This window comes from Pogoniulus pusillus, chromosome 5 (assembly GCF_015220805.1).
Source record: "Pogoniulus pusillus isolate bPogPus1 chromosome 5, bPogPus1.pri, whole genome shotgun sequence".
NCBI lineage: Eukaryota > Metazoa > Chordata > Aves > Piciformes > Lybiidae > Pogoniulus > Pogoniulus pusillus.
The window spans coordinates 37,508,852-38,662,284 of NC_087268.1; the positions used below are offsets into that span (position 1 = coordinate 37,508,852).

The 1,153,433-nt window shown below is 41.8% G+C and overlaps 3 protein-coding genes and 2 long non-coding RNA genes across 18 annotated transcripts; 2 read left to right on the top strand and 3 right to left on the bottom strand.

The window, feature by feature from the left end:
- The first annotated feature begins 8,663 nt into the window (after positions 1-8,663).
- Positions 8,664-504,751, top strand: FGF14 (fibroblast growth factor 14). 10 transcript variants are annotated; one of them, XM_064143815.1, is made up of 6 exons: positions 8,865-9,064; positions 298,053-298,092; positions 378,608-378,718; positions 386,920-387,023; positions 495,521-495,719; positions 497,953-504,751. In XM_064143815.1, exons 3-6 carry the CDS (start codon positions 378,667-378,669, stop codon positions 498,087-498,089), a joined length of 492 nt encoding a protein of 163 aa, XP_063999885.1. In that variant the 5' UTR covers positions 8,865-9,064; positions 298,053-298,092; positions 378,608-378,666; the 3' UTR covers positions 498,090-504,751. The 10 variants fall into 10 exon arrangements, with proteins under 10 accessions (XP_063999876.1, XP_063999879.1, XP_063999885.1 ...); XM_064143806.1 differs by lacking the exon at positions 298,053-298,092 and having other exon boundaries at positions 8,664-9,064; XM_064143812.1 differs by lacking the exons at positions 8,865-9,064; positions 298,053-298,092 and adding an exon at positions 103,231-103,620.
- On the bottom strand, positions 438,296-442,119 carry LOC135175715 (uncharacterized). Of its 2 annotated transcripts, none has more exons than XR_010302452.1 (3): positions 441,958-442,119; positions 441,768-441,856; positions 438,296-438,364 (listed from the first exon to the last, which is right to left on the bottom strand). It is a non-coding gene; the product is annotated as an uncharacterized LOC135175715 (long non-coding RNA). The 2 variants fall into 2 exon arrangements; XR_010302453.1 differs by lacking the exon at positions 438,296-438,364 and adding an exon at positions 440,989-441,617.
- A 1,342-nt stretch (positions 504,752-506,093) lies between the features above and the next one.
- On the bottom strand, positions 506,094-710,985 carry ITGBL1 (integrin subunit beta like 1). Of its 4 annotated transcripts, none has more exons than XM_064143804.1 (10): positions 710,935-710,985; positions 614,468-614,614; positions 610,238-610,360; positions 599,884-600,024; positions 596,539-596,679; positions 587,559-587,705; positions 530,422-530,538; positions 512,508-512,654; positions 507,765-507,878; positions 506,094-506,282 (listed from the first exon to the last, which is right to left on the bottom strand). In XM_064143804.1, exons 2-10 carry the CDS (start codon positions 614,505-614,507, stop codon positions 506,191-506,193), a joined length of 1,062 nt encoding a protein of 353 aa, XP_063999874.1. In that variant the 5' UTR covers positions 614,508-614,614; positions 710,935-710,985; the 3' UTR covers positions 506,094-506,190. The 4 variants fall into 4 exon arrangements, with proteins under 4 accessions (XP_063999874.1, XP_063999873.1, XP_063999872.1 ...); XM_064143803.1 differs by lacking the exon at positions 710,935-710,985 and adding an exon at positions 658,924-659,927 and having other exon boundaries at positions 507,836-507,878; XM_064143802.1 differs by lacking the exon at positions 710,935-710,985 and adding an exon at positions 658,924-659,922.
- Positions 710,650-964,782, top strand: NALCN (sodium leak channel, non-selective). The gene is made up of 44 exons (XM_064143801.1): positions 710,650-710,815; positions 718,378-718,521; positions 721,245-721,427; positions 741,625-741,708; positions 743,749-743,888; positions 745,169-745,297; positions 770,473-770,627; positions 810,497-810,639; positions 810,760-810,864; positions 811,855-811,941; positions 837,898-838,029; positions 845,418-845,585; positions 853,159-853,350; positions 862,507-862,644; positions 867,146-867,220; positions 895,051-895,187; positions 896,864-897,005; positions 911,734-911,807; positions 916,190-916,291; positions 916,730-916,799; positions 918,385-918,476; positions 919,053-919,175; positions 922,128-922,184; positions 922,554-922,674; positions 922,770-922,901; positions 924,618-924,785; positions 926,295-926,399; positions 927,120-927,226; positions 933,084-933,204; positions 933,289-933,387; positions 940,389-940,482; positions 941,021-941,127; positions 941,516-941,590; positions 945,658-945,777; positions 946,807-946,875; positions 949,646-949,794; positions 950,440-950,533; positions 951,808-951,940; positions 952,832-952,947; positions 954,789-954,946; positions 955,961-956,111; positions 959,623-959,772; positions 960,447-960,564; positions 962,486-964,782. Exons 2-44 carry the CDS (start codon positions 718,414-718,416, stop codon positions 962,677-962,679), a joined length of 5,217 nt encoding a protein of 1,738 aa, XP_063999871.1. The 5' UTR covers positions 710,650-710,815; positions 718,378-718,413; the 3' UTR covers positions 962,680-964,782.
- A 140,334-nt stretch (positions 964,783-1,105,116) lies between these two features.
- On the bottom strand, positions 1,105,117-1,108,076 carry LOC135175716 (uncharacterized). The gene is made up of 2 exons (XR_010302454.1): positions 1,108,040-1,108,076; positions 1,105,117-1,105,915 (listed from the first exon to the last, which is right to left on the bottom strand). It is a non-coding gene; the product is annotated as an uncharacterized LOC135175716 (long non-coding RNA).
- Positions 1,108,077-1,153,433: the final 45,357 nt, after the last annotated feature.

Below are 1,153,433 nucleotides of genomic sequence, written 5' to 3' on the forward strand. Positions count from 1 at the left end.
TGTAGAGTCCATTCAATGTGCTGAGGAAATTGCACTGACTGTTTTGGGAACAGAGATAGTACCTTACACATAGAAATATACAGATTATGTGTAAATACATGCTGACATCTTACATTTAGGTGTTTTAAACCAGGAGCTGAAATACATTGGCTATCAGGTATCAAAATCTGAATTCCATCATGAATAGTCACCTTAAATATCTATTGTAGAATAACACCTCAGGTCTAAAAAAAAGATGTCCTATTGCAGCAGTCTTCAGCAATATTGATATGTTAATAAGCTCTTAGAACCAGAGCATATAGAAAAGATACAATTTTCAGAACTAGAAAGTAACCCTTTGGAGAAAAAGAATAGATCATTCACCTGCTGTAGTCTTTTGCAAGAAAAGCTTTTTCTTTATTTAGACAAAAAGAGAAAGCAAAAGTGGGTCACCTGGGAGGAAGTATTTTCAAATCTCAGTTGTGTCTCAATGGCAGAGCAAAGCTGCCTATCAAGGTACTCAAGCTAGATCTGCATTAGTTCTGTCTTGAATAAGCTTTGGCTACTTTTATCATCAGGGTAATATTTAAGGGGAATAAGTATCTTTGTTCTTGATCACTTCTGCTGTAAAAACTGCTAGTGACAATGAAATCTGGCATATAGAGAGCTTTCACAAAAAAAAAAAAAAAACAGAAACTCTTGGCAGTGTCTCTGCTTACTAAGCTCTTTAATTCTTTCAACTGTTTTGATGGGGTTTCTTTTGTCTTATTTACCTGGGTATTTTATAGCATCTGACATACATGAAATATACAACCGAGATACTCAGTCACCTTAGCGTTGTGATCTTGGGTCAAGTCCTAAAAGTATTGATTTCTGGTGAGAAATACCAAAATATCTGTTATGGTAAGGCTGCAGCCCCTGATGTTAGACATGAAACAAATGAAGAAGTGTAGTGTCAATAGTTCCTTCCAGCAAGCAATTTAGTGGATGGTTCATTTACTTGTTCTGGTACTCACAATAACACACAGAGAGAAATTTCACATCATTCATTATAGGCTCATTATTGGCTCTGGTCAGCCTGATCTAGGGTAAGATGTCCCTACCCATGGCAGGGGGGTTGGGACTAGATAGTCCTTGTGGTCCCTTCCAACCCTGACTGATTCTATGATTATGTTGATGCAAGGAAGGACAGTGTCAGAAATTGTACCAGGAAAGGGATAAAAAGAACTCATTTCTTTTTCCTTACAATGACACATTTTTATGGAACATTTCTATGCCTCCCTCTTCTGAGTGAAGGAACTTCACCAGCTTTCCAGTACAGTTCTGCATTTGTAGATGCACCCTGCTGCTGAAGGTATCAGTTTTTGTCACAACCTGGGAAATGAAAGGGAAGGCTCCTTATCTTCTTTCTCAGTTACGTTTAATACCATGCTTTCATTTGCCCATTAATATTTTGCCCATCTGCCTATACTGAACATAGTTCATCTGGAGAAACAGTTCTGTGGCTGCCTCATCCCTTTAAAGCTCATATTGAGAAATACAGCCACATTTACCAGGCTACTTGAAACATGCTTCTCATTTGTACTTAGCTTGAGACAATCTGTATGTCCTTGCAGAGTTCCAGGAATAAAACAAAGTAAGAACCAGAAATCTGCCCCACCTCTCTCCTGAGTTTGACATGTTTATGATCATGGTAGGGAAGATAAAGTCTGAATCTGCTGCAGGGCTCAAAAATCTTCAGTTAGGTAGAGAGATCTAATGCCTGGCTCGTGTATCTTTTGCAGTATTGGACTGCTGTTATATATAATAGCAATGATAGGATCTAGTGATTAGATACATCACTCTCTTCAGGTTGAGGAGTCTTTCACTTCCAGATGCACAGCTTTGTCTGCTGGCTAGTTTTACGGTGGCCTGGATTCAGCAATCTGCATAATCAATGGAAATGTAAAGATGCTCAGGTAGGGCATATTAGCTTTCCCCTCTTGTCTCCTGTGGCCAAACATCAACCACTTCAGGAAGACCACTTCCTATGTCAGGCAATTAGACCAGTTGACTTTTATCTCTATTTCTTACCTATTTGAAATGTAGCATTTGTCTTACACCAGCTTGATGATGCTGGCTGAGTTCAATACACTACAGATCAATCCAAGTCTGAAAAATAATTTATTCTAAGGGAAAACTTAGGTAGTTGATTTAAATTTTGAATGATTTGGATTCTTTTTCTTCAGGGGACTCTGATTTCCTTCTTTGAGTGATGATTATTGTTTCAGAGAATACATGTTTGACATGAAATACTGCACATAAAACCACTTCAAGAAAAAAAAAGTCATCTATGTCTGCTCTGCTTTGATGACAAATGAATTTCTGCTGGGTTTTTTTTTTTTTTTAAGTGATTTGTCCTCATGCTCACAGCACTGCATTGTTTACACATTTGACTTCATTCTGTTAAAATAGCTTGGAAGCCCACCGCACTCCCTCTTTTATGCCCACCGCTTAAACTGGTGTGGCTCTTGCCTTAGGGTGCTCTGCTAAACGGTGTTGAGGCAAATACAATCTGAAAACGTGTGTTCAAGCTTGTCACCACTGTACATCCCTTTATCTCTTCAGGATGAGTGTCTGCTTTCTGTATCAATTATACTCTTATTTAGATCAACATATATTTTATGCTTCCTTGTTGGATCATAGCATGAAATTTAAGGTACAACGCCTTACTTAACACCTTCATCAGTCTCTGTCAGTTTTCTGTTCTTCTGTTCTAAGTATCTTTCAGAGATATTGGCAATTCTGTAGCTTAGTTCAGCAAAAAAATCCCACTACAGTCTCTTCTGTATTGCTTGATTTTTCACATCTTTCAAATACAATAAATATAAATAGATACTCAAAAGCTCTGCTGAAGCAGAATTGTTCTACTCCACCTAAGCATTTTGCTGCCCTTCACTGACACAGTTTTTAATTTAGTCACAGAGTTGTAACACAAATGTTTTGCCCTTTATGAGCTATGAAAGTTTCTCTAGTCAGTCTTCATAGCAATTACACATATCTGAAATTAGACCAAGCAATTACAGATACCAGACCACTGTATCACCTAAACGACTTAGACTAACCTATTTTAAGTCTTTCCCTTTCTATTTTCCTTTCTTTCTCTTTCTCTTTTAAGTCTTTTTAAGTTCTAAAATCTGAAATGTTTTCTTAGAAGCACAGTTAATTGTTAATTGCTTCTTCAGTGTTATTGCCCTTAAGTTTATGAGATATTTCTTGCAGTTTGTTTGGGGTTTTTTGTCTCAACTGTAACTGCTTCTTCAATTGTTTTATGCCTCTCAAGTTATCATCCTCTGCCCTGTAGTACATGCTTTCATACTTGACAAAACTTCTGTTTGTGAAGGGAAAGAAAAGAGGCACAATGCACATTTGAAAGCAGTGTCAGAACCAGGTTTGCTTGAAACTTTCTGCTCTAGTATCCATACCTGTATTTTGTTTGTATGACAACAGTGATGTTAGATTTTCTCTAGACTGTGGTCTTTGCAATGACTGACTTGTGTTTCCACAGAACAAACCTCTGCAGAATGAGCCTCTCAATTTAAATGAGGATGTTGCCCAGTAGCCTGCCATAACCAAAGTGCTTTAACGTGGCTCATCAATCATGGAGTGACCAGGGCTTAGCTCCTCCAAAGTTTTGGTTAGTTGAGCCAGACTCTGTGCTGAAGCCAGCTGAGGTTGGTACAAAGGCAGCTCCCAACAGCATACACAGAAGATGGCTGCAGACAGAAAAGCTAAATCTGTAAGCTCCTCACTTATCTTTATCTCCTGCAAAGTGCCTTAAATGTAGTCACTACCACCTGGGTGCCACAGGTTAAGAAGAGTTGAGTACAGCCTGCTCAAACTGTACAATCTATTTGGACAGGTTTGTCTTAAGCTTGATGAAGGGAATTATAATAGGATTCATGGCAAGTTCTACATACAAATGTACAGGGATTCCTCCCACATCATTTGCTGTTTGCTGACTCTGCCAGACCACTCCCTGTTAAAAACAGGAGTGATACACATTCTGGTGGACAGATACACACTTATGGCCACTAGACCTCACATTTGTCAGAGGAAATGTTCATATGGCTGAGGAAGGCAGGAACATTTCTGTGTTTCCATGACTGTCTCTTACTTACCTTACAGACTGACAAATTAGTTAAATCTTGTCTAATATGGGGCAATATCTGAGCTGTCTCAATGTGGCTGTTTCTTCCAAGTCTTTTATTTTTGCCTGCAAAGATAGATTTGGTCCACGCACAGTGTGTTTTACCAGACCCAGCATGCTGAGACCTTGATCCTTGACTAAAGCTCTTCACCATTACTACATTAACAACAACATATTGCTCAGTAAAGCAATCTCCTTGTAAAACATTTCACTGTACTTCCATTTCAAAACTAGATAGCAGACCACGATTTCTGATCTGTAACACCTGATCTGCATCACACATCTCACTCATTACACAGGGCATGAAGGCAACTCAAGGTCCTTTTTCTTTTTAGTTTGGAATACAACTTGTGGGCAAGATGCCTATACTTGTGTATATGTAAATTTGTGAGCTGAATATCTAAACTCCAGTGTAATCAATAGACTTTTAGGAGCTCTGTACAGCTGCCAACACAGAGATGGCCTTCACTGTCCTTTTAAAACGCTCTACGATATACTGTGTGGCCTCCATCTGTAAGTCCCTATGGACTTGGATCTCCCACAGATCCATAATCATACTTACCATGCCTCATACTGCAAGATATTCTAGGAAGTCTTAGATTACTCTAGATTTAGATGACTTCAGCAGTCAAATCAAGTTCCAGATCTTCATCAATCATAACAGAGTACAACCACCTAGTTCACAGGTAGACATCTAGACGTCTTGTTCTATAGGTTTGGTCTCTCCAAACAGTGGGTATTGTCTTTTGACTATATGGGCATTATGCAAGCTCTGTGTTTTACAGGATAAAGGAGTTCACAGTTGATGTGTAAACAGTTAAACTTGTCTAATTTACTCTTGCTATCAATATACATTACAACTGAGTTGGGGGAATTACTCAGTCCACAATATTGGTGACCAATATACAAGTTTCTAATAGGGTAGGTGTGATTTCTTGGGAAATTTGTCTCTGTTCTCAAAGGACTTACAGAACAAAGCTTTCATTAACATTTCTTGTCTAAAAATGAGTCCTCTGGTGCTACCATCTTGTAAGAATGGGTTACCTGGAATTTGGCTTCCTCCATCACCACCACTCAGGTCTCCCACATGGAATCCCTAGGAAATGACTTCTTTTCTCTGATCCAGAAGACAAAGACTCTTGGTGGCATGCCACCAAGGGCCCTTTATTTTTTTACTTTCTTCCTCTATCCCAACACTGCAATAGTCTCTATCAATCATAGGTCTTCTTGGTACAGTCAAAGTCACCAAAATACTCCACTGTTGCTTTGTCCCTTTGCTCCAATAGGGAAGCTGAAATCCTTGGAAGAAACAAATATCACCTATAGGTTTTTCACTTCTTTTGGTTTACAAGAATTATGTAAATACTATTTTCTTCCACAAGTCTGCCCACCTCTTGTGCATATAACCTTCTCCCAGTAAAGTCATCTTATTCCACGGTCCTGAGACAGAAAAGAACTTGTGAGGGAATGTTTCCTTCTCTTTGCCTAGGTAATTGTTTTGTTTTGATCACTTGGATGTTGTACTCAGTAAAGTATGAAATTTATTTTTGTTCATGAATCTTCCTAATGTGATAAAATAATTACACTCAGTTCAGTGTAAATTAGTGATAGACCATTTATAAATGAATTAAAGTTCTGAAAAGAATAATTTATGCTTAGGCTAAATAGGTCTAAGTATACACTTTAGACTTTTTAAGGTTGATATACATATTTCACCTGAGAAGAAAATACTTCCTCTGTCTTTTTTCCACATTAGGTCAACTCTTCCTTCAAAAGAGTAATCTTTCCATGACTTTGCAGAAAGAAAAATTCTTACACTTAGTTTTTTCTCTGCAGGGCTGCCATGTTTTGGAGACCTTTTTGAGGACATTAAGTTCCCAGACAAGCAAGGTAAATACTTTTTACTCAGTTGAGATACGGAGTTCCTGCTTCTGTTCTAATATCAGGAAACCTTAAATTGTACATCAGTGTCACAAGCAGCCTCCTTCAGTTCTGTAGCCACAATACCTGATACCTGAACAATGGTAAGATGCTAAAGAGAAGTTTTACTTTCATTTAGAAAGCAGGGAGCTACATGCTAGCCTAAGGGAGGTTCATAACCAATTACCTGGGTGGAAAGCTTGTCAATGACTTTTTGGTTTATACACATAACAGATTGTTTCCAGCTACATAAAGTTGACTCTTGTGGTCAAGGGAAGATAGACACAGACCTCAGATATTTTGGGAAGACTTTAGATCAATTTAATGTTTGTAGGTAGCTATGACATGCGAGCTACAATGAATAGCACTATGGCTGCTCCCATCCAGCTGGCTGCAAGGTACCAAGCCAGCTTGCCTTCCCAACAGCCCATGTAATGCCTCCATGCCAGGAATGACAGTTCGTCAGCTCAGCAGGCAGCACAGTCAAGGAAATGGGACAAGGTATCAAGCCACTTTTCAGCACTGATTTATTCTATGACCACTTTCTCATTCTCTAACTTTTCTTAAATTTCAGTTTAAAAGTTTTGCTTATTTTTAGTTTTACAAACTTGGGTGCTAAGTGGTAGGCACCTACCTCTCCACATAAACTTCATTCAGACTCCATGGACAGCTTATTACAACATGGCCCTTCATTTGTGTGCATCATTCTTCATCTCTGTAAAACAGTGTAATGCTGTTTATGTATCATGTAGAGAAGAATCTGGCAACCAAGCAGTTCATCTATATGTATAAATGCAGAATCTCACCACAGTTAAAACTACCGGAAAATTTTTGGTTCCCAGAGCTTTTGCGGGTGGGCTGACCAAATGTTTACTGCAAGAACTTCCCAAACGTTGGTAACCAGAGAGAGATCCTGGAAGAGCAACAAATGCACACACACACACAAACCTCTACAATTTTTGTATTTTATTCTTACACTTTGTAGAGCAATGGCAGCTTCCATGACTTTAGGAAAAAACGGCAATTATCTGACCATGTCTGAATGAATGCAAATTTTAATGGAAACAAAACCGGACACAGTACTTCTGTTTAGTACTTTGTTAATGGAAAAAGTTAATGGTCAAAGAGAGAGGAGAGGTTCCGAGTGGAGAGGAAAGGTTTGGGGAGGAGAGGTTTGGAGACATTCAGAGAAGTTCTGTTCGATGAGAAGAATTTTGGAGAGGACAGGTTCAGAGGAGAGGTTCGGAGAGTTCACTGTCCCATTTCTACAACCTCTGTTACCTCTTCTTCTCAGCAGCTCCTTTCTTCCACTATCTCATCACCTTTTTCTCATTTATTCATAGTCTTTGTCCCATCACTTCCAACAACTTCCAGTATACACACAGCCCAGTGAAACATTTAAAAGGGAGTAGGAGAACATGGGCATTGGGTTCCAGCTCTTCCAATGCCACTGCTGCCATGAGTGGATGTATCCACTGTGGGTTTGTCTGGTATAACAATCCCACGGAGCCCTAGGAGGACTGGTGAAAGGGTAATGGTCTTTGTGTGAAACTATGGAGGGCAATGAGTGGCACTGCTCAGACGCTGGTCCATCTGCCTGTGGATGCGTGCCTCAAGATGTGCAGCAGGTGCTTTGCGGGTCTATTTTAGCATTGCCTCGGTTGGCATCGGCAGTGCTTGGGAATCCCAGTCATGGCTCTGGACTGCACCTTGTGCGGCATCCCCCTCACACAGAGCAGTCAGCACTAGCCTACGCTGGGCCGTCCCGGCGCTAGCAGGCACAACATTAAGGAACATCATTTTCAGGCTGATGTATGCGGCTTGAGGCTGCATTGGCCGTTCGCATTCTTTAAGACCACGGCACGACCCAGAGGGACAAAAATCATCCTCGGAGGAAGGCCGGGTTTCAGAGGCCAGGGCACTTCACGGTGGGGAAGGGCTCTGTGCTCAGCGACGCTTTGCCCCGCTAGGCGGCTTTGGGGCAAACCCACCTGTCCTCCTCGCCCACCTGTCCTCCTCGCGGGCGGTGCCGTGCCGAGCTGTGCCGTGCCGCACGTGGGTCCGTGACGGCGACCGGGGCCGGCGGGGCTCGGCAGCTCCTCCTCCCCCGGCGCCCGCCGGCGACTGGGCGCCGAGGCTGCGGCGGGCGGCGCGGGGCGGGGGTGCTGCCTCCTGCGCGGCGGCGTGGGGCGCAGCGGCAGCCGGGGCCGGCAGGCGAGCGGCGGCCCGCGCGGGCGAGGGCGGGCGGCGTCGCGAGGCGGCGGCGGCGGGGGCTGCGGCGGGGCATCGGCAGAGGCTGCGGGCGGGGTCCGCGCCCGCGGCCGGCAGCGGTGTCTGCGCCTCAGCCGGGCTTGGCCGGGTGCTGGTGGTGCGCTCTCCCGCCGCGGGGCTGCACAATGGCAGTCGTTCAGTAGGATGGATCCTGCCGTGGCTTTTGTTCTGCAGATCCACCCATCCTCCTAGCAGTCAAGTACCAGGCTATGGTTTTCTCTCTGGGGATCTTTCTTCCGCGTTTTGCTGGTGTCTCTGATGAGGTTTTGGCCTCGGCTGGGATTTCACTACCTTACTTTTCGTTTGGCTTCATGCTGAAAAAAAAAAAAGGATTTATTTTATTTTCTCTACACGCTTTTGGTTATAATCCAGTGTTGATCTAGGGGAAATAACCGTTCAGCCTGGCTGAAAAAAAAGCATCCGTTGAAAAGTCTCAAAGAAATATACCACGTGAGGAAAAAAAACTGGGAGAAGATCGGAATATAACCATTTTTTCTATGATAAAACTGGTGCCCCTCTTCAGGAGAACTGATCTCAATTTATTATTATGCAACCACAAGGATCTCTTCTTTCTCAGGGTGTATAAGCTGCTGGATTGCTTTTCGCCCAAATCAATGTGGTTTCTTTGGAACATTTTCAGCAAAGGATCGCATATGCTGCAGTGTCTTTGTGGCAAGAGTCTTAAGAAAAACAAGAACCAAACTGGTAAGCAATCCATTGCACTGCCTTGTTTTTCTTTTATGCTACCCTGTCTGTTGCTCGCCGAGGTAGATCTGCAATCCTGCTGAGGGGAGAAGTGGGAAATGTAACGAGGCCAGCACGGACATGCATGTGCGTACGTGTATGAATAAGCAAGGAGAGGTATAGATTAGCCTCAGTCACTGTCACCACGGAAAAGAGGAAAAAAAAAAAAAATCAAAGGCGACCCTAACCCAGCCTGCATCACCTAGTTTTCTATGTTATTTCCAGGCAGGAAACTTTTAAATCCCGGCCTTTTTTAAGGGAAAGCCGATAGAGACCCCCCCTCCCAGCTGTCATCCTCAATGCCAGCCTCCCCCCACCCCTGCATACCTCCAGTCAGTTTTGGGAAGAGGAGCCCGGGTCCCCTGTGCTAGTGTGAGATGGCCCTGTCTGCCGTGAGTGTAACGGAGCTCAGGTCCTGCACAGCACTTTCTGATTAGCTTGCAATATGCCATCCTCTCCACACACACACCCCCACCCGCCTCGCTAGGCTTTCTGAAGTCAAGACCGACACCCCCCGCCCCCGGCTGGGGGCTCCCCCTTATCACTCATCTCTTGGGACTCTGGGCCGAGAAGGTGGAGGGGAACGAGGAAAGGGGGTGGACGCTTTCTTGAGGCTTGTGCCCAGACGGCAACTCAACCAGCGATGCCAGGCGGCAGCAGCAGTACCGCCTGGGTGGCTGCGTCTCCCCTCCGCCTCTCTCTGTCGGGATGACCCCTCTGTGCACCGCCGGTGTCTCTGCGTGTGTCTCCATGTCTGCGTGACAGCCGGGATAATGCGCTTCGGTTCAGCCCGGCTCCGAGGGGGAAACTTGCAGTACATTACATAAGAAATGCAAATGCAGGTGCTCTGGGCTGCCCGGTCCCGGGGGGTCACAGTGCTGCTGTTGCATCCCTCTTGCTCGGGGCGTCCGTGTGGCTAAACACCGCGGTTTGGAGAGCAAGGTGGGCGAGAAGGGATGCTCGGCAGACTGGGGAGCCGGGAGCTCTCCAAGAGAAACACTAGCCCTCTCTGCCCTGCTCGCACTGGGCTCTGGTCCCCTCTGCCTGTGTGTTCGTTCTCCCCGACCGCCAAGTTGCCTGCAAGCTCTTGCGTTCCTGGGGAGTCGAGAGCCGCTGGAACCAGGGCTGTGAGGGATGGGATACTGTGTGCGCTGCTCTGTGTGTATGCATGTATGTGTGCCGGCTGCCCTGCAGTGGCAGCTCTCGAGCAGGAGACTCCTGACGCTGGTACTGCAGTGTAGTAGATCATAGGCTCTCGTTGCATCTCTGACACCCCAACATTACCAAGCAACATCTCTGTTAGCAGCTCTCACCCCTCCCCGCCTCGGCAGCTGGGATGCCGGCTCCTGCTTTGCCCAGTTTAGGACCGATGCAGAGAGTCGAGGTGGGCACCTCGGACGGTTTTTTCTCTCCACTCTTCGCTCCGGTTTGCCATCTCGTCTCGCCCCATTCCTGCCTACCGCTACCGCTGCAGCACAGCGCACCCACTTCTCGGCATACCAAAGAGGCCGAAATGCCCCGTTGGAGGCTGCGCTCAGCCTTCCGCAAAGTGCCCTTTGCTCGCCGCAGCGAGCCACGATTCCCGGCCGGGGGCAACTTCCAAATCGTATGCCCACCCCGGAACGGGGTGAGGAGGGCAGAGGCAGGCACTTTCAGCCTCTGGGGACGGCCCCTCACACCTTGTCCGAGCCGCGCTGGCAGGGGCTGTGACCGCAGGGGGGATTGCAGAGCCGCCGTGTGGCTCTGCCCGCTGCCGTCCCCGCTGCTCTGCTTGCCCTGCCCGCTGCCGCCGCCGATTCTCCCCGGGGAGTGGCGAGTGGCTCTAGCCCTGTGAGAGGCGATGCTCCAGAGAGAAAGGGCTTTCGGGGTGGTGGGTGGCTTCTAGACTTTTCAGATTGTATGTCAGGGGAGGAGGACAAACGTATACCGCCCACCACACCACACACACACTGCGACCACTACCAAAGGCCCGTGTTCTCCCCTTGCGGCGGAGAGGCTAGTAAGAAACGCGTACCTCGGCGTGCCAGGGCCCGCAGCACAGCAGACCTTTACACCTTTCCCCCTTTCCTAGGGACTTTGCCGCACTTCGTCCCTTTGCATGGGACGAATAGATTTGGGTAGTAGGAGTGGCACTGCGTGCCGCCACCACTGCCAACCTGCTTGGGGAGGTCTCAGCTCATCTGGAGAGTGCCTGAGGGGAGGTATTCAGTCTGAACGAGAGGCACAGTAGGGTGCCAGAAACCTGGGGGCGCGGGGAGGCTGGAGGTGTCACTGCCCCCTTTGTGCCGCCTTTGTCATAGGTGCCAGGGGCTCACGGGGCGGTCGGAGAGCTAAGTGTGAGGTCGGTGCTCGAGGTTGCAGTCCCTGCGGGCCGATCCGTGGTCTGGCTCTCCGTCCCGAGCGTTTTGCGTCGCTCGGCTCCGGTCAGACGTGATCCCGGCGGAAGAGCCGAGACGCCGAGACCCAAGCCAAGCCGCAGACCCTGGTCTGATATCTCACTCCTAGCAGAGCTAAACTGCGGCTGACTCTCTGGGGAGGCTAATCATCCTCTTGGCCAGATCAGATTAGATTAGATTAGCTCGGTCACAGGCGCCGTTGCTGTGCGGGCAGATCACCTCCATCAGTGCTGGGTTCACCCGGGGGACACCATGTGCTACCGTGCCCTGCTTTCCCTGGTGCCCCGGCTCCCCGGACAGTGAGGCTTTCCCTCTTCAAGAAGTTCCATCCCATCTGCGGCATGAGGCTGCGCCACAACTCCCCGGCTCTTCCCCGACGCCCTTTGCTCACCAAACTTCTCAGGGCTGATTGGGCTTTTTAGCCTCAGAAACCACCACATAAGCGAGCAGCTGCCTCTGATCCAACCGTGCGGAAAATCGAGCAGGTTAGGCAGCTAACGCTGGCTGCTGTTTCAGTTTATTTAGTTATTTTCGGACTGCTGCACTTTTTGGGGTCTCTTTCAGCAGCTGGTCTCTTTTCAACAGCTGGTGTTTTCTCAGAAACAGGACTGAATACCCCTTTTTCACATGTCCTCTGCTTTGCATTTCCACTCCACCGCTGGCTGCTGTCCTCCTCCCCGTGTGAGCCCCTCTTGCTGTCCTCCCCAGCCTTCCCCGGTCACCTAAACTGGTCACACTGGGTTTACTGCACCCAGCAGGACTCTGGAGAGAGGGGAAAGTGAGACAGGGAATGACAGTGAGGTATGTGCAAGTCTCTGGCAAGGTTGCACCAAGAGGCTTTGTTGCTGTTCTTTTTAATTTGTTTGTTTGGTTTTGGTTTTTGTTTATTTTGGAATAATGTGATCAAATTTGTTTCAAATTTGACAACCCAGAAAGAGAAGCTGCCTCCTTTTTTGTTGCTGTTATTTACCTCCTTAGATTTCTGCACAAGGAGAAACACTTTGGGAATCAATAGACACAGCTTTGCATGCACTGACTGAGTTTTCTTGAGTTTAATAGTACAAAAAAGTAATGAATCTCTAAATATCTCCACTGCCTTGTCCAGCATGAAAATACTTGCAATGTGTTAGGTTTCCTGGGCTTCACTTGTGTTTTTGTTTATTTCATATATATCTCTGCTGTTCGGTCTTGTCGAAGACACAGAGAGGACTTCAGAGTGTGAGACATAAGAGCCTTTTTTCTCACAGTTAAAAATTGCTTGAGATCATAAGGCCTGAGGCAGGAGTTGCAATGATAAAATGCCAGCCTGGTGGCTTCCTCTCTCCCTGAGGCTCTAAACTGGGTGTGATCAGTTAGGGCATAGCTGAAGTCTTGAGGGAGGATTTGGGGCTTAAATGGAAATGGGAAAGGAGAGATACCTCTTTGAGGTTTTCTTTTTAAGCAAATGCCACAAGTGAATAGGTTTTTTGCTTGTTTGTGGTGGGTGTTTTGTATCATAAGGGTGCCCATGAGAGATGAGTTAAGTCGGCTGGAGTACTAGATGCCTTCATCGTAGAAACTGCTATCACATTTCACTCCTGGTAGCAGCCCAGGAGACAGATGATGTATCAGGTTTCCTCTCCATTTACCTCCAAGAAGAGGCATCTCTCCAACTCAGGCAGGGATGTTGACAGGAGAGTAGATGGAAATTGGCATTACTATAAATATGTTGCTGATCGAGGAATTTGGTTTCTATTATTGTCAATCCCATATCAATATCAAACACAAAGCCTGTTTAAAAAGAAGAACATCTGAGATGCAGACTGTGGACGAACTCTTATCTCTGCAGAGCGCCTGTTTAAAACACCTCTGTAAAATAGTCAGACTGTTCTTTCATGGTAGCTCATCATTTTGACAAGGTTTCTAAGAACAGCCATGCAAGACTGGATCTGTTTAAAGCAGAATCTTGGGTCTTGCCCATCATATATATGTATAGTGTGTGTCTTTATCTGAATTCTAAGCAAATTTGTCCCCTTGTTGTCTTCATTAGTCACAGAAAACCTATGTCCCACAAAGAGACAATGGGTATTTTGCCTCAGGAAGAGGCAAGGATTGGGTCCCAGAAGTTTCTTTCATGTAGAAACTCTGATTGCCTAAACATTGTACTTCCGGTGCTATTAATTGATCTGCAGTAAGTTTCTGGCACTCAAATGTAAAATTGCCTATTCGTATGTACTTCACCTACTGAAGTTTTATCCTCTGTGGAATAAATATTGTGAATTCATACAAATGTAATTATTTTTGATTGAATTAAATTGTGTAGTGTACTAGATAAGAGATGAAATTTATGCCTGCTCACACGTCTTTCTACTGTGATATAACACTTGCACCTAATCTAATATCTGCTAATGATAGGCCATTTTTAACTGAACGTGTAAAAATGGTGACCTGGACATAATTGAAATATGTAAGATGTGTAATTGGTTTAAATATTTATGTGCATGTGGTTTTCATTTTAGGGTGATGTTTATTCTGCTTACATGCTTTGATTATGTTAAGTATATTAGTTTTGAGCTAAAATCCTTATTGACTTCAAATTTAGATAAGGCCTGATTCAGACATTCAGAAGTCATCCTTTGCAAAGATTTTCTGTCCAGTAAGTTCCTATAAATATGTCATCTGGAGAGGAGATTGTTGTTTGAAACTTAAAAGAAATAGGAAGTAGGGCAGTGTGCTGACTATGGGGATGGTGTTTCATAGTTGCAGAGGTCACTCCTGAGGTTTTTGTATAATCACTCAACATGTAGGATAAAACGTGGTGAGTCTAGAATGTGGTTGGATTGATTAAGTGGTTATGTGCAGACTAAACTCTGATGAATAGTTACAGATGTTTGCCAAATGTGCCTGCAAGCACCGACTTGCTGAAGCAGGTTTCATTCAAGTGAATACGACCTTGTTACTTCAGGAGCAAGGATTTGTTTCTATGCCTAATTCTGATTGCCATGGCTGATTTTGCAGACACTGTTACTTCTCCATGTGTTTCTTTCTTGCTTGTTAAAATCACAGGCAATGTCTGAGCACCACTGCACAGGTATGCTATGAGTCCTTTTGTTTGCTTTTCGTGTTTCAGTGAGTCATATTTGTTCAAATGTATTTGTATATTTGTACCATGTGAGAAACAAAACACTGAATGATCTTAAAATTTCACAATCTCAGTTATGAAAAAAAAAATTGCTGTGGTGTAGCACAAGGCTTGATTTACAACCAGCATGTCTGAGAGTAACTTGTTACTGTGCAAAGTATATACATTAGAAACGCAGGCTTACCTGGAAACAAACTTTGCAGAACTAAGGTCTTGTTTAGCTCCGAAAGAGCTGCTTCTTGCACGGAGTGTATTTCTACCATCAGAACTGTCAGAAGGAAATCTTGGAGACCATGTGATAAAGCTCTCAGAGGGGTATATTAATCTTCAGACTGTTAATTTTTTAGTTTGTACTCGAAGTGGATCCTTTGATGTACTGGGCTACTCCTAAGTACTGAAAATTGTAATTGCAGAGAAAGCTGAAGGTGTTTAGCACCATGATGGACTGAACTCACAGAGACCAAATTGAGATGTATTCTTTTTAATATACTCTGCAGTGAAGATAAACAGTGTGTGAACCACTAACCAAGTTGTTATTCGAATCAGGAGTATTCTGACTTTGAAGAGTATCTTTTTAAGAGCAAAACCTCAAAAATCAGTAAGTGAAAAACTTTTAGTGGATAAATGAAATACCATTTTTTTGTGTCTGTAGCATACTCTGTTAGAAGCACTGACATTAAATAATAGCATCAAAAATAAATAGCTGCTGCTGAGACAGCATTAAGAAGTCATAATAATAATATCAGTAGTTAAAATCCAATGCACAAGTCAGAATAATAACACCTTCTGTAGTAAAAGTCAATGCATTACTTTAAGAAACACATTGTATTGAACATAAGCAACATCTAATAGTTTGAGAGTTAATATTGGATGGTTGTGTGGGTCAAATGACAATAGATGACACTTGTTTGCTGGCAGAAATTTGTGTTGCAATTTTTATGTTCATTGTGTTTTCACTGAGACATCTGCTTATTTTACTTTTAACTAGAAGGAGTGTGAGGATTTGCACTGAACAAGTTTTACATTTGCACACGGAAGGTAGTATCATGAAAATTGGCTTAAAAATTGTGTGGCACTAAAATCTATCTGGTCCCATCACACAGTAGAATTGAACCAAGGTTAAATGCTTTAATTCTATTGGAATTGTTTTGGCTTTTGCTCTCAGGCAGAGATACAAATAAGCTGTAATCCTGTATGAAAAAATTGCTTTAAGGAGATTCCAGAGAGGTCTGGATTTCACTAAGCTGATAGACTTTGCTGTTCCCTGAAAATTCATCATGTCATCTGTGTTTTTTTCATGCAGCTATGTAATTTGGAAAGATAAAAACGTAGTGAGGGTACAGCACATGTAGAACTCACACCTTAGCTGATGTCCTGTCTCCAGATCTGGGCATTAGGTTGTGTAAGAAAAATATAAGATGTGGCAAATCTAGATTTGATCCTTCTCCTAATCTATCTTCTCATTTTTATTTCATCACTGGACTGTCTAAAATCAGGACCTTTGTTAAAGACACTGTATATAGTAGCTTCTGAAGGAACTATACACCTCAACTTGTCTAAGGGCATTTCTACTTCGGGCATCAAAAATCTTTGCATGGCAGAAAGCTCCATGTAACAACATGCTGTGTGGAAGGAGTGTGGAGGCATTTGTGCTTTCAGAGGGTGCTCTTTATTTGGTCTCCTGCTGAAAAAGAGAGGCCAATACTTCATTTACTTCTAGCCCATATCTGTCACCCAATGACTGCCTCCCATCAAAGAAGGGGAACTGGTAAAAGGGCAGGACACTCATGGGTTAAAATGAAAACAGATTTAGTGAAACGGTAAAACTAACACAAGTGCCAGTGTAAAATACACGCTAACCCCAGCAAATATATGGCAGTCACAATAAAGGAAGACAGTCTGAAGCAGAAGGAAGAGAAACAGGATCAAGAAAAGCCCGATCAGTAAACCCCTAACCTCAGCAAACTTGAGTGTGGTATTTATGGTACGGGATACACCTGTGAACTGACTTGGGTCAGCTGTCCTAGGTGACATGAAGCTACGACTGGTCTGCAGACCATGGCTGACCTATTATTCTGTTGCAGTAAGAGCAGGACACTCTGTTATTCCTGCTCTGTGTTTGTGATTACTGATCATGAGCAGCTTTTCACAAGTGAGTAGCTTATGACACTGTCATCATGGTGCTTTCTTCTTCCTTGAACTGCAGGAAAATCTTGAGATTTTCCATTGTCTCATTTCCTACACAGTATAATTTTTCTTTGCTGAGGATAGAGAGTATCTCAGGCTTTGGAGGATGAAGATTAGCTGACACATCCCTTTGCATGCTCTGTTTTTGTCCAGCTAAAAGGAATTAATTCCTATGGATTTTCTAGGCCTTTGGGATAAAAGGCCATGTTTTCACAAAGTCCTTTCTCTTGAGGGAAGAAGCAGGATATTTCTTCCTTGAGCAAGCTTTTAAAGAATTAAGCTCTAGTGTAACTGAGAACTAGAATTTTGTACCAGCATTGAATAGTTTGAACAGGAGAGTCTGCATATAAAAGCAAAGACTTCTGTTTACACATGAATCTCTTGGTTCTCACCAACGCTGACAAAGGAAACATACACGAATTACATTGCCCTTTAATGAAGTCTGAGCTGAAAATGTTAATTTAAAGAAAGCAACTTTACCAGACTTGTTACTTTTTTTCAGTGAATGTATTTCTAAGGATGTCCTGCCATGTTTAAATAAAACATCCCAATTAGGTCCCAGTCCATGCTTCTCATTAGAGACAAGCATTGTGGAGCATTCCTATTGCCCAGTATTTTCTATAGATATCATTCATTGCAAATAAAAGTACATTTATTGACATTTAATGAAATGAACAGAAACTACCAGTGCAAAGCATAGTGGAAAATACAGAAGAAGTTGTGGAAAAAATGGCAGAGTAAGAAATAACTTTAAAACTCAGTTATATAGTTAGTATGGTAGTATCTTATAAAAGAGAGTATTTTATCAGGAAAACCTAATCTTAAGGGTTAAATTAGTAGTGGTGCTTATTAATTCATATTGCTCAGTATAAGAAAAGGCACTTTACAGTTCTGATTCAACTACGAGTTGAACCCAGACTGCTAATAGCTCCTGAGAAACTAAACCTAAATGTGATTTAAGCAGATTATCTCACTAGGAGATCAGCCTAAGAGCTCAGATACGAATTAACTTCAGGATGTCTAAAACTCAGGTGCAATCCTGTGGCTTGGACTTTTTCAGCTTTCACTAAAATCCATGTTTTCAAATAGCGTTAACAGGTGGATTAAAGTTTATATAAATCCTGTGCCTCTGAGACATTTCCTCTTAGCCTCTTGCCAGTACAATTTATTTATTTTTTTATATGTTTGTCCCCATGTTAAGGAAGGTTATACAGATTTTCAGTACCAACATTCGCTGTTCTCCTGGCTTTACTCAGATCTGTTTTATCTCCATGAATAATATGACCTTGACTCATCCCAAACACAGCTGAGCTTCTCACATCTCCTTCAGTTCTTTCACCTGCTGCTTGCACAGCCGTCTCATATTTTTACTTTAGGGTAGAGACTCTGAGGAAAATCAGGTCTTAATTACGTTTATCTATTTAAGATATTTTGAAATCCTCTTCACTACTTCAAATAATTAACTGGTGGAAGTCAGCAGAATGACTGTATGGGTTATTACTGATGCAATAGGGTTGTTACTGATGCAGTAGATGTTTGTGATGAGTGAAAACCAGACTGATGGACTACCCTTCATTTTATTGGTCATGTGCTCTACGAATGGTTGGCTTCTCACTATCTGCTGATTTACAGTAGGAGAAGTACACAAATATAGAGGCAATAATGTAACTGTGATTGACTAGGGAAAGACAGTAAAATCAGAAAGAGGCTTCAGAAGACCCGAGAACAAATACTATCCCTTTCATTTGTTTGGAGGATTGTTTGAGGATATTATTTGCTTGAGGAGGAAATGCTTTATGTTGGATTTTGCTGTTAAAGCAAAATTCCTCAGCTTTCAAGGAAGTGTTCTAGGTATTGCTGAGCAATTGTTGCTTGACCCGGTAGGGAACTGGTTCCAGATCCTGGCTTTGCCTGCTCACATGGTTCTGCATGTCTTTTTGAAGCTAGTGGTTGTGGTACTCTGCAGAAGAGTTCTCTGAGAATTGCAAAGCCTGTGTGGATGCAAGACGTGCCCCATACGTCCATTACTTCTGTAGGATCGGGAGAGAGCCCCTTGTGATGTCACCTTTGATTCAGCCTAAGAGGTTTATAATCAAACACTTCTGTGGGACATGCTCTTGTATTCTTGTTAACCAGGGACATCTGTGGAAAAAACAGTGACCCCCTGTGTTACTAAACCCTGTGTTCTGAAGTGTTGAGCTCTGCCTGCTTGTACACAGGTCTGCAACATGTCAAAGGTAATTCTTCTACCTTTGAAACTTGTAGTATGGACTCTTACACCGTGGCACAGGGCAGCTAAAGGCAGAAAGTCATTGTTCTACAGCAAATGTATCACTATGTAGTGTTTGTATTGAATAGCCATGTATTTGGAAGGGAGCCTTATTTTGGTTTAGAACTGGACTTTCAACTCTGGGCTGGAGTTGTGTAAGAGGAAAAAAATAATTGTAGTTTCCTAGACAGTACTTGTTTGGGTAATGTGAATGAGTTGCTCATGGCAGGAGGAGTGTGTAACAAGGTAGTGGGAAGGGGGGATCACTGCAATTTTGTGTTCCAGCCTATTTCTTCTTTTCAGTTCATCTTTTGCAGTTTGTAAGGAGTGATATATCTGGGGTATTATGACATGAAGTGGAGATGAGTCCTGTGGTAGGTGGGCCACAGAAGATATTACCTCCTCATTGAAGGTTTTTTGGTGAAATCTTATCTTAGAATACATTGGCTTTCTTAGCACTTCACTAGCACACATGTTAATTCTGACATTGTAATACTCGATTGAGGAAAACATAATGTAAGAAGTTCCTTGAGGTACCTAAGCACTCTTGATTAAAAAATAATAATAATTTAAAAACAACCCCATAAACATCCTTTAAACACAGTGATCACAATGGAAGTGAATATCATGATGGTTTAATTAGTGTGAGCTACTTAGTTTCATGGTTGCTTTAATACTGGATAAGAATGATTTTAATAGAATTATAGAATCAGTCAGAGTTGGAAGGGACCACTAGGATCATTAGTTCCAACCCCCTGCCATGGGCAAGGACACCACACTAGCTTAGGCTGTCTAGAGCCTCATCCAGTCTGGCCTTAAACACCTCCAGAGATGGAGCCTCAACCACCTCCCCGGGTAACCCGTTCCAAGGTCTCACTGCCCTCATGGTCAGGAACTTCTTCCTAACATCCAGTCTGAATCTACCCATTTCTAGCTTTGTTCCACTCCTCCTCAGTCCTGTCACTACCTGACATCCTAAAAACTCCCTCCCCAGCTTTCTTGTAGGCTCCCTTAAGATACTGAAAGATCATAATATGGTCACCTCAGTGACCCCAACTCCTTCAGTCTCTCCTTGTAGGAGAGGTGCTGCAGCCCTCTGATCATCCTCGTGGTCCTTCTGTGGACACATTCCAGCACATCCATATCCCTCTTGTAATAGGGGCTCCAGAACTGGATGCAGTACTCCAGGTGGGGTCTCACCAGTGCAGAGTAGAGGGGGAGAATCACTTCCCTGGCCCTGCTGACCACATTTCTCTTGATGCAGCGCAGGATCTGGTTGGCTCTCTGGGCTGCAAGAGCACACCAGTGGCTCACATTAAGCTTCTTGTCCACCAACACCCCCAAGTCCCTCTCTTCAGGGCTGCTCTCAAGCCAGCCCCTGCCCAGCCTGTATTGGTGCTTGGGATTGCCTCAACTCAGATGCAGAACCTTGCACTTGATCTTGTTGAACTTAATAAGTTTGGCTTTGGCCTACCTCTCCAGCCTGTTAAGGTCCCTTTGGATGGCAGGCACATCAGAATGAAAGTGGAGGCAGCAGTTTAGGCAGAGGTAAGCTGTAAGGTATGAAGGCTGGGTAAAATTCTTTTAATAAAATACCAGGAGAAACAGCAACGTGAGGGTTCATTATGTTTGCTGAGGCCTGTCAGCTTTAGTGGCTGGCTGGAGTGACTGTGGTCTAAGGTGGCTGCTAAAAAGCTGCTTAAATATCCGCTAAGAGATTGAAGATGGAAGATGAGGAAAAGGGAAATACTAAGTCCTTATAGTCACATATACAGGTTAAGAATTTGAGGATGGAACTTGATGAATCATAGAATCATAGAATCAACCAGGCTGGAAGAGACCTCCAGGATCATCCAGTCCAACCTAGCACCCAGCCCTATCCAGTCAACTAGACCATGGCACTAAGTGCCTCAGCCAGGCTTTTCTTGAACACCTCCAGGGACAGCAACTCCACCACCTCCCTGGGCAGCCCATTCCAATGCCAATCACTCTCTCTGGCAAGAACTTCCTCCTCACATCCAGCCTAGACCTCCCCCAGCACAACTTGAGACTGTGTCCCCTTGTTCTATTGCTGGTTGTCTGGGAGAAGAGACCAACCCCCACCTGGCTACAACCTCCCTTCAGGTCGTTGTAGACATCAATGAGGTCCCCCCCTCATTGGAATTCAAAAAAAAGTAAGTTAGAATGTGATGTTAGTATGATAGGTGAGATTTTTTTCAAGTGCTATGTGGATAAGTCATGACCAGTGTGGGATGCTTTCCTCCCCACTCATTCTCAGAGGGAGTGGGAAAACCAGAAGGATGAAAAGAAAATATAAAGTAAATAATAAAGAGATGAAAGGAGGCTGTAGTCATTTGGGGATAGGGAGTCACACAGCAACAGAATTAGAAATTGTTGAAGCTACTTTTCAATTGGAGAACAAATAGATCTGAAATTTAAGGGCATTTTCATTGAAAACATCTATTTCTAGACATGTTTTGTTTGTTTTCCCAAGGGCATCTAAGAGAGTAACATTTGAGAGTCTAGCTTCTCCCAATGTATTCCATTTATAGCTCTATCTTGCTAAAGGTGAGATATCCTCGTAAATCCTGTTTTGCTTTTAGAAATGAAGGTGCTCTCACACCCTCATGAGTCTACCAGCTGTCAGTGAACATCTCTGAAGAAGTGGGCTCCAGGGTGACCTTAGGCTGAATGTCTGATACCTCCTGCCTGACTGCCTGCTGTCAGGCAAATGGTCTGCAGGCTGTATATATGAGCATGCCTGGCAGGCCTTGCTGTTTTGGACCTGCGTGGGCATGTCGAATCCTACCTGTGCTCCAGCTGCCTGGGCCAACATCTGTAGGCTCACCAGGAGAGATGGCATATAGCTCTAGTCACAAGGGTGGCCCTCAAGCTAAACTGAAAACTCAGTGTAGTTGCCACAGTAACTGCTGTTGAGAGGAAATGTATTATTTTTCTCCCTCTCCCCCACAACTGAATCACAACGTAACTTTTAAAATGCTATGTATGTGCTTCTATTGACCACAGAATCACAGAATATTAGGGGTTGGAAGGGGCCTTGAAAGATAATCTAGTCCAACCCCCTCCCTGCCAGAGCTGGATCTTCTATACCAGATCACACAGGAGCGCATCCAGCTGAGTTTTGAACGTCTCCAGAGAGGGGGACTCCACAACCCTCCTGGGCAGACTATTCCAGTGTTCTGTCACCCTCACAGTGAAATAATTTTTTCTTATGTTTCCATGGAACTTCCTATATTTCAGCTTCTACCAATTGCCCCTTGTCCTGTCATTGGGCTTCACTGAGAAGAGCCTGGTTCCATCCTCCTGGCACTCACACTTTAGATGTTTATAAACATTAATGAGGTCACCCCTCTGTCTCCTCCTCTCCAAACTAAAGAGCCCCAGCTCACTCAGCATCTCCTCACAAGGAAGACGTTCCATTGCCTTCATTACTTTTGTGGCTCTGTGCTGGACTCTTTCAAGCAGTTTCCTGTCATTCTTGAACTGAGTGGTCCAGAACTGGACACAATATTCCACATGAAACCTCATCAGGGCAGAGTAGAGAGGGAAGAGAATCTCTCTCAACCAACTAACCACAGCCCTTCTAATGCACCCCAGAATGGCATTGGCCTTCTTGGCCACAAGAGCACATTGCTGGCTCATGGTTAACCTTCAGTCCATTAGAATCCCCAGGTCCCTTTCCTTTTTCCCTTCACTGCTCTCCAACAGGTCACTCCCCAACTTATATTGATATCTGGGGCTGCTCTTTCCTAGCTATAACACTATCCTTGTCCTTGCATTTCTCTCTGACCACCTCTCCAAATCTTAACCTTCATATACCTTTGCATCAGAAACCATACACTGGGCAGTATAAATTATAAAGGTATCCCACACTGGAAGAATTTGAATAGTTTTTGTCTTTACTAGGCTTCAAAGGCATTTCAGCACAACTATGAGCTTTAGGGACTGTGGAAGAGGGTACTATCAATTTGCCTTTTTCTTCCATTAGCTTATTAAGTCCACAGTCAAGTAGGCCAAAATTGTCAGGTGCCATTCAGAGTTAGTAGATCACCACAAATCTTCATGAAGAAGCTTATACTGGAGATCATAAAGTAACTTGAAATGGAGAGCCAGCCTCTCCTCATTAACAGGTGGCAAGTGAGAACTGTAAGAAATGTCCACCTTCAATTTGGTAGTGATATGCTGCTCCTGCCTTAAACTTCTCTTAGTTGTTCAGGAAATTAAAACTGAATTTATATTGATCTATTAAGAAGGGCCAGGGATTGTTTCAAGTCAGAATGGTTCTGACTGGCTCATGTCCACGTTACTTGCAGTTACCACCCTCCCTAGCAGACTTGTCTTGGAGAGAGCCAGCTGAAGTGGTCCAAAACTACCTGGGATGTAAGGAACAAGTGTGGATGACCAGGGTCTAACGTTTTTATTCAGCTGTATGAACACAGCAAAAGATCAGAACACCATTTTCACCTCCATTAAGGAAATTTAGGGCAAGCTCTGCTTGTAGAGGGATTTATTTGTGCCCCTAGTGCCAGTGTAGGATTGCGAGTGGACTAGTAAGAGCATATCACAAAGCAACCAGGCAAAAGGAGTGTTATAGTTTCAGTGGAGGTGATAAATCCCAGCTTCATCCTTTAAGGAAGGACCATCCATAAAGGGGTTTCCCATGGGTTCTTGGTTAACCCTGTGAAAAGCTAGTGGAGGAGAGACCAGAGTACCCTATTTTGGAGTGAAGTCTGGCAGCTCAGCAACAGAGATCTAAGTCTGCAGGGAATGAATCATAAAGAATTTCTGAGAAGAGCAAATCAGACAGGAAGGGAAGCTGAGTCTTGCTGGAGAAAGCAACAGATTTCCACTTTCTCCTCTCTGATAAGAAGATGCAGCTCCAGAGTCAGGAAGAGCTGAAGGACAGGAGGTTTCCTCTGTCTCTAAAAAAAACCCCTTCTTTCTTCCACTTCACTTACTTGTACTTGCTTTTCTCCTCACTGTCCGTCCTAGGGATCACCTCTTCATTAGTTTGAGCATGTGCAATGAAACCAGTCAACGCTATTGGTCATCTGAATAACCTATTTTTTACTGCACATCTATTTTCTGTTATATGGACACTGACCTGAGTTGCTGCAGCATGTGCATTTTGTTCTGCCTTTAACTAATAGGTGTCTGTTTCTCCCCACATGACCAACAGTTGCTCTCTTCCTTTGTGTAATTGTGAGGCTCACAAATAAAGAGATGTTCTTAGTTATTATCGATGCTTTAAATATTTTGGCAGGCTATATTTGGTCACAGTCTGTGAATTAAAAGGATCTGGCTTATGGTCTAACAGTATGCTCCAGTATATTTGTATATATTTTACCTATACTAACAAAAATTAGAAATCATAAAGAAAGTTGGGGTTTGTTTTGGTTGGTTTTGTTTGCTTGTTTAAACAGTTTAATGGAAAATAATTCTGTAGCACTTGGAGTCTTGTGACTCTTTTCTCTGAGGATACAAAGAATTTATTTATTCTCACATTTAATGTTAAGTATGAAAAGGTTGAATTTAATTAGTGGATTCTCTTCTTTTAATGAATTCCCATAAGGTAGCTCTTCCTTCACAAGTTAAAAATCTGCAGAAACCCAAGTATCAGTATTTAATCTGAGACTAAGAAGGGAGGGGTCCCAGAGGAGAGCCAGGCCCAGAGAGCGCTGGTGAATGGTGCCACATCCAGTTGGCAGCTGTCACTACAAGTGCTCCCCAAGGATCAGTTCTGAGCCCAGTCCTTTTCAATATCTTTATGGATGATCTGGACCAGGGGATTGAGTCCAGCATCACTAAGTTTCCAGATGACACCAAGCTAGGAGCAGGTGTTGATCTGTTGGAAGGTAGCAGAGCCCTGCAGAGGGACCTAGACAGGCTGGAAGGGTGGGCAGAGGCCAGTGGGATGAGATTTAACAAGGCCAAGTGCAGGGTTCTGCACTTTGGCCACAACAACTCCAAGCAGCACTACAGGCTGGGGACAGAGTGGCTGGAGAGCAGCCAGGCAGAAAGGGACCTGGGGGTACTGATAGATAGTAGCTGAAGATGAGCCAGCAGTGTGCCCAGGTGGCCAAGAGAGCCAATGGCATCCTGGCCTGCATCAGGAACAGTGTGGCCAGTAGGACAAGGGAGGTTATTCTTCCCCTGTACTCAGCACTGGTCAGACCACACCTTGAGTCCTGTGTCCAGTTCTGGGCCCCTCAATTCAAGAGAGATGTTGAGGTGCTGGACCATGTCCAGAGAAGGGCGACAAAGCTGGTGAGGGGCCTGGAGCACAAACCCTATGAGGAGAGGCTGAGGGAGCTGGGCCTGTTTAGCCTGGAGAAGAGGAGGCTCAGGAGTGACTTCATTGCTGCCTACAACTACCCGAAGGGAGGTTGTAGCCAGGTGGGGGGTGGTCTCTTCTGCCAGGCAGCCAGCAATAGAACAAGGGGACACAGCCTCAAGTTGTGCCAGGGGAAGTCTAGACTGGATATTAGGAGAAAGTTGTTGGCAGAGAGAGTGATTGGCATTGGAATGGGCTGCCCAGGGAGATGGTGGAGTTGCTGTCCCTGGAGGTGTTCAGGAAAAGCCTGGATGAGGCACTTAGTGCCATGGTCTATATGAATGGCTAGGGCTGGGTGCTAGGTTGGACTGGATGACGTTGGAGGTCTCTTCCAACTTGATTGATTCTATGATATTCACATCACTTTTCAAACAGTAGTGCTAAAGATATTATTTTAAGATTAGATAGAATGTTGAGTTTATACAGTTTCTGAAGGGCACTGGTGGAATGTCCAGTATGTAACATACTGCCCAGTGGGCTTTGCTGTGCTTAACTAATCACAAAAAGAAAGCCCATTGCTGAGACAAAATATAACAGTTCTTGCTTTAAATTCAGTGCTGTACAACTTAGGAGGGCAGTTATGCCATAAAGATCATTGATATTAAACTTAGTGACTTTTGGTACGCTTTGTGAATGCCTAAGCCTTTTGAACTGAGAACATACTGAGACAGTTATGCAGCTGAGCTAGTGAAGCAGTGTTTTCTGGAGAGTTTATAGGAACCAATTATATGCAATTTGTTTAAATCAGTGGTGAACAGCTCTACATTAACAACTGTTTTAGTGCTAATAAGTAGGAGTGTCCAAAGTGTGGTGCTTTGTTCCATTCATACTTGCCCTTCGAGAGGAGTTAGATCTTTGAACTCAATGCTTTCATGCCATAATGGATGGAACTCTTTTTAGTTCACAGAGGACTTGGGGAAAATGACTTTAGCTAGTGCAATGGCTTCTACTCAGTCTGTCTACTTATTCATCTCCTTCCTCCTTCATGTCTAATTCTCCGTCCTCTTTTCCTATAAATTTATTAGAGAACACATGAATATCCTGTTTTACCACATCTACCTGGAAAGTTTTTCCACCTGGGGTGATGGGATTTGGAGCAAGGCTTTCTCACCACTCTCCCCACTTCTGTGGGTATAATACAAATCTCTTGTCAGTTCACATCCTTTGCAGTGGTGCAGAGCCTCGGCAGCACTGTGCGTTTCCATGAATTTAACATCCTGATCAGTATTAAAAAAACTGAGAGTTTGGGCATCTCTCCTGTGGTCTGTTAGAGATATCCTACTCTTTCTCCTACAGTTCCCTTCAGTGATGAAAGGAAGCACCTGCTCTGAGTGACGTAGTGACAATTACTGTCATTCTTGGTCCATGGCTTGTGGCTCTGCTACCTGATAAGGTTCAGTGTGGCAAAGCTATTTCATAACAGAAGAAACATTTGCTTAAGGAATGAAGAGATTTTGAACTTTATGTTACTGTGGGGCAAACACTGCCCTTCTAAGAAGAAGCCCTGCTCAAAGCAAATTAGGGTGCATCTGAATAACAGATGGGAAGGGAAAAGGCTTCTGAAATTTCTCTAGAGAGAGCGTAAGCATTGCTCATTCTAGCATCCAGCCTGTATGCAAAGGGATTTGTGTGAGTAGAGCAGAGGGAGGAAAGAACAAAGCCAGCAAATCCACTGGTACCCAGATGTCCTGCAAATGAGCTTCAGGTTTTATGGCTGAGATACCAAAATTTTGGAGTCTCATAAGTTCTTCTATAGAATGTGAAAAAAAAGAAAGATAATTTTATTACAGACAGCCTTTCTCCTCTTCCGTATATACTAGCAGTATTCACTGTGTATTCCTCTCCCTTCCTACTTTTTCACACTCATGGAATCCAGGAGTCTGTTAATACTAACAAAATGACCTTTATTTTGATTCTTCTTCATCATGTAGCAGTCGTGTCAGCTGTGTCCACTTGACTTTGTTCCATTTTTGGCAATAATGTAATAAGGTTTTAGGAAGACAGTGTCTTAAACAGAAGCCAAATACTCATATTTATGATGAAGGTACAAGGACCTGAAAGAACACTTACAGATCAGTTTTGATCTCACTTGATAACTCATATCTTGGCATGTACACAGAAGCATGAAGATTATTTTCAATGGATGATAGTTCTATTAGATGTGGGGGTTTTGCAGGCAGTTTTTAGTTCAGAAGGTCTGGTTATAATTCGAGAGATAAGTAGATTAATACACATTATACAAGTTCCCTTTCTGCTGTTAACAAAGCAAAATGTTCTTAAAGGCAGAATGTAATACTAATGGTGGGCTTGGGCTCATGGTTCAGTTGTTACATTTTAGAATATCAGTTATTTAACAAAAGAAACCTGATTTGTTCTGATCATTCCAACCCAGCTGAAAGGTCTCTTCAGTAAGGGGAAACACTGTCCTTGGTTTAGATGATTGATGGAGATAAAATTTCCCTATTCTTCATAAATAGAATCTATTCAGCTAACAACAATGTAAAATTGAACGTGCAAATGACCTGTTTGATTTTAGGGGTAACATTAGCATTCAGTTTCTTAACTGATGTTTTCCATCCCTACAGTATTACTTATGCCTCTCAGTATTTGGGTAGGTTTAACAGAGCTCAATCATTCAAAAATTGCATCAGTTCAGATATAGCTGACCCAAGGCCCTGCCTGTATCTCAGTCTTTACCCAAGTGAAGATGCTAACCTATGATGATTTTATGAGGATTAGAAAGCACAAAGCAAGTACAGATTTGCTGTCTTTAAGATTAACTGTTCCTCTGAATGATTCAGTTATTTTTTTTATCCCTCAGAAACAAACAAACAATTATTTCTGAGTATTTCTAAGTATATTTTCTCTCATATGTGTGTGTGTGTATAATCTATATATTTAAATATATATGTGTAATTTATTTTCTCTCTCTCCACTCTTGGAAACTGGAACAAAACTGTGGCATATTGTCAAGTGTTGCAAATAGCCTTTCCTCCTCCTCTACGAGTTCTGATTCTTCCTTGCTGTTATTCTTCCTTAAGAGGGCTAGATGAAGACTGATGTTACTGTATGCAGTGACTCACAATACATTGTGTTCATACCAAGCTGCATGATCTGTGCCACCTCATCGAGGCTCAGGCTGCAGCTCTGAAGAATTGTATATGCAAACATGACAATTCCTACAGCTCACAAGCTCATGCCTGAACTGATATTTGTCATTCACATACTGTAATGTAAATACCACAGAAAACTATTGCCTACATGTGAGTATGAGGAGGTACAAGGACCACTGAGATTGCTGAGCCAAAATTGTCACTTGTGTAAATAGATCAAGGTATATAGACTTGTTAAGGATTAATTTCTTTACAAACTGAGATTAAATGCTGTGTATTTTTTTCTGAAATATCCAGTTAGGCAGTGGTCCTGTGGCCTAATGTGGTAAATAAATAGTCACATACAGCCATTTACAGGATCTTATTAATAGGGGCAGCAAACACATTCATGGGAAAGAAAAAACAAACCAATTGAGAAATAAAGTTAAAGATTTTAGGATATTTTAATTGCCTAAACTAAGAAAAAATGTTCACATTTAATAAACAGCATGAAAATAGAAGGAAAATCAATTCTATTTAATTTGTTTTGCTTATTACTATTTGAGTCTAAGTCATATAAATAGGAAAATTCTTCAGTAGGAAATAAGGAAAGCATTTGTATCTTAACAATGTCTTTTAAAAAATAGCAATTACTCTTTAGCTAAACTTGATCCTAAGTAAATGTCTTTGTTGGTCTTCATCTTTCTTTGAAACTATTCCAAATGTTAAAGGAAAGTAGTGCTTCATTTGTCATATCCGTGGCTCACCTTCTCTTATTAACTAAATAGGTCACAGTGACTATAGAAGTAGAGGCACTGAAGTCGTGGTCAAATAAGTCTTTACTTTTACAACCAAGACTGGGGACTGGTTTTGCTTGAAATACCTTTTCAGGGACAAAAATTATTAAGAGTAATGTCACAATATCATTAAACTAGGGTTTTGGATGGTCTTGTTTCTTCAACCCAAGATCCTACAGTACTTAGTGCTTTCTGTCCAAATTCAGCATCTCATTTGGCAGTGGCAAAGGACGGGATTTTATTATTGAGTGCCTTTACTTTAGCTGCATATTATTGACATGGTCATGGAAAAAAGCACCAAAAATATGTGCTGACTGTGCCAGATGTGTCTCAAGAAAATCCCCATGCAATAATGTACACACGTTTATATGATGCAATTCGTATAGTAAGGGCAGAGTTTATACTTGGTTCTGCACTTGGCATACCACAACAAGGCAGTACTTTGCTCTTTCTCTCCCTTCTTTTCCTGCAGAGTGCCTGGCACAAAGATATTCTCTTCTGGGCATAGAGGTCTGTCCAGGAGGTTGATTCTTCCCAAGGTGGGAAAAGCCATGTGTCTGCTCTTTCCACAGGAGGCAGAAGGCTGGAGACAGACCAGCAGGTTTCAGAATGTAGAGCAAAACTTAATGTCTTCTAGTTAGAAGAAACCCTTCTCTGATGTCACACAGACTGGTGTGATTCTGATGATTAAAAAAGTGCCTGATTCCTGTATTCCCAATGATGTGTGGGACAACCACAAAGCCAGCACTCTGCTTTAGTTAGGAGTTAAAACTGACACCTCTCTCTCACTGTTGCTTAATATTTTTTTCAAAGTATTGTTAGGTGCTTCCTCTACCTTATTCATTTGTCCCTCTGCTGTAACAGGTAGTTCTTCTTAAACTGCAACTAAAGTCTTCTGGTTTTCTCATTTTCCCCTGATCAATTGACACATTCCAGAAATCAAAATAACAAGTAACAGGATGTTATTTGAAATCTTTGACAAATAGTGTATTCTAATGGGTACTACGTGTAGATGTAAGCAAGCAGGGGAATGGTGAGGGCTTTTAACATCTTTCATCTCAAAAATGTGAGCTGTGACTCACATAAAGCTGCTCACATACAATATTTATGCAAATGGAAGTAGTATTACCTGTTCTACTGTGCTTAAGCATCTCTTCAAAGCTTGATGTGATTGACACCCAGATGACTCAAACACAGCACGTGCAAGGCAGGCAGAAAAAAGTGGGATGCGTTTTGACTGTTTATTTTGGCCATCAACAAGGTGAGGAAACAACCACTTCGTGCTTGTTGCAGAATTGAGATCGCTGCTTTTATGGTGTTTTCTTTTAAGACTAGTCCCTTGAGTATGGCTATGGCATGAAGCTAATGCATGGGCACATAATGTAAACAAACATCTTCACTGCAGACATGCATTCATTGAATGGCTTCCTAGTTTCCTGGTTCAAGTTAGAAATGCTGTTTAAGATTGACTCCAGAGAGTCAATGGGAAAACAAAGAAAAGAAGCCATGCCCCAGTTCCTCTGACTGCAGCCTTCCCTCTGTGAACATGTCAAAGAAAATTGCCCAGGAGTCATATGCATTTTTTGCTATATGATGTGGCAACAATGTTGACAGTTCTCCTATGTTAAAGCTGCTGGATCTGCAGCAACATACCAACAGCCTCAGGAGAGAAATTAGCCAAACCCATCACTATAGAACATCCTCTCAGCTGATGAGAACTGAAAGGATTCCTTTCACATCAGTGATGCTGTGGAGATTTGCTTCTGTCACAACAGCACTTACCTCCTAGAAGGACTGCCACTTAATACAATATCTGAAACTAGTGAATTACCTTTTCTCCCCTGTATGAATAGAAGTTATGAAAAGTGCTCCAGAAGGTTTTGTGACTGTAGTGATTTGAAGGAGAAAAGAGTAAAACTTTTTGACTGCTATCATTGATAACACCAAGTGTGCAAGTATGCAAATTGAAATTAGTGTTATGGAAACCATCAGATATGGGTTGGTTTTTTTTCCTTCTGTGGTGGTTTGGCTGTTACCGGCCCCCCCCCCACACTTTAAGAAGGTACCCAAACTAGACTCAGCCGGCTCTGGGAATATAAATGAAGCTATTTATTTACAGCTAGCACAATATACAAGCAGATATTTACAGTATATACAGTTATAGACAGAAATATATAAGGTAAAAAGTAATACAGAAACACAACTCCCCTCCCAGAAACCTGAGTCCCCAGGAGGGGCTCTCAACCACCCCTGCACCTTCCCCCTGCCCCTCTCAACCTTACCCCAGTCCTAAGGAAGAATAGAGGTTCAACCAAGAGGTTAAGAAGCAAGGTTAGTGGAGGGTGAGGTTAGGGAGCTGCAGTTCAGTCCGAAGTCAGAAGCAAAGTGAAGACAAAATGGCAAAGGTGTTATCTAGTGTTTTCTTTCTTGTTCCCATACCTCTCAGCGAGACTGTGAGAGAGTAGACATCACCATTGTTTTAGTTTTTCACAGCCTATCATCTAATTCTTTTTCACCAAAACATTCTACCCTGCTTCAAACTAGCACACCTTCTTTTAAATCAGGTCAATTTAAATTATTTTTTTCTGGTTTTTTTTTTTTTTTTTTTTTGTGCTGAAGGCTCTGAGAGAACAGGGCATAACCAGGAGCTCTGTGTTCCTTTGCTTTTGGTATGGTAGACAGAAATGCTAGTTTGCAACATGTGAGTTTGTTTCACAGAATCACAGAACCTTAGAGGTTGGAAAGGACCTCCAGAAATCATCGAGTCCAACCCCCTTGCCAAGGCAGGATCACCTAGGGTAGTTTGCACAGTATGCATCCAAGCAGGTTTTGAAAGTCTCCAGAGAAGGAGATTCCACAACCTCTCTGGGCAGCCTGTTCCAGTGCTCCATCACCCTCACTGTAAAGAAATTTCTCCTCATGTTGAAGTGAAACCTTCCATGTTCCAGTTTGTAGCCATTGCTCCTTGTCCTATTGCTGCTGACCACCAAAAAGAGATTGGCCCCACCCAGTCGACACCCACCCACAGATATTTGTATTCATTGATCAGATCTCCTATCAGGTTTCCCTTCTCCAGACTAAAAAGCCCCGAGTTTCTCAGGCTCTCTTTTTAGGGGAGATGCTCAAGATCTCCCAGTCATCTTTGTGACTCTCCACTGGACACTTTCTAGCAGGTCTCTGTCTCTCCAGAAGTGTGGAGGCCAAAATTTGACAAAGAATTCCAGGAGTGGTCACGCTAAGGCAGAGCAGAGGGGGGGAACAACCTCCCTCGACCTTCTGGACATACTTTTCCTGGTGCGCCCATGTGCATCACATCTGCTATAGATAAGATAGCCAGTAAAAATAAATTGCTTCCACATAGTTTGGTGATAAATTATTCTACAGATGTTAATTAGGACTTCTAGAATTTCATTGGGTGAAGGGAGCCTTACTAATATTTGTTTAGGGGTAGAGAAAGGAGGAATAGAAAACCATAATGTAAAACTTTTGTAGAATACTCTTGTGATGGTTTGGCTCTTACCCGCCCCCCTACTCGTATGAAAATCACCCAGACTAGGCTCAGCCAAGCTGGCAGTTAGAATGAAGCTTTATATTCGCAGCTTAGCAAAATATACAAGCAGGTACTTGCAATATATACAGCTAGATACAGAAATAGACAAGTTAAGAAAAGGTAATACAGAAACACAGCACCCCTCCCAGAAACCTGAGTCCCCAGGTAGAGCTGCCAACCACCCTTCCACCTCCTTTCCACCCCTCTGTCTTATCCCCAGAATTTGCCTTATGTGAAAGCTGAGTTTAGAAGATAGGCCAGGTGGGTTAGAAAAACAGACAGATTAGTCACGCAGACAACAAGTTAGAAGGAGAAGTGCATGCAGCCAGAGCCAGAGAGCAACTCTGTTATCTATGTTTATGTTCTTGTTTTTATACATCTCAGCAAGCCCATGAGTGAAGTAGACATCACCATTGTTTCCTTTTCACAGCCTATCATCTAATTCTTCTCACCAAAACATTTCAGCTAACTTCAAACTAGCACAACTCTGAGAACACAACCTTAGTGGTCTTCATTCATAACCTGGGATCCAGATTTCTGACAAAAATAGCTCTAATGGATGCCAGGCAGTTAAACCTGATTCATGCAATCACAGTGTTTGTTTTTTGATTGTTTTCATTGCTTCTTGACAATATTTGTAAGTACATTATTAAGTAAACAAAACAAACCCAAACAAACAAAAAAACCCTAACACCACCACCAAGTAAATACAATTCATTAAAAGAACATTCCAAGTCATGCATCCAAATGTTAGCTCTAATTTGCTTTAGAAAGCTGTAATGCTTTAACTGCCTCAGCAGGATTAAATACCTTAGTTTGTAGACATTGTACTAGGAAGAAGCAGGAAGTCCAGGTATAAAGCAACCTCCTGTTGGTAGAGCAGGTAACTTTCTCCTTAATCTTTCTGTATTTTATATATTAATTATGATAGATTTGGGCCTTAATTACAGGTTGCCCAATGGTTTTTATTCTGTCTTCAGTGCTTGATCACTGAGCGCTGCAGGAGCACCAGAGGGAGTACCTCCCAGACAGCTTGAGAAAGGTGTTAATAGGAGAAAAAATCCTCCCTGCTCACCAATCAACACCCCGGGCAGAAGCATGCACATCAAACCCAGAAACTTTAGCTGCTAAATTCTAGTAAATGTATTACAAAAAACATAGTCTGTGGTGCTTTCACAGATGTCTGCTCTATCTCGTAGTTGTTCTAGACCTTTTCAGAGGAATGACTGAGAGATTTGTTTTAAATATGGGCAAGACAGTTGAGGCTGACACTAATAAGTCTCAGGAGGACTTATTAGCTCAGATGTGATTGGAAATCAGGCTGTCTGTATACTTGTGGTACCCTGTGCCCAAGTGAATAATGTTTCTTATTATGTGGTGTGCTGAAGAGTGCAATGCAGAGATTTCCAAGTGGCTCCAACTAAAGTTCTCTAGACCCATCTGAAATTGGTGCTCATGTGGAGGTAATAACCCAGATGAATATAAACTGTTACTGGTGTAAGCCTAACTGAAGAGAGGAGGTGTCCCCTCCATGTGGAGAAAGTACTTAACATAGAAGTACCAGTTGCTTACCAGGAGTTCAGTGTCAAGACCTTTCAGAGCTGAGGACAACCACCTGGCTAACTGCAAAGAATCTGTGGACTTTGACAAGAGAAATGGTTGCAGTTGCTGTTTGAGCTTACAGTTATCACTGTGAACTGACAAAAATATGTAGGATTTGTAGTTTATTTGTTCTCAGATTTTCCCTGTTTGAAATAGTTTTTTTGCTTTCTCACTTTTATGCCAACATAACCAGGCACTGAATATTTTCTTTGTAGCCCAACTTTATGCTCTGTTCTTTATGAACTGGAGCATAAAGTTTTACCACAAACAAGATGAACTATAGGAGCATGTTATTTAAAGCTGTAAGAGGATAATGAAAAATGACAGGTGGTGTTTCACCACAGAAGTGAAGAGGTTTTATTACAACACTGGGAATGTTTTTTTTACTTCAGGCTTTCTAACTCCATAATAAGAAGTCTTCATGGAGGCTTCTTTTTGTCAAATGTATGCAAGCAGCAATGTATCAAAGTACTGAAGCAAAATCACTGTAGCTGCTGCAGCGTTCTCTTTTGTGTACTTTCTGAACAGAAGCCTGAGTTTTGCATTGCTACTTGTGCTAGTTTGAAGCTAGCTAGAATGTTTTGGTGAGAAGAACTAGATTATAGGGTGTGAAAGACAAACATTGATGATGTCCATTTCACTCATAGGCTTGCTGAGAGGTATAAGAACAAGAATCCAAACATAGATAAGGAGTCACACTTCTTCTTGGAGCACTGCCTGAGCTGCGCTTCTCTGTAGCCTCTCTGCTGTCTCTCTGATTAATCCACTTTGCTTCCTAACACCCTGGCCAAACCTCTATTCCTCCTTGGTACTGGGGTAAGGTGGAGAGGGGTGGGAGAAAGTGGAAGGGCAGTTGGGAGCCCCTTCTGGGGACTCAGGTTTCTGGGAGGGGAGTTGTGCTTCTGTATTACCTTTTACCTTGTATATTTCTGTCTATAACTGTATATACCATAAATATCTGCTTGTATATTGTGCTAGCTGTAAATAAATAGCTTCATTCAAATTCACAGAGCTGGCTGAGTCTAGTCTGGGTGATTTCCAAAGTGTGGGGGGACAGGAAACACCCAAATCACCACACTACTCTTTTCAGAAAGTGTTATCCCAATATGCCCAGGGTATTGTATGGAAATCTTGAAATGAGTTCTAAAAACTTTTAAAATACAGTTTTGAGAAAATAGCTCCAGTGCTCAGATATTCACACTGAGCAAAATATACAGCATTCAAAATGCTGCTGGAAATGTTGTAGAGAAAATTTAACCAATTTGTTACAGCTGTTCTCATAGTATTGATTTGCAGTTTACAAAATACATATCTGTGGAATAAAGAATGTATACCTTTGGAAACACAAGAGAAAGGAGAGGAGATGTTTTAGGTTTAGCTCATGCACATAGACATCCATATTTTGTTTTGTATTTACTCTAGAATTTTGGGTCTTGTTTGTGTGGCATATAATATTGGGGATCACATTAGTTCATGTATTGTTTGATATTTGCATGTAACCTTAACCGTTCTGGGTATGTGTAGGAGAGTCTGCTCACTGAGCTGTGACTGTCAGGAAGGCACTGATGAAGGTGGGATGAAAGCAGGTGGTTGTCTTGCTGTAAGCTTCTTCTTGTTGTGAGGACACAGTGGTTGGGAAGTGGGCTTATTCCCGTGTGACTGGTAAGAAGGTTTTGAGGCACGTCTGAAATGAGGATAGGCTTGATGGGGAATGTCATGTCCAGTAGTTTGACAGATAAAGAGGCAGGAAATAGAATCATAGAATCAACCAGGTTGGAAGAGACCTCCAACATCATCCAGTCCAACCTAGCACCCAGCCCTAGCCATTCATATAGACCATGGCACTGAGTGCCTCATCCAAGCTTTTCTTGAGCACCTCCAGGGACAGCGACTCCACCACCTCCCTGGGCAGCCCATTCCTATGCCAATCACTCTCTGGGAAGAACTTCCTCCTAACATCCAGCCTATACTTTTCCCGCCACAACCTGAGACTGTGTCCCCTTGTTCTGTTGCTGGTTGCCTGGCAGAAGAGACCAACCCCACCTGGCTACAACCTCCCTTCAGGTAGTTGTAGACAGCAATGAGGTCCCCCCTGAGCCTCCTCCAGGCTGCACACCCCCAGCTCCCTCAGCCTCTCCTCATAGGGTTTGTGTTCCAGGCCCCTCACCAGCTTTGTTGCCCTTCTCTGGACATGTTCCAGCACCTCAACATCTCTCCTGAATTGAGGGGCCCAGAACTGGACACAGGACTCAAGGTGTGGCCTGACCAGTGCTGAGTACAGAGGCAGAATAACCCCCCTTGTCCTACTGTCCACACTGTTCTGATGCAGATCAGGATGCCATTGGCTCTCTTGGCCACCTGGGCACACTGCTGGCTCATCTTCAGCCTACTATCTATCAGTACCTCCAGCCACTCTGTCCCCAGCCTGTGGCGCTGCTTGGGGTTGTTGTGGCCAAAGTGCAAATAAGTTGGATTCTTTGTCTAGGTGTTTTTTTCTTCCTTACCTTGGCTTCTCAAATACACTGAGATGATGAGTTGTGATGGTCTGATGTGACATGAAGTGCAGTGCCAAAGATATCATGTCTTCACAAGCAGCTCTTCCACAAGAGACCAAGCTGCCAGCTGCCAGCTGAAATGGTTGTTCCACAGCCCTAACCACCTGAAAAACAGCATGTGTCATCCAGATTTTCACCGTTAAAGGTGAAACAGCATTTCAGAACCAAATTCTTCTGCAGGGTCAGAAAAAGTGACCCCAGCTCTCCTCCATGAATCTTTCAGCAGCACTCTAGTTTCCAGTCTCAGAACATGTCCTCCTAGCCAGCCTTTCAAACTGACAAAGATCTTGTCTCTTGCTGTCACATTAAAACTTTTTCATTCAACTCTGGATGGCAGATATGGTTTTGGCCTTGTAACACCAACTGTCTAGGTGTGCCAAGGCAGGTGTCCCATTAGTGCCTAGATCTGTAGCGTTCTGGTTCCTTTCTTGTATGGTGACCTCAGTAGTTTGAACTCTCAAGCTAAGGATATGTAGATAAAACTACCACTGAGGATGATTTCCATAAGCTTTGCCCTTTCTGAGCCTTATTTTCTTGATATTTTGTGGGGAAATGGGTGGAAGAAGAGGAATAACTAGGAAAATGTCCTATTTCATACTCTGGCTGCTTACATAAAGATGAATATGGCAAATTCCTTTTTCATTCCTATTACTGTTTTTCTCTTTTTGTTCATAACTCCCAAGCAATGCAAAATAAAATGTTACAGTTTTGAAGGAAAATTGGATTATACTCACTTGGAGGGAAGGAAGGAAGAAGAAAACAGGCTTTATATTTTGACAGAATTCAATCCAGGCTCAAAAAAAAAAAAAAAAAGATAAAATGAATAATTTTGCAATATTTTGTAAGACTGTGTATTCTAAAGACACAACTAATCAGATATGCATGGAAATTTAACATGGGGTGCCAACTCTCATGAGTTTTTTTTTTTTTATTATTTTTTGCTACAATTATGCAGTGTTAAAATTGGTCTCTTGTGAGAAGTTACTGACAGATCAGCAGTTCTGCTTCAGTGGTGGCTGCAGAGGGTGGGATGACTGCCAGAGTGGGAGGTAGAAGATGGCTTTGGATTGGGATGCGGGATGTTTCCAGCATCTGTTGCACAGCCTGCACTGGTTTCTGCTCTCCTGGGATCAGCAACCTGTGGGGCAAACCAGGGAGCCTCCTGCATCTTGTTATCCAGCCTTTCCCTTTACTTAAGGAGAGTGAGAGAGATGCAAAGGAGAATATGCAGCAGGTGCCTAGGATCTGTGTATTTCCCCATCTTACACTGTTTGTATGTAATAAGATGCCAGGGGAAGAAAGGGGTAAGAATATGAAAGTCTCTATGGAAGTTTTTCCCCGGACACTCAAAAAAAGGAAGAAAAAGAAGTGATCTCCTCCAAAGAATGGCTAAAGCCAAGGTAAGATGGCTCTCTTCAGTATTGTGCCTGTCTTAGTTTTTTCTTGTGAGCTATAATCTCATGAGGCTGACAATACTATATGTGTGTGAATATTTGTATATACACACACACAACCTTAACTCATTTGAGGAAATGTACAAATTAAAAGAGAATAAGAGGCAATAAAACACTTTACAGTATGTCTCCATTACTGTGATATGTAAATGCTGAAGAGGTAGCTATGTCTTCATTAATTTGGTGCCCTGTGTATTTGGATTTTTGACAAAATACCTAATTGCTCCTTTGAGGTATTAGTTTAATGACATTAAAACCGATATGGACATGTTTACTGCAATCATTTAACTATAATAGTAAGTATTATCATAGAATGGTTTGGATCAGAAGGAACTGTGATGGTTTGGGTGTTCCCTGGCCTCCCCCCCCCCCCCCTTTAGAAATCACCCAGATTAGACTCAGCTGGCTCTGGAAATTTGAATTAAGCTTATTATTTACAGATTAGCTCAATACACAAGCAGATATTTACAGTCTATGCAGTTATATACAGAAACATACAAGCTAAAAGGTAATACAGAAACACAACTCCCCTCCCAGAAACCTGAGTCCCCAGGAGGGACTCTCAACCACCCCTTCACCTTCCCCCTACCCCTCTTAACCTTACCCCAGTCCCAAGGAAGAATGGAGGTTTGGCCAGGGAGGTTAGGAAGCAAAGTGGATTAGAAAAGAAATGGAGGGTGAGGTTAGAAATGCAGCTCAGCCAGTTCCCCAGCAGCAGTGAGGAGAGACTCCCTTATCTGTGTTTTGTTTTTACTCTTACAATCTCATCAAGCCTATGAGCGAAGTAGACATCACCATTGTTTTCCTTTCACAGCCTGTAATCTATTTCTTCTCACCAAAACATTCTAGCTAGCTTCAAACTAGCACAGGAACCTTAAAGATCATCTAGTTCCACCTCTCTGCAGTGAGCAGGGACATCTGCAGATCAGGTTGCTCAAGCCCATTCCAACCTAATATTGAACTTCTCTGGCAACCTGTTCCAGTGTCTCACCACTATCACAGTAAAGAATTTCTTACTACTATCTAATATTAATGTGCCCTCTTTGAACAATCCTCTCAGCCTGTCTTCATAGAAGAGATACTCAAGCCTTTTAGAAGAGATACTCCAGCTCTTTGACCATCTTCTATCTTTCTGGATTCACTCCAATGATTATTACCTTTAATGAGTTCTGGTCAACAGGAGTCAAAGACAAGCCAGGAAAATAATCTTATGCAGGTGCTTTTGTTTGTGCCAAACTGTGGCTGGGAAACAGAACTTCAGTGACTTATTGCAGGCTCCTACTTGCATCAGGGGTCAGATTGGAAATTTCACACCATGGTAAACAATCAGTAGGAGCCAGCTGAAATGAAGAAAAGTTGTCATTTTTAGCTGTCTACAAATATGTGGGAGTGAGAGCCAGCTGGTAACGAACTTGGAGAAATGTTAAGCTGACTATTGCTATGCATTGTGTGAGTCCTTCTGTATTTGAGCAGAACATAAATACTGAATCTGACCAGGCTGCTTACTGCATTCTCATTTTGCACGGTTCTGAACTGCATGAGTTATGGGATGAGGGCTGGTGACTGAAATAATGTATGAGCTGGAGGTGTGCCACATGGACCTGAAGCAGATTGACATTTGTTGCATTGTGACACTGTCGTCATCAACCCTGACACTGCCCCCCCCAAGTCTGTGGGATGGAAGCTGGATGTAGTACAGCATCTGCGGCACCATGTTCTAGCTTCAGGCTCAGACCCCTCTTTACACCTAACTTGGAGCTGCTACACCTCCTAAGTCTCTACCTAATAGGGAACATCCCATTATGTTAGCATTTTGGGTGCTGCAGAAGAGCGTTATCACATGTTGTAACTGAAATGGTGAGATTTGCTGCTGGAGCTATAGTTCCTGAAGTGTGAACATTTTCAAGTACTAATTTTAACTTAAAGACCAAAGACTCGAAGATTATTTTTAATTTCAAGACTTGATTCTCTGTGCTAGGAAACTGAAGCTGGAATGCAGTCAAAGGACATTATAAATGCAGCATGCCTATTCTAAATCCTCACTTTCTATTTTGGTCACATAATGAGTATTCAACCCGAGTGATTCCTATTGTATGAAGGTGTTGACTTTTTTTTGCAAGTTATAGTTCAAATTAAAGAGAGAGAGATGGAAAATTGTAACTTCACAGTAGGTGTGTGCTTCTATTCTGGATCAAAAATCAAAATGCTTCAGGAGAACATGTAGTCTGAAGTACTGCAGAGTCTGCACATATTTTAAAATGCCTTTGAGGGTAGACACCATATCATAGAATCGACCAGGTTAGAAGAGACCTCCAAGATCATCCATTCCAACCTAACACACAGCCCTAGCCAGTCAACCAGACCATGGCACTAAGTGCCTCAGCCAGGCTTTTCTTGAACACCTCCAGGGATGGTGACTCCACCACCTCCCTGGGCAGCCCATTCCAATGCCAATCACTCTCTCTGGGAAGAACTTCCTCCTAACATCCAGCCTGGACCTCCCCCGCCACAACTTGAGACTGTGTCCCCTTGTTCTGTTGCTGCTTGCTTGGGAGAAGAGAGCAACCCCCACCTGGCTACAACCTCCCTTCAGGTAGTTGTAGACAGCACTGAGGTCCCCCTTGAGCCTCCTCTTCTCCAGGCTAAACACCCCCAGCTCCCTCAGCCTCTCCTCATAGGCTTTGTGTTCCAGGCCCTTCACCAGCTTTGTCACCCTTCTCTGGGCGCTTTCCATTTGCAGCTGAGACATGATGAAAGTATAAACATCCTAGGGAAGAGCAGGATTGACCAGTTAAGAAGTAAATTAAGCACAATTTCAGTTTAATGAGGGAAACAAGTAAACTTTATTGTCATAATTTCTATAGACTAATAAATATCTGCTATACTTTTGAAGTCTTTCTCTTTGTGCATATATATGCAAGTGCACACACACACATTTATATATATTTATGTATGCATCATCTTATCAAATCCAGTCTGGAAGGCAGCTGAAAGTATTTTATGAAATTATATATGCCATCACATGTTCGTATATAGAGTTCTATATATGCCAGAAGCCAGGCATTCTGGTTATATACAACGTGATTATGCACTGCTGTCTTTGAACACAATGCCTGTACACGGTTTGACATGTCAAGAGGTGCAATTAAAAGGTGAGTTTTCAGATTAGCTATTCCTATCTGGTAAGAATTGAAGAAGGAGGGAGAACCTTATTGAATGTACATTTGTAAGTGTGTACACCTGCAGATTTGATAGACATGAATGTAGTTATAATTAAAATGGTCTTTCTATACCATTTTCTGTTCATGCAATTAGGAGAAGAAAGGCAACCTTTGTATGAGGCTTTCTTCAAGAATGGTTTCCTTAGGGAGAAACCTATTTTTACTCCCAGACTTAATTACTCTTGCATGTAGCCTACATGGCAAACCTCTCCTTTTCCCTTGCCTTTATTTTTGCAGTAATTGCTGGAGAAGATAACTTCTTTCAACAGGCAGGTGAAAAGTCATAGGACACAGTAGCATCTCTTCATAGATGAAACAATACTGCAAAACAAATGAATAAGATTAAAAATAGTCATCTTGAAGGATGAAGCTCTAATGCTGAGTTTCAAAGGACTGCATTGTATAAAGTGCAGGGATCTTGTTAGGCAGTGTATGAAGGTTTTGAGTTTGATGTAGTGTGATGTGGAATAACTTGTCTAAATCAGAAGGGAATGACAATGTGATGCTGACATTAGCAAACAGACCTTTCAGACCATTGGAGTCATTAACCACAGATAAAATTATTTCTCTGTTAATGCCTCCATCTTAAGTCCCTCCTGTAACTGTGTGATTAAAAACTAGTAGCATACTAACATTTTAACTACATTATGAAAATGCCATTTTATATTTCTTTTTGTGTTATTCACTGGAAAATACTGCTAAGAAGTTAAATTCACAAAAAATCTTTCTTTCTTTTGTATTAGCTAAAGACTTTGTGAGTTATGTTATAAATAAGGACCTGATTGTCATTGTCTCTTACTGATTTAATTCTCTAAGAGACAGCAGAAAACAATCAATTCCTTAGAGTCGTGTCAGGAGAATCACTCCTGCACACATGAAATCATCCATAGAAGCTACTTTAAAAAGTTCTCTCTAGAGGACAGGCTCCAAATGCATGATTAATATCGATTATTTAAGTATATGAACATGTAACTTAGGTGAGTTCAAGATTTCCCTTTCTCCTGAAGTCACAGCTAATGAAGTATTTCTGTCAGAAGGCAGTTCTGATGCTGCAAGCAGAGCTGCATTTACTACATCTCAGGGGGAGGTGGGATTCATAGACTACAATTCATCTGGCACACATGGTGTGTGCCTCCAGTGCACACTGGTGCAGCAAGAAGCAGGAAGGACAAGGCCTGTCCCTTTTGTTTTGAGGGCATTGTGTGTATATGGGCAATGAAGCTGAGGCCATATGGCAACTGTAGGCACTCACTGTATGCCTAAATTCACAGGCTGCCCCAGGAGGTTATGTAGGCTCCATCATTGGGGGTGTTTTGGAGCAAACTGGACAATGCTCTGAGAAACCTGGTCTGGTCTTGGAGCTTAACCTGCTGTGAATGGAAGGGTGGACTAGAAACCTCCTCAGCTCCCCTCCAACCCTGCATACCCTGTGATCCTAATAGAGGATCAGCAGCCAATTGCTGTTCAGCCACACAGGGTTGTCTCATAGTTGATAACACAGTCTTATCTACCAGCACCAGCTGCTGGAGGACCCTGTATGTGCATCAAGGGGTGATCTCCTGGCACACAATTTAAACCATAGGACCACTGGGAACATAGAGCACACTAGCAGTGCAGTGCATATCTCAGCCTTATTAGAGCTTCTCCCTCGCAGTAAGTGGCTGGTATTGGCACAACACTGTTGAGAGATGAACTGGATCTTAGCATGACTTGGAAAGGTCTCAGGGTTTTTCAAATGCTGTCAGACTGACATAGATCCAATAGGTCATTTTTGCCAACAGACATTGCTGGATTTTTTTTTTTTTTTTTTCTGTTTAAAAAAATTCTCATTCTTAATGATTGGAAGCAGTAGGACACAACTTGTTCCATATCTGAGCTAGAAAACTCTCACATTTTTGCAGTCACTGTTTAGTTACAAGATCACAGGGTATTAGAGGTTGGAAGGGACCCAAAGAGATCATCGAGTCCAACCTCCCTGCCAGAGCAGGACCACACAATCTAGCACAGATGACAGAGGAACACATCCAGACAGGCCTTGAAAGTCTCCAGAGAAGGAGACTCCACAACCTCTCTGGGGAGCCTGTGCCAGTGCTCTGTGACCCTTACAGTAAAGAAGTTCCCCCTTGTGTTGAGGCGGAACCTCCTGTGCTGCAACTTACACCCATTGCTGCTTGTCCTATCACAGGGAGCAAGTGAGCAGAGCCTGTTCCCCCCTGCTCCTGGCCAGCCCTCAGATGTTTATTAAATCCCCTCTCAGTCTTCTTTTCTCCAGACTAAAAAGCCCCAGGTCCCTCAGCCTCTCCTCATAAACCCTCCAGTCCCTTAGTAATCCTCGTAGCCCTCTGCTGGACCCTCTCCAGCAGGTGCCTGTTCCTCTTCAACTGGGGGCCCAAAACTGAGTGCAGTATTCAAGACGAGGTCTCACCGGGGCAGGGACCTCATCTTGAATACACAGATTAGCCAAAGCTAAATGGTTGCACTTGGAATTTCTGAGGTAATTTTTGATGTTGGGATCTTTATTTTGGTTTGGTTTGGTTTTTTTAATTATTCCCCCCTCCCCCTCAAGTATTACCATTGGTATAAGTAGCATCAGTGTTGATATTTTTAGGGGAATTTTCTTTTGTCTTTGGGTTTTTGGGCAGGTTTAGTGGTTTCATTTTTTATTTATTTTTCTTTGATTGGTTGGCTTTTGTTTATTTTTGTTTGTTTCTTTCTTTTTAAGCAGTACCAGGCATAGGAACGAGTTCCCCTTCAGTTAACTTAAATTGTGTTTTGTTTGAAATAAGCAGCAAAGAGTGGTTTCCCCATTTGGCTTTGTTTCAGTTCCAGGTTTTATAATTTTATACTTACAATATAAATCACTCAGCAGGCAGACATATCAACAGGTGCTGAAAGCTTTGGCCACCAGGTGCAAAAATCAATCAATCAGTCAATCAATCAATCACTGATATAAAGCACTTACAAATTCAGTATTATTTTTTGCTTTACATATCAGTGTCAGGTGAAATTTAGACATTAAGTCTGTTTTTCTTTATGTATTCCAGTGAAATTTCTCTTTTCCATTTTATGAAGATGTGGTGGTTTGGGTGTTCCCCGTCCCCCCACTTTGGAAATCACTCAGACTAGACTCAGATGGCTCTGGAAATATGAATGAAGCTTATATTTACAGCTTAGCACAATATACAAGCAGATATTTACATTATATACAGTTATAGACAGAAATATACAAGGTAAAAGATAATACAGAAACACAACTCCCCTCCCAGAAACCTGAGTCCCCAGGAGGGGCTCTCAACCACCCTTCCACCTTCTCCCACTCCTCTATCTTACTCCAGACGTTGCCTTGTGCCCCAGGGAAGAACAGAGGGTCGGCCAGGGGGATTAGGAAGCAAGTGGATTAATCAGAGGGATGGAAGGTGAGGTTAGAGAGAAACGCTGCTCAAAGCCTGGGCTGTGTCTGAACTGCCTTAACTATGTTTATACTCTTGTTCTTATACATCTCAGCAAGCCTATGGGTGAAGTAGACATCACCATTGTTTCTCTTTCACAGCCTGTGATCTAATCTTTCTCACCAAAACATTCTATCTAGCTTCTAACTAGCACAGAAGAGTTCCTAAGTTCAGTTAAATGATAGAATCATAGAATTGACTGGGTTGGAAGAGACCTCCAAGATCATCCAGTCTAACCTAGTACCCAGCCCTGTCCAATCAACTAGATCATGGCACTAAGTGCCTCAGCCAGACTTTTCTTGAACACCTCCAGGGATGGTGACTCCACCATCTCTCAGGGCAGCCCATTCCAATGGGAAATCACTCTCTGGCAAGAACTTCCTCCTAACATCCAGCCTATACCTACCCCAGCAGAACTTGAGACTGTGTCCCTTTGTTCTGTTGCTGGTTGCCTGGGAAAAGAGACTGACCCCCACCTGGCTACAATGCCCCTTCAGGTAGTTGTAGACAGTAATAAGATCACCCCTGAGCCTCCTCTTCTCCAGGCTAAACAGGCCCAGTTCCCTCAACCTCTCCTCATAGGATTTGTGTTCCAGGCCCCTCACCAGCTTTGTTGCCCTTCTCTGGACACGTTCCAGCACCTCAACATCTTTCTTGAATTGAGGGGCCCAGAACTGGACACAGTACTCAAGGTGTGGCCTTACCAGTGCTGAGTACAGGGGAAGAATAACTTCCCTTGTCCTACTGGCCACACTGCTCCTGATGCAGGCCAGGATGCCATTGGCTCTCTTGGCCACCTGGGCACACTGCTGCCTCATCTTCAGCTTGCTATCTATCAGTACCCCCAGGTCCCTTTCCTCCTGGCTGCTCTCCAGCCACTCTGTCCCCAACCTATAGCGCTGCTTGGGGTTATTGTGGCCAAAGTGCAGAACCCTGCACTTGGCCTTGTTAAATCTCATCCCATTGGCCTCTGCCCATCCATCCAGCCTGTCCAGGTCCCTCTGCAGGGCTCTGCTACCTTCCAACAGATCAACACCTGCTCCTAGCTTGGTGTCATCTGCAAACTTACTGATGCTGGACTCAATGCCCTCGTCCAGATCATCAATAAAGATATTGAACAGGACTGGGCCCAGCACTGATCCTTGGGGAACACCACTTGTGACTGGCTGCCAACTGGATGTGGCACCATTCACCACCACTCTCTGAGCTCTGCCATCCAGCCAGTTCTTGATCCAGCACAGAGTTAATCTGTCCAAATCATGAGCTGCCAGCTTGGCTAGGAGCTTCTTGTGGCAGACAGTGTCAAAGGCTTTGCTGAAGTCCAAGTAGACTACATCCACAGCCTTCCCCACATTCACCAGGTGGGTAACCTGATCATAAAAGGAGATCAGGTTGGTGAGGCAGGATCTGCCCTTCCTAAACCCATGCTGGCTGGGCCTGATCCCTTGGCTATCCTGTAGGTGCTATCCTGTTTCCCTTACAGGTTTACCATTTAGCAGTTTAAAGTTCTGGTATGATGTACTGTGGAATTTAATCAGGAGAAGAAAGGACTGGGAATGCAAAAAGCAGGAGAGCTCTACAGATCCAATTATGTGTAGTTCTAGTGTGACGTGTACTTCAACTGTTACGCAACATACAACATACAACATTATAGGTTGGACTGGATGATCTTGGAGGTCTCTTCCAACCTGGTTGGGTCTATGGTTCTGTGATTCTATACAGAGTAAATATTTACAGCGTCCTTTTGAGATGCTTATTTTCTGGCTGCTTGAGGCTTGTAGGTATTTCCCAACATAAGTTCGCTGTAACGGTGTCACAGCAGAATATTTCTTTAAGATGTCAGCTAAGAGAACTCACATTTTATTTTATAAAGTGGAACTCTGCATACATTGCACCATAATTTTGTCATAGAATGGTCTGGGTTGAAAGGGACCTCCAAAGGTCATCTAGTTTAACCCCCCTGCAGTGAGCAGAGACATCCTCAACTAGATTATGTTGCCCAATCCAGGTTCTCCCCAACACTCAACAGTTACCTTAAACCACCAAATTAGAAATTGCCTGTTGGAGCTCAGCTGAAAAGAAGAGGGAAGTGGTTAGTTAGATGAACTTTGCATTTGTTTAGCACCTAGAGCAGTGCAGGAGTAAAATCAGGATCATTACTTTAACTCATTCTTATAGAATCATAGAATCATAGAATCAACCAGGTTGGAAAAGACCTCCAAGATCATCCAGTCCAAAATTTTGTAAATACCTTTATCTGAATAGTGAGAGTTACTGTATCTTTCTCCCTGGTCAAACACCAGAACACTTCACATTGCGGTATGGTATTCTGGTGCTTAGAATTTGTGAAGTTTTGCCACCTATTCGATTATATATTTGAATCAAAACAACACAGCAATAAATGCAAACAACCTGTCCCTCGCCAAAAATGTTGTAACTCTGAGCTGTTACCTGCATGCACAGGCAAAAGGGAGATAAGATATTTGGTGCACACAGTATCTCCAGTGTCTTAAGAGTATGGTAAATCCAGGTATTGAGAAATTCCTTCAAAAAGCAGACAAAAGGAGTGAATTTGCTATCAATCCACTACTGTTAATATCAATTGTTGGATGCTTTGTACTGAATTTTCAACTTTAAATGTCAGAAACTATTTCAAAACTTATAGGAGGGATGCTAAGTGGCACTGCAGAGACCATCTTGGTTCCTCTTCCTTCTGTAGATTTCCTGGAAGGTTTGGAAAAATAAATCATATCTCTTAGGTCCTTAACTACAACATGGAGAAGACACTTTTCTACCTCACAGTAGTACTGAAAAGGTAAATGTGCTGGATGGTGTGCTCAGAGGGCTTGCAGTCTTTGTCTGTATTTCTAGCAGGACCTTTACCAAACCTGTTGCTTTTGATTTGGGCATGAGAGTGTCATTTAAATACACACAAAGGTTAATGATTTATTAATGTATATGATTATGTATACAGGGTTTTGAGGACTTTAGTTCCTCGCTTTCATAGTGAGCCTGCCACAGCTGTGGCACGCTCTGAAATAATGATGTTGAGGTGCTGGAACATGTCCAGAGAAGGGCAACAAAGCTGGTGAGGGGCCTGGAACACAAATCCTATGAGGAGAGGCTGAGGGAGCTGGGCCATTTTAGCCTGGAGAAGAGGAGGCTCAGGGGGGGATCTAATTACTGTCTACAACTACCTGAAGGGGGGTTGTAGCCAGGTGGGGGGTGGCCTCTTCTCCCAGGTAACCAGCAATAGAACAAGGGGACACAGTCTCAAGTTGTGCCAGGGGAAGTCTAGGCTGGATATCAGGAGGAAGTTCTTCCCAGAGAGAGTGATTGGCATTGGAATGGGCTGCCCAGGGAGGTGGTGGAGGCACCGTCCCTGGAGGTGTTCAAGAAAAGCCTGGCTGAGGCACTTAGTGCCATGGTCTAGTTGATTGGATAGGGCTGGGTGCTAGGTTGGAGTGGATGATCTTAGAGGTCTCTTCCAACCTGGCTGATTCTATGAACTCTGTTGAAGTTAAGGCAGCAGGCGTGCAATAGGGTGCACGGCTGCATGGGAAACTGAGTTCCGTAAAGGCGGGCAATACAGCATCTAGTCCTGGTAACTCACCGCAGCGGCTTGCAAGTGTGCACAGCTGGCTGGGAGCCTGTGGGCGACTCTGTCTCCATAGAGAAAAGTAGATGCACTGTGGGTGAGCACTGCGGGTGAGGCTTCGGGCAGGCACGCATAAGCAAAAAGCAGTGCAGGTGAGTCTAAGCTCTTTGTTTACCTGTGTACCTCTATTTATCAAGTGTGGGCCGAGATTAATGGCCCCTTGGCCACCAAAATGACCAGTCAGCTTGGCAGTCAGCCAAAAGCATACCATAATAGGCAAAAGCCACAAGCCTGGACCTCCGAAATATGGGGATAGCATGGGCCTAGCACCTGGTAAACATGAGCTGGGCCTGTGGGCTTATACAACCACCTTACACAGCCAGGGGCCCTGGGCAGGCCAGGCTTTGTGGCACCGGGCCTGTTGTGCCCCTCTTGTCCGCTCAATGTGTTTAGCTCTGGTTTGGGCAGAAAAGCATGTCCAGGCAAGGCATATATAAGCCTATTTTGGGCCTATGGGCCCTCCACAACAACGTGACAGAAGTCAGCACTGTTAGAGGAAAGCTGCTGCAGTACAAAGGATCAGTGTGTTGTACAGATGTCCGTATACCAATACTGTGTTATGAGTTATGGATCTCATTTTGGAGTGAAATGTGCCTGTGCGGGTCATTTAGCAACCTTAATCTCGTTTTGTAAGAGAGTAATTTATAAACGTCGTCATCTCTGAATAAACAAAATTGCTTTGTATGCACTGAGCTTATACAGGGTCGATTTGCAGCCAAAGCATTGCACGTATTGTAATTTATTTGTGTTAATTCTTTCTCATTTAAGGCACTTAATAAAAGGCAGCATTGCCAACAGTCTTTACTACGATGAGATGGAAAGTCTGAGAAGTCATGTTCACATGTTTGTGTTTTTCATGTTGTCTTCTGGTTGTTTCAGACTGGATGATCTTGGAGGTCTCTTCCAACCTGGTTGATTCTATGATTCTATGGTTCTATGACTCTGGATATCTCTGTCTCTTTTCAAAGCTCAGGCAACCTTACAACTTATTGACAGATACAGCAGCTTTTGGGTGCATTGCAGGTACTTTGCCTGCATTGCCTTAAGGTCATGCAGTGCTGTAAATGTCAGAATTAATTTCATTATATACATATATATATATATACTGCTTAGGTTTTAAATATTCATTGCAGTAACGTGTTCATTATACCAGCAGTAACCACATGCTGATAATTCTGTGTGATTCCTTTGTAGCATTTTATAGTACATGGAAAACCAGTAGAGGATAAATAATAGCCAGTGTTTATAATACTTAGCACATTATTCTTTCAATTTTGTTTGTTTGTTTGTTTGTTTTTTCCTGTTACTTTAGGGTTTATCCTCTTTAAATGTTTTTCCTTCATTGAAGTCTAGCAAACCTGTATATTTGGTAACACTTTGCAAGTAATGATTTTTTTTGTGTTTCCTATTGATGTATATCTTTATAAACAATCATAATATTTTGAGTTCTTCAGTTTAGTTCATTCCTTTAAATTACTTTGTTTGCATCTGAAATGCTGCTAAATATTGTATTCTTTCACAGATAAACAATGTCAAAGCAGCTCTTTAAGTTAACAATTGCACGCCACTGAATCATTGTCTTACACAGCAGGCTGCTAAGCAAGGCATGTATATTATCCTGCCTCTTATTTCATTTCAATCACAATTCCCTTGCTGGAAAAAAAGATGCAGTTCTGATTTTCATCTTTGCTATGGCTGTAGTTGCCACTGCTGATTTTTACTATTATCGGTTTTATTGCACTGTCTGTTTAAAGCTGAGCTTTAGCACTAGCAATTTTTTACACCTGTATGCTATAAATAGTAGTCTTCAGTCATTCATTATTATTCATGAAAAACTGCATCCCCTTTAACTTTACCCACTTGCAAGCTGCTGTGTCTACCATTCATTCCTATTTTTGTGCAAAAAGGCTGAAGACTAGATGCATTTCCTTCTTCCCCAGTGACTGAGGAGAAAGATCAACCGTGCAGCTCCTGAGTCAGTGCTGCTTGATCAGCTATTAGTCAAGGGCACAAACATTGGTTTCTTCAAGGCCACATTGATGCAGCTTAGAGATGAAGCTAGTCACAGGGCTCAAAGCTAGCAGAGTTCAGGCTGCCTTGTATACACCTCTGTCTATGGGACCTTGGTTGTAATCCTCCACATGTGAGTAATGCCAAAGAGTGTTTGAAAATGCACCGTCAGAGTTACACCTGGTTTGTGGGACAGCCTCTAGGTCACCTTCTCATTTCACATACAGTTTTCTGCACTTGGACATTTTTATGTTTCAGACAGGAGATGATTATATCCAGTAATCCAAAAAAGATGTTTATGTGCACGTGGGTGTATATAGAATCTTTAATCTGTCATTAGTTTCTAAAATAGAAAATATTTTTCCATAGAAACCTCGGTAGTAACAAGACTAAGGATTGTGGTTTCTTCACAGAGAGTTACAGAAATCTGTGTTAAAGATTAAAAAGAGCATTTTGGAATCTGTAGCTGCAGTGTCAGTGATTATTTTAGTTCAAAACAATTCTATTTTAAAGCACTTGTTTGGTGGCTTTGAGGAAATGCTGCTTTTGTAGCATGTAACAGCTTCATTCCTCCATCTGTAATTTATGAAAACGAGAAAACTCATAATAATGAGAAAACTCATAACAATTTTCCTAATTGAGGCTCTGAATAGAAATGTGGTGACAAATGTGACATGTACCTCACATTGAAAAGAGAGCCAAAGAAATCACAAAAACATCCCGAGCTAAATAATTGTCTTTGGCTTAGCTATGTCCATTGGTGAAGGCCAACAAAGCCAAGTGGACTTTCTTCTAGCTTTCTGCTTTCTGCCTGTCTCAACATTCATATGAATCACTTTAGGCATTTCCCTCTTTGCTTATATGTAGTCAGTTTAAGTAACTTGCAGTTATGCTTTGATCTGTAGAGCTGAAGCACTCCACTGAAAAGATCAAAAGCAGATCTTTCTTTGTTCATGGGTTGATTTCTGTATTACTCAGGAGCACTGCAAACCCAAAAAAGTGCATGCCCCTGACAATTACTCTCTTTTCCACTTCCAAAATAGTAACAAAATGGTATCATTCTTTAGATTTCCTGAGGGACAGTAGGGTTTTTTTTTCCATTTTCTGTGAAGGCTGAGAATGTGTTTTTCCTTCAGCACTGATTGTGATGTCAAGGAAAAGGTCTAATACTTTTATGCATCCCTCTGTTGAAAATGGAAATTGCGGTCCTATTACTGTAGTGGGATATAGGTTTTCTGGAGAGGCACATGAAGATGATTACATGACAATCGTCTTTTACAAAGGAGGTCTTGATATTACTGAACTTGACTCACCATTTAACAGGGCAGGCAGGTGGTGATGCATTAATGACATAACATTGATTTTTTTGTTCTGACTGAATTAGTTCCTGTAAAGATTAGAAGTGTCATAAAGAGAGAGGTGATTTGTAAAGAATACTCAGAGCTAGCTACATCTGTGTAAATAATGAGTCTTTGCATATAAGGGCTTTACAGTTAATCTTTCATTTGACAAGATGAAGTCCAACCTTAAGTCCTTGAAAGTGGAAGATGTTACTATACCAGCGGCTATAGCTAGATATTCAGAAACAGTCACAAATATAAGTGAGCAGCCTAGTTACTGAAGGTCTTAGTGATCTTAGGGCAGACATTAACTATGGAGAGTGCTGTTGTGAAAGAATTTGTATGCTTCTGTCTGCTTGTTTTGTGACCATTCTTCAAGTAAGTGGAGTAGCGATGCAAAGTGTATCGACCAGAAGACAGACAGTCACAGTATCACAGTATCACCAAGGTTGCAAGAGACCTCATAGATCATCAAGTCCAACCCTTTACCACAGAGCTCAAGGCTAGACCATGGCACCAAGTCATAGGTTTCTATGACAGTCCTTGTTTTCATACTGGTTGGATCATGCTATGCTTTATTCACATGTACATGTTGGAGGCAGAGTGTTTCATACTCTCAAGAGAGCTAATGTGCTGCTTTTCCTAACAGAATTTCTAGTAAGAATGGGAACATCAGAGTCATGAACAATTCTGCAGTACATTGTCCTCTTTCTAGTGCTTCATGCTGAAAGAGAGGAAAATAATCTTTTATTAGGTGTCTTGTATTTATTCTATTGCTCTTAATAAGTGGATGCATTTTGGTTCAGTGAGGAAGCTGAAGGGTCTTTTGCCTCTCCTAAGCAATGGATGACAGCCTATGAGCTGTAATACAGTATATATGGCAGATCTTTTACTCTGGTAAACTTCTAGCACACTTCTTCTACACTGCACTTCGTGACACAATAGTGCAGAAGCTAGCTGCACCAACTTCATGCTTACTCTTCTGCTGTGCCATTAAAGGTTACTTGATTTCTGTTGTATACTTCCAAAGAAACATGAAAGTCTTGACAGCAGAATGAAGAACTGAAGGAATGTTGTGGCTGAATTTCATATGGACTAAGGGCATATGTGAAAGCAAGTGGTTGTCTTGCTGTAAGCTTCTGGTTGTTGTGAAGACACAATGATTGGGAAGATGGCTCTGGTGGGCTTATTGCTGCATGACTGGTGAGAAAGTTTTGAGGCACGTTTGAGATGGGGATAGGCTTGATGGGGAATGTCATGTCCAGTAGCTTGGCGGTGTGTTCTTCTTTCTAACAAGTTTGCTGACCATACCAAACTGCGAGTCTTGGCTGAGACACCTGAAGGCTGTGTGGCCATTCAGTGAGACATGGACAGACTGCAAAGCTGGGCACAAAGGAACCTAATGAGGTTCAACAAGGATAAGTGCAGAGTCCTGCATCTGGGAAGGAATCATATACTGCACTAGTATAGACTGGGAGGTGATCTGCTGGAAAGCAGCCCTGTGGAGAAGGACCTGGGATTCCTGGTGGATAGTAACTTATCCATGGGACAGCAATGTGCCCTTGAGATCAAGAAGGCCAATGGGATACTGGGGTGCATTAAGAAGAGTGTGTTCAGCTGAATGAGGGAGGTTCTTCTCTGCCTCTACTTCACCTGGAATATTGTGTTCAGTTTTGGGCTCCCCAGTTTGAGAACACCTGCCCTGTGAGGAGAGACTGAGGAACCTGGGGCTTTTTGGTCTGTTGAAGAGAATATGTAGAGAGAATCTAATCAATGTTTATGAACATGTAAGGGCTAGGTGCCAAGAGGGATGGGACAAACTCTTCTCAGTTGTGCCCCTGTAGCAAAGGCTGACAGGTATAAACTACAGCACAGGAAGCTCCAACTCAACATGAGGAAGAACTTCTTTGCTGTGAGTCACTGAGCACTGGAGCAGGCTGCCCAGAGAGATTGTGGAGTCTCCTTCTCTGGAGACTTTCAAGACACATATGGATGCATTCCTTTGCAACCTGAGCTAGATTCTGCAATCCTGTTCTGGCAGGACCGTTGGACTTGATGATCTATGGAGGTCCCTTCCAACTTGACATCATGTGATCCTGTGATCTTGTGATGGAGAGTTCATGAAAATGCAGTGCAACATTTTGTGAATGGCATAGGTGGTATGGTACCTTTTTGGTTTGAAACACAAGTCCTCATTTTTTGGTGAAGGTTCATCCTGAATATTTTGCTTATTGCAGTCCAGTGTATTCCTGGAATAAAAGTAAAGCGCAGTCTAATGTGGAAAATGCTCAAGCAGCCACTATCAAGAACAGTGTTGGTAATAGTAATATTAAATGTAGTGATTCTACAGAACAGGAGGAATATCAAGGACTAAACTTGGAAAGCAATGAATTAAACTTAGCAATAAATTTAACTTAGGAGCCAGACAAAAACACACCCACATTGCTTATGCCTTGAAATGTGTCCTTATTCTACACCATGCAGATGTTGTGTATTTATCTCCTGAAATAAAAGATGTAGGTATTTGTTAGGCTCTAGGTGATTATGAGTTTACTAATACCTGATTCTCTGCCTCTCACCGGGCCCAGTTCTGCTTCCCTGAACCTCTACTCCCTGAACCTCTGTTTGCAGTTGTATGTTGGAGGCACAGATGGCTTTAACAAATGTCAAATACTGACTTTTCTCTCAGGCACACACAGATATGTGATTTTACTGCTTCTTCTAGAAAAGGCTGGAAGACCTGGGGCTGTTTAGTCTGAGATAGAGAAGACTGAGAGGCAATCTTATGAATGTTTATAGATACCTGAAGGGTCTGTGTAAAGAAGAAAGTACTTGTCTCTTTTCAGTGATGTCCAGTGATAGGACAAGTGGCAATAGATACGAACTAGAACACAGGAAGTTCTGCTTCATACATGAGGAAAAACATTAAGGGTGATGGAGCACTGGAACAGGCTGCTCAGAGAGCTTGTGGAGTCTCCTTCTCTAGAGACTTTCAAGACCTCTCTGGATGTGTTCCTGTGTGACCTGCTCTAGGTGATCCTGTTTTGGCAGGGGAGTTGGACTCAGATATCTTCAGATGACACTTCCAACCCCTACCATTTGATAATTGTGCTAGTTTGAGCCTAGCTAGAATGTTTTGGTGAGAAGAAATAGATTACAGGCTGTGAAAGGAAAACAATGGTGATGTCTACTTCACTCATAGGCTTGTGAGATGTATAAGAATAAAAGCAAAACAGAAAAGGGAGTCTTCTCTTCTGCTGCTGGCGAGCTCCGAGCTGGATCTCACTCTCTAACCTCACCCTCCATTTTTGGGACTAATCCACTTTGCTTCCTAACTCCCCTGGCCGAACCTCTGTTCTTCCTTGGGACTGGGGTAAGGTTGAAAGGGGTAGGGGGAAGGTAAAGGGGTGGTTGAGAGCCTCTCCTGGGCACTCAGGTTTCTGGGAGGGGAGTTGTGTTTCTGTCTTACCTTTTTACCTTGTATATTTCTGTATATAACTATATACTGTAAATATCTGCTTGTATATTGTGCTAGCTGTAAATAATAAGCTTAATTCAAATTTCCAGAGCCAGCTGAGTCTAGTCTGAGTGATTTCTAAAGTGTGTGGGGGGGTGGGGAACACCCAAACCATCACGATAATTCTGTGATGATTTCATGATTATCTGCCCATTTGCTCAGGAACTATACACATGCATTCAAAAGCGTTCCTGCTTGCTAGGTCATGTTGAGCACTCGTGTAACAGGGGAATAAAATGGCAGTGGTTTCTATGTTTCTGAGAAGATAAATGCACAGTCAGTACTAGGATTTTGATCTGCTGTTACTCTTAAGAACGCCTCAGCATTTGCACTGCAGAGATTCTTCATGTTTTGATGCAAAATAATTTTCATCAGTCTGAAATTTGACATGCTAGCTCAGCACTTATTCAGACATCTAAGTAAACGGATTGGTCTTGTCAAGGTATTCATCACATTCAAGTCGACACGCCACAGAGGTTGAAAGCATTGCAGCAGGACTCCAGCGCTGGTGTTCAGCAGTTTGGGATATGTGGCACTTATGTTTGATTTAGCAAGCTGACTCCAGATGATAATATTTTAAAACCTCGAGCCTCAGAGCATAATAATATGTAGTGCTGAGTTTCTGTCTCAAGAAGACACTGTCTTAAAATAATCTACTCTACCAGCCAGTACATCTATTTCTATGGATGGTTTGTTACCATCCTAGCCTGGTGGTGCTTTTTAATGAAACATTCTAAAACCGGTTGTTCCTGTATTTGGAATACATTTTTTTTTCCACTTCTTTCTAAGCTATGTCAAAGCTTCTGCATTACAGCCTGCACTGTCAAAACATCATCAGTGTCTTGACACAGTTTTAAAGCGTGAAGTCTCGGCAGCTCAATGCAGGTTGGCAAAGCAAGTAATGCTGTCTGGGGACAAAGAAGGCTGAGAGATTAAGATAATAATGTAACTCAGAGTTGGTTTCAAGGACAAAATAAGGAACTTACTGACTTTCCAGGTGCTGACTGATGTATGCTGGTTCACTTGGATCTAGCAGTCTTTGAATTCTTGTCGGCATCTCCTTGTGCCGGCGTTGCATCTGGGATAAAATGACTCTTGGTTTACCAATATGGTTAGATGGTCATTCTCCCCTTTATTTCCATGTTACAAAGACTTACATGCTTTCTTGAAAGAGGTGTGCACAACTGACTTAGTTTAGGATTGGTACATGTAGATTACTCCAGTTGGTCCAGGGTTACCAGCATGGCACGGATAGGGTGATATTACCATAACATTCTGAGGGTCACCCCTGGGCTGGCTAACCCAGCTCCCTTGGGCTGGCTGACTCTGCCCTCATGCAGCTGGCACTCCACCCCCTGCAGCTGCATGTGGAATGCTGTTATTTACCACCTAGTATCTTAGGCCCAAGATGGACTCAAGGACACTTCCCAGCATGGGTTGCTCATGTTTATCATTTCATGTCCTGTTAGCAAAAATCTCTCCACACTCCTGGAAGTTTTAGAAGCTACAGAAAGTGGCAAAAAGCTGTCCTGTGGAAGTAAAGAGGCGATGGTCTTTGCTCACACCTCCACTGGCTCTGGTACAGCACAACAGATGCTTTAGGCCTTCAACAATACTTCAGAGGCTCAAACTCTCTCATGCCAGTGACTGAAATAAAAAAACATAGAGTAAGACATAGAGGTAAGAAAGACACAGAGTAAGTTCTTAACATGCTAATGAGGCTGTAGCACTGACTTTGGAAGGTGTCCAGAGAAGGGCAACAAGGCTGGTGAAAGGCCTGGAGCATAGCCCTGTGAGGAGAGGCTGAGGGAGCTGGGGTTGTTTAGCCTGGAGATGAGGAGGCTCAGGGGTGACCTCATTGCTGTCTACAACTACCTGAAGGGAGGTTGTAGCTAGGTGGTGGTTGGTCTCTTTTGCCAGGCAATCAGCAACAGAACAAGGAGACACAGTCTCAAGTTGTGCCAGGGGAGGTATAGGCTGGATGTTAGAAGGAAGTTGTTGCCAGAGAGAGTGATTGGCATTGGAATGGGCTGCCCAGGGAGGTGGTGGAGGCACCATCCCTGGAGGTGTTCAAGAAAAGCCTGAATGAGGCACTTGGTGCCATGGTCTAGTTGACTGGCCAGGGCTGGTTGCTAGGTTGGACTGGATGATCTTGGAGGTCTATTCCAACTTGGTTGATTCTATGACTTTTGGAGAATGTTTTATATCATACTGTGAAAATACTGCCTTTTACATTTCACCTAGAACAAACCAAAGAGAGGGATAGAGGGAAGAGAAGTGAAACAAAACCGTTATGGGTAAGAAGTGGCAGGAGGAATAAAATCTCTCTCTACGCAAGTCTCGCAAGTTACCAAACAAGATCATGATTATGGGAAGTGCAGGCTACAAAAATCAGGCTTAAGCTTAGACTGAACCTGCCTGGAAACAGGGTAGTGCCACAATTGCAGCAACTTATCGTATTTGTAATAAAGCAGCTCAATTGTAGAGATTAGGTAATAAAAGATGAGCTTTGCCCTGGAACAATGTTCTTCTGGTGATGAGTCATTCATGCTCAGTTCCCAGTTGCAGGCACAAAGGGAAACCCTCTTCATCCCACAAGCAACATCTTTGGAGAGGCTAAGGGAGAATTCAGCACAAAAGGCTGATCTCATGTTAAAGTTTATTAATGCCTTTCAGGCTGAAATAAATGTAGTTGTGAGACTCTTGGTTTCAATAAGCTAATAGATTTGTACATCTCATGGTTTTGTTTCTGGCAATGTTTCTATTACATGACTTTGATTAATTTGTCCGTTCCCACGATCCATGTTTTATGTAATGGTCTTCTACAGTACGTCCTGTGGATTACTTCCTTCAGTTCTGGAGTATTCATTTGAGTGAATACTTTTACATTCCTTCTCATCTAGGAACCACCACTTCTGCCTTTAGGTCTATATGTCCATTGGTTGGTGATAGGCACATTTGGTAGTGGCACAGTGTTTAGTTGTCCAGGACAAATGTCAAGTTTTGACAGCAATCTGTTGGGCCAGACTGCTTGGGAACCACTAGTTAGACTAAAAAAATGCTTTTTCTTAACCTTCTTCAGCTCTTTCTCACCAAATGCTAACTATGAAGGTTTCTAGTGCTGGAGCAGGTCAAAGTATATGTAGGAAGGTGTGGGAACAGTGTTTTTGTAATATTGAGTCAGACTGAGTAGTGAAAGCTGTGAGAGTATCCAGAGGTAAAAGCAAGGTAGCCCACAGCAAACAGTATGCCTGTTTAACGTGACTGCTGTCTGTTGGCCTTGGTTTGCTGTTGCTGAGGAAAGTGGCACCAGTGTCTACGTCAGTGTGTGTAAGAGGACACAATATAGTTACCTAGTCAGAAATGGCCTGTAGCTTCAAAGCCTTGGGCTATTTCTCCTTCAAGAAGGCAAAACTTGTAAAGTCATCCACTACAAGCATTTTGAAGATGTAAACTAGTGAAGCATGCTGTTGTAATATTTCTCTTGCTTAGGTTTATTCAAATTAAACCACAAAAAAGTAAAAAGGAAAAAGGAAACTACCCTGTAAGGAATTGTAGGCACTAGGGCTTCACTGGCCTTGTAAGGTGCCATGAAGAGCACTGGTTTGACTTCCTTCTAATGACTGCCAGCATATTGATCCTTATGTGAAAAACTCATCTCCTTAAACTCTGGGACAGAGTGTTTATATGTGACAGCTACTACTTTTGCTTCTCTTTGGGTTATAGTGCAGCACGGAAGGAAACAGCAGGGGCTGATGCTTTTCAGGCTGCTTCCTGCTGAAACGGTTCCTAGCATCTTGCCGCCGCACATACAGAGAGAGCTGTGTTACGTATGCGGTGCTGGAACTGAGAGTAAAGGCTCTGGCAGCTGCAGTGTGGGCACTCCTGAAAGTGTTTGCAAATGAGGCCATATTCTCAATGCACTTCCCACTGGGGAAATAAAGAAGAGGCTGAGAGGCTAGAGACCTGCTGGGAAAAGATGCGCCATTGGGTTTCTACCATGTGCCTAGATAGTCAGAAAAGTCCTTCAGGGTTCAAGGCAGTTCCCAGAGGGAAAAAAAAGTTGCTGTAATTGCTACTAATGTAGCCTTTTGTTTTCACATGGGTGAGCAAAATAAAGTTTCAGTCAAGTAGAACAATTATCATAGAATCATAGAATCAACCATGTTGGAAGAGACCTCTAAGATCATCCAGTCCAACCTAGCACCCAGTCCTGTCCAGTCAGCTAGACCATGGCACTAAGTGCCTCAGCCAGGTTTTTCTTGAACACCTCCAGGGACAGTGACTCCACCACCTCCCTAGGCAGCCCATTCCAATGGCAAATCACTCTCTCTGGGAAGAACTTCCTCTTAACATTGAGCCTAGACCTCCCCCAGCACAACTTGAGACTGTGTCCTCTTATTCTGTTACTGGTTGCCTGGGAGAAGAGACCAATCCCCACCTGGCTACAACCTCCCTTCGGGTAATTGTAGACAGCAATGAGGTCCCCCCTGAGCCTCCTCTTCTCCAGGCTAAACAACCCCAGCTCCCTCAGCCTCTCCTCATGGGGTTTGTGTTCCAGGCCCCTCACCAGCTTCATTGCCCTTCTCTGGACACGTTCCAGCACCTCAACACCTTTCTTGAATTGAGGAGCCCGGAACTGGACACAGTACTCAAGGTGTGGCCTGACCAGTGTTGAGTACAAATTATTCCCTTCCTTTTCATGAGGACAAAAAAAAAAGAGAAATCCTTCAATGCTTTCCTCACTTTATCAGTTTAGCAGTTGGAATTGCTTAATCACACAGCTATACTTTACTGAGTCTGCAAATGGCACATGAATGTGGCAAAACCAAGCTATACAGTGCATTTATAGAATAGAACAGAGTTAGAATAATAGAGTAGAATACACTGTTTCAGTTGAAAGACACCTACAGTGGTCATCTAGTACAACTGCTTGACTATTTGAGGGCTAAACATGTTAATATGAACATAGTCCAAATGCGTCTTAAACACTGACAGCCTTGGGACTCCAGTCCCCTTTCCATAAAGCCTATTTCAGTATTTAACCACCCATTAGGCAAAGAAATGCTTCCTAATGTCTTGTTTAAATCTCCTCTGTCACAGTTTTGAACCATTCCCTGCCATGTGTCCTGTCACGGGGTACCAAAGAGGAGATCTCAGCACCTCCCTGTTCACTCCCTCCTCAAGAAGCTGTAGAGAGCAATGAGGGAGTTCCTCAGCCTCCTTATCTCCAGACTAGACAAACCCAGCATTCTCAGCTGCTCTTCATAGGACATTTCTTTGAGCCCTATCACCAGCTTTGCTCCTGTCCTCTGAACACATTCAAGTACCTTCACATCATCCTTGTATTGTGGGACCCAGAACAGCACATGAAGCTTAAGCTGGGACTACTCCAGCACACAGAATAATCACCACTTTTGGCTGTCTGGTTATGCTGTGTTTGATGTCCAGGATGCAATTTACTGTCTTGACTGCCAGGGTACACAGCTGGCTCACATTGACACTGCTGTTAAGCAGAACCCCCAGACCCTATTCTGCAGAGGTGCTCTCCAGCCTCTCCTCTCCTAATTGATATTTGTGGACAGTGTTACACCATCCTAGGTACAGAATATGGCATTTTAATTTGTTAAATTTCATCCCATTAATCACAGCCCAATCTGTTTAGATCCCTTTGCAAGGCCTCCTGTCCCTCAAGACAGTCAGCATCACCTCTCAGTTTAGTATCATCAGCAAACATGCTAATGGTGCATTCAACTCATGTATCCAAATAATTGATAAAGACACTGAACAGAAATGGCCCTGGAACTGAACCCTAAGGAACACCGCTGGTGAGTGGTTGCCAGTCAGATCTAGCCTCATTTACAACAACCCTTTGAGATCAGCCCTTTGGCCAGTTTCTCATGTGATATATGGTAAATTTCCCCTTCTCTGTACAGAAGCTTCTTCTCCTTCAGAGCTTGTAGAGCACAGGAGGATGTGCCAGCAGTTGCCTGGAAGTAGATCTCTCTGTGTGCAGCAGGAGAGTCCCAGTCCTGCCTAGCTGCACAGTTCACAGGGGTGTTTTGCAGGTGAGGTTTGCCATCTCTCTGTAAGTCCCTGCCTTGTGCTCTCCCTCTAATACCACAGGGACTGTGGAGTTACAGATTACCTGAATGATTTGTTCACCTCTTTGACACATATGTGCAAGGCAAGAGAAATGTCTTTATATCTGTCAGCTTTAATAACGTCATGCTTGGTGAACAAGGCAACAAAATAATCAGTGTAGTTTTTAGGGCCACAGGTAGCCACAGGGCCAGCTGACTCCTAAGCAAGTGGAGTTGGGCTGGGGGGAGGGTAAGATCCAGAGCTCCCCTTTCCCTCTGCTACATCAGGCAGGGTTGACAAAACTCTGGTTTTTGGCCTGCAGGGAGTAGCACATTAGCTGAAGAAAGAAGGACTTTCTGTGGGCATGTGTTTTCCTCATGTGCAAACTGCCAGTGGTTCGTAGTGTTGCCTCTTACCATATGGATTGCACATTAGCTGATGATGACAAGACTGTGGGTTTGTCAGGAGTCTTAATGGAAATGTCATTGACCTGAAGAGCTCATAGTGAACTTGGGTGGCCCTTAAAGCGTCACCCCTCAGAATCAATAAAAATACAGAGGTAAAATCACTTTATCATAACTGATTTAGTCATGCCAAACATCAAAGTTTTTCTTAGATGTAATCATGCAAATACTCTTATCAGGTCAGTGATGTCTGGTGGGTGCCAGGACAGGCACATTCAAACAAATCATTGTGTCTGCTCTACACTTGGTGCTGCTCTAGTGATAATGTCTGCATAATGTGGCATGACTCTGTCACTTCCAGACTGTTTTCTGATGGTCACTGAATAAAAAAGTTGGGAAATCCTGTGTTTGTGATTTGGAGGAAAGATCTGTCTAATGATTCAAAAAGGCAAAGGGACAAACAAAAGAACTCTACAGCTGGTGGAAGAAAGGGAGTGTTGTAGACAACCACCTTTTTGTTACAGTAATATCTCTTACCCTTTTCCAAAACCAGTTCCCTAGTTCTGTACACCTTACTGATCTTTCTGGGGAGGATGATGATGACGAGGCTGGTGATAGGCCTTGAGCACAGCCCTACGAGGAGAGGCTGAGGGAGCTGGGATTGTTCAGCCTGGAGAAGAGGAGGCTCAGAGGTGACCTTATTGCTGTCTACAGCTACCTGAGGGGTGGTTGTAGCCAGGAGGAGGTTGCTCTCTTCTCTCAGGTGGCCAGCACCAGAACAAGAGGACACAGCCTCAGGCTGCGCCAGGGGAGATTTAGGCTGGAGGTGAGGAGAAAGTTCTTCACTGAGAGAGTCATTGGACACTGGAATGGGCTGCCCGGGGAGGTGGTGGAGTCGCCGTCCCTGGAGCTGTTCAAGGCAGGATTGGACGTGGCACTTGGTGCCATGGTCTAGCCTTGAGCTCTGTGGTAAAGGGTTGGACTTGATGATCTGTGAGGTCTCTTCCAACCCTGATGATACTGTGATACTGTGATACTGTGACAACATGTAGAAAGAAGATAAATCTCAAAGAGAACCCTATGCTTGGTTTTCATTTATCTTCTTCCCTTTTGAGAACGGTTACATCTTTCAAATTCACTCTTCATCCCTTCTCTGTGCTCTCCTGTTCTCTCCTTGTTCTAATCTGTTTCTTTTGTTGTATAGACATGGCTTTACTTTTTTTTTTTTCACACAGTAGCTGTTAATCTAGTGGTGTTGCTGGAAGGTGAGAAGCTGAAGCATTGAGCAGTGCATCACTGCTAGGCTTGACCTCATTTATTTTTAATACTTTTATTACAGTGTGATTAAAAAACATTTAGACTACTCTGAACATGCACTTTCAGGACCCATTTGCATATGTGAAGGCAGCTGAGGAGATCTCTGATCTTGGCTACCTGCTCCCACTTTCCCAGGTCAGCTGTCCAGCTTGGTGGTTGTATTGGAACAAGTGGTCTGGGTTAGAAATAGCTTTTCAGAAAAACTCCACAACTGATACATCTGAGAGCTGTGGCAGATGCAGAGAGACCAGAAACCAAAGTAGGAGTCTCATAAACTGGCTATGCCTCTGAGGAAACATCTGCAGAGCTACATCCTAACTTAGAGAAATACATACAAGCACACAATCTCTTCTCCCAGGCAAACAGCAGCAGAACAAGGGGACACAGTCTCAAGTTGTGCCAGGGGGAGGTATAGGCTTGATACTCGGAGGAAGTTCTTCACACAGAGAGTGATTTGCCTTTGGAATGGGCTGCCCAAGCAGATGGTGGAGTCACCGTCCCTGGAGGTGCTCAAAAAAAGCCTGGATGAGGCACTTAGTGCCATGGATTGGACAGGGCTGGGTGCTAGGTTGGACTGGATGATCTTGGAGGTCTCTTCCAACCTGGTTGAGTCTATGATTCCTTCATGCAATCAGGTAAAGACTGTTCAACTCTCTATCTCTGCTTATACTGCTTCACAAACAAGTTATCTGGAGACACTTCACTTTGGTAGATAGGACCAGCAGTTTTTCTCTTCACATCCAAGCTGCAGTTAGCTGAGCATCATGTTCTGACAGAGACAATGGCAGTGGGAAGGAAAGGCTATGATGGGCAACCATCTTGGGTCCAAACAGTGCTCACCAGGGCTCAGAATGCATGCTGGGGGGGGGGGGGGGGGGGGGGGGGGTATAATTAATAACTTTTGGTACATTGTTTCCTTTAAAATAGGACTTTGTGTTCTAAAACTACTACTGCCAAAATGGGTCAAAATAATATTTATCCTCTCACTGCATACTGTTACAATGGCATACAAACAGGTTTTTAAGAATAGTTTTCTACCTGCAGGAGATAAAGAGCAAAGATGACCTTTCCTGTTGTTGCTGTTTGTTTTTCCCCTGCTGATTGTTGAATATTTTTAGCCTTAGCAGGACTGTCTTGTTTCTAAAGTAGTTTCTTCATGAATAGAATTAAATCTTTGCCTTTTCGTCGCTGCCTTCTAAAGGAGAATTAATAGAACAACTTGCAAATTAAGAGCAAATTAAGTTGTATTTGCAACCGAGCTAATAGTGGCAGGAACCCAGTATCTGTATTCTGCTATAAAATGGAAGGATAAGACACTTCAAAGCAAAGATACTCAGCTTGCAGGCAATGTTTTCTTTCAATATGCTTCTCTGTATTTTCAGATCACATGCAGGCTCATCTCAGGCTTTTGTGCAGGTTGATGAGAAGGGTTTGCTAGGCAGAAGTAACACATCCCCTTTGAAATTTGAGTCACTTGAAGCATGTATTGATAAGGACAATGGTAAAACCTATTCTCCTTTGTGGTTCCCCCCCCCCCCCCCCCTTTTTTTTTTCTTCTAATCCATTTTCTTTTTATCTATTTCACTGATAGAAAATCATATCTCATTTAAAAACCTCACAGTTGCCTAAATTCGTGCCTTAGAAACTGCCCACTGATTGTGTTAATATAAAAAAAAGTATGTCTTGGCTGTTGATAAAGTGGATTCTTAAAGTGCTTCTCACTGTAATATCTAGATGCTGCACCTTGATTAGAAAAACAACCAAGACTCCTTGGCTCCTGTAAAATGACAATGATGGTTTTGAGAACTGTGAGATTGCAGCATGATTTCATGACGTTGACAGAGAATCACAAATGCTAGTCACTTGAGAAACAGTTTAGAAAGCATTTGATCTCAAAAGGCACTCGTGTTTGTAGGAACAAATTTTACTGATCAGTGGAACATAGATGTCCTAACTATGAAATGCTGAAAAATGTGATATTTTAATGTTATAATAGTGAACAAAGATGGTATGGAAAAAAAAACCAGTCTGACAGCAATATTACTTCTGAAATTAGCTTCTTTCCCTACTCTGTACATACACAGTCAAAGATTTGAAACCAGAAATCTTGTCCATGCATTTCAGAATACCATGACTTTGCTGTTATGTTAAAGAGGAGACCCTCCAGTTACTCTATAAGAACCTATAGAGTTTACCCTATAGAAAGGGTATACCCTATAGAAAGACCAAAATTCTTCCAGAGATGGAGCTAGTGAATTGGTGGAGCATGATCACACCTGGGATACATTGGATAACCCTTACTCTGCTGAAGTCATCACTAGAAAAATCCTGGTGGATGTCAGCGGCTGTTCTGGTTCAAAACTCACTGAAGCAATTGGCAGCAGAACTGAATCCTAACGCTGGTGACAACACATGTTGTCATTAGTTTGGATTAATTATAAGCCATGCTTTGTTGCAAAAAATTGTTTTGCTTGCCGTGGGGACGTGGTCAAGGCCCCACAGATCAATGTGATCAAGGCGATGCCACATGGACCCCAGATCATTCAATGTGAGTTATGCCAGAGACATTTATTGATCATTTCAGCTCTCAATATATGTCCTCAGGACACAAAGCACACGCCTACACATTAGCATAATTAGTCAAGGACAACCCACTCCATCAGCATAAACCATGCCTTGCTTTCCTCATTAATGAGGTGTCTGTTTTCTATCCTTTCTGAGATAAGGTAGCCAGCAGCTTGTGGGAACCAAGGTCAGCCTCTGCCTGTTATTATCTTTCTTCACTTTGCATTCCCACAATGCTTGACTTTCCAGAAAGATTAAAATCTGGTAAGTTTGAAGGAATAATGACAGACTGCCTTGCATTCACCAGGAAACAAAGCATTACATACAAGATTTAGTATCATGTTTTTCTAATTCATATTGCAAATGGCAGTAATGCCTCTGTAACACTTACTTAAGGTTAAATGCTTGTAAATATCTGCATGGTGTGTGACAAAAGGATGGGGCTGGGTGCTTTTGAGTGGTGATTGGTGACAGGACAAGAGGCAACAGGTACATGCTTAGAACACAGGAAGCTTCATCTGAACATGAGGAAAAATATCTTTATTTTGAGAATGACAGAGCACTGAAACAGGCTGCCCAGAGAGGTTGTGGAGTCTCCTTTACCAGAGATGTTAAAAACTTGCCTACTTGTCAGACTGGATGCGAGGAGGAAGTTGTTCAGCATGAGAGTGGTGAGAGCCTGGAATGGGTTGCCCAGGGAGGTGGTTGAGGCCCCATCCCTGGAGGTGTTTAAGGCCAGGCTGAATGAGGCTCTGGCCAGCCTGCTGTAGGGTAGAGTGTCCCTGCCCGTGGTAGGGGGTTGGAACTAGATGATCCTTGTGGTCTCTTTCAACCCTGACTGATTCTGTGTGTTCCTGTGCAATCTCATTTATGCAAACCTACTTTAGCAGGAGGGTTGAACTAGATGATGTCCAGAAATCCACTCCTACCACACTGCGAAGTATTCTTCAGATTTTAAGAGAATACTCTTTCTGCATTCTGTATGCAGCAATTTCAGGCCAGGTAAATAGTTTTAAGATCAAGTTGTGATGTCAGACAGTCGTAAAGCAGGACTTTTATAATGGAGGTTTCTTTAGTACTCACTCCAGACATTAAGCTCCACAACTGTTTGTTATATGCAACATTAAAGCCACATTTGAGATTACACTGTAGTATGTGACAGGAGTGACTGTGTATGGTGCACACACATGCACATGTATTTAAATGCATATGCAATTATTTTACAAGCAAAGAAGAGTTCTGTTATTTATGACTCTATCCTTACACCACTGGGAGTTAGTCTTGTCAGAGATGAGTATGTCTACTAGGAATGGTTAAAGTCCAGACCAGATTTTCAAAGCTAGTGTTTTATTAGGTTTATCACACTGTGCTTTGTAGGTTTCAAAAGGAAGCTGTGACATGTTAAAATGCAGTGGCTGTATATGTGTGTCTCTGGAAACTGGATAGCTTGGGGGATGGAAGCTGTCAATATGAAAAGATTTTCCAGAAAAAAACCAAACCAAACCAAATCAAACCAAAACATTTTTGTTGATCCTCAATTAGTGCTTTGTCTGCTAGTACAAATTTTTGTGGGGTTGTTTGCAGTAAAATAGTATTTTGGATAATTTGTTTGGTACAGGAGTGGTAGAGAAGGACTTTTCACCCCAAAATGGCATCTGACCATATAACAAACTTCAAAGTCAAGAAATATATGGACTGAATGCATTAGGATGGTTTTTGTTTGTTTGTTTGTTTTATATAAACTTGTTGTATAATTTCAGCACTTTGGGAAATGAAGTTCCATTTTTTTCCTCCCCAATCTGTTTATGTGTGTCTAGGTTGCCCCCACCCTAGGTTTTCTCGTGTTCTGTTAGGAGAATGAAGGTTTATACTAAGATCCACTAGAGAAAAATCTTATTTTATCTGACTGTAGAATCTGTGGTTTCCCATTCTCAGCCTAGGCTTCTGTTGGTTTAAATTGGAATAGCTAGAAAGAGGTCTCAATTATTCAACTGCCCAGGCAGGTTGTGGAGTCTCTGTCTCTGGAGACTTTCAAAACCATCCTGGATGTGTTCTTGTGTGGACTACCCTAGCTAATCCTGGGTTTGGTAGGGGAGTTCCACTCTATGATCTGTGGAGTTCCCTTCCAACCTCTATCATTCTGTGATTTTCATTCATTGGGAACTGATATGTATTATTCAGGATCATCTTGTTTCCCCATTCATTTTGTTTAATTTTTCAGCAATAAAATAAATAAAAAAATAGAGTTAGGCACATTTTCTAATATTTGTAATAAGATAAAGAAATTGCTATAATATTACTTAGGATTAGCAGCTTCAATTCTAAAAGGACACAATTCATAAAGTTTACTGGAAGCAATTAAAAGTTTGATTCTGCAAGCAATAAAAAAAATTTACCCTTAAGCTAGTTTGTAATAAAGCTTAAATTTAATAATTAAAAAGAATTTGCCACATTGGTGATACTGTGAAAAGAGGAGAGAGAGTTTTTAATCTTTAAAGAATCAAATATAAGAGCCTTATGCTAGGAAATGCTGTTCCCTCACAATTACTATAGAAATCTCATAACAGAATTTCAGATCCTTAAAAGATAAATAAATGAAACAGGATGTTGAAGTCTGGTATGATTACTCCAGGTATTTTCTCAAGGACTATGTTAATATATTAATTTATGTTGATTTATAGGAATTTATATTAATTTTATAGATTTATATTAAATTAATTTGTATTAAAATGTATTAATTTTCATATCCCTCTTTTGATCCAGGCAGGGCGTGTGGTGGGTTGAAATTATCATAGAATCAAAGAATCAACCAGGTTGGAAGAGATCTCCAAGATCATCCTGTCCAAATTGGCACCCAACCCTATCCAGTCAGCTAGACCATGGCACTAAGTGCCTCATTCAGGCTTTTCTTGAACACCTCCAGGGACAGTGACTCCACCACCTCCCTGGCAGCCATTTCAATGGCAAATCTCTCTGGAAAGAACTTTCTCTTAACATCCAGCCTATACCTTCCCTGGCAGAACTTGAGACTGTGTCCCCCCAAAAAACAGACTAGCTTGGAACGTTTGGAAGCCAAATGAAGCTGTATTTACAAGCAAGCTGAAATCTAAAAGTATAAAATACAATGCATATGTACCAAAAAAAAATTTTATATTTACATGTATTTACAATTCAGAAGCAACACAAAGACTCCTCCTTGAGTTGTTTCCCACTCCTCTGGACAAAACTCAGGACGGGCTACCAGCAGTCTCCCTCTCCCCTCCCTTCCTTTCTCGGTGCCAGCAGAAGGTCAGGAAAGAGATAAGGGAGTAATGCAAAGCAGAGACACAGAGAGAAGCAGCGAAAAGGACAAGAACAGTTTGTGCAGCAAACTACACACCAATGCAATGATATTGATTTACCATTACTTTTCTTTTGCATCTAATCTGTTGCTTTATTCACCTTTTACTCAAATATGTCCATAAAGTTCACAAACTCTAGGAGAGACTGAGGGAGCTGGGGTTGTTTAGCCTAAAGAAGAGGAGGCTCAGGGGGGACTTCATTGCTGTCTACAACTACCTGAAGGGAGGCTGTAGCCAGGTGGGGGGTGGCCTCTTCTCCCCAGGCAACCAGCAATAGAACAAGGGGACACAGTCTCAAGTTGTGCCAGGGAAAGTCTAGACTGGATATTAGGAGGAAGTTCTTCCCAGAGAGAGTGATTGGCATTGGAATGGGCTGCCCAGGGAGGTGGTGGAGTCACCATCTCTGGAGGTGTTCAAGCAAAGCCTGGATGAGGCACTTGGTGCCATGGTCTAGTTGAGTGGCTAGGGCTGGGTGCTAGGTTGGACTGGATGATCTTGGAGGTCTCTCCCAACCTGGTTGATTCTATGATTCTATGATTCTATTTCTTGTTTATAATTTAGAACTAGGTTAGAGTGTTAGTTCCAAACCACTACAGGTGGATCAAATTTCCTTAATTAGGAGCAGATTGTTGGATGTCAGCATTATCATTACCTGAAGATACTGAGGACTGTTAAAAGCAAAGTTTGACAAATCATGGCTGCCACCTCTTGGTTAGACTGTTTTTCCAGAGGTTTCTGTACGTAATAAACCAAAAAGAAGTTGCTTTTATCCAAGCCTCAGAATGACAATGTATTTATTAATTAGTTTGGAGCTCAGTAGTGGTGCAGGGAACTCTGCTCATAATGTTAAAAATAGTAACTGACATTAAGTTAATTTTTTAACTGAAGACAAATAGTTGAGTAACTGATATTTTCCAGTACACACCTGTAAACAAAATAAACACCCTGCAAAGATATTAGAGGTGTGCTGAAATGAAAATATGAACAGAAAATTTAAAATAAATTTTCTAAGTTCTGCTTTTGAACAGGGAGATGAGGAACAAACAGTTGTCAATTGGTGAAAACCAAAGGCCACTAGAGATCACAGAATCATAGAATCAACCAGGTTGGAAGAGACCTCCAAGATCATCCAGTCCAACCTAAATGATGAGGAAGGCCAAGCAGTGTGGCAGTCTTCTGGAAGCCAGGACAGGAGTTTGAAGCATTTGTGTGTTTGAACATGGTACATTTGCAAGCCCAGCTCTTCACCTTATGTCATCTTACCAGCGGCTATGTTTTGAAAGCCTGGTAATGATTTGGCCCTAGGCCTGTAAAAAAAAATGGAGAAAATGTGCTCTTAATCTGTGTGATGGTTTAGGTGTTACCCCTCACCCATCCCCCCCGCCTTTAGAAATCACCCAGACTAGACTCAGAAGGCTCTGGAAATCCAATGAAGCTTATTATTTACAGCTTAGCTGAATATACAAGCAGATATTTACAGTATATACAGCTATATACAGAAATATACAAGGTAAAAGGTAATACAGAAACACAACTCCCCTCCCAGAAACCTGAGTCCCCAGGAGGGGCTCCCAACTGCCCTTCCACCTTCTCCCACCCCTCTTTACCTTGTCCTTAATGTGGCCTTGTGCCCAAGGAAGAATTGGAGGGTCAACCAGGGGGGTTGGGAAGCAGGTGGATTAATCAGGTTAGGTTAGAGAGAAATGCAGCTCAAAGCCCAGCAGTGACCAAGTGTCTTATCTATGTTTGGATTCTTGCTCTTATACATCTCAGCAAGCCTATGAGTGAAGTAGGCACCACCATTGTTTCTCTTTCACAGCCTGTAATCTAGTTCTTCTGACCAAACACCTAGCTAGCTTCAAACTCGTGGTTGCGTGCAGCTGTGTGATGCTGGTGCAGAAGAATTTTCATAGCCATCTGACTTCCATCTCCTCAAAAACTTTACTAATCCCTGGTAGCCATCTGAAGGGCTGAGAATTAGTTATGAGGGTTATCCAGACTATCTTCTCAGGAGGTGTTTGATAGACAGAGGGGGAATGATTTCCTCTGTGATTGGGAAGTATTCCTGATTCAAGGTGTGAAATTATAAGGGAACAACACAGGGATGTAAACTTTTCCACAACAGGACTTAAACCAAGCTTACAGCACAGCACTGAGGATTGGCTTTGTGGCCATTCTGCTTATTCTGCTTCTGCTGCAATTTTTCATAAGTAGTTCACTACACCAAGGCTTTTCTTCATCTCTCTCTTTTTTTCTACCTGGAGGCAGGAGAAGGGGAGAGCAAGTTGGGTGTATCTGTTCTCAGTTGATGTCTGGTAATTAAATCATTCTGCAGGAAGTCCTAAGAATAATCAAAGTGCATGCCTTAGAAGTGGAAATGTAACTCATATCAGCACATTTAAGGGACATTTTGTATAGAATAGAATATTTCATCTGGAAGTGACCTACAATAATCATCTAGTCCAACTGCCTGCCCTTTCAAAGCTGAACAAAAGTTAAAACATGTTAAGGGCATTGTCCAAATGCCTCATAATCACTGACTGACATTGACATTCGGACTTCAAACGGACATAAATCCTGGGGCATTGACCACCTCTCTAGGAAGCCTGTTCCTTTTGGTAAAGAAATGCTTTTAGCATCCAGTTTGATTTTGCTAACTGAACTGCAGAGCTGTACTTTCATGGCAGATGGACTGCTGCACCAGCAGCACAGGTTGTTCTGAGGTGGATCCATGCTTCAGAGCTGTGCTGTCTTACTTTGCGTGCCTGAAAACACAGTGGAGCTCAGGCCTTGATTTGAGAGGCTCTGGGCTCCATGAGCTGACTCATCCGAGGACATACGCTGCTTGAATGCCAAGTGAAGCGATGTAAATGAGTTGTCTTTCAAGAAGATGTAGAATGCCTTAAAAACTTATTTTGTAGAAGCTGGCCTGAAAGTAATTGATATGAGACTTCTTTGTATATCACTGAATACACAGAGAAAACAATAAATAAATGCAGCATGCATTTCCTTAGGAAAAAATGTGCATCAGGAGGTGGGCATAAGAAAACAGAATCCAAATCTTAGTAATTTGTTTGGGGAAATTTCAAAGGTTTTGGAGCCAAGAATGTTATTCAGAGTCAGGACATCCTACAATGATCTGCAAGGGGTAAGCAGATGGATGTTCAGTGTGTTTCCTTTCCTACTCCCTTGAGCTTGGACCAATTTTATGACAATTAGCATGTACCCAGAAGAACAAGCCTTAACTTGCTAGAGAGAAAGAAAAACGTTAGAGTATTCTGGGTAGACATATAGAGAGGAGAAGGAGGGTTTGCCTCTTATCTTGGTATGTATGCCATAGAATTAAATCTTTGAACTCAGGTCTGGAAATCCTAATATCATTTTATAGTTGATGGATATAAATGGATAATTCTGGAAAATATTTCATCTGACCATTTTTGGACATGTTATTTGAGCTGAGCTGGATAGATCTTTGGAAATGCTAGTCTCTTTCTATTGAATACAGAATGCTCAGATTGATTTGCTCAGACCTGGACCTGTAACATTGTACTCCTAGGTTAGACTGACTGAATTTTACCTGCATTGTAGCAGACAGGAGATGTTGGTTCAAACTTGACCAAGTAGTCAAGTTACCATGACAGATTCTATGATTCTATGATTCACTTCTGTCTCTAATCTCTTCCACTAACCTTGACTGACCAGATTGTACATGAGCTCTACTAGGGCCAAATCCTGCCTGAATAACTTAGTGGTTTTCTATGAAAAAATTATGATGTTAGTAAGAGATGACCTGTGGGTGTGATCTAGCTGGACTTCTGCAATGCCTTTGACATGGTGCCTCACAATACCCTGTTGCAAAGTTGGAGAGATATGGATTTGATGGGTGGATAAAAAAAAAACAGCTGGGTGGCTGCATTCATCCATCCAAAAAGCCTGGGTGAGGTACTTAGTGCCATGGTCTAGTTGATTGGACAGGGCTGGGTGTTAGGTTGGACTGGATGATCTTGGAGGGCTCTTCCAATTTGGTTAATTCTCTGACTCTATGGCTCTGTGATTCAGTGACTGTGCTACTTGAAATGAGGATGAGCCAATATTTACCTGCCTCATTCTCAGTGTTGGACTACTTCCTCAGGAAGAAAAAGGGCACCTTTCAAAGATAAAGAGAAGGGTCGCTAACGAGGAAACACACTGTTTCTGTGCAATCCATCAAGAAACACACAGAGCAAAATATTCTGTCATGATCAAGTAGGACATTTCACAGTATCACAGTATCATCAAGGTTGGAAGGTTGGAAGAGACCGCATAGATCATCAAGTCCAGCCCTTTACCACAGAGCTCAAGGCTAGAGCATGGCACCAAGTGCCACGTCCAGTCCTGCCTTGAACAGCTCCAGGGATGGCGACTCCACCACCTCCCCGGGCAGCCCATTCCAGTATCCAATGACTCTCTCAGTGAAGAACTTTCTCTCTCTCCTAATGAGACCTCATTATCTAAAGTGACTATTTCTCAAGAGATCTTCTTTAAAGAATCGAGGCAGAGCAGTACTAACTTATTTAACTGTATTGGTTCACAGGCAGCACCATGGAAGTCTTCCACACAGGGCTAAAGAGTAAGGGATTTAGTGTGCCACACTCTCCCACTTACCTCTTTCCTAAAAACTATTCTGTGAACACATTTTGTGGAACTATGGGTTGTTTCCTCTGAACAGTAATTAAATTTCTTCTTGGAGCCCCTGGGAAGGAGCTTTTCATGAGATACTAAGATGTCTAAAGCAAAGAGGCCTCCAAGGGATATTATGCAGCATTCAGTGTAACATCTGCACAAAACCTTGAATCCTAACATCATTCTGCATTTTGCAGCAGGCTCACTTGCCATACATATAATGTAACTCACATTCCTTCATTTACCTGAAATATTAGTTTTACTTTCTTCTCAGATTTAAACATGTTGAATTAAATGTTTATAGAATGTGAGGTTTTACTGTCCTGTCACATGAGTTTATGGAGGTTTTCTGACTGCATACTGCAAATACTGGGGCACAGTACCAGTTTTCCTCTTTGGGCCTCCTCCTCCTCATTCATCTGTATTTGCATCACTGTCTGGGAGACATGGAGAAAGGAATCATGCAAAATCACAGAATCACAGAAGGCTAGGTATTGAAAGTGACCTCTAAATATCATTTAGCCCAATCCACCTGCCAGAGCAGGACCAACTATACCAAATCACACAGGAAGGCATGCAGGCAGCTCTTGAATGTCTCCAGAGGAGATTCCACAACACTCCATGGCAATCTGTTCCAGTGTTCTGTCATTTTAATACTGAAAAAATTCTTCCTCATGTTTCCATGGAACTTACTATGCCTCAACTTCCACCCATTGCTGCCCCTTGTTCTGTTGTTGGACATGATATGAAGAGCCTGGCTCACTATAATATTTATAAACATTAATGAAGTTATCCCTCAGTCTCCTCTCCAAACTAAAGAGACTCAGCTCCCTCAGTCTCTCCTCATGAGGAAGATGTTCCACTCCCTTAATCATCTTTGTGACTCTGTGCTGGGCTCACTCAAACAGTTCTGTGTCCTTCTTGAACTGGGGAGCCTGGAACTGGACACAGTACACTAGATGTGGCCTCACCAGGAAAGAGGAGAGGGGGAGGAGAACTTCTCTTGACCTACTAACCACAGCCCTTCTAATACACTCCAGAATGGCATTGGCCTTCTTGGCCACAAGAGCACACTGCTAGGTCATGGCCAACCTCCCATCCTAGGACTTCCAGGTCCTTTTCCCCCTCACAGCTCTCCAACAGGTCAATCCCCAACCTATACTGATCCCTGAGATTGTTCTTTCCCAGGTGCAAGACTCTACACTTGCCCTCATCGAACTTCACTAAATTTCTCCCTGTCCATCTCTCCAGCCTGTCTAAGTCATGGAATCATAGAATCAACCAGGTTGGAAGAGACCTCCAAGATCAGTCAGTCCAACCTAGCACCCAGCCCTAGCCAGTCAATTAGACCATGGCACTAAGTGCCTCAGCCAGGCTTTTTTTGAACACTTCCAGGGATGGCGACTCCACCACCCCAGCTCCCTCAGCCTCTCCTCATAGGGTTTGTGTTCCAGGCCTTTCACCAGCTTTGTCACCCTTCTCTGGACATGTTCCAGCACCTCAACATCTCTCTTGAATTGAGTGGCCCAAAACTGGACACAGTAAGTCTCGCTGAATGGCAGCACAACCCTCTGGTGTATCAGCCACTCCACCCAGTTTGGTGTCATCAGTAAACTTGCTGGCAGTGCACTCTATCCCCTCATCCAGGTCATCGATGAATATACTGAACAGAACTGGTCCTAGTATTGGCTCTTGAGAGACTCCACTAGCTACAGACCTTTAACTAGACTCTGTCCCATTGACCACAGCTCTCTGAAGAGGTAGGCCTTGAAAAGTGCAATACTTTCAAGCAGCCATTTATCTGCTACAAAGTTTGTTTTAATGAGCTCTTACTTTGACCATATTCTTGGACTCTCCATCTCTTGCTGGCATCTTTTATCTTCCTTCTCAAGGCCCTTCATAACCTCTTGTAAATGATATTATCTGTCATTCACTGTTAAGGTCTACTTGGCACAGGATGTTCAAGTATGTCTTCCATTTGTTAATTATGAAACAAACATTTTGGGCTATGTCCCTTGAGCTAGGAGAGGATTCTGTGTAATCTTCTCCATTTTTTTTCTAAGACTTTATGTTTACAATGGAAGTGTTATTAGTAAAATGTGCTCGCTCTTTGTGAACTGTAAATTACTCCTTCTACAACGTAAGACCAAACTCCATGGGTTTGTTCAACATTTCATTCATCATTTTCTATACATTTTGTGACTATTCAGTCTAGTTAATCATTCTCTTATCATTAATGAATATAAAAGTCATTATAAGATTTGTCTTCCCCTATTCTCTATGTCTCTCTCTCTCTCTCTTTTCTCTTTTTTCAAGGTTTTTGTCTACCTCACAGGTATCTCTCACATTAAAGACTTAATACTCTCGTTCTTCATATCTTCTGGTCTTCCTGTGGCTCTGTAGTCTCGGGAAGTGGGTTGTAGTCTCTGTGGGTCCCCTTTGCTTTCAGAGAAGTAAACACAGTTAGGCTGCACTGATTTGCATGAACAGTTAAGATTGTACCAATTCATGTATCAGCCTTAACATCACTCTGATACAATTTTCTATTCAGTACCTTATACTTCACAGGCTTGTATGCTTTATTGATCTGCAGTGTGAGCCGAAATCTTCACTGAACTCCTTTGCCAGTGTGGCCATTTGAGCTGATCCTCTAGCTCAGACATAGGGGAGAGATGAACATTCCAGGGATAGGCCACATAAATGGCAACTATAGATAAATCAATATAATTTCATTGGAGCATCAAGAACTTAATGTCTAGAAACACAGCTTGTTCTCCCCTTCTCCCGCTGGCTTCTGCTGCTGCAGCTTCGCCTATCTTCCCCGGCTGCTGTTTTGGCTACTGCTGCTTCTGCTGCTTCGCCGCCGCTTGACCCCCTCCCCCATCTCCCTTAAGGTTATTGTATTGGTTTTTTTCCCTTCCCTCCTTCTCTAGTTATTATCTCTCTTTACATTGTTATACTTATACTATAAGAAAATACAATTTCATCTGTCCCTGACTTTCAAGAAAGGAAGGGTTCTATGTTGTGCTGAGTCGATTTTCTTCCCGGGGGAGAGATCAGCCCAAACCCGGGACAGCCAGTTATCAGTGGGCTTTTCCAACAAAGTAGGCCAACCGCATCCTGGGCTGCATCAGAAGATGTGTTGCCAGCAGATCCAGAGAGGTGATTCTGCCACTTTGCTCTGCTCTAGTGAGACCTCATCTGGGGTACTTCATCCAGATCTGGAGCCCTCAATATAGAAAGGACATGGACCTGATGGAACAGGTTCAGAGGAGAGACACGAAAATGATCAGGGTGTTGCAGCTCCTCTGCTTTGAGGACAGGCTGAGGGAGCTGGGTTTGTTCAGCCTGGAGAAGAGGAGGCTGTGAAGGGGACCTAATAGCAGCCTTCTAGTATCTGAAGGGTGGAAAGAGATTGCTTACAAAGGCCTGTGGTGATAGGAAGAGGAGGAGCAATGGTTTCAAACTAGAGAAGAGCAGATTTAGATTGGATGTTAGGAACGGGTTCTTTAGGATGAGGACAGGTTGCCCAGGGAGGTGCTTGTGGCCTATCCCTGGAAATATTCAAGATAAGGCTCAACAGTGCTCTGGGCAACCTGGTCTAGTTGAGGATACCCCTGCTGACTGCAGAGGGGGTTGGACTAGATGACCACTGGAGGTCCCTTGCAATCCAAAACATTCTATGATTCTATGAATTTTACTTGTTATCAAGGCTTCCTTTTGACTTGCCTAAAATTAGATTCTTGCTCCCTAAAGCATAGAAATATTTACCCCTTTCCTTTTCCTTTTCTTTCTTCCTTCTATGCTGTTTGAAGATGTAAATACTGATATTTTACAATCTATTTAAAAATCTTGAGTATTCATGGTGTGATAAAATCATTTAGTGCAGTCACTCTCTGTTTCTGTGTCTTTTTTATTCTCTTCACTTTTTGGAAAGAAAACAGCCTAGTCCTTACAGAAGATTCGTGTTATAGTGTGTTTTATGCTATGATTACTCCATGGAGGAGGTTGAAATTCATTGTATTGTGGCACCCTTAATTAGTGGCTTGACTGTAGTTACTTCTTAAACCGATTGCAGTGTGCATTAGAGAAGAAACCTGAGAATAGGGTCAAGTTCTGCATACAGTGAAGGAAACTGCTCTCAGAAGATATAATTTTAGGGATTAAGTGCATGTGTGATTTTTTTTGCACATGGAGCTGACATATCTCATAATCACTTGTCATCTAGAGCTGTTTCTTTTATATCCCTTAAGTTTCTGTGACTCATTTCTTTTGCTTGGTCAACTGGCTTTTGAAATACTCAAGATCTGTGTTCATTCACACTCTCTTGAAGATATCTCATCACTGACTTCATGGATTTATTTCAGATATAATGCAAAAACTCTGTCTTTGCTGAGTGGTTTAGGTTCAAGTGTTACATTTATCTCTTCATTTATAGTAATTTCCTGTGATGTCTTATTTCATTACCAGGCAGATGAAATGACCTAGTTTTCTTTCACAGATTCTCCTGTTCCTTCTAACATTTATGTTTTCTTATTATGGATACTACAACTATTTGAATAAACCCCCTGCTGTCTCACAGTGTGTTTCTTTTCAGATTTTATATCAGATGTTCTGCTGTCACAGTTTCATTACACATTATGATTTCTTCCCTGTCCTTATCCAGATTCAGTATTGTGTGTAGCGTGAGGAGAGAGAGAATGAATTTTGATGTCTCAGTGTCACACAACAAAAAAAGAAAACATTAGTGGTTTTGAAAAAGATAGAACACAATGTCTGAGCTGGACCATATTTCCTCTGGAACAAAGTAAGTTGTCATAAAATCTTAGTTTCATAAAATCACTTATTGGAGAAGACCCTTAAGATTGTCAGGTCCAACCATTAATGTAACATTGCCACGCCCACCGCTAAACCATGTCCCTAAGTTCCACATCATATTTGTGCATCTCTTAGTAGTGTAGCAGGACATTAACCATTTCCCCTTCGACTACAGGGGCTTCAATTTCTTCCTTGTCCCTGTTGTGCAGCTCAGGAGACTGCGTGCCTTGAGAATAATTGGTCTTACTATTGAAGACAGAGGTAGAGAAGGGGTTGTGTACCTCACCCTTCTTTTCATCCTTTGGTCATTGTTATGATGGGTAAAGATGAATTCACATGGTACTTGAAAGCAGTGGCTAGTTGGGAACCAGGAACTAGGAATAATAGAATCATAGAATTGTAGAATCAAGCAGGTTGGAAGAGACTTCCAAGATCATCCAGTCCAACCTAGCACCCAGCCCTAGCCAGGCAACCAGACCATGGCACTGAATGCCTCATCCAGGCTTTTCTAAACATTTCCCCATACATAAACCCAGAAAAATTCAATAACAAGTTGTCAGGAAAATCTACACCTGACAGAGCTAGCAGCAATAGGAGATTTTTTCTTTCTTCTTAATAGATAGAGAACAAAAGAAATACTGGCAAGGATGTCAGTCCAATATAGAATGGAAAACATAAAATTAGTGTAATTTAGGAGAAACAAAAGTAGTCAAGAATACTTCTTTTCTGTATTTGGAAAGAAACAGGATGATTATATGACGTCATTCATATCCTGGTTCATGAACACTTAGGGTGTTTACATAGTACTTTCACAGGATCACAGAATTAACTAGGTTGGGCAAGACATCTAGGATCATCGAGTCCAACCTATCACCTAACCCTTCTAATTAACTAAGCCATGGCACTAAGTGCCTCATCCAGCCTCCTCTTAAACACCTCCAGGGACGGTGACTCTACCACCTCCCAGGCAGCCTATTCCCACTCTTCCGTGAAGAATTTCTTCCTAATGTCCAGCCTAAACCTGCCCTGGTACAGATTCAGACTATGTCCTCTTGTTTTGTCATTGGGTGCCTGAGAGAAGAGACCGACCTCTGCCTGGCTACATCCTCCTTTCAGGTAGTTGTGTAAAGAACAATGAGGTCTCCCCTGAGCCTCCTCTTCTCCAATGGAACAACCCTAGCTCTTTCAGCCACACCTTGTAAGGCTATGCTCCAGCCCCCTCGCCAGCCTTACTGCCCTTTTCTGACCACATTCAACCACCATAACATCTTTTTTAAGACAACATATTTTTTTTTAGACAACATCTGCTGGGGACAATCAGTTTTAAATCAACAGAACTTGCAAGTAGCTCATGAGGCAGACATCTACCACCCTAGCATTGGTTTTCAATAAATGAAAGAACTGTTACAAGGCAACATGGCTCCAGTGTTAGTGAAAGGTAGTTCGTCTGACATGAACAATCATAAATCGACAGCAGACTTGGGCAAAACAATGAAAAAGTTGATATTGGATGTAGTTACAAATGTCTTAAAGGATAGGAAGTTAATTAATGCAGGTCAACATATTTTATGGGAAATGTCTCATCAAAGACTATTTATTTAGTTTTGGAGGGATTATAAATAAGATTTAAAGACTAAAAGAAAACTATGTAGGTAAAATCAGGTTTTGCAAAGCTGTTGATTTAGCTCTACACACCATAGAGAGATTTAGGATGTGCTGCCTTGCTTGCCTTTTAACACAAACTCACAAAGTTAAACTTAAAAGTCACTACTGCTTAAGAACAAACAAAAAGAATAGTGCCATGAATGGAGGACAGCATCAAGAAAGATGTTGAGGTGCTGGAACATGTCCAGAGAAGGGCAACAAAGCTGGTGAGGGGCCTGGAGCACAAATCCTATGAGGAGAGGTTGAGGGAGCTGGGCCTGTTTAGCCTGGAGAAGAGGAGGCTCAGGGGTGATCTTATTAATGTCTACAACTACCTGAAGGGGCATTGTAGCCAGGTGGGGGGTGGCCTCTTCTCCCAGGCAACCAGCAATAGAACAAGGGGACACAGTCTCAAGTTGTGCCAGGGTAGGTATAGGCTGGATATTAGGAAGAAGTTCTTCCCAGAGAGAGTGATTGGCATTGGAATGGGCTGCCCAGGGAGGTAGTGGAGTCACTGTCCCCGGGAGTCTTCAAGAAAAGCCTGGATGAGGCACTTAGTGCCATGGTCTAGTTGATTGATTAGGGCTGGGTGCTAGGTTGGACTGGATGATCTTGGAGGTCTCTTCCAACCTGGTTGATTCTATGATTCTATGATTCTAGGAAGACTGATCACAGGGCATGGCTTAAATTGTTAGCAAAAATCTCTCTGCTAGAGCAAATATACACTGGGACAAGGGAGAGAGTCTGCATTTACAGAAAGGAAGACTGTGTGAGAAAGTAGTGACTTTCAGCAAGTCTTGGGAGTTACAGTGGGTGAGCACCTTGATGTGGGCAGCAGAGTGAAACTTTGGCAGGAAGTGTATTTGGTCTTTGAGCATGTTAGTGTAAGTATTGTGAGCGAACCAGCGTTGTTGCGATTGCTAATACATAGTACAGTGTGTGTGGCTCTGACAGTGCTGATTTCTCAAGAGGTTTGACCAAAAGGTAGAATATGAAGGGAAAGAACACAAAAATAGGATTTAAACAGTAGAGAAAATACCTTTTAGAAAACAAATTGGTGGCCACCAGGTTTTGCCTTGATTCCAGTCTGCAAGAGCTAGAAGAAAATGTCATAGATCAAGCTGTTCTTCACTTCAGTTAATTAAATAATATCCAGTAGCTGAAACTGGGCAAAGTCAAATTAGAAACTAGGCATTATTTTTTTAGTGATGAAAATGACTGATAGAGGAAACAAATCGTGGAGAACTATATTGCCTGTATCTTAGAATAGAACAGAATAGAATAGAATCAACCAGGTTGGAAGAGACCTCCAAGACCATCCAGTCCAACCTAGCACCCAGCCCTATCCAGTCAACTAGACCATGGCACCAAGTGCCTCATGCATTTTTTTCTTGAAGACCTCCAGGGATGGTGACTCCACCACCTCCCTGGGCAGCCCATTCCAATGGCAAATCACTCCCTATGGGAAGAACTTCCTCCTAACATCCAGCCTAAATCTCCCCCAGCACAACTTGAGACGGTGTCCCCTTGTTCTCTTGCTGGTTGCCTGGCAGAAGAGACCAACCCCCACCTGGCTACAACCTCCCTTCAGGTAGTTGTAGACAGCAATGAGGTCCCCCCTGAGCCTCCTCTTCTCCAGGCTAAACACCCCCAGCTCCCTCAGCCTCTCCTCACAGGGTTTGTGTTCCAGGCCCCTCACCAGCTTTGTCACCCTTCTCTGGATATGTTCCAGCACCTCAACATCTCTCTTGAATTGAGGAGCCCAGAACTGGACACAGGACTCAAGGTGTGGCCCGACCAGTGAGTACTTATGTCTTCAAATTTAGACAGCATACCTTTCTGGAAAACATGCTTAAGATAAGCCCAAATTATTTGTTCTAGGAGTGATTCGAAATGGTGATTCTCCTTGAGTCACTTCTTAAGGCTCAGGCAAAGGATTGTTTTATCTCTGTTCACACTAGACACTGTGTCTGCATGCTGCCTTTATAGCTAACGCTGTGAATAACCTCTCCTTAGGTAATTTTTATTTTGCTAAGCCAGTACTCTGCCATAAAAATTAATGCTTTGCCATAGTTTAAAAGTTATTTAAAGCAAGGAGCTGATGTTGGTACCACAGGCATTTTTCTCTTGAGTATTCTCTCTGCATGTAACCTGCCTCTCTTGCTGTCATGCACCTTTTCCTTTTGGAAAGGACTGACCTCAGTGCTCACTGTACAGTCTCCTTTTGCAACTCAGGATTCCCAGGATGTATTTCAAATAAAATGCATAAAACAAACTAAATTTGCCTTATTGTATCCAAGTTTTGGCCATAAATTAGAGTTTTTGATTTAGGAACTAGAATGGGGGTTTAAAAGAATATTGTAAGTGATTTCATGGTTCCTGTAACATGTTAAAGAATATAAACAGGTTAACCTGTCTGTTTCCTTCAACACAGAAGTGAGGGAATACAGCACACAAAAAACCTCTGGATTGAGATGAATAGAGTGAGATAAAGTAAGAGATTAATATAAAAGAAGATGATAACATAATCATCATACATTATATCCTCATCTTAGCCTACTTGCAGAAAAAGTGCAGTGAAATGCAGGAAAGCAAAAACCCAGCATATAACAGAAAACCAAGTCCAGTGTGCTACCCTACTCCCACTTGTATTGCCTCTACCCCTGTGCAAAAAGAGCCAGCATCCACAGCCTGGGACCCAAATGCAGCAACCAGAACAGGAAGCTGCTCATGTTACAATCTGAATTTCAAACCCTGATAACTCCTTGCTCCAACCAGCACATTCATTCTGAAGCTGGCATGAGGCAGGACAGTATGAATAACAGATTAAAACTCAACCTATGACAGTTCCTTATAGCTTTTATATTTTCTTTACTCACCCAACTTGATGAACAATTATGTTTTTGGCTAATGTGTCTTCCCACACTCCTAAGTGAAAAAACAATGCAGAGGTCAAAGTAGTTTTTTAGCCTAAGAGAAGCATTCTTTACTAAGTGAAACCCATGTTGCTATTCATCTTGTTTGATATACTCTACCTGCTATGGTATTTTTAAAGCAGTATTTTCCTATAAGCTCTTTGTCAGTCAGTCACATTTTTTCTGATGTCACCTTTTAGAACATATCATAGAATCATAGAATCAGCCAGGTTGGAAGAGACCTCCAAGATCATCCAGTCCAACCTAGCACCCAGCCCTATCCAGTCACCTAGACCATGGCACTAAGTGCCTCATCCAGGCTTTTCTTGAACACCTCCAGGAACGGTGCCTCCACCACCTCCCTGGGCAGCCCATTCCAATGCCAATCACTCTCTCTGGCAACAACTTCCTCCTAGCACCCAGCCTGGACTTCCCCCAGCACAACTTGAGACTGTGTCCCCTTGTTCTATTGGTTGTTGCCTGGGAGAAGAGACCAACACCCACCTAGCTACAACCTCCCTTCAGGTAGTTGTAGACAGCAATGAGGTCCCCCCTGAGCCTCCTCATCTCCAGGCTAAACAACCCCAGCTCCCTCAGCCTCTCTTCACAGGGCTTTATGTTCCAGGCCGCTCACCAGCTTTGTCGCCCTTCTCTAGCCACGTTCCAGCACCTCAACATCTCTCTTGAATTGAGGGGCTCAGAACTGGACACAGGACTCAAGGTGTGGCCTGACCAGTGCTGAGTACAGGGGAAGAATAACCTCCCTTGTCCTACTGGCCACACTGTTCCTGATGCAGGCCAGGATGCCACTGGTTCTCTTGGCCACCTGGGCACACTGCTGGCTCATCTTCCTTACATAATAGGGGATCTTTGAGATTTCATGTCTTAGAAAGTTGATAAAGGATATGTTAGATAAGTGTTTTCCTGTAGCTACTTCTAGAGAAAACAAGCACATACAGGCTGCTTTCATGTTTATCGACTGAATAAATGAACTTATTCATCACTTTAGACTATAATACTAATGGCCAGGAAGCTGAGGGGGGTTGTTGTTTTATTATGTTATCAGATGTAATAAAAACCAGAACATGATATGTTCAGAGATGCACATGTGTTTAATGTTCTTGAATTCCTCATTTGAGGACATACATGTACTTTTTCAGTGGATTTGGTTATATAACTACTTTTCCTACTTTTACCCAGTGGCTGGAAGGAAACAAATGCCTTAGTAGGCAACTTCTCTTTTCTTCTTCCTTAAATGCTTTCATTTTGCCAGGGAGGAAGCATCTGTATGGTACTGTAATTTCTTCCCACTAATGTTCGCTCTGACAAGAAACACAGAGGAGAAAATCAGTCCTTGTTATAGACAGATTTAGGGGGTGGCATTTGTTTGACTAAAAGCCTCCTCACTCTGCTTTTTTAAAAGCTCCATAGCAATAGCATTTACCACAGATGTAGCCTGTGTCTAACTGACCCTGCCACTTGCATGAAAAGTGATTAATGACAATATTTTGTTATTCACGCAGGCTCATGTTGCACCATTTGTGTAAATATTGTCTGTCTGTCACCAGTGAATGTTTAGACAGGCCTGGTTACATTGAAATATAGTAATTTTATTTAGAATCATAGAATCAAGCATGTTGAAAGAGACCTCCAGGATCATCCAGTCCAACCTATCATCCAGCCCTCTCTGATCAACTAGACCATGGCACTAAGTGCCTCATCCAGGCTTTCCTTGAACACCTCCAGGGACAGTGACTCCACCACCTGCCTAGGCAGCCCATTCCAATGCCAATCACTCTCTCTGGCAAGAACTTCCTAACATCCAGCCTAGACCTCCCCCAGCACAACTTGAGACTGTGTCCCCTTGTTCTGTTGCTGCTTGCTTGGGAGACGAGACCAACCCCCACCTGGCTACAACCTCCCTTCAGGTAGTTGTAGGCAGCAATGAGCTCACCCCTGAGCCTCCTCTTCTCCAGGCTAAACAACCCCAGCTCCCTCAGCCTCTCCTCAGAGGGTTTGTGTTCCAGGCCTTTCACCAGCTTCGTCACCCTTCTCTGGATATGTTCCAGTATCCCAACATCTCTCTTGAATTGCCTTCATTCCTTGACATTTGAATCTTGACATTCTATTCTGCATTTTTCTTTGACTATGAACTTCACCATTCAAGATTAGCCTTGCTTAGTCTTACACTCTAAAAACATAGACAAGTTTCTTCTGCTTTCTGAATTATGAATGAGTAATAGACTTCCTTCTTTTAAATGATCTTTCATTTTGGGCTTTAAAAGATTCTTATATTTTCTGGCTCCATATTCAGATTATGTCCTAGTTTAACAAAGGCTTTTGTGATTTTGAGCTGCATTAAGTTGTTCTAGCATGAAACATAGCCAGATAGTTATATACTTCCAATGGGAAATACAAAAGAAGCTCATATAGCCAAGAACAAGATGTTATCCTGAAATTTAAGGTTGTAACTGTAAAATTGAAAACAAGGAATGTTTATGCAATAGGATGTCATTATGGGTCGTAGTAAATTTGTGTGTCTCCTATTTTTCCTTGAGCAAAGGGTAGCTTAAAGGAGAAAAACCCTTGAATTTGAGTGGTTTATTCTCACAGTAGCCTTGGATGGTCTGTAGATGTTGTGTCTTTGACTTCAGGCCTTCTCTTCTATAAGCACTGTATGCACATTATTGATATGTGCCTCCTTCTATGAGAAAAGCTTGAGGCTAGGTTGATCAAAAACCTTTCAGTACATCCAAAATGAAGCACTTAAGATTTGCATTACAGAGCCATGAGTTAATTTAGGTTGGGAGGCACCTCTGGAGCACATCTGGTTCAAGATGTTCTCACTGTGAGCCCAACCAAATGAGGTTGCTCAGGATCAGCTGTTGAGTATTTCTGGCAACACTAGTAACTTCTTGGGGCAACACAGCTCTACCTTTCAGCTCCTTCTATGTATTAGCAAACAAATATAGAAATTTAATAGAAGAGCTCTTATTTTACTCACTCTGACATTACAAACCCTCTTTTTTCTAAGGTACAGCTGCAAACTCGATGGAAGGTAAGGAATAAAGGAGTTTGCCATCTTTTTGCACTATCAGAGCACTGTGTTCCTATTGCTCATGGATAAATCATATGCTTGAGTAGCAGAAGTCCAGCAATGCCTCTCTTTACCGCATTCCTTTTAATTGAGTCTCCTATACACAAGCAGACACAGACATTTTGTCCATCATTTTGTAAGACACAATTGTCTGTGGTCATCTGGAAGGATTTTCAGCCTTCTTATTTTTAGCTTGGATAATGTCTGATCAAAGGAGACAGCGTTAAGACTGATGCAGGAGAAATGCTCCTTAAGTTAATTCTGTGATTACTCAGGAGAGCATCTCTTAAGAAAAATGTTAGAGTAAAAACAAAAATGAGGTGTGCTTGGCAAATTACCGAGTTTCATAATAATCAGTGCAACAGAAGCGCAGCCATGCATGTTTTTTATCATACCCTGGAATAAGCTAAGGTGGAATTATACAAATACAAGAAGCAATTATGCAGATATAAGAAGGAATTGTACAGATGCAAATCACCCTCTTGAAAAAAAGGAAGGAAGGAAGGAAGGAAGGAAGGAAGGAAGGAAGGAAGGAAGGAAGGAAGGAAGGAAGGAAGGAAGGAAGGAAGGAAGGGAGGGAGGGAGGGAGGGAAAGAAGGAGGGAAAGGAAGGGAAGGGAAGGGAAGGGAAGGGAAGGGAAGGGAAGGGAAGGGAAGGGAAGGGAAGGGAAGGGAAGGGAAGGGAAGGGAAGGGAAGGGAAGGGAAGGGAAGGGAAGGGAAGGGAAGGGAAGGGAAGGGAAGGGAAGGGAAGGGAAGGGAAGGGAAGGGAAGGGAAGGGAAGGGAAGGGAAGGGAAGGGAAGGGAAGGGAAGGGAAGGGAAGGGAAGGGAAGGGAAGGGAAGGGAAGGGAAGGGAAGGGAAGGGAAGGGGAGGGAGGGAGGGAGGGAGGGGGAGAGGGAGGGAGGGAGGGAGGGAGGGAGGGAGGGAGGGAGGGAGGGAGGGAGGGAGGGAGGGAGGGAGGGAGGCAGGAAGGAAGGGAGGAAGGAAGGAAGGAAGGAAGGAAGGAAGGAAGGAAGGAAGGAAGGAAGGAAGGAAGGAAGGAAGGAAGGAAGGAAGGAAGGAAGGAAGGAAGGAAGATCTTGTCTTCAGAAAGGGCAATATAGGGCACAGGAAGGTTTTGTTTGCTTGTTTGTTTGGAGTTTTGGGGGGGGTTGTTTGTTTTGTGTTTCTTTTTTTTCCAGTGTGCTGTGCCAAGAAGATGGCAACATGATTTTTGTTTATTAAAAACAACAGAAAGGTCAAACAATACTTTTTTTTTCCTTCTCTCAGCTTTATGTTCTGGCTGCTACCTTCCCTAGAAAATACCTAGGGCCTACATTGCAGGGATGAAGGCCATGTTGTAGATTCACATAAGAAAGGCCTCTTCTTCAATATGTTACTTGGGAATCTATAGGCAGAATTACCACATTTTGCAATTTGATGACTGGTAAAATGTTCCATGGATCACATATATGAGTAAAATGCAGACTATGGTTTGCATAGAGTGAGTGAAACAAGGTTGGAACTTGTTCTTCAATTATCTGTCCCATACAAAGATCTATAAATGTTGCAACTTTTCATCCATGGTAGGACTTTGCTTTCCTGAGTCTGAAGTGGGGAGATAGAATTAGAGAATCAGTCAGGGTTGGAAGGGACCACAAGGATCAGCTAGTTCCAACCCCCCTGCCATGGGCGGGGACACCCTACCCTAGATCAGGCTGGCCAGAGCCTCATCCAGCCTGGCTTTAAACACCTCCAGGGATGGGTCCTCAACCACCTCCCTGAACAGCCTATTCCAGGCTCTCACCACTCTCATGGTGAACAACTTCCTCCTCACATCCAGTCTGAACCTACCCACTTCCAGGTTTGCTCCATTCCCCCTAGTCCTGATACATGGGGCTTTGCTGCATGTGAGGTCAATCAGTAAAACATTTTTTTTGACCCTGGGATTAATCTGAGGAATTCTGTGCTCTGTGTTGATTAATATTATTCTACTGATGGATATTTTTTTTCTCCAATGTTAAAAATGGGACTGAATATTAAGGATAAGAACATTTTTGAAACAGACTAGAATAGTAGGAAAAAGGAAGTCTTGAAAGGAGACAATAATTTGAAAGATTGTGGCCATTCAGTGTAGGTAGGAGATAAAAATGAATGCAAAGGGATTTCAAAGGTAAATTAAAAGCTCTTATTACTCAGAGATGCAGGAGCAAGAAAAGTAAAAACAGATGGATTGAAAACAGATCAAGTATTTGTACTGCAAGAAATATCTGTAAATTTACAGTGTCAGTGGATGTATGTAAAGAACAGAGTTAGAGTTAAGACATTTATATAGAGTATAAAGCATTGAGACATACATCAGGAATTAAGATGAAGCAGTAGTAACTGTTTTGGTGCTTCAGCCATAGTCATTTAATTGTTATCAGCGCCACGACCTCAGCCTGCATACTGAGGATCCACTTCTGGATCTGTACACTTTGAGGCATAACTTAATGCTCACTGGGAAATTAGGAAGCTAATTATTTTTTTTCCCCAAAAATTTAGTCATTTAATAATTGTTTATTTCAGAATTTCTTTTGTATTCCTCTGAAGAGATTTGAGGATACTGCTATAGGAGCACTAGTGGACTAGTCAGGCCACTAACCAGGCTTAGCTTAATGTTCCTGGACTATGCTGGAGCACAAGCTCTGTGTGTTTAAAATGGAGTTCAAGCCTATCTAGTAGTGCAGTGTGATAATTACAGTGTCACCACAATGCTCCTGAAATAGGGTTTAAAATTCTGCAGACTCTCACAGCAGCTTTCACAGGACCGGATGCTTCAGCTTAGTCTGTGTTGACTCAGCTCAGATGAAAACTACTAGAAGTTTTTGCAGTTGAGGGAGAAGTTGCTGCCTCCAGGAAAGAAGAAAAAGTAAAAAGTAGTCCATTTTTAACCGTCTTTTACCTGATTTAGGAAGCTACAGTTTCATTTAAATACAGTTTTAGTTGATAAAAAAAAAACTTTGATCAGACTTACACTTCACTGTGAAAACCTAAAGCTTGAACAGGACTTAAAATAGCTAAAATGGACAGAAACAAAGTTTTACCTGTTTGTAAAATATTGAGATGTTCTTTACAGTTATGCAAAGACGTATCAAAGGTGTTTTGACCAGGTTACAAATACAGAATCATAAAGAACACGTGAAAGACCTCTTCTAGTTTCCAGCTCTTATCAGAAAGCTCTGTACATAGAATCATAGAATCAACCAGGTTGGAAGAGACCTCCAAGATCATCTAGTCCAACCTATCACCCAGCCCTATCCAATCAACTAGACCACATGTCTCCCTCATTTGTGGAGTTCCTTTCAGCTGGAGTGCAGATTGCCAGAGTCAAGCAGAAATATTTTAGAACCTAGATGTGACTTTAGTGATTCAGGCTCTACATCATTTCATGGTTGATGACATATCTGAGTAGGAAGCATAAGATCTTTATTACTGTAAATTCACTTGTGTTGTAATAAAGTTATTGATACTTTCAAAATTTCCTACAGTGCTTTTTTGGGAGGAGGTATTTATTTGAAAGAAAGGATCATGACTTCCATCTCAAGTGTCATTAAAATGTAAATCATTGATTCCTTAGAAAGAACAAACATGAGTTATTCACTGATGATTCACTCTGAACTATATCTGACCAATCTTCTGGAAAGAGTTCTTCGTTTTTCCCTCCTTGCTACTGATTTGAGTTGGTAAAAATGGAACTATTTTTTTTAATGCAATAAGTCATTGCAGCTTCCTGACAGTTCAGATAGCTTTTGTAGCAGTCTGTCATCCAAATGACTTGACACACTTAGCACGGAGAGAGGTAGGAACATTTTGTAAGTTATAACTACAGGATAATTTATTCATATGGAGAGGGCATTGTATTTGCTAACTGATAAATTTCATTCTGTTTTGACAATGAAAGCAAGAAACAGTGTGTGTGGATTGCAGCTGTTTGCTTAATAGTGTTACCGATGACTAAGTAGGGAATGGATCTTTCTGTGAGTTATATAATCGGTTTAAAATCTCTCCATGTTCTGTCTATGGCAGTTTATTAAAAAATAAAAGAATCATAGAATCAACCAGGTTGGAAGAGACCTCCAAGATCATCCAGTCCAACCTAGCACCCAGCCCTAGCCAGTCAATCAGACCATGGCACTAAGTGCCTCATCCAGGCTTTGCTTGAACACCTCCAGGGACGGTGCCTCCACCACCTCCCTGGGCAGCCCATTCCAATGGCAATCACTCTCTCTGGGAAGAACTTCCTCCTAACATCCAGCCTATACTTCCCCCAGCACAGCTTGAGACTGTGTCCCCTTGTCCTCTTCTCCCAGGTGGTTGCCTGGGAGAAGAGGCCACCCCCCACCTGGCTACAACCTCCCTTCAGGTAGTTGTAGACAGCAGTGAGGTCATCCCTGAGAAGAACCTGTGGAGGAGAGACTTTTAAATTCCTTTTTAAAAAACAGAGTTATTGTAGTTGACTGTAACAGCCAGTTAAAGATCAAGTATGAATTATTTGAAAAGTAGCTCTAGGACTATTCTTACAAGTAAGCACTGAATTTCCTCTGTATTTAAATGAAACAAAGCATAATGTTTATTTAGGCTCAGAGATTCTCATTTAGGAAACTATGAAAGAAAGGCTTGACATTGAGATCACACCAATTGAGAACTTGCTTGGAATTATAATAATTACTAACAGCTGAGGGAAGTAGCAAATAAGACCTTATTTCTCCATACACCAGGAGTCAGTGTTTCCTAAAATGGAGCAGAATTAGATGTAGTGATAGCCTAAGTAAACACATAATCTGCAGGGCATTTGGTTTGCTCTTTAGCCTGAGGCTTATTATTGGCTCAGCAAAATGTAAAGTGTATACTTACCCTCCGTCTCACGGAAGGTCTGCTATATACATAACATTTACATCTACTTAGATCCTCTTTAAATGGAGCAGTGTTTAGAAGTCGTGGCTGAAAAAGCCTAGAGACAGGAAAAGGAGCAAGTCCATAAAGAGGTCTTCCCTAGAAAAAAAAATTCAAACCCAAACAAACTAACCAAACAAAAAATGAGGTGTTTCAAAAGATGTGGGCTTAGATGATTTTTTTTTTTGAGCAAACACAATCTCAGAGTAGATGAAAAACCTTTTATAGTCTAAGGCCAGAGGTTTCTTGTCATCTTCATGGAGACTGAAGATGTATTTTTGCCAGTGGAGCGCTTGGGTAAAATGACTCTTTGTTCACCAATATGGTTAGATGGTCATAATCCACTTTCTTTCTGTGATACAGTGACTTATATGCATTCTTACAAGAGGTGTGCTCAACTTAAGATTGGTTACAGGTGATGATTGCAAGGTTACATGTAATGCGTACATAGGTTAATATATCATAACATTCTAAGGGTCAGCCTTCCAGACCACCTACTCCAGCCCCCTTGGCTATCTAACTCTGCCCACTGCAGCTGTGTGTGGGGTGCTCACTTGTTTACAGTTTGATTTCCTGGTCTAGCAGTGTCCCAAGGACGTTTCTCAGCACGAGTTGTCCATGTTTATCAATTTATGTCCTCTACTGGTGAGAAATTCATCCACGTATTTATATCATTACTTTTCTCGTCTGGACACCAGAGAACGTAAATCCAGTGACAACTGGAGATTTCTGCTTTCATTCCCTTGCATGGGAACAGATTCTATCTTAAAATGACTAAAAGTCAGAGAAGAGAAATAATGAAGAAACTAAATATATGGTTGAATATAATTGGAACAATTTAGTTGGAAGGATTCACCACAATTCAAGTAGTCTTTGGCCTTCCTCTGACCTTGACCTTCATCCTGTCACCATGGATGTAACATCACTACTAATTGCACTTCCCTTTGTTGCTTTAAACAAATCACACAAGATTTTGAGATATTTGCTACCTTATGTGTATTATGGAAAATTCATTCCAAACATCTGGTAAAGCCCATTAACTCCTTCCATGAAAAGAAATTGTTGACACTGTATTGTCAAACACTTTTCTCAAGATTATTTTCTATCAGGCAGTCTGTTTTTCTTACATTCATATTCCAGTTGAATTTGCACCTCTCATCACAGGATGCTCTAGCCTGTTGTATTTTCCATAATACAGCCATGACTTGGCATTTTTACAAAACAGAATTTCCTTGGTGTCAGAAATGTGTGTGGATGAAGCCAGAAGTTACATACAGTGACATCAGCCTTGGAGAGCAATCAGTGAAGATTGATTGAACTGTACAGCTTTGTGTGTGTGAGATGGTGATGTGTATGTGGCAGGGGCAAAGGTGAGAAACAAGTGATTTATAATTCTAAGCTTTTGGTGGCAGGACAGGATACATTAAAAAGAGTAGAAAAAACACCCACAATGTGAATGTGGTTCTGTGGTTCTCAAAATATTTTTGTACTCGTTTGTGTTTCTCATATGTGGTACTGGAAGTATCCACTTATCTCTGACAAAACCAGACATGTTTGGAAGCAGTTCCAAGCAGTTGGGAAATACATCTACCTTTGTATTCAGATAGCATCTCTCCAACTGTTCTTCCATGTGATTTTCATTATTTCAGATTATATTGTTAAAGATTCAAATTGTGGTGATGAAACAATACTGTTAGCACTACTGACAGCAATCAACAGAGTAATTCTGGGGCAGTGGATGGTTTCAAACACTTCTGGAGATTTAACTTAAGAAAACCTTACTGGAAACCACATTGTAAGCTGAAATCTTGGCATTATGATAAAGTTCAGTAAGCACATTGTTGCAGCAGATGATTGCAGTAGTCCTAACTTAGTGCACTGGCAATCTTACTTTCTTCTTGGTTCTGCATAAGTATAGTAGGTAAAAGTCTTTGCTGAATATTACCTAGTATAAAGTCAGGTGGTTTTAATTTTCATAGACTCACAGAATCAACCAGGTAGGAAGAGATCTCCAAAGTCATCCAGTCCAACCTATCCCCCAGCCCTATCCAATCAACTAGACCATGGCATTAAGTGCCTCATCCAGGCTTTTCTTGAAGACCTCCAGGGACGGTGACTCCACTACCTCCCTGGGCAGCCCATTCCAATGCCAATCACTCTCTCTGTCAAGAACTTCCTCCTCACATCTAGCCTAGACCTCCCCTGGCACAACTTGGGATTATGTTCCCTTGTTCTCTTGCTGGTTACTTGGGAGAAGAGATCAACCTTAATTTTGTAATTAAGGAAACAGTGCACTGAACTGCATGTGCTTTATACCAAAATACTCAATGAAAGAAGTAACTAAACAGACCTGCTTCTGTGGTCTATATATAACATTAAGATTATGCTTTTGAACCAAGCAGCTTTTCAGAAATGCTAGAATTTGTCACATGATCTTATCTAAAATTGTTAAAAGCTTGGAGTTTTTTATCAAGTAGGTTGTCAAATGGCTCCCACATCATTTATTATCTTCTGAGATAACTGGGGCATACATAGCTAATAGTTCATGTATTGCATTCTTGGGCTGGATTACAGAGATTAAAAAACAATTACCGGTCTCAATCATTCATTTGACTGCCTTACATATCACACAGTTATGTGAGGCAGCATCTTTGCCATCTGTGCAATAATAAATGCATTGCTCAATAAAAAGATTATGAAATGGCATGTTTAGCTCCTGACAGGAACATCAAGGCAGAGCATTACCTACTGTGATGAGATCGTTGTGCTCTACCTTGTGCTGTGTTGATGGGAAAGCCAGAGCAAGGTTGTAAATCATTTATCTTGTTCTCTGTAAATGCGATGTAGTAAGATGCCTGCAGGTGGGTCTGGTATAGGTGGCCTCTTCTGCCAGGCAACCAGCAATAGAACAAGGGGACACAGTCTCAAGTTGTGCCAGGGTAGGTATAGGCTGGATGTTAGGAAGAAGTTCTTCACAGAGAGAGTGATTTCCCATTGGAATGGGCTGCCCAGGGAGGTGGTGGAGGCACTGTCCCTGGGGGTCTTCAAGCAAAGCCTGGATGAGGCACTTAGTGCCATAGTCTAGTTGATTGGATAGGGCAGGGTGATAAGTTGGACTGGATGATCTTGGAGGTCTCTTCCAACGTGGTTGATTCTATGATTCTATGATTTTGGGAACCAGTACTACAGGAAGGAAGGTAAAGAGGAGAAAATAAGACTTGCATGAATCTCTGGTGTTCCCACCACGCTTAAACAGGACTGGAGGAACATGGTCCCATTGCACACAACAGTATTACTGTAGCTGGAAGGCCAGGAAGATTCATCATGCTTGTCTCCTGGAAACACAAGATCATTTCTTATATTGCAATAGGGAATTATTGTATTATTACTGTGCTATTGAAATAATACTGACTTCTACTTGGAAAAAAAAAAAAAGAAAGTGTTTCTTCTCTTGACAGATTATTCTGTGGCTGAATAAATGGTGCTTATTCTGCAGCTGGATAAATGGTGCTTTTTCTGGAAGTGTGCACAAATGTGCTTCTTCCTGATTTAATTCATTTTCCCCCCCATTGTTCCATAGCATTGTGTGGCACTGCATATTAAAATATGTATTTTCCCAAAAATGCCTTTGGTAGTCTTCAGATACTTGTAGGACACAGCCTTACCTGAAGCAGCAGGTATTTTACAACACACACATCTATTCGGTTTGGGTGGTAATCCACTTTGTGTTCCCTCTTGTTCTCTTTATCTGATTTAACATTGCTCTTGGTGATAGGGTGCTAATTGATTCAAAGGCAGTCACACTCGAGAGTTAAGGAAAGACAGATACCAGTTGCTAAATGAGGTGTTTTAAAAGGGTAGGAAAGGATTCAATCATCAAAACACCTGAAAGACATCATAGAATAATTTGCGTTAGAAGGGACTTTTAAAGATCAACTTCTCCAATTCCTCCACAAGAGCCAGGACATCTTTAACTAGCTCAGACAGAATTCAGCCTCACCTTGAATATTTCCAGGGATGAAGCATTTACCGCCTCTCTAAGCAACTTGTCCCAGTGTTTCACCACCCACATCGTACAAAATGCCTTCCTCATTTCTAGTCTAAATCTACCTTCTTTTACTTTAAAACTCTGTCCTGTTTCAGCAGGCCCTGCTAAAAAGACTGTCCCCATCTTCCTTATAGGCTCCTTTTAAGTACTGAAAGACTGCAATCATCTTCAGCTTTACTAACCTGAAGTTCAGTTTCAATAAACACCTTCATTGCATAAAAGAGTGCAGCAGCCAGTTTCCCTACAGCTTGAGTATTGGCTATTCAAAATAATTCTTTCCAGTTTTAGTTTGGAGTAGTCAGTAATATTCATCTTCCACTATTCAGCATACTTTAAGTGTTCAGGACTTGTGTAATCAATTTTAAAAAATGAAACATAGTTTTTCAGCACTTAATACTCTTTGAGTGTAAATACCGTGGATAAAAGTGGTATTAGTCAGTTTACTCAGGTTATCACAGGAGCACAGGATATTAGGGGTTGGAAGGGACCCGAGGAGATCATCAAGTCCAACCCCCCCGCCAGAGCAGGGCCACACAATCTAGCACAGATGACAGAGAAACACATCCAGACAGGCCTTGAAAGTCTCCAGTGAAGGAGGCTCCACAACCTCTCTGGGGAGCCTGTTCCAGTGCTCTGTGACCCTTACAGTGAAGAAGTTCCCCCTTGTGTTGAGGCGGAACCCCTTGTGCTGCAACTTACACCCATTGCTGCTTGTCCTATCACAGGGAGCAAGTGAGAAGAGCCTGTTCCCCTGCTCCTGGCCAGCCTTCAGATACTTACAAACATTTATCAAATCCCCTCTAAGTCTTCTTTGCTCTGGACTAAAAAGTCCCAGGTCCCTCAGCCTCTCCTCATAAGCCATGCCCTTCTGTCCCCTAATCATCCTTGTAGCCCTCCGCTGGACCCTCTCCAGCAGATCCCTGTCCCTCTTCAACTGGGGAGCCCAAAACTGAGCACTGTATTCAAGATGAGGTCTCACCAGGGTAGAGTAGAGGGGGAGGAGAATCTCCCTTGATCTGCTGGACACACTCCTCCTAATACACCCCAGGATCCCATTGGCCTTCTTGGCTACAAGGGCACATTGCTGTGCCATGGTTAACTTGTTACCCACCAGGAGTTAGCTCTAGAGGCTACCTCCAGCTGTCTGTAGAAGGCCTCATCAACATCTTCTTCTTGGTCTGGTGGTCTACAGTAGACCCCTACAACAATTTCATCTCCTTTACCACATCCCCTAATTCTTATCCACAAGCTTTAAACCTGTTCTGCCTCCCCCCTTGGACAGAACTCCGCACATTTCAGGTGTTCTCATGCATAGAGAGCAACTCCCTCACCTTGTCTTGCTGGTCTATCTTTCCTGAACGATATGTAGTCATCCATGACAACATTCCAGTCGTGGGAGCTGTCCCACCATGTTTCAGTGATGGCAAGAAGATCATAGTCATTCAGCCTAACACAGATCTCCAGCTCCTCCTGCTTATTCCCCATGCTCCATGCATTGGTGTATAAGGATTTCAGGGAGGGAGTTAATCCATTAGCTCCCACTCTTGCTGTCTCACCATTCCCAGCCCCTCCCATGGCCCCCAACCCAGCAGTAAGCTCCGCATGTACTGATTCATCATTGCTTGATCCTCGTGGTCCATCTCTGCAAGACTTAAAGAGTTCTTGTGTGTCCCCAGTGTGCTGCAGGGTAACAGGCTGAAGGCTCCTGTTAGCCTCCCTCCCTGGTATGCCATATCTTGCCTCTTCTCCAGCATGCAACTCATTGTTACCTACGTCCTTCGAGCCACTAGTAGAACTGCCAGTGGAGCTGACACATGGCCCCACAACTGTCTCAGTCTTGCTTGTAGTAAGCCTGGCTTCCACCCTCCCCCCCTTCCAACCTAGTTTAAAGCATGATTAATGATCTCAGCCAACCCCCTGTTATATTTTTCCATTTCCTCCAAAATCCAGGAGTGGCTGAGCTGAAACCTGAATGTGCCTTCATTTGTGTCAGTAAGGGTACAAGATTGCTTACATAATTTTTTCAACACCCTTACTAGAACTTCAAACATTATGGAATGTATTTTACATAGAGTTAGTGTGTAGATAATATGAATAATCTCTCTCCAATGAGTGGCATCAACACTGAAGTTATAGCTTATTCCAAACTGTTTATTCTTCTTTATTAAAAAAAATGACTTTATCTTCTGGAATAAACAGTTTCTTGATTCTTCCTATCAGTTCACAAGTTTCTCTGCACTGCAAGTGTCTTTTGCAAATTCACAGTTTCCATTTGTTTTCCTTTCTTGTATTTAGTGCAGACAAATGTAGTTAAAATGACAAAGTGCATATTCTGAAGCTGAATCTTTGAGGGGTTATTGTGCCACGTACATTCACCAGCTTTGCAGCAGATATTATCACCAGAACCAGACTGCAAAAGGTACTACACAGATCTCCTTGAGAAAACACTCCATAATCCTTCCTTTCCCCATCCTGGATGGAAAGGATGAGATTCTCTGTAGTTATAAGCAGCTTAAGTTATGTTGTAAATTTAAACCGTACAAATTTTTATGAAGATGCATTTTAGCACTTCAGAGTACTGAAAATATACAGATGCCATAAATACAAGAACATACATTAGTCCTTTGCAGAATGAGTATGCTTTATCTGGGATAACAGTAAATGTGTATGTGCCATTTAGCTGATCTGGGCATAGGCAGAATGTCTGACATACACACACAAAAGTGCATCAGATTTACTGTATTCAAATGGCTAAATGGACACAGCCTACTGAGAGCATGGGCAGGCATCTTGGGAAGGGAAAACTTTATGGATGTGCACTTTGGAGCTGATCTGTTTATGAGATGGATGTTTGCCTATGGTTTTCTGACCATGTGACAACATGGGCAGGGCTCCTGCTGCTGTACCAGGCAGCCTGCAGGTATCACATCAGTATAATTTCTAAATGGAAAGAGATGTGTGCAAAGGAGATGTACTCTGTGATATTTGTTTTGTACCTCACAGCAAAGTGCTTGGCACATTGAGCTGGAGAGAAAATTGTCTGTTTTGCATAGGATCTGGAAAGGCAGCGACACCACTGAGATAATTATTCCTGTGGTGGGTCAGGAAATGTACAGTTTGATGCAAATGAACAGGAGAATTTAAACTTGGCTACAGGTCTGTTTTGATGATACAACAACTTCAGAATCATCTTATTCACACTGAAAATCTAACATTTTCAAGAACTCAAGTTGCTTTATCTCATTTCCCTCGGTGATTCCAGAAATTTTAAACTTGGACCATAATTGGAATGCTTTGGTTGTAGATGTGCAGAACTATGATTTTACTGCCACATGCACAGGCCAAGGCTAAAGCTGACATGGTGAATGTGTTAAATGCTGTCCTCAGGAGTGTTTTCAGGTATTTATGCCTGAGAGGTTCTTGTGTGGCTACCTATTATGTATGACTTACATTGATGGTTCCTGCTGTAGCTGTCACTTTCTTCAGACAAGAACTTTGTTTTCTTTCAGATTTTTTTCCCTATATATCAAATAATATTTATTCTGATCTAGCTCTAAGAATAAAGATTTTCAGCTGTACTTTTATTACTTGTCCAAACCCTGCTGATACCTATATTCAACAGCAAAGAGGTGTGCTGGGGACAGTTCCCAAGTTTTTCATGTCCTTGGTCCCAAATTCAACTATGTGCTTTAGTAAACACACATACAAATGTTTTGCTTTCATGTGACAAAATGTTAATTTACTTTGTGTGATATCAAAACCTGAATGCTTATGGTGATACCAGAATGCTTTCAAAAAATGACTTCAAACAAGCTGGGGAGTATTGTAAAAGAAAAATGTATCTGGTGTTGCACAGGATTTTAGACAGCTGACCCCCAAACTAGAATCTTAGAATCAGTCAGGGTTGGAAGGGACCACAAGGATCATCTAGTTCCAATCCTCCTGCCATGGGCAGAGACACCCTACCCTAGATCAGGCTGGCCAGAGCTCCATCCAGCCTGGTCTTAAACACCTCAAGAGGTGGATCCTCAACCGCCTCCCTGGGCAACCCATTCCAGGCTCTCACCACTCTCATGGTAAAGAACTTCCTCTTCACGTCCAGGCTGAATCTCCCCACCCTCAGGTTCTCTCCATTCCCCCTGGTCCTGTCACTACTTGATAGCCTAAAAAGTCCCTCCCCAGCTTTTTTGTAGGCCCCCTTCAGATACTGGAAGGCCACAATAAGGCCACCTCGGAGCCTCCTCTTCTCCAGACTGAACAGCCCCAACTCCTTCAGTCTGTCCTTATAGGAGAGCTGCTGCAACCCTCTAATCATCCTCATAGCCCTTCTCTGGACACACTCCAGCATCTCCACATCCCTCTTGTAATAGGGGCTCCAGACCTGGATGCAGTACTCCAGGTGGGGTCTCTGGAAAAGCTAGTTTGTTCCTCCTGACAGAAACGTGCACTTGTTGGTTTCCTGAAGTAGCCTATCCATAGATGGACATTGTGCAAGATAGGTAGAAAAATGCAAGTTCCTGAAATTATATATTAAAAAAAAAAGGTAAGTTTTGTTCTGGGGTTTGTTTTTTTTGTTTTGTTTTGGTTTGTTTGTTTTTTGTTTTTTTTTGGGGGGGGAGGCAGTTGTACAGCTATTGCATAAGTATTATAATACATCTTTAAGGTAAGTTTTGTTCTGTTTTGGGGGGTGGGCAGTTGTACAGCTATTGTAAACTATTATAATACATCTTTGATGGCTTTTATTTACTCTTGTGTATTGTAACACCTTGAATGCCAGTGCAGGAAAGCTGAAATCTTGATGAAACAAGGAAGAAATTATTTTCTGTATGGGTTTGCTCTACAGCTTCAAAAGAACATAAGGAGTATGAGTGGAATCCATTTTGTGTCATTTTTGATTTCTGGAAGAGTACTAGGTGTAAGCTTTTTCTGCTAACAGTCAACAGGCTCTGTTAACAGTCGATAAAGAGGAAAAGACAACTAAAGAAGGTGTTACTTCTCATACTAATATAGCTGCTTCATTTTATCAGATGAACCCTGAAAGCCTTAGTTGTAAATATCTAAGCTAAGTTAGGTGGAGTCCACACTGAGCCAGGAAACTGTACTCCTAGGTCAGTAGCACCCCTATGAGGAGTTCAGGTAGCATGTTACCTTCAGTGGGGAAAGTTCAAAGGTGATCAGTTATATGGTCAAGCCTCTTTAGCATTGTGTGCTTTGTTATTGAGGCAGTAAGCCAGGCAGGGATTTACAAGATGCATGTGCACTATGGCTTTTTGAAGAGGGAAATTCTGTGGAAAGTTGCATTTGGTCTTTGTTACTTAAGAAATAGAAAAGGAAATAGCAATTCCAATTCAGAATACTGTAGAAAAACTGCATAATAATTGAGAAACATTCCCTATTGACTCCATGCTGGCCAAAGTTAAACATAAACCTAAGAAAAGTAGGTGTTTGGTGAAGACAGTTTTGAAACTTCACAAAGACTTGGGTTTACTGGCTCAGTCTGATTTTCCTGAAGTTATAATGCTTCATGTATGGATAAAAATAACTCTTTTGTAGTGTCCTTTTAAATTTTCTTCCCTAAGATAGTTTAGACATTTGATTATCTCCTATTTTCCTAGAAATTGATGTAAAGAAAATGGTACAAAAATTGTATTCTACAGAGCATACTCTTGAGTCACCATCACTGGGGGTGTTCAAGAAAAGCCTGGATGAGGTACTTGGTGCCATGGTCTAGTTGACTGGATAGGGCTGGGTGCTAGGTTGGACTGGATGATCTTGGAGGTCTCTTCCAACCTGGTTGATTCTATGATTCTATGATTCATAGAAGAGTAAAAGATCTTATAAACAGAATTTAGAAGCAACTAGAGAAAACTCTGCCTTTCCCATTTGCACAACCCTCAGAAAGTTTGGGGTTCATAAGACAGCTCTTCATTGGTGCAGGTTTGACTTGCTTTGCAGAGCTCAAGTAACATATGTCTACACAATGAAATTATGGCACAATACAAGGACATTCTGGTACAATAAAAGGAAATAAGAGCTTATCTAAATGACTCCTTCATTACTACTGCAGTATAACTCAGAATTTAATGTGAAGAACTTTGTTTATCATCAGTGTTCCTGTGTGTAGGAAATCTAGGGCAGGGAGCACCTCATTTGCTTCTGTACTGCCACTAGCTCTTTGCCTCTGTGCCATGCAGGAGCACTGGGGAGGGCAGTGCAAAAGACTCTGCTTACCAGGGGTAGATTGAGATTAGATCAAACCAGTCCAGTGCAAAATTTAATATAACGCCAAAGCAGGAGCTTTGGTGACAGCGAGAGCAGCAAAAGGCAATAGCAGTACCTTCTTTGTACAACTCTCCTAGCAAGATTCTCTTTATCTGGTTGTATATTCAGCCATGTTTGCTGCTCATTTTCTGCCCATTTGGACCATCACAGCACAGAGTCTACTGCAGGAGCCATGTCCATGGCAGACCTTGAAGTGATCTGCCTCCCAGAGCTCAGCAAACTGTATCTTGGAGCACTTTTTGAATCAGACAGGACAGCAAACACAGAATCACAGAATTAACTGAGTTGGAAAAGACCACTGAGTCCAACCTATCACCTAACCCTTCTAATTAACTGAACCATGGCGCTAAATGCTTCATCCAGCCTCCTGTTAAGCACCTCCAGGGATGGTGACTCCACCACCTCCCTGAGCAGCCTGTTCCAATGGGCAATCACTCATTCCATGTAGAACTTCTTCCTAACATCCAGCCTAAACCTGCCCTGGCACAGTTTGAGACTATGTCCTCTTGTTCTCTTACTGGGTGCGTGGGAGAAGAGACCAACCCCCACCTAGCTGCAACCTCCTTTCAGGTAGTTGTAGAGAAACAATTTGGAAGTATTTCTGCAGTTTAAGAGCTTCAATATGTAATTGCAATAGAAAAGAATGACCTGGCTGGTAAAATAAGATCACTTAATCATTACATTATTAATGTATTTTCTTAATGATTCTTTTCTTAATGTGTTCTGTACTTGGAGATGTATTGGAAATTAATACTTGTTATGAATTATTAATATTAATTTATGCATTAATATTAATTTAGGTATTAATATTAATTTATGTATTGATAATACTTTAAAAAATAATATTTCAAAAATTGGGGAAATTCCCTGAGGTTCTTTAGATTTTCAGTTGTCAGGAAGTAATTGCACAGAATTAAACACTTTAAACAATCAGAACTTGGAAAATAGTCACATAAACCCAGGAAAAATTCTAGCTATGCTTATGGAGTCTTGGCATTCACTCCAGCATAGGTACCAATGACACTTTGGCCCCTGAGTGAGTCATAGAATCATAGAATCAACCAGGTTGGAAGAGACCTCCAAGATCATCCAGTCCAACCTAGCACCCAGCCCTATCCAGTCAACTAGACCATGGCACTAAGTGCCTCATCCAGGCTTTGCTTGAACACCTCCAGGGATGGCAACTCCATCACCTCTCTGGGCAGCCTATTCCAATGCCAATCACTCTCTCTGGCAAGAACTTCCTCCTAATATCCAGCCTAAATCTCCCCCAGCACAACTTGATTCTGTGTCCCCCTGATCTGTTGCTGATTGCCTGAGAGAAGAGACCAACCCCCACCTGACTGCAGCCTCCCTTCAGTCTCTTGTATGAGAGACCCTTTCAACCTCTCGGTAAGATACAAACTATTCCAGGCAGAGGAGCAGAGGAAGGAGCTGCTGCTGAGCTGCTAATCTAGCAGGTGTGAGCTGCCGGCAGGTGCGAGCTGCATACACGTGGCTGCCTTTAACGAGCTGCAGATGAGGAGAGGCAGGAAGGCTGAAGGCAGGAAGGTAATGGTTGGCTAAATCGTCCCCCTTTAAATGCTTCATTTTGCCACTCAAGCTGGCCAATAGGCGCTAGCACCATAGTTTTGGCTTGGTGCCTCCTTTCACCAGGCAGGCAGGCTGAGGGCAGCACAAGGCGCCGGTGCTAAGCCCCCTAGGCCCTCAAGGCTTGAGTGGGCCCCAGCTTGTACTGCGTGCTGGTGACTCCACTGCCGGAGCCCACAGCAGCAGGAGGAGAGTAAGAGTCAAACCAGCCCAGCAGGATTTGGCGCCCAGCGGGACAGGCGGCTGCAGGGGAACAGTGCTGTTGTGAGTATCTGACCCCAGCTTTTACAGAAGGAACCTATGCTTTGCTGTCAGTTGCTGTTAAAATAAGTTTTATAAGAAAACCTTGAGAAGCTTTTATTCAAACAGTAGGCAAAGCAGTGAGAGATCTGCTGGTCTGTGTACTGAGTTTCTGGAAAGGGTGGATTTTGCACGTGTGGATAGAGGTGATCGTAGTTGGCACCTGTACATCAAATGAGCAAAGGTGCTTCAAAAGAAACCAGGAGGGGTCAAATATTCTTTCAATCACTTTTGACGTGGCACTTGGTGCCATGGTCTAGCGTTGAGCTCTGTGGTAAAGGGTTGGACTTGATGATCTGTGAGGTCTCTTCCAACCTTGGTGATACTGTGATACTGTTATACTGGAAGGTGTCCAGAGAAGGGCGACGAAGCTGGTGAAAGGCCTGGAACACAAAGCCTATGAGGAGAGGCTGAGGGTGTGCAGCCTGGAGAAGAGGAGGCTCAGGGGGGACCTCATTGCAGTTTACAACTACTTGAAGGGAGGCTGTAGCCAGGTTGGGGTTGGTCTCTTCTGCCAGGCAACCAGCAACAGAACCAGGGGACACAGTCTCAAGTTGTGCTGGGGGAAGTATAGGCTGGATGTTAGGAGGAAGTTCTTGCCAGAGAGAGTGATTGGCATTGGAATGGGCTGCCCAGGGAGGTGGTGGAGTCACTGTGCCTGGAGGTGTTGAAGAAAAGCCTGGCTGAGGCACTTAGTGCCATGGTCTAGTTGATTGGCTAGGGCTGGGTGCTAGGTTGGACTGGCTGATCTTGGAGGTCTCTTCCAACCTGCTTGATTCTATGAACTTATTTTTGCCTTACAGTCAGAATAATCACATAGAATCAGCTTTCTTCTCATTGCATTGACTGCTCTGCAGTTTTAAGTTGTCTCAATGCTGTATGACACTGGACATCTGATGTGACTCCTTAGCACTGTGGGCTTCCACCCTGCAGGCAGGATTTAGAGAGAACTGCAAACACAGTTGTATTTTTCTCTTGAAGAAAACATTGCATACTCAATATTTTTTTGCCTTTTAATAAATAACCTGTTTTGAGGAAACTGTTGTTATTTGCTGAAATTGTTGTTGTGCCAGGGAAGGTGTTTATCTAAGTGGTCTGCCTGGATTGTCTGCAGAAATGCTAATGCTGTTTTATGAAATATTTTGACCTTTGAGGTAGGATTGGGATGGGCAGCCATGATGGTGCAAGTTGTGTTGGGTTTCTTTGTCTTTCACAGACCCTGCATCTATTCCATGCCATTGCAGAAGTCTCTGTGAGTTACTGTAATGCCACTTCTCAAAGACTGACACTTTATGAATCTGTTTTTGTATTCAGGTTCATTAATTGTACTGCATAGATTTGTCAGTGTTTCAGATGCTTGCTATTATAATGACATGGCTTTGAACTTGGTTTCTTTCCTTTCTCACATTTCCAGAAATTCAAACAAATTCTGCTCTGCACTTCAAATACATTTTACCATGAGCTAACAGGCTAAGGAGGAGTGACCTATACCATTAGGATATACATATATAGGCTAGATAAGTTCAAGTAAATAAGATGATAGCCAGTAATAAAATATTTTCTCATCTTCGGCATTCAAATTTACTTTCTAGTTATCTGATTTCCTCTGTTCTTAAATCAAGGCTATGCAAGTTCTTCACAGAGAGTGTTATCAAACACTGGAGTGGTCTGCCCAAGACAGTAGTGGAATCACCACTCCTGGAGGTATTTAAACAGTGTGTGGGTCTGGCTCTTAGGGACATGGTTTAGTGTTGACCTTTCAGTACTGGGTCAAAGATTGGACTGTATGATCTTTGAGGTCTCTTCCAGACACATGTTTTTCCCTGGTTCTGTGAAACTGCTGATGAAGAAGGTAGCCTTGAGGTGATTTAATTACTTTCAGAGCTAAATTCTCAGAATACAATAAAATGGCATTTCTAACATTTATCTCTGCCTCCTCTCATTCTGTTCTTCATATGCTGACTTTCTTCTCTTTTTCTATATTTTCTCTCTCTCTTTTCCCATTATAGAGGGAAATAGCTCTATTATTCAAGTTCATGTTTTTCCTATTGTAGAGGAACACATTTGAAAACCTACACACCAGCACAAGCAGCAGTTGTGAGCATTATTTTTTCAAATGAGTTAGGTATTTGAGCATCCAGCAGATGTGGAGCTGATAATCACATGTCAGCATTTAGAGGCAGAAGATGAATTACACTTAAACACCATCGACTATTCACTAATTTGTCCCTGTCAAACCCACCAATGCTCTAAAACTATCACCTGCTTCAGCTGACCTTTCATAAATACGCACAGTTACAACCAACTTCCTTTCTTCTGGCAATTTATGGTAGTCTGTCCCCACTGGTACAAAATATGCAACCAACTGCTGTATTTTCAACTGATGTTCAAATTACCTGAGTGAGAATGTAAAGGTTAATGTCCCACATTCCTGAAAGTTTTTCACTGTGATAAGGTTTTTGTTTATAGTTCTGAGAGGTCTTAGTTGTAGGCATAGCAAATCTTATCTAATTAGATGCCTGCAGTATGTTTAAAAACTGTGGCCTTTTATAAAAGTCTCATTTATATATAAAATGTATAAGGCATATATCAAAAAAGATAGTGTCCCTCTGTGTTATGCATTTTAACTTCTTATGACTGAAAGACATTCTTTAACAATGTGATGGTTAGGGTGTCCCCTGCCCCCCCCCCTCCTTGGAAATCATCCAGACTAGACTCAGCCAGCTCAGGAAATTGAATGAAAGTTATTATTTACAGCTTAGCACAATATACAAGCAGATATTTACAGTATGTACAGATATATACAGAAATAGACAAGGTAAAAAAAAGGTAATACAGAAACACAACTCCCCTCCCAGAAACCTGAGTCCCCAGGGAGGACACTCAACCACCCCTTCACCTTCCCCCTACTCCTCTAAACCTTACCCCAGTCCCAAGGAAGAATGGAGGTTCAGCCAGGGGATTAGGAAGCAAAGTGGATTAATTAAAGAAATGGAGGGAGAGGTTAGAAGAGAGATGCAGCTCAAAGCTTGCCAGCAGCAGAAGTACCTTATCTATGTTTTGATTCTTGTTTTTATACATCTCAGCAAGCCTATGAGTGAAGTAGACATCACCATTGTTTTCCTTTCACAGCCTGTAATCTAGTTCTTGTCACCCAAAACATTCTAGCCTGCTTCAAACTGGCACAAACAAGTCCTAAACAAACTTTGTATTTTAAGAAATGCTTAGATAAAATATTAAATAAAAATATTTTCCAGAAAAATATTGAAAAGAGAAATCAGTAACAGTAACTGTCTGAAAGCAAGTATGCTTAGTGTATTAGAATGATAAAAATACAGCTTAAAAAAGCTAAGGCAAAACAACAGTAGTTGAAGGAATTAAAAGAATTGTGTCCTAGTTATTTCATATTTATTGATTCTGGTTTGTGTTGTATTTAAATGCCTATTCAGTAAACCAGAATATTTAAAAGAACTAAATAAACACAGGAAGTTAATCTAGATTAAGATAAAAGTGGTAAATGATTATATGGGAAAGTGACACAACTGTGATTTAGTTGTGAAATTTTCAATTTACAGGCTCTTTGAGATGTCTCGTAAGATGCTTCCTAACTAGGAGATGATGCAATAATGCTTATCTTGATTTTTTTTTTTTTACTTCTTTAGAGGGATGTCATTTATCAAAAGAACAAGGAGGAACTGATTTTTGTTCTAAAATACTGGGCTTATTCCTTCCAGTGGCATGAGACTGTTTTATTTGAGAGTTTTATATATTCCCACTTTGCATTTCTGCTAACTGTAAGGCATCTTGGAGCAGTAAACTTGCCCATGTAGCAGAATATAGTAAGAAAGATGATGGCATGCACAGAGCTGCTACTGTTACAGCAGTGACTGTTTAATCATATAAGAGATGCTCAGTGTGCAGTGAGAGGCACTCATTTTTTGTAATGTGATCTGATACAGTCAGAATAAGCAGTGAACTCCCATGCACCTTTCATCCTGGTCTGTGAAGCTGAAAGCTCATCTGCAGCTTCTGACACTCTCAGGTGACCAGATGAAATGTATTGCCTATCCTTGAAAACCAAACTATCCTCATGAGGTGTGAAGGTGTAGCTGCAACTGCCTTTGGGCTGGGAACAGGACTAAATGCCTTCTCGGGTTCCCTTCTGGGGGAGCCCTCAAGCACTGAGCTGATTTGCACGTGGACTTTTGTCCCATTCATATCCATTAGACATCCATAGCAGCTCCCAAAGAGCTAAGCCATTTTTAAAATAAGTCCACTTTTGTGATCTTTTCAAAAAGTGCTGTTTCTGTTTTGCCATCCAAATAAGCTATGCATGGACTGCTGTGCCTTGCCTCTTGTCTGCTATGCATCCGTTACAGTTTGTGTACCTGTAAGAGGATCACTGAGGAGTCTTAGTGGAAGGCATCAATGCACTTATATGTTCATCTCAGTTGACTTGATTTTTTTTTTTCATAAAATCCTCTACTTTGCCATCAGAATAAGATTATACCTATTACTGTTGGAACAAGTTAAACATTTACTGGATCAGAATTAGATCCTTCTGCAAGGACGAGGCTCACAGACAGCACTTGGTGAATCCATCCGCTTTGACTACAATGAGAACAGATAAGATGCCTTAAGAAACAGGCCTTCTCTAATCTAATCTCTGCATCATTTGATAATAGTCTGATTTAGAGGAAAGGTGATTTTTTTTTTTGTTTGGTGCAACATCTTTACAGAGACCAGATCAGCAGTCTTTTCATCTTGAAGGCTATGTATTTTAATTAGTTTAATAGCCTGAAGGCTGCAAAGGTAAGCCTCTTGATGTCAAAGATAGGGAGACAAAGAATATGTCATAAAGAATGTCCATGGAAGATACATAGCCCACGGGAGAGTAGTCACCAAATTCTGCTGATCCCACTGGGGATACTGCACCCTTCTAAGGGTTTTACAGCCACTCTTACTCAGGCTTATCAAGACTATTGTAGCATATCAAAGCCCTCAAGCAGCTGTCTCAGCAGGACCCTTAAATAACTTCTATCCAGGTCTACCCAGCATGGTTCCTAAGTCCATCAAATAAACAAACTGATGAACAAGATAGAGAAAAACATTTACAAGAAAATAGCACTTGCTGCCCAGACAGATCCATTTGCCTTTGAGTTTCTCAATCCCCCTAGATAATTCAGCAGCAAAAGTAAGAGTTTGGATTCATTTGTTGTGATGCAGAGTTGATCTTGATCTTCTTGCCTAGGTGCCCCATTGTTATGGGGCACCTTCTATGGTGGCAAGGGTCTGCATCCTTTAAATATTGGCTCGAAGATTTTCTAGACACTAAGACTACACCTGCTTCTAAGAAAAAGAGAATTGATGACTCTGTGATAGTTTCTAACAATTTTCTTTATTGTTAGCTTCTCCAGAGCAGACTGCCTGTCTGTAGACAATGCAGTACTTAGTCCTGGTTCTCCTCTGGACCCTGCATGGAGAATGTGTTGCTGCCCTTCAGTGCAGCATTTCTGGGTGTGATACCCAGGCTTTTCAGTCCTTGAGGAAGGAACAGGAGCTTAACCTTACAAAACATGGGACACAGAGCACACCATGTAGTGGTTGTTTTGTTTGCCTTTTGGCACACTCTGTACTTTATGCAGTGTCCACAGCAAAATGACTAGGATATTTTTAGAGGAGGTAGTAAATGCAGGCTTTGACTGTGTGAGGAAATACTGAACAAGCGAAGAGGAAACTTCTGTGATTTATCAGTGTAGGTCTTCCTTAAGAATCTGGTAAATTGCACTGCAATGTTCAAAGACTCCCTTTGAGCTGTGTGGCTGAGGTGACAACATGGGCTCTTGAAAAATTTAATTTTCCTGCAAGCAAGATATCTGAGAGGTGTTAAAATTAATGTGACTGCATCCCTGATATCTTAGAATCCTGGAATGGCTTAGGTTGGAAAGGATCTCGGAGATCATGGGCAGGGAAGCCTCTCAACTAGACTTGGCTGTGCAAAGCCTCAGAATGGTGACACACAGGTATAGCTGTCTGCTGCTTCTTGTGGGAGTGGTCTTTGCCTTATGGTTCTTAGATGGGTCCAGGTAAGGCACTAAGCTCCTTTCTTGCTGCCTTAAACATTATCATACCTTCCTACAGGCCGTGACTTGTACCATCTGCTTCTGTAGCTGGATTGACTGTTCAAGGTAGATTTCCCCTTCTAGGACTTTCACATAGCCTTTTAAACAGCCTATCTCCTCAAATATACCTCCTGTATACGTTGCACCTCCATTTGAGGAGACCAAAGACACGCACAGTATATTGTTTGTACTATCTGTCCTGAGTCCCTGCCTCTATTTTTAGTTGGTGATACAAGTCAGCCAGTTTTCTTCTGATTAACATGATGAATTAGGGAGTCCACATAACCTGAAAGATTTTTGTTGTTGTCTTTCACTTCTCTCTATATATTTGGGTCCTACACATGCTTCGTCTTGGTAAGGATAAGTAGAAAACATGTTACTGTTACAGCCAAGAGCTTTCCAGTTGTGTACAGTGATTTCTGATAGGTGAAATTGATGCAGTGAGGTTTGAGCCTTGCTACACCACAGCTTTTGATTGCCACTGACCTTTAAGAGAGACTTGCAAAACAGTCATTACAATTTTTCTGCTGCAACAGATTTTCTTTTTTTCTTTTTTGTATTTGTTGAAAATCTGCTGTTAAAACTGCATCTTGAAGATGCTTGTGCAGCTTAATCAAAGAATGGAATTACAGAATATATTTTCAAATTGTAACAATACACCATCTTCCAGTACAGCAGGAGGCTTTCTTAATCAGCCTGGAGCTACTGAGGCATGAATTTGATTTAGATTTCTGGCTTTGCTTGCTTGTTTCCTTTTAACATTCTGCAAGCTCATAAACTACCTTTTTTTTTTTCCCTCCACGAGGAGAATTGCTTATCCTCTGATAACCTCCCAACTCTCAGACAGTTTGTGGCTAAACTGCCTTGCTCTCTAGTCTGCTCTGAGAAGACAAGATTTCCTTGGCTCCTTTCTTTCCAAAGACAAATTTTCTCAGTAATTTTGTCAACATTTGCCATCCTTTCTTGATCTCCTGAAAAATAGTAAGTGGATTTCACTAGCAAGCTAACATATGTAAAATTTCTCCAGCCAGCACTGCTGCAGTTGAACAGCCCCTCCTTGATCTTCTCTCCAGCTACTCAATAGTCACTTGTGAGACCTTATAGCTGCCCCTACTCTATAATATGACTGCTTTCTCTTCTAGGTTATACATGTGGCCCTCACTTGGCTGGCTTTGCTCAGATTTAAGGGTAAAAATATTTTCCAGGATCCTCATTCTTTGCTCTCAAAGTTAACAAGTCCAGCCCTTCATTGTCTCTACAAAAGCGTCTCTCTAATCATTCAATTACACCACTGCTTTACATACATACTTCAGTTCTTTCAGCCAAATCCTGTTAGCTTATGAGGGAAATGTGGCTTCTAACATACTATTTTCTCTTTATTTTTCTCCTAATGGGAATTACAGAACAGATCACCTTATCTGGCCTTTTTTAACTTTGACATAATTTATTACAAAGACGTTGGCGAACTCAGCATGCCAAGGTGGAGGCAGGAAGAATGCAGATGTCAATACTCAATTTATCTATCATATAGAATCATAGCATGTCAGGGGCTGGAAGTGACCTCAGAAGACCATCTAGTTCAAAACTCCTGTCAGAGCAAGATCACCTATACCAGATCACACAGGAGTGTGTCCAGGCAAGTTTTGAATATCTCCATAGTGGGACACTCCACAACACCCCATGGTAGCCCATTCCAGAGTTCTGTCACCCTGACAATGAAGAAATTCCTCCTTGTATTTAAATGAAGCTTCCTATGCCTCAGCTTCCACTCATTGCCCCTTGTTCTGTCATCAGGCATCACTGAGAAGAGTCTGGATCTATCCTTCTGGCACTCACCTTTTTCATATTTATAAACACTGATGAGGTCACCTCTCAGTCTCTTCTTCTCCAAGCAGCACAGCCCCAGCTTCCTCAGTCTCCCTTCATAAGAGAGATGATCCATTCTCTTAATCATCTTTGTGGCTCTGTGCTGGACACTCAAGCAGTTCTGTGTCCCTCTTGAACTATAGGGCCCAGAACTGAACACAGCACTCCAGATGTGGCCTCACCAGGGCACAGTAGAGGGGCAGGAGAACCCCTAGTCACACCCTTTCTAATACACCCCAGAATGGCATTGCCTCTCCTGGCCACAAGAGCACATTGATGGCTCATGGTCTAGGACCGTCAAATCCTTTTCCTCTTCTCTGCCTTCCAACAGGTCAGTCCCCCTATACTGATACCTGAGGTTGCTGTTTCCCAGGTGCAAGACTCTACACTTGCCCTTGTTGAATTTCATTAAGTTTCTTCCTGACCAGCCCTCCAACCTGTCCAAGTCTCACTGAATGGCAGCAGAGCCTTCTGGTGTACATCATGTACTGGAGCCTGAGCCTTTCCAATGTGTTAGTTTTCACTTTCACCATGCATATTGTGGTGCTTGCCAGCTGACTGCCCAAATGAGAACTGTGCTTTCAGTTAACAGCAGAACTAGGGATGTACCCTTGCAAAAAATAGATGAGAACAAAAAGGTGAAATACTGGAGCTGACTGTCATATCTTGATGATCTGTACAGCTGTGTAGGGTTTTTTCCCCCTAATATTACCCTGATTGTAATCAAGTGTCTGCCTTAAATGCATATGATAACTGGGAGAAAGTATTGCATAAATGGAAGGATTTACTCTTGCCATTGAGAAAATAGTGAATTTGACTTGGTCTTTGTGGGCAAAATTCATTGAAGTTTATTTATTCACCATTTAGTCTTTGCTTTTTGCTCAGAATTATATGTATACATAAAAATAGTGAAAGGACCTATAAATTTTTAAGAGATTGATTCAATGAAAAGACAAATTGGTTCACTGCTGCATGTTTCAAGCCCTAAATGATGCAGTATGCACCGAGACATATATAAAATATATTCTCTGAGATGCCAGGAATATCAGACTTTGTCCACATTATTTACAGTAAGTACTTCACAGCTCAAACTTCTAGAGCTTAGAAAGGAGATGAGGATGACAGATATGCTGGATAACAAAGTTTATTTCATTTCAGAAGAATACAGGAGTGATAATTATTCATATGCCTTATTTCCTTGAGTGTGGTTCACACCAGTCTCCTAACAAAGAGCTAGACAAAAAAAAAAAAAGAATAGTAAGTATTACAAGGCCATTTTTGGAGGCATTGCTTTCCAAGCCAACAACCACAAATTACAAAAGAAGGTAAATGTCAAGTTGCATCCCATCACAGCACAGCCCTAGTTAGTTTAGATACCAGAAAAGGACATTTTCCTGCCTTATGTTGTGCAGTTGCAGTAAACAAACCCATATTTTCTCTGAGATGCTTTTGATTTGAGCATCCAGTTCAAGTCTGCTTCTTGTCTTCTCCTTAGATTAAAAAGGAAATAGTTGGTGGTGTCTTAATGCTTCAACATAAGGGTGTAGTTTCAGCCACATGATGAGTGGTGTGAACTGGGATCTTGTGAGCAAGCTGTTGTCCAGAATCTGTGCCACGCAGGCTGTTCTGCAGTTTTCTGAGACACAGAGGTGCCCAACACAAATTCTAGTTCACTGCTCTGTATGCTTAAATCCCCTCCTTTCTCTCCCCTAGAGAGAAAGGAGAGTCTTACCTTTGAAAAATTCAAGCTCTGTTTCAGTTTGGTTCACCGAAGGATCTGGATTGCTGGACTTATGTTGGTTTTCTGGTATTGACTTTTTATTTTCAATCTTCCTGGCTCTGCTGTCTTGGTCTTACCATCTTCTTGGATGATGTTTTCAGCTAAACAGAAGACTTTCAATATTTAAGCATCTCTGTTAGTTAGTGATGCCACCAATGTTCAAGATTTCATGTGGAAATGGAAGTAAAAAGTAATAATAGGTATGTCAGACAAGTCTCATGATTGAAATATAGTTTGTCATTTAAGAAAGATGGACACGGAGAGCTCACAAAATCAGGCTAGGATCCACACCTTCATATCACAGTGCTCATATGGCCACACGGTAATTATATTTTATGAACTCCACACATCAAACTGTGAACATCTTAAAATTCTGCAGATTCTATTACCACCTGCAGGTTTTCAAGCAGAGTAACCTAATAAATTATCAACATAAGGATTCAGGCAGTAATAGAGAGAGAATAACTGTGGAAATTCATGTCTTTCATTACAACAGTGAGAAAAATGCAGTAACCTGGTCTTACAATAACCTATGGCAGAGATGGGAATTTCCTGAGGTTCAGCCATTGTGCAGTGGCTGGTTACTGGGGACTATGACCAGTCCAATGACAGGTCTGCACTTGCTGAAATGAACAGAATTTCCGTCTCTAGATACAGCTGAAATTCATATAGTGGCTCCCTGCTGTTTCAGGTGGTTTGATGTGTAGCAGTTGGCCCCTGTCTTTTTAAATGCTGTATGAGGATGTGATGTGGCCTCCAAAATTACCTAGGCTGTCACTGAAAGTATTGCTCTTTGCTTCCAGTGACCTTTTTCACTGTAAGTAATCATGAATTTTAGCTCTTTGCTGGATATTTTTTTACCAGTCTGAGCCCTTGACTTGCCTGCACTGAAGTAACCCTTGGGATGTACAAGAAAAGCAACTATATGCTTTGGTAGAACTGACTCTGCTTTCAGTTGAAATCAATCCTACTAATTCAAATAATATCTTTTCTTTCCAACGACAGAAAATAGGTTGTTGAAGCTCAAATACCAGCAGGTTATAGTTATCAGTACTGAGGTAAAATCCAGTAGTAGGTACAGTGGTGAAGTGATGCTTAAATAGCTTGTTTTAAGCTTCTTTCATTCTATGTGCATGTCTGCACAAATGCATGCACAAATATGGAAACTCTCTTAGCAAACACACTAAAAAGCTAACCAGAAGAGATTGAAATCTGAATGCACTGTCAGTAATTCCTCAATTTTATGCCGAAACATCACTTATTTGGAGGTTGAGTTGTCTGTAAGTGTATGTTTTGGGTTTTTTGAGAACATATATATATGTTATATATATGCAGAGAGAGATTCTTGTATGACTATAAAAATATGAAGTAGCAAACCCAAATTAACTTAGACAGTATGTTAATTATTCTTACTTGCCTTCAAATAATTAAACAAAAAACCACTGATGAAGTAGTTATAAATACGTAGAAGCAACCAGGTTGGAAGAGACCTCCAAGATGATCCAGTCCAACCTATTCCTCAGCCCTATCCAGTCAACTAGACCATGCCATCAATTGCCTCACCCAGTCTTGTCTTGAACACCTCCAGGGACAGCAACTCCACCTCCCTCGTCAGCCCATTCCAATGGCAAATCACTCTCTCTGGCAAGAACTTTCTCCTAACATCCAGTCTATACCTCCCCTGGAACACCTTGAGACTTGTCCCCTTGTTCTATTGCTGGTTGCCTGGCAGAAGAGACCAACCCCCACCTGTCTGCCTACAGCCTCCCTTCAGGTAGTTGTAGGCAACAGTGAGGTCCCCCCTGAGCCTCCTCTTCTCCAGGCTAAACACCCCCAGCTCCCTCAGCCTCTCCTCATAGGGTTTGTGTTCCAGGCCCCTCACCAGCTTTGTTGCCCTTCTCTGGACACATTCCAGTATCTCAACATCTCTTTTGAATTGCCTTCATTCATTGACATTTCAATCTTGACCAGAACTGTACACAGTACTCAAGATGTGGCCTGACTGGTGTAGAGTACAGAGGAAGAATAACCTCCATTGTCCTACTGGCCACACTGTTCCTGATACAAGCCACTTTGCTTGCTGCAAGCTTCTTATCTCTATATCTTTGCTATACGTGTCATAGATAGAATTTATACTTTTTTGTTGTTGTTCTAAATTACTTTGTAGTCTGCTGAAATATCAGTACATAGCAATAAGCTTTTTTCTTTTGGGTGATGTAACCCCTGCATTATCAGTTGGAGTATCTGTTTTAGAATTACAGGATGCTGATATGTTATGGAGTTAGTAGAATTAATCTTAAATAGCATGGAAGAACAATGATATTTTTTTCCCTATGTGCTGTTAATAAAAATATCTTGATTTCAGGTTATTTTTAAATGATATTTTAATTGTTTGCCTAATTACTTTTATAAATATATGCTAAAAAGGCAATAGTTGGCCCAAATAAGGTATTCAATTTGCTGATGTAACAAGGGGCCAAACCTAGCCTTTCTCAGGTACTTTCAAAGGCTCCTATTCCATTTATTGTGTAACAGACTTTGGTATTTAGTTCAACTGAGGTGCTTAAGCATTGCTTTAAAAGACATACACAAGTTGGAGAGTCTGGGTTCTTGCCAGCTGTTTGCTCTTTGCAGCATGCATCCAGCCTTGGTTGCTTTTTTGTTGATGGTCAAGCAGGTTAAAGGAGGTTCTCCTCCCCCTCTCCTCTGTGCTGAGGAGACTGCATCTAGAGTACTGTGTCCACTTCTAGGCTTCCAAGGTCAAGAGGAGCAGGGATATACTAGAGCATGTTCAACAGAGGGCTGATTGAATGATTAAGGGATTGGAACACCTGTCTTATGAGGAAAGACTGAGAGACCTGGGGCTGTTGAATCTGGAAAAGAGAAGACTTGTTTGCAAATACCTGAAGGGTAGGTGTCAAGAAGAATGTGCTAATCTTTTTTCCTGTGATAAGGACAAAGGGCAACAGATACAAAATGAAACAGGAGGTTCCACCTCATTGGAGCAGGCTGCCAAGAAAGGTTGTGGAGTCTCCTTCTCTAGAGAATTTCAAGACCCATCTGTATGTGGTTCTGTCTGAACTGCCCTAGATGATTTTACCTTGGCAGGGGAATAGGTTTTGATGATTTTCAGAGGTCTCTTCCAGCTCCTGCCATACTGTGATTTTGTGATTATATGGAAGGTATGATTAGAGATACAGATATCCCCACACTTGTGCTCACCTAAATCTGACAAGAGGGTGCAGAAATGTGGGTATAACTGTAGGCTTTGCAACTACAATCTTATTACTGTACTTTATCATTATTAGCACCCAAACACACTAGTATACTCAGCTATACTTTTGTCTGCAGTGCACAGATCTGCCCAGGGAAAGTGCAGTATATAAATACTGAAACTCTTCATGATAACACTATTGGCTGAATGGATTGTCACAATTTGTGCTGTTGGTTCTCACTAATAGTAATGTGAGCATGTAGTTCTCTCTGTTCAGCTTGCTCTATCCTGTATGGGAATTTGCATGCTATTCTCAGCAAAGCCAATCCATTGACTTTCTCAGTCTCTTCAGAAGAAACAAGAGAATTTCAACATATACATGAAAGAAGACAAGAGGGAGGGCCTAAAACACTACTGAGATTTCTTAAAATTCATCTTTTCCCCTTTGCCCCTCTCCATCCTTTTACATTTTCTCTGTAAACTCTGTGGTTAGGGAATTCAACTGCTGTAAAGTGATGATTATCACCCCATATCTCCTCTTCACAGCTGCTTGTGTCAGGAACAGAGAAGTTTTTTATGCCCATCATTCCACCTGACCTTTAGGCAGAAGAGATGTACATTGAAATAACTTATAGGGAAAGGAAAATGGTTTTATGCATTAAAACCTAGTAAATTGCACAAATATTGTGCAAATCTTGCTGATTTTGTAGTTGTTATAGCCTGAGCAATGCTGTTTCCCTGACTATGGGGTAACTTGCTTTAAAGGTCAATGTTAAAATGGTCATCTATTGTGACATCTTGACACAGAAGGACACAATTATTCTCCTGGAGGAAGATGCCCCTCAGTATTACTCTGTTCTTCATCAATCTGTATAGTACACAATTGCAGTCTCAATGTGAGATCTGATTTGGATGCAGTTTCATATCTTACAAAACTGGGTAAAGTCAGATGGCTGTTTTGTAGAGGTTATGATCTTTTTACAATCACCATCATTTGGTCCGTTGTGATGCTCTGAGACCTTAAGAGATTTAATTTCACAATGAGGATCTTTGAACTGAATGGGATGAGATAAGGACCTGGGCTCTTGAGGTTGACTTCAATGTTGTGGTATTAAAAATATTGGTGGTTAACAGAGCATCAATATTCAATATTTTCCATATCAAAATAGAATACTATTGCTAGTGGAAAACTATCTTGCTGTTTGTCTTGTCAGAGTACAAGGATCTGCTTCCTACTGAGGACTTAGATATTTCATGGTTTATGTAACTCCTGTTTTTTATATTTGCATCAGTTTTCAGCAGATGCTAAAAATCAGAACTGTGGCTAGTCCTTACAACTGTCTGCAGCTTCAGAGTGGATCCACTCTCCATCCCCTTTGAAAAGAACTTGCTGAGCTGGAACACAGAGAGTGTGACAGCAAAAAGCTATAAAAAGAATATGACTACATATATGAGTAGAAAGTGTTATAGTGACTATGCACTGCATTTTCTGTTTCATATTTGGGGCAATTTGTTATTCAAAAACAGCTTTGACATGTATATTTCTGATTTCCTTCCTTTCCTTGAAAATATAAATAATAGATGCAAAAAGTCAGTGTTGTAACAAGCTGATTACTTCTGCACTCTCAAGACCTTCATATTTTAGTTCAAAATAATGTGATGTTTTAAGCATTTGCAGTGAAGCAGCATTCAGGTGTCTGAATTGTATAGAAGGCATATAGAATCATAGGATCAACCAGGTTGGAAGAGATCTCCAAGATCATCCAGACCAACCTAGCACCCAGCCCTAGCCAGTCAACTAGACCATGGCACTAAGTGCCTCATCCAGGCTTTGCTTGAACACCTCCAGGGATGGTGACTCCACCACCTTCCTGGGCAGCCTATTCCAATGGCAAATCACTCTCTGTGTCAGGAACTTCCTCCTAACATCCAGCCTAAACCTCCCCACCACAACTTGAGACTGTGTCCCCTTGTTCTGTTGCTGGTTGCCTGGGAGACGAGACCACCCTCCACCTGGCTACAGCCTCCCTTCAGGTAGTTGTAGACAGCAATGAGGTCACCCCTAAGCCTCCTCCAGGCTAAACCACGCCGGCTCCCTCAGCCTCTCCTCATAGGATTTGTGCTCCAGGCCCCTCACCAGCTTTGTTGCTCTTCTCTGGACATGTTCCAGCACCTCAACATCTCTCTTGAATTGAGGAGCCCAGAACTGGACACAGTACTCAAGGTGTGGTCTGACCAGTGCTGAGTACAGGGGCAGAATAACCTCCCTTGTCCTACTGGCCACACTGTTCCTGATGCAGGCCAGGATGCCATTGGCACTCTTGGCCACCTGGGCACACTGCTGCCTCATCTTCAGCTACTATCTACCAGTACCCCTTGGTCCCTATCTTCCTGGCTGCTCTCCAGCCACTCTGTCCCCAGCCTGTAGTGCTGCTTGGGGTTGTTGTGGCTGAAGTGTAGAACCCTGCACTTGGCCTTGTTAAATCTCATCCCATTGGCCTCTGCCCACCCTTCCAGCCTGTCTAGGTCCCTCTGCAGGGCTCTCCTACCTTCCAACAGATCAACACCTGCTCCTAGCTTGGTGTCATAAATATATATATATAATATATATAAATTTTATCTAATATGATGCTTTGTAATATAGATATAGTATTGTTTTTTATTTCTTTACATATCTAATTCGAAGTAGACAATTACAGTGGAATCTGGGGGTTGCGTTGTTCTTTGTCATTTCAAGCAACTAAAGTACTGATGGTAAAAGAAAATGTAACTCTTGTGTTTGGTTTCCCTTGACACCTTAGAAGATTATATGTTTAACCTTGATGGAACATTTCACGATGTCAGTTCACATTCAAAAGTAGTTTGTATTTTTTGACTTCTTGGCAGAGCATTTGAGGTAGGACACATTGGGGCTAAACAATCAAGTGTATGCGATTAGTGCTAATTGTTCTCTAAGAAGATTGATAGCACTCAAAGATCTGATCATACATTTTATGTCTAGGATGATGTTTAAATGACTGGCCTCCAAGAGAAGATCAGTCAAATTCCTGGTAACCTATCTGGTTTGCCTTGCTTTGAAAAATGATTGAGCATGAATTGTTTTCTCTCTGAGTGCATAGCTTCTGGGAAGGTTGGCAGTGGGGTACTGCAATGTTATTCTACTATTATTCTCTTATTCCCTCAATTGTGCTACACACCACTGTATCATAACAGGTAGCAACCTCCTGTTATTGCCTTAACCTCTCTAAGCTGACTGTCTGCTGCATGTCTCTCCCATGCTATTGCAAATGAGAAAGTCAGACCTGTTCTGGCATGTGCTAAAGTGAGGAGTGTATAACAGTATTATATCTGGCAAGTCATATGGATGTCTTGTTTGAACACATCAATCACTGACGTTGTGGATGAGACTTTTTTATGATAGTACCACGCACATTTGAGGAATCTGACTGAAACAAGTAGGGCTGGACCTAACAAGATATCAAGATCTAAATGTCTCTCCAACAGCATACAGAGGCCAGTCCACAAAGCCATGCATGGAAGCTGCTGTTTGTCTCCTCCCTAATCCTGGAAAAGCAGCATGAGTCCTGCTGTCTTTGACTGTGTAAATTTTCCTGAGCATGTAGAATTTGACTTCTGTGGCTATACAGGCTCTTTCATTCTTGATGTGGTCAAATAGCTTGAACTTAAGTCTCTTCTGGAGCCAAAGACAAAGTTTGTCTCCTTAAATCTCTGGAGCACTGCTAATATAGCCTCAACACACTGAGCACAATGTGGTTTTGCCTCAAGCTGGAGAAGCCCAAGACAACACTGAAGCAATTTGGCATAGGACAAACAACAGGAGAGTGCATGGTTAAGGACCATGCCAAGAGGTCTGGGAATAAAAAGGTGGTCGGAGTAGGAAGGTGCAGGAGACAGGAGGAAAAGAGTTTGCAGGGAGCCCTGCCAGGTGAAGTACTCTGACAGAAAGTAGCAAATTGGCTCAGTTTCCTAATGAGCAAAATCTTCCACCTCTCAAGAAAGTGCCCACTACCACTTGGTAGGCATGACTCAGTAAGGAGAAGGGAAGCTTCTCTGCTTTCTCACTTCATACCTTCATGTAAAGCAAGCTTACATGAGAGAAAACTACTGCAGTCCCTGTCTCAGCTGGGAAATAGAATCGTAGAATCATAAAATACATTGGCTTTGAAGTGACCCTTGAAAGTCATCTTGACCAATCCCCTTGCAGTGAGCAGGAACATCTTTTGATCAGGTTGCTCAGGTCCCAGTGAAGTTTGACCTTGAAGGCATGAGGCCTCCACTACATTGTTAGGCAACCTGTTCCAGTATATCACTATCTTCATCGTGAAGTACTTCTTCCTAATATCCAACCAAAATCTACTCTGTTCTAGTTTAAAACTGTCCCTTGTCCTATTGCTATATGTCCTTCTACAAGAAAGGAATAAAAGAGGATCTGGGGACCCACAGACCTGTCAGTCTGACCTTGATACCAAGGAAGACTATGGAGAAGATCATTCTGAGTGTCATTACACACCATACACAGGAAAACCAGACCATCAGGCTCAGTCAGCATGGTTTTATGAAAGGCAGATCTTGCTTCAAAAATCCGATCTCCTTCTGTGACAAGTTGATCTGCATAATGGGTGAAGGAAAGGTTGTTGATGTCATCTACCTGCACATTCATAAAATCTTCAACAGAGTTCTCATTGGTTTGTCATGAAAAAAATCTCTCATCTCATGGCTTGGAAAGGCGTACACTCTGATGGGTAAAACACTCTCTAGATGACTGGTCACAAAGAGTGGTGGTGAATAGAGTTAAATTCAGCTGTCAGCTGGTCATAACTGCTATTCCCCAGGCTGAGTGTTTGGACCCCTTTTTTAACACCTTTATCAGTGATCTCAATGAGGAGATGAGAGTACATTCTCAGTAAGTTTGTGAATGACACCATGTTGGGTGCAAGTGTTGATCTCCTGGAGGGTAGAAAGGCTTTGTGGAGGAACTTAGACTGGATCAATGGGCCAGAGTCACTTACATGAGATTTAGCAAGGGTCATGCATTTGAGCTACAAAAGCTGCATGCAGCACTACAGGCTAGAGGAAGAGAAAGCTGTCTGGTGGAAAGGGATCTGAGGGTACTGACAACAAGCAAGTGAATATGAGTCAGCAGTATGCCCAAGTGGCCTTGAGTATTGTATTCAGTTTTGGGCCCTTCAATACAAGAAAGAGATCAAAGTGCTGGAGTGTGTCCATAGATGAACAGTGAAGGGCCTAGAGAGAAAGACTTATGAGGAGCAACTGAGGGAACTGGAGCTGTTTAGCCTTCAGAAGAGGAGGCTGAGAAAAGACCTTATCACTCTCTACAACTACCTGTAGGAAGGCTGTCACGAGGTGGGAGTTGGTCTCTTATCCCAAGCAGCTAGTGATAGAACAAGAATGGCCTCAGGCTGCACGAGGGGAGGTTTAGGCTGTATATCATGATATTTTCTTTCACTGAAAGCATGGTCAGGCATTGGAACAGGCTGCCCAGGGAGGTGATGGCACTGCTCCCCCTGGATGTGTTTAAAAGCCATTTAAATGTAGTGCTTGGGGATATGGCTTAATGGTGGACTTGGTAGAATAGGGTTAATGGTTGATTTGATGATCTTGAAATTCTTTTCCAACTTACATGATTCTATGATTCCAAGCAGTCCTTCCTCAGTCTTCCAGTATGATCCCTTCAGGTATTGAAATGCCCCTGAAGGTCCCCATCAAACCTTCTCTTCTCCAGGCTGAGCAACCTTAGCTCTCCCAGCCTCCTCCATGTCTAATGTTCATCTGATATTATTGAACAGAGTCTTTGGAGCAGGAACTGGCATTTTCACACTGTCAGATATGCATTGCAGCTACAAAATACAGTGTTCCTAGTTTTTAGCTGCCGTTGCTTGCTATGAGGCAGAATAACTGTCCGAGGTGAAAAGATGGGTTGAATTGTGAGTGCCACGAGGCAGCAGATAATTAGATGCATGCATGTGAGTGAGTGACTTCCCCAAGCTGAACTGCTGAACTCTTGAGCCTGCTACTTATTAGTTAAAACCAGTATGATTTGATTGTAAGCTTTGATAACACCTGAACTAAACAGAAATATCATGTCCTCAGTTGTCCAATTAAGAGAGACATGAGCCAGAAACAGCAATTAGGAGGCTTATCATGCATTGTGCTTCTACATGTAGACAATTTGGAGCAGGAAAAGCGGTGGCTTGGGGTGCTGGAAGGAAAAGTTGATGTCAGTAAGGGTTTCTAAAAAGAAGAAACGATCTCTGATAAAAGAAGGGAGCCTGGAAAGATGTAAATGAAGATATTGGTTGGAACGAAGATCCTGAAAGTGATGCTGGATGTCAAAGATGACACTGAAGACCAGAGTGGAGATGAATGCCAAGGAATCTGTAAGCACCTTGGCCTGTAACAACTAAGATGGGTCACAGTGTGCAGTAACAGCAGGAACTGACTTTTTGCCTGGGTGTCCTGAGCCAGCAACTACTCACCTACTGCAAAGGCACAGCAAGATCTAGTAACTATAGCAGTGGGAACAGCGAAAGGGTAGGTGTCTCATAATCAAGCACAGTAAAACTCTTGTCTCCCTGGGATTAAATAAATCCCAGTACCCATATCCACTGTGAGATATTGTTCACTATCTTGCCTGTGGCAGTCTGAAACCCTGGGGCTATCAGGGTTCCAGTGACTCAAGCTGCCTTACAATTGCAATTCTGCCTTCCCTTAGGAAGCAGGAATATCTGAAGCTTGAAGGATTTTTGACCACATCCATTTTTCCCTTTGTCATGCCTTAGCAAAGCCTACAGCTATTTGAGGCCAGGAACTCATATCAAGTTAGCATTTTCTACTAAAACTGGGTCTTTGGAAGGGCTTATAATTATCTAACTGAACGATGCGACCTGAACTTTTGTAAGACAGATGGTTTTAAATATAAAAATACCCTGCCTGTAGATACATAATATATTTTTGACTTATTTCTCCTCTTCTCTCCTAAGTGAGTGACAAGTACTTGCTGCTTGCATATTCCTCAGTACGACTACAGCATGGTGATCTCATTTTCTTCACCTGTTTTTTCTCTTTAATGTCTTAGCATTCTGGAGTTTGTCGTCCATCCCATTATTTTTGATTGTTGTACAATATCACAGTATCGCCAAGGTTGGAAGAGACCTCACAGATCATCAAGTCCAACCCTTTACCACAGAGCTCAAGGCTAGACCATGGCACCAAGTGCCACATCCAACCCTGCCTTGAACAGCTCCAGGGACGGCGACTCCACCACCTCCCCGGGCAGCCCATTCCAGTGTCCAATGACTCTCAGTGAAGAACTTTCTCCTCACCTCGAGCCTAAATCTCCCCTGGCATAGCTGTGTCCTCTTGTTCTGGTGCTGGCCACCTGAGAGAAGAGAGCAACCTCCTCCTGGCCACAACCACCCCTCAGGTAGTTGTAGACAGCAATAAGGTCTCCCCTGAGCCTCCTCTTCTCCAGGCTAACCAATCCCAGCTCCCTCAGCCTCTCCTCGTAGGGCTGTGCTCCAGGCCTATCACCAGCCTCATCGCCCTTCTCTGGACACGCTCAAGCATCTCAATGTCCCTCCTAAACTGGGGGGCCCAGAACTGAACACAGTACTCAAGGTGTGGTCTAACCAGTGTAGAGTACAGGGGCAGAATGATCTCCCTGCTCCTGCTGGCCACACCATTCCTGATGCAGGCCAGGGTGCCACTGGCTCTCTTGGCCACCTGGGCACACTGCTGGCTCATGTTCAGGCAGGTATCAATCAGCACCCCCAGATCCCTCTCTGTCTGGCTGCTCTGCAGCCACTCCGACTCCAGCCTGTATCTCTGCATGGGGTTGTTGAGATCTTCAGTCTGCTTCCCTCTCCTTAACTGTTCAAAGTTCATTGTCATGAAAGAGTCTGTGGAATAGTTCCAATGTCTATATACAGTCTAGGATTTGTAAGCAGAAAAATTCAGTGCACCATCAAAAGAGGAAAGACATTTATTCTATTGAATTATGGAAAATCACTATCAACAAAATTGGCATAGATGTACTATATAATAACCTCATTAGTGTTATGCTGGATTTTTCTGATTGAGATGCATCTGAGAGAAGTCATAGAACCAGTAAAACCACTGGATTGGTGGTGGGGTATTGGTAATAGCAGCGTGCATCACATCAAAACTGAAATAGGCCATATGGGACACAGCTAGCAACACCACTGGAAGTACTTCTGGCACAAAAAGTGTGCATGTGGTAGAATTAGGTCATGCTCCTTGTCCAGTTTCTAGCACAAAATTATCTGACCCTGGCACTTGCCCCAGTACACCTGAGGAGGAGCGATCTGGCCTGACTTCTGTCGTCAGTTTTAAACCTTAAAATGGAGAGTTATGCTAGTCTGGAAGCATCAGTGCTTCAAGCAGCTCTGTCACGGCCTCTGTTACCTACTCTGAGGCTGGCTGTGGTTCTCAACAGCCTCTCGGTTGTTAGAAAGGAAAACAGGAAACTGAAAGGGTTTTGTTTGAAGGAAAACGATCTTACAGGGTTATCTTAAGCAGAACATTATGAGACAGAGTACCCCTATAGAGACTCAAGGTGCACAGGATAGGTTCCCCAGCTTTGACAAGCACAGGCTTTGAGGATTTTTTTTGCTTTCTTCCGGTGGCTTGGACCACAGCTGACCAGCAGAAATCATCTTGTTATCGCTGTCCAATGTTCTCCTTACCATTTCAAGTCTTAAACACTGTTTACATGTCAGATGCTTTTGTTCTCTCTATGTAACAAGTGACCGCTTAGTCTCTTTGAGGGTTGAATTGTTTTGTTCTGCCTTTACTAATAAACTAAATGAACCAGGAGACAGCCTCTGGCCCTGAAAGCAGAAAGAAAACAGTGTAACATTTTAATACTCTGAAGGAAAGTCCCTGCACTTTTTTTTTTAGAGGTATTAATTAGCCAGCTAGTGCATAAAAACCTCCTGATGAGCTGCATATGTCCAACATTAGGGACATGATGGATGTCAGTGCCATCTAAACATAAGGGCAAATGGGCAGACTCAACTATAAAAACCAGAAGAAGCAATGTAGGGTCTATATATGGCATGTGACTAGATTTGTTTGATGTCCTGCATTCTCTGCCAGTGTATTAAATCAGAATTTAAAAATTGGATGTTGGGATTATTATGGTTGATAAAATTTACAGTGGAGGGGTAGGCAAATATTGTATGCTTCTCCTGTGAAACATTTTCCCTATTACTAATGCTTTCATCTAGATTTAAGCAGTTTTCAATGTTTTAACTTCGCAAAAGTTGACATATTTATTACAAATATTTCAGCAGCTTTTTTCCTTTTGTTTCTGCAGTCAAACATGACATTTATTCTATTTGTTGCCCAGTTGATCCTCTGTCTTGCTGTAAAACTGCATGATCCTTTATAATAGAAAGTCCATGTGGGTTTAATAGAAGTGATGCAGGTGAAGAAATGCTGCATTTCTGCACACAAAAAAGAAGCTTCCATGTAATGGAAAAGCACAATTATGTTGAGCTGTAGTTTTACATACTACTGTAACTTAGGATACATAACAATGGATGGATAGCACAGCAACATAAGCATCCTTTTAAGATGATTAAATGAATGCATTTTCTGACTGATGAACAGCTTAATGCTAGAAATAACTTAGGAGGCTCTTTTATGTCAGCCTGCTTGTAGAGAGAGTGTGGCAGTGTTTTAAGTAGTGCAGTATGTTCTGCAAGTTTGGTGCAGTGCAGCAAACTTGTATAATATTAGCATCATCTTGATGTTACATTTGGATCTTCACTCAGAGAAACGGAAAGCCTCCAGTATTTTGCCTTTCTTTCCTGTGCCTCTTCCCCTTGTCTTCTTTTGGAAAAAAATAAAATTGTAGCTCAGCATTGCTACATTGTAGACCACCATTTGCTCAGATTTGATTGTTTGCTTAGATGATTATAGACTCTTGAGGAAACTTTCTGCTCAACCTGAGAAGTCATAGGTCTAGGGCTGTTTTTTAGCCCGCATATAGGCAGGGAATATATGCTGAGGTGCTTCTATGCCTGTCTCTGTTCAATGCTGACTTGAAAATCAGGTTTGGGGTCAGATCCATTCACTTTCAAGTATAATCAATATCCTCAGAGTCGGTAGCTGTGACAGTGTTAATACTTTATACTTTCTCTGAACCCTTTGGAAACAGCCATACAACACATTTTCCCTTGGCGATCAGCTTTGCTATTCTCTCACTTGCATTTGTTTCTAGGACTCCACGATCAGCTTCTTGAATTCTAGAAGGTGAAGCGCTCTTGAAAGAGCAGTAGTCATTATCTGCTATCTTTAAAACTCTTCCTGCAGTGAAGATATATTTTTCCCAGGCCTTTTTCTGTAGATCTGCTTAGTCTCATAGTAATCTTTTTCTGCTTACTCATAAAGGAGCAATCTAATTTAGAAGGCTGCTTCTCCTGAAAGGTAATTTTTTTTTACCTGCCAGTTTTAGCCTTTTTTTTTTTTTTTTTGGAATGAAGTCATCAAGACTGAGGACTAAAAATGATGAATAATTTAATTTATTTATCCAGGCAAAATAATACACTTTTTTCTTGGCATTGTATCAAGCTTATTTCAAAATGAATGCACCTAAAACATGGTCAGCAGGCACCTTTCTCATTTTCCTTAGTTCCTTGTCATGATCGTTAATTAAACTGTATATTTAAAGGTAAATATGCTGCCACAAAGTAAAAGTGGTTTATGGCTGTAACTCTCACGGGTGTTGTTGCTACAGTGCTTACATACACTGTCATTATTCCATAGCCTTTAGGAAAGGGAACAGTGATGCAGTAATTAATAATTTCATAAAATATCATTTACCAATTGTGAGGTTCAGATGCCTTTTGATAATAAAAATTGCAAAATATGTCTCGTTTAACATTTTCTAATGCCAAAAGCATAGAAGGAAAAAGAGAAATGGCTCAGACAAGTTCTTTCTGGTGTTTTGATAAGTTATGTAATATTTTATATGTGCTCTAACACATTTTCAAGTACCCTGCCAGCCTCCACTCTTCTTTTTCTTCCATTTACTTTTTAAAAATTCCAAATCCTAATTAAAAAAAAAAATGGAATCTAGGAGAATCTAATAGTTTCTGCTAAAGGAATCACAGAATAGTCTGGGCTGGAAGGGACCCCTAAAGGTCATCTAGTCCAGCTCCCCCTGCAGGAAGCAGAGACATCCTCAGCTGAACCAGGTTGACCAGAGCCTTCTCAAACCTCTCCTTGAATATCTCCAGAGATAGGGCCAAAGCCATCTCCCCAGGCAACCTCTTCCAGTGTTCCACTGCCTGCATGGGAAAGAACTTGTTCCTAACAGCCAATCTAAATCTGCTCTTCTCTAGTTTGAAGCCATTGTCCCTCATTCCATCACCATAGGCCTTTGTAAGCAATCTCTATCCTTCTTGTAGACCCCCTTCAGGTATTGGAAAGCTGCTATTTGGTTTCCATGGAGCCTTCTCTTCTCAAGGTTGAACAATCCCAGCTCTCTCAGCCTGTCCTTGTAACAGAGGTACTCCAACCCTCTGATACTTTTTGTGGCTCTCCTTTGGTCTTGCTCCATCAGGTCCATGTCCATCCTATACTGAGAAGGACAGACCTGGAAGTTTGTTCTTAAATGAGGTTTATAAATTGATTTTCCAACAGAAAATGAGTCTGAATGTTGGATTATGGACCTCAATCTGATGATGCAAAGACAGAAATGAGGTTTAAATCTGACTTTTTCCTTCTTATGAACCTGTTCTATTCTTACACACATATATATGCATATTTGCTCTGCTTCCTAGTGTTCACCACTCTCCTCCTTCCTTATTATTTGTTTTTCTCCCTCAAATGCCTGAAAATTGCAATTAGAGACCAGTTATATTCATGGTGCATTCATTGCAAAGGGAAGCTCTGACTGCCCTGCTCAGGAAGCATAGATTAGTATTTCTTGGAGGACATGGCATGCAGTGGTAAGGAAGGAAACAAAAAAAAAACCCATTTAAATTCCATTCAAACCTCTACTCCCTGTTTTGTGACAGTTTCTTCTTCTCAAAGTTTTAATTTGATCATTTTTGTTTTCATTTTTCCTTCTTGCTTTTTATTTTTTTCCTACAGAGAGGCCTTATTCTATTACTATTTTTAACATTGAATATAAAGGATGATGGATTTAAGGACTGCTACTGCCCAGATGGTCTCTCAATTCTGTTAACAAAGACACTTCTTTCTCAACTGTGTTTATGCATGTTCCCCATAGGATGAAAGCTGCACTCATTTTTAGCTAAGATGATGCAAAATCCCTGAAGTGGGTTTTTATACCTCTCTGGTAGAAAAACAGGTCAAAGGATAGGTTAGAGTGGAGCCTGGAAGACATGAAAGGCTTTTAAAACAGCCAGAGTCTCAACTTCACCCAGACTTCATCTCAGAGGAGGTTACCACAAAAATACAGAGTAGGCCTGTGCTGAAAGAAAAAAGTCTTTAGGGTAGAAATGGGACCTGTTTTGTATTCAGAAAATTGTGAAGTATTAGCAGCCTAGGATACAAAGGCCTGGGAAGAGCAGATGACTGCTCTCATTACTCATTCCTCAGACTCTACTTTTGAGAGTGTTTAGCATGTTTGCTTAAATGGAAGAATGCAAACTCCTAAAGTGAGAGCTGAGTGCAAGTTTCATCACACTGCCATTTCAGAAATACTATGTTAGAGATAACATTAGAAAGCCTTAAAATTGCCATCAGATTTCTTTCTAATGAGTTGCAGTTTCCAGAGTTTAAATTCTCCTGTTTCTCTATCTCTGAACTTCTCAAATATCTTACTCCTTTTTCCCTCCTCAGGGTCTCTTAAGAAATCTGATTTGCCTGAGGAACAGAAGCTTTTCTGCGTTATGTAGAGGAACTAACTTTAGGAAGGCTTCTGCATTCCTAAATGTCTTTTGTTCACTTTTACCTTTGGGGCTCTTAAGGTTTAAGTGTCCTTGCATCTACTGCCCCCTTTTTTTGTGGTGCACAGAAAAGACTAAACAGTACATGACAGATAGGTTATGGCAGACAGAGTAGAATTATTGTTAAGAATAAAACTTTCAATATGATCTAGGACATCAAGATTCATGACAGCAAAACTATGTGACTGCAGGACCTTACTATCATTATCCTCTTTATCACAGTATCACCAAGGTTGGAAGAGACCTCATAGATCATCAAGTCCAACCCTTTACCACAGAGCTCAAGGCTAGACCATGGCACCAAGTGCCACGTCCAATCCTGCCTTGAACAGCTCCAGGGATGGCGACTCCACCACCTTCCCAGGCAGCCCATTCCAGTGTCCAATGACTCTCTCAGTGAAGAACTTTCTCCTCACCTCCAGCCTGAATTTCCCCTGATGTAGCTTGAGGCTGTGTCCTCTTGTTCTGGTGCTGGCCACCTGAGAGAAGAGAGCAACCTCCCCCTGGCCACAGCCACCCCTCAGGTAGTTGTAGACAGCAATATCGAACTGGACGTAGCATTTTGCTGCAAATAAAGCTTTAGTTTATCTCTGGTTTTGTACAGTGCTAAGCAAAAAGTGTCTAGAGGGTTTGTGACTTTGGGATACCATACCTGCAATATTTTATTATATCCATTCTTCAGTTTCTTTCTGAGAGGAAAAAAAAAAAGAACCTCTCCAGTTACAAGGGACACAGATTTTCTGATTCATTTCTCCTGTGAGCAATTGGAAGGCTCAATTTATCAAACCTTTGTAGAACATCCTGAAGCAATGTAAATGTTGATTAAACCTGCTCTTCAGGGTAGAATGCAACCTGAGAATAATGTTTCTGAAAAAAATGAGCTACTAAGCTTTAAGGACGTGAGGCTGTCCATCAATGTTTTCAGGAGTTTGAATTAGATATCTCTGTATCTCTGATACGGAGATCATAGCTGTGACTTTACACATGGAACTTCCACTTGTTATGCCAGTAGAGTGATGGAAAGCAAGGGACTGAACTCCTGAGGATGGTCACTAGTCGCTGTGCAAACAGGAGACCTGTGCTACCTTAGAAGTGGTATTGATTTATTGAAAAGGTGCAGAGAGTACTTCACTCTGAAATGTGACAGACCTGTAAATCAAAAGGGCAAGACAGCTCTTTCTAGCAAATCTGAATGTTTCTTCATTCACTGGAACTCTTAAGAATTTTCATCCAGTCTCAGCAGGCCCTTTGCAGGAGTACGGGGAAATAATTTGTACTCTGGTACTAAATTTTTCTGAGTCAATAAGAAGATGTTGCAAAGAAGGTGCCAAAGCACTAAGAAAAATGGGTACCCCAAAGGGTAGTGACCAAATGTTAGTTTTAGAAGAGAATGGAGATGGAAGACTCCTGCTAAACAATTCCTTCATTTCCGAAACAGGGAATGTTGGATGTGAGAGAAGAAAGAAATAATAGCTAACATTATTGAAGTCCACATCTTGATATTATAAGTACATTTTTAGTCAACCTGTTTTTATTCATATTCAGTGCTACCATGGTGGCAACATCACACTGGTGAGTCGAAGTACAAAAAGAGAGGCTTTATATTTTCAGAAGTGAGTAGGAGAGCAGTTTTCATGTATCTGCAGTGGCAGAAGGAATTGTCACAGGTCTTACTAGACTGTATCAAGAAGGAATCTCTTAGGTGTTTAGAAATGTCTGTCAGATACGACAGGGCAGCATGCAAATTGAGCAGATCACAAAGGCAACCCTAGAATGACTCCAGAAGAGAATTCTTGAAACTTTTGCAGTGCTAATAATGTGAAATGAGAATATGCAAGTGATAAAGAGGATTCTGGAGAAAATATATTGGTTTATTACTTATTATGCATCATTATTTGCATCAATCACTTAAACTGTAGTTGAAAATTAAGTACTGCTGTTTGCCACATAGTAAGATAGAAACTTTATGCATAGCCAATACCAAAATGTTTTCCAAATGAATTATTTATTATCATATCACCTCAGAGAAAAGAATCTGTTTTTTTGTTGTTGAGTTTTTAAATAGCATTAGGAATATACTAAAAGATAACAATGCAAACTGTATGAACTGATTTCAATTTTGACAGGATATCTTCATCTGAATCTAATAATATTACTACTTGTTGATACTACTTGTGGATACCGTCTTGGCTAGACACAAATGTCTTGTGCTGTAGTGTTCAGCAGAGCCAAAACATCAACTGTGATTTGAAAACCCTGTAATTTTTTTATTTCTTTGTTGTTATAATCTCCAAAAGATTCAGAATTGTTTATATGCAATGAAATTCTTTCATCTCTAACCCAGTCTCTCTCTTCAGCTTGCAGTCAAAAACTATGCAAAAATTTTGTCCAAGTCTTTTCCATTGCTTTTTGCTTTGTATTCAAATAGAATCACTGAATGGTTTAGGTTGGAGGGAACCTCAGAGATCATCCAGCTCCACCCCACCACCGTAGTTAGGGACACCTCCCACTAGAACAGGTCACTCAAGCACTCATCCAACCTGGCCTTGAACACCTCAAGGGAGGGAGCATCCGCAACCTTCCTGGGCAACCTGTTGCAGTGTTTCACCACCCTCACTGTAAAGAACTTCTTCCTAACATCTAGTTTGAGTCTCCCCTCTGCTAGTTGAAAGCCCTTACCCCTTGTCCTGTGATTACAAGACCTTGTAAATAGTCCCTCCCCAGTTCCCCTCTCCTAGGGAAAACAAAGATGCTGACAATGACATAATACTAATTTCTGTTTCTGCCACAGTATGTTTAATTTTGTTTATGAAGTAGTGTGAAAGCTAGACAAAATCATTTTATACATGAGAATACTTATGATATGATAAAGTTATCTGAAAGGTGAATGTTAGCAAGTCAGTCCTGAAATGAATAACCCAATATATAATACTTGTCAAAACATAATCATTACAAAGCAGAAAGACAGAGAGAGGCTTTAATTCTGCAATATTTATGTATCTGCTTCAGCACTTTAATTTCAAAAAGAATATTTACCTCCAATTGGTTAGTTTGCCTTGATTTGAAGAGCCATTTGCTGTTCCCTCAATTTCTTACTCATTCTGGAGTTATGATGTTCAGTTCTTCTTCAAACAGCAATGGGAAGAGCATGTTAGACATATGGCAAAACCCGCCTCATGTGAATTCTGTTAAGCTTGAGCTCCCGTTTAAAGTTCACTTTTTCATATCCAGAGTTCTGTGAGTGAAGAAAGATATATTCAAATATATTAAAACTGCTAAGCATTGCTTTAAATAGTAAACTGAATAGTTGGGGATAAAAATTGGAGGCAGTAGAAGTGTACATCTCAGGAATAGTCTGTGCTATATGATATTTATTGAAAAATCTAACGTTTCATTCATTGTCTTTTTTCCACTGAAGAGATATGTGTGACCTCTTTGACCCTAGTATCAAAATAAGCATTAGTGGTAAATAATTATGCTGGGTAAAATCCAATAATCAATAAGTAAATTTCCCTCAGGGTTGACTAGCTGCAATAAACATCTGCTGACAACGATAGAAAGTGCTGTTTAAAAGAAAAAAAAAACCAAGTATTTTCTCAGTACAAATACTGAGGTCTGTGTTCAGTTTTGGGGCTCTTACTACAAGAGAGTCATTGAAGTCCTGGAGTAGGTTCAGAGGAGGGCATTGAAGCTGAAGAGCTGGTCCTGTGAGGTCTGCCTGAGGGAACTGAAGTTGTTTAGTCTGGAGAAAAGGAAGCTGAGGGGAGACATTATTGCTCTCCACTACCTGAAAGGAGGTTGTAGTGAGATGGTTGTTGATCTCTTTTTCCCTAGTAACAGGAGGAGAGGAAATGGTCTTGGGTTGCACCAGCATAGGTTTAGATAAGATATCAGAAGAAATTTCTTGACTGAGAGAGTTACTAAACACTGGAGATAGGCTCTTCAGGGATGTGGTTATGCCACCACCCCTGGAGGTGTTTAAAAGATGCATAGGTGTGGTGTTAAGTGGCATGTTTTAACACCAGACTTGGTAGGGTTAGGTAATGGTTGGACTTGGTCTCAAAGGTGTTTCCAGCCAAGATGATTCGATGATTCATTGAAATAAAACCAGATGCTGAACTAATGGCTCTCATTTATATTTCATGGAACTCAATGGATATAAAGAATGTTGTTCATGGCAAGCAGAAATAAACAAACTCTTTAAAAATTCCAAATCCTTATTTGCTTCATAGCAGTTTAAAACCAGACACTGTAAATATTGTTTGCACAGCAATAAGCCTTCTTTGCAATAGCATATATTTGAGATGATGTCATCTATTTTTGTAAGCACTTGACTCTTGCTATTTTATTAACAGATAATGTTTTTTAATGCAGTTTTCTTCTAAAGAGGTTTGGTGTTAATTTGCTTCATGTAGCACTACTATTTCATGAGTCAATCACCTTTGTATCTGTTTAAGAAAATAGTAACAGCTTTATAAAGGGGTTCATTTAAAACTGCAATATATAAAATTGAACTAACAAGACAAAACATTGTTGAAATACAACTATTGATTGTGACATATTTAGTGTTAGCAGACACCCCCTGTTGGGGTGTAATACATGTTGTATTATGATATATCTAGATATAATGTCTGCATAGATTATGACAAAAGTTTTCCAAAGACAGTATTATTTAAGATGGTAATCCTTCTAAAGACTGTCAACTCCTGAAAAGCCTCATATTTGAGTTCAACCTAGATTGTTCTTGCTTTACTCAAGTTGAGTAAACCCTTAATGTAATCTCTGAGATCACTTGCAGGATAAAGTGATGTTTATTTTCCCTGGAATGTGAGAATTCTGAACAGATTTTAACACTGATTTAAAAAGAGTTGAATCAGGCTACAGAGACACATGAACATAATGTCACTTGGAAGGTGCAGCAACAACAATAAAACAAATAAAACAAACCCAACCAAACAAAACAACAAACTTCAGCAAGTTCCTTCAAAAGAAGCAAGCTTTAAAGCGTGCCTGCAGCATACTTCAACAATTCAGAGAGATTTCTGGGGCAACATATGGAGTCAGTTCCAAAATGTGCCTCAAACTGTAATTTGAAGGAAAAAAAGGCTCCAAATTGCTGACAAAGATTTGATAAAGCAGTGAGTGTTTGTGCTGCTCTGCACTTCTGACTTTAAGAATTGTCAGTGCTTATGGCAGTGGAGGAGTAAAGAGCTTTCTGTGTTCTTGCATTTCAGTTATTTTTTTCAATTAAGGATGAAAAAAAAATCACAATCATTTGCAAATAAATTGTTCATACAATGGATCACAAAAAATCACAATCATTTGCAAATAAATTGTTCATACAATGGATCACAAAAAATCACAATCATTTGCAAATAAATTGTTCATACAATGGATCATCTTACTGAAATGCATTCTCGCCCTCATCTTTTGTCTGTAATCTTTGTCAGCTTTGCAATGCTTAAGTCTCCCTACAATATGTTTCAGTTATTGGCCTAATTAACACACAGCTTTACATGATTGAGTGATCAGTGCAAATTGGATATCAGCAGGCATCATTCACCTAATGTGCAGCCGATCCTGAAAATTGGATCCCAAAGTTTTGCAGTGAATTCAGAATGTGGAGTTAGCACCACATACAGTGTCTGGCTGAAGCCTTGGATTAAAAATAATTCTCTCTTGCAGTTCCAAAATGTAGAGAGGACTTGAGCACACCCAGAACTCTTCATAATGTCTCACTCCTATCAAAGCAGGGAGCAGCAGAAGGGAAGTGAAAAGTGACCTCAGACAGTGTTGATATGTCATTACAGAAGCTGGAATTGTATTTTGAAGTGAACTGCTTCTTTCTTTGGGAAAGATCAATCCTAATATGATACTCAATTTGCTGGAAAGGTGAAAGGGGAGTCAACAATCAGTTCATCTATTCCTAACAAATGAAAATGTATGTATATTTCTGATGTAAAACATAATCTGAGTCTCTGTAATTATTTAATGGAAAGTCACCTTAAAACTATTTTTAAATGTTAATGACTAGCATTAATCTGGGGCAGAGCTAAGCATATTTTCAAAGCCAAGTGCATCCCTTGGCTCTGTTTTAACTCCTCTTTATGACATGTTCAGAAACATAAGGTCTGGTGCTGTTGGATTAACGTCAGGAGTATGTCAATACAATTTAGGGATGACAGGTAGGAAAACACTCTTTAAAAACATCCATGCAGCAGTGACTGTTCAGGCTTTCTTTGTGACATCTGCTTTGATGATCTATTCTGAGAACAAATAGGCTGTGTGGCACATAGCAGTGTGGTTCATTTTGTTAGAAAATGCAGTTTAAACAGTTGTTTGATCTACCTCAGCTCTCTTTGCTTGAAAGAGTTGTGCAGAAGTTTCTCCCCCTGACTTCCCACTTTATTCTGCTGTAACCCAATTGTTACCCTCACATAGACCAAGCCTGTCCTTAGCCAGACAATGCAATGCTATCTGCCCTGGACCAGCATTTTTTTTCTTGTACCTGAAAGCATTAATGACACTGGCAGGGTTATTTTTTCTCTCTGATACTAGGTGACAGGTGGAATCAAGTCCTGTTTCCTGGGAGCTTTTGTTGGCATTTGAAGACAAAACATTTTGTAACACTTCAAAGTAAACAAGTGAGCTCTTCAAAGCACAGATGTAAAGTAGTTAGACATTGTCTTTAACTTCTGTTCTCCATTTGTAGCTTCACAAAGTGGATCAAAGTGCAGTGTATTGAAAGAGGTGTCTGGCAGTTCCCATTTAATTTTTTTACTTATTCAGTCATGTATTTTGCAGACTGGATATTTATTTCATTTTTGCATAGCAGATAAAATTACTGCTCTGCAGATAACAGAACATAAAGGTTATCCTTTGAACTGTGTTTCAATTTGGTGCCTTTGTCATGCTTTGAAGATAATGGTGTGCTGCTGTTTGTACACTGTGGTGTGTGGTTCTATCCCTCGGAAAGCATACTGAGAAAACAAATAATAGTAGCAGGGTGGTGCAGTATGGTTGTTCCACAATGTTTGTCCCTGCTTTAAACAGTCTCTGCTACTTAAAGGGGAGCCTGACGGTGCAGAGGTTTCTCAGCCTGTAAATGTGAAGGCATTGATCTGACAACACTGAAATGGATGTATCTGCATGTGAAAAAAAAGAGGATGTTTTGAGCTTGAGGTTATTAAATCATTCCACATGGTTTGTTGCTCTGGTACCTCTCTGCAACATCCTTTCTGTGCAGCGTCCCCCCCCCCCCCCCCCCCCCCCCTTCTTGCATCCAGCATTGGGTGAGGAATGTCAGTTCAAAATGGATCTGGGCTCATAGAAAGATGTTTTATTTATCAAGTGTTTTTTTCCACACAGTGCATGAGTGTAAATGAGGCTGTTGGGAGAAATGTGTTAGATTTTGTCAGTACACACATAGCATTTTTTTCCTTTGCACAAGTGCTATGGGTTTACTAATGGTCACAGAGCATATGGTTCAGCTTCCCCACCTTGAACTGTGAGAAAAATGTGTCACATTGTCAATGAAGATGCAGAGAGTAAGCAGCATGTGTTCAGAATTGCAGAGAGTAAGCAGCATGTGTTCAGAATCTACTTTGAAAAGATTCTTCTCTTTTGAATTCTTTGTGAGCAGTGATAGGTTTGTCACCTGATGGAGCTGGCTAGGTTCCACCAACCTGTTTGGCCACACTGAAAGCTCTCATGGGTCCTGTGTTGGAAGCAGCACATGCCAAATCTTTTGGGCCAGTAGAGGTGTGTACATGTGCCTTTGCATATGCTTGGCTGTGATATGGCTTTTCAGCTTCTCCCTGATACTGGCAAAGCAGCTGCAAAAGGGTGAGCTGCCAGGTCTGTGGCAATAAAGGGAAGATAATGAAGGATGATGTGAGGAACTCGGGGGGTGGAAGTTGATAAGGGCTTAAGTGTTATCTCTTCTTCTTGGAAGCTAGCACCTATAGTTTGTTAGAAAGGAGGAATGTTTTGATGCTGAGAGGTAATTGTACAGCCTAGATAAGTATTTTTGGGTGAATGTAAAGAAGGCACTGAAAGGGAGGTAGAGGTGGTCCCATTACAACTTATCTTCTGATGGCAAACTATTTGTGGAGTTAAAGTCATTTCTGACCTGTGAAACAATAAAAAGTCACTTAATTGTTGGCCACAACAACCCCATGCAGAGATACAGGCTGGGGTCGGAGTGGCTGGAGAGCAGCCAGACAGAGAGGGATCTGGAGGTGCTTATTGATACCTGCCTGAACATGAGCCAGCAGTGTGCCCAGGTGGCCAAGAGAGCCAGTGGCATCCTGGCCTGCATCAGGAATGGTGTGGCCAGCAGGAGCAGGGAGGTCATTCTGCCCCTGTACTCTGCACTGGTTAGACCACACCTTGAGTGCTGTGCTCAGTTCTGGGCCCCCCAGTTTAGGAGGGACATTGAGATGCTTGAGTGTGTCCAGAGAAGGGCGATGAGGCTGGTGAGAGGCCTTGAGCACAGCCCTATGAGGAGAGGCTGAGGGAGCTGGGGTTGTTTAGCCTGGAGAAGAGGAGGCTCAGGGGTGACCTTATTGCTGTCTATGACTACCTGAGGGGTGGTTGTGGCCAGGAGGAGGTTGCTCTCTTCTCTCAGGTGGCCAGCTCCAGAACAAGAGGACACAGCCTCAGGCTGTGCCAGGGGAGATTTAGGCTGGAGGTGAGGAGAAAGTTCTTCACTGAGAGAGTCATTGGACACTGGAATGGGCTGCCCGGGGAGGTGGTGGAGTCGCTGTCCCTGGAGCTGTTCAAGGCAGGATTGGACGTGGCACTTGGTGCCATGGTCTAGCCTTGAGCTCTGTGGTAAAGGGTTGGACTTGATGGTCTATGAGGTCTCTTCCAACCTTGGTGATACTGTGATACTGTGTGATTTGAAAGATACTTTTCTTTACTTTAAAGTGGAGTGTATGTATTTTAAGACTTTGGGGAGAATTGGTGGATTAGTAGAAATGGTAGTGTTTGAAAACTAATTCTTGTAGTTAATGGTTAAAATTCAACTGTTTAATGCTGTCCATAAATAGACATAATTTATCCAGTATCTCATTGGAACTGCATTGGCTCCCATACAGCTTTCACTAGAAGAGATGCCCCCTGGTGTGGGAAGGATATAGTCCAGAGAAGGGCTATGAATATGATCAGATAGCTGGAGCACCTCCCTTATGAGAACAGGTTGAGAGAGTTGGGATTGTTTAGGACAAGGAAAAGATGGCTTCAAGGAGACCTCATAGGGCCTTACAGTACTTAAAGGGGGCCTGCAGGAAAATGACTCTTCATCAGGATTTGTATGGATAGAACAAGGAGTAGATGTTTCAAAAGGAAAAAGTAGATTTAAATTAGATATGAGGAAGACATTTCTTCCTCTGAGGGCAGTGAAGCACTGATACGAGTTGTCAAGAGAAGTGGTAGATGACCCTGGAAATGTTCAAGGCTAGGCTGGAAGGGGCTTTTTGCAGACAGTTGCAACTACATGATCTACAGTCTCTTTCAACCCAAACCATTTTGTGATCTACTGTGATGGTTTGGGAGTTACCCACCCCCCACACTTAAGAAAATCACTCAGACAGCTGAAAGCTAAAGAATGAAGCTATATTTACAGCTTAGCACAATACACAAACATATATAAATATGTATCAGTTATATATAAGTTAAAAGTAGTACAGAAACACAACACCTCTCTCAGAAACAGAGTCCCCAGGAGGGCTCCGGACTCAATCCCCCTTCCCCCTTCCTCTTTCCCTCCTTTCAGAAATAACCAGATCAACCCATGTGTATCTCACATGATAAATCCAGAGATCTGAGGTGAGATATCAAAAAGATGAAAAGAAAGTTAGAGAGAAAAGGGTTAGATTGGATTAGAGTGAAGGCAGAGGCAGCCATAGAGACCAGACCACCAGAAAGAAGAAACAGAACAGAAGTGAGAGCTGAGCAGTGTGTGAGAAGTGAGTGTCTTATTTATATTATGACTAGTTGTGTTTTTCAGCAGAAGAATGGGTGATATAGGATACATGTTGTTTCTTTTTCTTTCTTCTCACAGCTAAGGATTTGATTTCTCTCAGTAAAAAAATATTTCAGGTGGTCTCAAACCAGCTGTGGTGGTTTAGGTGTTCCCTGCCCCCCCCACAATTTAGAAAGTACCCAAACTAGACTCAGCCAGACTCTGGGAATATAAATGAAGCTATTTATTTACAGCTAGCACAATATACAAGCAGATATTTACAGTATATACAGTTATAGACAGAAATAGACAAGGTAAAAGGTAATACAGAAACACAACTCCCCTCCCAGAAACCTGAGTCCCCAGGAGGGGCTCTCACCCACCCCTGCACCTTCTCCCTGCCCCTCTCAACCTTACCCCAGTCCTAAGGAAGAATGGAGGTTCAGCCAAGAGGTTATGAAGCAAGGTTAGTGGCAGGAGAGGTTAGGGAGATGTAGCTCAGTATGAAGCCAGAAGCAAAGTGAAGACAAAATTGCAAGAGTGTTATCTAATGTTTACATTCTTCTTCAGCAAGACTCTGAGGGGAGTAGACATCACCATTGTTTTCCTTTTTCAGCCAATTATCTAGTTTTTGTCACCAAAACATTCTACCCTGCTTCAAACTAGCACACCAGCACATCTACATTATAATCTTTTTTTTTTTTTCTTAAGTGCAAAGTTACATGTCAGAGAGACTGAGATAACTCTGTTGGTGTATCAACCCAGCACTAAAATAACATTGCTTGTAAACTGTCTACCTATACAGAAATTTAAATAAAAGCAAACACTCTTTACTGATTGTGATGGTTTGGGTGTTTCCTCCCCCCCCCACTTGGAAATCACCCAGACTAGACTCAGCTGGCTCTGGAAATTTGAATGAATTATATTTACAGCTCAGCACAATATACAAGCAGATATTTACAACATATACATTTATATACAGAAATATGCAAGGTAAAAGAGAATACAGAAACGCAGCTCCTCTCCCAGAAACCTGAGTCCCCAGGATGGGCTCTCAGCTGCCCTTTCACCTTCTCTCCCTCTCCACTCTCAATCTTACCCCAGTCCCCAGGAAGAATGGAGGTTCAGCCAGGAGGTTAGGAAGCAAAGTGGATTAATCAGAAAAAAAATGGCAGAGAGAGGCTAGAGAGAAATGCAGCTCAGCCAGTTCCCCAGCAGAAGTGCCTTATCTATGTTTTGATTATTCTTGTATCTCTCAGCAAGCCTATGAGTGAAGTAGACATCATTCTGTTTTCCTTTCACTGCCTGTGATCTAGTCCTTCTCACCCAAACATTCCAGCTAGCTTCAAACTAGCACACTGCTCTAACTGCAGCTGTTGTTGGCTATGCGATAGATTCTGTTTAGGAATGTGTAAGCTGTACAAAAGCAAGCAATGTCCTACTTTTTATTATGAACAAGACTTGTGAAAGTTAGAGATGTTAAAGCTGAAGATGTTTAGAACATATGTGGGTCATTTGATATAGTTTCCATTTCTTGGTACAGAAGTACTTATAATAAGCTACAAAATAGTTTGAACTTCTGATGCCTTTGACTATTACCGTGTGATCCTTGACTATTGATAGAAGTGTTTGAAAGGAGACATAGCACTGAGTCTCGAGGACATTGTTAGTACTGATGAGATTGCTCATAGTCAGTAAGTGGTTCATCATGCTGTTAAAAGTCAGTTGGGAAAGACAGTGACTGAGGGGAGGAAAAACAGACTCAGAGGAACAGCATCACTGTCTTGCGTTACTCTATTGTTAGTTGTATTCTCATAGTAGCTTTTCTGCAAACAATTCTTCATGATAAGCAATATTTGTGTCATTATATCTTTGTGCCATTTAGTAGGACCCAGGCCTGAAGTGCATCAGCAGAGAATCAGGGAGATATTTCAAAGCTGAGAAGAACTTGTCTTTCTACCATTTTTAGTGAAAGGACAGTAAATATAAAGCAAATACGGGGAAAAAAATCAAATAGTGAAATACTTTGGGTTTCATACTTAATTTACTGCAGGTATTTAAAGAAGATTCATTGTGTTCTGACAGTGATTGCTCTGTCAACAGATTAAATCCTGGCTTGCATCAGGAACAGTGTGGCCAGTAGGACAAGGAAGGCTATTCTTCCCCTGTACTCAGAACTGGTCAGACCACACCTTGAGTACTGTGTCCAGTTCTGGGCCCCTCAATTCAAGAAAGATGTTGAGGTGCTGGAACATGTCCAGAGAAGGGCAACAAAGCTGGTGAGGGGCCTGGAGCACAAATCCTATGAGGAGAGGTTGAGGGAGCTGGGCCTGTTTAGCCTGGAGAAGAGGAGGCTCAGGGGGGGACCTCATTACTGTCTACAACTACCTGAAGGGACATTGTAGCCAGGTGGGGATTGGCCTCTTCTGCCAGGCAACCAGCAATAGAACAAGGGGACACAGTCTCAAGTTGTGCTAGGGTAGGTATAGGCTGGATATTAGGAAGAAGTTCTTCACAGAGGGAGTGATTGCCCATTGGAATGGGCTGCCAAGGGAGATGGTGGAGGCACCATCCCTGGAGGTGTTCAAGAGAAGACTGGATGAGGCACTTAGTGCCATGGTCTATTTGATTGGTTAGGGCTGGGTGCTAGGTTGGACTGGATGATCTTGGAGGTCTCTTCCAACCTGGTTGATTCTATGAAAGAAGCTTCTGCAGTGCTGTGAGTGCCCCACTATTTGGAGAAGTGTCTGGCTCTTGTCACACTGGTTCCTAGACCTAAAGGTAGTAAAAGCTGCTGTTTAATTCTGACATCGTGTCATGTCCAATAGACTAGCTGTGAATATCTGAAACAGCTGTTCTGGAACAATGAGAATAACACAGGGGCTCAGTTTTTCTTGGGCTGTTGGGTTTTTGCCCCCTGTAAATAGTTGTACAGGGTGGTTCTTTCAGGACATGTCTACTTTACTGTCATTAGTTACTCTGTGAGTGGAGGATCTATAGGGTCAGATTCATAAACTATAGGGTCGTGTTCATCCACATCCATTTTCCTAAAGGGAAATCGTCCAAGCAAAGGCAGTGCTAAAAGCATATTCTTTGTGAATTCAAAATAACTTAGAAATAATCAGTGATCATCTGACTCTTCTGTTTGGTGCTGCCACACAGGTGCACCCCCAAACAGCTGCTTATGAGTAGAAGCTCTCCATTATCTTCAAAGGCAGCTGGGCACGTGCCTGCCTCAGAGGATCTGGGCCTTATTGTGGAGGAAGAGCAAAGGGTAAAACTTCAAAAGCAGAGGCTTTCAGTGTGGTCATACATCTTTTGATGGTGCACTGGAGTCTATTAACTCATTTAACTAAAATATTTGATCTGTTTTTTCTTATCACAGTAGACCAAAGTGTGTTTCCTTCTGCAGATCTGTGCAGCAGAGCATATTTGGGCAAAATGTCATTGGTTTATACCCAATAATTCTCAAGTTTAAAGAGAAACAGTTGGACGCGGTAGGTTCAGACCTATTCAACAATGCAGGAAGCTGAACTGCTTCCAGAGAGCTTGCTTTGTCTGCTGGCAGGCTCCCTGAGACAGGATATTATGGGAAGACACTTTATCTTTATCCCTTCTCCACTGCTCATCTCCAGCCCTTTATGTAAGAGGTCCTGCACTCTTTTGTTTTTGCAACAGAGATGTCTCTACAGAGCTCCTGGGAGGTGGGATGGCGGGTCTGCATTCAGCACTTTCTCCCTCAGAGTGTGCAGGAGGTATGAGTATTAAACATGAAATTACTCATATGATTGTTCCAGAGCAGATGTCTGTGGGACTTTCATAGATGGTCTGTAGCTCCTCACCTGGCAGAGAACAAAGCTCTCCTGAAGAATAACACCACAGAACACAGCTACGGCCACATGGATGTTCCCTGAAGAGGCAGTGGGCAGCAGCTTGCCCATCCCTCCATCCCTTTACTGGAAGTAGTCTTCCTTGTCACAGAACACAAAATCAAATACTTGCCTTCTCCAGGGCAAGTACAGACACTGAGTTTTGTATGTATCTCCTACTGAATCTGGCAGGAGGCCTCATCTTCTTTCTTGATTTACTCTTTGCAAAAAATTACTGAGGGTAGTCAGCTAAGTCAAGGCTGGGAATATTTTCTTTGCCTCAGCATAAGGTTGGCAGCTGTGGTGGTAGTTGAGGGGAAATTTTGTTATGAAACCTACCTGATCTGTCTCAGTTGTACATATTTGCTGATGCCTTAGAAAGGCATTTGGCTCTTAGGTAGCAAGCTGAGCAATATATTTCTTCTGTGAGCTCTGCTCTGCCACCAGAGCACAAGAAGTGCTGAAATGGAGATGCTGAAGCAGTCAGCCCTTTCCTGAGACGAACGCAAGTAGAAGCAAGCCTATTTAAATTTCTTACCACCCATAATTTGAGTAAGGACTCCTTTCAGTTTGACCTGGAATAACACTTCCACTTTGTATCCTCAGGACTCTTTTCCTCGTTCCTGAATCCGTTTGGAAGTCACTCTGTGTAAGGAACACATCTGCACCATAGCATGCAAGAGCAGAGAACTCGTAAATTCCTAATTTCCCTGAACCCATAAGGCAATATCATCTAATCTAGCACTACAGCTTTTCTCGCTGCCATAGCATCAACTAACTTTAGCCTTTATCCTTAGTTTAAATCTGTGAAGTTTTACGTCTCAGTGAAGGCTTGGATGTTCTGATATTCTTCCTAAAAGCTAAGGTTTCTGCTACATGAGGCAATAGTGAATATTTTAGATCCTGGGAGGGTTTTGTGGCTTCACAGGTAGATTAGTCAAAAAAAAAACCCTGATGAATTTGCTGATCATTTTGTTTAAGAATTTATTCTGCTTTCTCTGGAAAAATCACTACAGCTGTGCTACTGTGGATCAGTTCGTGCAATTTTATGAGACATAGCCCAGAAAAATGCTCTAAAATTGCTATGTTAGAAGGAAGTTCTTCACAGAGAGAGTGATTTGCCATTGGAATGGGCTGCCCAGGGAGGTGGTGGAGGCACTCCCCCTGGAGGTCCTCAAGCAAAGCCTGTCTGGGGCACTTAGTGCCATGGTCTAGTTGACTGGCTAGGGCTGGGTGCTAGGTTGGACTGGATGATCTTGGAGGTCTCTTCCAACCTGGCTGATTCTATGATGATTCTACTATTTCCATACTAGAAAGATTTTTTTTTTTAGTAGATTTGGGCCACTTCTGATAGTCGAGATTTACAGAGCTAGTATTTGCAGCAGAGCTTGATGTTCACATTTTTGAGGTAAATTTGTATCTATTGCCTGAATCTGGAAGTCACTTAGGAATTTATTTTTAAGTAGCCCTTTTTTTGTTTGTTTTGTTTTATTTTTGTTTTGTTTTTTTTTTTCCCCATAAAAAACTTTGGGAAGGATGGGAAGCTCTTTGGTAAGCACCTTGGAATAGGAACAGAAGATTTTTGCAGAAAAGAATGAGAGTTACTGAACAGTACACACAATTGGTGGAAACAGCTGACCTAACCTCATCACTGCCTGTATTCCTCTTTTCTTGCTAAAGGCTCCTGTCTTTGCAGGTAACAAGACTATAGAAAACCGAAAATAATTTGGTTATTGTGGGCTTTTATTCTTATGGCTGGATAAATATCACAGCAAGCTTTTAGAGGTTCCCATTAGCATAATTCTTATGTTCTACTGCAGGTGTTTACTAGAAGGGCTGCCAGTTACCTTTCTGTTTGATGCTGCAGTCTGCAATTGCAGCAAGTTGCTGGATGCCTGGCAGTGCCGCACAGCTGTTTCTGCCTGTTTATACTGTGGAACAGATACCGATCACCACACTTCCTTCCAAATACTGCCATGCTCAGTCCTTTTCTCTTCAACCTTGAAAAGCCAGGACCACACAGAGCTGTATATTCTACTGCATAACACAGAGAGAAATGTAAGAAATTCAGTAGTGCTGTGTTTCACTGGAAAACTTCGCAAGAAGTCTTAATTCCTCATAAACTTTCCTCTGACCTCATCAGCAAAGTGATATCAAGATGGACAGGTAGCTGGGAGAAATTTGAAAGGAACTCTGTTAAAATTTGGTGAATAAACTTAATGAAGACACTTATTTGACTTCACATTTTGTGCAGTTGGGGTGCTAGTGATTGTCGTACAGCTGACAGGGAGAGAATTCAGGTGTAAAGTAGACTTCCATGTGTTTGACAGAAGCCATGCAGTGTTTTTACAGCTCTGCAACGTTTATAAGCTGATTCAAGTACTTCATGCAGGCACACAGTCAAAGTTTTCTTAGTGCAGTTATGCATAGTAGCAACACAGTTATATGAAAATGAGAGTGCTTAGGTAATCACTGGGTGCGTTTTCCCTCTGTTCTGAGGAGCAGCGAAGTGGAAAAATGCTGGACATGGGGAGAGGAAGTTAATATGTGCCCTTGAAGAACACCCTTCTTCCACTGGGTTTGCATACAGCTTATCATGCTTCTTATGCATCTCACTCATCACAGAATCATAGAATGACTTAGGTTGGAAGAGATCTTAGAGATCTACTTAAAACTTCACAGAGTGGCTAGGAACACCTCTCAACTAGACTCAGCTGTGAAACTTGACCTTGAATACCCCCAAGGAGGAGGCATTCGCAACCTTCCTGAGCAGCCTATTCCACAGTCCTACCACTCTTGTACCCTGTCCAATTCAGCAGGAAAATTATCTCTGCTTTACACTGGGGGACAAGTCTGAAATTTGAATAATCAGTTTTGGTTATTCTCATTAGAGGATATTCATAAGCATGCAATAGTTTTCTCTGATTGTCTCATCCACTTCAGATTAACACTTAGCTTTGTTCTAACTAGTAAGAAGATTCACACCATACAGAGTGACAGTTACACCTGGTTTAAAACATGTTAATTGTCAGATAAACAGTATTTTCTATAGTGACCTTACTCTCATTCTGTGGTCCTGAATTATAGAATCATAGAATCAACCAGATTGGATAAGACCTCCAAGATCATCCAGTCCAACCTAGCACCCAGCCCTAGCCAGTCAACCAGACCATGGCACCAAGTGCCTCATCCAGGCTTTTCTTGAACACCTCCAGGGATGGTGACTCCACCACCTCCCTGGGCAGCCCATTCCAATGCCAATCACTCTCTCTGTGAAGAACTTCCTCCTAACATCCAGCCTAGACTTTCCCTGGCACAGTTTGAGACTGTGTCCCCTTGTTCTGTTGCTGGTTGCCTGGGAGAAGAGGCCACCCCCACCTGTCTACAATGTCCCTTCAGGTAGTTGTAGACAGCAATGAGGTCCCCCCTGAGCCTCCTCTAGGCTAAACACCCCCAGCTCCCTCAGCCTCTCCTCATAGGGTTTGTGTTCCAGGCCTTTCACCAGCTTTGTTGCTCTTCTCTGGACATGTTCCAGCCACCTCAACATGGTGTTAAGTAGTCTGTCTTTGACAACTCCTTCCAGGCCTTTTGTCTATGCTTTGCAAAACAGCCTAAGCAAATGTTTGTTGTGGATTATGTGGTTGCTCAGCACCATGAGGCATACACAGCAGTATGTTCGATGACGTTGCTTCAAGACCAATTTTTAGTCTGTATGACTTGTACAGGCTTCTCTTTATGTTTTTATGTGCCAAAATACACTGCAACTGCTGAATAAGGAGCCTTCACCTGACAGTCAAAAAGTTGCCCAATCCTTCTTATTCTTCCCTGTGATGGTTTGGGTGTTCCCTGCCTCCCAACACTTTAGAAATCACCCAGACTAGTCTCTGTCAGCTCTGGGAATATAAATGAAGCTATTTATTTACAGCTAGCACAATATACAAGCAGATATTTACAGTATATGCAGTTATATACAGGAATATACAAGGTAAAAGGTAGTATAGAAACACAACTCCCCTCCCAGAAACCTGAGTCCCCAGGAGGGGCTCTCAACCACCCCTGCACCTTCTCCCTGCCCCTCTCAACCTTACCCCAGTCTCAAGGAAGAATGGAGGTTCGGCCAAGAGGTTAAGAAGCGAAGGTGAGTGGAGAGTGTGTTAGAGAGATGTTGCTCAGCCAGCAGCCCAGCCAGAAAGAAAAGACAAAAATGGCAAGAGTGTTATCTAAGGTTTTTCCTTTCTTCTTCAGCAAGACTCTGAGGGGAGTAGACATCACCATTGTTTTCCTTTCACAGCCTATGATCTAGTTCTTCTCACCAAAACATTCTACCTTACTTCAAACTAGCACATTCCCATAGAAGTGGTGAAATCAAAACTTGTCTTGTTGGTTTCTGATATGTAACTGCACCCTGGCCTCCCTGTTTGTCTTTCTAGTGAGGTTCTCCTTCAGTGAAATTGGACTAGAAATACATTTTGGTTTATTCACTAGCACTTCTTTTTTTTTTTTTTTTTTTTTTTTGAGTAATTGCTGAGTGTTGAATGTTGGCAGACAAGTTGGATCTTCTCCTTTCAAAGAAGGTGCTTACACTTCCAAAAGTACTTATAAAATGTTGCACCTACAGTACTTAATGTGTTTTGGCATCTTGTGTTTTACCTGCTCAATACTTAGCTCCTATACTTGCCTTCTATTTAACATAAAATGCAACATAGTTCTAAGTTTTTGTGTTTCATGATTAACTCCTGGCTAGTTTATAGCATTCTTTTGAGACTTTATGTACCTTGGCAGATGGTGCTAAAAATTCTGTGAATAGTTTCATTTAATTTCTTCCCACTTTCTTAGCATCACCCTTTGCTTTTCATTATTTTGCTAGCTGATGCAAACTTATTTGCACATGCTGATGGCACTGGACTGCAGTTACCAAATGAACTGATTTTAAATGGAAAATTCTTCAAGTATTTGTCAACTTCTTGATTACAAGTTGTTATATACACAACACCCCCACCCCCATTCTAGTGCAGTGTGATAAGTATTCCTGAAATGTGTAGTTCCAATTACACTTAAAAGGAGAAACACAAGGATAAGATTTGTTGGGTTTCAATTAATCAGAAATGTCATTTTGTGTGAGATTGTGATGGTTTGGGCTCTTACCCGCCCCCCCACACTTTTGGATTTGCCCCAACTAACTCAGACAGCCTCTGGGAATATAGATGAAGCAATATATTTACAGCTAGCACAATTTACAAGCAGCTATTTACAATATATACAGTTATATACAATTATATACAGAAATATACAAAGGATAAACAATACAAAAGCACAACTCCCCTCCCAGAAACCTGAGTCCCCAGGAGGGGCTTTCAAACCACCCCAACACCTCCCCCGGCCCTCTCAACCTTACTCCAGTTCTCAGGAAGAAAAGAGATGCAGCCAAGAGGTTAGGGAGCAAGGTTAGTGGGAGCAGGGTTAATGAGATGTGACCAAGTCTAAGGCAAAAGCAAGAGAGAGAAACAAAATGGAGAAAAAAGTCTTTCTTCTTCCCAGAGTTCTCAGCGAGACTGTGAGAGAAGTTGACATCAATTGTTTTCATTTCACTGCCCGTTATCTAGTTCTGTTACCAAAACATTCCAGCTTGCTTCTAACTAGCACAGAGATCCATGCAGAGTTGGGTTCTTTGTCAACACAAATTCTGGTCTTCCTAGTTTTATTTAGAGTTACATTATAATTTCATTCTCAGAATTGGCAAAACTTAGGTGTGAAGTGCCATTTCAGGCTTTCAGGATACTCTCTGTTTTATGGAGTGATAGCTTTAGTTAGGACACCTCATGGTGCTCAAAAATGATACTGTGTGTCCTAGATGATATAAATGAATGAAGAATTTAGTACTGACATAGTGGGAGCCCTTGAAAATCCACCACCTTTTGAAGTCATGAACATATCAAAGTGTATGCATTGCATGAGATCATCTCCAGGAGTTTGAGCAATGCAAAACCACAGCAGTTTTCCTGGATACTAAAGCAAACAATCCCAAGCAGTGAAAATTTTCATGGTTAAGTGTTTTCAAAATAGTATTCTTGCTGTCCTATCTGTTATCAATGGCAATCTCTACACTTTGCAATCTTGTATTTTCTGCATCACTCCCTGCAGCATTTTGAATGTCCTCTTGTTAACAAACTGCATCTGTCAATATAGAGTATTTTCACAAGGTCTTGTTGAAGGCAGTGGTATCTGAATTTCTTAACCTAATACTTAAAGGGCATTAAGTTTCAACTGTCTGTGTCACAAACTGGATTTATGAACCATGTTTAATTCACCATGTTTTAATAACACCTATCTGTATGAAGAAAATTCTACTTATTTGGCTTTCTTTATTTTCCCTAACATTTTAGAAGCTCCTAAACCCAACTTAATTTTGGAAATGTGCCTCTCTGTGTGTGTATATATATATAAAATAATGTTTTAATCTAAGAATTTTGGTTAGGCTGAAGTTTAAAGTTAGAGATAAACACACATTCCAACAAAAAAAGTTGTCACTTCTCTCATGGCTGCAAAATCTCCTGATTTTTATCTGTTTTTAGAACTTCCTGTGATTTTTTCAATAGCTACCCTTTACATTCTTGCAACTCAAAACTTTTTGATTTCCATTTCCACTGTCCCACTTCTTTTCAGATCTATAAAATTAACTCTTTAACTCAACAGCCAAGCAGTAATTTGTTTTACTTGAGCACAAGCAACACTTGCCATAAACCAAAATAATTTGTCCAACAATTTTGGTAAAGTTGCAGAGGTTTATGATTTCTTTCTTGTAATAAAAAGGGAAAAGCTATATTTAGCTAGAACTACATTTACTGAACTGCAGCCTGAAGGTGAAACTGGTTTTCATTTTGAGGTTTCATTTTACCTTGCTGTAGTACTGGCTTGTAACATTTGCCTTACATGAAAAAGACCAAATTCATGTTGGAAGTAGAAATAAATATCTTCTGAAAACTTCAAATTGAAAATAAAGTCATCTTTGCATCCTCCCTTTGTCTGATATTCTAACTTCACCCTGCTGCTGAAAATAGTACCTTTCTGACATTATCAAAATTGATCTCCATGCACACCAGTGTGGTGTAAGATGTATTAAAACAAAGCTGTAAGTGATTCTGCAGTTTACAGTGTGTGGTTCAATTCTACCATCACTAGTGGAAGGTTCTCCCCTACTGTGGAAGCATAAGAACATTATTCTTTGTGTGCATAGAGTATAAACATGGGCAAATTAGTTAAATGCTTATTTGCCTTGACATTTAAAGACATTTCAGTAATATTCTAATATTATATATTGTGAACAACAGCATCTGATGTTAACTCTTCACTTTATTTTACAAGCCATGTTGCCTATCTCTTTTGAGCCTTCATTTGTCCTTACAGTTGGTATCATGGGTAAACTAAACCAATTTTTGTCTTCTTTCTGTATCATAGTTCATTAGAGATAATATACTCAGGGACTTTATGTTGGTATTTTGACTTGCACCTAGTATTCTTTTTCCATTGGATTTTGTCTGGTTTAAAAGCAGAATCATAGAATCAGTCAGGATTGGAAGGAACCACAAGGATTATGTAGTTCCAACCCTGCTGCCATGTGCTGAGACAGCTTACCCTAGATCAGGCTGGCTGAAGGCTCATCCAGCCTGGCCTTAAACACCTCCAGGGATGGGACCTCAACCACCTTCCTGAGCAACCCTTTCCAGGGTCTCTCCCACTACCTCAACCATTCTGAACATACATTTTTAGCAGAGTCACAGTATCATCAGGGATGGAAGAGACCTCACAGATCATCAAGTCCAACCCTTTACCACAGAGCTCAAGGCTAGACCATGGCACCAAGTGCCACGTCCAGTCCTGCCTTGAACAGCCCCAGGGACGGTGACTCCACCACCTCCCCAGGCAGCCCATTCCAGTGTCCAATGACTCTCTCAGGGAAGAACTTTCTCCTCACCTCAAGCCTAAATTTCCCCTGGCGCAGCCTGAGGCTGTGTCCTCTTGTTCTGGTGCTGGCCACCTGAGAGAAGAGAGCAACCTCCTCCTGGCCACAACCACCCCTCAAGTAGTTGTAGACAGCAATAAGGTCACCCCTGAGCCTCCTCTTCTCCAGGCTAACCAATCCCAGCTCCCTCAGCCTCTCCTCGTAGGGCTGTGCTCAAGGCCTCTCCCCAGCCTCATCGCCCTTCTCTGGACATGCTCAAGCATCTCCAGTGTCCCTCCTAAACTGTCATTACCTTCTCATTTATAGAGTTTCAGATATCTTTTTCATGAACAAGGTTTAGATAAAAAAAATCTCTAAATAGAAAGAAAAATGAAAATAACAAATGACAAAGCTTAAATACATAATAAGATCCTTTATGTTATCTCAGAAACAAATATAGTGGAAGTGTTCTTTTGCAAAGTCCCATGTTTTGGCATTTAAAACATTCTAATAAAATCTTTATGGGACATTGCTTTCATTTTTATACACACACACACATTTTACTGGTGATGGTGTACCTGTTCTGTCCTTTTTACTTGGTCTATTGAAAGACCATATGTAGTTACAGTGAATAAAGTGTTTGAAAATGTTGTCCTCCTTTTCCCTTTGTGAGCCAGTAGTGTGTTCTTCCAGTCCAGCCTGTGGCTTTTCAAAGGCAGCTGCATTGTATGATAGGCTTCCTCCATAGTAGCATGCATTCTTTCATCTTCATTTTCTGTATACTTTATTTTACAGTTTCTTCACTGCTTTCTATTTATTCAGGCTCTTTTTTGTCCTTTTTAAAGATGGACTGGAAAAGAGATTCAGTATCATGGTCATTACTGAAACATCACTAATGTAATCTCTTTTCATTTATAATATTTTTCTTCCCTTGGTTTTGGGTTTGGTATTTATAAAAGCTATTATTCTTAATCTCTCTTGAATAAGTAAAAACATACAGTACCAATCATGTGAGGTTTTTTTATCTTTCACTTTTCATTTCCTGATTTTCATCCAGGTTTACTGATCCATTGGCATGAGATTGTCATCACCAAGTTTCTCATGAATACCAGGATCTTGTGTCTAAATGTTCTGCTCAGCTACGCATCCATAACCAAATGTGTTACCATCACAGAAGTGAATAAATGTTTAATTAATATATGAGATTGAAGGATCAGGTTATTGCCAAATAGAACTGACTGGTGAGGACCTTTAGCTAACATGGACTTCAATTTTAGTATTTTTGTTCACCTTGTGATGGTTTGGGTGTTCCCTGCCCCCCCCACTTTGGAAATTACCCAGTCTAGACTCAGCTGGCTCTGGAAATTGAATGAAGGTTATAATTTACAGCTTAGCACAATGTACAAGCAGATACTTACAGTATATACAGTTACATACAGAAATATACAAGGTAAAAGGTAATACAGAAACACAACTCCCCTCCCAGAAACCTGAGTCCCCAGGAAGGGCTCCCAACCACCCCTGCACCTTCCCCCTACCCCTCTCAACCTTATCCCAGTCCCAAGAAAGAATGGAAGTTCAGCCAGGGGGTTAGGAAGCAAAGTGGATTAGGAAAGAAAAAAATGGCAGAGGCCATAGAGAAATGCAGCTCATCCAGTTCCCCAGCAGAAGTGTGTTATCTATGTTTTGATTTTTGTCTTTATACATCTCAACAAACCTATGAGCCAAGTAGACATTAGCCTTGTTTTCCTTCCACAGTCTGTAATCTAGTTCTCACCAAAACATTCTAGCTAGCTTCAAACTAGCACATGCCTAAATTAATTTAGTGTCCTAAACTGCTTTCACAGAAGTACAAGCGGAGTTAGATGCCTCAGAAGGTGACCAAAGATAGAGCCATTATGAGGAACTTGATTATTTCCTTAAATAACTACTTCACCAGCTAAAATTTGAGTGCAAATTAGCTGCTGGAGTCTGGCAGCTTGAGCTGCTGATAGGACTCAACACAGGCAGAAAATCTTGCTTAAGAGAAGCTTTATTTGCATGTAGATTACTCAAGATTTCTTCTCATGTCCAGGTCAGTCCTTCATGTACTGGCTGTTATTTGGTTTAGGAATTATACATACCTGTGTTAAAAAACCTAAGCAGACTGCCCTATCTAGGAAGTCAGATGGAAAGGAATTAAATGATGTCTTACACAGCATTCTGCCAGAGAAATTGGCTGCTTATGACTTATAGGGTTGGATGTTTTGCTAGATAAAAGCCCATCTAGATGGCCTAGTCTAAAGAGTGGTGGTGAATAGAGTTAAATCCAGCTGGTGGCCAGTCACAGCTGGTGTTCCCCAGGGCTCAATATTGGAACCAATTTTCCTTAATATATTTATCAATGATTCAGATGAGGGATGGCTCAGGTGGCCGTGAAGATCGACAGCATCCTGGCCTGTTTCAGGAACAGTGTGACACACAGGAGTCAATGATTGTCCTTCTGTACTCAGCACTGGGGTGAGGCCACACACTGAGTATACTGTCTTTGATTCTGGGCTCCTCACTGCGAGAAAGACATTGAATTGCTGAAGTGTGTCCATGGAAAGGCAAAAAAGCTGGTGAAGAGTCTGGAGAATGGGTATTATAAGGAGCTGCTGAGGGGATGGGTTGTGTAGTCTGGAGAAAAAGAGGCTGAGGGGAGATCATAATGCTCTTTAAAACTAGATAAAAGAAGGTTGTAGAGAGTTGGCTGTTGGTCTCTTCTCCCTAGCAACGAGTGATAAGACAGGAGGAAACTGCCTCAGGTTGCACCAGGGAAAGTTTAGATTAGATATTTGAAGAAACCTTTTGATTTAAAGGGTTGTCAAGCACTGGAATAAGCTCTCCAGGGAGGTGGTTGAATCTGCATCCCTGGAGGTGTTTAAAAGATACATAGATGTGATACTACAGGACATGATTTAACACCAGGTTTGGTAGAGTTAGATAGTAGTTGGACTTGATAATGTTGAAAGTCTTTTCCAACTGAGGTGATTCAATGAAATCTAGTCACAGAGCAAATGGAGCTGTCATTTGAATTTCAGAGTCCTTTCTTTATAGCTTGGCTAAGCTCAATGCATATATATAGGATGGTACAAGGGATAACAATTTAGTGCAGAAAGCAGTGGAAAAAATATTAAACAAGTCTTTCAGTTAAGCTTAAAATTGTTTTTTGGCTTGAATCCAGACAAGAAAGGCACACAGAGATGCCTACCATTTTATATTCAATCCATTATTTTTGGAATAAGAACAGCTGAGAGAACACAAGTCTAACTGAAGATGCATGTACATGGCCTTTTATACGTGCTCACAATAGAAAGTGCTATTTTTTAATCCCCTGCAACAGCCTATCTCCCTCCATTTTTCAAGTGTGTGTTGACATGCTGCTTTGCAGAAATCTTTCTCAAATAAGAAATGAGAATTATTGTTGTAAATAGTTACAGTCAGAAAACACCACCCTCCCCCCCCCCCCGCCCCCCCCCCCCCAATTCCAAGCTATTATTTCGTGATCAGCAATGTAGAGATTAATTTCAACACAGATTAATCTTAATGAATTTTTTGTTGAGTTATCTGTTTGGGTAAATGACAGGTACAATGGCTGCAGATTTAGCATTTGCTGGAAGACAACTCCTCTCGATACACATAAAAAGGCTGCATTGCCATAAGCCTCCAGGGTTCTAGCTCTTGGCTAGGAAGTGATGTTAAGGTTCTAGTTCTTGGAGAAGTCTCAAGTTGTGCCAGGGTAGGTATAGGCTGGATGTTAGGAGGAAGTTCTTCACAGAGAGAGTGATTGGCATTGGAATGGGCTGCCCAGGGAGGTGGTGGAGTCACCGTCCCTGGAGGTGTTCAAGAAAAGCCTGGATGAGGCACTTAATGCCATGGTCTAGTTGACTGGAGAGGGATGGGTGATAAGTTGGACTGGATGATCTTGGAGGTCTTATCCAATCTGGTTGATTCTATGATTCTAAGTATGAATTTCAGAAGCCTGCAAGAAAAAAAAGTCAGAAAATGATTTTGAAATGCTCTTTAAACACTCAAAACCTAGAAAACAAAGGCATCCATGCTAAATGTTGCCTTACAGTATGTGAAGACCTGGTTCAAGAATCTGGAACATATGACATCAGTAATGATGTAAAAGCTGTGGTTAAATATCTTTTTTCTCCTTTTATGATCTTCCCCTAACATGGTGATAGATAGCCTATTCAGAAATACAGCCTTCTTTATCACAGGAGTGGAAACATTGCTAATAGTGAATAGGCATCTGAGACTGTAATGCTGTAGAAAGAATGAGAAAACCTCAAGAGGATAAAATAAATGAAGGAGAAAGAGAAATAATTAGTGCTGGTGGAGATATCCCTGCTCCTGGGACTTTCTGCAAGGAAGATTCATACTGGCGTTGAAGAGGCATGTGTTAGCCAGAAATCTTAAACGCCCACCCCAATTCCCAGTGTCATTCATAACCAATGTGGAGAATTAAAAATAATGATTAACTGTTGGATGTTTTTACTGAGCTCTATTTTGCTATGATTGTATGCACTTGATGTTGCACAGCCCCAGTACAGCTTCAGAGAGGCAAGTGAATGAGGAGACAAAACGCAGAAAGGTTGGGACTTGCACATGTGTGCATACAGGCTTGAGAAGTTGATGTGGAGAGATTTGAGAGAGATGCAAATTCACAGCCCTATGCTTATCTGTTGTACATCTTTATTACTGACATTTAAGAGCAAAGAATATTAACCAAAAGTAGTGTCTCAAAAGGCTGAAGAAAGATATTTTGACTTCCCTGGGAAGGTGCTCTTAAGCACCAAGACAGTGCTTAAAAAGACAATCAAAACAGAATCAGAACATAACTGTTCTGTTTCCTCTGGACAGATATCTTTAACAGATAGCTAGCTACTTCGAGGCAGGATAACAGCATTGGCACATGGCCATGGGAAGGCACTTAGGAGTATCACTTTGCTAAAGACTTGCCTGTTGGTATGTAGATACTGAGACGGCTCTTTGTTTCTTTTCCCAGGAATGCATTTGGCCAAGCTAAACCTGAACTACTTTTTCTGGTGGCTGCGTGAAGCATACATAAATTTTATTGTCACAAATGTCAATCTCCTTAACAAATCTTACCTAAGCAATCTCTTGCAAAGCACTATCCTTCCAGTTTGTACTTCTTTTCCCCTCGATTTCCCACTTAATTCAGTTCTGCCAGGTTTCTGAGTTTCCAGGACAATCTTGTGTTTAATTATCTCCTCAAAACCTTTGGATGACTTGCATCTTTTCTTCCCTTGTGACTTAGTGAACTGATCTACAGACTGTTCTTAGTCTGCCACATTGCAAAGGAAGGTTCTGACCACAGCATAGATTTATTTGATTATTTTGGCATTAGCTATGCTAGGTGCTTCTCCTGATGGATAAACTTAATTTAGAAAAGGTGTCTGTTGGAATACTTTTATTTTTTTTCCATATGAATTAAGAGACCCTGAATTATAAAGGCTAAAAAATGTGTAACACTCAGGTTTTGAGGAGTGCCATAGAATCAAGTTGCACATTATTTGTGCTACAAATAGTTACCTTATCAAAGATAAAGCCAGTACTTTGTATCTGTCCACTGACTGTAGAAAGTTAAAAGCCTTGCTTTCTGCTTTGCTACCTAACCAAGGAGATTAGGCTGAAAGACAGGACCTTAGAAAGTGACATAAAAATCCATCAGGACATAATAATGCAGTCTTGTTTCTATGGATATCTGTGCTGGTTTTGCTGGGCTGGAATCACAGGCCAGCCATGGGCTGCAGGCCATTAGCATTTCTAAGTTATTCAGGACAGCTGACTTGAGTTGGCTCACAGGTGTGTCCATACCATGAGCATCATACCCAGTAGAAAGAAGGAAGTTTGCTGAGAAGAGGTGAGTTCTAAGTCTTCTCTCATTTCTTTCTACTCTTGAAGATTGCCTTCCTGGATATTGTGACTGCTGCACTTTTGCTGTGTAGGTATAACATTATGTATGTTGTATTGACATTGGTGTTAACCTGGTTCTTGCATTAAACCTCTTTTTATTTTGGTAATAATCTCTTTTCCCTGTTTCCCCTTCTCTGCTTGGGAGGGTCTTTGAGCGATAGAATAACTGCTGTGGTTTAGCCTCAGGTATGGACTTCAGATGTGAAGGATGTAGATCTGTGAACTTCTTTCAGTAGTTTGTTAATTTTCAATATAATTGATTTTTGAGCCTGTGTGACTGAGCAACTTATGAAGAAGAGTGGTGTCTTGCACTTGCCTCTGTCTTAGTACAGAACTTCAGCGAGTGACAGTAATGTGAGAATTGCAAATACTCTGTCAGGGAAAATACAGACAGACAGCACTACCTAATTCAATAATATTGGCCTGTTTAATGCATACATCTCATTTTCAAAGGAACAAAACAAACAGAACATTAGAGCTGATAAGGGACCTCCAGAGATCATTGAATCCACCCCCCCAGCCAAGGCAGGATCACCTAGGGTCGATTGAACAGGAATGCATCCAGACAGGTCTTGCAAATCTCCAGAGAAGGAGACTCCACAACCTCTCTGGGCAGCCTGTTCCAGTGCTCTGTCACCCTCACTGTAAAGAAGTTTCTCCTCACATTGAGGTGAAAACTTCTGTGTTCAAGTTTGTACTTGCTGCTCCTAGTCTTATTGCTGTGGACCACTGAAAATAGATTGGCCCCAGCCACTTGACACCCACCCCTCAGATATTTATATACATTAATAAGATCTCCTCTCAGTCTTCTCTTCTCCAGACTAAACAGCTGCAGGTCTCTCAGTCTCTCTTCCTAGGGGAGATGCTCAGGTCCCCCAGTCATCCTCACGACTCTCTGCTGGACTTTCTCCAGCAGCTCCCTATCACTCTTACCATGTTAAAAGCCTACAAAACTTTTCACTTCTGATATTTATGAGTATATTTTCTGCTGGGCTGGTAGAACAATGCTTAACAGAAAAACTGGTAAGAAAAGGAATGCAGAGGAGGAATTTTAAAAGAGATTTTACAAAGATCAGTTTGAGAGTTTTGGCTGGAGATGACCAAATATATGTAATTTTATGTATTTATATATACACACTATGATCTCCCTCTCTCAGTATGGAGGAGAAAGACTTGTTCTTATATATTTCTGTTTTGTGGAATTAAGGCACAAGTGGGACCAAATATCAAAAGCAAGACTATTTACTAAGGGATAAAGTGAATGGAACAGAGAAGGAGAGAGAGAGAAACAGAGAAAGAGGAGAGGACAACAGCAGGAAAGAGATTATATTACTGTGGCAGTTTGAGTGTCACCTTCCCTCCCACTCTTATGAAATCACCCAGACTAGACTCAGATGGCTGGAAATTAAGAAATGAAGTGTTATATTTACAGCTTAGCACAATATACAAGCAGATATTTACAATATATGCAGCTATATACAGAAATATACAAGGTGAAGGTAGTACAGAAACACAACAGCCCTCCCAGAAACCAGAGTCCCCAGGAGGGGCTCCTAAACATCCTTCCACCTTCTTCACACCCCTCTACCTTATCCCAGATTTTGCTTTACATGCAAGGTGAGGTTGGAGGATCAGCCAGGGGATTTAGAAAACAGAGGGATTAGTTACACAGAAAGCAGGCTAAGGGAGAAAAGTACAGGCACCAGCTGCAACAGAAAGCCACTGTGTTACCTATATTTTGTGTTCTTGTTTTTGTGTGTCTCGTAGTGAAGTAGGCTATACAGGACTATACAGAGACAGTTAAAGTCATTTCTCTATGTAGTTACCCTCAAGCATTGTTGCTATGTTGAAATTATCCTTCCATTCATATAACATAATACTTTCTTTTCCCTCTTCAAGAGCAGAAAAGAATGTTGAATCTAAATGATGATAATCTCTACTACCTTATACTTCCATATCTTTGAACTGCATTAAAAAAAAAGTGTTAGATATGAAATATTCATCAGTTTCAGGTTTTTGAAATATACTTAGTCATGAAATAGGTTGTGAGCCTGCAAGCATACATCTAAACAAATGGAAATTGATGGGTCCATTTCATCCAGCAACCCTGAATTTGTTTGTGTTTTTTTAAATCTAAGACTGCACAATGCTTTTGTTTTTCTCCCAGATGGATGGGGACTTTGGGATTGGAAAAAGAAGGCTTATGAAACAAAAAAAAAATTGCATGTTATAGAGAAAAAAGTTATTCCATGTCTGCTTCTGCTCTTTCACATGATAGCTACCATTTAGGATCTGCAAAACTGTCATAGAATGGTGGTATTTTAGTGTGGGGGTTTTGGTGGGTTTTTTGTGTTTGTTTGAGGTGGGGTTTGTGTGTTCAGTTGGGTTTTTTCAGAGCTTTTAAAACTTACAGTTTTAGTTTTACCTTTACTGCTTATTCTTTCAACTGAGCATAGTGAAGCATAAAAGTGGGATTTTCAGATCATAAGGAAAAAGAAGAGGAGACTCAGGGGGGACCTCACTGCTGTCTACAACTACCTGAAGGGACACTGTAGCCAGGTGGGTGTTGCTCTCTTCTCCCAGACAACCAGCAATAGAACAAGGGGACACAGTCTTAAGTTGTGCTGGGGGAGGTCTAGGCTGGATGTTAGGAGGAAGTTCTTGCCAGAGAGAGTGATTGGCATTGGAATGGGCTGCCCAGGGAGGTGGTGGAGTTGCCGTCCCTGGAGATGTTGAAGAAAAGCCTGGCTGAGGCACTTGGTGCCATGGTCTAGTTGACTGGCTAGGGCTGGGTGCTAAGTTGGACTGGATGATCTTGGAGGTCTCTTCCAACCTGGTTGATTCTGTGATTCTTCTTCAGGATGGATTTGTTCCTTTAAAAATTATAGGAGTGTATTAGCTTCTTAATGAATTAAGAATTCACATGATACTGTCTTTGTCTCCCTTTTTGTGGAGTCGTCTGCCTCTGCTGCATTTTTGTGTTGGTGCATTATGGTAACATAACCTCTAACCTGTCTGAAACAGTTAACATCTTAATTTTTCCTATATAGACTCTAGTTCCACTTGGAAGCAAAAAAGATTGAGTTTCGTTATTCATGCAACTTGCTTCTCTATACTTGCATGTTTTATTTTGATTTTGATTCAACTATTCCATCAGTGTTACTACACTGCTGCAGTATTTACATTATTACAGTGCAGAATGCTTGAATACCATAAAATGATTCTTGAGGGAAAACCATATTTTTTTTTCTGTTGCAGAAAGGCTAGAAGGCTTAGGTTTTTTACATTTTTTTAATTGCTTCTCCAGATTGTTTCCTTCAAATGCAGTGAGCTAATGTGCACACATGCTCTTCAGTGTGCACAGTATGAATAAATGCTAATAAGAAGCTGAAGCTGTGATGTGGGTCTGCTCTTTCAAGCAGAGGAACGGTTAATGTAGGCACTGGTAAGACAGCAGATGGGATGATGAAATGCAGCTGCAAGGGATAAATGCACTCAGGAGAAGGCTGCAGAGGAAGTGCCTAAGGAAGTAGGGAGGGCACTTAGAAGAGTGCTGCTAGAAGGGCATGCTGTGAAGCTCAAGGTGATGTGAGTCTCTGAAAGAAGGAAGTAGGAAAACATCTGTGTGAAGGGAGGAAAATGAAGACAAACTTTTAGGAATGGGTATGAGGATGTTTTTTCCTAGCAAGGCTGCATATGGCAAATCCAAGTCCTGGCACCTGTTTGTAGAGCATGGGTGAGGGTTCATGTCTCAAACTTCAGAAATCTTCTATGTGATAGAAGTTAATAGCAGTTGAGCTTGTTGGTGTTGGTCTCTTTTGTCAATTAGAAGAAACAGATGCTTTTAGGGTATGATTCATCTGACCTATTTTGGACACCTGCCTTAGAAGGAGATGAATCATGTCCTAGAACTGTTTCTTTCTCTCTATTGACTACAAAAAGAGCCTAGGGTAACTAGCTCAGATTTAAATACATCTTGGCTTGGCCAGATACAGGGTATTCTCTGGGACCATTTAGAAGTGCTGAAGTTAATGACTGAATGTCGCCGTCGTGACAGCTCTAAGGCATGAGTACTACAGGAATTTCTCTGAGTTTAACTCTCACATCACTGCAGTGCATCTAGTCTATCTGAACGGTGAGTGTCCGTGTGCCTTAGCACACATAAGCTTGGAGGGAACATGTCAATTTTCACTCTTTATTGACTTGCTTAATGTGACATCACTGTGGAGCAATCTCCCAGTTATGAAACCAGGAGATAAATTTTGCTGAGGCCTTCAGCTAGTATAAATGATGGCAACCTTCAAAAATCTCCCTAGGAAATTAAGAATTGTTCTTTTAGAGTAAGGTTTTATTTTGTAGTAAATAAAATACTGTTCTAAGCCTCCAACAATAACTGAATGTTGAATAGATGTTCTTCAAATGTCAAACTAATGTACTCAGTAAGAACTAAGCATTGTTGAAAAAAACACTTTAACTTCTCATTCTGGCATTACCCAAAGGCTGGATATTAGCAAATGGTCTGGTTGATTGGATAGGGCTGGATGGTAGATTGGACTGAATGATCTTGCAGGTATCTTCCAAACTGATAGATTCTATGAAATGACTTCTGCAACCACAATAACATTTGTTTAATATAACAATTTGTGTGCAGTATCAGAATCTATTTAAAAGCCAGGGATTTTGAGGTTCAGTGTAATTATAGCTGTGTATATAGTCTTTAGAAATATACGTGTGAGTCTGTTGTGCTGAGAAGTGAAATCTCTTCTAATTCCTGAGGACAAGCTTAAAATCACTGTAATTCCTCTGTAAACTCAGCATGAGTCAAGTTTGGCATACCTCCTTGAAGCTTGGATGAGTCAATACACCAGAGTTGGCTAAAGGAAGTTAACAAATTTAAACCTGAATACAGATCTATGCTTATCCTTTACCTCTTCTGTAAGCAGATATTAGTGACTTTTCAAAGATAGCACTCTGTGAGTTTAACAATTAAAGGCATTATGAATTTTTTAATTTAGAAAAAAAGTGTGCATTTTCTTCATATTAATTTCCCAATTATTTCATACTGAAAGTACAGAAAAGATAATTTTTCAATACCACTGTTTTTCATTAAATTTCCTCTTCAACACGCCAAAGCACAAAGTAGCAAATACTTTTACCATCAGGATATCTTTTGGCTTTCAGTCTGTTTTGCATATATTCAGATACTGTGCTTTTCTTTTGCAGGCAATTAAAATGACTCAGAGAATTAAGATCTTTATTTAATGACTAGTACATGGGTATGCTTGAAGAATTTGTCCTAAGAAGAGAATTTAAATTAAGCACTGTTTTATTCAACTAACCTGGAATTGGAAAGAAAATTACCTTAATGGCATATTTAGATTCTTACCTATACCTGATTTTATGTATTTGTTGCTGAGTGATAGACTAAATGATCCTTATTGATCCTTCCAGTTCTATGTTTTCATGATACTATCAGATAAGGGGGAAAGAGCACTGAATTGACATAAATGAGTCTGCTCACTTGCTGGGTTTATATGGGCACTGAAGCCCTCTTAGAGATTGAGAAGGATTCCCCAGTCTTCCGCAAAGGGGAAACCTGGTTAGAAGGATTGTGGTTTGAGGGCTGGCAGGTGGACTCTAGAACCCCAGTGGGGTCCCCAGGTCATGTTATTCCCTCTCTTTCCTGCCTGTCCTTCATCTAAGGGGACAGGAAGGTGCGTTGGGCTTTCTTCCCTTTCACTTGCTGCTGGAACCCTTGTCGTGGTCAGGCCTGCAACCGCATGTTGTGGGGAAATCCACTGCCGTCAGATTGGGGTTTGTATATCTCTGTATACATCCCTTCACTCAACATCTCTCTACATGCTTTTCCCCTTAATACCTTTTATTATCTTTTAAAATTACTTTCTTAACTTCTAATTCCACTCAAGCTCTTTTGTTTACTTCTCCTGTCTATCTTTTCCCTGAAGGGGTAGAGGGAGAGAAGGGTAACCCAAATTCTGTCCTTTGAGATTTTTGCCCTGAAACCTTAAGTGGTGACAAGGAAGAAATTTCAGAATGATCCAAATCTCTGTTCATTGCTTACTGTATCTGCCATATATGCTAAGGTGTCTTTACATTCCAAAGCTCAATGAAACAGGCTTGGACAAGTGGTGTTTAGCTGATATGATCAAATTATTAGAAATAAAATATAAAACTTCCCAAATTACAAATCATGTCTCACTGTAGAAGTCAGATAAAAGGGATAAGGTTATCTGATGAAAAAGTGAGAGGGAGAACTCTTCCATCCAGCCAAACACAACCAGTTAAACAAGGCTGCCTAGAGTTTAAATTGAAACTGCCTGAGATTAGGTCGCTTTCTTTTCCTCTTGTATGAATAAAAGGCAAAGCCAGAAGTGCTTCTGGTAAAGCCAATACTGCCTTTTAAAGGCTTATACTATTTTATCTACTCTGAGCTGTTAATCACGTTTGATACTTTGCTTAAAAGTCTGAGGCAGAGGTTTAAAAGAAAAATAGCAAAGATATGTGAGATGAGCTTCTGTGAAGTAATGACTATCAGCTTACTCTTTGTATCGACGTTTTTCTGACAGTGCAGCTGTGCATGTTGTATCTCTGCATCTTTACTGTTATTAAATACAACTCATCAATAAGACAATGCTGCTTTTGAACTCTGACTTAATTAAAAGAAATCAACAAATATTAGGGGTTGGAACAGACCTCTAAAGGTCATCCAGTCCAATCCTTCTGCTAGAGCAGGACCACCTAGAGCGGGTTACACAGGAACACATCCAGGTGGGTTTTGAGTTTCTCCAGTGCAGACACCACAACCTCTCTGAGCAGCCTGTTCCAGTGCTCTGTCACCCTCCCAGTGAAAAAAAATTCCTTATATTAACATAGAGCATCCTGTGCTCCAGTTTGCACCTACTGACCCTTGTCCTGTCATTGGACATCACTGAGAAGTGGCTGCCTCTATCTTCCTGACACTTCGTGTGCTTATAAACATTAATGTGGTCATCTCTCAGTCTCCTCTTCTGCAAACTAAAGAGACCCAGCTCCCTCAGCCTTTCCTCATATGGGAGATGTTCCATTCCCTTAATCAGCTTTGTGGCTCTGCACTGGACTCTTTCAAACAGTTCTCTGTCCTTGAACTGAAGGGCTCAGACTGAACACTATTCCAGATGTGCCTTCACCAGACCAGAGTAGAAGGGAACCTCTCTGGGCTTACTAGCTACATCCCTTCTAACACACCCCAGCATTCCATTTGCCATCTTGGCCAGAAGGGCACATTGCTGGCTCCTGTTCATCCTGTTGTCCATCAGGACTCCCAGGTCCTCTTCCTCAGAGCTTCTCTCCAACAGATCAGCTGCAACCTATACTGGTATATGAGGCTGTTCTTTCCCAGATGCAAGACTCTACACTTGTCCTTGTATTTCATCAAATTTCTTCCTGCCCAACTCTCCAGCCTAAGTCTCGACGAAAGGCAACACAGCCTTCTGGTGTGTCAGCTACTCCTACCAGTTTTGTGTTATCAGCAACTTGCTGATAGTGCACTCTGTTCCCTCATCCAGGTTGTTGATGAATATATTGCATAGCACTTGTCCCAGTGCTGATCACTGAGGGACTCCACTAGATATATGACTCCAGCTAGAGTCTGTCTCGCTGACCACAAATCTCTGACTTACTTCCTTTAAACAGTTCACATCCACCTTGCTACCTGATAGTCCAGACCACACTTGCTGAGTTTAGCTGCAAGGATGTTCTGGGAGGCACTCTCAAATGGTTTCCTGAGGTCAAGAGGCAAACTAATTACTTTCATCACGTTAGGATGTGATTTGAATATGCAAAATAAATATGGGAAATTACTATTTCCCATTCCTTTGATTGAACAAGTAGTTGTAATTCAGCATTATCCTCATTTCTGTAAACCATTTCTGCATTAAGTTCAATGTATGGATGCTAAATAAACCTCTTATCTGGGATCTTGGATGATTGTTCATATTTATGTGCATATATATATGTATTTCACATGGAACTTTTAGTCATCTTTAAGACAAATTTAGTTTTCAATATCAAATCTGTATTTTCCTTTCAGTATTGTATCTGAAAAAGGTATCTTTGGTACCTAGTGCTATCCACACTAAGGAAACAAAAGGTAGTAGCTAAAATGTCTGATGATTTGGAGCTAAATCTAAATAATTTGTATTCTGGGAAGTTTATTGGCCTGTATGCCAAAACCTTGCATAAACTCTCTGTAGTGTGTCAGAAACTTTCCCCCATCACCACTAATTGAAATTTACCAGACCAGCTCAGGTGGCTTGGAAGTAAGATAAAGCTATAATTACAGCAAAGCTGCATTTACAAGCATATATACACAATATATTTACAAGTACTTACAGCTGTATACAAATGAGAAATAATACAGAAATCCAAACTCCCTTCTGGACAAAGAAAACTGCCTGGAAGGGGCTCAAAGTTACCCTCTCTTTCTCCCTCTACTTTCCCAGACAAACAAAAACAACGAGCAAATCTTACATTGCTATTTGTTAGTGGAGAGAGTGGAATGAAGGAGAAGCGAATGGGAGCAGTGTTGCAGTACAGAGTTGGACAAATTGTTTGCATTTTGACTTTTTATCCTTCTCAGCAAATCAATGAATGATACAGAGTCATCATTATTTTCTTCTTAGAACCAATGATCTAATTTCTCTCATTAAAGTCATAGAACCAATCAGATTGGACGAGACCTCCATCCAGTCCAACTTTTTCCCAGCCCTATTCAGTCAACTAGACCATGGCACTAAGTGCCTCATCCAGGCTTCTCTTGAACACCTCCAGGGACGGTGACTCCACCACCTCCCTGGGCAGCCCATTCCAATGCCAATCACTCTCTCTGGCAACAACTTCCTCCTAACATCCAGCCTAAACCTCCCTTGGCACAACTTGAGACTGTGTCCCCTTGTTCTGTTTCTGGTTGTCTGGCAGAAGAGACCACCCCCCACCTGGCTACAGCCTCCCTTCAGGTAGTTGTAGACAGCAATGAGGTCCCCCCTGAGCCTCCTCTTCTCCAGGCTAAACAACCCCAGCTCCCTCAGCCTCTCCTCATAGGCTTTGTGTCCCAGGCCTCTAACCAGCTTTGTCACCCTTCTCTGGACACGTTCCAGCACCTCAACATCTCTCTCAAATTTAGGAGCCCAAAACTAGATGCAGTACTCAAGGTATGGCCTGATCAGTGCTGAGTACAGGGGAAGAATAACCTCCCTTGTCCTACTGGCCACACTGTTCCTGATACAGACCAGGATGCCCTTGGCTCTCTTGGCCACCTGGGCACACTGCTGGCTCATCTTCAGCTGCTATCTATGTGTCTGTCGCTTGTCCTTGTGATCTAGGATCAGGGGAGGAAAATCTGTGAAAATAAGTATTAGTGATTATGCAGATTTCGGTCACTGCTCTGACATGGCACTGCTAGGAGGCCAATTCTGGTTTTATGTTTTGACGTAAATGACCAAAATGTGATTTCACTTGAAAACAAACAAAAAAGGCTCAGCAAAAAGAAGTCTAAGTTGTAAGTGGTTTGTTTTTTTGTTTTTTTCCTTGTGTTGTTTGGAACAACTCCATTCTTTTTTTGTGGTTTTGCTTGTGGTTTGGAGTTTTGTGCTTTTGTTTGTTTCAATTGGTTGGCAGATGTTCATTGTTTGTTGCTGAGAGCAATCACTAACATTGCTGTACTGTAACACTCATAATGACAGCTTTCTAGGTGTAAATGGCATAATGCTATAGTGCTGAGAAACATGGTTTGGGCGGCTTATGTGGAATAGCCTAAGTTTTTATAATAGATTAATTTATTGCTAGACTAATTATTAGATTGTTAATTTTCTATTAATTAATGTATTATATGTTATCTCAGGAATGACCTCATTGCTGTCTACAGCTACCTGAAGGGAGGTTGTAGCCAGGTGGGGGTTGGTCTTTTCTGCCAGGCAACCAGCAATAGAGCAAGGGGACACAGTCTCAAGTTGTGCCAGGGGAGGTTTAGGCTGGATGTTAGGAGGAAGTTCTTGCCAGAGAGAGTGATTGGCATTGGAATGGGCTGCCCAGGGAGGTGGTGGAGTCACCATCCCTGGAGGAGTTCAAGAAAAGCCTGGCTGAGGCACTTGGTGCCATGGTCTAGTTAACCAGCTAGGGCTGGGTGCTAGGTTGGAGTGGATGATCTTGGAGGTCTCTTCCAACCTGGTTGATTCTATGATTCTAAATATTAATACATAATTAGATTAATGTTACGTCTTTGCAAAATTAGCCATCATTGAACTTTCCCTTGCATTTTCCTTTTTGAATGGAAATAGTTTTGTCTGTCCCGTGCCATGTTATTAAAGAACATGAGCGAAATTAAAATTGCACCTAGGCTGAGAGTGTTCATGGCACTCAGTGGACTTTTTGCCGTTTGACTCCGAGTTCTTTCTTGCTAACAAGATTAAAGGCATATTAAGATGTGTAGCTTTTTGGGAGGAAATTATAAGTTTAAAGAATAAAATTACTTTCAGCTGCACATCTTTTGAGCCATAAGTTTATCGCGCAATGTGGTGTCTCTTTTAACATTGTTATTATAATCTGGCCAAGCAATGAGCTGTGGCAACAGGGAAGTAAGACGAGTGCCTACTGCATGATTCTGAAAGATAGAGCTTAAATAGCAGGAAGGGAGGTCTGAGCCTCAGTGATCAGCACTGTCCTGTGGGAGCAGTTGTGTGTCCTTGGTGATAGACTGCTGACAAGCAGTAGCTGTAGACATCTGGAAATGGAAGCATGGAACATCGCCCATGGGAGAAATGAGCTTTCCTTCTTCCCACCCCATCTAGAAGCCACAATATTTTCTTACAGTTCTGGAATAGCTTCCTTTTACTGAGAGCTTTGTTGCACATTTATGGTCTTGTGCAATTTGATAACCCCACTAAGTAACAGAATAACTTTTCACAATATAGGCATATTATTTCAGAAAATTGTCAGGGTCTCAGGAGACTTCATTGGTATTTATAAAATGACTTTAAATGCTCCTTTGAGAGGTATTTTACATTGTTAGCTGTTAGGGAACACACCCTCCTACCTCCTTCTCTCCCATACCCAAAACAAACATCTCTACAGTGGCAGTGAGGAATTTCCATAGCATTGAGAATTTTTTCTGCCAAGGACTGCATCATCCCTGTTGTGGGATTCTGTGTCATTATTCAAGTCTTGCACCAGTCTGTACATCTGTATTCAAGTCTGTACATCAGCACAGGACCCTGAATTGGGATTTAGCTAAAACTGCTATATAGCTTCTTTTTCCTACTGCTCAGCCTCCATCCAGATTAAACTTGTCTTACTGTTGTTCCTGGTGTGCTGTACCACAGGGAGAAAAGACATAAAGTGTGCGGTTTAAATTGCTACCCTCACCCATGAGACAGACCCCCAACTCATCCAGCTGAACATCTGGCTGGTTTGCGGTGGTTGATGTTTTAACAGTTGCCAGCCTTTGCCTTGCCAGTCACTCCTTGTTTCATACAAGCAGAAACTAGATTCATTGTCTTCCATTTGTTCTAGTTATATTAGTCAGGATTCGTCAGTGAACTTTCTAGAGTGCATCTCGTGTTGTCTTCATTGCATGCAAACAATATGTGTGGGCATGGAGTACAGGGAACTGGTAACTGTAGCTTCATTTTAGGTTATGCATCTTTCAGAGATAAAGATTTGGGATTGCACTTTTCAGCTTCATGGAGCTAAATAAGCACTTTCTAAGAGCATCATTTTAGGTTAAAATCAATGGGAACAACACAGAAGCCAATAGCAAGAGTATAAATGACCCAAATCCAAATTAGAAACCCTTCTCTGAATTTTCAGAAGTCTTGGATGTACCTATATTGTGTCTTGGGTGAATAATATTGTGAAAAATGGATGATGCTTTTCAGTGTATTCTTTCGTGTATTCACCAGTTTGTACTTCTACAAAGTATGCCTCCTTTTTATGCTTTTCTTTTGTTCAATTATATCACTTTATAGACCCTGCTAGCCAGGATAGTTCTTCTTTAAAGAACTCTTAATTAGTGATGTCAGGAAAGAGTTTTTATTCTGTTAAGGAACAAAAGGAAATAGAAGTTATGTTTCCATCTTTAATAACTGTAGGGCAGTGTTTTTTATAGATTTTAGCATTCATTGAACAACAACCATCTACAAATTAAGAGTAAAGGAAACAGATTTTGCCTAGCTGCAAGAAGTCTGAAAATCCTCTCTTTTTTGGTCCACACGAGGCTTTACACTGGTTCAAATAGGGCAAACCAAAGGACAGATTAAATGTTGGAGAGACGTAACTCAAATATCTATCCAGCATCATCACCTAAATACATTAGACAATGCAGGTTGCCTCAGAATGACTGCAATGGTTCTAGGAAATAGAACTAGTACCATTACTAACAGATAGTGAAAATCAGTGCCAAAATGAAAAATCTTTAGCACTTAGAAAGTGATAATGTTGTAACATTAAAAAAAAGTCATTTAGACTCAGCAATAACTTTTCTCAGAGGGGAAGATCTTTGTCTTCCAATAAATTTTAAAGACTCACCCATTCGTTTTAGTAAAAGATTCATAATCATTCATTACTGTGAGGACTGATCCATAAATTCCAGAGTAATTTTAGTTGGTAGTCAGTAGGAAATCTCCTTTTTTTCTTGAGTATATATATATATATGTGTTGAATTATACAGCTGATCCCACAATTTTTTTTTTAATCTCGATGATGATGTTTTTCTTTTTTTCTAATTTCAGCTTGTTTTGATGATTTAATTTTGTTATTAATTGCATTTCAGTGTATTCTTTTTTAACAAATGTGTTTTATTGCATGATAATCCTCAAGCTACGTCAGGGGAAATATAGGCTCAAGGTGAGGAGAAAGTTCTTCACTGAGAGAGTCATTGGATACTGTAATGGGCTGCCTGGGGAGGTGGTGGAGTCGCCATCCCTGGAGCTGTTCAAGGCAAGATTGGACGTGGCACTTGGTGCCATGCTCTAGCCTTGAGCTCTGTGGTAAAGGGTTGGACTTTATGATCTGTGAGGTCTCTTCCAACCTTGGTGATACTGTGATACTGTTATCATACCTGTGGTTGCAGGATTGAAGTTCAGATCCAAGTATTTGGACATTTATTTTTAGGAGAGGATAGCATTCTTGGAGAAAGATCAAGTAGGTGACATGAGAAGTTGTCCTGGGTCCTCCCCCAGTAGAATAAACTCACCACAACACAGATTTTTTTTTTTTGAAAATCAGGGAAAGATGAAATTGTATTTCTTGTAGTGTAAGTATAACAGTATAAAGAGACATAAACTATTAGAAGAAAAAAAAAATCATAACCTTAAGGGAGATGGGGAAGGAGTCAAGTGGCGGCAAAGCAGCGAAAGCAGCAGCAGCCAAAACAGCAGCCGGGGAAGATAGCAGGCATGCACAGCTCAAGCAGCAAAAGCCAGAAAGGGGGAAAGAACAAGCTGTGCTTCTAGACATAAAGCTCTTGATGCTCCAATGAAATGATATTAATTTATCCATTGCTGCCATTATATGGCCTATCCCTGGAATGCTCACATCTCCCCTCTGTCTGAGCTAGAAAATCAGCTCAAATGGCCACAGAAATACATATAATGTGTCATCTAGTGCAGTATCACGTCTCCACTTGTTTGCTGTGGCACTTGCTGGAGACAGGACAGTTGTGCTATGAACCTTCTTTTCACTAATTGTCACAAATTTCAGTAGTCAAAATTCTGGAGGCTTTCCTTTCATACTTCTGGCCTGACAAAACATTCTCTAAGGCTTTGAAGAAAATGTGTCCTTGAAACCTAAAATGAAATAGATATTTCCTTAGGCAACATAAGCTGTTTCTTAACATTCTGAACTTCTGGTCACCTAGGAATAAAGCTATCTTAGAGACTAGTATTATATTAACCCTAATGTGTTGTTACAATATCTGATGTAAATGTAATCTATTTTCAATGTCACTGCTCTATTGTCAGGGCTGTAAGTTCATCTGGATATGATTTCTCAAATGAAAACAGCATGTTTCTTCTGTCTTGTTATGAAAAGACAGGGTGACTTCCCCCCCCCCCCCCCCCCCCCCATATGTAATTAATTTGTTCCATACAAATGTAAATCTTGAAGGAATTTTCCAGGCTCAGGTGGAGCAAGCATATGTGAACAAGCAAGTCAATGCACAACATCAGTGGGCTTTTTGTTTCTTTTGTCCCTAGCTTGCATCAAATGTGGCCCATTAAAGCCCAAGGCAGACAGATAAAAACAGCCGCTGGGGTCAACAGGTAGTTATTAGTAGTACGCAAAGATAAACTTGTCTATTTTTAAAGAGAGTGTTTTTATAGCAGACACCAAGAGGGCCAGCTTGCTTTCAGAATAGGCTTATACTGGACAGCAGATAAGTACTTGTGAAAGAGCTAAATTTCACAGAGCTGTTTCATCTTTCTTCCAGCAGTGCTTTCACAAGGGTGAGGAGGGGACAGGTGCTTTAGGTGGATTTGAAAAGAGGACTGATTATTCACTTCTGTTTATGTTCTGAAAACTCGGACCTCTGGGTGCTTTGGAAGGAGAGATGAGCTAATTTATCCCTCTTTCTTGAAGCAGTTGTTGGTCTTTTCCTACTTCTAACCTACTTTTTGGGTCATAATTTGGAAATAAGCCCAGTAAAGATAAAGCTTATTCCCAGAAGGAAGCATCCACCTGCCTTTCTCATGGAAAAGCCATCTTGCTCCTTATTATTTTTGAAAACAAAATCAATGTTTTTGGCCTATCCCTGAAGCTATCTGCAACTGCTTGTGCAAACCAAGTTAATCCTAAAGTCAACCTTAATATAGTCTTACATGTCTGAAACGACATACCACTTCATAGCCCAGCATTAAATCAACTTCATAATCTCCAGACAAGGAATTGCTGATAGGCATTGTTTATCCACGTTTTCATAGGGCTTTCCACTAGTTTGTGTCATCAGCACTTGGTCTGACAAATACAGAAAAGAAGTCATTTATGGAGGAACTTCAGCTACAGAATAAAATGATAGAATCACATAATGGTCTGAGTTGGAAGGGACCTCTGAAGGTCATCTAGTTCAACATCCTCTGCAGTCAGCAGGGACATCCTCAGCTGGATGAGGTTGCCCAGGGACCTGTTGAGCCTCACTGCATATCTCCAGGAATGGGGTCCCAGCCACTATTCTGGGCAATCTGTTCCAGTGTTCCGTTACCCTCATGATAAAGAAGATGTTCCTTGATAATACTAATTCCATACAATGACTGTAATGTTAAAATGGTTCATTTTTCATTGCAGTGACCAGCATAAAGCAGGTTTCAGAGTGGAAAGATGAAAACATATATTAACTGAGATTTAACAATCACAGTGTACCTGAATGCCCGTTACAGTGTCTCGTATGGAATATGCAAAGAAATTCTAGTTTTAAGTGCTTTGTCATATTTTTCTTTTGATATAAAAGCATTCTGCTTCAGGCTAATATGTAATAATTTGGTTATTGACTGATGGAAACTAATTTTTTTTCTAAGATAGGTTTCACTGTTGAAATAATCTAAGAAAATTATTTTTGTGTGTCACCCCACTGGTCCCATTCGCTGTGATGCGTGCTGAACAGTTAGTGGTTAGCATCTTCACTTCTCTTAGGGAGGGACTGGGAAAGTGGCTGGGGATTACTCAGGTTCCTACAACTGGGTGAAAACACTGTCTGATCTGTCACCAGGTATGCTCAATGTTATATGACTCTCAGAAACTCTTCTAGGTAGTTCAAACTCTTCTGTATTGTCTTTATTTGCAGTTTTATCATCATTACTTCATCATCATTGTATCATCATTACTTTTATCATCATTTGTGCTAGTTTGAAGCAGGCTAGAATGTTTTGGTGAGGAGAACTAGATCGTAGGCTGTGAAAGGAAAACAATGGTGATGTCTACTTCCCTCAGAGTCCTGCTGAACAAGAAGAAAGTAAACATTAGATAACACTCTGGCCATTTTGACTCACTCTCTGGCTGGGCTTTGACTGATCTGCATCTCCCTAACCTCACCTGCCACTCATCTTTGCTTCTTAACCTCTTGGCTGAACCTCTATTCTTCCTTAGGACTGGGGTAAGGTTGAGAGGGGCAGGGGGAAGGTGCAGGGGTGGCTGAGAGCCCCTCCTGGGGACTCAGGTTTCTGGGAGGGGAGTTGTGTTTCTGTATTACCTTTTACCTTGTATACTTCTGTCTATAACTGTATATACTGCAAATATCTGCTTGTATATTGTGCTAGCTGTAAATAAATAGCTTCATTTATATTCCTAGAGCTGGCTGAGTCTAGTTGGGTATTTCTAAAGTGTGGGGGGGGGGCAGGGAACACCCAAACCATCACATCATTACTTCATCATAATTGCATTATCATTTATTACATCATTACGTATGTAGTCATATATTCACTATTTGTGTTTTGCTTCTGTGGTAACAAGATGCAAAAAGGTTGTTTTCGTCCTGACACGGGATGTGGAGTCTCACAGCCTGTACTTCAAGACCTTTCTCCTTCAAGTTTATTACGTGAAGTGCAGAGTCTAATCTGAAGCCCAAGTTTTATGGTTCCTGTGCATATGATTTTATATATGATCAATTTCAAGATTTGTATATGATGAGCAAAGAGACAACTCCCAATTGATAATGTAAATCATATCCTTTCTAAATGTACTTTAAAAGTGCCTTTTAGCTTCTGAATGTCAGGCATAATCATAGTCATTGTAGAAAGTTTAAAGCAGAAGTGTAGCAAATAGCATTATGTAGAGGCAGAGAAGTAAATCTGCATGGGGGGGGAGGAAAAAAGGAGTTACATTTACAAAACTAGAAGAAAAAGATTTCTGTGAGCTGAATATTTGTCAGTTTGTCCTTTTCAAATGGCATGCTTACCTGGATCTTCTCTTGTAAGTAGAGATTAATTGGCTGAAAGATGGTAGACAGTTTTCATACAAATGTATGCTTACTGACTATTCCAATGGATTTGAGTGTATTGCAATGCTAAAAGCAGTATTGCACAAGACTGTACTTCTGATGAGGTAACTATGAGAGAAAGAACATTTTGTTCATTAGTAAATGTATAAATAAGTGATAAGAGTAACACATTAATAATTGTTAAAGTGTTGAACTAGAAAGGAAGGTGATGAGAATACTGGAGTTAATCTTGAATGGATCATACTGGGAGAAAAATTGGAAGGTAACTTAAGTTTGGTACTTAAAGGCAAAGTTTGGTGGGAAATCACAGCATCAGCTGGCATTTCACCCACTAATATGAGCCCAGGTGGAAAGGCTGTCTGCTGTATTGTTTAGAAATGTGTTGCAGTGTAGACTGGAAAATAAAATAACCCCTAGCTATTGTCAATAATATATTGAAGTAGTTCCTGGATGCATACCATCGTGTTTGTAAAATGTGATGCATGAGCTTAATTGCAGCCTGAGTATAAGAGTTTTGCAGAGTATAAAGCCAGTAACCATTACCACACTCTTCAAAGGAGCAAACTGTATAACAATACACATGAATACAGATGTTGGGCTCTTCATATTCCTTGGAAAGCTTCTTGGGATTTAGAACATGTTTATATGCCCATAGCTCTAAAGCCCAATGCAGGCAATGCTTTGTGCTGGTCACATAATGTATTAGGATTAGCCAAGTTATAAATTGGTGGCAGGGAGAAAAGTGGCTTGTGTTTGTGCTGAAGTTATATCTGGAGATGTCTGTTATATGATCACTCGCTGCAAATAACCTGAAGCTGAATACTAGTGGTGAAATAAATTAGTGTTAGCTGGAGTTGTAGGGGTCTCTCTTTTCCACAAGCATATTTTTATCTGATGAGATTTGGTTTTGAGGTGAAGGAAAGGATAGGCAGACCACCACAGATTAGTTTGAGCTGTTATCAAATCATACCTTGAGTCAATTCATCTGCCCTTGCAGGTTTTCTATCCAGGCTTGGCATTTCTCCCTTCTTATCCTCTTGCAGAAGTACCTGTACAGATAGATACACCTATTCTTTTGGCTATGGGCAAGTTGCACAGCGCCTATGAGATGGAGACATAGATAGGAAGTATATTAAAATGGAATAAGGTAAAATTCTGTGTGTAGCTTAAACAGCTAAGTTAGTAAAATACAGACTGCTGGTATCCCTTGCTTGTGCTCACTTAGTGAAACCACCACACTGATCCAGCTGAAAATGCTGAGCAGAAAGGGGATGGACATAGGTTGATGCTGGCTGTACTGCATCAGGACCTCTTGGTGACTGATCCTTGTTAGATGTGCTGCAAGGTGGCTGTGTTTAGTGTATCTTTACAATGTGGATGTATGAATTGCCTGGAAGTATCTATGATGGTGTAAATTCACATCAGTCTCACCAGCTCTTTTTTGTAGACAAGCCTTCAACCTTATTGCAGCACCTTTTTTGAAAGTGGGGGAGAACAATGTGTGTTTCAGCAGTATGTTATAAGTTCACATCTGGAAAGACTTTTGAAACTTGGATGAAAAGTCGAATTTAAATCCACAAAAATCTTACAGATTGTGAAACTGAGAGTTTGAGGGAGGTGAGAATTAATGTCTGAATTGGCTGTTATTCTAATTGGAGTTATTGCAACCTACCTGTATTTAATGGGTAGGAAGTTGTATTTAATGGGTAGGGGTTGCTGTCTACTACTACCTGAAAGGGAGGCTGTAGCCAGGTGAGGGTTGGTCTCTTCTGCCAGGCAACCAGTAACAGAACAAGGGGACACAGTCTCAGCCTCAGGCTGCGCCAGGGGAGATTTAGGCTCGGGGTGAGGAGAAAGTTCTTCACTGAGAGAGTCATTGGACACTGGAATGGGCTGCCTGGGGAGGTGGTGGAGTCGCCGTCCCTGGAGCTGTTCAAGGCAGGATTGGAGGTGGCACTTGGTGCCATGCTCTAGCCTTGAGCTCTGTGGTAAAGGGTTGGACTTGGTGATCTGTGAGGTCTCTTCCAACCCTGATGATACTGTGAAGTTGTGCTGGGAGATATTTAGGCTGGGTGATAGGAGGAAGTTCTTGCCTGAGAGAGTGATTGACATTGGAATGGGCTGCCCAGGGAGGTGGTGGAGTCACCATCCCTGGGCGTGTTCAAGAAAAGCCTGGATGAGGCACTTAGTGCCATGGTCTAGTTGACTGGCTAGGGCTGGGTGCTAGGTTGGACTGGATGATCTTGGAGGTCTCTTCCAACCTGGTTGATTCTTTGATTCTATGATAATTTCAACCCAACACATAGTGTTAATATTTGTTATTTGTAAAGGGTAATGCTGTAGTTCCCTTGTGTAGCTGACTTTATTTATTACACATGATCTTTAAATTGCCTAGTAGGCTAGGTGAATGCAAGCTGTAGTGATAATTGCTTGCTTGGTGGTCTCACCTTAGTGCTCTTTCTTTCAGATTTTCTATGTGTCTTCCAAAGTGTTTAATATTTTAAAAAAGTGGAAGCTGCAACAATGTAAGGTGACCTAACAGTAATAATCTGAAAATGCTGTCCTTTTCTTGTGAGCCCATGAATGTTTGCTGGTATAAATATCACTTTCCAATTTCTTTAGTAGAAAAAAGAATGCCCTGTGAAAGGCATTTTTTTTGTTTTGTTGCCAATTAATATTTTCATATCATGCCAAGCTGATTTTGTTTTTTTTGTGGTTTATATAATTTATTAATTAATCATGTTGGAGGTTTTTTGGTTTTTTTTTTTTCTTTTGGTGAAACATGGGGAGGTCTAGGCTGGATGTTAGGAGGAAGTTCTTGACAGAAAGAGTGATTTGCCATTGGAATGGGCTGCCCAGGGAGGTGGTGGAGTTGCCATCCCTGGAGGTGTTCAAGCAAAGCCTGGATGAGGCACTTAGTGCCATGGTCTAGTTGACTGGCTAGGGCTGGGTGCTAGGTTGGACTGGATGATCTTGGAGGTCTCTTCCAACCTGGTTGATTCTATGATTCTATAGAATATTGTTGTTATATTATAGATTCTCTAGAGGGGAAAGGATATAATTTATATATAAGCATTTTTAAGAGCCTATGGGGATATAAATACTTTACAGAATTGGGTTTTAGGATGATGGTGTACTTACCAAATCTGTCTTGAATATCCCAGGAAGCATAGCCTAGTAAAGCATACATGTCTTACTAGAAACAGGCTCTTTAAATGTAGGTCATTTTATTTCTGCAACTGACATGAAGTAGACAAAGAGATGTATATTCCTTTTGCACTCATTCCTCAACAGCATGTAATTTGGATAAGAAAACTGTCATATTTTACTACTATTCATTTCAGCAATCCTGAAGGTTTGTTTTAAATATTTTGGGAGGCAAAAAGCAATCTTGTCTTTGTTTCACTATAACACAGCAGCTCAGATGCAATGACTAGGAAGCTGTTATTTCTCTTGTGTAAGAGCAACAAACTTCAATCAGACTTTCACCTTTTTTTGTTTGTTTGCTTGCTTTTTTATTCTGTTTTGGGGTTGTTTTGTTTTTTTTTAACTTCTTGTATGTGATGGTTTGGGTGTTACCCGCCCCCCAACCCCCCACTTTAGAAGTCACCCAGACTAGTCTTAGCCGGCTCTGGGAATATGAATGAAGCTATTTATTTACAGCTAGCACAATATACAAGCAGATATTTACAGTATATACAGTTATAGACAGAAATAGACAAGGTAAAAGGTAATACAGAAACACAACTCCCCTCCCAGAAACCTGAGTCCCCAGGAGGGGCTCTCAACCACCCCTGCACTTTCCCCCTGCCCCTCTCAACCTTACCCCAGTCCTAAAGAAGAATAGAGGTTCAGCCAAGAGGTTAAGAAGCAAAGGTGAGTGGCAGGTGAGGTTAGGGAGTGAGATGTTGCTCAGCCCGCAGTCCAAGGCAGAGTGACAAAATGGTGAGAGTGTTATCTGATGTTTTCGTTTCTTCTTCAGCAAGACTCTGAGGGGAGTAGACATCACCATTGTTTTCCTTTCACAGCCTATGATCTAGTTCTCCTCACCAAAACATTCTAGCCTGCTTCAAACTAGCACATTGTAGATGTCAGTTTTTGGGAAGAAAAACCCCCACAGTAGTTACACATTTTTAATTCTGATGGAAGAATAATCGCTTCAGCTTCAGACAGAAAAATACCTGTGGTAGTAGTGGCTCACAACTTCTAAGGGACAGTTTCAGGTAGCAGGGCATCTGAGTCATTGTGTTTTGAATTACTGGACATTTGATATGATTTACTTATTTACCTGTGGTACCAGGGAGAATCTTTGATTGCAGCACCCTGTGTGAAGTTAAATTCACTGAGTTGTCAAATTTGTCAGGATGACATTTTTGTGCCCTAATCTCTCATTAATCAAAAATCTCTGCTTCTAGCTAGCGTTGGTGAAATTGCAATGTAAATAAATCAGTGGCACAAATGTGTGTTTTAAATCGGTTTACTTTTCTACATAAATTAAACCAACAACCAATCTGAGCTCCAGCTCCTTCTTTATTGCTGAGTTCATATTGTACAAGCAGTCAGCACTTCTGACTTTGAGGTTTGGCCTAATTTTATTCTTTAAGTTTTCAGATTCTGAGAAACATTTGGGTATTTGCAGGCTGCTCAAGCTATCTGAAAACTCTGTTTGAAAATAGTTTTGTATTACATATGATATTGGTTTATTTTGGAAATCCTTTGATTTGTCTTAAAACTGCACTGGTTAGACCACACCTTGAGTATTGTGTTCAGCTCTGGGCCCCCCAGTTTAAAAGGGACATGGAGATGCTCGAGCGTGTCCAGAGAAGGGCGATGAGGCTGGGGAGAGGCCTTGAGCACAGCCCTACGAGGAGAGGCTGAGGGAGCTGGGATTGGTTAGCCTGGAGAAGAGGAGGCTCAGGGGTGACCTTATTGCTGTCTACAACTACCTGAGGGGTGGTTGTGGCCAGGAGGAGGTTGCTCTCTTCTCTCAGGTGGCCAGCACCAGAACGAGAGGACACAGCCTCAGGCTGCGCCAGGGGAGATTTAGGCTGGAGGTGAGGAGAAAGTTCTTCACTGAGAGAGTCATTGGACACTGGAATGGGCTGCCCGGGGAGGTGGTGGAGTCGCCGTCCCTGGGGCACTTCAAGGCAAGATTGGACGTGGCACTTGGTGCCATGGTGTAGCCTTGAGCTCTGTGGTAAAGGGTTGGACTTGATGATCTTGAGGTCTCTTCCAGCCCTGATGATACTGTGAGGTTTGGATATTTTTTCAAGTAGGAGGAGAGAGAGGACTCCACTTGTTTCATACTGAAGGTGGGTGGAGGCTAAGGTGGTGTTTGGATATTTAAGGCATGCTTGCTGAAATGCTTGGGATCCTTTTATTTGTGTGCAGGACAGGAAAAAATAAGCATGCCTGTACTAGGAAAATCACATAAGTGGATGGAAATTTGTGAGGTACATGTAAGATGAATATTTGAAATGTGGGAGGTAAAAGAGAGGGTCCTAAACAAGAGGTGATGGGAAGGTCACTGTGAGACTAAAACTAAGTAAAGCATGGCCAGGAGCAGAAGAGTTTCTCAGATCTGCTGCACTGTGAAAAATACATGCCCAAAACAAGAACAGGGTAAAGGCTTTTTCAGGATTCTGTGTTTATATGGGCTTTGATACACAGATGGGTTTGTTTTCCTGAGGTGTTTCCAAATTCCTAGTGCAACCAAAGCACATGGTTAGATGGACTGTGAAGTAGGCTACTTTGGGTGCTAGCATTTCTTGTACCTACATTGCATCCTTTCTTCAGTGCTCAGAATTGCTGAGAGGCAGGACCACATGTTCTTCCATAAACACAAGTCCACTTTCCCTTGTGCCCCAAGCCAGAGTGCTATGGTGCTTGCAATCTGTGCTGGAACATCTGTTTTGCATTTTGTGTGAAACAGCTGTACCCGCAATAATTATATGGAAAGCTTTATCCTTGGAGAGCAGGAACCAGGGTCAGACCTGCTCTGTGATACTTCTGTACTTACCAAGTGCAAACAGAGGTTGTTACATATTCAGTTTGAGTGTTTTGTTAAAGTGTGCTCTCTCCACAAGTTACTTAGAGATTTTGCCTGGTTTAACCAGGTTTTGGTTTAGGTGTTTCCTTCTTGCCAATAGTCAATAAAGCATTAATTGGTTCAATATTCAACCTATCTAAACTTACAGTTGTTTTTATAGTACTTTATACACCAACTACACAACACAAAGTAGAAGTAATAATAATTGAAGTCTTAACAGTCACAAATTCCTTAATGTAGTGATGCCCAGAGAAGCACTGATATTATGTGGCCCTTAGATTTCTTTTCTTACCTGTCTAAAGAGAAGCAAGAATTTCTGCCAGGCATTACTTTGGATATTAGGGCCTGGACCAGAGCCACTCTGCTTGAGTAGGTCTCCCAAAGCACTTGACCCAATGCTCTCATAAAGTCTGCATAGCTCAGGAAAGCTGACTCAATGCATGCCCTTATGTGAATGTGACTGTATAGTGTCTGAGTAGGTTTATACTGTCTGCTGTGCCAGTACTGTACTGGAATAGACTGTATAGATATTGTCTGCAAAGATGGATCACTGTAGATATTGCAGGGAATAACTTCTTGCACTGTTCAATCCAATGAGATTTAAAGCAAATTTTCCTAAAATTAGTAAAGCTTAACATGATAGAAACTCAGCTACAGACACATACATGCATCATCTCTGTGAAGACTTGTCATTGTCTAGGAAAAAAATTAAATATATATATTTGAAAAAGAATAAACTCAGATATGACTGAGTCATCTGACCTGACATTCAGGCAGGTGCTCACAAAGCACAGGGTTGATTAGAGGATTACTCAGCTGTGAAAACCTCCATGCTCCGTATTTGCCCCATTTCTTTGTGAATTCTCAGCCAAAAATTGATTTATTTTTGAAGTAACATGGGCCCTGCCCTGCCTTGCTTGTTTGGGACTGATTTCTTCTCTGACCACATTCTTCTGCAAAGATTATTCCTCAAATCATTTTTTGGGCCACATTTATTTTCTGAGGTGCTGAATGATGCGGTGGCATCTTTAAATCTTGAAAGTGCTCCTAGCATTCATGTACATTTACAATACTGGATATTTTGCAGCATTGAACTCTGATTATGCTTTTGCTGTCTTCTTTGATGCCTGCATCTGAATCTGCCTGCTTGAGGAATTCCCTGTTTCTTAACATTATTCTTGTCAGCTTGTGTACTGTTGTTTGGTGAAAGTTTGAAACGTGCATGTGAAGGATTAGTCTGTTACTTTGCATAGGGTTCCTTTCCCAGTCTATGCCAGTTGCCTACACTGCTCTTTTTGCATGAGCTCCCTTTGAAAAACAACTGAGAAACAAATAATCTCTTACTTCTTGTGGTGGTTTGGCTGTTATCCACCCCCCCACACTTTAGAAGGTACCCCAGCTAACTCATCCGGACTCTGGGAATATAAATGAAGCTATTTATTTACAGCTGGCACAATATACAAGCAGATATTTACAGTATATACAGTTATAGACAGAAATAGACAAGGTAAAAGGTAATACAGAAACACAACTCCCCTCCCAGAAACCTGAGTCCCCAGGAGGGGCTCTCAACCACCCCTGCACCTTCCCCCTACCCCTCTCAACCTTACCCCAGTCCTAAAGAAGAATAGAGGTTCAGCCAAGAGGTTAAGAAGCAAAGGTGAGTGGCAGGTGAGGTTAGGGAGTAAGATGTTGCTCAGCCCACAGTCCAAGGCAGAGTGACAAAATGGCCAGAGTGTTATCTAATGTTTTCGTTTCTTCTTCAGCAAGACTCTGAGGGGAGTAGACATCACCATTGTTTTCCTTTCACAGCCTATGATCTAGTTCTCCTCACCAAAACATTCTAGCCTGCTTCAAACTAGCACACTCCTCTTTTGCCATGCTGTTACTTGCTAGTTGAAGTGAATGGCATATGCAAAATTACAAGCAACTTTTCTTGTGACAAAACAGCTGGATTGACTTTATGCCTTTTTCTTTTTTCTTTTTTTTTTTTTTTGTGTTGGTTTTTGGTGTTTGGGTTGGTTTTTGGTTTTTTTTTGTATCATGTAAAAGAGGAAATGGTAAAGCTGAAATGTAGTTACTTGAAACGTAGCAGTTCCCCAGTCCTTTGCTTAGTGTTTAGAGCTACATGCAGAAAACATAAATATATTAAAGAATTAATAAGCTGACACATTGGGTCTCACAAGTCAACAGTAATCATTAGATGAAATGCCAAAGACCTAGGGCTTTGAACAAAAATCCTCAGTTGCCAATCCTTTCCCAAACTGAGCCTTGGTTTACATGAAAGATTGTATTATATCACTTGCAGATAAGAAAAAGACTTGTTATTTAAGGCATTTACACCCTTAGTTACCAGTTGGCCTAGTGGGCCCTAAAACTGTTCATTCTTCTTTCTGCAAAGTACTGGGACTTGGGATACTGGAACATGTCCAGAGAAGGGCGACGAAGCTGGTCAGAGGCCTGGAACACAAACCCTATGAGAAGAGGCTGAGGGAGCTGGGGGTGTTTAGCCTGGAGAAGAGGAGGCTCAGGGCTGACCTCATTGCTGTCTACAACTACCTGAAGGGAGGCTGTAGCCAGGTGGAGATTGGTCTCTTCTCTCAGGCAATCAGCAACAGAACAAGGGGACACAGTCTCAAGTTGTGCTGGGGTAGGTCTAGGCTGGATGTTAGGAGGAAGTTGTTGCCAGAGAGAGTGATTGGCATTGGAATGGGCTGCCCAGGGAGGTGGTGGAGTCACCGTCCCTGGAGGTGTTCAAGAAAAGCCTGGATGAGGCACTTAGTGCCATGGTCTAGTTGATTGGACAGGGCTGGGTGCTAGGTGATCTTGGAGATCTCTTCCAACCTGGTTGATTCTATGATTATCCTGCTCTTTTGGACTTAGAGAGAAGATCTGGCAGTTAGGTTGAACTTCACTTAGGCTGAAGTCTATTGTTCTGAAACAATCAGCAATATAAGATAAACTTCAATAATGCACATACCAAGGGAAGAACTTTTCATATGAACATCTGGAAAGATCTACAAAAATTAAAGACTGAAAAAGAGTTTGCTATGAGGAAATACTGATGCTCCTATGAATTCAAGTACAGATATTCATAAAAATTTCATTTTAGTAAGAAAAAGATCTAACAACACTTGAAAATATATGTAGAATGAAAACCAGATGGAAAAATTGCAAGGCTGAGGTATACTCAAAAGATGCTGAACTGTAATGTTGAAATAAAACAAACAAATAAACTAACCTTCCTCCCCCCAAATCAAACAAAATCCAAACACACCAAAACACAAACAAAAGGGCAGAAACAATTAACAGAGACATGTAGAAGATTTTACCTGAATTGCTTAGAAAGCCTCCTGGGGAAATAATATTACCGTTTTAAGGTGCACTGTTAGGAGAGCAACAAGTTGGAGTAAGAGCAATGCAAGAGGCTTGAAACAAGTGCTAGATATGAATGCATCACAGAAATGCTAAACAGGCTGCTCAAGTGTGGCAGTGTCTAGGATCTGCTATGAAAAACAAGAAAACGTTTTGTTCAACTGGATGTGATGATTAGTCTGTGGCAGCCTTAACTGTAGGGACCATGAGAGCATGCAGTTCAAAATCAGAGGCACTGTCTGCAATGAAAAAATCAGACCACAGTCTTTGGGCTTCTGGAGAAACAAATTGGCTTCTGCAGAGAACTGGTAGGTGATACCCCAAGAGAGGCAACTCTGTAGGGCAAAGGAGCTCAACAGAGGTCAAGATCTTTAAGAACAGCATCTATAGGTCCTTAAAGACAGCATCCTCCAAGTAAAAAAATGCTCCATCCTGATACTTGGGAATACTAGTGACTGTTCTGGGAGAGACCAGCTTGGGTGAAAAGAGAACTCATGAATGAGCTTTAGCACACAGATGCTATACAGAGCACATTGAAGTTAGGACAGGTTCAAAAGAAGAGATATAGAAACAATATCCAGCCCTGTGATGGGAAAGTCAAAGCTCATCTGTAGTTGAAATTAGTAAGGGATAACAAGGGAAAGAATAGTAAAATACTAAACAAGGAAAATGTTCATGTATTGATGAATAGGGTGAGTGATTTAGTAACAGAAGGGACAGATAAGGCTGATAGATTCAGTGTTGTCTTTGCCTCAGTCTTCACCAGAATGATCTCTCAGTTCTCTGTGCTTAGTGAAAGGTTGGGTTAGGAGAATGACCACCACTGGATGAGGACTGGGCCAGGAACTACTTTTGAGAGCTCAGACCATCCAAGGACATGGGATAAAACTGGTTGCATTCAAGGCTGCCTAGAAAACTGACCAATTTACTTGCAAGGCTGTTCAATCGTCTTTGAAAGTCAGTGAGGCGAGGGTAGATCTTCAACAAGTGGAGAATGGCCAGTTTTGGACCTTTCTTCATAAGAGGCAAAATCAACTATATGGGGAAAATCAACTGTATGGGGAACTACAGAGGTTCAGCTTCACCGTGATCCCTGGGGGCAGTGTAGAAGTCCTCTTTGAGCATCTTTTTGGGCTGGAGGTCTTGGCAGACAGTGAGCAGGACAGAATCAGTGGTGAATGTTAGCAAACATAGGCAGTAGTACCCCTGGCTGCATCACAGTATCACAAAGGTTGGAAGAGACCTCACAGATCATCAAGTCCAACCCTTTACCACAGAGCTCAAGTCTAGACCATGGCACCAAGTGCCACGTCCAATCCTGCCTTGAACAGCCCCAGGGACGGCGACTCCACCACCTCCCCGGGCAGCCCATTCCAGTGTCCAATGACTCTCTCAGTGAAGAACTTTCTCCTCACCTCAAGCCCTGGTGCAGCTTGAGGCTGTGTCCTCTTGTTCTGGTGCTGGCTACCTGAGAGAAGAGAGCAACCTCCTCCTGGCCACAACCACCCCTCAGGTACTCTGGGAGTGCAGCCAGGAGTTTGGGACAGTAGTTGCCCTTCTTTGCTCCACACAGCACCTGAAGTCTTGCTTACAGCTCTTACCCACTTGGGTATGTTACAAAATGAATATGAAGTATGAATATTAACTTTCTGTAGGAACATCAAATATTCTTTATTAATATGTTACATTTGGGAAAACCCCATAAGAATCATTTGGATTTTCCATTGACAGTAAGTACTTGCAGAGTGTTTGTAAACACAGAATGAAACAGTTTAAACAATCAGAACTTGGAAAATAGGAGTGTGAAACAGGAAAATTTCTACCTATGCTTATGGAGCCTTAGCATTAACTCTAGCATATGAACTTACAACCTGTTGATCCCTTAGTAAGTTTCCTGTACAAAGACTCTTCCAAAAACTGCAGTTATGACCCCGAGGGGAAAAATAGGGCAGAGGGAAGAAGAGAGGAACTGAGTTGTTGCAAGCTGCAAACACATTGCTGCTGTGAACAGTGTTTTCTGCAGGCAGGACCCAGGTAAATGATCTGCTAATGGGGCTCAGAACTGCTGGAAAGGTGCAGTGGAAAAGTCAGGTTTTCAAATCGTTCCCCCATGAAATATGCTTTTTGACAATCAAACTGGTGAATGGGCACACGCATGGCTTGTTTGGGCCAATGAATTGAAGGGTTTGTGCCTCCAGTGACTACACTGGCACAAGACACCTGACCCGGGGTGCTGGCTGCCAGCCCTCAGGGCAGCTTTGCTGAAGCCAATCCCCATTGCTTAGTCTGCCCTTCAACTCCTGGACCCTGACAAGGGAGGAGGAGAGCAGTGACCAAATCCAGTCTGGCAGGATTTCTGCCCTGCCAGGGCAGGGTACAAGAAAGATGATAAATTTAAGCTCACCGGGGGCCACTAAATTGGTGTTGATGAGAAAGGCTTGTTCATGGTGAAAAAGAGGTGGCTTCAGAGGACCAAACAGCAGTCCCATGGTGCCTGCAGGGAGAGACCTGAGAAGTCTGAGCTAAGCTCCGAGGTGTACAACAGCTAGACCTGAGGCAGTCATCACAGACTGTAAAATGCAGAGTTTTTTCACCTCAAGAGATCTTGGGCAGTGTGACACAGGTTGTTCACTGAGGTTGTGTAGTCTTTGTCCTTGCAGAATTTCGAGATGCAATGGGAAAGCTCTGAGCAGCCTGGTCTTCTTTCAGAGTTCATCCTCCTGTAAGCAGGAGGGTGGACTGTATATGTTCTGAGATCACTTTCATCTTGAATGATTCTGTGATTAAATAGAAATTTAAATCACATTTGGGTTTCACAGGACATCAAGTAATAAATCAGGGTTGGTTTTTTTTCCTGTTTTCAGACATGATTTTCAAGTTGGGAAGTGTTCTTTCTGGAGTCTGAATGTTAGTATTAATAAATACTAAGTATCTAGAGGCAGAATAGATGGAGAGAGATTTGTGTTCTGAATTGGTGGTGTCTTCTCTTGGTTTCAGTCAAAAGAAAGTACAAGAATTAGAGCCCATACCCTTCAATATCTGGGAGATAAATTGATTCCAGTATGATTATTTACTGCATATAGTCCATCAAGTATAGTCTTTAATGCTTCTTTGACTGATTGTTCTGACAGAAATTTCCTATGTAGTCATACAAAAATAAAAGAGGAGGGAAGGAACTTCAATTAGCAGCCTTCCAAACAACACAATCATAAATCCACCACTGGGTTGCTTTTTTTCCCCTTAAGCCTGACATTATTTTCCTGTGATCGAGTTTGTATCTTCTTAAGAGTGAAGGGGAAAAAATGCAACTGTGCTTTGCAAATACCACAATAAAATAAAGTACCAACTCTTGGTTTGATTCTGAACCTTGAATTCAAGCACATTGTTGGTTACTCACACAAATACTCCTCAAGCAAGACAGCATCTTACTCTCAAGAGTCAGGTTTTTATCGCTAGCTATGATGTGTTGAAACATGTAAGATATTTTGAGCTGATGTGAATATTAGAATCATAATTATACCTACCCTTGCTGCGTGGTTCCTTTCTGTTTGCTGCTTCCAATCTACATTTATTTAAATGTTTTGAAAGCACAAACTGTTCTTTATGTAGGGAAGCTACATGCCACCAGAATATAGGGCACTTTGATGGAGAATATAATGTGTTAAGCTGGATATTTCTCATCTCCCTATTCTCCATTACAATAGATAAAATCTAAAAAGACCAAAGGCTTAATCTGGTGTATTTGTTACTGCCTTAGATCTGCCTACAGCTCTCTTGAATCATGTGGAAAGATTTGATAAGCAAACCTTACCAGATGGTTAATATTTGCAGGGAACGTTTTGCTACAAACATTTCCAAGTACAGAAATGTTAAATCATAGCAGCATTCTACAGGCATAGGACTGCACTGTACTTCGAAGTACCTACTCATGTATCTCAGCTTCTGGAGGAGGAGCAGAGAGCTGAATTGGCTTTTCAAGTACCCTTGTCACAGCTAGCACTGATGTGCACTTTTGTAGTGTTAACAATAAAAAAGTGAACAGAAATTATGTAGGTGTACACTGTCTGCAGGTTTCTTGCTATGTTATGGGCTCTGGGCAGGGAGGAAGAAGGCATAAAAAGTTATTAACTGGCACCATGCTACACATACAATGAGGGAGGAGGGAAGATCACTCAAGGTGGTGGCAGTTGAGAGAGTAGTCTGCTGTACCTCCTCTGTCCTCCCTCATCCCTACCCTTTCTTATAGCTGGCAAGAATCATAGAATCAACCAGGTTGGAAGAGACCTCCAAGATCATCCAGTCCAACCTAGCACCCAGCCCTATTCAGTCATCTAGACCATGGCACTAAGTGCCTCATCCAGGCTTTTCTTGAACACCTCCAGGGGCAGTGTCTCCACCATCTCCTTGGGCATCCCATTCCAATGGCAAATCACTCTTTCTGAGAAGAACTTCCTGCTAGGGCAGCTAGTCCAGCCAAGAAGGAGAATTCTGAGTCAAAACCAACCAAACAAAACACATAGTTGGTGCTTTGCTTGTTGTGTGTCACCAAAAAAACTTTTTTTTGGTAACAAGGCTGCCTCCAGCAAGGGATATGAGTTCTTGTGGGTCTCTTGTGTTGTAGAGATGAAGAAGCAGAAAATAGATTCAGGTCAGTATTGTGTGCTTGTAATTTATTCTTTCCGAAATTGTCTTTTGGGGTAAATAAACAGAAAAATCTGGGGTTATATACATATATTATTAGTTTTATACATCTTGTGTCATCAGTTCTCTTTGATCTTGGTCATTTGTAAAGAAACAAGCCTGATTTGAAAATGCAAAGATCAAGTCCTTAGTTGTATCTCTAGAGTATGATCTGTCAAGTCTAGAACTGCTTTACATCTTCATGGTCTAGCACCACATTCACAGGGATTTTTTTATAAGAAGGAGGGATTGTAAGGATTTGTACAGCTATCCAGGTCCATGGTTCTTAGAGGAACACTACCTAACCTGTAATAAAGGATTGTGATCTGAGGTGATGTTGACATCTCTCCCCCACACTTTTTGGTTTTTGTTTGTTTTGTTCTGGGTTTTTTTCCCCCCCAAGTACCTTCTGTCTTGGCTACTTTAAAGTTTTAAGTACTGACCGACTTGTGTATAACATCATACAAATGCTTATACAGCTGAATTGTTTGACTCACCTTGAGTTGTTGGAAATAAAGCAACACACCGAGGCAAAGCAATAACTTGTGCTACTTTAATGCATCCCATGATTGCTTCCTAAAACACTTAATCATGATTTTTTTTGCTTCTTAGACTTTATGTAAGCAACAGATCATAGGTCGATTGGAAAAAAAACAAACCTCAGCAAACTCAGTAAAGGAGTTTTACTGTTGTAACTGATGGGAAATGTCCTCCCTTGGTGTTCATCAGGATGAACTGCTTGAGAACTTCATATATAATGTAATATAATGCTGTGATTCTATGATTGCTAATAGAGCATCCAGTGTGCCGAAGTGGCTTCCATAGATTGTATTGGCACTGTGGAGTGCCAGTCTGATAATCATTGAGTCACAGAATCAACCAGGTTGGAAGAAACCTCCAAGGTCATCCAGTCCAACCTAGTACCCAGCCCTAGCCAGTCAACTAGACCATGGCACTAAGTGCCTCATCCAGTCTTCTCTTGAACACCCCCAGGGATGGTGCCTCCACCACCTCCGTGGGCAGCCCATTCCAATGGGAAATCACTCTCTCTGGCAAGAACTTCCTCCTAACATCCAGCCTAAACTTTCCCTGGCACAACTTGAGACTGTGTCCCCTTGTTCTGTAGCTGGTTGCCTGGCAGAAGAGACTAACCCCCACCTTGCTACAACGTCCCTTCAGGTAGTTGTAGACAGTAATAAGATCACCCCTGAGCCTCCTCTTCTCCAGGCTAAACACCCCCAGCTCCCTCAGCTTCTCTTCATAGGGTTTGTGTTCCAGGCCCCTCACCAGCTTTGTCGCCCTTCTCTGGACACGTTCCAGCACCTCAACATCTCTCTTGAATTGAGTGGCCCAGAACTGGACACAGTACTCAAAGTTTAATTTTCCTCATCCTATGAAAATGATTAGGTTAGCCACTTATAGGACAGATGTGTTGTCCATTGCTTTTGGACAACAACATGTTTGGATCAGTAGACAGATTTTGTCAGAACATACTCCATCGCAAAGGAGTTTTACTTATTGATCCTGAATCACACATGAAATCACCGTATCACAGTATCATCAGGGTTGGAAGAGACCTCACAGATCATCAAGTCCAACCCTTTACCACAGGGCTCAAGGCTAGACCATGGCACCAAGTGCCACATCCAACCTTGCCTTGAAGTGCCCCAGGGACGGCGACTCCACCACCTCCCCGGGCAGCCCATTCCAGTGTCCAATGCATGAGTGTTCATTGCTCATTCGACATTAGTGTCATTAAGTTACAGCATGACGTGTCTAAAGTTGCTGCAATATTAAACTGTTTGTAAGATCAAATTTTGAACATATTCAATGAAATGCTAAATCCATTTTTCTGCTCTAGTTGCAGAAACTGTGAATGTCTTTGTTCATGTGAAAATCCATGTTTAAAAAAAAATGAAAGCCCAGAATTAGTAGTCAGCATATGCAATGCTTTAAATTCTAGCAGTTATTCCTGTATTCTTTCCTTAGGGAATAAAAAGGATAAAAATATCAGCCTAAGAACATTATTCTTCACTCTGACTTTTGAAGGCAAGGCTAAATATACTGCAAGATTACCTACAGTGCTGCCAATTAGTGCCTAGTAAAGCACTGCATAGTGAAAATTATTTGCAGTACGAGGGGGCCAAATACTTGTACAGATCATATTGATTAATAATGTACCTCGGCAGCTTCCTGTGGTGTTTAATCTTAACTGCTTCAAAATGTTTTCCATAACTGTATAAATACACTGTTCATTTTACTCAGTAAAGTGTGTTTCATTATTTTCTTCTCTAGCTTTGTTATGATTGATTGTGTAGCACACCTCACTCTGGAAGAAATGGAAAGCCAGTAATGCATGCCAATTGCACGCAATGTTTAAACTGCACCAGTATTAACAAGCCTGTAGAACAGAGTTCTTAAAGTAAGTCCCTTCTGGATAAGCCCAGAATGGATGTTGTGATGGTTTGGGGGTTCCCCACCCCCCCACACACTTTAGAAATCACCCAGACTAGACTCAGCCGGCTCTGGAAATATGAATGAAGCTATTTATTTACAGCTGGCACAATATCCAAGCAGATATTAACAGTACACACAGTTACATACAGAAATATACAAGGTAAAACGGTAATACAGAAACACAACTCCCCTCCCAGAAACCTGAGTCCCCAAGAGGGGCTCCCAACCACCCCTTTACTTTCCCCCTACCCCTCTCAACCTTACCCCAGTTCCAAGGAAGAATAGAGGTTTGGCCAGAGGGTTAGGAAGCAAAGTGGATTAGTCCAAAATGGAGAGTGTGGTTAGAGAGATGCAGCCCAGTCAGCAGCCCCAGTGAAAGTGATACTGAGTGTCTTATCTGTGTTTTGACTTGTGTTTTTATACATCTCAGCAAGCCTATGAGTGAAGTAGACATCACCATTGTTTTCCTTTCACAGCCTGTAATCTAGTTCTTGTCACCAAAACATTCTAGCCCGCTTCAAACTAGCACAGATGTCTGGACTGGTAAGTCTCTTCTGGATAAGCCCAGAAGGAACCCCTTCAAGGGTTGAGGTTGAATTGGAATGATGAGAGGACACAGCCTCAGGCTGCGCCAGGGGAAATTTAGGCTGGAGGTGAGGAGAAAGTTCTTCACTGAGAGAGTCATTGGACACTGGAATAGGCTGCCCGGGGAGGTGGTGGAGTCGCCGTCCTTGGAGCTGTTCAAGGCAGGATTGGAGGTGGCACTTGGTGCCATGGTCTAGCCTTGAGCTCTGTGGTAAAGGGTTGGACTTGATGATCTGTGAGGTCTCTTCCAACCTTGGTGATACTGTGATACTGTGATTTCCATACCTCTGTACAGAAGGTGCTTCAAAGGGAGTCTCCAGGGAAGCCACAGGGAGAACAGCCAGAGTCCCATGGGCACCTGCTATGATGTTTAAAGAATACATTGGCATCACAAGCGTTTAGTGTTTCAGATGGAATCTTTCTACATAAGGCAGTCAGGCATTCACAACAGGTTATTTAAATGAAAAGAGAGAATTGCAAAGCACACACTGATTTTTTTAATCTTCTTGTTGAAACAGTAAGGATGGCTTGTGTCATGTAAATGATGTAGATTGTTTTGGGGTTTTGCATGTGTGCGTGTTGGTTTGGGTTTTTTTTGTTGTCTTGGTTTTGTTTGTTTGTTTGTTTCCAGAAATTGAACTAGGTATTTTTGTTGTTGTTTGTATTGTTTTGCTTTGTTTTTGCATTATAAGATACTATTCTGAGTGGTTTGTCAAGTTTATACACAGGAGTGAAAGTATTGCTGCTGAGTGTTTGCCTCAGAAGCTCCTTGGTTTGCTCAAAGAAAGTGTGTTGAAGAGATACAGAAGTCATGCGATTCTGATGAATTTCAATTTATATGAAGAGGAGGCTCAGAGGTGACCTCATTGCTGTCTACAACTACCTGAAGGGAGGCTGTAGCCAGGTGGGGGTTGGTCTCTTCTCACAGGCAATCAGCAACAGAACAAGGGGACACAGTCTCAAGTTGTGCTGGGAAAAGTATAGGCTGGATGTTAGGAGGAAGTTCTTCACAGAGAGAGTGATTTGCATTGGAATGGGCTGCCCAGGGAGGTGGTGGAGTTGCCATCCCTGGAGGTGTTCTAGGAAAGCCTGGCTGAGGCATTTAGTGCCATGGTCTAGTTAATTGGACAGGGCTGGGTGTTAGGTTGGACTGGATGATCTTGGAGGCCTCTTCCAACCTGGCTGATTCTATGATTCCATCAGGTCTTTGATGATCCGTAACTGAGTGTGATTCATCTTAGGTCTGAAATGGGCACACACCAGTTTGGATTGTTGTGGGGAATTTTTTTGTTGGTTTTTGGGTTTTTTTTTGGGTGTGAGGTTTATTTTTTGTTGTTCCCCCCCCCCCCCCCCCCCCCCCATTATTTTGTTAGTAGTAAGCAACCATTCATGTGATTCATGTGTAGAAATAAAACTGCAATTAATGGCTGATACATTTTGCCTGTACAGAAACAAATGAATTAAGATTTGGTAGATAAGATTCCTTTTTAAATCCTCTGACTTTCGAGCACTTGTTATTTGCAATTTTAGCACATTCTGATGTAATGGTTTGCTGGTTTGCAGTGTTAATTTTATGTAAGTGATTTGGGCTGATCATTCGTTTATCCCTGTAAGTTAGACATAAATGCGTAGTGCAGACTGAAGGTGCATACTCCCTCTAGAGACAGCTTTGATTTATTTCCTTCTTGTACTTTAAGAAAAACAACATGAAACCTTGGTGAAAAACAAACTTCTGTGTGTAAGAATGTCGTGGAGGGGATTTCTCTGTTCCTCCTCTGTTAGGGGGAGGTGAGAAATTAATTTGAGGTGGTTTCGATTTTTTTATAAAATTATTTATTAAAATTAATATTTACAAACTTGTACCACCCACAACCACTATGAAATCAGGTTCTTATGCAAAGTTTATGAAAATATCTTTGGGATATATTTACAGGGATTGATTATTAAATGGAAATATCAAATTATTAACAGTTATTGACAGAGAGAAATATTTTCTTAGGCTTAATGCCTCTTAACAGCTCTAGTGTTTGCCCAGTAGGGGCTGAAACTGTGTGTGCTCTTCAGATAGAGATAACTTATATTACAAAGGTTTAAAGTTTATTAGGTGTGATGCTCTTGAGTATTAATCATTAATCACCCTCCTGGGAATCTGTCTCAGCGTGTGCCCAGTATTGGGATCTTGGTGAGCTGGAGTCTGTCCCAGCTTTCAAGTGATGATAAAATTCCCAGTCTCTGGGTTAAATTGAGTTTCTCTAACCTTCTCTCCTGGGGTGATCTTTGCCTTGGAGCTGTGGCTTCTGGACGCTGTGCATGTCCAGGGATGATCAGCTGGCAGGAATTTCCCGATGCAGGGGAAGGATCTGTCCGTGCAGCTTCTGACACGGTCTGGCAGCTACCAGGCTGTGTTTGCAGGTTTGCAGACCATCTGCAAAGGGGTCTGCTGGGCTTTGGGTCTTTCCAGAGTTACAGAATAACTGGCAAGTAGTATTTATGCCAGGCAAGCAGAGTCTATGCCATGCTGCATGGAGATGAGCTCTGTAGATAAATCAAGATAGCTCTAGGCTTAGGCAGGGAGTTCTTGGCTCCCATATATGTATGGTGCAGGCATGAATGTGCTCTGCTTCTCAAAGGGTTTGCAGACAGCTTGACTGCGCCTTGAGATCAATGCATGAGGTCTGAGCCTCTGTAATGCTTGCAAGTGAGTGAGGCCTGATCCTGTGTCTAGGCCATGCAAGCAGGTCAGGGCAGCAGGATGCTGCTGTGGATCAGAGCTGAGTCTGCATGCTCTAAGCTTCTGAACTGATAAACAGTCTGGACCATCTGAACACATGGTGCTGCTGTGCACCCCTCTTTATGGACTGTGGGACGAGATTCATGGCTCATTGGACATCTAAAAGGACCAATCAGGTTGGCAGTAAGCTAAACCTTGCCCCAATAGGCAGTAGAGATATGCCTGGACCTCCCAATAGGGGATTACCTGCCCGGACCTCAGGGGCGCACGGGCTGGACGTGTGTGTGTGTGTGTGTTACACAGTTTGTTTGCTGCCTCGTGGGTCCTGGCAGAAGAGCATGTCCGGGCATGCAGAAGCATGGTGAAGCCTCAGTTTTGGGGCTGCTGCCCCTCCACCACAAAGAACAATTCCATATCAGGTGATTTCCATGTCCTACATCCACATAAGGATTGGCCACAAACATTTTCTTTAGCTCAGCTGCTGGGTTTTTCTTCGCTTTTCCTCTGCGTCTTTTGGAAACGAAAGGTTTGTTTTCATTTCTGCTCTTTTCTGCTGAATGCTGAAGTTGATTGAGAAGCCTAACTCTTCAGTACTGCATGAGTATGGAGCTTCAAAGCAGTGTCACATGCTTGGAAAAACATGATGGTTAAAATAGCTGGCTGACTGGCTGCAAAGTGCCTGTCAGCACAGGTACCTTAATTAGATTCCTCTTCAGTTATTCACTGTATATATTAAAGGGTTTGATTCCTCTGATTCCTTTGAAATGCATGAGTTTTGCAATGGACCTAAAGACAACTGAACAAAACATATTTATCTAGCAAGATTAGAAGTGGAATATTGATCCAGGAACAAGTCATAACCAAAGATATCTCAAAGAAGAAGCTGCAGTGAGATTCCAACCCCACTCCAACAAACCGAAGCATGTGTGGGTATTTACGAAGTTGAACCACATTTTTAGCAGAGAAATAGTAGAAGAATATCTGCTCCAAATTTATTGTGGCAGTGGGAAGGTCGTAAATGTTACCTCACTATCTGCCAGAATGGGTAATTCTCAAACGCATCTAAAGTTTGTTTGTTTGTTGCTAATATTAGTGTAAGAAATTTTTTCTTTCCCCCCCCTGTTCCCTACTCCCCCTTTTCTCTTCCCCCCCTTTCTCTTCCCCCTCTTCTTTCCCCCCTTTCTGTCCCCCCCTTTCTGTCCCCCCCTTTCTGTCCCCCCCTTTCTGTCCCCCCCTTTCTGTCCCCCCCTTTCTGTCCCCCCTTTCTGTCCCCCCTTTCTGTCCCCCCTTTCTGTCCCCCCCTTTCTGTCCCCCCCTTTCTGTCCCCCCCTTTCTGTCCCCCCCTTTCTGTCCCCCCCTTTCTGTCCCCCCTTTCTGTCCCCCCCTTTCTGTCCCCCCTTTCTCTTCCCCCCCTTTCTCTTCCCCCCCTTCTCTTCCCCCCCTTTCTCTTCCCCCCCTTTCTCTTCCCCCCCTTTCTCTTCCCCCCCTTTCTCTTCCCCCCCTTTCTCTTCCCCCCCTTTCTCTTCCCCCCCTTTCTCTTCCCCCCCTTTCTCTTCCCCCCCTTTCTCTTCCCCCCCTTTCTCTTCCCCCCCTTTCTCTTCCCCCCCTTTCTCTTCCCCCCCTTTCTCTTCCCCCCCTTTCTCTTCCCCCCCTTTCTCTTTCCCCCCTTTCTTCCCCCCCCTTTCTTCCCCCCCCTTTCTTCCCCCCCTTTCTTCCCCCCCCTTTCTTCCCCCCCTTTCTTCCCCCCCCTTTCTTCCCCCCCCTTTCTTCCCCCCCCTTTCTTCCCCCCCCTTTCTTCCCCCCCCTTTCTTCCCCCCCCTTTCTTCCCCCCCCTTTCTTCCCCCCCCTTTCTTCCCCCCCCTTTCTTCCCCCCCCTTTCTTCTCCCCCCTTTCTTCCCCCCCCTTTCTTCCCCCCCTTTCTTCCCCCCCCCTTTCTTCCCCCCCCTTTCTTCCCCCCCCTTTCTTCCCCCCCCTTTCTTCCCCCCCTTTCTTCCCCCCCTTTCTTCCCCCCCTTTCTTCCCCCCCTTTCTTCCCCCCCCTTTCTTCCCCCCCCTTCCTTCCCCCCCTTTCGTCCCCCCCCCTTTCTTCCCCCCCCTTTCTTCCCCCCCTTTCTTCTCCCCCCTTTCTTCCCCCCCCTTTCTTCCCCCCCCTTTCTTCCCCCCCCTTTCTTCCCCCCCCTTTCTTCCCCCCCCTTTCTTCCCCCCCCTTTCTTCCCCCTCCTTTCTTCCTCCCCCTTTCTTTCCCCCCCTCTTTCTTTCCCCCCTCCTTTCTGTTCCCCCCCTTTTATTTCCCCCTTTTTTTTCCTCATTTTTCCCCCTTTTCCCCCCCTTTTTTTTTAATAGTGGAAAAAGCAGAATTACATCTTATTTCTATAAATAAATGCAAGGAGTTAAAGATGCCTAATTCATCTCTCTCACTGTGGGTGATGAATTGAGAGAGCATTTGCAATTTTGGGTAACCAGGAGTGCATCTGTATCAGCAGTTTAGTGAATGCCAGGTCCCTAGCACCAGCTGCCTTGTACTACAGATCTGTTCCTGTTGCAGCAGGCCATGTGCTGGTGTAGATGTCAAGGGGTACTGGGAGCTGCTTTGTCCATGTTAGCAAATCTTTATCTGGGCAGGATGGAGGAGAGAGAGAACAGGCAAAGACAAACAATGGGAACATAAAGCAGAAACTGAGTTCTGATTTTGCAGCATTTTTTCGTTTTTGTTTTGCTTTTAAAATTTCCTTCTTTTTTTTCCTATAAAATGTGTGGATTTGTTTTGTTCTGTATGAGGAAAACTTCTGTTTGACTGCCTTTTACCATATTTAGAACTAATGATTGTTCTCTTAGGTGTTAAGGAAGGGATAGAGGAGAAAGAGTTAGTTGTGATGGACTGCTCCTTTAAAGTGGTTTTTTTTTCTGAAGACAAAATGTACTAGAAAAAAGCAGCAAAAATAGAAAAAGCCATTCTTGTCTCAGGTGCTGGGAAGACGTAGGCAGAACACATGGTCTCATCAGCTGCTCTGTGATGTAGCAAACCTGTAGCAGGATTGGGATGTTGAGAATATTATTGAGTTACCTCATTTGTCACAAGTTCAGAGAAATGTTGCCTTGTGAAAAAGATGGCCTTGCATGTCAAAACAAGACTCTTGGAGAGAAACAGGAAACAACAGGAAACAGACATCTCCCAGGACTTGCTCAATATTTAGCCAGAGATGATGGGCATGGTAGTAAAATCTGCATCCACCTTTCTGCTGAGTCTTGTTGGGACAACTTTCAAGAAGTAGGAAGTTTTACAGTGCCCTGATGGGTCTGTAAGAATGATGAGGGAAGTGACAGTGAAGGTTATTCATCTTTCGAGTTCTCTTTTTACCACTGTTTTTCTTCCCATCCAAAGTCTTTTCCCACCTCTCCTCTTACTCCCAAAACAGAGATAGTCTAAACTAAGATATAAATTAGTCTAAAATGAGATAGAAATTATTTCTCATTATTTTGTATACTTTATTGTTGTTCCTCTATTCACCTGTCACAACTTTTCTTCTTTCTGTCAAAGGCATTAAATCTTTATTTTATTTCAGATGAGATTTTTCCATCCCACTCCTTAATCCAGTAACATTGGGATGTTGGGATGAGTCATGAATCTTCAGTTTTTAAAAGGGCAATCTGAATAATACATATTCTTATAAACAATAATGTAGTGATGCTTATATTACTTGCATGTATTGTAAAGTTCTAGTGATCAGTCTTCTGAAACCATGATTTTTAACTTGAATAAATGTGACTATCTCAGCTAGGATAGCATTACCATCTGGTTACAAACATCTAACACATGAATCCAGGCTGGCCTTCTGGTCAAGAGTGATGTATCCTGAATCTAGGGGATTTCTGCATAATCTTTGATTCCATAAAAAGTCTAAGAAAATTATCTTCCCAAATGATGTGTCCATAAGGAGACAAATCACTGAATCTGCTTGGCACAAACATCTCTTTCCAAGCTCTCGTATACAGCTCTCATGCTTACCTTTTTCTTCAAAGTCCATGCATCAGTATTACTTTGATTTCAATATGAAGCCTTCAATGCATTCATGAACATTCATTTTTTTCCCTCACTTGCTCTTTCACTACCCTCTTCTGCTCCTCTGTTGCATTGTTCTTTCTGGTATTTATTTGACATGGTATTATGGGGGGGGGGGGGGGGGGGGGGGGGGGGGGGGGAGGGAAGGCACTGTAAAGAAAGTTCTGGACAACAAATCTTCTTTATTAAAAACTCTGTATGTAAAGTAAAAATAGCAAAAACTGTCAAAAGAAGCTGATAGTATGAATGTATTTATTTTATCATCAGAGGAAAAGCTTGAATCAGCTCCAGGACTTCAGGTCTGCAGCAGTCAGTATTTTCTAAATGAGTAGTACTTGTGTTTCTCTTCTAAAATATAGGACAGTGGCAACCCCAGGTTGTCATCTGCTTTTATAAGAGCCTGGGGGGGGGGTGGGGTGGGGGGGGGGTGGGGAATTAATAGATCAGCTACTTTATGAACCATTTGTCAGTCAGTAATCTGAGTCACTTACAGGAATGAGGTTAAAGTATACCTCAGAGTCACAGAATATTAGAGGTTGGAAGGGACGTCCAGAGATTATCAAGTCTGTCCTCCCTTGACAAGGCAGGGGAAGGGGAATAGCAGGGGTGTTTCACAGATAAGGAAGGACAACATGGGAGTGAAAGACACTTTGCAGCATGTATTGTGGTATCTGTTCAGGTTTTGACTTCCCATAGCCAGAGATTGGTTTCCTCCAGCATCCCTGATGCAGCGCTGTCCTGCTGCCCTGAAGTACCCAGCCAGTGCCTGAGCTGTGCAAATGCCACAGGTGGTCGCCCACATCTACTGCAGTGAGAGAACTGCTCACATGACTGAAATCAGGAGCTGATCTGTGGGCTGCTGATTCTGTTTGAAGACTCTGGCTGGGAGAAGAGGAGATGCTATGGAGATGTGATTCACTCCTGATAATGAGTGGGCAAAACACAGGCAGGCAAAAAAAGCTGTGATTCAATGAACCTCCCAGACAAAGGGAGGACAAGAGCTCAACCAGCAAGGGTGCTTTGGGACTGAGTTAGTTTTAAAGCTATACCAATGTGTCCACTGGAAAAAAACTTTTCCAGAGTCAGGCACAGTTCTTTCCACCAAAAAGTGCAAATGCTCTACTAGAAATATATTCCTTGGTATATTTGTACCCTTCTGTGCTTTCCCTTATTTGCTAAATAACAATGATGCAAATATAATAACAAAAAATTCAAATTGAAATTTATTTTTAAAGTGTACTGAACTATATTTGAAACTCTGATCTGCATGGTATTTTATCTGATGCAGTCCATTCAGCATCCAGAAGCATGAAGAACTGCTGGGATATGAAAAGAGCAAAGAGAGGAAGCATGGTTGAATCATAGAATCATAGATTCAACCACGCTGGAAAAGACCTCCAAGATCATCCAGTCCACCCTAGCACCCAGCCCTAGCCAGTCAACTAGACCATGGCACCAAGTGCCCCATCCAGTCTTTTCTTGAAGACCTCCAGGGATGGTGACTCCACCACCTCCTTGGGCAGCCCATTCCATGTTGTTCACATGTTCTTTATGGTATACCCCAAATCTCACTAATTCCTCAAACAGCCTTTTGTGAAAGTTACAGTATAAATCAGAAAACCTGGGCATTGATGTGTCAACTTGGCTTTGCTTTACTAATCAGCTGGGACAACTCAGCATTGCTTTAATGATAGATTTACTTTTTCCCTCCCCTATATTTCACATTATAAACCAAGTCATCATGAGCAATGTCTATGCTAACACAGACCACAAGCAAGAGCTGGTGAATCTACCAGCTCTGTAGATCCTGAGTGGAGTGAATTAGGAGGAGGAACAGAACCCAGAGCTGAAGATCTTTTCAGCATGTTAAAAATACCCCAAAACTAAACCAACTGACTGGGAAGGAAAAGGCATGGGAAATTTTCTACTAATGAGAACAAGAATTTAGTGACTTGCACTTGTTTACTTTTCATTCCTCCCACCTTGCTACCTTTTCTGTTGCTACCATTCCTCCCACCTCGCTGCTTGCTTTTAAAGCACTGGCTCTTTCTCAATCTCATGAGCTGACACAACAACCTGTGCAGAGTTTTATGGCTGTTTCAGGGTTTTGGCACGGATTGAGGAGCTGTGCTCATTCATTTCAGTGCAGCATCAAACTATCTGGGAGCGTGCTCCTTAGGGCGGAGATTACTCGCTCTTCTTTTGTGCTTTGCTGGGTCTATTCTAGACATTATCCCTAGACAGACAAGGGCTCTCTTCTGCTGCAGGGAGGCCCAAGCTGACAGCACGCTGACCCTGCCCTAGCAGCGCTGGCCGTGCTCGGGGAGTGCTGATAAGAGTCGAGTCCAGATTCATTTACAAGGCTTCAGAGTGTGATGTGGGTCAAAAGAGATTTGCCTGGCATTTTCACTGGCTGTGCTTCTATCCCTCACCTAATGACACTGTATGTATTCTGGTTCAATAAAGTGAATTCCTTTGGGGCTGAACAGGTTTTCTTTTCAAGATGAAAAGTACCTTTCAGGACAGAGTTTTAGGAGGTAGTCATAATAGAACTCATACAGGAAAATCAGCATTAACATTAGCACGTCCGTGCATAATGCTGCTTTGTATTTGGCTTTATATTTGCCCAACTTTAGTAGGCATTGTATACAAATTATTGATTCATTCCAGACAACAGTGTCTTGAGCTTTCTCCTAAGATTTCTGAAAACAGCAATGATAGAAAGTACACATCACAAAGTGAAATTGAGAGGTCAGATGAAACTTTAGGCCATATTCCACTATTCTGGGGCACGGCTGTTAACTTAAGGAAGAAATAGAACACACACACTTCAGTGTGTAAATAAATACCCTATTAATTAAAAGCAAATAGATGAAGCAGTTGGTGTATTTTCATATTTAGTTATATGATGTGCAAATATGTTTGGAACTTGGAAGATTTTGTCTGCTTTCTAATATTTATGGCAACAGATTGCTCTCAGCACAATTTATCGGTGAAGCTACTGTTTTCATGAATTGCTTTCAAAGTTTGTTCCATTTTTGTAGGCTTCTACTTTTGAAACATATATATATATATAAATGACATACTGCATTATATCTTAACTGAGAATTCTGAAGAATTAATGCAAAGCACTATAGAAATCTCAGAAAGGTTTGCCACTTACATAGTGGTCAGGAGCAGTTTAGAGGTGGTCTAAGTAAATTGATCAGTGCTGGGCCCCATCCTCTTTAACATCTTCATAGATGATCTGGATGAGGGCATGGAGTCAGTCATCAGCAAGTTTGCAGATGACACCAAGCTAGGGGCAGATGTGACTGAGCTGGAGGGCAGAAGGGCTCTGCAGCGGGACCTTGACCGCCTGGACAGATGGGCAGAGTCCAATGGGATGGGGTTCAATAGCTCCAAGTGCAGGGTGCTGCACTTTGGCCACAACAACCCCATGCAGAGATACAGGCTGGGGTCGGAGTGGCTGGAGAGCAGCCAAACAGAGAGGGATCTGGGGGTGCTGATTGATACCCACCTGAACATGAGCCAGCAGTGTGCCCAGGTGGCCAAGAGAGCCAATGGCATCCTGGCCTGCATCAGGAATGGTGTGGTCAGCAGGAGCAGGGAGGTCATTCTGCCCCTGTACTCTGCACTGGTTAGACCACACCTTGAGTACTGTGTTCAGTTCTGGGCCCCCCAGTTTAGGAAGGACATTGAGATGCTTGAGCGTGTCCAGAGAAGGGCGACGAGGCTGGTGAGAGGCCTTGAGCACAGCCCTATGAGGAGAGGCTGAGGGAGCTGGGATTGGTTAGCCTGGAGAAGAGGAGGCTCAGGGGGGACCTTATTGCTGTCTACGACTACCTGAGGGGTGGTTGTGGCCAGGGGGAGGTTGCTCTCTTCTCTCAGGTGGCCAGCACCAGAACAAGAGGACACAGCCTCAGGCTGTGCCAGGGGAGATTAAGGCTGGAGGTGAGGAGAAAGTTCTTCACTGAGAGAGTCATTGGGCACTGGAATGGGCTGCCCGGGGAGGTGGTGGAGTCACCCTCCCTGGAGCTGTTCAAGGCAGGATTGGATGTGGCACTTGGTGCCATGGTCTGGCCTTGAGCTCTGTGGTAAAGGGTTGGACTTTATGATCTGTGAGGTCTCTTCCAACCTTGGTGATACTGTGATACTGTGAGAAAATCCTGAGTTAGAAGCCCATGGTTTATATTCATGAAATTAGGGCTTGTATTTATGAAATGGTCGTACTGAAATGGTCCATTTTAATTTGGAAATATATTTGGGCTGTAATGATAAGGACAACATCAAATTCCACTAGGTCTGCGCTGCTGAATACTACTTTGTATGTGCAGAGAGACTTTCAATGAGGTTTTTGAAGATATTAGTCCATGTCTTGAGTGCTTTGGAAGAAAACTTCTTAAACAGTTGCTGCAAAACACAATAATATTGCATCTAGAGCATTTGGTTTAACACCTCTACTGTAAATGCAAAACTTGCTGACCCATTTGCAGATTTCCTATGATCTTAGCAGTCTGTGCTTCATGGCCCTTTTTGTCTGCATTCAGTAATGCTTTTTATTTTAACCAGAACAGTTATGGTGGCAGACTCCACACTTGGGCTGGGATGTCAAGCTGTTTTGTCAAAACATCCTGTTCTCACATTCAAAGTAGAGCCTCAGATCAAGCATTGCTAAAAACACATTAGGAAGCTGATCTGGATATTCTCTATTCAGGGCATGAAAGTGTTGGAAAGAAGTTTCTTCAGACCAAACTGAAACAAAGTCTGCGACATAGATTCAAAAGGCAAAAACAATAGGTGCAGCCTGGCATGAAGGCTGCTTGGTGGCTGGTTTCTTGGCAAAGTCCTATGTGCTTGGGCAAGGGTCTTGCTACCTCAGGAACAGCCTGGGAAATGCACTGTTTGTGTGGGAAGAGCCTCATGGAAGTTTGTCGAGATCTCTGATTAGACAACTGGGCAGCCATCAGTCCTGGCACACATGATGTCCTCAACATGCTGTGCCAATAAGGGCTCGAGTGTCTTCACAATATAATAAGCAGCTCTAGGTTGAGATGAGCATCAGCAAAGTTGACCATGAGTGCAGATACAGTACTCACACAGCAGTGTTCAGCAGCCTTTGTTTCTAGTGAGAGATGTGCAAACTGTGAAGAGCAGCACACAGGGCTACAGTAGAACTTTTAAGCTAAAAGCAGTGTTTGAAGGAAAGCTGAAGGATTGAATATCCACATTTCCATTGACTTCTTCATTGCCACCTGCATTCCAGTCCCTGAATAAATATATGCACAAAGCTACTGATATTGAGAGTTTTCTATCTGAGCACTGCATGGCTCACAACTTTTCTTTGTTGTAGACTCTGAAAAAAATTATAAAAATAGGAGACAGTTATAGAACCATAGAATCAACCAGGTTGGAAGAGACCTCCAAGGTCATCCAGTCCAACCTAGCACCCAGCCCTAGCCAGTCAACTAGACCATGGCACTAAGTGCCTCATGCAGGCTTTGCTTGAACACCTCCAGGGACGGTGCTTCCACCACCTCCCTGGGCAGCCCATTCCAATGCCAATCACTCTCTCTGGGAAGAACTTCCTCCTAACATCCAGCCTAGACTTTCCCTGGCACAACTTGAGACTGTGTCCCCTTGTTCTGTTGCTGGTTGCCTGGGAGAAGAGACCAACCCCCACCTGGTAGTTGTAGATAGCAATGAGGTCAGCCCTGAGCCTCCTCTTCTCCAGGTTGCACACCCCCAGCTCCCTCAGCCTCTCCTCATAGGGTTTGTGTTCCAGGCTCCTCACCAGCTTCATTGCCCTTCTCTGGACACATTCCAGCACCTCAACATCTCTCTTGAATTGAGGGCCCCAGAACTGTGTATTAGAGGGGAGACAAGGATTTTGCCTCGATTTTTCTTTTCTTAAAATTAATTTTTAACATTATTTTTTGCTTTTCTGAGAGGTGTATCTTGTTCCTGTACATTCTTTTGCTCTTCTCACACAGATATCCTAAACCTGGATTCCACTTCATCAGCTTTATGAGGGCTGGTGTTATTTGTAAAACCAGAATCCAAACTCAGCTTTCGTGGCCCTTGTAGTCTCTTTTGGGCTTCTCGATGTTACCTGTAACCGTGGGGTGCTAAGCACATCAGCCACACTGGTTGTCTCAGAGAACCCAGTATCTTACTGGTTCTGCTTTTGATTTCTGTGTTTTGATAGCTTTGTTTAGAATAGTCTGCTGTGGTTTTTATAGATGTAAATCTACTTAATGCTTTTGTATTTTCTCTGTGGAACCTGATTCCTGGTTTAGAGACAGTAGCAATCTCACAGGGCAATCCAGTCTTGAAGCAAAAGCCAGCTTTTATTGCTGACATCTCTTCAATGTTACAGAAGGCAAGTAGAGTACACTGCTTGAGAAAGTGCAAATGAAGGCATTTTGTCATTTAGGAAGCACAGAAACCAATGAGTCACTTCTTTCAAATAGAGGCTTTCCCCAAAGGAAACTTCTAGGACAGCTAACTGGTGTTTGCTGTTTTGTACACCTCATTTAAAGTAATCCTCACCTTGATTTTGAAAAGGTCAAGGGGAAGAGGAGCAAATGAAGCAAAGTTTTGGTTTTGATTCTTTTGTTTTCCTTGTATCATAGAATGGTCTTTGTTGGCAGGGACCTCTGAAGGTCATCATGTCCAAACCCCTCTGCAGTTAGCAGGGGCATCCTCAACTAGATCAGGTTGCCCAGAGCCCTGTTGAGCCTCACCTTGAATAGCTCCAGGGAGGGGTCACAACTACCACCTTGGCAAACTGTTCTAGTGTTCCACTACCCTCATAGTAAAGACTCTGCTGCTTACATCCAATCTAAATCTGATCTTATCTAGTTTGAAGCTATTGCCCCTCAGCCTATCACTACAGGCTTTTGTAAGCAGTCTCTTTTTGAAACACCCCTTCAGGTACTGGAAGGCCACTGTTTGGTCTCCCCAGAGCCTCCTCTTTTCCAGACTGAACACTCCCAGCTTTCTCAGCCTGTCCTCATAGCAGAGATGCTGCAACCCCCTGATCATTTTTGTGGCCCTTCTCTGGACTTGCTTCATCAGGTCCATGTCCTTCCTATATTGAGGGCTCCAGACCTGGATGAAATACTCCAGGTGAGGTCTCACCAGAGCAAAGAAGAAGAATCAACTTTCTGGATCTGCTTGTAACACATTTTTTGATGCAGCCCAGAATATGACTTACCTTCTGGGCTACAAGCACACACTGTCTGCTCATGTCCAGCTTCCTGTCCATCAGCACCCCCAAGTCTTTTTCTGCAGGGTTGCTTTCTATCACCTCATCCCCCAGTCTGTATTGATAGTGAGGATTGTTCTGCCCCACGTGCAGAACCCTGCACTTGCTCTTGTTGAACCTCATGAGGTTCACCTGGGCCAATGTCTCCAGCTTGTCCAGGTCCTTTTGGATGACATCTCATCCCTCTGGCATATGAACAGCACCACTCAGCTAGGTCTCATCTTCAAACTTGCTGATGGTGCATTTGATCCTACCATCTATGTCATTGATAAAAGTATTTAACAGCACAGGTCCCAGTATGGACCCCAGAGGGGCACCACTTGTCACTGCTTTCCATCTTTTTTTTTTGATTGCCCATAGTGATGCTATTCAAAATGCAGAGGCAGTCTTTATCTCTTTGGAAGAGAGTACTGCAAACCCCCTGTCTTCAAATGTATCAATAATGTCAGTGGAGAGATCCAGCAAAAGACATTTCTGAGAATGAGGATGAACTTTTGATCTTGTTGAGGGAAGGAATTATAAACTCTTGTTGATAAAGAAATGGAGATAAATGTACATTTGGGAACCTCCAAGCGTTTTAAGGAACTTTAAAAAAAAAGGGATAACTTTGAGCATTATATTTTGGTAGTCAACCCCAGATGATTAGTCAAGAAAAGGGGAGCCATTTTGTAGTATTGTTTTGGAAGAAGATTTTGACTACATCACATGGAAAACAGTCAAGTTGGAGAAGATGGTAGTTACAGGAACATTTAAAGTAAAATTAATTGGATGAGGGATACAAGAACAGGATGGAACTGAGGGAAATGTTTCTAAGAGTTGCTGAGTCGCATACATATGCAAGTAAATAAACCAGCTTGGATTAAAAGAAAGTAATCTATTGTCATAGGTGTTGAAAATTAAAGTGAGTCTAGATGGGTCAGAAAGGCATTGGTATTTGTTATTTCAGCTTTAGGCATTTGATCTTTGTACTTCCCAGAAAAGTCTTGTCCTTTACTGCGTTAATTGCATTTTTAAATTACCTTTAGTAAGAAGAAATCATGTCTAAAATATCAAGGAAGTCTGTTGCTTGCTTTGTTTCTGTGGATAGCATTACCTCTTCTTACTACCCAGCTGGTTTGTTGCATTTTTTTCCTGTCCTACAGTACATATGCACAGGTTTAATTTTCTTTCTCTTATTTCCACTACAAATTAATCTTAGTTTTCCAGTCACTTGATTCCTGATGGAGAATTGTCTTAAACTTATGACTATTTGTATCATTTATCCTTTTCTAAAGCAAAATCAGAAATAAAGAAGCAAAACAATTAGAAATTCTCTTTCAAGATGGAAAAAAGAAACAGTATTAAAAAGTCATATCATATCTATTTGAGACTTACGTAGCTATTAAAAGGTTAAATTCTACATGCATTAGAATCACATAATCACAGAATTAACCAGATTGAAAAAGAACTTCGAGATCCTCAAGTCCAGCCTATCACCTAATACCTTCTAATTAACTAAACCATGGCACTAACTGCCTCATACAGTCTCCTTTTAAACACCTCCAGGGATGGTGACTCCAGCACCTCACCTTCCCGGGCAGCCCATTCCAGTAGTCAGTCACTCTTTCCATGAAGATCTTCTTCCTAACATCCAGCCTAAACCTGCCCTGGCACGGTTTTAGACTGTGTCCCCTTGTTCTGTCACTGGGTGCCTGGGAGAACAGACCAACCCCCACCTGGCTACATCCTCCTTTCAGGTAGTTGTAGAGAGCACTAAGATCTCTCCTTAGCCTCCTCTTCTCCAGGCTGAACAACCCCAGCTCCCTCAGCCACTCCTCATAAGGCTTGTGCAGCCTTATTGTCCTTCTCTGGACATGTTCAAGCACCTCAATATTTTTCTTAAATTGAGGGCCCCAGAACTGGACACAGTACTCAGAATGTGGCCAAACCAGTGCTGAGTACAGGGGCAGAATAACTTCCCTGGTCCTGCAAGCCACACCATTCCTGATACAGGCCAGGATGCCATTGGCTTTCTTGGCCACTTGGGCCGAGGGGTTAGAATGTGCCTGCTGCACAGTACACGTGCACTCTCACAACTGAGTGGGTAATATGTCTATGAATTTCATTTTTAGTATTACAAGCCTCTGAATGTACCTCTAAAATTAATTCTTTTCCTCAATGGTGATCTTGGAGGAACTTGTGTTGTGCCTCCTTCCTTCCTTCCTCTCTTCCTCTCCTTCCTTCCTTCCTTCCTTCCTTCCTTCCTTCCTTCCTTCCTTCCTTCCTTCCTTCCTTCCTTCCTTCCTTCCCTCCTTCCCTCCTTCCCTCCTTCCCTCCTTCCCTCCTTCCCTCCTTCCCTCCTTCCCTCCTTCCCTCCTTCCCTCCTTCCCTCCTTCCCTCCTTCCCTCCTTCCCTCCTTCCCTCCTTCCCTCCTTCCCTCCTTCCCTCCTTCCCTCCTTCCCTCCTTCCCTCCTTCCCTCCTTCCCTCCTTCCCTCCTTCCCTCCTTCCCTCCTTCCCTCCTTCCCTCCTTCCTTCTTTCTCCCTCCCTCCCCTTTTCTCTTCCCTTCCCTTTTTTTCTCTTTTATGTTCCTTTTCTTTTTTTTACCTTTTATTTTCTTTTCATAGAATTATTTTGATTGGAAGACACATTAAAGATTCAACTATTCTTCTCCAGTTCAGTGGTCAGGAGGAAGAGGTAAATATCTTCAAAGAGACTTAACTGTGCCAATAACAAGATGACCATTGTGCCTTTTGGAGAGAAAGCAGTTTGCTCAAGTTTTTCTTATGTGTTTCTCTTTTATAGAGCTGATGGTTATTTCAAAGTATTTTTAAATATATTTTTCCTTCCTTGATAGGGTCAAAGGATTCTTATTTTTCAAAATTAAATAACTTGCTTAAGGCATGACTTTCATTTGAAAAAAAAATCTAAACATTTTAAGAGACATTTGCTAAGATTTTCATTTGTCCTTTGCCTGAAGTCCAGAAGGAGGAATGAAATAACAGTGATGGAAGGCTGATAGCAAATGAACAGGAAGCAAGTGTCTTTCTAGGGGGTGTAAACCAACAAAACAGATTAACTCAGCAGTTTCAGCTGAATGTGATTTGGCTTGCTTTTACTTTTTCCCTTTTTCTTCTCAGTAAAGTGACTTGCAGTCTTACTCAGCAGAATTAATTCTTCCAGCTGTGAGCTTACCCTTAATGTTGATACGGACAACCCAAAACCTAGTAGAAGCAATTAACTGAAAGACAATCTCTTCATTATCGTGGATCTTGCTGAAAATACCTGCACTGTAGCTTTGCTTATAGTGGGTATTGCACCAGTGCAGAGCAGCTCTCTGACTTGAATACTTTTTAAATTTCTAGGGTTCTGAAAAATCTTCCTAGTTCATGTTGTCTAAGACTGAATTATAGCCAGACCTGTGTAAGAACAGCTGCTATGTCTATGGCCTCAGTAGCATTCCAAAAGTGAAAATGATTTTCAGGTTCAAAGACATGTGCCAAGTTTCTGGCTCTAATATTGTAAAGATGGAGATATGCTTCCTCCAGTCATCCATCTACTCCAGCTCTTGAACAGTTCTTCATAAGCTGTTGCAAACCATTTCTGAAGGATGATCCTGTAGCCTGTATAATTCACTGTGAAAGCCTTCTTGCTTTAAGCTGTGTATCTTCATGGTTTTGGATAAGTCTTCTCTCTGCAAAAATCTCCTGAATATGGCCTTTGTGTGGAATTTTTCTTCTTTGCCTGTTTTTTAGTAGATCAGCACCGTCACTGACTGCATTATTCACCTGCATTATTTAACACACACGCAAATCATCTGTAGAAATCATGTGTTAGTGCAAAATGCTACTTCTTGACTTCTTAATAATTTACAGTTTTCACAGCTCTTCTGAAAATTAAAATTCAGAAGCAACAAATGATGCTTTGTGACTGATTAATATCTTGATTTTCTCAGAATGTGCTGCATGAATTGCTCATCACTTTTGTAGGGTAATGTATCATGCTTTTTATAAATATCTCATTATCTTCTCTATGCAAACACATGTATCAGAAATACAACAGTCGAATGCATGCAGGATTTATACTTCCCTAGGGCAAAGTAAAACTTCATATTCATTATAGCATCTCTAGACCCAGTTGGTTGGCATATCAAGCATCATCTGTCATTGTGATGGTTTAGGATTTGCCTGCCCCCCCCAGTCTTATGCAATCACACAGACTAGACTGAGCCAGCTGGCAGTTAAGGAATGAAGCTTTATATTCACAGCTTAGTACAATATACAAATAGGTGTTTACAATATATTACAAATATATACAGCTATATACAGAAATGCACATGTTAAAAGTGATACAGAAACACAACAGCCCTCCCAGAAACCTGAGTCCCCAGGAGGTGCTCCCAACCACCCTTCCACCTTCTTTCCAGCCCTCTACCTTATCCCAGACTTTGCCTTACATGCAAGGTGAGTTTGGAAGATCGGCAAGGGGGGTTAGAAAGCAGAAGGATTAGTTACACAGATCCAAGCAGAAGGAAAACACTCACTTTGAGAGACAGAGACACAGACACTGTCTTATCTACGTTTGTGTCCTTGTTTTTATACATCTCAGCAAGCCTATGAATGAAGTAGACATCACCATTGTTTTCACAGCCTGTAATCTAATTTTTCTCACTCAAATATTCCAATTAGCCTCAAACCAACACAGGCATACTGAGAGACGGTTCTAGGTTCAGGGCAACAGCAAGTGTATCCTAATCAGACTGTTAGTTTAGTATTCAGCTTGGACATGGACAAATCAGTGTTTTCTCATTTATTTTGAAAATGTCTTCCTTTGCTCCCTTTCACTATGTGAGATAGAAGTTGAAGTAATACATGCACCCCTATACTTGGCCCTGGTGAGGCCACTATGTTCAGTTCCGGATGCCACGGTGTAGGAAAGACATTGAGGTCTTGGAGAGTGTCTAAAGAACCACAACAAGGCTGGTGAGGGCACTGGAAGGTATGTCAAGCAAGTTGTGGCTGAGGGAAGTGGGGTTGTTCAGTCTGCAGATGAAAAGATTAAGGGGCAATCTTACTCTCTCTAAAGCTACCTGAAAGGAGGTTGAAACTAGGAAGGGGTTGGTCTCTTCTCTCATGTAACTAATGATAGGATGAGATGAAATGCGCTTAAATTGCACCTGGGGAGGTTTAGATTGGATATTAGGAGAAATTTCTGTCTCAAAAGGGTAGTGAGGATTGGAACAGGCTGCCTGGGGAAGCTGTGGCTGAGGGAAGTGGGGTTGATTAGTCTGCGGATGAAAAGACTAAGGGGGATCTTACTCTCTCTAAAGCTACCTGAAAGGAGGTTGGAACTAGGAAGGGATTGGTCTCTTCTCTCATGTAACTAATGATAGGATGAGATGAAATAGGCTTAAATTGTGCCTGGGCAGGTTTAGATTGGATATTAGGAGAAATATAGCTGGTGAAAGGCCTGGAACACAAACCCTATGAGGAGAGGCTGAGGGAGCTGGGGTTGTTTAGCCTGGAGAAGAGGAGGCTCAGGGGGGAACCTCATTGCTGTCTACAACTACCTGAAGGGACATTGTAGCCAGGTTGGGGGTGGCCTCTTCTCCCAGGCAACCAGCAATAGAACAAGGGGACACAGTCTCAAGTTGTGCTGGGTTAGGTTTAGGCTGGATGTTAGGAGGAAGTTCTTCCCAGAGAGAGTGATTGGCATTGGAATGGGCTGCCCAGGGAGGTGGTGGAGTCACTGTCCCTGGAGGTGCTCAAGAAAAGCCTGGATGAGGCACTTAGAGCCATGGTCTAGTTGACTGGCTAGGGCTGGGTGCTAGGTTGGAGTGGATGATCTTGGAGGTCTCTTCCAACCTGGTTGATTCTATGATTCTATGAAATTGCTGTCTCAAAAGAGTAAAGAGGATTGTAACAGGCTGCCCAGGGAAGTGGCGGACTTGCCATCACTGGAGGTGTTCAAGAAGTGTGTAGATGCATTGCTTCAGGATATAGTTTAGTGGTCATGATACTTGGCTTACGGTTGGACTCTATGATCCTAAATGTAATTCCAAACTTTATGGTTCTATGAGGAAAAATAATACCTTATTATAGGGCTTTACACAAGCAAGAACCATGCAAATTACTGCAACTTTTTTTGGTTATTTTCACCTTTTTTGATGCTACTAATTTTCATCCCATACTTTCAGCAAATGTATTTAAAAAGAAAATCAAAGATGTAGCAACCATGTGTGTTAATCATGGATCAGATATCGACCTGCAGCCTGTGGAGGACTCCACATGGGGGCAGGTGGATGTACCCTGGAAGAAATTGCAGTGCAAGCAGCCCCTGATAGATCAGATTTTCTGGCAGGCCATTTCAGGAAGAAGAAAAGGGACAAATATTCCCCTGGAAAATGCATCATCTCTGACTTTCCTTTCGTCCATACAAGCAGGCATCTGGGCACAAAAGGTGAGCAACATAATTATCTTGAAAGCACTGTTCCGAAAAGACTGCATAAACATTGAGAATTAGGATCTTTCAAGATATTGAGAACAAGAACAAAGTAGAACACAAAATAAAATTATCCCCTTGCTAGGTCATTTCTAGTAAATGTTCCTCAAAGATCAAGGCATTTAGGTAAATCTGCACTAATGAAAGAAGCGAACAGTTTAGAGTCAGGCACTATGATACATGGAAGTACAGACATTAAAATTGCCCCAGGGACTGTGAGAAGCCTGCTTTCTGGAAAGCCTTCTGTTTTTTAAAATAGATTTGTGTGTGTGTGTGTGGTTTTGAACTGGAAAAAAATATGTCTTGGAAAAAGAATTAATCTAAACCAAAAATTATCCTTTTTGTTTTAAACCTGTTATATCCAATATGTCATTGAATTAATTATTTAGAATTGTTTTCTAAAGGAGTGTGCTGTGCGGGAAGTTGGGCAACTGAAATCCTTACACTGTGGCCTAAACTATTCTTTCCAGTTTTGACAAATAGATGAGTCATCCTGTTGATTAAGATAAAACAGTAACTGTGTTATTTAAAATATGAGTCCTTGCATCAAATTAACAAATTTCCCTTATCTAGCATCACAGAATAATTTAAGTTGAAAATCACCATTAAGATCAATTCAAGAGAGATGCTGAGATACTGGAACGTGTCCAGAGAAGGGCAACAAAGTTGGTGAGGGGCCTGGAATGCAGCCCTATGAGGAGAGGCTGAATGAGCTGGGATTGTTTAACCTGGAGAAGAGGAGGCTCAGGGGGGGACCTCATTGCTGTCTACAACTACCTGAAGGGAGGCTGTAGCCAGGTGGGGATTGGTCTCTTCTGCCAGGCAACCAGCAATAGAACAAGGGGACACAGTCTCAAGTTGTGCCAGAGGAGGTCTAGCCTGGATATTAGGAGGAAGTTTTTGCCAGAGAAAGTGATTTGTCATTGGAATGGGCTGCCCAGGGAGGAGGTGGAGTTGCTGTGCCTGGAGGTGTTCAAGAGAAGAGTGGATGGTGCAATTAATGCCATGGTCTAGTTGACTGGCTAGGGCTGGGTGCTAGGTTGGACTGGCTGATCTTGGAGATCTCTTCCAACCTGTTTGATTCTATGATTCTCTGATCAACAAAAGACCTTTAAGATCATTAACCTAGCACTTTCATGTCCACCATGAATGTTCCCAAGCACAACGTTTACAAGTCTTGTAAGTGCTTCCAGGGATGGTGACGTCCCTGCCTCCCTGAGCAGCCTGTCCAGTGCTTGACAACCCTTTGGGTGAATTTTTTTTTGCTAGTGCCCAATCTAAACCTCCTCTGGTGCAGTCTGAAGTTCTTTCCTCTTGTTTTCTCACTTATTACCTGGAAAATGAGTCTGATACTCATCTTGCTGCAACCTCCTTTCAGGTAGTTAATTTGTAGAGAGTGGTAAGTTCTGCCCTGAACTTCCTTTTCTCCATACTAAACCAGCCCTGTTCCCTGTGCTGCTCCTTATGGGACTTGCATGCTAGATGCTTCTCCATCTTCACTGCTCCTCTTTGGACACCAATCTAGTTGTGATCTGAACAGTTTTGAAAAACTCAACTTCCATTTACCATTTTCAACTTTTTTTGGATTGCTTTTAGGGAGAGGTTACTCACCACTGTTGGTAACTACTGATTTCATCCCTAATTTCTCCTAGAACTGCTTACTGAATAGTAGAGGGGTTTTACACTTCATTACCACTCACTTTTAAGTAACCGTAAAGTGCAATCCTTTATTAAGTGCCCCCAGAATAAGGATTTCAACATGGAACTCTGTTTATCTTCTTTTACATAAATAATTTTATTCTTTGCAATCTTATTGTTTTTCACATTTCTTTTCTACATTTTGATCATCAGTTGTCTTTACAGACAGCCAAGCTTCTTGCTACTGATATATTTGAAGAAAGACTTGGTGTTTAATTTTAACTCCTTTTACCATTTTCTCTTCAAATCTCTTTTGGACCCTCCTAGTCATGTTTTCACAATCATGGTTCACAGTCATTTCCTTGTCCTTAGTCTTGGCAGCTTCTATCATCTGAACGATGTCTTCTTGTTTGTAATGACCTCCCTTCCCTGCTGTTCAGTCCTCACAACTGCTCCACTGTTCTCTAAAGATACTGTTAAAAAAACCCCCAAGTCTGTGGTCTTCATTCAACAATGCTGCTTCTTCAGTAATCTCCATACTGCCTGGAAGGTTTTAATTCTCTTAGCTGCTCCTTTTAAACAAGTTTCTTCATCTTCGTGTGGCTCTAACTCTTGACATGGAGCAAAACTGCTGCGCAGCTTGTTTGCCTTTTGTCGCTCCTGTAGGGATACAAGGTTTATCTGGACTCACATGTGCAGTTTTGAGACAAGCCTTGTGGGATAGTCAGGACAAGGTTAAAGGAGATGTCCCACTTTCTAGATTGCCTTCACAATTGCTTCAAGATGTACTTATACCCTTGTGAAAATGTGATCACTGTGGATCTTTATGAGGATAATGGAAGACTCCTTACTATTCTCATGTTTCCTGCCCTTTCTGCCTCCAGTCTCTCATGGCATAACAGTCAGTGCTACTACCTTATCTGTGAGGTTGGTAATGTCTTATATTCTTCCTATTTAGGCCTTAAATTTTGGTCCCTAAGGACACTAAGGCACTTAGGTAGGTAGTTTGTCAGTTTTGATTCTTATCAATTCAGGCTTCTTTCATCCAGTTTCTTTTGAGAGAATGAGAGAAGACATGAGAAAATGATGCAGAAAGGGAGCAGCAAGAGAGTTCAGGAAAGTGATTTTTTTTTTCTCCAGAGATTCACCCAGATTTTCTCCATAATCTCTATGGTCAAAGGACTGAGATGGGCTTTTGTAAAGAAGAATTAATCCTGTCTTTCTAGCCAGTTTATTCTGCTAGATTGACTGCTTCTAAATTACTTTTCTAGTTATGAAACACATATTCAAGGTGTTGTTGATGAAGAGTTTAAGTGTTTAAAGTGTATCTTCAGTGATTGGTATACCTTTCTTTCTGCTGCTTCTATCAGTCCAATTAAATCTTTTAAATGCTGAGGATAGAGATCCTTAGCTGGTAGGGCTCACAAAGGGAGAGCAACAAAATTAGAATACATTGGTTTTTATTCTTGGTCCAAGGGCCTATTTTTACATTAAATAGTTAATGGATAATGAAAATCATTGGAATAAAGATGTGTTAATAAAGTAACTTTGCTCTTCAGTCTTGGGCTGGTTCTGTTTAAGCACGGAAGCAGAGTTCCATGTGCCTGAAGGATTTTGAGGGTTGAAAATTTTACTTTTCTGAGGGAGAAAGGAGTAATTTTTAATTTTTCTTTTTAATGATTTTTTTTTAACATAGGTGGACACACAGGGGAAAAATAGAAAAGGATAGGCATTGTGTTTTTATGCCTGATGCATATAAAACAACCTAACCACTCTTAAGTAGCTCACAAGAGATACATTATTAATTTAAGGTGTACATATCATTTATGTTGGTTCAGCACTAGAAATAAGTGGGTTTGTGTAACATATAAAGCTTAATAACTAAATTGTTATTCTGAGGAGAGGCTGAGGGAGCTGGGGTTGTTTAATCTGGAGAAGAGGAGGCTCAGGGGGGACCTCGTTGCTGTCTGCAACTACCTGAAGGGACATTGTAGCCAGGTGGGGGTTGGCCTCTTCTGCCAGGCAACCAGCAACAGAACAAGGGGACACAGTCTCAAGTTGTGCCGGGGGAAGTATAGGCTGGATGTTAGGAGGAAGTTCTTCCCAGAGAGAGTGATTGGCATTGTAATGGGCTGCCCAGGGAGGTGGTGGAGGCACCATCCTTGGAGGTGTTCAGGAAAAGCCTGGATGAGGCACTTAGTGCCATGATCTAGTTGACTGGCTAGGGCTGGGTTCTAGGTTGGACTGGATGCTCTTGGAGGTCTCTTCCAACCTGGTTGATTCTATGATTCTATGAGACATAAAGCTTGAAGTGTCATTCTAGTTGTAAAAGTATAGGCATTAAACCATCTGTGGTCTAAAGATGAGGAAAACTATGACAGCCCATGACAGCTGGTTTCAGCAGTCACTGTGACTTACTAACTACGAAGTCAACTCCTCTATGCATTGAAAGATAAAAATATGAATTCTTTTTGGTTGCCCCAAATAATGAACATGTTTACAAGTTTTGGTCAATTTCAAATTGAGTAGCTATTTGATGGAATTTCAGTATTACTGCCTGAATTCTTTTACGCTAGGCTGGAAGCAGCTCCTTGTGTACTTCCTAAGCACAGTGTGTGCTGTTTTGTTCTGGATCTTATTTTATTACCATATTCAGAGGAAGTATTTAATTAGTGACAATTTTCAGATTTGAAGTCAGTTTCCAGTGTGTATGACCCTGTGGACTGCAGATTGTAAACAACATCATAGTGATTTTAATGGTTACCCTTTTTTAATTTAAAAAAATTAGAAACTTTTACAGTACTTTACAGTGGAAGGTTAATATTTTTGCTGTGTATGTTGCTGTTCAGCAATGTAGTGAAGATGCTTAAACTGACAACTTCCACTACAACCAGAACTATTTAACAAGGCCGAGTGCAGGGTTCTGCACTTTGGCCACAACAACCCCAAGCAGTGCTATAGGCTGGGGACTGAGTGGCTGGAGAGCAGTCAGGAGGAAAGGGACCTGGGGGTACTGATAGATAGTAAGCTGAAGATGAGCCAGCAGTGTGCCCAGGTGGCCAAGAGAGCCAATGGCATCCTGGCCTGCATCAGGAACAGTGTGGCCAGTAGGACAAGGGAGGTTATTCTTCCCCTGTACTCAGCACTGGTCAGGCCACACCTTGAGTCCTGTGTCCAGTTCTGGGCCCCTCAATTCAAGAAGGATGTTGAGGTGCTGGAACATGTCCAGAGAAGGGCAACGAAGCTGGTGAGGGGCCTGGAGCACAAAACCTATGAGGAGAGGTTGAGGGAGCTGGGCCTGTTTAGCCTGGAGAAGAGGAGGCTCAGGGGTGATCTTATTACTGTCTACAACTACCTGAAGGGGCATTGTAGCCAGGTGGGGGGTGGCCTCTTCTCCCAGGTAACCAGCAATAGAACAAGGGGACACAGTCTCAAGTTGTGCCAGGGTAGGTACAGGCTGGATATTAGGAAGAAGTTCTTCCCAGAGACAGTGATTTCCCATTGGAATGGGCTGCCCAGGGAGGTGGTGGAGGCACCGTCCCTGGGGGTCTTCAAGAAAAGCCTGGATGAGGCACTTAGTGCCATGGTCTAGTTGACTGGCTAGGGCTGGGTGCTAGGTTGGACTGGATGATCTTGGAGGTCTCTTCCAACCTGGTTGATTCTATGATTCTATGATTCTATTCCTTATCTGCAGTCTCATATATCTAAGCATTTGCATTCTTTTGTTCCGTTTCATATCATGTAGATCTTCATGCTGTAGTGTCTGAGTAGCTCTCTGAAGTGCAGCAAGTAATGTGAGTAGCATCCATCATATCTATTCTTTCATCTCTTCCCTATGGGAAAAATTCAGACTAGTGGAGATGCTTTGAATTTATAAATTAAGTCAAAGCTGAAAATAACTTTTGGACATAGATGCCCTTTGCTTATTCAGGAAATATATTCCAAACACTTAGCCCTGGAGAAAATGGTTTTTCTAGTGAAGACAAGCTTCACCCTCACTGTAGAAAATTTCAGTGTGTCAGAGAAACGGTGCTGCTGGCAACATAGCTAATGTTGACCTTTCAGTTAACCTTGGTTGAAAGAATGACATAGTTGAAGATAATAACTGAAACCTTGGGGAAAAATAAATGCTGTACAGAGAGCCAGTGCAGGAAGCAGAGGAAAGACTTAATACCCAAATAGTAGACAACGTTGCTGGAAGGAGATGCTACTGCATTTTTAACTTCTTAGTGTTCTCCAAGTGCTGAAGGCTACAAAACTAAATACACTGTGTTACCTTGCTGAACTCTGAATATGAGACAGTATGATCACTGCCCTTTGGCATGAAATGGAAGACTTCATGTCAGTGAAGGAAACCAATCTGACTGACAGACTGATGTCACTGGTTGTGGGTGCCTCTAGCAAAAAAAAAGTGTTTCAGACTGACTTTTAGGTCTAACCTGATAAAATACCAGCTCTAGTGCCATGCTCTGGCTAAACAGAAATACTAACCAGCTAAAAAATAAGACCTAGCATATTCCAGCTAAAGGGATTGGCTTTTCTGGTATAGGCAGGTCACAGCAGCCCAGCCATTACTGCTGACATAAGGGTTAGACTGGCACCTTCCCACATCCTCCAGCTGATCTAAATAAATACCCTCCAAATATCCATGAAGTCCACATGCCAACTTTTGTTCCTAAGTTATATATTTATTATTTTTAACTCTGCAGGAGTTTCTTTTTTCTAATCATGTCTGAAATTTGGCCCTTAATAGCGACTGTGTCTTCAGTCTTTGTAATGTAGGGCAAGAGAAGAAATTAAATGATGACATTGTACTGCTTACTGTGGCATCCCCTGGGAGTTTGTGTGGTCCCTACTGGTTGCCTTGAATCATTAATCAAAGGATAACTGCACTGCACAGCACACAATATATTCTCAGCAGGCACATGCATTGATGATGCTGCACTGAGGAAAAAAAGACTTAATTGCATTGACTGAACAGTTTTTTTCACAGTTTAGAGTGTTTATCAAAATTGTGCTTGTAGCATCTAAAAATACTGTAATTAATGCAGCTTTTGGCCTTTTCATACACTGTTTTCTTTTTAGTTTCTTCTGTTAAAGAAGACAGCTGTTTGCTAGGAAAACAAATTCATCTTTTTTTTTTCCTTCTCCCTCTCTCGCCTCCTGTTTTGTATTTGAGTGCATCAGTAGGAGGCTCACAGTTTGTTGTAAATGTTCATTCACAGTTTCTGCAGATTCTTACATTCATATTCACAAAGGCAGAATATTTCAAGATGCCCTTCGTATCAAGTTACTGTTACTTCACATCAGACATGCCAAATACAAAATACATATTTCAGGGACTTTGCTTCCCAAGGCAAAACAATGATCCTTAGAGAAACAAAACACATTGTCCTCAAGAAGAGTGTGACAACTTGGGTTGGCCATTTCTTTATTCTTCATTATTTTCCTTGCTGATCTAAATGTGCATTGTGGGTATTAACATGCAGAAAGTATTTCAGAATAAAGAAAGCAGAAATTTGATCAGAAAAAGCATCTGCAAGACAAGATGAGGGAGATACTGATTAGTTGGCTTTGTGATGTCATAGAATCATAGAATCAAACAGATGGGAAGAGACCTCCAAGGTGATCCAGTCCAACCTAGCACCCAGCCCCAGCCAGTCAACTAGACCATGGCACTAAGTGCCTCATCCAGGCTTTTCTTGAACACCTCCAGGGACAGTGACTCCATCACCTCCCTGGGCAGCCCATTCCAATGGCAAATCACTCTGTGAAGATCTTGGGCCTCGTGTCCTGGGCAGGCTGGAATGCCTTTCCTCTATTAAGCATTCAGGCTGCTAGAGCAGGAAAGGACACAAGTGTGCCATGTGGTAACGGGGACACCACTACAGGCTGTTGCTCCTGCGCTGGGCAGCCTGTGTACGTTGGGGACCTTCAAGGGACCTTCAAGTCTATCAGAAACCAAACCTGCTTAGTTGTGAGGACATTGAGCATAAAGAATGATCTTATGCACACTGTGCAGAGAGTGACAGGAACAAACAGAATTTGTAATAGAAAGAAATCTAATGTAGGTTAAAAAGGATACTGGACGGGGGAAAGCATATCTGTCTGAGCATCAAGAAAAAGGAGACTTAACATCTGTTTTCTTCACACCTTTACAGAAAAATGGTATTATCATGACTCACTTTTCTCATCCATCTGCTACCATTAACTACTCTAAAGTGCTTTCTTCCTTCAGATTTCCACATTGGGGTTTAAAATGTTGCAATTCCTGCACATTGCCTTGTAAATCTTGTATTGCAGTGAAGAGGACTGTGTATGTACTGGAGCTTAGCAAGGCTGCAATTTCATGGAAATTACTATTATTACCTTATAGACTGCAAGGGTAAAGCTCAAGTGGTGCAGTATGTGAAATCCTGAGGTTAAACAATGGATTTTCCCATAGTGTTATGCTGGACTTTATACTTCTGCTGCTGATGTAGGACTTGGAGCTGTATTAAGACAGGATCCTTTGAAAGCCTTTGTTATTGTCTGGCATAAAAGCCTGCACAGTGTGTACACATGCAGTGTGAAGGCTCAAGATCGCAGAGAAGGTGGAAGTATCTTGATTTTACCAAATGCTTTCTCCTTTGTTGCCCTTCTCTGGACATGTTCTGGTATCTCAACATCACTCTTGAATTGAGGAGCCCAGAACTGGACACAGGACTCAAGGTGTGGCCTGACCACTGTTGAGTACAGGGGAAGAATAACCTCCCTTGTCCTACTGGCCACACTGCTCCTGATGCAGGCCAGGATGCTATTGGCTCTCTTGACCACCTGGGCACACTGCTGGCTCATCTTCAGCTACTCCCTACCAGTATCCCCAGGTTCTTTTCTGCCTGGCTGCTCTCCAGCCACTCTGTTCCCACCCTGTAGCACTGCTTATGGTTGTTGTGGCCAAAGTGCAGAACCCTGCTCTTGGCCTTGTTCTCTCAGGTGGCCAGCACCAGAACAAGAGGACACAGCCTCAGGCTGCGCCAGGGGAAATTTCGGCTCGAGGTGAGGAGAAAGTTCTTCACTGAGAGAGTCATTGGACACTGGAATGGGCTGCCCGGGGAGGTGGTGGAGTCACCGTCCCTGGGGCAGTTCAAGGCAAGGTTGGATGTGGCACTTGGTGCCATGGTCTAGCCTTGAGCCCTGTGGTAAAGGGTTGGACTTGATGATCTGTGAGGTCTCTTCCAACCTTGGTGATACTGTGATACTGTGAAATCTCATCCCATTGGCCTCTGCCCACCCATCCAGCCTGTCTAGGTCCTTCTGCAGGGCTCTCCTACCTTCCAACAGATCAACACCTGCTCCTAGCTTGGTGTCATCTGCAAACTTACTGATGCTGGACTCAATCCCCTCATCCAGATCATCAATAAAGATATTGAACAGGACTGGGCCCAGCACTGATCCTTGGGGAACACCACTAGTGACAGCTGCCAACTGGATGTGGCACCATTCACCACCACTCTTTGGGTCCAGCCTTCCAGCTAGTTCTTGTCCCATATCAGAGCAAATCTGTCCAAGCCATGAGCTGCCAGCTTTGCCAGGAGCTTCTTGTGGCAGACAGTGTCAAAGGCTTTGCTGAAGCCCAGGCACACTACATCCACAGCCTGCCCCACATTCACCAGGTGGGTAACCTGATCATAAAAGGAGATCAGGTTGGTGAGACAGGACCTACCCTTCCTAAAACCTTCCTAAACTCTAAACATGAAAATTTCTCAATGGTAATCTTCAAGAAAGTGCATTGGACATATTATTTAGGCAAATGGATGCTATAACATTCCACAATAATTCATAAAAATAAGGGGAAAAAAGATCATAGAATCAACCAGGTTGGAAGAGACCTCCAAGATCATCCACTCCAACCTATCACCCAGCCCTATCCAGTCAACTAGACCATGGCACTGAGTGCCTCATCCAGTCTTTTCTTGAGCACCTCCAGGGACGGTGCCTCCACCACCTCCCTGGGCAGCCCATTCCAATGGGAAATCACTCTCTCTGTGAAGAACTTCTTCCTAACACCCAGCCTATACCTACCCAGTACAAACTCTCATCTTGGACGTGCTGCCTTACAGATTACAATAATCTTAATGCATGCAGATTTTGAGTCTTAAAAACACAGAGGAAGCAAGGTGTCCCTAGAATTGATCATGCAGCTTGTGTTGATACCTTTCTTTCTTAACCAAGACAGCACTAACTTATAGTGCTTATGCCACTGATACTGACATTACATCAGTATTTTCATTTAAAAGAGGTGAAAAAACATGGATCAAATGTTCTGTACCTGATCACAGATTATCTGATGAAATTGACAGTGGCCTTTGCATTGCAAGATTGTTTTTCTTTGCATAATGTGGAGAACAATGAACACATCTTATGAATTATCCTTTGATTCTGTTTTGGAAAATTATGGAGAGAAAACTATTTCATAACTAAGAACTGTTTTCTGATTTCACAAAACATGGCACTGTGAGGTGTTGAATGAATAGGAAACCCCTCTCATTTTTTCTCAAGCTGTTGTTTTGATTTATAGAATCAGTCAGGATTGGAAGGGACAACAAAGATCATCTAGTTCCAACGCCTGTGCCATGGGCAGGGACACCTGATCTAGGGATCAGGCTGGCCACAGCCTCATCCAGCCTGGCCTTAAACACCTTCAGCCATGGGGCCTCAACCACCTCCCTGGGCAACCCATTCCAGGCTCTCTCCACTCTCATGCTCAACAACTTCCTCCTCATGTGCAGCCTGAACCTACCCATCTCCAGCTTCACTCCATTCCCCCTAGTCCTGTCACTCCCTGATAGCCTGAAAAAGTCCCTCCTCAGCTTTTTTGTAGGCCCCCTTCAGACACTGGAAGGCCACAAGAAGGTCACCTCAGAGCTTCCTCTTCTCCAGACTGAAGAGCCCCAACTCTTTCAGTCTGTCCTCACAGCAGAGGTGCTCCAGCCCTCTGATCATAACTGTATGTTGTTCCTGCTGTTTTTCCAGCCTTTCAAAGAGGATGTCATTATGAATGAGAATACCAACATTTGAAAGCCCTCTGACCTGCTGATGCTAGGAAGTGCCAAAACGGGCTTGCCTCTGCCCCAGCCATGCTCAGCTTCACGTATTTCTTAGCAGAGACCTGCTTGTCCCTGAACTTAGCAGAGAAAGAAAAAGTTTGGGTCATAGCTCCACAGGAATTGATTCTGGGAGAGCAGAAACCAGGGTAGCTTGCAAGTGTTTCCTGTCACATAGCCATTCAGATAACTGCAGTGCCAATTTCTTTACAAAAGGCCAAACTGTTATGTTTCAGTAGCTGAGTGCTGCACAATACATCTGCTGTTATCAACATTTAGTGATAAAAAGTGATCTGAGGCTGATGTCTGTTATGCTGGGGGGAAAAAAACAAAGAAGATCTGGAAAAAAGGATTTTTTCACAATGTGTGTACTTTGGAAAAAGGAGTTTTAAACAATTTGCTGTGTAAAAGCTTAGTCTGTCCCTGCTCTTTGACACATAAAAAGTAATTTTGGTTGATATTTCAGCGGTCAGTAGATTTCAAATGTTGTTAAGGTTTTTATTTCTCATTTAAGTCATACACTAAACTCCGTTGGCAGTCACAGGAGTTATGTACAGTGCTGAATGCTGTTATCTCTTGTTCCTTACTGGACTATCAGAGCTTTGTATGTGTTTAAATGATATATGAACATCCATACTTGTAAAATATAAAAGTTTTGAACAAACCCAGTGGAAATTAGCTACAACATCTATGGGTTTTTTTTCCTTCACTGATGGATTGATTTGTTGCACATTCAGGTGATGTCTGGCAGACTGCAGGATTATCGTAGAACTCATGTGAAGTCATATTGTTCCCCACCAAGTATAGAAACAAACTCAGATTAGCACTCCTTTCTAGGGAAAAGGGAAATACCCAGGTCCAACAACAAATAAAACAATGCCATCAAACCCCAAACCCAACCAAAACTAAACCCACCAAAACAAACAAAAGGCATACACACACAAACAAAACAAAAAAAAACCCTAAATCAAAAAGACCTCACAAGATACTTCTGGGCACATTGCTAAAACCTGTTTTGTTCTTGTATTTCTGTGTCCATGCATTTTGACAGCTTAACAGCACTAGTTGCTCTTTGGGGAGTGTTTACTGTCCTGAAATCTGCACTCCATATCCTTCCATCAGTCCTTGATGCACTAGCAAATCATATCAGCTGCATTATTTAAATGGTACTCCATAATCCACTTGGCTAATAATAGTGGCTCACAATCCTTCCTCAGCCTCACTTGGACATTCATAAGGTTCTGCTGTTCTGGATGTTTATATAAGTGTATTAATCCTTTCACACTCTGTTATCTTGAGTATCTACGTGTACAAACAGCCCCAAGCTACGCCAGGGGAAATTTAGGCTTGAGGTGAGGAGAAAGTTCTTCACTGAGAGAGTCATTGGACACTGGAATGGGCTGCCCGGGGAGGTGGTGGAGTCGCCGTCCCTGGAGCTGTTCAAGGCAGGATTGGACGTGGCACTTGGTGCCATGGTCTAGCCTTGAGCTCTGTGGTAAAGGGTTGGACTTGATGGTCTATGAGGTCTCTGCCAACCTTGGTGACATTGTGATACTGAGTATTTCAGCTGTTTTGATGGCTTCACTGCCATTCTCTATGGTGTAACCAGGGCTCTCATTGTTTTACATCACAACTTCTTTCCTTGGTCTCCTCCCACCATCACCACCCTCCTAGCAGCAGCTTTTTTCACCCATTCAGCAGCAAGGGTACATTCCCTGGCCTTTCAATCCCCAGAGTGATCCCCACAGCAGTTGTTTTCCTTCTCTTATCCCCTGCTCTTATCTCTACTGTGCTCTCTGAGCTGCCCAACATTCCTCCAGTCCATGCCACTCTCCTCATTAACTCCTCCTATTCCACAAACAATCCACTCTTCCTAAGGCACTCAAAAATGGATATAGGTTTAAGTTTAGAGACTTTTAAAAGCCTCAGATGTCTGGGGGTCAGGATCCCACTGTCCTGCCCATTCTTCTACAATAGGAGCTCTAGTAGTCACTCTTCAAAGACCGTGACCATACTTCCTTGAGGATTTGAAACCTCCTTTGCCACCCTGCTTCGGCATACATGGGTTATGACCTTTTAACCAACCTGGCATTTGAATGTTCTTGTTCACTCTATGTGGCAGTGATACAATTTCTATTTCTGCTCCACTCAGGCTCTCACATTCTCATGAGTTCAGTTGTTGAGTTCCCTGCATTCTCCACCAGCCTTTTACAAGAAGAATTATACCTTTTGCTGCTTGCAGAATCCATCTGCTGCGGAGTGGACGAAAGTCAACGGGATTGATTTTCCATTTCCTTACTAAACAAAATTACAACAGGCAGATAAGTGATGCCATTTCTGGTGTATTAGGCATATCCTTTTTGCCCTATTTGGTTGCTTTTTAAAATCACTTAGATGTGTACCAATATTCACAAAGTCTCAAGGAAGAAACGTCTAAAGGGAATTCAGTCCTCGCCTGGAGCCTGTCAGGGTATGTGCACTCTTCTGTCTGGAGCTCATGATGATGTTAGGGTACTGTTTTATCTTCATGTTGTTCCTTATATTGTGCAGTGTCACAGGAAAGGACTTGCTCTGTAGACTGAGCAAGTGTGGGGCTTTGCACAATTGACTTTGCAGACCGTCCTGCTTGCACACCTGCGTAATGTATCAGTGAAATATTGTTCTGTGAGGTGGCTTCGGTTTTGCAAGATTTTTGCAACCTACTCGTGTTGCAAAGCATTTAGTTCCACTGATCTGCTAAGACCTTGAGCGTCTCTGGCAGTTGCCGTCTGCAGGGAAGGTAATCACTGTCAGCAGCAGCGACTGGGATTTTCTGTGCTGGATATTGCCCCCTTGTAGCAGAAATGAAGTGGAACTGAAGTGGCTTTTTCAGCTCTATCGTGAGAATGACAATTTACTCTTTAGATGCTTTAGGTGATGAACAAGTCTGTCAAGTCACTAAAATGATTAGGGAGTCACACTGATTCTTTCCTTTGCTGAAACAAGCTGGGCATGTGAAGCACAAGTGAAAAGGCTCCAAAGTACAAAGAAAAAGTTGGGTTTACTTTAAGTTTGGCAGTGGTTTTATTCTTTAGTGAATCCAGAGAAGGGTTTATTATTAGTCCTATAACCAGCCCTGCTTGTGAGTGTTTGTCTGTGTTCAGTTTCACCAAGATTAAACAAACTTATGTAATTATCAAACTGTCCCATATGTGGAACCACTGTTAGCTTTTTATTCTTTGCTTATGCATTTTCTAACAATTATCTTTGGCTTACTGTTAGCAAATGTCCTCCACAAAGTGCTGGTTTTCAGGTGTTCCTAAAAGACCTATCACTGTTAAGGCAATGTTTTCTGATCTCTTGTAAGAACTGCCAGTTTTGACAAGAAATATGAGGTGATTTGTTATATGTGTTTTCTATTTTACAAGCTTTTGTCAGCTAAACTGGTTTTGCCTCTCTCATTTTTTCCTATTGATGACATAAGTGCAATTCTGGAAGTCTTAGATTATTCCATGCTCTCTTGCAGCTGAAATATCATCAAATAATAGAATGGTTTAGATTGGATGGGATCTCAACGATTATCCAGTTCCAAGACTTCTCAGTAGAACAGGTTGCTCAAGGCCACATCCAACCTGGCCTTGAACACAGGGTCCTACATCTGGGTCAAGGCAATCCCAAGCACAAATACAGGCTGGGCAGTGACTGACTGGAGAGCAGACCTAAGGAGAGGGACTCAAGGGTTCTGGTGGACGAGAAGCTCAACATGAGCTAGCAGTGTGCACTTGCAGCCCAGAGAGCAACCAGATCCTGGGCTGCGTCAGGAGAATTGTGGCCAGCATGTAGAGGGAGGTGATTCTCCCCCTCTACTCCACTCTGATGAGACCCCACCTGCAGTACTGCATCCAGTTCTAGAGCCCCCATTACAAGAAGGATGTGGAGATGCTGGAGTGTGTCCAGAGAATGGCCGCTGGGATGCTCAGAGGGCTGCAGCACCTCTGCTGTGAGGACAGACTGACAGAGTTGGGACTGTTCAGTCTGGAGAAGTGGAGGCTCCCAGGTGACCTTCTTTGTAGGTCTCCTTCAGATACTGGAAGGCCACAAAAATCTGGGGAGGGACATTTTAGGCTATCAGGGAGTGACAGGACTAGGGGAATGGAGCAAAACTGGAGATGGGTAGGTTCAGACTGGACATGAGAAGGAAGTTGTTGAGCATGAGAGTGGTGAGAGGCTGGAATGGGTTGCCCAGGGAGGTGGTTGAGGCCCCATGGCTGGAGGTGTTTAAGGCCAGGCTGGATGAGGCTGTGGCCAGCCTGATTTAGGGTAAGGTGTCCCTGCCCATGGACGAGGTGTTTGAACCAGATGATCCTTGTGGTCCCTTCCAACTCTGACCGATTCTAAGATTCTATGACTTCCATGGAGGGAGCATCCACAACCTCCCTGGACAACCTGTTTCAGTGTCTCACCACCCTCACTGTAAAGAACCTTTTCCTAACATCTAGTTTGAATCTCCCCTCTGCCAGTTTAAACCCATTACCCCTTGTCCTGTCATTACAAGACCTTGTAAATAGTCTCTTCCCAGCCTTCTTGTGGGCCCCCTTCAGATAGTAGGATTCCCAGGAGTCTCACTGGCATTTGTGGAAGAACCTGCAATAGATGTTCCATCTTGCCAGGTCTCTCTGATTTTTGGAAGCTGGAGTTAATTCCACTTAATTTAGGATTTCCAAAGGAATAGATGATTCAGTCATTTTCACCAGCTATAAAATCTTTATAATGTATTACACTAAAAAGGATTTTGTTAATGAAAATGGGCATGAAACAATATGAAATAGCAAAATTAATGTGACTTACTCCTTAACTGTTTCATGCTGCCTGGTGTGTGAAGCTGTCCATGTAAAATTTTTAGGATCAGGAACTGTGTAGTGCTGCTGTTGGAGAAGGTCTGTTGCTGGAATGGTCAGCAGCCAGTCACTGACTTCCCTTGAATTTTTGGAAGGTTCACCTGGAATCTCCCTCTTTCTTTTAAGAGAAAAGAGAAAGAGGTTAAAATACTGACATAGCTTTTTCCTTCTGAATTCCTTGTTCTCCTTTCTGTTCCTGCCCAAGACAATTTTTCTTTCTACTGAGCCTCCCTTATAAGGTTTGAAGATATAAGGAACCTTGTGGCTGGGCACAGAGATATCACAAGAAATAGGAGAGACTGCATTACTGGGCTGCCTAGGGACGTAGTGGAGTCGCTGTCCCTGGAGGTGTTCAAAAAAAGCCTGGCTGAGGCACTTAGTGCCATGGTCTAGATGACTGGACAGGGCTGGGTGCTAGGTTGGACTGGAAGGTCTTGGAGACCTCTTCCAACTTGGTTGCTTTCATGATTCTATCATCATTCCTCCCTTAAGGTGGGTTTTGGGTGGACTGCATAGTTAACATTCTTAGATTCCTTCTGTAGACAGCTTTGAAAATTTTTAGGCTTTATCATATGCATACCTGAATGATCTAATGTAGGTCATGGAACCATAAAAAAGTCTTTTAACAGCAAATCCTTATAGAAAAGAAGTGGTGAGTATTTCCTGGTTGTGGTAGCCAATGACTTGTCAGTTTTCTTACTTCAAATACAAAACATTTTAAATGTCTTTTGGCTTGACTTATTGGAATAGGCCTTTTTCAAAGATCAGGGAATGCATATTTAGTTATGATAATATTGGTTTATTCTTGAACTAAAATACATCCTCTCACCCAGGTGTGTAGAGAAGCAGTGCTCTATCAAAGAATGGTATTCCCCTCCTCTTAACCCTGAGAGTTCACATTTTCAAGTAAGGACTTGCAAGATAATGTGCTTTTGTGTAAGGGGACAGGGTACATTTACAACAGATGAGAATAGTGAGATAGGTTCTTTGGTTTTGCTTTTCTTTGACCTAGACATTGAATTGCTTGTAACATTTCTTGAACTGGGTTGGAAGATAAAAATGTGTACTTTAAAAGGACTAAATAAAAAGCTCCAATTATCTGAAAGATGGGCAGATACAAAATGTTAATTCTTCACAGTGTGTGCTTTTATTTGGAAATGTTTGTGCTGTCTGCACAAAGATTACAACATTCACCTTTGTAGCACACACATGTGTACTCTTATGGGTGTATGTTTGCTCAGTGAGGTGATTGAGGCCCCATCTATGGAGGTGTTTAAGGCGAGGCTGGATGAGACTCTGGCCAGCCTGCTCTAGGGTAAGGTGTTCTTGCCCATGGCAGGGGCATTGGAACTAGCTGATCCTTGTGGTCCCTTCTATCCCTGATTGAGTCTATGATTCTATTCTATGACAATATCACAGTATCACAGTATTATTAGGATTGGAAAAGACCTCACAGATCATCAAGTCCAACCCTTTACCACAGAGCTCAAGGCTAGACCATGGCACCAAGTGCCACGTCCAATCCTGCCTTGAACAGCCCCAGGGACGGCGACTCCACCACCTCCCCGGGCAGCCCATTCCAGTATCCAATGACTCTCTCAGTGAAGAACTTTCTCCTCACCTCCAGCCTAAATCTCCCCTGGCGCAGCCTGAGGCTGTGTCCTCTCGTTCTGGTGCTGGCCACCTGAGAGAAGAGAGCAACCTCCTCCTGGCCACAACCACCCCTCAGGTAGTTGTAGACAGCAATAAGGTCCCCCCTGAGCCTCCTCTTCTCCAGGCTAAACAATCCCAGCTCCCTCAGCCTCTCCTTGTAGGGCTGTGCTCAAGGCCTCTCACCAGCCTCGTCGCCATATAGATATATGTCTATATCAAGCCAAATCCATCCTTGTGGAAAACAAATATCCCTGTACTTATAAACATATTAGAATGACAGTAAATGGAAGGTTTACAGGTTTTCATTTAAGGTTAGTTGATGTTTTTACTTCAAGCATCCTTTATCATACTATACCAAATTCAGTGCTTTACTGAGGAAGATGAAATATTAATCTTTGTTCCTTCACAGCAGCTGCAAGACATGTAGAAGTATGCATTCTAGAAGCTTGTGCTTTAACACAATATTACTTTTGAGGCTGTTTAACAGCTGCTGGTGACTGATGCAGAACAATTTCTTTTAAAGAGTCCTCTGCAATCCAAACTTTGGTCCTATACCTTGACAACATTCAGTTTAATCCATTTTGATGACAGCAACTGTAGAAAGTGCTTTTCTTGAAAAGAAATGACAATGTGATTCTGAACCAAATAAATTATTTTGTTAGCTTTGCAGTAATATACAATATAGAATCATAAAATCAAGCAGGTGGGAAGAGACCTCCAAGATCATCCAGTCCAACCTAGCACCCAGCCCTGTCCAATCAACTAGATCACAGCACTAAGTGCCTCATGCAGGCTTTTCTTGAACACCTCCAGGGACAGTGACTCCACCACCTCCCTGGGCAGCCCATTCCAATGCCAATCACTCTCTCTGCCAACAACTTCCTCCTAACATCCAGCCTAGACCTCCCCTGGCACAACTCGAGACTGTGTCCCCTTGTTCTGTTGCTGGCTGCCTGGGACAAGAGACCAACTCCCACTGGAATGGGTTGGAGCTTTTATTGTTTTTAATGTGATCCAGCTCTCCCTCAGGGAGGCTGCAGCAGTGTTCATGTTGGGGTCTGAGCAGTCAGATTCTCAATGTATGTGCATGCAATTGCTTTGCAAGGCTAGCTTTTATCTCCCCAGATTTCTACTACATATCATAATTTCCATGATCCAAGTAACATTTTCCCAGTTTGGCTTTGAGAAATATTTTACTCCTTTCTTAATGTGTGACAGTCACAATGAAAAATATCATCTTGCAGTTATTTTTAGTGATATGTCATGTTTTCTCCTGGCTTTAGATAAAAATTGATAGAAAATCTCTTTCATTGCTGTGTTACTCTGCCTAAAGCCATGCTAACTCTGTGCACCAAAACTGCATTGAACTGATTCCTGGGAATATTGCTGGAATTAGAATCATGTGAAACTAAGTGCAGAGATACTTCAGACCTATTCCCCTTTACGCTACTTTCCTGCATCACTGTTCGTATCTGTACTGCTTCCACAGATGTTCTTAGTAACTACTCCCATTATGAATTGTTGTCTTTGGAGGTTTTCTGGAAGCCTTCATGAGCCTTTGAACACCCATCTGGTAAAATGTCCTATGGTTTGTTATTTAGATGGCATTTAACTGTGCCACTCTAAGCTTCAGTAAAATAATGGAAAGGAAACATTTTCCACTGTGAAACACACCGAAACCAAGTTGTATAGCATGCTGTATTCAGTTACTGAAGACAAGCAATTGATATTAAACAGCAGGAAAGCTCCACTGGAAAATAGAAGAGTTAATTTTTACATTTGCTTTGTGTGATTCTTGCTTTTTCCACGCTTTTCTTTTTTTGCTTTTAAGAACCACAGTCAATCTCAGTCTTTACCATCAGTTTTGGAATTTTTACCTTAACCTTCACCCCCTTTCTTATTTAGATAATTTGTCTTTAGGGGCATTCTCTCATGTTTTCTTTTCAGCAAGTTACGAGGATAGAAATCCTGAGAATGGAGTTATATTGACAGGTTCCCCAACATAACACAGAAAGGATTAAGGCAAAGCTGTTAATTTTCTCTGATTCCACTGATGCAATTTGGAACCGCTGTGATGCTGGCAAAGGAGGCTATTTAACCACATTGTTCTATTGCTATTTATAAATGAGTTCTTGTTTAAATTTAGAACACAAACCCTTCCCGGATGGAAAACTGCCATCTTGTGTATCTGCATGCAGAACAGTGCAAGAGATCTGATCTGATCACTGTCAATATCACTGCTGCAACACAGATAGCAATAATGAGAATAGGACTAAGCTGCCCGTAGGGCTCAATTCTTTAACCTTGTTGCATCTGAATCTATGCCCTCCAACAATATGTGGAGTTGTACAGAGACTACATGTTTAAATGGATGCATTTATGCATCTGATGTTTGGATTGTGGATTGTGATGTACATCAGAACTGTGGGAGCTCCAAACAGCCACGAGTGTCTCATAGATGCACCCTGGCAGCACATTGGGTTGAACAGAGGATGTCTATCCTCCTCTTCTGCTGACCCTCTCTTTCTCCCCATGGCAAGCAGGCTGGGTGTTTGGACAAAGGGAGGTGGAAATGTGGGAAGCACTGTGTGCTCCCTGAGCTGGTACTGCAGTTTGGGTGTAATTAATAGGAACTGGCTTTTGCTACCTTGTGTTGACATGGCTGCCAGCCTTGGAAATGTAGGCTAAAAAGTCAGAACTGCGTTGATGCAAATGTACAGAGAGGAAATACTGCTATTAAATAGGGCTATTTGTAAACCAAATTAGATAGTTTGGATATTAATATAATTAATCCCTCTCAATCTGTCAGAAATCTCTCTAATGTGTGTAAGGCTCACAGTCTTGAACCCAGCTCTGCCTTTACTACTCCAAATTCTTAGTATTTGTGACAAGTAGTGATCTTCACCATGCAGTCCAGGCAAACCTATTGCATTGACATTGATTTTTTCCAGGGTGTGGTAAGCCACATCCAGATAATGTCTGCCAGTAGTTTTTTTTTATATATAGCAATTGTAGATGGAATCTTTTATGTGTCCAAATAGTTGCTGTTTTTATCTAAGCTGTGATAAGAAGAAGCACATGTATAAGGGTTTATGAAAGATCTTTGTCTTAAACTGTAATTCCAGTGTGCTAGTAATACTCTGCACTGTCAAGTTCAAAGCACCTTACATTTCCAAATACTGCTTAATAAAAATCGTATGAATCATAGAATCAACCAGGTTGAAAGAGACCTCCAAGATCATCCAGTCCAACCTAGCACCCAGCCCTAGCCAGTCAACTAAACCATGGCACTAAGTGCCTCATCCAGTCTCTTCTTGAACACCTCCAGGGACGGTGCCTCCACCATCTCCCTGGGCAGCCCATTCCAATGCCAATCACTCTCTCTGGCAAGAACTTCCTCCTTACATCCAGCCTATACTTTCCCCTGGCACAACTTGAGACTGTGTCCCCTTGTTCTATTGCATAAAATGGTGATTGCCCTCAATTAAGAGATGAGTGATCATAAAAACTATTAAGTAATCCAGGCATTTTGGGGCACAATTGTCCCTTGTGTAAGACACTGATTCTCACAGGTCTTAAGTTAAATGTCACATATTAAGTCATTGGTATTCAGCAGTGGTTATGTGAAAAGAGTGTAGTCACATAAATCACAATAGTTTGACCACTTTGGCATAACAAATTACTGCCTGACAACTAAGCAGCAGGCAAAAGATACAGAGAAGGTTTTTTATTACAGTTAGTTGTAAGTTTTATTAAAATAATTCTTGAGACATCCAATAAAATAACAACAGTTACAGACTTTTCTTCATGTGACATCTATTTGAACTACAAAGCAACCACAAGTTGCTTATGCATAAATCTACAATAGTAGTCTGGCCTTTTTCTTTAAATAAATGACTGTGGTGTGTGAGATTTCCAGCTGGCAGAGCCTGCTGGTTATTTTTTTTATAATTTGAGGGGTTTTACCTTTTGATTATGGCAGTTGTAGGGATATTGCATTTGTCATATATCGTAAGAATGGTAAGAACAACATTTCTGCGCTCAGAAATTCCAGGACACGTTTCAGACTTAGCTAGAAGCTTATATTTTATTATTTTTTCAGCTGTGAAACAGAATAGAATTACCAATATTGCTAGAAATTATAGAGTTGCCCTGCTATAATTCCTATTGTAGGGGATGCCTGCAGTGGCAGGCAGTGTATATATTGTACGCTCTAGCTGGTACATTGGAAACATACATGGGCCAGAATGGAGAAACATAAATTCCAAGTCAGGAATTCAATACCTGTGTGAACAAACAGAAGAGCTGGTGAATTCTTGTACTACAGAACTCAATCATGATTGTTTTTTTATGAGTAGAGTCAAGCCAGGACTTGACCTCTAACTTAAACCTCAGATCGTGTATAGAGGATAGATGCAACTTCATCTTTACTGCAAATATTCCAAGTTATCTACTTCACTGAGTGGTCATTTATAGAACTGTTCATTTGTTAACCAGCAAGGCAGAATGAATTGTGAAGACTCACCAGTTGAAGAGGGACAGGGATCTGCTGGAGAGGGTCCAGTGGAGGGCTAGGAGGATGATTATGGGACAGGAGGGCATGGCTTATGAGGAGAGGCTGAGGGAGCTGGGACTTTTTAGTCTGGAGAAGAGAAGACTTAGAGGGGATTTGATAAATGTTTATAAGTATCTGAAGGCTGCCAGGAGCAGGGGAACAGGCTCTGCTCACTTGCTCCCTGGGATAGGACAAGGAGCAATGGGTGTAAGTTGCAGCAAAAGAGGTTCCGCCTCAACACAAGGGGGAACTTCTTTACTGTAAGGGTCCCAGAGCACTGCCACAGGCTCCCCAGAGAGGTTCTGGGGTCTCTTTCTATAGACTTTCAAGGCCTGTCTGGATGTGTTCCTCTGTGATTTGTGTTAGATAGTATTGTCCTGCTCTGGCAGGGGATTGGACTCGATGATCTCCTTGGGTCCCTTCCAACTCCTAACATCTTATGACTTTGAAAATGTAAAAACGTCTTTTTAACTTTGGAACATCAAATTCCTTTCTTTCAGCTCTCCCTTGCAGTTTTATACCACAAATTTGTAGCTTTGCAAGCACTGCAGCTTCAGGCTTTTGAAATACACCTCTGGCACTGATTGCTGCAGATTGCAGATGCTGCTGTCAATTTGTTTTTCTTTTTTTTTTTTTCTTTCATTTTCTTTTTCTTTCCCTTTTTCCTTTTTCTTTCTTTTTCTTTTTCTTTTTCTTTTTATTTTTTTTCTTTTTCTTGTTCTTTTTTTTAAAAAAAATCTTTTTCTTGTTATTTTTCTTTTTCTTTCCTTTTCCGTTTCCTTTTTTTTCTTTGTTTCTTTTTTCATTTTTCTTTTTCTTTTTTTTTCTTTTCCTTTTCCTTTTTTTTCCTTTTTACTTGTTTCTTTTCCATTTTATTTTTTCTTTTCCTTTTTATTTTTTCCTTTTCCTTTTCCTTTTTCTTTTTTTTTTCTTCTCATTTTCTTTTTCTTATTTTCTTTTTTTTTTTTTTATTGTGAGGGTGCTCACTGTGGTTTAAATGACATGACAAAAAAGTCTAATCTGGCTTAGATGCAGGATCTGTCCAAGTCTCTTTGGTTTGATAATGTGTGCCCTTTTTTTTTTGTACTTGGTTCTTTATGAAGTCTTTCTTTTCAAGCATGGATGTGAAGATAAGATGTCCAGCACAGCTTGATCAGATCTCAATAATTTGAAGCAGCTATGTAATTATAAAAATGGATGAACCATCTCAAAAATCCACTGACAGGCTGGCATTGCCCAGCCACTTTAGGGCTTTCCCATACCATGTCCGTGGCCCAGCCAGGAGCCATTCATCTCTCCTCTAGTGATGCCATAGCTAGTCCTACAAACTCCTTATAAAAGTAAGAGCTTTAATTTTATTGTTTCAGTCAAGTTCTGGTCAGGTTCTGTAGCTTGAGTAAAAGTACACTGCAACGAAGCTGGTGAGAGGCCTGGAACACAGCCCTATGAGGAAGGGCTGAGGGAGCTGGGGTCATTTAGCCAGGAGAAGAGGAGGCTCAGGGGTGATCTCATTGCTGTCTACAGCTACCTGAAGGGAGATTGTAGCCAAGTCCTACAAACTCCTTATAAAAGTCAGAGCTCTAATTTTATTGTTTCAGTCAAGTTCTGGTCAGGTTCTATAACTTGAGTAAACGTACACTGCACACCAGCTTTAATCCACTACTGAAATACCTATGATGGCATTGACTTAACTGCAGCACAGGAATTTCCACCTCAACATGAGGAAGAACTTTATTGTAAGGGTCATGGAGCACTGGAAGAGGCTCTGGAGTCTTCTTCTCTTGAGCGTTTCAGTTCCTGTGTGACCTGCACTAGATTATGGTTCTGCTCTGCAGGAGAGTTGGATTTCATGTTCTCTGGAGGTCCCTTCCAACCCCTAACATCCTGTGATCCTGCGACTTTGCTCAAGTTTCTAAGAATTCAGCTCTGATCTTCTGCACCTTCACTGCTGTCTTTTGGAAGTGGAAGCATTTCCACAGTAGATCAATACATATGAGTGTAGATTTGCAGAAGCACTTCTGTGGTGCTGCCTGTACACCCCTCAGAGACTGACCACTTCCCTCATGTCAGGAGAGAAGCAGCAGGTCCAGGAAAGAGGCCACGGACTAAAAATAGAACACACGTGCTGAGAGAATGACATGGCATTTGAAAAGCAGCATGCTTAGCCTGATGAGTCCTGTTGGATGAGACCTAGATTTCCTGATTGTTTGAATATGCAGTGGGCACAGCCTTAGCACCTCCAGGTGGACATTTATATTGTACATTATCAAAGGGCTGTGTGTGCAATGGGCTTTAGTCTTCAGAGTAAATGACAAAGTCACTTGTAGAAAGAGAAAGCAGATCACTCATTCTGTCTTCAGCATGCCTCCATGTCTCTGCAGGATAAAACACTTCTGGATATTGGCTTCCATCAGTTTTTTGTTTTCACTCTTGTGATATTCAATTCTCAGAACATACTACTTTTGTGGCTTGAAGATTGCTGTCAGTATTCAATCCTGGCATGTAATGTGGAGTACTGCTCTAGAATTGGGGAAAAAAAGGGGAAAAAAACCCCCAAACCCAGAACATATCTGTTAAAAGATAAAACCAGTGAAAGGGCAGGGCAAGATTTTACAGAAGGCAGAAAAATGTCCATTTGTGGCCTGTGATTATACAGACACTACATCTAGAAACATAGGGTAAAGAAAATAGGTCCTGCTGTAATCAATGGGAGAAAAAAATTGTTTACAGGCCATAATCAAAGCCCATAAAAGAAGGAGGAATTGTGGGCAGCTAGATTTGTTTGGAGTGAGGTAGATTATAGACCCACAGTAGAATGGGGAATGCAGGGGTACAGCGAAACTCAGGGGAGGGAAGCATGTGCAAAACTGAATTTCAGTAAACAGTAATGAGCTTTGTTTTGCAGAGGTGAAATGGTAGCAGAGGTGAATCAAAAGTTTCAGAATCTTGCCTTGTAGCCCTGGGATCAGGACAGGCACATCTGGAAGACAATTCACCCTATTTATTCTATACATGCTTTGAAAGGCATGAGCTTCCTTTGAGAAGTGTTTATTGCTTTTTCTGGGTTTAGAATAGAAGCCCTAAATACTGATATTGGTGAGGAATGGGATGCATCCATGTCTGGGCACCTCTCCCAGTCAGTAGAGATGCAGTCGATATGCCTGGTGGAGCAGACAGTGCTGCCCAGGTGACCAGCACCACTGATTGCTTATGGTGAGATGACTCCTTCTGTACCCCTTGAAGATAATGGCTGGATCTCAAGTGATTACAAAAGGACTACGGGCATCCAAAGTTAGGTGTCTGAATCAAGGACTACATCCCAGCACTGCTGCTTAATTTCTAAATCACTGAAGTCAAGTGAATGGAATTGAGACCTAGAAGAACAATAAACCTCAGGCTTTTTCTTTAATCCTAGATCAAGATTTTTTTGTTCCTTGATGATTTGAGTTCCCTTATTTCTCTATCTTTAATATAACATTTGCTTTTAGTGTTTCTCTGCACTTGCTTTCAATTAAAAATGTGCCTATGACTACGAAAAGAAGAACAGTAACAGAGCAAGGTCTGTTTTTTCAGATGTTGAGGTGAAAACATGAATTATCTTAAAATATTCAGACATCATTTTACATATTCATTTTTTCCACAGACTTGCAACTTGTCAATCTTTACTCAAAATGCAACTTGCTTTGAATGGTTTGCCTATATACTCTGTTAAAGAAAAGGGCCTTTTTCCTTCTGAGCATACATTCTGAAAACTGAATGAATTACATAGGCAATTGGCTACCTTTTTTCCTCTACCTAAACATTTAGTGATGACTTGAATTTAGAGTTTATTCTGAGAATCAAGCCCTTCTCAGAAGATGTGTGTGTGTTCTCTACCTTCAATTACATGAATAGTTCCACCGAGAAGTGGAAGTATATTACTGCATAAAAATTAAAGAGACATGAATCTTTACCAGGTGAGACTCTTACAAGAAAAAAAAAATCACTAAATGCTTATAGTGGTTCAAAAGTAGATAGAGTTAGCATGCTGAATTTGTAAGATCGTAGAATCACAGAATCAACCAGATTGGAAGAGACCTCCACGATCATCCAGGCCAACCTAGCACCCAGCCCTGTCCGATCAACTAGACCATGGCACTAAGTGCCTCAGCCAGGGTTTGCTCCAACATCTCCAGGGACAGTGATTCCACCACCTCCCTGGGCAGCCCATTCCAATGCCAATCACTCTCTCTGGCAAGAACTTCCTCCTAACATCCAGCCTAGACTTCCCCTGGCACAACTTGAGACTGTGTCCCCTTGTTCTGTTGCTGGTTGCCTGGGAGAAGAGACCAACCCCCACCTGGCTACAGCCTCCCTTCAGGTAGTTGTAGACAGCAATGAGGTCCCCCCTGAGCCTTCTCTTCTCCAGGCTAAACACCCCCAGCTCCCTCAGCCTCTCCTCATAGGGTTTGTGTTCCAGGCTCCTCATCATCTTCGTTGCCCTTCTCTGGACACGTTCCAGTACCTGATACTTTGATACTCTTACATTAAAAAAATCAATTTGTTTGACTTAATGAACCATCCTGTTCTGTCACTGGACTAATATAAATATTCTGGGACTTTTTTTCTTCCTTTCTCATAGCTACCCACATTTCAGTAATTCAGCCTTTAAGAATTAACAGCCCTACCTTTAAGCCAGTTACAATTTATTATGCATTCAGTAACTTTGCTTAAGTTTTCACACAAATTAAATGCATTTAGTGCATTTGTGTGCATACAAAATTCTACAGAGAATCTCCTTGCTTACCTATCTATCAGTGCTTCTGTTTCCAATTTAATTCTGCATCTCTTTGCAGCGTTGTAGGAAACTTTGAGATGACCAACCTTTTGACAAGATTGCTGTCAGGTTAAATTTACATTTGAAAAGTTTGCTAGGGTTTTGTTGGAACTCTTATTTATTTGTTTGTTTGTTTATTTATTTCTCTATTTGTTTTATTTTCCTGCTCAGTAGCTCTACTGGACATCAAAGATCTATTTGTAAAAGCTGTTGACACACCTATCCATGTGCAACATTTGAAATTCCTGGTGCATCTCCCAGTTTTATTTCTGAAAACATACTATAACAAAACCAGAAAGCATTCTTTTTTTGTCAGGGGAATATACTATTTTTGGAGCTGTTCTAAATTTTTTATGCAATTCATTCCATGCATTTCAAATTATCTATTTCTAGCTTAACACTTTGTGGCTTTTGAGGACTTTTTTTGAGCTCTGAAAACACTTACAGGCAGGTGGCAACAAGGAAGGAGATCCTCTATGACTTTGAAAAGCCTTGTCTACAGATGTCTGTCAGCATTTCATGCCAGGCAGAGAGCTGGTAGGGTCTATAGCTGATAGGGATTCTGTAGATGCAGATAACAGAACAGAACAAAGAAAACTCTGGAAGAGCTTTACTACCTCTGCATTCCTGTCCAGAAATGGTACTGCAAGGATAACTGCTGTGTGCTTTTGCAGGCACTGCTGCCCCCATACAGTTGTTGGTAGAGACATTTATTATACTTCTATGCTATCTCTAAGTAAGCAGCACACCTTCTCATTTCATCTTGTTTTTAAATATACAATGCTTTTAACATCAGTTTGCCAGACAAATGGTGGACTTCAGTTCTTTTCTTTCACTCAGTTTACAAAAGGCTTTTGTTGTCTTGATCTGGAAAGGTGAAAAAAATAAAATTTCAAGCTCTTCAGAGGTGGAATAGTCAAAGACCTGATTCTTCTTTCTTTTGAATTGTTATCTCTAGGGGGGAAAAAAAAGATGTTTTAATTTTTTTTTTCTTGGGAACTCCTTTCAACAGAAATCAGCTGAGAAATATAAAGCCACACAAGCAGTAAAAATGTTAGTTTTTTATTTTCATCCCTGGTTCAATGCTTTGCTGTAATGTTATGTTTAGTAAGAGGTTCATGCTTTATGGTGTAGAGAAGCATACTCAAATGTCTCAGACATTGAAAGCTCACCTGTGCTTTCATGATCCTAATACATAAAAATAAGTCAAGTATACACCAAAGATTCCATTTATGATAGGAACCTTAGAGACATGTTTTAGCTTTATTTTGAATTTAGAAATTCTATCACTGGTCAATGAGGCATAGTGTTGGATAAGCAAAAGAATAGATTATTTTCCTTTTGGAAGCAGCTTGTGCTTAAAAAGTTGTAACCGTGTTTTCCTCATGGGTGCTTTAGAATTTGTTAGGTGGCCTTTTACTCAGTGCAAGGGCTTCACTCAGCTTTTAATGAAGAGATACCATACTCAGGTCTAACTACCTGCCACTCAGCTTCCCAGCATCTCATTTCAGTATTTGTCTTCGCAATAAAATTAGTCATCAGTCCCTTGAGTTATATATTGGAACATGAGATAAAATGGTAGTCATCTCTCAGTAGTTTTCTTCAATTTCATAGTCTCTTTTGTGACATCTGCAGTCCTGGAGGAATACCCAAGCCCACCAGGCTGGCAGCCTACCACAGGTGTAACTACTAATAAGGACAGCTGTGTTCCCCTTTCCAGTTAGTCATCCTTGGAGAAGTATCTTTTTTTTAGTGAAAAGGAGGTATAAGCAGGTAGAGGGAGCCTCTATATATATCCTTGAATAGATGTTTGTCAAAACACACTGAATGAAGTGAGTGGTGAGATCATACCTTCTGCCATAGCAGTGACTTTTTTGCTCTGGGAATGAAACTAGATGGCTTTAGCTTTGGGAATGAAACTAGACAGAATCGAGTCTCCTTGTCTTCTGTATTATTAAGAAAAGCTTAATTTAATCAGTTGTATCTTGGCTGTAGCAATTATGTTAACTGTGCTGGTGAAATACAGCTTCCACAAGATGTTGTGTTTATATGTACCTGTAATTCAAAGGCTACTTTCCTCCTCTCCTTGCTTTTTTTCCTGGGTGTAATGTTTTTCATTTTAGTCCCACTGAATATATAAACAACTTCTAGAAAGATATGGTAGCTTCTCTGATAATTAATTGCATAGATTCTGAGAGTACACCATGATGCATTATATTAAGCTCCTTTATGAAATGGAGATGCTGTAACATTAAATACAGATGATTCCCCCTTCTCTGCTGTTTTGTGGGATAGTTTGTTCCCAAGTCCAATGGACAAAAAGTCTTGATCCTTCTCCTTCTGCATACTGATCCTTTCTCAACACAGCGCTCATCAAAACTCCCTCTGTTCTAAACACAACATTATTTATGAAATAACTGAAGGGATCTTCTGCAGTAGGGCAAATTACGTCACCTGTTCCCAGATCCTGTTGGCTGATGACCACATATCACAGCTTCAGGTCCTTTAGCAGACTGTCCTAAGTCAGTGTTACTGGTAAGATGCTGGACAGGTGTCACTGTTGAAGTAGTGTTTGGCTACAGCATTATGTCCTCTGGAAGATTTATTATTGGAAGCAATAAGGCATGTGGGATCACTGCTGTACTCATACTGAACCTAAAAATTGTCATCACACAAAACATGGGTAGCAAACTATAGGGGTTTTAAGTCTGCTGGTTTTGACAAACACTTGGTAAGTAATTCTAGGAGAAGAAAACATATAAATAAATCTAGGTAAATACATTTAGAATCATAGAATTACAGAATCAACCAGATTGGAAGAGACCTCTGAGATAACCCGATCCAACCTATCACCCAGCCCTATCCAGTCAACCAAACCATGGCAGTAAGTGCCTCATGCAGGCTTTTCTTGAACAACTTCAGGGACAGTGACTCCACCACCTCCCTGGGCAGCCCATTCCAATGCCAATCACTCTCTTGGGCAAGAACTTCCTCCTAGCATCCAGCCTAGACCTCCCCTGGCACAACCTGAGAATGTGTCCCCTTGTTCTGTTGTTGGTTGCCTGGGAGAAGAGACCAACCTGCACCTGGCTACAGCCTTGTGGCAGATGGGTGTCTCAGTGCCTACTCCAATTTGGCTGAGGGGAGAAATTAATTAATGGGAGAGAATATTTATTTTAAAAAAGTATTTATTAACTTCCAATTTTTCAACTCTCGCCACCCCCAACCACTGAACTTTAATATTACAGGGTTCTTTACACTGTTATGGAGACATTCTAGGATATAAATCTACAGAAAACTTCTTAATAACTAGCAAACATTCAAGCTATTAACAGAGAGAGAGAGTTTCCCCGTGGCTCAATGCCACCTGAGGTCTTGTACTGTTTGCCCAGCAAAGCTGAGCTGAAAACTGCTCTCTGCTTTATGGCAGAGGTGACAGAAATGACAGAGGCATCTACTCACAATTCTTACCAATTATTAATCACCCTCTGGGGCTGTGTCAGCCTATTGCAAGTGTCCAATTCTTCAGGGTCTCTGTCTGTGAATCTTTTAGGCTGGAATCCTCTGGCGTCAGGGGAAATGGCAGGCTCTGATCCTTGCTGCTGCTGGATTCTGCTGGCTGCTCTCCATCTCCAGGTGCAGAGGCAGGATTCTGTGCAGTCTGAGCATGGGTCCAATGCTTGCTCCTCAGGCCGATGGAACGCAGACAAGTGGCTCTGCTCCCCCAACCCACGGCAGTGTGCACAGCAGGCACTCATACAAAGGCAGGCAAGCAAGCATGTGGCAGAGCTGCAAGTAATGTGGAGAAGCCCTCCACGTGAGCCTGTGCACCCCTATTTACCAACTGTGGGCCAAGAGTTAATGGTCTCATTGGCCACTCGAATGCCCAATCAGGTTGGCAGTCAGCCCAACCCTGCCACACTGGGTAAAACCCACAGGCCTGGACTCCAGGTATGGGAATCAGGTGGGCCCAGCAGCAGGCAGGCATGAGCTGGGCGTGTGGGGACTTACACAATCAGGTGTCTGTGCTAGTTTGAAGCAAGCTGGAATGTTTTGGTGAAAAGAACTAGATAACGGGCAGTGAAAAGATAAACAATGGTTGTGTCTCCTCTCACAGTCTCGCTGAGAGTTCTGGGAAGAAGAAGTAAACATTCTCCATTTTGTCTCTCATTCTGCCTTTGCCTTCAGACCTAGTCACATCTCCTTAACCCCACTGCCACTATCCTTCCTTCTTAACCTCTTGGCTGCATCTCTATTCTTCCTGGGAACTGGGGTAAGGTTGAGAGGGGCCAGGGAAGGTGTTGGGGTGGTTTGAGAGCCCCTCCTGGGGACTCAGGTTTCTGGGAGGGGAGTTGTGCTTCTGTATTGTTTATCCTTTGTATATTTCTGTATATAACTGCATATATATTGTAAATAGCTGCTTGTATATTGTGCTAGCTGTAAATAAATAGCTTCATTTATATTCCTGGAGTCCCTTCTGAGTTAACTGGGGCAAATTCAAAAGTGTGGGGGGCAGGTAAGAGCCCAAACCATCACATGTCCCTTTGTTCTTATTTACCCCTGGTGCAGGCAGAGCAGGCATAAATAAGCCTGGTTTGGGCCTACAGGCCCTCCATGACAAGCCTCCCCTCAGGTAATTGCAGACAGCAATAAGGTCACCCCTGAGCCTCCTCTTCTCCAGGCTAAACACCCCAGCTCCCTCAGCCTCTCCTCACAGCGTTTATGTTCCAGGCCCCTCACCAGCTTTGTTGCCCTTCTCTGGACACGTTCCAGCACCTCAACATCTCTCTTGAATTGAGGGGCCCAGTCGATCTGAACAACAAAAGCATAGACCAAAGTCGCATCTTTATAGATTATCTGTGAGTATTGTTTTGTGTTTTCACTAATAGGCCTACATAAGCAGTAAGGAAAATGATATTTAATGACGTTAGTGGAGCTGCAGAATTTGAAAAAACATCATTATTTTGCTGGACAGAAACATCACTAAATTTGGGACTTTTTTGTCCCCCCGATGCTATTTGAGATTGTTGGGACAGAGAAGGAAAGCAAGTTCTTGTTTGAATAAGTCTTCCAGTAGGGCTTGCTGCTGCTAATTCAGTCCTTACACAGTGTGGTGAATCTAGACTGCTTTTGTTAACTTGGTTCTGGCTGAAATTTGGTCTTTGAAGAGAATCATTAAAAATAATGTTTTGATTTGGAGTGAAAGCTAGCTGATCCTGGCAGTTGAGGGTCTTGAGAGTTTCATCCTCCTTCAGTATTCTATCAGCAGTTCTCTTGAATGGTCCTTTTTCACAAGGGCTTAAAATAAATAATATATATTTTAACTCTCTGGTTTTATTTAATCCAGTGTTCTTTTTTCTTATAGACTTATAGAGCCATGCATTATTGTCTTTCTTCATGAGAAAAGAGCATATTTATATTACTGTCACAGGAAATTTACTATCAAAATAATCTAGCATGTTTGCAGAATTGGCAGGGAGAGTTTTGGAAGGGTGAGAGTTTGGCATTTAAACTGTTATTTGATGACATGTAGAGCTTTACACCAGAATTGCACTTTTCAAGATTTTTGTTGTGTGTATGTGTGTGCAGTTTCAAACAACCTGACATGTTAAATCTGTAGCATGTCTGATGGCAGTTACTGTAAAAATTCAGACTGCAGGCACTGCCCTCATCTCAGGCAGCTTTTCACTGGAGTCCAGCAAATTCACAGGACTGACACCAGCAACCTGTTTCCAAAGACTCATGATTTCTTGCAGCTGAACAAATCTCTGCATGAGAAGTAAAATCTGTGCTATAAATCCATCCACGTAATCTGCTAACTCTTATAGTAAGAGCAAAGAAAGCTACTGCTTTGCCCTGTGTATTCAGGGCTGGTTGAGTCTTCCCACCCTTTTTCACAGCATGTAGGTTTTGGTCTCTGCTCCTCAGTCTCTTTGTTCCTGTCATCCCCAAGGGTACATATAAAGACCACAGCTCCAGTAAAGAAGGGAATTAATTCAAGAGAACACTGGATGTGGCCCTTAGTGTCATGGTCTAATTCACTGGCTAGGGCTTGGTGCTAGGTTGGACTGGATGGTCTTGGAGGTCTCACTGGCTAGGGCTTGGTGCTAGGTTGGACTGGATGATCTTGGAGGTCTCTTCCAACCTGGTTGATTCTATGAATCTAATTTTTTTTTTATATATTAATAATAACATTGTCAAGAATTCTAACTGGGAAAAAACTCACTCAGTGTCATGGTCTAGTTCACTGGGTAGGGCTTGGTGATAAGTTGGACTGGATGATCTTGGAGGTCTCTTCCAACCTGGTTGATTCTATGAATCTAATTTTTTTTTTATATATTAATAATAACATTGTCAAGAATTCTAACTGGAAAAAAAATCAAAATATATAAAATGAAACTCTTTTAGGTGAAAACCCAGGTAAAATTGATACTAGTGCTTTCTACATTAATATCCTATGAATTCTTTAGTCTGCTAATGCTACTGAAAATACTTCAAGAAAATCAAATATACAAAGTTTAATACTGATTGAATCTAACTTTTTTTAATGAATTACTACTTCAAAGCCATGAGAACTGTGTCTAGTATGAACACAACTACAGGGAGTGTGTGTAAAAGACTGAACTCTAAGCATTAACATTATTCATATGACAGAATTTATTGTTCTGGTAGTAAATAATGAAGATGTCTGAAGAATTGTTGTAATTGTGTTATCTTCAGACACAGAAAAGCCTTATACTTACAATAACCATTTGAGGTGTAATCTTCTTCTTCTAAGACTTCACTGTCATTGTGCCTGAAACATTCCTTTCTCTCTTGAGAGGTTTGTAGGCTTACAGCTTTCACATTGTCAGGGGATGGTATGTCTCCTCAAAACAGCTTTCTGTTTCAAAGTGATATTGTTAATGCTTTGAACACCTGACATTGTATCTCCTGTGAAATAGAATTAAAAGATGGTGAGAGCTTGCTCTAGGATTAGAGAAGGAGCAACTCTGCTATGAGGACAGGCTGAGAGAGTTGGGGCTCTGCAGCCTGGAGAAGGGAAAGCTTTGAGAAGACCTTGGAGAGGCCTTCCAGTATCTGAAGGGGACCTACAGGAGGGCTGGGGAGGGCCTATTTACAAGGTCTTGTAATGACAAGACAAGGGGTAATGGGTTTAAACTGGCAGAGGGGAGATTCAAACTAGATATTAGGAAAGAGTTCTTTACAGTGAGAGTGGTGAGACACTGGAACAGGTTGCCCAGGGAGGTTGTTGATGCTCCCTCCCTGGAGGTGTTCAAGACCAGGTTGGATGAAGCCTTGAGTGACCTGTTCTAGTGAGAGGTGTCCCTGCCTATGGCAGAGGGATTGGAACTGGATAATCTTTGAGGTCACTTCCAACCTAAACCATTCTATGATTCTAAGGCATTTCCCTTTTGCTTGTTCTGCTATTCAGCTGGAGCCAGAAGTGAAAGAAACTTGTTAGCTTTTGAGTAGAGTGAGAAGCAGATGAAGCAAACTGTATGAAATAAATGAATATTTCAGAACTTAGCTTTCCTAAGGTATGATGAGGAAGGTCAATGAGGAATTAAAAAAAAATAATTTATATCAGAGTGTCATAAAATGCAATGAAAGGCCAAGTGTTTTGAAAGAAGTAGTTTTGTGAAATCTCTTGTTGGAGTAATGGAAACTTTTTTTCTAGGAGGGAAAAACTAAACAATTTGCACACTTCCATTTCTGGGACCATTCTTGTAATGTAAATGGTGGGTGCAAAATTTGTGACAAGCTTTAGCTTGCACTAGGCTTTGTCTATTCATGCAGCATATCTTCAAATAATACCAGGATATTTTGTCATCTTAATTTTGTCTTTAACATTAATAATTCCTCCTCAGTTATTTACTGTTCTCAGTGTTCTGACCTAGCTCCTACACAAACAACCCTTTGTTTAGCAATTGAGAATGCCATTTTTCTAAGTGTATACTTAGGAAGGGAATAATGTTTTATAATTTTACAGGGTAAATCAGTGCTTACAAAAGAACTGAACTGTTGTTAAAGGCCAGCTTGGACAAAGCCTTGAGCAATTTGGTTTAGTGATGTGGGGCCCTGCTCATGGCAAAGGCATTGGAACTCGACAATCTTTAAAGTCTCTTCCAACTCAAATCATTCTATGAATCTATGAGTAATGCTGGAATTGTTTTTTCTTATATTGTTGGTTTTTTTTTTTAATTCATACTGAAATTCAAAACCAGACAGAACTGCTTGAGATTCTTCTTCAGTTACAAGATTTCTATGTACATATGAAAATATGTATCGCTGCGCTTCAGGAACAGAGGCTCTATTAGCAACAACATTTGTAACAGAGAAATGAGAAAGAAGAAAAAGAGCAGGTGAGATTGCATTTTCCAGACTGTCCTAGTTTTGCTGGCCAACTGTGGGCTGCAGGTCACTAGTAGCTCTGAGTCAGTGAGAACAGCTGACTTGAGTTGGCTCAAGTACATGCCATACCATGAGCTTCACACTCAGTATAGAGAAGGAATTCTGCTGAGGAGCGGGTAGCCTCCTGATAGAGTTTCTTACCTGGGCTGCTGCTACTCATTCTGCTCCTCTTTGTTCTGCTGATGGCTGCCTTCCTGGATGTTGTGAGTGTGGCCCTTTTGCTGGACTGGGTGTAACTTCACATACTTTGTATTGATATTGGTACCAGTTTGGCTGTTCCGATCTGCTTTTATTTCAGCCTGTGTGGCTTATCTTCTTTTCCTGATTCTCCTTTCTCTGCCAGAGATAGAGTAACTGCTGTAGTTTAGCCTCAGGTACCAGCTAAATGTAGACAATGACATTTTTTGTGAGTATACCACCGGCTTAGGAAAAAAGATGTCAATAGTGGTCACTGACTAATAAGCTTGTTAGGCAGCTGCATCAGCATCTTGCTCTAGCAATGCTGCCTTCACAGCAGCAATGCCTCAGGACACAGCCTGCATGGTGCAGCCTAGTCCCTGTTTGTGACCCAGTTCCTCCCAGTACAGGAGGCTATGGAGACTGTGAAGTGCATTGAAGGTAACACCAACCCTCCAGGAAAAGTACACAAATTCAGTTCACCTAGGGATCAGTTGCTGCCACCTTTCATAAAAGAGGAAATAACATGCCTTTTCTCAGCCTCCAGCTTCTTATTTGGAAAGAGGAGTTGTGAATACTGCTTGGCACACCAAAATCAGGGCTGTGGATTCCAAGCAGGTCAGGAGTTGAAGCTTCAAGCAAGACGAGCTCACGTCTCTCCTTAATTATATGTCCTGCTGCTTAGCTTTGATGACTTGCCACTTGGCACACGAGTCTCTTGCCTTATCAATAACTCTCCTTGTGTGTGGTATGCTTTCTCTTTGTCTAGTTCTGAATTTGCTCTTCTGTTCATTGACCAAGATTTAAAAATGTAGGTATCACAGAGGTGTTGCCAGTTAGACATGCCTAATTTAAGAAAGCTAATACATTTGCTGGTTTATTTGGTAAGCACTTTTATGGATTCAGGCCTGGATATTTTAACTTTTGTACTTCTGATCTTTGCTGTTCGAATACTCTGTAGATTTAGCAGCAATGAATTATCTTGAGATGTTTATGGGAGAAGAAATTGAGTCTGCATCGAAGGCCAGAACTTTAATCAAGGATTGTGTCCTGTCACATAGGTTTTTCTGATTTGCTCAGCTTGTTTGATGGGTATCAGAACATTGCTTTGCAATCGAATATGATTCTCACTTCTTATGTTTCTGAAACTAGGGTTGAGTATCTATATAGCCAAGCTGGTTCCTAGTAGTCTGACTATTAGGATAAACCAAAAGTCAATACATGACCATGCTTCTGTAGAAGATCATCCAGGTTTATTTTCAAGCTTTCAATGACCAGCCAGTACCATTCCAAATTTGTTTTTTTCCCTGTTGAGTTGTCATTCTTGTTTACATCTGATCAAGACTGAGGGTCTAATCCCTACCTGGCTTCCCAAGGGACCTGTACTTTCATTCCCCTTTGCACTTGTGCAGCATGCAGATGCATCATATTAATTAATTCTCCACAAATCAATGAATGCATGAGATCTAGAGTTTCACTGGATCAACAAACAGGACTCATTTGCCCTGCAACCATCAGCTCATGAGATCTGGTGGGAGGTAGAATCAAAATGTGCTTCTGGCAACAGTATGTGATCAGACTTTGGTAGATGTAGTGTATTACTCTTTCTGCTACAAAAGGCAGGGACTTAGTGTTTGTGTTAAGGTAATGGTGAGAAATATTGATTTTTTTGGGTAACATTGAGTAAAATTAGGTAATACTGTTAGAGTAGCATAGACTAGTCTCTCACCAGTCCAAACATAGTATAAACACACAAGAATAGGATGATCTGAAGTATAAGTTCTAATGTATTCTAAAAAGGTTTGGGAAAAGCAGGAAGCTTCGGCAGCAGTAATTATCAGTGTCTTTCATAGAATCATAGAATCAACCAGGTTGGAAGAGACCTCCAAGATCATCCAGTCCAACCTAGCACCCAGTCCTGGCCAGTCAATTAGACCATGGCACTAAGTGCCTCAGACAGGCTTTTTTTGAGCCCGTCCAGAGACAGCAACTGCACCACCTCCCTGGGCAGCCCATTCCAATGGCAAATCACTCTATTATTAGATTATTAAATTAATTACACATTGTGCTTATGATATCTCATGTCATAATAAACTCTTACCTCTGTATCTCAATCCTGAGTTTTGTGTGTTACTCTCCCCCTCACTTCTGTGTTGGGGGAGCAGGCAGGTTAACCCTTGTATTAAAGCATTACAGTGCAACTAGACATAACGAAGGTGCTAGATAATTTCACCTGAGCCATAAAAAGTGGTACTAGATGGTCTTTTCAGGTCCCTTCTAAATGAAGCCGTTCTGTGATTCCATGTTGTTTTTCACCAAGAAAAAGACTAAAAGTTTGTGATGTATATTTATGTCTCAAAGTTATAGAACAAAGCATTTAGACTTCTGTTTCCTTTTATCCTGTGTTATATGATTTAATTGTGTTTTTTAAGTTCCCTTGTATACAGCCAAAGGAGATTCTTTTCACATAAACAATAGAGTACATTTTCAAAGCAACCTTCAGTAACGTGAAGGAGATGAGCTAAGTTTCTAATAGAAACAGCATTTATTTGGTCCCTAGTGAGGATTTCTCACAATGAGGTTCTGGATGTATTTGCAACTGCTCGGTGCAAGAGTGCCACAAGTTTCACTGTAGCAAAGGCTAGCAAAAACATTAATTTAAGATACTCTGAAAGTCTGTTGCAGAATCTGTAAAAGCACCTGTTATGAGTCTATACACGGTTCTACCTCATTTTCCTGGATAACAGGAATTACATGGAATATTTAAATAAATACATGTGGGGTTTTTTTAGTTTAGTAGCCTTCTGGTAAGATAGTGGATACAAATCGAACATGCAAGTTCCATTGGAAGTAAAGATTTTAAGATTAAATTAGATTTTAAATACACTAATAAGCCAGTGGTGTGCACTGAGGAACTTGCTTGAGGGAATAACAGGAGTAATCCTGTCATTCTTTGATGATGGAAGCTACTACCCATGTTAGCTCATTTATGTAAATCCTTCCTAAGGCTGCTAATAAAATGGCACTGCCAGTAAGTTTCTCCTGAAATAGATCCCATGTGCTTAACTGAGTAGGAAGTGAGGAGAGGCTGAGGGAGCTGGGGTTGTTTAGCCTGGAGAAGAGGAGGCTCAGGGGGGACCTCATTGCTGTCTACAACTACCTGAAGGGACACTGTAGCCAGGTGGGGGGTGGCTTCTTCTCCCAGGCAACCAGCAATAGAACAATGGGACACAGTCTCAAGTTGTGCTGGGGAAGTCTAGGCTGGATGTTAGGAGGAAGTTCTTGCCAGAGAGAGTGATTGGCATTGGAATGGGCTGCCCAGGGAGGTGGTGGAGGCACTGTTCCTGGAAGTCTTCATGAGGCACTTAGTGCCATGATCTAGTTGACTGGCTAGGGCTGGGTGCTAGGTTGGACTGGATGATCTTGGAGGTCTCTTCCAACCTGGTTGATTCTATGATTCTAAGTGCTCATCCTGCTGAAACAACAGGCCAGATTCAGGAGAAGCTTTGTTCCTATGGATGGTGCCCTTTCCGTTAAGACTTCAGATTTGCAATTGCCTGTATGTATTTTTTCATAATGACATTTAAAAAATGTGGTGGGCTACTGTAGGTGAGGTTTCTTGGGTTTATCTCCTATTTTGCTCATTTATCTTGGTGTGAAAATAAAGGTCTAACCCAAGCATGAATTAGTGTTGAATAACTCAGCAGTATGGCTCAGCAGAGAATGCATGGTCCCTGAGCTTACCAAATGTCAAGAACAAACACTGAAGTTGAATAGTACTGGACAGTCTTGATAATTCTGGCTAAGAGGTCTGAGTTAAGGACAAAAATGGGTAGGAATCAGGGGTGACAGCTGCTGCAATCAACAGATCTCAGAAAGCACTATGTACTTCATCTCCTGATATTTAGAATTTTAAATGAGTGCTTGCTATGAAGTAGATAATTCTGACAATGTATTGGGGTTTATACATGTGATGGTTTGGGTGTTCCCCCCCCACCCCCCACTTTAGAAATTACCCAGACTAGTCTCAGCTGTCTCTGGGAGTATAAATAAAGCTATTTATTTACAGCTAGCACAATGTACAAGCAGATATTTACAGTATATACAGTTATAGACAGAAATAGACAAAATAAAAAGTAATACAGAAACACAACTCCCCTCCCAGAAACCTGAGTCCCCAGGAGGGGCTCTCACCCACCCCTGCACCTTCCCCCTGCCCCTCTCAACCTTACCCCAGTCCCAAGGAAGAATAGAGGTTTGGCCAAGAGGTTAAGAAGCAAAGTGGGTTAGTCCAAATGGAAGGTGAGGTTAGGGAGTAAGATGTTGCTCAGTCAGAGCCCAAGGCAGAGTGAGTGAAAAATGGCCAGAGTGTTATCTAATGTTTTCATTTCTTCTTCAGCAAAACTCTGAGGGAAGTAGACATCACCACTGTTTTCCTTTCACAGCCTATGATCTAGTTCTTCTCACCAAAACATTCTAGCCTGCTTCAAACTAGCACAATGCAATACATTGTTTTTATCTTCAAGATAGAGGTTAGGATTTTCAACCCCTATTCTTAAATAATAAAGGTTTAAAAAAGACTCTTTTCTTAAAGTGAGCATTTTCTTTCAAATGCCTGGATGCATTACTACACTAAAAATTAACTAATTTAGCTCTAGAAAATGAGGTTTTCTTGTACTCCTTGGCATTTTCATCAGAAAGTGTACTTAGAAATAGTTCCATTCTGAATAATTCATAGCTAAGCCTGTACTTAATGGACCATAGTTACTGGGGAAACAACAGTTACTTGGTCAAGTATCCAACAGACATGCTATATATGTCTGAATATTTAGCAGTGTGCCCAGGTGGCCAAGAGAGCCAAGGGCATCCTGGCCTGCATCAGGAACAGTGTGGCCAGTAGGACAAGGGAGGTTATTCTTCCCCTGTACTCAGACCACACCTTGAGTACTGTGTCCAGTACTGGTCAGACCACACCTTGAGTACTGTGTCCACTTCTGGGCCCCTCAATTCAAGAAAGATGTTGAGGTGCTGGAACGTGTCCAGAGAAGGGCAACAAAGTTGGTGAGGGGCCTGGAGCACAAATCCTATGAGGAGAGGTTGAGGGAGCTGGGCCTGTTTAGCCTGGAGAAGAGGAGGCTCAGGGGTGATCTTATTGCTGTCTACAACTACCTGAAGGGGCATTGTAGCCAGGTGGGGGGTGGCCTCTTCTCCCAGGCAACCAGCAATAGAACAAGGGGACACAGTCTCAAGTTGTGCCAGGGGAGGTATAGGCTGGATATTAGGAAGAAATTCTTCACAGAGAGAGTGATTGGCATTGGAATGAGCTGCCCAGGGAGGTGGTGGAGGCACCGTCCCTGGGGGTCTTCAAGAAAAGACTGGGTGAGGCACTTAGTGCCATGGTCTGGTTGACTGGCTAGGGCTGGGTGCTAGGTTGGACTGGATGATCTTGGAGGTCTCTCCCAACCTGGTTGATTCTATGATTCTATGTTTCTATGACATCAGCTGAAGCTGCATGTAAGTCTCAGAGGCAGAATCTGTAGCGTTTTTGGTGTAGTATGGAGCACAAACTAAAAGAAAATCCTAAAGAATCCCATTACAGATTTCACATAGCCAGACTTTGTTCCCAGAAAAATAATCTCAAACAACTGCTTTGTACTAGGAATTACTTTATCATTTTCTTAATCTTATTTCCTAAAAAGCTTGGCATTGTTTAGCAAGCAGGTACAATGGAGATATATATATATATATATATATATATATATTTGCAAATACGTATAATGGTGGAGGTTTGAAAAGTGCTGTCAGTGATGAGGAAGTCTACATGGCCTTGGTTTGAGCTTCTTTATGCTTTCTTCATGCATCTTTCCCACGAGCTCTTTGACAAACACAGTGTACAATTTTCCCACGTCATGTTCAAGTGTGGTTTCCTTCTTTTACTTGTTCTCAGCTCTTATTCATTCCATAAACTGGCGATATAAAATTGATTGTCTCCTAATTTACACCAGATATGTTGCCTTCAATATATTCTGAGATTTCAACAGGGTATTTAGTTTCTCCTTTTTTTTCCAATTAAGCAATTTGAAAACATGAGGTTTGCTTAATTTTATTATTATGCAATAAAAATGGAGTACATTAAAATGTAAGATTCAGTTCCAGGATGGCATTTTCTGCAGTGTGCAAGAAAATAATCCAGATGGTACGTTTGCAGATGTATACACTGATACTTACAGAAGCTACAACTTGATCTTTAGACTTACTGAGTATTTTAAGTGCATTCTCCTTTACAAAATGTGTTTCTGCATAGTACAGTGGAAATGTTCAACAGGAAAAAAAGCTTCATTGGCTGGCTGCTCAGGTGTCTGTCAAGTGGGGTATCTTGCCTGAACAAATGTATATTTAAACATCTTATGCAATTAATGTGAGTTTATTTTTAAATTTCATAATTTCAGAACCATGTTTTATGTCACTTGCAAAGCACATAATAGTTAGTGTTGTTGCAGACCATAAGCCAAAACTGAAGTGCGGAGTCATTTCCAATGCAAAATCATCTAATTCATATGCATAGCCATGTCTGAACTTTCTAAGATGGCTGGGTAAACCACCACAGCTATGTGTAATTCACACTAACACTTTGACACAGAGGTTAGCTCATGCTTCTGTGAATATTAGTCAGTGTCCTATCATAAATGCACTTTTGATGTTGGCCTTTGGTGTTGGTACAAACAAAAATACCCCAAACAAATGAAGAAACACATCAACCATGCCAATTTTCATAGCAACTGATGGCCATTTATAACCAACAGGCTTTTTCCTTCTGACCTTCCCTCTTCCAGAGAGTATTTTTAAAACAGTGGGAAGGATGTGTATTACATGGATTACCATTTACTTGTAAGAAAATGTAATTGAATCCAATAGAGATGCTCTAAGCTAAATGGAGTGATCAAGGGAAAAGATCTAGATGAATAATTGCACATAGAATCATAGAATCAACCAGGTTGGAAGAGACCTCCAAGATCATCCAGTCCAACCTAGCACCCAGCCCTAGCCAGTCAACTAGACCATGGCACCAAGTGCCTCAGCCAGGCTTTTCTTGAGCACCTCCAGGAAGAGTGCCTCCACCACCTCCCTGGGCAGCCCATTCCAATGCCAATCACTCTCTCTGGCAAGAACTTCCTCCTAACATCCAGCCTAGACTTCCCCTGGCACAACTTGAGACTGTGTCCCCTTGTTCTATTGCTGGTTGTCTGGGAGACATGTTTTACTCTATCACATATTTTATTGCAGAGTGAAGAATATTCCTTCTTGTTAACAGGAGAGGAGATAAAACTTTATTCAGGTTGAAAAAGTAAAAGGTTTGCTGTTCAAATGCAGGAATTCAGGCATCTTAACCATGTGGACACTGAAACTCCTCTTTCTGATGTGTGAAGACTGGATGCTCTTCTGTTGGCATACATTCTTTCTAAGAATGTGTTTATATATTCAGAACGTGTCTATAACATAAATAATTTTAATATTAGAAGTGTGAGCTTCTGAAGACTGAAGAATACATGTTGCATTTGAATCTATCAAAACAATGTAGCCTAATTATGAGTAAATGATTACTTCTTAGCATGTGGATCTACGTGATGTGCAATATATGTAGTAAAATAGCTATTGTATCTATCTATTACAAAATCTAGTTTGTAGGGTAGATGTAGTGCCACTGTAACTAAAAGCTAAAAGTCTTTTATCACTGCAGTCACTTTTCCTTCTTTGGTACTGAGAAGGGAATAATGGTTAACATCATTTCCTGATTTATAATGGATTTGCATTTAACTCATTTTCCTGAAACCTTATATTCAAGAGACAATGACTAGAGAGTAGCACTGTAATATCAAAGAAATTAATAGTGTGGTTAAAAGTTCAATCTCTTCTACAACCTCTGGACACATTTTTTTATGATCTGAGTCAGACTCAGCTGAGAATGAGTAATGTTTTTCTAAATGATTTCTTGTGTTACTGATGGAACAAATTACACTTGGATTGAATGATTGTTGTGAAGTGGCATGGTCATAGCTAAGTACCAAAACAAAGGAAACACTAGAGTGAAGTGGAAGGGTAAAGCTAGGACTGTCTCTTGTATTCCAGTACTGCATAGTTCTTTGAAGAATAACTTTTCAGTGTTAATATATCAAATAATGACTCCAGCTAACCTGTATGTTTTAGTAACCTCAAATCTTACAAGACATTGCAAATATATATCATATTTGGGGTGTGGGGGGATGATTTTATATATCTTAAACCAGTCTGTACTGGAAGTCATTCAGAACAACTGAAAAATACATGCAAAATTCTCCATATCCTAAATATTTGGTCATATTTTCCTGAATGTTTAATGTCAGCTTTACTCCTGAAAGAAAAGTCCAGTATGTGGTTCACTTCACCACCCACCCGTTGCCTCTGTGCCAGGGAGACCATCGGTGTGACTCAAACTGCCTGTTTCTCCAGATTAAAACCAACCTGGTGGGACTGTTTCTTTCAGTGTCAGGGCCAGGTTAAACTCTTGTTAAGTGCTCTCTACTACAATTATATTTATTTGACATATATATATATAGGCTGGATGTTAGGAGGAAGTTGTTCCCAGAGAGAGTGATTGGCATTGGAATGGGCTGCCCAGGGAGGTGGTGGAGTTGCCATCCTTGGAGGTGTTCAAGCAAAGCTTGGATGAGGCATTCAGTGCCATGGTCTAGTTGACTGGCTAGGGCTGGGTGGTAGGTTGGACTGGATGATCTTGGAGGTCTCTTCCAACCTGGTTCATTCTACGATTCTATCATTCTATTCTATACCTTGTTTACTACAGGATGTAAACAGGAGCAAAATAAGTCTGGGCAAGCCAGAGTCCTTAGACTCAGTGCTTCCAGGTTTTTTGTCCTTTTTCACACAGTTGCTTCTTCCCAAAATGAGAGAGGGAGAGCAGAGCCAGGACATGTATAAGCCTATTTTGGCCTATTCACATCTACCACGACACCTGGTTTGTAGAAGCTAGTTTGCAAAGATCTTGACTGGAATTGGTCTTGACTGATCTACTGCATGATCAATGTGAAAATGAAGTCTTTCCCTAGCCACTGTAAAAATGTCAGGAACGTGTTGGCAGACAGAGCAAACAGCTTGTGCACTCTTCTTACTCTCAGCAGGTCGCCAGCATTGGAGACTATTGGGGAGAAGATTTCCCTAGGTAGTAATAAATATAATAAAGCTCTTGGTGGCTTCCCTCTCTGACAGAAATGTTACTTTTTGCTCTTTTTTTGGTGGCAGGCTGATAAAGAGAGAAAGAGAAGGGTCCTAAGTAATCCATTTCCTGAGAAAGTCAAGCTGATAAACACCCATATCATGCATGCTTACTTTGCCCTCACACCTGACCACAAGAATGAACCCTGTGATGCCTTTTCCTTTCCTGGGTGTCATCTCTCAGAGATCAAGAGAAGGTCTGTGCTGTGGTAGCTGGTTTTATCATTAGTATAGGCTCTACATCAATTTCTTTTATGAATTTACCTGATATCCATTTTGTATTTCTTGTGGCCTGTAGCTGCATATGTAACTTTTGCAGTAGTTTACAACGTCAGTTCACTTATTTTTCTTCTTCCTTTGAGAAACCTTAGACAAATAGTTACGCTCTAGGTTTTGTGGTTTTGTTTTGGCTTTGGTTTTTTGAGGGGTTTTTGGTTTGTTTTAATTTCTTTTTATTCTGAGAGTGCACCAGTTCTGTCTTTGATTATGGATTCATTTTTGTGTATATGATTGTTTAACCTTCTCCCACACAGCAGCAGTAAAGAGGACTGCATTTAGCTTACTAAAGCTCTTATAAGCATTCAAAGTAATAGAAGATCATTCTCAAAATTGCCTGTGCTCCCTTTTGTTATGGGGAAGCTAAAATGTTGTATTCTCAATCTCACTTTCATCTGTACATTTTTATGTGTTCATGCTTGGAAACAAGAAAAAGAGGAAAAGAATTATTTGGGAGGAGAAGTAAAGAAAGAGGAATATGAGAATATATATCAACAACTCTATGATAAAACCAGCATTTCACTTACATTCAGAAACCTGTCTTGCCTCAGATACAAACCCTAAAATCTTTGGTCTCATTGAATCATACAATAAAAGAAACCTCTTTGACAGGTTTTTGGCAGGTCTGCGGCAGTCAAAAGCAGTATCCCACTCTTCCTTCCCACTCTGTGCTCTTGCACCACCAACCACTACTGAAAGGCACAGCAGGGGGTTGTGAATTTTTTTGCAACATTTCTAATCTGACATTAATAGGCTTATTGAAGTAGTTTTAATATAACTTTTAGATAGAAACATGTAATTTTTTTTTTTATGCTCTGGACAATGTCGCTACTTTGTGCCCTTTAATGCAAGGGCAGGTCCCTCGTGAGCTTGAATCATAGCTCATGTCAGTGTGACTTGTCCTGCAGAATCCTCCCACTGGCCAGCTGTTGTGCGCAGTAAATATTCTTACATGATGCTATTCAGCTTGAACTTGATCAGTGATGGAGCAGAACTTTGTAATTCCTCTTTTACCCCTTCAGTTTCTGGAAAACAGAATAAATGCCTCAGATCAAGGTGACCCACTTGCCTATTCATAAGTGTTGTTACAGCAGCACTCCAATATTGCACATACAGCCAGAGCTTGCATTCCCTGTAGTACTACAAAATGTCATGTGTGGAGCTCTGGGTATCCTTAGTCACATTAAAATTAATGCTAGTATGATGAGGTAAGCTTGTTTCTTCCTCATAGAGAGTTAGTGTCATTGTGTCCCCCTAAACTTGGTAGTGCCAGACCTCACTTAGATTAGAAATAATCCATATTCTGAACTGTCAATAAGATCACAGATCCAGGCTCTTCTCTGACACTATTTAGGATATTTTGAGGTTTTTTTTTTTAGTTTCCTGAAATGTCCCTGAGAGTAAAGGGGAAAGATGCACTCCTGTGCAAACTACCCTGGGTTGTCCTACCTTGGCAGGGGGGTTGGACTTGATGATCTCTGGAGGTTCTTTCCCGTGATTCTGTGATCTCTGGAGGTTCTTTCCTGTGATTCTGTGATTCTCCACCAATATTTCTCTTCCTCCATCAAGGAGCTGTGGTCAGTGTGTTGTGAAATCAATTTGTCCTAAGCATGTTGTGAATATAGTCCGTAAACTACAATGTGTTTTCAGTTTGTAAACAAGCCTTTTCATAGGAGAAAGAGGAAAATGTGTCTCATACTTCCATGAGACAAAGAGGAAAATAAGCTCAGGATTTTGTTTGCCTAATGCAAAAACAATTAAAAAATGGAAAAGATCAGAATGCCTTCCCTAAATGAGCTGGTGATCAGATCTTTGTGTGTTTCCTGACCTGTGGTTGCTTCTGTAATTTCACATAATTAACTTCAGCATAAATAACTTCTCCTGGATAAAGTCTTATTTCTTGTACAGCCCCTTTTTCTTAACAGTTTAATCAAACTAATTGTGACAAGCAGTGTATTCATATAAATATTTAAATGTGGAACATGAGGACTGAATTATTTATTCTGCAAATGTAAGCTTAATGTAGCTATCTTTGGAAACCATCTCTTTCTCGTGGTTGTGCAATTTGATTGTGCACACAGTCTGCTGAATTCCTTCTTTAACGTTGCAAATGTCTCAAATAGATGACATTATTTGCATAAGCAGTAAACAGGATGCCAGAAGAAACAAAACACGTGAGATTATCTCGGTTTAGCACATGGAAAAACTAGTTATATTTCTAAATTCAAGGGTGAAGGGGCCCCAGTTTCCTGAAAATGAGTGAACAAAACCACAGACGATGTTATTCATTGTCCAATCTTGTCTCATGCACAAGGAGGCCTGCAGTCTGAGCTGGAAAGAAAAAATATATTGATATCAGATGCCTAGCTGCACAGAGAGATGATGAATCAAACTCAGAACCAGATTCTTCTCAGGGATTTGTGACTTGCAGTGTTTCAGTACTGTCCCTCATAGGGAAGGATGCAGAATTGTATGTAGTGATGTGTCCCGCTGCGTAGATGAGTTGTTGCTCTCAGGAAAAAAAACGTGTTGCTGAACATGAAAAAGATACTCTGGTGAAAAATGCAGTGTGTCCCAGTAAGTGGGTGGCTGGTAGAATCTTTTGCTTGACTGCAAACGTTAAAGGGTGGCAACAATGCATAAGAGCTTCTTCCTTATACTTTCCATGTCAAGGCTCAAATCAGCTAGCTGTGGTTGCTACTGTCCCAGAAGCAGAGGTCACGCTCCAGTTGCTGCTGGTCTCCTGGGCATCAGCCACCTAGCTGAGAATTGTTTCCACAGCCATGCTTCAGATGCGAAGAAAGGTGGAGGAGGGCAAAGAGAGGATTTTACGGGAGGAGTAGAGTTGGTGGCATCATTATGAATCTGTATTTGATGTGTTTTGTGTTTGTTAGGCACAGCAATAAGGTCTGTATAACTACACGGTACTTTGTGCCTCCTTGCCTTTACACTTCTGATTTAGCAGGATGGCAGCAGCAAGCTTTAAGGATATTAGTCAGTGAGCTGAAACTGGTTAACAACAGTAAATTCCAAACTCAGTGAGAGAAGTGGAGAAAGTAATTTTCCTCCTCCCTTTCTTCCTTTAAAAAAGTGTGAAAGAATTTTCTGAGGGTAGGATTCAGTTGCTCACCTCCCACTGACAGCCCCCACTGCTGATAGCACCTAGAGCACATTTGAAAAAAAGCTTTTTTTTCTGACTTCTTAGACATGCAACAGAGCTGCAGCAAAATAATTCTCTTCTGCTTTTGAAAACTCCTTATTGTGGAATTTTTCTCACTTAAATCATTCAGTATGTCAGCACTGCTTCAGACAAGTTTCCTGGTTGATGTTAACATTGGGAGATTTCAGTGGCAGGTGAATTATAATCCCAAGAAATAGTGTTACAAAATCCAGAGAGTAGGCACTAGGTACTTTCTGGCTTGGTTTAATGTTTGTGTGTTTGTCTGCTTTTATCTTCAGTAAAACTTGCACAAATTCTCACCTATCCTGTTCAGAGACCTAGAGAAGAAAGTTTGAGCACACTTTATAGTGGGGTTGGGGTTGCAGTTTTATTCACAAGGAGCCAAGTTTGCTACGTTCTTAATCTATGACCCCCCTGAAAATTTTCCTTACTTTGCTGTCAAATCAAGAATTAAATGCAAGAATTATTTTAACTGGCTATTGCTTTTCAGTCTTTCACTTGCCTCTGGCAAAACCCATCCAATTTTATCTAAATCCAGCATGTCTCCAAATGTTGCTTCTGACAGGGTTTTCTAGCGCTTAATTTCTTTTTTTTAATGAGACAGATCTGTCTTGGAATAAGCAGCATTCAAAATCTTGCTGTATTTATTTGAAATGTGAGACATCTAGGTGAATGTGTCTATGTGTTGGGTCTGCACTGCTGTGGAGCCTTTCCTGCTCACATGCTTTTGCTGGAGAGGTGATTGTTGTTCCTCTTTCATGAAATACAAAACTCTCTAAAGTCAAAGAAGGAAAGCAACGCTCAAAACATTGTTATGAATGTTTGTTTTCCAACCAGTTCTGCCTGTCTCCATCAGATGATCTCATTCTTTGAGAAGAAGTGTATTTCTAGAAGTGCTTCTAGGCTTGGTGACATCAGTTTTACTAAATTTAGCCGAACTGCAAAAGTCTAAATTAACAAACCACTTTGCTGTTCTCTGATGCTGGAGCTAAATCATCAAACATTGCTTTCAGTGAAGCCTTGCTGCTTTTTCTTTCCCCTAAGGTTCCTTTCAGTGACAGGGTCTCAGCAGGGGAAGGAGAGATATCTCGTGAACAGATCACAGTCTGAGTAAAATTTTACCATCACAGTTTTGGACAGCCTTTATTTCTCTCTGCTATGTAAATTGATCAGTACAGTCAATAAAGTGTGATTGAATCTACTGCAAAGATGCCAATTTTAACTGTGGTTTTATCACATGAAAAAAATCCAACTTAGCCTTTGGTGACTGGCCTCTGCCAAAGGAAATACCTTTTCCATTGCATGTGTAGCCAGAGGGTGCTTTACAATACCCACAGCAGCATTTCAGGGATGCTGAGAACATGTGCACATACCCAGTGCCCCTTGCAGAAGGCTATAGCAAGAAGGCAGTTGGTACAACCTGGTCAACTCTTTTTTACAAACACATTAGGTTTTTCTCTTTTCATCAGAGCCAAAGAAAAAATCCTGACTTGGAGGGAGCAGAATACCTGTAGGATACCTTCATTATTTATTCCTGCTGTCTGGCAGGTAGAAAATGGTTTCTATGGTTTTTGGTTGTTTGGGTTTCTTTGTTTTTCCCCCTTGAGCAATTAAAATTCTCTGTTACTTAATTCTTATCTATCTGAATTACTGTCTGGTTTTGGGACTGGAGAAATTAGGGGTTTGTCTAGTATCATAGGACAATGAAACCACTCACAACCTCCTCCATCCAAAGCTGTGCACTGAAGTGGAAAGTATTCTGCTGAATCCCATGCTATTTCAAATCACAGCAGAGTTTTGCTGCAGTATTTGTCTGTGGTACTTATGGGACTCACTGAGGAAATGAGTTGAAATATTCACTGTGATTTACTGCAGAGACCAAAATAAATTTGTTGAAGTTTCTGTTACTGCTTTTTTACAGAAGGAAATTAGCTGTCCATGAAAATGATAATAGAAATATGTGAAGTGCTGCAGTTTGACCATAATTTTTAAGTAGTAGAACTTAGTAGAAGACCTCAGCTACTTTGAGAAGTTGAATTGCTGACTGTAGTTACCTTCTGCTAAGAAATAAAAAATAAGAATAATGAAAAAAAAAAATCACATGTTCTGCTTATGCCAGAAATGTTTAGATACCTGATAGAGGAATACTTCCAAAGTAAACCAGTACTCCACTTCCTTCAAAGGACAATAGGCTTAGAGCACTAGATGTGGAGATAAATAGAATCATTTTGATGACTTCCAGAGGAAGACTTTGCCTCCCAGTCAACCCATTTCTCTGGGCTGCAGTTTGTCTCGAGCCATTAGGAGCTTTTGGCTACCCAGAGCAGCCATCTGTGGGTTTTCTCACTTCTTTTGCTTCACTTCTTGAAGTGGGGGAACTGCTAACTTCAGCTGGGTCTGAATATGCATGGATGACTGGCACTCATTTTTCAATGGGAAGGAGAAGGTCAGGAAAATATGACACAAGCTTTTGAGGGTGTTGTGTTTGCAGGCTGTGTGCTGCTACCCCCATGTCTGCTTTTAGTTCAACTCAGTGACAGCACCTTGAGGGTAGGAAGCTTGTGATGGTTTGGGGGTTACCCCGCCCCTCCCACACTTTGTATTTGCCCCAGCTAACTCAGACGGACCCTGGGAATATAGATGAAGCAATTTATTTACAGCTAGCAGAATTTACAAGCAGCTATTTACAATATATACAGTTATATACAATTATATACAGAAATATACAAAGGACGAACAATACAAAAGCACAACTCCCCTCCCAGAAACCTGAGTCCCCAGGAGGGGCTCTCAAACCACCCCAACACCTCCCCCCGGCCCTCTCAACCTTACCCCAGTTCTCAGGAAGAAAAGAGGTGCAGCCAAGAGGTTAGAGAGCAAGGTTAGTAGGAGCAGGGTTAATGAGATGTGACCAGGTCTAAGGCAAAAGCAAGAGTGAGAAACAAAATGGAGAAAAAGTCTTTCTTCTTCCCAGAGTTCTCAGCGTGACTGTGAGAGAAGTAGACACAGTTGTTTTTAATTCCACTGCCCGTTATCTAGTTCTGTTACCAAAACACTCCAGCTTGCTTCAAACTAGCACAGAAGCTTCTTACTTTTATAAAAATAAGATTATTTTTCTTTTGTCTTTTTCTTTTGTCTCTTAAATGCATTCTTGCATTTTAATATTATTGCTTCATGTCATATATTTATTCAGGCTCTTGGCAAAACAAAATAGATATTCTTGCCAGCTTATATTCCAATAATAAAACCCGTTCAGATGGAAAGTTTTGATACAGATTTTACTTTAAAACAAATAGGATTTTTCAAGCTTCTTGTAGAATAAGAAAGCAATTCCATAATAAAACAACACATCAAAAAGAAATCTGTGACTTGCCATATTATGAGAAATTAAACCAACTGTAATGATGATAAGGAGAGTAGGGTGGATGCAGATTGTATGCTATTAGATGTCATGACACTGTATGACTGGTGAAGCTAAAGGACATTATAAGACATGGAAATGTTGCAGACAGGGCTTTTGGAAGTGAATGAAGGAAACAGGAAAACAAACTAAGCCTGTGTATGAGGGTTGTTGGTAATCAACAGTTGTCTTACCCAATGTTTAATGTTTTATTATTCCTTCACATCAAGAATATATCAACTTTACTGGAAATAGTGTTGGGACATTTAGCTGTCTTGCATCACAGATTGCAAAATTGTGAGAATGTGATCTTAATATACTATGTTGCCATTGGAATGGGCTGCCCAGGGTGGTGGTGGAGTCACCATCCCTGGAGGTGTTCAAGAAAGGACTGGCTGAGGCACTTAGTGCCATGGTCTAGTTGACTGGATAGGGCTGGGTGCTAGGTTGGACTGGATGATCTTGGAGGTGTCTTCCAACCTGGTTGATTCTATGATTCCATGTTATGTGCTATCTCAAATGATAAAATGAAAAGAGTTAGGAATTAGTGTCTGGTTCAGATTACTCCTCTTAGAAGTGTTAAACCAATATGCAACTGGCAAATCTTCCAGAATAGTTAGGGTTTAGATTTTTAAAAAGCCCTAACTGCACTGAAGTGCTGAAAAAACTGTTTTATTTTCCTACTAGTAGATGGAAAATGCCAAACTTCTGAAATATAAAGTGCTTATTTACATGTGGTGGTTTTGGTATACATTCCATTAATTGAATGGAATATATTCTACATAGAAGTGATAGCTGAGGTGACTGACATTACCTAGACTCTTAGGGAATGTTAAATCATGAGAATAAATGAATTTAGGAAGAAAAGAGTGAGTGAGTGAGTGACTGAAGCTGTTAGACGCTATTAGACACTCTGGTAAAGATTATGTGCATAGAAAGTAGTTCAGTTAACATCCAAGATCTGACATATCAGAATTTCTGCACTTGTTTCAGTTTGAATTATGAAGCATGGTGGAAGAAAGACAGAAATAATGAATTGGTTTTCTTTAAGCAAAGCTGAGAGGGTGTCAGACCTATTTAACTAGAAATCAGAGAGGAAGCTAAAAGTCAGTTGAAACAAAAACTCTGTTTACATTTTTGATAACTCATACTAAAGATCTTTGGAAGAACTGACCAAAAAGCTCTGAGTCAGTGGCAAAGTTCAACAAATTTGATAATGATGCCTTTAAGAGAGATGGAAAATGCAGTGGATCAGTATGTTTTGTTTGCTTTAAATGTAAGTTCAGACTGACAGAGAACAGTGCAACCTGGTTAGCTGATCATCAGCCCTTGAATACACCACAGGAGATGCAGTGAACAAAATATCAGAGGATGAGCATTTGCTCAAGTCAGTCTGTATAGTTTTATGAAGAACAGGACCTGTCACAAAAACATCACTGATACTATGTCATGCAGAAATGACAATGCTGCCTGCTGCCTGTATGTCAGGCACTTGATTCAGTGTCATCTGTATCTGATGTTTGAATTTCAAACAGTTCCATGCCGCATCAATCTGGTGCTTTCGTGGAGACTTCTATTTTAATTTTCATTCTTGAAAATACTATGGGTGTTTTCTACATTCCTTAAACTCATTATTATAACTTAAGCTACATTTCCTCTAACAGTTTAATAGTCAGGCCCCCGGGGCAGAGAAACTGAGATTTCAAAAATTTTGAGTCTTTCTGGATTTAATTAGTTTTTGAAAGCCTGAAGCTGCTGGATTATATTTAATATCAATGTGTAATTAAAAATAAAGGGTGAAAAAAAGTGAATGTTTTTACTTAAAGACATAAAACAGATTGATATTATGCTAGATAATTTTTGATATTATAGAACTGATAACACCCACTAGAAATTTCATGGAAATAATTTCTTCATTTCAGTTTAAAACTATTTTCATTCTGGTCAATATTTCTATTAGATACAAATACAGTAAATGAAGAATTATTCAAGGCCTTCTTCTTTTAGCCAAAATGCCCATTGTATTGGATTACTTTTCACTACAAACTGCATGACCTGACATTTGAATGTGCTTTGTCAAAGTCTTAACATGGTGTATTAACACAAATGGTTTGCCTGTGAATGAAGGCAAAGCACCGCAGAGAACATTTCAGTTGTTTAGAAAGAAGAAAACACAGGTGCCATTAAGTGACATTTGAGTGCTTGAATCTTGGTGTTCCCCCACTCACTGAACCATTGCAACAATGAACTATTCACAAAAGCTTTACTAGTGTCATGGCATAAGATTGAAAGCGAGGTAACAAAATGGAAACACAGTTTGCATTACTTACTAGGAGGTTGAGATACATTCATTTTGTAGGATGCTGTTCTGGAAATGTTTCTGAGAATTAGTAAACTGTAGATCAGTGTAGATTTTTTTTTCCTACTGAACACTTTCATGCTTTTTTCCCCATGCATTAAGCATATTAGAATATTTTTATTAGGCAAGCATGCTATATGTATTTTAAATACTGTATAACATACCATTAGTATAGATTCTTGCTGGCAGTATCTATAAAGGTCTGGCTGATCTGTGTTGATCTGTAAGACAGGGATTTTACTTTGTCATGCCACTCAGTCTTCAAGGTGTTACTGTGAGAAACCAAAAAAAATAGATTTCAAGATATTGTCATGCCTCAGTAATATATCTGTTATTTAAATGTTCAGTGTTGCAAGTAGCCTTTACATTGAAAGGGTTTAAGAGTTCTTTTAGAAACTCTCTGTGGACCACAGAAGGGAATGGGAAAGCAAGGAGACAACTCAATGTGAGTTAGCTGTCCAAGTGATCCATGGTTTATAGAGAGCATCAGGCTTCAAGTTACAAAGCACATACTTTGCAGTTAGGGTGAGAAAAGTGAGCACACACAGTGTGCAATGTGGTACTGTTCACTAGCATTTGGCACATCTAAATATTTGAATATGCATGACCCTCCCTACTTTTGGTTACTGCAAAAGCATTTAATGCACCTAGATATTGGAATTTGCATATTCCTCCTATTTCTCTCCTACTCTGCACAGTCCCACAGAAGCTGTTTATCAGAAGGCTCAAGGACAAATTCCTCTGAGCTTCTTCACACACAGCGCTGTGGTTTACTGCTGTTCCAATGCTCAGACCTCACATCCAAGGCTTGATTGTACAAGCTTCCAGAGGTTCATGCCCCCTCTCTTTTAGCCAGTTCCCAACAGTGGACCTCTATAGATGCACAAAAGATCATGGACTTGAAGAGAGAAACAAGGAAAATATTGTGAAAGGTAGCAACACTTACCAAAACTCAGTGAGAACACTGAAGCAACATTTGTGTTAAAAGAACCTGTTTGTGTTTATCTTTTTGCTCATTTAAAGATAAAAAAACATCTTCAGCTGCTCTATCTAATGCACTGCAGAGATTTCTTGAAGCTAAAATGTCATGTCTGACAGTTAAACTTCAGAGAGGGAAGGTTGATTAAAATCATTTGGGTGAATCACTGAATACAATATTTGATTATGCCCATGGCAATGCAAGCACAATTATTTTCCTCCCAGTACATTATTTTATTTATTTATAGTGTGTTTCAATCTTATCTGAAATAATTTGGAGGGGAAAAAAAGGCAGATGAGTTGGTAAATGTCATCTCGGATGCCTCAAAGCATGGACCTTACAAGCTAGAGCTTCTAGGGTGAGTTTGTGCAATGAAAGAAAGAGGAAACTCTCCTAAAGTGACCAGCCTGCTCCATCTGCTCTGAGGCTGGCTTTTCCCATCTGGATGCCTACCTCTGTCACCTTTTTGTGAAACCGTTGAGTCAGGGAGAGTGAGAAAGAAGTGACTCATGAACCTCACCTTAAGCCAAAGCTCCCTTGAGAGGTTAGGTCATTCTGATGGCTGGTCACAACCGCTGAGGCTGAGACAGGCATCTTTTGGCTTCTGCTCCCCAGAGGTTTGCATTCCTAGAATTGCAAAGATTTCTCATGAGATGATGCTAGAAGCTATACATTTAGAAGACCCAGATGTTATATGAAGATGCATATATTTGTCTGATTTGAAAGTATGATATAATAACTGATTCTGAAATTCCAGTTCCATTTTGAAATACTGAACATTAAATCCAGAAATTCTTTGAATTATGTATATTCTTTGTGTGATGGCTAAACCTGCTAGTTTGTAAAGTTGGGTTTGGTTTTTTTTTTAGCTGCAATTACCACATAAAAGATTAATATTTTTTATATATATACATACATATATATATATATATATATATAAAGAATTTCTAAACCTGGACTATAATTCTGGGAAGAGTTGGCATGGAATTGTCTCCTGGAATTCAGTACTGCTCATTAAGTAAGTAAAAACTAGATGTCTGTGACTGGCATCTAGACACAACCTATTTGTGTTAACTCTTTAGTGGCAAAGGCTAGCACAGTGCAGTTCCCTCACTATAATAAGTGTTTTTAAACTCAAGTTTCCTTCAGAAAACAACTGACAAGGATGCTCTGCCTTGACAGGTTTACTCTTTATTCATATTCAGACCTCACCTGTTTACTTGAAAGAAAATCATATATATTTTGCTTGTGATTTCTACACTTGAAAGGGAGTGAAATGAATTGTAGTTTACCATCAGGGTCACCAGGAAAACTTTCTAAGTAATGCTTGTTATTGCTGAGTGAAAACAATGGGACAGGGTACTTAGAGCTTGTGCTCCAACCAGTCCATCTTTCACTACTAGCACAAGCTCTTCCATCTCTTTTGTTGGTATTTGATTTACTACATCTTTGCCATAAATATATATAGCATCATCTTTCTTCCACTCCTGGCATTTTTGACAGAGAAATTTCACCTGCTCCAAAACTGGGAATTCATACTTTGCACCTGCATTTATGAGATGTAATGCCTGCAAGCTGGAAAGCCAATATTAGCTTTGTTACTGTGGTAACAGACTCATTTTCAGCAGCCTGTAATGAACGCTGCTAGAAGCAGGGCTTCTATTCTTGTATTTTGTGGATGTAAATGTGTTTGAAACACCTTTCTCCCATACCCATTCTCCTGCTAATTATTTCTATGTACAAAGGTACTGATACTTGAGGATCCTTCATGAAGTTCAGATTTCAGTGGGACTGTTCTTTTGGGTGAAGCTAAAGTAAATTCAGATGCTTTTGCAGAACTCTGGCCTATCACCCCAATTAATAGTGTACCAAAAGCCTACTCTCAGCCAGCTGCTTCACTGACACTCTGGTCTGCTTGTCTGTTGTACAAAAGCTTGCAGTTTAAAAGACTCTATGGCCTCTTGTTTTTGATGTGCCTCTTGAAAACAGAAGGAGCCTGCTCACTGATATCTTTGAAACTGGGTATATATCTCAGTTTGGTAAATGTTGTTTGAGACAGGATTATTGTTCTCTAGATTTCTTGTAAAGCAGTAAGTGCTGGGCTCCTCAATTCAAGAGAGATGTTGAGGTGCTGGAACGTGTCCAGAGAAGGGCAACAAGGCTGGTGAGGGGCCTGGAACACAGACCCTATGAGGAGAGGCTGAGGGAGCTGGGGGTGTTTAGCCTGGAGAAGAGGAGGCTCAGGGGGGACCTCATTACTGTCTACAACTACCTGAAGGGAGGCTGTAGCCAGGTGGGGGTTGGTCTCTTCTCCGAGACAACCAGCAACAGAACAAGGGGACATAGTCTCAAGTTGTGCCGGGGGAGGTCTAGGCTGGATGTGAGGAGGAAATTCTTCCCAGAGAGAGTGATTGGCATTGGAATTGGAATGGGCTGCCCAGGGAGGAGGTGGAGTTGCAATCCCTGGAGGTGTTCAAGAAAAGCCTGCATGAGGCACTTAGTGCCATGGTCTAGATGATTGGCTAGGGCTGGGTGCTAAGTTGGACTGGATGATCTTGGAGGTTTCTTCCAACCTGGTTGATTCTATGATTCTTCTTTATCCTGAGCCTTTCCCTGACTGCTTTTTTTGTGCTAAGGGGAGACAGTGTTGCTGCTTCCTTCTCTCTTCTATATGACATCACTGGATATATTTTTTAAAGTTTATTCATGCCAATACCTAGAGACAAAATTCTCAAGGCATAATTACTTTGCAATAAGAACCAAGTATGTTAGTAATCAGAAATTAAGAGTACAGAGCTTAAAGAACTGGTGGTGGAAAAAAAAGGAAAAAAAAATGCTGACCACTAAGTCTTTCTTCTAGAGAAACCTATTTTGTCTACAGAACATCTAGATAAAGCAAATAAAATCAGTATAATTGTCAGTGTCAGAGTTACTTTCCAATATAGAAACATTTCTTAAGGGGATTTGTACAAGCACTGCAGAAAGTTAATGACCAGCGAATGAAGAAGGGATGAAATAGAGGTGCCTGCATTAAACTAGTTCATTTAGTTCATTGCTTAGTAATGCTTTGATTGTGTCTTAGAGGAGTTTTGCAGTGAACTTGGAATGACAGAAGCCTGACCATCTGAGAAGGGAAGATGGGGCTAATTTAACAGTCTGTCACAACTGAATCTTTAAATAAGCAGCATCACTGGTTCCTTGCCTGGTGTGAAAAGTTCTCAAAATGGTCTCCTAATTGTTTAAATATTTGTCCCTAACATTAGGATGTTGTGCTCTACAACTGCATGTGAAAAGAGCCTGTGAGAACATATATAAAAGATAAGTGCAAATTTAAGCATGATGGTCTCCAGGGCCATCCTCAGCACATCTTCTTTCACAGTGCTGTAGTTCTCCCAGAGTTTGCAGGCACAGTAGTTGGAATGGACTGAAGCAGCCATGGCCCTGTCACAGCATTTAAACTATGAATATTGTCACATTAGAATACTAACTAAATTCAGGGGGGTTGCTCATGTTATAGGTTGGGAACTATAGAGTTAAAAACCCCTCTAGGCACTAAAGTAGTCTAGGGGTTGGACACAGGAAGCTGTAAAATTGTTATTCAATTCCATAATTCTGCTATCTCTTTATAAGCTGACAGCAAGGTCAGCTCATCCTCTGTCGTGGAGGGGTTTTCTCTATTCCTCCCCTGTTAGGGGGAGGTGAGAAATTAATTTGAGGTGGTTTTGATTTTTTATAAAATTATTTATTAAAATTAATATTTACAAATTTATACCACCCCCAACCACTATGAAATCAAGGTTCGTTTGCAAGTTTATGAAAATAGCTTTGGGATATATATATTTACAGGGATTGATTATTAAGCAGAAATATCAAATTATTAACAATTATTGACAGAGAGAAATATTTCTTAGGCTTAATGCCTCATAACCACTCTAGTGTCTGCCCATCAAGGGCTGAAACTGTGTGTGCTCTTCAGATAGAGATAACTTATATTACAGAGGAATTGAAGCTTACTTCGGTGTGCTGCTCTTGGGTATTAATTATTAATCACCCTCCCGGGAATGTGTCTCAGCACATGCCCAGTACTTGGGGTCTTGGTATAGCTGGAGTCTGTCCCGGCTTGCAAGGGGGAGGTAACAGTATTTCTCTAACCTTCTCTCCTGGGGTGATCTCTGCCTCGGAGCTGCTGCTTCTGGATGCTGTGTGCGTCCAGGGATGATCAGCTGGCAGGAATTTCCCGATGCAGAAGGATCTGTCCGTGCAGCTTCTGACACGGTCTGGCAGCTACCAGGCTGCGTTTGCAGGTTTGCAGACCACCTGGAAAGGGGTCTGCTGGGCTCTGGGTCTTTCCAGAGTTGCAGGATAGCTGGCAAGTAGTATTTATGCTGGGCAAGCAGGGTCTATGCCGTGCTGCATGGAGACAAGCTCTGTAGATAAATCAAGATAGCTCTAGGCTTAGGCAGGGGGTTCTTGGCTCCCATATATGTATGGTGCAGGCATGAATGTGCTCTGCTTCTCAAAGGGCTTGCAAACAGCTTGACTGCACCTTGAGATCAATGCATGAGGTCTGAGCCTCTGTAATGCTTGCAAGTGAGTGAGGCCTGATCCTGTGTCTAGGCCAATGCAAGCAGGTCAGTGCAGCAGGATGCTGCTGTGGATCAGAGCTGAGTCTAAATGCTCTAAGCTTCTGAGCTGGTAAACAGTCTGGACTGTCTGAGCAGACTAACCACGTGGTGCTGCTGTGCGTCCCTCTCTATGAACTCTGGGCTGAGATTCGTGGCTCGTTGGACATCTAAAATGACCAATCAGGTTGGCCGTAAGCCAAACCTTGCCCCAATAGGCAGTAGAGATATGCCTGGACCTCCCAATAGGGATTACCTGCCCGGACCTCAGGGGCACACGGGCTGGGCATGTGTGTGTTACACAGTTTGTTTGCTGCCTCGTGGGTCCTGGCAGAAGAACATGTCTGGGCATAGGTAAGCCTCAGTTTTGGGGCTGCTGCCCCTCCACCACATCCTCCTTTCCTCTCCCTCCTGTCTGCTGTCTCTGGTGGGAGCTACTTGTCTAGGTGAACATGTAAGGAGTGGGCCTGCTTGTGGCCTCCAGAGGTCTTGTCTGAGCCCATGGGTGGGAGAGGTGCTGGTGGAGGAAGAAAAGGAGCATTGGGGATTGTAGATTCGTTTTCAGTTGGGGGAGGAAATTTAAGGGGGCTACTATGTATCTGGTATATGCTCTGTAATATTTTCTGTATCTTTCATCTCAAATATAATTCTGTGTTTCTTTCCAATTTGTTTGAGAGCATCTCATTCTGTCTGCTCCTTAAGAGAACCAGGACAGCTCAGTGCAGGGATGCTTTTCCCTCATTCTTTTGCTTTTCTCCTGGAAATGCCCCAATACAACTTTTAACCTTTTCTCTCTTCTTTCTATATCCCTCAAGGGTTAATAATCACAGGCAGGTGATCTAGAGAAAATTGACTACCTAGTTTTCTGTTCTGCAATCCTTTCCCTTTTTTTGAAATGCTGCAAGATATTTGCTAGAAACAAGCATCAAGCATCCTATTCTTGAACAGTATCTTATTATTTGTCCTCTGAAATTCCCATTTCAGATTTTCTTTTTGAAAGGTGAAGATATTTGCTGAATGGTCTTAGCTAATTCTAGAGCAGCAAGTTACCAAAAATTCCTCAGCTCTTTTATGCTGGGTTGTAGCATGTGTGGATTATGGACACTAAACTGCTGTTATGTTCAGCTTTCTTCTAGACAGTGACTTTTGCTGGGAAGAGACAGAAAAGTTCAGTGATTTCACATGGCTGGAACTGCAGCCTACAGCATTCAATCAAAGGAGAATGTAGCTCCTGTCTCCCTGTAATGGCTGATTCACTTGTACTCACGCTGTGCAAAATACAGCTTTTAAAATACATAGAATAGTCCATGATAATCCATTTCTTTAAGACAGAGGAATGAGAGGTACTGGCCCTAGAGGGCCAGCAAAGTTCTGTAATAAACTGTTGGTGAAAGGAGAGGGTTAACAGGTGTTTTGTCTGCATGTGGAGTGCAGCAGAGCTAACTGCCTACCTTCTCTTGGAGGGTTCAGTGAAAAGATAAATGTCTTCTGCAAGCTACTGCTAATTTCTTGATTGGGATGTTCAGGATTAAATAGGCTTACAAAAGCAGCCTTCATTAGAGCAAGATTCTGCTCACAGCTTCTTCACTGGCTCAGGAAGACAAAGTTCTACCTGACTGGTGGGGCTAGGATCTCAAGGTTCTGTATTTCTGCCATTTCCTTCTCATTTTTGTCTTGCTGATAGTGCTGTTGTCTTGCACAGCTGACATGGACCATGTAAAGCTGTAGCTGAATCGTGGGAAGTTGTTTCCCATGCAGAGCCTCAAAAACACAAAGAGGATGGAGCAAGGCAAGTTCCAAGGATGTATTACTGCTTCTTTACAGAGGTTTTCAATGAAAATTACAAATTTTAGTGGGAGGTAGTGCACTCTTTAAAATGATTCTGTTGCATCCATGATCTTGTTGAACTGTGCTGTATTTCATATTAAAAGCCAATTAGAAAAACCATTTTACATGTAGTTTCCCAGACAAGCTGTCTGAAGGCACACTGTTTCTGTCATCAGAGCTGAATAGATGGTGACATTCATGTTGTAAATTGTGCTGGTTTTCTACTCAAAACAGAGATTTGGTTCAGGATGTGAGGGGAATAGGGAGTAGTTTTAATATTGTGAGGGAGCTGGGACTGTTTAGCCTAACAAAGAGGAGGCTCAGAGGTGACCTCATTGCTGTCTACAACTACCTGAAGGGAGGCTGTAGCCAGGTAGGGGTTGGCCTCTTCTTCCAGGCAACCAGCAACAGAACAAGGAGACACAGTCTCAAGTTGTGCCAGGGGAGGTCTAGGCTGGATGTTAGGAGGAAGTTGTTGCCAGAGAGAGTGATTGGCATTGGAATGGGCTGCCCAGGGAGGTGGTGGAGTCACCGTCCCTGAAGGTGTTCAAGAAAAGCCTGAATGAGGCACTTAGTGCTGTGATCTAGTTGATTGGTTAGGGCTGGGTGCTAGGTTGGACTGGATGCTCTTGGAGGTCTCTTCCAATTTGGTTGATTCTATGATTCTACAAAATACTTAAAGTTTGTAACAATCTGTAAAACATGCTTCAGGCTGTATAAATATCTTGGAAATGATAATAACAATTTTGGTGCTAACTGTGTTTGAAAATCATGAATTTGAATATACTGTTCTTGTTTTGGAGGTTAACTTGTGATTAATGTGATCTTGATAAAGACCTGGGGTGGGGGAAAGAAAATGAAGATGCTTCTCTCTACCTGTGTCCATTAAGAGAATATTTATGTATTCTTCTTAGTAGGGTATTTCTATTTCCCTCCTGTTGCCCATAGGAAAGTGCTTCAGAGAACAATTAATGGCATTTGATTTCATGTATTGCTTTGCACTTGTTTCATAATAAATTAACTGATTTTTCCAGTACTTGTGACAGCTATTATGACTCCAGAGCTGTAGTACAAACAAAGCATAACAGCTTATTCTATTTGAGAAGAAAATGAAGGAAATTTGTTTCCTTGTTAATAAATTAAAACCAGATTGTTTGCACTTTCTCATTGCAAATCCCTGAATCACTGCTGCGAAGGAAATAGTTTGGTAATGCTGTGCTTTCTATTGAGTAAGGGAAAAACTGATAGTTTTGCACAGGTTCTGTCCTTTGGGCCATTGATAAAAAAAGGTCATGGTCTGGGTTTCTGATGTGGAGTTTGTTTCTGGTTTTGTGGGGCTTTTTTTGGGTTTGGTTGAGGTTTGTTTGGTTGGTTACTGTTGGTGGTTTGTTGTTTTTTTCCTTGCTTACTTTTAACTGGTATAGATAGTATCTGCTCTTGTCCTAGTTTGAGACATGGACTGCCCAGGGCCAAATAATAGAAGTTCTTCCCAGAGAGAGTGATTTGCCATTGGAATGGGCTGCCATGGTGGAGTCACCCTCCCTGGAAGTGTTCAAGAAAAGCCTGGATGAGGCACTTAGTGCCATGGTCTAGTTGACTGGCTAGGGCTGGGTGCTAGGTTGGACTGGATGATCTTGGAGGTCTCTTCCAACCTGCTTGATTCTATGATTCTATGTCTTTCTGCTTTAGTATTTCTTGTTGACATGATTTATTCTGAGAGTTAAACACTCTTAGTTTAAGAAAGTGGTCTTGGGTTGTTGCATTCACCACCAGTCACCACCCTCTCCAAAGAGAGGGAGGACCACCAAATGCTTCCAGACTGCCTATCTAGACACATTCATATCTGGGGCATTGTGACATTAGAGACAACTCTAGGATTTCGCTGCAAGACTGCAAGATGCTGAGGCATGTTTACAACTTCTACACAAACACCTATGAGTAGGAGGAGTAACCATAGAGGCATTAATGATGTGTTGCAGACCCAGTGCCTTGTAAAAGCTATGACCAGTAAGAAATTTGCATGAATATCTAACTCTTGTCTTAGCTGCCAAGCTTTCTCTGAAGCTTCCTTTAGTGAATGTTGAAGTATTTCACTGCCCAGCAGAATAAATTGTTCTGGCAGCACTTTTCTCACTGTCTCACAGCAGCCTGTGGTCATAACTAACACCAGCCTGTGGCAAGTTTACAGGAACAGCTGTAATATTTTAAACTTGAATAGTGCTTGATGTCCAATTCTCAAGAGAACAATGACAACAACAACAAAAAGAGGCCAGATTTCAATATTGCCAATTTATTTTATTGCTGTCTTTTGCTTATGAATTTCATCATGATGACCCAGAACTGTTATACTGTTCATGTAAAAAGCTGAGAAGACATACTTGTAAGCAAGGAGGATAAATGTTTAAGTATCATCAGTGAGGCCCCCACTGCAAACTGACTGTTGAAAACAGAGAAATAGTATTCCTTTATGGTTAAGCCCTTTTCACCTCCCACACCCCCCAGTTGTAGATTTTCTAGTGATAAAATAGTACGATGATCTGGATGAGGGCATGGAGTCAGTCATCAGCAAGTTTGCAGATGACACCAAGCTGGGGGCAGATGTGGCTGGGTTGGAGGGCAGAAGGGCTCTGCAGCGGGACCTTGACCACCTGGACAGATGGGCAGAGTCCAATGGGATGGGGTTCAATAGCTCCAAGTGCAGAGTGCTGCACTTTGGCCACAACAACCCCATGCAGAGCTACAGGCTGGGGTCGGAGTGGCTGGAGAGCAGCCAGACAGAGAGGGATCTGGGGGTGCTGATTGATACCCGCCTGAACATGAGCCAGCAGTGTGCCCAGGTGGCCAAGAGAGCCAGTGGCATCCTGGCCTGCATCAGGAATGGTGTGGTCAGCAGGAGCAGGGAGGTCATTCTGCCCCTGTACTCTGCACTGGTTAGACCACACCTTGAGTACTGTGTTCAGTTCTGGGCCCCCCAGTTTAGGAGGGACATTGAGATGCTTGAGCGTGTCCAGAGAAGGGCGACAAGGCTGGTGAGAGGCCTTGAGCACAGCCCTATGGGGAGAGGCTGAGGGAGCTGGGATTGTTTAGCCTGGAGAGGAGGAGGTTCAGAGGGGACCTTATTGCTGTCTACAACTACCTGAGGGGTGGTTGTGGCCAGGAGGAGGTTGCTCTCTTCTCTCAGGTGGCCAGCACCAGAGCAAGAGGACACAGCCTCAAGTGACGCCAGGGGAAATTTAGGCTTGAGGTGAGGAGAAAGTTCTTCACTGAGAGAGTCATTGGACACTGGAATGGGCTGCCCGGGGAGGTGGTGGAGTCGCCGTCCCTGGGGCTGTTCAAGGCAAGATTGGACGTGGCACTTGGTGCCATAGTGTAGCCTTGAGCTCTGTGGTAAAGGATTGGACTTGATGATCTATGAAGTCTCTTCCAACCTTGGTGATACTGTGATACTGTATTTATCAGGCAGTAACAACCCCTTACTTGGTAGCAAGATATACTTGAAGAAAAAGGCAATTTAATGTTAACACATTTCCTAATGAACTATATGCCACAGGGAAATTAAGTCTAGAAATATGAATGATTGGTAAGCGACTGTTGTATTTTCTCTACCAAATGAGGAAAATGAAATATGTATATGAAAGACCCTAAACTGAGACTAGTTTAAAAATATGACTGTTTTCTTAGAAGGCATTTACTTCCTCCCTCTGTTGTTTATTTTATTTTGGGATGTGTTCCACAGTTTGCATCCTCACCTTCTGGAACTTGTACATCTCTTTGAACAAAATTGTCATAGAGTATATTTGATGCTTTGAGGATTAATACCAAGCTATATTAATCATCTAAATTTCTACTGTCATCCAGTAAGTGGGTTAAAGGAATATCAAATCAAATGAAATCTCCCTGTTCAAAAATACAGCATTCCAAGCACCTCATTGCACTGTGTTTTGATCACTTTTTGTCACATTAATATGGTTTTGTTGGGCATTTTTGGTTTGGTTTGGGGTTTTTTTTGTTAATTGTCCTTTTTTTTTCTGAAAGAAGAGAAGCTGACTGTGAGGGGAAAGCTGTAAAGCTCTCTTTGTGCAGATCTTCCTCCAAAGCTCACTTCACCCTGCTTCCAGGGTTTGTGGCAGACTTTGGTTCAGGTGTGCTGTCCAACAGTATGTACACGCCGTGATGCGAATCTCATGTTTTACGTACTGTTACTTGTATACTTTATGTACATGTAGTTATTTCTATCAAGCTGACTTTGTCTGCATTGCTAAAAGTAACACTGAATTTTGCTATTTTAAAGCAAATATCTCTTGTGAAGAGGTTTGCAATGGATCTTAGAAATTTGTTGGCATGTAATCAAGAGGATATTCATCACTGGCACACTGTGGGAGCATGACTGTTCTCCACGCGTGCTCTGCGTGCTTCCTGGTCTAGGTTCATGCAGAGAGTAGCAAGGAGAGGCAGGCTGAGGTACTTTCTGCCTCTCTGCTCCAAGTAGAGCCCTTACTTAGGCTTCTGCTTTACAACATGATGATCACTTCTGCTCAGGCTAGGGTTGTGCCCTTTTTTTCCCCTAGATGATATGTTGGGCATTTTCTTCTTTGAGACTGGTTATGGTTATTTAAAGGCAAGTATGCAGGCAGTTACAGGTAACACTACTAAAATTACTCTTTCAAAGCAAAAGTTCACCTAGTTCTGTTTGCTATTAGTCATTAATAGGTACTTTGGGAGCACTAAGAACAAGATGGACTTTTTCCAGAAACATCCACTAGAAAGTTGCTAGTCATTTTCCAGGTACAGGCAGTTTGGAGAATTCCAGAGTCAGAGGCAGCATGGTTTTTGTATAACCATAGATTGGTGTGAGTTGAAAGAGGACCATAAATTCAGTTAGTCCCCGCTTCCTTGCCATGGGCACACATTCTACTAGATCAAGTTGCTCAAAGCCCAAATAAACCTGGCCTTGAACATTTCAGACAGTGGACATTGACAACTTCTCTGGCCAACCTGTTTCAGAGTCTCACCTCCTTCAAAGGAAATTATTGCTTCCTAATGTCTAAATCTACCATCATTCAGTTTAAAATTGTTACTCCTCATCTTATCACATTCTCTGATAAACATTCCCTGATCATCTTTCCTCTAGGACCCTGTAAGTACTGAAAGGTACCACTATAGGTTTACTTTGGAGCCTTCTATCACCCAGGCTGAGCAACCCCAGCTTCCTCAGCATCTCCTGAGGTTGACATTTCTTAAATATGGCTCAGAATTATTTCTGAGGAACTGGTCAGATCAGTTTGCAGTCTGTTTACATCTTGATTATTTTAAAGTATGCACTGACAAAGGGCTTAATGGCTACATTTTGTTTATTTGATGGCTGCCCTCTCTCAGCTTCATTTGGTGCTATAGTTCTTTCTACACTTGCTCTCTTTACCTTCTTTATGGAACTTCTGAGTTTACAGAAAACTCTTACACTCCCCACCCATAGTAGATTCATTGCTGAGGCTGAAGATTCCTAGTTTATGTAACTCTTCAAAGTAAAACTGAGAGTGCTGAAATTTTTCCAGTATTTTCCAATATTCTCCACCAGAATTTATTCCAAGGTTTGTCTCAAAACCTTTGCACTTTGAGAATGGAAGCAATCAATAGTTGAGTTCAGATTTTCTTTTCCTTTCCTCTCTCAACAGTTTGATGGATCCAGGTAATACTTTTCTTCATTGTCTAAAAAAAAAATACATTCATGAACAGCACTTCACCCTGCCAAAAAAAAAAAGGAGGTAAACAAGATATCCTTTCTAAGCTCATTTTAAATATGACTTTCCCTGGAAATGGCCCAAATTTTTGCCTGTACCATTAGGAAATAACAGGAGATTATTTTTTATTTGATGATTGGACATTTGTGTATGAATGTGCATGGGTAATAATAATTCTTTTGTATTAGTTGCTGTGGAAAACTGTATTGTGTGGTGAGCCATACTTGGACTTTTGTGGAGTAAGGCATGTGGAAATCGGTCTCTTCTCCCAGGCAACCAGCAATAGAACAAGGGGACAGTCTCAAGTTGTGCCAAGGGAGGTCTAGGCTGGATGTTAGGAGGAAGTTGTTGGCAGAGAGAGTGATTGGCATTGGAATGGGCTGCCCAGGGAGGTGGTGGAGTTGTCATCCCTGGAGGTGTTCAAGCAAAGCCTGGATTAGGCTCGTTGTGCCATGGATGATCTTGGAGGTCTCTTGCAACCTGGTCGTTTCTATGATTTTATGATTCATTACATGAAATATGCATAAAGTGGGAAAAAGTTCCTAATTTGCATTAATATTTCCGAGCAGAAGTCAAAATAGTTTAAATAAAAAGTAATACTGAATAATTCTAAGCTGTCATAACAGTCTTAGGTTTTAAAAGTTAGTTTATGATAAACAAGCATTTAAGACTTCATCAGTTTTTGCTGTTGTTGTTCCACATCAGCTCCCTTTAATGATCTTAATATCTAATCTGATTTATGTAAGCTTTATAGAAAGGACAGAATAATACAAAAGCAGAATCTGTCTTGTAGATTCTGTCTTATTGGATGCCACGGAATACCTGGAAGAGAAAACTCATTACAGCTTGTATTATATACTCTCTGAATTTAAACTCTCAGCTAAAATTAAATTTCTCTATGGAATACACTGGATTTTTTCACCATTCTCCTGCATTACCCAGTACGTATGACCAGGACCTTCAGCAGAAACCACCCCTTGGATAGGTTTCCCTTTGCCTGAAGGAGAAAATACCCAAAAAGTTTTCCCACAGCCACATTCACACTTATTCCTCCTCCTACACACAATTTGTCTTTATTTTTTTTTTCATTAAAACCTTGAAATTCTTAGTTAAAATAAGAGGTCACAACTGTTGAAAGAAGGGAATGTTAATTCTTGCCTCATTCTTTTTCATTCATGTCTGAGTGATTAGTGGTTATCTAAGTGAGGAATACAAATTGTCCTAATACTTGCAACAAAGAAGCTAGATTAATGAGAAACGAACTTGCACGGGAATGAAGCAACAGATCCCTGGCAATTTCAAATGTGATTCAGCATCAGAACTGCAGAAGGCCTGTGACTTAATTTCCTCTAGCAGATAAACTAAATCCAATTCCTGAAAGATTTTAGTCCTCACCTTACCCCTCACTTAAAGTGTTTTCTGGTCTTCTTCATCATCAGAAAAACAAAGCATTAGTTTTCATTTTACTCTTGTTTTCTCTTCACATTTCAGGGTCTTTTTTGTATTTTCTTGATTGTCCTTTTTCTATTTTTAATCACATGAAAGAAAGAGACAAAAAGTGTTGCCTCCATTATTTACCACCATTATTTGGGATCTGAACTTGTGTTCACCTAGACTGTATAAAACTGAAGACTTCCTGACAGCCCTAAAGCCTCAAAGTTTTTAAAGCCAGGCTGGATGGAACTCTGAGCAACCTGACCTAGTGTGGGGTGTCCCTGCTCATAGAATCACAGAATCAATCAGATTGGAAGAGACCTCCAAGATCATCCAGTCCAACCTAACACCCAGCCCTGTTCAATCAACTAGACCATGGCACTAAGTGCCTCATTCAGGCTTTTCTTGAACAGCTCCAGGGACAGCAACTCCACCACTTCCTTGGGCAGCCCATTCCAATGGCAAATCACTCTCTCTGGGAAGTACTTCCTCCTAACATCCAGCCCATTGGAACTGGATATCTTTGAGGTCCCTTCCAGCACTGACAATTTTGGGGTTTTGTGAAACCTGTCAAGCTTTTCCTTTATGAGTCCTAAAATTGACGCAAAATACATAACAAAGAGACACTGCAACTCTAAGCCTTGTGCCTTCTGTTTTTGTGTCCTCCATAGTGATCTTCACAACATCCTTGTTTCAGATAGTTCTGCTGGGTCTAATTTATTTTTACCACGTTATCAGGAAGAAAAAAAATTGTGATAATTCGTGATGCTTAGTTTCAGGTTTTCAAATATGGTATGTTTCAGTAGCCTAGTTCCAACTGGAATTATATCCCATTTTTGCATTAGTATTGTAATTACTTATTCCCACACAAGCTGAAGTTAAAAAGAAAAAGTAAATTAAAGAATTATTTATTATGGAAATAAACAACTGTGATGCACCAAATGTACATTGAAAAAAATACGAAGTTAAGCAGATACAGTTACTTACATCCAAGATAATCCAAGGATGTATTAGCTCGATTAACAGAGTTCATATTTATTAATTAATCTGCATGTAGGAGAAAAACAGAAGGTTATAAAAACAAATCCCATTTTGCCTTTCTCTGTGCAAAACCTTCCTGTTTGATGAAGCTTTTGTTTTATGTGGATTGTCCAGGCAATATTTATGCTTTATATTTCTGAATGATTCAGCAGCAAGCATTATCTATTACTTAATAAGCTGAAAGTAGATGACTTTAAAATTCACTGATTTTTATGAGTTTATGCTGAGGTCCTCGTTTTTAACTCCAAATTAAATTTCATCAACTGTAAGTAAACAAAAAGGAATTTTTTTATTTCTTTCTTAACAGTCCTGGTATGTATTGATCAAGATTGTTTCAGCTTTTATGGTGATATCGATGACATGTCTTGTGTTCCAGGTTATTGAATCTTTCCCAGAGCTGTCTTGTGTATCATAACGTTCTGTAAATGTAACTGGAAAGGTGTAACCTTTACTGCCATAAGGTATTTTGAAGTGTTGCTATTTCACTAGTGCATATAGGGGAAAAAAAAAAAAAAAGCTTGCTGAACAACTTCTTTCATTTTATTTATGCTTTTTATTGAAGACTATCCAGAAGAATTTGGATTTTTTTCATTTTGGTGATAAAACCAAAGAGAATTTTTGGAGCAAACTCAGATGAGTGAGTGTGCTGGTTTGAAGTTAGCTGGAATGTTTTGGTGAGAAGAATTAGATGATAGGCTGTGAAAAGGAAACAGTGGTGATGTCTGCTTCACTCATAGGCTTGCTGAGTTGTATAAGAACAAGAACACAAACATAGATAACAGAGTAGGTCTCTGGCTCTGTCTGCATGCACTTCTCTCCCTGACTTTCTGTCCGTGTAGCTGATCCTTCTGCTTCTTAACACCCCTGGCTGATTCTCCAAACTCGCCTTCAACGTAAGGCAGAGTCTGGGATAACTTAGAGGGGTGGAAAGGAGGTAGAGGGGCGGAAGGGAGGTGGAAAGGTTGTTGGGAGCCCCTCTGGTTTCTGGGAGGGCTGTTGCATTTCTGTATTACTTTTTTTTTAACTTGTCTATTTCTGTATCTAGCTGCATATATTGTAAATCTCTGCTTGTATATTGTGCTAAGCTGTTAATAGAAAGCTTTGTTCCCGTTTCCAGTTCAGCTGAGTCTAGTTTGGGTGGTTTTCTTAAGCAGGGTTGGGGGGAGGCAGGTAACACCCAAACCATCACAGTGAGCCAAAGTGTGGAAAAAAAATAAAAGATAGTGAAGTAGCATAGAGAATGCAGAACATGGGTACTTTGTTTTGTTGGGTAGCCTCCTCCAGTGCACATCTCACCTGAATCATAGGAGTGGAGGTGATGCTTTAAATAAACCTGTAAACCTGTTCAACTGAATATGATCCTCAGTTAATCAGTCCTGTTATTTCAGGAATTTTTTGGTGGGTTAAAATGTGAAAACATCTGATCTGATATTGCAAAAGGACTAACAGACTCCTAGAATGCTAGGTTAGAAGGGACCTCAATGTTCATCTGTCTCAGTCTTTCTTAAAAAAATGCATGGTCCAGACCAAACTGGGCCAGCATCCTGTCAAGCTGAATCTTAAGACTGTCTGGTGCTAGGGAATCCACCACTCTCCTGGGGAGATTATTCCAATGGACAATTGGTCATTCTGAAAAATTTTCATCTTCTTTCCAGTTGGAATCTCCCCAGAAGTAACTGCAGTCATTACCTCTTGTCCTTTTTTTTCCTGCATTATTCCTTGTAAAAAGGGAGTCTCCATCTCCTTTTTAGCCAAATACCAGAACATGACAATAAGGTCATAAGCCTAGGCTGAACAATAATTGTTCTCCTGAGCCAACAGCTAATAAAAAAGTTTACCATTTCCAAAGGTAAATCCAGGAAGTAGTTGAAATATTTTTTTCCTTGGTGAAGTTTAAGTTCTGAGCACTTCCATATTATGCAGATGCCATTTGACATACAAACAGAACACATTAGGAATACAAGTCCATCGGTTTTTCTTTAACAGAGCAAATGCATCTGGATGAATACTGGGCTTAGATACTGTTTTTTGCTTTATCCACTACATCTCATAGAATTTCTCTTATTTGCATACCCAGAGCAGCCAGTAAAATATGTCTTTTATTTTTTAAACTGTACAAATAGCTAAATACTCATTTGTAAGTATTACCTATTTTAGTTTTGAAGAGACAAACTTTTGGAAGCATTGGAACAATCTGGTTAGGAAGACTAAATGCCATGATGGTATTTATAGACATTTGTGTTTATAAAAGATATAAAAATCTTTATATATATACTTACAGAACATCTACAAACATTTTTTTTCCCAGATAGAACTGCACAGGACTGTTTTACATTCAGTGTTGTATTTTCATTAATCTAGATGCATTCCATAGTGTCCTGGAGTCCTGTACCCCTCAATTCCTCTCCTGCCCGGACTTCGGGGGGAAAGGGGAAAAGCCGCCTGGTTTCCCCCCCCCTCGCCTGCCCTGCAGCCGAGAAGGGGGCGGGGACTGCCCCGTGAGTTCCCGCGCTGGAGCCAGGCTGGGATTGGCCGTGCGCTTTTGTGCCTAAGGTGTGGTAACTCTGCCCTTTGTCTAGCGAAGGGTATAAATATTGGGGGTCTTCCCGCCTTTGGGGTTCCCGTTTTGGATTTTGCGTGTGCCTGGACGAGTTCGCTCACTCTCCTGTGCCTGGACTGCAGAGAGACCAAAGGACTTGCCTTGGTGTTAGGCACACCTTTGTCTGCCTAACGACCCTTAACGACCCTTAACGACTCCTGCAGCCGCTGGAGGAGGAAGACCGACTGCACGAGCCAGCCTGAGTGAGTTATTTGGCTTAGCTTAATTTAGTAAGAAACCGCTATTAATTAATAGCTAAAGCCTTTTCCAAAAACTGACTTCCAAATATATATAGTCAGATTATTAATGGTATCCTCGTAGAATTCTCATGCAACTTAACCTGTTTATCAAACGAAATTAATCTTTGTATATATAGTTGTGGGGGCGGGTTTTGTAAAAATAAAAAATATCTATTTTTGATAAATTTTCTTCTCGGCCACGAATTATTACTGCCCTCCGCAACACATAGATCAATGGATAAAGTTCTGTGGCTTCTCATAGTAGCTACATGACTATATGGCCCATAAGAGGTAGTCTGCTCTGATTTTCTCCTTCCTTCCAATTATTTCACTAATGATTACACATACATAAGTAAAGACAAGCCTGAATTACTGTAAGTAAGACTGAAAGAGTTGGGGCTGTTCAGTCTGGAGAAGAGGAGGCTCCGAGGTGACCTTGTTGTGGCTGAAGAACTTTTCAGGCAATCAGGGAGTGACTGGACTAGAGGATATGGAGGAAAGCTGGAGATGGGGAGATTCAGACTGGACGTGAGGAGGAAGCTGTTGAGCATGAGAGTGGTGAGAGCCTGGACTGGGTTGCCCAGGGAGGTGGTTGAGGTCCCATCCCTGGAGGTGTTTAAGGCCAGGCTGGATGAGGCTGTGGCCAGCTTGATTTAGGGTAAGGTGTCCCTGCCCATGGTGGGGCGGTTGGAACTAGATGATCCTTCAGGTCCCTTCCAACCCTGACTGATTCTATGATTCGATGATTCTAACATTCTAAGTTTCCTTCATTCATTTATATGAACTGTTTAACTCTGTAGGACTTCCATTATGTGAAATAAAACAGGATGCATTTTAACAAGCTTTTTGTAGGTTTTCTACGAATGCCAATCATTTCTATCTGCTACCTTGTTCTAAGGTTGTTCCAAACTGCTCATTTTTATTAAATGAGAATAATCCTTTTAAGTATGTAAATCATCATCTTCAATTTTTGTTCCAGTGTTAAACTGGAGGAATCAAAACTATCCCATGTAATTTCATACTGTATATGTGGTAAGGCAAAAGTCTGAGGCTCTAAATTCTGTAGACTTGTGGATAGATCTTTTTGCACATCTCATCTGGCTGTGCCATGACTTTTTTCAGTACCATAATGGGGAAGCCTTCTGTTACTTGTGTGTGTTCATTTCCATGATTCCTTACCAAAGACTCTGGGAAAGCAAGCTTAAGTAGTTGGGTTGCAGCAGCGAAAGAAGCAGCTGGAAAGTGCACAGAACAAGCTCTGCACTTTTACAGCCTGTTGTCTTTCTATTCACTTGAATTTATTGTTGGCATTTTCCTGTCCTGATAAGAGTGATTTATTCCAAACTCTGTTATCAGCAGTGCTTTTATTTTGGTAATTCTAAGTTTATCTGATATCAGTAACCATATCTCTGCTTCTCAGAAGCAAAATCATCAGGTAATGATAAAATGCAAGCATCACACTGGCAGCACTGAAGATATAATATTACAGCTCTCTTCTGAACACTGTTATAAAACCCAACATAAATGATACATAAATGGCATGGTTACTGTTCAAGACAAAAGTGATTTACCACTATGTGTCATGGCATTTTCACTGATTTAAAGAAGTGTGTTTCATTTGGCATTGTGTGATTTTTGCTGAAATGCTGCAGTGCATTTGGGATGTTTCAAACTATATAGCTAAGAGGAACAATAATATCAAGTCACAAAACCAAGAGTGGGGAAACAGAGATACAGATCAAATTGCACATGAGAATTGTTGATGTTATCTAGGGCTTTTATATGTATCACTTCCTCCACAGATCCTGAAGCTAGCAAGTCTTTCTGGACAGGTGGCTGCACTAAATAATGGTGACAAATTTCAGCAAACCTACTACACTTAGCAAAGCTGTTCTCTTGAAAATATGATTTACAGAGTAAAATTAACCTACTGCCTTTTCATGTTCTTGCTGCATGTGAGTAACTGGAACAAAGAGCTCTGTTGTAATTACCTTCCTGCACTTTCTTCTCTCTCAATTGTCTTAAAAAAATTCACCACAACTTTCATGGTTTTGCTTCCTATATTATTTGCAAAAAAAATAATTTTACATTGACTTTAGCAGTGGTTTGGTTCATTTGGACATAGCTGTCAGGAGCTGGAGAGTATGATTACTGAGGGACTTAGGCAGAGTCTTATCCTCTTATTACAGGCAATGTAGGTATCCATTTTTAAAATTGCTTCATGTCAGAAACTGCTGTTTTTTCTTCTTCTCCACTATTCTTCTGAGGAGGATGTTCTACAACATCACTCCTCTGATATCTGAAAGATAGAGGGTCTTTTTTTTTCACCATTCGTTTTCATCTCCATAACTTCCATTTGTTTTCTTCAACCAATTCTGGTTTAGTTTCACCCTAAAGCAAAGTTTAAAATGTTGCATACTTTCAAAATATCAAACTTTGTAGAAAATGGAATTCTTGTTTTCTGGAAGACTAACTAAACTCTTTGTTGATTTTCATTTAAAGAAAACAGCTCTAATTACTTTTTATTTAGATTCTAATACAAGCATTCGGGCTTCATATAATTTATCATAGGGTACAATTCCTGCTGCAGCACACACAGCCCAAAATAAAGGTTTTAGTACTCCAGTACAGAGATCTTTTCAGATATGTGTATTCTGGACTGATCTGTGAAAACAGTTTAGAGTCATAGAATCAACCAGGTTGGAAGAGACCTCCAAGATTATCTAGTCCAACCTAGCACCCAGCCCTATCCAGTCAACCAGACCATGGCACTAAGTGCCTCATCCAGGCTTTTCTTGAACACCTCCAGGGATGGTGACTCCACCACCTCCCCAGGCAGCTAGGAGTTTACAGGGATGAAAAATGTACCCTGATTAACAGTGTTCAAACATTTTATTTTCAGAAGTATGCTCAGGAATGATGGAGTAAGTGACAGCTGCGCAGAATATGTTGGATATGTTGTACCACTTGAACTTTTACATCCTCATTTCAGAGACAATAACTGGAAACTATTTCTTTTTTTAGTGTTTTTTTCTTCAACAGACTTTGGATGGTTTGGATGTTTTGGAATTTGACCAGTAGGAGAACTTTGTACTATATAAATTAAATGTTCTTATGCATTGCAAAGCTTCAGCTTCAGCTTTCGTTTTGGTTGTTATTTTTCATGCAAATGGGGATAGCATAATTGTAGACAAATGTGCTAGTTTGAGCCTAGCTAGAATGTTTTGGTGAGAAGAACTAGATTACAGGCTGTGAAAGGAAAACAAGGCTGATGTCTACCTCACTCATAGGCTTGCTGAAATGTATAAGAACAAGAATCAAAATATAGATAAGGCACTACTTCTGCTGGAGAGCTTGGAGCTGCATTTCTCTCTCTAGCCTCTCTGCCATCTCTCTGATTAATCCACTTTGCTTCCTAATCCCCTGGCCGAACCTCCATTCTTCCTTGGGACTGGGGTAAGGTTGAGGGAGCGGGAGGGAGAAGGTGGAAGGGTGGTTGGGAGCCCCTCCTGGGGACTCAGGTTTCTGGGAGGGGAGTTGTATTTCTGTATTACCTTTTAACTTGTATATTTCTGTATATACTGTAAATATCTGCTTGTATATTGTGCTAAGCTGCAAATAATAAGCTTCATTCAATTTCCAGAGCCTTCTGAGTCTAGTCTGGGTGATTTCTAAAGTGTGGGGGGGTGGGGAACACCCAAACCATCAACAGCCTTGTTTTTGTCATATGGTTTGACTAGAATGGATAACTGAATATTTTTGAGCTCTTCATTCTGAGAATACTCAGCTTTTATCACCTAGATAATTTTCACTCCCTAATAAACTGATTCACACTATAGTGAAATTATATTTTTATGAAGTTTTATTAGAGACTTTGGGGGTTTGCCTTTTATAGTTATTAGAGAAGAAATACTCATTAAGTAATCCACTCTCTTGTGTTTTGTTTAGTTAAGATGGTTTTGGAATGGAGTTGAGAGGTGCTTAGGTGAAAACATAAGCAAGTATCACTTCCAATCTTCATTTCAGTAGATTCTCTTAAAGAGAGTATTTTGCTAGGATGAATTTGAGCTCAAGTGATGGAGAGAGCAATTATGAAAGCTGAAGATGCATGTAAAAATCAAAATGTTTTGTGAATACTCCTTGGCATTGCTCTGTAAACGATACTTAGCACAGTGAGAACCATGACCAGGAGTAAAATTCTTTAAATCCAGAAATGCCACATAAGAGGCTTTGCAAGGCTGAAAAAGTTGTGTTCCCATGCTTCAAGTGACTTAACATGTGCTAGTTGCACAGTGGGCTGAGTCAGTGCCATGTGGGGACACTGTGTCCAGAAGGTTTAGCATTCTTGGACTTGCAGTCTCCTTGAAGTGTGGCAGAATCATCCCTCTATGCCAGTAACAGATGATTTCCTCTTGTCTGAATTCAGGAACAGCTGATTTGTCACTATTCCTGCTGCCAGCTAAAAAGGACATTCTCTCTGGGAAGAGGAAGATCTTACTGCCTTCTTTTCCTTTTTTCTGTTATTTTTTTTCTTCCCCCCCCCCCTTTTTTTTTTTCCCCAAGGGAGTACCTTTATCCTTAATAGTTACCAAATAATTTCTCAGCAGTATGCAAAAGCATCAATGTATCAATAAAATCCAGAAACCTTAATTTTATAGAACTGAATGAAAAATCAGTGAGTACAATTTGAAAGCTTTCTGTTTTCCAGGGTCACTGACAGTAGTTTAAACCAGAATAATTTCATTATATTTTGCAGTGCTTCGTTAGAAGTGCTTAAAGTAAATGGATGTGCTCAAGTTGTGGCCGGTTGTGCAACCTACCAATGATGTTGAAATACTATTTGGAAAAAAACAATCCAGTTAATTTATTCTCTTAAATTAATTGAGTATAAGAATTAAATCACTGCAAACTAGACACAGTATTTTTCATCGCTGTGTGGCCTGTTGCCTTTTGATTTTCTTAATTACGTGTTGCTGGTGATGATACATACTGAATATCCACCCATGTGATGGTTTGTAATGTGAACCTAGAACATCGTGTATCCTAGTATAGCTCTGCATATGTGCAAGTACAGAAGGGGATCCTTTAAATCAGCAAGGGTGGTAGTGATGAGGTTTAGCACATAAGATGTTAGATAAAATTCTGAGCTGTTCTTCAGTGATGATACTACTCTTCTCCTAAGCTGAAGTGTTAAATGTTGTGCGTCTTCATGTTTCAAATAGAAGTTCCTCTTTCATATGGATGTGAATGTAATTTGTTGGCTACAGTCAGATCACCCAATGAGGAAAAGTGTTCATTTATATTTATTTGCACATTATTTATCTCTTGTGGTTTTAATCACTTACAAATGGGAAGACATTTGACTTCAGAGTTGTTTAGCTAAACTATTCCAGCTGATGTGAATGAGATGTCAATGTTATTAAATTAGGCATTTTCCTTTTTGGGTGGTATAAGTTTTTTCCTGGTTACTTTACAGCTTTTGAGATGCAAATAATAAATCAGAACAAGTGATGTACTTTTTTAAACCATGCAAAACTCTCAAAGGTTCCTTTAAATTGAACTCCAGCAACTCATGTTATCTTGAAATGCCAAGCTCCTGAGACTTTGCAAGGAGCTCTTTAGTTTGCAGGACCTGATTCCTTGAGCTAAGAAATGCAGCGCCCAGTGCTGACTCCTTCATATTGCATGGCAGTGTCTTTGTTCGTGGATTAATTTTCCTCTCTGGTGATTGCATAATGCTGGATTAAATCCAACTTCAAGTCCTTGCTATGGTCAGAATATTTGGAAATGTTCTTGGGAAAATGTCAGAAACCTGAATATTTGAGCAGGGTGATGGGTTTTTCCCTGGCTGGTTGAGTATTGGGCGCCTGCAGAACTTTGATGGAGGCTGTGGATTGCATGTCCTGGGACTCCCCTGGCAGTCAGCTGTTACAGAGGTCAGGAATGGAGATTAGTGATGTTTTTAAAAATTATCTGTTCTCTGCTCCTCTGAGGAAACTCCACAAAGCCAATGGGTTAGACACAATGCTGACTTCAAAAGCTTCATGGCAAACGGTGACAGGTTCCATTTCTTGTACCATTTTATGTCATCTGACTGGCTCTTGTTGTTCCCTAGTATATAAAAGATGTTTAAATGTGAGAAGAGAGAAAGTACATACCACAGACATGTGGGCATGCTGGACTCTGCCATTCTCAGGTGTTTACAGGTGTCATCTGTTGCCCAGGGATGAGCAGGTTTAGAGGGAGCAGTGCGGTCAGGGAGGACTGCATACATCTTTGGGTACACCTGTGAGAGCATAGATAATCTACCTTAGGGCAGCTTTACAGCTAAAAAACTATTGTATGTGTGATTGCTATGTTGCCTGATATGAAATCAAATCTTGTTGCATTTACCTTAGTTGTAGAGAAATTTTGAGACTTTTTAAAGTGGAAATTCCTTTAAAAAATCAGAGAAAAAATCACAGTGACAAAGTTTTACTGTTTTGAAGGGCAGCTGGTTATGAAATAAAAAATCTTCTATCACTCTATGGTAATAAATTATTTAACCTCAGCTATTTTTTTTTTTTTGTTGTTGTACATATTAGGAACTATCATGTTTTATTCTGTTGGTAAATATATCTTCTTTTTTTAGGAGGTCTGAGCACATGTAAGTGAGCAGATTTATGACCTGTATCTTAATTTACTTATACTGTCTTCTTATTTCACAAATGATAAGAGGGTGTGTAGACCTGGACATCATGCTGGAAAATATATTTAAGGTCCAAATTAACCCCACTGCCATTAAGGTATTTTTCATTTAGTGTCAGTGAAATTAGATTGAGTTTCCTAAACTAGATTTTTCTAAAACACTAGCAAGATGCTCCAATCTTATTTAGCTATCAAAAAAAGGCATAGGCTTTTATGAAGATACTAAGTATGTCAGCTGCTAAGTATCCTGCAAAATCATTTTTAGGTACCTGAATGGAAGCTCAGTGATCAGAAAAATAATCTACAAAGCATTTTTAAAATGAGTCTTTCTGAGGCTGGTATGTAGAGGAGATACCTGAGTAATCATAGAATCAACCAGGTTGGAAGAGACCTCCAAGAGCATCCACTCCAACCTAGCACCCAGCCCTAGCCAGTCAACTAGACCTTGGCACCAAGTGCCTCATCCAGGCTTTGCTTAAACACCTCCAGGAACGGTGCCTCCACCACCTCCCTGGGCAGCCCATTCCAATGCCAATCACTCTCTCTGGGAAGAACTTCCTCCTAACATCCAGCCTAGACCTAACCCGGCACAACTTGAGGCTGTGTCCCCTTGTTCTGTTGCTGGTTGCCTGGGAGAAGAGGCCACCCCCCACCTGGCTACAGTGTCCCTTCAGGTAGTTGTAGACAGCAATGAGGTCCCCCCGAGCCTCCTCTTCTCCAAGCTAAACAACCCCAGCTCCCTCAGCCTCTCCTCATATATTTTATTCGCTCCTTGGGAAGCAGGAGAAAATGAACATGCAGCAGTTTAGTCTGTCGTCACTAGTCTTATGTGACAAGTTACAACTTAGAAAAGGTGAGTCAAACTGACTGAGAGTAAAGAGCTTGAAAAGGTGCAGCAGACAGGTAGGTGCTTCATTGTCTGTGGGTTGTTTAGATTCTCTTTATTTCCTTTTGAGCCTATTCTTGAGATTTTTTAGTAGAAGAACCAAGGCTTTTAAAAAAATGCCTAGATTGGGAAACAAACAAGACGTCATTCAGTACAACGTGCTGGACTCAGAGTAACTGCTGATGCAAGTTAGATACCACTCAACAGCTGTCTGGCATTCAGACTGGACAAAATGCCAGCCCTGGATTCAAGCTGTTACAGCCCAGCATAATGTGTTCTTATTGCTTTAGCACATAATATTCTTCAAAGAAAAAGTTAATAAGCAACGCACTGGGGGGATATAATCAACACTCCTACCACTGGTGTTTGTCAGCTTAGCTCCTATTCTATCGCTTGGGTTGCTACAAGTTTTAAAAGCAGCCCAGTTGTCACACATTAGAGTGAATTATCATAGCATACAAAAAGTTCTCAGTATTCAAACACAGTTCTGCAACCTTTAAACGGTGTGTGTAAATGCTTAGATGTTTTGTAGAATTTTTTCTAGGTTCTTAAAACTATTTTAGGCAGTCAGAATGGCATGCTGTTGGGAGCTGCAGAAAAGAACATTATTTCCAGAAAGATGGTGAAGTGTCATTTGTTTACCTGCACTCTACTTACTATGTGGATGTTTCTTTCACGTGTTACTTCTTTTCAAGACTAATACTCTCTCTACAAAGTCTGTTTTCAGCTCTTTTAAATGTCTGCTTCCCTTCTCTGTTAATTACCTTTTGTTTTAATTCCTTTTGATGTCAGCCACCCTCTTTCTTTTGCACACACACACACTTTCTCTTTTTCTGTTTTCTCCAGTTCTTTTCCACCTCTCCATAATGTTCCTTGCCTTTAAGTGTGCTGCCTCACTTGTTTTTGTATGGGGATTCTGCTTGTGTACTTGGGAATCACACTGTCTAAAATCCTTTATGTATCTCTTCTCATCATTTGTTCTTGCTCTTCTCTTTTGTAAAAGCTCTCTAGAGACTTTTCTCTCTTTTGTGATGACTATTATATGCTATTCACTGAAGTTTGGGTATGTTTTAGTATTATTGTATAAGATTCACACTCAGAATGCTGCTTTAAATTACAAATTGCACCATTTGTTGTGTATTCTCAAACAAACAAACAGAAGTTGATATGGCCATAAAATATCCATCTTCATCTTGCAGCAGAGTTAAAGAAGCAAGTAATCTTTTCAAAGAATGATGGACAAACAGCCACAACCAAATGTCTTTGCACAGAAATTGTAGTTAGTTCAGTTTCTTATTCAGCAGTAGCACCACAGAGAACCAGTTGCAATTCAGAACACCACTGTGTGTGGCAAAAACTGAGAGCAAAGTTGATTCACATGCTTTAGTTTTCATACTACTGAGGAATGACATCCTGCCTTGAGGAAGCATCTCTCTTAAATGTGTCACTGTGGCTACTGTAACAAAGGTCAGTTGTAATATGGAACCAGTTAGGTAAGCCTAGTCGAGTAATTTTTTCCCCCTGGATGTTCCTAACAGTCCAGTTATATTCATATTCCATCAAACCTGCACTTAAGAATGGGTTTTGTATACTAAGGAATTCATATTATCTTCTTTCCTTCCCTGGGGCACATAGAACATAATTTTCTTCAAGTGCCAGTGGCTTAAAATAATAAACACTGCATTGTCAAATTGTTACTGTTTATGATTCAAACTTGGGATAGCAAAAAGGTGAAGATTTAGAAATAAAATAATCTCACTTGATTATATGACTACATCCTTAGAGCTGATATTTGCTAACCCATTGCCTTTCTACAGTACAGTGAGGGATTAACTCCAGTGATTGGAGAATACTTATTAATTATATTGCAAATTTCTGAGCTGTTACTTGTGTATCTAATAGCTTTGGTTGTGCTGTGAATGCTGTTCCTTAGGCTGCTGGCCATGCTTCTTTCAATTCGGCACAGGATTTGCTTGGCTTTCTGGGCTGCGAGCACATGTTGCCAGCTCACAGTGAGCTTCTCATCAACCAGCAAACTCAAAAGATAGTTGATGGGGGAAAAAAAAACATACAGTATTCAAACTCATGTTGACATTACTGTCCCATGGGTCTCACATTGCCCCTGTCACTTGGAAAAGTGGGAAAATGCACTATGCTAACCCTGAGCACTGCACTTTGTCATAGAGATATCCAATATAACTGACACATCCTGGCACAGCACAGTCAGTTAGTTGTAGCTGTCTCATTTCCTCAGTCTACTTCTCAATACCCCAGGGTTCATTTGTTTTGTCATGTTTGGATTATTTTCTTTCTCTTCTTTTTCCCCCATATCCTTCCAACTCCTTTCTCAAACAGACTTCCAAGGAAACCAGGAGTTCCAGTATCTGAATTTTAGTTTAGGTGTGTGTCTTCTGCATGAGCTCATGCTAAAATGCAGACTGTAGATATAGCTGGGCATATCCTCTCTTCAGAATTGTGGGACAAATTTCTATTTGTGCCTTTTCCCTCGTTAAACCATTCAGTGATCCCTCAGTAGCTTTTTAAAAAGTCTTTGTGTATTTTTTGGCTTTTTTAATTTGCTCTCCAAGCATTCTGGGAGCTGATGTATCTTTACAATAGATAAAGCTGTCTTTCATCTCCACTGCCCAACAGGTGGTCTTTTTGTTGCTATTCTTATTATTTAGTCATTCTATTTTTTTAATAGTCATTCACTTCAGACTCTTTATTCTGTGTACATTCACCACTTGTTAAACAGCATGTCCCAGCTAGAGAAAGCTATTCCTTTTCCAGAAATAGCTTCTTTTCTTTTTGTTTCTGCACTGCCTGCTTCTGATTCAGTATTATGGCCATCCTGCATGCAGACCAGTAAGATGAGTCGTTCAAATAATGACATTTGCATGGATACAAAACTTTACCAAAACCCAGTTGTTTTGCATATCAGTAGGAGAACTCCCAGGTGGAATAGTTGTCTTCTGAGAGAGAAGAAGAAAGAAAAGTCTTTCTAGTGATGTTGAGATGAGCATTTAGGATATGATATTTACAAGCAAATAAATGACCAATCCAGATTTTGATCAAGCACAGCGTTTCAAATGGTATTTCCAACATGTTATAACTTCTGTATAAGGAAATCACTACTCTTCATATAGCCTCTGAGTCTTCAGTAGAGATGGTTGGGATCAAACATTTCTTTCTACAATAGAAAGAGTGATAAGCATTTCTGTATATCCTTTCAGTAAAAACATGTTTAACTAGAATCCAGGCTTTGCCAAAGAACATGTTTTGCACTGTGAGAATTGTTTATATAATTTTTGGCAAACTTTTCATTCTCAACTATACTTCATGCATCAGGAGTGGATCACATCTCTTACTGTGCTCTCTGTGGGTTTCATGGCCATTAATGTGGTTTTGGCAGGAAAAATTGTAGGTGTTGTTTGGAATGGGGATGACTGAGGAAAGGCTTTATGAGCCTAAAAGCATTATGCTTGTGTTAGCAGAACTGTGCAGTGAGATTTGTGCCTTCTTTAGTATTCTCTACTATGTACCCTCTGCAGGCTTTACTTTAATTAATCTGGGCAGGCACCATGTAACTGACAGAAAACTGCATTTAACAATGATGCAATCTGACTGCTAGGTCTAGCAAGATACTCCTGCTGAATAAAAACTATATGAAGGAGGGGAATTTGAACTTGTATGGGAAATCCAAGCCTGCTATCTTCTGTCTTCAGTGGCTGATGTGTATAAGCAAGACTTGACTGGAGCTCAAGGTGGCTATAGGGGCAAAACAAACAGTTTCCATAGCTAAAAAGCCAGAAATGCAGCCCCATGCTGCAGATCCTGGTTATGTTTCTTGCTGGAATTTCTATCTGAGATCTTCTCTCCTCTTGAAAACATTTTCATAGGTACAACAGCACAGATGTTGTGCCCTCTGTTTCCATATCAAGATGCTAACTTCAAGCCTGCTTGAAGGGTCTGTTCAGTTAACCTGGCTATGAAAAGCATCTTTAGGAAGACAGAGGTTACTGGATGTCATGGTATCTGTGTCACTTGCCTTTGTTGCAGTAGTTATGGGAACTAGTTTTCCTTGTCCTCTTTAAACCCACTTGGGTCATCTGGTGGCACTGCGTTCTCCTGTTCTCTTGTAACCTGTGCTTTTCAATTTCCTTGACTATTAACTAGAAATATCTTGTCTTTGCTAACTGTATAAAGAAGTTTATAAGGTATTGCTTTAATTTCTCTGTTCTATGGAACCAACAGAATATTTCTATTTTTTCACCTTTTTTCTGTCTCTGAGTTATTTTTTTTATAGAGTTGGGTTATTTGATCTTCCATTTGCATTCAAAGCTTATTTCTGTTTGGTTTACTCTTGAAAACCAATCTCTGGAGGTGAATATTTATTTTCAGACTTTTCTTGAATTTTGCTGCTTCTGCCATTTTGTTGTTCCCTCTTGCTCTGTCTGCTCTCCATGACTTAATTTTGTTGCTCTAAAGGAGAGTTCAAAAGAAGTTAAAGAATTTTCACCTTTGTATGTTCAAACCTGTGCATCTGATGTAGACAGATTTGAGAAAGTTCTTTAAAAGAAAAGAAATAAATAAAAAGTCACTCTCTAAAATTTGCTACCTTCCTAATACTGTAATAATGTTTCAAAAACATCCAACTGAATTACATTCCAGTTCCTATAGCTTACTGAACAAACTAACTACAGTGTGAAATCATACAGAGGAGCAATTTCTGTTTTTCTCAAACCCAGTTCTTTTGTAATCAAGAAGCTGCAAGAAACATGTTTAAGGTGTCACAAAATCCTCTGAACATCAAGTCCAATCTCTTTGCCAAGGCAGGTTCGCCTACAGAAGGTCACACAGGAACATGTGCAGGTTGCTTTTCAGTGTCGGAGAAATGCATTTCTGAAGCTTGTTCTCCATTTGACCAGTTAATGCACAAGTATCTAACTTCACCAATTCTTCCCTTTTAGCTTCATTGCCCACTTACACTTTGAGTTTTGAATGCATATAGAAACAGTGGCACAAGATCCCTTGCAGCAAGAGCTGTATTTCAATAGGCATTCTTACAAACTTCTTGACCTTGTCTAAATCCAGCTTTGATCTACCTACCTCAGTTTCTTTAATAGCAATTCCATCATACTTGTCTTGTAGCTAAAACATTGGTTTCTATTCATAAGTACTTAAACTGGTTTACATCTGCTGAGCACTCTTATTTTAGGATAGTTTTGTTATCAAGTGCTCTCTGAAGTTAGTGTTTGTTAAATAATCTTTCAAGAAATACCATCAAACACCACTTCTCAGCGGTCAAGAAGTTTCTGTGCCTGATGTATTCAACACACAACTTACCAGACAATAAAGATCGTCTGCAATTCGAAATATGGATATTCTGAAATGTTCTCTGCCTGTCTCTTTGAACCCTCTCACTTGCTTCTACATGAGGATTTGTTAGAATGAGACTTCATTATTATGAAATTACTACTTTCAGAGAAGTTGTTTGTGTAGTGTGTGTTTCTTTTCTTCAGTTTTCAGCATGACTGCTATACCTCTTCTTTTGCCTTTAGAGCCATCAGATGTACTTGCATCTTCCTTGATCTAGACCATACTCATGTGGAGAAGTATGTCTGCTTTATTCAATGATAAAGGAAGTTTTTAGTGATACTCAGGCATTGTTCTCTGCTGTAGAGATACATCTCTGCATACAGAGAAACCTTAGATGTTTCCCTGTTCATAAAAATTGTACTGGAAGCATTTTAAATCTTCTAGGCCAAAGGGCTGAGGGAACATCTGCTATATACAAAGCTGAGACTGGATCCTTGATAAAGTTCTTTCCATTATTGTTATCAACAGGAACTATTGCTTAATCTGAATGATTTTTGACTGAAGAGTTCCTCAGCCTGACAACTGAAAGGACCCTACCTCCCAGTTTCATTTCTTGTCACTTGCTGTCTGGAATCTTGTTTATCTTGTTTCTAGGATAGGAGAAGATATGAATACAAAAATGAGAAATAACCTACTAGTAATTGTGTTTGTTATAATCCTGTTTTCTGCCAGCCTGTCTTCCCCCCTCTTTCCCATTCTTATATTATAGTACCTCCGTAAGAGTACATTTCCTAATTCTACTGAATTTTTTTCCTTTTTATTTTTTTCCTGACTACAAGGGGGAGAAAGGGTGGAAGCTTACTGTATATAATACCCCTGTGATTGACAGTCTTTTTGCCTCCTGCTTCCTAGTAGGTAGATAACGCTTGCTGTATGGGATCTTGTTTTGTAGGGTGGAAGAAGAGGGAGGACTACAACAAACACAAATAGTGGTATGTAATTTTCCCTTTTTCCTTTGTCTCTCCCTACTTGCCAGTCTTGCCACAGAATGTGCTCAGTCATTATGATGATGCCTTGTACTGCTATTTGCTGCTTCTTATAAAAAACACATCTTCCTACCTTTTGTTAGTTAATTGCCTGAAGCATTTTAATCAAGAATACAAATGAAGCAGCATGTACCACACATACATAGTGGGCTAGATTGTGCTCTCTCTCAGCCACAATGTGAGTGAATCTAACACTACACAGTGTCTGCATCTCCTTGCAACATCTGAAGTCCTCTAGTCAACCATTAGCTTTCAAAATATTTAAAAGGGTACTTTATGTGCAGTTTTGGAGAGAACAGCTGCGATGGGGAAAGGGTAATCTTCATGAAAATAAAGCTGACTACGTGCATATAGTGTGCTATCTTTTTGAGATGCTAATACCATAGACTTGATAGAGAACTGCCTGATATTCTGGGTCAAGTTTCATCAAAATATTGTAAACTTAAATTCTAGCTGCAGGATCTTAATTAGTTTGGATGACGCAGAGAGGCAGTACCCGGCCTCCTGTATCACATTGTTTGGAGGCTACAGGGATGTTTCTCATAAAATCAAGCGGAAGATTGCAGTTAGACAGAGAAGTTTTATTGTTTTTAAAGGTAGGACAGCACTTTATAAAGTACTGTGTTGTGTAGTGCTCGAATATCACATGAACATAACAGAAATAATGCAAAAGTTTTTGTCATTGGGTTGGGTTTTATTTTCTTTAGTGGTTTGGGTTTTCTTTCATTTGGGGGTTTGGTTTTCTTTTTCTTTTTTCTAAGATTCACACTTCTGCCCTCTTATTAAAATGGTACAAATCGACAGTGTTCAGCAGGCAGATATATAAAGCACCGTAGCTGCAGAACAATGATTATGGGGGGGGGGGGGGGGGGGGGGGGGATTGCTTTATTGAATTCAATTATCAGGAGGAATAGTTAAAAGCAAATGATGTGTCAAAAACTTCTTTCAAGAAAGATACTATCTCATTAGGCTAATTTTTCTAAGCGTCGTTCTGCGTTGTTGGTTCACTATTAACTGAGAAGGAACAAGTCGGCCCAGTGAATCATTCCTAGTTTCTATGACACCCCTAAGATTTGCATAGTACAGCTATAGCAAAAAAAATAACCAAGTCATATTCTGAAGTTCCAAACAATTAAGAAACAAAAGCTGCATCTGTATTTTCCACTGCAGGAAAGCTTTTCCATTTCGGTTGAAAACAGAAGCCAACCCCAGTAAATACTCAATAGAGTAGTGAAGCTGTGCTCATGGTAAGAGCACATTAGGGATCAAATCCCAGGCACTAACGGATCTGCATAGATTGTGTGTCAAGAAGTAAAGGGAAAAGGTAGAACCAACTTCACCTCTTTCATACTCAGTAAAACAGAGTGTTTTGGTTTTTTTTTTTCCCTCTGAACACCTTATAGTAGATTACTTTTAATCCAGATCATGCTTTCATTGTTTATGGACTTACATGATTCCAATGGTCAGGAAAATTCTTTTCTTTCTAGTGGGAAAGTAGGAACAAAGGGATTTTGGATGAGCTGTCTGTGCTTGGTCTATTTAAAAGGAAGCTCAGTCTTCCAGTGGAAAGATTCTTCCCAGACTAGGATGAAATATAAATTCACATTGTCAACATGGAACAAAGCTACTCCATCATGTTGGAAAATGAGTCTCCAAAGTGTACTTTGTTTAAATAATGACCCCATATGTGGAAAAATTATGATAGAGAACTAATTAAGATGTGGAAGGTTTGTACTGTTAGCATTTGACAAAAAGTTAATTGCTTTTATTCTGTGGTTCATAACATTATCATTAATTTTCATGATAACTTTATTACATAGACACGACACTTTGAATAGAGTTGTCTGTCTGACAGAAAGTGCATGGGCTACTAAGTTGTCAAGAAAAGTGGCACTTTGAAAGTTTCAGAAGGAGGTATAATCACTGTGGTTTAAGTTTTTCTTCAGCAAAATGCAAAGGTGTTTGCTCGCTCCTTCCTTCCTTCCTTCCTTCCTTCCTTCCTTCCTTCCTTCCTTCCTTCCTTCCTTCCTTCCTTCCTTCCTTCCTTCCTTCCTTCCTTCCTTCCTTCCTTCCTTCCTTCCTTCCTTCCTTCCTTCCTTCCTTCCTTCCTTCCTTCCTTCCTTCCTTCCTTCCTTCCTTCCTTCCTTCCTTCCTTCCTTCCTTCCTTCCTTCCTTCCTTCCTTCCTTCCTTCCTTCCTTCCTTCCTCCCTCCCTCCCTCCCTCCCTCCCTCCCTCCCTCCCTCCCTCCTTCCCTCCCTCCTTCCTTCCTTCCCTCCTTTCTTTCTCTCTCTCTTTTTTAAATGTCATCGTGGCTTCTCTGTGCAGCCATCAGAAAACCTACGAATCTGATGGCCACCTTCTCCCCATGCAGCCTGGAAGGCTGTCTAATTTCAAGAGTTGTTCTTGGGCTATATCAGAGAGACACCCCACTTCCAGCTTATAGTGGTACATATTATCTTTATCTCGATGCTGCAGATGTGTTTGGGGGTTACCATCCCCCCCACTCTTATGAAATCACCCAAACTAGACCCAGCTGAGCTGGAAATTAGAACAAAGCTTCATATTTACAGCTTAGCACAATATACAAGCAGGCATTTACAATATATACAGCTAGATACAACAATATACAAGTGAAAAAAAAGGTAGTACGGAAACACAACACCACTCCCAGAAACCAGAGTCCCCAGGAGGGGCTCCCAACCACCCTTCCACCTCCCTTCCACCCCTCTACCTCATCCCAGACTTTGGCTTACATTGAAGGTGATTTTGGAGAATTGGACAGGGCGGGTTCAGAAGCAGATGCATTAGTCACACAGACAGAAAGTTAGGGAGAGAAGGGCAGGCAGCCAGAGAGCAACTCTGTTATCTGTGTTTGTGTTCTTGTTTTTATACATCTCAACAAACCTATGAGTGAAGTAGACATCACCATTGTTTCCTTTTCACAGCCTATCATCTAATTCTTCTCACCAAAATATTCCAGCTAGCTTCAAACTAGCACAGGACAAAAGGTATTTTTATAGGGATAAGTGTGGATGAGTGACTCTTTTACCAAGTGGAGAGGAATAGTGCAACCTGGATACTCCTTGAGAGACTTTGTATCTGAGTAGCAACTAAATATCCTGTTGAGCAGCAAGGATCTCAATATCTATTTTGAATGAATTGCGAATGTAAAATGTGTGTTGCAGTAGGTCAGCCTTGTGTTTCCTGCTAAGTTTGGAACAATCTGCCTGACGTGATTAAGTAGATACAGCAATTTGCTAAGAATACAAGAAGACTTTTCAAGCAAGACTTTCCCATGGACATGTGGGGGTATTTTCTGCCATTTGCCAATTTATTGCAAATTTTCAGTTATAAATAATGAGAGGCAATACTCAAGAATGCTGCAAAGTAAATTTTGAGAATGGATGCTAAAAGTATGAAGTTTAATATATTTAATATTAATATTTAATTATTAATCATTTAATATATTTAATATTAATATATTTAATAACATTCTGGGTTTTTTCAATCGTATTGAAATTTTACAATGTAAATTAGAAAGATGGTATGGCTTGAATTGCTTTGTATGTGAAAACTGCTACTCAGGTGTAACAAATGAGATTAATAGTTCTGTGTACATGTCTCTCTATTTTGCAGCTGGGTTATACTTTTGGATTGCTTCCCTTTCACCCATAGCTTAGAATTTTGTTATTTTATGCCAGATATGTTATGTTGATTTTATTTTTACCTTTAAAATAATTTCTGTTGTCCTCTGGTTTTGATCTTTTAGCCTATAATTATTGTAACAAGTTTATAAATATGACTATCCATTTTTTTTTTCTTCCTGTTTTGAGCTATTTGCAACTTTTACAAGTAGTAGTAGGAGAAACTATTTTTCTTGTTAAACACTGAGATAGGATTCTGGAAGTACTGTGAAGAGAAAATTGTTAGTCGCAGACTTGATGTCCAAACAAAATAGACATCAGCTAAACAGAAGCAGCAGCAGCTTCATTACATCTACTTCCCAAGGAAGGAGAGCTACCAAAGTGTTACCTTTCCCAAGGCTAAGGTTAGGATAACCTGTAGTACATACGTAATGGAATCCAAACCACTCTATGATGCCTTCATTCTATGAAATGATTCCCACTCTATTGTTGCTTAAACAAGATCATGTCTTTGTGACGTTGCCTCTTTAATGTTCCAGCACTGCTCACTTCTATAAAGCTGTATCTATCTCCACAACATTACTGAGATTGAGTGGCAGTCAGGGTCACAATTCAACCCATCTTCCTTTAGCCTCACTAAGACATGGGCAATAACTGAGGGTTTGGTGCTCACACTCAGTAAAGAGACTGGCCCCATCAGAAGCTAATCCTTCCCAACCATCTCAGTACAGTTATCTATCTGTCTTAACACCATTTTCATGGTGCATCTCAGTTCAAGAAAAGTGTAGCCTAGAGTTCTGATGTTTTCATTCATGTAGCTTTTGGATCTTTTTTAAATACATGTATTAGATTTTCTCTATAAAGGAGATTGGAAGAAGTGACTTTTCTCTTTTGAACAGGTGACTTCTTTTCCTGGAGAAAAGAACCATACACTGTGTAATAGTTTAAAACACACAAAGGAATGAATCATATCAATAAATTCAGGTTTCTTTATTGCATGAAGAAAACAGAAACATTAGTCTTTATCCTTTTCTTTAAGGAACTCTGCTCTATGGTTGTATTTTCTGATCAGGAAATTTGTAATGATCTTCCTCAAAGAAGTTGTTTTAAATATGCTAATCTCTTTTTAAAAAGATCAAACTAGACACTTAGAGAATTTTCTTCTCAGTCCTTTCATCAAGGATTTATCTAATATTTCTATCATGTATCTTTCAACAAGTATAAGAAAAAAATATAGTCCCTTCTGAAGCTTGCAGTGATATTTTAAAAAACATCCAACAAAACAATCAAACAGATTTTGTGAAATGTTTAGGAGGTATATTGATGACAAATCATCAAAACCAACCATTTATTCATTTCTTGAAGATAGCTCAAACAGTTCTTACCAAGAAATTTGACTTACTTGATACTGTGGTTTTTTTCAGCTATTTCTTGAGCATTCATGTTAAATATGCTCAGTTTAAAACACTTCCATCCTATAAAGCATTTGAACCTGCAGAGTGGTCGTAGAAATGGAAAGTCATTGCAGTCTCTCAGCTCTCCCATTGTGACCTTCAATGTTATTTCTTCCATCAATATGTTCCTTGTCAAGCTACACGCTGTCCTCTCCATTGTTTCCAAATGCCACCCTCAGCTGCTACTGTTAAGTCTCTCTCTCTTTTTTTCTTTTCTGAAAACATTTATTTTAAGGGAAAGAAAAAAAGAAGAAAGGAAAAAAACAAACTAAATCACTCCAATGTATGGTATATGAACACACAAAAAGTGCAACTTTTTTATATAGAAAGAAATCTGTCATATTTTCACTGCACAGAGCACATCAGCACTCTCCAGTCTCACACTCTGATCCTGTGGAGAGAGAAACCAAATGTGGCACATTCTTGGTTGAGTGATCCAAGTGGTCTTGTCTTTATGCCTAGGCTACACTCTTCATGTACACTAATGATAAATTATTATGTATAAAATATATCCTAAGCTCTATCATCAGAAGGATTATTTAGGTGTTTTTATTCAGCTTTCAAGAACACATGTAATACATAAATCATGTATCAATCAACTGACTTTTAATAACCTGATATGCAAAACTGAGCATGACCAAATGAGTTTAATTTACTTGAATGTTTAGTAGCATTCATATTACTTATAAAATGAAAAAATAATGCTGCTTTTGTACTCAGGATACAATGATACTGTTTTCTGCTTTGGGAGAGAGTTCAGAATAGTTACCAATAGTGTGCCCAGGTTACCAAGAGAGCCAATGGCATCCCAGCCTGTATCAGGAACAGTATGGCCGTCAGGACAAGGGAGGTTATTCTTCCCCTGTACTCAACACTGGTCAGGCCACACCTTGAGTACTGTGTCCAGTTCTGGGCTTCTCAATTCAAGAGAGATGTTGAGATACTGGAATGTGTCCAGAGAACGGCAACAAAGCTGGTGAGAGGCCCTGAGCACAGCCCTACGAGGAGAGGCTGAGGGAGCTGGGAGTGTTTAGCCTAGAGAAGAGGAGGCTCAGGGGTGACCTCATTGCTGTCTACAACTACCTGAAGGGAGGCTGTAGCCAGGTGGGGGTTGGTTTCTTCTGCCAGGCAACCAGCAACAGAACAAGGGGACACAGTCTCAAGTTGTGCCGGGGGAGATATAGGCTGGATGTTAGGAGGAAGTTCTTCATAGAGAGAGTGATTGGCATTGGAATGGGCTGCCCAGGGAGGTGGTGGAGGTACCATCCCTGGAGGTGCTCAAGAAAAAACTGGATGAGGCACTTAGTGCCATGGTCTAGTTGACTGGCTAGGGCTGGGTGCTAGGTTGGACTGGATGATCTTGGAAGTCTCTTCCAACCCATTTGATTCTATGATACTATGAATAAAAATATCAAAATGTAGAGGAGAGAGAGACCCATGATTGCAATGTCTTCTCCTTTCTTATCTCTTCAATTTGGTTCTCTGCAGTACATCTTTGTTATTTTAATGTTCTTTGAAGTCCTCATGCTTTTTCATTTGACCTGATATCTGTGATTACATTATTTCTACTTGACCACTGAGTATTGAATGCTATGTTTATTAAGTGCAATAGAGTCAAACAGTTTACCATGGAAACGAAGGTCTCTTAGTCTTCATGAGATATTCTTGGAACCTGTTTTATTAATAATGGAATTCTTTTTGCCATCTGTCTAATACCACTGATTTTCTGTGAAGCAAAGGAGGTGAGATGGAGTACATGGTTTTCAAAACATCACTCCTTACAAAAGTTTGAAAAATAAACCATGTATACATCAAAGGCAAGAAGACAACTGATTAGATTTGCAACTCAATCGTTTTTTACGCTGCTGCTTATCCTCTTCATTAAGATATCAAAATCACATTACTCAATCTACAGAGGTTCTGATTGAGACTCTAGAAGTCAACAGAAGCTGGGGCAGTCAGCCCTCTAAAAATAAACGCCCTGAATTTCATACTTTGGAGGAATTTTCACTCAAGCAAGAAAATTGTCAGTGCCAGATGGTGATGGAGGCATTACTACAGCAAAGGGATGTTAACAAAGATGCGCTCAGCAAGGCAAATTGTTACCATAGTTACAGGATGCTAAGCATTTTCAAATAAATAAATGAAATTAGACTGTATTATTTAGATAGCTCATTAGCAAAAAGAAAATAATTTTGAAATGGATGTGTTTTTTCTACATTCTGCCTAGAACTTTTTTACGACACTCTTGCTGACTAAGTGCATTTCTTTCTACCTAAGTACCCTCGTTGGCAGTATATATTTTTAGTCTAGAGCAAATTTTGATACTCCCTTTATTTTCTCTGTTCTTCCAGCATATCTGTACAACTGAACAGAGTATCATGACCCGTAAGGATTTGTAGCAACCTGCTTTGGTGGCAGGATATAACAAACTGCAAAATTAATGTTGGTGATTTAAAAGCTTCTGACTGTCCTTAGATAGTGATTGGCTTCCCACTGTATTAGTTACCACACAGACGGAATTTCATGGCAATGTGGCTACATTAAAGGGTCCCAAATTTAGTGTAAGTCCCCATAAACAGAGGAAAAAGTGCTTAGAGTTTGCAATAAATAGGAATGCTAAAGCAAATGTACTTTAATTAAGGAAGCAGTAGGAATATGCCTGTTAACCACATGGCCAAAATTAACACCTTTACTATTTGAAAGGTGTGCTATGGCGACTGTGATGTTTCTTAACATCTTTAAAAGTTAGGCTACACTTAAATTTGTAGAACAAACTTATTTACATGGAGCAGAGAAAAGTTCTTGATGCTCCAATGAAATTATATTAATTTATCTATTGTTGCCATTTATGTGGCCTATCCCTGGAATGTTAATTTCTCCCCTATGTCTGAGCTAGAGGATCAGCTCAAACGGCCACAGGAGGGAAGAGCAGAGCAGGAATGCTTCTCTTTTTCTAGAAGTTATCATCAGATACCACTTAAATAAAAATGTTGACCTATTAAATCAAGACAGAAAAGATTAAGGACATTTTGGCAGGAGGTCAATGGTAAGAGATTTCTCACATATTTATAAAATGGATCCTCTTTTGGCTCTGCAGACACAACTTTTGTGTATTAGAATTGACTGTCTTGACAAAGGCCTGACAAAGGCAGAGATTTGACATGGGGTGGTTCTTCAACTAGCTCGACAACTTGTTGGTTTATGTAGGAATTGTGGGAATTCTGTTGTTGTTGGAACCACATAATTTTCTCTTTAATGTGTTCACCACAGCCTGAACATATGGAAGATTGATGTTGCTCCCGTAGCTGAGCTCTCCCCCCTGCAAGATCACACTGTGTCTTGTATTGGCACCATCTGTCACGATTTTAAATATTTAGATTAATGGTCTAACACTAATCCAATGTCTTCAACTATTAATTGCTCTAGATGTGTAGAAAGGGAGATAAAGAAAAACTGATTTCCTCCAGGAAAAGTTGCTCTAATTTGATTTTTCACTTAAAATATTTTGCAGACTGGGGCCAAATACACTAATGCAGTTGGAGCAAGTAAAGTGTTCAGATATGAATAATCCATGAATCTACATAACAAACCATACTTAATTACATTTTGATGTCTGGATAGAAGCCAGTACGGTTTGTTAAGTCTCATAGGGAAAATGCACAGGCTACTTATGCATCGTTTCAGAAATTGTTTTACCACCATGCTTCGTTTTGTTCTTCAGGCATATTTTAAGCTGACATCACTTGTGAATACCAGCATCACATTAAAACACAATTTTGGTATAAATCCACCGAAAGTATTCCAGTGAAACTTTTTCATTTGATCTACCTGAAATCTTTTCATATCTTCCTGGATATATGTCTCCCTTTTCCTTTCAGTGTAACAAATTTCATGCATTCGGAGCTTGTTGATACTCAATGTAATTTAATTTGCTGTATTGGGTAGTCTTAGACATAGAGGAGGCTCAGGGGAAACCTTATCACTGTCTACAACAGCCTGCAAGGAGATTGTGGCCAAGTAGGGTCGGTCTCTTCTCTCAGGCAACCAGCAACAGGACGAGGGGGCAGTATCAAGCTGAGCCAGGGGAGGTTTAGGCTGGATGTTAGGAAGAAGTTCTTTGCAGGAAGAGTGATTTGCCATTGGAATGAACTGCCCAGGGGGGTGGTGGAATTGCCATCCCTGGAAGTGTTTAACAAAAGACTGGATGTGGCACTTGGTGCCATGGTTTAGTTGATTAGATAATGTTGAGTGATAGGTTGGACTTGATGGTCTTGAAGGTCTTTTTTAACCTGAATGACTCTGTGATTCTGTGAAATATTGCTGTTGTATCAAACATGCATGAAGCCTTGAAGTAAAAGAGGTGTTGCCCCTGGAGTACTTAGGCATTCCTGTCACAAGCAACTCTATCTCTTAGGCCAATAACTTCCTTCTATGTGCTCATAGTCTCCAAAAATGTATGGTTTCTTGGCTGAGGCAGCATCATCTTTCTGCCTTGAGGTTCTCCTCTTGTTGCAGTTAGTCAGCAGAGCATTGCTGGCAATCATCAACCATTTATACCACTTTTCTGCTGTCAGTGTTTTAGTGTCCTTCATGAAATACAATTGATTGTCTCAGTAATTTTATGAAGGCATAGACTTCTTATGTGTGAATCTACTTGGAGTGGGATTCTTTAGTTCTGCTCTGATGGAAACTGACTTTCTGTATGGTGTTATACACATGACTTAAGTGACTTTAGTTTTGGTGTTATGCACATGATTAAAATAGTTCAAAATGAAAATGAAGTTTTACATCTCAAAACTTGCTGCAGTTAATTGCATTATCAAAAATGATTACTTAAAAAAACCCCACAGTGTTAGCACTTTGAAATAAAGAAAAGTTGATGGATGATAGGTCATAATACATGGATATGTTTGAGGCCCCTAGAAAGTGTATGATCTGCAGGAAACTTGCATAAATAGTAGTTTAGGTGTTCTTTGCTTTTTTGGTGTCAGCAAGGAGGACAGTAGAGAAATAGGTAAGGTGGGAAAGTAGGCCTATATCTTTTCTTTTTTTCCCCAGGGAAATTCAATCCCTAAGTAGTACTGGTAGGTGCCACCAAAAGTGTTTTCACAGATACTTTAAATCTAGGCATTTGATTTTAATTTGTCTTTTCCCAGGCAGTGTTTCCATCATTTGTTTGATAAATACCAACTGTTTAATCCTCTTTTGTAAGGAAGGTTTAACAAAATGTACTTTTTTTTATATTAAAAAAAATACTACCACTTTTCTGGAAGTAATATAGATCAGATAAATATCTATATTTGTGTTGATCTATTTTTATTGCATAACAAGTATGAAAGAAAATGTTGAAATGTATTGGGCAGCCTGTGATTCTTTTTTAATTCCTTACTCTTCTGCTGTTGTAAAAAGAAAGCATTCTTTTGGTTGGTTTGGTTGTTGTTGTTTTTTTCAGTAGTGCTGTAACTATAGTTGCTCAAACTTTTCACCTAACATCATCAAAGCCTTGCTAAGTGTTAAAGGTTTAACCTGAAATATGTGTGACTTTATTTTAGGTTTTTTGTGTGTGTCAAGAAGCTGATTATATGTGTTTATGGCTTTGGGATGTTAAGTAAGTGCATTCTTGTTCACTAAGGAGCGATGCATAGGGAGAACCATGCCATTAGGAGTAACATCTCTTTGGAGGCCAGCTCCAAGTTTTAGTCCAAAGAAGCTCTTAGTTCTCACCCAGCATTGAAGGGACTTAAATTCTATAGAGGCACTTCTGTTTCCATAAGCACCTCAAGTTTTGTTGCAATGCATATCAGGAAGCAGTTTCTTGTTAGCAAGCGCTGCCTCAACCTGGTAGCAAGCTCATAGCCAGGAACAGATGGAACTAAGGATGGCAGCACCACCAGAACCTTGGTGTACAAGACCCACACAGGAAGAGCTTCTGTCCAAAAACTACCTAACAGTTTCTCTTGAAAGGGTGTGGAGACCACCAAAACGAACTCTGTCAACAGCATTGACAAACAGAGTTTAAGCCATTTAAATTCACCTAGGAGATCTGATCGCAAATCCAGTGGGGGTGATTCTGAGGTATCATACTTGAAATAGGGTCCTGGGACTCCAAAGGTCAGTGAAAATGGTACTCTAAACCAGTTAGTTTTAAAAGGACCATTATCTTTCTCCAAGATGTGCAAGCTCTCACATTTAGAAGAGAGTGGTAGACTTCATGAGATTTTTGGTAATCACCAGATGACCTGAAGAGAAGAGTCTTTTTGCAGTGCACTGGGGGTGTGCACACTCCTTCATCATCATGCTTCTGAGTCCTCATCTTCACCATGTATTTTACCACCTTATGTCCTGGCTTGGAATCCTGGGGAATGTCTTGGGGTTAGATATGCCTCCCAGAGCTGTTGTGAACAAAGATGGCATTGAACAAGATAAATGGGCACCCAGTATATTGTTTTGGCCTTGTTACTATATGACTTTGACCTACTAGATTTTGAGGTTAGTAGCTTTTTGTGTTTAGACTGCATTAAGATGCATGTGAAAATTAACCTGATGTCCCAGGTTTTAAAGAGAGCCAGTGGCATCCTGGCCTGCATCAGGAACACTGTGGCCAGTAGGACAAGGGAGGTTATTCTTCCCCTGTACTCAGCACTGGTCAGGCCACACCTTGAGTACTGTGTCCAGTTCTGGGCTCAATTCAAGAGAGATGTTGAGGTGCTGGAACATGTCCAGAGAAGGGCAACAAAGCTGGTGAGGGGCCTGGAGCATCAAAGCCTATGAGGATAGGCTGGGGGAGCTGGGGTTGTTCAGCCTGGAGAAGAGGAGGCTCAGGGGTGACCTCATTGCTGTCTACAACTACCTGAAGGGAGGTTGTAGCCAGGTGGGGATTGGTCTCTTCTGCCAGGCAACCAGCAACAGAACAAGGGGACACAGTCTCAAGCTGTGCCGGGGTAGGTATAGGCTGGATGTTAGGAGGAAGTTCTTCACTGAGAGGGTGATTTGCCATTGGAATGGGCTGCCCAGGGAGGTGGTGGAGTCGTCGTCCCTGGAGGTGTTGAAGAAAAGCCTGGCTGAGGCACTTAGTGCCATGGTCTAGTTGACTGGATAGGGCTGGGGGATAGGTTGGACTGGATGATCTTGGAGGTCTCTCCCAACCTGGTTGATTCTATGATTCTATGAAAAGTGAGTTCCAGTGTGAATCTCTCTGTTTATTAGGTTGACTTTGTTTATATTTTTATCTGATGACTTTAAATGCGGGACAAGCCCTGAATTATTTGGCATGTTAAAGACCAGTGCCACAGAGCCTGCAGATGCTGGATTAGTTGAAAATTCTAAGAGCTTAGGTTTCTGATATAATATTTAGTGCTTCCTGGAGGATAACAGAAGAGAACAGACTTCTTCTGGTAATTCTGTTTGTCTTCTATGTATAAAGTTCTTCAGTAAAGCAGTTTTCCACTTAAATAGCTTCATGAAAGTCAGTGTAGTTGCTGGGGGGTGTTGTGGGTTTAGGACAAATTGTCCTACCACAGAGATAAAAGTCTTCCAGGGACCAAAAGTCTTCGTGGGACAGACAGGATATTGCAAACTGTTATTCTATTTTCTGTTCCTTTATAGAATAATAGATGTATTGAATCAGTCAGGGTTGGAAGGGACCACAAGGATCATCCAGTTCCAACCCCCCTGCCATGGGCAGGGACATCCTACCCTAGATCAGGCTGGCCACAGCTTCATCCAGCCTGGCCTTAAACACCTCCAGGGATGGGGCCTCGACCAGACATTGCAACCAATTCTGCCCCTTCGCTCCCTTCTCTGGGCACATGCAGTAGGCTGCTATCTCTTGGCTTGTGCTGTGAAGGGTTTTTGTCTGGGTTTTGGGGGAAGGAAATATGAGGCCGAATTTAAAAGGGTTTAAATAATTTAATACAATATACACAAGGAATTCCCCCCTTTTCCCCAAACTTCTTTACAGTTACCCTACACAGGTTCTTTGTAGGTGGTTGGAATTATTTTACAGAATGTCTATTTACAGTAGGAAAATCAGGAATTTAGTAGATGTTTGGAAAGGTTTGGATAGAGAGTCTGTGGCATGAAAGTGCCACTGGTAAATTACTGAGAGTCTATGCTGCCTGAGTTGGGACCGCTCAGTGACTCACTGGCTGGAGTCACAGTTTTGGTGATCCCAAATATGTGTAGCACAGCCACATTGTTGACCCTCGTGGGTCTGAAGAGTTGAGCTCGGGTGTCATTGGGATGCGCTGTCTGAAGGCTCCACAGGCACGATCGAGCTGGGAATGGCAGGCTGGGGTGGCAGCTGGCCAGGAGAGCCTTGGTCGGTTGTTCCCTGGGCCGATGTGAAGTGCTGTGGGCAGGAATCATGCAGTGGCAGTGGCCCCAAGAGTGGCGAGGCGGCTAGGGGCGGTGGGTGGCAGGAACACTGAATTGTCCCTTTTATGAGGTGTGTGCCCGAGATGGATGGTCCTTGGCCATAATTCTGTCCAGTAAGGGTCTGGCAGCAGGCCAAAACATGCCCAATAAGGTGAAATCCACAGGTCTGGTACCCCCAAATATGGAGGGGGCTCAGGTGGATCCCCACCCTAGGCGCATGAGCTTACACAACCTGCCTACCTCAGCCTTGCAAGCAGGCCAGGCCAGACTCAAAGGCACCAGTCTTATTGTGCTCCTTTGTCCCCCTTAATTTGTTTTCCCGAGGTTTGGGCAGGACAACACCTTGCTGTCTACAACTACCTGAAGGGTGGTTGTGGCCAGGAGGAGGTTGCTCTCTTCTCTCAAGTGGCCAGCACCAGAAGGAGAGGACACAGCCTCAGGCTGTGCCAGGGGAGATTTAGGCTGGAGGTGAGGAGAAAGTTCTTCACTGAGAGAGTCATTGGACACTGGAATGGGCTGCCTGGGGAGGTGGTGGAGTCGCCGTCCCTGGGGCTGTTCAAGGCAAGGTTGGACGTGGCACTTGGTGCCATGGTCTAGCCTTGAGCCCTGTGGTAAAGGGCTGAACTTGATGATCTGTGAGGTCTCTTCCAACCCTGATAATACTGTGATACTGTGTGATATATTCTAGGAAAAGTTTATTCTTTGTTTCTTCTTAAGACTTTTACTCGGAGGAAGTCAAATACAGGACCCTACTTTTGTGTGTAGACCATGTCCCCAGTTTTCAGACAATGCAGTCTGCATTTTATTTAACTACCAATCACTCCAGAAAAAAAAAGGCACCAGATTTCAGATATTTCATATTTTAGACTGAAAAAAAAAAAAAAAAAAAGTGAGATCAATGTCCCAATGCTGCTTAAAGCTTCAAAATGAAGACCTTATTCATTTATTGCAGAATTTTTGATTGTGTGCTGAGGAAACCAAACAGAACAAATGCTGCACTCTCAGAGAACCATTTTGATGCTGAGTGTTCTTTAGAATCGCCTCATTTACATAAGTGACTAAGCATGGCCTTCTTTTCTGCTCAATTCAATTTTTTGAGCTGAAATTACATACGGAGGAATTAGGAAAGTAGAAGACAAACCCCACTAATTTCTAACTTCCAAGCAATATTTAACATGCTGGGAAAGAAAAAAAAAATACTATTTAAACATCAAATAACTCATCAGAGCATGTGATGCACACAGCAGCTCAGAAAGTTATTTAAAATCAAATACAGAAATGCTGTCTGGTTGCATTGACATAGAAACAAAACCAGAGCTACTTCAGATTATCATGCCTCCTGCAACATTACCAAGAGAGGTTTGCTGATTATAAAGTCTGAGAGTCTGAGATGGATTTTCATCCCTCTTGCTGCGCTGTTATATCTCAAACTGCCCCCCTGATTCAGATGTGCTGGACAGCAGATTTAACTTTTCACACATAATCCTATTTGATTACATTAATTTTATTTTGAAGTAATTTTCTTCAGATGTCTAAATGCATGTGCATAGAATGGAGAAGCTTCAGTTTTTCTCAAACAGTGGTATTATTTTACCAAATATTAAATTCTTCTCAGCTTCAGTGTTACTGCTTTGTAATTTGAAACGTGGGTGAACACATTTTCCTTGTGCCTTATTCGCATTTAGTCCATTCCAAGGTTTTATTTTTTGATTATAGTGCCCTCACCTGTAACTTAGGGCCAACTGCAGAACTTTAGCAGTAAAACCGGGAAATTTGTCTTTGAATCTTAGCTGGAGAAATACCTCTCTAAATGCCTTGTTTTGACAGCCAGAAACAGGTAATGTGTTCCAGCTCGCTTGCATTAGTTTGCAAGATTTATACATGAAACACTACTGTGATTTAAGTGTACCCTAAACACTGTTTCCTTTTATGTACAATCTCAGTTGTGTACTTTTACTTTATAATTGAGCCTGCAAACACTAATGAAGCAATTCATCCCTGTTTCAGTTTCAAGGATCATCTTTAATATATCAATTTATCAAGCTGCAGGAAACAATAGAATAAAGCAGAAAGGAGCTGGTGGGGGAAATAAGACTAGTGTTAACTGCATTTTTGGCATGTATTCCTCCTTTCCTCACTCCTGTTATCAGTCCAGGTAAAATGTTTCTCTGAAATTCACAAGAATGATAAACACACCTTCCAGTAATGAAGCTGGAGCTGTTCAAGGCAGGATTGGACGTGGCACTTGGTGCTATGGTCTAGCCTTGAGCTCTGTGGTAAAGGATTGGACTTGATCTATGAGCTCTCTTCCAACCTTGGTGATACTGTGATACTGTGAAGCCTGTTTAGAAGACTTTTGATAAATGAACAAGAAAAGGAGGATTGCCACTTTAGTCTGGATTTTTGTTGCCACCTATTTTTTTTCAGATCACTTGGAACAATTCTCCAAGTAGTTAAAATTTATATCTGAACACAAAACTAAGCGGATAGGCCTGTGAGATGCAAAGCAGTTATGGTTTTCTCATCCTTGGATCATCTTGATTTGCAATACAGAAATATACAGTATAGGCTATTTTAGATTACATTGTAAGTCCCAGTTCAGTGCACAGATGAAAAGTGACAGCCAGAAGAATACAGTATTTTTCTAATGCCAGAGCAGTTGAATAGAGTGCTGTAGTTTCTCTTTGACAGGGGTATTTGAATCCAACAGGATGCTGCAGTAATGGATTTCTGGGATTTCCTTTCTTTGGGAACTTTTCTTTTTGCAGTGGTCCTTCAGGCTGTGGATCTTCAGTGCCCATGCTGTCAATCAGGCTACAGACTTAACCAGGGGCACCTTTTCAGAATGTCAGATGAAAATAGGAAGAAGATTACTTGATTATTTTTAAATGGAAAGTTGGTCATATTAAAAAAGATTTTGGTCCAGTGAGATGTGGTGCAAGGTGGGAAGAAGTGTAAATGAGGAAAGAACCTGCAATTCCATCACTGAGACTCAAAGAGTTCAGATTTCTGCACCATTTGCAGGTATTTTTGTTTAGGTATGATTTTCCTCACAGATGTGTATTGTAATTTAGGCATGCTCTTGACTAGCTCTTTCCACAAAGCTAAATTCTGTAAATCAAAGTGTTCTCTTGCACATACCAATGCATTCTTTCCAACCCCCACTTCCCCACAAACACACACTTCCATTCATTTCATTCATACTAACCTTAATAATTCTTTTACAAGTCTGCATCCAATTAGTGAATTGTACAAGCTTGTGTGTGCAAAGTCAGGGACTAGCAGGCTGTGTTTAAGGACACATATGTGGTCTTCATGCAGATACATTCCAGAGAGATAAATGAAGGACTAGAAAAAATGGATATGTGGAATTTTGTATGAATTACTGTACTGTTTTCTGTCTGCTGTCTATATATGTGTGAATATTTACGCATGGTTACTCTTCACTTCTAATACCTTGGCATCTTGGGCCAGAACCCTGCTGTGCTGAGGCTATTCCAAATAGCCCTTCTGGGTTTGGAAGTCAAAATTAATGGGATATATGGGATCGTAGCCAATCTAAATTTAATTTTCACCATATGTATTCTGCTGTCATAAAACTAATTTAATTTTTCACCTTTTTTTTTTTCCTCTTTTCCTTTCAGTTTTGTTCACAAGTTCTCAAGCATGATAGTATAATAGCTGCACAATGAAGAGGGAAAAGAAATTTCTTTAAAGACAGCTATTTTCAATATTTCTTTCATGACATTTTTACTGAGATTTGATTTTCAAAAGGTATCTTTGCATCTTCCTTTTGAGCCATTTTACATGAGGACCTGTCCTTTCTAATATCAGGTATTGTGGCTATCTCCCTCAAAACCTGTTCTAGTATACGTTTTAACTTTAAAAACAAACAAACAAACAAAACAACCAAAAAACCAGGAGGTTGTTGTAGAAATTACATATAAGCTGCTGATTACTTACATGTGGATGTTTTCCGGTTATAAGCACCAGGAATTTATATGGGTACAACAGATGAAAAAGGACTCAGTGGTTTTTTCTGCCTTGTAACATGCTTGAAATTATAGGTCTAGGCTGGATGTTGGGAGGAAGTTCTTCACAGAGAGAGTGATTTGCCATTGGAATGGGCTGCCCAGGGAGGTGGTGGAGTCACCATCCCTGGAGGTGTTCAAGAAAAGACTGAACGGTGCACTTAGTGCCATGGTCTATTTGATTGGACAGGGCTGTGTGCTAGGTTGGACTGGGTGATCTTGGAGGTCTCTTCCAACCTGGTTGATTCTATGTTCAATGAGCAATTTCTTATGCAGTGCAGAACACCATGTTTTTAACATGCATGTTTTGATAATAAACTTACCATAACCACTCACAGATATTATTTCACACAGAAGAAAGCAGTCATTCCTAAGTAAAATTTATGACTTGTACTTCAGTCTTATGTGCTTTATGCAAATGTCTCATAAATGCATCCGACTTACATAAACACAGTTCTTTGGTAAGTGCTCCTTCATAGGAAACATTCATTAATACTTAGCCCAAGCTATCAGCTATTGGAACATCTTCTGAAAATATGCATTAGAAATTTTTGAACTTGCATATTAAACAAATATTAACAAACATAGCACGTAAAACAGGAAACAATACTGGTTGATTGCTTGCTCACTGCTGCCAGACTTTTGAGACAAATGTTCAGAAGACTAGTGTGTTTTTTCATAGTCTCTGTGACTGTATATCTCTGCTTCACTGTGGAAATAAAAAGTGCTCCCTTCATGGTTAAATTCCTTATCCGAATATTTGGGTCTGGTATGAAAGGGAAATTAATTAATGTGAGGTGATATTTTTTCCAAAATTAATACTGTTCATTAATTTTGCTATTCAGAACTCTTGCCACCCCCAAACACTTATTTTAATAATATTTGGATTTTTACATGGTCATGGAAACATTCTATGGGTAATATCTAGATCTAGCAATAACCAGCAAAATATATCAACACTTTGAACTGGAAGAGAAGATTCCTGCGGTCAAACACCACTTGTGGTCAATATGCTGCTTGCCCACCAGATGGACTCGAGGAGCTCTTTCTGCTTATGGCAGAAGGCAGTGGAGAATTACAAAGAGCCTTGTAAATGTTTACTCACAAATTATTATTACTTGACTCACGGGGCTAGCCACAGCCCAGACAGTGTCCAAATGCTTTCAGGGGATTCTGTCTTGTTGTCTGTTGAGACTTGGTGTCAGGCACGGCAAGCATGAACAGAATGGCAGAGCAGAGCAGAACAATGGCAGAGCACACTGCTTATCTGCGCATCTCCTTTTATCAGTGTGGGCCGAGATTAGTTGCCCTTTGGACACAGAATAGCCAATCAGAATGCCAGTAAGCCAAACCTGACCATGTTAAGCAAATTCATAGGCTTGCTTTACCCAAATTTGGGGAAAGCACAGGCCTTGCACAAGAGAGTGATCACAGAGAGTGATTTGCCATTGGAATGGGCTACCCAGGGAGGTGGTGGAGTCGCTGTCCCTGGAGGTGTTCAAGAAAAGCCTGGCTGAGGCATTTAGTGCCATGGTCTAGTTGACTGGCTAGGGCTGGGTGCTAGGTTGGACTGGATGATCTTGGAGGTCTCTTCACAGCTGGGTGATTATGTGATTCTAAGATAATATCTAAGTGTGTGTACCTTGTTTACCACAGGACTCTGGCTCTAGGTTCTTTTGTCTTCTTTTCCCATGCTTGCTTCTCTGGCAGAGCAGGAAAACATGACTGGGCAAGCCAGTATATTAAGCCTATTTTGGGCCTATCAGACCTACCACAACAGGGTCCAGCATTTACTTTTAAGTTCTCTGCATACAGGTTTAAAGGAAACCTGTCTGATATGCTTTATTTTGTGTTATCCAGAATAGGCAATAAATCACACGTTAATCTTGATCTAACTGCTTAATGAAAGTGCCTGACATTTCTTTCAGTTCATAGTCTAAGCTATTGAGAGTGAGCTTGAAGATAAGATATTCTCATACTGTCAGCAGTGTGAGTGAAGCCATCAATTAGGTGCAAATTCTCTTAATTCAGCAGAATGCATAGCTCAGCAGTGTGTTTCTGAATCTCTAAGTAGAACAAGACATTTTTTCTAAGAGCTATTTTCAGGCTATACTTAATACTTTGAGGAAATGTCCCTCAAATGAAAATTTAGTATAGTTCTCAGATTGTTAAAATTAGATGTAACCAAGGTCTTTTAAACACTTCTTTTTAAACACTGTCCTGCCTCCTCTCATTCATGTATGTATACTCAAATTTGAGCTGACATTGGAAATGTCACACATTTTCAACTGTGCTACAGCCTGAGTAAACATTCCTTTAAACAGTAGTTGGTCTTAGACTATTAATAAAACCTATCAAAAGACTATATCAAATTAAGAAGTTTTGGTAGTACTTGAAAGGGATGATACAATAACTTTCTTGAGGATGAAACTTCAAAGCAAATTTTATGAAGTTTGCAAACCTACTTTCTGAATTATTCTGCATACTTCTTTTCCATCACTGGGAAACCATTTTCTTCTTATTTCTGAGAAGCTGTTACTTGTTTGGTTTTTTATTCCTTAGGTTTACCCCACTACCTTCCCCCTTTCCCCTACTTCGAATCACTCTACTTGTGACAAATTCAGTATTATTACTTCATACCATTCTGGGACTGCTGTTTAAAACACACACTCCTTTTTGGAAGCATATGTCAGAGATCTCGTCTGAGTGATTGAAATCACTTCTTTCATAGGACTGTTATTTCAGCATAGGCAGTTTTTGGACTTGAATATGGGACAGAGTGGCTGGAGATCAGCCAGGAAGAAAGGGACCTGGGGATACTGGTGGATGGTAGGCTGAAGATGAGCCAACAGTATGCCCAGGTGGCCAAGAGAGCCAATGGCATCCTGGCCTGGCTCAGGAAGAGTGCGGCCAGTAGGACGAGGGAGGTTATTCTGCCCCTGCACTCAACATTGGTCAGGCCAAACCTTAAGTACTATGTCCAGTTCTAAGCCTCTCAATTCAAGAGAGATGTTGAGGTGCTGGAACATGTCCAGAGAAGGGCAGCAAGGAGGAAGTTCTTGCCAGAGAGAGTGATTGGCATTGGAATGGGCTGCCCAGGGAGGTGGTGGAGTCACCATATCTGGAGGTGTTCAAGAAAAGACTGAATGAGGCACTTAGTGCCATGGTCTAGTTGACTGGTTAGGGCTGGGTGCTAGGTTGGACTGGCTGATCTTGGAGGTCTCTTCCAACCTGTTTGATTCTATGATAATATCTAATGGCTTTCATTAGACTTACTACATAATGTGGCCTGACCCATCAGAACAGAAAAGCAGAAAGTGTATGACAAAATATTTTCCTATGCTTTTCTCATAATTCATGTTGCACAAATAAATTTGCCAGCTGAAACAACCAGCAGCTCTCCCTGTACTGCCCCAACAGAGATAACCATTTTAAAATGCATTAAAAATAAATTTGGAGTACTGGAATTGGCAGCTATTTTGGGTCTGGTTATCAAAATGATTGACATTTTGCCATTGATTCCCATGAGAAGTCACTTCATTAGTGCTATCATTGCATCAAAAATAAATACATTTTATGCAGTGGACTGGCACAAAAGAGGATTTCAACATCATAACAAGCATAAATATGCAGGTTTCATGATGTTTCCTGCAACCTAACCATTGAATCTGTTTGTTTCAAGTAGCTGGAAAAACAGGACAGTGAACAACTCAAAGCAATGTACATGTGTCAGCATTCTTTCTAGTTCAAGCAAGCTTTTTGTTCAGAGGTTACTTAGATGGATTCTCTGAATCTGTCATTTGTTTTTACTTGTCCAATAACAGCTTTATAGAAAGGATGGAAAGGATCTGTTTCCAGCACTAACTGAATCTTGAGAACATTGTATCTCCTTCTAGGTATTATGTTTATCTGACAATGGGAGAAGAGTAAGAGTTGTATGCTAATCAGAATTAGAAATTGCTGGCTTCTGGAATTCTTCATGGGTTTAGTTCACTACTCATTGTCTTTTTTCCTTTCTGGGACTGAGCTGTGTCTTCACAGATACCTGCTGCTAGCAGTCATAAAATAATCTGAAAAGAAGCATTATAGAGGGAGCTATGATCTGAATGTATCACTATCTTATTAAAGTCAGTCAGTTACTGCAAAGGAAAGCCAAGACAGGACCACAGTAGCACAGATTTTCACAGTACACGTCCTGTGGAATGATGGTAGTTCCTGTGCCAAGCGTCAATAAACTCCAGAGCAGAGATCACATCATTACAAGCTTCACACTTGAGAAGTCATAACTGAGGCTTGAGTTAGACTAGTCAGTATCATTTCAGAAAGGTGAGAGCACATACCCAGTAAAGCAAGATGATTAACTTTCAGTTTTCAGTTCTGCATTCTGAAGGTAACACAGTAGTTGATCTAGAAATGCACACAATGTTGAAAAGAAGAATATATATGAACATATTACTGTATGACAATCCATCAAGTCCATAGTATCTTCTTTATCTCCATAGAGCAGTCTTTAAATTATTCTATGGCCATGGCATTGCCATTGAAATCGCCTCACTATTTTCCTATGATGCTGTTCCTTTACAACGGGTCTCTAGAACATTCATTAAAGTAGGTTTCCATTTAAAAAGGCAACAATTCTTTAAAATAATTATGAGATCCTTGCAACAGGATATTGCAGTCATAGGCTTGCAGTAGCAAAACCAGCTTCTCTGACAACAGTTCCCAGACTAACATCAGAAGTTTCAGTATGCAATGTAACCATCTCTTACGGAATGCTAGATATTTTAATCAAATCTATCTAGCTTTCACAAAGTCATATACCTGAGACAACTTGTACTCATTGTAGCCTCAAATTCCTCTCTGCTTTCCAACACTGTGACTACAGGGCAAGGAGGACTGGTATGTTAATTCGTCGTGTTAATCTGATCAAACTAAGTCTTTTATTCTTCATTTTTTCCCCGTTGGATCAGTGAGTGGCTGTGACATTCACAGAATCACAAAGTCATGGTATGGGGAGGGTTGGAAAGGATTCTGGCTAAAGCAGGTTCACCTAGAGCAGATTGCACAGAACCCCACCCAAGTGGGTTTTGAATGTTTCCAGACAAGTACACTTCTACTGTTTTTCTAGGCAGACTCTCTTTAGAATTGATGATCATTGGAAGAGAGAAGCAGAGATCAGCTGAGAGAACTGGAAACAAGTGATTAAATAAGCATAAAATGCAACTGCATCTTGGTCAGGACCTGAATATCTGAACAGACACGGAGCAAACACCAATAGTAATGTGCTCTTGGCTAAGACCTTTCATCTCCACAGAAAGTGAAATCATGCCTTCTGTGACCAGTAAATTACATTGCTATGCATCCAAAAACTCTTAAATTCCTGGTTTTCCATTAGTGGGCTGTACCTTTTGCTCTCTCCAGACTTTTAAACTTCAGGAGAATATGCACAAGAGGCAAAACGCTATTTGCACATGATGAACATCTTGGTGGGAGCAGACTTTGACTAATCATTGACATTTCTTTTGTATGTCATACTGACATCTACGTGGCAATTCACTTTGCTTCTGCTGCACTGTTACGTGTAAGAAGTGGTGAACCTTTAGATGTTTCCAAATTGCTTGCCAACCTTTTAATTTGCAGCTACTGGTTTTGTTAATGGCTAAGCGACCTGCTGTGAACTTTTCTCACTGAAATGGCTTGCAATGCAGGCACATGACAGTATTATTTGAATTTACACCTTTCATTTCAAGTCTGTGTCAGGAAGAAAAAAAACAAACCCAAAACTATTGGTTTTTGCTAACCAGACTAGCAATCTTTTCTAAGCTAACATGGTAAACTCTGCATTCAGACAAAATGTTATTTGAACCTAAGAAACATCATCTTTCAGCAACAACATGAGAACAATGCTGAAAGTCAGTTTCTTCTCTGTCCCAAAGACTTGTTGATAGCTATTTCATGGTATACAGGGCAGTGGTTGGTGTTGATAACTTTATAGACAGCAATGAAGAACCAGCATTTCAGAAATGACAAGAAAATGTGGGCAATTGATTTTGGTAAATCTGCTTTAAAATAATTTCTCTAGCAGTGTCGACTACACTTCCTAAATGTTCCAATGCTGCTTCCTACAAACATTAGTCCGTCCGTCCTTCCTCTCTCCTTCCCTCCCTTTCTCTCTTTCTCTCTCTCTCTCTCTCTCTCTCTCTCCCTCTCTCCCTCTTTCTCTCTCTCTCTCTTTCTCTCTCTCTCTCTCTTCCTCTCTCTCTTTCTTTCTCTTTCTCTTTCTCTTTCTCTTTCTCTTTCTCTTTCTCTTTCTCTTTCTCTTTCTCTTTCTCTTTCTCTTTCTCTCTCTCTCTCTCTCTTTTTCTCTCTATTTCTCTCTTTCTTTTTTTTTTTTTTTTGCCTTAATGCTCTGTTTGTTTCTTCACTAGAATCAAAATAGGTTTTTTTCCACATGGCTTCTATGAACTGTGGCAATTTTCGTGTTTCATGACTGCAAAGGCAGTTTCCTTGTCAAGCGGAATCCTTTATTTAGTGAATAAAGTTCACTTCATCTGCAGTTCCTTGTTGTTACTACCAAAGAGGATTTTTGTTTTGTTTCAGCAATCGTGTTATGAAGTAGTCTGGGACTGCTTCCATTTGACTGACTGATATTCACAGCCAACATTCTCTCCAGAGTATAAGTCCAGAACCCTCTTTGTTACTTTAAATATTAGATCATAGTTAATTTGTCCTGCCATGCTGTACAACTGGCACAGCAGGCAATTATACCTGTTTTTCACATACACCCTTTGCAGTTACACCCTGACTTGCTTGGGACTATAGACATAATGAGCCATCATAATTACACATTTTTTTGCAGACAGGAAGGGTTTGGGAGTTGCAGCTTACAGACCAGGCAATGAGCTGGGACATCATTCTTTCTGGTCAGCCTGTAGCCCTGTGCAGCAAGTACTGAGAGGAGCAGCAAGCACGTCAGTAACCTCATTACAGACATTTTCCTAGGAAAGAGAGGTTGTCTGGATTTCAGTTCCTATTGATAGGGCAGCTCTTTATCCTGCCCAGAGACTGTCTTGTGTAAAATTCCATAGAGGACAGCTGAATAATTTATGGGATTTAGAATACTGAAGGGAGAAGTGAGGATTGTGGGTAGAGGGGAAGCAAGAGCGAGCAAAAAGTTGGTAGTGAGACAGAAAGTATATCAGATAATTTCTGCCACTGTTAATTACTGGAAGTGTGTTTGATAGCATGTGATTCACAAAGATTAATATCTCAGGAGATTAATGAAGTATTATCTATTCAAACAAGTACATACTAATCCTCAAAAGTTGTATGTCATTCTTACTACTCAGGATAGTAAAAAGAATAACTAAATAAAAATATTAGCATTGTCCCTTAATCCCCAAGATCTTCTTATAATGAATCTAGCATCTCTCTGGATGCTCTATTGAACATAATACCTGCATGATTTGAATGTAATTATTTCCATGAGGAATTGCGTGGCTAAAATGGGTGAATTTTAATTGCTTTCTTAACTTTTCATTTGAATCACTTTCTAATGTATCTACAAAAAGTTATGACATTCATTACCATTTAGGCACAAAGACAAATTGTGCTAAGCAAACCAATGTTCTCTTTCCTGTTTCATCCCAGTTCAGTGATCTTAAAGGTATTTTCCAACTAAAAGTTTCTATGCTTCAGCATAAAAATGGCACCATGCCAACTGCATTTCGGCACAATGTGGCTGCTCAGAGGCAAAGTGGCTTCACTTTGTCTTGTGACTTCTCTGATTCTGATCTGAACCTTCCCTTCAGCAGAGCAGTAACAGCTTCTGTGCTATGCCTATTGCAACCAGAGGGAGAGTGATCCAGAAAAGATGAGTAGCAAACTGTGGAATAGAAAATAATGAGGGTAATCTATATTCAGGCTGTACAAAATAAGCTTGTAAAATCTTGACTAAATCATCAACATGCAGCTATTGCACCTAAACTGGCCAGACAGGTATGTAGCTGTCTGCAAATAAGCTTCTGTGGCACCAGAGCAGTTGTAAGCTTCCACAATGTTTCATGCAATTCTTAACAGCCTGAAGGTTTTAATAATCTGTGGAGGGTGATGAGCATTTCCCAAAGACTGGGTGGGTACTCATCTTCTTTGGACAGCTTGGTTCATGACAATGGGAGCCAAAATTCCCAACTCACAGTGATAGAATTAGATGAGTTTAATCCAGTTCTTTGTGCCTCTGCCTTTACAAGTCCTTATCAACAGCAAATCTGAGTCTTTCAAGAGTTTTACTGCTTTCATATATAATATACAGATTTCTGTACAATCTCCCACCCCAGATTCACACAGTGTTTTGTTAGTATTTTTGATTAGCTGAAGATTCCTTAAGCAGCTGTCATAAACATTGCAGGGTTTTTTCCCCCAAATTTGAATAAATCAGCATTGTTTAGACCTCGAGTTGGTACAAAGAACATAAAGGAATTGTCTCTGTTCCTGTTGTGAGGAAACTGTAGTATATACTACTACTACTAATAATAATAATAGTTTTGTATGAGTTTAAACACTATTGTTTTCACCAGCTAATTAGAGTCTATGGAGAGGAATAGGGTGACATTTCTCATACTCTTATGTTCAACTTCTGAGTGAGATGACTGTATCTTGTGGGTTTCTTTTAATGTTTATTATAAAATAAAAACTAGTTTCAACTGAAAGTAAACAGTTGGGGCAGAATTAGAATCATAGAATTATAGAATCAACCAGGTTGGAAGAGATCTCCAAGATCATCCAGTCCAACCTAGCACCCAGCCCTAGCCAATCAACTAGACCATGGCACTACGTGCATCATTCAGTCTTTTCTTGAACACCTCCAGATATGGTGACTCCACCACCTCCCTTGGGCAGCCCATTCCAATGCCAATCACTCTCTCTGGAAACAACTTCCTCCTAACATCCAGCCTAGACTTCCCCCGGCACAACTTGAGACTGTGTCCCCTTGTTCTGTTGCTGGTTGCCTGGCAGAAGAGACCAACCCCCACCTGGCTGTGGCCTCCCTTCAGGTAGTTGTAGACAGCAATGAGGTCACCCCTGAGCCTCCTCTTCCCCAGGCTAAACAACCCCAGCTCCCTCAGCCTCTCCTCATAGGCTTTGTGTTCCAGGCCCCTCACCAGCTTTGTTGCCTTTCTCTGGACACGTCCCAGCACCTCAACATCTCTCTTGAATTGAGGGCCCAATTACAAGTGAATTGGGCTGTTCTGAGTCTCTGTGACCTTGAATTTTAAAAGATACCTCCTGACTTCCCTTTTACACTCATTTTTTAAAATGTCTCTCAGGTTTTTTATTTTCTTTTATTTGGCATGTGGTGGGGGAAAAGGGTAAGCAAGGAAATTATCTATGATTAACAATAATAATGTCAGAGAGACACCTGTACTTTGTCTCTTAAAATCTACCCACTGCTCTTCAGACTTCTCTTCCTTTCCTATATTAGGAACTGTAATTACCACTATGCTAAAAGAGTGCTTAGACACCAGTGAGAATACAGTTCTATTTATACTAAAGTTAGCTAGTCTGTGCAGTCTAATTTTTGTTAAAGGAAGTACAGCATTGTGCTGTACATCAGAACTTCCCAAATTCTCTGATGCTAGCCACAGCACTGACTTCCTCTTGCTGTTTTGTATTATGGAAGAAAGCCAATGTGGAGAGAGATAGATGATGAAATCAGAAGTATTTAACATATGAGTGTCACCAATAGGCTGGTAGCTTTCTCTTGGCACAGCTGTCACACAGCTTCAGACCTTGCACTAGATACCAGGCACACAGAGAAGTGTGAGACCCTCCTTTGAAGAGCTCAGTTGACAACTATCAGGTTAAGACACAGGGGTGGGACATCAGTGGTATAGAAAGGAAAGCCCTGCTGCAAAACAGATCATAGGATATGATTGTAATGGATCCAAACAAAATTAACTATTAATTAAAATATAATGCAGGTCTTCATGACATGCAAGGATAGTTTTTTGGTAGCATTGCAAAGTTACTTAACTCAAATGGATGAGACAAAGTAACAGAGGAGTTGTGTTATCATAGAATCATAGAATCAACCAGGTTGGAAGAGACCTCCAAGATCATCCACTCCAACCTAGCACCCAGCCCTAGCCAGTCAACTAGACCATGGCACTAAGTGCCATCCAGTCTTTTCTTCAACACCTCCAGAGATGGTGACTCCACCACCTCCCTGGGCAGCCTATTCCAATGGCAAGTCACTCTCTCTGTCAAGAACTTCCTCCTAACATCCATAAAATAGAGAAAAGGGACACAGAAAATATGTTTTAGAAAATGCCATTTTGTTGTCATTTACTGTCCATTTGAAAGTTAAGTATTCTTAAGGAGGTCTTGGAAAAATAGAGAGATATTTTGCTTGAACTTCTATGTTCATCTGGAGTAGAGCAAACCTGAGAAGTCAGTAGCTTTAGATTGCTTTTAAATACAAATGAAATTAAAATTCAATATTCCAAGGAAATATCAAAATGTGCTGACTGTTAGCAGGTAGGAATTTCTGTGTTCTGGCTCAACACAATAAGGTATAATGTTTCATTTCACAACAGAGGAAGATTTTCTTAACTAATAGTTGACTTTGTTCAATGAACAAAGTAAGTGTTAAGCACATGATAAAAAAGGCCAATGCGACACCTAGTGTTTTAATAGAAATATTTCTCTGAGCTAGGAAATAGGTTTTAAAATGGAATCATTCTTCTAGATTCAGATCATGTGAAGGGGACTGATGTTTTTCTGCTTTCTCAGAAAATGTCATGTGTGATGGTTTGGGTGTTCCCTGTCCCCCCACACTATAGAAATTCCCCAGACTAGACTCAGCCAGCTCTGGGAATATAAATGAAGCTATTTATTTACAGCTAGCACAATATACAAGCAGATATTTACACTATATACAGTTATAGACAGAAATACACAAGGTAAAAGGTAATACAGAAACACAACTCCCCTCCCAGAAACCTGAGTCCCCAGGAGGGGCTCTCAACCACCCCTGCACCTTCCCCCTGCCCCTCTTAACCTTACCCCAGTACCAAGGAAGAATAGAGGTTCGACCAAGAGGTTAAGAAGCAAAGGTGGGTTAGGCCAAATGGAAGGTGAGGTTAGGGAGTAAGATGTTGCTCAGTCAGAGCCCAAGGCAGAGTGAGTGAAAATGGTGAAAGCATTATCTAATATTTTCGTTGCTTCTTCAGGATAACTCTGAGGGAAGTAGACATCACCATTGTTTTCCTTTCACATCCTATGAGCAAAGTAGACATCACCACTGTTTCTCTTTCCACTGCCTGTAATCTAGTTCTTCTCACCAAAACATTCTAGTCTGCTTCAAACTAGCACAGTCATGGAATCTAGGAGTGCTTTACGTTAAAGAGCATCTCAGATTTTCATTAAATGCTCTTATTCTCCTTACCCTTCTCACCTAAAATCCCCAGCATTATTACAGTATCTTTCCACTCAGCTGCAGAGAAATAGTGGAAGAGATAGCCAGCTCTTAATACAAAGAGAACAGATGCCAACACTAGTATTAATTTATGTTGGCCAGAAAATAAAGCTCTTAATTTTATTTTATTGTTTTTATTTCAAAGATGAGACCACAGTGTGAGCCTTTGGATGTTACAAAGTACCTGCAGACTAGGTGTGGTGGTTTGGGTGTTACCCCGCCCCCTCCACACACTTTGGAAATCACCCAGACTAGACTCAGCCAGCTCTAGAAATTGAATGAAGCTTATATTTACAGCTAGCACAATATACAAGCAGATATTTACAGTATATACAGTTATAGACAGAAATATACAAGGTAAAAGGTAATACAGAAACACAACAGCCCTCCCAGAAACCTGAGTCCCCAGAAGGGGCTCCCAACCACCCTTCCACCTTCTCCCACTCCCTTACCTTACCCTAGATGTTGCCTTGTGCCCCAAGGAAGACTGGAGGGTCGGCCAGGATGGTTAGGAAGCAAGTGGATTAATCAGAGAGACAGAGGGTGAAGTTAGAGAGAAATGAAGCCCATAGCCCAGACAAAAGGCAACTCCCTTATCTATGTTTGGATTCTTGCTCTTATACATCTCAGCAAGCCTGTGAGTGAAGTAGACATCACCATTGTTTCCCTTTCACAGCCTGTAATCTAGTTCTTCTCACAAAAACATTCTAGATAGCTTCAAACTAGAACACTAGGTTTTGGTGATAGATTAGCACAATATGGATTGTAGTGAGAAAGAAGAGGTAACCTGTCCTGGGATGTGCCCAAGCATCACTGAATAACCAAGAAAAAAGATCAGGACTACAACAGAAAATTATGAAAGTTACAGCTGAAATAACTGACTCTACAAGAGTCACTAATCCTTGATAATTTATAATTGCAATGCTGCAACTGTTTTACATAATCTTTTAATTAGCACCCTTGTTTGCTTTTGTTCAAAAATACAAGTGACTTGAAGATTCCAATGAGCATGAGCATTATAAACATGAAAAAGAGAAAATCCAGAGAACTGATATTAAAAAAAAAACATAATTATTTCAGATCGTTGTGCTCTTTCTTTGTGCTCCTCTAAGCCTTTGGCAACACGAAAAAGTCACATTTCTTTAGGTGTGGGCCAAATCTTGCAATAAGGAATCTATTCTGCAGGGTTCTGATATTTTCCAAAGGAAGTTATAGACAACCTTGATCATATTTGCACAATGTGCTGAAAGGCAGTCATTCGGTTGGTTGGTTTATTTTTTAAGTCAGACTAAAATTCTTAAAGCTGATTTCTGTGGGAAGTTGACCTGCTTGTACTCAAAGTTTTAGCAGTCAGTTTAAAAAACATGTGAGTGTTATCAGAGCACTCTTATTTTGTATAATGTAACTGTAAGCAGAGTCATTAAAAACATACTTATGTGAGTGGTATTTACAGCATGATGTAGTATTCTATTCCATACATATAAAACTGCAGCAGTAAGCAAGTTTGGTTTAGGGTTGTTTTTGTGTTGTTCTGGTTTTGTTTGTTTGTGTTTGGTTGTGGCTTTTTTTTTTCATACTAAAAGATTATATGTAGATTGCTTCTATTTGAGTCTTCAGGGCCCAGAAAGAATTGCTTTGTCTCCAGAGAGATAATATTAGTCAAGGAGCTATGATTCACAGCAATTTGGCCGCCAGCATGTTGCATTTCTAATGACTTCTGTTCTTCTTTATCAGTCTAGCATAGCCAGAACCACTCACTTATACAGAGCACAGTTCAGATTATATCAAAGAGAGCTTCCACTCATCAATCTGTTTCCTGGTATTAATTTAGCTCTTCCTCCCTACATCTGTAGCTGAAGCAAGTTTCCACAGTGCTTAAACTAAGGCTGGAAATAAGTCAAAAAGACTTGAGATTTAGTGAGATTTCCCCCCCCTTTTTTTTCAATCACATGGTTTATTTGAACATTGATGCAAGGGATATTTGGAGACTTCTGATAACAAATGTGTCTCAAAGGCTTAAGTTTGAAAAGTGACCTTGTACACCAATAGCAAGTTCAAGGTGGATGGTTGGAAAAAGTGGGATTTGGGAAGGAACGGTATTCTGCCTACCCGTGTTCAAGGCTGAGCAGGTTTAAGAGTTGACATGACTAAAGGACAGTTTCAGAAGTCTTTCACTCTAGTCCAACCATTTTGACTATATTAAAGCTCTGTCTGATGTCATCTAAGTCAATTTAGATAATAAGAGGCTCTGAACAATTAATTACTGACCTACTGTATGCCCAATGTTCTCAAATGTGGAAATACAGCCAGCTAGAAGCTAGACCTCACACAACCTTTCTGAAATTCCTAGATTTCTGGGACACAATCTCACAACAATTTTAGGCTGATCTGAGACTATCCTACCATGATAAAAGCATGTCCTTCTCCTTGCTTCATGTGCAACTTTGCCAGCTCTGAGTGGCTGGGCTGCCTGATAAGTCACACGAATTTACCAATTGAGCTGAACAGTAAAAAGAACAAAAAAAAATAGATAAAAAAGACTGCATCTGCAACTGACATTTCGTACTAAAAGAAGCAGATTTTTTGGGTGTCCTGTGTACTTATAATAGCAACAGACTATTAGGCCCTGTTTGTAAGTTTTCAGTAGCAGCAGCAGCCAGCCAATGTGCATTATGCTATTGAGATGCTACATATTCTTACATGGAATCTGCTTTGGTATAAGTCTCATCTCATTTGGTGTACAACAAGAGATATTCTCTGAATAGGCTAGCCCTGTTCTGCATGGCCACAACAGCAGTAAGAGTCACAACAATGACTCTGAGGAATAATACAAAAATACCTTGTCCCACTCAGTGGACAACAAGGACTATGCCTGCTTGGCAGGGACCAAAACACTGGTGGTCATGACAGTGACCCTAAGGAAAACTACAAACCAATTTATTGGTTTTTTTTCCTAACAACTATCAGTAAGTGTTGTGGATAAAGGCACTTTGGCAGAGGAGTTATTTCCCTATCAGCTAGTTCAGAAAAAATAGATTACATCTATCAAAAAAGAAAAACAAATAGAAAAAATGAGAGGAAAAAGGGCAGAGTGGTGGAGGGAGAGATAGAGATAGACAGAGACTGAATTTGAGATTGAGATTTCACCAGCCTGGGATACAGCTTTGTTGTCTTGGGTTAGACTCTTGATCCATAGGTGGTGTGTCAACAAAGGTAAAGACGTGGATTCACTCTTATATATCTTAGTCAGTCTATGACAGCCTTTGAGTTGGCAACTGTCTCATGTCTGTGTGGTTGAGTGTTCTACAGAGTTCAAGGGGGCAACAGTGATGGGAATCAAAACGGCGCCCTGTGTGTCTAGGAATTGGAACTGAATGAGAAAGTACAGAGGGGCAACAGTAGACCAAAGTCTGACCTGTCAGACAGTGCATGTTCAAACTGATGTTTTCCTGCCATACAGGATGTAGAGAAAAGCAGCTCGTTGCTCTCGCTTTGCAGAGCTTGATCTGTCTCTCTCCTGATTCCCCTCTTACAGTGATTCCAGCTCAAGTTGTTTGGGTCACAGAGACCAAGTCCCTCACTGATTTTAGACACTATAATAGTGTTATTCTGATGGGACTTTTAGGAGGACCTTAATCAATCATTTGAATATCGAGATTATAAGGTGATAGCTGTAACTCTTTTAACTGTGTCAAAGAAGGCAGTGTTTATAATCTGTGATTAAACCTGTGCATTGCTTTTCTTCAACACTTAGATTTTCCTTCTATTTCTAAGATTAATCAAAGCTCTTCCAATGAGCTAGGATGATTCCTACCTAATCCTTCCACAACTCACTCTGTTGGTCTTGCAGCTCTCTAGTTTTTCTTCCTAACAAAATATCTACACTTCACATTAGCTTTCAAAGGCTTGTAAAAGTGTCAGTAAGACATCTCATTTGCAGATTTTAAACAATTACATTAATCAGCAAATGATACAAACTGACGAAGAAAATGCCCTGTTTAGATTTTTTTTTTTTAGCTTAGTAATTTCATTACTTTCAAGAACTTTATATAACCAGCACAAAAGATGTAGAGTTTTGTTGTCATAAATATCATTCTGTGAGAAAGAGGAACAAAGACATTTTCTGGTTTGTTTTGCACCAGAACAACTTCTATGACTCGAAACGGCTATGATTAGAAAAACCTCAAACACAATTGCATGTTAATAAATCTGCATTTATTTCTCTTAAATAAACTTTGAAACATCAGGTTTTTTTTAAAGAAAGGGACACAAATGCTGAAAAATATTCCTATCCTGAAAATGTTACTCATCTTTTCTCTGATACAAAGATCTCCAAGTTCTTACAGCAGTGCAAACAAGACAAGACAAAAATTGCCAATATGTGTTGCAAGTTATTCCCCAGTCACTATATTTTGTGGATAACTAGAGTAACAGTGTCCACTGCTGGCAAATCAGATAATTGCACTACACATTACAGTGATATGCTGTTGAAAGGTTTCCTGAGTTAACTTTTGACAGTAAGATGTTTTCTAATTTAGATTTGTAGGAGTGTGTTGTAAAAGTAGGTCACTGTGTTAGGAGTATTCATGCTATTACTGCTAATAATGTATGTTATGGTATTTGAACTAGTAGCCAGGAATATTAGCCTGGTAACATGAGCATGTATTGCATTTTTTTTTCCAGGACAGTAAAGTAATTGTAGTATTCATTATATACCAGCTGACATATCTTCAAAATGAAGAAAAAAACCCAGTAAATTTCTATAAAGGATGTTCTCATTTATTTAGGCAACAAGACAGGCAAGCAGGAGTTCTCAAATTCATAGGTTCTTAGGTCAAACTATCTTTGCTGGGTTTGCTCTATTTTTTTTTACATTTGTAAATGAAGTACAGAAGAAATAAATAATTCTCTTTGGGGAGAAGTAAAATAGAAATGTGCTGTTTGATACAGCAGTTATCACTGATAATGGTGAGGCTAGAGCTGAAGTAAGATTGATTAACAAAGAGAGGAGGAGAATAAGATGGTTCACCCAGTGTTTGTTCTATCAGATTTGGTTTGCTTACTTGGTTGGGGTGCTTTATTTGTTTTGATTTTGCAATAATAGATAATGCCTGTTTGTGTCTGCTGACTAAAAATAGCATGTCACATTAAGGAAAAAGAAAGGTAAAAGTTGATTCCTATACTAATATAAACTGTACTATCCTGTTAGACATTCCTGAATTAACTAAATCCAGATTAACTAGATTAACTAAAAAGAAGCTAAGGCATAGACTGATATCTGTCATTAATTTATTTGAGACAATAGCATTAGCATACAATGCACTGAATTGAATGCTCTGTTGGTTTGGAAGAGGGAAACAGGGCATGTGGCTTTTTTTAGAAAGGAATATTCCTTTATGAAAAACTTCAGGAGAAATCAAGTCTTACCTTATGGACAAATGCAATCCTAGCCAGCATTGTCTATACCTGCTTTTCTCCCTTCAGAAACTTACAGAGTCTTGATTATCACACAGAAAAAAATCTTTTATCATTTGGTCTCTGGAACAAGAAAAGAACAGAATTTCAGCTTCTGAAGTTGCTGTTGTTGTGTTTGGTTTCATTTTTTTCTCCCTGCAAATGTCTTCAAAATGGTTGCAAAAACAAAGTTATTTGAAAATAAATGGTAGAAGAATTTTAAACAAAGACAGATAACTATCAAAAAGTTCTGCCAAATTACTTACACTGTCAGTTTTAGGTTAGATTGCAGAAAAGAAGACTACTTTTCCTTTGTCTCTAAATTATTTGCCAGGAAGCGTCCTTCATGGCTTTTTTCCATCACAAAGTGGTGCTGTGGATATGTGTGTATGTATGTATGTATGCATGCAATAATGCATTCAGCCACATTCCAGCCCTTCCTGTCATTGCTGAAAATCACTTTCTACAATTGTAGTATTATAAGATGTATTTTAAGTGGGATCATCCTACTATTTTCAAGCTGGCATTTTTTTTCTGTCTCTGCTCAGCCTGTACTTCCTCTTCAGCATTTTATTGTAATTGATACAGTGTGCTTTTTCTCCTTATTCTCTGTGAGATGACCAAAATGAAACACCTGCTTTGTTCTTAAAGTCCAGAAAAACAACACTTTTTTTTTTCTCACATTGCCATTTGTTTTCATATCTGTTCTGAAGAAACCAAGACTATCTTATGTAAAGACTTTAAACCAGCATGATGGAGGACTTTAGGAAAACACTGTCAATAAGCTTGGGATACATAGTTTTTATATACATATATATTTATTGCCTGGATGACGTTTTGACTTTCCTAACAATTTAAGACAGAAGACACTAAGTTCTGTGTCTAGATTGGGATTTACATGTTGTCTCCCTTGCAGACAAGTTTTAAATCCTTTTAAGTAACAGACATCTGAATAAAAATATCTACTTACCAATTACCTCAAATTCTCATAAATACAAAACTGCTGTTATATACATATATGAAATTTGGGGGGGTAAAGATTGCATATTCATACCTTTTATATTTTATATGTTGTGCATTGTGTGTATGCACTGATGTGACTTATTTCATTAACAGTAAGGCTAAAGGATGTCATGACTCTATGAAGATATCAGTTGGAAAGTAAGCATCCAACGAACTAATAAATGTTCTGATGCAATGTCAAAGTGTATGAAAAGAACAAACCCATATCTGTATGCTGGTAAACAGTGCCCAGATCACTATTACCCAGGGAGCTGATAGGGCTTTTTTCCTTTCAGTTAGAATTTGTTTATATTGATGGTTGCACTCCTACAGGCTTGGGTTTTTTTTCTAGAACTTGTGTAGCAAAAAATCAGCATGTTTTTTAGAACAATACTTGTGATTATTTCAATTGAGAGATTGCAGATTAAGTTCATAGCAATCACCTTAAATTTTTATCTGTTCTAATAGAGAACTCTCATAGAAGAGCATTTTTGGCAGGTATAAAAGTTTACATACTGTCATGCTTTGGCAGCTGTACTGACTCCAGAGGAAATTCACTGTAGAGACCAAATTTCTCAGCTATGGCATTTCTTTTGTTTATGTAGAACAAATTTAAGGAAACTCATGTTAGAGAGGGACTTTCAGTTACTTGGGAGAATAACAGCAAACTCTGTTGCATGCTTCAGAGGTCGGGAGAAACAGAAAAGTCCTGCTGTGGCTGGATAAGCAAATGCAACAGATGTTGTTTTTAAGCTCTGCATAGGAAGAAAAGATATTTAGGTCTCCAAATCCTAAAATGGGCTGTGCATCTGTGTGGACTGCAGATGTGTGTTGGAGAGTTGTTTTTCTTTAATGAAAGTTGTCCTTCTGGCTTGTGTCACTAGAGCCTTGTCCAAAGCACTCTGGTGGCAGCTATTCTGCTATCAGATTCACTGGGAACAAAATAAATGACACACATATTAAGAACATTTCTTTAAGAGGGCTATTTAATTGTTAAAGTTAAAATATATATGTGTTGCCATCTTCCAAAGAAAACAACAACATCAAACCCACAAAACAGAAACAAAACCCTAACAGACAAACAAACAAACAAACAAAAAACCAAAACCAAAAAATCCCCACACAACACAAAAAACTCCACCCCCCTCAAAAATAACCGCAAACCCACAGCAACAAAATCAAAGCAAACAAAACCCCCAAAAGTTTGTCAGGGATATGAAATTACCTTGAACTCTTTTAGAGTCTGGATGAACTTCTAGATTCACAACACTTTATTAAGTTAGATTCACAACACTTTATTAAGTTATTCTAGAGTATAAGATAGATTGACTGTTGGGGTTGGACTGGATCATTTTCAGAGGTCTCTTCCAATGCCTACAATTCTGTGTTTCTGGGATTCTCTACTTTTATGGCATTGCATTCTAGCATATGTGTTCTAGAATATTTGCTGTGTGTGCTTACTGTTGGCAAGCAGCATAAAATCTTTAGTGGAGCTCATGAAACTAAAACATGTTTAGTGGCAATGTAATAACCTGGAATTTTACACTCCTAGAGAACATACACTGGTAATGACTTTAGGGTATTTTTGTTATGGTTTCATCTGCTTTGATTTTTATATAAAGAATGGTTGCAGGACGTCTGGGAGGAGAAAATGTGGGTGGAGTGTATGTGGGAACACACTTGTAGAAAAACATTTTTGTTTATACTGAAATGGTTGATGGGAAAAAAAGAAAGGACTCTGTAGAGTTTTCATTCTGCATTGACAAAAAATTACTCTGCAGATTTTAACTCTAACCTACTGCAGAACAAACAAGAAATGATGAAATAAGGAAATAAATAATTAAATAACTTCACAGCCCTTAAAATGTAAAAATGACCTTTTTGATTCTGTACATTTTGTAGTCTATGGATTTAGCTTATAATTGGATACGACGCACAGAAACTAACTTTTCTTGTGAAAAACCCTTATAAAAGCACTTAATGTATCACTAGTACATGCATATACACAACTATGAACAGTGTATACTTTAATATTGAACTTTGATGCCTGGAAATAGCACACGATAATTCACGTTTTAGATTGGATTAAATAGAATGTGATTTGTCCCAAGTAATACTGTAAAAAATAAAATTAAGAAATAATAATCTTCCATACTCTCACATAAAGTAAGTATTTTATGCCTATTTTATATCTGATGATTTTTTTCCCCTAAAATTAATTCATTTTCTCTAAAGATTCTGAAACGTTTTTCTTTTCTTTAGAAAACTCCTGAAATACCTGGCAAATTAGCAATTAGAAATTAGCAGATGGGAAAGCAGAAAGTATTGAAAGTTCCCTCTTCTGCTTCTAATCACTTGTTTTCATATTCAGAGTCGGATTAATCAGAAAAAAAATCTTCCTTTTGATGTAGCAAACGCATATTTGCGTTTGTGATAAATGCATAATCTTCTGCAGTTATTAGCCTTTAAGGTAGCTGATACATTCATGCTTCTACGATCCGTTAGCAAAACCTTCCCTTTGACTGGAGTTGCACACAGTTGATCACAGGTTAAGACAGCAGATGGCTCTCTTGAGTTTTCTTTGCAAAACCTCGAGTTGTAAACAACCGCTCTGCATTTCTGAGATGCAAGTAGAAAGCTATTGTTTTTGATCTCTGGAGTAAGAAACACATTTTCTCTTGTCTAAAGGCGCATTGCCCACTTTCACCTTCATTCTTTCCTTTCTTTGCCATCACCTTGAGCACTCTATCACTGAGAAATGTCAGTGAGTATTGGCAAACGGCCAGGATTCGAAGTAAGCTATGGAAAAGGAACAATAATAGTAAAGAGTACGTAGTGAATAGCATAAAGAAGTTCTTCCTGCAAAAAGAAACATGGAACCCTTTTCCATCTTTTTGGGGAGAGTTTCTATGCAAAAGTTATTGTATGTGTCCCACTCCTAAATTCCAACAAAAATTAAAAATCATGGAGGCTTGGCCTTTATTTCACTCTAGTCCCTTTCACTTATCCCTTTGCTTGGAGCCAGGTCGAGCAGGAGACGTTAGGCTGTGTCCTGTCCCCTCCGCCGGTGGCAAGGATGTCTCAGGACGTCTCTGCTCTACTGTCCGTGGTGCTGAAGGCAGAGACCGTTATGGGGGCTGGGACCGAGCCGGGAAATGATGAGGGGGAGTGTTTGGGCACAAGAGAGGCATTTGGAGGAGCGCTTCTGTCTCGAGGAGACTTAAGGAAGGCAACACTGCATCTTGTTCACTGCTGGGAAGTAAGGGAAAGGGGAACAGTATGCAAAACTATATAGTGAAATTTAAATCAAAAAACCTCATAACTCTCTCTGTCTAATTGCATTAGTTAAGGTAATTGTAACTGTTGTGAGGAATTGCTGCTCTGTAAAAAATTGCCAGATAGAAAATCCAATGCGTTTTAACTGAATCTCTTTAGAGACACTTTTAAATGGAATTAAAATGTATTATCCAGATCCGATTGTGGATGTTCTGCTCCTAGTTTTAATACAAAATCCCTGTATAAGGGAGTTCCCACCATACACTTTTGCCCTCTGTATAAAAATAGCCCTTTGTAGATTAAAGGATTTAGGGAAATCATCAGAGATGCAGAAGCCTCTGCTGACAGAAAAGCCTACTCTTACCTATGAGGTTCTCTATTGGAAAGTGGTGAATTATTCTGCACGGATATTTACACTTCAAAGCTTGAATTTTTTGCTTTTTTGGGGGGAGGGGGCAGGTGTGTGGTGGGTTAAAGAGCCATCTAATAAGAAATGAATCCATTTTGGAAACAGTGTGAAATTTAGGTATTTATTACATATTATTTTCCTGTGCAAGTATCTGCCCTCCTTTACAGGACATTATCTGCATGGTTTTCTGTGTAGCTGCTAGTTTCCTTCTTGTATTTTTCTTTGGTTAGTTAGAACTCCACCATTAGGGTAGAAAACAGCAAACCTGAATAAAAATAATTGAGCCCTTAATGAAAAAGGGATAAGATCCAGCAGAAAAAAAAAAAAGATTAAAGAAAATAGATTTTATATTTTATATGGCACTTATTATCTGTAGTGTGTTGTGAACTCCTTGGGGCAGAGACTCCTTAGGTGTTCTGTGTCTAGTGAGCTTGACTGGTGCCTGTTCAAGTGCTCCAAGACAGATATTCAGGGGAAAAAACGAAGTTACACAGTGCTATTGACCAATACATCTACCTACTGTGGCTGTTTGTGGGTGTCCTATGGGATTTTTTGCTATTTCTCAAACCTCAGAAATCAGTTCATGTGCTACGTTAACATCTGATGGTATTGTAACCTTTCCTCCCAAAGGGTGTGCGTTGGTTTGGGTTGGAAGGTCTTCTCAAGCCTCGTAGGTGTGTTTATTCCTTCACGGCTCTAAATCCTTTGCATGCACCAGAAACTCCTCTCCCGCCGGACTACACCCTCAGTATCGTCAGCTTCTGGGGAGTGTGGCGCCCACAACTGAGAAGTTCACTCGCCTTACTCTGGTCCTGGAACTTCCCCGGCCTGGGGGACAGGAACAGGTACCGGTGTGCCCGCTGGGTGCGGCTTAGAGGCCGCACGGGGGCAGGCCGGCAGGAAGCCAGTGCCAAGGAGCTGGCGAGGGGGTGCGTGTGAAGGTGCCTCGGTGGGCGATTGAGGACAGGTACAGCTATACGCACCTCCCGCCCCACCCCCGGCAGCCCCCAGCGCCCTCCTCCACCCCGGGGAGGGAGCCTCGCACAAAGCCATCCGGAAAAACAAGGGGGAGCATTAGTAGCTGACGGCGGATCCGCCAGGAACCCGCTGGTCCCCACCAAAAAAACCTGCATCAGCAGCAACTCCTTCCCTCCGCCCCTCGCCCCCTTTGCTTTATTCTCCTGCCTTTCTCCCGTCCCTCCTCCAGTCCTTGCACCCTTGCCGCCCTGGCTTTGGAGAGGACAAAAAAAGCTCCAGCGGTGCGTGCCTCTGTGTGTGTGTGCGTGTGCGTGTGTGTGTAGGGGAGGCTGGAGCGGGGTGGGACCGAAGCGCCGTGATTACAGCTCTCCCCAGAGAAGAAGATTGCTCTCTCCAGATGCTGATTTCTGAAGCACTTGGCAATCATCAGGCGGGAGCCGGGAAGAGGCGGCGGTAGCCGCCCCGGCCGCGGCGATGGCAGCGGCGGGCGAGCGGGCAGCAGCGCGAGGCTGAGGGGCAGTCTCGGGAGGAGACGCTGCCAGCCAGACCCGACCCGAGCTGACCGGGCGCGGCTGTGCCCCGAGTCCCGCTCGCTCCACGCCGCCAGCCCGCTCGCTCACGCTCGCCGCCCGAGCAGGTGTCCGTGCGCCGGGGCACGGCGGGAGGGGCGCCGGGGCACCCATGTGGTGACCCGCGGCGGCGGCAGCTTCCGCGGGCCGCAGGGCAAGGGTGCCCCTCTGCATCCGCGCCTCAGGCCGGAGGAGGCTCCCTCTTGTCCGTTTCCCTGGGCATGGGTCCCCGTCGGGGCTAGGCGCCCCGCCGCCGCCCTCCCCGCTGCCCGTCGCGGCGCCGGCCGACGTGGGCGAGCCGGCCATCAGCCATGGCAGCGGCCATCGCCAGCGGCTTGATCCGCCAGAAGCGGCAGGCGAGGGAGCAGCACTGGGACCGGCCCTCGGCCAGCAGGAGGCGGAACAGCCCCAACAAGAACCGCGGGCTCTGCAACGGCAACCTGGTGGACATTTTCTCCAAGGTCCGCATCTTCGGGCTCAAGAAGCGGCGGTTGCGGCGCCAAGGTGCGTCCCTGTCCCGGGCCCGCCCGAGGGGTTCCATGGCAAGCGGGCGGGAGGGGGCAACCTGTGGCGAGAAACTTCCCGGGCCGAGCGCCGCCGCGGCAGGAGGCGCCAGCCGCCTCCTCCGCTCCTGTCAGCGGGCGGTTCCCGGATCCCTGTTAGCAGAAGGGCTCCGCGGGCTGAGGGGCGCGGCAGCCGCCCCGCGGCCACTCTGTTGGGACCTCTTTCTGCTGCCCGGCGCTCCCTACCTGCCCGCGTCGCCGCCCCGCTCGAGGCACCGCGGCTAGCGGGCCCAAGTCACTGTGGGGCTCTGGTGTTGGTCACGGCAGGTGGACTGCGGGGCAGGATGCCTCTCGGGGGTAGTGGCCAGCGTGGCAGGAGCCAGGCCTATCGCCCTGCGTGTCCCCGCTTCGCTGTGTTTATCCTTAAAGGACAAAGAGCGCACAGCGTGGAAAGCTTGTAAAGTGCCTGAGGACCGTCGCCCCCCAGTCTCTTCCTTGAGCTGCTCTCTTGGCTTTGGTAGGCGTAGCTTTGCTGTAGTGCGGGGTCTCGCTTCCCATTGCCTTCCCAGTCACCAAAGTGAGAAACGGCACAGCTGGCCGCGGTGGGAGAACTACGCTGCCTCCCTGTGCGTGCCCGGGTCTGCCGGTCTCCTGCCCATTCCGGGTCAGGGCCTCATCACACAGACCGAGCTAGCCCAACAGATCTTTTTCATAGTAGATAGACACTGTTTAACTGAGATTACTAAAACGAGTAATGCAGTGACTGCATTTTATCTAGTACTTTGCACTAGGACCGTAGCAATAAAAGGAATTTAATTGTATTGCAATGGCATCTATATTTTAATTTCGTTCCATTGAACTCTGTTTATAAATAGTGATGACTTATTTTGTCATGGCTTGTTCTCAGGAAGTAGTTTTAGAACAAAAGGTTTGTATCATGGAGAGTGAAAATGTTAATCATTGCTCAAAACATGGCTAATATCTACCAGTCAGTGGTAAAGACCAAGCCACCCTCTGTTACTTCAGAGAATGCCACCATGTGTTGTAATTTGGTACGTATACTATAGCTCATCTTTAGTTTGGGTTGGAAGATGATGTTAAGAAGCATCGTAAATTATCTGCCCGGATAGATCCTTCCTCGTGGTTATCCATGCTTCATACTTGAAATACCGTAGATTGACAAAATCCATACAATATCATTTTTACGGTGCTTTATTGCTGTAAGAATAATTTCTTGTAACTCCTAATGCAAGCTAAATCTTGCCATTTTTAGACAGTACAGTGCTAGAGGGAAGATGAGTGAGAGAACATGTCAGTGGCAAAATCTCTGGTGGCTTATTTTTAGGAAGACTCCTTAAAAAGAAGACGAGTGCTTGGCTTATGGTGGTGAATTTATACATGTGATATTTGTTCGTAAAAACAACTTTAGGGAGATTTGCTAACTGAGCAATTGTTCTCAAACACCTATGCAGTATTATTTGGGGGGAAAATTCTGTATTTTACTATGTTATTTTTTGAGGAGGGGATGACTGTCTCACAGTACTGAGGTACAAGACATTTTCATATGTAGGTAGGAAGGATCTTTAAAGAGACTTGTGAACTCATCCTTTTTCATTCATTCCTTCATTCATTTTTCATAAGACACTCTGTGACATTCTTAAAAAGAGAACTGGAGTAGAATATAATTCATCTGTCAACCTATACCACTGGTACAGATGATTTCAGTCAGAATAATCAGAAGAAGGGCTATTCATTGGTAAAGTCTCCAGCATCAGATCCCCAAGCTTATTTTCTCTAAGAATCCTTCAACTGGAGACATGCCGATATTTATCCACTAATTTACATTCAGGTCTCAGAATTGGTGCTCATTCGTAGAAATTCCTACTGAAAAAACAACTACTGTGCCTCTTCCTACGTATGTTCATGAGGCATAAAGTGATAAATGGAGTACCTGTGGATTCAAAGTTGCATGCTATTTAGCACAGAAACCGAAGAAACAATCAAGGAGAAGTCATTACTTAAGCATCTCATGCAGAATAATTTAGAATGAATAATTGTTTGGAAACTCACCACGTTTTATAAGGCTGATTCCTCTAAAACTACAAGTTATAGAACTATGAGTTCTAAAATGAGCCTCTGAGACTCTTTAGTTTTCATAAACTTGAATGAAATGACTGCTGAGTTATTCACTGATACACTGTCAAACCCGTTAAAATAGGTTAATTTCCAAGCATCTGTTGTCAGAAAGGTGCTGTGGGATTTTGACAAATAAACCTTGTGTAATGTATATGCAGAATGTCACAAGAGCATTGTGAAAAATGAGCTAATCGAGCTGTGACAAACCACTCATATCAGTCTCATACAATTCAGTGGAAGAGTAGAGGTATAATATAAAAATACCTGTTATCTAGGACAGTAAAAGCCAGTCTGTATTTCTCGTGGAATTAAAAGATGTTTTGCTTTGAACTTCTATATGAAAAATAAGCATCTTCCCAGCTTTGAAAAATAGTCAAGCAGCAAAAAACCAGTAATGCTGCTTTTAAAATTAAAGGTATATAAATTTACTCTTGTACATGCACGGGTATATGAATTGGATAAGTAGACATGCATGATGCAACAATATACTAGCAAACTTCTGAAAATGCTATTTGGTTTTTAATTCTTGAAAAAATATCTGCTAGTCATGTTCTTATTCAGTAGGATTTATTTGTGAACAAAGCAAGTTTTTATGCATACATATCATGCTAAAATCATATGTATTCCCTACTGAATACAAGATTTTTCTGTCATCATTACTTATTTTTCTGAACATCTTCATGGTCCTTTCTTTAGTAGCATATGGAAATATCAACAGGAGAGTATTTGGGAAGACTAACATTTAGGAAGGGTAGCATTAATGGTACCTGCAGGAGCTCACTCAGGGTAGAGGGTAATGCTTTGTGTATTTGCTTTATATATTTGCTGTAACGATAGACAGGAGGGTAATTTTAAACAGGTTTTCTGAAACTTTGATTAGCGAGTTAAACTGGCAAAGTCATTTCTGTGGGAAACTTCTCCAATAATCTACTGAGTGGAAGTGGATGAAACTATTTTGATTTAGCAGACAGCTTTGATTCAGATGTATTTAATCTTTATTTTACCCTACTTGTGAGCTGCTGAAGAAATCACTGTCATAAATTCTGGCTAGCCATGAAGCCAGGGTCTTGCCTGACACTGATGCCAGACGTCAATCAATTATGAATCATCCTGTCCTGGATTAGAGGTTATTCAGTTATAATGGTTTAATTTATGTTAATATAATCACAAATGAGAGAATTGACGGACAAGATTTTGAGTCTTCATGTGAAATAACCTTATATAACCTGAGACTACCCATAATAAGAAGAAAATAAATGTCCCTTCTTCACCTCATGCAATGACAGTGCATAGAGATTAAAAACGTGTGCTTGTCACTAGTGCAAATTCAAAACATCTTAGTTTGTATTTTCATCTACATGTCTAGCTTCTTTCCTAATCTGAAATACCATCATTTGGCTAATTAGGTCCTTTGAGAGTATTCTACTGGAAAATACTCAACATTTAAATATATTAAAACCCAAATGTGATGTTTACTGTTTCTGTGTGTTAATACCACATTAAGACTTCTAAATTTATACATAGAGTATATGAATTTTGGAATGACTTGGCCTCTGATTTTGTACATTAATATTTATGAGAAAGAGAGACCTAGGGAACATGTTCAGAAAACACACTGATTAGATTTTATTGCATCTACAAAGGTAATTCAATTCTCCAAAGAAAGCATTTTTGGAAAAGCTCTTCAGTATGTCAGCTAATGTTTTGCGGCAAACGTGGGAGTGGCTCATAATCTCAGGTGATAAGATAATTCTCCACATACACAGTGCCTTAAGTAGTTTTTAGTTCTGCTACTTGTGGAGTGGTGTAAACAGTGCTCTGTGCACGTGGGTGTACATGCCTCATTTCCCAAAGCTTAAGAGACTGCATTGAATTCTTATCAGTTATCTGCAGCTTTGGATGTTCTGGATTTCACAAAGTTTTAGCAGACCAAAACTTGTAGCTGCTCTCTGCTATGTGACTGTCATCAAAATTAATTCTTCTGTCAGCTCATGGAATCCCAGAGCTACATTGTCTGGGTGCAAGACTGTCTGTTGTTCTGGATGTTGAACTGATCCTTATTCTTCACAGTTTTCTTCAAGTGAAACTAATTAACCTTCAACCCTTTTCAACTACAAACTAGTCTCACGAGTTACATTAAAAATTCTGACTTTTTCCTACCTTGCCGATAATCTGTTCAAAGGACTGCATAATCATCACAAAGTGAAAATGTGTGAACATGTAGTTTTTTAAAAACACTTGTTTGCTAGACTTAGTGTTGAGATTTCTGTGCGTTCCTTATTTCACATAGACCCTGTGCTTGCGAAGGGAAGCTTTAAAAAAACAAATGTAATAATAGCTGGAGTGTAATTCTTACTCTTAACTGAGTTTGGTGACTCTAAAGGTGGTGAATGAGGTAGTCTTTGAGAGGAAGTGGGGAAAAATAACTTTTAAATAGTGACATAATTTTAGGAATTATGGATTTTTAGACATCTCAGTCATGGGTGATAGAATAGTGGCTATCTAATAAACATGCATCTCTACAGCTAGGACAATCCAGAATAGCTCCTATTTTTATGTAAACCAAGTAGAAAAACTTAACTTTGTCCATTCTGTGTCTTGAAATACTGTGCTAAAAGTAGAAATTGGATTATTTTAGAAAGCTCTAAATATTTTCACTGGTTTTCTGAATATTCTGTTTTCGTTCTAGTTGCAACCTCAGGTTTCTTTGAAACTTCTCAAACGTTTAACAGTTCTGTCTTGAATTCCCTGCTTGTTTTGCTCATGAAGTACTGTGTTGTTTGGGTGCCCTCTAATCTGACAGAATCTTCAGATATACAAACTTGCTGTGAAACTGGAGGAACCCAATTTCCCATTTTCCTAAATATAAGCATTACTTTTCACTATCTTAACTTGGTAATTGGAGATTTAACAGTTCATTAGCAAATGGGCATATCATTCTTTAGTGATCTTGTTAGATCTCCAAAGCTCGTGCAGTTTCTGTCCACATTTAGTAATTTTTTTTAAAGGCATATCAAATACTGTATCTATTAAATGCATTGTAGAACCAAATTATCTGATTAGTAGATATATGAAGGGATGTTTCAGTGTAGGTTGTTTCTGATTCACATTGGTGTGGTGATGGAAGTGTTACAGGAGAGGTCAGATTTCTATACTGTATTTTAAGACAGAATTCTGTCTTAAAAATATTTGATCTACTAGTGGATATTATTTTTTTGGGATGTTTCAGTCTGTTATTTTGAATTAAACTAAAATGACTTCTTTAAACTTACTTCGAATAATGAATTTTCAACTCAGTAGCTTATAAACAAAAGTGATCAATTTTAGTATAGAGGCAACACTCAGAAAGTTTATTACAGAAAACTTTACTGATATAGTATTTTAATTTAGAATCAAAGCATAATTTAGAAATTTCAAGATACACAAACCTGTGAGATTAGATACCCATTTTTGCTAATAACTAAACAGTGGCCTATCTTACTTGGTCATATAAAAGGTATTTCTACCTTGGGCAAGTATTAGAGTTAGTGGCAGAGGGGAAGATATATCCCAATGCCATCTGCTCCTACTATGCCATCAGCTTTTTCTGAAACTCCTTGAAACCAGTACAGTTTTGTTAGGGAGAGTTATTATTGATCATTTAGATCTTATGATCTGCCATACACAGAAAATAAGTACAGCTCTGAATTTTTTTCATCAACCTGCTGTCATTGTATTATGGACCATAACATTTTTCTACATCATTTCATTTATATAAATCACATAACTTAATGAGATCATAGAATCAACCAGGTTGGAAGAGATCTCCAGGATCATCCAGTCCAACCTATCCCCCAGCCCTATCCAGTCAACTAGACCATGGCACTAAGTGCCTCATCCAGGCTTTTCTTGAACACCTCCAGGGATGGTGACTCCACCATCTCTCAGGGCAGCCCATTCCAATGCCAATCACTCTCTCTTGCAAGAACTTCCTCCTAACATCCAGCCTATACTTCCCCTGGCACAACTTGAGACTGTGTCCCCTGGTTCTGTTGCTGGTTGCCTGGGAAAAGAGGCCACCCCCCCACCTGGCTACAACCTCCCTTCAGGTAGTTGTAGACAGCAATGAGGTCCCCCCTGAGCCTCCTCCATGTTAAACAACTCCAGCTCCCTCAGCCTCTCCTCATAGGGTTTGTGTTCCAGGCCCCTCACCAGCTTCACTGCCCTTCTTTGGACATGTTCCAGCACCTCAACATCTCTCTTGAATTGAGGAGCTCAGAACTGGACACAGTCCTCAAGGTGTGGTCTGACCAGTGCTGAGTACAGGGACAGAATAACCTCCCTTGTCCTACTCGCCACACTGTTCCTGATGCAGGCCAGGATGCCATTGGCTCTCTTGGCCACCTGGGCACACTGCTGGCTCATCTTCAGCCTACTATCTATCAGTACCCCCAGGTCCCTTTCCTCCTGTCTGCTTTCCAGCCACTCTGTCCCCAGCCTGTAGTGCTGCTTGGGGTTGTTGTGGCCAAAGTGCAGAACCTTGCTCTTGGCCTTGTTAAATCTCATCCCATTGGCCTCTGCCCACCCATCCAGCCTGTCTAGGTCCTTCTGCAGGGCTCTCCTACCTTCCAACAGATCAACACCTGCTCCTAGCTTGGTGTCATCTGCAAACTTACTGATGCTGGACTCAATCCCCTTGTCCAGATCATCAGTAAAGATGTTGAACAGGACTGGGCCCAGCACTGTTCCCTGGGGAACACCACTAGTGACTGGCTGCCAACTGGATTAAGTTTAGGCTTTCCTGTATATTTTCCTGGAAGCCTAGGCAGAAGGGAACATACCATCTCCTGGCACCAAGAAAAAAACTAACTGTTTTGATGTCAGGATCAAGGAATATGTGATTGGATCAAGTAAGAGTCAGGCAGGAATACAGTCCAGAGCTCCCAAGTTTTGGTTATGTGTTGCTAACTATAGTTGAATACAGCATACCCTGAAGTAGATGACATTACTTCAACATTTTTTTAAATAAATTAACTGAAGAAGTTGGAGTATTTGAGTATTTCAAAGGAAAGATAATATGAGATTGGAAGATGTAAGTAGTAAAATATTGATATAAAATTTAAATAGATGAACTGTTGAGAAAAAAAAATAATCCTTGTTCCCTCAAGGTTTTTGGGATCCTAGGTTGTTTTGGTTGCCATTTCATAAAAGCTAATCAATTTTATATTGGTTGTTTCAGTAAGATTTTCGTAAAAGAATCCAAACTAAGGTGACTGAAATTGGAATGCAAAGGTTGTCCTTTCTCTAGGATATAAAGTATAATCTGTAGGATGTAACTAGATTAAACAACTTAATTAAATATGTGGCCTTGATTGTAATCCATTACCCAAATCTGGAACATTTTTAAAGGCATCAAAGTTGCTGTGTGATAAAACTTCTGTAAAATTAAATGTTGGAACTCAGCATTTAATATATTAAATCAAGCATTTTATTTAATGTAACTTTAATTCAGTATTAAGAATCACAAGCACACTGCCTTTTTCCCCCTGTACAAGTTAATATTAAAAAAAAAGGTTAAAAATCCTTCTTAATTATAATTTCCATTGCAAAGCCTGCCCTTTCTACTTCTATTTTGCAAACTCCAAGATGTGTCCAATATGCCAAGTGTAGCTGCTACTGCACCTGCTGTAAAGCCTGGCTTTACAAAACACAGTTTTGATTGCTGGGCTGTCTACAGTGATTTTTAGTGGCTCATTGTACAAGTAAACCCAGGTGAAACTTCAGTTCCCACTGAAAGAGGACTTTCCAAGCCTCAAGGCATTTTCGTTACTGAATTTCAAAGTCACTCAGCAAACAACGGATGTCAGGTGTAAGGTCAGCAGGTTTCTTTGCAGTGGAGATTCTTGCGGAACTATGAACCTAGGGGTGGAAGCTGATAGCGGGGTTTCCCTTACTGCGGTAATGTGTTCTGAGTATTTCTCGTTCCATTTTCATGAGACTTTGCAATCCCTGGGTGTTTTTGAGAGACTGGATTCCTTACTTGCCATATAAACCCAGTACAATGGTGGGGTTTTTTTTAACTAAAATTAGTATGCTCTTGTAATGTTTTCTGTAGTATCTGTGAAAGAATCCTTTCAAAGGCAGCTGTTCACATTTCTGTGAAAAGAAGTAAATTTATGGCTTACATGTACTCTCTTACATGAAAACCTTTCATGTCTCTATTGCCTAGATTATATTGAAGCTCTTCATTAAAAAGTGTGTTCTACAATGAAACAGCAAGTACCTCACTAACAAGAAGTCTGTTTCATTGTAATACTTAATATTTTCTTTCCAAATCTGTAACAAGAGTTTTCCACATAACAGCAGGATTGATTTTATGATTAGAATGTGTATGTAGCTTCTTGGTAATTCATAACGAAGAATCTGTTTACTAGAGTTTAAATAAAATAGGTATTGATGAGTTTATTTTGATTTTAATCCATGATTCTTTATTCTTAATATTTTTTTGTAAGAGCAATCATATAACAAATTGCTATGTTCATAAATGTAGTGAAGTGAGGCTTTCCTCCTGAAAGCCTCACTTTCCTCCTACCTGAATTCTGTAGTTCATGGATTGTAGTTCATAACCATTCCAAAGCCTTGCAGTACTTACCAACCATTGAGTTGTTTGCACACTTACTTCTTCATGCATTGTGAATATCCCAGCTTAAACAGGTGATCCTCTTAGTTCCAACTATGTAATTTATGTGTGGCTGAGGCTTGAATTCTTCTACCTCAACGAGCAGTTTGTATCTCTTCATATGAAATTCTGATGAGTTGAAAAATTTACACTATAATCTGTATACCAGTGAGTATGAAATAAATGATCTCTTAAATTTCACTGCTCTACTTTTTTGTCTCACTTTTCATACTGTGTAATCAGAACAGTTCTTATTTTGTAATCAGAACAAATACATTTGAAATGTGTAATATTTTGTTCCCAACAGCATTTGAAACTGTGTTATTTAAGTTGACAAAAGCAGGATTCCATTAACTATGAAATCTTTTTCTATGACACTAGAAAGAAATTTGCTTGACAGGAAGGGTTTTCCTATAGCTTTTTTGAATTTTAACAAGGTTCTCCTTGTGTCTACTGCTAGTCTTGTCTTACCAGAGCTCTAGTTAGACTTGCACCTGGAGGTGTACTCATGGCATCAGTCCTGGAGATTACTCATGCTTGCCCTCAAGCAGGAGAGCATGAGGTATGAATGCAGGATGATCTCAGTATGGTTGCCTTCTTGTTTTCTTGTGTGGGGACACACAAAAGATTTATTGTGGATTTCTCCTGCTATTAGTTTCTTATCATTATCTTATCAATTATCTTGGATCATGGGTGTACCAAGAAGTCGGACTAACTCTAAAGTGATGCTTTAGAATTTTTTTAATAGAAAACTATTCCAGGAGTTGAAAAAAAAATGAGAGCTTGATCTCTGCTGATGCAAGTAGTCTGAAGAAATACAAGCCATTGTTGTTTTTAACAGTTACTGAAATTACCTTGTATATGTTTCAAGGATTTGGATAAATAGGTTCCTCCCAAGGAACTCTTCTTAGAAAATTATTGAGTGTACAATGTACATAATAGTCATTAGTTCTCACTACACTCAAGTTACTTTTTTCATCTGAATAGCTTTATGTCGATAATCAGGTTGGTGTTTATTGCAGACTCCAAAGTCTGGTGGACAGATTATTTAAACCTTTTCTATAAGTATTTTTTTAACAAGACCATATTCTTATCTTTCTTTCTAGCATAGTTTTGGCTTACTTAAAATAAGCTTTAAAAAAGCTTGGGGTTTTGTTTTTTTTGTTGGTTTTGTTTCTTTCTTTGTTTTTGGTTGTGTTGTTTTTTTTTTTTTTAATTTACCTTTTTATTCTCCCTTTATGAAGATGGTTTTGTGCAAAGATTAGTTTATGGCTGAACTCTTCCTGGAATTTCATTGGTAAATCCCAAGTCATTGATCCTACCACTTATATTTTGTTTTTTTTGACAAAGTAGAAATAATTCTAAGACTCCTATTTCCATTAGCAATACTCTTTATTTTTCTCTGCTTAGAGGTACCAGCACTCCCAGGTGGGTTTTTTTTTGTCTCAAAAACATGTCTCTATTAAGAACAGAGAAACAAAAACTCATCAGGCTTTCCACACAGTTTAAAGGTACTAAAATCAGTGTAGGTTAAGCCTGAATAATCCGATTGTAGTTGAACTAAGTTGACAAAGTGTCTGGATCAAGCCAATAGCTGTGCCAAGGGCCTCTTAATGTATTTGGTACAATTCAATCAATCGATCTGCCACCCTGGTTACCAGAGCTTTATGTTGTAAACATAATGCTTGAAATGAACTGATGGCATAAGTGAACCTGTTGAGTTTTCTAGGTCATTGTATGCCTGTGATTGGGTCCTCATCAAAGTTTGTCATTGATAAACAGTCAAGAATTCCCAGTGGCAGCAGCTAAAAATGGATTAAGCAGACTGAGTTGCACAAGTATAAGGAATGCATTGAAACTTGTCATAAAAAGCGTTTATGGCTAGAGGTTCTTACCTTTCATTTTGTCAGCTTATTACCAACTTCATTAAGTATCAGTGTTTTGATTTTCACAGTTGGCATTTGTTTAGGGAGGGTTTTAAGGAATTGTCTGCCCAAGGCAATGGTGAGTCACCATCCCTGGAAGTGTTTAAGCAGCATGTGGACCTGGTGCTTAGGGACATGCTTTGCATATTGACCCTTCAGTGCTGTGTCGGGGTTGGATGGGATGATCTCTGAGGTCTCTTCCAACAATGTATTCTGTGGTTCTGTCAAGATAAGCCTGTTTTCTACTCTTTGCTAATGATCTTTTAGGTGTAAGTAGTGTCAGGGCAGAGTAAAAGTAGCTAGGTGGGGAATGCATTGGTAGTAAATTGCCATACCAAACCCACTCACAACAAATTCTGGCTGAACTTTTAAGAATGTTCAATCATGTTCAGGTGTAGAAAGAGTAAGTTAAATATGCCTGAGTAACCTGACTAGAAATGTAAGTATGTACTTGTAAATTAAAAAGCTGTCTAAAACCAGTTTCCTTTTTAATGTTTTAATTATTCCTGTCCTGATATTAATTCCCATCTAGAACATAATTGGAGTTGTTTAGACTATTATCTTTGAATTTAGGCTTCTTACTCTCTCTAAGCAATGTGATGAATTTCAGTTCTTAATTATAGTAGGTAAACTAGCCACATTTGGAGCCTGAAGCAACAAAAAGCTTTTGTGTCTTTTTAGGTATTTTTGTTGCTATTAATCATAATCAAGGATGACACAGACTACTACAGACAAGACCTAACATAGAAGATGACTTTAACTATTTGCTATTTATTTTGTATTCTTCTTATTTATATGAAGTACAGCTAGTTTTTGATTGTGTGTTACTTTATATGTATAGTGGTGATAACTTCAGTTGACTTCCATATAGATGTGTGTGTGCTATTACACAGGAACAATTTAGTTGTATGCTGTTTATTTTCCAGAGCACTTCAGATGTGACACTAGAGGACTAATGGTTCAAATCTCATGCTGAGTCCAATAGTTAGTGGCATATCAAGTTCTTTTTTAGGGCTATGTCAAAGATGTGTAGGAGGTGAAAAAATGCTTTTCACTTCTGCTGTAGTATCAGCAGTGTCTCGCACAGTGGCTCTAATATGTTGACAGCTCATGGAGTCCTGAATTCCTCTATTTGGTTATTGGATTGAATTCTTATCATGGATACAAAAAAATGTCTTTAGGAGACAACAACTGCAATATTAATATTAGGGAGTTTTGTCTTGTATCCCTTCCTGAGCTTTGAGAGGACACTTTAGTGATGAATCAGACCTTGGTTTTTTCTACATACTGGATTCAGTTGGACTTCTGTGAGTGTGTGGCTAGTTATGTTTATTCTTCCCTCTTTTTAGGGAGTTCAGTGTTTTTTAAAACAATTGTTATGCAATTGATCAGTGAGCTAGTTCAGGTTGTTTATTTGCTGGTATCTAAGCTCCTATTTCAGGAAAAGATGAGAAGATTGAATAGATTTTCTTTATTAGGATAATTCAGAGCAAGATAGACATTTTCCTTTTCATGTTCCCACAGAAGGAGAAGTATTAATTTCTGTAGCTCTGAAAGCCCTTTGCCATCAGCTTTGCCTGTAAGCTTAAGTAGAGATGCCTTTGAAAGGAAACAGGATTGTTCTAACCATCTTAACACATGGTTGCTCAGTCTTGCCTTTTGGAGACACATACGTTTATGCCTCCATCTTTGTGCACCGCACATGTAAGGCTAAAAAAGCCTTGCTGTGAGGTTGTTGCTCAGCCATTAAATAGGTTGATCAGCTCTGGATCTCACCTCTTGCTCCAGTGGGAGTAGTGAAGCAGCTATAACACAGTGCTTACATGATGCTTGGATAACTATGTATTTGCAAGTTAAAGCAGGAAAGGCAGTCAAAGGGAGTGAAGATTTTGAGTATCTTAGCAACAGAATGCAGCTACAAACACATATAGATCAGTTACAATATAAAATGTTGAGATTGCTCTGGATGTTTGTGACCGCTGTGGCAATTAGGTACAGTGGTGATGTTGCTTCTCTAAGCATGTGGGCTCTTGAAAAGGGTATGATTCTCTGATGTAGGTGGGGACACAGTTATCTTTGGATATGCTGTGACAAAGGTCAGAGCACTGGAGGGTAGATTGCTTTAGGTCTACACCTTGAGAGCACTCAAAACCAAAAAACAGAGCAGAAGTGGTTTCTGAACTGCTTCATAGGCAGCTCCTAACAGAAGGAAGTAGCAGTGCATTGGAAGCAGCTCCGCCTGCTTGAAAGCTTCAGCTTGGAAATCAGAGGAGTAGCAATACCAACAACTTATTAAACAAAGCTGCTCATGAAGCGACTGTGTTGTCATCTGGGAAAACAAACTGACATTTAGGTTTATGGAGTTTTTCACTGCAAAGTGTGCTGTATTTTCTATTTTGTCAGAACAGCATTTCCAGTTGAAGCCTGTTTTGACAGACGGATCCTGACTGGGCAGTGCTGTATAGCATATTGATAAGACATGTCATTATCCAAGGGGAAAAAAAACCTAAACCAAAACAAATGAGCTAAACATGTTGTGTTCCATTAAAAAACCCTATAGTAGGTATACAGTATTTATTCAGACATCACTGTGACACAAATTACTTAGGCATTGACTTTTATTAGTCGTCTAAGGCCTTTTGCCTGACATAGCATATTTTCATAGATTCATAGAATGGTTTGAGTTGGAAGTGACCTCAAAGATCATTTGGTTCCACCATGGGCAGGGACAGCGCTAGACCAGGTTACTCAAGGCTTCATCCAGTCTGGCCTTGAACATCTCTGGAAAGGGAGCATCCACAGCCTCCCTGGGCAACCTGTTCCAGTGTCTCACCACCCTCACTGTAAAGAATTTCTTCCTAATATTCAGTCTAAATCTTCCCTTCTAAATCTTAAATCCATTTCTTCTTGTGCTGTCATTACAAGCCTTTGTAAAAAGTCCCTTCTCTGCCTCTTGTAGGCCACTTCAAGGTACTGGAAGGCTGCTCTAAGGTCTCCCAGAGCCTTCTCTTCTCCAGGCTGAGCAGCTCCAACTCCCATTCCAGAGCAGGTTCACCTAGAGCAGGTTCACCTATCTGGGTTGTTGCCCAGGTAGGCTTTGAATAACTCCAGATATTCAACCACCTCTCACCTCTTTGGGCAGCCTGTTCCAGTGCTCACCCACCCTTAACATAAAGAAGGTCTTCCCCGTGTTTAGATAGAGCTTCCTATATTCAAGTTTGTGCCCATTACCTCTTGTCCTGTTGCTGGAATGCCACTGAAAAAGAGAATGGCCGCATCCTCCTGACACCAACCCTTTAAGTATAAGCATTGGTAAACCCCTCCCCCCACCCCCAGCATTCTCTTCTCAAGGTTAAAAAAATGCAAGTTCCTCAGCCTTTCTTTATAAGACAGATGTTCTAGTCCCTGTATCTTTTCTGAACCCTCTCAAGCAATTCCCTGTACTTCTTGAACTGGGGAGTCCAGAAGTGGATGCAGTACTCAAGATGAAGCCTTACCGGGGCAAAGGAGAGGGAGAGAATAACCTTCAGCCTGCCTGGGGGTAGGATAACCTTCAACCTGCTTGATGCACTCTTCTTTATGCTTCCCATTGGGTTTTTGGCCACAAGAGCATTTTGCTGTCTCATGATCTTCTTGTTGTCCACCAGGACTCTCAGGTCTTTGTCTACAGAGTTGCTTTCTAGCAAGTGAGCCCTCAACTTGTATTGATACATGGGGTTATTCCTGTCTAGGTATAGCACCCTACACATACCCTTGTTGAACTTCATAAGGTTGTTCTCCACTCAGCTCCGAGCCTGTCCAGGTCATGGTTGATGACAACACAGCCTTCTGGTATGACAGCCACTCCTCCCAGTTTGTGTCATCAGCATCTCTTCATCCAGTTTGTTGATGAAAGTACTGAATAGAGGTGGCCTCAGTACTGAATGCTGGGGGGGGGCACCACTTGTTACAGACCTCCAGCTAGACAGTGCCACTAACCACAACTGGTTTCAGCCAGTTTTCAGTCCACCTCACTGTCCATTCATTTAACTTGCACTTCCAAAGATTGCCTATGAGGATGCTGTGAGAGGTGTCAAAAGCCTTGCTGAAGTCAAGGTAGACAGTGTCCACTGCTCTCTCTTCATCTATCCATCCAGTCATGCCCTCGTAGAAAACTATTGGATTAGTCAGACATGACTTCTCCTTGATGAGTCCCTGCTGGCTGCTTCTGATAACCCTCTCTGCCTCCATATATTTGGAGATGACACGCAGAACAAGCTGTTCTGTCATCTTTCTAGGGGTGGAGGTGAGACTGACTAGCCTGTAGTTTCTTGAATCTTCCTTCTCACCTTTTTTGAAGGCAGTAGTGATACTGGCTTTCCTTCAGTCCTCAGACATTTTGCCTCTTCTCCAGAACCTTTCAGAGGTCCTGCACCTGAGTCAGGGCTGTCCTTGATATCAATACAGGCTGGGGGATGATGAGATAGAAGGCAGAAAAGGACTTGGGAATCCTGGTGGGTGAAAAGCTGGACGTGAGCCAACAATGTGCACTTGCAGCTCAGAAGGCAAACTGCGTCCTGTAGTGAATCAGAAGAAGCATGGCCAAGCAGATTGAGAGAGGTGATTCTGCTAGTCTGCTGTTGTGACATCTCACCTTTAATTAATTTCTGGAGTCTTCCCACCAGAAGGATGTAGACCTGCAGGAGTGGGTCCGGAGGAGGGCCACAAAGATGATCAGAGGGCTGGAGCACCTCTCTTACCTAGACAGGCTGAGAGAGTTGGAATTGTTTGGCATGGAGAAGAGAAGGCTCTGAAGATACCTTACAGAAGCATTTTAGTATCTGAGTGGGACCTTCAAGAAGCTGGGGAGAAACTATTTGGAAGGGCTTTTAGTGGTAAGATGAGGGGTAATGGTTTTAAATTAGAGCGGGGTAGATTTTGGTTGGATGTTAGGAGAAAGTTCTTTATAATGAATGTAGTGAAATACTGGAACAGGCTGCCCAGAGAGGTGGTGGAAGCCTCATCTCTGGAGACATTCAAGGTCAGACTTGATGGAGCCCTGATCAACCTGATCTAGTTAAAGGTGGCCTTGCTCACTGCTGGGGAATTGAACAAAATGACCTTTACGGGTTCTTTCCAACCCAGTACGTTCTGTGATTCTGTGTCTTGTAGATAGCCAGTTTATTTAATTGATCACTACCTTGATCCTACTCAACCAAGGAACAGGTGTTCTTCCTTCAAGTTTTTTCTGTTACCTCCAAAGTCAGGGATTCCTGAGGGCTGACCTGAGCAGTAAAGGCTTAAGCAAAGAAGGCATTCAGTAACTCTGCCTTCTCTGCATCTTTTGCCACCATTGCACCTGCATCATTCAACAGCATGCCCACATTGCCTCCAGTATACTTGAGGAAACCCTTCCTGATGAACTTGACGTCCATTTGCCAGATTCAGTTCCAAAGAGGTTTTGGCTTTCTTCATTTCATGCCTGCATACTCTGACAGCATTCTTGTAATCTTCCCAAGGAATCGGTTCCTTCTTCCATGTACTGTAGAATTCCTTCTATCACTTAAACTTTTTCACAAGCTACCTGCTCAAACATGCAGGTCTCCTTCTTCCCTTGCCTGATTTTGTGCTCTTAAGTGTACACTGATCCTGAGCCTGGGGGGAAGTGGTTCCTGAGCATCAACACACCTGACTTATATTAGAAGAATATGGCATTTCTTTTGTGATGGTCTTTAGCAGATGCATGAAAATCAGATACTGCAAGGTGGGGGAAGGTGAGAGAAGCTAGATAGAACCACACAGACTATGTGAGATGTAGTGAGGAACAGTGAAACCTGTATTCTGCTTCTGCATTTCTTGTAATACATGTATTTTAAAGGGAGGGTTACATATTTAAGAGATTTAAAGGGGAAATATAATATTCATGGAAATATTTTCATTCTTCTGTTTGAGAAAATAGGATGAACTCAGTAGCACTTTTAGGAACTTTTAGAGTAAAAGAGGTTATGACATATATTTCCAAGCAATTGTGGAAATGCAAGGTTACCTATTCACAATTTTGAAGGAACATTATTTTGTACTGCAATTAAAAGAAAGAGGTAATTTTGTCTTTCCAAAGGATTTCACTATCTTTTCAAGTACTTGCCTTTCTATGTGTTAATGTTGAACTTAAAAATGCACCTGCCATTACATTCACATTCACTTTAAATATAAAGGAGGATACCTATGTTTTCATTAAACTGCTATAACCTCTTAGAAATAAAAGTTGGAAGGTTTCTTTTGAATAGAAAGTGTTTTTTTTCTAAAAAGGCAGTGATCAGGCTCTTATTTGTTTTGTAAAGAATCAGACCTGATTCAAAAAACAATGAAAATTCTTCTGTTGGTAGAAGATTTACTGGATGCCTACGAAAACAAGTTGTGTTTAGCATCGAGATGGATTTCAGTGCATCGCATTCATCTTCTACCTTGCATTTGTAGAGGAGTTGCACTGACATGATGCTTAGCAACATGGCTTGCTGTGGACTTGACAGTGCTAGGCTAGTGGTTCAGCTTGATGATCTCAAAGGTCTTTTTCAAACTAAAAAATTATACAACTTTTTTATCAAATATAGTCAGCCATGTCAAACTTCAGATACAGTGGCACAGCAGGATCTTAGGATTATCATCAAGACTTGTTTAGGTTAGAAAGTTCCAGTTACCATTATAAATAAGCAGAGACAGGTATGGAAGATGGATTAGGCTGGGGACAGAGTGGCTGGAGGGTCTGGTAGATAGTAGGCTGAAGATGAGCCAGCAGTGTGCCCAGGTGGCCAAGAGAGCCAACGGCATCCTAACCTGGATCAGGAACAGTGTGGCCAGTAGGACAAGAGAGGTTATTCTTCCCCTGTACTCAACACTGGTCAGGCCACACCTTGAGTCCTGTGTCCAGTTCTGGGCCCCTCAATTCAAGAGAGATGTTGAGGTGCTGGAACGTGTCCAGAGAAGGGCGACAAAGCTGGTGAGGGGCCTGGAACACAAACCCTATGAGGAGAGGCTGAGGGAGCTGGGGTTGTTTAGCCTGGAGAGAAGAGGAGGCTCAGGGGTGACCTCATTGCTGCCTACAACTACCTGAAGGGAGGTTATGGCCAGGTGGGGGTTGATCTCTTCTCCCAGGCATCCAGCAATAAACAAGGGGACACAGTCTCAAGTTGTGCTGGGGGAGCTATACGCTGGATGTTAGGAGGAAGTTCTTCACAGAGAGAGTGATTGCCACTGGAATGGGCTGCCCAGGGAGGTGGTGGAGGCACCATCCCTGGAGGTCTTCAAGAAAAGCCTGGATGAGGCACTTAGTGCCATGGTCTAGTTGATTGTCTAGGGCTGGGTGCTAGGTTGGACTGGATGATCTTGGAGGTCTCTTCCAACCTGGTTGATTCTATGATTCTAGCTAAATTATTTAAGAATATTTTAACAAATAGCTTCATTTGTCTAGGATTTATTTTTAGCTGTTACGGTTTAATGAGTAGACAGATTGCTCTATTGCTCTAAAAGGGGCAAAAGGAAATGCTCACACAATTAATTGTGTAGCATTAGAAAGTTTAAATGAAGAAGTAATTCACAGACTACAGTGTTACAGCTCTACATAGTGATAAGCATTCTACATAGTGATAAGCATAGCAAGATACATAAAGTAAACAAATTCATATGCAGCCTCGGCTCAGTTGTTTTACCTGGGCTTACAACAGTCTCTTTAAGACAAAGCTTCCCACAAAACCCCAGAATCCCAGGCCTGAATTCCCCCCCTCCCCTCCCCTGCTCCCCTTGCCTCTCTACCCCCGTACTCATAGCACTGTAACAGCATGAAATTCAGCTTGGCAGCTCCAGGCCCAATTAGACTACTCCAGGCCTAATTGGCAGCATCACCAAGGCCGACCAGAGCTTATCTCCTCTGCAGGAAATAAGAACCTACTCATCCTTCCTGGGAGGAGAGAGAAAGGGAGAAAAGGGGAAGAGTTGGCTTTGCTGCCAGCTTAGAACAAGATAAAATAATTATGGGAATGAAATACCAAAAGATTACAATTTCCTGCCCACTCCTGGACTCTATCTCTTGCTTTCTGGAGGATCTTAAGATACTTTATGTTTTTCTTAAAGCCATAAGTCTCAACCCATGACATTAGCAGCTGCATTGAACATAAATTTTGTGAGACTTTGCTCCGGTTTTGTTTCCACATAATGACAAAGGAGTGATCACAGTGGTAGGTAGGCTTTTGGCTTCTGGTGGAGAAGGTGGAATAGTGCACATGTATGTCTGTGTGCTGAATTTGAAGTTGTCTACTGCTATTGTAGCAGTAGTGAAACTGCCTTAATGAGCAAGATTCTTTAGATAATCTGGGTGTTTTATTTTGTGACTTGTTCAAGTGACCTTCTGTTGTGTGTTCAGTTTCACATTGCTTTGTTCTTTGTAACCCTTCTTACTTGGCAGATGAGCTATATTTTGTCTGACCTCCTGTTTTACTGTTTCTTTGGATTTGACCAAATGCCACACTTCAATCAAAACAGGATAGTTTTGTTAATTTTTTTTTGTTGGAAAACTGTCTTGAGGCTGGAGAATTTGTTTTCTTAAACTCGAGGTGTAACGAGCAGCTCTGTGGGTCAGGCATTCTCCTACCATGTGAGCGTTTCAAGTCCAAGTTCCTGCTTGCTTCAGTTCAGATAAAAAAGCTTTTGACCTGAGTTTCCAGTGGGTGCTGATTGCCAGGCTTACAGTTATTCCTGTGTGAGTAACTGTGGTATTGTTCTTCCATTCTTTTTAATTTTTCTTGAAGGGAGCTTTGTTCTGGGCTTTATCCTGAAAAGGTATTTCACAACGGGAATCTTATTTTCTGCTTGATTTTAGCTGGAAAGGTTTTTCAGATTACATTGCATTAGTCAGACAGGAGATGACTGATGTCCTGATGTTACCAGTGCCAGGACATTATCAGAGAGTGTTTGGTGGTGTGGAGTGATGGTAGTCATAGGGCAGTTGTAGAGCTGGAAGCTCATTGTTAGTTCCTGAGTTGAAAAGAGGGTTGCTATAGAGCACAGGAGAATCTATATTTTATCACCTGATTTTGAATATTTGCTAGGCACATAATAAAAAATGGATCACTTCAGTGTCTTAGAAGCATTTTCAGCTAAAGAAAAGTGTAAACTTCATCTCCTTTGGGTTTACTTTATGCATTTTCCCATATCCACCTGCTAATTTTGGCCATTACTTGGACTAGCTGAATACCCATGGTGACTATACGTCAATGTTACCTGTATAATATGATAGGGAAGCTAAAGCTTTATGCTTGTTGCTGTTGGAGCGTCTTGTTTCTTCAAGGGACTGCATAAGACAGATACCAAGTAGGACAAGGGAGTAATTTTTCTTCTGAAATGCTGTGAGTGTCACAAGAGCAGAGCCTCTTCCCTTTCAGGTGTGTCTTTCAGCTCTCTGCCTCTTAAAAGCCTTCCAGTCTCCAGTGCCTGGATTGGTAGCAGATTACCTGGTAGGCTGCTGTGAGCCTGAACCTTTGGGAGCCTTCTCTTGCCCTGCGGCGGTAGCTGCTTCCCAGTGTCTCCAGCTCTCAACAGGGCTGAGGAGAAAATCAGTCTTCTGTCACAGAGGAGTTTCTGAAGAAGGTGGAAATGTTTTGTGGTAGAATAAGTAGATTTTGAAATCTCAAATTCCCTAACATTTATCTGCCATTGTCTCCTTTCCTCTTGTATTGATCAAAAAGTTTCTGATTATCTTAATTCTAGCTCTCATCACCAACATTTATCTTCTTTTAACAAGACTGGAGTACAGATGCTTCTGTGCAGAAACCTGTACCATTTACTAATGTTTACTTCTTTGAAATGTTAAGAACTTTGACTTTGTAGCTTTTTGCTGGTGTCACTACACTGTATAACACAATCTTCATACTAATTTCTAGTTTACTCAGCCTTAAATGTCTCAGCAGTTTAAGAAAAGTCTTAGAGCTATTTACAGTGTACAATACCGCAATTAAAATGCTTTGTGAGTTTTCAAAGGAGGCAATTCCACTGAGAAATTATTTATTGTGAATAACTCATATCCAATACTTAGCATGAATTGTCCAAAATACAAATTTGAAACAGTTTATTTTATTTGGAATTTTTGGAAACTGTTGACAAGGGTTTCTTTTTTTTTTTTTCTTTTTTCTTTTTTTTCCTCCCCTTCCAGTTGCATTTATCACTGCATATTAAAGCACTGGGGAAAGATTTTATAAGCTGTCATTTTGCTACATGAATAGAAGGCTTCTAATAAGTCATGTCTATTTGTGCTGACATCTATTTATTTTATTAACAGTGGCAAGCCTTTTCCCCTTGCCTGCACTTCCCCCACTTTAAATTCCTCTATTAAAATCCTTCCATTTGCCTCAACAGTGGGATTAATACTGTCTTACACAAAGAAACACACTCAATTTAATGTATAACTCAGGGTAGTAATTGGCCTCTGACATGCTCGTAAATAGCATCTTCTGTCTATCCAGTTGTTAATTGTATCTTTTCCAGTCATGTTAAATATTTTTGTATAGCCTGATAGGAGCTCTACAGCTTAGACTACAATGCAGAAAAACCTCATTTTTATTGCTGCTCTGGACAAACCATCCATCCTCTGTGCTTCTGTTTTGCTGTCTCTGAAGTGAGAGTGGTGCATATCTCTTGTGTTTAGAGTTTGCTTGTAAATCTGGCAGCAAGGTCTTTTTTACTGTGAATTTGCAATATGGGGACAGTGGTCAACCTCCTCTGGGAATGTGCCCCAGTGTTCTGGACCAGCCCAGTCTCCTCTGACATGGAGCCTGACCCATACTCCTCTCCTGACAGAAACCTCTGGGCTTTTCCCACAGGGCCATCCTCACCCTCTTAACACTGCTGGAGTCCTGGCAGAATTATTTTCACTACAGTCTACAGCGTGGTGTAATCAGCAGGACACATAAAATCTTGTAGGTACCACAGGGTTTTTTTCAAACCTAAGACAATGGAAGCATGCTTTCTTTACTTTGAGTAAGAGTAATTTTAATTCATAAGTAGATGGCCTTTAAAATATTTATGTCAAACTATCCAAATCTAACCATGTCATAAAGACAATAAATGCAAAATAGAAATACAGAAGCAAACCGTGATGCAATTTTGGGCAGAAATTTAAAACTCTGTGGTGTTAGAGCTGGACATGTGAAGATTCAGGAAGGAGCCAAGGAAACTCAATAAAGGATACTTCTCTATGAGTGCATAACACTTTCCCAGTGGGAGAAATGTAGATTCTGCTCTTATGTGTATTAGAATCTGATAGTAATACTCTGCTTCCTCAGTTTCTATGTTTCCAAATAGGGCATATATCTGTGATGTTTCAGGTTCGTCTTCAGGTTTTGAGTCCTTTCACATACATCAGAACTACTCTGGTAGGTAAAACCAGAACCCATCTGATTTTGGCCAAGGTGGAAAGCATTTGTATGCCTTTGCTTTAGATGGGGTATTTGGTAGGACAGGGCTATTTTTAAATGGTACTTTTCTTGGAGAGCTGTTTGTTTCTTAAAGGTAGAACTCAAACCAACAAAGTAGTCTTCACAGGCATGTTAGTTTAACTATGTTGTGCTTTGTAAGTTAGAGGGCTGAACCTGGAAACAGTCTAGAGTAAGCCTTTTATTTCCAGATGATCACTTCATATTGTTTTTTACTATTATTTTCCAGTTGTTACACAAGTATTTATTTCAAGTTGTCAGCCAATTTAACTTTTAAACTATGTGATTACACTCAGCATTGAAATGAAATACTTAGTCTTTGACTGAATTTAGTATTCAAGTTGTCAGAAAATGAAACATTTAAATTCTTAGCTATTCATGATTTTGTTTGTTTTGATAAGACTCGATGTTTTTTCAGCTATACAGTTTCTCACTTTCCTTGTTAAAGAAGAATAGAAAAGCTTTTAATCCATTTGATTTCATTTTTCATTTCAGGGTTTCTCTTTATTTTGGTAAACTAAAAAAAATAAAATAAATTGATCCTGGTTCTAAAGACAAAGCCCACTCATCCTGTTTTCAGCCAGTTTCAGACATCCTGTGTGACACCATAGTTCTTTCATCCACATCATCCAATTTCAGACTTCTGTCTTAAGCATCAGGCACCCTGAGTAGTTTATGACCTTTGAGAGTGTGAGTCAGGGCACTCATCTTAGAAACCTAAAGTCATGTGGCATAAATAGCTTCTGAGCCATGTGTTGCAGACCCTCTCTGTAAGATGAATTGCCACCACTTCTTTACTTAGTATTGCAACAAGGAAGGAGTTGTTTAAAACCCCTTCTGTTGCTTTAACATTTCAGTAGCAAGGGCTATATGGTTCCCTTAAGTAGGGAATGGCCTACTACCTCCAGGCCTTGTACTGAAAGCAAAGACATTGCTCATCTGCTTTCTTCTGGTTCTTTGTTATTTTGTCTTGTTATGTTCCCTAGTGTGGTGGTTTGGGAGTTTCCCTCCTCCTCACACGCTTTGAATTCACCAGACTAGCTCAGATGGATGGAAGTTAATGTGAAGCTATATAGATACAGCACAGCACACATTTAGAAGCGTATATACACAATGTATACAGATATTTACAATTATATACAAGTTAGAATACAGACATTCAAAATCCCTCCCAAACCTCTCAGGAGGGCTCCAAACTAACTCCCTTCTCCCTGTCCACCCCTCTCTTATCATGGAAGGCTTACATGTAGGGTTGAGATACCAGATAACGGATTAGAAGGAGAATTGTTAGATTGAGTTATTCAGGTCCAGGCAAAGGAGTTACTGAAATAAGCTGCAGCCAGATACAGACCGAGAGTCTTTGCTGCTGTTTCTTGGTTTTTTATCTGTCATAAATCCAATGGGTAATATAGGCATCACTATTATTTTCTTTTCACAGCCAATGATCTAATTTTTGTAATTAAAATATTCCCATTAGCCTCAAACCAGCACACCTAGAAACAGCTGAAGTGACATTGATTACAAAATGGCAGATTTCTGGTTTGTCTACAAAATATCCACTAAAAAACATGGCAGGCAAGTTTTATGGCAGTGCACATCTGACTGTTAGTCACAGTGATGGGAACTTTTACCTTCTCTTTCCCATTTCCTTCTCTTCCTTCTCTGGCAAAACCACATTTAGCATACAGATGAAAATAAGTTCTTAGAAAAAATCAAGTGTCACCAATTTGCTGGGGCCACTGACAGATTTTAATGAAGACCCTAATAAAGCATAATCAAGACCCATACATGCCCCTCTTCTCTGTGTGCAAAAAAGAGAATTTGGCTTATGTGTCATATTCGAGCAAGATTTATGTCAGAGATCTCTGCTATGTTTCAGTATAGAAATAGAGAACTACGTCAAAGTCCTCTGAAAAATAATCAAGGACTTCCGCTGTGATGTGAGCTTGGTTGAAAAGGAGGTAGATTAATTTTGGACAGCTTTCTGAATTAGTAATATCCTCTCAGGGTTTTATTTTGTTGTTGTGGTGGTGGTGGTTTGGGTTTGTTGTGGTCAGAGCTAGTACTTCAGCCTAGTTCCTAATTGCAAACAAGAATAGGAATTTTCCAGAGACTTTGAGCAGAAGGTAAGAAAGTAAGGGATTGGACACAGAATAATAATAACTGATGAGTTTATATCATCCCATTTGTTTGCTGGATCTCTTATACTTGGTAGCACAAACTTGCTGTGCCCTTTTTTGTCTTTTTCTCTCTGTGGCTTTTTTTGCTTGCATGGCTCCCTTCTGACTTTCTACTGCCTCAACCGACTCGTATTGTGTCTGTGAGGTACTGGGAAGGGAAAGGGTTGGGGGAAGGCTGCTAGCAGTCCCTGTGGACTGCCCAGGCAAGGGAAAACTGAATTATTGTACAAGGGGATCCTTGTGTTGTTGAGTTGTAAATATATGTAAATATACTTTGTTTGTGTTCATTCCATTTTATGCTTCTATGTTTTAGCCCACTTTTGTAAGTGCAGATTTTGGTTTGCTTCCAAGTTCTGCGTTTGCTTGGTCATTCACTCTAGGGGTAAATTCCAATTTGTTGGGGTACAAATCCAACCCAGACCAGGGTTTGATGGTTTGCTTGGTGTTTGTTTGTTTGTTTGTTTTTGTGTGTGTTTGGTTGGTTGGTTGGTTTGGTTTTTATTTTCATTTTAATGGCTGGACTCAGGAGCTTTAGAGGCTTGAATTTATATTCTGATAAAAAGTAAAAGTGTTGGGCATTTTGTGTTACACTATTTTAGAGCATAGTGTCAGGCATTAGAATAGGCTGTCTAGGGACAGCCTGTTGGTATTGGAGTCACCGTCCCTGCAGGTGTTCAAAAGCTATGTAGGCATGGCACTATGGGACGTGGTTTAATGGCCATAGTGGTGTTAGGTCAGTGGTTGGACTCAATGATCTTAGTGATCTTTTGCAACTGAAACAATTCAAAGATATATGTAAAGATGTGCTGGAGATAGGATACTAAACTGTGCAGCATTTCCAGTATTAGGACTAGCAACACTTCTGATTATGAAACACAGAAGCAGCCCTTGGACTCTGCATCAGACAGCCCACGTAAGAGCATGTGAGGGTTAGAAAAGGAAAACAAGACAGGCAGCAGTTTGTTTACATGAAGCTGAGTCAACGCAGGGTTTTGAAGTTAGTGTGCCAGTCTGCCAAGCAGCCTGCAGCCGAGCACCGTGCACCTGGCTGAGACCTGTACTGCAGGCATGAGGCTGCGCAGCTGGCCCTGAGCTTCCAGTCTTGCCTTGGTCTTGGAAGGTGAGGCTCTGTGTTGTGAATCTAAGGATGAAACATTCAGTTGAAGGCTGTCGTTAGGACATTATTACAGAGTAAACTTTGTGCCATCTGTTGCATGTACTGCATGATATGGGCTAATAGCAGTGCTATCGCCACAGTGTCAGCAGGCACAGACAAAAGGCACTGTAGAAATCCTGCAGAGAAACTCCCTGCTTTTCCATCTCTAGTCTTTGAGCTTCAAATAACATTGACTTTGTCAGTATAATATATGTGCAGGAAACATAAGAGATTTAAAGATAGTTTAATATTAATACTTAGAAAATGCATTTTGCTCTTTAGGAGAGTACCTGTTAGCTCTTTTGAATGCTGGCTTTCATGGTAGTACCTCAGCCTTCACTGGAGCTGGCAAGATACTGCTGAATTATAAGCAAACATATCTGGAGAATGAAATTGCTTTTGATTTCTGTTTAAAACATGCTAGTTGAATGTGTAAGTTCTTTAAAGCAGTGTTCAGGACAAGCCTCAAATTAAATGGTGGAGGGAAACCCTGACATGAGAAAAGTCAGCAGCTGATGGTTGAGGATGCTAAGCCAGCCAGTTTAAATATAGTTATGTCCATATGGCTGCTTTTTTACAGTATAAGTGGGTCTTCTAACATACTGTAAGGGTAAATAAGTAGCTGTCTGAATAATACCATAAGTCGAGCCCAATCAGAATAGTCTGACACGGGTTAGATTTGAGTGATGGGAAGGAAAGGCTCATAGAATCATAGAATCAACCAGGTTGGAAGAGACCTCCAAGGTCATCCAGTCCAACCTAGCACCCAGCCCTATCCAGTCAACTAGACCATGGCACCAAGTGCCTCATCCAGTCTCTTGAAGACCTCCAGGGACGATGCCTCCACCACCTCCCTGGGCAGCCCATTCCAATGCCAATCACTCTCTCTCTGAAGAACTTCCTCCTAACATCCAGCCTATAGTGTCTCCAGAGGGTGGACAAGTCTGAAGAGCACATGAGAGTTGTTTTAGGTGGATAAATAAGCCATCTTGGGTGTGGTTAATTTGTTACATTTTTAACCTGTCCTTGAGAATGAGGGAAGTCATAGCCAGAGTTGCCCATTTTTCTGCACTCCTTCCTTAAGGAGTTCAAAATCGCTATCTTCTGGGACATATGTGCACACCTTGTCAGAGGAATGTCATGTCACTGGAAGACACCTACAACAGGTTTAGAATTCACCTCGTTTAGTATTTTAACACATTTAAACAATGATTTGCCATTGGAATGGGCTGCCCAGGGAGGTGGTGGAGGCATCGTCCCTGGAGGTCTTCAAGAGACTGGATGAGGCACTTGGTGCCATGGTCTAGTTGACTGGATAGGGCTGGGTGCTAGGTTGGACTGGATGACCTTGGAAGTCTCTTCCAACCTGGTTGATTCTATGATTCTACATATAATTTGACATCTGTAATAAATTAAGAAATTATGTCAGACTTGACAAGGAATGATGTTTATACCTGGTTTTGGCCAAGCAAACGGTAAACAGAGAAGCTATCATCAAGGAAGTATTGTGTCTCAGCAGAATTGAGGTATGTATTCTGGTTTAGGGGGTCTTGCCAGTTTCATATTTCACATCTTGGAAGAAAATACACATTCAGAACAGCCATGGATCTTCAGTCTGTCTGCAGAATGCATGTGATGGCTGATGAAGAAACTGGTGCTGTGGCACACTGTGTTGATAGACTTTTATGTATACAACCAGAAATTACAGAGTGTTATGAAAGTTAAGATGTGATAGGATAGCAGGGAGGAGGGCTATATTCTTGTGTCTTGACTGCCTAACATAGTTGGAGACACACAGCTGGGAAACTGTGCTGAACTGGAGAGTGTAGCAGGTAAGGTTTAAGAAAAACATCAGAGAGCCTATACCTGAACAGATTAGAAAATGTACAGATGCTAGATGTATAGCTAGTTCTCCATGGTGAAAGTGGTGAATTGAAGGCAAAACACATCATGAAGTCACTACAGTAATGCATTAGATAGGTTGAGAGATTCTTACAATTTTATTTCTCTTACATGTTATGTGGTTAAAAGCTATTTGTTCTGGTTTGTGTTCTAACAAGTTGAAGTCCTTTCAGTGTTTTGAGGGTTCCTTTGGGCAAGTCTCCATCAAAGCATGAACTAGCTTTGACCTCTTCCAAAACCTAGCAGATATTTGCAATCTTGTGAGACTTTATAGAATAGAATACCTTAGGTTTAGGTCATGGTGCCAGTGAAAGACCAGGGTAGTATCTGCCAGCTGTTTCCACCGTATCATCAGAAGACTCAGAACTGCAAGATTTACTCCTTGTTAGTGAATAATTGAGTCGACCTGAACTGTTTCTGCCCATTTTCTCGTAGATGCCATAAGCAGAGATCAGTTTGGTTTCTGATTAGGAGCTAAATATCTGGACTAAATAGCTTTTCCAGGAGAGTCAGAGCAATCTAGGTGGAATAAATTACTTGGTTTTGTTTGCCTTTTTATTTTTTTTTTTTCTCCTCTAAGAGCATTAGATGGCATAAAAGAACCCTGCCATATATAGACATTTTTTCCTACTAGAATCAATCTCGAAGCAAGCACAGTTCCAGAGAAGCAAGGCTGTTTTGTGCTGATGTTTCTCAAAGAGGATTTGTTGAGTGACGCCCTGTCACAGTTTTCTGTGGTCTGTCCTGTATCATCACTGTCCAAATCTACTGATTCCTTAAAGCCCAGCTCCTGGGGTTATGTAACATTCATAAGAATCTCTTTTTATTTCTTTGTATTCCAGGTTTTCTTGGATAGCAAAGATGAGAAGAAGACAAAGAAACCCTGAGGTTGTGGCCCAAGTTAACCTCAAAAACATTAGAAAAGTAATCAGGGAGCACCTCAAGTAAAGAGGCTTTGTCATTCTGATGATAGAAGAAATGAGTCTGTAATTCTGAACTCGAAATGGTGCAGATTGTGTTCTTCAGCATAGGGGATTATTTTCTTGTCACACTGGCTGAAGATCACTTTTCCAAGCTGCTTCTCTTGAGATTTCTGAATTGTGTTTAATACCACAGATTATGAGGCCTCGCAGTCTGTAGGCTGAACAGGACTCATGTCTTTCTCACAGGGAGGGATTTGAGGCAAACGTGATCTCAGAAACCCAAAGCAGCCATGTATTGCTTCTCTTTCTGTCTCTCCATTTGACTGCATTCTTGCAAATCAAACAGACAAGTGCTTGTGCATACAATAGAATAAAGTATAGGAAAATAGCTGTTATCTCTTCAGGAAGTTCCTGGTTAAATAGCATTCCAGAGTAATACTTATTTTTGCAATAAGCATTTTTGTAAAGGAAAGAACGGAAATACTTAGCATGACTTGCTATTTTCTGGTTCAAGTAGTTGTTAATAATCTTCTTTCTATAACTCTTGACATTTCTTGGGTTTATACATATATATATATATATTTAAGATAAAGTGGTAGATCCTTGATTATCCTTTTGGGAGGGATATTGCCTTGCTTTTGTTTCTGTTGCTCTTGGAGATTTTAGAGATTAAACTGAAAATGGTAACCCATTGAGAAAGAGCTATGGAATGTTTTAAAAAGTGTTAAATAGTTATTAATGGTACTATATATAGGATTATATGAAAATTTCTTTTGTAGAGCTTCTATATGAATGAATGCCAGTGCATTCATGTTTTTCTATGTGGACAGATATTCTTCTAAACAAAGAAGTGTTTAATTTCTATTAACAGTGCAAACTTTAGCTCATTTAGTGGGATTTCTGTAATCTGGCTTTATATAAAAACAAGAATTACAGAATCACACATTCACAGAAACATCCAGGTTGGAACCCTCAGGGTCACCAAGTCCAACCTATAACCCTGTGGTACAAGATTCACCTTAAACCATATCCCTAAGTACCCCGTTCAAACGACCCTTAAACACATCCAGGGGCAATGACTCAGCCACCTCCCTGGGCATCTCATTCCAGTGCCTGACCACTCTTTCTGTGATAAACCTTTTCCTAATATCTAATCTAAACCTACCCAGCCTCAGCTTGAGCCCATTCCCTCTTGTTCTATCTCCAACTGTCTGTCAGAAGAGACCAGCACCAGCCTCACCACAATGTCCCTTCAGGTAGTTGTAGACAGCAATGAGGTCTCCCCTCAGCCTCCTTGTTTTCAGACTAAACATCCCCAGCTCCCTAAGTCTCTCCTCATAAGATTTATTCTCTAGGCCGTTCATCAGCTTTGTTGCCCTCCTCTGGACCCACTCTGCACCCTCCACGTCTCTCTTTTATTGCAGTGCCCACAACTGAACACAATACTCAAGATGTGGCCTCAGCAAAGCTGAGTACAAGGGGACAATCAAAATTGTCAAAATAGATCGTTCTCAAGTAGTAACACATACAGAAATACTTCTATTTCCCTTTTACAATGGCATTAGTCATTTCTGTCAATCTTCCTTTCATTGTGGACAAATACATTGAAGTCCTGTGTCTCCAGTAATATTAATTGTTCATGAAGAGGACTAAAATGTAATTTGCATCTTAGCAGTTCTCATTTTGCTGGGATTCTGTATCTTTGTAAACAAATCTACAAGTAAATCTACTTACAAGACAGTGTTGTTGGGTGACATGATCTGACGCTAATGACTTATGTTAAAGAATAGAGATAAAATAGAAATACATTATGTGTAGCTAAAGAAAAATTGTATTTTCCACTTTTTTGAAAGTTCAAGTCAGTTTACTGATCCATATTTTTCATAGCAAATTCTTTCTGATATATGTATAAAGAAAACAAGCAATCCCTGATTTTTCTACATCACTGAACACTAAATTAAAATGTAATTAATTTAGCAACTTCCTTAGTGCTTCTTTAGTTCTTTTTGAGTGATTTTTGAAAAGCAGCAAACAAGTTTATTTGCATTTGGCCACAACTTAATGCTTTTATTGTTTTATTAATCAGGAGTTTACATTTATGCACTAAATTGCTTGCACTAATGAAAAAGAGTAGGTTGTATTTCTGTTGGCTTTTTTTTTCCCATGAATCTCAGCTCAGTTTACTCAACCCAGCAAATGGAAATGTCATTTTTTGCTCTTTTGTAACTTTATAAAATGTAGTCATGCATCCATTTATGATGGTGGCAATAAAAATTGAGACTGCTACCTTGGGAGATACTGGGAATCTGCTGCCTCTGAAACCAGCAAAGCCTTGTATGTTGTTCATATATCAAAGAAAATTAAGTGTCTTTTTTCTTCAGTGACTCTTGTGACATATCATCTGAGAACAGGTGTTTGAGGAGTGGCTGAAAGAACTGGAATTGTTTAGGCTTGAGAAAAAGATGCTGAAGGCAGACCTTATTGTTCTCTATAGCTACCTGAAAGGAGCTTGTAGTGAGGTGGATGTTAGTCGCTCCTATTGCTAACAAACAATGGGATGAGAGGAAACGGCCTCAAGTTGTGCCAGGGGAAGTTTAGGTTAGACATTGTGAATAATTTCTCCACGGAAAGGGATGTCAAGCATTGGAACAGGCTGTGCAGGGTAGTGATGGAGTCAGTATCCCCAGAGGTATTTGAAAAGTGAGTAAACATGATGTTTAGGGACATGATTTAGTGGTGGACTTGGCAATGTTAAGTTTACAGTTAGACTTGATGATCTTATAGGGCTTTCCAAACTGAATGATTCTATGATTTTATGAGTATATATATTGTAGTTCTTATCACTTAGTAACTAAGTAAAACCTCCTTTGCCTCAGTTCATAGGCGGTGCAGTTTGTCTGTTCACTTCCATTTTTGAGGCTTGTCAGTAGATGAAATTGCAAGATTTCTTGAAAGTAATGCAAATGGCTTCTTTCAATACTCTGTGCTATTGGCAAGAAAGTAAAATTAAGTACAAGACACTGTTCTTGAGGTGCTCTTTTCAGAAGTGCAAAAGTGTTGCCTATCTAGGCAGAGGGAATATACCACTTTGTGGGCTTTTATGTATTCTGGCAAGGATTAAATGAAGTTAATAACAAGTTAAGAACTCCTGCCACTCAACATTATGAAAGCTTCCTGTATGTAACTACAGAAAATAGAGTGTGATTTAGAATTCAATACTTAGCATTGCAAATTATCCTGCTATGCACTTTGCATTGAGCATTACCATGATATTTGAATACTTTTAAAATAGATTGTTTAGGTGCTTTCCAAATTTAATTCTAAGTCAGTTCTGTCAAAGAAATAAAAGCTGACTTCAGATATTTTGTTGCTTTGTGATGCAGCATGCGAGGAGACAAATAGTCAAGATCATAAAAATAAGCATAAATGTTTATACATTTAGTTCTAAAAATATGAATTATCTAGGAGAGGGAGAATCATGTTCATTGTTTGGTAAATTAGGTGTTATGTGAAATACATTTTGTTCCATTTGGAAAGGTAATTGTGTCCATCCTTTTGTACTTTCATTGTTCAGTGACATCTTTAGAGGAATCTCATTCTTGAAGCTCATTTATTTAACGATTCAAAGGGCAATGCATTAGTCAAACCATATACATAACTTAAATGGTAATAGAATCTGTCACGTTGTGCCTTCCTTGGTATTCTTTGAGTGTGGCTAAAACAGAATTTGGTCTTTCACAGGGCCTTTTTAGGAGAAGCTAACAAAGTGGAGATTATTGCAAAAAATGAGGACACAGAAATAACTTTGATATCTGTTGCTTAATGTTTTTGTTTTAAAGAAAAATGCTAAGTTATATTTTGTGTGATGTAAATGGTTTACTGTAAGAATTTGGAAGCAAGAAAATGCCAGGTAGAACTACGTTGTTCGTGTATGGGAAGGAATTCTGAACAATATACTGGAAAATTGCTTTATCTGTGTTCTTTAGATTGAGGAAGACAAGATATTCTTTAGGCCTATTTAAAATGAAAATAAGAAATAAAAATTGTAACAGCGAAACTAGTGTAACATGAAACATTAGGCAATAGAATTTTTAGTGTTTCAAAGTAAGCTTTGAGAAGGTAAATGTAATTGCAAAGGAGATTTTTGTGTGTATGTGTTAGTGGAAGATAATTCTTGTCATTTAAAATCACTGAACTGTGACTGGCCTGGAAGTAGAGGCCATATTCCTGTGTATAACATCAGCTGTTTTTGGTATTGATAAATTGAAAATCATTTAATTTTAGCATATTAGAAGGAACATTGCTTAATTGTGGAAGGCAGTATTTAGGAAGAAATCTCTCAACAGTGTATTGCATGATCAGAAATATCAGAGATGCACAATATAGTCCAGTAGGAAGAGAAATTCAAACTATTAATGAAGTTACAAAAATTAAATTACCATACCAGTGTAAAGTGGTGATTTTTGAACAATGTGTTTGCTTAACAACCTAAACCTCTTCCCCTTCCAACAAATACCTGAAGGGAGGTTGTAGCAAGATGTGTGTCATTCTCTTCTCCCTAGTAACAGGCGATTGGACAAGAGTAAATGGCTTCAGGTTGCATCAGATCAGGTTTAGGTTGGACATTAGACAGAATTTCTTCACTGAAAGGATTATCACTCTAGAATATGCCCCTTCTCAAGGAAGTGGTTGAATCCCCTCTCCCTCCACAGAAATGTTTAAAAGATGTATAAATGTGGTGCTAAGGGTTTAGCACTGAGTTAAGTGATGGTTAGACTTCATCCTAAAGGTCTTTTCCAACCAAAACAATTCCATGGTGGTGAACATTCTTCCAAAAGTAGCATGCCTGGTAAGTGAGAGTGCTAACAATTATGGTTTAGACAAGTCTATTAGGTCAAATTATCCCAAGTAGAAGCCAAGTTGCTGTAATTTCACTGGCAATCAAATTGGTTCAAAGTAAATCAACATAACAAGAAGCAAATCTTACGTAGTTTGAAATGTATTGTAAGACGTAGAGACAGAATGTCAGTGCAGACAAACGGAAGGGAGCACATTTTGCAGCTAACATAAAAAAACATTTGCAATACAAAGGCAAGGACACTGGCACAAAGGGTATGATGCTGTGCTTTCAAGAAAAGCAACCACTTTAGAGAACTCCGACCCACTTTCATAGTTTACCAAGGAATTTCATAAATGCTGTGGAAGTACTGATGACAATGAGAGCGGAGGAACGTAGGAGGACTCTCTGTCTCTTAAAAGTGTTCTCAAAGCAAGGTTCTGCGGGAGATGAGCTTGTGATGTGCAACATAAATGGACAAAAAGTAGAGTTAAAAATAAACATCGAAGTGGAGTGCCCTGTAATCATTGTGAGGACAGAAAAATAAGTGAGCACAGAGAAATAGGCTCACAAAGCCACTGCCTTTCAGAATAAGTACTGTTATTACTTATGGGAACAGGGAATAATGGAAGCTATTGCTTTTCTGAGTTCACATTATATCCTTTTCCCTCCTGTCCTGAATAGAGCAAAACTTTCTTTTACAAATATTTTTCTTTCAAGTTTTTAATTAAATGTTAGTTTTTCTGGTATGTATCATAAGATATTGAAGACAGTATTATTATTACTAAAATCAGAGAGCACTAGCCTATAAATATCCATATTTTATCTCTTATTAACAGTGAAAGAGAGCAAAACCAACATGATTAGAAACTTTGAAGTATTGAAGCACCAGGTGACAGGACAGAAAAAATAATAAAAAAGTTAGGAGCATATAAATGTTTTGAATGCAAAAGCTGTATCATAAGGACAGCAAAAGTTTCATAATGAAGGAAAAATGTGGGATTTTGATTCTTATTTAGGATTTTATTACCTTTAAATGAAGTTCTGCATTTTTAATTCCATATTGAATTTGTACTTGCTTTAGGAAGCTTGCTTTAGGAAGCTTGTTTTTTGTGATTGTATAATATGTATATCAGAGGATCCTGCACCCTCATGTGCTAGAATGACAAAGCAAAACTTACCAAAATCAAAGCAGAAGGGATGTAATGTGGTCATCTGTACTGACTGTAGATGTTAGAGTGCCATTGCAATTAAACAGTGGGCTTGAGGAGAATACAACTTTTGGAAACTGGGAAAAGCATTACAGTAGGAACTGAAATACTTGAAATGCGAATCCAAGAAGGAAATGTGATTTCAAATGGTATTTGGTCCATCCCTCTGAAGCTGAACTGCCTCATGGAAAAGTTTTCTAAAATACTAAGTAGTACTAATACATTTGAAGTTTTGAATAGTGTCCAAACATTAATCTGAAGCATTAATAGGTTTCTGTGCAGAAGTCAGTGAAGGACTAGAGACTGCCTTGAACTGTAGTCTAGTGGATGAGTTCTGGTGCCACCCATAGTGGGTAGGTAACTGTTAAACAGAGTGGAGTAGCCTCAGCAAAAGACTGAAACAGTCTTAATCCAGAACTCCACAGAACATTATTGTCAGGATAATTCTGTTTGAGAACACAGGAAAAGTGGTCTTTTACACTTCCAGGCCTTAAAAATAACCTGGGTGACTGGCCTTTAGCGGATGATACACTTGGTGTTTTGGGTGAGTATTGTGCTTCCCAGCTTCATCAGAAATCTAAGGGTTGCAGCTTTTAGGAGGGTTAACAGTTTTGACATTGTAATAGAGATTATAGGGTTTTTTTTAATATTTCAAATAAAGTTAAACCCATAACAGTAGATGAGGGAAAATTTTCCTAACAAATGCATCATAACAACACCAGCGAGCAAGAAATGACAGGTGGGACATGGCGACTGCTTGAGCATTGGAAATCTTAACACAAAAAAATATCTGCTTATTCTAGACCAGTATAAGTGTCATTTGTAGTACTTAAACACCCAGAAGTAGTAGCTACAGGAAGGAAATGCAAAAAATAAGGGGTAACTAAAATGTGGTTGACCTGGAGCTACCAGTTGTTAACATGAAGCTGATGCTGTGCTATCTGAACAACTAATTTTGTGACAGACTTGTCATTGACTGGGTAGTTCAGTTTATTCTCCATAAGATGTGAGCTGATATGATACTAGAACACTATTAAATATTTGCTTGTCAGCTCAAACAGGCTTTTATTTACTGCCTTTACTCAGAAGAGGGACTAAGGTCGAAAAAGCCCTCCTATTGTAAAAACGGAAAATTAAACTCAAGGGATTCTAAGAGATTATTTTTTCATGGTGTTAAAATACTGTGGGCATGTTCATCATTGTTCATTCATCTACATCTGAATTCAAAGATAAAATCCGTAATGCTCATATTTAATGTTTGTCACCCTGTTTATTTTAAACCTGTAAAATGTCTAGAGAGATCTGCCCTAGCAGCCTGTAGGGGTTAGGAAGGACATACTAAACCCATTCTTTTGTTGAACAAAAGGTGTTCTTAATTCAAAATACAAAGTGTCATAATTGTTCCAAAGCAAGAGCTATACTCAAGACTGTCATGAATGAATGCTAGCACCCTTTTCTGTAGCCAGTATTTAAGGGAGAAGGTGTCTCAATTAAAATTTGTCTTTGTTGAGGACATGAGAATAGCTACTGACAGAGTGCATGTGAATTGCAATCATGCATCATGCCATCACCACTGACAAGTTAAAAAAGCACTATGAGCGTGCTGCAAGTGGCTGCTGTCATGCAGGTTACTGTGAAAGAGAGACTTGTAGGAGTTGTTGCTTTGTCCATTCAATACAGAGTCTGAATTTTTAGTGACAACCTCTAATAACTACAAGGCAGAACAATCCTCTCCATGTTGGAACATCGCAGAACTGTCAGGTTGAAGTGGCCAACATCAGAAGTTAAGGTGAAAAACAGGATCAATAAAAATGATTAGGAGATGTTGAAGTGTCATTTGGTTTTAATCCATGGTGAAGTTTTCTGTTATTTTGTTGTTGTTGTTGTTGTTTGTTTGTTTGTTTGTTTGTTTTAACTTCAAATTGAGATGTTGAAATAGAAGTGAGATTTTTTCACATAATCACTTTGCTGTCATGACTAGGACTTTAGGAGAGCTATTAGCAAAATATCTATAATAAAATCACGAGACCTGGATACTGCTTTTTGGTGAAGGTCATCTATTCTCATTCTGTTCATTAATATTTTATTATGCTGTGTTGTCTTGCCTTTCCTTCTCTTTCATTTGGGAAGAAAGAGACTTGTGTGGGATGTAAAGGGTAAGAGTGATTGCTGATCTGTCTGCCTGTAGCATTGTGGTGGGAGTGAGAAACCACAGCATACCAGGTGCACCTGTGGACAGGGCAGCATCAATCTTCTGCTGGTGTTTCAGGGCATTGCTAGTTGCTCCAGTTTTCTAGCAAACAGTGGGGAGAGGGGGAAGTGTGGTAGAGAAGGATTTGAGAAGCTTGTTTGTAAATCATCTAAAGCTAAGACTATTCCTGTAATAAATATTAGGTGGCAATAGGCAGGTAAAATGCTATGGAAAGAAATAGACTAGTGGTTATCTCTTCTCTGCTTACCACCTAAGTGTCTTAAAGAGGACCAAAAGATTCATTTCTCTTTCTGCAAGAAGGAAAAAATAATTCTTTCCTGACAGGATTGTCTGGTTCATCTCAGAGATACTTACCTCGAGGCTGTATGAAGCAGCCTGTTTGTCTGTTAGGACTTGCATCGAGATTAATGAGTTACTTCATTCAACTCCATCACTGAACCTGGCTTGCTTTTTGGCGAAGATCAAATAAAACCCATGTCTCACTGTTCAGTGTTGTCCCCCCACACCTTTTTTTATTGAACACCCTCCAGCTGAAATGCTTAGTTCCAATGTACTTCAATTTGTTGATCTGAAGTGCTGTAAAAAAGAACTAGTAAAAAGTAAATTATTTTCAGTCAGATGTAATTTTCAATAGATGGTAAATCAGGGTTAACTTTAAATAATGCTTTTGCTGAGAACATAGGCAAATGATTACACAGTTTATTGCAAGAAAGATTTGATTTGTGAATCTAGGAAAATTAATAGAATAGATATCAAGAACAACTTTGAAAATCACTTCAAAGTTCTGCATTTTTCCCTTGAAGAGGATGTAAACAACTGGTCGTAGAAGGTTGACTGTATTTTGCCTTCCTGTGATACTTCAGGCTAGAAGTGGTGATAAAGAATCATTTATTAATGAGTCGTTGAGTGCTGAAATTGTTTTTCAAAATATTAATGTTTTTCCTATAAATAGTTTTTAAAGCTCTATTTTTAATATTTAAAAAAAATAAGTTGCCATTTTAGTATGTATTAAGTCAGTTTGGAAGTGCACATTGAAAGCATATGATGACAGGCACAGTGCCTGTGCAGGAGGAACTCACTTTTCATTTTTAAATTATGAGAATAGTTGCCTTACAGAGTTGCTTAAGACAGTGCATGCAAAGAAACTACAGTTCATTCTGTTTATAATTGTTTTAAAAATGCTTTTATCTGAGTGTTATATAAAGATAGACAAACTTTTGCTAATATAAACATTTGTGGAAAGCAAAATTTGCAGTTAAAAAAGAAAGAAAATATAATGTGTTTACATGTTGGTCATCAAAAGCTTATATCATTGATTGCCGTGCCTCAAAATCATTCTTAGTGTTAATATTTATAGTAACAGGTTTTATTATTATATTTTTTAATTTAGATGTGTTTGTGTATGACTTTTTAATATGGATTGTCAAGAAGAATACTTTCATAATCATTTCATGTAACTGAGCCTCTGCCACAAAGCGGAGCATTCCACTCAGAGCCAGTTTTGTGTATTAGTGTTTATCTTTACCTCCTTGTAGCATGCTGTAAGTAAGCTACCATGATTGATTGGAAGAGCAATTGCGCACAAGTCCAGGGAAGATTTTATAGTCTGCCTACAGGGTTTCATGGAAATCCTTCTGTCTTTCTTAGAAGGTCACCTGTTCATTTTATTACATATGGGTCTCAAAGTCTTTGTGATTGTAGTGCATTATTGTGAAGCTAAGTGTGATATGGCATAGACACTTTTATTGCCCATGTGCCCACAAGTTCATGTAGTGGCTGCCAAGGGTCGGGACAGGACCAGTAGTTTAACATTGTTAATACCAGTATCACACAGAGGTAGTGATGTTGGTTTTTTTAAGATGAGATGTCCTCTTATCAACACGGAACCAGATCTGCAGCCGTTTCATCAGTGATGTGATAATGCAGCATCCTTCAGATGAATCATAAACTTGTGGCTTGGCAGCCTCTGCCAAATTCTTGGCAATTACCATAAATGCAGAGGTAGCTTAATTGTTTAGCTACCTAAATTTCCTATATACTTGCAGCAAAAATAAGGGGGTTTTCAGTCTTTTTTCCTATTTAAGGAGGATTCTGCCTTGTCCTAATCTAGGAGTGTTATTTCCTGGGTGGTGGGAGAGGACAGGTGAATTGTATCTATTTCTGGATTGATAACATATTTTGGGAACTCTTCATGTGGGACTGTTACAAAATGCTGTGCAAGTTTATCATTTTGATAGGGAGTGAAAGGAGACAGACCTTTTCCTTCACTTGTCCTTAAATCTTATGTGAAATATAGTAAGTTATTTACCTGTATGAAATAAGTAGGGTTTTTTAATGTTTTGTTAGTTTCAGTAGGGGTCTTTACTTGTTGCTGAAATCTAATTTTTTTTTTTCAGGGCTTAATCTGATTTAAGTCTTTTGACTACAGGTGTTTGTGGTGTTCTTTTATTTCTTTATTTTACCTGTGTTAAATATAATGATGTTGGAGGCAGATAACAGGACACACGACTGGCCTAATATTACTTGGTGGCGGGATTTTTCTCCATCTCCATCCAGGACCCATACTTATAGTACTTACTTTTAAGACAGCAATGCTGCTTCACCAAACTTCCTCCTACGGTGAGAGAAGTAGGGATAACTCTTGGAAAAAGTTTTGAGGCTAGTGACAAAATATGTTTGTCTTTCAGATCCCCAGCTCAAGGGTATAGTGACCAGGTTATATTGCAGGCAAGGCTACTACTTGCAAATGCACCCCGATGGAAGTCTCGATGGAACCAAGGATGACAGCAGTAATTCTAGTAAGTGACTGCCCCAGGGGAATGTCTTAATCGCACACGCAGATTGCATCGCTTGAGTGTGTACGCGCAGACACAGTGTTAATGCCTGTGGAGGGTTTCTGAATGGGTTTGGTCAAAAGGAGGAGGGGTCTGGCCGTTTGAAGCATAATGACTGCCAGCACGGCCTGTGCAGGACATTGGTCTAAATGTATTCCTTCTGAAGGGGTGGACCTCAGGGGTGAGATATTTAGGCCAATGACTGTCATCTGGTAATTTTGTGAAAATGATAACATTATATGATTTTTTGAATAGAAACCATGCATGTAACATAAAATTCTTGTTTTCAAATAAATAACAATTAAAAAAACAAACAAACAAAAGAAACCACCCCAAAACAACAAAGTTTCATTGAAAATTCTGATCATATGTGCCCTGATTCAGCAAAGCAAATAAATGCATGGCCAACTATCAAAGTCCTGCTTAAAACACGTGCTGAAGTACCTTGCTGAATTTGGGCTAAAGATCCCACAGTCCCTATACCAGCAAGAGTTCCAATGATATTAAGAGAATTTTTGGCAGTGCAGGGACTGTGACAGTGGCAATTTTCAAAAACAATGCGAACAAAAATAGTCTTGAAAGCCATGTGGCTTACTGCCTTGGTATCCTTTCCCTGCAATACTGCCACACATTTTCATTCAGTGTGCCTGTATGTGTTTGGTAACTTCAGCTGCAAATGCTAACTAAACAAACCTATTTTTGCTCTAGCAAGAGTTAATGCTTAATTTACCAGAGAACATTTGTGTTTTATTACTAGTAATAGCATACTTAAGTAACACATTTCTATGTGATCTTGAGGTCTATTTTAAGCATTTTAAATACAAAATATTTATCTTATTATTATTATATAAATAAGCCTTTATTTTCCTGAAAAATGTTGAAATTAGGCTATAGAAATTAAGAGATCTGAGATTTCTACTTTACTTCAGTTAGGTCCCAATTTTATCTGTTAATGCATGGCTGTCATTTTTAACACACTTCATCAACAGGTAGCATGGTCATCGTTATTGCTCTTTTTTGTTTTCATAAGAATTGAGAAAAATTATTGATTTTCATGTGTGTGTTTGTTTTTGAAATGTTTTCTTTCCCCCCCTATTTCTTTTTCCTTTTCTTCCCTTCGTGTGTCCATCTCTCATGCCCACTACTGCACTGGAGTCGATACTAAGACCTTGTAAAGACAAGATCATTATTGCTTTTTATAGAAGCATTGCCCATTTGCAGTCTGAGGAACATGTCTTAGAGCACGAGTGTGTATCTCCCTCTCTCTCCCTGCTTAGCTCTCTCTTATTTTCAGCTTCTGTGAGGAGATGTATGTGACAGCAACATTTTTTAAATGTTTTAATGTTACTAATGTTTGTTTGGGTTCTTTTTAATCATAAAACTCTGTGGATTTTGAATCTTTGTAAAACTAGACCATAGTGCCTTACTTTCCTCTTTTTGCTGTTGTAAAATTAAAAAGTCTTCCTTTTAATTTCTTACTATGCTATTCACATTTTCTCACCCTTTTCTGGATTTCCATTTGTCTGCCTATCTCTCTCATTCTTGCTGTTCCAATATGTAGGATGAATATTATATGTATTGTATGCATATTATAGAGAACTGGTCCAAACTCAACCTAATAGCAGATAGTAGCATTGCATATTCTGGGTAGATACTGTTAAATAATTATTGTGTTTTACTTCAACAGAAATTTTTAGGCTAAAATGATTTTTTTTCCATAAAGGGAATTGAATTTCTTCTTTAACAGGTGTGATTCACTATTTGTTTCTGCACTAGTCAACTTCTACAATGTTCATTAGTAGAGACAGCTCAGACTGTAAAGATGGGAAATGTGCTCACCAGAAAAGTATGCAATCTCCACCTTAAATTTTGCTAGTGTATATATATCAACAATATATTAAGAGCTGAAAAGTATGGTAGATTCATCAATGTATGAGTATATGTCTGCTTTTTTTTGTGCTGTCAGACTTTCTTCCCAGTACTTTTCGCTTTCCATTACATTTCCTTCCATTTCCTGTTGAACTTTTTGTTTCTTACTGCTTTTCTTTTTTGCAGCATATTTTGATTTTTTTTCCTCCTTTGCTTTAAAACAGTATTTTTTTCTCATTGTTAGAATTCCTAGGATTTTCATATTTCAATCTGAGGATTGCCAGTAAATAAGTTTTGCCATCTGCTAGGGTGGAAAAACCTACTTTTGACCATGGAATTTGCAAGCTGCCTATTTATTTTGCCCAGTAGGCAAGGGACTGGACATGTATCAGCTTCCAATAGGACAGTTAGTACGCTCACCTCGACAGTGAATGTAACTTCCATTTAAAGTCTGTTTCATAAAAAAAGCAGAAATACAAGCTGCTGAAGGGTGTGTGTCTCTCTGCCAGCCTTTCATCCGTATTCTGCACTACTCACTGTCCCAGAAGCCTTTGAGGGGCCTCCTCAAGTGCTGACAATCTGGGGATCTGGATGTTGGAGAAGCCAGCATGAGTGAGAAGCGAGGGACAGAGAAGCAATTTCCTTTTTGTCTTCAGCAAGGAAACAGCAGCTTAGTCATACCACTGCTTTTTCGTGCTGTTGCAATTTATTCTCTGTCAAGCAGTTAGAAGAGTACTTAAACATTAAATTCCCTAAACTGCATATATCATTGGGTACTCATTTTATATGTATGTCAGTAAATGTAAGTTACACACTATTGGAGTCAGTGTTGAAGACAGGTAGCACGAAGTAAGATTAAGATGTAGTTGAGTGCTGCTCTTCACACCTGGTCTTGTTAAGTCTTCTTGGTAGTATCTTTGATGTGACTTTTTACCTTTATCTGAAGTCAAAATGAGTTTTACTAGTGTTTTCAGGCAACTGATGGAGTAGAAGCCAGTCTGCACAGATAGATGACAAGATTTTTAATGTGCACAAACCCTTCCATGAAAAATGAAGAAATGTGTGACTGCTTGTAATTGCATCCCTGAACATATTTTCACCTGCTGATGTTGGTGGCCATGCTCAACCTAAGTAGACTGATGAGTTTCCAGTTCATTGTTTTGATATCTTTTTTATATCTTTTCCAAGTTGGTGATGTCTACTGACAATATAAATCAAAACACCTGCTGGTTAATGGTACTGAGGTACCTTAAACCACATCACCATGTCAGGGCTGTCAGCTTAAACTATCTTGTACATACGGTCTGAATTTTTTTGCCAAACTCCCAGTGATACATGGAAAAAGACTTTCTTTCATTGCTTTCCTTTTTTAACTGGTTTTCTCTTTAGCCTTCCTCCAATGGCTTGAAGTTTCTGGTTTGTTTTTGTGGCTAGCCAGATGCATGACGGATCTGTAGACTTCATTAGTACTAAGGTCTTAATCAGTGAAGCTGTCCCTCTCCAGCTCTGATTTTCTAATGTTTCACAGAAGTCCTCAGCATTACTTGGTGCAAGTGGAACTTGCTTCAGTGTTATCCATGGGCAGTGTTATTAGTAATTAGGAAAAACAAGCTACTGCACAAAAACCGTAAAGAAACAGGAAATTTTCTTGCTGTGATTGTTGTAACAAATGTTGCATTCTGCCCCTGTCCTCCTCCCCACTCTAAACAACTCATTTTAAGCTTTGGTCTATCTTCAAAATTTTGTCTCATTAGCTCAGGGTCGGTTTAATATGAAGACTAATTAATTTGGAAAACAAGCCATTCTGGTTCTTTAATTTCTCAATTTGAAGCCCTGTATCTCTTTAGCCCTAAGCATTGATTTTGATTGGCCTGAAGAGTATATCTCAAGCCAAGAATAAATTAAAACACTTTCCTTGACTGATGATAAACATGATTTTAACACTCAAATGTTGCTCTTTGTGCCTCATATGAAATTACAGTCATGTTTAAAACAGCTTAAAAGAGAGAGGCACATTTATAGCCTTACTTGATAAACTGATGGATGTCAAAGCTAACATTAGTAGAGCAGCTTTGAATTGGCTGTGCTGTGCACATCTATTGCTTAATTATGCAGCAGCATGCTTTACTTCCTTTGTGGCACTTGGTACCTGGGTAGAGTTGCTGTTCAGGAAATCATGCAACCATTTAACATTCTTTTATTCAATTTCTAATACATGCTCCTTAAACTCTATTTACTTTCAAACTGAATATAGAATTATAACTTCTAATGTCTTTCCAGAGTACCTATCACTATCATATTTTGAGTTGAAGATACTGATAAAAATAATGTTCACAGCACCTTTGTAAGGTAAAAAAGGCAATTAGAAATAAAGCATGTGAAGATTAAAAAAACACCTGCACAGCTATTGAATTTGGATTATTGAATATTAAATTTGGTTTACTGAACTGAAGCATTTTCTGTCTCATTCTTGCACTGATTTTTACTGCAGTTCATCTTCAAAGAATCCACAGGCATTTAGTCATCCATTTACATCACCTCTGGGAGATAGTCTGTTTCTCCCATCAGTATCATCTTAGTCAGTGTGATAAGATGCATGGAGACCATATTCAGCTATACTAAAAAATATGTTTTAATTATGCCTTGTGCAAGATCAGGTAGGTAGGATGGGCTTGTTCCGTAAGAAACGAATTGAGAGATCCCTTAATAGCAGCATCCCTCCAGTCATTGTCAGTCTGAAAGATGTTCTGATGGAAGTGTCAATTTTTTTTCCTGTAGGCCTGCAAATGGAAATAAATTAAATAAATAGTTACTTGATCTGATTGCAGATTTGGTCTCGTAGAAGGTTTTGTTAAGTGGCACCATGGCAGAGCATACACAGAACAGACAGCAAATTTATAAGCTTTGAGCAATCTGTCTGTAGCAAGCTTCTAAAGAAAGAATGGGCATTTTTCTTGTAGCTAAAAGATAGTTGCACTTAAACAGATTTTACAAGGACATGGAAATAACTGATTTCAGGCATTTCAGATTTCATGCTAATAGGCTGTGATGGTATTACATTAAAAAAATAACAGAGAGAGAGAAAGGAATGTGAAGGGTTTGTGTTTTGCTCAAGAAGGAGTTGTTGTCAAGAAGTTGACTTTAACTTTGTCTAAAACTTTTGAAGAATTAGAAACCAGCTCAAATCTGTTCCTTCAGCTCCTCTCCACTGCACATGAGACAGTAGCTTCTTTTCAAGCCATTCGTTGCTGTTAACTGGCCTCTGCCCCCCTTTTCTGATCTTGTGTGTGGTGGGAACAGGCTTTCAGATTTAGAGAAAGGAAGAGAAAGTGTTTTCTTTACAGTTGTGCTTTAGTTGTGCTGTTTCAGGGTGCTCCCTCTTTCATCTCTTCTGTTGGATTTAGGTGCATGTTCAATGATCTCATTCCCCACTTGGTTTTGTGTTTGGATCATTTTACACGTGGGCCTTATGTAAGGCTATAGATTTGGCTGTGAAGGCCTGAAATGTGAGCAAACTGTTGAAGGCTTTCTGGCTTTGCTCCAGACAGGTTATTAGTAAAGTGAGGGATAGCACAGGTGAATCCTAGGAAACTTTGAAAGGTGTCATTTGGTACAGAAGTCCTGCTCAGTAAAGTCTTGACAGCCAGGTTCTGGAGGAAATTGGATTTCCTTTGGCCAACTTCAGAGTACATAAAATCCACATGCTGTGCCTTACAGGTGTATGTTTTGCAGACTTCAGTGTGAGGCACATTGTTGAGCATTTATCAATCAGTAATTGAATGTAAACTGGCCTGCCTAATTTCATCCCAGTCTAAAAGATTTTTTGCAAGTTACTGAATATTCTGTATGTGCAGAATTACAGCATTTCAAATCATACTCTAAAATGTTATGGGTTTAGTATACTTAGAGGAGCTCTCACAATCTCTGAAATTTGGGAAAAGATACATTGTGTGCCCTTGTCAGTGCTTTCTAAATTCACCAGGGATGATAAGCAGCTCTACTGATTTTTTAGGTTGCCTAAAACACTGCCATGTTACAGGCCTTTAAGTCTTCCTCACTGGTGGTTGTTTTTTCTTCAGCTTTGCTGCTTTATTTTTGTTGATAATAAAACAAATTATATGTGTGCTCCATAAGTTTTAACTGAACCACTATGATCTGGAGTTACTTTTTATTAGTGGTTTTCTGTGGCTGACTTGTATTTTGTGTTCACTTCTTTATGCAATTACTGTTTCTTTTTCCTTCTCAGTGTCCCCTCAGTTGTTGCTACGCTTCCTATAGCATGGTGTTCTTATCCTGATTTCCTATGGAATTTCTTCTCTTCTAGAACAAGTTTAAATGCCATCTAAAACCCAGTTATAGTGTGACAGACTCCCACTGAACCACAAACAACAGTGATTTTGCTGCTTTTGACATTGTTTCATTTGAGAGCAATGGCTGCTATTTTTCTTAAACTTCCCAATTATATTGAGCATTTGAAAACTCTCAACTCATGCACTGTAAAGCCTGCACACTCTTAAGCTATCTTGTCTTTAAGTGCCATATTTCACTGGTTTACATTTGTCTTGTATAGATTAGAGAAGAGAACCTTGTCTCTGTCCAGGATTTTTCTAGAGAGCATCCTAGTAAGAATTTAGCATGATGGAGACTTTTGGAGACAACAGAAATAAAAATGCCATGTATTTGCCTAATTCTTGTCTGATGTTATCTCTTCTGATCTTTGTAAACCCAGAAAATTTGTTTTAAAATCTTCTAGAGCTCTCCTGAATATATTTTTCTTTCTACAGCTGTAAATGCTCTGCTGCAACAGTTCCTAGTTTTATACTGACTTTGTCTATTCCTAGAAATATGTTACCTATTCTTTTATCTTGCATGCCAAGATTAAGGAAAGGGTTGGGTTTTTTCCATCCGCTTCTGTTTATAAATTCTAGTAGCCAACCTATGTGTTCTCAGTTGTAAAGATTTGGTCATTATTATAAAATGATCTGTGGCTTTGTGTCTTTTGACCAACCAGGAGTTTTCACACCTTGAGAAAATGTACTTAGCCTCTGCAAAATGTACTCAGCCACCTTTTTTTCTCTTGTTTTGGGCTTTGCCCCAGCATTGTAATTGGAGCTAGCCTCATAGGGTACACTTTCTAATTCCACCTATGGATGTCCTTCCTAATTTTGAGGAACTCACTGTAGGTGTTGCTGTGTTCCTGACACCTGTTTTGGTGGATCCATGGTCCTCGCTGCATATATTGAACACACAGGTTCTGCTTTTGGTTTTCATCCGAGGGCTTGTGAATCCTTGACTGATCCACAGCGGAAAAACACTTAGCATAAATTCTGGCTTATCCAGATCTTTTCTTCTGTTTGATGTGTGCTTTGCATTTGATTTCGCTATATGAGTTAGTAAATTTAGTACAGGTGTGTGCTGGCATAATTTTTACAAGACAAATTGACCTGTGTCTCCTAGTTATGTCATTTTTTGTTTTCTTATTCTGTGGTGAGGCTGGTAAACTCTCACTCTCCACAGGGACATTTTCAGACACTGTTCAATGCTGTGGTTGTTTTATGTTTACAGAGGTATATACTGTTGCTAGGATATCTGATATTAGACCTTCTTTTAATTATTTTTCCCCCCTAAAATTTCAGTTATTGAACATGTTCTATTTTCACCTTAATAACATTTATACACATTTAATATCAAACACGTTTCAGTGATTTTCTGAACTGGAATAAGCCTCTGCTGTTAGTGAGGCATGTGTAGTACTGGCTTCTAATATATCATTCACAAAAGCAAAGTATTTTTTAATCTGAAATCACAGACCCCTTGAAAGAAATCTTTGATGAGAGCACATCTTAATGCAAACCCATAAAAGTCCCTAAGAAAATAAGGAGCTGCCTGTCAGAATCCAAGATATGTTTTCTGTAGGATATCCACAAGTATTACCCTTATGATCAGTCTACATTGACAAAAGAACTGTTGGGCTCTTTGACTCTTTTTGCATTGCCCAAGATACTAATGTGTGCAGTGCTGCATAAGTGATTATACTCCAGTTTATTGTGCTTTGTCTTTGTTAGTACTTGTGCCAAATACCGAACTATTGCAGGACTTAACTGATAGATAGATAGATGCTCAGACTTCAGTTTTAAGGATTAACCTTACAAGAAGCAAGATTTTCTAAATTGTTTAGTTTTAAAATCAGAAAAAATATAGAGGAATTTTTCTTTCTTTTTAATATTGATGTTTGTGTAATATAATACTGTAATAACCATAGTACGTTCATATTTGGTCATGTTTTTTCTTCACAGCGTTATTCAACCTTATACCAGTGGGACTTCGAGTTGTTGCTATCCAGGGTGTGAAGACTGGGTTGTATATAGCCCTAAATGGAGAAGGTTTCCTCTACACATCAGTAAGTACCTTTCTGAGATCTTTTTAGGATGCACAGCTGAAGCTGAAATCTGAACACAGGAATGAGAAGCATATTCACTTCAAGAAGCTCTATAATATCTGTATATATACAGTACACAGGTATATGTGTGTACCCATACATACATGCACTATATCTATAACTGCAAGAAATTACTGCACACTATATATGAAAGTCTACATGTTAGCAGTCCTAAAAAAAACATTCCATACAGATCTTTTTCTGTTTGCCTATACTGGTAATGTGCACTACACTGCATTTATTCTCAATGTAATTCTCCAGAAGTTTTAAATAAAGACTTGCAGTTGTTTTCTTAGTGATTTGTTGATCAGCATACAAAAGCTGCTTCAACAGTTACTTCTATTGATAAGACTGACAAGGGTAACTTTCATCTAAAAAGTCATTAACAGCCTTAGTTTATCACCATAATTGTGTAATTGTATGCTTAGCATTATTGATTATTTTTTTAAATAGAGGGTTCTGTGGGGGATTCTTTTCTTTGTAGAATAATAAAAAAATAAGAAAAAAGTCTTCTGAGTCACAAAGAAGACTGCTGGATAAAGTGATTGAAAAGTCCTTAGGTTGGTTAAGATATTCCAAACGATTTAATGCTAATCACTCAGAGTGTTGTTGTGAATATAAAAATCCTCAGTTTTGTGTAGATTGTCTTAACCTCTTTTGAAAGGCAAGCAGACTTTAATATGAACAGGCATTTCTGTCAGGTATTAACAAGGTGGCTTAAAGGATTTTTCATTACTATAGATTTATTGTTGTCTGTGTTGAATTTGTTTACGTAGAGCTTTTTCCATTTTTTACGTCGTGTGGTTCCTAATTCTCCACTGATTTACAACAGACTGCTTTGTTTTAAATGTTCATTAAAAGGAAAATGGACAGATTAGGTTTCTGACACCCTAAGGGAAATTATTCTGTTTGTTTCAAATTTACAATTGTCTTGGAAGAGCTAATTAGGAGGGAAGAAAATGGAACTAATCTTGAATGTCAATGTCAGGACAAAGAAAATTTCTCCTCATAGAATGTATGTTGGAAACTCCAGCACTATGATCTGAACCAGCTATTTTTGTATCTTCAAAATTAAATAAATCACAGGAAAACATTCAATATTTGTTGCCATAAGGAAGAAACCTAGAACAGAAAACAGAGGTTTTAGAGAAAATGCACTGCTGACATCCCAGATCCATCATTTCATGTGGGGAGTTCATTTCAGTACAGTGGTGTGAATAGCATATTTTTGAATGTGTTGTTATAGCTAAGAGTACATCCTTGACCAGCACTGTTTCTGAAGTGACTTAATAGTTTCCTGATGAGTGAGATTGCAGAGGGAGAGCCCCCACCTGAATGAATTTGTCACGATTATGCTTACTGTTCTGGAAGTGGTCCAAGTTTAATGAATACTGTCATCTGGAGAAGGGAAAGGAGTGGCAAGTACAAGACAAAATAAGAAGAGATGGCTGGATCTAAACTTTGAATAGATGCGAACCTGACCTTTAGAACATCCTCAGGTTTAATAAGATACTTCTGTTACTCCAGTGGGAATCTGAATTACTGTGTTCCTATGTCATCTTTTTGAGCAACAAAACTTAGAGTGTGGTCAAGTGTCCTGGACATAAATAAATTACTATGTGTAAAGAAGATACAGTCTACATGCTTAGTCTTTTGCAGGACTGCATATTTTTCATTGCCACGACTGGCAAGATTTTTGGACTCAGTGACTTCATATATCCCTGTGATTATTTGCAACTTGTTCAATACTTAACGGTTTTTGTTCTGTGAATGGTGTTCTTTTTTGAGTGTGTCTTACTTAAATTTCTTCAGTCTTGCAGTATTATCACTTTACCTTGTGTGAGGTGAGGAAACAAATGTTTGTTGAATATAACACTTCCTCTTCCTCACGAGGAGAATAAAAGTTGAGCAGCCTGTTGAGAAAGAGACGCAACACATTAGAAAACTCAACTGAAGCCTTTATTTTGGTATGTCTATGAAATATTTTTCAACTACATTTTTGTCAAGTTGAAGAATAGTTATATTGGATCATCTGATGCAAATCTAAAGGCAGTGATTTCCAAATATCAGTGTTGTAGTGCAGGTTTGATTGTTCTGTGTTGATGCATTGAAAGCATTGACAATACATTTTTGTCTTAGCGATTGCCTGCTTTCAGCTTAGAGACTAAAGCATTTGAAAATAAGACAAAGCATCAGAGAGAAGTGTGTCTTCTCCCTGAGGATCAAGAAGAATAATACAGACAGAATAATAATACTGTCATTTATAGAAAGATATTTTTAACCAATCACTTCCTACTACTATTTTGTTGGTGGATCTCTTTTGCCTCTTTGTCAGGGCTGTGTATTTGTTGCACCTAAATGCAGAACCTGTGAATTATATTTCATATGGTTTTCCTTTGGCTGTTTGGGGGAGGATGAGATAAAAATGTTTTCTAAGTTTCATATGCCAACTGTCATTAAAAATGCAGGCCTCATAATGGAAATACAAGTTAGAATTTATATATATTTAGATATATGAACAATTTCTTATAAACATGCAAAAGCAGTGAAAGCATGCACTACAGACTAAGTAGCCTTTAGAAAGAAGGTTGATACCAATGTTCTGTATAATCCTTCTTTGCAGAATACCTCAGTGTCCCTTTTTCCACTTACAGGATATGAAAACTGTAGCTTGGGAGTTGATGCCTCCTTTCAGTGACTGAAGTTCTCAATTCTGTTATTTTAGAATCATAGAATCAACCAGGTTGGAAGAGACCTTTGAGCATAAGCTTCACATGATGTTGACTGATTGAGCAACAGCACTGGCAGGAAAGGCATTATGTGTGATCCTGCTTTCTTTGATATGAAGTGTTTGGTGAGAGGAAATAAAGGTAGAGTGGCAGACCAGATTTACATATAGATTATCAAAAGCAGGTTTGATTTGTTTCCTTGCTTTGTTTTTTTTTAAAGAATAATGCTCTAATGGTTGTTTGTGTCAGTTTGGGAGTTTGGATTTTTTTAATTCTGCTCTATTTCACAAAATCATAGAATGGTTTGGAATGATTTGGATTGAAAGGGACCTTAAAATAATCTACTTCCAGCCTCATGTGTAAGGACACCTTCCACTAGATCAAGTTGCTCAAAGCCCCATCAACCTAGTCTTGAAGCTTCCAGACATGTGGCATTCAAAACTTTTTTGGGCAGCCTGTTCCAGTACCTCACCACTGTTATAGTGAAGAATTTAAAATATAAGACTTTTTCAACTAGTTCACAGAACTTGAACATGAAAGAATCATAAAATGGTAAGGGTTGGAAGGGACCTGAATACTATCTAATCCAGTCCTTCTGCCAAAGGAGTATCACTTAGGTCAGGCCACACAGGAACGTGTCTAAGCAGGCTTTGAAAGTCTCTAGCAAAGGAGACTCTCCAAGAATGGGATACTGTTGTAGCAGTACTTTTTTCTTAGAACAGAAGTAGAAGGACAGAAAATTGTGTAGGAAAGTCAATCTCAAGAGCTTTTCATACCTACTTTGCCTGCTGCAGCAGTTGAGATTTATATTCTGTCCTTTGGGGATCGATCAAGTCAGGGTCCCTAACACACACCATCAAAGCCTTGTCAAATACAGGAGAAGCAAAATCTTTAGAGTTTGATAAAGCTTTGCACAATTCCTGAGAGAAAACACTCTCCAAAATTATAACCTTCCTTTTCAATGTATTTGCTACGGTAATTATTTTATCATCATGACTTGTTATTTTCTAACATATAAAATATGAGAACAAGAAGCTTTTCTTTTTCTAGCACTTTTAAGCCCACCTAAACACTATCTATTAAGCTCACCTTTTACAAGGCTTTTGTTTATTACATCCAACTTTATTTCTCTCTGTGTGTGCATATCTACACAGTACTTACTTATGTATATCTATATATATCCGCTCATAATTAAGATACATTTATTTAGTGACAGCTTCCCAGTTCTAGGTGTATGCTAGTGAGCAGTGGAAATTAAAAAAATGCATTGAAATTCGTTTTAGATGGACTGTAAATAATTCAGTAGGTATGAATGGCTTCATCACTGTGAAAGCTAGCTGGAGAAGTTGGATTTTTCCAATGAACCACCCTAGTTACTAGCAAGAACTTTTATGTAATAGTTATGGACTTTTTACATTGATGTCCAAAAATATGCCATACTCCTATCTCCCTTTTGGAAAGAGTAAGCATGATAAGATGTAATTTCCAGGGTTGATCTGTCAAAATCAAAAGGAGTGGAACTGGCGCAATGCACTGAACAAAAATGAGCACAGCTGCAGGGATTCTCCATGGGGAACAGGTATTGCCTGCAGCAGAAAGATGGCAATGCAGTACATGGCCAAAGCTTTTGTTGGCTTTGATGTTAATTTTGGTCAAGTCGTTTTGCAGATGGGTCATTAGTTCAATTTTCAGGGGGGCTGTTTTGCTTCTAGGATTTTCACTGCAGCAGGATGAACTCGAAGCTAAAAACTATGTACTCTATTTTATTATTACTGTTTTCTTAGAGTGAGGATGTGAGACTCCTTCTGTATTAATTAATTTCTCTCAAGAGGTATGTGATCTATCTGGGTGGGATTGAAGTGACCACTGTTTGATTTTTTCATCCTAGGATCAGTTTAGCAGAGTGCTGCCAACACTTAGTGGCTACCAGAGTAAGAGAAAAACAAAAATTAAAATGTAGAAATGAAAAATTTCTTAACTCTAAACCACCTTTACCTGCGTGTGCATTCTTCATGTTTTCATTTTATCCATTACTTCTGCCAGTTTTCTCTGAGACCTGGACAAAACCTGAAAGGGAAAAATAAGCCTGGGATACTGTCAACATCTGATGTTAAAATCATAGGAATTTACTGGATGGTTTCTTAATAAAGCTGAGGAGCAACAGAGATTCTTTAAAAGCCAACTGAGCCTGCAGGGCCATATCTCAACATGGAATCATAGAATCATAGAATCAACCAGGTTGGAAGAGATCTCCAAGATCATCCAGTCCAACCTAGCACCCAGCCTTAGCCAGTCAACTATACTATGGCACTAAGTGCCTCAGCCAGGCTTTTCTTGAACACCTCCAGGGATGGCAACTCCACCACCTGCCTGGGCAGCCCATTCCAATGCCAATCACTCTCTCTGCCAAGAACTTCCTCCTAATATCCAGCCTATACTTCCCCCAGCACAACTTGAGACTGTGTCCCCTTGTTCTATTGCTGGTTGCCTGGCAGAAGAGACCGATCCCCACCTGGCTACAGCCTCCCTTCAGGAAGTTGTAGACAGCAGTGAGGTCTCCCCTGAGCCTCCTCTTCTCCAGGCTAAACACCCCCAGCTCCCTAAGCCTCTTCTCACAGGGTTTGTGTTCCAGGCCTCTCACCAGCTTTGTCGCCCTTCTCTGGACACCTTCCATTACTTCAACATCTCTCTTGAATTGAGGAGCCCAGAACTGGACACAGTACTCAAGGTGTGGCCTGACCAGTGCTGAGTACAGGGGAAGTATAACCTCCCTTGTCCTACTGGCCACATCCTGGTCACCTCTTGCAGTATAGTGCCTGGATGGCATTGTGCACTGTGCCTCCATTCCTCTTCCGTGGCAGTGAGAACCTTGCTGGATATGTGTAGAGTACTGGAGAGATGTGGCTATGTTTTGAGGAGGTCTTACCAAATTTTATAAATATTTCTGAATTAGGGACTGCATACTACTTGTTTTATGAAATGATCTTGTATGATTAAGAAGGTTTGTGTTTGACCTACTATGGTAGGTAATGTCAAGGGTGTTGGAAAGGTGCTGGTTGGGTTAGTACTTCTGCAGCAGTAAGATGACAGTCTGTGTCGTAGCCCTCACAAATGAGAAGAAGTCAGTGTCTGTTACTGGGAAGTGTATTCATTATAATACTCAAGCAACTCTCACCTGAAAGAAAAGCCTTTGAGAGTTTCTCCAGGCATTTCAGCAGTTTCCCAGTACTGATATTTGCACCTCTTTTTTAAGCCCACATAATTTACCTGTCCAAGGACAACAAAAGTGAGCCTCAGGGAGTAAGTAAGATAGGAGCACAGACAGGTACAGCCTGAAAGTGAGTGAGAACTGATGGAATAAATATTTCTAATATCTAAATAAAATTAAAACAAAATAATAAGTTCTGGTAGCCTTTCATAGAGATTTTCTTTGTGCTTTGGAACACTACATGGTGTGTGCAGTCCTTCTGTCCTGGGTTAGGGTGGATCCCTCACCCTGGAGGAATAAACTCACCACAACACAGATTTTTTTTTTTTGAAAGTCAGGGAAGCATGAAATTGTTTTTCTTGTAGTGTAAGTATAACACTATAAAGAGAGATAAACTACTAGAGAAGAGAAAAAAAAATACAATAACCTTAAGGGAGATGGGGGAGAAGTCAAGCGGCGGCAAAGCAGCAAAAGCAGCAGCAGCCAAAACAGCAGCCGGGGAAGATAGGCAGGTGCAGCTCAAGTAGCAGAAGCCAGCAAAAGAGGGGAGAACAAGCTGTGCTTTAGACATTAAGCTCTTGATGCTCCAATGAAATTATATTAACTTACCTATTGTTGCCGTTATATGGCCTATCCCTGGAACGTTCACCTCTCCCCTATGTCTGAGCTAGAAAAAATCAGCTCAAGCGGCCACACCTTTGAAGGTTCAGAGGTGCATAAACACTGAAAATAAACAGAACAGAAGTTTAAACTAGGCAAAACCAAAGAGGAAATGCAGTGTTCTAAAATTCCAAGTTTTTTTACAAGAATAATCAAAAAGAGGTTAATGTGACATTGAGGCAGCACTTTGGGGTTGACTTTGTGTTGTCACAGTGCGATAACGATTGCCCTAGTTTTTGACAGAGATTGTTCCCCATCTTGCAAGGTACTGTAGAAACAGGAATATATCTGTTTAGGGAGGCGTAGACAAATGTGAGCTTGCACTCAGATTTTCACAGCATCACAGTATCATCAGGGCTGGAAGAGACCTCACAGATCATCAAGTCCAGCCCTTTACCACAGAGCTCAAGGCTAGACCATGGCACCAAGTGCCACGTCCAATCCTGCCTTGAACAGCTCCAGGGACGGCGACTCCACCACCTCCCCGGGCAGCCCATTCCAGTGTCCAATGACTCTCTCAGTGAAGAACTTCCTCCTCACCTCCAGCCTAAATCTCCCCTGGCGCAGCCTGAGGCTGTGTCCTCTTGTTCTGGTGCTGGCCACCTGAGAGAAGAGAGCAACCTCCTCCTGGCCACAACCACCCTTCAGGTAGTTGTAGACAGCAATAAGGTCACCCCTGAGCCTCCTCTTCTCCAGGCTAACCAATCCCAGCTCCCTCAGCCTCTCCTCGTAGGGCTGTGCTCAAGGCCTCTCCCCAGCCTCGTCGCCCTTCTCTGGGCACGCTCAAGCATCTCAACATCCCTTTTGTCCTAGTAGTCAGAAGTATACTGAATAACAGAATAAAGTAGATCTTGTTGGTCTTGAGGTGTCTGTGGGTTTGTGAACATCAGAGTGGAGTGCCTCCTTTAATAATATTAGGATCGTTAGGAAACATGATTGTCTTTCATATATCAGCCTTACACATTAGGGTCTTCAGCCTGCACCCACACTCTTACCTCACAGCTTAGACTTCACTAAGGCAAGGATAGGGCTTTATCTGTGTCTTGGGACTACTCTGGAACACTGGAGAGAAAAAAATAGGTGAATTTAATTACGTGAAATCACAGCCTCTGACAAAAAAAAAAAATGAAAACTAGTTTTGTCAATTTGGTATCATTTGGAAGGTGACCTTTATTTACTTCATATAATGAAAGTTTGTTTGAGAGTGGAGTAAATAGCAAATTTCAGGGCTGTGTTCCTCTCTAAGTTGGCTGCATTACTTAAAAGATAAACAAGTTCTGTGTGTTCCAGGAGTAGTTGAAATGCACTGACAGAGAGGAGGAAAACAGCTGCATGGTTTATGCTTATTTATATCTGTGTTTGCAGGTAGATAATTTGTCTATCAAGTTGCCTGCCAAAAATAAATACAGAAAATTGCTAATGTATTTATTTATCAGGAACAACTGATAACAGAGCCCTGCTGTATTGTACAAAACAGTGCCAGATGTTCCTGCTACACAGTGTAGTGGAAAGGGGGTAAAGAATGTGTATTAAGTCTGTGACTTTTTTTCAGTGGGTTAGGTTTTCAATACTTTTTTTGATTGAATGTGCTGAAGCCAAAGTTTTCACATACAAACTAGAGTAAAAAATAGGCATGTGCAGACACATGAGAGTTTGATAGAGCAGGAGGGAAGTGAGAAGGAAAGAAGTGAGTGAAATGAATCTGAAATGAAACTGATAAACAGAAATTTTAAAAAGTGGAGAAGGTTGAGCAGAACAGAGTTGTAGGAAGCTCTGTGATGATAACATAATTGTAGGAATGTTTATGGTGATATCAGCACTGCTTGATGCTTGCATTTATTACTACCTCTCCGAGTCTTCCGTATGCTAAGGCTATTATTTGAACTACACCTCACGAACAATACTAGTTAAACTAAAATGCTCCTTTGAATATTGTAGTGGCTTAAGACTTATAGGAATATTCTCATAAGAGAAATTAGATTATCAGTTATAAAAGATTAATAATCATAGAATCATAGAATCAACCAGGTTGGAAGGGACCTCCAAGATCATCCAGTCCAACCTAGCACCCAGCCCTATCCAATCCTCTAGACCATGGCACTAAGTGCCTCATCCAGGCTTTTCTTGAACACCTCCAGGGATGGTGACTCCACCACCTCCCTGGGCAGCCCATTCCAGTGGCAAATCACTCTCTCTGCCAAGAACTTCCTCCTAACATCCAGCCTAGATTTCCCCTGGCACAACTTGAGACTGTGTCCCCTTGTTCTCTTGATGGTTGCCTGGGAGAAGAGACCAACCCCCACCTGGCTGTGGCCTCCCTTCAGCAATGAGGTCACCTCTGAGCCTCCTCCAGTCTAAACACCCCAGCTCCCTCGGCCTCTCCTCATAGGGATTGTGTATATCATTACTGGTTTGCTAAAAGGAACAAAAAGCTGAAGTACAAACAATTCTTTCCTCTTTGCTTCTAAGCACTCAATTTCTTCACTTCTCTAATATCTTCCACTAACCTTGGCTAACAGATAACATGTAAGCCTTGCTGGTTGTTTTCTGTCTGGGAGAGACAGGATGGCATTGGGTCCCTTCTGGGAATCTTTTCTTTGTCTGGGGGAAAGTTTGGAGTTCTGTATTAATAGTATATAATTGTAAGTACATGTAAATATATTGTGTATATGGGCTTGTAAATGTAACTTTGCTGTAAAGATAGCTTTATCTTACTTCCAAGCTGTCTGAGCTGGTCTGATAAATTTTAACTGGGGACATGTGTAGGGATTTCTCAACCCACTAAAAATATTCAAAAAGATAGTTAGTACTATAGAATATTTTAGTTTGACTTCTTCATCTGTGTCAGTTGTTTTACCCTCCTGTCATTTAAACACTATTCTAGGGGTAATAACAGAGTTTAACTCAAAATTTGCAGTGACATTTCATGCCACCTAAACCAAAGGCATGTCCTGTGGAGTTCATTAATGTCCATGATATCCTTGGCAGCACTTAAGACAATTTTATCTATAACAAACCCTTTAATATTTGCTTAAAATATTTATTTCCTTTGCCATGTTTATTTTTCATAGGCACATGATATATGTATTCTCTCTCCCTGCAACTACAGAAATGTGCATAAATGAAATGAGATTAAAAATCTTCTCTTCCAAGCTTCTTGTCAAACCATGGAAGATCACAAAGTCAGCAGCTGTTGTTGGATATTTTTCAACTAATAATTTTGTGACAGGGAGTAGTAACAGTAGGTAGGCATGTTAAAATGAGGTAATATGATCTCCTGCTTTAGGAAGTAAAGTGATGGAAACAGGCATCTAGAGTAATGCTTTCATCAGTATGTGGCACTGCTTACTGTAGATGCGCTGAAGGAGTCATGCCTCTGAACTCTTCGGCAGTGGTCACAGCCAAAGGCTGAGAATAGGCTTGATGGACCAGCAGCTTAATCTAGTCTGTCAAATCTCTGCTCCTGGCAATTCTATCTCTCATGGCAACCTCCCTGTATTTTTGACCACTGTTGTATTTTTTTACTGTTGCATAAATATGACTACACTTTTCTGGATGTTTCTTCATTCTCAGTTTTGTTGATCTTAGACATTTGGGGCTGTCTGTAATCCTAAGTGTTGAGTACTGTACCTCTATGTATTTTAAAGGTCTCTACATAAGCAGAAACGTGTCTGAAATTTCTGATTTCCTGTTCATTGCATAAAAGTATGAAAAGCAGTTACAAAAGATTTTCAGTCTCAAATTTTAGACAATTATCAGAAACAGATTTCCAAGACAAAACCCTGATACTTCATTCCATTGTTGGTTAACAAATATGGAAAGTACTGAAGAGGGTTGTACATGGAGTTTCTAGTAAGGTTGAATCCTTTTCATAATAAATTTTGTTCTTGTCATGTAAAGAAGATTTCTCAATGTATTGTCAAGATTTTAACTCTATAGAACAGAGCAGCAACAATGAGACATGTGATGCTGTCTGTCACTACTGTAGCTGCATAGTTAATCCACCTTCTATTTTCCAGGAGTATTTTCAAAAGATACATAGCTAGATACCAAGGCAGACAGACAGAAATGTACTATGAGCTTTTAAATATAAAGTCCATTTTAAAATTAATAGTTTCTGGTGGGCTTAAGAATGGCTTTAGTCACATAAAAATGTGTTTTCATTGTGTAAGAAAAGTTCAGTATTGTCTTGCAGAAAGAAATAGTCAAGTGTATATTTTGTTAATTTTTAATATTTTATGTAAAACTTTTAACTATCTGGATCAGAATACTCAGTTTATAACCCATAATGTTAGCAATAAAGAGAAAAATGTTGTGTTTACCTATGTAATTAAAGAAAATTCTACAAGCATCCTATAATTTCAGGGAGCCTGGTAAGACACCTTACATATCCTATAATAAGATGATGTGGTTCTGAGTATGTGAGAATTAATTTATAATTTTACCTTTGCAGCACAATTTTGTGTAGTCTGTAGTCTTTAAGAGTGAACTGTGAAAAAAAAAATCAGTGTATTTAACATGCTATTTTTGTTTGCAAATCTACATGATAGGACGATAAAGCTGGTGAGAGGCCTGGAATACCAACCCTTTGAGGAGGGGCTGAGGGAGCTGGGGTTGTTTAGCCTGGAGAAGAGAAGGCTCAGGAGTGACCTCATTGCTGCCTACAACTACCTGAAGGGAGGGCACAGCCAGGTGGGGGTTGGTCTCTTCTCCCAGACAACCAGCAACAGAACAAGGGAACACAGTCTCAAGTTGTGCCGGGGGAGGTCTAGGCTGGATGTTAGGGGGAAGTTGTTGACAGAGGGAGTGATTGCCATTGGAATGGGCTGCCCAGGGAGGTGGTGGAGTTGCCATCCCTGGAGGTGTTCAAGAAAAGCCTGGATGAGGCACTTAGTGCCATGGTCTAGTTGATTGGATAGGGCTGGGTGCTACGTTGGACTGGATGATCTTGGAGGTCTCTTCCAATCTGGTTGATTCTGTGATTCAATGATAAGATGAGTGAATGATGGTCAGTGATGAACTTATATCCTCAGTAATTTGCCTATGTGCCAGGTTCCCCTGTGGAAAAAAATTGGGATGTTTCAACTTCTTCTTGGTGAGGCAGCTTTATCTGTGGGCTGGCTTTTGCTTGGAAATTTGACCATCTGGGCAAGCCCATTGAAATGCTGTTTTCACATGTCTGGACTAATGACCCTTTACTCTGACCTCTTCCTTACTTGTTGGCACAGCCTATTGATCTGTAGTTTCCCTAGGATATCTGTGGGCTCCTGTCTTGTGTGTGTGTGCTAGCAGGGATGGGGGCTGCAGCTCTCCCTCACTGCATTTTCTGTGGCCAAGAACTAGGCTGTACTCGTGTCATTGCAGAGGTGTGGCAATCTGTGGATGAGTGCATCCACTTGAAGGACTGAGATAATTTCTGAAGCCTTCTGAGTCCTGTGGAACTAAGCCTTTCTGAAGGGGGTAACTTGAGAGCACTTTTTTATCCCTTTAGCTAAATTTGTGGTTAATTATTTACTGATTACTGTTCATTTACAGCATAAATGTCTATGCAAAACTGACTAAAAAACAAGCATCCAGTAACTTACTATGTGTGTGGTTTTAGCAGACATCAAATCTCCTCCTTAGCTTCTCATGACAAATTCCTCAGTCTTCCATTTTTTTTTTGCTGGCCCTTTGCCCTAATAGTGATCCCTGGGGTATTTCCATGGATAGTCTATGGTCATATGTGCCCATTTAGGCAATTATTGCAGACCTTACTGCTTCCTTTTGACACTTCTCTTTGTTGAGTGTGATTCTTCCTTCCCTTCCTATCTTTCCCTCATTTGGGGCACAATTCAGTCACCACAGAAGGAGTTTTAGATGGAGACAAGCAGGTACAGAGTTGCTGAAGTAATGTGTGAGGTTCATCTGTCTTCCTTAGCTGTAGCATGATATAGAACAACACCTAGCAATGGTGGGGCCATTTCTGTCCACAGCTCAGTTTAATTGCATACATCTTTAATCAAATAAAAGTTCCAGTTTCACAGATTTGTGAATTCTGTCTGGATATTGGAGGGCTCCAGAATTATCAGAAGTTGGTCTAATTCTGGTACTAATTACTAATCACATAGATAGCAGGCTTGACACTTTCAAAAATCCCTCTGTCAAGGGTTAAACTGGAAAGAATTATTGTATAATATTTATTCAATGTAGTCCATTCACTGTCAGATGGGAAGCTCTCTTGATTGATTCCTATTGACTTGACAAGGATTCTTGGTTTTTAGCAGACTGCAGATACAGCTTTAGGGGTGTACTGTCTCTCCCTGAAGGTGTCTCAAAAGGAATCATAAATCTGCAGAAAATCAGCAGTCCAACATGAGTCCTTCACTAATAATGTTGGAGTGGGGGTGAGTAGATGGTTCACACCATCATCTTTCAGTTAAATTGTGACAGTTCTCTACATTCCATTCTGCTGATATGTTTGTCACTAAATGTTTTGTAATAAAAAGTGACATGATACCACTACCTAGCAAAACCCTGGACTTAGCTATGCAGGATCTGCAGGAAAACTCTTTAAGTGAAGTGAGAAGCTGAACATTTAATTCCTTCTGCGCACTTGTGGGTTTCTTTTTCCAGTAGCTTATCATGTTGTGGCTTAGCAGGATATTATTTTTTTAGCATTTCCAGATATTTACATTATATTACTTAATCTGTAGATTGTGGCCTGAAAGCTGAAAACAGAGTGTTTCATCATGAGAACGAAATACTGGTACTTTGCATCTTGACGGATGTACACAACTAAGGGCCTAGAGTTTTCCACAAAAGAGATGTGATTGCCTAATTCACCACAGAATTGTTTACTTATTGCAGAATTGCCTAGCAGCTGGTGAATTTTAAAAAGATAGGGAGAGGGTTTTATACCACAGGCACAGAACAAAATATAGCCAACGTCTCAAAAGCATAATATGTTCTCTTTTACATGTCCCTCTTGGCTGGCATCTGATTTCCGTGTTGTGACTTATGTCCCCTAAGCAGTTGTACCCTGTCACATTGCCGTTTGGGCTACAGGCCAAAGCTGAGCGTGGTCCAGATCATCAGGAAAGAGAATAATTTGATGAAAAGATTACTCCTAGAAGTAGCTTAGAAGATGTTAGAAATGCAAGATTGTTTTATCTCTTTGCCAAGCATTGCTGCTATTTCTTCATCAGTGTTTTACATTTTGGGTGAGTGTGGCTTTCTTTAAAAGGAAAAAGGGTTTAATTTCTTTTTAAATGTCAATGAAAAAGTAGTCCTGACCATAATTAACCACATTCTGCAACCCTTATTGGCATTTTTTCTTTATCCCAGAATGTGTTCAGATGCTTCCTACCAAAGGCAGGGCAAGCAGCAAGTTACTGCAATAATGTAGGAGTAGATTGGTCAGAGGAAAAAATAAAGTATAATTAGTCAAGAATAATCTGGAAACACTAGCGCTGTAAATCATTTATGTTCCCAGGGAGATACTAACTGAAAAATGTGTTCTCAGAGGGCTCAGTTGCAGTTGTAATTTCCTACTTTCACAAGTATTACTTTTCCTTTTATAATGGCATAAAATAGTTTTAGACTTGGTAGGAATTTCTCCATTAATTCACATGGGATTGGGAAACATTAAGCTATACTTGAGTAGGTAAGCATCACTGTCATTCACCTTGTTCTTGAACAAAGTATGACAGCAGTAATCTCTTTTTTAAATTCAACACTGTTAGTAAAATGTATATTTAATTTCACTCTGAGCCTCTTGTGTTGGTTTGGTGTTTTTTTCTCTCCCCCTCTGTTTTCTGATGAACTTGTTTTAAGGCATAGGGTAAGATAGCAAGAGGAAGCATTTCATGTTCTTTTTGAGCCCTTACATTGTTCATGAGAGAGACTAAGTTGGCTATTTTCTTTTTGACATTTGAAGATCAGGAAAGTGCCCTTGTCTCTTCATTTTTTACTATCTATTGGCACCAGCAGCCAAGGAGATGAAGGAATCAGCCTTTCAGGCATTGGAAGTGACAACTTCAGGAAGCATCAGATGAGGCAATTCTATCGCCCATTTAGCATTCATTTGAGCATTGAAGGTGGCTAAGAATATCCTTTGAAAACAGAATAGATAAAATTGATATTTACTTACAGGAATTTAGCTGCATCTTTGACAGCTGACAGCATACTGCCCCATGCTCTCCTAGTTAGAGCTATGAAAGCCACTTTGCTTCAACTGATATCATTAAAGTAGAAGATAGATCAGAAGATTTTTGATTTCCAAAGATTATTCTCTGGAAGTGACTGCTCTATAGATGACATGTGAGAAATAGTGAGATACTATCCGAACTACCATGTCCAATTCAGAGCTTGGATGTCTAAGTATGGAATTGAGAACGAAGGAGACAGATTAGAATAATATGATTGATGGATAGGTCATAGCATGTTCACTTCAAACACTTGCAACCATATGAAAAAACATCTTGCTAGTAAATTTTGCCTGAAACTACTGATGGTGAAAATAGTACAATCTAAAATCATTGAAATTACCCTGAAAGGAAATATGGTGGCATTGGCCATGTCGGAAGCAGACAAAATGCATTTCTCACACAAATTATCCTTTTAGCTTGTGAAGAGATGTGTTCAGTTCCATTGTCTGTAGATACACTGAACTCAGAAATATGGGATGGACTTCTTCAGGCCTGTACTTAAAACAGATAAATACATGATAAACTTGTTATCTTTGTATCTTCAGTAGACATATTTTTTATGTGACTCCACAGTGGTAGAAGTTTCTTGTCCAGATTTTTGGAATGAAAATTGGTCATGGAAATAGGAAGAACACATTGATCATTTGTTTATATGAAAAGTCACAAAATAAGCCCATGAGTGTAACTGCTAACTTAGGATATTACTGAATAAAAGAATGGTGAATAACAGTTGTGATACTGTAGCTATTCACAACATCAATTCCTGAGTGCTAATGTGTTTTGCAGATACTGAGTATTTTTCCATGTTTCTATCAATGAATGGAAAGTGTTGATTATCAAATCATGAAGCAATAGAACAAGGGGACACAGTCTCATGTTGTGCCGGGGGAAGTATAGGCTGGATGTTAGGAGGAAGTTCTTGCCAGAGAGAGTGATTGGCATTGGAATGGGCTGCCCAGGGAGGTGGTGGAGTCACCGTCCCTGGAGGTGTTCAAGAAAAGCCTGGATGAGGCACTTAGTGCCATGGTCTAGTTGACTGGATAGGGCTGGGTGATTGGTTGGACTGATGATCTTGGAGGTCTCTTCCAACCTGGTTGATTCTATGATTCTACGATTGCATTCAAAGGTATGTAGCTGTAACTATAAAAATCAGAGAAAATGAGACATTTTTGCCTTCTTAGTTATTGCTATCTGTTGGTAATTTCTGATCGGACTTTTTGTAAAAGAAAAAGGCTTCAGAAACCCAGTAAATGTGTTTATGTGCATACGGGGTTTTTTCCTCCCAGAAGATGAAACAACCTTTTTTTCCATTCAGCAAAGCAAAAAATGTTGAAAAGTGCTCACATCTATTTTCTTTTTTTGCCAAGTTGCTGCTTCAGTAAAGTAGTGCTGTATACTTTTGCTGTATCTTTGGATGGAAGAATTTTATTTGACATTTCATGGCCTGATGCTTTTTCTAAAGATTTCCAGCTCAATGCCTTTGACTGGTAGACAGCAGGGGGATCTCTAGCTCGTGCTTAAGATTGTTAGTGATGTTTTTCTGTTAATGTCACTGTTACCACTCTGTGATTGGAGTGACCTGGAAAGCAGGATTTGATGAATAAGTCTTTATTAAGGTGACATATTGTTCAGATATTCTGAAGTAAATATATACTTCAAACTCTTAAAACACCCAAACAAACCATCAAATCTATAAATAGTCACGTTTATGTACTGTGTAATATGAATAGGTAAAACAAGTAACCATGAAAATAAGGAAATCTTTAATGTCTCTTTCTTTGCTGTATGTGTTCTAAGCCTTTATTAAGGTGACATATTGTTCAGATATTCTGAAGTAAATATATACTTCAAACTGTAAAAAAACAAATTATCAAATCTATAAATTAAAAGTCTCATTTATGTATTGTGTAATATGAGGAAAGGCTGAGGGAGCTGGAGTTGTTTAGCCTAGAGAAGAGGAGGCTCAGGGGAGACCTCATTGCTGTCTACAACTACCTGAAGGGAGGCTGTAGCCAGGTGGGGGTTGGTCTCTTCTCCCAGACAACCAGCAACAAAACAAGGGGACACAGTCTCAAGTTGTGCTGGGAGAAGTATAGGCTGGATGTTAGGAGGAAGTTCTTGTCAGAGAGAGTGATTGGCATTGGAATGGGCTGCCCAGGGAGGTGGTGGAGTCACCATCCCTGGAGGTGTTCAAGAAGAGCCTGGCTGAGGCACTTAGTGCCATGGTCTAGAGGATTGGATAGGGCTGGGTGCTAGGTTGGACTGGCTGATCTTGCAGATCTCTTCCAACCTGGTTGATTCTGTGATTCTATGAATAGGTAAAACAAGTAACCATGAAAATAAGGAAATCTTTAGTGTCTTTTTCTTTACTCTATGTGTTCTAAACTTCAATGTTGAAATATTGATGGGAAGGCAGGTGTTCCTAGGGCAGGTTGTTAAAAGTGATAATCTTATGCTAATAAAAGAATACAGCAAGATTTCTCTCACTCTTAAGCAGTGTCATCCATTTGGGTAGTCTCTAGTGAGGGGGAGAACTGTGCTGTCTCCATGAAATTAGCTCTGCTGAGCAGTGCCAATAGCCATAGTACGATGACAGAAGCTTCTCATTTTGGTAAAGGTTTGTACCTGGGGACCCCAAAGAATTTGACATGCAGGAATGGATGTAGCTTTGTAACTCCCATGAGCACTATGCCAGTAAGCTCTCATGTCTTACTTTTTAAACTAAAAAAAGTTTAAAATCAAAGAAAGTGTTTGATTGAGAAGAGTTCAGTTGACCATTATAACAGAATATATGTCAACTGTTAAGTGTATAGCAGACATCTGAGGGAAGTGGATGTGCAACAGCAGAAGCTAGTCTGTGCAGAGACCCTAGTTCTTTCTCTGTGCTGTGTTTAAACCATGCTCTGACAAGGATAGCAAACAGACACATTAATTTCTCATTGTTTTCCTGAATGTTGAAGTTGTAATAAATTAATCATAGTGCACATGGTTTGAATGCAATCACAGAGCTTTCTGTTGCCTGGGAAAAAACTTACTAATATGATTGACATAGATTGAAATAATTTCAGATAACATTATGGTAGAATGAATTTAGCAAAACTTTGGAATTTTTCTTGCAGCAAATCTGTAGGTAGACTGCAGTGAGGAATATCCTAATTTCTGTCACTAAATGATGGCAAAATGCATTGTTCATCCACATGTTGTCTCCACAAATGTCTCTTAAGTAGATTCTGTAAAAGTCCTGTCTTTTTATCATTTTAACAACGTGATTAATACACTGGCAGAACCGTGAGGAAAGAAGTATCCATTCTGCATACAGTTTGTTTGCCATGGGCTAAAACCTGGTGTTCAAAGCTGCCTGAAATTAGGTTTTTGTGCTTCTCTCTCTCTCTTTTTTTTTTTTTTTTAAATTTCTGGTGACTGTTTTTTACCTCAAGCCAGTTTTGTTAGCTAACTGGATTACCTAAATACTGCTACTAAGATGTAATTTCTCCCAGAGGAATTTTATGTAGAGCTGCCTTATCAGTACACAGATAAAATATTACATTCACAACCTGATCTGGCTCATTTGGTTCTGACTCTGGAAATCTCCTAGGTTTGCTGTAGAGTAAGAAAAAGCAGCAGTACCAGGAACCAAGTTACAGCTTACTGTACTGCTGCTTGGGGAAGTTAAATATGACTCTGTTGCCTTCTAGATTTAACTTCCACAGTTGAGAAAGTAAAAAAGTACTAATATTGAACAGTTTTAACGTAAGTAATCATTTTAGATATCAGACTAAGCACACATATTGAACAATCCATAATTGTTTCAAAATTCCATGGTTTGTATAAAGTCCATGTTCTGTGGATAACAATTAAGTGAAATGTGGTAAATGCTACACATTTATTGCTGATTTTTCAGGAACAGACTCATTGACTCTAAAGATGCACTGTATTGTTTTACTGTAGGTGAGAGTTGTTCTGTAATCATAGAATCATAGAATCAACCAGGTTGGAAGAGATCTGCAAGATCAGCCAGTCCAACCTAGCACCCAGGCCTATCCAGTCAATTAGACCACGGCACTAAGTGCCTCATCCAGTTTTTTCTTGAACACCTCCAGGGACCACCACTCCACCACCTCCCTGGGCAGCCCATTCCAATGCCAATCACTCTCTCTGTGAAGAACTTCCTCCTAACATCCAGCCTAGACTTCCAATGGCACAACTTGAGACTGTGTCCCCTTGTTCTGTTGCTGGTTGTCTGGGAGAAGAGACCAACCCCCACCTGGCTACAGCCTCCCTTCAGGGAGTTGTAGAGAGCAATGAGGTCTCCCCTGAGCCTCCTCTTCTCTAGGCTGCACACCCCCAGCTCCCTCAGCCTCTCCTCATAGGGTTTGTGTTCCAGGCCCTTCACCAGCTTTGTTGCCCTTCTCCTGACATGTTCCAGCATCTCAACATCTCTCTTGAATTGAGGGGCCCAGAATGGGACACAAGACTCAAGGTGTGATCAGTGTTGAGTACAGGGGCGAAATAACTTCCTTTGTCCTACTGGCCACACTGTTCTTGATACAGGCCAGAATGCCATAGACTCTTTTGGCCATCTGGTCATATCTGTCACCTCTTTCACTTTGAAGATCATTTTCTTATGTTTTATGGATTGTACATTGAAAATTTGTTGTCTAGAAGGCAATTGCTACTCACACTAATACTAAGAAATTCAAAGCCAATTTACATCTGTTACAAAAAAAGACCCCTAGGAGTGCAGAGAAGCAAAGAGAAGTGTAGGGCCTGTCTTAATGTGTCTTTTTTTTCCATCCCTAACTTGCTTAAAAGAAGAAAATCACTAGAAAGATAATAAAAATAGAAACATCAGCTACATTTGTCAGGAAAAAAACTGTCAACATTAGAGCATAATTAACAGTCCTTTATTGTGAAGAAATAGTGGAGATAATTCTGTCCTGCAATACTGCAGCAGATAAAATTACAGATGCTTAATGTAACAGAATATTAGGTTGCAAACAGTGTGCCTAAGGGGACAAAATTGGTGAGTATTATGCAAGTAGCTTATGCAGAACCCAGCTTCAAATTATTTTCCAAGAAAAGTGCATGTGCAATGGATTCTAGCATTCAGTTTTCTATTTTTGTTCACCAAGACTACTGCTTCCTTTGCTGAAGGATAGGGAGAATACATGAAGGGTATGCTTCTCACTCTCCAAAACCCTAAGAATGGCAAAGCCAAAGATAAATGCTGTCTTCTGTAATAGAATTGTATGTATGTGTGTGTGTGTGTATATATATATATATAAAGTTATCTTAAGCAAAGATATTTCAATAAGTTTTTCTACTTTTTCATTATGTGTAATGTTTTGCATTGCTGTTCAAAGGAAGACTTCTGTACCAGTTGTCAGGGAAAAGAAAAAATATTTTTCCTAGTACTGTACTAAAAATCACTAATTGACCTGGAAATGTAAGATGGTAATGTGAATGCAATTTTCTAATGCCCATCTTTGAGTGTTTCAACAAGACAATTACCAGGAGGAGGCAGAAGGCAGACAAGTGCACTTGAAACCTCATATATACAAAGTAGAAATTGCTGCAGATGTTGTTTTGGAATGAGAAAGATACACAATTAAGAGGATACTGAGTCAAATCTGTTACTGGAGATAAATTGATATGAAAGCCTGTGAATAAATATATACCATGCTGTCATGTTTTGAGATCTGAAAAGTAATTTGTGAGTTTAAACTATGGAGTAGAGGATTGGTGTGTAAATGTGCTATCTGTAGCATAAACAGGAGTATTATTAATACGCAGCACAGCTTTTCCTTTGTTTCTCCCTTCCTCTTCACATACTATGACTATGTTATTTCTCCATTAGCAAAAAGACAAAAGGACCTTTTGTTGATAGGTTTTGAAATCTATGGCTTTTGTGATACTGTTCTACTCTTTAGGGTTTCTTTTTAGGTGGGAAGATATGGTACATTTGGCAATCTAGACTCATCTCCTTCCTTTCTTCCTTCCATCTCTCTTTCTCTGTCTCCCAGTTGTAGTGTCATAAGTTATTGTCATCACAGTATAAGATACTGTTCTGGTTCTGTTCATAGCTTTTCAAAACTCTGTCTTACATGCAAACAGCTTCCTTTATTCCATTTGGAATAAATGTCTATTCCTTACTAGGGGAATCATAGTTAATTGTTAGAGCAGGGACTGAAAACTAGAACACAGGAGGTTTCACTTGAACTTAAGGAGAAACTTCTTTATTTTGAGAGCAATGGAGCACTGCTACAGGCTTCCCAGAGAGGTTGTGGAGTCTTCTCTGGAGGCTTTCAAAGCACTCTGCTGTGAATGTATCTGCATTACCATGGTGATTGCACTAGATGATCCCTAGAGAACCCTTCCAACCATTCTATGATTCCATGATTCTGTAGAAATTGATCTTGAAGCTTCTGTGTGAAGTCAGTCACATTGCTGACTTCTGTAGTGCAGCACAGCTACTGGTAGTAAGAAAGCTTTGTGTATGCTGTGTCTTGCAGTTGATAGGGTTCTGATGTTGAAAGAACTGATTTACATTAATCTGTACTGTAGAGGAGCATGGAAGGCAATAAATTATTTTTATATTCATCTGTGACAGAAGAAGAGGTAGTTAGTTTAAGTCAATGAAGACAATGTCAGGAAAAAAAATCTTAACTATGTAAGGTACTCAGAAAAGCTGAAAACCTTATGAATCGTCCCACTGGAGGTTTCTCCCTGTCAGTTAGGCAAGCTCTTGTCAGCATGATCTAGACAGACTTGCTTCTGATTCAGGACAGGCAACTTCAGCAGAGTATATAACCTTTTTAACCAAAACCCCTTTTCTAGTCCAATACTTGCATGATTACTCTGATTTGTTTAATTTGTGACTCTTGGCTATTGAGAGATAATGCAAACAAATAATACCTAGCTGCAATCTTCTTTACTTTGGATGTATTGTCTTTTGACTGCAACACTCATCAAGCTGTCAGAGTTGGGAAAAAAAAAGAAATCATGTGGGAGCAGCACATTTCACTAAGTAATAATTAAAAGGTTTAAAGTCGAGTTTTTCCTTCAGCGAGCTTAGTTAATTCTAAGTGTAAGAAATCTATTGTCATTTAGAAAAGGTAGATGCTTGAATCTGAAAAAGTAGAGTCTGCCTTTATTTCCAATGGATCATAGAATCAACCAGGTTAGAAGAGACCTCCAAGATCATCCAGTCCAACCTAGCACCCAGCCCAATCAGAGCTGAGCAGTTCTGAATGTGAGGTCTAATTTCACAAGCTTCATGAGACTCAGTTAGTATTTGGTGTATTTCCATGGCATTATTTTCACTGAGAGATATATTTTTGAGAGGTGACATTTTTATGAAGTGAGAGAGAATAATAATAACTCTTAAATAGTTCTGCAATTTGAAAATGAATGTAGTTATCATTTAATTTACCCTTCTGTATTTAGGGACAGTTAATCTTCAAGATGTTCAGTAGCTATGCTCTGTGTTATGCTCTATTCATTTGAGTTACTCTTCTCTGCAAGGAGAAAATAACGTTCAGGGAGGGATTGGCATGGTGACCAAATGACAGTTCAGAAATGACATAGTAATCCTATTTCATGATACTGAGAGGGGGAGAAAAGTTAGAAAACTACAGGAAAACAATTTTGATTAGCTGTGTTAGGAGTAGAGAAATATTTCACTTAAGTCACCGATGAAGTTTGAATGCTGCATGCCCTGTGATTTGTTCACTCCTTAAAAAAACAGAAGTAACCATTGATTGTCAATAAATGAAATTCCATCACAAGTAAGAAGTAAGGGTTCCAAGAGCTTCTGTTAGCATACTTTGTAACAGTAATAATGGAAGTTTATGTACTTGGAGGAACTTGTTCTGTAAAGTGTAATGGGACTTTTTATTACATTCTAAAATTTACCTTCATAAGAAGCTTCGGTTTAAGCTTGTAGTTTGCACCACTTACCCTTCTCCTCATACATGCTTTCCAGCAAAACCCAGAAGTAGTTTTAATGCCTATAAATTCTTCTTGAAGGCAGTTTAATAGGACATGAGTGTGCAGTAGGGCACAACCTTTGAGCTTGCTGTGAAGGTAAAGTGTACTTTAGAATTATTAGAGAGATTAGGAAGCACTCTGAAAGATGGTTATGTCTTCAAGACTTAGAAAGCATTCACAGCACAAAAAGTAGAAACTGTAGTGTTCAATGTATTTTTTCAAGTTGGCCAAAATGTTTTAGGACAAAACAGTGATGTGCCAAGGAGTTACTTGAATTTTGGATGTATGCAGTAAAGGCTAAATAACAAAAGTTTATGTTCAGCCAGAAGTTTTGGAACCATGTGAACATCCTGCACCAGTCTGTTAGTTTTCTTCAGTTACCACAAGTGGTTCACGAGGTATTTGAAGTAATCTGTTATAAGGCCACAATTTCTCTCAAATTTTAGATTACTGTAGTAGTAGATAGATCTAAAATATTCAAGGAGTAAAATTATATGGGTATTGGCATGGAATGCAACTACTACCATTACAAAGTCAAGTCTACAACCTCCTTTGGTTCAAAAAGCTAATAAATACTGGTGATGATGGCACCAATCCAACCTTACTTCCTTCAAAATATAAATATGTTGTTCAGTAGTTTTCATGGACCAGATCCAAGAATGTTAGTCTGGAAGAGTATATAAATGAGTGTGGTGCCTTCCCCACAACTTAATTATAGAGCACAAGGTTATCTTGATTTGGTTTGTTTAAAGAAGTTCTAAACCCGTATGTTTTGGGGGATGCTAAATGACTGCTGACCTTATTGTTCCCTGGTACAGACATAGATTAGGAGATAGTTACTGAAAGTATCACAGTATCACAGTATCATCAGGGTTGGAAGAGACCTCACAGATCATCAAGTCCAACCCTTTACCACAGAGCTCAAGGCTAGACCATGGCACCAAGTGCCACGTCCAACCTTGCCTTGAACAGCTCCAGGGACAGCGACTCCACCACCTCCCCAGGCAGCCCATTCCAGTGTCCAATGACTCTCTCAGTGAAGAACTTTCTCCTCACCTCGAGCAGAAATTTCCCCTGGCGCAGCCTGAGGATTATTCAGAGACTATCATCCAGATAAACTCCCTTGGATATATGCTGATTTTGAATGAAGTCTCCTAGGGTAGGTAGTCTGTAACTGAGTCATCAAGAGGTGCACCTGGTGTCAGTTTTTGTTGTTCAGAGTGCAGAATTTCCGTATATGATAGACTGTGTTTCTCGGCACACAAAATTACTCAGTGTCATGGTTGCAATTATTTTTCGTATTAAGTAATCAACATAAGGTTTTAATCCATCTAGTACAGCAATAGCTAAATATTGTGAAGTTTGGGGGTGGGGTGGAAGAATGCTACATTGTAATTGAAGTCATCATGAAAGGAAGAAATTTTATAGTAGAGATTGTAGCTGTGGGAATGCCAAGTCCCCAAACCTCCATTAGTGTATAGCAAATTGATTTAACTGTTTAATTGAAAATGTGAAAAATACCACAAGTGAAAGTCCAAACCCAAATTATAATAGCACTACACCCTTTACCCAGAACTAATCCTCTAGTTTAAGCAAGTCACCAATAAACACGGTTCCCAGTATCTTCTAAGACATCTATAAAGAAATGTATTCATGTTCAAACATTATTCATCTTTACTGAAAGAGTTCTGCCACCATCTTAATCCATTTCCCTTATATTACATGCAGATGTTGTTATACCTCGTAGAAGGTAGGAGGGCATGTAGTATGAGTAATCAGCTTTCATTTTATATAGGCCACCAACATGCTAGGAACATCCCTGAATAGGAACATACCTAAATATGACCTATAGTTTTGTCTTATGACCTATAGGTTTGTCTTTCTCAAAGCGAGTAGATGATTCTCTCTGTATCTTACACTTCCTATTTTGTTGGTTTGGGTTTTTTTACACTTTCTGTATGAATCTATTTTTGGCCATTGCCCTATGTTACAGAGCTACAGGGATTTTGTTCTGATGTGGCTCGTCTCTGTGGAGTCTTTCATTCAATTGCATTGCCATTGGGTTTATAATACAACAGATTTGCTATGAGACGCACTGTGACTAACTACACAGCATGAAGTAGGTAGAGTAAAAAGAGTAGTATTTTTGAATACCACATCTAAATCTATTGTTTCTCTGCATCCCTTGTGTCAAAAAGCTTTTTTTTTTCATATCTTTATGTCACCCCCCAGATCATGTACTTGTTATTCTCAGCAACAGCAGTATTCCAGCATGTTCGTGGTGATAAATCTTTGGTAACAGCCAGCAGCGGGCATCCTGCTATGTATTAGTCCTTGATGGTGCAAAAATATTTACTGTATTTTATAGGCATAGAATTCAATATCAAGACTTAAATCATAGCCTCAAGAAGTGGGTTTTTAAAAACTTAATTTCTCTACTGAGTTAACAGCCACCTGTACTTTTTGCTGTTGGAAGGAAATATCACTGCTGTTACTTACTTGTTTTACAGTAATTATCTGAGACATGTGTTTGTGTATAACTTAAGAGCACCTGTGTCAAGATGAAGCCATCTTGGCAGTTGCCTGAGCTTTCAGAATGTGTTGTCATTCCTGGTCAGAGTGATCCCAGGAGAGAGAGCTGGACATCTGAGAGATTTCTGCCTCTTACTAGCATCTGTCAATACTCATTATTCTTGCAAAATGGAATTGGCATGTGGGGCCCTAGCTGTGGGCACAGGGGTTAACATAATCAGCCTGCAACGAAACCATGCTCACTTCTACAAAGTGTTTCTCCTGAGACTGTAAGTCAGGAAGGTAATGCAAGAAAAGAGACTCATGGTTACGTCTGGACAGGTTGCTTCTTCTTCTGTGCTACCCTATGGGATACTTGCAGAGGAGTGCTGTGGTTCATTCCTGGGCAAGGATTGCCAGGCTATACTTTGAGGTCACAAGTGTGTGGGTCCTTGTTTCAAAAGCTGTATCTGAGAGGACAGGTACATGGATCACTGCTGTCTATAATCAAGCACAGATGGCTGCAAATGACTCAATTTGCTTTTTAATCCTCCTTCAGAGAAGTCCTTATACCACTGCCAGGCCTGATGGTACTACATTAGATAGATGAAGTATGTTGCTTGCTTTGTTACATTTCTCTGACTAGCTCTAGGAAATTCTACTAATATTATCAATTTTCATATGTATATTTAAATTGGTATGAATTGAAGAGTGATATACCTGGTTGCCAGGGTTTGAGCAGAATTGAACAGAACTGAGCAGTCTGAAAAAATAAGGAGAACAGGCAGGGTGAGGCTAAGGTCACTCTGATAAGAAGCACAGCTGCAGGGAAGTGGCCTTGGGGAGGCTAGCAGAGAAACTGAGAAAGTTAGCTGCTGTCTGTAGCTGAGCTGTGCGAGGGGCCTTGAAGGGAGGCAGGATGCTCCAGACACAAACTTTCTCCTGTACAGAGAGAAGCAAAAAAAGATTCTATCTGGTGACTTAGCAAAGACAAATCTGAACCATCACAGACTCTGCAAAATCAAAAGCTAAAATGCTATCAGAATAGCCAGTCTTCCTTCTGAAAAGGCTACTGGTGATTCAGTGCAGGGAAAATTCATGAGAAAAAAGGAAAAGAAATAAAGAAAAATATGTGGTACCTAATCTTACCTATCTGTAAACAGGAGATTTAAATCAAAAGCCAAGGCAATGTAGGAACATAATGCAAAACAATCTAGTTTGGTGTACTCAAGCACACAAAATAATTCAGGGTATGAATTTTACAGCTCTGTTTACTTTTAAAATAGGTAAAATTAGTTATTTCACTATTGTCTAATAATAAATGTTACAGAAATGTCATGTTAATCTGCTGCTTTAGCTTAACTTGCTCTGAAATATTAAATCACTAATTAAAATATAGACTTCAAAGTCCTGTCTACATGAAACACAGATGCATCCTTGATTGGTGCTGAAAAGAAATATAGGCAAGCGAAGAATAGCAACAACTCTGTACTTACACATCGCTTCGCTGTGTATCTCGGTTTTATAGGCAACAGACATATCAGCTGTTCAATTCAAGCACAACAAATAATTTTTATAGCATTGATTTGCAAATTTTGCTCACGGAATTGCACTTCCACCATTTGAAATGGATGTGATCGCTACCAGTAGTAATGGTTTCCTTCACCAACACAGCACTCTCACTAAACCACAAGCAAATCAGAGATCTGTTCCAGATTCTATAAAATATCTTTTTATAAGAAAGTATTCTTGAGTCTCATCAAAGTTAGTAGCATCTGAAAACCCCACACTAAGAGTCAGAAGGACTTTCCCAAAGGATTCACTACAGTACAGTGATTCCTCTTTGTACAAAAAGCAAAAATTGATTTTTCAGACGTTGAAAAGGCAAACGTTGATTTTTCTTAGTTCCATAATAACAATTGTGCTGTTGCTAGCTCTGTGAGCTAATAATGACTTCCTTTTTTATTGCTTACGCCATGTCCTCACAAGCTAGGAGCAGGTGTTGATCTGTTGGAAGGTAGGAGAGCCCTGCAGAGGGACCTGGACAGGCTGGATGGGTGGGCAGAGGCCAATGGGATGAGATTTAACAAGGCCAAGTGCAGGGTTCTGCACTTTGGCCACAACAACCCCAAGCAGTGCTATAGGCTGGGGACTGAGTGGCTGGAGAGCAGTCAGGAGGAAAGGGACCTGGGGGTACTGATAGACAGTAAGCTGAAGATGAGCCAGCAGTGTGCCCAGGTGGCCAAGAGAGCCAATGGCATCCTGGCCTGCACCAGGAACAGTGTGGCCAGCAGGATGAGGGAGGTTATTCTTCCCCTGTACTCAGCACTGGTCAGACCACACCTTGAGTGCTGTGTCCAGTTCTGGGCCCCTCAATTCAAGAAGGATGTTGAGGTGCTGGAACATGTCCAGAGAAGGGTAACAAAGCTGGTGAGGGGCCTGGAGCACAAATCCTATGAGGAGAGATTGAGGGAGCTGGGGTTGTTTAGCCTGGAGAAGAGGAGGCTCAGGGGTGATCTTATTACTGTCTACAACTACCTGAAGGGGCATTGTAGCCAGATGGGGGGTGGCCTCTTCTCCCAGGTAACCAGCAATAGAACAAGGGGACACAGTCTCAAGTTGTGCCAGGGGAGGTATAGGCTGGATGTTTGGAGGAAGTTCTTCCCAGAGAGAGTGATTTCCCATTGGAATGGGCTGCCCAGGGAGGTGGTGGAGGCACCGTCCCTGGGGGTCTTCAAGAAAAGACTGGATGAGGCACTTAGTGCCATGGTCTAGTTGATTGGCCAGGGCTGGGTGCTAGGTTGGACTGGATGATCTTGGAAGTCTCTTCCAACCTGGTTGATTCTATGATTCTATGATTCTATGATTGTGACATGTTGTACACACCTACTGCTTCAATTGTGTTTCTCATTTTAAATATTTCATACTAATGAAAGAGAATGCATTTTAAGCTTATATATTTCTCTGCACAGCATTTGTTTCCATTTTTACATATGGTTAAAAAAAAACAACCAAAGCTCCACCTCAAGTCTTTTAGCCCTGTTTTACATTTTTAGCAAAAAAAAAATCTGTATCAGAATTATATGAACCAGTGACTAAGAACACAAGAAAACTTAATACATATCCCACATGTGTCTAATCTCCTTTATGGTCTGAGTTTTAATGAGTAGATCTAGTTAAAAAGAAATAAAAATGAAATCACAGCCACTGTTAGTGCTACTTCAGTAGCACTTTTTAGTCACATTTTGAGCTAACCCTGGAACACTCTGGTTGATTCTATGATTCTATGACTGCAGGCACAAAACCAAGTGCTGGGTGGCTCAAAGGCCTTCTGGGAGACGGGAAAGACATGAGCTTATGCCAGTATGAAACACAGAAGGTCAGTCCCTTTGTTGAAGCTAAGAGTGATAGTTATATAGTGGATTCAGTACATACGTGTGTAGTTTAGATAGGCTCTTGCTAACAGCAACGTTTCGCTTGTTCACATTCAAATCAAATTCCATTCATAATGTCCTGTTTGTTTCTTTTACTAACTACTGAATGTGAAGATATGAAGAAGTTATTTTCTTTTAAAATGGAAAAAAAAAAGTTGTTCAAAGCTACTCTTTTATTTCCATTTGGCTTGTTATTCAGACCTCTATCAATCTAATCTGTGGATTTGTGGCTTTTCAAAGAATCTGTTTTTTTTTTTTTCATCAGCTATGGTTTTCAGTGAACTGCATAGCCTTCAGAATGCAAAACTAAGCACCACTTCTACAGTACACTCTGCAAACAAGAACTGGTCGATTCTGGCAGTGGTATGACTACCTTCATCATTTAGCAAGTACTGTAAATATTATCCTTGCAGTTTCAGACTCCAGACTTGGTAAGACTCCAGATTATATAGCTGCAGACCAGAGCTGCTGGAGGAGGGAGAGGTCTCCCCACAATGCTGTGCTGTAGGTTACATTCTGCTCTTCTATATTGCACACTTGTGCAAGCTTCTTCCAACAATTCAAGATGTTTCATGGTGGACAGACTGCAAAATAAATTAATCTGGGAGATAGTTTAAGTCTAGGGGAGACTTCATAGCACAACTGTATTCTGGTGATATCTGTAGAAGCATTCACTGAATTTCACAATTGCTTTTCTGTGCATGGCAAGTATTTCAAACCTATTTAAACATTCTTCTTCATAGGATTTAGGGAGATATCCTTCCTCAAGTAGGTGGACTCAGGACCAGCATATTTTTAGTCATTCAATTTGTAGTGTTGTTGTCACCCTTAAAGCTTCAACTGAATCAAGGGTTCAATTCTATACCTAAACCTGGATATGAGTAAGCCTGAGTTCATCTCCTTGCTCATGGAATTAAACCCATTGCATAGTTTATGAAGGATTGGATATGAATAGTGAAATGTGGATAGAAACAATGCATACAGCCCCCCTCTGTACCTTGGAAGATCATGGAACAGATCCTCCTAGATACTGTGCTAAGGCACATGTGGGACAGGGTGGTGATTCAAGACAGCCAGCATAGCTTTACAAGGGGCAAATACTGCCTGACTCACCTGGTCAGGCAGGCTTTCTATGATAAAGTGACTGTCAGTGGATAAGAGACAGCCTATGGATGTGATCTGTCTGGACTTATGCAAAGCTTTTGCCATGGTCCTCCACAGCATCCTACTCGCCAAGTTGGTGAGATATGGATTTGATGGGTGGACTGTTCAGTGCATAAGGAATTGGCTGGATGACATCATCTAGAGGGTGGTGTTCAATGGCATGAAGGCCTGATGGAGAGCAGTGACAGGTGGTGTCCCTCTGGGGTCCATAGTGGGATCTGTACCATTTAATATTTTTATCAGTGATATAGACAGTGGTAATTGAGTGCACCATCAGCAAGTTTGCAGATGACACCAAGCTGAGTGGTACTGTTGATTCACCAGAGGGATGAGATGTCATCCAGAAGGACCTGGGCAAGCTGGAGAGGTGGGCCCAAGTGAATCTCATGAGCAAGTTCTGAGTTCTGCACTTGAGCTGGAATAATCCTCACTATTAATACAGATTAGGGGATGAGGTGATAGAAAGCAGCCTTGTGGAAAAAGATTTGGGGTGTTGATGGAATAGAAGCTGGACATGAGCAGACAGTGTGCACTTGCAGCCCTGAAGGCAAATCACATCCTAGGCTGCTTCGAAAGATGTGTGGCCAACAGATCCAGAGACGTGATTCTGCCACTTCACTCTGCTCTGGTGGCACCTCACCTGGAGAACTGTGTCCAGGTCTGGTGCCTTCAATATAGGAAGGACGTGGACCTGATGGAGCGAGTCCAGAGGAGGGCCACAGAAATGTTCAGTGGGTTTGTGCACCTCTGCTACAAAGACAAACTGAGGGAACTGGGGTTGTTCAGCCTGGAAAAGAGGAGGCTCTAGGGACACCTAATAGTGGCCTTCCAGTACCTGGAGGGGGCCACAAGAAGGATGGAGACTGTTTACAAAGGCCTGTGGTGATAGGATGAAGCACAATGGCTTCAGATTAGAGAAGAGCAGATTTAGATTGGATGTTAGCAACAGGTTTTACTCTGAGGGTAGTGGAACACTCAAACAGGTTGCCCAGGCAGGTGGTTGCAGCCCCATCCCTGGGGATATTCAGGGTGAGACTTGACAGGGCTCTGGGCAGCCTGACCTAGTTGAGGATTCCCCTGCTGACTGCAAAAGTGGTTGGACTGTATTACCTTCAGAGATCCCTTCCAACCCAGAACCATGCTATGTTTCTATGATTTTCCTGATGATCAGTTAATCTACAATTCTGTGATTGTATTTGAATTTCTGGTTAATTGGTAGTGTGCACTTAACATTGCAGCTACAACAAGAAGATTCCACAGCTGAAGTCTAAAACAGCTGGCTTCTCCTAGTTATTGCTCAGAGCAAGTGGTGCCAAACATTGTCTTTGCCTGGGAGACTTCCCCTCTTAGGTCACACTTTTTGTTCCATCAGAGTGTCCTTTGCTCAAATTTCATGTTCAGTTCACCTTACATTTTCTGTATTCTCTTCAGAAGTGTCCTTAAGCTGCATCTTATGACTTTCCTCCAGGCCAAAAATAGAATAGAATTGAATTGAATCAACCAGCTTGGAAGATCATCCAGTCCAACCTAGCACCCAGCCCTATCCAATCAACTAGACCATGGCACTAAGTGCCTCATGCAGTCTTCTCTTGAACACCTCCAGGGACGGTGACTCCACCAAACAGAACCGTAACAGTTCCAAACAATGAAAATAAGGGGGGACTAAATAATTTTCTGTCAAGGAGTTGATGCAATTATCTATTTTACAATTATCTATTTTTAGCTAAAATCTCCTGTGTCATACAGTAGTGTACATGTCAAAATACAGCTTGCATGAGTAGATGTAGTCGACTGCTAAAAATCAATACTTTTTTTTTACAGTTTGCCACTAGGGAGCATTATACTGTGGTTATTAGTTGGTGCTTTCACCCTTCAGACATAAAAAATACCAGATCTGTTGAGTCTTAGTATATCAGACAACGTCTTTGCTGGCTGACTGTGCTACACTGCTGTGAAATGTCAGCATGGCTAACAAGAGCAGCAGCAGTCTACCCATGGTGGCCAGGAGGCTGCAGTAGGCTTGATGTGGCATCTCTTTTCACAGAATATTTTTATGTAGCTTTTTTTTATTTTCATCCTTCCTTATCTGGACCCACAGTGAGTGGTGTAAAAGTAGCCATTGTAGGAAAATAGGCATGCTGGCATTTGGGGCTTGAGAAGCATCAGCATGCATGTTTGCAGCCCGTGGTTGCAAGGGCTGCGTGTCACTTTCTCCCCCTTGAGGCTGGGACTGTAAGGAGCCCCCAAACTCATTCCAGTCTTGACATTTCTCAGCTGTCCCCTCCGTACCAGGGTGCTTCCTTCTACTTCCAGATCTGGTGATCAATGCACACAGTTCAAGCCCATGTATCTGATAATACCATTTTCATACTACCAGACAGGTTAATGAAAGACATCACCAAGAGAGATTCTCTGCTGTGAAAGCATAAAGTGTTCTTCTCATGTATTTTTCTTCCTTTTTTAAATACTTGTCTAGAGTTTTTAGTTTGGTTTTGGGTTTTCTGGGTTTTTTTAATCCTAATTTTATAGACCATTGGTAAGTAACATAGATTAAAGAAATTGTATTTGGATCTTTTATAAACAATAAAAATTGACAATTTCTTAGTTGAAAATGGCAGTAACTAAAAAGTATTTTACTTAGCAATTCATGCAAATGATGTAAATGGTGGCATTTTATTCATGCTGGCAATTTTTCATTCAATGCTGACATTTTATCCCTGCTGACAAAAAGGGGAGGTAATTTTCATGTACCTGTTCTTTAGCCTCTGAGACTGAGGGAGTCCGGCACACATTTTGTCCTAACAACATCTATCACAAAAGAATGCAGGTAAAATGTCTGTTAGTTTTTTACATTTCCAATCATTTCAAGTATTACTCTTTTTATAGGTTTGGGAAGTGGTGGGCTGGAAGCTGTTATCAAAACTCAGTAGTGAAGGCTAGAGGCAAGAATTTGAGCAAAGTAGGCAAGTGAGCAAAATTAAGACAGAAGTTAAAAAATGGTCTTTATTTCTGCTATTCCCTGAGTACTGAAGAAGCTTCAAATAAATTCCCCCATTGGAAACTAGGCCAAAGTAGACAATCTGAGGTTGTCACCACTAAACTACACTTTGCCAGCTTATCACAGGTGATGTTTACAGTCTTAAAGTCGTTAAAACGTGTTCCCCTTCTGTACAGATTTTTATATGTCCAGGAGAAGCTGGTACAGGAGACAAAGCTGCAAGAGTATCTCATTATTCACAAACTAACTGTGCTTTCAGATAAACCTCTCTTTAAAGCAACTGGGTTTAGGGGGTTGTGTGTGCTTGTATCAAGTTTAGTATATTTCATTCTTGTAATGTGTTGTGTCAGGCTTTGGAAATATTAGGCTGCCTGGCATGGTGTTGCTACTTTCTTTTTAACACATTATCCCTTGAGGCAAGTGAGCAATCTGCACTGGCATTTTCCCCTGTGGCTTTATATCAGCATAATTAATTCACAGCTTAAATACCTTCATGTACTGTTCCGCATAGAAGTAGTTAGATGGAGCAGGTGTGCCAAAGGGCTGAGTGAAGTCTTGGAGGCAAAATGATGAGTGGAAAGGTTAAGTACAAGAAGTATCTTTGTCTCTAACTTTAGTCACGTGTAAGCATCGCTATCAGGAACAGGATGTGCCTGAAGTAATGGACAGTCAGACAATCCCATCAAGTCCCTGAAACCTCCAGTAACCAATCTCTGCACCAAGTTGGAAAAATCCCACAAGCTCTTCTTTAACAGCTGCCTGCACAAGCAACTAGTACCTGTATGACAGGATCCCACGGGTCAGAAGAGAAATTCCCTAGTATGTGCTGTGGCATTCTAGTCCAGATTAGAAGTCCTTCTTATTACCTCCTGTGTACCAAAGCCCATGCTGTCCATTCAACTGTTTTGTAGATGTAATATAGGACAAAATCCAGTCTGTGCGTTCAGTAATACAAAAGGGGGGAAAAGAAGTTAATGGTTCAATGTATTTATATCTTACTCCTCATCCTGTCTGCCTGTGTTGTTTTCTGTTGTTGTGCATACATAGCGTTACTGCAGCACTGCCTATCCATGATGTTGGAGGCCAGGCAGTGCGTTTCCTTGCCTCTTGGTTCTGCTTACCCTAAGTAGAGATGCATCTGTTTTGTGGCAGCCTGCACACAGACACTGGCTGCTGTGGTGCTGCTTTCTGCAAATGCACATTGGAATTCTCAGCTGTGGAGTTTTATCCAAGTGATTCTTTTATTAGTTCCCTGATGCTCTTCTTTTCCTAATTAAGCCATTACAGTCTGTTATGTATTGTCTCCAACTTTAGCAGTACAGAAATACTTCTTTCGGGAAGCCAATTTGAGCTGATAAAATAGTCAAAATTTAAGGTCAGTTTGGGAAACAATTCTTTTAGCACACAAATATATCCAGATTTGGATGTGGTTGTCTATTCTTGGTTATTTTTTGTTATATAGCTTTTCCCATACACAGATCTCTATCATGAAATCCCTTTGAAATGAGTTCTCTAAGAAGATGGAATAGGTACTAAAGCTATATAGAGGATGATGATTAATAGAGTCTCCTCCTCTCTTTCCTCCCTTCATCCATCTGGAAGAAAACTGTGGCAGTCTAGAGAGACACATGTTACTTATTTTCTGTTATTATGATCTAGGTGGATTTATTCAGAATTCCAGAGAGGATGCAGAAGGAGCACATTTTGATTTTGCATTTTGCTTCTGTCAGAGAATCACTTTACACTTGTGTCCCAAAATAATGGATTTAGGTTTGCCTGCATTCTAGGGCAAGCAGCAATCACTGTACGATCAAAGGCAGCTTTTCTATGTGTTAAAGTGTCATCACTTCTGAGTACTGTATCTACCACCTTCAAGGGATGGGATCTAAAAGTTTCCAGGTACTCACTAGACCACAGTATTGAATTTAGCCCTAAAAGACATCTAAAGCCATGGTGGTTTTGAAAGCAGAAGAGTGTTGGAGGTCTTGATTAGAGACCTTTTACTGCTGATAATTTAGACCACTTTCAGCAAGGTGAGAAGCACTCTTCTAATATTTTCATTTTAACAATCCCTAGTTTTGCCAGTTCACAAAATTGCAGGGAATAAAAAATTTTATTTACAGTTGTGCAGAGTGACATATACAACTTCAGCATCTGCTTGTCAGCTCTGAATTTGATATAGGTCTCTATCTAAATCATTGTGATAGCTGAATTTCATTTTTTTACCTTATAGTTTTCTACTCCTTTTTTTGTAGGAGTTGAGTTGGCATGCCCAAGACAATGAGAAGGTTAATGAAACTCAAAAGGAGCATATTTTGTGTCATTAAGTTATCCATGAACCATGAAGCAATGAGTGAATATTTGTACTACAGTTTAATATGGTGCTGTCTGCTCTGTGTATGTTTATAACAGTGATCTTGTAACACCAGAGAGAGTTCTCTATACATGGAGTAACTGGGTAAAAGGTATGATCCAGAATTACTTCTCTGTGATTTATATCTGGGGATTCTGCAGGCTCTTGAGTGACATTTGCAGTATTTTTTAGAAACTGGTATTGCAGATCTAGCCTTTACCTTGATAAATAACTGACACTGTGATAGCTTAGTACACTCAGTAGAATATATCATCGTATTCTCTACTAATTGTGCTATATGAAAATCTTGATTCGTATTTCTGAATAGCCAGTAAGTCAGTAGACTTTGAAATCAGTCTGAGTCAAACATGCAAATGTACCTTTTAAAAGTATTTTATTTTGAAGCATCTTTTACAGTACTTCAGGTTATACTTTTTGCATGATGTTACATAATAAATGGGTGCTTCACCTGTATTCTGGGATTTCAAAAGACACAGACTACATCAGTTATTTTTTAATCCACTGTAGATGCAAAGTCCAAGAACTGCCACCTTCATGTACTCATTGGTGCACTAAAATATTGCACTAGTAACATTTCTGACAGTGCACAACTTGTGTCTTTGTTATGGTGCCATATTTCTTTCATATTTTAGTCTTTTTCTAATGAAAACCTTTCTGTCAGCAACATTTTGTAGTGGTGGAAACTAATTATAGACTTATACAGACACTCTACTCCCAACATTGCCTCCACATATACTGCTTTTGTTCCATGCTGTAACACACTCTCAGGTTATGGTAGCTGGTGAGGACTCCCTAAAACTCGTTTTTTCTATCTTCTCCTTTAGTTTTTGTAAGCATCCAGACATAATCTCCAGCTTTTTTCCCTAATTCTTTCTTCAACTGATTTTCTCACCACTTCCTTGTTACAAGCTTCTATTTTGGAAAAATGAGGTGAGATATTTTGGTTAGAGTGTATGTGAGTGTATATTAGAGTGTATATTCCTTCATTCAGAGCAACTGCCAGAGCAATCAAGGGTGCTATACTGAAATTGAGATCATTTGAGGGCTGCACATTGAGGATAGTAAATGAGTCACCAGATGATACAGACATATACACACCAGTTGCTTGCAGTAGAGTAGTAGTTGTGAGTCTGTTAAAAATTCAGTGATGGGTATGGGGAAGTGCAGCTACTTGGTTGTAGAGCATTTAATTTTGGGGCAATGTAATTTCTGCAATAGTACATCATGCTCTTTCTATCCCTGCAATGCAATCAGCTGTGAGAACCGCAAGAGCTGACTCAATGGTGGAAGTACAGCTTGCTGTCCTGCCTAGGACTGGACAACAGTAATTATTTTGGCGTCAGAAAATCCAGAGTAAGCAAAGTTATCAGCCACTGACAACAAGTTGCAAGGCAATTTAGTGCCATTGCAATCTCAATGGCAGATCTTGCAGGCCCAGACTGATCTTTGCCTGGAAAAGAGAAGACAAAGATTTCCTTCCTATTTGAGCAGGCACAAGTTGGTTTGGAGACACAGAATAAAATGATACAGACAGCAGAAATATCACAAGGTCCTAACTCACCAAATCACGGAATCATAGGTTGGAAAAGACTCTTGCTATCACCAAGACCAACCCATAACCCTACTCTACAAGGTTTACCCCTAAACCATATCCCCAAGCACCACATTCAAATGACTTTTAAACACATCCAGAGTTGGTGACTGAACCACCTCTCTAGGCAGCCCATTCCAATGGGCTACACAAAAAAACCCTCCATGAAAGCATTTGAGTACTGTCTGAAAACTGTAGTTAGCCCTGGAAATGCAGAGATACTAATTTTGTGAGTAAATACTTAAACCCTCTTCAAGTGAATCCAAGTGCCTTCTGCCTTAAGCAGAAAAGAGCTTCTTGAGTCTAGGTAGTGGATAAGTGGTTTAATCGACCACAAGAATCTCCAGTTCTAATGGTTTAATGTTTGTTATATTATTGCTAGTTATTTCTTAAGTGTTCTACATTCTGCCCTTTCCTCTGTGTAATGTTTTCATGACTGTTGCAAAGAACTTATTACTAAAAGTTGTGGCCCATAGCAAGATTCTTGAATATTAACATTAATAAACTATATTAATTTTGAAAAAAATCTTATCTTGCACCATATTCCCCACCATTACAATAATGCCCAGTCTAAACCTACCCCATGGCAGCTTGAGGCCATTGTCTCTTGTTCTATCACTATTTACCTGTGAGAAGAGACCAGCAACAGCCTCTCCACAGCATCCTTTTGGGTATCTGTAGACAGCAGTGAAGTCTCCACTCAGCCTCCTCTTTTTCAAACTAAACAGCCTCAGCTCCCTCAGTTTCTCCTCATAAGATTTGTTCTTCAGACTCTTCACTTCAGACTCTTCACCAGCTCCATTGCCCTCTCTGTACACACTCCAGCACCTCCACATCCATCCTGTAATGAGATGCCCAAAACTGAACACAATACTTGAGGTGTGGCTGCGTCAGAGTTGAATACAAGGGGACAATCACCTCCCTATACCTGCTAGACACAGCATTTCTAATACAAGCCAGGATGCCATTGGCTTTCTTTGCTACCTGGACACACTGCTTGCTCATATTAAGTTGTTCATCTATTACAAGTCTCATGTTCCTTTCTGCTAGACAGCTTTCCAGCCACACTTCCCCAAGCCTGTAGAGTTGCTTGCTGGCCTTACTCCTGATTCTTACACACAAAGACTCAACCTTATCATCACCTTCATCAATTTGCATGATTTCATGTGTCTCCCTACCACCTCTTCTTCCTTGCCTATCCCTTCTGAAGAGCTGGTACCCATCAATTGCAGCACTCCAGTTGTGGAAGTCATCCCAGCAGGTTTCCGTGATGGCTGCTATGTCATAGTTTCCTTGTGTGCATTGGTGTAGAAACAGTTCTTGGAAGGAGTTGAGTATAGAGTTTTCAACCTTAATGGGGTTAGACCTTCTGGTTATCTAACTTGCCAACACATTGCTCTAGAAATGGTGGGCTGCTAGACACAGGAGTTTTGATGGCAAGGCTAGCTATATCCCCATCTCCCTTTAAAACTGGTTTAAAGCCTTGCCAGTGTCCCCAGCCAACTTATGTGCAAGGATTCTTTTCCTCTTATGGGATAGATGAACTCCATCTGTCGCCACTAGACCCAGTGCCAAGAAAACTTCCCCATGACCAAAAAAGCCAAAGTTCTATTGGTGGCACCAACTTCTAAACCATTTTTTTCTCTCCTTCAGTATCTTTTCCTGTCACTAGAGAGATTGACGAGAACACCATTTGTGCTTCTGAGCCCTCAAGTAATCTCCCCGAAGCCCTAAGGTCTTTTTTAATTGCTTTTGTACTCCTGTCCATTGCCTCCTCACTCCCGGTCTGCATAACCAGCAGTAGCAGTGGGTAATAGTCTGATGGCCGCATCAGACTGGGGAGTCTCTTAGAAATCTCCCTAACCCGTGCCCCAGGCAGGCAGCAGTCCTCCCTGTGGGATGGATCAGGCCTGCAGATTGGACCCTCAGTTCCCCTGAGAAGGGGATCCCCTACTAGTACCACCTCATTTTTTTTCTAGTTTGCAGCAGTCCTAAATAGTGGCACTGGCTGACGAGTCCTGCGTAGCTGCATGCACAGACATTCATCTCCATCCTCATTTGTCTGGGCTTGGTTCAAGAGCCCCATCCCTGTTATGTGACAGCTGCAAAGGTGGAGAGGATTGGGAGGGGCCTCCTGCCTCGTTGGAGGGGAACCTGCCTCCGTTCTCCCCCCTTCTCTCAGATCTCTTTCTGAGTGACAGGAGGACATGGGATCCCTGCTTCTTGTGCCGCCCACACTTGCTGCCCCTTCCTTGAGGATCACAGTCTGGTTATACAAGTCTGTCTCCTCTTCACATTCCCTTATAATCCTTTGCCTGGCAACTTCTTTGAGCTCAGCCACCAGCTTGAGGAGATCATTCACCTGTTCACATCTAATAGAGGAGTCCTATCTGCCACTCTCCACTGCAAGTGCCAGCCTCTGGCGCTCTCCACAGCCAGGGACCTGCACACCTACATGTCCATGCAGAGTCTCCATCTGGGTACTCACAGTTCTACTGACAGCAGCCCTCAGCCTGGTTGTAACCACGGCAGGATCTCTACAACTGACTGACTTCACAGGCGGCTGGGACACACCTGGATGACTCACCTTGCTTGTTGATTGACCTTGCCTGATGCACAGACATGACAGATCCCAGTGGTCCGACGGTGTTTAAAGTCTGCAGTGGCTGCGGCTCTGCCCACAAGCTCTCCCCACCTCTCTCACGAGAGAAACCGGAACCTGCTGGGGTCTTTGCATCCCTCAGCCTACAAAAAGCTTTATCTGCACAGCAAAAAAGCTGCCAATCTCCTGGTCTAGCACAGGGACAAGGGTGGTATGGTGATTTCTCAGCTGTTCTTGAGCAATGTTGCTGCTGTTGAGAGATACCTCGGAGCTACCAATGTTCACATGTGCTGCTCAGTTCTTTGCAGAAGTGACCTGAGGAAGCATGGCAGCAAAGAAGGGCAGATACATAGTGACTGTGCCATGTATCACAGTATCACAGTATCATCAGGGTTGGAAGAGACCTCACAGATCATCAAGTCCAACCCTTTACCACAGAGCTCAAGGCCAGACCATGGCACCAAGTGCCACGTCCAATCCTGCCTTGAACAGCTCCAGGGACGGCGACTCCACCACCTCCCCGGGCAGCCCATTCCAGTGTCCAATGACTCTCTCAGTGAAGAACTTTCTCCTCACCTCCAGCCTAAATTTCCCCTGGTGCAGCCTGAGGCTGTGTCCTCTTGTTCTGGTGCTGGCCACCTGAGAGAAGAGAGCAACCTCCTCCTGGCCACAACCACCCCTCAGGTAGTTGTAGACAGCAATGTGTTTTTCCTCATTAGAGCATGAGCACCTTGCATGGCTCAAAGGCTTGGGGGAGCACCTACTCTAACTGCCCTCTGAACAGAAGAGTTTTTGCTTTGCTTCCCCCCATGTTTAAGCAGTGTTTGGTTTGGGGTTTTTTTGTGATTTTTTTTTTCCCAAATAAAAGTAAAGAACAAAACTGTCACTCCTCCAGGAGAATTTAAATAAATATGCACTGATATGCAAAAGTTCAGATGAATCTCAGTCCCTACAGAAAAGAACTGCTGATGCCATTTTGTTCTTAACTTGATTATGAAACTGAGGTGCAGCACACAAGTAGTTTCCATTGTACTTGATCTTGAATGCAAAAAAAACCCAGTGTGTTTTTTAGTGGAGCCACTACTTTTGATGAGTCCTTATTAGTATGTTTGCAATGTGCCATAGTCCAGGTATCCAGCTGCTGAATTCTTTGCAAATTTACTTTGATATATTTGGCACACTTGAATTAACTTGGATCAGTACTGTTCCACATACATTTTGTTTCCTTCGTTTGTGAGCACTTCTACTTTTGACTACATTAAAAGTCTCTGATAGAATATTTTCTTTGAGAATCCAGGCTTCTCAGTTGACTTTATAGCTTTAAAAGAAAATCCAAACCCACATCCTACAATAAAAACCACCACACACTGACAGATTTGCTGAGGACACAGTGTTTTTTTGCATGATCTTCGTAGGTTGTGATTAACAATTTGTCACCCTGTGTACCTTCTTTTACCGTGTACGTGCCCTAGAAACAAATTGCCTACCTTGAAATAGACTGTCTCTGTTAGCTGGCATTTATAGGGAAGAGAGAAGTGTTTAGAGACTGTGATGGGACATTGGGAATGAAATGCTGAGGCAATGAGGAATGTTTTTTTTCTCATTTTATTTTTTCCTGCTTGTGCATTGTAAATTACTAGTTTACATTTCCATCTTTCTCCATGGTTTCATTGAGTCTGAAAGAGGCCCTTGATCTTTCTGGGCTCTGCATCTTCTGCGTGTCCTTTCCCTACGAACTCTTCCTTGCTTTGTGATGCTGAGGAGCTGTCCTCTGGATGTTGGAAGAGTCTTCTGTGCTCCTGGAATGCTGCTGAGTCCCTGTACAAAATGGCACTAAGCTCTATACAATATCCTCATGTGGCAGCACTGTCTTTTGTTTATGTCTTTTGTCTTCTTCCTTCAGAGCTCTGCTTTCCACATGTGGTGAAGAGGGGCTTCCATTAAATTTTGTGTCTCCTTTTTTAATGTCCAGAGGAATAGCTGTAGTTCCTCTGATCTCTGGCATCTGGACTTGTGCACTATTTTATTTTACCCTCAGGCTATAAAAAATGCTGGATCTCTTTCCCTGTCTAGGGCACTAGCACCCACTTATGCTGATAACCTAGACAAAGAAGGGACATTTCCAAGACACAGTGACATCTTAAAGCTTATTAGTCATGTTTTCATGTAATCCTTGGGCAAGAGAGTTAGAAAGTCTGGCCACCAGAGCCAGTTTTACAGACAGTGGCATTGCTGCAGTGACATTAGAGCTGTTTGTGCTGACAGACACCTACACAGACTGCCACAGGGGAGCAGCATCAATCAAAGGCTCGCATAACTCCAAGGATTGCTATTACTTTACTTGCAGAAGGTCAGGGTTCAGCTGTTGAGACTGAAACTCGACTAGAATACGTGTATGCCCCAGACCACACTGGTAGAAGATGCTTTGTAGTGTAAACCATGTCTGATATATTTTCTGGAAGAAATGTCTCTCAAGATAATTCCTCAAATAGTTCTCAGCCTAGATTTCTCTCTTTAGATGTCCTTGGTTCCTTCATAATCGTTCTTTGGGGGGACTGTTTGATACCAGCCCCCAGGCTGCGTGTGTTGCTATCCCACTGATGGCAGGTCTTGTTCAAAGGACGTTTGTAGCTGCTATTTAATTCTGTGTGGGGAGCAGAAGCCTTTGAAATGGATGCAGTTGTGGTGAACTGTCATAAAGGAGCATTAAAGAAACAGTTTTCCTGCATTTAGAATATTGCTAGCATTTTACATAATTTAAACAGTTGGGAAGTCATGTTTTACTTATTTCAGTGCTTCTTACTGTGACAGGTCTTGTAGCAGAGCTGTGAGAGGAGCTGAAATATTTCAAAGTAACCCAGCTAACTTCAGTAATACAAATTTCTGTGAAAAAGAGGTGATCTGAGAGGATTAGGTTGTGTTCATACATCCCTAAAAGTATTAGGTAACACCAGCAAAGATATTCATTTAAGAAAGTCCTCCTTTTTTCACTTCTTCATTTCTTTGCTGTTTTGCTCAGACACCTGTGATGGTTTGAGTGTTCCCTGCCCCACCCCCCACTTTGGAAGTCACCCAGACTAGACTCAGCCAGCTCTGGAAATTGAATGGAGCTTATTATTTACAGCTTAGCAGAATATACAAGCAGATATTTACAGTATATACAGTTATATACAGAAATATACAAGGTAAAAGGTAATACAGAAACACAACTCCCCTCCCAGAAACCTGAGTCCCCAGGAGGGGCTCTCAACCGCCCCTTCTGCCTTCTTCCACCCCTCTCAACCTTACTCTAGTCCCAAGGAAGAATGGAGGTTCAGCCAGGGTGTTAGGAAGCAAAGTGGATTAGTCAGAGAGACATCAGAGAGGCTAGAGAGAAATGCAGCTCAGCCAGTTCCCCCAGAAGAATCCGTAATGACTCCCTTATCTACTTTTGGATTCTTGTTCTTATACCTCTTAGCAAGCCTATGAGTGAATTAGACATCACCATTGTTTTTTTCTCTTTCACAGCCTGTGTTCTAATCCTTCTCAACAAAATCCTTCTCACCAAAACCGAGAGAGTGATTTGCCATTGGAATGGGCTGCCCAGGGAGGTGGTGGAGTCACCATCCCTGGAGATGTTCAAGAGGAGACTGGATGGGGCACTTAGTGCCATGGTCTAGTTGACTGGCTAGGGCTGGGTGCTAGGTTGGAGTGGATGATCTTGGAGGTCTCTTCCAACCTGGTTGATTCTATGATTCTATGAAAACATTCTAGCTAGATTCAAACTAGCACAACACTACTGCAGGGGAAGCAAAGGTTGTCATGGTTCAGAGGGTATTCAGTGGTTTTAGAGTAGCAAGTGAAATTAGGAAGATGAAAATGTCTCAGGAATTTCAGTGGTGGGTGATTTTGCTAGACTTAAGAGTAAACATAACTGTTCATAAAAACACTAGATGGTTTTATAAATGTAGCTCATGTTCTGTGGAACCCATTGAGGAGCTTGGCTTCCTATACTCTCAGCTATCTTTTGTGACTCAGTGTGCTGAAGGTATTTTTATATGGACTGACAACCTCTTGCCATTTCACTGTTTACAATGATTTTCTAATGATTTTTAACAAAAAAAAAAAAAAGGTTACCAACTCCCCTCCACTCTACCATCTTGTTGATTCATTGCCAGTCTTGCAAGTAAATTTGGAAACTCTTTTCCAGTTGGCTGTTTTTCTGCTTTGTGGGGAACTTGGGCTCCCAAAATAAAGCAGAGGCTGCTTCTGTTCTTCTTTTGGAGAGAGCTTTTGAATGAGCTTCATGATCATAGATTTTTTTGAAATGCAATTTTCAGTTTGCTTGAACTGTAATCGATGGACAGAGGATTTAAAGAGAAAATCTGAAGGGGTTCTGTGAATTGAGGAAAGAGCAACATCTTTATTTGCCAGCACTGTAGTGTAAAAGCAATAGAAGCCAAATGTCCTTCATCTGTTTATTTACTGAAACATTTAACTGGATACTTAGTGTGCAAGAGGAAAGCAGGAGTGGAGTGGGAACTGGAGAGAAGGACAGGGATGTATTAGTTGTAATACTGTGTAGAACATCATGTGAACTCAAATCTATCTTCCCAAATGGCTTGGTTACCATCACATCAGATGTCAGATAAAAGCTAGTAGTGAGTAAAGTATGCAAAGCATGGTTGTTAGAAACTCCTGGGATAATGCTCATGTTTGCCCCAGACTTCAGGTGTCTAAGAGGAATGCTTCACTCCGGAGTTCAGCCCTTCTGTAGCCCTCTGTAGACAATGCAACAGAGCAGGACTTAGCAGGAAGTTTCTTAGGCTGAATTTGTTTCCTGGAGGCCTTTGTGACCCTACCAAGTCTTCAAACTGCAGCTCCAACTTGGACTACATTGGTAGAATGAATATTTTAATGTGACTGGACATCAGTGCTGAGATACACATACTCAACTTGTCTTTTTCAGTATTCATCTAGCAAATAATGCTCTTTAAATGCTGATTGATTCTTTTGTCAATTTAAAACTATTGCTCATTTAACAAAAATATAACATTTTGTCAGGAAAAAAAAATCAATTTCCTCTACCAAAGATATAGCATTAATTATATTTAGTTTTCAAAAAATACTTCAAACAATCATGTTAATATAAACAACCTGAGAATGAGTTAACCTGCCTGTTTCCCCCCTCCCTCCTAGAAATGAGGGAAAAGTAACACACAAAAACTCTGGGTTGCAGTAAGAGTTTAGTATTAAATAAGAGAACATAAATGCCTAATAATACACTAAACAATTACCTTAGCCCTTTTGCAGAGAAAGCACAGTGAAATGCAGAAAAATAAAAAGCACGAAGCAGAAAACCAGTGTGCTAACCCAATCCCACCCATCTCACCACCATTGCTGCAGGAAAGAGACAACACCCAAAAAACTCAGAACCCAAAAGCAGGAACCATAACAGGAAACCTCTCATGTTGCAATCTGAACTTCAAGCCCCATAATACTTTGCTGCAGCCAGTACTTTAATTTTGAAGCTGGCAGAATAACAGCGTGATGTGAATAATAGCAGCACATATTCAACTTAAGCCATGACAGTTAAGTTTCAGTTATTTGTTTTTTTCCACCCATCATATTAAGTTACACATACAGAACAGATAAACTTGGCTGCTTTTTTGACACTCTTGCTCCTCTTTGTGTAAAGGCTACTGGAATGGGCTGCCCGGGGAGGTGGTGGAGTCGCCGTCCCTGGAGCTGTTCAAGGCAGGACTGGACGTGGCACTTGGTGCCATGGTCTAGCCTTGACCTCTGTGGTAAAGGGTTGGACTTGATGATCTCTGAGGTCTCTTCCAACCTTGGTGATACTGTGATACTGTGATTTAGTGTGACAGGGTCAGAAGCTTCTGAACAGCTGAAGCTGTGGGTTGCCATCCTTCCATTACCTTCTTTTTTAACTGGCCAACCAAGAGACTGTGCAGCTTCTCAGGAGTGCTGCTCAGTTACTCACACATTGATACTCATTGTTTCTCTGTTCAGTCTCAATATGAGTGTGCTATTTTGAAGCTGGCTAGAATGTTTTGGTGAGAAGAACTAGATGACAGGCTGTGAAAAGGCAACAATGGTGGTCTGCTCTCATAGGCTTGCTGAGATGTATTAGAACAAGAACACAAACATAGATGACAGAGTCGCTCTCTGTCTGGGCTTTGGGCTGAACTTCTCTCTCTAACCTAACCTGCCATCTGTGTGACTAATCAATCTACTTCCTAACCCCCCTGGCCAGCCCTCCAAACTACCTTGAGCATAAGGCAAAGTTTTCGGTAAGGTAGAGGGGTGGGAGGAAGGTGGAAGGGTGGTTGAGAGCCCCTCCTGGGGACTCAGGTTTCTGTGAGAGATGTTGTGTTTCTGTATTCCCTTTTTAACTTGTATATTTCTGTATATATTGTGAATATCTGCTTGTATATTGTGCTAAGCTGTAAATATAAAGCTTTACCTTTTACCTTGTATATTTCTGTCTATAACTGTATATACTGTAAATATCTGCTTGTATATTGTGCTAGCTGTAAATATAAGCTTCATTCAATTTCCAGAGCCAGCTGAGTCTAGTCTGGGGGGGAGGGTAACACCCAAAGGATCTCCACATTCATAGAAATACAGTTGTCAGGATGTTAATTACCTTAGCAAAACACCACATCCATTGCTATGAAGAGCTGAGTTACCTAGTCAAGACATGTGCTTATCACTGCATGGCACAGAGCTTAACATAGGAGGGGAATCAAGTCCAGACCCTCCTATCCTTAGCAGTGAGAGCGATCTAGATATGTTTATCTGTACCTGAGCAGTGGTGTGTGTATAAAGAAGCCTGACTTCTTTCTGACTTTACTCAGGTAGCATGTCCCAAATTGCCATAACTACAAATGCTACACATTTATAGCTGATTTTTGAGGAACAGACTCATTGACTCTAAAGATGCACTGTATTGTTTTACTGTAGGTGAGAGTTGTTCTGTAATCATAGAATCATAGAATCAACCAGGTTGGAAGAGACCTCCAAGATCAGCCAGTCCAACCTAACACCCAGCCCTATCCAATCATCTAGACCATGGCACCAAGGGCCTCATCCAGGCTTTTCTTGAACACCTCCAGGGATGGTGACTCCACCACCTCCCTGGGCAGCCCATTCCAATGCCAATCACTCTCTCTGGCAACAACTTCCTCCTAACATCCAGCCTATACTTTCCCCGGCACAACTTGAGACTGTGTCCCTTGTTCTGTTGCTGGTTGTCTGGGAGAAGAGACCAACCCTCACCTGGCTACAGCCTCCCTTCAGGTAGTTGTAGACAGCAATGAGGTCACCCCTGAGACTCCTCCAGGCTAAACAACCCCAGCTCCCTCAGCCTCTCCTCATAGGGTTTGTGTTGCAGGCCATTCACCAGCCTTGTCGTCCTTCTCTGGACATGTTCCAGTACCTCAACATCTCTCTTGAATTGAGTGGCCCAGAACTGGACATGGTACTCAAGTTGTGGCCTGACCAGTGCTGAGTACAAGGGAAGAATAACCTCCCTCATCCTGCTGGCCACACTGTTCCTGATGCAGGCCAGGATGCCATTGGCTCTCTTGGCCACCTGGGCACACTGCTGGCTCATCTTCAGCCTACTATCTACCAGTACCCCCAGTGAAGTGAAGAATCAGACTATTACACTGGGTTTTTTTCTAATTTATTTTGAAAACACTTTGGTATCATCACTTGAGTTATAATATAAGCATGAGACAAATTATGACAAGATTATCAAGTCAATGGCAAAACTGTCTTTCAAGTCACTCATAAAAATATTGCCCAAACAAATAAATAGTATAGCAATTCATACTTCCAAGAAACTAATAAAACCTTTCCATGAAGACATGTGTTAAAATAGCAAGGTCCACATTGTCTTCTAGCTGATGGTAATAGTCCCATTTCAAAACAATTCCTTAAAGAGCTCAACCTTGCCATCATTGCAGCAAGGCTTTTGTTATATAAACATTGAAGGATCTACAGAAGTATGGGATGTATTTTAAACTTTATCCTTTAAAGGATAAATCCTTTAAAAATAGCTTTAGCATAAGCTCAATTTGGTAGATATTTATGATATAAAAGATTTATCCCACCTGGTGTTCTTTTTTGTCAAGGTAGGATTAATCTTTGTTATTTGATAATACTTTGTTAAAGCATTATGTTCATTTATATATTTAAATTCAGATATTTCTTTTCCAGAGTTCTTTCCTGTTATTAGTGTTTGGCAGCAGTGAATGGATTAAATATATTTAGTACACAAAATTTAAATAAAATGGGAATGGCAGCAGCCCAAAATGCAGTGTAGCTTAGCATAATGAGCACTAATAAAGAAGATAACAAGTCTATTAGCTAATATTAATTCTTAGACAATGGCTGCAATTAAATGTAGCACAATACAGAGGAATTTAACTGCTGGAAAGACATTAGTCTGACTAGTTTATCACTATCTGTTTTTACTTTTAGAAATGTGAATCTTGTTACTGTTAAGTATATCTGGTTCTGTCTCCTTTAGCATCTCTTTTTCTCCATTTTCTACAGTCCACATTTCAGTGATAATTTTTTTACTCTGTCCTCTCCTCACCAAACTTTCTCATTTTTTTTTCTAATGAATGCATGAATTATAGAATCATAGAATCAACCAGGCTGGAAGAGACCTCCAAGATCAGCCAGTCCAACCTAGCACCCAGCCCTAGCCAGTCAACCAGACCATGGCACTAAGTGCCTCATCCAGGCTTTTCTTGAACACCTCCAGGGACAGTGACTCCACCACCTCCCTGGGCAGCCCATTCCAATGCCAATCACTCTCTCTGTGAACAACTTCCTCCTAACATCCAGCCTATACTTCCCCCGGCACAACTTGAGACTGTCCCCTTGTTCTATTGCTGGTTGCTTGGGAGAAGAGACCAACCCCCACCTGGCTGTGACCTCCCTTCGGGTAGTTGTAGAGAGCAATGAGATCTGCCCTGAGCCTCCTCCTTTCCAGGCTAAACACCTCCAGCTCACTCAGCCTCTCCTCATAAGGTTTATGTTCCAGGCTCTTCATCAGACTTGTTGCCCTTCTCTGGACACCTTCCAGCACCTCAAGATTTCAACCACTTCTGTGCATTTCCACCAAATTTCTCTCATTCAGCAGCCTGCAGAAGCTTCAAACCTGCATATGATATTCCAAGTGTAATATCAGCAAAGTCATCTGCATTAAGAAATCAGTTTTGTGAATACAGCAGCATATAACCAAAATCTTGGCTTGCTAATAAAACATTGTACTGTGCACATCTCTCTTGAATCTCTTTGGGACTGATATTGGGATAAGTGTAGTCAAAATTTCCTCCTCTGTGTGCAGTCCAAGTTACTTCCTCCAAATATTCTTCACATTTGCTGTATTTAATATAACCTCTCTTACTGTATGTGTGTGTTGTCATTAATACTATTTTTTTACTGCAGAATGAGCACATTTCCATCAAATGCAGTGAGGTTGAGAACTTAAAATACTAACTTTCAATTAGCTGTTAATAGAGCATAACAATATAGGATGATTCTCGGGTATGGAGGAGTTCATTGTAGTAAATTCTCATTCCTTTGTATTATATCCCAAATCTCATTAGTGCTTACAGCAACTTTCAATTTAGTATTATCTGTGAACCTAATTAATATCGTTATCCCATCAGATTGCTTATAAAATTGTTAACTGAAATTGGGATTGGCACTGTTCTCTGTGCTTCTCTGCTGAAAAACAAGTGCAGACTTTCTATGTGTAAAATCACTGATCACTAAAAACAATCATAGAGTTCCTTTTTTTTTTACTGTCTGGAATGACCTAGACTAACGCATTTTACTTTTAATTCGTTTTGAGCAAAGACATGCAAATTATATTTTACATGGTTTTCATTGAATATTATTTTTCTGATTTTCTCTGTGGTGATAAAGTAGAATTCAGTGGACATTTACAGGGTTAAACTAGAATTATGTTAATGCAAATTTTGAAATACTGCAAAATCCATGACAAAAGTTATAGAAAAATGTAAAAGAAATCCAAAGGATAAGGACATTGTAAGGTTTGATGAGGTTGTTGATTGCTTTAAGACAGAAATGGAGTGGACAGCTTGAGTTTTTCACATTGTGAAATTCAGGTTGCTTTTTACCCTGAATTCAGTATATTTTAGAAATCATCTACTGCAGTAGTGTTCCTTCTTTTTGCACCTCAAACTTCTGTACCCTCTGGAGCATAAAATCTATCTTGAAAAGCTTCTCTCTGATAGACAGAATGCAGTGACTGTATCCCAACTGTAGTTTGCTCTTTCTTTGTGTAAGAAAAAGAATAGTCCATTTCTGGTGGTTTTGCACTCTTTCAGGAATTAAAAAAAATAACAGACTTCTGTTGAATTTTTGCAGAGGTATAATTTTATAGCATACTTTGTCATACCAAGATTTTTCTTGCAGAGCTGTGATGTGTATTGTTTTCCTGCTTGAGTAGATTTTGCATGCCTGCTTGAATCATTTTATTCAGAGGGTATTTCTCAGTGGGCATGCAGTCAGTTGTAGAAACATGTCCTGATTTCATGATGTAACATCATAATAAGTCATGGTACTCTCACAAAAATATTTTTTCATATCTACATACTGTACAGTCTTACCCTGAAAGTCAAAGGTTAGCATTCATGGCTTCACAACTAAAAAAAGTAAGAAATTTAGCAACAGTGCAAGTATTTTATTATTTAATCATAGAAGCAACCAGGTTGGAAGAGACCTCCAAGATCATCCAGTCCAACCTAGCACCCAGCCCTATCCAATCAACTAGACCATGGCTCTAAGTGCCTCATCCAGGCTTTTCTTGAAGACCCCCAGGGACGGTGCCTCCACCACCTCCCTGGGCAGCCCATTCCAATGGGCAATCACTCTCTCTGTGAAGAACTTCTTCCTAATATCCAGCCTATACCTACCCTGGCACAACTTGAGACTATGTCCCCTTGTTCTGTTGCTGGTTGCTTGGGAGAAGAGACCAACCCCCACCTGGCTACTGCCTTCCTTCAGGTGTAGACATCAATGAGGTCCCCCTTGAGCCTCTTCTTCTCTAGCCTAAACACTCCCAGCTCCCTCAACCTCTCCTCATAGGATTTGTGTTCCAGGCCCTTCACCAGCTTTGTTGCCCTTTTCTGGACACGTACCAGTACCTCAACATCTCTCTTGAATTGAGTGGCTCAGAACTGGACATGGTACTCAAGGTGTGACCTGACCAGTGCTGAGTACAGGGGAAGAATAACCTCCCTTGTCCTACTGGCCACACTGTTCCTGATAATATTGTATAAAATATTGTGTAAAAATAATATAAATACATAACTATTTATTTTATAGTTGATTGTTGATTTGGCTAGGAATACTTCTTTCCCTACCCACCTACAGGAAGTTGCTTTTTATGTAGCTTTTTCTAGAAAATGTAGCTTTTTTCTAAGATATGTTCAATGAAAGATGCCATAAATGAATTCTAACTCTTCTACACAATGAGTATCACTTTTATCTTGGTATGGAATACCAAGTAATGAACATGTGTTCCTGGCATTACCATTGGTATGCTGTGCACTTGCCTATGTGGTGGATAGCGAGTAGTCAATTTGACCTGCATCTTGACAAATTAGATTGTGAGCTAGATCTAATCCAAAGTTCATATGATCTGCATTAGTGCTCTGGCATGTACAACCAGTATGCTCTATTTCTCAACAAACCTTTGAGCCTTGGTTTAGAGCTGTATCATAAAGCTTATAGAATGGAGTTGTCTTGTGCTTCAGAACACTGGGCAAAACTTGCTCAACATTATTTAGTCTGTCATGTAGGCACCTGTAAAAGATTGATGCACAGTTTATCTTGACTGCTATCCCACTCCCCTCCCTCCCTCACTGGAAAGAGATAAAAAGGAGGAAAAGTGGAGAATTTTTGTTGAGTTACACCAAATTATTTACTCTCCATTGCAAAGATATCAGATTAGACCAAAAGAGACAGGGGAAGAGGAAAAAAAGGAAAAATCCCTGACCAAACCCATGCCATGCAAAAACAAATCTAGAAAGAGAGACCAACCTCCACCCCACAATTACTAACTACTTAACATCTCACACCATGCAGCCAGCATTGCTCAGAATACTGTGGTATATGTGTATATGTATGTATGTATATGTGTTCATATATCTGTATATATATATGTGATGTGGCTCAAACCATTACAGCATCATTTTAGCATTTGCCAGATATATTGCTTAATTCTGTATTAGTTCTTCCTTTCTATAACAGGATAACATTCCTGTAATCAGCATGGGTATTGGAGGAGGGTGAAGAGAAAATCAATAATGTTTCCTCTAAGTCTAAGGCAGAGGCTGTAGTACATGATATAAAAACATTCAGGCAGCCAAGCTCAGTGCAAGGGAGCTGATTAGTGCATCTAGCAGCACTGTAGCTACATCATTTTAGGACTATGCCCATTCTAATTAATTTCTCATGAGAGTAATTACCATGGATACAAAAGTATGCTCATGATGCCAGAAATTACCTTGGTTATGTCTCCTTACATGGCATTGCATTATAAGATGCTGCCAAATGTCCTAAAGCAAGTTTTTACACTGCAATCTTCAAGAGGTATTGTAGTGGTAAATCATTCATTTAAACTAGATGTCAATATACCTACTCTCCTTTGGAAGCTTTCCTATAAATTTAAACAAGGGATGGCATATACTAGCTGATAATTCAGAGGCAACTTTTTTACAGAGGCTGTCCATTAAACACTAAGATGCAAAAGTAGCTACATTAGGGTGATTATTTACCAGCTTTCAGGGTTTATCCATTTTAAGATCAGGCATCTCGCCATTTTGAACTGTCAACCTTGCATCATTCCTCAAAAATGTGTAGTATAAATCTTGCAAAAAGAACTATGATGAAAGAACAGATAAATGTAGCACCAGCCAGCTTCAAAGCTGTTTATTTCCATGCCTCCAAATTTAAAACAATGGCCATCAGAAATGTAAATACTATTCCATCACTGCCCTGATTGTGCTGTACAGAGATGTAAAACCTCCTTCTCTGAATAGTAGTTGGTCTTTTTATCAAGTCCACGCTACTGAAAGCCCTGTTTGCCAAAGCACCATGCACTAAGAATTCATGCTGAGTTGCTTGTCCCTATTGACTTGCTGTCCTTTATAGTGTCAACATACTCCATAATTCTTCCTTCTTGTTTTAAAAGTCTTGTCCTCAAATGCCTGTTAATATAGCATGTGACTACATTAACATGTATGTTGTTTGAACTTGCCCCTTTTACATGCAGCCCACCTAGTTACATCATCAGCTCGCACTTGATCGTTGATGAATATGGCAGAGCACCAATCTAGGATGATTTCTTATAGAAATGTAGTTGAGGCACCTTAATTTTTTCAGTACCAAGTAATATGCTTTACCAAGTTAAAGTATTGGTCCAGAGGAGGGCCACAAAGATGGTTAGAGGGCTGAAGCACTTCTGTGAAGACAGGCTGAAAGATCTGATCTGGGACTATTCAGCCTGGAGGGAAGGCTCTGAGGAGAACTTATAGCTACATTTCAGTGTCAGAAGGAGACCTACAGAAAGGCTGGGGAAGGACTGTGTCGATGGCTTGCAGCGATAGGAGGAGTAGCAGTGGTTTTAAATTCGAGCAGGGTAGATGGAAGTTAGACAAAAGGAAGAAGTTCTTTACAATGAGAGTGGTAAGATACTGGAACATATTGCCCAAAGGTGTGGCTGAGGCCCCATCCCTAGAGATATTCAGTATCAAACTTTGTGTGGCCCTGGGCAGCCTAATCCAGTTGGAGAGTCCCTTCCAACCCAGTGCAATCCACGAATTTGTGAATCTGAATATAAACTATTTCATTTGTCATCTGCCAGATTTAAAGTTATATCAGATAATGGAACAGTGTTTCTCTGACAGAATATATTTTCCATAGTATCATGTTGAATTGCCTAATTAAATTTCTAACTTTCAATTCTCTACTAATTAAATCCAGTATTTTTTTTTCTGATTGATTGTTTTGTTGCCTGGGCTTGCTGCTGTATTAACTGACATGCAGCCAGTCCATTTGCCCTCTTCAAATGTCAATGCAACATTAGAACTAGAATTTCCTCATTAATTCCCATTTGTATTGGAATTTAATGTGGTTGTTAGAGGTTCTTATGCAGCTCTTTAGAGAAAAATACTACCATGTTCGATTCTTTTCTGCAACAGCAAAAAAAAGTCAGCTGTTTTGTAGAGATTTTCGTGATGTTCGTTGTTACTTACAAAACTTTGATACTGTAAAACAGTATAAAGCTCAGAAGATTGTTGTGGTGGGCCTGCAGGCCGAAAGCAGGTGTATTTATGCCTGCTCTGCCTGGAGTCCAGGCCTGTGGGTTTTACCCAGTGTGGCAGGGTTGGGCTGACTGCCAACCTGATTGGGCATTCCAGTGGCCAATGAGACCATTAACTCTTGGCCCACAGTTGGTAAACAGGGGTGCACGGGCCCACAGAGAGGGCTTCTCCACATTACTTGCAGCTCTGCCACATGCTTGCTTGCCTGCCTTTGTATGAGTGCCTGCTGTGCACACTGCCGTGGGTTGGGGGAGCAGAGCCACTTGTCTGCGTTCGATCGGCCTGAGGAGCAAGCATTGGACCCATGCTCAGACTGCACAGAATCCTACCTCTGCACCTGGAGATGGAGAGCAGCCAGCAGAATCCAGCAGCAGCAAGGATCAGAGCCTGCCATTTCCCCTGACGCCAGAGGATTCCAGCCTAAAAGGTCCACAGACAGAGACCCTGAAGAATTGGACACTTGCAATAGGCTGACACAGCCCCAGAGGGTGATTAATAATTGGTAAGAATTGTGAGTAGATGCCTCTGTCATTTCTATCACCTCTGCCATAAAGCAGAGAGCAGTTTTCAGCTCAGCTTTGCTGGGCAAACAGCACAAGACCTCAGGTGGCATTGAGCCAGGGGGAGCAATCTCTCTGTTCATAGTTGAATGTTTGAATGTTTGCTAGTTATTAATAAGTTCTGTAGATACATATACATCCTAGAATGTCTCCATAACGGTGTAAAGAACCCTGTAATATCAAAGTTCAGTGGTTGAAATATTGGAAGTTAATAAATACTTATATTTTTATAAATATCCTCTCCCATTAATTAATTTCTCCCCTCAGCCACATCAGCGTCGGCACTGAGACACCCATCCGCCACAAAGATGCAGTTCTTACCTCAAAGCTTTGGTGATACACCTTGCTTGCCAGTCATGCATATCCACAGATAAGGTGTATGTAATACCCACCGATACAACATTTCTCATCTGTGGGCAGGAATTGTGAACTTATCTCTCTCACAAGAGATAAAAAGGGGACCAACAACAGGAATCTGAAGTCCCTAAAGCAAACCTGGAATGATACTCACTTCTTTGTGGCCTGAGAATATGATTAGTATTTTGTAGTCTGCCAGGTAGCTTGGTTTCTAAAGTTGTCCTGTGGTTTCTGTCGATAGAGTGTTGCAGACTGTGCTGCTTGTTATAATTGCTTGCTGCAGGAACCGTGATCAAAGGGCTGCAGAGCAGTGTGATCAAGGCCTTGCCACGCAGGACTCCAGACAATTCAATGTGAATTATGATAGAGACCATTTTACTGTGTTACAGCCCAAATATATACACTCAGCCAGTAGAGCACACGCCTACACATTAGCATAATTAGTCAAGGACAACCCACTCCATCAGCATAAACCACGCCTTGTTACTCTCATTAACGAGGTGTCTATTACCTATCCCTTCTGAGATAAGGTAGCCTGCAGCTGGTGGGAACCAAGGTCAGTATGCTAGTTTGAAGCAGCCTAGAATGTTTTGGTGAGAACAACTAGATTACAGGCTGTGGAAAGAAAAACAGTGGTGATGTCTACTTTGCTCGTAGGCTTGCTGAGAAGTATAGGAACAAGGAATAAAAACATTAGATAACCACTCTCACTGGGGCTGCTGGCTGAGCTGCATCTCTCTAACCTCACCCTCCATTTTCGGCTAATCCATTTTGCTTCCTAACCCTACTGGCCGGACCTCCATTCTTCCTTAGGGACCAGGGTAAGGTTGAGAGGGGTAGGGGGAAGGTGAAGGGGTGGTTGAGAGCCCCTCCTGGGGACTCAGGTTTCTGGGAGGGGAGTTGTGTTTCTGTATTACCTTTTACCTTGTATATAACTGTATATACTGTAAATATCTGCTTGTATATTGTGCCAGCTGTAAATAGAAGCTTCATTCATATTTCCAGAGCCGGCTGAGTCTAGTCTGGGTGATTTCCAAAGTGGGGGGGGGGGGGGAGGACAGGGAACACCCAAACCATCACATCTTTTATAGTCAGGCATCCACTTGTTATTATCCTTCTTCATTCCATTCCCACAGCTCTTCTGCACTCTGCATACCCACAGTAGTGTCAGGACTTAGATGGGCCCACACTTCTTCCTAACTGCAAGTCCACAGAGATTCAGCAGGCCATTGGGAGCATGTGTATTTTATGTCTACACGAAAACAGGCTTCTTATGCACTTATTGTGCACTTAATTTGGTCTGACAGGTTGCATTCATTTTGCAGTTGTGATCTTTGAGAGGAGTTCTTTCAGTAATTGCTGGTAAGCTTTACATTTACAGTGTACCATATGAAGTTTGGTACAGGTAGTCCATTCAAGTACTGGTTTGGCATACATTACAGAAACCAGCAGAACCCATCCCTGGTGTTCAAGAAAAGCCTGAATGAGGCACTTAGTGCCATGATCTAGTTGACTGGCTAGGGCTGGGTGCTAGGTTGGACTGGATGATCTTGGAGATCTCTTCCCAGCTGGTTGATTCTATGATTATCAGCTTCAAAAGGTACCAATACATTATGTCTAACGTAAAGGCAGAACTAAATATCCAGCAAGCAAAAGGCACCATAATTAGCTTTGCAGGTGGTGAACTGTTGCCAGATCCTGTATTGTATACAGTCTTTGAAGTATTTCTAATTTAATTGATACAAGGAAATTTTCTTAACATAAATGAGTAAAAAGGCATTAAACAAATAGAGTATCCACAATAATTTCTGTGGCAGAACAGTATCATGTGGTCAATCTGAAGGGATGCTTTAGTGACAGAACTGAGTCAGAAACTGTTTGAGATCATCTTTACTTCATTCCTTCTAGGAACTCTGAAAGTAATACGTCAGATCTAGCACCTTACTATCGCTGTGAGATTTTATGCCTTTATTTACTTGGAAGCTTCTGCAAGCTTTGTATAAATGCTGAAAGAGAAGGGCGGAGGGAGGACAGGGGCATATGTACAAAACAGTGTCATGTTGAAACACCAGTATGAATCTTGTGATATTTAGTCTTTGGATCCTTGGTCTCTGTGTAAATTGGAAGTTGGGGAACAAATACTTGCTAAGCATGACCATCAGCACATCTAAAAGATTCCAAATGGAAAGCAGAAAAAAACTTTACAAAAGTAATTATTATTGGCAAATTGTAGTTGAAGATTTTATGACCATATGAAAATAGTTTTCTCATGGTTACAAAAGATTTTGTGGAAGGCAGCTGTATCCATGTTTCTGTCAAACTTAATAAATTATATTCTGACACGTTATGTCAGTTTCCTCTTATCTGTTTGAATAAGAAGCAAATAATGTCTTGTTGAAGTCTGGAGAAATTATCTTGCATGTTATTCCACAAACTGCATCTCTAATCTTTAAAATAAGAACAGTGTGGGCAGATGATTTCACCTAAATAGAGGGTTTTTTTGGGAAGTCAGGGGACTCCATGTAGGCGTAATGATCTACATTTATGCACCTGTAGACCTCAAAACTCAAGCAGTTTAAGGCATTAAAAGCTTTATTTGCTTGAGTACTTCCAGTGATTTTAGTAAGGGTGTTCACGGTAATAAGCACCAAGCTCAGAAGCATTTGCAAGATCAGTCCCTACAGTATTTAAATGATTGTGCAGTTTTGGCAACTTTGAGACTGAACTTTCCTCCTTTCTCCTCTGCTTTGGGAAAAGACCAATAGTAACAGTGACAGCAATACCTGTTGGTAAACAGATGATCTCTGAATGCTGACAGCTGCACTGTAAAATCGCTATTGCGGATAACCTTGCTATGCTACTTGACTTTGCGAGGAACGTCTGTCCTTTCCTAAATTGAATGATTGGATGGAAATTGTCATTCTTAATATGTTTACCCTCCATTTAATGAGCAATCCCATTATGAAGGCTGAAGACAATGCAGCCTTTCACTCAGGTTTCGTTACAGTTCATCAAAGAAAATACCCTTGCAATGTCAGAGCTCCTCTGTGGCAAGGCAGCACTGGGAGCTGCTTAACAACCCACCGTGAAAGAGGGAACCAATAAAGTCGGTGCAAAAAAGATTAAAGGGAAAAAAGAATTCAAACTAGGACTTATCTAAGGCCAGGAAATGCCTCAAGGTACCATCTGTGGAATTTCAGTGTTTTGCACTGTTTGGTGTATGAGATCTTCCAGTAATCAGCGCTTCTCCTCTCTCTGGCACCCTCAGCCCCTGCTCCTATTTCTTCGTTGTAACAATCTAAAGACAATAGACATTTTCAGAGGGCTTTTTTTTTTGTTTTCATGAAACTTCTTTGACCATTTTCTGCCTTTCTGTTGAAGTTAAAACATTGGTAGTGGCATAATCTCTACTGCTAAGTGTAGTTTTGATGCAGTTTTGAATGACCCACCTTTATTTGGCTAGGTGATAAGTGCAAAGAGAAGTCAAACAAGTGAATCTGACATAAAGTGACCAGGGTGTGTGTGAGGTACTTTTTACACTCTATTATTCCAGTAGATAATTTTAATTGATTGAAGTGCTTCCACCAAATTAAATATTATTATTAAACTGTGGACATTATTATGGCCACCAAAATGGGCTGGCAGAGCTTGTGGCTATACTATGTCAGGCTCCATGTACACCTTGTGAAGTGCTGGGTCTGTGTGTCCTGCTGGTTTCAAGGGCAAGGAAAGTTTGATGAGCCATTCAGCAAAGGTCAACTCTGTGATTATTTTTCATCTCCTCTCATCTGGAGCTAGCAAAATGGTTTGAAAGCTGTGTTTGGTTGAAATATTTTCACTGTGGCTGTTTATTTCTCATGTGTCTGATGTTCAACTTCTCTGACTGTTCAGTTTTGTTTAATTTCTGACCCACACCTCTATTTATTTCTGTCACATCAAAAGATGAAATCAGTGCTGTGGTTTATGCTGTGTTTTTAGTTCTCTAAAAATCCCTCAATTTGTGTCATTAAAATGGTGTTTCCCACTGCATTTTAATAGATAGGGAGATCATTTTTACAACATTCTATATGCTTTTTATATCTTTGAGTGCCAGGAATTCTTATCTTCCTGATTATACAGATTATATGTTTCTAAGCTTTTCTACAGCTTTAAGTTTAATTAGAAGCATAACAAATTACAGTACATGAACAGCAACACCATAAAATCATGCAACATCTAACTATAGCAACAGATTCACATATTGACTGGAAATACAGGCGCTGTGCTAAATTTGAGTCTGTATCTCAGCAGAGTTATGGTTTCCCCATAGTTAACATTGGTAATCCAGAGATCCTATTTTAACAAGGGTAAACTATTGTATATATTTAGCTCCAAAAGAAAAAAGAGAAATGTGTACACGGCATTTGAAAGTTCTTTTTATGCTGTTACCACATAACACAAAGTAAATTTAGGCACTATAAATGATACTTAGGGACAGAACTTTGTTATTATGCTTATGTATTTTACACAGCTTTCAAACTCTCATGATGAACTTCTGATTTATTTTCATTCCTAACACTTACTTTTAATTTGAAAGAAATATGATACTCAAAAGTCATCAGGCCAAGTTTGAAATGAAAGTTGAAATGATTGTGAAGAGGTAGGATGAATCCATTGAGAATAAATCATCACCACTTACAAGTGAGGACTGCTTTTGCTTTTAAAGTACAAACTTAACATTTACTAGGAGCTTGTAACTAATTATATGTTAAATATAATAATGTGGGGGTTTAGATTCTATGGAAATCCTCATGTTGCTTTTTGGAGGTAATGTTGGAAATAGCAAGCTGAGTTATTTCTGTTTTTAATAGTAGAGACAGCCAGGTGAGATGAGAATAAGGATAAAACAATTGCTTGGTGAAGCATAATGCACAAAAGGAAAAAGAAATCTGTTTTTGCCTTATCCAGTAGATCGAAGTAGTTTCATGTTCAAGGCTGGCACAGAGAAAATCACTTTGGGTTAAGAAGGAGGTTTTGGTTTGGGTTTTTTTTTTCCATTCTACAGGGAAGATGAACATATCTTTGAATTATTTTTAATTTTATTTTTTAAGAGCACTGAAATTTCCATTTGCAATGTAACATAAAGCAGCTTGTGACTCTTCACACCAGAAAACCAATACCCGTAGGAAAACAAATGGAACTTAAAGCCATCCACTCTTGGAATATACAGATGAGGACTGATGAGAATTATTTTTGCAGATGTACCTGTGTCTGTGGTGCTACCTGAATGAGTCATGTCAGTCAGTTTCCTTCCAACTGGAAAGGCCCCTTCAGAGCAATGGGTTTTTGTAATGAGCATAAGCTGAAATCGGTCTGCAGCCCCAGAACTCAGAAATGTGAAAGGCTTGAAGAAGGACTTGTTCTCCCATTATGAAGGAATATCCAACTTTCCCTTCAGTTTCTTTCAAAACCAAACCTTTGCCATAGTAACATAGGCCACAGCTGACCAACCTTTGCAGTGCAGACACTCAGCGACTTTGTGTTCCAAGTGTGGGGTTTTTTTTCTTACTCCTGAATTTTAAACTCGCTGTTCTTTTTGGTTTCTTATTTTCTCAGAGTTAGCAGTAGGCAGCTACTCTTTGGTAGTGGTGGTCTCATGGTTTTAACTTGCTTCCTTAATGCGGAGTAACAGTGACATCCAGTGGTTGGATTTTCAGCCAGATGTATAAAACACTGTACCAAGCCATATTGTAGTGGCTGTACTCCTGTCAGTGCTTCAGTTAAAGCTGTGGAAGGTGAGGGGAAACACAAATAAACTTTATATCAGGAGAGATTTGCTCTCTGACTTTGAGCAAATATCATTCTGAAGTGAAAGAAAATTCTTCATGATTCTAACTCCAAAAAGAATTTATATTGTTGTTCATTTCTGTTCATGCAGCAGTGGAAGGTTGTAGCTTACTGCATCATGACTTTTTGAGCTTCACTTCATAGCTGAAGTTCACAATATAACTGTGCAGCTCTGCACATAAAAGAAGACATTTTACTTTGCCATCTACAATTAATATTCTTGTAGTTGAAAAGAGGAGAGAGAAAAGATAAAGGGAAGAGTTTTTCAGTTCTTTTATTTGTGGTATGACATACGTTTGTTCTGGTGACTTTTTAGATTACAGCATCTGTTATTATATGTATATAAAAATCTATCCCAGTAACTGCATTCATTCCATACTGTGCAAGCTGGGTAATTTTTTGGTTGTCAAAGCTTGACTGAAGCTCTTACGCATGAAAATAAACTTCTACAATTGATCATCTCAGCCTGTCACATTGGAAGGCATGTCAAACACAGATTCTTCCCAGTGTGTTACTACATAATTTTTCTTCCTTTCTCAACAGTTGATCTGTCAGCTACCTTTGCAAACCTAAATAACATAGAATCATAGAATCAACGAGGTTGGAAGAGAGCTCCAAGATCATCCAGGCCAGCCTAGCACCCAGCCCCATCCAGTCAACTAGACCATGGCACTAAGTGCCTCAGACAGTCTTTTATAATTCTTTTAATCACTGCAGTCTTAATGTTCTGTGATTGTTTCTCCATAAGCTTCAAATAGTAATGATTTCCCTGGTCAATGATAAGGAATAGCAGAGGTACCCCTCTACAGCTTCCTTACTGAATGGTAAAGTTAATTTGGTCCATCCAGTAAGGAATCTTTGTTCTGAAACACAAAAGTGACATAGAGTCTAATCTTTTAAAAAACCTGAAGTGCTGATGTGTTGCTTCTAACTTACATTTGTGGTCATTCCTGAAATAGTTGTCAAATTGATTCAAATAAGATAGATCGAGATACCTACAAACTGATAAAGATGGTCTCTCTTGGTGATGTGACTCAAGTCAATACATCACAAATCAAAAGAAGCAATATTTCAAGCCAAATACAAGCCAGATCCAAACACTGTGAGGAGAGGCTGAGGGAGCAGGGGTTGTTTAGCCCAGAGAAGAGGATGCTCAGGGGGGACCTCATTGCTGTCTACAACTACCTGAAGGCACATTGTAGCCAGATGGGGGGTGGCCTTTTCTCCCAGGCAACCAGCAATAGAACAAGGGGACACAGTCTCAAGTTGTGCTGGCAGAGGTATAGGCTGGATGTTAAGAGGAAGTTCTTGACAGAGAGAGTGATTTGCCATTGGAATGAGCTGCCCAGGGAGGTGGTGGAGTCACCATCCCTGGGGGCATTCAAGAGAAGCCTGACTGAGGCACTTAGTGCCATGGTCTAGTTGACTGGCTAGGGCTGGGTGTTAGGTTGGACTGGCTGATCTTGGAGGTCTCTTCCAATCTGGTTGATTCTGTGATTCTATTACCAGTTAAAGAAGAAACATTGTTTTCATTTTGAGAAAGCCAGCAGTATGTTTCTGTTCTCTCTTTTTTTTGGTGTCTTTTCCTACTTCTCTGTGTACCTTGGTGCCAGTAGTCCTTGTGGAAATTCCTTGTCATAGGTTAGGAAGAGAAGCTTTGAACACGGAAAGCTCTTGCTGACCTTTTGAAATACGGTGATCTTTTGCCAATCTGTTCCAGAGTTAATATGAACTGTATCTTTCACTTAAAGGCTGAGAACTGGAAGATTTGCTTTGAAGTCCCTCATAGACTGGAAATAGTGGTTTCAGCTGTGTATACAGTGACACGCTTACTGAGAAGACATGCCAGCAGTTACCTGGGGGCAAATCTTATATCTGCCCAAGCCTTTGTACATGTGCCACCTTGTTTTAAAAAAAAACAACAGAAGTTTATTTCATCCCTTAGATTTGTGTGGTTTGATGCTTAGTTTAATTATAGCTCCCTTTAAATTAAAAAATTAAGTAAAAAATGGTGTTGGCTGTTCTTGGCTTCCACTGAATGTAAATCATTCAGCGCTGTAATGTAGATGAACTTCTGGGGAGACACAATTCAAGGCTGATTTCTGATGTGTGAAAAGGAGGAGAGGTGTAGTGGTTGACTTTCTCCTGTGTTTCAGCTGTAGATGGAGACATGTCTAATGCAAATGTTAGTCTGTTGTGGTTTCAGCTAAAGCCCAATGGACAGAATAGAAGTTACTCTTGCTTCCCAGAAGAAAAAAAAAAGAACAGGTAAATAAAAAGACTTGCACAAAATTGGAAGTTAAAAAAGTAATTTTTACTGCTACTAAAAGATATTAAGGCAAAATGGGATGTGCAGGGATATTGGAGAAGGGAAATATATATATAAATATATACACACAAACCCAGAAATTGGCAATGGAATGAGCCCAGCCTGGCCACACTGCAAAACAGCTTCCCAATGGCAGGCCTCAACTACGCAGCAGGAAAATGAGAGATGCAGTCAAAAAAAACATGCAGAAAACAAGAGCCACAAGGCAAAGAGGGAAAAAGGACATCTCTGGATATTCCAGCCCCTTAAATACAGGAAAGCCAGGAAAGGGAAGAGCATTGTACATGGTCTGGTTTCTCCCTCTGGGAGGAATTTGTCCCACTAGGAATTGAGTTTCACCTAAAAGTTCTGCATTTAACTTTTAATGTACAACATTCCACCCATTTATCCCATTCCATTTCCTGCAACGGTTATTTATCAAACTAGGAACTGTCTCTTTATAATAATCATTAGTAGAGTTTAGGTTGCAGCTTAGCCTTCACAGTATCACAGTATCATCAGGGTTGGAAGAGACCTCACAGATCATCAAGTCCAACCCTTTACCACAGAGCTCAAGGCTAGACCATGGCACCAAGTGCCACGTCCAACCTTGCCTTGAACTGCCCCAGGGATGGCGACTCCACCACCTCCCCGGGCAGCCCAGTCCAGTGTCCAATGACTCTCTCAGTGAAGAACTTTCTCCTCACCTCCAGCCTAAATCTCCCCTGGCGCAGCCTGAGGCTGTGTCCTCTTGTTCTGGCGCAGGCCACCTGAGAGAAGAGAGCAACCTCCTCCTGGCCACAACCACCCCTCAGGTAGTTGTAGACAGTAATAAGGTCACCCCTGAGCCTCCTCTTCTCCAGGCTAACCAATCCCAGCTCCCTCAGCCTCTCCTCATAGGGCTGTGCTCAAGGCCTCTCCCCAGCCTCATCGCCCTTCTCTGGACACGCTCAAGCATCTCAATGTCCCTCCTAAACTGGGGGGCCCAGAACTGAACACAATACTCAAGGTGTGGTCTAACCAGTGCATCCCGGCTGTCTCTCAGAGTAGTCTATATCTCAGGTGCAGATCGGTGCAGGTTGTGTTCAAGCAGGCCAGGAATGTGGAGGAAATGAGGAAGCAGTCCTTCTCTCATCAGGTGTGATGATGCAGAATTGGTGCTTGGGGACTGTGAGTTTATCTTGGATTCTTCTGAATGCCACATTGCTATCTAGAAAAGAAATTCATAACAACTTAAAACTGGTAACTATTATACATTGACTTAATATTGTGCACTCTGAAATTAAACTCTGTCAGCCAGAATTAAGTCCCTTTGTGGAACACGCTGGATTTCACCATTTTCTTTCATAACCCAACATGTTTGTTTAGGACCTTCAGCAGAGACCACCCCTCTGATAGGTTTGCCCTCCCCTGCCAAAGGAGGAGAGATCCACACAGTTTTTCCCAATAGATTCCTTTCAGAAACAAGAAGAATCTCATCACCTTCTGCTGTTTGCAACAGGTCTGATTGAGCAGGATCTGCTTGGTTTACAAATCTTCTGCTATTTACCAGCCAAATAGCTTGTGCTAGATGTTAGTCCCTGTTTTCAAAAGACCTACCCCACATTGCTTTCATGGTTTTTGGTAAGCCATTGTATTGCTCAATTTTTCCTGATGTTGGGGCATAGTAAGGGATGTGATATATCCACTTTGTGCCATGCTCTTTGGCCCAGTTATGTACAAAATGATTTCTGAAATGAGTTCCTTTTTCTGATTCAATCCTTTCTGGAGTACCATCTCCACAAAATTTGTCTCTCCAAGTCCAGAGTGGTGTTATGGGCAGTAGCACAAGGTACTGGATATGTCTCCGACTATCCAGTGCTTGCCTCTACCATAGTCCGCACATATTGCTTACCATGGAGAGCTTGAGGAAGAGTGATGTAATCAATCTGCCAAGCCTCTCCTTATTTATGTTTTAACCATTGTCCCCCAAACCACAAAGATTTAATTTGCTTAGCTCACTTTATAGCAGCACATGTCACAGTTTGAATAACCTGTGCAATAGCATCCATAGATACATCTACTGATCTGTCACATGCTTATTGGTATGTAGCATCTCTTTCTTGGTGACCAGAAGAGTAATGGGCCCACCAAGCTGAAAAACAATTCACCTTGGTGTTTCTAGTCCAAGTCTATTTGGGAGACTTTAATAGCTAAATATGCCTGATGGTTGTGTTGGTGTTCTTCAGGGGCTTTGCTTTTAGGTATATGTGCATCTGTGTGCTGGACTTTTACTGGCAATGTCTCTAGATGGGCGCCAATATCTCTAGATGGGCGCCACAGGTCAGCAGCCCAAAATAGGTTTCCCTTTTCACTGCCTGCTTTCCTGTTTCCATTGGTTCAGCCACCCCCATAAGGCATTTGCTACCATCCATGATGTAAAGCAGTGGCCACTTCTCCCATTCAGCTATGTCCAGGTCCACCTGAATGGACTTTTACCTCTGCAGATTGGCTTGATTCACCTTCTCCATCCCTTGCTTTTGCAACTCTCTGTGTAGGGCTCCAAATGGCAGCTTTCCAACTCTGCTTTGGCTCCCTACAATGAAGTATGTAATTTTCTTATTAAAACTACTTCACAGCATGTAATGCATAGGAGGAAAGTTCTGGAAAAGAACTCTTTTTCAATGGTTAAAATAATACTTTGAATAAAGGAGATTTTCCAGATCGGTTTAGGTTGGAAAAGACTTTTTAAGCTCATCAGTGCTAACCATAAACCTAACACTGCCAAGTTCATCGTGTCCCTAAGTGCCACAGCTACATATCTGTTGAATACCACTGGGGATGGTGACTCAACCACTTCCCTGGGACAGTCTGTTCCAGTGTCTGACAACTCTTTTGATGAACATTTTTTTTTTTTTTAATACCCAATCTAAACCTCCCCTGGTGTGGTTTGAGGCCATTTTCTCTGTTCCTTCTACTTGTTATCTGTTAAGAGAGACTGAACTCCACCTTGCTACAAACTCCTTCCAGGTAGTTGCGGAGAGCAAGAAGGTTTCTCCTCAGCCTCCTCTTCTCCAGACTAAACAACCCCAGTTCCTCCAGACATTCCTCATAAGACTTCATATATTGGTAATTAAGATTTTCTTCTGCTCAAAAATCTTTATTGTTACTCTTCTTCTGATTTGGAAAGCAGTTGCAACAGCCCAATGCAACTTCTCCCATCAAAGCAATTTAGATAATACAGAAAAAAAATCCCTTGTGATACTTGGAAAACAAATTAGATCATGCATTTATCAGTACAAATAAAACAGGTGTACAAGATAAAAACTGCCTAAAGATAATCTGTAAGAACTACAGTCACACATTTCTTTCAGGTCTCTAAAATAAAGCCTTCATATTTTGAAGCACAGGACTCATCTTTAGATGAAGATTTTATGTGGACAATTTGTTAGCAAGAGACTAGAATGATTCAAGTCTTGAAAAGGCTAGAACAGTGTTCTACACATGACAACCAGTACCACAAACTACTGGGAATGCAAATCATTTTAGCTATCATTATTGCAAAATTAGGTCATTTTGGGGGTGCTGTACATAATGGCTTATTCTGTTACTTGCTTCTGAAACAGCACTGAAATATGCTAAGCAGCCCAATGTCTATTGTAATGTTTCTGAAATTTATAGCCTTAGCACCCCTAAAAGCTGTTCTTCTCCTTAGGTCCACATAATCCTGTCACATAATCTCCTCCAGGGACTGAGGAGGCATTGATTCTCACAAGGGAGTATGTTTGGGGCTACTGTGGAAGTGGCAGAGCTTCTGGTGACCTAACTCAGGGATTTTATTTAGTTAATTTTTGAATGCAGCAATTCTTTCCTCTAGCTGCCTACTAAAAAGTGAAAGCTATGTAATGCGAATGGCTGTTGATGCACCAAGAAATGACCTTGTGAGTTGCCCTTAGTTAACAGTGATTGTGAAAACAGTCACTGGACTTTAATAAACATGTATTCAGGATCTTTTTATAAACATTTTCATACCAAAACACTCTTGTCTAAGTCTGCAGCAGATTCAACCAACATTGTTAGCACATAATGGAACCTGTCTAGAAAAGGGCAATGAAGCTGGTGAGGGGCCTGGAACAGAAGCCCTATGAGGAGATGAGGAGAGGCTGAGGGAGCTGGGGGTGTGCAGCCTGGAGAAGAGGAGGCTCAGGGCAGACCTCATTGCTGTCTACAACTACCTGAAGGGACACTGTAGCCAGGTGGGGGTTGGTCTCTTCTGCCAGACAACCAGCAACAGAACAAGGGGACACAGTCTCAAGTTGTGCTGGGGGAAGTATAGGCTGGATGTTAGGAGGAAGTTCTTGTCAGAGAGAGTGATTGGCATTGGAATGGGCTGCCCAGGGAGGTAGTGGAGTCACCATCCCTGGAGGTGTTCAAGCGAAGCCTGGCTGAGGCACTTAGTGCCATGGTCTAGTTGATTGGCTAAGGCTGGGTGCTAGGTTGGCCTGGATGATCTTGGATGTCTCTTCCAACCTGCCTGATTCTATGATTCTCTGAAGTCATAAATTAACAAATAAATCTGATGTTAAGGGTGATTTTCAGGTTGTAGGATTTTTTTTCATGTTACCTCGGTCTGTTGAATTGGGTTTTCTTGATTTCTTTGCATCTCCATAGCATCCAGCCTGTTATTGATTCAATCTGTTTCAAAGTTGACATAACTGAAACACAATTCTGTATGATTTTTTTCTGTTTTGAAAAAAACTTCAGTTATCTGTTTCCTTTGTGTTTTTAACCTTGAGGTTTGATCTTTAGTGACAGTTTAGATTTAAAATCACTTCCTACTGTATCACATCAATAGCATGATTGAAGGGAACTGGAATCCAAGCTGTTTACTCACTTAGCTGTCAGAAAGTTTTCCTTCAAGGGAAACATTTCAATTAATGTTATACAAACCACAATGGCAGTGGAGACTGGCCTGAAGCCATCTATATGTGTCTCTTGCATTCAGATGCCAAACGTGGCTTTTAATTGCAAACCTACAACAGCAAATCAGCAGTGTTTGAAGCATGCTGGAAATTTCAACTTTCCCTTCGATATCTAAAAGTGAAGCAAGAGCCTGCAGGTGAAGGGATCTGCACAGACTCCATGTGCTTTGAACTGTGGCTACAAAAAGTCAAATAAACACAGGGAAATACATGCTCATTTACTCATCATCCAGAAAGTCTAACAAGTAAACAGAATTGTGTCTTTTTTTCCACTGTGTCTTCAAATGGTGAAAATAGCATTCTGGAGAGGGTAGCCATGGCGTAATGTACCTTAAAGGTCTTCTGCCTCATCCAGCTGTAACCTCTGTAAAACCTGCCTGAGTGTGAAGGCTTGCTCGCTGTGTACTCATTTCTAGAGACCATGTCAATGTTTGTAGTAACTTTGTTTATTTTTGTAATTCACTCCCTGCCCATTCACAGATTTCAGTATCACCTGTAGAACCCCTCCAAAATTGATTATTTGAATAGTTTGGCTAAAATAAAAGAATGACAGTTCATCATTAAATTCAGTTGGTGATAAAATTAGTCCAGGTAAAGAGAAAGTATCTTTCTTGCTTATTCAGTGTTGTGCTTGCTCTTTCTGTTAGCAAGCATTATAAAAGAATTGTGGAATCAAAGAATAGTTTGGGTTGGAAGGTATCTCCAAATATCACCTAGTCCAACCCCCTCTGCAGTCAGCATGGGCATCCTCAGGGTTCAGTTGCCCAGAGCTCTGTGAAGCTTCAACTTGAGTATTTCCAGGGATGAGGCCTCAAATACATCCCTGGGCAACCAATTCCAGAGTTCCACTACCCTCATGGTAAAGAACTCATTCCTAACATCCAATCTAAATCTGCTCTTCTCTAGTTTGAAGCCATTGCCCCTCATCCTGTCACTTCAGGCCTTTGTAAGCAACCTCTCTCCATCCTTCTTATAGAACCTCTTCAGGTACTGGAAGGTCATTATAGTCTCACACTACTCATTTCGCTTAGTGATATATTCATTCTTTAACAGTATTCTCAGCACTTGAGAGTTTTTCTTTTACTTGGAAAACAGAAGAAAGGCAGAAATTTACAGATGGGAATACCTAATTTCTGATTACAGATGATTTTCAACTACTATATTCACAGCAAAGAGATAGATAGATGTTTTACTTTTTCCAGCTTTATCCCTTTCACTTGTCCAAGACACAAATAATTTCTCCTTTAAAGTCTTGTTGCAGTTCTAGGATCACAACAGTGATGTGCCTTATATATTTAAAACCTGCCATTGCTGGTGCAAAATGATGGCTGAAACCAGAGTGAGATCAGCCTGACATGCTACTCTGAAAACACACCTTTGGAAAAAAGGATGCCTGTGAAATATTACTACAAAATGCAAATTGAGTTAATGAAGACTGTAAAGGGAAGGGTGTTTCACTATATAACATCTAGAGCTCTGCTTCAAGAAATATTAAAAGGCTTTTTTTCCTAACTTGGGAGAAGCTATGGAAGTCTTCTCCAGCCCTCCACAACAGAGCACTGTTGCTAGCCTCCCCAATTCAAGAGAGATGTTGAGGTGCTGGAATGTGTCCAGAGAAGGGCAACAAAGCTGGTGAGAGGCCTGGAACACAAACCCTATGAGGAGAGGCTGAGGGAGCTGGGGTTCTTTAGCCTGGAGGAAGAGGAGGCTCAGGGAGGACCTCATTGCTGTCTACAACTACCTGAATGGAGGCTGTAGCCAGGTGGGGGTTGGTCTCTTCTCCCAGGCAACCAACAATAGAGCAAGGGGACACAGTCTCAAGTTGTGCTGGGGGAAGTATAGGCTGGATGTGAGGAGGAAGTTGTTGCCAGAGAAAGTGATTGGCATTGGAATGGGCTGCCCAGGGAGGTGGTGGAGTCACCATCCCTGGAGGTGTTCAAGAAAAGCCTGGATGAGGCACTTAGTGCCATGGTCTAATTGACTGGCTAGGGCTGGATGCTAGGTTGGACTGGATGATCTTGGAGGTCTCTTCCAACTTGGTTGATTCTATGATTCTACTATGATTCTATGGTTCTGTGTCACTGTTACGTGGATGCCCTGTACTGGGTGGTCAGCAGCCTTACCCAGAAAGTCAGTCAGCTTCTACTGATTCTTCTGGACAGTGAAATAAGTTCAAGTAAACAAAAGTCCTCGCAAAATATGATGTCATTCTAACCAAATGATGCAACCTGGACAATCAAATATGGAAGTTAAGGCCAGTGGTATTCTGGGGTGTGTTAAAAAGAGTGTGGCTAGTAGGTCAAGGAAGGCTCTTCTGCTCTGCTCTGCTCTGCTCTGCTCTGCCCTGGTGAGGCTGCACCTGGACTACTGTGTGTAGTTCTGGGCTTCCCAGTTCAAAACCACCAGGGAACTAGCAGAGATAGTCCAGTGGAAGGTAACAAAGATGATCAGGGGTCTGGAGCATCTCTGACAAAGAGAGGCTGAGACCTGGGACACTTCAGCCTGGAAAAGAAAACACTGAGGTCTTATGAATGCATCTACACATCTAAAGGGTGGGGGTCAGGAGGATGGTGCTGGGCTGTCTTCACGGTGATAGGACAAGGGGCAGTGGGTGCAAACTAGAACACAGTAGGTATCACTGGAATGTAAGGAGAAACTTCTTTACTTCGAAGGTGATGGAGCACTGGAATAGGCTGCCCAGAGAGATTATAGAGCCTCTTTATCTGCAAATGTTCAAAGCCTCTCTGGATGTGTTCTTATGCCACCCAATCTAGCTGTACCTGCTTTAACAGTGTGGTTAGACTAGGTGATCTCCAGAGATGTCTTCCAACCCTTACCATTCTGTGATTCTGCAATTTGAGCACCCTGAAAACTGCCTAGAAATTTTCATCAAAATGGAGGAATAAAAAGGATCTCCATTGAAAAAAAAAAGAAAGAAAAATGGAAGGACTAGAGTAGATGTAATTTTCATGAAATGGAGCAGAACTTAGAACTGATTGTTCAGGGAGTTGATTCATAGGGTGAGATACACAGCACCTATCAGAAATGTGAATGTGCTCAGAGTGTTGATAGGAAACCCTCAGACAGTAAGGGGCAAATGTGGATTTAAAGTAGCTTCTTTTAGTTCACAGTATCATCAGGGTTGGAAGAGACCTCACAGATCATCAAGTCCAACCCTTTACCACAGAGCTGAAGGCTAGACCATGGCACCAAGTGCCACGTCCAATCCTGCCTTGAACAGCCCCAGGGACGGCGACTCCACCACCTCCCCGGGCAGCCCATTCCAGTGTCCAATGACTCTCTCAGTGAAGAACTTTCTCCTCACCTCCAGCCTAAATTTCCCCTGGTGCAGCCTGAGGCTGTGTCCTCTCGTTCTGGTGCTGGCCACCTGAGAGAAGAGAGCAACCTCCTCCTGGTCACGACCACCCCTCAGGTAGTTGTAGACAGCAATAAGGTCACCCCTGAGCCTCCTCTTCTCCAGGCTAAACAATCCCAGCTCCCTCAGCCTCTCCTCGTAGGGCTGTGCTCAAGGCCTCTCACCAGCCTCGTCGCCCTTCTCTGGACACGCTCAAGCATCTCAGTGTCCCTCCTAAACTGGGGGGCCCAGAACTGAACACAGTACTCAAGGTATGGTCTAACCAGTGCAGAGTACAGGGGCAGAATGACCTCCCTGCTCCTGCTGACCACACCATTCCTGATGCAGGCCAGGATGCCACTGGCTCTCTTGGCCACCTGGGCACATTGCTGGCTTATGTTCAGGTGGGTATCAATCAGCACCCCCAGATCCCTCTCTGTCTGGCTGCTCTCCAGCCACTCCGACCCCAGCCTGTATCTCTGCATGGGGTTGTTGTGGCCAAAGTGCAGCACCCAGCACTTGGAGCTATTGAACTCCATCCCATTGGACTCTGCCCATCTGTCCAGGCGGTCAAGGTCCTGCTGCAGAGCCCTTCTGCCCTCCAACCCAGCCACATCTGCCCCCAGCTTGGTGTCATCTGCAAACTTGCTGATGACTGACTCCATGCCCTCATCCAGATCATCTATGAAGATGTTAAAGAGGACTCCAGACTTGGCACAGAGGTTTGCAGAGGTGCAGGCACGAAGTCTTGCAGATGTATAGAGAGCACAATGTCAGTGGCACTCCTCACCACATTGTGAGGCACTTTTTGTCTTCTCCTGGTGAACTTGAGGCACAGCAAATTTCCAGGTACTCAAAGCTTGTACATCAAAGTTAAGCTGGTCTGAAGCAGGAGGCTGAGCAGAACACACTGAAGCAGAGCAGAGCACAACTGCTTGCTACTTAGTTCCATTTATATTATTTGCCCAAGTGCAATGGCTCCTTTGGTCACAGAGATTCATAAGTCAGTTGCCAAAACTGGCCATATTAGGTGAAACCAGGGCTTGCTTACTTTTATTTGGGCAAAACACTCACAAGTGCATAAACATCTGTGGGTCCCTGTTTATCACATTGGGAGGGTACATAATGGCCCAAGCCTTTGTTTTCTTTTGACCTTCCAGGACAGTATGCACAAAGAAAATAGCTCTGGGAAATGACTGGCATAGATTTAATTTCTGGTGATAAAGACATTTCTAAGCACAAAATTTATAGGTTGGTTTGTTTTTTTTCTTTAATTTGGTACTCTTGTTCTTCTGCAGTGCATACTTCATTTTTAAGGCTTAGCACAGCAGAAAAAGGTCAACCTTTTTTCCCAAAGACCCATGTCAGGGCAGCATGCATTTGATAATTCTAGTAGAGAGTTAACTCTTTGTTTTTCACTGGACATGTTCTCTGGAGCATCTATAAATTCAGAGAAGAACATTATATTTAAAAATATAGTGTATTCTTAAAAGCAGAGTAGCCCTTGAGAACCATTTTTCTGTTTGTGTAGAGATTGGGATATAAATTTTCACACAAATCTTTCTTACCAGTGTTTATTATCTGCATGTATCTAGAGAGGAAAAAAAAAATCTTTTAAAACTATAATCTCTTTTCCACTAATAATAAGAAAATACTCTGTACTAATTATCTTCCTCATTATACTCATCAAAACATATTTTCTTATTTGCTTTTCAGAACTCATTTGGAGAAGGTGCTGATAAGGGTTAGAGACAGTGTTAATTAGGTTACATTGTATTTGCAGGAGAGATGAAGAGGGAAGACAAAGTCCTTGTTCTGATAAAAAGAGTGGAAGTGACCAAATGTCCCAGACTTCACACTGCTATGATAACGTCATCTATTTCAAATAGCTACAGAATGTTTCACATGCAGGAAAAGTATTAGTGGCTCCTACTTAAGCTCTTTTGCCCTGCAAACAGTGTCTGGAAGAGTATTCATATTTAACTGGGTGTTTCTCCATTTAAGAACAACCTTTAATGCCATCATGCTGGGATTCAGCAGCCTGGTACTCATTTTTGTCACTGGTCTGTAGAGGCTTTGGAAGAAGCCACTATGATGTACAACATGCTGGACAACATGAAGCTTAGTTTAAGATGAACTGTTCTTTAGAAAATCTCCAAATTCAGGCACTTGAAGACCTCATTTGTGTCTTCTTTTGAGTGAGGGCTTTGTAGCAAAACAGGAGCTGTAAGGTTTTTCTGCCTGTCTTCTGAACTGCCACAGGTCTGTGGAGATTTATTTGTTTTACTTTTTTTTTAAAGTAAAGATGTTAAATTATCAAACTTTTAAATAAGTAGCTTATTTGACAGTGTTTTCCCAAAATCGAAGTTACTGCATAACTGCTTTTTTTGCACGTAGGTGTACCTACTGAGGGAGCATTTCTGAGAAGTCTATATGCTGTATAATACTTAAGAAATATGACAATTGAAAAGGCTCATAGTTTGTAAATGAAAATTACTGTCTTCCTAATGCTTCAGTTTACTTATACTGTTTTCTGTCTGGTGATTAGGTGTCCCTCAGGGATCAGTGCTGGGCCCCATACTATTAAAATACTATTCCAATACTATTAAAAAAGGTAACAAAGCTCAGTAAAACCAGCACCAAATAACACTAAAATTAGCTCCAAATGCTGGGTGCTGCACTTTGGCCACAACAACCCCATACAGAGATACAGGCTGGGGTCGGAGTGGCTGCAGAGCAGCCAAACAGAGAGGGATCTGGGGGTGCTGATTGATACTTGCCTGAACATGAGCCAGCAGTGTGCCCAGGTGGCCAAGAGAGCCAGTGGCATCCTGGCCTGCATCAGGAATGGTGTGGTCAGCAGGAGCAGGGAGGTCATTCTGCCCCTGTACTCTGCACTGGTTAGACCACACCTTGAGTCCTGTGTTCAGTTCTGGGCCCCCCAGTTTAGGAGGGACATTGAGATGCTTGAGCGTGTCCAGAGAAGGGCGACGAGGCTGGGGAGAGGCCTTGAGCACAGCCCTACGAGGAGAGGCTGAGGGAGCTGGGATTGGTTAGCCTGGAGAAGAGGAGGCTCAGGGGTGACCTTATTGCTGTCTACAACTACCCGAGGGGAGGTTGTGGCCAGGAGGAGGTTGCTCTCTTCTCTCAGGTGGCCAGCACCAGAACAAGAGGACACAGCCTCAGGCTGCGCATGGGGAGATTTAGGCTGGAGGTGAGGAGAAAGTTCTTCACTGAGAGAGTCATTGGACACTGGAATGGGCTGCCCGGGGAGGTGGTGGAGTCGCCGTCCCTGGAGCTGTTCAAGGCAGGATTGGACGTGGCACTTGGTGCCATGGTCTAGCCTTGAGCTCTGTGGTAAAGGGTTGGACTTGATGATCTATGAGGTCTCTTCCAACCTTGATGATACTGTGATACTGTGATTACTGTGTAAAGTCCCTTCCTTCTTTCCACAGATGATCTACATGATTAGCACAGGAAAAAGTCAAACAATGAGACACATTTCTTTTGTTAGAACTCTTGAGAGTGCTACCACTCTTTGAGTAGCTCTCCAAATGTGTCAATGTGTGACACTTTTCTTGAGAAGTTCCCATGATAATTTCCAACCGGAAGAGATTGAAAGGATAGATGAGTACCAGCTGGGGCAGTGGGACTTGCAAAACACCGTGATAAATTTAGCACCAGATTACAATGGTCTGTGAAGGGGAAATTATGATAATCAGAAGTTCCTCAAGTGGTTGGCTTTGAAAAGCTGAAGAGAGGAAGGAAGAAGTTTCTAGTGATGAAAGCAATGACATAAGGTTACTAATGATGATGAGAGGTCAGATGAAATAGCACTTGCAATAAGGCTGCAGTCAGATCAAGGAAAATGAGTGGCAGTTTGAGGAAAAAGCAGTAGATGTTTCCGATGATGCCAGCTCAGAGATTGCCAGCATTGGTCAGTGTCACAGCCTTCTGGAGCTGCCATTTTCCAGACCATACATGAGTTGTTTTTATGTGTGTTGCCCTTTCTTTCTGCATTTTATAGCAGGAAATGCAGGCTTGAGAAGCACAGTGTTCTACCAAAAGTTTTGCCAATAGAGCTGCTTTCTGAGTTCAGCAGCTGTGAGCCAGGAAAAGAAGGGGATGAGAGTGTGTGTTTTGTGATAAAGTGCATAAGCACTCAGGTGTGACACAGAGGCACCAGTAGTGAAGGGGGACTAATGAGGAGGAGGGAGTTTTCCTCTGCACTTGGGTTTTCATGAGACTGGTTAGTAAGTGGGGATTGGTCTCTAGAAAACCACATGTAGTTTAATATGTACTTTCTAAAATCAATTTATGATCATTTAGTTATTCACCCTTCTGTCTAGAAGATAAACTCTCTGTCTGGAAAGAAACTGTCATCTGCTGAAATCTCAGCACTTTATGGCTCTATCAGTGCACTTGCTCATGTGTGTTGTTTTCTGAAATACCGTGCAGCATGAGGATGATGATTAATAGGATGTTTTGTTCCATTCATCTGATTTTTCACAGAGACTGTCCAAGTTGTTTTAAAACCAGTGGCATGTTAGAGTGGGCTTCATTTCCCAGAGCAGAAATACTGATGTCAATTTTTGTTTGGTTGCTGCACATGAGTGCAACCATTAGTGACATTGTACAGTCATGGAGCAAGGTTTTGGTTATGTCGATTAATGGTTTGTTTGGTTAGCCTGTGGCTGACAGAGCAAGAAGTCATTCTGGTCTATGTGCTGCTGCATGTCCTCCTGGGAGCAGACATCATCTGATTTCCACATCACCTGTAAGCAGTGATCAAGCTGATGCTCATTCCTTATTTGCCTTGGATCATCTCCCAGGTTTCCAGGCACTGTGGACTTAGGACATTCTTCTTTCCCACCATCTTGATATTTATTGTTTCATATACGCAATGTGTTACTGAATGATGATCTTAACCGTGAGTAAATGACCCTAGGAAACAAATCATGCTTTCATATTTGGGCTCTTGGGGTACTCAGTGCACTCCATCTAACTCCTTTACAAAAAAATAGGGATTCTATTTTAAATCCCCTGGAAAATTAATTGCTCTTTGAGTCCTGGAAACACCTCCCAGGCAGCAGTTGCTATGGCAATAGATGTAGTATAGAGATGTAGATCAGTTGCCTTAGCTATGCTAGTCAATTATCTTGTAAACTTCACTTTTTACAAACCAAACAACTGCCATTTGTTGGCATTTTTTGTTGATGATTTTGGGTGAGGTTTTTTTTTTTTTTTTTGTTTGGTTGATTGGTTTGTTTTGTGTTTTCTCTTCTCTATTATGAGCTGTATTAGTCCTGATCTATAACCAAAGAGATGTGAGCCGTATCCATGAGGTTTGAGTGCTGACCCTATGGTCATGGATGCTGCAGTCCCTCTATATGAACACAGTTTGGAGCATGAGCCAATGGTTGTTGAATATACTTTTATGATAATTAATTTATTCCAACATATAGAAATAATTCTGATTTTTGTTCTGTTGCAGTGTGAACTTAGTGAAACTGGGTAGTTTACACCAGTACCTTATCAAACCTTGAGGTTTCCCCAGTGCTAGAAGCGTTCAGGTGTTCACCTAGCATGTTTTTGTGGAGAGGTATCTTTGCTAGGTGCTGATGACAGTAGCAATCCCTGTAATACTAAACACATAATCAGAGAAGTTAAGCATTTGTTTGGTTAGGTTGTTCAAGGACATGCTTTTCTCAGTCATAAGACTCAGCCACATATTTACTATTCAGTGTTTTTTTCCAGCAATCCAATGGCTTTGGAGGCTTTCTTCCCAGACTTCATCAATTAGCATGTGTAATGGGTTAGGAACCTTCTCCCCCCACACAACTTGAATTTACCCAGACTAACTCAAATGGTTAGAAGGAAGGTGAAGCTATATTTACAGCACTGCAAAATTTACAAGCTTATATACAAGCATTTACAATTAGATACAATTTAGAAATAATACAGAAATCCAGGTTCCCTCCCAGACAAAACAAACTCCCTCCATTTCCTTCTCCCTCTATCTCAGAAGCTCTCACATAAACAAAGCAGCAGTTTATGTGTTAATTGCTGAAAGTAGAGGTGAGGTGCCAAAACAGGTCACAGTTAAAAGAAAAGTGATTAGATTGAAGGGCACAGAAACCAGATGGAGAAGTGAACAGGACAACATCCCAGGAAAAAGTGCCTGAACATTATCTATGGAAACCAATGAATGATGTAGACATCAGGCTGAGGGAGCTGGGGTTGTTTAGCCTGGAGAAGAGGAGGGTCAGGGGTGATCTTATTACTGTCTACAACTACCTGAAGGGACACTGTAGCCAGGTGGGGATTGGCCTCTTCTCCCAGGCAACCAGCAATAGAACAAGGGGACACAGTCTCAAGTTGTGCCGGGGGAGGTCTAGGTTGGATGTTAGGAGGAAGTTCTTGCCCGAGAGAGTGATTGCCATTGGAATGGGCTGCCCAGGGAGAGGGTGGAGGCACCGTCCCTGGAGGTGTTCAAGAAAAGACTGGATAAGGCACTTAGTGCCATGGTCTATAGTTGACTGGCTAGGGCTGGGTGCTAGGTTGGACTGGATGATCTTGGAGGTCTCTTCCAACCTGGTTGATTCTATGATTCTATGATTATTTTCTCTTCACGACCAATGATCTAATATCTCTCATTAAAATATTCCAATTAGCTTCAAATCAGCACAGCACAGAATCAATATCCCATATGTTGTTTCCGACCAGTGTAAGAGAAGAAATATCCTTAGAGGACAATTGATCCTGCTTATTTTTAACATCATAGGTTGCCAGAGATCACTGCATGAAGATTCATCTTTCTATTAACTGGATGCAAGACTTGATAACCAAAGTTCTGCAAAGCAGATCCTCCATGTGCATTGCTACCAGGTATATACTGTAGTGCAGATGTAGAACATCCTATGTTCCAGGAGTGTGCACTTGTGTTAGTTATAACCTAAACACACCTGCACATACATTAGTGTACATACCCTTACTTGGGTTTTTCTTTGCTGCTCTGGCATGAGTGGAGAATTTCTCCCTGTCAAGAAGTATAGTATTCCTTTCTGAATAATTCACATGGATTTTTTTCCCCATTTATTTCCTGGAATACTGGAGGGGTGCAGGAGGGTTCACATAAGAAACATCAGTCAAAGTTAGAGCCCAGCAAGAAGGAGGCAGGCACAGCACTAAAAGGTGATCCCAGTGGCTGCAGCAGCGAGTCTGCTGTGATGTAGGTCACTACCTGGAATGGATCTCTTCCTCAGGGCATCTGGGGAGAAAAATGACAATCAGGAATATTTGGCTGATGCAGATGTAGTTTGAGGAAATGTGACATTTACAACCACTGTCATTGAGTAGCACCATGCAAAGCCACCCAGCAGCTGTCTTATATTGTGGCATAAGTAGAATAGTAGTAAATAAATATCCTGCAATGATTTAGTTGGTGGTATGTGAATAAATATCCTGAAAATGTAGCTAGTAATACATAGAGGCAAAAAGTGGTAAAAATCATTTGGAGCAAAGACCTGGAGCAGAAGCTTTGCAGTTGTAATATGTTTTGGGTATCTTTGCTGCCAAAACCTTCAGACAGCTGCATAGTGACTCATCAGAAAGCCTCTTGGAGCGATTCCACAATCCTGCAAACCCTCAGATTTGGGTGCTTTTTTTTTTTTCTTTTGCACAGAAAATTCCATCAGCTATTCAGTTTCACACTGGTTGGCCAAGCAGTGTGGATTAACACAGGAAAAAGTCAAATGATGAGGTGTTTTTTGTTTTGTCATCATTCTTGTGAATATAGGGCAGCTTGCGAAATGTGTCAGTGTGCGGTGCTTTGCTCCAGGAGTTCCACGAAAGTGTGAGTTGGCACACAGCCACGCAGGCGCCCAGCGCACTGCCTCATCTCAGGGCTAGACTCATCTGCACCGTGATGGAGGTTTCAGGGAGAGGATGCTGATCCTTTTCCAGTCTGTGTTTTGAATTTGTGAAATTCTTTGACTAAAGCCGTCAGGATGCCTGCTGAGTAGTGCAGCACGTTCGTTTTCGGCTGTTAGGGTCTGAGCAATAATTTTCACTTCATTTATTTACTCTAGCTGCCGAGAGTTGTACCTGAGTGATCTTTAGCATGGTGAACCAGACACAAGGTTGTTATTACTGCAGAATGCACTTTAAAACTGTCCAAAAACCCCAGAAAGAGAACAATTTTGTGTCTTTGTGGAGTTTGCAGAGTATTATCTGTTTACATTCATTGTAGATTAGAACAGAGGAGCTCAGAAATTTGCAGGACAAAAACCTCACTGTGCTGCCTATGTACTTTGATCAAGACTGGCTCTATTTTTACAATAGCCCGCTGCCCTTTTATTTCCTTAACTGTAGGTTGTATATACCTGCACTCTGGTTTGCTTCTGACCTGAGAATTTTCTCCTTATGTGCTCCACAAAATCATGCACGTTTGCTCCCTCCTACACTTTCAGCAGAACTGCTTTGCCAATTGGTCCTCATTTAGGGAGAGATTTTGGGAGCTAAATCTGCTCTCAAGTGTTGTGGGGTGATTGTCTCTGCCATAGTCACTTTTGTGCACTGAAAAATTATAATAAAGATTGGCAGCAGTCCTAGTTTCTGACTGTAAGTCATTACAAAGATGCAAAGTCTTTGACAGGCTGCTTATTCCAGGCTCAAAATTCACCACAGTAAATGTTTAGGTTTTTTTGGCTGTGAAAGAGATCAGTTAAGGTCTTTCCCCATTCTGTCCTGTTGTTTCCATTTATTTGTCGCTCTCTGGACAAAGTGATGAACAGAGAAGTTTGTGTTTTCCCATCCATTTGATGGTTGAGTATTGCTATGAGTAAAAAACTTTTTTTTTTCCATAATAAAGGCATTTTTCCGAGAACCATGCAAATGACAATCTGCAATCAGCTATTCAGTTTCACATTGGTTGGCCAAGCAGTGTGGATTTAGACAGGATAAAGTCAAATAATGAGGTGTTTTTATTTTGTTGTCATTCTTGAGAATACAGGACAGCTTGCAAACTGTGTCAGTGTGCAGTGCTTTGCTCCAGGGGATCATACTGTTCATACTGCTGACTAAAAGCGTGCAAAGGCTAAGCCTCCCCTCCAAGGCATCTCTCCTTAGCTCAGGCCCAGCTAATACTCTCACCCTGGCCTGAAGAAGTGCAGGATGTTGGAAGTGACATTAAGGAATTTGATGAGCACAGATAGGGTGGAGGTGCAGACGCTTAGAAGTGTTGGGGAGGGGAAATTAATTGATGTGAGATGATATTTTCTCAAATTAATATTGTTTATTAATTTTGCTATTCAGAACTCTGGCCACTCCTGACCATTGATTTTAATAATATTTCAGTACTTACACGGTCATGGAAATATTTTATGGATTATATCTACATCTAATATAACCAGCAAATATATAAACATCAATTGAACTGGAAGAGACTATTCCCACAGACAAATTTCACTTGCCCAGTAGATGGGCTCAGGCTCTTTCTGCTCTGTGGCAGAAGGCAGTAGAGAATTACAAAGAGGCATTCAAGCATTTACTCGCAGATTATTATTATTATTACCCTTGTGGGGACGGGCCACAGTCCTGACAGTGCCCAAATGCTCTCAGGGGACTCTGTCTTGTTGGACATTGAGGCTTGAATCTTCCTCGCTTCTGGGGAAAGGACGCAGACAATCTCTGACCTTGTCTCCTGGCTTCTTCTGGACAATATGTGTATATGTCCAGGGATTCTAGGCAGGACCTTCAGGTGCAGAAGCAGATGTGGTGCAGCCTCAGCACCATGTCACACTGGCCACACAGGCTGATCGCATGCAGGCATCCAGGGTCTGCTCCTGGTAACTGGCGGCAGTGGAGTTCACCAGGCAAGCAGTAAGGCAGTGTGCAAGAGCAGCAGGGCTGGGCACAGCAGAGAGAGCAGGCAAAGAGCAGGGAAGCAAAGCAGGGAAGCAAAAGCATGTTACTCACCTGCATACCTCCTTTTATCAATGTGGGCTGAGATTCATTGCCCTTTGGACACAGAACAGCCAACCAGGATGGCAGTTAGCCAAACCTTACCACATTAGGCAAAGCCACAGGCTCACTTTTCCCTAATTTGGGAAAAGCACAGGCCCTGCACTAGGCAGGCACAAGCTAAGTGTGTGCACCTGACACCACAGGACCCTGGGCAGGCCAGACTCGGTGGCTCCAGGTCCTTTTGTGTCCCATTTCCCACGCTTGCCTCTCTGGTGGAGCAGAAAAACATGCCTAGGCAAGGCAGGACATGTATAAGCCTATTTTGGGCCTGTCAGGCCTACCACAACAGTAAGAGTGGTGTAGAGGAATGAGTGAATAAGGGAAGATAAGCACAGAGTGTTAGGGAGACTTAGAGAGCTTTATCTGAGCAGGTGTTTTGGAAGATGCATATAAATACACCTTTGTTTTCACTTGTCATGGGACTTTATCTCAGGATCTGTCTTTGCTTGCATTCCAGCAATATCTGCTGAGTTCTGTGGAGCAGCTAGTAACATGTCACCCAAAAACCTGCCTTGATGTTACACATTTCTGGTGGAAATGTATTAGAATATTATTGATTTATTGCAGTATAATCTCAACAGAATTTAAAGGAAAGATTAAGATGCTATTAAATTTTACAGAACTAGTAGAATACTCAAAAACTTATTCAGCCTCAGCCATATGTTGTTTTCAAAGTGCTAAGTGATTAGAAGTGGAAGAGTAGGTTAATTCTGTCTTGATTTCTTATATTACTAAAAGGGGTATTGACAATATGGTGAGTAGGAGTCTTTATGCTGATATACTGCAAAACTTTATTGCAAATCAACACTAAGTGCAATGCACATGAAAATTGTTATTTGTTATTTCCATTAATCAAGGATGTGAAAAATAATCATCTCTTTTTGAAAAGGGGAAACAGCATGAACAAAAAGTAGTGACATGTCTTTTTTTGGCTGAGAATCTGGCTTTGGATTTTCTTCAGAAGCAGACTGAAGACATGTCTACAGACATACTGAGTTTGTGGATTGCCACTAAAATAAGTCATTTTATCAAAGTATCATCAAGGTTGGAAGAGACCTCACAGATCATCAAGCCCAACCCTTTACCACAGAGCTCAAGGATAGAGCATGGCACCAAGTGCCATGTCCAATCCTGCCTTGAACAGCTCCAGGGACGGCGACTCCACCACCTCCCCGGGCAGCCCATTCCAGTGTCCAATGACTCTCTCAGTGAAGAACTTTCTCCTCACCTCCAGCCTAAATCTCCCCTGGTGTAGCTTGAGGCTGTGTCCTCTCGTTCTGGTGCTGGCCACCTGAGAGAAGAGAGCAACCTCCTCCTGGCCACAACCACCCCTCAGGTAGTTGTAGACAGCAATAAGGTCACCCCTGAGCCTCCTCTTCTCCAGGCTAACCAATCCCAGCTCCCTCAGCCTCTCCTCATAGGGCTGTGCTCAAGGCCTCTCCCCAGCCTCGTCGCCCTTCTCTGGACACGCTCAAGCATCTCAGTGTCCCTCCTAAACTGGGGGGCCCAGAACTGAACACAGTACTCAAGGTGTGGTCTAACCAGTGCAGAGTACAGGGGCAGAATGACCTCCCTGCTCCTGCTGACCACACCATTCCTGATGCAGGCCAGGATGCCACTGGCTCTCTTGGCCACCTGGGCACACTGCTGGCTCATGTTCAGGCAGGTATCAATCAGCACCCCCAGATCCCTCTCTGTCTGGCTGCTCTCCAGCCACTCCGACCCCAGCCTGTATCTCTGCATGGGGTTGTTGTGGCCAATGCAGCACCCAGCACTTGGAGCTAATTTTAGTGTTATTTGGTGCTGGTTTTACTGAGCTTTGTTACCTTTTTTAATAGTATTGGATCTCTGTGATTCTTAGATCTTGCTTGACAATCTCCATCTTTTCCTTTTCTCCTGTTAAGTCAATTGAGAGAGGATACTTGATTTGGAGGAAATCTCACTTGTTTTAAAGGGAATGCTTGGAATATAAAAAGTTTGGGTTAGAAATACAGTCAATATCATCTGATAAAAGCTGATTTAAATATGGCCTGCTTTGGAAATGCCTCAGTATGTTGTTAATGCATAAACACTTTGTCATTGGTACGGTACAGCACTGTTCCTCCCAAGTCATTAGGAATCATTGATTTAAAAATTATGGGATCCAAGAACAGATAAGCAGCTATCAAGTTTCATTTAATTTTAGATTGCCTTCCTTGCACTATGTGTCTGTCTCCTCAGAGTCTTTTTAACAAGCGTTGAAACTAAAACTTTTAATTACAGGAGGGTTGAAATTACCCAGTAATTGATTTCCACCAATGCAAAAAATAAACTAATACTATTTAAAAAAACCCTGAGAAATCTGAGGGTGAGTCCCAGGCAAGCCAAGACATGCCCAAGGAGAGCCTGACCAGTCTTGAATCTTGTGAACTGCTCCAGTGCACAGCCAGTGGCCCTATGTGAGTAATGAGGTCATGCTTACCTACATTCACTTCTGGAAATCATAGCTGGGTCTCCTTCCCCTCCAGAGAAGAAAAGTGAAACCCATTATTTCACTCTTGTGACTGTAGTAAGCATAAAGGGTTGATGAGGGGAATCATAGAATCAAGCAGGTTAGAAGAGACCTCCAAGATCATCCAGTCCAACCTAGCACCCAACCCTAGCCAGTCAACTAGACCATGGCACTAAGTGCCTCATCCAGGCTTTCCTTAGACGCCTCCAGGGACAGCGACTCCACCACTTCCCTGGGCAGCCCATTCCAATGCCAATCACTCTCTCTGTGAACAACTTCCTCCTAACATCCAGTCTATACCTCTGCCAGCACAACTTGAGACTGAGTCCCCCTTGTTCTGTTGCTGGTTGTCTGGCAGAACTGACCGACTCCCCACCTGCCTAAAACCTCCCTTCAAGTAGTTGTAGACAGCAATGAGGTCCCCCCGAGCCTCATCTTCTCCAGGTTAAACACCCCCAGCTCCCTCAGCCTCTTCTCATCTCCCTGCTTCACGCAGCCCTTTCTGTTGCTGGGCTTTTCTGAAAGGGAGCCTTTAGCAATACTTTGCAATAAAATAACTCACCTCTCCCAAGGCTTTTCTCATCACCTCTCTGTGTGTTCAGGTCTCATTTGCTTGCCTATAAAATCCCAGGGTGTGTTACAGTTTTTCTTTGTAGCTATACTCTACTTCCACATGTGTTGAACAATATTTTGATCTTGCGCCAAATTCTGCTGTAGGATTAAATAGAATGTTAGGAGTCATGAGTCTGTGTTGTGTTCATCTTTGATGCTAATTGCCTTTGTCTCCCTCTTTTGAGGAAGAATATCCACGATGACAGCAATGCAGTTCTTGTAGGGTCCTCTGTGTTTGCACTGTGTAGCTGTGTGTGTTTCAGACTGGTTCATGAAACTGTTCCTCCGTGAGACTTGCGCAGGTATTTCCTATGTGGGGAATGTCGTGGATTTGCTCAACTATCTGCCCAGCCTTGCTCAGGAGTGGCACTTTGGATGAAGGATCTGAGTAAATAAAAGATCAATGAGCCTGTAACTGAATGCTTGGTTATTATGCTGGTTTTCTTAAAATATCTAATGGTACGATTAAAAAAAATAAAATAATAATTTTGTAATTTCCTCCCTCTACTTTTAGAGAAACATTTGAAACCTATTATAAATTCATCAGGAGGTCGAAAGGGAAAACCAGGAACAACAAAGAGAAAATATAAAGGATCTCCAATATTTTTAATGGTTATTTTAATGTTATTCCATTCTCACCTAGGGGCAGAGACAATAATAAGAAGAGGAGGCTCAGGGGTGACCTCATTGCTCTTTACAGCTACCTGAAGGGACATTGTAGCCAGGTGGGGGGTGGCCTCTTCTCCCAGGCAACCAGCAATAGAACAAGGGGACACAGTCTCAAGTTGTGCCAGGGGAAGTATAGGCTAGATGTTAGGAGGAAGTTCTTCCTAGAGAGAGTAATTGGCATTGGAATGGGCTGCCCAGGGAGGTGGTGGAGGCACTGTCCCTGGAGGTGTTCAAGAAACGCCTGGATGAGGCACTTAGTGCCATGGTCTAGTTGACTGGCTAGGGCTGGGTGCTAGGCTGGACTGGATGATCTTGGACATCTCTTCCAACCTGGTTGATTCTATTCTATTCTAATAATGGCTTTGGAGATTGGCATGTGGAAAAAGAGGTATCAAATGACCAAACACTTATAGTTTGTTCAGTGAAACTTAGACTTACCTTAACTGCTGAGTGCCATGTTCTGAGCTAGAAGTAGTGGCATCTCTATCTCTGACCACCCTTATTTATCACTGATATGTGTAAGCGCTGAGACATTCAAAATCCAATGAAAGCATTGCTCAGGGAATCTGAAGCGCACTTAATGTTAGAAAAAGCAGAGTTTTGTGGGTTGGATGGGTTACTTACTGACTGTTTCACTTCAGCAGTTTCATGTATCTTTCAATGAGCACTTGTATAATAATTTGATGAACTGGAACTGCAAATTAATTATTTCTTAAGGTTGCTGCCTGGGATTCTGGAGTTTCAGTGTCATTCAGTACCTCATGTATTTAGATTTGTATCATAATGAAGTGTGCCCCAGCAGAAAATACCTCTCAGTGGGTTTTAAGGAGGATACATAAAGAAGCAAGACATAGCCACATGCTGGAGGAAGAACCTTGTCTAAATAAGATTTCAGATGAGCTCATAAAGACAGAGCAGTGTTGCTGAACCTGATATCAGCAATATTTATGGAACAGGGAGTAAAAATGGAATGTTTTAGCAAGGGATGAATTTGGAGAGATATATAACTCTGAGCATGGAAAAGGGCAGAACAGACATGTATTGACTTACCGAATCAGGTGATAATGCTTGCTCAGTAATAATTCAAATATGAGATTTTTTTACCCTTGAGGAAATGAAGATCTGACTTTTCAGAAGAAAGAAGTTGGATCAACTTGTAGTTTGAGTAAAAAAGAAACATAGAATGAAACAAAAAAATAATGGAACAGTAGGATAGGGCTTGTGAAACTGTAAACCAGTGCAAGACCTTAAACTTTATTATTTGTGTTCCAGGTTCAGAACAGCTGCTGGTATCTTTTATTTTTCAATAGCACAGCTGACCTAGTTCCCTGCACTGTCACTCACATTGTGTGCAGGTAACTTACTCATGCAGAGTAGTGTTTTATGAAAGCAGTTACCACTTTCAAATAACTGTGTCAACTATGAAAGTGTAGATGAGAACTGTATCCCAATCCAACCATATTACCTTAGATTAGGTTTGAAATCTCTGGATTATAAATGTATGTGTTTTGACAGTTTTCAGCTGTGACTTTATCAGTGACAGATATAGATGAGATTATCTCTGTATCTGCTTTACAACAGTTTGCATTGATAAGCACCTGGATTACTTCACAGAGTACCTATCTTCCAATAGTGATGTTATTAATTAGTTACTTGTACATTTTATCTTAATTATATGAGTGTCCTCCTAATGTCAGGAATACTAATTAAAGTTATTAATATCTGTAAGTGTTCACAGGTTGGAGCTTTGTTATCCAAGGCAGTGGAGCATTTTTAATACCACTGCTATATTCCATGTAAAATAAATATAACAAGCACCCTCCTGGGTGTTGTAGTGCCTATCTTTTCTTCATGCAGAACACTTCCCTAAGTCATGTATCTGTAGCTTCTGTGCCTTAGAAAGAATTAGGAAGTGCCCAGCAATGGGGATTCAATTCAGATGAGATTATCCAGACCAGTAATTGAATGTTCCTGATTTTAATTTTAATAAAATAAATTATAACTCATAACATTTTATGTTTCATTAAGTAATTTCATAAACGAGAATCATAAATATTGTATTTAGACAAATAAAACATTTATGATTATAAATTATTCAAGGGTACTTTTACTCAGCTTTGAAATATGCTCTGTCTATTTGCCATTCTGCTCATTGGCCCTGAGGATTGACTCCTGGTAGGGGTTTCAGCAAATCAGACAAATCTTCTTGGCATTAAAATAAAGAAGATTATGCTAATATTATAATTCTTGCACAGTGTTTAGCAGACCATTTAAAAGCACATAAAATGTGATATTATTATAGAATAATTTCCCTTCTTTTGTCCATTTACTATTTCTGTTTTCCTTTTGAAGCAGCGAACCTCCAGGGAAGAAAAATATGTCTCATGAAATAGAAGTGGTAATTTATTTACTTTGAACTGTGGCAATATATACAGAAGGTCTTCACCCTGAGATGGAAACAGGAAGTGACATAGGAGCAAAAATACTCCTCTAAGATGTAAAATTTCAATTGCTTGGCGACATGATTTTAGAAGCTAAATACATTAAAAGCACAGTAAAGCCTGATATCCACTGAGTTTCAGTGAAGGGAGAGTATTTTAGTATTCAGAAACTGAGACGTGACCCAGACAGAAGCAGCTTCTTTCACCTGCCCACCCTGGCTGGTGGATTTGCCTGGGAGAAAAGGACAGCAATCAGTGCTGAGCATCCATCACAGCTGGGTGATTTTTCAGGCAGGCTCAGGTCATGGCTAACTTTTGCCATACACTGTGATGACTTTTAAGGAGACCCTAAAATTTGGGGTTTGCCTGTGCATACCCCAAAAGCCAGCATCTGTTTGTGGACCCCAAGGGAACGTTGCTACTCCCTGCCCTATCAGCTTCTGTTGCTCCTCCTAAGCTGGGCACCCACATCCCTGGCAGGAGCTGAGCTGGTCCCAGAGATATTATCTTTAATGACATGCCTGTGATGTCCTCACAGTGTGCTCTGTTTGTGCTTTAGTGGATTTAAGAACCTTCAAAGTCTGTATTCTGAGACCCCAAAGAAGTCCAGGGAAACAAGTCTAAGGCAAGGTTGATGTTTTCACTCCCTATCTCATTCTGTTGTTAGTCTTTGTTTTTTTACTTACTTCCTTTCTCTTACTTGAACAAACCCGCTTGCATCTGGGCATGGTGCTTGCCTTTTCCTGCCTCTGTCCCTCTTGCATGTTGTCTCAAAGGATGTGGAATGCCAAGGGGAAAATGCTGACCCTACACATTTGCAATAGCTTTTGGTGATGGAGTTGTGCTGATGAAACTACATAGAAAACTATATCAGGTACTTACTGGTTGGTACCTCTGGCCAGAGGTAGTTGTATTATTTCCCCCTTAATCTCAGTGAAAAAAATATGATTCAGACAAAGACAACGACTCCTCTTCAGTTCTAAAAGCAAATTTGCTTTCATCAGACATGCAAAGACAAGTGTGGCCAGTAGGACAAGGGAGGTTATTCTTCCCCTGTACTCAGCACTGGTCAGACCACACCTTGAGTACTGTGTCCAGTTCTGGGCCCCGCATTTCAAGAGAGATGTTGAGGTGCCGGAATGTGTCCAGAGAAGGGCAACAAAGCTGGTGAGGGGCCTGGAACACAAACCCTATGAGGAGAGACTGAGGGAGCTGGGGGTGTTTAGCCTGGAGAAGACAAGGCTCAGGGGGGACCTCATTGCTGTCTGCAACTTCCTGAAGGGAGGTTGTAGCCAACTGGGGGTTGGTCTCTTCTGCCAGGCAACCAGCAGTAGAACAAGGGGACACAGTCTCAAGTTGTGCCGGAGTGGGTATAGGCTGGATGTTAGGAGGAAGTTCTTGCCAGAGAGAGTGATTGGCACTGGAATGGGCTGCCCAGGGAGGTGGTAGAGTCACCGACCCTGGAGGTCTTCAAGAAGAGACTGGATGAGGCACTTGGTGCCATGGTCTAGTTGACTGGATAGGGCTGGGTGCTAGGTTGGACTGGATGATCTTGGAGGTCTCTTCCAACCTGGCCGATTCTATGATTTTAATCCTTAACTCCCAGTGAGACCCCCAAATATTTTTGTATCCGTTTTCCAAGCACTGTAGTGTTTCAAAATTTCACCTCTACTTGGTAACCCAGTGTAAATAATGCTTGAGCCAGTCTTATGTTTAAGAGACACACAGAGTCCCCAGATAACCCTTTGCTAAAAGGTACACAAACTGTGGGTGTGACACAAGTCGTGAGCCTGAGAAGTGTCAGACAAGAGGCAGACAGTATGTAGGTAGAGATAGGGTAATTTTTTTCTCAAACACTACACTGCCAGTGTTGCACCCTGTTATGAAAGGGGCTAGTTGAAATCTGAGTTTGGGGTGAAATGATTCAAAAGTTATTAAATAATTTATTAATATACACAAAATAATTCCCCCAAACTTATTTACAGCTCTCCACACAATTTCTTGGATGCGGTTAGCAGAGCTGTGTTACAGAATGTCTCGGTACAATGTCTTTGATAGAGAGTCTGGGGCTTCATTCACCGCCTGTGAGGTTAACCAAATTCCTTTAGCAACGTGAATAAAGAGTTCAGAATATTCACTGGTCCTAATGTCTGTGGCCCAAAACATAGGCAGGAAGACATTCAACACAAGTCCTGTGGTGAATTCTGCATGGGCTGCGATGTGGAATCAGCTGCTGGCTGAGGTGGCTGAGGCGGTTGAGGTGGCTGAGGCGGTTGAGGTGGCTGAGGTGGCTGAGACGACTGAGGCAGCTGAAGTGGCTGAGATGACTGAGGCGGCTGAGGCGGCTGAGGCGGCTGAGGTGGCTGAGGCGGCTGAAGTGGCTGAGGCGGCTGAGGCGGCTGAGGTGGCTGAAGTGGCTGAGATGACTGAGGCGGCTGAGGCGGCTGAGGCGGCTGAGGTGGCTGAGGCGGCTGAAGTGGCTGAGGCGGCTGAGGCAGCTGAGGTGGCTGAAGTGGCTGAGATGACTGAGGTGGCTGAGGTGGCTGAAGTGGATGAGACGACTGAGGTGGCTGAGACTACTGAGGTGGCTGAGGCGGATGAGACGGATGAGGCAGCTGAGGCGGGTGAGGCGGCTGAGGTGGCTGAGGCGGGTGAGGCAGCTGAGGTGGCTGAGGTGGCTGAGGTGGCTGAGGCGGGTGAGGTAGCTGAGGTGGCTGAGGTGGCTGAGACGACTGAGGTGGCTGAGGTGGCTGGCAGGCGAGTGGCAGGTGAGCAAGGAAGGGAAGAGCACGCCAGCACCTTATTCACCTGTTCACCCCCTGTTATAGGACAATGGCGGAGGCTAACGGTCTCATTGGCCACACAATCACCCAATCACCTTTGGCAATCACCCACATAAACCCAAAATGGCAGAACCCACAGGCTGTTGTCTTCCAAAGATGGGGGCCGCATTCGCCTTGCACACGACACGGGGCTTAGGCCTATGAAACCCCTCTCAGGCGACCGGATTAAACCAGACCAGGTTGTCTGGGTTTCTTTTGTCCTCTTTTCCCACCTCTGGCTGCAATGCAGACAGGCAGGTAAATATGTCTGGACAAGACAGGACATGCTGAAGCCCATTTTGTGCCCTTTGGGACTCTTGACCACACACCCTGGGATAAAGGACTCTTGAGTCACCAGTATGGTTAGTTGGTCATTCTCCCGTTTATTCCTGCGTTACAGTGGCTTACATGCTTACTTGGAAGAGGCGTGCACAGCTAACTTAGTTTAAGATTGGTACATGTGGGAAGTACAGATTGGTCCAGGGTTATGTATGTGGTGCAGATAGGTTAACATGATATCAACAACCTGTAGGATCAGCTCCTTGCGGCTGGCTGGCCTGACCCCCTGCAGCTGGCACTCTACCTCCTGCAGCTGCATGTGGGGTGCTATTATTTAGCGCCTAGCTTCCCGCCTTCAAGGGTTTGCTCATGTTTATCCATTCATGTCCTGTTAGCAAAAATCCCTCCACGCTACACCTCTGTGTTATTATTGATAGGGGAAAAGAGCAAACTACCTGCACAGGTATTCCGGAGTCAGTGATAGGTCAGAAAAACAAAGCAGAGGGTTGTTTTTTTCCCTTTTCTTTGTAAGCATGAGTCCCATCTACTTCATTTCGGGTTCTAAAACAGCTCTACTAACATGAATCAATTAGCTGAGGCTAGGGGAGGATGACTCTCCCCTGGATATCATCATGAGCAAATACATTGCTCTGAAAAAGTGCTTTATACAGAATCCTGCATACTTCTATGGTTGCAGTGTGCAAAACATCTGTGGCAACTTAGTTCTTTCTTCGGAATTTCATTTCCCAGGTGTAGGTAAGTGTCCTGTATAGGTTCAAAAGTCCACAGCTTAAGAAGACAGTTGGCAAAGCAGGGAGATTTATATTATCTGCTTGCCTGTCAGTTCTGGGGTCACTGTCTCCACTGACATCACCCAGAGCACACAGGAAGAGTAGGTTTGAAAAGCGAGGAGTGGCAGGAGAATTCAGTGGCTGCAGTGCCCCTCCTGCCAAAGAAATGAGACAAAGCCACAGCATGTCCAGACTCGAAAATAGGGATACCTTCACGTCCACCTGTCCTGTGTGTTTAACTGATCACAGATACTTTTCTTTTAATTAGGAAAAATGTAATTTTACATTGATAAAACGTAGCAGAAGCTCTGCAAACAAAGCCTAGCACTTCACTCTACAGATGAGGGGAGAAGTTTCTGTTAGTGTTTTGGGGCCTGTGCATTTCTCCATGGTGTCTCAGCTCACACGCACTTCCCATCCAATTCATGTGACTGAGCTCCTTGAATGCCTGTACTGCCTTTTCTCTGAATTTCTGTATACATAGACTTTGACCCATGTCCACTCCTTTTATTTGTTCACAGCTAAGTGTGGACCAAGCTTTTCTCTCTTTTCTGTTTAAGTTCTCCTGCCTTCAAATTTTGTCCTTGAAACTGATTTAGTGGATTCAGTTTTTCTAAAGCACTGCTTAAACACGAGCAGAAAAGCTTTTAATTTCAACACTAAATAAGTTTGAGGGTTGATATGCAACCACAGCACTGTATTGTATTTGATCTGCAAATGTATTTAGATGTGGTCTGGTTTTAAGTTAGATAGATAAAAACATAATTCTGCATTGAGTGTTGTGCATGCAGCAGGTATAGATCATAGAATCATAGAATCAACCAGTTTGGAAGAGACCTCCAAGATCATCCAGTCCAACCTAGCACCCAGCCCTAGCCAGTCAACTATAGACCATGACACCAAGTGCCTCATCCAGGCTGTTCTTGAACACCTCCAGGGATGGTGACTCCACCACCTCCCTGGGCAGCCCATTCCAATGCCAATCACTCTCTCTGGCAAGAACTTTCTCCTAACATCCAGCCTAGACCTCCCCTGGCACAACCTGAGACTGTGTCCCCTTATTCTGTTGCTGGTTGCCTGGCAGAAGAGACCAACCCCCACCTGGCTACAATGTCCCTTCAGGTAACTGTAGACAGCAATGAGGTCACCCCTGAGCCTCTTCTTCTCCATGCTGCACACTTCCAGCTCCCTCAGCCTCTCCTCATAGTGTTTGTGTTCCAGGCCCCTCACCAGCTTTGTTGCCCTTCTCTGGACACGTTCCAGCACCTCAACATCTCTCTTGAATTGAGGAGCCCAGAACTGGACACAGTACTCAAGGTGTGGCCTGACCAGTGTTGAGTACAGGGGAAGAATAACCTCCCTTGTCCTACTGGCCACACTGTTCCTGATGCAGGCCAGGATGCCATTGGCTCTCTTGGCCACCTGGGCACACTGCTGGCTTATCTTCAGCATACTACCCACCAGTAGCCCCAGGTACCTTTCTTCCTGGCCTTCCTGGCTGCTTTCCAGCCACTCTATCCCCAGCCTGTAGATGGGGCAGCATGGGGAGCATAGTATAACAGTGACAGCCTGTGATGAAAAAGCTCTTCCAATTCCCAGGGCTTACTGAGAAGGCATAACATTGGCAACTAGTGCGTTTTAGATGGCTTCAAAAATGGGACTGATTTTTGTGACTTCAGGGAAAATTTCCAAGGAGTAGATTTCCATAGCTATATATTTCCATAGTTGTATATTCTGGGCATTGTAATGCCTGGCCTGATTTTCAAGAGCACTGAGGCTGATGAAGAAGGAGCAGGGACAGCCCAGCGTGGCACAGCTGAACATCTGGCCTCCAGGTATCACTGCTAAAATGATAATTGCAAAATCAGAGATTGCTTTTGAGAATATTTGCTTTAATCTTGATTTCCTGAGACTTTCTAAGCTATAAAATGCACTACCAGAGACTTTGTTCCCAACCTACTTCCTGGCAATGGTGAGCAAAATTACGAATACAGACCTTTGAAGATACAAAGCTTAGCAGAAGTGAAAAGAACAAAGAGCTTTTGTTTGTCTTTATGTGAAATACCAGTCCTGGTAGTGATGTTAAGTCACATATAATGTAAACAGTGTGTTCTGCCTTCTGGAACTGGGCACCTCAGCAGAAACTGTGAACACAATTCATGGTGGCTCCCTGTTTTCTAATTATTGGTCTCGTGCAAGTTTATTCTCTGAAATCAGTGACTGGTCTAGGCAGGTATAGCCAACACATCTGATTTTGTATTTGGTGGCAGCATTGTTTTAATTGCTGGGTTTTTCCATAGGAAAGTTCAAGTCACAATCTACTGGTTTTCCAGAAGCAGATGAAATGACACACCTGCACTCACACAGGCACTAGACTGAGGGAGTTTGGTCTCTTTAGTTTGGAGGAGACAAATTTTGTTTTAAAATGGTTATAAATATGTAAAGGGTGAGTGCCAAGAGGGTGGGATGGAACATGTCCAGAGAAGGGCAACAAGGCTGGTGAAGGGCCTGGAACACAAACCCTATGAGGAGAGGCTGAGGGACCTGGGATTGTTTAGCCTGGAGAAGAGGAGGCTCAGGGGTGACCTCATTGCTGTCTACAACTACCTGAAGGGAGGCTGTAGCCAGGTGGGGGTTGGTCTCTTCTCCCAGACAACCAGCAACAGAAGAAGGGGACACAGTCTCAAGTTGTGCCAGGGAAAGTATAGGCTGGATGTTAAGAGGAAGTTCTTGCCAGAGAGAGTGATTGGCATTGGAATGGGCTGCCCAGGGAGATGTTGGAGTCACTGTCCCTGGGGGCATTCAAGAAAAGACTGGATGAGTCCCTTAGTGCCATGGTCTAGTTGACTGGCTAGGGCTGGGTGCTAGGTTGGACTGGATGATCTTGGATTGATCAACCTGGTTGATTCTGTGATTCTATGATTCTTCTCAGTGGTGCCTAATACCAGGACAAGGGGCAATGGCTGCAAGCTGAGGCATAGGAAGTTCCATGGAAACATGAGGAGAAATTCTTTTCACTATGAGGGTGTTGGAACACTGAACAGGCTACCGTGGGAGGTTGTGGAGTTGCCCTCTGTGGGCATGGATGCATTCCTGTGTGATCTGGTATAGCTGATCCTGCTCTCACAGAAAGGTTTGGACTAGATGATCTTTCAAGGTCCCTTCCAGCCCCTAACATTCTGTGATTCTGTGAAATGAGCAGTAAGAAAAGTGCAGAAAGGTTTAAAGTTGTGCATCTTGTTATTCAATAGTATTGTTCACAAATGGGTGGAAGCTGCTCTAGAATCAATGTTAGTAAGAAGGCAGTGTTAAACTTTGACTTTCCACAGGACAGCTATAGGACTGTGCTATAACAGACGAGGGAGATAGAGGCTTGAGAGCAAGAGGCGAACTGATTTTATAGGATACTGTCAGATTTCTAACACCTTGATGGAGTAGTGGCTTTATCACTCAGCTGCCAGCAGCTATGGGTACAAATCTTGCTTTGTTCATCGTTGTTATGAATGCTATTTAGTAAAATGACTTCCAAAGTGTCTTCCAGTTCTGCAGTGCATATTTTAATGCTGAGGCAAGTAAAACCCCCGATCCTTTGTTACCACTCTGAGTTTTATACCTTTATGGCTCTTGCCAGACATCTGTATTTTCACTTTGTTCACAATTAACCTTTATAATCTTGTTGACAAAAAGGGGAATTTTATCTGAGCATCAAGATGTATCTATAATCATCCTGCTGTTAAGCCATCCGTAACAAAAAGAAGCATCACTGATGAGTGTGTGTGTGTGTGTGTGTGTGTGTGTGTGTGTGTGTGTTAGGAGTTGCATGTAATCTTATCCTACTTAATGAGATACATTACATTTCTGCTTTCATGGCATACAGTGGTAAATACAAAAATGTCTGGCTTCTTTCCTTTCATCACTCCTGGCTGATTAGCAGTGTGATGCCATTCCAAAAATACCTTTTAGTGGCAGGCATTTTATTTTCCATTAATTGTCTAGTTAAAACAGGTGACAGAATGGATTTTATTTCATCTGTAGTATTGATTCACTCTACAGTTTTTCATGTTTGAGTGTGAATCTTTTTACTTTAAGGTTCTTCTGTTTGCTACTTCTGCTTAAAGTAACAGATATGGTAGATGCTGTGAATATTAAACATTAACAGGAAAATATATTTAGATCTCTGGATGAACTGATATATATGACTTCTTCAGTGAAAATTATTATTTGCTTAAGATATAACTGTGTAACTGTTTCCTGCACTTGCATCTCAAAATGCTGGCAAGAAAAATGGGGGGTTTGTTTATACTTATTTATTTCAAGACAAACAACTTTGTTCCTGTGTTACCAGTTTTAGACAGGTGTTGTGTGGTGGTGAAGACTCCATTGGGTGTTCCATCATATTACAGAACCACAGAAAGGCTTGCACTGGAAGGGATCAGTTCTGGGCCCCTCAGTTCAAGAGAGATGTTGAGGTGCTGGAACATGTCCAGAGAAGGGCAACAAAGCTGGTGAGAGGCCTGGAGCACAAATCCTATGAGGAGAGACTGAGGGAGCTGGGGGTGTTTAGCCTGGAGAAGAGGAGGCTCAGGGGTGATCTCATTGCTGTCTACAACTACCTGAAGGGACATTGTAGCCAGGTGGGGGTTGGTATCTTCTCCCAGGCAACCAGCAACAGAACAAGGGGACACAGTCTCAAGTTGTGCCAGGGAAAGTATAGGCTGGATGTTAGGAGGAAGTTGTTGCCAGAGAGAGTGATTGGCATTGGAATGGGCTGCCCAGGGAGAGGGTGGAGGCACCGTCCCTGGAGGTCTTCTAGAAGAGACTGGATGAGGCACTTGGTGCCATGGTCTAGATGAGTGGATAGAGGTGGGTGCTAGGTTGGACTGGATGATCTTGGAGGTCTCTTCCAACCTGATTGATTCTATGATTCTATACCTACTCCAATGGCCAAGGTTGGAAAGGATTTCCACCATCCACACCTCTGGATTTCCACAGTAATTGTGAAAGTGGGCATTTTAAATCCCGATCTCTTCAGGTTCATTGTGCTCCTTGAGCCTCCTCATGACCCTTTTGTGCTTTGGTACGCTGCAGGTACTGGGACAGGAGGAGGAGCCATGTGCACTGATTTTTTATTTTAATGTGGAACAGTGCTGTAGACATCTATGAAAGAGTGAAAATGCATAACAGCAGACACTACAGAATATTTAAAAGCCTAACAGCCTCTCAGGTTTTGGCTGTCTTTCAGATTCAAAATCCATCATTTTCTACCTTCTCACTGGAAAAGAGAATGGATTTAAAGCCCTGTGTCTCCAAATGTGAAAACTTCTTTGGAAGGAAATGGCAAAAACTTGTTAAATACTTTCTGTGGCAGAAGGAGAAAGCTGAGCAAGAAGATGCCCAGTGAAAGCAAAGAATTTCTATTTTTCCTCTAAAATAAGTATTTGATGCGTAACATGAGTTAAGTAACCAACAATTGAACGTAATCTTTGCTCCCTTTGCTTTCTAGCCATCAGTGGTCTTACTTGAGTTACCTAAGAACAGGCTTAGCTAATGCATTTTCTCAGAGAATTTATTACAGTCATTAAAGAAGGGTTTTGCCTTGCGCTAGAGTCCTCAGACTGAAGTTTCTCTGGGCTTGTCTTTCATGTTCCTCTTAGGAAAAGGATGACAGAGACATTAGGAAGAAGTTCACACAACTGCCCTCCTCTGACGTACTTTTGTTTGTTCCAGCTTTTGTATTTTGCAACAGTTGATTCTTTAGGCAGCTTAATTCATGCACTGACAGGTCATGGGCGGGGGGGAAGGGGAAGGGAAGACTGCAAGCAGAAAAAGGTCACTACTGTAAAGGGGAAAAAAGGAAATAAAAGAGTACACTAAAGTAGGCCACTTCTTATAACTTGTAAGTGTTCTTACAACTTTTTCTAGCTTCTCAGCTTGTAAATGACACCCATTTAAAATTTTCATGAATTCACACATCTTTTGGAAGGAACATGTAGAACTGAGGGAGCCTAAAGTACACCTTACAAAATCCCTCTGACTTTGCATCTATTTATGTTTACTTTTGCATGTGTAGTTAGTTGTGGACATGCCATGCTGTCATACTCAGGTCCACAAACACTATATATATGAACACCCTTTGTATGAAAATATGCCATCCCATCTAACACTACACAACAGTAGGTAATTAAGAGGTTAATTAAGGTTAATACCAGCCATCCAGTGGCAAAAACTGCTATGAATTTTCTTTATGCAACATTCCAATGTCTTGCAGAGGAGCAGAGAATTTGTTAACGGTGAATAGTAAGAAGTCATCATCCTCTTTTTCTTTTTTGGACACTTGGCCATTTCTATAAATGTTTTGCTTCTTGCTGGATTGTATTATTTGGGGTGTTTGAATTACAGAAGTTAATTTACACTAATGAATCTTAAATGTCTTTATCAAATCATGTAAAAAAATTCCAGTGTAATTTGGAGAGATTCTGTCTATATCTGAGAGTACTCTGTATTCCTCCTGCATTATTCATCCAGAGACAGAACAGTGGATTGATGGGAGGACTGGGTGAGAATTTCTTCTCCAGCCTATCATGGTTTGTTTTAACATCTTATGTTGTTAAATCCTTCCTTTCAGTCTCTTTATTTAGTGATGTCTCATTTTTTCCCTCAGCACTGACCTTTTCTAGCTGAGAACCTGGTGCTGTCTACAAGCTGATGAATTCTGGCTGTACTGAGCGGAAGCAGCCAGGAAAGACAGACTGGTTTATTCACATTCTTCTCTAAAACATCCCATAACAACAGTGGAAGAAAATACTCCCTACAATGCATATAATTTCTCTTAGCCACGACTTGGGATGTGTGTTCTTATTATTTATACTGGATTTCTTTAATCGACAGCTCTGTACAGGAGGTAAAAGGTGTCTTTCTCTGTTGATGCAGCCAGGAGTTAGAGTTGGTACTTAAGATGAAGTCTCAAAGCAGATTTTTTTATTGCAAATTTAAATATTAAGGAATATAGATGCTGAGGAGGGAGGAGGTAGGGAGGAGGTTGTGCTCTTGGTGAAAGAGTATCTTATTTCACTGCTAAAGGATTCTGGTTGCATTTTCATCAAAATCAAGGATGTACTCAAGACAAAAAAATACACATTTCTGTGAAATTTCAGAGCAGGATGTAGAAAAACATCTTCACTATTCTTTATATGTCTGTGGGGGTGAAGGAGGATAATGTACTTGGCCATTGCTGTGAAGTGTAATGCCTGTTGGTAGGCTGAAGCCCATAGTGAGAGATTTGGCACATCAATTCTAAACCCATAGTTACAAATTTGGCACATCATTAATATTTCTAAAATTCTTTTTGTTGCATTTATTCAAGTGAGGCAAGACTTATTTTTGGCAGTTCTTCTCCTGAACTTTTGTTGAAGTATTCCAGTCTTAGCACAGAAATGCCATTAAAATGCATTAAAACCTTTTCCTGGGTGCTTCCCCAAACAGTCTTCAAATTTAAACCTCCTTGATTCACTCACTCTTAATGTGAGGCATCGTGATTCAGAGCTGCATGATGGCCTTTGTAGCAAAAACATGAGTTTGCTTTTGGAGTCAAATTGTACAATCTTAAATAACATCTGTCAGACACACATCAGGGGAATATCGCTCTGTTTCAGCCAGGTCTGAGTTGATGACTCTGAGTTGTAGGTGTCCACCAAAACAATATAAATACCCGAGCACTGCTTATGATATAATACTGACATCTCTGTGGGCGAGGAGAGAGATGTATAAGGCTTCTCCTGGTTAGTGCATACAGGTAGTATTTTGGGATCATTCTTAGAGTTATGATTTAAAAGATGTTTTTTATTGGATATGGTTGTTTAGTCTTGCAAATGGTAAGCTTATGAAAATGATGAGCATGTGCTCTGCCTCTCATACAAAATATTATTACCTTTAGTGAATTATATTTTAACATACCATAGCTGCTAGTTGTAAGCAAAGCAACTTTTCTGTTATGAAACAAGGAAGTTTTTGTAATTGAAACTGGCTTATGTTCTGTTTCAATCTGGAAAGAAAATGAAGCCAAATACAGGCTGCAATCAAGCACAGAAATCTCTACAAGCTATTTTTTGTTAGCTCGTGTTTATGCATGCTTTGTGGCTTTTATTTGTGACCTTATTTTAGGTGCCTATAAATGTACATGAATAAAATAGTTGCTACATTATTAATACTACCAGTCATATCCCTGCTAATTGGAATCTCAGTTAAGTGCTAATATTTGCAATAGCATTGATTTGCATTTACTTTTTGTCTAAATTTAGTCCAAAGTTGTGCTTTATTTCTTTATAAGCAGTGATGTTTGCATCTCCAAGTCTTTAAAGTTAGAAGTGAAAAATGAGAGACAAGAGAGTGTCCAGAGAAGGGCCATGAGGATGATCAGAGGCCTGGAACACCTCTCCTATGAGGACAGACTGAAAGAGTTGAGGCTGTTCAGTCTGGAGAAGAGGAGGCTCAGGGGTGACCTTCTTGTGGCCTTCCAGTATCTGAAGGGGGGCTACAAAAAAACTGAGGAGGGACTTTTTGTCTATCAGGTAGTGACAGGAGTAGGGAGAATGGAGTAAAGCTGGAAGTGGGTAGGTTCAGACTGGACGTGAAGAGGAAGTTGGTCAGCATGAGAGTGGTGAGAGCCTGGAATGGGAGGTCAGGGAGGTAGTTGAGGCACCATGGCTGGAGGTGTTTGAGGCCAGGCTGGATGAGGCTGTGGCCAGCCTGATTTAGGGTAGAGTGTCCCTGCCCATGGCACGGGGTTGGAACTAGATGATCCTTGTGGTTCCTTCCAACCCTGATTTTAAGTATTACAGCTATAAGCTTGGCTTTTACACATGGACATCGTTGCTGCACTCTCAGTGATTCTTTATCCAGGACAAATCATCCCTGGGTTTTGTCTGCATGATACCAAGTAGTAATATTTTTAATTTTAGCTTTATTAAAGTCACATGTTTTGGAATCTTCAGAAGAACAGAAGAAACAGTAGCTCTGAAAGGCCATTAATGGTGTTCTCTGATTGTTGTAGTCTAATAAGGAGATTTTCTGCCAGAAGACCATGGAAGATATGTGAATGGACTTCGCCCACTCATGGGGCATCTGTAAGACTGGCAGGTTTAACTATTACTGCTTTTTATTTTGAAGCTTTGTTAGTAAAGTCACTGCAAAGTTGACAGCTAAAGCCTCATGTTCCTTGATACCTTACTTGGACAGTTTGCATATAGAAAATTCTGCTAACTTTGCTTGCTTTTGTTTTTATGTTTCAAAATTATATTTACATTAGGGAGCTTTTAGGTCCAGATGTCTTCTTTGCATACAAGTAGCATAATATCAGTTTTCCTTTAATCCATGAAGTACCTAAGCTTGTGTAACTGATTGTGCTAGTTTGAAGCAGGCTAGAATGTTTTGGTGAGAAGAACTAGATTACAGGCTGTGGAAAGAAAACAGTGGTGATGTCTACTTCACTCATAGTCTTGCTGAGATGTATAAGAACAAGAAATAAAAACATTAGATAATCACTTGGCACCACTCGCACTGGGGCTGCTGGCTGAGCTACATCTCTCTAACCTCACCCTTCATTTTGGGCTAACCCACTTTGCTTCCTAACCCTCTGGCTGAACCTCCAATCTTCCTTGGGACTGGGGTAAGGTTGAGAGGGGTAAGGGGAAGGTGTAGGGGTGGTTGAGAGCCTGTTCTGGGGACTCAGGTTTCTGGGAGGGGAGTTGTGTTTCTGTATTACCTTTTACCTTGTATATTTCTGTCTATAACTGTATATACTGTAAATATCTGCTTGTACATTGTGCCAGCTGTAAATATAAGCTTCATTCATATTTCCAGAGCTGGCTGAGTCTAGTCTGAGTGATTTCTAAAAGTGTGAGGGGGCAGGGAACACCCAAACCATCACACTGGTGCAGGTGGATTTTCTGCCTTTTGAAAAGGAACTTGTGTGGAAGATCATTTTGAACTGTAGCCTTTTGGCCAGCTTAAGAGTTGGAAAAATTTGGTGCTATGGATGAGAAATGTTAAGTAATTTTTTTTATTCTCTTACAACAGCATTTGTTAAAGAGGTACACTGAAAGGAAGTAGTCTATCTCATTTAATTCAGTGTGCAGCAAGTTGGAGAAATACTGGGTTAGGTATTTTCCAGTTCTCATGTGCAGGTATAGCCTCCAGATCCTGCAAGTCTTGCTGCATAAGTATGTCTATGATAGGCTGTTATGAAGGGGAAATTAATTAATGTGAGATGATATTTTCCAAAATTAATATTGTTTATTAGTTTTGCAGTTCAGAACTCTGGCCACCCCTGACCACTGATTTTAATAATAATCAGTTCTTGCACGGTCATGGAAACATTTTACAGATAATAACTAGATCTAGTAATAACCAGCAAAATATAGAAACATTAATTGACCTGGAAGAGAATGTTCTTGAAGCCATCTATCACTCGTGGTCAATATACAGCTTGCCCACTAGATGGGGTCAAGGAGCCCTTTTCTGCTTATGGCAGAAGGCAATGGAGAATTGCAAAGAGGCTTTAAGCATTTACTCACAAAATCATTATTACCTGACTCACAGAGTTAGCTACAGCTTCAGACAGTAACCAAATGCTTTCAGGGAACTCTGTCTTGTCAGCTGCTGAGACTTGATTCTCCCAGGCTTCTGGGGAAAGGAGGCAGACAATCTCTGACCTTGTCTTCTGGCTCCTCTGGACAATCTGTGTATCTTCAGGACTTCTCATCTTGGCAGGAGACTTCCAGATGTAGGCAGGATGTCTTGCAACGTGCAGTCTCAGCATCATATCATGCTGGCTATGCAGGCCGATCGCGTGGAGGCATTTAGAGCCTATCTCTGGTAAACTCGTGACAGTGGAGTTTCCAGGCAAACAGCAAGGCAGTAAGCAACAGCAGGCATGAACAGAATGGCAGAGCACACACTGTGTTTACCTGCATTTCTCTTTTTATCACTGTGGGCCGAGATGAATTTCCCTTTGGACACAGAATAGCCAATCAGAATAACAGCCAAGCTTGACCATATTAGGTAAAACCATAGGCTTGTGCTACCCAAATCTGGGAGAAGCACAGGCCTTGCACAAGGCAGGCACAAGCTAAGTGGGTGTACTTTGCTTACCACAGGACCAGGACAAGTCTGGGTGGGCCAGAAGCCTTAGACTTAGTGGCTCCAGGTTCTTTTGTCTTCTTTCCTGCAGTTGCTTTTCCCCATAACAGAAGGAGAGAGAGCAGGAAAACATGCCTGGGCAAGCCAGGACGTGTGTAAGCCTGTTTTGAGCCTATCAGGCCTGCCATGACATAGGGCCATTCACCTTTGTATAGTACCACAGCTATTTGTTGGGATCTCATAATTTCATACTTTGCTTACTCCAGCACCCTCCCGTCCCGTACTGAGAAATGCAATCTCCACTCAGAGGTGTGACACAAAGTTCATTTCCCAGCTTCATTATTTGAACTGTACTTCTGTTCTGAGTGCCTTCCCATTAAAAACAGACTGCTTCTTTACAACGTTAAAGCCTTTCTTGATGAGTCATTTCGGGTCTTTCTATCCAATATGAAAATGCTGCTTCCTTTTCTAACCCCAAAAGTACTTTTCTGTTAACGGTGTTGCTTTTCTTGCTCTGCAGAAGTGTTTTGTCTGGGTTTTTTTTTGCCTGCTATCAATCACTATTTGGTTTTAAGGTGTTCACATCAGGCAGACTCCCCCTGGTCTGCGCTTCCAAAGCACTGAGGTCCTTCCTCTCCTGTGACCTGGATTTCTAAGTGCAATTAATAAATAGTATCAGGGCTTGTTTACAGTGCTTAGACTGGCTGTTCCTGGCCTGGCAATCTCTTTGAGTTTGTCTTCCTTCTGTGACTTCTGCTTGGCACCTAGGAGAAGCCATAGCTACATTCAGCCTGCATCTGCATTTTTGCCATGTGATGAACATCTTCCATTGTGCCCATCACCAGGGGAATCCACTGCCTCCTTGCTTGCTGGTGATTACAATTCAAGAAGCTGACTGCTAGCCGTGTCTGTTCTGTGAGCTCTAACTACAATGATACCTTCCTTTCCTGTATTTCAGTAAAACCCACAAATTTTAAAAGGCTTGAATATTCAGGAGTAGAAGGTGGGCAACTTTTGTGGAAGCTCATGTCTTTTGATGACAGTGGCAGAGCTGGGATTTTACACTGTGCTTCATGGTGAACACAACAGTTCAGCCCAAACATTTCGTTATTGATGCAGTTTACATATTAGGAGTTCATGTAATTCTTAAGGAACATCCGGAAGCCATGTGGGTATCTGTGTTGTCATGATGGTTTTCACTGCACAGCTCTCTAGTTTGCAGGGCAGGTGTCTTGTCCATAGCATAATTATTGGTGTTCAAGAAAAGCCTGGATGAGGCACTCAGTGCCATGGTCTAGTTGACTGGATAGGGCTGGGTGCTAGGTTGGACTGGATGATCTTGGACGTCTCTTCCAACCTGGTTGGTTCTATGATTACATGATTTCTTCTTTCTGAGAGCTGTAGTAGAAAAACTCCATGCTCTGCAGGGATTTTTTTTAAGTGCAATGCAGTGGTTACAAATGGGTATATGTAACTTCATTAAAGATAGCCAAATTGGTCAGACTAAATTGTGAAAGCCCAGCAACTGGAAGCTACACTGGTAACTCACTCAAATGTTTTCATTTAATCAGTGACTGCTGGGACAGTGAAGTTTATTTTGATTTTCAACTACAGATGTAGCTATTGTGCCATATTGTTGATTTACATGTATGTCTAATTTCATCATGTCAGACTTCAGCTTCTGATTGACAGAAAGATATTATTTGTTCTTGACAGCTCTCCATCATCATCTGAATTATTTTCCAACAGTCTTTGTGTTTGCAGGTTGACAACACAGGTAACCTGAGCTCCTTTGTTCAGGCACTTCTAAATTTGAGGGGTGGATAATGACTCTTTTTTCCTTATTCCATTTGTATCTCATTCTTAAAGTGGATTGTGACACAACCACATGACTCCATGAGCTAAGGCTCCACTCTAATTATGTAATACCATTGTGCTAAATTTTGGCAACACTGGTGGAGACCCCAGAACTAAGAAAGTTTTGATCGTGAGAGTTTGAACCCACAGCCAGTGCATTGTGATACTTAATAATCCTACAGCAACTAGGAGAATTAAAATGTCTCCAGGAAGGACTCACAGCAAGCAAAAGTTTCATGTCAAGCTGGCAAAAATACCAAGTAAAAATTCTTCTCAGCAAGGTGCAATTTAATACATCCTTCACTTCTGTAGGACCCAGATTGCAGTTCAGAGCTCCCCCTGGGGTTTTGGAAATTGGCAGCTGGCATGTGCTTTATTTTTCAGGTGTTGCTTTGACAGCAGGCAAATCTTGTTTTATATAAGACCACAGGAGGTTAAATCTGGGCATTGAGATTGGAAGAGAAACTGTGAGCACAAATTCTTGTTTGCAAGCCATGTCTAGTTTTTGGAATTCATTGATTCATTTCCTGATATAAAATGTAAAGACCATCCCGGGATCAAAACCTCCAAAAGTCATTCTTTCAGGGATGAAATCAATTAGATGCAGGTTTAGGTTACTTTCATTTGATAGAGATAGGTAGCCTAGGGGAATGCCCTAAGCATTGAGTTTCTCTTACAAAATGCCATTGCACTGCCTTTCCCTCCAGCAATGGGTTTGGATAGAGGTGTCTGTGGATTTTATTTCTTGTGTTGATGCAGTGAGCATGTAAGTCATTTCTTACTGGGTTGAGCCTCGGGCAGACAGGTCTAGATTTGGCCTGGGTACATAGAGAGAAACAGTAATTTAGGTGTCATAGCTGCTTTACCAGAGAGAATGCAGGTGCTTAGAGATCTTCAGCCAGCTAAGATGGCATCTGAGCCAAGGCTTTAGTCACCGTTAACTTAGCAATACTGAGCTTCCACCTGAGCCCCAGAGAAGGTGCCTGTTTGAGAAGTAGTTCTGAATAGCTCTTTCCTCAGAGAAACTGATAACTGCATAGTTATCATCAGGTACCTAGTTTTCATTCATTAATACTCTCCACATTGGTGGACCTATTAGCCTGACTTAGTTTAAGTGACACTTTGGCTGAGAGTTTATCCCCGGCAATTGCTTGGTGCAGCAGGGTGAACGCAAAGCTGTGCAAAGCTATCCAAAGCTGTAACGCTGCCCAGGCACCTAGAGCAGGAGAGCTGTAGTACTTTTGGGCAGAATACAGTATTCAGCTTCATCTGTTCCTCATAGGAAAAGAAAATTAAAACATCAGGCGAGTACTATGCTCTTCTTTCTACTTAGAAATAGCAATGATGACAGTTTGTTCACTCTATCAGTCTGCATCCAGGAGTAGTCAAGTAATTGTGTTGATGTTGTCCTTTTTTTTTGACATGGTAAGGTAAATACCTAGCAGTTCATCTGCTGTGCACTGAAGGTGCCAAAGAAATCAGAGAGGAAAGAGCCAAGAGGTGGAATATGATTTGAAGGTACCTTATTTAGTGGCTAGATAGTGGGTATTGTTTGTGAAAACACAAATAACATTTATAGGCAGCCAATCGGCTCTAGTATGGAGGAGCATGGAGTGGCAAACAGCTTTTGTTTGTAGCAAAACTTGAGTATTGGCTAAGAAGCAGTGTTTATGGTAATTGGGCTTCACAAGGAAGTAAAACTTAGCAAGGAACACAGCGGGTAGCATTTGCAGTGAAGCAGGTAATAAAGAGAACTGTGTAGGCATTTCCTGATTAGCATCTGCTGTTTCAAGTCAAAAAACATGACTCACATGTAAATGCTTCTGCTAGGCTCTAACAGGCATTCCCTCTAGCATGCTACCCAGCCTTCTGGTTTTATTTTGAGTCTCCTTGAGCCCGACTGCGATTCTAAATCAGTGGAGGAGAAAGGAGAGTAACACAAACAACAGATGTCTTACTCTGTGGCAAAGGGGAGGGTGCAGTTAAGGTATTCCCTGTCATTAATTCTCAGTGCCTCTAGAGTAGACTGTATTTCCATTTCTGCCTGTGTGTATACATGTATCCACAGCTGTGCACACAGCTGATAAAAAAGTGGTAGTGTGACAAGATGACCATGGCACACATAGAGAACATTCGGTGCATTCTGTAAAGGAATGTGGTATATAGACACTAAGTGTACTTGCCCATGCAAACAAAACAACCTGGTTCATTTCCCCATGGCTGCAGTAACTGCTTTGAGCCCATTGCTGGATAAAATACACTGTTGCTTTTTGTTTGAGGTTAAAAGATGCTCCATAGTGGAGAAAGTTAATAGTAGTTGAAGACAGCTTTGCTTACCGGTAGTAACTGAAGCTGCAGCAATACAAATACCGTGTACCACAAAACTTAGGAGGGAGATTTTGGTTGTGCACTAGGTGAGATTTAGTGCAGATTCAGAAAAGTACTTCCTCTGTGCCTTCTGGTAGGGGGAAGTGTGTCTTTAAGGACTTTTATTTCCAGAAAGGAAATCCATGACAGAAACAGCTGTGAAAATCTTGCAATATACAAGCAGCTGAGGATGGCATAGAGACCCTGAAAACATGTTTCCTCCTGAGTGCTAAATCAGTGCTGCATGGGGCCAGGAGCAAAAAAGAGAAATCTACTGTGAGTGGAGAAGTGAAAATACGTGACATTTCCTGAGTTTTTCCCTTCTTGTGAAAGATAACTGAAAGAAATAGAAGATTTAGGGCAGAGAACTTTGTGCTCTGAAAGCTTAGCAAGCTACCATCCACTCTTCCACATCTACCTCCTCCTCTTTTCATATCTTCCACAAGTTTCAGTAGATGGGTGCAAAGACAGAAAAATCACATTCACACAGCATCCAATTTTCTCATGATATTTTAACTGTAATTTTATTCCCTTAGTAACTTGCTGTGGTTTTCTGCAGGGATTTTTGGTAAATTCTGTCGCACTCTTTCATTTTGTTACCATCACTTGTGTTACTAAAAATATACAATAGTCATTATTATTTGGCTACTGGGCTACAGAAGCTTGTGCTTAGGTTAACCTTAGTAAAGTGTTTAGGACAGCTGCTGTGTGACTTCTGTAAAACATTCTGTGTTCAGGGATGAATCCTGAGGATGTCAGTAGGAAATAATTTTCCTTGTACAGAGCTTTGCACATCACAACAGCTTTTTCCTCTGGTGTTTCGGGCCATGTGGACTCCATACATATTCTGATATATTGGTAGCAGCATTTTTTAAGCATCAAATGTGAGTTGTTTTAAACCGTGGAGGAAGTTTGTGGTGTTTAGTAGGTTAAAGCAGAACAACTGCTTTCTCACTAACAGTTCACTTTCTTGATCTTTACAAGGATGTCCTGTCAGAAAAGTAAGCACAGTAATTATGCATTGTGCTAGTTTGAGGCAGGCTAGAATGTTTTGGTGAGAAGAACTAGATTACAGGCTGTGAAAGGGAAACAGTGGTGATGTCTACTTCACTCATAGGCTTGCTGAGATGTATAGGAACAAGAAATAAAAACATAGATAACTACTCTCACTGGGGCTGCTGTTTGAGCTGCATCTTCCTCTCTAACCTCACCCTCCATTTTGGACTAACTCACTTTGCTTCCTCACCCTCTGGCCGAACCTCCATTCTTTCTTGGGACTGGGGTAAGGTTGAGAGGGGTAAGGGGAAGGTGAAGGGGTGGTTGAGAGCCCCTCCTGAGGACTCAGGTTTCTGGGAGGGGAGTTGTGTTTCTGTATTACCTTTTACCTTGTATATCTCTGTATATAACTGCATATACTGTAAACATCTGCTTGTATATTGTGCCAGCTGTAAATAGAAGCTTCATTCATATTTCCAGAGCTGGCTGAGTCTAGTCTGGGTGATTTCTAAAAGTGGGGGGGGGAATAGTGGGCTTATGCCTCTGTAGCTTTCTCTCTACTTCAAAAATAATCTCATCCCTGTTGCACAGGAAAACAGCATCCATGGGAGCGGAAATAACTTCACCCGGAGGTCTTCTACAGGAAGATAGACCTCTTTGTCTCAGAGTAGAACCTTATAATAAGTCATATATTAAACTGATCAAGAGGTATATCTAAGTTAAACAAAACAGAAGGTGCACTTTAGAGATATCATTTAACATTTGCTTTTCTTCCCGCAGGAACTTTTTACACCAGAGTGCAAATTCAAGGAGTCTGTTTTCGAAAATTATTATGTAATCTACTCATCCATGCTCTACAGACAACAGGAGTCCGGGAGGGCCTGGTTCTTGGGGCTGAACAAAGAAGGGCAGGTCATGAAAGGAAACAGAGTGAAGAAAACAAAACCAGCAGCTCATTTTCTACCCAAGCCATTGGAAGGTAAGACACAGTACATTGCTGGCAGATCCTCCTATGCATCGCGCAACAGTAAGAGGGAATGGTTTCCCCAGTACCATTGCAAATGTGTGTGTCCCTCACAGGGTCCATTCCAAATGACAGTCCCCAGGAGACGTTTTGTGCTTTGGCATAGTGGTGCTAGAAAGGGCATATATAAAAACATTTTTTCCAGGGATGAGGAGGTCATTTCACAAGGAAATGAATCTTTTTGCAAGTGCATTGTGCTGTTTTTAAAATATTCATTCGACAGGGACAAAAGCTGTTGTGAGTCTTGCAGTGAGAAAATAATCCTTCCATTAAGCTGTATGAAATAATGGCTGTTGTAGGGTGCTTGGAAGCTACAAAGGGAATGGATGAAATGTCAGCATTTGGTAGTCAAAGCTGTCTAATATAAAACACAAAAGTCCAGAATGCCTTATAAATTAGTTCATACTGTGTTACTTGGTCAATGGATGTAATGCAGATAACTTAGATAAATTGGCCTTTATACCAAGACAGAAGGAAATACAAGTCATGCTAACCTTGCACACTAAAATGGTTTCACACATTCCCTGAAAAATGCATTCATCTGTATCTTGGAACTTTTGAGTTGTCCTGCGTATCCTGCAGGCCTTCATGAACCTATGCTGCTTTTTGCACCTCTGACTGATTTTATTGCTGCACATAGCCTTAGTCATTCTGAACGTTTTCTCATTAGTTAACATCTGAAAAATCCCATATCTGAGTAATGCTTTAGCTAGCAGTCCTGTTTGTTTTAACTTTTTAACTTAGCAATTTTGATTAAAGGATCAGTTTGTTAAATGTTTCAGAGTTTCACCATAAAGAATCTGAATAATCCTATGTTTTCACTTCGGATTTGAACCCATGTGTCTTCGTGCTTTCCTCATCTTCCAAAAGCTTACGGTATTTTCATTAGCTCCCAACATTGTTGGTATTTTATGTCAATCCCATTATATTAAATTACAAGAGTTATAGAGCAGGATAGGCAGTGCATTTTTAATCAATTCATATGGACTAGGAAAGAAGTTAACTTTTTTATTAATGCCTGGTCAGATTCTATCAGAATAGCTTAGACAGGGCTTAGAAAGAACTTGCTTTATGTTGCCCATCAGAGTCATCAAATATGACAGCTCTGCTCTATAGCTCTTTACTTTGTAGTTCCATCTCATGTTATTCAACTTAATGGTTTTTATAGGCCACAGTTTTATTCCATCAAGCTCTATTAATCAATCAGCAAGTGTTCTAAATGCAGTTAGGGGGGCACTCTGAAGACACATAGATCATAACCATCCTTATGTACTCTAGAAGAGACTCATTTCAGACTTTCAGAAGCCACAGAAAGATTTTGATTGTGCCATTGGAAATACTAGAGCAAGTATTTGATTAGTTAATGATGCTATGGGGCCCTTCATATTTATTACGAAACTTCACATCATCGAAGATCAAGGTCAGTACTTTGATGCTTCAACCTCCTACTCTAATCAGCCAAGGGATGAAGGTATTGTGCTCTCTGTTGCAGCACACAGCCAGTTTCAAAATCCTAGTGTGGTGATTGACTCCTTTGACTGCTTTGACATCTCCTTTAACATGGCTCTGATATAAGTAAATGCTACTGAAGTTAGGTATAAGTGGAAATATTACCTGACTCAGTGTCATGGAAAATGAAATTGAATTAGCCAAGAGCATTAATCACTGAGGCAGCTTTAATGCTAGAACTGTGTAATTGGGCACAAGTATTTTCCTCAAAGGATTTATAATTATTATTAGATAGGAACTGAAGCCCAGGGGCAAACTTGGAATTCCTCTAAGAACTCAAAAAATAGAACTGGAATTTTCTACCCTTCTACATTCAGCAGAGATCAGTGGCTACTGCAGACATTTTTTGGAAAGGTGGAAAGAAAAAAATCCCCAATCACTTGTGTACTCTCTGCAGTGCTGTGCTGGATATCTCTTCAGTACACACCTGAAGTGCTTCTGGCCAAGATTTTCAGATTTTTGAAACAGGTATACAAATAATTTTGTAAAACTGGACCTTAGCTTAGTCTTTCAACATAGGAGTAAAAACAAACACCTAAGGCTAGGCAACTGTATTGTATGATCCTACTTGTTGACCACCATATGTCTTAGCTCATTATATTTTACTTCTAAAGACTTGCAGAATATTTACTTAAAGGATGTATATGTATGTCTCTCCTCTTCTCTTTTCTCCCCTCAGTTGCCATGTATCGAGAACCATCTTTGCATGATATTGGAGAAACAGTGCCAAAGGCTGGGGTAACTCCAAGTAAAAGCACAAGTGCATCTGCAATAATGAATGGCGGCAAACCAGTTAACAAGAGTAAGACGACATAGCCAGATCCTCACAGGTGTTGTGACTTACTGAGTCCCGAGTACAGTTGAGTGATTTATCCTTGCCAGACTTCCCCTCTGCAGTGTCTGTGGATCAGGTTGCAGCAAGTCACAGGCTTGCCCGTTGCCGTTTCTGAACTGAGTTGTTGCAAGTGGATAAATCTCAACGTGTAGCTCCACCCACAACAAGAAGACACCTGGATGAACCAGCTAAACTCAGACCATGGAATGCCCTACCAGATATTGGAATGCCTTTTTAATATCTTTTCTGTGACTGTGACACTTCATGTGAATGACATACTTCACAAGTACACTTGATACCTTGCCTGCTGACAATTGCCCATAATCCCTTTTTGAGTCCAGTTTCAGCAAAATCCATGTGTTTAAGTTCTATTTTGTAGCACACAAATAATCAAGTAATTTCTAGTTAGATGCTGTAAACCTGTGCTATTATGGATTTCTCTTCTTCCCTTTTTTATAAGGCTGCTCGCTCCACTGTGTGTGACTTTTTGCAGGGACTGTGTTTCTCTATAACTTAAGTGTTGACGGTGGCTTAGTTTTGAAAGTAATCAGGGAATCAGGAAGCCTTCAAAAATCTCTTATTACAAATTATATCTATAAAGAATACGATTGTTGTCTCTGGCTTACAATATTGACTATATGTGAATACTCTTTAGTAACAGATACTGTGCTTCTGAGGTTGGCATTATAGCGGAGGGAAGAGTGTCAAACACGACCAACTGGAAGTTTTCTGAAACGAGTGTTTGGCATCCCCTGTAGTTTCTTTTTGTGTGTGTGTTTTATACATGTCACAGGCTTACTGGTAATGGTAACATTTGCCTTGCCCAGCGAGCAAGACCCACTCATTTTTGGGAAAGTGGGTCCAAAGAATTTTGTAGGCCTTGTAGGCCTGAATTAAGGCTCATTTTTCATCTACTAAATCTTCATTATTTGAAAACAACCACCACCAATTAAAACAAACAACAAATAAGCCTAACCAGAATTGCGCTACCTAAATTCATTTCAGATATAATCCTTTCCTGTTTTTAAGGAACTGAACTTAACGCCATTGTTATTTTATTGGCTGAGTCCCACACCTACTTAGCAAAGCATGGGCAAGGATGTTGTTGTGTTCTTTTTTGCAGCACCAATGCAAAAGATAGTTACAAATTATAGTTTAATATTTCTGGTGTTTTAAAAGTTTTAAAACTGGACATATTACGAGACTTCATTTTTATTTTTTAGGTAAGCATGCAATGTCCGGTCCTATGTATCTCACAGTACAAACCTTCACTGAGCTTCCTAGGATGATATGCCCACCAAATTGCTAGATTGAAGGTGCCTTGCCTTGATCTCTGTATACTGTACTTTCTCCTACATGAGCCTGGAAGGAAACGAAAACATGATGAAACTGAAGCCTTGGCTCACGTTACCAGAAACAACATCAAACCTTTGAGTTTGTCACTCACAAACAAGTAAAAGCGACGGTGCAGGGCGAGGGAGAAGGAGAATTTAGAAAGTGCCACAGAGGTGCCACTGAAGTGTTGCACACTAAAGTCAAACAGGCTTCCAGAAGAGTACTGGCTACTCTCTGTACGCTGAAGAAGGTATTTGTTTCTCAGAAAGGGCAACAAGGACCAAACCGTACTTTAGCCTGGAAAACCATGTGGTAACTTAGCTCACTTGGCCTCTTGCTCTTAGGTGATACTTTAAGACACACATCAAAAGAAAAACAAAACAACAACCAAAAAAAAAAAAGAAGAAAAAAAAAAGGCAATCCACTCCTTTTTTAGCATTGTCTTTCGACAGTTTCTTTTATCACGTCATTGTACTGAAGTCCCTAACAGATACTGCTGGTTGTTTCAGAATCTCTCTCTGCTCACCTGAACAACCGATTCAGTCTGAGTGGACTCTTCATGCTAGTTTTCAAGCGTGTTCTGTTTTCATAAGCAACACGTAGTATACTCTGCAAGGAGGCTACTGTAAAGCTGCTAAATTCTAGATAGGGTTGTTTTTTGGTAGGCCAGACTTCCTTTTTTCCATAGGCAATATGAGAACAGCAAACTCTGTTGGGTCTTTCTAGGGAAGGAATGAGTTAAGCATGAAGCCCACTATCCATATAGAGAAAAAAATACAATTGTACTTTAATACTGTGATAAAGACGCAAAGAAACTTTGACTTAGACTGTGCCCTTTCCTGCGCGCACTAAATACGTGTGCGTGGGGAAAATTACACTGCATTAAAAACTTTGGTGCACCCTTCTCATCCCATCTGGTCCAGTGGGATTTGTGCACCATCCCTGAGGAAAAAAAACAACAAACAAAACAACAAGCCAAAACCAAAGCAACTCACATAGTGAGCTGGGGACTTGCCCTGCATCCGCTGGGTCCCAAAGGAGGCCCCAGACTTTTCCTACAATGATAAGTAGAGCACTTCGCAATAATTGGAGTAACATCATACAGCTGAAGGCTACATTCTCCTTCTCTCTCACCCGGCTTTCCCAAGAGTTCATGAGCCCCATTCAGCCATCTTCTTACTCTTCCAGTGTAAGAGCCTGGGGAGAGACAGGACTGGAAACCTGGCTGAGCCATGCAAGGAGGTTTGGCTTGATGGCCTGATGCTACTGAAGTATTGTTTTCAACATTAAACTTTTGATCCTGAGTAATTATGATCTCCAAACCAGCTGGGGAGGTGGGGGGCTATAATTAAGGCAAGACTTTTTTTCTTCCTAAGCAGTTAATACATACTGAAAATACAGCTTTTTTTTCTTTGGGTTGTTGTTGTTTCTGGTTTGTTTCTATGTGCTAAATCCATGTGTGTGTTTAATCCAGTGAATAGATGTCCTGAAAATACTTTTTCTTCTACAGCCTGTTTAAACACAGCAAAGGGGTCTTTGCTTCGTTTCCTCCCTTTAGTTTTGTCTCTTGTCTCATCTGTTGCATGGGAAGAGGATAGCAAGGACAAAGTGCATGTAGTAGGACGTGTCTCTCAAAGAGCTGTTGGTCTGTATTACTAAATCTACATACCTATATGCAAAGAGTTTGTCTGCATTGTACGGTTTGTGTTTATTCTTATTTGTTGTATACACAGATTCAACATGATGAATAAACCTTTATATGAAGGCATATAAAGAACAAAAAAACATTTAGGTAAGAAGTAGACTGTGCAAAACATCATTGCACTGGCCACAGGATGGTGAAACTTCATGTAAATAGGTTGGCAAACTCAGTTCTCCCCTTTTTACCATGCCAAAGAAAATTTTAGCTCCTTAATATAATACCTCTCTTGCTGTTCTCCAGGATGAGACTTCACCATTTTCTTCCCTCGAAAATTAATTTTGCTGATAAGTGAAAGCTATTTTCAACTGTCTGTTACTACTAAAGTACTGTATAGTAAACCTGATGGAATCAATTTGTATTTACAGACTGGGGTTTTTTGTACTGACATGTCCAGCCGTCTGTGAATCTGCAGCGTTCCAGATCTTTTGCATGCTTGCTTTGTATTTTGTTCTTCTGGGTTGGATCTAATCTCTCTGAGACTGTTTGCACAGCAAACCAACCTCACCTTACCATTTCATAGGTAACACTGCACATAGTCATGATCTCTTTCAGTTTTATAAAATCTGTATTTCAGCTACAGTTCTATTTGGCAAAATCAGGCACATCTGCACAGTTTGGGGAAGACAGTTTCGAGTAGATATGAACCACTTCAACACAGCACCATTCTGCTGCACTTCAGAACTTTTATAAATACACACGAATCCATATGAAATTGCTCACATGATAGAGCCTACAGAAAGGTGTCTATAGCTTTTACGTGCTTTGTAGTAGACATAAAAGAGCTTTTGTTTCAGTTGCTGGGGCTTCTGGCCACTCCTAAATGACTTCTTTGATATGCTGTCATTTTCATAAACTTCTTAGAGTCAGGTTAGTTCGTAACAAATCCCCTCCTCCACCCCAAATATAAAGCAGTTCACTTTGACCATGGTATGCATTGGAAACAACAGTAAGACCCCTGACATTTTATATATAGAAGGCAGCTTTTTCCTCTTGGTTTGAAACCACTGCGCAGTTAGCTGTGAAAACAGTTTGGTCCAAGCATTAAATGTGGGCCTTGCTGATCTGTTCATTGGTATAAAGAAGACATTACTTATCTCGATTCCAATGGAAATGCAATTAAAATTAGACTAAAGACATTGGCTTAAATGCCCCTTTAGATGAACTCATTCTGTGCAATGCACTTTGAAATGTCCAATAACAGGGGAGTTTTGTGCTGACCAATGCAAATGCCATGTGTTATTTTTCTAGCTGTAATAGAACTCCTTTTCTATTACATAGACACAGAAATAATTCCATTTATCTTTCTTCATCTCGGTATCATTTAGCTAGAAAGCAAGCTGTCATTCTCCAGAGAAGCAAGGGCAGTACATCAGAAATACCAGAGCAGGTACATGAGGAAACATTGATCTGTGTGTTTCAAAAAGAAAGCATGGCCATGGAAAGAAAGATGACAAGCAGGTTAATAATATATGAAAGCCAATCAATCCACAGTTGTTTTACAGGTGGTACTACTGTATGGTATATACAGTGGGCATAATCCTGTGAGTCCATTGTGAAAACGTTTGACACACTTGTGGATTGTGCTCTTTCTCTGATAAAGAGAAAGCCAGGCTGTAGTATCTTTTGTTCCATCTAGGCAGTATGAAATCCCTGTTTATCCTATTTGGTTTTGCCACCTAGAACTGCTAGACACAGGCCTGGAGGCAAGTTCTTGCAGTCACCAGTTACGAAGAATCAAGCATTATGTTTCATTGCCTTACTTCTCTTCCCAGTTCTACAGTATCTGGAATTCCTGTCACAGGGAATGAGGTGTAAACTTACAGTTTATTAATACAGCTATTATTTTCACAAATGTGGAATTCCTTCTGATCTCATTTTGCTAGTGAGGAAGTGAGCCACAACACAAATTTTTTTGGGTGTTACATCACCAGTCAGGAGCATGAAGAGCAGGGGAGGAACCTTCAAGCACCACTATAAGGAACAATAAAAATGGGAAAGGAATTTATGTATACATTACATTTTTAATAGTCTTAGTTAATAGCACCACTTTGATAATTTACATTTTAATGAACCACTGACAGTAGCTGTCTTAGACTACTCTAAATAACTCTTCCAGCTGTACCTTAACAAACAACTTGGATAAAACTTTTTGAAATGCTGTGACTGTGTAATAGCCCAAATGTAGTAGTCAAAAGCTGGAAGCTGATTTTTTTTTTAAAGATTCTAATTAGAAACCAGATTTTTTTTTTTTTTAAGGCCAAATCACAACATAAAATACATCAAACCTGACATTGCAACCCTCTAAAAAAGTTCTTCCATGAATATGAGTACCCTAAGACCGCAGCTGATCTAAAGCATAGATAGATCTGCTTATCATGGCATGAAACAAAGGAAAAGCATCTACTGAAGCTAGATAATAGTTTTGATTGTCTAATGCTTTCTGTTGAAGTACTGAAGAGAGTTGGAAGGAAAAGAGGGAAGACTTTCTGTCATTCATTGTTTCCACTCTGATTCAGCAGCCAAGTGTATATGTGCATAAGCCACGTGATGATTCAGGCCAGTGGTACTCCTACATATAAATGAAATCAACAGTCTATGCTTTGTGAACACCAGGGCTGATAGAATGTTGAAAACTCAGAGAAAGATTCCTGTTAAGTTCTGCAGAGTTTAAGGGTTATAAGTCTAAAATACAAAATGTCAAGATTAATTTTACTCTGAAGATTGTTTATACTGTATCAATACATTTTAGAACTCTAGCAGCTTTGGGATGTATGTCTCATGATTTATCTGCATAACTTCTGTAAAAGTTATGCATGGATGTTTGGTGATTATGCTCCCTGAGAACATGGGTTTCACAAGCTTCATTTTTAGAAAGAGAGAATCAGGGTTAAGGGGGGAAAATGAGTAAGAGAAAAAGCAAGCTACTACATGGGAAGGGGGAATGGTATAACTGATTAAATGAATTCATTCTTTTATCTCTATTACATGTTATCTACCATTGTATTTTCCTAGTTCAAAACTGTCCTTTCTAAAAGAAAACTGATTTCTAGACTAATAATGGAAATAGCTTTTCCTTTTTTTTTTTGGTTGATAGGTAATTTCCCTTATTTATGAAACATGTACCTCTTCAAAAACCTGGATCATGTGTCTCTTCAGAAATCAGGACCTTGGCACCTAAACCCACTATGTGACAGTTTGGTATTCAAAAGACATGTTCTCCAACCACTTAAGCAATTTCTTGCTCAATCATGGTTTCACCAAATGCAAACACTTTTGAAACTAATAGATATATATTTTTTTTTCCTTGGGTTTTTGTTTGTTTGCTTGTTGTTTTTTTGTTTTGTTTTGGGGTTTGGGTTTGGGTGTTTTTTTTTTTTGCTCTAGAGAACTCAAGGGCTGCCAAATCTATATGTATTAAAAAAAGCAAAAACCACAAAACTACCACATGGGGGAAAAAAAAAAAAACCAACAAAAAACCAACAGACTCATATGTAAATAAGTTAGGGAAGTCCCAATAGTTGTGCATTATTCATAACTCAATGTGAATTTCACACTGAGCAGCATTTCACCATTGGAAAATTAAAAATAAAATTTTTGTTCATACCACTGCTTTGTTTGTATTTACTCCATTAAAAACTTAGTTCCTTTATTGCCCTTGTCTGAATAGCTTTGGCTGGGACCAGGCTGCTGCGTAGCAAAGCTGATTTTTCAAGCCAGTTGACCTTCAGTCTCCCCTGGCCTGTAAAAGCAGTTAAATTGAATGGATACCATGTGTGACAGTGCAATCTGTTCCAGACAGTGATTTCTAATAGCACACAGAGCTGTCACCCTTAAAGTTGTTGGTATAACAAATTTTCATTTGCTTTAATTTTAAGAGGACTGGGCAACTGTACCTACATAGAACAGTATGATAGAAGCGTGTATGAATTGCAGGCTACATCGGATAGCTAAGCATACATTTGTATCTTTATTAGTTGAGGGTTTTATACCCCTATACGTTGAAAGTATTGCAGTATGAAGACTGGCTAACCAGCTTACTGACACATTAACCACAGACACTTAAGCAGCTGTCTTGTGAACAACAGCTCTGTTCAAACATTTTGGGTCTTTGGTTGTCAGATAATTGGACCTCAGTTACACAAATACAGCTCTTTGACCAAATGAAGAATCATGCATATTTTAACAAGCTTCTTAACAGCAGCTCTCAAATTATGAACTGATGTCTGATTAAGATTGTTAGAAATACAGAAAGGGCCAAACAATGTATTTGTCAAATGCCACAAAATATAATAATAAAATATAATATGGATATAAGCTACAGCACAGGAAGGTCCACCTCAACATGAGGAAGAACTTCTTTACTGTAAGGATCACAGAGCACTGGATCAAGCTCCATGGAGAGACTGTGGAGTCTCCTTCTCTGGAGACTTTAAAGACCTGTCTGGATGCATTCCTGTGTGACCTGTACTAGATTATGGTCCTGCTCTGGCAGGGGGGTGTGTGTGTATTTGATGATCTCCATAGGTCCCTTCCAACCCCTAACATCCTGTGGTCCTGTGAAATTAATTACTTGACAAACATTCATCTAGTTCTACTCTTCTACAGGAATACTGTTGCATGCTGATGTGGCAGCCAAGCAAATAATGTTAAAAAATGCTTTTGTAGTTGCTTAAGAGATAGGTGTTATGAGTGCAGTCCTGGATTTACAGAAGTACTCTGGAGAAGCTCCAGAGGGTCAGTATTTTAAGACTTTACCTTTTAGAGCTTGGACTGTCCTACTATCAAGGCATTTTACATTTTTCTCTTTTATTTTTGCCATGCATTTCATTAAGGAGCAGGCCTTCAAAGGAGTTCTAGAGGGTTTAGACCTATGTACATGCGTATGAATGCACACCCACATCTACACACTGAATACTTCTGAAATTAAATGTTCTAGCAGCCTTAAAAAAAAAAAAAAAAACCAACAAAACACACACACAAAACAAAAACCACAGGAAAAAGAGGGAAAAAAAGAAAGAAAACCCCTTAGTTATTGGTGTCCTTTGTTAAGGATATTCTCTTCCCAGCCAGATTTCACAAGCATTGCCATTCCATCCTTCCCAGCACTCACAGTTGCCACAGCTACAAATACCATTGCCTAGAACAGAATGAATAAAGGGCAATTATCATAATTGAAATGTACTACATTAAAATGTGTTTTATGGGAAGTAAAAAGCCATGCTGAAGTAGTTGCATTGTTCCTTTATTGTTCCCACACACATCTTTCCCCTCACCCCCCCCCTTCAATTCGAAGGAAGCAATTACTGTAGCATTGCATTAAGAAGGCACCCCAAACCTCCATTAAGAAAGCATTAATAGCAGTCTCTCAATAATTCCATCAGCAGAATTGCAACTCTTGTAATTGTCACCACCACTGGTACCCAACTGTTGAGGCTCAGTGTTCACACTGTACCTCAAGGTGCAGGGAAAATCAAGACTGCTTTCAACTGTTACATGGAAAGGAAACAGCATAAAAAGTTTAAAAGAAAATAGGTCTAAAAGCATCACTTTGACCACGGAAAACTTTAAACCTGAATTCTCCAAAGTGCAATATAAATAAATAATGCCTCAATCTCTCTAGTAGATGAAAAATATGTTTGCCCTGATTTGCAGCATTTAGTGCTGTGACCCTCGTTTTAATTTTATTTCAACGTTTGCCATGGCTTCTGGATGCTCAACTTGAGACCTCCACAAGCTGGGTTTCCAAAACAAACTCTTTCCACTGACTTTATGAAGAGCTGTGAATAGCTACTCCAGTTGAAGTTGAGGGTCCACTCACCTCTGTACTGGATATTTGCCCCCAGAAAAGGGCCCTTGCTAATTAAGTCTAGCTGGAGGACAAAATTTACTAGTGTCAGCCCTCCTACTCTCACTCTAATCGGCTCACAGACTTCCTCCACATCAAATAATTGCTCAGCAAAGATTTTCTAAAATTAAGATTTGTAATGGGAAGCAGGCAGTGAGTTAATTTAGCAATTCCCATATTGCTTCTTGTCACTAGGTTTGATATGAAGGTTTGTTGGCAGCCTGCCCATTTCTAGCTGCATCTGCCACCTGAACTCTCAATGTTTAGGTGAAGCTGCTTTAATCACTAACCATCACCTCATAAGAAACACTGTCAGGTACTTCAGCCTCCCACTATCATCTGCTTATTGAGAAGCTCTGTTAATGCACATAGCTGTGCCTCTTACCTCCCAATCATCAGCAAAGTGAATTTTTATCTATGACTTACATGCATTATACACATAGAAAGTCCAACAAGAGCACAAAAGTTAAAGAACTACCACGATCGCAATGTTGACACTGTACTGGCTTTGCCAAAAAGCAGTCACTTGTCCTGTATTACAGTGAAAATTGTTGATGGATTTCGTAACTGGCTTCTTTAAATTCATACTCAGGCTTTCAACTGTTGTTTTGAAACCTTAAGTTGGTTGTTATGCTGTACGAAGAAACAATCACACCAGCTTTGAAAGAACTTCCTCCATCAGAGGAGAAAGATGAAGCTGGCCTTTGTCTATCATAAATCTCATCAACCCCTTTTTTGGTTCTTAGAGCAAGGAAGTGTCAGCCTGTACTGCACCTGTGCAAATGAGACCGTCATGTTTGTCACAGTCTCGGTCATCGCATTCACAGAAATCACCCGAAACATACCACTCCTGTGGTGAGCAGATGCACTTTCCACAATGGCAGGAACCTGAAATCACAAAAATTATTACTTGCAGTCGAAGGGCATTGGCATTTTTAGGCTAGAGAACATCCTCAGATATACACGTGCACGGACACACACACGTGCAGATACACAAAGTTGTTGCCACAGTAGCTGTTATATAAAAGAAATTAACCAAGCTTAAAGCTTTTTGAATGAAGGGATTCTTCTAGTGAGGCATTGCAAATGCAAATACTTTAATTCAGCTATTTCACTTCATCAGGACACACATTTTGAAGCCTTTGTTTGTTTGTTTCCAAGAACTATAATCAAGACTACTCTTCCTAGTTGCCTGTGGTAAGGGTCGACTGGAAATTGCCAAATTGTCCCAGGCAATCGAAGAATATGGTCCTCTTCATCTGAAGCTTTCAGGCATGAGTCTACAAAAGACTAGCAGTGCTTAAGACTGGCATTCAGACCCCTAAAATCCTCATCACCACAAATGAAGAGGCTCCACCTCCCATGGAATTGCTATTTGCCCTTAGTCAGTAAAAGTTTGTGCACATAACAGCAGTTCAGCAATTTGCTCATTCCTGCAGAGCATCCCATTGCTCCATGTCAGGATAAGCTACTCTCCTCTTCAGGGATGTCACATCACACTCCCATAGGTGAAAGAGGGACTTCATGCTGACATTTAGACAGTGCTGTAACCCAGCAAGAATGGGGGTAGCTCCTGACATCTCCATTTAAGAGATACTCAGAGAGGAACTTCTGTAGAAGGTTCATGACTGAATCCTGGGAAGAGACAGTTGCTGCCAGGCAATCGGGTGTCAGGAAGCCTGACAAGGGTGTGAGAAAAGGTTTTCTGCAACTAGTAATGCCACTAGGAAATCACAGAATCATCCAAGCTGGAAAGGACCTCTGAGATCATCAAGTCCAGTCATTTGCCCACTCCACTAAGTCTGCCACAACACCATGTCGCCAGGCACCAGTTCGATATGGCTTTTAAGTATGTCCAGAGATGGCAACTCAATCACCTCCCTGGGCAGCCTGTTCCAGTGCCTGACAACCCTTTCTGTGAAAAAAAAATCCTAATGTTCAGTCTAAACTTCCCTTGGCACAGCTTGAGGTCGCTCCCACTCATTCTATCATTAGTTGCTTGTGAGAAGAGACCAGTGCCTGCCACTCTACAAACTCCTTTCATTCGGGGAGCTGCAGAGAGCAACAAGGTCTCCCCTCAGCCTCCTTTTTTTGTAGGCTATACAGTCCCAGTTCCCTCAGCCGCCCCTCACAGGACTTGTTCTACAGGCCTTTCACCAGCTTAGTAGCTCTTCTCTGTACCAGCTCCAGGGCCTTGATGCTCTTCCTGCGCTGCAGTGCCTAAAACTGAGCACAGTACTCAAAGTGCAGTCTCAACAGCACTGAATACAGAGGGACGATCACCTCCAAGGCCTTGCTGGCCAGACTCTTTCTCATCCAGGCCAGGAGTTCTGAGTGTTGTTTACTGAGCCATGGCCACAGAAAATAGCCGTGGTCCCCACAAGCATAACAAATGCCACGGTACAAAGAGGCAGCGGAGGACAGCATGCATATTTACATGGTTGCTGTGTAACAGCTATGCAAAGACATACCTGAAGGTAATTGAAACCAAATGCCTCTGTTTATACCAACTACCAGGTACTGACAGCTGAAAACAGTGATTAATAGTAGGAGAATGTCAATGAAATGTAAGCAGTTCTTAAGAGCATGACATCGTAAGAAACCCAAAGCAATTCTGCATAAGCAAGCACTGATACCGCTCCTGACAGATGCCCACAGTGTTTAAAAGTATTCTGCAGAAGATGCAGCAAATTTAACACCAAGTCAGCCAAGAAAGATCAGGCTCCATGATGTAAAATCTGTTAGAAAGAATGAACATATCAAGTCTGTTCTCTGAGCAGAACACGCTGCTCTGGGAGACTCCTTAGCTTAATTTAAATGAGTCTAATGAGTTGCAGGGTGTTCCCTGGGATCTCAGCCAGATCCTCTTGGATGGAATTTGGCTCATTACCTAGCCTGTGTCCTCCACTGTTACAGTAGCCATCTGCAGCCCTACATTTACTGTCAGAGAGGCAGCAGCCAGGCGGGTGTCGCTGTTTTCCTTGGGAAGAGGTTTTGCTACAGGTGGCATAATCAGTGAGCCAAGACTTTTCTACAGCTCAGGAACGTGGATGTCCATATTCACTTTTGTTATGGGAGTGCAATCCTCTGAAAGTCTTAGCAGTTATCTGCTGAAAACCAGGACTCCTTAGGGTCTGATAACTCCAAAATACTGAAACTCCCTTAATCAATTATAGCGCCTGCTCATAGGTAGTTGTAGAGAGCAGTAAGGTCTTCCATCCACTTTCTCTTCTCCAGACTAAACAATCCCAGCTCCCTCGGACACTCCTCCGTAAGACTCATTCTCTAGACACTTTGCCAGCTTTGTTGCCTGACTCTGGACATGCTCCAGCAACTCAATGCCCTTCTTGTAGTGAGGGGCACATACTGGATACCTGTCTAGAGAAGGGCAACAAAGCTGGTGAGGAGCCTGGAACACAAACCCTATGAGGAGAGGCGGAGGGAGCTGGGGGTGTTTAGCCTGGAGAAGAGGAGGCTCAGGGAGGGGATCTCATTGCTGTCCACAATTACCTGAAGGGAGGCTGTAGCCAGGTGGGGGTTGGTCTCTTCTTCCAGACAACCAGCAATAGAACAAGGGGACACAGTCTCAAGTTGTGCTGGGGGAAGCATAGGCTGAAAGTTAGGAGAAGTTGTTCACAGAGAGAGTGATTGGCATTGGAATGGCTGCCCAGGGAGGTGGTGGAGTCACCATCCCAGGGGGTGTTCAAGAAAAGCCTCGATGAGGGCACTTAGTGCCATGGTCTAGTTGACTGGATAGGGCTGGGTGCTAGGTTGGCCTGGATGATGTTGGAGGTCTCCTCCAATCTGGTGCAGCCTCACCAGTGTTGAGTACAGGGGCATGGTCACTTCTCTACTCCTGCTGGCCACACTATTCCTGATACAGGTGAGGATGTTGTTGACCTTCTTGGAGACCAAAGATATTTTTTAAATGTCTGGTTACAAGGTAGGGCAATTTTCAGGCTGTTCCAGTCCACATCAGTGACCATATCTCAAACCACCCTCTGGTCTGCATAGCCAATAGAGGAGAAAAAAAACCAAAATGGACTGAAAAAAACCAGCCTTGATGTTTCTGCACATTCTTGCCAGATTATCTGCTCCCAAACCCTCAAAGTAAATTGTAGTCTTGATACAGTACTCAAAGCTAATTGTTCTCAGAGCAAGAGCTACCACCTGGAATAAATAAGCAGTTCTCAGCCATACTTCAAAAAAAAGGTAACAGATAATACAAATCTTTTACAATTCAAGGTGGTTTTTCATGCTCATCTATATTTAGAATGCTGTAAAGTGCATTTCATTGACTTTAAGCACAATGTCCCACCTTCACAATTCATATTAAACAAAAAAATAACAGGGAGAGCAAGACTAAGGGAAGTTCTGCAAAAAAACAGAATAAGTCCATTTCTTCAAATAACTTAGCATCCTCTTACATATTCACTAATTTAAAGGTGAAACAGGAAACAAGAGAGAACCAATACAACTGCTTCATTTACTATGACATTTGGAAAAATAACAAAATAAAACGGTGCAGTGGGGAAGAATTATGATAGGTGATAATACCTGGCTGGAAACTCCATCTGAATTTCTTTTGCACTGAAATAAAAGTTACCAAAGGGACAACTGGAAATCTGCCTGATGTAGAAGGCTAAATGTTTTTTTTTTTCCTGCTGGAAGGTTTCTTCTCTGTCTATGCAAGGAATGTATGAACAGAGACATTGTCACATCTAGTCTGGAATGAGTGCATTCTAGCCTCCAGTCAGTTCTATCACCCTTTTTTTTTTTTTTTTGGTCTCTTCTCTTTCAGACAGATTAAACTGTAGGCAGTTTGCACTATGGAGGAGCTAAGAAGCCCTCTTTCCAGTAATGCAATTTCCCAGCCTAAAAGACTGCAAGGTAAGAACATTAGAGAACAATTTCAAATAATTATCAAGATTTTCTAAATGTTATTCCTCCCTGTGGCAATTTTTTTTTTTTTAGCTAGACTGAAGCTGAATATAAGTTAGTAAATGAGAGTCTGTTGGATTCTGTCATGGGGACTGCAGATACCTACCTTTCCTTTGGTGCTCATGAGGGGTTAAGTATCCAAAATGTTAATGTTAACCACTCACCTCCAGTTACTGTTGTCTGAGACACTGCATTTGCCATCTTGCCCACTGCAGTGTTACTTGCAGATAATGCTCCTGTCCCTCAAACTGGATGGAGCACCAAGGATTAGCTCACAGTGTCCAGCTGTTCAGTGCGCACCATCAGCTAAACACATGCAGGAAATTATATGCTGCTAACAAATTGCATAGGAGAGCAACATTGCTCAACACATGCAGCTGTGGTGCGTGCTGGACAAAGAGGATGTTAAGTGCATTACAGAGACAAATACAACAGCCTTTTAATAGCAGGTGCCTTTGAAAGAAAAAGTTACTAAATAACACCCCACTGCCACAAACATTTTCCTTCCAGAACATGATCATTTCCCTCTGTCAGGGCACTGACATGGGGTAGCGCGCAGCTGCTGCCAGTTCTTACCTTTCCCTGAGCATAATATGCCACTCATTGACTCACAGAGGCTTCTGCTCTCGTCCTCTGTCATGTTGCACTTCCTTGAATGCTGGCACAGCTTTCCAAACCACCCATCCTGGCAAATGCATTGGCCACATGAGCAGATACCATGTCCTGTAAGAATAGCAAGGTTGGTTATAAGCAAAACAAGCAGAAACCACTGACTGTGATCACAGCTGAGAACATCTTCACAGCTGTGCAGTGTGATGTGCATATTGTGGGATAGACAGACAGATGCACAGCTTTGGCCTTCATTTTTTAATTCTTATGTTAAACAGGATGTCATAGTGGTGTGCAGACCACCATAAACATGACTCTTGTCATCCAATAAATTTCAGCATCAGCTCAGCTTTATGGAATGGTCACTAATCCACAGTGTTCTGAGGACAGACACGACTCCTTTCCTCCCATGTCTTTAATTCTGCAGCCTGGTGCTGAAGTCTCACTTGCATATCTCATACTATAACCTGAAAAAGGAGACTACAGCACAGGGCTGAGAGCAAAACAGAGAAGGAAGATAAAAGCTACAGCCTCCAGCAGCCCATTACTGCTGGTTATCTGCTACAGTGCATTGAGTAGCTGATGTACAAAGCATGGACTTAACATACTCTGCAGTTACCACAGATTAACTCATACAGCATAGGACAAATATAATTCCCCCAGGCTCTCATGCAATTCTCAAAATACAGCTATCTCAGTTCAACAGTTTCACTCCTGATGTGGTAGCAAAATTCTGAAGGAGTAATCTTCAGTGCACAAGCTTGTGTGACCCAAACACAGGACTTTGAAGGAGAGTGGGCAGGCTGCTATAGTGAGTTCTCTCCACAGGGACACATAGATTCCAATTCTCAGCTCAAAACGAGAAGCCTGAATGAAGGGCAAGATGTACAGGGAGAAGAAGAAAACAGTAGAAGGGCCATAGATATCAAAATATATAAGAGGGGGAAGGAGTGGAAAATTAAATGACAGAAAGAAAATAGGCATGAGGGAAAAAAATAAATAGAGAGCAAGTGTAGAGGAACACACACTGAAATGTAAGGGAAAGAAAGTCAGGGAAGGACAGAGAGGAGAAAGGTCAGGGAAATCCTAGACCATGGGTCAATGATAGAGCTTAGAGGCTCTAGTCAATGTTTTAAAAATGGGGAAATATTAAGTAGAATTTTTGAGAAATATGTGTACAAAGATTAACTACAAAAATTGAATATGCTTGATAGTAAACTGAGTGGAAAACAGTGCAGCAAGAAGGGAAAAGCCACTACAAATGCAGGTAAGAACACAGAGATGGAAAACAGAAAACAACCAACTTTAAATAATACCTCTGCAGCAAAGATCATTTCTTAGTTAATCAGTTTACTAGGCTTAAAAGAAGCAAATGCATACCATTGCCTTTCATCCTACACCACAAACCATAATACGAGAGGTAGAAAACCAAGCATATATACTTCCACATAAGCACCTTCTAAGTAGGTGGTGTGCAGATGCATTAACTTACTGTAGTTAAGCTTCTGTCAGAGCATTTTATTTGCCTTATTTATTTTTAATTAGTACCAGGCAGATTAGACTCAAGAATAGCTCAACCACTGAACAGCAAAATATACAACAGGATATCAATGCCTGAAAGTTGCTTGTGAATATACAAATATTTGTGTTTATTTCAGCAGTGAATAGCAAGAAATCCATTGGCTGATTTCACTGAGAAAATAATTTTGTATCATTTATCTTGTGGAGTCTTTGTGATTTACAGAATGCAGAGACTGATCGTGCCTGTGAAGCCTTTACACGAGTTGAATAAACAGCTAATGAATAATCTATACATTTCCAGCAAACAGATTTTACAGCTTATCCCTTAAAATTCTGACATGCATTTTTCTGAGATGTCTACTCTTCTTTTATGCCATATAAATCCCTAAAATATAAAAGATTATTTTACCTCAGGCAATCCATTTTACCCAAATAACACCTATAGACTCATAGAAATGTCGAGGTGGGAAGACACCTTTGAGATCAAGTTTAACCACTCTCCTAGAGCTCACAATTCTTTGACTACTGCTAAACCACTAAAACCTGTCCCTAAGCACCCAGACTACATGATGTGGTGCTTAGAGACAAGGTTTAGTAGTAGCAATAGCTTACTTCTAGCTGACACCAGCTTGGGAAGCTGTAGCTCTTGGGATACCTCATCCATTGGGGTAGTGAGTGTGGAAGTGTTTAGCTCAGTGCTTGTTAACTCCAGCCTGTGAAAAACTGCTTTACATGGTTTAGGGTGTATATGGAATCATAGAATGATCTAGGTTGGAAAGGACCTCAAAGATCATTCAGTTCTAACCCCCCCACCATAGGCAGTGACACCTCCCACTAGAACAGGTTGCTCAAGGCCTCATCTAACTTGGTCCTCTCATTCAGGTGGCCAGCACCAGAACGAGAGGACACAGCCTCAAGCTGTGCCAGGGGAAATTTAGGCTGGAGGTGAGGAGAAAGTTCTTCACTGAGAGAGTCATTGGACACTGGAATGGGCTGCCCGGGGAGGTGGTGGAGTCGCCGTCCCTGGAGCTGTTCAAGGCAGGATTGGACGTGGCACTTGGTGCCATGGTCTAGCCTTGAGCTCTGTGGTAAAGGGTTGGACTTGATGATCTGTGAGGTCTCTTCCAACCTTGGTGATACTGTGATACCTCCAGGGAGGGAGCACCCACAACCTCCCTGGGCAACCTTTTCCAGTGTTTCACCATCCTCACTGTAAATACCTTCCTAACATTTAGTTTAAATCTCCCCTCTACCAGTTTAAACCCATTCTTTCTTGTCCTTTCATTACAAGGCCTTGTAAACAGTCACTCCCCAGCCTTCTCATAGGCCCCCCTCAGATACTGGAAGGCCACTCTAAGGTCTCCTCAAAGCCTTCTCTTCTCCAGGCTGAAGAGCCCCAACTCTTGTAGCCTGTCCTCATAGCAGAGGTGCTCCGACCCTCTGATCATCTTTCTTGGAGAAGCTCTTTGCATTTATCCAAAGATGCCCAAATAAGCTGACCAAAAGGAAGGGCCAAAACATGAAGAGCAAAGGCTTTCAGCTGAATATAGTATGCAAACTACATTTAAAGTGTTCCAGTTTCATTCCAATGAGCACCAGACTCTCAAAACTAGGAGTAAAAGCAGCAACAAAAAGGGACTGCTCTTATTTATAGGTCCTTTTTAAATTTGAATGTAATTCCCTTCATAGATGAGAATAAACTTCAAGAGTACAGCAATCATTGAGCAAAGAGGGTAAAAGGTAAATCTCTATTTGAAGAAGTCCAGCCCAACTGAATTGGCTAACATGATTAAATACTGATTTAACCACCGAGATTCAGGAGAGCTACCAGAAAGTGTTGGTAACCGAAGGAGTCCTACAAGAAGGCTGGAAAGCGACTGTATACAAAGGCATGTAGTGACAGAGTGAGGGGCAATGGCTTCGAACTAGAGAAGAGCAGATCTAGATTGGATGTTAAGAGGAAGTGCTTTACCATGAGGGTAGTGGAACACTGGAAAAGGTTGCTCAGGGAGGTAGTTAAGGCCCCATCCCTGGAGATACTCAAGGTCATGCTCAGCAGAGCTCTGGGCAACCTGATCTTGTGTATGTCCTTGCTCACTGCAGAGGGAGTGGACTGGATGTGCTTTGGAGGTCCAGACCTTTCTATGATCCTACAATTTAAAGTCACAATCAAATGGCATAGTGCAATGGCTCCGAGGCTATGAATCTTAATTCATAAAATACTGTGCTAATGAGCATTTAAATACATAACAGAATGTTTTAAACATTAATCTCCAATCAAGAGGAAAGACTGTGATGGGGGAGAGGCAAAGGAAAGAAAAAGATTACATTAAAGAGGATGACACTTTGTTAAGAATTATCAATAAATCCACAGAATTTAACCGTGAAATCTGAATCCAGCAACAAGGAAAGCTGTGAAAGGTTACTGGATGTCCATTGTAACCCAGATTAGCCTGGACACCAGCTTGAACTGTTTCTGATCATGCATGGAAATAAAACAATGTGATCATTTAAGATGACTTACACAATTGTTGTTGGAGTTCTCAAAACATCTCCATGATAATATTCTAATATGAAAGGCATCATTACATGTGAATGTCAGCCTGGTAAGAAAGGTGAAGTAATCACTGCAAAGGATGCTGGTTCTTATTTATAGACATACGGGTTATGATCAGATAATGTCCATGAAGGACAAACAGCAGCTTGTCCAAAACAAAACATGGCACCTGAGGAGAACAAAAATCACAAACTAATACAATTAGAATAGAATAAAATCAATAGTGGCCAGAAATGAAGAAAAAAATCTTCTGTTAGGAAAATACGAATCTGGATTTCCTGAACTGACAAATCTATTCCATAGGCAAAAAAAAAAACAAAAAAACAAACCAAAAACAACCCAGTTTTCCACACTAAGAGATAAATCCACCTGAATCCTATGAGGAGAGGCTGAGGGAGCTGGAGTTGTTTAGCCTGGAGAAGAGGAGGCTCAGGGGGGACCTTATTGCTGTCTACAACTATCTGAAGGGAGGTTGTAGCCAGGTGGGGGTTGGTCTCTTCTCCTGGGCAACTAGCAGCAGAACAAGGGGACACAGTCTCAAGTTGTGCTGGGGGAAGTATAGTTTGGATGTTAGGAGGAAGGTCTTGCCAGAGAGAGTGATTGGCATTGGAATGTGCTGCCAGGGAGGTGGTGGAGGCACCATCCCTGGAGGTGTTCAAGCAAAGACTGGATAAGGCATTTAGTGCCATGGTCTAGATGACTGGCTAGGGCTGGGTGCTAGTTTGGACTGGATGATCTTGGAGGTCTCCTCCAGCGTGGTTGATTCTGTGATTCTATGATGGCACAGAGATGCCACGAGTTAGGATCAAGAAGGCTGCACAGACAAAGAAATACAGACTAAACAGATAGCAACTAACGTAAATGAGAAGTTTTGTTGAGAACGAAACAGATATAATAGAAAAACAAAACCAATCAAAGAAACAAGCATCCCCCAGCCCCAAAATCTAACCAGATAAAGCAGTAAGTTGTAAAAGTATACTAGGAATACGAAAAATCTCATCATAATGCAGGATCCCTGATGTAGGACAATGCAGTAAATGAAATTAATAGTTCTCTCTGTATTTAAATAGAAACAGACCTTTTTTTTCCTTTATTATTACAGGACTATGATAAAGGACTTTCCATTATATTATTAACATAAGAGAATATTAAACAACATCTATCTGGAAGAAATGCTCTGAGGGAGCAGGCTTCATTAACTTGTTCAAATATGCCATAAGATTTGGTAAAAATATTACTAGATCATTGAATTTCTCAATTAGTTCTATTACTTTAATTTCTGTTGCTATGTTTATTGAATACCTGGAGAAGGAAATAAGGTGAACAGTTCTGACAACTTGTGATGATTTGGATGTTCCCCGCCCCCCACACTTTAGAAATCACTCAGACTAGACTCAGCTGGCTCTGGGAATATAAATGAAGCCTATATTTACAGCTGGCACAATATACAAGCAGATATTTACAGTATATACAGTTATAGACAGAAATAGACAAGGTAAAAGGTAATAGAGAAACAAAACTCCCCTCCCAGAAACCTGAGTCCCCAGGAGGGGCTCTCAACCACCCCTGCACCTTCCCCCTACCCCTTTCAACCTTACCCCAATCCCAAGGAAGAATGAAGGTTCAGCCAAGAGGTTAAGAAGCAAAGTGGGTTAGGCCAAATGGAAGGTGAGGTTGGGGAGTAAGATGCAGCTCAGTCAGCAGCCCAAGTGAAAGTGAGAGAAAAATGGTGAGAGTGTTATCTAATGTTTTTATTTCTTGTTCCCAAACTCCTCAGCGAGACTGTGAGGGAAGTAGACATCACCATTGTTTTCCTTTCACAGCCTGTGATCTAGTCCTTCTCACCAAAACAGTCTAGCTAGCTTCAAACTAGCACACAACTGCAGATAGACAAACAATACAAGTATTGTGGGAGTGCAAAGTGAAGAAGGATAATAACAGGCGGATGCTGACCTCGGTTCCCACCAGCTGCTGGTTACCTAATCTCAGAAGAGACAGATAATGGACACCTCGTTAATGAGGAAAACAAGGCATGTTTTATGCTGATGGAGTGGGTTGTCCTTGACTAATTATGCTAATGAGTAGGCATGTGCCTTGTGTCCCTGAGGGTATTTATTGAGAGCCGAATGATCAATAAACATCTCTGGCATAATTCACATTGAATGGTCTGGAGTCCATGTGGCATCGCCTTTGATCACACTGATCTGTGTGGGCCTTGACCACATTTCCCACGGCAAGCTAAACAGGGTGTTGCAACACCTGAGCTAAAACAGGCATTTTGCAACAAGGTACAAAGAAAAATACTGATAGGCTATTGTAGAGTCCAAGGGGATGGCATTCAATAGCTCCAAGTGCTGGGTGCTGCACTTTGGCCACAACAACCCCATGCAGAGATACAGGCTGGGGTCGGAGTGGCTGGAGAGCAGCCAGACAGAGAGGGATCTGGGGGTGCTGATTGCTACCCGCCTGAACATGAGCCAGCAGTGTGCCCAGGTGGCCAAGAGAGCCAGTGGCATCCTGGCCTGCATCAGGAATGGTGTGGCCAGCAGGAGCAGGGAGGTCATTCTGCCCCTGTACTCTGCACTGGTTAGACCACACCTTGAGTATTGTGTTCAGTTCTGGGCCCCCCAGTTTAGGAGGGACATTGAGATGCTTAAGCGTGTCCAGAGAAGGGCGATGAGGCTGGGGAGAGGCCTTGAGCACAGCCCTATGAGGAGAGGCTGAGGGAGCTGGGGTTGTTTAGCCTGGAGAAGAGGAGGCTCAGGGGTGACCTTATTGCTGTCTACAACTACCTGAGGGGTGGTTGTGGCCAGGAGGAGGTTGCTCTCTTCTCTCATGTGGCCAGCACCAGAACGAGAGGACACAGCCTCAAGCTGTGCCAGGGGAGATTTAGGCTGGAGGTGAGGAGAAAGTTCTTCCCTGAGAGAGTCATTGGACACTGGAATGGGCTGCCCGGGGAGGTGGTGGAGTCGCCGTCCCTGGAGCTGTTCAAGGCAGGATTGGACGTGGCACTTGGTGCCATGGTCTAGCCTTGAGCTCTGTGGTAAAGGGTTGGACTTGATGATCTGTGAGGTCTCTTCCAACCCTGATGATACTGTGATACTGTGGTACTGTGGTATTTTTACTATAAATAGGCCACATAGTATCATCCAAGCCTAATAAAGGTGGACTGTGGTTCCAGTTGGAGCAATACAAGAGGCAGCAAGCTCAGTAAAACCTTCAAGCATGTGGTGGAAGGTCCAAATGATACCTGGAATACATATCTATCACATGCCCTAAACACCTGCCCAAATGCCCACCTTCTGTCCTGGGTGGAAGAAGCAGGAAAGCAGACAGGAGCTTAGGAGCCTCTCAGTCTCTCACAGGCCCCATATTGGGCCTTGCTTTCCAGCTTGTTTTGTTTTGTGATGAACACAGGTGAGGATCCCAGGCCTGTGCACCTTCCTTTTTTTTTGAGAAATCATTCAGGATTGGTGCTAGGGTGGTTTTATTTGTTGCTGTTGGTCAAAGACACTCGTCAAAATGCTTAAAACCTAGCAAACTTGTTCCTTTGCTCCTGCTGCACTTGTTTTGGTCGCTACCCGTTTGCCTTACACGCCTCTGTGTGCCGCGGCACTTTGCATCGCGCGTAACTGGGGACTTGCCTGCCACCGGCAGCCCTGGCCCTGCCTCACCGAGCCGAGGGACTGTAAAGCCCTTAGGCTGGGATACAGCTGCCCCCCTGAGCTCAGATGAGCCAGAGTATAGGTAACTACACAGCAACAGCAAGTGGTGACACCGGGAGCTGCTGGCCCCACCGCTCCAGCCAGTCATGCCAACCCATTGCTCCGGCCCGAGGGCCGACTCCTTGCTGTACACAGCGCTCGATCAGACTGCTCCAGCCCTCACACCTGGACCCTGCTTTGCCCAGGTGGCTGCTGAGCACCTGATGACTTCCTGAGAGCCACGGAAGCCGTGTCTCGTGTCCGTGGGCCTCCTCAGGTGACGTGCTCCATCTGAACTGAACCAGCAGCAAAACCCAGTCACACCATTACCTCCACCACATGAAAGTCCACCACGTGGCTGGGACTGTATTTTTCCTGTTTATGTGTTTGGATTGCAAATATTGAGACTCTTAACCATTGAGTAACCTAACTCTCTTTACTCAAGTTTGTGAAAGTTTATGCTTAACCTTTAAGCAGCAGTTTGTGCTGCAAGTCTCTCTAAAAACCTTTCTTAAATCACTTAAATTTAGTCTGACTGTGTGGCCTGCAGGACAAGGGAGGTTATTCTGCCCCTGTACTCAGCACTGGTCAGGCCACACCTTGAGTGCTGCATCCAGTTCTGGGCTCCTCAATTCAAGAGAGATGTTGAGGTGCTGGAACGTGTCCAGAGAAGGGCAACAAAGCTGGTGAGGGGCCTGGAACACAAACCCTACGAGGAGAGGCTGAGGGAGCTGGGGGTTATTTAGCCTGGAGAAGAGGAGGCTCAGGGGGGACCTCATTGCTGTCTACAACTTCCTGAAAGGACATTGTAGCCAGGTGGGGGTTGACCTCTTCTCCCAGGCAACCAGCAACAGAACAAGGGGACACAGTCTCAAGTTCTGCCAGGGTAGGTATAGGCTGGATGTTAGGAGAAAGTTCTTCCCAGACAGAGTGATTGGCATTGGAATGGGCTGCCCAGGGAGGTGGTGGAGTTACCGTCCCTGGAGGTGTTCAAGAAAAGCCTGGCTGAGGCACTTAGTGCCATGGTCTAGTTGACTGGCTAGGGCTGGGTGCTAGGTTGGGCTGGATGATCTTGGAGGTCTCTTCCAACCTGGTTGATTCTAGGATTCTATGATTCTATGCTGTAATGGCTATTTATAGCCCAATATATGATGTTCCACATCCAAGTCCCCTCTGTATTTGCAAATCATTGTTTATCATTCAACCTAAATGTTTATTCGTTAGCAATTCATTATCTGCTCATTTCAAAAGAAAGATAAAATTAAATTGCTTTTTACAAGCCCAAATCATATTTTATACTATTAAAAAGCTAAACAAGCAACATTCTCTGTGCATCTTTGTAAAATCTCAACCATTAAAACCCCTGCACAAATGGCTGGGTGGCTGGGACATAAAAGTGTTGGGTGGGAAATAAACTCTTACTTTACTGTACCAGGAAGCATAGAAAAATTAGAGGTTCAATTCAGATTCCCAGTGCCATTTGACATACCCTGTATCAAGGACATCCTCATGACTTGATGATCTGTGAGGTCTCTTCCAACCCTGATGATACTGTGATACTGTGACAGCAGATGCCATGCAGGCATTCCTGAGTCTTTGTGGAACCAAGCTAGGGTCAGGCAAGGGTAGCCATGAGAATCAGAAATCATACAAGGTGCCTAAATTTAGGCAACTGGAGACTTTGAGAATTTTTTCTCAGGTAGTCTGGAAAACTGTGGTAAAGCCAGAAGTTGAATTCACATTTCTGAATTTTCAGACTAGTTAGTGTCAAAAGCTGTCTTCAGATGAGAGACTTGCCAGGCTAAGTAATATTTTAGGTATATTGGAGAGTTCCAAATATGTCCTATATACATCTGTTTCTGTACATTAGTATATGAAATGAGGAAACTGACATCAACTGCAGCACAATATTCATAGTTTTGCTTAATGAAGTTGAGGCCTCATCCCTGGAGGTGTTTAAGGCCAGGCTGGATGGAGCTCTGGCCAACCCGATCTAGGGTAGGGTGCCCTTGCCCATGGCAGGGGGTTTGGAACCAGATGATCATAGAATCAACCAAGCTGGAAGAGACCTCCAAGAGCATCCAGTCCAACCTAGCACCCAGTCCTAGCCAGTCAACTAGACCATGGCACCAAGTGCCTCATCCAGGCTTTGCTTGAACACCTCCAGGGATGGTGACTCCACCACCTCCCTGGGCAGCCCATTCCAATGCCAATCACTCTCTCTGTGAACAACTTCCTCCTAACATCCAGCCTAGACCTCCCCCAGCACAACTTGAGACTGTGTCCCCTTGTTCTATTGCTGGTTGCCCAGGAGAAGAGGCCAACCCCCACCTGGCTACAATGTCCCTTCAGGTAGTTGTAGACAGCAATAGTTCTCTCCCAAGCTGGTTGATTCTATGATTCTGTGATGAAATCTTGGCCGTGAATTAAATGAATGGAAATGCCCAGGAAAGCACTGAAATGAGGTTAAAAAACTGAGCTGTGATTGATAACTAACAAGAGACATCAGTAAAACTGAATGTGTTGTTTTGCCAAAATCATAAAGTCTGCACTTTCACAAAACAATGGTATGGTCACTTCCATGCTCTCTTGTCAGCAGAAGACAGTGTGAGCATCAACAAAGGATGAGAACAGAGAGACAGTGTATATCTTATGTAATTCTTTTTTTTTATAAGCCAAACAAAAATGGTATTGTCCTAAGAATGTTAAAAATGAGCAAGCACAAATAGACACCAGACTTACCTAAAACTGAACAGAGATGAAAAACTCTGAGCCGAAAGATCATCCTAATATTTGGATGTCAAATAATATAAAAGAACTGTTTAAAACCTGAGTTGTTGTTGTCAGTCAATTGAAATAAAAAGACTTACTGACAACTTAATGGACAACATCTTTTGTCCATCAGGATCACACAAGTGAGCCTAACCAAACTACTTCAATCCAGCTGTGAAGGCAGACCAGAGTAAGGAGGGTAATATTAATTATCTCAGCATTTCCTCCAAGGACAAAAGATCTCCTCCAGCTTTTATGACACTTTATACTACAACCAGGATCACAAACTAATGAGAACTAACATCTTTTGCCAAAAGACATTGGTATAAATAGTCATAAGTGATAGCTGCATTTACTCTTTGATGCGATTTAACATTATACAACTGAATTCTCTACAGCATTAGGATTACACTTTGATGTGCTTTGGCCAAAACAAACAGTTATCAATTCAAAGTGAATTTGCTCAGATTAAAACAAACAAGCAAACAAACAAACAAATTAAAACAAACAAACAAACAAAAAAATACAGGCTTCCCAAAGCAGTCTGCTATCACCAGTCCAAGAATTTGCTTTCTGGTATGACCAGAGACTTAGTTCTTTCTTAGCATTGAGGGCAGTGCAAACTAAATGTTAAAACATCTCATAAAAGCTCATTATCGAATTGGTGGCCCACTGTATGAAGCATAGACATAAAACAAGAGAAGAGCATCTGTAGAAATATATAGAGGCCTTGCTATGTGCTGCCTGTTGCAAGTTTCAGTGTTTGCTAGTGGCCCTAGTGACAAACTCGCATGAAGCTTCAGCCAATTCTTTCCTAATCTTTGTTGGATTTGTTTTTATTACAGATTTTTCAGGCAGCACAATCCTTCACCAACTAGTAGCATGCAGAGAACCCCAAACAGCTTCTGTTTTATTACTCCAACAGTTGCTACTTTGCTGCAACAAGAACTCACATCTAGGTCAATAGTGGGTCCATAGAGCAAATCAAAATGAATGGATTTAAGAGCATTATCAAATCAATTTCAAACTGATCTTTAATTCTTGTTGCATGCCTGCCCTCAGTGCTAGAAGAGAATAGAACATAATGGACAACAGCCAATCTGATGAGGAGGAGCATCACTGAAAAACATAACTGGACACAGTAGGGAAACAAATAACATTTGAGAGTTCAGGACACATTTGTAGCACAGTCACAACGTCCAAGGACAGAGAAGTATCTCTTAGCAGCATACAGGATATATAAATATCAAGCCTGGTGTGCATCAGTGACATATCCATGCCAAGAAAGAACTTGTGCTGGCAAATCTCCAGTCATATGTGTGCATCAAAAATGCTTAACTTGCCCAAGAAAGACTTCAAAGAAGCAAGCAAAGCCAGAGAAAACATGATATTGACTATTGTTGAAGATCAACACTGCAATACACCAGGGAGGATCTTAGATAATTGAAAAAAAATGAACTGTTGGTAATGGACCTTTAGCTAGAACATATTTATGTCAAAAAGGCTACATGAGACACCTTCTCCAGTTATATTAAGTCTCTGTGAAGAGGCACAGATGAAGAAAGAGGAACACAAAGGAAGGACTTGGCAAGCGGGTTGAAGGAAGAAAATCTCTCCCTCTACTCAGCTCTCATGCAAGAACGTAATATCCAGTTCTGGGTTTCCTGGTACAAGAAAGACATGGATGTGTTACAATGCAGGCCCAAAGGAGGGGCACAACATTGATCAGAGGGTTGAAACAGCTCTACTGTAAAGAAAGGCTGAGAGAGTTGAGACTGTTGAACCTGGAGAAGAAAATGCTCTTTAGAGACCAGATTTCAGCCTTTCAGCATTATAAAAAGGGCCTCTAAGAAAGACGGAAAGAGACTTTTTACCAAGGCATGTATTGACAGAACAAGAGGAAATGGTTCTAAAGTGAAAAGGGGTGGGTTTGTCTTGGACACAAAGAATTTTGTTTTTATTATCAGGGTGGTAAGATACCAGAACAGGTTGCTCAAAGAAACTGTGGATGCCCTGCCAGTACAAGTGCTCAAGGCTAGGTTGGATGGGGTTTTGAGTAACCTGAAGTCCTTGCTCATTTCCAGAAGGTTGGAATTGGATAATCTTTAAAGGTTCTTTCCAACCCAAACCATTCTATGATTCTGTGAATCCATTTCTAATAGCAAAGTGCTGTGGAATCTATGCCAAGTCCTCCTTCAACCTCTGTCTGCGGAGACGTAATGTCTCTATTCTTGGCATGGCAATGATGGACAGATGAATTTTTAAGTGAATGACTCACTACAATCATGCAGAGATGTGGTAATAGGGTCTCACTCAGTGGTACCCTGATTTATCATGTCTTTTGCCTCATGCCTTTCTGCTGTCACCTGCACAGCTGGTCTGGAAAGCAAGCTATTAATCAATCTCTGCTAAGAGGAGGAGGCTGGTTCACAATTCTTAGTCAAATCATTTAGGCTGTCATCCACATTCCTCATTTCAACACACATTTAATCTGAAAATACTGGTCTTCCTTGTCCTTACAGGCACGTGGTGCTCACTGTCAGACCCTACACATTCACACAGGCCATCCTAAAATGCTCAGAAGCCAGTTACTAGCAAAGGCTTACATGCTGACTACCTAGGTAACAACAGTGGTAGAAAAAATGCTAATAAAAAGAGGAGAAAGAAAGAGAAAGGAATAAGCAGTTCAGCAAAAGTTGTCAAGACATTTATACTGAAATGAAATCATGGACAAATCCAAAAGGAAAGAGGTGAGAGATATATGTGCCATTAGGGCAAAATTAATGAGAAGTTCTGTAAATAGATGAGTTGCAAAAGAGGAAAGAAAATAAGGTTTTAAATGGGTAGAATCTCCTAAAAATGAGATATATGAAATATAGCATAATGAAGGAAATGTTAAAAAATGTTATCAGGATAGGAAGTGATAACCAAGCAAATCATCTGATGATTACAGAAGAGTGAGGTGGAGGTTATCAGTAACATCAGAGACCATTGAGACTCTGAAGGTGATCACAATGACAGAAATTCCTACATTTGGTCAGAAACTGTAGCAAGAGATATTGCAATGAAAATCACAGATATGTTGAAATGTTGGAAGTCAGCAAAAGACAAAGTCAGAGAAAATGCATCAGGAAAAAGTGTCTCATATTATGAGCATGAAGGTAAGGAAAGGTGAGTAGATTTCAGTGAGTGAACACAAAGCTGCAATTGATGGGAACGTTCTTGTACCAGGTATTCACACTCAAATGGGTGCTACCTGAAGTCATTGAGGTGGGCAGTGCTTCTCAAATCAGGTGAGTCAGAAACACAGAACAGTGGTGATCAAAGAACAGAGGATTTCAGAATCTGACAGCGCCAAAAAAAACCCAAAACCCAAAAGAAATAACAACCAAAAAAAAACAAAACCCAAACCAAAAGAAAAAATCCAAAACAACAAACAAACAAAACAAAACAAAAGCAACCAAAAGAACCCCAAACCATCAAACAAAAAACTCCACAACAATCCCTCAAAAAAAGAAAAAAAAAAAGGGGGGGGGGGGGGGGGGGGCGGGGAAGCAGGAAGGGAAAAGAGGAAGAGAGACAAAGAATGAGGGAAGGAGTCACTTCAGAGCTCCAGCAATCTAGAGGAGGAAAAGTCATGTATGGAAGAAGAGTGCAAGATTAGTAAGTCATCTATGTTTTTAAATTTGGTTCTCAGTGCACATTACACGGAAAACCCAGGTGTGTGCAAAGAAAGAAACTCCTCTGTGGTGATTTGCTTCTCAGTGCACCTTGCATGGAAAACCCAGGTGTGTGCAAAGAAAGAAACTCCTCTGTGGTGATTTGATTCTCAGTGCACCTTGCATGGAAAACCCAGGTGTGTGCAAAGAAAGAAACTCCTCTGTGGTGATTTGGTTCTCAGTGCACCTTGCATGGAAAACCCAGGTGTGTGCAAACAATGAAACACCTCTGTGGTGATTTGATTCTCAGTGCACATTACATGGAAAACCCAGGCATGTGCAAACAATGAAACACCTCTGTGGCATGAGAACAGGAACAGAGGAAGGTGAAAACAGTCCTTGGCCTTAAAAGAACAAAAGCAGATGGAATCATGAAATAAAAATAATAGGAACATGCTTCATGAAGTAAATAACAACTAAACCTAAAATAATGTTTAAAATATCTCAAATTATACTTATAAATATAATAGACAGGTCAAGAAATAAAATGTCAAGAACATGAAAAAATAATCTGCCAATTATGTAGCAGTGGATTACCAACAAATCTACCACAGGGGACAAAAAAGTAGAGGATGGTATTAGCAGTAGCCTATCTAATTGAGAAAACTAAACCTCTAGACACCAGTCTCATCTCACCAACTTCAGACAGCTGTGAGTGCACAAAGATGCTCTACTTTCCCTTGAGGTATTTCAGAGATCAGCTCATATCTTGGTGTATTTACTCAATTTTTTTTGCTATGCTTCCTCCTCCTCTTTTACTTAGAGGAAAGCCCAGGACAGCAGGATTCCTGACTTGGCATTTAGTCTGTTATTCTGGGGAAAGTATTCGGAATAAACTCAGCTCCCTGGAACAGCAGGACTTCTGAAGTCTTGTCAACAGATGCTATGCATTGTAATTTAAAATGGGGCACATGCACTTGAACTGCATTTTCCCATACAATTCCTTTTACCTTCAGAGAATTATTACTAATTCAACTATTAGCTTGAGTGAAAGCAGAAAAGTGGAACTTGAGACTAACAGTGTTTCATAAGTTCATGAGCTGGCTTTCCTTTCTAGTTGTTGTTTCAAAAATAGGGGGAAAAAAGCTAAAGTGTATATATTTTACAAATAAATAATTAATTTAAACCTTATGGTGGCCTTCCAGTACTTTAAGTGGGACCTACAGCAAAGGCTGGGAGGGACTCCTTGTCAAGGAGTGCAGAGAGAGGATGAGAGATAACGGTTTTAAATGGAAAGAAGATAGCTTAATCTCAATGTGATGAAGAAATTGTTTGCTCTTAGGATGGTGAGACACTGGAACAAGTTGCCTAGAGACTGTGGATGCTCCATACCTGGAAACGTTCAAGGCCAGATTGGATGTGGCTTTGAGCAACCCAGTCTAGTGGAAAGTGGCCATCCCTGCCCATGGTAGACAGATTGGAACTACAAGATTTTTAATGTCCCTTCTAACCCAAATCATTCTATGTGCCTAAGAATTTCTGCCATTCTCTGTGGACAGAGTTATTTAAACTAAATATGAGAGTTTATTTAGGTAGCAATGTGACTTAGAGCGTCTCTTGCACTGGAGAAAACTGGGCGCTGGCTCAGATGTTGAGGTGGTTATTCATTTAAGTGCGAGGTGCTCTAGCTAGCAACAAAAACTGAGACCCCACCTGGAGTACTGCATCCAGTTCTGGAGCCCCTAGTACAAGAGGGATATGGATATGCTGGAGCATGTCCAGAGAAAGGCTATGGGGATGCTCAGAGGGCTGCAGCAGCTCTCCTACAAGGACAGACTGAAAGAGTTGGGGCTGTTCAGTCTGCAGAAGAAAAGGCTCCGAGGTGACCTTATTGTGGCCTTCCAGTATCTGAAGGAGGCCTAAAAACGATGGGGAGGGACTTTTTAGGCTATTAGGAAGTGACAGGACTAGGGGGAATGGAGCGAAACTGGAGGTGGGGAGATTCAGACTGGACATGAGGAGGAAGTTGTTCAGCATGGGAGTGGTGAGAGCCTGGAATGGGTTGCCCAGGGAGGTGGTTGAGGCCTCATCCCTGGAGGAGTTTAAGGCCAGGCTGGACGAGGCTGTGGCCAGCCTGATCTAGGCTAAGGTGTCCCTGCCTACAGCAAGGGGAGTTCAAACTAGATGATCCTTGTGGTCCCTTCCAACCCTGACTGATTCTATGATTCTAAATCATCACTTCCTCATGAGAAAGAACAGCATTTTTGCCCACAATGTTTAATATGTGCAGTATATTTAGCATTATTAACATTGAAGAACTGTCATTTAAAAAAGAAAAGTAAAACATGAGTTGCACAAATGGAAAATATATTTTTCAACCATGGAAGATGATGAAATTTGATTTCCAAACATTTAATTTGCAATAAATGCGACCCAACTTTTTTGTGCTTCTTCTTGCTTCCATGTCCTTTATACTAAAATAACTTCCAAATGTTTTTTTTTTTTTTTTTGCCCATTCACATTATTGAACTACACTGAATGCAACAGATGATGATGGTGGCTGCTTAGACATTTGAACTAGAATTTTCCATATATATGGTGAAGTCACCATCCCTGGAGATCATAGAATCAATCAGGTTGGAAGAGACCTCCAAGATCATCCAGTCCAACCTAGCACCCAGCCCTATCCAGTCAACTAGACCATGGCACCAAGTGCCTCATCCAGGCTTTGCTTGAACAGCTCCAGGGACAGCGACTCCACCACCTCCCTGGGCAGCCCATTCCAATGCCAACCACTCTCTCTGCCAACAACTTCCTCCTAACGTCCAGCCTATACTTTCCCTGGCACAACTTGAGACTGTGTCCCCTTGTTCTATTCCTGCTTGCCTGGGAGAAGAGGCCACCCTCTACCTGGCTACAATGTCCCTTCATGTAGTTGTAGACAGCAATGAGGACACCCCTGAGCCTCCTCTTCTCTAGGCTAAACCACTCCAGCTTCCTCAGCCTATCATAGGGTTTGATGTTCAAGAAAAGCCTGGATGAGGCACTTAGTGCCATGGTCTAGTTAACTGGATAGGGCTGGGTGTTAGGTTGGAGTGGATGATCTTGGAGGTCTCTTCCAACCTGGTTGATTCTATGAATTACTATGATAATGTAACTCAAGCATTTTAGATTAACACCTAACATATTATACTACTTTTTTTTTCTTTTTAAGAAAATAGATCCCTGTCAGTGAATAAGAAATATTCAAAGCTGTTACTGAAGATTATGACCTTTAAATTAAATACAACACCCTCAGTAAAGCATCAGCTGTACCAAACAGAAATTAAACCACCTAATTTTTCACATTTTCTCTTGTGTCTGCATTCTTCTCTACTGAACACTGCTGGAATTTGGCCTACAGTAGAGCACTTACATTGTGTTACCAGATGTATTTAATCTGCTTCACTATCAGTATTTCCAAAGCTTTAAAGTAGATATTCACTAACAATATTTATAGAAGCTTGCTTCCTACAAAAAAAATAAATCTGTAATTTAATGTAATTCATCAATTATTTTAATAGTCTAGAGGCACATTATGTTATAAAATCACAGGGAACAGAAAGTTATTAGCTGCCAAGATTTATATGGATTCTACTACTTCAATGTTATACTAAATGACTGCATACCCCCACAAACAACGCCGTCCATGTTTTCACACTGCCGATCATCACATTCACAGTTTTTGCCGTGGACTCTGCTGTCTCCTGGAGGGAAGCACGCACACTGGCCGCATTCACATCTCCCTGTAAGAGTTAACAATACTTAGAGTCATGATTCCAGTCAAGTAAAACAAACAAAATAAGTTTCCAAACTTTACACCTTCCAAGATGAGCTAAAGTCACTCAGAATTAATCAAAATAGGGACCTAATTAATTTTTTAATTAAATAAACAAAACAACCCAAAATTATCCCTCCTCCATGGCAATCAGAAACAAAGCATATGACTATTAGGTCTTCACAGTATCACAGTATCAACAAGGTTGGAAGAGACCTCACAGATCATCAAGTCCAACCCTTTATCACAATTCTCAAGGCTAGACCATGGCACCAAGTGCCATGTCCAATCCTGCCTTGAACAGCCCCAGGGACAGCGACTCCACCACCTCCCCGGGCAGCCCATTCCAGTGTCCAATGACTCTCTCAGTGAAGAACTTTCTCCTCACCTCTAGCCTAAATCTCCCCTGGCGCAGCCTGAGGCTGTGTCCTCTCGTTCTGGTGCTGGCCACCTGAGAGAAGAGAGCAACCTCCTCCTGGCCACAACCACCCCTCAGGTAGTTGTAGACAGCAATAAGGTCACCCCTGAGCCTCCTCTTCTCAGAAAGAGTGGAAATGGCAAAAATAAACAACCATTGTCATTGTATGTTTTTCATATCTCAGCTTTGCGTAACAGAGCTATGCCCTGAAGGAATGGTTAAGTGTTTTAACAACTGCCTAGGGAAGCTTTGGAATCACCACCCCTGGAGGTATTCAGAAATCATTTAGATGTGGTGCTTAGGCACGTGAATTAGTGGTGACCTTGTCAGTGCTAGATTAGCAGTTGGACTTGCTGATCTTAGATAGCTTTTCAAACCTTAATAATGTTATGGTTCTGAAAAAAAACCCCAAGCAATTAGAGCCAGAAAAATGATCAAAGGTCTGGAGTACCTCTACTGGCCCCCTCAATTCAAGAGAGATGTTGAGGTGCTGGAATGTGTCCAGAGAAGGGCAAAGCAGCTGGTGAAGGGCCTGGAACACAAACCCTATGAGGAGAGGCTGAGGGAGCTGCGGGTGTTTAGCCTGGAGGAGAGGAGGGTCAGGGCTGACCTCATTGCTGTCTACAACTACCTGAAGGGAGGCTATAGCCAGGTGGGGGGTAGCCTCTTCTGCTAGGCAAGCAGCAACAGAACAAGGGGACACAGTCTCAAGCTGTGCTGGGGGAGGTCTAGGCTGAGATGTTAGGAGGAAGTTGTTGCCAGAGAGAGTGATTGGCATTGGAATGGGCTGCCCAGGGAGGTGGTGGAGTCACCACCCCTCGAGGTCTTCAGGAAAAACCTGGATGAGGCACTCGGTGCCATGGTCTAGTTGACTGGATAGGACTGGGTGCTAGGTTGGAGTGGATGATCTTGGAGGTCTCTTCCAACCTGATTGATTCTATGATTCTATGATTCCTATGAAGGAAGGCTGAGAGAGTTGGGGTCTTTCAGCCTGGAGAAGGGAAGGCTCTGGGGAGACCTTAATTGCAGATTTCCAGTACCTTTAAAGAGAGCCTGTATGAAAGATTGGGACAGTCTTTTTAGCAGGGACTGTTGCAGCAGGTCAAGGTGTAGTGGTTTTTAAGAGGGTAAATTTAGACCAGATATAGGGAAGAAATCTTTTACTGTGAAAGTGGTGAAACAATGGAACAGGCTGCCCAGAGTGGTGGCAGATGCCCCATTCATGAAAACATTCAGAGTAAGGTTGGATGGATCTCTGAGCATCCTGATGTAGTTAAAAATGTCCCTGCTCATTGCAGGGCGTTTGGATTAGATAACCTTTGAAAGTTCCTTTAAAAGGAAAACTCCAAGATATTATTTATGTGTGTAGAAATAGAACTCTTCAGATACTGTCAGTCATTTAGAAAGCAAAAAGCCCTATAATTTTTCTTGTCTACATCTTAGGAAATAGAAGCTGAAAGCAGAACCTTTGTCAGAGCCTTACCTTTCATCAACCTGTTCACAGAACTCCCTAGAGCTTGAAGTGAAAATAGACTCATCCAAACTTCCACAGACCTTCCACTCCAAAGCCCTAAGAGGAAGCTTGTCACTATTTGGGGCTCTTTCTATGCATCTGCCTTTGATGACCTGGCAACTTCTACAAAAATGTCACATTGCAGCATCCCAAAGCAGAGTCATCCTTAAGCAGACAGGTACCTGATGAACAAGACCTATCTGTTGTGGAGACTATATAAAATAAACAAAAGAACAATTTTTAACAGTGGTATTCTGGCTGGGTAGTACTGTAATAAGGGGGATGCCTGAAGGAAAACAAAATCAGTTTAAGCAAGTTGCTGTGAGGAAAGGAGTCAGCAGAGATGCAAAATGATCCAGAGGGATGAGCAAAAGAAGGTTCTGTAATGAGGCTCCTGCGTGTTCTGTAATGAAGCATTACTTTCTGTAATTCTTAATTTAATAAGTCAGAATGACCTGAGAGCCCAGTGGCTGGGCACTTGCACTGTAGTGGGAACAGGTTCCTCTCAGTCCCTGCTGAGATTAATATTTATTCATGTTAGTTAATGTGAAACAGTTTCACTAGAAAAAAAAACCCTGGGGAATATCCTACCCCTAAGCAGATAAGGCATATCTTTGTCATGTAGGGGTAAAAGCTCAGGCTGTCTTTTCAAAACCAACCTCAAAGGGGACTTAGGCCCTACATTCTCTATATTCTCAGCTAGTGAATAAAACACCAATGCATATATTCAAAAAGCTCAAATTCCTTCTTTATATCATAGAATCAACCAGGTTGCAAGAGACCTCCAATATCATCCAGTCCAACCTAGCACCCATCCTTATTCAGCCAACTGGACCATGGCATTTTGGCTGTCTTCCACCTAATTTCAGGATGTGATTTAGATCATCTGACTTCAGACTTCAGCAGAACTGCAAGTGTCTTGAAAACAGAAAGATACCTCAGACACTAGGTGCTCTGGAAAATTATTCCTCTGAGCTATTTGTTTACTTGTAAACATTCAAAGATACAGTTAGTTTAGTACCCAGCTGCTGAAATTGATAATCAATTTATTTGTTCATCATTCCTTTTTCTTTTACAAAAGTGACAACATTGGCACTAGAAACATAGTGGGGCTAAAGAATTGCATCCTTGTAATGGCTCAAAACGTATACCTGACCTCCAAAACTTCGGAGATTTTGGTTAGATTATGCAAAATGGGCTCAGTCTGTGGAGATAATAGAGAATGAAATATCTTTTGATTCTTAACAGCTAGCTACACAGGAGTTAGCCTTCAAAGGCTCAGTTATCACCAGATAAATAATAATAATTTTTAAAAAATAATTCTGTAACAATAAATTTCAAGTTGTCTCCCTGGGAAAACAAGGATATTTGTAGGGTAGGCTTGCTTCAGCCATACTACTGTTTCACCAGGTGTATCTGCTACCGAAACAAAAGAAGCTACACCTTATCCATGACCATCTTCTCTTACTTACTGTAATACAATACCATACCAATTCAATAATTCAAAAGTAATTTGAAGTCATATTACACTGAAAGGGGACCAGCACTTTACTAAACATACTCTTCCTTTGTCTAGAATAATAGGTTTACCATAGCAACATGACTGTAGAGGGAAAGCAACTGCCAAACACATCCTAAATTCTCTTTGAATTCCAGAGCATACAGAAACAATTAAAGTCAGGAGAACTATAATATTCTGTACCTTCTCAACCATCTGTGTAAGAGCTACGATTTATGAGTAAAAAGACACAAGTCTACCTCAGATATTTTATAGCAGGTGGCTTTCTCTCATCCTTGCTAAACAAGGAGAATAAATTCCATTGTCTGTTGACTTCAGATGAAGAAAGATTGAAGTTATTTTAGCATTGAAAAGCTTAACCTACCTATTGCAATGCAAGATTCCATAAATAGAATAATTACACATGACATTTGTCTACAGTCTTAATATTTCCTCACACTCTTACCTCCCACTGATGTCAATAGAAGTATTAACTTATTAGGAATAATAGTTATTAGTTGAAGATGGGGGGAAAAAAATACCAGCTTAGGGTAGCTGTTTTTTTGTTTGTTTTTAAAGGGAACTCAAGTGCCACATTTCATTAAAACTCAAAAGTTTCTTGGAAAACTGACTAGGACTCAAACCCACCTGTGCCTTCAGCACTTAGGCTTTTATTTTATTAACCATTTACTACAGCATCTTGTTTAACTCCTCTTGGCAAACATTTGTGAAAGCATAGCTAAATAGTGAATAAACTCATATAAAACCTGCTCCAAAGCAAATTGCTGTGACCATTAGCCACATGCATTCAAACCAATTTCTAGCTGCCTGAATAGACTGACTACAAGTGTCTTTTGTACATATATGTTTTTATTTTAAAACACTGTGCTAGAAGTATATAATTTGCTTAATAAAACCTTTTCTTACCCTGTTATTGCCAGCAATAACACTAGGAAGCAATAGCAATAACTTTTAATGTAAAAACAAACACTGAATATAATCTGCTGTACTTCTTTGCTTTTTCCTGTCTACAACTGCATAGCAGAAAGGATTATTCTGTGTATGTATTCTAAATGGGAAAAAAAAAAGTTTGCTTTTAATTTATGTATTTATGTTTAAGGAATAGCATGCCAAACTGTTCTAAGGTTGTGGTAAAAACAAACCAGGTCCATTGGTATCTTGGAAAGGCAGTGTTTCAGGCTGGTGATTAATAGAAAGCAGTGTGCCTTTAGTGTGATGGTTTGGGAGTTACCAACCCTCCCTACTCTTATGAAATCATCCAGAGTAGACTCAGCCAGCTGGAAATTAAGGAATGAAGCTTTATATTTACAGCTTAGCACAATATATAAGAAGATATTTACAATATATTACAAATATAGACAGAAATATACAAGTTAAAAGTAATACAGAAACACAACAGCCCTCCCAGAAACCAAGAGTCCCCAGGAGGGGCTCCCAACCACCTTCTCACCTTCTTTCCACCCCCCTACCTTACCCCAGAGTATGCCTTATGTGCAAGGTGAGTTTGGAGGATCGGCCAGGGGGGTTAGAAGCAGAAGGATTAGTTACACAAATCCAAGCAGAACACAAACAAATGCTCTGACAGAGCCATGCACACTATCTGATCTATGTTTGTGTTCTTGTTTTAATACATCTCAGCAAACCCATGAGTGAAGCAGACATGACCACTGTTTTCTATTTTTTCTCATTAAAATATTTCGATTAGCCTCCAACTAGCACACTTTAGGAAGCATTTTTCTGGCCCATGGCTTTTCCAGGCTTAATATCAGAAAGCATTATCTATCAGAAATTGCAATTTCTTTGCCATCAAGTGATCTCAGACAACCTGAACACATTCAATAAAGCTGCTGTGTCCTTCTGGCAGCAGAACCCATTTCATGCTGGGATAGGAACAGGTGATCTGAATTAATGTTCAGAAATGGCAAATCAGGGAAGGGGGATGGGAAAATTTGTAGAGAAGATCAGGAGTTTCAGGGGACATAGTGGGTGGGGGGAAGCAGATGTGACTTAAACTAATAGGATTTACAGTAGCTTCAGGTAAGAAAAAGGAAAATTTACTGACTGAGAGGTGGAGGGAAAAAACCCACCAGTAATAAACAGCACTAGAATGGGCAAACAAAATGCAATGCTTACCACAAATAGGGTGAACAATTTCATCGTGCCTTGCTCAGTCTGAGGCATTAAGAGCAATGCAATCCAGCTGAGCTTGATCAATGTGGAGAAGTTCATAGACTCAAATAGAAAATAACTCTGGACTTCTCAGTGGGCACACATAGTTTATTTAGTCTTACTTTCAAAATGGCATGGAATGACTTCCCACACCCAGAATGGCTTTTCATTTAAAAAACCAACCAAACAAACAGAAAAACCCCAATCAAAACAAAAAAAAACCACAACCACTTATAAAAATATTCTATCCTTCCTCAAAGGGGAAAGGATCCTTGGCTTTTAAACCGCTGGCTGTGCTAGTTTGAGGCTAATTGGAATATTTTAATGAGAGAAATTAGATCATTGGTTGTGAGAAGAAAATAACAGTGATGTCCATATCACTCATTTGTTCTGCTGAGGAACATAAATAGTCAAAATATAAGAAAAGGCACTCCTCACTTCTTCTTTTTCAGTCTATGTATCTGGCTGCATCTTGTCTTAACTCCTTAACATGAAACATATGTAACCTGATTTAATAATTTCCTCTAACTTCTCTGTCAGCTTTTGACATCTTACCTCAGATCTCTGCAGATTTATCATGTCAGCTATGTGGACATTTATCTGGTTATTTCTGAGATAAGGGGTGAAGGAGAGAAAGGAGGGGGGGGGGGGGGGCTGGTTGGGAGCCCTTTTGGAATAATCTGGCTGTTCAGGAGGGATTTTGGATTTGTGTTACTTTTAACTTGTATCTGATGGTAAATATCTGTATGTATATTGTGTATATATGCTTGCATATTTTTGCACACTGTAAATACAGCTTCATTCCTTAACCTCCAGCCTGCTGAGTTAATCTGGTTAATCTATCATGGGGGGAAGCTCTCAAACCATGAAGTTGGTATTTCTTGGACCTGGTTGTTTGGAAGGCTTATGAAGGACCAGGGAAAAAAAATGGAAACTTCCAAATTATCTTTAGTTTGTACAAAAGTCTTCTTTGAAGCTCTTTAAACACCTGAATATCTGGCTGATCTCACACAGACAATGAAAATCTAGGGACTACTTTCTCACAAGGGTTTTGGGCAACAGTAATGATCTACCTGTAATATGTATGCGATTTCTGGCTATGTTGGGAAGAAAATAAGCTTTCCTCTTATAAAAACTTGCCTAAGTACAGTTCTCTTCGTCTTCAATGCCCCAACATTATCTGAAGTTTCATAGCAAACCTGCTAGATGGGCTAGCATAACTCTGGTACTACCTCTTCAGCAAAAGGAGTATGACATTTGCATGGAAAAAAATCAGTTCTCCTGCTGGATTTGAGCAATCTGGTTTACCTTCTCAAAGAAATGAAGAACGTCAGAACCCTTAAACGTGGTTTGGCCTCTGTACAAAGCAGCCAGATGTAGCTGCAGAGTGAGGAAGTTTCACCGTGCTCCTCATTGCAGCATGCTGACCTTTATCACAAGAACCAATGTTAGTTTGTTCCTGGTGAGCAGCACAGCAATAGGAGTATAGATGTGTAATGAGGTGAGCTCTGCTGTGCTCTGTGCCTCACAAATTTTTGCAGGAAGGACATAGAGCAAACAGCCCAAGAGAGGACAGCATCTTCCTTGCACTTGAATCATCAGGTGGGAATATTGATGTCTTAATATTTTAACTGAAGGTGCAAGAAGCAGGAAGGATTTATTTTCTTAGGTGGGGTTGGACTTGATCTCTAGAGTTCCATTCCAACTCCTAACACTCTGTGAATAGTGTGCACAGAACTGCTCTATTAGGCTGTTTGGGGCAGGGAGAAATCTTTGGGTGATAACTGGATTTTCCACATAAGGCTCAAGCAACATACTTTCCTTCCTCCCCCCCTCCCCCCCCCTTTTCCCTGCAGTACACTGGGAAAAATAAAATTGTGCATTTATCTTCTCTTACACAAGAAGGAAAACATTCTGCAACTATTGGAAGAACAACTACTTGTTTGGATTTGGGTTGGGAACTAACACTCTTTTCCCAAATCAATACACAGAAAACAAACATGCCTTAAATCTACTCATAAAATGAGTATTTATGGCACAACTGACCCAAGACCTCAACTAATGAAATAAAAGCTCCAGAGAAGAGCTTAGCTCTCCAGACATAAAAAGAAATGAATATTGCTTTAATAAATCTAAAGTCTTTTCCAAACTTCATATGTTTGAACTACTTTTTTTGGGAGGATTTTATACACTGAAGTAGGCTTTTAGCAGCAAGCATTGAGATTTTTATTTAACTAGCACCAGCAGTAAGTAAAGCATGCAAAGGAGTTCAGCATCTGTATTTCCCTTAGTCTTACTAGTCACTTCTCAAAGGCAGTAACAGTATCAACTATTACATTCACCACTATCAACAGTAACTGCATTCAACTGTTATCATGTAGCTGTATCACATGCTTAGAAGATCTATATCTGTAACAGATAACTTTTTGTGACAGGCTGCATAGTCTCACCGTAGGCTCATGACTCACCTTAGACCCTGGCATCAAACAGCTGAGATACTTCCACTAATTGCTTATACTGATAGACTCATTTTTATTTTAACTTCCATATCACGTTTGGAAAATCTACTTCAAATCTGTGTTAAGTGCTTGGTGACTCTGGGCTATCCAGAGCTACATGGAATAGTCCCATGCGAAAAGGCAGGGAACAAGCTTAAAGGTTTCACAAGTCATACACAATGCAGAGTGTCATGGTGGCTCTGGGGACTGATGTGTAGAGTTTCTTATTGTGATGGTTTGGGTGTTATCTGTCCCCCCACACTTTAGAAATCACCCAGATTAGACTCAGCTGGCTCTGGAAATATGAATGAAGCTCATATTTACAGTTAGCACAATATACAAGCAGATATTATTCTGTGGTAAAGGGTTGGACTTGATGATCTATGAGGTCTCTTCCAGTGATACTGTGATATTTACAGTGTATACAGTTATATACAGAAATACACAAGGTAAAAGGTAATACAGAAACACAACTCCCCTCCTAGAAACCTGAGTCCCCAGGAGGGGCTCCCAACCATCCCTTTCACCTTCCCCCCTGCCCCTCTCAATCTTAACCCCAGTCCCAAGGAAGAATAGAGGTTTGGCCAAGAGGTTAAGAAGCAAAGGTGAGTTAGGCCAAATGGAAGGGTGTGTTAAAGAGATGCAGCTCAGTCAGCAGCCCAAGCCAGAGTGAGAGAAAATGGCAAGAGTGTTATCTAATGTTTTCATTTCATGTTCAGCAAGATGGTGAGCGAAGTAGGCATCAGCATTGTTTTCCTTTCACAGCCCGTAATCTAGTTCTTCTCACCAAAACATTCTAGCCTGCTTCAAGCTAGCACACTTATATTCTCTCCCTTTAGTAGAAGGTACCTCAAGCTCCATGTCTGCTCATCCCTTACACTCAGTTTCTTGTAATAGCTGTTGTTATAAGAAATTAGCTTATTGAAGAAAAAAAAATCACAAATTTCTTTTTCTTTTGTGAAATTCTTTCGCTAAAGCTGCCCAAGACTTTCCACTATTGCACATATGACTTAGGACATTCACTAGTACAAAGTACCGAGCTTAGCCTTGTATAATAAGATGTGTGGGATTCTTCTCAGACAGAAAAACGTGTGTTTCTTTTAATCTTTTTTAAATTGGATTGCTTTATAATGTGAAAGAGTTATAAGAATGTTCTGATGACTTACTGGTTTTTTTTTTTCCTCAAGGCAGAAAAAAAGCCCACACCACCACAAAATGATACAGAAAACACATAGATCTCTGAGATAAAAACCTTGGAGAAATACAAGATAAGTATGTTACTCCAAACAACAGAACTCTCACATTCAATTGAATATCCAGGACTGTAAAAGCAAGAGTTATGCAAGAGCCATCGCAAATGACTGACACTTGCTCCCCACTTTAGTACTCACTGCAAGTATGGCTGGAAATGTAATTGCACGCTTGGCATATGGTGTATGAAGTAAATGCTCTCCCTTTGTGACAGCCTAATAGTGAAATACTTCTTTAGATAAATCCACTCAGCACTACTTTACAGATTTAGCATCAGATAGTCTTTTGCAGCTCTTGCTGATCAGCTCTCCTGATTTGTATCTTCTTCTTCATGTGCTTTTCCCCATTGTTTTCCCTCCTCCCTCTCTTTAAGCACTTGCGTAAGAAGCACTGCTGTGTTGCTCGTTTCTTTTTCAAATTGGTAACTTGTTGACATCTGCTATCATTACCAAGCTGGAATGTCTCCATCTGCCTCCTCTCAGCGGCAGTGCTTTGAGCATACACTCCTTGAAGGATGCTATTGTGTTTCTCTGCACAACCAACAGGGAGTCTCTAGAGTTCCAGGAGCAGAGCCATCAAGAACACTGCTGCCCGCTTTTGAAAGAGAAGGATTTCAGTTGTGTGCCTCGCTTCTCTTGGAGATGCCTTCCTCGGGTGTCCCCTTAGTGACACACCTCTAACAATTCACTCACTGTATTAAGACAACGAAGTAGGACTAGGAAGACTCTTACTTCTCTGTTCAAAAGAGATGTGATAGTCAGATGTCATGCAGAGAAGAGAGATGGGTGAAGAAGACAAGTAAGAAATGTGGCAAAACCCTTCTTAAAGAAATGTGGGTTTAAGGCACAGAACAGTGGAAATGTAAGAAGAGGAATATGTTGAGAAAAAAACCCAACAGACAACATGGCAGTGTCACTCTGAAGATGTAACATCCTTAGAATTCTCATCATCTGGGGATTTTTCCTACCTTTTCACCCCTCTTCTCTCACCCCAGCAAAAACAGTTATTCCCTTCATCAGCCTTTCTTTTCAGCTTTTCTCTCTACCTTCCCCCACACACACACACTTTGTCCTGTGGGCCCTCCCCTCCTTTCAAATGTTACTCTGCTGGGTACTGAACATTTTGTGCTTTCTACAAATCACCTCACCTTTCAGATCGCCCTGTGTTCTATCTTCATCTCTTTTTTATTGTTTCCCTTCAAAAAGCTCCCAATAACTCAAATTACCAAGAAAAACTACTCTAAAGAGATGCCAATAAATCAAGTAAAGGATACACAGCATTCTACTAAAACCAACATCTTCTCCATAAACTATGAAAAATTAAGTATTGAGTTTGATTTAAAAGAACCTGACCTGAGAATGCTTTTCCTCACCTTGACAACTATTGGGAAAAATAAGTCTCATTTCCCTTTCAGCCTGTCCAGTTGTGTGATGCTTAGCAAAAACCCAATCATAATAAAGAAGCACAGTCTAACAGCAAAAGATATACAAACCACAAGGACATTGTTCAAGAAGCTGTGATGGCTTTTGAACCATTTACAGCTTTATATATTTGACTGCTTTATCATCCAGAGGATTGACTGCTTACCCCTTTTTTACATGATCTGCTATGTAATGAGTCATAGCACTAATTCCACAGAGATATTTAATTTGCAGATTAATTTACTAGAAAATGTCAACTGCTTTGTGGAGGTTTAATCACAAAAATGTTAACCTTGTTCACTTCCTGCTAATGCCTGTTGTTTAGTGGGTAGTAAATTTCAAGATATTTTAGGGTTGTAATACAAGTCTGTCTATTAAAGCATTTAAACTCCTAGACACTCTGCTCTTTGAATCCTCGGCCATGATTAAAGAGCTTTATAATGGCAAAACAACAATATGAAAATTCTCAACTGCATAGCAACCATCAATATTATTTACAGATAACAGACTGCTAAATTCAGAAACCATGGCAACAGAGGACATTGCACTGTATCTACCTTATTGATTAGCTTTCACCTCAAGATTTTTTTCCAGAAATGAAAGACATTACCTAGCAACTGCGTCATCCACTGAGATGTTCCAGGTTAAAGTGCTCTTACCCCTCACTTGCAAGCAAAATGTTCCTTTTTTCTTGCCAACTGGCCAGATTCTGTAACAGTTCCCTCACTACAAGGCTTTCTATTCAATTTAGGCCTCATGGCTCCTAAAACCTTTGCACCAAATGTAATTGCATCTGCGAAATTATGTATCTTCCCAACACCCTAAAAGGTTTTCTCTGAGGAAACATATGCAATGTGTATAAAATCATAGAATCAGCCAGATTGGTATAGGCTGGATGTTAGGAAGAAGTTCTTCACAGAGAGAGTGATTTCCCATTGGAATGGGCTGCCCAGAGAGGTGGTGGAGTCACTGTCCCTGGGGGTCTTCAAGAAAAGACTGGATGAGGCACTTAGTGCCATGGTCTGGTTGATTGGATAGGGCTGGGGGATAGGCTGGACTGGATGATCTTGGAGGTCTCTTCCAACCTGGTTGATTCTATGATTCTATGACCTCCAAGATCATCCAGTCCAACCTAACACCCAGCCCTAGCCAGTCACCTAGACCACAGCACTAAGTGCCTCAGCCAGGCTTTTTTCTTGAACACCTCCAGGGACGGTGCCTCCACCACCTCCCTGGGCAGCCCATTCCAATGGGAAATCACTCTGTGTAATGAGGAAATTAAAGGTCTAATTGGAACAGCTCTTTTTAAATGCAAACTTAAGGAATAAAAAGAAGAACACAAACCCACAGTACTTTATTTTCCTGCTCTCTGAGTTCTCTGCTACAGGTAACCCTGACTGTGCAGATTTCAGGAAGAGCATATAGCAGCAATAAAAGAGAGAGCCAAGAGTTACCAAAGGAGACCAGTTAGGAACATCATGCATCACCCAACAGGTGGACTTGTTTAAATTTCTTGAAAGTAAACCCCTCATTGCTTGTTTGTCTTGGGCAGCCAAAGACACTGTCTGTTAAGGCTGAGTTAGAGAGAACAGGTATAATTATGAGGTTCACATATTTGTACTCAACCTTTTGTTTGAAGAACCTGAATAACCCCCATCAATTAGGGACAGCCAGCAGATTTCAAGCTAGACAAAACATAAGCAACAAGTAATTAAATCCTATCAGAGAGGCTTTGATTTCTACTACCTACCACTATTCCTGCAATGTCCTGGGTTTGTGATCAGTCTCCAAATTTTCCTAACAAATACAACAGTACTCAAACACTAAAATGAAGGCATTTTGGTTTTATTAGTTGAGACAAGGAACTGCTATGGAGAGCCTGAGTCTGAAACAAGGAACTGCTATGAAGAGTGTAAACTGAGACAATTACCCATACATTAATATTACTGCTACTTCTGAGAGCAAGAAATCAACTATGTAGTGTTCATTAGATTTCTAGAAATCTAAAGACATACTTAGTCCTGCCAAGATTTCTGCTGTGACTATAGAACTGACTTTCATGTAGCCAGTCACAACCAACAGATTTAACAGTCTGCTTAAATTGGAGCAGTGAAACACATCAGTCTTAGTGGGTGGTCACCCACCCCTTTGCCAATACCTGCTTGCCATCCTGATCCATGTTGCCATTAGCTACTCTGCATTTGCTCTCAGCTGCAAACTGCCCACTGCAAACACTGACAGCAAAGAAATGTGTATGGAAGGTAGTCAACCCTTGGTTAATGTCACCTACTGGACAGGAAAAATAGGAAATGTCACTGATGAACAAAATAGGTGGATAAAACTGGATGGAAGCTAGGGGTTAAGAAATCGTCTTATACATCAGTGCAGGAACTGCTATATTACCACACAACACTAACTTCTGGGAGTGGCAGGAAGGTTTATATAACTCATCATTCCTCCTATAATTCCTCTTTCAAAAAGAAAAAGAACCAGAGAGAAGAAATAGTCCAATGCACCCCAGAAAGCATTAAAAGCTCTGCAGAAGACAGAGAAATTAAAATACATGACCAGTCATTAGGTCCTTGAAAAGTTGAATTAATATAACTTTGAGGGAAAAGGGTCACATAAATTGCTACCAAGATGCTTGATATTATAGATTGTATCTCTTTTATTTAAGGATATGGCTAATCTTTTTAGTCTTTGAAAGTCACTTTTAATGTGATAATTTTATCGATACTGATACATGTAAAGAATTAAAGATGAAAATAAGAATAAAATGTCAAGTTTTTATAGCAACAGAAGCATTCTGAAGTCAAATGAAACAAAAATAGAAAAGCTAAGGTCTATTATATAAATCAGAGAGTAAGAGGATCTTTTACAACTGATTAAAAATGTTAAGACTGTAAAGCCTGATAAGTACTGTAGAGAATTCTATGCTAAATTGAAAACATCTATCCTCTTCTGTTCTGGAAATAAGTATAGATATTACAGAAAGTACTGCTTTGTCAATCTCCTCAGTCATCATGTAAGATCACAAAGCAAATAGTGCTTTCTACAGACCAATTGCTTTATTAAATATTTAATAACTCATCAGAAATGACATTGCCAGGAAAAAAAAAAGTTTAAAAAAGGAAAAAAAAAAAGGCAAGCAGAAATCCTTTCAAGGATAAAGCAATATTCACTGCAAAACTTCTAGAAAAAACAAACACACACACACAAGGAAAAAAAGCCCCAACATCTCCCAAACAAAAGAACGGCTAAGAGAAATCTGGACACAGCAGTGGGCTGAATGGTTTTATTTCTCTGGTTAGAGAAAATGCATCCGGCCATCTGCCGCAGCAATTTGTGTGCCTTTCCTCCCTCGGAATGCTTCATCTGAGCAGGTCCACCAAATTGTAAACTGAAATTGTCTGCTCCCCACCAATGCAACTCCCTACCCACTCCAGCTGTTTGGGAGCAGTTCTTTGCCACTTCAGAGCAAGGTTTCTCCACTAGAATGGGAAGAATGAACTCAGTGCTTTAGATCAGGAGTCCTCAAACTTTTTAAACAGGGAGCTGGTTCATTGTCCCTCAGACACTGTCGGGGACCAGACTATAGTTTGTCAAGGGCCAGACAATAGCTCGGTTCCAGCCCAGTAGTGTCAGGGGCCAGACTATAGTTTGGTTCCAGCCCAGTAGTGTCAGGGGCCAGACTATAGTTCGGTTCCAGCCCAGTAGTGTCAGGGGCCAGACTATAGTTTGGTTCCAGCCCCCCCGGCAGGTGCTTGGGGGCTGCAGAGGCTGGCGAGTGGATTAAGTGTCAGGAGGTGGCTGTTTGGTTTCACAGTGTCACAGTATCACCAAGGTTGGAAGAGACCTCACAGATCATCAAGTCCAACCCTTTACCACAGAGCTCAAGGCTAGACCATGGCACCAAGTGCCACATCCAATCCTGCCTTGAACAGCTCCAGGGACGGCGACTCCACCACCTCCCCGGGCAGCCCATTACAGTGTCCAATGACGCTCTCAGTGAAGAACTTTCTCCTCACCTCGAGCCTAAATTTGCCCCAGCATAGCTTGAGTCTGGGAGTTCTGTAAACACTGGTGGGACAGATTGAGGACCCTGGGGGGCCGTATCTGGCTCGCAGGCCATAGTTTGAGGACCCCTGCTTTAGATAAAGCAGCTTCATGAAGTAAACTCCATGGAAGCCAATTTCAGCACAATTATATCCTTAACAAAAGCTGACTGATACAGTAGTTAACATCAAAGTCAACAGAACAGAAACACAGTGGAGATTTCATGTGTATTTAAAGGTGGGAGAGATTTTGGGGGGGCTCTTTTTTTTTTTTTTTTTTTTTTCATGATTTTGCATTTAAGGCTATGAGTAGAAAAAGTTTAGTGGTTGCCAAGGCAACAGAAAATGAGACATGAGGAAAAAAGAAGACCATTACAGTAACTACTTACACATCAATAAGTGTGTTATGGAATATATATTTCTAAGAAATATTATCTAAATGGGTTCCACCACAGAAAACATTCCAAGACTAAAGCCAGAGCAAGGATGAAGGTAAAATTTGGATGCAGAATGAAAAGACACAAGAGAACAGGGAAAACCAAAACTGAAAACTTGCATATCTGGCAAACAAGATTTTGACAGTAGATTCCCAGATGAGGAGAATGGGAGACATCTAAACATGAATTCAGGACACAAAAGCAAAAAACAGTAACAGAGAAGAATCAGTCTTGAAGCATAAGTTCTGAGTGCCCCAAACACCCGGAAAAGATGTGAAATGGAAGGCAAAAGAGGAAAGGTGACTGTAAAACATAGAATCAAAGAATCATTTAGTTTGAAAAAGACCCTTATTCCAAGTAAAAAAAAATCACCTAAAATTGCGAAGTCCACTGCTAATCCATGTCTCTGAGCACCACATCTCTTCATCTTTTAAACACCTGCAGGGATGGTGACTCAGTCACTTCCTTGGGCAGCCTGTTCCAATGCTTAACAACGTTTTCAGTGAATAATATTTTCCTAAGACCTGATCTAAACCTTCCCTGGCACAGTGTGAGGCTATTTCATCTTATCCCATCACTTGCTACTTGGGCAAAGAGACTAACACTCACCTCAGTATAACGTACTTTCAGGTAGAGAGTGATAATGTCTCCCCTTATCACTGAGAAACAGACAAGGGAGGCAGGTAAGTGTCTGAGCTCACAGAAGAATAAGTGAGCGGTGGTGTGAAAATAGAAATTGAAGTAATCTGTCAAAAGAAAGAGCAAAGGAAGAAGAAGAACACAGGACTGACACTCAGCAAAATAAGGGGCATTAACTGCAAAAAGCCAATGATATACAAAAAGAGAGAGGGTGAGTGCATGAGGACAGGGTAACATGGCATGTATTAGAATGGGTTCATTGGGAAATGATCTGTTGTTGGCCCACAAATATTCTCCACTGCATAGGCAGAACATGCTGCTCTGAGATAAGGAACTGGCAGGAGGCAGTCTTGAAGGCATGGCTGATTAGGAAAGCATTCACAGATAACTGGAAAAACAACATCTGGAACTTTGGTACCCGCACAGGCGTCTGCAGCATCCCCAACCTAGCAGATGCATATGCAGGAACCTTCACTCTTATGTATGTAAAGGTGGAGTTTGGCACCTCTCCCCTCATGTTCTGGCCACATGTGCAGGGACAGGATCTGGACCACTGTACAATAAAAGGGGAGGCTTCTCTCCAGGAGCTTGGCAGCTATAATATCAAGGACTACATTGCCCCCACAGGGATGCCTTTGAAGAACCAGTACACTTTGCTTAGTTGAATTTGTGTGTGCAAGTGTCACGTCAGAATCTAACTAGAACAATGAGCAGTGAGGAATATGCTCCAGCAAGTGGTATCCAGGAGTCCTCAGGAAAATTATTCCAATTTACAGAAAAGAAGTGCTACAAAACAGAAAATTAAAAACAGCAGCTAGTTTAAGCAGTGGTGTGAAGAAAATCCTATTCTCTTCCAAAACAAAAACAAATTTTGTCCAAGTCAAAATAACTTTAAGGAAAGAGACAAAACATTTTTCATAATAATAATAATCAGACCCCATTCCCATAGGAAGACATCTGATTAATCAAGATATTCACCTTGCTGAATTATAAACCAATGTTAGCTGTCACTTTACAGACCACTGAGTCTACAGAATGAAATGCTATTTCCATTGTACTTTACCACTTCAATTTCTCTGTCACTCCTATGGGCACCTTTCCTGTTACATAGCAGCACCAAAATGCCTCTGAACCACCATGGCTCATAAGGAAGCTCACTTGGGAAGCATGGTAGCTTGTGTCATCCTGGAGGAAAACTGCTCCATTTGGCTGTTCAATCTTTCTTTCTGGAAAAGCAACCGTTCCTGTATGCATACTCGTGATAATTAGAGAGGACATCAGGGGTCAGAGTACATGACTGCACCTTATGAGCATCATCATGGGTCTCAACAGAGGGAAATTATTAGAAATTCACTTTCTTGTCTAGAAGTGAAGGATTATGGTACCCAAGAGCAGGACACTAGCAGCCCATGCATCAAAAGTAGTCAGCCTGTAAAGTGCTGTTATGGGGGAAAAAAGTACACAACCACCCCACAACTTATGCCTTGCATGAAGGGGAAATTTGCAAAGAGCATCTCCAGATGGAGAAAGACAACATGAGGGGAAACTGCCCCCTACAGCTGCAAGATACCATTTAGCGGCTGACAGAAGCTCTTGTGCTGCTGTGAAAGCCAGGTGCTCCCGGTCCTTGGCTTCTGCTGTGCTCAAAGAAACCACAAGAGCTGACAGCTCTTCGTTTTTATGAGAGATGATGACTCACAGGAGCTTGGATCTTACAAATGCATCAGCTCTGCTGCTCCTGAAGGTATTGTCATGTTTGGGGCAGAAGGCGCTCATGAGTCCTGTCAAGCCCTAAGCTCCAGGGCATCTTTTAACAGCAGTAGGATCCTACTTTGCTGGAAGCTGGCTGCCCTCAGCTGTTGAGCTTGGACTTGTTTATGCACAACAAGCACTGGAGATGAGCTGGGCAGATTTGCAAGTATAAAGTAACATTTGCTGTTCACAGCTTTCACTGAGACAGATTAAACTGGAGTAAGAGAGCAGACAGAAGGCAAAACCCAGTGGCAAGAAACATTATTCCAGCACTAGAATGCCATCTCTGATTTTAGTGTGACAATGCTAAAGCCATGTTTGCTCCCATGGATTTTTTAACACACTATAAAAAAAAATCATTCCAGCCCTTTTCCAGAAATGTAGTTAGAGCTCTGTTTAGAAAACAAGGAAAAAAAAAAGAGATAAAAACCAATTACTGCTAACCAGATTGAACACAATGAGTCTGGTGAGCTCTGTCATGCATAACTTCAGATGGAAAACAGGCCTAGATGGAGCATTCCACACTTACCATAAACACCTTGTTAGAGAAACAAAATGGGCCTGGTATTACCAGTTTAAATTAGTCAAAATTGGATTAAATACAGCATGAATGTGGTGTTTACTTTTATGGCTACTTTAGAGCAAAGTACCCCAAATTACTCAGACAAATAAAAGCAATGGTTTAATGTTATGCTTAAAAAGCAATTAATTCTGTAGATCGATTTTTAAGCTAATAAAGGTTTGGTTTTGGTTTGCTTTGTTTCTAACAACAACCATTAGTGAATTAACAGCAGTCCTCTTTGCTAATGCAGTCATAAGAAAAATGTATTTAAGCCTTCCTGCAGTAGTTCCATACAACTGAAAAACTGATGCACTCTTAAATTCCAGTGCAGGAAGCTGTAAGGTCCAAGCAACTGCTTAGATTTTCATCCTTCTCTCCAGAAACATGACTTATGGCAGAGCATTGACAGCAGCAAATAAGAGGCTGCCACAGGAGAATTAGTAATTTTGTTACTATTTTCATTTCCTTCTCATGGAGCAGGGAGGCTCATGAGGCTTGGTGCTGAGGGAGTGGGAAGAAATAAGGAAAATAATCAGTAGAACTCATTATTTTTCTGTGAGAAAAAGTGGGAGGCATAAGTTACAGAGAGTGGTAATTGTACATCAGACAAGGGCAGAAACTGATATTCAGTTGTGAGAGGAAAAAGAGCAGTGGAAAGACGGCTGAGAAAAGCGCAGCAATCGCATGCGCTATAACAGCAGCGGCATGCAAAGCATGCCAGAGCTCTTGCAGTGCACACTCATGCACACACACAGAAATGCAACCTTTGGGTTTTTCCTTTGCAAGAGCACCAGCCCTGCCTCCTCCCCTGTAGTGGGACGCCACACATCTCAGTATCACTGCTGGAGACATTGAGTCTCTCCAGCTTGCACAGTAATTATTTGGCTTTCGAAAGTTAGGATGGGAAAAGGGGTGGACAGGCAGGGCAGCAGTGGGTGACTGCCAGAGCAGGCTGCAATGCAGTAGACCTAGACAGCCTGGGGTTGTCACTCCCAGGATCAAGAGGTTGAGCACAGGCAGATCACAATGACAGAATCTAATATTTCTCTTGAAGCCTTCATTATCAGCACTGCTACTTAAATGAATGACTCATTCATCTATCCTGTCTCAAAGATCATAACAGGAAGCATTACACTCGTCTCTGTTTCTCCACTACTTTATTTATAGCTCCAATTAATGAAAAAGAAATGCATTTTCCCAAGAAGTTTCACTTCACAAAAGAAATCTACAAACCAAAAGTTTATGCAGCACAATAAACACATAAAACAATAAACACATACACCCACACACACTTCTTTTATCTATCTGAAAGACAACCTGGGCTTATCCTGCTAATCAGAGGCTTAGTGTTCAGAAAACAAAACAAATGAAAAAAAAAAGGCCAAATAACCCCCACACCAAATGTAAAGAGTCATGATGAGTGCAACACTTTCATAGCACCTACAGGATGGCCAAGGGATCAGGCCCAGCCAGCATGGGTTTAGGAAGGGCAGGTCCTGCCTGACCAACCTGATCTCCTTTTATGATCAGGTTCTCTGCCTGCTGAATGTGGGGCAGGCTGTGGATGTAGTCTACCTGGACTTCAGCAAAGCCTTTGACACTGCCTGCCACAACAAGCTCCTGGCAAAGCTGGCAGCTCGTGGCTTGGACAGATTTGCTCTGATATGGGACAAGAACTGGCTGGAGGGCTGGGCCCAGAGAGTGGTGGTGAATGGTGCCACATCCAGTTGGCAGCTGTCACTAGTGGTGTTCCCCAAGGATCAGTGCTGGGCCCAGTCCTGTTCAGTATCTTCACTGATTATCTGGATGAGGGGATTGAGTCCAGCATCAGTAAGTTTGCAGATGACACCAAGCTAGAAGCAGGTGTTGAGCTGTTGGAGGGTAGGGGAGCTCTGCAGAGGGACTTAGACAGGCTGGATGGGTGGGCAGAGGCCAACGGGATGACATTTAACAAGACCAAGTGCAGGGTTCAACACTTTGGCCACATCAACCCCAAGCAATGCTACAGGCTGGGAACATAGTGGCTGGAGAGTAGCCAGGCAGATAGTAGGCTGAAGATGAGCCAGCAGTGTGCCCAGGTGGCCAAGAGAGCCAATGGCATCCTGGCCTGTATCAGTGTGGCCAACAGGACAAAGGAGATTATTTTTCCCCTGTACTCAGCACTGGTCAGACCACACCTTGAGTGCTGTGTCCAGTTCTGGGCCCCTCAGTTCAAGAGAGATGTTGAGGTGCTGGAACGTGTCCAGAGAAGGGTGATGAAGCTGGTGAAAGGCCTGGAACACAAATCCTATGAGGAGAGGCTGAGGGAGCTGGGGTTGTTTAGCCTGGAGAAGAGAAGGCTCAGGGGTGACCTCATTGCTGTCTACAACTACCTGAAGGGAGGTTGTAGCCAGGTGGGGATTGGTCTCTTCTGCCAGGCAACCAGCAATAGCACAAGGGGACACAGTCTCAAGTTGAGCCGGGGGAAGTCTAGGCTGGATGTTAGGAAGAAGTTCTTCACAGAGAGAGTGATTTGCCATTGGAATGGGCTGCCCAGGGAGGTGGTGGAGTCACTGTTCCTGAACGTGTTCAAGCAAAGCCTGGATGAGGCACTTAGTGCCATGGTCTAGTTGATTAGATAGGGCTGGGTGATGGGTTGGACTGGATGATCTTGGAGTTCTCTTCCAACTTGGTTGACTCTATGATAGGTCATGGAGTAATGATTTTAAATTGAAATACAGATTCAGATAAGATATAAGAAAGACATATTTTATGATGAGTGTGATTGCCCAGACACAGGCTGTCCAGAGAAGTTGTAGATGCCCCATCCCTGGAAATATTCAGTGTCAGGTTGGATGGGGATCTAAGCAACCTAAGTTAATTGAAGGTATTTCTGCTCACTGAATGGGTTGGACTACATGACCTTTATATGTCTTTTCCTATTCTGTGATCGTGTATTTCTGTGAATCTATGTTTCTGTTTTTATACTGAAAATGCAATTATTTTCATGCACATTTTCCCCTAAAAGGACCTTTGTCTGGAAAATGTAGCACAGACTGATATAGGCATCTTCTGTACCCAAAACCCATGCAAAACCACACAAATGCAAGTAGTTCTTACACGGAAAAAGTAACAAACACTGAGCTTTCACAGCAAGCTGTACCAAAATTATGTGATCACACGACTTGACACCATAGATCAGCATAATTCTAGCAAAAAGACCTCTGCCACCTCAAAATGTGAGATTAAAATAATCTCCAAATGGAGGAAAATCTGCAATGGCAGGTATGGTATAGATTGCAAGATGTGCACATTCCTAACAGCATGATAGGCATTTACGAGTCAAAAGGTGCAGTTCTGTTTCCTGTAGTTTTCAACATGAACACAAAAAAAGACCTAACACAGAACAAGGTCCTGGTTGCTTTTGTACTAAAGCCTAAGAAGTTGTCAGCATCACCCCACCCTTTGGATTCTGCCATGCATAAAATAAAACCTTCAAGGACTGATCTGTAATGTCTTTTCAAACAAAGCTTCTTAGCAAAGTTTAAGGACTCAACCAGGCTGCTATGCTTGCCTGGTTTCCTCTCTGGGGCTTGATCTGGTATGGCTAATATACTACAAAACAAAATCTCAGGACTTTCGGTACAAAAGATCCTATGGGCAAACTCTTGGCACAGCTGAAGAGTTTTGAGCTGCTCCATGCCCTGTGTTCCTAATGAAGTGATATATTTGTTTGGAGAATCTTATTAACTCCTAGACTGTTGTGTATACCATACAAAGCCTTTTATTAGATGTGATCCGTGGTAACTAGGGAGAGGTGTCTGGAATTCAGGCTATGTGGAAGCTCATAAATTTGTCTTCTGCAGAGACATTTTAATTGAAAATAGACTCAATTTTAAGTGTGCCTGTGGCTCTGTATATCTCAGTAAAGGAGAGCCCTGCTAGTTTGCACAAAGGCTGAAATGAACCATAAGCTAGCCATCAATGGATGTATTCTTAAAGAACCTGAAACCAGAAGGAGTTGCTCTCTAAACTCTCCTCTTGTTGTCAATGCTCTCTTCCCAGGACAATGCAGGCAGTGGCCCAGATTACTTGCCACAGAAAAAGTAACTGAGTTAAGTGATGAGTGACCTTCTACCTTACACGTGCTTTTTATGTAAGGCAAAAAGGAAACATAGCACAGCATAAATTAACAGCAATATCTGCATAGATATATAAACCAGAGAGAAACCCACAATGAGTAGTATCTTAGCTGTGCTTTTTTCATTAGAATATATTAATTACACTACTCTCAGATGTTAGGCTAGTGCCATGAAATCATAGAATCAACCAGGTTGGAAGAGACCTCCAAGAACATCCAGTCCAACCTAGCACCCAGCCCTAGTCAGTCATGTAGACCATGGCACTAAGTGCCTCATCCAGGCTTTGCTTGAACACCTTCAGGGACAGTGACTCCACCACCTCCCTGGGCAGCCCATTCCAATGCCAATCACTCTCTCTGGCAAGAACTTCCTCCTAATATCCAGCCTGGACCTCCCCTGGCACAACTTGAGACTGTGTCCCCTTGTTCTCTTGCTGGTTGCCTGGCAGAAGAGACCAACCCCCACCTGGCTACAACCTCCCTTCAGGTAGTTGTAGACAGCAACGAGGTCCTCCCTGAGCCTTCTCTTCTCCAGGCTAAACACCCCCAGCTCCCTCAGCCTCTCCTCATAGGATTTGTGTTCCAGGACTTTCACCAGCTTCATCACCCTTCTCTGGACACGTTCCAGCACCTCAACATCTCTCTTGAACTGAGGGGCCCAGAACTGGACACAGCACTCAAGGTGTAATCATCACCTCAAATTAGCAAAGAGATGGACTAAGTGTCTAGTACAGCTGTCTCCCACTCCTAAGGCACTGCAGTAGATTATTTTTAATTTAAATTAGTTCATTTGTATTGATGGGAAAATATTGCCATGAAGCCATGCCACAAATTCAGCTGATTTATGTGTCTTGTGCAAAAGTCTTTTCAGTTAATGTCCAGTGGAATCAATGAGGCGATCACACTACTGCTGAGGTGGGAAGACATCCTTGGAGATCATCTAGGCCAACCCCTCTGCTTAGTGCAGTCTGACCTACAGTAGGCTGCCCAGGATTGTGTCCAGTTAGGTTTTGAATGACTCCAAGGATGGAGACTGTACAAAAGATCTAGGCAACCTTTTCCAGTGTGTGGCAACCCTAACAGTAAAAAAATCTTACTGCATCTTAAACCCTGTTCTCCTCTGATCTACTGTGAAGCTAGGCTATTCATGGGTTTCTGATACTCTGAAAACATATAATTTTAAGGCAAATTCCTACCATACCTCCCTTACAGGAGGTGAATTAAAAAACTAAATTTAAATAAAGTGTTGATTAACTAGAGATGGAAATGGAATATTTTGTAGAGCCAAGCATCTCCACACTGAGCACCTCTGAAAATGTAGTTATGTCTGTCTTGTGAAGGCTGCACACTACTTTTAACTAATTGATCATGGTGGTTTTTTTTTTCAAATATTTAAACTAGGACAAGAATCAACATGGTAATTTTACTGAATTCTAAGTAACATATTCCTATAAGTCTGCTTTTCCCAGCTACCTGTAAAGCAGTGATGTTTTTCCAAATTTTATAAAGGATGCACTTCAAGTAACCGAATTTCCTTGCCCTGCTGTGTGCATGGTCTTCAGAAAGAACATCAGAGTTAGAAGCAAAGTGATACTCATTAAAACACAAAGATGTACTCTACTTTTCAGCCTTTGACTATCAAAATTGGGCTCCACATTTGCTGTAAAATATATTTCCCAGGGAAGATGAATGTTCATAAGACAGCCCACCAAAGACAAGACAATTTTTAACATAAAACTATGACAGAATTAATCTTCATTCAATTCTATCAAGCAATTTCAACTTTCCCCCATCTGTTTTCTTTGATTAAAGAATCAAATAGCTCATAAAAAAGAATCCAGTGTCCTTATCTTTGGGTCAGTCAGAAGCACTAACTATAATACCTGTTGGTTTGTCTCAAGCTTTAGCACAAAGCCTACAGTAACATCTCAAATCAAGATTAGGCACTGAAGCATTTAATATATTAGAAAAATGAAAAAAAAAATCTTATCTATGCTACAATGAGAGAGTCTTGGGAGCAAGTCTAAGAGTCTCAGGAACAAGTCTGCAATTAGATAACAAAAATTTACATGGCAGTATGAAGACTGCCACAAACGCTACCTTTCTCTGCCAAGTGAACAAGGTGTGGTTCATTTTCAGCATCTCCTAACATAAATCATCAATTACTCTCCTCAAAGCAAAGCACTTAACCCTTTTGGAAAGGGTGAGGAAAAGAGTGAGTCTCAACTGGTAGTCCCCTTTCTTACCAGGCAACTGAAAGGCACTTGCATATGGTGGAGATGTTGCATAAGAGCATACATAGGTTAGAATGAATTCCAAAGGCCAAAAAAGGTTATTCAAAACAATTCAAGAGAACAAAGAGCCTTATGTTGCTTAGCAGAGTAAAGCAGGAAGCCTGAAAAGCAGATCAACAACTTGAATGTAAAGCTAAACAAAGATTTTTATGAAGGAATTGCAAGAAGGGACAGTCTTAAACAGGGCAGCCTACAAGAGCGGTAAGTTTAATTCAAGCCAATGACATGGACTGAAGTTGAGCGTGAAACAATAACCTCAAGCTGAGGAGCTTTGAACATAATTTGCTCTCTCTATATATTGTTTTCTTCATTTTAAAGAGGGTTTTAAAAGAATATAAGTAGAATTTAGTGGAGGAAGACAGGCTCTAAAATTACTCTTCAAGTAGTTAAAGATGACTCTGCATAGGCTTCAACTGGATAGAAATACAGAACATTACTGGAAGATTAAATGAAAGGTGTTACTAATGACTACAAACTACAAGGCAAAGCAGTGCAAAAGCATATAAAATACACCCAAAAAAATCCATAATCTGGGTTTAACAAAGAACTCCATCAGACCAAAACCTTCTTCAAACCTCCCTCCAATCAGACCAAAACCCCAGCGCTCTTTCTTTCCCACCAATGCTAGGCTACTTCAGGCTGGCCAGGACTGAACTGCCCCCCACCTTTGTTCCCAAGGCCCATCAAGGCCACACCACATAAGCCATGATTGCACAGTAAAAATACCAGGAGATTAGACAGTGTGGGAAGAAAGAGAAAGAGCTGACAGCTTATATAGAGCAAGAGAACACAATCATGGGAGTGAAATACCGAAAGATTACACTTTCCTGTCCACTCCTGGACTCTATCACTTTCTGGAGGACCTTAAGGAACTCTATAGTTTTCTTCAGGGCATGACAATATTAGACAATGCATTTTTCTGTGCTTTGTTGAGAGTAACCTTGATGTAACAGTTCTCAGAACAGTGGTATTCCAAGTCCACATCTATGAAGGAATGTAAAGTCTGTATAAGTCTACAAGGGAAATCTGTTAAGTACCAAGACAATAACCTGTCTAAAGCACATAAATGCACATTTTCTCAACAATATTATTTTAAAATAAAAATTATTAAGTGTAATCTAAGGGACATCAATATAATTTCTGGCAAAACTGGTATGACAGTAGGATAAATCCTTAAGAGCTTGACAACTACAAATTAAACAACCTAGATCCACTTACCTGTGCCACTTTTGCATAGCAGGATATATCACAGTATCACAGTATCACCAAGGTTGGAAGAGACCTCACAGATCATCAAGTCCAACCCTTTACCACAGAGCTCAAGGCTAGACCATGGCACCAAGTGCCACGTCCAATCCTGCCTTGAACTGCCCCAGGGACGGCGACTCCACCACCTCCCCGGGCAGCCCATTCCAGTGTCCAATGACTCTCTCAGTGAAGAACTTTCTCCTCACCTAGAGCCTAAATTTCCCCTGGTGCAGCTTGAGGCTGTGTCCTCTTGTTCTGGTGCTGGCCACCTGAGAGAAGAGAGCAACCTCCTCCTGGCCACAACCACCCTTCAGGTAGTTGTAGACAACAATAAGGTCACCCCTGAGCCTCCTCTTCTCCAGGCTAAACAATCCCAGCTCCCTCAGCCTCTCCTCGTAGGGCTGTGCTCAAGGCCTCTCACCAGCCTCCTCGCCCTTCTCTGGACACGCTCAAGCATCTCAGTGTCCCTTCTAAACTGGGGGGCCTAGAACTGAACACAGTACTCAAGGTGTGGTGTAACCAGTGCAGAATACAGGGGCAGAATGACCTCCCTGCTCCTGCTGACCACACCATTCCTGATGCAGGCCAGGATGCCACTGGCTCTCTTGGCCACCTGGGCACACTGCTGGCTCATGTTCAGGCAGGTATCAATCAGTGCCCCCAGATCCCTCTCTGTTTGGCTGCTCTCCAGCCACTCCGACCCCAGCCTGTATCTCTGCATGGGGTTGTTGTGGACACAGTGTAGCACCCAGCACTTGGAGCTATTGAACGCCATATATAATGGCTGAACACAGAACAAACTATGCAACAATGCCTGGTGTCATTACTATTGTATTCATTCACTTACATGCATGTAGATAACTGCTTTGTCGTTATCATATGCAATATACAGAAAAAGCTAAAATGACTAGAAATGGAATATTTATGATCTTAAACCACAGGGGCTCTAGTCTACAGTTTATCATGAGTCTGCAGGTTAAAGACAACAGCCATCTCTCTGCACTAAATTCCTTTCATATCCAATCCTTTACATTATCTTAACAAATAAAATAGTAGTGTAGGCAGCTTCATATCCAAGTGTCACTTGAACAAAACGAATTGCTCAGTATGCCTCCATTTTTTAATCTGCAGAAGATTATTCAAGAGCAAGGGTTAACTCCTGCCAAGCATTTTTCACTGTGTTACAATGTATAGATCAAAGGGCACTAGAAGCATTTCTCTCTCTTTCAAACAAATCCTTTCAGTGAATTATTCCTTTATAATACCATGATGAATTATAAGTGTTATCATCTGAAAAAGCACTTATAGTCTAGGAACAAGTGTAAGGGCTTCCAAAATGCAGCCATTTGATTACTTAGAGTTAGCAGTATGAGTCACCAAAGGCCACATAAAAATAAAGAGGCTACTTAGACCTGTTTGATGTACTGAGATGGGTGCACTGCGTCATTAAGTGGAAGGCAAAAAGTAAGGGGGAAGGATGTGGACTAGAAGTCCACCATTCACACTGCATGGTCTCGGCAAGGCCAAGTGGCTGAGTTTGTTTTCTTTCCAGAAAGAAAATAATACATCAAAGTGCAGAAAGCTATAGGGTCATGCCCCTACTGAGTCCCTGCAGCATGGAAAGAAACACAACTGATTTAGTGAGAGATGGATCTCATTATACTACCTGTAATAGGCACCAATCAGGCACTGCCCAAACTCATTAACAAGCCCCATGAACAGCTGTATCTCCTGCTTCTCACTTCTGTTCTTCCTTAGGGACTTCTCATAATATAGATATTTGAGCCTGAAACTTAGATAAGGGATAAAGAAGGGAGGACAGGAAATTATCTGTTGTTTTTCAAGCCTCAGGATTTTTGCCCTTGAGCTTTATCTTTTCTTCAAAATGAAGTATTTTTGTGCATTGTCTTTCATGAAGTTATGGCCTTCCTGATATCTGACTCAATAATTAATGTGTAAAGTTATTGCTTGCATGCATAATCTTCGTCTCTCATGAATATGTGAAGGAGGAAAGATTATAAGTTGTCAAATGCTTCTAGAGCCTCTCTCCATGACAGAATGATAGATCCCCATGCTGTATTTAAAACACAGCTGAATAGATAAAAATAGTGTTTAACTTTTATAGTCATTATGAACCACAGTAATTTATTGAACCCTTCAATCAGTTGAGGAAACAAAAGATCGGGGATGGGTGAATGACTCATTTCTTTTCATGCCATGTGCATTGATGCTCCAGTAACTTGATGATCTGAAGGCTAAATGAGACTGTACAAATGTATCACAGCAATGAAGCAAACAAAACACATCATAAACAAAAACAAATCAGTGGAAAGCACTGAGGGAAACTCCAACCACTGGTTGGCTCTTAATTAGTTGTATCTGCAGGATGTGTCTGACATAGTTGGGAAGACAAATGTAGATTTCACTGTGATTGGGAGGGAGGTAATTTCAAGAGGAACAAAAAGTCTGTGTAAACAGGCACAGATATTTCTGCTCCCATGGCTTGACTACAGAATGTAAGCATGTTTTTCACCCCTTTTTTCTCTTTTCCCAGGAGTTAGGGCCTGTCCATGGAAGGAATTTTGATGCCATGTTAGCATGATGCAGTTTGACTGTAATTCCATAAGGTATATAAATGGAAGGCATTTATTTTACAGATGACATTGAAAATAGTTTTGTTTTACTGTGTTTATAAGCTGCATTCTAAGAAGCACCACCTGTCATGGAAGGTCCATTAAAGTAGTAGTTTGAATTAATCTGCCAAAACACAAGAGATCCTGATGCAGCACAGGCAAAATATAAGATCCAAGAGCTTCTGTACTGAATTGAAACACAAGGATATCTAATTCTATATCCCTTCAGTGACCATGAAATGTTTTGCAAGATTCAGATCTGATATTTCAAACATCATCTCACAAATTTTGCCATCCCTCACACAAGATCAGTGATACCTTCAAGATTACATATGGATCCACATAATAATCTATAGAAAGTTAGATGAGAAAAGAGTTTTAACACTTGTTAATTATAACCATTCTTATTTGACTTAGAGTACAGAGAAGCTCATTTCTTTGCAGGTATCAAAGGGGTAAACATTTAGAAGATAAATAGATAAATAAATTGCTTTTCCTCCTTATTCCATTCTCAAAATATTTTTTCCCTCTCCAAAGGAAATCAAACAACAATTAGAAAAATTATTTCAACACCTTCAAGTGAAGGTAGCAAATTTGAAAGAGATATAGGCAGCTGTCATCACCTCCTAAGAATGAAAATGCAACCATAAACAGAGGTGATGTTATGAACACAACCATGATTATGAGGTCTTATATGTAACTTCAGAGATACCGATGCGGTGGATTGAATTGTAAATGTTCTTGACATTGATACATTTGCTCCTTGAACTTGTGAAATTAAGATAATCCTTTCAGCTGCTAGAAACAATAATTATGCAAAACTGCATTTTGTTTTGAAAATATTTGTTTTCCTTACAGAATCCAAAAGTCTTCTTTGAGGCAGTGTGGTAGAGAGGCTGAAGCCCCAAAACAGAGGTCTCCCTATGCCTCTACATGCCTGGACATATGTTTCTGCCAGGACCCATGGCAGTAAACAGGTTGTGTAACACACACACACAGAGTCCATGTACCCCTGGGGTCTGTCCAGGTGATCCCCATATTTGGGAGGGTCCAGGCAAACTGCTTCTGCCTATTAAGGTAAAGTTTGGCTTGCTGCCAACCTGATTTGTCACTTTAGATGGCCAAAAGGGGCCACAAATCTCAGCCCACAGTCTATAAAGAGGGGTGCAAAGGTGCACCACATGTTCAGACTTAGCTGTTCAGACTCAGTTCTCTGATCCACATTGCAGCTCTGACCTGCTTGCAAGGCCTAGACACAGAATCTGGCCTTCACTTGCAAACTCACTGAGGCTCAGATCTCTTACTTTGATCTCAAGGCACAGTTAACCTGTCTGTGTACCTTTGGAGGCAGAGCACACTCATGCCTGCACCTGATACATATATGGGGAGCCAATAGGCCCCTAAGCCTAGAGCTATCTTGCATTTATCCACGGAGCTCAGTCTCCCAGCAGCCTGGCATACACTGCATGCCCGCTGCTATAGCCTGGAGTACCAGGTCAGCAGACCTTCCAGATTGTCTGCAAACCCAGAAACACAGCCTGCTAGCTTTACAGAAGACCATGCCAGAAGCTGCACAGACAAACATCCTTCTCCTGTTCCTGGAATCCTGCCAACTGAGCATCCCTGCACACGCAGCATCCGGAAAACCAGCAGCATCGTGGCAGAGACCACCTCATGCCAGGAGAGAAGGTCAGAGAAAACCTGTTTACCCCAGAGACTGGGAACATTTATCATTCCCATCGCAAGCCAGGAAGATTCCAGCCTCACAAAGACCCGAATACTGGGCACAGACTGTGACACAACCCCAGGAGGGTGATTAATCATTAAGGGCAACACATCTAAGCAAGCTTTAATTCCTTTGTAAAATAAGTTGTCTCTGCCTTAGAGCAGACACAGCTTTCAGCCCCTGCTAGGCAGGCAGTACAGTTGTTCAGAGGCATTAAGCCTGAGGGAAATCTCTCTCTGTCTATAGTTGATAATTTGATAGTTAATAATCCAATCCCTGTACATATATATATCATATCCTAATTGTCTTCATAACTTTGCACAAAAGAACTATTCAGTGGTTGGGGGTGGCAAATTTGTAAATATTAATTTTAATAAAAATTTAATACCGCCTCAAATTAATTTCTCACCTCCCCCTAATAAGGAGGGAATAGAGAAACCCCTTCTGCAACAGGCAGCTGACAGAAGTTTTCAAGTTGTGGGTAAAAAGATTAGCTAGACAACTGTGCTGAAATTTCTCATCCAGACACCAAGTCTGGCCTAGTTACTAGACTGCCCAATATTTCTCTTTTTCCAAAGTCTTCACAGTATCACCAAGGTTGGAAGAGACCTCACAGATCACCAAGTCCAACCCTTTACCACAGAGCTCAAGGCTAGACCATGGCACCAAGTGCCACGTCCAATCCTGCCTTGAACAGCTCCAGGGACGGCGACTCCACCACCTCCCCGGGCAGCCCATTCCAGTGTCCAATGACTCTCTCAGTGAAGAACTTTCTCCTCACCTCCAGCCTAAATCTCCCCTGACGTAGCTTGAGGCTGTGTCCTCTCGTTCTGGTGCTGGCCACCTGAGAGAAGACAGCAACCTCCTCCTGGCCACAACCACCCCTCAGGTAGTTGTAGACAGCAATAAGGTCTCCCCTGAGCCTCCTCTTCTCCAGGCTAACCAATCCCAGCTCTCTCACCCTCTCCTCGTAGGGCTGTGCTCAAGGCCTCTCCCCAGCCTCGTCGCCCTTCTCTGGACACGCTCAAGCATCTCAATGTCCCTCCTAAAGTGGGGGGCCCAGAACTGAACACAGTACTCAAGGTGTGGTCTAACCAGTGCAGAGTCCAGGGGCAGAATGACCTCCCTGCTCCTGCTGACCACACCATTCCTGATGCAGGCCAGGATGCCACTGGCTCTCTTGGCCACCTGGGCACACTGCTGGCTCATGTTCATAATGCCAAATCCAAATCATACTAAGCAGAAGGCCATACAAAGAATCCCTGACAATAAATATGAAGTGAGCAATAAAAGCATGGTGCAAGCTAATTAATCTGTGTTGTTTTGAAATATTACAGAACGCAAGTAATTACTCTTCACTGTTTCACTAATGTAGTAGGCAATTAGAAAGGTTACTGAGCTCCACTATGCACAGTGAATGCAGGTGTTACCCAGTATTTCAGACTAAAAGATCTAAATATTCTTTCATGCTATTTTAAAGTATCTGATTATGTATTTCTTACTGGGGAATATCAGGTTTCACAATACAACATATACTTAGTTGAACCTCAGAGCAGAGAAAGCGACGTTGTAATTGATGACACAGAAAACTAAAGAAGGATTTAAAATCTCAGCTAACACTGAGCCCGTGAAAGCAGTGTTCCCTTTTGTTTCCCACATGCCATTATTCATTGTCAGCAGAACAGAACGGTCCCTGCTTAGACAAGAAGCCTCTTCAGACAAGAGGCTTCACCTGTTGCCACACAGGCACACAGCACCTCTGCTGCCAGACCGAATGCACTAAGAGAATACAAATTGTCATGGAATAATTGAAACCAAGCCTGAGATAACTGGTGACTAAATACAAAGCCTAAACATAAACCTCAGTTTGTTTTATTGAACATGTAGACATAACATAATCATTAGTTCACCATTATGCAGCTCTTCTCACACTAATAATGTAATTTTCAAAACCCACCATGCAGTATTGTTATGCTCCTTAAGACTAACCTGGTGTCCTTGAAGGCAAACACTAAGAGAATTAGAGACAGCATTGTTTGGGGCCCTCTGGAACCGAGAACAGGTCCCACTCATGACATCATTATTATTCAGAATATCATCTAAATACTTCACTGTTTTCTTAATGACATACATGGCGCTGGAGGGAAGGATGAGCAGAGGGAAAAGTTTTTAAGTCTCAGTTGTTCAATGTATTCTCTATTAATAGGTCATTGCTTGAACTTAAGCAACCTATTGTTACCTGTGAAAACAACAAATCTACCCTTAGCCTACCCTTTGGTGTTTTTTTCATAGAATCATAGAATCAACCAGGTTGGAAGAGACCTCCAAGATCATCCAGTCCAGCCCACCACCCAGCCCCAACCAATCAACTAGGATGCAAAGTTTAAGCACATTGTATTGTTGTAGGTAAAAATAGAAAAGCTGAATAAAGAGACTATTTAACTCTAAGTGCTGCTTAGAAAAGAAGAAGAGGATAAAAATCTTTTTTTGCAACTAATTTCTGTCACAATTGTGTACATTTAGAGAAATGTATGTGTTTATGCTTAGCATCACCTTTCACAATTGTCAGAGATGCCAGCATCCATTTTTTTTTCTTATCTACCATTCTCTCCTATCTATACTAGCAGCTATTTAGTGCCAATTGTAAAGAAATTCAAAACTCCCTTTGTTTAAAGCATACTTTAAAAAAGTGTGCACTGCAATGGCTGCATTTCTTAAATGATGATTTTTTTGATCCTGTATTTGCATTACACACAGAGTTCTTCTAATGTGGCACCAAGTAAAGAGCTGATACTGCCATGGAGAAGTCAGTTGTGAATGAATACTGGAAAAGTATTGGCAGTTTGTGCTTCTACCTGTCTGGATCAATCAGACCATAGTCTGATTAGTAGTCACTCTCTTCTCTTAGTACATGAGTGCCAACACCAACATTAACCAAAGTTTCAGGTAATGACTTTTTGTTTGAGTTATCCTTAATAAAGATGAAATACCATTTGACAATTTTTTTTTTTTTATATATATATATAAATAAATAAATGCAATAACATGAATAAAATTTGTTTTTCCTAAGATTGAGGTTGGATGACTGTGAACATTTGACTGTGGGAACATGGAAAAGTTTTTCCTGATTCCAAGTTGAGAAGCCCCACTGGCAGCCCTACCTCCATCCCAACTCCACCTATTTGCCACCTGCACTGAGTGCAGAGGATAAGAGAACAGGTAGTTAACCAGAGTTTGTTCAATTTCTTGCACTCATTTCAAGATCCATTTAACACTATTTGGAGGGATTGGTTTCTTTGTTTTGGGGTTTTGTTGTGTTTTTTTTTCTTTGGGTAGTTTTGGTTTGTTTGGGGTTTTTTTCTGTGCATGTGTCTTTTTGTTTGGTTGGTTTGGTTTTTTAACTGCTTCACTGCTGAGCTGTACACAGCTGTTCAAGCAGAGCAGTAACACTTTACCTTGCCCTAAGGGTTTCTACATTCACAGTATCACCAAGGTTGGAAGAGACCTCACAGATCATCAAGTCCAACCCTTTACCACAGAGCTCAAGGCTAGACCATGGCACCAAGTACCACGTCCAATCCTGCCTTGAACAGCTCCAGGGACGGCAACTCCACCACCTCCCCGGGCAGCCCATTCCAGTGTCCAATGACTCTCTCAGTGAAGAACTTTCTCCTCAGGTAAAGGGTTGGTGGTAAAGGGTTGGACTTGATGATCTGTGAGGTCTCTTCCAACCCTGATAATAATGTGATACTGTGATACCTTACATTTGAAACATTTCTGCTATTAGTCAAATTGCATTATAGAAATATATATAATTAATATGGAAAGTCTTGAAACTTCTCAAAGAAACTTAGATGCAATTATCTCCTCATAAGTATTTACTTCAGCAAATTAAAACCCCCAGAATGCCTCCTACTCAGCAGGTCTCAAGCATACTAGCCATGCTGAAATGCCAGTCTTGCAAAGTTTTATGCACAAGGTATTTGGAATTCTGGCAAAAGGGGGTTAGAAACTGCAACAGAATCATAGAATCAGTCAGGGTAGGAAGGAACCACAAGGATCATCTAGTTCTGACCCCCTTGCCATGGGCAGGGACATGCTACCCTAGAGCAGGCTGCCCAGAGCCCCATCCAGCCTGGCCTTAAATACCTCCAGGGACAGAGCCTCAACCACCTCCCTGGGCAACCCATTCCAGGCTCTCACCACTCTCATGCTCAACAACTTTCTCCTCACAGCCAGTGTGAATCTCCCAACCTCCAGCTCTGCTCTATTTCCCCTAGTCCTGTCACTCCCTGATAGCCTAAAAAGTCCCTCCCCAGCTTTTTTGTAGGTCCCCTTCAGATACTGAAAGGCCACAAGAAGGTCACCTCAGAGCCTACTCCTCTCCAGACTGAACAGCCCCAACTCTTTCAGCCTGTCCTCATAGGAGAGGTGCTCCAGCCCTCTGATGAACCTCAAGGCCCTTCTCTGAACACACTTCAGTGTGTCCACATTCCTCTTGGAATAGAGGGTCTAGAACTGGATAGAGTACTCCAGTTGGGGTATCACCAGAAAGGAGTAGAGAGGGAGAATCATCTCCCTCGACCTGCTGGCCACACTTCTGATGCAGCCCAGGATCTGGTTGCTCTCTGGGCTGCAAGTGCACACTGCTGGCTCATGTTGAGCTTCTCATCCACCAGCACACCCAGGTCGCTCTCCTCAGGGCTGCTCTCCAACCAGTCACTGCCCAGCCTGGATTTGTGCTTGGGATTTCCCTGACCCAGATGCAGGTTATCTGTAATATATACAGAGTGCATTTCCTTTACACCCACACAATCCTTACTGACAAAGTGATTCCATGTGAAGATCACAATCAGGTCCCTGACTGGTGTATTTACTTGCTTTTGGAAGGCAGCTGAAAAATTCTGGTCTGCTGAGCCAAACTTTGCCTTAAAGTTAAAAACCAAAAAGGTAGCACTTGTAGTAGAAAACTTTAAGATTGTAAACTCCAGATTCACTTTCTTTGGGTGTCTGTGCAAGTAAACCTCACCCTCAGCTATTCACAGATATGAATTCTTAGGGAGGCACAAGTAAGCAAATTAAGTTTATTTTTGAATGTTCAGAAATCATCTACCTTAACTATAGCTAACTCATTCACCATTGGAAATCTAAACATGTTAATCCCCCTATAAACCTTGCTGTTATAAAAGGTAAATAGTAATTTTTCTAGCTCCTAAGAGATAGCTGTCAAAAAGTCACCCCTCTGTGAGGAGAGAATTTCTTTTTACAATTTTTTAAGCAGAGCAAATCATTATCACACTCCATTATCTGAAGGATCCATTGCTCCACAAACCTTTTAAAGGAAGCTTACAAGATTGTCACCTTGCTGACTCAGTGCAGGCAATGTTTACTGCTCTCAAGAGTGTAACATGTGGATAAAATGGAACAAAATCTGAAAATGTCACAATACCATATTTGTGGTGATATGAGTAATTTCCATTGAGAAATGAACCACATTTACCACCTTGAGAAGAATTCTTCAGAAACACAGCTAAACTTTTCAGATGGCAAAAAGACAGCCAGTATACAACTATGTATCAGTAAGCACTATTTAGTGTGAGTAATCATTTACATCTAAATCAGCTCTGATTTAATTCAGGTATTACTTATCACTGGCTATGTTTGCATGCCCTATTTGCATTGCATTTAAGTCTAGCTGACCAAAATCCATCAGGATGTTTGTTATATAGAAAATAATTTAAAGAATTCACAAATTAAATTCAGAATCATAGAATCAACCAGGTTGGAAGAGACTTCTGAGATCATCCAGTCCAACCTAGCACCCAGCCCTATCCAGTCAACTAGACCATGGCACCAAGTGCCTCATCCAGGCTTTTCTTGAACACTTCCAGGGTTGGTGACCCCACCACCTCCCTGAGCAGTCCATTCCACTGCCAATCACTCTCTCTGGCAAGAACTTCCTCTTAACATCCAGCCTTTACTTCCCCTGGCACAATTTGAGACTGTGTCCTCTTGTTCTGTTGCTAGTTGCCTGGGAGAAGAGACCAATCCCTACCTGGCTACACTTGTTTCTTTCTAGAGAGCATCTGCTTATTAGATCATCCTTGAAAATTTGAGATCAAAAAAATTATCTACCTGATCTCAATAGAAATGGATACAACTTGCAGATCTACACAAGTACAAACTTCCTACCCAAGAGACTGATGATCTCTTAAAGATACTCATAAGCCTCACTGTGCTCAACATCAGGAATTAGACATTTTATCTGAAATTTTTGTGCTACCTCCTGTTAATATATTCACTGAGATGACCCAAGAACTGAATTGTAATTAATGCCTGAAGTTGGCATGCTAGATAATTCTACAAGTGACAGATTATTGCAAATCTTGCTTTGATTTAGACACAACTGTTCATCATTACACACCTCATTTCAGACCTCAGGAAAACCTGTATTAATGTTAATGAATGCATTTATACTCTTAATGCCCTTACTTCTGTTTCTTCAGAGCTGGTTTTCCCCATCTTTTGCTTAGCTGCCATTGACACCAAAGAACTATTAAGGCTTAGGAAATCATAAAGTTGTATTTATACTGATGGTTTATCTCTGTTCATCATTGCACATATTTTTTTCCAGAGTTAATTACTTGAAATGATTAATAAAGTAATCACTGGATGATTATTATTCAATTACTACTCATCTATACCCTCACAAAAACTGGGCAAGTACATTCCGGATCATATTACTCTGATATCTCCAGTCAAAACCTGTTACCTAAGACTACTGAGCATAAGATGTCAGTAATGAAATGTTGTATATCATACATATGAGACCAAGAGGCCTCCAGATTGATTATTTCTTGCAAATATTTATATTATATGTGTGGTATCTTGAGGGATCATAGATCCCCCTTAAACAAATGGCACATCACATTCAAATTGTTAATGGATCAGTGCCAAAGGCTAGAGTGAGGTACCTAGAAATATCCTTGAATGTGTGCCATGAAATAAAAGATAGCTAATACAAAACAAAAATCAGACTCTTCAGACTAAGCCACTAAGAAGACTGAAAAAAAGATCATCATATTTCTTGCTTATAGACATCATTTAAGTATTAAAACACTATGAAAACAGAGCTAACTAGTCATTTGGGTACAAGCTCAAAAAATACAACTAGAGGTAAAAATTTGAATGAAAGGATCCAGAATTTAAAACATTTGCATGCCAGCTCATGTTAATTATAATTTCAATAATGATAAAAGGAGATTCATAGCCTGTGCTTTTTGATAAACACATGGATTAAGGGTGACTAAATCAAATTTACTGATCACAACAAAGACTAAACTGTACCTCCAGTTTAATCTAACACATAACTGGCAAAGAGAATTTCAGTACGCCCTAAAAATATATTTGCATACGTTTGTGATATTTCTGGTTGCTATTAGTTCTTTTTACTTTGAAAGACCACTTAAAGTTATACAAAACTTTAAAGGGTAGAAGATACTTTAAGGCATTCCTTGAATATGCTCTAGCAGGTGTTTGGAATAAAAATCCAAACCTCTGTGCAGTGAGGGATAAATCTTCCTCCTCCAGCTCCACTGAATTCATGTGATTTCTTGCGTGGCAAAGTAGTATTTGAGACAAATCTATGTATCAGCTTCTTGCTTAAGTAAGCAACATTTCCAATGAAGATTGGGTAAATGAAATAACCTCTGGGTAGGATAGCATTACTGATGACCTCAATATTCCTTTCTCAGGCATGTAGTCCATAATTAAAACACTTTTGTTCTCACTTTTGTTCCCCACTAGCTCTCAGCTTGGTCCCTTAACTACAGAATCATGATAACGAACGCCACTCTGCATACAGGAGTTGATTGTCCTGGGAATAATAGATTCCTTTCCAGTAAGAAAAAATGTGCATTAAACTAAAATTCTCTTTTGTTTCTTCAATACTATGGGGTGTAGGCCTATGTAGGTCAGCTGATCTACTGGGAGAGAGGGTTCTTCAAATCACTACTTCAGTTTGACACAGCTATACACTACTAACAACTGAAAATCACTGTCAAAGACTAAGTTTAGAAATTACTCTATTGCTGAATTCATTACTTACAATTATTAGTGATGACAAATATATACATATATATATATACATGCTATCTGGAAAGTGTGCCATATTTGGCACCACCTCCACTCAGAGGAAGCTCATGTGTCCAGAATCTGAGAGGCTGTTGCTCACACCTCAAGCTCACATCTGGTAAACAGTGGCTGTACAGACATAAAGCCATGGAGTTTGTTTGCATGCAATAGAAAATCAGCTCAACAATACAGTATTGCAATATCCCAGCTGTGGTCACTACGCTCCTAGTGCACACACATTCAGGAGCATGTATTTCTTGCCTTTGTGTGTTGGCACCACTGAAATACACATACAGCATATGCAAAAGCCACAAGAATCTATGTCTGGATTGTGCAGTGGAATATGCAATACATTTTGAAAGGAATGGATCTTGAAATACCTTCAATACTTCAGTTGCTCATTTTTCATTGCAATGGTCATAGATTCCAATACAACTAACAGACTAAAAACCTTCTATGAGCAGCCCTCTCATTTTGGTATCAAATGAAAAAGGTCAAAAGATTTCTGCTGCCAATGTTCACCACATTAACTTTAGTGGGTCTTGGATTAAGTACTCAAAAGGAGATAAAGAAAAAAAAAAGAAACAGACACCACCAAAAGCCTGTTTCTGAGCTATAAATCTCACCTGGATTCAGGTTGTTAGGTTATTTCCTCAGCTCTGTCACAAGTCATTAGAGCTCTAGTACAGGGGGGAAAAAAAGACTGTATAGAATCATAGAATCAACCAGGTTGGAAGAGACCTCCAAGATCATCCAGTCCAATCTAGCACCCAGCCCTATCCAGTTAACTAGGCCATGGCACCAAGCAATAGGGCAGAAATAGAACTCTTAAAGAAGCTTTCATGAATGAAAGCAGTAATATTAAAATCTAACCTCTCAATTTAATATTTTGCTTTATCTTCCACAACAGGAAAATAAAAATCCTTTCCTCTCCCACATCTGAAATAAAAGTAAAACTTTCTAAATCAGTTGAATGACATAGCTGCAGGAATCTGAAATTACTTCCATTTGGGGGAAGGGAAAAAAAGAAGAAGGGAAAAAAAGAAGAAGGGAAAAAAAGAAGAAGGGAAAAAAAGAAGAAGGGAAAAAAAGAAGAAGGGAAAAAAAGAAGAAGGGAAAAAAAGAAGAAGGGAAAAAAAGAAGAAGGGAAAAAAAGAAGAAGGGAAAAAAAGAAGAAGGGAAAAAAAGAAGAAGGGAAAAAAAGAAGAAGGGAAAAAAAGAAGAAGGGAAAAAAAGAAGAAGGGAAAAAAAGAAGAAGGGAAAAAAAGAAGAAGGGAAAAAAAGAAGAAGGGAAAAAAAGAAGAAGGAAAAAAAGAAGAAGGAAAAAAAAGAAGAAGGGAAAAAAAGAAGAAGGAAAAAAAAGAAGAAGGAAAAAAAAGAAGAAGGAAAAAAAGAAGAAGGAAAAAAAAGAAGAAGGAAAAAAAAGAAGAAGGAAAAAAAAGAAGAAGGAAAAAAAAGAAGAAGAAAAAAAAGAAGAAGGAAAAAAAGAAGAAGAAAAAAAAGAAGAAGGAAAAAAAGAAGAAGGAAAAAAAAGAAGAAGGAAAAAAAAGAAGAAGGAAAAAAAAGAAGAAGGAAAAAAAGAAGAAGGAAAAAAAAGAAGAAGGAAAAAGAAGAAGGAAAAAAAAGAAGGAAAAAAAGAAGAAAAACAATTGCTTTGTTGAATTGAAATAAGGAATTTTGATGAAACATTTTACAGTAGCAAACACATAGGATTTCCACAAATATTCTGAAAAGCAAATGTCTATCAGCCATCCTTCAAAAAGAAAAGAAAAATTACCCCCAAAGAAAAAAAAAGTTCCACACTGTTAGTTATTTAGTTAATATACAGAATGCCATCTACTGGCAATACCAATATGTAGCACTGCTTGTGAGTTGCTAGGCACGAAAGGTTACCACTTTCATGCACCGAAAATTAATCCAAAGGTCGTTTATGAAGATAAATCTCTAATTTTGAAAGAAGATGTTCCAGATCTCTCTTAAATGTCTGTTTTTAATTGTTGCCTTATGTCTGGAAACAAGTTCCTACTAGGAAATAGTGAGCCAGGTCCACGATCAGAACAAATTTCAGCATAAATGTTGTGTGCATGCCCTACAGCCCTATATACATACACAGTGCTGACACAGTTACAACGTGAACACCTTTCACAATGAGAAGAAAGGCATATACAGCAAGCAACAAAAGAAGTGGGGAGGGACTTTTTTTAGGCTATCAGGTAGTGACAGGACTAGGGGGAATGGAGCAAAGCTGGAGGTGGGCAGGTTCAGGCTGGATGTGAGGAGGAAGTTGTTCAGCATGAGTGGTGAGAGGCTGGAATGGGTTGCCCAGGGAGGCGGTTGAGGTCCCATTCCTGAAGGTGTTTAAGGCCAGAGTGGATGAGGCTATGGCCAACGTGATCTAGAGTAGGGTGTCCCTGCCCACAGCAGGGGGGTTGAAACCAGATGATCCTTGCGGTCCCTTCCAACTCCGACTGATTTATAATTCTATATTTAACTCCATGGTTCCAAAGTTGGTCAGCATAAAGGAGGCAGAAGAAGCCTGAGTACTGTGTCCAGTTCTGGGCCCCTCAATTCAAGAAAGATGTTGAGGTGCTGGAACATGTCCAGAGAAGGGCAACGAAGCTGGTGAGGGGCCTGGAACACAAATCCTATGAGGAGAGGTTGAGGGAACTGGGCCTGTTTAGCCTGGAGAAGAGGAGGCTCAGGGGTGATCTTATTACTGTCTACAACTACCTGAAGGGACATTGTAGCCAGGTGGGGGTTGGCCTCTTCTCCCAGGTAACCAGCAATAGAACAAGGGGACACAGTCTCAAGCTGTGCCAGGGTAGGTATAGGCTGGATGTTAGGAAGAAGTTTTTCACAGAGAGAGTGATTTCCCATTGGAATGGGCTGCCCAGGGAGGTGGTGGAGGCACCGTCCCTGGGGGTCTTCAAGAAAAGACTGGATGAGGCACTCAGTGACATGGTCTAGTTGACTGGCTAGGGCTGGGTGCTAGGTTGGAGTGGATGATCTTGGAGGTCTCTTCCAACCTGGTTGATTCTATGATTCTATGATTCTAAGCAGTTAAGAGAACTGTGAGTAAATTTTTAAAGAAAGGGACCCTACTAGACACAGAGAGGTTCATGTTCTGTTCTGTCACAAGACATTTAAAAAATATTCATTGTTAAAGGGGTGTCATTTTGAAACAGGCATTTAGGAAACAACTGATTTATATATAAGTAGACAGCAGTTATTTATGACAGTACAAATATGAGAAAAAAGATGCACATGCTGGACTACAAAAAAATTAGGAAGAGCATGTCTTCACATAGCTGGCTTTAAAAGCATAACTATGAACCATTGTGATGGTTTGGGTGTTACCCACCCCTCCACACTTAAGAAAAACCACCCAGACTATACTCAAATGCTGGAAATTAAAGAATGAAGCTTTATATTTACATCTCAGCACAATATACAAGAAGATATTTACAATACATGCAGCTATACACAGAAATAGACAAGTTAAAAAGTAATACAGAAACACAACAGCCCTCCCAGAAACCTGAGTCCCCAGGAGGGGCTCTCAACCACCTTTCACCTCCTTTCCACACCTCTACTTTACCCCAGACTTTGCCTTAAGTTCAAGGTGAGTTTGGAGAATTGGCCAGGGAGGTTAGGAAGCAGACAGATTAGTCACACAGACAGCAGGTTAGAGAGAGAGAAGGGAGGGAGCAAAAGCCAAAGAGCAACTCTGTTATCTATGTTTGTGTTCTTTATACGTCTCAACAAGCCTATGAGTGAAGTATACATTACCATTGTTTCCTTTCAGTAGCCTGTAATCTAATTCTTCTCATCAAAATATCCCATCCAGGCTCAAACTAGCACAACTATGAGGAATAAAACCCACCAGAAACACACACCCCCAAGTTGCAAACAACTGATCAACCAACCCAAAGCCTAAAATCGAACAGTTAATGTTTAGTGTCTCATTTTCTGTTCTCCACCTCTGCATCTCAGAGGAAATAGATTCAGCAAATATTACTGGTTTTATGACAGCAGTTTCTTGGATCTAGAATTTATCTTTCTGACAACCTCTATAATTGTAAGATAGCTTTGCTTGGTTTTACCCAACATTGAGCTTTCAGTTTTAGAACTGGAGAGATGAACCTTCAGTAAATTTCACCAAAATTATGATTTAATCAAGAGTACTTATTTGTTTCTAGGTCATGTCTTGTTTTTTTGGCCTTCTGAAATGTGATTTAGATGACAAACTAAAAAGAATACAGACAAAATATCAGACTTTGAGTGGGCCATAAATTAATTTTCTTAACAGAAGTGACAAAGCTGTCTGCTGAAAGTGTCTTGTGCACTCGACAAATGAAGATGGTAAGAAAAGGGCAGAACATTTGAGCCCGTGGGCCTGTTAGAAAAAATGCACCAGTTCCTGTAAAACAAATGTGCTAATGGTATTTAGGAAATGAAAACAACATAACATAGAGCAACTGCTGGTCACTCTTTGTGAAACACTTTCTCAGAAGGAGATATGCAGTTTTCTGCTCAAAATTTGCTTCCACTGTATGTAAGTAAAAATTTTCATGAATTAGTGACAAAAGAAAAAAAAAAATCAAACTAGGCAGTCAAAGCAGAAATCTATTGAGCTTCTGTCATATTATACAAAATCAATTTGGGGACAGTACTGATCCATTTATTTCACACAAGGTCTTGGAGAAGGCACAGAGCACATAACAGCTTCAGAGTAGAGCTTGGCAAAGTTTGCTGAAAACTCTTTTCTTTCTCTCATTTTTTCTTGTGGATACATAGATGCCACACCACCCACCATGCAGAAAGAAGGTCAATCTTCATTACTGTAACAATAGTACAGTATTTAATAGTTGCCTTTTTACTAGTTAATTAAATGGGTTTGGGACTGTTTCCTGGCAGTGAGGCAAATTGGCGCAAAGAGCTGGCATCCATACTACCAAGCTGTCTTTCATGAAGGTGGTTTCATCCAGACTGCCTACTGGGACCAGTCATTAGCCCATGCTAAACCCTGAACTGTAAACAGGATATGTTTGGAAGGAATGCAATCTTGCATAGGGCAGAAGTGGGCCAGTGACTGTTCTAACAATCTGACACTAGCAGCAAGCAAGCTGCAGTGCCTGGAAATTATTTATAGCTGCTAAAGCAGCTCAAAGCACTCCATAAGCTGCAAGAATATATTCAGGAAAAGGACTAATATCAACATCAAATAACCTCATGCAGACTTCTATTAATTTTACTTGTGGGTTAGTAAAATATTATAGTTGGGGTAAATAATTTTCATAAACTGGTGGGATTCACAGAATTCAAATACACCCATCTAAGAGTTAGTCTTCTCTTTAAAGGCAGGAGGGAAAAGCATGAACCATGACAATTCATGAGCAATATGGAAGAATCATGGAAATTGGCTCTAACCTAAAGATACTGCCATTCCACTGAGAACAAAGGCTGAAGCATCTCACATTTTGATGTCTCAGTTCAAGAGATGAACCTTACTTGGAATATTCTGCAGTGCTTACAATAGCTTATGATATAGGGTATATTTAACATGACTTGACTTGGGGTTCCCTCCCTGTAGGCATCTGTAGAGTTGAACTAAACCAGTCTGTTGTGTATGCACTAGTCAGTTCTGTGTTTACAAATCCAAGTTGACTCAAGTGGTAATGTTTCATTATATATATATATATATATATATCATTATATATATATATATATATATATATATATATATATATATATATATATATATTTGTTAGGGGGATGAGTAAAAATTTTGGACAATATAGGCCTTCTCACTTTTTGCTGTAATGTACAACTTCATGACTTCATATTTGGTATTTCTTCTGATCAACAAGCTTTGAAATCTAATCAGCTCTAGCACATAAACATGTATACACTTCCCAATTTCTCATTTCCCCCCCCCCAGGCAAAGACTCTTTTGGAATGTCTCCTGTTACTGTGATCAAGCTGCAAATATTTGATACACCAAAGTTATGATAGAGTGAAGGTACTCAAGGATGCTTTTGTTTTAAACAGCTGCTATGCTTCCCCAAATGTAAATGAACCTGCACCTACCTCTCATGTAGTATGCATTGCATAAACATTCCTTCATACAATTACGTTTTTGAGCAGTTTGAATTATTCTCTGTAAGCACTCAAGACATGTGAAAAAAAATGACTGTATGTCAGACAGTTCTTGAAGTGAACCAAAGTAGGATGACAACTTGGAGCAGCATTTTATCTGATTTTAAAACTATCATTAATTTTAATTGATAATATATTTGACTGGAAAGAATAGCTTGTATTCTGCTTTCTTTTAAATTGTTTTGGAATATTAAAGTAACAAGGGTTGTTTAGCCTGGAGAAGAGGAGGCTCAGGGGTGACCTCATTGCTGTCTTCAACTACCTGAAGGGAGGTTGTAGCCGGGTGGGGGTTGGTCTCTTCTCCAGGACAACCAGCAGCAGAACAAGGGGGCACAGTCTCAAGTTGTGCCAGGGAAAGTATAGGCTGGATGTTAGGAGGAAGTTCTTGCCAGAGAGAGTGATTGGCATTGGGATGGGCTGCCCAGGGAGGTGGTGGAGGCACCATCCCTTGAGGTGTTCAAGAAAAGCCTGGATGAGGCACTTGGTGCCATGGTCTAGTTGACTGGATAGGGCTGGGTGCTAGGTTGGCCTGGATGATTGTGATGGTTTGGGGGTTACCCCGCCCCTCCCACACTTTTGAATTTGCCCCAGCTAACTCAGACGGACCCTGGGAATATAGATGAAGCAATTTATTTACAGCTAGCAGAATTTACAAGCAGCTATTTACAATATATACAGTTATTTACAATTATATACAGAAATATACAAAGGATAAACAATACAAAAGCACAACTCCCCTCCCAGAAACCTGAGTCCCCAGGAGGGGCTCTCAAACCACCCCAACACCTCCCCCCGGCCCTCTCAACCTTACCCCAGTTCTCAGGAAGAAGAGAGGTGCAGCCAAGAGGTTAGGGAGCAAGGTTAGTAGGAGCAGGGTTAATGAGATGTGACCAGGTCTAAGACAAAAGCAAGAGTGAGAGACAAAATGGAGAATGTTTACTTCTTCTTCCCAGAGCTCTCAGCGAGACTGTGAGGGAAGTTGACATCAGTTGTTTTCATTTCACTGCCCATTATCTAGTTCTGTTACCAAAACATTCTAGCTTGCTTCAAACTAGCACAATGATCTTGGAGGTCTCTTCCAACCTGGTTGGTTCTATGATTTAATTTTTTGTCAGGCATGGTTCAGCAGGAATTAAAGACATTTTACCTCAAAACTCTGACTATGAGGACTTACTGCCTAAGTATATGCAGTTTCTCCATCTAGCATTGACAAGAATATATTCCCTTTCTAAATTCTAGAGGGACTCTCCATTTACCAGAAGAGCTGGTGTGTTGCAGGTCTATGTGCCACTCACTATCCAAGCAAATGAAAGAGACAGACTAGGCAAAATATTCACAGGGAGTCTGGCACAAATGAGTGTCAGTTCATTCTTTGATTAGGTACTGGTAATTATGATAATTGCAGCAGCTGACTACAGGGAAATGTTACAAAATTGACAGCCTGCTGCAAAGTGAAGCACTTGCAAGTGTCCATTTATGTAAAACTTGACCTGAACTTTTTGAATGCTATGCCATTTCACTTATGGACAGCATAAAATGGCCTGATAACTTCAAACTGAGATCTATTACATGGTAAATTCTTCTCAGATACATTCATCTACAGATATACATCTCAATCAACTGGAATAAGAAGAGGCAGTACTGAAACTTTAACTGAAATTCTCACACAACACTGTGGGAAAACTATTTCTTATGTATGCTTTTTCTGCACTGAAAAACTCAGCATTGAAATTGCTATGCAATAAAGTACACACATTATGGCAATTCTTTTGTTAGTGTTGATGCTTTGATTGTTGCCATTGTTTGTGGGGTTGTGCTGGTTTGAGGCTAATTGGAATATTTTAATGAAAGAAATCTGATCATTGGCTGTGAAAAAAAATAATAGTGATGTCTATATTACCCATTTGTTCTGCAAGGAATGTAAACACAGATAGTCTCTGTCTGGGTGCAGCCTGCTTCACTATCTCTGCCTGAACCTGCATAACTCAAACTAATCATTCTTCTTCTAACCTCTTGCCAACCTTTCACAGCTCACCCTGCGTGTAAGGGGAAACCTCAGATAAGGGAAGGGTGTTGAAAAGAAGCAGGAAGGAGGGGAGTTGGTTTGAAAAGCTCTCTTGGGTGGTTCTGCTGTTCAGGAGGGGGTTTGTATCTCTGTATTATTTTTAACTTGTATATTATTGTATATAGCTGTAAATATCTGTATCTATTATATATATATATATGCTTGTAAATTGTGCCAAGCTGTAAATATATTGCTTCATTTCTTAACTTCCAGCCTGCTGAGCTAGTCTGGTGAATTTGTGTGTGTGCTGAGGAGAGGAAACTCCCCAACTGCCACAGGGTTGGGGGGAGGGGGTTGTTTGTGTTTGGTTGGTTTTTTTTTTTTTCCATTTTGCCTTCTATTTTATACTAAACAAGATCCCAATCTCAAACAATTGAAAAAAACAGAGGTGCCTGAAAAAAAGGTCAACTATGTCAGGAGATACACTAACAACCATTGAATACTGACATTTAGAAAACAGTAAGAGACTCCTGCCAACTGAAAACGGGAAGGTACAAGCTAAAAACAATTAAGCAAGACTGGGATACAGAAGAGTCTGTGTACAGAAGAGAACTAGCTCTCAGAGAGAAGGCAGTACTGGCCTTCAGGTTATTTCACATATGCCTTTCATAAGTGAAAGGGGTTTTCTTTGTCTGCTAAAGGAAGAATTACAATCCAGGAAACAAGGAAGACCACATAACATGTAGAAGAAAGTTTGCAATGTGACCAGAGGTGGTAGCATTTCAGAAGCACTGAGAGAACAAGAGGGATCTTCCACATGATATTTTTGTCAAAGGTGTATACAGGTTAGCAGTTCCCAGAGTCCTCCTTTTTACTCTCTTTAAAAATAGATGCAATGTTTCCCTTCCAATCACTGGGGACTTCACATGACTGCCAGGATATTTCAAATAAAACAGTGGTTTGGCAACATCATCTGCCAGTTTCCTTACAAGCCTGGGATGCCTCCCATCTGATCTCAGGGACTTCAGGTTCCTCAGGTGATCTCAAACCTGATCTTCTACCGTGGGAAGGATTTCATTCCTTCAATTCCTGCTTTGATGTTCAGGAGCTTGAGAGATGTGGGGAAAATATCCTAGATTGCTTGCATTGAGCTATCTTGATCTTCCATCAGACAATCAAGGTGACTGCAATTGCCTCTGATTAGCAAGGCAACTGAAAATTTGAAAAAAATCAGCAGGGCAATCCTGAGGCTTCCTTCAGCTGTCTAGAGAAAGCTTCACTTGCATTCTCTTTTGATCAGGTGGTCTGTAGCTGACACCTCCTACACAAATCATCACATAGGAATACATCATGTCTGAATAATTGCATAAATATATCATGCACAAATAATTGTGCCTCCCTCTTGCATCTCCACTTAAAAATCAGATTTTTTTGTCCATCACTGCCTTTCTTACAGCGAGAATAAATTAAAAGATACTGGAATTAAAAAATGCTATACTGAAAAAACAAGTTACTCTCATTGCAAAGTGGTTGTTACTCTGCCAGCCACAAATGTAACTTTTAAACATTCCTCTGCTATCCTACATCCCACAGTCCTAATAGCCAACTATCATTCTAAAACAAATGTTACTTTTCTCTGTTCTTTACCTCTTCTCAAACAGAAGCTAGAAAGAAAGAGTTTGAAAGATAAGTTTGAAAACAAGTATGTACCTTCTGACTGTTAGCAAATTGCACTATAGAAGTTTCTGTGAACTACTTAATTTCTACAATATCATCTATGTCCCAGAAACAACTTCCAAGATACCCTACTTCTGCCAGAGCAACAACAACAAAACTCCAAACACTTATATAGAACCAAAGTGATTCCCAAACCATTTATTACTGAGTTATAAGCACTGCAAATTATGGGTTGTAAGAGAGAAGAATCAGTTTGTGTTTGATGAGAAGTTACAACAAGCTGATAATTACTAGGTTACTAAAAGATAAGATCCAGGGAAGCAGGGTTTGCAGGTATGTACATGAGCAGTAGGGAAAGATGGTATATAACAGATTCCAAAACAAAAGAGGAGTTTGGTTTTCAGTTCAGAATTCTGGGATGCACTGGACACATGCCACAGAATTCTGAACACATATAAACTGAAAGCGTGGGTAGGTGAGTTGGAGTGGCACCAGTCTTACCACCATGATGGTGCAATTCCTGGAGGGGACGCCTACCTTCTGAGACAGAAGCTGACCAGCTCTGCTATCTACACATAGAATCATAGAATCAACCAGGTTGGAAGAGACCTCCAAGATCATCCACTCCAACCTATCCCCCAGCCCTAGCCAGTCAACTAGACCATGGCACTGAGTGCCTCAGCCAGTCTTCTCTTGAACACCTCCAGGGACGGTGACTCCACCACCTCCCTGGGCAGCCCAATCCAATGCCAATCACTCTCTCTGGGAAGAACTTTTTCCTAACACCCAGCCTATACTTTCCCCGGCACAACTTGAGACTATGACCCCTTGTTCTATTGCTGGTTACCTGGGCAGCATCTTGGCAGCTCTGCTGGCCAGTGGAATAGGGTGAGTGTAACCTGCCCTTTGATCAACAGAGCTACACTCTAGTTTGTCCCTATGGCTGTAGCAGGTGAGCCATAGGTATCGTGTATATACCTTTCTCATGAAGGTTTTAGTATTTAAGTTATAATAAAGTATTGAAACTGCACCCAGAGGGGAGTACCCATGTGTGAGAGTGTTCCCTGGTCCCAAAGAACTCACTGGAACATGGGTTCACTGCAGAAATTGAATGTTCTCTTGATTTATAGTCCTTCCTTGATTCCTCTGTCCTTACCTCCTATCTCCCAAAAAAATACAAGACTGAAAGGCTAAAGCAATAACCTGGGGTGGTGCAGGCAGCTCACTGAGAAATAAGTAGCTCTCTCTAGAGAGAGCTCCTGAATACTTTCTCAGCAAGAAAGATAAATACCTTTCAAAAAAATCAGAAATAGAAAACCATGAAATATTCTCAGCAGTTCCAAACTGGCTATCCAAACAAAAGACAGCTTCTTCAGGATCCTGTTTCAATTAATTAATATATAGAGCCACATACAGAGCCTGGATCAGAGAAGTAGTTCAAAATCAGTAATGCAAAATACTGGTAGACAAATCTATGTATCTGTATTTTTATCTCTTAGACTTGAACAAACTAAAAGTGGAACTCAAGAGTGTCAGTCCAGCATATAAGAGTATACCAAACTGTACAACAAATCCTCATTCAGCAGAACAGTACTGGTATAATAAGAGTGCTTCTCTGCTCGAAGCATGCAGATGTAGAAGAGCTCAGCCTCAAAGTTGATGGGTGAAAGCCAGAGATGTGATACGTGACTTGCATTTGTGTCCTGTTCTTGTTACACCAGCTAATAACATTACTTGCTGCCAGGCTGTCTACTGTAGTACTTTAATTAAAACCTCCTTCAGAATGCAGGGGTCATGCAAAATGAATGAAAACAGCAGGCCAAATTCAGAGATGATGTACATTAGAGTAATTTACACTTCAATTAAACAGCGCAATTCGCATAACAAGGATCTTCAGCAAAGAGCTGGCAGCAAGGATAGTAACCTAGATTTTACCTTAGGTTTGTTTACATTTTTCTGCTCTATCTTCTTCCTGTTATATATAAAGTACAGTGAATTATTAAAATTGCAGCTTCTACTAGCATGTTCTTTTACTAAGCTATAGTATAGACTTTAGAAAAAAAATGTGTTGCTTTTTTTTTCTATAGGCAATTTATAGAAATCAGAATTTCTTTTGATTGACTGATTTTGGCAAGATCCTATTATGAATGACTCCAGAGTTCTCAGTGAATAACTGCACTTAGAACAAAAGAACCAGAGACATATAAAACTATAGTAAATAAGGCTCCAGAGGTAATAGAACAGAATTAGTTTAAGTGATCTGGCACATTCCACCAGAAGCCTTTCTGCCTTTTGAAGGCTTTGTATCCACCTGTAGAAACTCACCTGTTGAAGAGATCTTCTAATTGGCATTACTATATTACAGGTATCACAAACTTAGAAATCTTCAAGTTACACCAAATCATGTCATCCAAAGGTTTATATAGAGCTATACCTAGATAGATTTTACCTACCCTGAAATTTATTTACAGGCTGAATATTTTATGTTCATAGAATCAACCAGGTTGGAAGAGACTTCTGAGATCATCCAGCCCAACCTATCACCCAACCCTATCCAATAAACTAGACCATGGCACTAAGTGGCCCATCCAGTCTTTTCTTGAAAACCTCCAGGGATGGTGACTCCACCACCTCCCTGGGCAACATATTATGATCAGAAGGTCAGAAGAGAATTGCATAGTTACACATGCTTTTAGGCATCTATTTAGCACATATTTTCTCTATTCTCCATGCTCCCTTGTTGGTATATAGATAAGAGTTTTCCTACATGTGTGTCTCTTTCATTGTGCATGTCCTAGTGTGTTGTATCATCAGAAACCTGCAGCATTTTCTGTGTCAGTCAAGGCTTTAATGAGCTATGTTTCAGAGCAGCATAAATGTACATTGTAAAACAGTGCAGCCAAGATATCCCAAAAAGCATTTAGGCTTTACAGCAGCCACTGGCCAATGACACTGCTGTTTGGGGCCACTATAGACCCTTATTCCTAACTTTGTTTCCAAACTCCAAGAGATGGCATCCTGAAGACAAGCAATATGCATTAGAGAATCCATCACTGAATATACGGGAATGATTCACCATTTCAGCTCACCACAAGGAGCCTTTAATAATGCATTGAATACTGTTGCTCTTCCACCAAATCAGTCAACATCTGATGATTTTAAACAGAGAAGAAACAGCAAAGATACCATAAAGTAACCATCAGTAATTTTTTGAAATGTCATGCAACTTTTGAACTCACAAATTCAGTGTTTGGAAAATGGGACTTGGGAGAGTTTGCAAAAATAACACAAATATTTTTCAGTACAGAATAAAAGAAAAAGTCATATTTCAGATTGCCAGCACTAGAGCATAAGTGTAAAGTGGGAATTCCACAATTTCATACTCTCCCTATGGCAAATAGAAGCATTATAGAAAAGAGATTAAAATAGTAAAAGACACTATCAATAAGAAGATTTGTCATTTATCTGTCTTTGGATCACTGCCATGGGACAACTACCTTCAGTAAGCATAAATGATGAGAACGAGATTATTGAAAAAGCTTTCATCTATTATTCTCAAAATCTGCTCTTTTTATTTTCACTTCTCCTCCTGAAGGCTTTTTTCATTATAACTATTTTGAAATCTGCTTCTGCCCTAGGGGGAAACTCAAGTGAATGATGTGTATTTTAATGAGAAAAGTGGTTTGTCTTGTCCCTTATTCCTGACAACAATATGCCATCTCCTTTTTTTTCTTACCCAAGGATTCTTTTGGTGCCTCTTTTCCTTTGTTTCTGACACTGGTCTTGTTTTATAGTATGTTCTTAAAAGGGATAGACCTTCACTGTGAAACTATTACTGGTTTTGCAAAATGCACAAAAGCTAAAAAGCCAAAGCTTTGAAGGAAGTAGAAGTTTTGTTAATCTTGGGGAGAGAATGTCACAACTGAAGCTTCAGACTCCTCCAGCTGAAAATCTAAGTATGTGTCAGCATTTAGACAGAGACTACAGAAACAGACTATGAAATAGAATGGGTCCACCTTCTTCTCTCTACATATTTTGGCAATCTACATGGCATTAAAAAACTTAAACATGCTTTGTCCTTCAATGTCTTTATCCAGGACCATAAAAGTGACTGCAAAAGAGTATATTAGCTACTACAACCATTGTAGAGCAATATAGAAACAGAAGTTACAGATGAACAGAAAATATTCTTCAAGGAAACAAAATGCAAGACAAAGTCACAACAACCTTATTTAGTGGGAGGTCAAAGCAGTTAATGCATGGAACAGAATGCAGAATGGACAATCTGAAGATGCAGGTGCACAACTAAGTACTCAACTCCAGAAGTGCAGTAGAAAATAGTACAATGATGCTATCAAACTATGTTCCAATGGGAAAAGGCAATACACCCATTTGCTTTGGAAAAATCTTCCTTCTTACAAAACCCTCCCTATGAACTTCAGAGAAATGGGGGATCATGTTAGAAGTCAATGTCCTTTTGTACAGGGTTTACACTCCAGGGGGACTAACCTTGAATCTGACCCTAGGTGGTCTTGATCCCTCCCCAAGGGTGGTCTGAATGCCACCAGGTGATTCATAGTTAGCCCAATCCCCCTTCCTGTCTAAAGATCCATAAAAGCAGGGGGACTTCCTGCAAATTAATTGTCTTGGTTCTAATTTAAATTCCCAGAGACTCAAAAAATATTTGATAGAACAAATAAAAATTTTATAGAGTGCCCTTCCCTCTTCCCCCTTCTTTCCTGAAAGAAAGGGATTAGATGTAGAGAGAGGAGAAGGTAAGCACACACAAATAAACAATCTCACTCTGATTTGGAAGTTTAAAAGAAAAGCAGTTTAACAATAAATTAAAAGGGTATCTGAGGTAGGGAAGTTACAAAGGTACAGGGAGGGGAAAACAAATACAAAATGTGAAATACAACCTGATTTTGATGGTAGTGGCTTTGTCTGCCTCATGGGTGATGGCCACGTGGTAAAACAGGGGAACAGGATGGTGATGCTGGTAAGCAGGGAGGCAGGAAGCATGGAGAGAGAGAAAAACACCAAGTCCTCCTGCTTTTATGGATGTTTAGACAGGAAGGGGAGTGGGCTAACCATGAATCACCTGGTGGTGTTCAGACCCACCCCTGGGGAGGGGTCAAGACCACCTAGGGTCAGGTTCAAGGTTACTCCCCCTGGAGTGTTAACCCTGTACACCTTTCCAGTCCCAGAAGACTTGGGAAAGGTTGTGTTTAGCTAGAAATCTTTCTTTGATTTGCTTGTGTAACACTTTCACCAGTGACAACATAGAACAAGAAATAGTAGATTTTAAAGTGGGACCAAATTATTTAACTGTGTAAGCCCAATGGCAATTTTTCATAGGACCTGTCACCTACATCTGTAGTCTATGAACATTCTCACTTTTTTTTTATTATACCCAAAATATGATGGAATAAAAGGGGAATACAGGAGTGCAAGGCTTTGGGCAGCCTGATCTAATTGTAGGTGTCCCTGTTCACTGCAGGAGAGTTAGACAAAATGGTATTTGAAGGTTATGGCAGGGCACTCCAAAGTCCCTGCCCCACCAGAGGTTTGAATGGGGCTTGAAACTGTTTTCCTCCCTGCCTCCTCTGGCTCTGGAGGTTTGGAATGGGGAAAGTAGACGTGAAGTTTCTACCCCACCCCCAGGGGCTTGAACAGGGAAGAGCAAATTGCCCCAGCATATATATTATATGGCAGCTGGACACATTATCTAGTTGGACCTTGAGGGGGATCTTGAGGAGCATCTGAAAGAAGGGTGATGAGAAAGAGTGCCATCCCTGCTTTAGGACCACCGCATCCTGACTTCCTGCTGGAGGGACCTGCCTCTGCCATAAACCGCCGCCATTCATGGGAACACTGCTGAGCAGCCCAGCTTTTCCCTGAGTTGCTCCACTATCTTTGCCTCATGGAAGCTATACCTACAGTCACTTTGGACTTTGGCAGGCTTACATGCATTGGACTCTGCCCAATGTTGATCCACTGCTGGATTATAATTTGGAGGTCCAGACACTGCCACAAAAGACACTGCTGCAAAGGAGCCAAGAGTCCATCTCGAAATTCCTACTCCACCTCCATGAGTAGAACAGATATTCCCTAGGACTCTGGGCTGCCTTTCATTTATAAGTGGGGCAAAGTTATTTTGTGGCTAAAGCTTTTCTAATTTTCTGATTCTCCTAAATGACTAAATTGCCTATAAGCATCCTTGTGAAGATTTTCCTGGATGAATTAGAACCCAAATCTAACTAGTTCATATATAGTTTGTGGATAAAAATAACTACATATCTTATAATTCCTACCTCATTAATTGCCCCAACTAATTTAGGGTCCCTTTCAGCCCAAAGTAATCTGTGAATCTGTAAAAAGATACACTACCCAGTAAATTACAGATGATTAGACTAAAAAAAGTTTTCTTTTTTTTCCCCCCTCCCAATTTCCTAAACAAAATTGTTCATAGAATTTAAACAATGCACCATTTTCTATTTTAAAATGGCAGCTTTCATGGGAATGTTTTTCTCAAGCACTGAAAGTGGAGTCTCTTCTTTTGTTACAGCAGCTGTTTACTGTACCCTGTCCTAGCTCTACAACTGTGCCTCTTGCACTCTTCACAAAGCTTTGTAAAATCTTCTTGTTTGGTGTTCTAAGGAAGTGAAAGTCACTATCGGTGAATCCCTCTGCTCCAATAGATACTGCTTTCAATGTATTTGAAAATGTTCAGCAAAAAAATCATTCAGTCATATTAATTCATTCCAAAGGGACTTATTTCACTGCTAGCACTTCAACAGGGGAACATTGCCAGCACTGGGGGTTAGTCTCTTCTCCCAGGCAACCAGCAGGAGAACAAGGGGACACAGTCTCAAGTTGTGCCAGAGGAAAGTATAGGCTGGATGTTAGGAGGAAGTTCTTCCCAGAGAGAGTGATTGGCATTGGAATGGGCTGCCCAGGGAGGTGGTGGAGGCACCACCCTTTGAGGTCTTCAAGAAAAGCCTGGATGAGGCATTTAGTGCCATGGTCTAGTTGATTGGCTAGGGCTGGATGCTAGGTTGGAGTGGATGATCTTGGAGGTCTCTTCCAACCTGCTAGATTCTATGATTCATTAATACTCAGGTTTGTTTTTTTTTCAGAAGACTGAGATAATAGAATTATTGCCATTGAGATTGAAATCTTTAAACTCACTCTTCTCACTACACCTAATTTTTTTCCCAAAATTTAAAATACAAATAGAACAATATGTTCCATAATTTAGAACTGTATCTTTATTCAAATTAAGTTTGGGTTTATGACTGTCATTCTTTTCTCTGTCACTTCACTCTCAGTGTGGAAGGAAATTAAATCATAGAACTGGTGCTCAATACACTCAACTCCTAGTGAAGCAGTTGAGAGAAAGGACATTCAGCATCCATTTAGCACAGGAAGAGAGCCAGTATTTATATATGTGTATATATATAATCAAATATCAATACTCTTCTCTTTGAATTGTAATTCTTGCAATCATGAAGACTGCAGTCAGTTCTCTACAGATGCCCATGTTTCACCTAACTTGTAACCAAATACTTCTTTGAGATTTTATTTTGCAAGAAGAGAGATGTAGTTCAATGAAGAGTTGTAGCTTAATCAAGGAAAAAAAGCAGGCAACAATTTGTCAATATATATTTCTTAACATTCTTTCAGGTAAACTTGATGCTAAATTTAGTAAGTTATGAGCTGCTGAGAAAAAATACAATTATCACAGTGCTGACTTGGGTGGACATCCTGTAATTTTTGACTGTCTTAGATAGTATTAGTGGAAGAAGAAATTGCAAATCAAATTATATTTAGGGTCAAATGCAATAATTCAAGAGCAGTTTGTGCTAGTTTGAAGCAGGCTAGAATGTTTTGGTGAGAAAAAGTAGATAATTGGCTGTGAAAAGGAAAACAATGGTTATGTCTACTCTCCTCACAGTCTCACTGAGAGGTATGGGAACAAGAAGGGAAAACATTAGATAACACTCTCACCATTTTTGTCTTCATTTTCTGGCTGGGCTCTGGCTGAGCTGCATCTCCCTAACCTCGCCTGCCACTAACCTTGCTTCTTAACCTCTTGGCTGGACCTCTTTTCTTCCTTAGGACTGGGGTAAGGTTGAGAGGGGCAGGGGGAAGGTGCAGGGGTGGTTGAGAGCCCCTCCTGGGGACTCAGGTTTCTGGGAGGGCTGTTGTGTTTTTGTATTACTTTTTACCTTGTCTATTTCTGTCTACAACTGTATATACTGTAAATATCTGCTTGTATATTGTGCTAGCTGTAAATAAATAGCTTCATTTATATTCCCAGAGCCGGCTGAGTCTAGTTTGGGTACCTTCTAAAGTGCGGGGGGGCAGGGAACACCCAAACCACCACACAGTTTTAGACCTTTCCCAGAATATATGTAAGTGAGCAGAATTCATAACAACTTCAATGACCTGTTCAGGCAAAAAAATTGTCTGATATTTACTTTTCACTTTTTAAAATGTATATTCAGTAAATACTTAACTGCAGCAATCTTCAAAGCTGGTATGTAAAGTAAAAATGCACAGCAGTTGATACAGGAAAAATAGTTCTCCTCTGTATTATTTTTCTCCCTTCTCATTACAAGTTATGCAGGTATTTTTCATGCACAGTAAGCCAAGAAACCACATTTTCCAGTATAAGTAATGCTGGACATCTGTGAAAATGCTTTCAATGGAAGTACATTTTAAGGGCATGAAGAAATTTCCAGAAATGGATTTACCTCTTCCAGAGCAAGGTAAATTAGAATTTCCTTGACATTTCTTAGCACTTTCTTCAACTGACAGTGGACAAGAACGTGGATGTTCACACTTCTTCCCGGTCCATCCTTCTTTGCAGTCACACTTTCCACAATTGCACTGTCCGTGACCTTTACAATGAATATAATTAACAATTAGCTTCCATACTGATGGCAGGTACTAAAACTCCATGTTAGACGAACTTTATGAAAGTCATGTTCTCATTAAATAACAGATTCACTATATCTGCTTTTATTTTTTTAAATAAGATTTGTCTATTATTCCATTTGAGACTTTTTTTTTTCTTCCCTTAAGGGATGTTTTGCCACTTGGCACATGCTCCTCAAAAAAAATTGTGGAACAGAGATTACAAATATAAATTTCACCACAAAATGGAAAAGTTGGACCATCAAAAGACAATATTTCACTTACCTTTACCTTGTTCTTTTCTCTACCATTTTGCAGTGTATTTATCAATACCATCTTCTATCTACTTACAATAAACGTGATCCACTAGGGACAAGCAACATCACATAAATTACAAGTCTCAAATCAGTGCCTTTCAACAGGGCAACTGTATGTGGGTTTTTTATCTCATTAGCTAACCTGACTCTTCCTGACCACATCTAAACACAGCATTATAAACACAACTCTCACTGCGTAAGTTGGGGTAAGGAAAAGCTGAATTTCATAGAATTTTTTCTGGACATTTTCTATAGAAAAATGTAGCAGTCAAGAAGTTAGGGGTAAATTCCTCCTGAGAATTTATCTGTTTCCTCTATATGAATACTAAAACATCAGACCTGGAAGAAAAACAGATAATTGCCCATCTCCCTTCACCAGGAGCCTAATGGTGATTCTGGTGAAACTAATCTTTGTCAATAGAAATACGGCAATGCAAAATATTACTTGCACCAGTTGAGGAAAGCTTGAGCATCACCAAACATATTCCTTGCCACAAAATCAAATACTTTACATCCTGAGCTCTGACAGTAGATTAGTTCTTTCACAATTTTCACACAGTTGTCATTTGTTGGATGCAGGATTTCAAAGAATTGTTCTCACAGAATCAGAATCATAGAACGGTCTGGACTGGAAGGGACCTCCAGCGTCATCTAGTCTGGCTCCCTTGCAGTCAGCAGGGACATCCCCACTAGACCAGGTCACCCAGAGTCCCAGCAAGCCTCACCTTGAATGCCTCCAGGGAACAGGCCTCTACCACTTTCCTGGGCAATCTCTTCCAATGCTCTGCCACCCTCATAGTAAAGAAATCATTCCCAACATCTAAACTAAATCTGCTCTTCTCAAGCTTGAACCCATTGCCCCTTGTTCTGTCACTGCAAGCCTTTGTAAACAGCTTCTCTCCATCCTTTCTGTAGGCCCCTTGCAGGTACTGTAAGGCCACTATTAGGTCTTCCCAGAGCCTCCTCCTCTCCAGGCTAAACACTCCCAGCTCCCTCAGCCTGTCCTCATAGCAGAGGTGCTCCAACACTCTAATCATTTTGGTGGCCCTCCTCTGCAATCACTCCATCAGATCCATGTCCTTCCTATGATGATGGTTCCAGAACTGGATGCAGTACTCCAGGTGAGGTCTCAGCAGAGCAGAATAAAGTGGCAGAATCACCTCTCCGGATCTGCTGGCAATGCTGCCTTTGATGCAGCCCAGGATATGATTTGCCTTCTAGGCTGCAAGCACACACTGTCTGTTCATGTCCAGCTTCCTGTCTGCCAGCACCCCCAAGTCCCTTTCCATGGGGCTGCTCTCTAACACCTCATCCCCCAGCCTGTACTAATAGTGGGGATTGTTCCATCCCAGGTGCAGGACCCTGCACTTGCTCCCATTGAAAGAGCTTGCCTATCCATATTCTTCTTGAAAACCACAGCAACTTGGATTTTATATCTCTTTCTAATCATACCTGCATTTTAAGAGTGGCTTTTATTTCCAAAAGATATACATTTATCAGTCAGAACAAGAAAACGTGAGGAAGCAAGCACTGTACGAATTATCAAAGCACTTCCCACAATACAGGTCACCAATTCCACAAGAACTTTGCTTTCTATTAGTTACTTACTGCTTCTGAAAAACATTAAAGGCTTCCTCTTGTTTAGAGGGTAGCTTTGGATTAGATATTATGAAGAAATTCATACTGTGAGAGTGGTCAGGCACTGAAATAGGATGCCCAGACAGGCTGTGGATGCCACCTCCCTGAGAGTGTTGAAGACCAGGTTGAAGAGTGTTTCAGGCTGTGCTAGTTTGAAGCAGGGTAGAATGTTTTGGTGAGAAGAACTAGATCATAGGCTGTGAAAGGAAAACAATGGTGATGTCTACTCCCCTCAGAGTCTTGCTGAAGAAGAAAGGAAAACATTAGATAACACTCTCACCATTTTAGCTCACTCTGCCTTGGGCTCTGACTGAGCTGCAGCTCCCTAACCTCACCTTCCACTCACCTTTGCTTCTTAACCCCCTGGCTGAACCTCCATTCTTCCTTGGGACTGGGGTAAGATTGAGAGGGGCAGGGGGAAGGTGCAGGGGTGGTTGAGAGCCTCTCCTGGGGACTCAGGTCTCTGGGAGGGGAGTTGTGTTTCTGTATTACTTTTACCTTGTGTATTTCTGTCTACAACTGTATATACTGTAAATATCTGCTTGCATATTGTGCTAGCTGTAAATAAATAGCTTCATTTATATTCCCAGAGCCAACTGAGCCTAGTCTGGGTGATTTCTAAAGTGTGGGGGGGTGGGGAACACCCAAACCATCACATAGGTTAAGGATTAATTGCACAACCATAGATATAGAATTCCTCCAAGGGAGGGCACAGGACATTGTAATTTGTTATTCTATTCCCTTCTCCTGCATCTACCTGTATAGGGAACATCCATCCATCCATCCATCCCTCTCGTGGCTCTCTCACATTCTCTCTCTGCAGATGCATGGAATGCAGTGTGGGAGAGGCTTGGCTGGCTCGGGGTAGGTTTTGCTGCATCACTGAGGCCTAGCTGAGGCCCAGCAGAGGCTGAGTCCTCATTGAAGCCTATCCTGGGCCTGGTAAAGACCTAGTCTGGGGCTCAGTCGGGGGGCTAGGGCAGGGTTGTGGTGGAGGGCCACATAGGCCCAAATATCACAGTATCACCAAGGTTGGAAGAGACCTCACAGATCATCAAGTCCAACCCTTTACCACAGTGCCCAAGGCTAGACCATGGCACCAAGTGCCACATCCAACCTTGCCTTGAACAGCCCCAGGGACGGCGACTCCACCACCTCCCCGGGCAACCCATTCCAGTGTCCAATGACTCTCTCAGTGAAGAACTTTCTCCTCACCTCCAGCCTAAATCTCCCCTGGTGCAGCCTGAGGCTGTGTCCTCTCGTTCTGGTGCTGGCCACCTGAGAGAAGAGAGCAACCTCCTCCTGGCCACAACCACCCCTCAGGTAGTTGTAGACAGCAATAAGGTCACCCCTGAGCCTCCTCTTCTCCAGGCTAACCAATCCCAGCTCCCTCAGCCTCTCCTCGTAGGGCTGTGCTCAAGGCCTCTCCCCAGCCTCGTCGCCCTTCTCTGGACACGCTCAAGCATCTCAATGTCCCTCCTAAACTGGGGGGCCCAGAACTGAACACAGTACTCAAGGTGAGGTCTAACCAGTGCAGAGTACAGGGGCAGAATGACCTCCCTGCTCCTGCTGGCCACACCATTCCTGATGCAGGCCAGGATGCCACTGGCTCTCTTGGCCACCTGGGCACACTGCTGGCTCATGTTCAGGCGGGTATCAATCAGCACCCCCAGATCCCTCTCTGTCTGGCTGCTCTCCAGCCACTCCGACCCCAGCCTGTAGCTCTGCATGGGGTTGTTGTGGCCAAAGTGCAGCACCCTGCACTTGGAGCTATTGAAGCCATCCCCTTGGACTCTGCCCATCTGTCCAGGCGGTCAAGGTCCCGCTGCAGAGCCCTTCTGCCCTCCAACCCAGCCACATCTGCCCCGAGCTTAGTGTCATCTGCAAACTTGCTGATGACTGACTCCATGCCCTCATCCAGATCATCTATGAAGATGTTAAAGAGGATGGGGCCCAGCACTGATCCCTGAGGGACACCACTAGTGACAGCTGCCAGCTGGATGTGGCACCATTCACCACCACTCTCTGGGTCCGGCCCTCCAGCCAGTTCCTAACCCAGCACAGAGTGTTGCCATCCAAGCCATGGGCTGATAGCTTAGCCAGCAGTTTGCTGTGGGGGACAGTGTCAAAGGCCTTGCTGAAGTCCAGATAGACCACATCCACAGGCCTCCCCACATCCACCAAGCGGGTCACCTGATCATAGAAGCAGATCAGGTTGGAGAGGCAGGATCTGCCCTTCCTAAACCCATGCTGGCTGGACCTGAGCCTGGACATGTTTTCCCCTGGAAAGGTGTTTTCTATCTAAACCAGGGGAAAACAAATCAAGTGGACAAAGAAGCACAACAAGCCTGGTGCCTTCAAGTCTGGCCTGTCCTGCTTGCAAGGTTGAGGTAAGCAGGTTGTGTAAGCTCACACGTGGGGTGTGGGCTCACCTGAGCCCCCTCCATATTTGGGGGTGTCGGGTCTTTGGATTTCACCTTATTTGGCATGTTTTGGCCTGCTGCCAGACCCTTACTGGACAGCATTGTGGCCAAAGGACCATCAATCTCGGCTCACATCTCACAAAAAGGGCAATTCAGTGTTCCTGCCACCCTCCTCCACCCACCACTCCCAGCATCTTTGTCGCCTCTGGGGCCACTGCTGCTGCATGATTCCAGCCCAGGGCACTTTGCACCAGCCCAGGGAACAACTGACCAAGGCACTCCTGGCCAGCTGCCACCCCAGCTCAATTGTGCCCGTGGAGCCTCCTCAGACAGCGCATCCCAGTGACACCTGAACTGAACTATTCAGACCCACGAGGGTCAGTACCGTGGCTGTGCTACACATATTTGGGGCCACCGAGACTGTGACTCTAACTAGTGAGTAACTGAGCAATCTCGATTTGAGCAGCATAAACTTTCAGTGACTTTACCAGTGGCACTTTCATGCCACAAGACTATCCAAATCCTTTCCAAACCTCTACCAAATTCCTGATTCCTGCTGTAAATAGACATTCTGTAAAGTAATTTCACAGCCGCATACAAAGGACTTGTGTAGGTTAACTGTATATAAGTTGGGGGGGGGGGGGGTGTTCTCTTTGTATATAATATTAAATTATTTAAAACCCTTTTAAATTTGGCCTCATATTCAATCCCCTGAAACCCAAATAAAACCCCTTCACAACAAGGGTCAATTCTGAACGTGTATATATATATATGTATATATATACACACACACACACTTTTACCTTGTTATTTTTTGTGTTTTGTTTACTTTAGTAAATAGTATTTCTATTTCAATTCCAATTCTGTATGAGCATTTTTATTTACATTCTCTCCTTCATCCAGAGTTGGTTCAGCTCAAACCAAGACAGATGGGACCTTAAGCAACCTGATCCAATGGAAGGCGTATTTGCTCGTGTCAGAGGGTTGGAACAAGGTCATCTTTAAGGTCCCTGCCAATCCAAACTACTCTGTTGTTCTGTCCTTTGCTTTCATGTGTACTTGCTAACAGGTTGCAAATTGGACAGATGTTCCCTGATACAGATAAATAGCTATGAGAGGATGATGCTCTTTCATACAATGATTTCTTTGCTATAGCCACAGCAAAGGAGCTAATCAGCTATGTGAATGGAGGAAATTTCTAATGGAACCCTTTTTTCTCCCCATGTCAAATCATGAAAGATATTCTCTCTTTAAAGGAGTAGAATCCCTTTAATGTTGCAAGCACTTCTGAGAGAAAAATCACTTGGAAACATACTGAACACAGCACATCAGATGTTAAAAGAAGACACCCAGTTGCCAGTATGAGGTACTGCAAATTGACAGACACCCTGAGCCACATGAAGCTTCTAGAGGGAGCTGATGTTATGGGATGTTAAATCCTCACAGCAGGGCTGTCAATTCCTGTCATTTGTAGTTTATGAAATAAACATTTCATTCAGTTACAGTATAAAATCTTTACATGTAAACATGATTTGCTATCATTTCAATCTGCTACTTGGATGTGATTTCCTGCCTATTAGGTGAGTAGAACAAGACAGGAAAATTTTTGCTTCATTTGATATAGGTTTAAAGTGATCTGATTTATTTTCCCTAATCTAGATAATCCCTCTTGGATTAATCCTAAATGAATTTACAAATAATTGTGAGAAAGATGGTAAGATATTTTGCAGACACACATAACACATGCATGCTTAGTAAATTTAGCTGACATTAGAAAGAGGTCTAATTAAAATTCTGATAGCAAACCTTTTATTTAATTGCAGATTCTGTCTACCACAATTAGTCAAAATGAATACTTATGCATTTTGTCCATTTCTGAACCAGAACTAAACACCAGGACTATGAGATTGTTTACACACCTTACACACCTATGACTTTTTTTTTGGGCACAGACTGAGGAATTCACATTTGAATGGCCAGCTAAGGCTAAATCAGGGTTTTGTGAACCATAAAGGAAAGGGAAAGGCTAAGTAGTACTAATACTTTTGCCAATACTTCAGTGGGAGTTATAGTTATGTCAAGCAAGATGCATGACTTTGCTCATTTACAGTTTAGTCCATGCAATAAATAGCACTGTACCAGTCCAGTCTTTAATCCAATGTCAATCAGCAATATCATTCCCCCAATTCCTCCTTACCACCTGCACCACTCTGGGCAGCAGCAGCAGCAATAGCAGCAATGCCCAGAAATGAGATCAAATCTTGTTTCAGTGATGCAGTTTAGCTGTAGATGCTACTGACTTTCTTTAATCAAATTAGATTTGAAAGTCTTTTGTTTGCCCTTAAATACAGAACACACTTACCATGTTGATTTTCAGATTTGTATTCCTTAGCTGATGCTGACATTTTCATAAGGCTGAATGCCACAAAATACTCAGCAATGCAACAATATATTAAAACATTTACAACATCCTGAAGTCAATCCTCCTGCAGCTCTCATGGCTGCATTTCTACATCCTTCTAGCTCATTAATTAAATAAACATATATAACATTTGTAGGTGGCTGAAACAGTAATAAATTAATTCATTGAAGGCTTCTAGAAATTATTCTCTCCCCCCTCATTTTATGAGCCTGTGAATCACCATTATTTATTAAAACACAAAACTACCATTGTTGATAAATCTTTTCACCTTTATAACAGGCAAAAGAGGAGCTAAGAATGTTATGTATCGTATTTCTTTCAGCCTTCTCTCCCTATTACAGACAACTCTTGTTATCTCTCTATGAGGGATGTCTCATTCTAGTAACAAGAAGAGAACTTACCACATCATTATTTTCATTGATGTGATTGCATTCTCCCTATTTATTAGGCCAGATCAGATTTCTACAGGACACATTACAGCTGACAACCTGAAATCTGTCAAGTCCCTTTGAAATCACCCTCATCTGATTTTGCAAAGCTCCCGTGTGTACAAATTGAATGCTGTGTATGGAAACGGATCAAAGTCCTCTCTTGTCCAGTATTAACATCTCTATCTGTATAGGAGACTGTATGAAAGGAATGGGCTGCCCAGGGAGGTGGTGGAGGCACTGTCCCTGGAGGTCTTCAAGAAAAGCCTGGCTGAGGCACTTAGTGCCATGGTCTAGTTGACTGGATAGGGCTGGGTGCTAGGTTGGACTGGATGATCTTGGAGGTCTCTTCCAAACTGGTTGATTCTAGGATTCTATGATTCATCAATTAGATGAGAATGATTTGGATGGCTGTATGGATGTCAACTAATTTGACTATAATGCTCTGAAGTACAGGGAGAAGAAAAACATGTGAATGTCTTTAAGATGTACGGTCAGTGATGTGTAGTGAGACTATACAGTCATATTTTCCATGAATTGATGCTTTACTTCTTCTCAGGTCAATTGGTATTCTTAGAGTAGCATTTTTCACAGACCCATTAATTCATATTCCTCTGAATTTCTTCTCTTTTGTCCTCTATCTGCTGTATATAGTGAAATAACAAAATGTGATCTAATAAATTTTAGTTTCCCCAAGGAAGGGGATCATATGTTTTAAAATTCCACCTATTCTTCAATTTCTGCCCGTATACACTTGTCATAGGATTTATGTTTAAGAGTGCAACAGACTGAGATTATTTCACTTTACTGTTTATCTAAGGAAAGAAGGGCAGCAAAATAGTAAGGCTCTTGCTGATATGGGGAAGAATACAGAAAGGCTGCATTTAAAAATGCTCAGGAAAAAGTATGGCATACATGAATCCTTAACACCTAATATAGATACAGGATACATAAGAATCCCCCCCAAAACCTTCCCCCCAGGCAAACCAAAACCACCAAAACACTCCTGTGGTCATTTTCTCCCATCTCCCATTGTCTCCCAATTAGGTCCTTGACAGGCCAGATTCACTGTTGTCCACGGCCCACCACAGGTATCCTCACATATTTACTTAGTTACCCAAACAAGGATCCCTCTGGAGAGTTGGAAAGGCAGGGAGAAAAGAGAACTAATTGACCTTGCTGCGTACTTTTAAAGTATTTGCAGAATTATGGGACTGACTAACATAATATCTGGGGTGACTAGTTCGTCCCCTGGGACAGATCTTGGTCTTTGTAGTGGTTTTGGAAAGCCTGGGATAACCTGGAAACCCTCAAACCATGACAACACTGAAGACAGGAGTATTAGAAGAGAGATGGAAGCTGAAAAGTAATTCAGAATTTACAGACTTATGTTATAAACCATACCAAAAAATATGTTTAAAGAAAGTCTTAGAACTGAAAACCTTTTTTTTCTCCTTTCTTTCTTTCTTTTATCACAGATCTATAGCTTTTAATGTAAAAAGTCTGCCCCCTAAAATGCCAGGTATATCAGGCCAAGTAGATGCTCTTGTTATAAAAGTACACAAGTGCACTTTAGACATATTCCTTACCTGAACAGAAGTCATCGGAATATCTATCATACACTGCTTTGCAGTTTCTTTCATCACACTCACAAGTGTCTCCATGAATATCTCCCCAGTCACCAGTTGGGTCCACATCATGGCATGTGCATTCCCCACATACACATGTGCCTAGGAAAGAGAAAGGAAAAACAAACCAAACAAAACTAAACCAAACCAAGAGACCCTAAACCATCAAAGCAACAAAAGAAAAACAACAAAAAACTGGCAGGCAGTGATGGAAGATTAACTGAGCAATTTAGAGTAATAGTAGCTTGATTATAGGAATTTACACTGATGATTTTTCTGCTCTCACAGGAGCTGCAGGTGTTAATCATGAGCATATGCTCATGTATGCTTTGAAACCTTCTATGATTATTTGGTATTAATGCAAGTGAGCTGAGTTTCTGTTCTTGTCTTTTTTTTTCCTTTTACTTTTTTGGGAGCCTTGTTGGGAATCAACAGAAAAGCACAGAACATTCTAAATCTTTGACAGTAATTTGCCCTGACACTAATGACAATTAAAAAATCAATGCTGTTTAAATGACTTGGGCTTGGGCACAGTAGATAATTAATGATTGTTAAAGCATAAATATTTAAATTGGAATGCAATCCATACTCTAATACAGCTGAAAATGCCTAGATTATTCTTTACCCAAGAACAACATCAGCACAGAAATACATTAAATTAATTAACTTAATTAAGTCCACATTCAGGGCCCCACTGTTTACAATAAGAAACAAAATGTGAAATTGGACAGAGACACTGATTTGACACAAACTTGCTCATACACAGAGAATGGGCATCCCACATGCTTAGGAAAGTCAGAACAAAGGAAGATGGTTTCCTTACTCAAATCCAAAAAAGCTTCAGGGATATACACTCATTACTTTTTCTTAGATATTGATGGACATAAAGAAGTAGCTTAACCTTACAAATGCATGCCATTTGTTTCCTGAAGTGCAGCTGCACTTACTGTTACTGCACCAAAGCCTTTGCCCTCTGATTCAGACTACAGACAGAGGCACATTGGGGAAAAAAGAGAGTCTACACAATCATGCGTGCGTGATGGTTACACAAACAGGAAGACCTGCTGCCTTGTTTAGTGCTACAGCTCCCAAGACAGCCCTCAAGAAATTTGTACCCAATTTTTGACACTTTCATGAGTCAGTAATATTAAGGAGGGAGCAGAAAAATACAGCAATTTCCACCAAACAAAAATGAAATCCAGGAAATGAGAAAATGCCTCTAGTGAATGTTTAATCCTTCCATAAAGGATCTTTCCATAAACTTCAATGTGGGCATGGATCAGCTGTCCTTGAGTACTGTGTCCAGTTCTGGGCCCCTCAATTCAAGAGAGATGTTGAGGTGCTGGAACATGTCCAGAGAAGGGCAACAAAGCTGGTGAAGGGCCTGGAACACAAAGCCTATGAGGAGAGGCTGAGGGAGCTGGGGGTGTTTAGCCTGGAGAAGAGGAGGCTCAGGGGGGACCTCATTGCTGTCTACAACTACCTGAAGGGACGCTGTAGCCAGGTAGAGGGTGGCCTCTTCTCCCAGGCAACCAGCAATAGAACAAGGGGACACAGTCTCAAGTTGTGCCAGGGGAAGTATAGGCTGGATGTTAGGAGGAAGTTCTTCCCAGAGAGAGTGATTGGCATTGGAATGGGCTGCCCAGGGAGGTGGTGGAGGCACCGTCCCTGGAGGTGTTCAAGAAAAGCCTGGATGAGGCACTCAGTGCCATGGTCTAGTTGATTGGACAAGGCTGGGTGCTAGGTTGGAGTGGATGATCTTGGAGGTCTCTTCCAACCTGGTTGATTCTATGAATTCCTGGATATTTGAATGCAAAGCACCACTTCAAAGTTTTAAGAATCTAAAGGTTCACACCTGGTTTTAACTGTTTGACTAGGCAGCTGGTGGAAAGATAGATCCAATTTATGCATTTTAGTACTGAAGGAGGCTGGACATCAAGGTTAGCCTTGATATTTAATTTTTAGAAGGCTGAAGACAAAGAAGTTGAACTGCATCTCTATCACTGGATGTATAAACACAGAAAAGTGGGTAAACAGGAGTAAAGAATGTAGAAATACTGTGTTGGAAAGCAACTTTGTGTAGTCAAAAGCCTACACACACCTTTGACACGGATAAAATCATGAATACGTGAAAGGCTGAAAACACAGAAGTATTCCATGAACATGCCTCTGAATAGCTTGTAGCTATTCAGAATATCAGCTATATTGTTCCTCATTTCCTCCAACTGCATTGTAAGCTATAATAAATACTTGTAGAGTATCATTTCAAATGCAAATAATTTTTTTTCTTTGACAAGAAATTATTTTCCCAGTTCAAACGTAACCTCTGATCTGAAGCCACTTCAGTATTTAGTATTTCCAGAATTACAGAAAATTTGCTGTGAGAGTCCCAAGGCTAAATGATCCTCCATGATATCTCTATTTGAGCCAAAGTTCCATTTCCTCATAATTAAGAGAAGGGAGTTTTCCAAGTGTTCTTGTGATAATTAAATGTTCACACCATAGCAGGTGTTGTAAGTAGAGATGTTTTAAGAGAGGTATCTGAGACTCACACTTATATTCTGTACTTATGTACTGTAGCTATTCTGGACTACTGCCAGGAAAAAAACAACATGTTTTCTTAACTCCTTCTTCAATGCAACCAAAGACAGTAGCTGGTGAAAAACAACCTTAATTTGTGCCATTTTTTTCCAAACGTGGCAATATTAGGTGGAAGTAAAATGCAAATTCCAGAACTCTATGCAAATGAAAATTCATGTATCTAGAAATACTCTATGAAGTCCATCTCACCAGCTTTACAGCATTCCACATTGTTACTAAACACTTCTTTGATTCCTTTTTTTTTTCCCCCTCAGGTTGCACCAGAAACTTAAAGCTTTGTGGATTTATAAACCCTATTTAATTGTGGGCCCTTGGTCATCTTTAAGAGTGAATTGACATACAATCTTGTTGGCACCAAACCACTTGAAGTCCAAAACTTGCCAGTAGTTTATTTTGCAAGGGTAAGTATCTCGCTAAACCAGATGCACTAACAAATTATCCTGCTCAGTTTTACTATGAAAAAAAAAACAAATGAGATCAGCTTGGATCATCTTAGTTAAAAAACAAGTGTGGTTTTGTGCAAGTTTATGCTTAAGTACAGGTATCTACCAATAAATTTGGAAAGGTATCTCAGGATTTTAAGTAAGTGAGAACAAAGTAGAAACTATCAGCAAACACAATCCATGTCCTGCCTCAGAAAACAGATATTGTGAAACAAAAGCAAGCTATAAAAATATGAGTAGAGGGAACGCGTGAATGACACACCTCTGTTGCTGCAGATTTTGCCATCTGGAGATGTGCATCTTTTCTTGATCTCCCAAGGGGTGATGTCACACTGGAATTCACATTTATCTCCATGCCAACCAGCCCCACAGTAACAGTTTCCACAGTAACACTTTCCATGGCCTTAAACCAAAACGAATTACACACAGTGAGAGGCGGCAAGCTTTTAAAAGGCATTAACAATTTAACTGTTTCGATTTTGTCTTTTATAAACTTTTAGTGCTAGAGACAGCACAGAAACAATTTATAGACTGTATACACCTACATAAAATAATACAAAAGCTATTGGAATATTACTTTTCCACAAGTCTGTTTTAGAATGCTTTCATTTAATCTCTGATTAAATCGATAAAAACACACACAACAGCAACATAAAAAAAAAGAGAGAACATCAATACTTTAATGTTTGTAAGCTTGTTTTTTCAAACTTTACAAGAAGATGTTGAAGATGTTAAGAATAGTAGGCAAAATTTTAAGCAGAGCTTTCAATGGTATGGTAGGACACACTCATCCACAGTACTTGGTGTAGGTAAGAAAGTGGTATGATTTTGATGACTCAAATAATTCCAAAAGGACCTTGATATACTACAAACTGTCAACATTGTACATAGCTTCCCTTCTGGCCTGTTATTTTTTTTTTCTTGATTTCTGATAAGCAAGCTGACTAAAGATAAGAGTTGGTAAAACAAACCTTTTAGATGTTCATTTAACAAACCACACTTCTCCAAAAAGCTAGTTGGGTGATCTGAGATTTGGTGAAAAACAGCTCCTTAACATTTTCATGCAGTAAGTTACTTCTAAGTAACTCTAATGTTAAGCTTACTCCTTCCTAGAAGTTAAGGTTTACTTTTTCCTAGAAATATCAATTCAGGATCTTTGCTTTTTCTCTCTTTCAGATATGTTAAGCTTAGTAGACCTGGTTGTCTCTGTCAGTCTGGTTAATATCTACCCTTACCTATCAAAAGTGCAATACTGTATCAAGCCCAAGCTACAACCCAATTCCAAAGCTTATGTAACTGCAAATAAAAAGTGATCCAGTCAGCTGACTGATAAAATTTCAAATGAGATTGGAAAACCCTGACACATCCTTGTAACTCTGTTCTACCTAAGAAGTTATTTGCTTTAAAAAATGCATTGCCTTTGTGCAAAAACTGAAATGTTTGTTACCTGTATCTCAGCATGGTGTTCTATGCTCTAACAGAATAAAATCCCAGCTCACAGCTGCAAACTTTAGAAACGTGTGTAAATATGAACTTTTGGTCTTTTCATTAGTTTGATCCTCCTGAGTTGGTTTTCTTGAAGGCAATTAAATTCTTCAAGACTTGTCTATACCTTCAAGAGCAATAAAGCTACATGAACTGAACAAGTACAACAGGCAATGATTAGGTTCACTCTCCCTGTAGAGACCATCCAGGGGCCACTGCTAGCTAAGCAGAACAGGTTTGGAATGCTTTTTCTTCAGTACTTCATAAATAGACTTAAATGATTCCTGTGGAAGGAAAGATGACGAAAGTTTTTAAAGGAGACATCAGGATGGGAGAGAAAAAGCAATAACCGGATAGGTGTGTGTGGTCTTCTTTTGTGTGATGAAATTATGTACCTTTGACCTTCATCAGGTCATGTGCTGCCCATTTGTGCTTGTTTGAAGCAAGGTAGAATGTTTTGGTGCAAAAAAACTAGATTACAGGCTGTAATCACAAGGGTGATATCTACTTCCCTCATAGGCTTGCTGAGAGATACAAGAATAAGAATCAAAACATAAAGTCACTTCTGCTGCTGGGAAGCTCTGAGCTACATCTCTCTCTAACCTCACCCTCCATTTTTTTTACTAATCCACTTTGCTTCCTAACCCCCTGGCTGAACCTCCATTCTTCCTTGGGACTGGGGTAAGGTTGAGAGGGGTAGGGGGAAGGTGAAGGGGCAGTTGGGAGCCCCTCCTGGGGACTCAGGTTTCTGGGAGGGCTGTTGTGTTTCTGTATTACCTTTTACCTTGTATATTTCTGTATATAACTGTATATATACTGCAAATATCTGCTTGTATATTGTGCTAAGCTGTAAATATAAGCTTCATTCAATTTCCAGAGCCAGCTGAGTCTAGTTTGGATGATTTCCAAAGGGGGGGGGGAGCGGGTAACACCTAAAGCATCACACCATTTTATCTGTGTAAGGCCTGGTTCAATATAGGGTTTTGTATTATAATGGTTTGTTAGAAAGCAAAGCAAAATCCAACACTCATAAACCATGTGCATAAAATTTAATCTTACAATAACCTAACCAAGTAAAGCACGCCATTAGTCTGTAACTTCTTTAGCAGGCTCCAAATATTACATAGTGTCAGGTGTTTTACATTGATGAATCACAGATCTTAAAGACTTAAATCTACCAAGATTTTCTTTGTCCTTTGATTTCTACATATACATAAAACTAGTTTTTGCAGAGATGAGTCCTCCACTCAGTTTTTAGGTAGTCACTGGACATATTGGACACTGCTTCTGGATTTGAACTTCAGAAGACCAATTTGTTTAGCCTCACTTAAAATCCTGTGATGGTTTGGGGGTTACCCCACCCCCCCACACTTTTGAATTTGCCCCAGCTAACTCAGACGGACCCTGGGAATATAGATGAAGCAATTTATTTACAGCTAGCAGAATTTACAAGCAGCTATTTACAATATTTACAGTTATATACAATTATATACAGAAATATACAAAAGGATAAACAATATAAAAGCACAACTCCCCTCCCAGAAACCTGAGTCCCCAGGAGGGGCTCTCAAACCACCCCAACACCTTCCCCCGGCCCTCTCAACCTTACCCCAGTTCTCAGGAAGAAGAGAGGTGCAGCCAAGAGGTTAGGGAGCAAGGTTAGTAGGAGCAGGGTTAATGAGATGTGACCAGGTCTAAGGCAAAAGCAAGAGTGAGAAACAAAATGGAGAAAAAGTCTTTCTTCTTCCCAGAGTTCTCAGCATGACTGTGAGAGAAGTAGACACAATTGTTTTTCATTTCACTGCCCGTTATCTAGTTCTTCTACCAAAACATTCCAGCTTGCTTCAAACTAGCACAATCCACCCCTTGTCTACTTCGCTCAGAGTATCGCTGAGAATTATCCAATCTAACCTAAACCAATATTTACACTAAAATAATATATACAAGTTCAGTTCACACTTCAATCAGATGTAGGTGATTCAAAAGCTCAGAACAGGGACTCCCAGATGATGTTGGGTTCGTGCTCACGTACTGTAGATTCTCTCAGTGTTGGGCACCGATGTTACCTAGAGTAGAAAACTCCTAACAGCTTGGATTTAAACTCTCTCAGCTAAGGTTAAATTTCTTTGTGGAATACACTGGATTTCACCATTCTCCTGCATTACCCAGTATGTATGACCAGGACCTTCAGCAGAAACCACCCCTCGGACAGGTTTCCCTTCGCCCGAAGGAGAAAATACCCAAACAGTTTTCCCTAACAGATTCTTTTCACGTACAACAGGAACTTTATCACCGTCTACTGTTTGGACCAATTCTGATTGTGCAGGTCCTGCTCTGTTTACTGAACCTCTACTATTTACCAACCAGGTAGCTTGTGCTAAATGTTTGTCCCAGTTTTTTAGAGTTCCACCCCCCATGGCTTTTAGGGTGGTTTTCAGCAAACCGTTGTAGCGTTCAATCTTCCCTGAAGCTGGTGCATAGTAGGGTATGTGATAGATCCATTCAATACCATGCTCTTTGGCCCAGTTTTTCACAAGATTGTTCTTGAAATGAGTACCATTGTCTGACTCAATTCTCTCTGGAGTTCCATGTCTCCACAAGATTTGTCTCTCCAAACCAACAATAGTGTTACGTGCAGTAGCATGTGGAACTGGATAAGTTTCCATCCATCCAGTACTGGCTTCTACCATCGTTAGCACATACTGCTTGCCAGAACGTGATCGAGGTAAAGTGATGTAGTCAATCTGCCAGGCTTCACCATACTTGTACTTTGACCATCTATCACCATACCATAAGGGCTTGATTCGCTTAGCCTGCTTAATAGCAGCACAAATGTCACAGTCATAGATGACTTGGGTGATAGCGTCCATGGACAAGTCAATTGACCTATCACGAGCCCATCGGTATGTTCCATCTCTGCCTTGATGTCCAGATGAGTCATGGGCCCACCGAGCTAAGAACAGCTCACCTCGGTGTTTCCAATCAAGGTCAATGTCAAGATCAGAGTTGGTATCAACTTGAGCAATCTTAGCAGCTTGGTCTGCCTTCTGGTTGTGTTGATGCTCCTCAGTGGCTCTGCTCTTAGGCATGTGTGCATCTACGTGCCGCACCTTCACTGGAGTTCTCTCCAGCCGTGCATCAATGTCCTGCCATAGATCAGCACACCAAATAGGTTTTCCTTTCCTCTGCCAACCATTCTTCTTCCAGTCCTTCAGCCAACCCCATAGAGCATTGGCTACCATCCACGAGTCGGTGTAGAGGTAAAGGATAGGCCAATTCTCACGTTCAGCCACATCAAGAGCAAGTTGAACAGCTTTTACCTCAGCGAACTGACTGGATTCTCCTTCTCCATCTTTCGTTTCGGTAACTCTCCTGGTTGGACTCCAAACTGCTGACTTCCATATTCGCTTGTTCCCAACAAGACGACAGGAACTGTCTGTGAACAAAGCATAGTTCTTTTCCTGATCAGAGAGATCACCATAGGGAGGAGCTTCCTCAGCACGAGTTATTTTCTCCTCTGGAGGTTTGGAACAGTCTGTGCCTTCCGGCCAGTTGGTGATCACCTCCACCAGACCAGGTCGATCAAGATTACCCATTCGTGCTCGTTGGGTTATCAAAGCCATCCATTTAGACCAGGTTGCATCTGTGGCATGATGTGGTGATGAACCTTTGCCTTTGAACATCCAGTTAAGAACTGGCAGTCTAGGAGCTAAAAGCAATTGTGACTCAGTTCCAATCACTTCAGAAGCTGCTTTCACTCCCTCATAGGCTGCTAGAATCTCTTTCTCAGTTGCAGTATAATTTGTCTCTGAACCTCTGTAACAACGTCCCCAGAAACCAAGTGGACGACCACGTGTCTCATTTGGAGCTCTCTGCCAGAGACTCCAAGTTGGACCATTGTCACTGGCAGCCGTGTACAGAATGTTCTTAATGTCTGGACCAGATCTCACAGGTCCTAAGCCCACTGCATGGACTACTTCTCGTTTGATTTGATCAAAGGCTGCTTGTTGTTCAGGTCCCCACTCAAAATTGTTTCTCTTACGAGTCACATCATGCAGAGGTTTGACAATCTGACTGAAACCAGGAATGTGTAGTCTCCAAAATCCCACCACACCAAGAAAAGAAAGTGTGTCCTTCTTACTGGTGGGAACTGCCATGGTAGAGACTTTGTTGATCACATCCTGAGGAATGTAACGGCGACCATCCTGCCACCGCACTCCCAGAAACTGAATTTCTCTGGCAGGTCCTTTGACCTTGTCTCTCTTAATGGCAAAACCTGCTTGCAACAGAATGTCAATGATTTTGTTACCTTTCTCGAAGACTTCCTCAGCAGTTTGGCCCCACACAATGATGTCGTCGATATACTGGATGTGCTCTGGAGCTTTACCTTTCTCCAGTGCATTGTGGATGACTGAGTGACAGATGGTTGAGCTGTGTTTCCACCCCTGAGGCAAACGATTGAACTGGTACTGGATTCCTCTCCAGGTGAATGCAAACTGAGGCCTGCACTCCTTTGCTATGGGAATAGAGAAGAAAGCATTAGCAATGTCTATAGTTGCATACCATTTAGCCTCCTTCGATTCCAGCTCGTACTGGAGTTCCAGCATGTCCGGCACAGCTGCACTCATGGGTGGAGTCACCTCGTTGAGGGCACGAAAGTCAACTGTCAGTCTCCAGTCGCCCGTAGGTTTACGCACAGGCCAGATGGGACTGTTGAAAGGTGAATGAGCTTTCTCGATGACAGCCTGACTCTCCAACTGACGAATCAGTTGATGAATGGGCAACAAAGAGTCACGGTTAGTTCTGTACTGCCTATGATGAACAGTTTGAGTTGCAATTGGCACTTCCAGGTCCTCTATGTCATGATGTCCCACAACTGCAGATTCATCAGAAAGTTCAGGTCTAACAGACAATTTCAATTTATCATCCTCAATCTCTACAGATGCTATTCCAAAAGCCCATTTATGACCCTTAGGATCTTTGAAACAACCTTGTCTCAAAAAGTCAATTCCCAAAATGCAAGGCGCGTCAGGACCAGTTACAATAGTATGTGTCTTCCACTCTTTACCAGTTAAACTGATCTCAGCCTGTACCTTAGTTAACTCTTGAGATCCACCAGTGATTCCAAAGATAGAAATGGACTCTGTCCCTTTGCAATTAGATGGCAATAAAGTACACTGAGCACCTGTGTCAACTAAAGCCCTGTATTTCCGAACTCTTGAACTGCCAGGCCACCTAATGAATACATTCCAATAGATTCGGTTCTCTCCACTGTCCCTTTCCTCCTCCTGGCTGGAGGCAGGGCACCCCTAATGCTGAACATGGCATGTAGGGTGTACACAATGATTGGTGTTGTTGTGAGAGGAACTGCAACTGTTGGAACAATTGCAGTTGCTCTCGGGAGCTGAAGAAGTGACAGCTACTTTTCGGGCATTGCTGCCTCTGTTTCTGCCACTCTGCAGATCCCTGACTCTCTTTGAAAGAGCTGAAGTAGGTTTACCATCCCATTTGTTCATGTTCTCCCCGTATGTGTCACGCAGAAGTATCCACAGTGACGCACGTGATTGCTGCTGTCTGGGTGGAATTTGTCTCCTCCTGGGCTGGAATTGCCTTGCAGGAGGTGGGCGTCTGTTCCTGACGGCAGAAACATGCACCCATTCAGATGATGCAGGAATGGTATCCTTTACCAGATTAGTAATGTTTTTGAGATCCTCCTTCAGTTCTTTCATGCTCTCCTTAATGCCATCTCTAATACCATCTTTAAGCTCTGTAGTCATAGTCTTTATGGCACAGATTATACCAGAATGTGACAAGCTATCCTCTATCTGTCTGAGCTGGTCAGTGAATTCACCAACAGTGAAAGATCTTCCATTATCACTCCTTGCTAGGAACTTACTGGCCAAGATGTTAGCATAGGATGAAGGAGCAAGCTTAATCAGCTTCTTCAAGAGACCTGTTCCCAAAGGAATATCATCAGGCTCATGAGTGCCATGATCTCCATAAAGCACTTCCTTCACAGCAAACTCCTTCAGAAGCTTAATTCCCTGCTCAACAGTGTTCCACTTCTTGGCAGCCCATGGCAAATCATCTCGGGAAGGATATCTCATAGCCACAGCCAACAAAAGGCGTGTCCACAAGCTAACCCTACCAAGAGGACTTGCTAGGTGTTTGTCCACTCCACTCTCCTTAGTGAGCGGTCCCAGCTGCTTGGCAGACTTGTCTCCTACCTGCAGAGCATTAGCACCAATGCCACGGCATCTCACTAACCAGCTTAAGATTGGCTCACCTGATTCCCTTGTGTATTCCTTCCTAACTTCCCTGACCTCTCTGAGTGGATCCTTGGAGCCTTGGATGTCATCTTCCTCCTCCTCTTCCTGTTGTTCTGGTGGTGCCGGGCCTAACACAATCTTCCTCATAGCATTCCTAAACTCATTGGAACCATCCTCTCTCCTGGCAGCTAACCTCCCAGTGCTCCTCTCACTTGAGTATTGTTGTCTCAGCACATCTACAAGGTCTCGCAGACTAACTGCCTCCTCTTCCTCCTCTTGCTGTTGATTACCAGATGTCCCCTGTCTTACATCCTCCTGTGAACCACTCTTTGTCTTAGCTTTTGCCTTAGCAGGTGCCAGAAGGGCCTGAGCAGCAACAGACTTGGATGTGTCTGCTGGAGGATTTGAATCCTTAGGAGTCTGACCTGAAGCATTTGAATTATTGGAGGTCTGACTTGGAGCATTTGTATCCTTAGGGGTCTGACCTGGAGCTTGTGAGTTCAGATCTGCCTTGCTTTTAACAGGAGGATTTTGGTTCTGGTCTGCTGGCTGGGGGTTCGAATTGGCTGAGCTGGTGTCATTAGGATTTGGACTGACTGGGTTAGTGTTACCAGCATTAGCATTAGCATTAGCATTAGCATTAGCATTAGCATTAGTGGGATTGTTTGCCTGTCCTGCTGGGATGCCTGCCAACCCTGACTTGTTTTCATTTTTGCTAGGAACATTCTGATTTTGGGTACCTGCCTGCCCTCCTGAGGCTCCTGCTGAACTCTGTGGCTTGTTTTGGTTATCCTTATCATTGTTTACGTTATTGGCAGGAACACTGGCTGTGTTCCCAGCACTTGGAGAAGGAGGGGCAGAGGCTGGCAAGGGGGAAGCCGATGACTGTGTTCCCTTGTTTTGCTGTGAAAGAGACTGCTTCTGAGACACAGAATTTTTCCTAGCTCTTACAGAAGCTGGTTTTGAATTTTTCACACATAATGCCAAAATTAATATGAATATTAAAATCATAAGAGCCAGATTACTGCAGACCAAACCCGTCACAATCTCTTTTCTGTAAAAATCCTTGCATGGACTTGACATTTCAGTTTGGGGCTGGATGACCCTCATGAGAGCAGTAGATAAAGCAGACTCTCGATTGATTGTAACATTATTGACAAAAACTCTTGTAATATCACTAGTAATATTCTCAGTGACACTAAAACCAGCATAACCAAGAATAAAATCACCCCAGCTCCAGAACATGTTTGAAAGCTTAACTTTAGCCTTCTTAAAAACTACATGAAGCAAGAAATAACCAATTTGATCTTTGATCCAATTGTACACAAAAAACCAGAAAACAGGCCACACAGCAATCCCTACCAAGTACAATAGCTGCTTGATTAGCTTCATCGTAATTCCCAGAGCTAATTTCCACTCACTGAAATATCTAGCCCCAAGTTGGGAAAGCCAATTAGAAATGTGATGGTTTGGGGGTTACCCCACCCCCCCACACTTTTGAATTTGCCCCAGCTAACTCAGACGGACCCTGGGAATATAGATGAAGCAATTTATTTACAGCTAGCAGAATTTACAAGCAGCTATTTACAATATTTACAGTTATATACAATTATATACAGAAATATACAAAAGGATAAACAATATAAAAGCACAACTCCCCTCCCAGAAACCTGAGTCCCCAGGAGGGGCTCTCAAACCACCCCAACACCTTCCCCCGGCCCTCTCAACCTTACCCCAGTTCTCAGGAAGAAGAGAGGTGCAGCCAAGAGGTTAGGGAGCAAGGTTAGTAGGAGCAGGGTTAATGAGATGTGACCAGGTCTAAGGCAAAAGCAAGAGTGAGAAACAAAATGGAGAAAAAGTCTTTCTTCTTCCCAGAGTTCTCAGCATGACTGTGAGAGAAGTAGACACAATTGTTTTTCATTTCACTGCCCGTTATCTAGTTCTTCTACCAAAACATTCCAGCTTGCTTCAAACTAGCACAAATCCATACCTAATCCTATAGGGGAAAAAAAAAAGTTCTTTTTTTGCCTTCAAAGTAATTTAAATAAGATTAATTTTGTTCTCTCTTTAAGGACAAAACCAGATAATCTGTTTTACAGAATTAGTCTCTCTCTTCGTACAAATACTCACAGCAAGCACTATTAGCAGAGTATGAACAGACTAAGAGCAACTTTGAACCCTCCTGTCTACATACAGACACAATATGCAGGTCTTCAGATTGAAAAATACTTGTCTTAATTCCCATCTCAAGGACAAGCCTTTCTAGTAATATAGTCAAGAGCATTTATATGCCATTAATGGTGCTTATTACACAACCTTTCATTGCCAAGTTCCCATCTTATAATGAAACGAAAGGATGGCTTGAATTTTGGTTGCTTTTTTGTCAGTAGTTTATTCTACCTTATTCTCCTGCCTTTCCTACTACAGATTAAAAATATTCTTCATTAATTCCTTTCTCTTTTTATCTTTTTTCTCATTTTATATTTGCTTTAAATGTTTAACTTCCTTGACAAAATTCTTATGTCCTGCATCTTGCTCTCATTTGTGCCGTAATGCATTCACATGTCTTATATTCTGCCAAAGACAGACGCACAAAGCTATGAATTACCTTGGTGTATTACCTTGTATAATACTCATTGCAGTTCTTTGAAAAACAGGAGGATATCACAGGATTTCTCCATTCTTTAACCTCCTGCTTAGCTCATTTCGTATCTGAAAATCTCATGTAGACTTTTCAAGCTAAACTCTTGCAAAACCAGTTACTTTCAAGTCATATATTCATTAAAAACATACTACACCACCACACAATTTTGTAACAGTCTGTATTGTCACCATTCTCTTTGTACTCACTAAAATACATACCTGTACAAATCTCTTCTGTCTCATCATCTATGCATTCTCTGTCATCACATTCACAAAATTTACCATAGACGAGTCCATTTCCTTCCGAGTTTGCACATTTACACCTGCCGCACTGACACGTGCCTGTAAACATTTGATACAGCATTCAATGACTGCAGTTTAGGAACAGAGTTGCATTAGTCTATCAGAGATGGTATGTAGTTTATTTCTGAGAAGGCACTGAGATCTAAAGATGACCTTAGATCTAAAGATCTAAATAAAGACAGACAGAGAAACAATCTGTATCAACAACAACAAAAAGCATAGTCGTAGCTGCAAAAGGAGCACCATCTTCCTAAGTAAAATTTACTCCAAAAGTGGCCTGGCTGATCTCATGCAACCAAAGCATGGATTTGGTGTGATTTGAAAATTTTATCATTTGCCTCGAGAAAGGAGAAAATTTGACTTAGTCATATTCTCAACAATGAAGCCTGGTTTTGTCCAGTTCCACAGCCACATTACTTGAAAGTGACAGGACACAGTGACTGAGGACCTGAAAGCATCTACCTAAGTTCACAAAGTACCTCTGCACTCCAGTGTCTGATCTCTTTCCTGCAGCTCTGATCTGAGCATTAGGATTTTATAAGGACAGCCTTGGAGAAAAGGCTAGGAATCAAAGGAAGGAAACGTTAGTGAGGAACATCTGTGGAAGACCTTATGATCAGATGTCAGGTAAAAAGGACTTAAGCTAGGAAGCAATTACCACATTAATATATTAAAATTATATAACAGAGAACTACTTGTAGAGAGAATCATAGATTCATAGAATCAACCAGGTTGGAAGAGACCTCCAAGATCATCCACTCCAATCTAGCACCCAGCCCTAGCCAGTCAACTAGACCATGGCACCAAGTGCCTCATCCAGGCTTTTCTTGAAGACCTCCAGGGATGGTGACTCCACCACCTCCCTGGGCAGCCCATTCCAATGGCAAATAACTCTCTCTGTGAAGAACTTCCTCCTCACATCCAGCCTATACTTTCCCCAGCACAACTTGATACATTCCTAGCATCATTAAATAGTCTATAAGTATTATAATAGCATATCAACAATTTAACTGCAAAGTGCATGTTTTTCTAGTGGTATTGATGTCTGCTTTACAAGCTATTTCATTAAACAAGTGTAGGAACCTCTATAGTAATATCTTTTTATTTCAGGACTTTGATCTGATCTAACTTTAGACATTTAGGGCTTATCATTCCTCTGTGCATCATTTCTCAGATCAGAGTAGATCTTGCAAGAACACTAAAGACTATAATAAAGATACTTGCTGATTTGTCACAAGATGAGTTTTACCCATGTCACACCAGCAAGTGGTTGGATAAAATGGGTTTGCCTGGAACGCTGTCTCAATCTAAGTATCCCCAAGACTCACAGGTTTCTTGGAAGAATAGAGCTGTGTTTTTTTTCTCACAACATAAACCACAACAGAAAACTTTGTCATGCAGAAACGCCAGTGAACTCAGGCAGTGCAAAGGATGTGTAAAAAGATCTCTCTTCTGTCACGTCTGGTCTGGTCACACATTTGCTTCTTGGTCTTTCGAAAAGGGCTGTCCTATCACTTCAATGGCAGGCTGTCTTCTTGACCCACTCTCCCAAACACAGGCAAGCTAATTTTGCTGCTCCCAAGGAAGGAAGGATCTTCCCCTTTCTCTCCAACTCTACGTGACCTGGAGGGCAGTTACCAGAGCAAAGCAAATAATTGCTTTCCCCTCCTCCTCCTCCTGAATTTTCTAGTTTGGAACATAATCTGTGATAACATCATGACCATAAATAAAAATATTAAGGAATTATACAGTAAAAAATGCTATAAAATTGCATTAGAAACAAAAGCATTGCCCCATTGTCCTGCCTCTATTGTTTTCATTAAAACTGTGAGGGTAGGAACTTCAGCAATCCTTTGTTAACCAGGGCCACATGGTCAACAGACTTGCACAAAGTATTTCACCACTGATGTTACTATGCCAGCAAGTATAGGTTTTTTAATAAAAGAAAATCCACAAGATTCATACTCCTCATGTTGCAGTCATATCTATGTTCAAAAACATTATTATTGACACAAAAAAAGTTCTCTGAAATTGAAGGTTTATGCTGGCACTACACAGCTGCTTTGCATAAACCATTTTACATTTCACCATTTCAAGTATCAAACAATCATAGAATCAGTCAGGGTTGGAAGGGATCACAAGGATCATCTAGTTCCAACCACCTTGCCATGGGCAGGGACACCCTACCCTAGATCAGGCTGACCACAGCCTCATCCAGCCTGGCTTGGACACCTCCAGGCATGGGGCCTCAACCACCTCTGTGGGCAACCCATTCCAGCCTCTCACCACTCTGATGATGAACAACTTCTTCCTCATGTCCAGGCTGAACCTATCCACCTCCAGCTTTGCTCCATTCCCCCTAGTCCTGTCATTACCTGATAGCCTAAAAAATCCCTCCCCTGTTTTTTTGTAGGTCCCCTTCAAATACTAAAAGGCTACAAGAAGGTCACCTCAGAGCCTCCTCTTCTCCAGACTGCAGAGCCCAAACTCTTTCAGTCTGTCCTCATAGGAGAGGTGCTGCAGCCCTCTGATCATCCCCATGGCCCTTCTCTGGAAACACTCCAGCATCTCTACAAGTATTACTGAATGTCACAAGTATTACTGAATGTCACATTAATCCAAAGAACAGAGCATGTGACATGCATGCCCAATCTAAAAAAGTAAACTTTGAGAGAGATTTGAAAAGCTAAAATAATAAAACAATAGGGATAATAGAGTTAATACAGCACAAGTAACCTACAGAACTAGAATTATATGCAAAATACATTTATAACATAAATACAGATTTTTAGAAAACTTCTATTTGCAGATAATTCCCAAACATGGGGGGGGGGGGGGGGGGGGAATAAAACCACACACAAAATACACCAAAACCCCTCAAACATAAATTTGGCCATCTAAAGAGGTTGGACAGTGTCCTAAAACTATCCAGTCTCTCCCATTGACTAGAAATGGAAGTTGGTCACATGAAGATTCTCAATGTAGGTACTATTCCCTAATAGCTCTGAAAATTATTAGGAATGTTCAAATCATTGGTTCATGAGAAGAGTTACAACAAATAGTAGACTATGTGACAGGAGAGGGATGGTAGGGCCACGAGGATGATCAGAGGGCTGGAGCACCTCTCCTATGAGGACAGACTGAAAGAGTTGAGGCTCTGCTGTCTGGAGAAGAGGAATCTCCAAGGAGACCTTCTTGTGGCCTTCCAGTATCTGAAGGGGGCCTAGAAAAAAAGCTGGGGAGGGACTTTTTAGGCTACCAAGTAGTGACAGCACTAGGGGGACTAGAGCAAAGCTGGAGGTGGGGACGTTCAGACTGGACATGAGGAGCTACTTCTTGGTCTCAAACCTTAATGGGCAGCAAATGCCCTTCCAATTTTATTGTTCCTCAGTGAAGTCTTATAAAGTGTTATTTCTTGTTCATCTGATTTGTTTGTTTAGACAGAAATGAGTTCCTATTTAGCTTAGGATGAGTTATAGAAATACAGAATTAGAGGAAGGAGTGACCAAAGAAAAGCCTGGATGAGGCACTTAGTGCCATGGTCTAGTTGACTGAATAGGGCTGGGTGCTAGGTTGGACTGGATGATCTTGGAAGTCTCTCTTCCAACCTGGTTGATTCTACGATTCAAATCAGAGAACTGAAGAAAAAACTACCCCACTAAAATGATTCAGCAGATCTTCCACAACTTTTTTTTTAAATAATCATCATTACAGCTAAAAAATGTCTTGAAAAAATTTGCAGAGCTTATAAATGTCCTGGAAAAATATTTCAAATGCCACTTCCATACACTATAAACAAACAAAAAATTATGTCACTGAGTTTAAGTCATTACCATAAAATTTACATCACTGTGTTAATATCATTACAATAATCTTTTGATGGCTGAAATACTTGCCACAGCTGCAGCTTTATCAACCTAGAATAGCTTTGGAAAAACCAAACTAGAATACTGAAGTAGGCATTCTGAATCAGTGCATATGATATGCACTGGAACAGACCTGTAGGAAAATTAAGCATTTTAGTATGCAGTTATATCTCAGTCTCTTGAAACAACTTTACGAAACTCCTAATTAGAGAAAAAATTGCAGTGATTTGAGATAACAGAGAGAACATCAAGTCATCAAAAGTAACAAAAAACCTGTTACCTGCACCAGAACAGATGATATCTTGAGAATTCTTGCACATTTCATTGCTTTTCCTTCGTGTAAGATTGCAAGTAGTTGGATACTGACAAGCTTCACCATACCATCCTTCATCACATTTGCACTTCCCACAGTCACACTTCCCGTGGCCTAGCAGTGGAAGGCAAGAGTGTGTCAAGTCCTTTTTTTCATTCAGAAAGCAGCATTTTCTAATCCAGCTTTTAAAATCACTTCCATCATTTACAGCTTTGAATGAACGTGAACAGCTTCACTTAACACAGTTCATATGCAATTAAAAACAGAAATGAAAAAAAATACGATCTATGAGGAGACACCTGAAATCACCATGACTTTGAAATTCAATGTATTTCATTTTGGTAGGTGTGTATATGAATTAGTACTTTAAGAGGTAATATAGATCTAAAACATCCTACATGAACAATGGGTTTTCATATTGATTTATCACAGTATCACCAAGGTTGGAAGAGACCTCACAGATCATCAAGTCCAACCCTTTACCACAGAGCTCAAGGCTAGACCATGGCACCAAGTGCCACGTCCAATCCTGCCTTGAACAGCCCCAGGGATTGTGGGAGAATTTCTCCCGCAGCGGAACATAAAACTGTAAACATAAGACCTTGTGATGGGAAATGTCCTTGGAGTCTTGCAGGCTCCCAGGAAGCTAGGCTGTGGACTGTGAGCAACCCACGCACACCTGCTAGGGGGTGGAACCTGCCGGCCCCTGAGGCAGGCACAACTCCAGGGGGATGACCCCTGCCAGCCCCCTGGGGTGGGAACCACAGGTTGTTTACCACAGGGTAACCTATCTCTGCCTTACACATAACTTGGGGCCAATCTGTACTGCCCACTTCTGCCAGCCCCAGGCTGGTTGTGCACGCCTCCTCTGGGCACTATATAAGACACTGCATTACCCTAATAAAATCGTACTGATGCTTAGAAGCTGCTGTCTCGAGTCATCAGTGCCCCCATCTCGCCTCTCGCCAGCCTCCAGACCCCGACAAGGGTCAGAGACTCCACCACCTCCCCGGGCAGCCCATTCCAGTGTCCAATGACTCTCTCAGTGAAGAACTTTCTCCTCACTGCAAGCCTAAATTTCCCCTGGCACAGCCTGAGGCTGTGTCCTCTCGTTCTGGTGCTGGCCACCTGAGAGAAGAGAGCAACCTCCTCCTGGCCACAACCACCCCTCAGGTAGTTGTAGACAGCAATAAGGTCACCCCTGAGCCTCCTCTTCTCCAGGCTAAACAACCCCAGCTCCCTCAGCCTCTCCTTGTAGGGCTGTGCTCAAGGCCTCTCACCAGCCCTTCTCTGGACACGCTCAAGTATCTCAATGTCCCTCCTAAACTGGGGGGCCCAGAACTGAACACAGTACTCAAGGAGTGGTCTAACCAGTGCAGAGTACAGGGGCAGAATGACCTCCCTGCTCATTCCCCTATTTGTCTACTGTTATCACTAACACAATGGAACTTCAAGAGACTCCATTCACCTCCTTGGTCAGCTGCAGGCAAGGAATAACTAAAAATTGCAGGCTGAGAAGAGAAGGTTATCTAACAGCATGAAGAGTTATAAAAATAAGGACGTTTGGTTGTTTTTTTTTTTTCAAATGCTTTAGTTTCTTGAAAAATACCCAAATATGGAGATGAAATGATAATTTACACTATTTATGTTGCATGTTAGGTATTATGTTCCACTACTAAGCTACAAACCCTGCAAAGTATAATGGAGATTATACAGCAGCAAGTAGTAACTGTATTATATATTAAGCAGCTGCAGCTCCTACCCCTATGGGAAGTTGCAAATCCTTCTTCCTAAAGCCTCCTCAAGCTACTGGTTCTTTTATTCCTCTCCAAAGCAGTTAGACTCTACTTGGCTGCTGCTGCAAAACTGGATGCCTTTAAATATTGACTCAATGTTGTCAATGCAGTATATTTTGATAATTATAGGACTACATTTGCTTGTGATTATTTGCTATGTGCCAAGTATTTTAAAGAACTGACACTGCTCAATCTGTTAGGATATGTGTCTTGGTTCTAATTTAAATTCCCAGAGACTCAAATAAATTTGATAGAACCAAATAACAATTTATAGAGTGCCCTTCCCTCTTCCCCCTTCTCTCCCAAAAGAAAGGAATTAGATGTAGAGAGATGAAAAGGTAAGCACACCCAAATAAATGAATCTCATTAGATTTAGAAGTTAAAAAGAAAAGTTTAACAATAAATTAAAAAGGTATCTGAGGTAGGGAAGTTACAAAGGTACAGGGAAGGGAAAACAAATACATGGTAATGGCTTTGTCAGCCTCGTGGGTGATGGCCACGTGGTAAAACAGAAATAAACCAGGAACAGGATAGTGATGCTGGTGAGCAGGGATGCAGGGGGCACAGAGAGAGAGAACAGAACGTCCCCATGCTTTTATGGACATTTAGACAGGAAGCGGGAGTGAGCTAACCAGCACCTGGTGGTATTCAGACCCATCCCTGGGGAGGGGTCAAGACCACCTAGGGTCAGGTTCAAGGTCACTCCCCCTGGAGGGTTAACCCTGTATAATATGGCATGCTAGCATTCTATAAGTTGAATCTCCATTTCATCTATCTATTCTACCTACCTTTAGTTCCTGTGTGGAGATGAAGTTTAGCAGTTGCTTTATCTCCCAGTAACCCCCTCACCAGCAGAGAAAAGGAATCAGAAAAAGGAAAAGATTCACAGGGTAAACTGAAAACACATTTTATGAAATAGCCAAACTGCTATCAATATAAGATATATAAAGTTATACTCAGCCCAGCGATCACAATACCCAGTAAGGTAGATCTCAAAAGCAGGAGAACGAAGAAGAACAGTAAAGAAAAACCCAAACAGAAAGCTCCCTTCTCCTTTGCAAACTGCCTTCTCTATAGTGAGCTTGATGCCCATGGTATGGAATGTACCTGTGAGATAACACAAGTCAGCTGCCCTGGATGACTGTCCTGGTAGGGCATATACCCTGCTAGGCTGGTTTAACCTTTGCTCTCCTCCTCTCTTTTTGTGAGTCTGGGAGTGGATTTAGATGAGCAAACAATAAGGGTTTGGCCTCAGCAAAGCCTCGAGGGCTAAGGGGCTTAGCACCATGTGTCAGGTGTGTCATGCTGCCCTCAACATGCCTTCCTGATCAGAGGAGGCACAAAGCTTTGAATTCATTGGCCAGAATAATGGTGCTAGTGCCTGTTTAGCCATAGAATCATAGAATCAACCAGGGTGGAAGAGACCTCCAAGATCATTCAGTCCAACCTAGCACCCAGTCCTGTTTAATCAACTAGACCATGGCACTAAGTGCCTCATCCAGTCTTTGCTTGAACACCTCCAGGGATGGTGCCTCCACCACCTCCAATGCCAATCACTCCCTCTGCCAAGAGCTTCTTCCTAACATTCAGCCTAGACCTCCCCTGGCACAACTTGAGACTGTGTCCCCTTTTTCTGTTGCTGCTTGCCTGGCAGAAGAGACCAGGTATTTAAAGGGGGGTGATTTAGAAACTGTGCCTTTCTGCATCCAGCATGGAGCCTTCCTGCCTCTCATTGTTCACAGCTTGTTAAAGGCGGCCACATGTATGCAGCTCCCACCCACCAGCTTGGCAGCAACTCAGCTCTCCTTCCTCTGCCTGGGATGTTTTGTGCTTTACCCTGGGATCATTATTGCGATTATGAAAGTGTCTCTGATACAGGAGAGTTACTCAGGGGCCAAAGTGTCATGAGTACATATGCTGCAGTGAGTGCCAAGACTCCATAAGCATATTTAGAATTTTTCCTGTTTTCATGTTACTATTTTCCAAGTTCTGATTGTTTAAACTGTTTAATTCTGTGCAATCGCTTCCTGTCGACAGAAAATCCAAAGAATCTCAGGGAACTCTCCATTTTTTTTACTATTAATAATAAAAAATAATATTTGTAATTCATAATTGGGCCCCTCAATTCAAGAGAGATGTTGAGGTGCTGGAACGTGTCCAGAGAAGGGCAACAAAGCTGGTGAGGGGCCTGGAACACAAACCCTGTGAGGAGAGGCTGAGGGAGCTGAGGGTGTTTAGCCTGGAGAAGAGGAGGCTCAGGGGGAACCTCATTGCTGTCTACAACTACCTGAAGGGACATTGTAGCCAGGTGGGGGTTGGTCTCTTCTCCCAGGCAACCAGCAATAGAACAAGGGGACACAGTCTCAAGTTGGGCCAGGGGAAGTCTAGCCTGATGTTAGGAGGAAGTTCTTGCCAGAGAGAGTGATTGGCATTGGAATGGGCTGCCCAGGGAGGTGGTGGAGTCACTGTCCCTGGAGGTGTTCAAGCAAAGCATGGACGAGACACTTAGTGCCATGGTGTAGATGACTGGCCAGGGATGGGTGCTAGGTTGGACTGGATGATCTTGGAGGTCTCTTCCAACCTATTTGATTCTAGGCTGGATATTAGGAAGAAGTTCTTCACAGAGAGAGTGATTTGCCATTGGAATGGGCTGCCCAGGGAGGTGGTGGAGGCACTGTCCCTGGTAGTCTTCAAGAAAAGACTGGATGAGGCACTTAGTGCCATGGTCTAGTAGATTGGTTAGGGCTGGGTGCTAGGTTGGCCTGGATGATCTTGGAGGTCTCTTCCAACCTGGTTGATTCTATGATTCTATGAGTCTATGATTCTATGATTCTATGATTATTAACTTCTAATCTTGGAGGTCTCTTCCAACCTGGTTGATTCTATGATTCTATGAGTCTATGATTCTATGATTCTATGATTATTAACTTCTAATGCAATGACTCAGAACTGCTAATGGTCTGCAGCCTGCAGCTGGCCTGTGGTTGTGTCACAGTAAGATGAGGACAAATACATTGCTTAAAATTTGTAATATATCTAATAGCATGAAGAGTTTAAAAAGTAAGAATGTTTGGTTTTTTCAAGTTCTTTAATGTTCTTGAAAAATAACCAAATATAGAGATGGATTGGCAATTCACACTATTTATGTTGTATGTTATGTTCCACACTAAATTCCAGGTGTGAATTTCATCGCTTAATTTATTAAATGTAAGAAAATATATAAATAAATAGCAAATCTTTTAAACAAGAATATTCAATTTAAAAATAATTGCCACTTGAATTAATACCTGATTGACAGAAGATTCCCTTCCAAACACTACATCTCAAAAATAGATTCTTGTTCCAGTCTATTTTAATTGCCTATGTTGCCTGCAGTTAGTCAACTGCCTGAAAATACAAGCCCAGACTGCTGTCAATAAGAAGGAATTTACATAAGTATTGTAAATAGAATTTTTTTTATGAGAGACAGGAGTGTCATTTGCTGCTCAATAAAAGTTTTCTTGCCTTTCAAGATGGTCCTGTGACCATTTTTTCAATATCTGGAAAAAACCCCCAACATAGCTCAAAATCATGTGAGCAAATCATGTTAATTCCTGTTTTAAAACAGAACTTGCCACCTTAAAAATTGCTGAATAACTCTCTGTTCATAAAGGGCAAGAAAAAAAACAGTATGATATAAAACATAGAACAAAACCCTGCTGTTGTAATTATTCTGCTTCACTAACAGGTGACACTACAGAAAATGTTGGTAGATCCCAGGGTAGTCTAAAAATTCTAAAGACCAAACATGACCATCTGCCTACATTCTCCTTCAAGGGTTATGTATAACAATGACTTTACGTTCTCTGTGTTAAACATGCATGTAATTTCAGAGTTTATCTTCTGCTGGTGAAGAGAATATGCTCTAATAAAAAAAAAGAGGACTTATTTTCACATCCAAATAACAGGGTAAGGCAAAAGTCACTGCTGGTTAGTACTGACAAACCAGCAGCACTAACTTCTCTTAGGTACAGATGCCTTAATCTAATATATGGTGCATAAAGGAAAAAAAAATCATTTAAAATTCATACAGCCAGTTAAAAAGAAACTGAATGAAAAACTTCCTTTCACACAGATCAGTTTCTTGGCTTTCTTTAACAAGAAAATACAAAAAACTAAAATAATGACATTAAATCAAAAGAAATTATGGAAGATCTCTTGCATACAAAGGAAAGCAACTAGAAGGAATTTAACTAATATGCATTTGTAAGTTGCGTTAATGATTTACACCTTGAGTACTCCCTTGAAATATCCTGATTATGCCAATTGACATATAATAAGCAATGATAAGTTTTTGCTCAAAAATTTGGGTAAGAGGACTGGGTGATAGATTGGGCTGGATGATCTTGGAGGTCTCTTCCAACCTGGTTGATTCTATGACTGTATTGAAGTACATGAGGCCACAAAACTTCCTGCGATAGCTTACATCTTCTCCACAGCATAGGTGATTCAGGAGATCTGCAAGTCAGTTTGGCATAGTAACTCTATTCTTACTTATTTCCTACTTCCAGATGTACTAATCTAATGGTCTTCCTCACAGCAAAAATACTGATCTGATGAACTATAAAACAAGCATTTGGTAAGCTGTGAGAAAATCAGTGAGGGTGCAGAAGGCTTCTAATTTCTTTTAGCTTCCTTTCGGAAAGATTTGGATGGGGTAACTTCAGTTGCACACAGATTTCTGCATTATTAATTAGAAAGCAAATAACATTATTAATTAATAAACAAGGAAGGAATAAATAGCACTATAAAAACTGAAGTGATATTGTAATTTCCTAGAAAATAAAATACACCAAAAAGGCATAGACTCGGGTATCTGGGGATGTGACATGTGACACAACAAAAGTAACCTACAAGACCTTACTAAATGGTCAAGAAATTTGTATCTCAGACCAAATGATGACACCTTCATTTGTTTTTAAAAGAGATGGCTGTAACGTGAATAAATGAGCACTAAAACCAATCAATATTTCACTTTTAAAATATCTGACAAGAAAGGAAATAATGAAGGCTGAAAGAAATGCTAGAATTCCTTTAAGAAAAAGCTGTGGCTCTGGGCTGTGAAAAAAAATTCAGCTTCAAATATGTGGAAAAACCTTTTCTAAAAAAGGATTCCATTTCTAACTAGATGAGCAGTCACCTCAGAGAGTATATCTGGAGTATGCAGAAAGCTATGTAGGGTGGAAAATGAAACTAATATGCAAGGAAAACTGAGAGATGTCAGAAAAGAGATGGAGAAAGTGAGAACGAAAAATGTTAGGCAGGGTCAGCTCCTGCAAAATTGCAAGTACTGAAATGTGCTTTCATCATTCAAATAAGGAGAAACCAGGAAAAAAAGACTGGCTTCACCAAAAAGCAGTTAAGAGTAAAGATAATTCATAGACCGTTCAAAACAAAATTAATATGGGAATGTTGACTGCAGTAGCAAATGCAGTGTGGCTAATGATACAGACTGTGGATATGAAAATTATTCATCTAAGATGAGAGCAAAACAAAGACATAAAAATGTTTTTAAGGAAATGTCTAGACAAGAAGGGCGAGACCTCATCGCCTGCACTTGAGAGCACTTAAAATACTTACATATGAATGGCCAGTTTAATAACAAAGACTTATAATGAATCTATCAGGCTGGCAATCACATCTCTGAAAAAATAAAAAAGCTAACTTGCTTTTCTGTTAAGAAAAAGGGATGCACAATGATCCAGGCAACATAAAAACAAGTGGCTCTGACCTCATGAGCTATGTAAAGATTTTAAACCAATTATGAAGTATTGCATAGCTAGAGACACTGAGGTAATGAAAAATGGAATATCATTATTTCCAGCTTTATCCCAAAACAGACTATCATTATGCCAAATTAACCTGGCATCTCTTTATAAGAGAACTGATATTTTAAGTAAAAGAGCAGAGAAAATCCACCTGTGTTGGAAAACACGTTCAGTGGAGCACTATGGGAAGATGACTCTTTGTTCACCAATATGGTTAGATGGTCAAATCCCCTTTATTTCCATGATACAGTAACTTATATGCATTGTAGCAAGAGGCGTGCTCAGCTTAAGATTGGTTACAGTCAGAGGGTCCAGAGTTATTTGTAAGGCATCAATAGGTCAGCATACCATAACAATCTGAGGGTCAGCGTCTGGGGCTGGCTAAACTCTGCCCACCTGCCACTGCACTCCACCCCCTGCAGCTGCATGTGGGGGGAAGCTATCCTGTGCCTGCTATCTAAACTCCCAAGATGGATTCAAGGACATTCCCAGCACGGGTTGCTCATTGTTTATCAATTCTTGTGTGCTCTGCTAACAAGAATTTCTCCAACACACCTGATACATCATACATATTGGATACAATGCCACTTGAGGGGCGGGGTGGGGGGAAATCTGGGTAAGGTACTCTAGAAATATAGAAGAATTTCAACTTGGCTTAAGAAGAGAAAACAACGTTAGGATCAAAAGTGGTATTACTGGGATGTTTCAAAGGATGTTTTTGGAATCAAATGTGTTTTACCAATAATGATACAAAAATTCAGAGTATCCTAACAACACTTGACAGTGGCACAAACCTGTAAACCTTTAGGAGAAAGGTGAAGAATGGAACACTGTATAGAATGAGCTGAAGAAACAGTCTAAGGGCCTGAAGTAAAAAAAAAAGGTGGATTGAAAGTAGAAATGTCACATACCAGGGACAGGGAAAGGATACTACAGGCTAAGGACACATGGCATGATAAAATCTTTAGCTGGAAAGAATCTGAGAAGTACCAGTTTAAGATATTACAGTGGGGACAAAAAGTACATTTGAAACACTACGCACAATGTTCATAAATGGACACTGGTCCAGTTTACACTGGAAGGTTACCAATCATCAGGTCTCCAAGACTTAGAAGAGCAAATCAAGTTTTCCAGGGAAAAGACTATCAGAATTTTAGCCACTTGCAAAATCTCAATAAACCAGGAATTAAAACATGTCAACTGAAAGAATGTAATTCGAACCAAAATCATTTGGCTCTGATAACACACTTTTGCCCTTAAACTAATAACCTCATGCAAAGTACATTCTAAGAATGTTTTGTACTATGTAGAATCATAGAATAAGCCAGGTTGGAAGAGACCTCCAAGATCATCCACTCCAACCTAGCACCCAGCCCTATCCAGTCAACTAGACCATGGCACTAAGTGCCTCATCCAGGCTTTCCTTGAACACCTCCAGGGACAGCAACTCCACCACCTCCCTGGGCAGCCCATTCCAATGCCAATCACTCTCTCTGGGTAAAACTTCCTCCTAACATCCAGCCTAGACTTCCCCCAGCACAACTTGAGACTGTGTCCCCTTGTTCTGTTGCTGCTTGCCTGGGAGAGCAGATCAACCCTCACCTGGCTACGGCCTCCCTTTGGGTAGTTGTAGACAGCAAGAGGTCCCCCCTGAGCCTCCTCTTCTCCAGGCTAAACTCCAGGTTCCCTCAGCCTCTCCTCATAGGGCCTGTGTTCCAATCCATATTATGTATCAAAGGTACCAGTTATGCAGACTGATTTCACTGGAGTCTGCCTGTATGTGACAGATTATGCAAAATGAATAATCTGAATTAATTTTGATATCTAGGCAATGATTAATAATTCTGCAAACTGTTTATTAAAAATAAAACTCACCACAAAACTTATTCACAAGGTTCAAAGCTCACAGTTTGGAAATTTATACACGCAGGGAACAGGCAAAACTAGATCTCTGCTTTCTTAACGTGGCAAATGCCAACTGGAAGAGGCTTTTAAGTATTTATTCACAAAGCATAAATCAGGCAGTACCCAAAGCACGTGGAGTGGTTGCTGTTGGAGTTTCCCAGGTTCTTTTCTCAGGAAGCTGGGAGTCACAGTATCACAGTATCACAGTATCATCAGGGTTGGAAGAGACCTCACAGATCATCAAGTCCAACCCTTTACCACAGAGCTCAAGGCTAGACCATGGCACCAAGTGCCACGTCCAACCTTGCCTTGAAGTGCCCCAGGGACGGCAACTCCACCACCTCCCCGGGCAGCCCATTCCAGTGTCCAATGACTTTCTCAGTGAAGAACTTTCTCCTCACCTCAAGCCTAAATCTCCCCTGGCGCAGCCTGAGTCTATAGCATAGTCTCTGACTTGGTTCCTCTGGACAATCTGTGTGTCTCCAGGACTCGCTGTCTTGACAGGAGACTTGCAGAGGGGCAGGCAGGACGCAATGCGGTGTGCAACGTCACGCTGGCTATGCAGCCCGATGGCGGGCAGGCATTTTGAGCCTGTTCCTGGTAAGCTCTCCAGGCAAATTCAAGGTGTAAAATCAGGTAGTAGCAGCACCCCATGCTATCTGCTTATGCCTTTGATCAATATCCAGCCCAAGACTAATGGGACATTGGGCATAGATTAGTTAATCAGAATGGCACTTTGCCAGGCTTCACCATATTAGGCGAAGCCAGGGCTTTCATTCTGCCCTCCCACTGTTGCTTCCACCAGCACAGAAGAAGGAGCAGGGGAACATGTCTGGGCAAGTCAGGGCATGGATGAGGCCATGTTTGCTCTATCAGGCCTACCACCACACTGTAGTCCATCATGAGAGAAAAAGGCACTTCAGAGTGATTTAGATCCTGTGTGTGACGAATAATCCTCAGTGGATGGCTGCATTTCTACACTAAACAACTGGAGAACATACCATGTTCAAATAAAGCACCCAAACTTACCTGGTGGGACCTTGGAATTTGGTGCATCATTAAACAGGTATGCACACAAATAAAGATTTGCTCATTTATTTTCTTTTGCTTCACTTATCTATACAACAATCTATGTCAGATCATAAATATTCTGACACACTTTGAATAAAAAGGCAGAAGGATGTCAGGTGAGTTATAGGTTGAGCTTCATCAGTTTATGGAAACAATTATATTATATATTTATTGGGTAAACTAAATTTAAATTTTCCTTCTATTTCTGTGAGCATATACAAATGGTAGCATTCAGCAGTGCTATTTCTGTGTTTCCCACTGGAAAAGATTCTCTCCACCTTTGTAACAGTTTCAGTTGATTATTCTTATTTCATACCAGTATTCACTATGGCTGAAAGCTCTGCTACATCCCAGTGATTGCATCTTCCATAAGCAATACAAACAGCCAAAACAAATGTCCTGGTCTGTTACGTACCATGCTTTTTGCAGCGCTTTTGGCATTACATTCACCCTTTTTCTCAGTAAGATGAAAAGAGTACTTCCTGTTCAGGGGCAATTGTAAAACTATAATCATGCACTTGTTATACTCGAAGGACCAAGCTGTTAAATATATTCTGCATTCATTAAGTCAACAATATTGGAGATACTGTCCTTGGTTGAACACATTTATACGGTTGATCAGCTATAGTAATATCAAAGTAATTCTCACTACAAAAGAAGTCTCTTAATGGAGTACTCCAGGTTGTTTGACCAGACATTAAAATACACACAGACATCCTTGCTGTCACTTATTTTTTATAACTATAGTCCAATTACTCTATGTAAGAACACAACTGAGGGCAGTTAGCATTTTTAAAGTGTAATGGAATCAATTTCCTATGGGCAGGTGAGATTTAGCATAAGGTTTCCTCTCCATAGGATAAAGTTAGCCATCAGAGGGAAATTAGCAGCTGGCATGATAACTGAATTGAGCTCATTAGTATTCATTTTTAGCAACCACTGTGTGATGCATGAAGTGCTTTTCAAATCTAAAAAACACTTCATGAGATAGGTGAAGAAATACGAAGAACTTGTCAGAGATTCCTGCTTTAAATTTGGATCTTAGATAAGGAAAGATGATTGAGCTCCAAGAGTTGAAAATGTTGGGGAAGTAAAAATATAAAAATAGTTTTCTGAACTGCCAGACTAGACCAGCATAGTGAAGATGTTTTCAATAGTTCTTTCTAATTGGATGGGCTTCTTTCCTGTAATTAGTGAAGTAGATTCTGCTATGTACAGTGAAGTAAAGACAGTGAAATTATTTCACAGAATCAGAGAATTAACCAAGTTAGAAAAGACCTTTGAGTCCAGATTACACTAGGATAAGATTAGAAAAATAGCTGATCCTTTTTAGCTGCACTTGTGATTCTCAATACCTATGACTTGCATTCAGCTGGAGCATATCTCCAAGCCTTTTGTTTGTTTGTTTGCTTGTTTTTGGAAGTGTTGGAGTTGAGGTTTCTGAAAAACTTCTTGAGATTTCTGGAGAAAAATAGAAGTTGGGATGTGTGGGAATGCAATGTGAGAAGAATAATTACAAGTGAATGCTGGCCTGGATTCCCACAGCTGCTGGCTACCTTATCTGAGAACGATAGCAAGTGGACATCTCACTAATGAGAAAAACAAGGCATGGTGTATGTAAAAGACTGGGTTGTTCTTGCCTAATTATGCTGATGTGTAGGTGTGTGCTCTATGTTCAAGACTATATAAGGAGAGCCAGAACGATCAATAAAGGTCTCCAGTATAATTCACATTGAATCCTGTGGAGTCCATGTGGCATTGCTCTGAGCACATCAATCTGTGTGAGCTTTGATCATGTTCTCCTGCAGCAGCAAACAGGCAGCTGCAAAAGGGATGTGTTTATTAGTTTGTTTTTCTATGTCAATGGACTTGAAATGAGCTTCTCTTTGTGTTTGGGGTCTTGGCTGTTTATGTTGTGCTACCACTGGTGAAAGCTAGACAACTTTCAGACCTTTGCAGTATATCCTAGTGATTCTGCTCCTACTTAAAGCAGGTTCTGTGATGTTGGGTTTTTCATAAAAATACTGTTCCTTCTTCACATCCCAATCATAGAATCATAGAATCAGTCAGGGTTGGAAGGGACCACAAGGATCATCTAGTCACAGCCCACCTGCCATGGGCAGGGACACCCTACCCTAGATCAGGCTGGCCACAGCCTCATCCTGCCTGGCCTTAAACACCTCCAGGCATGGTCTCTGGGCAACCCGTTCCAGGCTGTCACCACTCTCATGCTGGAGAACTTCCTCCTCACATCCAGTCTGAACCTATCCACCTCTAGCTTTGCTCCATTCCCCTAGTCCTGTCACTCCCTGATAGCCTGAAATGTCCCTCCTCAGATTTTTGTGGCCTTCCAGTATCTGAAGGGGACCTACAAAGAAGGTGACCTGGGAGCTTCCTCTTCTCCAGACTGAACAGCCCCAAATCTTTCAGTCTGTACTCATAGCAGAGCTGCTGCAGCCCTCTGATCATCCTCATGGCCTTTCTCTGGACACACTCCAGCATCTCCACATCCCTCTTGTACTAGGGGCTCCAGAACTGGATGCAGTACTCCAGGTGGGGTCTCACCAGAGCAGAGTAGAGGGGGAGAATCTCTTCCCTCGACTTGCTGGCCACAATTCTCTTGATGCAGCCCAGGATCTGGTTGGCCCTCTGGGCTGCAATCACTTGTTTCTCTCCTGAATTTGAATTTAGAAACAACTCTAAAAAATACAAAATGGGGAAAATTTGAAGGAAAACAGATGCCTAGTGATAGTAGAACACTTCACAGAAACACAGAATCACAGAAAGGTAGAGGTCACAAGGGACCTCTGGAGATCATCTAGTCCAGCCCCACTGCTAAAGCAGGTTCATCTAGGGCAGCTTGCATAGGATTATGTCCAGGGACATTTTTAACATCTCCAGAGAAATAAATTCCACATCTCTCTGGGTATTCTGTTCCAGTGCTCCGTCACCCTCAGGGTACAGACATTTTTTTCTCATGTTCAGATGGAACTTCCTGAGCTCTAGTTTGTGCCCATTCCCCCCGTGTTCTGTTACTGGGAACCACTAAAAATAGTTTGGACCCATCCTCTTAACTCTCATCCTTGGTATATTTGTAAGAACATCCCAACTCATTGTTCTCTTCACCAGACTAAATGGATCTAGAGCTCTCAGTCTTTTCTCGCAGGACAGATGCACCAATCTCCTAATGGCCATTGAAGTCATCCATTGGACTATCTCAAGCAATCCCTAATCTCTCTTGAACTGAAGAGCCCAGAAGTGGATACTGTACTCCAGATGTGGCCTCATGAGGACAGAGTAGAGGGAGAAAAGAACCTCTCTCTATCTTCTGGCCACATTCTTCTCCACATATCCCAGGATACCATTTGCCTTCTTGGCTACAAGAGCACATTGCTGGCTCATAGTTAAATTGTTATCCATCAGAACTCCCTTCTCCACAGAGCTGTTTTCCAACAGATCAACCTCTAATCTGTACTTGTGCATGGGGTTACCATGCACTAAGTGTAGGACTCTACACTTGCCTTTGTTGAGCTTTATGTGGTTTCCCTCCACCCAGCTCTCTGGCATGTCCTGGTCTCACTGAATGGCAACACAACCTTCTAGTATATTGGTCACTGCTCCCAACTTTGTGTCATCAGCAAACTTGCTGAGGGTACACTCTGTCACTTCATTCAGGCCACTGATTTATATGTGGAACAAAACTGGACCTAGTACTAACCCTTGGGGAACACCACTAGATACAGGGCTCAAATCAGACTGCACCACTGATCACAACCCTCTAAGCTCTGACATTCAGGCAATTCTCAATCCATTTCACTGTCCACTCACTGTCCACTCACCTAATCCACACTACATAAGCCTGACAATGAGGATGTTATGGGAGACAGTGTCAAAAAACTTGCTGGAGTCAAAGTAGACAACATTTACTGCTCTCCCCTCATCTACTCAGCCAGTCATACCACCAGATTAGAGAAGACTTCTTGTTAGAAGGCTATCAGGCTGGTTAAAAGTGGTTTCCCCTCAGCGAATCCACATTGACAACTCCCAACAAACATTTCTTCAACATGCTTAGAGATGACATTCAGAATGAACTGTTACAAGCCAGTTTTGCCACAGTAGCTTCTTGATCAGCAAGCCACAGCCCTGATAAGAATTTCATCAGAGATTATCAAACAACATAGCAAGCCTAGAGGCCTTTAGAGAGGAAATTCTATTTATTTCTCAAAAGGCTACTAAAAGTGAAATAAACCTTTGAACTTATTTGTTCTTACATTAAGGCAATTTCTCTGTGTTTATTTAGCATGTCCAGATCTTGAAGCAGCTGAGAATGACAGACACTGACATTTGGCACTTGCCTTTGGGCAGCCTGAGAGTGACTGAGTCACTGTGACAAGAACACACAGGATTCATAACACAGTTTGCCTCTCAGCTCTCTTTTAGTGATTGGATTCCTCCTGCTCCTTTAAATCCATCTGAAAAGGATTTTCAGAGTTAAAATAAGAAGTGGTTACAAATCATCTTAAGTTAGTTGCTACTGGATGCACTTTAACCACAAAAACATCGTAAGGGGTTGTTTAACTTTCAGGTTATAAATCAGCTAGGCGTAACAGTTGTTGCCATTATACACACTTTGCAATCTCATTTATAGCTGTCACATTAAAAGTTAAAGTAATTGGGCAGAAAATAAACCCTCGGGCACTTCATCTTGTCACCAGATGTCAGAGGGGCTGTGGGCGGCTGGGCTTCTTTCCTGAGTGATGCCCAGTTCAGCGCTAGAAGTCCAGGCAGGTCCAATATACATTTGTTGAACTGCCACGATTACGGATGCACTAACAGTGCACTGCACTTTCAGACTAGTCACACTCCATGAACTGCCACAGCCACATTTAGAAAGTGAGGTCCTGCTCAGTGAGAAACTTCTACAACTGTCTTAACGAAAGTGCAGATTATTAAAGCAACAGTGCAGGCTGGTGATAAATATACCTTCCACAAAGCATGTGCTTGTATTAAAAATACAGCAGTTATACAGCCTGGCTACCAATGCATGACATCAATAAATTACTCTAAGGCAAGGTAAGTTCCTGTGCTAGTTTGAAGCAGGCTAGAATGTTTTGGTAAAAAAAACCTTGATCATAGGCTGTGAAAGGAAAACAATGCTGATGTCTGCTCCCTTCAGAGTCTTGCTGAAGAAGAAAGGAAAACATCAGATAACACTCTAGCCATTTTGTCGCACTCTGCCTCGGGCTGCTGGCTGAGCAACATCTCACTCCCTAACCTCACCTTCCACTCACCTTTGCTTCTTAACCTCTTGGCTGAACCTCCGTTCTTCCTTGGGACTGGGGTAAGGTTGAGAGGGGTAGGGGGAAGGTGCAGGGGTGGTTGAGAGCCCCTCCTGGGGACTCAGGTTTCTGGGAGGGGAGTTGTGTTTTCTGTATCACTTTTTACCTTGTCTATTTCTATCTATAACTGTATATACTGTAAATATCTGCTTGTATATTGTGCTAGCTGTAAATAAATAGCTTCATTTATATTCCCAGAGCCAGCTGAGACTAGTCTGGGTGATTTCTACAGGGGGGGGGGGGGGGGGGGGCGGGGAACACCCAAACCATCACAGTTCCCCCATGGAAGCACGCAGTATAATCAAGGATTCAAATTTTACCCTATGAGAGGGAAGAGAAGCTCAGCCCAGAACGTGCAAGTAGTCAGTGATGGTATCTTCCCTAATGATCCCCTCCTCCCAAGCCTTTTTTTATACTATTTTTATCTTCCAGATGGAGCTTTAGCAACTCTAGGCAAACATATTTTACATATCTCTGTTACGATTGGCATAAAATTCTCTTCCACTGATTTTAAAGGTATACGCTAAGCAAGCTCAGAAAGGGGTGGTCACACCTATGCAGGCAGATCCCGTTTGGGATTGACACGTGTTTTGGTATTATAGTGCAGTTGAAAGGAGCAAAGTTGGAACAAGGGACAGCATTTTGTCCAAAAATGACAGTTTGTTAGCCATGGTAGCAGATATATAAATTAGCAGTTCCACAGTATTAGCAAGTTCCTATCCCTACAGTAATATCACAGAGCCTGACTTTGGCGTCTTCACTCCACCCTTCATGCTCTTTGCAGGCTATGGAGCAAACAGCATAGCCTGCTGAGGCTATGTTGCTCAGGGAACGACAGTGGAATCTATTCTTCACACACCATTTGCATTCTGCCCTTGAAACTCCTTTGATATTACACCTTTCCTTAATGTATGAATGATGCCATACCTTTAATATAAGTTTAATTTCCACATTACCTCTAATCATTACACAACAAAATATCTATGCTTCTCATTTACATGAGGAACTTTATACTTAGAATTTTCATAGAATTTCATAGAATCAACCAGGTTGGAAGAGACCTCCAAGATCATCCACTCCAACCTAGCACCCAGCCCTAGCCAGTCAACTAGACCAAGGCACTAAGTGCCTCATCCAGGCTTTGCTTGAACACCTCCAGGGATGGTGCCTCCACCACCTCCCTGGGCAGCCCATTCCAATGCCAATCACTCTCTCTGCCAACAACTTCCTCCTAACATCCAGCCTATACTTCCTCCGGCACAACTTGAGACTGTGTCCCCTTGTTCTGTTGCTGGTTGCCTGGGAGACGAGACCAACCCCCACCTGGCTACAACCTCCCTTCATGTAGCTGTAGACAGCAATGAGGTCCCCCCTGAGCCTCCTCTTCTCCAGGCTAAACACCCCCAGCTCCCTCAGCCTGTCCTCATAGGGTTTGTGTTCCAGACCTTTCACCAGTGTTCTCTGTCACCTGAGTAAATGTGAACACGGCAGTTTTAAAATGTTCTAATAATAAAAGTTGTGCAAATAAGTTGATCCCAATGCAAGCTGTTTAAATAAGCTGATTTAAAAGTCCTGCTGTTAAATTTGGAGATGAAAAGCATTAGCATTTGCAGAAGAATGGTTTAAGAAAGTGAAGTCTATATCAGCATCACACATGATCTATAAGTAATGTGGCCTCTTTAGAAAAAAAAAGATATATTTTTTACAGAATATTTTAACAGAAATAGAAAACCACAGACCAGATCTAGCAGTATGTTAAAATCAGTACCTTTAGAAACGAAAACAGAGTAATGAAATTAAACTGAAATTTAAAAATAAAATTAAATAAAGTCAAAATGTTTTCCCCTGGAGGGTATTTTAGACAATGAATTAAATAATATTAGTAGAAAATAATTTCAGGAAGAAAAAAAAATCAGACTTTGTTTAAAAAAACTGAGCTTTTACCTAATATCTGTGAATTTGGGAAAGATGGGAAGGGGGAGAAAAAAAATGGCAATACTCTTCACTACTGAAACTTGTTATCTTTCCTCTGTCTGAAGAGGTCATCATGCAGGCTTTTTGCTAGTCTTGAAATTTAAAATTGCACTAAATTGTAAAGCCAGTGCCAAGATTAGACTTTAAATTGCAGTAAAGGTTATAAAAGACTTCAGTTGCCCATGCTGGTCACAGAGGCGTTTACTACATTTCAGAACTTCAGAATAACAATTTCTGAAAGAGACTTCTGGAAGGTTTTTATTCTTTTACATGGTCTATTACTTGATTGATTTTTAATGAAGTACAGTAGATCAGTCACAAGAAGAAACAGATGTGAGGCTGTGTTCTGTGATTTCAAAATTTCTATGCACACAACTCTGAGTGTCAGCTAATATGATTGTGTAGCCCTTTCTAAATCTCTATGCTGCTTCTATGCCCTCCTGTCGCCTAATCATCCCCACAGCCCTCCTCTGGACCCTCTCCAGCAGATCCTTGTCCCTCTTCAACCGGGGAGCCCAAAACTGAACACAGTATTCACAATGAGGTCTCACCAGGACAGAGTAGAGAGGGAGGAGAACATCCTGTGATCTGCTGGACACACTCTTCCTAATACACCCCAGGATCCCATTGGCCTTCTTGGCCACCAGGGCACATTGCTGTGCCATGCTTAACTTGTTATCCACCAGGACCCCCAGCTCCCTCTCCACAGGACTGCTCTCCAGCAGATCACCTCTCAGCCTGTACTGGTGGAGTTTATTATTCCTCCCCAGATGCAGGACTCTGCACTTGTCCTTGCTGAACCTCATCTGGTTCCTCTGTGCCCAGCTCTCCAGTCTGTCCAGGTCTCTCTGAATGGCTGCACAGCCTTCAGCTGGATCAGCCAAGCCTCCCATCTTGGTGTCATCAGCAAACTTGCTGAGCAGACACTCTGTGCCCTCATCAGTGTCACTGATGCAGATGTTGAACAGGACTGGCCCCAGCTCTGATCCCTAAGGGACACCTGGCACCATTAATCACCACCCTCTGAACTCTATCTTGCAACCAGTTCCTAACCCATCTCACTGTCCTCTCTTCCATCCCACACTTCCTCAGCTTGCTCACTAAAATGTCATGGGAGACGGTGTCCAAGGCCTTGCTAAAGTCAAGGTAGACTGCATCCACTGGTTTCCTTGAATCTACCTATTCAGTTATGGCATCATAAAATGCTATCAGGTGCATTAAGCATGACTTGCCCTTGGTAAATCCATGCTGACTAGTCCTGATAACCTTCTTCTCTTCGAGTGCCTTGAGATGCCCTCATTTCATTTAAACCCTTTCTTTTTTTTTTAATTGCATAGAAGTATTAAAACAGTATATGAAATATGAAACATTTTTTTTAATACCAAAAGGTTTCAGATGACTTATAAAACCTTTTTTTTTTTTTTTGGTAAGTTCATTGCATTTTCTGAAACACTAAGTTCATTGCATTTTCTGAAACACTAAGTTAATTTCATTTTCTGAAACACTAAGTTAATTTCATTTTCTGAAATATTGTTTGGCCATTGATTTTAAAATAAATTGTGTGCAAGACATGAAATTCTCCAACACATTGCTACTCTAATTTCATTGTTCCCAGTTGCAACATATGGCAAGGGTAATCACAGAATCATAGAATCAACCAGGTTGGAAGAGACCTCCAAGATCATCCAGTCCAACCTAGTGCCCAGTCCTATCCAGTCAACTAGACTATGGCATCAAGTGCCTCATCCAGACTTTAACACTTTTATGTACTGAACAGTGACCTGAGAAAAAGTTGTTGTTCATAGCTTGAGTCTTTACCTTGAACAGTATATAAATCCAACATTTATACATGTAAAAATATTACACATTTTATTGCTGTCTATGTGGGACTAGTAAATATAATTCTATGCACATATACATATATATATATACATACATGTGATGGTTTGGGCGTTACCTGCCCACCCCTACTTTAGAAAATCACCCAGACTAGACTCAACCAACTCTGGAAATATGAATGAAGCTTATATTTACAGCTAGCACAATATACAAGCAGATATTTACAGTATATACAGTTATAGACAGAAATAGACAAGGTAAAAGGTAATACACAAACACAACTTCCCTCCCAGAAACCTGAGTGCCCAGGAGGGGCTCTCAACCACCCCTGCACCTTCTCCCTACCCCTCTCAACCTTACCCCAGTCCCAAGGAAGAATGGAGGTTCAGCCAGAGGGTTAGGAAGCAAAATGGATTAGCCCAAAATGGAGAGTGAGGTTAGAGAGATGCAGCTCAGCCAGCAGCCTGAGTGAGAGTGGTGTCAAGTGAGTTATCTATGTTTTGACTGATGTTTTTATACATCTCAGCAAGCCTATGAGTGAAGTAGACATCACCATTGTTTTCTTTCCACAGCCTGTAATCTAGTTCTTCTCACCAAAACATTCTAGCCTGCTTCAATCTTGCACAATACATAGATATATTTTCCAGGAATCAAAGACAATATGCATTTTTCTTCTAGGTGTACTAAAAGAGTACAAAATAAAAGAATTTAAAAAGGGTACTTCTGCTCAGTGGTATTTCCTTTCCTCCACTTCTCATCCATGAGCTCAAATCCACTCTAAGGTGAACAGTCTTAGCTGTAATAAAAATCAGTTAGATACTGTGAATGATTAAAATGAAGGAAAGCAGCACTTGAATCAGCTCCAGTTCGTTACCCTGAAGGTGGCACAAGCTGATGTAATTTTAAATGTGATTCATGCTGTTTAGACAGATGATATAAATATCTCAGGGTGACAGAGATAAATGAGTTTTATCCATCGCAACAGTCTAGAGTCAAGGTTTCTGTTAATAATTCAATGGTTCTGTGAAGATTCCTCACTTATTTTTAACCAAATGGTTTCTCATTCTTTTGGAGACCAAAAATAATCAACTTGTAAGTAGGAAGCTCTTGTAATAGGCAGAGGGAGTATTCTTTGTCTTCTCTAGAAGATGACTTTTCTGTGTTAGTTTCCCAGCATAGACATTTGTATCGTTACCACACATACTACACAAAATTGTACCTTAGACACAAGAAATTCCTTTCCATTAACTTGTAGAGAAGAAAAGAAAATACAAAGGAGTCAGCCAAAAAGCTGACTTGAGTTGGCTCACAGGTGTATCCCATACCACAAACATCATGCTCAGTAAGAATGGGAAGTTCGGTGAGCATATGGGCTCTTTCTGATCCTATTTTTCACCAATCAGAGGGGCTCACTTATCATTCTGCTCTGGAGAACTGCTTTCCTGTTCTTTGTAATTGCTGTACATTTGCTAGGCTCAGCATAACTTTGTATACTTTATATTGGTATTAATTTTGCTCTTTCATGAAATCCATTTTCATTACAACCCACAAGCATTCTCTCCTCCTGATCCAGCTTCTTTGCTGGTGATGGGGTCACTGGGTGACAGAACAAATGCTATAGCTTAGCTCTGGACATGGGCTAACCATGACCAGAGGGCACCACCAGCTCTCCCTGTACATACTCATTCTCCAAGGGTGGCCCCCACCTTCCCAGGACCAAGGACCCCTGGGCCAACTGCCTCCTGCACCAGTGATGCCACAGCAGGGCCTGATCTCCATTTCCCCCCAAGTCTGCCTGGGCACAGGAACAACCAAGCCAGGCTCATCCATGAGCCACATCCCAGCCTGCCCACTATCCATCCTCATCCTAGGGAGATACCTAATTGTCAGGCTGACCTGACGCCCCTCCCTCCCAGATATTTTGCTTCTAGCTGTTCTTAAAGACAGACATGTAGAGGGCATGAACCACCTCCTGAAAAAATCAGCAGTGTAACATCATCAAGCACTCACTGCAGGGAAGTCAGGGTTTCTAAACCCTGGATGAATGCTGAAAGACATTTTGTGGGAAAAGCTGCTTTTAGTTCATCACTCAGTATCTGAAGGAAGAGCAGCATTACTAGGAAGTTTGTAGCTAGAACTAAAAAGCTTAGCTACTAAACTGAAGAGTTAGCTAAGGATGATATGGCTAAAATATATCCATTTAAGTATGAACTGAAAGTAACCAGTTTATTAGATCACTTTAAAAAAAAGTTAATTAGGAGTAATTTTTTGTTATACACATTGCACATTCAAAGTGTATGGAGCTGGTACTAGAGACTAAATAGATCACAGATTGGCATCATGAACTTTGCTTTAAGGATTAAATGAGCTCACATTAGCAGTAGTAACATCTGACTAAGACTGGATGAGGCACTTAGTGCCATGGTCTAGTTGACTGGATAGGGCTGGGTGGTAGATCGGACGGGATGATGTTGGAGGTCTCTTCCAACCTGGTTGATTCTATGATTCTATGATTTTCTACATATGAAGTGTGTGGCTAGGCTCACATGCAGCACTTGATGAGGATGCTACCTCTCTGTCTTTGCCTTTTTGTTCTCATGTGTACATTCTTTTGCTTTACACCCAAAACAAGCTGCTGGTGAACTTCAGCACAGACAGGATTCAGGCAGCCTGCCATGCCATGACTAGAGGTCCATCTGATACTGCACAACTTCAGATTCCAGCATTTGAAGAGACATAAGCTTATCTGTACCGTTCCCTTTTTCATTCTTGTGTTATCACACTAAAAGACATTTTAAAACAATACTTTATCAATTCTGAATGTCTTTCTTACTGAGATTCATAACAAACTCCATAAATTCCATCCTTCTACAGTCTGCTGGTTAGCAGCTGGTCAGACAAGCTCACAGTAAACATGCCAGTTACATAAATTTTACATGGAACAAGCCAGCTGAGTAAGACAGCTCCACAGAGTATGAAGATGAGTCTTAAGATATTATTTGAAGCATATTGCCCAAAAGGTCCAAAAGGACAAGCCTTGCACAATCTGCACATGACCTGCACACTATACCTAATTCAAGCCAAATCACTGCACAACACCTGTTTGACAACTATGTAGTCACCACTAAGTCAGAAACTATTAAATGACACAAAACTGAAGGGGTTGGCTGACACCCTACTGGGCTGTGCTGCTATGTAATGAGACCTGGACAGGCTGGAGAGCTGGGTGAAAGCAAGCCTCACGAAGTTCAATATGAACAAGTGCAGGGTCCTGCATCTGGTAAGGAACAACAACAGGCACCAGTACAGGCTAGGGGTTGCCCTGATGAAAATCAGCTCCACCGAGAAAGACCTTGGAGCCCTAGTGGACAGAAAGTTCTCATGGGACAACAATGTGCCTCTGTGGCCAAGAGAGCCAACAGCATCCTGAGGTGCATCAGAAAAAGTGTGCTCAGTAGGTCTAGGGAGGTTCTTCTCCCTCTCTACTCTGCCCTGGCAAGACCACACCTGGAGTATTGTGTCCAGTTTTAGGCTCCCCAGTTCACAAGAGACGGGCTAGAGACAGTCCAATGAAGAGTTATGACAATGACTAGAAGTCCATAGTCCCTCACAGATCTGCACAATGCAGTCTGAAAACCAATGTAAGCATTTTAGCAATGATTCTATACACAGGAAAGATATGGGGCTGATGGAGTGGGTCCAGAGAAGTGCCATAAAAATGATCAGGTGGTTGGAGCCCCTCTGCTACAAAGACAGACTGAGGGAGCTAGGGCTGTTCACTCCGGAGAAGAGAAGGATGTGGTAATACCTAATAGTGGCCTTCCAGTGCCTGACAGGGCCTAAAGAAGGATGGAGAGAAACTGCTTACATAGACCTATTGTGGCTGTTCGAGCTGATTTTCTAGCTCAGACATAGGGGGAAGATGAACATTCCAGGATAGGCCATATAATGGCAACAATAGGTAAATTAATATCATTTCATTGGAGCATCAGGAGCTCAATGTCTAGAAGCCAGCAGAAGAAGGGGGAGAACAAGCTGTACTTGGATGGGAGACCGCCTGGGAATACTGGGTGCTGCAGGCTTTTTTCTAGACATTAAGCTCTTGATGCTCCAATGAAATTATATTAATTTATCTATTGTTGCCATTATATGGCCTATCCTGGAGTGTTCATCTTTCCCCTATGTCTGGGCTAGAAAATCAGCTCAAACGGCCACACCTGTAGTAATAGGACAAGGAGCAATGGCTTTAAACTAGAGAAGAGCACATTTAGATTGAGTGTTCTTTGCTATGAAGGTAGTGGAACACTGGAACAGGTTGCCTGGGAAGGTGTTTCAGGTCCCATCCCTGGAGATATTCAAAGTGAGGCTTGAGAAGGCTCTGGGCAACCTGATCTAGTTGAGGATGCCCCTGCTTACTGCAGAGGCACTTGGACTAGATGACCTTTGGAGGTCCCTTCCAAACCAAACCATTCTGTAATTCTACGATTCTGCAGAATGCTAATTTAGGTGTTTCAGGTACATTGAGTGGGTGAATATGCTCAGACCTCTCACACAGTCAGAAAGTGTCGTGTAGAGAGAGGCAAAGTAATGCCTGTTATATAATTTATTCTTTACTTGAAATAGCTTAAAGAGCAAAATGAAAGACTACTTGTCCAGAGACATAGCGAGAAAATAGCTGGTAGGTGGGAATAGGGCTCCAACTGTGCTAGTATGCACAGATTACCATCCTTTTAAACAAAGTGTAATCAGAACAATATTATAAGCTTTTAAAATGCCAGAGACTGCAATTCATGGCAAACTGAAATTAAATCTATTTTTATTCCTTGGTTTGAAATAAATCAGGGAAATCTCTTAAAGTAGAAGAACATAATGGATAAAAGGTGAACAGATTGCTTTATTTGCTTTTAGACTTTTGTTTTGGATTCCTGCTGTAAAAAAAATAAAGATTATTTCCAGGTGTGGGTGGTATAATTGAACTAATCATCCCCTTTATGTTATTCTCCTCAGTGCACATTTAGATGTAGTGCTAAGTAATGAATTTATAAAAAAAAAATACAGAAGAAACTGAGCAACATTTTCAATTCCCTAAAAAGGATGAAGCACAGGGGAAAAAAAATATACCTCAAACTTCTGAGGGAAGCTCAGATGAAGTCGTTAATTCTTTTGATTTCTGGTATTTCTATAGTTCATTAAGATACCATCTTAGCACACCACAATCTACTATTAGGTGTTTGTATGGCCATTTACACCTACAATGCCCAAAAACTATGGGGGAAAGAATTACCCATGCTTAACAGATAAGGAAGAAAATGCACTGAAAAATAAGTAAGACAGGTGAGTTCAGCTAATGTTCCCAAGGTACTCATAAGGCAGAGTGACAGATTCTGCCTTTAAACTCAGGTCATGTCAGTCAAGGGTCTTTCTCCTACACTTTGCACTGTGCTCTTCCTTCTCATGTCTGCTGTCTGGAACGCAATGGAAGAGAAGATAGAGAATGAATCTCATAAGCAGAGATGGAAACAGGAGAGACTGGCCTGCTGAAGTCAGTGGCAAAGCTCATGCTGGTTTTCACATGTCTGGTTTCAATCTCAAGACTAATAATTCTGCTCATTACATGGAAGTCCTCTTATCTAACAAAATGATTAGAGGATCTTCAAAAGCTCAATCACAGCAGCAGATAAAAAGGCTGCTTTAACAAAGGATGTTGGGTAGCTTTTGTTAGCAAGTCTTTCACGTACACAGACAAAAAGATTCTCCGTCAGCTTTCAAAAGAGGAAATTCCTAAGAACTTCGGTGGCAATAAATGAAAAAAGAGGAGTAAAAACTCCCCCTCTTAAACCTGAGATTCAGTAAACAAGATTCTTACTGGTTTTCTGAGTTTGAGAGAAGGGCAATGAAGATGTTGAAGGGTCTGGAATGAGAAATATTTTAAGGAACTGGGATTCATCAGTATGGAGAAGAGGAGGCTGATGGAAGACCTTACTGCTCTCTACAACTACTTGAAAGGACATTATAGTGAGGTAGATGTTGGTCTCTTCTCCCTATCATCAAGCAATAAACCAAGAGGATATTGTGCCAGGGGAGGTTTAGATTAGATTGAATACTAGGAAATTTTTCTTTACTAATTGAATGATCAGGCTTTGGAACAGGCTGCCCAGTGAGGTGGTAGAGAAAAAGGATGAAACTAAATTGGAAAAAGAATCTATAGGAGCCACAGAAAATAGGAATAATGCAAACAACAGTTGTTAAAATGGTGCCTTGAAAGACAAAAAACCCCAAACCCTAACTCCAAGTTCTCCTGCTGCCCCTTTTGGTTGCATACCTTTGTTTCACAAAGTTTTCCAATATGTAACCCTGGCTAGCATTCATACTTTTTGGAAAACCAGTTAGCACAGACATTCTGATTGTGAATATGTTACTTATTCTAAGAAGAAGATTAATTTGAAAGATAGAATCATAGAATCAACCAGGTTGGAAGAGACCTCCAAGATCATCCAGTCCAACCTAGCACCCAGCCCTAACCAATCAACTAGACCATGGTACTAAGTGCCTCATCCAGGCTTTTCTTGAAGACCCCCAGGGATGGTGCCTCCACCACTTCCCTGGGCAGCCCATTCCAATGGGAAATCACTCTCTCTGTGAAGAACTTCCTCCTCACATCCAGCCTATACCTATCCTGGCACAACTTGAGACTGTGTCCCCTTGTTCTATTACTGGTTACCTGGGAGAAGAGGCCACCCCCCACCTGGCTACAATGCCCCTTCAGGTAGCATTAGACAAGGTCAAAAAATCAATGTCAACACTCAGAACTGGTAAATATGGCCAAGTATAAAGCTTATTGATGGCTTAGATCAACAAATGTTAAATAAATGACAGATCGACACAGCTACTTCGCAATGGTACTTAAGACATTAAAATCTAGGAGGAACATACTTCTCCTTAAGTAAATATCAGTCAGTGCTCCCCAGAGCGAAAAATACAAACAAACAAAACAAAACAAAACAGACCAAAAGGTGAATTTATAGTATTGGAGAGGGTTGATCAGGAGAGGACTCAGTAAAAAGATACGAGTTTGTGATGGTTTGATACCAGCCTTGTTTTCCTTCCACAGTCTGTAATCTAGTTCTTCTCACCAAAACATTCTAGCCAGCTTCAAACTAACACAGACTTGCTTTAAATGCATATGGACTATGGATTAGGATGATGACAATATTAAATACAGCAGGTGTAAAGAGCATAGAAGCAAACAAAGGATAAACCACAGATACTGAGGGAGTTAACAAAGACACTAAGGAAAGAAAGAGGCAGGCACAGATGAGTAGAAAGGACTGGGATACAATGCAGAACACAGGGAACAAAACCACAAGACTGCAGAGAGGATTCAGAATAAAGGAAAGGAAATGAAGACGGAAGGTGAGAAAACATAGACAATTGTTAAAACATACACAAGTGGAGAAGGAAGTGAAAGGAGGAGGAAGAAAGCAGTGACATGGGGAGGAAAATACAGAGAAGAAAGGAAAAGAAGATACAAAACCATAGTTTGCTAGAAAGAGTCAAACTTGTCAGGCAAAAAGATGAGACGTGATCACATCAGGAATCAATTCTGGCCTTGCAAAAGATATGCCTGAACAGAATGCAATCTTGCTAAGGGAAATGTCTTTTTAATAATAAGAATTAGTGAGTCAATTGAACTATTTAATTTTCTTGCCATTAGTTCAAATTCGTGTTCCCTGCAAAGAATGCCTGAGTGACAATCACTGAGCAATATGGAATCTCATTTATATGACAGTTGTCAATCAAAGCTACAAAGCTACAAAACAGATGACTGGGATCTTTGTTAGATACCCACAATATAGCAGTCCACATGTGAAAACTGAATTGAATCATACCAGAATAAAAGAAGTTTTCTGTTTGATTAACTATAAATTACCCAAACATTCTCTTTTCTGAATATTTTAAAGTAAAAGTATGTGCAGTAAAGTGTGACATTGTTGATAAAGGTGTATCTTCATGATTTCAGCAAGAACACTGCTTGGTTTAATCCCAGTTAGACAGTGGATGATTTTTTTTCATCTTGGACAGGCTTTAAGATCAGAACAACAGAACATATAAACCATCACGTATGTTTCTAATTCCTTCTACATAACCCACTGACATACACATATGATATTCAAACACAATTTAATCTCATCCAGAATGACTGATTATTTGCTGTTTTAATTGTGTTGTTTCAACAAGACACTGAAGGATGTGCTTCTGTGAACTCTTCAGTCCTCAAAACTCATAATCCTCTCCCTTTCATTTCGGTGCCCACAGCATGCACAAGAGCAGAACTAAGTATTAAACCTACACAAAATGCTAGCTAAATTTCTTTGCCACATCCATCTCAAAATCATACACTTTGAATAGGAGTGTTGATTTTCAAAAGCCATGTTGTGTGCGTTACAGAGCAATTGTGAGTTTCATTCATTCCTGCAAAAATCAGTAGTCTTCAGAAATGCTTGCTACATCCCAATAAAAAGTCCCCAGAAGTGTTTGTTTTTGTCCCACATAGAACTGACAGCCTACAGGAGCAGCAGGGCTTACAGTTTGTGGGCATGAATTATTGGTTAGGAGAAGAAGTTTACATTCAGCTTAGAAATACATCACAGGCAAACTGCATTGGAAGCAATTTAGCATTCCTGCTAGTTAAACTGCCAGGTCTTTGCAGATTACTTTTAAGTGCTACGTTGGTAGGCATACTTTGCCTAGCAACAAGTGCCAGATTTCATTCCATTTCCTGCACACACAATAGAAGACCATAAATTGCTTCAGATTTTAAGCTTTTCTGAATTATAGCTGCTGCTTAGAATATACCCTCATAGAATTACAAATACTTAATACAATCCCTTAACATAGAGGAGTATGTCTAAAGAAAAACATGTGAGAGGTTATAAGTTTGCTTAGGATTGTTGTGGTTTTCTTCTTCAAACATCTGTGGTTTTCCAAAGGAAAATTTACATTGCATATTAGCAAAAGTATCTTTATAAACACAATGTAGAAAGAGAAGACAATATGCTAACAAACCTAGGTGCCACGAGGATTGTAATGAACAGAAAATGATTTTTAAAGTCAGATTGTAAAGTACAAAATCAGTAATACAGAAATATTTTTGGGAGCTAACCAAGCACAAATGTTTATGGAGAACTGAGGGAAAATAAATCTAGATGAAAAGGAGTGTTTGATAACACAAACTAAAATATTTGGCTATGGAAAGTACCATCAGAAAGAGTATTCATTACTAAAGACAAGGTCTATTGATCATTGTGCTAGTTTGAGCCTAGCTGGGATATTTTGGTGAGAAGAATTAGATGATAGGATGTGAAAAGGAAACAATGGTAATGTCTACTTCACTCATAGGCTTGCTGAGGTGTATAAAAACAAGAATACAACCATAGATAACACAGAGTTTGCTCTCTGGCTTTGGGCTGCGCTTCTCTCTCTAACCTGCCATCTGTGTGACTAATCCTTCTGCTTCCTAACCTCCCTGGCCAACTCTCCAAACTCACCTTGAATGCAAGGCAAAGTCTGGGGTAAGGTAGAGGGGTGGAAGGAAGGTAGAAGGGTGGTTGGGAGCCCCTCCTGGGACTCTGGTTTTTGGGAGGGCTGCTGTGCTTCTGTATTACCTTTTTAACTTGTATATTCCTGTATATATCTGTATAGATTGTAAATATCTACTTGTATATTGTGCTAAGCTGTAAATATAGCTTCATTCTTTAATTTCCACAGGCTGAGTCTAGTCTGGGTGACTTTTTCTAAGTTGGGGGAGGGGGTGGGGTTAACACCCAAACCATCACAATCATAAAATGAGAATGTGAAAACATTTTAGGTTGTGTAATCTGCATTAAAGGCGATACTATGTGTGAGAGACTAAATCTTATCTCTTGTACAGGTAACCAGCAATAGAACAAGGGGACACAGTCTCAAGTTGTGCCAGGGTAGGTATAGGCTGGACGTTAGGAAGAAGTTCTTCACAGAGAGAGTGATTTGCCATTGGAATGGGCTGCCCAGGGAGGTGGTGGAGGCACCGTCCCTGGGGGTCTTCAAGAAAAGCCTGGATGAGGCACTTAGTGCCATGGTCTAGATGACTGGCTAGGGCTGGGTGCTAGGTTGGACTGGATGAGCTTGGAGGTCTCTTCCAACCTGGTTGATTCTATGATTCTATGATTCTATGTAAATCAATAAAGATAAAAATCACCTTTCCACAGGTTGTTTGCCTGAAATGCCCAGGGATGTGTATTGAATCAAGGAGTGCCCGGATCTCTGCAGGCACATGGAGGTGCAACAATTGTTGTAAACAACTTGCCCACAGGTAACACACCTGGCAGTCACTTATGCATTAATGTCACCAGGGTGAGCTGTGAAAAACTGAATAAAAGACACTGGGTCTATTCCAGCTTTGGTGAGTGTGTGAGAGGGTGAGCATCACCATGGATATCCAACCTGAAGACAGCAGCCTAGGAATCTTTTCTCTACTACCACCACCAACCATGCTATGCCCTAAGTTTTGCCTGCTGTAAGAAGAGAAGTCTCGAAAAAGAAGACCACACTCACTGAAAAAACATCCTTGGGCAACACAAAGCTGCAAAAGACTTAGACTTTGGAGAGTCTTGTCTCTCTCTCACACACCCCCAGAGCATTGTTTGAGAGCATTCCCTAGTCCCAAAGAACTCACTGGAACAACCACACACATGCATATATACCTATAAAAGTAAAAATACCTTAATTAGCACAAAAATGAAGACACATACATCACTTGGGGAAGGCGCTCCAAGAACCTGGTTGATTCTATGACTCTATAAGGGTAGAATGATCATAACTAAAATGAAGAAAAGTTATTTATATTGTATATGCTGTCATATATGTCAAAATACTAAAAAAAAATATAGTAGTAAAAATATATTAGGAAAATAAGCATTGAGAAAAGCAGATTAAAAAAATAGCCTATTTTAAACAGTTTTTCACTATAAAGTGAGGTTGTTTTTTTTTTTCACAGAAATCATCAAATTCTGGGAACTAGATTTCAAGGAAGGTAATTAGATCACATTGGGTTTTGTTCTTTTCTTTTGCAGACTCAATTTTAAAGTTTTTTACTCTTATAATGTTTTCTCTTACATTAGCTTTTCTTCTGATGGAAACTGAGAGATCAAATACTAATGGTGACAGGCTTTCATGTGGGCATAAAATTTACTTATTGGTTAGATATGAGAAACAAAGTGTCCTCTTTTCCTTTTTCACACAGAATGGTAGCCTTGGAAGAGCACTGCAGTGCTTGAGATTTATATTGTTTTTTCTGCCTCTACACTCTCCAAAACAGAGCTCCATTGAAAAAACAGGATTTTCTAAACATGTGGTTAAGCCTCACAGTCAGCAGGACTGCATAAAAAGAAGAATTGCTGGAACTGGAAACACTCCCTATGTTTTGGGAACATACAAGAGCACAGGCCTGAAACAAGGGACAATTTCCTGCTCCTGTTTTGGCTGAGGACCATGCAACAACACTGTACAGTACAAGAGCAGAAAAGAAAGCAAAAGGAAAATGCCAATTGGAAAGCGATGTGGGCTTCCAAGAATACAATACCATAGAATGGAGTGGGGTTTCTGTTGACTTTTCCAAAAGGATTTCTACAGAAAACTGATACACTTCCTAGTTCTTCCAGTTTCTATTTGTCCTTCTGGAACATAGCCTGCTCTATTCATCATCTGTCAGATTTGCTACCTTCAAATGTAGTGCACAGGAGATGCAAGGGACAATACAACACTACCACTACAAGCAATGAAACGACTAAACTCTTTAAAATCTATACTAACTCTATTGCTCTATGAACCACACTGGGATAATTACCCCAACAAACATACATGAATCATATCTCAACAAAGATGACAGCTCCCTAATGCTCAACTGATAAGCACAATGGAAATCATTGTATTAATTTTATCTTTGCATGCCTTTCTTTTTCTTAGCTTTCAGGTTTTAAATTGAAATTATAAAAGGCATGAATAGGACAATTACTTCATTTCAATATCTACCTTTTTTTTTTTTTTTTTTTTTACTTCCACAAAATTTGGACCATCTCCTTAACAGCTTCTAAGTTCTTATGTTCTTTGCCTCTTTGGAAGTGCTTTTTGTTAGCATGAATAGTCTTGCAAAATACATCCAGACCTTTCAACAATAAGACATAGCAGGTTAGGATCTTTTAGGTTGACTCACACATGTGAATATGTATAGGGTAAGAAACACAGAACTCTGGGGTTTTTTTATGTTATTCTCCAGTAAAAGTTGTTGTAGAGGGGAAATTAATTGATGCGAGATGATATTTTCCAAAATTAATATTGTTCATTAATTTTGCTGTTCAGAACTCTCACCACCTCCGACCACTAATTTAAATACTATTTTGGTTCTTACACAGTCATGGAAACATTCTGTGGACAATATCTAGATCTAGTAATAACCAGCAAAATACATAAACAGTAATTGAACTGGAAGAGAAGGTTCCGTGGTCAAATGCCACTTGCGGTCAATACTCTGCTTGCCCAGTTGTTGGGCTCAAGCTCTTTCTGCTCCATGGCAGAAGGCAGTAGAGAATTACAGAGAGGCATTTAAGCATTTACTCACAGATTATTGTTATTACCCTCGCAGGGCTAGCCACAGTCCAGACAGTGCCCAAATGCTTTCAGGGGACTCTGTCTTGTTGGACATTGAGGCTTGAATCTTCCCAGCTTCTGGGGAAAGGACACAGACAATCTCTGACCTTGTTCTCCTGGCTTCTTCTGGACAATCTGTGTATATGTCCAGGGATTCTAGGCAGGACCTTCATATGCAGAAGTAGATGTGGTGCAGCCTCAGCACGATGTCATGCTGGCCACACAGGCTGATCGTGTGCAGACATCCAGGGTCTGCTCCTGGTAACTGGCGGCAGTGGAGTTTACCAGGCAAGCAATAAGGCAGTGTGCAAGAGCAGCAGGGCTGGGCAGAGCAGAGAGAGCAGGCAAAGAGCAGGGAAGCAAAGCAGGGAAGCAAAAGCAGGTTGCTCACCTGCCTACCTCCTTTTATCAATGTGGGCTGAGATTCATTGCCCTTTGGACACAGAACAGCCAACCAGGATGGCAGTTAGCCAAACCTTACCACATTAGGCAAAGCCACAGGCTCACTTTTGCCTAATTTGGGAAAAGCACAGGCCCTGCACTAGGCAGGCACAAGCTGAGTGTGTGTACCTGACACCACAGGACCCTGGGCAGGCCAGACGCAGTGTGTCCCATTTCCCATGCTTGCCTCTCTGGTGGAGCAGAAAAACATGCCTAGGCAAGGCAGGACACATACAAGCCTATTTTGGGCCTATCAGACCTGTCACAACACCAGTAATAGCATTATGATTTTTTTAGACCGTAAATTGTGAAATTCTGAAAGTAGAGATCTGGATACTCAGATGCTTTGATACTCTGGATACTAAGAATACTTTGATACTCTGGATACTCTAATCAGAATGCTTTGTTTCAGACTGGGTTCAAGGTGAGGCTGACATGCAACATCCAAACACTTCCCTGAAGTGCATTATACTTGCAGCAGCTAACTAAGACTTGGTTGTTAGTCAAGCTATAATATAATTTTTCCACAAGTTTTGCTTCAGGATGCATTTCCCTCTCCCTTAATTCACAGCCAGAATCTCTCCCCTTCACTGTTTCTGGTGGGAAAAAAAAAAAAAAAGAAAGATGAGTGAAAACATTCTTCTAAGCATATTCACCCACTTCACAGGAAGGAAGGACTTGAGTAAAGATGAAAAGCTAGATGTGTGTATGATCTTGAGCTGACCTGAACACAAAAGGCTTCCCACCTATTACTAACATATAAAGCCAAGGGGCAGTCATAATTCTACTAATTTGCAGTGAAAAGCACCATAGTAAAAACCAGGCTTGGTGAATCTTGTGTCCACCCACAGTCCCAGCACATTTTGTCCTGATATTCTAATCCAACTTCTTTGAAAGCAGGCAGAAAGGACAAAGCACCAGGGAACAAAAATTTCAGTGGTATTTTTCACTCTAATTTCGCCAGTGCAGGACAGAAACATCTCACATAAAACTAGCTTCCCATCTCTGTTTCAAGAATTGACTTATTTGATGGTCTGAAACCACCATTAGTCTTAATTAATGCCCAGTAACTTTACAGGCTCCTGTAAGAAAGAGAGGACAGGACATTCTGCAGTGTCTTTTCTTCTGCAAAAGCCAGGAAATTTTTGTCTCGAGTGAAAACATGAGGGGTCACTCTGATCTTACATCAGTAATAAAAGCTACAGGACCTGCACACACTCATGTGACCTGAAATCTCCTTTTGGGACTTTCTACTAATAGAATCCTGGACCAGGTTGGCCAGAGCCTCATCCAGCCTGCCTTAAACACCTCCAAGGATGGGGCCTCTACCACCTCCCTGGGCAACCCATTCCAGCCTCTCACCACTCTCATGCTCAACAACTTCCTCCTCACATCCTGTCTGAATCTCCCCACTTCCAGCTTTGCTCCATTCCCCCTAGTCCTGTCACTCTCTGATATCCTAAAAAGTCCCAGCTTTTTTGTAGCTCCCCTTCAGATACTGGAAGGCCACAATAAGGTCACCTCAGAGCCTCCTCTTCTGCAGACTGAACAGCCCCAACTCTTTCAGTCTGTCCTCATAGCAGAGCTGCTGCAGCCCTCTGAGCATCTTCATGGCCCTTCTCTGGACACACTCCAGCATCTCCACATTCCTCTTGTGCTAGAGGCTCCAGAACTGGATGCAGTACTCCAGGTGGGGTCTCACCAGAGCAGAATAGAGTGGGAGATTCATCTCTCTTGACCTGTCGACCACACTTCTCCTGATGCAGCCCAGGATCTGGTTGTCCCTCTGGGCTGCAAGTGCACACTGCTGGCTCAGGTTGAGCTTCTCGTCCACCAGCACCCCCAAGCCCCTCTCCTCAGGGCTGCTCTCCAGCCAATCACTGCCCAGCCTGGATTTGTGCTTGGAATTGCCTTGACCCAGATGCAGGACCTTGCACATGTTGAACCTCATGAGGTTGGCTTGTGCCCACCTCTCCAGCCTGTCTAGATCCCTCTGGATGGCATTCCTTCCAGATTATTTTGAATATGTTATTATTTCTTTGTTTTTCAGAACTATCTGAACACTCCTTTTGTTTTGGAAAACACCCATGCACTTTTGATTATATATTCACTGCTAGGCCCTGCTCATGCTCTCCAGCTGCATTTCTGTCATAAGGTTTTGTTTAAGAGTATATATATATATATATACTCTTATATATGTATATGTAAGAGTATATATACACTTATACATGTACTTATATATACTCTTATATATATATATATATATATACACATACTCTTTTATATATATATATAAAGGTAGTAAAATAATAACATACTTGCTGAATTGGAGAGGAATATAGTAGTTGTATTGAAAAGTGTGCAGGAAAAGATATGGCATAAATGAATCCTTAACACCTAATATAGATAGAGGATACACGAGAATTCCTCCAAAACCTTCCCCTCCAACCAAGCTAAACCACTAAAATCCCAGTGCTCATTTTCTCCCTCCCCACCATAGTCTCCCATTTAGGCCCAAGCAGGTCTAATTGCACAGCTGGAAATTTGCCACAGCTGTGGCCTTGAAGGCCACAGGCAAATTTTAGTCCTACATAGTTACCTAAATAAGAGTCCCTCCAGAGATCCAAAAGGAAGGAAGAAAGAAGCGAATTGACCTTGCTGCTCACTTATAAAGTGTTACAGAGTTATGGGATTAATAACAAACCTATGATATCCTGGGATGACCAGATCTGTACCCTGGAATGGACTTGTTAAGGGAACCTGGGACCCCCTCAAACCACCACAACTCACTTCATGCATTAAAAATATTTCCTATTAGAGAGGTAGAAAACAAAAGATTTCATAGTTCTGAAAAGCTGTGATTGTTATTAAGCGACAGGACTTGCATTCAACAAGGACAGACCTATCAGATATAAATCAATATGTAAACAAATGTTCTCTGATGGAGCCCAATTAACACTGCTGAGGAGCAGCTACCCCCTGGAAATAACAAAATGTACGTATGTGCAATGACATTCCTACTTAGATGGACATCTACCAGCAGTCTGCTGCACAGGTGCATCTTTCTGAATGCATAACCAGTCAGCTTGAGCAGACATAACCACATTTCATTACTGTATTTGTCTTATTACTAGCAAACTTATGGCTTCAAACAATATTGCCTGTCTAGGAGAGAGCTGAGGGCTAACAGAGTCCATACCATTCAGTCAACTCATCAAGCTACCCATCTGTTATAAGGCTAAGTGTCTGGCAGTAAATTGGAAATGTGAAGTTGCCTAGGGCAAAATGTATGTCCCAACCAACAGTGTTGAGCATTCGATGGAGCTAGCAATTTTGTTTCTGTAGTCAACCAAAAAAACCTCTGCCAATTTTCACAACAAGTAACATGACAAAATGGAAAAACAAATTCTCTCACACACCATTATGTCCAAATAGCTAACACTGGGATTTTCTAAAACTGAGGTTGCCAGCATTTAAAGCAATAGGATGGGAGAAGGCCAACAGAGACTACATGTATCTCCATAAATTTTGTACCTCTCTTCAGGTTGTCTTTGTCCAGAGGGATACAAATGCACAGTTACTATTTTAATCAGCACTTAAGACAGAGCTTAGAAGACACAAAGCTCAAAGTGAGAAGAAAAGCAGTATCATTACCCTCTCTTTTCCTAGAAGTGTGCTAGTTTGAGCCTAGCTGGGATATTTTGGTGAGAAGAATTAGATGATAGGCTGTGAAAAGGAAACAATGGTCATGTCTACTTCACTCATAGGCTTGCTGAGATGTATAAAAACAAGAATACAACCATAGATAACACAAAGTTTGCTCTCTGGCTTTGGGCTGCGCTTCTCTCTCTAACCTGCCATCTGTGTGACTAATCCTTCTGCTTCCTAACCTCCCTGGCCAACTCTCCAAACTCAACTTGAATGTAAGGCAAAGTCTGGGGTAAGGTAGAGGGGTGGGAAGAAGGTAGAAGGGTGGTTGGGAACCCCTCTTGGGGACTCTGATTTCTGGGAGGGCTGTTGTGTTTTTGTATTACTTTTTAACTTGTATATTTGTGTCTATATCTGTATAGATTGTAAATATCTACTTGTATATTGTGCTAAGCTGTAAAGGTAGCTTCATTCTTTAATTTCCACAGGCTGAGTCTAATCTGGGTGTTTTTTCTTAAGTGTGGGGGGGGCAGGTAACACCCAAACCTTCACAAGAAGCAAAACCCTAGACTGAACATCGCAGTGAATTTCACTGGCTAAACCATGACCTGAAAGCAGAGTCTCAGGCCCTGTTATAATTTTCTGACCCTTAAGTATTACATTCTGATTGAGTCTCTTCGTTTGAGTGCAGAACCTCTCCAGGTGTGATGGTTCCAATATGATCTTGGTGAGATTAAAACAAGCAAAGGCTAATAAGTGAGACATTTCTAATGTTAGATGTGCAAAACCAAACTTATCCAAATCATCTAATGAAAAAAAAAATTAACTAACTCTGACATTCAAAAAGTACTCTTGTTTAAATATTTTTTCCTCAAGTAAGGCTTTCCACATATCTCTGCTTTGCTATTTTTCCTCTGGAATTTGAAATAAATCTTCCAGCTTTCTATAGAACTTAACTGTAGTGCTTCTTGTTCATAGAATTATAGAATCAACCAGGTTGGAAGAGACCTCCAAGATCATCCAGTCCAACCTAGCACCCAGCCCTAGCCAGTCATCTATACTAAGTGCCTCATCCAGTCTCTTCTTGAACACCTCCAGGGACGGTGCCTCCACCACCTCCCTGGGCAGCCCATTCCAATGGCAAATCACTCTCTCTGTGAAGAACTTCTTCCTAATATCCAGCCTAGACCTACCTGGCACAACTTGAGACTGTGTCCCCTTGTTCTATTGCTGGTTGCCTGACAGAAGAGGCCAACCCCCACCTAGCTACAACCTCCCTTCAGGTAGTTGTAGACAGCAATGAGGTCACCCCTGAGCCTCTTCTCCAGGCTAAACACCCCTAGCTCCCTCAGCCTCTCCTCACAGGGCTGTGTTCCAGGCCCCTCACCAGCTTTGTTGCCCTTCTCTGGACATGTTCCAGCACCTCAACATCTCTCTTGAATTGAGGAGCCCAGAACTGGACACAGCACTCAAGGTGTGGCCTGACCAGTGCTGAGTACAGGGGAAGAATAACCTCCCTTGTCCTGCTGGCCACACTGTTCCTGATGCAGGCCAGGATGCCATTGGCTCTCTTGGCCACCTGGGCACACTGCTGGCTCATCTTCAGCTACTATCTATGAGTACTCCCAGGTCCCCTTCCTCCTGGCTGCTTTCCAGCCATTCAGTCCCCAGCCTGTAGCACTGCTTGGGGTTGTTGTGGCTGAAGTGTAGAACCCTGCACTTGGCCTTGTTAAATCTCATCTCATTGGCCTCTACCCACCTATCCAGCCTGTCTAGGTCCCTCTGCAGGGCTCTCCTCCCTCATTCTCCTGTTGAGAATGAATCAAAATATATAGTATTCTCCCCTATGTTCTCATGCTATAATAGTCTACCATGGCATGCTCCCATCTCAGCAGTCTCATATCAGCGGATATTTCTTTAATAGCCTAAAAATTAGCATTTAAAATGTTAATTGCTTCCTGACTAATGATGAAAATTATAAGTTAAATGTGTAAAAAATTATTTATAAAGTGCCACGGCACACTAATTTTCTCTTCATGAAAAAAAATATATAGCAGCCAGTGAGGAATTTTAGAGCACTTAGTAAGGTAGACTGTTGGGGTCCGGAGGCTGGCGAGAGGCGAGATCAGGGTACTGAAGACTCAACAGAGCAACTTCTATGCATCAGTACAATTTTACTAGGGGAGTGCAGTGTCTTATATAGTGCTCAGAGGAGGTATATCCAGGCAACCTAGGGCTGGCACAAGTGGACAGTACAGATTGGCTGAAAGCCACGTGCAGGGTGCAGATAGGTTATTCCTTATCAAAACAGCCCGTGGTTCCACCCCAGGGGGCTGGCAGGGTCAGCCCCCTGGAGCTGTGTCTGCCCCAGGGGCCGGCAGGTCCAGCCCTCTGCATGTGTGCGTGGGTTGCTCACAGTGCCTTCCAGCTCAAGGACTTTCTCCCATCACAAGTTCTCATGTTTACAGCTCATGTCCCGCTGCAGGAGAAATTCTCCCACAGTAGACCACACAGGTCTGTGCATGTCAAGCTTTTGTAGTTTGTACTCCACAGGTTTTTTTGGTCCCTAAAGGTAAAGACTGTCGCATTTCTCCACCTAAGATCTATTCTTGCACTTGGCTTGCTTCACCTGAAGTGAAAAAAAAAACATGGATAGAGCACACTATGCTTACTGATTAAATTCAGCTGTCACTGAAGTGGGTGTGTGAACTCTATATTAAAAGTAGCAGTGCAATTGTGGCAGCTTCACAAAATCAGAGAAACATCCAAGTTGGAAAAGACCCTCAGGATCCCTAAGTCCAACCTATAGCCTTACTCTACAAGATTCACCTTAAACCATACCTCTAAGTACCACATCCAAAAGACCCTTAAACACATCCAGAGTTGATGACTCAACCACCTCCCTGGTGGCACATCGACCACCTCCTTGGAGGCACCTCAAACATAGTTATTCACAATAGGACAAAAATCTTCAAGCATATGTTATATGTGACCACCTGACCAGAAAAACTACTATAAGAATTAACTTCCAGTGTTTTTTTAAACTTGCAAACTGGAAAGTTTTAATCCACTTCTGCAAGGACTCAGTGGGGAAAAAGGTCCTAGTTATATGCCAGGTTTGTCAAACACATATTACCACAAACAGCTGCATAATTTAAGCAATACTCACTTTTCCCCCCCCCCCCCCCCCCCCCCCCCCCCCCCCATTGATTCTTCTAACATAAAGAGTTTCCTAGGGTTCACAAACTGTGAGAGGATGAATGAAGTCTGGTACTCCATCCAAACAGTACCTGCAGAACTGACTTACCAGGAATTAATGTCTTTTAAAATCCAGACACAAATTCTTTCTGATTTATCTTTTTGGAAGGTCACAGAGGAATAGCCATTGTCTGATGGTTAGATTTACCTGACTGCCACAGGCTGAGACACCATGGTATCAGAAGAGTCGGGGCACGCTTAACACAAGCAAGTTCCAATCCAAATCCAATCTGTTTATTGCACCTCAAACATGGGCTTATATACTTTCTATCAGGAGGCTACATAAGAAGCTCACAAATTATGTCAGACTCCAATTGGCTTCATACACTCTGGTTAGGACTACTTTAGGATTACACACTAATTAGCATAGCCATTCTTCCTACTGTCTCAACAACACGTACGTTGTGTCTAGGCAGAGACAGGAGAAAACCACAGACTCCAGGCTTGTATTTGTCTACATTTGTTACACCATTCTCTAAGGTCATTCCAGCCCTCTATCAGTACTTCTGAACTCGTGCACTCTCTCCTGTCCGTGGCTGGACAATAGCTGTACCAGAGTGAGACAATTCTATAAAATCACTGCATTTAACATTACTATATCCAACACCTGACTTTATTTGGTGGTCCTACTGAAGAAACAAGATACATCCAAAAACCTAAAACTTCCTTCCCAACAATAAAAAGAAACCAAGACAGCCTTGTTTTACATGTCTGTGCTAGCCTGTTTTTGCAGGAGGTTTGCAAAATAATCCCACTCAGATGGGTTTGTTTGGGTAATTTATAACCCAGCTACAGCACAAGAGGCCCTCACTGCATTCTAACGGGATGTAAGAGAAGATCACAGTTGACACAAAACAGGGAGTAGAAAAAACATCACTTATTTCATACAAAGACAATTAAATCAAAGTATCAAAGTCAGAATGCCTGTAAAGAGTAATATTGAGGTCAGATAATAAGACAATCATTGGAAGCATGTAAACAAGTTAGCAGTATGCATTCAGGAGGTAAAAGTAGAATGCTACAGTGGCATTTTACAGTCAGTTTTAACCAGCCAGCTTCATTTTCAGTGTCATACTCCTGTGAGAAAAACAAGATGAGTGAAATAACTCACTCTTGCATACCTTTTCTAGCCTCAAATTATCACTTTGACAAGAAATAGGAGCTTTGTATCATAACCTACTTTTAACCTATGCAGATCTAGCGTAGATGGAATTAATTCATCATCAGTATTCATTTATACTGAAATGCCTGTGACTAGAAGGGGAACAAGCATTTCTAAAAGAAGACAATTAGGCTGAAAATAAAGAAAGATATCATATTTTTATTTGTCTACTGGTTTTAAAAGATGAAAGTAAATTAAAGCTGCATTTGTTTGTTTGGTCTTCACTTTCTGGAACAGTTGTCACAGCTATTTTGACAGCATCATAAGGAACATAAGTAACAGCTGCACATAGGTGAGACTTTCTTGAATAATTGCTCTAGTCTCTTAGGAATAAATATATTAAAAAATGGCTACAGAAGGCAATCTTTATCTTTCCCAAATCTGAATACACCAAACCTGCTCTAGCATTGCCTTTCTTTCTATTGGTAGTTCACTGATGCAGCAACATAGCACATGTTTATGTACATAAACACAGTGATGTCAAATATGATACCATTCATACAATTATCACTACATTCTTAATCTAGATTCATTTTAAAGGCTGATCAACTTCAAAACACTAAAATGAGTTTCATTTTGAAAGGCTGGAACAAATCTGAAGATGTGCAAAAATCCTTTCCAACCTTTCTGCATTTTCACTGTGTAGCATTTACATAAATCTTTAGCTATTGCAGCTTAGAAATTCTATTCAGCAGTAATATCCACAGGCAAATCATGATTTGGGGATCTCAGACAGATCAAGCAGAGCCCTCTTACACGTAGCAACTCTGCATGCCCTATATGACACAATTAGAGAGAAGTAGTAGGCAGTCAGGGAGACTGACATTCAGTGAATGCAACCAGAGGAATGGCCTGGCTGTAATAAAACAGACTTTCACACTGAAGAAACTGCCTAAACCCCTTAAAGTCCCATTAATACCTTGCCTTGCCACCTGGTCTTGGCAAAGGAAGCAGAATTTGCATCAAAAGAGATTAGCCTTGCCTCTGGGGCTTGTCAAATTTATTCCAGAAACTAATATGAAGCAAATAACCCTCCCTAATAGCATTTATATGGATGAGACAAAAGAGATCACAATTTAAATATCCGGCAGGATTATGTTAACATAGCTATTGTCTAGGGAAAGAGAATCTTACAACAGAAATCCTAAGGATGAAAGTAAGCACAGCCTAAAATGCCAGAATCATTTCTCATTATAAACAAATCTAAATTGTTAAAGCAACTGTAGGTATAAGGCACCCAGTTCCCAGTGTTTTTCTAAGACCAGCCATGTAACAGAATAGTGCACAGAACAAAACTATTTAGAGTATTCCATCAATAGGTAAATGATCTGTTGATAGAAGAGTTATCTGGAGAGTATGAACAAAGTATCATGGTCTGTCATGTTGGAAATGCACAAAGATAACCATTCTACTTTGTTAGTGTGCAGAAAGTGAATTATGGTATTGACAGAGTTTGGTATATCTTACAGGCATTGTATAGTATCATGCTACTTGTCCTTGATCAGCCTTATTCAAAGTTTGACTACCAGGACTTCTCCACATCTAATCAACTATTTTTCCTGAAAAGCTATTTTACATTTTCAGTATACAGGAAGCTTTAAGAAAAGCTACAGCTTATCCCAGGGCTTTCTCAAGGGGCTTGGTAAATGCAGTTGCAGAAATTTACATACAAGATACTGAGATCTATGTTGTGCAAAAACTGTGAGACCATAATGCACTCCAGGGCAGTAAGTACCAGCTATCAGTGTTTGGACAGCACATGCCATCATCCTGACTGGGATTTTCTACTGCTTTATGTGCTGCATGAAAACACAAAGAGGTTATTTTTAATTTTCATTTAAGTAAACAATATATAATACCTCCAAACTTTTTTTTCCTCCTGTCACCTCTGCTCACTCAGTGATAAACCAATCAGAACTTCCAACATAAACATTCACTAACAAACTTCATTTGTTTTAGTTATTGCCATTATCATGTGAAGAGAAAATCAAGTCAACACGGTATTAAGGAATTCACATCCATCTGCCAAAGAAAGACAAATCATGGGGCAAATGAGGAGGTATCTCTGAAGCTGGCAACACATTTGTTTGCAGAATCTGACAAATAACCAGATATTTCTGCTACTCAAGCCTACCCAGAGCTCAGCACAAGACTCCTACCAGAGACAACTACAGTATACTCAATGGCTAAAGCTTAATGTAGGGGGAAATGTTTGTTTCAGATGATGCTTTCACCAATTGCTGTCAAGAAAGTTTAGAATAATGGCAAGAGAAAGAAACTTATCAAGCAACTAATTGATAACTGCATTTCTAATTCATTGTAACTACTGTCATCCCATACCAAGGAACTGTAATAGAAACCCATTTCTGCAATATCTTAGTAAAGATTTCTCAGATGAGTCATAAAAATAACTAAACCAAATCCTCTGGTGATTCTACAAAGTAGTGGGATGTTTAAAAGAACCCTAGATCATGACCTTTGCACATTTAAAGTAGAAAAGTGGTTAAAAGGATGATGACAATCTGTTTTTAGAGCCATTACAAAATCACAGAATTCAGGGATTATTAATAGGAATTGTTTCTTTGACAAAATTCCAAAAGATCATTCCACAACCATTCCAATGGAGCAAAATTTAAAATACTGCCTTTACTCTTAATTCTCTGCTCTGAAAGAACAGAAACACTTTGAAAATTAAAATTTCTAGTGGTCAGTGATGTGATACTTTTACTGCTCTCTGTAGCTGAATAACTTGTGCATATATACATATATATACATATATGTGTATATATATATCTCCCAGGAACCTAGCAATAGAACAAGGGGACTCAGTCTCAAGTTGTGCCAGAGAGGTATAGGCTGGATGTTAGGAGGAAGTTCTTCACAGAGAGAGTGATTGGCATTGGAATGGGCTGCCCAGGGAGGTGGTGGAGGCACCGTCCCTTGAGGTGTTCAAGAAAAGACTGGATGAGGCACTTAGTGCCATGGTCTAGTTGACTGGCTAGGGCTGGGTGCTAGGTTGGACTGGATGATCTTGGAGGTCTCTTCCAACCTGGTTGATTCTATGATTCTATATATGTGTGTGTGTATGTGTATGTGTATATATGTATGTACATATAGATATAAAATAATGCTAAGACAGCCTAGAGCCTAGCCTGAGTTTTTAAGTCTCATTACCAAACATCATTTATGATTATTTTTTTCTTTAATGTTTGGCCATATTACTGTTTTACATGCAGAAGAGACAAAGCTTAAATTGTAGGAAGCAGAACAGAAGCAAATGAAAGTAAATATAAGCATCCCTAAAGACCATATGGAAACTTTTTACCTAACCTTTTGCATAAACTCTGACTGCCTACTTTAATAAAATGTCTCTCAGCATGAAAGGAAAAGAAGTACAGGTTTCCAAAACTCATAGACCTGGACTTTTATAAGGAGTCCAGTACTTTTGCATATGAGATGTATGCATTAAAGTTGAGTTTAAGAGATATTTAATACTTACTGAAGTTTATTCCATTTACAAGGATTCCACCCATCATAGAAATATTCCCTGACATTGAAGGTTGTCATTCAAATCAAAGCAAAGGACTACTGAAACTTATTTCCAGATATTCTGGAGAGCTAAATCAGAACATTATTAAGGCTAACACTATTTCAGAATGTAAACTCTTTTAATGGAATGCTTTATGCATTTATGAATGTCTAAAGAAAGTCATAAAATCTAAAGGAATAACTGGATCTGCCTAGAAAACTTAATGCTTTTCTTTTCTTTTTAAGTAAAAGACCTTCCTCCTCCACCAGTAAGATTGAGAAGAAAATCACCTGGGTCCCCAGGGTTATTCCTGGAGCCATGTAGTTACACTTGATATGCTCCAGGTGTCCCTTGTTTATTTCACACAGAAGAGCATCAGGGCCAGCAGTCTGAGGGCTGGATGAGGTTCAGCAGTCTCTATATATCAGATCCATAACTCTGACCAGCACTAAACCATCCTTGACAGCAGATTAGGACACCAGACTGTGGTCACCGTTCCCCACACAGTGATCGATTGCTGCTTCCTCCTGGTGTTGCTGTGTGTCTCAGGATCAGCCAGCTCTGGTTCTTTATTGAAAATAGCTCCCAGCTCCTTGCCACTGGGACACTGATCTTCTGTGGGCATTAGAAGTCACAAGCTTCCAAACTCTGTCATAGTTTTTCAGCCTGATGCAGACTCTGTCTCTTCTCCTTCAGTACTGCTGGTCAGACTCCTGCAGCCCCATTGTCTTGAAGAATATCTGGCCAATTTTGTCTCAATTATTTCTGATGTTGTGCAGCTTGCTGACCTCCTCTTTCAGCTTCTATACTTGGTGACATAGGGTCTCCATCTGTAGTTAATGACACTATCTCCCCGAACCACTGCCTCAGTGAGAGGCTTCAGGCATCCCCAGAAGTGGAAAGCTGCATCCTCTCTTTGCAACACTGGCTGACTTGAGGCTTCTAATACTCCAGAAATATTTGCTCCAGCTGGCACTGGGGATGGCTGTGCCCTGTGGTGCAGCACCACTAGTGCTCAGCACTTGGACTCTGATCTCAGTGAAAGTTCTACCTATCTTTCTTTCTACTGCTGTTTCCATTGTGGTTTGCTGATGGCTCATTATCATGAAAAGCTGTGCTTACCATTCTCTGTGCTCGCTGCAAAAGCAGTCCTATTACCATCATTCACCTGTGGGTTGATAAGTGAATCAATACATTCATGATTTGCATTGAAAACACTGAGTTTATCCTGTATATTCATTAGCAGAATGCCTGCAAGCACCTTGAAGAAAGTCACAATTCCATGCCTGTTCTTTTAAATGATGTCTCTACCTCATTTTGCAGTCTCACCGCCATCATCCTACCATGACAGAATCTGATGCTGAAGCTTGTCTTCCCAGTTTATGTGAAAAGATCATCTGCTTAACTATTTTCACATCGGCCCTAACTCAACACAAAGATCTACTGGAAGCATGTTAGTGCAAAGTGTATACCTGGTAAGCATAAAAATATGTATTCCCAGGCAATCAGCAATAGAACAAGGGGACACAGTCTCAAGTTGTGCTTGGGGAAGTATAGGCTGGATGTTAGGAGGAAGTTCTTGCCAGACAGAGTGATTGGCATTGGAATGGGCTGCCCAGGGAGGTGGTGGAGGCACCGTCCCTGGAGGTGTTCAAGAAAAGCCTGCATGAGGCACTTAGTGCCATGGTCTAGATGACTGGCTAGGGCTGGGTGCTAGGTTGGACTGGATGATCTTGGAGGTCTCTTCCAACCTGGTTGATTCTATGATTCTATGATTCAGCATCCAAACCCATAAATTTATTTATGAAAACCATGTTTCCTGTTCAGTTTGTGACTTCTTCAGGTTTGCAACCACTGATGTCATCAACATGTTAGATTAACAGATTCCTAATTGTCCAATTAGAGGAAGCATGGAGACACACATCCTTTCCTTCAGTAATTTAAAAGCTTTTCCATGTTCCATCATCCATAGACAGGTGATAATATTCCAACAAAGCCTCTCATGAGTAATTTTTGGCAAATCCATAAAGCGTGCAGAACTGTTAATGGTGCAATTACTTCCAGAGGATTCAGGGCTATTCCCTCCCACTTCATCCTGCAAGATGTGTCCCTTCTCCTGCCTACATCAGGCAGAGGACTTTTGCCAAGCTCAGGCTTTTAAAAAAAAAATTAAAAATTAAAAATTAACATTTCAGACCTCTTGACAGGCCTTTAAGCAAAACTAATTTCTCATCCAGTTGCACTGGGAAAACTACTTCTCACAAAGAGAAAAAAAAATCCAGTTAAAGAGGAGATAGAATTCTCCAGTTACCTCATGCTCTTTAGTGTAAATTTGCCCCTTCAGTCCCATAGATCAGACTTTGTTCAGGTCTGAAGTCCAACAGCCAGTAGCCATCTGCCTAAATAATTTCCTAGGCAACTATTCATACATACTGTTTAAACACTTAGTCTTTTGCATCAGCAGCTTTTAGTTTTCCTGCAGGGCTTCTCTCCTCACGTCAATGTCAAAGGTCTTCTGTTTGAACTCTCTCAAAAGGCTGTCTCAGGCTATTTCACAGCTGGAATTGTATAGGCACAACCCTATACAAAGCCTCCCATAACCATCACCTTGTTTTGTTTTTCCTTTTCATGCCTAGCAGAAGTTTAGAAGTTTCCTCTTGGCACTTGGAAGTGAAATGGTTTGCCCTGTGTTGTCCAGCACTACACAGCACAATCCTCATGTGAAAAATGCTACAAAAGGCCTGAGTATTGCCATGGAAACACTTCACCCAATATTCTTGTAAATCTGTTTGTCAAGGGAAACACGGGTCCACTAAGCACTAGTTATCATCTCCTAAACCAACAGCACATATTTTCCTTAAGCAGAATGCTTTTGCCACTGTTTTAAGGTCAATGTCAAGAGCTTTTCTCCTTGGGAACGCCAAGCGCTGCTTGGACCCCGCAAGTCATTCCGATTTGCACAAGTAGGGTTTACCGTCCTCCTCACCTCTCAGAAACACCAAAGTCGCACTGAGGTAAGGCTGTTAACTCCACCTATTGGTGAAAACGCCACCAGCTGTGACCTTTACAATATACCTGCTTCGCTTATTTCAGAGGACGAGTCTCTAGGACCATTTATAGCCTGAGCTGAGATGAGAGAAAACCAAGATGCTGAGGATACAATCTGTAAATTAGTTCCCTGCCGTAGGCACAGCAGCCAGAGAAGAGAGGTGATGCCTTCTGCCCCCTCCCTCCACCACCCCGGCACTGTTTTGTACTATCCCTCTTCTCACACCCATTTACTGCTTTTCAGACCTTTTTTTCTTCCCCTTGTCCAGGTTTAAGACAGTTGACTCTCACAAGCCCATGACATCCCTCCTGGTCTGTGTTCTGAAGCAAGCTTCCTACAAACAGAAACCACCATATTTTACTCTATATTACAGGATCACAGGATGTATGGGGTTGGAAGAGACCCAAGGAGCTCATTGAGTCCAAGCCCCCTGCCAGAGCAGGACAATACTATCTAACACAGATCACAGAGGAACACATCCAGACAGGCCTTGAAAGTCTCCAGAGAAGGAGAGCCCATGACTATCCTTACACAGCCTTTCACATTTAAGTGCATAAATAGCTTTTGCCATCTATTAACTCAACCATTTGTCTACAGCCTTCTATAGTTTGTCAGATTGCTTGGGTTTTCACAGTTCGCTACTGAATCTAAGTGGACACTACCTCAAAAATTGGAGTTTATCCATTACCCTTGTCAGATTAATTGAAGTGCATGATGAAACCACAAAGGAATACATAATAGTCATTATATTACTTCAATATTCCTTTTCTTATTTGGGACATTAAATTTGAGGCTGATTTGTGTTCATTTTTATTCAGTGTTATATTCACTTCCAAGTTCAATATTCAGTTCACTGTATACATAATTAATATCCAATGTGAACCCTTTCTAGATAGACAGACCATCTACTGTGAACAGTGTCAATTTCAATCAGTGTTTTCATCTCTGCTCACACAGCCAGTAACTTCCTCACAGAATCTATTGACAACTACATCAGCAAGACACAATCATCTGTTCTTGTTACAACAGTAACTGTTGTTTTAAACTACTTATTCAAGGGTTCTTTTATGAGTTAATCAATGTAACATCCACTCATTGGCCACTTTCCACTACAGTCTTGAGAGAAATGGTCTTTATCCCATGTACATCTCTGATAGCAAAGTCTGGGTGATAAAAATGTTTCCTTCTCCTTTCTCCAGGCCACTGTTACAAATTTAGTGAAGAAAAGATAATTCTGGTGTTTCTGTTAATATTTTTGGGCTTTCCTGGCCCCTTGGACCTACTTCACCTAACCATCCAACACCATCACATAAGTATCACTGCTGTCAGTTAGACATATGACTGTTCTAGTGCTATATGCCCTGATTATCATCCTAATACTGACTCACAAAATCTAGACATTCACTGACACCAAATAAAGCGTAAAGGACCCTGATTATCTCTGGGTTGATGCTGTAAAGTTGCTTTCCCCATGTAAAAGGAGTACATTTAGTAGACTCATAGATTCATAGTGGAGACTCTTAAGCCTGAATTGCAGAGGACAGATGTAGTTGTCCATGCACTGAAACCAAGAACTTATGCTTGGCTGATGAGTCAGTTCACCTGAGCCAGAATAATCTATTGAGCTTACATATGCAAGGCACAGCCACACTGATAGGTTGAACTCATGGTGCTGGATTGGCAAAATTCTGCCACGATGCTGCAAGATACATCTTTGCTAAACACACTGGAAGTTAATATATATCACAGGATCACAGGATATTAGGGGTTGGAAGGGACCCAAGGAGCTCATTGAGTCCAACCCCCCTGCCAGAGCAGGACAGTACTATCTAACACAGATCACAGAGGAACACATCCAGACAGGCCTTGAAAGTCTCCAGAGAAGTATATACATACACATATATGTGTGTGTGTGTATTTAAATATATGTGTATATACACACACGCAATTTCCACAGGTGGATTATTTCAGCTGCTATGCTTTGTGATGTGGTCCTTTGAGCCTGATTGCAGATAGAAGAATGCATTTCTTACTTTTAATACAGAAGTAACAAAGCAGGAACTCTTATGTCAGGCACTTCAGCCACAAGACTGCAAAGGCAAGGATAGCAACTGCAAATAATACATCTCACTAAGAGCAGAAAAAGCAGTGCAGGCAGGATCTGGAATTGTGAACTCTTGTCTGCGGTGGCTCCATAGTCATTTCCAGATGCTGCCTTGGATGTCATCTCAGTTCTGGCATCTATGACTGGAACCACTTAAAACCAGAAAAGTGGTGCTCTTCTGAAGGAGAAAACCTTCTCACTTCCTCAAGTGTCAGGTAATTTTTGAGCTCTGTAACATGGTTTCAATTAAAGGACATGAACTTATTTTCCAGTGTTCAACTGTGGTCGTCTCTTATATATATGGCAAAGGTCTGTTTTATTAAAAAGCATGAGTATACTTCAACATTAAAAAGTCATATCTTGATCATTTAAACAAATCTGAGTTTCTCTAAGGAATCAGTCAGACTTTATTCTCCACCAGGTGCCTCATTCTTGGTCCTTCTACTCAGCCTTCACATCATTGCACATTATTTTTGAAGAATGAATTCCTTCAGGCTGGAAAAGACCTCCAAGATCATCCAGTCCAACCTAGCACCAAGCCCTAGCCAGTCAACTAGACCATGGCACTAAGTGCCTCATCCAGGCTTTGCTTGAACACCTCCAGGGACGGTGCCTCCACCACCTCCCTGGGCAGCCCATTCCAATGCCAATCACTCTCTCTGTGAAGAACTTCCTCCTAACATCCAGCCTATACTTTCCCCGGCACAACTTGAGACTGTGTCCCCTTGTTCTATTGCTGGTTGCCTGGGAGAAGAGGCCAACCCCCACCTGGCTACAGCCTCCCTTCAGGTAGTTGTAGACAGCAATGAGGTTCCCCCTAAGAACCAAGCAAAATACCTGAAAGATATGTTCTTTTCAATTGGTTTCCCAAAGAGGTGGTCACAGTGGTAGTGTTCTGCTTAATTGTATATTAAACCGTATTAGTGGAGCAAATATACTACACATAGTGGATATATACAATAGTATAGGAGTAGGTGTTACTTATCTTTCCTTTCAACATTAAAGGAAACAAAGAATTATGTAAATATGGAAATGCAGAAAAAGGAATACCTGGATATCAGAGTTGGTGATTAAACAAACAAACAAATACACCCCCCCCAAACCAACACAGCTTATAGAATCATAGAATGGTCTAGGTTGGAAGGGACCTCAAGGATCATCCAGCTCCATTCCTACGATTTAGGCAGGGACATCTCTCACTAGAGCAGGTTGCTCAAGGCCTCATTCAACCTGGCCTTAAACACCTTCAGGGAGGAAGCATCCACAACCTCCCTGGGCATCCTGTTCCAGGGTGTGATGGTTTGGGGGTTACCCCGCCCCCCCACACTTTTGTATTTGCCCCAGCTAACTCAGACGGACCCTGGGAATATAGATGAAGCAATTTATTTACAGCTAGCAGAATTTACAAGCAGCTATTTACAATATATACAGTTATATACAATTATTTACAGAAATATACAAAGGATAAACAATACAAAAGCACAACTCCCCTCCCAGAAACCTGAGTCCCCAGGAGGGGCTCTCAAACCACCCCAACACCTCCCCCTGATCCCTCTCAACCTTACCCCAGTTCTCAGGAAGAAGAGAGGTGCAGCCAAGAGGTTAGGGAGCAAGGTTAGTAGGAGCAGGGTTAATGAGATGTGACCAGGTCTAAGGCAAAAACAAGAGAAGAAAACAAAATGGAGAAAAAGTCTTTCTTCTTCCCAGAGTTCTCAGCGAGACTGTGAGAGAAGTTGACATCAATTGTTTTCATTTCACTACCCGTTATCTAGTTCTTTTACCAAAACATTCCAGCTTGCTTCAAACTAGCACACACGGCATCTCACTAACCAGCTTAAGATTGGCTCTTCTGATTCCCTTGTGTATTCCTTCCTAACTTCCCTGACCTCTCTGAGTGGATCCTTGGAGCCTTGGATGTCATCTTCCACCTCCTCTTCCTGTTGTTGATCTGGTGGTACTGGGCCTAACAGAACCTTCCTCATAGCATTCCTAAACTCATTGGAACCATCCTCTCTCTTGGCAGCTAACCTCACAGCGCTCCTCTCACTTGAGTATTGTTGTCTCAGCACATCTACAAGGTCTCACAGACTAACTATCTCCTCTACCTCCTCTTCTTGCTGATCAACAGAGGTCCCATCTCTTACATCCTCCTGTGAACCGCTCTTTGTCTTAGCTTTTGCCTTAGCAGGTGCCAGAAGGGCCTGAGCAGCAACAGACTTGGATGTGTCTACTGGAGGATTTGAATCTTTAGGAGTCTGACTTGGAGGGTTTGAATCTTTAGGGGTCTGACCTGGAGCATTTGAATTATTGGAGGTCTGACTTGGAGCATTTGTATCCTTAGGGGTCTGACCTGGAGCTTGTGAGTTCAAATCTGCCTTGCTTTTAACAGGAGGATTTTGGTTCTGGTCTGCTGGCTGGGGATTCAAATTGGCTGAGCTGGTGTCATTAGGATTTGGACTGACTGGGCTAGCGTTACTAGCATTAGTGGGATTGTTTGCCTGTCCTCCTGGGATGCTTGCCAACCCTGACGTGTTTTGATTGTTGCTAGGAACATTCTGATTTTGGGTACCTGTCTGTGCTCCTGAGGCTCCTGCTGAACTCTGCGGCTGTGTTCCCTTGTTTTGCTGTGAAAGAGACTGCTTCTGAGACACAGAATTTTTCCTAGTTCTTACAGAAACTGGTTTTGAATTTTTCACCAATAATGTCAAAATTAATATGAATATTAAAATCATGAGGCAAATATTAAAAACTGAGAGAAGAAAAACAGTTTTACACGAGCATGTGCCTATACAAACACTTGGGATTCCTGTCTTAGGCTGAATAACTCTCATTAGAGCCATATTTAAAGCAGAATTTCCATTGATTGTCACATTATTGACCAGAGCTCCTGTAATATCCTTGGTAATATTCTCAGAGATATTGAAACCAGCATAACCAAGAATCAAATCACCCCAGCTCCAGAACATGTCTGAAACCTTAGCTTTAGCCTTATTATAAGCCAGATCAATGAAATAAGCAATAATTTGAGCTTTTAACCAACTAAATGCCAAGAAAACAAAACCAGACCAGAGCAATGCACCAACCAAATACAATAGCTGCTTGATTAGCTTCATCTTAATTCCCAGAGCTAATTTTCCAATCACTCAAAAATCTCTAGGCCCACGTTGGGAAAGCCAATTAAAAAAATGTGATGGTTTGGGGGTTACCCCACCCCCCCACACTTTTGTATTTGCCCCAGCTAACTCAGACGGACCCTGGGAATATAGATGAAGCAATTTATTTACAGCTAGCAGAATTTACAAGCAGCTATTTACAATATATACAGTTATATACAATTATTTACAGAAATATACAAAGGATAAACAATACAGAAGCACAACTCCCCTCCCAGAAACCTGAGTCCCCAGGAGGGGCTCTCAAACCACCCCAACACCTCCCCCCGGTCCCTCTCAACCTTACCCCAGTTCTCAGGAAGAAGAGAGGTGCAGCCAAGAGGTTAGGGAGCAAGGTTAGTAGGAGCAAGGTTAATGAGATGTGACCAGGTCTAAGGCAAAAACAAGAGAAGAAAACAAAATGGAGAAAAAGTCTTTCTTCTTCCCAGAGTTCTCAGCGAGACTGTGAGAGAAGTTGACATCAATTGTTTTCATTTCACTACCCGTTATCTAGTTCTTTTACCAAAACATTCCAGCTTGCTTCAAACTAGCACACAGGGTCTCACCACCCTCACTGTAAATAACTTCCTCCTAACATCCAGTCTAAATCTCCCCTCTTCCAGTTTAAACCCATTACCCCTTGTCCTGACATTACAAGACATATAAATTAATTATAAATTAAACTATTTACATTTTTTTGTCTTATATATTATTCACCTGCTTTATTTTTTACTCCAGGTACGTTGATTTAGTGTTTATAGACTATTTAACACACCAAAGCTATTTAAGCTTGCAGGTAATGAAGTCTTTTGACATTTATGTTTCATCTTTGCCTCTTCTCACTAAGAGCTTTAAGAAGTAGTATCTTCTGATTAAGGAGAAAGAAGAAACTAATGAAAAGGAAATAGATAGGACTGAGGTTTCTTAACACTTCTGTCATTCCCAAGGTACTATTTGAGCCTTGAACTCTTTTTTCTTGTGCTTGTGAGCCATTTTTATTTTTAAAATATTTTTGTTTATTTTAAATAGTATTCATGTTGTCTGCTTTAATTATGCTGTTGGTCAATTTTCCATCTTCATTTCAATAAACTGACTGAAAAGGGCTTGTAGTGATAGGATGAGGGGGGAAGGCTTTAAGCCTGAAGAAGGTGGAATTAGCCTGAGTGTTAGGAAGAAATTCTTTACTGTAAAGGTGGTGAAACACTGGAGCAGGTTGCCCAGTGAAGTTGTGGATGCCCTCTCCCTGGAAGTGGTGAAGACCAGGTTTGACAGGGCCTTAAGCAACTTGGTCTAGTGGAAAGTGTCCATGCCTGTAGTGGGGTGGGTGGAATTAAATGATCCTTTCCAGCCCAAACCACTCTGTGATTCTAGTAGAGAATATTATTTTAAAGCAACTTTTCTAAACAGGACTACTTTCCACTTAGGATTACAGAAACAGCCAAGGAGATAAACAGAAGAAAAGTTTACACAAAATCCAGTGAAAAGAGATATAATATGCAAATCCTTGTACTATCCTAGCCATAACTCTGCAAAATATGTTCGTGCTTAAAAAGACACCTTTCAAACAAGTAAGGCAACCGGTTCCAGGTAAGATCATAGAATCATACAATCACACAATCGACCAGGTTGGAAGAGATCTCCAAGATCATCCACTCCAACCTAGCACCCAGCCCTATCCAGTCAACTAGACCATGGCACTAAGTGCCTCAGCCAGGCTTTGCTTGAACACCTCCAGGGACGGTGACTCCACCACCTCCCTGGGCAGCCCATTCCAATGCAAATCACTCTCTCTGGCAACAACTCCCTCCTAACATCCAGCCTAGACTTCCCCCGGCACAACTTGAGACTGTGTCCCCTTGTTCTATTGCTGGTTGCCTGGGAGAAGAGACCAACCCCCACCTGGCTACAATTTCCCTTCAGGTAGTTGTAGACAGCAATGAGGTCCCCCCTGAGCCTCCTCTTTTCCAGGCTAAACAACCCCAGCTCCCTCAGCCTCTCCTCATAGGCTTTGTGTTCCAGGCCTTTCACCAGCTTTGTTGCCCTTCTCTGGACACGTTCCAGCACCTCAACTTCTCTCTTGAATTGAGGACCCCATACCTTTTTCTGCAAAAAACAGGGTGAGTTAAAACCAGCAAGAGTCAGAATTTTAATTAATGAAAATTAGTCTGACAGCAGTAAGGACAATAAAATCCTCCCTAAGTACCAACGTTTATTAGAACAAAGCAGCATCAAAAGAAAACATGTTAATCAGAGGAAAAAAAACCTAAACCAAACACCTTTCTCCTAACAGTTTTCAGTGCTGTTGTAGTCCTTTAAAAGTTGTTGATGTTTACTGACACTTCTCAGTCTGACACATTTTCCAAAATTGCTATCAGCAGCCCACATCTGCATATTGTTTCATTACCTTTCATTCAAGAGCCTGTAACGACAGTTTTGTGAAGCCTACCGTGGATGTTTTCGAAGTACTCTTTCTTCTAAAGTTAATATCAGTATGTATTTTTTGGTTGTTGCTGATGGGTTTTTTTGTTTAGTTGGGTTTGTTTGTTTGTTGGGGGGTTTGTTGTTGTTGTTATTAAAAGCACTGTGGATTTCTGAATATTGGAGCACTACAGAACTTTTTGTTGTCAATATACCATTTCATTACTCAGCTGATTCACATGCACTGTGAACATTCCTAAACCCTCTTTTTTCTGAAAGGACAGTAAGCTAAGGATAAGAGATAGTCCTAAAAGTAATTGCTTGGCTGGGCAAAGGTTTTGCTATACTTTTTTTTCCTATAACCATTCAATACTCTATTTTTAAATTTGTACCCTGTATTCAGAAATCCCCAGGAGCATCCTATCAGTTCCAGTAGTAAATTACAGTATACATCCAATAATGTTAAAGCAAAGTTAGCAGCATATCCTGGAAACACTAGAGAAAGAATAAAAATTCAAAGACCAATTGGAACAACAGCAACAACAACAAAATCACAGAATCACAGAATTTCTTAGATTGGAAAAGACCTTCAAGCTCATTGAGTCCAATCATTAGTTTCACACTGACAGGTCCTTGACTAAACCAAATCCCTCAACATAACATCTAATCACTATAAACCACTATGGTTGGAAAGGACCACCAGGATCATCCTGTCCAACCTTCATCCCAGCATCTTTAATCACTGGACCATAGCCTCAAGTGTCAAATCCACTCCTTTTTTAAACACCTCCAGGGATGGCGACTCTACCAGAGCCCTAGAACTTGCATTTCCATGCACAACTAGGTGACAACACATGCACATCAGCCAGCTATCCAGGCATCTGATCATGCTTCTCAGTACAGGAAATGTTTGCAGTCTAAAGTTTAGACTCTAAAATTAAGAATTTGGCTTTTTGCACCAGCCTGTGTTGTGTAAGCCATGCTGTTCAGTCTTGAACTGTACAACCACTTGCTTCTTGCTTTTGTCTAAGTAGTTACAGAGCCACTTTGTGCTCCATTATGTCTCCTAAAGGAATGTTATGGTTATAATTTTCAGAGACACCACAGCCTGAAATACAAATGAGGAAAATGCATGGGCTCTTTGATAAATGCAACTTTTGAAAGGAGAAGCTGGAAATAAGCATTCTGAAGCACAGAAAAAGAAAGCCAGCTGCTAAGATTGATTCTCATCTCCTACTCCCAGCCAAATTTGGTCTCCTTCAGTCTCATATTTGTTCCTTAATTTCCATGCACCATTATGCCATAAACTTAGTGGTGGAAATATCTGCCTCCAAAATAAAAAAATAACTAAAACTTTACACTGAGATCTTGTTCTGCTTTGAACTTGATAATTCTTGCACTCATAAAAATGTACCAAAAAATATGGAGTATCTCAAGCCTTTCTGACTTCTGAAATGTTTACCAGGATGATGTACTTGGCACATACCGTGTGCTCTTGTCTTTTTTTGTGCAAAGCCTACCTAGACACTGTCTTTCCAGCTCTTGGTACAGAGATGGAAACACATCTGTATTTATTCTGGCAGCAGAGATTCCTTTGTTCAGTTTGCTTCGGCCCAAAAACTAGTGCTCTACTCCTAAACTCTCCAGTATGTTCTACACACTTTCTGACTGACCTTCAGTAAACCTATGAGTTTCCTCAGGTATCACCTGTTATTTGGAGATGTGAAGTAAAATTCTATGGTCACACAAACAAGTTAGATATAGACCCAGGAAACCACGGGCACACACAAGTAGGGCACACATGGAAGGGACCTTGGCTTCTCTAGAGAGCAGGTACAGTTGCTCCACATTCCAAGGTGGTCTGAACACATATGCTCACTACTTTCATTCAGCCAGGTGATTAGCCACCCTTTTGAGTCACCTCCATTAACTTCCTTGCAGGAGATGTTTATTCTGTTATATGGTCTTAATATCTGGTCCACTTGAGGCAGCCAACGAGGTCTCCCTTCCTTACATTTTATGGCACAGGGTCAAGGATTAAAACTATAGAAACAAACATTTTTTAAAGCTTAAGTGTTTTTTCTCTGTATCTTTGTTTGTTTGTTTGTTGTTAAGTTAAAAATTAAACCAGAAGTCTTCATAAAGAAACAATATCAAAAGAATTGACTATCCCTCTGAAGAGGGATTGCCTGGACCTAGTTTGTTAATACTGGGGAGGAAGCAAGTTTATGCCTCTTACTGTTGCTGCCTCCATCTCACGGCATCCAGTTTATGCAGGAAATCATATTTTAGCTCACAATTATATCCAGAACCTTTTAATAAAGCAAACCTTAAGCACTTCTTCATATTTACTGAGCAATGAAATATCATGCCAGAATTAAAAGGTGTTTCTGAAAATAGTTTGAATGTGAATCAAAGGATAATTCAGCAGATCCAATGGAGCAATTACAGGGTAGGAAGAACAAATAGACTTTAATAGATAGGTGAGACAAGCAATCATAGACAAACTGTTTACTTCCCTGCTGATGGATGAATAGAGCAAAGGATCACCTCGGGGGGATTTTTTTAGGTAACTTTCTGCTGGTAGATTTGTCAGGCTTAACAGACAAGACTATACTGACTATTTGGTAGCAGTGTACTATATATTTTTAACACCAAACAGCTCTGTGAAAGTCTTCAGTCACCATCTAAAACAGGGTTTTGTGGAAGAATGTGAAAATGTTAAGAAATGTTAAGTTCCTTTTATAGAAGGGAAGATGAAGCACAGGGAGTTTAAGTTAACCTGTTCCACAGCCAATTCCAGTGGGGCAACAAGATCTTTCATTCTTAATCCAGTGTTTAAGCAGTGTCAAAGCAGCTACCTTTGCAAGGTTGTAATAAATTGCTAGGAAAAAAAATCCTGGGCTAAAGATCACAGAAATTCTTCTGTGGTGCTATCAAGCCTTCACTGAGCAGTATAGTCTTAGTGAACCACATCAAAGCTTTTTATTATTAATTATTATTTATTAATTATAACTTTTATTATTAATTACTAGGCAAAAGGACTGAGATAGAGACAGTATTTTATAAGTGCATCCTGTGTTAACAGAAAGATCTTTGGACCCAAACAATAAACTTAGAATCTTTTGTTTGTTTGTTTTCCCCTTATTTGAAAGATAACCTCAAGGTATCTTCAACTGATGGATTTTTAAGGCATTCCCTCTTTAAAAAAGCTTAATTTCAGGACTAAGGAAGTCTATCCTTTTGCTTTCTGGCATATCATGTACCATCTTCTACTTGACTTCTGACAGGAAATGTCCAATAGTTCATCATGCACTTCACAGAGAAATCCAAGAATAATCAATCCAAAAAGGCATAGTCAATTTAAAAAGAAAAGCTAAGTCTGCTGGAGACTTAAGAGGTCAGATAAACATTGGAAACAGTTGGGACAGATGGACTGACTGTGTGCTAATAAGGTAGGCAGAAGCAACCCAATTAACAGTCCTTTGCTTAAAAGTCAATCCAACAGAAACTCTTTCTTTTGTGCCTCTGTGCTGATTCAAGGCTTATGGGTTTTTGTGGGGGTTTTTGATTGAGTTTGGGTTTTTTTTTGTTTGGTTTGGGTTTTGTTTTCACTTTTGGTGGTATGGTGGTATTTTTTTTCTGACTGAAATTGCAGAGCTTTAAAAACCAGCTCTCAGGATAAAAGTATCACAGTCCATGTCTCCTCATGTCAAAAATCATGTTCAGATGCTTTAATTTTTGTCAAATGACTCAGATGAATTGAGCACTGTTTCAGAAGAAGTTCATCTGTACTTATTTTGATATTTTTTGTATCCTGTCACATAGACATGTTTTGAATTCATCTCTGTGACAACCCTAAGCAAGTGATCACACTCCGAAGCTATCTCTCCTTCAACAAGAGGCTGGACCAGCCAACCTCCACAAATCCTTTCCAACATAAATCATTCTCTGGTGCTATTCTATTAGACTGGCTACAAACCAGACAATTCTTTCTGTCATGATTTAACCAATGCTCCTTTAAAAAAAAGGGTAGTAAAAAGTAGAAGCTCTGAGTACAAGCCTTACTTTGCAATGGCAAAACACATCATATGTTTATAATAAGAGGTATATAGAAAGAAGCATGCACTCAGGTTTTCCTCTCATATATTCATTTTTTCCCCATCTAAATTTCTGCTTGACCATGAGAGCTATCATTTTAATAAAGGAAAAAAACAACCCAAAAATAACCAACCAACATAAAAAACCTGATGAACCTTTATATATGATGAATTCCTGTTAGGGAGTAGAGCTAGATGTGTACAGTTGAATTTCAGAAAGGAGCACTTAAATCTCTGTTTAGATCATGCAGGTAAATCTGCCTGTAGTGTTTAGTGTACAATATAATCAAACTTATCACACAAACACCGCTACTGTCAATAGCAGTGGTAAGAAGATGAAAATACCATCCTAGCAAAGCCATTACTAACACTCTTGAAACAAATGATAAAGACCCTCTGAACTTATACCTAAATCCCTTTTGCATGTTCTAATTTCACTACTACCACTACTAACACCACAGGCAAAGTAACTGAAGTAAAATTTTCAGAGTAAGCAAAATAATGAAGCAAAACAAAGGTTGTTTCTAATAGTTAACAGCTGTTTCTACAGCTATTTACTTCTTCCTCATTTCATCATCTAGGATGAAATCCTGTCTTTCATCCTCTGATGAAATCTACCTGTTCATCCTCTAGGATGAATGGTTTCCTCTAGGCATCCTCTATAGTATTTGCTTTAACACCAATGTTGCTGTGAATTCTTTCTTCATTTACCAAGTGCACAATTCTTTATGAGGTTCTGAGGACTATTTCTTATTACCCAGGTATCAGAAAATACATCTTGAGATGTCATGACACTACTAGCTGAAAACATTTATATAGAGAAGTCCACAAATCTGTTCAGCAGATTTCTCTGCTCTGAATCACTTGGTATTCACCAGGAGTTGTGAGAGTGATCTTAGGCTTTTTGCAAAACAGCAAAAGTGATCAAACTTCCCAGCCACATGCAAACAGACGTGGAAATACTTTAAGAGAAAAGACAGAAATCAGGAGCTGGACTGATACAAATCATATGTGATAAACTATCTTCACAGAGCTTTCTGTAGAAAAGTCACAGTATCACAGTATCATCAGGGTTGGAAGAGACCTCACAGATCATCAAGTCCAACCCTTTACCACAGAGCTCAAGGCTAGACCATGCCACCAAGTGCCACATCCAATCCTGCCTTGAACAGCTCCAGGGACGGCGACTCCACCACCTCCCCGGGCAGCCCATTCCAGTGTCCAATGACTCTCTCAGTGAAGAACTTTCTCCTCACCTCAAGCCTAAATTTTCCCTGGTGCAGCCTGAGGCTGTGTCCTCTTGTTCTGGTGCTGGCCACCTGAGAGAAGAGAGCAACCTCCCCCTGGCCACAACCACCCCTCAGGTAGTTGTAGACAGCACTAAGGTCACCCCTGAGCCTCCTCTTCTCCAGGCTAACCAATCCCAGCTCCCTCAGCCTCTCCTCGTAGGGCTGTGCTCAAGGCCTCTCACCAGCCTCGTCGCCCTTCTCTGGACACGCTCAAGCATCTCAATGTCCCTCCTAAACTGGGGGGCCCAGAACTGGACACAGTACCTAATAGTCCTACTATTAGGTATTTGGGAAGTAGCAGAAAAGATTAATTGAAATTTAAATACATCACTAGGACATCTTGCAAAAGGAGGGGGGGGAATATATATATATATATAAGATACATTTTTAAACCAAATAACTCCCAACAGACCTAACCTTTTATGTTACCTCTGGAAATGTTTGCAAGACAGGTATAGGAAAGTGTGCCTTGGCCGAAGTACATGCTATACCAACAGAAAAGCTGCATGCAAAACCAGCAGTACAAATGGTAATGTAAAGCATTATGTCTGGTTACATTCTGTTTACCACACAAGGAATCTTTGTTTTTAAGGTTCAAATCTCAAAACAACAGAAAACTCAATATGACTTGGAGTAGATTTGTCTCTATTGAAACCAGAAGCATGACTCGTAGTGCTTGGAAGATGATGCACACTCCACGGTACTTGGACTGCTTCTGCTTTAGTTTTCAGAATTCAGAATTTTGAAAGCTCTTATGCAAACTTTTTTTTTTTTTTTTTAACTGCTTATTTGCATCTCCCAGTATTTTGGGGAAGAAAATACTATTTTTGTTTAAATAGCATTTCTAATAGATTTCTTATCACAAAGAATGTGAAAGTGCTTTTACCATTAAAGTGCTGCCTTGGAAGAAGTTATTATTGGGGAAAAAAACAGCGAAGATATTGACCTGTGTTGATTTTCCTGCTCATTTCATTTTAATCATATGCCAAAACATATCTTCTAACACTGATACAATATGTTTCAGCACAGCAGTCAGACAAATCATCTCTTTTGGCTCTCTCCCATATTTTCTCTAGAAATACATCTTGCCTATCCAAGTGTCTAAAATAGGATTTTCCTGCCTAACTATCTGCCTGGAAAGGTGTTAGTATTTCCCCACTCATTTTTGGCATCTGCTAGCTTAGTCTCCCCTTCCTGTACCACATGCACAATGTCTTCAAGCATCTGTCTCTGTCATTTGCAGGGTGAATCAAACCACTAGATTAGGAATTTTATGAACATTACCATCACAAAAGTAATTCACTGTTCAAAAAATGTGGCTACTATAACAGACCTAAATTTTCCTGTTCTGTGGACACACTTTGTACTGCATATAGTCTCATATATTCCAGCTGCTCCTTGTATACAAAATCCTTACATTTGTATCCAACCTTCAATCATTTTCTTCTCACTTTCACCCCGTTAAATTTCCTAGGTATGCTTTGATTCTTTTTCAGCCAAGAAATAAACCGTGGCAGAGTGGAACTCTTAGATTCTGATACTTGCCAGAAGGTCTTAGGAAGCATGTAGCCAATGTAACACTCAGCCTGATAAATCTTCTGAAAAGAAGACAATTCAAGATTCAAACTGACAGCTCAGAACACAAACAAAAGCTTGAGATTTTGACATTGCTATGAGCAAAAAAAAACCATAACCAAACAAAACCCTAAAAAAATGTGTATATAGGGAAAACAAGCACTTGTGATGGTGTCAAGTAGCTGAACAAATGAAATGTTAGCTTGTAGGCAGCAAAGAGACTCTGTATGCAGTGACATCAGAGTAGGGACAGAATTAGCAAAACTACCCATCAGCAGTACTATATGACTCATTGAAAGACATTTAGAACCACTTCTATGACTCACATGGGGAGGAAAGAGAGCAAAAGGGGAAGAACAGCATAGGACCGGAATGTCCATTACGCCGACTAAAGGACTCTTCAGCATCAGACTCTGCCACTACACTTGTGAGGTGATAATTCCGTTGCATAGTACAGATGGAGTAACATCACCCCCTAAAAGTGCTGTCTTTTCTTCTGAGACTAACTTAACAAAATATATTAAAGCATCACAAAATTATTTGGGTTTTGATTTTTTTTTTTAAACACACAGTCCAGAAATGCAGCTATTTCTCTTACAGCAGTTTCTGAAATCATTGCTTCTCAGCAGCAATCACAGGATCATAGAATCGACCAGGCTGGAAGAGACCTCCAAGATCATCCAGTCCAACCTAGCACCCAGCCCTATCCAATCAACTAGACCACTAAGTGCCTTATCCAGGCTTTGCTTGAACACCTCCAGGGATGGTGACTCCATCACCTCCCTGGGCAGCCCATTCCAATGCCAAATCACTCTTTCTGTGAAGAACTTCCTCCTAACATCCAGTCTAGACCTCTCTTGGCACAACTTGAGACTGTGTCCCCTTGTTCTGTTGCTGGTTGCCTGGGAGACCAACCCCCACCCAGCTACAACCTCCCTTCAGGTAGCTGTAGACAGCAATAAGGTTCCCCCTGAGCCTCCTCTTCTCTAGGTTAAACAGGCCCAGCCCCCTCAGCCTCTCCTCATAGGCTTCGTGTTCCAGGCCCCTCACCAGCTTTGTTGCCCTTCTCTGGACATGTTCCAGCACCTCAACATCTCTCTTGAATTGAGGGGCCCAGAACTGGACACAGCACTCAAGGTGTGGTCTGACCAGTGCTGAGTACAGGGGCAGAATAACCTCCCTTGTCCTTTACAGTGGGGCTGGCAACCACTGCTTACACAGAAAAAGATGGAGGAAAAGCCCAGACACACCTGAAACTCTGAAAGACAAAGAGCTAGATGCCCATGTGAAGAGCCAGAAGGACTATGCCCATATGAAGAGCCAGAAGGACTATGCTCTTGTTCTGAAAGTGCCTGATGAATTATGTCCCAGGCAGATCATTTTAAAAAGGTCTCTCTATGAGTTCCTTTGATGGGCACTGCCGTGGAGGGCCCATAGGCCCAGAACTGGCTTGCACATGTTCTGACTTGCCTGGACGTGTTTGCCTATCTGCCACACCAGAGGTAAACACACAAACGGACACAAACGGACACAGAAAGGGCACAACAGACCTGGCACCATAAAGCCTGGCCTGCCCAGGGACCAGGCTGTGTAAGACGGTTGTGTGAGCCCAGGTGCCTAGCTTATGGCTGCCGGGTGCAAGGCCTGCGCTCTTCCCATATGTGGGGGAGCCCAGAGGTGTGGACCCTGCCTAACTTGGTATGGTTTGGCTCATTGCCAAAAGCCAATTGAATAACATTGTGACCAAAGGACCATTAACCTCGGCCCATGTCTGACAAACAGGACAATGCAGGTAAACGAGATGCTCACCTCTCCCTGCCTGCTCGCTGCCTGCTGCTGCTTCTGTCTGCTGGCTGCCTGCTGGCTCTACGTGCTTCAGTGTGCCACAGCACTTTGCATCGATCCAGCGCACAACCGAACTACGCCTTCCTGGCCGGCCTGCCCTGCCAGCCCGAGGGACTGGGTAGGGCTGGGGGATAGGCTGGACTGGATGATCTTGGAGGTCTCTTCCAACCTGGTTGGTTCTGTGATTCTATGATTCTATGATTCTTGCTTTACACAGCACTCGATGGGACTGCTCCAGCCTGCAAACCTGGCACCCTGCTTTGCCCAGGCGGCTGCTGACCACCCGATGACTTCCTGAGAGCCACAGAAGACTTCTCTCATGCCTGTGGGCCTCCTCAGACGGCGTGCTCAATTTGGGATGGAACAAGCAGCACAGCACCATCACCAGGTGAAGTCCACCACATGGCTTTCACCATATATATTTTCCTGCTTATGCTTCCGGAGTGCAAGCATTGAGACTTTCGACCAGGGAGTACCTAACTCTCTTTACTCAAGTCGCAAAAAGTTTATGCCTGACCTTTCAGCGGCAGTTTGTGCTGCAAGGCTCTCTAGTTATAAAGGTTTCCAAAGGTTTTTCCTCAGTCATTTGATTTGACTGTATATAGACATTCTGCAAAAACAGTTCTGCCAACTGCATCACAGAATTTGTGTGGGTTAATTGCAAATAAGTTTGGGGAAGTTTCTGTGTTGGTCTGTTGGAGGGTAGGAGAGCCCTGCAGAGGGACCTGGACAGGCTGGATGGGTGGGCAGAGGCCAATGGGATGAGATTTAACAAGGCCAAGTGCAGGGTTCTGCACTTTGGCCACAACAACCCCAAGCAGCACTACAGGCTGGGGACTGAGTGGCTGGAGAGCAGCCAGGAGGAAAGGGACCTGGGGGTACTGACAGATAGTAGCCAAAGATGAGCCAGCAGTGTGCCCAGGTGGCCAAGAGAGCCAATGGCATCCTGGCCTGCATCAGGAACAGCGTGGCCAGTAGGACAAGGGAGGTTATTCTTCCCCTGTACTCAGCACTGGTCAGGCCACACTGGAATATTAATATTATATATTAATAAATTAATTATTTAATAACCTTTATATTGACTTTGTTGCATTTTGCCCCAAACCCAGGTTTAAACCTAATCCCCTCCTTAACAGGCACCCATGAAATAAAATTAATTCTATAGTCACTGCATTATTTAGATGTAGCCCCCAAGACACCACCCTTCAAGAACTTAATTTTAAAAATTCTCATGTGAAACACCTCTTTTAAACCACCTATTCAGAAATGTTATATTTTCTGAATAACATCTGTAAATAAAAATTCTTATAACCTGCATGTAAGTGAAGAAGACATTGTGATGGTTTGGGTGTTACCTGCCCCACACACACACTTTGGAAATCACCCAGACTAGACTCAGCCAGCTCTGGAAATTGAATGAAGCTTATTATTTACAGCTGGCACTATATACAAGCAGATATTTACAGTATATGCAGTTATAGACAGAAATAGACAAGGTAAAAGGTAATACAGAAACACAACTCCCCTCCCAGAAACCTGAGTCCCCAGGAGGGGCTCTCAACCACCCCTGCACCTTCCCCCTACCCCTCTCAACCTTACCCCAGTCCCAAGGAAGAATGGAGGTTCAGCCAGGGGTTTAGGAAGCAAAGTGGATTAATTAAAGAGATGGCAGAGAGGCTAGAGAGAAATGCAGCTTGGACAGTTCCCCAGCAGAAGTGCACTAAATGTGTTCTGATTCTTATTCTTATATGTCTCAGCAAGCCAATGAGTGAGGTAGACATCAGCCTTGTTCTCCTTCCACAGCCTGTAATCTAGTCCTTCTCACCAAATCATTCTAGCTAGGCTCAAACTAGCACGGACATACTTTTAATAGTTGCACTTAAAATTAAATGTCCTTATCTACAAAACAAAATCCCAAAGAACTCATATATAAAAGCACTAAGGTGGTGAGAGGAGAGAGGATTGACAAGGACCCTGCTCAGCCAATTACAAAATCTTAATCTTACTGTGACTTTCCAAATCAGCAAACCATTTAATAAAATGGGGTAGTTCTGCCAGTGTAACCAATTCCTTCGTTAATACAGCAGAACATAATTCTTTCAAAGGTTGGTTTTTTTTATTTCTCAGGATATTTTCACACAAGTCATACCTCTGATAAGTTCAGCTCTGCCAGTCTGGAAAAAAAAGATTATTTTGGTATATGTTCTGTCAAACTATCATTGAATGACACATAAATCTTTAAAGTAGTACAATAAACAGGAAAAAAACCAAACCAAATCAAAACCAAACAAACCCAAAACCCCAAAAGTCCAAGAAAACAAAACCAGAAAATCGTGTAAAATGTTGTCAACCTTAAAAGCATTCTAAACTTTGAAGATTTAATTATTTCATTTTTTTTCTCCACTGCCATTTAAAGGAAAATGACAGGGTCTGCATGATGCTGTGGTACTTTTGTCTCCTATTGTGCTAGTTTGAACCTAGCTGGGATGTTCTAGTGAGGGGAATTAGATGATAGGCAGGATGTGAAAAGGAAACAATGGGGATGTCTATTTCATTTATAGGCTTGCTGAGATGTACAAAAACAAGAACACAAACATAGATAACAGAGTTGCCCTTTTTGCCTCTGGTTGCCTTTCTTCTCTCCCTAACCTGATGTCTGTGTTAACTAATCCGTTTGCTTCCTAAGTCCCCTGGCCAATTCTTCAAACTCACTTTGAATGTATGGAAAAATCTAGGTTAAGGTAGAGGGGTGGAAAGGAGGTGGAAAGGTAGTTGGGAGCCCCTCCTGGGGACTCTGGTCTCTGGGAGGGCTGTTGTGTTTCTGTATTACCTTTTTTTTTTTACCTTGTATATTTCTGTATATAGCTGTATATACTGTAAATATCTGCTTGTATATTGTGCTAAGCTGTAAATATAAAGCTCCATTCTAATTTCCAGCTCAGCTGAGACTAGTCCGGGTGATTCTCTTAAGTCAAACAGGAGAAAGAAATGGTGTGAGACCAATTCTCTGTTTCATTAGATTTATGCCAGCAGAAACCATAGGCTTCTGTTTATATAACAATGTTTGTTTTTTTTAAAGTCACAACATTTGCTTTTATTAAAATGCTATTTTAACTCCAAGAGTAGAGATGGGTACTCCACACTGGTCAGGCCACACCTTGAGTACTGTGTCCAGTTCTGGGCCTCTCAATTCAAGAGAGATGTTGAGGTGCTGGAACATGTCCAGAGAAGGGCAACAAAGCTGGTGAAAAGCCTGGAACATGTCCAGAGAAGGGTGACAAGGATGGTGAAAGGTCTGGAACACAGCCCTGTGAGGAGAGGCTGAGGGAGCTGGGGTTGTTTAGTCTGGAGAAGAGGAGGCTCAGGGGGGACCCCATTGCTGTCTACAACTACCTGAAGGGAGGTTGTAACCAGGTGGGGGTTGGCCTCTTCTGCAGGCAACCAGCAATAGAACAAGGGGACTCAGTCTCAAGTTGTGCCGGGGGAGGTCTTAGGCTGGGTGTTTGGAGGAAGCTCTTCCCAGAGAGAGTGATTGACATTGGAATGGGCTGCCCAGGGAGGTGGTGGAGGCACCGTCCCTGGGGGTGTTCAGGAAAAGCCTGGCTGAGGCACTTAGTGCCATGGTCTAGTTGACTGGCTAGGGCTGGGTGCTAGGTTGGCCTGGATTATCTTGGAGGTCTCTTCCAACCCGGTTGATTTTATGATACTATGATTCTATGACAAGATCTACTCATAAATCTACCAAAATACTTGACCTTGGTTGCCAATCTGATCTCGAATAATTTTTTTGTTGCATTTATGCATCATATAAACAAGTTAAGCATTGCAAACCTTGAAAAGAGCTTGCACAATTATTTTTTATTGCGATCCACAGATTTATGCCACAGTTAATCCTCTCTGCTTAGAAGAGGCCACATATAAATGAAATCAGCTTGCAACCAATGCCAAAGATACGCTCTAACATTTCTCCTTCATGCTTTGATTAATTAAGTAGTCTTGAGGAAAAAAGGCAACAGGAAATGTACCAGTCCCTCTCATTGATGCCCTCCAGCCCTGAGAATGAAAAAAGAGTATACTCAGGAAAAAGAAGTAAACTTCACAGTGTCTGGGGTTAATGAAGAAACAGGTTACACAGAGTGGCTTGCTTCAGGAAGTTCTCAGATGGATTTTCAGCAATGGAAGTAGGAAAGACATTGCTCCAAAAGCTCTGCAGGGCATGGCAGCCTTAGGTTAAGCTGCAGTGGCTGAATCATTCTGCCTTAAGATGCCAAATGAGAGCTGGGCCATCTGAAACTGGTGTTTTGTTTTGTTGGTTTTATTTTTTTTAATAAAGGATAACTGTGAAAATAAAACTTGGGCATGTTTCCCTAAACATAAGGATTTCCACAAACACAGACTATAGACAAGCCCAAGTAAATGGAAAGCAGGCGTATTAAATTGCATTTTTAACTATATTCTCAGTACCCATCTAGAGAAACTGCCCTGTCAGGAGGTGTTGGGCAGTTTTATTTAAGTGACAGCTGGCTGCTGGATCTCTTCCTAAACACAGACTGGAAATTGTCCTTCATCACATTTGCTGTGCTTGTAATGAGAATTATTTGTTGTTTGAAATAGAAGAAGAATGAAATGAAACTCTTTCAAAAGATGGTCAGTAGGAGTACCAGTCCTCCAACAGTGCTTCAATTAAATATCTGATGTAGGTGATCCTGCTCTGGCAGGAGGGTTGGACTAGATGATCTTTCAAGGTCCCTTCCAGCCCCTAACATTCTGTGATCTTGTAAAGTGCTTCAAATCCATTTTCACAGTATCACAGTATCACCAAGGTTGGGAGGACCTCATAGATCACCAAGTCCAACCCTTTACCACAGAGCTCAAGGCTAGAGCACGACACCAAGTGCCATGTCCAATCCTGCCTTGAACAGCCCCAGGGAAATGAAACACACTTCAGTTCCTATGTTGTTTTTTTAACCCACTCCATTTAATGGCAAAGATGGAAAGCCCAGAAAGCAAATGGAATAATTTCAATGCTATTGCTGCATCTGAAAAATCTCATATGATAGTAAATTCATCTGCCAACTTCATTCTCCCAGTTTCTTCTTTGTCTTTGCAGATGTATCTCTAAACTAGTAAGGGTAGGTTTCAGAGGTAGTTCCATATTCTGACATTTCTTCAAAATGGCTAATGCAAACCAGGCTATGCATCAGAAATACTTTTGGTGAGATTCTAAATCTATTTCTTACTGGTTATCTGCCTCCCGTAGATTTACCTGACTATGAAAGGCACCAGAAAAAAAGAGCTAAGCAAATTTTTAATACCCACTTCAACGATTTCTTTACAGGAGACTCAGCCTTTCCTCTGCAAGTCAGACAACAGCTGTACAACTAATTCATTGCTGCTTTCTTTCCAGTTTAAAAACTACTTGAGAATGAATCAAGTCAGTGCAGTTCATTAGGTTAAAAGTGTAGTGTGTTCTGAGAGCCTGCATAAGTGATTTTTCAGAGGTAAAGCATATAGTGATTTAAAGGCACAATTCTGCAAATTCCTTCAGGAGAACCACACTGCAACATGTTCTTACCTGCCTTTTAGTCATAGTATTGACACTTTTCAACATGATTTGGGCATTATGCTCATAAAATAAAGTTGATTTTCCTTCTCCAGTTCTTCATTGTGAAGTGAGAGGTCAGAACTTCTTCAAAGCATGACTTTCCAAACCATTACTATGAAGACTTCTCTGCAACACAGCCTAGCAGGCATGTCTCTACCAGGCATATCACTGAGCCTGCAGTTGTCAGTGTTTCTTTATAATCTTTTAATGATAAGCTCATAAGAATGCCAAGTTAAAACCTTATTTCTGTTTAACAGCCTATCTGGAATAGTTTTTCAAATGGTTACTCTTAACCTAATTAATTACAATTAGTTTGGAATATTCAGAATGAGCAAACTGCTTATCACAGAGGAGTGCATTGAGACAGGTCTCTGGAGAAGGTGATTCCACAGCCTCTCCGGGCAGCCTGTTCCAGTGCATTATTCCTCATGTTGAGGTGGAACTTCCTGTGTTCTAGTCTGTATCCATTGTCCCTTGTCCTATCACAGGACACCATTGAAAAGAGACCAGCACTTTCTTCTAGACACCTACCTTTCAGACATTTATAAACATTAATAAGATCTCCTCTCAGTCTTCTCTTTTCCAGACTGAACAGCCCCAGATGTCTCAGCCTTTCCTCATAAAACAGATGTTCCAGTTCCTCAATCATCCTTGTAGCCCACGTTGGACATTCCCTAGTATATCTTTGTCCTTCTTCAACTGGGGAGTCCAGAACTGGACACAATACACAAGACATGGTCTCATCAAGGCAGAGCAGAGTGGGAGGAGAACCTCCCTCCACTGCACCACAGAAAAAAAGGAAAGTTGGTAAATTTCAAATTCTGAACTTTGCCCTCAGAAAGCAGATTGTTCACAATTGAAATTTATTTTAGGTGTCTAGATTTCCTACTAGTTTGAAAGTCACAGGCATTGCTCCCAGGAATCAAAAACTGTATAGGTCTACAACTGAAAAAACCAACAAAAGTCCTACAACACACAGCCACAGAAATGGATCAGATTACGTACATCTGCCTCTTGTTCTCAGGCAAATGCCATTCACTGTTCACCTCTGAAAGAAATACCTGCATCTTCACCTGCTGAAAAGCCACCCAAGCCATGTACCAGCTCTACTTGTGTGCAAGAATTTCTGAAGGGGAAAGGACAAGAATGAAATGAGTCTGGATGTTTCAGGAAAAGGATTTTCTTAAGAATGGGGCTTTCTGCTTCTGAGACTCAATCAGTTTGCACCATTGATTTTAGCAAATATCCAATCGCTTTCTGCAAAACAGAGTTTTAAATACTAGGAGTTAAGAAATAGAGCACAAAAAAAAGCATGTTACATGACAACAAACTGCTTTACTATGTCTGTTTCCCACATTTCAGGCAAATGGACTAAGGTAAATGATTAACATTTATATCTTGCTTTTAATATGCTGTTAAGTTCTTAAACTAAAACATTTCAAACACCAGGAAGCAATTACTCTTCTCCTGTCTTGGAAGCATTAAAATACTGGAAAAAGCCATAATGAATACAAAATTAACAGATGTATCATGGTGAAAAATGCACAGGACTCTTCATTAAAGGTAGAGAGTCATTGATACGTTGCAAGAGCCTTTTGGACTTGCTGTGCCTGGCTGTGTGACCTTCCTAGCAAATATCAGGGTGATTGAAGTCTCCCATGAGTATCAAGGAGTTAGATCTAGAGGCTACCTCCAGTTGTCTGTAGAAGGCCTCATCAACATCTTCCTCTTGGTTTGGTGGTCTATATTAGACACTTACAACAATTTCACCTCCTTTCCCGTATCCTTTAATTCTTACTCACAAGCTTTCAACCTGTTCTGCCTCCCCCCTTGGATAGAACTCCGCACATTTCAGTTGTTCTTGCGCATAGAGAGCAACTCCCCAACTCGTCTTACTGGTCTATCCTTCCTGAACAGTACATAGCCATCCATGACAACATTCCAGTCATGGGAGCTGTCCCACCATGTCTCAGTGATGGCAATTATATCATAGTTATTCAGTCTAACACAGATCTCCAGCTCCTCCTGCTTATTCCCCATACTCAGTGCACTGGTATATAAGCATTTCAGGGAGAGAGTTAATCTACTAACTTTCACTCTTGCAGTCTGACTATTCCCAGCCTCTTCCACAGCCACCAATCTAGCAGATATTCTAGTGAGCAAGCTCAAGAAGAGCAGGCAGTGAGGTGGACTAGGAACTGGTCACAAGATAGAATTCAAAGAATGGTGATCAATGGTGCTAGGGCCAGCTGGAGAGCTGTAACCAGTGGGGTCTCCCAGGGATCAAAGACTCTAACTGCCACTCTTTAAGCTGCTGAAAAGAAAATGCTCCAGAGTATATATCACTGCTGCTACTCAGGTGGCCAAGAACAAGGCTGAAGCATGTCTTAGGAATATTAGGAATGTATCTGCTCTTTCAAGAAAGGGGGTGAGTGCAACTGAAACTAAACTCTCTTGAATCTTTACTCCTCTTCAGATAAGAATTGATCGCTTAAGTGCTGGCGTTGGTATTCCAACCAAATCCCAACGTATTAACTCAAATCTGTGCAAATAAAGATTCACTCCATCACTAGGAAATGAAGCTTCTAAATAGCCTTTTAAAATACTGTTTAAAAGAACATTTTTTTCACTATGCACTTGGACATGGAGAGAGGAGTGGAGGAAAATATACCTCACTGGGTCTGGCCATGTGTCTTTTCAATGTATAATCATTGCTGTGAGCAAAGTTTGCAAGTGGTTAGGGCCAAACCAATCCTAGCTCTACAGAAAAGTGAAGGGAAAAAATCAGAGAAAACAATCAAATCATTCCAGCTCCTTGGCTTTGTTCTTCACAGCCCTGCAGTAGAAGTGTGGTGCAATAAAAAATAATGTGGCCTTCCTCCACCACCATATGCTCCAGTTAAAACACTGATAAGTTCCAGCACATCTCTGCTTGGGGTCTTTCTCCATAGAGAAGCCAAGGATCAGCTGGGGTTTTTTAGGTACAAATTGCCCCTTTTCCTGAGATAGCACTAGCAATGTGTTCTTTCCTTCTAACAGTAAAGGAAATGTTCTTTGTCAGGATAAGCCGCCTGGGACACCTACACAGAAAGGTCTAGGCTTTCAAGAAAAGTGATGAATGTTTGAAGCCCTCTGCAGGACCAGCTATCAAGGATAAAGCTTTAAATAAATACAGAAAATCTTACCAATCCAGGCAGCTTGTCTGACAAATGCTGTCACAAGAACACTTACTGAAAACCATTCACTGATGAAGCAGGTCAGATCATTACCACAGTCTTCCATAAACTAAATAAAATACATCTTTGTGCTAGTTTGAGCCTAGCTGGGCTATTTTAGTGTCAGGAATTAGATCACAGGCTTTCAAAAGGTAACAATGGTGATGTCTACTTCACTCATAGGCTTGCTGAGATGTATAACAACAAGAACATGAACACAGATAACAGAGTTGCTCTCTGGCTCTGGCTGCCTCCCCTCTCTCCCTAATTTGCTGTCTAACTAATCCCTCTGCTTCCTAATCACTCTGGCCGATTCTCCAAACTCATCTTGAACATAAGGCAAAGTCTGGGATAAGGTAGAGGGGTGGAAAGAAGGTGGAAGCATGGTTGGGAGCCACTCCTAAGGACTCAGGTTTCTGGGAGGGCTGTTGTGTTTCTGTATTATCTTTTTGACTTGTATATTTCTGTCTATAGCTGTATAGATTGTAAATATCTGCTTGTATATTGTACTAAACTGTAAGTATAAAGCTTCATTCTAATTTCCAGATGCTAAGTCTAGTCTGGTCAATTTTCTTAAGTGTGGGGGGGCAGGTAACACCCAAACCATCACAATCTTGTACTTTTTATCACTCATATATTTTCCATATAAATATGCTAATGAAACACAAGCATCCAAAAAACGGCCCAGTCTGTAAAAGCTTTTTTGCCATAAAGAGCATACTTTAAAATACATAAATAAATAAGCACTTCAGTTTATTAACACTCCATGAATAGCATAAAAATTCATATCCACTTTAAAACATTTATGTTCTCAAAATTTGCACAAATGTTTGCTTTTTCTCTATACCAGTCTAGTCTACAGAAGGACAAAAGCTGAAGGAGATGCTGCTCCCATCTGCTTAGCCCTTAGTAATGGCTAGATGAGCTGCATTCCTGCTCTGTCACCTGATGCAAAAAGCCTCTTCTTCCACATAGCCAGTGTACTCACTTTTAGTTTCTAAGCTAACACATATTTTATACGAGTAATAGCTAGAAATGAGTGGCTTAATTTGAAAGGGACATAGCAGTGAAAGTGCTCAAGAAGAGGGCTACGCATTTAGCCACAAATCAATTAATGAGATACTTTTAAACTGCTTCCCTTCCTGCAGTCTCTCTTGCAGTACCTCTCTCTGAGCTGTCGCCTCATGCCTCAGTCACTACTGCTACAAAAGTATGTGCTACATTTGGAACTACAAAAATTGTTGATGTATCAAAGACTGGTTGAGTACACTTGGGTCAGATATCAACAGCATAAAGCTGAGAACTTGGGCTTTAGTTTGTGCTTTTAAGTCTGTCAGGACCTTAGGCACTTAACAAGGCAACGAGCCCAAAATGAGGTCTAAGCTATCACAGAATCACTAGAAACTGGGGGACTGGTTTTGTGTGATGGTTTGGGTGTTCCCCACCCCCCACACTTTAGAAGTCACCCAGACTAGTCTTAGCCGGCTCTGGGAATATAAATGGAGCTATTTATTTACAGCTAGCACAATATACAAGCAGATATTTACAGTACATACAGTTATAGACAGAAATAGACAAGGTAAAAGGTAATACAGAAACACAACTCCCCTCCCAGAAACCTGAGTCCCCAGGAGGGGCTCTCAACCACCCCTCACCTTCCCCTGACCCTCTCAACTTTACCCCAGTCCCAAGGAAGAACGGAGGTTCAGACAAGAGGTTAAGAAGCAAAGGTGAGTGGAAGATGAGGTTAGGGAGATGCAGTTCAGTCAGAAGCTCAAGGCAGAGTGCGACAAAGTGGCGAGAGTGTTATCTAATGTTTACTTTCTTCTTCAGCAAGACTCTGAGGGGAGTAGACATCACCATTGTTTTCCTTTCACAGCCTATGGTCTACTTTTTTTCACCAAAACATCCTACCCTGCTTCAAACTAGCACATTTTGAGATGAAAATTTATGCTGTTATCACTCCCGCAAATCCTTTCTCCAAGAGGAAATGTCACTTAAATCAAGTTATGAAATCCAGGCTAAAGCAAATCAGGTCAGAGAAGAACTGCAACCTCCATTTTCATCAGTTGCCTCCTGCCCTATTTTTAACTTTTTAGGAGGTTGTGTCTCCAATGACCAATTGTTCTGCAGCTGAACTCTTCCCAAACGCAGCCTCTGACAGGAAAGATGCTTACACCTATTCTTAAAATTCAGGGCTTTGAATTTCACTTTAGATCAAATGGAAGTCAATGCAGGTCACAAACTGCCTTTTCTTCACACTTTCAGCAAGAAACGCTGCTCAATGAAAAATCAGTGTGTCAGACTTCCCTTCAGTACAAAGAGACAGTTGTTAGAGCATTTCCAACTCAACTATTCAGCCTTTGTGCAAAGACCAGATTCAGTTCAAAATGTTCTCCAAATTTCATTCTCATTTTCCTAGCTTTTTTCAACAGATTTGTAGGTCCATATAACCAATAAACTAAGATGGATATATAACCATGTATTTCATTGACACTTTAATTTGGATTTACCTTGCATTTCTACATCCACTCATTGTCAAGTTAATTTTTCACTTGTGTTCTCTGCATAGTTTAAAGCCTTGCAGTGTGGAAAATAATGGCACTGGTATCTTTCTGTCCTTCATACAACTATGGTAACACTTATGGCTGTGAAAACCTATGACTAACACTGCCATTACATTGCTGAACTGGTCTTAAAATAGATACAGCACTTACAGTAACTACAGCTTTGGAGAAAGAAAAAATCTTTCACTATCCTGAACAGAAGCAACAAAAGTTCCTCAGCAACTGCTTATGGCAGCAGTAAATCATGCAGTGCCACTGTTACTAAGTAGGTGTAAAAGGTATTTCAGTTTTGAAGAAAGATTGCTTGTAAAATCTTTAAAACTATGAAAAAAGAAAATATAGATCTGAGCAAAGAGGAACCTTCTTCTTAAGTAGCTCTATATACTGCTGCTGAATTGTATCTGCCCCTTGATCTCATCAACTTTGAGCAGTGCAATCACTTCATCTCGTGTTTCAGATGGCAACTTCCATGGTCCTAGTAGCACCTAGAGTGCTCTTTCTTCAGCTGGCCACATAAGTCTATGCTTAATTTACTTTTCCTATCTTCATTAATCACAGGCACAGTAAAAAAAAGATCAACTAAAAAAACTTGAACCACTAAAACTGATTCTCCTTTATACTGCAAAGCCACAATAAAATAGGTATCAAGCAGTGGTGTGACAGAAGTCAGTGCTGCATGCTACTCCCCTCTGCACACAACATAGGTTCCCCTTATGCTAAGAAAAGCCTGAGGCCATACAAAACCATCTGAGGTTGGAACTGCTATTTGCAAACAAACAGCAACAAATATATTGTCTACTCTGAATAAAGCATATATTCTTTGGGGTTTTGATTCAGTATTTGATTCAGTGTTGCTCCTCTTAGCTCACCTCCCTGAAGACCAGCAGCAAATTATAAATTAAAGATGTCACCAACTTTGCTAACAGAGTAACAGTACTGCCATTCTACTCTTCTTTCCACTACACCTTAGGATACAGCAGGCAGACAGAAAGGCCACTGAGGAGGACAGGAGATTCAGTGATTCAAACTACTGCACTTCATTTCTTTCTTCCTCCTTGTTTTGACTCCATTAGAAATCACCTATTGGTTTATTACTCTCAGTGGGATAAAGGGGAAAAAAAAAAAGCTCAGAATTCATCCTAAAGCACCTGAAAACACTGTGAAAGAGTAAGACAGCAGAGAAGCCTTACAGAAAAGGACAGACACATTTGCATCTGCTCTTCTTCATTTTTCATGATATAATATCATAGAACCATAGAATCAACCAGCTTGGAAGAGATCTCCAAGATCAGCCATTCCAACCTAGCACCCAGACCTAGCCAGTCAACTAGACCATGGCACCAAGTGCCTCATCCACGCTTTTTTTTGACACCTCCAGGGGTGGTGCCTCCACCACCTCCCTGTGCAGCCCATTCCAATGCCAATCACTCTCTCCGGCAAGAACTTCCTCCTAACATCCAGCCTAGACCTCCCCTGGCACAACTTGAAACTGTGTCCCCTTGTTCTGTTGCTGGGTGCCTGGGAGAAGAGACCAACCCCCACCTGGCTACAACCTCTCTTCAGGTAGTTGTAGACAGCAATGAGGTCACCCCTGAGCCTCCTCTTCTCCAGGCTAAACACCTCAGCCTCTGCTCCCTCAGCCTCTGCACATAAGGCTATGTTCCAGGCCTCTCACCAACTTTTTTGCCCTTCTCTGGACATGTTCCAGTATCTCAACATCTAAGCACATCATAAAGAGATGGACATCATCTCCATCTTCAGGCCTTGCCTCTTCAGAGTATGAGTGTCATAGTTTGAGGCTATGAACAACCCAAGACTGGATGACAGGAGTGACTCTTACTCCTTTTAGAGAGTAAGAATGAAAATACTGCATACTGATTTGAAGTTTAAAAGAGAGATTCTATTCACTAGTGCATATATGCAGAAGGCAACATGGTTAAACAAATACATCCCCAAGCTAAGCCAAATCTATTGGACTAAAACCAGTTCGTCTTCCACCCCTTCCACCCTTGGCAGGCCTGAGAGTAGGCTACAATTTCTCCCCTCCCATCTTAAGCCACATGGCGCAGCTCAAAATTCCCTGCCTGCTAGTAGTCATCTGCCCCACACAAACCATGAGACAAGAAGGGACACAGAATTACAGAATGACAGAATCAGTCAGGGTTGGAAGGGACCACAAGGATCATCTAGTTCCAACCCCCCCTGCATGGGCAGGGACACCCGACCATAGACCAGGCTGGCCACAGCCTCATCCAGCCTGGCCTGAAACACCAAGAGAGAAGAAGGGAGAAGAGGCAGGGAGGGACAGAGAGTGGTATCAACCAGGCACTGGCTTTTAAGCTGTAACACCGGAAAACAGAATGGAGCAACAACGTTACAATATCCTGGGATAGCCAGATTCGTCCCCTGGGATGGGTCTTGGTCCCTGTAGTTTCCTTAGGGGACTGTGGTCGTGGGTACATGGGCTCAAATGGTCATGTTTACAAATCTATTCTTGCCCGGACATGTTGTCCCCCCAAAAGGTGTTGCCCTGCCCAAACCTGGGGAAGGAGAAAGTTCTTCACTGAGAGAGTCATTGGACACTGGAATGGGCTGCCCGGGGAGGTGGTGGAGTCGCCGTCCCTGGAGCTGTTCAAGGCAGGATTGGACATGGCACTTGGTGCCATGGTCTAGCCTTGAGCTCTGTGGTAAAGGGTTGGACTTGATGATCTGTGAGGTCTCTTCCAACCCTGATGACACTGTGATACTGTGAAAACAAATTAAGGGGGACAAAGGAGCACAACAAGCCTGGTGCCTTTGAGTCTGGCCTGGCCTGCTTGCAAGGCTGAGGTAGGCAGGTTGTGTAAGCTCACACGCCTAGGGTGGGGATCCACCTGAGCCCCCTCCATATTTGGGGGTACCAGACCTGTGGATTTCACCTTATTGGGCATGTTTTGGCCTGCTGCCAGACCCTTATTGGACAGAATTGTGGCCAAGGACCATCCATCTTGGGCACACACCTCATAAAAGGGACAATTCAGTGTTCCTGCCACCCACCGCCCCTAGCCCCCTTGCCACTTTTGGGGCCACTGCCGCTGCATGATTCCTGCCCACAGCACTTCACATCAGCTCAGGGAACACTCGACCAAGGCTCTCCTGGCCAGCTGCCACCCCAGCCTGCCATTCCCAGCTCGATCGTGCCTGTGGAGCCTTCAGACAGCATATCCCAATGACACCTGAACTGAGCTATTCAGACCCACGAGGGTCAACACCGTGGCTGTGCTACACATATTTGGGATCACCAAAACTGTGACTCCAGCCAGTGAGTCACTGAGCGGTCCCAACTCAGGCAGCATAGACTTTCAGTAATTTTACCAGTGGCACTTTCATGCCACAAATTCTCTATCTAAAACCTTTCCAACCTCTACTAAATTCCTGATTTTTGCTGTAAATAGACATTCTGTGAAGTAATTTCACAACCACATACAAAGAACTTGTGTGGGGTAGCTGTATATAAGTTTGGGGGAAAAAGGGGGAATTCCTTGTGTATATAATATTAAATTATTTAAACCCTTTTAAATTCTTTAAACCCTTTTAAATTCAGCCTCATATTTCATCCCCCCAAAACCCAGAAAAAAACCCTTCACAACAGGGACCCCTCAAACTATGACAATGGGTGTCCAATGGCTGGTCCAGAAAGTGCTCTGAAGTACTGAGTGTGCTAGCTTGAAGCAAGCTGGAATGTTTTGGTAAAAGAACTAGATAATGGGCAGTGAAATGAAAAACAATTGTGTCTCTTCTCTCACAGTCTTGCTGAGAACTCTGGGAAGAAGAAGTAAAACATTCTCCATTTTGTCTGTCATTCTGCTTTTGCCTTCAGACCTACTCACATCTCATTAACCTTGCTCCTACTAACCCTGCTCCCTAACCTCTTGGCTGCACCTCTCTTCTTCCTGAGAACTGGGGTAAGGTTGAGAGGGCAAGGGGAGGTGTTGGGGTGGTTTGAGAGCCCCTCCTGGGGACTCAGGTTTCTGGGAGGGGAGTTGTGCTTCTGTATTGTTTATCCTTTGTATGTTTCTAACTGTATATATTGTAAATAGCTGCTTGTATATTTGCTGCTGTAAAATAAATAGCTTCAATTATATTCCCAGAGGCCGTCTGAGTTAGCTGGGGCAAATCCAAAAGTGTGGGGGGGCGGGTAAGAGCCCAAACCATCACACTGAGCTACATATTGAGCAGCTGAGTATTTTGTTTGTCTTGGGACAGGAGAGAGAAGTAAGTGGAAGTCTGAACTGAGTGGCAGGGAAACAGTTATCTTTGGCACTCACAGAATCAGTTGTTTTTGAGTTGAACATGATCAACAGGGGTTAGACATCAGTCACTTGAAAAAGATATTGCCCTGCCAGCACAAAAAGTAGTTCCCTTGTTCTTTAGAGTAAAACCAGGTTAGTGTCCAGAAGTTCTGCATGTGGTACCAATCAGCTGTTCTTCTTGGTGTACTTAACAAGAGAGACTTGCAACGACATAAAATAGCAAATACCAAAATAAAGATAGACAAAACCCCCACAAACGAACAAGCCAAAGAAAGCAGGAAACAAGAATATGACTGCAATAAGGCATTCTGGCCATTCACCTGAAGGAAACACAATTTCATCACTGAAGCAAAAAATGAACTAAAAAGTAAAGAAGAAAGGGAAGTAGGTCATACATGGGAAAGCAGCTTGGTGGCATAATAAGAAACATGAGGAGGTGCAGTCCAGCAAAGTGTTGGTGAGTGGGCATGATAATCAAGGTGTCCCTGCCCATGGCAGGGCAGTTGGAACTAGATGATCCTTGTGGTCCCTTCCAACCCTGACTGATTCTATGGTTCTATGGTAATCATACAACACCCCTCAATTAAAGAAAAATGTTGAGATATTGGGATGTGTCCAGAGAAGGGTGACAAAGCTGGTGAAAGGCCTGGAACACAAAGCCTATGAGGAGAGACTGAGGGAGCTGGGGTTGTTTAGCCTGGAGAAGAGGAGGCTCAGGGGGGACCTCATTGCTGCCTACAACTACCTGAAGGGAAGTTGTAGCCAGGTGGGGGTTGGTCTTTTCTGCCAGGCAAGCAGCAACAGAACAAGAGAACACAGTCTCAAGTTGTGCCGGGGGAAGTATAGGCTGGATGTTAGGAGGAAGTTGTTGCCAGAGAGAGTGATTGGCATTGGAATGGGCTGCCCAGGGAGGTGGTGGAGGCATCGACCCTGGAAATATTAAAAAAAAAAAAAGTCTGGCTGAGGCACTTAGTGCCATGGTCTAGTTGATTGGGCAGGGCTGGGTGCTAGGTTGGACTGGATGATCTTGGAGATCTCTTCCAAACTGGTTGATTCTGTAAGTTTGTAGCAGAGCTTTAAAACTGAAGGAGATTTAAGCCCAGCACAATAGCAAGCATATTTAATTCACACCACCAATCAGAAAATTTACATTTGGGACAGAAAATTGCTGAAATGATCAGTGGACCCCAAACATTTCTTCTGAAACTGGACATAATACTGCTGACTAGACAACCTGTACATCAGTTACTCCACAAAACTCTAAAAGCATAGGTGCCAAATACAAATATTTTTCTCATAATCCCACCCTTGATCTTTTCATGTTATTATTGGAATTCTTAGTACATTGTTGCTAAAATAAGTTACTCTGTTTTTCCTACAAAATTTGCCAAACCCACTGCTGGAATGCATTTATATTATCCTCTTACCAGAAGAATTCCTGTAACATTCCCATTGACCTAATTGCTGAGTTTGGCCTTAAAAGATGACACGTTTGCCTGAATCTGGTAAAGCTGTTGAAGTAGGGATGCTAGAAATGAAGTATGCTTCTGGCCCCTTTCATCAAGCTCCAGGCTGAATCCCCTTAGGAATGTGACAACATTTCTTCTCCCTGCCTTCTTCTAAAATCCCACTCTAAGCTGCTTAAAAGGAAAAAAAATCTGACCGAAATAGCTCAGAAATCTAAGTAAAGACAGCTGGAAAGATGAAAACCTGACAATGTTTAGATGCAAACCAAGCAACATGTTCCAACAACTGGCAACAACTAAATTACTAAATTCTGTCCCAGAAAGGTATGTTATTTTCATCTGTTCTTAAAGACTAGAGAGTCAGTGAGGAAATATCTGAAACCACAATATAATTGCATCGGTTTATGTCTCGATTTGCAAAGCATTATCATTAAAGAAAAACAGAGTTTTCATATTTATATGCCCTCAGTGTGGCACCTATTATAGCAGACATGATTCCTCATAGCAAGAGAAGAATAAATAAGCAACAGGACAAAAGTGATTGTTCAGAGATAGTTTAAAACCTTGGTAGATACTATATGCATCATTAGGCAAGCGGTCCAAATGAATCAATATTTTATGGAAAATGCAACCATGTTGTGTCCTGTAGCAGATGCAAAACACAGTTTGCAGAGCCTTCAACCAAACTCCTGCTTTTGTTCCTGCAGCAGATGATGCTCACTCTGGGCAAAGTCTCACTTTATGGTGGAGAGAGAGCTTTGGACTTGATAGTCCTTTTATCTAGTGAAATCTCTGGATGTACCCACCATCCTTTTCAGAGACACACACATGACTGTGCCTCTGCTGTATCAGAGTGCTGCATTCCCACCATATTTCTTGTTATAATATATACTCTCAATTTTCTGAGCTTCTGTCACCATAGCAGCTTCCTTACCTGCACAGATCTTCCCATCATAGATCTCACACACCCAGTCATGGCACTCGCAGAGCGGTCCGTAGTATTTGCCAGACTCAGTCACTTGGCAGATGCAGACTCCACACTCACATCTGCCTCTGTCACTGCACAGCTTCCCCCCTGGGGCACGGCACCTGAGCTCTGACTCAGACCGGGTGAGCAGGCAAGAAGAAGGACTACTCAAACCACTCCTGCAGAGGACAGCAAACAGAACATGTGCGATGAAAGCCAGGGGCTGCAGTTTGAAACATATCAGAGCTAGGCTCCTGAGAAGCCAACTCTCCTGCCATGGCCTTAACCAGTTCCCAGAATATTGTTTCTAGTGTCACACTTTAGTTATGGTTGTAAATTATTGCTTGCCCCAGATTGCCCAGTTTTGTTCTTTTTCATCAGAAATCTCATTGCTGCCTGCAAGAATGCTAATATTGTATTTCAATTAGCTTGTTAATTGCATTAAGCTTATCTTCTTTGTCATTATGCATACCTGGTATATATGCATATGTATGCATAGTTTGGTTATTATAATGAAACATTTTGACTGTAATTATGCCAAAAGGTTTAGAAAAGACATACACACACACACACACACACATATATATATATATATATATATATATATATATATATATATATCCAAACATCCAGGTAGCATAATGGGAATTTAAGATACAAAAAGCAAACCTATGGTTGATTCTAATGAATGTATTTGCCAAAGTAATCTTTCTGGTTGTTAGATATTTAAGGATCCACATGATTTCACCAGAAAAGGAAACTGAAGTAATCACTGCTTTCCATGAAATTAGTGTATAGTTTGTGGCTGTGGTCTCAGTAAGGACAGCAGAATTTGGATGCTAGATCTGAAGATTTCTAGCTCTGCCATGCAGCTGTACAATGCACTGGTACACACACAGATGCCAAGAATTTCAGGACTTAGGGAAAATCAAAAGTTGCCTCATCAGGAGGTGGATTGTAGCCAAAAAAAGAACAAAGGACTGGATGAAACAAAAACAGGTGTTCACAACTCTAAGGAACACTGAGGATTCAGTGCCTGCACTTCTCAGACACTGGATTTTGCAGGCTCTGGAGCAAAGGAGCTGGTGGCTCTGAGGAGACTGGTGCTGGCCCTGGTGGAGGAGAAGAGCAAAGGAGAGTGAGCCTTGCTGGGTCACTGCACCAAAGGGCAAGAACACGGCAGACTGTGGTTAGGTGCCTGCTCTGCTCAGGCAGCAGAATTTACGGGGTCGGATGTAAAGATTCATCACCATCCAGCTCTTCCTCTTTTGCTCCTTTAAGTGCCTGCACCTCATGCATAAAACACATCATTGCAACAACCCCTCCCCCACAGTTTTCACAACACCTATATAGGTTCCCAGTGATCCAGAACACTTTCAAGCAAGCAAAAGAAGAGATCACAAACCTCTCCACCACCCCCTCCATAATCCCAGCCTCCACACTTCTGCTATCTCCTAAATCAGACATAACCCCCGTGAGACACTTCACGGCCACACTTACCATGAGGTTGGGAGGCCAGCTGGCAGAGCAGGGTGACCAGCCAGCAGTGAGGTGATCAGCAGCAGTACCACCAGCCCTGGCAGCCCCTGCACGTACATAGTGTGAGCTGCCCTAGGAAGCACCTGCAGTGCTCCTGCAGTCAGACAGACAGTCGGACAGACGGCAGGACAGACCCGCTGGTATGCAGAAAGCTGCAAGCTGGACAAGCTCAGCTCCGGAGCTGCTCCTCCTGTGCTGCAGTGGCTCTGATTAGCTGCCTGGGAGCAGGATTTGGGCAGCGCTCTGGGAGGGAGGCCGGTGCCAAACCCTGAAGTTTACAGTCTAGGCAGGAAAGTAATTAGAAACAGTTGCACAGCCACATGGTTTATTTTGATGTTTTAAAATGGCCCGTTCACAGATGTGAACGAACTATCTCATTCCCAAAGTGCAGGCACCGTAAATATTTGAGGTATGTGTATCCCCCTGTCCTTTGATGGGTGGCTGCTTGGGATAATCTGTGTAACATGGTGGGAAAAATGCGAGTGGTTGAGGAGACAGGACCAGTGCTCACCAGCTGCAGCATCCCTGTCTGGCTACTCGAGCATCTGCCTCCTGCATGCCTTCCTAGGTCCCACCTCTACCCTCTTTTCTCCAGAGTCACTTGCACATGACATTGAACTGTGTGACACCATGAACTGGCAACCTACACCAGACTGGATGGCTGCAAATTACAAAGTATTACTAGCTGTTTCTGAATGCCTCATTAAAACACACAGCACAATACTTCATCCAAGCAGTGGGAGACTGGAAGTGCATTAAAAGTAAGTTACAGCGAGGGACAGCCTCCCTAAATGAATAATGATTTGGCAGGAATGCCCATGTGCATTTAGTTAAAAATCCTTTGACTCAAATGTTGCCTTTCCTGCAGCTGTAATTAGGCATCTTGCATTTTAGATAGTTAACTCAAGGGGACCATTCTGAGGATTTCTGCTGGATGTTAGGAGGAAGTTGTTGCCAGAGAGAGTGATTTGCCATTGGAATGGGCTGCCCAGGGGGGTGGTGGAGGCATCGTCCCTGGGGGTGTTCAAGAAAAGCCTGTCTGAGGCACTTAGTGCCATGGTCTGGTTGACTGGATAGGGCTGGGTGCTAGGTTGGACTGGATGATCTTGGAGGTCTTTTCCAATATGGCTGATTCTATGATCTAGTTCTGCTAGTGATATTCCTTGAAAGTGATCTGCTGGCCTTACATAGGTGTCAAAAGACCTTTAAAATCCAATTCAACACATGCAAAATATATTTCTATGGCAGTACTCATTCAGCTTAAGGATAAACTCTCATTGAAACACAAAAGAAGAAACTGGACAAAATCTGTTTTGGCATATTCATAAATCCACAGTCTTATTCACTCAAGATATAGGAGTTAAAGCAGAAATAATTCTAAAGAACTAGTAAAGCAGAAGACTCTGGTCCTGTTTCAACAGACTATCTTGAAGTTGCAAGGTGTAAAACTTTGTTATCAACCTGTAGTGCCTTAAAATAGAAGCAAGTAAGAATAAAATGCAAACCAATCTGAAAGCCCCACACATAGCTGTTGCATATGGTATACTAATTTGCAAGTACATCACAGAATTTGCTTCTGCAATGCAGTTGGTAAAGATCCTGTGTTAGAGTGATCTGTGGATTTCATTCTTGCTAGTGTTTGCAGTTCTACTAACTTCTGATTAATGTAGTGAAAAGGTAAGTAATATTAGCAGGCCTTTATTTCTGACATTCCTTGAGCTTTGAAGTCCATGCATAATGCAGCACTACGCTTTTTACTGGCACAATATTTCTTCAAATTGATTTGTAGGGAGACAATAAAAAAAATAAAGTTAATCCTCTTATATTAAAAAAGGGAGCACTCTGAAAAACAATATGAGTGTCAGAAATAGTACTGACAGGAGTTTTGAGTTAAAGAAGGATAACGTGTCCAGAGAAGGGCTACAAAGCTGGTGAAAGGCTTGGAACACAAAGCCTGTGAGGAGAGGCTGAGGGAGCTGGGGGTATGCAGCCTGCAGAAGAGGAGGCTTAAAGGGGACCTCACTGCTGTCGGCAACTACCTGAAGGTAAGTTGTAGCCAGGTGGGGGTTGGCCTCTTCTCCCAGGCAACCAGCAACAGACAAATGGACACAGTCTCAAGTTGTGCCAGCAGAAGTATAGGCTGGATGTTAGAAGAAAGTTTTTTACAGAGAGAGTGATTTGCCATTGGAATGGGCTGCCCAGGGAGGTGGTGGAGTCACCATCCCTGGAGGCGTTCAAGAAAAGCCTGGATTAGGCACTTAGTGCCATGGTCTAGTTGACTGGCTAGGGCTGGGTGATAGTCTGGACTGGATGATCTTGGAGGTCTCTTCCAACCTGGTTGATTCTATGATTCATGATTTGCATTTTAAGCAATTTTAATTCCCTTTTGCCAGAGAATTTATCTTTAATCCACAAACTAAAGTGTTGCCATCTGTACATCTTCCTCCTTTTTCTCCTGTGCAGACTGGTGCTGATAGGTATTCAGCCAGCTTGTAAATTATAACTTCAAATGTATTAGGAGAAGACATCCATCATGATATGTTGACCTTATCAGTCTGGGTTGTTTTTTTTTTTCAGCTTATTTACATCTGTGAAGGTTTTATGTAAAACACACTTTCTGACTGCAGACCTTTTGAATCTGAGGAAGGTGCAGTTACACAGTCCAAGGGTGTGGTATTTAAAATGTGCACCCAGAGCTTAAATTTAATAATTGCTTTCATGTGTGGGTGTGCCTCTAATACAGAATCTCAGTGCTCCCTTACTAAGTTTTTACCTTTGCTCAGATTTATTATTTAGTCATTTAACTCTAGTATGATTGTATGCACACATGTATGCATATGTATATGTATGCACATGATGTGGAGTTATCTGGGTCTCAGACTGCCAATTCAAGGAGCCCATCTCTTTCTAAATACAAGGAGCCAGTTTCTTTCTAAGTAAGAATCTGACATGGTGACTGGCACAGCTTGAGACTGTGTCCCCTTGTTCTGTTGCTGGTTGCCTGGGAGAAGAGACCAACCCCTACCTGGCTACAGCCTCCCTTCAGGTAGTTGTAGACAGCAATGAGGTCCCCCCTGAGCCTCTTCTCCAGGCTAAACACCCCCAGCTCCCTCAGCCTCTCCTCATAGGGTTTGTGTTCCAGGCCCCTCACCAGCTTTATTGCCCTTCTCTGGACATGTTCCAGTACCTCAACATCTCTCTTGAATTGAGAAGCTCAGAAGTAGACACAGTACTCAAAGTGAAGCCTGATCGTTGCTGAGTATAGGGAAAGAATATACCGTAAGTTTGTCAGAGTTGTTTTGGTGGTAAAGTGAATAAGATTTATTTTTTTTTTTTAGATCAACCAACCAACCAGCCAAAACCCACAGACACAAACAAGCAAAGAAAAAGAAACCCAAACAGAAGAAAAAATCTTATTTACTGTAGGAGTGGTCTAACACTAGAACAGATTGTCCAGAGAGGCTGTGGAGTCTTCACCCTTGGAAATACTCAAAAGTCGCCTGGATAATCTTCTAGGTAGCTGGCCTTAGGCAGCCCTGATCTGAGCAGAGGGTTAGACTAGTCTTCTCCAGAGATCATTTCCATCCTCAAATATTCAATAATTCCATACTGTGCACTGAACAAAATTTGATTTTATTCAGTGAGGCAGATGGATTCTGCCTACTCCTTTATAGCATCCTCTTTGTGGCCAACTTAATTTTGTTGTTGTTTCAACAAAGCCATTATTAGGTTTTGCAAACCATATTTGATGCTTTATTTTTTTGGTAACAAAACAAAGCAAAATGCATATCCAGTAAACAGTCAACGTTTAGAAAATAACCAGAGTCCGATAAAAAAAAGTCAAATAATCCTTCTGGATTTCTGTGCAAGCTGTTTTAGTAACACTATGGGTTTATAAGGATGGAGACACTGCAGAGGCAACTTTCAAAAATTAACCAGGAGATGAAAGTCCAACATATCACACAAATTATTATTTCTCCACAAAACATGAAATGAGAAGAGTTGGAAGCTTCCAGTGGTTGATCAGCTGTGTCAAAGATAACAAAATCACAGAATCATAGAAACATTCAGGTTGGAAAAGACCCTCAGGATCACCAAGTCTAACTCATATCCCTACTCTACAAGGTTCACCCTAAACCATATCCCCAAGCAACATATCCAAGCAACTTTTAAACACATCCAGGGTCAGTGACTCAACCACCTCCCTGGGCAGCTCATTCCAGTGTCTGACCACTCTTTCTGTGAAAAAAAAATTCCTTATATCTAGTCTAAACCTACCCATTCACAGCTTGAAGCCATTCCCTCTTGTTCTGTCACTAACTACCTGTGAGAAGAAACCAGCAACAACTTCTCAACAATGGCCCTTCAGGTAGCTGTAGACAGAGATGAGATCTCCACTCAGCCTCCTCTTTTTCAAACTAACTATCCCAGCTCCCTCAGTTGTTCCTCATAAGATTTATCCTCCAGGCCCTTCACCAGATTTGTTGCCATCCTCTGTACTCACTCCAGCACCTCCACATCTTTCTTGTAATGAGGTGCCCAAAACTGAACACAGTACTTGAGGTGTGGCCTCATCAGAGCTGAGTACAAGGGGACAACCACCTCCCTGCTCCTGCTGCACACAGAATTTCTAATCCAAGCCAGGATGCCATTGGCTTTCTTGGACACCTGGGCACACTGCTTGCTCATATTGAGTTGCTTGTTGTTACAACCTCCAAGGCCCTTTCTGTTAGGCAGCTTTCTAACCACACTTCCCCAAACCCATAGCGTTGCTTGGGGTTGTTGTGGCCCAAGTGCAGGACCTGGCATTTGGCCTTGTTGAAGCTCATATCATTAACATTGGCCCATCAATCCAATCTTTCCAAGTCACTCTGTAGAGCTTCCCTACTCTCATGATGATCAACACTCCCATCTAACTTTGTGTCATCTGTGAACTTACTGATGACATACTCTATGCTTTCATCAGGCTCATCAATAAAGATGTTAAACAGAAGTGGTTCCAATACTGAGCCTTGAGGAACACCACTTGTGACAGCCACCAGCTGGATTTAACTCCATTGACCACCACCCTTTGGGCCCTTTTGTCCAGCCAGTGCTGTATCCAGCAGAGCTGTGCTCATCCAAGCCATGAGCAGTTTGTTTGTCCACGAGAATTCTGTGGGCAACAGAGTCAAAGGCTTTTTGGAAGTCTAGGTAGACAATATCCACAGCCTTTCCCTTGTCCAGTAGAGTCATCCTGTCACAGAAGATCAGGTTTGTCAGCCAGGACCTGTCCTTCATAAACACATGCTGACTGGGCCTGATCTCCTGGTTGTTCCCTATTTGGTGTGTAATGCTGCTTCAGATGACCTGCTCCATGACCTTTCCTGGTACTGAGGTCAGACTGGCAGGTCTATAGTTTCCCAGGTCCTCTTTTCTGCCTTCCTTGTAGATAGGTGTTGCATTTGCTACCCTCCAGTCCACTGGCACCTTCCCAGTTAGGCAGGACTTCAGGTAAATGATGCAAAGATCAAAGACAAACCACTTTTAACAGCCATTGACCAAAACAGTTGCCAGAGTTAACCAAAATCTGTCTAAATTAAGGCGTTCAGAAATGTACGCAGCTGTTGAGAATCATTGCTGAGTTAGCCAATGGCACACATGGAAGGGAGCAAGAGACTGAGTATATAAGAGATGTGTGGAACAGCAAATCTTGTGTTCATTTTGCTGACATGACTTGGAATCTAGGACAGCTGATGGTATCACACGGGGAGTAGAAATAGCTTTTGGTATTATAGGATCAAGGTTAGAACAAGATTAAAACTGAGCTGGTCTGAATGTAGCTGGCCTGAATCGCAGTGAATACAAGCTACCCAAACAGTTCATGGCCAACATTAATCGAGACGTTATTGTGTTATGCTCTAGTGTAAAACCTTAGCTTACTCTTTTGGATGCCAGTTGAAACTTTAAATAGCAGGTAAATCTTGTGTTTGTGTAATGTTTACTAGTTAGGAGGAAGTTCTTGACAGAGAGAGTGATTGGCATTGGAATGGGCTGCCCAGGGAGGTGGTGGAGTCACCATCCCTGGAGGTGTTCAAGAAAAGCCTGGATGAGGCACTTAGTGCCATGGTCTAGTTGACTGGACAGGGCTGGGTGCTAGATTGGACTTGATGATCTTGGAGGTCTCTTCCAACCTGGTTGATTCTATGATTGTAATTCCTCTAAACAGCAAAAATACCTTGCTTCCACAGAGGCCCTAAGGAAGCATAGGATTTTTAGGTATGAGCTTGCAAGACAACTCAGAATGCCAGAATTAATAGTATGTTTTTAATATCACATTAAAGCATTGCTCCCTGTGATAGGACAAGGAGAAATGGCTGTAAGTTGCAGTCCAAAAAGTCCCACCTCAACACAGAGGGGAACTTCTTTACTGTGAGGGTCACAGAGCACTGGAACAGGCTCCCCAGAGAGGTTGTGGAGTCTCCTTCTCTGGAGACCTTCAAGACCTGTCTGGATGCATTCCTCTGTGACCTATGCTAGATTGTGTGGTCCTGCTCTGGCAGGGGGGTTGGACTTGATGATCTCCTTGGGTCCCTTCCAACTCCTAATGTGATCCTGTGATTCTTAACCATTCAGCTCTCATTTCAGAATGCAAATCACTGTCTGGTGTAATCCAAGCTAAAAGCAATGTATCACAGTATCACAGTATCACCAAGGTTGGAAGAGACCTCACAGATCATCAAGTCCAAAACAGAAAGGAAATAAATGGCCAGGTCATTTGCCAGCATAAATTCTCACTCTGTAATCACATTGTGCCTTACTTCCCAAAAGGGCCAGGCTCTTTGCTGCTGTGAATGTTGCAAATTTTTAAACAGTAGGAAAACCAATCAAATGCTTGTGGATATTGTATTTTTTAAAAGCAGTCACCTGAATGAATTGAAATGAAAACTCATTCACATCTTTTTAACCAAGAAGTTACTTCTGAAAACAGTAAATTTAAAAAGAGTTGGAAACTTCTTAGAGGTAAAACTGCAATAATTCAGTTGAGTGCATGAGCTGTACTTATGCACACAGGCAGGAGTAAGCACCGTGTATGGTTTCAATGCCCTGTCTTGCACAAGGTCCTGCTGCTGCTTAGTAAATCATAAATGAAGGAGAGAAATTAAGCAAAAGGAAGGAAAGAATACTGTTTTCCCCCTTCTTCTAAGTACCTAGTACTTTTTGAAAGCAAATTAAGTCAATATAAAGTTAGTTGACTTAAGAACCTCCTTAATGCCTGAAACTTTGAAACCATATTCCAGGTCCTTCATTCTTTTTCATCTGTTTCAGTTATATGCTTCAGAGCAAGACCACTGCTCAGACTGAGACATAAAGAGCAAACATATGGAAGAAAGCTGAACTGCTGGGTTGCTTTGAATTATGTGGAACCTTGGTCTTACCAAGACACTGCTCAATGTGTGCAGAGCATGACTTCAGACTAAGGGAGAACTTTGTGGTACCCTCCAAGGACTTTGCATGCCCTGAGACTAGACAGCAACAACGCAGGAAGAGAGTAAATTTTAACTTGTATTCTATTCCTAAATGATTAAATCTTTCTTTAGGTCTGAAGTTTAATTCTGAGTTTGTAATTGACATTTTGCAACCATTTTGAAAAGATTGAGCATCATTTCAAAATGAATATTTCATTAATTCATTTACTCATGGTGGAGTCCCTGAAATCTTAATAATCTGTGCATTCTTTCCTAAGCTGTAAACCAAAATCCAGCAGCAACACTTCCAACAAACTCTGCTCCTTGGGATGCTTTAAAAATTTGTCTGCCTTACTTTTCAACTCAAGAGATACTTATGGAAAGCCAGGACAAGAGAGCTACAGATAAAGCTCAAATAAATTCAGAAATATGAATCCGTAATTTAATTATTTCAGAGGCGGCTTCAGCTCTTTTCAGCCACAGTACCACAATTATATTACTGTGGAAACTTGCATATTTATGCAGATGTTGGCCAATGGGAGAGTAACAACTGGATTTCATAACACAGAACAGTTGATCTTCAACCACTAGTGAGCAAGTCTCTTCTTAACTCTTCTCTTCTTTATTGAAAATGGGGAAGATGAGGATGTTCCTTACTTGACTACTTTGGTGCATTCCAAAAAACACTTTACACATTTTTTATTCTTTAATTCCTTGAATTAACTCCTCACCTGAATAACAAAAATACAACCAACCAACCAAAAATATCTCTTTCCTTCCCCTCGCAAAAAAAAAAAACCACAAAACCCCCCACACTCCCCCTCAAAAAAAATCCAAGCCAAACAAAAAAACAAACCAAACCAAAACAAAAAAAAGCACCCTACCAATACCAGGGCTCAAGAGTTATCCAAATTCTTCAATGAAGCATGCAAAACTGAGTAAATGCTTTTCATTCCCTCCTTCTCTTCAGGGCTTACTGAGCAAGCAGATCTAGGAAACTTTGGTTTGTTAATTATCTTTTATACAGAAGATTTTACTGAGTTTGCAGATCAAGGTACAGAAATTAAAGTGATAGGTAAGGTGAGAATTCTCCCCTTGAATTTCAGTCAGTCTTCTGGAATTTGCAAATATTTCCTTCTAAATGGAAGTTTCACCATGGAAAGCTTCAGCCATGTGTTGAAGTTCGAAGAACAAATAAGGAAGTATCTTTATGTGTTTCAGATTTATAGAGATGAGAGCTAAAATCTTAATATGAAACCCCCTTCCTTTTGACATATTTCACATTACCATAAAGTAACATATTAACTCTCAAATTCAGTCCTTATCTGTGTGTTTATGGCTTGCTTTTTAGGCTGATGGGAATGTTCTAAATCAGAATAGATGACATGGCATAGACTTTAAATGACTGGTAGACTCTTTGCATAATTATGTCATCAATTTTATAAATATCTAAGTTTTCCCGTTTATCTTTATGTACATGATATATACATCACTCAAGTTCTAACAGTTTATAATTGCTCTTTATATGATGGATGTGAAAGTGAATTTGTGGTGAAACAGCAAAGCAAGAAAGGGCTTTTTCAGATCTTAACTGCGTGCCCAATTCTTTAAAAGGAAGACACTTTTCACTTGTGCATATGCAGGTACATCAAGGCTAAATCTTTTTTCCAGCATTAGCATTACCTGATCAAATTAGTGCATCCTCTGAAACTACGGGTCCCCACTAGCAGTGTAATTCATAGAGGCTTGATGTGGGCAGGTAGGGCAAAGCTTAACACTGTGTTACCAAATATGACACCAGGTACAAGCAGAAGTTTCAAATACATAAGAAACCACATATTCTATAATACAATCTATATGTAAGGCAATATATCTAATCTAATCTATATCTATGTGAGGAAATGTATCTAAAATACTGCATCCAATGATGAGCCTCTCTCCAGTACATGAAAGGTGTTAATATGTAAGTTCAATGGTAGGCCGGTAAGGTGATTGCAGGTGGTGTACTTGTCCCATGATGACAGGCTGAGGGAGCTGAGCTTGTTCAGTCTGGAGAAGGCTTTGGCTGTACCTGAGAGTAGTCTGCAAGGATCTATAAGGAAGTTGTCAAGAGGATGATGCTGTGCTCTTCCCAATGGTGCATGGCAGAAGGAGAGATAGTAGAAAAAAGAGGATCCAACCGCAGGTTAGGAGAAATTCTCTCACCATGAGAAGAGTCAAGCATTGGAACAGGCTGCCCAAGGAGCTTGTGCAGACTGTGTCTTGGGAATTTTACAAGACTCAGCTGGACAAAGCCCTAAGCAAGGTGCAAAGACTTCAGAACTGAGCTTGGTTCTAGCAGATTGGCAAGATTAGATGGCTTTCTCATAGGTTGAACATCCTTTCCAGCATCAATTGGTCTATCAAGATTTATATTTTCTTATGCCAGTATATCTACAGAAACTGGTACACAAAGTCACATCTGCTGGCAAATGCTTTTGCTTAGATAGTTATGATGTTTTCACTGTTTGCAACTGTCAGTGTTCATTTGAGACGCTATCACCAGCAGTATAATACCACCTAGCAACTTAACCCAAATAATATCTAGTTGGGGTGGAAAAACCTGAAATGTGAAGAGCGTTGTTTGTAAGCCTACTAAAACTGCTTTGTTGTTTTTTTCCCCCCATAAGGTATCAGCTGGATGACTTGCTACTAGAACGCCAGTCCTGCCAACACTAAAATTAGGTGCTTAAATTTACTGGAATTGTTAATGCTGATAATGCACAATATGTGAGCCCTGGCAGGGCTATATTCATAATCCTGAGACCAGCTCCTTAACTGTCTTATTAATTTTTGGTGCGTCAAGCAGATATAATCTAAAGAAACTTAATACAATTTATGCCACAGGTTTTCCTTCTACTTTTTCCTAAGGGTTTTGTTTCTCAAATCCTGTTCCATGTCTTAATGCCATCATGGCAACAACTGCATTTGTAGGACTAGATCTTAAATTCTGCTGATTTTATATGCTACAGAAGTCTACAGGCTCACATTATTTCTTATTTAAAGATGCATTATAATTTACAGAAGTTTACTTCTTGGCCCAAGATGATAAAAATACATTCATTTATAGAAACTGCTTCACAAGTACAATTTTGTTTATTTACTCATTTATTTGTGGTATCATTTTTACAACAGGGATACTATTTTAGTAATTTATTTTACTGTGGAGCTCAAGAACGAGCCCTTATTTGGCTATTCGATCGCTTGGAAATTAACCAGTCCACTCTGTGGTATTACCAGCGAAGCTCTGCTCTGCAGCAGCAAGTAAGTGCATAAGTACTATAAAAGCTTTGAGGTGCACACATGGGAGCTCTTAACAAAATATGAAAACTGTAGTTGAAGAAGATACTTTTAAAGCCCCCAAACTTTTGGAAAACAAACAAACAGAGAAAACAAACAAACAAACAAACAAACAAAAACAAAAAAAAAAAAAACCAAAACAAAAAAACCCACACAACTTCAGCAAGGCCTTTGACACTGTCCCCCACAGCAAACTGCTGGCTAAGCTATCAGCCCGCGGCTTGGATGGCAACACTCTGTGCTGGGTTAGGAACTGGCTGGAGGGCCGGACCCAGAGAGCGGTGGTGAATGGTGCCACATCCAGCTGGCAGCTGTCACTAGTGGTGTCCCTCAGGGATCAGTGCTGGGCCCCATCCTCTTTAACATCTTCATAGATGATCTGGATGAGGGCATCGAGTCAGTCATCAGCAAGTTTGCAGATGACACTAAGCTGGGGGCAGATGTGGCTGGGTTGGAGGGCAGAAGGGCTCTGCAGCAGGACCTTGACCGCCTGGACAGATGGGCAGAGTCCAATGGGATGGGGTTCAATAGCTCCAAGTGCAGGGTGCTGCACTTTGGCCACAACAACCCCATGCAGAGACACAGGCTAGGGTCGGAGTGGCTGGAGAGCAGCCAAACAGAGAGGGATCTGGGGGTGCTGATTGATATCCACCTGAACATGAGCCAGCAGTGTGCCCAGGTGGCCAAGAGAGCCAGTGGCATCCTGGCCTGCATCAGGAATGGTGTGGTCAGCAGGAGCAGGGAGGTCATTCTGCCCCTGTACTCTGCACTGGTTAGACCACACCTTGAGTACTGTGTTCAGTTCTGGGCCCCCCAGTTTAGGAGGGACATTGAGATGCTTGAGCGTGTCCAGAGAAGGGCGACGAGGCTGGGGAGAGGCCTTGAGCACAGCCCTACGAGGAGAGGCTGAGGGAGCTGGGATTGGTTAGCCTGGAGAAGAGGAGGCTCAGGGGTGACCTTATTGCTGTCTACAACTACCTGAGGGGTGGTTGTGGCCAGGAGGAGGTTGCTCTCTTCTCTCAGGTGGCCAGCACCAGAACGAGAGGACACAGCCTCAGGCTGCGCCAGGGGAAATTTAGGCTGGAGGTGAGGAGAAAGTTCTTCACTGAGAGAGTCATTGGGCACTGGAATGGGCTGCCCGGGGAGGTGGTGGAGTCGCCATCCCTGGGGCTGTTCAAGGCAGGATTGGACGTGGCACTTGGTGCCATGGTCTGGCCTTGAGCTCTGTGGTAAAGGGTTGGACTTGATGATCTGTGAGGTCTCTTCCAACCCTGATGATACTGTGATACTGTGAAAAAACCGCCCCCTGCACAAAGTCCAGATCCAAACCTCATGAAACTGAGGCACAAAGCCATGCTCCAGTGCTGCGCGGCTGCCTGGACAGCGGCCGTGCCTGCTCCGACAGGGGGTAATCCTAGCTGGTCTCTTCCCCATTTCGTTCATCACTTCAGTGTTTCGAGGGGCAGCGAACACATCTCCAAGTCGCTGTGGGAGCGTTTTCTGTGACTGGACTGCCGGCCACCGCCGGGGCACGGCCTGGCTCCTGAGCCGCTAAGGCCTGTTTCTTCTCAGCTAGGAAGCTTTAGCAGGTAGCTGCGCTCGTAACGCGCCTGTGTGCACCCGGTACTGGCTGTTCCTCACCTGCTCCTTCCCCGGCGCCGGCCCGCGGCCGCCCCGCCCGGCCGTCCCCCGCCCCGTCCCCGCGGCCGCCCGCGCCGCCGTTGCCGAGAGACCGAGGGCGGCTGCCGCCGCTACTGCCGGGCGGGCCCCGCCGCCCCGATCCACCGCGTGGAAGACGGCGCACCCGGCAGGCACACAACCCTAACACCTCACGCACTCGCGGGGGCCACGACCGGCCCCTCCTGACCGCGCCATGAAGGGAGATGCTGGCGGTAGGTCGGAGGCGTCGGGCGCGGCTCGCTGCGCGGCGCTCGGCTCGGTACACAGTGGGCCCTGGCTTCTCCCCGCCCCTTTCCCCAGACCCTCTGTCGCGGGCTGCCGCCGTGGGTACCTGGGGATGCTGGCGGCTCCCAGGGAGGAGGCGGGCCCGGCGAGAGGCCTGGCCGGCGCTGCGAGGGGTCAGAGACGGCGGCGCCCACCCTTCTCATTGCCCTCCCGAGCTGTCCTTCCCCCGCAATGGGAGGGGGCTTTGCGGGCCCGTCTTGGAGCCTGCTGCCGCTGGGCCTCCTCATCCCTCCGAGGCCCCTCCGCATCCCTCAGTAGGACGAAAAAGCACCTTATTTTGTTACTGGTGCACAGCAGGGCCGAGAGGTGAACAGGCCTCTCCATTTATCATAGGCTGGGGATGCACTACTTTAATGGGATGGTCGCGGGTGGGGACGAGGCGAGATGGGTTGTGGTGTGGGATCTGCTTCCCTGAGGAGAGGTTTCACCTGGCTGGTGGCAACGAGATTTGGAGTGGCTGCCTGGCCTGAAGCCTGTGTCTTCAGTGTGCAGTTGCAGGGATCTCAGCACCGTACATGAAGTAGAGACAGAGGTGCTTAACAGTTTTGTTGTTGTTGTTGGCATCTTTTTATTTTAGCAGTCCTGCTAATATCAGAGACATTTCTAGGAAGGATGGAGATTTCTTTTTACCATTAAATGCAGATGTAGATTTTAAGTTAGCTATGATTTGGTCGGTTACCCACCGTTGCATTCTGAGTAATTCATAAAGGATATGGTGATGAAATACCGACTGAATGCTGTTTGAGTCTGTTGGTTTTGTCTTAAAGCATCTGCAATTTCCTGTTTCATTTCATTATGTCTCTCTTTCCATCTTCTTCTGCTACAGCCATATCCTTGCTCTTTAAGTGACCAAATGGAGATGTAGTGCATATTGACAGTGAACTAAGGCATGCTGCATAAACCACAAAGTTAAGAAATTTTAATGAAAGGAGAAAAAAAAATCTTTGAGTTAGTCTCTGGCTGTTAGAAGACTCCAGCTCTCTGCAAGTTCATGTGTATACTTTTGGGAACTTTGTGCTTTAGGAATGCAAACCCATGGTCTTTTTGTTTAGTGGATCTGTTTTATTTTAATCTGAATTTTGGATCATCATGGTTCATTCCCACTTAAGCATTAACACCTGGAAGTAAAATTTACCCTGCTTTGACTTATTTCCAGCTTTTGCATGTTGCTGGTAACCATGTGCCCTGTGTAGACCTGTGTTGCATTTGTCCAAACCCATGTCTTGAGTCACAGTAGTTTTAGGTCTTAAACTTCATCACAGGAGAAGAGTAGTATCATGCTGTGTTGCAGGGAGTAGTGGGCTACTGGACCAAACTCTGTAGGAGATGAAAGGACTTGAATGTTCATGAATAAGAATGTCTTCTTAAGGCATGCATGTCTCATGATGACATAGAATTGTTAGTGGCTTCAGAGAATTTGAGTTTCTTCCTCACTCTCCTAGGTGTTTAGGAATTCAGGCAAGAACGTAAAGATTTTTTATGTGTATCAAATAGAGATGTTGCTCTCAAATTACTTTTTTTGTGTTACTAATTGAATGTTATAGTGTCCACGGTTGGAAAATAACTTGGATTTTCTGTGATTTTGGGCATCAGATGTTTTTGGAGTTAAAGAGCAAAGTCAGGCTACTATGGTAATTGTGGGTTGAACTACATTTTATTTCCTTTTCAATCTTTTTTTGTTCTCCCTGTCTTCACCTCCATAGTGTTTTAATTATTTAAAGTTTCTTGTATTGGTTAAGCACTGATGAATGTCTTACTTTAGGAGAATGCACTCGTTAAGTATGGTTGCAAGTTGGCTAGGTCCTAGTAGGTTATTTATTTATTTAATTAATTTCTGGGATATTTTAATCTTTAATCTTTTTTTTCCTCCCGTCATGAGGACAACCAAGCTGTGGAACAAGATGTGCAGAGAAATTGTACAGTCTCCATCACTGGAAGTTTTCAAGAGCAGACTGAACCAACCTGAGTAAACTACAGTAGCGTAGTTAGACCCTGTTTGAGCAGGAGATTGGGCTAGAGACCTCTGAAGGGCCTTCCAACCTCAGCTTATGATTCTGTGATCCTAGTTTTCCTTTTTTTTTTTTTTTCCAAAACAAAGCTTTTGGGTTGGGACTTTACTTCCTGAGGCACTACGTTAAATTATTGTTTTTATGAAGATGATACTACAGTACCAAAGGTTATGGCTGCAACTTCTAGGAACGGCCCTGCAGCAGTGACAATCTATCCCATTGCAGTTTGTTTGTTTTCAAGGAAAAATGAGATTAAAACAAAAAGTCCTAATTTTGTTTCCAGGATTTCAAGTTCAATATATAGAAAGGTGTTAAGAATTTTGCTGGCAGTTTCTTAAATGATAGAAAGGAAAGAATTTGGAAAGGAGAGGTCATGTAGAATACTCAAACCTATTAATGATTTTAGCAAAAACTGTTACAATGCTAAAAGAATATAACCACTGTTTATTTTATTTTTAATGTATTTGAATTATGAAGGGGTGTGTGTACAAGGTTCTAGGCACATTAACATGTAATTAGCAACATTAAAATAATCACTTGAGCAGGCATGCTGCCAGCCATCTGCCTACATGCGCCATCCTTTCCACCCCTGCTTCATTCTGGGAAGGAAGCCCTCATCTCTTTCCTTAAAGCTCTGAAATACAGGTTTGCAGTACTCATAGCAGGTTACTCAATGTGGAGATATTTTAGAGAGGAGTTGCTTTGACAGTTGCTCCCTGCAACCTCTTAAAAGAATGACCTGCTGATGCCCGCCCCACTGCTCTCACAGAGGACTATAACACTGTAGATCACAAAAGCTAATCCCAGAATTCTGCCCTCATTTTTTTCCCAGCATGTTTCTGCTAAGCACATTGCTATATGTCTATGGGCTCTTTGGATTTTCCTATGGACTATACTGCAGTAGACTAATTATAGGCCAGCAAGTGGTTGGTAAGTGGCCCACAGTCAAGGTGAACTTTCAAAGCAATCTAGCTTTTGTAGGGAATACGTTGCCACCTGTATATCGTCTACATGTAATTACTGTGTGTTTAGTGGACATCATTAATTTTAGCATTTTATCAACTCCTCTGACAGAGTAATGCCTGAATGTATTTAAACTGTAGGGCTTGGAAAGTTGTCCAGCCAACATGGAGGGAGACTGAGAATACTCATCACTCTTGCCCTTTGGTTTCCTCTGAGAGAAGAAGCTGCTTACTTATACAGTGAAGTAGCTGCTTCATGCTCAGGTGTGTCCCTCCTTTCAGGAAGTGTAAGTGGCATATGCTTTGGTGTGTTCTAACAAGTCCATTTGAAAATCATCTTCACTTGCTTTGTTCTTTTATTCAACCCAGTTTCTTAGTTGTAAAATGTCAAAAAGCTACCCAATTCTGTTTAAAATGATGAAGTTAATTTTATGACTGGATCACAGCACCATGTATATGCATTTGTAGTTCCTTCAAATTTGTGTCATCTGGGTGTTAGAAGGCTCATAGTAAAAATGACTCATGATGTGACGTTATGTGATATTGGTAATGGGCTGTGTGTCAGGTTCACATGAGATCTGCTTTTGTATGCAATGTGATACTTGATTCTGTCTGCTGAGTGAGTCTGGATTATTTTGGTTGTGTCTGAGAGGAAAAAGTTAGTAAGATGTCACCAGATATTCTTTCCTCCTTGTATCCAAATGATTTGAAAATGTGAAAGTAAGTAATTTTTTAGGATATTTGCTTTAGTATACCTTATGTCTGAAGAATCCTATCTGGGTTTAATACATACTAAAGTTTGGTCAGCTATTAGCATTGTACTGTGTTCAAAATATTGAAGTCTTTTGGGAAACTCTTTTCAGATGCAGTAACAATAAAACACAGAAAAAAATACTGAAATAAGTTTTTCCTTGAAACCAGTTAAGACTTAATAACATATCCATAGTGGCATGTGTCATGGGATTGTCATTGGAATTTCATCTTTACCCTTCTAAAATTAACTCTGTATTGTCACATATGTAAGTTGCTCAAGTCAAATATTTTGCTATGTGAGAACAAAAATTGAAATGCCATTTGCCTATACCTGCATCCAAAAGCAGGGATCGAAGAACGTGGGAATGGAGGGGGGCAGGCAATAGAGGAATTGGCCATTTACAAAGAGGGAGAGGGAAAGACTTTCAAGGTGGAAGAATCAGACATTACATTTTTCCTATAACCACATAATACATAGTACAGTTAAGAGCATTTTCATCTTTAAAAGTAGCCTGTAGTTTGGTGGGATTTTTCTTTAATGTATAATATGGAAATGGAGTTTCCATCTGGTTGATCATATCTACTCCCTGCCACCTATTTTATCCTTCACAGATAGTAAAATGTACAAAGGTAGTTATTCTATTGGGAACGTATGTGTCACATTGTGCGTCTCAGCTCTGGGAGAAGCTGGAAGGGGAGATGACATTTTCAAAGAAGAGAGAATTGGTTTTGAAGAGAGTGTTTTAGAGGTGGCCAGCCCTGGGAGAGAGAAACTTAAGGCAGTGCTCACGTGATCTGAAGTGACAAAGTCAGTAGGTGGTGAGAAAGAAGTATGTTGGAAGACAGGTGTTGCCCATCCCAATAAATTATATGATTTTTAAACTCCATATAATTAGGAATATCTCCTTTATTGATTTTTTTTTTCTGTGGGGTCATTTCTCAACTATATTCTTTGTCTACTGTATACAGAGAGCTTACTTTATAAACGAGACAGGTTTGTCAGCTTTTGAAGTGTGATAGCAGATACTTTTTAAAATGTGCCTTTTGATATTTGTAGGAAGTGCAAGCTTCCACCAGCAGGAGTGTTTTTGTGTTTAGTGTGGATATCACAAACTGAGACTTGTCCTTCTTGAGACTGGTTTCTGAAGTGCACAATAGGTCTTAATTTCACCAGCCATTGTGCTAGCATACTTCAGTTTCAGCAAAAGCTGGAAATTAGAGGTTCACGGTGGTTTAAACAGTTCAATGGTTGCCAAATGTACATGGAAGTTCAGGGAAAGATGAAAAGGCTGACCAAATGGATCTGAAGGGCCTGTGTGTATATAATTTGCTATTTAATTTTCTTTGCTTAATTTGCCTTTGCTTCTGAAAGTAAAGGCAAAACCACAACACAGCTCCATGAGAAGATTGACACCTGTGCTATGGATTTTCATTGCTGCTGAAAAGAAAATACTCTTAAAATTTTATTAAAGAGTAAAAAATTGAAAATGCTCATAAAGAAATATGGAGCAGATGTAGCCCTAAAACTCCATGATTTTTTTTTGTCTCAAATCATGTCTTTGCCCTGTACCAAATATTTCTTAAAACCTCTGAAGCTAGAAATATATCCTAGAGAATGTATTAAGCCTTTCTTCTTAATAACAAGTTGTGATCAAAGAAAGACTTAATGATGTGTGGCAGAATCAATGTGAGAACTGCAGGGGTGGATTTGTAGTCAGGGTTAGCAAGGACTACAGCCTCCCCGTTAGCACAGCATGCTGTGGTGCTCATGGTGTGTCGTATACTGAAAGGAGTTTGTGTAGAGCTCCCTAACTCCTCTTCATCTTTCAACTGGTCCCCCTTTGCAGAAACAGATGAAAAAAAGGGATTGGAGTCCAAGAATTAAAATTTTTATATGCATGGCAAAGTCCTGAGGCTGCAGTGGGCTTTGTATTGTTCTACAGTAACAGACACTTGTAAAAACCTGTGTGTTCCATGGGAAAATAAACCTAAGGAGAACAATAACAAAACAAAACCCAACTAATCAAACACCCCCCCAAAAAAAAAAAAAAACCAACAAACAAACAAACACATAAAAGCCTGAAAGCAAGCATGATATACTTGGAATAATCTTGCTGAAGACCATTTCCAGAAGATTCTTGACTTGCCATCTTCATTCCATACTTTTTATGTGGGCATTTCTGCTTATTTCAAGCAGAGATGTAAACAAGCTGGTTTTCAAATTCCATAAACATTTCCTCCCTCCCACTATATTATGATATGTTTATTCAAGGCCACCCTTAACAATAAGAATTCTGAGCTCTTCAGTTGCAACATTTAAGTGAACTGAATTCATTATGGACATCTGAAGTTCACTATACTTTCTGTGCCCAGATAAGTGTTTGGGTTTGTTTTTTTAACTGGATAAAAGGATAAATGGAAATTTCATTAGAAGAATATGGCTAATGTTCCTACACATCAGATGTATAAACAAGCAATACTGGAAAAACATAAAATCAAGAGTGCCTTTCTAATAGCGAGATGGTAACTACTCATTTTCTTCCTCAATGAACATAGCTCATTATTTAGTGTCATTTATTGAGAAAACTAAATTAATGGTGGATTGTCAGTGATTCACATCCTGAGCCTTTTCTCATCATTATAGATTGTACTTGGCTTACTGATTCTCTTTTTGTTGGTATGTGTTTTCTTAAAACTTGACTCAGAGCATTCTCATAGCCATAACCAGGAATGGCAAACATAAAATTGTTATTTTGTTCATACACCTGTCAAAGAAACATATTAGCAAGAAGCACTTCTGAAAATGTCTTTAAAAACAAACAAAACAACAAAAGAAGAAAACAGCAGCAACAAAACAAAAGCTCCTAAGATCTTGAGAAACAAAGCTCCCAAGACGTTGCAGTGAATTTCTTACCACTGTATTTAATGAATGACAGAATTTCATAAGCAGACTCTTTCTCCTTGGGAGATTGTAGCTTCTTCATTGCTTTGGATTTATTTAGACTCTGAGATCCATGGACTGTGTGGGAAAGTCAGTAATAAGATCTAACCCACCTCTCTGCACTCATGATGTGTCTGCTAGTTGTGGTTCACACTGCTGAGTGTACAGAAAGCTCAGTCAGTGCTACCTAGGCAAGAATGTCCAAACATAGCCTGATCTTGTCAAAACAGCACATTTTCCTCAGTGTTTCCATGTGCCAACACAAGGCCCAGAGACAGCCAACTGTTCAGCTGGTGGATAGATAATTGCTAACAGCAACAGCAACAAAAGTATTGTAAAAATACTTAATAGTAGCATATTGCAAAAAGCCTCTTCTGATTTTAGTAAAGAGCACTAACATCTGACGGTTGCTCAACATTTCCTGTTTGCCTTGGGTTTTATCCTAGCCTAGCATAATCAATGGAAATGTCACCATTAAATTAAATGGCTCCAGGTCAAATCCATCCAGTGATTGTTCTGGGTTTAAGTTCACAGCTATAGCCTTCTTTGCATATCGGTACACATTTTCTGCTGGCATTGCTAAGCTTTTGGTAGTTGCTTGAGTTGCATACCTTTATGTAATTTTTTTATGAACTAATGAGAGTCATGCCAGTGATTTATATAGGCAAAGCTTTTAAATAAAGTGAAGATCTTGTTACTCACTGAGTACAAAAGCAATTTGCATGCAAACAATATGCTCTAGGTTGTTTATAAACTGGTCAAAATGCATTATCAAATGGTTTTAGTGAATTAATGTCTTTTTTTTTTTTTTTTTTGCCAAACAGGTTTCATGATTATAGATAACAAAAGTTAACTTCAGGATGCTAAAAAGGAAACAGAGTTCAAGGGTGGAAGCCCAACCAGTTACAGATTTTGGCCCTGATGAATCTTTGTCAGACAACGCAGATATTCTGTGGATTAACAAACCAGTACGTAACTTTCCATAGTTACTAATTTTAAGTTAAATGTAACTGCTACTGTTTATGTGACTTGCACAAAAGATTCTGAATTAGATATTGCTCAGCTAAGAGCTGTAGTTGCTAGTCTGCCAGCTCATTTTTTTGCAAAGAGACCAGAACTACATAAAAAGGTTTCTTTTGATTGTTGCAGACTGATGGGATGGCCAAGCAGTCTTTGCTGATCAGTTTGCCTGCTAATATTTTTTTTAGAGCTATCCCTTCAATGCTTCTATTTCCTCACATGTTTATTGAAATTAGAAGTTAAGTTTGCAAAATGACCTTTTGAAAAGGATGTGTAAAAGGAGCTTTTCATTGCTAAAGTGGGAGCCAGCAGTTGGCGCTTTTGACCTTCAAACCTCTTCTCTCACATCACTTATGAATATAAAAGTGCATTTTGACTGATTGTTTTAAAGTACCACTCATCTTTCTCTGATATCATTTAACCTACAGCCAGTTCTAAGAAACAGATAGATGTAAAAGTGTCTGACAACTTGGAACTGGGGAAAGCTTCACTGGCCATAGTTATTAATAGAATGTGAAGTAGTAAGAAAATGCCTTTACCATGAAAATATGATTATTCTGATTAAATTATTTCTTCAACAGTCAGTGTGCATCTAGGATTCCTGTATTTTGAATGATTCATGTTTCCACATTTCTCCAAAAGTAGCATATACGGTTTTACTTTGTAAAAGCAGAAAGTCAAACATTCTGGAATAGTACACATTGTTGGCATTGCGTTCATTTGATGGAACTGTTATCTCGTTTGTAGTATGGATGCCAAATCCCTTCAGGTTAAACATTTACAAGCCAAAACTGTTATATTAGTTCATGCTAAAATAATCTCAATTAGAATGTTTGTATTGACTACTGTAATGTGCTTAAATGTCAGCACAGAAGTATATGCTGGGTTATTTATGTTTCTCGATACACAGTACATGAGGGTTTTGATGAAATAATTTTTTTTCTTGTCCTATTGATGGAGTAGTTGTGTGTTGCTTAACGTGTATAATACTGACATTTTACTGTAACAGAGAAAGGTTTTTATATCAGACACAATTTAATACTTAAAGTTGAAACAGGATTTGAAACAAAGTGGATATTAAAGGGGCATAAGAGATCATTTGTCAGGTGCCTTCCAATTCTGAATTATTAATTTGAGGTCAAAGTATGCAAATGATAGAGCTATCCAATTCAGATTAAATATCATTATACTTAGGTGAGCATACAGTCAGTACTAAATTGAGTGTTCTTAAATCTTCTTGATACCAGAAAGGTAGGAAGTGCTATAAATGAGTACAAAATTTTTCTTCATATGAAAAATTGTTATGAATACACTTCAATACTTTTTGTTTCCATTGCTGAAGTGTCTTTTGTCCTTCTTGTTTTGATAGATATGACCTGAACAACTGATTTATTCCTCTTGTCTGACTTCAAGATGTTTCAATGGTGTTTTGATGTAAAAGAAAAAATTTCCAACCTTAAACCCCTGTATCAATACGTTCTGCTTTTTCATTAGACCTCCTGCTGTGACTGGCACTGAGTACCAGCCTTATTAATAAAGACTGTAGTGGTCCTGAGTCCTAAGTAGTCATTGAAATGAACTACTCTCTTATAGCAACAAAACTTATTTGGAACAAAATGGAATCCTGATATTAAGAATTAAGTTTGTGTGACATCTTTTATATTTCTTTTCTTTTTGATAAACAGAAGGGTACTTGAACACCTGGAGGTGTTCGAGAAAAGCCTGGCTGAGGCACTTGGTGCCGTGGTCTAGTTGACTGGCTAGGGCTGGGTGCTAGGTTGGACTGGCTGATCTTGGAGGTCTCTTCCAACCTGGTTGATTCTATGATTCTGTGATTCTACTTTTAATCCCTATGCCTCTCAATTTTTGGAGTTGTAAACTGATTTAAAAATCAGTTTATCTGAATGTGAACCTAAAATTTTCCATTAAATTTTCATTTAATGCATTTAGTCAAATTATAAACTCATTTTATTCCCTTGCATATAAAAATATGACAAGTTGCTATTTTAAAAGAAATTGAATTAAAAAAACCTGGGAAGTAGAAATTATCACAGTATCACAGTATCACAGTATTATTAGGATTGGAAGAGACCTCACAGATCATCAAGTCCAACCCTTTACCACAGAGCTCAAGGCTACACCATGGCACCAAGTGCCACGTCCAATCTTGCCTTGAACAGCCCCAGGGACGGCGACTCCACCACCTCCCTGGGCAGCCCATTCCAGTGTCCAATGACTCTCTCAGTGCAGAACTTTCTCCTCACCTCAAGCCTAAATCTCCCCTGGCGTAGCCTGGGGCTGTGTCCTCTCGTTCTGGTGCTGGACACCTGAGAGAAGAGAGCAACCTCCCTTATAGAATCCTAATTCCTAGTTTCCTGCCTCCTGGTTCTTGGTTTCTGAATTATACAACCTCCGAAGTTAAATATTAATTCATGTATTTATATAATATACACCTCTGTGTGTGTGTGTGCATATATAAAAAAACTGAAGTCAAGAGTGCTTATTTTAGAATAAAGACTTTTGATACGTGGATCATGATGTAAAATAAAAGATGCAAACCTGCCTTTACAAAAAGTACCAGCACAAGTTATGGAGGCTAAATGCTTCATCTTTTTTTGAACATCAAAGCAATCTCCCAATGTCTTAATTATTTCTTTTTTTTTTCATTCAGTGGGTACACTCATTGCTACGAATCTGTGCCATCATCAGTGTTATTTCTGTTTGTATGAACACTCCAAAGACCTTCGAGCATTATCCTCCTCTCCAGTATGTGACGTTTGCTCTTGATACTCTACTGATGTTTCTTTACACTGCAGAGATGATAGCAAAAATGCATATCCGTGGGATAGTTAAGGTAAGTATTTAAACAGTATTCTGCACGTGCTGAAGAAGGCTCTGAATATATGCTGGTGACATTTGATACTTTTTTAATTTCTTAGCTCTTTTTGGTATGATTGTTTTTAACTCCAGGCAACACCATGGCATATAAACAGAAAGGACTGTCAGACAAAAATGCCACTTTATTGCGTAGTGAATCCCTCCTATAATACCAATGCTCATAATCACAGAATCACACAGAATCACAGAATGTCAGGGGCTGGAAGGGAACTCACAAGACCATCTAGTCCAACTCCCCTGCCAGAGCAGGATCATCTAGACCAGATCACACAGGAACACATCCAGGATGGTTTTGAATGTTCAGACAGAGAGATTCCACAATTCCTCTGGGAGTTCTGTCACTCTCACAGTGAAAAAATTCCTCCTCGTGTTCAGATGAAACTTTCTATGTCTCAGCTTCTAGAAACAGATACTTTTCATTGTATTAATATAAATAATTAATGGAAAAATAAACTACATATACATTAGCAAGAATATTTTGTAAATGCCTGGAAATCCATACATGGACTTAGACATTTGATTTCAGAAGGCTGGATGTGTTGTTGTGTAGTGACTTTATTTAAATAAGAACATATGAATTACTGTGAGCTAAATGAGAAACTTATCTTGCTTTACTGATTTTTTTTTCATTAATATAATGCATATTGGTATACAAATGCTTCTGATCTCAAATATTCTCTGTTTTTGCTGGACTAATTTTTGTAAGTAGATATGATATTAGAGAATGTAAAGCTGCAGATTTTTTCAGTGGCCATTATTTTGTAGCCTTATTTTTACTGATTGTTTCCAGCCTTCTATAAAAATGTATAAATTCAGCTTACATCAGAAAATCCATCTGCAGGCCTTATTTGCAGTACAGTTGTGTCACTGTTGCACAGAATAGACCATCAGTGTGTATTATGCTTCCCTTTCACTCCTGAAAGGTCTGGTGACCCTGGAGACATCTGAAGTTGTACTTAGATGTTCAATTTGTTATACATTTTATGATAACATTTTTGTTCACTGCCAAACTAAGCTATTATGTCATCATGTTTAATGAATATTAGTAGTAACTGTTAAAGTATCTTTACTATCAGTATTTAGGGAGTTGGTGAAATAAGATGATTCTGATAAGATCTTCATGTGTTGCATGAGGCCAGAGTAATCATTTGTGAAGTGCTATTTCTGGCCACTACCTGTACTCTCTTATTCAGAGATGTCCATTAAAGAGGTCAAGATGAGGACACAGGGTCCTGAGTGGGGAATTAGGGACCAGCATGCACATTTGAACAATGTGGGAGTAACAAGCTGCTGTAACAACCAGTACAGACTTTGCAGAGAAATGGACACGTAGAGGGAGGAAGGGAGGGAGAGCTAGCCAGCAGTGTGACTTTTGTAAAAAGGTTGACTTCTCAGCCTTTGTCTAGGGAAATAAGAGTTTCACTCACAGTTGACACCTAAGGGATGTGAATGATATGTTACTGCATATTCCAATGTCTATCTCAATCATCTAGTTCAACTTCCTGACCAAAAGTTAAAGACATTCTTAAGGTCATTGTCCAAATGCCTGGCATTGACTTTGGGGCATCAGACAAATGGGGTATCGACCATCTCACTAGAACACTTCTTCTAGTGTTTGTTTGACCACCCTCTCGGTGAAAAAAATGCTTACTGATGTCCAGTCTAAACATCCCCTGACACAGCTTTTGAACTACTCCCACATGTCACAGAATCACAGAACACTAGAGATTGGAAACTACTTCCAGAGACCATTGAGTCCACCCCCCTGCCAAGGCGGAATCACCTAGGGTAGTTTGCTGAGGAACATGCCTAGGAAGGTTTTGAAAGTCTCAAGAGAAGGAGACTGCGCAGCCTCTCTGGGCAGCCTGTTCCAGTGCTCCATCACCCTCACTGTACAGAAGTTTCTCCTCATGTTAAGGTGAAACCTTCTATGTTCCAATTTTCAGGAAAAGGAACAGCAGACAAAATGTGGGTCCACTGCTGAATGAGGTGAGTGATCTGGTGGCATAGGATACAGAGAAAGCAGAGTTACTGAATGTCTTCTTTGCTTCAGGATTTACTGATAAGGCTGACCCCTCAGTGCTTGGTAAGAGAGAAAGTCTGGAGGAAGGAAGACTCTGCCTTAGGGAGAACTGGATTAGGGATCACCTAGAAAAGTTAGATGCCTATAGATGCATAGGCTTCAACAGGATACATCCATAAGTGTTGAAGAAGTTGTCTAAGGTTATTGCTAAGCAGCTTTCTGTTTTGGAAAGGTCTTGGAGAGCAGGGGTGGTGACTGAGGACTTGAGGAACACCAGTGTCACTCTAATCCTCAAGAAGGGCAAGATGGAGGACCAAGGAGACTACAGGCTGGTCAGCCATACCTCCATCCATGGAAAGGTGATGGAACAGCTCATTCTGGAGTTTATCTCTTGAGTATGTGGGGAAAAGATTATTAGGAATAGTCAGCATGAATTTATGAAGGGAAAATCATGCTTGACCAATCTAATAGACTTCATGATGGTGTAACCGTTTGGGTAGATGAGGGAAGAGCATTGGATGTTGTCTGCCTCAACTTTTGCAAGGCTTTTGACCCTGTCTCTTGTAACATCCTCATAAGTAAGATTAGAAAGTGTGCGTTAGATGAGTGGACAGTGAGGTGGATTGAGAACGGGCTGAATAACAGAGCACAGAAGGTTGTGGTCAACAGTGCAGGGTCTAGTTGGAGACCTGTGGCTAGTGATGTTCTCCAGGGTTCAGTACAACATATTTATCAACAACCTTGGATTGTACTCTCAGCAAGGATTGGATTGTACTCTTGGCAAGTTTGCTGATGGTGCAAAACTGGGAGGAGTGGCTGACATACCAGAAGGCTGTGCTGCCATTCAGCAAGACCTGGACAGACTGGAGAGTTAGGCAGAGATGAACCTCTTGAAAGTCAACAAGGGGAAGTGTGGAGTCCTGCATATGGGGAGGAGTAACCCCATGCAACAGTGCAGGTGAGGAGTTGGCCTGATGAAAAACAGCACTGCAGAGGACCTGGGGGTGCTGGTGGACAAGTTCGCCATGAGCCAGTGATATGCCCTCATGCCAAGAAGACCAGTGTTTTTCTGGGGTATATTAAGAAGAGTGTGGCCAGCAAGTCAAGGGAGGTTCTCCTCCCCTTCTGCGCTACCCTGGTGAGGCTCTCTCCACCTGGAGTATTGTGTCCAGTTCTGGGATCCCAGTTCAAGAGGGTCAGGGAACTACTGGAAAGAGTCCAGTGAAGGGCCATGAGGGTGAGTAGGAGACTAGAACATCTCTCTGACAAGGAGAGGCTGAGAGATCTGGGTCTCTTTAGTCTGGAAGATAGAAGTCTGAGAAGAGATCTTATCAATGTTTATAAATATCTGAAGGGTGGTGGACATGAGGATGGGGCTGGCCTCTTGTCAGTGGTGGCCAGTGACAGGACAATGAGCAATGAATACAAACTTGAACATGGGAGGTTTAACTTGAAGGAGAAATTTCTTTCCTTTGATGGTGATGGAGCACTGGATGAGGGGTCCCAGAGAGGTTGCAGAGTCTCTTTCCCTGAAGGCTTTCAAGACTCTTAGAACACATGCCTGTGCAACCTGATCTAGGTGTATCTGTGTTAGTAGGGAGGTTGGACTAGATGATGGCCAGCAGTGTGGTCTGGTGGCCAAGAAGGCCAACAACATGCTGGCCTGTATTTGGAATAGTGTAATCAGAAGGTGTATGGAAGTGGTCATGCCACTATACTTGATGCTAATGAGGTGACTCCTTGAACACTGCATTTGTTTTGTGCCAGTTGTGACAAGAAAGACATTTAAGTCCTAGAGCATGCCCAGATGAGAGCAACCAAGCTGGTGAAGGGTCTAGAGAACAAGGTTCAAAACTGCAGAATAAAGGAGAAGGATGGTTTCATAGGACATGGCTGCACACTATTTATGTGAATGAGAGTGAACTATAGGAAAAGGATACAGCCTTGTGTCATGTGTAGTAGCTTTTGTCAAAACTCTGTTAGAACTGGGCTGGCCTTTTTTCAGGTGTTAAATCAGAGCTTTTTCAATATGTTATCACATTGTTTCTTTGAATGCTAAGCAATGAATAATCCTTTTTTAGTGAATGATTTGCCTTCCTCTTTGTATTATTGATTCTAGGGGAAATACTGATTAAATATAACTTTGCCAAGAACATAATGATCCGTGGATTTCCAAAGTCAATAGGAATCAAAGTAAAATAGGGCACTATTTAGAAACCTATTAGCATTTGTTAAAGGTGTTTGTATATGAAAAATCTTTATATAAGGGGATTTGTTTATGAACTGTAATCCTTATTTAAGTGCATTCAAGACTTTTAGTGTACATAGGATTAGTTTATGTATTGCCATATGGTTCTATTGAAGTTTACCATAAATCATTATTTCTCTAAAGGCCTTAGGAATTGAAATGCTAATAAATTTCTGAACCACAATTAATGCAAAATTTTAGTCCATCGAGAAACCTAATTTATGGAGAAGGTAGGCACCATCCACTTAACTCCCAATTAATAACAGTGTAAGTATAGCTGAGCTAAGAAGATTTTGAAAATGTTAAGTCATTTCTAATTAACACCTTCAGAGCACAAATGAGAAATTTACTTTCTTTCATTGCTGGGGACTTTCAGAAAAGGAAAGCAGTTTCTGGAAAGCCTGGGCTTTTGTCTGTAAAAAGTTTTGCTTTTCCCTGTGTAAACTAAGTGACAAAATAAAGCCATAAATCTATCCAAGCATTTTGTTACCCCAGGGGGAAGGTTAAACTGAAATGTTGCTGTGACTTGTGACTTTTGTTACTCATGCTCCTATAGATATCCACCACCTACAAAGAAAATAGACACCAATATGTTTAGACAAGTACAAAATGCAACTATTAAAGAAACCAGAAGATTATAGGAGACTTGAACAGACTGAAGAGCTGGGCAAAGAGTAAGCTAATGAGGTTTAACAAGGATAAGTGCAGAGTCCTGCATCTGGGAAGGAATAATACATTGCACCAATACAAGTTGGTAGGTGATCTGCTGGAGACTAGTCCTGTAGAGAGGGAACATGGAATCCAGGTGGACAACCAGTTTTCCATGGGACAGCAATGACAAGACAAATGGGATCCTGGGGTATATTAAGAAGAGTGTGTCCAGCAGATCAAGGGAGGTGCTCCTCCCTCTCTACTCTGCCCTGGTGAGACCTCATCTGGAATACTGCATCCAGTTTTGGGCTCCCCAGTTCAGGAGGGCCAGACATCAACTCGAGAGAGTCCAGTGAGGGCTGCAAGGGTGATTAAGGGACTGGAGCATATGCCTTATGAGGAAAGGCTGAGATACCTTGGGTGTTTTAGTCCGGAGAAGAGAACACTGAGAGGGGATTTAGTGAGTGCTTAAAAATATGAGGGCTGGGTGTTAAGAAGGATAGTTTCTTCTCACCTGTGTCCTGTGATAGGACGAGAGGCACTGGATGTAAACTACAGCACAGGAAGTTCCACCTCAAGATGAGAAAGAACTTCTTTACTGTAAAGGGTCACGGAGCACTGGAACAGGCTCCCCAGAGAGGTTCATAGAATCATAGAATCAACCAGGTTAGAAGAGACCGCCAAGATCATCCAGTCCAACCTAGCACCCAGCCCTATCCAGTCAACTAGACCATGGCACTAAGTGCCTCATCCAGTTTTTTCTTGAACACCTCCAGGGATGGTGATTCCACCCCCTCCCTGGTCAGCCCATTCCAATGGCAAATCACTCTCTCTGTGTGATGGTTTGGGCTCTTACCCACCCCCCCACACTTTGTATTTGCCCCAGCTAACTCAGACGGACCCTGGGAATATAGATGAAGCAATTTATTTACAGCTAGCAGAATTTACAAGCAGCTATTTACAATATATACAGTTATATACAATTATATACAGAAATATACAAAGGATAAACAATACAGAAGCACAACTCCCCTCCCAGAAACCTGAGTCCCCGGGAGGGGCTTTCAAACCACCCCAACACCTCCCTCGGCCCTCTCAACCTTACCCCAGTTCTCAGGAAGAAGAGAGGTGCGGTCAAGAGGTTAGGGAGCAAGGTTAGTAGGAGCAAGGTTAATCAGATGTGACCAGGTCTGAAGGCAAAGGCAGAAGAGAACAAAATGGAGAAAAAGTCTTTACTTCTTCTTCCCAGAGCTCTCAGCGAGACTGTGAGAGAAGTTGACATCAATTGTTTTCATTTCACTGCCTGTTATCTAGTTCTTTTACCAAAAACATTCCAGCTTGCTTCAAACTAGCACACTCTGTGAAGAACTTCCTCCTAATAGCAAGCCTACACCTTCCCTGGCACTACTTTAGGCTGTGTCCCCTTGTTCTGTTGCTGGTTGCCTGGCAGAAGAGACCAACCCCCACTTGGCTACAGCCTGCCTTCAGGTAGTTGTAGACAGCAATGAGGTCCCCCCTGAGCCTCCACTTTTCCAGCTCCCTCAGCCTCTCCTCATAGGGTTTGTGTTCCAGGCCTTTCAGAGGATAACAGGGTATTAGGGGTTGGAAGGGACCCAAAGAGCTCATCGAGTCTAATCCCCCTGCCAGAGCAGGACAATACTATCTAACACAGACCACAGAGGAACACATCCAGACAGGCCTTCAAAGTCTCCAGAGAAGGAGACCCCACAACCTCCCTGAGAAGCCTATTCCAGTGCTCTGTGACCCTTACAGTAAAGAAGTTCCCCCTTGTGTTGAGGTGGAACCTCTTTTGCTGCAACTTACACCCATTGCTCCTTGTTCTGTCACAGGGAGCAAGTGAGAAGAGCCTGTCCTCTTGGCCAGCCTTCACCAGCTTTTTCACCCTTCTCTGGGCACGTTCCAGCATCTCCACATCTCTCTTGAATTGAGTGGTCCAGAACTGGACACAGTACTCAAGGTGTGGCCTGACCAGTGATGAGTACAGGGGCAGAATAACCTCCTTGTCCTACTGGCCACACTGTTCCTGATACAGGCCAGGATGCCATTGGCTCTCTTGGCCACCTGGGCACACTGCTGGCTCATGTTCAGCTGAACAGTACCCCAGATCCCTTTCTTTCTGGCTTCTCTCCAGACACTCTGTCCCCAGCCTGTAGTGCTTCTTGGTGTTGTTGTGGGCAAAGTGCAGAACCCTGCGCTTGGCCTTGTTAAATCTCATCCCATTGGCCTCTGCCCACCCATCCAGCCTGTCCAAGTCTCTCTGCAGGGCTCTCCTACCCTCCAGCAGCTCCACACCTTGGTGTCATCTGCAAACTTATTGATGCTGGACTCAATGCCCTTGTCCAGATCATCAGTAAAGACATTGAACAGGACTGGGCCCAGCATTGATCTCTGGGGGACACTACTAGTGACTGGCATTGCTAACTGCCACTCTCTGGGCTCAGCCCTCCAGCCAGTTCTTGACTCACTTCAGAGTGGATCTGTCCAAGCCATGAGCTGCCTGCTTTGTCAGGAGCTTGTTGTGGCAGATGGTGTCAAAGGCTTTGCTGAAGTCCAGATAGACTACATCCACAGCCTGCCCCACAGGCTTCCAGCTCCTCTTGTTTATTACCCATACTGCGTACATTGGTGCACATACACTTCAGCTGGGCTGCTGGTTTAACCCCTATCTCCAGCCTACCACCTTAGCCTCTTTCAGTTTGTCTCTAGCAGTGCTGTGTTTGACCCTCTCCCCCTTCCAGCCTAGTTTAAAGCCCTTTTAACAAGCCCCACCAGCTCATGTGCCAGGATCTTTCTCCCCCTCTGAGACAGATGTTCTGCATCTGTTGTTTGTAGACCCAGGGCCATATAAAGTTTGACGAGATCACAAAATTGTGTTGGTGGCACCAGCCTCTGAGCCAGTCATTAATCAGGCATAGCCAGCGTGACATTGTGCTAAGCCTGCACATCGCAAGGCATCCTGCCTACACCTGAAAGTCTCCTGCCAAGTCCTGGATACACAGATCATCCAGAGGACCGTGTCAGAGATTGTCTGCTTCATTTCCCAGCACTCTGAAGCCTGGGAAGAATCAGAAGTCTCAGCAGCTGACAGTAAGAGAATTCCCTGAAAATGTTTGGGTACTGTCTGAATCTGTAGCTGGCCCTGTGAGCTGGGAGCTAGTATTTTGTGAGTAAATGCTTGAAGCCTCTTGTAATTCTCTGTAGCCTTCTGCCATAAGGAGAACGGAGCAACTTGAGTCCATGTAGTGGACAAGAGGTATATCAGCCATAACTGGTGTATTAACCACAGGAGCCTTCCAGTTCAATTGAGTTCAATCCATGTTCATATATTTTGCAAGTTATTTCTAGGTCTTGTTATTCCTCAGTGTAATGTTTCCATGACCCTGCAAAGAACTGATTATTATTAAAATTAGTGGTTGGGAGTGGCCAGAGTTCTGAATAGCAAAATTAATAAACAATATTAATTTTGGAAAAAATATCATTTAGCATTAATTAATTACCTCTTTGTAACACTCCATTTACTGAAAGGTAAGCTTAAAATCAGCAGGCTGACACCTAGCCTTTAGGAGTCTCACAGTCAGCAATTACTCTAACTTGTTCTAAATTTGTTGTCAATGGGCACTAGAGAAAGTATACAGACAACTGCATGCCAGTTTCTTCTCTAGCACTCATGGCATTAACTCATTTGTGCTTAAATGAGTTTCTTCCATAGTCATCCTAATTCAGAAGTTTGTCTTCAAGTATGGATTGCACAACTGTTGTTCACTGTACTTTATTACAAGTATCTGTGTTGCCTTCTTTTCAGTTATTATAATATTAAACTTCCATCTCCATTTAACAAGAAATGGGAGAGTTAAAGAGTAGTTCAATCTTTTTGCTAAGCATTGGAAATATTAATTGAATTGGGGTGAAACAATGCCAAGTGGTTCACCGGTTTCTAGGAGCTTTGTCAAGGGTGCATTGCAGACTAAAAATGGTAGATGAAGTTCTGAAATAACTGCACTCCCTGACTTTAGATATGCTGCATACTCTATGGGATAGAAAAGGGTTAAGGATCAAAAAGTCATGTTGTTTTCAAAGATCAGGTAGTAAACTAGTATGTGGCTCCTGTCATCCTGTATCATCATGCTCTGATGTGCTCATGATGCCTTGTGGTGAAAGCTCAGGATGTGCAAGTCACGGACAGGAGTGAGAACCTCAGCCTGGAGGGCAGGGGTAAAAACAGTGAAATCATTGGCAAGGATGAGAAAATTATGAGCTTCTTTCATCAAACAAAGTTTAATTATATGGAGGGAAAGACCAGAAAATTACTTATCTGTTCTAGTGAAAAGCTCACAGAACAAACATGAGAAAAGACCCAGATGATTGAAGACTCTAATTTCCCTTTTTTACTATACTTCTTTGGATTATAAAGTGGAAATTACTTGTCCTTATGGCAAATTACTTACCTATATTAAAAAATAGAATTATGGACTATATATAATACTGTTGGAAACCGAGATGTGTAGTGCAGGTCCCATGCTATTCTGTGTTGGCAAAAAGTGTGTTGTTTCAAATTGTCTCTACATGTAACTAAAACATACAGGAGTATTTTGGTGTTGGCAGATGTAACTGTAGTTTTCAATATTATTTTATAGCAAACAGTATTGATACCTATTATTTGAGTTAGGCATTCAATCTACAGAAGTTGAGTCTTCTGTCTCACCTTTTTGCTGTGTTTGTCTGTTGCTGTTTTGCTAAGCACTTAGGTCCATCGCAAGGACATCTGTTCCCAGCCTACTGGGATTAGGTTGCTAGTGAAATACTCCAATTGTGTTTCCAGTCACAGGAAATTAGAAAAATTAAATGTGATTATCATGAGGAAAACAAATAGAAAGTTGCCTGCATCATGCTGCTACTTGGGTGTTACTGCCTATGGGTCAGGGAAGGTTAGAGACTGTGGCACTAGAATTTACGCACCTGTTTCTATGGTTACTTGTGCCTGGTTTTGTTGGAGTGTTTATTACAGGAAAGTAATGACTCATATTACACAGTGGGGCTTTTTTTTTGCACCATTTTTGCATTAGAATATTAGAAACTCAAAGGCATTTAAATTACATAGTGCACTTGGAAATTAATTCAACATAATGGTTTTTTTCCATACAGTCATAGGGTCATTGGAGTTTTTAGCCAGCAATTATTTTTGAGCATGAATTGAACTATGTGTCCATGTAATACGTAAGGACTTACCACAGTGATAAAAATGTAACCTTGAAGTTGCTAAGTGAAATACACGTGGCACTTGACTTCCATAATGTGTTTAGGAATCGCTCTTTCAATACACAGACCAGTTAGATGAAGAAAACTTTACTTTTCAGTAGTGTTAATTTTTTCCCTTTCGAATAGCACTTTCAAAGACTGCTGTTTTTCTTCATGAAAGCAATTATCAAAGGATGTTTTTAGTGTATGTGTTTGTATCAGGGGAAAATGACATATAGACTAGGATGCAGTGACATCAGCATACTGAATAACATGTTATAGAATCATAGAATCATAGAATCAACCAGGTTGGAAGAGACCTCCAAGATCAGCCAGTCCAACCTATCACCCAGCCCTAGCCAGTCAACTAGACCATGGCACTAAGTGCCTCATCCAGTCTTTTCTTGAACACCCCCAGGGACGGTGCCTCCACCACCTCCCTGGGCAGCCCATTCCAATGGGAAATCACTCTCTCTGTGAAGAACTTCTTCCTAACATCCAGCCTATACCTACCCTGGCACAACTTGAGACTGTGTCCCCTTGTTTTATTGCTGGTTACCTGGGAGAAGAGGCCAACCCCCACCTGGCTACAATGCCCCTTCAGGTAGTTGTAGACAGTAATAAGATCACCCCCGAGCCTCCTCTTCTCCAGGCTAAACAGGCCCAGTTCCCTCAACCTCTCCTCATAGGATTTGTGTTCCAGGCCCCTCACCAGCTTCGTTGCCCTTCTCTGGACATGCTCCAGCACCTCAACATCTTTCTTGAATTGAGTGGCCCAGAACTGGACACAGTACTCAAGGTGTGGCCTGACCAGTGCTGAGTACAGGGGAAGAATAACCTCCCTTGTCCTACTGGCCACACTGTTCCTGATGCAGGCCAGGATGCCATTGGCTCTCTTGGCCACCTGGGCACACTGCTGGCTCATCTTCAGCTTACTATCTATCAGTACCCCCAGGTCCCTTTCCTCCTGGCTGCTCTCCAGCCACTCAGTCCCCAGCCTGTAGCACTGCTTGGGGTTATTGTGGCCGAAGTGCAGAACCCTGCACTTGGCCTTGTTAAATCTCATCCCATTGGCCTCTGCCCACCCATCCAGCCTGTCCAGGTCCTTCTGCAGGGCTCTCCTACCTTCCAACAGATCAACACCTGCTCCTAGCTTGGTGTCATCTGCAAACTTACTGATGCTGGACTCAATGCCCTCATCCAGATCATCAATAAAGATATTGAACAGGACTGGGCCCAGCACTGATCCTTGGGCCACTTGTGACTGGCTGCCAACTGGATGTGGCACCATTCACCACCACTCTCTGAGCTCTGCCATCCAGCCAGTTCTTGATCCAGCACAGAGTGAATCTGTCCAAACCATGATCTGCCAGTTTGGCTAGGAGCTTCTTGTGGCAGACAGTGTCAAAGGCTTTGCTGAAGTCCAAGTAGACTACATCCACAGCCTGCCCCACATTCAGGCGGGTAACCTGATCATAAAAGGAGATCAGGTTGGTGAGGCAGGACCTGCCCTTCCTAAACCCATGCTTATATTCAGGAAGAGAGGGAACTTCATCCCTAATGTGCCTTTTTGTGTTGAAACTTGCATTTTCAGGGAAGTCTGCTTTAATTCACAGTATCACAGTATCATCAGGGTTGGAAGAGACCTCACAGATCATCAAGTACAACCCTTTACCAAAGAGCTCAAGGCTAGACCATGGCACCAAGTGCCACATCCATCCTTGCCTTGAACAGCTCCAGGGATGGCGACTCCACCACCTCCCTGGGCAGCCCATTCCAGTGTCCAATGACTCTCTCAGTGAAGAACTTTCTCCTCACCTCCAGCCTAAATTTCCCCTGGCGCAGCCTGAGGCTGTGTCCTCTCGTTCTGGTACTGGCCACCTGAGAGAAGAGAACAACCTTCTCCTGGCCACAACCACTCCTCTTTTTGTTTGTTTTATTTTATGGCCATGTTGTCTTCTCTCTTAATTTGAAAAAAGGAAACAAGACATCGAGATGAAAAAAAAATGAATGGCATCCCTGTGTAAGGGAATGTGATAATTTTTGTGCATCTGTATTTTCATGAAAATGACAAGATCACTGTGGGATTTTTAAGGCAGTAAGATGAATGTAAATCTTTATTTCAGAAATGGTATTCTTCACCGCTAATATAGAATCATGGAGTCATAGAATGGTTTGAATCTCCCCTCTTCCAGTTTAAACCCATTACCCCTCATCCTGTCATTACAAGACCTTGTAAATAGTCCCTCCCCAGTCTTCTTGTAGGCTCCCTTCAGATACTGAAAGGCTACTATAAGGGCTCCTCGAAGCCTTCTCCAGGCTTGAAGAGCCCCAGCTTCTGTAGCCTGTCCTCATAGCAGAGGTGCTGCAGCCCTCTGATCATCTTCATGGCCCTCCTCTGGACTTTCTCCAACATTTTGATGTCCTTCTTATATTGGGGACTTCAGAACTGCACACAGTACTACAGATGGAGTCTAACAAGAGCAGAGTAAAGTGGGGAATCCCCTCCCTTGCCCTGCTGGCCATGCTTCTCATGCTGCAGCCCAGGACACAGTTGCTGTCCAGGCTGCATATGCACACTGCTGGCTCATGTTGAGTTTTTCATCATCTCAGACCCCCAGATTCTTTACCTCAGGGCTGCTCTCCAGCCATTTGCCACACAGTACTACTTTCTTACAGCTACACTAAGATTGCCATTTCAATAAACATTTCCTGTTTTCTGTGCTATAAAATGGATCCTCCATCTTTTAATAATGCTAATTATTAAATAATTAAATCTTTTTTCTGAAAACTGTCTCCTCCTTATGTTGAAATACTGGAATATGTCCAGGGGAGGGTGATGAAGCTGGTGAGGGGCCTAGAACACAAGCCCTATGAGGAGAGGCTGAGGGAGCTGGGGTTGTTCAGCCTGGAGAAGAGGAGGCTCAGGGGTGATTTCATTGCTGTCTACAACTACCTGGATGGAGGCTGTAGCCAGGTGGGAGATGGTTCTCTCCCAGGCAATCAGCAACAGAACAAGGGGACACAGTCTCAAGTTGTGCCAGGGGAAGTCTAGCCTGATGTTAGGAGGAAGTTCTTGCCAGAGAGAGTGATTGGCATTGGAATGGGCTCCCCAGGGAGATGGTGGAGTCACCATCCCTGGAGGTGTTCAAGAAAAGACTGGCTGAGGCACTTAGTGCTATGATCTATTTGACTGGCTAGGGCTGGGTGCTAGGTTGGACTGGATGATCTTGGAGGTCTCTTCCAACCTGGTGGATTCTATGATTCTATGATTCTACTCCAACTTTCATCATTGTGGCTTTTTCTGTTGAAGGAAGTCTGTGATTGATGATCTTAAATCTGAGTTCTGTTGTGCTGGATGACAATGTTTGCCTTTCAAATCTTTCTACTCACTCTCCAGGCAATATTTGATGCTTTGGAGTGGAAGCTTTCACCTTGAAACATTTGAATCCAAATCGCATTGCATCCACCGTCAAGCAGTGGGTATGGGGGAGAGCAGAATTCTGCTAGAAAAAGCACAGCAGCATTTAATACACATCATCTTCCCAAGGCTGCAGAGTACTTCCAAGCATAAGCAGACATCCTTACACATGAAACTAGGTGTAGAACTGGAGTCTACCGCAAGTTGCTGGCATCTTGAGGAGATTGTCTTAGGTGCACAAAAATTGGGTTGGAAGGGACCTGTGCAGGTGGTATGGACCAAACTCTTACTCAAAGCAGGACCTTAATTTAGTTATCCAGAGTCCTGTCAAGTTGAGTCTTGCAAGGAAAATGGTGGCACTTATCTAGGCAACATGTTACAGTTTTTTAATTGCTCTCATAGCAAAGACTTTTTTTTTTCCTGTGCAATTTCCTGGAAACAGTGAGTACCATTCCAGATAGGGGGGATCCTGTCAATTCTCCTCCTGATCAGCCATTTTTAGATTTGCTGAACATTTAAGACATCCAATGGAGCCATGTCAGCTAGTAAGGCAGTACTTACAGTGCTGAGTACAATTGACTAATGAGCAGATGGAGAGGGAAATTAAATTCAGGCTTTCTATGTAATAACCCGTAAAATCTCTCTGCAAGGCATGTTGGCACCCAAGTAAAGGCTGGTAAAGTCATGTATCAAGAAGGTGTTTTGTTTTGTTTGTTTGGGGTTTTTTTGGTGGTTTTGTTTTCTTTTTTTTCCCTGTCTCTTAGAAACAGCAAATAAGGTGTTTAATACTGTAGCTAAAATAACTCCCATTGCACTATGAAACATGAAAAGCTAAGTTTGGTCAAATTAAGTATATAAATTAGAAAAAAATATAGTGTGCCTTAAAAGTATGTTTGAGACTATTTAATGAATGAAATAGCCTTACCTCTTCCTTGGTCATTTCTGAAAATCTTCATTTTTTGTTTTGTTTTAGTGTTACAAAGGATTAAGTAGTGGTTCTGTAGTGATTATAGCTCTTTTGTAATGGCAAATTGGAACTGTGTGTGTTGTGCATGTGTAATATAAAGAACCAGAAAGAGCTGCACTTCATTTTTAAATTATAAATGAAGTAACTTTGTATTACAGTGTTGTAACATTAAATGCTTTTGTTTACATAGTTTGCAAGAGTACTATAAGTATTACACATTACATGTTATGGCAACAATAAATTATGCATTATATAATGTATTACTGGGAAACATCTGACAGTGGAACGTTTGGTACAATACATGAGTAGTTACAAATTGAACTCATTTAACTCAGCCATGACCAAGTGATATTACACCCACTATAACCATTTAGAGTTAAGCTTCACACCAGTTCTAATTCCAGTGACTGTTACAAATCAATTCCTGTCATTGAATACGTTTTTATTAAGTTCCTTCACTGTGAATGAAGACACCTTATCAGAAAAAGTAGACAAAGAAATGAGCTGTGTCATGCCACCATCTCTACCCTACCTATTATGCCTTTTCTCCCCCATGCCCCAAATACAGACTTCTGAAAACACAATATTGGTTAATCTTGAATTGAGACTACCACTATTGCAGAGAGCTTATATCATAAGTTTCATATCATAGAGTCAACCAGGTTGGAAGAGACTCCAAGATCATCCAGTCCAACCTAGCACCCAGCCCTAGCCAGTCATCTAGACTGTGACACTAAGTGCCTCATCCAGTCTCTTCTTGAACACCTCCAGGGTTGGTGACTCCACCACCTCCCTGGGCATCTAAGTTGGAGGTGACAACCCGTCTTAAAATATGACAGTTTTAATTTAGTAATTGATGTTTTAGCTAAACAATACACACTTTCCTACACCCTTTCCTTTGTTTCTTGTGTGGACCATCATTTTATAGTTACAGAAATACTTTTTGTTATGGGATGAGTAGGATATAATTTGTTGGTTGTTGAGTAATAAAATGCTTCAGGATATTTTTTCAACATCACACAGAGTAGAAGATGGCCTATAGGTAGTACAGCCAAGAGTCATCTATCTGACAGTCAATCCTCAGGGCAGATGAGGAGTTACAAAGCTCTGGAAGAGTAAGGGGGCTAATGTTTGACACATGAGCACATTTGAGAAATAGTTTTATTTTTGGTAGGACAGAAGAGGACAACTGAGAACAGTAGTTAGAGGCAGCTTGATTAGGCTTTATCTCTTCATTCTCTTTTCTGTGTGAGGAAAATGTTGAAAGTATTTGACAGACTGGGGGCAGAACTGGATTGGCTACATCATTGTGCTACTAAAGAGACCTGTAATCTGCAGATTTTTAAGGAAGTAGGGAAAGTTTTATGTTGAACCAGAAACATAAGGGATGTGTGCATACTTCTGACTGGGTAGGAGGTACATGCCCTTTGCTTGTGTGTGTGTGTGTAGCTTTATCTCATGAGGTTCCACAAGGGAAGTGTAGAGTCATGTGTCTGCAGAGGAATAACCTTATGCATCAGTACCTGTTGGAAAGCAGCTCTGCAGAAGACCTGGGAGTGCTGGTGGACAAATTCATCATGAGTCACCAGTGTGCCTTTGTGGCCAAGAAGACCAGTGGTAGTCTGTGGTGTATTAAGAAAAATGTGGCCAGCAGGTCAAGGAAGGTTCTTCTCCCTTTCTGCTCTGCCCTGGTGAGGCTGCACTTGGAGTATTGTGTCCAGTTCTGGAGGGCCAGGGAGAGTGAAGAGAGTCCAATGGAGGGCCGTGAGGGTGAGTGGGAGAATGGAACATCTCAAGGACGGGCTGAGAGATCTGGGTCTCTTTTGCCTTGAAAATAGAAGACTAAGAGGGGATCTATCAATGCATTTAAGTATCTGAAGGGTGGAGGTCATGAGGATTGGACTGGGCTCTTTTCATTGGTGGCCAGTGATACCACAGAATTCAGATATAAGAAAACCTTCTGAGACTCATTTAGGAGTATCAGGAGGGAGGCATTCATTTTTGGCAGTGCTGAGTGCAAGGAGACTCATGTCTCAGATCTTGCACACCAAAAGTTTGTTTCTTAACACATGCACATATGTTAGATATCCCATAACCAATCACTGTATTTGCATATCTGTTGCATGTGTGCAGTGCATCTCTGTGGCGGTCTCTGAGAGGTCTCTGGTGGTCTTTGAGGGGTATTAATACCTTATGGTATCAAACTTGAATAAAGGAAGCTTCACTTGAACTAAAGGAGAAACTTCTTTACTTTGGGGATGATGGAGCACTGGGCCAGCCTGCCCAGAGGGGTTGTGGAGTCTCCTTCTCTGGAGGCTTTCAAAATCTGCCTGGATGTGTTCCTGCACTCAGCTGCAATCTGGTTTAGCAGGGGGTCTGGGCTAGATGATCTCCAGAGGTCCCTTCCAACCCTACCATTCTGTGATTCTGTGATCTGCATTTGCTGGAGATGGAGACAATTTAAGCAAGGTGCTCCTCTGAGCTCTCATTTAATTTTTCCCTCCCACTCCCACCTTCATGCCCTGTGGTGTTTGTACAGAATAAGGGAACGGAGGAGGAAGATTGAGTCTTGCTCCCCTGACTCAGATGTGCCCTGTCTTCTGACTTATTCTTTTTGTGTTATAATGAACATAGCAGAGAAGTAAACAAATGATACTCCCAAAATTTGATTTCTTCTATTTACTCCTCTGCATTTATGCTGCACCTAAAATGCCAGTAAATGTCAGCCTTCACCCCTTAATGCTTATTTGTAGTGCTACACAGAGTAGCCCACAGGGTGATCTGAAGAATATGCTAGAGTTGTTGATGCACTTTATTTACCACCACCACATGCAGAATTCCAGATAGAATAGCAAAGTAGTTTGGTTGTTACTGTTTGTCAGAGACTCTGCGGAAGAGTGGGAGACTAAGCTTCTCCTAATGACAGACCCAAGACTACAGGACTCCTTTCCAGAGCAAATGATCTGATTACTCAGAGAAAATGTTGTCTCATTTCTTTTATTTGGCTTTTGCACAAAGGCAGCTGGAAAGGGAAGGGAGAGAAGGGTTCAGAGAACACGTTGTAATCAGCAGTAAGAGAGAGAAAGAAATTCTTGAAGGCACATAAACCTTCCCAAGTCTGCAGAGTACTTCCAAGTATCGTTGCATATGAAACTAGATGTAGTACTGGAGTGTGCCTCCAGGAACTGGCGTCTTGAGGAGATTGTCTTAGGTGCACAAAATTTGGGTTGGAAGGGACCTATGCAGGGGGTATGGACCAAACTCTTACTCAAAGCAGGACCTTCCCCCTGCCCCTCTCAACCTTACCCCAGTCCCAAGGAAGAATGGAGGTTCGGCCAGGGGGTTAGGAAACAAAGTGGATTAGTCCAAAACGGAGGGTGAGGTTAGAGAGTAAGATGCAGCTCAAACAGCAGCCCAAGTGAGAGTGGTTATCTGTGTTTTTATTTCTTTTTCCTATACATCTCAGCAAGCCTATGAGGGAAGTAGACATCACCATTGTTTTCCTTTCACAGCCTGTAATCTAGCTCTTCTCACCAAAACATTCTGCCTCAAACTAGCACACTGTGGTAACCCAGTGAAAGCCTCCCTGACAGGGGGCATATGGTGGTGGAAGTTGGGCTAATGTCACAGTGAGAGAAGTGAGGTGGTGTAGTAGCTTGACTGGTGAGAAAACTGGAAAGGGTCAAGACGTGTTCCTTTGTAAGGAAAAAACGGCAGAGCTGCTTCAATCGTTCCACTCCTATTGTGGGGAGAAAAAGCAGTTTCTAAAAAAAGATTTGGCTTTTAGTGAGTACTTAACAGGTTATTCAGAGAAAGGTGAATACAGGAACTCCCTCACAAGTTCGTGCTCAGATCTGTACGGCACAACTCCGGGGAAAACTTTTCTCTGGACAAAGGGTGCTTAAGAGAAGAAAGGTAAGTTTCCGAATTCTTCAGCAAGAGAAAGACCAATCAGCAGCTTTGTTCAGATCTACAATTGAAGGACTCAGATTGCATGTTGACAGAAATCTCACCTGAGGTTTGTTCACTAATAGGGAAGAGAGGAAGAGGAGAGGGTGGAAGAGATTTAGGGTGTTGTTAGCTGTATAGAGGAACAACCTCTATCTGTGTCACAGTTACTGAATTTAATCTTTGAAACAGCCGAGTTTGTTCAGCCCTAAGTGAGGAGTCATTGATGAGCTCATACTTAGGGAACTAAGACTACTTTCTTCAGAAAGGATAAGTGAAAATCATGATGCAAAAGTTGCTGTTCTATTGTTTATCTGATTGACAGTCTGCCTCCTCTTAATTCTTAGGCTGTGAAATTTAATGTTCTTATCACAGGATATTAGGGGTTGGAAGGGACCCAAGGAGATCATCGAGTCCAACCTCCCTGCCAGAGCAGGACCACGCAACCTAGCACAGATCACAGAGGAACACATCCACACAGGCCTTGAAAGTCTCCACAGAAGGAGACTCCACAACCTCTCTGGGAAACCTGTTCCAGTGCTCTGTGACCCTTACAGTGAAGAAGTTCCCCCTTGTGTTGAGGTGGAACCTCCTGTGCTGCAACTTACACCCATTGCTCCTTGTCCTATCAGAGGCAGCAAGTAAGCAGAGCCTGTCTCCCCAGGTGTTTATAAACATTTATGAAATCTCTTCTCAGTCTTCTCTTCTCCAGACTAAAAAGTCCCAGAAAGAGTGTGTCCAGCAGATCAAGGGAGGTTCTCCTCCCCCTCTACTCTGCCCTGGTGAGATCTCATCTTGAATACTGTGTTCAGTTTCAGTTTTGGGCTCCCCAGTTTAAGAGGGACAGGAATCTGCTGGAGAAGGTCCAGTGGGGGGCTATGAGCATGATTAGGGGACTGGAGGGCATGGCTTATGAGGAGAAGCTGAGAGACTTGGGGCTTTTATTCTGGAAAAGAAAAGGCTTAGAGGGGATTTGATGAATGTTTATAAGTAAGTATCTGAAGGCTGGCCAGGAGAGGGAGGACAGGCTCTGTTCACTTGCTCCCTTTGATAGGACAAGGAGCAGTGGGTGTAAATTGCAGCAAAAGAGGTTCTGCCTCAACACAAGGGGGCACTTCTTCACTGTAAGGGTCACAGAGAACTGGAATAGGCTTCCCAGAGAGGTTGTGGAGTCTCCTTCTCTGGAGCCTGTCTGGATGTGTTCCTCTGTGATCTGTGTTAGATTGTGTAGTCCTGCTCTGGCAGGGGATTTGGACTCAATGTTATCTCCTTGGGTCCCTTCCAACCCCTAACATCCTGTGATCCCGTGATAGTGGAAAAGTCAGTCCCTTGTTAACTTTTTGTGTGGTTTTCAGATTTACATTAAAGTGTAAATAGAAGATTTTTTAATAAGTTCTTTTTGACACAAGCCTAGGAGAAGTACCACTCAAGAATGAAGCTACCATTTATTCACCCAGAGGATTTGTTTATGTTTCCAACATACTGTAATTCAGGCTTTTGGAGTCTTGCAAAACTGGTGCATTTTGAAAGTGGCACAGAGAAGACCTTTCCTTCTTCCTAGAAATTTTGCTTAAGATGTTTACAACTCCTTACAGTAAGCCAACAATACTTAACCTCTCAGCTTTTCTCTCTCTTGTAGGGTGACAGCTCCTATGTAAAGGATCGTTGGTGTGTGTTTGATGGATTCATGGTCTTTTGCCTTTGGGTGTCACTGGTATTGCAGGTAATTTCATTTACCTTTTTCAAAGAATAATTCCTTAACATATGACCAAATAATTACAAATCATGGATGTATAGTTGTACATGGGTCAAATCATTAAACAAAAAATGTGCTGAATTCTAAAGCTCCATAGTTGCACATTACAGCATGGCTGCATTAGTAGTGGAATTTATATTTCATTTTACTTACTGACAAGTTACACATTGATCTGAAGCTTGTTACCATAAACCCACAGTATAGTCAAAGAGACTGAGGAGGAGCTTCAGAGCACCATTTATCTCTTATTCTCCATGGCAATTGTGCTCCTTCCATTGAATCTCATAGGATGACATGGCGTCTAGCTTAGGCCACTGAAGTGAGGATGATTGCACTGTTTGCTCTGCTGTAACTGTATTGGTATGGTGAGTTATCATAGAATCAACCAGATTGGAAGAGACCCCCAGGATCATCCAGTCCAACCTAGCACCCAGCCCTAGCCAGTCAACTAGACCATGGCACCAAGTGCCTCATCCAATCTTTTCTTGAACACCTCCAGAGATGGTGACTCCACCACCTCCCTGGGCAGCCCATTCCAATGCCAGTCACTCTCTCTGGCAAGAACTTCCTCCTAACATGCAGCCTATACTTCCCCTGGCACAACTTGAAACTGTGTCCCCTTGTTCTATTGCTGGTTGCCTGAGAGAAGAGACCAACCCCCACCTGTCTACAACCAGCTCCCTCAGCCTCTCCTCAAAGGGGTTGTGTTCCAGGCCTTACCTAAAAAAACTTTTTTCCAAAGTTGATGTTAAACCACAGTGGAAAGCAAACAAACAAACAAACAAACCAGTTTGATAAATTTTCTTTTTAAAAATGGAACTGGACATCACAGTATCACAGTATCATCAAGGTTGGAAGAGACCTCATAGATCATCAAGTCCAACCCTTTACCACAGAGCTCAAGGCTAGACCATGGCACCAAGTGCCACGTCCAATCCTGCCTTGAACAGCTCCAGGGATGGTGACTCCCTGGAGAGCAACCTCCCCCTGGCCACAACCACCCCCCAGGTAGCTGCAGACAGCAATAAGATCACCCATGTTGCAAGTGTCGAGTGTTAAGGTACAGGTCAAAGTATGTCCTGCAAACCATTCAAACCATAGTATTGTAGAAGTTCTATAGTGACTACTGTTAGGTATATCTTAGCCACTTCTGACAGGTACAAGACACTGTGTCATTTTCTGCTTTATACTTTGGTACATCATTACACGTGTAGAATGGAGATTGATCATTGCACATAAACACAATAGATCACACAGTTTATGTACTGCTAGTTTCCCTCTCCATTTCCTTAGTACTTAGAGCAAATACCAAAGTAAGCAGTTATTCTCAGAGAATGAGAGACAAGGATTAAGAAAAGACAAGACTAGAAAGTTTCACCCAGCCACTAAGCTAAACAGTCTTTATGGAATGCCTAATCTGGCACTATGTTAAGGAAATGATTTCTCGTTCTGTGGCTTGTCTGGAGTTTGTGTTACAAGTCAATGTCTAGGATGAGAATATATACAGTTTTCTCATGCACTTGGAATTAAATGGAGAATTTATAAGCATGTTACAATTCATAAGACATTCCCTGGGTATATACTTTTATATCATAGGAAAAAACTTAGTGGTTTGCAACATTGACAGAGATACTGTATTTGGAAGTAAAATAATTCACTTCCAAGAAAGTTGTGGGACACACTCATGGAATAGAACCCACACAGAAGTAGGCAGCTGACATTAGCTTGCACAATCTCCTTGAGTTGAGACAGAAGCATTATGAATATAGAGTATATTTTGGAATTTCATTAGAATAACTTAGAAATGGATTAAAGGATTGACCAAGATTCTTCTTTTAAAAAGCATGGTTAAAATGAACCATAAATAAATAAAATGAGAGGATTGAAAAATAAAATAAAACTCATGGATAGTATTCCTAGCTTTAAATGTTCTGTGAATGAATACAGGAACACAGTGAGGTCATCAGGAAAAACTGCTGATTTTTTTGGTTCTGTCTTGGTTTGTAGGTGTTTGAAATTGCTGAAATAGTTGACCAGATGTCACCCTGGGGAATGTTACGGATTCCACGACCACTCATTATGATTCGAGCTTTCCGGATATATTTTCGCTTTGAGCTGCCAAGAACTAGGATAACAAATATTTTGAAGTAAGTAAGGCTGTTATCTGAAGAATAACAGTCAAAATTTCAACTTTGACTTAGAAGATGGCCTATGCAGCTCAGAAAATATCCCTTTATGCTTAGTGGGCATTTTCTTTCTTAGTTCTGGGCAAAAAAAATCTTTCTATTCTCTGCGTTTAAGGAATCATCAGATTTCCTAGAAAGTTATCAAAAGTACAAATGTTTAAATGAGTCTGAAATCATTCTGCTAATAACTGTAGGCAGCCATTTTCAACCAATGTCAGTACATTTTGTTTCATTAATACAGGTTCTTAATAGAATCATAGCATCAGACAGGTTTGAAAGGGACCACAAGGATCATCTAGTTCCAGTCCCCCTGCCATGGGTGGGGACACCCTACCCTAGATCAGGCTGGCCACAGCCTCATCCATCCTCCAGGGATGGGGCCTCAACCACCTCCCTGGGCAACCCATTCCAGGCTCTCACCACTCTCATGCTGAAGAACTTCCTCCTCACATCCAGTCTGAACCTCCCCACCTCAGCTTTGCTTCATTCCCCCTAGTCCTGTCACTCCCTGATAGCCTAGAAGTCCCTTCCCAGCTTTTTTGTAGGCCCCCTTCAGATACTGGAAGGCCACAAGAAGGTCAGCTCATAGCCTCCTCTTCTCCAAACTGAACAGCCCCAACTCTTTCAGCCTGTCCTCACAGGAGAGGTGCTCCAGCCCTCTGATCATTCTCATGGCCCTTCTCTGGACGTACTCCAGCATGTCCACATCCCTCCTGTAATAGGGGCTCCAGAATCAAGGTGAACATACTTAGTATGGTAATATTAATAATAGCACATGTCCTAACCACTGCAGTTATGAGTGTACCTGCACTGGCCTGTGTCCAGAGATGCTTACAAGCAAGCAAGCACAGAGGAATGTTTTGTACAGCACATAATGGCAAAAGCCAGCTGATGGTAGTGAGTTCTTTGGCCTTTGTTTGCTGTTAACTTTACATTACCATCATGCCCTGTGTGTATAAGGCACTATTTTACAAAAGGTAGAATTTATACATTATAACTGGATATTTTTCCCTACCTTTTGTAGTTTGCATCTGGCTTAATTACTCAAACTCACAGGTTTAGAAAAAAGTCATGTCTCCATTGTTTATCTCCACATAGAGTGAGAGATCAATTTTAAGGACACATTTTTCATGGGATGAAGTATTGCTTTTTTCTAGGCAATCAGATTACCTATGTTGGAACTTTCCAGAGGGGGCTTCACATTGCCAGTGCCTTCAATCTTTTCAATATCTTTTTACCAGGCGTTCTGGAGAGCAAATCTGGAGTGTTTCAATTTTCCTTCTGTTCTTTCTCCTCCTGTATGGGATCCTGGGAGTGCAAATGTTTGGAACCTTTACATACCACTGTGTAACTGATGACACGCAGCCAGGGTGAGTTAACCTGTGTGAGCATGATGTGGGGCCATTCTTTCATAGTGTGTGTATGATTGTAGTTACTCTCAGTGGCTGTTAAATGGACTAAGAATACATTAAAAGTAGTCCACCAAAATACAATATGACAAATTGGGGAAAGAGAAATGTTAGGAATTGTGAAAAAAAAAACAAACCTGACAGATAGATTACCAATTGTGGCATTTCTCTGCAGTCTGAGTTAGGGCATGACTGACTGTCTGTAGAGTAGGGGATGAGAGAACATAGGAGCTGAGAAGGTTTTAACAGGGGCATCACCACTTGTGGCTGATTTGAGTCACAGATAATTTGTTAGCTTTCACTATATTCTTCTATCTTTTCCCAAGATGTGTCTGAACATGGAGCTGGATCTAAGGTATAGGGTCGAACTACCCCCAGAATCTCATGCCACTTCTGTATTAAAAGGTTGCTGGGTCCTGAGGCTCAGATTTAAGGACTTTTTTTATCCAGCCTTTGGAAAATACTTATGATCACAGTTTTACACTGACAGTGAAATATAAATCACCTTTTTGGTTCAGTACATACTTAAACACAAGATTAACTCAAAAGGATAGTATGGCTTCTTGCCACTGTGATGGCTCGTGAAGTCACGGATAAGTATACACTGCTTACTGCAGGGACCTTTAATGACCCCTCTAGTGGTCCCTTCCCACACAGTGTATTTTCTGATTGCCCTGTTGAACTGCAGGCTTGACTGTGTGGTTAACCATCATGATGAGAGGCTATTCTATTACATCTCTCTCTTCGTTATGTCACGGTTTCTTTGGATGGGGAAATGTTAGCTCTAGAGTTACAGCCTTTGCTTTAGTCAAAATCAGATCCTCCTATTCCTGTACTGAATTTGTCAGAGTAGCCAATGTAAGAAGGCAAAACACTGCTTAATATGCTACTATGCTGAATAAAAAGTCTGATTATTGCAAAATTCTATGTTAAAGATTTTTCTCAACAACACATGGTGGGAAAAAAAAAGTTGGTGAAAAATTCATTTGTGGCTATGTGAAAATCTGTCATTCTGCAATTTACTTATGCTGTTTGGATAAACAGGAAGTGGGATAAACAACACAGGAAAGACAAAACATCATGTAATTGTGTTTCTGTGGAATTAGTAGAAAAAGATAGAGTTTAAAACTTTAAATTTGCCCGTAAAAGATGTGTCTAATTTCTTATGGATGTGTTAGGTTACTTTCTGAATGATGCATTAGTTTTTTATAAAAGGCTTACAGAAACACTTCAACTTCAGGTAGTTGAAAGACTGAGTTACAGGGCAACAAGTCTGGTGAGAGGCCTTGAGCACAAACCCTATGAGGACAGGCTGAGGGAGCTGGGATTGTTTAGCCTGGAGAAGAGGAGTCTCAGGGGAGACCTTATTGCTGTCTACAACTACCTGAGGGGTGGTTGTAGCCAGGAGGAGGTTGCTCTCTTCTCTCAAGTGGCCAGCACCAGAACAAGAGGACACAGCCTCAAGCTACGCCAGGGGAAATTTAGGCTTGAGGTGAGGAGAAAGTTCTTCACTGAGAGAGTCATTGGACACTGGAATGGGCTGCCCGGGGAGGTGGTGGAGTCGCCATCCCTGGGGCTGTTCAAGGCAAGGTTGGACGTGGCACTTGGTGCCATGGTCTAGCCTTGAGCTCTGTGGTAAAGGGTTGGGCTCGATAATCTATGAGGTCTCTTCCAAGCTTGGTGATACTGTGATACTGTGAAAAGTTGAAAGGGTTGGATACCCAGTATATAAAATACAAATCAAAACATGTTTAAAGTGAGTGAATGTTGGAAAAGGCAAGTATGCAGAGCCACAAACATTTTACACTTGTTATCTAGACACTTGATGTCTAGACTTAACCTTTTTCTTTCAGTATAATCAAGCATATATATTTTTGGCTGTTTGAAAGTTAGAATTAAATTTTAAATTAATTGTTAGGCATCTTAGATAGGCACCTTCAGAAGATAATTATTTTTGCCATTTCCAAACCAGACATATTTAATCTAATTTAATTCAATTCAGTTATCACGATCACCAGTGAAGGTACTTGTTGGATGTACATTCTCAGGCCCTTTTCCCTCCACTTCTGCTCCACCCCATGTAATAATGTATTTTTCCCCCTGAATCCATATCATAGAAGCAAATGCAGGAGACTACAGGTATATATATCATAGAATTAACTGGGTTGGAAGAGACCTCCAAAATCAGCCAGTCCAACCTAGCACCCAGCCCTGTCCAGTCAACTAGACCATGGCACTAATTGCCTCAGCCAGGCTTTTCTTGAAGACCCCCAGGGACGGTGCCTCCACCACCTCCCTGGGCAGCCCATTCCAATAGCAAATCACTCTCTCTGGCAAGAACTTCCTCCTAACATCCAGCCTATATGATTGTGTATGAGGGCTACAGTTAAACTGAAAGATGCTTTTTCCCTATAAGTCTCTTAGTCTGATGAGTGATGCTTAAACAAATGAAAGTATATTTTGTTCTTTGTTCCTTGGTGTACAAACTTACTTTTGGCTTACTACTCTGAAAACACTCATGTCCGTTTCTTGTCAGTTATAGTCATCATTTTACCTTGTGAACACTTAGATGTATCTGATCTTTTTTTTTTTTTTTTAAATTTTTGAGGAGTGGAGTGCAGAGGCTTTGGCTGGAGCTAGGCTGTGCCTTCTTGGTGAAAGTCAGGACTGACCTTTACAGAGCTGACTGCAGAATTTATAAGAAAAAACACCATGGGCTGGGAAAATAAATACAGAGAAAGAACTATAAAAGTTCTTGTGTCAAAAAAGGACAACTGAGACATAGATATTGGTCCAAAATGTAGTTAGGAATGAGGAAACATGCTGCTTCTGAATCCAGCTGAAATGTAGTATGGCTTAAAAGCATGAAAATTGCCTACACAAATTTTACTTTTGTCTTTGAGGTCAGGTTTTCAACTTTGTAATGAGGATTAAACATTCCTCTCAGAAGTTTACCCTCTCGGTCTGTCTGTCTCAGGTGACTCTGTTCCAGCAATGGAGAGTGGCCAAAGTTAGTTCTACTTAGCCTTGAATAACTTCAGAGGCTCTAATGAGCCCCAGCTGTAAATACTCAGTATTTCATCTAACCAGAACCTGGGCTCCCAAATCAAGGTTAGAAAATGAAAAGCACCCAATTAGTGGCCACCTGGGAGAACTTTAATTTTAGGTGGTTTGCCTTGTATTATGCAGAATTATATGGCAAGGGTAAAATCTAATTACTGAGGTCAAGACTTCATTTATTTCAGAAATTTTTAGAAATTGCTTTTTATAAATCTGCCACCTTCTGAACTATGAGTGAGACAAGTGTCTTTTGAAAATGGCACCTTAAAATCTTGCTTATCCTTTCTATTTGAAAAGATGTGGCAGCTTCATCAGACACTCATTGCCTCTTTGACTGCTTCAGGTTCTATCTTTCCAGCCTTCTGGACACCCACGCTTTCTGACCTCCTGGCTCTCCACCTCCTCAGCCATTTTTCTGATGTTAACTCTGACAAACAGAAATACTGATGTGAGCTAACTCTGCTCTGAGTTTTTCATTCTATCTGTGAAACCATCAAACTCTAACTTCCTTCCCAATACTGAGAAGAGTTGTTTTATTAAATATCTCTTCCCCCCCTTCCTCAATTCTTATAATCATCTTTATCTTGCCAGACACTTTTCCCCACAGGAAGCACTGACTTATTCCTGAAGCATTTTCTCACTCAGTATTCCTTTGTGATTATTACTTATATTTTTTGCAACTATGCTGTCACAGCTTTTCCCTGATGATTTCACCAACCAGCCCATCTTTTTCCTGCTAGTAAGTGCTTTATTACATGGATTTCCTTAGTACAGATCTTTTTTCATTTCTTGAAACACTCACAGTATGGTTGGAATTATATATATATATATATAAAAAAAAAACCCTCAATTATCTGTGTAAGTCCATACATTATAAGCATTTTGGCAGGTTGTTTTGTTATATCTGAGATTAATTTCAAAGATAGGTTGTATTCTTGAATCTGCTATAATTTACTCCTGGGCACCTTCAGTATGCAAAAGGTACTTCATAGTTCAGTATGCAAAAGGTACTTCATAGGGACAGGAGAGAGAATTTTTTTCCAGACAATCACTCTGGTTGTTAGAATATTTGATATATCCTCACACACTAGCTACTTTCTGTTTTCTTTATTACCAAGATATGTTTGACTAGATAGAAATGCTTCCATATCATGTTTAGATTATATTTATTCCGCAACAGTAAATTTTCCTTTTGTATTTTCAGTTTGTACTGGAGTTAAGGGAAAGGAAACCTCACCAGAAGAAAGGCTAATATGGCTAATTGCCATAAAATGTAGTACTATATCTGTTTCTTTTCCCAAAGTAATTCTTCAAAGGTCTTTTAAAACTATTTTCAGTAGGGTATACAATGATTATTTCTGTAGACCTGGCTGCACTGTCACCATGGTAGTCAATTTTAAATCCTTCTTTGCAAGGTTTCTTGTTTAAAGTAGAAACTAACCCAGAAAAATAGATAAGAAAAATAATTACCAAGTAATAGAAAGATCTGAAATGTTCTTGGTCATCTTTCCATCTGTCTATTGATAAGCCCTGAAAATGTCAGAAAACAGCTTCAAAGGCTCTGAAGTTAAAAGTTCACCACAATATCTAATAGAGGAAATAAATATGATTAAAAAGAACAAAAGGGATTCAAGATAGCTGTCTTAGATCAGCAGCAAGAAAGTAAGAGTGAGTAATTGGATTTCTGAGAAAGGGAAGAAATCAATGACCAAGCTTGAAAAATCAACATAACAGGACTTCTTTAACATGGTGTGTTATTGATGCTAATTGAACAACCAGCCTTTGGAATTTATTCACAATCTCTCTTAGTGGTGATATGTCTCCAGTATAAACTCCTCAGGGACAAGAGAAATGGGAGAAGTCTTACTTTTCTAGGCCTGACATTGTTTAGACCCTAACTGAAAGAATAAAAGATACACCCAAAGGAAGTAATTCAGTCTAAACAGAATCCTGTCAAAAGGGTGGAAGAGAGCGCTGAGGCTATGGCCACTTTTGGTGCCCAAGGGCAGAGAGGTCTTCAGAATTGTGACTCTTCATTTTCACAAGGCATGTGATTCCTGAATGAACTCTTGCACAGAATTGCTGTGCAGGCACTTATTCAAAACAGTTTGACTGTTTACTTTGCACAGGCTTTCCAGTAGTTTTGTTGGTCTTCTGAGCAAGAAGCTGGCCTTTTAAAGAAGGTCTAGGATAGTGATGGGAACTCAACAGCCTCAGCAATTTGGTGGCTCAGTAATGACATATACTTCTCTGTATTAGAGGTATGGAGCTGTTCAGTTTTACACAAGTCTTCATCCCAGTGCAGACATCAAATCTTACAGAAATTCTGCTCAGCTTTTCAACCTACATGAAATTTCTTTACTCTGGCCAATAAGTCCTTTTGAGTGAACTGGAGTGGATTTATAGATTGTTGTGAGATTGACTGAGTATAGATAGAACAATCTGAATAACATTACTATTCTGTCTCCTCTTTGCTGTATGGAAACTTTTATATGTATCCACAATTTTTTTTTACCTTACAATCACTATACATAACTGAGGTCTGGTGAGTACTGAATTTAGCACCTTGCAGGCATCCAGGGAGCCAGAAGTCTAAGACATCCTGCAGTATATCATGAAAAGGATGGAAAGGCCAGATATCTGTCAGCTAAGAAAATTCCAAGTGTGATCTCCACTCAGCCTGTCAGGTGTTCAGGTGCTGTTTACTTTCTTGAATAGAAAGGAAGCTGGCGAAGTTCTGTTCTTCATATTGCAAGAGGAAGCCAAACAACTAATAGAGAAGGCTGTGGATGTCCTAACACTCGCAGATTAGATGGCAGTTACCACTACGAAGTACATCTCTCTTAGCCTGGAAATACTGTGAGCAAGAGTAACTTCTGGATATGCAGGCAGTTACAAGAAATGCTAAGAAAGATATTCTAAAGGATACTTCAGCTCTCTTTCTGTGAGTGATCTATCTCATATGTTATTCTGAAATCCAGGTGACTGTTTCCAGTTTTGTACTGCATTCTGGAAGATGAATATGATGTCTAAATTTGATTCCTGTCCCAGTCACTTGAGTTACTGCAATGCAAAAAGGTCTTGAAATATTCTCTCCAAGATACTTGTGAGCAGACTGAAGCTGTCATGTCAGCTATTTTATTATTTCCAAGAACTTATGGAAGGTGGGTGAGGAGATGGGAGGCAGGAAAGTAGCATAAGTTAAAAAAGGAGCCAGGGATAAGAGACAAGACAAACCAGAGAATTGTGACTGAAATACTGGTAAGATTATCCTCTATCCTTGAAAGAATTCTGTAGTGAATAAACAAACAAAAAATGGTAAGCATGAAATGAGTAGCAGCTATTATGGGTTTGTCAAGAATAAACCCTGACAAGCTAATATAATTATCTGTGGCAGGGTAGCAGCCATGTCAGTTGGAGAGTGGAGTGGATGTCACATATGTTTGTAACAGTCTCACAGGACATATTTGTCAACTGGCAGAAGAAACATGGTTAAGGTGAAAATAATCATAGAATAGGTGCAAAACTGGAAAACATGGGCAGTGAGTTGGCTTGTTGTTAGAATAGATCCACATAGGTCTGTCTTGTGCTATTTGGAGAGAGTGATTTGCCATTGGAGTGGACTGCACATGGGGGTGGTGGAGTCGCCATCCCTGGAGGTGTTGAAGAAAAGCCTGGATGAGGCACTTAGTGCCATGGTCTAGTTGACTGGATAGGGCTGGGTGCTAGGTTGGACTGGATGCTCTTGGACATCTCTTACAACTTGGTTGATTCTATGATTCTATGATTTTATGATCCTGGATGATGGCAGATTGAATATACTTATTGCAGTGTGTCCCAGTTTGAGGCCACGAGCTACCTGGGACTGGAGGACAGAAATGACTCATACCCCTTTCCAGGAGTAAGAATGAGGATACCACACACTGATTAGAAGTTTAAAGAGAAATTCTATTTACAAAAGCAATACAAAAGGCAATCAGGTAGAATAAATACAAAACCCGTTAAGCCCAAACTGGCCTTCTAGAATCCTCCACCCCTTCCACCCTCGGCTGGCCTGAGAAGGCCAAAACTGCCCTCCCCAGCTGGGACATAGAAGGCCTCAGTGGGCTGCATGATGCAGCATATAATTCCCTGCCAGCTAGTAGCCATCTCCCCCACAAACCATGAGGTAAGGAACACGCGCTGTTCCCAAAGAAAAGAAGTTAAGGGAAGAAAGGCAGGGAGGAGAAGGGAAGAAGATCAGTCAGGCACTGCCTTTTAAGCTATGATACTGGAAGATGGAATTGAATAGCAATATTACAATATCCTGGGATGAGCAGGTCCACCCCCCTGAGGTAGGTCTCTGTTACCAGAGATCCAGGATCCCTCAAACTACCACACAGTGAGGATGACATGAAGTTGGGAGAGACTGCAGGCATTTTGGAAGGCAAGATTAGAATGAAAATGATCTTGACGAGTCAAAGACGTTCCCTGAAAATAATTGGGTGAAAATCAGCAGGGACAATATACTGCATGTAGGAAAAATGAGCTGTACACATACAGCATTGTGAACAACTGTTAAGGAGGTAGTTCTTCATAAAGCAAACTGGGAGCATAATGGAGGAGCAGAAAGACCAACAGTGGCAATGGTAAGACTTTTAGTGCTGTACAGCTGCTTGATCTTGGCTCACTGGAACATAAGCCATGGGTTCAGAATGTGTAAGTGGAAAAGTACTGAGTTAGCTAAAACAGAGGGTCAAAATGACCTTAGAGGATCCTGCAACAGATCAAACAATGTAAAGCATGAACGTGCGGGTTTTGTTAATCCTTACTTATCTAGTTGCTAAGGTACAAAGTCTGTCTTGATGTCTGTACTGAGGTCTGTTCTGAGCTCTCTCTTAATGACCAGTTAGGATTTGGCATGATCTTTTAGCTTATATGTTAAGGTATATAACCAAGTGCTGAAAGTACAATGAACTGAGCTTAGCTTGCATCAAGCTGCTGCCCGTCCCTCCGTCACAGCATTGTGCTCCTGTAAGAGTGTGTACGTTGTATCAGACAATTCATAGGCATCATTTAGAGAGAGTCTAAAGGTAAAAAGAGCTCTGTAAAGCAGAGCTGATGAGCATTTGACAGTTTTCTAGCTCAACTGAAAAGATGTAGTGAACATGTAGCTGTTTTTTAGTGGATATCCAAGGGCACCAAGGAAACTGTAGGAAGTGTTCACTGAGGGACTTCCCATAATTTATCAGCAGCCCTAGCCTAACTGGGGAGGTCCCAGCTGACTAGAGACTGGCAAAAGTTACATCCATCTTCAAGAGGCAGAAGGAGGAGCCGAGGGACTTTAGACCTGTCAGTCTGGTCTCAGCGCCAGGGAAGGTCATGGAGCAGAACACCCTGAGTGCCATTTTGCAACACGTGCAGGGTAACCAAGTAGTCAAGCACAGTCTGCATGGATTTGTGAAGGGCAGGTTCTGCTTGATGAACCTGACCTCCTTCTACAACAAGGTGACCTATTACTTAGTGTGTGAGGGAAACGTGGATGTGATTTGTCTGGACTTTCCTAAGCATTTGACTCTATACCCCACAGCGTCCTGCCGGAGGAACTGTCTGTTTATGGCTTGGGGGAGTGGACACTTTGCTTTGTTAAAAGCCATACAGCCAGGCCAAAGGCGGTGAATAGAGGCTTGTGTCAGGAGTAACGTGACAAGTAGGACCAAGGAAGTGATTGTCTCTCTGTACTTGGTACTGGTGAAGCCACACCTTGAGTACTATGTTCAGTTTTGGGCCCTTACCACAAGAAAAACATTTTTGTCCTGAAGTGGATCCAGAGAAGAGCAACAAAGCCTAGGGTAAGGTCTGGAGAACAGGTCTTATTAAGAACACAGAGTCACAGAGTTGTTTCAAATAGAACAGACCTCTAAGATCACCAAATCCAACCACTGACCTAACATCACCATGACCATTAAACTACATCATGATGTGCCATGTCTACATGTTTATTGTACACCTCCAGAGACGATGGTGGCACCACCACCTCCTAGGGAAGCCTTTTCCAGTTCCTCTCCTTCTATCGCCTGATCCTAGGGAGAAGAGACCAACACCCAGAGCTTTAAGGGAGCAATGAGGTCTTTCCTCAGCCTCCTTTCCTCCGGACTAAACAATCTCACTTCTCTCATCTGCTCTTCATAAGACTTCACCAGTTTCATTGCCTTCCTCTGGACCTGCTCCAGGACCAAAACACTTTACTTGTTGTGAGGGGCCTAGGCCTGAACACAGTATTCGAGGTGTGGCCTCACCAGCACCAAGCACAGGGGCACAACCACTTCCCTGCTCCTGCTGGCCACACTGTTCCTCGTACAAGTTGGAATGCTGTTTGCTATTTTGGCTGCCTGAACACGCTGCTGGCTCTGCTGGCTGTCAGCCAGCACCTCCAGGTCCCTTTCTCCTGGACAGCTTTCCAGCCACTCTGCCCCAAGCCTGTTGCATCATATGGGATTGCTGACTCAAGTGCAGGACCCAGCTAGAGGTAATTTGGGGCAGGGAGCTCTGTTTAATATTCTGTTTAGTGTTCATATCCAACCTTATTTTTCTATGATTCTATGCCATACATCTTCACATAATGAAAGTCAAGTATTGTTTGCTCAGGGAGGTGGTCGAGGCCCTGGCCCTGGAGATATTTAAGGCCAGGCTGGATGAGGCTCTGGCCAGCCTGATCTAGGTTAGAGTGTCCCTGCCTGTGGCAGGGGGGTTGGAAATAGATGATCCTTGTGGTCCTTTCCAACCCTGACTGATTCTGTGATTCTGTGATTGTTATCCAAAGAGCTGTTTGGCTTTTAAAATTTCCCACATTGAAAGTGGGTAGGATTGAATGCAGGAGGCTACCTACTGTGTGTTAGGGCAAAGGGAAGAGACTGGCTTGCTGCATCTTACAGTCCTCCTACCACACATGGCATATCCAGTTCTATCACATAAAAACATGCTTCTGGCTACCAGAGTTGTTATTCTTAAGTTTTGTTTAAGGGTAACATAGAAGATGTTTTCACTCAATCTTTCCATGCATCCCCTTCCCACACTACTGCTTTTCCTGCTCCTTACCTGTTCAGTCCTTCAGGCTCCCACTCTTTCACTCTTAGAAGAATTTGAAAGACACTTCCAAAAAAGACCAGAAATGCCCACATCACTCTCTATCTCTAGCACAGAACAGGGATATCAGCTTTCTTTATACTCATGGAACCACATTGTTTGTACTTGACACAAATGCTTCACAGTCCCTCTTTTCCAGTGCCTAAAATAGTGGCCACCCTTCTGTCCCCACTGTTGCAGGCTCTGCTGGGCTCACTAAAGCCTCTTTTGTCCAGTTTCCTTTGCAGATAAATAGTTTAATGTCCACCTTCCATCCTCCAGCTCCTTGTATTCATCCTTGTCCTCCTAGCTCTCCTCAAACAAAGGCTTAGCCTCTGCATGCTCTCTTCTTATGTGGGATGCTTGCCGAGGCAGCTGAAAGAAAAGTTATTGCCTGTTACAGCTTGCTCTTTTATGCTGCCTGCCTCTTTGCGATTGCCATGGACATTGCCAAGGGGCAGGATTAAACTGCGGTTCAGACCAATTTGTTGTACAACTTCTACCTGGCAGGTTAATGGGAAGGGCTCTTCAGCTGGCTGGTGTTTGAAGAAAAAGCTTTGGTACAGACTGTCAATGGCCCACTTAGTTTTCTCTTTTCAGGATTTAGCCTGCAGGCTTGAAGGCTGTACAAATGTGACTATTTGCATTTGGGTTTCTTGAAGCCCCAGCAATATCTGAGATCCCTTATTAACAAAATTATTGGACCTTACTGGAGGTCTGCAGCTGCACATTTTAATGGTATTGTTCTCTGAAGTTCCCTGTCAGTAATGCCCTTTCACCAGACAAAACAGTGATGGTCCAGTTTTGGCAGTAAGTCTTCCTGTCCACCTTGTGTTCCTGTTGTGATATTAAATCATAGAATCATAGAATCAACCAGGTTGGAAGAGACCTCCAAGATCATCCAGGCCAACCTAGCACCCAGCCCTAGCCAGTCAACTAGACCATGGCACTAAGTGCCTCATCCAGGCCTTTCTTGAACACCTCCAGGGATGGTGACTCCACCACCTCAATGAGCAGCCCATTCTAATGTCAATCACTCTCTCTGGCAAGAACTTCCTCCTAACATCCAGCCTAGACTTCCCCCGGCACAACTTGAGACTATGTCTCCTTGTTCTGTTGCTGGTTGTCTGGCAGAAGAGACCAACCCCCACCTGGCTACAGCCTCCCTTCAGGTAGTTGTAGACAGCAATGAGGTCCCCCCTGAGCCTCCTCCAGGCTAAACACCCCCAGCTCCCTCAGCCTCTCCTCATAGGCTTTGTGTTCCAGGCCCCTCACCAGCTTTGTTGCCCTTCTCTGGACACGTTCCAGCACCTCAACATCTCTCTTGAATTGAGGAGCCCAGAACTGGACACAGTAGTCAAGGTGTGGCCTGACCAGTGTTGAGTACAGGGGAAGAATAACCTCCCTTGTCCTGCTGGCCACACTGTTCCTGATGCAGGCCAGGATGCCATTGTCTCTCTTGGCCACCTGGGCACACTGCTGCCTCATCTTCAGCTACTATCTACCAGTAGCCCCAGGTCCCTTTCTTCCTGGCTGCTCTCCAGCCACTCCGTCCCCAGCCTGTAGCACTGCTTGGGGTTGTTGTGGCCAAAGTGCAGAATCCTGCGCTTGGCCTTGTTAAATCTCATCCCATTGGCCTCTGCCCACCTATCCAGCCTGTCTAGGTCCCAAGCTTCTTTCTGCAGAATGAGAATTTTGGTGGAACAGCCAGTCTCACCAAATGGAAATTGCTAGTCTAACAGCTAGTCAGCAAATGCTAAATAGTTTCCATTTGGAACTAGCTGGATGATGTTGAAAATCTGTTCTTAGGTGATACCAGTGCCTTTCTTTTGCCGTTCCACTTCAGACATTCTATTAGTGAGTGGCCTGTGTAAATGCTTTTGACAAAGTCATCCTGTGTATGTTCTTGGTGCTTTGCCACACAAGCTTTAGAAAGGAATCTTTTTGCATGTAGTTCAGATTTGGATTCAGGGAAGTGTTCTTTTATGATGCTGAGGACTACCTGGTCTTCTACCTAAATAGAAAATTTGCATGGTGCAGCATTTGAAAGAGATGGCAAAGAAAACCTGCCCTGCTCATTAGCTGTAGTTAACTGATATCATGAGTAAACGTGCTTGGAAGTGATTCCCAGCTGAACTTCAGGTTTATGAAATCCCAATCCTACAGTGCAGTAACATGACCTTATATTTTCCCTACAGTTGGTAGACAGCTACTCAGCAGGTATTTTCTATATTTAATCAAGGTAAATCTGATATGCAAACTTAGATTTTTTTTAAGAGATCTTTTAAGGGGAATACTTTGAAATCAAAATGGATACAGCCTTCAGCTTAAATTGTTTCATGTGTTTCAGTTTATGTGCTTGCAATTGAAGGTAACAGGAGTGTTTTTCACTGTTTTCTTTTACATTCTCTAAGGAAATATATTATTGGTTTGTAATAGGTACTGTAGATAGGTATGAGACTGCCTTGTAAACATGTCTAATTTGATGCACCTCAATGAAGTGCAGATTCCTGTGAGCCAGCTATATTTGCTTTTAACTCTTCCTGTTTATTTCCTATGCATTAGCATTTCTAGTGACAGCCTCATTTGTTGTGTGAATGCCATTAATTCATGTTGCTTTGATTTGTGTGAAACAAGTCTTGCATTAGCATACATACTGTCCAATTGCTGTTTGAAGTTAGCTCCCTCATGACTGATCATAGCAGTCACAAAAAAGGGCTGCCACTGGCTCAGGGGTGACCTTATTGCTGTCCACAACTACCTGAGGGGTGGTTGTGGCCAGGAGGAGGTTGCTGTCTTCTCTCAGGTGGCCAGCGCCAGAACAAGAGGACACAGCCTCAGGCTGCGCCAGGGGAAATTTAGGCTTGAAGTGAGAAGAAAGTTCTTCACTGAGAGAGTCATTGGACACTGGAATGGGCTGCCCGGGGAGGAGGTGGAGTCGCTGTCCCTGGAGCTGTTCAAGGCAGGATTGGACATGGCACTTGGTGCCATGGTCTAGCCTTGAGCTCTGTGGTAAAGGGTTGGACTTGATGATCTATGAGGTCTCTTCCAACCCTGATGATACTGTGATACTGTTTTGCCAGGTGGTATTTGATAACATCTCAAAATAGTACTGTTTATGCATACTACTTTAAGAACAAATCCATACTGGAACTTCTAAATTGTTTCTTTTAGCTTTACATTCTGATGCCTGGATATACATTCCAGCACTGCCCATAGGAAAGATTTCTTCTTATACTTATTTTTCTGCAGTTTTCTTCAGTGCCTTTCTTACTCTGAAGGGTAATGACAGAGTGATTTGAAATTAGTTTCCCTTAATGCCAATAGTGTCAAAACTGCTAAGTAGCTGCAACCATCCTATTTTCATTTAGGCTATGTCATCTGTTTTTGATGGTTTTGATAGGAACCTAAATGCCTTGAGTAATGCTAAGTAAATCCTAAGTAGCCCTACGAGGAGAGGCTGAGGGAGCTGGGATTGTTTAGCCTGGAGAAGAGGAGGCTCAGGGGAGACCTTATTGCTGTCTGCAACTACCTGAGGGGAGGTTGTGGCCAGGAGGAGGTTGCTCTCTTCTCTCAGGTGGCCAGCACCAGAACAAGAGGACACAGCCTCAAGCTACGCCAGGGGAAATGTAGGCTTGAGGTGAGGAGAAATTTCTTCACTGAGAGAGTCATTGGACACTGGAATGGGCTGCCCGGGGAGGTGGTGAAGTTGCTGTCCCTGGGGCTGTTCAAGGCAAGATTGGATGTGGCACTTGGTGCCATGGTCTGGCCTTGAGCTCTGTGGTAAAGGGTTGGACTTGATGATCTATGAGGTCTCTTCCAACCCTGGTGATACTGTGATACTGTGAGTTCTCTCTCTGGCTAGCAGAGAAAAATGGTACTTCTCAATTGTGACTTAACCCACCAACCTCAGAACTTCTAGAGATATTTTTCTCTCTCTCTGTGTTCATTGCCTAAAATGAGGTGGGATAAGTCAGGACAGCAGAGCTGCAGCCTTTTATTGTAGCTCCTTCTAGTGATTTAGGTAAGAGGTGCTGGGTCTTTGATTTTTCACATCCTGAAGTGTGAGATAAGGTTGGTGATTTGAATCTCTTCACAATTTCTGTGTGATAAGTAGGGATAGACAGAACATCAAAAGCATATTTTATAGACCTTGACATAGGTCATGTATGAAATGAAAAAGAGCTACAATCAAAATAAAATTGAACTTTACCTAATATTACTGCCTTGTGTAATAGGTAGCCTGATTTAGTCATGCCTTATTACTGGATATAGTTGGAAGGAGAAAAGGAGTAAGACTAGTACTTTTTCCTACTTTGTTGAATAAATATGTAAACAATTTTCTTCTTGGAACAGTGATCAAAAAAGGAAGAATCTCCAAGTGTTGTCCACAAAGGTTCAAACTTAGACTCCAGAGGACTTAGACTCAAACTTAGACTCCAGTGAAAAGTAGCCAGTACTAAGTCTGAACATATGAATAAAGTGAATAAAGAATCTGATATAAAACCCTACGTAACTCAGAGCAAGACAGTGTATTTGGAGTAGTAAAACAGTATCTATATATTGAATTTAATGTAAAAAGAAACAATTGAATTATTTAGACTTCGTTTCCCCTCTGTGAAACTGTATGGCTCATATGTGACTCCAATGTGTCTTATAGATATGAATCTATTCTCTATTAGTTGGCAGAAGAACAATTCATAAGCAAGGGACAGACCTCTTTGTTTATTAAAAAACTATTTTGCTGTTTAAAAATATGTTTCTAATTTATCATCTTAATTTATCTGGCTTACTGTTAACTTTCTATTCTTGTTATACTTTTCTATGCTAGACTGCACAGTACCTTAATTCCCAGTATTTTCTCTGTGTGAATCCACTTACACACAATAACTGAGGCACCTTTCAATATGTGTTTTAATAAACCAACATAATTTAGCTCTTTAAGCCTCTTAGTGGAAAACACGTTCTCTCGTGTTCTCAGTTGGTGTTTTTGTATGACTTCCTCAATTTTCCAAGTATTAAAAAAATAATATTCATAGTTCATAATATTAATTATAATTTGTGTGGGTGCCCTACAGAGAGGAACATTAATTCACTGTTCTACTTGTACAGACTGGGAAAGCACTGGCTTTTTTTTGCTGTATTGTTGGGACAAGTATGACAAGATGGCCTAATACATTGCCTCATCTCAAACTCTCATGTAGCACCTATATTCTATCATATAGTATTCCCATCCTCTCTTATCCCCTTTTATTCCATAGGCAAAAGGGTGTAATGTTTGCTTTCAGTAATCCCACCTCTATAACTTTGCATTTGGCTGCATTGAAGCACATTTTGGTTTACTGGATCCAGGTAATGAATGATCCTGATAACTTGCCAAAGAGCCCTGTTCTCATTATTCTTCATGCTTCTATCCATATTCTTGAATTTATACGTCTTTCTCACTCAAAGAGTGTGGTAGATCACAATGATCATTTCACTGGCAAGTGTTTTTCTACCATGTTAGTTAATCAGCTTTCAGCCCATTTAGCATATACTTTGTTGATATTATATAGTCCCAACTTCTAAATTAGTCTTGTGTTATGACTGAACTGCTTTACAAAGTATAAGCAAGGGAATTTTATTGAACAAAGCTGTAATCTTATCAAAATCATGTTAGTATGATGAGAATTATTTTCTCCAAATCCATGATGCCTGCCTTTAATTACATTCATGTGCTTTACTCTTTGTCAATTGAACTTTGTATCAGTTCGTTCTTTCTTTTATCTTGGTTGATGTCAAGCTAGACAGTGGTGCTGCTTGTTCTTTAAAAATTAATGCATCATTAGCTTTCTTCTGGAATTTCCTTGCTATTTCAAGATCTATTAAAAAATAATAGATGAGAGATGTCCTCAGTTGTTTGGGCCTGTTGATTTGAATACAATTATCTGCAGCAGATGCTATCTGGTACTCTTCTCAGCTACCAATTCTTAAGTAGTGAAATCAGTGTTTGCTAAGTGAAAATGTAAAATATGGAAAGTTGCCAGAACTGAAGCTTTGTGTTTGCAGTGTTTCTAAAGTCATGAGTCCCTTCAGCATGCCCCATCTTATCTTTTAATGTGATTAAAAATATTAAATCAGAGACAATCTGTTACCAGAAAGGTCTAAAAAAGCCTTACTTATAGTTGCAGATAGAATTATGAGAAAAATTAAATATGAAAGAAATTTTCACACTTAAAAGTTGAAACAGATTTTGTTCTCTGATAAAAAAAAACTTACTGATTCTGTAAGTATGGTACGTGATGACTTTAGACCTAAGTTTGTCTAAAAGCAAAACATAACATTTAAAAACAGCCCTCAGCATTACTAAGATTATAAAATATTAGAAGAATGATTGTGCCTAGACATATCCACTGCTGTAACTGCAAGTCTTGCATTGGAGGCTATATTTTTATGCTGTATTTTTGAGAACTATTGGTAAAGAGTTTGTTTATATATATGTGTGTGTGTATATATATATATATATAAAGCTTAAGGCAGAGAGGTACTCTCTGAAATTTCGTAAATGTCACTGCTGATTTGGAATGATACTGTTGGTCTCTTCTACCAAGCAACCAGCAACAGAACAAGGGGATATAGCCTTAAGTTGTGCCAGAGGAGGTATAGGCTGGATAGTAGGAGGAAGTTCTTCCCAGAGAGAGTGATTTGCCATTGGAATGGGCTGCCCAGGGAGGTGGTGGAGTTGCCATCTCTGGAGGTGTTCAAGAAAAGACTGGATGAAGCACTTAGTGCCATGATCTAGCTGATTGGATAGGGCTGGGTAATAGGTTGGACTGGATGATCTTGGAGGTCTCTTCCAACCCTGACTGATTCTATGATTCTATTTTTCTATTCAATTTGATTACCTAGAATCTGCAGCAGCATTGTCCTAAGTTGCAGTCTCTTCCTGCACAGATTGGAAGATCTATCAATAGAACTCAATTACAGTATGACTTGCATTCACTTCCTGTTCAGTTATATATGTGTTTGATTTCACTGATGGAGGAGTTAGCTGACAGTGAGTACACTGAAAAAAAAAAGGCAAATAATAATGATAAACTGCTACTTCAAAATTCAGAAGTGTATGTATTACTGATTTGTATATTAATATCTTCCTTGTTAAGATGAGGTGATAATGTGATAATAATTAGTAAAATGAGCAATAGAAAACTCATGATAGAAACATACTTCTTATAAGTGTTATAATCATAGAATCAGTCTTGGTTGGAAGGACCACAAGAATCATCTAGTTCCAACCCCCCTGCCATGGGCAGGGACACCCTACCCTAGGTTATTGCATTATTCTTACAGTTGTACAGGAGCAGCTGTTGCTATTGTTCATTTTGTCTGTAAAAAGAGCAGAACCTGAGTCCCCAGGAGGGGCTCCCAACCACCCTTCCACCTTCTCCCACCCCTCTACCTTACCCCAGATGTTGCCTTGTGCCCCAAGGAAGACTGGAGGGTCAGCCAGAGGGGTTAGAAAGCAAGTGGATTAATCAGATAGACAGAGGGTGAGGTTAGAGAGAAATGCAGCCCAGAGCCCAGGCAGTGCCCAAATGCCGAAATCTATGTTTTCACTCTTGTTCTTTTACATCTCAGCAAGCCTATAAGTGAAGTAGACATCACCACTGGTTCCCTTTCACAGCCTGTAATCTAGTTCTTCTCACCAAAACATTTTAGCTAGCTTCAAACTAGCACATGGTGGATTGTAAGTGAAAGGCACATTTAAGAGGACAAATGAAAGGAAATTTGCCTAGGTGCTTAGGTTGCTTTTATGGTCACCAGGCAACAAATAACCTTTAACACTTCCTCTGTTTTGTTCTTTACAGAGTCAGATAAAAAGCAATCATTTTTCTATCTAGGCTGCATGTCTTTTAAATTCCCATAGTCTCTGAAAACAAGCATAACTTACAGCATGAGAGAAATATTTTTAACTATCTAGTGATATTGGCAGTTACATAGTAGCTGGCATGAACTAGTTGAGCTTTTAGGAGGACATATTAGAATATGAAAATACAGAAAAGTTATTTAAAGCTGCCCTTCTACACAATGTTACTGGTAAAATGTTGTTGCAGGAACCTTATCCTCAGATTTCCTCATTTTTATTGGCATAAAATTGCAGCCATATTTTTTTTCCTTTTAATTTATTTTATTACTATAAATTTTCTTCATTAAGGAAAGTCTCTTGATTGGAATACAAGGTCCTGTGCTCTAGGAGTGGGTGGTGGCATAGGTGACTTGGCTTCCTGACTACAGGAACCATCAGTTTTTACCTTGAAGAGCATGATGCAGTTACCCATTTGTAGGCTTTTAGTGCTACTTGAAATAACTAAGGTATCCAAGACACTTGAGTATGGTATATGGCTCTCAGCTGTTGCATGGAAACTACAGAGATCTGTGACCATTTAGATCAATACCTAAAGGTTACAAGGGTTGCCATCAGGCATCCCAAATGGCACTAGCTATCTATGCAAGGAAATTCAGATTGAATTACAAGTCTTGGGTATTTGCATGGGCTCAGTCGCAGGAGGGAGCTTTAAATCTGAAATGCAAACTGTGACTAAATAGAGCTTATAGCTTATCCTGCATTTGATGTTGTCCTGGGTTTGGCTATGGTAGAGTTAATTTTTTGTTTGTTACTGTTGTTTTTTTCCCCACTTCTCAAGAAACTGGGAGGGGCCACAGCCAAGACAGGCAGCTGAAACAGCCAATGAGTGTTTGCTACCATACTGACTTCATGCCACTATATGAGAGAAGGGATGGATGGGGCAAGTGTGGATGCTTTGAGCAAGTGATTGTGACGTGGTGGTGGTGCACGATCAGATAAATGGTCTGAGCCATTCTAGTCAGTGTTGTGTTTTGTGTCACATGGTGCACATCCTATTTCATTGGTGGTGTTTTCCCTGATTGCTGTTACCTCTTTGTGCAGCTTTGTTGAACACTCCTTATCTCAACCCACAGGACCTTGTCTTTTCCTTCAATTCTCCTTCTCATCCTAACCAGGAGGTGGTGGTGAGGGGGGGAAATTTGTGTAAGCAGCTGCACAGAGCTTAACTGCTGGCTGGCCTGAACCATGACAGATGTGAAAACCTCTTCTTTTGTGTGATTAAATGTATTAGGAAGAAATTAGCAAGAAAGAAGTTACCGTTTGCTACTCTAGAAGTTAATATTTGCTATATTGGCTCTGTGACCTGAGAGGTTTTGCTATTATTTATCTATACACATCCTGCATTTATATTTTGATACTTCAAAGAAAGCTCCAAAAAAGTTAAAAACAAGATACTTGTGATACAGCTGATCTTGTTTTTCCAAAATTAATCCAGCTTATAAATTACATTCCATTTCATAAAATACTGATGTAATACAGAAAGTAAAGCTTAAAAAAATATCAGTGGATAATAATAATTGCCTAGAAAGGTGTTTCACAGATGTAGGTCATCCTAGTTTTCAGAATAAACACAATTAATGAGATATCATTCCCCTATATAATGTAAAAGCACAGTATCAATACTCAGGAGATAACTTTTCAAAAGTCAATGTAGAACTGCAGCATTGCTTCATCAGAAGATGTTTTTTTAGATATTGAGTGTTATTGGCCCAGAATCAATTCAATTTCAGCTTCAGGATGCAGCATGGAGCTTTGTGCTGTCTTCTGAGCTTGTTTGATATTTATTCTTGCATTCTCATTAGTTTGGTGCTTTTGCTTTGTATTCTGGCAATATGGCAAAACAGAAGCATCTTTAAAAGAAATGCATGGGACTGGAAATTAGTTAAAAAAATTGCATGCTCAGAGTTAAACAACTAAATTAATAGACAGCTATGAATTCTTGATATATTTAAGAGAAATCAATGTCTTATCAAACATCTGATCCAAGCCTCTTTCTGTGTTAATACTTTCTGTACTTTCTATATAGCAGTGTCCATTATGTTCTATCACTTTCTGAATTCATTGCTTGACATTAAATCACAGTTATTGAGAGTAACCTTTAAGCTCTTCAGATCTACATTATCTTTCTCTGTTCTCAAAGGGTTTTGTCATCATTCAGCATATGCTTTGTGTAATTTTGATGAAGGAGGATTCAGTCTTCCAGGTCACTAATGAAAATGGATAGCACAGAACCCAGTACTAATTCCTCTGAGGTCCCATTTAATGAGTTCCTCCCTATTTGGAAGTTGTACAGTTGTGACTTACTTCCTTTGAGGTCCATCAGCTGTTTTTCATGCCCACTATGGTATTTTTACCAATGCAGTTGTTCTTTAGTCAGCCTCTTTGCAGTGCCTGGTTTTGGTGTAGACAGACAGAGTTCCTTTAAGCTAATACAGAGTCTCCTTCAGCTCTGGCTAATTAGTTTTTCCTTATTGACTTCATATCATATGATAGTATCATAGTATCATCAGGGTTGGAAGAGACCTCACAGATCATCGAGTCCAACCCTTTACCACAGAGCTCAAGGCTAGACCATGGCACATGTAGTTTTAATATCTTATCAGTAAAAATATGTCTTAATTTTTTGTGGAATTCTCTGGATCTGGAAACCACATGAATAGGTTGGTAATTTTGAATGTTTTATCTTAGAAATTAATAGAATGCCAGGATTTTGGAAAGTATAGTTTTTTTCCTCCATTTCTATTTTTAATCAGAGAAAGTCAGGCTAACAAAAAATAGGAAGCTTGAGAGCTACTTTGAGTATTTTGTCTCTTAAGTAGTGAAAACATCTCTGAAGAAAAGCTCTAATAAAGAAATGGTGCTCAGTGAGAAATTATGCTGGCATGAGAATGTAATGGTTGAAAGACAAGTTTTGCTACAAATGCCATGAGCCAGTGGCACATGTACTGCAAAGACAATTCGGGTTGTTTTAGTGTTCATGTGTATGTATGTTACATTCTGTGGGCAATTAAGAACATGTTAGAGTAGCACTCCTATGTCTTTTGCAAAAATCTTGTTACTGAAAGATTCTTATCAAGCAATGTGGAATCAGTTGTCTCCTTCTTCATCCTTTGCTCTCCTGTGAAGCTCATCTGTTGGGTTGATGCACTTCATGCAGCAAGACATATAAGCAGATAGCCCAACCAAATTTTTGAGCTGCTTTAAAAGTGTTCTGAATCAGTGTCTCAGTACTTAGTTGATATAGATTATGGCCTATGATGGAATAAAACAATTTAATTAATCCTATATTGAAAATATCTGGTGGTATTCACAGTATCACAGTATCACCAAGGTTGGAAGAGACCTCATAGATCATCGAGCCCAACCCTTTACCACAGAGCTCAAGGCTAGACCATGGCACCAAGTGCCACGTCCAATCTTGCCTTGAACAGCTCCAGGGACGGCGACTCCACCACCTCCCCGGGCAGCCCATTCCAGTGTCCAATGACTCTCTCAGTGAAGAACTTTCTCCTCACCTCGAGCCTAAATCTCCCTTGGCGCAGCCTGAGGCTGTGTCCTCTCGTTCTGGTGCTGGCCACTTGAGAGAAGAGAGCAACCTCCTGGCTATAACCTCCCCTCAGGTAGTTGTAGACAGCAATAAGGTCTTCCCTGAGCCTCCTCTTCTCCAGGCTAACCAATCCCAGCTCCCTCAGCCTCTCCTCGTAGGGCTGTGCTCAAGGCCTCTCACCAGCCTCGTCGCCCTTCTCTGGACACGCTCAAGCATCTCAATGTCCCTCCTAAACATGGGGGGTCTAGAACTGAACACAGTACTCAAGGTTCTAGCCACTTCTAGACTAGATGTCTGATATTATCTAGTCCATGAAGACTGGTCTATGTTTATTGTTTTAAGGCAGAACACAAATTGCTTAGTGACATTGTTCATTAAAAGGCTTATATTTATGTAGGTATTGTAAGCAAAGATTCTTCCTTTATAGCCTAGGTCATACTCAGTGCATGGAGACAGCTTTTGTTCTTTAGAATGAGGGGTGGATGTGATACAGAAATAACCAAAGTTTAAGTGAGGCACTTAAAATGAGTGCTTTGCGTGGAAGTGATTGAGTCAGCAATACTCTTTGTAATATACACTCACATTTCTAGCCTATTGGATGTAAAAGATTTTCTAATGCAAGTGGCATCCTGGTCTGCATCAGGAATGGTGTGGTCAGCAGGAGCAGGGAGGTCATTCTGCCCCTGTACTCTGCACTGGTAAGACCACGCCTTGAGTACTGTGTTCAGTTCTGGGCCCCCCAGTTTAGGAGGGATACTGAGATGCTTGAGCGTGTCCAGAGAAGGGCGACGAGGCTGGGGAGAGGCCTTGAGCACAGCCCTACGAGGAGAGGCTGAGGGAGCTGGGATTGGTTAGCCTGGAGAAGAGGAGGCTCAGGGGTGATCTTATTGCTGTCTACAACTACCTGAAGGGTGGTTGTGGCCAGGAGGAGGTTGCTCTCTTCTCTCAGGTGGCCAGCACCAGAACGAGAGGACACAGCCTCAAGCTGCACCAGGGGAAATTTAGGCTTGAGGTGAGGAGAAAGTTCTTCACTGAGAGAGTCATTGGACACTGGAATGGGCTGCCCGAGGAGGTGGTGGAGTCGCCGTCCCTGGAGCTGTTCAAGGCAGGATTGGATGTGGCACTTGGTGCCATGGTCTAGCCTTGAGCTCTGTGGTAAAGGGTTGGACTTGATGATCTGTGAGGTTTCCTCCAACCCTGATGATACTGTGATACTGTGATGCTGTAAAATCCGTTGGCTGTCAGTAGCCAGGGTTCTGAATTTGCTTGAGCCAATTAATTAATATCCATTTTTGAAAATATTGATATTTTCTCATGGTAATGCTATATATTATAATGGCTTTTAGATGGCAGTATCAGAAATCCAACATGAAGTTTGTAACTGGCTATGGATTAACGCATTCTAGTAAAAGGAGTTGAGGTGCATAGATGAAGTTTTAAATCCTTGAGTGACATGTGCTGTGCATGTTTACAAAAAAAGTGAAATGAGTACATGTATGCTTCTGTATCTGTCTTTCTAGTTAAACACAGCTAAATTTCAGTGTTCTCTAAAGCTTCAGCTGGAATTGTCCATAATGACTACAGGGTAGATGCAACTGCAGTTGTTTCTCTGTGTTCATAATTTCTTAGGAAAAATCTTGTAGGAAACTTTAGTTTCACACTGGCAGATTTAGACTAATTTATTGCTGTCTCATGCAGTGCATAAAGGCAAGAAAAATAAAGTAATTAAAGCTTCTGTTCACCCAATTTAGTTGTCAAAATGCATCTGTGAGTTAGATTAACAGAAGGGGACTTTCAGAAGAACAATAAGATACTAATTATACTAAAGGGCAGACTGCAAATTTCACCTTTCCTGTGGACAAGCAAGATTCATTAAAATGATGAATTTTAAGGCACTGGTCTGAAGCCTCAGGATAATGGGTTTAATGCTACAAGATTTTCTTTATAATTTTCAGCAATTCATTTTAGTTATTTCTTTAAGAAAAAAATCTGTGCTGTGACCAGAAAGTCAGAATCAACTTGAACATGAATTGTCTGTTGGTTGGGTTTTTGTGGTGTTTGTGGTGGATCTTTCTTTCCTTTTCTCTTTCCTTTTCCCTTTCCTTTCCTTTCCTTTCCTTTCCTTTCCTTTCCTTTCCTTTCCTTTCCTTTCCTTTCCTTTCCTTTCCTTTCCTTTCCTTTCCTTTCCTTTCCTTTCCTTTCCTTTCCTTTCCTTTCCTTTCCTTTCCTTTCCTTTCCTTTCCTTTCCTTTCCTTTCCTTTCCTTTCCTTTCCTTTCCTTTCCTTTCCTTTCCTTTCCTTTCCTTTCCGTCTACAACTCACCATGATTAGCTTTTCAAGTCTGATTTGAAATTGCCCTAGGACTGAAACAAAAACTGTGATTTTCATTTGATGGATGAGAGAACATAAGCAAGGAGAAAAAACTAATTTTGCTTAGTTGTGTGTCTGTTCAGCTCAGTTGGAGCTAGGTCATATTGCATCCTTTTTTCTCTTTGATTTACCCAGCTGACTCATGGCACAAGTGACATGAACCCTCACTTCTGCACTGTTAATACTGAGCTGTGTTGCATTGTAGACCCTAGTAGTGATCTACTCAGGATGGGGGAAAATAGTTTGCTGAGGTTGCCTCTTAACTAAACTTCTTGGGAAATCAGGTGACCAGTGCTTGGTTTTGACAAGGGACTATGTAGTGCAAGTATTAACTGTGTACTGTAAATATTTAGGGGAAATCAATAGCCAGAGGAGCTGGGAAGACAAGTGATGCTTGGCCTATGACAACAGTCAAAAATGGACTACATAATGTTGTAGTACTGCCCCTTGCCTTGTGCTTTCTATTTTTTTTAGTGTTACATTTACTAACCTAAATCAGTTCAAAACTCTTTTTTCAATCTGTTCTACCTAATATTATTGGATTGATCCAAAAGTGGAGCAGATCTGTTACAGTCATTGCAATACCCAGATACTAATTGCAGAAACATACAATGATTTGATTTCTTGCCTGTGGTAGAAACTGGCCTGACCAAAGCACAAGAAGCTGAATACATTCTCAGGTGGCTGACAAGTCATCCACACTGATCTTTTTGAAGAGTGTCAAAGCTAGCTCAAGTAATGTCTGTGTAAGTCAAAGTTACAGTGTTGACTGCAATTGAAAACACTCTTAGGATTGGAAAAGGACCCTGGAGGAGTAGTGTCCAAATTGCATTAAAGAGAAGTTGGAAGGTCTAAAAGTTAACTCCTTTGTGTCATGGAACATCTCCATTTTTGGCATGGTCTGTAGGAATTAGTTTGAAGCTTCTGCTGTTAATATTTGTGCTATCATTACAGAAGGCTGAAGTCTTATGAGACTGTTAGCTTGCCCTTTGCAGCAAGTGCCTGATTAAAGGAAATAGCATATACCAAAGAACATAAGATAGAAAAAATGATAGTTGATGTACTTTTCCCTTTAGTTCTTTCACTTTCAGATATTTAGTTTTACTGTGGGCTGAGTTTATATAACACCTGAATTTTGTATTTTTCACAGAAATGTAACCTGGAATAATTTAGCTATCCCAGACACCCACTGTTCCAGAGAGCTAGAAGAAGGTTACCAGTGCCCACCTGGATTTAAATGCATGGACCTTGAAGATCTGGGACTAAGCAGGCAAGAGCTGGGCTACAGTGGCTTTAATGAGATAGGTCTGTCCTACTGGTAAAATCCATTTCAGTATTCATTTAAAAATGTTTATTAAATGAATTGAAGAGATAGCTTATGTCTGTGCTAAAAAGATATCAAATGTAATCAGTATTCTGCTCAAATAGTGCACATGACAGAAAGAAGCTGTGCTATTTGCTTTGGAATGATGAAGTTGTAACCTGTTTTAACATTGCCTGGGATCCCAGGATTTAAATAACTTTATTATCAACCATTGATTATCACCAGTGTGCAAGTGTGATGACTAATTTCTATGGGTTATTTGTGCTTCATTTTAAAGTGTATAATGCTTCTTATTTGCCTGATTTTAATAGTAATTCCCATGTGAAAGAACCCCGCTCAGAATTACTTTGATACTAATCTTGGTACTAAAAAATAATGGTGAGAGAGAATGAGTTCATGTGTTTCTGTGACAGTCTCAATTCAAACTAAGTGAGAACCATCACCCAGAAGAATGATTGGGAGTTGCAGGGATTTTGCAAGACAGATGTGATTTGTATTCAGTGAACAACACTTGCAGAGTCACCAGGAGAATACAATCTTTTCTAGCTGCAGTGTGTCATGCCATCCCCGTGGGGAAATAAGCATAGAGCAATAATTCAGGAAAGGTGGAAAGAACATAGGCAGCTGTGGCAAGATCCATATCCGAATAGAAAACATGCAGTTACCCTGTCAAAACATTGTGTTTATCTCACATTTATTTAGCAAAGGTCCAACAGAAGCCTGCAGTTGTAAATTTTCATTTCAGCACAGGCAAGGAAGTCCCTTCAAATGATAAAGCATGCCTACAGGCCATATTCCTTCTGATGCATCTCTCTGACTCTGATAAGATTTTTCTTGGGTTTTTTTTTTTCCTTTTCCCTGTCTTGAGCTCCAGACTGTTATCTTGGCCCCAGGCTGAACTTGAAGGTAATGAAAAGGTTTAATGACTGAATGACAGCAATTCACAAAGTTGTTCTGAATATTAAAAGCCTTTGCAACTGAAGTCGCTTCAGTTGGCTCCCAAGATGCTGAATATACATGAGCCAAGAGTTCCAGCAGTCTCAGAGACTTGTGATACCAAATACATTCTGAACAAAACCTGCCATTTATGTGCCTTTTTTGTTTTTGAGGGAAACAGATTAAAAACTGATTTCATCCAAGCTCAATTCCCTTTCTCCTGGGGTTCAGAATGTATCAGCTGTACCAGTACTGCTAGCTGGATAGTGCTACTGATAGTACCTGTCTTTTACATACGTTTTTATCTTCAGTAGATATCAAATGATGACCTTGTCTGATCTCTCAGGTAACCTTCAGATTCCTAGGTTAGCAGCATACTGCCATGCTTGTGTGAACATGAGCCAAGATCACACTAAAAGCCAAAAACATCCATGCACAAGTTCTCTAGTCTGAGATGGTTTGGCAGGGAAGTGTCGGTTAGGTGTATCACCAGGAAAAAAAAAGGCCTCAGATTGAAATTACTTTTCTTATCTTGACATGCAAAATTATTTATGGTGTTGAAGTCAGTTACTGTAGCTGCCTATCTGGTCTGCCTGCCAGAGAGAAGTAGCTGGAATGACTTAGGCAAGCTTAAGTGGGTAGATGATTTAAATGACACTCACAGTGCTTAATAAGGGAGGCCAGTATGTTTTTAGTGATGGGGGAAGTTGGCAAAGACAAATGAAAAAGCTTGTCCAAGGTTGCCTGCAAAGGCAGTTTTAAAATCAGGATTCAAACTCTGGTCTCCTGAGTTACAAACAAAACATCATTCTGAGCACTGTGTTGTAAAGATCGAACATTGATGTTAGGTTTAGGAGACTTGACATTGACACGTGTTTTGTCTAGAAACAGATAACCAGGGCATAACATCTCTTGGTGTAGCAGCCAGAAGTTATGTTTAATATCAGTTTAAAACTAGTTATTAAACTTTAAAATACTTGTTAAGACACAGCAGCTGCACCACAAAATGTTAAATAAGCTTCCTGAGTTTAGGAATGCTATAAACAGGGATATAAGCAGCAAGTTTATAAATATTTTATATATCTCCATTTTGTGATGCAGCTTTGTAAGCAGTTAACAGGTAAGTAATGGAGCAGATCTTTTCTGTGTAATTATACTATTTTATTGTACACATTCATTGATATTTTACTTGCAGATATTATTATGCAGCCTGTCCCATTGGCTCCTGAAATCTATCATTACAAAAATCACAAGAGCACAGCAGTTTGGCAGCTACTGTGTAATTAGTACCACTTAATTTGCAGTATATAAGTACAAGCTAGGCATATTTGAATGTAATCATTTCTGTTATTTTTCATCTCTTTAAAGGAAAAGGGAGATGTTTTAAAAATTTTATTACTGGGTAAAGATTAAGTTATCCTAATCAGATAAAAGTTAATGGAGTTTTTAATACTGTGACGGCTGTGCCAAGTATCACAGTGTCACAGTATCACCAAGGTTGGAAGAGACCTCATAGATCATCAAGTCCAACCCTTTACCACAGAGCTCAAGGCTAGACCATGGCACCAAGTGCCACGTCCAATCCTGCCTTGAACAGCTCCAGGGACGGCGACTCCACCACCTCCCCGGGCAGCCCATTCCAGTGTCCAATGACTCTCTCAGTGAAGAACTTTCTCCTCATCTCAAGCCTAAATTTCCCCTGGCATAGTAGTTAGTTTCATATTTGGAAAATCCCTTAATTTTGGCCATGCCCTGCTCCAACTTTTACAAATGGCTTTGGCTTTAAAGGAATGAAAACTGGAAAGATGATAGTTCAGATTTGATACTTGATGATGTGTTTATTTTCCAGTTTTTCTATTTTCAGCTTTGATGTGCTCTGTTTAGCTATTTTGTGTATGCCTTTATGCAAGCATGCGTGTATATTTATAGACCACTATAATCTAAGCCATCTCCTTCTGATGTAAAGAAGACTTCTCAATCTTTCCAGAAAACCTGTTGCACTGCTTCGTTGTCTGTACTCCTAGGAAGATATTCCTGAAGTATAACCTTAATCTTTCTTTTCTGCAATTTAAAATCACAATTTCTCATCTTATTTTTGACATGAAAGAAACCCAAACCAAACCCTTTTAAAAACATTTTCAGCATCTTTCAAGACTGTCATCATACCTCATCTAACCTCTTATAGCCTAACTTGACCACATAACTCCAAATGTTTCAGTGTTTTGCTGAAGAACATATATTTAAACTTTAAACTATTCTTACTGTCCTTCTCCAGACTTTCTCCAGCTGTTTCATCTATTTGTTGAAGTCAGTACTGGCAGAATACCTCAGTGGAGCCATTACTTTGTATTTTTAAGCTCTGTTACAGCTTCTATGTCCCAGTGAGGTGTTTTCAATTTTCAGAAACAGTATGTTGTAGGTGATTCATGTGTTTTTCTGAGCCCTTCTATCCTTTTGAAAGAGCTGCCATCACTGTTTCCCATCCTTTCTTTGTTTACTTGGTTATTTGTTTTTAAGTATAAACCCTTAACTTTGTTGCATTTTTTTGCTGTTTTGGTTTTGTTTGTTTTTTAAAATCTATTTCTTCAATTTGCAAAGATCCTGTGGAATTCTAAGTCTTCCCTCATTAATCTTTCCAGTGCCTCTTTGCTTATTTTTATCTGAAATTTGATGACTATAATTTATTTTATATCAACCAGATCAAGAATGAAAAAATAAATATAACCAGACCGAGATCAGGCTGTTGGAGCCTCATTTGAGACTCTTTCTTTCTGACAATATTTCCTTAGTAGCTGCTCATGAGAACATTTAACAAGTAATGTTGCACCCATCACAAAGTAGTTTCACCCAGCTGTTATTTCCATGTGTTGCCATGGCGAGACAATGTTGAACACCTCGAGTGCTTCCCCTCTCTTACAAAACTGTCTTCCATTCTGCATTTGTACTGCAGCAAGATTCATGCTGTGAATTCAGTGCCTTCACCCTTTCAATATATACTGATAATATAATTCTTGTATCTGATGTTTGTGAAGGTAATTTTTCAAACACGGGCCACATCATCATGTATCTACAGCTAATGTCTCTAGTTCATCAATGTGTGTATTTTTAAACTGGACGTAGGATGAAATTAACACCAATTGGTTTTGCCAACTTTACCAGTGTAGTCTCCAATGAGAGTGAAGTTAAGGAAAACTGGAGCAGTTATAAAAACTAGGGCAGTTCTGTATGGCTATACCTCTAGGGAGGATAGGTCTGTCTGTGAACTGTTTGTGAAACTGAAGAGTGAATGAAAGAAACATCAAGTGGAGAACCAATTAGCTAAATTCTCAGTACTTCAAATTCCTATCTCTGTGATCTTCTGAAATGAGAGGAAGAAATAGTAGAGAAAGATTAATGTACTCCCCTGGGTGAAGTGACTTCAGATGTTTCAGGTTGTAGCTGACAGGAGGCTACAAGAAGTTACTGCCACCTTCTAGTAAGTTGCTCATGAACTCCATAGAAACCCAAGTACACTTTCCAACAGTTTGACACAGAACTTGACTTCTTAAGTAGGTGTTGTTCTTACACGGTGGGAGTTTTCACATTAAATGAAGTCTTTTACCCATCAGGATACCTGAAAGATTTTTTGAATACTACCTGTGAAGCTGAGTGGGAGTAAGAGAAAGGATATGAATGAAAGGCTTGGCTGGCTGTGTGGGTGTGGGTGGCAAAGCTCTTTACTATTGACTCTACCTTTATGGTACTGTCAAGCTCTTCTCCTTCCCAGACTACTTAGTTGATTTTGATTCAGGCTCCTATAAAAAGGTTGATGTTTCTTTCATAATAGAACAGCCTTCAGCCTTGTCTCCTACTGAGAACATGCAGGTACCTTCACAGTTGGCTTGTTTCTTCTTTCTGATTTTATTCTCTTCTTCTCTGTGTTTTTCTTATCTGTGTTTAATTTCCTAGGTGGTAGCTGATAGTATGATAGTATCATGGCACTCGGTGTCATGGTCTAGTTGACTGGATAGGGCTGGGTGCTAGGTTGGACTTGATGATCTTGGAGGTCTCTTCCAATATGGTTGATTCTATGATTCTATGATGTTTCTATGAAGAGTGCAATAAAAAATGAACTCAATATTGAGAAAAATTACCTTTGTTTTGTTTATATCCTCCAGTGATCATACATTTCCTTAGGCATGTTATTGTATTTGCCTAAGCATTTCATCTGATATATCTAAAAAGCATGAATATAATTGTTGAATTTAATAAGAGCATACAAGACTTGGCAATTGGAGAACTATGACAAGTACTTCTGCCTTCCGTTTTACCTGTGTATGCAGATATGTGTCTGCATCTACCTTTAATCATAGAATCATAGAATCATAGAATCAACCAGGTTGGAAGAGACCTCCAAGATCAGCCAGTCCAACTTATGCCCCAGCCCTATCCAGTCAACTAGACCACGGCACCAAGTGCCTCATCCAGGCTTTTCTTGAACACCTCAAGGGACGGTGCCTCCACCACCTCCCTGGGCAGCCCATTCCAATGCCAATCACTCTCTCTGGCAACAACTTCCTCCTCACATCCAGCCTAGACCTCCCCCAGCACAAACTGAGACTGTGTCCCCTTGTTCTATTGCTGGTTGCCTGGGAGAAGAGGCCACCCCCCACCTGGCTACAGTGTCCCCTCAGCCTCTCTGTCAGGGCCATGCTAAGGATACTGATAGAGCTGCCTGTGTGGGTGCTGCTGGAAAGAGTGCCACTTAGACATAAACGTAGTAGAACTCCCACTGCTTCTGAATCCTGGGCAATTTTCCTCCTTACCTGTATTTTCTAAATGGTATTGATTCTTTTGCATTCAGATTTTTGTAACATCTGGCTAGTAATCATTCCATATGCCTCATGGGTGTAATCATCTGTAATCATCTACAGATGTACGCATGCAGCTACAGAACTGATTTTACTCTTCACACAATCCTTTCATGATTTAAAGTGCTACATAGTGTGTCAAATGTTCTAAACCAGAAAAGTCCTAAATGAAAGAAACCTGAAAGTTTGACAAAGTAGGTGAAATTTTATATCACTCATGATCATTCCAAAAGATCTTACTCTGTGCTGCATCATCAACCTATCTGTCAGTTGCAGAGCCAGTACTCTAATAAATAATACTGATTACATCTTGTACCTGAATAGAGTATTTAGCAAACACTACCATTTTAATGCCTGTTTTACATGTAGGAGATAAATTTGCACTTGGAGGCAATCAAATTTCAATGGTAAGAAGTGCCACAAAGCATGTACACCTTACTTGCCTTGCAGTACAAAAGAACTGTTCAATCACACATTGAACCAGCAAAATCATCTCATTTTCTGGGCTGCAAAACAGCAACAGAGCTTTATGTATCAGGTATTACCCAATTTTATTATAAGGCCTTTCCCCTTATAATATGAGGCACAGAACTCAAATATTCTTGGCATGCCTATGGTTGGCAGCCTTTTTTTAAACTGGTAATTGGAAGAAAAGACATGACAAGGTTAAAAGCAAACCAAATTTAATGTCTCCAAAAGGAAACATCACAGTGGGACTGAAGTCTACTTCCTCAATTCCTTTGCAGGTACTACTTTAATAAAGCGCTTAGACAGGGATCAAAGTAACCTTTTTGTGTTTACCCATAAACTGAAATCTCATCTACCAAACACTCTGTCTCTTAGGATTTCTTTTATAATGGGAAAAATACTTTTGAGTGTGTAACCATTTTGAATTACAAAGGTGCTGCTCCTAGGCTGGAAGAAGATTGGGGTGGCCATTGTTCAGAAGGAATGAATTAAGATTAAGACAATATGCTGTGAATCTGGGTTTTGTGCCTCACTGCCATTAGGATTAAGCACATTTTCCTTGAGAGATTTAATATTGCCTAGAGTTTGGGTGCCTGTCTCTAGGATTAGAATTTTCAGTGGCTGAATGGTGTGTTGAGTGATGAGGTGTGATGAACATAAGAAAGTCAAACTATTACAAAGAGAGGAAAGATGCAGTTTAGAATAAAAGCTGGAAAGTCAGCCTAAATCACATCCCAATTAAGTACTTCTAGGAGCAGCAGGTGTTCAGAACTACAAATTCATTTGTTTATGTGGACACTTAGATTGTGAAATACAGCCTGGCCTTGAACACTTCCAGAGATAGGGCGTCCACAACTTCTCTGCACTACCTGTTCCAGTGCCACACCTCACGTACAGTGAAGAACTTCTTCCTTACATCTAATCTAAAATTTTCCTCTTGAAGTATAAAACTACCTCTTGTTGTCCTATAACTACATGCCCTTGTGTAAAGTCCCTCTCCAGCTTTTTTGTACATCCTCTTTAGGTATTGAAAAGCTGCTGTAAGGTCTCTCTGGAGCCTTTTCTCCAAGCTGAACAGCTGCAAATCTCTCAGCCTGTTGTCATAGAGGATCTGCCTCAGATCCTTAGTCATTGTCATAGCCCTCTTCTGGACCTACTCCAGTAGGTCTATATCTCTTAACCCCAGAACTGAACACAGTACTCCAGGTGGAGTCTCATAAGAATGGAATAGAGGGGGAGAATCACCCCCCTTTACCTGCTGGTTGTGTTTCTTGTGATGCAATTAAGGTTACAGCTGGCCTTCTGAGCTGCAAACAGACATTGTCAAGCTATGTTAAGCTTATTGTCATCCAGCACACCTAGGTCGTTCTTATTGCTGCTCTCAATCAATTTTCCACTCAGTCTGTATTTGTGCTTGAGATTGCCTTGACACACATGCAGGTCTTGTTGAGTTCATGAGGTTGACAATGGCCCACCTCTCAAGTCTGTCAGGAGCCCTCTGGATGGCATGTCTTTCCTCCAGCATGTTGACTGCACCACTCAGCTTGGTAGTGCTGCACTCGATCCCAGTGTCTGTGTAACTGACAAATATGTTAAATGTCACCAGTCCCAATAGTGACCCCTGGGGAATGCCACTTGTCACGGGCCTCCACTTGGACATTGGACCACTGACAACAACTCCTGTGAATGTGATCATCCAGCCGATTCCTTATCCATGAAGTCTATTCATCAAATCCATGGCTTTCACATTTAGAAACGAGGATGTCCTGCAGGACAGTGTCAGACACATCACAAAAATCCAGGTAGATGACTCTTAAGTATCTACCAATGCTTTAAACCCTTTGTCAATGGCAAGATTTACCAACCAGGAGAGACTGATACTGATACCTTTTAATTTCTCTGTTACTCCACACCCACCTGGCACACCCTGCTTGACTTTTGGTGGCAATATTAACAGTCACTTGATTTTTCCAGATGCCTGGCATGGGCAAGAGACAGAAATATAACTGACAGATTATCCTTCACAATTACCTACTTTTCCAGCTCTGGGATTTCAAGGTCTGTGAGGAATAGTGAATTAGGAGTTGATGAACAGAAATTATATTTGTGGTTATTTGCTCAAAGAAATGCAACTGATAGTGAAGAAATACAACTGACAGTGAAAAGGATTGCAAGGCGTTTTTTTTCAGGTTCCTTTCTGCCCTCACTGCCCTTTCACACAGTCATCTCTATCTGGATGAAGCCAGCACCATTTTGCACAGACATAGTTGGCCAGAAATGCAGATCAGTATCATCACTGCAGCCTGACTCCCTTGGTTCTGAGTCGTATGGTATCTGAGATAATGCACAGTGATGGGAGGATGTAATTGTACTTGTTAAAGTTTGAGAGAATGAGCTCTTAGGAAAGAGACATTGGTCAATTTAATCAAAAATTGTGGTCAGACTCTTTTACTCTACAGATGATATGTATGCTTGATACATATTGAGTCTTAATGCTCTGTTTATCCAGCAAGTGCATCATAGTATTAAATACTTTGATAAACAGGTCTAATCTTATTCCACTTACACAGCTTTTTAATTCAGGCACTTGCATGTAAAGTGCCTGTTAAGGAGTCCTTCATCCATGACCATGGCCTGTGGAGTTATCCTGGGGTAACATGACAAATGATAATGATGTTAATTTGTGAAGGTATCAGAAGGTAGCTAGAGAAGCCATTGAGAGTGTCTAATAATAAAACTCCTATCTTCCAAATTTCCACCAAAATGACTTAAAGCATACCCCCATTACTCCACTGATTAAGAAACCAGAGAAAGTAATTATTTTTAAAATGATGACAGATGTGTTTTTCTCTCTGGAATCCAGTCCTAGGCCTTGCAAATGGAGACCAATAGGACCTTCATCCCAACCAAGGCACTGTCATCAGCAAAAGACTCTCTGCTCAGGGAATTTAACTTACTTGTTTTACTGCCAGTTAACATAAGCTTAAAATAACTCATTCAGGAATTAATCAAGGAAGACAAACAGTTAAAGAGACACTTGGGGAAAATACCTTTTCTCTTTCAACTGCCTCAGCTTCAGTCCACACACCTCCCTGTGTCCTAGTCTCTATAGCTCTGCTTTTGCAGCATATGGAGCAGGTAGTGGTGCAAGAAGGTGGGATCAGTGCATAGAGATTCCTTTTCATTGTTGCTGCTTGTTTCTTACTCTTCTGCTGCTACTCCTTCCTTCTTAATCATCTCTTCTGCTCCAGAACAGGCATACCTGTGGGCTGAAGTCCCTTTGCACAAGCACAGTGGGCACAAGCCTGGCAGTTGTGCCCACTGCAGGCACCTGAATAAGCTTCAACATGGCATCTTAGACTGCCTTTAGGTAGGCACCATCACAAGGTCATACAGGGTTTTGGTGAATATAGAGTGAAGAAATCAGTTCATATGCTCTGTGCATCTGAGAACAGTTTGCAATTCTCATTTTATTGTCCCTCTTGAAAATAATTCCAGTTACAAATGATGTTGACTACATAGAGGAGTGAATCATGGCTCCATAAATAGGATAAACAAGTTCATTCTGTTCCTTAGGCATAATGAAAAAAATGAAGGGACATCAACTAATAAATAGCTATTCAGGCTTAAGGTACAGTACTGTTTTTGCTGGTCACAGCTTCTTAAGGACCTGCTTACAAGACCATATTTAGTTTCTCATCAGAAAGAGTTTAAGCACAGATGGCATCTTCTGTTTTGGGGCTTCTTTTTTGTTTGGGAGAAAAAGTACTAATGAAATTCAGTAGTTGGAATTTAAATGTAGGCATATTTATTTAGGATGACATGAACATTTCATATCAGTAATTGTCATTACCTATAAAAATTTTCACTAGAAGATCAAAGTAAAACAGTTGCTGTCTCTCCTAAAAACATGCTGAAATACATGCAGAAGTTGCTGGATTTGGTGCAGAAAACACTTGGTAAAGATCTCAAAGTTTTTGCTATACAAAATAGTTTTAAAGTCTTCTCATTTAATGCTGGGTTCAGTTACCCAAGAAATTCCTTTGGGCCCTAAGATGGATCTATATATTGCTTATTCTTTAGCTTGGCAGTTTTGCTTCAGTCTTGTATGTGACTGAGAAGTGAATGACCTGCAGTCATAGCATAGCGTTGGCCATTCACTTTGTTTTTCTAAGTATGATTCTGATATTTTGATACTTTAAACACAACTACAGTGCCAAAATAGTCAGACTCCAGCAGTTTCTTGAAAATTTTCAGTTCCTTCAAGTACTCTTAATTCTTACTGTTGGGAGAAGGAACTCTTAATATGTGGACCAAAAGGCAACTCCAGTGTCCCTTCTCCAGTGTAAAGGAACCAGTGTCTGGGCACTCCACAGCACACACTAACTGCTTAAAGTGGTTGTACTATGTGGGTCCAAAGGCATGGCAGGGATGTAAATATTGGCTGTTACTAATGGCCACAGTGAGCTCTTTGCATTTCTGTGTTGAAACACAAACTCTATGAGGAGAGGCTGAGGGAGCTGGGGTTGTTTAGCCTGGCAAAGAGGAGGCTCATGGGGGACCTTGTTGCTGTCTACAACTACCTGAAGGGAGGCTGCAGCCAGGTTGGGGTTGGTCTCTTCTGCCAGGCAACCAGCAACAGAACAAGGGGACACAGTCTCAAGTTGTGCTAGGGGAGATCTAGGCTGGATGTTAGGAGGGAGTTCTTCGCAGAGAGAGTGATTGGCATTGGAATGGGCTGCCCAGTTTGGTGGTGGAGGCACCGTCCCTGGAGGTGTTCAAGCAAAGCCTGGATGAGGCACTTGGTGCCATGGTCTAGTTGGCTAGGGCTGGGTGCTAGGTTGGACTGGCTGATCTTGGGTGTGTCTTCCAACCTGGTTGATTCTATGATTCTATGAAAGAATAACACAGAGATGCCTAAACACACTGGTTTTCAAATAAAGGTACTAAGGCAGTGCTTCTGGGTTTAGACAACTGAATTTGGGGGGCCTCGATGAGACCATTTTAGTTGTGTAGTTAATGAAGACTTTTTCTTTTTTCTTCCTAATTTTTTTAAAGCAATGATTTAGAGACATAAAAAAAAAAAAAAAAAGAAGCACAAATAATATCTATTGAATTAATAAGTTACACTTACAAATGGTATGTAGGAAGTGGTAGAGTTTTGGAAGCTGAGAGTAATTTGAGCAGCCCTGTAGAATTTTAATTTATTGCTGTGTTAATCTCGAAGTCATTGAGTCTTGTGTTAAACCAGGCAATCAGGTGAAACTAATGTGAATAGATTAGTACAGTTGTCTAGTACTGATAGTCAAGGAAAAGTTTAATGCTGCTGAGAGAATTCAGTGGAACATACTTACCCCTGCTGTTTCAGGGTATTCCATGTTAATTTGAGCAGCTACATAGCTGCATCTACAATAGAATAAAACAACCTTCCAGAGAGTTTTACTTTTCTTTTGCTTTCAGTTTTGTTTGTAATTGTGGATATTTCTTGATGGCCATCATTTTCTGCTATGTATAGTTTGATATGTCACCTGTGTCAGTATAGTAAGTTGCACAGAGTTTAGTGACCTGTCTGACATCTGTGCTGTGTGCTTGGAGATACAGCACACCTCTATCATCCTTTGGATTAAATGAAGCCTGGGGAAAGACTGTTAGTGAGATGAAGTGTCACAACAATTCCAAAACAGTTGCAACCTCCATCAGAGCATGGAGTAGTTACAGAGATTTCTTTCCACCCCGTGAGTACTGCCCTAGGAGTTGTGGGCAGCACGTATTGCATCACTAAGGACTGCCTGACACTCTAACTATAAACCCTGCAGCTTGGTAATATGGGATGAAATAGTTTCTGGCCTCCTCTTCTTCACAGAGAGAGTGATTTGCCATTGGAATGGGCTGCCCAGGTTGGTGGTGGAGTCACCATCCCTGGAGGTGTTCAGGAAAAGCCTGGCTGAGGCACTTAGTGCCATGGTCTGGTTGACTGGCTAGGGCTGGGTGCTAGGTTGGACTGGATGATCTTGGAGGTCTCTTCCAACCTGGTTGATTCTATGATTCTATGATTCTACCTGTCTCATTCTCATCTGTATCTGGGAGCACAGACAGAATGGTTTTGCATGCTGAACCAATATGTTTTGGTTAGATTTCATTTTGAAAGGAATTATTTTGAAGTACTCCTTCTAATATATCTTCTGATAAGTACTTGCTTGATAGAGATGTCAATCTTAAAAAGAAACAACAAAACTTACTTGCTGATATTAGGTAAAAGACCCACAAACTGTCACTGGTCATACACTGAAGAGATGGAAGAGCAAAGTGTGCCATAAATGCAATCTTACTGGAAAAGTATAAGGAAATTCAGATGAAGGCAGGTCAAATGCAAGCTTTAGTTGCATCTCATTGTGCTGTTTTTTACTGTAACTTTTATCATTTCTGATTCATTGATCCCTTATTGACAGAAAACTTCATGTACTGTTTCTTGGTTTACCTCAAGTAGCGTAGTCTTAAATTATGTGTAAGTTTTCTTCTGTGGTTAGCAAAAGATCACAAGCATAACAACCAAAAAAATGAAAAGTCAGTACAGCTCATTGGCACCAGCACAGCTATTGGCTTCTTACTGAACCACTTAAATATCCCTACCCCTTGCTTCCTACTGCTTTGTGTCCCAAGAGGGCTTACTTGCTCTAGCATAAGAGTTTAAGGAGTCCTGAAATGGAGTTTACTGGGTAATGTGGTACTGGAGAGGTTGCACCACACTCTGGAGGGGCCAAGCTCCCAAAGAGCACCCATAGGATGCCTTTGCACTGCATCCACCCTAAGAGTCTGCAGTGTCAGTGCCCACTGGTGCAGATGGTCAGTGTAACTACTATTTACACAGATGACCTTCTCATGATTACTTCCTGCTGTCCCTGCTCCCTCATAGCAAGGCTTGCCAGCATGATTTTGAGGTGATGCATAGTCTATGAAGGAAAAGAGGAAATTTGCTTTTGTACTGCTGCTACTGAGAAGTGTGAGTTAAAAACATTCAAGTCTATTTTCTGCAGTGACATTTCTTTTTCCTCTAATTCAGAATGCTAATGAGTCAGATAACTTTGAGAGGTTAGATAAAGCAATCAGGAGACATATGTGATAGGAATGTCATGGACAAAGGGAAATAAATGCATGTTAAGACCATCTCCTTCATGAGGATTTACTAATAAAATAAATAGCAATAGCTGCTTCAAGTAAGAACAAACTCCCAGCCCACCAGTTTGCACTCTGCATGAAAATTAAGAAAGGCTTACGTCAGAAACAATAACTATTTGTGTGGATAGCTCCTCAACAGCTCACAGTCTGACAGGGAGAATGTGAGAAAATAAAGGTGTGACCTGAAACAAAAGGTATGACTAGTTTCAGCCACAGTAAGGAGTAAAAAACTCTTAGCCAATAGGCAAAGCATGAAGTTAAGCAATTAGAAACCTGTCATTCTATACCAAGAAAATTAGATCCTATCAGTTTAATTATCAGTCAGTGTGATTAAGACAATATAGCTCTGCATAATGAAAGCTGCAGTTACTGGGTAATAAAGGTAATTGTTTTCTCAGTGGAAGATTTTCACTTCCAGACAAGAGCAGCATGTGACCAGTTTGCAGGCTTTGACCTTCAGCACTTGCATAAAACATGGGACAGAGTGTTTTTGCCTCCTGAGATTTGGTTATTTTATCCTAAACAGCATTTTCGTCAAGTTGATGGAAATGAGCAGAGCCACCCACACAAACACAATCTACAACGGTCATGCAACATGCCCTCTGTTACTGTAATTAGAGCAGCTTACTAAATCATCTTTGATTTAAGACCTCTGCTGTGATAACACAGGGCCAGCTTGCAGCTTGGATTTCCCACTTCTGCCGGGGATTAAGAGGGAGAGAATAACGCTATTCCAGAGAATCTAGATCACAGATGGCCACTCTAGAGGGGGTAGCACACGCAGAGCAGAAGCTTAGGTATGACTCCCCATCACATCAGCTCATCTGTGGTAACTGATTTCATATGTGCTGCTACCCTTGCAATACCCTGTGGCAGATGTGTAGTAGCCATTAAATATTGCACAGTTACAATTTCTTTCTCTGTTACTCAAGTATTTCAATATTGAGCATTTTCTTTTTCTAAGTGTCTTTTCACAGTATCACAGTATCACAGTATCATATGGGTTGGAAGAGACCTCACAGATCATCAAGTCCAACCCTTTACCACAGAGCTCAAGGCTAGACCATAGCACCAAGTGCCACATCCAACCTTGCCTTGAACAGCTCCAGGGACGGCGACTCCACCACCTCCCTGGGCAGCCCATTCCAGTGCCCAATGACTCTCTCAGTGAAGAACTTTCTCCTCACCTCAAGCCTAAATTTCCCCTGGCGCAGCCTGAGGCTGTGTCCTCTCATTCTGGTGCTGGCCACCTGAGAGAAGAGAGCAACCTCCTCCTGGCCACAAACACCCCTCAGGTAGTTGTAGACAGCAGTTCTCGGGGACTTTCAGCAGTTACTGTATTCTGCTCCAGGGTCAATATCATGACATTGCCACATGAAGAAACTCTGACACCTTGAGTACTGTGTTCAGTTCTGGGCCCCCCAGTTTAGGAGGGACATTGAGATGCTTGAGCATGTCCAGAGAAGGGCAACGAGGCTGGTGAGAGGCCTTGAGCACAGCCCTACAAGGAGAGGCTGAGGGAGCTGGGATTGGTTAGCCTGGAGGAGGCTCAGGGGTGATCTTATTGCTGTCTACAACTACCTGAAGGGAGGTTGTAGCCAGGAGGAGGTTGCTTTCTTCTCTCAGGTGGCCAGCACCAGAACGAGAGGACACAGCCTCAGGCTGTGCCAGGGGAAATTTAGGCTTGAGGTGAGGAGAAAGTTCTTCACTGAGAGAGTCATTGGACACTGGAATGGGCTGCCCGGGGAGGTGGTGGAGTCGCTGTCCCTGGGGCTGTTCAAGGCAGGATTGGAGGTGGCACTTGGTGCCATGGTGTAGCCTTGAGCTCTGTGGTAAAGGGTTGGACTTGATGATCTGTGAGGTCTCTTCCAACCTTGGTGATACTGTGGTACTGTGATACTCTAATATCTACTATTGCACTGAGTGGTATTGGAAAAGACCTAGCTTACAAGGTAAAAGAACAGTATAATATTTTTAAACCTCTGTGAACCACTGAAATACTTTAAAAATACTGTAAGCACTTCCAATTACTATCTGAGAAAGAGTAGAGATGAGTTGAAAGAGGTAAAGTGTTGCCTATGAACATGGAACACTTTATGTATTCAATACCCTAATTCCTTACCCTAATCACATTTTAGTTGTGATCAAGGGGGAAACTACATCTTACAGTGTAGCCTACAGTATTTATCAGGTGATCTGAATAAATCTTTAATATGCCTGATGAATAGTTACCACTTTTGTATTTTTCTGTACTTAAGACAGTGTCGGTAAATATATCCTGAATTATTTCCATATGCAAGTAGTTCCTATGTTGCCTAAAATCTCTACAGAAATTTTCAGTGGATGGGCTCTTTTAATGGCACAAGCTGCTTTGGAGATTTCCCCTTATTACTCAGTAGAATTTAAGAATTTGAAGACATTCTATTCCATCTGGGGTGCTAGGTTGGACTGGATGGCCTTGGAGGTCTCTTCCAACCTGGTTGATTCTGTGATTCTAAGCTCTTTTTCAACCTAAACTATTCCATGGATCTCTAGGGAACATGTGGGTCATCCTGGCAAGTGTCAAGATACACCTTTTCTCATACTGTGGACAGCTTTCCCACTCATTCAAACACCCTTTAGAAGGTTATCCTCTGCTTCCCCAACATATCTGCACTACTGTAACGTTGTAGTAGAGCATCATAACAATCGATGCTTCTTTTCAGTAAGAGCTTTTGCCCCCAGTTTATGCTTCCTAAAACTAGATAATTAGTATGAATCCCCTGTTTAAGGTTCTCTGCATCTGAAAAGGAGTAAATCACACAACAGTATCTTATTTTTCTTTCCACCATGATGAATATTACAGTAACTAAGCTCCCAATTTTGGCACTTAAACAGCCACAACAATACTGGATGACTTTGGGACACTGTTTCCTGCTAAGTTATGCATTTTATTAATTCATAATGCCAAAAGGATTACATTCTATTGCATAAAAACCAAAAGCAAAAGCAGTAATTTTTTGTTGGAAGATCTTGTGAGTCACCAGTGGGACTGGGAAATCTTAACTGATCATGGAACGTAGATGCTCTGTGGTAATGTTCACGTAATAAAAACTTGTATCCCATGGAGCAGGTACGTAGCTGAGTCATCTTGAGAAATGTTACCTGGAGGCTGACAAATAGATTAATCACAACAGGATTTCTGTATGTCTCTTCTAATAAACCCTAGTATTATTTTGTTCTGATTGCCTGCCTGTGGCAGGTTTTGCATGGTTTTTATACTGGTGTGTGTTCTACTTACATGTCCTTCTGTATTAGCCAGCTTTTCTATATTCCACATATGAATACTTTTCTTACATTTGCTTTTCATCTACTCTTTTTCTGCATTTCTCTTAGAATTCTAAGGTTAAGTGACAATTCACTAAGTCTATCATCATCTTTCAAATGGCTTCACTTTTACTGCTGTTTAATCCTTTTCTCTAGAACAATCTCTCTCTGTGTTTTTCTTTTCCCTATTTGTATTTCATGTAGTCATATGATTCTGTGCTTACCTGAATGTTTTCTTTTTGTCTTTCGTATATGGTACAGAATTATGGAGTATTGAGGGTGATTCACAGATGTGTAGTGGCAGTGAATGAAAATTGCTTCCTGTAAAAGCCTTTTTAAAAGTCAGCATTCTACCACCATAGCCACAGATATTTATTTCACTGGCATTCACATCAAGATGGTAAATGCCTTGGAAATAGCTAAGTGTATTAATTCTGATCCTTGGGGACCATGAGAAATTCTGAAGGAATCTTGAAGCATCAGGGGAGAGTACTGATTTTGAATAGTTGCTCTGGGAAGCATGGAGTATGAATTTGATAGATGTCTGTATGGCTGTTTCACAATCACATCAGTCTTAGCAGTCTTTTACTGGTGGCTCTATCCAGTGAAGAATACTGCTTCTACTGTGCGTTTATTTAAACTGCGGTTAACTTGCTCACTACAGTAATTTTGTGTATTGAGCTAATCAGAACAGACCACATTAGTTGCTTCACACTTGTCTATTGCCTACCTGTTTTGACAAATCTGTCAGGTATGATGCTTTGTATTACACCAAACTAGCTAGTTTCTATCAGCTTGTCTTTAGCCAGATGATACTTTCTGATTTCATTCATTCCTTAGAAGCACTGTGAAATCCGTAACACACATGCATTCATGTATCTGCAGACTCTTGGTATCTCCAAGAGCTGTGACTTCTTTTTTTTCCTAAATATAATAGAATCATAGAATCAACCAGGATGGAAGAGACCTCCAAGATCATCCAGTCCAATCTGTCACCCAGACCTATCCAGTCATCTAGACCATGGCACTAAGTGCCTCAGCCAGGCCTTTCTTGAGCACCTCCAGGGACAGTGACTCCACCACCTCCCTGGGCAGCCCATTCCAATGCCAATCACTCTCTCTGCCAACAACTTCCTCCTAACATCCAGCCTAGACCTCCCCTGGCACAACTTGAGACTGTGTCCCCCTGTTCTGTTGCTGGTTGCCTGGCAGAAGAGACCAACCCCCACCTGGCTACAACCTCCCTTCAGGTAGTTGTAGATGGCAATGAGGTCCCCCCTGAGCCTCCTCTTCTCCAGGCTAAACACCCCCAGCTCCCTCAGCCTCTCCTCATAGGGTTTGTGTTCCAGGCCCCTCACCAGCTTTGTTGCTCTTCTCTGGACATGCTCCAGCACCTCAACATCTCTCTTGAATTGAGGAGCCCAGAACTGGACACAGCACTCAAGGTGTGGCCTGACCAATGTTGAGTGCAGGGGAAGAATAACCTCCCTTGTCCTACTAGCCACACTGTTCCTGATGCAGGCCAGGATGCCATTGGCTCTCTTGGCCACCTGGGCACACTGCTGCCTCATCTTCAGCTACTATCTATCAGTACCCCCAGGTCCCTTTCTTCCTGGCTGCTCTCCAGCCACTCTGTCCCCAGCCTGTAGCGCTGCTTGGGGTTGTTGTGGCCAAAGTGCAGAACCCTCCTCTTGGCCTTGTTAAATCTCATCCCCTTGGCCTCTGCCCATCCATCCAGCCTGTCTGTGTTCCTCTGCAGGGCTCTCCTACCCTCCAACAGCTCCACACCTGCTCCTAGCTTGGTGTCATCTGTTTATCTGCTATCATATGTTTATCTGCTTCTGTTCCTTAAGCAGTCCTTGACTTCAGTGAAATATCAGGGTCATTGATAGATTTGACCCACTGTGCTGAGAGCAGTTATTACAGTGTTCAAATGGTTAGGGCTGCTGTAGTGAACATTTTTGACCAAAATATTGAAATATTGTTATTTTTTTTATGCATTTCACTTACCATGCACAAATGCAGAATTGCAGCTGTGTCCACAATGTCCTAAGGCACAACAAAGAAGGTACAATTTAGGAAGAGTTTTCATTGGAGATTTTCAGTGCAATTTAGAGGAAACAAATATTTTGTAGCAAAATGTGAGGCTGTACCAGAAAATGACCTTCCTTTGCCATTGTGCAGTACTTCATTAAATTAGTCACCTTGCTGAGAGCTTTCAGAACAGAGCACAGTGTTAATCCTTCCTGCACAACTTAGTTATAAGCATTCTTAGAAATTTGCTGTCAGGAAGCCAGTGAAAATGAAATAATTAACTTTTTTTAATTATTTGCTAATTGAGGATCAGGTCTGTGTTATTTAAAACAACTGGACTGCCTTTCACCTAGTGAGGTTTTCTGTGAGGCCTGTGTAGTCACAGTAACTGATGAAACCTTGCTTTTTCATAGAATCATAGAATCAACCAGGTTGGAAGAGACCTCCAAGATCATCCAGTCCAAGATAGCACCGAGCCCCATCCAGTCAACTAGACCATGGCACCAAGTGCCTCATCCAGTCTTTTCTTGAAGACCTCCACCACCTCCCTGGGCAGCCCATTCCAATGCCAATCACTCTCTCTGGGAACAACTTCTTCCCAACATCCAGCCTATACTTTCCCTGGCACAACTTGAGACTGTCCCCTTGTTCTATTGCTGGTTGCCTGGCAGAAGAGGCCACCCCCCACCTGGCTACAGCCTCCCTTCAGGTAGTTGTAGACAGCAATGAGGTCACCCCTGAGCCTCCTTTAACTGGAAGGATCCTTGCCCACTTATCCTTGTGACTGTAGAGACTTGTGCTGTGTCTGTTGTTCATAGAAGTATTGAACTTAGAAACCTAGGAAACTTAGGAATGGAAGAAGCAAAGCAAGTTGAAAAACTCAACACTTCATGTCTCTGCTTATTAGAAAACACCCAAGATCAGCCTGCCTCATGTTCATGGTTATGTGTTTCAATGCCAGGATTATCTTTGTTTCTCTTCATGGTCAGAGACAGACAAGTGCTTAGTGACAGATGCTCTCTGCATATTCCATTTTTTGGCAATCCGAACTTTGGAACTTCTGGCTACCAGAGCTTAGATGTTTGGCACTTAGATGTTTGGCATTGTGTCTTTCTGATGTGTTGTACTGCTTAGCCATATACCGTAAAAATGTGTGTACTATGGAATTGAGTCAGAGGCAGGTGTGAAAGTTTGGGTGTTCCCCCCACACACACACTTTAGAAATCACCCAGACTAGACTCAGCCAGCTCTGGAAATGTGAATGAAGCTTATATTTACAGCTAGCACAATACACAAGCAGATATTTACAGTATACACAGTTAAATACAGAAATAGACAAGGTAAAAGCTAATACAGAAACACAACTCCCCTCCCAGAAACCTGAGTCCCCAGAAGGGGCTCTCAATCACTCCTTCACCTTCCCCCTACCCCTCTAAACCTTATCCCAGTCCCAAGAAAGAATGGAGGCTCAGCCAGAGATAGGAAGCAAAGTGGATTAGTCCAAAATGGAGGGTGAGGTTAGAGAGATGCAGCTCAGCCAGCAGCCCCAGCAAGAGTAGTGCCAAGTGCCTTATCTATGTTTTGACTGATGTTTTTATACATCTTAGCAAGCCTATGAGTGAAGTAGACATCACCATTGTTTTGTTTCCACAGCCTGTAATCTAGTTCTTCTCACCAAAACATTCTAGCCTGCTTCCAACTAGCACAGCAGGATTGGCACTGATAAAATCATCTGCTTGGCACTTGGTCTATAAAGAATGTGATACAGACTGACTTGTATTCACACTGCTCAAGCCTTGTCCCTTGTAGAGCAGAGTTGCCATCTATATCTATGTGCAGTTGTTGATTTTGGATCTCCACTGGACCTCATGAGTGACCTATGTGGCCTCAAAAATGTGAGAATTTTCAGTCCAAAGTTCCTCTGAGCCTTGTGTCACAACACTGATGCCACAGCTCACTAGTCCCATGGTAGGGATTGCTCAGGATGAGGCAGGGTACATGGATGTGTTGCAGTTGGAGTCGCTGAAGATGACAATACTGAATTTACACCAGCTTAATGCCTTTTGGGACAACTTTATGCTGGAGATAGGAGATTAGACAATACCTTCTGTGGCACAACTCAGGGTGCAGATGGACAATACGTGCATGGAATGGTTTAGGTTGGAAGTGACCTGAAAGATCAGCCAGTTCCAATCTCCTGACATAGGCAGGGACACCTCCCACTAGAACAGATCACTCAAGGCCTCATCCAACCTGGTCTTGAACACCTCCAGGGAGGGAGCATCCACAACCTCCCTGGGCAACCTGTGCCAGTGTCTCACCACCTTCACTGTAAAGAACTTCTTCCTAACACCCAGTTTCAATTTCCCCTCTGCCAGTTTAAACCCATCACCTCTCATTCTGTCATTACAAGACCTTGTAAAAAGTCTCTCCCCAGCCTTCCTGTAGGCCCCCTCCAGATACTGGAAGGCCTTCTCAAAGGTCTTCTTGAAGCCTTCTCTTCTCCAGGCTGAAGAGCCCCAACTTTCATAGCCTGTCCTTGTAGGAGAGGTACTCCAACCCTCTCATCATTTTCGAGGCCCTCCTCTGGACTCACTCCAACAGTTTGATGTCCTTCTTGTGTTGGGGGCTCCAGAACTGCACACAGTATTCCAGGTGGGTTCTCACGAGAGCAGAGTAAAGTTGCAGTGTGCAACCTTTCAGTGAGGTGCTCAAAAAAGGGTATTTTTTCAAGTCTCAGAGTCATCTTAGAGCAAGTCAGTACTTTGTATTGTGTGGGTATGATGCTTTTAACATAATATTCAGAGTCTCAGAGACAGAGTTGTTACCATCAAATTGTCTCCTGAGTGACACTGTATTTATTGACAGTGTTACTTTGCATCTTTCACTTTACAGAAGTTAAACCTGCAGCAAATTACTCACAAATGCTTCCTTTGTGGGAGAAAAAGAAAAAAAAGCATTTTGCTGAAGAATATGATTGAACTGGTTCAGAAGCAGTGGAAGTTGTTTCTGCAACTCCTGAAGCAGCTTTTCAGGAAAACCCCTAATGCAAGGTGCATTTTGCACTTAGAACTCTGTTCCTTGTAGTGTCTATGTGCAGCACTTGGAAAAGCCATCAGGGCTTGTTGAAAGGGCTTTAAACTAGGCTGGAAGGGGGAGGGGTCAAACACAGCACTGCTAGAGATAAACCAAAGGAGTCTAAAGGTAGTAGACCAGAGACAGGGGTTAAACCAGCAGGCCAGCTGAAGTGTATGTGCACCAATGTACGCAGTATGGGTAATAAACAAGAGGAGCTGGAAGCCTTGGTACAAGAGGAGAACTATGATGTTGTTGCCATCACAGAAACTTGGTGAGATGACTCACACAACTGGAGCACTGTAATCAATAGCTACAGACTCTTCAGGAGAGACAAGTGAGGGAGAAGAGGTGGAGGAGTGGCCCTATGTATTAGAGATTCTCTGGACATCACGGAAGTAGAGATTAAGGATGATCAGGTTGAGTTCCTATGGGTAAGAATTAGGGGAAGGCCAACAAAGCTGACATCCTGGTTGGAGTCTGTTATAGATCACCCAACCAGGAAGAAGAGGTTTCTTTAAGGAGCTAGAGGCTGCCTGAAGGTCACCTGCCCTTGTTCTTGTGGGCGACTTTAAACTGCCAGACATCTGCTGTGTTATTAATACTGCAGAGAAGAGGCAGTCTAGAAAGTTCCTAGAGTGTATGGAGGACAGCTTTTTATCTCAGCTGTTACATGAGCCTACCAGGGGTGCAGCCCTGCTTGACCTGCTCTTGACAAATAGGGAAGGGTTGGTGGGAGATGTGGTGGTTGGAGGCTGCCTGGGGTCCAGTGACCATGAAATTATAGAGTTTTCAATTTATGGAGAAATGGTCAGCCTGACCTTAGGCCAGGCAAGGTGATGGAACAGGTCATATTGAGTGCCATCTCAAAGCACCTACAGGATGGCCAAGGCGTCAGGCCCAGCCATCATGGGTTTAGGAAGGGCAGGTCCTGCCTGACCAACCTGATCTCCTTTATGATCAGGTTACCCGCCTGGTGAATGTGGGGCAGGCTGTGGATGTAGTCTACCTGGACTTCAGCAAAGCCTTTGACACTGTCTGCCACAACAAGCTCCTGGCCAAGCTGGCAGCTCGTGGCTTGGACAGATTCATTCTGAAATGGGTCAAGAACTGTCAGGAGGGCTGGGCTCAAAGAGTGGTGGTGAATGGTGCCACATCCAGTTGGCAGCCATCACTAGTGGTGTTCCCCAAGGATGGTGGGCCCAATCCTGTTCAATATCTTTATTGATGATCTGGACAAGGGGATTGAGTCCAGCATCAGTAAGTTTTTTGTAGATGACACCAAGGTAGGAGCAGGTGTGGGTCTGTTGGAGGGCAGGAGAGCCCTGCAGAGGGACCTAGACAGGCTGGATGGGTGGGCAGAGGCCAATGGGATGAGAATTAACAAGGCCACACCTTGAGTGCTGTGTCCAGTTCTGGGCTCCACAATTCGAGAGAGATGTTGAGGTGCTGGAGCGTGTCCAGAGAAGGGCAAGAAGGCTGGTGAGGGGCCTGGAGCACAAAGCCTATGAGGAGAGGCTGAGGGAGCTGGGGGTGTTTAGCCTGGAGAAGAGGAGGCTCAGGGGTGACCTCATTGCTATCTACAACTCCCTGAAGAGAGGCTGTAGCCAGGTGGGTGTTGGTCTCTTCTGCCAGGCAAACAGCAACAGAACAAGGGGACACAGTCTCAAGCTGTGCCAGGGAAGGTCTAGGCTGGATCTTAAGAGGAAGTTCTTGGCAGAGACAGTGATTTGCCATTGGAATGGGCTGCCCAGGGAGGTGGTAGAGTTGCTGTCCCTGAAGGTGTTCAAGCAAAGCCTGGATGAGGCACTTAGTGCCATGGTCTAGTTGACTGGATAGGGCTGGGTGCTAGGTTGGCCTGGATGATCTTGGAGGTCTCTTCCAACCTGGTTGCTTCTATGATTCTATATGCAGCTTAAAGACACAGAGATAACTTTACTCATGATACTACCATTTTTTTTAACCAGATGCTGTACTGGCTTTACATGACTATGAAATAGTTATGAGGACTCCCTCTCACCTCCTCTCCCAGGTTTAATTTCCATAGTTTCTTGTTTGTTTAGGATGAAACAGTAGAATATGGCCTTGTAAAGCTGCCTTTGCTCTTTGCACGATAAATAAAGTGATATTAGACAAGAAAGTCATCTGGTTGGCAGGCCAAATTATTTGCAATATCAATACTGCAGAAAGAAGATGGGTCATCATTTGATGTTCCTAGATTTAACACATAGGGTAAAAAATATGGGATATTTTTCATCAGTGAACTTCTAAATCACTAAGTCTCTCTGCAAATACAAGTTTTAGCATATACCTTTACCTTGTCCACCTCATACTGTGTTTTAATTTTCTCTTTGTATGATTTCATACTCATGTTCTCTCACATTACTATGTTTTGTTGTGTCTTTCTTTTGAAAGTGCCATCAGTGATTGATTGCTAGGATTCCATTCCCTGAGACATGGCTGTTTAACTTTCTGCTCATTACACACACAGTAACTCAGAATACTATCTGGTAAAGTGGAGATAAATACATCTTTCTTTCTGTTTTTGAATGTTACTGTTAGAATTGAGTATGGTACTTGCTTAAGAGTAAATCAGATCAGTTAGAGATGGTTATATGAAAGAAGACAATACTTGCAGGTAAAGTGTCATAATCTCAGAGTTTCTTTCTGACACAGAACTCTTCAGTGCTGGAAATTAGAGGAAAGCACTATCAACCTCAAAACAATACCAATTTGAGGGTCCAGCTCATTGCCTCGTCAGTCCAAAATTGAGTCACCTCTACCCATACTATCCCTTATGGATGCTTATCTAAATGTATTCTCAGGGCAGACAAGTTCTGTAGTCCTCAAAGTTATTCCAGTGCTCACTATTGCCTGCTAACAGCCATTTCCCTTCTGTTTCAGTTGTTTCTGACCTAAACACATGAATCCTGCTAAAAGCATTTAGATGGCACTCGAACAAGTCGCTGAAAAGAGTTTTAATGCCATGACACCACAGATCTGCTTCATGGCCAGCTTTGAAAGCAGACATTTCTGAGATTCTCTGTTGTGCTTGTCTTAATTTAGGAAGCTCATCTCCCAGGTGCTGTAGAAAGATTCTGGAAACATTTGTGTTTTTTCTCTTTGCTACATCTTATTATATAATCACAGGATCACAGGATGTTAGGAGTTGGAAGGGACCCAAGGAGCTCATCAAGTCCAGCCCCCCTGCCAGGGCAGGACAATACTATCTAACGCAGATCACCGAGGAACACATCTAGCTTTTGTGAGGGTTTGGGTGTTCCCCACGCCCCCACACTTTAGAAATCACCCAGACTAGTCTCAGTCGGCTCTGGGAATATGAATGAAGCTATTTATTTACAGCTAGCACAATATACAAGCAGATATTTACAGAATATACAGTTATAGACAGAAATAGACAAGGTAAAAGGTAATACAGAAACACAACTCCCCTCCCAGAAACCTGAGTCCCCAGGAGGGGCTCTCAACTGCCCCTTCACCTTCTCCCTACCCCTCTCAACCTTACCCCAGTTCTCAGGAAGAAAAGAGATGCAGCCAAGAGGTTAAGGAGCAAAGGTGAGTGGAGGTTGTGTTAGAGAGATGTAGCTCAGTCAGAAGCCCAAGGCAGAGTGAGAGACAAAATGTTTTCCTTTCTTCCTCAGCAAGACCCTGAGGGGAGTAGACATCACCATTGTTTTCCTTTCCCAGCCTATGATCTAGTTCTTCTCACCAAAACATTCTAGCCTGCTTCAAACTAGCACAGCTTTACTTTTCATGTGGCAGATAGTTTAATAAGTGTTTTGAAAGCAATATATTGGTGAAATACATGGTTTTCCCAACTTCTTTTGTAATGTCTTTTGTGGGAAATTCTGTGGTAAAAAGAGAACCTTAGAGCTAACTTTGTTTCTACTAAAGGAATCATAGAATTGCTTTTTTGCTTCAAGCACTAGCACTCAGACCAGGGTTGAAAGTTTCAAAAGTCTCCTTCAGCCTGTCAAAGAATCAGACTACATCCAGCTGTCTGAACATCAGCTCATGTGCTTGACTTTGTGCAGTACAAGTTTAAACTTGTGAATGTAGTTTTTTTCTTCAAAACCATGACAGAAATGTGCTGGCAGAACTTTCAGAGTAGGGTCAGGATTTGTTTCCTGTTCTAAAAAAATGAGGCATATGATGTAATGGCATAAGCAAAGCTTTACTTAAATCATAGTAGGACCTGCAGACATCTCACTGAGAACAAGAAGGTGTATTTATAAAGTCCAGCAGTAGCTATCCTTATGCATGATTTTGTTCCTAAGTAATTAGAGGTGGCTTTGATTTCAGGCAAGGGAGTGGACAGACTTCCAAAGGTCTTTCTAATTAAGGTATAAAGTAGCCAAAGTGTGCTAGTTTGAGCCTAGCTAGAATGTTTTGGTGAGGAAAACTAGATTACAGGCTGTGAAAAGAAAACGGTGGTGATGTCTACTTCACTCACAGGCTTGATGAGATGCATGGGAACAAGAAGCAAAAACATTTGATAACCACTCACACTCTCGCCGTCACTCTCGCTGGGGCTGCTGGCTGAGCTGCATCTCTCTAACTTCACCCTCCATTTTGGGCTAACACACTTTGCTTTCTAACCTCTGGCTGAACCTCTGTTCTTTAGGACTGGGGTAAGGATGAGAGGGGCAGGGGGAAGGTGTAGGGGTGATTGAGAGCCCCTCCTGGGGACTCAGGTTTCTGGGAGGGGAGTTGTGTTTCTGTATTACCTTTTACCTTGTCTATTTCTGTCTATAACTGTATATACTGTAAATACCTGCTTGTGTATTGTGCCAGCTGTAAATATAAGCTTCATTCATATTTCCAGAGCCAGCTGAGTCCAGTCTGGGTGATTTCCAAAGTGTGGGGGGGCAGGGAACACCCAAACCATCACACAAAGATATAGGCACCGTGTTTAAGACTGAAAACCTCTGATAGCATTTTGCCAGCTGAAAATCATTTTCATATGAAAAATGAGGTCTGTTTAGCTTATCCTTTGATAATTTTTTTTTGGGGGGGGGAGTAGGTCTGAACTGTATTTCTTGGGAAAGTACTGCAACAATCAATGCCAAAACTAATTTTTTTTCATACGCTGTCCTTTTATTTTCAAACCACATGTTCCTGTTGCTCTGTACAAAATGCCACATCTTCTACTTTAGCAAAAAGTTCTGAAGAAAAATATTTTAAATACCATAGATTCTATGAGAAATTAAAGCAACTTTTAGTCAAAGCACAGAGCTGACACACACCTACACGAAGAATAAATCTCTTTGCAGGTAAAATTGATTCTGAGAATAAAAAGAGAGAAACCATATCATAGAGGGAAAAAATATAATTTGACAGTGAGAAATCCAAGACATTTCTGCTACAGGTATGTGAGACTAGTTTAAGTAGTGCATAAAGATCAGAAAGGATTTCTGCAGAGGGAGATAAAATTGAAAACAAGGTTTAAACAGTCTGCTAAAACTCTGAACATTCTCTTTCCTCAGAATCTGGCAATTTATACCTCTTTTCTTGCCAAAGCTTTTGATTTTTTTCTTCAAATAAACCTGCCAGCTGCTTTGTCTATTAGTGCCTGTCTTCCAAGAATTCTTTTGATAACCAGGAGGTCCCTACTAATGCAAACACTTCGACAAAATCAAGAGTAAAAGAAGTCAGATGTTGTAAAAATTAATTTTCTTTTCAACTCGACCTTTGTTTTTCTGAAGGAGAGAAAAAGAAGTTGTATATTTTTGCTGACATCCATGTATGCTTTTCATTAAAAAAACCCCACACTCTTTCACTTTTGACACCCAGTTCTTTAAGATCAGAAATCTTTGATAGGTTCACCTTAGGCATTGATTGTATTGGTATGAGAAATGTCTAAGAGTCTCTAACTTAATGCACCCATCTCTGAAACTGAGTTAAAAATACACTTATCTCACAAAGGTGCTGTAGTGTTCAGTGAGCTGTCAGCACACTAAACCACTTTTCCCTGTCCTTTCCTGCTCCCTAACCATCCATATTAGGCTACTGCTTCCAGTGAACAAACCTAGCCTTCACATCAACAAAGCAGTTAAATTGGTTTGCTTCTAGTGGCATGTACCAGGTGGCAGAGTGCTTAATTTAAGCCAATGACTGAGTTTCATTTGGATTTTCTTGTAACAGTCCATTATCCATTTTAAGAAAGACAGATTTTTACTGCAGTCAGACTAGCCTCTTAGAGTGCATTTGGCACTGTCTATTTGCTCATGTTATTCAGATGTGTGGAGGCTAATGACATTTTAACATGTATGTTTCATAATGCCTTTTTTGCCACCTTTACTGACTTTTTTTTTCTTACAGAAATGCTGTGAACTCAGTGGTCCTGCTTTATTGTATACTGAATATGCTCACTGAATTCTCACATGCACTGGGAGTGTGTATGTCATGATGTCTTACAAATAACTCACATTTTGACATCTTTTCAGTGGTCATAATTACAGATGGCTTTCAGTAAAGACATGAATTTCTTAATACTCATAATCAAAATCATACAAACTAAGGTGGAATTTCTCTTTTTCCCCTGTTTTTCCAATGATGGCTGTATAAGTGGAAATATTACTTCCTCAATTCAAGAGGGATGTTGAGGTGCTGGAAAGTGTCCAGAGAAGGGCAACAAAGCTCATGAGGGGCCTGGAACATAAACCCTATGAGGAGAGGCTGAGAGAGCTGGGGTTGTTTAGCCTGGAGAAGAGGAGGCTCAGGGGGGACCTCATTGCTGTCTACAACTACCTGAAGGGACATTGTAGCCAGGTGGGGGGTGGTCTCTGCTCCCAGGCAACCAGCAATAGAACAAGGGGACACAGTCTCAAGTTGTGCCAGGGTAGGTCTAGGTTGGATGTTAGGAGGAAGTTCTTGCCAGAGAGAGTGATTGGCATTGGAATGGGCTGCCCGGGGAGGTGGTGGAGGCACCGTCCCTGGAGGTGTTGAAGCAAAGCCTGGCTGAGGCACTTAGTGCCATGGTCTAGTTGACTGGATAGGGCTGGGTGCTAGGTTGGCCTGGATGATCTTGGAGGTCTCTTCCAACCTGTTTGATGCTATGATTCTATGATTCTACAAGTTCTTGCTGGTTGGGATTTTCCACCATTATCCAAGGTGAAACATTTGTACAGAGAAGAATAAAAGTCTTGTTGGGACATACACTATAGCTGGGGAAAATTTTTGGGAAAGGATTTTTGAAAACATCTTATTTAAGGTGACTGCAGTTTTACCCCTGATTATGAGATGGATGAAATTTTGAGCTGTTGTTTTTGAAAAGGTTATCCATGCAAGTGGAAAAGACTCATCTCTTCATTTTAAGAAAGTACATCTTCAAAGAAATGCCCACCATTCACAAAAGATACCCAGTGAAGCTGAATGAAACTGAAATGGAGCTTCAGGGCAGAGCAGCAGCTTTGGTTGTCTGTCTTCCCTTAAATTATTATTTCTCCTACCTGCAGTAAAAAAAAATAAACACCAACAAAAAAAAACCCAAAACAAACAAACAGAAATCCCACAACAAACATATATATATATATATATAAATAAAAACACAGCCTTCACAGGTCATTAAAATTATATACTGAGAAATTCCCTCCTTGAATACCTTCCTGTCTGCCAGCATGCAGAGTCTGTTCTTATTCATTGCCAGACTGGCCAACCATTTCCCACACCAAATCACTGGTATGGCTTCTTGTAGGGAGAATTTTAAGCTCTCCTTGGTCCCCTTCTGTCTCTTAAACCTCTTCTGGGGCAAGGAAGTTCTTCCCTTTACTAAATATATGTACTGTTGTGTTTTGGTTTGGTTTGGTTTGGTTTTTCTCCAATTTCTGATTTGATTGGACTATTTGAAACTTCAGGATGAAGGAATTGCAGTTCAAGAGGAAATGAGGAAGCATATTGTTGTGGAGGTCAAATTAAATAGGAAATTCATTTGGAAGATGGTTTTTAGCACTTTCTGGACACAATCTTTTTTCTTTATGACCAGCACTAGCCTGTCTTTTCGTGCAAGACTTTGTCTTGAACTTATTTGATTGTTCATTTCTTGATAATATCACACTGGAAGTGCTCTATTTAGGTCAGGCTAATCTCTTGTAATCCATATTTCCCAAATATGTACACGATTTTAGGGTCTCTGTGTATTTAGAGGTCCCACAGTTCTTCTGTTCAGCTGCATCATAATGCATATTCTCATTATCTCCCACATATTTCTTTTAGCAAAGTTTTTTTTGCCTCCTTAAACTTAAAAAAATGATCTCTCGTAATAAAGCTACTTATTTAACTCTGCTTCTTATTAAAGTATCATCATGGTCACTCTGGGTAGGGAAATGTTACTATGTGAATGTGTTTTGTACTTTAAGTTGTCTATGCTTCTTTCATCTTAGAAAGCAGATATATTTTCTTTCATTAATTAAGCAAATTGATCCCATGAGGCACACTACCTTTCGTTTTTCATGACTGTGCTTAAGATAAATTAGATTGTTCTTTCTATGACTATTGGGTAAGTTAATGCAGCAAGTGAATAGTTCTGATTGACAGTGTGTGACAATTGATGCTGAATTTACATGCCTTAAGTCAAGGAAGGTTTGCATACTTTGTTTTCACTCTTAACAAAGGGATCCATCACTACCTTGATTTTAATAGTGTGATGGTTTGGGTGTTCCCTGCCCCCCCCCCCCCCCACTTTTTAAATCACCCAGGCTAGACTCAGCCAGCTCTGGAAATTGAATGAAGCTTATTATTTATAGCTTAGCAGAATATACAAGCAGATATTTACAGTATATACAGTTATATGTAGAAATATACAAGGTAAAAGGTAATACAGTAACATGACACTCCTCCCAGAAAGCTGAGTCCCCAGGAGTGGCTCCCAACCGCCCTTCCACCTTCTCCCACCCCTCTACCTTACCCCAGACGTTGCCTTTTGCCCCAAGGAAGAATGGAAGGCCAGCCAGGGGGGTTAGGAAGCAAGAGGATTAATCAGAGAGATGGATGGTGAGTTTAGAGAGAAATGCAGCTCAGAGCCCAGGCAGTGCCCAAATGCCGAAATCTATGTTTATACTCTTGTTCTTATACATCTCAGCAAGCCTATGAGTGAAGTAGACATCACCATTATTTCCCTTTCACAGCCTGTAATCTAGTTCTTCTCACCTAAACATTCTAGCTAGCTTCAACCTAGCACAAATAGTCATTCCCAATGTTTAATATATAGCTGAATGACAATCCAAATACATAATATCTGTACTGATAACCAGTTTGAATTTGTCTTTTTAGTATAATAACCTTAAAATAGTGGTTATATTTCAAATGTAACAATTTGTTTGAATTTCTGAATGTTTCATTTCTGGATGGTCACATTTGCTATATTATTTTAAAGGCATTTACATGTGTAACATAATTTAAAAGAAGTATCTGTCTTATGAATAGATGACTCCTCTCCAAAGCAACAAGTTAATATAAATTACAGAGTTTCTTCTGTTTAACATTTATTTTGTGTCACACAGTTTTGTCATAGCATTTACTGTAGCAGTCATGGACTCTCATATGACTGCACATTGGAATGGGCTGCCCAGGGAGGTGGTGGAGTCACCATCCCTGGAGGTGTTCAAGAAAAGACTGGGTGCTAGGTTGGACTGGGTGATCTTGGAGTTCTCTTCCAACCTGGTTGATTCTATGATTCTATGATTCACTGGAAAGAGTGAGGTGGTAGCAGGCCCATCTTCACAGCCTTCACCACTGTTAAAACCAAGGCCTTGACATTTCTGTATTCTTGCTTTCTAGATCTGAAATGTAAGTATTTACTACAATGTGGTTTTCAGATAGAGAAAAGCACAGCTATGGCAGTGACCTACTTCCAAGCTCCAGCCTGAAGCTCTGCCTGTTCTGTTGAGGATAGGAGCCCAGAGATCCATGAGAAGTTAGGTCCTTAAAAATATTTTCTAAGAAGGAGATGTGGGAGTTGTTGACTGTGTTGCTGAGCTTCCAGGTAGTGTTGTGTGAGGTGTGAACAATTCCCAGCTCAGCAATTCCTTGATTCTCATCAGCTGCCAGTAAATTCTATAAAGTTGCCACACACACAAAAAGCAGTGATTATAAGAGAGTGTATATTAGCACTACAGCTGTGTAATTGCAAAGAGTAAAAAGCAGACTATTTATACACATAAAGCCAGCTTATGTGCTCTGTGCTGACATTCTGGATCTCTATTTGCTAAGTCACTTGTGAATATATAGCCAAGGAGCATTTTAATCAAACAAGTGTTTTAAAAAGGCAAATATGAATACTAGGCTGGCTAAATATCCATAAACCTGAACACATAGAGTAATTTTGAAGAATGTTTATGCCATGAGCTTGTTGACAAATGTAAACCAGATTTTTCTTTCAGAAAGCATGATATCAGGAAGCACAATCACTGTCACACATAAGACATTGATGATATAGTCAAGCATGAACTGTTTACTCTGTGCAGCCAATACATATGCCAACATTGCAACATCCGTGTTGGTAAGCTAACTCTTTTATGTAGTGAACAAATCTCTCAAATACTTGCAAACAGTGCAATTAAGTCTATCAGCTTTTTCCCTGGAAGTTGGCTGAATTTCCATTTTTCCATTACAATGTCTATATGACAAATTACATTAATCCTAGAACTTATATTTGCAATGTTTCTTCACCTCCTTATTGGTAGTTTTATGTGTACAGTTTTCGTATGCAGTCTTTTCTCACAATAAAAGCTTCACCTTCTCATAAGGAAACAGTCATTCAAAATGAATCATAGAATCATAGAGTCCACCAGGTTGGAAGAGACCTCCAAGATCATCCAGTCCAATCAACTAGGCCATGGCACTAAGTGCCTCATCCAGTCTTTTCTTGGACACCTCCAGAGACAGCAACTCCACCACCTCCCTGGGCAGCCCATTCCAATGCCAATCACTCTCTCTGGCAACAACTTCCTCCTAACATCCAGCCTAGACCTCCCCTGGCACAACTTGAGACTGTGTCCCCTCGTTCTGTTGCTGGTTGCCTGGCAGAAGAGACCAACGCCCACCTGGCTACAGCCCCCCTTCAGGTAGTTGTAGACAGCAATGAGGTCCCCCCTGAGCTTCCTCTTCTCCAGGCTAAAGACCCCCATCTCTCTTAGCCGTTTCTCACAGGGTTTGTGTTCCAGGCCCCTCACCAGCTTTGTTGCCCTTCTCTGGACACGTTCCAGTATCCACATCTCTCTTGAATTGAGGAGCCCAGAACTGGACACAGCCCTCAAGATATGACTTCTCCTGAGTACAGGGGAAGAATAACCTCCCTTGTCCTACTAGCCACAGTGTTCCTAATGCAGGCCAGGATGCCATTGGCTCTCCTGGCCACCTGGGCACACTGCTGCCTCATCTTCAGCCTACTATCTACCAGTAGCCCCAGGTCCCTTTCTTCCTGGCTGCTTTCCAGCCACTCTGTCCCCAAGGCTGTGCTATTGATGAAAAATCAATAGCGTATCCCTGCTGTATGTTTGAGGTCTTCATCTTTAACAAAGGTTAAAATGCTGTGTTCAAACTGAGTGTGTATTTTTGAGAATGTTATCAATTAGTGCTCTGCATGGTTTCCATTTTGCCATTTTTTCCACAGCTCAGTCACAGGGAAATGGCACTGGGTGTTGAAGTTTCAAAGGAGGAACAGAATATTGGTGTATTTAATTTTCTTCTTGTCCCCTCTATTTCTGCTGTCTGGCAAACTGGCTAATGAGGGCTGGTTTGGGACAGTAAAATAGACTGGATCCCTCCCTCAGAGACAAGCAAGAAACTCCATAAAGCCTTTCAGGATTTGATCTTTTTATTGATTTCAGTCCTGTCTATCAGCTGCCTCCCAGAAGTGCTTACAACTTTGTCCTTTTCATTTCTGGGTAATTTTCATTCCCTTCTAGTTTCACCCAAGCAATAGTGTAGGACAGCTGGAGCCTGCCATGTTTTACAAATACTTTGATATTGGAAGATGCCACATAAATGAAAAGTCAGTGGGAACAGCCTTGCCTTGCAGGAACAGTCTTTATTTTATCAGTGAAAAAGAGAAGGGACAGGAACAGGGCTGGACCCCCCAGTTTAGGAGGGACATTGAGATGCTTGAGCATGTCCAGAGAAGGGCGACGAGGCTGGTGAGAGGCCTTGAGCACAGCCCTACGAGGAGAGGCTGAGGGAGCTGGGATTGGTTAGCCTGGAGAAGAGGAGGCTCAGGGGTGACCTTATTGCTGTCTACAACTACCTGAGGGGAGGTTGTAGCCAGGAGGAGGTTGCTCTCTTCTCTCAGGTGGCCAGCACCAGAACGAGAGGACACAGCCTCAGGCTGCACCAGGGGAGATTTAGGCTGGAGGTGAGGAGAAGTCACTGGACACTGGAATGGGCTGCCCGGGGAGGTGGTGGAGTCGCTGTCCCTGGAGCTGTTCAAGGCAGGATTGGATGTGGCACTTGGTGCCATGGTCTAGCCTTGAGCTCTGTGGTAAAGGGTTGGACTTGATGATCTGTGAGGTCTCTTCCAACCCATATGATACTGTGATACTGTGATACTGTGGTATCTATAGCCTGAGAGGTCGTTTCTTCATGGACATGGAATTCATGAAGCCATATTGAAAGAATGGCTGTTTTTAAGTATTCAGGACAACAAATAGATTTGAGTTAGAGAGCAGCACCTGTTAGAAGGTAGTTTAGTTTGCCGGTGAATAGATAAAAGAGTCCGTTTTGCCAGCGCACCGGGAGGTACCAGGCTGCGCTCTCTGGAGTGGTAGCTCCTCGGCTGCCTGATGTTCCAGCTGTGCCCAAGGTGCACGATCGCCATCTAGTGCGCACTGTAACGTGCGGAGAAGTGATTTCATAGCCGACACGCAAACCTGATACAACTCTGGTGTGGTAAGGCAAGGCAGTCAGCAAACAGATGAGATACGCAGAAAGCGCTGGCGTTAACTGCATCGCTAAGCTTAGGGGTTTGGTTTTTTCCTTTTAGTTTCTCCCATGGGGCGGTTACAAATCACATAGCACAAGGATAAAAGACACCACCTTAACACTCTGTATTTTTTTTTTTCTCCCATAATATGGGATTTTGAATCGAGAAGCAGTAAAGTAGCACAGAGTTAGGAGGAAAGGATTCTGTTCCCAGATTTAGTGAACATTCTATGTGACCTTTTGGCTCTGCTTCGTTAACTTTGCAGCATTATTCAGTGCACTGCCTTCTTCATTTAGGTCCATTTGCAGAACGAGCTGCTTAGAGCCAGGGTTGATGTCACAGAGCATGGAGGGTGACCCAGAGGTGCAGGAAGAAGTGAAAAATCCTGTGTTTTTAAAAAAAACATGCATGAATATAAAATACACTACATAAAATAGCTTTCCTTAATAATGATACCATTGTGCTATCCACTATGATTGGCACCTGCTAAAGCGAAAGCTAAACTTACAAGCAATTTCTGGAGCTGGGGCAAATTCATTTGGAGTGATTGTTAATTAACTCTGGGAATCAGAATGAAGCTAATGAAGCAGCTATTTTACTTGGGGGTTTGGGAACACCCAAACCATCACAGAGTCATTAAAAAAAAAAGTAAACACCTTCTCTATTTCTTAGATATTTAAAGGAGAAGGTTTTGGCAGGATAGGTTTCTGTACTCCTTTATGAAACGTCATCACCGATGTCCTCTAGCTCTTTTAATTTCTCTTTTTTTCCTACTTACTCATCTGTAGAGTATGGAAGAAACTGGTGACTTTGCTCCTGCTTAGGCATAGAAACCAACAGTACTTTTTTACTGTAAAGATTTAGATGTTAAAGCATTTGCTTCCCCCATGCCCTTCAGGTTAATGGTCTCAGCTGGTAGATCTGGAAGAAACGTACTGAAGAAGATACAGCTCCCCCTGCATTTCAGTGCTGAATGCTGTTATGCCTAAACATGCATGATTAGTATGGCTATGGTTTGTTTCTGGTTGCTGTTTTTCTTCTATACAGTATGAAGCCAAGGAAAATATTGCATGAGTTGAGGAAGATGCAGTTTCTTTTCCAATACATGACTAAGTCTTTCTTTTCTGGACTTTCTTTTCTTTTGTTTTTGGCGCCAGGGGAAATTTAGGCTCAAGGTGAGGAGAAAGTTCTTCACTGAGAGAGTCATTGGACACTGGAATGGGCTGCCCGGGGAGGTGGTGGAGTCGCCGTCCCTGGAGCTGTTCAAGGCAGGATTGGACGTGGCACTTGGTGCCATGGTCTAGCCTTGGGCACTGTGGTGAAGGGTTGGACTTGATGATCTATGAGGTCTCTTCCAATCTTGGTGATACTGTGATACTGTGATACTGTGATAATGACCAGGCACAGTGAAACATTTCAAAAGGTAGAAGTGTTTATTGGTTGCATAAAAGCAGTCCTTTGAAACTGGTACAGATTGTGATACTGGTTTATGTAGTTTTAATCTGTGTATTGAGAAATGTTTTCCTTCCTTGTTTTGATTATCCATCAGCACAGTTAAATGAATTGGTTTATATTACCATGACAATCCAAACAAAAGTACCTGTGTTCTCATCAGACAGGTCCTTGCAACCCTTTCTTACCACCCAGGTTTAACTGTCTACTGAAACAAATAGATTATAATAAATATTTTCTAGATATTTTTATGTACTAATATTAAACAATATTCTGTCTGAAGATGTTGAAATCCTACTCCCAAATGTATCGAATTACCCATGTGATGTCATTATAGTCCTGTGTTTAACCCTCTTCATGGTCAAAAGCTTTTTCACAACTTAAATGTCTCACTGATGTCTGTGGTCAGATTGCGTGAATCTTGATCTAAATGTTCAGGACACTGACATGAGTACCTTTTGAAGTATATGAGGAATGTTGTGTAGTTGAATAGTCAGGCTTTGCAAGTTTTCAAGTCCTCGTTGCCCATATTCCAGCTTTTCTTACACAAACTACAAGATATCGTATGCTCTTATGTGCCATAACCATGGGACTCCTAGCACAATGTGATTAAGACATAAAGGCTCTGAACTAGTAAAAAACACTGTTGTCACTGATATACAGAACACTGACACCTGTGGCAAAGGCAGATTTTGCCATTTGATCTAAGTGAGTAAGTTAGATTTCACCAGGGTTTCACAGCATCATTGTGTTTGGCTTTTTTTGTGATTGATCCCACCATGACTTTAATACTTTTCCCCCCTCTGTATGGCTTTGAACACAGTTAGGAAAGCAGCACATGTTGCTGTGAAAGAAGAGTCCTTCTAATAGCTTACACATTGGCTGTAGAAAGCTGTAGCTGGATATTAAGGCAATACTCTGAAAAATAGAATTGGGTGCTGATTGTCTTTAAATACAACTTTTGGAAGGGAAAAAAACATGCAGAACAGCAGATGTTAACTGAGAACTACTCTTCTTTTTGAGAGCAAAACATTTTATGTTTGCTGGATCCTTTACTGCCATACCTTTATTCTGTATCCAATTGAAACAGCATTTACAGAGGTAGTTAACAGCATGGTTCCTGGCATCAGTATTGAAAGCCTTATTACTTTCTAGTCACACATGTTAAGTAAAAGTATATATTCTTAATGGTGATTGCTTTCTAATAGCCTTAGGAACACCTGTACCAGTCATCTGCAAGATGTACTTTTACTTCAGTCTTACAGATGAACACATATTATTTTAACAGGGTTAATTGTGCATTTTTGTCTGTTCACAGTATTGCTTTACTGTGGCAGATAGCCCAATGTATGTATTATAAACACTTTGCATGACATCTCCTCTATTTTACTAATCTTCACTGTGACTTTCCAATTGATAATGACTAATGGCAGTTTCCTAGCCAGCAACTTTTAATAGATTCTCTTCCCCCCCCCCCCCCATTCTCTGCCTGCCCTCAACAGCACTGTTTTGTTCAATAATTTAATCAGTTCAGAAACAGTATAATATTAGATAATTGAACCATTACTTTATGAATTTTTAAAATGCAAAATACCCTTGGAGTAATCACTGATGAATATTTCAGTATTGAGAGACCACTCTCTTTTCTGAAGGAATTGAAAGGATTTTGCTATCTATGCTTGAATGCTTTTTCTTTCCTTTTATTCTTATTTCTGTCCCTTGATCCTGAGAGCCATATGTAGTAAATAGGAAGGAATCCAATAACGAGAAAAATTAACAGAAAAGATTAACATTTTTGCCTACCCAGCGTGACCATATTAACCATTCAACACCTAAATATCACAGGAGCAAGTTTGTACAGACAAAAAAAATCTCCTCACATCAGTGGAAATTTGCCCACAAAAGGAATCCCAAAGGCAAAAAGACTTCCAGGTTCATCCCACCTGCCTTGACAGAAAAAAGGATGCAGGGTCTGCAGATTCAGTGGAAGAATATCAGTGCAGAGCCCTTTATAAGTTGGGTTGAGTTTTTGGGAAACTACTGGACTTGGGAATTCCTGACTAGGACCAATCTTTTCTCTGTGAACAGGATCAGACATTTGGTGGGTTCATGCTTATGATCTGTGTGTTGCTTAGCAGCTGCTGTGTTCTGCTCAGGGCAGTACTCCTCATGCTCTCTTCCTCTTATCCAAGATGTTTTGTGAACAAAGCAGTAGTGGAGCAAAGCTAGCAGGGGGCTGTAGGACAATTCCCTGATTTCACAGCAGTTTGTGAGACTTCACACTATAATTTCACAGTTTAATTGTGTTCCTTCTCAGAAACAAACAAACAAACAACAATCAAACCCAAATTCAACTACATTGCTTCAGAGAAGAATGCTGTATGAGCCCTAACCACTATCTGCATTTGAGGCTTTCCTTGCAGAGACAAAGCTGAGAGCTGGCTGAAGCATATGCTTACTCAGACATTAGGATGAGTTTGAATCTGAAGTTTAAAATGAGTAACTTCATAACTTTTATTCAAAAGTGGTTTCTACATGCATAAACCTCTCATCTTCTCCTCCCACTCCCAAAGTCCTAGAGGAAGCTCAACTTAAAAGTGTTTTACAGGTTTTAAGGCAACACTTGTATGTTAATGCAGCTACCCTGGATACCTACCTGAGTGTCAAAACTGTAGCTTCTTGTGCTTGCTTAACTGTGCTTGCTAATGTTAGGTACCTTCTCAATATATTGCTGCTTACTCAATATTGCTGATGCCAATAGTTATTCCTTTCACCTACTAAATGTTGTTCCTGGTAGTTTTAGTTAAATCTGCCTTTTCTCATAGATGCTGCTGAAGTCACATGATAGGACAAATTCTGCCTTTGGAGATATTTGCATACTGCCAGTGAACCCATCTAAGGGATTTTGTATGTGTGTCCAGGGAGAGAAGGGAGTCCGTCTGGTTTGATACAAAACCAATTTATATGCAATTGCAAAAGGAAGAAACACAAACTAAAACACCTGGGGGTGTTCCAGGCCATGTTGGATGAGGCCTTGAGCAACCTGAGTTAGTGAGAGTTGTCCCTTTCAACCCAAAGCCTTCTATGATTCTGTCATTCAGGATATTTAGTAGAGTCTGTAGGTGATAAAAGTGGTAGAATGAGAGGAAATGGCCTCAAGTTACACCAGAGGAGGTTTAGGTTGGATATTAGGAGAAACTACTTCAGCAGAAGTGTCACTGTGAACTGGACTGGGCTGCCCAGGCAAGTGGTAGAGTCACCACCCCTGGAGGTCTATAAAAGATGTGTGGATGTGGTGCTGAGGGATGTGGTTTAGTGGCAGTGGCTTAGCAGCTGTGGTGGGATTGTGAGCTCTAGGTCAGTGGTTGGACTTGATGGTCTCAAAGGTCTCTTCCAACCTCAACAGTTCTCTATGGCTTCTATAGGAGAAGAGCCTCTAATGTTAGTGGGCTCTGAGTGTGAAACTGAAAAACTTTCCTTTGGAAGAGGAGGGAGGAGGTGATACTCTTTAGGGGAAAAAAAAGGAAAACAGAATAGATAAAAAGACGATTGTTTGTTGTTATTGAAAAGCTTTAGGGGAGCTTAATGCCAGACATTGAATGTTTCCCTCTGCCAGGCACAAGCATATTCACTGTTTACGAGGCTGCTTCCCAAGAAGGCTGGGTGTTCCTTATGTACCGAGCAATCGACAGCTTTCCCCGATGGCGCTCCTATTTCTATTTCATCACCTTAATTTTCTTCCTGGCCTGGCTCGTTAAGGTACTGCAAAAAGTGTTACTTTGTACTTGTTTGAAACAGAGATCATTTTAGAATTATTTTTTTTTCTCTTTTCCACTTGCTGAGCTTTGTGCCAACCGTTCTTTCCTGTTTCTATTTCAGAATGTCTTCATTGCAGTCATCATTGAAACATTTGCAGAGATTAGAGTACAGTTTCAGCAGATGTGGGGGTCCAGGAGCAGTACTACTTCAACTGCCACCACCCAGGTGAAGTACCTGAGATGCTGAAATAAACTGAGGACTCAGTTTGGTTTATTTTATGAAAGAATGACAAGCAAAGAATTACTTTTTTAAAATAATAAATAAGCAAGAAATTATTTAATATTATTAATAATATTTACTATTATTGATTATTATTATTATCAATAAGAAAAGTTGTTTTTTTTAATCTGGCTTATTTTACTTTGTGTATTACTACATATATTTTAAAGTTGATTTGGAATTTTCTTGTAAAATTGAATTCTATGTTACATTATCCAGCTAGGCTTCCTTAAAAAGTACCTTTTAGCTCTGCACTTTAAAGCATGATGCAAAGAGGAGTAACTCAGTGCTTATCTAAGCTGGCAACTCTTCCATAAGGAATCAGCAGCATTACAACCCTATTTATGTGACACTGTTCCCAGGGTAATGAGCACACCTCTCAGGATGGCTTTTAAGCTGCAACCACACTGCTGTGGTTGTGTTCTTGAAGTGACTTGTTTGAGTCCTGGGTATCAAGGAAAAATAAGAGTGAGGTGGGAGCTTCACCACACTTCATTATGTAGTTTATGCAGACTCTCAGGTGGTAATTCAAAATCCTAGAGCCATTCATTTTCTTTAAAGGACGTTTTCCAGGACAGTGTTAATAACTTCCAGAGTGGTTTCTCACCGTTCCTCATGTCCACCAATTTGCATCTTTTTATGTCCTAATTTCTGACTAAAAGAACCCAAAACAACACAAAACCACAAAACCAACCAAACAAAATGGAATAACTATACCTACACTTCCAGAGGTTGTTGGTACATTAGGACTAAGAGGCACACATTATGTGGAAAAAGAACATGCTGGATTTTTTTCTGTAGCAGTAATAACCAATTCACTCTTATTTTAAGGTAGCTATCATTAAAACGTATGCAAGTCTTTAAGGGGAATGTAATAGATTTCGTTTGTATTTATTGACACCTAAAAGATTTCTGACAACAGTTTTCCCTTTCAAGATGTTTCATGAAGATGCTGCTGGAGGTTGGCAGCTTGTGGCTGTTGATGTGAATAAACCCCAGGGCAGAGCTCCTGCATGTCTACAGGTACGATATTGCTTTTTTAATAAATCAGTGTTTGTAACCAGCACCACTCAAATGTTGGCATAAGGAGAGATTGTGGTAAGAAATAGCTACAGTAGTTTTGGTCATAAATTTCATTAAATCCATTGCTTTCTGCAATGTAGGTTTTTTCTTGCATATCACAGATCAACATCAAAAAAAAACCCCTAAAACAATAAATCATGCCCAAAAGCAGAAGGTCCTTTTGTGTGTGTGTGTTTATGAGAAAAAGTTTTGTGGTATTTCAAAGATTAAATAACATAAGTAGTCACTCTTTATTTCTCAGGCTTTATATGCAAACTGATTCCACTCCTAGGTTATTTGCATGAGCAATGTGTGTTTATTAACTGTAAAAATACAACAACAAATGCCAAAAAGCATAACTAATGATAACAAACACAGAAGTACCTCATTTCTCTGGTTATAATTTTAAAATAGGCTCACAGATAAAGGGGGGAAGAGGCAGGTAGGTAGTAAGCTGCACTGTAAGTTCAAAACTACCAAATTTAATATTCTCACTTGGCTATGGGTGAGTTTGTAAAAGTCTATCCTCATTGTTGAAAAAGATCCAGGATAAGATAAGCAGTGTTTTTGTAAACCCCTTCTTATTGCAGCACATTGTACAACAACTACCTGAAGGGAGATTGCAGCCAGGTGGGGTTGGCCTCTTCTCCCAGACAACCAGCAACAGAACAAGGGAACACATTCTCAAATTGTGCCAAGGGAGGTCTAGGCTGGATGTTAGGAGGAAGTTTTTGCCAGAGAGAGTGATTGGCATTGGAATGGGCTGCCCAGGGAAGTGGTGGAGTCACCGTCCCTGGAGGTGTTCAAGAAAAGCCTGGATGAGGCACTTAGTGCCATGGTCTAGTTGACTGGATAGGGCTGGGTGACAGATGATCTTGGAAGTCTCTTCCATGCTGGTTGATTCTGTGATTCTGTGATTCTCTGATATCTTCTATGAAAACTTGGTTGGTATTAGTAACACCAGGTAATGGCATTTTCAGTCTTCTCAATACATGGTTTTGTAATGAGCAAAGAAAATCTGAAAGTGTTGGTTCCTGTGGGAAACTGAGCCAGACAGCCACTACCTGTCCATGCTAATATTTTGGGGGTTTATGTCCCACAAAAATAAAATGCATAGCTGGAGATGGAATGATTTGCAGAAAACACTTAGGAGTATTCCGTGTGTTGTGCCAGCACGAATGGAAGTGGTCACTTACAAACTGGATCTGTGCTTGTACTGCTGCTAGTAAAACCTTCAAAAGATTGAAAATACTGTATTCACTTTTAACTGTATATGCTGCATCCAGGGAAGAAACAGAAGGTCACAAAGCAAGTGAGCAAGCAAGTGACATGATTACAGTGCTTTTGGACATACAATTAATGACAGAAATTTAATCCTGTCCTTTTTGCCTGAGAAATAATTTAGTCCTTCGTGATCCATATTATTAGCCAAATGTGTTACAGAATTCTGGACAATTACAGAAATATAGAAAACCTTGAAGGACAGACAAAAAGATCAAAAGTAACATCAAAAGAAAGCACATGGAAAATGAATGTGACATGGCCAGAGATGCAGGAATTGAGTGATTTTAGCAGTTTCATAATGGATATATTCAATGAGAAAAAATGCAGCATAAAACAATGTTTGGGGATTTTCACTGCGGGAGTAACAGAAAAGAGCACAAGTAGGTTTTCTTCTCTTCTTTTTAATGAGAAGTAATTATTGGTGCACTAGAAAAGTGTGGTAGTCTATTTACATACTGATTTGCTCTTTAGTGGTACTTTGGAATCAAGCAGAAGTTGTGCCTACTCAGTTCTACAGTGTCTTTCATTCAAATAAATACCTATATAATACATTTATTCCAATTAACTGAAATGCTCTCTTAAGCATAAGAAAAATCTTCTCTTTTGGTTAGTTAAAATTCAGTTTTGATTGTAATGAGGTTGTTATTTGAGTATGTTATATGAGTTTATTCAGAAGCAGATTAAACTTCTGAGGCTGTCATTAAATGAAAACACATCTATTTTTTTGATGCCCTGTTCTCATCTAGCCTAGAAATTGCATTAGCTAACAGAAGCTTGGGTTGTATCAGTGGTGTGCTTGGGACTTGAAACAGTACTGAGAACCATCTATATTAATTTTACTGCAAACCATCCCTGTTAGCTTTACTGAGGAGACTTGGGAGCAGAGTATGTAAAGTAATGTAAAAGCAATCTGTCGGTTTTGATTAGGTAAAAGTATTTTTTAGAGTGAGTTGGAATAGAAGATTCTGCAGAGAAACTGGAAATATTTGTGACAGAAGAGCACACACAATAAAGTCCAGCCCTGTCCAACCTTCCTAGCTTTAGGTGTGTGTGTGAATATAGTAAATGCTGGGCATTAAGACAAGATATATTTCATTGTTTTAATAGAGACTTCCAGTATTTTCCACTTGCACATAGGGTGTGGGAAGAAATGGCATCTTGGACTCCGCTTGAGGATTCAAAAACTGTGTTCAGTTCTGGACTCCCCAGTTTAGGAGGGACATTGAGATGCTTGAGCGTGTCCAGAGAAGGGCAACGAGGCTGGGGAGAGGCCTTGAGCACAGCCCTACGAGGAGAGGCTGAGGGAGCTGGGATTGGTTAGCCTGGAGAAGAGGAGGCTCAGGGGGGACCTTATTGCTGTCTACAACTACCTGAAGGGTGGTTGTGGCCAGGAGGAGGTTGCTCTCTTCTCTCAGGTGGCCAGCACCAGAACAAGAGGACACAGCCTCAGGCTGCGCCAGGGGAAATTTAGGCTTGAGGTGAGGAGAAAGTTCTTCACTGAGAGAGTCATTGGACACTGGAATGGGCTGCCCGGGGAGGTGGTGGAGTCGCCGTCCCTGGAGCTGTTCAAGGCAGGATTGGACGTGGCACTTGGTGCCATGGTCTAGCCTTGAGCTCTGTGGTAAAGGGTTGGACTTGATGATCTATGAGGTCTCTTCCAACCTTGGTGATACTGTGATACTGTGAAAATGAGCTGTTGTTAAATGTGCACTCAGTTTCAGCATTATGCCATTTCAGATGAGGAAGGTAAAGCTGTAACCATCCCCTACTGTCCATTCAATGCCTTTTTTTCAGGGACTTGAACCACAGTAGCAATGACAACTGAAAAGGCAGTAAGTTTACTCCTGGGACACCTCAGCTTACTGTCTCATTTGATAATGTAAACTAATATTTGGTTCATGTTATTAAAAGAAGTCATGGATTCAGACAGCTAAAGTTATTGTAGTCTGTCTAACTGGAGGAAGGAGAGGACAGGGCAACTAAAGTGTGAATGTGCTGCTGTTGAGGTTTTGAGAACCACTGTATTTATCTGATACAAATTTAAAAGACTCTCCTAGCTCTGGGGAACTAAACATGTTTTGCCTGTATACATTTTTTGCTTACTTAAAATTGCCATTTTTACTGAAGGGGGCCTGAAAAATAGTAAGTCTCTTGATGCAGATATCAGAGAATGCATAAAGCCAGCAGACAAACAATGCATTCACCATATCTCCAAAACTGGCCAGAAATAGGCCTATATAGATCATCCTCTGAGCTTCTGGATATCCATTTGTGCCCTTGTTCTCTGTCTTGGACTACAGCAATCATTCATTTAAGGACTTTCTAAAATGAATGTTAAATTTAGGCCATTATATTTAGTATCCATTGATGGATTTATCACCTTTCAATTTGTCTAGCCTTTTTAAGAACTCATTTATCATTTTTGCCTCAAGACTTCTTATAGGAACAAGTTACATAAAGCAGCTGTATAGCAATATAATTGATCATAACTTAGGAAATAATTTGCTGATATTACTCAAAAATTACAGGAAACACAGTGCAAAAAACCTTGTAATTTTGTGATGGAGTCTCCTTTTCAATAAAAGTTTTAAGCAGTGAAACTTGACAGTGACAGGATCACAATCTGTTGCAACATGCAATCAGTAAAAAGAGGAGGGCAGACATGAGTGTCTGAGGATGATAAATCCAAGTATGGGGGATGTTTGGTTTCTCTTTGTGCTTGTGTATACAAATTGAATTATCAGTGATGAGGAAATTTCAGAAAGGGAAGTAGACTGAATATCAGGAAGGACTGCTATAAAAAGAGACTAGTGTATTTGAAGACAAGGCTCTAATTTGTAAGTCAACTTTCAAACCTCCCATAGGTAACATTGTGGCCTTAACTCAGTGATCACTAGATTACTTTTGTAATCTTGTCTATGCTTCTTTTTCTCTGCTGTTGCAAATATGCATCTAAAAGAAAAGTGATTTCAAGGGGATGCAGAATTGCATGCTTCTTTCCATTCTGCAGAAAATCAAAGTTTTTTCTCCCTTCCTGCCTTCCTTCCTCTCTACCACACTCCTCTGTTTTGCCTGCTTTCTTTTCCTTTTCCTTTATAACCATTATACCAAAGCACCTATGTTAACAATGACTTATAGACGTAGTTCTTTTGTGTTCAGTTTCTTCTCCATAGCTTTCCATTTATTTGTGAACTCTTTGTTCTTGTTCATTACAGGCAAAGTAAATTACTAGCCACAGTTTGCAGCAATCTAACCACAGAAACTAAACAAGAAAAGAGAAAACATGTCAGTGATTTCTCTGATTTGCATTTGCAAAAACAGATTTCATAACCATGACTTCCTCAGCTTGAACATGTACTTTTCCTGCCAACTTCAAGTATCAGAATCCCATTGCAAAAAGAAAACAGTGGAAAGGCATTAAACTGTGAATAATCTCATAAAAGGGTTTTCCTTGACAAAGGGGCAGGGAACTACTGGGTAGAGTCAACAGAAGGCCACAAAGATGATTAGGGGACTGGAGCATCTCTCTTACAAGAAAAGATTGAGAGACTTGGGGCTCTTTAGCCTAGAAAAAAGGAAGACTGGGAGGGGATCTTATCAGTGTCTGTAAATATCTGAAGGATGAAGGTCAAGAGGATGGAGCTGGGCTATTTTCAACAGTGGCTAGTGATAGGACAAGGGACAGTGGGCACAAATGAGAACATAGGAGGTTTCACTTAAACATAAGAAGAAACTTCTTTGCTTTGAGGCTACTGGAGCACTGGACAATGCTGCCCAGAGAGATTGTGGAGTCTCCTCCCCTGGACACTTTCAAAACCTGCCTGGTTGCATTCCTGTGCAGCCTGATCTAGCCATACCTGCTTTAGCAGTATAGTTGAACCAGATCATCTCTGGAGGTCCCTTCTGCCCTCTACCATTCTATGATTCAGTGATTCAGATTTGTGTGAGGCAGTAGGTTTTCCAAGTCTTTGTATGTCACTTGTGGAAGCCTTGGCTGACCCTTTTAACCAGACAAGATCTCTGAATTTGCTTTTATTTTTGGACAAACTGGAAGTAGCACCATTTGTGTAGCTCCTGGATTTCTTGTGAGACCTTCACAAGTAATATATTTTGCAAAACAGATCTTTATAAATCTTGGCCATCTTTCACACAAGCTTGCACAGTTCACAAATAAATGGCATTAAATAATGACATCACAGTCTAATTAGTAAACTAAAAGTCTCACATGAGAAAAATACACAAGTTGTTAGAGTATTTTTAGAAGACTGCTTCAGCAGTGGACTGTGGTTTAGCTGTCAGTCTTTTTTTTGTGATCTGAGCAGGCAAAGTGAACCATTTTTCTAGCATTCTTTTCATCAGTGGATTTTAGTACAACTTGTACCTTATAATTTGCACTTAGAAATTTTGGGGCACATCAGTGACAGTGGATTGTAGAGAGTATTCAGTAAAGCCACTAAATTAAAGTTCAGCTGAGTCTCATTTTGAAACTTGTGTTTCTGGGGTTAAATATGTCCAGTGTTTCAAATCCCCTGAAAGTGAAAACAGGTATTTAAATTGTCATGTAGCTTTTTTTCCTGTATGTTTAGCACAATTGCAGCAATCAAAGCATTGGAAGCAGCAGCAACATGACTTCCTTCAGGGTTATAACTTGGGTGGCAAATATGAACAAAGTGGAAGACTGCAGAGTTTTAGAATAAAACTAACAGGGCTTTTTTCTCTTTTAATTCCCTTTGTGTGACTTGTTTATCCCTCAGTATTTCCCATATTTCTAAGTTTCTCAAACAAAGGTCTCTTTTCACTAGGACTGCAAAGTACATCATGTACCACAGCTCTCTAGGTTGTTACATCGTTCTTTGTAGATGTTCTTTTTAGATCTTTGGAACTTAAACTCGTGTTGCAATACCTTTTTTATTACTCTCGAGGGTCTCTAATCCTTTGGCTTCCTCAGTAGTCAGTGAAGGGAGTGATTCCCATTATGAATCTGAAGATAATTCTAGTTCTTTCATACAAAAAAACCCCAAACAAACAAATGAAAACAAAAACCAAACCAACAACCAATAAACTATTTTTATGTTCTTGTCTCAGAGCTTTCAGATAATGTACGAAACTGAACTGTCACAATAGCAAACATTCCCTTTTATAGACTGTTGATGTCTTTATTTTCCTATCTAAAGAGAGCCAGGATGGGTACTTGCCCCAGAGGCCATCTGACATGAACTACAGCTTTCCATACTTCCTTTTCCAGAGTAGATCAGTCATGCCCACTTTACATGCTGCTTGACCCTTTGTCTCTTCTGGGCCTCTGTGGCATCTCTGTGTCCTTAAGGGGCCCTGCATTTTTTTTTCCCATTTCTGAGTATCCAAAATAATGCAAGGGTTGTTTTGTGGCCAACAAAAATGATAGTTTTATGGTCTGATGCTGAGACCATGCATTGCATGCTCTGAGGTTTAATACCAGGGTGAGCAAGGTTGCTCAAGAGTGCAAAGATTTTTGTAATGTTAGAGGATTGTACAGAATGGAGAAAGCCATACAAGGGTGTTGTTTTAAGGAGAACTAATCAAAGAGGTCCAAACCAGAGCCATGCAGTCCAGATAGCCATTAAACACACAAATAGATATCACTAATGGATGTAGCGATCAGTTTCTAGTTGCTTCTTGACTTTTATTCCTCTAACAGAGTAAAAGTACCAGATGGCACCAGAGAATGAATTTTCCTCAGATTAACAGTTTTTATCAAATTACTTCATAATATGAGGGCAGAAAAGCATATGTTACAATACTTAGATGCAGAAAACAAACATGCGTGGTTTGCTAATGCTAAGTATTTTACAGGTGTGAGTAGAGAGGGCAGAAGACTGGGATAGGATAGAGCAGGATATACATAACATGGTACAAGCGAGTATGACTAAGACTAATGGGATGAAATTAAGAAAGAGAGAGAATTTATGGGCAGCAATGGATGTTGTAATTCTGTGAAAGTGTGTAGGTGTAATCAGGGAAATGCCCTACAATGACTGCAGCCATTCTCAGGCCAGGCTGGACAAAATGCGGGGGTTGGTCTCTTCTCCCAGACAACCAGCAACAGAACAAGGGGACACAGTCTCAAGTTGTGCCAGGGGAGGTCTAGGCTGGATGTTAGGAGGAAGCTCTTGTCAGAGAGAGTGATTGGCATTGGAATGGGCTGCCCAGGGAGGTGGTGGAGTCGCCATCCCTGGAGGTGTTCAAGAAAAGCCTGGCTGAGGCACTTAGTGCCATGGTCTAGTTGACTGGCTAGGGCTGGGTGATAGATTGGCCTGGATGATCTTGGAAGTCTCTTCCAACCTGGTTGATTCTATGATTCTATGAAAATGGTAGAAAATAATTCACTATTGGTAGGGATAAGGGTGTGGTACAGTAGATACTTCCTTTACTCTCTCATAAGACAAAAATTAGTCACAACTGAAAAACTGGCATTCAGCTATGTTGGTTTCTTTCCTTAGCTTGACTTTTGTCTGCACAATAGCCTTGACCTTTATCTTGGAGGTCTCTTTCAACCTGGTTGAATCTGTGATTCTATGATCTTTCCACCTTAGCTCAATGCAGAACCGTTACATGGGCATCCTTTTCACAAGACAGTTGGCAAAACTCCAGCATATCCTTCCCTAGATCACAATGACCAATTGCTCCTGTGAGCAGGAATGGACATTTAACTTACTTTAGATATTTAAAATTTAACTATCCAGCTGAGTCACAGAAGGTTATATTTGGTGGAGAGAAGCAGGCAGCTTTGGTGGGTGATGTCTTTGCTAGTTGTGACAGATCTTTTCTGGTTTTTGTAATCCTAGACCTAATGTGCTATTGCATATTTAAATTCCAATGTTTCAGGACTTTTCCTAATTGCTTTCCACAATAATTTTCATGTAATCTTCGACTTATACTTTGAGTAGTAGCTTGAGACATCATACTTTAACTGCCATATGTTATTTTGCCATTAATGCCACCTGGTGTATATAATTACATGGTGGCATTTTGTTAATTGCACAGTACCCAGAGTGTATATAAATAATTTTCTCTTCTCTGTTATAAGCTTTTCAGAAAAGTTCACCTAAGGAAAGCAGATATATACATTAGAGGGTTTGATTTCAGAAGGTGTTTTACTACAGACACTGCTAATATAGCAGAGTTGCTAGTACATGTACAGTACATTTCGGGGCCCCACTTCCTTCAGTAGGATCCTAGATAACTCAGAGGATCAGGATCTCACAGCTTATGCCAGGAGACTTTCAGGTGGCAGTGAGTAGACATCCTTCAAGAGGTGATAGGAGTAGCCTCCTGGGCAACAGAGCAGATTGAGCAGAGTTTATTACAGCTGAGAATGCAGTTCATTGAGTTATCTAAACCCAAACTTGGAGCAGTGGTCTGCCTGCAAGGATACCTGGGTAAAGAGCGAGCTGTGTATGATACAGAAATACCAACTTTGGCTTCCCAGTCTTTCAGTTGACCGCTCTAGGGCAGGTTGTTACTGACTGAGCTGCAAAAGGGGATGATTCACTGCTCTTGGTTTGGGTTTCTGAAGGAAAACTTGTTGGGGGGATTCTCAGTGTTCCACGGAGCTAAGCAGAGCAAGTGCTGATGCTTGGAGACCTTCTACTTGGCCCTCAGAGAAGAGGTGAGGAGGAAAAGGGGTGTGATAAGTGCAGTTTTATTCACCCTCTTGATTTCTCCAGATTTTCTCTCTTTCTGACTGGGGATGCAGAAGGGAAACTGTAAAACCCTGATGCCATAAAACTCAGCAAGTGTTTTGCCACTAGCTGTACTGCAGAAGGTTTTAACTCTAATGTAAGTATACATCAGTTTTACAGTCATTAAAAATGGCAGATTTGAGCAAATCTAAATGCCAAACAGCCTCGAAACAAGTAGAAATACCATAAACCCATCTTGCTAAGCATTCCTCCTTAAAAACATGAAGATTTAGGGGTGTAGGGGAGAAACTAGTGGTTTATTTCTCAAAGTTTCAAATATAAGTAAAAAAAGGGAGTTCCTTAAATGTACTATGGCTGTAAGAAATTTCTTGCTTATGCTTAACACTTAACACATTTCTGGAATTCTGCCTAGTTCTTGGAATTGCTGAGGCACTGTGCTTCAGCAGTTCCTGGAATTGTTTTGTACCCATTTCATTCCATCAATTTAACTTAGATATCTAAGTCTACTTGACTGATTGGGAGTTCTTGATCTTTAAGAAGACTATGCCACAAGTAAGCATGCTGTGGTTTCATGAACTAGTAAGGAGCTTATATTGAGAAAGATAAGTATATGTACAAGGCACATAGAGAATGCTTTTCATGCTGATTATGCAAATGTATTCAACCAAAAACATTGCTAAGTGGCACTATCATTTAAATAAAAGGGCAGTAATACCTGTGAGTGTAGATGAACCAATGTAGTTGCTTTTGCAGATCATTTGGAAGATTGTCTATAGTAATGCTTGGACTGAAGTTCCTTTTTCACAGAAAAATTCCCTGTTGGAAGTTGATGCACAATTTATGCTGTACACACCATTTCACTTCATCATTAATCATGAATAAATAACCAGTGACTGATTGTTGAAGAGAAGAATAAGATACGGTATGCAGAGGTTGAATAATTGAACATACCTTGTGTCTTAGAAGGGAATCTGTGGCAGTGATGGATGCAATTTTAATATAAATGTTTTTACTCTTTGCACTTGTAGGATAGCAACATTAACTAGAAATTAATTTTAAAATTACTTAAAAGCCTTAGGGGGGAGAATGAGGGCAGGAATGGATATTTTTGTGTAGGTGTGGTTGTGCAGACAGAGAAGGAACGGAATTTGTTTAGCTGCCTTAGAAGGCTGGCAATTAAATGTGCTGATAGGAGTTGATCACCTTAGGCACTTTATAATCAGAGGAAAGAGACATTACCAGAAGGTGAGTCGCACAATTTTAAGACCATCATTGATGATAGCTCAAAGTCTAGGTCATTTAAGTATTCCATACTCCAGTTGAATTCACAATGCAAGTACTGAATCACATATTGTGGTAGTGCATTTTCAGTAGGCTCTCAAGTAGGTATAAAACCCCACCATAATAATGAGAAGCGTTTGGGCAGCCCACTTTAGTTTACAGATACCAAAACTCTACCTAGCCAAAACCAAATGTACAGGTCTAAAGGGTTTCTATTTCACTGATGTTTAAAATGCCATCTCAATTCAATACACTGCAGCATGTTGGTGATAGCAGTTCCCTGTGAAGAATTTGTCCAGGATAAACATGCACTGGGAGTGTGTATGTCATGATGTCTTACAAATAACTCACATTTTGACATCTTTTCAGTGGTCATAATTACAGATGGCTTTCACTAAAGACATGAATTTCTTAATACTCATCAAGATCATACAAACTAAGGTGGAATTTCTCTTTTTTCCCTGTTTTTCCAATGATGGCTGTATAAGTGGAAATATTACTTCCTCAATTCAAGAGGGATGTTGAGGTGCTGGAAAGTGTCCAGAGAAGGGCAACAAAGCTGGTGAGAGGCCTGGAGCACAAACCCTATGAGGAGAGGCTGAGGGAGCTGGGGTTGTTTAGCCTGGAGAAGAGGAGGCTCAGGGGGGACCTCATTGCTGTCTACAACTACCTGAAGGGAGGTTATAGCCAGGTGGGGGTTGGTCTCTTCTGGAGGCAAGCAGGAACAGCACAAGGGGACACAGTCTCAAGTTGTGCTGGGGGAGGTCTAGGCTGGATGTTAGGAGGAAGTTGTTGCCAGAGAGAGTGATTGGCATTGGAATGGGCTGCCCAGGGAGGTGGTGGAGTCCCTGTCCTTGGAGGTGTTCAAGAAAGGACTGGATGAGGCATTTAGTGCCATGGTCTAGTTGACTGGCTAGGGCTAGGGGATAGGTTGGCCTGGATGATCTTGGAGGTCTCTTCCAACCTGTTTGATTCTATGATTCTATGGTGTGACCACTTAAAAAAGTGCTGTAGATCTTCCTTGGAAAAATAAAATCAGATGAGTTATTGTTGAATGAGGAAACATCTAAATTTGCAGAACTCGAGTCAATATTGTCAGATTTATGTTATTAGTTTGTTTTATCATTTAATTACAGCATCCTTCTTCTTCCCACAAGTCTTGTGAGATACCTTATAATTCCACTGAGAATTATCAAATAAAAATTATATATTACAAATATAGGACAACAGCTTTTTCCTATCAAAGGACATTCCTTTGTTGTTCAAAAATGTGTTTGATGCTCATATTTTTAAAGAACTCCTTTGAAGTTAACTTCAATAGAAACTCTTACCATACAGACCAGAAGAGATTGAGTTTACTAATTAGCTGCTTCATTTTGATTTAGTATATATCAAAATAAATTCACAATTATGGATTTTTTATTAATTAAACTTTTTTAAACACTTGTGTATGTGCTGATGGCAAACTTTTAACCTGTCTTTTTTTGTTTATGTAACTTTCTTCTCAATTCCCAGCTTGATTTAATGTTCTGCATTTTCAGGCTAACACTGCACTCACCCATTGAAAAGCACAAACTGGAAGTGAGGCTTACATAAATCCTTATCATAGAGTGAGTTTCACAGTCCATCAATGGCAATTCCCTAGCATTTCCACCCACAGATCTGTCAGCTACTTTTACCAGCTCACCATGGTACTAGCTCCTTTGTTCTCTTTTGCACCTGTGCTGCTTTTCTGTCCTATCCATGAAGTGAAGGTAAGATTTCTTAATTCCCACCTGGTATGCTTTCACATCAAGTATTTCTTAATTGGAAATACATAAAGGACATAGGGGAATGGGTTTTGAAAAGAAGTGTGTCATAAGAGTCCAGGAATTTCCTTCCTCTTCTTCCTTACTGTCTATCCATGTTTCTTCTCACTACTGAGGGCATGGCCTCAAAAGTATCATTTTAATCCGAGATTTCTTATTACCTTGTACATCTTTACTGGTTTCTCAATTCCATTTGTTTTGCTGTAACCTTATCTGTCTCTAGCAGCTCTTAATTTGGTGGTGTTAAAATTATCAGTTTGCAAATCAGCTCCCCCAGCAGCTAAACTACTCTTCTGGCTTGCTGGATGTCGATGAGAAGAAGCTGACACAGCTTCAGCGAGTTGTGATAGTGAAAGGAAGGGAAAAAAATGCAGTTGTACCCCCCCTACACACAGTTTCCCAGCCTTTGAGAGAAGACTCAGCAGTATCTGCAGCTGGTGCATCTGTTGATTTGCCTTTTGAAGGACCTGCTAGGTTTTATGCCCTAAGTATGCCATAGTTTGAACACCATGCATTATTATCTCTTTCTGTGTAACATCTACATTTTTAACTCTTCTTAATCCTCTTTGGGAAAACAAAACCCAAAGGATGGAAATGGCATGCAGATTTCTTAAAGATTCTTTATGGGCTGAGGGTTTTCTTGGAGGAGAATTGGAATGATTTTGAAAGAGTACTGAAATCTGATTAATGATACATATGTGAGGCTTGAAACAACCTCTGTGTCTTAGATCTCTTGCTTTAAATACATTTCTTACAACATAAGATGTTATAAGAATATCTTTGTGTTATAATAACGTCATTGTGTCCAGAGAAGGGCGACGAGGCTGGTGAGAGGCCTGGAACACAAACCCTCTGAGCAGAGGCTGAGGGAGCTGGGGTTGTTTAACCTGGAGAAGAGGAGGCTGAGGGGAGACCTCATTGCTGTCTACAACTAACTGAAGGGAGGTTGTAGCCAGGTGGGGGGTGATCTCTTCCGCCAGGCAACCAGCAATAGAACAAGGGAACAGAGTCTAAAGTAGTGCCAGGGGAAGTATAGGCTGGATGTTAAGGAGGAATTTCTTCCCAGAGAGAGTGATTTGCCATTGGAATGGGCTGCCCAGGGAGGTGGTGGAGTTGCTGTCCCTGAAGGTGTTCAAGAAAAGCCTGGATGAGGCACTTAGTGCCATGGTCTGGTTGACTGGCTAGGGCTGGGTGATAGGTTGGACTGGCTCATGTTGGAGGTCTCTTCCAACCTGGTAGATTCTATGATTTTACATGCTGCTGTATGTATATGGAATCATATCTACCATGATAGACTGGATGTGAGGAGGAAGTTGTTCAGCATGAGAGTGGTGAGAGCCTGAAATGGGTTGCCCAGGGAGATGGTTGAGGCCTCATCCCTGGAGGTGTTTAAGGCCAGGCTGAATGAGGCTGTGGCCAGCCTGATCTAGAGTAAGGTGTCCCTGCCCTTGGCAGGGGGGGTGGAATTAGATGATCTTTGTGATGCCTTCAAACCCTGACTGATTCTATGATAATCTAGCTGGGGAAGGTGGAGAAATATCCTTTGGTTTAAAAAAAGGAATAAAAAGGCCAAAAAGAAGTACATAGACAATCACCATCCTCTGCCCTCCAGGTGAGTAGCAATCAAAGTATCTGATTAGCTCTGCTTTCCCCATGCTCAAGGCAATAGAGTCTGTGAGTCGTCAGCAGTTTCCAGCAATCTCTCAGTTCAGAGGAAATACTCCAATGATGCTCTTTTGTGTGTTTTGTTTGAAAGAAAACTGCTTGAGTAGAAAGTAGGTTTTGAGTCTAATTGCAAAAAAAGTATTTTTCCTTTTAATTATTATTATTATCATCACTTCTTTAAAGGGCCATTTGATTAATTTCAAAGTAAACTCTGCTTTTATATGTAAATCTTAAGTTTTAGAGTGTGGTAATTAAATTATGTAAGGAAAATGCAGGGGGAAGGAAATACAGCCAAGGAAATACAGCTAAGGAAATTTAGAAAAATGATTAGGGTGGGTCCCTCCCCTGGTAGAATAAACTCACCACAACATGGATTTTTTTTTTTTTTGGAAAGTCAGGGAAAAGTCAAATTGTATTTCTTATAGTTTAAATATAACAGTACAAGGAGAAATAAACTACTACAGAAATATAATAACCATATGGGAGATGGGGAAGGGGTCAAGCAGCAGCAAAGCAGCAGCAGCCAAAAGAGCAGGAGGGGAAGATAGCAGTGGGCACAGCTGAAGCAGCAGAAGGCAGCAAGGGGAAAGAACAAGCTGTGCTTCTAGGCATAAAGCTCTTGATGCTCCAATGAAATGATATTAACTTATCCATGGTTGCCATTCTATGGCCCATCTCTAGAATGTTCACCTCTCCCCTATGTCTGAGCTAGAAATCTAGCTCAAATGGCTGCATTTCTAAACATTAGATTTTCTGTAGGGCATCTTCCTTGTATATTTTGGAATAGTTTGAGCCTTTAGTATGAAGTGAATTAGTTCCCTTGTGCAGACACGTTGCAGCATGGTGCTGCTTGTAAATCTCTGCTTGCCATGGGAACCACGGTCAGGCCTGTGGATCAATGTGACCAGAGGCCTGCCACAAAGGACTCCAGATGATTCAATGTGAATTATGCTAGAGACACTTCATTGTTTACAGCCGGAGTGTATAAGTAGAATCATAGAATCATAGAACCAACCAGGTTGGAAGAGACCTCCAAGATCATCCAGTCCAACCTAGCACCCAGCCCTATCCAGTCAACCAGACCATGGCACTAAGTGCCTCAGCCAGGCTTTGCTTCAACACCTCCAGGGACAGTGACTCCACCACCTCCCTGGGCAGCCCATTCCAATGCCAGTCACTCTCTCTGGCAAGAACTTCCTCCTAACATCCAGCCTGTACTTTCTCCGGCACAACTTGAGACTCTGTCCCCTTGTTCTATTGCTGGTTGTCTGGGAGAAGAGGCCACTCCCCACCTGGCTACAATATCCCTTCAGGTACTCAGCCAGTGGATTTCTTTTTTTTTCACCATCACTTTTTCAAAATGAAGAAAATTGTTTCCCCTCTTGTCAATTTATTTTTTAGTCATTATTCTTTTCTGTTAAAACACGTGGCCTTGTTAGTGCATTCTTAGTATTGAAGAAGTGAGAAGTAGTTGGGAATTAAAAATGGTTCTTCAGCCTTGCACAAGAGGTTGCTGGCAAATAAAACTAATTTTCTCCTGAATTACTTGATATGTTTCTTTCTCATGAGCTTAAAGGAATTAGAGAATATGCCATAAAGTCTTCCTAACAGCAGAATTCATGTTTCCAGCCATTCTGTGTAGTGTGAGCTCACTTCTGATCTTTGTCACTTTAAGCTATCAGCAAGACATCCATAGAAATCACTCATGGTGCATGAACACCACTGTGAGCAGTGGTGGATTAAAGAACGTGCATACAGGATCAAGCATGGGTTCCCCCTGCTTGACCTACCCTGCTTCATCTACAGAATCTATGCAGAATTAGTAGATGCCAGTTTTCCTCGGAGTAGCTTGCTTGTTTGGAGTTGTCACTGCAACTCAGTCATACTGGAACTTGAGAAGGTGATTTGAACTGAGAGGACTAAAAGAAAAGGGAAAACAGTGTATTTAACTTGTCTCTAGCTCTGCTATACCTCTCTTGGTATGTGGGTAATGTTTTATCCTAAAAATAATAGCAAGGATTCAGAAGGGATTCTGAATGACAATCCTAAATACCAGCTGAAGGGTGTGGTGCAATACTTAGGTTTTGCTCTGTTGCCCTTTCAGTCTATGAGCTCTATTCAGTTATGTTTTTCTTCATATTTATGAAGCAGCTAGTAAATCTACACTCATATAAAAATAAAAGCACACATCCAGTGAATCAGGAAGTAAAAGGTCAAAAAAAGCAGAGGGGGTGAAAATGGTTGATTCACATCTAGTTGATAAATGGCATTTGAAAGACATGGGTTTGGAATTGAAATGTAAGTAAAAATGTAAGCAGCCTATTCAAGCAATTTCAAGGAGGCATTCCATGTAACATCTTTAAAAGTATAGAATTCAAAGAACCAGTGTCAGTAGGAAATTGTTAGAAATGAGGCTTCTAAAGTTGTAATATGTGAAAATATGGACATTTTGAAGGCATAGAAAAAAAAGAATACAGCACAGGCAAGTTCCAGATTCCTTGTCACCATCTCTGCAATTTGGGGAAATTAATTACTTGTCAAGACTATATTTAATGTTTTCTGAAGGAATGAGCATTATATTATTTACCACAGCTTATACATGATGCAGCTTTGGAATAGCAAAAAAATTAGCATTAGAGATAGAGTTGGCCTGCTACATAGTAAGCACATTATTATGTTCTTGACAGAGAGAGTGATTTGCCATTGGAATGGGCTGCCCAGGGAGGTGGTGGAGGCATCATCCCTGGAAGTGTTCAGGAGAAGACTGGATGAGGCACTTAGTGCCATGGTCTAGTTGACTGGCTAGGGCTGGGTGCTAGGTTGGCCTCGATGATCTTGGAGGTCTCTTCCAACCTGATTGATTCTATGATTCTATTCTATGATTCTATTCTATTTATCTTTATACTTTGAAACTAGTTGAGATACCTAGGTTGCTGCTAAGAAATCAGTGATAATTTACAAATTTAAGGTGTTTTGTATTGTGAGAGGAAAAGGACTTGCAGAGTTTAATTTTGCAAGTGCTGTGGTGCAAGGAGGTATCCTAATACTCCCAGTACAAGTAGGTGATTAATTGCACCTTACTAATGCATAGACAGTCCACTTCAACCCTACAGCTTAGATGAATTCACTAGCTATAAACCAAACATTGACTTGGCCCATGTAATTCTAGGTTTTATGCACTGATTATTTTGTTGCCCTGTATTTTCTGAAAAGAGCTGCCTTGCAGTGTTTAGAAAAAAGAGTTAAAGTTGCATTCATATTATTTGGGTTCTGTTTTGCATTGTGTAATATGTAGCTTTAAGAAAATTACTGTTGAGGTGATGATGCACTTACTCACAGTTCCAAAATCTGAGGGGAAGGTAACAATCTCTATGTATCATTGTTATCACGAACAATCTAAGTAGTATTTTTAGGTTTCTTTTATGTTGCAGCTGCTGCTCTCCACTTCTCTAAGTCAAATTGCAGTCACTGGAAGGCTGCTAACTTCCTCTCTATCTTTTTGCAAAGAAAATGACATATCTATGCTAGCTGATTTATAAACTGGGGCAGAGGAGGTTCATTTAGTTTCAAAGAAGCCATTATTTTATGGATTTTTAGGGCAGAAGAGTCACCACTTCTCTCTTTCACTGTTCTCTTAGATTCTTGTGGGAGGAGTAAAGTGCTGTTACTAAGAGGCATACAGGAGTGTACCCATACTACCGCTTTATTCTGTTATTACAGGGTATGAATTAACAGGATGCAGCTAGTTTGAAGAAGGCGTGTGCAACACTTATCTTTTAGTCTTAGAGCAGAAATAGGACTTTGGCTGTCAAATCTAAGATGTAAGGGGGGAAAAAGTGTCTAATTTCTGAGAGAAATGTTTGCCTTTAAAATATGATTTCTCAGAAAAGTCATACCTTACAGTTTTTGATTTCACTTCTTGTAAGCTTCCAGTCATTAATTCGATGGATTTAGTTCCTAAGTATGTATTTTCATGTTCTTCTTTTATTACTGAATCATAGAATCATAGAATCAACCAGGTTGGAATGGACCTCCAGGATCATCCACTCCAACCTATCCCCCAGCCCTATCCAGTCAACTAGACCATGGTACTAAGTGCCTCAGCCAGGCTTTTCCTGAACACCTTCAGGGATGGTGCCTCCACCACCTCCCTTGGGCAGCCCATTCCAACGGCTTTATGTCATTCCATTGACCAACATTTAGTTTGCCTCTTTGATGTTGTTGGTGAGGTGTTTTTCAGTGAAAACCTGCTATGCAAAAAGGCAGGAGAGCCTGGTACAGTAGGTTCATTGCTTGCATGTATTTTCAAATATTATATTACAGAGGCAACTGCTGATTTGTGTATGAATTTAGCTAGAAATAATCTGTCAGTGACACATGCTTCAACAAATTTATTGTGATAGCACAAAAGATCCTGTATCTGTATCAGAGCATATATATTTGCCTGCCATGAAATGTTGCCATTATTCAGTAAACATCCCATTTCCAGTAGACTTTCAGCTGCATAGTAGAAGGCCCTGTAAAAACACACACTTCTGTACAGTGCCCACCTTGAATTTCACAAGCTGCGCTGAAGCAGAAGGTGGAAACAGAAGCTCAGTGAAGTGAAATACATAGAATGTTTTTCAAGCAAGGACAATTTACTACTGTCTATGCTGCTCTTTCTAACCAGGCCACTGTCACCTCTGTTGCATCCAGAAAAGCTTCCAATTGCATAATCTAAAACTTGAAAGAGTTATGATGTTATTTGTTTTTAGGGAACATTGTGTTTCCTTGAATGTTACCTTCTGTATTATCTCCTGCAACTGGTAACAGTATCACAGTATCATCAGGGTTGGAAGAGATCTCACAGATCATCAAGTCCAACCCTTTACCACAGAGCTCAAGGCTAGACCATGGCACCAAGTGCCACGTCCAACCTTGCCTTGAACAGCCCCAGGGACAGCGACTCCACCACCTCCCCGGGCAGCCCATTCCAGTGTCCAATGACTCTCTCAGTGAAGAACAAAGGTTCTCTATGCTGAGATGATCTCAAAGTAACTAGAGTTTCCATGGAGATTTTTCAGTGGGCTATGTTTAAAGAGTCTTGCATTCATCTACTACATTACTATCCTGAGAAGTTCCTCTGTCATCATAAAGAATGCTAAAGCAAATATTTCTAGCATAAAGTGATGAAGAATTACCTTTATTCTTACTGCACTGTCACAGGCAGCCTGTATTGGAAAGCCAAGACTGCCTCCCTGCCATCCCCAAAGTTGATAACATCTGAGTTGAGACTACACACTTATCTTCTTTGCAGTGTCTAAAAAACACTTATTGCAGCACCTTTAATTAAAAACTCTCCCTTCATCTTCTTTCCTTCATGAAGTTGTGTTACTTTAATCCTTCTAGCATCTGGAAGTTCCTCTCAAATACAGTAGATGATATCTCAGATTTACAATGGTTTTTAATGTCCCACATTGATCTATAACTTTATCAGTGTAAGATATTAAACAGTCTATTCTCTTAAAATTTGTGATTAATGCTTAATACTTTTCAGAAATGTTCAGATTGCAGAGCGTGAGAAAAATTTGCTACATTTTCCTTACAAGCATATCATTATCAGGCAGTCATAAAGTAAGTTGAAAGCAAAATGGTTTGTAGAAAATTAGTTACACAGCTTGTAAAAATGCTTGACAATGTTCTGCAAACAAAAGGGAAAATTTCCTGCAGTTTCATAATTTCATACTTGCCCATATGGCCATTAACCAACAAGATGAAAATGAAATTTATCCTATTCATGCCATGAATTATCTATGATTAGCAGTCTATAGAAAGTGATTTTCTAAAGCTTCTTTCCTAGTCAAGGTGTCTTCAAACACTTTGTAAAAAATCCAAACAAACAAAAATGACAAAATAATCACCACAAATGTTATAAACCTGTATGAGAGCAAAATTCTAGCCCTTTTCTTTGGAACAGGATTGAATCTTTGATCAGTGGCTCTTGGAAATCAGGTGGCATAGAAACCTAAAAGTCAAAGTTCTCTTGCTGTTTTTAGTTATTATATTATATATAACATATAGCATTTAGTTATTATATTAGATATACTATACATTATATGTGTTATATATTATAATATATTATAATCACATCTATATTATATTTTGTATATTATATCTATTATATAATATATTATATTGTATATAATATATTGTCTATATATATTATATAATATATTATTTTATATAGGTTCTGTTATGTATATTATATCTTATTATATATAATATTTATTTATTTTATTATTATATTTAGTTTATTGGTTCCAAGACCAATAATTTCTGAGATATGCAATGTCTCCTGCTTTCAGTATGAAATCTGTATTGGTTAGCACCTTGAGTAACTGTTTCCTGTTACTTTCTTAATGGTAAGAGTTCTATGGATAGAACTTAAACTGACTCTGTTGCATAAAACCTACAATCCCTCTACATGTAATGAACTTGTCGTGCTTTGTTAGCTCTTCTGAACAAGGGTTCTTTTTTCTGTGGCAGTTTATACGACTTCAGGTAATGAGGCTTTAAGAAATCATCAGATATCATAAGACTTGCAGTGCAGTTGCAGAACATATCACCACCACTACTGGTCATGGTGATGCTGTGCAATGACTTAAACTGACAGTAGCATTTGCCTTTATGCCACTGAAGTAGTATGATCTAGGCTGCAACTGGCACAGTAGAAAAGACTAGAGCAGAACAAATGTAGCCTTTTCAGTTGTGATAACTATTTTAAGATATCACCCACCTCTTTTTTATGCATCTAAACAATGTCTTTGTCAAAGTGAAATCTATTCTAGCTGTAAGAGGATGTATTCTTCCATTAGGCATGTGTAGACATGAGTACAAACAACCTACAACATCATTATAGGATTAGGTACAAACTGACTACAATCATGTAGCCAGTTTAAGGTTTTCAACAGTTGTAGCTTGACTGAACTCTTCTAGCAGGACCTAGCTTCCTTGGGTAAACCTGCAAAAGCTAATGATGATGAAAAGGGAGTAAGCAGCTAGCCTGTATTAAAACATGGAGGAGGAGATCCTATTGGTTTATGAAATGTTATGAAATACCTGAAATATAAAGAGAGACAACTGTACAACTGTATAGGTGCTACAGTTGCATGTACGTGAAAATACCATGCAAGTATCAAAATAGAGGGGAACACAGATTAGCCATGTAGTGATTATCAAACAATTTTAGTTACATTATGTTTACACTGATCATTAATTCATTTGGTACTTTTAAGAGCCACCCTGCCAATTTGACAATTACTTGCCTGAAGGTTTTCACACACTAAGTGGCCAAAATAAACAGAGCTTTTCTGCATATCAAACCCTCACCATGTCATACTGAGCAATAACGAGCTTGAGGGGTCTGTCAGCAATTTTTGATTCTTCAAGCCAATTTGTCCTCTTGTTCTTTTTTTAGACCAGTCTGCATTTTGTATGTCTGAACTCGAAACATCAATCCCTGTGATGACATTTCTTTCAAGGTTTCACATGGTAATGGTGACCTTTGAACACATGGCAGATGTGTGCTTTAATTCTTAATTCTGTCAATCTGCAACACTTAGCATCTTGCTTTGTAAACAAGATCTATTATGGACTTGAAACAATAATTCCATATAAAGGATGATTGTGCAAGTGACCTGATGTATGTATCAAGCCCCCAAAAGAGGCTTGGCATTGGAAAATGTAGTTTCATCTTCAGTTATTCTAGTTTGCTTAGAGACTGCATTTTTTGTGGACCACTGCTCTCCTGAACCAGGGTCTGTGTGGCTCTGGCTGTTTAAGGTGGCAGCTCCTGTCGATTTTCTTCAGGGCAGTGAGGTGGCAAAGCAATTTGCATCACTCATCCTCCCTCTGCCATGCAGGAAGTTGGAAGGAGTATTAAAGCAATGTATCCCGTTCTGATACTCCTGGGGTGACAAAGGACTGCTTTTTGACACTTAGCAAGCCATGCATGGTAATGTTCCACAGGACTAAGTGACCCCCAGGTAGTCTCCACCTGTCAGCAATTGCAGTGTCATTGCTTACTTGAGCTTTTTGAGTGAATCCAGGATATTAAGTATGATTTTTCATTTACAGTTCCTTACTGTACCGAGAACGTCCTTCATGTTGAATGAAGGAGCAGTGCTTTAAAAGTATTTTCTGCTTTCATGAAATTCCCACCTGGGCACAAAGCAAACGCTCAACTCTTCTGTGCATTTCCTAACACTGGAAGTTTTTTGATCATTAGTGGTTTGTCATGTATTAGTTTTTATGGCCTTTGCATCTTTATTGTGCCATCCATGTTCTTCACAGTGTCCTGGACGTTGAGAGTCGTCATCCTGCGTGGGGCCAGATGTCAGCATTAGAAGTGATTCATTGTAAATATAAGACATTCTTCGCTGTTGTAGCTGATTGATGGCAGCAACAGGTCATTTCACTTGAGACTGCTTCAACACAGATAATCTTAAGTCCAATTTAATGTTGGACACAGTTTTCCCCTCATGCAACTGGTTGACAGCAACATCAGAACATTTCTTTCATCTTATTCCTACAGAGTTTAAGAAACACACATCCAAGGGCTATAAAAGGTCATTAAATTAAACAAGAACAAAAACTGGCATTATGTCTCTTCTTTCAAGTTTGCACAGAGATTTTCCATGGCTGTGTGCTCTGCAAGGACTGTAAATCCAAATGACACACCGCTGATCCAGTGATCCAAAATGGTATTTAAAGCTCGGGCGGCAAATGCTGTGGGCTAAATTCAGCTTTCGCTTAGACCTTGTTACAAATGCAGAAATGTGTAAAGAGGCAGCGAACTCTCGTGGTCAGACATTGCAGCAGAGGTACAGTTCGACCATTTCAGGAGTACAAATCCATATAAAATTTCTATAATGCAGAAAGAACAAGCTAAACCAGGTTAGAAGTAGGGGTAAAGTTGAGCACAGTGTGTGTGTGGGCTAGAGCAGTGTGATTGATCTCCTACGGACATTGCACTCTGTCTGAGGAAAGCTGCTTATCATGTGTAGCATTCATGACAAGTGAGCAGCTAGATTCTGAACATGCTGCAATACAAATTAAAAACCACACAAGTCTTGCCCTGGAATGATTTAATGATTTTCTGCCCCTCCCAGGGTCTCCTCACCGTAGTGATTTTGCTAGGCACATGTATTTGTTCAGATATATCTACCTTGTTGGCCCTCTTGGATCTCAGTCTTTCTGCCAGCACTAGATGCATTCATGTTGCCTGCCACAGTCATCTCCTAATTTACTGCCTCAGACAGCCATTCCTGCTTCTAGCTAGACTGTGTCTAGCTTATATCCTGTCTGGTCTTCCATCCTTATTATCTTGGTGTTGAATTGTGTTATGCTAACATAATACTCTCTATTGGCTAAATAATCTCCTTTCAGTTTACTTGGGAAGGTGACCTTTAGTAATAATTGACAGGCTTTACTAAATTTTACTACAATTAGGATATTATTTGTGCAATTGTAATTTATTTTTCAGCATTGAATAATGCCACTGTAAAATCCTTTTATGAGTGTCTGAAGTTATGGACTGTATGAGGAATTATGTATGCATAATTGTACATGTATACCAAGGTGATTTATGCACTTTCACTCTTCCTATATTCCTGTTTTGCTTCTTTGTTGATATCTCTGCATGGAGAGAAAATTACATTTTATAGCCTCACTTCCTAGTTTCTTTTAGCAAACCTTTTCACAGTTCAGGCAGAATACTTCACTACCATGAAGGAAATTTTTACCACCATTAAAATATACAGTGTAAAATATGCTAAGAGATTATCTGTTTAGAACTTCTGTGATATGGAAATGTGACAGATAAAAAGCTACATGTTTTGCATCACAGAATCTCTGAATTAATCAGGTTGGGAAAGACTTTTGAGATCATCAAGTCCAACCTATCACTCAGCACTGTCTAAAATCACATTACTGGCAATAATGCAGGATTGATGCAAGTAGCCCTATCTTTAATCATTGTATCCTTATTACTTACATTGTGGATTGAAAACAGAAGCAAGACTTCATTTAGCCACTCTTGTTTTGGAGACTACACTGTGCTTTAAGTGTTGTTATTAACCCAGGTTTGTGCTTTAAATTTCTTATTGTCAGGCTTTGTTTCCTAAGCATCCCTTTTCAGATTGGAATATGCTATTTTATGCTGCTAGAGCCAAAAGGAAGGCAGCTTGCATGAAGAGGGCTTCGCTGCCTTCTTGTCTGCAGTGCTATTGGTGACTCACATGAGTCCAGCTGATGAGAGAGAAGAAACAGTCCTATTAGCTGCACATTTGCAAATATGAGCTTAGTCTCCACTCAGCTTCAGTTTAAGCAAAATGTCTTAAAACACCAGTTCTAAGGAACTCAATAAAGTATTATTTTCTCTGTAGGCAGTTAGAAGTCTTTGCTAAAAACCTGAACAAGTGCTGCTCTTTGCAGCTTCCCATAAATGCCATATTATGCTCTAATATGATTGCCAAAAAAAAAGCCCAGTAGTATCATGTAGCCTAGGCCGTGGAGACAAGTCTGGAGCCATGATGACTTACCCTTGGTGGAAGAAGATTACATTAAGAAACAGTTACACAAACTGGACATACAGATGTCAATGGGATCTGGCAAGGCGATGGGGCTGTGATTGCAAAGGAAGTTGGCTAATGGTATTGCAAGGTCACTCTTGTTTCATCAACATCCTCTTTAATGATCTGGATGATTGGAGAATGCACTTTAAACAAGTTTGCAAATAATGGAAGACTAGGAGAAATGCCTGATACACCAGATGGTTGTGCTGCTTCTCAGAGGGACCTTGATCTTGGAGGTCTCTTCCAACCTGGTTGATTCTGTGATTCTATGATAACACTACATTCTGCTTAGTTGACTCTAGCTTCTATTGACCAGATGTGGCTGGCCTAGTGAATGTAGAGATTAAGTTTTCAGAGTAAATCATGTGTCCATGCCCTTTGTGGGGGGGACCTACAAGTTAGTTCTTTGAACTTCTGGCTTGCCTCTTCTCACTACTTTTCTCACAACTCATGGGTGTAAACTCTTACCCAATGCTGTGTGCCTCTATATTCTTCAGCAGCATTGCAAAGTGACACAAAGCTTGAAGCGCACAGATATGTGAATTATTTGTGAAGTGCTTCACAGTTCATTGGCCCAGATTCACATCTCTACTGTATGTTTTATACTTTTAGGCAATGCTTTGACATCCTGCATTGCTTGTCTTTCTTGAACAAAAGCAGGGCACGAGATGGAATTGATGTTACTTGTTTCTGAACAATGAATCATTAAAATCAGTGTGAACAAATCATAATGGAGGCATATTAAATGAAGAGCAACTGAGCAGATAGAAGTGCACTTTATGCTTGACAACCATACTAAAGCAATGGATATCACATAAAATGATAAACTTTCAGTAAGAAGTCAATTACATAAAGTAAAAGTAAAACCAACCAAAAAAAAAAAAAAAAAAAACCAAACAAAAAAACCCAAACCAAGCCAACTTGCAGTTGAAAAAATATATAATGGTATAGGCCACACCTTGAGTCCTGTGTCCAGTTCTGGGCCCCTCAATTCAAGAGAGATGTTGAGGTGCTGGAACATGTCCAGAGAAGGGCAACAAAGCTGGTGAAGGGCCTGGAACACAAACCCTATGAGGAGAGGCTGAGGGAGCTGGGGGTGTGCAGGCTGGAGAAGAGGAGGCTCAGGGGTGACCTCATTGCTGTCTACAACTACCTGAAGGGAGGCTGTAGACAGGTGGGGGTTGGTCTCTTCTGCCAGGCAACCAGCAATAGAACAAGAGGACACAGTCTCAAGTTGTGCCGGGGGAAGTATAGGCTGGATGTTAGGAGGAAGTTCTTACCAGAGAGAGTGATTGCCATTGGAATGGGCTGCCCAGGGAGGTGGTGGAGTCACTGTCCCCAGAGGTGTTCAAGAAAAGCCTGGCTGAGGCACTTAGTGCCATGGTCTAGTTGATTGTAGAGGTCTGGGTGCTAGGTTGGCCTGGATGATCTTGGAGGTCTCTTCCAACCTGGTTGATTCTATGATTCCATGATATATATAAAACCATATAATTATTATACCATTCAATTTAAACAGTGTAATGGAATTTTATAATACATGTGGTTTGAATCATTTTGATGATAACATTCTGTCTTTTGCAGAAAATGATGAGGTCGTCTGTGTTTCATATGTTCATCCTAAGCATGGTGGCCGTAGATGTGATTGTTGCTGCTAGTAACTACTACAAAGGAGAAAATTTCAAGAGGCAATACGATGAATTTTACCTAGCTGAGGTGAGTGCACTGTATTGGCTATCTGGATATTTTTCAGGATAAGATAAAATAGAAAATGTGAATGTCAAGCACATTTTAGTATGTAATTTTTTCATTCCCTTAAGAATACTGAGAATTCTTTTCTAACTTCTTCAAGTTCCTCTGTCTGACAATGGCTGACAGCCCGATTTTACAACCTTTTGAAAGGTAATTTCCTCAAACAAAATGTCAGTGGTAATGAGCTGAGGCTTAAGTATAACATCTGCAGGCAATGCATGACTGCTGAGTTGATGTCTTTCTTTAGCAGGAGTATAATATCCAGAAGAATTTAACTTTAAAAAATAGCAAAACAGTATCTTTAAAGAATATAATAAATCTTCCAAACCCTATGAGGAGAGACTGAGGGAGCTGGGGTTGTTTAACCTGGAGGAGAGGAGGCCCAGGGATGACCTCATTGCTGCCTACAACTACCTGAAGGGAGACTGTAGCCAGGTGAGGGTTCGTCTCTTCTGCCAGGCAACCAGCAACAGAACAAGGGGACACAGTCTCAAGATGTGCCAGGGAAGGTGTAGGCTGGATGTTATGAGGAAGTTCTTGCCAGAGAGAGTGATTGGCATTGGAATGGGCTGCCCAGGGAGGTGGTGGAGGCACCGTCTCTGGAGGTGTTCAAGAAAAGCCTGGCTGAGGCACTTAATGCCATGGTCTAGTTGACTGGCTAGGGCTGAGTGCTAGGTTGGACTGGATGATCTTGGAGGTCTCTTCCAACCTGGTTGATTCTATGATTCTATAATTCTATGAAATCATCTTTATTCAATATATATTTAGCTGCAAGGAGATCCATAAGCATAACCAAAAGAGTGTTGCAAATAGCCTTGATTCAGCTGCCTCAAGAGCACACTGAAAAAAGCCAACAACTATTTGTCATTTGGTAAAAGAGGAGGCTGTGCTCCTGAGCCAGTGAAGTGGAGGTAAAAAGTTTCTGTAGAAGAGACATTCTGGTAAAGAAGCTGCTTGAGTCATTAATGGGTCAAACATTTTTCTTCAGAGCAGGCATCCTAGAACGTTGCTACTTGTCTTTTTAGAACTAAATACATTTAAAACAGAAATAATTGTAAAAATAAATAACTATTGTAGTCTTTAGTGCTAATATACAAGCATAGCTTCAAATGGATACTTATTCCTCCTGAATCAAGAGTGATATCCATGTTATAGCTTTCTTTGTTAAAAATGCCTGCTTCCACAAGCACTGTGAAGTGTCATTTTATCTGAGTAAAAATCCACTAGAGCTGAAATTCAGCGAGATGAGATCTTTGAAAGTGTTGATCACAGCTGCCTGAATTGTGCACATCTCTAGCTTCGTGGTTACTGCACTTTCCTTGGCTTAGATAATTACACAGTCCTTCTGTGGAGCCAGTGGGAGCACCTTGAGTACTGTGTCTACTTCTGGACTCCGCAATTCTGGAGAGATGTTGAGATACTTGAATGTGTCCAGAGAAGGGTAACGAAGCTGAGAGGCCTGGAACATAAGCCCTATGAGGAAAGGCTGAGGGAGCTGGGAGAAGTGGAGGCTTAGGGGAGATCTCATTGCTGTCTACAACTACCTGAAGGGAGGCTGTAGCCAGGTGGGGGTTGGTCTCTTCTCCCAGACAACCAGCAAGAGAACAAGGGGACACAGTCTCAAGTTGTGCTAGGGGAGATCTAGGCTGGATGTTAGGAGGAAATTCTTCACAGAGAGAGTGACTTGTCATTGGAATGGGCTGCCCAGGGAGGTGGTGGAGTCACCATCCCTGGAGGTGTTCAAGAAAAGCCTGGACGAGGCACTTAGTGCCATGGTCTAGTTGATTGTAGAGGTCTGGGTGCTAGGTTGGCCTGGATGACCTTGGAGGTCTCTTCCAAGCTGGCTGATTCTATGATTCTATGATTCTTAGGCTGGAGCACATGATAGCAGTGTATTTCTTGTGATGCCTCTGCCATTGTTGTGGCTTTGTTGGCAACCAATGGCAGAAGAATCATAAGTCAAGTAGTGCAATGATTTGTCCAACTTTAAACCCTTCAGTCCATAACATTATGATGCTTTATGAAGAGAGATTGAGTCGATAGCCTTCTTTAAGTGAATATTGGTTTTAATATTTGTATCTGATCTCTTAAAAGCTTATGACATTGAGATTTCAGCAGTTCTGGGACAAAAATGAAAACTAAGAATATTTGAAAGTGTAGTACCAAAGGCCAAACCCTCAAATAAAAGTGCAGATTGTAGAAACATCAATGCTGCATCATTCTCTATTTTCTCTCATGCCACTGGGAGACAGATGTAGCTTGTACAACCATTAGTAAATGTTGGCCCAGTCAATAGTTACAAGAGTAATTAAGAAATGTGTTATCTTTATTTTTTCTCAAGTTCTAAGCATATTTGAAAACTAAGAGGATGATTTTGGGAGTAAGACATTAGAATAAAACCCACACATCCTAATCCTAGATTCTCTTATGACACACCCCACAGATCTGAGAATAGAAGTGAGGACAGGGAAACTTAGCTCAATCTCTGTTGTGTTTTCAACCTGCCAGGCTGCTCAGCCCCACACAGCCACTTGTTCACATTCCCCTAGTGAGGACAGGAAGAGAACTGGCAGGGTAAAAGTAAGACAACTCATTAAAGGTAGTTTAATAGGTAAAGGAAAAGCCACACGTGCAAGCAATCAAAATAAGGAATTCATGCACCACTTCTTGTCAGCAGGCAGGTGTGCATCTATCTCCAGGGAGGCAGAGCTCCACCATGTGCAGTGGTTACTTAGGAAGACAATGCCATCAACCTGGTCATCCCTGCTTCCTCCTTCTTCTCCACAGCTTTTTTTGCTGAACATAACATCATATGGTGTGGGATATCCCTTTGGTCAGCTGGGGTAAGTTGTTCCAGCTGCATCCCCTTTCAGCTCCTTGTGCACCCCCAGCCTACTCAGTGGTGGGTTGGTTTGAGAAACAGAAAAGGCCTTGATGCTGTGCAAAGCACTGCTTAGCAACAACTGAAACAGTGCTGGGTTATCAACACTATTTTCACCACAAATCCAAAACAGCACCATGCAAATTGCAGTGAAGAAAATTCACTTTATCCCAGCCAAAGCAAGTACAGTATCCTAGGTTGGAAACAGGAGATTAAGTCAGCATTAAAGCCTGGCACCATGATTTTTTTTGCAGTAGGCATTTTTGCTTTATGCTCAGAATACAGCAAGTGGAGCCTGGATTCTTAACAAAACAACACTGGTTCTATTTCTATTCAAGCTAGGAAACGCTACAGATGCTATTTCTATTTTGGCACTGAATATATAGTATAATTATGCTTTTATTAATCAGTGCTACAAACACTCTCTTCAATATCTATTTCGAGTGTAGGGTTTGGAGATTAGATTTTTTCTGACAGAAATGCTTGCCAGGGTTTAGTAATTCAAGATGAATATGTCATGCAGACTAGCATATTTCACTTCTACCCTATAAGAAATGCCCAGTTTTAGAAAAACTTTTTTTTTTCTGTTTCTGCATAGTTCAGATTATCAATTTATTATTGGAGAGACTGTCAGGAAACTCATTTGTTTGCATTTTACATGTTTACATTTCTAAATATATAAGGTAAATTAGTCTGGAGTAGAGAAAGATAGTGATTTGCCATTGGAATGGGCTGCTCAGGGAAGTGGTGGAGTCACCATCCCTGGAGGTGTTCAGGAAAAGACTGGATGAGGCACTTAGTGCCATGGTCTAGTTGACTGGATAGGGCTGGGTGATAGATTGGACTGGATGATGTCAGAGATCTCTTCCAAACTGGTTGATTCTATAATTCTATGATTCTTCATGTCCATTTTTCTTCATGTCTTTATTTTTTACCTGGAATGCTGGAAACGTTATTAAAATCAAACAAGAACAAGCCCCTAGTATCTTAGAAAAGGAGGTATAAAAATAAAACACAGGGTGAAGAAGGGAACTGTTTTTCAGAGCCTTGGAAAGGCTGAATACTGAAGCATGAGGATTATTTCACAGTGGCTGGTTTGTTTCCTTGACGAGGGAGACTGATTGGCATAGGATGCACGGCTGTGGTTCTTTATTTTCCGTCAGATTAGGTTTCCCTTCAGAGAGAGCTTACCTGAGGAGCCAACAGCAGTGAGGATTCCCTTTGCTAAAAGAAATGGCCAGCCAGATAACAGCAAACACATCTGACTTTCTGATATGTACTTCAGAAAAAAGTCATCTTGGAAGCTGCTGACTTTAGGATCAGATCTATCTAATGAAATAGATTAGTCAGCCCGTTCTATCCCACTGATACTGCTGAGAATTACTCCTTCCCGAAAGCTTGATAACCTTTCAAGTAAGCTACAGTGACAAAGAAAGCTAGCTGGATCTCTCACTGTTGGGTGTTAGGTGATACTGTGCTCTGCCTCTGCAAAAAAGAAAATGGTTAAGGGACTGCCCAGGGGGGTAGTGGAGTCGCCATCCCTGGAGGTGTTCAAGAGGAGACTGGATGAGGCACTTAGTGCCATGGTCTAGTTGATTGGACAGGGCTGGGTGATAGGTTGGACTGGATGATCTTGGAGGTCTCTTCCAACCGGGTTGATTCTATGATTCTATGATTTTATGACTACTGACAACAGTTAATGTTGCTGACAGAAGCTGGTTTCAGGAGGCCTGAGTCAGAGGTTTGAAACCATTAGCAATATTGATGCCTTTGAGAAGTGAATGCTTAAAACTGTCATTCTTGTGGCTGGGTGACTGAGTGGGAGGTAGACCTCAGAGAAGTAGCCCATTCCTGGTAGCTTCTCTTTGGCCTCCCTGGAGTGGAGGGGGCTTAGCAACCTGAGAAATGTGACTGCTCAGGTATTATACCTTCTTTTATTAGTCTGCTGCGGTTTCTTATGTGACTATGCCTTTCCCTGGTCTCTACCACAATGAAAGGGGTAGGTTTATTCAAAAAAAAAATCTATAAAATTGTATTACATTTCACACTTTATAAGAACTTTTAGTCAGATATTCTGAATTTTCTCCTGTAATTAATTATAAGGATGGAAAAAAATGCAAGCTCTGTCAGCAGGAAGACAGGTGTATAAATGTAATCAGATGTTAGGCAAACGGTTTGATACATTTTTAAGTGCTAGGGGTTTGCATTCATTTCACAGGCATGTAAAAATGCAAATGCTCCCTCCCACACAGTTTTAGAATAAATTAAAATGCACTTCACATCGTATTTGTTAGTCTTGTCCTAATAGGAAGCCTATGTACTCTGAGGTATGCATGTATGTATTTCAATGACACTGTTATTCCACCTGCTCTGAATCTGAATTCTAGCTGCGCTTTCCATCTACTGTTCCAGATTTCCAGACTCAACCTCCTTGTTTGTTTAGGACTCTGTTAGTTATGTTTTGATGAGAAATGATCTTTCATTTTAAGATTTCTTTTTTATAAGACATTTTCCTTTTGTTTTAGCTAAAGTTTTTCATGTAAAAAGGTAGTCTCATCAAATTTTGACTGAGCTCCTTGAGCTGCCTGAGCAAGGGCTGAAAAGCCAGATGGGGCTTAGTCTCTTCTCCCAGGCAATCAGCGATAGAACAAGGGGACACAGTCTCAAGCTGTGCCAGAGGAAGTACAGGCTGGATGTTAGGAGGAAGTTCTGCCAGAGAGAGTGATTTGCCATTGGAATGGGCTGCCCAGGGAGGTGGTGGAGTCACCATCCCTGGAGGTATTCAAGAGAAGCCTGGCTGAGGCACTTAGTGCCATGGTCTAGTTGACTGGATAGGGCTGGGGGATAGGTTGGCCTGGCTGATCTTGGAGGTCTCTTCCAACCTGGTTGATTCTGTGATGATTCTATGATGAACAGGCCAGATACATTAGAGAATATGGGCATGAAAGTGTCCCTATGCTGTTGATAATCAAAATCATATACAGATTTCTTAGTAGTATTTCTTTACTAATGTGAAGAAAATTTTGGAGTGCCATGAAGCATTTTGCCTCTATTTAATTATTCAGAGGAGATTTGAAGCTAAACAACTATTTTGCATTTCTTGAGGAAACTGAATAAAATAGCTTGTAGCACTGCTCATAAACTTTTGTGTGGACTAAGGCAATAAACATAGGCTATAAACTGCAGTTTTTAATCTCCATCTCTATTCCTGCTTGTGAGATTACTGTGCACATAAAATGCATCTTTTTTTTGTGTTTGGGTTGGTTTTTTGTTTGAGTTTTTTTGGTTGTTTGTTTGGTGGGGTTTTTTTTGTTATCTCACAGAACCTCTTTCATGGTGATAATTATATTCTTGATGGAATGGAAGGTTTTAAATGCTGTAAGTAGTTGAAGCAGCATCCCAGAGATTGTCACTATAAGATTCATGATTAGAATCCAAGTCTGTAATGTTGTTATCTCCTGCCAAATCCAGTAAACCTTATGACCCACAGTAAATTAGTCCCCCACTGAAGACTAAGGAGATGTGAACTGTATGTTATAAGTGGTTGCACAGTGCTCTGAGAGTATTAGCTGTATGCAGATGCCACCTAATGTTACTGCAGCCCTGAAGATTGTGTGAAGGGTCAGAGGAAAACTTCTGAGTAAGAAAATACATCTTTTCCATTGGGTTTCCTGGCTGTTGGAAAGTGAAGGAGAGAGTATGCAAAGGCAGGCAAGGAAATGTGTCTAGCCAGGATGATTTTTGGTAGTGAGAGGAGTAAAAGAGAATAAATCTTGAAGATGTATCATGCATTTCAGTCTGTCAATATTTCACAAAATGCTTCTCAAAGAATCTCACAGTCATGCCATGCCTTGCAAGTAAATTCCTCTCTTAGCTCAACTTCCTTAACAACATCCCTTTTTTAGGTTGTGTAAATTTACCAAATCAAGACAGAGTTTGAATTTCCTCTTTTAAAAATTTGTTCTAATGCTTAAGTTCTTTTCTACCTATTTTGGTTGCCATGTCACTGCGGATGTCTTAGAACATTGAAGCAGCCATTTTCAAGCAAGAGACCTTTAAACTTTGGTTTGTTCCTTAGATCCCTTAAAATTCTTCAGACAGCTCATATGTATTGCCTCATGTCTCATCATTTTTGGGGGATTATCTGTGTTCACAAAGGGAAAGGCCAGCTGGGTGGGTTTAGTATTTCATGCTTTCCAAAGGGGGAAATCTACATGTCTGTGTTGAGACTTCAGAGTCATGTATCCTTTATGAAATCATAAAGGGTACATTTTCAGGAAGCATGTGAGCCAATATGAGGAAATCTCTTACTAGTTGCTTATTCTGTTTAGAGTATGAACATTGTTAAGTATTGTGGAGATCTTTATTTTTGCCATATGAAACCTTGCTAGACATTCACATTGTGACATGGAAACTTGGAAATCAACTTACTGTTTTGAATACATCTTTCTTGTTTTGTATATTCATCTAGGTTGCTTTTACAGTTCTGTTTGATTTAGAAGCTCTTCTGAAGATCTGGTGTTTGGGTTTCACAGGATACATCAGCTCATCTCTTCACAAGTTTGAGTTGCTGCTTGTAATTGGAACCACTCTTCATATTTATCCAGACCTGTATCACTCCCAGTTTACATATTTTCAGGTATGATCAGCTACTTTTACATTTTACCCTATATAACAAAAGCATTATGCATCAACTATTCACTCTCATTCATTCCCTTTCTCAGACTGCTGATGTTCTTATAATATTGTCTCATTTTGGGAATGTCTTTAAGCCAATAAATATGTCTATTAGTGACTATTTTATGAGTGTATTTACAGAAATAGGATAGTTTCTAACTTTTCTGATAACTCCTTTCTGTTTTCAAAAACATTTCCTATCTGAGCTACAGTGTTCAGTAGGTTCTGGGTTAGTTTGCTCACTGTCCTTCATTGAGCCTTGACCCTGCATGGAACTGTTTACAGCATCGCTGTAGTGTCCAGTGCTGCTTTCCTGGCTTCTGTCCCTGAGGCCTCAGTACACTTGTTGTTACTTGTCCAGGTCTTCATCCTTACAGCAGTCATATGCCTAGCTAAAAGTCTCTGCTCCAGTTATTGTGGGTCTTCTGAGGTTTTTTCTCCATAATCACCATGTTATTTGTATAGCTCTCCAAAAATACCTTATTTAGTGGGAAAGTGTATTTATTAAGTCTGTTCCTACTTTTTTGCTGTGGGGATGAGCAAGAAAAAGAAACAGAGAACGACTTACTTATTCAGGCTTCTGTCAGCTAGTCCAACAAATTCCCCATTCATCCTCCTTGCAGTGCCTAGAGTTCCTTCAGCTGTGGGAGAAGGCACTGAGATTCATGATAATGTGCTGTGTTCTACAGTACTGAAGAAAGGGATTTTCTAAAAGAATAATATTTAAAAAAATAGCAATGTCATATTTGTTATTTAACAGTGGATTGGCATAGTGAATAATAGTAAATAAAGGCAAATCATCAATAATCAGACAGTCCCATCAATGTGATTAGCTATAGTGTCATTAAATGTGATCAGCTATAGTGCCGTGAGTCATGTGAGTAGAATAGGATCATAGAGTCATAGAATCAACCAGGTTGGAAGAGACCTCCAAATGTCATCCAGTCCAACCTAGCACCTAGCCCTATCCAGTCAACTAGACCATGGCACCAAGTCCCTCATCCCCCAGGGATGTGGGTTGAACTAGATGGCTTTTTCAGGCTTCTACAAATGCCATTCTACCTTTTCTTCTAAATGGTTCTACAAACCTGCTGAATAAAATTTTCAAGATGAGAAACTCTATTTTGCATTTCCCTGATATCATTTGAAAGTTATAGCTTTGATTTTGCTGTCTTAAATGTGTAAAATCTCATCACTCGATGTGGCACGATGCTTCAAATCTGCAAGAGTGGATCATCTGTCAGAAGTAAGCTGTTGCCCTCTTGCATCGAAAGCACAAAGGAAACCTAGCTAGGATCTCTCAGGTAAAATGTTTAGCAACTTAGTTAATAGTTGCTCCAATTTTATTGGAGCAAAGTCCATTTACATCTGATGATTTTTCTCTAGCAATTTTAAGCCCACACTCTGAACATGGTAAACTAAGTAGGTAACATCATCACTAACACAAGGTAACTCATGACACTACAGGACATGCTTGATGGCCATGGTGATGTTAGGTCAACAGTTGGACATAATGATCTTAGTGGTGTTTTCCAGCCAAAACCATTCTATGTTTCTGTGATTATATGACTGAAAGTATAATTACAATATAGCCAAACCTTCATAATACAATGATAAGACTTTTCTTTCCAATAGATTTAATTACTTTTGTGGTTTTCCATTTGGTTTGGTTTTCAGTTGTTTGGGTTTTTTTTAAGTTTTAGCTTTTATGCCCAAAAAATGTCAAGATGTGATATTTTTCTTTCCAAAATACATGAGACATGCATTTTGCAAGCAGAACCACCTGCTACACTGAAAGACTGAGGTTATATTATGCAATCTAAATCCCTTGAGAGATGAATGACACTAAGGTTGGAAAATACTTTACCTTTGATGTCAGTGTGTAAAGGAAACACACAACATATTCCTCCACAATTAAGCTTCTGGGCAAGCTTGATAACAGATTTTCAAATCAACCAAGGTCAAAATGTTTTTTTCACATGGATACATCTTGACATCAGGCAGATTTCCAGGCCCTTAGGCATTAATGATGACAGGTTAAATGTGTTCCTTGTCAGTCAACAAAACAGATTACTGGAAACAGAGCTCTTATTTGACACATTCCAGGATAGTGAGCAGACATATCATCCTAGTCTTTCTCAGCATGTATTTCAGTCTGCATCATTCATTGGTCTTTAGCACACCACATCGTTCACTCTTCACTACACTGGCTGCTATCCACCCTCCCACCTATCTTTCCTGCATTCACTGAACATTCATTCAAAACACCTCACAAACCCATCTGTGAAAGACTACACCAAAGCACCACTCCATGGCTATAATCTATAGAACACAAAATTAGTGGAGAAATGACAGAATTTGCATGTTATTGCAGAGGTCTGTCATGAACCAGCATAAAAGGGACAGATTCACTCTGTGCTAGATCAAGAACTGGCTGGATGGCAGAGCCCAGAGAGTGGTGGTGAATGGTGCTACATCCAGTTGGCAGCTGTCACTAGTGGTGTTCCCCAAGGATCAGTGCTGGGCTCAGTCCTCTTCAATATCTTTATTGATGATCTGGACGAGGGGATTGAGTCCAGCATCAGTAAGTTTGCAGATGACACCAAGCTAGGAGCAGGTGTTGATCTGTTGGAAGGTAGGAGAGCCCTGCAGAGGGACCTGGACAGGCTGGATGGGTGGGCAGAGGCCAATGGGATGAGATTTAACAAGGCCAAGTGCAGGGTTCTGCACTTTGGCCACAACAACCCCAAGCAGAGATACAGGCTGGGGACAGAGTGGCTGGAGAGCAGTCAGGAGGAAAGGGACCTGGGAGTGCTGGTAGATAGTAGGCTGAAGATGAGGCAGCAGTGTGCCCAGGTGGCCAAGAGAGCCAATGGCATCCTGGCCTGCATCAGGAACAATGTGGCCAGTAGGACAAGGGAGGTTATTCTTCCCCTGTACTCAGCACTGGTCAGGCCACACCTTGAGTCCTGTGTCCAGTTCTGGGCCCCTCAATTCAAGAGAGATGTTGAGGTGCTGGAACATGTCCAGAGAAGGGCAACAAAGCTGGTGAGAGGCCTGGAACACAAACCCTATGAGGAGAGGCTGAGGGAGCTGGGGGTGTTTAGCCTGGAGAAGAGGAGGCTCGGGGGTGACCTCATTGCTGTCTACAACTACCTGAGGGGAGGTTGTAGCCTGGTGGGGGCTGATCTCTTCTGCCAGGCAACCAGCGATAGAACAAGGGGACACAGTCTCAAGTTGTGCCAGGGAAGTCTAGACTGGATGTTAGGAGAAAGTTCTTGCCAGAGAGAGTGATTGGCATTGGAATGGGCTGCCCAGGGAGGTGGTGGAGTCACCGTCCCTGGAGGTGTTCAAGAAAAGCCTGGCTGAGGCACTTAGTGCCATGGTCTAGTTGACTGGCTAGGGCTGGGGGATAGGTTGGACTGGATGATCTTGGAGGTCTCTTCCAACCTGGTTGATTCTATGATTCTATGATTTAAACAGACCCGTACTGCACTGAAGAGATGCTACTGTATTTGTTCTTGGGGAAAATACTGCTGAGTCATTTTCTGAATAATTATCATCCTTTTCAGAAGGCTCAGCAGTTCTTTGTAACAAAGTGTGGTTCCTCTGTTGTATTTTCCATTTCAGTCTGGTTTTTAGCATATCTTTAATCCAAGTGGTGCACCTTCTACACCTTTTAAGTTTAATAGAATTTGCAATCCAATTATACGGAATGCATAAACGTTCACCACAGTGTACTTTTGCTAGAATCAATTTGTCACCTAAGGAAAATAATTTTGTTTTTAATAGTGTCAGTAAGATAATGTGTTGCTTAAAGGTCAATTAGAGTTCCCCAAAGGAAGGGAGAAACAAGTAAGGCAGATAATACAGTTTATCTAACATGACTTAGAATACCAACTGTCATGTAATCTCCGCTTCTCTGGTGGCAGTGTTGAAACTAGTATTGATGGGAACAAAGCTAACATTTACACTGCAAGCAGGTCTTGTGAGAAGGCACTATGTTTACATGCTCATAATACTTGCAAATCTCACTTAACCTCCCTGTCTGTCACTGCTTTGGTAACCAGTTTGGTGTACTCAGATTATATGGAACATGACTACATGTACTGTCTACAACTACCTGAAAGGGCATTGTAGCCAGGTGGGGGGTGGCCTCTTCTCCCAGGCAACCAGCAATAGAACAAGGGGGGACAGTCTCAAGTTGTGCCAGGGTAGGTATAGGCTGGATATTAGGACGAAGTTCTTCACAGAGAGAGTGATTTCCCATTGGAATGGGCTGCCCAGGGAGGTGGTGGAGGCACCGTCCCTGGGGGTCTTCAAGAAAAGCCTGGCTGAGGCACTTAGTGCCATGGTCTAGTTGATTGGTTAGGCTGGGTGCTAGGTTGGACTGGATGATCTTGGAGGTCTCTTCCAACCTGGTTGATTCTATGATTCTATGACCATGAACAAATGTGAAACTAAGGACTTTAGCTCACCTTGTCTAAGAGTGTGAAAGTTAAGTTGTCTAGTGTAACCTCTGTGTCTAGGACCCTTTTTAGTTACTGAGATATTGAAGGCTCATCAGTCCTGTACATGGGGTATAACATGTTTGCATTGCTATTTTCTTTAGTTGGCTTTTTCTCACTCTCCCCTTTTGCAGTAAAGCCTAGATGACTAACATATTCTGCATAGCTGACAGGTAGGGAGATGAGTTTCATGCAGAATGCAAAGGTGTACCTTGATTAGCAGGCTGCAAGCTACAGTGAGCTCTTCCTGTGAACAACTTCTGCCAAACTTATTTTCTCTCTAAAAGCAGCACAGCAATTGTGTTGGAGAAATTCTTGTTAGCAGAGCACACAAGAATTGATAAACAATGAGCAACCCGTGCTGGGAATGTCCTTGAATCCATCTTGGGAGTTTAGATAGCAGGCACAGGGTAGCTTCCTCCCACATGCAGCTGCAGGGGGTGGAGTGCAGCTGCAGGTGGGCAGAGTTTAGCCAGCCCCAGAGGCTGACGCTCAGATTGTTATGGTATGCTGACCTATTGATGCCTTACAAGTAACTCTGGACCCTCTGACTGTAACCAATCTTGGTGGAGCCTGCCTATTGCTTGAAGTGCATATAAGTCACTGTATCACGGAAATAAAGGGGATTTGACCATCTAACCATATTGGTGAACAAAGAGTCATCTTCCCATAGCGCTCCACCCAACGTGTTCTCCAACACAATTGTATTTGGCTTTACATGAGGTCGACCTATAATTGCACTGTAATTCCTACCTTTCACTTGCAATATGATTATTGTGGAAATATGTCCAATACTTTGGGTTGGGCAGTCTTACTCTTTGTAAGAACTGTATAATCTCATTTGCTTCATATGCTGCTGCTTGTTGTCTCCGACTCTTGTGGCTGCCCCTGTCTCTTGTTCATACTGATGTTGTATCACTGTATGTGCCGCCCTGAGTAGCAGAATTTGGAGGATCAGAGTTGTCAGGAGCTTTTCCAGGGTAGAGTCAGCAGTAAATGGGTCAGAAATTCCACATACAATCACAGTTCTTCTGCTATTGCTAATGCTGAGAGTTGTCAAATATGCCAAATATGTTAATGACACACATTGCTCTTTCCTCTGACACTGAGAAATGCCATTGTCATGGGTTGTGTTGAATCTGCTGCTGTTCATACCATGCTTATGTCATGCCAGCTTCAAAATGAAAGTGTGTCTGGAGCGACACTGAGATGCTTGAGCGTGTCCAGAGAAGGGCAACGAGGCTGGGGAGAGGCCTTGAGCACAGCCCTACGAGGAGAGGCTGAGGGAGCTGGGATTGGTTAGCCTGGAGAAGAGGAGGCTCAGGGGTGACCTTATTGCTGTCTACAACTACCTGAGGGGTGGTTGTGGCCAGGAGGAGGTTGCTCTCTTCTCTCATGTGGCCAGCACCAGAACAAGAGGACACAGCCTCAGGCTGCGCCAGGGGAGATTTAGGCTGTAGGTGAGGAGAAAGTTCTTCACTGAGAGAGTCATTGGACACTGGAATGGGCTGCCCGGGGAGGTGGTGGAGTCGCCGTCCCTGGGGCTGTTCAAGGCAGGATTGGACGTGGCACTTGGTGCCATGGTCTAGCCTTGAGCTCTGTGGTAAAGGGTTGGACTTGATGATCTGTGAGGTCTCTTCCAACCTTGGTGATGCTGTGATACTGTGAAATTACTATGGGGCTTGAAGTACAGATTGTAACATAACTGGCTTCCTGTCAAAATTGCTGCTTTCAGGTTCTGGGTTTGGGGTGTTGTGCTTCTCTTGCTGGGGATGGCACTGGATGGGAGGGGTTGGGGAGTTAGCTCTCTGGCTTCTGCTTGCTGCTGCATTTGGTATTTTGCTTTGCTTTTTCTGCAGATAGGCTACAATAATTGCATTATGTTATCTCGTTTATGTTAAACTCTTTTTGTCTCAACAGGGAGGGGGTTTTTTGTGTGTTACTTTCCTTCACTTCTGTGTTGGAGGAAAGCTGCTGTGTTAACCTATAATTTGCCACCCAAAACTTCTCTTGTTGCATATAGTATGAGAAAGCAAAATATGTTTGTTACCAAACTTCCTAGGTTATACAGTAGACTGCACAAGCAATTTTGTCTCAGATCACTGAAATGAAAAGATGGTTTGTGGGAGAAGAGTTGTCAGCTCTTTATGTGAATATGTAACATATAACAACATAGAACCATAGAAAAATCTAGGTTGGAAGTGGCCTTTCAAAGCCTGATGCTCAAAACAAGCCTTTATTCAGACTGTTCAGGACCCTGTCCATTTGGAATAAGTGTGGATTTTTAACAGTGATGGTGGTTAAACTCAAGCAATTTACCTAGCACTGCAGTATTTTTTCAGTTGCTGCATCAAGACTGATGTATTTTGACCACTGCCTGAAGGCATTCTTATGTTTTGTAGCACACTACAAACCTCCCCTGGTCTGTAGTTCCACACTCCATTCAGATTTACTATCTGTAGCATGTGTTCTCTTTGTCTCTGTTCCCTTTGCAATCCCCTAAACAGCTTTATGCCACAGTGTTTCTGTGATGACCCATTAGTGAGTTGATTATATCCTGTGCCTGCTACTCTCAAGACGTCTTCTGTCATTCCATGCCTGTTTGCCTCAGATGCTCCATTTATGAAAGGGTCATAGACAGCTTGTTCTATGCAAAATTACAGGTTTTTCCTACTATAGGTAGGGAAAGAAAGGAGATAAATAGCAATAAGCACTACATCAAAATCATAAAAAGCAAAGCAGAAGACAAAATAGGTTAATAGCTGCCTGGTGACTGGGTAACTGCTGTTGCTAGCTAAAAAAAATTCCTGGCAGGCCAAGGTAAGTACAGACAAAACCTGACAGATTCCAGAGCCTTCTTAACCTAACATGCAATTTATGATCTGTTACAAGTGGTGGCAATCATGTTTACTGAGCTACAAGGCTGCAAGTCCTTTTTTTGTCTTCCCATATCTGATCCTCTGAGAAGTTGTTGATTAATGTGATAATTAAATAATTAATGCAGTTGTATTTTCTCTTTCTTTGCAGGTTCTTAGAGTTGTTCGGCTTATAAAGATTTCTCCTGCTTTGGAGGATTTTGTATATAAGATATTTGGACCAGGAAAAAAACTTGGGAGTTTGGTGGTATTTACTGCCAGCCTTTTAATTGTGATGTCAGCAATCAGTTTACAGATGTTTTGCTTTGTGGAAGAACTGGATAGATTTACAACCTTTCCAAGGGCAAGTATAAAAAGCATTGATTACTTGTCGATTTTTATTACTTGATTTTTATTACTTTCTTATTGTTAATGTTTTCCTACCAATGATGATGGAATGGGCTGCCCAGGGAGGTGGTGGAGTCACCATCCCCAGAGGTGTTCAAGAAGAGCCTGGTTGGAAAGGGCTGGGTGCTCGGTTGGACTGGATGATGTTGGAGGTCTCTTCCAACCTGGTTGGTTCTATGATTCTTTGATTCTGTGACTTAGCAGTGTTACGTTACTGGTTGGACTCAATGATCTTAAAGGTCTTTTCCAGTTAAATGATTCTACATGGTGAGAGGCCTCAAGCACAAGCCCTACGAGGAGAGGCTGAGGGAGCTGGGATTGGTTAGCCTGGAGAAGAGGAGGCTCAGGGGTGACCTTATTGCTGTCTACAACTACCTGAGGGGTGGTTGTGGCCAGGAGGAGGTTGCTCTCTTCTCTCAGGTGGCCAGCACCAGAACAAGAGGACACAGCCTCAGGCTGTGCCAGGGGAGATTTAGGCTGGAGGTGAGGAGAAAGTTCTTCACTGAGAGAGTCATTGGACACTGGAATGGGCTGCCCGGGGAGGTGGTGGAGTCGCCGTCCCTGGAGCTGTTCAAGGCAAGATTGGACGTGGCACTTGGTGCCATGGTCTAGCCTTGAGCTCTGTGGTAAAGGGTTGGACTTGATGATCTGTGAGGTCTCTTCCAACCTTGGTGATACTGTGATACTGTGATACATGATTCTATCCTATTGGTGATTACAGTAATGGTCCTCCTTTCCTTCTGAGAGCCATGAAGCAGTTTATCTCCATATGTTTTGATAAAAGAATTGTATTTTCTGGTTTTAACAGTCTTTCAATAGTCCTTCAGTGGTTGGTCTCTTCTCCCAGACAATCAGCAACAGAACAAGGGGACACAGTCTCAAGTTGTGCTGGGGGAAGTCTAGTCTGGATGTTAGGAGGAAGTTGTTGCCAGAGAGAGTGATTGGCATTGGAATGGGCTGCCCAGGGAGGTGGTGGGGTCACTGTCCCTGGAGGTGTTCAAGAAAAGACTGAATGAGGCACTTAGTGCCATGGTCTAGTTGATTGGACAGGGCTGGGTGCTAGGTTGGACTGGATGATCTTGGAGGTCTCTTCCAACCTGGTTGATTCTATGATTCTATGAAATTCGTGCTTTTTTAGATTAGATAGTCTCTTTCTGATGCTTTTAGATGATGACACATCGAAGCATGTCGCTTAACAGTACTTTGTTACAGAAAGAGGATTCATGTGTGCAATCATGAATATTAGTCACAAAATTTATATCAAGTATGTCTACACAGCATTTATATCTTCCTATTATTAAAGGGCTTGGTCTTGATTTATAGAGGAATGTTTGTTTTACGCAGGGCTCTAAAACCTGTCTGCATTGAGAAAATGAGGCTTTGCCTTTTGGGTATAAATAATGGATATTTATGGGCATTGTGTTAATTCAGAACACAACATTGAAAATCAGTGGAAATTGGAGCTAATGTATTTATTGAAACACACTGTTCTGAATGAAAATACTGTCATTTCTGTAATAATGGATTAAACTGAGTGTACATGGATTGGTTCCTCTGACAATTTATTTGTTTCAGCCATTCCAGCTCGGTTATCCAATGCATCTGTTTTAGTGAAAGTGCATTGGTTGGAACAATTAAATAACAATGAATAGGGCAGCCTCAAGGGTCATGCATTTAGCAAACAAAGTGGCTAGGGAACAATCTGTAATTAGCAACCTGGACTTGATGTATGGGAAACTAGCCATCAAATGTAAGACAAAAAATACCTACCCACAGGCAATAGTGGAGCACCATTTCTGTTTTGGAAAATGTGCTTTGAAAAGATACCAGTAGCATTAGTAGAATTGTTTCTCTTTAATTGTGAAGCAAGAAAAAGGAGAGGGGAGGGGAGGGGAGGGGAGGGGAGGGGAGGGGAGGGGAGGGGAGGGGAGGGGAGGGGAGGGGAGGGGAGGGGAGGGGAGGGGAGGGGAGGGGAGGGGAGAGGAGAGGAGAGGAGAGGAGAGGAGAGGAGAGGAGAGGAGAGGAGAGGAGAGGAGAGGAGAGGAGAGGAGAGGAGAGGAGAGGAGAGGAGAGGAGAGGAGAGGAGAGGAGAGGAGAGGAGAGGAGAGGAGAGGAGAGGAGAGGAGAGGAGAGGAGAGGAGAGGAGAGGAGAGGAGAGGAGAGGAGAGGAGAGGAGAGGAGAGGAGAGGAGAGGAGAGGAGAGGAGAGGAGAGGAGAGGAGAGGAGAGGAGAGGAGAGGAGAGGAGAGGAGAGGAGAAAGGAAAGGAGAAAGGAAAGGAAAGGAAAGGAAGGGAAAGGAAAAGAAGGGAAAGGAAAGGAAAGGAAAGGAAAGGGAAAGGGAAAGGGAAAGGGAAAGGGAAAGGGAAAGGGAAAGGGAAAGGGAAAGGGAAAGGGAAAGGGAAAGGGAAAGGGAAAGGGAAAGGGAAAGGGAAAGGGAAAGGGAAAGGGAAAGGAAAAGAAAAGAAAAGAAAAGAAAAGAAAAGAAAAGAAAAGAAAAGAAAAGAAAAGAAAAGAAAAGAAAAGAAAAGAAAAGAAAAGAAAAGAAAAGAAAAGAAAAGAAAAGAAAAGAAAAGAAAAGAAAAGAAAAGAAAAGAGAAAAGGGAAAATAAAAGAGAAGAGAGGAGAGGAGAGGAGAGGAGAGGAGAGGAGAGGAGAGGAGAGGAGAGGAGAGGAGAGGAGAGGAGAGGAGAGGAGAGGAGAGGAGAGGAGAGGAGAGGAGAGGAGAGGAGAGGAGAGGAGAGGAGAGGAGAGGAGAGGAGAGGAGAGGAGAGGAGAGGAGAGGAGAGGAGAGGAGAGGAGAGGAGAGGAGAGGAGAGGAGAGGAGAGGAAAGGAAAGGAAAGGAAAGGAAAGGAAAGGAAAGGAAAGGAAAGGAAAGGAAAGGAAAGGAAAGGAAAGGAAAGGAAAGGAAAGGAAAGGAAAGGAAAGGAAAGGAAAGGAAAGGAAAGGAAAGGAAAGGGAAAAGGGAAAAGGGAAAAGGGAAAAGGGAAAAGGGAAAAGGGAAAAGGGAAAAGGGAAAAGGGAAAAGGGAAAAGGGAAAAGGGAAAAGGGAAAAGGGAAAAGGGAAAAGGGAAAATAAAAGAAAATAAAAGAAAAGAGAAAAAAAAGGAGCTTTATGTATAAATATGTGAAGGGCAAGTGTCAGGTGGACAGAGCCAGGCTCTTCTCCAGTGATAGGACAAGGGGCATCAGGTGCAATCTGGAGCATAGGAGGTTCAGTCATACTAAATTGTAACAAATCCAGGTATATACTGAGTATAGGTTTAAAGTGTGAGGAAATATTTCATCCAGCAGATTATACTGTTTTTTATAAACAGAAAATATCCAAACATTTTTTTCCTATTTCCTTACTTGAGTCCTGGAGAAACAGAAGATCTGTTACCAATAATAAAGGAGTGTTCTGGCAATACTGATGTGAAATGTTTTTAATACTTCCTATATGATAGCCAGAAGCAAGAGTCTGTAATTTCATAGTTATTATTTTTATACATATTCACCTTATTATGAACATTTCAGAAGCATAATTTACAGTACATGATTCCTTTGTGCAGTTTTTAGGGTAACATCACTATTAGGTTGATAGTCAGTAAAAGTCTTGTATCCCAAAATTGTGACAGATAGTGCATGTGAAGGTCTTCTTTCAGAGGAGTCTCTTTCTAGCAGAGGCTGGAGGATTTTCACTCATGTTGTCTGCTTTGAATAAAGACCAGTTTATGATAAGACAGTTGTAAGACATGTGATTTTGGGTTCATCTGGAATGTATTACTTTGAAACATGGCTGAAGGCACACTTGCATTACTATAGGATGTAGGAGAGGATAGGAGGTTTGCAATAGCAGGATTTGCTAAGATAACTTTTTAGGAGCTTAGCTCTAAAGAAAAGCAAAGCTATAACGGCCAGAACTGTTGCTGTGGACTTTTTCAGTTACAAAAGCAGAGAGGATTCTAACAAAAATAGTGACACTAGAGGCTGAATTTTGAATCTGTGTATTAAAGTGCTTTCTACACTGGAACACACAGAACCAAAACCATTTTCAAACTGTAAGTGCTTTATAAGAAGGCACAGTATGGGTTTTGGAACAAGCAGACCTCCTCCTTTTGCTAATGCTTCTAAATTGCATGTTTTCACATGGTTTCCTGACAACAGTCAATAGGCACAAGCTCGGTGTTGCCATGGATACAAATTTCACCCTTCTGTTGGCCATTGCAATTTCCCAGATGGACTAGATTTCTCTCTTTAAAAATAAAAGTACAGATGTTTGTTACCAGGCTTTTAGTTGACCTGCCATCTCTGGTTTTGCATGTCTGCTTGGGCTGCGCGTATTTGAGCCACGAGAAGGACGAGGGTCAGCTGGGACCCCTGCAGGAAAAACTGGAGCAGAGAGATTTGGTCAAAGGCACAAATGTAAGATGGCCACTAAGAAATTTGGGAATTCTCTATATGAGAAACAGAACAGGCTGTTACTGCCTCTGAGATCCATGCCTTGGTTTCTCTTGAGGTTTGTGGCCATGTGCTGACTGTTCAGTGTCTCGGGTTACAGAGCCAGAACGCGGCTTTTGTTTTGAAGGAGTCAACACCAAGGTGAAAGCCAGGCCCAACTGGTCCCAGCAGCAAAAATCCCCCAGTCTTTAGCAAAACCAGGACTTCACTCCTGACCTCAATCTTGGAGAAAGTGCAAGTTGTGAAGTGTTAATTTGACCAAAGCATCATTCACTAAAAAAGGTGGACAAGGATGCCTTAATTCTCTGGTGGAGTTAGAGTCTCAGTGCCACTGCCACGTTTTCATAGGACAGCTCTTCTCTCAGGGTGCTATTGAGCACTCCATATTAAAAGAAGGTTAAGTTTACACAGGTAGAGGAGATTGCAAGCATTTTAGTGCTGGCCTAAATCCTTTTAGCTTAGTTTGCAGAAGTAATCCCACTGATTATGGGACTGCTTCCATGAATAAGGCCATTGGAATATGTCCCATAATACTTTATGGACAAGCAGCAATTACAAGTCAAGTACATCATAACTGTAAGGAGTAATCTGTGTGACACCACTCCTGTTGGACGAGATATCAGAACTGGTACTTTGGCTCATATATACCACTGAAGCTTTGCCAATCCTCCACTATAAATAAAAAGGTATTTTGACTCCCATCATCCAAAGAGCTAATTAAGTAATAGGGTATAAATACTCAAAGAAATTGACAGTCTTTTCTATAATACAAATTAATTCAGAAAATCACAATTTGCATATATCTCTAAGTCTCATCTTCACAGATGTTGATTCTGCCAGCTAGTTGCATTTCAAATTAATTTTAAAATAAACAGTGGGAAGCAAACCTTTTAGCTAAAAATAACTTCCTGCAATGCAGGAGTTGCAAAGCACAGATTCATTGTGTACTGCCTTGTTTCCTTAATACTAATGAGTTGTCACACACTGGACTTTAATGCTACAATAAAATCATAGAATCGACCAGATTGGAAGAGACCTCCAAGATCATTCAGGCCAACCTAGCACCCAGCCCTATCCAGTCAACTAGACCATAGTGCTAAGTGCCTCATCCAGGCTTTTATGAACACCTCCAGGGATGGTAACTCCACCACCTCCCTGGGCAGCCCATTCCAATGGCAATCACTCTCTCTGTAAAGGACTTCCTCCTAACATCCAGCCTATACTTCCTCTGGCACAGCTTGAGACTGTGTTCCCTTGTTCTATTGCTGGTTGCCTGGGAGAAGAGACCAACCCCCACCTGGCTATAACCTCCCTTCAGGTAGTTGTAGACAGCAATGAGGTCCCCCCTGAGCCTCCTCTTCTGCAGGCTAAACAACCCCAGCTCCCTCAGCCTCTCTTTATAGGCTTTGTGTTTCAGACCTTTCACCAGCTTTGTTGCCCTTCTCTGGACACTTTCCAGTATCTCAACATCTCTCTTGAATTGAGTAGCCCAGAACTGGACACAGTACTCAAGGTGTGGCCTGACCAGTGTTGAGTATGGGGGAAGAATAACCTCCCTCTTCCTACTGGCCACACTAATGATATGTTTAAATGATAGTGAAAGGCCATATTTTATAGCTATATGCCTTAAGGACAACTGTTTTCAGAGAAAGATTAGATTTTGACAATGTTAGAAGAATGTATTTTCTAAATTAATTTAGTGCTTGTATTAATGGGAGGTCCACAGCATCATATTGGGCATATCTTTATGCCTCAAAGATTTAATCATTTTGTTGTTTAAAGCAATGGTAATGTAGCATGATTCAGAAGAAAGGATGCTGCACTCATTCAGTTATCCAGTCCCTCAAGTATCTGTAGTAGAGTGGAAAATGTGCTTTGAAAAGCAACCAGTAGGGTGTATTACCCTGAAAAGCAGTCAGTAGGGTGTATTACCTAATGTAGTGCCCACCTTGTGTTTCAGCAAGGAGTGTCACACCAGTAGCTTCATAGATGCTCCAAGGGTAGGGAAACAGCAAATGCGTGGTTTAACTTCACCTTCCCTCTTGGAGGAGAGCTGAGAAGTGATGCTGAGCAGCAATGTGGTGATTGCCTTTTTCACCCTCGAGCATCACCAGCACCTATAGAGGCAGCTGAATTTCCTGCTTGTTTCATGCATGCTCCTCTGGATGTAGAATGCCTCTCCTATGTAAAGATCCTGAATATTTTTTCTCTACATGTTTTGCAAGTGGAGGTATTTTGCAGAGCTAACTAACACTTGTTGAGGTTGGGATTTTTTGAAGGACCTCATCACTATTTTTGGTAAGGAAAAGAATCATTAATGTAAGTTTGTAATGTGATGCAGTGTAATGAGTCTTTGTGTGTGATTGTGAAGGGATGCTAATTTGAAGACAGGATGTGGCTGCAGGTCAGAATTGTGCCAGTTAAGGCTAAAGCTACTGGCAGGAACATAAAGCGGAGGGCACTGCAAATCCCAGCCCTCCTATTCCAGCTCTCCTAACACATGACATAGCAAAGATTTTAGCTGACATAAGGAATTTACAGAAAGTCGTTGTGAGCAGTTGTCTCTGCTGTTTCTAGTTAACGAGAGCCTTTGTTCTCCATGTGATCTGTGTGTTTTCAAAGGAAAGGCTGGGATGTGACATTTGGTCAAGATGTGGCTGATGTAGAAATGAAAGTCTTCAATTTAACTTCATCTCCCAGTGTGTGCCATTGCTTACTTGGATGCCTTGATCTATTCCATGTACATATTAGCTTACCTTCCTGTGAGAGATTTGAACTTGTAAGCTTAATTATCTCTGAAAATTTGATTAGTGTGAAATGCTGAAAAGCAACTGTAAAAATAGCTTTCAAACTCCTTGGGTTTATCCTAATAGTTTATGCCTCTGTCTGCTTCAGAGTGCCACAGAAGATAGCAGCAACTGAGCTGGGTTCTGATCTGTTTTTTTTTTTTAAGAGCTAGCAGGCAATTTTTTACAAAGCACTTAGGAGCTTAATATTTGGGAGCCCCCTAATAGTGTGAAAATGCACAGTTCTTCCTCTGAACGTGTTCTAGAGGCAACATGGTCCATTGTGTGTACTTCAAAATGCGTACCAGTTGTAATGGACACAGGAGAAAAAACTCAGTCCTAGGATCTTTAGCATTGGTCAATGAAAGAGGGTCAGACACTGACCTCAGACACTGGCTTCCTGATACTGATTCTGCTTAGTTAACTGTCTTCCTGCTTCCAACAAACACTCTCCAGGGCAATCCCTGGGCATGGGCAAAGAAATAGTTCTCTTCAGCTGGGCACTCCAAAAATGACAGTGCCTTTTAGGCAGTGCCTTGCATAACAAAATGCACTGAATTAGATTGTCCCTGCCTTGCCTAGCCCTGCTACATCATTCCAGCAAGCTTTGCACTTGCAGGCCCTCTTTTCGGATTTTAAGCATATGGACCCTGATTTCATAATACAGAAACAGCATGTGGCAAGCTATGCCACATCTTTCTTACTAGTTCAGATAGTTAGAACCACCTTCTTGTCACCTAATAATGTCTTATGACCACAGGAACATCACATAGGTACAAGAGGAGATGCAGGACCGAGTGCTATATGCATGCACATGGACAGTCAGATTTAGAGTAAACTGGCCTGCACTGCAGGGTAGGAATCACAGCCTGGAAAGGGCATGGACATGATCTTAAGAGTCCTAATTGCATTGGGAGAAAATACTTGTTTTGTTTTAAAAACCCTGCAAACTTGGTTAAGGAGTCCAAACCAATTACTTGCCTACAGTTAACGTTAGTAATAGAAACTTGAAATGTCCCCATGTTAGAGTTGCCAGCAGCTTAAAAAGTAATTAGAACCTATTTTATTGTTCTGGGAGTGCATAAGTTTATATATCTACATGTTCAGAGGTTTTCCAGCATGCATTTGGGCTTAGGGTAAGTTGCAAAGGACTCTTCAGATGCTGTTTTCTCTTGGATGTGACAAGAATCCTGAATTCCAGGTTTATCTGAATTCTTGTATTCCTATCACCAGAGACAGCTGGCTGAAATATTTCCATTATTCCCTCTACTTTTAACATGGATTATTGGTCTATAGGGATTTTAAATTGTTACAGTTCCACAAAGAATTGTATTTACAAAATGTATAAGAGGAAGAAACAAGTAAAAGTACTGGAACCTTGCCTTGTATCAGTTACTCTTACCTGTAAGGTGTCTAGAATGCTTCTTCTATTAAGATGCCATAAATGTAGGGTCACAATTATAACTATTGGAGGTGTGTTTATAGGGAGATAGCACAAAAGCATAAGCACCATTTAAAAAGTCTTGAGATGATATAACATCCAAAACAATGATCTCTTCTACTCAAGATATTTCTCCTATTTTGTCAGCCTTGTAGGAAACAAAAAAGTTCCTCATATGGGCTAACAGATTTATGTTTTCTCTGGAACAGCATATTACCTAACTTTGAAAACTGGAATACATAGAATCAACCAGGTTGGAAGAGACCTCCAAGACCATCCAGTCCAACCCAGCACCCAGCCCTAGCCAGTCAACTAGACCACGGCACTTTAAATCACAAACCAAAACACATGTTCTGCTCTCCTAAATCAATTTGAGGAATGTGTCAATAAAAACATGCTAATGTAATTCATGCATTGTTAGTATGTTTGTAATTCTTTTTCTTGTAGGCATTCATGTCAATGTTTCAGATTCTCACACAGGAAGGATGGGTGGATGTCATGGATCAGACGCTTAATGCTGTGGGACACATGTGGGCACCAGTAGTTGCTATTTATTTTATACTGTATCATCTTTTTGCTACTCTGGTAAGTCTTTGCTTGCAAATGTGCTGGGTTTTATGTTCTCATAGCTCTTATATTGCTTATTTTTTCTCTGCTTCATGCTGCTTTTCGGCATGGAATGCTTTAGCATGAGTGCTTTGATGTGGTACAATTTACCCTTCAGCTGTGTAGCATAAGGTGGTGGCCATTGTTCAGGTGTGAGGTGTTCATAAGATCTAAGTCACACTCTTAGACTAACAATGTAATTGTTAACTGTCTTACACCTTCACAGTTCTAATGATTACAGAGTTAAGCAAGTGCTTTTATTTATCATGTGGAAATTATCTTCTCAGCCTCCATTGCATTTCCTTTGTAGCAGTAATTAAAGTGAGAAGTGTAAAGCCTCAGGATATAAGCTCTGAATTAAAAATCACTGCTTTCCTGTTGCTTGATGCAAAAATCGATGCATGGAAAATATACAATCTAGTGTGTAAAAAAATAAAAGGATGAGAACTAATACAGCAGTACCTGCATGTGTATGGAAATGAGGATTATGGCTTCAAATAATTTTTTTTCTGTGTACATAACAAGAAGGATGATTCCCTCTTTTTGTAGAGGAAATGGTAAGAAAAGAAGCTTTTGGGATAGCCTGTGTCAGTAAGGCCTGGTACTGTATTTTGAATACTAATATGGAAAAATTGCCCCAATCAAGGAAATAACCATTTTGTACACCCTTAATTCACTCCTACTTTTGTTCATTTTGCATTTTACATTCACTGCACTTTTTGATACACTTTTCACTTTCTTAATTTCGTTTTCTTTCTTTACTCAGCTGTCTAATTAGCTACTAACAGTCTCTCTCAGCTCCCATCTATTTGTACTTCACAGTATGTCCTGTTTCAGTTCTACAGTCTGAATAATCCAATGTTTCCTTCATATAGATTGAAATTTTGACCACTTTATAAATGGCTGCAGTGCACATTTCATACTCTTAGAGCTGCCTGATTAAATTAAAGCATAAGCCAAAAAGCTATATGAACCAGATGACATATAAAACATGTGATTTGCTCACAAGGTTTAGAGGACTCTTTGGGGTTTGGAAATAAGCTTTTCATGTTGAAGTGATCTTTGGAACTCCTTTGGTGGAGGTGATAGAATGCAAAAGGAAGGGAATTTTTGAAAGCAGTTACTGGTTAAAGAATCTTACTGCTATTTTTCTGGCTCTTTGCCAAGTACTTTGTCTGAACTGGAATCCATTTTCATCTCTTAGATAAGCACTAAGCAAGTCCATAAAGTAAACTAGTGTCAGGTGGCCTCTGTACTAAAAGTTCACACCTTAATTGAGAAGTAACTTAGCTATAAGAGCAATTTTAGTTCTCTGGTTTATTTTTCATGTTTTGAAAGAATCACTTGGGACTTTCACATTTGTTTAAGCATTTATTTTGCTAGGAGCAGCACACCATCCTCAGTCCTTTTACAGAGAATTTACATTTAAGTACAAGGTCCTTGCTTTACTTCCTAAATGTACACATTTCTTCTCATTCACCTATGCAAATTTTACATGGATGAAGAAACTGCAAAGACAACTTTGCAGGATTACCTGACCTTATGAAGTTGTTAGTTTCAGTTCTAAGATCTTCTTCAGACCCTGGAAGTGAGAAGCTATGTAGGGCAGAGTTGTCTGGAGGCAAAAGAAACTTAAAGAAAGAAAATTACATGGAACTGGGAAAGGAGCATGAAAACAGTTGGGTTGCTACTAAAACCAAAGAGAAGAGTTCTAAGAATAAACATCCATCAGTAAAATAACCTGAGGGAAGTCAAATGAAGAAATTACTTTCACCATCTAGAAGAGGGGGAAGGATTAGAATTGAGAAGTGATAATTGTGGGCATTTAGCACAACATACTGTAGAACCTTGGAAAGAAATTTAGCCTGGAGAAGAGGAGGCTCAGGGGTGACCTTATTGCTGTCTACAACTACCTGAGGGGTGGTTGTGGCCAGGAGGAGGCTGCTCTCTTCTCTCAGGTGGCCAGCACCAGAACGAGAGGACACAGCCTCAGGCTGCACCAGGGGAAATTTAGGCTGGAGGTGAGGAGAAAGTTCTTCACTGAGAGAGTCATTGGACACTGGAATGGGCTGCCCGGGGAGGTGGTGGAATCGCTGTCCCTGGGGCACTTCAAGGCAGGATTGGACGTGGCACTTGGTGCCATGGTCTGGCCTTGAGCTCTGTGGTAAAGGGTTGGACTTGATGATCTGTGAGGTCTCTTCCAACCCTGATGATACTGTGATACTGTGAAATTAATTATGTTTCACATGAGAAGGCAAAGATAAGTCAAAGTTTAAAAACAAAACCTGTGTTGGAAGTATGGTCCGTTACTAGTTGAGGTAATAGTAGAGTAACTTAAACAAACAAGTCCACATTTAACTTTTGTGCTGTATCATCCTTGATTTTTGTTGGAAAAAAAAAAAAGAAAAAAAAAGAAAACAGAATGAAAATGTTGATGCCTTTATACATATCTGTGCAAAAAGCAGCAAGACTGTAAGGGCTGATATATTTAGTGACTACTATACTTCAGCAGTGTGCTCTGAGCCGCAGGTACAGGAGTATCATAGACTGTATAAAGTATTTAAGAAGAAAAGCACCACATTATAAAACCCTGACATAATGGTAGCTGTTACCAAACACCTGTTTTAGCTCAGGTGTTGCAACACCCTGTTTAGCTTGCTGTGGGAAACGTGGTCAAGGCCCACGCAGATCAGTGTGATCAAAGGCGATGCCACATGGACTCCAAACGATTCAATGTGAATTATGCCAGAGATGTTTATTGATCATTCGGCTCTCAATAAATACCCTCAGGACACAAGGCACATGCCTACTCATTAGCATAATTAGTCAAGGACAACCCACTCCATCAGCATAAAACATGCCTTGTTTTCCTCATTAACGAGGTGTCCATTATCTGTCTCTTCTGAGATAAGGTAGCCAGCAGCTGGTGGGAACTAAGGTCAGCATCTGCCTGTTATTATCCTTCTTCGCTCCATCCCCACATCCTTCTTCACTTTGCATTCCCACAGATAGCAATACTGATGGTCAGCAATTAGGAATCAAAAGTCATTTGTGCCAGGGATTATGTATTCTATCCAAGTTCTGAAGGCTGTCTTAACTTGCAGTGTTTGTAGTAGTCGGATCATTGAAAACTGCATGAGGTACTGTTTAAGCACAGTACGTGGAAGCAGCTGTAAGAAGAGCAAGAGCTTCTTTGGCCTCCAATCAGTATATCTATACAAGGAAAATACAAGAATCTGATAAGCACTTTCACCCCCTGAGATTCTTCCTCCTGGATACATACTTGCAGAATATTTAGTGTATAGTAGATGAAAGTGCAGAAATCTCCTGTGCAGTGACTGCCGACGTCTGAAATTAATGAGGCAGCTTACTTTTCCTTCAAAGAGGAGTTAGCTGCTTTGCACACAGGCACTCTGAGCAAGTCTGTAAAGCAAATGAGTGTTAGTTGGCCTCTGTGCTAAAAATTCACATGTTAATTGAAAAACACCTGAGCTTTGCAAGGCATTTTAAGATTCTGAATCATTTTCTTTTCATGTAGAATCGAGAATCACAGAATCAGTCAGGGTTGGAAGGGACCACAAAGATCATCTAGTTCCAACTCCCCTGCAATGGACAGAGACGCCCTACCCTAGATCAGACCAGTCAGAGCCTCATCCAGCCTGGTCTTAAACACCTCCAGCCATGGGGCCTCAACCACCTCTCTGGACAACCCATTCCAGGCTCTCACCACTATCATGCTCAACAACTTTCGCCTCACAGCCAGTCTGAACCTCCCCACCTCCAGCTTTGCTCCATTCCCCCTAGTCCTGTCACTCCCTGACAGCCAAAAAAGTCCCTCCCCAGCTGAAAGGACACAGTAAGGTCACCTCACAGCCTCCTCTTCTCCAGACTGAACAGTCCAAACTCTTTCAGTCTGTCCTTACAGCAGAGCTGCTGCAGCCCTCTGATCATCCCCATGACCCTTCTCTGGACACACTCCAGCATCTCCACATCCTTCTTGTAATGGGGGCTCTAGAACTGGATGCAGTACTCCAGGTGGGGTCTCACCAGAGCAGAGTAGAGGGGGAGAATCACCTCCCTTGCCCTGCTGGCCACATTTGTGATGCAGCCCAGGATCTTGGTTGGCCCTATGGGCTGCAAGTGCACACTTCTGGCTCACGTTAAGCTTCTCATCCACCGTTTTAAAATACATTAGAATATATTTTAATGGGTGCATTGTTAACCATGTGCATTGGTCATAAAATCTAGAATCCAAAATTTTAGAATTCATGTCATAGTTACATGATAAACTAAAAACAAAACCACTACTTGCAAAATGGCTGGAGGACATATAATAATAGTAGATGATATTAGTTTAATCGGTGTCAAAGGCAAGAATTTTATCTACATCATTAGGGCCCTCATTTTCCCATATCATTTCATAGTGCTTCTTAAGAGAAACAGGACAAGTTTTAACAAATAATTTGTAATAATTTTGTAGATTCTACTCAGCCTATTTGTTGCTGTTATTTTGGACAACTTGGAACTCGACGAAGATCTGAAGAAACTTAAACAAGTAAGTACATATTTTTATTGTGCTTGGAAGTATTTCACAAAAGCATTACTGGTGTTTCTGTGGTAAAAGATGAGACTGCCTTTGTAAAAATAAACAAAACCATAGATCATAGAATCAAAGAATCATAGAATCAACCAGGTTGGAAGAGACTTCCAAGATCATCCAGTCCAACCTAGCACCCAGCCCTGTCCAATCAACTAGATCATGGCACTAAGTGCCTCATCCAGTCTCTTCTTGAACACCTGAGGAGAACAGGAATATTTTGTTAGCTAGTTGACTATCACACAATGTGATCGTAGAATCATAGAATCATAGAATCAGCCAGGTTGGAAGAGACCTCCAAGCTCATCCAGTCCAACCTAGCACCCTGCCCTATCCAATCAACTAGACCATGGCACTAAGTGCCTCATCCAGGCTTTTCTTGAAGACCCCCAGGGACGGTGACTCCACCACCTCCCTGGGCAGCTCATTCCAATGCCAATCACTCTCTCTGGGAAGAACTTCTTCCTAACATCCAGCCTATACCTACCCTGGCACAACTTGAAACTGTCCCCCCTTGTTCTATTGCTGGTTACCTGGGAGAAGAGGCCACCCCCCACCTGGCTACAATGCCCTTTCAGGTAGTTGTAGACAGTAATAAGATCCCCCCTGAGCCTCCTCTTCTCCAGGCTAAACAGGCCCAGCTGAGGTAGATATTAAGAGATTGTAAAATAAGTTTATAAATTGTTTGAAGTATTCAGTAAAATTTATTTTAGATAGTCCTATAATTAAAAAAAAAAAGGAATGGAATCACATAGTTCATCTTTTTGATTATCAAATGATTTTCATGTCACACTGATAGTCTCACAGGAAAGTCTTCATAATGTTTGTGGCAGTGAAATCAACTGTGAAGTGAAGAGCTTCAGATAGAAGTCCTGTGGCTTTTCTGTGAAACTGAACATCCTGGTTCATAAACCACTTTAAAAGTCTGTGTGTTTGTTATGGAATGGCAGCAGCATAGCTTTCTCTCTTAGCAGCCCAGATTGAAACCGGTGACCAAAGAGCAATGGTGAGAGGCCACCACTTGCAATGCTTGCCACTGCGCCAGCTTGAAATCTTGTTAACCTGTTAGGAATCCTGTCTCCACGATAGAGCACACTCAAGTATAAGACATAAATGGAATATAGTCCCTCAAATTCATGGCTTTGAGACTGGCAACAGTGTAACTACGTGAGTGTGATGCTGGACCAGAGTCAGCCTGCTGCATAAGTTACCAGACCTTCTAGCTACCATGCAGCCTGGCATCATGATGACATTGAGAGCCTGTTTACATGACCCCAGTGGGTATTTAACCAGATGGCAGCAGAACTTTACCATTGGGCAGACCATTTGGTAATGGTATGTGCATTAGACATATAAAGATATCCAAGGTGGCTGACACTGGTTCATTTGTAATTATGTGTTGAAATGTTGATTTTAACAGTAGCCTTTCTTCAAAGGCTGTTACTCAGTGGTATAGAATGTATTCCCTTCTGGTATTCTAGTAAAACAAATATTAATGTTTTAAAATGTCTAAGGTGAAAGTAACTAAGAGGTTTGTTTCTTTGAGCTGAATCATATGGAATTACTGAAACAATTTTAGAACTGATGAATTAACTAGAACAGAAAGGTTTCCTGTAGGGAAACTGCGATGGTATCACAGTCTTAGTGCTGATAGTGACTGTGCATTATTATACTGGAATATTGATTGTCTTATCTCTGAAGGTAAACCAGGAAGAGTTTTTAATTCAATGATATTTCAAAATCTCCACTTAAGAAACTGTGCTGTAAGAAGGAGGAGGACTGTGAACTGTTACATTTTAACCAAGAGCATTTCTTATAAAGAAATAGATCTGTATTGTCCAATGAGAGGTTTTTTTAGATCTATAAAAGCCAGATTGTGTTTCAAGGAAGGAAGCAAATAATTTCAGTTCTTAATGTGAAAGGCATTGATTGGTTGGAAACAATGAATCTATAATTCTCTCAGAAGTATTTCCATCCTTGTGTTTGCCTTTTTTCCATGCTTTTAATGGCTGTAAAGCCTGAGGCCCAGGGCATTTTCAGATGATGACACATTGAACAATTTTCAGAGAAGGAAGGAGAATCTATTCAGGCCAGAAATCACACCTAGATAATAATCCCTTTTGGGATATGCTCTTCTTAATTATGATATAATTACTTTTCTTGAACCTGGTAGGAAAAATAATACTACTTGTATTTCAGATAGAGAAAAGACTAAATAGTTAATGTCTGCAATGTACTCCAAAATGTAAAGGGATATGTTAGCATTTGGTGTCAGATTGGTTTGGTTTAAATATTAACAGATCAAAGAAAAATAAATTAAATGACTAGGAGACGATAAAGAAGATTCTAGAATAATGTATTCAAAAGCTAGTAAAGTTTTGGGATTATATTTACCAGTGCAAATTTAGTTAAGGATATGCATCATGAAAATTACTCTGTATTGGATCTGTTCTTACATATCAGACCTGATCCTTGTCAGAGACAGAGTACTGGTGAGATGAACTTTTGAATTACCCAGTGCACTCATTCTTATGTCTCTAGTGTTCCATAATCTGAATGGGACTTGAGAAGCAATTTGCAAGTAGCATAAGGTTGCTAAAACCATGCACCACCAATTTATGGAGTTGTATTTCCACAAGGGATGCAGCAAGCATCCCAAACACCTCCAAGTATAAGCAGTGGCCTGATTTTGTTGGCCATATAATCTTACTTCACTAATCTTATTTCCTGGAATTCCACTGTTCCAATATATATAATTTTAACAATATTAAAATAGAAAGTGTTCTTGATTTGCCTTATGCTTAGGATAACAAGCCCAGTTTACCCTACTAACTTAGGTGGGTTTCTCTTACGGCTGTATTAGATATTAAGATTCTTATATCCCTATTTTACTACCAAAGAGTCAAAGCTGAAGATGTGACATCTCTGAGTTCGTATATAAATTCCCAGTACGATGAGGAATTGAACAAAGTCTGTTCTAATGCTTAGGCCCCTTGAGTCAGTCAGGAATGTCCATTCACTTTAAATTATGAAATCTCATATAAGTGTAGCTCTGCTGCTTTAAAGGAATATTCCCCTAAGAAAAACCATATTTCTGTTGTGTCCTTTATGTGGTGTCTATGTTTAATAGTGCACATTCAGAACAGGAGTATAAATGGAATTCATTAAAAGTATTTTCCTTTACATGCCTTACTGCCTAGGAGCAGTAACTGTTGGAGGAGTAAGCAAGAGTACGCAGTAGAGACATATTTTGTCTAATTTAATTCAATTCTCACAGTCACCAGTGAAGGTACTTGTCGGATGTACATGCTTGTGCTCCTTCCCCTCCACTTCTGCTCCACCCCATGACATATATATATTATTTCCCCTGAATCCATATCTCAGAAGCAAATGCAGGAGACTGCAGATGTATATATCATAGAATCATAGAATCAACCAGGTTGGAATAGACCTCTGAGATCATCCAGTCCAACCTAGCACCCAGCCCTATCCAGTCAACTAGACCATGGCACTAAGTGCCTCATCCAGGCTTTTCTTGAGTGCCTTCAGGGATGGCAACTCCACCACCTCCCTGGGCAGCCCATTCCAATGGCAAATCACTCTCTCTGCCAACAACTTCCTCCTAACATCCAACCTAGACCTCTCCTGGCACAACTTGAAACTCTATCCCCTTATGTATATGCATAGACTATATATATATATATGTATATTTAAATAGACTGACATTTAGAATGATGTTTTATCACCTCTGTGCTTTTAAAAATAACATGCTTACCATGTTTGTTTTCTCTTTGCTTACTCTCACTTTTAACTATTTCACATTGAAATCAGAAACTTTTATAAACAAAGAAGCTTGGAAATAATTGTAGTTTCTTTACTGGTTTTGTTCCTTGAGATAGATTCTTGGTTTTGACAATGGGTAATGACTGGACAGCTCAGCTTCATGTCAGTGGTTCAGAGTCAGGTTTTGAAATGCTTAGAAGCTTTACAAAGAAAGAGGCAGTTCATCAAATGTTAGTGACCTTGACAGGACTTTCATAGCAAAGTCATAAAAGTCTTCATCTTGACACCCACCCCTCAGATATTTATAGACCTTAATAAGATCCTGTCTCAGCCTTCTCTTCTCACAACTAAACAACCCCATCTCAAGACAAGCCAGACAGTTCTTTTCCAGAACTAAACACAAAAGTTAGGTCTGCAACCTGAAATGTTTTTTTCCTTCTCTCTCTCTCACACGTAGCATATTTCAACATGCTGGGGATGGCTGCAAATTTTAACTCATTTTCAGATCTGGCGTACTTTTGTTGCCATTCCACTGAAATCAGATGGAAAGGAAGAAAAGGCCAAGGTTTTGCTACCAACCTCTTGATATTTGCTGAAGCAGTCTATTTTTGCCTTCTCAATTATTGTATGCTTTTTTAACTGTTTCTGGACAGTAAGATACGAAATTTGGGTTTCATGCACTTCTTTTCTTCAGATGTACACCATCTCTTCATTTAAAACTGAACAAACTCCTTGGTGTTCTAGCTAGTGAAAATACATACAATTGTTACAGCTTCTACTAGACACTCCTGGTGCTGTCTTTGTATATTATTATGTGCAAGACAAATGAAGAAATCAACCCGAGATAACTGCCCTGCTTATATTTAACTTTTTACCGTGAATTTCTAGGACTAAATGTTTTTGCATTGATCCTTGACTTTTGTCGCAGGCAAAAAATCTTTGTAGTTAAACCCCTTTGAGAGCTTCATAGAAATAAGGCCTAGCAAAGTGATTTAATCAGTAGAACTGTCCATTGAGAGAAGGTAAGTCAAAATCAGACTGTCAGCCAAACCGAAGCCCACAAGGTCCATCAGTGAGGCCAAGAAGTTCTACCTAAACCTGGTTCTGGTAGGAGAAGGAAATCTAGCTTGTCTGGTATGAGGGTAATCGAAATGGGATGCCTGAAACGTCTCCTTAATGTGGATTTGGGAATTGAGAATATGCAGTTTTGCACTGTAAGAGACCTCTTATTAATTATTTTCATTTCAGTTAAACTGAAAGCACATGAATTTTACATGTCTTTTTTTCCCCATGCACAACTCTAGTTTCTCATAGAACATGTTCACATGGCAGCCAGCCTGTGAGCTGCTTGCCACTCCATCATGTGTGACTTATTAAAAGCAAAGTACTTTCCTGTTGGGAGGAAAATAAGTCTTTGGAAAGCAAGCCATTTTAAAAAGTGCTGTGCTAGGAAAAAGACAATAATGTTTTGGAAGAGTCCTCATGCTCCCTTTTTTCCTATTATGAAAACCCAACCATAAATAATTTGGGTTTCAGAATAAAGCACAGTTGCACAGCTACCTGCATCCCAAACCGTCTGTGAACTGACTTGTCAGGTGCAAAAGCCTGAATTATTCTGAAATAAGAACTTCTGCACGAGTGAAGCTGTAAGCAGCTGGCACTTTTACCAACGTTACCCAAAACAACCAACCAGTTTGTATTGAACAAGGTAATGTTTATTCCTTAGCCTGTTGTTTCAGAATGCTGCTTACATTAAATATATGCCTTTGGGTCTGGATAGTCACATGGGTAACAGAAGAGGAAAATTTAATGCTTTCATTATGATTTCATTATATGTTTTAAGTTTGTGATACATACCAACTGGATCATGAATCCTCTGGCTTCATGAAAAGATTTATATGAGCTGAGAGAAAGCAAGCTGCAGGCATTAGCTGCTAGTAATTTTAGGAACCGAAACTGCTAATGCTGGAAGTAATTTCTGATCTCTTGTAATATCAACAGATCTTCACAAAGCTTCTCTAAAACTGCTGTCCAATATCAGGTCTTATCCATTTACTACATCCTAGATAGGATATCATAGGCTTAGATTAAAGGCACCTTAGAAGCAAGGGACACCAAATTTTCCTGGGATATATAGAATGCAGTTCTCCACGCTGTAAAACTGTATCTCAGCTCTGTGGTTCTGGGATACCCTTCATCATATTCCTCTTTCTCTTCTTTTTCTTCCACTAATTCGAAGACCTTAGAATATGTTTCTATTTTAAGTGATGAGAAGAGAAGTATTTTCTTGTTCAAGGAGATCAAACTTTCCCAGTCCATTTACTAAAGCTGTAGACTGCACAGGAGGAATCATAGCAAATTATCACTAGGTTTTCTCCATGAGTGTCATAATGTAACTTTTCATTTGCAGTTAACACTGCATTTTCTCTTCTTTCAGAATGTGCCTGTCTTCAAGAAATGACTTGACATTTAAGTATAATTTTTTAAGTGGAAAATGCTACTTGTGGAAACTCACTGAATGTTGTAATGTGCAGGAGATGGTAAAAGTTTCAACAGATACTTTTTTCACTTCAGGTATTACTAAAAATGCACATTCTTATGCACATGTCTAGGGATTTCACTGCCTCTCCCTAAGCTCAGCATAAGCAGGGACAGGAAGAAGTTAAAAAGGTCATTCACCATAGCTGTTATTTTCTGTTTTCCACTTTATAATATCTGTGGTTTCTTTGTCTTGTTAATGTAACCTTGAAAATTAATAACATTATGTTCTTTGCATAATACTATTCTCTCAGACCTCTTCTGCACTATACAAACATATGTGCATGTGCACATACATGTCTGCTGTCAAGTTTTCTGTAAGGAGCCCACTAGCTGCAAAATAGTTATGTCTGGCACTGCAAAATACTGTGGCAAATGTGCAGGTGAGGTCAGTCGTCAACATCAGATTCAACAGAATGGTGTTATATAAAGCTAAGGTGAACTGTAGTATGAGCTGCATAATGACCATCATCTCCACTCAGAAGCACATTGTGCAGCAATCAAATCTGTTATTTTAAGGTCCTATATGGGCAGCTGAAATGAATATACTTCAAAACAAAGTTTTCAGTCCACCAGATGGAAGTGTAAGACAGAATCATAGAATCAACCAGGCTGGAAGAGACCTCCAAGATCATCCAGTCCAGCCTATCACCCAGCCCTATCCAGTCAACTAGACCATGGCACCAAGTGCCTTATCCAGGCTTTTCTTGAACACCTCCAGGGACGGTGACTCCACCACCTCCCTCGGCAGCCCATTCCAATGGCAATCACTCTCTCTGCCAACAACTTCCTCCTAACATCCAGCCTAGACTTCCCCTGGCAGTACTTTAGACTGTGTCCCCTTGTCCTATTGCTGATTGCCTGGGAGAAGAGGCCACCCCCCACCTGGCTACAATATCCCTTCAGGTAGTTGAAGACAGTAATGAGGTCACTCCTGAGCCTTCTCTTCTCCAAGCTAAACAACCCCAGCTCCCTCAGCCTCTCCTCACAGGGCTTGTGTTCCAGGTCCCTCACCAGCTTTGTTGCCCTTCTCTGGGCACGTTCCAGCACCTCAACACCTCTCTTGAATTGAGGGGCCCAGAACTGGACACAGGACTCAAGGTGTGGCCTGACCAGTGCTGAGTACAGGGGAAGAATAACCTCCCTTGTCCTACTGGCCACACTGTTCCTGATGCAGGCCAGGATGCCATTGGCTCTCTTGGCCACCTGGGCACACTGCTGGCTCATCTTCAGCCTACATTCATTTTAATGTTAAAGCTCTGATCTGGCTAAAACTCACTGACTCAAGCCTTGCAGGAGCTAACTTTAAGGCTTGGCTCTGACTTCTGACCTCAGCAATATAGTTCTATCAGTTCTCTGAACAGGAGAGAGGAATGAGCTTCTTTAGAGATTGAGTGATACCTTAGGTTATTCTAAATTGTCTTCTGCATATCTCTTTCTTTCCATTTTATTATCTCCCATGGCTGGAAGGCAGGATGCCTGTTTTACTATGCTAGATGCCTTGTTTAGTTGCTTAAGTTTGAGAGAAATCAATTCAGTATCAAGGTGCAATTTCTACTGGAGAAGTTATTCAAAATTCAGTGTTACATTAAGTTCTTAATATGCTTCTATGCATGGAACAGACACTCCATAGAAGTGCAGCTATTAAACATTCAAGCCTATAGCCATTACTTTTTTAGTTATAGGTCAGAGGATTTCAGACATCAGATTAAAAACTAGGATGGGGGTGCACAGACTCATGCAAGGAGTTTGTAGAAAATGTATAATTCAGCTCCTAGCAAAGATTGAAGAAGCTATTTTTTGTTTGCATTTACTGCATCCTTCCAAAAAGAAATGTGTACTTCAGTCATGTTTAACATATCTCATAGGTTTTTAAAAAGAGAGAGAAAAAAAAAAGAAGTAATCTTAATGTTTCTATTGTAAAACACACAAAAAGGCTCTAAATCAGATTTTTTTTGGTTATACAGCCAGTGCTTTGAGGTAGTTAAAAAGCTTCTGATGTGCTACATTCCATTCTGCACTAAAAATAACATGTGAGTTCTGGGAGTATGTGGTACCCCCTAGGCAGTAGTACAAGCAATTAAATTCAGGGCAAAGAAGCACCAATCAAAATGTCAGGATGAGCTCTTCTTTTGCAGTTGTCTTTGTGTTGTTTGGAAAGAGTAAAGGATGTGAAGACCTCTTGACTGTACTTGCAGATGCATTTTGTTGTTGTTCTAGGCATCTGATTATCATATCCTAAATGTGTATTTTACATCTGCTTTCCATCCATAAACCCATAAGAACATAATCTCTATTTTTGCTATCTAATACCAGCAGCCTAGGTGATTTTGAATCAACTCAAACACATATCTATGTGCAAACTGTTTCAGAATCAGAATCTTTCCTCCATTTCAAGTCCTGCAAATGCCTTTGTTAGATATGCATGTGTGAACGCAGGTGTACACACAAACACCCCCACACAATAAACTTGTCAAGTATACAAGAGTTTTTAAAGTGCCCTGATTTTTACAGGTTGCAGAATGACAACAGATCCCTTTTGAGATCAGCCCAGTTTTACATAAGCACTGAATATATTCCCAGAGCTTGAAACTGTCTGTGCATGCCTCAAGAATGGTGTTCTTTAAAGAAATACCTTTAAATTCTTAACAGCTCCAACAGCACCTAGAGTGACCTTTCTTATGTTTGGTACTTTTTTTCCCACTGGGCATCTCTTAATTCCATAAGGTTATTTTATCCATTGTCAGTAAGGAAATGTGGATCACCTGCATGTTTTGTTTGTAATGGCAGAGGGCTCCTAAGAGAACAAGTCCTACTAGAAACTTGTACTTTGGTGATCCAGCTATTCTACATTCAAATGTAATGTCTACTCTGAAATTACTGCTCCTGAAGTGTGATAGTGCTCAGTGTTCAAGGTGATGGCTGCTGACATCAGAGGAAAGCCTTCTGGAGCCCTTTGCCCTACAAGCTCAGGTTTCTGGGATAAGGATAGTGTGTGGTAATCCATGTTTCCCATCTAGCTCTGGTTATGTTGGTATCAATGTTGCTTGACAGTAGAACCAAAGCACTGACAGTCACTAATTTGGCAGGGTTTTGTGAGCAGTGATTGGTATGCTATGTTTCTGGTTAAAAAAAAATAAATCAAATATTGTGAATAAACATTTCTTATGAAACTTACTGAGGAAGAACCCATAGGCTTAGAATAGAGAATCACAGAATCAGCCAGGTTGGAAGAGACCTCCAAGATCATCCAGTCCAACCTAGCACCCAGCCCTTGCCAGTCAACTAGACCATGGCACTAAGTGCCTCATCCAGGCTTTTCTTGAACACCTCCAGGGATGGTGACTCCACCACCTCCCTGGGCAGCCCATTCCAATGGCAAATCACTCTCTCTGTCAAGAACTTCCTCCTAACATCCAGCCTATACTTCCCCTGGCACAACTTGAGACTGTGTCCCCTTGTTCTGTTGCTGGTTGCCTGGAAGAACTCAAGACCAACTCCCACTTGGCTACAGCCTCCCTTCAGATAGTTGTAGACAGCAATGACGTCCCCTCTGAGCCCCTATTGTGCAGGCTAAACACCCCCAGCTCCCTCAGCCTCTCCTCATAGGCTTTGTGTTCCAGGCCTCTCCCCAGCTTTGTCAATGTTCCCTGGACACACTCCAGTATCTCAACATCTCTCTTGAATTGAGTAGCCCAGATAAAAAGAGCAAAGCTCATAGTGGTTCAATGCCAAGTCCCTGATGATTTGAGTAAAAGAAGTTTAGGGACCAGTGTAAGAAAAGGGAATAGACATAGAGATGCTTAATTCACTTGTGATATTTTGTACTTGAGTAATGATCATTCTCCAGGGCTTTGGAAACTCCCAGGGTCCGATGTGATGTAGCTTTGTCTAGTAGCCCTGGATGGGTTTATTTTCTTGCATGTGTTTGTTCAATCTGTTTTCAGGAGTGTGTATATTCTGACATTTACTGCTTGCAGTAGCAAAGATAAATTTAACAATGCACTGTGAAAACTTACTGCTTTTTCTACTTAGGAATCTGCCACTTACTTAATTCGATGCCCCCCAACTCGTGAAGTACAGTCATCCTAGCCAAATGCTTCCTCAGTGCTCTCCTCTTCCTGCCATGCCTCTTGAGTGCTGTGTCCAGTTCTGAGGCCCTCAATTCAAGAGAGGTGTTGGAATGATGGAACGTGTCCATAGACAAGCAACAAAGTTGGTGAAGGGCCTGGAACACAAAGCCTATGAGGAGGGGCTGAGGGAGCTGGGGGTGTTTAGCCTGGAGAAGAGGAGGCTGAGGGTGACTTCATTTCTGTCTACAACTACCTGAAGGGAGGTTGTAGCCAGGTGGGGTTTGGTCTCTTCTGCCAGCAACCAGCAACAGAACAAGGGGACACAGTCTCAAGCTGTGCCAGGGGAAGTATAGGCTGGATGTTAGGAGGAAGTTCTTGCCAGAGAGAGTGATTGGCATTGGAATGGGCTGCCCAGGGAGGTGGTGGAGTTGCCATCCCTGGAGGTGTTCAAGCAAAGCCTGGATGAGGCACTTAGTGCCATGGTCTAGTTGACTGGCTAGGGCTGGGGGATAGGTTGGACTGGATGATCTTGGAGGTCTCTTCCAACCTGGTTTATTCTATGATTCTCTACTTCTGATTCTTACTGTTTGCACTGTGTTCTGCCCTAGTGCACCTCTATATGCAGCTTTACAATCTGACCAAAGTTTCTGTTCAGTGAATAAATTTACTTGAAGTGATCTGCATTTCCAAGCAGACCTGTCAGTTTTACTAACATGTCTTTGAAAAAAACCCATGTTTGATATCAATTACAAAGCCTATGAGATTTTTTTTCTACGTGTGTGGAATTAGACAGATAGCATTTCTGCAATGTCATTTCCTGGAAATTACTGTTTTTTTCACCATCACTCAAAATATCCAGTCCATAACAGAAAAACTACTAGGAAGGTAGTCAGAAATAAACACTAGTCCCATTTCCCTGCATGCAGTTAGCTTAGTGAAACTTTACTTGTACAGCTTTTCAAGGATTTAATCTTTTACTTTTCCCTTTGTCTCCTCAGATCTCTTTTCTGGTGAGGCATCTTAGTATTTGAAAGGAAGATGTTCCTAGGGGGAGTCCAGGCCATTAGGATTCAGTCATTATTCATTCAAAAGACAGTTTTGATATTACACCTCTTAGTATTAAGGAGGTTTCGTTGTCCTAGCAATACAAACATCATTCTAGCAGACACATTAACAACTCTGTTCGATGAGAAGCAAAACTGTACTCACAGTTTATGACCCAGTTCCCCCCCTCCAAATTTTAATAAGCAGACCCAAAGCACATAGGTCACTACTGCCATTGGTGGAGAACAGGAACGACGGCAGGTCAAAGACAGGTAATTGAATTTTTGGGCATCATTGTGTGTTGTGTGATATATCAGAAGAGACATTTTATCTATCAGTAGAGGAGGAGATGGAAAAGACAGTACATGGATGCCGTGTACCTGTTGAGTCTAAGTGGTCTTCTAGGCATAGAGTCACCATGCAAGCCAGGATTAGAGCTGTGAAAAAACAAAGGCTGCAACAGAGACATTAAGAACCATCTAGATTTTTTTTTTCCTTTTTAAATAATTGGTTTCTTGTTTTCTTTTTTATCATCTTGATGATGCCCATTAGGATTGCACAGTGAAGAGCTACAAGGCAGGGATCTCATCTGATGCTGACATGCTTGCTGCACTCCATTCTGGGATGCTGAAAACGTTTGGTCAGAGTACATTGCTGCAGCCCTGTGCCTTTCAGCTAGCACCTCCAGGCATTCCGCGACAGGATGCCAGGGACAATTTCAGTAGTAGCATCACCTCCACATTTTTTGTGTCGAGGTTTCAGCATTAAAGTGGGAGTTTCAGCATAGGGATTTTTCATGAACATATTGTGTGAACAAGGTGTTATAATTGGTCTATCTAAATTAAGCACGCTTGGCATACAATTTTAGATATATATGTGAATGTGACTATATGAGGTTTTTAAAGCCTAGTTAGGTTTACTTGCCTCCAGAGTATTTTTATTCTAAGGACAGTACTTGAGGGTAATTCCAAATGAGAAGTAACTACAAAACAGCATAAAACTGAAAAATTACCTTTTCATTATATCTGATTCCAGGTAAATGGATTTTTAACAAGTGGCAGGAAAGATAAGAGTCAAGCACATTTTATTAACAAATTAAAAGTACCAGAATGGTTCCAAACTGAATTTGAAGTACTACCTAAAATCCATTTAATCCTTCTTTTCATCACAGAGGGAAGACAGGAGAAAGTTTGTAAAATTCAAGTTGATCCTCCATTCCCAGGCTGTATGCAGAGCATTTAAAGTAGTAACCATAGAGTCACAGAATCATAGAGTCATAGAATCATAGAATCAGCCAGGTTGGAAGACACCTCCAAGGTCATCCAGTCCAACTTATCCCCCAGCCCTATCCAGTCAACTAGACCATGGCACTAAGTGCCTCAGCCAGGCTTTTCTTGAACACCTCCAGGGATGGTGCCTCCACCACCTCCCTGGGCAGCCCATTCCAATGCCAATCACTCTCTCTGGGAAGAACTTCCTCCTAACATCCAGCCTAGACCTCCTCCGGCACAACTTGAGACTGTGTCTCCTTGTTCTGTTGCTGGAATGCTTCCAGTGATAAAAATACCATGGCTTCTCTGAGCAACTTATTCCACTGATTTTCTTCATAGTGAGGACAGATTTTTTTTTAATTTTGTTTTTTTTCCCCCAGGTAGGTGTGATGGTTTTGGTGTTCCCCGCCCCCCCCACACTTCAGAAATCACCCAGACTAGACTCAGCCAGCTCTAGAGACTGAATGAAGCTTATTATTTACAGCTATCACAATATACAAGCAGATATTTACAGTATATACAGTTATAGACAGAAATATACAAGGTAAAAGGTAATACAGAAACACAACAGCCCTCCCAGAAACCTGAGTCCCCAGGAGGGGCTCTCAGCCACCCCTTCACCTTCCCCCTGCCCCTCTCAACCTTACCCCAGTCCCAAAGAAGAATGGAGACTCGGCCAGGGGTGTTAGGAAGCAAAGTGGATTAGTCAAAGAGGCTAGAGAGAGTTACAGCTCAGACAGTTTCCCAACAGAAGTGAGAGTGGTTATCTATTTTTTTATTTCTTGTTCCTATACTTCTCAGCAAGCCTATGAGGGAAGTAGACATCACCATTGTTTTCCTTCCACAGCCTGTAATCTAATTCTTCTCACCAAAACATTCCAGCTAGGCTCAAACCAGCACAGTAGGCAACAATGCTCCTTGCCTGATGTCCTACTACCAATTTATTTTGTGAAGATATATTTACGAAGATCTCTGTGGCCCTCCACAGAGAGATGGAGGGGACACAGGTTCTCCGCAGACTGAGTCTTTTATCTCTGTGACTTCACTGTGCGTATCTGTTGGGGAGGGAAAATTGATTGATGCAAGATGATATTTTCCTAAATTAATATTGTTTGCTGATTTTGCTATTCAGAACTCTCACCACCCCCAACCACTGATTTTAACAATATTTCGGTTCTTACACAGTTATGGAAACATTCTATGGATAATATCTACATCTAATATAGCCAGCAAATATACAAACATTAATTGAACTGGAAGAGACTATTCCCGCGGTCAAACGCCACTTGCGGTCAATACTCTGCTTGCCCAGTAGCTGGGCTCAGGCTCTTTCTGCTCCATGGCAGAAGGAAGCAGAGAATTACAGAGAGGCATTTAAGCATTTACTCACAGATTATTGTTATTACCCTCGCAGGGCTAGCCACAGTACAGACAGTGCCCAAATGCTTTCAGGGGACTCTGTCTTGTTGGATGTTGAGACTTGAATCTTCCTGGCTTCTGGGGAAAGGACACAGACAATCTCTGACCTTGTCTCCTGGCTTCCTCTGGACAATCTGTGTATATGTCCAGAGATTCTAGGCAGGACCTTCAGGTGCAGAGGCAGATGTGGTGCAGCCTCAGCACGATGTCATGCTGGCCACACAGGCTGATCGTGTGCAGACATCCAGGGTCTGCTCCTGGTAACTGGCGGCAGTGGAGTTCACCAGGCAAGCAATAAGGCAGTGTGCAAGAGCAGCAGGGCTGGGCACAGCAGAGAGAGCAGGCAAAGAGCAGGGAAGCAAAGCAGGGAAGCAAAAGCAGGTTGCTCACCTGCATACCTCCTTTTATCAACATGGGCTGAGATTCATTGCCCTTTGGACACAGAACAGCCAACCAGGATGGCAGTTAGCCAAACCTTACCACATTAGGCAAAGCCACAGGCTCACTTTTCCCTAATTTGGGAAAAGCACAGGCCCTGCACTAGGCAGGCACAAGCTAAGTGTGTGTACCTGACACCTGGGCAGGCCAGACTCAGCGGCTCCAGGTCCTTTTGTGTCCGTTTCCTGCACTTGCCTCTCCGGTGGAGCAGAAAAACATGCCTAGGCAAGGCAGGACATGGATAAGTCTATTTTGAGCCTATGAGGCCTACCACAACAGTATCATGATAGAAAGTCAAGATGATGACTTTGTTGGTAAATCACACTGTGATTCTCTGAATCTCTTGTAAATGAGAGCTGCCTGTCTTGAGAATCTGTGAAAGTCTGTCCATAGTTAACATTTCCCAGGTTGGCTCTATTTTTCAGTCAGCTCAAAAGGACAGACAAAGTTGTATGTCTGAGCTACATGTAGGTAAGCACCATTTACAAAGGTTCCTCCAGGAATCCTCCTTTTTGCAGGATTTGGCATAGGTAAGCAAACAAAAAGAGTCTCTGAATCGTCCTGCAATAGTATTCCTTTGCTTTCTGGGCTGAAGCATCCTTTCAGGTTGTAATGAGTTTTACCCTGAGTCTTAGAATCATAGTCTTGAGGATGAACATGCTGCACCTAGCCAGTATTGAATGATTATGTTTGTACAAGAGCAGAATTCACACATCCTGTGCTTTTGTTCACTTGAAAATATTTTAGTTGCATATTATTCGTCAAATGTACAATCCATAGCAACTAATGATGCCTAGTTTAAGTGAGGGCTCAGGCAGTTGCCTCTGATGAATGCTTGTAATGCATTTTTTATTGTAATGGATATTCTTTTGTGACACATTAACCTTTGTATGGAAGCAGAAATACATCTGATCTTTGTCTGAAGAGAAAAATAATGAATGTGAAATGGTAAAGCTGCATTTATATGTGAAAAGGCTCCTAATAGTTATCATTAGATTTATGTTTCATAGAATCATAGAATGGCTTAGTCTGGAAGTAACTGTAGAGATCATCTAATCCAAACTCCCCAACCCTGCCATGGGCAGGAATGCCTCTCAAGTAAACCAGGTTACTCAAGGCCCCTTCCAATCTGGCCTTGGACATCTACAGGGAGGGGGCATCCACAAACTCTCTGGACAAGCCATTCCAGAGTCTTGCCAGCCTTATAGCGAAGAGTTTCTTCCTAAGATCCAATCAAAGGCAGCTCCTTCAATTTAAATCCATTTCCCCTTGTCCTGTCAGTGGACAGTCTTGTAAAAAGTCCCTCTCCAGACTTCCTGTAGGTTCCCTACAGGTATTGGAAGGCAGTTATAAGGTTGCATTGGCATCTTCTCCAGGCTGAACAATCCCAATTCCCTTATTCTATCCTCATAGCAGAGGTGTTTCAGCCTCTGGATCATCTTTGTGGCCCTCCTCTGGAGTTGTTCCAATAGATCTATGTTCCTCTTATGGTGGAGACACCAACACTGGATGCAATATTCAAAGTGGGGTCTTACAAGAGCAGAGCTAAGGGGAAGAGTCACCTCTCTTAATCTGCTGGCCACACTCCTCCTGGTGCATCCCAGGATACGGCTGGCCTTAGGGGCTACGTGAACACACTGCTGGCACATATGAGCTTCTCATCTATCAACAGTCCCACATCCTTTTCTTCAGGGCTACTCTCAACCCACTCTGTACCCAGTTTATATTTGTGCCTGGGATTGGCCTCACCCAGTTGTAGGACCTTGCACTTTGACTTGTTGAACCTCATGCAGTTTGCACTGGCCCATTTCTCAGGCCTGTCAAGGTCCTTTTAGATGGCATCCCTTTGCTCAAGTGAGTTCACCACACCACACAGCTTGGTGTCATTGGCAAACCTGCCGATGCCATTGGCAAACACTCAATGCCATTGTCCATGGCACTAACAAAGATGTTGGACAGTGCTGGACACAGAACAGATGCCTGAGGAATTCCACTTGTCACTGGTCTCCACAGGGACATTGAACCATTAACCATGACTATTTAAGTACAGTCTCCTAGGCAGTTCCTTATTCACCAAAGGGTCAATCCATCAAATCCATATCTTTCCATCTTAGAGACAAGGATGTCATGTGGGACAGTGTCAAATGCCTTGCACAAGTTCAGGTAAATTACATCAGTTGCTTGTTTTGGTTCCTTTATCTGTTTTAAAGTATCCATCAAAAAATGTGCTTACCACTTGACTGTTTTAAAGTAAGGGTGGGATTTATCTTATCTAGGATAAGCCTTTTTATCTTTTCTAAACTAGACCATCTTCTCTAAGCTAGTAATTGGTATCAAGAGAATGACTGGCCAGCCCACTATGGCTTGTACACACAGCTAAGTTATCTTCCCTCTCCAAAATTAACTATCACTTAAATAGGAAGCATTTATACTACCCCCTAGAAATATCCCCGGCTGGAATAAGTCCAAAACTCTGCTCAGGTATGATCAAGGAGAGTGCTAGGTCACTGGCCAAGGTCAAAACCATGCCAGAAGCCCTGCTCATGGTATAACACAATGGGCCATCTTATTCTAGTTCTTAGGAATACTCCAGTACATGCACCCTTATACTGTCTCTGCATTCAATGAAGGAGTTACCCTAAGGTGATAGGTTTGCCGTACTTTTGTGTTAGTATGGGTTAAGTCAAAACCTGCAGATACCTCTTTCAGTTAAATAAAGGAAGTGCTAAGATGATGTACTTCACATTTGGAGAGCTATAATTAACTGAGATGAATACCATCATAGATACCATGGACTAGAGTCATCCTGCCTAACATTGGTCATCACACATCTGATTTAAAGAACATACCTAATTGAAGTTCTGTACTTACTCAATGGAAAAAGATAAGCATGTCTGAAAAGTATAGCCAGACCAAAAGCTGAACTGACCCCAACAAGTGCCTCTTTGTCACTGTTCACCATAAAGGGAGATTAAGCCAGCCACAAGAAAAGCCTGGCTGAGGCACTTAGTGCCATGGTCTAGTTGACTGGCTAGGGCTGGGTGCTAGGTTGGACTGGATGATCTTGGAGGTCTCTTCCAACCTTGTTGATTCTATGATTCTATGAACAACATCATTTACTCAGGTAAATACTTCAGTCTAGAGGCAAGAAGATTGAATCTGGTCTGGTAGATACATTCTTGGGGCCCTGATTATGATCACTGACTGTGCAGGAACTCAGATCTCATGGTTTTTAAATGGTATAATTCTTGCCAGTGCAGAGAGGCAAAAGATTTGGAAATATGGCTAAAGTGTAGTCAAGACAGCAACGCTTATTGGAGTCTGTAGAGAGTATGAAGTAATAGCTCTGAAAAATTGATCTTATTTATCCTCTGACACACTGAATTCCCATCCTCTATCAGATAAATGGGCTAATATCTAGCCAGATTTTGCTGAAGGGATTTGGTACCATTTGAATTGCAATCACATCTCGTCAGCATCATTTGTTCCTGACAAACTGATAGGAACTACAATTACTGGAAGTAAGCTAGTAAAGAAAAGCCCACATTTGTGAAACCTTACTCAATGTCTTATTCATTTGTGAGATTCCATGCAAAACTGAAGAAAGAGTTATTTAACTTAACAATTGGGAAGTAGCAGTCACAGCCCCAAATTGTGCTACACATAGCATATAAACCCTGTGACACATTGAAAGGAAAAAAAAAAGGTTGTTCCTAAAAAACCCCCACATCTTGTGTGTAGGAGAGATATATGTTCCTCCATCTGCCAGGAGCTTTTCCAGTTTATTTTACTCTTGTATTACCAACAGTGCAGTCTTTACTGTGAACACCAGGATCAGTGTAATCATATTTTTTGGTACATTTCACTGAAAACTCCCCAGGGCAGTGCAGAATGTGGTTAAAATCAATTTAGGTTCTGTTTGACCGGCCCTATGTGGTAGAAGTTTTTATTGCTTGCAATGTCCCCATTTGTTTAGGTGAGCAACTGGTATGTCTAGGCAGTTAACTAAAAGAGGGCAAGAGAGCAAGCTCAAATGTTAGCTCCTTGTCTCAGCACCCTGCCTAACTCAATCACTGGTGGTTCCTTCTGAAGCTTCAGCCACTTGTGTGCAGACAATACTTTGGTGCAGTTCAGGGAATATTTTAACTGAAGGGCTGATTTCAAAGAAAGCACAGACTAAGGCTCTCCAGGTTGGACTCTAAGCCAGACAGTTCTGTAATGCAATCCCACCCTCAGCCAAATTCACAAGCTCTTCACCCTCTCAAAGCAGGTGATGCACAACCCAAGTGTCATCCTACAGAAGTGCTGCTGAAGGAAATTTGCCACAAAAGTTCTTAGGTTCTTTCAGATGCCTCAATGAATTGGTGTGCTAGTTTGAGCCTAGCTAGAATGTTTTGGTGAGAAGAATTAGATTACAGGCTGTGGAAGGAAAACAATGGTGATGTCTACTTCCCTCATAAGCTTGCTGAGAGGAATAAAAACAAAAAGCAAAACATAGATAAAGGAGACTGGCTTCTGCTGCTGGTGAGCTTGGAGCTGCATCTCTCTTCTAACCTCACCCTCCTTTTCCTTAATTAATCCACTTTGCTTCCTAGCCCCCTGGCTGAAGCTCCATTCTTCCTGGGGACTGGGGTAAGGATTAGAGGGGTAGGGGGAATGTGAAGGGGTGGTTGGGAGCCTCTCCTGGGGACTCAGGTTTCTGGGAAGGCTGTTGTGCTTCTGTATTCCTTTTTACTTTGTATATCTCTGTATATACTGTAAATATCTGCTTGTATATTGTGCTAAGCTGTAAATATAAGCTTCATTCAATTTCCAGAGCCACCTGAGTCTAGTCTGGGTGATTTCCAAAAGTGTGGGGGTGTGGAGGACACCCAAACCATCACAATTGGAAAACCTGTAGAAAAATAACATTGTAATTATGTCTCAGGCCACCACCCGAGGCCTAGAGGAAAAAAGAGTCCAATATTATTGCTTGAAGGCAAAGGATGCCCTCTGACCTTAAGCAAGGGGTTAGGGCCTTGGTAGTCTTGTCTAGCACTGTAGACACACTAGTAAGATCTACAGATCATAAATACTGGTTTTTAACATTGCCAGTAATAATTCATCAATTTTTATAAACCTTAATTTCCAGATTGTTTTATGCCTTCTTTTCTTTCTCGTGGTGCAGCTTGTTCAAATGAGTTTTTTCTTTGTTGTTAATGGAATTGCAGGTGTAAATAATAGTAACTGAGCAGCCGATTTGTGTTGAACTTTAAATGAAATGCAGGTATAAAAATGTTGACACAAACTGATGCCAAAGCTGAGTATGGGCTCTAAAGGCTTATCCCTATGCATATCTTCTTTTCACATAGTTCATTCATGTCCAAAAATGTGCCAGGTCTATGTGATTTCAGAATCAAGGATTGGATTTGATGATCTGTGAGGTCTCTTCCAACCCTGATGATACTGTGATACTGTGATGATAATAACAGAAAGTAAAAGGTTGACTCATTTAATCTGCCTTTCTGATTTTTTAATTGTTTCATTTTCATGTCACTCAATGCTAATTACTTGGATTTCATTCAAAACTCCTTTGACAAGCCAAAGCTGATGGTAAATCTGAGAATCTGGATAAGTAAAAAGTTCTGGAAAACTGTTGTATGGGCACTGCTATCAGTTTGCAACATCTTTCATCCCTGTGCTTTTTCATGTTGGACACTGGAATGGGCTGCCCGGGGAGGTGGTGGAGTCGCCGTCCCTGGGGCAGTTCAAGGCAAGGTTGGACATGGCACTTGGTGCCATGGTCTAGCCTTGAGCTCTGTGGTAAAGGGTTGGACTTGATGATCTGTGAGGTCTCTTCCAACCCTGATGATACTGTGATACTGTGATGTTCAACCTCTTTGGTGTTGGAGTACGGAGCATACCCTGCTAAGAGTGTAACACGTACAGTATAGTCACTTTCTTATTCAAATAAACAGGATGAGGGGGAATGGAGCAAAACTGGAGGTGTGTAGGCTCAGGATGGATGTGAGGAGGAAGTCGTTCAGCGTGAGAGTGGTGAGAGCCTGGAATGGGTTGCCCAGGGAGGTGGTTGAGGCTCCATCCCCAGAGGTGTTTAAGGCCAGGCTGGCTGAGGCTGTGTGCAGCCTGCTCTAGGGTAGGGTGTCCCTGCCCATGGCAGGGTGGTTGGAACTAGATGATCTTCGTGGTCCCTTCTAACCCTGACTGATTCTATGATTCTGAATGTAGCCCCTAAAGGAGATTTGCAGTGGAAAGTATTGATATATAGCAGTTCACTATAATGTACCAAACCACATTAATTTAAAACTATCCTATAGTGAGACCCCCTGAACTTTCTGAAATGATCTGAACTTTTCAGTCACCGTGAAATTATTCTTGGCAGCTGGCCAGTTCCTCAAACACTGTGTGTACATCAGTAGCAAAGCTTTTAATGTTGAACGTGATTGATCTCAGCCTGTTGTCAAATACTGTCAGTTAAAATGAAAGAGAACATCGCAGTCAACTTTCCAAAATCATTTCATTTCATTGAAGTATTTACAGAGCATTTAAAGTGAATTTTGCATACAATTGCTTCACAGGCAATATGAAAACTTCATCTTTCACTCTTTACATTTTTTACATGACTTGCTCTTCTTCTGTGATCAAGATTAAATGAATAGAAAACAACCCCAGAAGTCAGGAAGATCAGGTCTTATCCCTTTGACTGTGGTTAACTGTTTCTCCTTTGGCATGTTCTCACCAGCAGGTCAATGTCTTAGAGACTCAATGACTGTTAAATTTCAGCTTTAGGTTTGTTGTGCTAAGAACATTACTTTTGAGGTTGTTTTTTGTCTCCAGATTCAAACTGGTGGTGTTAAGATACTCGTCTTCATTAGCCCTTTGAACTTTTCAGATGATTTTATTCATATTACCAGATCTCAGAGCACTTCCACAATCCAGGCTGTCAGCACCTGCCCGAGTCGATAAGGAGACCTCTGCATGTGCAGAGACTTCTCACTTCTTGCTTCTGCAGAAGAGGATGTAGGCTGCAGGGCAGGCAAGACACTGCCCTGCGTTCACCTGAAGATCTGAAGTGCACTGTGGCATGTCTCTTCCAGTGAACACAGGGCGACAGTGTGGAAGCACAGCTCTACCACGCTCTTATGGAATCACCCAGACTAGACTCAGCCGACTGGAAATGAAGGAATGAAGCTTTATATTTACATCTTAGCACAATGTACAAGCAGATATTTACAATATATATAGCTATATACAAATTAAAGGTAATACAGAAGCACAAAACCCCTCCCAGAAACCAGAGTCCCCAGGACTTGTTTTTATACATCTCAGCAAGCCTATGAGTGAAGTAGACATCATCATTGTTTTCTTTTCACAGCCTAGAATCTAATTCCTCTCATTAAAATACTCCAATTTGACTCAAACTAGCACATGGGCATATCCCACATAAACACACTGGTTCCACTAGGCCAACAGAGCTATGCTACCAAACTATTCACAAACCATGCCACCTCTGCCAGCTGCTAGAGCTTTTTCTTCCATGTTTTAGAAATGAAAATGTTGGCTTTGTTTTTTTTAAGGTCACTGTATTACAGAATTTGTATATACAATGTACAGAACAGTGTATACACAGTGTTATGTAGAACCTGAGGAGAAGTGAGGCAATAAATAGAGAGTCTCAATTATTTTATCTTAAAACACTGTAGTGCTATAGCCAGCCAAATATTAATCATTGCTTGTGTGGTCAGGGGGGAAATCAAGAGTTCTTCTTAAAGTGCATAGTGTAACTTTGTGTGCTAGTTTGAGGCTAGCTGGAGTATTTTAGTGAGAGGAATTACAGGCTGTGAAAAGGAAGCCTTGGTGATGTCTGCTTCTAGGCTTTCTGAGATGTATAAAAGCAAGAACATAAACATAGATAAGACAGTGGGTTTCTGTTGCAGCTGGTGCCTATATATTTCTCCTTGGGCTGCTTCTGTGTAACTAATCCTTCTGCTTTCCAACTCCCTTGGCCGATTCTCCAAACTCACCTTACACAGAAGGCAAACTCTGGAATAAGGTAGGGGAGTGGAAAGAAGGTGGAAGGGTGATTGGGAACCCCTCCAGGGGGCTCTGATTTCTGGGAAGCATGTTGTGTTTCTGTATTGCTTTTAACTTGTGTATTTCTGTATATAGCTGTAAATGTTGTAAATGCTTGCTTGTATATTGTGCTAAGCTGTAAATACAAAGCTGCATTCCTTAATTTCCAGCCAGCTGAGTCTAGTCTGGGTGATTTCATAAGAGTGATGTGGTGGGTAACTCCCAGACCATCACAGCCTATTTTCCTACCAGGAAGGCTGCTGTCTCCAGTGGGGCAGTGATTGCTTTTCTGAACATCCCAGCACAATTGTCTGACCTCAGCCAGGGGACATCTGCATTAGTAAGATAACCCTTGCCCTTTCCCCTCATTAGTCATTATCTGCCATCTCTTTTATTCACCCTTGCCCCTGCCTCTATCTCCACCATTCATACCCCACCATTCCTGTGTGTATATAGGACAACCTCTTAAACTGATCTCATTTTAAGGGTCAGACTTTATTTATGCTGAAGGTGGTTTTAGCAATCACCTTTTCATAAGGAAGCCTTGAAGTCATAAATAAGTTTACAGCTGCAGCTGAATGAAGCAGTGTGGATGACATCACACTATATAACACCTGGGCTGCACCGTGGGAGAGGATAGAATCATAGAATCAACCAGGTTGGAAGAGACTTCCAGGATCATCCAGTCTAACCTATCACCCAGCCCTATCCAGTCAACTAGACCATGGCACTAAGTGCCTCAGCCAGTCTTTATGATTACAATGAAGCAGCTGCTGCTGCTGCTGCCACATTCACAGTGTGTGCAGGTCAGGGTTTTGCTTTGCAAGAGATTTAGTCTCACACTGAACTATAGACCTCATCACACATTGAGTTTGCAGCCACTCTAAGGACTTGTCAGTGATTCTGATCCTTAAATGAGTCTCAGTGCCTGGAGTGCTAATGATGGAAGGTCATAAGGCCTTTGTGGGAGAAAAAAAATCCACAAGTATGCATTCTTTGATATGTTCTTCATGAGTTTGCCTTTCTCACAGCTGTCTCTTGTATTGATTTAAGACAGTTCTGTGAAAAGATCAGGGAGTACTTGAATTTCAGGCATCTGTATCTGAATATATTATTCAACTTACCATTGGAATCGCACATGAAAATTTCCCCTCTGCCACTCCTTCACCATTGATATACTATTTGGATGAGTTCTGGTCTAGGTCTAGAGGAGGCAGTTGTAGTGTATGCATTACAGCATTAAATCCATCTCTGTAAATTCAGGCACCATGGAAACAATGGAAGTAGAATAAATTCCTTCTATGGCTTTACAGCTGTAAATGTTTTTTACTGTTCTAGCAACCGTAAGAGTATTTATCCAGGACAGGCCTACAAAATGTGGGTTCCCAGTAGGGTCTTTGGGTCTAAATATCAAGGACTATTCAAAGATAATCAGACTAACATACATGTCCTTGCCAATAGTAATAATAACAATAAATTAAAGGATTAAATTAATGAAGAAAATATCCAGATATTTTTTAGTTTAGCTGTTATTTGAAAAGCTCTGCACCAGCATTGCCATATTTCATCACAACCCTGCACCTTTAAAAACACTTGTTTATTGTGTGTCTTAAAGAAAGTTGAAATGTAAAGGTTTTAAGCAGCAATACAAAACAGGATGTAAGAGATGTGGAGCAACAATTGCACCCTAAGCGCAGAGAGAACAACTCAGCGAAGCTAAATGCCTCACATTTCCCAATACATAACATTACCACAGCATGAGCAATTGGAGATATTGTATAGAACTGCATTGAGGTTAGGTATTTTAAGGCCTTTCTTGAATCATTCTCCTGTTCAGACAGGGGATATTGCTGTTCCCTTGCTTACCTTTGGAACCATACAATGTCCTGTTTCCAAGCTCTCCATGACCTGTTTTGCACTGATTCTGTATCATTTGCTCTCTGTTCTGTATACACTGTGAACAGAAGTTCATAGCAGTGAGACATTGTTCATGCCAAAATCTGTATATTCATGCAATGATTTCATATTAAAAAGCGAGTATCAGACATTGGAAATCTTTTTCTTTCCTCTAACAATTATCCCTTCCTGAAGCTTTTCAACAACATGACGCTGCAGAAAAGCACCATTAGATTATTCAGTTCATTTCCTTGTCAGTGAGTGATTTCTTCCTGCAGTACTCTGGCATTTCAAGGGTTCTGCCTCATCTGAATTTGAAATGATGAGCAGTTTCCCTCTGGAGACCTCTATGAACACTCAGAGATTTCCCTGTAAGAATAGTAACCTTTATTCTTATCCTGGAAATGTCTTTTATTAATTTCATCCTCTCACTCTTGTATTTGAGATGCTGTATTATATTCCTGAAATAATTTGTTTACAAATCTTTCTTCTGCAGGAATTTACATAGTCTCCCCAGCCCATACTTTATTACCACTTATGCTATATACAATAGAAATATTAGCCCTTTTAGTCTCTCTTGGTTTTTCTCCTTTGCTCCAGTTAGCCTATGTAGTTCTTCATACACTACTTTGGCCTATATAGTTCTTTTCTACACTGCTTTGGCTTCTCAGTGTGATATTGGTAAAATGGTAATTAGAAGTGAATGCATACCCAAGTATGTTCTCTTCAAAGCACCAGAGAGGAACTGTGAACTGCTCTAGCATTTTCCAAACCTGTATGGTGTGTAACCGATAGAGATTGGTTGTGAGTGTAGCCTTTGGCTGGTACTGCAGTTGGTGCCCAATCTGGCCTCTTGATACTGAAGTACAGGTTCTTGTTTAGTTTCTGCTCTTATTCTTGCTCTAGAATTTTTTTTCACTCTGTCATTTCTTGCTCACATTTCTGTCCTTTTCCTTCTCCAACATGATAATTTGTAACTCTTAAAACTTTAATATCAAATGAATGTCATAATTTCTTCCTTTTAAGGATCATTAATGAAGCAATGAGATAGGACTCCCCCCTTTGAGAGAGGACCTTATTGCCCTCTACAACTACCTAAAAGGAGGTCGTAGTGAGACTGGAGCTGGACTCTTCTCCCAAATTACTAATGATAGGACAAGAGGGAATGGCCTCAAGTTACATCAGGGGAGATTTAGGTTAGGTGTTTGGAGGAAGTTCTTTACTGAGCGAATGGTCAGGCACTGGAACAGGCTGCCCAGGGAGGTGGTGGAGTCGCTGTCCCTAGAGGTGTTTAAAAGGAGAGTGGATGTGGCGCTTGAAGCTATGGTCTAGTGATGAAGGCTGCTGGGATAAAGATTGGACTGGCTGATCCTGGTGGTCCTTTCCAAGCATAGCAATTCATAGTGATTAGATGTTGTGCTGAGGGATTTGGTTTAGTCAAGGACTTGTCAATGTGAAACTAATGATTGGACTTGAAGGTCTTTTCCAATCTAAGGAATTCTGTGATTCTGTGATAATACAGGTATATGCAATATTCCCTTTCTACTCTGATTCAGTGCTTTACTATTAAACATTAGTCTTTGTTTCTGGCTTTTCAAACACTTTTCAGTCCACACGACAACTTATATCCAACTGAATATGAATTGATTTTCAGTTTAAGCTGTCTTATGGCTGGAATCGGTGATGCTGCTGATAGCATGACAGTGCAGAGCAGCACAGTTGTTCTTCTATAGTATGTTGTGGGAGAGCAAATGAGAGTTAAAATTCCATTTGACTTCCCGTGCAATTGCCTCTGGTTAAAATCTGTAACTGATGTCTATGAGCAGTATTCCCTACAGGCACTGAAGGGAAAATCTGTTTTAAAATATAAGCTTCTACACCCATGCACAAAACCAGGTGGGAAGAGAAGAACTGAAATAATCTCAGTTAGACATGTGCTTACTGAAATAGTGTGCAATACACAGGGCATTTGAAATAGTTGGGGAAATTAATGTCACTGGTTCTCATCAACTTGGTATTTTGTTGCAATGGCACAAGACAGTCAGAAATCAGGAATCATCATATTTAGCCATCATCTGTCCACATGGACATATGTATCTGCCCTTTCTGTACTTAGCTTCCTTGGAATAACTGTTTGTGGACACTTGAAAATGCAACATTCGTTATGTGTCTCACAGTATCACAGTATCGCCAAGGTTGGAAGAGACCTCATCGATCATCAAGTCCAACCCTTTACCACAGAGCTCAAGGCTAGACCATGGCACCAAGTGCCACATCCAACCTTGCCTTGAACAGCTCCAGGGACGGCGACTCCACCACCTCCCCGGGCAGCCCATTCCAGTGTCCAATGACTCTCTCAGTGAAGAACTTTCTCCTCACCTCCAGCCTAAATTTCCCTTGGCATAGCCTGAGGCTGTGTCCTCTTGTTCTGGCGCTGGCCACCTGAGAGAAGAGAGCAACCTCCCCCTGGCCACAACCACCGCTCAGGTAGTTGTAGACAGCAATAAGGTCACCCCTGAGCCTCCTCTTCTCCAGGCTAACCAATCCCAGCTCCCTCAGCCTCTCCTCGTAGGGCTGTGCTCAAGGTCTCTCCCCAGCCTCGTTGCCATTCTCTGGACATGCTCAAGCATCTCAATGTCCCTCCTAAACTGGGGGGCCCAGAACTGAACACAGTACTCAAGGTGTGTTCTAACCAGTGCAGAGTACAGGGGCAGAATGACCTCTCATTGCAGCTTACTGTCAGAATTGCTGATGGATTCTATTGAGCCCTTCACTATTACTTACAAACTCATCTGAATGCAATTCTCCTGATATTTTCATGCTCTGAGAGCTGGGTTCCTTTAAAATTTCTCCCTTTGAAAAATGCTGTGTCCTATTTGAAGATCGAAGAGCTGTCAATACAGAAAAGATCATGAGTGTTTATTTGCTTGATAAAGTGATAGGGAACTGTGAAGAAAACAGAAATAAACATATTAAATAGGACAATAATGTGCTTCATATTTTAAAATTATTAGCAATCCTCTCATTTTATGACTTTGCATTAATGGTATTGTTAGGTGTTTGTCTGCTTCTCACATAAGCAGACCAAGAACTTCTGAGTATCAGATCCACTCTCTGTAGTTCTTTGCTGCCATCTTCTGTTTCTTCAGATGATTGCAATTATTATTTGGATTCTGAAAAAAACGAGGCTGGGATTTTACAGTGCAAAATTTCCCTTACTGTCATTTTTATTTTCCGATGTCCTTGTTTTCAGCTAAAACAAAGTGAAGCAAACGCAGATACAAAGGAGAAGCTTCCTTTGCGTCTACGCATCTTTGAAAAATTCCCAAATCGGCCCCAAATGGTGAAAATCTCCAAGCTTCCTTCAGATTTCACAGTTCCAAAAATAAGGTATTGAAACGTTTCCTGCACTAATATGCTGTAAACTTGTATGCTGCAATGTAGCACCCTAAGTATTGTAACTGCTTTCCTTGTGAATTAGGCAGATAGTTCAGGAAGTCAGAAATGGAGATGAATTAACATTGACGTCACAATGATGTGACATTTTGGGCTTGCCTCATTTTCACTTTCAAATTAAAACCAATAATCCTATAACTCTTTATAACATAATCACATAGGCTACTAGATTAAAAAAAAAACCAGCTGTCAGAACTACAATGTGATTTTAGATTCTCATCTTACAGAGACCACTACCAGTTTAATCAATTCTCATGTAGATATGGCCAACTGGCAGCAAATCATTAGTGGGGATAATGCAGGCCACCCAATACCAATCATTCTCTGGTGACCTTGTTCCCTCTTTGTGTTTGCATAGTTACCAGCTTCCTGTAAAATTTATCTTAAGGAAGAATCAGACCCTCAGTTAGCTACTAGATCATCAATTACAGTAGCTACTAGGTCATCAATTACAGTACTTCTTGGTATGGCCTCAAAAGAAGGTTACAGAAATCCAAGTATTCCTCTAGCAAATACAGGCTGATAAAGATGCTGAAATGGCACAGCCTGGCCAAACAGGTCTTCTGGCCCTGCCCATTCTAGTGTCCCCTCAGACACTTGCCGTGAGAGGGGGTGGTGTGAAAGACAGCTGCAATTGTTTTGGGTCTCCTGGGGTTAACATTTCTCTTGATTGATCTCTAAATGAATATATGGCAGCTGATTTGTATCATCTTAGCTGAATGAGAGGAATAATTCTGGTCAGAAGGGTCAGGAAAAGCAACCTTCCAAATCACTCACGGTTGTTTTGCTTTTAGTATCAAAACACTCTTTGGTTATTGAGGGCATTCTTCTCCTAGTCATAGCCTTTTGTGGTATTTCTTTCTGGCTGTGTTTTTTTTTCCAGCATATTCTAGACGTGGTCATGTTAACTACTGGAGCAGGTTTCAAACCATCACTAGCAAATTAAATCTGAAACTATTGCACTATGTAGGATGACGTCTCCAGATAAAAATAAGTTTTAACATAGTCAGTTTACACTGAAAACAGGGCAACTTCACTAGGCTTGAAATACAGCAAGATAAATGTATGTTTGTGGTAAACAGAAGTGCTTCTGATTCAAACATAGCATATGTGAGGCATGGAATTGCTGAGGCACTTTAATACTGGCATTCAAAGCAGTTACATGAACAGATGTTGTTTGAAATCATCAAGAAAGAATTTCTTGCAGAGAGTATGTTTCCTTTGGATTATATCAGCATTTGATTTACATTGAAGTAACAGCTCACTGTTTAATGAGCTCAAAAGAGATGAAAACTGCAAAAGGCACTTCAAATATTTAGCACTTTAACTGGTAAATAACTAAATAGATAGTAAAAGGAATAAAAATATTTTCCTTGATAGTATGTGCAAGCCACTTATTTCTCAACTCACTTACGGATTTCTTTGATAAATTAATTCAAGTGTTAAAAGTCATTTGGTCACTCTGTCCATTTATACATCTGCAGCCTAGAACAACTTCTTGCAGTTTATCCATCTTAGTACTAATGGGTCGTGACATGTCATAAAGAAGAGCAAATATTAACACTTCTTGGGGTTTTAATCCATTGGTATCTTCTGTTTTTTTTCACAAGGGAAAGTTTTATGAAGCAGTTTATTGATCGCCAGCAGCAGGATACCAGCTGTTTGCTGCGAAGGCTTCCTTCAGCATCTTCTTCCTCCTGTGACCATTCTAAAAGATCAGCAATTGAAGACAACAAATACATTGATCAGAAGGTAAATCAAGGGTATAGGCCACTATATGCCTTTCCCTGAGCCTTAGGAGGAAAGACCTCAGATTATTCAATTTGCCAGTCTTCCTAAAAGTGAACACAAGCTAGAACAGAACACAGGGTAGAAGACTATATTTAATTTAGCCTAAAACCAGACATCACAGCAGATCCTCATTTGGCTTAAATTTCCCTGTCTCCTTTGACTTCAAAGTTTGATGCAAAATTTTGTCACTGCATCTGTTTTAAGGGGATATTTTTTAAAGTAGTCTTGCTGTTAATCGCTGAGAATCTGGTGGAAAATTGATGTTTGTGGACATAATACTGGCTTTTAGAATGCCTTGATACTGATAGAGCACTGAAAACACACTCCACTGAAGCACAGTCTCCATGTGGTCACTGGAGATGAGTAAAACAGTAAGAATTACGTGTCTGTAGGCATAGGAATTGCTGGGAAATGGATGGAGAACACATTTATTTCATGCTCATTGTGCTAACTGCTGCTAGCATTGGACTGACCTAGATGTTTGGATTTGAAAAATATCAGGCCTGCTTGGAAGGTTGGGGGTGATGCAGCATAAGTGAATGTGATTGGATTCAGATAGTTTGCAAAATTAGAAGGGCCATGTGGAAGATGGAAGATACTGGTCTCAGATTTCTGATGTCGTCTACATTGATATGCATTCTTCAGCACTTAATGATATCACAAAACTTACTAGTGACATTTTAACAGACAGGAGTTCTTCTAGTATTCATAGCAGGCTGCTCAAATATTAATATCACAGAGTTCTAAATACGTTTTAAGTTGCAAAATCATAGAATCATAGAATGGCTTAGGTTGGAAGGGACCTCAAAGATCATCCAGCTCCAACTCCCTGCCATAGGCAGGGACACCTCCCACTAGAGCAGGCTGCTCAAGGCCTCATACAACCTGGCCTTAAACACCTCCAGGGAGGAAGCATCCACAACCTCCCTGGGCAACCTGTGCCAGTGTCTCACCACCCTCACTGTAAAGAACTTCCTCCTAACATCTAGTTTGAATCTCACCCCATCCAGTTTAAACCAGTTACCCCTCGTCCTGTCATTACAAGACCTTGCAAATAGTCCCTCCCCAGCCTCCCTACAGGCCCCCTTCAGATACTGGAATCAGACAAGGAAAAGAAAGAGGATACTTGTTGTAGCTAGCTATCTAACTTTAGCTTTCCTCATGTGTGGTTTGCAACTGTAACTGAGGACAGCAGTGGTACAAGCAGAAAACAATGCTCTTCTGACAATGAATGGAAAGAATTTCCAAATTGCTGTTTATTTCCACCCCAATTTCAAGTGCAGAATCCATTCTTGTGGCTGGTGTATTCTCTGGTGTCACTAAAGCAAAGCTGAACAGAGTGGCCTGGTGAGGAAGGCCACAGGAAGGAATCAAGCCTAAATGGACACCATCTACTCTAACAAACACAGCAGAAAATCTGGATGAGTTACTAAATGACAAGGCTAGGGGCTAACAGAACTGTGTCAGGTGTCATAAATGATAGATCATAGAATCATAGAATAAAACAGGTTGGAAGAGACCTCCAAGATCATCCAGTCCAACCTAGCACCCAGCCCTATTCAGTCAACTAGACCATGGCACCAAGTGCCTCATCCAGGCTATTCTTGAACACCTCCAGGGATGGTGACTCCACCACCTCCCTGGGCAGCCCATTCCAATGCCAATCACTCTCTCTGCCAACAACTTCCTCCTAACATTCAGCCTAGACTTCCTCTGGCAGTACTTTAGACTATGTCCCCTTGTTCTGTTGCTGGTTGCCTGGCAGAAGAGGCCACCCCGACCTGGCTACAATGTCCCTTCAGGTAGTTGTAGACAGCAATGAGGTCCCCCCTGAGCCTCCTCTTCTCCAGGCTAAACACCCCCAGCTCCCTCAGCCTCTCCTCATAGGGTTTGTGTTCCAGGCCCCTCACCAGCTTTGTTGCCCTTCTCTGGACACATTCCAGCACCTCAACATCTCTCTTGAATTGAGGAGCCCAGAACTGAACACGGGACATAAGGTGTGGCCTGACCAGTGCTGAGTACAGGGCTAGAATAACCTCTCTTGTCCTACTGGCCACACTGTTCCTGATGCAGGCCAGGATGCCATTGGCTCTCTGGGCCACCTGGGCACACTGCTGGCTCATCTTCAGCTACTATCTCAAACATGTGTGTGTATGTGTGTGTTTGAAGGTGTCTCTCCGGTGTTTGATCTCTGGCACAGTTTGTTCAACATGAAAACAGAATACTGAATTCTTTTCACATGTTCACTTTCCTCCAAGAGCAAATATGCATGATCTAACTCTGATTTTTGCATTGGTTGCTTACAGGTTGGTTTTGCATTGTCAACCTGCTTTAAGCACATGCTTTTAGATTCCCATGCCTGAAGGGCAGAGAGGAATATTTCTGATAAATGTAGCTTAGAACAAGATATTTACATGTTTCTATTAGGAGGAAGAAAGCACTAGGAAGGATTTTGTGAAAGTAATTACTCTGGCTTTCTGTAGTTACAGTTGCTGAGGCAACCTCACTTTTTGTATGAACAAATCTTCTTAAAATACCTCGTCCTTAAAACAAGCTTGAAACAACTGGTTGCACTTAAATGTAAGCCTTGCATGCATACTTTACTTTTCTTCATAAAAAGGAATATCTGGCCAAACACTTAACTAATCCCAGTGCCTGGTAGGATGCATTCACACTGCTCCTGATAGCACTGCAATGGCTTCAGAAAGTTTTCCACTTCTTTGCATTATGATTTGTCTTGGTTCTAATTTAAATTCCCAGAGACTCAAATAAACTTGATAGAACCAAATAACAATTTACAGAGTGCCCTTCCCTCTTCCCCCTTATCTCCCAAAAGAAAGGAATTAGATGTAGAGAGAGGCACAGGTAAGCATACCCAAATAAATGAATCTCACTCTATTTGGAAGTTGAAAAGTTTAACAATAAATTAGAAAGGTATCTGAGGTAGGGGAATTACAAAGGGATAGGGAAGGGAAAACAAATACAAAATGTGTAAATACAGCCCAATTTTGATGGCAATGGCTTTGTTCACCTCGTGGGTGATGGCCACTTGGTAAAACAAAGACAACCAAGAGCAGGATGGTGATGCTGGTAAGCAGGGAGGCAGAGAGAGAGTGAAACAGGAAGATCCCCTGCTTTTATGGATCTTTAGACAGGAAGGCAGAGTGAGCTAACCATCACCTGGTGGTGTTCAGACCCATCCCTGGTTACTCCCCCTGGAGGGTTAACCTTGTACATGAATGGCAGCCCATTCCAATGCCAGTCACTCTCTCAGGCAAGAACTTCCTCCTAACATCCAGCCTAGACCTCCCCCGGCACAACTTGAGACTGTGTCCCCTTGTTCTGTTGCTGGTTGTCTGGCAGAAGAGACCAACCCCCACCTGGCTACAATGTCCCTTCAGGTAGTTGTAGACAACAATGAGGTCCCCCCTGAGCCTCCTCTTCTCCAGGCTAAACACCCCCAGCTCCCTCAGCCTCTCCTCATAGGATTTGTGTTCCAGGCCCCTCACCAGCTTTGTCGCCCTTCTCTGGACACATTCCAGCACCTCAACATCTCTCTTGAATTGAGGAGCCCAGAACTGGACACAGGACTCAAGGTGTGGCCTGACCAGTGCTGAGTACAGGGACAGAATAACCTCCCTTGTCCTGCTGGCCAGAAATACTTTCTGGTGGCAGAAGGAAGGCTGCTCAGAAAAAGTACAAGTATAAGGAGATAGTGCTCTTGTAAAATTAATGAAAAAAGCGTATGAGGAAAGGGTTATAAAATGAAAAGAAGGAATTATGGCATTAAATGCACATTGTAGATGTTGGAAAAGGCAAGTCTTGCAGACAGACAGAAAAGTGGTTTTTATGCTTCCATATTTGTATGAAAATTGTTTACAGTGTGCTGGGAATTTGCTTAGCTAACCAGTATTTCAGTAAATCCTTGGACAGGTGAACTGCATGGAGTATGGAAAGGGAATTTTTGTGTGAATGGGTAGATGAGGAGAAAGGAAGCTGGCAGAAAATAAGGACATCTCACTGTGATGGCTCTCAGAGGAGCCTGAGGGATAGTCACAGCAAGCTTCAGGCGACAAATAGCTAAACGAACTGTAAGATTTACAACAAATCAGGTGCCCAGTAAGATACAGCTGAGCTGACTGCAGAGCGTTGGCCTTGGGCTCTTAACCTCAAGATTAGAATCAGAGGAGCACCTCAGCTTTCTTAAGAGACATACAACTTGTAGGAAGCCCTGCAGAAAATTGTTGTGAGGAAGACATTCCTGAACTGGTTACTTCTCTTTGGCCACACAACACATCGCATTGCTGCTAAATAAAAGATCAAACCGACAGGCTCATGAGATGAACTTTGAAAGTAACTCAACCTGTACAGGTGCCCATGTGCATGTTTACAGCAGTGGCATAGCAGAGCTGCATTATCAAGCAGTATTTAATATATCTATGCATTTTATAATTCAAACCTTGAGCATCTCCTATGTAACTGAAGTACACCATGAGTACTGTGTTCAGTTCTGGGCCCCCCAGTTTAGGAGGGACATTGAGATGCTTGAGTGTGTCCAGAGAAGGGCAACGAGGCTGGGGAGAGGCCTTGAGCACAGCCCTACGAGGAGAGGCTGAGGGAGCTGGGATTGGTTAGCCTGGAGAAGAGGAGGCTCAGGGGAGACCTTATTGCTGTCTACAACTACCTGAGGGGAGGTTGTGGCCAGGAGGAGGTTGCTCTCTTCTCTCAGGTGGCCAGCACCAGAACAAGAGGACACAGCCTCAGGCTGTGCCAGGGAAGATTTAGGCTTGAGGTGAGGAGAAAGTTCTTCCCTGAGAGAGTCATTGGACACTGGAATGGGCTGCCCGGGGAGGTGGTGGAGTCGTCGTCCCTGGAGCTGTTCAAGGCAGGATTGGACGTGGCACTTGGTGCCATGGTCTAGCCTTGAGCTCTGTGGTAAAGGGTTGGACTTGATGATCTGTGAGGTCTCTTCCAACCTTGGTGATAGTGTGATACTGTGATACTGTGAATATAAACAAGCAGGTTCCCTAATTTCTTCATTTGTGAGATTTACTGGATAAGAGCAAATGTGTTTTCTCTTTTCTCTCCTATCATCTTGTTTCCTTTCTATTTCCTTTCATGTATATGAGGTTTCTTTTTAGCTCTGTGAGAAGTGAAATTAGTAGCCAGGCCTTTTTTTTTCACTGTGGGAGCAAGATCCATCACTGAATTCTGCCTCCTGTGAAAGCTTGACTTCCCACAGCCTCTCCCCTTGATTTTCTATGTAAAGCAGAATGTATTTGTGTGACAGGAGACCACAGTCATAATGTGAGAGCTGATCTCAGAGGCAGCCAGAGCTATTACCTTGGAGGACTATGAATATTAACCAGCAGATCTTGTGTTGGATTTTGTGTTCTTTGAGGAGCCAGAGGACTGAGGTGATGATTTGAGTTGCCTTGCAAAGTGGACTGCTGAGCTTTGCACCCTTTTTTTTAGGCTATTTGCCTTCATTCCCAAATATGATCCTGCTGATACCCATTAAAGTTAAAGGGGATGGAACACAGGCATCATCCCAATTATAAGGCTCATCCTGGAAGGGTCTCAGTACTTCCTTGGAGATCAACAGCCTTTGGTTTATGTTAAAATAATTATCTCTCAGCACCTCAGGGAAAGATCATGTTTTTACAACTTCACAGACAAATTCAACACATAATGTATTCTTTTCAGATCTATGCTCATTAACTATCCTGCTTTTCCAGAAAGGAGCAGGAATATTCTGAGTGTATTCTGAAAGGACTTTTCCTTGCAGAAAGTATTCATAGTTGTAAAAGCTGAAATAGCCTTTTGGCCTTTCTAAGACATAGCTTTGGGTACTGAAGACTGGATGACCAGAAATAGCTCTCAGTAAACCATCAGGCCTGGAGATATATTTATAAACTTTTTTGTCCTTTCCAGAATTTCCACTTCTTACTGCTTAATTTAATCACTACTGAGTAACTTATGGTCTAAGTTGATCACCCTCTTCTGAACTTTATTTTGGCCACTCTGTTGTACAAAGCAGGGATGCCATCCAGAGGGACCTGGACAGGCTGGAGAGGTGGACACAAGCCAACCTCGTGACATTCAACAAGGCCAAGTGTAAGGTCCTGCACCTGGGTCGGTGCAATCCCAGGCACAATTACAGTCTGTCAATGGCTGGAGAGGAGCTCTGAGGAAAAGGACCTGGGGGTCTGGGATGATGAAAAGCTCAACATGAGCTGGCAGTGTGCATGTGCAGCCCAGACAGCAACTGTGTTCTGGGCTGCAGCAAGAGGAGTGTGGCCAGCAGGGCAAGGGAGGGGATTCTCCCCCTTTGCTCTGCTCTCATCAGACCCAGCCTGGAGTACTGTGTGCAGTTCTGGAGCCCCCAGCACAAGAAGGACACTGGACTGTTGGAGCAAGTCCAGAGGAGGGCCACAAAGATGATCAGAGGGCTGGAGCAGCTCTGCTATGAGGACAGGCTACAAGAGTTGGGGCTGTTCAGTCTGGAGAAGAGAAGGATTCGAGGAGACCTTATAGTGACCTTCCAGTATCTGGAGGGGGCTTACAGGAAGGCTGGGGAGGGACTATTTACAAGGTCTTGTAATGACAGGACAAGGGGTAATGGGTTTAAACTGGCAGAGGGGAGATTTAGTCTGGATGTTAGGAGGAAGTTCTTTACAGTGAGGGTGGTGAGACACTGGCACAGGTTGCCCAGGGAGGTTGTGGCTGCTTCCTCCCTGGAGGTGTTTAAGGCCAGGTTGTATGAGGCCTTGAGCAACCTGCTCTAGTGGGAGGTGTCCCTGCCTACGGTAGGGGGTTGGAGCTGGATGATCCTTGAGGTTCCTTCCAACCTAAACCATTCTATGATTCTATGAAAGCATAATTCTGACACAAAAGACATGCTAGCATTCTGTTGTGTTCCTGATTGGTTTTTTTTCTTTAAGTAATTTGAAAGAATAATTTTACCATGATAAATTGGAATGCAGCAGAAACTAACAAAGTGTAATTGCAAAATTCCAAGTAGAAAATATGATTTACTTTTAAACACTAATAAATGATACTTTTTTTTTTTTCAAATACCAACAAAAATCATTCCAACTTAATCTTCCTTTACTGTGTGAGTAGAACTCAGTCCTACAGTTTTAGTTTCCACGTACCACTTGTTAATTAAACACAGCTAAGTGCTTCAGTCTTATCTATTTATGTCATTCACAGGACATTACCAAAATCTATCTATCTAGCATTCAGAAAATCATTAAAACAATCTACCTGCTGGAATGAAAATGGTTCATGAGTCCAGCATTTGCTTGCTCATTACAGTCTTGATTTTCAAATAAGGTTATTTTTGTCTCATGTCTGTTCTCATCAGATCATTCCACAGAAGTTAATAGGTGAAAATGCAGCAGTGTACTTCAGGTTTTTAGCTGAAAGTTAATCAGATCTCTTTGTCTGGTTTGCATTTTTTAAGGGTTTTATAATTGTCAGAGAAATTAGATATGTAACAATGTACCTGCATCTCTGTGTCTAAATAATCAATCCATAGAAAGACACTTTTCTCATGAAGTATTTTGCCATATACACATTTCATCTGGTAAGGTTTAACTCCTGACCATTGTTTCAGAGTAAAGAATGAACTGCAGTGCTAACAGCACTGTTCTTGTTAAGGTCAGTCCGTGGCTTCTGAGGAGTTTAAATTGCTTTGTCATTCCTGCCTCTACATAGTATGTTCAAAATTCTGCCTGGAATAGACCAGTACTCAGTGACATTCTGAGGAAAAAGAGACTGGGGACTGGATACTTTGCCATTTTAATAAAGTGCATAATTCAGCCCTTCTTTCTGGCATTAGCTCTCCTCAGTTTTGTGCTAAAAGATTTCAAGGACTCAATAACAAGGCTGTGAAGATTCATTAAGACACAAGGGACTGATAAACAAAGTACAGAGGTGGCAAAGTGTTTAGGGTTGTTGTATGTGACAGAAAAGGGCATGCATTCATTTGGAGAGGCAATGAAGGGCTGAGATACAGGCAGCTCTTCTATTTAAGCCTTGTACTCTCCCCTTCCTCACTCCTACTGAGGAATCTAGATGGTCTCCAAACTTTCAATTTCCCTCATCCACTCGCAGGACTCGTTCACAAAAATTGGTTAAATGTTCTCATGGCAAGGGGAATTACATGCACATTAGCAGGAGGCTAAACAACCCCCATTCCTTCAGCCAGTCCTCATAAGACTTGGTTCTCTAGATCCTTCACCAGTTTCAGTGTCCTTCTTTGGACATTCCTCATGAAAGGGCATGTAGATTTTCCAGACTAGTAGTCAGCTAATTAGAAGAACGTGGCTTTCTTTAAAAGACAGGCAGCAATCAAGGGCTGCAAAAGGAATTAAGGCAATTCCAGGTCAATGACTCTGAAGAATTAAGGAAATGATGCCCACTTCTCATTCTAGACATATGATCAAAAGGGACAGCCTTTGACTACTTATGGCACCTGCCTAATGCTAGACCAGTTTCTTGAATGTTTAGCAGGCCTGTGTGCTATGTAGAACAATCTCACCAAGGGCCAGATTTTCAAAGCCCAAATGGAAGTACTTAGTGCCACTCTGAAAGAGAGAAGTGATCTCTAGAGGTTTCACAGTATCACAGTATCACAGTATCACCAAGGTTGGAAGAGACCTCACAGATCATCAAGTCCAACCCTTTACCACAGAGCTCAAGGCTAGACCATGGCACCAAGTGCCACGTCCAACCCTGCCTTGAACAGCTCCAGGGACGGCGACTCCACCACCTCCCCGGGCAGCACATTCCAGTGTCCGATGACTCTCTCAGTGAAGAACTTTCTCCTCACCTCCAGCCTAAATCTCCCCTGGCGCAGCCTGAGGCTGTGTCCTCTTGTTCTGGTGCTGGCCACCTGAGAGAAGAGAGCAACCTCCTCCTGGCCACAACCTCCCCTCAGGTAGTTGTAGACAGCAATAAGGTCTCCCCTGAGCCTCCTCTTCTCCAGGCTAACCAATCCCAGCTCCCTCAGCCTCTCCTCGTAGGGCTGTGCTCGAGGCCTCTCACCAGCCTCATCGCCCTTCTCTGGACACGCTCAAGCATCTCAACATCCCTTTTAAACTGGGGGGCCCAGAACTGAACACAGTACTCAAGGTGTGGTCTAACCAGTGCAGAGTACAGGGGCAGAATGACCTCCCTGCTCCTGCTGACCACACCATTCCTGATGCAGGCCAGGATGCCACTGGCTCTCTTGGCCACCTGGGCACACTGCTGGCTCATGTTCAGGCAGGTATCAGTCAGTACCCCCAGATCCCTCTCTGTCTGGCTGCTCTCCAGCCACTCCGACCCCAGCCTGTATCTCTGCATGGGGTTGTTGTGGCCAAAGTGCAGCACCCTGCACTTGGAGCTATTGAACCCCATCCCATTGGACTCTGCCCATCTGTCCAGGTGGTCAAGGTCCCACTGCAGACCCCTTCTGCCCTCCAACTCAGTCACATCTGCCCCCAGTTTTTTATAATTGCATCCTTTAAGATTCTGTAGGCATTAAGCAAAGTTTTCCAAAGACCTGATGAAATTCCCCACTGTTTTCCATAGGATTTAGTCAGCCTGCTTAAATTCTTTTGAATATTTTGTTAGGCACCTGCCAACAACTTGCAGTCTACCATTCCATCACTTTTTGTGGTTTTGTTGCATTCATTTTGGTAGAGCCACATCTCTTGAAGCCAAAGATGCATAAACAGAATGCTGTTGAACAAATAATATTTGTATTTGAGAGGCTACACAGCAAACTCTTCTGGGCCAAGAATATCCATATGGAATGCTTAAGCTTTGAAGAGGTTCTGCCCAAATATTTCCTCATTGTTTCTTAAAAGTTGCTCTGATGTATTGCATATTGTAGAGACTCTTCATATTTTCCCTAGAAGCTGTACATGGTTTAAATAACAATACAATACCTAACAAGCTGTTCATTCTGGAAGGCTGCATAAACTGTCAATTGTTGTGCTAGTTTGAAGCAGGCTGGAATGTTTTGGTGAGAAGGATTAGATCACAGGCTGTGAAAGAGAAACAGTGGTGATGTCTGCTTCACTCATAGGCTTGATGAGATGTATAAGAACAAGAGTATAAACATAGATAAGGTGTTCAGGCGTTCAGGCACGGTCTGGGCTTTGAGCTGCATTTCTCTCTAACCTCATCCTCCATCTCTCTGATTAATCCATTTTGCTTCCTAACCCCCCTGGCAGACCCTCCATTCTTCCTTGGGGCACAAGGCAACATATGGGGTGAGGTAGAGGGGTAGGAGAAGATGGAAGCGCAGTTGGGAGCCACTCCTGGGCACTCAGGTTTCTGGGAGGGGAGTTGTGTTTCTGTATTACCTTTTACCTTGTATATTTCTGTATATAACTGTATATACTGTAAATATCTGCTTGTATATTGTGCTAAGTTGTAACTATAAGCTTCATTCATATTTCCAGAGCTGGCTGAGTCTAGTCTGGGTGATTTACAGAAGTGTAGGGGTGCAGGTAACACCCAAACCATTACATTGTCATCCAACAAATTCCCAACTGAAACAGAAGCATTGGACTTTTTTTTTTTTTTACCTTGCCTGGAATTTCTGGTATGATGTAGAAGACTATTCCCATACGGTCCTGCAATAAAAGTTGCCAATAAAAGGGTTCTGTCGGCAGTGCTAAGCTAAAATTTCCTAATTTTCATACAACACTTAAGAAATTGTGTTAGAAAAATATATTATATGCACTTCCCCCTCCCATTGTCAACCAAGAATCTCTGACATTTATATCTCATTGTTAACTTCCAACCTTGTCTCACCTTTTATTGTGAACTCCCTCAAATGCTTGTCTCTCCTGCCAGCTCTCCAGTGGTCTGATACAAAAAACAATACACTGCATCGCCACAGTTTTTGCCTGTTGATAGCATTCAATTTTCTGTCAAATTCAAGTTGAAAACGCTTGCTTTGTGCAGTGCTTGTTTAGGTTTGTGCACTGCAAAAATGTGACTAGCCAAGTACATGAAAACCTTGACAGTGGATAACATTTTTCAAGACTTACAACTGCTGAGCTGTACCTCAGCTGCTATAAATTGGTTTAGATTCCCCTGAAATCACTCAGGTAGTGACAGGACTAGGGGGAATGGAGCGAACCTGGAGATGGGGAAATTCAGCCTGGAGGTGAGGAGAAAGTTCTTCAGCATGGGAGTGGTGAGAACCTGGAATGGGTTGCCCAGGGAGGTGATTGAGACCCCATCCCTGGAGGTGCTTAAGGCCAGGCTGGATGAGGCTGTGGCCAGCCTGCTCTAGGGTAGAGTGTCCCTGCCCTCGGCGTGTGGGTTGGAACTAGATGATGCTTGTGGTCCCTTCCAACCCTGACAGGTTCTATGATTCTAAATCAGCAGTGCTGTGCCAATACACCTAGGCTGTAGGACTGGTCCACAGTCATTAGCTGTCACCTAGCAAAGATATCATCCTGTGTTTCTTTGCTTTTAATCTTATGCCAAGGGTGTTTTTTTATTTCCCCATGGTAGAAAGCCTGGGTTTTTCAAACATACTGCTAAATAAATCCTGGCATTTATCATGTCTGCAGTACCTTTTCGAGGCAGCGGGTGGCACTTGCAGGACAACAATGTTCTGTGATTTACTTTCTTTTGCAACAGTTACAGAGCTTTATTGCTTTCTCCTTGTCATTTTGGATTAATGGGAGCTCTAGGATGTAGCATTCAGGTGGAGTTCACGCTGATAGGACTGAGTCATTTGGTCCGCCTGAAGTCTGTCTTGCCAGCAGCAGCGATGGGTGCCAGCACTTGCGGATGAGGCACTCGCCTGTCGGTTTCCTAATTCTGTGTCTGCAGACACATCTGTGTAAATAAACTCAAAGGAATATGGGATAGAAAGCATGAGCTTTATTCATGGTTTCTCAGGAGCACATGTTTTCCATCTAAAACCTTTTCATCCAGGAAACATTATCAGCAATTTGCTGACCCATCACAGCTGTTCCTTAAAGATTGAAGTAGCCTGCAGGAGTTCTGTTCAATGTTTTGTTGAAAACATATTTAACAGTAATCAGATGCTATTAGGTGATTTCAGGACAGTGTTGTGTGCTAGGGGGAAAAAAAAAAAAAAGCCTTAATAGCAGAAAGCCGTGTGACAGTGTTAATTCTGCTCTTGGTGCACTTGTAGGCTGCATAACAGAGTAAATAAATAAATAATGTCTAATAAAGATGCTCTGAGGGTGTCCTCGCAGTAAATGACAGTCCATAATAAAAAAACCCAGCAGGCTAAACCAATACACCCTAAACTAACCTCAGTAGAGTATACCACACTTATTTAAGTCCGCCTCATCTGACTGAGTAATGTCTTCTGTAGGTTAGCACTGCTTATAATTTCCTCTGCAGCATCCGAGGACTCGGCAGGTATCGCAAGTTTTAATTGCCAGCCTCCTTCTACACCAGCATGCAGCAGCCAGACATTATTAAGCAAAGTACAGATCACCACCTTCATTTTCTTTTTGTGCACTTCCACTGCATTTTCCTGGTGTGCTGTGCAGATTCTGAAAATGAAATGGGAAGCACTTTTGGTTTATTTTTATGACATAGAAATAAGGACACACAGTCAGCAGTGTTCGATTTTCTTTGGCATGCGTATTGATATTCTCCTGTACTCAGCACTGGTCAGGCCACACCTTGAGTCCTGTGTCCAGTTCTGGGCCCCTCAATTCAAGAGAGATGTTGAGGTGCTGGAACGTGTCCAGAGAAGGGTGACAAAGCTGGTGAAAGGTCTGGAATAGAAAGCCTGAGGAGAGGCTGAGGAAGCTGGGCATGTTTAGCCTGGAGAAGAGGAGGCTCAGGGGGGACCTCATTGCTGTCTACAACTACCTGAAGGGACATTGTAGCCAGGTGGAGGTTGGTCTCTTCTGCCAGGCAACCAGCAATAGAACAAGAGGACACAGTCTCAAGTTGTGCCAGGGAAGTCTAGGCTGGATGTTAGGAGGAAGTTGTTGGCAGAGAGAGTGATTGGCATTGGAATGGGCTGCCCAGGGAGGTGGTGGAGTCACCATCCCTGAAGGTGTTCAAGAAAAGCCTGGCTGAGGCACTTAGTGCCATGGTCTAGTTGACTGGCTAGGGCTGGGTGCTAGGTTGGACTGGATGATCTTGGAGGTCTCTTCCAACCTGTTTGATTCTATGATTCTATGATATACCTGTGTTGCTCTCTGACTGACTGCTGACTCCTTTAAACATGATAAATGCATCAGTCATGTATCTAAAAGTATTATCTTGTATCCCTTCTTCTGGATATATTAAATTTCAAATAAATTCACCAGGGTTCTGTGGCATTAGCAGGCAGCACACATTCTTTCTCCTGCTGTTTGGTGTAATTGCAGTTTTTCTAAAGCAATTATTTATAACAGGAAAATAAGCAGCTGAAACAAAACAGCTGGTTTTTTTTCCAACTTTAGTATTCCCAGAAGTTTGATGTTCCCAGCTGAAACCTGAAAAAAAGCTACTCCATAACTCCTTGCAAAAGGATAGATACCTCTGTGGTTTGCAGGTTTGTTTCTGGGGTCCTGATAAGGGGGAAAAATCAATTACTGTCACTGACACTGAAAAGAAGGAGATGTGAAAGAGTGGCCATTGCTTTCACTGTTGTCAGTTATATCTAAATCAATAATAAGGTACCATTCTGATAAATCCAGTGAACCTATGGTGAGGTACTGCAAATGAGTTAAAACCTATTCAAATGGATTTCATTATTTCAATTGCAATTAGCTCCTGGCAAAGCTGGCAGCTCATGGCTTGGACAGATTCACTCTGATATGGGTCAAGAACTGGCTGGAGGGTCAGGCCCAGAGAGTGGTGGTGAATGGTGCCACATCCAGTTGGCAGCTGTCACTAGTGGTGTTCCCCAAAGATCAGTGCTGGGCCAAATCCTGTTCAAGATCTTCATTGATGGTCTGGATGAGGGGATTGAGTCCAGCATCAGTAAGTTTGCAGATGATACCAAGCTAGGAGCAGCTGTGGATCTGTTGGAGGGTAGGAGAGCCCTGCAGAGGAACATAGACAGGCTGGCTGGGTGGGCAGAAGCCAATGGGATGAGATTTAACAAGGCCAAGTGCAGGGTTTTACACTTTGGCCACAACAACCCCAAGCAGCACTACAGGCTAGGGACAGAGTGGTTGGAGTGGTCTACTTTCATTTCACCTAGCTCTAGGGGCTAAAGTCATATATCTAAGCTTTGTTAGCTGGCTCTTCTTTTATAGTCTAGAGTATAATCCAGCCTTAGTGAAAATCCAAAGTGGAGGAGTATCAAGAATTAATATGAAGATATGGCTTGACCAGCCAGAGAAGCCTTTAATAAAAGGAATTGTATCCATGCTAGTCAACAAAGCTAGCTTATTCTTTCTATGCAGAGTTAGCTTGGGATTGGGATAGTGAGCCCAAAAGCTGCAAGATAAGGCTGGGATCTTAGCCATGTCGAAAGGAACATGCCCTGTGTGATCATTTTCATCTTTTCCACCATCCTTTTCCTGAAGAGAATACTCATGCTACAGATTGTGAAAAACAGCTTTATGATAGAGGATAAGTGTTTCATTTTACATGCACTCAGCATCATAATGTTCCATTGGTCCACCCTACAAACATGCTGCATTCAACAGCAATTTAAAAGTGCACTCTCTTTGTCTTACTTTTGTAGCTCCGTAAATCTGTTTTCAGCATTAGAGCAAGAAACCTTCTGGAAAAAGAGACAGCAATCAACAAAATTCTAAGGTAAGAGTCAGCAATGATTTGAGATTGTTTTACCTGAGTCCTCATAAACTTGTTTGTCGTGAATGTTATTGTATATCTAATAATTATCATAGTGTATCCCTTTAAAGGATGTCTGTAGCCTTCACTATAAATAATATACTCACAGATTGTTCTTCTATATCCTTGAGCAGCAATGAGAGCAGAATTCTCTTCAGCGTGTATTTGGAATCTGTGTCTTGCAAAAAGATCAAGTTTCAATTATTTTCACTTCTTCCTTCTAAAGTGACCAAAAAATGTCTCTTCACAAGCAATGTTATTTTGCTAAAGAATTCCTGCCTAGTTCATATGTACATATATATATATGCACATAAATGTTTGCAGGGGCTGCACACTGTACAGCATAGGCTACACCTGATCATAATCCAAGAGGGAATTATATGATGAAGAACATTTCAGAACTGTGGCTTCAGTGGAAGATTTGCTAAATGTGTTAATCATCTTCATTCATCCTGGAATTCTGTACTAAAATGAGTCCTCACCACCATGGTTGATTCTGTGATTCTATGAGTAAATAATGGCAAACCCAAGGCTCCAGTGCCCATTTCTAAAGGTATCCTACAGGCAACACTACGCTGCAGGTTTTTTTGCCACTGTGGGTATTACATTAGAATGCCTGTCGCTGACACAGAGTGCATTAGTCATGGCAATAATTTCTTGATCATTCTCTTTTTCATATTTACTTTCTCTCCAAAGCAGCTGCATCTCCAGATTATTGTGAATGAGTGGTCCCAGGAAAATGTGAACAGGAATAATTGATCTGTGAAGGACACCACTCTGTTTAGATTAAGCTTGGCGGTGTTTTATGAGAAGTGGTGCACTAGAAATTCAGTGTGATTATCTGAGCTGCAAAGTTGCCTAGTAATTAAGTGCAGGTGTCTACAGTAAGATAACAAATCCTGTTGTAGACTTTGGAAATTACAATTATGCAGTTCTGAAAACTTCATGGCACATGCCTTCTTTTTCAAAAGAACCCAGATTTACAACTCTGAAGTGTTTAAAGAGAGAACTATCTGGATCTCGAGTGGTAAGGATAACAAAGCATAGCTTTTAGTACAAGTTAATACATGGAAGATGAAGGAACTAACTCCCATCAAATGGAGAATGCCAGGGGGCTGTCAAAAGTAGCCACAGCCTTTTCAGCACAGCGTATTTGTCTCTGAAAAGGTAAAGTTTATTTGCTGTCACTTAGTAAAAAATTCTGATATATCCATATTGTTACACATATGACGTTTCATTGTTTCTCTGTTGACTTTGGTAGGTGCCACATCCAGCTGGCAGCTGTCACTAGTGGTGTCCCTCAGGGATCAGTGCTGGGCCCCATCCTCTTTAACATCTTCACTGATGATCTGGATGAGGGCCAGCAGTCATCAGCAAGTTTGCAGATGACACCAAGCTGAAGGCAGATGTGACTGAGTTGGAGGGCCGAAGGGCTCTGCAGCGGGACCTTGACCGCCTGGACAGATGGGCAGACTCCAAGGGGATGGCATTCAATAGCTCCAAGTGCAGGGTGCTGCACTTTGGCCACAACAACCCCATGCAGAGATAGAGGCAGGGGTTGGAGTGGCTGGAGAGCAGCTAAACAGAGAGGGATCTGGGGGTGCTGATTGATACCCGCCTGAACATGAGCCAGCAGTGTGCCCAGGTGGCCAAGAGAGCCAGTGGCATCCTGGCCTGCATCAGGAATGGTGTGGTCAGCAGGAGCAGGGAGGTCATTCTGCCCCTGTACTCTGCACTGGTTAGACCACACCTTGAGTACTGTGTTCAGTTCTGGGGCCCCCAGTTTAGGAGGGACATTGAGATGCTTGAGTGTGTCCAGAGAAGGGCGACGAGGCTGGTGAGAGGCTTTGAGCACAGCCCTACGAGGAGAGGCTGAGGGAGCTGGGATTGGTTAGCCTGGAGAAGAGGAGGCTCAGGGGAGACCTTATTGCTGTCTACAACTACCTGAGGGGAGGTTGTGGCCAGGGGGAGGTTGCTCTCTTCTCTCAGGTGGCCAGCACCAGAACGAGAGGACACAGCCTCAAGCTACACCAGGGGAGATTTAGGCTGGAGGTGAGGAGAAAGTTCTTCAATGAGAGAGTCATTGGACACTGGAATGGGCTGCCCGGGGAGGTGGTGGAGTCGCCGTCCCTGGAGCTGTTCAAGGCAGGATTGGACGTGGCACTTGGTGCCATGGTCTAGCCTTGAGCTCTGTGGTAAAGGGTTGGACTTGATGATCTATGAGGTCTCTTCCAACCCTGATGATACTGTGATACTGTGTGTGATGCTCTGAGTTACAGGGCTTCCAAAGTATCAAAAATGAGGCAGTGCATATAAATTCTAAACATGGATTTAGGAATCTAACTTAGGCAGAGATCATAGACAATACTAACAATCTTTCTGCAGCTGTTACAGCTGTATAGTAAAATCAATAAATAAGTCATCTCAATTGTTAGTGATTTAGTTGTGGCAATTAATGAGGCAGGAATTATAAAACATGTAGTTAATTTTATTTCTGGAAAGCCCTGCCCACAACTATATACTAATTAGTGAAATTTGGGTTCTAATTCAAGTGGGAAAATCTTCACAAGGATGCTTATGGGCAATTCGTTCATTTAGAAGAATCAGAACATTGGAAAAGTTTAGCCACAAAATGGCTTTGCCTCACTTACAAATAGGCAGTCTGGAGCCCTAGGGCAGGTCTGTGCTGCTCACTGCGGTGGAGTAGGAATTTCAAGATAGTCCCTGGCTCCTTTGTGGCAGCGTTGGAACTGCTTGGCCATTGAGAGGATTCCAGATCTTCCCAGGGTGCTGGGAAAGAGGCAGACGATATTCTGACCTGATCCTGGCTCCTCTTGGTACGGAGGTTTGCAGAGGTGCAGGCAGCATCTCTTGCAGATGTGCAGAGAGCACCACATCGATGGTGCTTCTTGCCACATCGTTTCCAGACGCTTAAGTTTCCAAGTAGTTTAAGCCCACAATATCAGGGCTAAGCTGGTCTGAAGCATGAGGCAGAGCAGAACACATTGTCCAAGAGCAGTGAGGCAGAGGCAATTCAGTGAGGCAGAGGCAGCCAGGCAGAAGCAGCACAACTGCTTGCAACTTAGCTTAATTTATATTACTTGCCCAAGTGTAATGGCTCTTTTGGCCACAGAGATTCACCAATCAAAATGGCACTTGCAAAACTGTCCATATTAGGTGAAACCAGGGCTTGTTCACCTTTATTGTGGCAAGAAAAACAAGTACCTAAACACCTGTGGTTACCTGTTTATCATTTTGGGAGGAGACATAATGGCCCAAGCCATTGTTTTCCCCATCAGCACAAGGGTGGGGTGAGCCAGGACATCTAACAGGCCTATTAGCCTTCCTGGACAGTTAGTCAGATAATCTATTGTTTGAGCATTAAGTATTCTCTTTTATTATGGACACTAAATGCTTATATAACTTGATATTCAAGTAACCTGTGTATAAGAACAGAAAAGGTTGATGTGAAAATCACTTTTTGGTGCCAAGAAAATAATGTGTAGTTGTTGAAAGCAGAACACAATAATTGATATTTACAGAGTAAAAGAAATGTGTTACTTTCTTTGCCACGGCAAGAAGCCTCTACACAGAAGTCAGACCCCAGATCTTTCCATTGTCTCTGCTGGTAAAAACTGGATTGTCATTTTAATGGCATTACATAGGATCTATTTTAATTTCTTTCTTGGTGTTGTTATGTTTTCTTTTTTCACTAGGAAACTGCCCAGGTATTCAGATGATATCTCTATTGTCTTCTCACAGCCTCCATAATATAATGCTTATAATCAATTTGTATTAAAATACTGATGATTTGTCTAAGATGAGCTGTATTTCATAAGACATACAGTAATTTTCTTAAGTGACATGGTGCTTCAGTTCAGGGCAGTGCAACCCAATGCCTTCTATAACAGATGTAGCACAATGGGGGTTTTAGCATGCTGGTATGATTGGCAGCCATGATGCTAAAATGGCAGCTGTACTTATAATATTCCTTTTTTGACTGCTGAGAAACTGAGTTTACTGATGATTAATGCATTGCTTGATGATTTTCACACTTAGTGAAGTCTTGAGGTACCATAAAATCTACAGAAAACTTAAAAAATACCAAAGATGGTCCTTGCTAAGACATGGAGGAAGTTTGTCAGATGACTGGTTATGTTGTAAAGTGGGGACCACAGCATTGGAAAGATGTTTACATGCAAAGCCCATTTCTGCTTTATTGTGATTGTCTGTTCAGTTCTGCATTTGCTTCCCAGAAGGCCAAGGTGACTTGTCTCAACAACCTACCTCAGAAATTAGACTTTATGCTTAAAACTGTGCATCATCATCGTTATATTTCTTCTTAGGGCCTGCACTAGGCAACGCATGCTGAGTGGATCCTTTGAGGGGCAGCCAGCAAAGGAAAGATCAATACTTAGTGTCCAGCATCATATACGACAGGAACGCAGGTAAACGTGGACAGAAAGGATGGCTTTAAAATACTCTTAAAATCAAGGTGACAAAAGTAGTTAAATTTGAGCAATACCTAATATGAAAAACTGAGATTGCTTACTCCTAGGGAGGAACTAAATTCTACATTCTACATTGTAACCATAATGAAATTCATTGTACTATATAGATGGGGGAAAAAAGTGCCTTTTTATTTCAAATGTCATTTCTTTCACCAACTACAAAGCTATTGATTTAAAGATCAGAAGGAAAGAAATGGTCTTATGTTAGGCCAGATTGAAAACAATTGAAGAACATACAAGCTTCTGATGCTGGCAAGAGAAAAATTATAAGAATTAGAGATACTGGGTGACTGAAGGTGGCTTTATAATGGCTGTCCTATAAAGGTCAAAATTTCATCTTGAGATGTATCGTTAAATGGATTATGATTGTTTCAGGTCACTGAGACATGGTTCCAACAGCCAGCGAATCAGCAGAGGAAAATCTCTTGAAACGTTGACTCAAGATGTAAGTCCTCATCAAAAAGATGTTTTCAGTCTGAGATTATAAGAAATGTGTACTACATAGGAAACGTTTGTGCAAGACTAATGTCTATTTATTATCCCCTTTGCAATTTGTCTTTTGAAATCTTGAAAAGAAATGATAAAACAGATACTGTGACTGCATTAGAATTAGCCTCAAAATAATTGACATGAGATTATTTCACTGATAGACTTACTGGTTTTAAACACTTACTGTGATAGATTCACTGATGCTGTAGACGCTGCATTAGGCACACAACAATTGCTACCCAGGATACCTTAAAAAGCCTCAGTCTGGAATTAACACAAACCACTTCACAATTTCTGATGGGAGTTTAACAATGTTATTCAAACATCAGCAGTTTATTAAAGATCTCACTGGGCACTAGAACTGTCAGGCAAAAGGACAAAGACTAAAAGGGGGAACAGTAATCATGGTGTTCATTGTGGTATAGTTTCATACAGTTAAATGCATTTTCACCTCTGAAATTCTTTGTATTTTATGGATCTCTGTGACTATGAAAATTCAAGGGACAATGTTCTTTCCATTCTTTTCCAAACTATGACTGTATTTTTCTTAAATGTGCTTTATACATAAAAAAACAACTCCATGAGAAGTAGTTAATCACATATCATAGACCATGGTCTAGCCTTGAGCTCTGTGGTAAAGGGTTGGACTTGATGATCTATGAGGTCTCTTCCAGCCTTGATGATACTGTGATACCACAGAATGATAGGAGTTTTAGGGGACCTCTGGACATCATCTAGTCCAACTCCTCTGACAGAGCAGATTCACCTAGAGCAGTCTGCACAGGAATGCATCCAAGTGGGTCCAGAGATGGAGACTCCACAAATATCTCTGGACAGCCTGTACCAGTGATCTGCCACCCTCGTAGTGAAGGCATTCTCTTGTATTTAGGTGAAATTTGTGATGTTCAGGTTTCTGCCCATTACCTCTTATCCTATAAATGGGCACTGCCCTGCATCACAGCAAAAGGAAACTGTACGTAACTATCTTTTAAAGCAGATGTGGCTTTAAAGTATTATCCCTCCAGAACTGCTCCAAAGACTCACTTAATTCTGAATAGTAGAACTGATGAATCCTCCACTGGCTGAGCTTAGGCAGTGTACTCCCTTCCACTCCCTGCTCTCTATGCTTGGCAGATATTCCCTGTATGTTCTGCACAACTCACTGTCTGGCAGCACACGCAACTGGCTGGAGAAGCTGAAAGGGTGTCTAAAGCCTTTTCTTTCCCAGTCTTTGCCCTATGAAATTTGATGGCATTCATTCCAGTTCAGACAGATCAGCTGAGCATCCAGGACTCTTGCTTTTAAAGTTAAAAGTTGAATTGCATAGGACTTCATAGATGACATTAATACTGCAATTAACCTTGAAGTCCCATAGATAAAAAGTACTGTACAGTATGCTTGACTGAGTTGATGTGCTGTGCATTTGGAAGTAAAGATTTTTCATTGTCATCTTTCTATGTAAAATATAGTATCTTGCTTTCATCAGATACATTATAAAACAACCTACAGACCTCATTTAAAAGGAATCATTTTGCTTCTAGCACTCCAACACAGTGAGATACAGAAATGCGCAGAGAGAAGACAGTGAGATAAAGATGATTCAAGAAAAAAAAGAACAAGCAGAAATGAAAAGGTACTTAAAAGTCAGAAGTCTGAGCACAGACATTTCTGTATTGAATATTCTCTTTATGGAATAAAAACCCTATGAGGAGAGGCTGAGGGAGCTGGGGGTGTTTAGCCTGGAGAAGAGGAGGCTCAGGGAGGACCTCATTGCTGTCTACAACTACCTGAAGGGACATTGTAGCCAGGTGGGGGTTGGCCTCTTCTCCCAGGCAACCAGCAGCAGAACAAGGCGACACAGTCTCAAGTTGTACCAGGGGAGGTATAGGCTGGATGTTAGGAGGAAGTTGTTGCCAGAGAGAGTGATTGGCATTGGAGTGGGCTGCCCAGGGAGGTGGTGGAGTCGCCGTCCCTGGAGGTGTTCAAGAAAAGCCTGGATGAGGCACTTAGTGCATGGTGTAGTTGACTGGATAGGGCTGGGTGCTAAGTTGGCCTGGATGATCTTGGAGGTCTCTTCCAACCTGGTTGATTCTATGATTCTATGAAAAACTGTGGAGAATCATGGTGAAAGAAGAATGCAACATAAGGGGTATTTTTTCCCCAGGTGTCATGCATATCACTTAATAATTTCTTTCTTGTCTTTTAAAAGGAAAGTCCAGGAAGAGGAGCTGCGAGAGAACCATCCATATTTCGATAAGCCACTTTTCATAGTTGGTCGGGAGCACAGATTCAGGAATTTCTGCCGAGTGGTGGTGCGAGCGCGCTTCAATGCGTAAGTTTGTTCCGTACTGATAATTGCTACCAAAACACGTTTGCTTTCATTAACTCAGAAACCTAGGTTTATCCTTTCTTTTTAAAGGACAACTGAGTATAATGTGGTCACCAGGCACGCTGTCAGTCACCTGCCTAATCTTGCCGTTGAGAGAAGGTTGTAGTGAAACTGAAGGCAGGAACTGAGAGGAGGGGGTCATGTTTTTCACCCCTGTTTTTAGACCTTGATATTCCTTTCCCATTCTTCATCATAGGGTAAGAAGTGTTTACACCAACTGTTACTCAAAGATTGAGCATAGGTGGCCACACAAAGACTGCTTATCTCATAATTCAGAGACTCAGAATGGGATGGGGAAGTGTTCAGCTGTAGGACATTAAAAGATTAAAAATGAGATCAAGTGAAAACCAGGAAAACTCAGTAAGTAAACTGGAGATATATGCAAGTGTAGCAGTTATAAATCTACTTATAAGTAGCTTGATGTAAAATCATCTTACAGCTCTTCTTCTAAATTTATGTCTGTAGCAAGCACTCTGATTTTGGAGGGTTAATGCAAGCCACCTTGCAAAACAATGGCAAAGGCACAAGATAGCTCAGAGCTGTGAGTTTGGTACTTGGAAGACTTGTTTTCCACATGTGCTTTAGTATGGATTTTTCATCATGCCCTTTAACAAATTACTTCTAATTACAGCAACAGGAAGGTTAGATGCTCAGTTTAATGATACCCATATTGAAGTGTTCTACCAGCTATATAGAAGCACATCCTTGAGTTTGGCACCTACTTTTCTACACAACTGCTAACCTGATTGTGATTCACTAGTCCATGAAGCAGCCAATAAATCAAAACAGCAAAGCAAAACACATAAATGTGTATTCCAGTCCATCTCTCAAATATATGTCAGTGTCCTTCAATGTTGTGGAATCACAGAATCATAGAATCATCCAGGTTGGAAGAGATCTCCAAGATCATCCAGTCCAACCTATCACCCAGCCCTATCCAATCAACTAGACCATAGAATTTCATAGAATCAACCAGGTTGAAAGAGCCCTCCAAGATCATCCAGTCCAACCTAGCACCCAGACCTATCCAGTCAACTAGACCATGGCACTAAGTGCCTCATCCAGGCTTCTCTTGAACACTTCCAGGGACAGCAACTCCACCACCAAAGTACCAAAGGGTAACAGGATATTGATATTATCAGCAGTTTAATTAAAATGTTTGCAATTATGAGAGGAAACTGATTTCATTAAATGGTCATTTTTTAAATTTATTTAAATTCTGTCTACTTTATCATTGTTCCACCCAGCTTGCCAAGTAAGGTATTCCACATATCTTTTTTGAACTGGTAAGATACATGTTTTCTTCTAGTAACAAAGGCTGAGGAATGCCACTGTTTGCTATGTCAGGAAGAGGTAGGAGCTTGAGAAAACACAAAAGTAGATTCAGTGGGAAGGCCCCAAGCCCCGTATATTCTGTACGCTGACCCAAGTAAGTGTGTGAGCCTGACCTGTGGAAGATGCTTCTTGCTCTCCTTGGGTGCATCTTGCATTCTGGTAATTCATAACCATAAAATCTCCAGTGGTGATCATGCCTTAAGCCAGTTTGGTCTCTCAGTCTGTACTCACAGCAGAGCTGCTCATCCCCATGGCCCTTCTCTGGACACACTCCAGCACGTCCACATCCTTCTTGTAATGGGGGCTCCAGAACTGGATGCAGTACTCCAGGTGGGGTCTTACTAGAGTGGAGTAGAGGGGGAGAATCACCTCCCTCACCCTGCTGGCCACACTTCTCCTGATGCAGCCTAGGATCTGGTTGGCCCTCTGGGCTGCAAGTGCACACTGCTGGCTCATGTTGAGCTTCTCATTCACTGACACTCCCAAGTCTCTCTCCTCAGGGCTGCTCTCCAGCCAGTCCCTGCCCAGCCTGGATTTGTGCTTGGGATTGCCTTGACCCAGATGCAGGACCTTGCACTTGCTCTTATTGAACCTCATGAGGTTGGCTTGTGCCCACCTCTCGAGCCTGTCCAGGTCTCTCTGGATGACATCCTTTCCCTCCAACATGTCTGCTACACCACACAGCTTGGTGTCATCAGCAAACTTGCTGAGGGTGCACTCAGTGCTACTGTCCATGTCACCCACAAATATGTTGAACAAGACTGTTGAAAGATATGGAATACCTCAGTGCAGATCCTGTTGCAGCTTCATTTGCTGCAAGGATTTGAAAGATAAGTAAAACATGTCCCTAACCACTGGTTCAGGAGAGGCTTCTTGGATAGAATTCTTGTAGCTTCTCCTGCTGAAGCAATTCTGCTTTCTGTAAGAAGGCTAAATAACTGCTGGAGCAAGAATTTACTCATGTCACTTGGATATGTGCTTATTACTTCCAGGGTGGTTCTCATTCTTTCTGTCTGCCTGATGGATGCTTGGATGTGGTAGGTGAAGTGTAGCAATTTCATAGAAGAGTTAAGGTACAGGGAATCTAGAAACATTAATCAGAAAAATGATTGAAGAAGTAATAAAATAACTAGGGCTTGTGGAATAATTTTAATGTGTGCCAGCTGAGGGTATTGCCCATGAGGTTTTGAAATAAAAGAGAACTGATCCTGAACTTATGGAACATAAAATTCACTAGCAGGTTATCCCCACCCCTGTCCCCAAGTGAAATACCAAATAAAATCCTTGCTTAGAGAAGCAAGTTCCCCAAAAGTACCAGTAACAAGAATCCTTAGGGGAATTACACATAGGCCATGAATTAAAGTGGTAGTAGGTGTGTTGATAATATGACTAAAACTGCAGGGCATTAAATGAAATTTACACAGACAGTTAAATTTAAGCCAAGATAAAATGTAGCTTGATTTTGGATATAACTTTATTTGAAGTATTGAATGCGTTGTATAATTATAATGCTGACTAAAACGAAATGTAAATGACTGTATTTTTTTCTTCTTTTTGTAGTTCTAAAACAGATCCTGTTACTGGAGCTGTGAAAAATACCAAATACCATCAGCTTTAGTAAGCACTGCAAAAGTAACTTTGCTTGGTCACATAAGCCTGCAGCAAAAGTGTGTGAGCGCACACATGCATGTATGTGTGTATGTGTGCATGCACAAATGTACTTCTCTCTTTTCCCCCGAAAGCTTCTTCTTTCTATGGAGTTGTCAGGGGTGGAGGATGAATATGAAGAGGATTTTTTAATCAGACTTTTTTTCTTTACTTGCATGTTCCTCAGTTTTACTACACATGTCTGGAATATTGAAGTCTTTGACACTCTTCACCTTAATTTGTTTTTCATAGGAAAGCACTTAACTGTGACATAGGCACAACACAAGTGGCAGCACTCTTGGCATTTCTGTAATGGTTATCCTTATGTATTGTTCACAGTGACTTGCTGGGTTTGGTTACTTACCTGGACTGGGTCATGATCATTGTTACTATATGCTCCTGCATTTCCATGATGTTTGAATCCCCCTTTAGAAGAGTTATGCATGCTCCAACTCTCCAGGTACTGTCACTGAATCATTTTACAGTTAATGAAGCACACTTGCCTTGGCTTTCCTAAGTTCCTAAGTTATGACTGTTCTCTTCTTTCATTTTCAGATTGCTGAATATGTTTTTGTAATATTCATGAGCATTGAGCTTAATCTGAAGATCATGGCAGATGGCTTGTTTTTTACACCGACAGCTGTCATCAGGGACTTTGGAGGAGTTATGGACATATTTATATATCTTGTAAGTTTTTGTGTTTGCAGGAGGTGTTTGTAGCATTCTTAACTTTTGTATGTTTGGATATATAAATGGTTGGTAATGGTAAAAAAAAAAAGGCTCTGCAACCTGGTGCAAACACAATAGTGTAGTATGTGTGCAAATACAACTGTTTGCATGTGCAGTCCTAGGAGTTACGTCTACAAAGGCTTGTTTAGACATCTGAAAACACGCTTGTATGAGGAGCACCTGATGATTTAGTGTATTACTGTTGTATGGCCTTTCTTAATTCTTTATTTTTTTGATATTTTTTAAGACCTGATTTCATTCTAAAGTAAGCTTGAGATCTCTGACCTTGCTTCAGCATTTGTATGCAGAACCTATGTTTTATCTGTTGCTTAGCCATTCATTGCTTCCTCTTCCCCTGACCATTCTTCTGCTTTTTCAAAAGCCTCTGCCATTTGGAAGAAGGGCACATCCTTGTTGCTGGTGCTGCTATGGCAGAAAGGAAGCAAGGCAGCATCATTTGGCATTCCATACCTATCAGTAGTGGTTCTCAGGAAAAAAAAAATATTCTACTCTCTTCTTTGTCCCCTGGAAATTTCTTTCATTCCATTCAAATGCAAGAGGAGGATATCCGTTTCATCTTCACATGTGACAGTAAACACCACACAATGCATCAGAACCAGCGCTCAGTATAATACAATATTGAATACTTTCTAACTGAGGAAATTGCTAAGCAAAATGGCTTTGATGGATTTAGATTAAATCTTTCAGAGATTAATCCACCAGACAGATGCGCTGCATAAAATTTGTCACAATCAATTTGTATCAAAGATTCCATTGTTAGCTTAAATAAAAATATGCACACTTAGACAAAACTCCTACTGTCACCTGTATAGTCAGGGTGTGAATTCCCTCTGCATCCCTCTGCTTGTCTGAAGGAAAATGTAGGTAGTATAGCTTGGAAATTCAAACGTGCCTGTGAGAGATCAGAAGCACTGGCAGATCTTTTTTGTTTGATGAGGAAACTGTCTTTAGCACTGCTGGTTTTAAGAAATGTTATTGTATTTTAAATCACATTGGTGGTATCAGCTTGATCCTCCATTTTCTGTGCACTTAGCTCCTTCTAACAGCCTTGCTTCTGTCCCCCTATAATGACATTAGCTTTATAAATCCTTATTTAAAACTAAGAAGCAATTAACAGACTTCATGATCAATAACCATCTGTCAGAGCTTGTTCAGGCTACAAGACACAGCTATACTGTTTGAAAACACTCAAATGCATAATATTGGTACACAGTGACAGAGGTACTTACACCTCTAACAAAGTAATAGGAAAAACCAGCAACAGACTTTCCAGGTGTGCAAAACTCAGTTTCAGGATAGAATCCCTAAAATGAGAAGGGAGAAGTTAGATGATGCTTCCTGTTCCAAGAATATGATTCACCTTCCTGCTCTGAAGCAGCCAATTTTATTTCAAGCAGCCAATTTTATTTCTTTTTCTGGAGCTGTTCCATCTACCAAAAAGAATGAAATAGAATTTTGAGTCAAAGGGGAAGACAGAGGCTAAAGCTGATGCCCATTTGTCAGGACAATCAGCCAGAGCACAGGAGATCCAAATCAGGGCGTTTTGCTTAATTTTATGGAAAACAAGTGCTTATTGATCTGTTCTGTGTCTATGTCAAATAAGACATTGTAAGCCTAATCCTTCTTTATCCTTTCATGCCCTGTCTCCTCAAGGTGAGTTTGATATTCTTGTGCTGGATGCCTCAGAACGTCCCTGCCAAATCCGGAGCTCAACTCTTAATGGTGCTCCGCTGCCTCCGACCTCTTCGAATTTTCAAGCTGGTCCCTCAGATGAGGAAAGTGGTGCGAGAGCTGTTTAGTGGCTTTAAGGAAATCTTCTTGGTATGTGCCATTGATTTTGTTCTTGTTAAAAAGAAAGTGTGGAGGAGTCATAAGATACCATTATACTGTCTACAACTACCTGAAAGGACATCGTAGCCAGGTGGGGGTTGGCCTCTTCTGCCAGGCAACCAGCAACAGAACAAGGGGACACAGTCTCAAGTTGTGCCAGGGGAAGTATAGGCTGGATGTTAGGAGGAAGTCCTTCACAGAGAGAGTGATTGCCATTGGAATGGGCTGCTCAGGGAGGTGGTGGAGTCACCATCCCTGGAGGTGTTCAAGCAAAGCCTGGATGAGGCACTTGGTGCCATGGTCTAGTTGACTGGCTAGGGCTGGGTGCTAGGTTGGCCTGGATGATGTTGGAGGTCTCTTCCAACCTGGTTGATTCTGTGATTCTCTGATTCTATAATGTTTATATATTCTAAGCTTTTCTAGGTTGTTGCCTGTTGACTTTTCATTGTTGCTACCATTTGCAGATGACCACATGACAGGTTACAAATTTGGAATAGAAGTAACTTGTGCATTCATACTGGATAAAGCTGCTGTAATAATTCTTTGGTGAACAGTATTGTTTTTCCACCATATATGTGGCCATAATTACATAGGAGGACTACTGAAATAAAATTAGCCCTTACTCACTGTTCTAGTTGGAAAAGAAAGGTCTGAAGTAGGATGTGGCATATCTGCAAAAGCAAAAGTAAACCTGGTTTCCAAGCTAAAGGTCTCTACCTCCCCAGTTCTGAAAAGCAACCAGAGACAATGCAGTTGTTCATCACAGATGTGGATCTCATTGTTAAGCTGTTATTATTACTATCATGATTATATACTCATACACTCATAGTCGTAATAACAGTAATGAAGTCTAATTGCTTGATGAGAATCTAATCTATTGTCTTGGAACACTATGTGATATTTGTCAACCTAAACAGATATTTTTTCTCTTAGCAGAATGCTTTATTAGGTCAGGTTGGTATAAAAAGCTAAGACACAAAATATTCTCAGACAGGGATAGAGAAAGGGCAAAAAGCATAAAGCTAGTTGGCATTTCATATATACTGTATTTTAATAAAGATACTTACATCTTAATTTGTTCATACATATCTTTCTTGCAGCTATCCCAGAATTCAATGTCTAACAATGGCTTACTCCAATTAATTAGTAAAGCCTGATTCAGCAAAAAAAGAAGCCCATGTTTAAGTACTCTTTTAAGCAAATAGCATTTGTTGTGGGTGCAGAATTTAGCAGGGTGCAAGAAAGCTTTGATCCTTATCTGCAATTCTTAGATGTTTTGTTAGTAATAATGATTATGATAATAATGATTATAACAACAACAACAATAATAATAATAATAATAGTAATAATAATATATTGCACCTGGTTACTGCATTGGCACTTATGAAAGCCATATCTCCAGTTTTATACAGCAAACCAATCCTTCCTGCAGGAAGGATCTGATCACCTTTTTCAAGTCTGTAGAAGGAGAGCTTGACAAATCTAACTTCATCTTTACAGGTTTCTATTCTTTTGCTGACATTAATGCTTGTTTTTGCAAGCTTTGGAGTGCAGCTATTTGCTGGGAAACTGGCTAAATGTAATGATCCACACATCATCTCTAGGGTAAGAACTGCTTTTCTGCTTCAACATGATAGTATGCTTTGCTGTTTCTGCCTGATGGGGAAAGCAAATGGGGCAGTCAGAGCTATAATATGAGAGACAGAGATATTGAGTACTGTCTTGTTCAAAAGAAAGATGATGGAAGAAAAGGTGATAAAGGGTTTGAGGTAATAAAATGAATAAGGGTAGGCTGGAAAAGTAAAGCAAATCCAAATGTTTGGGACTGTCTGAAAAAGTTGTCAAATCAATGTCATATTATCTGCAAAGGACTGGGTGTCAGATGGAATTAAACAAGTCAAAATACACCTTTGCACTCCTAGGTTGGCTGCTACAAAGTAAGTCAGGCTGCTAGAGCTCAAATGCACTGGGAACTGTGTCTAGATACAAGAAGATGATTAGTTGAGTTTTGTGCTCTGTTTGGAGAAATATCATTGTCACCTAGAGAAAGCAATGGTCTGTAAGAAAGAGGTAAAATTCAAGATAGTCTTTCAAATTTAAAAGCATTAACTTAGTCCTAGAAGGAGAAAAAGCTTTTTGATTCCTCCCTAAGATGTATTTTTCATCTGGGTAAAGATCCATGACTATTAATTCCAGTCCTGTACATAACCCTTCGTTTCTGTTTACATTGCTTCCCCGTCATGGCAAGTATGAAGTCTATACTAGCATTATTACATCTCTCACAGGCAACTATTTAATCTCAGGCTTTGGTTTATTTCACTGTAGGAAGACTGTCATGGCATCTTCAGAATAAATGTAAGTGTTTCAAAAAACCTCAACTTAAAGTTAAGACCCGGAGAGAAAAAGCCTGGATTTTGGGTGCCACGAGTCTGGTAAGCTGCTAAGCATTGCCCTATGTTCCTTCAAAATCTCAGCTGTTGATGTAGAAGGTGACTCAGATCTCGGGTGACATTGAACTATTGATAGAGGCTTCAAGTTTCTTGGTTTAAGTCAGATGATATTAAGGGTAAAAAGTGTGGTATGTTTAGTTTAAAAACAAACATTGTCGTAGTTTTTTTTATGTAAGAGCGTGGCAGACTTAGATTATCTTACTTCACTCATTTTTCTAAGGAAAAAGGACAGTAAAATAATAACTCTCTCGCTGAATTGGAGAAGAAAAATGCATAAAGGCTGTATTTAAGAATGGGCAGATAAAGATACAACATACGTGAATCCTTAACACCTGATACAGATGCAGGATACATGAGAATTCCCCAAAAACCTTCTCCCCAGGCAAACCAAAAACCCCACCAAAACCCCAGTGCTCATTTTCTCCCAGCCCACATTATCTCCCACTAGGCCCAGAACAGGCTGGGGTCGCCCAGATTCATGCAGGGACCAGCACGACACATTTGACACCAACGTGATGCATAAGTTGAACCTTTACTGCAGCTAAAAGCAAGGCTTATATAGAGAGCCAGTACAACATCTATAATTCTGATAGGTTACATAGCAGAGTATGGGCTGTGCACATGCCCTAGGAACAAATCATAGAATCATAGAATCAACCAGGTTGGAAGAGACCTCCAACATCATCCAGGCCAACCTAGCACCCAGCCCTAGCCAGTCAACTACACCATGGCACTAAGTGCCTCATCCAGGCTTTTCTTGAACACCTTCAGGGACAGTGACTCCACCATCTCCCTGGGCAGCCCATTCCAATGCCAATCACTCTCTCTGGCAACAACTTCCTCCTAACATCCAGTCTAGACCTCCCCTGGCACAACTTGAGACTGTGTCCCCTGGTTGCCTGGCAGAAGAGACCAACCCCCACCTGGCTACAACCTCCCTTCAGATAGTTGCAGACAGCAATGAGGTCCCCCCTGAGCCTCCTCTTCTCCAGGCTAAACACCCCCAGCTCCCTCAGCCTCTCCTCATATTCTTTGTGTTCCAGGCCCCTCACCAGCTTTGTTGCCCTTCTCTGGACATGTTCCAGCACCTCAACATTTCTCTTGAATTGAGGAGCCCAGAACTGGACACAGTAGTCAAGGTGTGGCCTGAAATCTGACTGACCACCCCTCCTTTAGGCCCCTCACACAGCTAACTTTGCAGCTTCTCTGCTGGCTTTCTCAAGGTTATTTTCCCTGCAGCTGCGCTCCTTACCTCTGTGTCCAAATGTTACCCTCTTGCTCTCCTATTTCAGACCACTCAGCTCCGCTCATACCCCAACACCTTGAAGGCCATGGCCTACCACAGGGTACTCCTACATAGGTACCTAGTTACCCAGATAAGGATCCCTCTGGAAAGCTGAAAAGGCAGGGAGAAAAGAGAACAAGTTGATCTTGCTGCTTACTTGTTTGAAATCAAGTGAAGATGTTTGTAAATTAGGAGCAATTTTTAGGTGAGTTTCAGAGAAAGCAAACTTCATTTTGAAGGTCTACTGCTTCATTATATTGTGCCTTCATCTGGCATATGACAGATGTTAAAGGAATTGATCTCTATGTACAGTGATTTCCTTAATTAAAATGTAGTGTGTTGTTGGCAAAGCAATGCTGAAAAACACTGCAGCTGTGAGTATGGCCTAGCACTGGTACAGGTTGTCCAAAGAGGTTGTGGAGTCTTCATTCTTGGGATTATTCTGGACATGGGTCTGGACATCTTATCCAACCTTAGAGCTGGCATTCAGACCCATGTCCAAGGTTGGTTAAGATGATTTCTAAAGGTTCTTTCTGGACTGAAGGAAAGGATTATAGGATTGAGTAACGTAATTACGATATCCAGGACCAATCAGTTTGTCCCCTGAGATGGATCTTGGTCTCTATAGTATTTTTAGGAAATATGGCATGACCTGAAATTCTTTAAACCACATAAAATTTATGTATATATATATAAAATAAACTTCTCCAGACCTAACCTGCTTTTCTATTCATAAAGCAGAAAAGAGAAAAAATACCCATGGGTACTTAACCTGGATGAGATTTAGATGTGGGAATTACTGTCTTGAACCAAGATTATCAGTTAATTGTTCTCTAGTACTATCATGAAGACATCCTGAGAACTATACATCAATAAGAGAACCTAAGAATGGGTAGGAAAAGATGGGAAGGGGAAATCAAGCTGCCAAGAGATACTTACTGGAGTTAAAAAAAGCAAGTAATGCCTTGCCAGCCTTTATTTTCTGTGGCACTCAGCCTTGCCAGCTAGCAGCTTATTTCTGTTTCCAGTGCAGGGAATCTATGTGGCCTCTTTGCTGCAGTAGTGCAGTAAAAATTACTTAAGAGCTGACATTATGATTAGTATTCTGAAAAAGTCTATTTATTAATTTCCCAACACCTGAACAGGCAAAAGCTCTTCTTTTTAATTGTTTACATTTTAAAGTTGGTTTTGCAAAATCAGCTTAATAGCCACAATTATTTTAATTGGCTATGTGCATCAATAAAGAATGTGCCAGCAGTGGTAGATTCAATAATGAAATAATATGCTGTGATTTGAACAGTCAGTGGAACTCTGACATCTGCAGAAGTCTTTGTTTCTGGTACGCTTCAGACAAATTCTTCCTCAAGTAAGCAAATTCAATCCCCTTCAGCTTGAACCAGAAATAAGCAAAAACTATCTTAATCAGCATAACTGTAAACTTTGGGGAATATTTTGGTATTGCAGAAAAATGTTTTCCTGCAAAGACATTAATGCCACCTGTTGGCTGTGTCAGGACAGATTTTCGAGAGCCAGATGTTAGTAAAGGAACTGCATATAAGAGAAATATCTGCATATGAAAGCTCTCTTTTGCACTGGAAACACTTAATAACTATTCTGGAATACAAGCAGTTACCATATAAATTGTGGAAAATTTATCCAGAAACAGCCCGAAGATGGTACTTGTAATGTTCACCTGGAAGCATCCTCTTGAATCTCAACTGGTACCAAAGATTATAGAATCACAGAATCACAGAATCAATCAGTTTGGAAGAGACCTCCAAGATCAGCCAGTCCAGCCTAGCACCCAGCTCTAGCCAGTCAACTAGACCATGGCACTAAGTGCCTCAGCCAGGCTTTTCTTGAACACCTCCAGTGATGGTGACTCCACCACCTCCCTGGGCAGCCCATTCCAATGCCAATCACTTTATCTGGCAAGAACTTCCTCCTAACATCCAGCCTGTACTTCCTCTGGCACAGCTTGAGACTGTGTCCCCTTGTTCTATTGGTGGTTGCCTGGGAGAATAGACCAACCCCCACCTGGATACAGCCTCCCTTCAGGTAGTTGTAGACAGCAATGAGGTCCCCCCTGAGCTTCCTCTTCTCCAGGCTAAACACTCCCAGCTCCCTCAGCCTCTCCTCACAGGGTTTGTGTTCCAGGCCTCTCACCAGCTTCATCGCCCTTCTCTGGACACGTTCCAGCACCTCAACATCTCTCCTGAATTGAGCATATAGTATAGAAAAGCCAAGAAGATGGAGGCCACTGAAAGTGGTGTCCCTCAGGGGTTGGTACTGGGACCAGTGCTGTTTAGCATCTTCGTCAGCAGTACGGACAGTGGCACTGAATGCACTGGAGGGAAGGGATGCCATCCAGAGGGAGCCGGACAGGCTGCAGAGGTGGGCCCAGGACAACCTCATGAAGCTCAACTAGGCCAAGTGCAACGTCCTACACCTGGGTTGGGGCAAGCCCAAGCAGAAAATCGTCTTGGTGAGGAGCAGCTCAAGAGCAGTCTGAGGGGAAGGACTTGGGGTCTGTCGATTGTTGAACAGCTCAACATGAACCAGCTGTGTACAGGCGTGGCCCAGAAGGCTGACCGTATCCTGCTCAGCATCCAAAGAAGCTTGACAGTGGAGGTGATTCTCCCCCTCTGCTCTGCTGTCAGAAGACCCCACTGTGTCCTGTTCTGGTAGCCTCAGCAGAAGAAGGACATGGAACTGCTGGAGCAGGGCCATAGGAGGGCCACAAAGATGATCAGAGGGCTGCAGCACCTTCCCTATGGGGACAGGCTGAGAAACTTGGGCCTGTTCAGCCTGGGGAAAAGAAGGCTCCAGGGAGACCTTATAGCATCCTTCCAGTACCTGAAGGAGGCCTAGAGGAAAGCTGGGAAGGGACTTTTTACAAGGGCTTGTTGTAGGGCAAGAGGGAATGGATCGAAGCCAGAAGAGAGTAGATGTCGACTGGATGTTAGAAAGAAGTTCTTTGAAGTAAAGGTGGTGAGACACTGGAACAGGTTGCCTGGAGTGTTTGTGGATGTCCCTTCCTTGGAGCTGCTCAAGGCCAGGTTGGATGAGGCCTTGAGCAATGTGGTTTAATGGAAGGTATCCCTACCCATGGCAGGGGTACTGGAGCTACACAGTCCTTAAGGTCACTTCCAACACAAACCGTTCTATGAATCTAAGGATCTGTGTGATGTCCTTTCAGTAACTTCTCCTTTAAACCATCAGTTCCAAATGATACTGAAATAAGGAACAACATTTTCTAAACAGGCTCACAGACTTTAGAATATTAATCATTTATGTGAATTTGAGACTGCTGGCCTTTTTCAGCTAAATTTGTGTTAGAATCTGGCCAACACCAGCAGATCTGTTTTTCATGAATGCTGTGTTCTGCTAGTTTCATTGACAGAAGCACTGAAATGCAGCAGCATGTGCTTTATTGCTGTGAATCAATAATTCCAATTAATACCAGAATCATAGAATCATAGAATCAACCAGGTTGGAAGAGACCTCCAAGATCATCCAGTCCAACCTATCAGCCCTATCCAGTCATCTAGACCATGGCACTTAAGTGCCTCATCCAGCCTTTCCTTGAACACCTCCAGGCATGGTGACTCCACCACCTCCCTGGATAATAAAATACATACAGGAATCAAAACCTTATGCTGTATGTATTTATGGCTGTTGCCACTGTATTCTTATTCTCGAGATGGAACCCTGTGTAATATTTTTCAGAAGCTTTCACAGTATCACAGTATCATCAGGGTTGGAAGAGACCTCACAGATCATCAAGTCCAACCCTTTACCACAGAGCTCAAGGCTAGACCATGGCACCAAGTGCCACCTCCAATCCTGCCTTGAACAGCCCCAGGGACGGCGACTCCACCACCTCCCCGGGCAGCCCATTCCAGTGTCCAATGACTCTCTCAGTGAAGAACTTTCTCCTCACCTCCAGCCTAAATTTCCCCTGGTGCAGCCTGAGGCTGTGTCCTCTTGTTCTGGTGCTGGCCACCTGAGAGAAGACAGCAACCTCCTCCTGGCCACAACCACCCCTCAGGTAGTTGTAGACAGCAATAAGGTCTCCCCTGAGCCTCCTCTTCTCCAGGCTAAACAATCCCAGCTCCCTCAGCCTCTCCTCGTAGGGCTGTGCTCAAGGCCTCTCCCCAGCCTCGTCGCCCTTCTCTGGACACGCTCAAGCATCTCAATGTCCCTCCTAAACTGGGGGGCCCAGAACTGAACACAGTACTCAAGGTGTGGTCTAACCAGTGCAGAGTACAGGGGCAGAATGACCTCCCTTGTCCTGCTGACCACACCATTCCTGATGCAGGCCAGGATGCCATTGGCTCTCTTGGCCACCTGGGCACACTGCTGGCTCATGTTCAGGCGGGTATCAATCAGCACCCCCAGATCCCTCTCTGTCTGGCTGCTCTCCAGCCACTCCGACCCCAGCCTGTATCTCTGCAGCTTTGCAAGGTATTTAAGATGTTAGAACATGAAAAATCCAGGTAACAGAAAGAGCTTTGTTGCAGAAGTTACATCTGTTTTTGTACTGCATTTCAGGGCAAATCCCAGGAATTTTAACTTTGACAATGTGGGGAATGCAATGCTGGCACTATTCGAAGTTCTTTCATTAAAAGGCTGGGTGGAAGTCAGAGATGTTATTATTCATCGTGTTGGGCCGGTAAGGAGACATACCAGAAACACTAAATACTACAGCACAAACTTTGATTAGTTTTAAGTATTAATATTGTTTTTATCTGTTCAGATCCATGGAATCTACATTCATGTTTTTGTATTCCTTGGCTGCATGATTGGGCTGACTCTTTTTGTTGGAGTCGTCATCGCTAATTTCAATGAAAACAAGGTATGGAGAAGTTTTTTTATCATGTGGAGAACTGTCTCTTTAAGAAATCTGACACTGATTTTACACTGTCTGCAGTGACTTACCAATCTAACAACCTGCAAGTCTCCAAGTAGCCTGCTCCATATTTCCTGCAAAACTCAAGTCTAGGGCAGTTGCAATCCATCCCACGCTCTTTTAAAGCTGTATGAGTTTACAGTGCAGCCACAATGCCATATGGAGACTGAACCTAAAGCACAACGTAGTTAGAGATGCTCCACATCCTGCTGTTGTAGTTTGATGTGAGCATTCACAGGGTGGCAGATAAGAAGATACATTGTGCATGTGTGTGTTACAACTAAGGGGTCTCAGAACCCTGCAATTTCAGTGTTGCAGATTCACAATAAAGCTCTGTCGTGGGTTTTTAAAGAGAGACGACAGAGGTTAAACTCTCAAATCAAATTGGAGAGAAAATACAGAATTTATTTAGAGAGAGAGAATACAGCGATAGACATTACAAAGCAATTATCATGGCAAACCCCCTTGAAGTTTCCCCCATCCCCAAAAAACTAAATCCTCCCCAACACCTCCACCTACTGCTTACATGATCCCGATAAATTGGCTCCTGCCACACTCTCAGGGCATGAGGAGGAGGAAAGGAGAACGAACTGACCTTATTGTGAGTCTATAAAGAGATAGCAGAATTATGGGATTGAATAACAATATCCTAGTCCCCAGAAAAAAAATTTTAACTCTATGGCCTGAACCTGGGACAAGCTGCCTGACCTTTTCCTGCCAAACAGCAGAGTGCCTTGTGAAATTAATTGTCCATCACTTAAACAAAAAAGCAGGTAGCGTTCTAGAAATAAACTGCAGTTCACATGGGCTTTGCCAGTCATGGTGAAAAGTAGAAAAACTTGTCCCCAGGCAAATTGTTACAGAGCAGCTCCTGTCTACACTTGCTAAAGATAGCATCCTCTGGACAGGACTGCTGCATGTGCACTGCACAGCCCTTAATCTGACCACCTTTTTTCTGAGCCTCTTGTGGTGCCTCTCTGGCACCTAGATATAATTATTAACACTTTTCATCTTTCAGTTCAAACTTTCCAAAATAATGAGACATTTGTGTTGAAGGTAGTTAGTGCTATTTTTATCATTCATGGCACTGCAGGAAAAGGATGATTGTGTACTCTGGGGCTTGAAGATTCAGGACTACCCAATATGCTAGTCCTGAAGACGAACTGGATGCTAAAGACTCTGGCACTTCTAGAAGGGAGCTGAGCAGCCCACTGCCATGTGTCCAGAATGGGCAAACAAGACCATCATGAACTGACGTCAAATAGATTGCAAGCCAGATAAATAGCCCAAACCCCCTGCTATTCAGAGACTATTTCTATGTTTGCGTGACTCCAGTGTAATTTGTTGAGTTGAAGTGCAGTCATTTTTGTTAAAATACATCTGATCTGAGATCAAGGAGCAGTGTATTGTTTATTTATTTTCTTATTCACCAAATTTTAGCTAGGGAATTAACAAAGCTGAAACTTCTCCAGTATGGGAATTGCAATGGGTTTTTACAGTTGCTTTTACCCCTTCCTCTTAAGCTGTGTAGTATTACCTCTCCTTCAAAAGTGTCAGCTTTATACTGAAAATATTTTTCAGCAAATCTGTTTAAAAAAGGTATTTTTATTTAAATTACATGTCCTTAAAATATTCCATGAAGTGTAAAAAGTATTTTTATGTTTTCCTTCTATAGTTATGATGTATTTAGCTATGTATGTTTCTGTTAGGTACATCATAGTCCATGAAACTGTCGAGATGCTAGTTGGGCATTTCTGTAATATAAATTGTTTCTTCATTCCCTTTACACTTTCTTCACAGGTCAGTTTTCTCAATAACTTTTTCACAGGTTCATGAGTGTAGGCAAGAAGAAGAAACATAGAATCATAGAATCATAGAATCATAGAGCCAGGTTGGGAGAGACCTCCAAGACTATCCAGTCCAACCTAGCACCCAGTCCTAGCCAGTCAACTAGACCATGGCACTAAGTGCCTCATCCAGGCTTTTCTTGAACACTTCCACAGACGGTGCCTCCACCACCTCCCTGGGCAGCCCATTCCAATGCCAATCACTCTCTCTGCCAACAACTTCCTCCTAACATCCAGCCTGTACTTTCCCTGGCACAACTTGAGACTGTGTCCCCTTGTTCTATTGCTGGTTGCCTGGGAGAAGAGGCCACCCCCATCTGGCTACAATCTTCCTTCAGGTAGTTGTAGACAGCAATGAGGTCTGCCTAGAGCCTCCTCTTCTCCAGGCTAAACACCCCCAGCTCCCTCAGCCTCTCCTCATAGGGTTTGTGTTCCAGGCCCCTCACCAGCTTTGTTGCCCTTCTCTGGACATGTTCCAGCACCTCAACATCTCTCTTGAATTAAGGGGCCCAGAGCTGGACACAGGACTCAAGGTGTGGCCTGACCCGTGCTGAGTACAGGGGAAGAATAACCTCCCTTGTCCTACTGGCCACACTGTTCCTGATGCAGGCCAGGATGCCATTGGCTCTCTTGGCCACCTGGGCACACTGCTGCCTCATCTTCAGCTACTCTCTACCAGTACCCCCAGGTCCCTTTCCTCCTGGCTGCTCTCCAGCCACTCTGTCTCCAGGCTGTAGCGCTGCTTGGGGTTGTTGTGGCCAAAGTGCAGTACCCTGCACTTGGCCTTGTTAAATCTCATCCCCTTGGGCTCTGCCCACCTATCCAGCCTGTCCAGGTCCCTCTGCAGGGCTCTCCTCGCCTTCCAACAGATTAACACCTTCAGAGGTTGCTCATAAGTATCTTTTGATCATAGCTGATCAAGCACCTTTCCTTTATTCACTCCAACAACAATACCTTTATGTTGTTGAGGAGTGAATAAATAGTACACTACTCTTCAGTTTTTCATCCACATTGAGTGTGTCTTCTTTGCCACATCTACAGGCATCTACTTTTGGCTACTGCCACAGAAAAAAGAGTACTAGAAGATGTGGAGCCTTGCCCTTGCTAGTATGCCTGCTTTTGTGAAAATAAAGCAAACTTTAAGTGCTGTAAATCTCTTAGTGCTTTTTCTCCTAGTTCCCACTCTTTCCATAGGAGTCACTCACTAGATCAAGTTCACTGTATCAGCCTGTCTCCTGCAAAGGTATCTCATGAGATTTCTTTTACAAATTAGAGAGACTCCAATAACTCATAACTCATTATTCATATGTGTTAGTCAGCTCTCAGATATGAAATAAGGTGATTTTGGTCCAACAAGCAAAGGTATTTTTGAGGTGATTTATACACTGTATCAGCATAAACCTTTCACCAGTTTTTTATTTTGAAGTTTGAAATATGAATAGCAAGAAAATACCCTTAATTATATATGGCTGTAGCACTCTCTTCTCCCAGACATGGAGCTTTTAAAGACAGCTCAAATTCGTATGAGAAGAAAAGGTTTGTTTATGTTTACTGTGATTCAAGATGAGTGGGTACAGGAAGGTGTGAACATAAGGCTTAGAAGGATTGTGAGCACAGGAGATAACTAAACAGTTCACCTTAACCCAGTTTGCCCCCATGAGCTACCAATGTAAACATGGAAGTCTGAGGTGTGGGACCTAAACTAAGGTTCCTATTATTTTCAGAGAATTATCTGGGTTTTTTTGTTTCTCATTCTGGGGTTATTTTCTCTGCTTGTACATTTTGCTCAAACTTTGGCCACCTTTTCATCTCTCTTCCCTCAATTCCATATATGAATACAGTGAATGTCATAGTCTGGATATCTAAAACACTGCTCACTAGTAACATTTCCCTGCAGATTACACTGAGCAGGCACATAGAATCATAGAATCAACCAGGTTGGAAGAGACCTCCAAGATCATCCAGTCCAACCTAGCACCCAGCCCTGTCCAATCAACTAGACCATGGCACTAAGTGCCTCATCCAGTCTTTTCTTGAAGACCCCCAGGGACACTGCCTCCACCACCTCCCTGGGCAGCCCATTCCAATGGGAAATCACTCTCTCTGTGAAGAACTTCTTCCTAACATCCAGCCTATACCTACCCTGGCACAACTTGAGACTGTCCCCCCTTGTTCTATTGTTGGTTACCTGGGAGAAGAGGCCACCCCCCACCTGGCTACAATGCCCTTTCAGGTAGTTGTAGACAGTAATAAGATCACCCCTGAGCCTCCTCTTCTCCAGGCTAAACAGGCCCAGCTCCCTCAACCTCTCCTCATAGGATTTGTGCTCCAGGCCCCTCACATCATGCAATATTTCTCTAGAATTTACATGATACTAGAAATACAGTCAGTATAAATAATTTATGTCTTCTGGGTCAGCTTCTCCAGTTGTTCCTTAGTAACTTCAGGTAGCTCCTAAGACATATGTTTGTTTTTTCTCTCTTTTTTCTTGAGTACTTGTTACTTTTTGTGTATTTACTATAGGGAAAATAAAATATCTTCAGATTTGAGTTTAAAAAAAAAAGAGTATGTTAGTTAATTATACACTGGGGGGGGAATCTCAGCCTGATCAATATTCAAGTAGAGAGAAGAAAGGTCCAGGAACTAAAAAATGTGTGAAGTGGCAGTATCCCAGAGAGGAGAGAGCAAAGCACAGCCCATTTGATGAGATTTAAGTTGCATCAGTTTAAAGCTAGTTACTTGGTCAAGCTGGTGATGTTTTAGGTAAATGTTGGCTTTAGAAAGTTCATGGCAGGTAGTCAGGAGTTGCTGAGGAGAGTCAGAGCTGGACAATTAGTGAATGAAATATTTCCTGCCAGAACAATTTTCTTTTAAAAAAGCCTGAAATATTTACTGGTGTGCTCTGGTGTTTATTGTAAGCTGTTGGAGCTGCAGGCATGGAGGTGTTGCACTAGGAATTGCCACAGAGGGCTCTGCGCTGGGTCTTTGACTGTCTCAAGGGACAAGCCAGTAGCCCAAAGTGTTCTACCACTCCGTGTTTCATAACCCCTACCTGTCACTTGTAAAGAGCTTTCAAGTGACATGCGCTCAGCTGGCAGTGATTGACTCAAATATTATCTGGCAATTTTGAGCTGAAATCCAAAGGCAAACACAACTCTTCCAGGAGTAGTCCCCCTCAAGGGGCTCTGCGCTGTGGTCCCCTTGTAAAGATTCCACTAGCAGAAGTGGTAGTTACTGAGTAACACATCTAATCCACTAAACCATGGCAATAAGCACCACATCCAGTCTTTTCTTAAACACTTCCAGGGACAGGGAATTCACCACCTCCCTGGGCAGCCCATTCCAATGGGCAATCACGCTTTCTGCAAAGAACTTCTTCCTAACGTCCAGCCTAAACCTGCCCTGGCATAGCTTGAGATTGTGTCCTCTCATACTATCGCTGGTTGCCTGGAAGAGGAGACCAAGTCCCACCTGGCTACAACCTCCTTTCAGGTAGTTGTAGACACTGTTAAGGTCTCCCCTGAGCCTCCTCTTCTTCTCCAGAGTAAACAACCCCAGCTCCCTCAGCCGTTCCTTGTAAGGCTTGTGCTCCAGCCCCCTCACCAGCCTTGGTGCTCATCTCTGGACATGTTCAAGCATCTCAACATCTTTCTTAAATTGATGGCCCCAGAACTGGACACAATACTCAAGATGTGGCCTGACCAGTGCTGACTAAAGGAGCAGAATGATTTCACTGGTCCTGCTGGCCACACCATTCCTGATACAGGCCAGGATGCCATTGGCACACTGCTGGCTCATGTTCAGTCAGCTGTCAACCAGTACCCTCAGGTCAGTCTCTGCCTGGCCACTCTCAAGCCACTCTGTCCCCAGCCTGTAGCGCTGCATTGGGTTGTTGTGGCCGAAGTGTGACACTTAGGCTTGTTAAATCTCATGCCATTGGACTCTACCCATCTATCCAGCCTGACTTGACATCACTGTTTCTAGATTTTGCCACATTGCTTTTGCCACTTTTTATCTTGTTTGCAAAGCCCTCCGAGAGTATAAACCAGACATGCTCATTGGGCTCAGTGAGTTTCCTTTTTATTTAAGCATTTCTAAATTGTATGGTTTGGACCTGACACAAAGAGTAGAAATCCTTAGATCCGTCCCATTGTCTGCATTGTGTTGGAAGGTGCCTCCTCTCAAAGGAGGCTCTGTAGAGAGATTATGTCCTTGGAGAGGCAGAAATCCTGACCTTACGAGTTGCACAGCCAGCTGCAGTTCCAGCATCTACACAAGCCAATGCTAAGGCAAGCCTCAAAGATCACACCAGCCCTCGCCTAGGTCCGTGTGGCTCCATGCTGACTGGAGGGCTGCAAGTGTCTGGGCGATGGACTTGTGATATTTACTTTGAAAAGGTCTCCCTTGTTTTTATAAACACAGACTCCTTCCATGAGATTTTTCAGTTTTCTGAAGTGATGAGAACCTCATTTGGGGTTTGAAGGTCATTTTAAATAATGTTGAATTATGTTTGGTGTTTGCTTGTTTATTCCTATGTTATGAAAACACACATATTGTCATCAACCATAGCCCATCCTAAAGGCGCTTCCTTTGTGGAGAACTGTTGTAGACTCATAGCATACTATTATTCTATTTCAATTACACCTCGAGCAGAAACACTGTGGAGGGTGGCAGCAGTGTCATGGAGGGCTCATTCCCTGAGAAACTGTAGCGGCGCTGACAAGCTGCAGGATTTTCTACAGCAAAGTCTGGACAAAATCGACTGCTCTTTAAAACAGTGCTTCCTGGCAAAATGATGTTCAGTCAAATGGAAGACCACCTGCAGTGTTTCACTGCTCACTACTGGGCTGCAGCTACAAAGAGCAACAACTGTGCCTGCTGAGTTGAGTCCCAGAAACTCACAGCTAATGCATCCAGACATCCTCTTGAGTAATAGCTGATACGTTGGAGTCCTTCACCCAAACAGTGTATTACTTAAGTGTATTACTTGTGTATGTAACTTGATTTCAGGCACCAAAGAAAATGTTTTCATGTTTACAGCATTAAACGTCCTTACTTTTATGTGACAAAAGCTTTACACGCTTCTCTTTGTTTATTAAGGGAACAGCTTTGCTGACTGTAGATCAGAGACGATGGGAAGATCTGAAAAGTAGACTGAAGATAGCACAACCTCTTCATCTCCCACCTCGTCCTGGTATCAAAGATATTTTGATTTTGTTTCATGTTGAGCCACAGTGTTCATAGTTCCCCAGGAGTCTGCAATTCAAATTAAAATTGCAATCATGAGGCCACTAGAAGGTTGTGCCTAAGTTAACGTGGAAATGGGCTCCAACTATAGATCTTTGCATAAGGCTGTTAAAATCAACCCAAAAAAAGGTTGTGCTTCTGTGATTTTAGAATAAGCCTCAATGACAAAACTAATTTCTAAATGAAAAATATTTATGGTTGGCTGTTAATGATATGAATAGAATGTGTTAACCTGGTAGCAGTTGAATGGTGCACTGCCCTCCGAGCACCAAAGCCTTCATGTGACATCGGTGGGCAGTATTCAAAACTAGGTGATTGGGAGCCCTATCTGGTATGGGAATTTGTAGCAGAAAATTACAAATGTATTTTGAAACTTGTAAAGGATTATTTGGCCACTAATGAACATGGAAAATGTGTCAAGAAATAGGAGGAAAATATCACTGCGTGCTTTATTAACTCTCCTCCTGATCCTCTTTCTTCTTCAGATAATGATGGCTTTAGAGCTAAGATGTATGACATAACTCAGCATCCATTTTTTAAGAGAACTATTGCTGTACTTGTTCTGGCCCAGTCTGTGTTGTTATCAGTTAAGGTAATTACGTTTCATTTAAGCCTTTCATTATAGTAGTATGGCATATGTCACACATTTCCTAATACAAATTAATGATCAGTTGATCCATTACTGTGATGAGGGTAGGAAAACAGAACCTCTAAATACAGCAACTTCAGTTGGCAGAGTTCACTGTAGACTAATTGTGTCTTGTGAAGCTGAGTCAGTGTCTGCCTTTCTGTAACCTAGTCCACTATTTTAAATTTCCAGTTAATCTGTAAAGCCACCAAAAAAAATACACCAAGATGTCACTTGTTTTAGAGTATGTTTTTTCATTAACAAAGCCTTCAAGAAAAGTTAGGGTAATGAAGAGGGATTTAGTTCTGCTTCACAGCTACTCCTCTCTGAACAGATTTTGTTTGCATTTCAGTGGGATGCTGCAGATCCGGTGACTGTGCCTTTAGCAACAATGTCAGTTGTTTTCACCTTCATTTTTGTGCTTGAGGTAATCTATTTTATCACTTCTTGACACTAAGATTAGTTGCATTTAGGGATGCTGTCTCATTCTTCACTGTGGTTCTGTTTCTGAACATGTGCATTTGAAGCTCTCCATGTCATTTTTCTTTGAACATATACTGTAGGAATAAACTTTTCATCTTTTATAGTCATGCTTCTCCCCCAGCTTGAGTTTGTGTCCTTTTATATAGATTCAACTCTGAGCATTTCAACATGTGTTTGGCAAACTCTTCTTGCAGAACACCTCTGATTAAATTCAAAAGTCCTATGTAGTGTCATAGTTCTGCTCGATCTGTTTGTGTTTTGCCTGATGCATTAATCCCCACTGTTTTGTAGCTGTCACATTGTCGAACCTCTCTCAGTTAGGTTTTGTTGGGCTCTTCCAGTATTGCATTTTATTTCAATACCATTTAATAAACTACATCAGATTTCTGTACTGTATAACATTTTGGTGCAGATCTGGATCCTCTGTGGTAATGGTTCTCTGTCTATAAGAAAATCATCAGCAGAGCCAACTCTGCAAGGTGTAATTAGTCTGTTTTCATAAGACTGGAATCTAAGGACTTAAACACATTTTTACAAGCAGATATTTTTTGATGCATATCTGTAGTGCAAAGCTACACACATCTATGAGGTTTAAGAAGATGTTTCCTTTGTGGTTAGATTAGTAAGGAATTGTTTTGTAAGTTTGTGAGTGAGTATTTTTCTTTTCAGTCCCCTCTGAATAGCTGATACTGACCACTATCAGAAATAGGGTAGTAGAATATATTTTCTACCGCCCTAATCCAATATGACAGTTCCTGTGTTCCAGTGATAGGTTTTGCCAGCAGTTATGAATAAACAATGAAGTGATTACCTTGTAGAAGCTGCAGCTAGAGTGTGTCCATGTTGTTGCTTCCTTTTTCCCTACCCAGGAGAAATCAGTATCTCCTGAGAGACTGAGAAAAAACACAGAAGAGTTTGGTTTGTATCATACACAGAGAGGTTTTAATTTTCCTACTAACTATGTCTTTAGAAATGCTTTTTTTTTCTCTTCTACTACCAAGAGAAACAAATATGCTTCTAGAATTTCAAATTAATTTCTCAGAGCCCCCCAGAATTTATTGACAGTCTCAATGGGCAAGCTATCACACTGAGTTCATAGAATCAACCAGGTTGGAAGAGGCCTCCAAGATCATCCAGTCCAACCTAACACCCAGCCCTAGCCAGTCAACTAGACCATGGCACTAAGTGCCTCATCCAGGCTTTTCTTCAACACCTCAAGGGACGGTGCCTCCACCACCTCCCTGGGCAGCCCATTCCAATGCCAATCACTCTCTCTGGCAGCAACTTCCTCTTAACATCCAGCCTATACCTACCCCGGCACAACTTGAGACTGTGTCCCCTTGTTCTGTTGCTGGTTGCCTGGGAGAAGAGGCCATCCCCCACCTGGCTACAATGTCCCTTCAGGTAGTTGTAGACAGCAATGAGCTCTGCCCTGAGTCTCCTCTTCTCCAGGCTAAACACCCCCAGCTCCCTCAGCCTCTCCTCATAGGGTTTGTGTTCCAGGCCCCTCACCAGCTTTGTTGCCCTTCTCTGGACACGTTCCAGCACCTCAACATCTCTCTTGAATTGAGGAGCCCAGAACTGGACACAGTACTCAAGGTGTGGCCTGACCAGTGCTGAGTACAGGGGCAGAATAACCTCCCTTGTCCTACTGTCCACACTGTTCCTAATGCAGGCCAGGATGCCATTGGCTCTCTTGGCCACCTGGGCACACTGCTGCCTCATCTTCAGCTACTATCTATCAGTAGCCCCAGGTCCCTTTCTTCCTGGCTACTCTCAGCCACTTTGTCCCCAGCCTGTAGTGCTGCTTGGGGTTGTTGTGGCCAAAGTGCAGAACCCTGCACTTGGCCTTGTTAAATCTCATCCCCTTGGCCTCTGCTCACCCATCCAGCCTGTCTAGGGAACTCTGCAGGGCTCTCCTACCTTCCAACAGATCAACACCTGCTCCTAGCTTGGTGTCATCTGCAAACTTACTTCTTGTGGATGGGCATCACATTGGCAGCTTCCAGTGAGCCAGGACTGTTGAAAAATGATGGAGGGTGGCTTAGCCAGTTCAGCTGTCAGCTTTCTCAGCACCCTAGGATGGATCCCATCTGGTCCCATGGACTTGTGAGGTTCCAAGTGGCTCAGCAGGTCCCTTACTTCTTCCTCATGGATTACAGGGGGACTGTACTGGCCCCTGATTCCATATGCCAGTTCAGGAGTCCGGTTGTCCTGGAAACAGCCTGTCCCACTATTGAAGATTGAGGCAAAGAAGGTGTTAAGCACATCTGCAATTTATCAAGAGAGGGAGCAGCTTCCTGCTCAAGATCTTCTCTAATTCAGCCCAGTCTGGTTTTAGTCTGCTATATACCTGGTCTGCTTCCACTAGCATGGTCCATAAGGAAGGTCAAGGCTTTCTGCATAACTAATAGCCCAATGTCCAGTCTAAGGACTTCTGATTCAGTTTTATACCTCTACTACTTACATCAATATGTGTGGTACAGAAGAACAGGAAGAATTCAGAGATCTCACTATTTTGTCACACTGATGATCACAGAATAAAGCAAGATATGATTTTTTTTCTTTGCACATTGTGATACTCAGTTCAATATCATAGACATTTGAACTTAGGTGCCTAAATGCTGCATGTGAGGTAGGTGTTTAAGCTCTCTCTGTGAGCAAGGGAGATACACAGTGAGATTTAGTGGTCTAAATAACTGAAGGCATTAAAATAAAATGAAATAAAATACCAACAAAAAAAAAACCAAGCAAGCAAACAACATTTTTGAGTGCCCTAGCTGATCTCCTCTTTTCTCTGCTAGCTGCTACAGAAGGGCAGAGATGTTTGCAGGTCTTTTGTAATCCCTGCCTGCCCCTGTATTTATTTTCTGTAGTCTAGGGCATGTCAACTGACCAGGCAGAAGAAGGCAAAATGCCTTCAGGTACCTTCAGTGATAGAAATTCAGAGACCTTATTCTTCCTTTTGTAGTCAGGCTTCCGAAAATATTATATGGGGAAAAAATCTAACTGGAAAATCAGCCTTTTACCTCAAATGTAATGTCCTCTTACATATGGTTTAGCTTTCAGAAATACAAAGAACACTGCTAAATGGCAGTGTGGCAGGGTGGTATGGAAAAAGTCATGTAATGAATGCCTGACATTTATAGCCTTTATATAACAGCACTGGATTTGCTTTAAGGTTTAATATAAATTGTATATGAGAAACTTTCTGGTGTTCCCTCTACATGCATGACCCTACTTTGGTACCTGTTAGCTATTGTGACTATTTTTTATCAGTATCTATCCTTGAGCCTCCTCTCTGTGCTGCCATTACCTCTATTGGAAATGTCAAGCACTTTGGCTGCTGTCTTTTACTAGACACACTGTAGAATGTGCTGCTTTTTCTATTCTGAGCTTCTTTCTTTTACATGCTGCTGAGTACTGAAGGTGCTGAGCAGGGAGTAAGAGGTGTTTGCAATGAGGGGAAGCTTCTTAATGAATTTGAAATACATGTGCTACAGAACACAATTATTTTCTTGAGTTCAAATGTGATTTTAGCATACTTACAGACAGAGAGTTAGAATGCTACTACCTCTTGTAGCTACATATTACTGATGTAATAATTTTCTCATTTCATGATTTGTGTAACTGTGAGAAACATTAAGCCAGCATTCACCTCAGCAATCTGTACAGTAAACGTTCAGTCAGTTTGTCAGCTGCAGTCCTTCCCTCAATACTTGACAGAGAGAGAGAGAGACTTCCAGAATATTCTTCATCACCTGGTTATGATCATCTGTGGTTTTCCAGAAGCACATTTTCCTCCATCTAGGGGAAGCTTGTATGATTGCACTACTCCAGTGCCCTAACTGGCCCACGTGGGAGCAGTTAGCTGAAATGAAATGTGCCCTTGGTTGTTTGAGACTACTTTTTAAGATGAACTCATCAAACACTATAGAGAATGGAAGAGGGTTTTTATAGAAAGAAATAACTATTTCTTTAGAACAATTGAAAAACTGCTTTTATCCATAGGTCACAATGAAGATCATTGCCATGTCACCATCTGGCTTCTGGCAAAGCAGAAGAAATCGCTATGATCTCTTGGTGACATCTCTTGGAGTTATATGGGTGATACTTCACTTTGCCTTACTGGTAAGATTTGCAAAATGCAGTTCCAGTGATTAAGCTTAATTTTATCTGTTAAGCACCAGCAGTACAATCACTGCTATTCATTCAGATGAAGCCTTGAGGGTTTAGTAAGGCTGAAATATGGCTGAAGCAAATTGAGCTTCATGCTGAGAAGAAACCTTTCCCATGGCCAGTGATGAAATACAAAACTTGCCTTACTGTAGAGGCATAGTGAGTCTGTAAGTGTGGTAGAAGACAGGAGTCTTTAGGAGTGATGTGATGAGGAAAGTGAAGCATTTGAAGAGGCTGGGACCTCCTCTCAACAGCAGTCTCACGAGCATCAAGGAATAAAGAGACAGTTCACAGAATCCAGGCAGAAGCAGGAGACTGGGAGAAGGCATAGATTCAAAATTCCCAAACAATACAATCTGTCCCAAAACCAGAAGCAATTCTTGACTGCTAATTTTGTTTAATTCAAAAAGGTGTGGAAGAGAGGGAAGGAAATCATCTCTCCCTCCATCCCACCCTAGTTTTTTTTAATTTACGTACATCCCTGGTTCGCTTATTTACAAGGGAAGGAGAAAGGATAGTTGATACTTGTCAAAATCACAACCTCATAATGGCTGCAGGCTTCTCTCTTGTTTGCCCCAAGCTCTGTCTGGAGTTAAAACCTGTCTTCTGTGACTACTCACTTTGCCCTGACATTAACAGTTTGCTCCATGATGCTGAGTATCTTGGAAGGCCTGAGGAGCTTCCATAAGCCAGCGGCTGTCTAGACAAGTAGACTGGGGCTACTGGGTATAATTACAGCTCAACTAGATTTAATGGTTTCTTTGTTAGATGTGTGAAGAGGTTGGATTAGTGCTTTTGAAGTGGTAGAGCATCTTCTGCTAGTTTCTTACTGCTCCAGCATCATTGAAATATGGTGCTACTAGTTTATTTCTCTTATTACCTATGGAAACTGTCCTACATTATTAAATGGCTAATTGTCATGATCTTCCATGAGATCCCTGGTGGGGACAGCATATTAAGTCTTATATGTTTCTGTTCCAGAATGCCTACACATACATGATGGGGGCATGTGTAATTGTCTTCAGGTTTTTCTCCATTTGTGGGAAGCATGTAAGTATAAATTAGGAACTACAACCACTGCAGTGCTCATAAAATAGCCTGAAGAAGTAGTTGCTGCATGTCTCTGGTTCACGTTCTGTAAGGCTCCATTCTATATGCCAAAACCAAAATAAATAAAAGGAGACTTCAAGCAGCAGTCTCCAGTTTTACACACTGTGTGCTGTATAATGTACTGCACAGTATTATGGTTACTGGGGGAAAAAATGCATTTTTTACAAAAATAAAAACCAAAACCAACACTTCAGTACCAAGCAGCATCTTAAAAATGTTTTCTAAGCCTCTTCACCTACATTGTGCTACTTCCAGTTCTTGCCATTTCACTGCAGGGTGATGTGCACACTGGTCAGGCCACACCTTGAGTCCTGTGTCCAGTTCTGGGCCCCTCAATTCAAGAGAGATGTTGAGGTGTCCAGAGAAGGGTGACAAAGCTGGTGAGGGGCCTGGAACACAAAGAATATGAGGAGAGGCTGAGGGAGCTGGGGTTGTTTAGCCTGGAGAAGAGGAGGCTCTGGGCAGACCTCATTGCTGTCTACAACTACCTGAAGGGAGGTTGTAGCCAGGTGGGGGTCGCTCTCTTCTCCCAGGCAACCAACAACAGAACAAGGGGACACAGTCTCAAAGTTATGCCAGGGGAGGTCTAGGCTGGATGTTAGGAGGAAGTTGTTGTCAGAGAGAGTGATTGGCATTGGAATGGGCTGTCCAGGGAGGTGGTGGAGGCACCATCCCTGGAGGTGTTCAAGAAAAGCCTGGCTGAGGCACTTGGTGCCATGGTCTAGTTGACTGGCTAGGGCTGGGTGCTAGATTAGCCTGGATGATCTCAGAGGTGTCTTCCAACCTGGTTGATTCTATGAAATTCTATGAAATTCTATGCAAAACTAGTGGATCTTGATATGGCAGTGCTCCCTTAGAGAATTTTCTTCCTCCAGGGTTCAGAGCTGAGTCTTGGTTGTCCACGGTGTATGCCTTATCACCATCAACAACTTTTGTTCAAGATTAAAATATATTGGGCCAAGATACTCTTCTGGAAGCACTGTCATGGCAACAAAGGAAATTACTTCTAAAGTTTAAATTTCTTTTATGTTTGCATTTTCTCAGGTGTAATTGGGGGTAGGCTGACAGAATCAGCATAGGCAGAGAACAAACACATTTGTTTAACATGTGGAGACACTGCAGTCTTTTTTTTCTGTGGAACTTCTTAGGCTATCCAAACATTTTCTGTGAAGTCACACATATTAAAGTAAATGTGATGAGAAGACTGCTGTGCTTGGTTGGTGGGGTTAAGGACAGTAAGTCAGAGGGTTTGTTCAGTAAAGATAAAAACTTTTCTTTCAGTGATACTGCACAGACCCTGCCCAACCTTGAAAGTCAAAGGAAGAACCCTTGCTTCTCCTGTGCAGCCAGACCAAGTGATTGCCTTCAAAGGTTTCTCATCGATTCCAAGGCTTTGTCAAGGTTTTAACCTAGTCATTTGTGCTTTCACATTAGAGGCTGTGCCAGTTTCACCAGTTTGTCTGTTGTGATGCAATCTGGTGACTGAAAGGCAGCAGGAGTTACTGGCTTGGCATGATTCTAAACCAAGCTGCAAGCCTCAGTAGCATTTTCCCATAGCAGTTAGGGGTATTAGGACAATTTAGGGCAATAACTTTAGCAAAAGTGAAATGTACAATATACATGCATGGGAAAGTTTCATTTATTACCCAGGCCTACAGCCTATGTGATTTCCAAAATCATACTTCTTAAGCTCTTTGGCCATCATGCCTGAGGAATCACTAGTTTAACAAAGCTGTGCTGATCTTAAGGAAATGTCCTTCTCTATACATCAGGCTATTCCTTTAAGTAGGCTGTAGTACCTGTGGTTTTGACCTGTCACCACTTTCAGATACTACCCCACTGTTCATGCAATGCTAGTTTTGATACTTCTGGAGTATATTGATCCTAGACTATTATAGTGAAGGTTGCACTGTATTATTGCTGCATTATCCTACACTGTCTTATCCCTACACTGTTATCCTATTATATTCCTTGGAGAGCAACAACTTCTAAATTAGGAAGATATGCTGATCTTTTTAATAAGTAAAAGCACACTAAATTTCAGAGAAAGGTGCAAAATGTTCAGTTATAATCAGGTTCATAGAATCATAGAAGCATAGAATCAGTCAGGTTGGAAGGCACCACAAGGATCACCTAGTTCCAACTCCCCTGCCATGGGCAGGGACACCCTACCCTAGATCAGACTGGCCACAGCCTCATCCAGCCTGGCCTTAAACACCTCCAGGGATGGGGCCTCAACCACCTCCCTGGGCAACCCATTCCAGGCTCTCACCATTCCCATGCTGAAGAATTTCATTCTCATGTCCAGTCTGACCCTCCTCACCTCCAGCTCCATTCTTCCTAGCCCTGTCACTCCTTGATATCCTGAAAAGTCCTTCCCCAGCGTTTTTGTAGGCTCCCTTCAGATACTGGAAGGCCACAATAAGGTCACCTTGGAGCCTCCTTTTCTCCAGACTGAACAGCCCCAACTCTTTCAGTGTGCCCCCATAGCAGAGGTGCTGCAGCCCTCTGATCATCCTCGTGGCCCTTCTCTGGGCATGCTCTTGTAATAGGGGCTCCAGAACTGGATTCAATACTCCCCTGGGTTCATCCATGGTCGTGTATGTGTGAAGAGTTCATTGTCAAAATGGCAGGTGCAATACCTCTCATTTATCTTTTATCTCTGCTTTCCTGAATGACATCATGGGCTGTTTTTATTCTGTCCTTCCAGGTGACACTGAAAATGTTACTCCTGACTGTGGTTGTCAGCATGTACAAGAGTTTCTTCATCATAGTGGGAATGTTCTTACTGCTTCTTTGTTATGCTTTTGCTGGAGTGGTTTTATTTGGTACAGTGAAATATGGAGAGAACATCAACAGGTACAGCATGTACTTGCAATTCATGGGGATGTGCTTTAAACAGCCCAAAACAAATCACATTCTTCTACAGATAAGTTTATCCATGGTGAAAACCATGCAGGGTCTAGCTGAAGAGCTTTAAACAGGATTTTTGATAGGATGTACTGAGCCATCTTTCCAGTCCTCATGCCTTGGTCCAAATGACACCAAATGGCCCGTCCAGGAGCATATGCCAGCTGGAATATGCTTCATAGCAGCACCACACAAGCTGCTTAAACACAGTGTGCCTGCTACACCTTATTGGCATCAATTGGGAACAGTACCAGGCTGATACAGAGAGGGCACAGTTCTGTGAACTGGTTAACTGTAAATTTTCTGATCAATAGTATCACCAGGAAGAGGTAGCATGTGGCCTTGAGTTTTCATTAGCTCTTTGGTAAAATGAGCCAAAATACTCAGACCTGTGTCAAGCTAAAGTTCAGTTACTATATCTTAAGTCATGGAATAAATAATTCAATGAGCTAATTCAAATAATGCTGTAATTACTTGAAGTCTAAAATAGTAGAACAGAACAGAGGGAAATGGAAATTATTTGTGTTTTTTCTTGCCGACGTTTTGGTTCTGGAATGTGAAATGATTTCTCTCTCTCTCTCTTCTTTAAAATAGGCATGCAAATTTCTCATCTGCTGGCAAGGCTATTACTGTACTCTTCAGAATAGTTACGGGAGAAGACTGGAACAAAATCATGCATGACTGCATGGTAAATGCAATGCCATTAGAGATAGAGTTGGCAAGAAACAGGAGACACTGTTGCATCCCCAAATGTTTCCAGTATCTTAGTCTTATACAAGGAATGTTATGAGTGCCTTTATCTCTTCAAGAGCATGCTGGTTTGAGGCTAATTGGAATATTTTAATGAGAGAAATTAGATCATTGGTTGTGAAAAGTAAATAATGCTTAAGTCTGTGGCATTCACTGGTTTGCTGAGAGGGATAAAAAGCCAAAATGCAAACAGTTTTTCTGGGACACTGGATTTAACTGCTTCCTCCTCACTCCACTTTTAATATCTTTTCTGCTAACCTTGGCTAATGGAAAACAATGCAAGTTTTGCTGCTTGTTTTGTTTGTCTGCCTGGGAAAGTAGAGGGAGAAAGAGGAGGTAGCTTTGAGCCCTTCTGGGCAGCTTTATTTGTCCGGGAGGGACAGTTTGGATTTTGTATTATTCCCAATTTGTATCTAGTTGCAAATACTTGTAAATATATTGTGTATATTTACACTTGTAAATTTTGCTGTGCTATAAATACAGTTTCATCTTACTTCCAGGCTGTCTGAGCTAGTCTGGTAAATCTCAACAGTGTGTGAGAGAAAATTCCTAACCTAGCGTAAAGCGATACAGCGTTCACTAAACCTCAGACCATGACACACGCTTCCAAATTCCAATCACGCTCTCACAATTTAGTATTTTGTGGGGCTGGGCTACTACATGATTTAAAAATAAAAGTAAAGAGGTGTTTTCAAAATCAGAAGTGCAGCAGCTCTCATTGATGGGGGCAAGGTGACTTTTCAGATTAACATTGCCTTGCTCCATGTGAATGGTAGCCTTTATGACCTGCAAAAGCTGTCATCACATCATTTTATTTTGCCCAAGTATATTCAAGTATATTTCTGTCTGTGGTTACCATTGAGATGAAAATCATACTGTCTTTTAAAAACTAATGGGCAGGGAAGCTTTTTGAAAACCAGTGCATTTCAGAGCACCAAGTTGTTTCTTTGGAGTGGTATAGTGCACAGTGTGCCTTGTGTGTGTGTGTGTGATAATGAAATCTACAACTAGGCTCTTTTTTTGTCATAGGTCTTGTTTTCTGATTTCCAACTATTAAAGGAATGACAGAAAACTGCCCACAATAATGCCTGCCAGCATTATTCCCTAATTGGGAAGCCTTGAAAAAGTTATATGCATTGTGCTGAATTCACAAAAATTAAGGATCTTTTTTTTTCCAATTATTGATTGACTTTGTTTTCTTTTGTTTTGAAGGTTCAGCCTCCATTTTGTACACCTGATAACAGCACCTACTGGAAAACAGACTGTGGAAACTATGCTGGTGCTCTTATGTATTTCTGTTCATTTTATGTCATCATTGCATATATCATGCTAAATTTGCTTGTTGGTAAGTGAAAATACACAATAATAACATAAAAGTCCATCTTGACATGTAGTATATTAGACATGAGTCTGTTGCACTATTAGGAGTTGGGGGTGTTTAGCCTGCAGAAGAGGAGGCTCAGGGATGACCTCATTGCCATCTACAACTACCTGAAGGGAGGCTGTAGCAAAGTGGGGGTTGGTCTCTTCTGCCAGGCAACCAGCAACAGAACAAGGGGACACAGTCTCAAAGCTATGCCAGGGAAGCTGGATGTTAGGAGGAAGTTCTTGCCAGAGAGAGTGATTGGCATTGGAATGGGCTGCCCAGGGAGGTGGTGGAGTCACCATCCCTGGAGGTGTTCAGGAAAAGCCTGGATGAGGCATTTAGTGCCATAGCCTAGTTGATTGGACAGGGCTAGGTGATAGGCTGGACTGGATGATCTTGGAGATTTCTTCCAACATGCTTAATTCTATTATTCTATCGTTCACTGTTACCTTATATGCCTGTCACAGTTTTGATACTTCTCTGGTATAGTATATGCTAAAACAGGAATCTTGGAAATTAAAGTTGTTGGTTTTCTTTAACAAAGAGATGTGTTGTATTTGTATAGTTACCCTGAGCTTTTCCTTCCTCAGTAAATTACTTAAGAATTGATTTAGAAGATTTTAGATTAGTCATCTCACCAGCATTTAAGATATCTCACTTAAAAAGTGGGCACAATGAATATTGACATAGAATGACAGTATATAACCCATTCACAATCCTTGTTTGAATGTGCAGCTGAAAGCATTTATTGATGTGAAATGTATAGAAGTGAATTCCCATTCTATGGAAATTCATTGTGGCTTATAGATGTTAGCTACTTAGAATGTGACTGCAGTCTTTATTGTGTATTTTGGTTTTGTGGTCTTTCAGCTATCATTGTGGAGAATTTCTCATTGTTTTACTCAACTGAAGAAGACCAACTTTTAAGTTATAATGATCTTAGGCATTTTCAAATTATATGGAACATGGTTGATGACAAAAGAGAGGTAAGAAACTAATAATGAGCACAAAAATCCAGTGCATTTACATTACAAATGCAGATGGTTGTAGCATCAATACAATAGCATCTTCCCTCCTGGTTTCCTGCGAGTTGTTCCCTTGGAAGTCAACATTTATGTGTCTGATCTTCAGAAAGGCTTTTCTGAGGTTTTTGGCTCTGTCTCCCGTAAGATCATCACAGAAAAGCTGATGGAAAAGTGGCTGATACAGCACAGAGTCATGCAGCCATCCAGAAGGACCCAAACAGTCTGGAGAAGTGTGATGACAGGAACCTCATGCGGTTCAGCAAGGGAAAGTACAGAGTCCTGTGCCTAGGGAAGAACAACCCCCTGCACCAGTGTATGCTGGAGGCTAACCATCTAGAAAACAGCATGGCAGAGAAGGTTCTAGTGGACACCAAGTTGGACATGAGCTAGCAGTGCCCTGGTGGCAGAGAGGGCTAATGGTATCCTGGGCTGCATTTGGCTAAGTATTACAAACAGGCCAAAAGAGAGGATCCTCCTCTACTCAGCACTGTTGAGGCCACAACTCAAGTCCTGGATCTGTTTCTGGGCTACAACAGAGAGATAGACATACTGGAGAAAGTCCAGCAAAGAGGTATGAAGATGAAGAAGGGACCAGAACATGTCTCCTAGGAGGTAAGACTCAGGCAGTTCAGAAGGCTCAAGGGTATCTCATCTTCCCTGAAGGGAGATTGTAAAGAGGCAGGAGCCAGGCTTTTTTCAGTGATGCCCAGATGCCCAGTAGCAGTATCAGAGGCAATAAGCAACACAGGAGGTTGCCTCTGAACATCAGGAAAGACTTTTGCACAGTGGTAGTGACTGAGAACTGGCAACTGTTACCCAGGGAGGTTGTGGAGTCTCCATTCTTGGAGACAGTGAAAAGCCACCTGGACACAGTCCCGGGAAACTGGCTTTAGAAGGTCCTGCTTAATTAAGCATTGGGGGTTGGACAAAGTGACCTTCCAATCTCAGGCACTCCGTGATTCTGGGATGAGAAGAGCATCTGGGAGTCTGAGCTATTCAGTCATCTGAATGACTGAAGCCATCAATAGGATTTGAATATGAACAACATTATGGTGAAAAAAGCCAGTTGCTTGTATTTGTGCATGGCTGTGGTGGAGCTGGAAGCTGCAGTCTGTACTTGTGGAGATGGTGAGTTCTGCATCCATCATGTTCAGCGTGGACAGCATCTTTCTCTGATATGGAACAAGACACTACAACAAAAGCAGTTCCAGTTAAGCTCATTTAGCAGAGAAAAAAAAATTAAAACAAGTATAGATATCAGCATTTTGGAGAAATATACTTGGGGTCCTGATTTTTTAACAGCACATTAAACTCATTCTCACCAAAAAGTGCTAGGTTGACTTTTAGAGCAAGAGACCTTTGAAGAGCCAGTAGACTTCCAACATTCTCCTGTCAAAGAAGAGGGAACAGGTTTACAGCCAGGGATAGGCCTGACTGTTAATATTTAAAGTGTAGTTTAATTTCAGTTTTTCAAAGGCAGCTCTTTGGGCATGTAATTCTCATTATGTATTAATGCAAATGAAGAAGCTAAATCCCCAAACAGTTTTGAAAGTTTCTGGCAAAATTAAAAGCACAGATCCTCATTGTATCATTCAAAGAACAGCAAAGGCTTCTGTAGATGTGCTGAAGAGGTAGCTGCATCTGTATATTCTTCTGTAATGTATTCACAGAGACTTAAATAGGCCAGAGTTTGACACAGAGTCATTGGAGAAATAGTGTTTCTCTCACTGATCAAGTCGAATGCCTGAGCTGGTTGTTGGGTCACAGTAATAATTTACCATCTATTATGCTGTTTTACCCAGGGAGTAATCCCTACTTTCCGAGTGAAGTTTCTGCTGAGGCTTTTGCGGGGCAGGCTGGAGGTGGATCTCGACAAAGACAAGCTGCTGTTCAAGCACATGTGCTACGAAATGGAAAGGCTCCATAATGGTGGTGATGTCACTTTCCATGACGTGCTCAGGTACTCTTGAGATTTTCTCTTAAGTCTGTTCAAGTATAATGGCCTGGATATCTCTCTGGGCTAACAGATGTTCATCAGGCAGAGGAAAAGGCAAGACTGGTAGCTACAGAGGGAGTGCAGCTTTAAACGAGATGCCAAAATTAGATTTCCATTTTTCCTGCAAAAGAACATTAGCAATGGAAAATGTAGGTCCTAGGAAATCAGCTCTAAGTCATTTTAATGTTTTGGTTGGAAAGAGTTTGTCATAAACAGCAGTGACATGTTGTTCCTGTATCCCAAGCAATGAAATGTCCCCATGTGCAGCAACGTGACAGTGAATCTGACTGGAAATAAAATAGAAATGGGTACATTATCCAAGTATAAAATCTCGGGGGGGGGGGAAAACACTCAACATAAATGCCCCAGTTGCTTACAGTTCAGTGAGTTACCTGTGTTAGATAGTTAAATGCAGGTGACCAGGTCTTCATTTCTTTTGGCAATTTTGGTTTCTGATTCTTCTGGAATCATAAAACCATTTTTGTTCTTCAAATGCAACTTTATTGCATGCACCCGAATTTTGTCTTATTATACATGCCCCAGTTGCTTCCAGTTCAATGACTTACCTGTGTTAGATAGCTAAATGCAGGTGATCAGGTCTTCATTTGTTTTGAGCATTTTGTTTTATGATTCTTCTGGATTCATAAAACCATTTTTGTTCTTCAAATGCAACTTTATTGCATGCACCCGAATTATCTCTTATTATAAATGCCCCAGTTGCTTACAGTTCATTGACTTACCTGTGTTAGATAGCTAAATGCAGGTGATCAGGTCTTCATTTGTTTTGAGCATTTTGTTTTATGATTCTTCTGGAATCATAAAAACATTTTGTTTCTTCAAATGGAACTTTATTGCATGCATCCAAATTATGTCTTATTGCACTAGGCTCTGAAGTATGATTTTTGATCTTCTAAATTAAAAACCAAGGTCACCAGAATTTAAAAACAAACCAAATAACTAAATCAATGTTTCTTCCAGCATGCTTTCATACAGATCTGTTGATATCAGAAAAAGTCTTCAACTGGAAGAGCTGCTTGCTAGGGAACAACTGGAATATACCATAGAAGAGGAGGTGGCCAAACAGACCATACGCATGTGGCTGAAGAAGTGCTTAAAGCGAATCAGAGCAGTAAGTAAAGCTAAACCAGGAGCTAAATGGTTGTAGAAATTTTACTGATCAACAGTGCCAGGATTTGCTGTCACTATGCATCATTGACTCTGAACTCACAATCATGTTTATCATAGAATCATAGAATCATAGAATCAACCAGGTTGGAAGAGACCTCCAAGATCATCCAGTCCAACCTAGCACCCTGCCCTATCCAGTCAACTAGACCATGGCACTAAGTGCCTCATCCAGGCTTTTCTTGAAGACCCCCAGGGACGGTGCCTCCACCACCTTCCTGGGCAGCCCATTCCAATGGGAAATCACTCTCTCTGTGAAGAACTTCTTCCTAATATCCAGCCTATACCTACCCTGGCACAACTTGAGACTGTCCCCCCTTGTTCTATTGCTGGTTGCCTGGGAGAAGAGGCCACCCCCCACCTGGCTACAATGCCCCTTCAGGTAGTTGTAGACAGTAATGAGATCACCCCTGAGCCTCCTCTTCTCCAGGCTAAACAGGCCCAGCTCCCTCAACCTCTCCTCATAGGGTTTATGTTCCAGGCCCCTCACCAGCTTTGTTGCCCTTCTCTGGACATGTTCCAGCACCTCAACATCTTTCTTGAATTGAGGAAGTACACAGCAGTTGTTAACTAAGAAAGGCAAGGAAAAAAACAAAGGTGTGTTTCAGCTCACTTGAAAGTTCTACAAAAACAAGCATCTTTTGAAAGCAGAACTATCTTCCTGCCAGAACTTTATCTGTCTTTTCAATAGAGCAGCCATATGCATGTACACAGACCAAAGTCAAACCAATACAACAAAAATGGTGCAATTTAACAAAACCCCATAGGCCTAATCTTTGTTCACAAAATGTAACTGTAATTTCCTTGCCTCTGCTGGCCAAAGACACTATGATCAGTCAGCAGCAGATGACTCTTCAAATGGAGTTCATAGGAAGACAGGTCATTTGGATGAGCCATTACAGTACCTATGAGTGCAGATAAGCAGTGCGTACATGCAAATCAGGTACATGAACCATGGCACACAGTAGCTGTGTCAATGCCAATAAGAGAAGCAGAGCCAAAGCACTGGCACAGGGCTGGGCTGGGGTCACCCATAGTGGTTAGCACATTCCTCAGCACATTTTTGACCCATGCGTGCTCATACTTGCCCAGGCCACTGCTACAGGAGCATCACTGCTCTTCATGCGTAGGTCACAGTGGGAGCTGCTTCAAGCAGGCAGTGGTGGAAGTTGGATGGTGTGATAGAGGGAGCATTGGCCTGTAAGTGCTGGCCTATTACTTGTCCTCAACACTGCAAGAAATTCTAATCTGTTTCATTTACTAGTACTGACCTAGCTAAGTGCTTCTGTATGCTGTTTACCCAGTACTACTAGGTTTTGCAGTTATTTTCCTCTAGTCTTCCCCAGACGTCTTATCTTTGGATATTACAAAGTAACACCCTTGTCCTGGTAACTGATTTTTCAGTTATAGTAGAGCTAAGTCCAGGGTTTGATGGATTGGTTTGGTTTTTTTTTTCATAAAAGTTCAGGTTTTGTGAGCAGAGGTTTTCTTCAGAGCTCTGTGGCCATGGGATATGTTGGTTGGGTTTTTTTTCTGCTCAAAAATTTGTTAAAAAAACATAACGGGACACTAGTGGTGTCCCTCAGGGATCAGTGCTGGGCCCCATCCTCTTTAACATCTTCACAGATGATCTGGATGAGGGCATGGAGTCAGTCATCAGCAAGTTTGCAGATGACACTAAGCTCGGGGCAGATGTGACTGAGTTGGAGGGCAGAAAGGCTCTGCAGCGGGACCTTGACCACCTGTACAGATGGGCAGAGTCCAATGGGATGGGGTTCAATAGCTCCAAGTGCAGGGTGCTGCACTTTGGCCACAACAACCCCATGCAGAGATACAGGCTGGGGTCGGAGTGGCTGGAGAGCAGCCAAACAGAGAGGGATCTGGGGGTGCTGATTGATACCCACCTGAACATGAGCCAGCAGTGTGCCCAGGTGGCCAAGAGAGCCAGTGGCATCCTGGCCTGCATCAGGAATGGTGTGGTCAGCAGGAGCAGGGAGGTCATTCTGCCCCTGTACTCTGCACTGGTTAGACCACACCTTGAGTACTGTGTTCAGTTCTGGACCCCCAGTTTAGGAGGGACATTGAGATGCTTGAGCGTGTCCAGAGAAGGGCAACGAGGCTGGGGAGAGGCCTTGAGCACAGCCCTACGAGGAGAGGCTGAGGGAGCTGGGATTGGTTAGCCTGGAGAAGAGGAGGCTCAGGGGTGACCTTATTGCTGTCTACAACTACCTGAGGGGAGGTTGTGGCCAGGAGGAGGTTGCTCTCTTCTCTCAGGTGGCCAGCACCAGAACAAGAGGACACAGCCTCAAGCTACACTAGGGGAAATTTAGGCTGGAGGTGAGGAGAAAGTTCTTCACTGAGAGAGTCATTGGACACTGGAATGGGCTGCCCGGGGAGGTGGTGGAGTCGCCGTCCCTGGAGCTGTTCAAGGCAGGACTGGACGTGGCACTTGGTGCCATGGTCTAGCCTTGAGCTCTGTGGTAAAGGGTTGGACTTGATGATCTATGAGGTCTCTTCCAACCTTGGTGATACTGTGATACTGTGATAATTTGAGCATTACACATTGGTCAGCTGAAACATCAGTGTTCAAGGCATATCCAGATAGATTAATTTTGCTCTCATCTCTGTAATAATAATGACAGTAGATTTAGTCTTAGCTCTCAGTTCTGGGTTTATTCAACTCTGTTGTTCATTTCATTATGATATTGAATTACACCATGCTAAAGTAAATATGATGTTCATTTCAGCCTAGTAATGCAGTTCAGATCATTTCACGTGATATGAACCTTTTATAAACTGAATGTAATTATGGGAGTTAATATGTATTTTCAAATTCCCTTGTTAGTCTCTGAGTCTCTCTGGAGGGAGCATGTGGAAACTACCCAGGAAAGTGAAACCTTTCCTAAAGGCTGTTTATTTTAATTTAAAAGCAAATTAGATTGTACAATCATAATGGTAGTGGGTTTGTTTTTCTCTATGTGCTGTAAATCTATATTCAGTCCCAAGGTTTCCACTACTGTTTTAGCCAGTCTTATTGACAGCCTGTTCCTAAATCCATGAAAGAAATCAGATTTTTTTTCATTACCTTCATGTAATTCTTAGTAATTCTTTACCAATTTCCTCGTTTCTTTTTCTTTACAAGAACTTCCAGCTCATAAATTCAGAACTTTTATGGTTTTAACCTCTGGGCTTAAGCCTATGATTTAGCAACTTACCTACCACTTAATATAGGTTATGTTTCATCCTCTATTCCCTACATAAAGGTTAGACATATGCTGAAAGTCACTTTATTTAAATAACGACCATCTGGTACATGTAGCTTCATTGATGCACCTGGTGCCCACATCTGCTTCTCACTGTTTGGTTAAGTGTGTAGAAGGTTTTTAAAAAAGAAAATCAAGCTCTCTGACACACCAATGAGAATGTTTTTGTGGTCATAAATTGTACCTTGATAGAAACAACAGCAGTCGTGCAGCATTATCCACAGTCTACGAGAGAGTCAACAGCAGGAGCTGAGTCGGTTTCTGAATCCTCCCAGCATTGAGACAACACAGCCAAGTGAAGATATGAATGCTATTAATCAGGATAACAGTGCACAGCCAGAGGTATGTTAACCAGATTACTATCAGCAACTCAGAACAAACTCAGAAAACTTCCATGTTTCTTATGTGTTCCTTTTTAAAACATCACTTGAACTGGAAAAGTTGAAAGCAATATCTTGCTTTACTTCAATCTTCACCTTCAGCTATGAAGGCAAGATGGTCTAAGGCAGTAATTCCCCAGCTTAGCTGTCTTGCTAGCACTACAAAAGGCAAACTCAGCTGTATAACTCTGGCAGCCCCAACTTTCAGCTCTAGCATGAGCTTTGAGATGTGAAGCTTTGCTGTGCAAATATTCTAAAGTCGTGTTTACACTGAAAGTGATAGCACTGGGCATGCTGTGTCATCTGAGTAGGAGTCCTGGGCTTTTCCAGGACAGGGAATGAAACAAACACAACATAAGGATTCCATTGCAGAAGGCTGGGACCAATTTTGTACCCTTCAGTAGGGTACAGTACAGTAGGGTATGATGGAATTGAGCCCAAATAGCCTCTTGTTTTCATGCTAGTAGAGGTTTTCTGGGGCAGTAAAATATAAAAGCCATGCTGCCTTAACAAATGGCAATATGTTTTGTTTGTGTTCATGTGTAAAGCTTAGAAATAGGAGAGAAAAGTAACCCTTCTTTGGATTATACCCATGCAGCAGGGGACTGTGACTGAGATTCTTTTTCCTCTGTTCAGACAAGTAGCCAGCAGCAGCTCCTTAGCCCAACACTTTCAGACAGAGGAGGCTATCGACAAGACTCTGCAGATGCTGGGAAGCCTCAGCGGAAATTTGGGCAGTGGCGTTTGCCATCAGGTAAGTAAAAGTCATTTATTAGTGTAGTTCCCAGCTTGCCAAAAGACTATTCCACCACAGCAAGGCTGTGAAAGGCTTCATGATTCACAGGTCTACCTCCCACCTGCTGCTTGCACCCACATCATGTTTTTTCTACCCTCACGCATGATGAAAAACAGCAATCTCCCCTTCCTCCTAGTTCTGAAAGCCCAGAGGATGAACTCAAGCATTGCCATGTGCAGGTGGTTGGATTATTTTAACCTTATTATACCTTTACACTGGAGCTTTGGATTGTGCTTAGGGTTCTCTGTTATCAAATAAAGCACAGAGAAAATGAATGAAGTTTTTCCTAACAACAGGAGGAGAAACTTCTTTCCTGTAAGGGTCATGGAGCACTGGAACAAGCTCTCCAGAGAGGTTGCGGAGTCTCCTTCTCTGGAGACTTTCAAGACCTGGCTGGATACTGTGATACTGTGATACTGGATGCATTCCTGTATGACCTGCACTAGATTATGGTTGTGCTCTGGCAGGGGGGGTTGGATTTGATGATCACCAGAGGTCCCTTTCAACCCCTAACCCCCTGTGATCTTCTTATCCTGTGAAGAAGAATAACTGCTGAGTGCCTTGTCTCATCTAACCATACCAGGCATGTGATTTATGCCTTACAACATAGTAACACGTTTTTATATCTTCACTTCAGCCAGGAGTTGGCCAGGTGTACAACCAGTTTCCCATTTATTTTTTCAGGAACAGGAAACATACTCAAGTTTGTCTAGAAACTGCAAGCCACTAGAAGAGAGAGGTTACACTGTGTGCTATAGGAGGGTGCTTATAGGAGGGTGGAAGAGGTGCAGAGATATAGTCTGAGGCCTTAAGTTTTTTTCTCAAAAGCACTCTCCACCACCTGAAAGACTCTCTCATAAAGTTCACATTGACTTCTGTAGCCTGCCACACTTGTGACCTGCAGGTTATATGTGTGTGTGTCAGCCTGCTTTCAGCTCTCATCACTCAGTCCTATTTCAAAGTCAGAGTGTTGCCTTCAAAGGCTTCCATTGTGCACACCCTAGGTAGAGGAGATGGTCATGCTGTACAATTAACCCTACTTTTGTGACCAGAGTACTTGTCCGAGAAACAGGGCAGTATAATAGAAAGCCTTTCCACTCAAGTGTCACTGAGCAGCAAAGTTCAACATTTTCTTGGAACAGAGAGGAAAAGAGGGAGCATGCTAAGGAGGAATCATACTACTGTAGCAAACTGAATAGTTTTTTCAAGGGAGAATTGGGAATTCAGGGTCTCCTTTCTTAGTACTGATCTTGGCCATGTAACTCTTAAATGTTCTTCAGTGGATGGTCTCAGAGAAGGAAGCTCACCTCTGTGCACACTACGGCTGGGCAGATGGTAAGTAGTCTGCCTCCAATCCAAGAAAGACCTGTATTTAAGATCATGAATAGCATCATTAAGATCGTGGGATTTGTATACATACACATACGCTTTCTTAAGGCCCTATCAGCAACAACCTATCAGTGTGGCTTCCACTCCTAGGCCACAGTTAAATATCACATCCTAGGTGTAGCTGCATCCCCTAAGTGCACTTTTCCATCCCTTTTTCTGGCTGTTACCACTTTTTTTCCATCTTGCCAGATGGCCAGCTCATATAAGTACTGCCTAAACCATTTAGGTCGCAATTAGCCAGGTAAGGATTGATCTATTGCATCAGCTATCACAGCAGAAGGAAATGAGGCAATGCTCAGTTAAACTGCTCCAGGGAGTGGTATGAATAGCTGGAGCTGAAAGGAACACATTGGAATAGAGCCCTACTCTTTCCATGACAAGTCAATTTTAAGCTGCCCCAGTCCAGCTAGTCCAGTTTACCAGAATTCCAAGTGGAAATGTTCAGGAAGCAGATCTACTCTAATACAGAACTTTGTGCTTAATTTCACAGCCCCCAAGCCAATAAGCCATTCAGTGTCTTCAGTCAACCTACGCTTCGGTGGACGTTCAACTATGAAATCTGTTGTATGCAAAATGAATCCCATGTCTGATGCTGCTTCTTGTGGATCAGAAGTCAAGAAATGGTGGACAAGACAATTAACTGTGGAGAGTGATGAGAGTGGAGAGGACCTTCTTGATATCTGAGAAAAAGCCAAGTTGTACTGCAACAGCAACCATGTCAAGTACAGGCTAATTTGCTATGTTTAGAACTGAGGACACTGTGCTGTATGGCTTCTGTCAAAAATCAATGCCATATTTTTTTTCAGATGCTTATCCTGGTGCCAGATGAAGCATAGCACTCACTTCTTTGTTAGAATTCACCTCTGTAGGCACTGATTGTACTTCAAGAAATCTGCATACAATAGCAGTACTAACAAAGCCAGAGAGACTGTGCTGCCTATAGAAGACAAAATTTTGGAAGGTTTCATGTGTTCTGTAGCTGCATCATGAAAATGTATTTTGATTTGCACACCTCTGTGGGTTTTCTTCAACCTGCACCGTACTTTAAAGTGGCAACACTTTACAATACAGGGGTAATCCATCTCTTCTTTTTTGAGTTTTCCCTCAGTTGATATTTAGACACCATGCTTTAGGAAGATTTTGTTATCCACAAATGACCTGAAGAGGTCAGCACTGACTTCGTGTTCAAGGGAAGTATTTTTACGAAGTACAGATTCTGAATTACAATTCTAAGCTTTTTCTGGACCCTTTTTTTTTTAATGGACAAGACACAGGAAAATTCACGTTAAAATCAGAAGGTGAAGGATCAGCTTCTAAGATGTAAATATCTTTGGGGTTTGGTTAATTATACAAAGAGCTTGATTTTCATAGAGAAAATGGGGCAGGGGGGTAAGAAAAACAAACAAACAAAAAAAAAAGACATGAAAACTGTGCATTTATGCATCCATCCAATGACCTCCATGTGAAAAAAAACCATCATTTATGCTTCGTTTTAATATACTGGTCACATATATGTATGGTGTCATTATTCTCCTGTTAATTAGATCCCATTTCCTCGTGTAGTAGTAACACAACTTTCTCCTTGTCTGTGTGATAAAAACTAGCATGTTGGGGGTTGTAATTAGCGAGTAGTAGTGTATGGCTTTTAAAATACAGTTGAGTTTTGCCTGTGTGGTTAGAAGTTAATTTTACTGACCCATCTTACTACTCGTGCTGCAGCCCTCCAAAGCTAAGGCATGGCCATGGGCTGCAGTTAAGTACCTTTGTCTCGTTTGTTCGTTCCAGTCAATCATATTTTGAAGTGTTAACCTCCTTTTATTTCATGAAGCAGCAGTAGTGCTGCATTATCTCTGGTGAAAAAGCAACTATCCCTTTCATAAAAGTTTTTTTTTCCAGTAAAAGGCCAATGCTATGCAGATAGGGAGGTGGAGAAGAAAAGCCACAAAATACAGCAGAGTTTGTTGCTTTCGGAATTCAAGACTGTCTAAAAATTTGGGGTAAAAATGTGCCCTTCCCTCAGGGAAGAACTAAGAGGTTGCAGATTCTGTAGCTCAGCCCCTGACTGGGTTTTTTAGCATAGCTGGGACCATTCTGTTACCATTGTTTCCTATGGAAATGATAGGTTGCTCTACCATGGCCTGATGTGAGATCTTGTAAGAGGCTCACAGTTAATGCACACCATGACTTACAAATATATCCTTCACAAAGCAGATGAAAGCCAGTGCTTTGCAATGCTTTCTGGCCAAAATGTTAATGCAGAGTGGTCAGGATACAGCATTGTTTTCACAGATGCCTTCACCATAAATACAAAATGCATTTTGGCCATATAATAGTTTTCTTGGCACCTACCAATGTTTTGTTCCCTGCCTACGGTTGAACATGGTTTCTATATATTTTTTGTAAACAGTCAGACTGAACACATCTGTATTTTGTGGTTCCTTTATGTATGTTGGGCTATATTTAAGTTTAAATCTAGTCAGCTGTAACTCTGTAGTAACAGAACATGTGCATTTTCTTGTTTACATTGTTTTATGAACTGCCAACAAAACTTCGGATGCAAATCCATTACTTTGCGTTCTGGTTTGTGCTTAAGTTGAGTTTTTCTCTCTACAACAAAAACATAAATACTAGATTTATGAAAGGTAGTTTCCTTGGAAGTTCAATAATATATTGAACCACAGATCTTTCTGAACCATTCTTGCTGCAAATCTTCTCTTTAAAGTATTTGGCAAACTTTTTTTTCCCCTTGCCTTACACTACCCCATCAATAAAAGTGAGTTGCTTTAAGCAATATTTCTCCCTCTGGTTTTCATTCTGGCTGTATTTCACTATCTGGATCATCTGTGAGAATGCTGCATAGTGGCTGTCTGTGTGATTTGTTCAGGATTGCTTAAAGAGAAGCTTTCAAACTCTTCTAATAGGAGAGCCTTAACTTTGGTTTTTGTCTGTTTGTTTTTTCTTTCTTTTTTTCCTTCTTTTTATTTTTTTCTCCTTTTTTTTAATGTCTTTTTTTCTGTATTTTTTGTCCTTTTTTTTTCCTGTCTTTTTTTTCCTGTTCTTTTTTTTTCTTTAATTACTATTCTTTTTTAACAAGAAGTCCATCCACTTCTGTCAGCAGTACTGCCACAAGGGGTCTCTTTCCAAAAAAAAAAAAAAAAAGGGGGACAAAATAGGACTGTTCATTACTTATTTATTTTTAGTTAACTCACTTCATTTGCTTTAGATGGATGTGAATGTGTGTGTGTGTGTGTGTGAAAGAGAGGAGAAATTTGTGGTGAAAACATAGTAGTGGTTTCATAGGCTGTGTTTCAATATTTTCCAAAACACTGGGGATCCCTGAACCATCTAACTTAACTGGCAAGTGGGCTCTGAGAAAGCAATGCTCACTGGTTTATTCCTCCATTTTACATTTACAGATATGGGGAGTGAAGTGGAGTTTGAAAAATAGGAAAATAGCATATACCAGAGCACCCAGGTGACCAGTTTGAGGTGAAAACCTCCTTAGTATGGCACCTCTCTGCTCACCTCCTACTCTGCAGCTAAGAACCAATGCACATTTGCGCATATAGGTGAAGAAACAGAGAGGCAGAGCTGAAGAATGACTGAAGTTCAAACAGCCTGCACAAACAATGGAGAGACATAAAGAAGAAATGGTGCAGCAAGAAATCAGTCAGTCCAGACAGCTTGAAAGAAAAGTTCAAACAAGAACAGATGCAAGACAAAGGTAAACAAAGAATTGCCAGGGGAATGTTACTACCTGCAGTGTTTTTGGCTCCTGGAATTAAATCCAGAGTTACCCTATATGAATGAGGAGAAGAAAATGTTTAGAATCTTTTCCATGCACTGTGGGAACTCCATTCCATAGGAAGCACTTGTAAAAGTCTTCATGGCTTGGGTGGGCAAAAACTGTAGTGCATGTTATCAGTGCTCAAATGGAAAACAGCTTGTGGGAAGTCTGAAAACATGCAGCAAGACATGTATCAATATCATTCCCAAGGCAATTCTGATTTCAGACTATCACTATTGTAATGAAGAAATTAATAACCTGAAGCTATTTGCTACTGGAAGATTTCCAACTGAATTAAGAGCTAAGAACACAAAGTACACTTTTATCTGACAAGGTAAAAATGACTGTTATTGTTTTAACTCATGGGGATCAATCGGCTTTAAACATCTTCAAAAGAACATTACCTTCAGTGGTGGCTGCATTCAAAGACTGCTATCACAGCTTCTGAGAAGCCACAGATTTGGATGCAAAAAGAAGTGAAAAACTTTTGGACAATAATCTTTTTTGTTCTCCTCTTGTATTCACAACGTGCTCACAGCTCTTGTTACTGTGCTCATAAGACTGTCCATCAATAGCTGTAGCAGGAGAAGAGTTTGTGCTATTGTAACAGCACATTTGGAGCCCCAGCAAGTAAGATGTGTGTAAAACTTGCCACCCAAGAATGTGTACTCCTCCTGAAATCTTTCCACAATTAAAAACAAACACTGGCCTGAGCTGTCAATCAAAATTACCCATAGGATTATCTCAGTCTCCCCAAATTGAACTCTAAGAGGCTAAATTCATTCCTTCTATTGAAGAGAGTTTAGTCACACCGTAGTCGGCTGCCCTGGTTTGTTCAACTGCTCTGCAACACAAAGGGAGCTTCACTAGAATTCAATTAACCTTCCTCTTCATCCCAAGGGTGCTAGTGTCGGACCCCATTAGCAGATCTTGCCCATTGTTCTCAATGTAGAACCTCCAAGCACCAGGTTATTAACCCATCAGTGAGCTAAGTGTACAGGCAGTGCCATTTTATCCCCCTTCCACAGGTTCCTGTCTCAGATACTTATTCCAGTACCCTTACTGGTTTTATACTTTTACTTGACTTGCTTGTCTGCACTGAGGAACTTGGGGAAAACTACTTGAGCACCTATAAAAGTGTGTTTCATAAAAGTGTAGCTTACTGGAGAGACAAGAAATATTGTAAGGGTAGGTAGAAAAGGAACAAAACCCAAACCCAAACCACCCTATCCATCAGCCTGAAGAGCTGTCGACATCAGCCTGCTCTCTGAACTGAGGCAGGCAGCCATCAGCAGAACAAGCCTGCAGTGACTCAGTGGGCATTGCTCTGTTTTGGGACAACTTTTACTCAGGTTGGAAACAAGCTAGTTTATACCAGATGGATATGAGTGAGACCTAGAGACTTGGGCAGTCAGGGTCTAATTGGATCCTCCACACAATGGACGTCACTGTGGAGGAATTACTCTTTGTGAGCAGAGTTTCCCCCAAAGGTAAGAGAAGAGAGTTGGCCCTTGTGTTCCTTTCAGAGAAGCTGATCTCACATCCTCACTCATGCCATGTCGTTTTCTGTTAGGTTTTGCTTTCTGATTACATGCAAGGCAGGCAGTGCCTTGGCATATTTAGCACCCAAGAAATAGGAGTTCAACACAGGTGTGCTTTTGTTGTAATGTATTCACTGGGAGGGAGGGAGGAAGGAAGGAAGGAAGGAAGGAAGGAAGGAAGGAAGGAAGGAAGGAAGGAAGGAAGGAAGGAAGGAAGGAAGGAAGGAAGGAAGGAAGGAAGGAAGGAAGGAAGGAAGGAAGGAAGGAAGGAAGGAAGGAAGGAGGGAGGAAGTTAGGGAAAAGGAAGGGAGGGAGGGATGGAGGGAAGGAGGAAGGAAGGGAGGGAGAGAGGAAGGAAGGAAAAGGAAGGAAGGAAAGGAAGGAAGGAAGGAAGGAAGGAAGGAAGGAAGGAAGGAAGGAAGGAAGGAAGGAAGGAAGGAAGGAAGGAAGGAAGGGAGGGAGGGAGGAAGGAGGGAGAGAGAGGGGGGAGGGAGGGAGGGAGGGAGGGAGGGAGGGAGGGAGGGAAGGAGGGAAGGAGGGAGGGAGGAAAGAAGGAGAGAGGGAGGAAGGAGGGAGAGAGAGGGGGGAGGGAGGGAGGAAGGAGGGAGAGGGGAGGAAGGAGGGAGAGAGAGGGGGGAGGGAGGGAGGGAGGGAGGGAGGGAGGGAGGGAGGGAGGGAGGGGAGGGGAGGGAGGGAAGGAGAGTAAAAAATTATAGAGAAAAAAGGACAACAAAATGGAAAAGAGAGAATGCATGTCTGTTGAGTTTTGGGGGTTTTCTTAATTGTAGTGTCAAGACAAGGGTTAATGATTAGAAACTGAAAGAGGACAGATTTAGATTACACATAAGAAATAAATTCTTTACAGTGAGGGTGGTAAGACTCTGAGCCAAGTTGCCCAGAGAAGCTGTGGATGCCCCCTCACTGGAAGTGTTGAAGGCCAAGTTAGATGGGACTTTGAGCAAGAGTCTGTCAGAAGATGTCCCTGCTCATGACAGGGGTTTGAATTAGAAGAACTTTGAACATCTCTTTCAACTCAAAACATTCTATGATTCTCTGGCTCCTATAGATCACAAGAATAGGCACATTCTATGATTCTCTGATTCCTAGAGGCACAAGAATAACACCACATGTAAAAAATGCACGCAAGAAAAACAAGAACACTGCCTTTTGTTATCAGGACTTTAAAAACTGCAGAGCATACTTCTCTACTTGCTGAAACTTCTTTGACCAAAACATCAGTTTGCTGACATTGCTGTGGGTCTTAGAATCATAGAATCAACCAGGTTGGAAGAGACTTCCAAGATCATCCAGTCCAACCTAGCACCCAGCCCTGTCCAGTCAACTACACCATGGCACTAAGTGCCTCATCCAGGCTTTGCTTGAACACCTCCAGGGACAGTGCCTCCACCACCTCCCTGGGCAGCCCATTCCAATGCCAGTCACTCTCTCTGTGAAGAACTTCCCAAGCACTTCAAATACTGGAAAAAAAATAAATACCACCAAGTCAAAAACAAATAACTTCTTCTAGTTCCTTCCCAGCTGCCTGCCATGTCCTCTAGCATGACCAGCAACATGGTGAGTTTTGCAGAGCCTCTGAAGGCACTGCTAGCCTCAACCACTCGACTGCCAGAGACAGTCACCTCCTCATCACAGCTGGTGATGCAAGCAGGATCTTATGCCCATGCCCTCCTTGGCAAAACCTGATTTTTTTCCATTTTACCCACTTGAAGGGGAGTCAATGCTCTACCAAGGCCAGCAGAGACTGAGCAGATGCAAGGGCTCTTAGGCTGCTCTGCTGAGAGAGGTGTCGTGATGCTTGGGGAGCTGAGGGCACCCAACAGCTGCAGCAAGGCTGCAGTTTTGTGCATAAGTTTTTGTGCCAGAATTGTCAGATTGGTGATGTCATGCAGTGAACTGGTTTAGATGCCATGAGTAAGAAGGTCTCAAATGCATAGCCAGTGTCAGCTCTTCCACTGGAAAGTACAATACTCTGAACTTAGCCAATTTAACTTGACCCCAGTTGCTTCTTCTTCTGAGTTCTGTAAAATACTCCAGATTTTAAAATACATGATAAAAAGTATTTAAAACTTCACCTTAATTGGACCAGTGACAGCAAAAGTATTTCTCTGACCTTGGCTTAAAGATTTATTTCAAGTTTAGATGTATTTCTCTATTCATCCTGCATCATACAATCAACCAGGTCAGAAGAGACCTACAAGATCATCCAGTCCAACCTATGCCCCAGCCCTATCCAATCCACTAGACCATTGCACTAAGTGCCTCATCCAGGCTTTTTCTGAATGCCTCCCAAGGATAGTGACTCCACCACCTCCCTGGGCAGCCCATTCCAGTGGCAAATCACTCTCTCTGTGAAGAACTTCCTCCTAACATCCAGCCTAGACCTCTCCTGGCACAAGTTGAGACTGTGTCCCCTTGTTCTGTTGCTGGTTGCCTGGGAGAAGAAGCCAACTCCCACCTGGCTACAACCTCCCTTCATGTTAGAGCTTATCTACATCAGAAAGTTGCACCAGCTTAAACCTAACCTGTTGCTGCAAATTGATTTCCCTAAATCAGTTTGGATATCTGTGAAAATGCTTATTTCACTTTAAAGATTTTTTTTTTTCATTGATCTATGTTAAAACCCAAATCTCTTTGGTTTTATTCTAATGGCAGGAGTGCTCCCAAAGGTCTACATGTCAGCTGCCTTAATTGGTTTTAAAACCACACCTTTAATTATATGGTTGTAAGTCCTTTTCATAGAGGGGGAAGTATAGGCTGGATGTTAGGAGGAAGTTGTTGCCAGAGAGAGTGATTGGCATTGGAATGGGCTGCCCAGGGAGGTGGTGGAGTCACTGTCCCTGGAGGTGTTCAAGCAAAGCCTGGATGAGGCACTTAGTGCCATGGTCTAGAATATTGGCTAGGGCTGGGTGCTAGGTTGGCCTGGATGATCTTGGAGGTCTCTTCCAACCTGGTTGATTCTATGATTCTATTACAGTCTCTAGGAGCAGCTGGAGTGCTAAATAAAAGCCATCTCAGGAGCACCTTGCACCCTGCACTTGAGTGGCCACACTGCCTTGTGGTAGCACAACCTTGGCTCTGCCAAGTGTCATACCAACCACTTTGCCCCATGATGTTGCTGGGCATTTTGGGGTAATTTACAGCAGGAACTACCTCCTGGGAGACATTTTGTATGAGACTGCTGGGCATAGCTCCCTTCACCTTCTGCAGCCCTCAGATACAATGTGTGCAGAGATGACCTGTAGGGTTGGCCTAACAGAGCTATGTCTGGATAAAGAGGCTGTTGCAGTTTGAAAGCTTTAGTCAGGCCTTCTTTCAGCGGCATGAGCTGTCCATTCCCTGCCAAACAAGCATACCACTTTCTTACAGTGGCCTTCTGGGCCCTGGAGGTGCTTAAGGCCAGGCTGGATGAGGCTCTGGCCAGCCTGATCTAGAATGGGGTGTCCCAGTCCATGGCAGGAGGGTTGGAACTAGATGATCCTTGTGGTCCCTTCCAACCCTGAGCCCTGCAGAAGGACACAGACAGGCTGGATGGGTGGGCAGAGGCCAATGGGATGAGATTTAACAAGGCCAGGTGCAGAGTTCTGCACTTTGGCCACAACAACCCCAAGCAGAGATACAGGCTGGGGACTGAGTGGCTGAGAGCAGCCAGGAGGAAAGGGACCTGGGGGTACTGATAGATAGTAGCTGAAGATGAGGCAGCAGTGTGCCCAGGTGGCCAAGAGAGCCAATGGCATCCTGGCCTGCATCAGGAACAGTGTGGCCAGTAGGACAAGGGAGGTTATTCTGCCCCTGTACTCAGCACTGGTCAGACCACACCTTGAGTCCTGTGTCCAGTTCTGGGCTCCTCAATTCAAGAGAGATGTTGAGGTGCTGGAATGTGTCCAGAGAAGGGCAACAAAGCTGGTGAGGGGCCTGGAACACAAAGCCTATGAGGAGAGGCTGAGGGAGATGGGGGTGTTTAGCCTGGAGAAGAGGAGGCTCAGAGGTGACCTCATTGCTGTCTACAGCTCCCTGAAGGGAAGCTGCAGCCAGGTGGGGGTTGGTCTCTTCTCCCAGGTAACCAGCAACAGAACAAGGGGGGACAGTCTCAAGTTGTGCCAGGGTAGGTATAGGCTGGGTGTTAGGAGGAAGTTGTTGGCAGAGAGAGTGATTGGCATTGGAATGGGCTGCCCAGGGAGGTGGTGGAGGCACCGTCCCTGGGGGTCTTCAAGCAAAGCCTGGCTGAGGCACTTAGTGCCATGGTCTAGTTGACTGGCTAGGGCTGGGTGCTAGGTTGGCCTGGATGATCTTGGAGGTCTCTTCCAACCTGATTGATTCTATGATTCTATGATTCCATGATTCATGATTCTATAAGTATCCCTATAAGCCCCTACTGCCATGCTGCTGGTGCATTCCTTGCTTTATTCCAGGAGATGATCTAGAAATAAAACCCACAGAAGGATATAGCCATTATTCACTAGGCCCACTCAAACACCAGACTGGGCCCCCAGAGTATGTGCTGCAGATGTGATGGGACTTCTGCAGAAAGTCTCATCCCATTTAGTGTGGCTGTGCAGCTCTTGACACGAGCCTTTGGATCTGGGGGCACCCAGATTCCACCATAGTTAGGCACAGCCACCCTGGGCTCAGACTGCTCTCACAAAGCCTTTCTTCTTTCAAGCAAATGAGTGCTTTTCATTTGGAAGAGGTCTTGGTACAACCCATTGTGCTAGTTTGAAGCAGGCTAGAATGTTTTGGTGAGGAGAACTAGATCATAGGCTGTGAAAGGAAAACAAAGGTGATGTCTGCTCCCCTCAGAGTCTTGCTGAAGAATAAATGAAGACATTAGGTAACACTCTCACCATTTTAGCTCACTCTGGCTGGGCTTTGACTGAACTGCACCTCCCTAACCTCACCTTCCATTTGGACTAACTCATCTTTGCTTCATAACCTCTTGGCTGAACCTCCATTCTTCCTTGGGACTGGGGTAAGGCTGAGAGGGGCAGGGGGAAGGTGCAGGGGTGGTTGAGAGCCCCTCCTGGGCACTCAGGTTTCTGGGAGAGGAGTTGTGTTTCTGTATTACCTTTTACCTTGTCTATTTCTGTCTATAACTGCATATACTGTAAATATCTGCTTGTATATTGTGCTAGCTGTAAATAAATAGCTTCATTTATACTCCCAGAGCCGGCTGAGACTAGTCTGGGTGATTTCTAAAGTGTGGGGGGGCAGAGAACACCCAAACAACTCACAGCCAGCCTAGCTATGGTGTTTTCTTTTAGCATGTGTTTGGTTACCCACGGCCGTGATCAAACACTGTTCACCCTGAGCCAGCCAGCCACAAACACGCAGACAGGCCATCACAACAGTTCTCAGTACCTCAGCCTTCTGCTGGCTGGGACACGTTTAAACTCTGTTTTAACACTAGAGGGCTAGCGTTGCTTTGTGTTGGCTGTCTGCATGCACACACACACACAAACACACACAAGACTTTAGTAGGTTGCTCATCTTTCAGTTTTGTTTTTCTTTGTACTCAGATACCAGAGTGGCAAGACATTTCCAGGGCCGTTATACGACAAGGGACCTTTCATTAACTTCATAGTGTTTACCCAGAAATTGCTCTGTTTCCTTTGTGGTAGTGTGACTCACAGAATCACAGCATTTCTTAGGCTGGAGGAGACCTTCAAGATCATGGAGTCCAGTCATTAGCGTCACACTGACAAGTCCTTGACTAAGCCAAAGCCCTCAGCACAACATCCAGTCACTATCAATCACTGTGGTTGGAAAGGACCACCAGGATCAGCCAGTCCAACCTTCATCCCAGCAGCCTTAATCACTAGACCATAGCCTCAAGCACCACAACCATTCCCCTTTTAAACACCTCCAGGGATGGCAACTCCACCACCTCCCTGGGCAGCCTGTTCCAGTGCCTGACCACCTGCTCAGTAAAGAACTTCCTCTGAACATCTAACCTAAACCTCCCCTGACACAACTTGAGGCCATTTCCTCTTGTCCTATAATTAGTAATTTGGGAGAAGAGACCAGATCCAGCCTCAGTGCAACGTCCTTTTAGGTAGTTGAAGAGGGCCATAAGGTCCCCTCTCAGCCTCTTCTTCTCCAGACGAAACAACCTCAGTTCCCTGAGCCACTCCCCATGGGTCATGTTTTCCACATCTCTCACCAGCCTCATTGCCCTTCTCTGCACCCTCTCCAGCACCTCAATGTCCCTCCTATACTGTGGTGACCAAAACTAGGGGTGGGCTCACTTTCAGGAAACTATTGGCATTTGCATTCCCACTTCTATGTGGTGCACACAGAAGTCGAAACAGAAGATCGAGTTAGCAGCAACACTTCATTTTCTCTGTCTCCAACGATTGTGCTCTGTGCACGTCAGATGGGATGCAGCCTATATTTGCATTTCAATTCCAAGGGAAATTCAGAAGTGACAATGTTTTCGACACCTGTCTCCCAAAAGTTAAAGAGCAAATAGCTGGGAATGTCAGAAATCTTATGCCACAAAATCAATATGCATATCTCACTTCTTGGACACAGAAATCATGCTCAGCAATTTGAACTGTGACACCTGCTTTACATGATGCCTGCTTTTCATTGTTCTAATTTTCTTTGCCTGACTCTAAGTACCTACACAAGCTCAATCACAAGCTCTGATCGAGTGAGAAATACCATCACAGACTGTGTTTGTTGATGGACAAATAACAATTTCAAGAGATGTTTGAAAGTGCAGCTTTCTGTGGTGTAGCATGAAAATTTGGGAGCGATTTTGGTTGTTCTTGCATGAACATGAGCCAGCAGTGTGCCCAGGTGGCCAAGAGAGCCAGTGGCATCCTGGCCTGCATCAGGAATGGTGTGGTCAGCAGGAGCAGGGAGGTCATTCTGCCCCTGTACTCTGCACTGGTTAGACCACACCTTGAGTACTGTGTTCAGTTCTGGGCCCCCCAGTTTAGGAGGGACATTGAGATGCTTGAGCGTGTCCAGAGAAGGGCGACGAGGCTGGGGAGAGGCCTTGAGCTCAGCCCTACGAGGAGAGGCTGAGGGAGCTGGGATTGGTTAGCCTGGAGAAGAGGAGGCTCAGGGGAGACCTTATTGCTGTCTACAACTACCTGAGGGGTGGTTGTGGCCAGGAGGAGGTTGCTCTCTTCTCTCAGGTGGCCAGCACCAGAACGAGAGGACACAGCCTCAAGCTACACCAGGGGAGATTTAGACTTGAGGTGAGGAGAAAGTTCTTCACTGAGAGAGTCATTGGACACTGGAATGGGCTGCCCGGGGAGGTGGTGGAGTCGTCGTCCCTGGAGCTGTTCAAGGCAAGGTTGGACGTGGCACTTGGTGCCATGGTCTAGCCTTGAGCTCTGTGGTAAAGGGTTGGACTTGATGATCTGTGAGGTCTCTTCCAACCTTGGTGATACTGTGATACTGTGAACAGTTTTTACAGTAACAACAAAAGGATTAAAAAAAAACCCAACCAAAAAAAAAAAAGGCAGAGGACAGTGCATGATTGTCCATGGAAATCAGCATGAGAAGCTGCAATGAGCCTGTGCTGTTGCTCCTGAGTGTGCACTTTAAGCTAATGTGGTGTTTTTCCACATGTGTGCTGTACCCAGCCATGTGCAGTGGCTTATCCAGTGGTCGTTCACCCACACTCAGTTACATTCCTACACCTCTGCTTAATGTTGTTGGTCACATTGGTTATTTTGGGCTTCCCCCTCAAGACTTCATCTGACACGAACCACAAGCCTTTATGCCATAGCAAAGTGTGCTAGTTTGAGCCTAGCTGGGATATTTTGGAGAGAGGAATTAGATGACAGGCTGTGAAAAGGAAACAATGGTGATGTCTGCTTCACTCGTAGGCTTGCTGAGGTGTATAAAAACAAGAACACAAACATAGATAACAGAGTTGCTCTCTGGCTTTGGCTGCCTCCCTTCTCTCCCTAACCTGCTGTCTGTGTAACTAATTCATCTGCTTCCTAACCCCCCAGCTATTCTCCAAACTCACCTTGAATGTAAGCCAAAGTCTGGGGTAAGGTAGAGGGGTGGAAAGGAGGTGGAAGGGAGGTTGGGAGCCCCTCCTAGAGACTCTGGTTTCTGGGAGGGCTGTTGTGTTTCTGTATCACTCTTTAGCTTGTATATTTCTGTATATAGCTGTGAATATTGTAAATACCTGCTTGTACGTTGTGCTAAGCTGTAAATATAAAGCTCCATTCTTTGATTTCCAGCTCATCTGAGTCTAGTCTGCATGACTTTCATAAGAGTGGGGGGGTGGGATAACACCCAGAGGATGATTAGGGGACTGGAGGGTGTGTCTTATGAGGAAAGGCTGAGAGACCTGGGACTTTTTAGTCTCGAAAAGAGAAGACTTAGAGGGGATTTGATAAATGTTTATGAGTATCTGAGGGCTGGCCAGGAGTGGAGGGACAGGCTCTGCTCACTTGCTTCCTGGGACAGGACAAGGAACAATGGGTGCAAGTTGCAGCAAAAGAGGTTCTGCCTCAACACAAGGGGGAACTTCTTTACTGTAAGGGTCACAGAGCACTGGAATAGGCTCCCCAGAGAGGTTGTGGGGTCTCCTACTCTGGAGACTTTCAAGGCCTGTCTGGATGTGTTCCTCTGTGATCTGTGTTAGATAGTATTGTCCTGCTCTGCAGAGGGGTTGTACTTGATGCTCTCCTTGGGTCTCTTCCAACCCTTAACATCCTGTGATCCTGTGATTGGACAGGGCTGGGTGCTAGGTTGGACTGGATGTTCTTGGAAGTCTCTTCCAATCTGATTGATTCTATGGTTCTGTGTCTGGCTGTGATCACGGACTTACAGCTAGCTGTCAGGGGGCTCGTCCACAAGGTGTCAAGGGTGTCACAGCCATGAAGTGTGTGTTCAACACAAGGGGTGTTATGGTAGCCAGAGCAGCTTTAGGGGTTATTTGCAAAGGTTGTGAGACCACACTGGGGCCACTGTCACATGCAGTACAAAAGGTGAATTCACCACTTCAGCAGTGCAAGGTTAGGTGATTTGAGACAATGGTTGTCTCAGATGTATTTCCACCAGCTTCTGTTTAAAATCCTGTGGGGCAGCTCAGGAAGACAGGTCATGCCACTGTTTAGCACAGTGCTGTCCCCATGGCTGAGGTGCAGAAATTAGAAGGAAACATATGTTTTCCAGGCAGGAGAAAAGCAACTTGCAAAGCTGTGTGATCTCTGTGCCAAGTCAGAGCTTTAATTGGCACGAAAATTATCTTTGCTAACACCTGCAAGCAAATGTATAGTGCACTGGAAAATTAATGGTGAGAGGGAGAATAGGATGAATCCCTTTGAGCACAAAGGAAGGATGTCTCCACTTGCAGATGGTGGTGTATCGGGTATCTTGGGCTGCTTCAAAGCCAAGGGCATTAGCAAAACCCAGAGCCAGAAGCATGACAGCCTGCTTTATTGCTTGTGTCAGCCTCGTCAATGAAAGTGCTCTCCCTCAAACCTGGCTGAAGCTATACAAGCTTGTCAGCATGAAGGTTACTCAGGTGAGAAGGAGTGATATATAAACACCACTAGAAAGAAACCTGGGATGTGCTGAGACAGTGGAAACAAAAGTGAGGTTGGGTCTGATGAGGTTTTTCTGTTACAGAGCAATGAGTGGAAGGGGATGTTAAAAGCACAAGCAGCAGTTCTCTGATATGACAGAGCCATACATGCTTCCTCACGTGGTTTTTTTTCCTGTTTAGATCTCACCATGAGACCAAAAAGGATCTTCCAAATCCTTCACTTTTACATGATCTGTCTTTTTGCAAGGATTCATGACCAGAGCACACGCCTGCAGGTAAATCATGTTTTTAAATGCTCTGCTCTTCAGCTGCTGGATAAACCTCAGGGCTGCTTAACTTCTGAGGCAAACCAGTATCCAGGAGAGTGTCATAGAATCATAGAATCAACCAGGTTGGAAGAGACCTCCAAGGTCATCCAGGCCAACCTAGCATCCAGCCCTAGCCAGTCAACTAGACCATGGCACTAAGTGCCTCATCCAAGCTTTCCTTGAACACCTCAAGGGACGGTGCCTCCACCACCTCCCTGGGCAGCCCATTCCAATGCCAATCACTCTCTCTGGCAACAACTTCCTCCTAACATCCAGCCTATACTTCCCCTGGCACAACTTGAGACTGTGTCCCCTTGTTTTATTGCTGGTTGCCTGGGAGAAGAGACCAACCCTCACTTGGCTACAACCTCCCTTCAGGTAGTTGTAGACAGCAATGAGGTCCTCCCTGAGCCTCCTCTTCTCCAGGCTAAACACCCCCAGCTCCCTCAACCTCTCCTCATAGGATTTATACTCCAGGCCCCTCACCAGCTTTGTTGCCCTTCTCTGGACACATTCCAGCACCTCAACATCTCTCTTGAATTGAGGGGCCCAGAACTGGACACAGGACTCAAGGTGTGGCCTGACCAGTGGTGAGTACAGGGGCAGAATAACCTCCCTGCTCCTGCTGGCCACACCATTCCTGATGCAGGTCAGGATGCCATTGGCTCTCTTGGCCACCTGGGCACACTGCTGGCTCATCTTCAGCCTACTATCTATCAGTACCCCCAGGTCCCTTTCCTCCTGGCTGTTCTCCAGCCACTCTGTCCCCAGCCTGTAGTGCTGCTTGGGGTTGTTGTGGCCAAAGTGCAGAACTCTGCACTTGGCCTTGTTAAATCTCATCCCATTGGCCTCTGCCCACCCATCCAGCCTGTCTGTGTTCCTCTGCAGGATGTTTAATGGATACCCATAACATCCCCAAACACATAGCAAAGGTTCTCACATGGGGATATAGGGAGGCTGTTAGTGAGTCTGAGCACAAAGAGGAGACTAATGGGAGAGAATAAAAGCACAAACTTATCTAAATTGAATTTATCTAACATGTGATAGAAAGTAGCACCTTAGGCTTACGAGAAGCAGCAGCGATTCAGTCATTAAACACATTCATACAGAAGGATGTTTGGTTCCTGGAGAAGTGTATCAGTAAGCCAGAGGGAACTGGCTTTACCTCTTCTTCCTGAAACACAAAAAAGTCTTGCTTTCCTACAGAGAAAACTACCAGGAAGGCTCCTGGAAAGCTTGCATTTCACATTCCTTTCTGCTTTTCTGTTGTGGGTTCCTTGGTTTGGTTTTGGGTTTGGGTTGAATTTTTGTCTCTTTTAATCATCACTGCACCTCAAGGAACAATATCACAGACCAGAGCACCACCTGTGGCAGGGTGGGTATGAGGCCAGCCATGCCAGTGGCCAGGGACTGAGCACACACACAGCCACCCACCACCAGGGGAGTGGATGAGTGGCAGGTCCACCTTTCACAGGAGGGTGCCAGGCAGGTCTACCCTGAGATTGTGCCTTACAGACCTTTTCAGGAGCCGTCTGGACTCTGCCCAGCTCCAGCTGGTGCAGAATTACTTGGAACCTAATTACAACAACCTGGTGACAGCCCAGCGAGAGGAGTCCCTCATTAAACGTGATGGTCTGGATGCCACTGCTGGCACAGGGAAGTCTTAAACGGTTACTGCTGGAAATGGCGAGTGCATACCAGGGGAAAGATCACCCTATAAATGTGCTATTTCTTGCTTGCTTTCTCTGAGCATCTGTTATTGCTCTCTGCCAAAGACAGGATATTGGATCCTTAGCTTGGCTCAATCTTCTAGTTTTATGGCTAGGTCTGTAACAGCAGCTACAAGAAGAACTTTAAAATACTTGAGTGGGGAAAAAAAAATCCTTTTGTAGTATCTAAGTCTCTTTGTTTGGCTCCTGGAGAGCTAAACAATACCAGGGACATGCATTAGTATTAATCAGCACAGTCTCATTTGCAGTGTTTGCTTTCTAATTCTATTATATTACAGTGATGTTTCATATAAGTAAAATGTATATATATTGAAATATATCAGAAGGTAGAAAACAAGCCTCTGCTGATACAGCCAGTTGGAATGTGATGAACAATAGCTCTCATGTTGTGTGTCACATAATGGGAAAGCTTCTTCCCTTCATACTTTGATGTGATGCTGATGTAAAGAACAGGTTGAGAAAGGAGAAATTTCTCTGATCTAAAAATAAATCAAACAGCCTAAAGAAAGGTCAATGCCCAGGAACCTTTGGCAAGGTCTCTTCAGGGACAGGTGTGTGGCCTCTTGACTTCAGAAACATGCTTTTCCATCCCTTCCTTCACCTTGCTTTGCAGGTTTTTGAACCCAGTTGCTATGAAGATGGTCTGTGTGGAATGGGCTGCCCAGGAAGATGGTGGAGTCACCATTCCTGGAAGTGTTCTAGAAAAGCCTGGATGGGGCACTTAGTGCCATGGTCTAGTTGATTGGACAGGGCTGGGTGCTAGGTTGGACTGGATGATCTTGGAGGTCTCTTCCAACATGGTTGATTCTATGATTCTATGTTGATTTGGAGTGCCAGTGACTCATTGTTGGACAAATGGAGCAGCAGTTACAAGTTTCTCCCTGTACTCGCTTGAACTACAAGGGTCTCATGTTTCCTGTCCATTACCTGTCCAGATACAACTCCTTTCAGGCTGCCACCAACACAAATGAACCTTCATTTATCCTTCCCATACATCTTCATACCTGGTATGTCCTAGGGCTTATGTGAGCACATGCAGCTGATGCCTTCTAAGTTAGATCATTTCTCTGTCTTTACTGTTCTAATCCTGCTTTCCTTATCTTTGCTGCTCTAATCCTGCTCTCCTTCGACGTGTGCCCATCCGAGGTACTTCTTCACTGATTATGTCCCCTTGTATGTGATGTTTCCCAGAAGCAACAGAGTATGTGATCTCAGGAGCTTATCTGGCAGGAGTTCCTGCAGTCATAGCAAGCCTTTGCCACACTCACTTGCAATTAGCATTTCGTTCCTAGCATCACAAATGATTCAAAATCACCTGGAGTCACCCCAGTGTTTTTTTTAATTGCTAGTCTTTGTCCATGAATGTCTGTCAGGAACAAGAGAAGAACCACAACAGAGCATAAAAGCACATTTTAAATTATTTTTTTATTCACAGTATCATAGTATTATCAGGGTTGGGAGAGACCTCACAGATCATCAAGTCCAACCCTTTACCACAGAGCTCAAGGCTAGACCATGGCACCAAGTGCCACCTCCAACCTTGCCTTGAACAGCTCCAGGGACGGCGACTCCACCACCTCCCCGGGCAGCCCATTCCAGTGTCCAATGACTCTTCTCAGTGAAGTAACCCAACAGAAGCTGAAAGCTGTATTCTGTCCATTGTCCATGTGTGGAAAACAGCTCTCTTCATCAGCTGACAACTGATAAGCACATGAAGAAAAGAAAGCTGGTGATTCACTGATCATCCTAAGATTCTTGAACCTGAAAGCCGCTCAGGTGCCTCTGGTCAGACGAAGGGGACACAGCAATGGGGTGCAGGTTGTGTTCTGCTCTAGAGGCTGTCTGACATCAGAGCTGCCAACCTTTCACTGCCTCCCAAGAGCATCATAAATGAGCACAAACTGTTCACAAATACAAAGCCAAAAATCGTTTCTTCACTTCTTGCTGTTTCAGAAGCTGTCATAGAGGCTCTCCTGGGATGAGCCACTGACACCAGCAAAGTGTTACATGCTGAGTTAGGCATTCTTGCATGCAAGCTAAAGCAATAGCCTTATTTTCCTTTTGTTTAATTAAATCTAAGTTACTGTAGCTAAATCTTCAGTTGAAGATTCAACTTTCTTCTGGAGAATTTCTTTATTCCCCTGGAAGCCATCTTGCATCAGTTGTGGGAAATAGGATAAGGGCCAAGGAAAATTTGGCTTCCACTCTCAAGTGAAGCTAACTGTGTCCCACTGCATGTATAATCCTGTATAATACTGCATTATCAGTTTTCACCCAGAAATCCTTCCTACTGTTGCTAGCATTCCCCCACCAGCTGAGAGTCTGGCTTCCACACACATCTCTCACCAGGCTGTTCCCCCAGCCTTGAAAAATAGATTTAAGTTGCCTACAAGTGTGTGCCTGGCTCTTGGGGCTTCCCACCAGGCCTTCAGTGCTGCAGCCTGTGAAATAGTTGTTATTCAGACTAATGAACATTGCTTATGCAAGCACTGGTGGGTAGAAAGTGGCCATGGATATAGTTAGGATGGAAATCAGACAAATACTTCTAAGCCTCAGAGGAGCATATTTCTGGAAAAGCCTCTTGTTGTAGCAGTGGTAGCTAAATCTTGAGACACTTCAATCGAAAATAACAAGTTCAAGTAGTTTATGTTCTGCCTGCAAAACAAAAGGCCAAACCGTCCTTGTTGCCAGGCTCAAGTACCATCACAGGCACATCAGCATCTCCACACTGCTCAGTGGCGACTGCAGGCACACTGCAAGTACCACACATTTTATGCCTCACTGCTGCAGGGCGTGAGGATGCAAGCATGACAAGCACAACCTGATGTTTTAAGTAAGGGACAGAGGCTAAGCTAGGTTAAGCCTGTCAAACAGGAGACAGCAGAGACAGCTCTCTTGAAATAGCAGGACCTCCAGGGGGTCCTTCTCTGGATCAGTAGGTTGGAGGTGGGAGCAGCGGGGCTACTGCACATGTACATCACACTAGAGGACACACATCTGGGGATTTCCCAATGCCAAGAGGAGACTGTGTGGTGGCATAGGATTATAATATTCCAAGCTTCGTTAGAGAATGGTCCTCAATAGTTTGTATATTTTTTTTCTTTGCAGTGTCTGGAGCTGTGATTTGCCTGTTGCACACATCTTGAATGCATGCTTCAGCAGCTGCTGGCTGCTTCCAAGACAACAATTAGTAAACAAAGGTCTGTGATCTAGATCAGGTTTAAACAGCATGAACTGTGTGCCATTTCCCTGTGACACAGCAGCTGAAAAGATGATGCCAACTTTAAAGTGTCTATGAGGGATGGATAAATCGGACAGAGATGTACAAGAAAACAGCAAACTGAAGTGATGCTGCAACTGCAGCATTAGGAAGAGGTCTCTGCTCAGCTGCAGCCTAACCACTGTCAAGTTTTGCTACTGGCACTGTGGTAGAGGAAGTTTTACAGAAAGAGTTAACACCCAGAGCATCTTCTTTCTGCTGTCTTTTGTGCTTTTCTGGTTTGCTTTGTTTTGTTTTGTGGTTTTCTTTTCTTCTGTCTCAAAGCAGCAGGTAAGTAGCCTGCATTATTGTCAGAGTTTTTCTTGCTGTTATTGATGATCTACAGCAGTACAATGAGAGCAAGTGGAGCCTCAGAGAGTAAAGCTCTGAAGAAATAAAACTAAGAAAATCAATGTTTGCTAATGGAGAAAAGAAAATCATCTGCACCAAAAGGAACTGACTGATGGAATGAGATCTATGAGTCCCTGCCTCAGCTCCCATAGGCAATCTCCTCTACTTGTTTAGAGAGAGAAGAGAGGAGAAGGGTAAAACAATGCTCCATGAATTAAGGCAAATACTCCTCTCATTTTGGGCGTTTTGGCTTTGCCTGCAGGGTCTGCTGCAAAGTCAAAGCAGTTTGTAGGATGTATTTTCATTTTATATCCTAATAACCATATGTTACCTTCTGTGTCCCTCTCAAGTGTGCAGCAGCCATGAGCTGACCAGTATTTAAAGCAGATCTGAGGGAACAAAATGAAGTACTTTTCCTAATTTGTGACAAGAGAGGGAAAAAAATCATTTATTTCTTTTTGGGTTGTTTTTGGTTTTTTTGTTTGTTTGTTTGCCATACACAGAGCTCATGTGAATGGGTTACTCAGGATGGGGTAGTTAGTTCTTATTCAGAGGTGTGCACTATATGGGATTATTGATTTCTTCTCTGCTTGGAGATAAAAAACAGAGTAAGCAGGAAACAGTTTTCACACTTGACCTCATGCATGTTCGGCCCTGAATTGTTTCCTAGCAGGTTCTCATGCTTCCTTTTTTAACCTTTAGAAACTGCTGTCTTTATGCACTCAGCAAGGACACTCCACACACAGTTATCCCCTCCTAGCCATCAGCTAATTGGCCTTTCCAAAATACACTTCATTCAGGCTCAAATTACTAAATCAATGATGTTTTTTGAACAAATCATTAATCATTTTAACTCTGCTTGTCTGCTTGATTTCATCTGGTTTTCTATACCCTCACCCATGTCAAACTAAGCACCAGTTTTAAATGACACCTGTTTTTCTATCTTCTGTTACTAACACAGACCTGGGGGGAGGGGGGGAAGGAGGAAAATGACTAATTAAAACACACATCAATAATTACTTGGCTTTCTCTTACTTCGATGTAGCAGCGAAGGATTTAGCAACGCTAGAAACAAATGTCTGTTAAATATCAGCCTCTTTTTATTGAGGAGAACACTAGAGAAGAGCACACAAATTTCTTTTGAAATGTGCAGCACAGTTACCTGTTTCACAGCTTCAAAATCAGTCATTTTATATATATATATAAAAAAAAAAAGGGCAATTTTCCTTGCTTGAATTGTTGGTATACAACTGTGAGTTATACAATGCAGAAAAGGATATGGAATTATTCTTCTGACTTCACATCCCTATTTCCTGGTTTGTTTGGAGTGTTTTATAGGATCCTATTGTTAGTCATTTGCAGTATCAAAAGGGCACAAAGGACTTAGGGGAAATCAAAGCATGTATCTCTTGAATTCTATACAAAGATGGGTTCAGCCTTACACATGGACATGTTTCGTCGCCCACTACTGCACACCACCCTGCTTAGAAGCTGTCCTGGAAGGCTAATAGGCCTATTAGATGTCCTGGCTTGCCCCATCCTTCTGCTGAAGGGGGAAGCAAGGGTGGGACGAAAACCAAGGCTTGGGCCATCATGTTCCCTCCCAAAATGATAAACAGGTATCCACAGGTGTTTAGGTACTTGTTGGTGTCTTGCCCAAAGAAGGGTGAGCAAGCCCTGGGTTCGCCTAATATGGTCAGTTTTGAAAATGCCATTTTGATTGGTGAATCTCTGTGGCCAGAAGAGCCATTACACTCAGGCAAGTAACATAAACTGAGCTAAGTTGCTAGCAATTGAGCTGCTTCTGCCTTGATGCCTCTCCTGTGCTGCTTCTGCTTGGCTGCCTCTTGGATGTGTTCTGCTCTGCCTCATGCCTGGTGCCACATCCAGCTGGCAGCTGTCACTAGCAGTGTCCCTCAGGGATCAGTGCTGGGCCCCATCCTCCCTAACTTCTTCATTGATGATCTGGATGAGGGCATCGAGTCAGTCATCAGCAAGTTTGCAGATGACACCAAGCTGGGGGCAGATGTGGCTGGGTTGGAGGGCAGAAGGGCTCTGCAGCAGGGCCTTGACTGCCTGGACAGATGGGCAGAGGCCAATGGGATGGCATTCAATAGTTCCAAGTGCAGGGTGCTGCACTTTGGCCACAACAACCCCATGCAGAGATACAGGCTGGGGTCGGAGTGGCTGGAGAGCAGCCAGACAGAGAGGGATCTGGGGGTGCTGATTGATACCTGCCTGAACATGAGCCAGCAGTGTGCCCAGGTGGCCAAGAGAGCCAGTGGCATCCTGGCCTGCATCAGGAATGGTGTGGTCAGCAGGAGCAGGAAGGTCATTCTGCCCCTGTACTCTGCACTGGTTAGACCACACCTTGAGTACTGTGTTCAGTTCTGGGCCCCCCAGTTTAGGAGGGACATTGAGATGCTTGAGCGTGTCCAGAGAAGGGCGATGAGGCTGGTGAGAGGCCTTGAGCACAGTCCTACGAGGAGAGGCTGAGGGAGCTGGGATTGGTTAGCCTGGAGAAGAGGAGGCTCAGGGGAGACCTTATTGCTGTGTACAACTACCTGAGGGGAGGTTGTGGCCAGGAGGAGGTTGCTCTCTTCTCTCAGGTGGCCAGCACCAGAACGAGAGGACACAGCCTCAAGCTGCACCAGGGGAGATTTAGGCTGGAGGTGAGGAGAAAGTTCTTCCCTGAGAGAGTCATTGGACACTGGAATGGGCTGCCCGGGGAGGTGGTGGAGTCACCGTCCCTGGAGCTGTTCAAGGCAGCATTGGACGTGGCACTTGGTGCCATGGTCTAGCCTTGAGCCCTGTGGTAAAGGGTTGGACTTGATAATCTATGAGGTCTCTTCCAACCTTGGTAATACTGTGATACTGTGATATTTTGGGCTTGAACTACCTGGAAACTTAAGTACCTCAAGTTTCCCAGGAGAAGGCATTTAAGTGCCTCACGACATGGCAAGGAGTTCCACTGACATGGTGCTCTCTGCACATCTGCAAGAGATGCTGCCTGCACCTCTGCAAGCCTCCATGTCAAGAGGAACCAGGATCAGGTCAGAAGATGATCTGCCTCCTTCTCAGTACCCTGGGAAGATCTAGAAGTCTTTCAACAACACTGCCAGAAAAGAACCAGGGACTATATTGAAATTCCTACTCCACTGCAGTGAGTATCACAGACTTTCCCTAAGGCTCCAGGCTGCCTATTTCTAAGTGAGGCAAAGCCATTTTGTGACTAAACTTTTCCAATTTTTTGGATTCTCTTAAATGAATGAATTGCCCATAAGCATCCTTGTGAAGATTTTCCCAGTTGAATTAGAACCCAAATTCACTAATTAGTATATAGTTGTGGGCAGGGCTTTCCAGAAATAAAATTAACCACATGTTTTATAATTCCTGCCTCATTAATTGTCTCAACTACATCAGAAGTTCTAGGCTCACCAGCCCTGATTGGGTGCACTCCTAGTTAGCCTTCTGCTGTCAGCAGGAGATATTCAGTTCAAGGTCATTACATTCAGAAGCAGTTCTAAAGTATTTTGCCATCATCCTTTCCACCTGCAGCGAATGTGTTTTAAGCGCTGAGAAGGAAATGTGAACGTCTTAAATCGTGACAAAAGGGCAAAATATGTAACTGATATACTTTTAAAAAGCTAAAGACACTAGCTGTTGGTATTAGTGGATGTCATTTAATGTCAAACTAAGATAGAACAAGAAATTAAGGAACAGTAACGACAAATTTTTATGCCTTCCTCTTGGCCTTGCACTGCTTCTAATGAACTTTTCTCCTGTGTCGCTACTTTAACTTGCCAATTATTTCAGTCCAGCTAGCCTCATCACTAGCAGATATTTACAAAGGGAACAGGAATTTGCTGCAGATGAAAAGCTGGTGTTTAAGGCAAGTAAATAATTGCAGCTAGGTCCTATTTGGTGGTGTCACATTTCCATAAACAACAGGACACTTCTAAAATACAGAGCGACAATTGAATTGTCACAGTGCGGGTGGCATTTCTGTTCTGCACCACTTCCTCGCTGGACCAGAAGATAAAGGTTGAAATATTAAGGGACATGGATCCAGACATGCATCATCTGTTAGCATCCCAGCATGGCACCAGAGCTGAGCTTCTGAGAAAGAAACATTAAAATGAAGTCACTCAGGGATATTAACCCTTGTGTCACTGCTCCTTAGCTTTTGCCCACGCATTCCTCTGTTCAATGTCTTTACTGATGATCTGGATGAGGGGATTGAGTCCAGCATCAGTAAGTTTGCAGGTGACACCAAGCTAGGAGCAGGTGTGGATCTGTTGGAAGGTAGGAGAGCCCTGCAGAGGGACATAGACAAACTGGATGACTGGGCAGAGGCCAATGAGATGAGATTTAACAAAGCCAAGTGCAGGGTTTAATGCTTCAGCCACAACAACCCCAAGCAGCGCTACAGGCTGGGGACAGAGTGGCTGGAGAGCAGCCAGGAGGAAAGGGACCTGGGGGTACTGATAGACAGTAGCTGAAGATGAGGCAGCAGTTTGCCCAGGTGGCCAAGAGAGCCAATGGCATCCTGGCCTGCATCAGGAACAGTGTGGCCAGTAGGACAAGGGAGGTTATTCTGCCCCTGTACTCACCACTGGTCAGGCCACACCTTGAGTGCTTTGTCCAGTTCTGGGCTCCTCAATTCAAGAGAGATGTTGAGGTGCTGGAAGGTGTCCAGAGAAGGGCAACAAAGCTGGTGAGGGGCCTGGAACACAAACCCTATGAGGAGAGGCTGAGGGAGCTGGGGGTGTGCAGTCTGGAGAAGAGGAGGCTCAGGGGTGACCTCATTGCTGTCTACAACTACCTGAAGAGAGGTTGTAGCCAAGTGGGAGTTGGTCTCTTCTCCCAGGCAACCAGCAATAGAACAAGGGGACACAGTCCCAAGTTGTGCCGGGGGAAGTATAGGCTGGATGTGAGGAGGAAGTTCTTGCCAGAGAAAGTGATTGGCATTGGAATGGGCTGCCCAGGGAGGTGTTCAAGAAAAGCCTGGATAAGGCACTTAGTGCCATGGTCTAGTTGATTGGATATGGTTGGGTTATAGTTTGGACTGGATGATCTTGGAGGTCATAGAATCATAGAATCATAGAATCAACCAGGTTGGAAGAGACCTCCAAGATCATCGAGTCCAACCTATCACCCAGCCCTATCCAGTCAACTAGACCATGGCACTGAGTGCCTCATCCAGGCTTTTCTTGAACACCCCCAGGGACGGTGCCTCCACCACCTCCCTGGGCAGCCCATTCCAATGGGAAATCACTCTCTCTGTGAAGAACTTCTTCCTAACATCCAGCCTATACCTACCCTGGCACAACTTGAGACTGTGTCCCCTTGTTCTATTGCTGGTTGCCAACCTGGTTGATTCCATGATTCTATTCTATGAAAAGTAGAGGTAATGCCACTGTGAAGGCAGAGGCCATGGAATATTTTAAGTCATGTTGGTGAAACCGCACAAAAAAGCATGAGCTGGTTGCTGAGGACCTCCACTTCTTTCCAAGGGCTGATTTAGTGAGATAGCTCTTGGAACCCCAACATTGGTACTTATTCCTTGCTTTCCAGAGTTTTTGGACGTTTTAACTGAAATGTATGAAACTCTGGGTCCTCTCTTCAGTCCTTCAGCTCTCTCCCCGTGGGCTTTCATCTAGCTGTTGCAGGGCATCCCCTCATTTACATCTCTGATTACACTTTAACATAGCAAAGGCAAAACTGTTTCCAGTTTCACACCCATTTCTTCACACACTCTCTTTTCTTTTCTGAACAGCTTTGTTGCCCAAGGTGCCTGTACTGTGACTTTATCCCAGAGGTATTTGACATTTGCTTAAGACACATAATTGAGAGGAAAGTTAATATTTCCTAGGTTGTTAGGGGAATGTGAAGCTTGAAGCCAGACTGTACAGTTGAAACTAGTACCTTCTGAGTGATCTGGCATTGTTCAAAGGTGAGACAAGCATTCTTGTAGCAGCTTCCCAGAATCACAGGTACATCCAAATGCCTCGGCTCATGCTCTGACATTTTCTGTTTTCTCAGTGGAGAGGCAACCCAGATTTGTTAGTCACTGAGCTCCAGTATCTCCATCTGTGTAAGGATATAATGTTGTTTCTGAGTGGGTCCCACTCACATTCCATTAGAAGGTAGTTTCTCCTTCAAAGCCAGAGTAAAGCCTGTCAGCTTTCTAATTGTTTCAAGACAGAAGAGGAGGGAGAAGATTAAATGGGACAGAAATGTAATGTGAATAGTAGGCTTTCAACTGCTTGGGAATCCTAAGTGAAATGCAAAATGCTTTTTGAAAAGGTCATGTAGTAGAAACCATCCATTTTAATAAGACATTGCTCTCTGCAGTTAAGGCAGAAGTGTCAATACGCAACAAGCTCCTACAAGAAGTGCACGAAGCAAAACCCTCTGGTGTATTTAAATACTACTGGAAATGGTGAGAAAATGTGCTCCTGCAGAGTACGTAATTTATCACTTAAATGAAACTATGTATATGATGAGAGACAAAAAGAAGCTGACTTTTGTGGACTGAATTTTCAGATCAATGCCTGGGCAACTTCTTTTAGAGGACTCCATGGCTTGCATGCAGAGGGAAAATACATCTCAGTAGTGCCTATAAGCTGAATTTCTGCACTTCTGCTTACAGTGGGGACCGACCAAGTACCTGCACAAAACTCATCATCAATTCAGTTGTCTCTGGAGAGTCGTGTTAATTAGAAACACCTGGTCTAAGCAACAGCAGAGGTCACAGCTCCCAGGCAGGTGTCAGCAGGCTCTCCAAGGTTTAATTGACGAGTTTACATAGGCTCAGGTGATATTTGCCCACACCATTTAACTTGCTTTCCCTCCTCTGAGTCTACTTATTAACAGATATCTGAGTAGTATAGTTGTCCATTCGCTTTGAAGTTTGGGGGTTCTTTACTACAGGATCAGGCCCAGTCAGCATGGGTTTATGAAGGGCAGGTCCTGCCTGATGAACCTGGTCTCCATCTATGACAAGATGACTCATCTATTGGACAAGGGAAAGGCTATGGATGTTGTCTACCTAGACCTTCAAAAAAGCCTTTGACACTGTTCCCCACAGAATTCTCATGGACTAACTAGCTGTTCGTGGCTGTGATGGTTTGGGTGTTACCTGCCTCCCCTACACTTAAGAAAATCACTCAGACTAGACTCAGCCAGCTGGAATTAAGGAATGAAGCTAGATTTACAACTTAGCACAGCATACAAGCAGATATACACAAATATATACAGTTATATACAAGTTAATAGTAATAGAGAAACACAGTACCCCTTCCAGAAATCAGTCCCCAGGAGGGCTCCTGACCCAAACTCCCTTCACCCTCCTTCTTTCCCTCCCTTCAGAAATAACCAGATCAACCCATGTATATCTCACAGATATCTGGGGATCTGAGGTGAGATGTCAAAAAGACAACAAGGAGGTTAGAGGAAAAAGGGGTTAGGTCAAATTAGAGTTAAGGAAGAGGCAGCCACACAGAGCATCAGAAAGAAGGCACAGCCAGAAGTGAGAGCTGCGTGAGAAGTGAGTGTTTTATCTGTATTTTGAGGAGTAGTGTTTCTCAGCAGAAGAATGGGTGATACAGGGTACTGTTGTTTTATTTTCTTTCCTCTCACAGCTAAGGATTTAATATCTCTCAGTAAAATATTCTAATTGGCCTCAAACCGGCACAATGGTTTAGATGAGCACAGGCAAGCAGTGTGCCCAGGTGGCCAAGAAAGCCAATGGCATCCTGGCTTGTATTAGAAATGCTGTATGCAGCAGGAGCAGGGAGGTGATTGTCCCCTTGTACTCTGCTCTGGTGAGTATTGTGTACAGTTTTGAGGACCTCATTACTAGAGGGATGTGGAGGTGCTGGAGTGAGTGCAGAGGAGGGCAACAAAGCTGGGTTAGGGCCTGTGTGGCCCTTTGAGCTGATTTTCTAGCTCAGACATAGGGGAGAAGTGAACATTCTAGAGATAGGCCATATAATGGCAACAGTGGATAAGTTAATATCATTTCATTGGAGCATCAAGAGTTTTATGCTTAGAAGCACAGCTTGTTCTTTCCCCTTGCTGGCTTTGTCTGCTTCAGCTATGCCCCCTGCTATCTTCCCCTGCTGCTGATTTGGCTGCTGCTGCTTTTGCTGCTTCGACACCGCTTGACCCCTTCCCCATCTTAGAATCATAGAATCAACCAGGTTGGAAGAGGCCTCCAAGATCATCCAGTCCAACCTATCACTCAGCCCTAGCCACTCAACTAGACCACTGCACTAAGTGCCTCATCCAGTCTATTCTTGAATCTTCCTTAAGATTATTATGTTTTTTCTCTAGTTGTTTATTTCTCTTTATGCTGTTAAACTATTAAAAAAATGCAATTTCGTCTTTCTCCTACTTTCCAAAAAAAGAAAATCTGTGTTGTGGTGAGTTTATTCTACCAGGGGAGGGATCCCCCCTAACCCAGGACAGCCTGGAGAATAAAGCTTATGAGGAGCGACTGAGGGAGCTGGGGATGGTTACTTTGACAAAGAGAAAGTTGAGCGAAGACCTCATCACTGCCTACAGCTACCTGGAAGGACACTGTGGAGGGACTGCTGCTGTTCTCTGCTCACAGGTAATTAGTGATAGAACAAGAGGGAATGGCCTCAAGCTGTGACTGGGTAGATTTAGACTGAACATTAGGAAACTTTTTCACAGAAGGAGTGGTCAGGCATTGGAATGGACTGCCCAGGGAGGTGGTTGAGTCGCCAACCCTGGACGTGCTTAGAAGTCATTTGGATGTAGTGCTTGGGGATACAGTTTAGGATGAACCCTGTAGAACAGGGTTGATTTGACTTGGTGATCCTGAGGGTCTCTTCCAACCTGACTGTTTCTGTGATACACACGCTTGTGAAAAAGACTAACTAGGGCAAGTATGGATTTTTTCAACCTGCTCTTGCTGATTTGCACAAAGATACTTTAGAGAAATAAAATTATGCCCCAGCAATTCATTGAATGAGTGATTTATTCATTGTGTTTCCATTATTTATTGTCCAATCTAAAAAATCCATGTAAATATGAAGAAGGAAGTAAATGCATGGATTGAAAAAGTCATTTTTCTCTGCTTGCAGATGAGATTATTTAGTTCCATCATACTCCAAAGTATACATAAACCAAATTATAAAGCTAATAATATTTGTTGCCAAAGCCATTGTGCTTTCTGAACATCTGCTCATGTCTATTGCCTGAGGCACCTGTGAAGAAGGATTTTTTTTCATCAAGACAAGAAGGAAGGAGGAAGGGTTAGGTGATGAGAAATCAGCTTGGATGTAGAAGAAAGCCAGCAGTGTGCCCAGGTGGCCAAGACAGCCAATGGCACCCTGGCCTGCATCAGGAACAGTGTGGCCAGTAGGACAAGGGAGGTTATTCTGCCCCTGGACTCAGCATTGGTCAGGCCACACCTTGAGTCCTGTGTTCAGTTCTGGGCCCCTCAATTCAAGAGAGATGTTGAGGTGCTGGAACATGTCCATAGAAGGGCAACAAAGCTGTTGAGGGGCCTGGAACACAAACCCTGTGAGGAGAGGCTGAGGGAGCTGGGGGTGTTTAGCTTGGAGAAGAGGAGGCTCAGGGGTGACCTCATTGCTGTCTACAGCTCCCTGAAGGGACATTGTAGCCAGGTGGGGGTTGGTCTCTTCTGCCAGGCAACCAGCAACAGAACAAAGGGACACAGTCTCAAGTTGTGCCAGGGGAGGTCTAGGCTAGATGTTAGGAGGAAGTTGTTGGCAGAGAGAGTGATTGGCATTGGAATGGGCTGCCCAGGGAGGTGGTGGAGGCACTGTCCCTTGAGGTGTTCAAGAAAAGCCTGGCTGAGGCACTTAGTGCCATGGTCTAGTTGACTGGCTAGGGCTGGGTGCTAGGTTGGACTGGATGATGTTGGAGGTCTCTTCCAACCTGGCTGATTCTATTATTCTGTGAAAAGCTTAGATTTTGGAGCTGCTGAGGTGAACTAAGTATGACTTCCTGACAATAGATAAATGAAGACAAGACTTCTGCAGATTTCATTTGGTCCAGAGTTTCACTTCAGAAACTGAAGCAAAGTAGAAAGTGCAGCTCATGAGATGACTGAAATGTGGATGGCACACAAAATGCAACTAGTAACAGCAGATACCACAATGCAACTATGTCTCTGCATTATTTAGAGGTACAACCTCTCACAAATTTAGTTCAGAACTTCTCACTAAGAATAATTTCTGAAAGCAGCTTCTGTCTGTGGGCTCCTGTCACACAGAGACGCAAGTCCCATTGCAGGGCTGTAGTTCATGTCTTTAAGTGGCTGCTTCATCGCTTACAGAACAAAGTATTATGGCCATTTTAGTCTTTATCTGCAAATTTTAAGGGCCTTGTTTTTAACAGAAGCTGAGTATGGGATCCCTGCAGGCTTAATAAGCAAAATTTATTCTCAAGATTTATATATTGCTGCCATCATGCAGCTGTCATCTTGTTGTCTACTTTGTATGTTCAGTCACTATTTTCTTTCTCTAATTCCTTGGATGGGATGTTTTTCAATGTACCAGACAAGCAAGAAAAGCCATCAGATTCCCCTCTGGCTAATGGGTAGCAAAACCAGCAGGGCACAGCAAGCTTCTGGTTTTAAGGAGCAGAAAATATCCTATCTCTTGTCAGTTGTGCTGTTACAGTCTTCTGCTAAAAATGGGAGAGAAAAGTAGCAACAAGACTGAGAAAAGGCTGGAAATTTCTTAAAGAAACTGTCTTCTTCCAGTACTTTGCAAATAATGAAGGGAGAAATGAAGACAGCAATGGCTCATTTGCTTTGAGTTTAACAGTTCTCTCTTCCAGCTCTTGCAATGCCTGTGTTGGCTGCACCACAACAGATTCCTGCAGCCACGGTACCAGCGCCAGACACCAAAAGGCTTGCTTTCAAAAACTGCATGGCATGGGCAGGGCTCAGGCTCACACACATTCATCTAACACACCATCCCTCTAGAAAAGTTGATTTCTTAGTGTGAAAAAACCTGCAGTGGAAATATAGCTCTTTTCTTAGAATGGTTTAGGTTGGAAGGGAACAGCCAGCTCCAAGCCCCTGCCATAGGCAGGGATGCCTCTCACTACAATAGGCTGCCCAAAGCCTCATCCAGCCCAGCCTTGAACACCTCCAGAGAGGGAGCATCCACAACCTCCCTGGGCAACCTGTTCCAGTGTCTCACTACCCTCACTGTAAAGAATCCTTTCCTGACATCTAGTTTGAATCTCCCCTCTGCCAGTTTAAACCCATTACCCCTCATCCTGTCACTACAAGACTTTGTAAATAGTCCCTCCCCAGCCTCCCTGTAGGCCTCCTTCAGATACTAGAAGGCCACTATAATTCTCCTTGAAGCCTTCTCTTCTCCAGGCTGCAGACCCTCAGCTCTTGAAGCCTGTCTTCATAGCAGAAGTGCTGCAGCCCTCTGGTCGATCATCTTCGTGGCCCTGCTCTAGACTAGTTCTAACAGTTCAATGCCATTCTTGTGTTGAGGGCTCCAGAACTGCACACAGTACTGTGTAAAAGTATAATTAAAATGTAAAAACATACTTAAAAATAAAAATATAATTAATATATATTTTTAAATGTTACCATTTAAAATTTTCTGCTTCCCTATGACTATTTCTGTTTCCCTATGACTGTTCCTGTCCTATGTTATTGTACAATTAATCCAATTAACTCTTCTTCTTTTTCCCACAGTACCTTATTTTGTCCGTGGGTGGGCAGGTGTTACACAGCCTGCTGGAGCAGGTCTCATAATGACAGCAGAAAGAATGCATTAACTTTATGCATCATTTACTTCTCACCTGGCACACGAAAAACCAGAGTTCTTGTAATAACCAATTGTCTCTCTCGAACAGAAGAGAAGAACACACAAAAACCTCACAGTTCTGTTCTTTACCTAAAATAGAGTTGAAATTGATGCTAGACCCTGGAGGAAATTTTGGTGTTGTGTTCTCTTCTCAGTTAGCAAGGATGTATAACAACTCAATCCTTAGTATTAAATTCTCCCTATCCTTTGCAATACTTCTTCGTGGCTGACTGTCTTTGTGTTAAGAGTATCCTTTCACTCTTTTGCTTGCTTTTCATAGGCACACATCTAGGATTTCAGTTTAGTCAGGGGAGATCTCTGTTCTGTCCTTACAGGCAGAGCATCCCTGCATGTATGCTGAGAAAACTAGACTAGGACATTTCTTACATGAATTACAGAGACTCTCTGTCGTTGATGAATTGTGTGGGGCCAAACTGCTGAGGAAGTCTTCGAGAAAGGTAACAAAATCATTGACATTCTGTTGCAAGCAGGTTTTGCCATTAAGAGAGACAAGGTCAGAGGACCTGCCAGAGAAATTCAGTTTCTGGGAGTGCGGTGGCAGGATGGTCGCCGTTACATTCCTCAGGATGTCATCAACAAAGTCTCCACCATGGCAGCTCCACCAATAAGAAGGACACACTTTCTTTCTTGGATGCAGTGGGGTTTTGGAGACTACACATTCCTGGTTTCAGTCAGATTGTCAAACCTCTGCATGATGTGACTCATAAGACAAACCTGAACAACAAGCAGCCTTTGATCAGATAAAACAAGAAGTAGTCCAGGCTTGTTTTTAATTGTAGCCAGGTGGGGATTGGCCTCTTCTCCCAGGCAACCAGCAATAGAACAAGAGGACACAGTCTCAAGTACTGCCAGGGGTAGGTCAAGGCTGGATGTTAGGAGGAAGTTCTTCACAGAAGGAGTGATTTGCCATTGGAATGGGCTGCCCAGGGAGGTGGTGGAGTCGGTGTCCCTGAAGGTGTTCAAGCAAAGACTGGATGAGGCACTTAGTGCCATGGTCTAGTTGATTGGATAGGGCTGGGTGCTAGGTTGGACTGGCTGATCTTGGAGGTCTCTTCCAACCTGGTTTATTCTATGATTCTATAATTCTGTTATAGAATTATAGACACTATGTGATCCCAAGTGTGGCTCTTGCAGCCATGTACAGAATGTGGGATCTGGGCTGGACATTAAAAACATTCTGTACATGGCTGCAAGAGCCACACTTGGGATCACATGGTGTCTCTGCTTTCAGTGGAGCTAGAAAGACTTTCACTCACTTAAATGCAGTACCCCAGGACTCCCTGGAGCAGAGAAATCCTTCTGTAGTGGGAGAGGACGTTCAAACATCACAGGGGAGACACCAGACATCCATCTGATGGGGAAAAGCAGCACAGCCAGGCCTAGTGTCTCAATAAACAGCAAAACCTCAAGCCTTCACCTGCTCATTTCAGCTGCTTCAGACAGCAGCCAATGCTAGAGGTGGCCCCATGGAGCTTGCAGAAGCATAGGACTGATGGAAATGTGACCCCTTGAGAGGAGCAAGGAAGATCTGGGTAAGGATCCAGTGACAAAAAAAGCAATCTGCAGTGCTTAAAAATGCACCCTTTCTTCCCTGCATTTTCCATTTTCCACTTTAACCTGTGATCTTTGAACTTAGTTGCTTAGCCATGTCCTGCCTACCTGAGACTAATCCATTGATTTTTATACTTGAGCCTAATATCACTATTTGGTACTTTAAAAAAAAAAAACACTGTTATTAGCATTTATTAGTATGTATTAGCCTTAATAAAAAGCAACAATATCTTTGCCGTTCTGTTTCCTCAGACATGATCCACTGGTCTGAAACAATTTTTGAAAGTCTCGTAGCAAAACCGTAACACAAAGGTCACACAGTAGTGAGCAAATGAGAAGCAAGCTCCTCTTTTTACATAAAATGCATATGCAAAGGAGTAGATGCACATCTTGCCACTGAAAACTCATAATCTGGTGTGCCTTTCCACTAACGCATTTGGGGATTTTGAAAGCGTGCAATACAAATCTCAGAACACATCACTGAACTAATAAAGCAACAGACATGCAAAGACAAAAAGTAAGGATCTAGAAACCGAGCCAAAAAAAATCCCATTGTATATGCATGTTGCAAAATTAATAAAGGATATTAATTATGGCTATTAATTTTGTGTCTGAATATAAAAGATTAATAATGGGAAAATCATAGAATCAGTCAGGGTTGGAAGGGACCACAAGGATCATCTAGTTCCAACTCGCTGCTATGGGCAGGGACACCCTACCCTAGAGCAGGCTGGCCACAGCCTCATCCAGCCTGGTGTTGGGTATAGTAATATTAAATGCAGTGGTTCTATAGAAAATTGGAATGGTGCAGCTATTGGAATTTGAAACACTGGAGCATAAGCCATGGACAGGAGAGAGTGCATGAGCTTAGCAGTGCTGGATTGAGATAAGATGGAAGGTTGGAATGACCTTAGAGAATGGTGTGATAAATATAAACAAATATAAGGCTGGAGTCTGTGGGTTTCACCTATCTTTGCTGGCTTAGAATTGCTTAGACACAATGTACCTATTGCTGAGAGAAAACAGAATTATAGAATCATAGAATCAACCAGGTTGGAAGAGACCTCCAAGATCATCCAGTCCAACCTAGCACCCAGCCCTAGCCAGTCAACTACACCATGGCACTAAGTGCCTCAGCCAGGCTTTTCTTGAACACCTCCAGGGATGGTGACTCCACCACCTCCCTGGGCAGCCCATTCCAATGGCAAATCACTCTGTCTGTGAAGAACTTCCTCCTAACATCCAGCCTAGACCTACCCCTGGCAGTACTTGAGACTGTGTCCCCTTGTTCTATTGCTGGTTGCCTGGCAGAAGAGGCCACCCCCCACCTGGCTACAATATGATGACTGTCTATGCTAATTAGTATGTAATTTCTAACACAATTACATGTAACCAATTACAGTTTAATACAATTTGTAGCCTTCTGATGAAAGGTATAAAAACACATGTTTGGAATGCAATAAATGGATTTGAATTTCTTGCATCAGGCATTTGCCCCATCTCTTATTCTTCTGATGCCCATGGTATTGAAGCCCGTGACAGCCTGGCTTTAAATACCTTCGGGAATTGGGCCACAACCACCTCCCTGGGCAACCCATGCAAGGGTCTCACCACTCTTATAGAATCATAGAATCATAGAATCAACCAGGTTGGAAGAGACCTCCAAGATCATCCAGTCCAACCTATCACCCAGCCCTATCCAATTAACTAGATCATGGCACTAAGTGTCTCAATCCAGTCTTTTCTTGAACACCTCCAGGGACAGTGACTCCACCACCTCCCTGGGCAGCTCATTCCAATGGGAAATCACTCTCTCTGGCAAGAACTTCCTCCTCACATCCAGTCTGTTTCAGATATTTTATCTTAATATATAAGATGTAATATGATAAGGATAAGATAATAAAATAATAAGATATATTATCTTAATATATAAGATAAGGATAAGATAAGAAAAGAATATCTTAATATATAAGATATATAAGATATCTGGGCTGTTTAAGACATTGAATCAATTACCAGGATTCTCTCGATCCTTCTTTCCTGGAGTCACTACCTTTACAGATTTTTCCAAATTGTCTTTTAATTTCTCATTTAGGGGAACCAATTAATTTCTTTTAAGGGTTTCTTTTTCTCAGTGCACCAAGCCACAGATGCATCGCTGACAAAATTTTCCCAAGTTGAAAGTAAATTTTAGTAACTGACCTCTACATCTCCAGTGTCCATAAAGCTTATGCAAATTGAGTTTTGCCTGACAAGTGCAACAAGATTATAATTATGTGACAACTGCTTCAGTGGACAGATATTTACGGGACAGAATCCCTTAAGATTCATTTGGACTTTCAGTCGACAATAAGTAGTTGCACACAGGGTATTTATAAACATAGAATTAGACATTTTAAACAATAAGAACATGGAAAATAGGAGTGTGAAAACAGGACAAACTCTAACTATGCTTAGGGAGCCTTAGCATTAACTCTAGCATATGTACTCAGGACATATGCTAGAGGGGAAGTTGTAGCCAGGTGTGGGTTGGTCTCTTCTGCCACACAACTAGCAATAGAACAAGGGGACACAGTCTCAAGTTGTGCCAGGGGAAAGTATAGGCTGGATGTGAGGAGGAAGTTCTTGCCAGAGAGAGTGATTGGCATTGGAATGGGCTGCCCAGGGAGGTGGTGGAGGCACCGTCCCTGGAGGTGTTGAAGAAAAGCCTGGATGAGGCACTTAGTGCCATGGTATGGTTGACTGACTAGGGCTGGGTGCTAGGTTGGAGTGGGTGATGTTGGAGGTCTCTTCCAACCTGGTTGCTTCTATGATTCTATGTTGATCCCGAAATAAGTTTCCTGTACAAAGACACTTCCAAAAACCGTGATTATGATCCCGAGGGTAAAAAAAAAACCAAAATATATTCCAGGCAGAGGGAAGAAGAGATGAACTGAGTTGCTGCAAGCTGCAAACAGGTGGACGCTGTGACCTATGCTTTCTGCAGGCAGAACCCAGCTAAATGATCTGCTAATGGGGCTCAGCCTGGCTGGAGGGGCGCAGTGGGAGAGGAATGTTTTCAGGTCGTTCTCCCATTAAATATGCCTTTCGACAATCAAACTGGTGAATGGGCACAGGCATGGCTTGTTTGGGCCAATGAATTGGAGGGTTTGTGCCTCCAGTGACTACACTGGCGCAAGACACCTAACCCGGGGTGCTGGCTGCCAGCCCTCAGGGCAGCTTTGCTGAAGCCAATCCCCATTGCTTAGTCTGCCCTTCAACTCTCCTCCTGACACAGGAGGAGGAGAGCAGTGACCAAATCTAGTCTGGCAGGATTTCTGCCCTGCCTGGACAATGCAGTCACTGCCATTGATTTTTTTTTTCTTACTTGAAGGAAAATGTCTCACCTTTGTGCAAATCGGTGTGCAAATGGGTAACACTCACCACTACAAATACTGCTGGAAGAAGTATCTCTGTGAGTTTTAAATTGTAAATCTTTGCACCTTATAACAATCAAAGCTGGATTCTGTTCACGGATTAAGACTGTCCAAGACGTCTTCTTGAGAGCTATGTTTCTTAGTTCCTGAAGTACTCCATGGAAATGTAGACAATACATCAGAAATCAGTTCATTTGCTCATGTTCTGGTCTGTAGTCCCATGCGAGACACCCTAGGGCATCCCATTCTACCTCCAGCCCACTCCACATCATGCCCTGAAGGCATGAGCATTACATCGGCTCTGTCAGCCCTGTGTAGCTGCCTCATGCTACGTGGCATCAGAAATACACGAGATGCCTCTATTTAGAATAACTTAATAGACAGCTCCTTTCACTGTGTAGAGAGAAATCCCTCCAGAGCAGACACCCACATTTCAGCTGAGCAATTTCAGATGGCCAGGCAGGGACTCCCTGTTGCAGAGGGCAGTAATACGTGGCCGAGTCGAGAATTTATCAAAAATAGATATTTTTTATTTTTTCCAAAACCTGCCCCCACAACTATATATACAAAGATTAATTTCGTTTGATAAACAGGTTGAGTTGCATGAGAATTAATCTACACGGATACCATTAATAATCTGACTATATTTGGAAGTCAGAGTTTGGAAAAGGACTCAGCTATTAATTAATAGCGGTTTCTTACTAAATTAAGCTAAGCCAAATAACTCACTCAGGCTGGCTCGTGCGGTCTGTCTTCCTCCTCCAGCGGCTGCAGGAGTCGTTAAGGGTCGTTAAGGGTCGTTAGGCAGACAAAGGTGTGCCTGACAGGAAAGCGAATCCTTGGTCTCTCTGCAGTCCAGGCACAGGGGAGTGAGCGAGCTCAGGCAGAGACATACGTCCAGGCACAGGCAAACTCCAAAGCGGGACCCCCAAAGGCGGGAAGACCCCCAATAGTTAGAACCTTGGCTAGACAAAGGGCAGAGTTACCACACCTTAGGCGCGAAAGCGCACGGCCAATCCCAGCCTGGCTCCAGCGCGGGAACTCACGGGGCAGTCCCCGCCCCCTTCACAGCTGCAGGGCAGGTGAGGGGGGGGGAACCAGGCGGCTTTTCCCCTTTCCCCCCGAAGTCCGGGCAGGAGAGGAATTTAGGGGTACAGGACTCCAGGACACTCCCACAGAGGGTCTGGTGCTGCTGGAGATGCTCAGGAGCACTGCAGATACCTATATAGAGTGGGAAGGCACAACACAAACTTTTCAGAGGCTACTCCTTATGAAACAGACTGTGAGTACTGACTGCCTTAAAATTACTCTCTAGCCCTGTGTTTAGCTGAATCAGGTCCTCCAGAAATCTCCACCACTTGGAATAGGGTCCTGACATGTAGTTCATAAGTAGACATGCAAGTTTTTGAATCCCACCTCCAGGCTCAGCCCTCCAAAAGACAGAAAAATAACTTTTTCACAGGCCATGTTAAATGGTCCAGCATTTTTTATTATTATCATCAAATAAATAAATAAATCAGAGTTAATCATATTTTCAAGCCACTATCCACAGGACACCAAAAAATTATCTTGCAGATTTGCCATGCCTTGCACAAAAAAAATATTATTCTCCCCTCTTTAAAGAGCTAAAGCCAGATGTGAGAAAAACTGAGAAACTTTCTCTTCAAAGCTGAGGCAGATAAAATGGAACCAGACACATTCTTCTCCAGAAAGAGAGAAAAGAAGCATCTTTCCTCCAAAAAAACACATTCAAAAAGGCAAGTAGAAAGCAGCCTAGGAATCCTGCCCACAAGAAAGTATTGCAACGTTGTAAATGCTTTGGCTATTGTTAGCAGGCTTCTGATATGGAGAGTTTTTTAAGAGTTCAGGGTCATATTATTTCTCAGCAACGATTTGAAAGAGGAAAAAAAAAAAGACAAGAGAGGAGAGAAAATAAAGAGAAAAGGAGAAGGAGAGGAGGGAAAGTGAAAGTCAAGGAGAAATATCTACACCTCACTTTCACAAAAGAATCCTTATGATAGTGATTCATCTAGACTAATAGCTCATAAAAGAGCAGGAAATAAAAAAGCTTTTCACTATTTAGTCTTGGTTTTTTTTTTTCTCCTAATTCAGTGTCACTTATGGGAATGTGATTTGCAGATTTTGAACGTTTAGGGTCAGAGGTATTAAAACACATATGGATCGATGTGTAATGGAGGATTATTAGAAGAGCAAAATGTGTCTTCAAGTCTTATCAAATGTCTCACCAAATATGATGAATTTCCCCCCCCCCCCAAAAAAAAAAAAACCAAAACCCAAACAAACAAAAAAAACCCTCCAATAATAAAGGGAACATCAGTGGCAGTAAAAAGCTGAGCACTTGGATGCCTGCCATGCCCAATTCCTCAAGGACTCTGAAGTGCCTGAGATAATGCAGAACAGTAGCTTGCAAGACTTGCTTTAGTTCTCCTTCACTGCATGTAAATGTTTCTCTTTCCTCCTATGGCAACCACTTAAAAAGCTGAGTGGCTATGTTACCCAAGTGTTTCAACTATAAAAACTAACTGTAAGGTTAGGAACTCGCTATAAATATCTTCTGACTGTTTGTCCTGTTTAATGGTGGGAATGGGTGCATGATTTCAATCCATTAATATGCAAGGTGCCACCTTCCTCTCCTAAAGACAAATAAATGGCAATAAAATCTGAACTAATGCCTCCCCTCTGGCCAAAGGCAGCAGGAGGAAGATTTTCCAGTCTCTGGGAGCAGAAGATAGAAGGGAACTCTGCCACCCTGGGCAACATTAATGTTCCTCCAAGGGCTTGACACGATCTCTGTGATTATAAGAGCAGTTGTGTGGGCATCATCTCAGCCAGTAAAGTGCAAGAAGGGGATTGGCAGCCAAGAAAGAGCCTCAGCTCCTTACAGAAGCTTAAATAGCCTATAATACCCTCTCCAACCATGGAGATAGAGAGATTGAGGACAGAGACTGGAGATGTAGGAAACTCTGATATCGAGATCAGGCCCTCATACTTAAGTCAGAAAAGAAGAGGCTCTTGCAAGGTATTCTTGGAGCTGTCTTTATGAACTCAGACAGCAGAGATCTCAGCTCAAAACACATCATGACAGTTGTCCTTGCCTCTTTTCTGATTGCCAAGTGATTAGGACACTTCTGTAAAAATCAGAACACAGGAGATCTGGTTCCTCTTGAGTTTGCAGGTCTTGCTCATTTAGGTCACCCTCTTGAATTCCAGACAGTCAGGAATAGCAGGTCCTGAGATGCTGAGCTGCTTGTTCATCTTACCATATGACAAACAATGAATGAAAACCAACTTCCAAGTGGAAGTACACTAGGAATTTGTAAGAAATGCAATTATTCCAGGGTTTGAAAGCTAACACACAGAACTTTGGTGAGAAAATGCTAAAGTGGGGCACTAGTTATTTTTCTGTGAGGTCCTGCTTTCAGTTACACTGTAATGGGTCTTGACTGGGATGCACTGATTCTGACTGACTTCTCACTCAAGTTATCCAGAGTAGGTGGTTTGCCTCAACTCCACTCTCCATCATCCAATCACTCTCTGAGCACTTCTGCGCCTACCACCACAAATTGCAGGCTCCATCAGGAGATCAGCAATTTATCTGTCACAGAAAACTGGCATCTTACTGCTAAAGGCAGGCTTGTCAAATCAGCACTGAAGAAACCTGTCCTGCTGCACCTGTTCTGAGGATAATGAGAGGACTTCGGGTTACAGGACTGTCACACAGACACCTTTGACAAGCTGTAAATCCTAGGGCAGAGAGGCAACTGGCTTTTTTTCCTTTTCTTGTTTAAAGCAAACATGTCTGCAATTGACTGCCCAGCTCCAGTGACAATACAGTGTTGTTATACATAAGCCACCCTCCTGCTCCTCGGAGCTGACGCGCACTGCCGGAGGAGCACCTGTACATGTCATGGCTGTTTCACAAACTCACTCTCAGCACTAAAATCCCATGTCTCACCCAGTGCAACAGCTTTTGCTACAGCAACGACATATGACACCTTGTGCTATTGACATGCAGCCTGATCGTCACTGCAAGGATTTTCTGCCTCAACCCACAACTTCAACCCATCCACATATCCGTTCAGTGGTTTTGCTGTGCCACTCAAAACTGTGTGTACTTTCCTCCTCTGCAGCTTCTCTATCTGCTCCCACCATCAGCACAGGCAGGTGCTGTGCTTGGTTTGCTACTTCTCCACATTTTAATTGCCTCTTTAAGGTCTCTTGTCAGTGGATGTTAAGACTGCAGGTTGAGAGGAGAGAGACTGTCTCTTTGTTCTGTGTTTGTGCAATACACAGTGACATAGAAATGCCTTCTGATTCCAGCTGCTTTGGTAATACAAATTAAACAAGAGTAGTGACGTGGCTGCCTAATCACCCTGTTTTCTTCACGGTGTTGGCAGCAATTTCAATCAGCTGGATTTTGTAATGACTGAGCAAAAAGTGGGCACCACATCAAGTCTCTTCTCTTTTCTTTTGATGGAAGAGTTTTTGGGCATGGGTTCTGAAAGAGTTAGGAACTGGCTGGAGGGACGAGCCCAGAGAGTGGTGGGGAATGGAGCCACATCCAGCTGGTGGCTGTCACTAGTGGTGTCCCTCAAGGATCAGTGCTGGGCCCCATCCTCTTTTACATCTTCTTATATGATCTGTATGAGGGCATGGAGTCAATCATCAGCAAGTTTGCAGATGACACTAAGCTCGGGGCAGATGTGGCTGGGTTGGAGGGCAGAAGGGCTCTGCAGTGGGACCTTGACCACCTGGACAGATGGGCAGAGTCCAATGGGATGGGGTTCAATAGCTCCAAGTGCAGGGTGCTGCACTTTGGCCACAACAACCCCATACAGAGATACAGGCTGGGGTTGGAGTGGCTGGAGAGCAGCCAAACAGAGAGGGATCTGGGGGTGCTGATTGATACCCGCCTGAACATGAGCCAGCAGTGTGCCCAGGTGGCCAAGAGAGCCAGTGGCATCCTGGCCTGCATCAGCAATGGTGTGGTCAGCAGGAGCAGGGAGGTCATTCTGCCCCTGTACTCTGCACTGGTTAGACCACACCTTGAGTACTGTGTTCAGTTCTGGGCCCCCCAGTTTAGGAGGGACATTGAGATGCTTGAGCGTGTCCAGAGAAGGGCAACAAGGCTGGGGAGAGGCCTTGAGCACAGTCCTACGAGGAGAGGCTGAGGGAGCTGGGATTGTTTAGCCTGGAGAAGAGGAGGCTCAGGGGTGACCTTATTGCTGTCTACAACTACCTGAGGGGAGGTTGTGGCCAGGAGGAGGCTGCTCTCTTCTCTCAGGTGGCCAGCACCAGAACAAGAGGACACAGCCTCAAGCTACACCAGGGGAAATTTAGGCTGGAGGTGAGGAGAAAGTTCTTCACTGAGAGAGTCATTGGACACTGGAATGGGCTGCCTGGGGAGGTGGTGGAGTCGCTGTCCCTGGAGCAGTTCAAGGCAGGATTGGACGTGGCACTTGGTGCCATGGTCTAGCCTTGAGCTCTGTGGTAAAGGGTTGGACTTGATGGTCTCTGAGGTCTCTTCCAACCTTGGTGATACTGTGAAATGTCAAAAGCCAGTCATCTGCTCCTTCTCCAGATCCTTTGGGTGACCTAGGGGTGTTTTCCTTCTTTTACTTACTTTCCTCTGCTGAATCTGAGTCTCACTTTTGTGCTCCATCTCTCTGAAAGAAGGTGTTGGGAGTCTCCCCCTTCTCTCTCCCTCTGGGGTAGCCCGTTTCTGCTGATGCCACCAGCCATGTCCCAGGCAAAGGCCACTCATGTGTGGCACTCCTAACACTGGCTGTGCTGCTACACTACATCTATTAAATATTCTGCCACTTTATGCTTTAATGTGCAACTTCTGCTTTGATCTTGGCAGCCTGACACAGTGATTTTAATGCCTCCTACCTCCTTTCCCGAGTGAACGCTACAGCATCACTGCTAAGAAGCACAGCTGGCTGACAGCTCTTTGGGAATCAGCCTCCTGAAACAAGTCCCAGTGAGAGGGAAATACAGCATGGTGCCCTGCTTGCTGTGCAGATCTGAAAATCACAGGGGCTCAAATGACTAATTCTTCATGTTTTTTCTTTTTCAAATTAGCAGCCTTCTAAATATAGTAGGAGCCCTTTTTGCAGGTTATTACTTCAACAGATACCTTTTAACCAGGATCAACTCTCCTGTGCTGGTTTTTGATTACTTTTTTTCTTCTGGTATATATTTGGGTTCAAGCAGACCTGACTAAACTTCTTGCACAATACCACTAGGTGCAATGTGCCTACAGGGCTTCCTGGGGCACCCCTCCTTAATGGGCTTTAAGAAGTTTATGCAAGGAACTCAACAGCTCCCCAGATGAGATGTCAACTCCAGTATTGAACCAAGCAGTGAATCATCAATAGCCACCCTTGATTTACCTCAAAGCTTTCTTGTAAACCAGACTGCTTTTTTTAAAGGCACATTTAACCTCATTTTCTATTGCTCCTAGCTGAAGTTGCAGAAAAAAACAGTTCCTGTATCAGGCAATCAATTGTCTTTTGTGATATATGGGGATGTTTAGTTTAAGCACATAATGGAGTAAATACTGAGGTTAGGGCTCTCAGGAGTATGAATTTTCTGCTGATGTTTTATCTGGAACAGCAGGACAAGGGAGGTTATTCTCCCCTGTACTCAGCACCGGTCAGGCCACGCCTTGAGTCCTGTGTCCAGTTCTGGGTCCCTCAATTCAAGACAGGTGTTGAGGTGCTGGAATGTGTCCAGAGAAGGGCAACAAGGCTGCTGAGGGGCCTGGAGCACAAACCCTATGAGGAGAGGCTGAGGGAGCTGGGGTTGTTTAGCCTGGAGAAGAGGAGGCTCAGGGGGGACCTCATTGTTGTCTACAACTACCTGAACGGAGGTTGTAGCCAACTGGGGGCTGGTCTCTTCTGCCAGGCAACCAACAATGGAACAAGGGGACACAGTCTCAAGTTGTGCCAGGGGAGGTATAGGCTGGATGTTAGGAGGAAGTTCTTCCCAGAGAGAGTGATTGGCATTGGAATGGGCTGCCCAGGGAGGTGGTGGAGGCACCGTCCCTGGGAGTGTTCAAGAGAAGATTGGATGAGGCACTTAGTGCCATGGTCCAGTTGACTGGACAGGGCTGAGTGCTAGGTTGGAGTGGATGATTTTGGAGGTCTCTTCCAATCTGCTTGATTCTGTGATCTGATGGCAAGCAAGTGATACTGAAGATAAAGTACCTGTAATACTAAGTACAGTGTACTTAGAGAGATATTTTAAATGATCTGTGTGGCCATTAAAATAATAAATACAAAACATTTTTCCCATATCAAATCTGTAGGAATTTGCAATATTAAGATGTAATTTCAATTGGAACTGACCTCTCAAATACTTTTGGTGAAAAGATTCCTCTCCCTACATAGAGTTTTCACAGACCTTTGTTTTTTCGTCTGACATAGACCATGATCCTTTTTAAACAAAAGTTGTTCATACTTTATGAATATTACTCAATCTGCTGATTCTGATGAGAAATGTCAAAATCATTACAAAATTGATGCAGAAGTTGATACACAGATAACACTCAGGAATACTGAGTAGCTGTATGTGCAGCTTCTTTCATAGACTCAGAATAAAGGAGCACAAAAGGAACCTTTGGCTGGGAATTTGTCCTGCAAAGGAAAATGTCTCTTTGTGCTGGTGGATATAAACATTAACAGTGGTCTTGGCCTACCAGCTTTCTTATAGCATGCACAGTTGTTGTGGTTTCAAAGAGCTGACAGAATCCCATAAGAGTAAAATAAAAGCCTCTTGTTGAACTGAACAACCAGCAACAGAACTGGATGTTAGGAGGAAGTTCTTCCCAGAGAGAGTGATTTGCCACTGGAATGGGCTGCCCAGGGAGGTGATGGAGTCATCATCCCTGGAGGTGTGCAGGAAAACACTGGATGAGGCACTTAGTGCCATGGTCTAGATGACTGGATAGGGCTGGGTAATAGGTTGGACTGGATGATCTTGGAGGTCTCTTCCTCCAAGAGGAGGTTGATTCTGTGATTCTATATTTAGCAGAGAAGTAGCTCCCACAAGAGATAGAAAAGAAGACCAAGTGCTCCTTGCTGCCAACTTAAAAAGATGTAGTAGAATATGGGATTGAATAACAACATTGCAATTTCCTGGGCCCACCTCCTGTACTGTCTAGTGCTTAGAGGATTTGTCCACTCTACGAGTCTTAAGCCTGTAACAGCAATGCTCATAACAATCTAATGAAATCAGATACACCAAGTGTGTTTTGGATTTATAATGCAATGAGCTTTGCATAGCGGAACCCAGGTCCAGATAACAGCTTTTCAGTTTTGGGTGAAGTTTAGATTCTTATAAACACAGGAATTTCCATGCAGAACTGGACTAAAATCCTGCTTCATCCACTGTCTTTTCCCTGACAACGACGAGCAAGCAATGCATCCCTGGGAGGTATAACTGCAGCATAATGTCTCTTACTAAGTCAGCAGGAACCCTTTTTTTTGTACAAGCAGTCATTTAGTGCCTGACAAGCCTTGGTAGATACCTTTTTCAAGAAGCCTTCTCTAAATTGCAGCAATTTTCCTGACTAGATTTTTCATTATGTAGCTAACTTTGCCATGCATATGTGTGTAGTGTACGTTTTAAAAGCTACGTATTTCACAGAGACAGCTCATAATCTGACAAGGCTTATAGCTTGGTCAGATGAAAACAATTCCCCACACAACAAGCAGAGATGCTTCTTTACAGCAAATGTTGTTTCCTTGGCAATTCCCACTTACAATCCCAAGCATTTTCACATACCTCACATCATTTCATATACAGCTGCTTAAATTAGGGGCCCTTTTTAAACACTTCAAAAGCAGAAATGCCTTTTTTTTTTTCACTTTCTCTCCTTCCTTCCCTCTTAGGGCAGAAAATAAATACTTGGTGGGTTTGGGGTTTTTTTTGACTCTTTAGCTATCTGATTCTGTAGAACAGTAGTAGCATAAACCTACAGTAATGTTCCACTAAATCCTCAAATGGGATTTCTGGAAATGGAAGCATCTGAAAATTGTCAGCTACTAAAAACAAGGACAAAACAGAAAGACTTCAGCAACTTGAACAAAAGGAGTTAACACTTCTCTTTTAATTGATGAGAGGACCCAGAGATGTAAATTGGAACCCAGACAAGTAAATGTTTGAGTTGGATCTGTTGTGGTTGGTTTCACAGAATCATAGAATCAACCAGGTTGGAAGAGACCTCCAAGATCATCCAGTCCAACCTAGCACCCAGCCCTATCCAATCCACTAGACCATGGCACTAAGTGCCTCATCCAGGCTTTTTCTGAATGCCTCCCAAGGATGGTGACTCCACCACCTCCCTGGGCAGCCCGTTCCAGTGGCAAATCACTCTCTCTGTGAAGAACTTCCTCCTAACATCCAGCCTAGACCTCCCCTGGCACAACTTGAGACTGTGTCCCCTTGTTCTGTTGCTGGTTGCCTGGGAGAAGAGACCAACACCCACCTGGCTACAACCTCCTTTCAGACAGTTGTAGACAGCAATGAGGTCACACCTTAAAAAGGGTAAAACCAATGTACCTTTTGTGAAAGATGACTGCTTACCCTGGGAGATTCAGCTGTTACTGTGCCTGCTAGTCTATGACTCTGGTGGTTGTTATTGCAAGCTTGATTTGCTTAAGATGAAGGTCCATTGAAACCCAAGAAAATTGTATTACTTGTGTTATCATGTTGAACTAAGTTAACTGACTAAACTATGAGGGGTTTGAAATGGACTGCACATTGTTACCTTACTGTACATAAATCTTACTGTTAAACCTTTATTGCATTAGAATTATTTTTTTTTACTATCAAAGAAACAAGGAATTCATGTCCCACACCAAATTATTTTTGTCTAATTCTTTGTCAAAGAGCTGTGCTATAGACAAGCACTTGTGCTGCAGCCTTTTACACCTTATCTAGGCCACAATTAGGCACAGTGGCTGTTCATTGTTTTTAAGGCACAACAGAAAGTCAAGGAGCATAGTCTGTACTTTGGCCAAAACAACCCCAAGCAGCACTACAGGCTGGGGACAGAGCGGCTGGAAAGCAGACAGGAGGAAAGGGACCTGGGGGTACTGACAGATAGTAGGCTGATCATGAACCAGCAGTGTGCCCAGGTGGCCTAGAGAGCCAATGGCATCCTGGCCTGCATCAGGAACAGTGTGGCCAGCAGGACAAGGGAGGTTATTCTGCCCCTGTACTCAGCACTGGTCAGGCCACACCTTGAGTGCTGTGTCCAGTTCTGGGCTCCTCAATTCAAGAGAGATGTTGAGGTGCTGGAACATGTCCAGAGAAGGGCAACAAAGCTGGTGAGGGGCCTGGAGCACAAACCCTATGAGGAGAGACTGAGGGAGCTGGAGGTGTTTAGCCTGGAGAAGAGGAGGCTCAGGAGGGACCTCATTGCTGTCTACAACTACCTGAAGAGAGGCTATAGCCAGGTGGGGATTGGTCTCTTCTGCCAGGCAAGCAGCAACAGAACAAGGGGACACAGTTTCAAGTTGTGCCGGGGAAAGTATAGGCTGGATGTTAAGAGGAAGTTCTTGCCGGGAGAGTGATTGGCATTGGAATGGGCTGCCCAGGGAGGTGGTGGAGGCACCATCCCTGGTGGTGTTCAAGCAAAGCCTGGATGAGGCACTTGGTGCCATGGTCTAGTTGACTGGCTAGGGCTGGGGAATGGGTTGGCCTGGATGATCTTGGAGTTCTCTTCCAACCTGGTGGAGTCGTCGTCCCTGGGGCAGTTCAAGGCAAGGTTGGATGTGGCACTTGGTGCCATGGTCTAGCCTTGGGCACTGTGGTAAAGGGTTGGACTTGATGATCTGTGAGGTCTCTTCCAACCTTGGTGATACTGTGATACTGTGATACTGTGATGATTCTATATTTGCTACTACTCAAGTTGCTTTGAAGGTGCTGGAGAATGTCACAGGTGAAAATTAGGCAGTGTGAAGTACTCAGTGTGTTCCTTGCAGCAGATTTTATTGTCAAGTACACCTATCTAGTCAGAGAATAAAACTAGTGGGGACCCTCAATCACAGAAGGTCAATGTGTAAGTTGTCTATGATCCTCACTGCTGTGTTGCATATCTAGCAGCACAAATTGAACTAACTGTTCCTTAAAGACCACACACTTCTGGTCTTTTTTTTTTGTTTTTTGTTTTGTTTTAATTCATTAATGAAAGTATCCTGTCTCTACTGGGTTTCTAATCACAGCAAATTCTCTGCATGCAGCTGTCAAAAGACCATCTGGATCTCAGCATCAAACAGGAAGATACAAAGGCATCGAAGAGATGTAACTCACATCTTCCATCCCTATCATGAGTAAATGGGGAAAATAATGATGCCTTTAAAACCAGAATGGATGAATGCCAGGACTGGCCTACCTAACAAAAAGCAAAAGTATATCAAGCTCCTATGGGTTTGCCTTTTATCTTGTTGTTTATTTCCTTGAACTTATGTGATCTTTAATTGCTTGGTGTTGAGCTGAACATACACATCTCTCATTTGACTATAAACATGGAGTTAACAGATAATTTTTTAAAACCATGCTTTTTAACAACTTGTCAGAATCTGCATCACTTTCTCAACCCGATTTGGAGCACAAATGTAAAACTACCTGAGGGGTGGTTGTGGCCAGGGGGAGGTTGCTCTCTTCTCTCAGGTGGCCAGCACCAGAACGAGAGGACACAGCCTCAGGCTGCGCCAGGGGAAATTTAGGCTCGAGATGAGGAGAAAGTTCTTCACTGAGAGAGTCATTGGACACTGGAATGGGCTGCCCGGGGAGGTGGTGGAGTCGCCGTCCCTGGAGCTGTTCAAGGCAGGATTGGACGTGGCACTTGGTGCCATGGTCTAGCCTTGAGCTCTGTGGTAAAGGGTTGGACTCGATGATCTGTGAGGTCTCTTCCAACCTTGGTGATCCTGTGATACTGTGATATATCTGAGCTATCTGAGTGAAATTCAAAAGGAAGGGCTGACTTGCATCCAGAGGACAGGCATATGCATCCAGACTTGACAGGAGGTACAAAATTCTTTAGTCAGCTTTATCATGAGAAAAATCAGTGTTCAACTTGTCCTCAGTACTAAAGCTTATAGTCAATGCATCTAGACTGCATTTACCTTCAAGTGAACTTGTCATCAGGACAGAATAAAGACAGTGCAGAAATGTAATTGAGCTATTTTTGTTTAAACAGCTGGCCTACTCTCAGGAAGCATTGAGAAATGGATATGTCTTAATCATTGTGCTGCAAGGAGTGAACAAAACACAGCTTCCCTTTTTAATTATAAAGTGTTTTTACCAGCCACAGGTTTTTGTTAGTTGCAGGTAAATTTGGCTGAATCTTGCCAGAAGCAAGACAAACACAGCCTGCTCTATTTGAATTTGGAGAGATGACTTGACATTCTTGATCATTTGGCATCTCTCAGACTGGAGAAATGGCAGCTAAGATTATTTTTGATGTTGAGTTTATTAAGGAATGAAAAAGTGTCACAAAGGTACTTAAACCTGAGTTTCAGTGCAGCTTTGGAGAAGCCAAATAGTCTGTTTTATAGATGAGTATATACTGTGAATGCACTCCTAACACATCTTTTACAGCTAGGGTAACACTGCAGTCAAATACTCACTTTTTGTACACACTAACTGATAATACCCTCTTTGTTGCTGACTCAATCCATGATGCTGAAGAGGAAAGCCTAGTTGCAATATTAAGGCTTCACTTCACACTGCACCCTTGGTACCCCTCAATGAAATCTAATTGAGACTCTTCCAATTTGTACTCTCCTCACACAGTAAAAGCACTTTTTGTTGCTGTAGAGTTAATGCCAATGTTGGTTTTAAATGCTCATTTAGACTAATGTAGGGAGAAGCAATTATTCTAAATTCCTGACCCATTTCAGCCTGTTGTTTTTTTTTCTATGGAAGCAGTCTTGCATGACTAGTCTGGATGAGACTCGACCTAACCAACTTCAGACTTCTAGACTAGAAGCTATGCTAAAGTACATGTAAGAACAGGAAGGTGATTTATGACAGTCAGCATGGCTTTGCCAAAGAAGTCCTGCCTGATCAACATAGTGGCATTCTACAATGGAGTAATTATATCAGTGGTCAAGGGAAGACCAACAGATATCATCTCTCTGGACTTCTGCAAAGTCTTTGACAGTCACCCACAACTTAGAACCATAGAATCAATCAGGTTGGAAGAGACCTCCAAGATCAGCCAGGCCAACCTAGCACCCAGCCCTAGCCAGTCAACTAGACCATGGCACTAAGTGCCTCATCCAGTCTTCTCTTGAACACCTCCAGGGATGGTGACTCCACCACCTCCCTGGGCAGCCCATTCCAATAGCAAATCACTCTCCCTGGCAAGAACTTCCTCCTAACATCCAGCCTACACTTCCCCCAGCACAACTTGAGACTGTGTCCCCTTGTTCTATTGCTGGTTGTCTGGGAGAAGAGACCAACCCCCACCTATTTGATGTGTGGACTCTTCAGTGGCTAAGGAATTGGTTGGATGGTTGCATTCAGTGGGTAGTGGTCAATGGTTTGGTAGTCAGATGGAGACAGGTGACAAGTGGTGTCCCTCAATGCTTTGTACTGGGACCAGTGCTGTTCAGTATCTTCATCAACAATACTGGCAGTGAGACTGAGTGCACTCTCTGCAAGTTCACAAATGATACCAAGCTGAGCAGTGTGGTTCATAAGATTGAAGGATATGATGCCATCCAGAGGGACCTGGACAGGTTGGAGAAGTAGGCTGAGGAGAACCTCATGATGTTCAATAAGGCAAAGTGCAAGGTTCTGTACCTAGGTTGGGGCAATCCTCACTATCGATACAAGCTGGGACATGAGATTGAGAGCAGCCGTGCAAAAAAGCACTTGGGGGTACTGAGGATGAGAAGCTGGACATGAGCCATCACAAAACCACAGAATCACAGAATGTTAGGTGTTGGAAAGCACATTAAAAGATCATCTAGTCCAGCCCCACTTCCAGACAAGGATCACCTAGAGTCACACAAGAATGCTCCCAGAAGAGTTTTTAGTGCCTCCAGAGATAATGTATGCTTGCAGCCCAGAAAGCAAATTAAATCCTGTGATGCATCAAAAGAAGCCCAGTCAGCAGATTGGGAGGTGATTCTGATGCTTCAGGGACAGTGACTCCACCACCTCCAGGGGCAGCCCTTTCCAATGCCAATCACTCTCTCTGGCAATAACTTCCCTCTAACATCCAGTCTATACCTTCCCTGGCACATCTTGAGACTGTGTCCCCTTGTTCTGTTGCTGGTTGCCTGGGAGAAGAGACCAACCCCCACCTGGCTACAATGTCCCTTCAGGTAGTTGCAGACAGCAATGAGGACATTCCTGAACCTCCTCTTCTCCAGGCTAAACACCCCCAGCTCCCTCAACCTCTCCTCATAGGGTTTGTGTTCCAGGCCTCTCACCAGCTTCGTCACCTTTCTCTGGACACATTCCAGTATCTCAGCATCTCTCTTGAATTGAATATGTATGCCTACAGCTGAACCAACCACCTGAGATTGCCTTATTCATGGAGAAAAATAAAGACATTTAAGGTACTGCTAATCTGACCCATCTCTAAATGATGCTGAGAATTCCACTCTCAATGTATCACTCTCCACAGGTAGAGGTTTTTAGGATAGTGAGCTTAGATATTAATTTGGCTTGCTGGTTGCCTTCCTACTCTCTTTAAAACTAATGCCTACCTACCCTGTATTAGTGGAGAGTGTGAGATGGCTTGAAATTATTAAAGTGGAGAACACCATCCACATAAATAAGTTGTCATTGATTATGTGGCAACCTGAGGCATTTACCTCAGATGCACTGTCCCACTCCTTGACACACAATTTGATCACTAAGTTAGACAGACTAGATCCACCACTAGCTTTGTTAATTCTCCTTATTAAATAAATTGTTTGGGAAAAGGTTAAGTGAAGCACAGTTCAGCTGCTGAACTCTCAGGTTACCTGAGGACAGAACTGTTATTCAAGACCTTGTAAAGTATGTGCTAGAGACTATGAAAGTAAAGAATGAGAAGTGAATAGAGAGACAAATTTCATCTCAAAGAATAAACATTTATTCTAATTTACTTCCAAAAAATATTATTTTTCCTATTTATGTTTAGAAACAAATAATTGGATAAATTCCCAGCAAATGTATAGCAGCTAATTATATCTTCCCCAAACTCCTCTATCATTATTAACTGTTTCTGGCAGCAAATATGACTGTACTTTAGACAATTTTCTGTACAAAAAAAAAGCTAACCAAAATATTGCAGTTCTCCCATAGCAAGTAACTCTTACTTTCCCAGTCAAAGGGACAGGTTTATCTTACCCAGCTCCAACTCTCTAAGCATTTCCTGTAATTACAGGAAATAAATAGGAAAATCCATACTAATACTAATCCTGGCCAGGAGAAGTGGAAGTTTCACAATTGCCTTTTGTGAGTCTACAAACCCTGTGAGGAGAGGCTGAGGGAGCTGGGGGTGTGCAGCCTGGAGAAGAGGAGGCTCAGGGGTGACCTCATTGCTGTCTACAACTACCTGAAGGGGCATTGTAGCCAGGTGGGGGGTGGCCTCTGCTCCCAGGTAACCAGCAATAGAACAAGGGGACACAGTCTCAAGTTGTGCTGGGGGAAGTATAGGCTGGATGTTAGGAGGAAGTTCTTCACAGAGAGAGTGATTGGCATTGGAATGGGCTGCCCAGGGAGGTGGTGGAGGCACCGTCCCTGGAGGTGTTCAAGCAAAGCCTGGCTGAGGCACTCGGTGCCATGGTCTAGTTGACTGGCTAGGGCTGGGTGCTAGGTTGGCCTGGCTGATCTTGGAGGTCTCTTCCAACCTGGTTGATTCTATGATTCTATGATGATTTGTTGTGCTGTTGTCGCCCTGCCTAACTCAACGTTCAACCCCAGCCAAGTCTCTCATGGTGGTAGTGCTGAACAAGAATTGAGTCAAATCAGCTTGATGAAGACTAGGTGCTTTCTTTTGTAGGAGCAAAATAAAAGAGGAGAGGTCCACCTTAATGAAGCACTGTCATATTTCTAGACCCAACACAAGGAGGCAGCACAAAAACTCATCTGGGGACAGGAAGTAACTTGAGGTCAGTTATTTCCACAGCATCTCATGCCATACAGATTTAAGACTCATCAGGACACAGCCCTCTCAAACCACTGTACAGAGAGGGCATAAGCTACCTTCTTCAGAGTCTCTTTCCTTCTCCTAGCTGTGAAGGGAGTTTATATTTATGCACTTAACCCATAGATGGGTAAGATTAGTTGAATAAATTGCATCCAGACAATCAGAATGAAGATAGCATGAGGGAGACAGGCAGTGCTCTTAGTATATTTCACTAGGGAAGTTATCCTCTCCACATGGATGGACCAAATGAATGTTCCAAGGAATATTTCTTTACCTCTTATGCAGATTGAGTGGGTTTTTTCTACTTTTCCATGATGGAAATCTGCAGTGCTTTGTCAGCAGAAGCTTTTGGGGAGGCTATGTCATCATATTCAGCTCTTTAGGTCAACTGGGAATTGCAAGTCAACTGTCTAACCTTATACTCACGGATTGCCTACAAGCTTAATTCTTACTAGTTAAATCTGCCAATCCACTATAGGTTTTCTTTTTTTCCCTGATTATACCCCAATTATATAGCACTAGTTATAGCTACAGAAGGCATTTTGTAGCATTAGACTTGTATATGCATGTCGGGGTCCGGAGGCTGGTGAGAGGCAAGGTTGGGGCACTGACGACTCGACTCAGCAGCCTGCTATGCATCAGTACAATTTTATTAGGGTAGTGCAGTGTCTTATATAGTGCTCAGAGGAGGTGTATCCAGCCAGCCTGGGGCTGGCACAAGTGGACAGTACAGATTGGCCCCAAGCCACGTGCAGGGTGCAGATAGGTTACCCTGTGTGAAAACAACCTGTGGTCCCACCCCAGGGGGCTGGCAGGCTCAGCCCCCTGGAGCTGTGTCTGCCCCAGGGGCTGGCAGGTCCAGCCCTCTGCAGATGTACGTGGGTTGCTCACAGTGCCTGCCAGCTCAAGGACATCTCCCATCACAAGTTCTCATGTTTACAGCTCATGCCCCTCTGCGGGAGAAATTCTCCCACATATGCAGACTGCAGAAATGATGTGTTGTGGTTCCATAAGCTTTAGCTCACCTTCTGTCATGGAAGGAGATCAGATTTGTATTTAGGCCCTTCATAAGAAATCTGACAACAATGGCATAATAGCATATGCACATAAAAAAGCTCTGAAGCACCTTGCTCAAGGCCTTCAGATGGGTTTTCACCTCACTCATGCCTCATTCTCAGTTCCACCAATTTGAATTGTTTGTTTCTCAATCACATCAGGGTAAGGAAATGAAATCTAGAGGGTAATGAAACCTAAAAGAAAAACAGGAAATACTAATTCATTTGTGGGGGAAAAATAATCTTAGAATCATAGAATGGTCTGGGTTGGTAGGGACCTTTGGTAGGGTTGTAGGCTCATCTAGTCCAACTCTCCTTCAGCAAGATCACATAGCTCAGAGTTTCATCCGACCTGGCCTTAAATGTTTCCAGGGATGGGGCAACTTACCACCTCTTTGGGCAATCTATTCCAGTGTTTCAGCACCCTTATTATAAAACCTTTCACCTTGATGTCCAGTCTAAATGTATCCTTCTTTAGTTTTAAACCATTACCCTCGTCCTGTCACAACAAGCTGCTCTAAAAACACTGTCCCTGTCTTCCTTACATGCCCTGCTTTGTCAGGATCCTTCTCATCTAAAGTGTTCCTTCTCCTCTAGAGTGTTCTACCATTCTACCAGACTAAACTACAATATTGCAAGCAACAATGACTGCCTGATAAATATGACCACCTTATGCTGAGAAAATAATTAACTAAAGGAAATCAAGGGAATGAACAAACAAAATTGGAAGGCAAAGCACTCTGATTAGAGGCACAAGTGTTCAAACATTGAGAGGATTATATGAGCCTTAGCTAAAACATCTAAATCTCTTAACTAGACTCTCTCCCACATGATCTTACACGGCCATCATGTAGATCAAAGCCACTGACATTTTGCTAGATCAGAGGTCTGCAATGCCTGCTGCAAGCATCAGTTGGATCCTGGATGAGGGAAAGAGGAAAGTGAGGAAGAAAGGCACCATTTGTGTTTGATTTGATTTTGCTGCAGAAGATGTATATCACTATAGATAGATGCATAAATACTGGCACCAGATTAAGTAGCAAAGCTCTGAAAAAAAAAAACCAGAGAATAAAACAAGGAAACTGCTTTCAATTTTGTCCTTGCAGAAAAAAGAAAAGCAAACACAGATCTAAGGCAGAAGAGAAAAGAGTAAACACTTCCCTGTAAGGCTGAATACATAGACTTGTGAAATGCCTTTTATAACTTTAATGATTACTGGTTCTCCCCCACCATTTCTGAAAACTGAGATATTAGTCATCAAATAAGCAGTTTCCACTAGTAATTAATTTGGCCTCATTACAAATAGTGGTGAGTCATGGGACAGTTATGGTATTTTATATATGAGAAGACAAAGGACCACAGGAATGATTCTAGTTACTGACCAGCTCTGACGACACAAAGCTGGGTAGAGTGGCTGACACACTGGGGGGGTTTGCTGCCATTCAGCAAGACTTATGCTGGAGAATTGAGCAGGGAGGGATTCACTGAAATTCAAGGGCAAATGTAGAGTCTTGCACCTGGGAAATAACAACCTCATGTATCAGTATAGGTTGGGAAGTGACCTGCTGGAGAGCAGTAAAGGGGCAAAAAAAAAAAGCCTGGATGAGGCACTTAGTGCCATGGTCTAGTTGACTGGGCAGGGCTGGGTGCTAGGTTGGACTGGCTGATCTTAGAGGTCTCTTCCAACCTGGTTGATTCTATGATTAGAATGAGAGGTGACCTCATTAATGTTTATAAATATATAAAAGGTGAGTGCCAGGAAGATGGAGCCAATGTCTTCTCGTTGATGCTCGATGACAGAACAAGGGAAAATGGGTGGAAGATGAGGCATAGGAAGTTCCATGGAAACATGAGGAAAACTTTATTCACTCTGAGGGTGACTGAAATGGATTGCCTGGGGAGTTTGTGGAATCTCCCTCTCTGGAGATATTCAAAACTCACTTGGATGCATTTCTGTGTGACCTACTCCGGCAGGGGGGGGTTGGACAAGGTGATATTTCAAAGTCTCTTCCAACTCCTAAAATTCTGTGGTACCTAAAAAGGAAAAAAAAAATTATCCCTAAAGACTCATTTATAAAGTAAAATCCACAAAATAAAGCCAGAGAAGGAATATATACAACAAAATTTTGCTGAAGAAAGATCTTTCCCAAACACGGGTCAATAGCCCTGTTTGCAATAAAGCACCAGCAAGTTTCAAAGAGATATTAAATGAGAACTCTCCCAAAGTACATGGTATCTCAGGCCAATACTTTCAAATCTGACTAACTTTGATCAGAGTTCTGAAATAAATACCAGCCTCTTAGTTCTGAAACTTTCTGGTTTAGTCTACATAGATCCAGGGATTAATATTTGGACTGAAGTGAGCAAGAGAAACATAAAACAGACTGCAAAATGAAATGCTTTCAATTTATGGCATACCAGGATGCAACATAAACGATTTCATATGAAGACTCAAGTAAAATATGATGTGGGTCTACACTGTTTTCATAGCCAGGCATTTTTCAACATAGAAAACACAAATCAGAAGTGTGTTGAAAACATAGTGAAAGTCCCAAAAAACTCAAATACTGTTCACATAAGGTAGAATCCTAAGCGTTCTCATCTCAATGGGAGACCTGCTACTCTGAACAAGGTGGTGCATTGTCTCAGGGAAGCTATTTCTAACTCTTTTGAGATGCATGCCTATGGAGGCTTTTTGCTAGTGGCCAGCCTCAGGTATCTAAGAACCTAATTTAAAAGTGTGTAAATGAGTAGAATAAAACAAGACAAACAGTGGTCTCACCAAGAGCTCAAGTAGTAAAAACAATGTGTTTTATAAATTGATATTAAAAGCATATGTCGTACCTTTGGCTGAAGTAATAAACCACTAAACACATTGAATATGGGAGCATTTTGACAGTTAAGTGGCAGGTCAGAACAGCAGAGTAAGATTTCAGGTATCTTTGTGCCACCAAGTAATAAACTTGAATCTACATAGAACAGAATCATAGAATCAGCCAGATTGGAAGAGACCTCCAAGATCAGCCAGTCCAACCTAGCACCCAGCCCTATCCAATCAACTAGACCATGGCTCTAAGTGCCTCAGCCAGGCTTTTTTTGAATGCCTCCCAAGGATGGTGACTCCACCACCTCCCTGGGCAGCCCATTCCAATGGCAAATCACTCTCTCTGGCAAGAACTTCCTCCTAACATCCAGCCTAGACCTGCCCTGGCACAACTTGAGACTGTGTCCCTTATTCTGTTGCTGGTTGCCTGGCAATGAGGTCACCCCTGAACCTCCTCTTCTCCGGGCTAAACACCTCCAGCTCCCTCAGCCTCTCCTCACAGGGCTGTGCACCAGGCCCCTCACCAGCTTTGTTGCCGTTCTCTGGACACGTTCCAGCACCTCAACATCTCTCTTGAATTGAGGGGCCCAGAACTGGACACAGGACTCAAGGTGTGGTCTGACCAGTACTGAGTACAGGGGAAGAATAACCTCCCTTGTCCTACTGGCCACACTGTTCCTGATGCAGGCCAGGATGCCATTGGCTCTCTTGGCCACCTGGGCACACTGCTGACTTACATGAGTTCACCAGCAGTTAAAAACAAGCTGTGTTGCTTTATATACTTTTGTGGTGGGTTAGGAACTTACCCTCCTCTCCCCCCCCCCCCCCCCCCCCCCCCCCAATAAAATTCAACCGACTGAGAAGGTTTGGAAGTAAGATAAAACTATATTTTACAGCAAGCTAAATGTACAAGCATATATACCAAATATATTTACATGTATCTATAATTATATACAATTTAGAAATAATATGAAAATCCAAACTTCCTCCCTGGACAAAGAAAGCCCAGAAGGGGCCAATGACACCTTTTTCTCTCCCCCTAGATAGAAAACCAGTAAGGCTCACACATTAGCAGCAAAAGGTTAGAGCAGAAGAATCATAGAATCATAGAATCAACCAGATTGGAAGAGACCTCCAAGATCAGCCAGTCCAACCTAGCACCCAGCCCTATCCAATCAACTAGACCATGGCACTAAGTGCCTCATCCAGGCTTTGCTTGAAGACCCCCAGGGACGGTGCCTCCACCACCTCCCTGGGCAGCCCATTCCAATGGGAAATCACTCTCTCTGTGAAGAACTTCTTCCTAATATCCAGCCTATACCTACCCTGGCACAACTTGAGACTGTGTCCCCTTGTTCTATTGCTGGTTGCCTGGGAGAAGAGGCCACCCCCCACCTGGCTACAATGCCCCTTCAGGTAGTTGTAGACAGCAATAAGATCACCCCTGAGCCTCCTCTTCTCCAGGCTAAACAGGTCCAGCTCTCTCAACCTCTCCTCATAGGATTTGTGCTCCAGGCCCCTCACCAGCCTTGTTGCCCTTCTCTGGACATGTTCCAGCACCTCAACATCTTTCTTGAATTGAGGGGCCCAGAACTGGACTCAGTACTCAAGGTGTCAGAGGCAAGGGAACAGTGACAGAGCCAGTGTCCAAGAGCCAAGAGAAGGAAATTGTTTATATATTGGCTTTTTATACCAATTAGAAAACCAATGAATGATTTAGACTTTATCATCATTATTCTTTCACAACCAGTGCTCTAATTTATTTATACTCTGCACTAAGCTTTCAAAGAAGTCCTGATTTCTCAGTTTGGAATTTTCCACTAAGCCTTAAACTACCACAACTCTGTGGACCATTGTCCATCCAGCATTGTGCAAATAAGCTTTATTTGCAGCTGCACAAAGTCTGTTGTAAATTAGGGCCAGATTCTGTCTTAGAGGAATTCAGAGGGATCTAGAGGCAGAATTTATCCCATACTTCTCAGTCACCTGTACAATGTTAAATTGTTATCTCTTCCAGGCACAACCTTTTCATCTCCTTCCAAACTGAGCATCTAAAATAAGGCACATGACACATTAAATTGCAATGAATATCACTAAAACCTATTATTAACTAAAGACATGCATAAACTCCCTTATCGCAGAAGTACAGAGGGGTTCAGATCTGTGCAGCCAGTAAGTGTGGAAGTTAATGCAAGTTCTATTGTCCCCAGCTGTCTTTTAACAGTGCATGGATAGTTTAATAAAATGACAGGACAATAAACTATAACATTTTACTTCACAACTCAGCTGATACTTTAGGGAGTCTAATAGACAATAATGTCCCCAGCACACTCTTGGAAGAGACCCAAGGAGATCATCGAGTCCAACCGCCCTGCCAGAGCAGGACAATACTATCTAACATAGATCACAGAGGAACACATCCAGACAGGCCTTGAAAGTCTCCAGAAAAGGAGACTCCACAACCTCTCTGGGGAGCCTGTTCCAGTGTTCGGTGACCCTTATAATGAAGAAGTTCTCCCTTGTGTTGAGGCAGAACCTCTTTTGCTGCAACTTACACCCTTTGCTCCTTGTTCTATCCCAGGGAGCAAGTGAGCAGAGCCTGTCCCCCTGCTCCTGACCAGCCTTCAGATATTTATAAACATGTATCAAATCCCCTCTAAGTCTTCTCTTTTCCAGACTAAAAAATCCCAAGTCTCTCAGCCTCTCCTCATGAGCCATGCCCTCCAGTCCCCTAATCATCCTCTGAATCTCTGGACTGCATCTAGGTCATCCTTGTCAATTAAAACATTGTAATTAAAGAGACTTCGCTGAGAAATACAGAATTATGTAATTCTGGAGATGCATTAAGAGGATAAGTGACCTGAATGAGGTCTTTCAAATGTTTGTCACAGAGATAGGACTAGAAAACAGTCCTAAATATTCCTTTTTTATTTCTTTCTTCTTTTCCCTTGGATCTTACCATTTCAGTTGTGCTAGTTTGAAGCAGGGTAGAATGTTTTGGTGAGAACTAGATCATAGGCTGTGAAAGGAAAACAGTGGTGATGTCTGCTCCCTTCAGAGTCTTGCTGAAGAAGAAATGAAAACATTAGATAACACTCTTGTCATTTTTGTCACGCACTCTACCTTGGGCTTCTGACTGAGTTGCATCTCCCTAACCTCACCTTCCACTCACCTTTGCTTCATAACCTCTTGGCTGAACCTCTGTTCTTCTTTAGGACTAGGATAAGGTTTGAGAGGGGCAGAGGGAAGGTGCAGGGGTGGTTGAGAGCCCCTCCTGGGGACTCAGGTTTCTGGGAGGGAAGTTGTGTTTCTGTATTACCTTTTACCTTGTCTATTTCTGTATGTAACTGCATATGCTGTAAATATCTGCTTGTATATTGTGCTAGCTGTAAATAAATAGCTTCATTCATATTCTCAGAGCCAACTGAGACTAGTCTGGGTGACTTCTAAAGTGTGGGGGGGTGGGGAACACCCAAACCATCACATCAGTATAATGGAAAACCTGTGAGACAAACTTCTGAGAAGCAAATCTTAGCACAGCAACTCTTTTCCTTGCATGCAGCACTTCCAAACAAAGTGAAAAAGCATGGGCAATTTCTACAGCAACATAGTTAGCAACTCCAATCTTCAATCTGTATGAAACAACAGTCACTTGAAGCCATGCCAGCACAATAAAGAAATAATTAGGTCACTGCACTTTCCAATTTCTGACACAATAACACTGGAGAAAGGAAGTAAATTTGCTTCCATCAAATAGACTGCTGCTAATTTCACTCTGAAGACATTCTCTGGTGTTTTCAGCCTCAGTGTCATTCCCTCTGCTCTCTTAGTCCTGCAGCAGTGAAAAATAGTCAGTCCTGCTTAACTGCAGCCCCATTTCTGTTTCTCATTTTCTCTAATGTCTCTCAGTAGAATAGAGAACTCCAGCAGTTATTTCCCGAGAAATTTCATTCATAGGTTATGGACATGAAAAGAGAGATTGTGGTCAATTTTTAAAGATCCCACTTACTGTTACTCTCTCCAAAATCACAAAAGATAGCACAGTGGCTAGTCACAGACTTCAAGCCTGTGTATAAAGAATTTGCCTTTGCAAAGCAGACCCGAACATCGGTGCCTACATTTGGTCACAGGTCCACTTCTGGGCTAGCTTGCAAGCCTCAGAATCTTGGTGGAAACACATAGAGGTAAAATGTATTTTTCCTTTGTTGAGAGAGGCTTTATCTCTTTACACTTTCACAAGTTCATACAGTTCGCCTTGAGCAGAAGCCCTACGAGGAGAGGCTGAGGGAGCTGGGATTGGTTAGCCTGGAGAAGAGGAGGCTCAGGGGTGACCTTATTGCTGTCTACAACTACCTGAGGGGTGGTTGTGGCCAGGAGGAGGTTGCTCTCTTCTCTCAGGTGGCCAGCACCAGAACAAGAGGACACAGCCTCAAGCTACATCAGGGGAAATTTAGGCTTGAGGTGAGGAGAAAGTTCTTCACTGAGAGAGTCATTGGACACTGGAATGGGCTGCCCGGGGAGGTGGTGGAGTCGCCGTCCCTGGAGCTGTTCAAGGCAGGACTGGACGTGGCACTTGGTGCCATGGTCTAGCCTTGAGCTCTGTGGTAAAGGGTTGGACTTGATGATCTATGAGGTCTCTTCCAACCCTGATGATACTGTGATACTGTGATAAAGTACTTTTAAGCACACCCATGTTAAGTGGGATCTAGGCGATTTGCCGTCAAATCTTCCTCCTGTCAAGACGACCAAATAGCCTTTCTCTCATAATCACTTCTTCTTCTTCTCCCATATATAAGAAATGTTTTGGAGGTTATAGAGAGTCCTTTGATAATGACCTTGCAATGGTTTGGGTGTTCCCTGCTCCCCCTCACTTATGGAAAACACCCAGACTAGACTCAGCCAGCTCTGGAAATTGAATGAAGCTTATTATTTACAGCTAGCACAATATACAAGCAGATATTTACAGTATATACAGTTATATACAAGGTAAAAGGTAATACAGAAACACAACTCCCCTCCCAGAAACCTGAGTCCCCAGGAGGGGCTCCCAACCACCCTTCCACCTTCTCCCACCCCTCTCAACCTTACCCCAGTCCCAAGGAAGAATGGAGGTTCAGCTAGGGGGTTAGGAAGCAAAGTGGATTAATCAGAGAAACAGCAGAGAGGCTAGAGAGAAATGCAGCTTGGAGCTCCCCAGCAGAAGTGAGTTATCTATGTTTGGATTCTTGTTCTTATACATCTCCGCAAGCCTATGAGTGAGGTAGGCATCAGCCTTGTTTTCCTTCCACAGCCTGCAATCTAGTTCTTCTCACCAAAACATTCTTGCTAGCTTCAAACTAGCACAGACTTGATGATATTCCACAACTGGTAAGCAAAGAAACTCAGCATAAAAATACCCCTGAGAAAAGTTAGTTAGGGGTTTCTATGGAATTCACAGAAAGAGACGATGATGAAATTTCCACACTCCTAGATAAGAGTGGTGCAATTTTCCTGCAGAAATAAGAAATGAATGCCTTAGGCTATAGCTTTTTCTACTGCACATTTGAGTCCCTCTTACTGTTAATGGAATTACACACACTTACTGAAATGCAAGCAGCACACCTCTCTGCTGATGTCTAAACAAGGAAATAAAAAGAGCTTATTGCAGGAAGAGAGTTGGACAGACAAGGCATGGTACTGGCATTTCTAAGGTTGCTTTTACAACAGTTGTCTTGTATTACCTTGCTGTCAATTATAGTGTAGGCAGTGACTTGTCAGCATCTTGATAGAGCAATTGCATTCCTTATTAGCATTAACTGCCTAAAAGATGCCTACACAGTAATTGACAGCTGGTTAGGACTTTGTTTTACAAATAGCAGGGGACATATGCACATAGCAATGATGTCAGCTCCCACAAAGCCATCCAAATTTTGAAAATATTTTTTTCTGAAGGGTCCAGCTCTGTGTGTGTGTGTGAAGGAAGCAGAAATCAATGAGGATATCACCTTTCACTTAAAAAAAAAAAAAACCCACAAGATATTTTAACTTCTTGCAGTGAAAGGTTTACTGTTTTGAGGTGGTTTGGATTGGATAATAGCTTGTTTGCCTGTTTGTTTTCTTAAATTTCCAGCTAGGTTAAGGATTTGTAAATAGTTTGGCACTGTTCTACTTAAAGGGATCAAGAGTGGGATTAGACTCACAGCACTATGACATCAGTAAATCCATGGGGGTTTTTACTGTTATCATTTAGGGTAGTGTTCCAATGTACATTGTTGAGTAACTTAGGGAGGAGGGACATCACATTGGGCTCATCAACAAAACAAGTGTCCTGACTGATATTTTTCTAGAACAGTTTTTGGATACTATAAACAAAATGATCTAAACATCCTGAAGGGACTGTCCAACTGTCTTGGTTTTACTGGGGTAAAGTCATAGGCCTGCCATAGTCTGCAAGCCATTAGCAGTTTTGAGTCAGCCAGAGCAGCTGACTCCAGCTGGCTCACAAGTCTATCCCACACAATAATTGTCACACTCATTATAAAGGAGGAAGCCTGCTGAGGACAGGGTCTTTCCCTCTTCCTGCCCCTCTGCTTCTACACACAAAATGTTGTGAGTGTTGTTTTGTTAGCAACTCTGTCTTGTTACCCCAGTGTATTGCAGCTGCTATACTAAGCAGAAGAGCACAAGTAAATAGCTCATGTCTGTCCCTCTCTCCTGATCAATTTTAATGGTGTTCAGCACCACTGGTGGGAACAAATCCAGAAGAGAACTGGATGGTTTTGTAGCTCACCACCTGTTCCAACAATTACTTTTTTGCTGTCTTGTGGCTGTGAATCAGTGAAAGAAATGGTAGTATATGACACAAGGTAGCACCAGATGCACTGCCCCCAAGGGACAATCATGACCAATATTTGTGTTTCCACCTGGACTCAAGATTCTGGACTGACATTCTCATTCCTGGATACCTTTCCTTTTAAATTGTTTTCTCTCCCATCCATATTTACGCTGAAAGGCCAACCAGGTGGTGGAACATATTCCCCTACTCAGAGCACACTCTATCCTGCTCCTTGTGGGAAAGAAGATGTATTTTGTAGTACAGCCTGCAAGAGAAGATCATCCATCACACCTGATCATTCCTGATGTATGCTTAAGCTCATAAGGGCAAATTTCCTGTAATGTTTCTGGATGTTCTCACATCGTTTTCACAATACACAGACCAGGTCTAAAACCAGGTCAGCTTCCAACAGTGCTGCTCCCTCAGGTAGTGTTGGGGTCTGTTCCATATGGTTCCCATAAGCTCAAGCAAGGTGGTACCCTGGAGTTACAGTAGTTTTCAACACTTGTCTGGAGATTCTTGGACTCCACCACATGTGTTGCACCCACTGGCTTATTTCCCTTGTCTCTCTGAGATGTTCACAAAGCTCTGTCAACCGAACTCTCTCCTGAGTGGGGTAACAGCCCAACCTCCAAATGGCCAGTGTTCATAACAGATGGGTACAGGATCCATAGAAAGGAGTTTCTGTCCTGTGCACCAAGGAAACAGAGCAATGAAGAGAGGAGATAGACCTAAGGGCCTTTTCAAAGCCACTGCATCAAGAGTGGCAAGATTTGAAGGGGAAGTATCTTACACAAAAGAGGGTTTGGGCATGAAGTGAACTCTAACAGACAAACTGGGAATGGTGCAGATTTGTCTTCTCCTCCTTGGAAATCAAGATGCCATGCAGAGCACACACATACAGTTGTCTTTTCTGAGACATGGAAGTTTACTTAGGCTTCATTTATATAAAAGCCAGTTCCTCTCTGGGGCGCCAGGCAAAATAGTCAAAAGATAGGAAACATAAAACCAGGCTACCTCCTGGCTTGGCTTATTAGAAAATCAATCATCCTGGTGTGAATGGGATCTCTTAGACTTAGTTGATGTTAGTAGAAGGGAACACAAGCTCTACTCCTGCCTTCCCAGTCATTTTCTTCATTTAACTTTTAATTAACTTTTCAGAGCATAACAAGAACAGCAAACAATCCATCTTCCCCTCCCTGTTCAGAAACTATTCTTTAATATTTCCCAGCAGAGGCTCAAGACTTTTAGCATTCTGCAGTTGCGAGGAAGAGAAAGCCAGTTTTCAGGGTAGATTAAACAGGTTTGAACTGCATCATAATCCTATAGAGAGTGCAACTTGAAATATATTTTCATATAAAAAGTGAAAAAGTGAGGGAAACTCCTAGGCTTCATAGTATTGCTCAGTCCTCAAGATGCTTTATGCATTTCTGGGTGCCTTGCAGACAAGACTCCACAATTCCACGTTGAATGTTAGCCCTGCACTCTCTCACTCATGCTGTCAAGGCAGCATTTTCCTCAGCCTCCAGGGCTATACTTTTCCCTTGTTCTCATACTGCTGCTCTCATATCTTGCACATATAAAGGCTGCTAGTGTCATTATAGCAGATTCTCCCTTTTGACATTGGCATAAGATTCCCACCTTCCTTCCCCTGTTTTTCCTATCCTTGCTTACAGCTCTTGGTTTACATTACAGGAGCCATCCTCTGAGTCTAACAACCAAGGGCAGCATCCAAACTTGCTCCTATCAGCGCTAACAGATGCATACGAGAGAACAGGAAGAAATGGTTTGAGCGGGTCCTCACAAGGAGCTACCATAGAAAACATCTATGAGGGCAGAGCATGGACAACACACTCTGCTGCACAGGATAGGGCATGTGGGAGAATCTTTGACCGGACAGCTTCTTCACTCCCTTTCCTGGTTAACCCTGGTGAAACCCTTTTAGCTTTCCCTTTCACTTGCTTGCTCTTCTGCTTCTATTTTCCCCCAAAAGTAATTTTGATAATTAGAGCCAATTAGCAGCTATTGACTTTGCTAACAAAACGTTCAGCCTGTGAACCTGACTCAACATCCTTTGTGAAGCAAAAAGAAAGCTAAATCTCCAGTATTAGAGACACCACTGTCATAGCCTAGTGGAGTTCCTAAACAAAGTATAATAAGAATTGTAGACAAACACAATTAGAAGAGGCAGACCAGAGAAGACAACCTTAGATCAGAATTCAAAGCCTGGAAGTAAAATCAAGACAATACAGAAGCTCACATCTTTAGTACTGTGTCCAGTTCTGGGCCCCTCAATTCAAGAGAGATGTTGAGGTGCTGGAAGGTGTCCAGAGAAAGGCGACAAAGCTGGTGAGAGGCCTGGAACACAAACCCTATGAGGAAAGGCTGAGGGAGCTGGGGGTGTTCAGCCTGAAATGGGCTTCCCAGGGAAGTGGTGGAGTCACCGTCCCTGGAGGTGTTCAAGAAAAGCCTGGATGAGGCACTTAGTGCCATGGTCTAGATGACTGGGTAGGGCTGGGTGCTAGGTTGGACTGGATGATCTTGGAGGTCTCTTCCAACCTGATCGATTCTGTGATTCTCACCGAATCATTAAGAAGATACAGAGCTAGGACAAACCTTCAGTCAAAAGCCTGAAAAATGGAGTCAAAGTGAGTGTGCAAAAACAACAACAGGAAAACTGTCCAAAGGATAGAAACATAGGCGTTAGAAATGTTCACTCTTCAGACAGCTTTTGAGTTTTTAGGAAGCAAAATCCTTTTATGGATGTGGAGATGTGAACCAACAGTACTGAAAAAAAACAAAGTGAAAGTGCTATAATCATCTATGTTGTTTATCAAGGCTTCACCAATAGGCAAGGCTTTTGTAAGCAGGGAATCAAGAGGATTTGTTCTGCCAAGTGTTTAAGATACATCTACATCCAGGGAGTACAATTATAATTATTAACATATTAACTTATAATTACTAACATTATTAGCATATTACTATAGAAATATATTGTTAATGTTATGTTAGAGGATTCAGAGCTTTTTCTCTGCTGAAAATTAACAGTTGTAATCAGTGCTTCATGTTGTTCATTAAATTTGGTGCCCTGGATAACAAACCACAGTCTTACTATTCAGAGGTTGAAAAAATAATGACTTCAGACACATTTTTTTCACATGCTATATAGCTATAATCTTTCCTGCCTGTGAAAGTAGTGTGGAAAAGATTTCAAAGATTTTTTGAGAGGTAAAGGAATCAGATTTGAAGTGCTTTGAATTTGGCACCACTCAGCTATAGGGCAGTCCCTGCTTCCAAGGGATGTCTTTAAAACAAAGCTTGGAATTTCATCCGATTGCTAGCTACAGAAGTGAAAAGCAGGGGAGGGAAAAGTGACTTCCTATAACTATCACATAAAAGAAGAGCAGATTATGGTCCAGAATTTCATCATTCATCACCTTGGCAGGTGCTGTGAGGTAATCAGGAAGAATTGGAGACTACTTCACTTTGTAAGAGACTATGGAGCCCTGAGTCCGTGCGGCTCTTGAACAAGGTGGCCTGTTTCAACTTGAAACAGTAGCTTTTCAGAGTGAGTCACCACTATGAGTCCTATAAGGCAGATACAGAGAAGATCTTTCAATTGATGTTTTTTTTTCCATGTATAAGCCAAGTATAAGAGAAGGACAACAAAGCTGGTGAGGAGCCTGGAGCACAGCCCTGTGAGGAGAGGCTGAGGGAGCTGAGGGTGTGCAGCCTGCAGAAGAGGAGGCTCAGGGCAGACCTCATTGCTGTCTACAACTACCTGAAGGCAAGATGTAGCCAGGTGGGGATTGGTCTCTTCTCCCAGGCAACAGACCAAGGGGACACAGTCTCAAGTTGTGCCAGGGAAGGTCTAGACTGGATGTTAGGAGGAAGTTGTTGTCAGAGAGAGTGATTGGCATTGGAATGGGCTGCCCAGGGAGGTGGTGGAGTCACTGTTCCTGAAGGTGTTCAAGAAAAGCCTGGCTGAGGCACTTAGTGCCATGGTCTTGTTGACTGGATAGGGCTGGGTGCTAGGTTGGAGTGGATGATTTTGGAGGTCTCTTCCAACCTGGTTGATTCTATGATTATTTGATTCTAAGTAAGTTAGCAGACACCTGGTTGCTCTCACAATAAAACTAACCCAGTATTAGACAGTGACAACTCAGCATGAACTACCAGGACACTAACCATCCCTGCAGTGAGGCGCTAAACCTAGCCTTGGTCATATACCCTGTATATGATTTTACAAAGTTACTGGGCAATGATCTTCTTATAACATATCACCACACCCAGCTCTTTCTCCTGATGTGTTCAGTTTATAAGCCCACTATAGTAATTGCTAGAGTAAAACTTGTTATTCATCCTTAAATTTCTGAAGTCTCACTTTGTGCTATTAAATTTCATCACAGTTCTAACCCCCTATCCTACAGGGTCATCTCCTTTGCACAAAACATTCATATTCTCTTTGATATTAATAATGCTGATGAGCTTCATGGCATCAGCACTAGAAAATTCATCTTCGAAATGCTAACCTTTTTTTTTTGCCGAGGTCACTAATGATAATTACAGAGCAGATTATTTAAAAGATTAATTCTTCAGGGAAAATAAAAACAAATCAAACCCTTTGGGTTTGGTTTTTTTTCCTTCCTTAGCATTATCCCATTTCTATAAAGAAATTTGGTACCTGAAAGACAACTCCTTGCTTGGAGCTGTTGAACATTTCAAAATTTGCTCTGCACGTATCATAAATTATTTCTTGTAGTGGTATGGAATTAAAATTATAAAGCATGAATAATTTGCCTCAGGTTAAAAAGTTTTTTTGCATAGATAAAGAAGTAAAAAAAAAAATCTTATGGCCAAGTCATATCTGAAAAGCAAAGTGACTTAACTTACTGTTGTAAGCTGCACATTGATGTAAGTCATTCACATACAAGGCATTTGAACTCTAGGAACAAAATAAGTGGGATTTTAGACTACATGACATCAAAAAGATCAAAAAGAGCCAAATTACATATGCTAGAAGACTGGCAGCCAATTTGATAATATTTTTACTTATCTTTCTAGTTTTGTGATTTTTTTCATACTTCACATGTGTTTTGTTGATTTCTAGTATAAGTTAAGACTGTTACTGTTCTAAACGTGACTAAGCTGGTAAGGGTTCTGGAACACAGCCCTGTGAGGAGAGGCTGAGGGAGCTGGGGGTGTTTAGCCTTCGGAAGAGCAGGCTCAGGGGTGACCTCAATGCTGTCTGTAACTACCTGAAGGGAGGCTGTAGCCACGTGGGGGTTGGTCTCTTCTCCCAAGCAACCAGCAACAGAACAAGGGGACACAGTCTCAAGTACCAGGGTCTAGGCTGGATGTTAGGAGGAAGTTCTTGCCAGAGAGAGTGATTGGCATTGGAATGGGCTGCTCAGGGAGGTGGTGGAGTCAGCGTCCCTGGAGGTGTTCAAGAAAAGCCTGGCTGAGGCACTCAGTGCCATGGTCTAGTTGACTGGCTAGGGCTGGGTGCTAGGTTGGACTGGCTGATCTTGAAGGTCTCTTTCAACCTGGTTGATTCTATGATTCTATGAAATTCACAGAAAAATCTATCTAATTGAGACACTAACAAAACAAAACCTGTGACATTTTAATGTTGAAACTTGTGACATTTTAAAGTTTTGTTTCAACTTAACACGTTCTGAGTAAATAAGGGAGCATAAAAGTTTCTGTGTGTATCTGCTTGCTTCATGAAAAACTACACAGAAGCAACATACACAAAAGATAAAGAAAGCATCTCCCTGTACCAGATACAACAGGACAAAAACGCTTCCTTACCCTGCTGTTCTCTTTCCACCAATATCACAGCAAAAAGGAAAGGTAGTGACAAAGAGAAGTGCCAGATCTTTGCTGTCAGCTCTGGGACAGCCCAAACTCGGGAACTTCCATGTCTAATGGCACAGATTCTGTGCTACATCCCACCTCTCCCAAGTGCTAAATGTAGCTCACATCTTCACACATGTTAGATAACTCACAAGTAGCACTGCTCAATGAAACTCATCATTCCCTTTTGCTTTTCTCTTTTAATTAAAACAAGCCTCTATCATATTTTCTTGATTTTTCTGAGCTGATAGCCACACTTCTGCCTGTCAGCAAACAGCAGTAATGCCTCAGCTATCTCTAGGAACTAAATGACACGAGTAAAGGAATAAATCCCCTATGTCATGGGCTGTTGTTGATTTGTTCTGCAGAGACTGACAATCAATCTGATATAATTTCTGAGGTCAGAGTACATAAATAGCCGCTTATGCTGTTTTTTCCCCCCTGGAGCCCCTATCTTATTCAGATTCATTTCCTGCAAATGGTTCATAAAATGCCTTCAGAGAATGTTTAGAGATGAACATCGTAATGGGATTAGTGCTTTTCTGGTTCCAAGTTGTTTTTCTTTTGCCATAGCATCTGGTCTCTTCGGCAGCATGGGAACATGCCGTTAGTAAATAATGTTACTGCTCTTATAAGACTTCCACATTTTTGGCTGGTTCTCTCTTATGGTCCTCAACACAAACAATATGGGCAAAAATTTTCCCAAAGTCTGAGGTTTGTTTTGGAAATCATTGGTAAGAGGATCAATTCTGAAAGTATTTAAGTACTGAAACATATATTTTACAACTCTGTTGCTCACACTTCATCAACATCGTAATGAAAAACGAATAGGAGGCCATAGCTGCAGTCATAGAGGTTGTAGGAATCATAGAAGCATAGAATGGTAGGGGTTGGAAGTGACCTCCAGAAATCATTGAGTCCAAACCCCTTGCCAAACAGGATCACCTAGTGTTCTGGAGAACTCCAAATTCCTTCCTTCTCCCCTCTCTGTGGGTTTGAATGGGGAGAAGAAGAAGGTGATGAAATTGCTTCCACCCACCCCTCCTTGAAGGGGGAACAGCAAAAGGCACCTTTCTCCACACGTGTACTGACCCATGTGGAGGCCTGTGCTGGAATCAGGCTGGTGGTTGGCTGGGGTTTTTGTGCCCAGTATAAAATGGCAAGTGGACAATTTGTCTAGAAAAGCAGAAATAGAGCAAGTGGGAAAGGCCTGGTGTTCCTGCCTTTAAAGACATCCCATCTTGACAGAGCTGCCAACAGGACAGGCCCCTGTCTTGATAGAGCTCCTGCCATGACTGAGTTCCTGGTTTAGACTGTCCCCACTTTTGGATGGCTCCTACCTTTTTGCATGGCTCTTGGTTTTACGCCGTCCCTGCTTTTGGAGGTTTGTCCCCACTTTTGCACCATTCTGTGCAAATTTGCAAGCTTGGCAAGTCCTGGGTTCCATTTGAGAGAGCTGCTGGCAGCACCTGTACCTGGCTACTCTCAAAACATATTGCAACCAACTTCCTGGCTGCTATTCCAAACTGGGGAATACCCCTGCCACTGCTGAGGCAACATTGCTTCCATGAACCTCTGTCTTGTGGAAGAAGTGCTTGAGATACTTCTGAGTTTGGTTGCTTTTTCACCCACCTTGGACTTTTGCCATTTGGATCCACTATTGGATATTGCTTGTAGCATCAGAAGGCAACTGAGCCGCAGAGAAATCCAGCAAGGAATCATCATCGAATACCTATCTCATTTCTGTGAGCAAAGCCTGCTGTTCCCTTAGAGTATTCTCTGCTCAGCTTGACTGATAGTGGGGCAAAGCTGTGTTTGTAGCTTAGCCTTTTCCATTTCCTGACTTCCTAAATCTCTGAATTTGTCCATAACATCCTCTGAAGAATTCCCAATTGAATTAGAGGCTGTAGATAGAGTATGGGGGTGGGATTTTTCAGGAAAATAAAATAATTCTATTTTTATAATTCCTGACTAGGCCACATTAATTCCTTGCCTCCATGACCCCAAGGGCAGGTCACACAGGAACACAGCCAGTCAGGTCTTGAAAGTCTCTAGAGAAGGGGACTCCACAACCTCTATGGGCAGCCTGTTCCAGTACCCCAACACTCTTACAGTAAAGAAGTTTTTCACCATGTTGAGGTGGAATTTCCTGTATTCCAGTTTGTATCCATAGCCCCTTGTCCTATCACAGGATCCCAATGAATAAAGACTGTCCCCTTCTTCTTGACACCCACACTTCAGGTATTCATAGACAATAAGACCACCTCTCAGTCTTCTCTTTTCCAGACTAAACAGTCCCAGGTCTCATAAGACAGATGTTTCAGTCCCTTAATCATCCTTATAGCCCTCCATTGGACAATCTCTAGCATGTTCCTGTCCCTCTTGAATTGGAGAGTGCAGAAATGAACACAATACTCCAGATGTGGTCTTCCATCTGGAGCATTGTGTTACATGTCTTTCCACAAGTGCTGTAACTAAAGGCAAAACTCTTGGTCACCAACAAACTATCCATTGGGCTTTCCGTGTGTGTGTGTGTGTGTGTTTTCAATGCCTCTGGATCCTGGAGGAGTCTTCACTTTGCTGTTAGCTTATTCAAAGGTGTACAAAAATGCAGACAAGCATGGAATGAAACTTTAGATTTTGATTCCTCTGAGGAAGCAAAGACTTTGATTTGCAAGCCTATTTGGAAGATCTGATCAATAGGCAGCATAAAATTGCTCTATTAATTTTTCAGCAAAGAACTTTACTTATTTGGAAGACACTACATGCTATTTTTCTTTCCAGATCAAAACTGTATGAGGAATATAACCAAGACATATTGTAAAAGGAATTATTCATGTAACGTCATAGACAAAATAATATGTTTTGCTCAAAGTATTTTTTAAAGGGAAACAAAATAACCAAGGCTCACCTTGAGGTTAAAGCCATACATAAGGAGTCAGGAGATAAATATTCACAGAGAGAGTGATTTCCCATTGGAATGGGCTGCCCAGGGAGGTGGTGGAGACACCATCCCTGGGGGTCTTCAAGAAAAGACTGGATGAGGCACTTGGTGCCATGGTCTAGTTGACTGGATAGGGCTGGGTGCTAGGTTGGACTGGATGATCTTGGAGGTCTCTTCCAACCTGGTTGATTCCATGATTCTGTGATTCATGGACCTGATATTTTATAGTTCTGTGACCTTGAGTAGCTCATAGGTGGCTCAGTAACGCTCCCATTGAAGGCAAACCTCTCATAGCTTTCAGTGGTAGAATAGTTAATGTGATAAAGTGTGAGGCCATGAAGCACCGAAGGTCATTAACCTGATGCAAATGTGTGAAGGGACATCACAAAGGCAGTTGTGGTCCTCGACTCCATCTTAGACAAAACTGCACATTGCCTGTCTGGGAACCAATAATTTTTACTCTTTTCCATACTGCCATTTAGGTTATAAATCCCCCAAATACGCAAGGCAATGCAGTATAATATGACACAATATAACATCATTATATAATAGCACATGGCAATAAAATGCAATTACAGTATAAATATGATGGTTTATATGTATATATAATATCCTTATGTAACTTCTAAAAGTTAGGAAACAACTTCAAATATATTTATTTTGCAGAAAATGTGATGAGCAGTGGTAATGCAGAGTAGGTACAGACGAGAAGCCCTGAATGAGATGAGAGACTCATTGAAACAGGACAGGGCACTTACTAAAAGTTTAGAAAGACATTGATCAAGCTTGTGAGACAGAAATCATAGAATCAACCAGATTGGAAGAGACCTCCAAAATCATCCAGTCCAACCCAGCACCCAGCCCTGTCCAATCAGCTAGACCATGTCACTAAGTGCCTCATCCAGTCTTCGACACCTCCAGGGAAGGCGACTCCACCACCTCCCTGGGCAGTCCATGCTAATGCCAGTCACTCTCTCTGGCAAGAACTTCCTCCTAACATATTAGACCTCCCCTGGCACAACTTGAGACTGTGTCCCCTTGTTCTGTTGCTGCTTGTCTGGCAGAAGAGACCAACCCCCACCTGGCTACAACCTCCCTTCAAGTAGTTGTAAACAGCAATGAGGTCACCCCTGAGCCTCCTCTTCTCCAGGCTAAACACTCCCAGCTCCCTCAGCCTCTGCTCACAGGGCTGTGTTCCAGGCCTCTCACCAGCTTCATTGCCCTTCTCTGGACACATTCCAGTATTTAAACATCTCTCCTGAATTGAGGGACCCAGAACTGGATGCAGTACTCAAGGTGTGGCCTGACCAGTGTTGAGTACAAGGGAAGAATAACCTCCCTTGTCCTATTTGCCACACTGTTCCACTGACAATTGCTGAACTTAAAATGTCCATAACCCACTCAAATTCCTCCTCACACTGATAAGGTTAGTCTGGTAGAGCATTCAGGAGGAACATCAACACCTTGCCCTACTACTTTATCTGGCAATACAGTTTTAGCCACAGAGGCAGAACAGATAAATGCAGAGGACTGTGTGCAGGTAGCGACAGACCAGTGTACATGGCATACATGGAACAACAGAGGTCCTCTATATTAAAGTAGAGACAGTCTGCAACTGCAGACTGCCACTGAAAACTACTGTGGGGGAGTTGATGCTGTAGGAAATTCAGTGCATGGTAATTTTAATAACACGAATGTGCTAGTTTGAAGCAGGCTAGAATGTTTTGGTGAGAAGTACTAGATTACAGGCTGTGGAAAGAAAACAATGCTGATGTCCACTCATAGTCTTGCTGAGATGTATAAAAACCTAAGTCAAAACATAGATAACACACTCACACTCCACTCTTGCTTGGGCTGCTGGCTGAGCTACATCTTACTCTCTAACCTCACCCTCCATTTTTGGGTCTAATCCACTTTGCTTCCTAACCCCCTGGCCGAACCTCCATTCTTCCTTAGGAATGGGGTAAGGTTGAGAGGGGTAAGGAGAAGGTGCAGGGGTGGTTGAGAGCCCTTCCTGGGGACTCAGGTTTCTGGGAGGGGAGTTGTGTTTCTGTATTACCTTTTACTTTGTGTATTTCAGTATATAACTGTATATACTGTAAATATCTGCATCAGGAATGGTGTGGTCAGCAGGAGCAGGGAAGTCATTCTGCCCCTGTACTCTGCACTGGTTAGACCACACCTTGAGTGCTGTGTCCAGTTCTGGGCCCCCTAGTTTCGGAGGGACATTGAGATGCTTGAGTGTGTCCAGAGAAGGGTGACGAGGCTGGGGAGAGGCCTTGAGCACAGCCCTACGAGGAGAGGCTGAGGGAGCTGGGATTGTTTAGCCTGGAGAAGAGGAGGCTCAGGGGTGATCTTATTGCTGTCTACAACTACCTGAGGGGTGGTTGTGGCCAGGAGGAGGCTGCTCTCTTCTCTCAGGTGGCCAGCACCAGAACGAGAGGACACAGCCTCAGGCTGCGCCAGGGGAAATTTAGGCTGGAGGTGAGGAGAAAGTTCTTCACTGAGAGAGTCATTGGACACTGGAATGGGCTGCCCGGGGAGGTGGTGGAGTCGCCGTCCCTGGGGCTGTTCAAGGCAGGACTGGACGTGGCACTTGGTGCCATGGTCTAGCCTTGAGCTCTGTGGTAAAGGGTTGGACTTGATGATCTATGAGGTCTCTTCCAACCTTGGTGATACTGTGATACTGTGATTATCTGCCTGCATATTGTGCTAGCTCTAAATATAAGCTTCATTCGTATTTCCAGAGCTGGCTGAGTCTAGTCTGGGTGATTTCTAAAATGCGGGGGGTCAAGGAACACCCAAACCATCACAATGAATGATCCCTCTGATATAATGTCCTAAATCAATAGCATATTTACTGCAATACTGAAACCCTGAGAACGGGACTGGAAAGAGGAAGCAATCCTTGAGTCACAAATGGCTGCACAGACAGGCTGCTAGGACATGGAGAAGGAGGTCTTAGGGAGATTTGTCTGGGGAGTGTGAGCAAAGTGCAAAATGAGTGGGAATTCATGGCTATCATTCTAAATAAGGAGCTACTGAGAACTACCTGATGAAGCATCCACGGCCTGGTAAGAGAAGGACCTTGGCTGGCTGGCCCCTTTGCCAGTGGGCAATGATTACCTTCATGTATGCATGGCAGTGGTGAAATGTACCACTAGGGTCGTTGTATTCCAGTTTATACAAAGGAAAATCTTTTAAAGCTGGTATGCCTTCCTGAGACTGACATAACTAATCAAAGAGCACTAACTGGGGTTAGTTTTATTGATTGACAGATGTATTTGCTGTTATTTAATGCTTTTGCCTGAAAAAAATCACTTTATTCATATTTACTTTAGAAGGCAATCATGAAAAAGTGAAGAAAGCTGAGACATTTGCTTCTATAGCACCAAGGCTGGTGCAGAGGGATGTCCTGGTTGCTAGATACCCTATCTGTTAAAAGCATGTTTGGAATACTGAAGCTTCATAAAAGCTTAGTTCAGGGGCCAAGGTCCAAAAGCCTGATAGCACCACATTGCACTTCCTGGGAGGAATAATGTTCACATTTGCCTTGAAAGTAATAATGTAGAGTGGAATTATACAGCTGGTGTGCTGGCCAAATTCAGCTGTAAAACAATAATCTGCTCAGTCTGCCTGCAGGTCTGTTCTTCCCATTTGGTGTCAACTGGCCATAAATGAGAGCTATCGCTGTGAATCATCAGATGACATTACAGGGTTTAATCATCTAATATATTCTTTTAGAGGGGAAAAAAACCCCAACTGTGATTTTTCTCCTCAGATAAAATAACTTGTAATAAAGCAAAAATAATAATTAAGATTTAAGATACTATTTTATCTCTTGTGTAATAAATTGGACAATAAAAGGTTTGCACTTCATAGATCTGTAACCATAACCTAATTTCCATATAGGTGCTGGCCTGTTGCACCCTGAAGTAGGAATAATGTTTTGCACTCGCTGAAAACAATGACTCTTTCATTCAGTAAGTTAAGATTTCATTTCAGAGGTTAAACTTACATTTCAAGATTAAATGCTGTTCATTTGTTAAGACTGTAACAACACAAAAAAATATGCATATGTTACATGCAAAGATAACACACTTTTGTCACTTGTGTTTGAATGAATGATTCCAGGAATGTAGCAGTTTAAAAACTGATGCTCTATTTTGGTTCTGAATTATAAAAAAAGAGAGAAGAATTTTCTGAGCATTCTTTTGGATGAGTGAATGATCAGGGCATTGGTTGTAAAAGGAAAATAATGATAAAGTCTGTATCATTCACTGATTTGCTAAGAGGGTTAAAAAGCCAAAATATAAACTTCTTCTCTTTCTTTGTTCCCTTTGCCTTCTGCCTTCCACCTCCTCCACTGCTCCTTTGTGCATGGCTGAATACCTTGACTGAACTGACAACACATGAGCCTTGCTGGTTTTCTATCTGGGGGAAGAAAAGAAGGTGGCATTGCCCTCTTCTGAGCTTTCTTTTTCCAGGGTTGGGAAGGATTGGATTTCTGTGTTATTTGTAAATGGTATATAATTGTAAATACATGTAAATATATTTGGGTTATATGCTTGTAAATTTAGCTTGCTGTAAAATACAGCTTTATCTTGCTTCCTGACTTTCTGAACTAGTCTGGCATTTTCAGCTTTATCTGGGAGGTGGGGATAATTTCTCAACCCATCACAAGGAGAAAACATCAGAATTCCACACCTGTGAAAAGATGCATAGGTGTATCTTAGGAGGAAGTTCTTCACAGAGAGATCAATTTGCCATTGGAATGGGCTGCCCAGGGAGGTGGAATCACCGTCTCTGAAGGTGTTCAAGCAAAGCCTGGATGAGGCACTTAGTGCCATGGTCTAGTTGATTGGACAGGACTGGGTACTAGGTTGGACTGGATAATCTTGGAGGTCTCTTCCAACCTGGTTGATTCTATGATTCTTTAGCGTGCAAGAATATTGACTGATATGTGTGAATTAAAAGAAATGCTGGTACTGGGTTGTCTGAGTGGAGAGTTCACTGTCTCTCTGTAATGCAAAAAAAAATGTACATTTTTAAATCTCCTTTTCTGCATAGCTCTTCACCTTTCTCACTGACCTTTCCTTAAATATCAATCACTCCCTGTGCAAAGAACTGGCTTGTGTAAGCTGAACTTTTGTCTTGAGCTTACTGTTCAGAGTACTAGAGTAAACAATGTGTATGCTCACAATGGTGGACATCTCTTGAAGACAGCCTACAATTGCCCCTCAATTTAAGAAAGACGTTGAGGTGCTTGAACATGCCCAGAGAAGGGCACCAAGGCTGGTGAGGAGGTTGGAGCATAAGCTCTGTGAGGTGAGGCTGAGGGAGCTGGGGATGTTCAGCCTGGAGAAAAGGAGTCTCAGGGAAAACCTCATTGCCCTCTACAACTACTCAAAAGGAGGTTGTAGCCAGGAGGAGGTCAGTCTCTTCTCCCAGGCATCCAGTGACAGAACAAGAGGACACAGTCTCAAGCTGCACCGGGAGAGGTTTAGGTTGGATGTTAGGAAGAAGTTGCTCACAGAAAGAATGATTGGGCACTGGAATGGGCTGCCTGGAGAGGTAGTGGAGTTGCCATCCCTGGAAATGTTTAAAAGGAGACTGGATGATGCACTTAGTGCCATGGTTTAGTTAATTAGAAGGTATTAGGTGAGAGGTTGGATTTGATGATCTTGAAGGACTTTTCCAACCTGGCTAATTCTGTGATTCTGTGATACATGTACTTTGCTGCAGTTGTGTCTGTACACTGTGCAGTGAATAAATTGCAGAAGTAGTTCTGCCACTAAATACAACAATAAACCAAAATATTCATTTGGAACATGTGACATCTGCCTTTCAGTGGCTATTTCAGTGAAGGCATGGCTAGTGAAGTTCTATATAGGCCCACAAGGCATTTGTAGCAACTAGCAAATACAGGAAGTGACTATTTCATATCCATCCTGTCTCAGAGGACTGTAGTGAATTCTGAGACCTGACTTCCTTTATAACCAGCTGTCTGCTGTAAAATACAACCAATATTAACAGAAGGGAAGACATATTTATTATTTTTTTAAATTATTATTATTATTATTATTATTATTATTATTATTATCAAGTTGTGCCGGGGGAGGTCTAGGCTGGATGTTAGGAGGAAGTTCTTCACAGAGAGAGTGATTGGCACTGGAATGGGCTGCCCAGGGAGGTGGTGGAGGCACTGTCCCTGAAGGTGTTCAAGAAAAGCCTGGATGAGGCACTTAGTGCCATGGTCTAGTCGACTGGACAGGGCTGGGTGCTAGGTTGGACTGGATGACCTTGGGAGGTCTCTTCCAACCTGCTTGATTCTATGATTCTCTGATTCTAAGCAATCTCTGATGAGACAGTGAAATATCACCCTTTGCCCACTATTAACATGAAAATACCTTGCAAAGATGAAATACAAATTAAAGAAAAGCTGGTTAATGCAGAAGATAGGCTGACATAGCTTATGTAAAACAGCAAATAAATTAGACAACAGAAAGTGAGTTCAGACTTCCAGTCTAGGAGGTGGAATGGGACAGGAGATCCGGATCTCATGTTCTTAGCAAGCAGTGGATTTTTACAAGAGTTTGACATCTGGGTATGGTGGCTGTTCTTTTTTTCAGTACTAACAACACTCCATTTGACAGATGGCTACTGTCAAAGCACAGAAAACCTTTGCTGAGAAAAGACTTGTTTTTTCCCTCTCCTGTTATCTAAGTCCTGTGACTTTGAATGAAGAATTTGATGGAGACAGAGGAAGTAGTTTCTTTCATTTGGAAAATAAGACACTTTCATAATACTTCAAATAGTGTTTTGTTGTTTTTCTCAGCATAGCAGCAGTGTAAATATTCAAAGTCACTCTTGATCTAGATTTAATTAAAATATTTATGGTTCACTTGTTTAATTTGCTTGTATTTTTATCACAGGTTTGGGATTATGGTTGGGTTTTTTTTTCTATTTGAGCACTGCAAGCCTTACATAACCTATAAAAAAAACTATTCCTTCATCATTAGAAAAACACAAGCCCTACGGGGAGAGGCTGAGGGAGCTGGGATTGTTTAGCCTGGAGAAGAGGAGGCTCAGGGGAGACCTCATTGCTGTCTACAACTACCTGAGGGGAGGTTGTAGCCAGGTGGGGGTTCATCTCTTCTGCCAGACAAGCAGCAACAGAACAAGGGGACACAGTCTCAAGTTGTGCCAGGGGAAATTTAGGCTGGAGGTGAGGAGAAAGTTCTTCACTGAGAGAGTCATTGGACACTGGAATGGGCTGCCCGGGGAGGTGGTGGAGTCGCCGTCCCTGGGGCTGTTCAAGGCAGGATTGGACGTGGCACTTGGTGCCATGGTCTAGCCTTGAGCTCTGTGGTAAAGGGTTGGACTTGATGATCTGTGAGGTCTCTTCCAACCTTGGTGATACTGTGATACTGTGAAACATAGAAGCACAACCTGCTTGTTTTTCCCTACCATTACTGCAGCTTTACATTTGATGAAAGTTCAAATCTGAAACTATGGCCTTAATATTTGCAAGTAATCTCAGTGGAACTGACAAGTAGAATTTGCAGCATCACAGAAATGCTCCTATTGACTTAGAATAAATCCAGGTTGGTTGTCATAAATAAACCTGGGGACAAGAAGGTGTCCCTCAATAACTCTTGAGTTTGATTCTGTGTCAAATAGAGTTTGGCAGTGAGGAAAAGCATACCAGTAAATGAAACATTCTTTGAAAGGGGCCACTATGTACTAATTTGAAATTCTGCTTTTCAGCCTGGTGTTGCACTGTTAAACATCTGTTAGTATATGAAATACCGTTCTGAAAGCCATTGCTGCTGTTATAATTGAGGCTAGCATGACTGTCCATTACTAATTTTGTTCATTGTCTGACACTCATAACAGCCCTGGTGAAGCTACAGGAAATTGTTACATAGGAGTGTCATGTGAAGAAATAAATTAATGGTATTTTTTTGTTTTCTCCTTTTTATAGAGGCAAAACAGCAGTGAGTATCATGCAGCTGCCTTCTTTTCCTCACATTATTTTTCCTTACTGAAGATTCAGCACACAAAGCAGTCAAGATACCAGCCTACTTGCATTGCTACTGCTTTGCATATTCAGTCATGAAACAACCACAGGCTGAGGTAGAAGCTTCACTGAACACCCCTGGCTTCTGAAAGAGAGGCACAACCAGGCTGTGTCATCTCAGACTGAAGCACTCATTCCTGAAAGAAGTCTTCTCTGACACATCCAGTTGGAGAAGTTGGAACTGATTCAGCCTGCTGTAAGCCCAACATCCAGCTTCTCAGTCCTAAACAAGCAGAAACAGAATGGAGGCAAAGGCCAACTAGACACTCTCTGTAAGTTGTAACCTGAAAACAGTCAGCTGTGGATGTGGGCTACGAGGTGTAATGAGAACAGCTACAGCATTGCCTGTGATTGATCAGCTGCTGCCAATACTCTTGCCATCTGCTGGGATCTCTCTGCAGCATTTAACAGTCTCAGGCGTCATCTATAGTAGTGCCAGCTGAAAGTATGGATCGTGAAGTCTGCTAAAGAGTTTCAGTCTGTCCTGAAGTGTAACAAAAGGAAATCCATCTCTCTTTATGATGCATCCCAATATTTAATTTTACTCTTTTCATATACCACATTTACAACTACTAACTAGTCATTTTGACAGAAAAGCAAAGAGCATTCTGAAAAGTTTGCAGCAACAGAAATTAGCATCCACATTCAAGTTGCCAAATTCAAGTTGCCATCCTGTTTTCTTACCCCACATTAGGCTCTCTCACAGTAGCATTCCTAAGCAATGGAGTAAGATTAGAAGACTGCATCCTGTCTTCTACCTATTATTTTTTTCCTTTCCTATAAATGCCTTTAGCACTTCCATATGAACAGAAGCAACTGAACAACCTGGACTTCAACTGGTACAGAATATTCACAAAACAGCATGCTAGGATTATATATTGTTCTGCTCTCTGTGTTGGCTTTCCAGAAAATGTTAAACAAAGCTCAAAGTCTTGCACTTCCTCCTTAAGTTTTCCCACCCTTAAACCTGCCGCAGGCTGACTACATAGTTGACAGTTCTGTTCTACTGGCATAATGTGGTTTGCTATTATAAGTGTATAACCTTCCTGTTTCACACAAGCATCTTCTCAAGGGACTGGATGATGCAAAGACTATGCAGACTCAACTCACCTGAAAACTCAGGAGTGTCACAAAACTGTCCTGGAGTCCTGTATACCCCTAAATTCCTCTCCCTCTGTGGTTTGAATGGGAGAGGAAAAGGCGCAAAAAGACCTGTTCCCCTGCCCAGCTCTGTAGGCATGAAGGGGGGAGCAAATGCCATGGTCTAGTTCATTGGACAGGGCTGGGTGCTAGGTTGGACTGGATGATCTTGGAGGTCTCTTCCAACCTGGTTGATTCTATGATTCTATGAAGCAGGAATTGCACACCAGAGGGCTGGGTGCTAGGTTGGACTAGATGATCTTTGAGGTCTCTTCCAACCTGGTTGATGCTATGATTCTATGAAAGGTCCCTTCCAGCATGAGGAGTGCCCTGTGCAGTGCCCGCGCTGGAATCGGGCTGGGATTGGCTGTGGTCTTCGCGCCTAGGAAGTGGTAACTCTGCTCTTTGTCTAGGAAGGGTATAAATATTGGGGGACTTCCCACCTTGGAGTGCCCACCTTAGAGTTCGTGCCTGCCTTAGAGTTTGTGCCTGCCTTAGAGTTGTCCCCTGCCTGGATAGACTCTGCAGAAGGATTCCCTGGTGCTCTGCTCCGAAGGAGGCTTCCCACCATTGGCACCCCTTGTGCAGGCTCAACAGGCCTTAACGACCTTCAGACAGCCTCTGAAAGAGGGCGAGGGGACAAGCAGCTGGACCGCCCTTCTTTCAGCCAGCCTGGCTCACCTGTGAGGAACTTTGGCTCAGCTTTATTATTAGTGGAGAATGCTATCATTTACTAGCTCAGCCTTTTCCAACTTCTGACTTCAAAAATAGTCAAATTACCTATGCTATTCTTGTGGGTCTTCTGAACCTAACTGAGTCTGCTAATTAAAACCAAATTAATTTCTGTATATAGTTTTGGGGCAGGTTTTTGGGAAAATTAAATAACTATTTTTATATAAATTCCTGACTCGGCCACATTAATTCACTGCCTCCACAACAAAAACTCAGCACCTTCTGCTGCTTGGATGTCCTTTTCTTTCATGCAGATTCTTAATGGAAAGAGTTACTGCCCATTGGAATGGGCTGCCTGGGAAGGTGGTGGAGTCACCACCCCTGGAGGTGTTTAAAAGGAGGTTGGATGAGGCACTTGGTGCCATGGATTAGTTAATTAGAAGGGTTAGGTGATAGGTCGGACTCGATGATCCTAGAGGTCTTTTTCAACCTAGTTAATTCTGTGATTCTGTGAAATGGAGGCTGACTTACACAGCAGGAGAAAGTTTCCAAAAAATGTCCTACCCAACATAAACATACCACTGATAACACTAGAGAGAAAATGCAAGGAAAAGAAAATCTTAGTATGAAAGATGTTAAGTGTGCTGCTTAATATACTCCTGAAAATATCCTGGATGGTTTTGGTAGTGAGGCTTATATAAAGAAAAGGACAGGACAAGATGGAATAGGATAGAGTAGGATAAGATAAGTTAAGATAGGATAGGACCCCAGGATCACCAAGTCCAAATGTTGTCCATGCTCTACAAAGTTCACCTTTAAACCATATTCTGAAGTACCACATCCAAATCACTTCTAAATACAACCAGGGTTGGAGACTCAACCACCTCCCTGGGCAGCCCATTCCAACGTCTGACAGCTCTTTCTGTGAAACAATGCTTTGTAACATTCAGTGTAAACCTAGCCAGTTGCAGCTTCAGGCCATTCCCTCTTGTTCTATCACTAGAATAGAATAGGGCAGAATGGGATATAATTCAATAAAATACAATATAATACACTAGAGCAGACCCATCCTTTAGCCAAGGAACTTGGTAGTTTAAGTAGTTCAGAATGTCACTTCAGCAGGTTTGCTTTAATATTGATGCAGACATTGATCTTTACCACCTTGGTCTTCAGCATGAAAATGAGAGCACCTGTACTCACCAAAAGAATCCTAATTCTGTACTGCTTTACAGTCATGAATACAAAGTCAGTACAAATGTCATGGTGACAATGTTTTTTTCTTTACATCCCTGCAACTCTCTTTCATAAAGTGGAACTGATGGTGCAAACAGAAAGGTAATGAAGATTCAGATCTCAGCAGTGCTAGGAAAAACGACTTTGTCATCTTAGTTACATAAAAGAGTTGTACCTTTTCCTTCGCCTGTCAGTTCAAGTAAGTTATGTGATTCAGCTGTTTTACTAGAACAGCAAGAGTAGCAAAAAGAATGTGGGCTGATGTTTACCATTTGCACAAGTAAAGAAAATTCCCACTCAAGAAGTATAACCAAACAGTTGTGCAGCAATGCTTCGTTACCTAAAAGGAAAGTGATGAACCTGGTGCTGGCTTCAGTCTACGTCTCTGTAGTGTTTGTGAAGACTACATAACAAATTCTGTACTGGCAGTTCAAACTCTACAGGATTGAAAAATCTGTGGCAGATTAGACTTCTCTAAGTTTTTGTTTATCTGCATTTCAGCTTAAAATAGTAATGAGTTTTATTCACTGAATAAGAAAAAAAAAACCACATTTGAAACATTTTATTTCTTTGGCCATTTCTTTTAATTCTTTGTAAAATTAGTGTGCTTCCTACATAAGCTGAATCTTACCAGAAGTGCTAAAAAAAAATTCGGTACCTTTTAAATGCATAACAATATGCTTTAAATTAATCCACTTCATTTTTGCTTGTTTCATTAGCTAATCACATGAGATGGTTTGGATGTTACCCACACACACACACACACACACTCTTATGGGGGTACCCTCCTGGACTAGACTCAGCCGAGCTGGAAATCAGAATGAAGCTTTATATTTACAGCTTAGCACAATATACAAGCAGATATTTACAATCTATACAGCTATATACAGAAAAAGACAAGTTAAAAAGGTAACAGAGAAACACAACAGCCCTCCCAGAAACCAGGAGGGGGCCCCAACCACCTTTCACCTCCTTTCCACACCTCTACCTTATCCCAGACTTTGCCTTACATTCAAGGTGAGTTTGGAGAATCAGCCAGGGGAGTTAGGAAGTAGATGATTTAGTTACACAGACAGCAGATTAGGGAGAGAAGGGAGGCAGCCCAAAAGCCAGAGAGCAACTTTGTTATCTATGTTTGTATTCTTGTTTTTATACACCTCAGCAAGCCTATGAGTGAGGTAGACATTACCATTGTTTCCTTTTCACAGCCTATCATCTAATTCTTCTCACCAACATACCCCAGCTAGGCTCAAACTAGCACATCATGGCTTACCTGAAATATGGAAGGTAAATACAGAGTCTGACAGGCTGTGTTGCATTATCGCCACTAATAGCAGACATTCTAATGCAGAAGTGCTACACATGATTGTATGGTGAGTTAAAATACAGTTTCTTTATAAATGTATAAGAAACAAGTATGTAGCTGTTGCATTAAACATCACAGGATTCCAGAAAGAAGGTGGAAGATGGAACCACTTTCACATCTGATGAAACTCCAGCTGGGTCTCAGCCATGCAACAAGGTTAAATTTGGATCCATATAATATACCTCCACACTTCACCATTTTCAACAGAAGGGCATTTTAGTGGTAAAGCAGGGGTGGAACTGTTGTGTACTCTTATAGACCTCCCAGTCTGACAAATAGGGCACAGGATGCCAGGGAACATTATGAAGTATAGAAATCTGCATCTTACTATATAGCTGTAATGACTAATGAGTACTATAAAAAGCTCAATTCATCTTTAAGGATCATTATCATTAACAGCCAGCAATGTTTTTAAGCAATGCAAGCAAAGTCAGCTTCACTGCCTTCCAAGAGCCTGGCCCTACCCACTTGCACAGCCACATTGTCTATGAATGCTGTGACACACCACGCTGCCCTACTTCTAAGGACTATGCATGCATTATGCTAGATAAATTCCAGCTAGCTGATGTTAAATTTATCATTACACAAAATGAGTAATGCAGATTTGAGATATTAAAGCTCTTCTATGTGAGCAATTTCAGAGAATGATTTTGCCTCTTACCAAAGAGTGTTGAAATGCTAATCAAGATACTACAATTAGGCACTGGCATTGCTGATAGGATTTGGAGAGCTATAAAAAAATAGAGTTAAACTCTTTTTTATTGATTGGGCTATTTAATCTTTTGGCAGTCCAATATGTGCTAAAATGCCTGAGCTTGTTTTTAAAATTGCAATTACTTGTATGCTCTGCAGCATAGCAGGATTTGACTGGTTTGTCTCTCACATCATACGTTAAAGGAGTGCCAGAGGAATTATTGTAAGGAAAAGACCAGTTATATTTAGTTGTCAGGTATATAGGTTCCCCATTGAGCACACAGTTTACTGGACATTGTATTTCAGAGTTTAGATATTCACACTATGAAATGTTTCCAAATCCAACCTTAGCCCCAACTGAATGTTCTGGGTTTTATCATTTCCTTTTCACTTATGATTCACTACATTTATTAAGATAAAAGCTTGCACTGCAGAAACAGTCTAAAGTATACCCCCTACATACAAGCTGATCTCCAGATTACTAGCAAAATTGCTGTCTTTGTATACTTATGGGCTGACGTGATAACTGAAAATAACTTCCATTAGCACTATAAAAACTCCAGCTGATACCAAATGAATTTCATTTGATACCAGCAGAGAAAAATATTGGCTACTGAGATATTCTTTGTTCATGGTTATTTACAGTTAGCTAGAATCCATGTACCATTCAGGAATCGGAGGTCTCCAGATGTGTTTCTTTACAGCAGGTTCTTAAACACCATCTTTTCCCTCTATAGCCACCTAACATTCATACATTTATATGAAACTCTTCTCTCTTGGCTTCCATATCTTTCATTCTTTGTAAAATCCATTGCTTGTAAAACAGCTATAGGAGTTTGACTACTATCTAGTTTGATTTTATCTTGCTTCTGCAGAATCTGCTGAAAAGATTGCTCTTTAGATTCATGGAAGGCAGAGGCATCCCATGTTACAGGCTACAGTGATATTTTTTTCTTAGCATCTTGACAAACTTAAGGGCAGTCACAGAGTAGAGCATTTCAACTGATCAGTGAAAGCAAGCACCTTAATGAGTAGTTTAAATGCTCTGGTGGTTTTGTACAGTACCGGTTGCTTTCTTCCAAAGCACAGGGAAGGGTTTTTTTGTTGTCACGGATGTATCACTGTGTGCCGGGGTTTGAGCAGGGCTGAGGAACTGAACAGACATAGGTCATCCTGATAAGGAGGCACAGCTGCCTTGGGAAGCTAGCAGAGAAGCTGCTATCTGTAGCTGAGCTGTGTGAGGTGGGCAGGCTAGTCAGCCCTGGGAATGGGAAAATGTGGCTAGCTGTGCAATGTGGGATTAAGGGGGACAGTTGGTCAGGTCTGCCTCTGTGCCTGTGGATAACCCATACTCTGCTATGTAAGCCTATCAAAAGTACACGACCCTGTACCAAACTCCTAATCATAGAATCTTAATCATAGAATCAACCAGGCTGGAAGAGACCTCCAAGATCAGCCAGTCCAACCTATCCCCCAGCCCTATCCAATCAATTAGACCATGGCACTAAGTGCCTCATCCAGTCTTTACTTGAACACCTCCAGGGACGGTGCCTCCACCACCTCCCTGGGCAGCCCATTCCAATGCCAATCACTCTCTCTGTGAAGAAATTCCTCCTAACATCCAGCCTGTACGATATAAGCATCACGCTTAGCTTCAATAAACAGATTGACCACCTATGCACCATATTGGTATGAGTCTATGTCTTTCCTGCTCCTGCGCAGCCTAAGCGAGCCCATCCCAACAACTGTGAAACAATGCTGCTTAGATGCAGCTGCTGATTCCTTTCGGTCTTTGCTGTGCATTTACTGACTCGAGGTGGGAACCAAACCACGCAAAACAAAACCAACCAACCAACCAAAAACACAAAGCAAACAAAACCACAACAAACAAAGAAAAAACCCCAATGCGGAAACAGTTTAAAAGGGACGTTGAGATGCTTGAGCGTGTCCAGAGAAGGGCGACGAGGCTGGGGAGAGGCCTTGAGCACAGCCCTACGAGGAGAGGCTGAGGGAGCTGGGATTGGTTAGCCTGGAGAAGAGGAGGCTCAGGGGTGACCTCATTGCTGTCTGCAACTACCTGAGGGGTGGTTGTGGCCAGGGGGAGGTTGCTCTCTTCTCTCAGGTGGCCAGCACCAGAACAAGAGGACACAGCCTCAGGCTGCGCCAGGGGAGATTTAGGCTGGAGGTGAGGAGAAAGTTCTTCACTGAGAGAGTCATTGGACACTGGAATGGGCTGCCTGGGGAGGTGGTGGAGTCACCGTCCCTGGGGCACTTCAAGGCAAGGTTGGACATGGCACTTGGTGCCATGGTCTAGCCTTGAGCTCTGTGGTAAAGGGTTGGACTTGATGATCTGTGAGGTCTCTTCCAACCCTGATGATACTATGATACTACTATGATAATCCAAAACCATAGTTAAAATGTGTTGGCTATCTATTTCTTGATGCAATAATAAGGTCATAAAAGAGGAGGTCAGTGCATTGCTTAAAGGTAAGGTTCTTTGCTGAACATATATTCTAAAAATATTTCTTCCTTTTTGGTAGTTCAGTTAGTGCTTCTTGGTGTCATTTTTAAATTCAAGTATAATCAAGAACTGTATTTCTGCAAAGACCCTTCAAATGTGTCCAGAGAAGGGCCATGAGGATGATCAGAGGGCTAGAGCACCCCTCCTATGAGGAGAGACTGAAAGAGTTGGGACACTGGAACACCAGCTAATTTCATATGTGCATGCCCAATGCTCTCTACTATTTTAGGGAAAATATCTGGGATAAAATGGTAGCTGCATACATCTATAATCAACACTTTTAGCTCAGCACTTACAGATGTTATTTTGAGTACATTAGATGATAGTTAATTTCCTATCACCGTTGTCTGCATTATTCCTGAAGGTATTTCCAAAATTTTGTCACCTGTCTCCTTCATTTGGAGCCTTTTTTACCAAGAGGTTTTTTTTCCAGTGGCCCTTACTGTAAAATCTTCATAACTGCTTAAGTATTTGTGGTTTGGCTTTGTTCTGGGGTTATAGGATAATCTTTCCAGTATAAACTTCTTGACCACCCAGAAACAACAGATGGGTTGTTTATACTCAACTCACAAACCAAATTCTACCATTTGTTTACTATTAGGTATATTGCTAGGATATTTATTTCTCCAGTCTCCAGGCCTCCCACTTAGATCTACCAGAACAAATGGCCTGGACACAAGCCCTATGAGGAGAGGCTGAGTGAGCTGGGGATGTTAGCCTGGAGGAGTCTTAGGGATGACCTCATTGCTGTCTACAACTACCTGAAGGGAGGTTGTAGCCAGGTGGGAGTTGGTCTCTTCTGCCAGGCAATCAGCAATAGAACAAGGGGACACAGTCTCAAGTTGTGTCAGGGGAAGTCTAGGCTGGATGTTAGGAGGAAGTTCTTGCCAGAGAGAGTGATTGGCATTGGAATGGGCTGCCCAGGGAGGTGGTGGAGTCGCCGTCCCTGGAGGTGTTCAAGCAAAGCCTGGCTGAGGCACTTAGTGCCATGGTCTAGTTGACTGGACAGGGCTGGGTGCTAGGTTGGACTGGCTGATCTTGGAGGTCTCTTCCAACATGGTTGATTCTATGATTCTATGAAATACTTGCTATGGACCTTTCTGCTGAACCATCCTCCAAATGCAGTTTTAATCTTCATAAAGGAGTTGGATATTGTTATTATTTTTCTGTTTCCCAAACAAACGAGCAAACAAGACTAACACAGTGGAACAAATGAAAGAAGGCAGCTTGAGTATTTGCAGGTTTTTGTGTTTGTTTCAGCTGGAATTAGATTTTGGTTTGGTCAGTAAGGAACTTAGTAGAGTCTGCTACCTTGTACAGTTCTACATCCTAGAGGTTGTCTCTGATGTATTTCTAATAATGACACTTTAAGGCCTTGCAACCTGTACCACTGTCATTAATTCCACTTCCACGGTGCTCAGGGAACTGGAGCCAGTGAGTTTTTCCTCTTAAAGACTTGCTGTAGAAAATCATAGTTGCAAAAAGAGAATCAATAGAGCACCAAAATAGCTAGCACTGGTGAAATAAAGAAGTGACTTTGAGAACAGGTGAAGTCCAAAAGGTAGAACAGGGCAGAGCTGTCTAAGCCTTGAAGATAACGTGAGCAAGTTTAAAATGGTTGATCTACTTTACAGTATCACAGTATCATCAGGGTTGGAAGAGACCTCACAGATCATCAAGTCCAACCCTTTACCACACAGCTCAAGGCTAGACCATGGCACCAAGTGCCACATCCAACATTTTTAGCATTGTAAAGGGATGTTGTAGAGAAGAGGTGAGGCATAACTCATAATTAAGTTTATATAATCTTTGTTTTACACACAAACATAAATGTGAGATGATTTTGATGATCACAAAGGTGGAATAAGATTCATCCCTGGCACGTATTTTCTCCAGAGCCTGTCAGAGTTTGTGGTGGAAAATCTTCTGTATCGAACCACTCAATGACCTTCAAAGTGCCTGGTATCAAGGTCCATTCAGCTGACAACTGGCCATTATTCAAAGGTAATGACAATGGAGAAGCAGGGATGCATATTTTCTGTAAGGCAGCTTAAGCTGTACTTACTGTTGAGTAAGTGGATTTTTGTCTTCCTATGGAAAAATGGAATGTGAGTCCTTTAAGCTCAGATCAGACTGACAGATTGGAAACATAATGCTGAAAGATTGCTTACCCTGCAGCTAAGCCTGTAGTTTTTAAATGAGGTTATACACCAAATAGTGACTGAATAAATGGCCCAATTTTGATTTTATTATTTATTTGTATCTATGAGGGTATAAAAATTGTGTAAACTGTATTTTGACATCTTAACCCCCCCACACAAATCTAACTGCAATGGGAAAAGTAGCAGCAAATACCATTATGGACCAGAGAGTGGTAAGGAGGCAATCCTTATAAAAGATTGTAGAGTATCTTACTTTCTGGCTTTTGCGTCCTGAATCACTCCTGGAACATAAAGGTAAAATTGTTACTTCTGTGGCATGCTATGAGGGTATGACCAGGTTCTTATGGACCTAAAATATAGTCACAGCTGATCCCCTTCCATTTCTTAGCTGAGAGCAGCTGTAACACTGATTTACACATTTCTCTGTCAACACAGGAAAAGCTAATACTGATTTTGCTCATTATTGAAATTCCATTCAGATTCTTGCCAGACAAGCCAGCCTCTTTCTAACTTGTGCAACCACAGCAAAACAAACATTACCAAATACAGTAAGTGATGGTGGAAGTTAACTAATCATTCTGTTGAAGATGAAGATGCCTTGGGGGACCTGAGCTCCTACTCATCGCTACAGGCTGGGGACTGAGTGGCTGGAAAGCAGCCAGGAAGAAAGGGACCTGGGGGTACTGACAGATAGTAGGCTGATCATGAACCATCAGTGTGCCCAGGTGGCCAAGAGAGCCAATGGCATCCTGGCCTGCATCAGGAACAGTGTGGCCAGTAGGACAAGGGAGGTTATTCTTCCCCTGTACCCAACACTGGTCAGGCCACACCTTGAGTGCTGTGTCCAGTTCTGGGCCCCTCAATTCAAGAGAGATGTTGAGGTGCTGGAACGTGTCCAGAGAAGGGCAACAAAGCTGGTGAAGGGCCTGGAACACAAACCCTGTGAGGAGAGGCTGAGGGAGCTGGGGGTGTTTAGCTTGGAGAAAAGGAGGCTCAGGGGGGACCTCATTGCTGTCTACAACTACCTGAAGGGAGGTTGTAGGCAGGTGGGGGGTGGCCTCTTCTCCCAGGCAACCAGCAACAGAACAAGGGGACACAGTCTCAAGTTGTGTCAGGGGAAGTATAGGATGGATGTTAGGAGGAAGTTCTTGCCAGAGAGAGTGATTGGCATTGGAATGGGCTGCCCAGGGAGGTGGTGGAGTCAGTGTCCCTGGAGGTGTTCAAGCAAAGCCTGGATGAGGCACTCGGTGCCATGGTGTAGTTGACTGGCTAGGGCTGGCTGCTAGGTTGGACTGGCTGATCTTGGAGGTCTCTCCCAACCTGGTTGATTCTATGATTCTGTGATTCCCTTGGTTCTGCAGTGCTAAGAGTATAACACAGTCTTGGTTAACATGCAAAGGAAGTAGTTATGAACAGACTGGAAAATGTCATTCCTTACCACCACCGCTCTCCAGAGAATTCTCTTCTCTATCACAAAACCCAATTAACACTCAAAGATAACTGCACAGGTGTCTAAGAGAGCATTCAGGTTGTTCAGACTTTTCTGGACTATGAGTTTCACTTACTGACATTCCTTATCATAGACATTCCTCAGGAGAACAGCGGTCTCCTTTCTAGGCTTTTCCTCAATTCAGCTTTGTCAGGACAAACAGTATCACTGGGATGACCAGGAGACATGTCATTCATAGAAAACAAAATCATTTGTCATCTGAAAAATATTGTTTCATGAATATCTAAGGGCTATTTTCATACTGCTTGTTATAGATGCTCAGATTAACCATCCTGACCACTGGCAACAATATCTAAGCTTGAGAGGCCAATAACTGATTCAGATAAAGAAGTACCCAGGGCTACCAATGGTGCTAATGAAAACGAGTAATTTTGACACCTGTTGAAGATTTGATGTCATCAATTCATAGAAGTTCATCATTGCTCCTCTCTGCTACCCATATAAGCAGGGTCTAGAGTCTCCCAGTCATGGGCAACATGCATCTCTTTTCCACCTCTTGAACTTTCTGTAACGGCAGTGGTGAAGATCATTGTCTGGTTTTGACTGTCCAGGATTAAGATGTCTGGACGAGGATGACCACTCAAGCAGTGGAGAGGACAGGTGCCTTCAAAAGCCAGACCTTCTCACTTATCTCAGCCACTTTCCATATCTGTGTTACCCGAGACAAATCAAATTCCACAAGTGTTCATCTCTCTCTCTGTCGTGCAGGGCCCAGAGGCCCAAAATAGGCTTATACCTGTTTACCTATCAAACAGACACAAAGGGACACAAAGGGCCTGGCACCATAAAGTCTGGCCCACCCAAGGGCCAGGCTGTGTAAGGCAGTTGTGTGAGCCCACGCACCTAGCTTATGGCCTGCCGGGTTGTGGCCGTTTGAGCTGATCCTCTAGCTCAGACATAGGGGAGAGATGAACATTCCAGGGATAGGCCACATAAATGGCAACTATAGATAAATTAATATAATTTCATTGGAGCATCAAGAACTTAATGTCTAGAAGCACAGTTTGTTCTCCCCTTCTCCCACTGGCTTCTGCTGCTGCAGCTTCGCCTATCTTCCCCGGCTGCTGTTTTGGCTACTGCTGCTTCTGCTGCTTCGCCACCGCTTGACCCCCTCCCCCATCTCCCTTAAGGTTATTGTATTGCTTTTTTTCCCTTCCCTCCTTCTCTAGTTATTATCTCTCTTTACATTGTTATACTTATACTATAAGAAAATACAATTTCATCTGTCCCTGACTTTCAAAAAAAACAGAGGGGCTTCCTGCTTCTGGGTCTTTGCTCTCTCTCACCTCGCTCCCCTTCTTATGTGTGGAAAAGCACCAAGAAATTCATGTCCCAGGTTGGGGGAGGTTCCCCCCCGGGGATAAGTGGACTCAGCACAACACAAAACCCTTCTTTTTTTGAAAGAAGCAGCAGAAGCAGCAGTAGCTACAACTACCTGAAGGGGCATTGTAGCCAGGTGGGGGGTGGCCTCTTCTCCCAGGCAACCAGCAATAGAACAAGGGGACACAGTCTCAAGTTGTGCCAGGGTAGGTCTAGGCTGGATGTTAGGAGGAAGTTCTTCACAGAGAGAGTGATTTCCCATTGGAATGGGCTGCCCAGGGAGGTGGTGGAGGCACCATCCCTGGAGGTCTTCAAGAAAAGACTGGAGCCATGATTGGATTAAATTATCCCATATAGAGAGAAGCATGCATACTTTGTTCACTGTCCTACACTCAGCATTCACATGGGGACATGAGGCATTTCTTACCATGAGGAAACTGTTAAAAGTGTGTGAAAACAAATGTTTTTAATTGAAATTGCCGTTGCTGAGCCAAAGCGCCATCTGGGGTATCTTGCTGAAAAGTGACAGCAGCAGCAGGGAAACAATGTAAGGGATTGTAAAACTGGTTTCCATTCTGCACTAATTCAGGGACCACATATGGGATGCTACCATGTTGTTTATCTTAAGACCCAACACTAAGAGCAGAAAACTTCTTGGTGATGTAAGGCTGAAAGTCGAGCAGGAAACACAAGCTGGGTCAGACATTGGAGATCTGAGCTCCCCTCGTGCTGACCTGCTGTGTAGCCTTGTGCCACTCACATCATCCTCCCTGCCTGTGTCTCCTCTCAAGTTCTATGATTATTCTGTGACTGGATATCACCACTTCACTGGAGACAGTGAAATGCATCCTTAAGTACCAATGCAATAACACTGTGAATAATAACAACTGGCTGCTGAAGGCATTACCCCTTTTAGTCCAGCTCTCCAAATCCATAGAGAGAGAATCCAACCAAGATTCACAGTATCACACAGTATCACAGTATCATCAGGGTTGGAAGAGACCTCATAGATCATCAAGTCCAACCCTTTACCACAGAGCTCAAGGCTAGACCATGGCACCAAGTGCCATGTCCAACCTTGCCTTGAACAGCTCCAGGGACGGCGACTCCACCACCTCCCCGGGCAGCCCATTCCAGTGTCCAATGACTCTCTCAGGGAAGAACTTTCTCCTCACCTCCAGCCTAAATCTCCCCTGGTGCAGCCTGAGGCTGTGTCCTCTCATTCTGGTGCTGGCCACCTGAGAGAAGAGAGCAACCTCCTCCTGGCCACAACCACCCCTCAGGTAGTTGTAGACAGCAATAAGGTCACCCCTGAGCCTCCTCTTCTCCAGGCTAAACAATCCCAGCTCCCTCGTCACTTCTGGCACAATTATGTGTAAATATTAATATTTCTCTAATTCATATTTAGGAAATTCTTTAATATATCTCATTTTTCACTCAGTGAAGTCTTTAAAGTTTGACAATGTGAGTTTTGCTTATATGGACCTTGGTGCTGCACACATGTTATCACTGAGCACATATCAGCAGAGTGTGTCTCCAGCAGCTCAGTGCCCAAGCAGTGCATCAAGCTGCCCCCTTCTAGCTCACCTAGTGAAGATCAGAGCTGTGACACATCAGCCCTATTTCTGTTTCTCACAGGAATATTCACAGACAAACCATGTTGTGGGAGAACCTGTATCTAAACCTGATTCTCAAATCTAGATGTTGAGCACACAGGAATGTAGTCTAGCCTTCTCCTGTTTTCATCCAAAAATACCTGGCAAAGTATGAAGGAGACTAAATTGCAGGACAAGAAGTATTTTGATTTTCTGCTTACAGGAGAGAGGTAGAGAAAGGCTTTCCCTTTTTCATGGAAGGCAGAGAAAGAAACTCTTGCTAAACCAGACTGATCTTCCTGGAACACAGCCCTGTGAGGAGAGGCTGAGGGAGCTGGGGTTGTTTAGCCTGGAGAAGAGGAGGCTCAGGGGGGACCTCATTGCTGTCTACAACTACCTGAATGGAGGTTCTAGCCAGCTGGGGGTTGGTCTCTTCTGCCAGGCAACCAGCAACAGAACAAGGGGACACAGTCTCAAGTTGTGCTGGGGGAGGCATAGGCTGGATGTTAGGAGGAAGTTGTTGGCAGAGAGAGTGATTGGCATTGGAATGGGCTGCCCAGGGAGGTGGTGGAGTCACCGTCCCTGGAGATGTTGAAGAAAAGCCTGGCTGAGGCACTTAGTGCCATAGTCTAGTTGATTGGACAGGTTTGGGTGCTAGGTTGGACTGGATGATCTTGGAAGTCTCTTCCAATCCAGTTGACTCTACAGTTCTATGAATTCAGCAGACAGGGCATTGCCAGTTCTGTCAAGATGGTGTCAGTGACATCAGTAAACCTTGTAATATATTCAGGCAGGCCAAAACTATCTGCAAAAAGCTTCTACATAATTTCACAGCATGAACAGATCACAAGCAAGCCTTTTCAGTTTCAGACAAAGAGGAAGAGAAATCAAAGAATTAATGCAATTTTATATTCCAATTTAGAGAATTATGTAATGCTCAGGCTACCGCTGAAACCGCAAATCGCCTCACTCCTCCTGCATGCTCCTGCCTCCCTAGTTCTTGAAATATTAAACCCTTTTTAATAGCATCCTTTGGACTCTTGGGTTAAATACTGCATGAGCAAATCAAATTTGTATATATGTGTAATGCAATGTTCAAGTGAGGCACCTCTTCATTTTGTGGATGTGCCTCTTTAGGATGGAAATATTAATGCTGTGGGCATGAAACATTCTGCAGACTATCCAGGATTCGTGCATGTAGAGCAAGGAGCTGATGGATGCATCTTTGTGCTAGTTTGAAGCAGGCTAGAATGTTTTGGTGTGAAGAACTAGATTACAGGCTGTGGAAAGAAAACAGTGGTGATATCTACTTCGCTCACAGTCTTGCTGAGAAGTATAGGAACAAGAAATAAAAACATTAGATAACACTTTCAGCACCTCTCTCACTGGGGCTGCTGGCTGAGCTGCATCTCTCTAACCTCACCCTTCATTTTGGACTAATCCACTTTGCTTCCTATCTCTGGCCGAGCCTCCATTCTTCCTTGGGACTAGGGTAAGGTTGAGAGGGGTAGGGGGAAGGTGCAGGGGTGGTTGAGATCCCCTCCTGGGGACTCAGGTTTCTGGGAGGGGAGTTGTGCTTCTGTATCACCTTTTACCTTGTATATTTCTGTCTATAACTGTATATACTGTAAATACCTGCTTGTGTATTGTGCTAGCTGTAAATATAATCTTCATTTGTATTTCCAGAGCTGGCTGAGTCTGGTCTGGGTGACTTCCAAAGTGTGGGGGACAGGGAACACCCAAACCATCGCAATCTTCCTTCTAGGATCTGGAAGCACAGTTCAATGCTCCACTTAAGGTGTGCACTCTGGACATGCTCTGCATTGCAGGTTGCAGTCATCCTTTATACCTGTGCCTGGTTTCTACAGGAAGGGAAGCTGAACCTGTGAGGAAAAAGAAAGGGTCACAGGCAGCTTTCCAGTGTGTGTGACTGGGGAACCAGGACACAGTGTAGCTTACCTTTGCACTGCTATTTAAACACATCAGAAGTCTCTTCAGCATTGCTCCCCTGCATAAGGGACTAGACTTGATCCCCCGAGCAGTCTTTTCTACTTTTGTCCCACAAGATGCATTTTAAGCACATATCCCTCTGCCTCCTGAGAATGCATCCAATTCTAATTCAAAAGCCAACTCCCTTTGGCACAGATTTGTGTCTCCACACTTTTGTGATGGAAAATTATGAGCTGAAATAAATAATCATGAGTCTGTGGCAGCAGAAAGAATGGCATCCCCTGAAGGAAGGAATCCTCAGCAATTTCAGTTGTCTGCATAATTAATTTTTTTGTGTCCCCCATTTAAAGCCTCTGTCACACTTTACAAATTCACACCAGTGCATTGCAGCTATTGCTTTAGGGTAAAAGACATTTGTATTACTCGAGTCCAGTTTTGGAAGCCTCAGTCCCACTGAGTAGATACCACACATTCAAGGAATCTTACTGATACCAAAATGACTAATCATGTGAGTGAAAGTCACAGCATGACTAACCTACATGACCTACTAGATAAATGAGTAGTGTTTTGCAAAACACTACTAGATAAATTAGTAGTGTTTTGTATAACATAGCAGAAAGGATGGATTGAATCACCCAAGAGCCTTGCCTTACAGCTGGCTGCAATAGGGGAGGACAAGTGGTTTTGTTCAGTTTTGGTTTTCAACGCTGGTCAGGCCACACCTTGAGTCCTGTGTCCAGTTCTGGGCCCCTCAATTCAAGAGAGATGTTGAGGTGCTGGAATGTGTCCAGAGAAGGGCAACAAGGCTGGTGAAGGGCCTGGAACACAAACCCTATCAGGAGAGGCTGAGGGAGCTGGGGGTGTTTAGCCTGGAGAAGAGGAGGCTCAGGGGGGACCTCATTGCTGTCTACAACTACCTGAAGGGAGGTTGTAGCCAGGTGGGGTTGGTCTCTTCTCCGAGGCAACCAGCAACAGAACAAGGGGACACAGTCTCAAGTTGTGCCAGGGGAAGTCTAGGCTGGATGTTAGGAGGAAGTTGTTGGCAGAGAGAGTGATTGGCATTGGAATGGGCTGCCCAGGGAGGTGGTGGAGTCACCATCCATGGAGGTGTTGAAGAAAAGACTGGATGAGGCACTTAGTGCCATGGTCTAGTTGACTGGATAGGGCTGAGTGGTAGGCTGGACTGGATGATCTTGGGAGGTCTCTTCCAACCTGATTGATTCTATGATTCTAAGAGATTTGTATGGCTCTAACAGAAAACATGAACTTGTTGGGGAGTGTTGGGGTTTGAGTGCAGGAAGATGGGTTGAGTAATCACAGCATAAGTAAATGCCAAAGAGATACGATCTTCATACAGTTTGCCTCATTCCTCCAGCTCACATACATATTGTTAACATTAATCTCAGTGCAAAACTCAGCGCCAGATGTGAAATAATAAAGCATGCCATGAAAATGGTAGAGTTTTTGCATGCTGTTAAAAAGTCAGTCAAATTCAGACTCGCACCTAAAGGCATCTTATCCATCTGCTTCCACGGGTGTCTGCCGTACCTTATGTATTCACATATTCACATTATTCTATTCCCTACTCTCTTACTGCAAATACAGAGTTCCTAGGCTGACATTTTTTTCATTACTTATAGTGACTTCAGAAACAGATCCCATTATTTTACACTCTATTTTCTATGACCCAAATGACTTTGTGAGTTCCAATTTATAAAGTGTGTCACTTTTGCCATGACTGTCGCATGATATCTCTCATCTTTTTCCATGGCATATGTTCTACATCAAGCATGAAGAAATTGTACTTGTTTTGTTTTGGCTTGGCTTGTTTTGTGTTGCTGCTTTCATGCTTTTTTAAGTGTCAGGACACACAATGTGCATTTTGACCAGGGTGATAAGTGCTCTCACTGTTCTTCCTCTGGAACAAACCCGAGTCTCCTCTTTATTTCATTTTGGTTTCCCTAAAGCTGCTGCTATTCCAAACCTCGTTTTAGACTGGCCTCACTGAACACAGCTGCCATTTCTTATGCATTATCCTCTACTACAGCTCAGACTTATTTAAACAATGAAAAGAAAGCACTGCCTTTCTCTTTCTTCCCTTGAGATGACACTCTGCTCCATAATTATGAATAATCCCCCTAAGATGGCTGATGTGATTAGGTTAGCAGCTAAACTATTTAAAGGAAGATAACATGACTTGATTTAAAACCCTAATAGTTTAATAGATTTTAAGGCCACAGGGGCTGCTGTGATTACATGGGTTAAATTCCTACGAAAGAGTAAACTAATTTCCTGGGTGAGTTAAATATAATATATATCAGTCCTCAATTAAAGATACATCCCTTGGCAAATCACTCCAACAATTAATTACCTTTACTGCTTAAAACTGTGAAGCCCCTTGAAACGTCAAGCTTCTGTTGGTTAGTCTAAACACATCCACAGACTTGTGCTTCTTCCACAGGGTTAATGACTTCTCTAGTGTCAGATAGTCCCATCCCATCTAGGGGTATTCAAAGGATACTCTCAGCTCATCTTAGGATCTTCTTTTTCACAGGCTAAAAGGACTGCTTCAAAGTGGGAGCCCACGTTCGGTTTGCTAACCAGTGAGGCTGGCTAAAAAAAAATAAAGCCTTAAAAATATAAATGTTTTGTGATAGAAGATTTTAAGGCTACTGTGCTGGTTTGAGCCTAGCTAGAATGTTTTGGTGAGAAGAACTAGATTACAGGCTGTGGTAGGAAAACAATGGTGATGTCTACTTCACTCATAGGCTTGCTGAGACGTATAAGAATAAAAGCAAAACATAGATAAGGGAGTCTCGTCTCGCTTCTGCTGGGGAACTGGCTGAGATGCATCTTACTCTCTAACCTCACTCTCCATTTTGGGCTAACCCACTTTGCTTCCTAACCCCCTGGCTGAACCTCCATTCTTCCTTGGGACTGGGGTAAGGTTGAGAGGGGCAGGGGGAAGGTGAAGGGGCAGTATTGGGCCCCTCCTGGGGACTCAGGTTTCTGGGAGGGGAGTTGTGTTTCTGTATTACCTTTTACCTCATCTATTTCTGTATATAACTGTATATACTGTAAATATCTGCTTGCATATTGTGCTAAGCTGTAAATGTAAGCTGCATTCATGTTTCCAGAGCTGTCTGAGTCTAGTCTGGGTGATTTCTAAAGCATGGGGGGGCAGGGAACACCCAAACCATCACACGCTACTTTGCCTGCATTCTGTCATGCTCCAACACACATGCAAACATATCTAAGACCCAGAAAATAAAATGTTTCAATCAAGACTCGTTGCTGTAATACTCCTTTGGTGCAACATCTTGCTTTTTAGCTCTTCTCCTCTGTGAGTGAGGCTTCCCAACAAGTTTAACAGCTCAGGAGATGAGTTAAAGTGGTGGCAGGAACTAGAACGGTGAGAAACAGAATCTTTTCCCTCAGCAAGGTGCCGATGCTGTGCTTCTGCCATGCACATGTCTTGGTGCCAAAAGGAAGAGAGTGGTACACATAACACTGACAGACTTGATGTACAGAGCAGCTCAGCAGCATAAGTCTTCCAAAACCCAAATGCCATGCTACTCCACAGCCTGGTCTGAGCACGGGGCTTTTCCATTTTAAATCACAGCAGGTTGTGGTGTCCAACTCCCACCAAAACCTTCCTCAGTCCAGGAACACTTCTACCACTGTGCCTTTGAACCTCTTCAAAGTTTCCATTGCCCAAAGCATGATCCTCTTCTCCATCCACCAGGCATCAGTGACCCTTCTGAGATGTGGTTACAGATTTGGAAGCTGGTATTTTAACTGGGCACACAAAGGAGTGAGCAGCAAACTCCTCCAGACTAGCAGTCACCTCACCTGACCTTCCAGGTGCCTCTGCACTAGGAAGGGGTACAAAGAGGCACCAATCATCCCTCCTCAGCCACCCCTTTGGGCTGCACATCATGCTCTTCTTATAGAGGATTACTGTGACTTGGGTAGCCTTAAGAGCAATACTGACAATTACTGTTCTCCATTGTCAGGATTTCATGTCCATACTTCAAAGGCACTTCACTTTGCTCTCCTATAAGCCACCTCTCTAACAGAAATACTGATGCAGGGGCATTTGAAGGCTTGTAGTCTCAACTCTCTGCTCATGCAAAGGGTTTTATTTCACAGAAAGGATTGTTTTTCACAGAAAGAGTTGTCAGGCACTGGAACAGGCTGCCCAGGGAAGCAGTTGAGTCGCCATCCCTGGATGTCTTTAAAAGCCATCTAGATCTGGTGCCTGGGGATATGGTGTAGTGCCAGGCTTGGTGGAGTGGGTGGAATGGCTGGACTTGATCATCTCAGAGGTCCTTTCTGGTCTGGATGACTCAGTAATTACGTGATTCTGCTATCACTCTGTGCTACTCCTGTTTTCTTTGGTTTATCCAAATAGTCTCACTTCAGAATTGGACAGTTGTTTATTCTTTGCTTATCTCACTTTTATTCATGTGATTTCTTCACAGCTCCCATGTCCCAGCAAAGTTCCCAATCACACATTTAACTGTAAGACTGAAAATAGACTCACTGACTTTGTTTAGCCCTTTGTTTAGCCTTACACGGGTGTAAGTTGCAGCAAAAGAGGTTCTGCCTCAACACAAGGGGGAACTTCTTTACTGTAAGCATCACAGAGCACTGCAACAGGCTCCCCAGGGAGGTTGTGGAGTCTCCTTCTCTGGACACTTTCAAGGCCTGTCTGGATGTGTTCCTCTGTGATCTGTGTTAGATAGTATTGTCCTGCTCTGGCAAGGGGGTTGGACTGGATGATCTCCTTGGGTCCCTTCCAACCTCTAACATCCTATGATCCTATGATCAAGTTTAACTGAAAAGAGACCTCTAACAGATGTACACAAGTTTCATTAAAAGCAAACCTGAGGAAAACAGCATGCATGGCTTTCTGAAGAGCTTGGAAATCAGGCAGGAGCATTAAAAACATCACTTATATTTGTGAGGGAGGTGGTTGAGTCACCAACTCTGGACATGTTTAAAGGTTGTTTGGATGCGGTGCTTAGAAGCAAGCTTTAAGGTGAATCTTGTAGAATGGGGTTATAGACTGGACTTGGTGATCCTGAGGATCTCTTCCAACCTCAATGTTTCTGTGATTCTGTGAGGTTTAGTGCAGAAATAAAACAAACAGAAAGACCTTTTTTTCTTCCCAGGCATCCCTAAGCCAGCCATTGCTATCTTGGATAAATGCTAAACAAGGTTCATACTGTCCAGGGTTGGTTTTGCAAAAGCTGTGTCAAAAGGTCTCCAGTCTGCATAGTCTGACTGCTGCAATGTGCCTAAGACAGGAAAAGAGTGGTAGAAAGAAAACTTGGAATCTGCAGCTCTGATGTCTTTGATCCTCCTCCCCTTCCCTCCACTAGCTCCCGCTTGCAGCCTGTCTCAGCTCACCCCACACCTTTCACAAATTTGTCTCCAAAGCTTTGTTTCCAGTAGAGGACTCAAGTCTTCTTGTTCCTTCTTTATTCACCCCTTTGATAAAACAGGAAGAGTCCTCTTCATCTAGAACCACATTTATCTCCAGGTCCTAGAAAGAATGCAAGATACGATGTATGGACTTCCAGAGTCTGGAAAAGGACAGGAGAATGAGGTTGTCACTGAAGAGTTATCTTTTAAAAAGGGAGCTACATTTTCTTGTTTTGAGGCTATGATCCCTAATATGTTACAAGAAAGAATGAAGGCCTAAAATAATAAAGCAAGATCTGTAAAATCAGAGCACCAAGTTTGGTACTGCTTTATACTGCTTTTTCATCTGGCCTGAGATGACACTGGTCGGGAAGCCAGCTCAGAAAGTGAAGGTCAGGGAGCATTTAATCATTTACATCTAAAGCAGTGGGATGTCTGGCTGCAGCACTTTGAATAATCTCTAATTTCATAATTAAAGTTTGAAAGTGGCCAAAATAAAGAGACCTACATCAATCAGCAGCTGCTAATGGACACCGGCGAGTCTTTAATTCCAGTGAAACTACAACTCCATAAAGATGAATCGTGTTGTATGGCAGACAGTTACAACTCCATAATTACTGGAAATATTGTCTGACAATGCTGAGAGCTGCAAGACCTCAAAATTGTTCTCTGCCCAGAACTTGAGCACTCACCAGAGCACAAAAAGGCCTGAGACAGTCTGCTGAGCACCGTCAATAATCTCAGAAGAGATACCCCGAAGTATTAGGGATGCTTATGTTCATATGGTGGATTGAATTCCTCTTCAGCTGAGCTGGTGATGTCCAGACAACCATCAGCATCATTTGAAAGTGTTAGACTGTGTCTACCAGGTGCATGATTTAGTTGCTTACCCTTAGGCATTTGAAGTCCTGTGGGATGTCCTGTTTGCTATTGAGTAGGCTTGCAAGATGCAGTAAGTTGTGTAACACACCTGGTATCTTCAGGCAAATATCTTCAATACCAAATGACATCCCAGAAAGCACCAATGACCTACACATAGGCAACTAACCTCCTCCTAGACCTCCACTGACTATATCTTGAAATTGTACTCACAGCTTACATGTAGACACTGACATGTAGACACTGACATATAAACACCTGAATGTGGACACCTTTTATCATTGAACTGAATCTCATTCCTGTTGGCAGGACTCATCTGTTGTTCCCAAAACACACATCCAGGAAAGGATCAGTGATCAATGGCTTTTTCTCACTTTTGCTAAGGCTCTTCAGATTCAGCACACTCGTGAAGCTGCATGTTGCTCATTTTGCTTTCCTTTCTCTTTAATCTGCTGTCCAGTTCTCATACTCCATTGGTTCCCTTGGTTCCCTCACCTCTTTCTTTCTACCTTTTCCACATCTTTTATCCACTGCTCTCTGTACACAGAATGGCCATCCTCTTTCACTCTCTGTGTCCTGAATCCCATTACAGTCCTTAGAAATTATCAAGGCTGCCTGGTCCCTGCAACATAGCAATGCAACCCATCAAGGACAACTAAGGAGAATATCTATAGTGCTGAGGTCCTTGTTTTTTCAGCAAACATAGTTGAGAAACAGCTTCGAGCTTAGTCTAGGTTAAACAGTGGTCAAGTGCTCTTGCATTAAACAAGATGCCATACAAGGGGATGGGGTGGGGGGAGTAGCAGCTAAGAGCTTGAGGAATGATGAATCAGATACCCCTGTTTTAGCACTTACTGTCTGCTAACTCATTTGTCACAGGTTCAGTTGAGTTTGATGATGATGCTCAGTGTCATGCTGCCATCATACCAGCTTCAAAATGAAAGTGCTGCCTGGAGCGAAGTATCATGGGGCTTGAAGTTCAGACTGTGACATGAGATGTCTCTTGTTCCCATTGGTTCCCCCAGTTTTTGGGTTTGGGGTGTGGGTCTTTTCTGCTGGCCTGACTTCTGTGTGCTTGGGTGGGGAGAATTGTTCTATTTCTGGCTGCTACTGCTGCTGCTGCTGCTTCACTTTTCTGCAACTAGGCTAAGGTAGTAGTGCATTGTATCATTTCCAATAAAACTCCTTATGTCGGCCCAGAGGGGATTTTTGTGTGTTACTTTCCCTCGCATCTGTGTGGGGAGAGAGGAGGGCTTGCCAGAGCAGGCTGTGTTAACCCAGGATAGCGCTTCCTGCTCTCAATGACAGCTGCTGCCCAGGAGTCGCCATCCCTGGAGGTGTTCAAGAAAAGCCTGGATGAGGCACTTGGTGCCATGGTCTAGTTGACTGGCTAGGGCTGGGTGCTAGGTTGGACTGGATGATCTTGGAGGTCTCTTCCAACCTGGTTGATTCTATGATTCTATGATTTTGATGTTTGGAGACACCAAACTTGGATATGTTCAAATGGCATGATACCATGACATTAAGGTCCCTGAGTATTCTTTGAGACAGGTATTTTAAGTGGACATCACTGTAATTCTCTCCTCTGGTAACTAGACCTGCTGGGGAAGGGAGGGGAGGGGGGAATATGCAGAAGCACTAGAATTTGTGTTTTAAAAGTTATATACAAATGCTGAATGACTGATTCAGTTCCTCCAGGAATTTCTGGCTTCGTTGAATATAAAGCTGTTTAAGACTGTATAGATTAGAGGCTGAGCTGTTTCCTGATCTTCTCCCAGTAGTATCCCAACTCTAGAAAGGTCAGAAGCTCTTGATGTGTCTCATTTTAGCCAGAAAGAAAATTAATAGCTATGTATTGGAGAGGAAACACAGAGTTCAGACAGTAGTAGGCCAGGATGCTGAGTGCACCCAGCCAGTAACCCAGATTCAGACTTTGTCTCCTAAACCTTCAGGTTGTGCTTGGTTTTTAATCCCCGAAATCTAAAGCTCCCGCAGGCAGAGAGCACACTGCTTTGTGCGCACAATGCAGAGCAAGCTGTCAGTGTTGAGTAAATAATACATAACAAGTTTTATAACCAGGACTTAAAAGTGTGTAACAGTTCTCTCGTGGCAGCTGCATATTTGCTTACTGTGGGAAGTGAGTGACATTTGAATGCGTGTACCCAGGCAGCTAGTCAGTCTGGGGAGCTATGTCATCCTTCCTGCCAGCTTCTGGTTCTACTCTCCAATCCACAACATAGGGTTATGTTTGGCTCCAGCTTCAAGCAAGTCTCAACAGAAGCACAGATTTGCCACTTCTAGAGGGGTAGGGGAAGCTGCTTTTCTAGAGTATTAACAACTCTGAATATATCAAAGACACTGCTGCATCATTGTTCTTGGGGCAGCAGCATCCATTTGCCAGGTTTGGCAGAGGAAGAGGGGAGAGCAGACTCACCTCTCTCTGAATCCATCTCTTCAGAAATGGAAAGAGCTATAAAAATGATGTCTTTAAGTAAGTGCATTTTGAACCATTTCTCTTTGTAATTCTCACTGATATTATCCATGATATTTCAATTCAAGCTGGAGAAAATAGAAAAGGTCAAATAGTCCATCTGGTTTTGTTTGTTTTTAAAGGGGAAAAAAAAAGTCATGTCACAGCACTACAGACTTAGAAGGAAACTCCTACACCATCAAATCCTGCTTCCCACTGCTTTCTTCAATCATGCCACTTCACCCCTTTCTTTACCTGATGATGCTCTACCTTAAATCTCCTCAGGCTCCTTGCAGCCCCTTTCCTACTGCAAAGCAGCTCCAGAGACTTATTCTTCCTCTCCTTAGAATCCTATTAATTTGCAGATGATGTGTAGTGCTAGCCTGTTTATGTTACTTAGTCCTACTCTCTGCCTTGTCTTCTGCCTTAGGGGATCTTGTTTCCCTGAGGTGCTTTGAGGCTGCAATTAGTCTCTCCTTCACTTGGCTAAAAAAAAAGAAAAGGCAAAACCAAGACTTAGTTTCTCTTTTATCCCACCTTTAGCAAGATCACTTCCAAATGAAAAATGTCCAAGCAACTCTGCTCCACATCTCTTGAGAATATGTACTGGAGAAAGCAAGCCATCTTTCTAGGAAGAAAAAACATGCCACAGCATAACATTTCCATTCGCCTCTCCAAGGAAAGGGTGTCCCTCACCTGAAAAAGTCATGAGCATAAGTGCTTGCAAGAGCACAGAAAAGCCAGGGTCCATCCCACACGTTTCTCACTACTCTATTTTTCTTTTGTAGATCTACTCTCACCTTAACCATTCATTGCCTATCTAGGAGTGTCCCCTGGATGCGAAGTAACTGTGAAGACAGCTCCACACACCAATCGATATTCCTATAGGGAATCTCACCATTTACACCAAGCCAGGTTTCTCTGTCTGAAGCCCCAGGAGAACTGCCCCTCTTCTTCTCCCACTGTTAAGGTTTATGTGATGCCTATCCTTTGCAGAGAGCTGTGAAATGAGCAGGTGTTTCTTTGCACCCTCTCCATCTGCACACAAATGAGTAGGAGCCTTTGCAGGCTTCAGCATATGATTAGACTAGCATAGTGCTGTAAGACCAACTTTTCTGCTGCAGGTTTTAACCTTGTATTTTACCACAGAGAGAATATATATCTGGGTTTAATATTCATCATAAGGGCATGGCAGCTGAAGCTTCCTTCTCCAAGAAAAATACATTTGTGACTTATTTCAGAATGCTCTTTATCATGGGATGCTAAAGATATGATAGAATATAGGAAGTTGATAGAATATCTGTGGCTCTAGGCACTTCAATCTGCACCATGTTTTCAGCAATTTGTATTCTGATTGAAAAGTTACTCTTACAATGCTCATTAGTGGCTGCCTAGACATGAATAGGGTTTATTTTGCACTCTTACCTGGCAGCCTTTAAGTTTATGTTTCACTTCTCTTGCAATTAACCCTCTCTTTTTTTTTTCCCCTTGGATTTTTGTTGTGCTTTTCTTTTCCAAGCAGGTACAGTGCAACTGCTAGTGGGGGAAAAAAAAAAACCAACAGATCCACTTACTCATAGGTGCTAAAAATTCATAGTAAAGCCACAGATGTAGGAGAGTGAGAATTACTGAAGCAGCAGGAACAGAAGATAAAAGAGGATTACACACGATGAAATGTAGTAATTGACTAGAAGCCACTGAAAAATACCAGATGGATGTCACTATTCCACACAGCTCTAATATGCCTGTAGACTTTATTGAGCTTCACTTGAGCTTTGCTTTCAGTATTTTCCTGAGTGTAATTGAGGTTTATTGATACACTATTATGGGCCACTTTATATGTGACCATAAAAAAATACAGTTTGAGGTCCCTGTATAACCAACACTGTACTACTCTGCTTAGATGAAGACAGTCGACGTTAATGACTGCAATAAGATACATTTCTGTTTCCTCCCTTAGACCTTTGCATAGAGTATGAACAGTAAATGTTTCACACAGCCTTTAAATTGCAGGAATATTTTCAGTGATGGATTGCTGCATAAAAAGATCAGGCATGCAGTTTCAGATGCTGCCAAAGGAAGCTCGTGTAGGATTTTGATTCTGGTTTTGTGTATAAAGAAAGCAAATCTACATACTATAATGAGTTGCCAGACCCAGCTTGGAGCTCTGCTTAGTTATCAAGATTTTATTTTTCTATTTATTTTAGCACTGAGGGCAGGGGAGAAAGGAAATGTTTTAATTTTGTTCTACTTTATCTCCTTCTACCTGGCAGGAGGTGAAATAAAGGAAGCAAGGGAAAGCTAGCTTGCTCTGTCTTCTGACTGTTAAAAAGTCCTACTACTTTCCAAATTTGGCTGGAGATGGTGCTTCAGTGGCCAGGGATTTGCTAGTAGCAGGATTAGCTGGTACCAGATTCAAAAGCTTCTACCTTTGTGGCAAAAGATTAGAACATTGTGCCTGGAAAGAAAGGATGCCTCACCTGAGAGACCCACTGTGGCTGGATTTTCACAATGAACAGAAACATGGGGGGTTAGAGTGGATGAAATCAGCTTTCAGATCTCTGTGTGCCCTTCTGCAGTCCTCCCCTCCGGAGTGTGATGCACTGTTTTACCTGATCTTTCCCAAGAAAAGCATTTGAGAGAGTGGAGAACTTAAAGAACAGAGGCAGCCAAGCCATCTGGGAAACAGAACAGACCCCAGGTGTGGTAGTTTGGGAGTTTCCTGACCCCTCACAAATTCACCAGAGTAACTCAGCCAACTGGAAGTTAAGGAATGAAGTGATATTTACAGTATGGAACAAATATGTAAGCATATATACACAGTATATATACAGATATTTACAACTACATACAATTATATACAAGTTAAAAGTAATACAGGAATACAAAACCCCTCCTGAACAGCAGAATAACCCAGGAGGGCTTTTCAAACCAACTCCACTCCTTCTTTCCACCCCAGCCCTTATATCGGAAGTCTTACATGCAGGCGTGAGAGTGGCAGAGAGAATCATAGAATCAACCAGGTTGGAAGAGACCTCCAAGATCATCCAGTCCAGCCTAGCACCCAGACCTATCCAGTCAACTAGACCATGGCACTAAGTGCCTCATCCAGGCTTTTCTTGAAGACCTCCAGGGACGGTGACTCCACCACCTCCCTGGGCAGCCCATTCCAATGCCAATCACTCTCTCTGGCAAGAACTTCCTCCTAACATCCAGCCTAGACCTCCCCTGGCACAACTTGAGACTGTGTCCCCTTCTTCCATTGCTGGTTGCCTGGCAGAAGAGACCAACCCCCACCTGGCTACAGCCTCCCTTCAAGTAGTTGTAGACAGCAATGAGGTAAGGAGTTAGAAGCAGAATGAGTAGTTTGAGTCACACAGATCCAGGCAGAGGAATTAGTGAAGCAAGTGACAGCCAGACAGAGACTGACTAACTTTATGTTTCTTGTTTTAATATCTCTCAGCAGAACAAATGAGTGATATAGACATTGCTATTATTTTATTTTCACATACAATGGTCTCATTTCTCTCATTAAAATATTATAATTAGCCTCAAACCAGCACATCAGCACACCTCCAGAATATCAAAATGTGGAGAGATCACAGACACTGGCCCCAGACAGTCAATTCAAGCTCTGGTCAGAGGAAATACAATTCCTCAAATACCCATGTCACCTTGAGGACAGGAGGAAATTGGCCCCAAGAGCCTAATCTGACAGATTGAGTAGGCCTGGTTGACCACCCAGAGATGAGTCTCTTCATCAGTTTGAGAGGGTCAGATGCAAGTCCATCTTCCCTGAGAATGCTCTCTCTTCATCTTCAACCTCCTTGTCCATTTGTCTAGTACATGTTGCATTTCCAGCACCTACACTTGTGTCCTTTTGCATAAGCATTGTAATGCCAGCTTGGAGGCACACGAGTTTAAAAAGTGAACTCTTGAGAGCATAGCAAACACACTCTGCAGCCAGCTAGGAACCCAGGTTACAGGCAGGAGATGCCACCAACAGGCTTGCACAGGAGCCAGCAGGCAGCTTAAGGCTGGCTATGGTCTGGAAGCAGTAATGCAACATCAGCACTGCCAGACCTGCCAGCAAACCCTGCCACAGCTGCAGATGCCTATCTCCTTCAGTCCATAATTTATGCTTCCAAAGTGCCAAATCAGCATCACTTGCTAACTCTCCCTTCCTGACACAGAGGCTTGCACGTGTGCTCTGCCTCCACATGGCTCTCATCCAGAACAGCAAAAGGGAGCTGTTTCCCTCACTCTTGTAACCTGTTTCAAATATTTCCTCTTAACACATTCATTGAGACTATGCTTGGGCTGCAAGACATTGCGCTGGTCATTTTACTCATACAGGAAAGACAGCAAAATCACTTCCATTTTATTCTCACATATTGATTTTCTGTTATCCCTTTAAAAAATTCTTCCTCTGTTAGAATCCTGGTAGAGAAGGTGAGAGCACCAAGCAGCATAGCCTTGCTCTGCAGTCTACACTGCATGTTCAAAACCTACATGCTCTTCTTGTCATTCCCTCTGCCAGGCCACCTGTGTTTCTGGCAATTGCCACTCTGGTTTATCTTTCCTCTTTTCCACATCCACTCAGCAGGGTCACTTTGAAATACACAGCAACCTGTGCCAATAGTTGACTCAACTACTCAGACGAGCTCCTAATACCCAACATGTGACTGAACAAATCAAGGTATACTGTGGTTGTGGCCACTGACACTGAGTTGTTAATTAAAGTTTTGTGCTTATTGTGGAGACGATGTGCCCTGTGTGATGTGTATTTTAATCACCTGTCAGCAAAACCCAGTCTCTTTTTCCTGCTTCTTCTCTTTAAAAACATATTTAATGAGAGTTAGATTATAGGCAGTAAGAATATGGTAATTCAGCACATAGTTGGTTTTAGGAATGAAGCTATGGGAGGCTGTCAGACATACTTGCCCTTACATCTATTTGAATAAAGTTGCATTTATATAATACAAACCATTAATGCTATGCTAGGAGAGATGCAATTTTCATTTACATCAATGGGATCTGTATAGGACAAGTGTGCTGTTCTAGCTGTGACACTGTCCAAAGTGTGTGTACTGTCACTGGATACTCTTCACGCTACAAATGCATCACAGTTTATGGATTTGTTTCCACTACCAATGCTTTTCATGGAATCATAGAATCAATCAGATTGGAAGAGACCTCCAAAATCATCCACTCCAACCTAGCACCCAACCCTGACTAATCACCTAGAGGCATTAAGTGCATCATTGGTCTTGAACACCTCCAGAGACTATTTTCTTATTGTTCTAACTTCAGTTTGCTGTTCTCAGGACACATATTGCCTATGCATTTGAGAAAGCACCATTTCACAGTATCACAGTATCACCAAGGTTGGAAGAGACCTCATAGATCATCAAGTCCAACCCTTTACCACAGAGCTCAAGGCTAGACCATGGCACCAAGTGCCACGTCCAATCCTGCCTTGAACAGCCCCAGGGATGGTGACTCCACCACCTCCCTGGGCAGCCCATTCCAGTGTCCAATGACTCTCTCAGGGAAGAACTTTCTCCTCACCTCCAGCCTAAATCTCCCCTGGCGCAGCCTGAGGCTGTGTCCTCTCGTTCTGGTCCTGGCCACAACCTCCCCTCAGGTAGTTGTAGACAGCAATAAGGTCTCCCCTGAGCCTCCTCTTCTCCAGGCTAACCAATCCCAGCTCCCTCAGCCTCTCCTCGTAGGGCTGTGCTCAAGGCCTCTCCCCAGCCTCGTTGCCCTTCTCTGGACACGCTCAAGCATCTCAATGTCCCTCCTAAACTGGGAGGCCCAGAACTGAACACTGTACTCAAGGTGAGGTCTAACCAGTGCAGAGTACAGGGGCAGAATGACCTCCCTGCTCCTGATGACCACACCATTCCTGATGCAGGCCAGGATGCCACTGGCTCTCTTGGCCACCTGGGCACACTGCTGGCTCATGTTCAGGCGGGTATCAATCAGCACCCCCAGATCCCTCTCTGTCTGGCTGCTCTCCAGCCACTCCGACCCCAGCCTGTATCTCTGCATGGGGTTGTTGTAGCCAAAGTGCAGCACCCTGCACTTGGAGCTATTTGCATTGCTGGTAGTACATTAGAAGCTGTCACAGGCACTCATAACAAATAAATGCATAGTCCAACATCTGAAGATGAAACTGTAAGCACCAACAAGCTGTTGCCTTGACATTCGCTTGCATTCACCTAGAAGCCAACTTAAATATATTTGGCTATCTGCTTCCATATAATGCCACTGCCTCTCTCCAAAAGGAGAAATTAAAGAAACTTTGTAGAAGAGCAGACCAAAAAACACTTGACTGATGTGCAGCCCCATGGCATATATGAAATTATATTCAATAGAAATCCATGTAAAGCAGTAGTTATAATAACTCCAGCATAACAAGTCCTTGGAAGGCATAGAGAGCTGAACTGTAGCCACACAAATGTCAGATGCTTACTGTGTCATTACAGAACATGGGAAATTAAAGTATTTTCAGTCACTTTTCTTGGTGACTTCACAAATACATGAGTTCCTGTGTACTCACACGTAACCACATGCCACCTGATAAACTGCAGAACAGGCATTTGGCACCACAATTAATTATTCCCCATTGACAGTCCCAGCCCTACCAGGCACTCGCTCATTAGCATGCCACCCTACTGCCAAAGGACAGATGAGACACAAGAGAAGAGATAAAAGGAGGTGGAAAAGGAGGAGGAAAGGCCTTTCAAGTGTCTGTCTTTTCTCTCTGAGGATCTCCCTCCCAAGTTACCTTAAGCCACACAGCTGACATGCAGGTTATGGTGCTGGTAGAGATGCAGTATATCTTTCTGAAGTGCAATTGCTTCATACTTTTTACTTTCTTTTTGCCTTCCACAATGGCAACAAGAAGACAGAAAATTTAAAGTATCCCCATAATTACAGCAGAGAGAATGTGCTTTGTTGCTGATAATAGAAATAATAATTTTCCCAAATCTTGTATCTTATTCAGAGCTATTCCTCTCTATTTTAATTACATCACATTTCCAGAAATGAATACAACTTTTTCTTTATCTTGGCTCAAGTAAAATAACTAAAATTGTTCCCCTCATCAATCAAAAAGAAGTCAGTGAAAAGAATGCTGATTATAATGAGCATGTGGTAACATCTAATCTAATATTCCACTTTATGAGGGAGAAAAGAATCAGGCATGAAGTTTATATCACAATCATATCAAATAAACACTTTCCTACTGTCTCATCTGTAGTGCTGCAGCTGAACGAATATGACAGATCCAATATTTATGCAGTCTGACAGAGGAGCACAGCTCAAGGGGTTTTGATATATGCAGGCACAAATACGTCCTTTTTATTTCATTTTGCTGGTTGGATCAGGCAGAAATTTATCACTCTGATTAGTAGGTATTTATGTTAGCACATTCATAATGCTACGAAGCATTTTTCTTCCAACATTCTGGGTTTTGCATCTTTGGAGTGCAGCAGAGGAAACCAGAAGGATGCCTGCTTTTTGTAAGCAGACATGATTTCCAACAAGAACTGTGGGCAAAAACCAGCTTGCAATCTGGTAACCACCATTTAAACAGGTTTGGAGCCTCGTTTAGGGAAGTTAAGGGATCTTTCTTTCTAATTGCAATCGTAAATAGCTCACCACACAGCAACACAATTTTTGCCTATACGTTTCACTGTGGGGGATAATAGAAGGGTTGCTTCTTTATGGAATTCTCTCTAAGCGATTTTGGGGCTCTGTGTAGAAAAAAGATAGCTTCAAAGAACTCATTGCTCATGGAAATGTCCAGTCCTCATTCCAAACACAGTCAAATCTTCTAATAAGTACCAGCAGAATGCTGCTGCTTGGGAGATATTTACAGAGAGATCACTTCATTCTTTTGATGTGTGGTGTCACAAACAACCCATCTGTGAAACACGTCGTTAGAGCATCAGTCTTTGTAATTGCATGCAGCAGATGCAGGAGCAATGTAATAGTGACACTTCCCAGTTCAGGACATACCAGTTGTTCACCCTTGCTTTTAAATATACCATTAGCAATGCAGAGGACCCTTATTTTATGCCTCACTGCAGTTTTGGCCTGCCCAGCACTGATTAGATAATGTTACTGGTGTAGTGCTTCTGCTAAGAAATCTTTCCCTTGGCCTACAATTTGACTAACAGCTTCACAGACTAGACATGAACTGTAATGTTGCCTGAAAAGTGGTCTTTCACTCATGCAGAATAAGTAATTCCATAAGCATCAGATGTGACAAAGCCTGCCTTTCTTGCCATTTGTGTCCTCTGATATTATTTTTGTTTGCCAAATTACACAGCAAATTTCCATTATTGCCACAAATACATACAACATCTTCACACAGAATGCATCTGGCAGTGATCTTTGGTCTGACACTATCAGCGATGCCAATAAGCCAGAGGGATCAGACATAAGCCAGGGGTGCATTTGCAAGTGTTCATACTCCTATTTCTCATCTACCCAACTGTCTGTTTTCATAAAACTAGTAAAAATGTAATTACTTTTGAGACCTCTGCCTCTCTGTCAAAACTGGCTGGAAACAGCTACTGAGTTCAAGAGTTATTAAGTGAAGAGAGAGACCCATGGGCAGAAGAAGGGATTATTCCAGGCTTGTTTTCATGGGAAAACAAGATACAAATGTTCAGAAAAAAAAGATTTTGGTTTAGCACAGTTCACAGCCTGCATGAGAAGAGCTGGGAGCGAGCCAGCCTCAGCCCAAAGAGGAAAGCTGTCAAGGCTGCTAAGGAAAGGCATAGGGAAGATGCTTAGGGTCAGCCAGGAGAACTGCTGGAGTTCCCAAAACAAGATCAACTATTTGCAGCTGAATTCTGCCGTGCTGCTCAGACTAATAAAACCTCTCACAGCAGTTGTTGGTGAGGCAGAGGACTCCAAAACCTTCTCGTTCAGCCTGGCTGCCAGCAGCAGAAGCCCTGGAAATCTGCTGCTGTCAGCAACACATGCTCCATCCTGAAAGGGAAAAAAGGGAAAGGGCTCCTGCACCATCCTCCTCTTGCTTGATCACTTGATAGTCTTACCATCGATATTCAGAATTACTTTTCCCCATGCAGCATTGCAGACACTATTCACAGACTACAGACAGATGGGATGCCTGCTCATAGGCAGGGTTTCTCTTTGTGTGTGTTTTGTAACCTCCAAGAAAGCATAAACTCCAAAGTGTTTCCTTTTCCTAGGGGTCTTAACAGACATCTCTTCTGGGTGGTGTCTCAGATTTTCAGTAAGATGAGAAATTATGTTAAAGCTTTCTTATAAGAGAAAAATGAGGAAGCAAGAACAAAGTGACACAGTCTCAAGTTGTGCCGGGGGAGGTCTAGGCTGGATGTTAGGAGGAAGTTGTTGTCAGAGAGAGTGATTGGCATTGGAATGGGCTGCCCAGGGAGGTGGTGGAGTCGCTGTCCCTGGAGGTGTTCAAGAATAGCCTGGATGAGGCACTTAGTGCCATGGTCTAGATGACTGGATAGGGCTGGGTGCTAGTTTGGACTGGATGATCTTTGAGGTCTCTTCCAACCTTGCTGATTCTATGATTTTTGAGACTTCCAGGCTTCATCCCAAGTTTGGTTCAGCCACAGACAGTTTACATAGACTCTCCTTTTCCAGAAAGTAAAGCTAAAAATACAGAATCACAGAATCAGTCAGGGTTGGAAGGGACCACAAGGATCAGCTAGTTCCAACCCCCCTGACATGCCCAGGGACACCCTACCCTAGAGCAGGCTGGCCACAGCCTCATCCAGCCTGGCCTTAAACTCCTCCAGAGATGGGACCTCAACCACCTCCCCGAGCAACCCATTCCAGCCTCTCACCACTCTCATGCTGAACAACTTCCTCCTCATGTCCAGCCTGAACCTACCCATCTCCAGCTTTGCTCCATTCCCCCTAGTCCTGTCACTCCCCGATAGCCTAAAAAGTCCCTCCCCAGATTTTTTGTAGGCTCTCTTCAGATACTGGAAGGCCACAAGCTGGTCACCTCAGAGCCTCCTCTTCTGGAGACTGAACAGCCCCAACTCTTTCAGTCTGTGCTGCAGCCCTCTGAGCATCCTCATGCCTCACGGCCATTCTCTGGACATGTTCCAGCATCTCCACACCCCTCTTGTACTAGGACCTCCAGCATTGGATGCAGTACTCCAGGTGGAGTCTCAGCAGAGTAGTGTAGAGAGGGAGAATCACCTCTCTCACCCTGCTGGCCACACTTCTGATGCAGCCCAGGATGTGGTTGGCTTTCTGGGCTGCAAATGCTCACTGCACACAGAAACCTCCTGTGATTTAGAGAGTTTTATAGTGACACTCCTTATGCCTCCTACTAAAAGCCTGGCAAATTATAATTTCAGACTTATTCTGCATTAAGTCAGAATGCACACTCTGTCTGAGGCTTTTGCTTATAATGGCCTGGTTTTTCATCTGATAGTTTAAGGAAAAATTATTAAATTTAGGAAGGAAGGGGAAGGAAGGGGAAGGAAGGGGAAGGAAGGGGAAGGAAGGGGAAGGAAGGGGAAGGAAGGGGAAGGAAGGGGAAGGAAGGGGAAGGAAGGGAGAAAGGGAGGAAGGGAGGAAGGGAGGAAGGAAGGAAGGAAGGAAGGAAGGAAGGAAGGAAGGAAGGAAGGAAGGAAGGAAGGAAGGAAGGAAGGAAGGAAGGAATAATTTCCATGTCTTCTTTCCAAACAACACCTCTCATCTACAAGGAGTAGAATGTTTCAGGTTTGAATCTTCTGCTTTCCTGCTAATTAAAACCATTGATTCACAGAGATCATTGGCAGTAAGCGTTTCCTGCGTAGATATGTTTGTTGGATAATGAATTGCTTGTTAGCTGATAACCTACCCTGTGCTGCTTTGTTTGTCAGCTTACTATAGCAACCTGAGTACTGCATCCACTTTTTCTCATTAATTGTCTGCACAGAATGCATTGCCCTCTGGTCTTCTAGAAGAGCCTCTGTCAACTTTGGCCCTTCTGTCTGGATCAAGCCTTTGAAGAGGTTGTGCATTGCCCTCTGAAGGTGTTCATTACACTGCTCAGGGAATTGCAGGCAAGATAAGTCCAAGTTGAAAACAGCCTATTTTTGAATCATGTGTCACAGCACCAGTCAGAAATAAAGCAGGGGGAAAGTAGTGCAGCCTGCAGGTTGTCAGTGTTTATGTGTTCATTCTACTGATGGCAAACTTCTTGATTGTCTGCTGTGGAATACCCTTTCATCTTTGTCTCTCCTGCCTAGCGATGTGTTCTAAGAGACTTAATCAGCTCTGCCCAGATGGATGCTAATGAAGGAGACATTATACAAAACACTATTATAAATTCTTATTCACATCTCATTTTCTTTCTTTTTCCACTCTATTTTTAGAGCTGATGTCTGGAGGTGCAATTGCAATCCCAATATTTATTAAGCAGGCAACATCTGAAGGTGTTATTTCATGTCCACCCACTCTGATTTTTATCTGCCAAGAGCTGATGAGCAAGCCCTGCACATATTCATCTATCCCATAATAATGTAGACTTTGTGTGAAATCTATACAACACCATGTTATGTTTCTAGATATGAGACAAAGACAGGTTTTTATCTATGTATCAGAGCAGACATTTTTAACGTGTATTACTTGAGCTCACACGCAGACAGCATCAGCACATAAATATTCAGGGCAGAGACTAGAAGATATTTCCATTTCCAGCTTCAGGAGATGTTAGGAAGGAACAAGTGATTCTGTTAATCAAGTCTGATTCCTGTCAGACTTGAATGTTGTTAGCTGACTGACTTTGGTCAGATTAGAAGCTGCAAACACCAGTGAAAATATGGTGGGGCATTTATAGTTCAGCTCTCCTACGGGACTTCTATGGTGTCAGTAAAGGACAATGTCAGACTGCCAGGGCCTCAACAGGACTACTCTCACCAGCACCTCTCCTCATGAACTTCAAAGAAACACAATGACCTTTGGGATGTCTACCCTTTTGTGAGGCAACTGAAGCTGTCAAAGGTGTCCAGAAATAATTAACAGGGAAAACAGGCAACCAGATGGGCTCCCCCGGAATGATTTGGCAGCCTTGCATGAAACTGTGGAACTGAGGTAATGTGCAACTAGTGACATCAAGTCACTCCAAGCATACTTCCAAACACTCTGCTTCTGCATCTTTACCAAGCACAACTGTTTAAACTTTGGGTTTAGCTTTGCTTCAAAAGATGACATTTTATACAAAAGGGGGCTTGAACTTCTCGTGCTGAGGTATCTTTTCGCTGCTGACTTAGAAGAAGCTAAACCTCTCAAGAAAGGCAAAACCATGCATTTTGTGGTGCTCTAACTCCTGGGATCTGTGGAGAGAAGAGGGCTGTGTTGCAGTAACTGTAAGAAAAGACATGCTTGTTTTTGAGAAAAGTATCCTCTGATATTCCAAAGAAAGAGAAATGGGACGACAGACAATGCTGGCAGTGAAGCCCTGAGTTAAGACTTCCTGACAAACATTTTCTTTTCCCACTACTTGGTTGCTTAAAATTTCCCAGACTCAAACTTTCTGGGCCAGTCTTTTTGTTATCCAGCACCTACTTCTGTTGATGCACCATCATGCCACATGCAGTGTCCAGCACATCCACCTGTCTCAAGAGCCAGGATGATGCCAACTCACACTTCTTACTTTAAGGAATCTATGTGGCTGTGGCACTGAGGGTGTGTTGTGTCCCATGCCGCATGCAGTGTCCAACACATCCACCTGTCTCAAGAGCCAGGATGATATCAACTCACACTTCTTACTTTAAGGAATCTATGTGGCTGTGGCACTGAGGGTGTATTGTGTCCCATGCCACATGCAGTGTCCAGCACATCCACCTGTCTCAAGAGCCAGGATGATACCAACTCACACTTCTTACTTTAAGGAATGTATATGGCTGTGGCACTGAGGGTGCATTGTGCCCCATGCCACATGCAGTGTCCAACACATCCACCTGTCTCAAAAGCCAGGATGATACCAACTCAGACTTCTTACTTTAAGGAATCTATGTGGCTGTGGCACTGAGGGTGTATTGTGTCCCATGCCACATGTAGTGTCCAACACATCCACCTGTCTCAAGAGCCAGGATGATACCAACTCACACTTCTTACTTTAAGGAATCTATGTGGCTATGGCACTGAGGGTGTATTGTGTCCCATGCCACATGCAGTGTCCAGCACATCCACCTGTCTCAAGAGCCAGGATGACGCCAACTCAGACTTCTTACTTTAAGGAATCTATGTGGCTGTGACACTGAGGGTGTATTGTGCCCCATGCCTTGGATGAGGGCTTGGTATTAATTAGGAAATCTTGTCAGAGTGATGTGACATTTGAACTACCTGAAAACTGCCCCATTTTTGGGTATGTAATCAGCAAAGAAATCTTGTCTTGCCTGGATGATTCCCTCCAAACAGGCTTACACTAGTCTAAATCAGCAAGAAATACCTCTTTTTTCTATTTTGGGGTTGCTATTTGTTATCTGCTGGAACCATTGATTTAGTATTATCTTTTCTACCCAACAGCTGTGCTCCATTGGATGCTGAACAAGCACAGACAACAGCCAATCTCACTCCCTAGAAGAGCAGCCAACCTACAGAGTACAAGAAGGCAACCAGACTAACTAATTCCAGGCTAGGGAATGGCTCTCTTGCAACCTTTAAAATATTCATGAGCTCTCTTTGTAAATTATTAAGTTCCCAGGTCTCGGATTTAGGTCTTTTAGTTTACAGGGTACATTTTCAGATGCTCACAGCTGTAGCTGGCTGTCATTCATCTCACTCAGAGGAGGGTAGTTCAACCCTTCAGAGTTAAGCATCCTAGTTGTGCTTCCTTGTTATAATTTTCTCTTGGCTTCTCTCCTCTTTAAAAGGACAATTAATAAAGGCAAGTAAGGAAAAGGGATGCAAAACAGATACGTTGACACTTGCCTCGGACCACTTGGATTCTTCTGCTCATCCCAAGGGTCTGTTTAATGCTTTACTGCTAAATAACCATGCTTTCAGCAGCCCCACTGCAAATAAAAAGAAAACCAGATTTGGCTGTTATCCAAGGCACAGTCCTGCACTGGGATGTTTTCACCATCCCAAGCCTGATGTCTGCAGGCTCAGCACCAGAGACAACAACTTCTATACTCACAGTTACCCAGGTAAGAACAGCACCTGTGACCTGTTCATATCCCTTATCCTCTTTCCTTCAGCCGCTAGCGGTGTTTGTCCTCAGCCCCATACTGGTGACTGCTGTTCTAAATGCAGATGTTAATTGGTCATAGAAGTCATAGAATCAACCAGGTTGGAAGAGACCTCCAACCTAGCACCCAGCCCTAGCCAGTCATCTAGACCATGGCACTAAGTGCCTCATCCAGGCTTTGCTTGAACACCTCCAGGGACAGTAACTCCACCACCTCCCTGGGCAGCCCATTCCAATGCCAATCACTCTCTCTGGGAAGAACTTCCTCCTAACATCCAGCCTAGACTTCCCCTGGCACAACTTGAGACTGTGTCCCCTTGTTCTATTGCTGGTTGCCTGGGAGAAGAGGCCACCCCTCACCTGGCTACAACCTCCCTTCAGGTAGTTGTAGACAGCATGCTCTTGTTCCTCTTTCTGTATGCTGTGAATTTACTCCTGGTGTACCTGAAACTTGTTCCTTGACATAAGCTTACCTTTCTCTGCCTCTTGATGTACACACTTTCCTTGGTGTCACGTCTCTGTCTTCTCCTACTTATTCTTGCAGATGTTTGCAAGTCTTTGCCAGGATTTGTAACCCTCCTCTTCCACTCAAACTCATTCTACATATCCTTTGTACTCCTTTTGCATATGTCATATGGCTCAGCTTACTTTATAAACCGTGATTAAAAAGATCTTGAAACCTACTGTGAAAAGTCCATGCCCAGAGCTTCCAAATGGAAACTGTACTGCTGTGTTACCTTATCTTCTCAGTGTGTTAATGTCACAAACAAGTAAGTTATTTCCTATTTGCTTCAGATTCCTTGAGAACCCACTCAAGCTATAAGCTGGATCCCTGTAGCCATGTCTGGCCTAAGAGAGACAAACAGGGTTCATGCCCAATCAGTTTCAGAAATGCTGACTTTGGCCCTGAAGGAGCTGAGAAGCAACATGAAGGAAATAGCAAAATTATAGGCAGAGCTTCTTGTTTCTGGGACTTCCTTCTCCACTACTTCTTTTTTCTTTCTAATATTTTTTTGAGTTGTTTGGGGGATTTTTGGCCTCAGGAATAAAAATCTTCACTCTGGAACACTAGAAATATTTTCCCTGTACCACCAGATGAGTCTGCATTTGCCTCTGGACGCATCCTCAGCAGGTCCCAGCTGTGCCAAGGGAAGAGGCCACTCTCCCTTGTTCACAGTCAGTTGCTTGTTGGCAGTCTTTGATGGAGAATGATGTGCTGATCAGGTAGCCAGCTGAGCCAGTCTGCTCCCTATGAAAATACATCATGAGCTGGAAAAGATCTAGCAGCAAATTTCCTTGAGATACCTGGTTTATTGTGTCTAGGACGAATTGGGGTTTAACCATCCTGGACAGATGGGCAGAGTCCAATGGGATGGAGTTCAATAGCTCCAAGTGCAGGGTGCTGCACTTTGGCCACAACAACCCCATGCAGAGATACAGGCTGGGGTCAGGGTGGCTGGAGAGCAGCCAGACAGAGAGGGATCTGGGGGTGCTGATTGATACCTGCCTGAACATGAGCCAGCAGTGTGCCCAGGTGGCCAAGAGAGACAGTGGCATCCTGGCCTGCATCAGGAATGGTGTGGTCAGCAGGAGCAGGGAGGTCATTCTGCCCCTGTACTCTGCACTGGTTAGACCTCACCTTGAGTCCTGTGTTCAGTTCTGGGCCCCCCAGTTTAGGAGGGACATTGAGATGCTTGAGTGTGTGCAGAGAAGGGCAACGAGGCTGGGGAGAGGCCTTGAGCACAGCCCTACGAGGAGAGGCTGAGGGAGCTGGGATTGGTTAGCCTGGAGAAGAGGAGGCTCAGGGGTGACCTCATTGCTGTCTGCAACTACCTGAGGGGTGGTTGTGGCCAGGAGGAAGTTGCTCTCTTCTCTCAGGTGGCCAGCACCAGAACAAGAGGACACAGCCTCAGGCTGCACCAGGGAAGATTTAGGTTTGAGGTGAGGAGAAAGTTCTTCACTGAGAGAGTCATTGGACACTGGAATGGGCTGCCCGGGGAGGTGGTGGAGTCGCCGTCCCTAGAGCTGTTCAAGGCAGGATTGGACGTGGCACTTGGTGCCATGGTCTAGCCTTGAGCTCTGTGGTAAAGGGTTGGACTTGATGATCTGTGAGGTCTCTTGCAACCCTGATAATACTGTGATACTGTGATATATGAGGAGTGCAGCAGGAAGATCCAAGGAGGACCCAGGGATCCTCCATCTGGCAGGAAGATGGTGAAAAGGAGCTCTCCACCTTCTGAGAATGACAATGCCTCAAGCAACATTGCCGAAACAAGATGCCTCCAGCCTTGAAAGTGCCACATCAGAGGACCTCAGGATCACAGGATGTCAGGGGCTGGAAGGGACCCAAAGAAATCATCGAGTCCAACCCCCCTGCCAGAGCAGCAGAAAGAAAAAAACTCTTGAGCAAATCTCCTGTTTCTCCTCATCTCCAGCTTTCTTAATAAAGCTGCAGCCTGCTGAAGAGCATTGGACAGTGGCAGATATTTGCAAGGAGGATGCAGCCCTCCCACTCTTCCAGCAAATTGAGTCAATTAGCAATTCTCCCCCAGGGCTGCCAGGAGAATTTGTGGTCTGTTTGTACAACAGTAATGTCTGAAAACCAGAAAACAGTATTTTCATGTCAGTCAAAAGCTGGCATCAACAAACTTGCTACCCACATCTAAATAAAGCCTTTTTAGGGCCTAACTATATTTTATTTATCTTTATGGGATTTCACTTATTTCCCGCAGCCTTCCATTTTTTTAGGTGCTGGTGGACAAAAGGCAGCACACAGTACATAAAGAAAAACTCTATACATAACATTTTCATCTCTTCAGTCTTAGAATGCAGGGAAAAAAAAGGAAGGAATTGCTTCTGAATGCCTCACTTCAGGTTTTCACACACAATTATTTCAAATACAGATTAGTTCCCCTCTTGGGCCATAATCTGAAGTACCTCTTATTATATACATGGTGAAAAGAGACCAAGAATAATCAGAAGCCCAGGGGTTGCAACAGCAAAATACCTGGATTAGTAATGTCCACCCATTTTGTGGCTTGTGGCACGATTTTATTCTGCAAAATACTCATCTCCCTCAGCTTGTATTGCATTTGATTAGCACTGCAGCAGGTGTATGTATCACTTTGAAAAGCAAAGTCTTTGGCACAGTTTAGCACAGCAGGCTTTTGCATAGGTGTGAATCTATCCCACCCAGATGCTGACCTTCACTTCGTTTGAATGTTAAAGCAGAGGAGTGTGCTAGTTTGAGCCTAGCTAGAATGATTTGGTGAGCAGAATTAGATTACAGGCTGTGAAAGGGAAAGAATGGTGATGGCTACTTCGCTCATAGGCTTGCTGAGATGTATAAGAACAAAAAGCAAAACAGATTAACCAGTCTCACTTCTGCTGCTGGCTGAGCTGCATCTCTAACCTCACCTTCTGTTTCTTTCCTAATCCACTTGGTTTCCTAACACCTGGCTGCACCTCTATTCTTCCCTGGGACTGGGGTAAGGTTGAGAGGGATAGGGGGAAGGTGAAGGGGAGGTTGGAAGCCTCTCCTGGGGACTCAGGCTTCTGGGAGGGGAGTTGTGTTTCTGTATTACCTTTTACCTTGTCTATTTCTGTATATAACTGCATATACTGTAAATATCTGCTTGCATATTGTGCTAAGCTGTAAATAATAAGCTTCATTCAGTTTCCAGAGCTGGTTGAGTCTAGTCTGGGTGATTTCTAAAGAGGTGGGGGGGCAGGGAACACCCAAACCATCACAAAGAAGAATGAATCTACAGGAGAAACATAAACTCAAATAGTTTTATTTTCTCTCAGGTGACATAGTTCATAGGTATCATTTACCTCCACCTTGAGACTACTCAGAAGGTCATTTCCAGGTAGGTAGCTACAGATATTGCGTGCTTACTAGAATCATAGAATCAGTCAGGGTTGGAAGGGACCACAAGGATCAGCTAGTTCCAACCCCCTGACATGCCCAGGGACACCCTACCCTAGAGCAGGCTGCACACAGCCTCATCCAGCCTGGCCTTAATCTCCTCCAGGGATGGGCTCTCAACCACCTCCCTGGGCAACCCATTCCAGACTCTCATCACTCTCATGCTGAACAACTTCCTCCTCACGTCCAGCCTGAACCTACCCACCTCCAGCTTTGCTCCATTCCCCCTAGTCCTGTCACTCCCTGACAGCCTAAAAAGTCCTTCCCCAACTTTTTTGTAGGTTCTCTTCAGATACTGAAAGGCCACAAGCAGGTCACCTGGAAGCCTCCTCTTCTCCAGACTGAGCAGCCCCAATGCTTTCAGTCTGTCATTACAGCAGAGGTGCTCCAGCCCTCTGATCATCCCAGAGGCCCTTATCTGGACATGCTCCAGCATGTCTGCATCCTTCTTGTAATGGGGGCTCCAGAACTGGATGCAGTACTCCAGGTGGGGTCTCACCAGAGTAGAGGGGAAGAATCACCTCCCTTGTCCTGCTGGCCACACTTCTCCTGATGTGGCCCAGGATCTGGTTGGCCCTCTGGGCTGCAGGTGCACACTGCTGGCTCATGTTGAGCTTCTTGTCCCCATGTGCTAAAAGGCACCCAGGGAAAATACTCTCAGCTCTCCTTTGACATTCTCTTCCTTATCATAAGTGGTTGTACACCCAGAATAAGAGCATAAACTAATTTGCTGATCCTTAGTCAGAATCAGCATATCCAGACTGACCAGATAGGAGAACCATCATTCACCATGCAATGATGAGTATTCCAGAGACCAGTTTACATGCAAAGGAAAGAAACAAAGCAAATGTGCACAGGCTGTCAAGATAATCATGATACCTTTACAGTCATTCTAGCTTAAGACTCATCTTGTGGAGTAAATGTGAGAAGTAGATGCTGAAAGTACAGTCACAGAATCACAGAATGATTGAGGCTGGAAAAGACCTCTGAGATCATCAAGTCCAGCTTATAACCTAACAACACAACATCAGCTAAACCATGCCACCAAGTGCCACATCCAATCTTTTCTTAAAGACCTGTGTTCAGTTCTGGGCCCCCCAGTTTAGGAGGGACATTGAGATGCTTCAGTGTGTCCAGAGAAGGGCGACGAGGCTGGGGAGAGGCCTTGAGCACAGCCCTACGAGGAGAGGCTGAGGGAGCTGGGATTGGTTAGCCTGGAGAAGAGGAGGCTCAGGGGGGACCTTATTGCTGTCTACAACTACCTGAGGGGTGGTTGTGGCCTGGAGGAGGTTGCTCTCTTCTCTCAGGTGGCCAGCACCAGAACAAGAGGACACAGCCTCAGGCTGTGCCAGGGAAGATTTAGGCTGGAGGTGAGGAGAAAGTTCTTCACTGAGAGAGTCATTGGACACTGGAATGGGCTGCCCGGGGAGGTGGTGGAGTCGCCGTCCCTGGAGCTGTTCAAGGCAAGACTGGACGTGGCACTTGGTGCCATGGTCTAGCCTTGAGCTCTGTGGTAAAGGGTTGGACTTGATGATCTGTGAGGTCTCTTCCAACCCTGATGATACTGTGATACTGTGTGATACTTCCAGGGATGGTGACTCCACCACCTCCCTGGGCAGTCCATTCCAGTGTTTAATCACCCTTTCTGTGAGGAAGTGTTTCCTAATATCCAACCTAAACCTCCCCTGGTGCAGCTTCAGACCATGCCCTCTTGTCCAGTCACAAGTTGCGTGGGAGAAGACTCTGACCCCCACCTGACTATAACTTCCTTTTAGGTAGTTGCAGAGAGTGACAAGGTCTCCTCTAAACCTCCTCTTCTCCTGGCTGAACAACCCCAGCTCTCTGAGCCTCTCTTCACAAGGCTTTCCCTCCAGCCCCCTGACCAGTCTCATCACTCTCTTCTGGAGCCACTCCAGCACCTCAGTATCTTCCTTGCTGTGAGGTCACACAGTGCTCGAGGTGAGACCTCACCAGTGCCAAGTACAGCAGCAGAATTGCATCCCTAGTCCTGCTGGCCACGCTGTTCTTGATACACTCCCTCCACAGCACTTTGACATAGCTATCCCTGACCTCACTTCCTCAGAAGGACAGGGAAGAGGTTTGGTAACACTTGGTAGAATCAGAACATTTTCTTTAATTCACAGCCATCAAACTCAACAGGCAAAAAAAAAAAGCAAGCCCCCATATTCTTTCAAAGCTCCTTGAAGTGATAAGGAAAAAAAGACCTCACTTCAACAAGTTTGAAAGCTGTGAACCAAGCTACAGCTTTGAGGATTGTGCCTCTCTGGTGTCTGTTGCTGTAAAAACATGCAGGTAGGCTTAGAACACAGTGCTGCCTCCTTTCATAACTGTAGGCTTTGGATACGTGTTTGAGGGCATATCTGTGGATTACATATAGCCACTGTAAATCAAACTAGGAGGAGGCAATATAAATTCAGAGCTACGAGGAAAGGTAAAGAGCATGAGAGAGCTCATGAAGAACTGACAAGGGGGTTTGGGATGATGAGCTCCACAGTAAACTGGAAATGTGAAATCACTGCAGGAAAGCCTTTCTCAGGCTTTTGATGTTGGCTTCTAGTAACAGAACATGTTTAAGACAAAGTGACCCTTAAACAGGGAAACTTTGAAAGAATTATCTGCTGGCATGTGTATGCCCAGGTAACTGCCCAAGGCTGTGTGCAATCTCCTCATTTGTCTTCCAGCAGATGAAATCCAGGAATTCATTAGAGATACTGGCTCAGTCCAGAGTGGCTGCTGCAGCAATTGAGAGACAGGGAGCAGCTTGATGCAAGCTAAGTTTTGTTTATTGTACTTTCAGCACTTGGTTATATACCTTAACACACAAGCTAAAAGATCGTGCCAAATCCTAATTGGTCATTAAGGTAGACCTCAGTACACACCTCATCAAGACAGACCTCGTACCTTAGCAACTAGATAAGCAAGGATTAACAAAGCTGCAGGTTCATGCTTTACATAGTTTCATCTGCTGCAATCATTCTCTAAGGTCATTTCCATCCTCTGTTTACTTAAATCAGTACTTTTCCCCTTTGTACATTCTGAACCCATGGCTTATGTTCCAGTGGGTCAAGAACTGGCTAGAAGGCAGAGCCCAGAGAGTGGTGGTGAATGGTGCCATATCCATTTGGCAGCCAGTCATTAGTGGTGTTCCCCAAGGATCAGTGCTGGGCCCAGTCCTGTTCAATGTCTCTATTGATGATCTGGACGAGGGGATGGAGTCCAGTATCAGTAAGTTTGCAGATGACACCAAGCTAGGAGCAGGTGTTGATCTGTTGGAAGGTAGGAGAGCCCTGCAGAGGGACCTGGACAGGCTGGATGAGACCTGGACAATGGAATGAGATTTAACAAGGCCAAGTGCAGGGTTCTGCACTTTGGCCACAACAACCCCAAGCAGTGCTACAGGCTGGTGACAGAGTGGCTGGAGAGTAGCCACGAATAAAGGGACCTGGGGGTACTGATAGATAGTAAGCTGAAGATGAGCCAGCAGTGTGCCCAGGTGGCCAAGAGAGCCAATGGCATCCTGGCCTGCATCAGGAACAGTGTGGCCAGCAGGACAAGGGAGGTTATTCTGCCCCTGTACTCAACACTGGTCAGGCCACACCTTGAGTCCTGTGTCCAGTTCTGGGCTCATCAATTCAAGAGAGATGTTGAGGTGCTGGAACATGTCCAGAGAAGGGCAACAAAGCTGGTGAACGGCCTGGAACACAAACCCTATGAGGAGAGGCTGAGGGAGCTGGGGGTGTTTAGGCTGGCAAAGAGGAGGCTCGGGGTGACCTCATTGCTGTCTACAACTACCTGAAGGGAGGCGGAGGCTGTAGCCAGGTGGGGTTGGTCTCTTCTCCCAGACAACCAGCAACAGAACAAGGGGACACAGTCTCAAGTTGTGCCAGGGGAAGTATAGGCTGGATGTTAGGGGGAAGTTCTTCCCAGAGAGAGTGATTGGCATTGGAATGGGCTGCCCAGGGAGGTGGTGGAGTCACCATCCCTGGAGGTCTTCAAGAAAAGCCTGGCTGAGGCACTTAGTGCCATGCTCTAGTTGACTGGATAGGGCTGGGTGCTAGGTTGGAGTGGATGATCTTGGAGGTCTCTTCCAACCTGGTTGATTCTATGATTCTATGAAGATCAAGCAACTGTACAGCACTAAAAGTCCTACCATTCCCAACAGGCTGCAGACTGATACTTGCTTGGACTATTTTCCCCTATTAATACTAAATTTACTTTAAGTTCATTACTTTAAAGAGAAAACAAACAAAACCAGAAACAAGCAGGAACAATCAGTTTGTTTGACCTTTCCTTTCAAGGTCTGATAATCTTCCTGTTTCAGGCTTCTATTTACCTTAAAAGATAGGGGTATTGAGGATTGTTAGCTAAAACAACATCAATGTACTGAGAAAACTGAGGAAGGGATCACGCTGCTATGGTAAAAGCAGCTTTGTGTGCCTGAGCTTGTAGAGATATATGCTCCACAGCAGTCCTTTTATTTTCTTACCAGGTCTACTAGAGCTTCTTCATCTTTTGCTGTTTGGCCTCTCTTTTCACTTGGGCTACCCATTTTACAGAACAGCAGCAAACACAGTTTCCTTTTGGCCTCACGGCATTATCTTCTTCACACAAACACAACACCTCCCCCCCCAAAAAAAAACCCCAACATTTTGTAGGTTGTATTATATCCTTCCTACAGGAAAGCAAAAAAAAAAAAAATCAATCATCATAGTTATCCTAAAGCCTGAAATTTGATCTAGAAAACCTCAAGCCATCCATCCTCACGCAGTTATACAGTGGAGACTAATAACTGCACCATTGCTACCTGGCCAGTGGCAACTGTGATTACTGGTGACAGAATCTTTCTGCTAACTGCCAGCTTGACTGACAATAATGTATCATTTGCTGGAGCTTGGGAGAACAGCAGAGTTTTTATGGCAAAGGCAGCATTGCAGATTATTTTCAAGTTTTAAATTGTTTTTACTTATGTGGTTTTTTTTTTTTCCAGGCAGCAGAAGTCTTGTTTATAATATCACACAAGGAAAACTAAGTGCCTAAGGGTGTTTTTCATGTTTCTCTATTAATCTTCTTGGTCATTCAGATGCATTATTAGTGCCTCTCCCAGATGTTGTGTACGGCCCAGAGGAAAGATTCAAAGCTTCTAGTTTTGTGAGGTGATTAAATGTTAATGTAATGGATAATCTTATTTTTGCAAGCTGTGGAGGAAGACTGCTTACAGATGATAGTTTGAAACCAACCCCAAAAACAAGTCGAGTAAGTCAACAAGGCAGGCTTTTAGGACAGCTGATTTACAAAATTTTCAGAGAGAAGAATCCCCTAGAAGCATTTTTGTGAAGGTGAGTGAAGAAATCATAGTACCCCCAGGCTGAATAAAAATATATACTCTAAATAACACTAATGAATGCAAAAGAAAACTTATCAGCAGGAAGCTGCATGACAAGTAGGATGAAAAATAACTCCTTTCCTGTTGTTTCCAAATGCAAACAAAAACCTGACACACCTGCATACGTGGAAACATTTCTCCTGTTGCCTCTTTCCTGTTTACTCAAGAAAAGCCTGGATGAGGCACTTAGTGCCATGGTCTAGTTGACTGGACAGGGCTGGGTGATAGATTGGACTGGCTGATCTTGGAGGTCTCTTCCAACCTGGTTGATTCTATACTCTACTTTTGGAGTGTTTATTTTGCTATTTAACCTAACTGTCTATCTTGCAGAAATGTTAATGTATTAACATTCATGTACTAATGTTTTGTGGACAAAAATATGTAAAAGGCAGAAGGTGCTGCAGAAATGGCAATGTAATGAAAAGACATGCAACATGGTAGAGCAGGTTTGGGCTAGTCCAAGTAGATAGGCACTTAGTGACACAGTCTAACTGATTGGACAGGGCTGGGTGATAGGTTGGGCTGGATATCTTGGAGGTCTCTTCCAACCTGGTTGATTCTATGATTCTATGACTCTATGATGCTATGCAATACGCCTTCTTTTCAATTGTGCTTACAGAAGACGAGAACAAAAACCCCAGAGATACTCAGCTGGCATCTGAGTTTGTCTTGCTTGCTTGGTTTTTGTTCTAGGGGAAGAAGATACATTTTTAAAGCAAAGTAAATACAAGAGGAGTAACTTGAAAAGTGACACTCATTCTTTTTCTTGGCTTAAATAAGAAGTTGCTAATCATGAACATGTGAGCTGCGAGGCAGAAAAGTAGAAGAAAGAAATAATCTTCCTAGCCATAGCATGGTGACTCAAGGGGGATTCAGATCTCAAGAAAACTGGCATTTCACTGAAGCCACAAAAGGACTCCAGTCACATTGTATACTAGGGCATTGCAAGGCACTTTATTTAATGCTACTGGATAAACAGGATGGATAAACCAACTGTACATGTTTGGTGTCAGCAGAAAAAATAATGAATCTGCCACCATTGAAATAGAAACAGCAGCTATGCTGATTCTGTTAGTCACATGTAGGCAGAATACAGTGCCAGGACTCACAGTGACAAAATCACTTGCTCCTCTAGTCTCACTAGCTGTAGGCATTTGGGTGTACAGGTTTTTGTTTCTAAGCCAATCAGCCCTTCATCGTGAATGCTGGTAAGCATTTGGATAGCTCTAGCCAGCATGAATGCCACAGTGCCAAATATTGACAGAAAAAGTAGAATCTAATCCTTAATAAATTTGTGAAGACAGAGTGGTGACTTGAAATTACTGTTAATGAGTTAACCACTCAACCCATGACACAGTTGAACTTTCATTGTTTTACTGTATACATTGGGTAACCTGCACAGCCCTGCCAGGTGATTGCTGATTAGTTCATCTTTTGTCCTAAATTCAGCTGTGCAGCTCACATTCAGAAAGCTACCATTAAGAAGAGTAAATCACAGAACACCAGGGACTGGAAGGGACCTCAAAAGATCATCTAGTACAACCCGCCTGCCAGAGCAGGATCACCCATACCAGATCACACAGGAACCTGTCCAAGCAGGTTCTGAATATCTCCAGAAAGGGAGACTTCACAACCCCCCTGGGCAGCCTGTTTCAGTGTTCTGTCGTCCTCACAGTAAAAAAAACTCCTCCTCATGATAAAACAAAACTTCCTATGCCTCAGCTTCCACCCATTGCCCCTTGTCCTGTCGTTGGCATCACCAAGAAGAGCCTGACTCCAGCCTCCTGGCACTCACCCATTACATATTTATAAACATTGATGAGGTCACCCCTCAGTCTCCTCCAAGCTAAAGAGCTCCAGCTGCCTCCAGCTGCTCTCATAAGAGAGATGTTCCATCCCCTTAATCATCTTTGTGGCTCTGTGCTGGACTCTCTCTAGCAGTTCTGTCCCTCCTGAACTGAGGGTCTTAGAACTGGATGCAGTACTCCAAATGCAACCTCACCAGGGCAAAGTAGAGGGGGAGGAGAACCTCTTTTGACCTACTAACCACATCACTTTTAATACACCCCAGGATGGCATTGCCCTCCTGGCCATGTTGAAAAGTTTATCAGTGTCAGACACTTCTGTGGAAGGTATTCTTCCTCTGTTTAGGTAACAGTAAAACATTCTGAATTCATCTAGTTGCATTACAGAAGCTACTAGGGTCTAGAATGCATCCTCCCTTGGATTATTCTCTCTTCTCAACCAGTAAGAACGATCATATTTATCCTATAAATCATTTTCAAGCACCAGCACAGACTCATTTTTTCCATTTTTATGGAAAAAAAAATCCATCTTTATTGTAGTTCCCTTCTTGCACCAGTGGGTATTGAACCTTACTAAGAGGATCTTAGTTGCTGGATGGTAGCCTCCTGCCTGTTTTGAAGAACTAAGGACACCTGAGGCTTGCCACTGTCAGTCTTCTTGAACAAAAGAAAGACTTGCATCAATAGCTAAATGGTCCTGGGCCCAAATACTTAGCATGTATTTGGTGTGTGTCACAAAAAGGATCTAGAGACAGGCTTACATGCACAAAGTTTTATTTGTGAGGTCTCTGTCTAGTCACATTCACTGACTTCAATTTTGTCATCAATAACAAAAATCGTTGATGACGATTTTTCACCTGGCTTTTCCTGTAAGCCTGGATGCTTTTCATCAAGACCTCTCATGACTGCTCCTGCTATTAGCACTGACTGGAGAACATTTAACCAGCTGCAGGTGCTGGTCTAATCATTTGTGTCCAATCTTTGTGCATTCAAATCAATGACGGATACTTAACTGCTGTTTAAATTATTACTATCTACATTGTTATTCGTCAAGTTTTGTTTTTCCTCTGATATAAGCTAAGAGCTTCAAAATAAGGATTAGGAAAAAGTGGGGAACAAAGAGTCAATTCTGTGCAGATGGCAGTTGTTTCACATGAGAAACCTGGCATAATAATATTATGGTTTGCAGGTGTAAGATGATGGGGATGACAGCACAACAACAACAGGGTGAGAAGAACAATGGTGAGAACTTCTACCTGAAGGGAGGCTGTAGCCAGGTGGGGGTTGGTCTCTTCTGCCAGGCAACCAGCAACAGAACAAGAGGACACAGTCTCAAGTTGTGCTGAGGGAAGTATAGGCTGGATGTTAGGAGGAAGTAGTTGCTAGAGAGAGTGATTGGCATTGGAATGGGCTGCCCAGGGAGGTGGTGGAGTCACCATCCCTGGAGGTGTTCAAACAAAGCCTGGATGAGGCACTTAGTGCCATGGTCTAGTTGACTGGATAGGGCTGGGTGCTAGGTTGGACTGGATAATCTTGGAGGTCTCTTCCAACCTGGTTGATTCTATGAAAGAGGTAGACTATGAGGCTGCAAAGAGAAGATCTTTAGCATGTCAAAGGTTAAGGCATGGAACAAGGATCAAGTGGACTTTACAAGTGCTGATTTTCCTAGATGTAAGACAAGTGAGAAGATTGAGGATGAGAAATGGTAAGGAACACTTCCACTGGTTTGCCACTCACTCAATTTTGTTTTAGCTATTTTGCTCTGAATCTGCATACAAGGAATTAAAAAGATTACATGTTGGGCCACTAGTACAAATAGCTAGTTGACCTAAATCCTACTATGAACTGAGTTGGAAATATTGCTCTGCACCTTCAGCAGGTAAGTGAGGAGTGGTTCATAGACAGCTTTGGGTCCTTGAAGAAGATCGATTAATTCAGTGAATGTACCAGAACCAGAAAGCTGCTTCTCAGCACAGGAAATGCATTTCACTCAGAAAAGGCATGATAAGAAAGGCTACAACAGAACCAGAACATTGTGCACTAGCACTGTGACAAGCCACAAATAGGAAGGCAAGTGGAAAATAGGTTTCATTTCTTGCCTGGAACGCTCACTGTCCCTGTAGCAGATGGCTGAATGCATGCACCACTGGACTGGCCCTTTCTGATGGTTTTCTTCTCCCATCCAGTTAATAGCAAATAGTAAGTATTTCATTCTGTTGTGAAGGGGTTTTGTTTGGGGTTTAGGGGGTTAAATATGAAGCCGAATTTAAAAGGGGTTTAAATAATTTAATATTATATACAAAGATAATTGCCCCCCCCCCCCAAACTTATATACAGTTAACCTGCACAAGTCCTTTGTATGTGGTTGTGAAATTACTTTACAGAATGTCTATTTACAGCAGGAATCAGAAATTCATCAGAGGTTTGGAAAGGTTTGGATAGAGAGAGTCTTGTGGCATAAAAGTGTCACTGGTAAAGTCACCAAAAGTCTATGCTGCTCGAATCGAGATTGCTCAGTTACTCACTTGTTGGAGTCACAGTCTCTGTGGCCCCAAATATGTGTAGCACAGCCACGGTGTTGACCCTCCTGGGTCTGAATAGTTCAGTTCGGGTGTCATTGGGATGCGCTGTCTGAGGAGGCTCCATGGGCACGATCAGGCTGGGAACGATGAGCTGGGGTGGCAGCTGGCCAGGAGTGCCTTGGTCAGTTGTTCCCTGGGCTGGTGCAAAGTGCCCTGGGCTGGAATCATGCAGCGGTAGTGGCCCCAGGCGACAAGGAGGCCGGGAGTGGTGGGTGGAGGAGGGTGGCAGGAACACTGAATTGCCCTTTTTGTGAGATGTGGGCTGAGACTGATAGTCCCTTGGCCACAATTCTGTCCAGTAAGGGTCTGGCAGCAGGCCAAAACATGCCAAATAAGGTGAAATCCAAAGACCTGACACCCCCAAATATGGAGGGGGCTCAGGTGGGCCCACACCCCAGGCGTGTGAGCTTACACAACCTGCTTACCTCAACCTTACAAGCAGGGCAGGCCAGACTGGAAGGCACCAGGCTTGTTGTGCTCCTTTGTCCACTTGATTTGTTTTCCCCTGGTTTAGATAGAAAACACCTTTCCAGGGGAAAACATGTCCGGGCAAGCACAGACTTGTAAACAAGGCCATTTGGGCCTATGTGGCCCTCCAGCACACATCACTTTAAATATGTCAGGTTAGAAGAAAGAGTTCCAAGCCATATTTACAGAAATCCTTGATAGTATTAATAATTCACTAAAATGAAAAAGTGCTTCCAGTAGCTTTCGGAGCCATTGCCAGAATTGTCACAGACTGCAGGAGCAAGGACAAACACAATGTGGAATTTGTGAGAATTGCCCAAGTCTCAACCCTTCTCAGGGGTTACAAAGCACAAAGCAGACTGATAGGTTTATGTGGTGGTTTAGGCTGTAACCCACCCCCCCACACACACACTTTTGGAAATGCCCCAGCTAACTCAGATGGATTCTCAGAATATAAATGAAGCTATTTATTTACAGCAGCACAATGTACAAGCAGCTATTTACAGTATATACAGTTATAGACAGAAATATACAAAGGATAAGTAATACAGAAGCACAACAGCCCTCCCAGAAACCTGAGTCCCTAGGAAGGGCTTTCAAACAACCCCAACACCTCCCCCTGCCCCTCTCAACCTTACCCTAAATCCTGAGAAAGAATAGAGGTGCAGCCAAGAGGTTAAGAAGGAAGGTTAGTGGCAGCGAGGTTAATGAAATGTTGCTCAGTGTGAAGCCAAAAGCAGAGTGAGAGCAAAATGGAGAATGTTATCTAATGTTTACTTCTTGTTCCCAGAGCTCTCCGTGAGACTGATGAGGGAAGGAGACACCACCATTGTTTTCCTTCTTCAGCCAATTATCTAGTTCTTTTCACCAAAACATTCTAGCCTGCTTCAAACTAGCACAGTTTAGTAAGTCTTAAAGCTTTTACGGAGCAGTCAAAGTGCATGTATACTTGTGCAAGCAGAATAAAAACAGAAGCAAAATCTGGTTCTATAGAAAAGTGAAAGCAAGCTTTAGGAGAACAACTAATTTGGTCATTTTGTCCTTCCAGAGCTTGGCTTTTCCATTTGCATTTGTGCCAGATACTGCAGCAACAAATGCTAATAATAGCAACTGCCATCCGCCAGAGTGACATTAACAACCAAACACACCTATGCTTGTTAACCCTGAGCAGGATAAACAAGGGAAGACTTGCTCTGATAAAGACAAAAAATAAATCCTACAAGTCTGAATGTAAACTATATACCAAGTTAATGCAGCCTCTACTCTTTTTTGCTGTAAATGAGATGCAGCTGGAACTAGCGGAATTACAGTAACACGAAATCAGCACAGAAGTAACATCAAGACTTAAGTGGGAATCCAGTAAGGATGGGATAACTAGGTATAGGCTGGATATTAGGAAGAAGTTCTTCCCAGAGAGAGTGATTTCCCATTGGAATGGGCTGCCCAGGGAGGTGGTGGAGGCACCGTCCCTGGGGGTCTTCAAGAAAAGCCTGGATGAGGCACTTAGTGCCATGGTCTAGTTGACTGGCTAGGGCTGGGTGCTAGGTTGGACTGGATGATCTTGGAGGTCTCTTCCAACCTGGTTGATTCTATGATTCTAACTATATAGAATCTTTAAGAGTCTAAATCCTCTCTCCCTTGTTCATCAGCAAAGATAAAGATTGCTGTTGGTCTCTCCCTAATCAATAAAGATTGCCTTTGTTAACCTCCGGGGCTCAGATGAGGTGCTTGCCTGAAAGCTCAGGGATGCAAATCAATAGACAGTGCCTTTGTGGGAATTCCTGGAGCTCAGCCTGGCTTGCATGCCCAGGATGTATGCATCTTATGTCAGCTACCCCGAGAGAAAAGGCTTATGTGTGTTTGGGGTATGGACAGGTAAGCAGCGCAGGGAGGGGGCAGAGGAACCCTGTGAACCTATGAATACACAGGAAGATTTCCTGAGGAGCTGCACCTGGACACCCATTGCAAAAACTGTATAAAAAGACAGGAGCAATGCCTGCCAAAAGGTGGACCTCCAGGTGTGCACCTCCACCAGAGCTCCACCAAAGCTGCACATCCACCAGAAGGATTCCTGACAAACTCCACAGAAGAACATCCCTGGGCCACACACCACCCATCTCTCACCTCATCTACAGATGATGGCAATATAATCCCTGCTCGTTTTTTTTCCTGCTTCTTATCTTTTTCTCCATTGTTCTCTCTCTCTCCCCTTCTTCCTCTCCCTCTGTTTTGTTCAGCTTTATCCTTTAATAAATAGTTCTGCGGTGATATATGGTCTTGCTTGCACTTTAATTTCACAACACAGAAATCTATAAGGACAGATCTTGCTCCTCTGGACAGAGATACTGTTAATCTCTGTTCTCTGGACCTTGACAGCATCATATGCAAGCTTGGTGCTGTTCACAGATGTGCCTGGTGCAACATGGCATACTGATATCTAAGTCAAAAGCAGAACATCTTTTGTTACTCTTCTCATGCCACCCATGCCTCAATATGGTGACATGCACCAACTGAAGATCTTTCAGCAGTTTTGAAATGTTTCAGAAATTTTATCTAATTAAGCCTTACAGAGCCCCAGTAGAGTAGGTGAATGTTGTTATCACCATTTGTAGTGATGGGGAAAGTAAAACACAGATGTTTAATGAGTTGCCCAACCAAGTTCACCCTGGGAGCTGCAAATGCCCTGTAGTATAAGCTGCTGAACCCCAGGAAAATGGAAGTGAAGAACCCATTAGGTAAGAAATTAATACTCCTTTTATTTGGTTGGATTTGGATTTGAAGTTGTTTGCATTCTACACATGACTGAAATAGACTCTAGTTCCTCATTCTGGCTGCAGTGCTCACAAAACCATGTCTTTCCAAAGCCTCCTCATCAGTGGAAATGCTTATTAAAGACTACACTTTGACAAATTGAAAACTGTTCTCCTTCTGTCAGTGACTTGCCTATTCTGTGACTGCTGTGTAAAATTGATGAAGCCCTTTCCCTGTGGTGTATTTCACAGGAGTGGCACAAAAAAAAACCTGCTCTGCATTTAAAATATTTAGATATTTGCTCAGAGCTGTGAATGTGAAAGATAAGTTCCTAATAGAAGAGGAAGCCCTCACTGGCATAGTCTCACTGCTGCTGAATCTGCAGGAGCAAAATCCTGATGTGTTCAAAGTGAGTGACTTGGCCATACATCCCATGGCATTGAAGAATGCAAATGCCTCTTAGTTCCTCCAAGTCTCCCGAGGCTGCCAAGTCTCACACACTGAGGACTTTGTGTTTCCCATGTCAAAGGATGTTGAAATGAAGGTGTAACTCCTGGTTTGCACTTCTGATTTCCCAAGTGCTCAGCTTAATAAAAGTAACTCCCTGAAGACAAGGCAGATGTGAGTGCCTCAGCAGACCATCTGCGGCCAGCAAGCTGCCTCCCTGGAATTGACATGAAAGAGGAATGATAAAGAAGAGAAGGAACACATGACTACTCACTGAGGTCCTTTGACATTCATTCTTCTAAGTTTACATTTTCAACTATCAGCAAACAATATTGTAATTGTCTATCAATGTTCACCATGAAATGCCTGCTTGCGTCCTCTTGTTTTGTAAGCTTGCACAAAGAACGCAAAGTCTTTCTGGGACTGGCAGAAATTCAGGACAAATAGCTGCAAGCAACTTGCAAGGATACTCTGTGCACAGATCTTGGGTTTAATTGCCTGTAAATAAGGACATTTTTCACCCTGCTCACCTCAGGACTCTGACTTTGGGGATCCAGCAGCACCAACACCATGCTGAGAAGAGTCAAAGAAGCTTTTTTTTCTGTGATGTGCTCTAAGATTTCTCAAAGAGACCTACTGCACTTGGAGAGATGCTTAAATGGAGGATACTCTCAGTCACAGAATGTTAGAAGTCGGAAGCAACCTCCAGAGATCATTGAGTCCAACCTCCCTGCCAAAGCAGGATCCCCTAGGGCAGTCCTTACAGGAATGCATACAGGCTGGTTTTGAAAGTCTCCAGAGGAGAATCCACAACTCCCCTGGGCAGCCTGTTCCAGTGCTCCACTCTCACTGTAAAGAAGTTTCTCCTCATGTTGAGGTGACACCTTCTATGTTCAAGTTTGTATCCATTGTTCCTTGTCTTATTACTGTGCACCTCCAAAAAGAGATTGGCTCACTCCACTTGACACCTGCTCCTCAGATATTCATAGACATTGATCAGGTCCCCTCTCAGTCTTCCCCAGACTAAACAGTCCCAGGTCTCTCAGTCTCTCTTCATGGGGGAGATGCTCAAATACCCTAAAATCACCCTCGTGGCTCTCCATTGGAGATATGTTGCCAGCATATCCCTGAACTGGGGAGCCCAAAACTGGACACAATACCCCAGGTGTGGTCTCACCAGGGCAGAGTAGAGGGAGAAGAAAACCTGGACACACTTCTTGATGCACTCTAGGATGCCATTGTCCCTCTTGACAGCAAAGGCACTATCCCATGCAGAACTTCTTGTCCACCAGGACATCAAGGTCTTTCTCCATGGAGCTGCTCTCCAACAGGGCAACACCTAACCTGTACCAGATCTCATTGGATGGCAGCATAGCCTGATGGAGAGTCAGCCACCACCCCTAGTTTTGTATCATCAGCAGACTTGCTGACTTTTTAGTCTTGGTCAAGGGATATCTTGGAACCCTGCAAGCTTCCTCAAGGAGACTTGTCAGGAAATCTGTAGGCAACCAAAAAATCATTTTCTCTCCTTTCAAGAGCTACCAGCAAATCCTTTACCATGCTGAGAAACCATTTCCATTGTGTGTTAGAAATAATAATGTTTAATTCAAAAAGACTTGATTTTATTTCCTTCACCTCAGGAGCTTAATACAGAGAATATAAAAACAAGGAAGGGGGAAACAAACTGTTAAGCTACTTTCCCTTTTTCCACCATGACAGTCCTTCTAGACAGTATTCACAGTCCCTGTAAAGACATCTTGACTACTACTACTGAACAAATCTCTTTCCTAAACACCTTCACCCTGAAAACTGATAGTAGAATGAAATATCAGACCATACCAGCTAAAAAAACTTAAAAAGCAACATGAGATCTTAATTGTGCTTATTGTAAATTTAGACAGCACATTCCAGTTTGTAAAAGAGAACAACACAAAAGGGAGAAGTGGATTTGTCTCAGCATGGTAGGAAATGATTGAAAAAGAAAAAAAACCACATAGATCCTTCCTTTTTTGCATCTGAAATGATCTATTCCTGCCTAAGAGTACACAAAAATGATTGAAACCTTTGTTTCAGTTGTGGTGTCTGCTCCCACGTTAATATGGAATACGAATTCACTCTGTGTTTAATTCATGCACAATCAATTACATAGACACTCCAATTCTGCTGAAGCACAGTTAAGAGCTACACCATGGGAAATTTTTTTCTCTCTTCTTGTTTTGACAAAAAAGCATAATTTTTTGGGTAGAGCAATTCATCCTTGAATTTGGCTTGAATGTGCCAAATGGTTTTGATTTTAAATGTCAAGAGAAAGATAAAACAGGACTAAAAGAAATAGAACAAGAATAAAAAGGTGGAAGGAAATGTACCCTCCTTCAGTGTCCTTATGGGCACTTCTCTATATCCCTATTGGATAGTTTGGGGGAGGAAAAAAAAACACACACAGAAACTCCACGCAAATAAACCAACCATGAAACCAATCTCCTTCCTTCCAAATTCCCTCCTTTCTTGCCTCCAAATTCTTTCCTTCCTTCCAAATTCCTTCCTTCTGCATTCATTCCTTCTGATTATTCCCAAATTCCTTCCAAATTATTTTATTCTGAATTCCTTCCTTCCCAGTTCCTTCCTTCCAAAGTCCTTCCTAATTCCTTCCTTCCAATTTCCCTCCTTTCCTGCCTTCAAATTCTTTCCTTCCTTCCAAATTCCTTCCTTCTGCATTCATTCCTTCTGATTATTTCTAAATTCCTTCCAAGTTATTTCCTTCTGAATTCCTTCTTTCCCAGTTCCTTCCTTCCAAAGTCCTTGCTAATTCCTTCCTTCCAATTTCCCTCCTTTCCTGCCTCAAAATTCTCTCCTTCCTTCCAAATTCCTTCCTTCTGCGTTCATTCCTTCTGATTATTTCTAAATTCCTTCCAAATTATTGCCTTCTGAATTCCTTCCTTCCCAGTTCCTTCCATATTCCTTCCTTCCAAATTTCTCCCAAATTCCTTCCTCCCCAGTTCCTCCCTCCCAAATTATTTCCTTCTGAATTCCTTCCTTCCCAGTTCCTTCCATATTCCTTCCTTCCAAATTTCTCCCAAATTCCTTCCTCCCCAGTTCCTCCCTCCCAAATTATTTCCTTCTGAATTCCTTCCTTCCCAGTTCCTTCCTTCCAAAGTCCTTCCTAATTCCTTCCTTCCAAATTTCTCCCAAATTCCTTCCTCCCCAGTTCCTCCCTCCCAAATTCCTTCCTCCTGAATTCCTTCCTATCCAATTCCATCTGTCCAAATTTCTTCCTAATTCCTTCCTTCCAAATTCCTCCCAACTTCCTTCCTTCCCAGTTCCTCCCTCCCAAATTCCTTCCACCTGAATTCCTTCCTACCCAGTTCCTTCTGTCCAAAGTTCTTCCTAATTCCTTCCTTCCAAATTCCTCCCAAATTCCTTTCTCCCCAGTTCCTCCCTCCCAAATTCCTTCCCAGTTCCTCCATCCCACATTTCTTCTGAATTCCTCCCTTCCCAATTCTTCTTTTCCTGTTTGTACATTGCACCTTTGAGTTCTGTACCTCCACTTGATTCTTCATTTCTACTGCTCAACCTTTTTCAGAGCTTCCCAAAGTAACCATAAAATATAACTGGGTTGAGCAGATGAATCACTAAAACAAAGGTAGAAGGCAGGCATTGAGTTTTGCTGCTACCTCTTTCACTCTTTCTACATTTGTTTTTAATCAGTATGGCTTACAACTCTGGGGTGGGTTTAGGAAATTATCCCCCAAATTAAAAATTACCAGACCAGCTCAGATGGTTTGAAAGTAGAAAAAAAAGCTGTATTTTACAGCAAGTTTTATTTACAAGCATATATACAACAATATATTTACAGGTATTTACAGCTATATATAATTTGGAAATAATACAGAAATCCAATCTTCCCCCCTGAACAAAGGAAAAACCTAGAAGGGGCCAAGGCCACTCTCTCAATACTGTGCCCAGTTCTGGGCTCCTCAATTCAAGATAGATGTTGAGGTGCTGGAACGTGTCCAGAGAAGGGCGACAAAGCTGTTGAGGGGCCTGGAACACAAACCCTATGAGGAGAGGCTGAGGGAGCTGGGTGTGTGCAGCCTGGAGAAGAGGAGGCTCAGAGGGGACCTCATTGCTGTCTACAACTACCTGAAGGGAGGCTGTAGCCAGGTGGGGGTTGGTCTCTTCTGCCAGGCAAACAGCAATAGAACAAGGGGACACAGTCTCAAGTTGAGCCAGGGAAAGTATAGGGTGGATGTTAGGAGGAAGTTGTTGCCAGAGAGAGTGATTGGCATTGGAATGGGCTGCCCAGGGAGGTGGTGGAGGCACCGTCCCTGGAGGTGTTCAAGAAAAGCCTGGATGAGGCACTTAGTGCCATGGTCTAGATGACTGGCTAGGGCTGGCTGCTAGATTGGACTGGCTGATCTTGGAGGTCTCTTCCAACCTGGTTGATTCTATGATTCTCTCTCTCCAGACAGAAAACAAACAAGGCTCATGTGTAATCTGGACAATGTTAGTGAGGAGCTAGAGAAGCAAAGGAACAGCAAACAGAGCCAGTTCCCGAAAACCAAGAGAACTAAATCATTCATGTATTGGCTTTTAATACCTCTTAGCAAACCAATGAACAATACAGACTTTACTAATATTATACTTTCACAACCCTTGCCCTGCTATTCAGATTCTGCACTGAACTTTCAGGAAAGTACTGATTTCTGTTACTGGAATTTTCCAATAAACTTTAAACTACCACACCACTCTTAAATTCCTGAAGACATTTTTTTCCCCTCCTTCGTATGTTTATTTTTAGAAGCAGGCATGCATCAACTGTTCTCAGTCTATATCTTAGAATCATAGAATCAGCCACGTTGGAAGAGACCTCCAAGACTATCCAGGCCAACCTATCCCCCAGCCCTAGCCAGTCAACTAGACCATGGCACTAAGTGCCTCAGCCAGGCTTTTCTTGAACACCTCCAGGGATGGTGACTCCACCACCTCCCTGGGCAGCCCATTCCAATGCCAATCACTCTCTCTGGCAAGAACTTCCTCCTAACATCCAGCCTAGACTTTCCCCGGCACAACTTGAGACTGTGTCCCCTTGTTCTATTGCTGGTTGCCTGGCAGAAGAGGCCAACCCCCACCTGGCTACAATGTCCCTTCAGGTAGTTGTAGACAGCAATGAAGTCACCCCTGAGCCTCCTCTTCTCCTGGCTAAACTTGAGATTAATTGAATGACAAGTCTTCCCTTCTTTGAGCCTAACAGCCATGGTCCCTCACTTCAGATATTTAATCTTCATTTCAGGCAAGTATGAAACCTCTTCCTTCTGTTCTACATGAATCATGCAGAGTCAATGAATAGCTCAATCACAGTCAATGAAAAATTGTGAAGACTGAGAGTAAAACCTTACAAGAGTGACAGAAGCCTAAAGCTCAGCTGAGAAGTGCTGGGATATACTGACACATGAAGAAAAAGAAACATTTAACCCAGAAGTTTCTAAAGCAGGTATGTTTTATTAGCATGCTGGTGCACAGGATGGGGAATCTCTCCACCAGATACACACACAGCCCAGGCTCCAACCTTGTGGTTTATATGTCATTACTTATTACATATTCAGGAGAGTTCCAGGAAAGGATTATGCATATACAAAGTACTTCTGAGAAGCGTTTTACTTCTGCCTGATGTGGGGTCCTCATCTTTCACGCAGGCACAGTGCTACCTTGGTGGTCTGGGGTTCTAAGAATGAAGGCAAACAGTCTTCCTTGCACTGCCCTTTTCATTTTGGTTGCCAAATGTGCCGAGCTGTATAGCTCGTCACTGAACCCAAATTGCTAGGGTGGATCTGGCCGGTTTCAGGGTCCCTGTAAATGTCTTCCCTTCCTTATCATGATGTCTCAGGCTCTCGAGGTCTCTGTAAGAGTTCTTGTTTCCTTATCTCAATGCCTCAGGGTGGACAGATATTTCACAACTCATCCCTCATTGGTTTTAAGCACAGACACATGGAGTTTATAACTGGAAAAATATTTCTGCTTCTAAACCCCATCAATACAGAAAGGTTGCTGCAATATACACATAATAATGCAAGAAATTTGGCAAGAGCAAGAAGTACTAAGTCACTCCAGAGACAAAAAAGTCTGGTCTTCAAGCACTGCTTTTGACCTGCCATTTCCTATTTGGGTCACATTGCAGTCATCACTCTTAGAAACAGAACTCTTGATCCACACCATTCATAATGCAGCCACTGCAGATAAAGCAGCACCATGAAGGCTCCTCCATCAAGCTTCTTTTTATTCTGGTTTGGAGAAAAACAGAAAAATGAAAAATGTCACTGTGTTTTTACACTGCTAGTTTAGCACATGCACAATCACAAAGGGTTCCCTGTTCACAGACTGAAGCATACTGTGTCCAGTTCTGGGCCCCTCAATTCAAGAGAGATGTTGAGGTGCTGGAACGTGTCCAGAGAAGGGTGACAAAGCTGGTGAGGGTCCTGGAACACAAACCCTATGAGGAGAGGCTGAGGGAGCTGAGGGTGTTTAGCCTGGAGAAGAGGAGGCTCAGGGGGGACCTCATTGCTGTCTACAACTACCTGAAAGGAGGTTGTAGTCAGCTGGGGGTTGGTCCTTTCTGCCAGCAACCAGCAACAGAACAAGGGGACACAGTCTCAAGTTGTGCCAGGGGAGGTCTAGGCTGGATGTTAGGAGGAAGTTCTTGCCAGAGAGAGTGATTGGCATTGGAATGGGCTGCCCAGGGAGGTGGTGGAGTTGCCATCCCTGGAGGTGTTCAAGAGAAGCCTTAGTGCCATAGTCTAGTTGACTGGCTAGGGTTGGACTGGATAGTCTTGGAGGTGTCTTCCAATACAGTTGATTAGATGATTCTATATTCAGGTCTGGAATTACAGGCCATATACCTCACTATTGGAACATCAATATACTGGAAATATGGTAATAATAATAACATTTTAAAATCTAGCTAGAAAAAATTAGGGACAAAACATCCCCATTCAGATCCTAGTCTACTGAGCTTCCAGCTTCATTGCACACATCTGAGCTGGTCAAATAGAAAATATCTGAAAACACAAAAGGCTTGAAATGCACACAACAAAAGGGGTTTCACAGCTTAAAGCTTTTAAAATTACACCAATTTGATTCAATCTGAACAACTGTAAAGAAAAATCACAGGGTCTATAGAGCTAGAGGGGCCTGAGCAATACAGCTCAAGCAAAATCTTTGCAAAGCCTGTCTCACATGTCAGAAGAGGTCCATCACATCTCCTCTGAAATCTAAACAAAACCATTAGGCATTTTGCTCCAAAGCCTATACTATCATTCTGGAAAGCTCAGAGATAGACTAAGGATCAATCACACATGTTGGGAATTAGTGGAAGGAACTGCAAAACAGAAGCCAAGTACAGAGTTGATTAACAAGGCATAGTGTCACAAACAAAAATATCCAACTTTCTTAGCGGAAGACTTTTGAGGAGGGATTCTGTATCCTGCCCATTTTGCTATAGAGTGATTTGCCATTGGAATGGGCTGCCCAGGGAGGCGATGGAGTCACCACCTCTGGAGGTGTTCAAGAAAAGCCTGGGTGAGGCACTTAGTGCCATGGTCTAGTTGACTGGATAGGGCTGGGTGCTAGGTTGGCCTGGATGATCTTGGAGGTCTCTTCCAACCTGCTTGATTCTATGATTTTATTGTTTTTCACCTTTGACATCTTTTTCAACTACTGTCTGTAAGTTTATCTCTATCACTAATAAGGGAAGAAACATTACACACCAATGTGCATAATTCTCAGTAAAAATTATCTTCTTAAACTTAAGATTTTTTATACTGGTAGGATCCAATAATTAATAATAGAACACAATGCTCCTAGCTCTTCCAGTTTTCCCATGGGGCAGTTCTTTATCTGTTTCTTTATTCTCCTGCACTGACAGAAATTGCAATTAGTATGTGTACTACCTACCTCTTGGGAAAGGAACAAACACCTCTACCCTCCTCTTTCTTTGTATTTGGAATGTCCTTCAACATGAGGCTGCCAGCCATCACTTCAGGATGCTCTTTCTCAGCCAAGTCATTAGATTAAGCCTACTCATGAAAGTTGAGTCTTGAAAGTAAGCACCAAACAGTATTTGACTGTTCTAAATCTGCAAACAGCAGTCTCAGCTGGGTGTGAAGGTATATAAGGAAGTAGGCAGGTACATCCTTCCAGTCTACAAAATAAAGTGTGACACACATGTAGCACAGCAAATAAACTTTTAAAGGTCTGTGGATTTACAATACAAGATAGCCCAGCCAGCACCCGTGAGTTGATGTTTCAGCGATCATCAAGTTCCTATCCTACCTAACCGGGGGGCCACCAGGCCCCCCGGCCTTTAGATTCCCTTCACCATTCACCCAGTGTGCACCATGGGCACTCACCAGTGACGATGGGAGGAGGATCCCTCTGCCCAGCTGGGCAAGCTTAGGGCTTGCCTTTCCTGGGGCTGATTATATAGGAGAGTGAGGAGGGAGGGCAAAGTGGTCACACCTGGGGTGGGAGGAGACTACAACAGGACACAGGTGCTCTGGCTTTGGGGGAAAAGTGTGGGGTGGGAAAGGAGAGGCGGTGCTGAAAAGAGGGAGATGGAAAGAAAAAGAGGAAGATAGGGAAAGAGTAGCAAAGAAAAGGAGGACATGGGAGGAGGGAAAGAAGGAAATAGAAAAGAAAGGAGAATATGGGGAGAAAGAGGAGAAGAGAAGGCTCAAGGGTGGCCTCATTGCTGTCTACAACTTCCTGAAAGGAGGCTGTAGCCAGGTGGGGGTTGGTCTCTTCTGCCAGGCAATGAGCAACAGAACAAGGGGACACAGTCTCAAGCTGTGCCAGGGGAGGTATAGGCTGGATGTTAGGAGGAAGTTCTTGCCAGAGAGAGTGATTGGCATTGGAATGGGCTGCTCAGGGAAGTGGTAGAGTTGCTGTCCCTTCAGGTGTTCAAGAAAAGCCTGGCTGAGGCTCTTAGTGCTATGGTCTATTTGCTTGGACAGGGCTGGGTGCTAGGTTGGCCTGGATGATCTTGGAGGCCTCTTCCAACCTGGTTGATTCTATGATTCTTTGATCAATATAATTTGGGAATAGGGAAAACTTTACAGGGGAAAAAAAAAAAACTAAAATAAGAAGAAATAACCTTAACAGGAATAAACATCGAAAGAAATGTCCTGGTCAACTCTGACACTGAATTATCTTAGAATTTGGAAAAAACTATTTATACAGGTAAGAAAGTAGTTTCAAAATTCATACTATTGGATCTTCTCTGTAGCATTGTCTCAAGGAGAAGAGAATTTATTTTAACAACAGAGGGAAAGATACTATCTGTTCTTCTATTCTTGTAGAGGTGTCCCTTTTTTTCCCCACTGGGAAATGGGAACTTTTAGCCAAAGTTAAACTGCAAGTCGTTGTCAGAGCCAGCAATCATCAGAGGCAAAAGCTGTTTGTTAAAAGTGAGCTGATGGCTACCACACAGTATTAAGCCATATCTTCAGGTGCTGTTATAGAGAGTTTTTCTCTTTCCTTTAGCTGTAACTGCTCATTTAAGATTAACATGCAGCGTTGATGGTTATGCTGTTGTTATTCATGCCGATATGCCGTGATTTTGTGAAATCATAGAATCAACCAGGTTGGAAGAGACCTCCAAGATCATCCAGTCCAACCTAGCACCCAACCCTAGCCAGTCAACTAGACCATAGCACTAAATGCCTCATCCAGGCTTTTCTTGAACACCTCCAGGGATGGTGACTCCACCACCTCCCTGCCGGCCCATTCCAATGCCAATCACTCTCTCTGGCAAGAACTTCCTCCTAACATCCAGCCTATACCTACCCCGGCACAACTTGAGACTGTGTCCCCTTGTTCTGTGCTGGTTGCCTGGGAGAAGAGGCCAATCCCCACCTGGCTACAGGCTCCCTTCAGGTAGCTGTAGATGATTTGTGAAAACTCAAAAGACCAAGTTCATAAAGTAGTTTCACACGAAGCAAACACAATATTGGTATAGAATGTCATCAGGAAGCCAGGTATAAAAAAGACACAGACTTAATAGAATCGATTTCCTCAAGAACATGCAGTAGACATTTTAGAAGTAAAGAATGTGATACATTTTTTTGATATTCCAGTAAACAAAAGTTGAAACTGAACCCATCCACACATCAGGAAACATAATCAAATACTGTTTTGACATCTACTGTCTTTCAAACTGGTGTCTGAAACAAATTGCTCCAGCTGATCTGAACCTTTTGTGCAGCCCTGGGAATATCTGTGCCTTGTGTAAATATGTATGAGAGAGATTCCAGAATCAACTGATGCCTGTCTCAACTTCAAGAGATTTGCCTTCTTGCACCTCCACAGTAATGGAAGCATGAGTTCAAAAGGTTAGATTTCATATCAGTCAGTATTGAAGCCAAGAGGGAAACTGTATTTGAAGCTCTGTTTTTCAGAGCCTTTTTTGTAAGAGTGGTTTCAAAGACAATAAACAAAGAAAAACAGATTAATATTGTCATGAAAATTATCAACCATTGCTGCAGTTGAAGACATATCAAACACAGCTTACCTGCATACATTGTCAAGTACAAACTATGCTTCTGTTTGTTACCCATATGTCATCCCCAGGATACATGTGTGTGTATATCACAGAATCATAGAATCATAGAATCAACCAGGTTGGAAGAGACCTCAAAGATCATCCAGTCCAACCTAGCACCCAGCCCTAGCCAGTCAACTAGACCATGGCACTAAGTGCCTCAGCCAGGCTTTGCTTCAACACCTCCAGGGATAGTGACTCCACCACCTCCCTGGGCAGCCCATTCCAGTGGCAAATCACTCTCTCTGGCAAAAACTTCCTCCTAACATCCAGCCTAGACCTCCCCTGGCACAACTTGAGACTGTGTCCTCTTGTTCTATTGCTGGTTGCCTGAGAGAAGAGGAAACCCCGCACCTGGCTACAGCCACCCTTCAGGTAGTTGTAGACAGCAATGAGGTCACCTCTGAGCCTCCTCTTCTCCAGGCTAAACACCCCCAGCTCCCTCAGCCTCTCCTCATAGGGTTTGTGTTCCAGGCCCTTCACCAGCTTTGTCACCCTTCTCCGGACATGTTCCAGCACCTCAACATCTCTCTTGAATCGAGGGGCCCAGAACTGGACACAGGACTCAAGGGGTGGCCTGACCAGTGCTGAGTACAGGGGCAGAATAACCTCCCTTGTCCTACTGGCCACACTGTTCCTGATGCAGGCCAGGATGCCATTGGCTCTCTTGGCCACCTGGGCACACTGCTGGCTCATCTTCAGCCTACTATTTACCAGTACCCCCAGGTCCCTTTCCTCCTGGCTGCTCTCCAGCCACTCTGTCCCCAGCCTGTAGCGCTGCTTGGAGTTGTTGTGGCCAAAGTGCAGAACCCTGCACTTGGCCATGTTAAATGTCATCCCATTGGCCTCTGCCCACCCATCCAGCCTGTATACACACACACACACACACATCATATATAAAATATATACACACATATATGTACACAAATATATAAGATTACATACATACATATATGTACACAAATATATAAGATCATGTATACATGAATGATTTTTTTTGGTGAAACATTCTTTCTGAGACAGAGGAAAGTGAGAATCAGCTCTCCAAGAGACTGAAAAAAAAAATCAGTAATCCTTGACAAATTTGATACTTATTTATGGAGCTGCAAAAGGATTAAATAAACTGTAATGTATTTCTTGACTTCTTTGTGACTTCCATGAGTCCTAAACCATAGGGCTGCCACATTCATGGTTCCAAGTATTCTGCCAATAAAAACCTTCACAATAAAGAACCTTTCCAAAGATTCAAATGCCTTTTGTGCAGTGAGAGGTTATTTGCTAGGCAATGTTTCCTCCTTGCCTTCATGAAATGTTCTCTTCTCCTGTAATATTAATAGGATCCTTCTGTGTCTTCTTTGTGAAAATTGGAAAGAAAAAGATTCTGCCTTAACCTTTTGGCACTTGAACGTTTAATTAAAAGTCTTTAATGTCTCTCAACAAAACATTGGCTTTGGCAAGAACCACAGCACAGTCAGGAAATCACAAAGAAAATCTCCTTCTGCAGAACTGTTTACTAAAACTACAAGAGTATGCCTCAAAATCTCGTTTATTCTTGGCTTTCACAATATAAGGCTCTGCAATATAAGGATATATAAGCATAAGATCAGAGAGAAGCACAGAATTGTTTAGACTGGAAGAGATCTTTAAGATCTATGAGTCCAACCATCAAACCTGCACTGCCAGGTCGCCACTAAACCAAGGCACTCAGCACCACACCTCTATGGCTTTGAAACCTCTACAGGGATGGGGACTTTACCACTGCCCTGGGCAGCCTGTGCCAGGCTTTGACAAGCCTTTTGGGGAAGAAATTGTTCCTCATGGCCAACCTAAACTGGGTAATTCAGGCCAGGAGGGTTACAGCCTGTTTTTCATTCCTTCCCACACCAGTGGACACAACATGCTTTGTTTGGAGGACTGAATTTATTACCAAGGAGACAAAACCCAAAAGGTGGAATTTGTTTGTTCTAAGGACACCAGCACACTGAGCAGGAAAACCTGTGAGCCCTTTTCATAACTCAAGTGTCCCTCTTCAAATCCTGACTCAGACTGCACACCTCCTCAAGTACCTTAGATCATCACTGCTGGTGGATTTGTGTTTGGAAATGTTCACCAAAATAAACTTCAAGAAGAAGCAGTCCATAACAGTTGTCTCCTGGAACCACAGGGCTGTTGAGGCTGGAACAGACCTTTGAGATCATCAACTGCTCACCTAGAGGTTACAATCCTACCATTGCTGCCAAGACACCACCACTGAACCACCTCCCTCAGCACTACGTCAACGTGTCTTCTAAATCTCTCCAAGGATGCTGACTTCACCACTTCCCTAGGCAGCCTGTTCCAGTGCCTGAGAGCCCTTTCTGGGAAGAAACCGTTCCTCATATCCAACTTGAACCTCCCCTAGTGCAACTTGAGGCCATTTCTTCTTGTCTTGTCGGTAGTTGCATGTGAGAAGATACCAACCTCTACCTCAGTCCAGCCTCCTCTGAGGTAGTTCTAGAGGGCAGGGAGTGTTTTAGCAGGTCAAATAGATTGTGTCCAAGGGAGGGCAAGGAAGGTGAACGGATTAGAGGGTATGACTTATGAGAACAAGTTGAGAAGATTCTTTTTCTTCAGCTTAGAAAACAGGAGACTGAGTGACCTCATTGCTGTTTACATTCCACTCACAAGAGGGAGCGAAGAGGGAGATGATGAACTCTCTTGTGTGCAGTGATAGAACGTAAGGGAATCACTTCAAACTGAAAAAGGGGAAGTTCAGATTGGATATTAGGGAAAAGTTCATCACTGAGAGGGTGGTGAAGCCACTAGTGGTGTTCCCAGGGATTGGTGCTGGGTCCAGTCCTCTTTAATATCTTTACAGACGATCTGGATGAGGGGATTGAGCTTGCCATCAGTACGTTCGCAGATGACACCAAGTTGGGAGCATGTGTCAATCTGTTAGAAGGTAGGAGGGCTCTGCAGAGGGACCTGGACAGGCTGGACAGGTGGGCACAGTCCAATGCCATGAGTTTTAACAAGTCCAAGTGCCAAGTTCTGCACTTTGGTCACAACGACCCCATACAGCACTGAAGGCTAGGGACGGAGTGGCTGGAGAACAGCCAGGCAGAGAGAGACCTGGGAGCACTGGTTGACAGCTGACTGAACATGAGCCTGCAGTGTGCCCAGGAGTCCAAGAAGGCAAATGGTGCCCTGGACTATATCAGGAATAGTGTGGCCAGCAGGACCAGGAAGTCATTCTGCCCCTGTACTCAGCACTGGTTAGGCCACACCTTGAGTACTGTGTCCAGTTCTGGGCTCCTCAATTTAAGAAAGATATTGGAGGTGCTTCAACATGTCCAGAGAAGGGCAACAAGGCTGGTGAGGGGGTGGGAGCTATGAGGACAGGCTGAAGGAGCTGGGATTGTTTAGCTTGGAGAAGAGGAGGCTCAGGGGTGACCTCCTTGCTGTCTACAACTACCTAAAAGGAGGTTGTAGCCAGGTGGAGGTTGGTCTCTTCTCTCAGGCAACCAGTGACAGAACAAGAGGACACAGTCTCAAGCTGTGCCAGGGCAGGTTTAGGTTGGATGTTAGGAAGAAGTTCTTTGCAGAAAGAGTGATTGGCCATTGGAATGGGCTGCCCAGGGAGGTGGTAGAGTCACTGTCCCCGGAGGTGTTCAAAAGGAGACTAGATGAGGCACATAGTGCCATGGTTTAGTTAATCAGGAGGTGTTAGGTGATAGGTTGGACTGGATGCTCTCAAAGGACTTTTTCAACCTGGTTAATTTTGTGATTCTGCTAAACAAGATCCCCAGGGAAGTGGCCATGTCCCCAAGTTTGTCTGTATTTAGGAAGTATTTGGACCCTCAACTTCTAGATTGCCCTGTACTGAGTCAGCAGCTGAACTTGATGATCCTCATGTGTCCCTTTCAACTCATGTTATCCTATGATATCGTAACTTTACTACTGCAAAAACCTCTTTGTTTTGATCATGTAGTGATAGCAAGTTCTCATACAAAATTGTTTGTCCTCCTGAACTAATTGCAAATTTAGCTTCATTCCAGTTACAGAGTCAAGAAGAGTTAAGTAATCCTTTCAAAGTGTCTTGATATAATCTTCCCATGGAATCCAGCTTGTCAGCCTGCTTGAACTTGTGCATCATTGTAAATCACCAGCAGAAGCTACATTGGAGTAAATAACCTACTAGGATTAGTGGCATAGTTTCTGCAAAAGAAATGTATTCATGAGGGTCAAAACCTACCCTGTTGTAATAAGAGGTAGAGAAACTGCCCTAAAGAGGTCTAACTTCCTGGAACATGTCCAGAGAAGGGCGACAAAGCTGGTGAGGGGCCTGGAACACAAATCCTATGAGGAGAGGCTGAGGGAGCTGGGATTGTTTAGCCTGGAGAAGAGGAGGCTCAGGGGGGACCTCATTGCTGCCTACAACTACCTGAAGGGACATTGTAGCCAGGTGGGGGGTGGCCTCTTCTCCCAGGCAACCAGCAATAGAACAAGGGGACACAGTCTCAAGTTCTGCTGGGGTAGGTCTAGGCTGGATGTTAGGAGGAAGTTCTTGGCAGAGAGAGTGATTTGCCACTGGAATGGGCTGCCCAGGGAGGTGGTAGAGTCACCATCCCTGGAGGTGTTCAAGAAAAGACTGGATGAGGCACTCGGTGCCATGGTCTAGTTGACTGGCTAGGGCTGGGTGCTAGGTTGGACTGGATGATCTTGGAGGTCTTTTCCAACCTGGTTGATTCTATGATTCTATTTCCACTGGCAACAAATGGGAATTAATATCATTATTCTATTGTAGCCTGTGAGAATGTCCCATTTTCAGATGAAAGAATTCAAGTGGTAAGTTGGTGGCAAATGTGGCATGTAAGAAGTGAGTTAAATTATTTTGCCCCCCTCACTTCTCACCTAACTTTTTTTCAAGTTTTTGATACTGCAGGTATGAACTTCCCATTATGCTGCATCTTTCCTACAATAAAGACTTAGGCTAATAACCAAAGAATACTCAGGGGAGAAAGGTTGCTATAGAACAATCACAGCCTCAGGGAACTGGCATATCTGTGCACTGTGCTGTGCCCCACAGATGCAATTACCTGACTCCAGCCACACAATTTATTGTGACTGCTAATAAGGACTAATACATCAGAAGAATTACACGGTCAAATCCAGAGGCAGATTCACACACAGTAAGAGACCAATAACATTTACAGGGAATTATTGAACTAATCAAACTGCACTATTCTGTACATCTGGAGACCTCACATATGCAATGAGTGTTACAGGCCATGCTGTCTGCTATCCCTGCTTGCTGCGGGGCTGAGGTAAACAAGCCCATAGACCAGTGTGGTGGTGGGCTAGGCACGAGGGTCTCCAGATGATTCAATGTGAATTATGCAGAAGCCAATTATTCATGTAACAGCCTGAATATATACACTCAGCCAGTAGAGCACATGCCTACACATTAGCATAATTGGTCAGGGACAACCCACCACATCTGCATCCACACCTTGTTATTCTCAGGTCCATTGTCTACCCCTTCTGAGATAAGGTGGTGAGCTGCATGTGAGAACCAAGGTCTGTTATTACAAGGATCTGCCTGTTGTCATTTCTCTTCACTACGTTCTCCTGCACCTACACCCCACAACTCTTCAGCATTCTGCATTCCCACACAATGGGCCAGGGGAGATTTAGTCTCAAGGTGAGGAGAAAGTTCTTCACTGAGAGAGTCATTGGACACTGGAATGGGCTGCTCAGGGATGTGGTGGAGTCACCGTCCCTGGAGCTGTTCAAGGCAGGATTGGACGTGGCACTTGGTGCCATGGTCTAGCCTTGAGCTCTGTGGTAAAAGGTTGGACTTGATGATCTGTGTGGTCTCTTCCAACCCTGATAATACTGTGATACTGTGATACTGTGAAATATGTTATTTTGCCAGCCATTGGTAAGAGGAGGGAAAATAACCTAAATTAATCACAGAATAACCAGGTTGAAAAAGACCTCTAGTGAAGTGTCTGCATGAGCTGGTACACATACATGTGCATGCACAAGTACACATGTATGAACTGAGATCTTCAAAGCCAGGAAACTGATTCAAAAACTGTGGAATCTAAAATGTCATTTCTGGTGCTTTGGCAAGAGAGTGTTTCAAGGACTTCTACTGGAAATTAAAAACCAAAAAGTTGGGGGAAAACATGTAAAAGCCTAAAATGCTCCCAATGTTAATGAGTATTTGCAAAACTGAAAAGATGCTTTTGTTAATACCATGCCAACATGGATTCACCAAGGGAAAATCATAGAACAATTAATTTCAGAATCATAGAATCAACCAAGTTGGAAGAGACCTCCAAGATCATCCAGTCCAACCTAGCACCTAGGCCTATACAAACAACCAGACCATGGCACTAAGTGCCTCATCCAGGCTTTTCTGGAACATCTCCAGAGATGGCAACTCCACCACCTCCCTGGGCAGCCCATTCCCATAGTACTGGATGAGTACTATATGTGAACAGGAACATGGGAAACAGTGATTTTGTTTGAGAATATACCAAGGAGAGCACCAAGAGGCAGCAGGTTGAAACAAAGGCATTTTTTTTTCGCTCCAGTAGAACAATTTATTAAGCATTCAAGGTAAGAGAAAAAGTAAAACAAAGGTAGTCTGTTGCAGTCATTTTCAGACTCCCTGCCTTTCCCTAGTACTTGTTTAGCACCTGAAATACACAAGCTTATATGTCTCAAATAGAAGAAATCCATGTCTTGTCCCTCAGGCTCTGTTCACAGTATTACAGATGACTTGGAGTTGAGAAAATATGTAGCAAAGTTCCTCAGTGTCTAGGAAAATAAAATCAAATGTAGCAGGAGAAGGCAAGTGAAAAGGGGAGTCTCAGTGGAGGAATCCTGGTCTCCAGTTTACTCCACCTCTGGAGTCCTCAGCACAAGAAGCACACAAACCTGGTGCAAAGTTGTTCACAATGTTCCAGATGTGGTCTCACCAGGGCAGAGCAGAGGAGGAGAAGAATTTCTAGAAGAAAACCCTAGGGTGCCACAAAAATGTTCAGACAGCTGGAACATTTCTACTATGAAGAAGGCTGAGAGAGTTGGGATGGGTCAGCCTGGAAAAGAGAAGGCCTGGAAAAGAGAAGGTCTGGAAAAGACTTGATTGAAGTATTTTAGTACTTAAAGGGAGTATATAAGAAAGATGGGAACAGTCTTATTAGCAAGGCCTTTTGCAGCAGGGCAAGGTGAAATGGTTTTAAACTAACAGAGGGTAGACTTAGAATCATAGAATCATAGAATCAACCAGGTTGGAAAAGACCTCCAAGATCATCCAGTCTGACCTAGCCCTAGCCAGTCAACTAGACCATGGCACCAAGTGCCTCATCCAGCCTCTCCTTGAAGACCTCCAGTGACAGTGACTCCACCACCTCCCTGGGCAGCCCGTTCCAATGCCAATCACTCTCTCTGGCAACAACTTCCTAACATCCAGCCTGTACCTTCCCCGGCATAACTTGAGACTGTGTCCCCTTGTTCTATTGGTGGCTGCCTGGGAGAAGAGGCCAACCCCGACCTGGACACAGCACTCAAGGTGTGGCCTGACCAGTGCTGAGTACAGGGGAAGAATAACCTCCCTTGTCCTACTGGCCACACTGTTCCTGATGCAGGCCAGGATGCCATTGGCTCTCTTGGCCACCTGGGCATACATCTTCAGCTACTATCTATCAGTACCCTCAGGCACCTTTCCTCCTGGCTGCTCTCCAGCCACTCTGTCCCCAGCCTATAGCACTGCTTGGGGTTGTTGTGGCCAAAGTGCAGAACCCTGCACTTGGCCTTGTTAAATCTCATCCCATTGGCCTCTGCCCACCCATCCAGCCTGTCCAGGTCCCTCTGCAGGGCTCTCCTACCTTCCAACAGCTCCACACCTGCTCCTAGCTTGGTGTCATCTGCAAACTTACTGATGCTGGACTCCATCCCCTCGTCCAGATCATCAGTAAAGATATTGAACAGGACTGGGTCCAGCACTGATCCTTGGGGAACACCACTGGTGGCAGCTGCCAACTGGATGTGGCACCACTCACCACCACTCTCTGGGCTCTGCCATCCAGCCAGTTCTTGATCCAGCACAGAGTGAATCTGTCCAAGCCATGAGCTGCCAGCTTTGCCAGGAGCTTGTTGTGGCAGACAGTGTCAAAGGCTTTGCTGAAGTCCAGGTAGACTACATCCACAGCCTGCCCCACATTCACCAGGCGGGTAACCTGATCATAAAAGGAGATCAGGTTGGTGAGACAGGACCTGCCCTTCCTAAACTAGATATAAGGACTAAATATAAGGGCAACACTTTTTACTATGAGAGTGGTGAAACATTGATACAGGTTTCCCAGAAAGATGTATATGCTCCATCCCTGGAAACAACCAAGGCCAGGTTGGACCGGGCTATACGCAGCCTGATCTAGTGAAAGATGTTCATGCCCATTGCAGAGGGGTTGGTTAGACCAGATGACCTTTAAAGGTCTGTTCCAACCAGAAACATCCCATGATTCAATTTCTCTTTCACATACTGTTTCACTGTCTGATTCAGTGGTTTCTTCATGTAAACTACAAAGCTGGATCGCCGGCTTTGCTTTGTTCACACAGCATTAGTGAGCCTCCATTGTTTCATTGTAGGCGTCTCTGGCCTCATTAACAGCCTCATTGTTCATGTTGGCAAGTGGCTAAAGTTCACATTGCATTAAAAGTATCAGTCTGCTCAGCCAGCTGTAACATAATGAAGAGCCAAAGCTGTACCAAAAGATATTACTGACATTAATAAAAAGGAAAGCATTATAATTGAGTACCATTTCAGATCGTCTCCAACTAACCAGAAAGAAAATTACATTTGCATCTACATTCAAAATGTCATTGTTTTACCTGCAAAACCTATATGACTTGCCAGAAGTTAGAAACTCCATGAACAGTGACAGCTCCTGACCCTAATGGTTATAAATCTAATTGCAACAAACGATGAAAAACTTCTTTGAAAAGCAGGACCCTGTCTTACAACCAGTTACACAGCTCCACGAGGTAAGTCAGTGTGCTAGTTTGAAGCAGGGTAGAATGTTATGGTGAGAAGAACTAGATCATAGGCCGTGAAAGGAAAACAGTGGTGATGTCTGCTTCCCTCAGAGTCTTGCTGAAGCAGAAAGGAAAAACATTAGATAACACTCTCACCATTTTAGCTCACTCTGCTTTGGGCTTCTGACTGAGCTGCATCTCCCTAACCTCACCTTCCACTCATCTTTGCTTCATAACCTCTTGGCTGAACCTCTGTTCTTCTTTAGGACTGGGGTAAGGTTGAGAGGGGCAGGGGGAAGATGAAGAGGTGGTTGAGAGCCCCTCCTGGGGACTCAGGTTTCTGGGAGGGGAGTTGTGTTTCTGTATTACCTTTTACCTTGTCTATTTCTGTCTATAACTGTCTATACTGTAAATATCTGCTTGTATATTGTGCCAGCTGTAAATAAATAGCTTCATTTATATTCCCAGAGCCAACTGAGTCTAGTCTGGGTGATAACTAAAGTGTGGGAGGGCAGGGAACACCCAAACCATCACAGTCAGAAAAAATTCATGAGTGAGAAAGAAAGTAGAACTTCCAAATGGAAGGTGGTGCTTATGGAAAGGGGGGAAAAAAACCTATGTCTATCCATGCATGGAAATTCCATGCAAGACTTTCTGCCTGTACCCCTCTGCCAGTGCTTCCCCATAGCGTTCATACATAGTATTCTCTGGTTTATAAAGCCTTGAAGAAAAGGCAGAAACAAACAAACTGAAAAAGGCATGTTAAAATCTTACCTACACCTTTCTAGAAGAAAGAATCACAGAATTTTAGAGGCTGGAATGGACCTCCAGAGATCATTGAGTCCAACCTCCATGCCAAGGTAGGATCACCTAGGGTAGTTCACACAGGAACACATCCAGGCATGTTTTGAAAGTCTCAACAGAAGGAGACTCCACAACCTCTCTGGGCAGCCTGTTCCAGTGCTCTGTCACCCACACTGTAAAGAGGTTTCTCCTCACGTTGAGATGAAACCTTCTATGTTCCAATTTGTAGCTACTGCTCCTTGACTTATTGCTGCTCACCAGCAAAAAGAGCTTGGCCCCAGCCATTTGACACCCACCCCTCAGAATATTGTACACATTAATAAGATCTTCTCTCAGTCTTCTCTTCTCCAGGTGTCTCTGTCTCTCTTCACATGGGAGATGCTCAAGTCCCCCAGTCATCCTCATGGCTCCCTGCTGGACTCTTTCCAGCAGGTCCCTGTCTCTCTTGAACTGAGGAGCCCAAAGTTGGACACAATGTTCCAGATGTGGTCTCACCAGGGCAGAGCAGAGGAATTCTAGCTCACCCTAGAGCTTTGGAATTCTAGCTTTTCACATCTTTGAGAAGCAGGCAGCTTAGGGGAAGTTCTCTTTTGCAGTACTTAGTGTTTGAAAGTTGGCATCACAGAAATCCACAAACACACACCACAGCTGCTGTCAGGCTGACAACTTATCAATTCAAACTGGCCTAAGATGAGATGACACCAGGCTGTCAGAGCTGGTTTCAGTTAATGAGAGACGCCTGTGTCTTGTGCAACAGGATCTGATACATTTATGAAATGAACGGGTTCACAGGGCATGATTTGTGACATAGGATAGCACAAGACAAATTACAGGCAATGCATCTACACAGTGAAAAACAGCATAGTGAAGAGATACCTGAACTATCAAACACCTGCAGCAGCAAGCAACAACATTGCAACTCAGCTTCTAGCAGACAGAAAGGACCTAGACACACATTCCACTGCATGTTGTGCTGCAGTAAACAGATTCACTACATCAGATCTCCATCAGTTCAGATCTTGTCATCTCAAGCATCTCTATTTCTTGTGTAAGCACAGGTGGAGAGATTAAATAGCTATCAATTCAGACTTGCCTTCAGACATACAAGTCTTGTTTCTTTCATAAAACTGAGATAATAGTAAAACAAACTAATTCAGAGGCAAGAAAATTGCTCAGAGGAATAATTATAGCAACTTTCCCCTCAACAGCTAGGTCACTGGTTCAAAATCATTCAAATCACTTGTGACTGAAAATCATTACTAGTTGACTCCACTCAATGAGCTGGTGCTCCAGGTCAGAGTAATAATTACTGCAGGACTAGAACCATCATTAGTGGTTCCATTAGTAAGGAGAGAGAGAGAAAAGGAGAGAGACAGAAAAGAAGTAGCAGCCGTGGTCTCATTAGTGCTGCTTTCCAGTCAAGGATGAAAGGAGAAAATACTGCTGAAGCCTGATTTAGCTGCCCAAACAAAGCATCATTTGTGCTATGCCACCTGCTCTGCACTCAGATCTCTAAAAGGACACAGTGCTCCCTTGGGTCTTAACTGTCACACCTACCAGCACCATGCAGATAAGACAAATAATCTACGTCATCTTGGCTGCAGCACCATGTGTCCATCTGAGGACAGCTGAGTCCAATCCTTTCTATTCCAGCATCCTTCCAATGCTTCCAATAGGAATTCCAACTGCAAAACCTTTTGAGTTACCAGTAAGCTACGTTTTCCTTGGTTTTGTCATTGTCAAGGGTTAGGGCTGGGCCAGCCACTAAACGAGCAAGAGACACTCTCTACTAACCCCTCTCCCTTCACAAAGGAGAAGAGAAAAGGAATAAGGAGAGAGACTTATGAACTGAAAAAGAAAAATAAAATAGCTTTGCTGGCAAAAAAAAAAAAAAAAAGGTTAGATCATAGATATACAATATCAGACCCAATTCCCTCTGACAGCAATTATCACTCTGCCACCACCCATGCTGTGGACAGGCACTGGTGAAGTCCCAGACTGAACTCAGCAGGAAATGGGAACTGGATGTAGGTGCTGGATTCTGGAGCTGGATTCAGGAACTCATGGATTGGGATCAAAGGCAGGACAACAGACAGTTTGAAGCTAGCTGGAGTATTTTGGTGAGAAGAATTAGATGACAGGCTGTGAAAAGGAAAAAATGGTGCTATCTACTTCACTCATAGACTAGCTGAGGTGTATGAAAACATGAACACAAACATAGATAACAGAATTGCTCTCTGGCTCTGGCTATCTGCTCTTCTCTCTCTCTAACCTGCTGTCTGTGTAACTAATTCATCTGCTTCCTAACCTCCCTGGCCGATCCTCCAAACTCACCTTGAATGTAAGCCAAAGTCTGGGATAAGGTAGAGGGGTGGAAAAGAGGTGGGAGGGTGGTTGGGAACCAGAGTTGGGGACTCTGGTTTCTGGGAGGGCTGTTGTGTTTCTGCATTACTTTTTTTAACTTGTCTATTTCTGTCTATATCTGTATAGATTGTAAATATCTCCTTTTATGTTGTGCTAAGCTGTAAATATAAAGTTTCATTCTGATTTACAGCTCATCTGAGTGATTGCTTCTGGGTCATATCATAAGAGTGGGGGGGGGGGGGGGGGCAGATAACACCCAAACTATCACAGTCCTCCTCAGTTAATTAGAGGAGACTGAGCTGAAAAGTGAAGTCACCAAACAGAATTAGATCTGTTCTAACTCAAACCAGGACAGTCATGTAAACCACCACAAGCCATGCAGATACTGGGAAGTGTTGTGAGAAAAATTGTGCATATAAATGATGAGAGCTAGGTGCATAGTAATAATCTACCTGGGGACCTGTTTCTCTGGAGGTTTTTTACAGCCTTAAATCTGCCACACTGTTCATCATCAACAATTTACCTACATTTGGGGTGGCAGTGGTGGAGTCACCGTCCCTGGAGGTGTTCAAGAAAAGCCTGGATGAGGCACTTAGTGCCATGGTCTAGTTGACTGCCTAGGGCTGGGTGATAGATTGGACTGGATAGTCTTGGAGGTCTCTTCCAACCTGATTGATTCTATGATTTTATGATTTAGAAAGGTTATATATGAAAATTTCAGTATCACAGAAATAACTGAAGAAGCTGAGCTAGGAATTTGCTCCAGGATCAGGAAGCAGCTGAGGTGTATGATTTACAAGTTCTGTGTGGCCAGGCGTGCTGATGGCTCTCTGGTACATGAACTACAGCATAATATGGCTGAGCCAGGATTTTAAATCCAGTACTCTGTCAAGTGAGCAATAGATACAGATAAGGCAAGGTGAAAATTGTATGAATTTACTTGCATCAGGTGAAAAAAAAATCTCCTGGTGGAAAACACAACCTTTAAAGAGAAGATGTGTTTCATACATTTTACACAGGAACACTGCGAAAATGCCAGACATTAATGGCCATGAATCTGGAGGGTTGTGTAGCAAGAGCAGTGTTTCAAAAACTGTGACAAATGCATGAATACTGTGCTAAAGATTTATTATGAAGCATCTTTCTTACTAGCAGTTTCTGGTAGCTTCTAAAATAGACTGGATTCTTTATACCAAGATACCCCTGTGTAAATGTACTCACGATAATAGAATCACAGAATCAACCAGGTTGGCAAATCACTCTCTCTGTGAACAACTTCCTCCTAACATCCAGCCTAGACGTCCCCTGGCACAGCTTGAGACTGTGTCCCCTTGTTCTGTTGCTGGTTGTCTGGCAGAAGAGACCAACCCCCACCTGGCGACAGCCTCCTTTTAGGTAGTTGCAGACAGCAATGAGGTCACCCCTGAGCCTCCTCTTCTCCAGGCTGAACAACTCCAGCTCCCTCAGCCTGCTCTCATAGGGCTTGTGCTCCAGCCCCCCACAAGCTCATTTCTGTGAATCATAGAATCATAGAATCAACCAGGTTGGAAGAGTTCTCCAAGATCATCCAGTCCAACCTAGCACCCAGCCCTAGCCAGTCAATTAGACCATGGCACTGAGTGCCTCAGCCAGGCTTTTCTTGAACTCCTTCTGGGACAGCGACTCTGCCACCTCCCTGGGCAGCCCATTCCAATGGCAAATCACTCTCTCTGCAGTATGGACTTCCAACAGATCACCTGACAGTTGGGTCTTTTAACATTGTAGTAGTTTTCCTAATGTTTGCTAGTTTATTTTTGTCTGTCTCTTAAAAATCTCCGTCTCTCTTAAATATTTATCTTGCTCTTTAAGCAGAACATTTTATTCCAACAGCAATTACTTAGATTTAAAGAAAAAGGTTATTATAACACATAAAACATATGGCCTCACTTCAGCTCCAAATATACATAAAATTAGTCCAAAGAAAACACTACCTAATCACTACTAAAACATGTGGTTCTGTCAGTAATTTTTGCTCAGAGGCATCTTGGGACTAATTTAGCATGAAAATGCATTTTGTATCCTCATTCCGCTCTTATCTCTGTAGGTCACACTGCAGCAGAAGACAGAATTGCAAGATGAAGTTCACCCTTTCTGCCTCACTGTGTCCCTCACTTGTATTTCATTCAAGGTTGTCTCAGTTTCCAAGATAATGATTGCTTTCAGAGACCAGGAAATCTATTTTCAGAATTTATATTGCCTTTTGGAACTACAGAAATATATAAATCTCACCACACTGGTGGAAACAAAAACTTCAAAGCAATATAGACATAGTATTGGAACCTTGAGATAATTACAGAGTCTTCCTCACAATGAAGAGGTTGTTTTTTTTTTTTCCTTTTTCTACAGGAGAAGGGGAAAATATGCCTGCAGGCAGGTCTATGTTTACTGCTTGACCTGCTGTTAGGAAAGGGGGCACATCTGGTCTTCCAGAGACTGAATTCAAACACTGAGCTTGGGATCATTGGTGGCTTCCTGTCCCCCTGGCTCTGCTTTGTGACACCAGGCAATCACTGCTTTCAGGAGGCTCAGGGGTGACCTCATCGCTGTCTACAACTACCTGAAGGGACATTGTAGCCAGGTGGGGGTTGGTCTCTTCTGCCAGACAACCAGCAACAGAGCAAGGGGACACAGTCTCAAGTTGTGCAGGGGAAGTATAGGCTGGATGTTAGGAGGAAGTTGTTGGCAGAGAGAGTGATTGGCATTGGAATGGGCTGCCCAGGGAGGTGGTGGAGTTGCCATCCCTGGATGTGTTCAAGAAAAGCCTGGCTGAGGCACTTAGTGCCATGGTCTAGTTGACTGGCTAGGGCTGGGTGCTAGGTTGGACTGGATGATCTTGGAGGTCTCTCCCAACCTGGTTGATTCTATGATTCTATGATTCGGTGATTCAAGACAATGCTCAGACACATTTCAAGGGATGATTTTCTCCCAAACCCACACCACAGAGATGTAAAGATGACATACATTGATTTTCATAGAATCACAGAATGCATCAGGTTGGAAGGGACCCTTGAAGGTCATTTTGTCCAAACCCCTTTCAGTAAGCAAACCCATCTTTAGATCAGGTTGCTCAAGGCTCCACCAAGTTTGACCTAGAATGTGTCCAAGGATGGGGCCTCCACCACATATCCGGGCAGTCTGCTCTGGTATTTCACCACCCTCCTTGTTAAGAACTTCCCCCTTATGTTTGACCTAATTCTACCCTTCTCTCACTTAAAATCATTGTCCCTTATCCTGTGGCTAAACAGTCACTCCACAGCCTTTCTGTAGGTCCCCCTCAGACATTGAAATGGTGCTGTAAGTTCTACCTGGAGCTTTCCCTTCTCCAAGGTGAATCACCCCAACTTTCCCAGTCTGTTTCAATAGGTGGAGTGCTTCAGTCCTCTGATCATCTTTGTGGTCCTCTGGACCCACTCCAGCAGTTCCATGTCTTCCCTGTGTTGAGGACTCTGGAGCTGGATGCAGCACTCCAGATGAGGGCTCACCAAGGCAGATTAGAGTGGCAGAATCACCTCTCACAATCTGATGGTCAGGCTTCTTGTGATGCAGCCCAGGATGTGATTGGCATTCTGGGCTGCAAGTGCACAATGCTGGCGTGTGTTCAGCTTCTCATCCACCAGCACCCCAAGTTCTTTTCTGCATGGCCACTCTCAATCTCATCATCCTCCAGCTTGTATTGATAACGAGGACTGCCCCAGCTGAGGTGCCAGACCTTGCACTTTGCCTTATTGAACCTTGTGACGTTCTCCCAAACCCATTTCTCCAATCCACCCAGGTCCCTCTGGATGGTATCCCATCACTCAGCCTTGTCAACTGCACCACTCAGCTTGGTACCACCTGCAAGCTTGCTGAAGGTGCACTCATTCTCACTGTCTGTATCATTAATGAAGATATTGAACAGCATTTGTCCCAGTATGGACCTCTGAGGGACATCTCTTGTCACCCACCTCCATCTGGACATCAAGCCATTGACCATTACTCCCTGGATGTAACCATCCAGATAATTCCTTATCCACTGAACAGTCCATGCACCAAATCCATATCTCTCCAGTTTAGGGAGAAGGATGTTGTGCAAGACTGGGTCAAAAGCTTTACAGAAATCCAGAAGTCCAGTTTTGCCCCCTTCTAATCAATGCAGACTTCCAGCAGTACACCAGCAGGTTTTGTAACAACAAGGTAAGCTACTTACACCATGTTCCAGGGTAGACAAAAAAACCCTTAGCTTCACACTGTAAAAATACCACACTGAAGGGCTGCAGTTCAGCTCTCATGTTATCTCAGCTGCTTTCAAATGGAAAAAGCAGACCAAATAATTATTGCTTTTGAGGGTCACAGAAGAACCATGCTAAATCCTTAAGGGTCACAGAAGAGCCATACTAAATCCAAAGAGCTTCTCCACTCAAGTGCAACACAGCAAGAAAGCAGCTGCCTGCACTAGAGGATAGCTTTCTGAATAGGGGGATAGAAAGCTGGCAGTACAGCATAGCATGGGCACAGCATGGGAATGATCTTTGTCAGGGCACCTTCAGCAGCCAAAGAAAGAAGAACGATCTCTGACTCGGCTTTCACTTTCCTCCCTTTTAAGGAGAGCTGGCTGCTGAAGCAAACACCATGACCAGTTCCATAAATGGTTATTGTCATTTGGGCTACCAGTTAGTCAAGCCACATTGGCTGATACTAAATTCAGTCAAATAAAGTATTATTTATGGTCTACTTAGTTTAATGTACACCAAGATAACCATGAAAGAGAATTGTCCATGGCACTTGGGCTTGACTTTGACAAGGGTGCAAGGCCCTCTCTTGCACATGCCATGTATAAAGGACATATAGCACAAGTAGACACAAAGTCAAACTCTGATGTGGTGGTGCAGAGGGATGTAGACAGGCTGGATGGGCAGAGGCCAATGGGATGAGATTTAACAAGGCCAAGTGCAGGGTTCTGCACTTTGGCCACAACAACCCCAAGCAGCACTACAGGCTGGGGACAGAGTGGCTGGAGAGCAGCCAGGAGGAAAGGGACCTGGGGCTACTGATAGATAGTAGCTGAAGATGAGCCAGCAGTGTGCCCAGGTGGCCAAGAGAGCCAATGGCATCCTGGCCTGCATCAGGAACAGTGTGGCCAGTAGGACAAGGGAGGTTATTCTTCCCCTGTACTCAGCACTGGTCAGGCCACACCTTGAGTGCTGTGTCCAGTTCTGGGCCCCTCAATTCAAGAGAGATGTTGAGGTGCTGGAAGGTGTCCAGAGAAGGGCAACAAAGCTGGTGAAGGGCCTGGAACACAAACCCTATGAGGAGAGGCTGAGGGAGCTGGGGGTGTTTAGCCTGGAGAAGAGGAGGCTCAGAGGTGACCTCATTGCTGTCTACAACTGCCTGAAGGGAGGCTGTAGCCAGGTGGGGGTTGGCCTCTTCTCCCAGGCAAGCAGCAACAGAACAAGGGGACACAGTCTCAAGTTGTGCCAGGGGAAGTATAGGCTGGATGTTAGGAGGAAGTTTTTCACAGAGAGAGTGATTGGCATTGGAATGGGCTGCCCAGGGAGGTGGTGGAGTCACCGTCCCTGGAGATGTTGAAGAAAAGCCTGGCTGAGGCACTTAGTGCCATGGTCTAGTTGACTGGCTAGGGCTGGGGTATATGTTGAACTGGATGATCTTGGAGGTCTCTTCCAACCTGGTTTATTCTGTGATTAATGTGTGATGGCATGCAACAGCTGTCAGAGGTTCCAGGCAAGAAAGAAGACATAAATGCAGCTTTTACATATAGAGATGCTACTAAAATCTTTATGGATTCAGAAGCACAAATCCTAATAACTTCACAACCGTCTGTGAGCAGTGTAAAACTGGAAGACAAGGAAGACTGTAAAACAAGGAAGATTGAAAGCAACCTTTGACATTCCTGCCATAAGTCAGGAATTATAACGTGAATCTGATATGACAAAGTCAAAGCAAAGCAGAGTTCTAACCTGACCTGTTTTTAAAGGGAACCTTTTTTCCCATACACACATGTGTATTTTCCATTTGCTCATACTTTTTCTTTTTGACAGATTTGATGAGTAGAAAGAATCCAACCATCGCGTTGCTGTGGAAACCAAAATACTGGTGTCATCTTCTGAGGAAGTGTGACACGTAGAATTAACACCACTGAATTGAATTTAATAACACTGTGCAACATCAAGCTTAGCCTTAAATCAATACTTAATTTTCTTGGTCATCTTACAGATTAGTTGCAGCCATTATATCTCCAGGGAATGCCAACCACCCCATGGAGGGTCAGTATACTTAAGTGATACTTTACAGGATCTTCTAACGGCCAAATCTCAAAGTATCCTTTCAAGCTGTATAACTTAAGCTTTCATAAATATTTTTTTGTATGCTCTGAAGTCATCCCTCATGTTCTGTAGTAAATAATACAGTCAAATTTACCCACTGGATGAGGCACTTAGTGCCATGGTCTAGTTGATTGGATAGGGCTGGGTGCTAGGTTGGACTGGATGATGTTGGAGGTCTCTTCCAACCTGGTTGATTCTATGATTCTATGTAATTTCTAAGCCTAGACTAAACGTAACTGACACTGGGAGAGCAACAAAAATAATAATCTCCAATGTGCCTGCATAAAAATAAGATTCTACAAACATTCCTTTCCCAGAAAATTAATTTCAAATGGAAGTCAGAGCTTCAACAGAGTCAGAGCAGTCAACATGGTTTTACCAAGAGGAAGTCATGTTTGACCAGCCTGATAGGCTTCTATGAGGACATAACCTGGTGGATTGATGATGGTTAAGCAGTAGATGTGGTTTATTTTTATTTCAGCAAAGCATTTGACACTGTCTCCCACAGCATCCTTCTGGCTAAACTGGGCAGTGTGGTCTGGATGATCAGGTAGTGAGGTGGATTTGGGAACTGGTTGAAGGAAAGAAGCCAGAGAGTTGTAGTCAATGATCCCATTGGAGTCCAGTTGGAGGCCTGTAACTAGTGGGGTCCCCCAGGGGTCAGTACTGGGACCAGTTCTGTACAATATATTCATCAATGACCTGGATGAGGGCATGCAGGGCACAGAGTGCACTGCCAGCAAGTTTGCTGATCACACCAAACTGGATGGAGTGCTAAACCAGAAAGCTGTGCTGCCATTCAGTAAGACTTGGACAGGCTGGAGGGCTGGGCAGGAAGAAATTGAATGGAAGTCAACAAGGGCAAGTGTAGAGTCTTGCACCTGAGAAAGAACAACCCCAGGTGCCAGTATAGTTTGGGGACTGTTGGAAGGCAGCAAAGAGGAAAAGGATCTGGGGCTCCTAGTTGGTGGGAGGTTGACCTTGAGCCAGCAATGTGCTTTTGTGACCAGGAAGGACAATGTCATTTTGGGATGTATTAAAAGGGCTGTGGCTAGTATCACAGAATCACAGAATTTCCTTGATTGGAAAAGACCCTCAGGATCATCGAGTCCAATCATTAGTTTCATATTGACAAGTCCCTGACTAAACCAAATCACTCAGCACAACATCTAATCACTATGAGTCGCTATGGTTGGAAAGGACCACCTGGATCCAGCACACCCTCCCACCCCAGGTGTGACCACTTTGCCCTCCCTCTCCACTCCCCTTTATAATCAGCCCTAGGAAAGGCAAGCCCTAAGCTTGCCCAGCTGGGCAGAGGGATCCTCCTCCCATCGTCACTGGTGAGTGCCCATGGTGCACACTGGGTGAATGGTGAAGGGACTCTAAAGGCCGGGGGGCCTGGTGGCCCCCCAGTTAGGTAGGACAGAAGCTTGATGGTCACTGTAACATCACCCACTGGTGCTGCCTGGGCCCTCTTATTTAGGCTGAGCTCCTCTGTGTTGTGAGTATGTAATGGGTGAGTCCCAAGGGGATGGAGCCAGGCTCTTCTTGGTGATGCCTGATGACAGGACAAGGGGCAATGGTGGCAGCTGAGGCACAGGAAGTTTTGTTTAAACATGAGGAAGATATTTTTTTTGCTGTGAGGGTGACAACACTGGAACAGACTGTCCAAGGCAGGTTGTGGAGTCTCCCTCTCTGGAGACATTCAAAACCCACCTGGATGTGTTCCTGTGTGATCTGGTATAGGTGATCCTGCTCTGGTGGGGGGGAGTGGACTGGATGATCTTTTGAGGTTCCTTCCAGCCCCTGACACTCTGTGATTCACTTTAGATTACTCATAGCAAAATTCTATTCCTGAAAGTTCTTCCGTATTCAACTTCAATGCAGTTTTTACTTGGGAGTATCTCACAGTTATGAGCAAAACAATTCGAATCATACCTGTGTGATCAGTGAGATGGGCAAGCAGAAGCACAAAGCCTGAGAGCAGATCCCATATACTATGACTACACAGCTTTGAAACCTTTCTTTTGGTTTTTTGTTTGTTTTGTTTCCTGAGCCCTATCTTTCCCAGGCTTCAGCTTCTGGTACACCAGCTAAACAATGTAAAAGGGTCCCAGCCTCATTGTCATACACTTAATTTATTGCATGTATCATAAAAAGGTTTATCTTTGCTCTTTTCTGGTTTTAAAAATCCATCACACAAAATAGTGCAGCTCTGCACTTATGATTTTGATTTGTACTATGACTCTTTTATTATTGCTGCCCCTAGTTGGGTTGTGCTGTTTGTGAGCTCCAGACTCTAAATAAACTCTTGCAGTGGTGAATCGCTTTGACCTCATCAACCCAGAACTGAGAAACAGTTTGAGTACTGTAAATGCAAAGCATTTTATGCTAGGCAGGTTTGTTAGTAATAGTTTTTTTAAATGAAAGGATAAAAAAACAACCAAATATAACCTGGTGGTTTTTTTTTTCTGTTTTCATGCACAAATGTGAGCCTGGAATGGGTTGCCCAGGGAGGTGGTTGAGGCCCCATCCCTGGAGGTGTTTAAGGCCAGGCTGGATGGAGCTCTGGCCAGCCTGATCTAGGGTAGGGTGTCCCTGCCCATGGCAGGGGGGGTGGAACTAGATGATTCTTGTGGTTGCTTCCAACTCTGACTGATGGTGAGGGGCCTGGAGCACAAATCCTATGAGGAAATGTTGAGGGAGCTGGGCCTGTTTAGCCTGGAGAAGAGGAGGCTCAGGGGTGATCTTATTACGATCTACAACTACCTGAAGGGGCATTGTAGCCAGGTGGGGGGTGGCCTCTTCTCCCAGGTAACCAGCAACAGAACAAGGGGACACAGTCTCAAGTTGTGCCAGGGTAGGTATAGGCTGGATATTAGGAAGAAGTTCTTCACAGAGAGAGTGATTTCCCATTGGAATGGGCTGCCCAAGGAGGTGGTGGAGGCACCGTCCCTGGGGGTCTTCAAGAAAAGACTGGCTGAGGCACTTAGTGCCATGGTCTAGTTGATTAGATAGGGCTGGGTGCTAGGCTGGACTGGCTGATCTTGGAGGTCTCTTCCAACCTGGTTGATTCTATGATTTTATGATTCTATGATTCTGTGATTGGTTATGGAGAGCCCTACAGTATCTGCAGTTAAGAAACTTAATGCCATGAGTGGAATTTTACAGCCTACAGCCCTTTATGAACCTGAACAAAGCTGTTTCCTCCTTGAGGATTCATAAATTTGCTATATTATTCTTGCATAGGCCAGCACAAACAAACATCTGAGCAGAATAAATGCTTCGTGGTGCAAGGAGCAATGATTTCACTCTGTAACTAACATCACTAACTGAGATAGGTTATGTCATGGCAGAAGATCAACTCTGTAGTTTTGCCTCTGCCAGTAAACTGACTTCATACACAGAATTAATGGAGTTTAGTGTATTCTGTGAAAGGACCTGCTAGGAGGTTAACACCTGCTGCACAGGTTTGGCCAACAACAATCAGTTCACAGCAAGTTCTTAAGAAGGTATTTATGAGAGAGTGTCACAGAAGGACCTTCTTTATATTGCACTTGATTTCTGGCAATTGGTGATTCATTAATTGCCTGTTAGAGACCTTTTAAAACTAAACATCTACTGACAAATTCATATGGTTCATGAACCCAGAAGTCAGGGCTACAGTAGAACACTACAGGGATCATTGATGGATTTGTATACTGTACCTACTGGCCTATCTGTAATTGTTGGACAGGGGCTTTAGTCTCTTACTTGCATAAGCTGTAAAATTACCCCCCCAAAAAAAAAAAAGCCAAATTGTCAGCATATTTTGGTCCTCCATCAGTTTGGCAAGAAAAGGAGAGAAATAACAAAAGAGGAGATGGTAGAAGAAATACACCACCAGGTTGTATGCAACAATAAAGGAAGATGGGAATCTTGTAGGAACACAATATGTTTTGTTTGTTTAAAATGGTAGGCAAAGGAGATATTTAGTTGCATACCAGAGACACTGTGAAATTCCAGAACCTAGAAATAAGTTCTGTGTACAGTTCTGGAGCCCCCCAACACTAGAAGGATATTGAACTATTAGGGTGAGTACAGAGGAGGGCTATGAAGACGATCAGAGTGCTGGAGCACCTCTCCTATGAGGACAGGCTATGAGACTTGGGGCTCTTTAGCCTGGAGAAGACTTTGAGGAGACCTTGCAGTAGCATTCCAATATCTGAAGGGGGTCTATTTACAAGGTCTTGTAGTGACAAGATGAGGAGTAATGGGTTTAAACTGGAAGAGGGGAGCTTCAAACTAGATGCTAGGAAGAAGCTCTTTACAGTGAGGGTGGTGAAATACTGGAAAGGGTTGCCCAGAGAGATTGTGGATGCTCCCTTCCTGGAGGTGTTCAAGGCTAGGCTGGATGAGGCTTTGAGCAACCTGTTCTAGTGAGAGGCATCCCTGCCTATGGCAGGGAGTTGGAACTAGATGATCTTTGGGGTCCTTTCCAACCATCCTATGATATTTCTCTGGGTTTCTTTCTACTACTGAAAATAGTAAAACACAATCCATAAAGGCTTAGTGCCTTTGACTGCAAGAAGTTATTTAACTTGTTCATGCTACATTCACTATTTATATTCAGTCTTGAGTAACTGTGAGAGTAGCTGGTGATATGGCCACAGAAAAGTGCAAAACTTGAGAGCTCCTACAGGCTCAAGAGGCAAGTGTCAGTGCTGGATGGATAGTGCACAGAAGTGTGCATGAAAAAGTTTTGAAGGCTAAGGCAAAGTATGTAATGTGCAAGTATTTCAGGTAAGTCTCAGCTGAGGGATGTTCTTCTTTCATGTGTCTGGAAGGTTACCTCCAAAGTCACTTTCATGTTGGCAACAGCGTAACCTCAGTGGAAGAGAGTCTTCATTTACTCTATTTACATGTTGTAGCTAAGGGATTTTTCTTAAATATCCTTTATTCTTTCAACCAAATCACTATTTAGAGAATTTATGGGGGTTTTGGTACCTTCAAGAATCTACCCTTTTTTTGTCCCATGTATACTGTGCTGTCAACGGTGTGAAGTAAATGAATGATCTGTGCACTTTCCATCTCAAACATTCGAAAGAAACCCTCTATCATTGTGATGGTTTGGGTGTTCCCCACCCCCCGCACTTTAGAAATACCCAGAGTAGACTCAGCTGGCTCTGGGAATATGAATGAAGCTATTTATTTACAGCTAGCACAATATACAAGCAGATATTTACAGTATATACAGTTATAGACAGAAATAGACAAGGTAAAAGGTAATACAGAAACACAACAGCCCTCCCAGAAACCTGAATCCCCAGGAGGGGCTCTCAACCACCCCTGCACCTTCCCCCTGCCCCTCTCAACCTTACCCCAGTCCTAAAGAAGAATGGAGGTTCAGCCAAGAGGTTATGAAGCAAAGGTGAGTGGAAGGTGAGGTTAGGGAGCTGCAGCTCAGTCAGAAGCCCAAAGCAGAGTGAGCTGAAATGGTGAGAGTGTTATCTTATGTTTTTCCTTTCTTCTTCAGCAAGACTCTGAGGGAAGTGGACATCACCATTGTTTTCCTTTCACAGCCTATGATCTAGTTCTTCTCACCAAAACATTCTAGCTAGCTTCAAGCTGGCACAATCATCCTGTTCTTTAGAGTCAAGATAAAGATGCAAACTGTAAATTATGTTCCTGTAAAAGGGGGATGACTATGGATCTAAGCATCCAGCTGGATCTGCAGAGTGCTCATACTGACATTTGGAAAGGAATTGCAATGTCTGAGACTAATGGTTAACAGTAGTAACCTTGGGTCAAAAAAGGACAGAGATTATAACCTGTCATGCAATCAAAGGAAAAAAACTACTTTCTAATGTGTATTAATGACATTTGAATTTTGAGGTAATTCCTCTTCTACTTGTCTTTACATTTTTAAGCCTAGAAACAAATAACACAGAGGAAAAGCAATTTCACAGCACTCAGTACTTATGAAACTAAATTGTTGTAAGTCAATACTCTTCCTAAGTAATGGGCATTAAATGTGTTATTTGAAAGCATATTGCAAGCAACTTGAATAAAGCATATCCAGAACTCATCTGTTCTACAGCAGAAATGACTGGAGCAATGCCAGCCTTCACCAAGACATTGAGGAGGGCTGATCATTGGAATGGGCTGCCCAGGTTGGTGGTGGAGTTGCCATTCCCTTTCAAGACAAGACTGGATGAGGCACTGAGTGCCATGGTCTAGTTGGCTGGCTAGGGCTGGGTGCTAGGTTGGAGTGCATGATCTTGGAGGTCTCTTCCAACCTGGTTGATTCTTTTCTGTATATACTGTAAATATCTGCTTGTATATTCTGCTAAGCTGTAAATGTAAGGTGAGTCTAGTCTGGGTGATTTCCAAAGTTGGGGGGAGGGCAGGTAACACCCAAACCATCACAAAGTGAAAGATTGGAATGAGGTCTTTTACAAACTGGTTAATTCTGTGACAACTCAAGAAGCTGATTATAATAACAATAACTTGAGGGTACATTTTGTTTATGGTAAAATGTGTAGTCTGGACCAATAGATTCTGTGGCTGAAGGCCAATGACTTCATTAGTCCAGGATATGGTTGCTACAGGTTATTGTACTCAATGTTTAGATATTGAGATCTTAGAGGACAGAAGAGTGAAGAAAATTGACTTCTTCCTCTGTCCTTCATCCATGCCATTTAGACTCTTGATGCACTTCCTCCTTTTTATACCATGTTTTACTACTTTACCCTCTGATCTTTTGTTAGCTTAGATTGTATCCTTCAAGATGAAAAACACTTTGAAGTCCCAGAATACAGTAGTTCTTTGCCAGAATATGTAGATACTAGTAGGGAATTGAGGTACTTGCATATTCACAGTAAAAATACTGTAGGAGAATCATTATTCAATTAGAAGAGGTCAAGCATGGAGAGAGGTAGATTTGTCAATGAAGACAGACACATCAATCACCCAGTCCTTACTAGAGAAGATACAGCACATTTCATAAGACCATATGTCTGATTTTTAATAGGTCATTGTTAGATTATATCACTCCTACATCTGCTAAGACATTCCTGGACTCTATTTTTTTGAGCTGTAACAAATGCAGTGGCAAACTGCCACACAACATACAGTCAATGAAATGCAGGTGACCTGGCTGAGTGTGTTTAGCAGAACTCTCCAAGCTGAAAAACATTTTACTATCCCTGTGACACTTTGAGCACATGATGATATCAATCTTAAGTCTCTGGCAGCCATAGAGGTTTAATAACTGGCAAATTCTCCCCCACTGCTCTGCTCTGTTGAGACCTCACCTGGAGTACTGCAACCAGTTCTGGAGCCCCCATTACAAGAAGGATGTGGAGATCCTGAAGCATGTCCAGAGAAGAGCCAGGAGGATGATAAGAGGGCTGGAGCAGCTCTATTGTGAGCACAGACTGAAAGAGTTGGGGCTGTTCAGTCTGCAGAAGAGGAGGCTGTGAGGTGACCTTCTTGTGGCCTTCCAGTGTCTGAAGGGGGCCAACAAAAAAGCTGGGGAGGGACTTTTTAGGCTCTCAGGGAGTGACAGGACTAGGGGGAATGGAGCACAGCTGGAGGTGGGTAGGTTCAGGCTGCACATGAGGAAGAAGTTGTTGAGCATGAGAGTGGTGAGAGCCTGGAATGGGTTGTCCATGGAGGTGGTTGAGGTCCCATCCCTGGAGGAGTTTAAGGCCAGGCTGGATGAGGCTGTGGACAGCCTGCTTTAGGGTAGAGTGACCCTGGGCATGTCAGGGGGGTTGGAACTGGCTGATCCTTGTGGTCCCTTCCGTCCCTGACTGATTCTATGAAATTAATTGTTTGTTGTCAGCAAAATCAGTAATTTATAAAAGGAGGAGATGCTTTGCACATGCCATAGGGAAATGTTTACTAATTCGAGTTGCATTACCAAATAATTTCCAAGGTTGAGCTAACATGCTCTCTAAAATGGCACATGGAGAAAGAACACCCTGATCTGAGAGAACCCATTCAAGTACAACTACACTATTTGGATAACGCCTCATGAGCAGAAATCTGAGTTACTACAAAATGATAGCAACAGAATCTCAAGAGCAGTGTTTCAGGTTATGCCATTTTGAAGGCATGCATGGTACATTGCCACATGTTAGTAGCAGTACTCTGGCAGATACATAGAAAGTGTGCTGAAACAAGCATCACACAGGTTGCAGGTTCTCAGTAGTGCCAAAACCAGTAAAGATTTGGGAATTAAGTTTCAGATTGATTCTAAAGAAGATGTTAAACAGAGACAGAAGAGAGATGAAGACTGGAGATGGGTTTTGAAAAGTAAGGCTGCTGCCAAAAAAACCTTGAGTAAGTAACAGCTCTGAAAGCACAGAAAATGGAACCTAGTTGCTTGGAAGTGATCTTGAGTTGAAGACAAAATGCTCTCATTCCTTCTGATGGCTAAAAGGAATTTTTTTTACCAGATGGAAAATTCTTTTATTTATCTGAGGCGGAGGTGGATTTTAACAACCTCCTTGACTCCTCAATGCTATTATAATTTCACTTAAATTTTAGGCAACCCAGTCTCTAGGTAAGGTAGATTTTCCTTTTCTCTTGTTTTCCATGTTTCACTTGCGGCACATCTGTATCCAGAATTATTCTGCATCTCTTCCTCCACTTTCAGAGGGCTGAAAAGCTCTCTTCAACTAGCATTGCTCACTCTACATATATGCTGTGACAGGTGAGATGTAAACTAAAACTCTCTCTGCTTTTATACTGTTTCTTTCTTATATAAGTGAGGAGCCTTATTCTGAACAAAGCACTTTTCTTTCCATCTGACCCAGATTTGCCCACAACACAAGCTGTAATGTGCACAATGTCCTACCAAAATGCAGGGGCAATAGGAGTGGCGTCACTGTGGTTTTGTCCACCTGTCACTCTAACCCTAATAGTTTTCTGCTTTTCAGTTTCCCTCTGGATTTTTCAATTCCCCAAGGCACTGCTACTTGACCTGTGATGCTTACAATGAAGAGCAGGATCTTCTTGGCAATCTGCATGCTTCCCAAGAAACCTGACGTGAGATAGCCAAACATCCATCAGGGAACAGGGGTTGTAAGGTAAAAGGCAATTGCTCAGGCACTGGGATGATCTACATATTTTTTAGTTCACACACACACATGTATTTCAAAGTCTACTCTCCATTTGACCCACGTGGGCAAGTATTCATGCAAAAATACCTCTTCATAAGTTCTACTTGAGTGATTCTCAGAGCTCAAACTAAGGACCATCTCATGTGCCTGGCAGCCAAAGACATTTAACTTCTGAAAGCAGCACAGTTATTTGTCTACAAAATCAATAATTAATAGGGGAAAGAGAGGCTGCATAAAACTAAGAGTAAAAGGAAAGCAGTAAAATCTCTAAAATACAAATACAGGAAATAAAGCACTCTTTCTTTTACTGTGCTGAAAAATTAATTCAAATATATTTACACCCACTAGTCAGCTTAATGGCAATAAATTACCAAGATTGTGTTTCTGCATAGCATGCAAGTACTGAGGTTTTGCCTAGTTGCCTCAGCAGGTAGTTTTTCTGTGAGGGCAAATAAACAGGTGAATAAGGAATGTTTAAGATTGTAGAATACTTTGAAAGTAGCTGATTTAATTTCTATTTTCCTTGCCTTCAGCTGACCCTCTGTCAGTATCTCTATGGGACAGACCTCTGATTGATTTACTGTGATCCTATTTGGTTGGGTTAAACACCTTTCCCAGTTGACGATCACAGATAATGGCAGAATGTAGTGGTTTGGGTGTTCCTCGCCCCCCACACACTTTGGAAATCATCCAGACTAGACTCAGCTGGCTCTGGGAATATGAATGAAGCTTGTATTTACAGCTGGCACAATATACAAGCAGATATTTACAGTATATACAGTTATAGACAGAAATATACAAGGTAAAAGGTAATACAGAAACACAACTCCCCTCCCAGAAACCTGAGTGCCCAGGAGGGGCTCTCAACCACCCCTGCACCTTCCCCCTGCCCCTCTCAACCTTACCCCAGTCCCAAGGAAGAATGGAGGTTTGGCCAGGGGGTTAGGAAGCAAAGTGGATTAGTCCAAAACATAGGGCGAGGTTAGAGAGGAAGATGCAGCTCAGCCAGCAGCCCCAGTGAGAGTAGTTATCTATGTTTTTATTTCTTGTTCCTATACATCTCAGCAAGCCTATGAGTGAGGTAAACATCACCACTGTTTTCCTTTCTCAGCCTGTAATCTAGTTCTTCTCACCAAAACATTCTAGGTAGCTTCAAACTAGCACACAGAGCCACTTGGTTTCAGGAAAGAAAGGCAAAGTGTCAGGGAATTAGTAGCAGTGTCCAAGTTTCAGCATTGGAATGTTCAGTCCTGTAGTGACCTCGTGGACAGCTGGATTTGTGGAGCCCAAATCTAACTAGAGCATTGCAAAGCTTCTCCTCTGTCCTACGTTTGAATGGACTGATGTAGCACCAGCTCCATGTGTGAAAACTCACCGTGCTTATTGCTCTTTGAAAATGTTTTTCTCCATATAAACAATGATTCAGCTTAGAGCTACCAACGATTTTCAGAGTCTCGTGTTCCATTTGCCCAGATCTCACCCACGCACTCTAATAAAGGGTGGTCTGGCAGCGAGGCATATAAATAGTACAGAAAAAAATGTGGACAAAACAGCCTGTGTGAAAGCCTGGGCTGCAAAAAACTATCACAGTATCACCAACGTTGGAAGAGACCTCATAGATCATCAAGTCCAACCCTCTACCACAGAGCTCAAGGCTAGACCATGGCACCAAGTGCCACGTCCAATCCTGCCTTGAACAGCTCCAGGGACGGCGACTCCACCACCTCCCCGGGCAGCCCATTCCAGTGTCCAATGACTCTCTCAGTGAAGAACTTTCTCCTCACCTCCAGCCTAAATCTCCCCTGGCGCAGCCTGAGGCTGTGTCCTCTTGTTCTGGCGCTGGCCACCTGAGAGAAGAGAGCAACCTCCTCCTGGCCACAACCACCCCTCAGGTGATTATTTGCACTATCTACCCTATTCCAGCTAATGCTGCACTGGCTCTGGACAGCACCAAAATGTCACAGGTGCAAAAATAGTACAAATTCATCCTCAACTTCTTTTGGCAAAACTAAAACAGTGAAAAGAGGGGACATGTTTTCTATGTACAGTGCCCAGATGACAACTGCTCCAATTTTGATGCTTCAGTGTTTAAACTACCACTTATTTATAAAGAAATATGTAAAATTTTCCCAAATTATTCATTAGACAGGCCACTAATCTTGTCCCTCCATTCCCCTTAGAGAAAGTCTTCTGATGACAGCTATTAAATTACATATAGTAGAAGGAAAGTTCTTAAGGGAGCTGGGGTTGTTTGGCCTGGAGAAGAGGAGGCTCAGGAGTGACCTCATTGCTGTCTACAACTACCTGAAGGGACATTGTAGCCAGGTGGGGGGTGGCCTCTTCTCCCAGGCAACCAGCAATAGAACAAGGGGACACAGTCTCAAGTTGTGCTGGGGGAAGTATAGGCTGGATGTTAGGAGGAAGTTGTTGCCAGAGAGAGTGATTGGCATTGGAATGGGCTGCCCAGGGAGGTGGTGGAGGCACCGTCCCTGGAGGTGTTCAAGAAAAGCCTGGATGAGGCACTTAGTGCCATGGTCTAGTTGACTGGCTAGGGCTGGGTGCTAGGTTGGTCTGGATGATCTTGGAGGTCTCTCCCATCCTGATTGATTCTATGATTCTAAGTTACTTAGCAGATGTTAGTGTATGAGAGAGATTTTCCACACTGGGCAAAGCATCATTACCTTGGAGTTAATGTGGTTTTACAAGAGCGTGCTTTATTTGTCATCTCCAAAAATACAGCATTTGCAGCTGCAAGAGTCAACATAAATATGCAAACTGTTAATGCATTAACACAAGTGGCAGTACCAGATCACAGAGCTTAGCATAAAATCACAAATAACTAAATAGGGTGTAGCAAGTTACGTCTCTGAGCAATCAAAACCATGCATAACATTACAGTGCAGCTGGTTAATAGCTCGTGCCATGTGTAATTTAAGTCTCCTTAATGACTAAGAAGAACTTTGAAGCAGTTTCTGAAGAAGTATGACTTTGGTCCTACAGTATCCATCTTAGGCTTTCCTTGTCTCCAAGTGTATTTCTGATAATCAAGGCAATGGCTTCCATAGATTATGATGTACATTTTCACTTTTGTCATACAATGTGAAAAACAGGTGTTATTCCACGAGCTTTGTGCAGCTGTGAAGTGTATATTACAGAAGGGAAAACACTAGGTGCTATGTGACTATTCCCATCAGCAAATTAATAGCTTGTGCACTGGGAGCAGAGAGAAAGAAAAGGACAATAAAGGTTTCTCCTTTAAGTTGATCAGGCAATAGTAGTACATTTGGCTTGTTGTGAGAGCTGTTACTGTCCTGGTAACAACCTTATTATCTGTTTCTTTTTGATCCAGAACCATAAAACTCTCATCCCTCTATGTAATTTCTGATATGCTCAGTAGCCCTGATAATTGAACTACACTCCTAGGACTTCCTTAGCATGCTAAGATACCTTACCAGCTAATGACTGGCAATTAAACTCTGTAATATGAATAGAGAAAAAGACATTAATTAATCATTAGCATATTAGATAAGCAACAAATAACAAAACTTGTGCTTTGGTGCAGAACTCAACATTTCAAATGTGCTATATAAATATGATAAAATAACAGGGTGTAAAAAGCATTCTTAAAGCTGGACTCTGGTATGGGTTCTCACACAGAAAATAAATCATGTGCATCTTCCCAGGATTTAGATGTGAAAAAGCTGCCTGGAGCTATGATAGCAGCTGAATGCTTCCTTCTGTGAAGAACTAATATTTTCAGCAACAGCAACTGCACTTCATGGAGATCAGATAAATCACTACAATAAATATGAGCTACAGAAGAAGAGGCAGTATGTTTTCTTAATTTATTTGTTCATCTACTTGTAATATACATTGATGCATTGATGTTAAGGCGTACAAAACATAAAAAGAAACAGGCAGGTGTCTGAGCCTGTAGAGCTTTTGTTTTGTTTTGGCCCTTAAATCCTAACAATAGACCCAAGATTATATTATTCACTCCCATTTCCAGAAATGTGATATGAAAACATTCTGCTCTGGAACAAAACAAAAATGTTGAATTAATTGTCTCGCCAAGTCCTTGTATAGGCTGTTTGAAAAACATGTTGAAGACTTACACTACTCACAGAACACCCTGGAGATCCATGTGTTACGCTTAGGTGGTGATGTGTTTTATGCTGGCCACTGCATTACCAGTCAGTTAAGTATTTTCTCAGTCAGACCCTTGAGAATTTTGCAAGTAATTAATGATGGTGAAAAATGAGAAGATTCACCATGAGTAATACACATTTTTTCTGCTATACGTCATTATTTGGGTTTGTTGTAAAGCAGCACCTGTGGTGTTAAAAACTTACACACTAAGGACTGGAGGCTTAGGAAACAAATCTACAGAGGGACTGAAGCACTGAAATATGAAATCCTGTTGTTCTTGAGTCCTGTATACCCCTAAATTCCTCTCCCTCTGTGGTTTGAATGGGAGAGGAAAAGGCGTGAAAAGACCTGTTTCCACCCCCCTGCCCTGCAGGCATGCAGGGGGGGAGCAAGGGACCCTTCTGGCATGAGGAGTGCCCTGTGCAGTGCCCGCGCTGGAATCAGGCTGGGATTGGCTGTGGTCTTCGCACCTAGGAAGTGGTAACTCTGCTCTTTGTCTAGGAAGGGTATAAATATTGGAGGACTTCCCACCTTGGGGTGCCCACCGTCGAGGTCGTGTCCACCTTAGAGTTCTCCCCCTCCTGGATAGATTCTGCTCTGAAGGAGGCTTCCCACCATTAGCACCCTTTATGTAGGCTCAACAGGCCTTAACAAACCTCAGACAGCCTCTGAAAGAGAGCGAGGGGACAAGCAGCTGGACCACCCTTCTTTCAGCCAGCCTGGCTCACCTGTGAGGAACTTTGGCTCAGCTTTACTATTAGTGGAGAATGCTATCATTTAATAGCTCAGCCTTTTCCAACTTCTGACTTCAAAAATAGTCAAATTACCTATGGTATCCTTGTAGATGTTCTCAACCTAACTGAATCTGCTAGTTAAAACTGAATTAATTTCTGTATATAGTTTTGGGGCAGGTTTTTGGGAAAATAAAATAACTCTATTTTTATATAAATTCCTGACTGGCCACATTAATTCCCTGCCTCCACAACACCGATATTTCACAAACCCATGTCAGTCTGCATACAACCAGATGCTTTTCAGAGGAGCTTTTCTGGAAGAGAGAGCTGTCTAAAACCAAGGAACAAGCAGGATTAGACATAGTAATACAATCAGTTACAAGAGGTGTGGAAGAGGATAATGGACCTAAGCATCCTCAGCAATACTGTAAGTATAAATTGGTGTAAGGGCTTGAGTTCAGGTCTGAGTGTGTTTTATAAGCTGGAGTAGCTATGTGCTGGTTTGAGGCTAATTGGAGTATTTTAATGAGAGAAATTAGATCATTGGCTGTGAAAAGAAAATAATAGTGATGTCTATATTACCCATTGGTTTTGCTTAGAGACATAAAACCAAGAAACAATAACAAAGTTTCTCAGTCTCTGGCTGCTGCTTGCCATGTGAACTGTCTCTGCTTGGATCTGTGTAACCCAACCTCATCATTCTCCTACCCTCTTGTCAGCTTTTTGCATCTCACCCCTGCACATTAGCCTTCTGAGGTAAGGGAGGGGGTGGGAAGAAGGAGGGGAGTTAGTTCAGAGTCCTCCTGGGCAGTTCTGCTGTTTGGGAGGGGGTGTGAATTTCTGTATTACTTTTAACTTGTAAATTGTAAATAGTATATTTGTAACTTTATAGTATATAGTGTATCTATAGAATTGTAAATAGTGTATTTGTAACTTTATAGTGTATCTGTATAATTGTAAGTAGTATATTTGTAACTTTATAGTGTATATATGTCATTGTAAATAGTGTATTTGTAACTTTAGTATATAGTGTATATATGTAATTGTAAATAGTATATTTGTAACTTTATAGTGTATATATGTAATTGTAAATAGTGTATTTGTAACTTTATAGTGTATATGTATAATTGTAAATAGTGTATTTGTAACTTTAGTATATAGTGTATATATGTAATTGTAAATAGTGTATTTGTAACTTTATAGTGTATATATAGAATCATAGAATCAACCAGGTTGGAAGAGACCTCCAAGATCATCTAGTCCAACCTATCACCCAGCCCTATCCAATCAACTAGACCATATGTAATTGTAAATAGTATATTTGTGACTTTATAGTGTATATATATAATTGTAAATAGTGTATTTGTAACTTTATAATATATAGTGTATATATGTAATTGTAAATAGTGTATTTGTGACTTTATAGTGTATATATGTAATTGTAAATAGTGTATTTGTGACTTTACAGTGTATAGTGTATATATGTAATTGTAAATAGTATATTTGTGACTTTATAGTGTATATATATAATTGTAAATAGTGTATTTGTAACTTTATAATATATAGTGTATATATGTAATTCTAAATAGTGTATTTGTGACTTTATAGTGTATATATGTCATTGTAAATAGTGTATTTGTGACTTTATAGTATATAGTGTATATATATAATTGTAAATAGTGTATTTGTGACTTTATAGTGTATATATATAATTGTAAATAGTGTATTTGTAACTTTATAATATATAGTGTATATATGTAATTCTAAATAGTGTATTTGTGACTTTATAGTGTATATATGTCATTGTAAATAGTGTATTTGTGACTTTATAGTATATAGTGTATATATATAATTGTAAATAGTGTATTTGTGACTTTATAGTGTATATATATAATTGTAAATAGTGTATTTGTAACTTTACAGTGTATAGTGTATATATGTAATTGTAAATAGTGTATTTGTGACTTTATAGTGTATATATGTAATTGTAAATAGTGTATTTGTGACTTTATAGTGTATATATGTAATTGTAAATAGTGTATTTGTGACTTTATAGTGTATATATGTAATTGTAAATAGTGTATTTGTGACTTTATAGTGTATATATGTCATTGTAAATAGTGTATTTGTGACTTTATAGTGTATATATGTCATTGTAAATAGTGTATTTGTGACTTTATAGTGTATATATGTCATTGTAAATAGTGTATTTGTGACTTTATAGTGTATATATATAATTGTAAATAGTGTATTTGTAACTTTATAGTATATAGTGTATATATGTAATTGTAAATAGTGTATTTGTAACTTTATAGTATATAGTGTATATATGTAATTGTAAATAGTGTATTTGTAACTTTATAGTGTATATATGTCATTGTAAATAGTGTATTTGTGACTTTATAGTATATAGTGTTTATATATAATTGTAAATAGTGTATTTGTAACTTTATAGTATATAGTGTATATATGTAATTGTAAATAGTGTATTTGTAACTTTATAGTATATAGTGTATATATGTAATTGTAAATAGTGTATTTGTAACTTTCTGGTGTATGGTGTATATATATAATTGTAAATAGTGTATTTGTAACTTTAACTTGTAAATTGTATATAGCTGTAAATATCTGTATATATTGTGTCTATATGCTTGTAAATGTGTGCTATGCTGTAAAATATAGCATCATCCTTAACTTCCATCTGCTTGAGATAGTCTGGTGAATCTGGTGGGGAGGGGAAAACTCCCAAACCACTACAAGCTACAAAGAAAGCCACATCTTGTCTCTATAGTGCCATGCAGAGTGTGACCTTGAGGACAAATTCAGCCTACCCATGTTTACCTATTTACTTTAAACTAGCCTCAACAGACCCCACCTCCCCTTGTGAAAATATGACTTGATTATATTAGGCAGAAAAGATACCTGGCACTCTTCCCACAAGTGTCCCAGTATCACAGTTCTGACTTCATAGTACTTATATGAGAATGGGGAACACCAAATAGCAGGAAGATGAGGGGACATCATAACCTTCTTCTTCCCTCCCACTCTTCCAGCCTCCATCTTTCCATTCTTTGAAATAATCTACTGTGATTTTATAACTTGGGAAGTCAAGAGGCATGTGATGCTAGTTCCTTAAAATCAGCCTACGTCTTTGGAGGGTTGAAACTATAGCAACACCCATAATAATATTCATTTTGAAGGTAATGTCTTCCATACACACAAAGATACATAAAATTAGATTTGGTAGTGCAAGTGAAAGATTGCTTTGTCAGGGAAGTGACCCTTGGAGAAGTACATTCACTGCTTCCTTTGCCAGTGCCGTGCTGTCTGTTGAAAATCTGGATCACTGTTCAATCTCTGTGTTCTGTGGTATTCTAGAGAACTCCTGCATTCTATGAGAGCTGAGATGGTTTTAGCAAAGTGAATAGAGCTGTTCACAATGATTCACCTCTGAGCTGCTTGTCTCCTTTTTCATCCTTTGACAAATGTTATACAATAAAGGTGATGGTAAGTAAAAATAGTTCCTAAGAAATCAGCTCAGTCTAGAAAAGTTGTTCATGTTATACTTCAGTTACATCAAAGAAATACTGGCACAGAAACACCTTTGTAGCCTGACCCAAAACATAGAAGAACATGAGCCTCTCTCTGTAGAGAGCTGAAAAGATATTTAAGGTGCTGGTTTGAAGAAATCTCTGTAACCAGTCTAGACGTTCCATTTTCAGTTGATTCAGGCACAAACTCAAAAAGTTCACTAACAACCAGCAGGTATTGAGGAAATGCATGGAAAGCACCTCATTGGTTGCTCATAATATATAATTGTCACATATTGACCAGCAGCACACTTTCTTCCCAGGAATCACTGAGATAATAGTCTTTGTTTCTACAGGGAGCATCACTGATGGAAAATGGATGCGGACGAAGGGCCCATGGATTACATTATAAATGAGGATGAGTGGAACAGTAATAAATCCACTCTTCTGAGAAGGGCAGTCAGGAATCACAGAATTAACCAGGTTGGAAAAGAACTCTAGGATCATGGAGTCCAACCTATCACCTAACCTCTCTAATTAACTAAACCATGGCACTAAGTGCCTCATCCAGCCTTCTTCTTAACACTTCCAGGGATGGTGACTCCACCATCTCCCAGGGCACCCCATTCCAATGGGCAGTAACTCTTTCCATGAAGAATATCTTCCTAATGTCCAGCCTAAACCTGCCCTGGTGCAGTTTGAGACTGAAAAAACAGTGACAGACTGCCCCATGAAGTGCCTCACTTGGATGTATCTGCAGTCTTGGAAGCGTGACTACCCTACATTCTCCTACAAATGGATCTTGAGCCTGTTTGGAGGTTCTAGCAGGGAAGTGCAGCTACTGTATACCTCTAACCACTAACAGGTACCATCTCTATCAGAGAAGGTTGTCCTCTTCAATCAAGCATGCAGCTTTAGGAGAGACGCTATGGAGCAGTGAGGGAGGGAGGAGACACCCGCCTAGCCAGTCAGATCAGCTGAATCAACCCTGGTGTTCAATGGGGTGACAGATGTCACAACCAGATCGCCCTCACATCCACCAGCAGTACAGGTGAGGGCTGAGCCCGCAGCTGAATGGATCTCAGTTTGCCATGCCCAACCCAACAGGCACCATCCAGCACAGTCCTAGAATAGTGGGCAATGCCAAGGGCAGGAATGGGAGCCAGAGGCAGACAGGGTGAACAATGAACCAGTATTGGGGTCTGGCTGGGCTGTCACATCAGCAGCAGCAGAAAAGCCTGGGCACAGGTGTACTTGTGACATAGCTCAAGAGAAGGATGGATGTTCAGGATTGAGTTGAAATGGGGCTCCTGTATTATATGAAGGGGGATGCATAGGTGGGAGTCTTAAGTGAGGCAACTCACAGCAGGTAAGAGCTGTGGATGCACTCATGCACCTAACTAAAACTGTCTCTGGTGGCACTTGGGAGACTGTGACTTTGAAAAATAAATTTCCTTGATAGCCTCTGGCTTTCTGTAGTTTCTTGATGAAAGGATAATGGAGTTACCAGGAAATGTATGCAAGGCATGAAATTAAAAAGCAGACTCCAGTTCAGGCACTTCTGCAAAGTCTGACAAATTCGGATGTGACCAGTGTGAAATGCTTCTTTGCCATTTTTACCTCCTTAATGCATACATGACACCAAGCTAGGACCAGGTGTTGATCTGTTGGAAGGTAGGAGAGCCCTGCAGAGGGACCTGGACAGGCTGGATGGGTGGGCAGAGGCCAATGGGATGAGATTTAACAAGGCCCAGTGCAGGATTCTGCACTTTGGCCACAACAACCCCAAGCAGCACTACAGGCTGGGGACAGAGTGGCTGGAGAGCAGCCAGGAGGAAAGGGACCTGGGGGTACTGGTAGATAGTAGCTGAAGATGAGCCAGCAGTGTGCCCAGGTGCCCAAGAGAGCCAATGGCATCCTGGCCTGCATCAGGAACAGTGTGGCCAGCAGGACAAGGGAGGTTATTCTTCCCCTGTACTCAGCACTGGTCAGGCCACACCTTGAGTGCTGTGTCCAGTTCTGGGCCCCTCAATTCAAGAGAGATGCTGAGGTGCTGGAATGTGTCCAGAGAAGGGCAACAAAGCTGGTGAGGGGCCTGGAACACAAACCCTATGAGGAGAGGCTGAGGGAGCTGGGGGTGTTTAGCCTGGAGAAGAGGAGGCTCAGGGGTGATCTTATTACTGTCTACAACTACCTGAAGGGAGGCTGTAGCCAGATGGGGGTTGGTCTCTTCTCCCAGGCAATCAGCAACAGAACAAGGGGACACAGTCTCAAGTTGTGCTGAGGGAAGTATAGGCTGGATGTTAGGAAGAAGTTCTTCCCAGAGAGAGTGATTGGCATTGGAATGGGCTGCCCAGGGGGGTGGTGGAGTCACCGTCCCTGGAGGTGTTCAAGCAAAGCCTGGATGGGGCACTTAGTGCCATGGTCTAGTTGACTGGACAGGGCTGGGTGCTAGGTTGGACTGGATGATGTTGGAGGTTTCTTCCAACCTGGTTGATTCTATGTAGAAGAGAGGCCACACAGTCACGAAACTCTTCACCACAGTCTACTTTGTCAAATGTATTTATTCATTTCCATTCAGACAAGACACATTAGTAAACTCATTGTTTAGGTCTTTTTGATCAATAACAATATTTGATGTGAGCAGCAGACAGAGATGGGATAGATTAGAATAGGGAATATAAATGTGTCTAGTAAATTGCCTTGCAAGCACGAGTAGTTTTGGGAGCAGCAGTAGGAAACCATTTTCTTCTATTTCCAGAGAATGTACCTTGTGTGATAGATGTGTAAAGAAAGGCAGAAAATGTGAAACAGTGCAAAGCCATAAATTTAAACTGTAATTTTATTAAAAGAAATTACAAGAATGGATAAGATGTAGGCCACAAAAGGAGATGAGAAGAACTGATTTGTGAAAAATTAATTCTTTTCATCATCACATAGCTACATGAAGCAATACATTTTAATTGACTGGATCTGAGAACCTAGATTTCTCCTCTTTTTCCTACTCAACTTTTTAACTGCAGTGTTAGGCTTTCTTTTTTGTTCTATTTTTTTTTCTTCAGGCCAAAGATGGCAGGGTACCAGCTGAGCTATGAAGTAAATGCCTTACCATGTCCCTGGCTTAATCTTAACCAGAAAGGGAAAGAGAGAAAAATACTCCTGTATTCCAGGTTATACAGTGAAAATTCTCACCCACAAGATTTGTGATTAAGCATCACAGGGTCCATTGTGAGGGCACAGGAAACCTAAGATAAACCAAGATTAAAGCATAGCAAGTTGCAGGTTCCTCAAAAAAAAGAAGAATCCAAGCAAAAACTACCTTCTCTCTTTTTTTTTGGTTTACTGAGGGGCCATTCCATCAACCAAAGCTAAATACAACCCTATTTCTTCAAAATCAAGAAGCAGAGAGATAAACAACTATATTTAGAACCATTTGGGTAAGCTTGTAGTGGCAACAAGTCTGTATTGTGGCCTTATCCTCTGATCCACAACAAGGACCACAATTTCTGCATGAAAAGTGGAGACACAGAATATTCTAAGTTCCAGTAATTGCACTTTGACTCAACAAAACATTGAAATGAATAATGGTAGAACCAACTAGGTTGGAAAAGGCCTCCAAGATCATGCAGTCCAACTTCTCCAACCTATTCATCCAGTCCAGCCTATCCAACCAAGGTCATCCAGTTCAGCCCTATCCAATCATAGAATCATAGAAACAACCAGGTTGGAAGAGACCTCCAAGATCATCCAGTCCAACCTAGCACCCAGCCCTAGCCAGTCAACTAGACCATGGCACTAAGTGCCTCATCCAGGCTTTTCTTGAAGACCCCCAGGGACGGTGCCTCCACCACCTCCCTGGGCAGCCCATTCTAATGGGAAATCACTCTCTATGGCAAGAACTTCCTCCTAACATCCAGCCTACACTTCCCCCGGCACAACTTGAGACTGTGTCCCCTTGTTCTGTTGCTGCTTGCCTGGGAGAAGAGGCAACCCCCACCTGGCTACAACTTGCCTTCAGGTAGTTGTAGACAGCAGTGAGGTCCAACTAGACCATGGCTCCAAGTGCCTCATCCAGGCTTTGCTTGAACACCTCCAGGGATGGCAACTCCATTACCTCCCTGGGCAGTCCATTCCAATGGCAAATCACTCTCTCTATCAAGAACTATCTTCTAATACCAAGCCTATACCTTCACCGGCACAACTTGAGACTGTGTCCCATTGTTCTGTTGCTGTATATCCATTTGTTCCCTAGTTCTTTATTTTAAGAGTTACAGAAGAACAGTGTTTCCTGATAATTATAAATTGTCATTTTCAGGTTTCAGCATCAGCCAGCCACTGAGATAAAAGAAGTGTTCACCTGTCTGAGCTATTGTCTCAAAAGCTTTCCTGCATCAGATTACAGGTGGATCATATTCTTAAGGCCTTCTTTATCACCACAATTTGCCATTTTGTCATAATTCTCATAAATCCTTCTTTTATTAGTGATAATAAAGAACTGTATGGAATATTAAAGGAGTTGTCAAGAAAATTAACAGTATTGTGAATGTGGAAACAAGGAAGAAGATGAGGGACACCCTCTAAGGGCAGGCACAAGAACTTACAATAATGGATGTGCCTCCTCTGAAATGAATGAAAGATGCAAATCTTTACCAAATATTCAGGTTTTGAGTGGTTCAAGTTTTATTACTGGACAGCTCTATTCATAACCAACAAAGACAGATTTAAACCTTCACTCAGAAGTTGTCTGCTGTCCATTAGCTGGTGAAATATAACATCTTACATCGATTTTATTCTAAACTGAGCTATCTTCTGATAGCATTTTTTATGTAGGAAGGATGGATTTGCCATTAAAGAACTACAGTAACTCCATGTTTAAGTTCCCAAATGCACCGCTGATTTCCTGTATCCAGTGAAAAGGTAGCCCAAGCTTCACTGGTTAGGAATTGAAGTGAAAAAAGCACCTAAAGTTAACAAAAAAAAATTAATCAAACCCAAACAAGATAATTCTCTCTCACAGGATCACAGGATCACAGGATGTTAGAGGTTGGAAGGGACCCAAGGAGATCATTGATTCCAACCCCCCTGCCAGAGCAGGACAATACTATCTAGCACAGATCACAGAGGAACACATCCAGACAGGCCTTGAAAGTCTCCACAGAAGGAGACTCCACAACCTCTCTGGGCAGCCTGTTCGAGTGCTCTGTGACCCTTACAGTAAAGAAGTTCCCCCTTGTGTTGAGGCAGAACCTCTTTTGCTGCAACTTACACCCATTGCTCCTTGTCCTATCCCAGGGAGCAAGTGAGCAGAGCCTGTCCCCCCACTCCTGGCCAGCCTTCAGATACTTACAAACGTTTATCAAATCCCCTCTAAGTCTTCTCTTCTCCAGTCTAAAAAGCCCCAGGTCCCTCAGCCTCTCCTCATGAGCCATACCCTCCAGTCCCCTAATCATCCTCGTGGCCCTCCGCTGGACCCTCTCCAGCAGATCCCTGTCCCTCCTAAACTCTCCCTTTATTCTTCTGCATATTTGTAAAGTTGTGTACTATGACCAGTCAAAATTAATTTTGTTAAATGCAGTAGTGAAATATGGCTTTGGAGTGTGTAATTGAAAGAGCACTTTGAAAACATCAGAATCAGAACAAAGCATTTTCATGCATTAGGGATTAATTAAGCCCACTGGACATAAACAAATCCATGGGTTCTGATGAGATGGACCTGCAGGTGCCGAGGGAGCCAGTGGAGTCATTGCTAGCCCACTCTTCATTGCCTTTGGTAATCCATGGGGAACAGGAGAGGTGCCTGAAGACTGGAGGAAAGCCAATTGCAGTCCAGTCTTCAAAGAGGGCAAGAAGGAGTACCCATGTAACTATAGACCAGTCAGTCTCACCTCCGTCCCTCCATACCTAGAAAGGTGATGAGGCAACTTATCCTCTGTGCTGGCTCTAGGCATATCAAGGATATGAAGGTCATTGGGAAAAGTCAGCATGGTTTTCCCAAAGGGATGTTTAGCTAACATGATAGCCTTTTTTGAAGACCTAAGCTAGGGTATAGGTGATAGATAGCAGTGGGTGAGGTTTATTTTGATTTCAGTAAAACATTTGATGTCTCACACAGCATCCTTGCAGCTAAACTGAGGCAACGTGGTCTGGAGGATCAGGTAGTGAGGTGGATTGGGAAGTGGTTGAAGGGAAGAAGTTGCAGAGTTGTGGTCAATATGGAAGAGTCTAGTTGGAGACCTGAAACTAGTGGGGTTCCACAGGGGTCAATACTAGGACCAGTACTATTCAATATATTCACCAGCAACCTGGATGAAGGAACAGAGTGCACTGCCAGCAAGTTTGCTGATGACACAAAACTGGAAGGAGTGGCTGCCACACCAGAAGGCTGTGCTGCCATTCAGCAAGACCTGGAGAGTCTGGAGAGTTCGGAGGAGAGAAATTTAACGAAATACAACAAGGACAAGGGTAGAGTCTTGCATCTGGGAAAGAACAGCCTCATGTACCAGCATAGGTTGGGGCTGATCTGTTGGAGAGAAGCTCTGGGGAAAAGGACCTGAGAGTCCTGATGGACAACAGGATGATCAGGAGCCAGCAATGTGCCCTTCTGGCCAAGAAGGCAAATCACAGAAGCACAGAATGTCAGGGGCGGGAAGAGACCTCAAAAGGTCATCCAGGAATGCATCCAGGTAGGTCTCAAATTTATCTCCAGAGAGGGAGACTCCACAACCCACAGGTTGTGAAGCCTGGTCCAGTGCTCTGTCACCATCACAGTGCTCTGTCACCATCACAGTGAAAATGACTTTTCCTTATGTCCACATGGAACTTTCTGTACTCCAGCTTGCATCCATTGCCCCTTGTTCTATCACTGGACATCACTGAGAAGAACCTGGTTCTGTCCTCCTGATACTCACTCTTTGCACATTTGTAAACATTAATGAGATCATCCCTTAGTCTCCTCTTCTCCAAAATGAAGAGACCCAGCTCCCTCAGCATTTCATCCTAAGAGAGAAGTTCCACTCCCTTCATCATCTTTGTGGCTCTGTGCCAGACATTTTCAAGCAGTTCCCTGTCCTTCTTGAACTGAGTGGCCCAGGACTGGACACAGTATTCCAGATGCTGCCTCACGAG

Excerpts from the sequence above, each read along its gene's own strand:
- ITGBL1 (XM_064143802.1), bottom strand. The coding sequence starts at position 658,978 with ATGTCAGGGAATATTTCTATGATGGGTGGAATCCTTGTAAATGGAATA. Across the intron at positions 587,706-596,538 it reads TTCCGATGACTTCTGTTCAG|GTCACGGACAGTGCAATTGT; the intron begins GTAAGGAATATG and ends TTCATTGTAAAG. Across the intron at positions 530,539-587,558 it reads TTTACCTTGCTCTGGAAGAG|GGAGATGTGAATGCGGCCAG; the intron begins GTAAATCCATTT and ends TAACTCTTACAG.
- FGF14 (XM_064143806.1), top strand. The coding sequence starts at position 8,857 with ATGATAAAACTGGTGCCCCTCTTCAGGAGAACTGATCTCAATTTATTA. Across the intron at positions 378,719-386,919 it reads GGATGACAGCAGTAATTCTA|CGTTATTCAACCTTATACCA; the intron begins GTAAGTGACTGC and ends TTTTCTTCACAG. Across the intron at positions 387,024-495,520 it reads AAGGTTTCCTCTACACATCA|GAACTTTTTACACCAGAGTG; the intron begins GTAAGTACCTTT and ends TTCTTCCCGCAG.
- NALCN (XM_064143801.1), top strand. The coding sequence starts at position 718,414 with ATGCTAAAAAGGAAACAGAGTTCAAGGGTGGAAGCCCAACCAGTTACA. Across the intron at positions 924,786-926,294 it reads GCTTTAAGGAAATCTTCTTG|GTTTCTATTCTTTTGCTGAC; the intron begins GTATGTGCCATT and ends TCATCTTTACAG. Across the intron at positions 945,778-946,806 it reads TACTTCACTTTGCCTTACTG|AATGCCTACACATACATGAT; the intron begins GTAAGATTTGCA and ends TTTCTGTTCCAG.